Raw genomic sequence first — 914,438 nt, forward strand, 5'->3', positions numbered from 1 at the left:
GAACACCTTGTAAATACAAGGCCCCCAAAGTAAGGCCAAATCAGAATTTGTTATCAATGCATAAAATCTTTAACTGAGAAATATTGGTTTGTCTTTCCTGTGTTCCTTAGATAAGATGATTAGAGGCATCAAAAGAAGATGGAAAACAGCATAGTCAGAGATACATTGTTTAGCATTACAAAAACCTTTGATGCTAATGATAAGGGTCATCATTCTTCAGCTCATGATTAAATGTAAAGCATAAGTAATTTTTAGACTAAAATCCTCATTATTTTTCTCCATATTGTAGAATAGCTGCTAATAGAATTGGACTGCTAATGTTGTCTGAAATCTCAAGGTTCTACTGGCATGCCAAGCTCTGATTAGTTCCCAATGAAGACACAGGCAGGAACAAAGACCTGTATTTGCAAGTGGCCAAAGTAGATGCCAGCGGAAGAGATGATTCCAGATCTGACGTGCCTTTCAGTTGTAAGCATGGACATTTCATAGACATTTTTTAGGCATTAAAAGTAATCTGCTATGATTGGGAAGTTTTAGGATCCATGGTCCCATGGGTTAAAGGGGCCATCTGTTCCTGGCTGCTGGTTGGTTAATCTTTTAAAGGTCCATTTGTCTTGACTGTTTTCTTGAGGAAATTTCAATAAACTTGAAACTGCCACCTGGTGTGTTCACTCTCTCTGAGAGGGAGAGTTGGGAAAGGAATGCAGGATGGGCTGTGTGAATAATGGGCACTTGATTGACTTATCCTTGGGGATAAGGATCCCACAATGGTATCGTATTAGGGACAATGGGTGCCAAGATCCGTCAGTGGGTTCTAGCAATGAAGACAAAAGTATGAGGATAACTTGATGAGTTTTAGGGTGCTGCCAGGCATGGGACTTTTGTGAGACAGGAGGGTCATGGTGGTGCAATGGGTTAAACCACTGAGCTGCTGAACTTGCTGACTAGAACATTGGCGGTTCGAATCTGTGGGACGGGGTGAGCTCCCACTGCTAGCCCCAGCTTCTACCAATCTAGCAGTTCGAAAACATGCAAATGTAAATAGATCACTAGGTTCTGCCTCAGTGGGATGGTAATGGCACTCCATGCAGTCATTCCGGCCACATGACCTAGGAGATGTCTATGGACAATGCAGACTCTTTGGCTTAGAAATGGAGATGAGCACCACCACCACCACCACCCCCCCTCCCAGAGCCGAAGATGGGCACCACAGAGCCATAAGGTGAAGCTTTGTCTGTGTTGTAGTTGTTTCTAGGCATTGAATGTTTGCCTTTGTGTTTGTGTATGCTGGAATCCGACCTGAGTCCTCTTGGGAAGATAGGGCAGAATACAAACAATATAAAGTATTATTATTATCGTCATCATCATCATCATCATCATCATCCCTTTTTATTATGAGAAGTGTGAGTACCAGGAGCTAGTTGGTACTCACTATCTCTACCTATTGCATCCTGTCAGATCCCTCAAACCTGGAGGAAAGCAAGAGTCATAGCCATTTTGAAACCAGGCAAAGTCCATAATGATCCAAAAAGCTATAGACCAATCTCCTTGTTGTGCCATCTTTATAAAGTTCTGAAGAGACTTATCCTGAACAGAATTATGGTGGGAAAGACCCATTTATGATCCCACAGCAAGCTGGTTTCAGGAAAGAGAAAAGCTACACATCAGAAATGCTGAACCTGACTCATTAGCATAGAATGGTCTTGCAGTTCACATTTTGGCTGCTTCCTGTCTGAGGGAGCCAGACTTTGAAGCTGCAAGGCCATTCAATGCTAATTGAGGTATTCAATTGCAACATTTACACTTGATTCAAACAGACAAGTGTTCTTTCTCCCATCCTGAATATTTCACAGATATATAAACCCCACTTGCCTAGTTTCCAACAGACCTCACAACCTCTGAGGATGCTTGACATAGATGTGGGCAAAAGTCAGGAGAGAATGCTTCTGGAACATGGCCACTACCCAGAAAACTCACAGCAACCCAGTGATTCTGGCTATGAAAGCCTTCAACAACACATTAATAAAAGCGAATCATCCTCCTCTACAATTCCCATGATTCCATAGAAAGTAGCCATGGCAGTTAAAGTGGTGTTAAATAGCATTATTTCCACAGTGCAAATGCACCCTTAGTATCACAGGTATTACAAAATCTCTTTGTGTACCTATCAAAACTAACATAGTTATGTCTTTGAATGCTAAGCCCAAATCCAGTAACCATTCCACATGGAGAAAATGATCTAGCACAGGGGAATGGCAGCTTACTGATGCATTTTATGACTCCAGGAACAAGTCATTAACAGTGCCTCCTAGTTTGCTCCCACCCCAAACCATGGAAAAATTCAGTAGGGAGATGTATTTTAAGCCCCATTAAAACCCACAATTTATAACAGCCAACACTCTTATTACAAATGTACAGGCATGCACAGGTAGTAATTTGGAAGGCAGCAAATCCACTATCACAAAATACAGTATATACAAATATATATTGAGAGGCCCCTCCAGCTGTTTGCAAATAAAACCCGCATGACTTATTCATCTTGCCTCTGGATCAAAACTGGCACAAAAGAGATTTTCTCCATCAGTTACTGTCCATGGGGAATATGTATGTGAGCGTGGAAGCACGTGACTGAGAAAGTGTTCAACCTGCGCTAATGAAAAAAGTTGCTTCACTAGCAAAACAACCAAACAGAAATTTGTCAGCATCAGTATAACTCAACTTACACACACACAGCCTTCCTTTCCAAATCAGAACTGCCTCTTTCCCTGAGTCTAATTAATAGCTGTTATTTTTGTCTTTTCCAAATGTGAAAAACATGAGAGGTAACACATCAACATTGCAGTCATTTTTCCCACATTGCAATAAAATATATTCAGGCATAGGGCATGAAATATTCAGTTCCACTCGCTTGTCAGATGAAATATAATAAAAGAACGGTAAAGATGTCAGCTTACCTATACAAGCAGAGATGGACAATTGACTGACCTAAGATGGTCTATCTGGTCTATACTTCTGGTCTTGGGACACACATCACAGAAGTCTCTGAAATATACTGATATTTAAGACTGGCTGGGAAAAATGTAGCAACCAGCCTATATCTTCCTTGTCCAACACCCCTGGGAAAGGGGGCCAAAGGGCTTTGGGAAACTTCTCATTTTATATCAGGATGTGGGGAGATTTTTGTTTTTCAGCCATACTCTGGACTTTTCTTTGTGTCAGGAGCAATTTGCGAAACTGCAAGTTGCTTCTGGTGTGAGATAATTGGCCACTTGCAAGGATGTTGCTCAGGGGATGCCTGGATATTTTTGATGTTTTTACCATCCTTGTGGGAGGCTTCTCTCGTGTCCCAACATGGAACTGGAGCTGATAGAGGGAGATCATCCAAGCTCTCCCTGGGTTGGATTCAAACAAGCAACCTTCTGGTCAGCAACCCAACCTTCAAGTCATCAGTCCTGCCAGCACAAGGGTTTATCCCACTGCACCATCAGGGGCTCCATACTCTCGACTGAAGCATTGGTCATCCTGATCCTAGAACAGTGGTTCCCAAAGTGGGCAATGTTTCCTCCTGAGGGGCATTGGAAGTATCTAGGGAGGCAGTAGAAGCCTGGTGGGCAATTGAGAAGGTGGGGCACATTTAATAAAAATAAGAGGGCAGTGGAAGCACAAAGAAAGAAGAGGAGAGAATTTTGATAAAAATGTTTGTAATTGTTTCTTCTGTTGTGTAGCAGAGTTAAAGTTGCAGTGATAGATTTATTTTCCAAATAAATACACAAAACACAAGTCACAACAAATCAGTGGTCAGGCCATTGACAGGTCTTAACAAGCAAGGGTTGTCAGGTGAGCAAATTGTGCATGATTGGGAAGAATGAAATCATATTTCTTGATCAATTTAGTTTTATATTTGGCAATTTAATATCATATATATCTTAGAGCAAAGAAACAAACCCAGTTTATTAATTTCATTAGTATTTTAGTTTGTATTCCCATCTTATGCAAAGATTGCTGTATGCCATTTTTATGAGCACTATTCTAATAACACAACTATTGCAAAAAAAATCACAACATATTTCTTTACTATATCATAGGATGTACACAGAAATATAGATTCTTAAAAGAATGCAAATTTGTCACTGCATCTTTCTGTTATTTTTTAAAAGGTAGATTTCTGAAAAGGTAATTCTGAAAAAGGGGAAGTAGGTGAAATAAATTTGGGAACCTCTGCTCTAGAGTATGGGTGACAAGTTTTGAGTTAGGTAAACCTATGCAGGATTTACTCCCCACTTTAGACAGGATAGTGACTTTTTTGGTAAAATTAGTGAGCCATAATCCATGAATATAGTCCAGTTGTGAGTAAGCAGTTTACTCCAATACTAAAGAGACCACAGTGTTTCTTGCTACAATTACCTTCAAAACTTCAACCCATGGATGAGGAATTTCTCCAGCTCCATGGACTGCTCAGATGTTCCTATTTTCAGATATTTAAAGTCCAAAATCTTACCCATCCAAACATTTTTTAAAATATGAAAGAAAAAAGTCTTTCCTGCCCAATAGGAGTAATTGGACGCAATTTAGAATCATAGAATCATAGAATCATAGAATCGTAGAGTTGGAAGAGACCTCATGGGCCATCCAGTCCAACCCCCTGCAAGAAGCAGGAAAATCTCATTCAAAGCAGCCCCGACAAATGGCCACCCAGCCTCTGCTTAAAAGCCTCCAAAGAAGAAGCCTCCACCACACTCTGGGGCAGAGAGTTCCACTGCTGAACAGCTCTCACAGTGAGGAAGTTCTTCCTAATGTTCAGGTGGAATCTCCTTTCCTGCAGTTTTTCTCTCATTTTGATTTCATTGATGTTAAGGAGGAACCTTTTTGCAGAAAAATATAGATTGGTATGGCAGTTTGTTTGACAAGTCATATTGAGCTTCTTGACAGTACTTGTCTGAGAACTTTGGCCAAAGAAACTTCCAGGCAGAGTACTAACAGTACTAGTTGAGACAGGAATCAGTATTTTATAGGACTTCACAGCCACAAAGCAGAGGCACAGTGCGCATGAACAATATCTAATATTTACATTGTAATCCTTATCTAAGGTTTATGTGACTTGCATAGAATGGCAACACAGATTGCTAGTTGTTTACAAGATTGTTATTGGGGTCTAGCACTGTAGCCATAGCATAAGACGGGGTGGCCTTGGGCACATGATATTGCAGTTACAGCATTTCTAGAACAACACAGATGGCAGAGTTCAGCAAAACAATACAAGCCATGGGTGAGATGTCAGCTATCATCAAAATGAAGTTAATCAGGATAATTAAAACTGAGCAGTTGAATTTGTAATTCTTTCTTTATGACAACACTGGGAGGTACCTTTGACTGACCTCTTGAGCTATATTGTGGACATTCAATGGATTTCTGTTCCATGACTGAAGCCTTTGACAAAGGGCCCGTCTAGACAGTACCTTTATCCCAGGAGCTTCTGCAGCAAACAGGAGGGTGTCCAGCTGACATTTCCTATAAATGCTGAAGCAATCGCTGCCCACAACGAAAAATGCAAGATTTCCAGGTGCGGGAATATCCTGGTTCTGAGCCAGAAATCCACACTTTCCAATGTCTATCTGTCCCTACAATCGGAAAGCATGGGATTTTTAATCTTGGGTTTTCCCAGGTTTCAAATGTCTTTTCTTGATTTGTCAGTTCCACCGGAGCGGTGGCCATTTTTGGGGCTGCAAAACCCCAGAGCAAAGCAGGAAGTGTGGACTATGGAGCCAGATGTCCCGGGACCAACCAGTCTTTGTGCGGACCTACTTGCAGGTCCCTGGTTTTTTTTTGCTCCTAATTAAAGTGCATGATTTGGTGCTGTCTAAAAGCGCCCTAAGTTGAAGATCTATTAGCTCAGTTGTGGAGAGTGAGGAGGACTGAAGTTGAGGATTTTCCTCATTTTTATCAAATAAAGAACCTATACAAATGATGTTACTAAGACAATCAAGAATACTTTCTTTTGTTGGCCTTCATTTGACCTTCCACATTTGAGGATTAAATGTGGAAGACCAAAAATGGATATGATTATTTGTAAATTTGAACAATATAATCTCCCTAGGAATCCCAATATGTATTTATATGTTCTCCAGGATGATTCTGTAATCAACTTCTGATGGAATAATGGACCAGTAGTAATGGAAAGTCACCACTCAGACCTACAGGAAGTTTCTCTCATGCTGTTCTGTTTCCATTAAAGCTGGAATGTGAATGGCATGCTGAGAGAGCAGATAAAAAAATATGGAACTTTTAAAGTAAATCAACCATAAATTAAGAACCAAGCTGTTGCAGACCAAATCAGAAGGACAATGTACTGGAGAGGGTCATGATCGATCAGATCTTCTGTAAAGAATAATAAAGTCAACACAGTTGCTGGATTTAAGTGAAGCATCTTGTTAAGATGGGCTAATGTGTACCAACAGAATGAAAACAGAGTTTGTGAATGCCTCTAGAGAAAATTAGTAAGTGTTATCTCCAAACTGCACATTCGTAAGCAACAGATCATCCACAGAGTCACACTCCATCCAGCAGGTTGAAAGCCTGGAGCATCCACAGGGAGCTCTCCTCATTTATAGACCTTCGAAAAACATCTTGTATTCTGATCTTTTCACAACAGGCTTCACAGTGCAGATAATGGTGGTATTAGGATTTTTTTTCAGCACCACACTATCCTACAGGATTCAAAGTATACAGCACACCTTCAAAATATGCCATGTGTATTTTAAAAAGAAAGGCAGTCTATCTACAGGATCAGATTTTTATTAAATCAGCCAAATGCCATCCCCTCATCTATATGGATTTCCTTGGGGAAACAAGCAGACTTAATAATGGTTAGAGGTGAGAAGGAAATAGATAAACCAAGCTTTTTGGAAGCATTATTGCACAGTCTTTATAGTAGTTAGAAATCATTGTGATTAGAAGAGTCCTCCTGTGAAACATGGATCATTAGCTTAGTCCATGGCACTAATTATTGCCTTATTAACATATTATTTCACTGATTCACTACATGGGAAAGAAATGTTTTTGTGTGAACATAAAAAGTTCTTCAAGAAAATAATATAAATGTGTTCATGAAAATGTTTAATCTAAAGGAAACATACTTTATTATTCGATGTTTGAAACTCCCCAAAGCAAACTTTGTAATGGATTACTTAAACTGGAATCTTTCACAGTGGAATACCTGCCCCTTGCTGACTGCAGCATTAAATGCTTTTTAATGGAGCCAGTTCACATGTGATGGAGAATAGGAACGTCCCTGCTTCATACATTTGCCCAGTAGACTGAAGATGGAGAATCCAAAATCTGTAAGCATCTTCATATCACATTAAAAAGATCTGTACTCTTTGATTCTGGAGTTTACAAGTGAGGTCAATTCACAATCTCTTCTACACAGTTAGGCCAAGAGATTGGGAACTGTTAATGTAAATTAAAATAAAGGTAACGCTAAAGGTTTCCCTCTGACATTAAGTCTAGTCGTGTTCGACTCTGGGGGTTGGTACTCATCTCCATTTCTAAGCCGAAGAGCAGGCGTTGTCCGTAGACACCTCCAAGGTCATGTTACCAGCATGACTGCATAGAGCACCATTACCTTCCTGCCGGAGTGGTACCTATTGATCTACTCACATTTGCATGTTTTTGAACTGCTGGGTTGGCAGAAAATGGGGCTAACAGTGGGAGCTCATCCCGCTCTCCGGATTCGAACCACCGATCTTTCGGACAGCAAATTCAACAGCTCAGCAGTTTAACCCGCTGCTCCACCAGGAGCTCCATAAATTTAAAATAAGCATAAATCCAATTCTCAGTCCTAGCTAGGGTAGACCCATTGAATCAATGGAATTTACCTATGTATTGATTCATAATTCAACAATGTGTTTGCCTGACATCAGGGGTATTTCTATCAGCACCACCAACCTTTCATTACTTCCTCTAGTATCCTTGTTTGAGGTTTTCATTCTATCAAGTCCAAAAGATGAGAACCAAAGAATAGGATGGAGTAGCAGTAAGTACACACATTGCTTCGCTTTGTGTACATGAGAAGGAAGGAAGTTCCAAAGTGATTGTGACAGATAGAAGGATTGGGAGGGAAAGAGACAGAGACTGACTTCTCTCATACAAAGAGAAAGAAGGAAGTAAGTTAGAAAAGACATAAATACCAGAATAATCTATCTGGGAAAAGTGTCTAAAAGTGATTCCACAACATGAAGTCATAGAACTACTAATTTAAAGAGAGAGGATCTGACACAGACCACCAGAGATGGACAGCAATGACGACACTGATATCTTCTGAAATGTGTGAAAAATTGAAGACTGAAAGAGATGAGTTGTGCATTGAACAACATGGCTGTCTAATTTCTCTACTCTGAGCCTAAAGAATGCTAATCTATAAACAATGAAATGCAATTGAAGAACTTTGTTTAAATCATTTCAAAAATGATTTCTTATAATTAGGGTGGATGTGCAATGAAATTAACTCATAACAGCCTGTATGTCATTGGCTAGTTCCAGCTAGAAAAAATCTATTGAATTGTTTATTGACTGGTGAGCCAAATTTCATTGCTTCCAACGGGTTTACTGTTTTTAGAACAGTAGAACACAGGCCAAAAACCTTTCTTCTAAAAATATGATTGAAACATTGCGACAGGTGGAGGAAGAATAATCTGTTCAGATAGTATCTTGACAACAGAAACTTCAAAACGGTAGGCAATGGAAAATAATGATTCTTTTGAAAACTATATGAAAGAATTATTTAACCAACCACAAACAAAATTCAGAGCTGACCTAATAGAACCTAAAGCTGTCTAGTTCAATTGAATTGTTGTGAATGAGTTTTGAAAGTGATGTGCTTTTCTCCTCCATTATCTGTTAGAATTTCTTAGTACTCTTTTGTATTTGAGAGAATACATCCTGAGAAATGGGAGGAAGTCATGGGGGTCTTTAGAGGGAGAGACTGGGAAGACGGACTGAATAACAGCAGAGTGATGAACCTCTCAGAAAACCAGCAAAGACTGAGCAATGCCAATATTACTGCTGAAATGTCTATTTCTCTGAAATGTTTTTGAAAGAATTATCCGTATTGACTGGTGCCACTTCAAATTAATACTTAACAATATTAAGAGTTGGAAAGATCTGCAAGGGCCATCTAGTCTAAACCCCTGTCATGTAGGAATACACAACTAAAGGTTCCTGAGAGATGTCCATCCAACTTGTATTTAAAGACCTCCGATCAATGAGAGGCTGCTAACCTCCAAGGTAGTCTCTTCCACAGTCGAACAGCTATTACAATCAAAAGTTCTTCCCATGTTTAGATTTTTTTTCGTGTCAGGAGCAACTTGAGAAACTGCAAGTCGCTTCTGGTATGAGAGAATTGGCCATCTGCAAGGATGTTGCCCAGGAGACGCCCAAATGTTTGATGTTTGACCATCCTGTAGGAGGCTTCTCTCATGTCCCCACATGGGGAGCTACCCGGATTCGAATTGCCAGCACCCATTGCCCCACCGGGGGCTTCCCCATGTTTAGATGGAATTTCTTCTGTTATTTGATTTCTTTGTTTCATTTTCTAGTTTCCAGAGTAGCAGAAGCAGGATTGTTCCATCTTCTAATGATATTCTTTCAGGTATTTAAAATTAGCTATCATGTTGTCCCTCTGCCTTCTTTTCTCCCTGAGTCATTCCTCATAAGACTTGGCTTCCAGACTTCAATAATTTTGGTCATGTCCCAGATTGTCAGGTTTTTTTGAGTTGTAGTTTTTAGAACAGGACATAGTAGTAAAGGTGAGGTCTGAGCAAAGCAAAATAGAGTGGCATTACCACTTCCCTTAATCTGGACACTATGCTCCTGATAATTTTGGACTTTATCCCACAAGGTGGTGTGGTAAGGTGGGGTGGGGGAAGTGGGGAGAATCGTCTTCCTAGCATGGCATTCCATGGCATTCAATTGCCAAAGGAACCTGAGAATTTAACAATCCACATCCCACCTTAAAATCCAGCAATACCCATCCCACCTTAAAACACTTGGCTTAGCTGATCTATGGGCAGGGAGAACAGTGGAGTAAATTCCTCCCCGATTTATCTCATGGGCAACCACCATAAGCAGTCCTGAGACTCCGTCCTTAAAATGTATGGAAACAGAGGGAACCCTGCATCCAATGAGATTCATAGCCTAGAATTGCATTGGCTGCTTTAGCTGCCACATCACATTGTTGATTCTTGTTTTACTTGTAACCTATTAAGACCGTCTGTTCCTTTTCACATATACTGCTTTCAAACCATGTGTCACTCAACCTACATTTGTTCAAGTCATCTTTCTTGCCTGGGAACAATACCTATCATATTATATTATCTTTGTTGCAATTAATTTTGTTAATTTTGGCCTACTCTCCAATCTGTCAAGGTCATTTTGAATTCTGAACCTGTTCCCTGGGGTATTCAACAGTATGCAGTACAGGGGCTATGAATATGCAGCTGAGTCTTTTCTCACTGTATCTTGCCAGTATTTGGGCCTAATTACCCTAAAGATTATATTTCAGAGGAAGGAACTGGCAAGACTACCTCTGAATATTCCTTGCCTAAGAAATCTCTATGAAATTCATTGGGTCAGCCTAAGTGAACAGATGACTTTAAGGTGCGCAGACACATAATTCTATACAGTAAAAGTATCATGATGGATTGTAAAAATACCCCTTCCTCTGGCAATTAACATGTTATGGCTCTTTTCTACTGCCCTGCAGTTTGTAATGTAAAATTTACATTGTACCCAGCTTATTATGCTCTGAATATACAGTTGATTAGGTTATTGGAAATATATGTCTGCTCTCACTTCCCTGCCACACATTTGCCTGCTTTATATAGATAATTAATCTGAGTAATCAAGGTCTGAGCCTATCTCCAAACTCTGTACTCAACTGTTCTTCTGCAGAGGTGAGCTGCATGGATTTTCCTAACACCTTTACTTTTGATCTGCCTGCACAGCCTCTAGCTCCACAGATGTTGCCTAAGATAGGTGATAACAGCTTTCTACAGTTACAGCTTTCTTTTACTAGTACTAAAGAATAGACTGAGGGTTTCTGGGAAGGGTTTGGGGGACATGTACAAGTTCCAAATGAGGGGAAACAAGCACTCTACATAAACAACTCTGCTTTTGGCCTCAAGGTCCCCAAAGTAGGTTAATACATGCCATCAAGGGATAATAAAACTTCAAATTAATAACATAATAAAACATAATCCTATCAGTGCAATGAGAAGGAGAAATAGTAACAACTGCTTTTTGCCAATATAATAGAGACAGTATGGTGTATGTTTTGAGCATTGGACTATGACTCTGGAGACCAGAATTCAAATGCCTGCTCAGCCATGGGAAGGCACTTGGTGACCTTGGGCAAGTCACACTTCCTAAACTTCAGAAAAATAGTAAAGGCAAACCAGCGCTGAATAAATTTTGCCAAGAAAATACTTTGATAACTTCACCTGGGGATCACCATAAGTCAGAAATGTTTGGGGAGTAACAGGAACAATCTTTCCTAAGAGTCACTCTTTCTATGGCTGAGTTGGAATTGAAACTCTTGTCTCCCAGAATCCGAATCAACCACTTGAGTCACTCTTTCTAAGAGTGACTTAAGTGGTTGATTCAGATTCTGGGAGACAAGGGTTTCAACCCCAACTCAGCTATAGAAACCATGGGGTGATCTTGGGCAAGTCACTCTCTTTCAGCCTGAGAAGAAGTCTCTGCCAAACTCTCCTCTGAATAAATCTTTCTGGGAAACTTCTGTGATAAATATGTCAATGAGGGCAATAAATCAGAAATGTCTTGGCATCATGTCCATAGAATCATAGAATCATAGTGTTGGAAGAGATATCATGGGCAATCCAGTCCAAACCCCTGCCAAGAAGCAGGGAAATCAAATTCAAAGCACCACGACAGATGGCCATCCAGCCTTTGCTAAAAGTCTCCAAAGAAGGAGCCTCCGCCACACTGCAGGGCAGAGAGTTCCATTGCTGAATAGCTCTCACAGTTAGGAAGTTCTTCCAAATGTTCAGGTGGAATCTCCTTTCCTGTAGTTTAAAGCCATTGTTCCACATCGGAGTCCCTAGGGCAGCAGAAAACAACTTGCTCCCTCCTCCCTATGACTTCCCCTCACATATTTATACATTACTATCATGTATCCTCTAGGCTTCTCTTCTGCAGGCTAAACATGGCAATTCTTTAAGTTGCTCCTCATAGGGTTTGTTCTCCAGACCCTTGATCATTTTAGTTGCCCTCCTCTGAACACATTCCAGTTTGTTAACATCTTTTCAAATAGTACATTTAGTCATAGTTCATACCAAAGATGATTACATAATAATCTTCTCCTTTAAAGGCCTTCAAAAAACACAAGATGCTTGGTGAAGGAGATACTTTCTAGGCAGCTGAGAGAAGATATCTTTATTATTAAATGTTGTTCGTTGTCCTCTGAAAGATCTACTATTGTCCAGTCTGAAGAAGACGATGCTCAATGGAAGGATTTTATGAAAGTCATTAAAGAGATGGAACATTTTATCCTGTTGAGACTCTTTTGTCCCTTCAATATTCCTTGTAGACTTCAGACCTTGAAGGAAAATGAATGGCTTCTGATTAAAGAATAGATATGGCATTATACTTTTGGCTGTGACACAGTATTGTTATTCAAAGTAGGTGAGGCAGCTTGTGAGAGGAGATTGCCTGATGATGTGTTAAATGTAGGTGATGAAAATAGCATCGCTGCATAGTAATGGAAGGCTATCAGTGCTGCTTACAAGAGTCAACAATATAAGCCTGACCTACCTACTATGCAACCGGAATATTTCTCTTATGGAACTTCCTTGTGGTGGCTGGGAGATGGTCATCCACCTACCAAAGATCCATTTGGGTAACACAGTATTTAGTTTTACCTATTTCTATTTTTAACTACAAAGGTGTGCAAGAGTTTTGTTCTCTGGATTCTGGTTGTTATGGGGGGAAAACTCATTCATTTCATTATAGTTTCATAAAAATTGCATTCCTTTTCATTATTCTTATTCATTTTCATCATTTCTATTGAATACGGATAATCAAAAGGAATGTAATTTTAAAGAATGAACACTGTGAAAGCCATCCACTGCATGGCTATCAGCCTCCTCCCAGTAGACTCAAATCAAGGGAAAGCTTCACAAAAACCACCACTCCTCTTAACATTCCCCCAGCAACAGCAAGAGTATCCCTCGGGGCAGCTAAACCAGGAAGTTCCAATTGGATGGCCCCCTGCAAAGGTCTGCCTCAAGGGGCAAACCAAGAATGGGCAACTTGGAAGCCCCTGAACAGACTCAGAAGCGGAGTGGGCAGATCAAAAGACAATCAGGTGAAATGGCACTACCTTAAAAAAATCCTTCACCTTGTGTGACTGTAGAACAGAAGAGACAACTCCGCATCTGTATGCTTGTCCTCAATGTCCTGCCTCATATATAGAGGAGGAATTGTTTGAGGCTACAGACAATGCAGTTGCTGTTGCCCGTTTTTGTTCAAGAGATATTTAGCCGCTTGTGCTCCTTCTATTTTTATCAGTTTTATGCTAATTTATGCAATGCTTTTGATATGAAATAAATAAATAAATCATTTTGATTCCTTTTTGTTGTTGTCCCTTATGCTTTATTGCTGACTCTAATGGATGCATAGAGCTATTGTGAAAAACCTTTTTATGTCCTCTTGTCTTTCAGAAGACCAGAAGAATGCCTAGAATATCAACAGATCAGAAAAATGCTGGCAATATCAACATGTTATGTGAAATTGCAGCTTTGTTTTGCAATATGCAATCAAAACAGTTGCTGCTCACAGTCAATGAGTGTAAATAACATAATGAATAGATGGCATTGAAATAAACATGTCAACTGTATCTATTTGCCTGGCACATAACTGTTTAAATTGGGACATGACTGAAGAAATCTCCTTTTCTTTCTTCTGTTAAATGTTGGAGGGGATGGATCTGATCTACCATATTGCAGCATTCTAGTGATAAAGTTAGCAATCTTGTCAATCATGTTTCACTGGCATCTGATATGATCAATAATATCCTTTCTATCTTGATTGTATTCTTGAAAATGGTTGTGTATGTCAAATCAAGCAAGTAGGACCCCAAATAAGTCTCTGGACCACACTATCTCTAGCAGTCAGGCACCTCAAAATGACAGGAATATAAGACTGTACTTGCCTCTTCCATCCCACATATGCCAGAGGAAGTCAATGCTCCTCTTGTGCAAAGAAAATCACAATTCTATTTCAAATATTTTGATTACTGTAATCTGCCATAGAGTACTCCAGTGCTAATGGCATTTTTTGAAACCTAATTCAACGTAATACTGCCCTCTTGTGTCTCATTTCATTAGAGGCATTGACTGTTTAAAGCTGACTTAAAAGCAGGGGACTATGTTTGTGTGTGGAGGAAAGAGAGAGAGAGATAGAGAGAGAGGTTTCATTTGATGGCCTTCTCTCTCACCTTCATGGGCAATATAGGCAGCCTAGACTTTTATCGAAACTTAGGAGCCCTATGGGCAACTTTGATAGAGAACATTTGAGAACCTGGGCCATCAAATATTATCTGAAGCCCCTTCCACACAGCTGAATGAAATCCCACATTTTCTGCTTTGAACTTGAATATATGGCAGTGTGGACTCAGATAACCCAGTCCAAAGCAGATATTGTGGGATTTTCTACCTTGATATTTTGGGTTATATGAAGGAAGGGCCCTGGGCAAATGGAACAACTTAAGGATAGATTTGGGGGAATGTATCTCCTTACATCCTTCCTAAAACACAAGTCCCACTGTGGCTGGATCTATACTGCCATATAATCCAGATTATCAAAGCAGATTATCTACATTATCTGCTTTAAACTGGATGATATGAGTCTACACTGCCAGATAATCCAGTTCAAATCAGATAACCTGGATTTCATATGGCAATGCAGATGGTGCCTGAGTTCAGTGCAATTAAGTGTAATGCTACAGCCTTTGTTGTTGACTTTTGATAACCCTAAGAAAAAACAATTAGGAAGTTTTCTGGGAGTGAGAGTGTGTGATTCAGCCAGTCACTCTTGTGCCGGCAGGACTGCTGACCGAAAGGTCGGCGGTTTGAATCTGGAGCAGGGTCTGTCAGCCCCAGCGTCCTATGGGGGGACATGATAGAAGCCTCCGACAGGATGGTAAAATATCTGGGCATCCCCTGGTAAACGTCCTTGCAGATGGCCAATTCTCTCACACCAGAAGTGACTTGCAATCCCTCAAGTCGCTCCTGACATGAAATAAAAACCCAGTCACTAAGTAGGTTTACATGGTCAAATGAAAAATTGAATTGAGGTCTTCAGAGTTGTGGTCCAATGCCCAAATCATTATACCATGCTTGTTCTCATTAGAGGATTGTGCGACACTAACAGCAAAATTAAGATAGTGTATGAGCTAGTGTTGGCCATGGCTGAAGAGACCAGCCTTGAAACTCACTGAGGCCCAATCTAGATTGCCATTTAATGCTACATTCGATGGTCGATGTAGACCCATATAATGTTTAATTGTATTGAACTGTGTTATATGACACTGTAGATCCAGCCTAAGTGACTCTGGAACAATAGCCTCAGAGTATTGTTGTGACTGAAGAGAGCAGAAGACAAGTTGCATTGCTCAGAGCTCCCTGAATATAGGTGCACCATAGACTGAAGCTACATTAACAGATGGGGCAATTCTAAAAACTAGAAATAGAAGGAATGAAAAAGTCCAAATATGTATAACCAAAAAATATTATCTCTCAGAGACCAGTCATTGTAAATTGTTCATTAATGGGAGTTTCCTTGAGAATCATGTATTCTACCCATATGCAATGTTTTGCTTAATTGTGATTAATGCTCATTTTTCCCAAAAAGAAAGGAAAATGGAAATGGCAAAAATGGCCACAGAAGCAAACAACTGCCTCTCTCTTTGGTGTACTAAGCAATTTCCAATTAAAAAGAAGAAGTGAAATATTAACTCCAAGACAAATGTTCATATTGAGCAAGTAATTGAGGTTTTCATTATATGACTCTCCTGCTACAGCAGAACCTAACGGAAGAGACGAGAGGAGGGGAATAATTAATCTATGAATAAATCTACCAGATCCACTAGAGAGAATGGAGCAATCAAAGAAAATTGAGAATGAATTGCTATTTTTTTTCCAACAGGATAGCTACAGGATATAATGCCAGTTGCATAGACCTCAGTAATTTATTTTATTTATTTATTTACATCACTTTTACCCCGCCTTTCTCTCCGAGGAGACTCAAAGCGGCATACAGTAAACAATGCCTAAAAACAATGTAAAAACAATTCATATAAAACAATCTACAAAACAACAGTTCATATAAAACAAGTACCATTACAAAATAAAATCACATTATATAAAATTTTAAGAATGTCCAAGATTAAAATCCATTCATCCAGAATCCTCGATTCTTCGTACAAGTCATGTAAAGTCCATGTTCTTATTCATTAAAAGCTTGTGAGCACAGCCATGTCTTTAAGGCTTTCCTGAAGCCTAGGAGAGTTGGTATCTGCCGTATGTTGCTGGGGAGGGTGTTCCACAGCCGAGGAGCCACCACCGAGAAGGCCCTGTCCCTCGTTCCCACCAGCCTTACCTGCGAGGCTGGTGGGACCGAGAGCAGGGCCTCCCCCGATGATCTAAGAGTTCTAGAAGGCTCATAGGGGGAAATACGTTCGGACAGGTAAGATGGGCCAGAACCATTTAGGGCTTTGTAGGTCAAAACCAGCACTTTGAATTGGGCTCGGTAGCATATCAGCAGCCAGTGGAGCTGGCTCAGCATGGGAGTAGTACGCTCCCTGTAAGCCGCTCCTGTTATTAGTCTGGCTGCCGCCCGTTGTACTAGTTGGAGCTTCCGAGCTGTCTTCAAAGGCAGCCCCACGTAGAGCACGTTGCAGTAGTCCAAACGAGCTGTAACCAGAGCGTGGACCACCGTGGCCAAGTCAGACCTCCCAAGGAACGGGCGCAGCTGGCGCACAAGGCGGAGTTGTGCAAAGGCTCCCCTGGCCACCGCCGAGACCTGGGGCTCCAGGCTCAGCGATGAGTCCAGGAGAACCCCCAGACTGCGAACCTGTGTCTTCAAGGGGAGTGCGACCCCATCCAACACAGGCTGTAACCCTATTCCCTGTTCAGCCCTGCGACTGACCAGGAGGACCTCTGTCTTGTCTGGATTAAGTTTCAATTTGTTCGCCCTCATCCAGTCCGACACAGCGGCCAGACACCGGTTCAGGACCTGAACAGCCTCCTTAGTGACAGGTGGGAAGCACATCCCTTTTCCAGTGACAACAATTCAGTTTAGATACTGATGATCCTGCTAACATATGACTTCAATTTTTTCCTATTTAAAAAATAGGAAGAACATCTACTTTGGCAAGAGAGGATGAGAAATACTGATGGGGAGGGTCCATGAAGTCAGGCAAAATTGCAGAAACATTATTAGGAGTGCAGATCTCACTCTCAGATTATAGCCCATGTGGAATGAGTAACAGACAAAATTCTAACTAGACAAGATCCTGAGGTGTATGCTAAAGTCAGGATTGTCTACACCATTGTATTTCCAATTTTATTTATGGTTGTGACAGCTAAATAGTAAAGAAAGCTGCCAGGAAGAAAAAGAATAAATTCACTTGGAAGTCTTTCATTCATTGGTTTTAACTGATGTCAAGTTGACTCCAACTTATACTAACTCCATTAATGACAGACCACCCAGTCACCTACGCACCTACTCAGAGTTGGGAGAGATCACAAGGGCCATCCATTCCAACCCCCTGTCACTCTAACTTCGAGGAAGTTCAGGCTTAATTTGCTGTAGGATCCATTTCTTTGCCATGTTAGTATACCACGGCATCCACAGAACTCTCCTCCAGCACCACATTTCAAAGAAGTTGATTTTCATCCAATCAGCTTTCTTCACTGCCCAGCTTTCATGACCATAGAAATTAGAGATATGATAATATGGACAATCCTAAGTTTACAATTCAATAATATATCGTTATACTTCAAGATCTTGTCTAGTTTCTGCATCACTGACCTCCTCTTGCTTCACAAAAGCATGCAATCCCACTACCACAAAGAGTACTGCCATTGGTGGGATCTCATTAAATGAGCCTCACTGTAGGGCGAAGCCAATTTGACAGCAGGTGACAACAACAACAACAACAACATCAACAACAAAGTTTTTCTCTGTAAAATGGAAGGCCGTAGGAGAAGAGGAAGACCAAATTATAAATGGATTGATTCAATAAAGGAAACCACATGCCTCAAATAGCAAGAGATTAGCAAAGTTATCAATTATAGAGCTTCTTGGAGTTGTTTCATTCATACAGTTGTCATAAGTCAAAATTAACTTGGTGGAAATTAACATCATCATCATGAGCAGCAGCAGCAGCAGCAGCAACAACAACAACCTTTTGCACAATGAATGCAAAATCAGACCTAAACAAAGGTCTGTGGTGGCTGGCACACATTTACTATACCTACAACAACAAAACATAATTTCTTTTTTTGTGACTACATTCCGTTCTAATAAACTCTGTCCTGCACTCAGTTGCACAGCTGCTGCTGCATGAGACACAGACTGGCAGTCAGAAATGTCAGTTCCCTGCAGTATATTGAAATCTCATGTACATTAGACAGGTGTCAAAAAGATTCCTTCTTCTACATTGTACACAGGGAGCCAAAATGAACAAATAAAACAGAAAAGTGGGCTATGCTACACATATGGCATTTGCTTGCCATGGTTTTAAACTAAACCCATCATGAGAAATGAAAATGTAACCAGACTTTTTTCATCCACTGCATGTACATTTTCTGTTTCTGAAACATTTCCATAATCAGTATGGAGCTGTTATGCCTGGTGGCATCCTATAACCCTGACCATAAGCATAGCTACAACCAATCTAAAATGATCTAGACTGGTCTAGACATTCCACCAGGCCCCCCACCCCATTACTCCTAAGAGAAATGCAAGAATGATGAAATATGCTTGGGGGGGGGGATATGATGCAACTAAGTTTGGATGCTCTGTGAAAAGACAGAAGCTCCGTGAAAAGACCCTGCACCTTTTGGTCATAGTGTAAACCACCAACTATGTTTAACAGGATTAATTGGTTGATTATGACTACAAGAAATGTATTTCTTCCAGGGAGCTCAAGGTGGTATATGTGGCTGTCTTTGTCCCTATTTTACTTCACACAGCAACATTGTGAAGTAGATCAGGCTAAAGGAACTAGACCAATGCCCCTGGTAAGTTTCATAGTTCAATAGTAAACAGAGTCTGGATCTTCCAAGTCCCAATCCAACACTACACTGGCTCTTTCTAGATGTGGTCAGTGCTGTTCCATCAGGGATCTCATTGCTCCATCAGGACATAAATTAAGTATCACATTTTCAAGAATGCAAAGAACCAGATGGCACTAAATGAAGATTTCATAACTTAGTTCTGTAATTATAATTATTATATTATACACCCTACAACTGTGGAATGACAATGAGTTCCTGATTAGTAGACTCTGACTGAGAGACTAGAGAGTTGTCTCTTATTTATAGACCAACAGCATTTTTGCCACCAAGGATATCTATTGGGAATAACCAATACAACCACCATGGACAGAGTCCAGCACCAGGAATGTTCCTGTCAGTGCAGAGGAGCTGTGGGATGAATGGCAGTAAACTCAAGGCTAGAGTTGCTTCCCCCAATGCAGTGTTATCCACCAGGCATCCCTGCTTATCCTTCACTACCTTAAACAGCTAAATATTTATGAAGCAGCACCCAAGAAACATATATTCACTTTCAGGAATCCAACAGGCAGTAGAACACTAACCCAAAGATTAATTTAAAGTTTCCACACTGCCCCTATATCCCACGATCTGACCCCAGATTATTTGCGTATCCCAGATTATCTGTCACTGGAGATTTATATAATCCAGTTTAAAGCAGATAATCTGGGATCAGATCCTGAGATATAGAGCAACGTAGAAGGGACAACAACATGGACTGTTGCTTTACTCCACACTTTGGTTTGTTACTGTAGATAGCTAGCTTTATTTGCAGGTTCTACTGCATTTTAGGAATTTTACAATTTTATCAAATAGTATTTTATGTGTGTTTGTTGTTTTTAAACTCACATTGCTGTTCTATATGTTTATGTACTGTCTGTTTATATGCTGTACTTTGAAGTGCTTCTGTGAGCTGCCCCAACTCTTTTTGGGAAGATGGTGGCAGGGTATAAATTAAAAAAAATTATATTATATTATATTATTATGGACAAGGTCAGGGAAGGGATGGGAGAAATAGAAATGTAGACTGGAGTGGAAGAAGGAAATGGGCTTCTATAGCCACCTCATATGATACATCTCTCTCCTGCACATTGTAATATCAGTATCGAGGGGATATTTTAGCACCTTAGAGACTTCCTTAGATGCATCTGAGGAAGTAGACTTAGTCTACTAAAGCTTATGCTACCAACATGTTTCTCTCAATTAGTCTCTAAGGCACTACAAGTTCCCTTTGCACACTGATATTACTGACGAACACTACTATGTCTTTGAATTCTCCACTTTGTCATAATTACATATTTTCTTGAGGAATGTGATATTTTAAAATATGGATGCAAATGCCCTAATTCATCCCTCCCAGACTAACATGCAGAACAGAATGTAGAAATTTTGCGCTTCCTTGAATACTGAGGCATAACAGAGATTAATGTGGAAATGAGATGGAATGGACCTTTCAGTGAACATATGCAAAAATGGCACATAGCAGAAACAGAGATTCGTCCATGTCTAAAAAAAAAAAAAACAGAATTAAAAAAAACCACAAAGATTCTTTAACCTTTATAGCACCAATATACTTTTATATCAATAATTATTAATGAACAGTGTGAAGCCTAGTTTATACTAACAAGTTGTTCTGCAAGGAAAAGCAAAGGAATGGCATGAAAGAACATTTCCTGTTATTTGTAAACAAGAAGAAGAGACTTGGCCAAGGTCAAGTCTTCCTCAATTAGGAAGTTGCAGATGGTGCCAATGGCAAAACCATGATCCAGGCCATGCCAAAATCAGGGGGCTTATCTAAGAAAGTGGAAAACATACAGGCTGTGTCTTATTCTATACTTTCTAACTCTAGTTCCTCTGAATTACTCAGAAGGGAAATAGTAGTTTATCTCTGCCTAATAAACACTGATTCTTAGAACACAAAGTAGTATTGGGTAATGTCTACCCAGGTGAAGAAACCATGGCTAAGAACCTAAGTTGTTGTTATTGTGTGCCTTTAAGTCATTTCTGACTTATGGCAACTTTAAGGTGAACTTTTCTAGATTTGCTCAGATGGATTTGCCTTAGTCGTAATACAGGGTAAATCTTTGCATGTAGAATTGCACAATTGATTGTGCTATGCAACCTTTCCATTCTGAACAGTAATATTGTCCAATTGAAGGCACATTCAAATTACCATCACATACCGCTGTATAATGACACCACATCAACTCCTCTTCTGCAGCTTCATACTGAATGCAGATCCTCTACATCAAACAGAACTGTCCAACTCCTTCTTAGAGGAACTTATGCATATGTAAGACACCAACAGGACTCCAGCACTCATCTATTGCAAATCAATATTTATGTCTGATTGCTGAGGTTACTTGACATAACAGCAGAACACAGGTCTGTGAGGAAAAATAATTGCCATCACCTTTGTTACTCCCCAAATTTTTCTTTTGCTGCTGTTAATCTCCCTGGGAGAAGAAATGAGAAAACCAGCTGACTAACATATAGCTTGGTGAGAATACACCAACTCCGTTGAATCATTGTATAAGACATGCTACTCAAGCTTTTCGAAATGCAGAACAATGCTAAAAATTAGCCCTTTGCCATTCTTTTAATTATAATTATCTGTACTGTCTTTATCATCCCAGTATAACTCATTTATATTGTACACATTACATTGTTCTTTTGTTTTAACATACTAAAATGTGGGGTTTTTTTTTTTTTTGTAAAATGCTCTTTTTAAACTCCTTCACTTGAAATATGATGTCCAGGGGAGGGTGACCAAAATGGTAAAAGGTCTGTATAGCATGCACAGGAGCGGCTTAGAGAGATGGGTATGTTTTGCCTGGAGAAGAGAAGTTTAAGAGGGATTATGAAAGCCATGTTTACATATTTGAATGAATGCAATCCTCAAGATGAAGTAAGCTTGTTTTCTGCTGCTCCAGAGAATAGGACACAGAGCAATGGGTTCAAACTATAGGGATAGAGATTTCACCGAAACATTAGAAAGAATTTATTGACAGTAAGATTTGTTCAACAGTGAAAAATGCTGTCTCGGGTGTACTGGAATCTCTTTCTTTGGGATTATTGAAGCATATGTTGGATGGCTGTTGAGAGTTCGTTGTTCCCTGTATGCAGAAAAAATGGACTTGATGACCCTTGTGGCCTCTTCCATCTCTATAATTCCATGTATCTATGATTCTATGATACCTGACATCTTAGGTGGTTAAGTGCAGAACAAAGATCCAGCCACGTGGCTCTTCATCCCAACTCCCATCTTCCTCCTTCAGACTTCACCTTGTTTCTCTGAGGAGTGAGGGAGGTCTGTGACCACTTAGTGGCCATCTGTGAATGGTTTATTGGCTTGAATGTGGAATAGGACTCAGGGAGACCAGGATTCTAATCCCCACTTGTCCATAGAATCCCACAAGGTGAGGTTGTGCAAGAACACTTTTTCATTCTTAGAGAAAGGCCATGGCTAGCCTCTTCTGAACAAATCTTACCAAGAAAGCCCTATGATAAATTTAGCTGTGGGTCACCATCACTTGGAAAGAACTTAAAGGCACACAGGCCACAGCAGAATGGGAGATGGCAGAGATGCATCTGGCTAAAGTCATAAAGTAGATCTCCATCATGGGATGGGAACCAGCAGGCTCCTTGGCTAAAGAAGGGTGTTAACAACATTTTAAAAATAATTCCAGACTATAATAAATGATGTTTTTATTGTTGTATGTTCAGCTATAGGCACATCATCAGTTGCTTCACCATCACTCTCCACCAGCCACTAACTTAAAATGGAAAGGGTCTCCCAGAGCAACATATTGGTTTTTGAGAACACTGATAGTGAAATTCCTCATACTACAAAAGCATAATCCGTCCTCCCCACAAACCCTATTATTGTGCTGATGGATGTCACCAAAAGGATACCAGCTGGTGTATTTTAACTAGCCATTTTAAGCTACTTTGGATATAACAACATCTGTGGGGAAGTAATATATAAGTTAATTTTATATTTTCCCTTATACACGAATTGCATTTGTTGACTGTTTTCTGCTGCAAGATGAAGCAGCCATCTACCAAGCCAAGAGGAATGGCAGCTTAGGTAAGCAACCTTTTTCCGTGACTCTTAAAGACTGGTTAATCATTTGTCACTGGTATTCTTATTGTCAGATATACTTTGTGTATGTTCATTTTCACTGACATGGTTTGTGCCAGAGTCTTGCAATCTTAACATCAGCATTTCTGAGTATTATTGTGGACAAATACTGAAGTTCTTCAGAATGATCTCTCAAAGGGGAGGGGGTAATTATAAAATTCTGGATGCGTTCAGGTTGGAGTTAGATCTTTTCTGAGGAAAAGCAGTCAGCATTCCACAGTTGTTCATAGCAAAATTGCAATTGACAATGTGTTCTTTCTATGTCAGGAATCTACCATGAGGCTAAGCATGCAAATGACTTTTGAAAGCGGATAATGACAGGACTTGATTAATATCAGTTGACAGCCAGGTCCAGGCAGAAAAGCAGTGGAATGATTGATTTACTCAAATGTACACAGGGTCGATTATATGACCTCAATTCCATTTCAGAAAGTATAAGTAGAAGACCAAATGTTGAGCCTGAGGAAAGCAAGATTCTGGACCAGACAACTTACAATAGTACAATCCATATACTTAACAGGCTAAAGAAACACAATTCACTTGATCAAATGATTCACAATTAGATTGGTATGATACAAATACCACACTGTACACATTTTGATCAACCCAGCCAACACCAATCTCTTCTGTGTTTTCTTGAATCAGGGTCTCATTTCCTTATTTATTTATTTATTTATTTTATATACTGCCCTTCTCCCCCAGGGGGACCCAGAGCTTCCTTCCCAAGAATCCTATGCATCTGAAGTGGAAAAACCCACCATCATTATGGATGATTCTGGGTAATCCTTTTGTAGCTCTCATAGAATACAAGAGCACTTCAAGGGATGCTGTTATTTCTCCACATGGATTAAGTAGGCATTTTGCCTACTTGAGTCTCCTTCAAAGCTGAACATCTTACAAAACAACCTATACTGCAGTCTTTACAGGAACCCTGTCTTCTATATAAGGGGCATGTTCTTCCCTGCTGCGTCACCAAAGTTATGGAACATTTATCCAAGGGAAGCCTGGTTTCATCTTTGTTCTTGTCATTCAGTGATCAATTAAAATACAGTTCAATCAACTGGTTTTCTTAAATTACTGTGTTAATTACAAACTGATATGGTTTAAGGACCTCATCACATTAAGTTGCACCATGCCCCACATTACCCAGCTTCCCCCTTATCTCATCCCATGGGGAAGCATCCTCTGTCAGGCTCCCCCCCCCCCTCACTCCCAGTTGATTCCTATGCAACATGGAAAATCTCTCATGTTGCCACAGCTGTGACATATGGTGATTCCTCTTCATTTGTGCCACAGAGCGCCGCTGGAAGTAGAACTACATCATGGGATGGGGGCCAGTGGACTCAATGGCTGAAGATGGGTGAAAGCAGTGCAGGATGGGCAATTTTGCCCGTATGATGAGGTGGTAAAACCATCACTCTACATCTCCCTGACTGGCTTATCCAATTCTGATTTACACAACAGAAGCAACTGTGAGCGACAGAAGTCTTTTCTCCTGTCGATCAAGACACAAGAGTCTATAGGTACATCTACACTGTGGAATCAATGCAGTTTGACACTACTTTAATTGCCATGGCTCAATGCTGTGAAATCATGGAAGTTGTAGTAATACACAATTGTTAGCATTTCCTGTCAAATATTACTGGTGCCTCACCAAACTACAACCCCAATTATTGCATATCATTAAATCGCAGCAATTAAAATGGTGTGAAACTTCATTGATTCTACAATGTAGATGTACCCTACATTCCCACCACTTCCTTTAGTAATGTTACTCCTTTGTAATATGATTAACAGTAGAGCAGACCATCATTGCTCACAGTGGCATTATTTCATGATGGGGAAACTTTTACAATCTGTACTTATTTTCTTCACTATTGCACTATTGGCCTTTGTGATGAGGTCCTTTGGGGAAGAATATTCCAGCCAGCAGTTGTCCTCGATGCCTTGGCAGTCCCTGACTTTTCAACCATTATGATGCCTGCTCTGGTTTGGCTGACATGATCCCTCATTGTTTCATGTGATTTGAACCAATCAATAAAATGTCCTCACTGCAGTCATACCCTTAAGCCACAGGACGAGATCAAATATTTCAAACCAAGTGCTTTAGGTCCAAGGAAAGCTTCACAGAAACCTTTGCCAAAAACACATGCTTTCTCAAGTCACCAGGAAAAGGAAAAACATATTTCCGTTATGCTACTGGGCCATTAAAAGAAAACCTGGGGTTACTGTCCTAATCTGTAAGTCATGAGCTTGGTGAAATGTTCTTCACCTTGGAGGAAATGTTCTTTGCAAGCCCAAATAGTCTATAATACTGTGAACATGAAGCAAGGCTTTGCCCCCCACACACATTTGCACCATAAGCACTGACTAAACACAGCAAGATAGCAATCAGCCATACACTGGAGTGACATAGCAACCCACAAGCCTACCTTCCAAATCAACTCCGACTGAAAACTGAATTGGAGACAGATAACAGCAATGTGAAGAGTCGGCTGGGTTTGACAGCTAAGATCACACGCACGCTAGAGGCATTTCCAAACAACTATCTGCAGAGAATTATAAAGAAATTCAAGTGGAGCAAAGGGAGAATTGTAGCAGGCAGAAGCCATCTGGATAAAGGGTGAAAGAAATAAAAAAGAAGAAAAAGATGGTGTGTGTTGGATTAATGCCAGCAACTTCTTCCTGGTTTTAAAGAAGGAAAGCTTGGAGAATAGGAAGAGAATGCTTCAAAATAACATGGAAATAGGTGCAAATGAAAATATTGCATTAGTCCTGTTTGTTTTTTTTCTATATTCTCCACATGCTTGAGAGTGAAAATACACAGGTTAACTCAACTACAATCCCATTCCCTCATTCCCATTGCCCATTACAACTTGAATGATAAATATTGGGATCCATCCTCAGCAGACTCGTGTCTAATTGTATCCATATGCTGTGCTACTGTTTATAGTCCAAGAGGATCTTTGAACTTGTGGCACAATACATCATGATTGTTGCTTTGCTCAGCCAAGGCACACTCTCTCTTAAAATCTTCAAAAATAGTCCTTGTTAATTTATGGGCAAAGATCAGGGACTAACACTATGTTCAGACATTAAGCTGCAAAGACAAACGAGAAGAATCAGGTGTTGGATGGAAAACAAGGTATGTTCTTATAAAACCATGCTTTCAAGGAAGGATACCTGGATTGGGATATTTCTATAGGGCTACACATTTCCCATTGGGTTTTATATGAAAGAAACAAATCCAGTACTTGATTTACTCAAGTAGAAATTAGCTGTTTTTGTTTGCAGGCATATGCTTTTGCAGGTGGCTGGTAGTGATTATGATTATGCAGATTACTGCATTTAAGGGGCAAAAAGGGTTAATTACGTGATTTCTATTGAGCCACTTTGGTCCTGTGAGAGGAAAAAGGCAGAATATGACGACGACAACAACAACAACAACAACAACAACAGGTGATTGATGGCACAAAAAATGAGTAACTCTATGTAGGTATTCATATGAGAGTAGAGACTGAGTCTTGCATGCAGCCTCACCATGGACATTACATTCATGTGTCAGATGTGCAAGTCTGTGTGGTTTGGTCTCTAGTTCTGGGAAACAAATTATTTTCTTATTCGTGATTGGGTTGCACTCCCTCAGAAGGATCTTGTGCATAGTCTGGGGTTGCCCCTTGTTCCATTTTTTCCTGGAGAACCAAATGGCACCAGCTTCAACTAGTATAATGACTACCAACATTCCTTAGCTCACCATAAAGGACCAGACACAGAGCTTTTTCTATTTCTGCCCCTGCCTTATGGAATGCCTTGCCGCCCTACATGAGAGCCATGTGTGCGTTAGGGCCTTTTACCCTAGCACTCAAGACCTGGATCTTTACTAGAGCTTTTAATCTATGTTAATTTTATTAATATTTGTATGTATGTATTTTTATCCTTTACAGTTTTATCTTGTAAATCGCCTAGAGCAGGGGTCCCCAAACTAAGGCCCGGGGGCCGGATGCGGCTCACTGAAGCCATTTATCCGGCCCCCACGGCACAAGGGCTGAAGGGGGTTGGGCTAAATGACCCAAGGGTTCTCTTCTTCTCTTACAACCATTATTATTATTATTATTATTATTATTATTATTATTATTATTATTATTATTATTATTAACATTAAGGCTGGATGGCCATCTGTCAGGGGTGCTTTGCTTGTGCTTTTGGTCCACAGAGGTAGAAGAGGGTTAGACAAAATGGCCCAAGGGGTCTCTTCCAACCATTATTATTATTATTATTATTATTATTATTATTATTATTATTATTATTATTAATTAACATTGATTTTGGGTGGCCATCTGTCAGGGGTGCTTTGCTTGTGCTTTCGGTGCACAAAGGCAGTAGGGGATTGGACTCAATGGCCCATAGGGTCTCTTCCAACCTTCTTTATTATTATTATTATTATTATTATTATTATTATTATTATTATTATTAACATTGAGGCTGGGTGGGCATCTGTCAGGGGTGCTTTGCTTGTGCTTTCGGTGCACAAAGGCAGAAGGGGATTGGACTCAATGGCCCAAAGGGTCTCTTCCAACCCTCTTTTTTTATTATTATTATTATTGCTGTTGTTATTATTATTATTATTAACATTGTGGCTGGGTGGCCATTTGTCAGGGATGCTTTGCTTATGCTTTCGGTGCAAATAGGCAGAAGGGGATTGGACTCAATGGCCCAAAGGGTCTCTTCCAACCCTCTTTTTATTATTATTGCTGTTATTATTATTATTATTATTATTATTATTATTATTATTATTATTATTATTATTATTATTATTACTCGGTGGCCAACTATAGTCTGGCCCTCCAATGGTCCGAAGGATTGTGAACTGCCCCCCTGTTTAAAAAGTTTGGGGACCCCTGGCCTAGAGCATCGTGGATGGAGGGCGATTAATAAGTAATTAAATGATGATGATGATGATGATAACTTGACTATAGGAGTCAAGGCATTAATTGCAACATTGACCAGATTCTTGAACTGCAATATGGGTGACTTCTCTTGGGGCTGGGCCAATAGCTGTGGCAAAAAATAATAAATAAATACATCCATAAATAAATGAGTTATTGTTGAAGCATCTTCTCAGCAACATAGAATCATAGAATCATAGAATCATAGAATAGTAGAGTTGGAAGAGATCTCATGGGCCATCTAGTCCAACCCCCTGCCAAGAAGCAGGAAATCGAATGCACCACCTCTGCTAAAAAAAACTTCACTGACTTCTATTGTACTATCAGAGGAGGTCTTAAGGTTCTGTTATGTGGGATAAAAAAAAATCCTAAACAAAGGATCACACAGTGACCATGTCCCAGTATGATAAATGCTCAGTTGCTATGCTCCCCAGAATTAACACTTGTTGCACTCTTATTAATTCATCATGCTTTTTGGAGATCTCTCTTATAGCTATGAGGGACACTGCTATAGCACCAACTTTTTGGAATCTCCTCCCAATTAATAGTAGGCAAATCCTTGCTTAATATATAATTTCATTCAGTATCTCTCTAATTTATGATCTGGCTATGGTGGCTTTCTTGATTAAGTAACTGCTTTTTATTTATGATTTGCTATCTTCCTTTTTTGCATTGTTCTATTGGGAGTTTTTATGCTTTACTAATCTTGTTTTCTATTATTCAACAGTATATACTGTTGGATATATGAATGAAGATCTTTCTATGTTATACCTGTTATTTGAATTATCAGGACCTTGTGACTGTTGCCACTTAACATGTAAATTGTTGTTTCCTCAAATTAAAATAAAATCAAAGATATAGACAATGCATGGCCACTTTGCAACCACTTTGTGGTTACAGTTTCCTCCTGACCTTGCAGAATAAGTGATTCATGTGGGAGGAATTCCTATCACAGACATTGCACATATGGTGAGAATGTGGAATTGTGGTATGTAAAGCTTCATTATCACTGCTGGCAATGATAAGGAATATGGTGATAATGGTAATAATGATGGTGATGACCACAATGACAGGAAGCTGTTGTGGGATGGCAGTCCATGACCCACGACAGTAAGGGGACAAAGCGGAATGCTACCCAGAGTTCCCCCCGCTGGCCCCCAGCTTCTGGATCTTGTTGTGATGTCCTTATTCTCTTCACTTTGTATCCTTAAGAGAGAGGGGGGCTTCCTTCAGACTGCTCCATAAGTTTGGGAAATATTGGGTGTTCTTGCTTGAGATTTCAAGGCTTATAACATTTAGTCATTACCTAAGTATACAGAGTTTTTGACCTTATTTTGTTGGTTGTTGTAATGCTATTCCAAATATGCACATTTCTTTTCAATTTCTCTTTTTTCTTCCTGGTGTGTAATTAAATTGTGGAGTGGATATGCTTTCCTACCATCCCTACCATCCTCACCATGAACCCAACACATTACTTAGTATGATCTGCCTCCACTATCCATGTTTCTCATCTATTTAGTTTTTTGTGGGGGTGTGTTATAGCCTGGCAAGCATTGGATGAGCTTTCTGAGTGCTCAGAGGATGTGGAAGGGGATGATGGGTTGCAACCTGTAATTTCTGAAGAAGGTAAAGTTTTTGAATCTCCAGGCTGCTTCCAGGCAATGGGAGAAAGTGATATCAGTTCCCATGGGAATAGGCCAGATTGGCCTTCAGAGGAGAATGTGGGAGACAAAGGTTTTCCAGAACAGGCCACCTTGAAATTAGGAGGCAGAATGTAAAACAAACTCATTTTTCTCAGAGGCTTAGAAATAAGAAGAGAGAAAACAGGTGTATGCGAAGTGATGTCACAGGAGGGATTAAGGCTCTTTAAATGGTTTTGTTGCAGCCCAGCCTCCATCTGAGCTGTCAGCTGAGCCTGAGGTTGGGCCCTTCAGCCTATGATTGTCTCTGCACCTGCCTTGTCAGAGGTGCAGCTAGAGTTTGTCCCTCTACCTGCCTTGCCAGAGGACTCTGGATTTGGGGCTGAGATGCAACCAGAGTTTGTCCCAGTGGATTCTGGGACCAGAGACAGAATGGTTGCAAGTAGGCAGTTTGAACCACATTCCTCAAAGCAGTCAAGGTCGGATCTCCTGGTGCCAGGTGGACATTCCAGTTTGGATGCTGGAAGTGATAAATTGGAGAGGGATAATGAGCTTGATAGGAGAACGATAACTCAGTTGAGAAAAAAAAGTATGTTAGGAGGAGTAGGCGTTTGGTTTTGAAACGAAATAATGAGCAACCTTCTCATGAGATGGAACCTTGAATTTCCTTTAAGAAGGGGTGCTTTCTCTGACATAGTCAGAGGTGGTATCGTTGCAAATCCAAGAAGGAAGTTCTTTGCTTTGTGTGTATTTCTGCAGGTTTGTATCTTGATTCAAGTTCCAGCCTTGCTTGTTCCTGTGTTTCCAGTTGAATGCTCCCATATTTTGCAGTTTGGATTTTTGTTCCCACCAAGAACTTTGCCTTGTGTTCCAGCTTGGACTCTGTACCTTAGACTAAACTTGGAGTTTTGTTCCTGCATTCCAGTGTTGCTTTCTGTGTTTCCAGTTTGATTCATGCCTTGGATTAATCCTTGAAATCCTATTTAGACTATTCATGATATATTTCTTGGGAGTTACTTTGATATCCAGTTTGGACTATGTTCTTTAAGTGATTCTTATAGACTCTTGCTTCAAGATTTTCAAGTACTTTGTTCTTGTGGATTTAAACCCATTTTATTGACTCTGAACTTTAATTTTCTATTGCTTGCATAAAATCTTCAATAAACAGCTTACTTGTTTATATTCTGGGGCTCCAGTATGGTTTTGAGGTGCCTACACAGCCTAGGGGTGCAACAGGTTTCTGGGCTCTCAGGCCTTTAGTGGGAACAACTTTGTAAAAGAGGAAACAGCTCTGGTCCTAAGTTCCTGGTTCCTGTATCTCAGGATTCTTGGTTTGATTCCTGTTCATGGCTTGATGTTCTTGGGAGTTTTGCTTTTCTTGTATTCCTGTTTTCATGTTTATGGATATAACTTTTGAACAATACCCTGCGTAAGTATTCTTTTGCTTTGTGTTAACTCAAGTCTCAGTGGATTGCTTTTTGATGCCTTAGTTCAAAAGCTGATGAACTCTTGATCTCATTGGGAATTACTTTTTGTAGTTTTGCTGCTTCTAGTTTGACTTGCTTTTTCGTTTTATACTTATTTATTAATAAACTTTTACTTATTGGATTATCTCAACGTTGTGTGGTGTTGGGTGAAAAGGTATTCCAGAGCTACAGTGCAACAGGGTGGGGGTATAGCTATAATTCTAAAGTCATATAAGGCTATACTCCTTTAGCACTAAAAAGAAGTGGGAAAGAAACATTCAGTCTGGTAACTAAAAATGCAATCAGGGAAAGACCTTTAGCAGGAAACCTCTGTGTCAAAGTCTACACTTCCATTCAAAATTTCATCAGTAGGGTTTCCCCAAAATATAGAAAGAGGAACTAAGACAATGGATAAAGACATCTGAAATTTACCTTAACCTGTATCAGGATCTCACAGGAGAGAGAGTAAAATACCATGTAATGGGAATAAAAAGTTATGGTTAGTACTAGAAATGTATGGGGAAAACACTGGGATATAACAACCCAATAAGGGACCCAATAAGTGAGGTTAAAACTCCAACCAAATCCTAAGGTTTTTGTTCAGAAAAGCCCAGAGACTTTCTAGGAAACCTATTCCATTAGCTTTCAACTACAACATACCAGTCTCAATATAAGTCTTAATAGAATAACCTGAAATCCACAAAGCGCTGGACCAGTTATGGAAACCAGCCTGGAGAAAGAGGTAGAATAAACATCTTTACATAAGTACGGATTGTAGAAAGAATAGACAAATATTTAACTACAAGAACCTCAAAGCTTTCTGGGCTGCATTCCAAAATGAGAATCTCTCGGCTACCAGCAGCAGTATCTTTCCTACAACACATGCTTGGAAAAATTCACTTAGAAACTCAGTAGAGCAAACTATCAATAAATGTTCATTGTCTCACCCTCCCTAGAGTTCTTTATGTGATGGATTGGCAAGCCCATATTTCTTGGTATGGAGAGAGGGGTAGTTGATACATATTTGCAAGAAAGGGGCTGTCTCTTTCCCCCAGGGTTGATTGAGTTAAGAGTGGCAGCATTCACAACAAAAACCATTTGTCTTTCTTGGAGTTAGAGCTATTTTGCATAAAAATGGTTTCAGGGAATAGGATAAACTCAGGAAATTATTCCCCATAAATTGATTGATAGTTATGTGAATGGAAAGCAGATACCGGTGGCTGAACTGATATTTTCAGGAAGCATTTCTGAAGCAAATACCGGTGACAAGCAAAACAGTTTTAGATCTTACCTATAAATTGTTCTCTTTTTTAAAAAAATCAACTGAGCCTGGATGTTATCCATTCAAGAGTTCTTAAAGAACTCAAGTGTGACATGACTGAACATCTAATAAAAAGATGTAATATAGCTCCAAGATCAGAGAAATTGAAAGTGGCCAATGTAACATTTTTTAAAAAACAGGAATCCAAAAAATGAAAAATACAGTTCTGTCAGACAGTGATAGCTCTTGGACTAAACAGGGGATGGGAGGGGAGTTAACTCCCAAATTTCAGGACAATGCTTCCCCTCCCATTCCACTTCACTCAGAAGCTAGCTATTCAGTTAGCTTAATTTCTTTTTCAGAAGCAATGTGACCCTAGGGTTGAAAAAGATGCCCCATCACCAGTTAGAAGTGTAATAGGTGTACACTGGTGAGTTTTGAGGTAAACATGTCTATAGTACGTAGGAAAAGGGTCCCTGAATTTGCGATCAATAGCCCAATGACACTATTAATACTGTGTAAGTTTTTAAATGTAAAAGTCAGATTCCACACTGGAGGTTATTAGGAAGGGAATTAAAAATAAAACAGTCAACATCATGATGTTTTTCTACAAATATTACTTTACTCTGTACATTTTTGACTACTGCTACACACACCAAAGATATTAAAGATTGGTAAAAGTTACAGAAAATGCAAGCAATAGGAATGTGGGTTTTCTGCTATGAAGAAAGGTTAGAATGTTTTGGATTCACTTGCTTATAGAGAAAGGGTTAAAGTTATGTGTGGTTTGGAGAAAAGAAGACATCTTACAGTACTAGGACGTGTAATCAATGGAAATATTTTAATACTCCAGAATGATAGTTGCCAGTCTACTGCAAATGTTTTGGAATTCAGCTGCCAAAATTCTGATTTTGGAAGTTGAAATCTAAAACGTTTTAAGGACCAAAGGCTGAAACCACTGCTCCAGAATATTCCATATATGCTTGATATGGATGAATCTGCAAGGAGCTAAAGATGAGACGCCAAGGAACACTTGGTGATAGAAGATGAGAAGAGCAATTGTGGCTTCAGAATATGTATCCTGCCAGAAACACCCCCACTGACCCACACAACTCAAAATGGCTGGAAAAATATGCCTACCCAGAACCAGGTCACTTTTCAAGGCCTTCTGGAGATGTAAATTTATTCCAAAACTGGGGAAGTAGAGGCACTGGCCTGGGGCGGTTGGCCCCAAGGCAGCATTCGTGTTTTCTCCTCTCTGTGGAATGGCTCTCAACATATCCATGGGCCATATCAAAACCCATAATGGTGGTCCCAAAAACTGCCCTTGAGTTATACACGATGTTGAATGCAAATTGTCACTCCTGGAAGTGTCCAGGGCGTGGGAGGGGCTGAAAGCCATAAAATCAGTCATATGGGTCTCATGTGGACCCACAGTCATTTTTTGCAGCCCTTGCTCTATGTCACAACAGCTATGCTCAGTTTTAGGCATCTTGCAAAAAAAAAAAAAATACAGTGGTACACCAAGGCTTCTCTTATTTCCAAGTCTCAATTTTTCATTTTTTTAAATTCTCTCTCGCTTGACTGAGATTTGTGCTTCCAAGTAGCTTATGTTCAGAGGGTCAGACCTTAAACGTTTCATTGTAAAAATGGATTTTAAAATCCTGGTCATCTTGCTTCATAAGCAGTAAACTGCACCCACAAGGTATTAGTCAAAATCTGATGTTCTGCTCTACTGCTTAAGTGTGATTTTATATATTTTATATTGATGTTTTATTATCCTCTTGGTTGAATACCAGCAACATTATATGTTGCTGAAGATAGCAACAGATACCTAAAATAAATACATTTATATGGTGTTCTTTGCTCAGCTGCACCAAGGAAGCTAGAATCTTATTGAGGAATGAAAGGACAGCTGTGACAGGAATGACTATTGGTTATTAGGACAAGAAAAGACAGCCACCTTTCCACCTCCAGCAGCCTTGATAAGAACTGAGCTGGTCTGTGCACACCATACAGTATATTTGGATTTTACAGTGTATTAAGTTTAAAATAACCTTCCTTTCACCAGTACTGTTTGATCCGCTCTTTATCCCCAAACCCTTGCAAATTACAGAAAATCTTTTGAAGTTAATTGCTTTACATAATAGCTGGATATTGTCTTACTTCAAGTTGTCCAGTTATAGTGGAAGCTCTAGTCACATTCTAATGGTGGAATGCTGTGCATATTTATTTCAAATTGAGACTTGCTTACTCCCAGGTGTGTGTTCATAAAAGCTTTGTGGAACCTTTTTGCTGGCACAGCACTCCTGCCCTCAGCAATGATCTGTTTGGGCTACTGGTCAGTAGTGGACAATTGGAGCCTTATGTATAACCAATCATTCTTGGTGAAAATTAAAGCACTGGTATTGCACCAAAGAACTTGAACTGATTTAAATGGATATACAATACAGAGAGATAGCCAGGTGGCCTGAGGCAAGTAACAACTTGTTTCTAATTGTTACGAACAAGAGACTGTTTGATATGTAGATTGTTATTCTCAGGCTTATGTCTACCTTTACAGAGGCTTGTTTATTGTTTTTATTTGGCAGATGTTATCTGTCTTATGGAGGCCTGAATGGACAAGAGCGCTCCAAGATCTTTGGTCATCAACTGCCTGGCTCACGTATTGGAAAGTCAGGGCTGTGGCTTACTTGATTGGATCAACCCACCTTCCATTTTGCCAAGCATTCAGTTCCTCTCCAGTGAGTTATAGCTCATGATATGGCAAAAGTACAACAGCTTCAGTTTAATCATCTCCATGTTTAGTGAGTATTCAGGCTTGATTTGTTCTCAGACCCATTTAAGGTTTTTTGTTTGTTTGTTTTTTTTTGAATGGAGGAAATCAAACTGGCGGGGTGACTGGATTGGGCCATGTGTATGTTCCCTTGTTCACTCAGGAGGGAGGGAGGGACAGAAAGGGATGGGATGGGATTGCAATAACAGAAGAAGGGAGTGCAGGTGATATCAGGTCTCTGGGACAGATATAAGGACTGCTTTCATTCTCCTACCATCACTGCCGCCATCTCACTGATCCACACTGTCTCTGTCATCCTCCCCTTGACTCTCTCACTCACTTTGTCCATCACAGAAATCCATGCACCAACTATCCTTCTTCCATCTGCTCCCCTATTACTCCCCCACCCCAAGCCATCTGAGCAAGTGAGTGAATGTTGAAGGCTACATCCCCACATGATCATATACCCTCCTACCTCCCTCTTCACCCCCATTCCCATACCCCCCCCCCTTGAGCCACTCTGCCAGCACAAGTATGATAATATGTTGGGGAGGGGGAGGGTTTACTGATATTTGCTATTTCTCTACTTTGTGAGGATCTTGTGGCTCTAACCCCACAAAAGTTCGAGGCTGACTGGAACCAGCCTAACTTTGACAGGGAATTCCACTGTCAGGGTGCTGCTACAGAGAAAGACCAGTCATATATGCATAGCCAATTTATGCTTGCAAGGTACTGAGATACAAAACAGGACCTCCACCAAGGATTCAAAATTTCTGGTAGGCTCATAGGAGACAAGTTGCATTTTCAAATATCCTGGTCCCAATCTGTCCAAAGTTTTGTAGATCAAAACAAGTACCTTGACTTGATCTCAAAAGCAAATTGGAAGCCAGTGTAGTTCTTGTGAAACTGGTGTTTATATTGTCTGTAAAACAGCCAACCACCAACAGTCTGTACTGTACACAGAGTGCAGTACAGCAGTCTAATCAGAAGGCAACTAAGTCATGAATCATTGGAGCCAGATCTCCCCTACCCAGGAAAGATCACAGCTAGTGCATCCTCTTTTTTTTTTTCGTGTCAGGAGCAACCGGAGTTGCTTCTGGAGTGAGAGAATTGGCCATCTGCAAGGACGTTGCCCAGGGGACGCCCGGATGTTTTGATGTTTTTACCATCCTTGTGGGAGGCTTCTCTCATGTCCCCGCATGGAGCTGGAGCTGATAGAGGGAGCTCATCCACACTCTTCCCAGGTGGGATTCGAACCTGGCAGCTTTCAGGTCAGCAACTCAACCTTCAAGTCACTTAGTCCACTACGCCATCTCTGCATCCTCTGAAAATGGGTAAGGTCACTCCTAGCAACTTCAGCTATCTGGGTTTCCAGGAGTAACTCTGGATCCAAGAACATCTCCAAGCTACAAACCCAATCTTTCAAAGGAAATAAACTGATCCAGAAGAGGTGATGATCCCAACACCAGATAAGCTTTCCTATTAACAAACCGCACAAGGACTTGGATGGGGCTTTGGTATGAGCCTGGGCATTTGGGGTCATTCTACAGACCATGCAGAGTTTTTGCCTTTTGGGAATCATTGCTTTTTTAGCTAGAGAGGGGACCAGCACTTAATGAAAATACAACCTTGGCACCCATAGAAATTCTATATTAGCTTTTCCCATCTGTGACTTGCACTAAGGGCAGCTCACACATGAGATGAGCTCAAAATGGGCAAATGTCAATCCTACCTAGACAAGATTTTTCAAAATAAATTGAAATGGTTAGTCACATCTAACCTTAGTGGCATAGATTTTAACGGCTCTTTTGTTGATAGAATTAATGTTGGATTTAGCTATATATCTCTTATGATTCTGGAACTTGCAAGCTCAGTTTAGAAATGAGGAATTTTACAGTTTCTCTACTATACTAGTAGGAGTCTGGTGACACTTTAACAGTCATGATGCCATCATATAAAATACTGGGATATGTCCTTTGATGAACTCTTAGTCACTTCCTCTTGAGCTACAGTGCTAGAGCTCTCTAGCAGAACATTCTAAGTCCCTCAACAAACTAATTCCCAGGGTTATTTAGGACTGAGAGACATCAAACTTCTATAACTATAAAATGTAAATGCATGCATACTGAATCCAGTTTGCCTTACTCTGTACAGCAGGGGTCCCCAAACTAAGGCCTGGGGGCCAGATGCGGCCCTCCAAGGTCATTTACCTGGCCCCCGCCCTCAGTTTTAGACTTAGGCTCAGGCTCGCCCAAAGTCTGAAATGACTTGAAGGCACACAACAACAAAGATCCTACTTAACTTGACTATCTCATTGGCCAGAAGAAGGCCCACACTTCCCACTGAAATCCTGAAAGATTTACAGCAGGGGTCCTCAAACCTTTGAAGCAGAGGGCCCGTCCACAATCCTTCAGACTGTTGAGGGGCCGAATTATCATTTGAAAAAAAATACGAACTAATTCCTATGCACAGTGCACATGTCTTATTTTTTGTAGTGCAAAACAGCAACAACAACAATGAAAGAACAATACAATATTTTAAAATGAAAACAATTTTAACCAACATAAACCTATCAGGATTTCAATGGAAAGTGTGGGCCTGCTTCTGGCCAATGAGATAGTCAAGTTAATTAGGATTGTTGTTGTTGTGTGTCTTCAAGTCATTTCAGCCTTACTGCATTTATTTACTACATTTATATCCCACCCTTCTCACCACAAAGGGGACTCAGAGCAGCTGTATGTACATACAATATATTATTAGCATAGTACAATATTAGCATTATATATTACTATATTGAACTATACCAATATACTGTAATATTATATGTAATATATAGTAAAGGTAAAGGTTTCCCCTGACGTTAAGTCCAGTCGTGTCCGACTCTGGGGGTTGGTGCTCATCTTCATTTCTAAGCCGAAGAGCCAGCGTTGTCCATAGACACCTCCATGTGTGGTGCTCATGTGGCCGGCATGACTGCATGGACCGCTGTTACCTTCCCACCAGAGCGGTACCTATTGATCTACTCACACTGGCATGTTTTCGAACTGCTAGGTTGGCAGGAGATGGAGCTAACAGCGAGCGCTCACTCCGCTTCTGGATTTCAACCTGGGACCTTTCGGTCTGCAAGTTCAGCAGCTCAGTGCTTTAACACACTTCGCTACCGGGGTTCCTTTTATGTAATATATAACATATAATTAATGTTATTATATGGCATTATTATTAGTATTATATTGTATAACATAATATTATCAATATAATGTGTATATACAATATATTATATTATTAAAACTGATATAAAATATTATATTATAAAACTGAGGGCGGGGGCCAAGTAAATGACCTTGGAGGGCCGCATCCGGCCCCCGGGCCTTAGTTTGGGAATCCCTGATTTACAGTATGTTGGTTAAAACTGTTTTTATTTTTAAATATTGTATTGTCCTTTCATTTACTAATATTGTGCTATGGTAATAATATAATATATTGTGTATACATATAATATTGATAATAACTTATTTATTTATTTATTACAGTATTTCCACCCCCGCCCTTGTCACCCAATAGGAGACTCAGGGTGGATAATAATAATAATACAATATAATAATATTGTATAATATAATAATAAAATAATATATATTATATATTATATATGAAATGTAATATTACTAATAATATTACGGTATAGTGGTATAATAAAATATATTAATATATAATGCTAATATTGTACTATGCTAATAATGTAATATATTGTATGTACATACAACTTGTAAGGCGCTCTGAGTCCCCTTCGGGGTGAGAGAGGATGGGGTATAAATGTAGCAAATAAATAAATAAATTGTTGTTGTTTGGGGGGGGGGGTGTTTACACTACAAATAAGATATGTGCAGTGTGCATAGGAATTTGTTCATTTTTTTTCCAAATGATAATTCGGCCCCTCAACATTCTGAGGGACCATGAACCGGCCCTCCACTTAAAAAGTTTGAGGACCCCTGCTGTACAGACTAGGCATGTCCGATGGATGAAAAAAATGTTTCAGTTCTCGTTTCTAAAGTAGAGGGCGCCGGCGCTTCGAAATAGAAACTATTTCTGATTTTTTTCATCCAAAAATTTCGGATATTTCCGAAAATTCGTAATGATTCTAAATGTTTCTAAAATGGTGGGAGCGCATGAGCAATCGCCAAAAAAAGGGCATCCGGGGTGGGACTTTTACAGGGCTCTCCTGCCCTCATTTCTAGAGCTATCCTCATCAAATTTGGTACAGTGGGAGAACACATTCAACACTCTTAGCTCAACAAATTGCAGAATGTTTCCTGTATCCTATGATTTTTGGCGAATTTTCATAACCTTTTATAATACACTATTTTTTAATATTTGCCTTGATATTCTGGGTTATATGGCTATGTGGAAGGACCCTCAGGGCTCTTCCGCACAGCCATATAACCCAGAATATCAAAGCAGAATAACCTACAATATCTGCTTTGAACTTTAATCTGAGTCCACTCTGCCCTATATCCCAGTTCAATGTTTGGTGCTATATTCGCAAATATAGCAATTCCTACATAACATTACCATGTACTGCTTTTCCTGTTGATTTGATGTTTTGGTGCTTAATTTGTAAAATCATAATGTAATTTGATGTTTAATAGGCTTTTTTTCTTAATCCCTCCTTATTAGCCAACTTATCCAATGTACTTTGAAAACTAGAAATAATCGCCTTGCACTCTTTAAATCAATGGTGCCCCTGGCTGACCTTGTGATCCCACAATAACACTCAGCCCAATGCCTTCAGATTTAAAACAGAGCAGATGCCAAGCAATGCCTTGGCCAGGAGTGCCAATTTACTTTAAAAACTAGAAATTGCCTTGCTATCTTTGCAAGCAAGGACTCTGGAGTGGAAATCAATGGTGCAAGATCCCACAAGCCCCAAGCCAATGCCTTAAATTACCCAAAATTTACACACTCACTCCCAAGAGAAGGAACCAGCCACAAATGCCTGACCCAAACCCAAAACCAAACCCCTCTGTTGCAACAGCCAGAACGGACCCCTTCACACACTCTCCCTCAAGACTCTCTGCTTGAACTGCACCACCCTCTCCGCACGGAGCCCATCCCAGAAAGGCTCGCCCGGGCTATACCACGGGCTTTTATGCCAATCTTCCACGTGGACGCAGAGGACACTAGCCCCCACCTTTGCATCCATCATGGAAGCTTCTGATTGGCCGGGGAGCGGCAGCCCTGTTAGGCTGCGCTAGGCTCCCATTCAAGCTAGGTTGCAGAAACAAAAAAAAAATATTTTTAAAAATATATTTAAAAAAAAATTGGGGAAAAAATTAACGAAATATTAAGAGACAATTAGAGAATGGGCCAACGATGGTTCAAATTACATTGCCGGTTGCGCCGTGAGACAACATCTTGGAACGCAATTCAAAAAGCGAGAACAATCCGATATAAATCCGATTTAAGACTCGAAACGATTTTTTGGACATCCCTAGTACAGACAGACAGTACAGAGTCTTTACTGTTCAGGAATACAGGTAGTGCCCAAGTTATGAACAAGATAGATTCTGTAGGTCTGTTCTTAAGTTGAATTTGTTTGTCACTGTGATAATTGGATTAAAAAAAATAGTTTGTTGTGGAAACAAAGTGGGTGAGAAAGCTTCAGTTGAGATGCCTTTTCCCCATGATAACATCCTCAAGAGCAAATTTCCCTTCCAGGGGGTAGATTTCTCTCATTTTCTGTTGTCGCACCCTCTTTTGTAACTATGAGTCCTTTTTAAGTCAGATGGTTGTAACTTGGAGACCGCCTGTAATTGCTTTTCAGCTAAAGAGATGACCAGCACTTAATTAAAATATAACTTAGCCATCCATAGAAGTTTTGTATTAGGGTTTTTCTTTTTTCGGCTGTGACTTGCAACTGAATGATGACATAGGGAAAATTCACACATGGCTGCTTTGCCCATAGCTGGTTGTCTCTGCTCTTAGTTGGCTGTCTCATTTCTTTTTTCATCTTTGAACTCAAGCTGCTGTGAGCATGGCAAGAAAATTGCCTGAAATGCATTCATCACAGACTGGATTTTACTATACCAGTCAACCCTTGGCTCCTTTTTAACCCATGCATGATGAATTCTGCTCTGGCAAAATGCAGGTAGTCATGCACAAACTAGCCATTTAAATTGATCATTCCATCCTGAATCCAAATACATTTACCTGATCTAACTGAAATAGACCTTATTTCAAAATAAAACCTATTTCCATGCTTGCCTGGCTACACAAATCAGTAAGCCATTTACATAGCTTCTGATAATAAATATGCACAATTGCTTTTTAATGGTAAATTAAGAAGAAAATCAGAAGAACTTGAGGATATATATCTCCTTACTGTGTGGAAAGAGAAAGACCTATTTAGATATAACAAAATTTATTTTGCTCTCTCTTTTTAAAATCTAACTTTTAATTAGCATGGTTTTATAAGATTCTCAAATACAGGAAACTGAGAAAACAATATGTGACCAGTACACATATGGAAATATATGGTCAGTACACAACATAAACTGGTTCACAGGCAGAAAATCAATACAGTTAATAATACTGGATAAGCACACTTGCATACAATTCAGTTCAAGAGCATACTTAGTCAGTCTGTGGACACAAAATTTAGTATTCATTCATTATGTGTGTGTGTGTGTGTGTGGATTATTTTCCCCCGCCGGGTAATTTGACAACAAAGTACTACTCTTCATTCCTCCAAAAAGGTAATACAAAGGACTAACAAAAGGCTGTGTTTCTCTAGAAAGGTATATGGTATAGCACATACCAGTGTGAGTGTGGAGATATACACACACACAATATGTATATGCATGCACACACTCATTTGTGTTTGATGTCTGAGAACTAACAAAATAATTCATGCAATATATATTTCACTCACAATGCCAGTGGTCAAACACAATCAATCCCCTGCTTTTCTCTGAAATAATCCATAGAATTAGTGGATGTTAATTTAGATCAGTGGTTCTCAGCCTGTGGGTCCCCAGGTGTTTTTGGCTTACAATTCCCAGAAATCTCAGCCAGTTTACCAGCTGTTAGGATTTCTGGGAGTTGAAGGCAAAAATATCTGGTTGAGACCCACAGGTTGAGACCCTCTGATTTAGATCCTTAAAAAAAGCCCTGTTGTATGTCCCAGAACCTTGTGAAATTAGGTTGGTGGGTACACTTAACAGAGCTTTTTCCATAGCAGCATCTCAAGTGTGAAACTTTCTATCCAAGGACGTTTTGCTGCTCCATCTTCTTTAAGCTTCCAGCAGACAGCCCAAACACTGCTGTTCTACATGGCATTCAATTTTTAAAATTTCAATTTTAAATGTTTCAAAATTGGATTCTAAAATTGTGTTTAGAGCGTTTAGAGTACTTTTAGTTCATAAAGAGTATTTCAATGTGTTTTAAAATATTTTTACCTTTCTTTGTTTTAAAATGGATTTCATTTGTTAACTGTCCCAGGAGCCCTTGTGTACTGAAAGGCAAGGCAGAAACACTTTAAATAAATAAGTAATTGACCTTTAACATTTAAAATAGGGCAACAAGAGATACTAAACTTATTAAGATGTACCTCCTCTGCTGATCTCCCCGGCCAAATCTTTAGATAAAATTCAATGAAAAAGCTTCTTTCGTTCTTTTGAATTATATCCATTACTATACCAATGCACCCATTTGTTACTTAACCATACATTACTCCTAGGATCTCTCACTCAAATTTATTCAATTAGGTCATAGTCCCTACTGGTTACTTACTAATATACTTGATGTTTTATGTCAAGAAGGAGGAAGAGGGGAAAGATTTCAATTAATTAATACTTCCCTTGTCTCCCAGGGTGGAATCCAAGATGGCCATCTTTAAGTGCGCCTTAATAACTCAATTGAGTTTAGCTCCCACCCAAGTAATTTCTGTTAAGAAAAGGGATATTTTGAAGGTTACACTGAAGGTCCCAATAAGATTGTTTTTTCAGATAATATATCTGACTTTCTCTGTGACAGCAAGGACAGAGGGCTTTTGACAGTTGTTAAATTAGAAAGCACTCCTAACTCACCAAGGTGACCAAGGTCTATCCTACCAACTGAGTCAAGACTAAGACAGATCAAGCTATGCTGAATTCAAGTCACTCCTACCCACAGCTGCTGGCAGTTACTTAGAACTACTATAGCCCTGCCTTAATGTTTGAGCATAGTGGCTCTGTTCCTGGGAGAAAGCTGAGTAAGATTGACTAAAATAGTTGCTATTATTATCCTTGTTTGAATTATTGTCCCTCCCCTGACATACTAGCTTTCTAGCAGCTGGAGGGGACAAAAACAAGCTGAGTGGAGTCATTGGACAACAAGGCAGGTTTCCTCCAAACCTCGTGGGGGCCTTTGGAAGTCCCAGAGGATGAAATCATCATTGCATGCATCCCTTCCTCCAAGCACAATAAGACCATATCATGTGGGGAGGAAAATGGTGAAGCTGGACTAAGAAGTAAGAATAGTTCTGGAGTCTCTTTTTAAAAAGGGGAAGAAATCTAAAAGGGGCTTCAGAAAGATACTTTTAACACTTGAGAAAACATTTTCCATGCCCCTCTACCTGCTCAAGTCTTTGAATGACTAAGTGATGAAGCATATCATCACATCAATGGACTCTTACTTTTTACAGGAGTTGTTCTTACCAGAATAAATGGTACCACACAGCTTAGTGAAATTCAAAAAGGGCTTTGTATCCTGCATCATATTGCTGGACTGGGAAGCAGATTTTTAAAAGGCTTAATTAAGATAAGGATGAACGTAATTGTGCAATAGAGTAAAACACCCTCCTTTGTGCTATGACACTTATTTTGGCTGCTTGCTTAATTCTTCCCTTGATGATCTTGTTAAACTCTTTAACAAACAACACAATGGCATTTTTAATAACCAGTTAACTGATGAGACCAATTCCTTTCACCAAAGCTTTCTCTGCATACTCTAATCCTTAAAAAAAGGCATCAGAAATGGGCAAACGGTCAATACCTTTAAAAAAAGATGGTCCAAGGGTGCCAAGATTCAGGTTGTGTCTGTCTCACCTTGAATAAAAATTCACATAGATATTGCAATGCCAGTGAATCAATTCTTAGCAGGAAGCATCATAAATGCATTGCTGATGAAAGCTGCTGGACTTACAAAGAATGGAAAAATCTCATAGAAATCATGCCAGTTCTAGCCACAAACCACTTAAGCCCATTCATTCAAGAGCTGAACACTGTTCTGCTTGTGTCCTGCTTGTACGCTTCCCATGGGCATCTGCTCAGCCACTGTGAAAACAGAAGGCTGGACAAGATAGCCCAGCATGCTCTTCTTATGTGAAATGCCTTAGAAATGCCAGCCACTTTCAGATATCAAAGATGGCTCCAGAGATCCTTCTGAGAATGATTGTGCTTTATGTAGTCCCAGTAATGGTGAGGGGAAGGCATGAAGAAGAGATACATGGTTTCTTCCTGCTTTGGGTGTTATACTAGAAATGCCAAAGTGTGTGTGTACTCATGCATCAACTGTCCCTACTTTGACACCCCACCCGTGCCCTAGTTAGAGGTCCTAACTCTTGATCTGAGAGAAGAATTGTTCCACAAGAGCATCACAAAAAGCCTTCCATTAGGCCAGCCAAATGCAATGACCTGGATGTCAAAAGTGAGGAAAATCCCTGGAACAATATGTTTTCTGTCATTCATTTCCCCTTGTTTCCAGCAATAATTGTTGGCTCTGATAATAAACAGAATCTAGTTTCAGCCAAAATTGCGGGGAGGGAGAAAATATGCTTCTGAAAACTATGTGATATTTCTGCAGCAGATTCATCTGAGAGAGGACCACGTTTTCAAATATTGCAATAGGTCAAACAAGATGAATTGTTCTAAGGACCTTATCACATTAGGAAATACTCCATTTCTGAGACTGTGAATGATTTTGAATGGGTCCCATCACATGACGTTTGCCCCATCCCATCAGTATTCCATTGAAATTCATTTGCAAAGCATCACAAAAACGAATTATTTGCAGACAGAATTCTAATCATGTTTTTTCAGGTACTATAGATTCTTCCATTGCTGAAGCACTGTTTTTGTGTGATAGGAAAACCTGTATGCACCCATCAGAAACAATACGACTTGTCATCTGTGGGCAGAGTCTCATGACCACAGACTTTTTATGATGGAAGTAGCTGCCATTTCTGTTTTGGACATTAAAGGGGAAAGAACTCCAGGATTACTGAAATTGCTATTTGCCATTTTACCTCATTACAGTAGAGTCTCATTTATCCAACATAAACGGGCTGGCAGAATGTTGGATAAGCTAATATGTTGGATAATAAGGAGACATTAAGGAAAAGCCTATTAAACATAAAATTAGGTTATGGTTTTACAAATTAAGCACCAAAACATCATGTTATACAACAAATTTGACAGAAAAAGTAGTTCAATACGCAGTAATGCTATGTAGTATTTACTATATTTATGAATTTAGCACCAAAATAGCATGATATATTGAAAACATTGACTACAAAAATGTGTTGGATAATCCAGAACGTTGGATAAGCGAGTGTTGGATAAGTGAGACTCTACTGTATATTCTTTAATGCTTTAATGGAAATCTGTGCAAGTTCTTCTCTCCATGGCATTTGCATATGCAATAGAATGTTAATATTTAAAAGAACTTTAATTAGTAGTAGTAGTTCGGGACTTCAAGGCTATATCACTGCACAATCTTAGGAAAAAAATTATAAGGTCATAGAGTGATTTAAGGGATATTTTGAATGGATTGGGAGGAGCCAGCCTTAAGTGGTGTGATGAGTCAAGGCACAGTATTTCCAAATCATAAGAAACATGTTTATTTATTTATTTTGTGCCAAAAGCATTTCATAAATAAATAAGTATAAAATGGATAAAATAAAGGGAGCACAAGCAGCTAAATAATTTTAGACCAAGAACGGGCAACAGCAACTGCATTGTCTGTAGCTTTAAACCATTCTTCCACTGTGCGTGATGCAGGGCACTGTGGGAAGCATGCAGATGTTGAGTTGTTTGTTCTGCTGCACAGTTGCACAAGGTCAAGGATTCTTCTAGGTAGTGCCATTTTGCCAGGTTGACTTTTGATCTGCCAACTCCACTTCTAGGGAGCCATCTAGTTAGAATTGCCTGATTTTGCTAATTGTAATAATCAGGTGTGATGAGGAGAGTATGTTCCCCATCTCAATACAGTATGTATCCAGTCCTAAAAAAAATAGGATGCATACTGATATAAACGGATTATATCCAAATGTGATAAGGTCCTAAAAGAAGACTGGGACGTATGCAGACCCAGGCTATGAACTGATCTATATTTACATTACATTATGTAGGATAGGCTCTTGACTCACAGAAGTACACAATCTCACCACCACTATGGATAGATGGTGTAATGATGGGACACTCTGAATTGCTCAGACCATTAGTCCTAATTGATTGTTATGTTATCTGAAATCAACAGTGCTGAAGACCACCCTCTTTGCTTCCAATATCAGCAGCACTTATGGAATGGATCTTTAATACTCTAGGTGCCTCTACACTATAGAATTAATGTTGTTTAACACAACTTTAGCTGCCATGGCTCAGTGCTATGGAATCTTGGGAGCTGTAGCTTGATGAGTCACTAGCATTCTTTGGCCGAACATGTAGAAGACCTTGCAAAACTACAACTCCCAGGATTCCATAGCATTGTGCGAGGACAGTTAAAATTGTATCAAACTATATTAAGGAGCTCCGGTGGCGAAGTGCGTTAAAGCACTGAGCTGGAGACCGAAAGGTCCCAGGTTCAAACCCCGGGAGTGGCGGGAGCGGCCACTGTTAGCTCCAGCTCCTGCCAACCTAGCAGTTCGAAAACATGCAAATGTGAGTAGATCAATAGGTACCGCTCCGGCAGGAAGGTAACGGTGCTCCATGCAGTCATGCCAGCCACGTGACCTTGGAGGTGTCTACAGACAACGCCGGCTCCTCGGCTTAGAAATGGAGATGAGCACCAACCCCCAGAGTCAGACATGACTGGACTTAACGTCAAGGGAAACCTTTACTTTTATATTAAGGCTAGATACACCATGAATCTTTGAAAGGACACAAGAGTCTCTTTCAGCTCACAAAGCAGCGGAGGCAACAGGCAGAGATTGGAAACATTCTGATCTTATAGGAATTGAAGTCTCAGAATCTCCTGTTCCATATGGCCAGGGGTCATGTTGTCTAGTGGGTTTGTGGGAGGCATACAAAACATACACACCAAGCAACATTCCCAGGCTCCAGGAAGCTTGATCCTTTGTTTCTTTTAACTTGGTGGCCAGCACACTTGCACAGCCGGATGGGCTGGCATCATTAAAGTGGAGCTGACTGGGACCATTTCGAAACCTGTCTGATTGCAGAGTAAAGACAAGGTGGGGAAGCCAAAGAAGGCCGAGAAGCGATGCAAACGCCAAAGGATCCCTGCAGGCAGAAAAACTCCCCCGCTGGGCTTGATCATACACTCCAGCCCTTAATAACTACCGTTCTGGATTGCAGTTCAGCCCTATCCATTACCATCCCACGTGTTCCTTCCAGATTACAGCATTGGTTGACTTGACAGGTTTGCAAGAAATGCCTGCTCCAAAATTAATAAATAAGGACCTCTTTTGCTGACTCATTTCGACTTTGATGGTGGAATACTAGTACTATTACTACTATTATTATTATTAGGCTTGTGGCAGATTGCAAATGAACTCCTTGCAGAAGAATGACCATGAAGTGGAGGGAAATTGCCTTACTTCTGTGTGCCTTAGCAACAGTGATCGCAACCCTCCTGTTGCCATAACAACTGCAGCATGCACATCAAGGTCACCAAACCCACTTTGCTTCCTGCCTGCAGCTACATCTGATGCCTTCCTCTCCATGCCTCCTTTTATTGTAAATTTCATGAAGGAGGACTTGTTAGGGAAGGCACTTTTTTCGCCCAGTGTGTAAACAAGCATCGGAAGATGTGGGTTTACTGAACCACCGCCTTCTCTTTTTTCAGGGGGACAGGGCTGGCTTTTAACAAGAGCAGAAATCAGTATCCATTGCAATTTCTTTCCATGTAAAAACACGAGGAAAAATAAAGCCAAACTAAACTAGAGATGAAAATGAAATCTGCTTTTTAGACTACAACACCTTTCCTATTGTTTCCAAATCTATACACCTAATAAAAGTGAAAATGTGTATGTGTGTATGTGGCAGGGGTGTCTGCTTACACAGAGAGCCTCTGGCCTTCACAAACAGTTTTAACCCACAGCCACCAAAACCCTCCTTCCTATGACATTGCAGGTTACAGTGAGCGCCACATCCCAGGGTTCCTTTCTCTCTCCATTGGTGTGGAATTTGCATGACCCCACCCACTACTCCACCGTGCATTTTGTCATCCTCAACAATAAAAAAAGAGTGTCTAGATCCTTGGCAATCTGCCCAGAAGTACAAACATTACACAGAAAACCTTATAACTATTTTATTTTTTCTGCAAAAAATTATCCCTACTCCTGCATAGGCAAACAACCCTGAAATGTGTTTGATTTTTTTTGAGGGAGGGGGGGGGGGGAATCATTATTATACAGCCAGTCTGAGTTAAAAACATCCAATTTACATCTGACTCCTACGCCCCTTCTGCACTCTCCTATATTCCAGGATCTCAGCCCAGATTATCTGCTTTAAACTGGATTATATGAGTCTCCACTGCCAGATAAACTGGGATCAGATCCTGGGATATAGGGGTGGTGTGGAAGGGGACTAGGATAATAATAGTGTGGATTATCTGATTTGATACTCTGGATTATATGGCAGTGTAGAAGGGGCCCTAAAATGGATCTACGCTGCCCTATTTCCCAGGATCTTATCCCAGATTATCTGTTTATCCCAGATTAACTAGCAGTGTAGATTTATATAATCCAGTTCAAAGCAGGTAATCTTGGATCAGATTCTGGGATATAGGGCCGTGTAGATCCAGCCCTAGTTACAAATAGGGGTGTGTCACGACCCAGGCTGCAGAGCACCAATAACCATACACAGAGGCCAGAATCTATCTAATATCTTTATTAAGGGAATAAGTAAAGGCAATAAAAATAAGTGTAGAATATAGTTCAGAAGAAGACCTTTCAGGAAAGGTCAATTATAGTCCAGGAAAACAATGTCCAATATAAAATATTAAGGTCCAAAGTTGTAATCCAGTAACCGAAACACTCACTTTGCCAAGCAAAGTGAGGGGAGATGACAAGGTTCTTAGTCCAAGGAACTTGATGTAAGGCTAGGTAGTAAACTTGATTCTTGGAACACAAGGCTTGATACAAGGTAACAAGGAACGAGGAACAGGGACAAGATCCGTGGTAAATACTTGGCAAGGTCCGGGAAGCAAGGCAAGGTCCTGGAAAGCAAGGCTGAGTCCTAGGTAGCAAGGCAAGGTCCGTGAAGCAAAACAAGGCTGGAAACAGGAACGAAGGCTTGGAAACGGGAGTAGCGCTGTCCACACACAACCTACTCCGGTAGCTGACGAATTGACTCCGCAAGATTCCTACAGGGCAAAGAACCTAAATAGGGTCTCGTTTTCCCACCAAAGAACACTTCTCTGGGGAACCAGAACCGAAAGTCAATCTCTGTGTCCAGATGCATGACTCCCTAAAATTTCTCATGGAAGCAGTCTTAATCAGCTGAATGCCTGGCTGCGATTCTCAGGCTTCTGCGATTAGCCTGTTGAACTCCTTTTTGTTGTTGATAATAATTACGGCGAGAAAATGGGGGAGATTTTGACTCAGGGCTTGTTTGGCAGATTTCTGGAAGACAAACCTCCTGCAGGTGCAAGGGCTCCAATTCAGGCTGGGAAAGTTCCAATTCTGGCTGAAACGGTGGAAAACCCAAGTTTTCCTCTTCATCTGTCACAACAGCACTAGGAACGGGACTACATGGCCCATGAGTCATCACACTATCCCCCTCCTCAAACCCCCTCTCAAAATAGGGCTCTCTCCCCGAGGCGCGAGGCCGCGGCTTGGCAGGGTAGGTCTGATGGAAGCGGCGGGTTAAATCGGGGGCATGGACTGTGGAAGCGTCTTCCCAAGAGCGTTCTTCGGGGCCAAAACCCACCCAGTCAATGAGATATTGAAGGCGGCGGCGGTGAAAGCGAGAATCCAAAATGTCCTGAACCTCGAATTCCTCCTCCCCATCCACCAAAACAGGAGTGGGGGCCGGCCGGTCTACATCAGGGCGCACACCATCCGCCGGAAGGAGCAGAGAGCGATGAAACACTGGATGAATGCGCATAGAGCGCGGGAGTTGAAGTTTGAAAGTCACGGGGTTAAGTTGCGCCACCACTGGATAGGGGCCAATGAAGCGGGCATCTAACTTCCGGCAAGGGCGATGGGAGGGCAAAAAGCGAGTGGACAGAAGAACCCGGTCTCCTACCTTGATTTCGGGGCCCGGCTGGCGATGTTTGTCAGCGTGGCGTTTATAATCCTCCTTGGCTTGGTCTAGTTGCTGGAGCAAAAGTTGTTGCACCGCTGTGAGTTCCTGCAGCCAGTCCTCTGCTGCGGGAACTTCTGAGGTTCCAACAATAGAAGGGAAGAAGCGTGGATGGAAGCCGTAGTTTGCAAAGAACGGGGTTTCTTTAGTTGAAGCCTGGACACCATTGTTGTAGGCAAATTCCGACAGCGGTAACAGGGAAGCCCAATTATCCTGCTGGTAGTTTACATAACAACGAAGGTATTGTTCCAGAGTGGCATTGGTGCGCTCTGTCTGCCCATCCGTTTGGGGATGGTGAGCCGAAGATAAACGAGAGTCTATGCCCAATAGTTCTTGTAGTGCTTTCCAGAAACGAGAGGTGAATTGGGACCCACGGTCTGTGACCAAACTCTTGGGCAAACCATGCAATCTGAAAACATGCTGAAGGAATAAATCTGCAGTCTCTTTGGCCGTGGGGAGGCCATCGCAAGGAATGAAATGGGCCAACTTGGTAAAAAGGTCCACCACCACTAGGATCGTGGTAAATCCACAGGAAGGTGGTAGATCAGTGATAAAATCCGCAGAGATTATTTCCCATGGGCGAGATGGGGTAGGAAGGGGATGTAGAAGCCCTGAGGGCTTCTCTCTTCTTGTCTTGGAGCGCTGGCATACTGGGCAGGTATTGACATATTTTTCCACATCCTTGCGGATCTTGGGCCACCAGAAATCTCTTAGGATCAAATGCATGGTTTTAAATAGTCCGAAATGCCCTGCTGGCTTGCAGTCATGACACAGACGAAGTGCCTTTTCCCTGCCCGGTCCTGGAGGGATGTAGACATGATTTCTATAGCAAAGTAACCCATCCTTAAGCGAGAAGGGAAAATGTAGTCCTTGGCGAAGTTGGTCTTGAGCCCAGGCATCTGCTTGTTGACTGGCCCTGATTTCCTGAGCACAAAGGGGCCCTGGAGGAGGGGGAGTTGATTCAATTAGAGTGGATTTGGTGTTTCCCACTGTGAGCGTGGCAAAGTTCTCGGGCTGCAGTAGTTGGGACTCAAAGGTCTCTTTGCGCCCTGCAGCATATTCCGGTTTCCGTGACAGAGCATCTGCTTGCTTGGTCTGGGCTGGGGTTAAATAATGGATTTGGAAGTTAAAACGCTCAAAGAATAAAGCCCAGCGTTGTTGCCTCTGATTTAGCTTGCGGGCAGTTCTTAGATGCTCCAGATTCCGATGATCAGTATGAACCTCAATGGGAAATTTGGCCCCTTCTAACCAATGTCTCCAAGTTTCAAAGGCTGCCTTTATGGCCAAAAGTTCCTTTTCCCAAATAGTGTAATTTCTCTCTGGTGCGGTCAGTTGACGGGAGTAAAAGGCACAAGGGTGAAGATGATCTCCCACTGGTTGTAAGAGTACAGCCCCAATTGCCACATCGGAGGCGTCCGCCTGCACGACAAAAGGGGTTTCAGGATCTGGGTGCTGAAGGATTGGCTGGGACGTGAATAATTTCTTTAGTTGCTGGAATCCTTTCTCTGCTTGCTCTGTCCAGCGGAAAGGCTGTTTCCCACGGATGCAGCTGGTGATTGGATCAGACCAGCGGGCAAAGTCTGGAATGAACTTGCGGTAGTAGTTCGCGAACCCCAAGAAGCGTTGCACCTCTTTCTTGTTGGTTGGCGCCCGCCATTCCAATACTGCTGAAACCTTTGCCGGGTCCATGGTGAGCCCTAGTGGCGAGACACGGTATCCCAGGAAATCTACCTCTTGTAAATCGAAAGCGCATTTTTCCAGCTTGGCATAAAGTCCATGATCCCGCAATCGTTGTAACACCATTCTGACGTGGTTCTCATGTTCTGATTGTGATCTAGAAAACACCAAATAATCGTCCAAGTAGATAATCAAGAACCGGTCTAGATAATCCTGAAAGATATCATTGACAAAATGCTGGAACGTTGCGGGAGCTCCACATAAACCGAAATTCATGACCAGGGACTCGAATAAACCGAATTTAGTCTGGAAAGCGGTCTTCCACTCGTCCCCTTCCCTGATGCGAACTAGATTGTAAGCTCCTCGAAGATCCAGTTTGGTGTAAACCTTGGCCCCTCGAAGCCGGTCTAAGAGGTCCGAGATCAAAGGCAGTAGATATCGGTTTTGCTTAGTGATATTGTTCAATGCCCTATAGTCCACCACCAAGCGTAGGTCCCCTGACTTCTTTTTCACAAACATCACTGGGGAAGCGGCTGGGGATTGAGAGGGTCTGATAAACCCCTTGCGGAGGTTTGTCTCTAAGAACTCCCTGAGAGCTTCTTGCTCCGGTTCAGTCAGGGAGTAGAGGTGCCCTCGCGGGATCGGGGCCCCCTCGACCAAGTCAATGGCACAGTCATAAGGTCTATGCGGGGGTAGTTTCTCGGCTTCTTTTTCATTGAATACATCCCAAAAGTCTGAGTATTTCTTGGGCAAGGTGATGATGGGTTCAGCGTCTGTGGCATGGCAGACCTTGGCTACAAGACAATGGTTTTGGCAATATTTTGAAGCAAACTGCAGTTCTCTGTTGGACCAGGAGATGTTTGGGTCGTGGAGTGTCAGCCATGGAATTCCCAAAATCACAGGGAAGTGGGGGACCTCGGTAACAAAGAAGGAAATCTCTTCCATGTGTTCCCTTATCCACATTCTGGTGGGTTCTGACCATTGGCTTACTGGATCTGTCTTGAGGGGGCGGCCATCTATGGCCTGCACCACACGGGCGTTCTTGAAGTCGTGATATTGTAATCCCAGAGAGTCGGCATACTCTCTATCAATGAAATTGTTTGTGGCTCCTGAGTCTATCATGGCATGGATCATGACGGGTCCTTTTTTCACTGACCACAAGGTGACCACTAGGAGAAATAGGACCCCGGTTGGCGGCTCTTGAGTGGGGTTTTTGACTGGGTTGGCGAGCCTCTCTACGCCCGGTCGCTGGCTTCCCCCGCCGGCTTCACGCCAGCCGCCTCAGACATCTTCGTCTCCGTGGAGGACGCCGCCGCCAGACGGGCGGCGGGCTTTCCTTTGGCTGGACACTCTCTGGCAAAGTGGCCCCTGTTTCCGCAGTACCAACAGAGATTCAGGCGTTGGCGGCGGGCCTTCTCGGCAGTATCTAACCTGGGACGCACATTGCCCAGCTGCATCGGCACCTCCTCGCTTCCTCTGGGGTATGGGGCTGGTGGCGGGGGTCTCCACACTGGACGCGGCTGGATGCTGGTGGGAGCGGGAGGTTTCGCTCCAGCCCTACCGCTCTGGCCTCGGATCCATTGCTTTCTGTTGGCCAGCATGACTTCAGCTCGTAAACATTGATCAATGAGTCCTTCAAGAGAGTGTGGACGATCCACCTTGGAGATTTCCTCCAGCATCTCGATGTTGAGACCCTCCCGAAATTGTCCTCTGAGGGCTATGTTGTTCCAGCCGGTGTTATGGGCCAGCACTCGGAACTCGGCTATGTACTGGGACAAGGGTCTGTCCCCTTGGGAGAGGCGCCGGAGTTTGTGGCCGGCCGCCTCCAAATTGTCCTCGATCCCCCAAGTCGCCTTAAGGTGATCCAAGAAGTGTTGCGCTGATCTCAGATGTGGGGAGCCTTGGTCGAACAGTGCCGTCGCCCAGTTGGCCGCTGGCCCGTCTAGGAGACTGTAAATCCACGCCACCTTGATGTCTTCTTGGGGAAACTCGGCATTACGGGCCTCTATGTAAGCCTGGCATTGGCGACGGAAAACATGAACCTTAGAAGCTTCTCCAGAAAACTTGGTTGGCAACGCCAGGGCCGGGAGACGGATTTCGCGTTCCTTCAATCCCCTTATTTCCCCCTCCTGCGCATTGAGCTTATCTCGGATGCAGTCCACTTCATCCTTGTCGATGGTGTAGCTGAGTGGCTGGCCTCCCGGTCCGGCTCCGGTAGACATTCTGGCCTAGGTTAATTGGTGCTTAGGGTGGCGGAGTCAAACTGTCACGACCCAGGCTGCAGAGCACCAATAACCATACACAGAGGCCAGAATCTATCTAATATCTTTATTAAGGGAATAAGTAAAGGCAATAAAAATAAGTGTAGAATATAGTTCAGAAGAAGACCTTTCAGGAAAGGTCAATTATAGTCCAGGAAAACAATGTCCAATATAAAATATTAAGGTCCAAAGTTGTAATCCAGTAACCGAAACACTCACTTTGCCAAGCAAAGTGAGGGGAGATGACAAGGTTCTTAGTCCAAGGAACTTGATGTAAGGCTAGGTAGTAAACTTGATTCTTGGAACACAAGGCTTGATACAAGGTAACAAGGAACGAGGAACAGGGACAAGATCCGTGGTAAATACTTGGCAAGGTCCGGGAAGCAAGGCAAGGTCCTGGAAAGCAAGGCTGAGTCCTAGGTAGCAAGGCAAGGTCCGTGAAGCAAAACAAGGCTGGAAACAGGAACGAAGACTTGGAAACGGGAGTAGCGCTGTCCACTCACAACCTACTCCGGTAGCTGACGAATTGACTCCGCAAGATTCCTACAGGGCAAAGAACCTAAATAGGGTCTCGTTTTCCCACCAAAGAACACTTCTCTGGGGAACCAGAACCGAAAGTCAATCTCTGTGTCCAGATGCATGACTCCCTAAAATTTCTCATGGAAGCAGTCTTAATCAGCTGAATGCCTGGCTGCGATTCTCAGGCTTCTGCGATTAGCCTGTTGAACTCCTTTTTGTTGTTGATAATAATTACGGCGAGAAAATGGGGGAGATTTTGACTCAGGGCTTGTTTGGCAGATTTCTGGAAGACAAACCTCCTGCAGGTGCAAGGGCTCCAATTCAGGCTGGGAAAGTTCCAATTCTGGCTGAAACGGTGGAAAACCCAAGTTTTCCTCTTCATCTGTCACAACAGCGCTAGGAACGGGACTACATGGCCCATGAGTCATCACAGGGTGAGAGAAGAGGAAATTAGAGGAAATCTACCCTTAGGAAGGGAAATTTACTGCTGTATGAGTTATCCTCAGAAAAAGGTGTTTTTCACTAATCTTTGTTTCACAACAACCCAAACTTTTCAAAATTCAATTGTCACAGGGACAGAAAGTTAGGTGAAATATGTATGTATGTAGCTGGGGTATCCACTTACCTACATCCAGAGAACATGAACCCAAACAGTGATGGATCAGGACCAAACTTGGCACACATACTTGATATGTCGAAATTTGATTACTAGAGGGTTTTGGGTAAAACTGACCTTCCTTTCTGGGAGTTGTAGGTCACCCACAACCAGAGAAACTGTGATCTCCAGCGATGATGGACCTGGTCCAAACTTGGCACAGTACAATGTACAGAATTTAAGACCAAATCTACAAATTCTATCTTGTTCATAACCCAGGACTGCCTGTATAACCACTTCATCATACTTTTGATGGTGGCACTATAGTTCACCACCGGGTTTAGTACTTTTGCCAGCAGCTCTACACACAGGGGGAAGCGTGGTGCCCACATGGAGTGCGCGGTCTCCCCTACTGAAGGAATGACAACACGGGGAAGCCTCCCATGTTGCCATGGCAGCAGCTGCACACCAGTTCTGCCCTCCTTCACCCATGGAACTGGCACAATGTTGTGTGATTGCATCCAGATGGGTCTAAATTGGCATTTGCCACTGAATGACGAGGTTGTAAGTCAAGGGCAGGTTCTATCCATTGTTTTATCCCATCCCTCCTCTCTCCTATAATGCCACCTCAGTTTTTGAAAAAAAAAATCAGCTTTTAAATAATGCAATATCATTTGGAGACTGTCCATTAGAGTTTTAAAATGGAATTATAAAAAAGATATAAAGAATATTTCATGTGTTGTTAAGGGCACAGTTAAAGAAAAAGATTATGGTTTTGTCCACAGTCCTGACTATTTTCTTAAAAAATTACATATACATCAGTGAATGGCAGTTGACTTTACAGTGTAGAACAGGCATCCTCAAATTGTGGCCCACCAGCTATTTGGGCTTCCAACTCCCAGAATTCCTGACTATTGAACAAGCTGGCTAGTGCTTCTGGGAGTTGGAAACCCAAATAGCTGGAGGACCACAGTTTGAGACTCCCTGATCTACACCATCAAAGGTTTTGCTATAATCTATAAATCATAGGCTGATTTTCATCTGAAATCCTTTGGTGTGCTCCCTCATCCAATGTACGTTTTTAATATGATCCCTAGTGCCTCTACTTTTACTAAACCCAGTTGGACATCTGACATTTCTTGCTCAATATATGGTAAAAGCACAAGAAATTAATCCAATTGTCCTATGGTTACTGCAGTCCTTGGTACTCTCTTTCTTGGGGAAGGGAATGGACTTGAGAAATTCCCAGAATAATCTGGCTAGCAGAAAACATTATTTCTTTGTCTGATCTAAGGTGTTCCTGGACATAAACATGTTTTCTTTCAGCAAGGAGAATTGCTACATCTCTACAGCCATTTCTATACAGCCAGTAATACCTATGGGGAAGCTTTCAGTGACTTGAATACAAGCTAAAGTTCCTAAATCCCACAACAATGTGCAATGAATAAATCTGATAATTGCCAAAATTTGCAGTTCTGACCATGAGTGGCGGCAAAACCTTTCTGTAGGATTATTTTGACTATTTTTAGGATTCAGATAACTTGTCCTTTTGAATATCATATTGAATTCAAGGGCAGACAGTGGGTCTGTTACCACAGAGGTGGTAAACCCACTGTTGATTTTTGGGGTGCTTCTCCAACAGTTATTCTAGGCATATACCAGGCATCCAGGTACTAAATCCTATTCAGAAGTTCAGCACTGGGAAGGCTTCCATAGTATCTGGAGCAACAGCAGGAGGAATAGTGTAAAACTGAGGGCCCTTCCACACAGCCATATAACCCAGAATATCAAGGCAGATAATCCACAATATCTGCTTTGAACTGGATTATCTGTGTCCACACTGCCATATAATCCAGTTCAATGCAGATTTTATACAGCTGTGTGGAAGGGGCTAGAAAGGAGATACATTGGCTGTGTCTGCTTGAATGGAAAAAAATGAATTGATTGAGGTTATTTGAGTAAAGTAACCAGCTCACAGCGCAGCCTGTGTGTGTCTACTGAGAAATCTGAGTTTAAGAAAGTTTAGTGGAACTTACTCCCAGATACATAGAGGTCTTTCATTGTACTCTGAAGTCCCAAAACCCCAGTAAACTGCTTTGTTTGACCCATTTCACAAAGTACATAAATACACATTGTAATTTAATGTTGTAATTTTCAACTCACGGCATACAGTAATAAAAATGGCACTGTAACAATGGAATCTCTTTAAAGCAGTTACAAGGCAGTTCCCAGTTATGTTCCCTACAGTATAATTAACCAATATTAACCAAGATTCAAAGCTGTTTTTAATGCAGAAGTTTGAAATTGTATTTAATACTGCAAGCTTAACCACTTCATATAGCTGCCTAAGCAGGATTAAAATAGGGCAGAGGCTGTAGGAGAAGGGGTGGGGAGCACATTATTGGCTTGCCCACAGCTATAGCTCCATGAAATAGATATTCCACAAACTAATTCCATGCTCCCCACATCAGTTTCAATTACAGATAATCCACAACCCTGGGATTGTGCTATGAAGCACTTTTTAAAATGTTAATGTCTATCTGTAAAAAACAAACACAAATAAAAATATGTATTCAGGTCTTAACAGCATCTCAGTTGTACCTACTTCCCCATAGGGATGGTATGAAGAATTTTCTAATTTACTTTGGAGAGTTCATTTCCAAATACATATTTCTGCTGGGTGCTCTCGCATGTCTTCCTCTTCCAGAGAAATTTGTTTGAACACTGATCAATTGTTTGCTTGCTTTGTCTCCTTGGTCTGAGAAGCAGATTTCTTTCTTTCTCAGCTGTTTATAACAAGTCATTTTCATGAAGCAGAACAGGAGTCAGGCAAGAAGAAGACAAAAGTCTTCAAAGGCTTTTTACCCATTCCTCTTCAGGGACTTGAACAAGTTTCTCTTCTTGCGGCACCAGCTTGTTCTGGCTCACTTAAACAAAATCCTCTTCTGCATTAAAATGGCTGAACTCATTTGTGGTAAGAGGAACTGTAAAAAATGAGGCAGGGGAGAAATAGTAGTAGTACTAGTGCAGGAGGAGGAGGAGGAGGAGAAAGAAGTAGAAGAATGTTGTGTGGATGCAACAAACACTTTCCTGGTTGCATCCACACAACATTGCATGGTGTAGCATTTTGTCATGTGTTGGAAGCATCCATCTGTGTATTCTCAATTTAGAGAAAACCACATTTCAGGAAGTTCATTGAATCATAGAATCATAGAGTTGGAAGAGACGAGACCTCATGGGCCATCCAGTCCAACTTCCAGCAAGAAGCAGGAAAATCATATTCAAAGCTCCCCTGACAGATGGCCATCCAGCCTCTGCTTAAAAGCCTCCAAAGAAGGAGCCTCCACCACACTCTGGGGCAGAGAGTTCAGCTGCCGAACAGGTCTCACAGTGAGGAAGTTCTTCCTGATGTTCAGGTGGAATCTCCTTTCCTGTAGTTTGAAGCCATTATTCTGCGTCCTAGTCTGCAGGGCAGCAGAAAACAAGCTTGCTCCCTCCTCCCTATGACTTCCCCTCACATATTTGTACATGGCTATCATGTCTCCTCTCAGACTTCTCTTCTGCAGGATAAACATGCCCAGCTCTTTAAGCCTCTCCTCATAGGGCTTGTTCTCCAGACCGTTAATCATTTTAGTCGCCCTCCTCTGGACACTTTCCAGCTTGTCAACATCTCCCTTCAACTGCAGTGCCCAGAATTGGAAGCAGTATTCCAGGTGTGGTCTGACCAAGGCAGAATAGAGGGGGAGCATGACTGCCCTGGATCTAGACCAGGGGTCCCCAAACTAAGGCCCGGGGGCTGGATGAAGCTCTCCAAGGTCATTTACCTGGCCCCACCCTCAGTTTTATAATATAATATTTTATATCAGTTTTAATAATATAATATATTGTATATACATATAATATTGATAATATTATTATGTTATACAATATAATACTAATAGTAATACCATATAATAATATTAATTATATGTTATATATTACATATTATATAATAGTATAGTGGTATAGTTCTTTTTTAAAAATATTTTATTTGTGATTTTAACCTGTACATAAAATAGGAACAGTGAGAAAATAGAAGAAGGGGAGAAAAAATAGAAAATAAAATAAATACTCTGAAAGAGAGAAAGAAAAAATAAAAGAGTATACTGTATATACCTATAATATTAATAATAATACCATATAATAATACTAATTATATGTTATAAATTACATATAATATTACAATATAGTGGTATAGTTCAATATAGTAATATATAATTATATAATGCTAATATTGTGTTATGCTGATAATATAATATATTGTATGTACATGCAGCTGCTCTGAGTCCCCTTCGGGGTGAGAAGGGTGGGATATAAATGTAGTAAATAAATGCAGTAAATAAATAATTAATTTTAGACTTAGGCTCGGCCAAAATCTGACATGACTTGAAGGCACACCACCACCACCACAACAACAACAACAACAATCCTAATTAACTTGACTATCTCATTGGCCAGAAGCAGGCCCACACTTTCCATTGAAATCCTGATAGGTTTATGTTGGTTAAAATTGTTTTCATTTTTAAATATTGTATTGTTTTTTCATTGTTGTTGTTGTTGCACTACAAATAAGACATGTGCAGTATGCATAGGAATTTGTTTTGTTTTTTTCCAAATGATAATTCGGCCCCTCAACAGTCTGAAGGATTGTGGACCGGCCCTCTGCTTCAAAAGTTTGGAGACCCCTGATCTGGACACTAGACTTCTATTTATGCAGGTCAAAATCCTATTGGATTTTTTTGCTGCTGCATCACATTGTAGGCTCATGTTTAACTTGTTGTCCACAAGGACTCTTTTTCACACGTATTGCTGTTGAGCCAGGCGTCCCCCATTCTGTATCTTTGCATTTCATTTTTTCTGCCTAAGTGGAGTATCTTGCATTTGTCCCTGTTGAACTTCATTTTGTTAGTTTCAGCCCATCTCTCTATTCTGTCAAGATCATTTTAAATTCTGCTCCTGTCTTCTGGAGTATTGACTATCCTTCCCAATTTGGTGTTGTCTGCAAACTTGGTGATCATGCCTTCTAACCCTTCATCTAACTCATTAATAAGGATGTTGAACAGAACCGGGCCCAGGATGGAACCCTGCGGCACTCCACTTGTGACTTCTTTCAAAGATGAAGAAGATGAATTGGTGAGCACCCTTTGGGTTCGTTCGCTTAACCAATTACACATCCACCTAATCGTAGTTTGCCTAGCCCACATTTGACTAGCTTGTTTGCCGGAAGGTCGTGGGGGACCTTGTCGAAGGTCTTACTGAAATCCAGATATGCTGCATCCACGGCATTCCCCACATCTACCCAACTCGTAACTCTATCGAAAAAAGAGATCAGATTAGTCTGGCATGACTTGTTTTTGATAAATCCGTGTTGGCTATTAGCGATAACCGCATTTGTTTCTAAGTGTTTGCAGGCCACTTCCTTAAAGATCTTTTCCAGAATCTTGCCTGGCATCAACGTGAGGCTAACCGGACAGTAATTCTTTGGGTTGTCCTTTTTTCCCTTCTTGTTTTTTGTACAGAGGCAGTCACTAGAGGAAACCATTATGAACGGCCTCTATTAGGATAGAAAATAAGTTTGAGTAAACCGATTTAACAATAACAGCAAATTCTGCTGGCATTCTGTGTTGCTGTTATGTATTCATAACTTAGAGCAGAGTTCCCCAAACTAAGGCCTGCAGGCCGAATACAGCCCTCCAAAATAATTTACCCAGCCCCCACCCTAAACATAAGACTTAGGGTCCCCCTAAGTCTGAAATGACTTGAAGACACACAACAACAACAATTTAATTAACTTGACTGTCTCGTCAGTCAAAAGCAGGTCTACACTTCCCATTGAAATATAAGTAAGTTCATGTTGGTTGGAGCTCCCAGTAGCACAGCAGGTTAAACCACTGAGCTGCTGAACTTGCTGACCAAAAGGTCAGTGACTCGAATTCAGGGAGCAGAGTGAGCTCCTGCTGTTAGCCTCAGCTTTTGCCAACCTAGCAGTTCAAAAACATGCAAATGTGAGTAGATCAATAGGTACCGCTCTGATGGCAAGGTAACAGCGCTCCATGCAGTCATGCTGGCCACATGACCTAGAAGATGTCTTTGGACAACGCCGGCTCTTCAGCTTAGAAATGGAGATGAACACCAACCCCCAGAGTCAGGCACGACTAGACTTAATGTCAGGGGAAAACCTTTACCTTTACCTACCTTTATGTTGGTTAAAATTGTTCTTCATTTTAAATATTGTATTGTTCTTTCATGGGGTTTTTTTGCACTACAAATAAGATATCTGCAGTGTGCATAGGCATTCCTTCATTTTTTTTTCCAAACTATAGTCCAACCCCGCAACAGTCTGAGGAACCATGAACTGGCCCTCTGTTTAAAAAGTTTGAGGATTCCTTTCCTAGAGTTATAGAATTTGTATTCTCTGTATTCAATAATGCTACCTAGTCCTATTATAATATGTTTCCATGTTGTACCCCACCTAGAGAAGAGGTGGGCAAGAAATAAATACTGTTTTATTGTTGCTGTTGTTGTTGTTGTTGCTGGTGGAGCAGATGGGAAATGTCATCTTCCTTGTACTCCAATCAATAGCTGAACTTATTTTCTTTGCCTGATGTGGTTGCTGGCTGTTTGGGTGGGCTGGGAGGAATTGGACAAGGAGACAATACTGAGTTATATGTAACTAAGTAGCCAGGACAACTAAATACCCAGGACGTTCTGGACAATTTTACATAACCTTATTGCTCTCAGATACCATCTCAGCTGTGACGTATAATGTAGCCAAGTTCTGCACGGCTGCGATTAAAATCTGGCAGATGATGATTGAGAGACAAAAGAACTAAGTATCATCTATAGAATAGAGTTGGTAAAGCAGATATAGACCACTATTTATAGTTATGGGTTGTTATTTAAAGTTATGGATATTTCCTTCCTCCCTCCCCCCCCCCCCCGCCCCGGTGCCATCCCCACTCCCTTCCTTTAGACTCCCCCCCGGATGATCCCGTGGGTTGAGTTGGGTTTTAATGGTACTGGTATATGATCTTCAGCCTAGACTTTAAATTTTGTCAATGATTCAATTTTATAATGGTTTTAATTAATGTTGAAGTTTTTAGCCTAGATTTTAAATTTTGTCAATGATTCAGTTTTATAGGAGTTTTATTAATTTTGAAGTATATAACCTCTCGGATTTCATATGGATGTACGTGACTGGGTGCCCTTGATATGAGTTGGTCATTGACCATAATAAAAGTTTACATACTTACATACATACAAGTAGCCAGTGTAGAACATGGACAAGAATATTCTGAATGTGACTTAGAGGATTACACAGCAAAAATAACTTGTTGTCTTAAGGCCCTTCCACACAGCCATATAACCCAGAATATCAAGACAGATAATCCACAATATCTGCTTTGAACTGGATTATCTGAATCCAGCCTGCCATATAATCCAGTTCAATGTGGATTTTATGCAGCTGTGTGTAAGGAGCCTCAGTTTTAAGATATGTTACTAGGATTATTTGGGGCAATGGTTCATAGAATTGCATTGGATAGACTGCATCAGTTCTAGCTTCTTATAAATGGTTATCATGCTTTCCTATAGACGACTGGTTGATGGCATATGTTCTGTGTCTCAAAACCTAATGCTGATGGGGGGAAACTGGGGACATTTTTAGATTCAGCAGGTCAAATATACCCAGAAACAAGACTAACATTTGAGACACCAAAATGTGTGTTGGCCAATGTTATCTATGAAAATATTTATATATCCTTTGCTTTCCGTTCACAAACATTAAAATGTTTTTCTTGCAAATTAGACACATGACTCAAAATGCCATTTTTTGAAAATAAAATGTATGTAATGACTCTTCCATAGTGGCAAGATGTTTAAGAAAAATGCATGCATTAAGATAAGTGGATAACAAAATATATCCAATTTTTATATGAGAAGGAGAGGGGAAGAAAGAGTTAGATATGAATCTTGAGAATGCTTGCGAGATGCTGAGCAGCTGACAGATTTTCACATTTCTGGCCTCCCTGCAGGTGCTTGTTTTTATTTGCCCTTTCTCTTACATCTCTAGTTTGCCATCATCATTGTGATTTATGTAGCCTTAGTCGGACAGAGCCTTTTACAAAAAAATGGTCAATGAACTGAGAAATTTATAATGTAAATATCTTCATATTTTTAAATAACAACCTGAACCACCAAAATTGTGATCATCCTGACACATACCAAGTTAAACTTTCATATTCATTGTTCATAAAGATGCCATTTTTTCTTGATTGCCTCCATCCTCTTCCATGCTGGAATGGGCTCAATCAGCCACTTTTCATCAAGTAAAATGTAGTCAATAGTTCCTGACAGGCGGCAACGTTTAAGAACTTAAGCAGGCTGGCAAAATAAGTATCTACACGAGGAGAAGGTTAAGTGCTATGTAATTTATTTAATCATCATTTAATTGATCATCATCTGAAAGCAAGACCCCAGCAAAGGGCATTACAGGCTAGGAACTAAATCCCAAAGGTGGTCCTTCAGAAATTTAACACTCAGGAATTAATCCCAAGAGAAACTTATAGTTCTTGCAGATCAGCTTTAGTGCAGAAGATATATGTGACTGTAGCAAACTTCAGCCTCAATCAGATACCCAATGGATGGTTTTCTATTACATTCAGCCCTCCACATTTGCTGGAGTTAGGAGCACAGAACCACAGTGAAAGTAAAAAACTGTGAATCAAAACATTGCTGTTTCTTTGTACCAAAAATAATGCTCCTCTAGTTATTTCAAGGTCTTCCATATATATTCCATATATATATATATATAGTCCTGAAGCATATCCAGAGGATATATATGAGAGAAAACACCTCTTTAGGAATCTCTAGAACCTCTAGCATGATTCTTCGGTTGGCTTCCAAAAGATGTCAACCCCAGAGTCGTGCTGGAAGACCTTGAAATAACTAGAGGAGCATTATTTTTGGTATATATATATATATATATAGTCCTGAAGCATATCCAGAGGAAGTTGACCACAGAATCACACTGGAGGACACAATAGTTTTGTAAAAATAGCAAATCCAAGAATAATCAAATCCACAAAAGCCAAAAATTACAAATGTGAAGTGACAGCAGGGTGTTTGCAAATCTTTTACTTGCCAGTCCCTCAAACATTCTCCTTCCATCCACGCATACATTCCCCCCCCCCCCCCCCAGCAATGCAGGTTCTCTGATTTCATAACCTGTCTCACTATTTTCTTGATCTCACGGTGAACAGTCTGCCTTGAAAGGAAATGCCTGACCTCCACTGCCACTGGATGCTTTGACATGGCTGGTGAACACTCTGCAGAGGGTACACCTAGCCATCTCCTCCTCTCCACTGCTCAAACTGTGGCTGGCACCACAGCTTTATAGGAGAGAGCAGTCAACATTGGAATTACTGAGGTGCTTCAAGAAGAGCTGGATTTGGGACTACAAATTATTTCTTTGAGGCTTTTCACCTCTTGTTGTTAACTGTACCATTTCTGTTCCTACCAATTCTGAACCTTCCTCAACCTTGATGTGAGGCACATATGAGTTGTAAGCAAAAATGTTCCACTCTGCTACTAAATTCCTTTCTGTTTTAATTTATGATTTTATATCTCTTTCTTTTTTATTCTTTCTTTTTCCTCGTAGCTCCTAACTAAATGTCTGCTCCTTTTCTCTCTGTAATTATTTCTTCCTCTCCACCTCCAAACACTATTTCTACTTAGGCTCCAACCCCTCTCTTTCCTGTTCTGTTTCTTCTTCCTCCCAGATACGCATGATGCTCAGGGATTTTTATAAAGCTACCAAGGTCATCTACGGACCAAGAAATCATGGCATACACCCTCTACGCTCATCAGATAGAACCAAACTTCTGAAGGACAAAAAATCAATTGGACTACATTGGAAAGAGCACTACCACAACCTCCTGAATCGCAGCTCTAATGTGGCCGAAGAGGATCTCTCACAAATCCTGCAAAAACAAACCAGGGATGAGTTTGCAGCACTGCCTAGTCTGGAGGAAGTCAAAAATGCAAAAAAAAAATAATTAAAAAATCTGCTGGGATCCCCGCTGAAATCTTTAAAGAGGGTGGATCTGAGCTGATACAACAACTTCACCAGCTCATTGAGAAAGTGTGGGTGACTGAGAAAATCCCAGCAGACTTAAAGGATGCCACTATCATCACCCTTTTGAAAAAGAGAGAGATAGAATAAACTGTGGAAACTATCAAGGTATCTCCCTTCTAACCTCTGCTGGGAAAATCCTTGCAAGAATCCTTGCAAACTGCCTTCTACCTGTTTCAGAAGACACCTTCTCAGCACTCCAGAATGGCTTCTGCCCCTCCAGAGGAATAGTGGGCATGATCTTCACTGCACAACAGCTCCAAAACATGTTGGCAACAGTCTTGGACAGCAATGGCTCCCAAAGTGACCCATTTAAGGTGGAATCAGGTATCAAACATGGATGTGTTATTGCCCCAACCATATTTTCCATCTTCATCACTATGATACTAGAAAATGTTGATCATTTCTGCTACCGTGGCAGCCACCTCTCCACAAAAGTCAACATTGACACTGAAATACAAAACCGCCTGGGCTCTGTGAGTGCAGCATTTCTCCAAATGAAGCAGAGAGTGTTTTCGGATTGGGACATCCGTGCTTGTTTATAAAGCTATTGTCTTCCCAGCCCTACTATATACCTCTGAAACATGGACTGTCTATAGACGTCACACTCAACTCCTGGAAAGATTCCATCAGTGTTGCCTCTGAAAAATCCTGCAAATCTCTTGGGAAGACAGCCGGACAAATGTCAGCGTGCTGGAAGAAGCAAATACCACCAGCATTGAACCAATGCTCCTACACCATCAACTCCGCTGGACTGGTCACATTGTCTGATCACCATCTCCCAAAGCAATTACTATACTCCCAACTCAAGAATGGGAAATGTAATGTTGGTGGATAGAAAAAGAGATTTAAGGATGGGCTCAAAGCCAACCTTAAAAACTGTGGCATAGACACCGAAAACTGGGAAGCCCTGGCCCTTGAGCACTCTAACTGGAGCTCAGCTGTGACCACCAGTGCTGCAGAATTCGAAGAGGCACAAATAGAGGGCTTAAGGTAGAAACGTGCCAAGAGGAAGGTGGGTCAAGCCAACCATCTTCCATCTGGAAACTGATGTCTTCACCGCAGAAGAACATTTGGGTCAATGCCACCTACGTATCCACCGCCAAGATACTACACCTGGAGGACTTTCATCCTTGAGCTACACTTACAAAAAGAAATAAATAACCCCCAGATCCCAAAAGAAAATTCACAACTATAACAAAATTAAAAATTATCACAGATAAACAAAAGTAAATGATAACATAACCATTCAACCATTGCATATCTAAGATTCAAACATAATAGAAATTTAAACAAATCTAAATCTATCTAAAATCTAAGGTCTTCTAATGCAGCTGTATTATCAACCTTTTGCTTGAAACATGCCATAGGATCACCTGGACGATCTAGAAAATGCCTAGAGAATATATATGTTTTCACTTACAGATAAATGAAACCGGTCAATTGTCTCATGGATCATACTATATCATACTATACTCTTTGTCTTCTTTCCATTTCTTTACTCACGGCTCTTAGCTAGATATCTTCCCCTCCCTTTCATTCCTTTTTCTTCCCACTGTTGACCAAAATGTCAAACATACATATTATTTGTATGCTGGATGGTTGAATTGTGGAACTTATTGTCACAAAGGGTGGTAATGGCCACCAACTGAGTTTTATATACAGATTAGAAAATCCATGACAGATAAGGCTAGATAATGAACACCAGTTGCCAGGAAACAAAAACAGGAGGATGCCATTATTCCCATATTCTGTGTACGGCTTCTCATAGCCTTGCAGCTGGACTCTGTGGAAGAGTTGACCCTGGACAAGATAGACCTTTGACTTCTTCAAGAAGTACTCCTATGCTTCTTAACTCTACAACAGAAAAAGGAATAGTGCCAGGACCAATTTTAAGGCCCATGTGACCATGAAATAATAACTGAAGCACCGTCTTTCACATTTTATTGAAACTCAATAAGAATATATTTAGTTCCATCGGGATATCATTTCTGGAAATATCTCTGCTTTACACTCCCAGAATATTCCAAGTGACTAAGATAACCTTTGGGTATTCTGTGATTCTATGTATAACTTTATGCAAAGAGAGAAGTTCACACTCAATGCAGAAATGAACATTCCTGGGACCGTATCACATTGAGATATAATCTGTTTATATCAGTATACATCTCATTTTTTTAGGACTGGATGCATATTTTATTGAGAAGGGATGCACCCTCTCCTGATTATTATTATTATTATTATTATGATTTGAAAATATTGTGCTTTGACTCATCATACCACAGAAGACTGGCTCCTCCCAATCCATTCAAAATGCCCCCTATATCACTCTATGGCCTTTTAAAAAGTATCATTGTTGATGGGATGCATACAGATTTTGCTATTACACACAAAAACAGTGCTTCAGCAATGGAAAAATCTGTAATATTTCAAAAAACACAATTAGAATTCCGTCTGCAAATAATCCGTTTCTGGGACGCTTTGCATACAGATTCCAACAGAATACTGATGGAATGGGACAAACGTCATGTGATGGGACCCGTTCTCAAACAGTCTCAGAAACAGAGTATTTCCTAATGTGATAAGGTAATTAGAGTGTTTTTCTTTCTTTCTCTATTTTCCAAGTATATTTCTAGCCCTGATAAGATTAAATTGAGAAAATATTGATCAGTACCTTCTGGAAGAGATGCTGTGGCGCAGGCTGTTGAGCAGCCAGCTGCAACAAATCACTCTGACCAAGAGGTCATGAGTTCGAGGCCAGCTCGGAGCCTGCGTTTGTCTTTGTATTTGTTCTACGCTAAGGCATTTAATGTTTGCCTTATATGTGTAATGTGATCCTCCCTGAGTCCCCTTCAGGGTGAGAAGGGTAGAATATAAATACTGTAAATAAGTAAATAAATAAATATTCTATAGCATTTGTAAGCAAGGCTACCTCATGTGTTTCCTCTAAAGAAAACTAAGCCTGTTTTATTCCTCTGCCAGACCCTGTGGCAGTGGTAGTTGCTCACCTTCTGCTTGTTTCTTCCTTGTGGAGAGAAAAAGTGGGGTGTAAATAAACTTTTTTTTCATGTCAGGAGCAACTTGAGAAACTGCAAGTCACTTCTGGTGTGAGAGAATTGGCCATCTGCAAGGACATTGCCCAGAGGATGCCCAGGTGTTTGATGTGTTACCATCCTGTGGGAGGCTTCTCTCATGTATGTGGAGCTGGAGCTGACAGAGGGAGCTCCCCGCTCCCCCCAGATTTGAAACACTGACCTTTCGGCACAAGGGTCTAACCCATTGCGCCACCGAGGGCTCCAATAAACATAATAATAAAATTATAGTTACTCATTCATTTTCCTTCCTTCCTTCCTTGATCCACGAGACAGCTACAGGATCTATTGAGATGCATGTATTTCTGCAGAAATGTATTTTCTTTCCACATTTTTTGCAAGTGTAAAACTACAAAACCAAAAAGGGTTTGCTGCAGCATGATTTTATTTGCTGCTATAACTCTAAAGGCAGAAATTCCAGTAACGTCTCCAGTAAAATAATAAAATTGAAAATGCAACAGCATTCACAAACCTATGTTTAGACAAGTCTTTATATGCAGTCTTCTTGCCACTGAAAACATGGAGGTGGGCCAAATGCATGAGTTGCTGTGACTGGTTTGTAGAACAAACCTTGCTAATGTGCCAGCTTGTATAAAGTATTTATAACCCACCAAGTAAGTACCATCTATTATAGAGTGTAGCAAGAAAAAGAAAGCAGAGGCCACTGCTTCCCATCTGCATGCTCGCTGATTGGAAAGGGGATATTTTTAAATCCAACTGGAATATAAAATATGGAGAGGCTTATCTTCACCTCCCTGTCAGGTCAAATTTTTCCAGGCGAGTAGCCATGGAGGGGCTGTGTAGGGTGTGGCAGTGTGCAGGTAAGTATGGTTCAAATAAGGCAAGCACACAAAGGCCAGAGGATAATCCAAATATTTATACCAAAGCTGAATAACCCTGTGCAAGATTACGGATTACCAAGAAGGGTGCAGTCAGAACCAGCATCATCAGAATTGCTCTGGAATCAACAGTGACAGTGTTTACCCTGCCCTTTGAAAAGCAGCCCAGAGCCGCTAATGTACAAAAACAAAGGCAAGAAAATATAATAACAAGCGAAAACAGCATGACGAATTATCTCACAAACACTACATGATGTGTGTGCCTTCAAGTTGCCTGTCACCTTATGGTGACCCCATGAATTTTGTAAGGTTTTTTGAGGCAAGGAATACTCAGAGATGTCAGTTCCATTCTTTGAAATATTGGCCACAGCACTTGTTATTTGTTGGTGGTCTCCCATCCAAGTACTAACCAGGATTGACCATGCTTAGATTCCAAGATCAGATGGTTTGGTGCCATTAGGGTATTGACTTATATACCAACTTTAAAACCACAGCTTTCAAAAACATTTATAATTAATAAATTCAAGTTCCAGAAACAATAAATAAACAGAGAAATAATAAATCCCTATAGCTTTTTTAGTTAAGATATAAATTCATACCTTCTCAAGCAGCAAATGTAATAATATACATTTAGATCTATTACACTATGCAACATGATTTTAGTTCCTGGGTTATAAATGTCATTTCCTAATTGGATCTATCATAAAAACATGGAAAAGGTTTATTAAATTGCAGAAACTTTGTTTTTGCGGTTTGCACATTGAAAGGTTTAAAATGGCATATTTTCATTAAGGACAATTGCAACCAAAGTACCTAGACTGAAGAAAATAATAGTACTACCCTCAGCCACAAAAATGAAGTTTCTGGAGTATAACAATTACAGTAGAGTCTCGCTTATCCTACATAAACGGACCAGCAGAATGTTGGATAAGCGAAAATGTTGGATAATAAGGAGGAATTAAGGAAAAGCCTATTAAACATCAAATTACATTATGATTTTACAAATTAAGCACCAAACCATAATGTTTTACAACAAACCGACAGAAAAAGGAGTTCAATTCACAGTAGTGTTATGTAGTAATTACTGTATTTAAGATTTAGCACCAAAACATTGCAATGTATTGAAAACATTGACTACCAAAAACATTGGCTACTAACAATTGACTTCAAATAAAGATAGAATTGCATAAAATGAATGTACAGTAACAACATCATCAAAAATTAAAACCGTAAAAAGTTCAGTCCTTGCTGTCTAGAGAAACAGCTGTGGATACGAGCAGGAGGCAGACTGTGTTGGATAATCCAGAACATGGAATAAGCAAATGTTGAATAAGTGAGACTCTACTGTACTTCCAAAGTACCACACAATTAAACAGGAAATAACACTTTCAAAATGGAATATATATTTTTTTCAAATTTTGTTAATAGTGTTACTCAGGGAGACACATCCACCCTAAAGCCAGTAGAAGCAAGCAACCAAAATGCAAACTCAAAGCACAACCAATTAATATATGAATAACATTATGGGATCTAAATGATTGACATAGTTTGCCTTTTAAAAAATGTCTCCCAAACTCACTTGTTAAACCCAAGTTTTTTCACACTCATAATACTGTAATAATATTTGCAAATATCAATGCATTCTAATCAAAAGCAGACTGAAAAACCTTCTCAACCTCAATTCCCACCATGTTCCAGTTTTGCCAAGCACAGCTGTTCATTGCATGGAGAAATCCACATTGTACCTGCTTCCTACATAGTTGTTGAACCTGTCAGACAATTGCAGCTGCAGCCCAGCACAAAGGTGGTTGAATGGGATTCAAGTTCAGACATAGAAGAGTTGGGCATTCTGCCTGGACAGTTGGATCTGCCAGTGTCACTTTCTTTCCCAGTTGTAAATGGGGAAATGGACATGATCCAGGACTTGGTTGTGGATAAGCATGCTAACTACTTGTATTACAGAAACCCGACTGGATGAAGCTGAGAGTGGGGAAGCTGAGAGTGGGGAATGCTAATCTCTCTTAAATTCATCTATATGGATTTTCTGCAAAGCATGTTGGGGGGGGGGGGCAAGGAGGTGAACATACAGTTGAGCAGAACCTTGATAGCTGCTGGAGTTTGGCTCATGGATACTGAAATCTGTGGATACTCAATGCCCATTATATACAAAGGTGTAGTGACATGATATCCATTATATAAAACAGTGAACTCCCAAAAAGTGCTAGAAAGAACCTGAGGATCTGTGAAATGGCAGGAGACTACAACACGTGCTCTACGTGGGGTTGCCTTTGAAGACGGCCCAGAAGCTCCAATTAGTACAATGGGCAGCAGCCAGATTGATAACTGGGGTGGCATACAGGGAGCGCACTACTCCTCTATTACGCCAGCTCCACTGGTTGCCAATATACTACAGAGCCCAATTCAAAGTGCTGGTTCTGACCTATAAAGCCCTAAATAGTTCTGGTCCAACTTACTGTCCGAACGTATTTCCTCCTATGAGCCATCATGACTTATGGCCACAGTACAAGGATATTGGATGAATGGACTTTAACTATATGTTGTATATTTTTATATTGTTTTAAGTGTTGTAATTGGATTTTATTCATTGCTATGCTTTAAATGTGTGTAGGCATCAAATTGTTGCCAACTGTGTACGCCGCCCTGAGTCCCTTCGGGTGAGAAGGGTGGGTTATAAATGTTGTAAATAAATAAATAAATCAAGAACCTTAAGATCATCTGGGGAGGCCCTGCTCTCGGTCCCACCTGCCTTACAAGCGTGGCTGTTGGGAACGAGGGACAGGGCCTTCTCAGTGGTGGCTCCTTGGCTGTGGAACACCCTCCTTAGCAACATTCGGAAAGCCCTGACTCTTCTGGGCTTTAGGAAAAACCTAAAGACATGGCTATGTGCACAAGCATTTAATGTATAAGCACTATGATCCGACATGGTGAGAATTAAGGTTTACTTGTGAGGTTTCTGGATGAATGGCTTTAAGTATTTATATGTTTTTAAGCTTTGTATAATGCTTTTATAAAGTACTAGCTGTGCCTGGCCATGCGTTGCTGTGGTTAGGACTTTATTTTTCTTTTCTTTTTGTTGTATGAATGTAGAGGCGTGGATGAGAGGTTGTGCTGTCAATTTTTGAGGTTGTGGGGCATTTAGTTTAGTTGTTTTGTCCGGTGCCATGATTCCATTACCCTTTTATATATATAGATTGTTAATTGATTTAAATTTGTTGCTTGATTTTATTGTATTTTGTTCTGGGCATTGAATTTTGCCAGTGTCTGTAAGCCACCTTGAATCCCCTCGGGTGAGAAAGGCAGGGTAGAAGTGTTGTAAATAAATAAATAAATAAACAAGGTAAGCCTACATACGAATACTTCTTTCTGTTTTAAAAGCATATGGCACTTTATCACTGCTACTTATTTCCATGATACAGCACTTTATGAAACCTGTCCCCACTGGGTTGCTTTTAATTACTCGGATTTTATCTGCTTGGATTTTAATGTATTTGTCCATTCGTTTATTTTGTGTATTGTTGGAATGTTTTAAGTTTATGTTAAATATGTGTTGTTCGGGCTTGTCCTTGTTGCGAGCCGCCCCGAGTCCCTTCGGGGAGATGGGGCGGGATATAAAAATAAAGTTTATTATTATTATTATTAAACTCAAGCTTTCCTTTGGGAATTTTTGCTCAAATACTTTTGATCCATAATTGGTTAAATCTGCAGGTGCAGAACTCATGGATATGGAGGGCCAACTCAAATGCATTGTGATTCTATCTCCCTCAACCAGGTGATCTGTTGGGTTTGAGTGTGTGCATTTGAATGCACATAGCAAGAACAGAATAGAGATTTGGTTGGTATGCTGCCCATCCCACTGTTCAACAATCTGTCTTCCTCAGCCGGTCTTGGCAATGATGTTAGGTTCCCGTTTTCTCATTGTGCAAGTAGGACATCCATAGTATCCATCCTGAAGTGTTTTGTTGGAAGCTGCTCTGGACCGTGTCTTCCATGACAACCATGTGCTTATTTCAAGTTGCATCAGATGCCACACTCTGCTCTTAGTTTTCTATGTGTGCTGGTGAGGTGATAGTACATATGGAGGAGCTTTCTATAATCGGTTGTCATAGACAGATCACTACTTGGTAGGGATTAGTCTAACTGGAGCTTGGAGCTTCTGTGGAGATGAAGCAAATTAAGATGAACTGGCCCAGGAGGCTTATAGATCTAGGTGGATTTCAGAGGGCTCTTGGTAAGTTTTCTGTTGCCATAGCAAATGATCCTGTTGGTTATGACCTATAATGTCCTCTATACATCTTAGGCACAGATTATTTGAAAGTCAGACCTTGCCAGCATTTTACAATTGTTGTGGGAGAGTTTTCTCTCAGATCCATCATCATCACAGGTCTATCTGGTGAAGAAAATGGGAAAGAGCCTTCCTGGTGGTTGCTCCGAAGTTCTGAAGTTCCCTTCCATGGGAAGCTAGCCTGCTCTTCTTTCACTTACAGGCAAACACCTTTTAATCAAGCAGGCATTTAATGTTTACTTGATTTTGAAGGGTTTTTATGGGGTGCTGTATTTTTATTTTCTTCTTTAATTTTTTTTTAAAATAATGTTTTAATATGACAATTTTAGAAATTGTGTTTCATAAGGTTTTTTAGCTCTAGCTTGATGTAGCCATGGGTCCCTTGCCAGAAGTATGGTGCCATCTAAAGAAATCAAATAAATTAAAACTTCATGTTTATGTGTTGCTATTTGGTAAGTATATACATGAAATGAGCAGAATTCTTAACTCCCCTATTAATTTAATGTCGGAAAGGAGGGTGGTGCCAAATACACAGCCTCCAGGGGTAGGTATTTCAGGCAGGTCTGCTTGAAAGTCACATATTATACCTCATTTTAAAATAAATTAGAGGAGGCAGCAGTTTATACCATCCTCCGGCTTCCTGCTTGGATGCAGTTGCTGCTCCTTATTTGTGACAAGACAAAATAGGAAAGTAGAGGAAGAATATATCCAAAGAAGCAGGGACAGAATGAGAATTAGTCCTTAAAATGTGAAACTATAGCTGAAAAATAGGAAAACAATATCATTTTCAGTCCGTTTATGGGTGCACAAGTCATTTGTGATGGCATAAATCCCATATGCAATGCACTCTACATAATAAAACCATCTCAGCTTTTGAAACTGTCAGCACATAGTGTGTGATCAAGATGAAATTAAATTTTTGGATAATCATAAAATAGGCAGCAACATACTCCAGAGAGGGAGATGAATGCAGAAGCAGTATTCTTCATACCAAATGCGGTTTGCAATCTAAGTGTTAGGTTACCTTTTCCCAAAGTGAAAGGGTAAGGAGCACCTTGTGTGGACAACAGACTGTCAGATTTGTAATTTGGTGAGACATCTGCACTCCTTGGCAGAGAAAGTGAAAGCTCTTACCAAAAAATGACTCCCATGAATCTATAGCATTGAGCCATGGCAGTTATAATTATCTCAAACTGCATTAATTCTGTAGTGTGGATACATCTTTCATTTGTCTTGTGTATAACACCTTCCAGGGGAGACGTGCTATGATGTGTTACTACCCAAAGAAAGCTACGATGTGCAAATACCCACTAACTTTGAATCTTGGCTCCAGTTGTGTAATTTGGAAAAGGTGCAAATTTTATGTAGCTAGCCATAGACATAGCCAGCATGGTGTATTGGTTTCAGAATTACACTATGACTCTGTAGTTCAGGATCTGAAACCTCACTCAGTCATGGAAACCCACAAGTTCACCTTGGGCAAGTCACATTTTTTCAGCATCAGAGGAAGATGAAAGCAAACCCCAGCTGGACAAATATTGCCAATAAAACCCTGTGATAGAGTCACCCTAGAGACGCAAAAGTCAGAAATGGCTTGAAGATACACAACAATAAAGACATAGTCGTAAAGGGTTTGCTATACATTTTGTGTATTTCAGAAATGTTAAATACAAGGTAATATTCATTTTATTAATAAATTACAAAGATAGATGAGCCTTAGCTGGAAAACACCAGAAACATTAATTGCCTCAATTATTTCAAGAAATATGGGTGGGTGAGGGTTTCCACAGTGGTACTTACAGCTAATGAGGTAGAGATGAATTGAGCTGAAGCTTTGCAAATCATTTGTACAAGGAAGAACATCTGGCACTCAACAACTAGACCAAGGAGGTCTCAGATTAATCTTTGCAGAGCAGTAGGAGTTTCTATTGTTCTGCTTAGCTCTCTCTCTCTCTCTCTCTCTCTCTCTCTCTCTCTCTCCCTCCCTCCCTCCCTCCCTCCCTCCCTCTCTCTCTCTTTCTCTCTCACTCTTTTCACTGTCACCACTGCCAGTACACAAAACAAGTTGATGAGTGAACCACTGCAGAAATCTTCCTGTCATGAAGAACTCATTAGGTCAGCAATAAAGCGATTTATCAAAGGTTTGGAGATCAGCCATAAGCTTTGCCAGTACAACAGAGTCAACTATGATGCATAAAAGAAAAACCTTACAAATTTTCATTATAGTTTAATAAATAAGTCTCCTCTGTAGTCATACAGCTCCTGGCTACTGATATGAAGACCATGCTATGTGGTTCTTCTTGATATCTATTATATGCTGATACCCATTTAGATGTGATTCTTCAAGTTAAGCAAGTATATCTCAAATTGCAGTTGGATAAGACATTGAATTGGGGGATGTTTGTATGAAACAAGGGATACTAAATAGCGCATTACTCTCTCTCTCTCATGTATGGACTGTGTTGACCTTTGAAGGTTTTCTTGGGCCAAAGATTACATGGTGATGTGGAAAAAGGCACAAGGAATATAATGGAAATCTCAATTATATAATGAATAAATAATGAATCCCTATGACAGGTCCCATCTCAATGATAATTCATTATATCTGTTATACTTTATTCTGTCCCATTAGTTTGGAAATAATTTCATCATCTATCCCACCCCAAGTCTCTCATTAAATGCAGCACTTTATCCATCTTCCTCACCTATCGGGTTAAAAGGAACCCCCAGTGGAGTAGTGGGTAAAAGCCACTTGAAGGTTGGGCTGCTGATCTGCAAGCTGCCAGGTTCGAATCCCATCCGGGGAGAGCACCGATGAGCTCCCTCTATCAGCTCCAGCTCCATGGGGGGACATGAGAGAAGCCTCCCACAAGGATGGTAAAACATCAAAACATCCAGGCATCCTCTGGGCAATGTCCTTGCAGACAGCCAGTTCTCTCACTCCAGAAGCGACTTGCAGTTTCTCAAGTCGCTCCTGACACAAAAAAAAACCAAAAACCTATTGGGTTCACAATATACACCCCCTCCCCCCGCACTTTGGCCCAGTTTGTTCTTGTTAATTCTTGTTTTGGTTTTAAATTATGGTTTACTATGTTTTGTTACTTTTTAGTATTTTATTATACTACTCTGTATAATTGTGTTTTTATCTTGACATATTTTATCTGCTGATGATGTGTATTATGTATGTATGTTATTTCGGTTTGTTGTAATTAACTGAGCTTGGCCCCATGTTAGCCGCCCCGAGTCCCTTCGGGGAGATGAAGGCGGGGTACAAAAATATAGTTTGAGCATTCAGAGAAATAGAACCTTATCAGATGAGCAGGGGTAAAGTGGAGGACAGCGGGGAAAATCATGAGACAACAGAGGGAACTGTCAGGCTCTGTTCACTCCCATCAGGGTCTTTCTTGTTCTTTCTTCCCATGTCATTTCCCCATCTGTCTCTGCTTCCTCTCCTCCTCCTCTTCCTTTCTTCAAGTTGGGTAAACATCCAACTCCTCCAGGCTCTGTTTCTCTCTGCTACCACAATGGAGCCCCACAAAGTCCCTCTGGAAGTAGCCCTGTGTTATGTGATGAGCTCCGTGGGACCCTATTCCAGCAGTGGAGAGAAAACCCTCCTCCTGCATCTGATAATGTCCCTAGATATGTTTACACACTATTCATGATGGCCTTCTCCCACGACTTGTACATGTTGTGTACAACTCAAGTGCCACATATTTATCTTTAGGGAGCAAGAGATCTCTATATAGGCAGGACTTCAGCAAACAAATCTAGACTGAAATGTCAGGAAATGCCAAAAATTTTATCAACTGGAGTGAACCTGACCATATAACCTGACAAGATACCACATTAATGTATATTGTTTTTAAACTGTTTTATTTTAAGATGTTTTATGTTTATTGATCATTTTATTGGTTTTATGTATGCTTTTGAATTGTTGTTTATATGATATTAATATGTTGGAAGCTGCTTTGGGTCCCTTCATGGAAGAAAAGCAGGATATAAATAAAGATTTGTTGTTGTTGTTGTTGTTGTTGTTGTTGTTGTTGTTGTTATTCTATGTTTAACATACTAAATTCTGTGTGTATGTCTGTACACACCAGTGCTGATATGAAACATTGCCTGTCCTAGGGATTTGTTCACACACACTGTTTCTTAAGGGCAATGATCATGAAAACATCCTCCCACTAAGAAGATGAAGTCATACTCAATACCTGCTACTGATTCACAGGAGTCCTTGCTCCAGCAGCATCAGAGCCTGTTACTCTCTGGCTGAGAAACCAAATAAACCAGCTTCCTGTCTTGTCTTTGGTGGCAACTTGCCTTAAAAGACAGTTGCTGATTCTTCAATCCTTTTCTTATTCCTCTTGTGCACATATAATGTATCTAGCCAAAAGAAAGCATTGTTGTCTGTTATTCAACATATCCAAGTTGAATGAACTATTTATCAGACAACACAAGGAACCAGTGGGTTGTTAGGTTGTCATACACATCTCTAGAATCCATAATATCTTTTGTCTTTGAACAATTCAGATTTATTTATTTAAAGGAGTTGCCTTCATGGATAAGGACAGAACTACTGTTTGTTCAACTACCACCTCCATCCATCATACGTGTTAACTTGCTGCGTTCTTTCCTGGTAGAAAGCACTTGTTCACTTCTTTCTATTGTATCTTACTAGATCATTTCTGGTTCTTGCTTTGAACACTCACTTATTTTTTCCAGTTCCTGAGTGGGAAGAACGAAAGATGGAATGACATGCCCAAGACGAACCTTTGAGCATGTTGTCTAAAATTAGTCAGAAACTATCTCACCCATCCAGAAGGCTTAATGCCAAAAGCTTCATAGGTCTCTGCATAGATTCAGCCCACAATGGAGATGAAAACCAAGGAGTAAATGAGTGAGAGGTCACCAATGGGCTGTAATTCCTCTTCCTAAGGTGTGATGCATCATGAAATATTTACAGTTCTTTTGGTGGCAGTAATCAATGCAAAGTGCCATTTGTACACAGTGTACATCTGCCCGAATTAAGGCATGTTGTCTAAAATTAGTCAGAAACCATCTCACCCATCCTGAAGGCTTTAATGCCAAAAGCTTCACAGGTCTCTGCATAGGTTCAGCCCACAATGGAGATGAAAACCTAGGAGTAAATGAGTGAGAGACCACCAATGGGACTGTCATTCCTCTTCCTAAGGTGAGACGCATCATAAAACATTTACAGTTCTTTTGGTGGCAGTAATCAATGCAAAGTGCCATTTGTACACAGTGTACATCTGCCCGAATTAAAGCAAACTCTGAAACACCCTTCCTAATGTTAAAAAGTAATTGCATTTTTATAACATCAATCACCTTTTATCATTATATTTCAATTTGTTGAGTCAAATGCCACATTAGCTAGCGCTGGGCTTCTCATACTGCTTCTGCATTAATTACTCTGACAGATGGAATTTGTTACCATGTTGTTAAGGTTCAGCATATAAATAAACATAAGGAGACTTTCTTTCCCAAAGATTCTAATAATAGGTTAGGCCAGGACTTCTATTAATACTTGTCATATCATCCATAAGAAGCAAGACAAGAGCTTCTGGGGCAATGGGAAAAAGGACAAAATAGTAATACATGGACCCAGAAGAATCATGGATTAGACAGACAAAGTACTATCCTGCCTCTTTTACTAAAAATATACTCTAGTGTGTGGGTGTGTGGGTGTATATGCTGTGAGCCCTTTAAAAGACTGATGGCAAACAGGGTGCTATTCTTTCATTTAGGTTTTGGTTATCAGAATATGGTGGTCCTAAGGCCTTTTGGAACGGGAAGGAGTTGTGACACATAGAATCATAGAAGACACAAGACTAGTTGAGAACAAAATGGCTAATTTCAAAGAGATAGCTGTGTTAGTCTATTTGAGAGGTCAAGAACATGCATTTTTTACTTGTTAGCATATTATAGAAACTGCAAAAGGTTACAAGATATTGACAGGCAACAAATATAAGGCAGGTGTGTGTTTTTATATATCCATGGGGTGAAAGAAAAAAGAGGTATTATCCACTTTGTACAAGAGAAAAAAATGGTGGGGAATTGTGTATAGGTCAAAGTGGGTAGAGTATGCTTTGTGTATGTGCATTTCCCTGTGAGATTCTATGTTCACGTGAAAGAGGGAGGTGTGAAAGAGAGGAAACAGGAGTGCATTTGTATGGGCCCTTCCAGACAGGTCCCAAAATGCGGGCCTTGTTGGACTTTTACCTGAAGCATCCAAACTTTTACCTGAGGAGTCCCAGGAGTCTGTCCTCACAGCCCAATTTGCTGTTGGAGCAGCCTCATGGTGACCCTGTAATACGTTTTAAGGCTTGGGGAGGGGCATTCCAGCACAAAGTGGGGACACACCCTTGAGAAAGCCCAGATTTTTCTTTGGGTGTGGGGACTTAAACCTGTCGTGGGTTTAAGCCCTGCATGGAAGCACCCTAAGTGTCTAAAGTCTATCTCTAAGGATGGTTCCAAAGAGCTGTAAGGTCCGTGTTGGTCCAGACTTTAAAAAACAGGTCGGGGTGGACTGTAGTCCACACACCAGCTGCAAAACCATGCACTTTTGTGGCTGGGTGTCTAGGTACCCTCCTAGAACCTTCTACGAAAGCAGTGAGACACTCAGATTCCCTCCCCACCACCCAAAAAAGACTTTAAAAACTAAAATAACTTACCCAGCCACTATTAGCGTGGTGCTAGAGGTCTCCTGGTGCATAGGAATCACTCACCAGGAGAAGGAGGGGGAGGAAAATTGCTCCTGGCCCCCTTCTCCTGGCATGTCTCCTACATTTTAGGAGAGCCCCAGCACCCTGCTAATGGCAGCTGGGTAAGTTATTTTAGTTTTTAAAGGCTTTGGGGGGGATTGAGGAGAGGTCTGAGCCCTCTTGTGATTTCCTGGCTGATTCAGCCCGGAAAATGCGAGAGGACTGTGTGAACAGCCTTCTCAGAAGTCCCAGGACTTTTTTAAAAAAAAATAATTTCATTGAAGTATTTCCAAAGGGGGGGGGTAAATATTTTTAAAAATAGGTAAACGAAGAGAAGGGTGAGGAATGGGATAGGGGGAGGGGAGGAGTGGAAGCATGGGGGAGGGCGGTGTCAGGGATCATGGGGAAAAGACTGAGGAAGGGGGATAAGGGGTTGGGGGAGGCCTTAGAGGCTTCCGATCTTCTGTATCTTGGGCTATAATAGTCCTTGATTTTTTAACTCCCTATTCTTGTTCTGGTCGTTCCTCAATTTTTGGATCACAAGAGGTCAATATTTGCCCTTTTGTAGGGTCAAATTAATATCTTCATTTTTTCTTGTTTCATATATCTTAACACAGGTGTCCAATCCTTTTCTTGTCTAGCTTTGTTTTGATGGTCTGTTAGGAGGTTTGATAGTTGATCCACACTTCTATGATTTCTATCATTTTCGTTAGCCATTCGCTAACTGGTGGGGTTTCCTCAGATCACCAGTATCGGGTGTATGTAATCCTGGCCGCAGCGGTTAAGAGTTGGAGGAGGATACCGTTATTTTTTTCCATGTTTATATTATTCAGTCCCAATAGAAATTGTTCTGGTTTTGGTTGAAATTGTATTTCAAGGATACATTGGATTACATCATATCCCAGGACTTCTGCGGCAACAGTCCAGACAAAGGAAATAGTGGGTTAGACCCACACCTTTCAAAAGGCATGAATCAAACCCACAATCAAATTATCTCACCACAAAGCAGGGTTTGCCTGCTTTGTGACGAAAGCAATCATGTTTTTGTGGGGTGTCATCTGGATGCCCCACTTGAAGAAGCGGGAGGGTGCGTGTTTTAGCACCTGTCTAGATGTGCCCAAAGAAGAAGGCAGTTGGATTGGAAGGGCCTAATGGTCTCTTCCAACTCTTGCAACATAAGAATATATTGTGGTATGAGAAGTTTTTTTTATGTCCAAGCCATTGATACAGAAATAATAAAATTTGAGACATGTGATGACATAAAACCTCTTTAGACCTTTGTGTTGAATGCATCTTAGGGAATTTGTAATAGTGGGAATCCAATATTCTTTCATGGCCCTAACCTTTTCAGCTGAAGCCATAAATTTGCAGACTTTTAGCAAACAACAGAATGCAACAGGAAATAATGGCAAAGGTCTATAGTGAAGGCTTATTATATAGAATTTATGAGATAGCAGAAGTCTGAAAATCATATGGGCAATAATGCTAAAATAAGATAGAAACTGTCTTGTGGAATCAATTACCTGAAGAAAAATGGGGAGAAAACAAAAGAATCCCTGCTGTATCTTGTAGATAAATTTTGAAAAGAGTCCCTGAAAAAATATTTCATATTTTGAAAGGGAAATAAAAAGAAAGAAATGCAAATTATTGGAGATATAACTCTGCTAAACAAGATTCCATGCATGTTTGGAGTGATTGGCCCCACATTTAAATATTTTAGTATGATATAAATAAACAATATAGTAATATAATTGGGAGTGTAATTCCCTGAATCCAGGTAATATTAAAATGCTGTACACAAAAGTGTGCAGTAACTACTAGAGAACATGCTATTAAGATCCTGGTTAGTACTATACTAAAATCTTCAAGAAAATTCTGCAACAAAATAAAGATTCATTAAGGCATGACAAACATTTTAATCGTGAAACTAAGGGTGCACCCATCCGGTAGAGATAATGTAGTTCGGCAACACTTTGTCTGCCATGGCTCAGTGCTATGGAGTCATGGGTATTTGATTTTTACAAGGTCTTTAGCCTTTTTTTGCCAAATAGTCCTGGTGTCTTCACTAAACTCAACTGCCAGGATTCCACAGCATTTAGACTTGACAGATAAAGTGGTGTCAAAAATATTCATTTTACAGTGCAGATGCCCCTTAATACTTACATACCATATGGAATCCATTAAAACTGTGATCCTGTCAGTTTGCTCAAAATGTCTATTTTAAGAGAACAATGGAACTGAAGCCTTAAGCCCATGTCTGTCCCATGGCACAGTATTATCAGGGGTCTCAATCCTATAGACAGGTGTAAGACCCTGTGCTGAATGCATAAAGTTGTCAAGTTATCTTGAGTATATTTGGAATTCTTATGTAGGCTCAGGTATATTCTCTATTTCACTTGCTGGCTTTTTAAAACAACATTTCCCAGCATTCCACAGACATCATGGTTACTTACTATGTTGATTGTGAGATTCTGATCCAAAAGGTAATATCCCAAAACAGTGGTCTCTTTATGAGCCCATTTTAAATGCTGATGAAAGCTAGGGCCCCTTTTATGTAGCTGCTTTACAAACTATGGCTGACATACTTTTAAGTAATGTCTTGTTGTTGCTTATGTTATTTACTGTGTTATGTCTTGTTTATTGTTTGGTTGTATTATGCGGCATTGAATAGTGCAGTTATATGTTGTTACCCACCCTGATTACCCATTGGAGAGATAAGGCAGAATACAAATAAAGTTTTTATTTGTATTATTATTATTATTATTATTATTATTATTATTATTATTATTATTATTAGGTATTAGCATAGTATAATTCAGACATACATCACTGCAACTTTCTTTTTTGGTTGAAGATGTCGGAAGTCTGTTCTGGTTGTTCAATGACCAAAATCCTTTCCAAAACCCATTTTATTAGTAATACTCCAACAACTCCATTTCTTTGTTGTTAGAGGAAAGGATTATGAATCAGGATGCATCCAGCTACATGTAGCTAAATCTATTGCAAGTGGAATTCTACATGACCATTATGTATTATGTAGGACCTTAATGTAGCACCATAGTAAATTCCAGCCAGAATCCTCCAATTCCATCTACCAATAAGCAGGCACTAGGATTGATGGGGGTCCATTCCCATTGTCAAGAAGTGGCTACCTGACATCCCTGCATCTCCCATGATTGATCTTCAGCATGATGGACAAAAATTGACACCTGTTGCAAACACACACCCTCATGTTGACATGAGAGGAATCAACTGGGAAACAGATTAATTTAGATTTCAGTGATTGGTTACCAGTAAGTGAGGTTTGGGGGACTTTCATAATCCATATGTAGCTGTTATGTTATACCTGTATGCCTTTAAGGCATTTCCAATTATGACATATGGTTCCCGTTAGTAGCCCAGAAGATGCACAATGGCCATACATTGATTCACATGCATTATGCTAAGCTTTTATTCAGAATAGAGGATGTGTAAGTCTGCCAGCAGATAATTATGCTATACTGGTTCAATGTAAAATCTCAGCATCATTTTTATAGAGTCTTCTGACCTCAAAGTGCTCCAGGTTGCTATGTTAATGTTGATTCTGTTAAAGTTTGCTCTATTAATGTGGCAATTTCACTAACCTGCAGTTATGTTATGTTATGTTATGTTATGTTATGTTATGTTATGTTATGTTATGTTATGTTATTTTATGTTATGCTATGTTATGTTATGTTATGTTATGCTTTTGGCTGTACATGAGCAGGGCTAAAACTGGGCATGCATATAATCCCCACCATGCAACAGCTGCAAGATCTTAAACCAAACTCCCCTCCCTCCCTCCCTCCCTCCCTCCCTCCCTCCCTTCCTTCCTTCCTTCCTTCCTTCCTTCCTTCAGGCTGGAAGAGACTTGTGGGCCATTCAGTCCAACCCCCTGCTAACTACCTACTGTCCTTCCTTCCTTTCAGGTTTTTATCCTGCTTTACTCCCAAGATGGCATTCAAGGTGGCTTACAACAATTTAAAAACATCAAACGATACTAGCCAATAGAACTGTTTCAACTTGAGAGTCACGTGATCTCCATAACCAGAGCAACACCCAGGACACAGCATTTTCAATCTGTTGAATTTCCCAAACAGTTTCCAATGGCAGCACAATGTTGAGGGTCTTACAGCAGTCCAAAGAAAATGTACTCAAGACATGTGTCACCATAAGCAGATCTGACTTCTCAAGGAATAGATGTAGCTGATGCATTAGTTTTGATTATGCAAAAGCTTTTTAATAACTCAGATGTTTTGAACTTTAGCTTCCAGAAACCTCAACTGCCTTGACCAATGGGAAGTCCAGAACAGTTGAAATACCAAAGCTTGCAAAAGATTGATTTAAAACAACCATCCAAGTTCTATTCTAAGTTGAATAGAAAAGGATAGCATATTCTGTAAATGTTTAAAGGAGATGGATCGATCCCACTCTAAGTGGTAGTCCATGGTGATCCTTGACTTGTCATTGGAAAGTTTTCACGAAAGTTGGCTGATGTTCCCTGGCAAGTTTTCAGGAAATAAAGACATAATTGTAGCCAATGGGCATAAATTTGATACCAGTCTCTGACACACTGGAAAAAAAATATGCCAATATCTATCATTAGAGAAGCAGTGAGCCAGATCATATGAATAATATTGAAACCCAAAAATGTTTAAAAGCATCATTTTTATGTATGAAATTTCATAAGCCCCCGAGCCTGACTGTCACCACTTTCTTCACAACAGGGATGAAATGTTATGGATAGGGGTGGGGCTTTCTATGCAACTGCAACATATTTTAAAAGCATTTTATTAGGTATGTAACAGGTGACACATACATGCGATGGAGATGTTTACAACTTGATAGAGCCGGAGGGAGAAATTTTTGAGGCAGCCTTATAAAAGCAAGCTTGTTCTATGGCTTCGGAAGGTTTCTAAGTATTCTTTCCCACCAGCAGATACTAAAATAAAGAGCTGCATGCATAATTAACACAAAAGAAAGAGAAGGACTGGTTTTGCATTCACCGATCACACTTATATTTCAGTGCTGAATCACACTTCCAGAAAATGATGCAGAATGCCACACTGATGATATAAAATGGGGCAGCGAGGAATGAAGCAATGGAAGATAAATCATGCAGGTGGCATGAACTAAGCCAAGGGCATGAGAAAAGCCTTGGCTAGGCAAAGTGAAACTCAAACAGACACCTGGTAGCTCAAATAAAAAGAGAGAAAGACATAATTCTGTACTGTTTAGCACTTCTCCTACTGTTCTTTATGAAGAGAGACCAACCACCACAGCAGGAATGTGACAAAAAAACTCAACAGGCTGCCCTTCTTACTTCATTTTGACGCTGGCAAATCTCTCAAAAAGTGCATTTGGGTATTGCACTTGTGGGTGTAAGTTTGCCATAAGAAACAAAAGCAATATTAAGGGGAAATTGCACAAACATCTTTGTGTACTTAAAACCAATGTTACCTAATGGAAATCCACTAGATGACCTTGGGCAAGTCACACTCTCTCATCCTCAGAGGAAGGCAAAGGGAAACCATCTCTGAACAATTCTGCCAGGAATATTCTGTGATAAGTTAACCTTATGGTTGCCAGAAGTCAGAAATAACTTGAAAGCACACAATAACCAAAAGCAAATCAATAAAGCCAATTCTGCTGTACTGTATTGTATTCAGTATTTTGTATTGAATATAGACAGCCATGTGTGGTAAATTTATTCATTTTGTATCCTATGTACACTACCCTTCAACAGAAATATTCTCAAAGCAGCTTGTACAATAAAAATGAAGGATATTATGAAACCACCATAACACAGTTGTTACTGTTGTGCTATGGTAGCTGCATAATTTTCTTCATTTCAAAGTTTAAAATCAGAAAACAGCTGTGTGTCTTCAAGGTATTTCTGACCAATGGTGATCCTAAGGGGACTCTGCCATGGGATTTTCTTGGCATTTGGTCAGAGATTATTTGCTATTGCCTTCCTCTCAGTTTCAGACAGTATAACTTTAGGTGCTCTTACTGCCTATTACAGGAAAAATCAGCTGATCCCTAATCCATCTAAAACTCAGAACCTCAATCAGTGGCTGATGCTGGATGAGAGACTCCGTCCTGGGCACACAGAAGACTGGGCGACTTGGAAGGTGCTGAACAGAGTGGACTCTGGCACCACGACATGCAGAGCCAACCTTAAGAAATGGGGCTACAAAGTGGAATCCAGAACATGCAAGTGTGGAGAAGAGCAAACCACAGACCACCTATTACAATGCAGTCTGACTCCTGCCACATGCATAACAGAGGACCTTCTTACAGTAACACCAGAGGCGCTCCAAGTGGCTAGCTACTGGTCACAGGACATTTAGTATAATGCCAAGATTTTTAAAACTTTGTTTGTTCTTTCAAATACATTACAACTTGTACCCTCGGTTTGCTTCTGACATGATAAATAAATAAGTTAGGGTGTGGTGTTACCTCTTGACATAGTTCTGATGATGGATACCATTCAGAGGAGAGCTGAATATTCTGGCATGCACAGATAGGCTTATAGGGTGACATGCATTTCTGGAAAACTGTATACATTTTCTATTTCTTGAAGTAATTGATTAATAATGTGCTGCCGCTGCAAGATTCATATCCTCAGCTTCCATAGCTGATTCCAAAACCATCAAACTGCTTGTATATGAAACAAACCTTACAACTAAACCAGAATCATTGTCATTTCACTCAAACTTGCTTCATCCATTTATGTCTTTGATAAAATTCCCAGGAAAACTAGTGGACAATGTAGTCAATTTGACACACATGAAGTGGAATACAGAGTTAAATTGCCCTGTACAACGAGTAGAAAACTTTATAATCTAAATCCTGTTTGCCCCAGCAAATAGACTCAACCTTTGGTTCTCCAGATATGTTGGGCTTTACTTCTCAGAATCCCTGTCTATTGGGCATACTAACTGAGGTTTCTGTGAGGTTTCTTTACCTTTAGGTTGCTATGACTTGTATATTCATTGTATTTCCCATTTCTGATAAGAAAGAAAACAGAACAAAGAATATATAAAATGCAGTATGGATTGCATTCCCATTTGAATTCTAGATTCTATTTCATTTGCATGTCTCGTGGAAAGGCCTAAGCAGCACATCAACTTTGGCAAATTAAGAAATCCATTTATATTTTCTTTAACTGTTAGGACATGCTTCATGTCAGCCGTAGACCAACTTTCTTCTGTCACACAGAAATGACAGCAGTAGCTGTCTTATATGTCATAGTGGGATCAAGCAAATGTCAGGTTGCCACCATGCAATTCATAAGAGATACTTGGTCTATATGAATATAATGAAACACAAAAGAAGCCTGAATGCACTGCCGTGGGATAACTTGAGAATTTGACATGAGACCAAGAAATATATGGTTTAATAATGCTGCTGCTATGAACTCATTTGCCCCTTATCAAAAAAGGAATGACACATTTTCAGAAACGAGTTTTCAATATGGAGCTGCATGAACACTGCAATGCTCATCCAGTCACATTGAAGCAGCTCAAAATGGATATAGGTATCTGTCTAACTCAGGGACACTGAGTAGCTGCACAGGGCTAGAGCTTGTCAACTGCCATCAAGCTGATTTGAACTTATGGTGAGGGTGTTCCGGGTCACTCTGTCTTCTGTAGCCCTGCTCAGCACTGTGGCTTCTGCAATTGTATATTTATCTGGAATGTAGTCTTCCTATTTTCCTACTGCTTCTCCTTTATTGTTTTTTTCCAGTGAGTCATCTCTTCTGAAATATGGCAGGCTTCTAGGGAGATTGATTTGCTCTGGAACTCATTTTTCTGTCCATGGTATCCAAAGAACTCTTCTACAGCATGAAATTTCAAAGGAGTTGATTTTCTTCACTGTCCAGCTTTCATAACAATACATAGACATTGGAGATATAATGGTATGGACAACCCTACCTTTAGTTTTCACACTTCAGGATCTTCTCTAGTTTTCTTATAATGGTCCTTCCAAGTATTAGTTTGCTCCTGATTACTTAACTGCAGTCTCTATTCTGATTAATGACTGAGCCAAGGAATAGAAAATATTGAATTATTTCAATGTCTTCATTGGTTGCTTTAAAGTTATGTAAATCATCCATGTCCATTATTTTCATCTTCTTAATGTTCCACTGAAAACACATTGATTGACTTTCTTCAGTAATTGTTCCAACTCTTTGCTATTTTCTCCTGGTATGTCGTGTCATTTGATTTTCTTAAATTGTTGTTATTTTCTCCAATTTTCACCCTTCCTCTGAGTGTAATGTAGCATTATGTATAATCAGTTAAATAGATAGGGTAATCAGATGCAGCTTTGTCTGAACCCCTTGCCAATGGGAAACCATTCGCTTTGTCTATTTTCTGCCCTGAGAGTAGCCTCTTGTCTTGGATATATCAGGACATTCAAATGTTATGCTCTCAGCTAGCCCATTTTTTCTCAGATCACTGAATGTGATAACAATGCAATGACTTGGTGAGAAGGAAAAATTGTTCAGTCATATTTGAAATGCCTTTAATTAATTACATAATGCAATATGACCCCTGTATGCATAGGGGATACATTTCTGTACTTACCCTGGATAATAATGAACCTAACTGAAATAGACAACTTCTTTCTGCAGTTACCATAGACTTTTTCTGCAAACACTTCATTTGTTTTGAAAAGGTGGCATTTTTTTTTCATTTTTCTTTAAATATTTCCAAAATACAAAATAAAAGAAATGGAAAATGGACAAAACCCTCACCATTTCTGCATAAGGATATGAAGATTTGTAAGCAGACTTTCCTTCACTATTCAAATGGGTTTGCAAAAGAACATTGTCTCCAACCAAAAGCTTTCTAGTTCTGTTATTTTTGTTGTGTGTCTTCAAGTCATTTCCAGTTTATGGCAACCCTAAGACAACCCTATCATAGGGTTTTCTTGGCAAATATGTTCAGAAAAGGTTGGCCATACTCCTCCGCCGTGACTGAGAGAATGCGGCTTGCTCATATGTAGAGTTCTCTAGCCTTCTTGTGCTGCTCTTGGGGGTGCAGGATGTAGAATATGAGTAGTGAGGATTCATGGGAAATTCCTGTAAACAGAACCCAGCTCACAAACTATTAGAATCTGTACAATGATTATTAGATGAGCACAATAATCCCTTATAAAATAGGATGCAATGGAATGTAAGTTCAACAATGGGGATCTTTGTGGCCTCAGAGGTAACACTGCCAGCATCTTTCTTGGATGCCTGCATTCCCTTCACCAATCCACACTCACATATTGAATGAGAAAGTAATGATTATATTTTTGTAATACTGCATGTTGGCATTATTTGATTATCCTTTTGCATACAGTGTCATAATATTTAAGATGAGTCAACAACTGGGATTCCAAATTACTGAACTGAGGCTATTATACTTTGGACATATCATAAGATTTACCATCAGCACCCACATTCCAGTAACCTAAAACTTCAATTGAGCTTTTAACAATATTGTTGAGACTACCATGGAAAGGAGGATAGACAATGTGACCAAGGGAATCCAAATCCAGAAAATACAAAAATTGTACATGTGAACAATTTACAATATCTCACTCACCGCAATGCCAGAAATTTGGGAACTGTGCAAAAGTTTCATTGATGGGCATAAATCTTACTTGGAATGGGAAAAGTCTTCATGTTCCCCTCCCCACAGCAACATCCCTGTCTATACAATTACAGTGCCTGGGCAGAGATCAGAAGAAAGAACAGGACACTATACGTGGCTTTAGTAGAGCAGGAGAGTATAATTCCTTTTATCTTCTCTGTCCACTTCCCTCTTTCAGGGATAGAAACTGCTAAGAGCCTATTTCCCTGCAGACCCCACTGCAGGCCACTACATCCTCACAATAAGCCTAAATATTTCAGCTTTCCTTTGAAGTCCCTCCTAAAATAGTGTTCCACAGTGGCTTTGCATCACTTCCAGTCACTATTTTGAGAAGGACTGTCGAGGAAAATGCAGGTATCTGGTAGTGAAATAAGGTTCTGAGATTCTTCTGAAAGTGAGTTGGTTTTATTTTGTGTGTTTTCAATAATTTGGTGCCCCTTTTTTTGTTTAGGGCCAAAGTTGCACCCCAAACAATGTCATTGTTCTAAAAAGGCAAGGGCTTGAGAAGCTTTGAGAGAGTTTGCAGTAGTTTCATCGACCACAAAATGTGGCTTGGAGTCCTCACTGTGCCTACCTCTTCTCTAGCTCCTAGATGGCCATAAGATATAGGATGCAGCCGAAAGACTTAGAAGAGTTTGTATCGGCACACATATGCAAAAGAACTCAATTCGTTTCAAATTTCTAAATATAAATGAACAACTGCACTCACAGTGCATCATTCACCTAATTCTGCTACTTGAAGAAGTCTGTTAGAGCTCTGAGGCTCCGAGTGCCTTTTCCTCTGATCAATTTTTCCTCTTTCTTTTTTAAATTTAGGGTGAAACAAGATTGTTCCAAGAGTCCAACACAGCAGGTAAACTTGCTTTATGTTCCTGGATGCCTCTCTACAGCAGAGCGCATTTGCACATCAACAGCTTTGCACAGCAGCCAGGCTACCCAATGACATTATCTTCAAACGGTACTTCAAGGCCAGTGAAAGACTGCAGGGAGTCAGGCTTTAAGAAGAGGGTAGGTAGAAGGAAGAAAGAAAGCCTCACAAAACACATCTATGCATTTCCCTGGCAGTGAAATTTTCTTGACCAGCAAAGCCATCACAAGATTTGGGTAAGAGCATACAGTAATAACTCAAGTTTGTCCAGTCACTTTGTTATGCATTTGAGAATTTTAGCATCCTTGGTCTGCTTTGGAAAATGTTTGACCGCTATGGAGGACACTCAAAGTAGGACTATACTCTGTTTGGTGTCAGTTTCCATTCTGTGGTTAATTTTTGAAGAACAAATTTCAGTTGTCAAAGAATTTGACATCCAGAGCTAGATCTTTGGGCATCAGTCTGAAGTGAGCCAGGAGCTATGGGACAAAGCCAGGAAAAAAGAGGGCTTCCATGCCAAAGGACAAGCTTGGAGTCAGCACTGAGGAGCCAGCCAGAAGACATGATGGAAGAGCTACCAAGAATATCAGAATTTGTTGGAGTTCAGGGACACATTGGTTTGGCTTTGGACATAAAGCAGTTTAAAATTGAAATTATCAACATCTCCTCATCCTGCCTTTGTCACTGAATTTTAGGAACTTCATCTGCCCCCTTGTTATGCCTTCATTTTTTTCAGTATTTTTCTTACAATAAAAAATCATTTAAGGAGGAAATAAAATTATTGCACTATGTTTTCTAATTGTTAGCATGATATGCTCAAAAATTGTAAGAGAGTCATAAGTTGTAAGAGTTTCATTAAATCCAGACTCAGGACCCACATTGTGCAGTGCCTCCCCGCTCCCCAAACAAATGAATGAAAACATCCAGTTATGCAGTTTTTGTAAGAACTCCGTAACTATCGTAAACCCCTTTTGGTCAGCTTATTCTTTCAGTGCAAGCAAACTCTACTGGTCAGCGCAGGGAAACTTGTTAGGTTGCATGCTATCATCACCCTATCAGGGCTGAGGGTTGAGGAAAAGGGAGGAGTTGCTCCTGGAATTTCCAATAAATACAGCAGCCATGAGGATTTGCTCGCCATTATGAGACAAGTGCAGTGGAAGAGAGGAGGGTAGCAGCTAGCAGGCACTAGGCAGGCAGGCAGCCGGTAAAGCAGTGAACGAACAGCTCTACACTTAAGCTTAGCGATAGCTAGTGTAGTGCATGACTAGCAGCTGAATTTGTCCATTTAGGAAAGCTTTTCTAGCAAGCAATTCCTTTTAGGATTCCCACAACAAGATTTAGGATTCTTTTTGGTTCATTTTCTTTGTGTGTGTGTGGTGGGGGATTTGTTTTGGGTTTTTTCCTTTTTTATTGTTTTATAATATTACTAGCTGTGCCCGGCCATGCGTTGCTGTGGCGTATGGGAATTCTTTGTTATGTAGGTGGAATAACAGTGAATAGATTTGTAGCCTGAAAGCCTGGCCATTTTCTTATGTGAATCCTTGTTTGGTGAGGTGGAATAGAAAGGAATAGGCTTGCTGCTTGGAAGGTTAGGTAGTTGCCTTTTAGGGGAATGTTTTTTTGGGGTGGTAGAATTGTAATGAATAGCCTCGGTGGTTCAAAGCCTGGGTGCTTGCTACCTAGGGGAAATCTTTGGTTGGTCAGCTTCAGAGTAGTATCACTGTTTCAAAACCTGGTCGCCTTTTACGAAGGTTAATCTTTTATTGGTGTGGTTGAATTGCACTGAATATCCTTGCAGCTCCAATGTCTGGCTGTATTTATTATTTTGTATTATATATATATATATATATATATATATATATATATATATATTACAAAATATAGAAAGCATGGCAATAAGAATAAGAATAGTAGAAGTTCCCTCCCATGGTAGCCCCCCCCCAAGAAAGCCCCTCCTGTAATTCCTCATCCTGTTTTTCGTTGTTTCCCAACCTTGTGTTCTATTGTCGGGTCTTTCCTTGCCTTTGTTTATATTTTGTTTGGAGGGGGAGGGGGGAAGGAGTGTGCCCCCCCTTCTCTTCCCTCCTCCCACTCGGGAAGCCCATTCCCCTTCCCTCTTCCTCCCCTTCGTCCTCCTTTTCCTCTTCTTCCTTCGCCCCTATGGGGAGGCCGAAGGGGGAGCAGTAATTCTTCCAAAGGAAGAGAGAGAGCAGGAGGAGGAGGGAGACCCTTGCTTACCTTTTTCTTTTCCTTTTCTGGCCCTGGAAGGGAAGGCTGGAAAGCCCAGATATGGCCCTGGGAGTTGGAAAGCCGTGGAGGGGGCGGGGCCAGGAGGTCCGGCGGTGGAGGGACGATAGGGAGGCCCATGGGTGCAGGAAGGTGTGGGCCTCGAGGTCCCGGAGGAGACCAGGTGCAGCCTGAATGGGCAGAAGGAAGGGGCTGGGGCCTGCCAGGAAAAGGCCAGGAGGCATCTGGTAAGGGTTCACAGAGAAGGAGGGGGGACCTGAGAGAGGGAGCGAGCTGATCCTGGGCAGCCATGCTTTCCCAAAAAATACTTTGAGTTCCGTGCGCATGTGTATATTGCCTGTTGTGGGTTTTGGCCTTTTTTGGTGTTGTGATTGTGTTTTTTGTGTGATTGTGTTGTATCTTACTGGAGGCAGGGATGATGAATTGTGTTGCTAATTTTGGAGTTTGGGGGGTGTTGGGTTTTGTTGTTTTGTGAGTCGCCGTGATGCCAAAAGCCTTTTATATATATAGATTATATTATAGTATCATTGTTTTTATTTTTAAAACTTTTAAAAATTCCTAAAAAATTAGTGAATGAGTGGATTTTTCTGAAACTTGGGAGGAAGGATGCCCTGGTTATGGTGTGTCATTGTAGAGAAATTTGAAGTGATAGTTCTTGAATTTTTTAAAAAAATGTTATTTGCAAAAACTTCAAAAATATCCTAAAAATATATGGATCAGCAAAACATTCTGAAATTTGGGGGGCTTAGAGTGGTAAATGTGCTACAATTGTAGCAGGTTTCATCCTAATAGGCCTAAACCTGAGAGAGGGAGGAGCCTTGTTAGTGTCCCCATTGACGCGAATGGGCAAATTACGTGATGAAAAACTAATGTTTTTTCAGAACTTTGTAATAGATCTGGTTCCCTTATGATTTTTTCAAAACATTTTAGAATCACAATTTTTGTTAAGACAAACAAAGCAGGTTTTTTTTAGTCATGCACATTCCGAATGCTCAATGTTATGAAATGCTCCAATCAATGGGACTTAGTTTGCCGATTTCAGTAAAGTTACTCTCAAAACTAAGTCAAAATCAGAAAACAGAAACATAGGAAGCTGTCTTACCTGTAAACAGGATTAATATCCTGGCTCATTAATTTGTCTTCTGCTCTATGTTTCTCTTTCAGGAAGGTCCAATGGTCAATGATTAGACCCGACTTTGGGGATTTTCTTTTAACAGAAAGCTATCATATGCAGTCCTTTGGATCAATCCTCTAGAATCATAGAGTTGGAAGAGAGCACACAGACATCTAGTCCACACCCCTGCCATGCAGGAAAAGCACAATCAAAACACCCCTGACAGGTGCCCATCCAGCCCCTGTTTAAAAGCCTCCAAGGAAGGAGCCTCCATCACACTCCAAAGCAGAAAGTTGAAAGGTTGAAGAGCTCTTGTAGTCAGAAAGTTCTTCCTAATATTAAGATGGAATCTCCTTTCTTGTAATTTGAACCTACTGCTATGAGTCCTAGTCTCCAGGGCAGCAAAAACAGGCCTGTGCCCTCTTCTTCGTGGCATCCTTTTATATATTTATACATGGCTATATTTCTCCTCTCAACCTTCTATTCTGTGGGCCAAACATACCCAGCTCTTTAAAGACACTCCTCATAGGGATTCATGGTCTCCAGACCTTTGATCATTTTAGTTGCCCTCCTCTGACACCTTTCAGCTTGTCAATATCTCTTTTAAACTGTGGTGCTCAGAATTGGACTTAGTATTCGAGCTAAAGAGATCTGACCAAAGCAAAATAGAGGGGCGCCATTGCTTCCCTTTATCTAGATACTATACTCCTTTTGATACAGCCCAAAATCCCATTGGCTTTTTTAGCTGTTGCATCACATTTTTTTTTGCTTGTGGTCACCTTGTAGTCTATTTAGATTCCAAGATCTCTTTCCTGATCCTGATGTCTCTATACTATAGTATGGGTGAGTACCTGAAGAGGTTCTTCAGGAAAGAGAAACTTCAACAAAGGGTTCTGACAATTGTTCAGATCTTGTATACTGGGGAGGGGGAACTTAAGGGACAGATCCAAAATAGGAAAACTGGATGCGGAATGGGAGACTCCTTAAGAAAAAGAACTTGGATGTGAAGATTTGCTTATGGGCTTCCTGGAGGTAGCAGATTGGTCAACTAGGAAAGTAGAATTAGATGTGTGAATTGAGCTAATCTACTAGCCATTTGTGTTTCTTTTCATTTTCACATTCTTGCCATTTTTTCTAACTATGACTGTTCTCTAGGGGTCTAGTATATCTTTAAGGCAAATGGGGTTTATGTATCTGTGTAATGTCCAGAGTGGTAAAAGGAACTCTTGTCTGTTTGAGGCAAATGTGAATGTTGCAATTGGCCAGCTTGCTTAGCATTGGATGGCCTTTTAGCTTCAACAACTGGCTGCTTCCTGCCTGGGAGAATCCTTTATTGGGAGATGTTAACTGGCCCTGATTGTTCCATGCCTGAAAATCCCCTTTTTAGTGTTGTTCTTTATTTACTGTTTTGATTTTAGTTTTGTAATACTGGTAGCCAGATTTTGTCCATTTCCATGGTTTCCTCCTTTCTGTTGAAATTGTCCACATGTTTGTGGATTTCAATGGCTTCTCTGTGTAGTCTGACATGGTGATTGTTAGGGTGGTCCAGCATTTCTGTGTTCTCAGATAATATGCTGTGTCCAGGTTGGATCACCAAATGCTCTGCTATGGCTGACTTCTCTGTTTGAATTAGTCTGCAGTGCCTTTTATGTTCCTTGATTCGTGTTTGGCAATGCTGCATTTGGTTATCCCTATGTAGACTTGTCCACAGCTGCATGGTATACTCCTGCTGAGGTGAGAGCAAGCATACATGGCTCCAGCAGGATTGGCTACAACACAATCCCAGTTCACCTTGGAGGAGGTGGGGTTCGCAAATCCTTTTTTCACCGTCTCCCGGGGAATTGATTGTGCTTCTCTTTTGACTTGGGTGATGGTAGGAGTTTTTATGTAGGCATCTATCTGTGTGTGTAGGTTTTCTGTAAACTGTGTGGCCCAATTGTTGATTGGGTTTGCCGATGATTAGGACAGCTAGAAATGGCAGTTTCCCTTCATTTTCTTTTTCCATGGTGAATTGGATGTTTGTGTGGATGCTGTTGAGATGGTCCAGGAACTTGTTTAGTTCTTCTTCTCCATGGCTTCAAATGGTGAAGGTATTCCTTTTTACTTTGCCTGTTGTAAGCAAGTATACATGGCTCCAGCAGGATTGGCTACAACACAATGCCATTCTTTACGGCAAACTGCTGCAACCTCACACTGAAAGTTTTTCCAGCCCCCCTTCACCATCTTCCCAATGCTAATACAACAAAAATATTCTAGCTAGACAAAACACAGGAAGAAAAGAGGGTCAGGGGTATACAACACCTTAGTAAAATAGAACGTTGCTGTCAGAGGCTTTGTTGAATGAGGTATACCTTTTATAAAGAGCAAAAATAATATATGAAAAGCTAAACTAATTCCCCACAAGTTTCAATTAGCGACTCCACAATATATTTGGAGAAAAAACCTGCCAGCTTTTTTCCAAGCTGAAATGTTCCACCTGGGTAAACAAACAATAAAAAAGCTTCTGCACAGTCACCTTGACAATGCCACTTGCTTTCTGTGTCTTCTTTCTTCCTCTAACCTTTAATGTAACTCCAAATGGTTTCTGAATGTTGTCTACATTTCCAAGAAGACCTGGCTTTGACACAAATCAACCAAACCCAGATAAACATGGTGAAAATCCTTCTAACTGGGAATGAACCCATACCGGGTTTCACACCCATCACACTGAAATGCTTCTTATCTGCCTTTGTTTTAGGCAGGAGCTGAGGCAAAGCTGTCGACAGAAAAGCAAAGGCATATCGCTCAAAACTGAACACATGGCAGTTTCTGTTTTGAACAAACACTTGAATGCCTTCCAGTTTGGCTCAAGAGAACACAACAAGCAGAGTTAGAACTGAATCTTCACACAACTGAGCACAGAACAGCAGAGCAAGCAAAATGATCTCTTATCCCCTTGCGAAAGTAAAAAAAAGTAAACCTGGACCTTACTCATTTTCCACACTGGCAAGTCTGCCCTAACGTATTACCTGTCAGCTGTGTGATGACTTTACATCCCCTTTGCCACATTATACCAAAGCACAGCTGGCAGATCTATAACTCTCCGTAGCTTGCCAAGATATGTGACACAATGCTTGATAGAGGATTTCAATTATAATGCTCTAAGAAGTGTCGAACATATCAGATCCGGCATAAAGGGTTCAAAAGCAGCTTGTGAACTGTGCTTAACACTCTTGCTGGACTTAAAATGGAGGAGCCTTTGCACTGTTCTACTTTCCCATTTGTCGACTGTAAGGCTATACCAAGATCCATCTCTGTATTTTTTTTTCTCCCGGTGGTTCTTTTAAAGTGGATGTTATATTAATAATCCAAGAGATTTTTCTAAAAAGAGTTAACCTCTTGGGATAAACTTGGCACCGCTGCCAACAGAACATTTCTCATTCAGGTTGCACTGCCTCATAAAAGGACGGAGGGGAGCAAGCAGCAAGATGGAGGAGAGAGAAGGATCAAAGAAGGAGGTGGCTTCTGCGTGACAGAAGCTAGAGCAGGGGTCCCTTTATCATTTTATCATATTTTGACACCACAGGCAAGGTATCTAGTTAGCTAAAATGCTGGGGACTTGAACAGAAATGGGATGAAGCAGAAAGCGATCTGCAGTAGAACATAATGTCTGCTTCATTCTCTGTACCCACCATTAGAAAATCCACAAGAAGCTTCAGTACATGTCAGGACAACCTTCAAAAATGACAAGAGGTGAGCTATAGTCAGTTCAAAAGAAGTGACAAAGCAAGCAATAGCTTACACTTCCAATTGATTCAGACATGCACACATAATCTCAAATAATGTGAACTTAGCGTTAATTTAAAAATGCAAGTAAGGGGCTAGCTATGTGAAAAAATACTTTTCATGCCTAGACATTCTCACTCTCACGTGTTCCCCAGATGGAGTGTGTCCTGTGACCAAGATCTGGATGATTCAGAGATAAAGAACTGGATGATTCCTTCTGCTAAAATGGCTCCATTCGCCCTTTAAAGGAGATAAAGATGTGATGCACATTGTGTGACTGCAGTTAAGTTGTTTTTTTTTGTGTTAAGAAAATAGAGGAATACAGAAAGCTTGAGGATTCATGGGAGCTTCTCTTAAATCGGTGGTTCGAATCCAGGGAGCAGAGTGAGCTCTTGCTGTTAACCCCAGCTTCTACCTACCTAGTAGTTTGAAAACATGCAAATGTGAGTAGATCAATAAGTACCGCTCCAGCAGGAAGGTAACGGTGCTCTATGAAGTCATGCTGGCCATATGACCTTGGAGATGTCTATGGACAATGCTGGCTCTTTGGTTTAGAAATGGAGATGAACATCAACCCCCAGAGTTGGACACAACTAGACTTAATGTCAGGGGGAAACCTTTACCTTCACTATGCTATTCCCATTGAATTAACCACCATACCCTAATAACAGTGGCTTAACTCTTTTACAGGTCATTAGACCAGAGATATTAACACTGCTACTACTTAGGAAAAGCCAGGTAATTTCCAGATCCTGACAGTATTGTAGACCAAATTCATTAAACTGGGCAATCCTTATCTTTCATCATAGCTGTGTGATTTATTAGCAATCCTACAGATTTAACTCATTGACAAAATTTCTCTATATGTAATTCTTCAAGGTAATAGCCATGCTAAATACTTTCTAGGATCAAAAAGTATTACAAAGAATCTCGTGTCACCTTAGCAGCTTACCAGATTTATTTTAGCATCAGCTTTTGTGAGTTGCAATCCATTTCCTCTGATGTATGGAGTACAATATTCAAGGTTCAAACATATACAGTAAGTCCTCTGTATCCATGAATTCTACATCCAGAGACTCAACCATCCACAGCTTGAAAATATTCAAAAAATTTTTAAAAGCAAACCTTGACTGTGTCATTTTTATATAGGTATGCCATTTTACTTCATCATTGTATATAATGGAACTTGAGCATCCACAGATTTCTGTATCCATGGGCTTCCTGGAAGTGAATTCCAGCATGTACCAGGCAAAGCAAATGTAAGAAATTTCAATGCAATGTGGACAAATGTGCAAGCTCCTTGCAGAAATGACTGCATGTTTCCATGTGTGATGAGGGAGAGATACAGTAGGTAGATAGGGTTCTATTGTGTGTTTCTTTTTTTTCCCTTGTCTCCTCTGTTTCTTCTTCACCTGAAGACTAGCACCCTTCGATTTCACTTTATATCTCCTCGCACCCCACCTCCTCCCTCGTATCTTTGTTATGTAGGCCCTGTCTTTACTCATTCCCACATATGGAGTTCACAATAGTACAAAAATTCTCTTGATTCAAGATTTTTTTTGTTCAGATTTTCAAACATTAACTTTCACATGAGCTAAAACATTAAAGCATGAGTGGGAACCATATGGTCCTCCAGAGGTTGGTGGTATGCAAGTTCAAACCAGTATAACCAATAGTGAGGAATGCTGGGAGCTACAGTCAACAATATCAAATGGACCAACATGTATCCCACTGATATCATCCACTACCACAGGGTGTCAAACCCATTTTCACTGAGGGTCACATCAGCCTTTTGGTTGCCTTCAAAGGGGTGTTTGTAATTGCAAGACTGTATAAATGTAACTATGTTACCCTAGCATTGAAAGTTTCACAGGCCATATACAATGACGTAGTGGGCTGTATTCAGCCTGGAGGCCTTGTGTTTGATATGTGTGCACTATCACTGTCATGTCTTTTTCCATGCAAACATATGGCTAGATCAAATCTCCATTTGAAGACTATGAACTTACCATGTGAGTTCACTTCTCCACCATGCCTGCCAATTGGTTAAAAAGAAGCAAGCTAAATCCATACAGAATGATTTGATGGAAAGCAAGGAAGATTTTATTTCAAGTGCTTACAGCACAGCATGGATGTTCCAAATGTTCCACCCTGTTAAATATTTTGCCTTTCAGAAAGGATAATAGGTTTTGCAGCCTCATGAAGCATGACAGATGCAGTCTTGCATTTTTTACACTGCAGCATTGACTAATAGATTCTCTGAGTTCTGTGCCTAAACTCAGCCAGAGGAAGAGCGAGGGTGAGAGAGAAAGAGAGAAATGCAACATATTCCATTTTCTCATCCATTTTCTATTTACGATTATGTCATTGCTATGGCGATTCTCTGTGAGATTCACATTAAAGAAACATTTCAGTTTGGCACCAAAGGACACACAAAGATTTCAATTGCCAGATAAAAAAGACAGGAATTGGAAAGCTTTTGCTTTGCTGCTGCCACAAAAGAGGATATTTCCTCAGTTGTTTATTTATTTTTCACAGAAGTTTGAATGAGGAGCAAGAGTGAAGACAAACGAGGAAAGAGAAGGGGTTACCACCTCATCACATTGAGAGGGGAAAGCATGCGGCCAATATCGCATATGCAAGGAATCAGAAAGTTAAGTCCCATAGTTACCATACTTTTTTCCTTTTTCATTCCCTTCTCTCTCCCCACACTATGATGATGTATATAAAAATAATAAAGGATTTTTTTTTTAAAAAAGAAGATTGTTAAGTCCCATCTCGCAAGATGGGATCCCTGACCATTCAGCAGCTCGCTGTAAAGCATTTGTTCAGTTCTTTGCGGACAAAGTTGCTCTGATCCGTTTTGATCTGGATGCCAGATGTTAACAGCAGACTCTGAAGGTGTAACATGAGCACCTGATCGTTGAGTTTTAATGGATTCATTCCAATTTGTGCAGTCCAAGGATGTGGACAAGATCTTGGAGAGGCAAGGGCAATCACGTGCATCCTGAACTCCTGCCTATCCTGGCTAATAAAGGAAGTCAAAGGGGGGTTGGCAAAGTGGGTGAAGGTGGTGGTTAATGCCTCCTTACAAGAAGGAAAGATTCCAGTGAGCCTAAAAGAGGCTGTCATCAAACCGCTGTTGAAAAAAAATCACTGTGCCCACTCAATTGAACAACTTTCAGCCAGTTTCCAAACTCCCCTATTTGGGCAAAGTCTTGGAATGTGTGGTGGCCTCTCAACTCCAGGTGTTCTTGCAAGAAACTGATTTTCTATATCCATCACAGTCTAGCTTTAGGCCAGGGCATGAAACTGAGACAACCTTGGTCTCCTTAGTGGATGATCTGCATAGGGAATTTGACAGGAGAAGTGTATCCCTATTGGTTCTCTTAGACCTCTCAGCATCTTTCGATACCATAGACCACGGTATACTTTTGAGATGCCTTACGGGAATGGGGCTTGGGAGCACTGTTCTGCAGTAGCTCCAGTCCTTCTTGGAGGGCTGTTCTCAGAAGGTGTTGTTGGAAGACACCTGCTCAGCCCCACAACCATTGACTTGCAGGTTTCTGCAGGGCTCAGCATTGTCTCCCATGTTGTTTAACATCTACATGAAACCACTGGGGAAGATCATCTGGAGTTTTAGAGTTTGATGTAATTTGTATGCAGATGACTTCTCCTTTCCACCTACAGCTAAGGAGGATGTTCAGGTCCCGAACTGGTGCTTGGTGGCAGTGATGGTCTGGATGAGGATGAACAAATTAAAATTGAATCCAGACAAAATGGAGGTACTCCTGGTCAGTCATAAGGCCGAACAGGGTATAGGGTTACAGCCTGTGTTCAAGGAGGTTGCACTCTCCCTGAAGACACAGGTTTGCAGCTTTGGAGTGATCCTGGATTGAGGCAGGCATCCCAGGTTTCAGTGGTGGCCAAGGGAGCATTTGCATTTGTGCGCCAGTTGTGCCCATACCTTGGGAAGCCAGACTTAGCCGCAGTGGTCTATGCTCTTGTTACATCTCGTATAGACTACTGCAATGTTCTCTACGTGGTGTTGCCTTTGAAGACAGCCCAAAAGCTCCAATTAGTCCAACAGGCAGCAGCCAGATTCCTAACTGGAGCAGCATACAGGGAGCATACTTCTCTTCTGTTACGTCAGCTCCACTGGCTGCCGAGCTCAATTCAAAGTGCTGGTCTTAGCCTATAAAGTCCTAAATGTTTCTGGTCCAACTTACCTGTCCGAATGTATCTCCTCCTATGAGCCAATAAGAGCTTTAAGATTGGCTGGGAAGGCCCTGCTCTCAGTCCCACCTCCTTCACAAGTGTGATTGGTGGGGACAAGAGACAGGATCTTCTCAGTGGTGGCCCCTCGGCTGTGGAATTCCCTCCCCAGTGATATCAGGCAGGCCCCATCTCTCCTGGTTTTTAGAAAAAAATTAAAGACCTGGTTCTTTACACAAGCATTTGAAAAATAAGTTATTATTGGATTCGACACAGTCTGAATAAGGATTATGAGCAAGGATTATGGATGAATGGAATCATGCACTTTATGTTTTTAATCTGTTTATTCTTCAATATGTTTGCTGGAGCCAGGAAACAGGTGCCACTGACATTGCTGCCACTTATCCAGGCATTCCCACCTCAGTTCTGCCTCTCCCAACCCCCGTTCACTCCCCCTTGATCTCTAAGTTTCTGGTTGGACTAGGCTACCTGCACTGCTGCTTTCTTGGACATTACAACAGCAATCTTTTTTCTTCTCCCTTGCCCTGCTGTTCCTGAGTTCCCAGTGGAGCACACACAGAATCTCCCTCATTTCATCTCTCCTGATCTCTGCTTGCTATTTCCTCTCTAAGGTTGATTCTTTTACTTGAGACTCTTCAGATCATCTCTTCCACTCCCTCTTTATCTTCCTCTATCCTTGTTTCTGTATCCGTAGTCTCTATTTTGATTGCTGTCTAGTCTCCCTCCCTATCTTTTTGCTCTCCTTCTCCTGCACTTTGATATGTCTGCTGCTCACTGACTTCACCCACAAACTAAAGAGGCAGCAGCTAAACACAAGACAATGATCCATGCCACCCTTCTTCCGCCTTCTCCTAAAGCCACACACCCTGCCCATGAAGAGTAATGAGAGAGGAACACATACACTTCTTCTTTATCCTTTCTAGGTAATGGATTGCAGGCTCCTGATGGATTGCAGGCTTCTGACATTAGTAACTGATATTACAGTGTTCTACCCATATGGTCGGTCCTTTAGTTATGACTAGAATTTGTCTCATTACATTGAGTAGAATAGGTGGTGGGCAGAGAAATGAGTCAGATTCTGGTGGTACCTAATAGAGTCAGACTGCTCTGAGCCCCATCTAGCCTGACTCCTTTAGTTGTGACCAGAATTTATCTCATTACTCTGCTTAGAATTTGTGGTGGGCAGATAAATAATAAGATTCCGGTGGTAACTAATGTAGTCAGGCTGCTCTGAGCCATATCTAGCATAACTCCATTCTGTACTACCAGAATTTCTCTCATTATTCTGGGTAGAACATGTTGGTGGGTTGAGTAATGAGTCAGATTCTCTAATAGAGTCAGGCTAGATGGGACTGTGAGTGGCATTGAAATGTTCTGTATCCATCTCTTGGCTTTGTGTTGTCCTGCTGAAGTGTTGTGTTTACCTCTTAAATAAACCATGAATTAGTGCTTGACTATTTCACATGTTTCTGTTTTCCTTTGTGAGTTACATTTCTTCTGTTATAACTTAACTTGGGATCATACCAATTATGGATTCTGCATGATATAAGCTGCATATCAGTGTTAAGACCACTTTACAGGGGGCAAAATAGCTCCGTTTTGCTGCCTTTATTTGCAGCTTGGACAGGGCCTGCCATGCCCCATCAGAAGACGGGGAAGCACCAAAAAGCACTTCCTCCACCACCATGGGAAGGAAAATGTGTTTTGGGTAGTTCCAATGGAGTTACAGTATAATGTGGAGTCTACAGTATAATGGGGGCAAAGATGGTGGGGCAATATGAAATGCCGTGCATTGCCGCTTTTTCTCCCATCTGATGGGGACAGGGTGTCATATGAAGGCGGAAGGAAGGAGGGCGCGTGGGGCACCACAAGCCTCCTCACGTGCTTTCCCTTTCACTGGTAACTGCTGGCAAAACAGCACAGCCTGAAAGGGCCATGTGAAGAGGTCCTTAGTCCAAGACACTCAGTGTTTTTATTCTAACTTACTTTGAAAGGTTGTTGTAAGGACAAAAAAAAGGGAAAGAAACAAACGATACATGCTACCATGAGATCTAAGAGTAATGGGAAAAATAAATAAATCTGTATATCAGATCTGACCAAAGTAACATAGACCTTGATTAAATCCAAAAAGAATTACAGTACGACCCCCATATCCCTGGACTCAAATAGGTACCTGTGGATTATAGCGAACCCTATATTTTGACTATACTTGGGCTGGAAGCATACCATAGAATCACAATGGAAGCCCTAGAGAGGCCCACAGACACTTTCAAGAGGGAAATATTTTTGGGAATGTAGGTAAGTGAAACTGTGGATATTGAATCCGTGGCTAAGTGGGTCAAACTGTACTGAAATGTATTGGAAATGCCCAAACCTTCAGCTGATAAAAAATGATGCCACTGCAGGCTTGGATAAGACTTGTTCCAGTGAACATACCATCATAACTTCTTGTTGCGACAGCATCAGTGGCTACCTAGTTGTTTTAGGCTTAGACCAATACTATCTGAAAGACTGACATTTGCTCATATGAGTCTGAAGATAGTCAAGAGAGGGCTTCTTCATATGCCATAAATCTTTTCAGTGAAGACATCTGGGAGACCCTTCTTAGTAGTTTCTCCCAAGCTTTGGAATTTCCATTCCCATGGGAAGCTAGGCTAGCCCCTTCTCCATTCTTCTTTTGACAGCAGGTAATTATTATTATTATTTCAATGAAGTTTTGATGATGAAGACTTTTTAAAAAATGTGGGGAGTGTGTGCTGCATATTTGTATTTATTGTTATATCTTTTAAATCTTTTTGTAATCTTTTAAATTGCGGATGTTCTTAAATAGTAGATAATTTGCTTGTTTTAAAAAACCTGGCCCTGACATTGGAGGGAACCTTCTCAACTGCAGCAATGACAGCCAAAGAAAAGAAGTTAGGAAAGCCCAGCATTTGAAACTATAAAAGCCAGAAAAAGAAACTGAAGACTGTGGCTCAGAAAAGTGGATTCCAACCATTTATCATCCCAGTAACCTCAAAGGAAGGAAGGAATATTCAGAAAAATGGTGGAAAATGTGTTTTACATGTGTGAAGAAACCATAACAAGAAGAATCCAGCAAATTAAATTCAAAGTGCAAAAGTAGTTTGCATTCAAGTTGGCAACAGAGAGAGAAAAGACAGAAGATTCAGGCAAAAGCAAACCGCTGCAACCTCTCTTAACTATTGTGTTTTCTCTCATTAATAATGTTTGTTCTGTTGACCCCATTTGGATGTTGCTTGGCCATATCTGTCCCAACTCAAATGGTGAAGTTATGTATCACTCAGTCACAACTGATAACATAACAACAGTGTAGGTAAATAAAGCCAAGAACAGTGAAATAAGAGGAGAAGCATAATAACGAAGAACCAACAATGAATAGACATATTCTGAAGAGGTTAAACATTACACAAATACTTACCAATTTATTTTACTATACCAAGTAAGCTGTTTTTAAAATTAATGTAGAAAATCAGAATATTCTGTAAACTTCTAACCTGAATTCAAGATCAAATGTGATAGGGAGCAACCTATTATTGCAGCCTACTGAGCTATTCATAACCTGAACTCTTTAATATTCTGTTTATACAAGAGTTTGGGAGGGGTGCAGAAGACATTTCATCTTCATACTAATTAAAAGAACATATGGAAATGCGCCATTGTCACATGCAGAAAACCCAGTACAAAGTTCTTATTGAAAGAAAAATTCAGAACAACGCCACTCAGTTGGCTCTTTGATTTTCAAAGGCAATTAGCTATTCGATGGATTTGTGAATGGGTCTAAACTCAGCTGTTGATGGGAAAAAATGAGAGAAGAGAGTCAGATATCACAAATCTTCCCTAGTCTGGCAAACAGGTTAGTGGAAGAAAGGATTAACATCTGGTAGGCAAACCCAATATATTCTGCAACTTCACAGATGTTAGATTTAAATAGGTGGGCCATCTAAAATAAATTAGAAATTGCAAATATGGAGAGATACAGACAAATTAGAAAACACCATTTATGTTGCATTTTCTAATTTGTTTTTGTTTATGTACTTTTTAAAATAAGCATCTTTCTTACTTTCTGATTTTTGATGAAGTATCAGGCTCGGAGCTACCAATGTTATAAACCTTTCTTGTGCACAATGCTCCTCTTTTTATGCTATTTGCTTTGGCTGAAATCCATGCCCATCTGTGTTTCAGAATACTGGTTATTATCTTAAACGTTCCAAACAGCTTCAGTCCAGGAACAAATAAGTGTCCCGCTGGATCAGATCAAGATGTTATCAACCAGGGCTTTAAAGTGGGCAGCCCTCATTTCTGCTGCCTGCAGAATTCTGGGAAATGTAGTTTGGGAAGGTAAGGACCTCTGTAGCTGAGAATTCAAAAGGCCCTGCCCTAAACTAATTCTGCAGGTGGCAGAAATGAAGGACTTCCCGCTTGAAAGCCCTGATGTGGAAAGTGTCTATCTAGTCAGCACTTTGAATTGTGCTCGGTAGCAGACTGGCAGCCAGTGGAGCTGGCATAAGAAGGGAGTTGTTTAATTGTTTACCTAGACTGAAAGGTCTAGGTAAACAATTAAATACAAGACAAAGAAAACTCCAATGTAGAATAAAAATAGCTATTCTAAATCATATAGTTTATGATCCAGTTGATCAGTGAAGTGGACACCCAAGGCAGTGCACCTCCACTTCAAGATGAGCATTTGCCCTCAAAGAAATTCCCTTTTTTCACTCCTATTTTCTTTGATAATGTCTGCTATAAGCTTCAAATTTCTATTCACACTCATACTCACTTTCAGGATGGGAGAAGATAATTCCCTCCCCCTTCCCCCCCCCCACCCCGATTCGATTTTAGATAGGCAATTCTTTTCCTTCTTCAGACTTCCACTCCTTTTCTCTTTCATTTCATCAGCCCAGTATGATCTCTTTCTTTCTTGATCTATTCCCAGTATCCATCCACACCATTTTCTCCACTTTTGCATAGCCCTACAAACCTTTTGGATCTTGAAAATTGAGTTAGCATCATTAAACATCCTCATGGTATCTTCCTATATCATTTCCGCATTGAGGCTTTATTCGGCTTGACATATTATTGGGATTCATCTCATACGCTTGGAGAGAGTTGCATGAAATGACACAAAACTAGTTAGATTCTAATCAAGACAGATTCTGTATAATGATCTTATTGATATATACATATTTCATTCAGTCCTTGCATATATATTTTACATTCTATTCTACTGTTGTAACAAAATGTAGTTGACTTAGACTAGGCAAGCGTTTAAAAAGAACAGTTGTTCTCAACCTCCATCCCTCCAGCTGTTCTGAACTTCCACATCTAGTTTTCTTTTGTATGGGCCATGTTGGCTGGGGTTTCAGGACTTGAAGTCTACAACATCTGAAGGATATTGGGCACCAATGAAAAGAAGATAGCTTCAAATAGAGAACTGTCACATGGCCATTCTGTTGACAATCTATTGCATCTGTTGAAAGGCTTGAGACACTTATGCCTCAGTGCGTTTTTCTTCTATGTTTAAATGTATAAATTAAGCAAAGTAATTATTACTGAAGCTTAGCTAAACCTTGTGCAAATAAAAGGCAGATAAATCCAAAACGCAGTTTGAATTTATGCAGTGTCTTGATTTAGTTTTTCCTCCTGCTCTGACAAGTCTTTGGGATTTTGCACCAAACACATTTGAGGCATAATGGACACTTTGATGAATACAGTTTGAAGTCCATTGGTACTCATTTCTGAAGTTAGACTTCTGAGGGGGGCTCTGAGAGAATGAATAATTAGAAATTGCAAAAAGGTTGATCAAGACAAAGAACATGCTGAAAAGAAAGGATGGGTTAGAGGCCACATTGATCAAAAATGGACATGAAGAAGGAAAGCAAATAAAACACAATGGATTTGCACAAATGACATTTAAGTAATAGAACTAATCAAATTATCCAAAGTGAGCAGCAAAATGCAGTAATGTTTTGGAAAAAAAACAATTATTTTATTTGAGTAGCAGGAAATTTACTGGATTTACAAATAATCTTAGGTTTCTGTGTTCTGGCATTCTATCAGGTGCTAGATAATATATCATGATAACATAGTGATGGGGGGCATACATGTGTTAGAATGCATTGAAAGATGCATACAGGTTTTCCATTTGCCCAATCCTATCAATATACGGAATCGAAAGAAAGGAGAGAAGGTACTCTGATTAGTTATAGAACAAAAGAACACAACAAGATCCCTATGGGTCAGATCAAAGGCATATTTAGTCTCTCAGCATCAATCCACAGTTCCCATCAGGAAGCAACTGCTTATAGCCTCCATGGATTTGTAGAAAAATCTCCCTCTTGAAAGTTATTGAGATTGGTGGCCAATTCATTTGGAAGCAACATTCCCATACTTCAGCTTCATGATATAGTAAGAAAATGCATTCTTTTGTCTGTCCAGGACCATCTACAATCCAGATTCATTGGCTAACTCCTGATTTTAGTCTAATGAAATTGGGTGAAAACATCTTTAGTGATTTCCTCCACACCATACATCAGGGTATAATAATACATCCCACTACATCTTGCATGCCCTAGTCAGCATAGCCAATGGAAGTATTGCGAAGAACATCTGAATGGATGCCCTTTGCCCAATAAATAACAAGGAGCAATTACATATCTGTATGGTCCCAGAATATTGACTCAATATAGCAGTGTGATGCAAGCTTCAGTAAGAGTATAGTGTCTAGATCAAGGGAAGTAATATCTCTGGAAATGTGTAAGTAGAGGCTGGATAGCCATTTGTCAGGAGTGCTTTGTGTATTTCTGCATGGCAGGGGGTTGGACTGGATGGCCCTTGGGGTTTCTTCCAAATCTATGATCCAGTGATTCTATGACTTGCATTTTGTTTTGTTTATTAAGACATTTATATCCACCATTTTTTAGTCTTAACTGGAGATGTCAGCTTCTGTATATGAGGCATGTTCCTGCCAATGCATATTGAAGAAAACATAAAGTGCAAACTGGAACTATTCAAATTACAAAGAACATAATGAACTGAAAAGGAAAGCCCAAAGTCCAAGCTCTGAGAGTCAAAGAAAATGCAAAGAAGGGCAACTGATGTCAAAATCTTCAGAGGATTGCCTGTTAGATAAGACTGAAATTTTAAGGTCACAGAATATAAATAAGGAGCCACCAACTATTAGATGAATAAATAAGAGGGTGTGTGGTTTAGCATAGAGATTTTACAGAGTTAGATGAAGGAATTTAAGTGAAAACTAATCAATAATTAAAATGAGAGAGAAGCGACAGACAAGAAATAGAACAAAAATGAGAACATTTTCTCATTTCTGAAGGTAAATAAAATCTTTGAAAGTAAATAAAAACAGTGGGCTTAATGCCTCCATAAATCAGAAATTACTTGAAGGTGGACAACGTGAACATGAAAGCGAGAAAGGAGAACTCATGTATCAAGGAAAAGATTGCAATGTAAATAAATGGTGAATGAACAACATGAGCATCAGAGGATAGAAAACAAAAGTGATCTGGAAAGGATGGATCCATGCATGATTTATAATGCCACATGAGTTCTTGCTGGAAAGCAAAACCCCATTAACACTTTGCTTGGCCCCTCAATAGGACTCCAAATGCAGGTGGGATAAGTTGGCAAACACTGAAGTGTTGAGCATTACATTAATCCAGAAGTAAAGAAAATTGCTTTCCTAGATCAATTTATAATAGGGAGAATTAATCAGAGTTTTCAACATCTAAGCTGTGGCCAGTCACACTAGATATTTTCTATCCCAGAAACAAGAAAAACTGCATCTCTAAGGGGTCTCGACATGTGGGACTACCGACTTCCTATATAACATGCAAAGCCCATATGGTCTCTGGGAGTTCACATCATGGGAAGGCTTGCCCCCAGGAGGTTGTATAAACCAGTCATAGAAAAGACACAAAATGAAAGTCACTCATAGGTTGGAAGAATTATTCCAGCATAACGTTTCCTGTTCCGTCCTCACATACATAATATTGAGAAAAGGCAAAATATCATAAAGCCGTTGAGTCTGTCACATTCGCTGATTCCTCAGTTAAATCAACATCCATGCACAAAGTAGAGTCTGTGTATTTGTGGCTGAAAAAAAAATCTTGTCCTTTGAAAATACCCAGGTTTTATATGTGACAGTTTCTCTCTTTTTAGTGCTGCATTTAAAAACACATTGGATGGCATTCTGTCCCCAGGGGTGCAATTCTTGTGTGTGTGGAATACCTTAATCGGCAGTTTACAGGTTCTTAACGGTCTCCTGGTGGAAAAAAAAATTGTGAAAGAATACTGCACTAGGTTAAAATACCAGGATAAACAGAACTCTTGAGAGTCTGCTGGATTAACATCCCCTAAGAAACTGTCTAATGATTTTGTATAAATGCCAACCAATGCTCTGAGCCAGTCAGAATACCTAAAATATGTAGATAGCATCCAAATGGCAAATCTGCATAGAGGACAGATTGCAGAATCTCATCCACGTGGAATCTCAGTACATTGTGGTGATGGGGGACCATAAGGAAGGTTTGGGGAAGTCATAACAAAGAGGAAGAGTCTGTGTTTGTAATTTTACTTTTGGGTGTGATCCATAAACAGCAAAAGAAACTTCTCCATTTCCAGCAGGGGGAAAGTTTACCCCCCCCCCCTTACCAGGGATGTAATTCTTCAAAATTTTCATTCTTGAAGGAAGCAACAGATGAATTTAGTTATTTTTCCCCCCGCTTTAAGAAAATCTTCAAACATTGTGCAGTTTCTGAACATTATTCACAATTCAAAATTTACTTTGCATCAAATTTGCAAGTGGAAACAATATTAGTTTTGCTGATGTGTGTCTTCAAGTCATTTCTGACTTATGGTGATCCTAAGGTGAAGCTATAATAGGGGTTTCTGGGGTTACGAGTATGTGATTTACTCAAGGTATCTAGAGTGGGGGAATTAAGCCCTAGTCTCCAGTGTCATTGTCCAGTGCCCAAGCCAACCCACCATACTTGACTAATCTAGGTGAGTGTACTCTTCCTGCATAGAAAATGTAGTTTTCTGTTTTTTATTTTTTTAAAAAAATGAAATTTGTGAAGAATATGTCTTGAACTATAGAGAATCTTGTCATTATTTTCTGACAGTCTAGAAACAAATTATCCCAAATAGTTTTGAAAGTTCTTCCCATTCCTACTCCTCACTGCTGCACATTCTCTTGCATCATTCCCAGAGTGAAGGACTCCTTTAGAGCCAAGCATTTGGGACTGGATAGCTCTGCAAATCTAATGTGCCATGCATTGTGAGCAGCAGTGAAGATCTTCTCAGAGAGTTTAAGTGAGTTTAACTCCCTGTTGCCTGAGCTTTGTGTCTCACTCTGCAAAATGAGCAAGACTATGACACATCGGATATCTGGAGTCATGAGCCAACCAGAAAAATCATTTGATCTGTGGAAGGAGGTCACAGTCAATGTCACAAGATGTGGTGATGGGCATCGGTCTAGGTAGCTTTAAAAGAGTCATTGAAAGGAACAGGGTCAAAAAAGCAGTATGGTGCAGTTAATAGCAATTGGCCATTGACAAATAACTTCAATTTTCAGTGACAGGATGCTATTGAACACTGGCTGCTGTGGAGCAACAGGAGGAGTGGCAATTGTCTTCCCTCTCAGTTTATGGGCTTTCTAATGATGCTCACTTGAGACCTTATCAGACAAAAAAACAGGGTATGGCTTCCCTGTATGCATCCCACAGGTTTTGGAAATGGGATACATATTACATGCAGACTAAACTGATCAAACCTGCAGTTTTCTCCTTCCCTGTATCTATTCAAATAACACATTTTAACTGATCTCACAGCAGATGTAGGACTCTTCCTAGTCAGTCTGATGTTTCCCTATGTCACAGCTTCTGGGAGAGCCCTCACCACACACACCAGTTGAAGAGAAGGGGAGGGGACTGGGCCAGCTTGCCCCCAAGTTGCTTCATTCAGTGCAATGCTGGGCACTGCCTCACTAGCTGGCAAGAAATGCTTCCTCCCCCAGCACTGCTTGTAGGGGAGGAAGGCATGGTGTCAGGCCCCATCATTCTTGTAGTAGGAAGAACACTGCTCCCCAAGCATGGCCAATGGGACATTTCACTGGCACAGATGACAAGATGCATACAAGAGTAAGACCACACCTAGAGAAGTGTGGATCTAGAGTGCGCTGAGAAAAAAAAGGAATGAAGACAGGTAAAATACTAAGAAAACTGTTTTGTAAGCTGCACACTCGATGTATATGAATCTCCATGGGATGCACACAAAATGTGCAACGCATCATGTCACGGGTAGGGTTTTCTCCTTTGTGATAAGGTCTTTGGTCACTGTGATGGACTACATAACCACAAAACAAAAGTTCTATATGCAGAAGACCACCCAGTGTAGTCCCCGACATCTCCAGTTAAGGTGAAGATTCCCATGAATTCATTAAAAGCAGCTTCCAGTGGGTCAGTGATATGTTATTGTACATTTATATAATGCCACTGATGTACAAATTGTATAAGGCTATTGGAATGTAGGCTCAAGCCCACCCAAGATTAGGCTAGGGAAACTGACCCTTGAAATGCTATGGCAAAGCTGAGTCTCAAGGTCTCTTCTATAGTTATGTTTCCTCAAGAATTATGAATCAGAAATATTCATATTAGTACAGTTATAGTTGTTGAACACTCCCAGGATTAATAAAGGCTGCCTGCTGTTTGTGCTATGCTCATTTATTTGGGAGTAAGGTACACTAAACACATGGAGGGCACTTCCAAGTGCACATTATGCTTGTAAGAATCCTCAGATTTATGGTCATTTCTGGAATAATGGATTGAGAAAGTAATTTGTTCTCTCTCTGCAAGTAGGCAACATTTAATAACAACGTACTTGCAAATGTTGAGTCAACCCTGCCTTAAAACATTGCCAGGTTTCTTTCTTTTGGTCTCATTTATAAAAGATCTCTGCATGTTCTAATGTAATAGAATTCAGCTTCTTAATGGCAAATATTTCAACTGCTCCCACCAGTTCCAGCCCTCATCCAATTGTACACATTACACAGCTGCCATGTTGTATTCCAGATCCAGCAGTATGCACAGTAGTGGTGGGACTTTGTTCCTGGCATTAACAGAGATTATGCCTGGGACATTTTATCAACCAAAATGTGTGGATGGACACAAATGGAAAAAAATAAAGTCAAGACAGAAGCAAAAGCACAATTGTAACCATGAGACAGAACATTTGAGCATCCAGAGTTTTGTAACCACTGTTGTCCCAGCAACAGCTGTAGTAAAGAAAAGCAGCTGGGATACAGCAATACAACTTCTGATTTATTAGGTTGTGTGGCACCTTCTGGCTTGTGCACCTTGTTAGGCCTCCTGTTTTGCACTTTGGCATAGAAAAACTGGAGTATAAAGAAGCCAGTGCAAGTGGAAATCTTGCAGTAATCATCAACAAAGGCTTTGAGGTGGTTCCCCTGAAGCAAAAAGAATGAGACAGAAAACAGGAACACCTCACAATCTCTGAGGATGCCTGCCATAGATGTGGGTGAAACATCAGGAGAGAATACTTCTAGAACATGGCCATACAGCCCAGAAAACATACAACAACCCAGGAACACTTGTGTTCAAGCAACGTCACAGTGTGGGTAAGATGGCAAAATGAGGAAGAACATACAAACTAGGGTAGGCTGCAGAAGTTTGCTTTTGGCTGAACCTCCTGGGAAAAACAAGACTTTCTCCTTCCTCCCATGCTCAATTAATTGAGTGCAAAATATTTTTGCACATTAAGCCCAATTTAGAGCAATGTAGCATACAAGGTGAAAATGGAAGGAGGAAATTAAATTGGACATTATAAAAAAAAAACAGTTGAAAAGTGGGACTATAGAGAATTAATTAGGACTGTCTTGCCAAAACAGGACATTGGCAGAGTATGGAAGGACTTGATTCACATGACCATCAAGAAAAGTCTACAAACTCAACCTACTGGGTTTTAATAAGTAGATTTCTATATACCAGCAGGGGAAACCATGTAGCCCCCAGATCTTGCTTGATTGTGGTTCCCAGCATTCTTTGCCACTCTCTATGTTTGCAAGGGCTGCTTGAAGTTGCAATTCAACATCTTTGAAGGCTGCTTGATTTCCACCTCTGCTAAGTTCCCTTAAAGTTTTATTTTGATTTTCTTTCAACTATCTAGAATATCACAATGTATCACTTGTCGGTATGGTCAGCTGGGAGGTTTCCACATGGAGAGAAATATTCTGAAGATCTTAAGGCCCTCGCTGCTTTCTTTAATTTTTCAAAAATAACAACCTCACACTGGAAATATATAATACATTAACTCAATAAAAGAACCAAAGCCAAAGAAATTGTGTGAGACACAAAAGTGACAATTATAGTAATGGAATTTTACCATGCTTATTTAGAAGATTCCAGTCTTCTCAAACTGAATTGCCTTTGTGGATTCAAATGACCCATCAAAATTACCCACAGAGGATGCAGACTGATGTCCCTGTGGACAGCAGCACAGCATCTACTTTTAATTTATCTCTCTTCCTTTCTGTTAAATGAAAGAGACTGTAGGCCCCATAGAGGGATCTTTCTAACAAAGGACAAAAGCAACTTTGAGAAGCTTCAAACTTTTGCATCAGGAACAAAGGAAGATTGATTTTTTATCGATCTGACAAAGGCTCATTACTCAGACTCAATATGATCTCTTTACAATAAAGGTTTATCCAGTTTTTAGACATGATCTGCTGAATACTAGAACTGGACTAATTAAATTTATCTCCACCTTAGGAAATACTTTAGAAGCCATCTGTTACACCTCTCCTGTATGGCATACACATTGCTTATATTTGACTGCTTTTATTACTTCAGGTATGGGGTAAACAACTATTCAAGTCTTGAAAACATCATGTCAAAAGAGCTTTAGAAACTGTTGAAAAGCAGTGCAAGAAGCCCAGTTTCAACACTTGTAGAGAAAGAAATACAGATCTAGAAGAATTAGTCTGTGATGACAAGGTGATGATTGATGACAATTATGTTTAAGCTGACAAGTAAGAAAAAGGCATTATTTTTCAGAACAAATAAATCACAAATGTGATTATAAAACAGAGTTAGAGAGGCAATTACAGCTTGATTTCTTTCCATTATCAAGGCAATTTGATCCTACTATAGAAATAGGAAATATTAAAATTGTTATGACCAACCAAAACTCTTCATCAGTCCAGGCAGGTGCATAGCGAAGTCTCAGGGAGGATAAAGCTCCTTGAACAAGGGCCAATCAATATCACAGCTTGTTGGTTGCTGCGCCTTCCAGTTCCAGTCATGGAAGAGAAGCTCTAGCAGCTATGGGACATGGAGCAGGACTTCTCACTTTTCTTTTGTTGGTATGTGAGAACCATTAGAAGTGCTGCCACTGTGAATGTCTCCTCCTCTTCCTCCCCGCCGTACCAATGATAATCCTTATCATTCCATACTTTGACACTGGACTCCTCCCTGGCTTTGAATACAATGTGCCTTGGCTGCAGTAGATTGGGAAAGGACCATTATTTTTCTGCCTCAGGCAACAAGATGTCTTGGATTGGTCCTCTAGAAAACTGTACCCCCCATTTTGCACATCTGCTGACTTAATGATATCAAAGTATATTTATGAACCTGTAATATTTAGTAATCTTATGCCACAACAGAACGTACAAATGAAAATGGTGAGCTCAAAGAAACAAAATTACATAATTAAACATCCATTAAATCAGAGTATTACTACATTTTAATCCTTGTTGATGGCAACTATTGATATTTTTTCTTTAGTGAAAATTTGATGAAAGTGACACTAGGCCTGGATTGTACTCATCATATACTGGGGCTGAATTAATTTTATACTCCTGTGTGAAGTAAAATAAATCAACTGGCAACCTTCTTCCTTATCTTCATAAAACATCAGTATGCTGTTGTCGAAGGCTTTCATGGCTGTCTGGAACATGGCTATACAACCCGGAAAACTCACAGCAACCCATTAGTATGTTGTTTAAGTAATTATTTCAACCATGTGTTCAGTTATTACACACATTCCTCAGTTTGTTTTAAAGAAGTGCAAAGAGGCTTCCCCTGCCAGGTTGATTCTGATAACTGTCCACAAAGACAACCAACTGTGCTTAAAAAGTCAGTAGAACTTTAGAGAAAATAATGCATTCAGAAGAGGTACATTACCTAGAGTCAGCTTACCTCCATATTATTTACTGACTCACTGGCAGACATTTTCTGTGGTTTCAGACAAGAGACTTTTCTAGCCCCAGGAACTGAACTTGATATATGTTTTGCTTGTCAATCATGAGATCTGTCACAAAGCTAAGATCATTTCCTTTCACCATCATTAGAACTACTGGTTGACAAGATTTAGCAATACACTTATGCATGTCACACTGATATGGTGTGGTAGGGACAATACTTTTTCTAATTCAAGGGTTGACAAATTCCAGACCTAGGACCATATGAAGCCTCTCAAAATATGCAAATTCCCCTCTACATCCCCAAAAGTACTGATATTTCCTGAAAATATCTAGTAATTTCAATAGAGCACTGTGCTCCCTTCATTTTTAACATAACTACATACTCACAGGCTTGTAGATTTGTAGAGTTGTAAGAGAATCCCAAAACCATCTGATCCCAGGTCCTACCAATGAAGGGAACAAAACAGAGAGATAGCTACCCAACTATTGTTTAAAATCTCCAATGATGGAGAATTTTCACTTCCCAGGGAGGTTATTCCAACATTTTTCACAACTAGAACTGGATTGGAGTTTGGGAGCATTGTAGCTATCTATGTAGTCCAAGGAGTGTCTTGTTGATAGAAAATTGCTCCTGATCCCGTTGCTGTCACTGTTCAAATACAACATTTGTAACTGGGAAAGGCTCATCAGCCTGGAGAATATCCTTGTGTCCCTAAGGGAGGTGCACGTCAAGTTTTTGTTACATATATATTTTTAAAAAAGTAGGACACAAAGGGTCAACATGTGCTGCAATTCTTCCTAAATTTTACCACTACAATCGCATATATGCTTTGTATGGAAATCTTTATTTGACAATAAAAATAGCATTCACAGATTCTTTCCTTCTCAGTAACTACATCATATACATTGTGTTTTATCCCAAGGAAAGAATCTTATACTGGGTAGAGTCCACATCTACTTATACTAATGTTATGTATAAACCCGAATAAGTCAAATAAAGTTATGAACAATGTAGTATTTATATATGCATAGTGTTTTATAAAAAAGATTGGCCCCACATACTGCTTCTCATCAACACAGAAAAGAGCATGATGACTATAGCACACGGCAAGAAATGAAGACCAAAGACACAGACTGCACACAAGTGCCTAAGAATCAGGCAGGCAGGCCCCCACCGTGAGGAAAGATATGATATTCAAACCAACAAAAGTTTCAGAGTTACTTATATAGTCTCCTGTTTAAAACAGCTTTACATACCTGATTCAGTTTACATTAAAATATATTCCCATGAATCAATTTGTTCCATTTTTTCCAGAAATATAAACACTTAGCACATTCCTCACTGCTAAATTTTGTCATAAAGTCTCTTTTATACAAGAAAAAAGGCAACAGTTTTTGTTTGTTTGCTTCCAACAGGCTCTATTAATTACAATTTAAACTCTGTATACACAATGAGTGGCCATCTTTCTTCTTTTTTTCTTTACAGTACCATGGCAACAACAGTGATAGACTTGTAATCTTTACTCTGTGAGTGTGTATGCATGTGTGTGTATGTGTGTGTAAAAATGGTGAAACGATATACATGTACACATCAATGCACTGTAAAATAAAAAGCAGCAGTTTAAAACCTTTAGTGGTCCAACAGTATCGGCATTTTTTGGCTCAGCTAGGCAGAAATCCATTATTATCTCATATTAGCACTACAGCAGACTTACCACACAAACTTGCCATTAAAAAAATACAACAGAGCCTTATGTTGTTTCCCTCCATTCCTTACAGTCCAAAGTACAGCATAAATGATACCCGGATGCCGACAGCCCCCCCCCCAATTAATCTTTCCAGCTTTGCTTCTGTCAACAATCCTCGATGCATCCCATTTCATTACGAATGCATATCTTCTGTCCCATGATAAATGACAAGGGGGGAAAAAAACACAAACGAAATCATGAAGAAACAGCTCCATTTGGCAATAAGAGTATTAAAACATTTAGCTTCACCTGAAGGCATTAAAACCCAGTCTATGAAACAAGCAGATGTTCCTCAAAATGCATCTTGGCCCAGGAACAAAAATAAAAATAAAAACTCCCCTTCAAAGCAGACAAATGATACCATTCAGGCTCCAATTTCATCTGCACAGTCCTTCTTGTTGAACAAGACCCACAATGGAAGTTGCATATCTGAACAAACTGGATGGTTATCTTGCGCATGACACAATACAGGACGGCACTTAGTCCTTGGCCACCTTGCTTCCTTTTAAAGGAGACTCCAAAGTATACACTGTTCATGGAACACACTATAAATTCCTTAACAACTTGTTCTTTGTGGATTTGTATAAATATCCTTCATCCCACAACAGTATACTCTTCAATAGTTCTCTTAATTCGAGCAATATGTTCTTTAAAGGAAAAAAGATCCTCCTTCTGATGCAACTTCTAATTTTGACTGACCCTCTTTAGAAAATCCAACACATAGTAGTGTATCATTGCAATGGATCACAATAACATCAAAATCAGTATTATGGATACAAAACTGCTGTTGGCTTGCCCGCCAAACAATTAGAAAAGGAACAATAAAGCAAAACCAACAAGAAAGAAAAACTTGCTAATGTAAAAGGATTTATGCCCATTATGTTGCCAATTGTGGAAGAACGCAACTGTCATAATCCTTTAGGATGAACATTTGGCAACTATTTTGTTTTAAGTTAATACATTGGGAAATACTTTAATGTTGTCATACACCAGGCACAACACTTTGTACATATTATCATGATTAAATTTCATCTGCATGTTGCTCTTGGGGGCAACTGATGTGATGAGTTAAAATGGATTTCAAGTTTGCTACATTCCTTTTTGGGAACTCTGAATGTTGGAAAGGCCGTAATAGTATTTGGGGCCTGGAAAAGCCACTAGATACTGAGGTCAGTGCTGCACTCCTTGTAGGTTCTCCGTCTTTGCTCTGGTGGCTGTCTGTTATTTTTGTTAGTGTCGTATTTCAGAGTGCGTTCTTCCTTCTCCCTGAAGCCGACTCGATCATCTCTGTTCCTTTTGTCAGGAGATCTCTCTCTCCTCCGTTCTGGGGTCCTCTCCCTTCTCCTATCAGTTGACTTTGCCCTCCTTTCAGGGGGAGAGTTTTCTCTCTTCCTGTCAGGTGACCTCCGTTGATCCATTAGCCTTTCCAGAGACCTCCTCCTTCTGCTGGGTGAGCTATCCCTCCTGCGAGTAGGAGATCTTTCCCTTCGTTTCTCTGGAGAAAAGTCTCTCCGCTTCTCATGTCTTTCCCTTCTCTCCAAAGTATTGTCAGCACTCTTAGTACCTTCCCTCCTCTTTTCAGGAGACTTCCGTTTTTGTCCGTTGATCACCACCATCCTCTCTGCTTGTCGCTCTCGCCTCCCTTCGGGTGACCTGTCTTTCTTTCTGCCTGTCATGCTATTGCTGTTTTTAGAAGTTCCGTTCCATGTGTGGTGCTCATTGGATTGTCTGCCAAATTCTCTACTGCTTTTTGGTTCCTTAAAATATATCCGCTTTTCTCCATGTTGTGATGATTTGTGAAGATCTGGTGGATAACTGGGCTCCAATGATGAGTGTTGTCGTCTCTCAGATGGCATGTTTTTCACTTCCGATATGTTTTGTGAGCCTGTGGCTGGACTGTTCCTGTCACTGCTGGGGTCTGAAAAAAAGATAACAACGAAAGGTTTTGTACTAGTGATTTCATTTTAGAGCCTGACTCTAGTAAGTCATTCCTCAGACTTCATTAGTGACAAAAACAAACAAATGTTAAGCAGTCAGTAGGAGACTCATTGAAGCTTAGTTAATTTCATTGTAATGGCAAAGGGCAGGAGTTATGCATTAGTACTGATGCTTGTCCTGTTTATGTCCATCTCATGTCAGAATATGATCTCAACTTCACAAATGGGAGAGTTTAAAACTTTCCCAGGTTCATAGGAGAATGTGTTGTCCATTAGAATTAATACCTTCATATCTTCATTTTGCTTTCATGGCTGCCATCTCCCAGTGTAGAAAGATCATACAAAAGTAATATTTCAATTTCTTTTTAAAAAAAGAAGAATAAAATTGTCTTCTTGGGAAGAAGGCTTTTAAATTTCCCTTATAACTTACAATATTGTTCCAAGTGTACAAAAATATTTCTGAGTGATTTGAAGATACTGTTTTCAGTGAGCAGTTTTTACACCAAAATCTTCTAGTTCCTATTGTTGGAAACATTGGGCATACGGTTTTAATATTTTTAATGAGAATGTACTGAGGATAGTTTTGGTTTTGCCACAATGATTCAACTTAAACACACACAATGAGAGGTGATGAAGTGGGGAAGGATTCAGTCTGATCTGATTAAAGCAATGGAAAGCTGCTTTGAGCACAAAATGAGTGTTTAAAAATATGGAAGACCCCCCGCCCCTTTACCACAATATAGATGATGCAGGCTGGGGGAAAAAAGCAAGAAGTTTGTACTACCATGAATTTAAAATGTTATAATAATTTGTAATGAATGATTATGATTTATTACAAAATGAAAAATATATTGTTGTAAAACTACTTTGAGTAATTTAGGTTTGTAGTTTGTTTTCTTTTAAAAATTGTCTGAAAGACAACGGAATAGGTATATAATCAAATAATTAGAATGAGCTGAAAAAGTGTTTTAGGAAAATTAAAATGACAATGATTAAAACCAACAAACACGTTGGAGTTCAAGATTTTTTCTTTTCTCCTGAATGTTAAATGTTTTTCTCCGATAGAAGCTCTCTTCTTGATAAACTGAATTATTTTTTGACATTGTGCAGGCCTGGTTTTTGTTTTTGGATGATTTAAAAAGCAAGAGGACCGTATTTTGTTCTTCCAATAATGCCAGGTGATTCTGGCATCCTTCAGCCTGTCACGAGAGACCATAATGCGCAGCGTACTTACAATTCAAGGAACTGTAGGATGCTCTGAATGAATTGCCGTATATACAGAGGTATAGCAAAGCGGAAAGCAATGTGAGAGAATTAGGCCACAGCACAGAAACACCTAATATTGATTTTAGCTACAAACCGTAGTTTGATTATGGCCCATAAGGTAGAAGCAAGACTCTCCGAGCTTGTCATTTCTCATACATGCAGCGATATTAGGAGGTATCATCGCTGAGGAAGGAAGAGCCCGGCACCAAGAAAAGTAGGAGAAAGAGAAAGAGAAAAGTAGAGTGTTTAGATTCCCTATAAATAAAGAGGAAAGAAAAAAAATCTTCATTTTTTAAAAATCTTAGAATAAAGAAAATTTTATTTCTTTTTTCCAGTCAGGATTGTCTAGGCATCACCCAAATATAAGGCTGCAGAGACAGCAGTTGTTAAAGCAAGAGATTGTAATTAAACATTTTTAAAAGGTGATTAGATAACCCAGACAACAAAAGCATCCATTCTGAGGTGAGGGAGAGAAGAAGGCAAAGAGAGAGAGAGAGAGAGAGAGAGAGAGAGAGAGAGAGAGAGAGAGAGAGAGAGAAAGGGGAAAGACAGATAGAGAGAAAGAAGAGAAGAGAGAAGAGAGAAAAAGGAAGGAACACAGCTGGAACAGTGAGACAGAATGTTAGAGGAAAAAACAGTTAACAGTCAACAACAACAAAAAGAAGCCCACTAAAGACCACAACGTTAAAAATAAGTACAAAACTCATTACAAAAATATACAGCCTCGTTAGAGAAGCACGTTCCAATCAAATCAGAAAAATATTGGAACCTAACATCATTTCTGAAGCGACTTGTTAGTGAGTGCTGTGAACAGTACTGAAGAAGCAAAGCCCCCGAATGTTACAGGCATATGGCAGCACCCGCACAGCCCCTTGCTTGAGAATGGGATTCCCCCCCCCCCCCCCCAATTTTGTAATGTGATTTAAAAATTACTCGCAGCCAAAACATTAAAAAGAAAGAAAGAACAAGCAAAGAAAAGAAGCAGCTCCCACACCACGCCCTGGTGTTGGATTTTCATCCTCAGTGCAACAGACATTCTTGAAGATGTGAAGCACTTTTCATTTTTGTTTTGTTTTTACAGGATATATTTACGATGCTTAGCATATGATACAATACTTTACAGCCAAAGAGCATAGGAAATGACAGAGTAGAAAGAACATTACACAGATTGAGTCCTGCGGAAAGATGGCCACCCGAGTGGTTTATACAACAGAAGTGCAAACACAGGAGTTTTTTCCCCTCCCATAAAATAGTAGAAATGACTTTAAATAAGAGTATAGAGCAAGTCAGCCAGAGTATTTGATTCTGGGAAACTGAGTGTGAGGTCTAGAGAATGTTATAAATGAAAATAGCTTTTGTGTGAAAGAGTCTTTTTTGAAAACAAGGATTGGAATCAAACGAATAACAAGTGTGTGAGGTCATATGTCTACCTATACAGCTTGAGATACAGCTCCCAAACTATCTGTGTTGCCAAGCATCCTTATAACTACTTACTTTCCTTGGGGAAACATTTCTCATCTCACTTGCTGTGATACTCTTTCCCATATTCCCTTCAAATATGTATTTGGCTGCTTGTATCAGGAGTCTCCTTTTTATGTTGGCTTTAGGTGCCTCCTCATAAGTTTTCCTTTCTTTTTAACTTGCTGGGTTATTTGAAATCTACTGGATTCAGTTCATATGCTGCACTGGCAGCTTGACATGGGTCAAAATCACAACCTCAATTTCATTTCTTTTAGGAAAAGCTGCATTGACATCTGACAGGTACTGAACTTAAGGCCAGTTCAATTTGGTGCCAATCTATGTGTGTACATATGTGTGCTATGTGGGTGTGGGGGACATCTTGTGATATTTCCTTTTTCAACATGTAAAAACAATTAGTGAGAATCAACCCACAGACTGTGCAACACTTCCCCTATAGCCATGTGGTCTTCAACCACCTCTCTTTCCTTTTGTTTTGGGAAGGACAAAAATATAAAAGGTCAGTTTGGACCTTCCCATGTCCTAACTCCAACTGCTAACCACAGTTAGGCAGACCCACTGAGTTAAATTTACACTTGTATAAATTCCATTCGTTCAAGAAATCTACTTTCATTGGGGTTAGCAATAGGATTTAGGACGAAGGATATAGTTTAAGTGATTTATTATTATTATTATTATTATTATTATTATTATTATTATTATCCCAAATATGGGGAAGCATAAAGGACATCTCTTCATTTATGTGCTTATAAATCATAACTGGTTGAAAACCAATTATATTTGGGAAAGCCCTAGATTTAGGGCATATATTTGAATAAGCATCTCAAATAAATAAGACATAATAGTATTATATACAATACTAAGCCACCTAAAACCTCTACCTAGGGAACTCAAATATACTTCTGGACAAGAGGGGCATGTGTGTGTGTTTGTGTATGAGTATGTGTGTGAGTGTGTGTTAATGCCAGATGTATTTCTCTCGGCAAGAATGTAAGATGTGAGCTCCCCCTGTTATGACAAACACTGAAAATGGCAATTTGAATTTCTTCTTAGATTACACATTTGTGAACAAACATACATACCAAGGGACAAGGGAGGTGGCAAGGGAGAGGGCCCAAGTGTATATAGTTTTGTATTGCATACTTTTAAAAAATAAATTTATAAATATTTACATAAATATAGGGGGACAGTAAAAGCCCAGACACCATCTTGGAATTCATGCCTACAGTTACAGACAAAAAGCCAAGGACAAAAGCCCAACAAAGGCTACAGTTTCAAAAAAGTAATACAGGATTCCCATTTCTGCATGATCAGAAGACGAGAGAACAATTCATCCGCTGAGAAACAGTTTGGCACAGTTCAACAAACATTCCTTGTTTGGTCAGACAGGAGATAGTAGGGTTTTTGTTTTGTCTCTATGTTTTTTGCCCTCTCTGATCACCAAAAAATACTGCTTTGAAGATGATCTTGCCTGTACACTGTGCCCCAGAGAAGTCCAAAGTAGCAAGCAAAGGATGAAAATGTGTAGAGAAAATTCAGCACAAGCGAGGCAATGGATCATTTGTTGCCAAGGTTGGTAAGACACTGGTGGAAAAAAAGAGAAAAAGAAAAGAGAGGGAGAAAAAAAGGATCCCCGCTTCAGATCTTGAGACATATCATTCATGGTGTGATGCCAGGAGGAAGGAAAGGAATGTTTTCATAGTTTGACCCACCATATTCTGGTACAGAGCCATCTCCACGTTTCAGAAACAGGCGAACTTTGCGGCCACCATTTTTAATTAGTTCTATGGCTCGAGCATGCTTCATATTCTTTGTAGTTTCTCCATTGATCTCCAGGATTTCATCACCGATCTGTCACAACAATAAAAGACTTCATGATTACTGCAACATTTTGTAAGGTAGGCAGAGCATAAAAGAATAGGAAGGAAATGAAAGGAACTGGTTCTTTTAGTCCCACTGCTTACTTAGGCATGTTTCAGCACCACCAACAGAAACAAATATTTATATCTGCATCTATATCTGTATTTATATAAAAGCATCCACAATTCTAAGATGACCTGATTCTTAGAGACATTGGTATCGGGGGAAAAGTGTGTCTTAGAATTGAAGAAATACAGTACACTCATACAATCACACCTATGGCAGAAGACAGTGAGTTCAAATGCTGAGAGAGATATCATGGTTTCGTTCACAAATCCAGTTCCTTCCATACTCTCAGACCTTCCTTGGAATCTTGTCTGTTTGGGTTCCAGCAATAGTTTTGCAAAAGGGCATTTGGATATTACAAAGCACAATATTTGTAGTTTCTAAGGCAAACTTTATTTCAAAGGGCAGATCATATAAAATGGTTTCTATTTACAGACATACCCTCATTTTTCCACATCTCTCAGCAGGGCCATCCTCTGCTAACCGCAACACATAGAGATCCATGTTATATTCTCGGCCACCTCGCAGACTAAAGCCAAAACCTTTGGGTCCTCTTTCAAGCTCAACTGTGTAAAAATCCTGGTCCGGCTAAGAGAAAGGAATAAGAAGTAATTTGTAGCCAATCTTAAATCTTTTAAAAATATTACATTTAAAAACACTTAATACAAATAATATATTATATCCAGATTGTTTCTAAAGTCTATAATCTTGTAGAGACCTTGGGTGTTACCAAAATGAAAGTAAGTGGTCATAACTTTAAAAAAAATCCCACTGTATACAATGAACTGAAGTTAGCTGAATGGCTGTCCTTGATGATCAGTGATAATCTACAATGAGAGATACCACAGAACATATACAGAAAATATACTTTGCCTTTGTTATTGTCAAATAGCAAAGGAACATTACATCAGGAGACGTAACTGATTCATGAGGCATTCACAGTCAGTGAAACAATCACAAAACTAGGGACGTGTATGTGGTGGTGGACAACACTGGGTGACACCATCAGAGGGGTGATATCAAAATGACTCTCCCCACCTTTTGGTTCTGGGAGAGTTTGCAGACCTTCACATACACTCCACCAGACATGTGTGTGCTTGGCTTCTGTTCAGCACACTCACTGGCCCAGTAAGGGAGAGGCACAAAGGCACGTGCATGGGGCCCTGTCAATCAGCATATGAGATAGGACTTCCTGACTTCCTGTCATGCTCCCCTCTCCTCTTGCCTGGTGGGTTGGGTTCTATTGGGTAGGCTTCACAAGATGGCTACAACAGCAAACTCTGTAAGAGCAGACAACTTGACAATGTCCATAGGAGACAGCCCAATCACCACAGTGGTAAATGGAAGCGGGGGGTGGTTGGGCCTCTTTTTTCCCCTCTCCTTTACTCTTCCCAAAAATCCATCACCAAGGAAATGTGCACTAGCTGTTTCCCTGGTTCTCCTCTCCTGATGCAGAACACCCCAACATTTCCTGCTCTGTTGAGGGGCTGGCACCGTATGTTATCGCACTGGGTGGCATCAATCCTAGTGACTCCCTACATAAAGCTACCTAGAGTTGCATTGGGATCTTTGCTGTGCTGGATTTCCGCCAAATAAATATACCACACGGAACACAATTTATTGCATTGGTTAAACTGAAGGAACACCATGAGTAGGGTTATCATGACACTGCTGCCTTTGGTTTTCATCCCAATGCAGTTTGGCCTATTTCAAGAAGCCTTTCAAGTAGCCTCTAGAGCACACTCTATCAACATTAGTACATTTCTATCAGTGATCTACATCTTTCAATCTAGGAAAGAGAAAGTCCCCACAATGCATATTAACTGAAAGCAGGCACATTTCAACGAGCAAATGAAAATACAGTAGAGTCTCACTTATCCAAGATAAATGGGCCGGCAGAACATTGGATAAGTGAAAATCTTGGAGAATAAGGAGGGATTAAGAAAAAAGCCTATAAACATAAAATTACATTATGATTTTACAAATTAAGCACCAAAACATCATGTTTTACAACAAATTGACAGAAAAAGCAGTTCAATACACAGTAATGTTATCTAGTAATTACTGTATTTACAAATTTAGCACCAAAACATTGCAACATTTACTACAAAAACAATGATTACTAAAAGGCAGACTGCCTTGGATAATACAGAACCTTGGATAAGTGAAGCTTGAATAAGTGAGACTCTACTGTAGTAGGAAATCACAATGAAATGAATTTGAAAAAGATTTCTCACCTGTGAGGTTGTGGGTGGTTTGAAATCAAACTGGGACTCCTGCTTTGGTTTTGTATTGTTTCTGTTCAGATTAATGAGAGATTGGAGAAAGGAATGAAAGGGGGAAGAGAAAACTATTAGTTTTGTGGCAATTAGGGTCTGTGGTAAATGCTAGGGGAAAACAGATCAACAGACTTCTGAAATAGAAGAAAAAACTGACCTAGTCTCCTGTGGCATCTGTTGAGGGGTATGTGTGGTTGTAATCGTAGCTATTTTTTCAGCATTGGTCAATAAAGTTGCATTGGAGGACTCTGCAAAATACAATTATGCTCTTTGTGAGCCAGACTACTCCTGTGATAATGACATACACAACCTTTCTCCCTGCCATTCGGAAGTACCATCAAATAAATTTTTAAACCCCAAACTGCCAAGAGAGATACATGCTAGCTTACATTTCAGAAATCCAGTTGGAGAAAGTGGATTATATAAGTAGTTAACCATTAAATATTTATTTAAAAGCACACTAGTGGAGAGATTGCTTACAAAGCTTTACTGTGTGAGAAAGAAATACAAAACAAGTACAGCATCCCTGAGAGTAATAGTGGCATTTTCCCTTTCCACATAGCACCTGTCAACAGATAAATGCATGGGAGAACAATTCTACTTAGCTAAGACTATGTGTCTGGATTTCATGTTATTTTAATTGCCATTCAGGGATTTTTGATCCCTATCCCTACAGTGATAACAATTCATTGCCTTACAAGGTACTGACTGCAGTGCGGTCTGGATCAATTGTCTTAGACTTTAAAAACACATACACCAACAATAGACCTCATGGTTGCAAGGAAAAAAAATCTGATGAAAAGTTATTTAATGTTCTTCATTATCCTTTAACTCATGAACAATGAGCAAGACCCAGATGTTTAGTTGCCTTCTGCTGATTTGATGACACAGTTTGTGAAAAGGGACTTGTTACACTTCACCATATTGCAGTAATTGATTTCCAAAAATAAAAAGCTGAAACTAATAATGTAAACATTCTCTGATTTTAATATTAACTTCCAAAATAACACATAGCCATATACCATCCCTTTTGTCATACAGTCATGTTGTTTCAACATACTCTGGCACCACAATGTTCCCCAAACTGCTAAGACTTCTTAATATTGTTTCTCTTCTCTCTGCACCTCAGTGCTGCCCAACTATGTTTGGTCTGATGAATCCATGCTGCTATTGAATCCAATTGACTCTGGAAATTTATATGATAAACTGAGACTTTGACACTATTGTGTTTGATGGAGCAACACGATGTCTCTGATAAATTCATACAAAAAATACTCACATTGGTCTTTATGGACAATTTCATTCAGTCACACGCTAAGGGCAAATGAGGCCATGAACAATGAGGGCAAAGAAGGAATAAACAAAGAACTTCATTGTTTGGTTCAAAGCAGTACATCCATAGAGATTTGAAACCGATTTATCACTTGACTACAGTATCACAATGTATGGATAAATAGACTATCACAAATAAATACAAGTGGAACTACTCAGTACCATAAACACAATGCTTTTCAGTTGTCCATCACAGATTCATCTGCTGGATTTAACGGGCATAGTAACTGAATGTACAGAAATCAAGTGAATTATTTTCTTACATCAACAAATCTCCAGCAAACCAGGTGATTTGGAATGTACCAAGAATGGAGCATTTCAGTAAGGGTACTTGGTCTCTTGGCAGTATTTGGTAAACTGTCCTATGATGAGTACCATATAACCCTTTAAATGTATTGTTCTGTATTCATAACAGAAATGAAAATGCAAATCTGTGGTTCAAATACAACATTTTCTTACAGACGAATCATAGAATAATAGAACTGGAAGAGACCTCGTGGGCTACCCAGTCCAACACCCTGCCAAGAAGCAGGAAAATCACTTTCAAAACAGAGAACACTGCAAAGCTGAGAACAGTAATTATCTCTTTGCTACTCTTGGTTCTTATCTACTATTAAATATCAGAACAAAAAGCACATAACAGACATGAACACACAAAAAAAAGATCTCAACTAATTCTATTATTTGCAAAAAAAAATATTGACTTGAATACTGTGATACATAAACTGAAGAAAGTTTACAAAATAGCATTTTCTACTCTCTCATTTGTCTGTAGAGGCTGCATTCCTCCAAAGCTTGTCTGGAGAACAATGTAAGACACAGGGTAAGACGAAAAACAGGGAAATTGCCCCGTGTTCAGAATTCCATCCAATATGTTTCTCCCTGAATAACCCTGCAGAATAAAATATCATATACAAAATGGAAAAACTTGTGATCTAGTTACCAAAGTTGCTATGAAGTTGAGGTTGTATCTAAAGATATCTTGGTACAAGTGGGAAGTAGTTATGCTTCTGAAAGGTTACGCATTTAATTCTTGTCAATCCATGTAATAATTTTTAATGCAGGGGTTATTTGGAAGCTGAACATTATTTCAAGAGTTAAAAAAAGGTTGAGAAAGATTGATCTAGAAGCACTCCCAAAATACACAGGGCTTCTTCAGGGGAAGCATGACCACATTCAAGGTGCTATATCTATATATTCATGTATACGTCTAGAAATTTTAGTCAAAAAATCAACCCCTTAAAACTAACTTGACTCAGTTTTTTAATCACTGTGAGTACTGTACTTCAACTCTAATTTTAAAAAGGAACCATCCCCTTCTATGAATAGAGTGGAGAACAGGAAGAATTTGGCCTATCCCAGGTGAACGTTAAAGAGAGCACTGGTCCTACCTATTCTCTTTGCCTTGGCACCACTTCTGACCTTTTTGAATGCCTGAGCAGGGCCCCCTGAAGCATGCTGGTACTCCCCCCCCCCTCTGCAGAATGACCCTTGACTGATCCATGGGTCATATTGAAATCTATAATTTTGGTCCCAGAATTCTCCCCAACTTATACCTGTGATCAACTTGTGATGATTCCTGGACCTAAAAGCCCCTCATCCATATACCCTCCATATACTCTCCATTTTATTTTATTCTTTCATCTCAACTTTATTTGCTCTTATACAGCCTATTACAGCATCCAGGCACTGGTCAAGCACTTGTAAAATCTCATATGGCCTTGATGAGAAAGAGAAGAGAGATGCCATATAGACCATGAAACAGAATTATACCCATGGTGTTTCTGGTCTACTACTGTGTTTCTGATACCTCGGTAAAGCCCAAAATCAGGATATCATGGTGCCTGCACTTTTGCAGTGCTGTTCCCATAAAGCGTATACTCACTATGACAACATTTACATTGTTTAACACAAATGACCAGCCAGTGCCAGAAGGGACAGAGAGTTTCATCTATGCTGACGATCGTGCCATGACCACCCAAGCAGGGAGCTTTGAAATGGTTGAACAGAAGCTCTCTGAAGCTTTAGGTGCTCTTACTGCTTACTGCCTATTACAGGATAAACCAGCTGATCGCTAATCCATCTAAAATGCAGACATGTGCTTTTCACCTTAAGAATAACAAGTATCTCGAGCGCTGAGGCTTACCTAAGAAGAAATCACACTGGAGCATTGCAGCACACCAAAATAACTGGGAGTTACCCTGGACCATGCTCTGAATTACAAGAAGGACTGTCTATCAAGCAAAAAGTAGGCACTAGAAATAACATTGTACGAAAGCTGACTGGCACAACCTGGGAATCACAGTCAGACCCAGTGAAGACTTCTATCTGCCCTTGCACTTTGCTATTCTACTGCTGAGTACGCATGCTCAGTGTGGAATACATCTCACCACATTAAACAGTGGATAATAATCGAAATAATATAATCCAAATAGAATTCATACTTAATACTCAATACAACTTAAACTTAAACGGAGGCCAGAATGGCAACATTCCGTGGAAAATGGGATAAAGACATAAAAGAAGCTAAACAAATGCCAAGAAGGAACTCCTTACCAGAGGAAGTTAATTGGAGAGACCTCCTTCGAGAAATTCAATCCATATCAACCAAACAAGACCTACTCCAAAAGGAAATACATGAAATGGCCCGGAAACAGGATACACAACACAAGATATTACAAGAAGATATGGCGGATCTCAAAAAAGAAATTAAAGAAGAAGTTAATATGATAAAAACGGAAGTAGTAAAAAATATTCAAGAAATCTCGGGACTAAAACTCCAGAATGACAAAATGGAGAAAACACAATTAAAAATGCAAAGGAAATTGGAGACCCTGGAAGCCAAGAATAACAGGATAGAGAAGATACAAGACAGATTAGAACAAAACACTACAGATTTCCAACTAAGACTCAGAAACATACAAGAAGAACCAAAAGAAAATATTAAACAAATCTCAGCTCAGATAGTAGCCAAAATTCTAAATTGTACGGAACAGGACGCACTCGATCAAATAGACACAGCCCATAGGATATATACAAACTACGCAAAAAAAAACAAAGTAGCTAGAGACACGATAGTCCATTTTGCAAAAAAAAAGCACAAGAGAAGAAGTTTTCAGAAGCTCCAGACATCAACCAACGATATACAAAGAAAGTAAAATCATGGTGTACAAAGAATTCCCACAATCGACATTAAACAACAGGAGGAAATATCTTTTCCTAACGGATGAATTGAAACGACTTCAAATTAAATTTAGATGGGAAAGACAAGAAGGATTGATGCTAACGTATAAGGAGGAGAGAGTCTGGATAAAAACCGAGGAGAAAGCGGATGAATTCTACAGGAAATTAAAAAAGGACATATCACAAAAAACCAAGCAACAACCACCTAGCCTGGAAAAGAATCCAAAGCAGGCAAAGAAAAGAAGACAAGACTCTCCCAAAGAGGTACAGACAGCCCTATTCAGTGAAGATATTGAAGATAATCCAGAGGAAGATGGGGAGGAGGAAGAAGAAGGCGCAGTGAGTGATATATATTTCGATGACTAATTTATTAGGTGCAATAAGAATCTTCACAAACAATGTAAACGGTTTAAATTCAAAAATTAAAAAAAAAAATTATTTAACAACCTAAGGAAGAATAATTATGACATCGTAGCGCTCCAGGAGACACATATAGCCGTTAAAAATGCTAATTATCTAACAAACAATAGTTTAGAGAAAGCCTTCCACTCCTTAGACAAAAAAAAAAACGGGGAGTAACTCTATATATAGCAGAAAAATTTAACCCGGTGGAAGAATTCAGGGACCATGAAGGTAGGATCATCGCAGTTAAAATATTAATGGGTAAAGAATCCATCTTAATATGTAATATCTATATGCCAAACGGCCCAAAACAGAATTTTGTCAAACAATTAAGAACTAAGATCAACGAGATAGAATTTGATCACCTACTGATAATGGGTGATTTTAATGGGGTCATTGACTTTAAACTGGACAAATCATCACACAATAAGAACAACAAAAAAAATATTAAAAACTCTCTTCCGAGAAACCTATTTCAACTCATGAACGAATTCGATTTATGGGACATTTGGAGACTAAAGAACCCCAACCAAAAAGACTATACATATTACTCGAGCAGACATCAGATATGGACCAGAATTGATATGATCTGGGCCTCCAAAAGCCTAGCGCCCAAAATAGAAGAAATAAAAATACAGGCAAGGGATCTCTCGGACCACTGCCCTATAACGATGTCAATAAATAAGAAAAACCATAGAGCAAATTGGAGATTAGATAATAATTTGATTAAACAGAAGCAAGACATTGAAAACTTAAAACAGTTAACTAAAGAATACTTCCAGTTAAATGACAATGAAAATGTCACCCCACAAACTGTGTGGGACGCATATAAGGCGGTGGCAAGAGGCTTCTTTATACAACAAAAAGCTAGGAGAAACAAAATTAAAAACCAAAAATTACAATCACTCCAAGAAGAACTAGAGAAACTCGAGCAAAGATTAAAAATAAACCCTAAGGAAACCAACATACTCGTAAAAATAAAACGATTACAAAAAGAAAGGACCAATATACAATTAGAAACCCTAGCCAATCAATTAAAATGGACGAGACAAAATTCATTTGAAAATGCAAATAAACCGGGAAAATGGCTTGCTAGAATAATTAGGAAAAAGAAAAATAAGCAACAAATTATTAAAATCAGTGCAATGGAAAAAGAGGTATTTACGGACGATGAAATTAAAATGGAATTCCTGAATTATTATAAGAATCTTTACAAAAAAGAAATAGTTAACCCAGAAGAGATAACAAGTTACATATGCAGTCAAAAACTACAAAAAATATCCGATACCCAAAGATTAAACCTGAATAAAGATATTACCGAAGTAGAAATTTAAAAAGCCATCCAGGACTTAAAATCAGGCAAATCACCAGGCCCAGACGGCTTTACAGCCGAATTCTATAAAATTGAACAAATAGAAGTAATCCATTTTTTAAAGAAAATTATGAATATAGCATTAAAGGAAGGTAAAATCCCTGATTCATGGAAACAAGCAGAAATAATTCTAATTCATAAAGACGGAACAGACTCGAGTAATGTAAGGAATTATCGGCCCATATCATTATTGAATAACGATTATAAAATCTATACGAAAATCCTCGCTGAAAGATTCACAGATTTTTTGAGAGACTGGATCTCAGAAGACCAAGCAGGTTTCTTACCTAACCGCAGTACTAAAGATAATATCAGAATTATTCTGGATGCTATAGAATATTATGATCAAAACCATCAAAAGGAAGTGGGATTTTTATCATTAGATGCGGAGAAAGCCTTCGACAACGTCAATTGGGAATTTTTCAAATTCTTATTTGCAGAGTTAGACATGGGAATCTTCTTCCAAAATGGGATAAATGCAATTTACTCTAATCAATTTGCAAAAATTAAAGTCAATAATGTATATACTGATAATTTTGTAATACAAAAGGGAACAAGGCAAGGCTGTCCGCTTTCCCCCTTAATCTTTATATTCACGCTTGAAATTCTGATGAGAGCAATAAAAGAGGATAAAAACTTAAAGGGCATCAAAATTGGAAATCAAGAGCTAAAATTACGCGCTTTTGCCGACGATGTTATATGCATATTAGAGAACCCCAACGAGACTATCAAGGACTGGCTAAGAAAGATTGAGGAATTTGGTGTATTGGCGGGTTTCAAAATAAATAGCAACAAGACAACAATACTTACAAAAAACATGACAAAAAAGAAACAACACGAATTAAAAGCGACTGCGGGATTAGAAATCGTCAATAAAATTAAATATTTAGGTATCTGGATTACAAATAGAAATAACCAACTATTAGAATTAAATTATAGGACAAAATGGCAAGAGATAAAAAGAGATATTGAGGACTGGAAACATTTAAAGATATCACTCATGGGAAGAATAGCTATAATTAAAATGAACATTCTGCCCAAACTACTATACTTGTTTCGTAATATCCCTATTATTAGAGGGAAAAAATTATTTATCGAATGGAACCGGGAAATTAACAAATTTATTTGGCAAAATAAAAAGCCAAGAATCAAATTTTCTACTATGATCACACCCAAAGAAAGAGGGGGCTTTGATGTACCAAGTCTACAATTATATCACGATGCCTGCGCGCTAGAATGGACAATAGATTGGGTAAAATTAGAAAAAATTAAATTACTAACAATAGAGGGATTTAACCTGCGCTGGGGCTGGCATGGATACCTATGGCAAGAAAAGGAAAAAGTAGATAAACAATTTGGAAACCATTTCGTAAGATCAGCCCTAATTGGAATCTGGAAAAAATACAAGAGATATCTATACGAAAAAACTCCCCTCTGGTTCGCTCCTCTAGAAGCAATCCAACGCAGACTACTAGGTTGGCAAAAATGGCCTACGTACAGAGAAATTATTAAAATAGGTAACATGACGAGTGACGCTCCCCCCTTAAAGGACATAGAGGAAATTAAAAAACACTATAAGAACATTACATGGCTCCAATACTATCAATTAAAAGAGTGTTATAAAATAGATAAGGAAGTTGGCTTTAACACAAACACAAATTTCTGGGATATCTTACTTAAAAGAGAAAAAAAAATTATAACAGCAATTTACAATAAAATACTAGAATGGAATACGGAAACGAACATAATCAAAGATTCGATGTTAAATTGGTCTAGAAATATTGGTAGGCCGATAATGTTGGACGAATGGGAAACTATTTGGAATAAAAACACGAAACTATGTTACTCTATTGAATTAAAGGAGAACTGGCTAAAAACTACACACAGGTGGTATCTAACACCTAAAAAATTAGGTCTTATGTATAAAGATAGTAACAAGAATTGCTGGCATTGTGGCAAACAAGTGGGCTCATATTTCCACATGTGGTGGGGCTGTAAGATAATTAAAATTTTTTGGCTAACAATCCATAGAGAATGTAAAAGAATCTTTAAAGTTAATTTTGAATGTAAACCCGAATACTTCCTTTTAGGCCTATACAATTTTAAAACAGAGAAAATTGATAACCCAGAAGTAGGGAAAAATAACAAACAGAAATTATTTATTTACGTTACCACTGCAGCTAGAATAGTTATAGCCAGGAATTGGAAAGATGGAAAAAACCTCAGCAAAGAAGAATGGATGGAAAAATTATTGGACATCAGAAACATGGACAGACTGACTTTTCTGCTTAAAAAATCCACGGGGCAACCAATGAAGGAAACAAACTGGACACTCTTAGACAACTACCTACAAGAGACAACGCTCTGATGTGGAACACGGACTGGAAGTTAGAAGATCGGAAGTCTCCCTCCAATCTCCCCCCCTCCATACCCCCTCCATACCCCCCCTCTCCTCCCAACCCTCCTTTCCCCCCAACAGATCCCTTTTATCCCTTTCCCCCCCTTTTTGTCTCTACTACCCCTACTCCTACACCTGCCCCCCCTTCCCATATTTTCCCATGTCCTCCTCTTATGGAAACCTTGTCCTTTCAACCCACCCTCCCTCCTCGCCCCCCTCCCACTCTTTTGCCTCCCCCCCTATGTCGATGTTAACCACCAAAACTTAATAAAAATCATTTAAAAAAAAAACAGTGGATGTGGCTCTTAATTAGGCATGCCACATTATCACAGGATGTCTACGCCCCACACCACTGGAGAAATTATATTGTTTAGCCGGCATTGCACCATCTGACATCTGCCGGGAAGTGGCAGCCAGCAATGAAGGGACCAAGGCATTGACATCTCCAGCCCATCCCGTGTTCAGATATCAGCCAGCATGCCAATGCCTTAAATGAAGAAATAGTTTTCTAAGATCTACAGAGATTCTCACATCAATATCTCAGCAAGCGAGAGTTCAAAAGTGGGAGGCTAAAACTCAGAACCTCAATCAGTGGCTGATGATGGATGAGAGACTCCGTCCTGGGCACACAGTAGACTGGGCGACTTGGAAGGCGCTGAACAGACTGGACTCTGGCACCACGAGATGCAGAGCCAACCTTAAGAAATGGGGCTACAAATTGGAGTCCAGGACATGCGAGTGTGAGGAAGAGCAAACCACAGACCACCTATTACAATGCAGTCTGACTCCTGCCACATGCACAACTGAGGACCTTCTTACAGCAACAGCAGAGGCACTCCAAGTGGCCAGCCACTGGTCAAAGGACATTTAGTATAATACCAAATTTTAAAAAACTTTGTATTTTCAAATACATTACAACTTTACCCTCAGTTCACTTCTGACATGATAAATAAAATACTATGACAACTGGAGGTTTTACTATTCTCTGCCTAGAAAACATGTACGCCTCTTTTTGTTGTTGCACTGCAATTTGTTATTGGTTAATAAAGTTACTTAACATGAGTGAAAATACAAGTTCCCGCAATCTTCCAAGAGAATCCTAGAAACAAACCCTTCAACAGTATAACTGGTATGGCACAAACAAACAAACAAACAAACAAACCAGCTGGTCAAATCTTCTCAAGAACATCAATCTAACAACTCCACAATGTTTGCAATAATTAATCCCAATATTTTATGAGTGTTCCAGGAGGAGATGACATTTGTTTTAAAGAAAATGTTGTGTGATCTCCATTATTTATTTATTTAATCTTGAAAACAGTAAATCCAACCAACATGCATCACTGTTACGATGCAGTTCCTATTGGCAAGACTCCAGATCTGCAGCATTGGCTATTTTGTTAATTACAAGTGAAATGGCGCATTTGTCCAATCTTCTCAGGAAAAAACAAAAACCAGCTTATTTAAAGTTCTGTGCCTATACTGTAAATATCTCTGCATCACATTAGTATAGCAACAGTTGATTAATTTCTGGCATACTGCAATGAAATTTCTCAAAAACTGGAGTTATTCCCTCCTCCCATGTTTCTTCAGAAATCTAAGCACCAAATGGTAAATCTGTGATGATTAGTCAAGGCCAGCTCAACATGGGATCTTTAGAGGCTAGGTGTTTGCACTACTCACATAATGGCTGTTAGGAAACACTTCATACATCTAAATTGACTTCTGTATCCATCTATTTGTGTGGGTAAGTGTGAGCGTCTGTGTACCCCTACAATACCTATAAACATAGGCTTAGTCATGGTCATTCTTCATGGAACAAACAGGGAAACATTCAGACTCAAGTGGAATGTATACATATGAAAAATAAATGCATAAAAAAGAACTGCCGTTCAAGCTGTAATGAGAAAAAATTTTGCTAGGGTAGTCAGGAAGGAAATGAGCAGGATAAACAGATATCCTTTGGGCATCTAGACTGAAAGTAAGAGTGGGTGGAAATGGGGAAGGCATTTTAGATGAGAGCTCTAAAATGTCAAGACAAAACTTGGTGCAGTTGCAAAACCCGCATGTAATTTACAAAACCCAAAGAAAAAAGAAAACCAGTTCTCCCTTATGATAGATGGAAGACATGCATTTGTTTCTAAAAAAAAAGAAAAAAGGTAAAGGTTTCCCCTGACATTAAGTCCAGTTGTGATCGACTCTGGGGGTTGGTGCTCATCTCCATTTCTAAGCCGAAGAGCCGGCGTTGTCTATAGACATCTCCAAGGTCATGTGGCCAGCATGACTGCATGGAGCGCCGTTACCTTCCCACCGGTACTCACATTGGCATGTTTTCGAACTGCTAGGTTGGCAGGAGCTGGGGCTAACAGCGGCTGCTCACGCCGCTCCCGGAGTTTGAACCTGGGACCTTTCAGTCTCCAGCTCAGTGCTTTAATGCACTTCGCCACCAGGGCTCCGCATTTGTTTCTAGTAAGGTAGAATAAGTAATAAAACAATGAAATATCAGTGGAACACAGTTGGATGCCACATATGGTGAAAACATCAACACATAACATGGAGAAAACTGTTTGGAATATTTGAGTGTACTGAAAAATTCATTACAATGGTGGGTGACAATCGGTCTTATGAATATTCTGCTCATAAAAGTCCTGTTTTTCCTCCCCACCTGAATAAACCCATTGGAATAAGTCAACATTCTTGTAACTTTTGTTTAATTCAAGAGATTTACTTGAGTTAACAATTGGATTTAAGCTAAGGCTTTTCTTTTTCTATCTTAACTTGATGACGAGAAAGGGAAAATATTAGGAAGAAAACATGGTTATTATGCCACATCATCCCATTCCAGAACTTGGAGAAAATGTAAATCCCATTGAGTTTTAGTAATATGTGAATTTCAGAGTCTCTTATAAAGCAGTGAGTTAGGAGAAAGGGAGTTAAGTGTCCTGAGGACACGTTATCTCTAAAGTGGTGTTAAGAGATTATGGGAATGGATAATCCTTCCCACTAACATTTATCCAAATAGCAAGTGTCAAAACCGTAAGTTTTGTGAATCAATTTCTGCACAAACTGGTTTGCAATCACATATACAGTTCAGTATCCAACCACTATTCAGTTTAAACTTCAGCAATGTATGCGTATCTGTCACTACAGTGGCGTAGTGGGTTAAAGCCTTGTGACTTGAAGGTTGGGTTGCTGACCTGAAGGCTGCCAGGTTAGAATCCAACCCAGGGAGGGAGTGGATGAGCTCCCTCTATCAGCTCCAGCTCCATGTGGGGACATGAGAGAAGCCTCCCACAAGGATGGTAAAAACATCAAAACATCTGGGCATCACCTGGGCAACATCTTTGTAGACGGCCAATTCTCTCGCAATTTCGCAAGTTGCTCCTGACACGAAAGAAAATTGACGTGAATATAACAAAAGACTGTGTGAAATGGTCACTGCTAGGATTTGTACTTCCAAAAGTTTCCCTTTCACACATCACACATTTGATATCTCACAACCCTGTCCTAAAGTTCCTTAAGACTTGGCTTTTTATGGTAGCTAAAACAGAGATTTCTAGATTACAGTTCAGTTGAAACCAGTTTATGAATGTTGTTATGAAGGGATATCTATGAGTGTTGAAATTTGTAGTTATTCATTAAGAAGGAAGTGAAATAAAGCATTTTCTTTCTTTTCTGGTGAGACTAAATATACAGCTAGTTTATAATAAAAGTTATAATACATTAGTGCGAACAATGGATAGAAGATTCTAATTATTTCAATGGCCTACCGAAATATCTCATAAAGGATGTTAAAATCAGTATTTGTGAAGAGTGGTCAAACTTATTTCCCATCTGAATATTGTCAAAGAGAGATTAACAGATAAAAGAATCCTTCAATTATGTCCCCCACTATTATACATATTTATGATTTGTATCAACTGCCTATTACCTGAGTCCTTTCACACAAGAAAGAAAAAAGTGATTCTGAATATACTGCTGACTCTCGGTAATTTCCAATAAACTAAGAAGGATATGTGTCAAGTATGTTTCGTTGCTCTATGAACATTTGGAATACTCTCCAAAGTGAAACCCTATCTTAGAAACTTATTGCTTATTTAGCTTTTTGTTTTATCTAAAATATTTTAGCTTCAAAAAAGAGCTCAAAGCAGCTAAAAGTGAGAGCTGTAATTTTATAGTTTAAATTTTACTATATAAGGCTTTGTTAGGACAGTATGCTGTCAAAAATGAATGCGGAATCATTCAACCTCTAAAAAAGACAGAATCATACAATGATTAACAGATGACCTGTTAATTTTCCTATCCCGTCTTTGAACAGCACTTCAGCCCAAGATCTCTGAAGCCAAAAGGCAAATACTCCCATAACAACAACAACAAAAAAGAGTCTTTTAAAAGGCTCCCTTGATCTGAGCAGAAAAAACAAAGCTCCTTTCAACTGGCTTAAAATTGACAATATGCTGCTCATCCCTTTTGCTTCCTAGCATTCCTTCCCACACATAAAACTTCCGGATTATTATGCTGTGAAATGCAAAGGATGAGAATCAAATATCCCACTCCTGCACACATAGTATAGTCATCCCGTAAGAATGAAAGCAGATTCAAAACCTATGGGTTGGACATTAGATTTAGTGATGGGTACTATAAGCCTACAAACAGGAGGGCCAGGGACATCAGCAATTCTGAAAAATTAAGGAGTCTGATTCAAGATTTTTTAGTACAGTGCCTGCCAAATTCGTTTGAGGATTATAAATATCATTATGCGTGCTTTTTCCAGCTGATTTTGAATATGGTTTCTCCAGTCATGTCCCTCATGGGGATAGCGCTAATGGCAATTCAAATGTATATCTCTCTAACACTTGAATTGCTAATTTAGAATCTATTTTTTTTATAGTATATGCCTTCCCAAGAGTTTCATAAAGTACAGAGGCAAGTCTGATGAGGTTAAAACCTCCTCCCTGTTGTCCTAGGACCTCGTTACATTAACATTGAAAAATGCTAAATATGTATGCATCCTGTTGTATGCATCACATGGGATGCATACAAACCCCATTACACTTGGCTTCTACCTTCTGAAAATACAGCACACCATGGAAGAGTGGCTCCACCTAATCCATTTGAATGTGTCCCGTAACCTTTCCCCCTTAACATTGTGCAGTCACAGCCTGCAAGTCTTAAACTAGCATTCTTGCAAGATATTAGAAGTAGATCTTGCATTTGCACAGTATTAGGTTCCCCTGATCGCTACCCTTTGGCACGATACAAGGGAGGGAAGAAATAGTTAAGATTTCAGTAAACATTAAGGGAAGAAACGGTAAAGCAGCAATTACTGATATGTTAATTCTGGAGGTCTTTCCCCAGCAACCACAGAAAGAGAAATGGTGGCTGCTTCTGGGTCAGAAGAATCCACTCCCAGACACCCCCCCCTCTTCAAGGAAAACATTATAGCACAGCTGATAGAATGCATACTTTTTACCATCACACAGAAAAGTAGCTCCTCAGAACTGTTTTAAATCAAAACTTGTTTTTAGAATCCCATGCGCAATTATTCTGTTTCTGAGACCATTTGCAGAAAGTTTCTAATAAATTGCTAATGGAAGGGGACAAACATCATGTGATAGGGCCTGATGGGAATCACTTGCAAAGTGGCTCAAAAACAGAGTATAACACAATGTGATAAGGTCCCTAATGCTTGCAGGCAAAGACCTGTCAATTCAGGCAGACCTTCCATAGCTGTTTTATAATCATGGAGAGTGTTTTGAAATCGATGAGCTGGACTTTTGAATATTTTATTTATCTTATTACTAAAGTGTTTGGAACTGTTTTATTGATGAGCATTTTAATTTGAATAAACAGTTAATTTGAATTTTAATAGGCATGGTTTAATCATATGAGCAGTTTAATATGAATTTTAATTAGCATAATTTACAGGGTACCTGTAAATATGTTCAAAGCTACCTTGCATGCCACTCATGGGAGAAAGGTGGAATGTCAGTCAGGCAATCACACAAATAGTTAAATACATGTTAAATTACTGAAGACTAGGCACAGTAAAGACAGAAAATAAGTGTATGTGGGTTGTGGTAAGAAAAAAACATACACAGTCAATACATAGTCAGCAGATAAAGAGATGGATTGGGAGTTATAGTCATGAGTGAAAATTGACTGAATTAATTGCACAAGATTTCTGAAAACTCACTTTGTGATCTAAGGTTAGTTTTTAGTCATAATCAAAGTGTGTTGAAACAACATGAGAGAAGGTTAAGCAAAACAGTTCCTCCCCCTCCCACACACAATTACACTATCCTATTTCCACCACCCGCTTAGGAACATGACAATATTCTCCATTTGTGGTAAGTCTCCAGTGAATAAGAAATCTGATTTCTCAGGTTTCCAACTCAAGAGGAAATCTGCTATGGATCATCTTCCTCAGAGGATTAAGTGCGTCTTTCCATGTGTGGCTCCAACATGTTTGATCACAACTGAATATGGCTAATGTATAACACATTCACTTGTAAGCCTTCTTTCTAAAAAGGTATGTGTGCATCTCACATTGTATTGAAAGATCATGCAACCATGAGGTCTAAAAAGTGTTGTTACACCCTGGCTCAAGTCACAAAGAGAGGTAAGTAATAAATCTGTTGTTGTTTTAGCGGGGAAAGTAATACAGTACAGTCTCACTTATCCATGCTTCGCTTATCCAAGCTTCTGGATTATCCAAGCCATTTTTGTAGTCAATGTTTTCAATATATCGTGATATTTTGGTGCTAAATTCGTAAATACAGTAATTACAACATAACATTACTGCATATTGAACTACTTTTTCTGTCAAATTTGTTGTATAACGTGATGTTTTGGTGCTTAATTTGTAAAATCATAACCTAATTTGATGTTTAATAGGCTTTTCCTTAATCCCTCCTTATTATCCAAGATATTCACTTATCCAAGCTTCTGCAGGCCCGTTTAGCTTGGATAAGTGAGACTTTACTGTATTGAAATTTCCAGAGTGCACAATGCTCTGCCAGATTATATTAGTCGAGAATATTGGGAATGTTACCTGAAGTTAACTAGCCCAAACAGTTGACGCTGTACAGTATGGGCTGTATCTAACTCTTAGATTCCCTAAGAGCAGACAACTGAATCACAGGGATTTACATTAGAACTGGGTAAACAATTCTCATCCATGTAATAGGTTCCCTCTTATTGGGAGTAACAGTGAGATTTGGCACCACTCATCTCTTCAAATCATGCTACCAAACACCTACCATTTACTGTCTGTTGCTTTCAACATGACATGACAAACACTGGTCTGTGACATCAGACCTCAAGAATAATTGATCATCATGCCAAAACATGTTTAAATTAAATAGCGAGAAAATAGGTGAAACTGCTGGTGGTTCATATTTCCAATTTACAAGGGGTGTGGTTTTTGTCATCTTTTTGGTTGGTGTGGATAGGCACTATTTGGATCTCTAAACAGCAATCTGGCAATGGCACTGTGAAAGCATCTAGATGTATTACAGATACTTGGCAATATTAGTGCATGAAGGAAGAAAAAATGAATGGGCTGAGTGGGCAAATGTGTATTCCAGCTAGGAATCAATGCTGGAATGTGCTCTTCTAATGGCATTAACTAAATAATTTATGTACAGTTCCACACATAGAAGGTGACACAAACTTGAGGGAACAAAGTCTACTTTACTTCCAGTAGGTAGAATCAACTCTCAGTAAAAATAAAAAATGCTAATAACATTGCACATTTAAAAAATAATATGCCCAAGACAGTAGAATAGTACAAAAGTCAATACTCAAAGCCCAGGATAGAAGAGAGCAACCCACAGGTTATGTATGAAAGTCAATAGAAAAAAAAGAAAAAGCAAGAGAGAGATGAAGAAAGAAAGAAAGAAAGAAAGAAAGAAAGAAAGAAAGAAAGAAGGAAGGAAGGAAGGAAGGAAGGAAGGAAGGAAGGAAGGAAGGAAGGAAGGAAGGAAAGAGGGAAAGAAGGAAGGGAGGAAGGGAGGAAGGGAGGGAGGAAGGGAGGAAGGGAGGAAGGAAGGGAGGGAGGAAGGAAGGAAGGAAGGAAGGAAGGAAGGAAGGAAGGAAGGAAGGAAGGAAGGAAGGAAGGAAGGAAGGAAAGAGGGAAAGAAGGAAGGGAGGAAGGGAGGAAGGGAGGGAGGAAGGGAGGAAGGAAGGGAGGGAGGAAGGAAGGAAGGAAGGAAGGAAGGAAGGAAGGAAGGAAGGAAGGAAGGAAGGAAGGAAGGAAGGAAAGAGGGAAAGAAGGAAGGGAGGAAGGGAGGAAGGGAGGGAGGAAGGGAGGAAGGGAGGAAGGAAGGGAGGGAGGAAGGAAGGAAGGAAGGAAGGAAGGAAGGAAGGAAGGAAGGAAGGAAGGAAGGAAGGAAGGAAGGAAGGAAGGAAGGAAGGAAGAAAGGAAGGAAGGAAGGAAGAAAATATATACTTTACCATCCCCTGGAATAATGCGTAGAGTGACCATATTTCCTGCTTCTTTAATTAGGTTGACGATGTCCGAATGTGATTTGTTGGTGATGGAGCATCCGTTAACAGCCAATATCCGGTCCCCCACCTTCAGCTTCCCGCATCGGTCTGCTGGGCTCCCCTCAATAATCCGACCTATTTTGTGAGGCATGGCCACACATGCATTGCCTGCTTTTGTATTGAACATTGGTTTGTTTGTTTGTTTTGGGGAAGGGTGCAATTTTTTTTCCAAAAAATTGTTTATATACGTTGGGAACATGGTGAGGGGAAAGGAGAAAAAGGGTTGAAAAGGGAAAGAGAAGGTTAAGGGTTAATTAATTAATGCATCAAGCAAAAGTTATTAAAGGATAGCTTTGCTGCCACTGTTCAAAACATTGGCAATTGACTGTGAGTGCAAATTGGAACTTGGCAAGCTGGCATTTCCTACATCTTGTTCTCTTGTTTATATATGCACACACATTCTCTCCCATTAATATGATTGAGAATGGCTTCTTTTGATGGGCTGCAGTCAGGCTCTGCAGTCCCCAAAATGAAATTACATAGGGATTGAGTTGCAAATTTGAAACTGTTGGATGGAATGCAACTCTTTTTTTCTTTCTTTACTTTATAATATCTTGTCTTTGTCTTGAGACAGTTGTTACAGCTTCTGCCAATGTTTTGTTCTTTCTCCATTTTGAAAGACAATTGTACTATTATCTATAGAGGAATAAGAGATTTGAATTTTGAGAACTCATAGCAATCCATCCTATAAAATGAACATGGCATGGATAAGAGAGGTAGGGAATTGGACTGATTTTTCTACAGTAGGCAAGGGAACTATTTAAGGCAAGGAACAGAATTGCTACAGATGGGGATGTGATTGGAATACACAGCCTTTCCAAGACAACTTCCCTATGAACAATTGGATAGCTCTTCTTTTTTGTGATCTGATTGATAATAATTAGAAAGACGCCCTAAAAACCTAAATTACAAACTGAGAAAATATATATTTGTCAATTCTACTGTCTTTCACAAACTTTCTCACACAAAGTTATGGTTTAGATTAGAGGACAGGACCAGGAGCCAATGGTCTATCAGTGGAACTGGACAAGGTAATCGCCTCCTTGCTTCTGTAGCCCTTGGTGCATAATTCAGGTCTACCCCAATGTACTGGAAAGCCCACTAGGGCAGATTTTAGGCAATATGAAGGTCGAAGAGGGAAGAAGAGGGAAAACCCCCATTATATAAACGGAAATATACTAGTGCAACACTAGATCCTGGCAAGGAACAGAGAAACAGGAAATGACCTGGGGGTGGATACATTTATTTCTATTCTGTGGCAATAACTTTCAAATGTCTTCAGAATATCTTTATCTGCTGTGTCAGAATTGAATCCTTTTAAGGATTAAGAATGAAAAGGAGTAGTGGCTACTGTGAGGAATCAAGAAATACAGTGCTAAAGTGGAAACTAAAAGTGGGAAATAATATTTGTTATTATTCCCTCCAGGTTGAAAAGCAAAGTTTTCAACAGTCAGGAAGAATAATTGACCAAAGAGAATTTTGCAAAAATTTCTTCCAAGATTTGAACATATCAAAGTGTTGTACAGGAATTATTCTGTATACAACAATGTGTCTTTGTATGTATGTAAATTCCAGTTTTATGTACACACAAGATGTTTCTTATGCAAGCACCTATTTTCTGCAAGACACTCTTTTCTGTGCATTTTTTGCACCAAAAACCCATATGCTTTTCTACTCAGAATAATCCATCCACAACACATTAGGATGTTCAGATATAAGGAGAATACTGCAGAAGAATACTGGGTTATACATTGCAAAATAAGCTGTTACAAAGGATGGATTGGGTAATAGTTAAAATGGGGACAGAGTGTGATGAAAGCTGTAAAAATGAAATAAAGTCCCAACAAATGTTGGAGAAAACAGTGGAGACAAAGGAACTTATTTGCACACATGGCAACCACATCCAGTTGTCCAAATGTTAATAAAAATGAATAAAAGCAAAAATTAATAAAAACTAGCACTCTCATTATGTTGTTAGGATGCACTGAAGAAAAATGTGCAAGGTGCAAGTTATTCTTCAGTCTTAGTCATTTATAGAATAGGGGAAAGAAAGTGCTTCTCACAGGACAGAATCACATGAATACTGCAGGATATTTGACTTTACATGGCTTTGTTTCAGGTCACATCCTTGGCTACTTTGACTTTCTTTTCACTTATTTCTTAGTCACTGTACCCTAGTTTGAAGTTTGGCACTATCCTTTGTTAGCTCAGAACAAGGTTGCAGGCTGACATTCTCTGATCTGACATTTAGGTTTGGCTATAAGCTTCCAGCTCAATTTGGCCCTTAGCTTTAGCAATGCCCCCTTTAAAGTCTTTTTTTTTTCTTGACATAATTTAGCTTCATTGTGTATCCTACTAAAAAACATGATAGATGGAGAGGACCAGGTACAGCTGGAGTAATGAATCTAGTCAGAACTCACTAGGATCTTTTGTAAACGGGTAGACATATAGTTAATTCTAAGATACACCTATGTTACATTTTAATAGTAATTTTAATAATAATTTTATGCCATCGTAGAATCAAAAAGATCACAATGAAGGGTAAGTTAATTTGCAATATGTGCCAATGCCCATCAAAATAAGGCAACAAAAACTAGCAAGAAAGGGTTGTTACAAAATGTGTAACAGTGAATTTGGCCTCTCTATATAATCTCTAAACAGATTTACTACAGTGGGGAGTCCATTTCTGGTCCTGCAGACCATCTACATAAAACTACAAAAAAAATCTACTTTGGGTTGTGAAGGAAGCATTGTGCAGTTGAGGACAGATATCTCATGCAGAATTGTGGGGAAGAAATGCTTCACAGGAACAGGGTGGGAGGATCTGAAGTCAAGACATAACACCTTTTTTCACATAGCCTCATATCTCTAACTACAAAAATCATTCTTTCAGAAATGAACACATTCAACTGTTAAGACTGATTTAGAATATTCTAATTAGGATTAAAGGACTAGTCTACTGCACGACACAACTGCTTCATCTAAAATTGATAGTAAAAAATGTATGAACACTATGCACCCATATGTTAAGCCATCAATGAAAAAATATTCCCTTTATGGTAGCCTTCTGGACTGGGGAGTGATTACTAATGTGGTAGGTCTTGACTTTCCTAACGATGGTACTGCCTCATTATCTTATCTATAATGATCATCCCTTAGCCACCATCACAGATGGCCAGGGAGGCCTTTTAAGACTGAATAGCTACCATATGTCAGTCCAAGTGCACTTTGGTGTTCACTGCAGGAAAGAGTATACAAGACTTTCACCTCTTGGGTAATTGCCCAGGAATACTTGGCGAAACTGGTTCAGGAATTCCTAATTAATTTAACAGCAGTATGTGCTAATGCTATGGACACAGATCTATAACATGAGGCTCAGTTGCTGGTCACTCAATGTAGAGTAAGCCATGCAATGTACTACACAAACTAGACAAGTTCATTTACAATCCTTGTAGCTTGTACACTTCTTTTACACAATACTTGGACACACTGTACATGTTGCTATGTTGATATTCAGGTTGAAAACCATATTTTTAAGCCATACAAGCTCTCCTAATACTTTTTCCCTGTGCAAGTATGTTTTATTTTCTTTGTAGCCATCTATTGTGCCAGCAAGTCACAATAGATGGATGCTTGAGTTAATCTACATTTTATTTTGTCTGATAGATGAAGGGAATGACTGTGGATCAATAAATACATGTATCAAAACTGGACTGCATGGCTGGAAAGTAAAAACTAGGTGCTGTCATAGATTACTCATCAGCTTACTTGTCCAAAAATGTCTCCTGCTATGACCCGCCATGTGTTTCAAGATTTTCAGGAGGGGCCCTGCTTTCGGTCCCGCCAGCCTCACAGGTGCGGCAGGCAGGGACGAGAGACAGGGCCTTTTCGGTGGTGGCCCCCCGACTATGGAATGCCCAGCCAGGTGAAATCAGGCAGGCTCCCTCCCTCCTTTCCTTTCAGAAAAAAGTTAAGACATGGCTGTGGGACCAGGCTTTCAATTAATAGTGGCAGTATCAATTACAACATATTACTCTGGGTGAAATTGACAGTTTTGGACCCGAAAAGTGCCTAAATATTTATTTTTATGTGCATTTATGAATTTTTTAATGTAATTTAATTTTAAATTGAGTTGAAATATTATTGTAACTGTTTATATATGTGTTTTATATTGTAAACCGCCCTGACCCACCATACGGGTAAGAAGGGTGGGGTAGAAATATTGTTATAAATAAATAAACAAAATAGATGGGAATGGAGTCATGGGCAAAGCAAATTTTTCACATGATAAATGTGACATTTCAAATAGGGATTACTCTATGTAATGACACCAAAGCTGCTTCTACACAGACACTACAATCCTATTTGGAGGTGGATTAAAATGGGGTGTTGTGTGGTTTCTGGCCTGTATGGCTGTGTTCTAGCAGCGTTTTCTCCTGACATTGAGCCTGCATTTGTGGCTAGCATCTTCAGAGGATCCTGAAGAAAATGCTGCTACAACATAGCTAAGATGCGCTGATGTGTATATACATGTCAGTTGTCTGGCTAGTTGTTTTTCAGCGCACCCGCCCCCAATGGTTTCAGTGCTAGGGCTCTCCTGACAAGTGCTCCGTATTTTCCCAGTCCTGATTTTGAGCCCTGAATAGGATAATTTCTGATCGCCTGCAGCACACTATCTGGCTTATTGCAGACTTTCTAGTGAATTTTTTAAACACATGCTCTCTGGTATGAACTGCATTGGGAGTATACATTTGTGGACACTCTACCTTCAAACTGTGCAGAAACAGAGCCAGCACAGAACCATTGGAGACACATGTAAATCCATGTGCTGGTTTGTAGGACAAGATTATATGTAGAAACTGTAGGAACCATTTCTGATCTGGAATGCCACATATATTTGTTGACTGTTTTCCTATTCTCTCAGGGAGTCCATGATGCTAGAGGCAGTGAATAGTCTAAAAAAGTGCCATGAAAGTATCACAAACACAACTGAAGACCAATTGTACTAGTCTTAATTATCTGCTCATAATTCAGTGATCTTCTCTTTCCTTTTGCCCCCAACATGGAAATAATGAGTTACTCCTTTCCCCATGTGTTTCCCTTCATTGAATTGTCCACTCCATGGGTGTGTCCCAAAGGTCAATTAATGAATATAAAGTACTTTTATGTCTAGAAATGAAAGACCATGTGTATTCTTTTTTACAAAAATATCTGTTATTTACCTCACATAGCATAAAGCAGTCCTTTATTATTAAACCCCCTCCTGCAATGTTCTAGGAGCAGCCATCTGCTTCAGTGTCCAGTAAACACAAGCCTAGAGTCTTCCTCTCTGGAGGAAAGTTCACTGAGTGACAACCTTTTATATTGCTGCTGTGACTGCAAATTATTCAAAGTCCAGCTAGTCTGTTGCTTAAAAAATATATTCAACTTCTGAATAAAATCTGGGAGGCAAACAGCTCCCAGTGCATAACTTTCCAATTAAATAAATTGACTGAATAGAAAAAGACATTACAAAGCAGTAATTGCAATCCTTATTTTCACTATATGTATAGTGGCATATATCAGCTAAGACTGAGTTCACGAGTAATGCCGGAATCAATGACATCTACTTCTTTTTTCATATCCAACTATTGGTTGTAAGTGAAGGTTTAATATGAGATGGTCTGCAAAGTGAAGCTACACAGAGAAGATAAAGAAAGGTCATCCTATTAATGGAATCAACCAAAAAACTCCCAAATTGATCTAGTTCTTTCCAGAGCTTGGGAACAGGAGGTTGTGTACTTACACACTGCCAGCAAACCATTAAGGAAAGCTACTTCATTAACACTGAAATGTTGTAAAATTTCCAATGAGAATTAATTTGTTATTTAATTCACTACTTGTTAAATTAAATGGCAGCATTAAAACATAGAATCAGTCCTCCACTTTCCTGGTGTTGGGCATGTAGGACCCCTGCAAAGGCTGAAAATGTGAATACAAGCAACTGTTTTTTAAAGCTAAGACAGCATCTATCTAGGCATCTCTAGGTCCTCCACCATGATTCCAGAAGAATTTATCATACGGTTATATGGGAGGACCTAGAGATTCCTAGACAGAACATTTTGACAAAATCTGGAATAATCAAACCTGAAAATAGTAAAGGGCCAGCTGTACTAGTACAATTAAGAATGGGGCAAAGTGATACAAAATGTTAACTCTACTGCTACTTTTACAAATTAACACATTCTAAATTAATGCTTTAATTTTAATGAATTATTTCCAAGCTCTAACTCCTTCCCAGGGAGGAAAAATATTGCCAGGGTTCACTCAAATAAAGCAAGGGAATGAGAGCAATTTCAAGAATATTCTGGGCTTACCAAAAGTTGTTCCAGCTTCTGGTCGGCTAACTGAAGACACAATGACAAAGCCAAAGCCTTCATTTTCTCCCCGGCGTATTTCCACATCGTAGGGTTGCACCACGGTGCTGACTACGCCACTACCACCACCTCCTCCGCTACCAATCCCACTGGTACTGCCGCTGCCCGAACTGACTGTGTTGAGGGAATTCTGGCTGCCCTGTGGAGTGCGCTTCTCCTCTGTCAGAGAAGCAGGCTGGTTGCTGCTGTGATGAGATGAAGCTGGAGACGGCACTTCGTTCTCTGCTTTTGGAACTGTTTGAGAAAGATGTAACTCCCAGTTAACAACAATGTCTTGACATGATACTTTGAATATTATTACAGAAATAACTGGAGATGAATGATTAAAATCACTTTCCATCAACAAAAAATGGGATAATTTCTCATTAATATATCCTATAAACCACCCTTCCCCAACTAGATTCCTCCAGATGTTCTAGATTACCATTCCCATCAGTACCAGCTTTTATGGCTAATGGTCAATGAGAAGCAGCAACTTAAAAAAAAACATTTTGGGGAGGGCAGGTAGTAGAGTCTCAACCTAGGCATTCTTCTTCATGCTCTGTTATCACCAGAAGCTTTTTATCTCAATTTTATCTACAACCCAAGCACAAAGCATAGCCTGTTCAATAAAGGTACCCATGCTGCATAATGTTCTCCCAGGGAGATACATTTGGTAACTTTTTCATGAAATCTCAGCATGGAATTATGACTCCCTGCCCCCTTAGTGGATTTCAAGATAGTTTAATGTGAAATTTGTGTGTGTGTGTGTGTGTGCATTTTGCTTCTCTTTTGTTTTTCCATATTTTGTTGTGCATGTTCTATCTTGTGCGTTTTTGTATAACTCATATCAGCTTATCCTACCCTTCTGACATCACTGCAGCTGTCCCTCCACATTTGTAGTTTTTACTTTTGTGGATTTGATTATTCAGATATTTTATTTAAAATGTTTTTAATCCTCCAGTATGACTCGTTGGTCAACTTCCTCCAGTCATGTTGGAGGACATAATGATTTCTAGAGAGAACAACTCTCTGGAAATCTCTGGGTCTGCCAATGTGATTTGACTATAGAAGTTGACCATAGAGATATGCTAGAAGACTTAGAAATTCCTAGAGAGGCGATCTCTTAGGTAAAAAATAGCAATTTCTTTTTTGCAGTCTTTCATTTTCACAGGGGACCTGTGCCACTAACCCCACTGAATGTGGAGGGCTGGCTTTACTACTACCATTAGCTATCTGTAATACAACTCTTTATCAGAAAGTTTGATAGACCAGTTAAAAGAGAAAACAGAGAAAATATGGCCAATTTTTGGTGTAAAGTTTTCTTTTCATTCTGGCACACTTTGCTGAATTAATATGAAATATGTTAAAATCAGAATGCAAGTTTGCCCCAGATTGACTTTTTTAGAACAGGAAACTAGATACCTGCTTCTTTCTGCTTATATAAAATTGTGCAACACAAACAATCACATTGAATTTTGCATTACATCTCAAACAGCGTTAAGAAACCTTTGGTCAACCCAATGTTTTACACTAACATCACCACAATCCCCTACTAATAGCAATTTTTTCTGGGATTTCAAAGTCTGGAACATCTGGAGGGCATAGGCCCCTCACCTCTTTGAGTTTAAAGCTTTTTATGGTTGATATTCTGCAGATATTTTGTGGAGAAAAGATAATAAACACACAGCAATAATTCTTGGCATGACCAGGGGCACATCTTTAAGAAATGATAGATCTACTCCTCACAAATCTGCAATTTCAAACCTATTTTCACCCCTTGACATATCTTGTGCAGATGGACATGAACATAGACTCAGTGGGAGTCAATCAAGCTTTCTGATACAGAGTTGTGGTGTGCCATGCTGAACCAAACATCCTACGATTTTTAGAGGAATTTCCTGTAATTCTGGTTCACCATTGCGGCCCCCTAAACAGACATGTAAAAAGAGCTCTATACCAGATGGGAAGATGATACATGAGAAGTGTAGAATCTGTTACTTCCATGCCAGGCAACACTTTAGAAGAATCTGCTAGAAACAGATTGCTGGACAAATGAAATTTCTTCAGCCATAGGCTTGCAATTTTTCACATTAGAACCTTAACATGTTGCTAACTAATATGGTCCCTCTACATAACTTGTATTGCAAACTTGTATTGTATATCTTATTCTGGCCCAGCCAGCAAGAAAATAACTTCTTGAAATGGAAATAAAATATAATAGAGAAAGTCATCATGTACCTTAGAAAGAAGCTGAATAACCTCTCTAATAATCAAAAGTCAACTTTTCAGATAGAAAGATTTGGCTTCTATTCATTCCATGCCTGGGATGATTTAGCAACAACAACAATGAAGATGGGGGGGGGGCTGAAAGTGTATATTGCTATTTTCTTTTGCAAGAATTGAGTCTTTTGATCTTTAGAAAGTAGTTCACTTTCATCCCAAGGTAGAGTAAAAATAAAACATTCAAACAGTCACATTGCAGCCTACCTGTGTACACCACTTTGCGCCTTACAGTTAAATTGACATGGCCTTGCTTTGCAGCCTGTTGCATAAGTTGGACTACCAGCTGGTGAGATTTCCCAACAACTGGCGTTCCATCTACACAGATTAATTCATCTCCAGATCGTAAGCGACCATCTGCATCTGCAGCACCCAGTGGCACAATGTGACCAATGTAAATCTGTGAAAATATACATGTATGGATGAGAAGAATTGATTACAGGAGTTGTAGAGTAAGTCTAAGACACAATGCTCAAAGTATGATGCTCAAAGTATGATTATCTACTGAAGTAGGTTAACTGGTGCCAGGGGCGGCTCAAGCTATACGCAAATTACGCATTTGTGGAAGGATCGATCCTCTAGGAGGCACAGTTGAGGCGCCTCCAGTTCAGCAGAGAGAGAAGTGGCAGAGGAGGGGGAGCCATGGAAATTAAGGGCCCTGGCCTTTGGAGAAACCAGGAGCGTGTTGCTGTTTAGTAATATCCTCCTCGCCAAGCCTGTGGCCTCCTCCTTCGGAGTGAAGAAGGAGGCCGCAGGCTTGGCGAGGCGGAGAAGGACTTGCGAAGGAGGAGGCCAGGGGCCTGGCGAGCGAGCCGCCCCTCTCCTCCTCGCCAAGCCCATGGCCTCCTCCTTCAGAGTGAAGAAGGAGGCTGCAGGCTTGGAAAGGAGGAGAGGGATGGTTCGTGAAGGAGGAGGCCAGGGGCTTGGCGAGCAAGCCACCCCTCTCCTCCTTGCTAAGCCCGTGGCCTCCTCCTTCGGAACGAAGGAGGAGGCTGGGGGCTTGGCAAGGAGGAGAGGGGTGGGTCGCAAAGGAGGAGGCCGGGGGCTTGGTGAGCGAGCCGCCCCTCTCCTCACCAAGCTTGCGGCCTCCTCCTTCACTCTGAAGGAGGAGGCTGGGGGTTTGGTGAGCGAGCTGCCCCTCTTCTCGCAAAGCCTACGGCCTCCTCCTTCGGAACTCTTACACAAACAACTTCTAACCAACTGGACTATGTAATCAAATTCTCAAGTGACTTCAGCTATTTTCCCTGTGGGTCATGTCATGTGCATTTAAATGACAAATAATGATTTAGTAAATCAGATCCAAAGTACTGGTATCAGAATGTTACACAAACAAGATAGCAGGAAGGGCTTACATAATTGCCTATGGTAATTTTACACCTAATACAAACCGAATGCTATCCTGGGAGCAAGGTGGGATATAATGCCAATATCTTGCAAAATTAACTGCACCTTGGACAATGAAAGGAAAGTACATCCATTGAGCTTCTCCAGTACAGTATTTTCTGAGTTCTTCACATACTTAAATTGTGCTACTGAGATGCTCTGCATAGCTGTACATATCTATATCTATCTTAAAGAGCTTGGGAAATTATTTTAAGATAAATAAACACAAGTAGAAGTTGAGCAGTGGTAGGATGACCTACAACATCACCCTACTATTGTTCAGTTATGGATGGCTTCAATATGTCATATTCACTCTTCCTAAAATTATCTTTCCAAGCTATATACTGACTCACATGTGGGTGGACAGGATCCATGGAATGTACCAGATTATAGACAGTTCTGCACATCTTGCAGGCTTCACAACATGAATCCTCTCCACCCTATCACCAACTTAGAACAAGAATTTCTCAGATGAGGTTGTGAAGCCTTCCTCTCTGAGGAGTTACTCATGAGAACAACATGTAGGCAAAATATTTGTGTAGAACAGGGGCAGGCAAAGCACAGCCTTCTAATAACATTTTTGCAGTCCAAGGAATCCATGACAAGCATTTAATGTTCTGAAAGTTTTTGGGTTCCACACTCCTTCAAAATCCTTTAAACATTACAAAGTTTCAACTTAAAGGATCCCACACAGAAGGAAATAAATGAATCTGCCGTGCAAAGTAGACACACGTTAGATATACTCAGGACAAGAATGTCCATACACTGTACATTCAATACCAAAACTACCTTCAAATAATAAATACAGTGTTGTATAACTTTGCCTAGGGAAGTTGGTGATTTGTGCCTTCAAATCATGTCTGACTTATGGAGATACTTAGATGTCATTGTGTTTTCCTAGCAAGATTTATTCAGCGGGCTTTGACACTGTTTCTCCAAGGCTGAGAAAGTGTGAATTGCCTGAAGTCACCCAGTGGGTTTCCACGGCTCGGCAGGGTTTTAAATCCTGATGTCCCAGAGTCCTAGCTTTACACACTATCCATGTTTGCTTTTGCCCAGGGAAGACCACTACAAAATTAGGACAGAGTCCTACTAATCATGATCCAATTTTTTAGGGACGCAGTGCTGATATTGTTAAGGTTCTCACTTGAAAACTAAGTATCCTCAGGGATCCAAAGTACTTTTGACCAATTGTTAGCTACAGCCTTAGGAGGCAAAAGATAACATGGGCATACTCTTGGGTATCCTCAGGCTAGGTTTATTGTCCTTGAAAATAAGTTGGAATATTTTAGTGTAAAATTGTGGTAGAGTTTGGATCTCTACCAGAGTTTTATAACAACTACAAGGTTGTTGTAAAAATAAAATGGGGAGGGCAAAAACCATATTGTTGTGGCTACATCTGGAAGAAATGGAGACAAGGTTGGATATAAAAGTAATGAACATACCAACCAAGAAAGTAAATTTTCCCCCAAGGCACGTCACTACATTTGCATCTCATAGCACAGATCTCATTCATCCCAACTGTGTTGAGTTTCTGTCAAGGTTTCATTAATAATAATAATAATAATAATAATAATAATAATAATAATAATAATAATAATAATAATTGTATTATTTATTTATAATCCGCCCTATCTCCCCAGGGGGACTCAGGGCAGTTTCTAACTCATGATGGCAGGAGCCCCCAGATGGCAGGAGGCCCCAGATGGCGTAGTGGACTAAGTGACTTGAAGGTTGGGTTGCTGACCTGAAAGCTGCCAGGTTCGAATCCCACCTGGGGAGAGTGTGGATGAGCTCCCTCTATCAGCTCCAGCCCCATGCGGGGACATGAGAGAAGCCTCCCACAAGGATGGTAAAAACATCAAAACATCCGGGCGTCCCCTGGGCAACGTCCTTGCAGACGGCCAATTCTCTCACTCCAGAAGCAACTCCGGTTGCTCCTGACACGAAAAACAAAAACAAAAACTCATGATGGCAAACATTCAATGACTTTTTTAAACGTCAGGTGCAACTTGAGAAACTCCAAGTCACTTCTGGTGTGAGAGAATTGGCTGTTTGCAAGGAAGTTGCCCAGGGGATGCCCAGATGTTTTGATGTTTTACCATCCTTGTGGGAGGCTTCTCTCATGTTCCCGCATAAGGAGCTGGAGCTGACAGAGGGAGCTCTTCCACGCTCTCCCCGGATTTGAACTGGCAATTTTCAGGTCAGCAACCCAACCTTCAGGTCAGTAGTCCTGCCGGCACAAGGGTTTAACCCATTGTGCCACCGGGGGCTCCATTCAATAACATAATAAACAATAGAAACAAGACAAACCAAATCAAATTTAGTTAAACACTGTATTTATTTTAACTGTAATTAATATCACTATGAGATCTATTTTCACCTCAAAAAAGCTGAATGTTTAACTGAATAAGAAATTGGAAAAGTTTGGACTTCTGTTCTTTCACCCATGATTTTGTTATTACTCATCTAGTTAACATCACATCCAATTTCTTGCAGAATTCTGTTGAATGAGTCTGTATACATACAGCTCAGGGGATTGGTAATGAGATCAGAAGTCTTGGCTTGAGTGTAACCTAAATCAACAGCAGACCAGAGTTGCTAACATCTGTTTGACGTTCTGGTCAGTAGCTGCTACAAAACAGCTCAAGGGGCTAAGCCAGTTGCTGGTAGAAACAGACATTTCTCACAAGAATGCGGATCAACATTCTTAGCAACCCTAACTATTTAGTATATAGCTAGACACACCATTTTATTTTTAGTTCAAGCAATGCACATGACACTAAGCACAGATATAAAAATATAGATAAATATAATAATAGATCTAAAAAGAGGAAACAAGTCTGAAATTTCAAAATACTTACAGGCTCTCCCGGCTCATTTCCGCCAAGAATCCTAAATCCAAACCCAGTTTCCTTTCTCCATAGAAAGATATCCTGCTCTTGGTAATCTGGAACTGCAAGAAAATAAATCAGATATGTTATTTAATAATAGCTGGGTAATCAAAGGTTGGGATGTCTTGCACTTGAAATGATAAAACATGTATACGTGATGACATTTCTTCTTTGAAGGCAACTGTTTTGATTACAGTGAATGGAAACATACAGAATAATGTGTATGTAGTTATGTAGGGCACAGTATCTTAAAATGGTACATCCTCTGGGATTGTCTAAACGATGCTAGTATGGGCAGCCTTGAAATTAAGGTCAAATAATTGTATTTGTTGCTAAGAGAAAAAAAAATCATTTCATTTCAATCAAAACTGTTTATTTCCTAATGTGTTTCTAAACATGCCACATAAATGGTAATGTCAGAATGGTGTCTTTGTTAGCAGCACAGCATAAGCTGTACAAACATCCAAGAGCAATTCCAAGTGTTAATGCATTGACATTCTGGCACATATATTCAAAGACTCCAAATTTATTGTGTAGCAGATTTAAAGGGAAATGGCAGTATATACAATATGAATCCTCCCCCCCCCCCCCAGTCTACATGTGCCAGAAATTTAAGATATTTAAACTCATGAGTCATTGTGCCCTTTCGACAGCAACCAAAGAGCACTGCAGTGCCCACACAATCTTTCTTACAGTTGGAAAGACAACCTAATAGTTTGAGACATTTGTTTTATTCTGACACCACTTCTAATTTAACACATAGAAGAGACTTCTTTTCTTGGAGGAATTGCAGTAACACTGCACCTTGTGCCTCTGATATAATATTCTTATCCATTTGGAAAAGTATCCATGAGGCACTTAGAAAATGTTGGTGTCTTTTTAATGTGGCTCTTTCAGAAGAGAAGATGAACAAACATAGAAATATATAACCTAAGTACACATTTCTCTGCAAGAGATGGGCGTGAGAAGTTATCAAACTACTTGGGAAACAGAATTCCATGAAAGAAGAAATCTCCTGAATCCATGTATTTTAAGTCATTATTGGCCAGCTCTACTGCAAGGAATTTTCCATCTGTACGTTGTATTGTTTTATTTTTGTTAATGAATGTTAGTGAACTTTACTTTTTAGAGTTTTTTTTAAAAGGGCTGCGATTAGCCTAGCAGATTCTCAATAATATTTTATTAGGCATTTTTAAAGATGGCAACCAGTTGTGAATTAAATGTTTGCTTACTGCTGCAAAATTAGAAGTCAGAGGCCTTAGCCTCAGTAATAAATCCAAACTCCATTTTGGAAATGGTGAGTAAACAGATTTTTGTCATTAGGCAAATGAAGGTCTAGAAAAGAATATAACTCAATTAGTAACAGAGCACTGTTGATTTTCTTTTCATAAGATAAGAGAGAGGAGAACAAACCAGAAGCTCTGTGCTAAAATTATTATTGTAATAATTAACATCTGCAGAGCATTTCGCCCTTATTGTCAGCATCATTCCTACTGACTGTACTATAAATAGATAGAGCTATTGGGCATAAGTCTTTAAAAAAACCTTTCTCGCACAAGCCCAGTCATCCCTCTCCTGTATCATCACATTAATGCTAATAGTTGCATAGCATTTCTGCAAATATTCACCTTCAAACACATTCAGAATGAAATAGTAGACTCCTAGGATGGCTGAAACATTTGCCTACAATACTTTACATCCACTCTTTTTAGCTTTTCTGCAGCTGGTTGTTTACTATTGCTGTTTTACTTTATTTTCCCCCTTAACTATCAAATCAGGGAGCAAGTAATAAAAGTGCTGCTATCCCCATGACACAAAGCTCCTCTGATTTACCTGTGTGATTATATACTTCAGTGATGTATAGAATCACACAGGTGATGCTTCCAGGTTATCCCAAATGTCTAATGCTTTTACTGCTGGTTGTAACTCATCCTTCTGCCCTCTAGTATTCCTTAAGTATCTATATGGGACATATTTGCATGACTAAAATAATCTGGTAAGCATTTTGTAGCAGCAATAAGAAAATTATTACATATGATTGTTTCCTCCACAAAGTGATTTTATTGGGAAATGTTCATGAACCACACACAAACCAAAAATATTTGAGTCGTGGCCACATTAGTTTGGATCTGTATACAAAGGGATAATGTAGCACTTTTGAGACTGAGAGAAAGAAGCTAGTATTACAGTAGAGTCTCACTTATCCAAGCTAAACCGGCCGGCAGAAGCTTGGATAAGCGAATATGTTGGATAATAAGGAGGGATTAAGGAAAAGCCTATTAAACATCAAATTAGGTTATGATTTTACAAGTTAAGCACCAAAACATCATGTTTTATAACAAATTTGACAGAAAAAGTAGTTCAATACGCAGTAATGTTATGTTGTAATTACTGTATTTATGAATTTAGCACCAAAATATCACGATATATTGAAAACATTGACTACAAAAATGGCTTGGATTATCCAGAGGCTTGGATAAGTGAGGCTTGGATTAGTGAGACTCTACTGTATAAGATTTTGGAGACTTCTGGTATATGGAGTGAAGTGTCTAGGAACAGGTCTTTATAGCCATGAATGAGCAGGCTGTATGTGTGAATTGCAATAGAAATGCAAATCTCATGGGTATGGTGATGAGGTGACAAGTATTAATGATAGTTATTGGGGGACAAAGGCAGGAGGACAGATGTTAACCAAAGCCAAGGTGAGTAGATAACCATATGAATGGTGGAGGTAATTATTTGAATGCAGTGGCTGGGTACCAGAAAGGATATGTGATAAACTGGCCGAGAAGGCCCTCATGAGACTAGGGTGATAACTATGTGTGTAGTGTGCCAAGAAACCACTGTCAATGGGCTGGAGTTTCTGGATATAAGGGAAATGAGCAGAATTTGAATACAATATATTCTAGGCACTTCAGTCCTTGCATTTCATGAAGTAAGACTTAAATCTACAGAAGTTTATGCAAACAACTTTTTCCTCAAAAGTGGTACAATATTCTTTTGCATATATATCTGTGGACTGGATTGAATTAATACATGATTTGTTTAGAACTGAATCATTCAAAGGAGAAAATGAATTGGATTTATACCAGATGACAATAGCAAAAAATAAACTAAAAATATACCCTTTCTGTGCTTACAGAAAAGGACTGTATGAAACATGTCCTTCTGTGAGGCTCACCTTTTATCTATCTATCTTTCAATCCTATCAAAGCTTTGGAACTTATTTCAGCATAAAATGTATTTTTCATAACAGTATGCATGACATATTGCCTCTGAGAGATAATGTCTTGGCCTTAATTTCTTATAGAAATGGGGCTTTGTCCTGGGGCCAGACTCAACAATTCATCTACTGCATCCAGATAAGCCAACTGATAATTAATATTTCAGATGCAATTAACAAAGGCAATTAAGAAAAGGTGTTTTATGCTTATTTTATTCATACTGTATTTAAATATGCAAAACTGATTGACCTATTAAATAATATTAGAGAACTGCAGGTTCATTTAGTATTTATTAGGTAAGTTATTGTAGAATTTTAACAAACAGTACGGCACTTTGAAAACTTTCCCATGAAGTGTAAATGCCAACAAGAAAGGCATGCTCTAACAGAACAAATAGCAGCAGCTTGTATTAAAAACAATTGCTGATATTTATTGATCATTAACATTTATATCAAGTCTTACAAACCTGTCATTACAGTGCTTGAAACCAATCAGTGCCCTTTTAAAACTTTAAAAATCTAACATGTGAGTTAAGGTTGTAATCTGCTGAGTGAGGAACAAATACCTATAAAAGATGCTGCATCACTAGGAGCATAGTTTTAGATTGAGGGAAGCAATAATCCCATTATATTCTGCTTTGGTCAGACCTCACTTGGAATACTGTGTCCAGTTCTAGGGACCACAATTCAAGAAGGATATTACAAGCAAGAACATGTCCAAAGGTGAGTGTTAAAAATGATCAAAGGTTTGAAAGCCAAGCACTACAAGGAGTGGCTTGGGGAGCTCAGTATGTTTAGTTTGGAGAAAAGAAAGCTAAGGGGGACATGATAATCATTTTTATATATTTGAAAAAATGTCGCATTGAGGAGGGGGAAAACTTAATTTCTGCTGCCCTAGAACAGTGGTCCTCAACCTGGGGTCCCCAGATGTTAGTGGCCTTCAACTCTCATTAATCCTAACAGCTGGTAAAGTGGCTGGGATTTCTGGGAGTTGTAGGCCAAAAACATCTGGGGACCCCAGGTTGAGAACCACTGCCCTAGAGACTAGGACACAGAGCTATGGATTCAAATGGCAGGAAAAGAGATTCCATCTAAACATTAGGAAGAACCTCCTGATGGTAAAAGCTGTTCAGCAGTGGAATGTGCTGCCTCCTTGGAGTGTGGTGGACCCTCCTTCCCTGGAGGTTTTTAAGCAAAGGCTGGATGGCCATATGTCAGGAGTGTGTTGGTTGTATTTCCCTGCATAGCTGGGGGTTGGACCAAGTGGCCTTTTGGGTCTCTTCCAATTCTATGATTCTGTGATTCTAAATTTTTCTGATCAAGGAAAAGCCCAGATAAAGAAATGGAAAAAAAAAGTCAACAGCATACATTTTCTGATGGATAGTGGTATGCTGACTTCTACTATATAGCTCTGGAATCAAACGAAATGTGAATGATCACAGGACCTATAAAACTCTTCAGTTTTAACAAAAGTCTCAGATACAAACAACCACCACACAAAAGAGGATAGATCAGGGATGTGGCCCTCCCAGTGTTGCTGGGCTACAACAGTGGAGGGAATTGCAATGCAAAACATCTGAAGGGACACGTCTTGCCCACTCCAGGACAAAAAGATTGATGTATCCACCAAAAAAAGAAACAAAGATACTACACCAACTCAGTTTACATTGCACTGGATCACCAACTGTGCACCTGAACTTGAAGATCTAACATCTCAGGATGATAAATATAGGACAGAGGTTATGGTGGGAACCACAATCAAGAACTCATCCAAACTGAAATTGTTTCCATGAAGCACTAGCCACAGGGAGACAACTCAGATGCATTCTGCCTGTATGACAAGCTCGTTCACAAAGATCCATAATGTGGAAACTTTGTGCTTAATACTGATGATTTTGTCTTATAACAGCCTGATGACTACAAATCACCAGTCTGAAGATCCAATCCAGTTCTGTGCACCACTGAAGACCTTTTCATTCTAACAGGCATTTAATGATACTCTGGTTGCAGAGTTTCTTATGTGTGTACTGTATCTTTAACTTTTAAACATGCTTTTAAAGATTTTGCACTTTTAAAAAAATCAATACTGTTTAACATAACTTGTTCAATTTTGCTTAATTTTTATTTTAGAGTTTTAGTTTTGTCTTGATCTAAAGACGGGATATCTTGGGAGCCATGATGAAAGACAGCTGGCACAGAAAAAAGTAAGTATAAATGATTAAAATGTAAAGTAAAACAAAATATTTCCTCTATATACTAAGTTAAGTGGAAAAGTACCCTATCAGTTAAGGAAAAAAGTGCTGGGTAGCACAGATGTATCATGGGCCACCTTCCCACTTGATCTACATGGATACCATAACCATCCCTTCAGCCTACAATCGTTTATTTGTGTTTCAACACTGTTATGATTTGTATGCTATTTGCATTTCCTCATTTGAATTCTGTTGATGTATTTAAGTCTTTTAACATTTAGCAAAAATATTTTGTTCAGCAACAGAAAGCAGTTTGAATACCGGCCTCTCTTTTCAGTGTTTTCACCTATAAAGACAAGTTGCCACACTTTGGGATGTTGTGGCGTTGCTTCAGAAATATAATCAGCTTAAACAGCAAGTCCTCTAAAGTCCATTTATTGTGGATTATATTACATAAAAAGGGCTATGCTGTCATCATCACAGAGCTTGCTGTTTATTCTCAGTTGAATTGGTCTAGCTGAGATTTCTAGGCTACAACTGAATTTACTCAGACAGGAGTGCTAAATGGAACCATAAACCAAAAGAGCAGCAATCAAACAAGGCAAAAATGTGCTAGTTTCTATGTTTTACAGCCACTGATTTGTGTGTATATTTTGTATACATTATCATCTTAATTGGCTGGTATTGAATGAGCTGCGGTACTTTCAAAACCTACATGTATTAGTGCACTGAGCCATGGCTCAACCATTTTCCAAACACAATTACAGGCTAATAAGGTGAAATATATTATCAAAGAGTGTAATTGAAATCAGTTGAGCCTTATCTGCTCAAAGGCCATCTGCTGAAACTGGTGACTTTGTCTTATAACAGCCTAATTTAAACAAGGCGAGAGGAACAGCATAACAATCTGTGAACGTTGCCACTGACTCCAACAGAAGGTAGATTATCTCCCCGGATTCCCCTTGTCTTTCGATAACAAAAGTGAAAGAAGGACAGTAAAGGTTCTCTCCAATGGCTCATGCTGGAGGTCAGGTCAAACCGGTTAAGACTACACAGCTTGTCCGCTAAAAGCAAAAGATCCTCTGCTGGGCACTCCAACATGGGAACGTTTTCCCCTCAGCATCTTATAGCATATTTCCATTTGTCAACTCTACAGTGCTCCGTAGACAAAGATTTCACTTTGGATTCTTGCTCAAACTCAAATCTATTGTGTAAGGATCTGGCACTGAACTGAAATGCTACCATTCTATTATCTTGTTTTTAGTATTAATTTAACTAGAAAGGATTCACTGGACCTGCTCTTGAATTACACCCATTTCAAAGTTCTCACTCATAAAGAGTTTTCTTAAACAATAAAAGCAGCCTCACAGTACAGTTTGTTACATGTTGATTGCAGTTTACTATTCACCATGTCTTTATTTCTAAGGACATGATTTGCTGTGAAGAAGATGACATTCTCAAGGTTAAGAAGCTTGTTCAGGGTTTTGTATGCTTAGCCACTTATTCCCCTTATATTAATGATTCATTCATTGATCCTTGTGTATTTCACAAAATCTCTTTCTGGATTTTTCTGTGTGATTGTTGAGATCCATCTGCTGCTGTGAATTTCAATGTTAGGACACTTAATGGCTGCAACATTTAACGATAAACTTGCTTGGAAATAATCCAATGAAAATCGAAAAAAACAGCAGGGGTGACCCTAAGCCCTCATTTTCAGTGAGGGCTTCAGATCAATGCTGTAAGAAAGCATCACAGGGAAGCTTCTCACGCCTCCTCCTTTTCATTAAAGTTGGCATCACATAACATTGCATTTAGAATAAAAGCAGGTACTTTAAAGAGGGCTCCAAGGCACAGTGAAACACAAAACACACACATGCACGACATGGACAAAATTGATGCAAAACTCTTTTTACAGCTTTCTGCTTTGATTGGCCCCATTTTGTGATTAACATTAGCATCTGACCAGATGCTCAAACAAATATCTCCCCCATTTATGACCAGCACAAATGGCTTCTCACACATTTAAAAGGACATTAACTTGATAATGTAAAATGAGATGGTCTTGTAGTCATGAGGAAATAATGTGGATCTTGTTGCATAGAGTTAAGGATAAGAATATATCTGAAGCTTCCTCAGAGCATCTAGAGGAACTACAATGCAACAGGTGTCAAGAGTAGAAAAGTAATCATATGCAGAATTTTTTTAAAACAAGTTCCAAACTGCTTACAAATTATTCCTGATTTCAATATTTTCCCCACAGTGAGGTTTATTTTAAATTGCTGATTACATTAAATTGCACAACACTATTGGAAGACTAATGGCCACACTGCAAGGCTGCTAAATGTAATCATAAAACAGCAAATTTGACCTGATTAAAATGAAAGCATATTTGGCTATTGTTCATTCTCCTATCCTTTTCTTAAAAAGAAAGGATTTTGGTGTCTATTTTACACCAGCTTAAATCTTCATTCTATCCAGACTTTTTTCATGACAAAAAGAACAATTCAAATACCAATGATTGGAAGGTAATGCAACTGGCTTATTATGGCTGGTCCTTAGAGGACTTCATTGCAAAAACAATAAAAGGAGTTTTGCATAGTCGATGAGAAAAAATGACTACAGGTGACTACAGGTAAACATTTTTTCCTACTGACCAATATTCAGGTACAGCTTTCAAAACAAATCCCAGAACTTTGGAGTTTCCACTGCCCTGGAAAGCATTTTGGACTCCCATTATTCTTCATGCTCCATCCCCACCTCTCCCTTATGAATTGTCCCCAATCACAAACACCACCACAAGATGGACAACAAGACAGATAAAAAGTTCTCAGCTCAGCCTTACATTCTCCAAAACTCGTTGAATTGATTTCTCTCTCTCTTTCACCCTTGCTCAGTCCAGTCGCAGGCGAAGGAGACATAGCTGTGAATATTAATTTTAACATTTTGCAAAGCTTAATGTATGTTTTTCCTTGTTGGTTCATTTAATCTTAGTGTTGACTGACAACAGCTCTGATTCAGTTTTCTTTCCCATTATCACAGAAATGTTTGCTGCTTCTAACAGATTAGAAGAGACCTACCTTTTTTGTCAGGTCTGTACTTACTGGCAATATCTGATGTGAAAACTAGTTTACTAAAATACAATATGCATCACTATAAATATGTCTAAATTGCATTTCATGGAGAAAACCTAATGAAATGTTGCTGTCGCCAAAGAGCTCACAGATGCTTGACAGCACACTTATCTGCTGGATTAGACTGCAAAATCTATATACACAAGAAAATTACACTGAAAGCTTTTCAGTCAGATGGTGCTTTATGATGCTCTTTTAAAAATGAAAGGTAATCACAAGCAGTAAGCAGGTGGGTAAAACCTTGCCTTGTGTTCTTTAAAACACTTCCTGTAACAAAGTAAGTGTGATAGGAAGGTGATTCTCACTTTATTTTTAGCGAAATTCAAAATACACATTGTGGTACCGCTTAAAGTCAAACAAAAGCACAACCTAGTTTATTCAACTTTTGAAGCTTGCAAGCTTCTTCATCAGCCATGGAATGAAATGTGACTGTTGAGGATCACAGAGGTGCATCTTCTTTGAGATATTAAAGACAATGGTGGAAGGAAGTTTAATGCAGGCAAAGGCTACACCTCTTTCTGGCATTTGAAGCATAAAAGCAAGGAAAGGCAGTAAACATTATTCTCCATTGTTAGAAACTAAGGCAATTCCTTTGAGATGTAGCCCAGATCTTCCCTGTTATTTTAAATGTGTGTATTCATTCATGTGTATGAAGAATTGTGAAACATGTACCAAGAATGGCTTTCACCCCAATATTACGTGACACATAAATATTGCAGATTTCCCATTATGCAAATAGGCATTAAAATATATAACTGAAACATGCAAAAAACTGTAACATTCTATCTTCACTTCCCACAAAGGCTTCTAAACTGTCAAATATGCATGCCTCCCCTTTTACACTTTCTTTTTCTGACTAAAATTTATATTATTTACTGAGCAATTCCACACTGAGCTTTTGGAAGAGGAAGGATTTATTTTTAACTGCTTAAAAAAACCCATAACTACTGTATACTACTTTTGCAAACCAGAGTTTATTTTATGTGCTGACATTTTCTTAATCATTTGAAAATGAGGGATTCCTTTTAACAGGATAGTAGCTTCCACTTGTTTTCAGTGAAAAATTTCCCATCCAGTCATGGTGACACTTGCTACCTGTTTGCTCATGTAGGGAGTGATGTCAGATTTTCTTCTCTTGCCCCCATGTTTCTGGGTGTATCAATTGCATTGTCTCTCACAAAAGTTTCTCAATGTCCATAAGACATTCTTAACAACAAAGATCAAATATTTTTTAAATATTTATATTTTAAGTTGCACTTTATTTATTTAGTCAATTTATATATTTCATTTGTTTATTTGGCCCCATGTTCCTGATTAATGAGGAACCTCAACAGCCCTGTTGAGGTCTTGCAAATTCCAGGTAGTGGCTTCCTTTATTGAGTCATTCTACCTGCCTGTGATTTTCTACTTTTCCCACTGGCTTCCATTTTATTGAGCATTATTGTCTTTTCCAATTAATCATGACGTCTCATCATTATGTACAATAGTCTCAATCCAGGCATCTTACCAGTTCTCATACTTAAAACTGTTTTGAAGTGGTAGGTATATGCCTAACAAGCACATGGAATCAAAATGTCATAAAGAAAAAATGAAGAGTAATTTCTACTTATTGGAGATTCCCCAATTAAAAACATATTGACTATGTATCTAAATAGATTTCTAGATTTCTTTAAAAATATAATTAGAAAACCATCAATGCATACTAAATAGGCTGATTCTAAATTTTATTTCACAGAGACATTCCTAGAGAGAACACTTCTGCGAATTGGACATATGTCCCTCTCAATGTAAACATGAAATGCTTAAGAGACGTAAATAAGACTTTTGATATCTTTAAAGAAAAGATTATTTTAGATATCTCTGAGATGTATAGAACTGAAAAAGTGCAGCAAAGTTAATTTAAAATTATCAGATTTGTTTCATCATTGCATTAGCATATTTCCAGCAAGTAGCAAAAACCAATGGTTTAGATCAGTGGTTCTCAACCTGGGGTCCCCAGATGTTTTTGGCCTCCACCTCCCAGAAATCCCAGCCAGTTTACCAGCTGTTAGGATTTCTGGGAATTGAAGGCGAAAAACATCTGGGGACCCCAGATTTCGATGCTATACTCTCCACTAACAGGACCTTCCACGTAGTCCTCAAATTTGGGTGGTACAAGGTCTTCAACTACCATGAAGACTATGATATTCTCACTGTGAAAGGTCTTTTTGCTAAATTAGCTAATTGGCGTTAGGTTTGATTCTCTCAACAGTGGATCTCAGTTTTAGAGTTCTATAGAAGAGCAGTTTAAAGGGCAGTAAACCTTTATTCTGAAGGTAAGAGTTAAGGCCCATAGTCTTAATCTGAACCAGTATGAAAACAGCCAAACCCTGTAACAATTTTTTACCTTGGTGTACAAAAGCGGTGTATTTGTTGTTGTTGACCACCATCAAATTGATCAATTTCTGGAAACCCAATTTAATGAGAGAGCTCTAAGTCTCATATTTTGTTTTAATGTGGTTCAATGTTTAGTCTTCCAGCTATAAATGTTTCATCCTATCCACTAACAGAATTATTTTGGTTCATCAAAATTTTCTAAGTTACACTGCACTCACATTTTCTAGTGATTTAATTATGGATGAAGAGATTGCTTCGTGTTCCTTTTATTTCATCTAATTTGCACACAACGAATCTATTGTGTGACTGAAAATAAAGGCCAAATATTTTTTTAAAATAACTGCAATATTTTTAAAAGCTTTAGAAAGCTTCAACCCTGTTCTGCCTTGCTTTTAATTAAAACACGGTTAAGCCCTTCAAAGGGGCCCATGAGCACATCTGCAATTTAGATTAATTCATTTTGTCACTGCTGTTTTGACAGATGGCCATACGTAGTATATGACAGCTTTGCAAAGCATGCAGGCAGGACAGCACCAGATTGTAGTGATTGTCAAGGAAGTTTAAGATTAAAACAACAAAAAGGAAGAAAAAAAACGGAAAAGGCACATTTTATATAATGTATTTTTGAAAAAGAGGCCTAGTTATTTTAGGAATAATGAACCTCTTCTTAATTTTCCTGAGTTCGCTCTAGCTCCCTGAAAGGTAAGGAACTTTGCAAATAAGCCCATGTCCTCATAGACAGACATGACACAGGTTTACAGTGGTCTATGTATATACACACAAAACAATGACTAAAAAACTAGTTGTAAAACTGACTTTCCTTGTTTTCTGAAGCTCCGAAATATCTCAGAACTGCAAGTATTAAAGGCTGCAAACTAACCTGATGTGTTCTTTAAGCAAAGTAAAGATCAATCTTATTCCCTTGGGTGATATGGTTTCCAATGTAAATGTACATTCTGCCACTTCTTTGTCATCAGTAATTTGGGACCTGGCTGTTTGCGTTTGGGATTTATTTTCAGAAAGTTAAGTTTTACAAGAGCTGTTCAGTTATGTAAGTTGTCCATTTGTTATGTCTGTGTACTCTTCTGAGTTCTGTGGGTTTAACTGGGACACTTTATAAACAGACCAATAGGAGTCAACCTTTTGGGTCATCACTTGGCCTGGGGTGGGAATGGGATGGTGACACAGGGACAAGAACATCCCACCTTCTCTTGGTGTTGAACACTAGAGGGGCACCGCCTCTGTGTAACAAACAAGATCCTATGAAATAACATCATCCAGAGTGGGGGAGGCAGGGACTACAAGGAGAAGAAATGCTGATAATACACAATTATAATTCTTCTTGTCATTGGAATCAGCAGGGACTATGCATGTCCTGAGCTACTGCCTGGATGCTATAAAGGGCTGGATGATGGCCAAAAACTAAAGCTGAGTTTTGATTAAATGGAGACTGGTAGTTTTTGAACGCGATCAGCCCTGAATATGACAGCACTCCCCCTGAAGTGCAGTTCTATTTTATTTCTTTAATATATAGTTTATACTTCTCCCAGTACAGGACCCAAGGTGGGAGTATTTCTAGAACCATCTCTGTCCCTGGAGCCCCTAGTAGACTCCATGGTTCAAGAGTGCTTGGGACCAGTTTGAACTGATCTACTTTTCATGTACAGGAATAGACCTCTCTTATGGTTAGACTACTGCAATGCACCGTAAAGAAGACTTGGCAACTGTAGCTGGAGTAAAGTGCATCTTCTAGATGGCTGAGAGGAAGAGCTTGTACATATCAAAAAAACACTGGATCTTAGAAACTGCACTGGTTGCTGAAACATTTCCAATTATAATTCAGTGCTAAATTTGAAGTGCAGATCTTTGGAGATCTGATTGACATCAACATTAGTCTCATTTTGGCACTAAATTAAAACCCGACTTTTTCTCAAAGCAATTGCAGCCCTAATGACTTTACCCAAAGCGATCATTAGGCTGCAATACATGGTTTTATATAGTTTGAAATTCAACTTTTTAACTATGCAATTCTTTAATAAGTTCACAGAATGTTTAAGTTAATTTTGTTATTTTAAATTTACATTTTAAATTGTTAACTGATTTCATTTGCAAGCCATTATTATGGTAAATAAGTCAGGATGGTGAAGCTAACTGTTGACAATTAGTGTTGTTTGACCCTAGATCCTCTCAAACTGACCATTGTCAAGGCCCAAGGGATCCTGTGTTTGATGACAATTTGCAGGCATTTTGTTAATACACATGGGAATGGGGCTGTATTATATGCATATCTATAATGCCAACTAATGCTTTCTGCAGCCAAGATGATAAAATTCATGCTTAATTCTGCAAGAGCAGCCAGTGGAATCTTATCCCCTTCTTTTATTGGTAGTGCTTGCTCTGTAACAGGATGCATTAGTAGGTTTATTGGGGTCAAATACAATATACAGGCTCAAATAAATACAGAGTGTTCCCTTGCTCTCTCTTGTGGCTTCTCTGCAACAGAAGACAACTCTGTTGTGTGTTGTATTTTTCTTTGTTCACCTTGCTGTAAATCACTGAGTAATTTTACTTAATTGTCTGCTTATAATGTTAAGCATTATTACTATTGCCTTCACACTGCAAAGGAAACAGCTTTGGTCACTTTGGTAGATGACCTACACAGAACTGAGCAGAAGTATGTTCCTACCTGCTGAACCTCTCAATGGCTTTCAATACCATTAATCATGGTATTTTTCTGGGCCAAGCCACTAGGATAGGATTCCATGCAAGACACTGCTCTTGCAGTGGTTTTGATCCTTCCTGGAAGAATGAACTCAAAATGTGGTGCTGGGGGACGCCTGTTTGATACTCTACCCATTAGGCTTACCTAAATCCACCTTGTATTATATAATTGTATTTTAATTTTTGCATTAAGTTTATTTTAACTTCTGACCAAAGTTTTGACTGTTAGCCACCTTGAGTCCCCATAAGGAGAAAGGTGGGGTATATATAACAGCGCTCCATGCAGTCATGCCAGCTACATGACCTTGGAGGTGTCTACGGACAATGCTGGCTCTTTGGCTTAGAAATGGAGATGAACACCAACCCCCAGAGTCAGACATGACTGGATTTAACGTCAGGGGAAATCTTTACCTTTACCTAAAGTAAATACATTTAGAGCTCAGTTTTGTCATCTGTGCTGTTTGACATATATATGAAACCACTGGCGAAGGTCATCTGGAGTTTTGGAAATTAAGTACCACTAATATGCTTAAGGCACCCAAATATATCTCTCTTTTCCATCTGATTCGAGAGAAGCTGTCTCAGGACTGGAGTGCTGTTCAGTAATGGACTGAATAAGGGCAAACAAACTGAAACTTAATATAGGGGTGATCCTGATCAGTGAAAAGGCAGATCCAGGAATAGGGATTCAGCTATTGTTGAATGGGGTTACATTCCTCTTGAAATCTCAGGAACACAGCTTGGATGTTCTCATTTGAACTCATCAGACAGGTTTTTTTCCCCCATCTTAACATGCTGCCAGTATGGAGTCTGCCAGAGCCCATCATATAGTGAAGGGCTACTTCCGTCGGGGCTCTGTCCTGGCAGCATGCTAAGAGGGAGTCCTGAGGATATGGGTGACTACCCGTATCCTCATTGAAGAAGCCGGGAACAGCACAGGAGGAAGGCAGAGACAGCGGGGAAATATTGTGGGATGGCAGCCCATGACCAATCATGGTAATGGGACAAAGCTGGGCACTGCCCCAGTTTCTCATGCTGTCCCCAGGCTTCTGGACCTCCATGTGAGGTCCTTGGATGTGATCCTTGGTTTCAATGGTGGCCAGGAGTGCATTTCCACAGTTAAGACTAGGAGGTCAACTGCACCCCAAAAAATCAGATCCAGCTATGGTAACACATACCTTGACTACACCCCATTTGGACAACTAAAACACACTCAATTTGAGGCTGTCTTTGGAAACTGTTCAGACACTTCAGCAGGTTTGTAATGTTCCAGGGCCCTTTCACACAGTCATATAACCCAGAATATCAAGGCAGAAAATCCCACAATATCTGCTTTGATCTAGGTTATCTGAGTCCACATTGCCATATATTTCAGTTCAAAGGCGATAATGTGGGATTTTATTCAGCTGTGTGGAAGGGGCCTCAGCCAGACTGCTGACTGAGACTAGTTAAATGGATCACATTCTTCTCTTGTTAAAACACCTTCACTGCACTTACTGGTTTATTACCGGCACAATTCAAAGTAGTGGTCATAAACTACAAAACCCTATACAGCTTGGCCCCAGAATTTCTGGAAGATTATATCTCCAAAACGCTACAAGGGGAGGCTTTCTCTCATTCCTGCCATCATCACAGGTTTGCCTGGTGGGGAAAGGGGATGGACAAAGGGGATATAAATCCTCTAGAATTTCCTTCCTCAGAAAGCTGGGGCAGCACCCTCCTTGCTTTTCTTTTGCTGCCAGGCAAAGAGCCTTTCGTTCAAGCAGACATTTAATGTGTAATACTTGCAAGGAAAGGGTCCTTTATGGTGGATGTTTTATATTTTGTGCTTGTTTTTAATGATTTTATACTGTTTCTAATGTATTGTTTTAATTGGAAGATTTTAATTAGTTCAAATTATTGTTTTCATTGGCTAAACTTGGACTTCAATATTACATTAAACTATTCCAACAAAGATAAGGCCTTCAGATCAGCTAAAATCATCATTAATATCTTACCGAAGAAGAACCAAAATTACATGAAATGATTGAAAGCATTGGTATCCCTGAGATTTAGTGTGTCCCTCACACTGCAAGCAATGGTTATGCCAAAGATGACTTTTTTACAAGTTTAGTTTGATAAATCAGACGTGAGTCATCATGTCTTAAGTTACATCCACACTAGTCTCCTATAAACACTGTATGTATGTGTCTGTTTGCCCATCTTTGGAGAGCTCTCGGGAACTAGAAGTAGTTAAAATATGTCAACAAAAATTCTTTTGTATGAAATATATTTCATTCCATTTTACAATGCCATAAATTAACTCTTACTTGTTTTCCAGAGCCAATTGAAAATTCTGTCATTAGTTGAAAAGAATTAGTGTTCAGTTAACCTCATAGATTACTTACTATTGTGTGAAACCTACCTCTGCCTGACTTTAGTCCACTGGAGAATTGCCTGATTCACAGCCTTTTTAAAAATGCAGCAAAATGCATTTTTCTTTCCCTCTATGTTAGTCCTTAGGTAGCATGCCAAAATTATGTTTTGTTCAGAGAAAATTTGGGAGACCAAGTCCTTCAAGAAAAGACTGAAGGTGTCTTGTTTAGCTCTTAGAGATGAAGAAGAGGCGATAAGATAGTCAAATATTTCAAATATATTAAATATATAATACTGCAAATTCAAATATATTTTAAATAGTCAATGATGCAAATCTGTTGTATGTTGGGCATAGGACCCAAAGCAAAGAATGTGACAGAATGAACTGCCTCACATTGCAGTGTTTAAACCAATGGTCACCTATCAAGGAAACTGTAATGCATCTGCAGGGGGTTTGATTAAATGACTTTTGAAGGACTTTCTAATTCTATGATTTTATAACTTTCTGAGGTTGATGCAATGTACTGATAAGTTCTGCTTCTGTTTCGCTGTACCATCTGATTTTATTCTTTGTGTTTATGCTGTGTATTTTCTGGAGACAAGGGGAAGAAAAACTGAAAGGAAAGGCAACTAGAGAGGTGAGCAGAGATAGATGGTCATAGCATCAGAACAAAATCATGTGCTACTAGGTTATAAAGAGTAAACTCTCTTTTAACAACTATATAGCTTATCACATTGGGAGTTTGGAAAGTTAACTGAAATCCGTCTGGGGAGAAATCCTGCAACACCAACTACTTCACTAGAAACAGCTCATGTTTACAAGGGAGAAATCTGTAGGAGTGCTTCAGCAGCCTGCCTAGTCCTTTAAGGAAAAAGTAGTGTGCTATTTTCGTTCTGCAGGATTAAGATATTGCCAGTATCCCTGCCTTAAATAAAGGATGGACTGCGAGTGAAAGTCGTTACTGGGAAGATTGCCAGAAGGAAGGCATATGCAGACAGTGCTCTTCACCCTTAAGAGGATACGGTCATTTGCCTCTGTAGAGTAAAGCTGCCTATCCCCCATTGCCAAGATGGATTTCAAACATCAGAACAGATTGTATTTATACATGTGGCTTACAAAGATGTTGCATTCGATAACCTAATATTGTAAGATGCACTTTGTTAAATGACATACTGAATACTGGCTTGGAGGCTAAGGCAGCAAAGGATCATGTATATTTGTCCTGTTGCCGGTGGTGTCCAATTGCTAGCGTTAACTAGAGTGAGTCAACTGAATCAGTGGTTGCTGACTTACCATTCAGTACTGTTTCAATAGACTTTCGTTATATGGAAGTAGGAACTGAATTTAGACCTAACAACCTTATTATTGCTAGAGCTCTGGTAGGCAACAGTCCAGTTTGTCAGATGAACTGAAGCTTAGTTTTGGGGAAACTAATGTTTGTAAATGAAGAAATGTCTGTTTCTTGCCAATTTATGGTAACTCCATGAATTTTATAGTATGTTCTTAGGCAAGTTAAACTCAAAAATTGACTTCTTCTGAAATAGCCTACAACACTTAATAGTCTTTGGTGGTCTTCCTGATTAGTTGCCAAGATCAGATAGAACCTGGTACCTTTAGAGTGTTTACATTAATATCATGAATGGGATGCCATTTATGATTTGTCTACATAGGTTCTGTAGGTTTGTTCTTAAGATCAGTGACAATGTGGCCTGAAAGGCTTACGTGATTTTGAAGCTTGAGCCACAAATTAATTTTTAGGGATTTTGGGCAGTTAGCTAGGAATGCTTGGATTGAGAAATTTTGACCATTTCTTATCATCTATCCCTAATTTTTATGTGAAAGGAATAAACTGAAAATATACAGTTTAAGCATGCTAGTGATAATTTTGCAGCACTTAATACATTCTAATGTGATATATTCAGAATTTTGATAAGTGATGTTTTAGAAAACTCCCAGAACTGCTGGGTGGAGAATCCTGAAAGAAGTAATCCAACCGAGAATATATTCTAAGGATAATTCTGTTTAAAATGAAGTAAAACATATTTAAAACATGTTCATTCTGTAATGCTGAGAATGAAAATAAGATTTATCACAGTAAAGAAAAGGTAGTAAACATCTACTGTGAAAATATCTTCACTAACCATATGAGCAAAGAAAGGAAGTGTTTTCAGAATCAATATTTCCATTCATATTATAATAGAGACAGCTATCACACTCTGTTACCATTGGTTGCAATTGCAATGTATGATGTCTCCACGATATCCCTCAAGCTGCATGATGCTGTCTTTGTAGTTTTGTTAATTGGTATTCAACATCACTGGCAGTAAACCCTATATGATCATCTGGAGAAACCCTTCTCTCTGTCTCAGCACCCTTTCGTTTGCTGAGTGGCTACTCTCGAGCTTTGGAACTTCTTCCCTAGAAAGGCCAAGATGGCCCCATTCTTGCTCATCTTTTGTCAGCAGGTAAAAACATTTCCCTAGCATCAAATGTTTTCAAATGGATGAGGCTTTTAAATGCTGTGTGATTTGGATTTTACAGTTTCTTTTACATTTCAATGTTTTAAAGTTTAATGATTGTAACAGTAAATTTATAATTGCTTTTAAATGTTCTATTTATATTTTAATCCCTCTGTATTGTTTTTAATTACACAGCCCAACCAAAAAATATTTTTCCTGGCATCTTGGTTTTTAGGCCTGTTCCTGGGATTATTTGGGGCTCTGATTCAGAAAATTGCATTGGATAGACTGTATCAGCTCTATTTTCTTAGATATGGTTATCATGATTTTTATGGGTGAGGGGATAAAGACTGGAATATAACATATGTTCTGTATCTCAAAAACTAGAATAGGTAGGGGAAACCGATGCCATTTTTGTAGTCGGCAGGTCAAATATACCCAGAAACGGATCTAACATTTGAGGCATCAAAATGTCTGTTGGCCAGTGTTGGCATTATTTTATATTCATGGTTAGCCACTTTGAGTCCCTATAACAGGAGAAAGGTGGAATTGAATATAATTTTAATAATATAATTTACAAATGTAAACAAATAGATAGCAGTCTATAGATTATTACTACAATTCTGTTTTCAAAAATCAGAATCTTTAAATTCAGTGAATCCCCTTTCCTTCCTAAAATGTTCTATCTTTTCTCACAAGAATGTTGAAAGAGTTGTAGTGGCATAGCATTGCAGTTCTACAATGTCCTGCTTCCTAAAAGCAGAAGGGAGTGAAGTGAAGTTCATAACTATGGGTGGAATACCTACATTGATCAATATTTCTAGTATAAAGAAGAAACACATCGGATTTAGATATGTTCAGCTCAAGAATGCTTCTGCCTATTTTAGTTTCTCATTCAGTTCCTTACATCAATGCCTGTTCCATTGAAGGATATACAGAGGACTTTTGTGGCAGGGGAGAGAAGAAGCCCAGTTCTGCTAGAAAGTGCTAAATCTTGATCAAGTCTTCAGCTGAAAGTTTTAGCAGCGAAAGATTATACATATGGAGAACAGGATCCATTGCCTAATGATGTACCCACAGATGGTTCACAAACAGTTTTCTAAAGTAGCGTATCCTTTGTTGTTGATATATTAGGTACTCCTTCAAGTCAGATCATTAAGCCAAAGCAGAGACTTCAAAACTCAAGAAGTCCTCCTTGTTTAGACAAGGAGCCAGAACTTTGAAAAGTTACTATTTGGGATCAAAATTCCAATGTCTCCCAGCCAACATGGTGAGTAACTATGTAAAAAAGAGTAATTCTTCCAAGCTCTATCCACTTAGTGCAGCATACTTTTTCCAGTAGCTTAGCCAGAAGCTCAAGATTTGTCCTGGATTAGCCCCCTGAGTCTTTTCATGCTCCAAGTGAGATTAACACTTCTAGATTGACAACCTTTATTTACTCCCATGCATCAATAAGTGTTTTTCCCTGAACAAACATATTATAGTGTCATGGAGCCAGATCCCAGGGCTGAATTTCCAAGCCCTGAATCTGACTTCATAACATAAAACAACCCTGCAAGCACCTGGCAGGAGAAGATAAAATGAGCCTGGGAACTCAGAGTTGAAAGTATAAACAATTATAATTGCTGTAGTGTGTGGGAATAGAAATCATGGTAGAAATGTGATCCCGAAGGTGGGGTTTGATGATGATATTTGCGTGTGATATTACGTTGCATCAGAAGTGATAAAATTAGATGTATGTAAACATTAGGTCATTCTCGACTTTTCCAAAGTCATGTATTCTTCAATAAAGATTGAATTTGAGAGCAGCTATCTTTGATCTGCGTTCAGACTGGTCCTTTGAAGTGAGCCCGACATTAAAGTCGAGAATCCATTTCTCACCCTCCTGCGGAATTCGCAGTGAAGTGATAATGAGTGAAGAAGGAGATCAAAGCCCAAATGGGGCAGAGAGGCCTTTGCAAGGGGCCCGGCCGAAGGGAGAAGAAACGCTGCAAGCCGTAGCTTCCTCTACGGGGTACCCCAGGCCGAACGGCGTGACCCAGAGAATTCCCAGGGGAGGAAGAGGCGTCTCTGCGGCTGCAGAAACCAGTTGGGGATCTGGAGGAAGTATGCCGGAGACCGTGGCCCTGCGGTTATCCATCCTGGAAACTAATTTATCCAGGCTGTCGGAAACCGTGGGGAGATTGGTGCCATTATTGGAAGAGAATCTCCAAAAGGAGCCCAGCCGATATGGCGCCGAGAGAGAACCAAGTAAAGAAGGAGATTGGAGCCAGAGGGGCCAGCGAGCGTCAACGCAGAGTCCCGTGGCGGCAAGGGACGAGGGAGATGAGGAATACTGGCGGGAGCTGGAGTTCCGGGACAGAATGGCGCGAGAAGTGGAGCGTCAGCGAGCCCTGGGAACTCTGAGGCCGCCATCTCCAACAGAGCTCCCAACCCCCCGAATGGGCGTCGGGGTGGAAAGGCCACTGGGGCCAGGGATCGGGTCCAGTGGATTGGCAGACGAAGGCGGAGAGGAGCGGGAGATCCAGGAAGAGGAGGAGGATGTGCCGTACGACGAGGAAAGGCGAGATGAGGGGGCTACAGCAAGGCCAGTATGCGGATGGGCGGAAGAGCCGACAGCGGCGGCAGACTTTCGGGAGCCGCGCAGAATGACCACCGGAGTGGGGCGCGGCGTGTTCCAAGGAGCCGCCCGAGGAAACCTGATGCAACCCTTCCCCATGCCTCCCAGACAGCATCAACGGGCTGCAGAATGGATGCCTAGAAGGGAAGATCTCAAACTAGAATACGGAGGGGAATCAGATGAACTGAACTTTTTTCTAATTAGCATCAGAGGATACATGGAAGACAATGCACACACATTCCCCTCCGAGGCAAGCAGGGTTCGAGCCATCGGCAACACACTAAAGCGAGGAGCAGCCAGCTGGTATGTGCAGCTTCATGCCAGACGCGACCCATGCCTGAGGTCAGTGCCCCGCTTCCTCGCCGCACTGGAAAACCGGTTCAGAGACCGGCTAGAGCAATTGAGGGCTCGAGACCAGCTGAAAGGAATAAAGCAGAGGGACAAAACAGTGCCCGAGTACGCAGAGGAATTCCTTCACCTCGCGGAAAGGGTACCAGAATGGTCTGAAGTGACCAAAGTGGAATTATTTAAAGAGGGACTACGCCCCGAGATTTTCAGCTGGGCAGCGCACAGAGACGACCCCGAAACGCTCCAGGGATGGATTCAACTAGCGGGGCGCGTCGAATCCACCCTGGCCCAAGTAAAGCGCTTCAGGAGCGGCAGCGGCCAGCAAAGACCGGTGGCGAGGGGTCGAGGAGAAACGAGGAAGCAGGAAAGACCCGGAGGGAGGCCGGGGATTCCCTCCAGAGGAGACGACAACAAACCTAAACCGGGATGCTTTGTATGTGGGAAGACGGGCCATCGAGCAGCAGAATGCTGGGCCCGGAAGGGGGAGCCGCCAAAAGCCCCAAAGCCCAAGCCAGCAACCGGGAGGCGCGCGGAAGAGGAGGTGCAGGCCCCAGAATCTTCAGAAAAACTGGTGAGTCGGGACAACCGCATGATAGTAGTGCCAATCTGCCTCTCAGGGCTAGAAAATCGGGCCACCTGCAAGGCATTTGTGGATTGTGGGTGTTCTAGAAATATTATAACCCCGGAGTTAGCAGGAGCGCTGAAATGCCAGCAGATGGCGCTTGACTCCCCAATTGCATTTTCGCAGCTAGATGGATCAGTCGCTGCTGGGGAAGTATCTACAAAGGAAATACGGGAGGTCCCATGTAAAATAGGCAAATGGGAAGGAAGAATATCCTTTGTGATAGCCCCTATTGCCACATACCACATAATATTAGGGATACCATGGCTCGAACAGGCAAATCCTGAAGTAGATTGGAGAGGAAAAAGCCTAGCATTCAAAGAACAGCAGATGCAATGGGAGATAAGCAAAATTGCAGAAGAGGAGGACGAGGAAGATGAAGCAGGGGAAATAGACCCACAGCTATTGCCACCTGAATACAGAGACTTTGTGGATGTTTTCAATCAGAAAGAGGCCAGTAAATTGCCTCCCAAAAGGAATATAGAAGTAGAAATTGAAATAACCCCAGGAGCAAACTTACCCAAACCAAAAGTGTATCCCATGTCTGTGCAGGAGAAGGAGGAATTGAGGAAATACATTGATAAAAACCTGGCGCGAGGCTTCATTAAGCCATCCAATTCTCCTCTCGGGGCCCCAGTGTTATTTAGGAGAAAGAAAGACAACTCCCTAAGATTGTGCATTGATTATCGAAATTTAAACGCAATTACTAAGGACAATAAATACCCTATGCCCTTAGTCAAGGATTTAATTACCGTATTGAAGAAAGGGAGCATATTTACTAAACTGGATTTAATTGAAGCGTATCATAAATTAAGGATCAAACCGGAGGATACTTGGAAAACTGCATTTTCCTGCGCATTCGGCCATTTTGAATACGAAATTTTGCCTTTCGGGTAAAAAAACGGAGGCGGCTGCTTTATGCAGCTTATAAATGAAATACTACACCCGTTATTGTACAGAGGGGTATTCATATTTCTTGATGATATCTTGATTGTAACTGAAGATAAGGAAAAGCACGTAAAATTGGTCCGGGAAGTTTTGCAGAGACTAAGAGAAGCAAAGCTGTACGCAAAACTGTCCAAATGTGAATTCAATAAAACTCAAATTGACTTTCTGGGGTATCGGATATCTCCAGAAGGGTTAGCTATGGATCCAGCTAAAGTAGCAGATGTGAAAGAATGGGGAGTGCCTCAAACAAGGAGGCAATTACAATCATTTCTGGGGTTTGCAAATTTTTACAGACCCTTCATAAAAGGTTTCGCGCAAATAACCGCACCCCTTACAGAACTTTTAAAAACAAAAGGGAAAGGGGAGACAGCAAAAGTGAAAGCTCCTGGCGCCAAACTGAGTTGGACGCCAGAATGCCAAAAGGCATTCGAAACCTTAAAAGAATGCTTCACTGAAGGACCCATCCTAAAACACCCCGATATCAGGAGCCCTTTCATAATCCATTGCGATGCCTCAGACTGTGCGTATGGGGCAGTACTATTGCAAAAAGATCAAAATGGGAACTTAAAACCCTGTGGATATTTGTCACGGAAGTTCAGCGAAACTGAAAAAAGTTGGCCAATATGGGAAAAAGAGGCATTAGCCATATTAAAAGCCTTAGAATGCTGGCGACACTTCCTCGAAGGAAGCGGAATCCCATTTGAAATTTGGTCTGACCATAAGAACCTACAGTATTTAAAGTCTCCTAGAAAATTGTCCCCCAAACAAATTAGATGGGCGCAATACTTCAGCAGATTCGATTTCCAATTAAAGTTTTTTCAAGGGAAGCAGAACGTCTTGGCAGATGCTCTTTCACGCATGCCTCAACACGAAGGCATAACCACAGCAAAAGAGGGGACAATATTCTCTGACAAACAATGGGGCTTAGCTGTCAGGACAAGAGCACAAACCCAAAAGGAGGACACGGCTTTTGTTGAACTCGGCGGGGAAGAAAACTGGGGAAATGAACTGAAACAGTCTTATGAAGGAGATCAATGGATCGCGTCCAACGCAGAAAAGGGGGAACAGAAGGGGGGATTTTGGTTTGTAAACAAGAAACTGTATATCCCAGCAATATTAAGGATTAAGATTCTGCATCGTTTTCACAACAACCAGAGCGCTGGTCATACAGGAATTACAAAAACAACAAAGGCAATAGTAAAACATTGTTGGTGGCCAGGAATGAGGAAGGACATAAAGAATCATGTTGTTCAATGTGATGATTGTGCCAGAAATAAATCGGGAGGAGGGAAGCCTATGGGATTGTTACAAACAGTAGCGGAACCTACCAGACCTTGGGAATGTGTAGCTATGGACTTTGTGGGAGAACTGCCGGTTAGCAAAGGACATCGTTATATTTGGACAGTATTAGACCTGTTTTCTAAACAGGCCCACTTTATAGCGCTGACGAAACTACCATCGGCTGAGAAACTAGCTGAATTGTACATAAATCATATTTACAAACTACATGGATGTCCCAGTAGAGTAGTCAGTGACAGAGGAGTACAGTTCACAGCAAAATTTTGGGAAAAATTCTTGGAAATGCTAGGAGCAGAAAGGAGTCTAAGTTCTGCTTTTCACCCCATGACAAACGGGGCGGTAGAACGTACTCAGCAAACGCTTGGGCAGTTCCTTCGAATGTACTCTAACATGAGACAAAATGACTGGTCTAGGTGGTTGGCTTTTGCGGAACTAGCCTTTAATTCAACTATACATTCAGCAACAAATAAAACCCCCTTTGAAGTAGTTTACGGGTATGAAATACAGCCTTTACCCCAGTTGCCAAGGTGGACAGAAAATGAGGAAACAGAGGCAGGGAAATGGAAAGCGCAAATGATGGAATGCTGGAGTCAAGTGACTGCATCCTTAAAGGAAGCACACAAAAAGTATAAAGCGTTCGCAGACAGAAAAAGGGTGGAAGGCGATAAATTAAATAAAGGAGATCTAGTGTGGTTAAGTACCCAAAACATCAAATTGGGGCTACCTTCAAGAAAACTGGGCCCCAAATATATTGGACCATTCAGAATACAGGGTGTTATCAATGAAGTGACTTTCCAGTTGGCATTGCCAAAAAGTTTAGGGAAAATACACCCAGTATTCCATCGCAGCTTACTGAAAAAGTATATGGGGACTTTGGACAAAATGGACACATAGAGTTATTGTTTGATTTGTTTCAGAACTATGATGAAAGAAGAACCGAAGAGGAGGACGAAGAAAACGAGGGCGCCATGTCATGGAGCCAGATCCCAGGGCTGAATTTCCAAGCCCTGAATCTGACTTCATAACATAAAACAACCCTGCAAGCACCTGGCAGGAGAAGATAAAATGAGCCTGGGAACTCAGAGTTGAAAGTATAAACAATTATAATTGCTGTAGTGTGTGGGAATAGAAATCATGGTAGAAATGTGATCCCGAAGGTGGGGTTTGATGATGATATTTGCGTGTGATATTACGTTGCATCAGAAGTGATAAAATTAGATGTATGTAAACATTAGGTCATTCTCGACTTTTCCAAAGTCATGTATTCTTCAATAAAGATTGAATTTGAGAGCAGCTATCTTTGATCTGCGTTCAGACTGGTCCTTTGAAGTGAGCCCGACATTATAGGATATTGTATGCTTGCCAGACAAAAATAAGAAGGCACAGAGAAGTGTTATTATAACCAATACAATGAAAGGGGGTTGGGGAAAATTAACAGAAAAGATATATAAGGGAAATAAGTTCTCTAGCTCCATTCAGTCATGCTGGCCACATGTCCTTGGAGGTGTCTATAGACAACGCTAGCTCTTCGGCTTAGAAATGAAGATGAGCACCAACCCCCAGAGTCAGACATGACTAGACTTAATGTCAGGGAAAAATCTTTACCTAGCTTCCAATATCTATTGTATATACTTATTTATCAATCTAGAAATTTTAATTTAAAAAATCAACTCCAAAATCCAGGTCAAAGTAGGTATTTTACTGTAACTACTATGTTAAAAAAAAAGATTCATCCACTTTCTGGAGTACAGTGGCAAAAAGTGAGAGCTTAATAAATCTTGGAGAAATCTAAAAAAGTACTGACTCCCATATGCTCTCAGCACTCCTTTGAGGGAAAGCACTATACAAAAACAGCAGAAGTGGCACTGCAAAAGATTGCTGATGCTTTTTGGATTAAGCTTTCACCTTTTGCTATTCTATTCAGAGAAAGGGGTACCTCAACTTTTATCAAAAAAGAAATTGTCATTTTCTCTGGGAGACAAAGGGCCTTTTTGAATGAAATGGTGCCGGCACTGTCTCCTCTCCAAAGCGTGACCTTCAACTTAGCCATGGGTCATAATAAAATCCATAATTTTGACCCAAAAGCCTACCCCCAATTTATGCATGAAGTTAACCTATACACAGTATGTGTGGTGTTTCAGATATCCAAATTAAGGTAAAATATAGATATTCCCCCTTTGCTACTAAAAAATATACAACTTTAGCATATACATGTATGTGGGTAAAGAAGCCGCTGTGTCCTACAGCATTTTCCCCAAGACAATTACTTCTAAAAGGCAAATTTTTTTTGGGGGGGGGGGATACTGCTGAGCTAATCCTAATGACTAATTAGCTAATTTCTAATTAACTGTTTATCTGATACTGAATAGCTGCAGGGGGTCATAGACAATGACAGTGAAGGCATGCTGTTGGGGGATGGAGGAGAAACAAAAATCTAGTAGCGGACAAAAGCCTTTGCAAGTGACCCTACAGCCAGAGTACACAATACATTGGACTAACACTGCTATTCATAATATTTAATAGAAAACATTTCTGTTCAGATTTCTATGCTGTGAATTTTCTCACTACCAAGTTTTGTGCACACTCCCCACTGCAAACAAGTATCATCTCCCAAAGCAACTAACATCAATCAAACAAAAATTAGGGGCTGGCCCTTTCCATCAAAGTTACAAATGGAAAAGACAAAGCTCACAAGGAAAAGGAAGCAGAAGGAAAAGCAGGAAAGAAGAGCAAGTCTTCAAGGCCACAGCAATGTAACGATCTATGAAAGAGCATTTTTTTTCGTTCTGACTATGTCGAGCTTTTCATTCCTATGGTTGTGGTTCCCATTCCTTTAGCACCCAATAGATCAAAACCTAATATGTATACTTGTTTCCTTCCCTCCCATTGGAAATTAATAGATATTACTATTCTTAGGATTTAAATGTACTAATGTTTGAAAATAAATTACTAGGGTTGGTATGAAGTTATAGCAAGCATCTCCATGTCTCTTGTGAAAACAAGCTTTAAAAGCAGAAGAGCATGTGATAAAAGATTGTGTATGCATTATTCATGCCATGTTGCTGAAAATGAAATTAATTATATCAAGGAAAAAGCTGAAACACAAGATGTTGCCAAATGCTTCCAGTTTTTTTTTTCTTTCCCCTTTCCTCATTCCCAGCGATATACCTTATATACTTATGTATAAACTGAGGGCAGGTTTTGGGACTGAAATTATGGATTTTGATGTGATCCATGCATTAAGTGAAGACTTATTCTGGAGAGAGGCAAAAGCACCAATGCCGCTTTAGGGGGCTAGGCACTCCTGGCTGTTGCTGCTACCATTTCCCCAGCACTTTACTCAGAGAAGGAGATGATTCCTTCTTTTTGATAAAAGGTCAGGTACTTGTGTTGTCAAAGGCTTTCATGGCCAGGATCACAGGGTTGTTGTATGTTTTCTGGGCTGTGTGGCCATGTTCTAGAAGTATTCTCTCCTGGACTTCCCACAGATATATATAAACCTTCCTTGCTTAGTCTCTCCATACCTCACAACCTCTGAGGATGCCTGCCATAGATGTGGGCGAAACGTCAGGAGAGAATACTTCTAGAACATGGCTATACAGCCCCGAAAACATACAACAACCCTGTACAGAAGTCACTTTGACCAATGGAGAAGATGAGAGGTTTTTCTTTTTTGGTGGGAAGTTTGATTTCTTGACTAAAATGTTTAGACTTATACATGAGTATATAGAATACCTTGTATACTGATTCTTTTATCTGGCAAATCTAGCTATGAACAAGTTACAAACAAAATAGTTGCATTTGTTTGTAAGTCAGAACAGGTACACTTTTAAGTGTAACACAATATGTGTGTGTGTGTGTGTGTGTGTGTGTACACATGCATGCTGTGTTTGTTTTGCTGTCTGTGCCTCTGTTCTGAAGATTTCATCTCACTTTCTGTAACAATCTTTCACTGGGTTGTTGTATGTATTCCGGGGCTGTATGGCCATGTTCTGAAGTATTCTCTCCTGACGTTTCGCCCAATCTTTCACTTCTTGTTGTTTCACTTCCATTCTTAATGATGAGTCATTTGTAAGTTGGATGTCTGTAACCCAGGGACTACCTGTAGTTCTAAATTATTTTCATTCTTCAGAATGTCATAAATTCTGAGAATAAAATTCTAACAGAACTAACAGTATTCATTCGACTTGTAGAAAATTGGTTGATTGGAACCCATTTGTTTATATTTTTAGAACAGAGCAAAACCCTGCTGAATAAGTAGAGATTATTTATTAAAACAGAAATACAAGCTGCTTACTGTTATCTATTTGGCCTCTGCACCGTTGGAACAATACATAATAATAAGACAAGCATGGCTTGGCGGCATCTGGGTCAACTAGCAAATGGAGTGTTTTCTTAAATTTAGAGAAAATAGAATGAATGCTGGTTTTAAACCTTTACATCTCTAATAACCAGGCAGTTTTTTGAAGTGACTATAATAATATAATGGAATAACTGAAGAGGCATAGACTGGGTTGCCAAACCACAGTACCTCTTCAGAAAAGATTTAAACCAGAAACATCTTTTAAAATCCCCACTTGGAAACTGATTGTACAGAAAGAAAGACAGGGATGAATGAATAAACACAGAACAGTGGGGGCATCCTTAGTACTGAAAATACTCGACTATCACTTCTCCCAATTATGCTGTAACTCTGCTTATTGTAGTACGCAATCAAAGCTCCTTCACCACTGGTAAAAATAATTAATGTCAACTATGTGTAATTTGCCAATCTCTGTAACTCCTCAGTATCCTCTTTCTCCATCCCGCCCACTCCCAGGCACATATAGCTTCATTCACTCAATGCATCATATCATCAAACCAAATTACATATTTATTCCTTTCCCAGTTCCAGGACAACGCTCTTGAAACTAATAGCAAAAGCAATGCTATTCACTAGAGATGTTATTATATTAGAAGTATATTGGCTGATACTTACGTCGGCTTTCATACATGCTCCTGGACTGGGCCCAGATTTTGAATGGATCTGGCTTCTTCTGTCCAGTGTTGTCCGGTTGGTCCACAGGTGGTGCTTCAGTGGCAGGGTAGTCTGGAAGCACCTGAGTGCTGTGGACAGGTGACGCTGTGTGTGTGCTATGGTGGCTGGAGACACTGTGCTGAGAGCTGTTTTGGCTGTCTTTCCTTTCCAGGGGTTGCTGAAACCAAGAAAGTAAGAAAAGAAGGGAAGGGAGGAGATGGGAGGGGAAAACCCCAGGCAGGTTAATGCCAGCAAGCCATTCTCCTCTATGTTTTCCTCGAGGTTCAGCATTTCCATATGTGCCCAAATAAATACAAATAGACACTTTTGGGCTTCAACCTTTTTCCAGTAAATTTCCTAGTGACAGACAGAGGAAACAACCGAGGAATCCAATGAAAGGAAAAGCTGTTTCTCATAGGGAAAAGCAGGCAACCCTCCATTTAAAGAAACAACACAAATCAAGGCTTCTTTGTAGATTAGTAACCCAATGTGTTTTCATCCCCTGCTAAGAACAAAATCTCAAACTCAGAAGTGGGAAATACAGCTGGTCAATACTTAAGAATACATCGATATGTCATTCTCATACATGAATCTGAGTCATTTCTCTAACATTAAAAAGAAAGCTGACCAGTAAACCTCTAAAAGAAAACCAGCCATCTGAAATTGAAGTCAAAAGGGCACATTCATCTTGAATATCCCATTTGAACTCATCTTTTCCCAGGAAAATCTCTTTGGCCAGAACCTAAATCTTTAGCATATATAATCTCAAAAGCCGTGTCCTCAGTGACAGTCCAATAGACATACACAAGAGATAAAATATGAATAGCTGAATAATAGTAAACAGAATAGGAGTCAATTCTTGAGTCCTCAGGCCCTTCCACACAACCATATAACCCAGAATATCAAGACAGAAAATCCCATAATATCTGCTTTAAACTGGGTTATCTGTGGTCACACGGCCATATATTTCAGTTCAAAGCTGAAAATGTGTAATTTTATTCAGAAATATCTTCCAAAAGAAATGGAAAGGAACATTATTTAAATCAGGGACAAATATTTAAAACTGCTCTTGGGCTGAATCATACCAGAAGTCTCTGCAAGCCAAATTTCAATATCAAGCAAAGCAAAGACTGGAATTTCCATATGTCATGTTTTCTTCCACTCTTGTCAATTTACAATACACCATTAAGTACTGGATGAAAACTACATTATCAGAATTAAATTGGATGACTGTAGTTAACAACAGCACTTGAATAGTGTATATATATTGTAGCATGGTTTAAAGAAAGTATTGGTGGGAAAGGGCAGGGGAAGTGCTTGGCTCAGTGAAATGAAATTAGGAGAGGAAGTTTTCATTCTATAATATGGAATACAACAATTAGGCCAGATAATAAGTATACAAATAATATTAAGCCTCTGGTGCATAATAGTAGTATGTCTAAATTCATAAGAGCTTAGCTGCAACAGCACAATAATCAGAAGATAAACCAGAATCTGAACACAATATTACATCTTCATTGCAAGCAGTTGAATTTTTGCAAATCGCTTAAAAACACTACCTAAATTAAGAAAACCATTCATGGCACATTCTACATTGCTATAATACAGAACAGATAATCCACATTATCTGCTTTGAACTGAATTATATGAGTCTACACTGCCATATATTCCATTTCAAATCAGATAATCGGAATTGTATATGGCAGTGTAGATGGGGCCATAGTTTAAGTAATATTTATTCAAAACAGTGGTTTTTGCATGTTGATGCATACATATAAATAATAATGCTTATGTAGTGGTCAGTCACCTTGACACATACTGCACTAGATTTGGCCAATTTTCACTTAGTATTTTTAAAAATTAAAAAATAACATTGTGAAGACAGCACTCAGGTACAGACAACTGACACACACACACACACCAAGGTACTTCAGAATAACACATTTCAGCTGATCCTTTGAGGCCTAGAACTTGTGTTGCTGGAATTACAGATGAAGACAAGATTAATCTATAAAGGCATTTGCCAAATTTCAAGGTGATCTGATCAAAGAACTGGTTTAAAATGGTCCCAGAACTTAAAAGCTCTAATGAAATGCATGATAAGTAGAGAGTTGGGGAAACAGTAACTCCTTCAACTCCCAAAATAAAGAAAAGAAACCATCTTTTTATGCATACACACACACACACACACCCCGTAACTCTTATGAGGCACTGAAAACCCGGAAACCATCTGCCATTAGCACTTTACAGCTTCTGTAAAGAGCAGCAGCAAGGTTTACATCTTTGCGGGCAAGCTCAGCTGGAAGTGTCCTCATTAGTATCTATATTGGAGACTGACGTTCTGTTTGTCTCTCTTTCCCTGTAGAAGAAGGGCAAGAAGGGGAAGCAAGGGTGGGGGGAGGCACATGGATAGATCATTCAACCCAGTCTATTCCAATTGTCTAGGCAAAAAGGCAGGTGGGTCAACCATTTGTGTGTTATGCTTCTTTGCTGAACAGATTGTAACACCACTATGTTCAACATTCCATTCAAATGAAGTCAATTTCTACTTCCTAGGCTCTTGTACAACTACATATCTACCTACACATCTGTATGTGGGGGTGTTACTCCAGTATTTAAGATTTATCCTTCTAAACAGAACCCTGAACCCTGTAGAAATTGCTCTTCTTCCTCTTCTCCAGTACAGCATCCAGCATCCAGATGTTAATGCTGCCAAGACATGAAGAAAAGCAGCTCCACATGCTGTTTCAAGGATTCTGGAGTCACTGATCATACCAAAGTATCTTGTGGCAGGATGAATCTTGTCTACCTTAGGTAACCAAAAAAAAATATTCCTTAGTGGTTCTCAACCTGAGGTCCCCAGATATTTTTGGCCTTCAACTCCTAGAAATCCTAACAGCTGGTAAACTGACTGGGGTTTCTGGGAGTCTTAGGCCAAAAACATCTGGGGACCCAGGCTGAGAACCACTGTTCTAGAGTAATCAAGTGCTTGTGGTAAGGAGCACACAGGGAGGACAGTCCCAAACTCAGCAGGTAGATATTTGAAGAAATGTGACACAAAAAATAGAAAGACCAGATATTGGTCTGAAAAATGAGATCCACAAAACTGATTCAAAGATTTCTCCATTATTAGTGGTGGTGAGGAAGGGAAACTAGAGGATCCGTGCCAGTCCTTGGGAAAATGTGCAGGTGACATTCCATTCAGCACATGGAATGGTCCCTGCCAATTCCCAAAGGTGACATGTAGAGCAATGCTTCTCAGCCCATGTGTCCCCAGATGTTTTGGCCTTCAACAGCTGGTAAACTGGCTTGGATTTTTGGGAGTTTAGGCCAAATTTTTTTTTTTAAAAAAAAAAATCTCAAGAATGGCTATGAGGAAGAAATGTGAAATTTGCTAATGCAAGCAGAAATTCCTGCATAGCTGTAAATAGGAAGGGTTTTTTTTGAACGCTGAGATCCAGCTCCAAAGACCAGACTCCCCTTTCCTATGCATGCATCTGAGTTTTGAAAAAAGTAATTTTTGAGAGACAACAACCACATCTACCATGGTCACTGAGAGATTCTGGGAGCTATGGACTAACAATTTTCCAAGTTCTTGGGAGTGTGTTATGTGTGTGCATATGCACATGTGTGTGTGTATTTGGATAGACAGCTCTCTAGCTAAGTAGATTGACAGATATGCACACACACAAGCACACCCACACATTCACACATACATTTATATCCCAGAAAGTCAAGGCAATGTGTACATGGTAGTTAGCTTCATTTGTTCCACTTGAATATCTAATCCTACAAAGGTAAGATTGATCATTTTTCCTCCTTTGCTCAAAGAAGCAAAAGAAAGCAGTGCCTTGAAATGTTTAAGATCTGAAAGCAGGAGCCCCTTTTCTTTTGATCCATCTCACTTGCTGTTTAATATAAAGATGCCAGCTGTTGTGGATAGGACCATGATCCTTAATCGTCAGCCTCGGGTATCACAAACTGGTTGAAAGGCTGTAATCTGCCATGTCCTCATGACAGTACCTCACTATGACTTGGTTATAGTGCAGACATGTCTTAGATAGACTCAAATTAGTGCTGTTTTAGCCCTATATTAATAATATATTAAAATATATTCAAAATAGGTCCCATGTAAACCTTCCAGGATTAGAAACACTTCTCATACGAGCTTTTGTTCCTTATTAAATCAGGTATGATACAGACTCAGGAAAAGAATAGGTGAAATCTTAAGATATGAATATTCTTTTTATACATGAAATGTAGTAATCTATTTATATGGTTTATGCAGAAACTTCATTAAGTTGGAATTTGCATTATATAAAAACTATGGAGTGATGAAGGATTGTTCACAAACTGGGTGTTTTATACAGACACACAAAATCTGTTTCTCAGAAATGTGCAAACAGAGATTTTGTCATTAGAATAACAGATAATTTACAAAGTTTAGAAATGATACACATGTCACTGACTCAACATAGACAGCTGTCATAATTTTACAGCTACTTTAGCTACTTTACAAGATCATAAGCTGTTGAGGGGGTAAAGGCTGGCCCACCAAATCATAGGTATACGAAGATCCAAAGGCATGGCCAAGATGTTTTTAAGATGCTACAGTAGAGCCCCAGTGAACCGAGCTCTGGTTAACCGAGCCTCCGTATCATCCGAGGCGCTGCCAGGGGTGCCCCTCCCTCTCCCTCTCCTCTCAAGCGAAGGGAGCTCAAGAGAAGGAGAGGGAGAGGGAGAAGGAAGTGCCCCGGAAGCGCCCCGCGGTCACTGCAGCAGCAGCGCTTGTGGGCTGCTTCCCAAGGGGCAAGGGCTCGCTGAGCGACGTCTCCCCAGCTCTCCTTCGGCCAGGCCCTTGCTGGAGGAAAGAGTTTCCTCCAGCAATGGCCTGGCTGAGGAAAACCTGCGGAACACTCCTCGTTTCTCAGAGGAACAGGTCCCTCCAAGAAACGAGGAGCATGCCACGGGTTTTCCTTGGCCAGGCCGTTGCTGGAGGAAACTTTTTCCTCCAGCAAGGGCCTGGCTGAGGGAGATCCAGGGAGACATCCCTCGGCGAGCCCTCGCCCTATCTGAGCCGTTCGGTTATCCAAGATTGGGCCCGTCCCCTTATCTCGGCTAACCGGAGCTCTACTGTATATGTAATGGAACAGTAATTCTAGGCTGGGCAAGCCATCATCTACTAATAAAAATAGTAAAAAAGCTTTATTTCTAGACTGCCCTCTCTCCCAGAAGGGACTCAGAATGGACTATGGGGGAATGTGGAATCCAGAAGAAAAACAGGAGTCTCTGAACAGGATGCATGCATCAAATCTACTTTACTTATCCTGATGTAACCAAAAGGCAGTTTACAATTTCCATATTTGTTGAGGGTGGAAAAAAGGCTATCACTTCACACCCACTGTGTGAATACCCAGAAAAATGCTGTTAATGCTCCAGTTTCAATCTGTGCATTCTTACTACTAACTGTTGCTCAGAGAAAGTTATTATTTAAGATATTCCTATATACCTATCTGAAACCTACAAAAGACTTCATACAAAATTACAAAAAGTACAAATATTAATGATACGCCATCAAACATTATTTTACAGTATTGATATTTTAATATGTTACTATACTAAAGGAATTTCCCTGATGTAATCTGAACAAACTGCTATACAGGAAAGATCAGCAAACTTGAGACCCACACAATAACAAGAATATAGTTGTGAACATATTTATTCAAGGGGTTGGTCATGGATGGTCACCTGAATGAAGGCCAAGCACAAAATGATAAATGCTGTGAGAGCAGAAAAGGTTTAGTAGGAAGTAAAAATTAGTTTTTCTGATTTTGTCTCTACTACAGTTTTTGAATAGTACCTGTAATGCTCAGATTATCAGATGCCCAAGTATAGCCAGAGGCGGTCCAACCATAAGGCGAACTAGGCATTTGCCTGTGGCGCCATCGACCTGGGGGCACCATCGTCCTGGGAGGAGGGCGCCACTCTCCGCCTCCTTCTCCTTCAGGTCTCCTGGCGGCCACGCTGGGCCTCCCACTGCCCACGCTGGGCCTTCCGGCCAGCGCGGGCCCGCCTTCACACCACGTGAGCCCACCTTTGGGACCTTCAGAGATTGTGAGGTCTGTGGGAACTTGGAAGCTAGGTATGTGGGGTTTATATATCTGTAGAAAGTCCAGGGTGGGAGAAAGAAGTCTTCTTTGAAGCAGGTGTGAATGTTGTAATTAATCACCTTGATTAGCATTTAATGGCCCTGTGGCTTCAAGGCCTGGCTTCTTCTTGCCTGGAAGAATCTTTTTTTGGGAGGTGTTAGCTGTCCCTGATTGTTTACTGTCTGGATTTCTTCTGTTTTCAGAGTGTTGTTGTTTATTTATTGTCCTGATTTTAGAGATTTTTTTAAATACTGAGGGCTATCTGGGTTATCTAAGTCCACACTGCTCTATATCCCTGTTCAATGTTTAGTGCTAAATTCGCAAATATAGCCATTCCTACATAACATTACCATGTATTGAACTGCTTTTTCTATTGATTTGTTGTAAAACATGATGTTTTGGTGCTTAATTTGTAAAATCATAATGTAATTTGATGTTTAATAGGCTTTTCCTTAATCCTTCCTTATTATCCAACATTTTCACTTATCCAACGCTTTTATTTTTCAGTGATTGGTTGGGGGGGGGGGGGCGCCAAAATTCTGTTCGCCTACACTTGAAAAATACCTAGGGCCGGCTCTGAGTATAGCCTATCCATTACTCTTGGATATTTTGCTCTTAATCATATTCCCAAACATCCCTTGGAGTTGAAACTGCTACAAAGAAAAATCGGCGTTTGGACATTCATCCACAGGGATCTCAGAATTGCAGCAGTGATCTATCCCAGCAGTGATCTATTCATTTATTTGGAGAAGTGGAGACACTTGGATCTTTGTTGAATTGGACTACTACTGTTACTATTCTGGATCACAGCAGCTAGGAATTTAACTGATAAAATAGAAGGGAGTTCCAGCATAGGTTATGCTACCTCACAGGCCTACCCCACATATAAAATATAGATATAGATCTAACCAGCTTATGTCAAAATAATGTGTACAGAATATTCACAAACATTTACAGAAACAGCTTGTACACTGCATAAATATGAGAAATTATCCTCCTCACATTTTGATCTCTCAATTGGCACTAGTCTCTTTCCTTTTAAAAAATGCAGCAAAACATCCCCAACTGTGAAACTTAATTTGAAATCACAGATGCATAGACAGATTCAAAGACCTTCATGTGACAAAGCCTCCCAAAGCAGGTACTTCTGTGAAATGTATTGAAAATATTGTTTTCTTGGCAATGCTATTCAAGCTGCCTGACTTAAGACTGCAATATTGCAAATGCTTTTTAAAAAAATGGATTTATATCATATTTTTCCACCTGACTCAAAGGGGCTTTCAAAAATTGAAAACAAAGCCCAGCTAAAAATCTTATTGTACAAAAGTTTAAACTCCCCAAACTATTCTATTTTAAAAGCTCATAGTTAAAACAGTTAAAAACACACGTAAAACATAAAAGCACAGCAGGCTGCATTCAAACACCCTTCTGCTACATGATTAAGCAGCAAAGCCCAGCCTGAATAAAAAGGCCTACCACCAGAAAGAGAATGGTGGAGGTGGCAACCTGATTTTCTCCAGCAGGGAATTCCACAGCCAAAGAGCAGCCACTGAGAAGGTTCTCTCCTCTGTCCTCACTAAACAAATTGAGGGTGGTGATCGAATGGAGAAGTCCTCCCCTGAAGATCTTATATATGGACCATCTCTTATAGGGAGACATGGTCTTTCAATAGTCTGGATCTCCATGACCATCACCATCATCTTTTTTTATACTCTATCTGTCTCCAAAATTGGAACTTAAGCCAGCTACCAATGAGTTGCCATCACATTATGCATCTTTGGGATTGCTTACTACTATAACTAGATATGCAATAATCACCAACACTGAAATCATGGCAAAAACATACATTCACTAGCACCATAAAAGCATCACCACAAACAGTCATTCCAAATATCATCTGGGAGCAGGAGGTCTAGCTCAGGGCCCTTCCACAATGCCCTTTATCCCAGAATCAGATCCCAAATTATCTGCTTTAAACTGGAATATATGACTCCCCACTGTCAGATAACCTGGGATAAGCAGAAAATCTGGGATCAGATCCTGGGATATAGGGAGACTGTGGACGGGCTCTCAGAGATCAGAAGGTCCAGAAATTTCATGGCACTTCTATCAGGATGTTCCATGTAACTTTCCTTCTAAAAGACTTCTTCTAAGTTTCCCTCTATTCCTCAATGTTCCTGGTTCATAATCAAGATGTATGCCTCTCTGCCAGAGGATTAAGATCTGCTGGAAGTGGGGGGGGGGGGTCCTCTCTGTCATACCAGTGATGCAGATACATTGTATTGGAGCATGGAAGGAGGCCTTCTCAGCCATGGCACCCTAACTATGGAACATCCTTCCTTTGAATGGCCAATTGCTATGGATATTAATCTCATTCAGGAGCAAAGGTAAAAGTTGGATGTTCATCAAGGCCTTTGAGCCTTGCTAGTTTACCCTAAATACTGCTGTATGTCATTTTAAAAACATTAAGGTCTCCTAAATCTATTTTTAACTCATGACAGTATTTAATGTGTTTGAACCTATTTAATTATCTTATTATTTGAGAACTTTCAACTTGTTTTAATGCTATTTGTAAGCCACACTGAGATCTTTTAATACAGGGTAGGGTATAAGCAGTAGTATTACTAATTACCATTATTGTAATTACTACTAAAATTAATAATTCCCATTCATGATAATCTCATACAAAACTATTTCCCCTCTGCTGGGATAACGCATAAATAAATAATGGAAGTTATAATAAGTAAATAAATAAAATATCCTCAGATTTATGTTGATTTGCCTTCATAACTTTATAGAGGTAGTTGCAATAGATAGTTCTGTTTGTCATCTGGAAACCTCTGAGATGAAGGGTTTTCATGAAACCTCTAAGGCTTCCTGAGGGATCTGTCACTGACAGGACAAAATTGCCCATGCCATCAGATGCTTCAGTTTGAGAAACAATGTGAGTAGCATCTAGGAGTGGAGCGATACATGGTCAAAGTGATCCCGTAAGTCAGTTAACATATAAAATCTGCATTGTAGACCATCCTCATTGCCTGCTTTCACATGTAAATGCTACCTTCTGCTTTGGCTGGCATGGGCAGTGTTCTCAAGCTGCCAGATTCTCTTTAAAAACTATTCAAGTAGCTAGTGTCCTTAAATTGAGAGTATTTTCTAATTCACACAACTGAAAAATATGGAAAGCTCCAACCCCATTTCATGCCGTGAGGGCTGCCTTAATATTGCTCCTGAAACAGCAACTAATCTATTATTGATTAAGTAATAATTGGTGTTTTATGGGATTCCTGGAGAAAAAAAAATAATGAAAGGGGGAAAGGGAGGGAAAAAAAGAACACAATCATAAAACCATCCAAGTAGCCTCTAGGGACATCCAGGGCTGATGCTTTGGCATTTCCACTGTCTGCGTCATCCTCACACTAAGCTGTCAAGATGCAAGCTTCACTCAGTACCAACAGCCACTGGAACTATTTCATGACATTTTTGAGACATGGATTTAAGGAATTCCCATTTGGATTGGTATTGGGCACCACATGTCTGCAGGAAACTCAAATTAATCTACTTGTACTACAAAGTAATGTGAATGCACAGAATCCCCAGCCTTTTTCCCTGCTATCCTTAACAAGTAAACAACTGATGATTGAAGTTATCATATGGTGACTGCTTTTATTTTTAATGATTACAAAAAAAAAATGCCCTAACTATTCTTGTCCGGTTTCTTTTCCAACAACAAGATTGTATTTTTATGCCCAATACGATGGCTGGGGTTGTGTTTTTTTTTTAACTGCATTCTAACATCATTAGCTGTAAAAATGTTCAATCTAATCTTTTTTAATTGATATATATCTCCAGATTTCCCTTCTATCTGCAGAGCATGATCACTGATGGGTTGAACACATTCTGAAGGTAATGGAGAAAGGAGGCAAATGCTTAGGCTTTCAGCAAAGCAACATTCAAAGGTTCCTTTTTTTCCTTTGTAAAAATAACAGACTCCTAAGTCAAAACTAAATTCCATGGAGCCGTTGCCCCAAAAAAATAATGCTGTGGCAGGAGGCAGAGAGGAGAGCAAAGAGGGAAGGCGCTCCAGAATGACACCTGTTTGTACATAGTCCCTTTGTTCACTAGGAAAGGATTATCACTTAAAGGATTTGGGTTCCACACACAAGATTGTAAAGCTTCTCAGGAATCACAACCTATAGGAGAGGGGCTCGCTGCCACTCCAGATCAGTAAACAAATTTACAAGAACTTCACCATGTGAAGAAGAGAAAACTGCTTTTCTCGTTTTGTTTTCAAATTAGCCTTCTCAATCCAGATGCCACTTAATTAACAAGGACGATGAGACAAGAGGAGGCTGAAAATCAATTTCCGCCCCTTTGCTCAGATGGAAACCGTTATCCCTCCTCCTGCCTCCCTTGTCTGTGTTTTACACACTCGCTTCCATTGTAACCAAAGGCGAAATCCCTCCCTGACTATGACACAGAAGTAAACCCATACGGTCTGACATTTGTTGGATTGGAGGCTGAGCGCAAACTGCACTCTCCTCCCTCCACAACGTTAATGCGAGCTGACAATAGTAGAAGGCCTGAGCTCACGTGACTTTAATCAGCCCGGCCCTAAGCCAGAAGAACCACATTAATTATTTCAGGGTTTCCCCCCCACAATAGTGCAGGGAAACTGAGAGCAGGGGGAGATTTTCTTCTCTTCACAAAAAAAAAGGTGGGGCCTCATATAGGTGGAGCTCCAGACTGGACTGTCAGTGAAGTTTTGCAGCATCTTGCATTACTGCAATAATCTCCTCCATATGTTCTGGAAATTGGCTGGATATAGGCAAACGCTCTCCTCCCCTCACCCCCGCCATCCCAGCTTCCTCCCGTTCTAACAATTGGAAAAACTTTCAGTCTGTGGACTGCAAACTCAATGTCTGTTAATTTATGATGCATCCTTGAATGGAAAAAAATCCTGTTTTAATTCTAGTTTTTGGGCAATAAACTATGAGCTGTTAGCTACATCAATCAGGTAAGTTCTCTGCAAAAGAACAGGATTAGCAAGGAGAGCAAAATATCAATTCTGTCAGCCCTCCACCCCATCCTGCCTCCCTGCTTTTTCCTCTAAAACAGCAATAGGAAAAGAAAATCCACACCTGCAGCACGATGCCACTAAGCCACAGCAGAAACAACAAAGGATGCTCTCCACAGCCAAAGAAATTGTCTTGCACTCACATTACAAACTATAATAATACTTTTGCACAGTAGAAGGGGATCTCTCTCTCTCTCTCTCTCTCTCTCTCTCTCTCTCTCTCTCTTTCTCTCTCTCTTACACATCATGTCTTTCTACTGTTAGGAAACAAGCCTCCAGATTGTTTCTCCTCCTTGAATTATTCATCATTTAGCGCATTATAAAATTGGTGTACTCCGCTGATAAGGTATCCTATGGAGGTGGAGCCTACACACACACAAAACCACTCAGCAAAGAAACAATGGCATTTTTAAAGGCAAGTCAAACCCCCATCAAGTAGAAATGTTTAAGTCCCTAAACTGAATTCCATCTAAGCATCTCCTCCCTCCCACCCATCCACTTTCTGTCCTGCATTCTTCTGAATGCTCCCATTCAGTAAAATCCTTGCATGGCAATTAGTGCAGAAGCACAATTGCACTCGGCAACTTTCGCACAGAATGACCGGGGTGGGGTTAGGAAAGGAAAGGCAAAGCAGCAGAGCTGGGTAGAGCAGGTTTCCCAGATTATTTTTATTTATATGAGAAGAAACGCCCACTACCCATGCCTCAGACAATAATAATCAAACAGGTACAGCAGCTGAAAAAGTACTTACCGACTTGGGACTCTTCTTTGGGACTGGCAGCCCTGAAAAAAATGGCAACAAGGGAGAAAATATATTATTACCAGAGAAATCTTTACCTTCCTAAAGGGGAGGGAAAATCCTAGGTGTATCATCCGTATATAGCCATCTGCAGAGTTATGTCAGATTTTGCTCTAGCATCGGAGTTGCCAGTCTGTTCATATCGAATCAAAGCACAGCATTGGTGTGTGTGGTGGGGGTGAGTTGGAGAGAGGAGAGGATGGAGAGAAAGCGAGTGCGTCGCGGGGGGAGGAGATCTATCTGCATTAGCTATGCTGAGTTGTGCTGCAGCAGCCTGGAGGCTGGAGAAAGAAATTCACAGACCTCAGCGGCCTGGGAAATTGAACACTTGGATAGAATCTCAAATGCTCCCCTGGATTAAGAGAGATTTAGCTTACAATTAAGCAAAGGATATTACCTTTTGACGCGACCAGTGTGTCAAATTTATCAGACCAATCGGAACAGTAGTGGAGAAAGGCGATGGATAGATAGATAGATAAGATAGATAGATGCACAGATAGACAGAGCTCTGTTTCTAGGTGCTCTTTGAAAGGCAAGCATTCAAAGCTTTATATTTCCCTCCTTCTGTCCATACAACATGCCCAGGAAAACAAAGTGGAAATGAGAGAACAAAGGAGTTTTATCTCTAAGCAGGGTCAGTGATAAATATGGATGCTACTGGCAAAGCCCTGAGAGTGCTGCCAACTTCAGTCCGCATCATTATAGGCAGAGATCCCCAGCCCCTTGTGCACACATAGAGTGCAGTGGATTCTCAGGGAATGCAATGTTAAGTATTTCTGGATACGGAGAGGTGACTGAATGGCAAGGGAGCAAAGGAAGCCCCCCCCCCCCCCCCGCCTTCCAGCATTAATGGTGATGAAAATGTAAATGAGAAAGCACTTGAAAGCTCGGAGGAAAAGCCTAGAGGAGACTCTGCATTTCGGAGGCAGACCCGTAATACTGCCGCATATCATCATTTCACTGACAGAGGGAAGTTTGGAGGAAAGGAGTCTCCTTGCTATCACTTTTTACAGCATAATGTCACTTTGGAAACAGTTAATGGCTATAGCAAGGGATGCGTGTGTAATAAATAAATAGCTTCAGAAATCAGAGGAAAAAGAATTGTTGAGTAAATTGATATACTTGCATATTTTGTCTTGAACTGTAGAGCAATTCTGTATGAAATATTTTCTTATTATTACTTTTAAGCATTTAGTGTGCTTCTTTTCTATAATTACTTGCAAATGTATTAAGGCAAAATATGTTGTTGACTCAATATTATTGTTGTTGTTTGATGCTGATCCATGGCTGAATCTGATCTATGTAGACAGTATCACTGGTTTTTCTGAGTATGTATTTAGAATGAAATACATCACGTGAATAGGTGGGGGAAGTGGGATAACACATATGAAGAAGGGCTTCTGGCAATGTGTAATCCACAACTGAACCATATTGTCATTTCTGTCTGATGGATTATGAGGGCACATGTGGCTCACTCAGATGTTCCTGTACTACAGTACTTCTTAAATGGTGACCCTTGAAACATTTAGTGCTCTTCAGAGCCAATGAATGTTGAATGTTGAATTATAATGCTTTCTGCATGCTGATGCAACTATACTAAAAACAGTGCCGCTAGGATTACCACGCTCCAAGTCACTGTGTTAGACAGTCAGGAAGATGATTTGTCAACTCATGGACGGCCCTAAACAGTAGGGGGTCCTGATGAAATATCTCACTGGCAAGGTGTGTGATAAAGCCTGGCATCTTTAGCAGGACCATAGAAATACTGCATTTCCACCCTTTCAGCTGAAGCTCTAAAATACAATAAAACCTGACACATTGTTTTGCCATGAAAACATCACAATGCACAACGCTTTTGGGGTTATATCACATTGGTTATACATTCTCCTGCTTGTTGTAATATGAAGAAATGGCACACATCCCTTGGGGCGGTGAAGGATCACAGCACAGTGAAACATGAAAACAGTTCAGATTAAATATCTGAATAAAATGAAAGGTGTATTTTGCTGACAAGTGACTGAATGCACAATAGACAAAAGTTGATTCTAGTAATCTCACAGAAACCACAAAAATAGAGGATAGTGGCTTATCATTCACAAGCAGGTGTGCTGCTACATGGTGCTCTGTAACTACTCACACTTCACTCCTTCTGGAAGTGGACACAGGCAAAGTCACCCAAAATGTATTACAGTAGAAGAACATAACACTCCAACTGAACCTATTGTTTCTCCTCTAACAAACTTGAATTTGCAAACCACTCTTCAATTTGTGCTTTGTTGAAATAAGAACAAGAGAGGGTTTAGCAGTAAGCCTTGCCCGGTTAAAATTCTGATTACTTTATTTGTTCTGTGTTCCAATCTAGGGGGGGGGGGGGAAAGCAGGGGGTGGGAGAAGTATTGCTATTCCTCTGGTTCATAAGAATAAAACCAAATAGAAATGACCAGTGGTTTGCTTGCATGTGGAGCTAAGCCAGTGTTTTCAGCAATTCTGTCTTAATGTTTTTTGTCCATATGACTATTGGGAGAAACACTCCATGCTGACACTTGCAAATAATAATGCTAATAATAATAATTTACATAGGTTGCTGTGCATTTTATATTTTTTATATATGTTTTTAAGGTTTTTATAATGTATTATAATAATGTTTTAATGGATTTATATGTATTGTTTTGCTTTTATGATTGTATTTCTTGGGCATTAAATTTTGCCAATTTTTGTAAGCTGCTCTGAGTCCCCCCAGGTGAGAAGGCGGAGTATAAATGTTGTAAATAAATAAATAAATTTTCCGGGCTGCATGGCCAGGTTCCAGAAGGATTCTCTCCTGAAGTTTCGCCCACATCTATGGCAGGCATCCTCAAAGGTTGTATATACCTCACAACCTCTGAGGATGCCTGTCATAGATGTGTGTGAAATGTCAGGAGAGAATGCTTTTGGAATATGGCCACACAGGCCGGAAAAAGCACAAAAACCCAGTGATTCCGGCCATGAAAGCCTTCGACAACGCATCATTTACATAGTTAGCTAAAATGCTTCACACACCTGCACACACAAGACACCTTTATGCTGAAATATTTCAAGTATGTTTTACTTAACACACATGAAAGTATATCACAGTCCCTACATACAGTACTTCAGATAGAAAGACCAAAGTAAGGATCATAGACCAACTGTTTGCGTAATGTTAGGCAAAGAGATTAGATCAGGCATGGGCAAACTTGAGCTCTCCAAGTGTTTTGGACTTCAACCCCCACAATTCTTAACATCTGGAGGGCCCAAGATTGCCCATGCCTGGGTTAGATGCTCTCTACAACAGCAATGGTGATGATAGGGATGGGAGACGGAATTAACCATCCTGAATGTCTTTTTGGAAAGTCTAGGGTAAAATATTCATCAGAGCCATGGCACTCTGGGATGTATAGCTTGGACAGCTCCATTCCAGATAATGCTAGTAACATATTTCCCTTCTGAGGCATTGCTACTAACAGCAGAATGATGCTGAAACAACAAAGAGAGATGGACTTTTTAGTTGTGCCTTCAGTTCACAAACTGTGGTCTCCAACAAATTGCTAAGTGGTTAACTCCTGAATTGTTCCTGATTTATTTTACTGGCTTACATGGTTATGTGTTTTAAGAATGCACCTTTCTGTTTCCAGAGTCATCCTATTTTGTAGCCTGCCTTAAGGCTTTGGGACAGTGTAAAACTGCTTCTAATAAAAATTGTGACAGAACACTCAATGTACTATTGGCTAGCTATGAAGCAAAATAGAAACAATCTTTGCCTTCCTGGTTATTTTAACAAGTATACCAGGAGAAAAAAATGTTCTGATGGCTGCCCTTACACCCTATCATGATTCCCCGCCTAAATTACTTTAATCTAAAAAGTTGGTTTCCATATAATTACACATTCACATCACATGGCTGAAATCCTGTTGGTCAATTCATTGGTCTATTGTAGTGTTTCTCGAACTCTACTCGTCCAGGTGTTTGGACTTCAGCTCCCAGAAATCCCAGCCAGTTTACCAGCTGTTAGGAATTGTGGTAGTTGATGTCCAAAACATCCGTAGGAGCAGAATCTGAGAAACACTGGTCTAGTCAAACCTATTCAATTAGTTCTTGAATGCTGAATCAACATGTAGGTAAATCCAGTGTGATTCAATGGCCCTATGCTAGTTGGAACTAACAACAGGATTTAGCTCCATATACAGCTATCATCTATGAAAGGCAGCATAATCCCTTTTTGGTACGGTTGTAAACTAAGCCTTAGTCCCAATATTACTATGATCCTTGGTAAATCATTTTACTGCTCCCTAGTTTTCAGTCTTTGCAGAATTAAAATATTACTGAACCTTTTTAAATTGTGAAGTATACTGCACATTAGAAAGTTAATTATAAATGCTCTCCACACAAAATATTTTGCACACATGGTGTCAGCTGGCACACAGTTTCATGCATGCTCTGTCTTTGTCTTTCTCAGACACAAACAGTCTTAATGAGATATTCCCAAATAAATTAATAAAAAGGAAAGACAGAAAAGAGTTCTGCATTTTTTAAATGAACCAGGGATTATCTTATGGCACCAACGTTATTAAATGTTAAAATGTAATAAACATGAACTACTGAATAACCTTCCCTCTCAATGTCTGTCATTAATTCCAGCTGCTACACTCCAAAAAACAAGATTGAAAAAACCTAAAGAAAAAGAAAAATACACATACGCTACTGCTGGCAGCACCTTCAAAGGCCCATGAATCTTGTGAAGGTTGTGCTTTGGGCCAGAATATGCTGCAGAACGAGTAATAACTGACTTTTAACCAAAACTAATTCACATTATTCTTATATTAAAACAAAAACCATACATATGGTACAGGTGGCCTATATCAATCACAAGAAATATCCCAGAAAATGCATTCTTGCTCACAATTGTCTATTAAGTGGGAGGCCTTGTTTAAAATCCAAGCATATTTACAAATGCAATTTCATCTATCAAGAACCAAGCCAAGAAATAAATGTGCTGCAATCTGCATTATGTATTCTCATCCAAAAGACAAGAACAGTACAACATTTTTTACTATCAGCAAATACGAAAACACAACTGAGGATTTCTCTCTACTTAGATATTGGCAACATTCATGCAAATTTTTATACAATTTCCTGTAATGTTTTCCTATGGCTGGAGATTACTGGTTTTTGTATGTATATATATAACTTGAAGTCAGTTGTAATGACACAGAGCAAACGCAGAGCAGAGTACTTCATTGCTTGCTAATCAGAACCCTTTCAATCTCAATAAAGTTTGTATTTATGGAAAGAGTACAATGTTACAGTAATGAACATTGTTATATTAACATATTACAATCAAGCCCTGTGAGACAACACAGGACTAAAACCAGTAATACCACCACTGAAGCTGGAACTGGTTTTACAAAAAAATTGGACAAACATAAATGGCCAGGAGCCAACTAGGCATTTGCAGTGATGGAAGAATCCAAGAAAAGGTAATTTCCTTCCCCAAGTAAGGCCTTCAAGAACATTATCCTTCTCTCTTCCTTTCTAGCCCTCTGTACCACACATTTGCTGTGAAATTACTTTAAGAAGAAGCAAGCAGGAGCCACACAGGTGATGAATTACATTTATCTCTAAATAAGCACCTAAACTGATCCTGGATAAAAAGTTAAAAGTATCTGGAAAGAGGCATAAGCTCAGAAGTGAATTTCATAAATCATAACCCATCTCCAGTATGTCCAAATACACACGGATTACCACATCCAGTATGTAATGGTTGGCTGACAACACTGGAGAAAAAGCACACTAACCCATGTTCTTGCCATCATTTATGATCATCTTTGATAAATGAAGCATCAACAAGAAGCAATTTAACTTAGCAATTGTGATAAGTTGTCATCACCCTATTTAGAAATGTTTACATTGTCCTGCTGCCAGTGTAAAACAGTAGTTTGCGTATCGCCCTAAGATACCAGAAGGTCATGGTCCAATTTTCTTCTCAGGCCAGGATATCCACAAGCCATACTCTCTCTCATCCTCAGAGAAAGGCAATAGCAAATCAACTGTTACAAATCTTGTCAAGAAAACCATGTGAGAAGTTCACCTTGGAAAGGACCTGATGTCACATTCAACAATAAGTAACTAGGTTTTCATCTGATGTCCATAGTTTATAAAATGTTTAACAAAACTTGGTAGGAGATTAGAAATGGCCTGCTTTCCAACGAATTAAACGGATATTGTAATAAGTGGCTACTTGTTGGCAGACTGGCGGTCTGGAAGATGAGCAGTGGAGATGTCCAACAGGAAGAGGGAAGGACAGAAATATTCTAAAACAAGAAGTCTTATAAGAATCATACATAAAACTGGAGAGAAAGGTGCTTTGGCAGTGGAGAAGTGGGAATAAAAGCATGAAACAAATACTAGGAGGTGTACGTATTATGTGAAGTAGAGATGTGTGCTGCTGCCATTGTCTCACCCAAGGATTCAAAAAGAACAGAAATGGTGTGGCAGCTGAGACAGTAAAGAAGGCCAGTGAATTTTTAAATTCTCAATTGACAAATTAAGCTCTCGACTTTTGCCACTTTACTCAGAGGATGATTCCTTTCTTGATAAGCATTAAGGTACAGTACATATCATGAATATATCAGCCCAAGTTTTCTAGAATTATTTTTTTTACTAAAAGTTTTAGACTCATACCTGCGTATATATAGTAGATGGTCAGATTATAATTATTAATTCATACTGGAAGCTACTAAGATACCTTAGAGCACAAATCAATGACATCTTGTTTCCATATGATGCTTCTTTTTTTGATATTGATACAAAACTACTGAATCTCTTGACTTCAAGAACTTGTGGAATGGCAGTCCAATATTTTAAAATCAGAGCTGATCTTCCAAGATTTCTGCAGAATATTCAGAAACTTCTAAGGCTCTTTTTCCCTCCAGTAATTCCTGAGTTGGTAGCTATTTTAGAATCTATAAAATGAAATATTTTGGTGTTGGCACCTGGCAATGCATCCTGAGGATTCTAAAATGGTCACCAATTTGGATGGACAAGAGTCAAATAGCTCCCATTCAGAAGAACCACTGTTCCCGTTCAGATAACATTTAGTGAAGGGGGTGAGATGGGCATGAACATAGAGAAGGGAAGGTGAAACGAGCGGGGAAAATGGAATGCGACTGACTGAAGACAAGGAAAGAAAAAAATGAGGAAAGCTGAGTGACTTGAGGATCAGAGAAGGAGAGCAAGGGAGAGATGGCAGATGGAAGAAAATGAAACAGGTTGAATATCCCTTATCCAAAATACATGGAACAGAAGGATTTTGGATTTTTTTTTTAAAAAAACTGAATATCAGTATTTGCAAATGCATACATAATGAGATATAACAGACCTAAATACAAAATATATTTTTCATATGCAATTTCATACAACATTTCAGTACTTTTGTGTATGAAACAAAATATGTGTGCATTAAACCATCAGAAAGAATAACTATCTCAGCTACCCATATGGATAATTTGGTATTTTGGAGCTTTCTGGATTCTGGAATTCTGGGAAAAGGTATGCCTAACCTATATAAGGGTGAGATTAAGAAGAGAACGCACAGCACTGTGATGCCAAGAGAAAAGGTCTAGGAATGACATCCCTATGAGGAGCGGCTTAAAGAGCTGGGTATGTTTAGCCTGCAGAAGAGAAGGCTGAGAGGAGACATGATAGCCATATACAAATATGTGAGGGGAAGTCATAGGGAGGAGGGAGCAAGCTTGTTTTCTGCTGCCCTGCAGACTAGGATGCGGAACAATGGCTTCAAACTACAGGAAAGGAGATTCCACCTGAACATCAGGAAGAACTTCCTCACTGTGAGGGCTGTTCAGCAGTGGTACTCTCTGCCCCGGACTGTGGTGGAGGCTCCTTCTTTGGAGGCTTTTAAGCAGAGGCTGGATGGCCATCTGTCGGGGGTGCTTTGAATGAGATTTTCCTGCTTCTTGCAGGGGGTTGGACTGGATGGCCCGTGAGGTCTCTTCCAACTGTACGATTCTATGATTCTATGACAAGGGAGCACTTGAACCTACAGCCTAAATATAGGACATTCCTTCTAAAACATAATTAATCCACATTTCACATTTGTCCCCATGGATTGAAGCATGAATATCAGGGAAAATCAAATATGGATGACTTTACATAGTTTTGTTTTGTTTTAGTTTCAGATGATCACAAACAACAAGCACATATCATGAATTAACCACCATATGGGTTCACTTGATAGATAATCATAGACTCTGTGGTCAACATATGATGGTGGCAGATTATTGTCCTGTCGGCGTTTGGTTTTGGGATTTGTTTTCATTTTTCATTTAAGATGGGTCTGGTACAGAAATCTGAAAATAATTGTTTAGTCTACCTACATGGGAAGTTTACAAAATGACAAAGTCTACAGATTTATTTCAATGGTATTAGATTACTGAAAGAGACGTCTATATTAAGAAGTATTGTTTTTCCTTGAGTCTAAAACGTCATCAAAGCAATAGGGTATTTTATATATGTTGTTATGATTTTTAAGTAAAACAAGGCCTATTGGGCTTTAATAATTTGTATTTCATTTTAAGTAATGATCAGATTTTCTATTAAGGAATCCCATATGGTGCTTACATTCTTTGTTCTGCTGGCGTCAAATTTTTGACTGTACCCATTTTTTGTTGTTAAGGAATGTTCTGTACTTGATGTTTGCTGCAAATTTAGTTTCGTGGTATCTTTTGTAAACAATTTGAAAACCCATTGGGATCTATCTTTTGATTCAGTGTTATTGAACTATGGTGGGGATTGATCAGATCCTAGATTTTTACTAAGCAGTGTCATGACAGCTCTAATTTGACAGTGATTTAAGGGGGAAAACCCAGATGAATGATCATACAATTCAGAAGAATCCCTCTTGACCCTAAGGGATTTACTTTTTACCCAAATCCTATGCAAAATCCATGTATGAGTGTGTACTCATGTATCACCACTTGATGCAATGAGCAATTTTGGAGAATGTTTCTGATTTTCAATTTGTGCCAAGGGAAATAAGTGTTGAGACCCCTGTCCCAAAAAAAAGCAGAGAAAGAGTGTGTGCTGAGATGTGGGAATCTTGTATCTTCCCTTGCATTTAGGAATAACATTTTTTTTAAAAAACTTATTTTTAAATGGGGGCATTCATCTTACAGTCGTGTATATAAAGTAAATAAATTAACATTAGAAAGGAAAAAACAAACTTCTGTCCATGCAGCAGGGCAACCGATGTGGCTTCCTGTTACAGCAAATGCACATCAATATTTTTGACTTCCAAGCACAAAGAAAGAGTTCTTAATTATTAACACTAATGGACAATAATGTTCTTTGGAGAAGAAAGCAGGAGTATACTAAACTAACTCCACATAAAATGTTGCCAGCAAAATTTTAATAAAAGATTAGATTAATAAGCCTCTTTCAAGGACTTTAAGAAAGTCAACCATTTCCAAACTTGATTTTAAAAAAAGAATAGAAGGGGGAAAGGGAAAATAAGGCTGCACTTTAAGTATACTAAGACTTTGAAGAAAAATGGATTGTGTACACAAATTCACTGGTGTATGTTTTTAAAGTACATAAAAGAAATGCAGTGACAGTGTTTGTTTTGGATACATTCACACTGTAAAATTAATGGAGTTTGACACCACTTGAACTGCCAAGGCTCTATGCTAAGAAATCAAAGGAGATGTAATTTTACAAGGTCTTTAGTTTTCTCTGCCAGAGAGTGCTGGTGCCTCTCCAAACTACAAATCCCAGGATCCAGTAACATCTTTACCAATTTTAAACAAAATAATGTAACATGTTTAAAACAGAATAAATCCATGTTCAACAATTAAAATGGCGTCAAACTTCATTCTTTCCATAGTGTAGATGCACCCTCAATCAAGAATAGGCAGATCCAGCCCAATTTGCCCACATATTGTTGACGTATCCTTTGGGGTCTAGATGATTTTATACAATCTGCACATATGCATGTTTTTAAATAGTCTTAGGCTGCTTTGGCTGGTTTTAAAATTGCCTGTTTTAACTTGTCAGATTGTTTAAAATGGATGTATAATATTTCAAAGCATTTTCATTATTATGAATTGTTTTAAATAGATAAAGATGATTTTGCTGTGTGCTGGGTTACATGGGGAAGATGCTATAAAACTATAACATATAATGTATCGTATAATATGCATAACTATAATAAATAATAATAAATAATAAATAAACTAGCAGTTTGAAAACATGAAATGTGAGTAAATCAATAGGTACCACTTTGGAGGTAAGTTAACGCTGCTCCATGCAGTCATGCCGGGCACATGACCCAGGAGGCGTCTACAGACAACGGTGGCTCTTCGGTTTAGAAATGGAGATGAGCACCATTCCCCAGAGTCAGACACAACTAGACTTAATGTCAAGGGAAAATCTTTACCTTTTTATACTAAATAAAGAAGTAAACAGAAAACTGAACATTCGTCCGGCACTTTGTAAATGATAAGCATGCTTTTCCAGTTCAGAAGCTGCTGATTTTTTGAAAGGTCGTGTATGACACTGTCCTCAGTTTTAAGGTTTAATAAGGTCACAGATCCACACAGTATAACTCTTCAGTAATCTTAGAAAATATATCAGTGTCCAAAACATTCTTCAGTATGTAACTGCAATATGTTAAATGGCAGGCTATTTGTTGCAGGTATCCTGGTGTTCATGCTTACTTTAATGCACAGGTCTTGTGGCCGATATCCCATGGCTAGTGCCAACCAGACTAGACCCACAGTATCATGTACGCAAACCCTACGGATTCAATGAAGCCACATTGGTTGGGATAGCCAATTGGATTCCTCTTTGATCTCAACTTAATGGAGAATGGTGGAAGGATAAATAACAACATTGCATCCAAGTCTCTTTCCACAGGGGGTCATCCGTATCTCTGACATTTAGCAATCCCTCCAACCCTTCTCGTTTTTTCTGTTGCTCCAGAGATTAAGACACAGAACAATGGAGTCCAACTATAGGAAAAGAGATTCCACCTAAACATTAGGAAGAACTTCTAGGTAGTAAGAGCTGTTTAAGCAGTGGAATATACTGCCTTGGAATGTGGTGAACTCCCCTCCTTTGGAGGTTTTCAAACAGAAATTGGATAGCTATGTGTTGGAAGTGCTTTAATTGAATGTCCTTCATGGCAAAATGGGGTTAGTCTGGGTGGCTCTGGTAGTCTCTTCCAACTCTATGATTATATTATTTTATTTTATGAAATATATGAACACCCAAAACCTGAGATATTGTCTAGACAGTCTTAAAAAAACAAAAAAAACAAGAACAGATTCATAAGCCATTAAAATCATGGCATGCTAGTGAATCAAGGTTAAGGATTTGAATTCAGTGATTCAATGAGCCTAACTAACAAAACCATTTCCTTCTATACTGAGGATACTTTTCATCCTATTGGTGTTGATTCTTTCTGACGATCTTAATCAATGACTGAACTGCAACCTTTTCACCCATACTCAGGTGTAGTCTCGGGATATTATATTTTACAAATTATGCACCAAAACCATTTGTATTGAGCATGAAATGGCAATCTTTTAGGAAGCCAGAATGAATTATGGTTGTTCTTTTAGCTGAGAAAATCTAACGTCTGCTTGGATTTACTGGCATGTAAGAAATAGCTGGGAGAATGCAGAATCTCTTCTGCCTTGTTTAGTGTACAATATAAGGTTCTGCTGTGCCACCTTGTGTTATATCATATTACATCTGATATAAAATGCCAGTACTCGGCTAGAGCTTGTAGCACTCCTACAGGATTACCATTCAGAATCATAGCCACAGCCCCAAATTTTCACAGAACAACCAAAAGCAACACAAAGGTTTGATTAGCAGAGTATCACCACTTTCATCATGACTTGATTAAAACTAGGTAACAAAGGATCTGGAAAAACAACAGATTCCTGCAGCAGGTGAAAAGCTAAAAGACAGATTGTAGCATAAGACTTTTTAGACCAAAGTCCGCTTATCAGATATATCAATGAAAGCCTGTGCCACAATAAATGTGATTGTCTATGTGTGCTAGCAGACTTACTGCCATTGTTGGCTATAACAGATTGATCAACCCAGCTACTCCCTTGGAGTATGTCTGAGCTGTTTCCTAAGCAGAAGAAGGTTTAGATTTAATCATCTTTTCCTTACCCATCTTGCTCAAAGTCTGTAGAAAACATCTGATGAATTCCTCAGCAAAAGATCTCCATTTTCAATTACTTTTAACTAACAAACTGCCACCATAACCACCCAACAGCTGCACTCCTCAATTGTGTACATGTTGCACAACAACCGTGCTACGCAAATGCCAGAGAATTTATTTCAATCATATTCCCTGCAGGCTAAAATTATTTTTCCATCTCAATTATACTAATTGCCTATTTGCCTAATTTTCGACAACAGGCTCCTCAGCACTCCATCAAGTTATGTAGTGTTCATGCAAGTTTAGAGAATGATTGGAGATATCTGAAATTTAGAAATACATAAACAAATGGAGCTTTGCGGTTATATAGAAAAGGGCTGGCTGGCTTTTGTTTTAGCAATGGTAATTAGATCACATCAGCATCTGGTTAAATATTGATAGGATTCATATCTGCCCTATTTCAGTGAGAATGTGGGAAAGGAAAGAGATTTATAGTTAAATCTTCCCTTCAAAATGGTGGTGGGCAATGATAGTCACCCAGCATCCATTGTTTGTGATGCCGGCACATGCCAAGAGGAAGAATATTGTATCTAGCTGCCCAGTTTCCTCCCAACCCTGACCCTGAGCAAATGAGCAATGAGTGATTAAAACAGTTACGCACGAGGGAGCCTGTGATAAGCACGACTGCACTGCTGGAAGTCACATTGTTTGTGACGATTTCATGTTACCATGAAAAGAAATTGTTTTCAGGGAGAATAGAATGGAAAAAGTATGGTAAGTAATTGAGATTTGCTTTGAATATTGCAGAATACTTATGTGGGAAAGCTCTTCTATGTGAAGTTTGGTACAGATTTCCCATGTGTAACACATGCATGCTTTGCATGTGCTGAAATGTCCCTGTAAGCTTCTCTCCCTATTTGCAAGCTTCATAGTTTGCTGTATGTTGGTGCAAGGGGGACTTTGGGGAAGCCAAAAGTATTATTGGGTATTATTTCCCCCAACAATGGGTCCAAAGAAAAACAAGAAAAAATCTTCTTATTCTCTTTTGCTTTGATGATGATGCCATGTGAGGAGACTCATAAGATTGGCACCAATCAGAATCCTACTGTAAAGTGGAGGGCATAGTAAGAATTAATGGTGGAATTCTTCAGGGCTGAGACATGATCTTCCACATTTCTCCTCCTTTTGAACAAGCAACAAAACAAATCCAGAAAGTGCACTTAATTGTAGTTTTCTTTCACATCTCCTCAGATGCCTCATGCTATAACTCCCAAACAAACCAGTACACAAAATATCAGTTTAGATAGATTCTGAATTTTTGCTTGTTTGGAAGTGATTAACCATAGTTTTGAACCACTTCTGAGTCCCCTTTGTAGAGAGAGAAAAAGTGGAATATAAACATACTACTGCTGCTGCTGCTGCTGCTAATCATCATCATAATAAAAGGGTAAAGGTTTTCCCTTGACATTAAGTCTAGTAGGGTCCGACTCTGGGGGTTGGTGCTCATCTCCATTTCTAAGTCAAAGAGTCGGCATTGTCCATTGGCACCTCTAAGGTCATGTGGCCGGCATGACTGCATGGAGTGCTGTTATTTTCCCGCTAGAGCAGTACCTATTGATCTACTCACATTTGCATGTTTTCAAACTAAGTTGCCATTTGAAAGGCCAACCTTTCAGTCAGCAAGTTCAGCAGCTCAGCAGTTTAATCTGCTGTGCCATCGGGGGCATAATAATAATAGTAATAATAACAATAATACTGTACTACTTAATCGTAACAGGAGTTTTCAATTAATTAAAGGAAGTCCTGGGCCAAAAGGAATTTCTACATTTCAACATCTGATGCATAGAGAAAATATAGTTATAATTGTGTCAATTGTATCTTCTTTTAATAGGCATATGTAGACCAAGTCCTTCTTCTGAGATGAGGGCTCTTGCTCTCACTTTGTCCATGAGTCACTATTGAAAATCTGTTCCAACTTATATCAATCTTAGGATGTATTTATTTACACTATATAATTACTGCAATTTGGCAGCACTTTACTGTCATGGCTCAATGCTATGGAATCATGGGATTTGCATTCTGATGAGACACCATCACTCCTTAGTAGAAGAAGCTAAAGATCTGTAAAGCCACACCTCCTATTATTCCATAGCATTGAGCCATAGCAATTAAAGTGACACATTCATTCATTCTCCAGTGCAAACATACCCATAATCAGTTTGTAACTTGTCTTACAGCAGCAATAAGGCAACAACATTTTGATAAATAACTATCCTTGACCCCTGATGGAGTTCAGCAGGTTGTGATGGTATCTGAACCACAAAGCTCACAAGAAATAATGATTTGTACTATACTAACAAGGGCTCTTATCTTCCAAACCAAGATCCTTTTATCCTGTTACCTGATTCACACCATATAATATGGATATGTTTCATGTTTCAAAATTACATCATGGAGTCATTATTGGAAGCAGCCATCTCTGTGGCTTAATAAATATCCATCATAGGTTTTAACCCATATTTTGTGGTATTATTATAAAATGGGTAAAATCAGACAAATTGCTTCATTAAAAAACCATGATAAGGGGTTGGACTGGATGGCCCTTGTGGTCTTTTCCAATTCTATAGTTTCATGTTTCTAACCCGTGCCCACATGACTAAAGTGCCCATGAGAAGCTTATAGTAACATATGAATCAAGCCCTGTTTTAGGAATAACACTGAGGCAGCACATGATAAAATACTGTAGTTCTCCGGGATTTTAATTTTGCAGCAGATACTTCTTCATGTTGCCTTTCCCTTCTAAGATATCCTTCATTCTCCACCTCCCTCTTTCTTAACCTCCTAGCGGCTCTAAGGGTCTGTTGGCAGAAACGCTCCAATTATCAGAAGTCAGAGCTCTAGCTGAAGCAACGTTATAGTAAATATTTTACAGGCTTCTCTCTCCCTGGCTATGTGCCTTGCATTTTAACAATTAGGCATAATTGTCAAGAGTACACCAGTGGCTTGGAGCTGGCTGGGCTTTTCACATACATTACGCATCTCTTTTTGATATTTTTCAGCCTGATTAGTAACCGTTGCTGGCAAATCCTTTGGATAACTCCAAACACCAGCCTTTTGTGCCATGACGGAGGATGCCGCTGAAGCCTGACTGAACACAAACGGCATGTTAATAAAACAAATGCCTGACAGCGAGGCATCTCCCTAGCACTCTCTCCTCTGGACACCAGAGGGAGAAGGAGAGAAAGGCAACCGGCACAATTGCGTCCTTCAGGAGAGACAGGGAAAGAGTTTGATCATAAACTAGGAGCCAAATGCAGTTCCTGGAAGCAAAACAAAGATTATTCAGAGAGATGCATGACTCAGAGACCCATGCCTCTCCTAAAGGAACAGAGAAAAGTACAAAGAGACAGAGATTTAAGGAGTACAGTATAGGCTCCATGTAACTTTTCTTAGGGAGGACAGGAAAATTTTGCAATCACTTCGTCATCCAGAACTAGTGGCATGCATGTGGCAGCATTTCCTCTTCAGCACAATTACAGAAAGGTAAAGAAACTCTGCTATTTACTTCTAGTGATCAGGCTGCATATGGATACAGTCATAAACAAAGTCTAGAAGTTTTAATGTCACTATTAAAACCTCAGATATATTGCTTTAAAACAGAAATTGGACACCTATTCTAGTTAGCACTAAATCCAAAGGTATTGTTGTCATGTGCATATCCAAAATACACCCTACTGTGGACATCACCTTTGTCTCCAACAAATAGACAATGGCTGTTTTTACACAAAGAGAACATGCATGCAAGAAATAGCTTACTCCCCATTATGGATCGGACTTATCATATAAAGGACCCCATACCATTCATTGTATTCATAAAAATATTCCCCACAAAAGAAACTACTGTAAGGAAATTGTGTACTATCTTTGAAGCTAAATGGGAAAACATAGTTCTATCACAAACTTTTGTGGACTCTGGTGCACTTCCCTTTGCATCTGATGAGGTTGGCTGGATTCCATGAAATATTACGTTACAAATTTCCTTTTTGCCACCAGTTTCAAATGCACCATAGGAACCCTTAACATCCTTTTATCCTAATTTAACTGTTTATCTTTTCAAGATAACTTTGAAATTGCATCTTACATCTGATGAAAGGCTAATGCTAAAATTTTCATTATCTCCGTCTCAAAGGTGTTGTGGGGTTGCTTTGATTCTTCTTATGCTGAAACAGACTAATAAAACTTTATCTTATATACTACCAAAAACATAGAAAACTAAAACGGAGTAGTTCTATTATTACAGGCAGTCCCCTAGTTACAAACATCTGACTTACATATTACTCTAGTTACAAATGGGGGTGAGACGACAGGAAGTGTGAGAAATCTACTCCTAAGAAGGAGAATTCACCCCTGTAAGAATTATGAAGGGAAAAAGGTGTCTACATTGAAGCTTTATCACCAATCCTTGTTTCAACAACAACCCAAAATTTTCAAAATCCAATTATCACAGGGACAGAAATTGAGATTACACTGTTCTGACTTACATATAAATTCAGTTTAAGAATAAATATGCAGAACCTATCTTGCTTGTAACCTGGGGACTGCCTGTTCATCTTTTTCTGCTGAAACAGATAAACATAACTTTATCTTGAATATTACCAAAACTCAAATATAGGAAACTAAAATGGGGAATTCTAAGTCTATGTTTATGAACCGTCACCTTTCATAATGCCTACAGCAAGGTCCTCACTGGGCCGAGTATTCCGAAATCTCTGAGTTATTAAAGTACAGTAAAAGAAAAAATATATTGTTTGATGTAAGTTCTTTGTATAAACTCACAATTGGCATGCCCCTGGATGGCGAAGCCTCACAACAGATACAAAAAGAACATAGCAGAAAAATGAGATACAGGAAAGATGGGATCAGGAGACAAAATACTGGAAGCTGAGATACATTGCTCCCTGCCTTGGATGCAGTGGAAAAGTGAGACAGTTGATAGGTTATAGGGAAAGTCAATGGAATGAAGGAGCACATAAACACTTGGGTGTAGCAAGGCGTTAGATGGACAGACAGAAAAGGTGGCTTGCAAAACTCCCGGAAGTCAGCCACAGGATACAACCAATGTCAACTGACAATGAGGCTACACAACATTTCTTATAAGTAAGCCCTGTGAAAAGGTCAGAGAGAGCCCTAGAAAACTTGAGAAAGGAAGATAAAGAAGTTGGCCCTTTATGCACTAAGGAAAACACCAGAACAGATGATATATGGAAAATGTACTTGGCTACCACATATCAAAACAACTTTATCATGGAAACAATTAAGAACCGAAACGAAAACATAGTAATTCATTTCCTATGACTTGCAAAAAGATGATGAACTAAAATGGTGCCAAGAGAGAAGACAGAAATGAAACTCATTAATAAAAATCCAGCTGACTGACCATTTCAGTTTCTCATTAAATCGGGTAAGTTCCTGATTAAGACTATCTCATCTTATTTGGTCGACAAAGTTCAAATGTCAGTTCAGACTCTCATAAATACATCAATTTCTACATGGCTTTTAATGTCTTATTTCTGGGAAGATTAATACCATACGTCATTTCTTTTCCCAGTGCACTGATAGAGGCATAAAAATCAAACACCAGACTTAATCCCAAACATCATAGTGCAATTTAAATTAAAAGCTAATGGTTTTCAATTTTCAATCTATTTAGGTGGCTCTATGTATTTAAAACATGCAAGTTTAAGTAAGATTTATTGCTCTGTGTTAAATACAAAGTTAAACTCATCAGACTTACCTCCTCGTTGCACAAGCAAAGTCACCTCACTTCCTTTAGGACATTCGATCAGCATATCCACAACCTGGTTGTGAGTTAGATTCTGCACATTCTTCTTATTGACTTCAACTATAAGATCACCTTCTTTGAGGCCTCGGCACCTTGGGCTGTCAACAATTTGTTTCACTCTCTGTCCGCCACCCCCAGGACTGTCTGCTATAGTAAAACCAAAGCCCATGGGTCCTTTGATTATATGTACAGTTATGAGTTCAGGTTGTGTTGCTATAGAAGACGCTAAAGAGACAGTGTCATTCGGGTAGACATGGGATCCATTTGAAGACACTTCAGCAGGACTGCTAGGCCTTTGCTCCTTCATTCCATTGACTTTCCCTGTTTTACTACCATGGCTTGCTGGGGAGTCATAGTTTTCCTGCCCATTCACAATGATCGGTTCTTTATCCAAAATGGCCACAGATGTCACGAGGCTTGTGTTGGGATCATCTGGGTCAAAAGGCAGAGGGTAGCCTCGGCACAGTTCTAGGTCCACGCTGGCACCAATGGGAATAGACTGGAAGATTTTCACAACTTGAGCATGCGTATGCCCCAGGACACAGGTGTCATTCACACTGACAATAACGTCTCCTATGGAACAAATTGATCAAAACATTGTAAGTGTACACAATCAGAAACAATGTTACCTTACACTAAATATATACAACTTAGGTTTTGGTATTCAGTTGTACTCAAATAATATGGAGATATTTAATTCTAGATGGAAATGTTCCAACTCAACTAAGTCTATGATCAGTAGGATTTGTTTTTAAATGCAATTTTCTTATTTGAGAAGGGGACACATATCCCTTGCTATTCAACAAATTGTGTTTGAAAGTTTCTTCCCTTTCAAAACTGGTGTATGTCTTATGTCACTGGGAGTAGAATGAGGTGTTATCTGAGAATTGTATGTTCAAACCTGTGCAAAGTGGAAGCAGGCACTAGACTAGGGATCATGGGATTGCCCTCCAACAAGAGAGGGTTCAGTCCTTTTCACCATTGGGTCAAGGAGACTGTCTGCTGGAGTGAGTGGGAGGGACAATCCATTACTGGAGAATTGTGTTGTTTAAAACACTGTTTTGGCTTAGGGGTTTTACTGTTTAATAATATTACTTTTTTCATGTCAGGAATGACTTGAGAAACTGCAAGTCACTTCTGGTATGAGAGAATTGGCGGTCTGCAAGAATGTTGCTCAAGGGATGCCAGGATGTTTTGATGTTTTACCATCCTTATGGGAGGCTTCTCCTATGTCCCTACATACAGCTGGAGCTGATAGAGGGAGCTCATCCGTGCTTTCCCTGGGTTGGATTCAAACCGGCAACCCTCAGGTCAGCAACTCAACCTTCGAGTCATCAGCCCTGCTGGCATAAGGGTTTAACCACTGGGCGTGCCATTATACTACATTAATAGATATTGTAGATTTATTTTAGCATGAACATTTAGAAGCAGTAGCTATAATAAGTTTGGAACCAATGTGCTATATACACAGACAACATGATTGGATACAGTTTATTGTATATGCTTACAAATACTGATAACCTTTAACCTGTTGGATGACAGTAATTGGTAACTGGAGTTGGACATACATGAAAGTTTACTGTGTTTCCATGTGCACCCATGGATTTCTCTTTATCAGGGCAAGTATGCTCAGTGCAGGTATGCAGAAATATGTCATATGAGATGCTGGTATTTCACTTGCGTCATTGAAGATGTTAATTTTGTGTACATTTTAGATCAAATTTGTAATGTATAAAGTCCTAAAATGCACGTTCTTTATCAAATGCCTCTTGTCCCTTGGATCCACTTCTTTTTAAGTGAAGGACCAGTCAAGCTCAAAATTGTGCCTATATGAGATGCAAAATTGATTGACACTCTCTGCATAGCCTTTTCCAGAATGATCCCAGATATTTTTCAGGCACAAGTATTTTTCTGAGTTAAATTTGCATGTTTCAATATAAAAAATAATAATAACCCTCACTGTTTTAAGCCAAGGATTGGGCAACCATAGCTTTCTTTGTCTTTTGGGGCTGAAACTCTCTAATTAATGGGTTGCAGTGAGTTTTTCGGGCTATATGGCCATGTTTCAGTACCATTCTCTCCTGGAAGAGAGAATGCTACGGGAAGATGGCCATACAGCTCGAAAAACTCATAGTAACCAAGTGATTCTGCCCATGAAAGCCTTCGGCAACTTATCTCTAATTAATGGTTATGCTGACTAGTGTTGTTAAGGACAGTGTAGATCAAAAACATTTAGAGCACCAGAATCGCCTGCTTCAAATACAACACTTAAATAAGCACCTAACAAACAACTTGTGGTCTGTATTTGGCAAAATAATACACAATGATATCGGCAAAACATTTTGGTGATTAGCCTGTACAAGAGGTTCTGCAATTGGGCTCATATTCAATCGTCTGTGGAGAGGTTGTAAAACAATAAGCACTGCTTAGCTCTGTATTTGATTAATCTTTTGTGATGACCAAATTCAAACTTGCTTTGATCAAGTCAGATGAAACAGGTAGAATGGTTCCCTATTAACTGACCAGTTAAGGGGCCCTTGAAATAAGCACTCTGCCCTATGGTTTGTAGATTTTCTAACAGTTTGTTGGTTTTGATAATAATGGCGGTGTGTGTGTGTGTGTGTGTATATATGTATTTAAAAAAATGTAAATATGCATTGTGTATGTGCTTTATTTTGTAAAGGAAAAGAAAGAGTTAGTGACTCATCTTCTAAGCCCTCCAGTAATTTCCTAAAATTGGTGGTGGTGAGAAATTTGCAGTCAGTGGGCTATAGTATTCATGAACACTCTTTCTTCATGGCAACAGGCTCTGGACAACTGTGGTTTGAGACTCATTTTACTGCAGTGGTGCTTTTTAAATCCTGAATCAGTGCCTTATTAGTCTTTTCAGATGAACCAATCAAATAGCATTCTAAAATATTACTTCATGAATTTTGTTGATCAGTTCCATTTTGGATATTCTTTCTTGGGGTGCATGGGGTGAGTAGACCACAGGGGCATCTCTACACTGAGAATTAGTGCTGTTTGATACCACTTTAACTGCCATGGCTTAGTATTATGAAATCCTGGAATTTGTAGTTTGGTGACAAATCAGTAGAGAAGGCTGAAAGCCTTGTAAAACTACAACACTACAATTCTATGGCATTGAGTCATGACAGTTAAAAGTGATGTCAAACTGCATTAATTCTACAATGTAGATGTGCCCTTGGTCTACTCCCCATGTGCTTAACATCCTATAAATTCAGAAAACATAAACGTTACAGATGCTTAAGATTTAAAGAATGTCAACGAATGACACTGAACATCATGGCCTCCAAGACAGACAGAGAACTACATAAACACCAATGTGTCCTTGCCACTTGACATTTTCAGATGGTGTTTATCTGAAATAGCTGTAATATAGGCAATAATGAAATATGGAAAACTATGCAATGTTGTTTAGACTAATTCGCAATCACATGCAGACTCCTCTACATATTACTCCATTCTTTCTCGCATCCAGGCCGGGACACATGCTGCATTGCAGTAAGCAATTAGCAGAATACATGCCAAGTAAGTGATCTGCACCGAGACAGAAACTGTCAAAACCTACAAGCTACATAAAAGGACCTTCAGGTAATTGCCTAGCCGTTCTTTTAGTTCTCTGTGTTTCAAATAGCATCCCATCTAGGTGACAACACCAACTACAACACTGCTTAGCAGCCACAGAAGTTTATGACAAGGCTGTTTACTTATTTTGTCAGGTACCAGAGTTTTATTGATCGAGTAACCAAAAAAATTATAGTGCACTTCTGAGTGTTTTAAAATCCTTAGATGAAGACAGGTTTTATTGGTTTTGTTTTATAGATGCAAGATGGAGGTCAAAGCAATTCCACATTCCAAAGAACCTTAAATTTATGCCTGAATGTGCAGTTTGACCCTAGAGCTTCAAGGTCTCACATCCCAAAGAGCTTTGTTCACTGGACTATGATAGCTATTGAGAGTTTTGAATGGATGGTATTACACAAGTGGCACACAGTTATTATTGTTTTCTTGTCTTTTCTTTTTTCTTTTTCTTTTTCTTTTTTTTTTTGGAGCAAGAGAGTTACCTGTTTCCATTTTGCCATCCAAAGCTGCAGGACCGTCAAGCACCAAACTCTTGATCTGAAGAAACTCATCTGGTTCATCTCCACCAACAACGGTAAAGCCAAAACCCCTGCTGCTTTTCCTTAGCTTGGTATGAATAAACTTCCCTTTCAGTTCAGATGGGTTCCGCGTGAAAAATGGTTTTCCAGCTGTGGAAGTTTCAAAAGTTTACCGATTTGCCAATATGGAAAGACATGAATATGCACACTTCTCTACTATCATCCCACCCATTTTGTCATCAATGAAATGTATCAGCTTGTAAGGATGAGCAAGATATAAAACTTCACTGAAGACTCTCTTTCAAAGAGAAGGAAAGCTCTCAGGAAGCTCAAAAGAAGGATCACACTCATCTCTCCTTGCCTGGAACCATTATACCAATTAATATAGTGAGAAGATAACAGGCAGTGATTTTCTAAAAAGCTATTGTAATGTACAACCTAATTACAATTTCTTTTAATGAAATGTCCTTATTAAGTACAACTAGTTCAAGTGCACATCTCCCTTTAAAGTTGTTCTAGTTTTACAGTGGTATGGCTTCATTATGTCTTCTATAAATTGCATAACAAGATCAAACAAAAGAATCCAAAACAACTTGGCAGTATCTGTAGCTGCATGTATGTGGAGGGAAAGAGAGATTATTCTAATAATATATTTATAGTTCTACAATCAAGATAACGGTCTCTCAATGGTTGCCCTACTCAAAGTCCATGGGGCCCAAAGCAACAGGACTCACCAACCAAGAAGAGCTCAACCCCCTCCCCCCCGCCCCAGAAGGCAGGGCTCTTTTCCCAATGCCCCTCTCTTTTTTGTTGGGGGGATGTTCTTTTTGAGCCTTATAGTGAGTTAGGCAGCAGAGCTAAAGTGGGGTGAGCACAGGGTTGATGCAGGGATTTCTTGATTAATGATGATGATGATAATAATAATAATAATAATAATAATAATAATAATAATAATTTATTTTTGTATCCCGCCACCATCTCCCCAAAGGAACTCGGGGCGGCTAACATGGGGCCAAGCCCAAAAGACATAATGTAAACAAGTTAAAATATAAAACAAGACGAGAAAAACAAGTAACAAGCAGTATAAAAACGCAAACGAATTCAGGCACAGTTTTAACAAATACATAAAACAAGATAAAAAGTTTAAAACAATATCAGCTTCACCACCAAAGGTCAAGAGGAGTAAAGGGGATCAGAGTAAAGTGCATAATAACAAGGTTATCCCCTAAAGTACCTGGCCGAGGGTTCCAAGGTTTCCTGAGATGACGTTAGGGTAGGATGGAGTGGGATCAGAGATAAAGTGCAGAACAGAATAATGGTTGTCAAGGGGTCTATAGTGTCTTATTTAGTTGAAAGCGCGCTGAAAGAACCATGCCTTAAGTTGTTTAATAAAAGCAGACAGAGTTGGGGCCAGCCTAATCTCCCTGGGGAGGGAGTTCCAGAGCCGAGGGGCCACCACTGAGAAGGCTCTCTCCCTCGTCCCCACCAACCGAACCTCTGATGTTGGAGGGAATGAGAGGAGAGCCTCCCCAGAAGATCAGAGAGATTGTGCGGGCTCATAGGGGGAAAGGCGGTCACAAAGGTAGGAGGGTCCCGAACCATGCATGGTTTTGTAGGTTTTGTACCTGCACCTTGAATTGGGACCGGACAGTGACAAACATGTATTGATTTGGGACTTCAAAAATTCACTGTAGTTTAATACTGTCATGGGCTAATCAGAGTTTTCATCAGGTATATAACAATATTGGTCTAATTGCAGGACATACTAGGTACTGAAAATGTGTTTTGCACATTGGTTTACAACACACTCTGGCTGCCAATGAATATTCTCATGTGCAAATAATTAAGTACTTATGGGAGACTGACCTTATTCCTTCTACATGGGCTGATGGCTTGTGGCAATGGTCATTATACATAGCAGTTGTAAATATGTGGAAGATGAATGTTTTGCTGATTATGGTAGCTGATTAACCAATATGTGAAATTACTATATACACTCATGTATAAGTCTACAAATTTGAATAAAAAATTGACCAGGAAAAGTTATCATAAAAAACTGTTATCAAAAAAGAAACCATGCCCATCTCTCAGTAGAGTGGCAAAAGCCAAGAGCTCAATTCAACATAAAAGAAGCACCACCCAACTCTTCTTTTTCTGCCAGAGTGCTATTTCTGGCCTTTGTGGATGCCTGGGTGGGAAAATGGTGTCTCTTTAGTGATTTCCTTCAAAGGAGGGATGAGAAAATAAAAGTGGTCAGTGTTTCCTTTTTAAGTTCTTCCAGGATGGACTAAGCCACTCTACTGAGAGAAGGGGATGGTTCCTTTTTTGTTAATACTGTACCTTACAATTTATTTCTAAAAAAAGGATCCATATGATTTTCTAAGCAGAGGCCTTTTTGAATGCCTGGGCAAGAAAATGGTGGTGGTGACATCCACAGATAGTTGATGGTCTTCTAAGACAGTACTGATGTTTTTCCCTCTCTGCAGAATGACCCTTGACTTATCCATGACTCAAATTAAAATCCACAATTTTGGCAACAAAACATGTCCTCAACATATACATGATTTCAACTTATACATGAACCTGATAATTAAATTCAAAGTGATTGCTCTTTAAGGCATTAAGAACCATAATATCACTTAAGGTGTTGGGGACTGAACCTTGATCCTTATACAGTGGAGTCTCACTTATCCAACATAAACGGGCCGGCAGAACATTGGAAAAGCGAAAATGTTGGCTAATAAGGAGGGATTAAGGAAAAGCCTATTAAATGTCAAATTATGTTATGATTTTACAAATTAAGCACCCAAACATCATGTCTTACAACAAATCGACAGAAAAAGCAGTTCAATATACGGTAACTATATGTAGCAATTACTGTATTTATGAATTTAGCACCAAAAAATCGCAATGTACTGAAAACATTGACTACAAAAACATTGTCTACTAAAAGGCAGACTGCGTTGGATAATACAGAACATTGGACGAGTGGAAGTTGGATAAGTGGGACTCTACTGTATATGTTTTCTGTCATCCACATGAATACTGTTGACATGAACAACAAAAGATTCAACATCAGCTTTTAAAGGCAATATTTTAGCACTATTGTGTGCTGCACATGGCTGAATTGAGCAATGTGTCTAATTAAATTAAAGCATGTACTGTTGAAAAATAAACACAGATGTACTGCACAGGGAGGATAAACAAACCATAATGTTAGGAAGGCCTTGATAGTAAGCTCTGATAAATAAGACAAGCCATGGCTCCCCACAAATTAGTCAGAGAGCTGGAATCTGAGCAGAATATATTATAAAGTATCATAATGTGCATGATAATAAATATGTCTTAATGTTTTAAGTATGTTTTTAAATATAATAGATAATGCAAGGATTGATTCAATATTTATAAAAAAATAAAATTGCAAACATCACCCAAGGTGACACAAATGATACAGTGTATGATTCTTAAGGGTGACTCATAACACCTCAGCTTTAAGTAATGGTAATTATTTTTGAACTTGAATAAATTTTTGAGTGGAAAATTGCTATGCACTAAGATGAACATGCCACGGGTAGTCTCCAAAGAAAATATATTTCCATATTAACTCAAATTAATTAGTAATTTGACAATTAGGGATTTTTGGTGTAGCAACATACACAAAAGTTCAATGCAAGAATGGAAAGCTGTTCCACAAAATAACCTAGCACTTTTGTTTTTTTATGCATGAAAATCTAATTTCATCTACTTTTATGTTTTCAACATGAAACTCTTGCAAGTTCACATAATTGTTTCAATTGTTTCTTAATTGTGTCAATAAATTGTGATCTTTCAAATGCATAATCACATGTTGAACTAGTCTTGTGAATGGATCACTGAATGTTCAAGCTGTGAATCTGTTTTTTTGACAAGTGTACTTTTTTGTGTGTGTCAGGAGCGACTTGAGAAACTGCAAGTCGCTTCTGGTGTGGGAGAATTGGCTGTCTGTAAGGACATTGCCCAGGGGATGCCCAGATGTTTTGATGTTTTTATCATCCTTGTGGGAGGCTTCTCTCATGTCCTAACAAGTGTACTGAATAGATTGAAAGGTAAGCTCAAGGATTGTATCATGCTATTCATACAGATGGGATACTTTTTCAGAGTATATAAAGAAATTTCAAAATAAGATCTGAAGTTCCTCCAAGGGTTACATGGGTGATCGAGAGAGGAATTGTTACTTCATAATATGACATTGACAACAGATAGCAATGGTATGTTTTAAAAGGGCTACGGTATCAAAATAGATGTGTTTACACAAGTGTCCCAAATTAATTATGTTCAGACACTATAATGGGGAAAACCTTAAATCTGTTTCAGCAAGATTGGTCCTTCTATATCTTTAAGGTCCTTGCTATTGTACATGCCTTAATTGTTGTTTTGTGTAATACTTTGTTCCCTTTCATACAATGAAGCAACTTGGACAATAATTTACCTTGTACTGGAGCATCTCGAACAGTTTCCTGGTTGTTTGGAGCATGGTTTGGAACAGAAGGTGGAGCAAGAGGGGGGTGCTCTTCTGTCCATTCTAGGAAAAGAAAACTGAGGGTTATATTTCTCTTTAGACCATGGTAAGATCTATCATTGGAAGTGGGTCTGTTTGCAGATCATTGCTTCTTGTCTTAGATATGTCTCAAAAGAGGTGTCAAAATAGACATGATATACATCTCTTAGAGTGCAGCAACACTGGAAAATGTATGCAGTTTGACACCACTATAGCTGCCATGGGTCAATGTTATGGAATCATAGGAGCTGTTTTACCAGTTCTCTAGCCTTCTCTGCCAAAGAATACTGGAGCCTCATCAAACTACAATTCCAAGGATTCCATAACATTGAGCCATGGTGGTATTAAAGTAGTGTTAAACTGTATTCTACAATGTACAGAAAGTGAGCCATCTGTGTAAACAAACAGCTTACCCCAAACAACATTGAAGAACAGATCTAAACAACTGACACTATTGCTCTCAGAGAACAGAGCTATACAGGAAACCTTATCAGCAACACCAGCTTGCACCATAAACAGAGCAGCATGTTTAATCTCTTACGAGAAACAGTGAAGCTTTTTATTGAACTTCATTTTTTATCTCAAAAAATCTATGGAAAAGATAAACAATAAGTGGAAACATCGAATGCTACCTAAGACACTATCCACTTACTGATCAAATGATCAGGTCGTGCATAGGATTAAACTTCTGCTCCTTGTTTCCACTTGCAGAAGAAGAGGGGATTCTCTCTAAGATTAATACTGTTGTGGGGTTGGAGAGGAAGGGGATGCTCCTTCCTCCAAGTGGAAAAAATGCAATTTAAAAAGCATTGTCCCCTATAATTGTTGACTAGGGAGCAGAGGAAGCCATATGCAAGGGGAAATGAGTCAGTACCCTCGCTTTCCCTTTTCATGGCAATGCTGTAGGATTTACATCTACTGGATACCATTTCCGTACCCATGAGGTTGTTCCTCCAGATCAGTAATGTTACTGAGATGAAGAGGATCTGTTCTACCAGAATTGCTCACTCCTTTCTCCACCTTGCCTGAATTTCCAGGTTACATATAGCTACATAAAATACATACAATTCAACTACTGCATTTTTTTCTTAAAAAGAATACAAGGATGACATGAACTTCAATGATTTTTATATTGGGTAAATTGACATATCACGTTACTCTTCACAATCTTTAGAAGATGCTCTTCAATTGTATGTGTGCATGGTAAAGGGCTCTTGATATTTCTCTGTAAGTTTGCAGTTCCTATGACAACTAATCCAAAGTCTGGACTTCCTTCTTGGGCGGAAGGAAGGAAGGAAGGAAGGAAGGAAGGAGGGAAGGAAGGAAGGAAGGAAGGAAGGAAGGAAGGAAGGAAGGAAGGAAGGAAGGAAGGAAGGAAGGAAGGAAGAATAGCTTGCAGGATTCACCAGCAAATGCTGGGTATATTTCATAATGATTAGCTAAGGGCCTTTCTACACATGCAATAAAACCGAGAAGTAACTGGGATAAAGGGGGTGGTTGTGGCTAAATGACATTTGGGTAAAATATGGGAGGAATAAGGTTAACAGCTGAGAAGCACATGTTTAAAAGGTGCTCTTAAACCCGATTCCACCCCAAAAGAAGTGCTACTTCTTTTTGTTATATGTTAATTACTGGGCCTCAAGCATTATTTCTCTACATGGGATGGAACCTTGAGTTGCCTCAAGTTTAATACCTAAATCCAATTGTTAATTCAATCAGAGTAGGCCCATTGAATTAATGGGAACTTGGTAAATCACAAATTAAATTCCCCTGATTCGGTGGAGCCACTATGATTGGGATTAAACTAGATACAGTAGAGTCTCACTTATCCAAGCCCCACTTATCCAAGCCTCTGGATTATCCAAGCCATTTTTGTAGTAAATGTTTTCAATATATCATGATATTTGGTGCTAAATTCATTAATACAGTAATTACAACATAACATTACTGTGTATTGAACTACTTTTTCTGTCAAATTTGTTGTATAACATGATGTTTTGGTGCTTAATTTGTAAAATCATAGCCTAATTTGATGTTTAATAGGCTTTTCCTTGATCCCTCCTTATTATCCAAGATATTCGCTTATCCAAGCTTCTGTCGGCCCGTTTAGCTTGGATAAGTGAGACTCTACTGTAAACAAAAACTGTCATATAATATGAAACCTTTAACAAATATAATACATGTGCTGTTTCAGAAACAGTTAAGTCTCAATGATTATGCACAGATAAATGCCAACCTTCAGGTGGTTGTGATGTTGGTGGTGGTGGCGGTGGTGGCTGCTGCTGCTGTTGCTCAAGCTGTTTCTTCCGTTTAGCTTCTAGAACTGGATTCTCGTATTGTGTTTTCCTGTTGATATGGCTAGGAGAAAAGATCATTATCAATAGTGGAACATTAATTCTGAACAGGCTTAAGTATGCTAGAACAGGGAAAAAACACAAGTCAAATGAAAGGTCCAGCAGCACAATGTTAATTTACTTTGTACCAAAACAGTGGACTAAGAACCAAAAATTAAGCATGGTATTCATCCTTATTGACTTCTTAAGATGTATGGGCATTTCTGAGTAACAGTGTATTTGCAAACAATGTGATTAATGTTGATGGGATGCTGTGCTTGAGTTTATGTATCCTTTATGGATTAATGAGATTCTAATATGTGCAAACATTGTTTGGCTCAGTTGATTACAAAAAGGAGAGATATAAGATATGCATGCCTTGTTATCATTACATGTGCAAACTACTTTTTATTATAGACTCCTAGAATCATAGAGCTTAAAGAGACCTCATGGGCCATCCAGTCCAACCCTTTGCCAAGAACAAAACAAAAGTTTTCTAGAACAAAACTTTGCAAAGAAGGTAACTTGGAGGAAAAAAATTGAAAATCAAATCCTACAAGCTAATAAAAACCTTACTCAAAATCTTCTAAATTGGCATATGATGCCTCCAACCTGTCATGTCACAGAAGACTACTTCAATACATGATTGTCCAATACAGAAATATGTAAGAATTCAGTATCACCTACCATGGAAGAATGGTTGTTGAAACTGATTGATTTAATAGTAATGGATAAACTATCTGGTTTGATCAGAGATAAATCATTAGTGACATTTCTAAAAGATTTGATGCTGTTTGTAGACTTTTTGTGAGAAAAAAATAACCTGACAATTTTGGATTTTGACAATTAGTATGATTTATATATTAGAAGAAATGTATGATGTAGGTCAGACAGGGTATGATTATAACCTATGTATGAAAAACTACCGAAGAGTCAGAAGCCATTTTTCTTTTTGTCCTATTTTCTATATTTCTTTCTATATTCTAATTATTTTTTCTTCCAGCTTGCCTTTGTTTTTATGTTTTTATGTTTATATGTTTTAAATGTATTTATTTGTGTGTTGCATGGTATTGCTCTCCATGTGAGTCACTCCGAGTCCCTTCAGGGAAATGGGGCGAGACATAAGAATAAAGTTATTATTATTAACTATTATTTGTTTTTTCTTTGTTACATGTTGCAATTTTAAATTGAAAAAAACTCTGTATAAAAAGTATAATTAAAAATGCTGTTATGTCAGTACAGGCAGTCCCCAAATTACGAACAAGATAGGTTCTGTAAGTTTGTTCTTGAATTCAATCTGCATTCAAGTCAGAACAGGTACATTTTAAAGTGTCACTCCAGCCAAATAGGTATAAGCTTTGAATAGCACTGGGTAGGGCGAATACCCTGTGGTGTTTATTTTGCTCTGTGCCCCTGTTCAGAAGACTTCACCTCACTTTCTGTCCCTGTGAGAATTGGATTTAGGAAAAAAAATGCCTAATGCCATTCCTAACTATGAGCCATTCGTAAGTTAGATGCCTGTACAGAATAGATAATATAGAAAAATTAATGAACAAAATTAATTCTCTGATTGTAAGACCATTGATAATACCTAAAATCAACTTGATTTTATTTGCACATCTTACTTTTAAAAACTCAAGAAATCTAAATGCAAACTCTCTCTTGAACTCTTATGTTCCCAGACTGCATGTACAACTTCACTGTTTTCAATGAACATGAGCCAGAATCAGACAAACATATTGCCACTTATTCACGGCTGGGTGATCCACAAATAGGAAACAACATTACAGTCTGTCCAACTTTGGCACTGCTCCTCTGATAAACAATGAACGGCACAAACAACTGAGGAGGAGAGTGGATCTGCTGACAGGAAACCCAGTCAACAACATAATTCTTTGCAACATGCAAGTTTATAACTAGAACAGGGTCAGGCACTTGTTTCTTTAACTCATTACGATTTCCTAAGCTTTTTTGCAGAGGGTGCAGAAGTGTGCAGGCCTCCAAGATCTTTGGGGTACTTTTTAACCTTCAATAGTTGCTCACCAGTTCTTCAAAAGAAGAAAAAAAAGTTCACCACATAACATGGATATGTATTGAAAAGGTTCTCTCAGGACATCAATAGAAAGCATAAATGCCTAGGTTGTATGAAGAGAACTAGACCTAGTATGTATGAAACAAGGGACTATGGGTTAGCCAGTGTGTCTGAAGGTCTTTGCAACCTCTCATTCCAAATGTTAACATAAGTTTTTTTTTTCATGTCAGGAGCGACTTGAGAAACTGCAAGTCGCTTCTGGTGTGAGAGAATTGGCTGTCTACAAGGATGTTCCCCAGGGGACGCCTGAATGTTTTATGTTTTACCATCCTGTGGGAGGCTTCTCTCATGTCCCCGCATGTGGAGCTAGAGCTGACAGGCGGGAGCTTACCCCACTCCCTGGATTCGAACTGTCGACCGTTTGGTCAGCAGTCCAACCGGCCCAAGGGTTTAACCCACTGCACCATCGGTGGCTCCTATTAACATAAGTAAAATGGATATGATGGTTTAATGTTTTTATTACTATATAAAGTCTAGCTCAACAACAACAGATACTCAAGTTAATCAATACAAATTAAATCAATCTATTTTACAACACAATCTCTGTGAAAGTGCCACCTAGTAGGTGATATGAAACAAATTGACCATTAAGAAATCAATCTCACTATGTTGTGGTGTTTTATAAAAAACAACTGAGACTGGATAATTAACTGGATCTTTTTCTTCTGAATACACATAAAATTGGCAAGATAATAAATAGTAATTTGCTTCTTCATCCCAGTTGAACCCCAAAACACCAATTCCATTCCTGCAGCAGAATACCTGATGTGTTCCATTTAAGCAGCATTGATTTAATCCAAATTACTGCATAAAAATTAGGTTTGCTCAGGCTATCAGAGCAAGATAATAGATTCCTCCAGCTTCAGGAGCAACTTTTTTGGAGGCATGTAGTGCTGAGACGAAATAGAGAAAGTTTTAAAATGCAGTCCAGGCTAGGTATCTAATCCTAAATGCAACACTTTGGATTCTATTGTCTATATTATAATATTGTGATATGATGACACTGTCCAATTTCTCAATGGAAAAGACCTCATTTAAAAGGACACCTATGCACACTGGAGAAGATGTCAAGTTATATGAACTCTCCTCCTTCAGTGATAAATTAGTGTGAATTCCTAACATGATGGTTGACAGCCTCACGTCTCCCAAAACGGATGAACCCTAGATCCTCATATAACTGAATGACATATTTTGATCATAAATTTAGCTGACTTTGGTTCTCAAGAGTTATAACGCATAAAATAGGCACAATGCCAACCATGAAAAAATTTAAGCATGTAAAAATATGTACCTATTTACACAGTGAAAAAGGGTTGTTTTTAGCACTGGGAGAGAATCCCTTCTGAGAAAACATAGATGTAGGGAGTGCCTACAAGTTCAGGACATATGCATTTTTTTACACAAATGTAATAATAATAATAATAATAATAATAATAATAATAATAATAATAATAATAATAATTTATTTATATTTTGCCCTATCTCCCCAAGTGTGATGACCCATGGGCCTTGTAGTCCTGCTCATGACATTGTGATGCCTGATGAAGAAGAAAACTTGGGTTTTTTACCTTCCCAGTCAGAACTGGATTCTTCCCAGACAGATTCTTCCCAGCCAGATCTGGGAACCTTGCACCTGCAAGAGGGTTATGTTCCAGAAGTATGTCAAACAAACACTGAGGCTACATCTCCTGTGTTTTCTCGCCATGAGTTTTGTAAACAACAGAGAGGTTTGGAAGCGGCCTCGCGCAGGAGTGCTAGAATAATTGCTAAGAATTTAGCCAATTAAGCCTGCTTTCCATGAGAATCTTTAAGGAGTCAAACATCTGGTCTCAGAGATTAGCTTTCGTTTCTGGTTCCCAGAGAACTGCTCTCGGCGGGAAAGTTAGACTCTATATAGGTGTTTTACCCGCGGAGTAACTTTGCGGAGTCAATTCGTCAGCCTCCGGAGCGAGTTGTGTCTGGACAGCGCGCTCCGTTTCAAGCCTCGTTCCTGCTCAAGCCTTGTCCTTGTTTCCTGCCTTCGCTCCTGCTTCCCAGCCTTTGTTTACCTACGGACCTTGCCTTGTTTCCCAGGACTAAACCTTGCCTTGTTTCACGGATTTTACCAAGTTATTCCACGGACCTTGTTCTTGTTCCTCGTTACCTTGTTCCACGTTTCAAGCCTTGTTTCAAGTATCAAGTTATTTCCTAGCCTTGCTCAAGTTCATGGACTAAAGGACCTTGTCATCTCCCCTCACTTTGCCTGGCAAAGTGAGTGTTTCGGTTATTGGATTACAACTTTGGACCTTAATATTTCATATTGGACATTGTTTCTTTGGACTAATTTTGACCTTCCCTGAAAGGTCTACTTCTGGACTAACTTTTACATTTGCTTTTACTAACTTTATATATTTCCTTAATAAAGATATTAGATAGAATCTGGCCTCTGCGTATGGTTATTGGTGCTCTGTAGCCTGGGTCGTGACACCAAGGGTACTCAGAGCAGATCACAGTACACATACATGGCAAACATTCAATGCCATTCGGACAGACAGGACAAAACAGACAGAAAGGACGTGTGTGTGTGTGTGCTAGTCAAAGTCCAGCTTCAGTGCCTTGGATGTTATACTCAGATTCAGCCACAGGGGGTGCTGTTGCTCCATTCTCTATTACGAAGAGCCATCAGGACTCCTTCCTTCTTTTGCTCACTGGCATTTCTGGTCTCTGCTAGACATGTTTTTGTCCCCATCAAAAAAAAAATCAGAAAAAGATTCTCTGTGCAGGACATTGGAGAGCTCTTCTGTGCTTGCTGTGTGGGTGTGTACCTTCATAAAAGAGGTTTTCCATAGAGAAGTTTTGCAAAATCGTGAATCCTTTTAATAGAAGAAAGAAGTACACCTTGTCTCCTCATCCTTTAGAGGAGAAAAGCCTTGTGTGGGTTAAGTTCTGAACAGGCTGTCTGGCTATGTCCAGACAACTTATCTTGCAGAGAATGGGAATTCCATAATTGCTTTACATCCTTTGTTCTGCAGGAATCTTTTTGAATGTGTTAAAAAAGTACAGCCACAATCACCCAAGTCAATTAACTGAAGAGGAATTCTGTGTACAGGAATACCAGTCCCATCCTATGTCCAGATGAGAAGACTTGAATATTTTTTGCCTTTTCATCACGATGAATGTTGCTAGACTTGTATTTCAAAATAATAACTCGGTGCTTAATTTTGGTCTCTATATTGCCTCCGGTGGCTCGGTGTGTTAAAGCGCTGAGCTGCTGAACTTGCAGACCGAAAGGTTCCAGGTTCAAATCCAGAGAGCGGAGTGAGAACCCACTGTTAAGCTCCAGCTTCTGCCAACCTAGCAGTTCAAAAACATGCACATGTGAGTAGATCAATAGGTACCGCTCCGGCGGAAAGGTAACGGCGTTCCATGCAGTCATGGTGGCCACATGACCTTGGAGGTGTCTACAGACAACGCCGGCTCTTTGGCTTAGAAATGGAGATGAGCACCAACCCCCAGAGTCGGACACGACTGGACTTAACGTCAGGGGAAACCTTTACCTTTACCTTTTATATTGCCTCCACTTTCAAGTAGTGTCTCTCTGTATGTATCTGTATCCATACGTATGTACATGGGGTCATCAAAAAGTTTCCGCACTTTAATATTTTCATTGTCAATGGTGAGGTTGGGAGCAGGGCTGTAGCAAAGGGGGTGTTTAGGGTTCACCCACGCCCCCCAAATTTTTTTCAGGTTTAAAAAAAACCTAGTTTACTTATGAAATTTAACTGGTTAACCAAATCCTCATTGAGTGTTCACTAGAATTTATCTGTCTTGAGTGTCCACTGAAGTTTATCAATGGAGCCTGATTTCTAAAAATTTTTGCATTATAGAACTATTCTACATGATTCGCTAAAAAAATGCAACCCCCCTGAATTTTTTTCTGGCTATGGTCCTGGTTGGGAGCAGTAGAAATTAGTTGTGTCCGAGAGTGTCATGTGACTAGTCTGCCAGGCAAGCTGGCTGACCTTGCAATTTAGTATAAGAGTTGCCATGCTGTAGTGAAGATGGCTGTGAAATGTATATGTTGCACCAAAAAGCACCAGTGTCCAAGTCATACACGTTTTGTGAGCAGAAGTTGTGCTGGGAACACAAATTCATCTCCATGTCTCCTACAGCCATCTATAAGTGGATTAAAGTTTTTGAAAATGACTGTACCAGAGTGATGAATACAGAGCGCTCTGCACGTCCAGCTACAGCCGTGACCATAAGGAATGAAGAAATAACTCTGGAACTGATACACACCAGTTTATCACTGCACCAGTTTATCATGCACTCAACCAAAAACATTTTGCTGAAGGCATTAATAAGACAGTGTGATGCTGAGAAAATGCATCACAAAGGAAGGTGACTATGTATTCTTGGAAACTGTCTTCTACAGATTTGATTATTCAGGGATTTGGTTTACAATACTTACAGTATTCTTTCTGGGAATCTCTAGGTCCTCCAGTATGATTCTACAGCCAAGTTTCTTCAGTCATGCTGGAGGGTCTAGAGATTTCTCAAAAGAACAGCACCAGGGGAACACATGGTCAACCTCCAGCAGACGTTGATCATAAAGTTGTGTTGGAAGACCTAAAAAATTCTTAGAGAGGTGTTCTCTCTGGTTAAAAAAGAAAGGCTTTCTCTGGCTTTTCACTTCCATGGTGGTCCTGAGCCTAAGTCTAGTGAATGTGGAGAGCTGATTATATTATCTTTTAGTATGCAGTTAAAGATCTAACGCTCTTTAGAAATCTTGCATGCAGAGAATGGCATTTCCCTCTCCTACGCTGGCATGGTGATGTGTCCTCCATTGGCCACTAGGGGGAGCACAAGGGCAAGAAATCACAGTATCCCTACCATAGAAAAAGCAAGCATTCACAGGCTTGTATATTGCCATTGCAGATCTGTACATAACAACCAAGGTGCTTAGTTTTCAAGAATCCATATGCAGTTGGAATAGATTTCCACAGGGAATGCTGTTTATCTGCAAAACATTATGTGACACAAATGCATGCAGCATCAGATAAACTTACTCTACATAGTAGACACCATATACAGGATCTTCAATCTTTTCCCAACCAGCAGGTAGTTCTAGAAAAAGAAAAAAAGGAACACAGCTTCCTTTAACTGTATAATTTTTGCTTACAGATTTGTTCTATTTCCTCCCTCCCCTTTCTTGCAACAATTCTTATAAACTTTACTTATACTTTATTTAGCAACGATCCCAGTAAGTCCATTTTCTTGGGAAAGGCAACTCCCCCCCAAACCCATTCAACTAAAAAGGACATTTTTCCCTTTTCTTTCAATCTATTCATATACGGAATAGGACTTTCCTGGAAGTAGTGCCTACATCTCTGCTTTCTCAGGTCACCTTGACACATTTTCCTAAGGAGAGTGAGAAGCATGCAGTCTCTCAGTCTGAGAGGGAGAGGTGTTAGTCTGTTGTAGTGAGACAGAAGGTCAAGAGGTGCTGGGAAGAAGAAGACAGCCCTTGCAGCAAAAGTTTCCATGCAGAGGCGTGAAGTAACATTTCACAAGTAAAACCGCATCTCGGAAATGTCACGTTCAGAAGGAATCCCATTAACATTGCAAGTAACGCGTTGCCTATCAGTGGTAGATGTTGCTATCGCTGTTGTCGTTGCCGTGTGCCTTCAAGTTGTTTCTAATGTATAGTGACCTCAATGTGAACCTGAGAGCCAGCATGATGCAGTGGTTAGAGTACTGGGCTATGACTTTGGAGACCAGAGTTTGATTCCCCATAAGGCCATGGAAACCCATTGAGTGATCACACTTTAGCCCCAGAAATCTCCATGACAGGGTCACCTTAGGGTTGCCATAAGTTAGAAATGACTTTAAGGCACACAACAGCAGCAGCAGAACAAGCAACAAAAACCCATTCACAGGGCTTTCTTGGTGATATTTGTTCATAAGAGGGTTGCCATCACCTTCATCTCAGGCTGAGGGGATGTAATTTGCTCCAGATGATTTCCACAATGAAATAGTTATTCAATACTCAAACCACTACGCCACCGAGTGTTACTAATGCTTAATGGCAATTCTTTACTTTTTCCTCCCTAAGGATGGCGAATGCTGGAGAAATATTTCCAAACTGCTTCTTTAGGTGAGAGTCTACTTCGTCGCCCTCCTAGAAGCTTGCAAGTTTCTCATCTTAGAAGACATCTGAATTCTATTAACTTTACAATTATATCTTGTTATGTTGGTGGAAATACACTTTAGTACCAAATTTAAAAAAAAACTTGATTAAGCTCATGAAAGTAACTGGACTGAAAATAAGAAATAATTAACTTCTTTTATCTATGTTTGGTGGTTCATTCTTTAATGAGTATCCTACACATTATCTAGATACTATAGAATATGGGTAACACATCCAGTAATCTAACATAAATTATTCTCTCTCTGAATTGTCTAGCGTCTGGACGACAAGCTACATCATGATAATTAGAAGCAGGGCAAGTCTGTTGTGGCCCTCCAGCACCCAGCATACTGTCAATGTAGCCTGGCTTGTAGGAAGTGTCTTTCAGAAACATAAAATGCCTAGAAAGCTATCACAACTGAAATGATTCACAATCCGCCAGAGCTGACAGCGTAGGTCTCTGTGCACGTGGCAGTCATTTTATCATGTTACAAAACCTGTCACAAAATCATTATCCCTTAATCATACCGTAAAGTAATTTTCAGTTTTAAAACAACTGCAGGGAGAAAAAGTGCAGCAATGAAAGATGGAAGATTGCTCAGGAAAAGCTAAGAGCTTCTTGCCTGTCGGTTTGCTAACTGGAGGCGTAAATACTTCTATAAGCATAATTAGTCAATAAAGGAAAGCCATTTGAGCGTACATTTCAGTTTGCCTTTTTTAACTCGGCTGCTTTGTTTTCTCCTGATCCCTCAATCAAAAAGGAAGGCGTCAAGAGTCTACAACCATTGACACGTGATTGTATCTCAGAAGAACTTCCACTTAGTAAATGGAAATAGCTATCAAAGCTCTATAAAACTTAACACTAGGATTACTGTAGGATACTGATAAGGGCAATCAGACATGATCTAAATGCACATACACATGTCCTTCTCGACAGGCATCCATACATAACCTCAACACACACAAAATCCTCATTTTACCTTTGAGGACACCTGACTGTTAAATGCAATTTGGATGCATAGTCAAATTGATAAGATTACTGTATATACTCGTGTATGTGTCTAGAAATTTTAGCAAAAAAAGAATTGACTCCAAAAACTTGGATCGACTTATCCATGGATCAGTGTAAATAATGAACCTTAACTCATAGAAATACAAAAGGAATCATCTCCTTCTCTGAGTAGAATGGTGAAAGGTAAGTACTTAGTGCATACTAGAAGAACCTAAAAGAAGCACCAAAGTACTCTATTCCTTATGTTGTGGCAGCATGTCTGCACTGTTCTAAGTAGAATGACAAAAAGCTTTTTGAGTATCCGAGTAGGAAAAAGGCGGGGGTGGCTAGGGGAAGAATAATCCTCTAGTTATCCACGAGTCATATCAAAATCTATAATTTTACCCCCAAAACATCCTCTCAATTTGCCTTAAATACTAGCATGTACTGCAATCTCCTTAGCAACAGAACCTCTTTACTCCTGTTTCCTGTACCCATTTCGGTCTTTCTATATTTATCTCCCCAATGTATATGAGGCCGATGAGTAATAATTACACTCAATATATCAACTGAGAAAAAAAATACTCAAATGTACTTCTCTGAACATCTCAGTTGACAATACAGTTGGGGGATTATGGCTCCCCATGTCAAAAATTCCACACACATACACACACACAGAGAGAATTAACATATTAGATGAGATCAAATCAGAGCTAATTTCTTTTCACAGGAAGAGTTGTTTTGACAAAACATTGATTCAATCACCATCCTCTTCCAATAGCCCCCCCCCCACCACACACACACACGCACAAACCTTCCTTCTGATTGACAACATGCAAGTTGTCATCTCACTCATCACTGGACATTTCCAAAAACTCTATAAGAGCCTCTCCTTCTCACTGTGGTAGTTGTAGTATTATTAAAATTCCTAAAATTTAACTGTCACCATGCACAAGCGACATTTTAAACATCCTCAGTGAAGGGATATTTCTTGCATTTATTGCTGCAGTCCTGTGTCTATATGCGGGGCAGATATTAGTGTGTTCTCCAATTTTTGGATACCGACTACCCTGGCCTACTCAGTGGTGCTTAGAAGCCCTCCCCCAAAAAATAAAATCTGAACAAAGTACTGTTTGATTCATGAGTTTGTTTTTTCAGCAGCAGAGAGATGCATTGCTTCTTCTTATTTTCCTTCAGTGTAAAGCAAACTCCCAATATTAAGTGTTCTAGGATACGAACAATAGTAACTATGGTTTGAGAGCTAACATGGTGTAGTGGTTTGAGCACTGGGCTATGACTCTGGAGGCCAGGTTTGAATCCTCTGCTCAGCCATGAAAACCCACTCGGTGACTTTGGGCAAATCAAACTCTCTCGGCCTCAATCCCCTTCAGAACAAATTTTGCTACGGTAGATTTGCCTTATAGTCACCATTAGTAGGAAGCAACATACAAGACAGAGAATAGCAATAATTATGGTTTACTCAGTGTGAAACAGAGACTGGTTAACAGTGAAAAATCCTACACATGTTTACTCAGGGGCAAGCTCCACTGAGAGACTTAAAGCCAGTGAAATGTGTACAGGATTGTATCCAAAATTACTGATATCTGCTTTGCAGCTCATATATTCACAGAATTGTACATGAATCAATATCAAGCAGTTCTCCAGTGTGTTATCTGCAGGCACCAGCTACAGTGCCATAAGGACATAAATAGCTCCAGAATGTAATGGGATGAAACCTTTATAAACACACATGGGCGAATTACTCAACGCTTATATTTGTAATCCAGAACTGGCTAAAAACCAAGAAAAAAATTATTTAATGAGTTGTCTTCCACATGTTCCCTGTTTGCAAATAAAAGGCAGGTTCCTCTCCAACTTCCTCTACCCACGTATTTTCATGTTATTCATCTGAAACGGATTTGGTTTCGTTGTGATAGAAAGACAGGGAATGCAAGCCAGTGCTATTTGTAGATGGGGGTGGCAGGGGGTGATGAGAAAAAACTTGGCAAAAATTGTGAGTTGGTCTTTTCTCCAGCTCGACATAAGATGATTTCTTTCTGGGAATAACAGCTTTTGTGTAAGCTAGGACACAGTGATAAAAAAGAGCTTTGAAAACTAGGATAAGACTTGGAAGACACATTTGTGCGGCAATTTTTAACCCAGAAATAACTAGCACAATTTTTCTTTTTAATTTGAGAAACATATAAATTCCAGAGATCTGGGGAAAAACTCATTTGTCTGAAACACTTCCAATCATTGTTGCTTGTGGTTTTCCTCCAGACCAACTCTGATGTACAGCGATCCCATCTAGGGTTTTCTTAGCAAGATTTATTCAGAGGACATTTGCCACAGCTTCCTTGGCTGAAGGAGTAAGATGTGCCCAAAGTGCCTGAGCAGGGATTTAAAACATGGTACCCTCAAGTCACAGTCAACTCTCAAAGCCATATACCACACTGGTTTTCTCAAAAATATTATGCTTGTTTTAAGGCCCCCGTACAAGGGACTGGTACAGTGAAAGGGCACAGAAGATCATGATGTCACTTAAGGAGTAAATAACTTCTGGATAAGTATGCTTAAATGCCCTGATCCTTCCCTCTCCACCTTCAAATTCTAAAAATCAATTTCAGAGAGAACTTATCTTTGCCTTTGTTTGCTTTTAATAGCTGTGAGTCAAAAGAATGGGGTCTGAATAAATATGACATACTAGGAAAGCATGTCATCCTGAAATATGCTCTCAGGGTCACTAATCAGATACAAATTGTCTTTTCTTACATTTGATCCTGTTCCTATCCCTATTTTTATCTTTTCAAAATATTTCATGACAACTTTGATACCAAAGGTCACCTCCAACTTTGGAGGTCTTTAAACAGAGGTTAGATGGCCATCCTTCAAAAGTGCTTCAGTTGTGTTTTCCCGCATGACAGGAGGTTGGGCTAGATGTCTGTGTGGCTCCATCAACTCTAAGAATCTGATTTCTTTGTGTTATCCTTCTTTGAGGTTCATCATTAACTAATTCTCTGCATCAAAGTGGATGTATGTGGCCTCTTGTACATGGTTCAGATAGCACACATATTTATCGCTGCATGTATGAACCTCGCACATGAAACTCTGCTAACAACTCATTTTAGGACATGTTACACATTTGACTCCAGATCCCATGCAGCTATCAGCAGCCAGGAAAATGGTGAGGGACAACTAGAATGGATGCTCACCTATAAGGGAGAAGGAGCAAAGGTCTCCCAGCTCTTTGTATGAGGACATGTTTTTAAAAATGCTAATTGAAGTCTTAGTTTCAATATTTGTAGGTACAGTAGTCTCTCGCTTATCCAACATTCTGTATTATCCAATGCAGTCTGCCCTTTAGTAGTCAATGTTTTCAATACATCGTGATATTTTGGTGCTAATTCGTAGCTACAGTAATTACTATATAAGGTTACCATGTATTGAACTGCTTTTTCTGTCAATTTGTTATAAAACATATAGTTTTGGTGCTTCATTTGTAAAATCATAATGTAATTTGATGTTTAATAGGCTTTTCCTTAATCCCTCCTTATTATCCAACATTTTCGCTTATCCAATGTTCTGCTGGCCCATTGGATAAGCAAGACTCTACTGTATTACAGCAGTAGAAGGTAATGACTGCTGAGAAAAGGAATGTAGCACACAGTGAAAACAAAATGACTTTCAATAATATCTAAATAGTGGAGTAGATAACATGAGAATGAGGTATTAACAAGTATTCTCAGTTTTCATCTGTGAAATACTGAAGGAAATATGTTAAGAGTTGGAAATGACTATGCGACTGAGCAGCAGCAGTCAACCTAACTGTGTTTTAAAATCTATCTGTCTCTTAGAAAATCATTTATTGACACATGCTGCCAAATGGGATTGTACATCAATGGTTAATAAGCAAATTCTCCCCCAGTTTCAACAGCGTACATCTTCCATGCAGAAAGGAACTGATACAGACTGAAGTAGCAAGATACCATTCTCCAGGAATAGCACCGCATCATTTCTGACAACATTAAGAAATCTTTGATGCTCCAGACATTGTGGAATTGCACAGCCAATGATGTGGGGTTTCGCAGTCCAGCATCACTGTCCCATATCTTGTCATTTTATGGATCAATAACAAAATCTTATTCTATCTCATCTTTCTCTAATTTTATGTTCTCCAATGGAGTTTGGACTCCCAGTTCTCAACCAGCATGTCAGCCAAAATATTAATGGGGCTGAAGTTTAGGAAAAGCTTTTCCAACAAATCTATGGAACTCTTTGGCTAGAAGTGAAACCAGTTGTGGTCAGAAAATAGGACAGATATTATATTCAGATTCTACCAAACATCTTGAATCTGCTATAGATTCTGAATCTGGAGAGTAGGCTTGCTGAAATTCTTTCAATTTCAAGTGCAGTGCAGCTTACAGGGCATCACTACTGAAAGGTAAGATTTATATACCAATGCAGATTAATATAAACATACCATATCATCACAGATAGCCTTTATAAACAAGTATGAGACCCTATCCCTTGGATGCAGTAAACCACAGTCAAGTCAAGACCCTAATTCTATATAATAGTTGAATATGAAAACTTCCACTTTTAACACAACCAACCGAGAATAGTTTTTGTCCTCTAGATCCCTTTGTCTTCTAAATACGTGTAAAAAATGTCAAACAGCAGCATATTTTGGGGACGTTGGAAGAGGCTCAATACTCCACAAGATTACATTACAATGACTTTGCCTGAAAATGTCATGCTAATGCAAATAAAGCTATGTTCAATGTGTAAACCCAGTTACATTTAGCTATTAAGACCTTGCTTAAAATCAAGAGAGAAAAGAAAAAGGAATGTGATATAAAGGAAAAAGGATGTTAAGCAGTTAACGGTGTAGCCCAATGGAGCAAAAAAATGAGAGATGGATGGTTTACCTAGTTCACTGTCCAGTTCCTCCGTGTGTACCCCTTCTTCTCCAAAGGAAGAGCAGTAAGTGAGATAGGAAAAAAATTAAAAGAAAAATTCAGACACCAGCACCAAGCAAGAAATTCCTGCTAGTAAACAGCAGAACCAACACCAAGTTTTGTATCAATGCAGCGTAAACTCACACCATGACACCTTTGTCAGTTGAAAGAGTGTGGCCTTTGGCAACAATGATAGTAAAAATGTTTGGTACCACAAAACGAGTGCAAAGGATCCCTGTTTTTCTGGGAGAGTTCCCTTTATGGAATCTTTTTTAATACTGGTTTTAAACTACTTCATTGGATGTGTTGCAATAGCAAATTCCCAGATTAGTTTAGTGTTTACACCTTATTTTAATTTTTTTTTTGCTATTTAGTATTTAATGTTTATTTTACTTAAGTGATATTTGTCTTTACTGTTCTAATGTAGCACAAATCCTATGTAAAATCATACTACGTATTTTTGACATTAATATTGAAATCTGAAATACATACAGGAAGTTTAGGTGCCTTTGCTTCCCATTCTCCTATGTGGGTTTGGTGAAAAGTAGAAAGCAATATGGCCATATATACCTTTTGGAAAGTTCTTTCTGGTAGGCAGAGCTTCAATATGGTAATCTTAGCCCTTGTCTGTGCAAGGCCCTGATGAATATTTGATGATTATAATACATATTGAACCTGACTATCTAATATCAAAAACCCAGTTGAGTTTATGTCTGTTGAGCTGCTACCAACCTAGCAGTTTGAAAACATGCAAATGTGAGTAGATCAATAGGTACTGCTCTGGCAGGAAGGTAACTGCGCTCCATGAAGTCATGCCAGCCACATGACCTAGGAGGTGTCTACGGACAATGCCAGCTCTTCAGCTTAGAAACGGAGATGGGCACCAACCTCCAGAATCGGATATGACTAGACTTAATGTCAGGGGAAAACCTTTACCTTTACCTAATATTTAATTCTATTTTAATGTTTGTATATATTTAGGTTTTAAATTGTATTGTATTGGTTTTACTGTATGCCACCTTTGAGTCTCTATTTAGAGAGCAAAAGCAGAGATATTAATAATAATAATAATAATAATAATAATAATAATAATAATAATAATAATAATAATAATTCTCCAAATATAACTCCTGCACAAAGCTAGAAAATGCCCCCCACGGGTCTATGTTTTCTCAGGGTAACAACTATATAAATTAAGTCAGCTAGTCAGGTGCACTTCAAAGGGTGAGCATATGTGCTGATTTGCTGCAAAGCAGTCTTTAGTCTAGAAACACATGCCGAAAATATTTGCTTATAAAAGAAGAACCACTTGCAAAGAACAAGCTTATTCTAATCAAAAATATCACTTCATCACCCATTTTTATATTACTCAGCATTTCCATCTGCTAACGATGGCATGAATGACTGGGAATGTTTTTTTTTTCAAGAAACAAAATTGTAGCCAGCAAATGAGGGATGAAAAAAAAACTTGCAAGCAAATTATAAAAGGAGAATGGATTCAGTTTAGCACATGTCAACCAGATGTTCTCAACATTTTTTCAAATGTGACATATTTTGACACAAAGAAATTGTTGCTGTCAGACAAAGCCATAAGGGTCCAAAATTAATTTTAAAGGACATTTCCTAAATAATTCGTTGTGTGTCTCAAGTCACTTCTGACTTACGGCGATTCTAATCATGGGACATCTTGGCAGAATTCATTCAGAGGAGACTTATATTTGTCATCCTCTTAGGTTGGGAGTATGTGACCATGCACCTTGCCCTAAAGTTTCAAGGAAATGGGCAAGATGATATAGGTTTTTCAGATTTTTATAGTTACTAGCATTAAAGTGTGAAATCAATAAATCTGCTTACCAAAAGTCAGTTTCCCTGGGTTCCACACTCTGAAAAATCCCCTCTCCTAGGCCTTTGAAAGTTTAGAGCAAGGGACATGACTTGCATCTTACCTAATCCTCTTACATACTATCCACCCCCACAACTGCATAAACAAGCCTTATACCTGAGGCTTTAATAGCACTCTGTACTGAATTTAAAGAAATTAACGAAATTTTATGCTAAATAAAAACCAGCTAGTCTTAAAGCTGCTGGTATATCCTCTTTCTCCCGCTCATCCTCCCTTCTTCTTTATAGCATGACTCCCTATCCTTGGATTCAACAGTCCTAGTTTCATAAACCCATGCTTCAAAAAAAAAAATCCCCCAGGAAGCATCTGTGGTCCTCTCTTGGTCCTCCAGTTGAATTCAACAACCCAACCATAGTCAAAATATAGGATTCACTCTTATCCACTGTTTCAAATATCCAAGAAGATCTTGGAATGGATGCCCTGCAGATACGAGGGTTGTATTGTTTATTGTTGAGACTTTTATTTCCCCTTTAATTGCTTTTCCCCTAAAAATAAAACTACTGAAATGACATCACTAAAACCAATTAAACCATTATACAGTAAAATAACAGTTAAAAAAACAATAAAACCATTAACACTCATAATCAATCAACCTCCACATCCTCCTATTCTGCTGTTGATGGAAAGAGTTCTGGAAGTGGAAAACTTAATTGTACTTTATAGCAAAGACATTTTAGAGAACCATACAAGTTGGAGAAGACACCGTTTTGTAGAAAAGCACACATTTTGCATACATAAGACCAGCACTAAAAGAATTTTGCAGTAAGACCAACACTAAAACAATTAACATCCATAACACTATGTAACACGATTTTTGTTCCTGGGTTATAAATGTCATTTCCTAATTGGTTCTATCATAAAATCATGGAAAAAGTTTACTGAACTACAAAAACTTTGTTTTTGCATCTGCACGATGGTTAAAATGGAATATTTTCTTTATGGAAAATTGCAAACAAAGTGCCTAGACTGAAGACAATAATAGTACCACCCTCAGTCACAAAAATGTAGTTTGTGGAGTATAACAACTACTTTCAAAGTAAGTACTGCACTATTAAACAGAAAATAGCACTTTCAAACCAGGAACAGAAATTTTTTCAAATTTTGTTACATAGTGCAATCAATCAACATCCATGTTGTTTTCTGTTATAATGGAAGAATTTCTGGAAGTGGAAAATCTGATTGGATTTCATAGCATACACATTTTAAAGAACCATGCGAGTTGAAGTGGCCACAGTTTTGTAGAAAAGTACATGTTCTGCATACATAAAATCCCAGATTCAATTCCAAGGAGATCTAATTCAAGGATCCTCTGACAATGACAGCCAGTTAGAATACACAGTGGTGAACTCATGAATTAAGACTCAGTAAAAAATGCCACACTTTCTATTTTTTTATATTCTGAACTTACCTTGCTCAGTAAGGTCAAAATACCACACATTGAAATGAGTATTTGCTTTAAGGTATATAAAAATAAAGCTAATCAAAATTACAAACAGTGTAAAACAAAATAAGTTACCTATGAATTAAGGTGGGAATTTATATCCCTTGCTATTAGAAACATTCACTGGTTATGAAATAGGCTCAGCAAAGAAAATGAGCCAAATAAATAAAGTTTCCATGGAAACACATAATTATTCAATGTAAGAGGGGGGAGCTATAATTTATATCTATCTCTCGGGGTACTTTAGTGGTGGATTCCTGCACTGGCAGGGAATTACGCTAAAAGGGCCTTGCGACCTTCTACAAACCTATGATTACTGATATATTACTTACGCCTGGGAAGTGAAGTTAATTGCCTATCTTGTCACTTAATTTGTAACGGCAAAGGATGGTGATTGCAGGAGAGCAAGAGACAAATTATTTCCAGGTATCATACAAAATGAGATCTCAGTGGAACCTTCCTCAAATTGCTGAATAAAGTTGTATAAGAATGGTAGTGACTGTAACATAGTCCAGTAGTTCTCAACCTTTGCTCATCCAGGTGTTTTGGCCAAGCTGGCTGGGACTTTTGGGAGTTGACATCCCAAACACCTGGAACACCAAAGGTTGGGAAACACTGGCATAGTCCAACAAATCTAGAAGGCACCCGTCTGAAAGACCTAGAAAATAATTTGAAATAACCAGTTTAGAAACGACTTCAAAATGCACATGTATGTGTAATTGTTTCTGAAGCACATTTAACAAAGAGGGTACCATCCTGATATCCATTCCGAGCAAAATGGTATTGGATTTGTTGTCGAAGGCTTTCATGGCCAGGATCACAGGGTTGTTGTGTGTCTTTCGGGCTGTGTGGCCATGTTCCAGAAGCATTCTCTCCTGACGTTTCGCCCACATCTATGGCAGGCATCCTCAGAGGTTGTGAGGTATGGAGAAAACTAAGCAAAGAGGTAAATATATATCTGTGGAAAGTCTAGGGTGAGAGAGGTCAGGGTGAATGTTGTGTAGTTAATCACTTTAATTAGCATTGAAAAGCTTATCTGCTGTCTTCTTCCTGCCTCTGGGGCATCCTTTGTTTAGAGTCGTTAACTGCCCTAGGTTGATTCATGTCTGGAAATCCTCTATTTTCAGAGTATTGCTTTTTATTTACTGTTCTGATTCTTGAGTTTTTTAATACTGGTAGCCAGATTTTGTTCATTTTCATGGTTTCTTCCTTTCTGTTGAAGTTGTCCACATGCTTGTGGATTTCAATGGCTTCTCTGTGTAGTCTGACATGATAGTTGTTAGAATGGTCCAGCATTTTTGTGTTCTCAAATAGTATTCTGTGTGAACCAGCCTGGACACAGAATACTATTTGAGAACACAAAAATGCTGGACCATTCTAACAACTATCATGTCAGACTACACAGAGAAGCCATTGAAATCCACAAGCATGTGGACAACTTCAACAGAAAGGAAGAAACCATGAAAATGAACAAAATCTGGCTACCAGTATTAAAAAAACTCAAGAATCAGAACAGTAAATAAAAAGCAATACTCTGAAAATAGAGGATTTCCAGACATGAATCAACCTAGGGCAGTTAACGACTCTAAACAAAGGATGCCCCAGAGGCAGGAAGAAGACAGCAGATAAGCTTTTCAATGCTAATTAAAGTGATTAACTACACAACATTCACCCTGACCTCTCTCACCCTAGACTTTCCACAGATATATATTTACCTCTTTGCTTAGTTTTCTCCATACCTCACAACCTCTGAGGATGCCTGCCATAGATGTGGGCGAAACGTCAGGAGAGAATGCTTCTGGAACATGGCCACACAGCCCGAAAGACACACAACAACCCGGTATTGGATTTCTTTTTTATCGAGTCAGATCTTCTAGCTTTGGCTATAGTGCTAATAACTAAGTGCGAGGGCCATATTGCCTCTTGGCAAGAAAATTCACTAATAATGTAAAGAAAGACAGAGTAACTCCTGCAAATACCTAAATTTTATAACTTAAGCCAAAGGAGGCAGAAAGGCAGCTGCCACCTTGCTCATTCATGTGCCTGCCTCATTTATATAGAAAGTGGGCTGTGCTGTTTCCAATTTTAACATCAAAAGGGACATGCAGGGGAGGGGAGCTGATTCCTTCACCCCTTATCTCACTTCATCAGTTGCCTGAAGCCCTCTTTCTCCAAACCTGCTCCAATATCAGAAGTGAGCTGAACTATGAAAAAAATGTTTGGAGAAATAGTGCTCCAATTTGACAAAGGAGACATAAAAGTGTATGCCACTCTCACATCCAACCTGGCAATTAACTGCATGCTCAAAAGTAACTTTAGCATTTTGCATACACTGGGATATCCATTAGGTTTAGAATACATTTGTACCTAATTATATACTGTTTGTATGGAAAAGGATAAGGATATATGGTCCTATTTATGATTTCTATTTGCTATATGATTATAGATATATGATTTCTATTTGCTTCCTTTTTTGATTTAGTTTATGGCTGTTGTTTTTCAAACAAATACCATGGCAAACCTAATTTCACCATCCCAAATTGAGATAGCTTGATCTCTTAAATTGGACACTGGGTTGCTTTTTTCAGTGTCTCAAAGGATTCAGAAATCAAATCACTGCCAATTATTATTTCAATAAATCCTGGAATGGCAACTGCAGAAAGGAAACAACAGAATGCCTTTTCTTTTCAGTCAATTAGGAAAGCAGTGATGATGTGAGGGTCAGAATTACATGACAAAAGCACATGATCCTAGAAAAGCCTAATTGTAGGCTTCCATAACAAGGAAATAAATTGAAGTGAAATTGGGCATTACTTTTCCAATGATTTCATCAAGGGAGAGCTATGTAATTGTGATGCTAACAACAGAAACAGCTTAGCAAACCAGGGAATTGAATCTTATGGATAATGGTAGGAGTAACAATAATAATTAAAATATCATCTGGTTTCAAAAGATAGTGGTTTAAAGAAAGCTAGTTTACTGTAGAATGTCTTACTTCTGTGAATACTTTTAAGCATAATCTGTATCTCAATCCTGCACACAGACTGAAGGAATTTTGTACAGCAACGTGTCATTAAAAAGATCTGCTTCTAGTACACATTACAGAGACATACATACATTCAGCTAGGTAGACTTGCAGCTGTAGCTAATGTAGATGAATACCAGAATCACCTTCTGCGTCATGAAACAACTGGGACCAGTAAGTGTCTAGATGCCCCTTTTGCTTTCAGGCCACATTTTATGCAACAACTCATAGCTTGCATTTGATAAGTCTGGATCAAAGTCTTAGAAAATAGACTACATTCTAAGCCACTGGTTTTGGAGGAGAAGAGAAGATAGCTAATCCAACATTGCTATTGTCTTAGAAAAAGAATAAATCTCCAGTTAGGTCAAAGATTTCCCCAGCTTTTAAACCTTGTACTCCCTTACCATCATCTTCACATTCTTCTAGAGGCTTTTGCTGTTTGTTCAGGCACCGTGGGTCTAGCCAAGACGTTGTTTTAGTGTTGTGGCTGCAAACCAAAAATGGAAATGTGACTTTTAAAAAAGTTAAAGTATTGACGACAGAAAAATAATATGTGTCCACTGATTTTATTCACCTGAACTGAGGGCTTATTAATCTAGAACAAGCATGGGCAACCTTTGGCCTTCCAGGTGTTTTGGACTTCAACTCCCACAATTCCTAATAGCCAGTAGGCTGTCAGGAATTGTGGGAGTTGAAGCCCAAAACACCTGGAGGGCTGAAGTTTGCCCGTGCCTGATCTAGAATATAGTCTATAACACAAATTCCAAATAAAACATACTGCGACAAAACAAATGCATCGGCATTTGAAGAAGTAAGTATAAAACATTGGCAATATTACAGAATGAAATGCTCATACCAGTTTTGCGATAAATATATAATATGCACAGGTCTTAATTAACAAGTGGGGCCTGATCTGTATTGTTTTTTAAAAGAGCAAGGGTTTGAGGTTTATTTTACAGGTAGAAGGGAATAACTTGCCAAAGGAAATTGGCTACCCATCATGTTCCACATATCAGCTGTATTCCTGTCCTCTGGGGCAGCAGAGACCAAACCGGCTGCAAGGATTCTGCAACACTATCCTTCACATAGCTGAAGAACACTATCACGTCTCCTCTCTATCCCCAGGCTAATATTTTTTAAGCTTATTTAGGTTTTATTTTGGAGGAAACACATTCAATCTGTTTCTAGGCAACCACTCAATGTGCTTTATAGATCCTATGAGGGTAAGAAAACATCAGCACTTTCTCTCACAACGGTTTGAGCATACCAACTGAAGAATCACAAGAGGTGGAAAAAATAAATGATATTCAGGTATTATTAAGTCCTGGGGTTTGGGTAAGTTAGGCAAGCATAGCGCAGCTCAGATGGTATAGAAACCAATCCCCAATCTTATTTGAGCTGTAAAACTGTTGTTCATGACACAACAGTAACTGCTGGAGAAAAACAAGCTGCTGATGGATCATAAGGAGAGTTAAATGTTGGGCTGGACCAGTAAAGCCCAGAATATTTCTAGTCTGTTGTTTAGATTATATGAAGAATGGGTCATGAATTATCTTTATTTATTCTAAACAAAACTACAATGATCTAAGGATGATGACCCACATGTGATATGAGAATTTGGCAAAGCATCACAGCCTAAGACTATGCCCAAGAGGTCTGGATAGCATGCATTCAGGGTGAATGGCTGAGTCCCTCAATTCAGATGTGTGTGTGTGTGTGTGTGTGTGTGTGAGTGAGTGAGTGAGAGAGAGAATTTGTTTTGTTTTTTAAATGAGTACCTAACTTCTGATTTATACACTGGAAGGACGAAATATTGCAGGTCAGATCCAATCTTGGAACTAACCAGCAACCTTGTAGCTGTTGCTTTCCCCCTCAATAACAAAGGCATAATGAGAAATAATGTCATCCTTTTGTTGTAGAATGTGTGACTTCTTAGTTACTTAAAGCTCCAGGGACATAACTTTATTAAATGGCAAGGGAGGAATTCAACATGGTTCAAATGCTCACTCCTGCTGTATTGTGAACGTAGAGCGGTCGCCTAGATAAACAAGGGGATAATGTGTGTTGTTTAGAAGAACTGGCTTACAGCAAATCAGTTTTTAAAATTAGCCAACAAGGTATTATTTTATTTATTTTTGAGAAGAAGGGGAAGCAAACAGTTGTTTTTAAAAGCCCTATAAGAGTATTTGCGGAGGATGGTCTCACCAATATAACTGTCACTACAATATTAAATTATTAAATTTGCTGCTCAAGCTTTACATAAAATCTCCCCTAAGGAAGCTCTCCAATAGTGGCACAACCAAGGCCTTCAGCACCGTGAATCAAAGGAATTGAACATTGAGCTACAATGTTCCTTTCCTTTCCCCATAATGATTCATATGGTAGTCTGTGTAACACCTCTAAAAGTAGCCTAGTTCTTGCTGGCTTTGACCATTTATTCAAGACTATTTCTTCCAGCAGATACTGTTGTTTAAACACCCTTGATAAACAGGAAACTACAGAGTACTATTTTTCAGTACAGTTTGAACAGCACAGCACCGTTCCTTCCCCAAGACTCAAAAGAAGTTTATTAAATGATCTAATCCTTCTTGGAAATTTTAAGGAGAGAGAAAACTGTATATGTCCTTTTGATGAATTACCAAATAAGTAACAAAGAAGGCACTTCACAACCCTTCTATTCATTATGGGTGATATGAAAGGTGGAGTGGAAGGTCACTGTTTCACACACTACTTTACCCACCCTCAGCAACACAGGATACATCAACCCATTTAATTCTGTTGTGTTCTTGAGGGCAATTAATCTCAAGCTAGTAAAGGAATGCAAAGAAGTCTAACAGGCAAGTCAAATTTGAAATAATGCAGTGAAGGAGGTCTGCCAAGGTGCAAAACATTATAAGCCCCAAAGAGGGGGGGGAGTATTTTTGTCTACTGTCAGAATATCTTTCAGACATTGGGAAACAAGATGTTTTAAGACTAGTGGTGGCAGAATCTCAGAAACTTCTGTGCCACGTGAACAAGAAGCCAACTTCCCAGCTAGCCACACTATAATTTGTCTACTAAAGAGGGAAATGATAACTATTGCAGCATTAACATAACACTTTATACCTCTGAACTGGAAATGCCTGCCTTATAAAAGAATTAATGAGGCTTTCATTTTGGCAGCTAGGTTGTTCTGTAAACCACTTGAATTCTACAAAGTGAGAGTATTATTACAGAAATTTCTCACACTGATGGGTTTGTTTTTTTAAGTGTAAGACTCGAATTCTCTGTACGTTTACTTGGGAAAGTTGCGGTACTCTAGCAAAGGAAGATTAATTTGGATCCCACAAAATACTTGTTTTCTATTTACTATTTTGTTCAAGAATTACCATCTACCATTCATCTCCAATATTCACGACTATGCCTTCATTGCCTTGTACTTTTGCTTGTAAATCTAGGGGCCTTATTATTTAACTTTTAATGTGCTCAGAAACACACGTCTTAGCCTCTTTGGAAAATAATATTTTGTACAAAAAAGCACAATTAAGAAATATAATTAACTAAAAAGTAGTTTGGGCCTCAAAAATCTGAACAACAGCCCATCTCCAGTTTTTTTCACACATTTAAGATAATGCCCAAAGGTAAACTTTTGGTACTTCAAGTTAGGGCACACCCCTGCCCTGCAGCAAATAGTATTAAATGATTACTCTATAAAGTAGACTTCTCCGTTCTCTGTATAGGCCATCTCCCAGTTTTCGGGCAGAGGACCCAAGTTTTCCTCTGCACAAGGAGGTAGGTATTGAGGGAGCTTCTGAGAAGGTTCCGTGGTGGGAATGGTAGTGATGCTGCTATTCACAGATGAGGGCTCTGCGTCTCTTGTACTGTGTGTGTTGTGCTCGTCTTGTTCACCGGAGTCGGCTGCAGAAGGACACAGACATACACACATGAGCATACAAAATATAAAGATAGTATTAGTCACTACAGCTTATTGACTTCGGATGATATACCACCTTAACTTTCCTGTTTTCTTACCGTCTTCATATGCTGGCAAAACAGAGTCCCATGGACATCCCATGATGCACAGCCACTTCCGGTGGCTGCCCTTGGGAATCCATCTTACCAGCATGCAATGATAGTAAGATGACTCTATTTTCCGGAGTCAGGTATTCTCCGACTCCTGACTGAAGAAAGTAGCAGGAAGTGGGGGAAAGTGGGAAGAAGGCGGGGAAACATCGTGGGATGACAGGCCATCCCCGAAGATGGACCTTACATGGATGTGTCCACATTCTTTAAGATGCTTTACCCTGATTCCCTCCCACATGTGGGGTAATGTCCTTTATCTCAGTTGTTTTGTTCCATTATAATTCAACGTAATTCATAAAACCACATCCATCCACAAAGCTGTTTTTGGTTGTATTACCAGTTAGTGACAAAGACACTTCAATACTTCATAAAGTGATCATTGTTATATTTGAAACAGAAGGTTTCAGTGCCCAGAATAACCTTAGCCCAGGTTCAGAGGAGAGACATATTTCATAGGCTTGAAGTCACACTGTTGTGCATTTTAAGAGATAGTGAAAAGGATGCATACTGAAACAATGTAATACTGACTATTCTATGTGGAAAATGTAAGGCAACACAGATTTAATGGTTGCCAATGCCCAGTGTGGCCATAATTAGACTAATCGAGCATGCATCTTTCTAACTATCTGTTATGATGCATAGCCTATGAAATGTGCTGCATTATATGTTTCCAACAGTACATGTTCTTTCACTGCTATACTCAAATGAGCCAAGTAAACTCTGTATTTAGCTGTGGGAGAATCTAATCTCATTTTTGAACACCCAAAAGCTGCTTTTGAATATATCTTGTTGTCTGAACCAAGATTTGTGTAATAATCTGATTAGTGACTCACACAAGACCCAAGTCTTCACCAACTTCAGTAGATGAGATATGGTTCACATTATAGACATTTTTCAATCAATACCAAACAAATTGCAATTGAGATACATAACTATTCTGGGATGATATCATTTCTGAATGCTGGTGACAGATGTCCAAATGTTAGGAATATGAAGTTAGATCTCATTTTCTAGACCTGCTCAGTTTGCACAAGTAGACAATCAAGAAGTGTTATAATATTTTACAAATTATACAAGTATGTGTAAGTTGGTCCTCAGAATGTAATGGGGTTTATAGAACTTGCAAATGAGAAAAAATATTTTCTTTCTCTAAAATAGCCAGGTAATCTGATATTCAAAATTACCCTATGATATTTAAACAGGGTCCCAATAAAAATAAATGATATACATAATTTTAATTCATGCAGGATAAAATTAATTATATAAGTGATGCCAGTAATAGAGCCATATACCAGTAGTAGTGGCCATATAGATCAGTAGGAATCCAAGTCAGATCTTGGAAGCAAGAATTTGGGCAAATAAAATTGGAACATATAGCTTGGTTAAGAGAAGTTATTTCTATCATAAACAGACTATGGGAAAAAGTCGTTTTTCAAAAGAAACCAACATCAATGAACATAATGTGATATTATTTCTTTTAAATTATTTTTGCTAGAGTTAGAATGATTAGGGAGTATTTTGAGTATTCATTTTGCTTTTCAGGTAGCTAGGATATACATGGCATTAACAAACCCAACTGTTACGCATAATAGAGTGAAATGAAATGTAGCTAAAATTTACAGTAGAACAAATAAATTTTTATTGTATACAACAGACTCAACACTATTACTCAAATGTTTCCCATTTGCCAAATAAAAAATGCATCTCATTTGCCAGGTCTTGACCACCACCGCCCTCTGACTAAAATCGACATGCCTTTTGCACTTTATTTCCTTGGAATATGAAGCAATAGCCATACTGATCTCAGGGGATGAAATTCACTAGCTGAGTAATGATTTCATTAACCTATTCCATTCTCAAGTGTGTTGCAAAGACAAAATGACATGTATTGTCTATTGCAGGGGTGAAAAACTACAGTGTGTGCCAGTGCTAATTTTCAAATCCACTGTGGGCAATTTTTATTACCATTTGCACTTACAATTTTAAGTGCAAATGGTGGGTTGAGCATCCCTTACCAAGAATTCCAAACTCCAAAATGGTCCAAAAGCCAGAAACTTTGTTTCATGAATAAAATTACTGTACATTTTGAATAAAATTACCTTCAAGACTACCTCCAAAATATCTTGGTATGTACATGCATGCAAATACATATATACTCTAAAATAAAAATAAATAAATCCAAATCATGAATGGTCCCGGGCATTTTGAATAAGGGATAATCAAGCTCAACACAGTTCTTGACATCATCTAGGAATGGCAATTCACTAAGTAGAAAATATTCTTTAAAAAGAGATAGGGAAGTATGAGAAAGCCCTGGGAAGTAAAAAAAAAAAAAAAAAAAAGTCCCTGGAGGGCCATGTACCACCTATAGGCTGAACAATTCCTATCTATGGTGTCTAGCAAGGTTGAAAAAGAGAAAACCAAATGATGTCACATCAGTAAATCATACACAGAAACCCTTAGGTTTACCTTGTTTTTGGGCAAAGGATGTGAACCTAGCAAAATGATCACATGTTGGTGGCGAGGGTGCTCACATCTCAATAATCCCACATAGCTGGGTTTGCATCTGGTTCCAGTTCATATTCTCTTTTCATTATCTCTACATAAGTTGCAGCATATTATATAACACAATTCCACATCAAAAACAGACCAGCATCTGGAACAGTTACAAAACTGTAAACTGGAGTTATTCTCAGTGCCGAGGATTCACATTTACTGTCAAAATTAACCAAACAGGAACTCAAGAACTACACTTCAAATCCTTCTTGTGCAAACTGATGCATTTTCAAGGCACTGAAGATTGGACTGCTGGAAAATGACGTCCGCGTCACAATTTTGCCTTTGGACAAGCAGTTGGGGCAGGACCTCAAGGGGCCTCTCCTGTTGCTTGTTTTCAAGGCACCACAGATAAGAGAGGAATTAGGATGTCATTCCCTGGCACTTCAATTCTCAGCGCCTTGGAAACTCTTAGATCTGGGCACTGCAGTGCTGTGAAAGTCAGGTTTGAAGGAGGATGATCAATTATAACAGTGGTTCTCAACGTATGGGTCCCCAAAAGTTTTGGCCTTCAACTCTCAGAAATCCTAACAGCTGGCAAACTGGCTAGGAATTTTGGGAATTGTAGGCCAAAACACCTGAGGACCCACATGGTAAGAACCACTGAATTATAACTATGTAAACAGAGCTCCATCATCACAGTTGTAATCTGAGCTGTAATCAACAAAGATATTATAAAATGAGGCTCAAATAATGTACCATTTGTGAATCTTTGAGGGGTGTGGTTACCCCTCCTTCCTGCATCCCCTCAACAGAAGGGGAATCAAATTTCTCCCTAGATAATCATCGGGAGATGAAGGAAGGCACAAAGAGAACAAGCGAGAGTGCCACAGCATGAGGATAGTCCTATTCACACAGTTTTAGCCTCTACCAAGAATCTTCCAAATTTCTCCAACCAATAAGGTAACATACTTGTGTAGATAAGAAACCCATCTATTAACTAGGATGCTACTTGTGACTTTCACCATATCATAAGCTTTTCTGAGAGCTAAAAGTCAAAAGGTAAAAGGGCAAAGACAGGCTTCCTCAGACTCATTCCATGTCCTCTGTGAAAAGTTGTGGTTCAAAACCCTTCTGTGAATTGAAAGGCATGGATTCTGCTCTTGGAAAAAAAACCCCCAAAATATCTCAATCATATCATTCTGAAAAGGCTTCCAGGGGAGAAAACAAAACAAAACATTTGAATGTCTTATTTTTAGGAGCCAGCACAAACTTTTGGAGTTTAGGTTATCCCATGGTTCAGAGCGGCAGACACTGAAAATTTCAACATAAAAATCTTCTTCAGAAGAATCGCCAACATATACATCTCAGTTCCCCACTCCTTCCCCTCTGTCACTTTATGTATGTAGGCAAGAAAATATGTACCTGTAAAGCTACTGTTCATTTCAGGGACGTCATCCTCCTCTTCATTCTCTGTATGCACTATGCCTGCATTTTGCATATCATTGTAAGACTTGGTCCGTTTAGGGGTTGACTGCTTGGAGCCGGACTGGAGGTTTTGCAAAGCATCAGTGTTATTCACATTCCCACTGAGGGGTTGGCTGGGAGGTTTGGGTGTTCCATAATAGTTACCTAGGCAATAGAAACACATTTGCATATTGTTGTGGATTTTTTTTTTAAGGAACAGATTTCAACTCATTAAAGATTTTATCTTTCCTTACTCATTCACTACTTTCAATTTCACTCTCACCTAGAATGAAAAAATATTCTTCCCAACCCAACCTTCTCACTAGTGGAAAGAATCCACCCCCCCCCCCACCCCATCCCCAAAAAAAAGAAAAGAAAGTGAACCCAACATGGTTTGATGTTTTTCTTTTTTGAAATTCATTCATGTTTACATTTAAAAGCAGAAGCGAAGCCTGTCTTTTCGTGGTGTGCCAAGCATACAAGGACTACAACAAAGAGAACTGTGCTGAATAGCCAGTCCTTTCCAAAAACCCTCAATCCAACAACATTCATTACATTTGAATTTCAATTAGCTGTAGTAGACTTTTTATATATAAAAAAGGGCATGCATTCTCCCACACAATGCCATGCCAGATTTAAAGCAAGCCCTACACAAAATAAAAAATTCATTACAGCCATCACCCAGAAAAGTGATGAAAGATTGGGATGACCTGCTTTAATACACATCTTCTGTGGATGGCAGCTACATTTTTAACAGCAATAACTCTTTAAAAAGGAAACTTTTGGGCAGAGGGAAGGAAGTAATGGTACCACTTGGCACCTGACTATCAAAGCAAGCTTTCAGCTGTCGATGTTGCAAGTTCTAATACGGCACAGAGAAACTGCTGTGGGTTTTCCTGCTGTGCCAAGAGCTTTGTGTGTGCCAAGATATGTTTGCAACTGCCCTGCATGGTGAAACACCACCCTGCAGATGGCAGTTCCTTGGGTACTTGATGCCATCCTGCCTGGGCTGAGCTTCCTGTTCTTGGTGAGCTTTGCATATGATAGCCCACAAAAGAAAAAGGGCTATGCAATGCATGTGAAACAGAGGCAAACAAGCCCACAAATATTCCTACCTTACAACAAATTGTAAGTAAACCAGGTATGTTATAAAAATGCAGCACAATAGAAAGGCCATGTTTTGTTTGTTAAGGGGCTTTTTCATAGTATACAATTTTAACTCTATTATTTCACTTTAATGGCCATGACAACATCCTATAGAAATGCAGTTTTGTAATTCTGTGACTTAGTCACTGAACACCATGAGATCCCACAGGATTCAGGCAAGGCAATTACATTGAGATCATGAGGCTATAATTTTGTAGAGTCAAAGGCCCCAAGGCCTCTGGTCACAAGGAAGAAGAATATGCATGCATAAGTTGTATGCACACAGACTTTGAGTTCAACATGTAGAAGCCCAAAGTGGGAAGGGCCAGGCACCCATAATTTACAAACACACATAAAAAACCTCTAAAATAAAAACTATGGTAGGAACATGTTACAAAATGTTTGTTAATTGGGATGTAGCAATAGTACTTCCAAAAAAATATGCTAAAATTGCAAAGCTGGTTTGTGTATTTACGACAAAATATTATGTTTGCTAATTTATTTTAAAACATTACTTTGAGAGGGTATTTGGCCAATGTATTTTAAGTATATTTAAGATAATTAAAGTAGTGAAAAAAGTAAAGCACTACTCTTCGATGACAAACATGTAACAAAACCAAACAACCATAAACTATTATTAAAGTATAAATATGTTCCATGCTCTGCTCAAACAACAATAAGGTTTTTGAGAATAACATCAAATATATTTTAAAACGTTAACAGTCTCAGTAAATATTCACAATCACAACCCAGAAAAAATCGCAGCAGTTGTTACAAATCCCTCGACTAGATTCAATATATATAGTATGTGCCAGGAGAAAGGATGCTGCATGCCATATGTTCACCATCACTGACCTATAACATATGGTCAATATATATGGAATATATATGGAACATACAATACACTATATAGCTCTATCCCAGTAGTTCTCAACCTGTAAGTCCCCAGATGTTTAGGCCTTCAACTCCCAGTAATCCTAACAACTGATAAACTGGGTGGGATTTCTGGGAGTTGTAGGCCAAAACATCTGGGGACTGTTCTAAACTGAGAGTTTAGCTCTTTATTTGATTGATTGTGGAAAATTAGTGTATGGAATTGTATAGAAAGCTTCTAAGGACAGAGGGGTCTCTCCTCTTAAAAAATCCCTTTCCATGCAGAGAAGGTAATAAAAATAAAAAAAAATAAAAATAAAAACAATAACTGAGAAAATAAAGCTTGGACACTTCTCCCTTTTCACTTGTTTATGCTATACATACTGTATAAGAACTACCATAATTAGGGCATATACTGATGTTGCATGTTACATTTATATTCCAGTTTTTCTATAGGGAGAGCCAACATGGTGTAGTGCTGGACCAGGGCTCTGGAGACCAGGTTTCAAAATCCCTGCTCAGTCTGGTTGAGCCACACTTTCTCAGCCCTCCTCAAAACAAAGGGCCCTGCATCTAAAATGTCACACTTTTGCAATATGAATTGCAGGAGTGAGTTATGTATCTGACCTGGATACGGTTCTAGTGTAGCAGAGCCTCCTAGCTCTCCACTTTTGTTCCAGATGCAGATTGGCCTGACTGCAATCTGCATCTTAAGTAAGAGCAGGGGAAAGAGGTTAACAACCAATTTACAGCAATATCTACTTTGGCCATGGATAGATTTAGAATTCCAAGCTAGAATAATGACAGCAGTATTGCTTCTCCCCGAAAAGCTTATTTCTGTGTGGTGGAATGGGGAGGGGGAGGGTCACACCTACTTTAAGGAATGACTCCATCTCAAAGAGCCCTGTTCAGTCCAATACAATGGCTCATTCAAGTTTCAGCTCTTCAGGAGTAGGAACACCTTTAAACACATTTTTCATTTTGAATCTTGAATATGTGTGTGTGAATTATTGATTCCGAAGAAATGACTTCTCATGGTAAAAGCCTTAAAGGGGATAAAGAAAGTTCGCAAAGCAATCTAAGCCTCTATTAGAGAAAATATTCTCATGCTCTATATAATGCCGGAGTAGCTAATAGATGGCAAAATGGAAAGAGGGAGACAGCAAAATAGAAAAAGAAGAAAGCAACAGGGAGAGAAGACAACTACCATTCTTTATGTTGCCTTCCGGTAACACTGCAGTATTGATCTTTCTTTTACTCTGTTCTGGTTTATAAAGTAGACAGAGGCTGACAGGCTGTAACAAATTCTTCAAGCTGGCTGCCCATTAACTGGCATAATCCCTCAATGTTGCTCTAACTCAGCTCCTCAACTTTTAAACAAGGCTGTGGATTCACCATCAGTAGAAATCGATATCCAAAGAAGGATATTTTCAGTTATTTGTTTTCCTTAGATTCAAAACATTCACTGTTCCAGTTGGAAGATCTTTCTGTGTGTGTTCATGTACGCCACCCTTCAAGTCAATTGTTGACTTTTGGTGATTCCATGAATTTAACATGGTTTTCTTGAGTGAGGAATATTCAGATGTGGTTTTGCACTTCATTACAAGACAGCAAAGGGAAAATGGTATGCACTGCAGGAAAAAGGCCACATTCTACATGCAGATTCCTATTCCTGGGCTGGAACAGCTACACAAAGAAACAGAGTCCACACAACTGATATCGAAACTGTGATGATGCTTCCAAAGTACAGCACATTCATATCCCCAGATAATTAAGGCTCAGGCAGAGCCACTACCCCCCTCAAAAAAGGGGGGGGAGGTGGATACACAAAAGAAGGCAGATTTGCAGAAGCTATTTTCTAAATGTAGCTTCAAATTCAGATGAAATTATAATTAAATAGAAGTAAGAGTCAGTGTGAAGTATTGGTTTGAGAGTTGAATTAGGACTGCTCAGCCAAGGAAACCCACTGGGTGACCTTGGGCAAAACACACTTTCTGAACAAATATTGCCAAGAAAACCCCATGAAACAATAGGTTCACCTTACAGCAGAGCTTTCCAGACATTTCTTGTTTAGACATGCATCATTTACAATACAGTAGTTCGGTTTTACTAGATAACTGGAGGTTAAGAGATATTAACACATACATACATTGTAATAATGAAATGTATGGGGACACAACGTATCTCATGAAGACCATTCAGGTTTTTAAAAATATATTATTTACTGCTTATTTCAAATACGACTCAGAGATTTCTTGTACATTTGCACAACACACCACAGCCAACACACCAATATGTCACAACACAGAGTTTGGAAAGCTCTGCCTTAGGTCAGAAACAACTTCAAAGAACACAATAACAACAAAGAAATACAATGAAACTTACTATGTTCAATAGGGAGGAATGTGATTAAGTGAGCTGTGAAACTACTCATTCTGTTGTTCATGGTTAACTAACTAGCCATGGTTTGGGGAGCTTTCCAGTAGAGGCCTATCCCTGTTAAGACTTTGAATCCCAGCTTGTTTTGATAGGGAAACCAACAGATTCAAACATAGCCACCATTTACACTCCAGAGCATAGAGCTCAGAGTCTTCTTCTATACTTCAGGGAAAGATTTCTCAAGACAATGGGAAAGGAGAAGATATTTGAGAGTGGAAATGTTATGTGTACACATGATATCAAAAACTCTCCCCTTTTTGCACAGAGCATCCTTTGGATGTCCTGCTTTCTACCCAGTTCACTATTCTTTAATCACTCTTTCCTTTTAGAAACGTCATTCAGCAAAGCCTTTTCACACCTGGCTTCACTTTTAGTTGTAATTAAAGGTCAAGCTTGGTTTTTCCAGCAGTGTGGAAAACCAAATGTCAAAACATATGCCAAATATTTCATGTCCCTTTATATGTCACCCATCACAAGCAGACAGAGAAAATCCTTTATAACCCTCTCACATTTTTCCAACTCTCTCTCCTCTTCTCTTGATAGCTGACTATCTGATGGGGTAATTCAAATACTTTATCCTCCATTAGAGTTCCAATCTCCAAAGGTAAGCTGGTGATCTCACATTTATATTAGTAGATTTGATGTGCACGCTTATTAAAATTAGGAGTTTTAAAACAAATAGATGAAAAAATGGTAATGGTATGAACATCTGCTTTATACCCTTTATGAAAACACTTTTATTTTGCTATTTGTAATGCTCCAAGCTTTTTTAAACATTAATATTTGGAAGACAAAATACAAATCTGATCCAGAGGTCTGTGGTTACATAGCAGATGTTCGATGGAACACTCTCTTGATTTCAATATCTCCTCAGTTGTATTCCATTTGTTCTTTCATCTCCTAATAATTTAAATTACTGCAGTCACCCACCCAGGGAATACAAGTGCTACCCTATGATTTAGTGTAACACACCCACTACAAATAATGTAATCAGTCAAAGAAAAGCTTAAGTACATCTGATCTGCCTATAGTCTGGAGTCTACTCATTCATCGATAAGGGAAGAAGGTGGGGAGGGAGGTATTTTAGGAAATACAGCATTGTCACAAAACAATTTGAGATTTCAAAAGCGTTGAAATATATCCCATGAATACCTAATCATCCCGACCATCTTGTAGGTCAACATGATTTTTTATAAGCATTGGCATATCCACGTTCCTGACATGCAACCACCATAATTTTAATATTTAAAAACCAAACAGTTTTTAATAATGCAATGTACCACATAAGAAACAAACTTATTGCTCAGTCAAGAGAAACCAAAACCAGCATCACAAACAAACAAATACACAAACAACAAAACCCTATCAGTTTTCATGGTAGTTTCTTATTCTCTGTCAAATAAATTTTAAAAACCACATGTATAGCAAAAGCAATCATAGCATGGTTTAAAGATGGATTTCTTCCTGGTGGAAGTCCCTACGGGATGTGAAAGCACCGTAAAACAAAGAAATTGCCAAGCATAGCCAGCAAGGAAAATCAATACATCATTATTGCTGTATTTATTAAGTTTTTTGTTCCACATTTTCCCTCTGACAAGTTCAAGGCAATAAACATGTACTCCCTCTTCCCATCCCTATTTGATTCTCATACTATGAGTTTATTTAAGATGAGACAGTGACTGACAGTGCCAATTTCAGGATTTTAAGAGTCCTTGGGCAAGACATTGCCAAGGGGTCACCCCCCCCCCCACAGTGAATTTACCCTACCAGCTGCATTTGTTCCTCTTCCTCCTTTTCATGAGTGTAACAACTTGCTTGCCTGGCAGGTAGAGGGATAGAAGGTAATCAGCTGTGGCATATTCTGTTCTAGCATCCCGGCCACATCTGCAATGACTGGTTATCTTGAAAGAGGGGACAAACAACTCTGTGGTGGTAAATAACATACAGAGCTGATTTGGTTTAATGCATTCCAAGGCCAGTTAACACAACTTTTGAATGGCATTAACCAAAATTGCGGTTACTCTGAATTCTGCCTGAGAATCTGGAGTAAACTGAGAGTTTGAACCAGTGTCAGCAGTTGGGCCAACTCTGAACAGAATTCAGCACCATTGGGTGGTCAGATTTCCCTCCTGCATCCCAGTAGCAGGGGAGCTAGTGATCAAACCCATCCTGGGACCGACCTGGCATCTGCTAATCTTGTACATTTGTACAGAACCACTAGCCATTTCTGTTTGTTTCATTCATAATGCCCCATTTTTATTTTTGAGCAACTTTCCCAAAAACGGGTGCCTTTCCGAATAAGCTTTTGCAACCAAGATCCAAAAAAACAGAATATTTTCGGCCCACACTCCCTTTCCCCTCAGTTTTAGGGCTAGTGCTTGGCGCTTGGCTGCAGGAACTGGCACTTTGGGCCTACTCACCACACACAGTGCCGAGCACCGAGTAAGAAGCACTTGGCACTCACCTGTAGGCCCTGGCAGGCATTGGTGCTTTGGGCCTTGGTGCTTTGGGCCTTGGAAAGAGGGAGTGTGTGTGTCGCGGCCCAAAGCACCTATGCCTGTCAGGGCCTGCAGCTGAGCACTGAAAGTCATCCAACCAAATGGTTACCATTCCCACTTTCCTTTCGTTCTACTGATATTTCTGTACCAGAGAGGGGTGTATCATTTCATGCCTTCCAAATGAACAAAATGGTACAAACATATGAATTTAATGAATTAAATCGTAACCGGGCCCATGACTATCATCTGCCACTCGGGATCGGCCCCAGCATAAAGGGTCCATGTAGAACCAACCTCAGGTCATTCCAGGCCCTGGGAATTCTGGGCAAAAATATGACAGCTAGGGATGGACCCTTTGTTATGCACTATGCCTTAAGCAGCAACCACAGTTGTACATTGTTAATCATTTAAACTCACACAGTATTCCAGGTGTGGTCTGACCAAGGCAGAATAGAGGGGGAGCATGACTTCCCTGGATCTAGACGCTATGGTCTGCATCAATAGGGGAATAGCGTCTAGATCCAGGGAAGTCATGCTCCCCCTCTATTCTGCCTTGGTCAGACCACACCTATAGAATCATAGAATCATAGAATAGTAGAGTTGGAAGAGACCACATGGGCCATCTAGTCCAACCCCCTGCTAAGAAGCAGGAAATCGCATTCAAAGCACCCCCGACAGATGGCCATCCAGCCTCTGCTTAAAAGCCTCCAAGGAAGGAGCGTCCACCACGGCCCCGGGGAGAGAGTTCCACTGTCGAACAGCTCTCACAGTGAGGAAGTTCTTCCTGATGTTCAAGTGGAATCACCTTTCCTGTAGTTTGAAGCCATTGTTCCGTGTCCTAGTCTGCAGGGCAGCTGAAAACAAGCTTGCTCCCTCTTCCCTATGACTTCCCTTCACATATTTGTACATGGCTATCATATCTCCTCTCAGCCTTCTCTTCTGCAGGCTAAACATGCCCAGCTCTTTAAGCCGCTCCTCATAGGGCTTGTTCTCCAGACCCTTAATCATTTTAGTCGCCCTCCTCTGGACGCTTTCCAGCTTGTCAACATCTCCCTTCAACTGTGGTGCCCAAAATTGGACACAGTATTCCAGGTGTGGTCTGACCAAGGCAGAATAGAGGGGGAGCATAACTTCCCTGGATCTAGACGCTATTCCCCTATTGATGCAGGCCAGAATCCCATTGGCTTTTTTAGCAGCCGCATCACATTGTTGTCTCATGTTTAACTTGTTGTCCACAAGGACTCCAAGGTCTTTTTCGCACACACTGCTGTCAAGCCAGGCGTCCCCCATTCTGTATCTTTGATTTCCATTTTTTCTGCCGAAGTGAAGTATCTTGCATTTGTCCCTGTTGAACTTCATTTTGTTAGTTTTGGCCCATCTCTCTAGTCTGTCAAGATCGTTTTGAATTCTGCTCCTGTCTTCTGGAGTGTTAGCTATCCCTCCCAGTTTTGTGTCGTCTGCAAACTTGATGATCGTGCCTTCTAACCCTTCGTCTAAGTCGTTAATAAAGATGTTGAACAGAACCGGGCCCAGGACGGAGCCCTGCGGCACTCCACTTGTCACTTCTTTCCATGATGAAGACGACGCATTGGTGAGCACCCTTTGGGTTCGTTCGCTTAGCCAATTACAGATCCACCTAACCGTAGTTTTGTCTAGCCCACATTTTACTAGTTTGTTTGCCAGAAGGTCGTGGGGGACTTTGTCGAAGGCCTTACTGAAATCCAGGTACGCTACATCCACAGCATTCCCTGTATCGACCCAACTCGTAACTCTATCGAAAAAAGAGATCAGATTAGTCTGGCATGACTTGTTTTTGGTAAATCCGTGTTGACTATTAGCAATGACCGCATTTGTTTCTAAGTGTTCGCAGACCACTTCCTTAATGATCTTTTCCAGAATTTTGCCTGGTATTGATGTGAGGCTGACCGGACGGTAATTGTTTGGGTCGTTCTTTTTTCCCTTCTTGAAGATAGGGACCACATTCGCCCTCCTCCAATCTGCTGGGACTTCTCCCGTTCTCCAAGAACTCTCGAAGATAATTGCCAGTGGTTCTGAAATAACTTCTGCTAGTTCCTTCAGTACTCTTGGGTGTAGCTGATCTGGCCCTGGGGACTTGAATTCGTTTAGAGAGGCCAGGTGTTCCTGGACAACGTGTCTCCCTATTTGGGGTTGGATTTCCCCCAATCCTTCGTCCATTCCGTGTTGCTGAGGTTGAAGATGGCTTTCTTTTTCTGAGAAGACCGAGGCAAAGAAGGCATTGAGCAGTTCTGCCTTTTCCCTGTCCCCTGTCGCCATCACCCCATCTTCTCCTTGCAATGGCCCTATCGCCTCCTTTTTCTTCCTTTTTCTACCAACGTAAGCAAAAAAGCCTTTTTTGTTGTTTTTTATGTCCCTGGCAAGCCTGAGCTCATTTTGCGCTTTAGCCTTGCGAACCTTTTCCCTACAGTGCGAACCTTTTCCCTACAGGGAATAGGAATACTGGAATACTGTGTCCAATTTTGGGCACCGCAGTTGAAGGGAGATGTTGACAAGCTGGAAAGCGTCCAGAGGAGGGCAACTAAAATGATTAAGGGTCTGGAGAACAAGCCCTATGAGGAGCGGCTTAAAGAGCTGGGCATGTTTAGCCTGCAGAAGAGAAGGCTGAGAGGAGACATGATAGCCATGTACAAATACGTGAAGGGAAGTCATAGGGAAGAGGAAGCAAGCTTGTTTTCTGCTGCCCTGCAGACTAGGACACGGAACAATGGCTTCAAACTACAGGAAAGGAGATTCCACCTGAACATCAGGAAGAACTTCCTCCACTGTGACAGCTGTTCGACAATGGAACTCTCTCCCCCGGGCCATGGTGGAGGCCCCTTCTTTGGAGGCTTTTAAGCAGAGGCTGGATGGCCATCTGTCGGGGGTGCTTTGAATGCGATTTCCTGCTTCTTAGCAGGGGGTTGGACTGGATGGCCCATGAGGTCTCTTCCAACTCTACTATTCTATGATTCTATGATTCTATGATTCTATGATTCTATGATTCTATGACTCAGACTGCATAGAACATAGTTTCCTATTTGAAATTAAGACAGAAGCCCTTGTTAAAGGGGGTGTTTTTTGATCAAAGCGAAATGAGTGGGTTATCCCCTTTCACTTAACTGAAGAAGATGGGATAAGGAGCGTTTGTTTTACTAATAAAAGAAACACGGCATACCAATTGCCCCAAATCAAGACTGACACTTGGAAATTGAAATCGAATAGGATGTGCAAATAGAAGCAAACCGAATGACCAGCTAGAAGAGCTCCTTTTGTAACACACACACATATAGAGAGAGGGCGGGGGAGAAAGCTTTCCTGGCAGGAGATTTATGCACAGGCTAATCCCCCTCCCCCCCCCCAAAAAAAATACAACCCTGTTGTTTAAAGTTTTTCCATGAAAACTGGAGACTTGAGGTGAGGGAAAAATACCGAGGTCTAACATTATTTATCTTTACTGTTGTCTGACCTACACAGAAGGGCAGGCAACTGAGAAGACTGCAAAGATGGAATGATTTCTTCCCTTACAGAGGTGTAATCAGTGGACAGGTACCCAAGGTAGTGATGCCTACCTTGATTTAAAATTAATGGATAGTGAACTTCATGACTGAGGAGAAATTTGATCTTAGGTGGATAAAGATAAATAAACAAATAAATGTAACAACACCAACAATAAAGAACTTAGATGTGAACTGAACACACAGAATCTGTGATTCTCTAAGGAGACCAACTATCAGGTGAAATTATCTTCTCCAAAGAAAAAAGAAAAGAGATCATCCCATCTCATAAACTCATAAAATATTGCAATCAGTCTAATCACATTCTGCACCAGGCAAAGAATTCAACTCCCAGAAATCCTAACAGTTGGTAAACTGACTGGGATTTATGGGAGTTGTAGGTCAAAACACCTGGGGACCCACAGGTTGAGAACCACTGCTCTACAGCATGACAATGAAAGAAGATTTCTATGTGGACCACACCTGAAGATCTGACTATGTAACTGGATTTCTACATGGAGGTAAAACACAACAGCAAATGGAAAAGGCAGGGCACACTAAACCCTGCACAGAAAACAACAGAACGTCACAACAGGTCACCTACAAGTTATAAACGATGACTATTCAAACATTTCATCAAGGAGCCACAACCCATTCTGGATTATAATATCGCCCTTCCAAAAACTTTGATTAGTCCATGCCATACAAGACTGATGGAAATGTTAGGATATGACCCTGCTACAAAGCTAGATACCACCTCTAGTCTCACATGTACTCTGGCAACTTCATAGGTCCTACGAATGTTACATACAACAGAAGCAGATTTATTCATCTTTTTCAGATAATGTTCTCTTGCATTCTACACAGAAGAAACAATGCAAAATAATACATGGACAAAACTGATAGCAAAAATGTCAATATTCAGAAATCAGTGCCAGAACATTTATGTCTCCCAGGACAATCTGTCCCTAATGTCAAGGTGATGGTTGTGGAACAAGGAAACTTCAAACCAAGGCCGGGCAGAGAGATAACTAGGATGCATTCTGAACTATGATGAAGACATCTTAGTACATTACATGTATTAACATGGTGTTTTCATTATATCTGCATGTACAAATAATAATCTTAATGAAAAATCTCTGGCTATTGTATGATAAGGTTTTTGCTTTCTTTCTTTTTGCGACAGAATAAAACAATAATGCTGTCAACCATGCATCTGATGAAGCTGAACCAAGATACAAAAGCCTATGCTTCAAACTTCTTTCTATCAACTGGTTTCAAAGCTGCTACAAGACTCCTTTGTGTATGTTTGCCTGTTTATGTATGGCTGTGTGTAAACCGATGATCAATTGTTTACTTTTTAACTACTGAAAGATGACTCATGTTCTCTTTGTTACTTTCCAATGGCATCTAATTAGTGCAGGAAAAAAGGATCCCAGTCTACCAAGATCTTTAGTGAGATCCTGAACAGCTCTTATCTTTTATTTGGGGCCTATAGTTGTTCTCCTCTGGAATGCCTCAGAACTCCCCCTCCCTATCAATATTTTTGTGGGCATCAAAAAACAACAACATTGTTGGTAGTCTTTGTTCCTCCAGATGTTTTGGATGTTAAAATCCAGAATCCTGGTTGGGACTTCTGAGAGTTGAAAGTCAAAACATTTGGTTGAGAACTGCTGCTATAAAACATTACATTACTGGAAAAATAAAAATGCTACAATACAGCACATTTCAGCTCTCTGCCTACACCCAATTATAACAACCCCTTTTCACCTTGGCAGCAGAATGAACAATGTTTTACTCACAAAAGGGAACTGTAACAATATATTATTTACGAATTCAACACTTCTGAACCTAAAATAGTATGGCCAACTCATGTTAAAGTAAAATTCATTGGCATTAGAAATAAGGTGAAAAATCACCATCATTCACTGTGAACAAATAAAATATTTCAAATATTGTAGAGATAAGAGAACTAATATAATCAAAAAGAAACCATTGCAAAAAAGACTGGTGAATATCTTTCCAAGGTCCAAGTCTCAAGTATTTGACCAAAAGAAGCTTAATCAAAAATACATTTTCCTTTCCTGATCACTATGACCCTGCTCCAATCTGACTGAAAGAGGTACATGCTGGACCTCAGAAATGTGCAAACTGCATCAAATGACTGAAATAAAACAAAAGCTGAAGGCCATTTTTCTTCCCCGAATCACATCTCAGTCTGATCTAAACGTATATTATTGGCAGATTACAGTAATTAAAGCTCAGCATGCAACGGTTAAGCCATTAGCGTGATTGGAGTTCTGTCTGTAACTCACTTTGTTTTACTGAAATGGAAAGGACAACACATCTACTCTAGTCCCAAGAGTTTCTAAAACTGTGCTTTTAGAGAGAAGATGAACACACGTGAGGCTTCAAAATAAAAACCCAAGGTTATACTATTCATAAATTTAAATCTACAATGATATCCCAGAAATTGTACTTAAACAGTAAAAACATTTTATAGTTTCTCAATCAATGAAACAACATTGCACAGGAAAAGAGCTTATGTTAATCTAATTTAAATAATGTAAAATGTTTCAAATTGAGCACCTTAAACTGAGTATGTGTGTGTGTGTGTGTGTAGCATTGTGCCATGGCAGTATATATATAAAGGTAAAGGTTTCCCCTTGACATTAAGTCTAATTGTGTCTGACTCAGAAATGGAGATGAGCACCAACCCCCAAAGTCAAAGAGCCGGCATTGTCAGTAGACAACTCCAAATTCATATGGCCGGCATGACTGCATGGAATGTCATTACCTTCCCACCAGAGTGGTACCTATTGATCTACCCACATTTGCATGTTTTCGAACTGCTAGGTTGGCAGAAGCTGGGGCTAACAGTGGGAGCTCACCCTGCTCCTTGGATTCAAACCACCGACCTTTTGGTCAGCAAGTTCAGCACCTCAGCAGTTTGACCCACTGCGCCACCAGGTGCTCTGGTATACATATATATTTAGAAGAGCATGAAATGACATGTCTTCCCCCTAGTGACAAGTAATAGATGACATAGCAGTAACATCTGAAACGCAGTAGACTGTGACGCCTCAGGGCAGCGTGAGCACTGGGAACCAGACACGGAGGCCAATAAACAATCTAATATCTTTATTAAAGAAATAAAGGAGACAACCAAAAATAAGCAGAGTATATAGTCCAGCAATAGTCCTTTCAGAAAAGGTCAAATATAGTCCAGTAATGTGAAAGTAGATGTCCAGTATTAGAGTTCAAAGTTTTAAATCCGATAACCGAAACACACTCAAACTTCTAAGCTGGCTAGGATACAAGGCAAGGCAAAGTTAGTCGTGGTAGAGCTGAATCGCTGTCCAGGCTTGGCAGGGAGACGAGATGCAATGCCCGGTCTACTCGAGAGTAGCGCGTTGCAGAACTAGAGTCGATGTGAATTCCTCAACTGACACGTTGAACACCGCAAAGGTCAGTCGGCGCCCAGAACTTTTATGGGACTACAATCTCCCCTCCAGCCAGGTGTCTGAACACTCTTTCCCAAGGGAAAGTGGACTAAAGTCAACAACTTGCCAGATGCAATCCTCCCGGGAAACTCTCAAGGGAACTGGCTTAATTAACGCTTGCTCTCTCCGCTAATCTAGTGCTTTTTCTCTGACTCTGCTTCTCCGAGCGAGATGTTTCCCAAAACAATCTTCGGTCAAAAGGAGCGCTCTCTGGAGAACCGGGCTCTGGCTCAAAGGCCTTTTTAATTAACTGTGGGCTAAAATTGTCAACAGGGGACATCTGAAAGGGAGCAGAATCTTGCGGAGTCAGCACAAACCCCATATCTTCTTCGGTCCGATCCATAATGGCAACGGAGTCATGACTCGAGGGTCCCTGAGACACTACAGTAGACTCTCAATTAACTGCCACCCACAGGGATTTGTATATGTCAGAAAAATGTTTATGGTTGCCTGAAAGTTACTATTAAAAATAGGCTTAATTTCTATACTCTATATTATACCATACCATAAACTCTGTATTGACTTATATTAATATTGACATATAGTAATAAAACAAATAAAGAAAAACCTAACTTATGTAACACTGCTTTACTCTTTTATAAAAACAACTTGAAAAATGAAGTACCGGTATTATTTCTTCTAATTTATTGCTAGTTGCTTGAGATTTCCAGAAGCTCTATTCTCAAGAGTTCCTATAAGCACTTGAACTGAGTAGATCTTTTTCAAAGTTATTCTTCCAATGAGATTTGTTCCTCTTTCTAACTACATAATCCACTTTCATTACACATCTCACTGTTGTATTACTTCTGGTTCTTGTTGCTTTTCCATTGTTTCCTTTTACTTTTTTGGTTCTTTTTAAAAGAAACCATCTTGACATTGATGAGAGAACAGCAGAAAATCTGAAGAATTCTTGTCAAGTTACCTCAAAAATTCTTTAATTACTTTGCAAAGTTCCTTTATTTTTGCAAATGACTGGAAAATGTCAGTCTTTTGCAGCAGAAAAACAACTTGGCCGTCACTTTCTTTTTGTAATATAGCTTCATTTTAACTTCGTTAACCAACCATAAGTGAACAGTTAGAAATAAATGGGTGATCTTTAACTTGTTATCCTGTATGCTGGGTTTTAGATGCTATTTGAATGGTGCATAAAAATTCTTTGCTCTGTAGATGGCAGTGTATAATTCCTTGAGAAGAGCAACCACTAATTTTCCTCACTTATTAAGACCACAAAAACCATTTGATTTAATTTATATTTCCTTCCTAAACTACAACTGCAGTGCTATAAAAATGCCACAGTTCCAACACAATAAGATGCAGCTAAGTTATTTCTGTGCATAACTGAACAAAAGTGGGTAAACTCATGGACATAAATCAAAGGCAGAGAAGCCTTTTCCACCCAAGAGTCACAATACCTTATGATTAAAGGAGAGTTTAATGTGGTCAGTGAGTGGAGCCTAAAGCCCTGCACCTTGGAGTTTTTCACATGTAATATTCAACACATGTGCACTGTACCATGACTGCTGATCTGTACCCATGAAGAGTTATTCAGATGTAGTGGAATGAGCAAGCATATACCCTATTTGCTCATATAACAATTGAGAAATTTAGTCCAAAAATCAACCACAAAAGTCTGAGTCAAGTTATCCATGAGTCGATGTGAATATTGTACCTTCACTCTTACCAAAAAAAGAAATCACTCCTTCTATGCGTTGAGTGGCAAAAAGCAGGAACTTCAACCATCCTGGAGGAACCTAATTTCCACCAGATGTTCAGCCAAAGGTTGACCATAGAATTGCAGTGGAGATTCTAAAGATCATTAGGCATCACTAGATCCTCTAGAACAATTTTATGGGATGTCTCAGCTGGAAACTGAAGACATCTCTCATTTTAAGTATGAAAAATATGATTACAGACAAAAAATGGGGTTCAACCCCCTCCCCCTTAAAAATTTTCAGGTTTTTTTTTTTTAAAAAAAATCATGATTTATTCATGAATTTTAATGGTTAACCAAATACCCATGAGTGTCCACTGAAGTTAATCTGTCTTGAGTGTCCACTCAAGTTTATGATGGAGTCTGATTTCTAAATTATTTTGCATTATGGAACTACTCTTCATGATTCACTAAAAACAAGTTTCAACCCCCCACCCACCCACCCACCCCCGATTTTTTTTTTCTGGCTGTGGCCCTGCCCTCAGGTAATATACAAGCCTACTGTAATAGAAAAGTAATATGCCCAGCAAGTAAATAACATAACAAGCTCCTTGGCCAATACTGTGATAAGTAACTGCAATTTTCCAAACACTTTACTGAGTGATGAGAATTAATTACCTCCAAAAAATATCCTTCCAGTCTTGCTTAGTTGCAGTAACTTGAAAGGAGTCCACAAGGGAAATTAGCACAGAAGAAGAAGAACTATTCCTTAGTTATGTGGGCAGTGTTATTGAAAGGCTGAAAGCTCTCCCAATCCGCCCCCCTCCCCCCCCCCAATGTTACCTGAATGTCCTGCTCAGCTGAGTGGAAACAACTGACAAGAGCAACGAAAGTGGACGTGTTTCCTATCTGAAGCTCTGATCCTTGGTCTCATACTAAGAGCAAAGGTATGGGAAGCTATTTATTTGGAAATAATTTCAGAGTAATACTAATATATATATATATATATATATATATATATATATATATATATGTGTGTGTGTGTGTGTGTGTGTGTGTGTGTGTGTGTGTGTGTATACACACACACACACACACACACATATATATATATATACAGTAGAGTCTCGCTTATCCAACATAAACGGGCCAGCAAAATGTTGGATAAGTGAAAGTGTTGGATAATAGGAGGGATTATGGAAAAGCCTATTAAACATCAAATTACGTTATGATTTTACAAATCACGCACCAAAATATCATGATTTACAACAAATCAACAGAAAAAGCAGTTCAATACAAGGTAACGTTATGTTATGTAGTAATTACTGTATTTACAAATTTAGCACCAAAACATAGCAATGTATTGAAAACACTGACTACAAAAATATTGACTACTAAAAGGTAAACTGTGTTGGATAATACAGAACGTTGGATAAGTGAAGGTTGGATAAGTGAGACTCTACTGTATATATATTAACATGTAACACAATGGAATCTGCAATTATATATAATTGAGTAGCCAATTAATTGTTTTTGATCATAACGAAATGGACTCTTCATTGTCTCAATTGCACAGTTTTCTATTATTTTGAAAGGAACTAATTAAGAATGATTTCCGCTTCCTTTGGGATGAATCTGTGTTATGCCCAAAGGAGGAACCACAACATTTTAAATTACTCTTGAATATAATAACTGAGCACAGAAAAAAAACTTTACTGACGCACACACACAACTCACCTGTCTTGACAAAAACATTCTATAACTGCATTTCTGATATACTTCTACAATATAAATCTCTTATCTTTTCAGAATTCACATTTAAAGGAATATATGCCTTTATTTTTCATATATATTTCTCTCAAGATTTTTGTATAGTTGGATTCTACAATATGGTGCATTACCATAAACTATATTTCTCAAAATAATAAAGGTGCATGGAGCATTCCTACCAAACTTGCAAACAAAAGTCACGAGCAGCCCTGAATGTTACAGCAGTATAGACTGAAGTGATGTGTTTGTTTCCTATAAACACTATGTGCTAGCAGTGCTTCACAATTCTCCACTGATTATCACAACAAACCTGAAAAGGTCACTGTGATTCTCATTTCTGCCAAAGCTGAGAGATAGAGCAAGGGGACCCAGACTTCCAAAATTCATCCACTAGTTTGGCTTTCATTACTGTGCTCATAGAATCATAGTCGGAAGAGACCACAAGGGCCATTCAGTCCAAACTCTTGCCATGCAGAAAGACGCATTCAAAGAATCCCCCACATATGGTCATCCAGACCCTGCTTTAAAAACTCCAAGGAAGGAGACTTCATTACACTTTGAGGCAGAGTATTCCACTATGAAATAGCTCCTGTTTGAACTCCTATATGTCTGCAAATGAAAAATGTTAAGAATCCTTGCTTCTCAATTGTGTAACTGAAAACTTCTCTAAGTTTCAAAAGAAGATGCATTTTTTAGCCTGGATAAACATGGAAAAGCTGAGATAAAAAAACACACACATATGCATGACCATTAACAGAATGACCCTATGCAAATAACATAGGAGAAAGTCCTAGTGGATTTGGTGCAACTTTCCCCTAGGTGGTTTTACATCGATTTTCCATGTTACAAGAACCAAATGACCTGAAGCACCATGAACAAACCAATGAAATCCAATGTTATAAAGGTTTACAGGAGGCATTAACAACAGACCTATGGCCTTCCAGATGCAGTTGTACTACACCTCCCACTATGGCTCACTATGGACTATGTTAACTGAGGCTAACAGGAATTGAAGCCCACAAAAACACAACACATTCCTGTCTTTAATGCAAAGTCATAAGTACATACAGACAATCCAAAATATTTAAATCCAAAATGTGATGAGCAATTTTATTACAGGACATACTTGAATCAAGGATTAAGCAAAAGCTCCAGTACATTGTACATGCATGTGAATAGCTGTGCACAGGTTGACTTGAAAATTAACATGGGACCAGATTCTTCAAAATGTAGAATGCGGATCATTTTTTACTACTGCTGCTTGTGTCTGTATGTGACCTGTTTCATACAGTGTTGTGTATGATGCACTATGGGAAAAGGTATATAGGAGTTCCATATAAACATAAAACCTATGTTGGTGAATTTCCACAAGATGCACTTGTTATTGGCTAAATAATTAAAGAGGACTGAAGAGCAGAAGCAGTTTCTGTTTCTTTCAAACTCATTTAGGCTGGATCAACACTGTGCTATATCCCAGGATCTGATCCCATATTATCTGCTTATCTCAAATGATCTGGCGGTATAGACTCATATAATCCAGTACAATGCAGATAATTTGGGATCAGATCCTGAGATAGATCCAGCCTTAGATTAAGCATCTATGAAATGAGAATCCAAATACCTTAAAAACATCAGATCCCATTGAGTTTAGAAGCTAAGTAGAGTCAGCCCTGGTTAGTACTTGGATGTGAGACAGCCGATCAATACCAGATGCTGTAAGCAATATCTCAGAGGAAAGAACAGGTGAAACCACCTCTTAAGTATTCTCTGCCTAAGAAAATCCTATGAAATTAATAGTCACCATGTGTCAACAGGTAACCTCATGAATACGTCTACCCTTAATTTTAAAGGGTTAAAACATGCTTTTTTCTAGAGGCAGAATGGGAGTGGTGTCACAATAAAAACATTAAAGAGTATTATCAGGAGTTCGGGGACACCTCATTTCATCACCTATACGTCTGGTTGAGACACCTCATTCCTGTAACATACCTTCATAGGTTCCTACTTCAAGAAGAGTCCCGCTTTTCTCTAGCTCAAGAAACTCCTGCACAGTCAAAAAGTTGTAGTCCACACCAGGCACTTCACCTTCTCGTGGAGGTCGAGTTGTGCCTATGTAAGAGAAAGGGAGGAAAGGAAACATGACATCAGTATTCACACTAAAGTACCATCAAAAGAAAGCCAACACTGCATTATGATGAGACTGATGGAAAGAATACTGTCAAAACCTCAAATGGAACCTTCAGGAGAGAGAGGACATGTAGCAAAGCATAATGACAAAATGGGGCACCACTATGACTTTATGCTACATAGGTAGCCCCTTATCCAAAAACAGGGAGGTGGGTTGGTTGTCACCATATGCCTCCAAGTCGCACCAACTTAGAGAAACCCTCAGGTCAATTTATCATAGAGTTATCTGAAGCTATGTGACTTGCCCAAGGTCATCCATTGGGTTTTCAAGTGAGACTTCAAACTCTATTTTCCAGAGCCCTAGTTCAATACTCAAACTGCTGGCTCCAGGGAAGAGATGCTCAATCTCAACATGTGTGGGTTAAGATGCACCTTCTTTTCACATTAAGAGCCACTAGACTCAGAAATAACCAAAGGTTCATCCAAAAATCAGAAAAACAATTTAATCAAGTGCATAAATAATATACCACATCAAAATGTGTTTTATAAGTCTCCTTTAACCTAACATGTTATCCCTCTTCCCTACCACAAAGTCATTTCACACAATTCTGAGAGACCATTGAGTTGACCAGAGCTGATGGCACTCTAGAAACCTTGGACAATTAGGGGATTTACTTAATTGATTGCCATGCATCCAGGGCAGTTACCTTAAAAGTAACTGGTTACAACTTAATCACTCATAGTTAGGTTACCATGACAGCTCAAAATTTGTGACATAACTTTTTATTTTGCCACTTTCTAAAAGCAGTTAAACAGTTACAACAACAAAAACAACACTTTATTTTTCTATCTCGCCACCATCTCCCCGAAGGGACATGGGGCCAAGCCCAAAACAAAACAAATATGATAGTTAAAACCAATGTAGGTAAGTAAAAACAATTATCAACATAACATTCAGTTATAATAAACAAATTAAAAATGCAAGATACAGAAACAACCATGATGACAGATAGGGAAGGTAATAAAATGGACATCACCATCCATGGATAAAATGGGGGCAATCAGGTCAAAAGTCCATGATTTCAAGACCGTTAATAAAGTGCCTGGACAAGTGTCAAACATTTCCTGAGATAATTTGTGTTTGGAGAGATAGGAGGGAAATAAAGTGCGAGGAAACAGTAAGTCACTGACAGGGGTCTAACATGTCACTGATTATTCGAAAGCACATTTGAAGAACCATGTTTTTAGCTGTTTAATAAAGGCAGGCTAAGTTGGTGCAGCAACCACAATGCTAAATGTTGCTGGTCTGTGCTACAAAGCAGGTTTATTCAGTGTAGCCACATACTCTCTGCCAATGTAAAAGTAACTAAAATAGTCACAGTTGCATTAATCTGTTATGTTTATCCGATTGTAGCTTATTTCTGCTATAGTAATTGAATTATTGAATTACTGGGGGGGACTAAATAATAAGTCATGTATCATATGTCACTTCTGTTTACAATCTTATAACTGTTTCACTGTAAACTGAAAATTGCTCTCCTCTATCTAAGCACCTCTGATGCTTGCAAGATAGACAAATAGACAGACAGACAGACAGACAGAAATGGAAATATCTCTCAAGCTGCTTTTTACATAAAGGTTATACAAGATATCATAAATCCCAAGTACCATAATTTGATTTATATTAAAAATATAGATTAGGTTTTCTTTCTTTAATTTCACAAAGTGTTCCTCTATAAGCCACAACTTGCATTAGAAATTTATTAGCATTCAGCCTCACATTTTCCACCTGTCTTTTTATGACAATGGGTGTAACTTGAACATTCCTCTCCACCTTTATGTGCGTTACATCATATCCGTCAGAACTGCAGATTAATTTTCTAATATTTGAATAATTCTATTTGTTTCATGTCAGTGTCCTTAATTTCCTGAGAAAGCCAAGACCTTAAAGTTGCAGCTGTATTTTGCTTCAGCAGAGTGTGGCATCTTTACAGACACTGAAGGAATTTTTATGTTCAGAAAATTGTACATATAAATCAAAGCATTCTATACTTTTACATTGACTGATTTCAGACATCTTTGGATATGTGAATAACTGTATTTGAATATACATAGAAAACGAGATATCTTGGAGATGTGACCCAAGTCCGGACATGAAAATCATTTATGTTTCATAAACAGTATATACACATAAATGAAAAGTAATTTTATACAAATATTTTAAGTAAAGTTGTATGTGAAACAAATTTTGTGTACACTGAACCATCAGAAAACAAAGATGTCACTATCTCAGCAACTCATGTGGATGATTTTGTAGTACTTTAAATTATAGAATTCCAATTAAGGGATGCTCAACCTGTATTCATTTTGTTGAGAATGACTGAAATAAGTAGAAAGTGCTCAGCTTTCTCTCCAAACATCTTTCAGAGAGCAGAGAGAAATTGGAGGGACTCCTGAGACTGAGACACACATGACTATGTGTACAGTGTTTGCATCACCATAGTGTTTTGAACTCTGCATCCTCTGCTTCAGTAGATGGACATTCAAACACATTTGAGTCAAATGGAATTTGTTCCTTCATGCACATGTTAGCTTAGTGCTTACCCGGGGCATCCAGAGTACAGTATTATCTGGGTTACAGATTTATTCATTCACACTTAGGTCAACTCAAGCCATCTCATTGGGGTTTGCTTCTGCACAAAAAAGGAATGCACTTACAATCACCTAGCCTAGTATCTATAAGAAATTGGCAAGACAGAAACACTCACTGACATCATATGTAAACTACTACTTTCAGTGAGACTGCCTCTTGTCATTCTGTGGGTGCAACGGGGGTTACAAAACACCCACATTCCACACTGTCATATGGTGTGATGATGTGTCTTGGCTTCTTGCATCTAAGCAAATGTTCCCAACCCGCCTTTCAGAAAAGGAGTAAAGAAAACAAGGAGAAGGGAATCCCCGCCTCCTCCTTTTCTTAGCGAAATGACAGGCTGTTGGCTGGACACACGCCTGACAGATGGCATTTCAAAGGATTTTTATGAACCATCTGGGGTGTACACAATGAGTACAAACCACCCTTACTACCAGCCTAGGAGGGTTTTCCTGCTCAGTATTATTTAAGAAAACAGTGGGAGGAAGGGAAGGAAGCCCAAGGAAATTAAATTCAGTGCATTTTTTCCCCTTCATGAATCTTTACTTTCCTAACTGGCATTCTCTTCTAGGCTAAGTTTCTGAACAGGTTAAAAACAGGATACAATTGGCTTTCCATAGCCACTGATATCCACAGATTCAAACATCAACAGTTTGAAAATACCACCCTTCTCACAAACAGGCAAACCTTGATTTGCTATTTTATAGAAAAAGCACCAATTTATACCATTGTATAAAATCGACAGGGGGGGTCCTCAAGTGAAGCCCCAGCAAATATTGAGGGTCCACTTTACACAATGTTACAATGAATGCACAACTTGATACTAGAAGTCAAGATTCCACAATCCTAGGATTATATTTCTAATGTTTAGAGATAAGGGCTGGTTATGCAACTGAAAAGCAAATAATTTACTCACTGGCTGCACTTTCCACATTTCACTTCCTTCTGACATCACTGCTTACAATTCCACCCAAAGCATTTGTGCACTATTTACAGATGAACAAATGGGTCAGTTTTGTTTCTCTTTCTTTTATGTCTTAAATTATCCATTCTCTCCTCTCTGTTCAAAGAGACATATGCCAAATTTTCAGCCATCTGAATTGGCCAGATTCAATTGGTACAGCTATTCCCAGCATGGACGATTTACACTGTACCTCCCTCCTATCAGGTAACTGTTAAAAATGAAGAATCTGCCAGAAAAAAACGATGGCACATGACATGCAGCACCACAAGCTGAATATACAGGGATTAAAACCCATATTTTTGAGTGCTAAATATGCACAGCACTCCATCTGGATAAATTTAATCTGTCAATTTCCCCATGATCTAATTCTGACGTCCCTCCCATTCCATTTTACCACCCCTAATATAAACCTGAAAATCTGTGATAACAAATCCTACATCTGATAAAATTGAAACTGTATACTATGATTAATCCATTAGTCTTTAAACAGCCACAAGACTCTTTGTTGTCTCTTCTTGAAAGTGTTTGTGAAACTGTAATTCACTTGAAGTTTTCCATTAAGAAGATCAAATTGACATCCAGCACATGAAACATCAGTAGAAAAATGAAAAATTGAAAAACTTGGATATTGAATTTACAAAAGAAAGATTCCGGGAAATCTTTTTAAAAGTATTTCTTTTTGTAAGGAGAAGCATATTGCTACCAAAGTGAAGGGCAGACAGCAGCCCCAAGCTTCATGTGATCCCAAGGTTAGTTTGGAAACCAAATTCAGATTACCACCCAACACAATTTTTCTCTGAAAAAGGAATGAATGGGTGCCTTTGGGAGGCAAAATGTATCTTTTAAATAGGTTGTAGCTTCTCTCTAAATTATTTTAGATTGAAAAAAAACTCATTTTCCAGACCAGAGTAGATTTCTATGTGGTTTTTAAAAATTATAGCATCCTAATGATAATGTCTAAAGATGTTCACCACTCGCAAACAGACCAATACAGTGATTAGATTGGAACTATCCAAACTGGGATCCACCAGACAAGTTGACTATAATTCCTACTATGCCCAACCATCAGGTTCAATGGTTATTCTAATTGGGGCAATGGAAGCTGTAACTCAACTTATCAAGAGGGCACAAGGCTACATTCACTTGTTTCATTAAGCTACATTAAAAAAAGAAATCTGAATCGTGCCTAAGCTAAAAAATGAAGAAAATTCATGGTGTGTGCTCGTATTCATTGTCTTCTACCTCTTCTATTGCAAAAAACATCTTCATTTATTTGTTTAATACAGGTTGACACCCTGGTGCTAAATTAATCAGAAACTTGCTAACTATAATTTTAGAACAATACTTTAAGAAACCTGCATTCAGTCACCTCAATTACCTTCATGCTAGATTTAAACTACAATCTGATACTGAACCACAATCAAAGCATATAAATTGTCTTCAAAACATAGTCTTGGGATTGGGTACCAACAGTTGAGTTGGCTTATTTTCATGGTGTTAACCAGTTACCAGGCATGAAGATTGCAAAAAGGATTCCTAGAAAGGTCTAATCATAGAAGAAAAATATCCGACCTCTTGGAAGATTCCCAAGCTGGATAAGGCAGCTTATAAGAAATGAAAACATTTCTCTCATTAGTTCTGAGATAAAGTAGAAATCTGGGGGAGAGAACTCTTCTATGAGGACATGGAGGATGGATATTTCAATTGGTTGAGGAATGCCTTTCCTTGGAATCCCAAATGGTGCTGATGTTCATTTTATTCAGGAGCCAAATTGAAACCTGACTTTTAATTTGTCAGGGAAAGAGGGCAGTGATTTTATCCAAGAACAACATTAATTTACCCAGAAATAAGCATTCTACAACATAGTAAACAATTAATAATTCAAATGTTAAAGGAATCTAAAACATAAAAGTTGTTTTAAATTGTTTTGATTTTTACATTATTTTTATTATAATTTTAAAATGCTTATTTTATTGTAATTCTTTTCGTTCTCATTCTAAACTACTTCTATTTATTTATAGCCCACTTTTTTCACTTTGGGATTCAAGACATCTTACAACAGTTATAACCAAGTGCCATTATAGAATTATTGAGTTGGAAGAAACCACTGGGGCTATCTGATCCAATTCTCTGCCATGCAGGAAAATACAATCAAAGCACATCCTGCCTCTGTTTAAATATCTCCAGAGAAGGAGACTCCATTAGTAGTTTATGATTTATAATGACCAAAAATCCATCCCTATCATACTTCTCTTGTTCAAGAGGAATTTTGCCTTTGCTTTCCTTTAAGACTGAGGGAATATGATTTCACTAGTGGGTTTACATGGCTGAGTGAGAACTGAAACTCTGATAATCAGATTTGTAATAAAAAACTCAGTCTGCTACACCACAGTGGCTCTTGACTAACAAAATACACAGATGTGTAATTAAACAATTAAAATTGAAACTTATTAAGAATAAAAGAAAATCCAGTACATTATGAAAAGATTATTCACTCATCCAAGGACTACCAAGTTTTTTTAAAAAAAGTCTTTCTCTGGCTGCGAAAAGACAACAAAGACATCAGTCTAATCTTACAGGGAAGCGAATCTCAGAACCTAGAAAAGCCATCAAGAAGGCCCTTTCTAGTGTTCTCATCAAATTTACTTACAAGGTCAGTAGGAAAGAATGAATCTCTAAACATGGCCAAGTTCATATGGGAGAATAGAGTCCTTCAAATAATTTGGACCTGAGGAATTTCACCTGGTTTTATTTTAAAGAGCCCTGAGAGTTTATGATACAGGGCACAATCTAAATATGTATGCAAATCTAAACATTAAAGAAGTGGCTTTTTTTCTTTTTGGAGCACTTGTCTATGGACTTACAATAAGTGACACTGTCACATTTCTAATTGGAAGCAACTGTGTGGGCTTCCCCATCTCCCCAATCTGCACTTTTGAACTGAAAATGAAATCATGTTCTTGCTGTTCTTAAAATCTTCAACAACTCAGGGGAACCCATATCATTTAAAGGTCACACTCTTCTGCCATGTCATCTGATAAGTCTGAGAGTCTGCTCAGCTTCATCTACATCTGTCACCTAAATCTCAGCTAAATGGAGAGCAGGGAGAGAACTGCAGATCTGCTGATGGCAGCAAGAGAGTAGGAGAGACAGGGGGAACCTACCAAATCTCCAAAAATGCAACCTGATCAGTGGCCAAGCATAAATAGCAACTAATCTGAAATGCACAATTCAGAAATAGCTCATTCCATTGCAACAAAAATCTGGAAAAAATGCATCCAATGGGAATGCTGCACCACAGAGTTCTTCCAGTGACAACAGTGTTTCTAACCACCCAATAATGTGGTATTGCTAAACTACTTTTTACATGACGCAAGTGACCCCAAAGTGCAATAGATGTATAGCAATGAAACAGAAAATACCTTCACTCTGGAAACAGCCACACAAATGGAAGACACCTCAGTATCTAATGAAGGCATTGCTCATAGAGGACAAAGATTGAGAGGGCTGGAAGTTTGGCTATAACATTTTGTCCTAATTCATCCCTGCCAATTATGTGAGAGCTCCTGCAGTATTAAGGCAATTTAGGAGGCTGAATTTGAGAGGATTACGCATCCTAGGACACATTGTTCCACAGAGTTTGTCACATCTCATCACAAATGTCATGGGGTATCTCTGATACAGTGGGAATACAGGAGCCTATGAATGCACTAGTGCATGGTATTTTCTTCCTGTGAAGTAGTGTTTCCTAAATGTGGGTTCCCAGATCTTGTTAGAATCCCCGAAACCCTATTCAGTATAGGACCCTTCCACACAAGTACATAATGTGGCTCGGAACTGCCTCCCTGATGGAACACCAGCCCGATAGCCCAGCCATACCAAATCCAGTTCAGCTGGGCTGGCTGAGCACAGTGTCAGCCTTTTCATACTCATGTAATTGAATTTTACCCAATGGATCAGCAACTGTATGTGGCTGAATTTTTGCATGAGTATGTTATGTTATTGGTAATTATGTTGATGTTTTAACATGGTCATGCTGTATGTTCTGTGTTTGGTAACTGAATGCTTTCCTATGTTGGAAACCACCCTGAGTCCCCTTGGGGAGATAGAATGGTATATAAATAATTTATTATTATTATTATTATTATTATTATTATTATTATTATTATTATTATTATTATTATGTGTATATAATAATGCCATGCGTGAGTTAGGGCCTTTTACCCTAGCACTCAAGACCTGGCTCTTTACTAGAGCTTTTGATCTATGTTAATTTTATCAATATTTGTATGTATGTTTTTATCCTTTACAATTTTATCTTGTAAATCGCCTAGAGCACCTTGGATGGAGGCCGATTAATAAGTAATTAAATGATGATGATGATGATGATGATTATTATTATTATTCATTTTCCCCGCACCTCCATCCCCCCATACTACAGGAAATACCCCCTTACCAAAACTGTCTGCTCTTTACTTTTTGATGCTTCATTGTTCAGGAGTCAAAGGAGCTTAGGATGAGTCTGCCTTCTGCTCTCCTCCAAAGCTTTGCTCCCCGAATGAGGAAAAATGAGTAAGTACTGAACAGGCAGCACTGCTAAGGGAGGATTTTCTGTCATTTGGTGTGGAGGGCAGGGGCACTAGAAGGATAGAAAAGGCACTACCACCCCACTCTGTGGGCTGCCTAAGTCAGAGGACTGTGGGATGACTATGGGGATGTAATCCTGGATCCCGCACTGGAATCCGGGATGGCAGTTCCATTTGCACCAACACCAGGAAAGGTCCTGATAATGCCTCAGGATTCGGCCCTTTCCCAGTATTTTTTTTAGCCCAGTGTCAAGCTGCATAAAGTGGCTTAACCCAGGTTCAATTGCATTTGCCTGTGTGCATTTCATGGACCTACAAGGATAATGCAATTGCTACACTGCATTATATGGCAATAGTCAACGGCCAGCGCTTATAGACACTGCAGTTCAACAGCATTGGGGGGACCCAAGTTTTAGAAATACTGTTGTCCAACCTGTTTCCCCCTTGCTCTTTCTTTTCCTTCTTCTATCTTCCTTTGTCAGTCTTACCAGATACTGCACAAAGCAGGAACAGGATTAGTTTCATTCTCCAGTAAACAGTAGCCTAGACTCCCAAACTCAATACTCTTTCTTATTCCTTATGGAGGTGGGAAAGGGAGATTGTCAGAGCGCTCTTCTCTCTCCCAGTCATCATACAAATAAAGAGGGACAGCTGCCGTCTGGAGATGGAAGACTACTGTTCCCCTTGACTCCTGGCTGGGATTGTGAGTGAAAAGAAGAACAGCTGTGGCTCCAAGGCAATTCATGCTCCTACGGGCATTTCCCTTCAGAACAATGTCTGCACTACAGTGTAGTGTACTCTCACTTTGGCTCTTTGACAGAGAAGTAAATTGCCCCTAAAAGGTGATACAACTTACAACAAAACAAGTTTTCAAAGTCAGTTGTGATTACAGGTTGACTATCCCTTATCTGGAATGCTAAAATCTGCATAGGCAGCTGAGGTAGGGATACTTTTGCTCTCTGATAGTTCAGTGTACACAGACTTTGTTTCACACACAAAATTAATAAAAAAAAATTGTGTATAAAATGCCCTTCCAGCTACATGTATAAGGTATATAGGAAACAAAAATTAATTTCCATGTTTATACCTGGCTCCTGCCTCCAAAAGTTCTCATTATACATATGCATTTTTCTCCAAAATTCAACTGATACAGAAAATTTGTCCTAGTTCAGGAGCTGAAGCAAAGGCCAGAAAGTAAAACTGAAATATACATATCATAAAAGTTAAAGGTAAAGATTTTCCCCTGACATTAAGTCCAGTCGTGACCGACTCTGGGGGTTGGTGCTCATCTCCATTTCTAAGCCAAAGAGCCGGTGTTGTCCGTAGACACCTCCAAGGTCATGTGGTCGGCATGACTGCATGGAGCACCGTTACCTTCCCGTCGGAGCGGTACCTATTGATCTACTCACATTGGCATGTTTTTGAACTGCTAGGTTGGCTGGAGCTGGAGCTAACAGCGGGCGCTCATTCCGCTCCCGGGATTTGAACCTGGGACCTTTCGGTCTGCAAGTTCAGCAGCTCAGCGCTTTAACACAGTGTGTCACCACCAGGGGCCCTATACATATCTATACATATTATAGATTCACAAAAGACTGCAACTGGCTTGAATTCAACTTGTCAAATATCGCTATTCAAAATCATTTGCATTTTGCCAACAACTTTCTTCATTATCATTTGAAAGAATAGCCTCATTTGGGAAATTTGTGGTTTTTCATGTCTTCTCATCCATTTAAATTAGAAAAGGAAGAGACAACTGTTGTATTTTATTTTCCTAACAGAATTATATTTGCAGTAATTCATGCCATTGCTCCATGCCTCAGTCTCTGGAGCACCAGAAAACAAGTTTGCTCCTTCCTCAGTTGGACATCCTTTCAAATATTTAAATATGGTAATCACGTAGTCATCCCCCCCCCCACTTCTTAACATTTTCTTCTCCAGGCTAAACATACCCAGCTCCTAAGATGCTTCCGGGAATGGAGTGAGCACCTGCTGTTAGCTCCAGCTCCTGCCAACCTAGCAGTTTGAAAACATGCCAATGTGAGTAGATCAATAGGTACCGCTCCAGCGGGAAGGTAACGGCGCTCCATGCAGTCATGCCGGCCACATGACCTTGGAGGTGTCTACGAACAACGCCAGCACTTCAGCTTAAAAATGGAGATGAGCACCAACCCCCAAAGTCAGACATGACTAGACTTAACGTCAGGGGAAAACCTTTACCTTTTATCTTAAGATGCTTCTTATAAGACTTGGCCTCTAGACCTTTCATCATTTTGAAAGCCTTCCTCTTGAGCTGCAATACCCAGAATGTGACATAGTATTCCAGGTGAAGTCAGTGGTGTTTCTCTAATAAGTTGACATTTTCAAGGATATGGATGTATGGTGTTTTCTTCCATATGTGGGAAATCATATACGATAACAAATTTAAAATAGTTGACTATCTATCTGAATACCCAATATAGCTATCTTAAAGAACATCTTGAGACAAAATGAAGATTTTAGATTACAGCTTATTTCTGTACTATTATACTGTATATTTTGTAAAAAGTAAAACAAAATATTAAAAAAGAAAGGTAAGACCACCTCATTTGATATGGGCTTTCAAAACCCTCTTGCGGGCTGAGAGGCAATTTAGTAATATTGGAAATAAATACATAATATAATATAGGCACATTGTTAAAACAGTGGAACCACGGTGGCACAATGGGCTAAACCCTTGTGCCGGCTGAACTGCTGACCTAAAGGTTGGGCTCCCATCTGTCAGCTCTAGCTTCCCATGTGGTGACATGAGAGAAGCCTCCCAACAGGATGGTAACACATCCAGGCATCCCCTCGGCAATGTCTCTGTAGATGGCCAATTCTTTCACACCAGAAGCTACTTGCACTATGTTTGCTTCTGACACAATAAAAAAATTAAAACAACAGCATATTCTACCATGTTTTATGATCACTGGTCAGCAGTATGAGAAGTTAGAAATCTGAATCAATATATGAAGATCTTGACCTGGTTTGAAGAGTTTACTCTTGTTCTGGCAGATGAAAATTGCTTCTTAAACTGTGGGTCCTGAACCCAAATGAGGGCCCTCTAGCTCAATGTTAGGATCCTGAAAAAATTGACAACAGTAAAGGTTTTCTGAAAGTCACCTAGTGGATGTTTTAGATATTTACACAAATCCGTTGTGTATTGTTTACGGTGGACAATATAGAAGGTGTTTCAGCTATATTTCATAAAAAGGAAAATCAGCCTGTTCAGCAAGACTTGCAAATGATGATTTATTATCAGTAAGTGACTGGTTTTCATACTTCTTTTATATATATCTATATACCTGGAGACACTTAAAATTTGTCAGGAGGTAGGGGGCCACAAGTAGAAAAATTTAAGAAGCCCTGGTCGAGAAATGTATATTGGAAAAAAGCAAAGGAAAAACAGCATTCATTTGACACTCCAAGGGAAGCAAAGCCAATCCACTCCACACAAGTACAGACAAATGGTGGCAGGTTGGTAAACAGGATATCGACTGTCTCCTGAACCAACTGTGACATAAAAGCCATCCTGGGGAAAAATGGGAAGATGTCCAGGAGGGGAACAGATCTAACACCTTCCATTACAAATGTTCACAACTCTATAGGAGGGCTGCTTCACAAGCTGAGAACCTTTGATTTAGTGACACCAAAAGTCCCAACAAAAACACCACATAGCAGAACACAGACTTGGAATGCAAAAGGTTTCTGGTGCAATGCCTGACATCTCTGGGTTTATATATCCACTATAGTGGGTCCACATGTTCCACAATTAAAATAATATACATTCGCAATTACAGTAATATACATTTCATGAGGGAAAGGGCAGAGGAAAGGGAAACAAAAAAGAGAAAGAAAATTACAATAATTCAGCTAAAATAAACTAAAACGCAAAACACTGTCACAAAATCTGCACCACAGAGCTGGTGCATGCCACCACTGCGGCAACACAGGAGGCTTCCTGTGTTGCCATTAGAAGCAATGGGGAAAGCCACATGGTCCATGCTTTCCCCCATGGGATTGCTGAAAACTGGAGCCAAGCTGTGCAGCCCCCCTCCCCAAGGACTAGGGGCAATTCCGGTGACAAGGAAGTTAGGCTGGATCAGTATCAAAATGCAGATTGACTGCATTGAAATGGGCTATATGGCAACATAGACTCATATGTTCAGCACAGTTATTTTGCATTCTGAAACTGGATTTTGTGGCAGTGTATATCCAGCCTCAGTAAATCCAAACTGGAGCAGTGAAGAATAAAAACCTTCAAAACTCTCTTCTTCCAAAAGAGCACTGGGATTATGTAATAATAATATACTTTATTTATATTCCGTTCTATCTCCCCGAGGGGACTCAGGGTGGATTACAGAATACGCATATAGCAAAATTAAATGATGTTATACAATTAACAAGGACAGACAATACACAGAGAGAGGGAAAGGCATTTCCCATCTTATTTCCAGCATCTTGGAGGCTGTGCTCGACTTCGGCCACAGGAGAGAAGGGTGTGCTGCTGCTCATCTTTCATGCCGAGGAGCATTGTCATTCTTAGACAATTTCCCAATTTATGTCCTTAAGGGCACCTTTATTACCTCCCCACTAAAAGTGGTACCTATTTATCTACTCACATTTCTGCTTTCAATCTGCTAGCTGGGCAGGGAGCTGAGGTTAACGGTGGGTGCTCACCCCAAAACGGGTTCAAAAAAATTCTGCCTTTTGATTGGCAGGATTTTTCTGCAGCTAGCAGTTTAGCTTGCTGTGCTAAAGTCTTAAGGGGATGACGGAACTGGCAAAACCACCTCTGAGTATTCCTTGCCTAAGAATCTGCAAAATTCATGGAGTGACCATAAGTCGACAAAAAAAAAAAAGTTCATAGAAATGGACAAGCTGTCAAAAGTCAATCCATAGTGAAAATAACACTTTTGAGGACTAGATATCTAGATATTAAAGAAAGAAATATCTAGTCATGTTGACTGCACAGGAAAATAAAGCAAAATCCAGAATTCATAAAGGAGCAATATATTTATTGGCCAACCAAATTGCACAAAACACATCATGCAAGCTTTTGAAGCTCGACTGACTTCACGAGGTAAATAATATTAAACATGCAAACAGAAGAAAGAAAGGAAAGGAAAGCCCCCCTTTCCCCCTTACTTTCTCCTGTTTGCATGTTTAACATTATGAGTGACCATGTTGGAGTCACAGGCCTACATTTCCAGTGGATCTTCAAAGCTTGTATGACATGTTTTCTGCAATTTGGCTGACTAATAAAGTTATCACTCTTTGCTGGATATTAGATCTTGGTGGATAGAGGAAGAAAGACCATCTCTCCATATTTTAGAACAACAGTTCATCCAGAGCTCTAGATGGTGAATTTCCAAACTATTCAAAAAACATTGGTGCTTTAGATTAAGTGACCACATCCACCAGTTCCTATTCAGATTTTGCAGAATGGTTTCACTTAGCTGCAAGCAAAAAGATAAGCTAAGTAGATGCTCCCTTGGGATAGAAAAGGAATTAGAAGTCAGCAGATTTTACCATAAGTGTTAGAATTAACTGATTTTAAAGCTGTTTTTTAAAAATAAACTGTGAGGGTTTTGTCATTTTTATTCATTTACACACTTATTTTAAATGTAGGTTTAACACACTCTTCCTACCCTAAGGCCTCAGGGATTGGATGCAGAATAAATTACTAGGATTCATCATTTCCATGATGCTTTTACATTGAGGGCCTTCTAAATAATCACTTGAGGAAACATACCAATATTCAATTTCAGTATGAAGTAGCCAAAATAAGTAAAGACAAGCTAGGTATCCCTTCTCTGAAATGATCAGGATAAGAACTGTTCTGCCTTTTAGATTGTTTGGGATTTTGCAATATTTGCCTGTAAATAATGAGGTATTTTGGAGATGGGACCCAGGTCCAAACACAAAATTCATTTACATTTCATATAAAATGTATACATATAGCTTGAAGGTAATTTTATACACAATATTTTAATAAATCTGTGCATGAGACAAAATTGGTGTACATTTCACTATCAGAAAACAATGCTGTCAATATGTCAACCACTTCTATAGATGATTTTGGAATATTTGGTTTTTGAAATCCCAGACAGGGGTAAACTCAACCTGTATAATGCCAGGGCTGAATAGATGCACCGTCATCACTGAAGCAGTACCTATTGATCTACTCACGTTTGTAAGTTTTTGAACTGCTAGGGTTGGGGCTAACAGGGGGAGCTCACCCCGCTCTCCAGATCTGAACTACTGACCTTTTGGTCAGCAAGTTCAGCAGCTCAGCTGTTTAACCCGTTGTGCATGATATAAGAGTTAAATTGCAAGACTGATCTTCAATATCATCAAGGACCTTGGGTTGCACTTCAGTTTTTTGGATCACCAAATGGCTTGGGATGTCTGTGTGTACAATACTTATTTAAAAAACAAATTATTCAAACAATATGAAGCAGACAGGTAAATTATAATAACTATCTGCATCATAAGACACAGTTATCTCCAAAAGAAAGGCTTCAGAACTGATTTCTACACTCCATCCACATCAACACTTTTAACATTCCATTTAGAGAAAAGTACCATAATCCCTCTTTAAGTAAGATATCAAAAAGATATGTAGCAACATGTGGGAAGAGGGCTGAATAATACTTTAGCTAACTCTAGAAGTGAGAAATCAAGAATACTTTTGAGAAGGAACTTTCTATGTATCGTTGAGAATAAATACAAAACAAATATTGGAGTAATTGGGGGGAAAATATAAAGGAGATGCGAGGGAAAGGGAGAAAATTGACAAGTTTGCTCAGGTCAGGTAGGATGATATCATTTGCTTTTCAGGAATACTTAAAGGATTAAGCGTGATTCAAGAAAAGTTGAACCACACATTAACTTCTGCTTTAAAAATAAACCAAACCCTCCAGTTAGGAAAGAGCAAATATAAATACAGGAAAATTCAAATGATATTAAACAGTGGGCAAACACAGGATGATGATGACGATGACAACAACAACAACAACAACAACAACTTTATTTTTGTACCCCATAAGAAAAGGCTTACATAAGAAAAACAGTCCATAAATTTAAAACACAATATAATAACATAGTTATAAAACAACATAACATGACAATTATTAAAACCAAGACCAATAACTAAGGGTGGATCTACAGTGTATAATTAATGCAGGTTTACCCTACTTTAACTGACATGGCTCAATGGTGTGGAATTATGGGAGTCGTAGTTTTAAAGGTCTTTCGCTTTTCTGCCCAATAGTGCTAATGCCTCACCAAACTACATCTCCCACTGAACCAAGACAATTAAAATATCTCTTTTTACACCAAATAATTCAATAAGCATTCAGTAAACAATCCACAAGCATATCTACACTGTAGAAGCCAAGGGAAAATTACACAGAAAATATATCTAATTCTGTAATTAAACACTAAATCAACAAATGAAATATAGGTTATCCAAAATGCTTAGGACCATAACTGTGTTGGACTTCAGATCCTTTCAGACTTTGAAATATATGTATTTGCATATTGTACATAATGGGATATCTTAGAAATAGGATCCAAACTTGAATATGAAATTTATGTTTCATAGACACCTTAAAGGTAATTTCAAGCAATTTTTTAAAAATTTGTGTACATTGAACTATCGGAAAGCAAAGGTGTTACTATCTCAGCCATCTATGTGGCCAGTTTTGGATGTAGGAGTATTTCAGAATCCTAGATAAGGGATAGGTAAAGGTAAAGGTTTCCCCTGACGTTAAGTCCAGTCGTGACCGACTCTGGAGGTTGGTGCTCATCTCCATTTCTAAGCTGAAGAGCCGGCGTTGTCCATAGATGCCTCCAAGGTCATGTGGCTAGCATGACTGCATGGAGCACCGTTACCACCCTATCAGAGCGGTTCCTATTGATCTACTCATATTTGCATGTTTTCAAACTGCTACATTGGCAGAATATGGGGCTAACCGCAGGAGCTCACCTGGCCTCCTGGATTCAAACTGCCAATCTTTCGGTCAGAATGTTCAGCAGCTCAGCAATTTAAACTGCTGAGCCACCAGGGGCTCCAGATAAGGGATACTCAACCTAAAATATGAATTTGTTGTCGAAGGCTTTCATGGCCAGGATCACAGGGTTGTTGTGTGTCTTTCGGGCTGTGTGGCCATGTTCCAGAAGCATTCTCTCCTGACGTTTCGCCCACATCTATGGCAGGCATCCTCAGAGGTTGTGAGGTATGGAGAAAACTAAGCAAAGAGGTAAATATATATCTGTGGAAAGTCTAGGGTGAGAGAGGTCAGTGTGAATGTTATGTAGTTAATCACTTTAATTAGCATTGAGTTCACCTTGGAGGAGGTGAGGTTCGCAGATTCGCAGACCGTGCACAAAGAATCTGCGAACCTCACCTCCTCCAAGGTGAACTCAACCACCTAAACTGGGCTCTACAGGCCAATGGATACTCCACCACAGACATCAGAAGAGCTGCAAGGCCAAGAACAAGCCATGAGAGTCAAGACAAAGATCCACCCAGAGGAAAGGTGTTCTTACCATACATCAAGGGAACTACTGACCGCATAGGGAAGCTGATGAAGAAGCACAACCTACAAACTATCTACAGACCCACGAAGAAAATCCAACAAATGCTACGGTCAGCGAAGGACAAGAGGGATCCTCTCTCTTCTGCAGGAGTCTACCGGATACCATGCAGCTGTGGACAAGTCTACATAGGGACCACCAAACGCAGCGCCCAAACAAGAGTCAAAGAACATGAAAGGCACTGCAGACTAATTCAACCAGAGAAATCAGCCATAGCAGAGCATTTGATGAACCAGCCTGGACACAGAATACTATTTGAGAACACAAAAATGCTGGACCATTCTAACAACTATCATGTCAGACTACACAGAGAAGCCATTGAAATCCACAAGCATGTGGACAACTTCAACAGAAAGGAAGAAACCATGAAAATGAACAAAATCTGGCTACCAGTATTAAAAAACTCAAGAATCAGAACAGTAAATAAAAAGCAATACTCTGAAAACAGAGAATTTCCAGACATGAATCAACCTAGGGCAGTTAACGACTCTAAACAAAGGATGCCCCAGAGGCAGGAAGAAGACAGCAGATAAGCTTTTCAATGCTAATTAAAGTGATTAACTACATAACATTCACACTGACCTCTCTCACCCTAGACTTTCCACAGATATATATTTACCTCTTTGCTTAGTTTTCTCCATACCTCACAACCTCTGAGGATGCCTGCCATAGATGTGGGCGAAACGTCAGGAGAGAATGCTTCTGGAACATGGCCACACAGCCCGAAAGACACACAACAACCCTAAAATATGAATTGGTATTGAATTCAGCTTGCTACTGGTATTAATACTTCTCAATGACACTTTTATAGAGGAAAGATACCAATTACTCCTATTTGCAGTAGGAAATACATCAGTGAGAAAGCTTCCAGCTGATTATTCTATTTGCAAGAAGCATTGTGTAGAGGAGCCTTAAATCTGACTTCCAACCTATATCAAGACAACTTGACAGAGTCCATTCTACCGCACACCTATTATACTGTATATGAGGAATCCATGCCCAAAGTGTTTATAGAGCAGTTGAAATTCCATTAATTCTGGAATTTCTGACTCCAAGCCATTACATTTAGAACCCATATTTATAGGGCTGCCCTTTTTCAATGTATCCTTATTCATTTCCAAGCAATGAATGCTGGAGACAACTTCTCTACAGTACCCTTTCTTCCCACCGCGCAGAAGCTGTGAAATGCTATAAACTTAATGGGCTTCCAACTGGGATAACCTCACTGTGTTCTTACAAATCCATGGCTCCTGTGACATGCCAATTTTCAGCAAGACGGACATCTGTTCATTTCCCTCCCCTCCAGTTCAGATGGGCCCTGTTCACAGAGAAACCATTGTGCATCTTGGCTCAGACTATTTACAATTTTCTCCTTAAGCAGGACGAAGGGAAGGAGGAATGGATAATTTCTATGACAAGAAAGGGGTGGGCACAACTCCTTATTTTTACAGACTCAGCATGCTAAACAAGTTACAAAAATAAAAGTGATATCTCAGGAAGTGTTGGAGCCATTTGTTTTCATCTAACCTTTTTCTGTTATCCGGGATTTGTCTCCCAAGCTTGGAAAAGACACTTTTCCAATTCTGCAATTCCAAGAGATCTGCCACTTTCCCAAGCTCACAATTTTCTATTTAAATTACTAAGAAACCCTCTCGTCCATATGAACCCTTAGATAAGAAAATATATTTCAAAACTGCCCCACAGTTTTAAAACTCCCTCCCTACTTTATTGTTTCTACTTCTGCTTTAGGAAGACCAGTAGGTAACAATCTCAGTTGGATTTTTCACTGCCAGTTCAATTCTGGCGGTGGGTTCTTGTTAGTGTCTTGCAAGCTTTCCACAATGTAGAGACCAGGGAACTGTGGACTTCAAGAATCCCTGAATGTGAGACCATAAGTAATTGGAGAATAAAACTAATGAAAAGATAGCAAAGTGAAATAATTAATGGGCAACTTTTGTCTCCAACTAAATTACTCTCTTGCAACTACTTGTGTACATTTTCCCAGTTCAGGACAAATGATAGCAAATAATTTCTAGAGGAAAAAATAAACAAGATCTCAGCTGATTATTTGCAATTTTTATTCATCTGTATCCCTCCATTCTCACAACATGAGATCCATGGAGATTTATGAAACAGTACCAGTTCCATATTTCTTTGCTTCCAACTGAATTCTATTGGGGAGAAGTACAGCTTAGGTCCAGGCTTTCTGTAGGCTTAATACTGAAAACGTTGGAATGTATACGCAAAGTGAAAAATAACAATGGTGGTAGATAATGATGATTATGATAAATTGATAACTATAATTAATATAATGGCAGCATTGGATTAAGGAACACAGCACATGGGCGAAAAATATTACTTTTGTCCCATATAATACAATGACTTTAAGAAGAAGACTGAATTCTGGTAGATAAGTGTGGGGAAACCAGTTATCTTCATACCCCAAGTATCATCAGTGGTGTTGCACCATAATCCAAAGGTGGAACCCATACATCCTTCAAGCAAAGTTCATCAGAATCCATGATTCAGGATATATAGTACAAGGTGGGCCAAAAGTTTCAAAGATGACTGATGTTTTAATAACCTCTGAAAATATTTTAGATGCAATGTAATACAATGTAATTTATGTCTTATATATACTGTGTATGATAAAAACAAAAATAAAGGAGTTATTAAATACTGAAACCCTTTTATGACTTTTGGCCCACCCTGTATATAACCTTGGAGACCTGTGGTGGGATACAAGGAAAGCAGAGTATGATATTTATAATGCTCAGGAATCTCTTGACTAGAGGTGACTTTATATAGAAGAATCCTTGATTCTAATGCTCCCTGCATTCTTAGTAAGTAAGAATGTCCCATCATGGCTAAGCTTTTCTCAAGGCCCATCTGGAGTGCCTCTATTGTCCCTGTCCCTCTGAACAGATACAAGTTGAGTATCAGTTATCTGAAATTCTTGGTACCAGAAAAGTTTTGGATTTCAGAATCTTTCAGATTTTAGAATAGATGTATTTGCATATCATAATAAGATATCTTGGAGATGGAACCCAAGTCTAAACATTAAATTAATTTACATTTACTATACAGTACAGTAGAGTCTCACTTATCCAAGCTAAATGGGCCGGCAGAAGCTTGGATAAGCAAATAACTTGGATAATAAGGAGGGATTAAGGAAAAGTCTATTAAACATCAAATTAGGTTATGATTCTACAAATTAAGCACCAAAACATCATGTTATACAACCAATTTCACAGAAAATGTAGTTCAATACGCAGTAATGTTATGTTGTAATTACTGTATTTATGAATTTAGCACCAAAATATCATGATATATTGAAAACATTGACTACAAAAATGGCTTGGATAATCCAGAGGCTTGGATAAGCGAGGCTTGAATAAGTGAGACTCTACTGTATATCCTATACCAGTGGTTTTCAACCTGGGGTCTCCAGATGTTTTTGGCCTTCAACTCCCAGAAATCCTAACAGCTGGTAAACTGGCTGGGAATTCTGGGAGTTGTAGGCCAAAAACATCTGGGGACCCCAGGTTGAGAACCACTGCCCTATAGAAACATCCTAAAGGTAATTTTATACAATATTTTAAATAATTGTGTACATGAAAGAAAGTTTTTGTACACATGGAACCACCAGAAAGCACTGGGTCACTCTCTCAGTCACCCAGGTGGCCAGTTTGGGATTTTGGAGTATTTCAGAATTCCAGATGCAGGATGCTCTACTTGTATCTCATTTTGTGATATACTGCAACTATGTTATCAAGAAAAAATAATTTATCAAAATTGGGTTGGCTACAAAAGAATCTGCTGTAAGAGCTTTGTCGTGACAATGATTCCAGGTTGTCTCCCTATGGCAGGCCTTTGTGGAAGAGGAGAAGGTTCAACAGTTATGTAGCACAGTCTTTCTTCCTGCCTTCACACAATTTCATCAGCAGATACTGAACAAAAGGAATTAAAGGAAGGAGAGCAAATTGGAGATCACTGCTTGGTGTAGCAAAAGAACATGCAGGACATGTGAATTCAATTTAGGCTGAGGTTTTAAGCTTTAAGGGTGACAGATTAATTATTCTTGTTCTTGCTGTTGTTCTCACATCTTTCACATGGAAAGGGGGGAAACATTAATGCATATATTTTGGCACAAGGATATGTTAATTTTTCCAGTGCAGAGAGATACCATACACTTCTCAGCAGGTGGCCTCTTTATGTTATGATTGAGCCTCATGGCTCTGTTACTGACAGACGTGGGCGTAAGACTCCTCGAGAGTCAGATACTCTCGAGGAGCGAGAGAGAAAAAGACTGCGAGACATATTTGCAGCACCATCTGACGAGGAGTCTTTCGAAGGATTTACGGAGAGAATGGAGGAGGGGCTGTAATCTAATAAACTCTGTTACTTTGAATCTTGTGGCGTTCTGTCCTTGACACTTTAAGTATAAGTACATAAAACAAAAGACTGCAGAAAGAATATGCACTGATAAATTTACTGATAAAAACAATACCTTAAGTATAAGCAATTGCCTTGCACAATGAATTATTTACCACATCAGTTTGGGAGATGCTCCGTTTTTCTATATTTTAGCCAGGTTTTTTTAAAAGTACTATTATATCACATGAAAAGGGAAGAAATAATAATGGTTCTTGGAATGTATATCCATTTGAGGGTTGTTGTATGTATTCCGGGCTGTATGGCCATGTTCCAGAAGTATTCTCTAACATGGCCATACAGCCTGGAATACATACAACAATCCTGTGATCCCAGTCATGAAAGCCTTCGACAACACATATATCCATTTGATTCAGCTGATACTTTTTTCATTTGCACCACCTCCTTAGACAGTATAATATAGATAGCACATATAGTCCACTGTATTTCTAAGCCACTATTTCAATTCATGCTATGTTATGTGTTGTATTTTTTTCGATGGATGACTCATGCTAATTATTATTTTTTACTCTGACTGCTAAACTAAAATAGGCAGTTTTTAGAGGTGAAGAGGAAAGCACAATTATTAATACTTCTAAACATTTGCTCAGGAAACGAAATGTAGGGAAAGGGTTCAGGAAGTGTAAACCCCGCATAACATGATTGGTATCTAAATCAAATTATTCCCTGCACTACTTCTCTCTTACCTCTGAATCTTGCACAATCTCCTTTAGACTAGTGCTGGTGTGTGTGGTCCTTGAAGCAAAACCTTCATCAATCCTTTTGGGAAAAGTTCATGGTGAATGGGATGATGGGGAAGTGCTGTCCAATAACATCTGGAGTTTCTCAGTACAATTTATAGGTCAATAAAATAATAACATTCTTTGTAATACTACCCTAATGGACAAGATTATTGAGTTAAAACTAATGGAAGACATATATAGTTTCCCGTCTGGACAAATCATTTTCTTAATTTAGCCTACCTCATCAGGGTGCTTCAAAACTTAAATTGGAATAGGCTAGTTCAGTCCTTAGCTCCTTGGATAAAAATAACAAATATATCATAAAAAGTTAATACTGAATCTATGGTCTACAGAAGTACTACTAAAGTCCATGGTCCATGGACCACTGATGATCTGCAAGCTATTGCCTATAGGTCAGCAATGGCTTTGCAAGAAAGAAGGAAATCATTGTAGTCAATGAGCACAAACATGGTGTATGTCCCTGGCACATTAGGAATAACATCAGTATCAGACCACTTAAAAACACTGGTATAGAAGTTTTCACTCATTAATTAGTGAATTATGTTAAGAGTTGTGGTTATCACTTGTAGGTCCCCATATGCTGTTGGATAACATCTTCTAGAAGCCCTGTCAATGTTCAGGGATCCTGGGAGTTGTAATGCAACTATGTTTGGAAACTTGATGCTTGAAACCACTGAATAAAGCATACACAGACTTACTATAGTATTTCAGAAGACCTAAATAACTAAAGGCACCAGATCTTGAAAGTTAATCAGGGTAAACTGTGATTAGTATTTAGATGAAAGACTAGTAGGTGTTGCAGGCTAAAATCACTTCTATGTATTTATTGTTTAAGAAAGCTTTGAAATTCATGGGGTCACCATATGCCAATAAGGCACTGGATGGCACATACATATATGGTATTTTAACACCTGAACATTTTAATTTTCTCTCATAGAATAGTCTATAACTAAATGATTTCTTCCATAAATAAATAAATAGGAATCTATCAAAACCAAAACTTTATTTGTAAAGCAAAAGCCAAACACTCCCATCAAAACATCTGTTCCTAAGTGGTATCAATTAAAAGCTTTTTATTGTTTAATTATTGATTTATTGGGATGTGTTACAATTATTGTACATATCTAATTAATTCCGTATTTCTTTTTGATCCAGATGCAACCATGCTTAGAGCAGAACCAAAAAAGGAATAGTAGTACTTGCCCCACTGGTTTTCATAGATCTATTCTATACATGATTTAATCTTGGTCTAAAGCAGTGGTTCTCAACCTGTGGGTCCCCAGATATGTTTGGCCTACAACTCCCAGAAATCCCAGCCAGTTTACCAGCTGTTAGGATTTCTGGGAGTTGAAGGCCAAAACATCTGGAGACCCACAGGCTGAGAACCACTGGTCTAAACTGTTCCAACATTTAGCTACCTATTCTTTCACAATAGATTAACATAATTTCTGATGTATGATGCACTATTTATTTTTTTCTTAAAATGTACCTACATTCTGATACTTTAAAATAGGAATTCAGAGTTGGAACTCTCATAGCACAGCCTTATACATGTTTTAGAGGAGAATATAAATCGAAATAGCAGGACCCTACCTTGCTGACACAGGGAATAACACATCTCCAGAGCTGGAGGGATTATCCCCCTCCCCAATCTTAGGAAACTAACAGAAGTAATGCCATTTTTTCTACTATTGTTATATGCTTTCAAGTAAACTCTGGCAAACAATGACCTTTAAACAGGTTTTTGGGGGGGCTTACCTTAAGCTATGTTGTGGGTCTAAGTCCTAGTTCAGCTCTCAAACCAATGCAAATACTGTTTTTTTAAAATATTACACCTATGCTTAACCAGTTACTGCATCTCCTTGTGCAAAAGTTATAACATGGATAAGACTGGATTATAGTCACATGTGTTGTATTATAGGCACATCCTATGTGCATTTCTGTAATGAATTAACATTGCTCACACAACCCGAAATACAGAGTATTTTGTAGTAACTAAAGCCAGTGGGATGGGATGGGCCTGCACCTCTTGTCGAGTGAAGGGTGTTACTGTAGTTACAACTAAAATGGCTACTCTGTTTTGCTCTGACAGCTGTGCATATCCATAGGGTCAGGGTGCCAAACTCTCATTAGGAAGGCAACATAGATGTCTCTGCAAATAAAGGATAGCCATAAGAAACCGAAGAGTGCAGTTTCCTGAGCCTGGATGCCAGGCCCAATCTGAGTTATTCACATCTCTGGAAATGAACTTGATTTGTAATGCTTGAAAATGTCTTACTCTGTCTGCAAAGATTTAAGAGCAGAACATGGCAAGTATCTTGCCACGGGCTAACTTGTCGAAGTGAAAGCTGTCAAGCAGAATGCCCAAGTAGTGCAGAGTATTTAAAGAACTCTTAAATGCTAGTAAAGGATTTCTTCTTTGCTTCTGAAGTGTTGTTTAACACATGTACACTCATGTCACTGTTTCCCTGTTATCCTGATGGAAACATATAGTGCATGGTTGATTTATATAATATACATATGGATCACTTTTTACAGCATACTCAGTAATACAAGGTGGGACATAATGATCTCCCATATTTTGAAGGAGCAGTGTGTGGGCTGTAAAGGAGGGAGAGGTGAGGTAGATCTAATTCGTAGGTTAGCACCCATCATGAGTTGGACTGGTGAAGATGGGGTTTTGTTGGTCAAGCATATTATGAGAACAACTGTTCTCTGATAACAATGTAGAGAGTATTCAGTACATACTTTGTGCTATTCCACCTAAGATAACCCGGAGAGTAATGGAGAAATTCTAGGAAAGTTTTCAGCAATGCATTGCCAATGACAGCCGCCATTTGTCTGGCATGATTTTAAAAACCCATTAAAACAAAACAGTTTTTGTGTACTTTTCAGAAATATATACAATATCTTTCTCGATAGCTTCATTCATTTTTACACCCCTTCGAAATGTGGGAGATCTTTATGTCCCATCCTGTATGATTAAGGCTCTGTTTATCACTGGAGGAAAAGTCAAAGCAGACATCATAAATGAAGGGTCACCTCCCTAATGTTGTGACCCCTTAATACTGTTCCTCATGTTGTGGTCACTCCCAACCATAAAATTATTTTCGTTGCTACTTCATAACTGTCATTTTGCTACTGTTATGAATCGTAATGTAAATGTCTGATATGCAGGATGTATTTTCATTCACTGGACCAAGTTTGGCACAAATACCCAATACACCCACATCTGAATACTGGTGGGGTTGGGGGTTGGGGTGAATTTGTCATTTGGGAGTTGTAGTTGCTGGGTTTATAGTTCACCTACAATCAAAAAGCATTCTGAACTCCACCAAAAATGGAATTGAACCAAATTTGGCACACAGAACTCCCATGACCAACAGGAAATACCGGAAGGGTTTGGTGGGCATTGTCCTTGAGTTTTGGAGTTGTAGTTCACCTACATCCAGAGAGCACTGTGGACTCAAACAATGATGGAGCAGGACCAAACATGGCAAAAATACTCAGTATGTCCAAATTTGAACACTGGTGGAGTTTGCAGAAAATAGATCTTAACATTTGGGAGTTAGCTTCTACCTTTTAGAATCTAAAAGTTGTAGCTGCTTGGATTTCTAGTTCACCTACAATCAAAGAGCCCCTTGAACCCCACCAATGATAGAATTGGGCCAAACTTCCAACACAGAATCCCCAAGACCAAAAGAAAATACTGGTCTTTGGTGACCCCGCTGAACCCCCTCGTAACCCCCCCAAGTGGTCCCAACCCCCAGGTTGCAAAACACTGCTCTAAGCATTGACCATGGGCACAGTCTAAGACAGAAGCTGAGAAATGTAAGCTTGGCCCATTCAGGGGTGCAAAGCCCCTTTATAGTTATTCCCACCAAACTTCTCAAAATTCCAAGCTGTCTCGAAAAAGTGCCTCCTCACAAAACCACACAACTGTCACTCCTGAAGCAATAACTTTATAATAAATCCTCCAACATCTTCCCCCAAAGCCAGGCTGGAACTGGCCTGAGGAATGTCAAGTGCCCTGTGGCTGCTCTAACACTGAAAACCGACTGTCACAATGCAAAGGCGATAGAGGTTCAAAGTGGCCCTGCTGTAGTTCTCCACTCCAGGTCTCAGGTGAAAAATTCATTCACACGCCAGCCAGACCTTTGAGAGTCATACATTTGGTGCATGAACTCACAATACCTTTCAACACAGCAGTCAACCGCCTGAATATAGCCTGCTCTAAAGTATAAAGTGTGTGGGCAAATCAGAAGTGAAGAGCAACCTATTTTCCAAGGAAGCTTCTCTGCCATTATTCGCCTTCGTTTTGATACATTCCAGCTCAACTTTAAAGGAGCTACAGGGTTCCCAAGAATACAATTCTGAAGTCACCAGTGTCAGCTCAAAAATGTTTAAGAATGGTGGCTGGCATGCCCTCTTCCTCCCTTTCTTTACACAAAAACATTTTCCCCAGATCACTAGAAACAAGAGAAGTTGTATATGTTCTTTTTTATGTAACAGTTACAGAAACAAGCACACATAACACATACTATCGTTTAATGGTACAATTAAAGTGCAGCTGAATGGGATCTGAAAGCATCAGGACTTTGAGGCTTTGATCCCTTTAAGTTTCTAATTATAGTCATCAACACTGGAAAGAATAATGAAATAATAACATGTCACAACTCAAAGGTGTTTATATGCCTTCTGTTCTCAAGAAGCTTTGCTGGGATTGTTAACCCAGACAAAGACCCTTCATCAGTGCAAATGGAAATATGGGCCAGCAATCAGCATCTTCCCAGGAAGTACTTACATATTTACTTTTGATAAACATGACCTCATTTGAAAGCATAGTAAGTATTTAATTGACTACAACACCAATGGGGGCAAGGGAAAGAAATTACATGATGTGCCATTATATATCATTGTTGCTGGATAAAAGTCAGGGATGCTTCACCATTATTTTCCTACTCTTACACTGAGAAGTAAACTGATGAAGTCTTGCATTTGGAAGCTTAGCAGAATACCAAATTGTGTGTGTGTATATATGAGTAAAAATTCTGTTTCTTTCTCTTTCTCCTGATGTGCATCACTTCTGCTGAAGCCCTGCAGTTCTAACACCTATTTCCCATGGTCTGAATGATACTTTTTTAAACTTTTTTTCTTTTAATTGCTATAGACAAATTTTAAGGCATCACTAATCTTGGTCACATTGTCACTTGCCAGATTATGAACATCGAACAAGTCAAAAACCATCATATGTAACCTTCCATTATTTACTTGTAATCAACAGGAGATATTAGTCCGTAATTTGGGTCTATATAAGCCACATAAACCACCCAGAATTGCCTTCACGTTCCATCTCAACCTAACTAGTCATATGCAGCTTCTTCTCCCATATTCATAAGTGAAATACAGGGAAGTTGTGAGTCTGAGTCCTACATTGCACCAGGCTGGTAAGCTTGTACTACTACAGTGAAGTTTCCAATTAATCATCTTTTGGGTTCCAAAGCTTTGGCAAGGAATGGGGAAGGAAGCATGTTTAGAGTTTTTTCAAGCTTGACTGAGCCAATTCCACAAGATGATAAATACAAAACTGGATGAATAGTTTATTTTCATCAAAATTGTTAACATTCTAAGGAAGAAAACTGACCTGTATTCGCTGACTAGAAGAGTCGGAGATGGCTATGAAAGGGCTTTTGTTTGGAATGGCCAAACCAAAAAAAAAAAAAGTAGTAGTAGTAGTAGTAGTAGTAGTAAAAAGTCTCTGAACCAAGTTCATGGTCAGGTTGCTATAGACTCATGTTTGTATTTGTATGCATCATTGTAGGATGACTTTTAATCTTTCCCCTATTTGATTTCTGAAATTATATTATATAGTTACTGCAGAAATCACCCAGAGGACAAATGACTAGATGGCCCCAGGCTACTGTTGGGTTAATTTGAATTTCTCTCTCTAAGAATTGTCCAGCCACCCATCCTCAGAAATACAATTGGCCTTTGAGATTTTCCTTTTTCTTCATGCAAAGAAGCATCTAGGCATTTTATGAACCCCACAAAAGTTCACTAAGTAAATGGCTGGGAATAATGTCCTTCACATTCTTGTATAATAAAGTTGCTGAATAATGTTCCTGAATAGGATATAATATCCTTTAATTAAAGCACTAGAGGGAATTTCAAATGTCACACAGGCTATGAGTCCCAAGAATTTGAATTTAACACCCCATTTACATAAGTGAAGAAATAGTTTTGATGGAAAATTGTTAATACAACTCTTTTGCGCATTCTTTGCTGAATTGCTAGATTAAGGGTTGAGAACACCAGAGCCATGGAAAACTTTGAAGAAGCTGATGGTGAAGTACCGCTGTTGAAATAAAGTACTCCATCGTAGGGTTAAAAGCATCCATAATCAGAGAAATGTCATATGAAATATAAATTGAAAGCTACAATTCTAGGACTCACACACACATAAACAGTAGAGGATCACTTCTGACAGATTGGTCAGAATGGAAAAGCTATCCCTCCATCTCAATGATAGCTTCTAAAACTGGTTGGGAAAATCAATGAATTTTGTAAATTTACCATTCCAGTTATTGTAGCCTCAAAAGACTCAATTGGCTCTTTGACAGGTACTATTGTGAGCTATTTTTAAAATATAAGAAGAGTCCTGCTGGGTAAGACTATAGGCCCATCTAATAGTGCCTCCTTTTCACATTGGCCAGTTTCTCTTGCTCATGTAAGATTGACATGAATAACAATATGTTCCCCACTGATGGGTATTCAGAGGCACACTTGAAAAGTGTATGCACATAGAGATAAACAGAAGAAGAGTGTGAACTGTGCAAGTGAAGAATGTTTAATGGTGGAGGGGAGGAGGAGATGAACTTAAATGTGTCTCTCTCATACATACGCATATGAAAGTATGAAATAAAAATACATCTGAGTTATATTAAGGGACAAAAATTAGCATTCTTCTGAACATCAAACACTTTAGGCATGCAACTCAGGACACTGGCCAAGAGTCTTCTTTGGAAGATTTGACTTTGCATTTTAATAGAAATATTTAGCACTATGCATATAATTATAAACCTAGCATGTAGCCTGGAGAATAAAATCAAAATCTCAAGCAGAATTTTTTAAAACACATTTTGTTTCGGAAAGATTAATAAAAACCATGCACATTGTGGCTGGTTGCTCACTGCAAATTGCAAGCTTTGGGGTCAGAAATTTGTAAGGTGACATGTCATGGTGTGTTCCAAAATTTATAAAGAATATCTAATAATCATTAATAGACAACAATAATCTATAGTCCAGCATCCCATTTCTAATACACTACACACAACCATGTGTTTCTGAACATCCACAACAAGCTATAAGAGCAGCCCAATTATCGCCACTGTTGTCATAATCCTCCAAGTAGGGATTGCTATTTATAGTTATTTTGCTATACTGATTCTGTAACTGAAGATTAGATTTTATGGTCATAGCTAATAGATGCATCTAGGATTAATTTGGTCTATGCACTCACCATTCCAAGTCCAACTGAACTAATGGATATCACCACACCTTGTGGAAACAATCACCTAAGTTATGTTCTTGTAGGTTTTCCAACTTGTACAATGCCCTTTTAGAATAAGGAAACCAGAATTATGTGAAATATTTTTTTAAAAAAATATCTGCACCAAAAGACATAATATTGCATGGAATATTCATTTTTCTCCACTACAACATATTGTTAGTGTATTCTCACTAAGCTACTTTATTAAAGCAGCTCCTCTGGGTGCTGATAAGTTTCCGGTCCCAATTCAAAGTGCAGGTTATCACCTACAAAGCCCTGAACAGTTCGGGTCCTACCTATCTTTGCAAACGCATGTTTACCTATGAACCAGTGCGAGCACTAAGATCTGCCGAGGAGGCCTTCCTCTTGCTTCCACCACTGTCACAAGCATGGTTGATGGGAACAAGAGAGAGGGCCTTCCCGGTGGTGGTCCCCCGGCTCTGCAACTCCTTCCCCAAGGAGTTTATGCTAGTTCCTACTCTATCCGCCTTCCGCAGGGACCTGAACATCTGGATGTTCCAGTGTGCATTTGATGATGGTTAGGCCCCTGTTCACAAATGCCCAGACCTAATTCAGATAATGTACTCAGCACTTTAACCCCGGCCCTGGCCCTATAGTCTGCTTTTGCACAAGTCCATGCCCATCCCTCTCTAATTATGATTATGCCCACCATATTCCTGTTCACTGGTTGCCAATATTTATTTTTGTTATATTTTAATGGTGTTTTTATACCCTGCTGTTTTAATTGTTCAATCAGATATTATGTTTTCAACTGTGTTTTTGTTGGTAAACTCTGTTGTTTGCTCTGGGCTTGTTCCTGCATGTAAGCTGTCCCGAGTCCCTTTAGGGAGATGGTGGCGGGGTATAAAAATAAAATTATTATTATTATTACTATTAATAGAGATATCATTTCCAGAGAGTCTCAGACAAAGTACGATTTCCAGAGCATGCATTGCTTACAAGGACAGACACTGAAGCAGTATGTAGAAATAAAATTAATATTCAAGATCCCCTCATTGGTCATCTCTCAAGGAAATCTCTCAAGGAAACTACACAGATAACACTAATAACCAAGTACATAATCTAATAACTACCCACACACTTGGAGAAGTTTTATGGAGGAACATGTATCTTTTGCGACATTTACCTATGCCTTCTGAGTGACACCCAAAGAATATTTTTACACTTAAGAAAAGAGGGTAGATACTTTGCCAGAAAAAAAGAGGAAACACATCACTAGAAGAAAAGAACAAAAAAAGATACAGCTGTGCCTTAAATCTGCTAAGATGAAAATTTAAAACATATTGTTGTTAGTAATACACCTCATCTTAATAGGAACGACTATGATTAGTCAAATTACCTTTATACCTGTTCAGTCTGCTATAGAAGTAGGTACTATGGGCAGCTCCTTGCTCCCTGATCTTGCTTCTTAATGGATCCTACAGTATCTTTGAACATGAAGAAGACAGACTTTCAAAGAGTACTGCCTTCTGTAAAGCAAGATACCTGGATATTCCACTAACAAACATCTGAATCCCACTGCCAGTTCCAACTGGAGTAGATTGTGTCTACACAACTTTTAATTGCCATTGATTTAATGGGTCTGCTCTACAAATGAATTTAAATCTCACAGTTGTTTCTAATCCTTTATTGTAAGTCAAAGTCAATCCTTTGACTTGTGAAGGCTCCCTTGAAAAGATGTGATTTGCCAGGCTGATAAGAAGGGCCAATATTGCCTTCAGATCAATGGTGGCAATAGACTTATCCCTTCAAATTAACCACTTACTATAGCAATGGCATCTAGGTGAATGGCATCAAGACATATATGATAAAAAAAAACAACTTCAGTAGATGTGATGGATATTCATGCTAGGTAAGGATGGCACAAATTGAAGTTCATAATATATGGAGAGCACCATGTTTAGGAAGGTTGATGTTATGATTGAGCCTCATGGCTCTGTTACTGACAGACGTGGGCGTAAGACTCCTCGAGAGTCAGATACTCTCGAGGAGCGAGAAAGAAAAAGACTGCGAGACATTTTTGCAGCACCGTCTGACGAAGAGTCTTTTGAGGGGTTTACGGAGAGAATGGAGGAGGGGCTGGTTAGCTCGGAGGAGGATGAGATGGATTGGACTCGGGTAAGGGAGGAATTGGGTGCCACTGGTCATGATGGGATAGAAGATGAATGGGGACTTTCAGGATTAGACCCATGGCTTAGCTGGAGGGATGGGACGGGATCCACAGCTGGAGATGCTGTGGGGCGTAGTCAGAGGTGTTCCAGCTCTGATGAGGAAAGTGATGAGGAAACGCCCGGGTTAAGGAGGACAGCTGACAGTGATGAGGATTTGTAACTGGCATAAAATGGGGCTTGGGAGCAATTGCAAATTGCGTTGGGCAAGGTAATCTGGACAAACGCTTGGGATCTGTGTGGGACGCTTTCCTGAAGACTGGTGTGTTTTCCTGTGCTGAGACGTAAGTTGTTTTTGGAATTCAGGGTCAGACGGCGGGAGGAATTGTGTGGGCATTTGTTTGTGCAAACCTGTGCTTACTCTTATTAGCTTGACCTTCCGTCGTCTTCTTGACGGACGCCATCTCCTGCTTTGAAAACTCGGATTGAACTGACCACGGCTTGCCTTCCCCCTTCTGGACTTGGAAACTACAAACGTCTACTTCTGGCTTTGAACCACGGAAAGGAACTGGGTCTACTCTTCTGCTACAATCCTTGGCTGATCTGTTCGTGTTGGAAATCCTGTCTGCTGTGTGTGTGGGAGCGACGCAAGTTCCTCTAAGCACAGTGTTGGCAGCAGAGAGGAATCTGCTGCCAATTAGTTGCATTCTTTTGTATCTTTTGTTCCTCGGCTTTTGTTTTGTTTACCCTCAGGCTGAAGCAAGCAGTTTGTTTTTACCCGGATTAAACTTCGGTTTAATCCGGTTTATCTTTTGTACGTTTTTTCCTTGTCCCTTTTTTGCTCCTAAAGGCTAAAATTGCCTGGCCCTTGTGTTTTACGGGCATTTTTTGAGTTCTGTAATTAAATAAACTCTGTTATCTTGAACCTTGTGGCGTTCTGTCCTTGACAGATTGCCCAACGCCATAAAAAGTTTATTGCAGCAATAAACCCGTCAGGAAGACGATGGATGAGTTAAGAGCCAAATTTGACCAATTACAAACGGCTTTTACCGTTAGCCAAGCTGCTCATGCTGTGAAAGGACATGTTTTGACTCCTGAACGCTTTGATGGGACCAGGTGCAAGTTGCTAACCTTTTTGGCACAAGTGGAGCTTTATTTTTCCCAGCTCAGTGCTCATGCTTTTCCTACAGACACTAGCAAGGTGGCATTTATTTTGAGTTTGTTGACCGGTCCCGCAGGACAATGGGCCACTAATTTAATTTTGGGAAATGACCCAGTCAAAGACAATTTGGATAATTTCAAAAAGTTATTAATTGACACTTTTGGGGATCCTCTCCGCACGGAGAATGCTGGGTGGGCTCTGTATCGGTTGAAACAGGGAAAGGGGACTGTTTTGGATTACTTAAATAAGTTTAACTTGTATCGCCACCAGCTGGATTGGGGGGAAAATGCATTCATGCTTTTATTTACTGCCGGGTTAAGTGATATGCTCCAGGATGAATTAGCACGCTTGGAGCCGGCTGAAAATTGGGATGCCTTAGTAGCTAAGGTGCTGCGTTTGGACGCAAGGTTCGAGGCTCGTAGACACTCGAAAGCAATGTGTGCGCCACCCATGCATATTACCAGGGCACCTGTGGTGATGGGGGAAGAGCCTATGGAGCTTGGGGTCTTTAAAAAGCTGTCTACAGAGGAAAAGAGCCGTAGGAGGCAGCTGGGTTTGTGTTTGTACTGTGGGAATGCGGGGCATTTTGCCAAAACCTGTAATGTGAAACCTTCCCAGCTTTCTGGAAAAGGCCAGCCCTAGTGCGACGTGAGTCCAACGCACTAGGGCTCCTCAAGCAGTCAACTGAGGGGAGGAAGCATGTTTTCATACCCATTACATTATCTGTTGGGGGAAGGGAACTTGTTTCTACTTTGGCACTGCTGGACTCAGGGGCTACGGTCTCTTATGTAGATATTGAGTTTGCTAGGAAGCATGGCATTCCTAGAGTGCGCAAAGCATGCGACGTGTGGGTGGAAGGAGCAGATGGGAGACTGCTGGAGACTGGGGTGGTTAACCATGAAACCTCAGCAGTAATGTGGGAGGTGCAGGGAGTAACGGGAACGTTTGTGTGGGATATTACGAGCTTGCCTAGATATGACGTGATCCTGGGGATGGATTGGCTAGCTGTAGTAAATCCACAAGTAGATTGGGCGACACGTAAAGTAACCTTAAAGAGGCAGGACGGTTGCATTCTGAATGTTACTCAATCTGATATGGAGGGAGTGCCTGCTGAGTATGGGGAGTTCTCTGATGTGTTTTGTAAAAGAGAAGCGGACAAATTACCACCGCACAGGCCATATGATTGCGCCATCAAGTTAGCAGAAGGTGCGAAATTGCCAGCAGGAAGGCTGTATGCCTTGACTGTACCGGAAAGGCAAGCTTTGCGGGAGTTTCTAGATGAAAATTTAGCCAAGGGGTTTATTCGCCCATCTAGTTCACCAACTGCGGCACCAGTATTTTTTGTAGCCAAAAAGACTGGGGAACTTAGGCTGGTCTGCGACTATCGGATCCTAAACAAATACACCATTCGGGATAGGTACCCGCTACCTTTAATCTCGGAACTATTATCAAGGGTGCAAGGGGCTAAGGTCTTTACCAAGCTTGACCTGCGGGGGGCATATAACTTAATCCGTATACGGGAAGGGGATGAATGGAAGACGGCATTTAACACGTGTTTCGGATGCCACGAGTTCCGAGTCATGCCTTTCGGACTTTGCAATGCTCCTGCGGTCTTCCAGAGGTTCATGAACGATGTGTTCAGGGACCTAATTGACCAATTTTTAGTGATTTATTTGGATGATATCTTGATTTTTTCTAAGGACGAGAAAGAACATCGTCAACATGTCAAGCAGGTTCTGCACCGTCTGCGGGCTAATGGGCTTTTCGCCAAGGCTTCCAAGTGCGTCTTTCATGTGCCTGAAGTGGAGTTCCTAGGTCATGTAGTGTCAGGTAGGGAACTTAAAATGGACCCACATAAGGTTGACGCCGTCAACTCATGGCAGGAGCTTAAGACTAAGAAGGATGTACAAAGGTTCTTAGGTTTCGCTAACTACTACCGGGAGTTTATTCCGAACTTTGCAAAGCTCACGGTACCTTTGACGCAGCTCCTGCGTAAGAAACAGCCATTTGTGTGGGGGCGGGAAGCTCACGATGCGTTTCTACAACTTAAGTCTAGTTTTCAATCGGATAACATACTAACACATCCTGATGTTGACAAACCGTTCGTGGTAGAAGCGGACGCTTCTAGCTACGCGTTGGGGGCTGTATTGTCTCAGAAGGATTCCTCAGGGACCTTGCGTCCCTGTGGATTTTACTCGCGGCAACTAACACCCTTCGAGCAGAACTATACCATATGGGAGAAGGAGTTGTTGGCGATTAAGGTGGCATTTGAGGTGTGGCGGCACTGGCTTGAAGGGGCACGGCACCAGATCGTGGTCAGATCTGATCACAAGAACTTAGAGCACTTGCAAACAGCAAAGAAGTTAAACCAGCGTCAAATCCGATGGGCTTTGTTTTTCTCCAGGTTTAACTTCAAGGTGCAGTTCGTGGAGGGGAAGGCAAACTTGCGGGCCGATGCTTTATCCCGCAAGCCGGTGTTTAAGACCAATGAGCAGGTAGTATGTCAGACCATCTTGCCTACTGCCTCTCTATGTGTTGTAGATAATGAGCTCGGGTTACATGATCAGATCCTTGAGGCTCAGAGGGATGATGTGTGGACTCAGGAACAACTGATGTTGCTATCAGCAGGTAACCGTACAATACTGCCGCATCTACAGGATCAAGACGGAGTATTGGTACGCAGGGGGCAGGTTTACGTACCAGTGGGGGCCCTCAGGTTGGAGGTGATTAGATCCCACCATGACGAACCCATGGCTGGGCACTTTGGCAGGTTCAAGACCGTACAGCTTATCACCAGGAGCTACTGGTGGCCAAAGATGCGGCAAGACATTTTGCGCTTTTGTGACAGCTGCGCTGTTTGCCAGCAGAGTAAGACGCCTGTTGGGCGCCCTAGAGGGTTGTTGTCGTCTCTACCTGTTCCAGAGAGGCCATGGCAAATAATTTCCATGGATTTTATTTCGGATTTACCTAAGTCTGGGGGTTATACTTGTATTTGGGTGGTGGTGGATTTATTTAGCAAACTGGCTCATTTTATTCCTTGTTCAACCATTCCGGCGGCCCCTACGTTGGCCTTACTATTTACTAAGCACATCTATCGTTTGCACGGAGCACCTGAGGTGATTATTTCAGATAGGGCTCCGCAATTTGTGTCACGCTTTTGGAAACACTTCCATGAGTGCTTAGGGACTAAGTTAAACGTTTCTTCAGCTTTTCATCCACAAACGGATGGACAGTCTGAACGGGTTAATGGGCTCTTAGAGCAGTACTTGCGTTGTTTTTGCTTGGATCAACCCACGGCTTGGGTGAAGTGGTTACCGGTGGCTGAGTTCGCTTACAACAATGCGGTGCACGCGTCTAGTCAGCATACGCCATTTGAGCTAACTTATGGTTTTCACCCACGGGGAGGTGTGGCGCCGTCGACCAATGTGGTCTCTTCGGACCCTGTGTACCGCTCTTCGGAAATGGCTGCATTGCATGATGTTGCCCGTCGCTTACTGTTGGAAGCTAAGGCAACGCAAAAGACTCAGGCTGACCGCCACAGGCAGGCAGGGGAGGAGTTGGAAGAAGGGGATTTGGTGTGGTTATCTTCCAAACATATTAAACAGGCTGGGGGAAAGTTTGCGCCTCGGTATTTGGGTCCCTTTCCTGTCGTTAAAAAAAATTTCTTCCGTTGCGTTTCGTTTGCGTTTACCGTCTAGTTTAAAGGTCCATCCAGTCTTCCATCGTTCGCTGTTGAAACTAGATACCTCTAGTCGTCGTGGTGCTATAGCGGAGGGTATTACTGCCACTTCTCCGCCATCGGGGGAGGAGGCCTTTGTGAGAGGGGATAGTGTTATGATTGAGCCTCATGGCTCTGTTACTGACAGACGTGGGCGTAAGACTCCTCGAGAGTCAGATACTCTCGAGGAGCGAGAAAGAAAAAGACTGCGAGACATTTTTGCAGCACCGTCTGACGAAGAGTCTTTTGAGGGGTTTACGGAGAGAATGGAGGAGGGGCTGGTTAGCTCGGAGGAGGATGAGATGGATTGGACTCGGGTAAGGGAGGAATTGGGTGCCACTGGTCATGATGGGATAGAAGATGAATGGGGACTTTCAGGATTAGACCCATGGCTTAGCTGGAGGGATGGGATGGGATCCACAGCTGGAGATGCTGTGGGGCGTAGTCAGAGGTGTTCCAGCTCTGATGAGGAAAGTGATGAGGAAACGCCCGGGTTAAGGAGGACAGCTGACAGTGATGAGGATTTGTAACTGGCATAAAATGGGGCTTGGGAGCAATTGCAAATTGCGTTGGGCAAGGTAATCTGGACAAACGCTTGGGATCTGTGTGGGACGCTTTCCTGAAGACTGGTGTGTTTTCCTGTGCTGAGACGTAAGTTGTTTTTGGAATTCAGGGTCAGACGGCGGGAGGAATTGTGTGGGCATTTGTTTGTGCAAACCTGTGCTTACTCTTATTAGCTTGACCTTCCGTCGTCTTCTTGACGGACGCCATCTCCTGCTTTGAAAACTCGGATTGAACTGACCACGGCTTGCCTTCCCCCTTCTGGACTTGGAAACTACAAACGTCTACTTCTGGCTTTGAACCACGGAAAGGAACTGGGTCTACTCTTCTGCTACAATCCTTGGCTGATCTGTTCGTGTTGGAAATCCTGTCTGCTGTGTGTGTGGGAGCGACGCAAGTTCCTCTAAGCACAGTGTTGGCAGCAGAGAGGAATCTGCTGCCAATTAGTTGCATTCTTTTGTATCTTTTGTTCCTCGGCTTTTGTTTTGTTTACCCTCAGGCTGAAGCAAGCAGTTTGTTTTTACCCGGATTGAACTTCGGTTTAATCCGGTTTATCTTTTGTACGTTTTTTCCTTGTCCCTTTTTTGCTCCTAAAGGCTAAAATTGCCTGGCACTTGTGTTTTACGGGCATTTTTTGAGTTCTGTAATTAAATAAACTCTGTTATCTTGAACCTTGTGGCGTTCTGTCCTTGACAGTTGATCTACATATTTCTATTTGCATCATACTTTGTTCCTCCTCCTTAGATTAAAAGGAATTCTACAGAAAAATGTCTTCATCAAAGACACTTACAAATACATAGCTGTCAGAGATTATTGCTGAACAGTAAGTCCATATCTGGATACATCACACTGTCTTAATAGGCTCAATGTAGTTGGGACTAACAACAGACTTCAGATCATTATGTGAAGCAAACATATCAAAAAGTAGTGTTAACAGCAACAGCATTTATTGAGCTTTGTACTTGACACCGGATTTCTGAGATTTAAACATCCCAAATTGATTTTCATGTGAGAATTGGTGGCACCTTTCCTTCAATGGCTCAGTTCTAATATTGATTTATTTACCATATTTGTACCCCACCCTTCTCATCTCGGAGGGGGATCAAGGCAGCCTTAGAACAGCAAGCAATTCGATACACAACACACATGTCAGCATTTGAAAGCCATAACACTGAAGTACTATAGGCCCTCATATCCACAGAATCAGCATCCACGACCAATAAAATATGTCCTCTCTAGACATTTTCTAGATCCTCCAGCCAATTCTATTGTATACTTCAACTGGAAGTTCTTTATTTCGCTAAGGTTTGTTATTATCCATAATTCTGCATATCCAAATGGAGGTTGTACTGTATTTCAGGGGAACGAACTAGCAAAACCACTTCTCAGTATTCATTGCTCTAAAAACCCTATTAAGTTAATGGGATCGTCGTATGTCAAGAAGTGACCTGAAACCACATACACACACAACTGGGGTATGATCTGTGAATTGCATTGTGCCTGTGTGTATAAGATAGAGAGAAAAGAGAAATGTTCAGTATTGTGTATATAACTTTCTTTCAGTCATGTCAGACAAAAATATTGGAAAGAGTATATTCAACAAATAAAATAGGACTGGTTATCTAAACATAAATCAATATGTGAAAATAATATAGAACATGGGTTAATCATTGTGTTGGATGGATTCTCAAGGCAATTCTGCCGAATATTCTTCCACTCCAAATGTTTGGAAATCACTATTCACACAAAAATTATAAAATTATAAAAATAATTATAATTATTTCTACATCTTGGAAGATGAGATCTTAGAAACTTCCAAGTCAAATTGGGGGTTTTGCTGATGGGTGTTAGGTTTCCTTTTGTGCCAATTACAATCTTGGGAAATGGCATGAGTATTAAAGGAGAAAACGAATCTCTGCAGTGATTTGCATGTTATAGATTCCCCACTCCACGGGGAGGAAACATGGTCCATGCCTGCCTTACCTAGTAGAGCAGGTATGAAGACAATTAAACACTGGTGTGCAATGATGATTATCAACAGTTAGAAATGCAAAATCCACTCTGCATCCAGATGGAGCCTGCTGAATATTAATGCTTCTGAATGTTATTATTACTTGCTTCAGAATACAAATTTGCCTACCATGTAATGTACAGATGCAATATGAATTAAATATTTTTCTCCAGTTCCAGATGTAAAACAAGATTTTGCACATGAGTTGAGAGCTGATTTTAATTTAGCTTCCTTGGTATTTGAATCTTGGTCCCCGGTTTTATAGGCAGATAATTCCAACATGGCAAATTTTGAAAGCCAACCAAAGAATCACATTTTCCAAAGACATACTTCTTCAAAAAGCAAATATTGTTTAAAAAAGTATGCAAGGCAAAAGTTGGGGTGAGAATATTAGGCTAGGCTCCATGTCTTAGTAAACGTAAAGGTTTCCCCTGACGTTACATTTAGTCATGACCAATTCTGGGGATTGGTGCTCATCGCCATTTCTAAACTGAAGATGCCTCCAAGGTCATGTGACCGGCATGACTGCATGGAGTGCTGTTACCTTCCTGCACCTATTGATCTACTCACACTTGCATGCTTTTGAACTGCTAGGTTGTCAGAAGTTGGGGCTAACAGTGGGAGCTCACCCTGCTCCTCAAATTCGAACCGCTAACCTTTGGGTCAGCAAGCTCAGCAGCTCAATGGTTTAGCCCGCTGCGCCACCAAGGGGTTCCATGTCTTATCACCAGTATAATCTCCTAATCACTTCCAAACAGTTGTTTTCCTAAGGAAATGCCTGCCACTTTTGTTAAAAGACTCTTTTAACTGCCCTTTTGGTTGTTTTTCTTAAATCTTTCATCTTATCGCTATGCAAAAACAAACACACAAATAAACCTCTCCTCCTAGAAGATTTACTGTGTCGAATGCAAATATTCTACTGAAAATATAAAGGAATGCAGGAATTAACAGTCAACTTAGACTTCTCTGTGGAGAGAGAATGCTTTTGGTGTTCTCCAAAGACGCACTTAATTGTTTGACCCATTTTTGAACTGAACTGGGAGAAGTTCACAATTCACTGCAGCTGAAGAATTTGCTCATTTATAGCTCCCCTACATTTCTTGGTAGTTTCCTTTCATTGCAGTTTCTAAATCAACCTTCAAATTCCAGAATTCTGTAGACTCTGACAGCAGTTCAACAACACATACTCTACCATGTCGCGTATCTGAGACAAAGCATATTTTCAAAATGTCAGTGCATCTCAGGTTATAATCACTTCCCAACGAGCGTTACACAAACTGATTTCACATGCAGACATGTTTATATGGCAAACAAAGCACATCACCAGCAATTACTCAAGTTTTGTGTCTGATTCACATTTATGAATTGGACAATTGTGCATTATTACTAAAAGCGTTGGCAACCTTCCCATGTGGGCTCTTTCCGGAGAAATAAATTAAAGGGTTTCCAATAACAGCTTGAACCATCCACTATTTCTTTGGAGATTATTGTGTGTGAAATATCTAACTGGAAATGAAATGCTTGCTATTTTTCTGTCAACCATCTCAACACATAATACAGCCAACATAATCTGTCACAAGAGCATATTTCCCAGATCAGCCTTGTTTCCCATTGGTAACGTTCTCAACGCAACACTGCAATTAGGCTAACAAGCTGTCCGGGTTTCTTTATCTGCATGCAATTTTTTTTACATGTACCATTATGAAAGACACACACAATGAATCCATCCCTTTTTAGGTAATGTATTCATATGCCCCCATTGCCTGTAACAAATAGAGAAAGGAAGGGAAACATGACAGAGGAAGACATTGCATGAACAAGAATGCTTATTATTTAGGGGAATACCTAAACTGCCTCTTCACAAAACCACAGAAGTGCGGCCCCATATTCCGTGAAGCATTATGAGGTGAGTAAGTATACCCCCAGAAGGGTCTGAAGGCGAAAGAGTCATAATCCAATCAGCAGCTGCTTGCTCCCAGTTTTGACATCAATCATCAGCCGCTGTTGACTAGCTACTGGGTGCATCACAGACAAGAGCAGGGAAACACAACAAGGTGGCGGAAAGGGGGAGTAGGGAAAACACAACACATCTGCCTTCGCCCCAGAAAGGAATTTAGCCAGAAAAGGATGCCTGCACATACTCGGTTCATCTCATGCAATATTCAAAATTAAACACTGAGGGAAATCCAAGCGTTTAAACCCCTCCCCACCTGCAGGATATTTGGGGTTTTGAAAGGCTATACAACCTCACCTCCCCAGCTTTCTTAGATATTTGAACTCGTCCAAGTCAGCTAGTCTGGGATGCAAATATAATATCGTAAATCTTGTCTGCGCGCCAACGCAAACTCTCTCCCCTTCACTCTCTCCCCTCCACCACCATCAGCTGCTGTGGCGTTCACTGCTTTAATATCAAGGGAGAAGCATCCTCTTCTCTTCCAAAACATGCAATAACATTTCACAGTGGATCAGCATCATAAAGCTTAGATCTCCGCCGTTGGTTTTCAGTGCCTTTGGAATATGGTATTTTGAACGGGCTTCAGAGTGAATCATGCAGTTCTCACTAACCTTATTTGCAACGATTAGTGTCTAAAAATAAATTCAAATCAATATAGCACTTCACTGGTTTTCCCTTTGCCAGTTTTATGATGATGTTCATTACAGTCTCATTAATGGCTGTACAAAGGGGGTTTTCTGGTGGCTGTTTTCATTTTACAGAAAATAACAAAATATTTTTCTCTTTTTGATGAAATTAAGCCTGGAGCTGAAAGACAGATTGGCCTAAATTCAACTGCAAGACTCAACTAAAAGTAAATCTTATGATTCAACAGGATTTTGGTAAGTCAACACTTACATAAGTTCCATTGATTCAATGGGTCTATTGCATTTGAGACTGTCAACAGGATTTAGGTCATTATGAAGAATTCAACTTCTTAAGATCCTGAGTGGCCTTCATTTTGAATTTTTTAAACACTAGAGGTCACCATTATATTAAATTCAGCTTTATATTTAACATGGAATTTTGTTTCAACAGAATTTTTTGAGTTACATGTAATTTTTAAAACCCTCCACATGTGTATCTCAAACATCTTTTTTATTAAAGACAACAGTGAGATCTGGACCACTAAATTGTATGTGGGATTCAGTTCATGGTATAAATTTGCTTTTGGCAACATACTTTCAATTCACCGTGACTGTAAAAATACGAGTGACCCAAAAATGTGCTAATGTTCAGATACACCTCTGAAACAAAGCAGGAAACTCAAATGAATTGACAAGACTTTGCATTTGCTTCTTTTATCTATAGATATCCCAATTCATTATGTGCAGTAACAATTCACTTGAAAAACAAACCTTTGTTGTCGACCGCGTTTTAGGGGATCGGGGCCCTTGAGGAGAGACCCGATCCGGTCCTGAGAGAATGGACCTTGGCGGAGCCAATAGGAAAATATGAGCCGCAATACAACCTGAAGCCGAAATGAAGAAGGTCCGCCAAAGTTGAAGGAAAATCCGTCAAGGAGTCTTTATTGAAGAGGACTCTAGTAGCGATCATTCGGTCTACTAGTAGTACCATACAATCAAAATAAAGCCATATTTATACAAAATTTCAGTCTGACAGCCCTTTGAATTTCCCGCCCTGCTTCCCCGCCTATCTGATCGTTGATAGGCTAGAAGGTTGAACGAGGCGGGCTTTCGTTTCCCGCCTCGCTCCGTTGGCCCAATAGGAAGCTGCCTTACGTCTCCACTCGGGCCAATCAGGAGAGAGAAGGCGGGAGTTAGCAAAACAATGAGGTGACGGGGACAGGAACCAGAGGATTAAGTCCCGCTAGACTGATTTCTAAAGGGTGCTTATTTTATTAATGGCAGCAATCAAGGATGTCCGGGTTCCTGTCACGTATACAGATTTTAGATATGCCTTGGGGTGTCAGACATAGAAGCAAAGATGGGTGGTGATGAGCCATATTGACAGGCTCTGCAGGGCGCCTTCCTGAGGTGTCCTGGATTTTCCTTTGGGTGAGCTATGACAATGTTTGCCTTGGGGCGAATCACCTTTAGGTCAGCAACTCCGAATTCGGCGACTCAAGCCCTATATTGTCCATGCAATTTGAATTTGATTGGATTTAGCGGTGGCAGATTATCCCTTTTGTTTTTGGGAAAGGAAGCCTGGGTCATAGGAAATGGGGTTCATGTTGAGTTCAAAATATTTCCTATTTGATTTCATGATTTGACAATTATATGAAATAAAATGAAAAATAAAATAAAGTTGGAATATAAACCATGCTGGGAAAAATACATATTTTCCGGGGATCCCAAAGAGTACAAATACATATAGGCAGATAGATAGATTTCATGGAAATAAGGGAGAATCCATAAAAGTGAGTTACATTGCATAAAGGGGAATCATGAATGATATAAACAATTGAAAATATTTGATAAGAACGAAGTTCATAACATCTGGAGAACCCAGCATGGAAATTCATAAAAGTGGAGTTTTAGCAGCATGATTTTACAATTCATGAAGTTGTTATCTCTTGCCTCAGAGTGCAGAGTTTTAGTAAACCACAGTAAACTCCAGTAAAAAGTCTCAATCACCTTCTACTATAAATATATGGAATATAGAACATAAAGTCTTGATTTTTGAACTATCTTTTACAAAGTCCTGGGGGGGGGGGGGGTCACCTCGATCACATTTTCCCCCCTTCGGGGCTTGGAAATGGCTATGAACATGTCCCAAAGCCCCGACATTTCACTGCACCTTGAACACACACAAAATATATCAGAAATCTCCATACCTTTTTAAGGCTAACAAGAGTTAATCTAGAGTAGTCATGAGTAACATTTGTACTGTAACACCAAGTGGATGCAACCTACCAATCCTAAATATGACCAGCTCTTTTCAAAAGTAATTGGCTTTTCAATGTTCCTTTCAACTGAAGTATGACCCAAATAATTGTGGTGAATACGTTCCAAGATTTCCCGTGAATACATAAAAGTATGGATATTACTTGACCCTACATCTTTATTATACTTGAGAAAGAAGCATACCATAAAATTGCTATGGTGGATGTACAGAAGCCCATAAACATTTGAGGGGTGATATTTTTCTGAGTGTGAGTAAGTGAGCATGGGGTCACACTATATTCATCTTGTTATGTATCCAAATTCAGCAAGCTACTGGTTTAAAGTGAGTTAAACCAGTAGTATGTGCCCCCCCCCCAAATGATCTTGTATTTATTTGTGCTTTAAATAATCGTGGCACACACTGCTCTCTCTCTGATGAGGCCTCCTGGCTTCATTTTAATAGTCCCTCATTCAGGATTTCTGTAATTGCCATGCATGGCAAGTATTTTGGAAGTGAATGAGCTGGAGAGGGACAGAACAAACCTCTCTCCGCATCATGCAAGTCTAATCCAGATCGAGGTCCTGCATGTTTATTCTGAGAATATAAAATAAGGAACCTATGAAAATAGACAGTGCAATCAATCTTAACACATAGCCCTTTCTTAAAGTAAATACAATTCAAGAATCAAGATATATTATGGGTTACACATCTGTGCCTAAATGCCTTAAGTATACACGCTATACAGACCTTGGAACAGTTCCTTTTTTGGACTACAACTCCCAGATATTTCACCAAGCACTATGCCATTTCACAGTTTCACATGTACTCTCCAGCACTCCTTTGAGTCATTTGCCCTCGTATAAGGAATGCCATTTTACTACACCATTGTATATAATGAGACTTGAGCATCCACAGATTTTAAATTCCATAGAGTCCTAGAACCAAATCCCAGTGGATACTGAGGGTCCATTGTGACTACACATCAAAATAACTGTTTACAACTAAAACTCCCAGAAGTCTCCCCTTCTCTCCTTCCACCTGTATGGGCAGTATCCAAGCTGGTTGGGAAGTTGCAGTCCAGTTGGAAAGCTAATATTTCCAAACTTTGCATGACCTAGTATACCATAAAGCTATTGACTGAAGTTGTAAGCACCAGTAAATCTACCTGGCAGAGACAGAAAACAAATGGAATGAGGTGCTGCACTGTTAAATTTTTGTGGTTTTATCTAGTTCATTATATTTTATTACTCTGATCCGATGGGTGAGGGATAAATCGAGTTCAATAGCAGACTGGGAAATGCTCACATGGTTGATGGATTTTCAAGCCTGCAATTTTATCTCTTGGGAAGTAGAGTGGCCAAAACTGATACAAAGAATAGTTAAAGAGTTTAGTTGGCCCAATACCACTAACAAAGTAAAGGCGAATGAAAGAAATAAACTAAATACAGAGCAAAATTGAGAATGTTAAGAAGTTTCAGAGCTGACTGATGCTCACTCCCAATATCTAATTTGCAATGTTGATGTCAAACATGAGTTGAATATATTTATTGTTCATAAAGGATGCTCTGGGCCTCATAGTCTGAATATCATTAGGCGCCAATAAACTGGTTGCTACTCTCCTCAAAACATGGCAAGTTCTGAACATGGAATTATGGAAAACCCTGTTTAATCTATTGCAAATGGTTTTGATGTGTGAAAGACGGATGTAATCCCTTGAGACTCATAATTAAATCACAGGTAAGGGCTCCCGGTGGCATAGCAGGTTAAACCGCTGAGCTGCTGAACTTGCTGACTGGAAGTTCGGCAGTTCAAATCTGGGGAGTGGGGTGAGCTCCCGCGGTTAGCTGTTACCTAGCAATTTGAAAACATGCAAATGTAAATAGATAATAGGTACCGCTCCAGCGGGAAGATAACGGCACTCCATGCGCTCATGCTGGCCACATGACCTTGGAGGTGCCTACGGACAATGACAGCTCTTTGGTTTAGAAATGGAGATGAGCATCAGCCCTCAGGGTCGGACATGACTAGACTTAATGTCAAGGCAAAACCTTTACCTTACCTAAGAAATGTCTCTGTCAGACTCTGCCTAAGCTTTTCAGCCAAATCAGATATATAATGCCTTTCATTTCACATGTCGCTGTTTGTTTTAGAATCATAGAGTTTAAGAAGCTCCATTGGACACTGAGTTTACTGCATGATCTCTAAACATCCACAGAAGATATCTGTCCAGCCTCCTTTTAAAGATTTCAAGAGAAGGAAAACCCACCACCTTTCTAGGTAATTGGTTCTACTACCAAGCCACTCTTACTGTCAAGAAGTTCCTTCTAGTGTTCATTAGAAATCTACCTTCATGCAACTTAAAACCATAAGACTGGTACTACCTATGAGGCAGCATAAAAAGGTCTATCTTCTTTTCTGTGTGAAGTGTTGAAAGATTGCAATCACATCTGAACATGCCCAATTCCTTCAGCCTTTCTACATATACTTTTTTCTCCATACCTTGTGTCCTCATAGTTACCCTTCTCTGAGCCAGTTCCAACTTGTTAATATCATTCAACAAATGCTATACTCAAGCTAAGGCCCGATTAGAGCACAATTTACAGAGCACTATTACTGCCTTTGACTTGGAAACTATGCTTCTCGCATTAATGTACGCTAAAATAGGATTCATCTTCTTTGCCACAGCAACACAATGTTAGCTGAAGTTCATTTATGATCAACAAGAATCTCAAAGTCCTTTTTAGCATCATAGTACTGCTGAAATATATATTCTTCATTCTGTACCTGGGCATGATATTTGTTTTAGAGAAGTATAATCTGTCATCTCATCTCTATTGGTTACTTGTACATGTGAATTTGCTTTTGATATATAATGCTCCTCCCTCTCCTTTTTTCCTCAGCTATTCTTTTCAAACAGATTATATCACTCAATAGCTATATTTCAGTTGTGGGAGTTACCCCATCAAGTCTATCTTACATCTATAACATTATATTTACCTTCATGCACTAGGACTTCACTCTCATCTTGTTTGTTCCCCAAACTCTGTATATAGACATTTAAAGCACTGCTTGCATATATGTATGTGTGTGTGTGTGTGTGTGTGTGTGTGTTTTACTGTTATCTACCTCCGTTTCTCCTCTAAAATTCACATCTTTATGTTTAGAACTTCCTTTTGACAGATGTTTAAGCTATCATCTCTAACCTCACAAGGATTTCATTTAAAGCCCTTTTGATCAAATATCATGTGACAGAAATGCCAAAAGGATCTTCAGCCTTCTTGTCTAGCCTGAAGAAATACCTTAAGCTTTGTACAGATGAGAATAGCATGGAAGATTCTCACTCTTCAAAGGTAGGAAAAGTTATGGGGACTTCTCAGTAGTAACTAATGATGCAATGTTCTCCAGTTTCAGAGGCAAAAGCTATAACATAGATGGTTCTAGTCCACCAAACATCACAAGCTGCCCACCAGTGAAAAGAAAAACTTGCTCCCTCCAGATCAAAATATCTGTTCATTACATGATAAGAAGAGATTTTTCCCAAAGAAATGCAGGATGGAATCTGGGATGAAGGTGGCATCCTTAAATGCATATGAATACAATGGGACTAAAGCGACAGACCATATATACACAGGAAAGACAAAGTGTTGGTACAATGGTCAGTGAAAATATGTAGATTACTGTATACAATGATGCAAGACAGAAACTGACTTTTTGATACTCAATATTTAGCCAACCATAAGTCCTTGGCAACTGGTGAAGAAATATCTGACAACTGGAATTGTACACACTCAAAGAGACCCCATAAATCCCAGGTTTCTTCTAACCTTCAAGAGATTCATCTATACGATTGGACGGCTCAAGATAGAGAAAAATAACTGAACCTATGCCAAGTATAACTAAATATAGCTCTAATCCACTGAGTTTAGGAAATAACACAATCACACAAATAAGGAGTGGTGTGTTCTTTCTGCAATATGGGAAACCTCATGGCATATTCCAAAGGCTACCAGAAAAGAGAAAATCAAGAAATCTGTCTGAGTATGAACATCCATTGGGCTTTTCTAAGGAAATTGCATTACAGCATTTAAGGCTCCTACCCTCCTTACTTTTCGGAAGAGCCTGAAAACTTGGCTCTTCTAACAGGCCTTTGGCGACTGATCTCCATAGTAAAGGATTGACCTGTTGCCTATTTTATCTTTATTGCTCTCCAATTTTTTAGCCGGCAATAATCCCTTGTGTACGCCTTCCCCAGCACTTTAATGGGAACAATGGCTCTGGTATCTACCCCTCCCTGATGGTACTGACACTACTTGCACTTTTGGCCCAGTTCTTTTTGGAGCCAACCCAGGATTTTATCAGTATATTTATTGTATGTGACCTCATTTGTTTTATGATTTGTTTTATTGTTGATTGACTTGTTTTATTGCTATGTTTTTATATTGTCTGATGTCTGGGCTTGGCCCCATGTAAGCCGCCCTGAGTCCCTTTGGGGAGATGGGGCGGGGTATAAAAATAAAATTATTAATTATTATTATTATTATTATTATTATTATTATTATTATTATTATATTTAATTTCTCAGTATGAGAAACATCATATCTATTATATACATGATTAGAGACAAAAAGTATACATATTTATTTATTTCCCACTTTTCTTCTAAGATTGGGATCCAAGGGAGATCAGAAAAATATAGGCCTAAACATGTTGATATTTTAGAAGCACAAACTAGCTGAACCCCAAAGGGCAAAGATTAAGTTTTTAAACACTTCATTTCGAAAAGAAAACAAAATATGAAGGTTGTGGTGAAATATAATGAGTACATCAGACTGTGATTTTAATGAAACATGCAACTTTCTTAAGTCTGCTTCATCAATTTATTTGTCTCATAAAATGCAGTCATATTCAAAACAATGTAGGCATTTCAAAAAAATCTTTTAATCATAATTTAATAATTTTTAATTAACACAATTCTGAACTCTTTTTAAAAGATAGGAAGTAGTGCAAGCACACATACACTATTTTTATTGATGCATTCAGGCCATAATTCATAAACTGATTGTCTTCACAATTAGATACACTTCATACACTCCACCTGAATGTAATCCCTTCCAAGACTAGGAAGATCCCATTTCGTAAACTAAAAAATTGCTTATATCCAATATCTATCCCAGACAAGAGTAGACCCATTGTTTCAACTGTTGAATCGTAAATCAACATTTATATAAATCTCAATTGCTGTATAATAGGTAAAGGTTTCCCCTTGATGTTAAGTCTAGTCTAGTCTGGCTCTGAGGGGTGATACTCATCTCCATTTCTATGCTGAAGAGCTGGCGTTCTCTGTAGATGCCTGCATGGAGCACCCTTACCTTCCCGCCAAAGCGGTGTCTATTGATCTACTCACATTTGCATGTTTTTGAACTGCTAGGTTGGCAGAATCTGGGGCTAACAGCAGGAGCTCATCTCATCCAACGGATTCGAACCACCAACCTTCCAACCAGCAAGTTCTGTAGCTTAGCGACTTAACTCGCTGCACCACCGTAGCCTGTGCACTTGGTGTATGGATCTCCTCAAATTACCGTGTTTCCCCGAAAATAAGACCTCCCCAAAGAATAAGACCTAGCAGGGTTTTGGGGGGGATTGCCAAATATAAGGCCTCCCCTGAAAGTAAGACCTAGCAACTAAGGCTGCAGCAGAGTTCCATTGGGAAGCATGGCTGCAGGGCAGAAGCAGCACTCCTCATACACACCGGAGGGAGGGAGGGAGGGAGGGAGGGAGGGAAAGTGCTTGCTGGCCTTGCCTTGCCTGTCTCCCAGTCTCCGTGGCTGCTGCTGCGCTGCCGTTTCTTCCTCCGGAGACAAGGCCATGCTTCCTGGCCATGCTTGCTTCGCCCCCAAGGCTTCTGATTGCCTCCTGGAGCCAGGGCAAGGGAAGGAGGGAGGGAAGGAAGAGGGCTTTCCACTCGTACTGCTCTTTCAGTTTCTTAAAGGTACAGGACGCATTGGGATTCTCCTCTCATCCTTATTCCTATCCTATGCCCTGAAACATTATTTTATACTATTATTCTATTGCCATATTATTATCATCATATTCTGTTACTATTATTATATCCCATTATTATATTATCCTATTAATATATTTTATATCATTATATTATATTTTTCTATTATTATTATTATATCATTATATTATTATTATATTATTATTTTATCATTATTATATCATTATATTATTATTATATTATTATTTTATCATTATTAGCATATTCTTTTATTATTATTATATTCCATTTTATATTATCCTATTAATATATTTTATATCATTCTATTCCATTCTATTATTCTATTATATTATCCTATTATTATATTATCTAATTAATATATTGTATATCATTATATTATTATTATATTATCATATTATTATTATAGTATATTATATTATTCATAATTCATGACTACATTGAAACTAGAATAGAGAGAAATCAGCGTGGAAACCTTGTGAAACCTAAACTGCAAGAGGTACTATAGATTGTTGCACATGTAAATAATGGTAGTAACAAGAAATTCTTGATAGGATTCACAGTTTGTCTGGTTATGCTGGTTTGTGATGACAACTACTTTACAGTATATAATAAATGTTCATTTTTTTGTTCAACAATAAATGTGAGCTCTTCTTCATGGAAAAATAAGACATCCCCTGAAAATAAGACCTAGTGCATCTTTGGGAGCAAAAATTAATATAAGACCCTGTCTTATTTTCGGGGAAACAGGGTAGGAATAGGGGTTTACCACACTTCGACCTCTGAGGGGAAAGGAACAATTATTCTATAACTGAAAAAAATATGCTGAAAGTGTAGTGGTCAAGATACCACAGACTGATATTCAAAGAAACAGAGCGGGCAAACTATATTGCGTTGTATGTTTAATGTCTTATCCTGTCGTGGTATTCTTAGCAAGATTTATTCTGATGAAGCTGAGAAAAAGAGATTTGCCCACATCATCTTCTCATGGATTTCCATGGCCAAGAGGGGATTCGAACCCTGGCCTCCGGAGTCATAGTTCAATGCTCAAACAACTACACCACACTGCCTCTCCATGTTCAAGATTAATCTCATATAGTTTATGCAATACTGAAAAAGAAGGCAGCCCTTTAGTAAGCCACATTTGGTCACAGCTATTCTAGGCAGCCTCCAAAAGCTCATTTCAGTCTGAAACTGTTCTTATCTGTATCTATTATTATTTGGTATGGCTGTACCCCATGCAATGACAAAACTGCCTGAGCAAGTTATGCATACCATTTAAAGCTTTATTTAAGCTCTACTGCTGCCAAGAGTTTTCCATCTTAATGGAAACAACTCGTTGCCCAATAGGATTGGCATTGTGGCTCAATTCTGACTTTAGCTCATCCCAATGTTAGCCTGGCAGAGTTATGCTGAGCTATTTATAGGCATTCATTACTTTTCCAATAGCCAGGCTTTAATCCCATTTATATTCCTGGAACCAAGACTATCCTAAATTTGTGTCTTAAAATTTCTAGGGCAAAGTCTCTCATTGTTCTAGGGCAGCTTTGCTTGGTTTTAGGAAAATGTGTTAGGCAATTCTGTTGTTACTCTTAAAAACAAAATAATCTAGGTAAAACAGTTGAGAGCACAATTCTTATTTTGGATGGTAGAACAGTTGAAATGAGCTGATGCCACAAGATTACTGGTAGAACGTGTTGAAATCACAATCTGGTAAAGGAGTTTATATTTCTCATACATTTCACAAGGTTTTAAAAATATATTTTCTATTTTGTCATCAAGTATTCTTGATGTTCTCTATGTGCGTATGTGCCTTCAAGCCCTTCTCAGTTCCACTTTATGTTTTCACTGAATTACTATACAACTCAGTCATCTTACAACCTAATGTTAGTCTTTAAAATCAATAAAACATCCTTTTATAATGCTCACATAACATACTTCAATCCCTTCAAACATTGGTCCAGATTTCACTGTCACCCTTGATTTTAAAAACATCCTAAGCAGTTTTTCAAACATACAACAATGACAATACCACATTTCATTGTTTCTTTTTATGAGGATTCTCTTTATAATGATAACATAATACAAATTTTAGTCTCTTTGTTCACATATTTCCCTGTTAATCCATCTGAATATCATAGTCAAAGTTCTTAGCCAATTCTAACACACATCCTTCAACTTATTCTTTACATTTTTCTCCTGCCTCACAATCTTGAACCTATCTCCTTGCCATTGTTTAAGGCTTAAGCAATACATCAGTTGTCAAATAGAAACATCATTTTGAGCAAAAAAAAAATTCATAACAGAAATATTCCACAACAGTGTGAGATTTTGCCTCCCCATCATGTCATGTCTTTGTCAATTCCGATTTCATATCTTAACAAAATCATTTTGAGACAGAATACAATCTACATTCATCTTAACTAAGCCTCAGTATTAGCAGTCTTCTCTATTTTAATAGCTACTCTATCCATCAACTCAATTTCATCTTCTAAATACACAGGCTTCATAAACATAAGGTCTGCCAACATCACAACACCTTTTGGCAATGCCAGGTTACCCACATCTTTCTCTTTTAAAAAAAATTCAATTTTACTTCCCAAAATTTCCACTCTGATTTCTTTTTAGCCCCCCAAGCAACCAATTTAGTGATTCTTTCAGCTTTTTAACCTCCTTTCTCTATCTTCTTTCAACCGTTTTTCAAGTTTAGCATATCATCATTTCTTCGAGATCTAATTTTTTCTGTAGCTTCTGTAACTCTTCTGGAGAGAATCTTCAATACAGTCCAGTATTATCTTCATAACAATGAACAATCCACATTCCCATGAAGATCTGGCCTTTTACTTAGATAAGTATGTAAACTATTAATTAATTAAATATTGCAAGTAGAAACATTTTGTCAGGTCCAATTTGCAGATAGAAAGCAACTCACCAAGACTCCAATCTCACTTTCAATTGGAAGAACTCTCCGCACTTGCAAATTGGATAGCTAAAGGTGATTAAGAAAGTGAGGTGCTGTGTCTGTTAAAGGATTACTTTGGAAGTTGAGCCTGATGTTATTCTTAAGGTCCCCCTGCTGCTCTACTCTCTTTCAACCACCACAGATTTCTGCCATGTCCTCATAAGGAGCATGTGTTTTGGACCACATGTGGCCAATCTCATGCTTTCTCTTTCCTGAGAGAGATTAGCCAGCTGGAACGTGCCTCCTAACCAGTTTATTCTGTTGCTTAAACTTCCCCTATCATAGAGTTTATGAAGGAATATCAACCCTTACCTGGAACTCCAGTAACCTTCTCCTTTCAGATGGTTGACAGAACCCGTTGGACAACAAGACAGATTTATGAATCTGACATAAACCAATGGATTCCTTAACACTCTGTGAGATTTTCTCATTGACATGGCTGATGCTTTGTATAAAAGAATCCTAATGTTATGGAATAGTGTGACAGAAGGCTTTAGACTACATGCCATTTTCTGCTTTAAAGTCCACCCAGTTTATTCAAGAACTGTTTGTAATGAAATTAGAATGATTATTGCTAAAACATGATTTTTTTCAAGTCTCAAATACAACCAGGCTGAATACTATTTTGCTTTGCTGAGGAAGTGAAGGCAGCAAGGCAATCTTCCCTAGCTCTTCTGCACTCTCAGTTAGCTATCAGGTAGAACAGTGGTTCTCAAACTGTGAGTCCCCAGATGTTTTGGCCTTCAACTGGTAAACTGGTTGGGATTTCTGGGAGTTGTAGGCCAAAACACCTGGGGACCCACAGCTTGAGAACCACTGAGGTAGAGCATTTTCAAATCATTATATCTTTATGCTCTAGGAAAGGTATGCTATAACCTTTGAAGGAACAAGGTGGCATTTGTTGTCTTAGGTTATTTTTTTCCTTCAACTAGCCAGGCAGTATCCTGAGAACTATTTGGTCTTTTGCATGTGAAGGATTACTTTTAGTTGAGGTTGTGGACATGGTGTTTAAGTCTTACTGTAATTCTACAGACAACCTTCACAGGATGTTCTACTGAAAGTTGACCAAAGAATCACAGTGGAAGCATAGAGCATAACACTTCTCTAGGTGTTTTTTTGTCTTACAGAACAATTCTGTGGTATTCTCCAGCCAAAATAGCAAAACAGTGTTTGTTTCAGTTAAGAAAAATAGGATTCTGGATTATACAAAAAATGATTTACATGAGTTCTGGAAAGTTAAGTTTAAAAAAAATAATTCTCTCTCTCCCCCCCCCCCCCCCTCCCCAGTTTACAGATACCTTAGTTACTTTCAGTTATTCCAAAGAGAGAAAAATATTGCCATTCTCCATGTTGCTACCCTGTGGTACAAAACACTAGTGAAACCACATGTAATGTGCTGTTATAGAGGAAATTAAAAATCCAATACAATTACATTACAATTGGGCCAAAACTATCCCTGGTTATGTTACAATCATGGTAGAATTTACATATTCCATTTAGAAGTAATACTTTGTTTAAAATGAATTACCAGTATGTTTGGAATTGGTAATAGTTTCTTATTTCAGATAATATTGCCATATTACCATTTTCTACCTCTTCATTGAGGTGCATAGAACAGAGGAATCATTAACTAGGAGTTATGTCCAGATAACAATGGCAATAAGAATGTTGTTAGTGGAACAAAATAGGCTCAGCTCAGTCCTGTTTATTGAAAGATATTCAAAATGCCTCTGGAAGTGAATATGTGAGATTTGAAGGTGATGGCCAGCACTTCACATTTTATGCTTAGCTCATAAAATGTGTGTATATGTGGAAATCGTCTGTTGACTTATGATCACTATGAGTTTTATAGGGTTCTTAGGTAAAGAATGCTCATAGTCTTTCCAGTTCCTTTCTCTGAAACATAGCCTACAGCACCTGTTCTTGCGAAGTGACTCTATTACAGTGGTTCTCAACCTGTGGGTCCACAGATGTATTGGCCTTTAACTCCCAGAAATCCTAACAACTGGAAAACTAGCTGGGATTTCTGGGAGTTGTAGGCCAAAATATCTGGGGACCCACAGGTTGAGAACCACTGCTCAATTACTTCTGGCTAAGGAACCAGGTATCCAAAAGCACAGTTGTAGTGGTCTTCTACTCAAACAATAAAACATGCAGATACTTTTGTTCTTTCCCATATAAGCAGGGAGACTTTTCTTCACCTTTGTTGCAGCAGTATAAAAATATATACAAAATATACAAACTTTACAGCTTCTTCCTCACTACTCACAGCAGTAATTCTCCAAATTACTATCTATCTCTCAACAACTCTCATCAAACTTACTCAGTATAACTACAACCTATATAACTACAACCTATATACTACTCCCATTGCATTAACTACCACATCCTAATCACAGTGACTTAACTCTTTTACAGGTGATTAGGCCAGTGGTATTAATTCTGCTACCACTTAGAAAATGTCAGGTAATTTCAAAATCTTGACAGTTGCTCGCCCATCCAAGTGCTAACTAGGGCTAATCCTGCTTAGCTCCCAAGATGAGATGGGATCTAGTGCCTTCGTTTGGGCCTGTAGCTCATAAAATACAGAAACCCAATATTCCTGAACTGTGAGCTTTAATTATGCTATCAGGATAACAGCAACTGGGAACCATATTCTTTAAAAATCTGTATAATCTCATTTGAAGCTATCTAAAATAATCAACACTTCTTGTTGCAATTATTTATATAAGTCCCAATAGTTACTTATGTTCACTCAAACAAAAATAAAACAACATCATTATTATGTTACAAGCTGCTGGTCTGCAATGCAAAAGACATCTCGTGCACAGCAATTATGCATTTTGAAAACAGGAAGGGGTACAATTTGTCCTCCTTTTTCTGGACATGCCCTCTTTTTCAAAGCTAAATTGTTTTGCCCCGGAGGATTTTTACAAAATGTTTCGAATTTTCTTACAAGGTCCTCCCTTCACTTCTGAAAACTGGAAGCAAGCAGGCTAATTACTGTGAATCTATGTGACAAAGGAAAGAGCCATATAGAAAAGATTCTACCATTAGATATGGCCAGGATTACACTTTGTGAATTTAACAACAACAACAACAACAACAACTTTATTTTTGTTATGATTGAGCCTCATGGCTCTGTTACTGACAGACGTGGGCGTAAGACTCCTCGAGAGTCAGATACTCTCGAGGAGCGAGAAAGAAAAAGACTGCGAGACATTTTTGCAGCACCATCTGACGAAGAGTCTTTTGAGGGGTTTACGGAGAGAATGGAGGAGGGGCTGGTTAGCTCGGAGGAGGATGAGATGGATTGGACTCGGGTAAGGGAGGAATTGGGTGCCACTGGTCATGATGGGATAGAAGATGAATGGGGACTTTCAGGACTAGACCCATGGCTTAGCTGGAGGGATGGGACGGGATCCACAGCTGGAGATGCTGTGGGGCGTAGTCAGAGGTGTTCCAGCTCTGATGAGGAAAGTGATGAGGAAACGCCCGGGTTAAGGAGGACAGCTGACAGTGATGAGGATTTGTAACTGGCATAAAATGGGGCTTGGGAGCAATTGCAAATTGCGTTGGGCAAGGTAATCTGGACAAACGCTTGGGATCTGTGTGGGACGCTTTCCTGAAGACTGGTGTGTTTTCCTGTACTGAGACGTAAGTTGTTTTTGGAATTCAGGGTCAGACGGCGGGAGGAATTGTGTGGGCATTTGTTTGTGCAAACCTGTGCTTACTCTTATTAGCTTGACCTTCCGTCGTCTTCTTGACGGACGCCATCTCCTGCTTTGAAAACTCGGATTGAACTGACCACGGCTTGTCTTCCCCCTTCTGGACTTGGAAACTACAAACGTCTACTTCTGGCTTTGAACCACGGAAAGGAACTGGGTCTACTCTTCTGCTACAATCCTTGGCTGATCTGTTCGTGTTGGAAATCCTGTCTGCTGTGTGTGTGGGAGCGACGCAAGTTCCTCTAAGCACCGTGTTGGCAGCAGAGAGGAATCTGCTGCCAATTAGTTGCATTCTTTTGTTCCTCGGCTTTTGTTTTGTTTACCCTCAGGCTGAAGCAAGCAGTTTGTTTTTACCCGGATTAAACTTCGGTTTAATCCGGTTTATCTTTTGTACGTTTTTTCCTTGTCCCTTTTTTGCTCCTAAAGGCTAAAATTGCCTGGCCCTTGTGTTTTTACGGGCATTTTTGAGTTCTGTAATTAAATAAACTCTGTTATTTTGAACCTTGTGGCGTTCTGTCCTTGACAATTTTTGTACCCCACCTCCATCTCGCCGCAAGGACTCAGGGTGGCTAACATGAGGCCAAGTCCAAATGATCACAATAAAACAAGATAAAATACATTCAAAACAAATTTAACTTTATTCCGCAATAATGGAACTTTCAGAGAACGGTGGGAGATAGAAAAGAGAATGGCAGTGGCTCCTGTGAGTCAAGAGCTACTTAGTGATATGGATGAGTGTCTGCATTTTCCCCTCTGAAATACCCAGATATTCATCCTATCCGTCCACCCATTCTCCATTTCAAGACCCTCTAACTGTGGTCCCTTTTGTCATTCATAGCTCTTCTTTTGAGTCCCTTTCATAGTTTTCCCTAACATCACAGGCACAAGCAATGGGCCTCTTATCCTTGGTTCTGTTGAGATACAACTGTGTTAATAGCATATCCTGCACTTTATCCCATGCCCTCTCTCCATTATTGCAGCTGGTACTTATTTTATTCCAATGTTTACATAATTTCAAATGAGATTATGTTGCAACCCTCAGTGGCACAGTGAGTAAAACTGCTGAGCTGCTGAACTTGCTGATCGAAAGGTTGGCAATTCGGATCTGGGGAGCAGAGTGAGCTCCCGGTGTTAGCCCCAGCTTCTGCCAACCTAGCAGTTCGAAAACATGCAAATGTGAGTAGATCAATAGGTACCACTCCAGTGGGAAGGTAACAGCACTCCATGCCATCAATGCCAGCCGCATGACCTTGGAGGTGTCTACAGACAATGCCGGCTCTTCAGCCTAGAAATGGAAATGAGAACCAACCCCCAAAGTTGGACACGACTAGACTTAATGTCAGGGGAAACCTTTACCTTTATTTTACAGCCCAACGATGGTGCCAGTAATTTACCGCCACCCTTAGACAATCACAGCTTCCTTGAGTCTGAATTGATGTTTTATATGTTGCATGTGTTTTAATTTATTGTACTTTATATTGTGCTCACTTTGTTGTTTTTAGACACCTTGTGCCGTCTGTAAGCTGCCCTGAGTCCCTTCGAGGAGATGGTGGTGGGATATAAGAATAAAGTTATTAACCAACTGTTACTATTATTAAATGTATATATCCAGCATTGACCGTGTATCAGAGAACTGCTGCCTCCTGCTTTCATTCATTCCTTCTCTTTCCCTCCCTCATACCTTTCCCCCTTTTCTCTTCCTCCCTTTGTCCTTTCTTTCTTCGCTCACTCGTTTCCTTTCTTTCCCTTCTTTTTCTTTTTCTTTCTTTCCTCTCTACCACTTTGCTCTGAGGAGGCCTACCTTACAATGTCTCCATGGAAACATGGCTCTCTTTGTGGCTCTTTTCTTCCTTTCTTCCTCTCATACACATGTCATCTTTCTATCCCAGTGTCATCACTGAGGGCCACTTCACCCAGCAACAGCCAGTCCTTCACCTTTGCCTTTTTAATATAGTAAAGCTAAAGGTTTTTCCTCTGAAGTTAAGTCCAGTCATGTCCGACTCTGAAGTTGATGCTCATTTCCATTTCTAAGCCAAAGAGCTGGCGTTGTTCATAGACACCTCCAAGGTCATGTGTTTGGCATGACTGCATGGAGCACTGTTACCTTACCACCAGAATGGTACCTATTGATCTACTCACATTTGCATGTTTTCGAACTGCCAAGTTGGCAGAAGCTGGGGTTAATAGCAGGAGCTTACCCCACTCCCCAGATTTGAACTGTCAAACTTTTGATAAGCAAGTTTAGCAGCTAAGTAGATGCATCCTGGTGGGTCTTTCCCCTTTTCAAAATACAGTAATCCTACACACATATCTTTCTAAAAGCCCTCCCATCCCAAAAGACAAAAATTGGAACAAACTATCTGGAATGTGCACGTCGACAATTTGATGAGAAAACTGTAAATAAGTGATGGAATGACAGTGTAAACCCCAAAGGGTACTGCTGATATTGCAAAACAAATCGTCTCACACCATTGCATCACAGTATAAGTTTCTCTATCCTGACAAGTCATTCATCACAGCTGCCAAATTTAGTGGAAAATAGCCGGTGTTATAACAAGCTGGCTTGAAACCCAGGGTGTTAGCAGACTTAAATTTTTCAGCTATTGAGCAAGCTGCCTAAATTCTTTACAATATGGGACAGATGTCTCCCTGCTCCCCACTCCAATAAACTACCTATTTTTCATTATTAATCCTTTGGCACATAGAAGCATGCTGAAATACATGGTATATCAAACAATCTGCTTAATAATGCAGTCAAACCAGTTAGAAAAAGTTGTTCTTTTAAGTATTTTTTTAAAGGATTGTACTATAAGCATCTGAAAAGGCGGACTTCTGTGAGCACAAATTATTCATTCAGGGTGTGGTTCTTTTTCAAGCAAACACAATCCAAAATTGTAAGAACTGTATAGCATCTAAAGAAAGAAAAAACACACACACACACACAAATTGTTGCCTTTACTAACCAGTATTCCCAGTTATTCTAATTACAAAATTACAAAAAAGGTGGGTTGTTGTTTTTTTTAAAAAGGAGGAGTTAGAATAAAGGAAGGAAGAACAGAGGGATGTGCTGGTTCTATGTGAAAAGAAAGCTGTGAACTGCAGTGCTTGGCTGAATATTTTATGACCGGGATCCACAGGGTGTGCAATGTAATTCTGAGAGCTTACATTGCCTTGTGTTGGCTGTATCATCAGTGCAATTTGCAACTGCTTCACAGGGGACCAAACATAAATAAATAGGGCTACTTCTAGCAGAAAAGAATTGGCTTGCTACAACCTGCCCAAATCTAACATTCATAGGCAAGCCTATGTTTCTCTTTCTGGTCTTTTAGGAAAGATTGACAAAATAGTGTATTTATTTGAAAGAGAGAGAAGCAACTTATCCTCCTATGCCCGCTATCCACTTATAGCCACTTATACCCAAACATTAAAGGCCCCAGTGAATGTGTTTGTATGTACTTTCAAGTCACCTGTCAAACTTGTGGCAATTCCCTGAATTTCATAGGGTTTTCTTAAGCAAGGAATACTCAAAACTGGTTTTGCTAATTTCATCCTCTGACGTATAGCCTATAGCACCAAGTATTCGTTGGCAGTGTCTCATCCAAAGCTGACCCTGCTTGGTTTCCATGACCTGGTGTCTTTATAGTGTTTGACCACCTCACTAAACATTCATTTTCAGATAACCTACAAAAGGTTAGTGCAAAAATGAGTGTTAGTCCCAAAATGTGTTTGTGGCTGGACTGGGAACATCTCTTTTATCCTCTTCTCCTTTTATAAGCTTAAGAAATGACTTATTGGTTTAATAAACCATAGTCTCTTGTTCCTGTGCAGAACATCTCACTGAGAGTGCTGACTATATCCACTCATGCTTTGCAATCCTGGTTTTTAGGATATCACAACCAGTTGTGTTTTAACAATCCTAGGAGTCTTATCTTCAATAAAGAGATATAAAAGGGGAAAAGATAGGATTACGTGTAGTCAGATGTCAACATCCCCATTTTGATAATTTTGTTGGACCAAGAATGAAATAGCTGAAATTAAGCCAGTGTATTGTATAGTGCCTCACCACTGAAGCCTAACTATTGTTCTCATATGAAATTTGCAATTTCACTGCAATATTGAAAAACTGCATGAAAAGGACCAATTGGTATTAAGTTGAAGAGATAGGACATCATACAAGGATAGCATATACCAACCTATATGAATCAAGTGATAATTTTCATGCAAAAGCTAACATTCTCCCAGTTAAAGTCAAACACAAGATTCCAAAATCTGAATGAGGAGAAAGAAGATATTTTGAAGCTAATTATGCAAAAGAACAACACTGAGAGCTAGCTTTTGAGAACATGTGCATCCTTAGAGTAGTCAGAAAGAAATTAACATATGTTTCTTTGAAGAACTGTAATGAAAGGAAGAAGAAAAGGCCTTTATGTTTATGAATTATTATGTCTGCGGGAACCAGAGAACATTGTATAACTCTAGAACCAATGTAATGGGGTGGTATAATCAGAGTTTACGTTTTGGAATTTAATTATCTGTGTGGCAGACTAGATCAGAATAAAATAGAACATTTTTCAAGAAGTATTAATGCACTGTAATTCTGGGAGGTGGAATTACTGAAACCTGCCTCACCTAGCAACAGTGATGCTACAATTTGGGTCAAAACACATAATGGCTACATGACACATTGGATACACTATATTGCCAAAGAATAAGGGGACAAAAGAAGATATATCAAATAAATAGTTCTTTAGAAGTATTTCCTTGTTGCAAAGCCTAATTTCAACCAGTTATAGCTAACATTAAAGAAAATGTGTAATATTGCCAAAGAACCAGAACACAGACTGATGGAGTATATGTTAAGATGAAAATACTACAGAAGAAATGCTGCTTTGTCTCAAAGTCTGATTTTAATCAGTTGAAGCTAAAATTGAAGGAAAATGCAATAGTGATTTGGTTAGATCAGGGGTCCTCAAACTTTTTAAGTGGAGGTCCCTCAGATTGTTGAGGGGCCGAATTATCATTTGAAAAAAAAAAACAAATTCCTATGCACACTGCTCATGTCTTATTTGTAGTGCAAAAAAAAAATTAGCATTATATATTACTATATTGCACTATACCATTATACCATAATATTATTAGTAATATTACATTTTATATTTAATATATAATTAATATTATTATATTATGCAATATCATTATATTGTATTATTATTATTAGCCACTCTGAGTCCGCTATTGGGTGAGAAGGGCGAGGTAGAAATACTGTAATAAATAAAATATTATATTGTATTACATTATAATATTATTATCAATATTATATGTGTACACAATATATAATATTATTACCATATTATTCATTTACAATGTTTCATTTACAATATTAGTAAATGAAAGAACAATACAATATTTAAAAATAAAAACAATTTTAACCAACATACTGTAAACTTATCAGGATTTCAGTGGGAAGTGGGCCTGCTTTTGGCCAATGAGATAGTCAAGTAGGATTGTTGTTGTTGTGCCTTCAAGTCATTTCAGACTTTGGGCGAGTCTCAATCTAAAACTGAGGGCGGGGGCCAGGTAAATGGCCTTGGAGGGCTGCATCCAGCCCCCGGGCCTTAGTTTGGGGACCCCTGGGTTAGATAGTAGCAGAATTACATAGGTGTTAAGATAATAGGTACAGGATTTTTCCCTTATTGATTTTGCTTTATATTGCTGTTTAATCCTATAAGGCAAGTTAAAATGGGCAGGATCAACTACATGGAAAGGTCAAAGCATAACTACCTGAAAGTGTATGTATGTGATGAGTTAATAAACCCTACTCTAAGTGCCAAGTTTATTTGAAAAAAAAAAGCCTACCAAAATTTGCTGGCTTAATTATTTGACATATAAGCCATGGCTGGATGCATAACTTGTAGGCAGCTAACATTATCTTAGTCATGAACACTAGTTGTATTGCTATCATAAAAATAATATATATGTCCTGCATAACACTAGAATGATATCCCAAGCTAGATTACACAATCATATCCTTCATTTTAGAAATTCTAAAACAATGATCAGTCACTATTATGTTCAGCCTGACCCCCAAAGCACCATCCATATGGAGCTAGCTAAGAACATTCATTTCCATTCAAGTCCCTCTGGTTTTAATGCTGTGTTTAAAGGGCTCCTACAGAGGCTGAGCATATCCTAAAATTATTTCCTCTGTGTGTTTTTCCTTCCCTGTAGACACAATTAACAGACTGAATACAAGAAAGATTGTGGCGCATAAATTGATGAGATCTCACAAGGTTAAAACAAGTATTTCTTTTTAAAGTTGGCAGGGATGACAGAACGCAGGGCATAGAATATTGCTGTGAAGTTCTGAAATGTTTGACCCAAATGCCAGATGTTCTTCATCCCTACTTCAGATAGGCAAATAAAGCCATTAATCAAACACTCATGCAACAAACGCATGTATAAGACTAGCCATTTTAGTAAAAAAAAAAAATCAATCCAAAAAAACCTAGGCCAACTTAGCCACAATTCAATGTGAGTATAATACCTTAACTCTCATCAAAAAACGGACCACCATCTTCTCTGAATAGAGTGGCAAAAGGAGAGAACTTGGTCAATCCCAGGAGAGCCTAAAAGAAGCAGTGACTAAAAGAAACACTATTTTTTCTTTTCCTCTCTCTGAGAAATGACCCTTGACTTATCCATAGGACATATCAAAATCAATCTCTGTGGCCCTAAAACTTGCACTCAAGTTATAAATGAGATAGATTTATACATGGGTATAAAGTTAAATATCTCCCAAGTCTACACCACATGTTCCTTTTCCATTTTCATGCTTTGTGTTCTCTTATCATCTCTGGACACCATTCTAATAGAAGGACAGGAGATCTCAGTGTCTCCCTTGAAAAACGTTTGGCACAATTGATCATCTGTATAGAGATCAAACTAGGGGAGAAAGTGGGGGTCAACCTACATAGAAATGTAGTCATGTAAAGCAATTACTATGGTTCAGTTGTTGTTGTTGTTTTAAAAAAATAATTCTGATTAACACACACACTTGAGTGTATGAGTTTAATTTATATCCCATCTTTCCCCCAAATGTGATCCAAAACAGCTGACAAGTTAAAATAAAACAATTGTTTATTTTTATCACACCTTTCTTCTGATATAGTGACAAAAGCTTGTAAGTGGTATAAAAGCAGAAAAGGACAATCATTTCAATTACAATAATATCTTTAAATCATGAACCTGAAACAGTTCAAAACACATAATTGCTGCAACCCAACATTCATCAGAACTAAGTAAACACCTGCAGAATAACAACATTGTGTAACACATGTTATTATATGCTCAGTGCACAGAGTACCATGAACAATATGAATAAGCAAGGTGCAATAGTGGATCCATCAATACGGCTAATTTAGTGAAATTAAGCAAATAATCAAACTTTAAAAATCTGCCACACGTAAAGGTAGAGCATCCAGTGGCCCCGATGGTGCAATGGGTTAAACCCTTATGCCGACAGGATTGCTGACTTGAAGGTTGGGTTCCTGACCTGAAGGTTGCCAGTTCAAATCTGAGGAGAGCACAGATGAGTTCCCTCTGTCAGCTCCAGCTCCATGCAGGGACATGAAAGAAATCTACCACAAGGATAGTAAAACATCAAATATCCGGGCATCCCCTGAGAAACATCCTTGCAGACGGCCAATTCTCTCACACCAGAAGCAACTTGCAGTTTCTCAAGTCGCTCGTGACACCCCCAAAAAAGTGGACTTAGTTTTCCAATGGTATTTTGGTCTTTATATGACCATGGATTACTGGTTCACCAGGCAAAAACACTTAGTATCTTGTTGCACACGCTGCCGGAATTGCTCAACATTGCCACAATCTTGGCAGGGTCTGCCTAGGAGGCGTGGGGACCTATTGCCTCACACCATTCCTGCTTCCTCCCTCCCTCATCACATATAAAGAAGTGTCTACCCGACGGCTTGCCCCATTGAGGATAATGTAACATGGGAAGCCTCCCATATTGCCGCCTGCCCTTTTTTCGGTGGCGACTCCGTTTCTGCCACAGTTTTACCCCAGAAGTACTTCTCCCATGTGTAGTGGGAACAACCGGGCTTTGTGGCAAAGCTGCAGCACAACTGGAGTTGCCATCAAAATTTGCCACCTATGATGAGGTCATAAGTCAGAAGGCTACCGTGACCATAATACAGTAATCTGGAGCACATCTTGGGTGTGTTAGTAAGTTGGGTGTCAAAAGAACATTTTCAAAAGTTGCCTGCTTCTAAGCTGTCATAAAACATGTCAAAACTTTTTAATTATATAAACCAAAGAATAGAGGTTGTCAGTTTGTATATGGAGAATTATGAAAAGGAATCACCTATCCCAGTGGGGAATTCAAGAAATAGCTGGTATTCTGGGTAACAATTTTTGAAGCATGTTTTCTATATTTGGAGCGGTAATGTGGATGATTAGAGAACAATTAATTCTATAAATATAAATATACAATCTGATTTCCAATTTAGCACATCCGAAGATTATTTTCTGAATTTGACATTTTAAAAAATGCAGGGGTTTGTTTAATTACCTTTCTATATAGAAAACCAATAGATTTGATAGGTCTCATACAGTGTTCCTACTAGAACACTGAAATATAACCTCCTTTATCGACAATTCTGTAAGGGTAAAATAAAATTGTTTTCATGATGAAGAATTTAAAAAGGAATCCTAAACAACTTATTGAGAGGGGTTCTCCTCAAAATACAGTAGCCAAAGGACTGAATTACGCCAATAGATGAACCCAATCCCAAGCCAACCACTGCTGTTTTTGGACCTAGACTAGAAATATATAAAAATTGAGTGTTTTAGGGAGAATAGAAGGGAGACATCATGGAAGTGCTTAGGTTTATTCCACTCAGCCTCTACGAATCCCAGAGGAGGCCTGTATCACTCTTTGGAAAGCTTGACACTAATTCAGAAAAGAACTGTTTAAGCTTTTCCCAAGTGTAATTAACACAAAGGCAGATGGTTGATGGGGCAGTTTTCACACTTGTCTCCAGCCCAGAGGCAAGCAAAAACAAAAAGATGGGGGGGGGGGTCTAAGATGGGATAAAAATACTCATCTCATGCAATTGCACTGCTAGGGCTCTGACTTTTTTTTCCTATTTATCCTATTTTAATTTATTCAAGTAGACATATATTTGTAAGTGTTTGTTGCATACAGTGCAATACTTTCCAGCTATTTGTGTTCCATAATCATTTGTCTGATAACATATTTTCTTTAAGGGGTCACAGTCTTCTATTTACATAATACATATAAATTAATATCCGTTCCCTCCTTGTATGCAGTCTTATAGGTTCCCCTATGTAAATTGTAACATCAATTTTACATTTAGATGTTGGATCATATAAACCTGGAACAGATTATATTTACACAAAGACACCTGAGTGGATGTCGCCACATGAGGCATACTACAAAAGGGAGAACATCCTACAAGGTTACATTTGTTTTCTGGGTCTGAAGAAACGATGCTGGAGAAAATGGAGCAGATGATCTAGTAGGGGAAATGCAGGATGGGATAGTTAAAGAGATAGTATAGGAATAACTGGCCACTCTAAATGAATTAAAGTCTCCAAACCAGATGAATTAAATTCAAAGAATTGACAGAAGGAATCTCAGAACCACTCACAATAACCATTTGATTCCTGTTCTCCAAAAATTCTCAAATGTCCACATCCTCAAAAAGGAGAAAGAAGGAGAACCAAACAAGGCCCACTCAGTTAAACTAACATCGAGGAAACATACCAGGAAAGATTTTAGAGTAGATCCTTAAACAGAAAGTCTGTAAGCACTTGGAAAGTAATGCTGTGATCACTAAAAGTCATGATATGTTTCTCAAGTATAAGGCATGCCAGACTAATTGTAAATCTAGTTTTTGATAGAGTTGCAAATGTAATAGGTGAAGGGTATGCTGAGGACGTAATATACCTTAGAATCATAGACTCATTGAATTGGAAGAGACCTCGTGGGCCATCCGGTCCAACCCCTTTCCACCAAGAAGCAGGAAAAACACATTCAAAGCACTTCCAACAGATGGCCATCCAGCCTCTGCTTAAAAGCCTCCAACGAAGGAGCCTCCACCACATTCCAGGGGAGAGAGTTCCACTGCCGAACAGCTCTCACAGTCAGGAAGTTCTTCCTAATGTTCAGGTGGAATCTCCTTTCCTATAGTTTAAAGCCATTGTTCCGCGTCTTAGTCTGCAGGGCAGCAGAAAACAAGCTCCCTCCCTCCTCCCTATGACTTCCCCTCACATATTTATACATGGCTATCATGTCTCCTCTCAGCCTTCTCTTCTGCAGACTAAACATGCCCAGCTCTTTAAGCCGCTCCTCACAGGACTTGTTCTCCAGACCCTTAATCATTTTAGTCTCCCTCCTCTGGACACATTCCAGCTTCTCAACATCTCCCTTCAATTGTGGTGCCAAGAATTGGACACAATATTTCAGATTTCTGGATCTAGACACTATACTCCTATTTATGCAGGCCAAAATCCCATTAGCCATCTCTGTTCTCAGGGCTTCATCCTACAACAATGCCAGGAGGAAGTCCTGCCGGATGTAGCCCTGCATCATGTGATGGGCTCTGGTGGGCTCTGTCCTGGCAGCATCCTAGGATGGAACCCAAGCCCAATGTGAAGAGATTCTTAATAAAGTGAACAGTGTAATGAAGCAGTTAAAAAGCCAACATGATTCTAGGCGGCATCAATAGGAGTCTCTAGAATGTAGAAGGAAGAACATTACCATTCTGTTCTGCTTTAGTTAGGCCTTACCAGGAATACAGTGAACATTTCTGGGAACTACAATTCAAGAAAGATATTGCCATGGAGGAGGGTGACCAAAAGAGTAAAGGACCCTGAAACTAGACTCAATAAGAAGATGGGGAATCTGGGTATGTTTTTAACTTGAAGAAGGTTAGGAAGGGCTTTTTTAAACATTTATCATATTAATGAAGGAGCCATCTTGTTTTCTACTGGTCCAGATATTAGGGTTTCATCTATACAATAGAATTAATTCCATTTGACACTATTTTAACTGCTATGGCTCAATGTCATGGAATCCTGGGAGTCATCGTTTTACAATTTTACACTAATTCTACAGTGTAGAAGCACCCGGATACATGGAGCAATGGGTTCAAACTATAGGAAAAGAGATGGCATTCTTAAATATTCCTGGTTGTAAGAATCATTTGACAGTGGAATGTGCTGCCTTGGAGTGTGGAGGCGTCTCCTTCTCTGGGGATGTTTAAGTAGAGGCTGGATGGCTAGAATGGGGTTGGGAAAAGGGTTGTATTGGATGGCACTTGGGGTCTCTTCCAACCATATAATCCCACAGTTAAACCTAGCACTGCATTAAAAACTGATATCAGACAAACCTTTTCCTCAGTATACTAACAAAGATAAAAGGGGAAATTGAGACAGTGGACTCTTCAGGAAGGTTTCACAATGCAAGTAAAACACTGACTGCAATTAAAATATTATTCCATTTTGCATAAAGAACACAAAAGAAAGATCTACAATCCACTCAAAATCATTTGCATTCACATTCTTTACACTTCACTCACTTGCCTTTGAATTCATTGTGAGTTCAAGAACAAAGATTTGGCATGCCAGAAATAGAAACAAACTATTGGTGACTGCATAGTATTCAATGATAACCCTGGGGCAATAAAATCATTCCAAATAGGAAAGCTGGAGGTGGGTCAGATCAGTCAGATCACTGTAGTTGAGAATTCACTGCTTAATACAGGATCAGTTTGCTCAGTGTTTGCTAAATCTCTCTCTTAGCGGACTATATGGTAGATTTTCCAAATATCATGTGTTGGCATCCTCAAATACTGAATTAAAATATAAGGGGCAATAACGTTTCCTTTTGGGCAGCCACAAAATGTTTCCAAAAGGATGTATTAAAACCATACATGAAACCCACTGTTGAAAGGATCATAGGCATATCAATCATAGGCATATCAATTACTCATGAAGCCAAAGGTGGTGGAGAAACAGCTTCTCAATAAATGTGTGTGTGTGTGTGGGGGGGGGGGGGGAGAGAGAGAGAGAGAGAGAGAGAGAGAGAGAGAGAGAGAGAGAGAGAGAGAGAGGAGGTTCACATAAGATATATTTGACCAAATTACACAGCCTTCTTGGGCCCATGTGATTAAGTCTTTAGCTTGTGGATGGAACATATTTCAGTTTTCTGCCCAGACCACAAAGCTTTGCAATCCCATCTTTTCAGGCAACAGACAGTTAACTAACAAGGGCTGGTGCTCTCCACCGAAGCTGAAGGGATGGGGAGGGGAGCAAAAGGGGACAGCACAATAGCGGGGAACACAAAAGGCCAGTCCTTTCATTCTGCCTGTCTCTCCATTTTTGCCAGCTGAGAAGAAGCTTTTATTCAAACAATGTGTTCAGAATCAGGAAAATGCAAGGGAGAAATTGATCAGGGACAGCAAACGGAATGGGAAGGGGATTATTTCACCGTACGATGCATAAGTGAATAATGTACATATTTCTACTCATCACTCCCCCCACTCCCGGAAATAAAATATATCTATTTATCTATCTGACACTAGTAGCATACGATATTTCCATCTCCTTGGACCAAGCTGCAAGAGTCCTCTCTGTCAAAGGATACTGAGTATCCTTGCTTTCTCAGCAAGAGCCAACACTCTGGATAATCACATGAAAAACATGGCTGGCTGGTGCATCGACAGATGCAAACAAGAACTTACCGACTGAGGCTTATTTAGAGCACAGCATTTTCGCATACACACACACACATACACCACCCCCGCTGTTTCTGAACACGCCAGAGATTTCATTTCATTCCATCTAAGTTTGCAATTGAAAGGCAGTCGGCGCTTACTAGAAAGGTCTAACTGGTATCATTGGAATCTTATTCATCGCAACCTTGCTCATTCATTCATTCATTCATTCACTGCATCTTTCAGCTGTCATTCAAGCAAAAGCGACCCACAAGGCCAAAACCGGAGACAGAAGGGAAATCCTTTTACCTGATTCAACGTAACTTCATGCATGAGTGAGAAGCAGGGATGCTGAAGGTGCCGGTGGAGAAAAAGTCTCATTAGGCGTCTCCCCCACCTCTCATCTTTATACGTTGCAGTCCCGAGTCTCATCTACATGCATCAGAGCGAGCCGTTCCCCGCAGCTGCTTCTTTTTATTAAGCCCACAGGCACAGAAAATGAGTCCCCCTCCCTGGGTATCCAGTGCAGTCAGTGCGAGCTATTCACACACCAAGCCCTTGTGTGAAGGCAGTCCCTCCTGTCCCTCTCTGTCCCCTTCGCAAGCACCCGCCCATCTCCACATGGCCTTTGGATAAACAAGACTTTCACGTTAACCACAGAGCAAATCACATGATTCTAGCAGTTGCCAGAGAGGGGAGTCGGTGGGAAGGATACCCATCCCTCTCTATGTTTCTCTGAAAGTTGAAAGTAGCACAGAACTGGCAAGGGAGAGATTGCTGTTGTTTTCAGTTGCTGGAATCAGTCGGTCTCCTATCTCTTTGTATGGCTCGCCACCTGGTCCACTGCAAACACTCTAGTCTTCATGAAATATCTAGCACACATATTCAAGAAATATCACTTTGATGAGAAGTCAACACCTAAAAAGCAAGGTGGGATAGAAGTAGAGGAGCTGAAATCTGAACTTGTCCAACCACAGCACCTATTTGCTCTTTCATGGAAAATTAGAAAACAAATTAATAGCTGGTATCTAACCTAAATCCTATCTGAAGGTTTGACATATTTGCAAGTGGAGTGCATTCGGTAATTTTCTACCCAGCCCCTAGCCCCATTTACCTAATAGTTAAGACTGACTTTGAAACAGAGCACCTATTCTATAGGCACAGCTAAACTCACAGGGAGATCAAACACTCTGTTAGACATTCTCACCTTGGAAAGCTACAGGAAATTGTCACGGCTAGTTTGCCAATACAGCGGGCAATGTAGGACAGTCTAATAATAAATAAATAGTGCTGCATATACACAGAGAGAGGATATAATAAATAGTGGGAGACTGGAATGCAGAAAGAGGTATGTTTAGGCTGTGATCTTTAGTGTGGTTGTCATGAAGCTGCTTTATGTCAGCTGAATTTACTTGTGCACTTAGCACAGCACTCTGTTCTGACTGGCAGAAGCTCTCTGGTATCTAAAGAAGAAATGGTTAGCTTCCATCCTGCTATTTTTCAAGAGGTGTCAGACATCAAGCCTTAGACCTTAACCACACAAAGCACTGATCCATCCTCAGTTTATGAGCCCTCCCGTTCATATCCATGGATTCTACATCCATGGATTAAACCACCCACAGCTTGAAAATGTCCCTTTCATTCCTTGATTTTGCCATTTTATGTATGGGACACTATTTCACTATGCCATTTTGGTATCCATGAGCATGTCCTGAAGTCAAACCCCAGCAGATATCAAGAATCCATTGCACACCATTCCAAACTAAAAAATGTCAGAAGTTCTGGAAAAGCGATCAAATAGGTCACCAATTTCCCTTGCAATAGAAAGGCTATGTCCATCACATGATGAAGCTTCACAACCAGGAACAGACATTTCTGGGTAAAAATAACACCAGGGAAAGTATCTAAATAATGTTGAAGTGCATTTAATTTCTTCATAAAACCAGAAAATAACCAGCCTAGTTGGGAAAAGAAAATGATGACATACAACCTATACTAAAATCATACACATAACAAAAAGGCATGGTGTCAATGAACACATGAAAATCTATGATGCACAGCAAGATCTGGTCTGAAAAACTGAGTAACAAAATATTCCCCTGCTAACTGAGCATGAAAAACATACACACACCACACCTACAACCACCCTGTTTACCAACTATACATTCACTCAGTGTAATGACAAGATTTATTTACCCATGGGAGAAAGCTGAATTCCTTATAAAATCCTGACAATGACAAGCAGCACAAGAACCATTTTGGCAGTATCTCAGAAATTCATACAGACATTCTTTGCTTTGTCACAATATCAAATGTTCAAAGAAAAACACTTGTGGCTTGATTGTTTTCAATACAAATAAAAGCTTGAATGCTCTCATACCCCAAAGACCCAGAGATTTCTAAAAACTACAAGCAAGTAAATTTGATTCTCTTCATGCACCAAGAAAAAATTATCTGTTATTCATATCTTTACTATAGAGAAAAGTATTATGCAGCCCTCCAGATATCATTGGACTCCTTTGTGATGCTGATTCAGAGTGCTATAATAAATAATAGAATAGAATCATAGCGTTGTTAGAGACCACATGGGCCATCTAGTCCAACCCCCTGCCATGTAGAAAAAGCACAATCAAAACACCTCCAATGATGTCCATACAACCTCTGTTTAAAAGCTTCCAAGGAAGGAGCTTCCATCACATTCTGAGGCAGAGAGTTCCACTGCTGAACAGCTCTTACAGTCAGGAAGTTCTTGCTAATGTTCAGGTGGAAAGAACTTTCTGACTGTAAGAGATGTAATAATATTTAAGGGGTCACATGATTCACATCTCTAAAGTGCAGGTCCTTCCATGCCTCTATACAAAGGATTGTCTTGAATATTTGATTTGATGGCTGGGAATTAAAGACTTGCAATGGCATAATCTCTAGATCAATAGCCAAGCCAAAGCAGGGAGATGAAAAAAAAATGTTATCAAGTCCTGCAGTATTCCACTCGGCTTTATTGAAAAAAATACATCCTATTTGTTGTCAACATTTGCACTTCACAGTATGTTATCACCAACCAACTCCCATCATAAAAGGAAATTGGTTGCTATGCTCTTCTTTAGCTGAATAGCAACACCACTGCTCACACAATAACACATTTATAATGAAATATCTCTCATTAAAACCTCTATCACGAATCAAGCGTGTGCTTGCCAATTCTGTTCAATATGTACCTATTAGACATGCTGATCAACGGCAGATTAAGATGCTTCTGCACTTGCATACTTAAACACTCTTGGAACACATCTGAAACATTTCCTCAATAGCAGTTTTCAGCATCAGGAGCCATAAATCATGAGTATTTATATATTACTAATATTAGTTCCTAAAGAATTCTATAGTTTGGTGTTGAATAAGTAATATTCTTCTGAGATATACAATTATCATCTACACAATAATAACCACCACACTGGTGTGGAAAAGGAAAACTCACCAGAAGCAATGCCTCTATTGTTCCCAGTTTCCTGGTCTCAAAAAAAAAATCCAACAAAAAAACCAGCTGCTAACTTTATTCAAAGCCTCTGCTGGGGACATGGCTAGGAAGCCAATAAAAGAACACAAGCAAACTCTGGAAGAAGGTGGGAAGGCAGAAACTGCATGATAGGAAATGGGCTGCAGGTGAAGAATCTCATGAAAGCTGAGAGTATTAGGTGGATTGAGTTTTTTCTGGACTAGCTGACAGGTAGGTCCTTTGAGTCAGTTGAAAACTCAGAGAAACTTGGAAAGGGTTGAGTACAAGCCCTACTCCTAGGTCTTGTTCCTCCTCCTGCAACCACTTAGCTTGTCAAAGTCTGTATCCTGAAGATACAGTGGGGGGGGGGATGTATTTAGTCAGATACCAATTGTACAAGTTCTCCCACTTAAAAAGATGAGAAAAGCCTGTAATTGACATCATAGGTACACCTCAACTATGAGAGACAACGTGAGTAAACACATCCAGAAGATCACATTGTCTGATTTTTCATGAATTTATTTGCAGATTATTGTGGAAAATAAGTATTTGGTCACCTACAAACAAGCAAGATTTCTAGGTCTCACAGACCTTTAACTTCTTCTTCAAGAGGCTCCTCTGTCCTCCACTCATTACCTGTAGTAATGGCACCTATTTGGACTTATCAATATAAAAGATACCTGTCCACAACCTCAAGCAGTCTGACTCCAAACTCCACTATGGTGAAGACCAAAGAGCTATCCAAGGACACCAGAAACAAAATTGTACCCAAACTGTACCAGACTGGGAAGACTGAATCTACAATAGGCAAGTCACTTGGTATGAAGAAATCAACTGTGGGAGCAATAATTAGAAAATGGAAGAGATACAAGACCACTGAGACTCTCCCTCGATCTGAGGCTCCACGCAAGATCTCAGCCCCGTGGGGTCAAAATAATCACAAGAACAGTGAGCAAAAAACCCAGAACCACACATGGGGACTTAGTGAATGACCTGCAGAGAGCTGGGACCTACATAACAAGGGCTACCATCAGTAACACACTGCGCCGACAGCAACTCAGATCCTGCTGTGACAAACGTGTCACCCTGCTTAAGCCAGCACATGTCCGGGGCTGACTGAAGTTTGCTAGAGAGCATTTGGATGATCCAGAAGAGTATTGGGAGAATGTCATATGGTCAGATAAAACCAAAGTAGAACTGTTTGGCAGAAACACAACTCGTCGTGTTTGGAGGAAAAAGAATGCAGAGTTGCATCCAAAGAACACCATACCTACTGTGAAGCATGGGGGTGGCAACATCATGCTTTGGGGCTGTTTCTCTGCAAAGGGACCAGGGCGACTGATCCGTATACATGAAAGAATGAATGTGGCCATGTATTGTAAGATTTTGAGTGCAAACCTCCTTCCATCAGCAAGGGCACTGAAGATAAAATGTGGCTGGGTCTTTTAGCATGACAATGATCCCAAGCACACCACCAGGGCAACGAAGGAAGGAGTGGCTTTGTAAGAAGCACTTCAAGGTCCTGGAGTGGCCGAGCCAGTCTCCAGATCTCAACACGATAGAAAACCTTTGGAGGGAGTTGAAAGTCCGTGTTGCCCAGTGACAGCCCCAAAACATCACTGCCCTTAAGGAGATCTGCATGGAGGAATGGGCCAACATACCAGCAACAGTGTGTGCCAACCTTGTGAGGACTTACAGAAAATGTTTGACCTCTGTCATTGCTAATAAAGGATCTATAACAAAATATTGAGATGAACTTTTGTTATTGACCAAATACGTATTTTCCACCATAATTTGCAAATCAATTCGTGAAAAACCAGACAGTGTGATTTTATGGATGTGTTTTCTCATGTTGTCTCTCATAGTTGAGGTCTACCTATGATGTCAATTACAGGCCTCTCTCATCTTTCTAAGTGGGAGAACTTGTACAATATTAATAAAGCACTTCTTACAATACTGAATAGATATTTTCCTATGTTATTTAAAGATAAATGAACAAAGTGAGAATCGCTTGCTCAAGAGTATGCAATGTGCAAATATCAGAAGAGATGTTGAGCCTTGGCCAACAAAAGAGTAGTTCATGAACTTCACCATCATAGGCAGTGATTATGGCTACCAGCCCATCTTGGGAAATAGCAGGAGGGCTGATGATGCCAAGAAGGTCAGGGACTACTCAGCTTCTATATGAGAACCTTATGTGCATAGCTTTGAGTTGAAGAGGGGTATATTATAAATGTAAATTGAACATTTTTAAATGGTACTATAAAGCAATCTATGCTACATTTACAATATGTAAACTACACAGAATATCAATATTGGGGATACAATTTTGAAGATGGACTTCATTCCTTTCTTATGAGCTTCCTGGATATATCTGACTTGCAAGAATGAGAAGTAATATATTCAAATGAATGCTTCTTGGTATAATTCAGTTTAGTTCAAGTCCTATCAGTTTCTGTGTTCTAACAACGTTCTACCCAAATGCAAAGCCAATGCCTATCTTGGTTCTCTAAACACCATTTTTCAAATTGTTCAATTTGCTTCTGGGATTGTACCTAGACAGATTTAGGTCAAGCCTTTGAATCCCTGTTCTCCTCTATGTAACAGATAACAAGTGAACTTGTTCATTCTTTTTATTTGTAACATGTGATCACTTTAGGCTTCCAAGACAAAATCTTGAAGAGTCAGGGAGACAAGCTCTATAGCTCAAATAATTCACTAAAATATCTTCCACTGTCAAAGGCTTTGTTTCCTACTCTCACTACATTGATTACCTTATCTGAATCAACATTATACTCTAGGGCAGAGCTTTTCAAACTATGTGTTGGCTGCAGTGTGTAAATGTGTGGCATAACCATAATGAGAAACCTCTCTATGTGAAATAAACAATGAATCATATTTTAGAATATATAAAAATAAAATATTTTCATGAGATATGCCATTTACCCATCAATTTAGTTATTATAATTACATATGTGCAACTTCCAAAACCTCGTTATAACATTCCTAAACAACATTTACAGTAAATGTTTTAGATGACCAAAATTGACACACATGGCAAAGCAATATCAGAGTGGAGCCAAGATGGCAAAAGTTATTTGTGAGGAAGACCATACAAGCTAGGAAAGGCTGCCACAATTTGCTTTGCCTGGACCAATTGAGAAAGAACCTGCTAAGTTAATTGAGTTTAAACAGGGTTGTTGTATGTCTTTCGGGCTGTGTGGCCATGTTCCAGAAGCATTCTCTCCTGACGTTTCGCCCACATCTATGGCAGGCATCCTCAGAGGTTGTGAGGTATGGATAAACTAAGTAAGGGAAGGAAAGAATATATATATCTGTGTAGAGTCCGGGGTGTGGCAAGAGTCCTTTGTCACTGGGAGCCAGCATTAATGTTTCAGTTAATCACCCTATTAGGCGAAACGTCGGGAGAGAATGCTTCTGGAACATGGCCACACAGCCCGAAAGACATACAACAACCCTGTGATCCTGGCCATGAAAGCCTTCGACAACACATTGAGTTTAAACAACTTTTGTATTTTAAAGTCAATATGCAGCTATTGAAGTTAGGTAAGAATAAAGGGATAATATTGGAAAAAGAAACTGGGACATTTTAAAAACAACTGAAAAATGGGATGACAAAGGAGCATTAGGGATTGTCTATGTGGAATAGTGTGGGAGGACCATCAAAGAAAGACAATGTTTATTTGGCTCCTACCCTGCTGGGATTCAGAAGGGCTGTGAAAACATGGTTATGTGCCCAAGCTTTTGATGAGTAAATGACAAAGTTGACATGGCCTGATTTAAAGATGAAGCATGAGGATCTTGGACGAATGGAATTAATTATATATATGCTTTTAAGGTTTTTATAATGTGTTTTAACAATGTTATTAATGGATCTGTTTATATTGTTTTGTTTTTATGATTGCATTTTGGCATTAAATTTTGCCAATTTTTGTAAGCCGCCCTGAGTCCCCTTGGGTGAGAAGGGCAGGGTATAAATGTAGTAAATAAATAAATAAATAATATTATCGGGTTGTGAACAAATCTGAGCCTATTGACTTTCACCTGTATCAAGGCTGATCTTTTGTGGTGATAGTTTTAATAGTTTTGTGCATCATTTCAGAGAACGCTGCTTGAATGGTTTGAAATGAATAGACAAAGCCAAGATTCTAAAAATATGTGCCCTCTAAACATGGCAGTGCAGAGAAAATTATAAAGTCACAAATAAAAAATAATTTCAAGCAAAGCAAATGAAAGTTGGAGGATTCCAGTCACACAATGACCTTGGCATTTTACTTAATGCAATGCACAAAACCTATTTACTATACTTAAATGTTGGGAATGTATGACCATTATACTATGATGTGGCATTCAGAATTACAGTTCAAAAAGAGATGCCTGGACACCAATTTGGTGCTGTTATGTTTTTGCGAAAGACAAATGAGAACTCTTAAAATGGGAGCTATTACCTTTGATGTCTTTTTCCTTTCAAAATCAAATAAACTGACACCTACTAATGTGAGAGATGGTATCTTTAGAAACAAAAAAATACTATTTCTCTATATCAGGCTTTAATTTAGATATTTAGGACTTCTGTTTTGCATTTTCTGGGTACAATCAGGCCTCCACATTTGCAGGTTTGACTTTTGCAGATTTGATTATTAATTGATTTCATTAAAGTGTTATTGTTAGTAATCTCTAAGTCTCAACCTGTGGGTCCCCAGGTGTTTTGGCTTACAACTCCTAGAAATCCGAGCCAGTTTACCAGCTGTTAGGATTTCTGGGAGTTGAAGGCCAAAACATCTGGGGACCCACAGGTTGAGAACCACTGCTCTAGTATTCCTCTGTGGTCAACATCCATTGGAAGTTGACCATAGAATCATACTAGAGGACTTAAAGATTCCTTGAGAGGTGTTGGAGTGCTTTGATTGTGTATTCTTGCATGCCAGGTCCTGCATGCATGGTCTCTTCAAACTATGATTCTACGCAGAGGCGGTTCAACCACCAGGCCAACTAGGCAGTTGCCTGTGGCGCCATCTTGTTGGGGGCGCCATCGAGGCAACTCCTGTCTCCTGCGGCCTGCCTCCGCAAGGTATTGAACTTCTTTTTCTGTTGATTTGTTGTAAAACATGATGTTTTAGTACTTAATTTGTAAAATCTTAGTGTAATTTGATGTTTAATAGGCTTTTCCTTAATCCCTCCTTATTATCAAACATTTTCGCTTATCCAACATTTTTATTTTTCAGTGATTGGTTTGGTGGGGGGCACCAAAATTCTGTTTGCCTACACTTGAAAAATACCTAGGGCTGGCTCTGATTCTACGTCCTTCCAGGTTAATAGCAATTTTTAAAAAATTTGCAATTTTTCACTTTCACAGTGATCCTATACCCTAACCTCAGCAGATACAGAGGGCTGGGTGTTCTATGTATTAACCTTATTTCCTGACCGTCTTCTCAATCATGAAAATTTTACTACAGTTACTATACTAGTTGCCAATTAGTTTCTGGGCAAAGTACAAAGTGTTGTTTTTGACTTTTAAAGTCCTACATGGTTTGGGTCCAAGTTACCTAAAGGATTATTTTCTCCCATACAATCCGCCCCACACACTAAGGTCTACTCCAGCCTGCCAGAATCCAACTGGCAACTGTCACCCAGATGACATTTTCATTGGCTGCTCCAAGACTGTGGAAGGACCTGCCGGAAAAGCTCTGACAGTAAATCAGCTGTCAGCCTTTAAGAAGCTTTTGAAGACCCATCTCTTCCAACAGGCCTACCCAGTCCATTTTAACTTGTGAATTTTAACCTGGTCTTGTGTGTATTTTGTTATAAGCATGTTAATAGTGTTGTTATTTATTCCTCTGTTTTAACCATATTGCACCCTGCCTCAAACTGCAAGGAGAGATGGAGAATAATTTTTTATAATCATGAGATAAAGGCATAACCTCCTGTTTGAGAGATCTCCACAAAGGCAGCATCGAATTATTCGGTTATTATACCCATAACATTAATCGGATTTTATCAAACCAAGAGTAGAGCTAATCAATCTGAAGAAGTATGCATTTTTTTTTCTTATTCTAAAAATAGAATAGAAGCTTTTCAATGAGAAAGTCCCAAGCTTAGCCTTTTACTTGATGTCCCAGTTTTCTCTGTACAGCAGGGGAAGCCTTCCAACCTACAGCCTTCCCCAGGTGTATTCTGAACTGGGACAATCCCTGTAGAATTGTAGCATGCACTTTCCAAAGCACTTCAATCAGCTCTGAGACAAGGGAAGGTAAGATAAAGGCAGAGTCCACATCCTCAGAGGGCTCAATTAAGAATCATAAAAATAACATCTGATTCTAGTCACCCCAGAAAACAATGAATTTGTGTCAGATATCTCAGAAATATGGGTTTCCCAGGATATCTCACCCATGAAGGGTAATTATATCAGGCTTCTTTGGCAGAGACACTACCATGCATTTTATAACTATCAAAGTCTTTCCTGTAGGTGAAAGTCAGAGCAGGTTCTATGCCATTATATGAGATATCATTGACTAAGAGATTTTCAATTTATTTAACAAAACAAACAAGGAAGCTTTATGGCACAGAGTTATAAATCTTTGTGAAAATCCAAACTGCAAACTGTTATTTTTAAAGTGACATGTGTAACTGAGCAGCCTGTAGAACAGATATTCTCCTAATTACAGTAATTCCACATACCTTCTGGTTTCTCTTGTTTTTACAATGCCTTAGGACATTTTCCAAATCCTGCCTGTCACAGCATTATTAAAAAAGCCAGTGACATTTGCGAGCGTCACGGCAAACCAGAACAAAGCAGCCATTTCCACTGTCACTTTGCTGTTATATGATTAGGTAGCTAAACAATGCAAAACCAAGCTACTGCATCTCTAGAGGGCCCCAAAAGTGTTCAGGGTCTGTCATATGTCTTGTATCAGCCGCTGTTAACTCAGTTACTCAGTGTTTTAAACATTTTCAAAAGTGAATGGATCCCAATTTTTTTCAAGCAGAAAAAAACAATTATTGCTTCCATCCCACATTGACCATTTAAGATTGAAAATGCCTTTTAACGCTCACTGTGCACAAGCAAAAACTTTATGGACACACACTGTCCATATTTGCACATTAGCAGTAAACCTGGCTTCCTGGTTTAGCCTGGCTTGCCATCAATAAGCAGTAAACATGACACATTGAATGCTAGTGGATAGAAATTAAATAAATAAAAACATCAATTAATATGATGGTTTACTCTTCTTGGATGTGCAAATGGATAAATATTTAGCTCTGAGTTGTGTCCAAACATGGGATACTGGATCAAAAACTAATAAAAACTCAATAATAATAAATGAAACTTTATTTCTATCCCACCCTATCGGCCCATCAGCCCAAATGTATTTGCAAGATTAGGTTCACAGGCAAACATTTATGGTCTGTTTAGGTCTTTTTGTGAGCAGCAAGATAAAAGCAAAGAGGATGGGCAACTTATTTATGGTAAATTGAGCCAGGATGCCTAGTTTAGTATAATGCAGAAAATTAAAGATATGCTTTATAATAAATTACTTAACTCTGGAAAACTTATTACAGATAAAATCTTAACTATTCTAAAAGGATTTATTTTATTTAAGATGACTTTTACTAGTCAGGAATGACTTTTGTACATATTAACCAAAGCCTTGAAGTGGAGCAGCATATACTTTGGAGACTATACAAAATATATATTGAATTGTTTACTGTACCAGCCATAGGCCATGACATCAAATAATGTAACCTTTAAAAGTACAATAAGCACTTTCCTATATAAACATTACAACTTATTCCATATACTGGCTCTTTAAAATTACAGTAGCAGTGGTGTGATAACAATACAATGTCTGATTTGTATCATTCCAAACTATCTATTTCCATTTCTATATATATACAAAAGGCATCAAAAATCTGAAATGATTTCAAGGCACACAACAACAAGACAAAAGTTAACAGGACTACAACTTTCAATCAGTTAGGTCAATCAACTGAAGCCTCTTACATCTGAATTATCAGACAACAGGGTGCATCTGCACTGTAGAATTAATGCAGTTTGACACTACTTTACCATGTCTGAATGCTATGGAATCCTGGGAGTTGGAAACACAATTAAATTAGACAAGTAGTTCTCAACGTGTGGGTCCCCAGATGTTTTGGCCTTCAACTCCCAGAACTCCTAACAGCGTAAACACTCTGGGATTTCTGGGATGTCTACTGTATTGTCTAAAAACAGGGAACTACTTTATCTATGGTATTTTCATCCGCATTAGATTTTTAGTCATATACAACTTGTTGGAAATCTAATCAATTAACGGCGCTCCATGCAGTCATGCTGGCCACATGATCTTGGAGGTGTCTACGGACAACGCTGGCTCTTCGGCTTATAAATGGAGATGAGCACCAACCCCCAGAGTCAGATATGACTAGACTTAACGTCAGGGGAAACCTTTACCTTTACCTTTAATCAATTAAAACATTTTGATTAATTGGGATTCTGTTTTATGTAATCCTATAAAAATCTATGGCATAGGCTAGGCTACATTTTATCATGTTTATTCCATTGCCAGCCTTTTAAAAAAATATTATCACTCTGGGATTTATTTTTAAATCTTCTAACCAGATGAAGAATTCTGGAGAACTAGAACATTTCCACAATATGTTGTTACTTTGAATTGGCCTAATAAAAGCACTGCCCTAACATTAATCTTTTTTTCCTATGGCCAATAACTATGTTTATTGTTATGTAACTACAAAATGATCTCCCTAGACAGGTGCCAGATGAAAACCTTTATTCACCCAGCTTCCCCCTTATTATTTTAATCCAGCTATTATTTCCTTGTCTTGATATTTTCCTCTTTTGTCATACTTTTATTGATTCAATAAAAGTTTTAAAGGTAACTAACTCAGAGTTTTGGCTTAGAGTACTGGATAGATAATTTAAACAAAATAACATGCACAGAACTGAATTAGAAGGGCAAACTAGCTGTTTAAAATCTTTTAAAACTAAGGCATAAGAGCCATCCATACTTCCACTTAGTTCAGATCAGCATGCCTATAAATTACAACAAAGAAGCCTGGTAAACTGATTCATGTCCAGCATAATGACTTCAAGCATGAGATAACTTTTACAGTACAAGAAAAGCTGTAGGCTATTGTAAAATGGGCTATCTAAAAAACTGTTACTCTTCTGAATCTTGAACTGGAAAGAAAAGGAGAAAAGTCATAAAAGTTCAACAAAAGGAGCTCTGCTTAAAAGCAAAAAGAGTATTGTTAGAAAATTAAAGAATTCTCAGTGAAAAAAATTAAAGACATCTGCATACATTTGCTAATGTATAAACAGTCATTCTGAAGAAACGTGTGTGTTGGCTTTTGGAAACTCGTAGCTTTACACCATGCTTCGTACAGTATTTGCTTTCTTGTATTACTGAACTTGGTGTGTGTGTTGTTGTTTTTAGGCTGTTATATTGTTTCACTGTTTGCTTTTAATTTTGTAATCTGCCATTACATCTTTACAAACAGTGGCATACAAACATTTGTAAAGAAAATTATACATAATTGAGGGATGGGTTTGTTTAACAAATGTTTGGACTCCCATTCAGTAAAAAAAATACCTTGATAGTTTCAAGTGTATATATAATTTATGTTTTCTATATCTGGTTGACGCATGGGCTAACTTATCTCCTTTATTCTGAGAAAGGCAACAAGAGTTTTGAAGGAGGCCAGGAATGAAGTGCCCAGGGAACTATTATATAATTTCCCTATATTCTCATGTATTGGGGCATGTTTGGAGGAAAAGAAATTATGGATTTTGAGATGATCTGTGATTCAGTGGAGTGAGGAAATCTCTAATGCTACCTCAGGTGGTTAGTTTCCCCTGGCCACGGTTGCCATTTCTTGGCCAGGCATTCAAGGTGGCTAGAAGTGGAGCTAGAGCAGAAAAGAGTAGAGGGGCTCAGAGCTTCTTTTAGGTTCTCCTGGGATAGTCTAAGTCTAAGAACTACTGCTATTACTATTATATTCCATTTTTTAGCCAGGATTGAGACCAAAAATGGCTAGGTTTGGGGGAGAGGATCCATGTTTAGGCTCCATGTTCTGATTTCTATTCTTATTTTAGTTTTTGTAAGCTACCCTGAACACCATGCTGCTAGAATCGTGGGTCATGAAATCCGTACAATTGTATTTTTCCATTCAAATTGCTCCAGTTCTAGGGCTCCTAATAACAGTTGAGCCACACATTTGGCCTCTTTAACAACACACAAACCATGACTTTTCTTTGGCTGTTTATCTGTAAAATTATCTGTAATTTTCAATTTGTCACTCCAACCTGCGGACCAGAATATAACTTGTGACTCGTATGTTCTACCTATCTGTCATCAGGCTTTAGGTTCTCCTAACTCTTCTGATAGTTCTTTAGATCTTATCAATCCTCATCCATTATGATTGTCATCTTGTTTACACTTGAGATTTTAGGGGTACAAAACTCCAAACTTTGCCAACTTGTCACTTTCCTAGCATTCTTCCTGCTCCTTACTTGACAAATGCTGAATCTTCACATTCATCACTCTTTCACATTTATCTGAAACGGTCTATTAATAAAGGTGACAGGAGTAGGTATACTAATTAAATCTTCCTCTCATCTGTAAAATATTTTTGATAAAACAAACATAGTATTACTCATTCTTAGACGTTATTCTTGAGCTCCTTTTCTCAAAGTTGAAGAAGCAATTTACACCTCATTTATTGCAGTGCATAATCAACTCCATGTTTTGCAACCTGTCTAAGAAGGATCCATACAGTCCTATGTACATTTTGTCCTGGATACATATCGGTATTCAGATGCACATACTATAACAATCCAATGTAAAACCAGCAAGATTGTCCTTAGTAGGACTGCCAAGTCCAAATTATCCAAGGCCCTAAGATGACATGGGTAAACCTGAAATCTCAGGGACAACGTCTTATGAGGTCATACGGGGACAGGACTTCATGATGCTAACAAGCATACCTCCTTGTTATGTCAGCATCAACCAAAGTTCATAAAGGAAACAATTTTAATAGATTATATCAAACCTACCAAATGAGAGAAAGTGTATGCACACACCTCCAAGGTGATGCTCTCTCCAAGAGATTCCTCACACTTGTCTTAAGACAGTGGTTCTCAACCTATGGGTCCCCAGGTGTTTTGGCCTACAACTCCCAGAAATCCCAGCCACTTTACCAGCTGTTAAGATTTCTGGGAGTTGAAGTCCAAAACATCTGGGGACCCACTGGTCGAGAACCACTGTCTTAAGGACTGGATTTAAAACTAGGGATTCTGAACTGATAATCCTAGTACAGTAGAGTCTCACTTATCCAAGCTAAACGGGCCGGCAGAAGCTTGGATAAGCGAATATCTTGGATAATAAGGAAAAGCCTATTAAACATCAAATTAGGTTATGATTTTACAAATTAAGCACCAAAACATCATGTTATACAACAAATTTGACAGAAAAAGTAGTTCAATACACAGTAATGTTATGTTGTAATTACTGTATTTACGAATTTAGCACCAAAATATGATATATTGAAAACACTGACTACAAAAATGGCTTGGATTATCCAGAAGCTTGGATAAGCGAGGCTTGGATAAGTGAGACTCTACTGTACCTATACTTTCAAGTTGATGCTCTATCCCTGAGATTCCTTACCCTTGACTTAAGGACTGGATAAGAAACTAGGGTCTCTGAACTGATAATCCTAGTACCTAGATATATGTAATGTATAAAATCACAATTTATCTGGCTTTTAAAAACACAAATCTGCACACATATTTTCCACTTTTGCATTACATTTAACTCAATTTTAACCATATACTGTATATTGGTTCCAAAAGGTCCTAAATCCATCTGAACCAACTTTACAGAAATTTTTAAAAAACATGCTAAAGGTGTGCATTCTTTTGCTACAAAATGCAATTGTCCAAACCCTGAACCAAAGTTATTTGTTATATTTTGATATATTTGATATGTGCATAATATTCTATTCCAACACAACAATGTGCTGACACTTATAGCTCATTTTTCATTTTTCAAAAAATTTGGTACCCTTTGGAAACTCCATATATATATTCCTTGACACAATCTCCTCATCACTAACTAATTTGAAACATCAAGAATTTTACACAGAGCCCCAGTTGGAAGGTGATTTATGCTAGTGAAGCCAGGTGAACAATAAGCACTGTGTATTAGGAGACCCTGACCTGCTTCCTTTAAGAAAGGAGATTTCCTAATAAGGCTAGCACAATAGAGCGATAGCACTACAACAAAAGAAAAGGAACCCAAGTTAAGCTAAGTCAGCTCCCACCACATCTCTTGAGTATTATTTATAGGTAACCTAAATATAGACCAACAAAGAAGCTAGTCACATGGATTTTATGCAGTTTAACTCTTGTTCTGAAGATGGGGAAAACACAGCCCTCTAAATTTGGACTGCAACTCCAAATAGCCCTAGTCAGCAGAACCAATGGTGAGGAATGCTACAGGTTGAAATCCAGTAACATTTGGAGAGACACTTCACATAATGCAGTGGTTCTCAACCTGGGGTCCCCAGATGTTTTTGGGCTTCAACTTCCAGAAATCCTAACAGCTGGTAAACTGACTGGGATTTCTAGGAGCTGTAGGCCAAAAACATCTGGGGACCACAGGTTGAGAACCACTGGAAAATGCTTCTTTAGAAAGCATGCTTAGTAAACAAAATAAATAATACTTTCTGACATTCATCTATCTTTAGAAAATGGATTTCCAAAACCTCTGAATGTCTGTTGTTGCATTTATTTATACTATGGTTCATTGCTAGTTTGGGACTCAAAGTGGCTTACAATATAATTAAACAAAGCAATCCAACTATCAAACTAAACAATCAGACTATCATTCAAGTGTTGGACTATCACTGTTTTTTCTATCTCCTTCACCAACAGTCTTTCATTGGTTACTTGCATGGCTTTGGAATTTTTTAAAATTTTACAAACACCACACAAGAAAATTCTGAAAGCAACCTATTGAATTGTTTAAGGCAGCTAACTGAACAAAAGACAATTCATTATGTATCTCTTCCATAATTACCTAACCTAAAATGTTCAAATATGCAAAACATCAAACTTTGCTGGTATAATCAAGGGAACAATTTGTGAAATTCTGTCAAATGATTAATAGTGATACTTTGCTGCTTCCTCTTCCTTCTAACATATGCACTCTGTAATAAAAACATTATCAGATGCTGCTGCCAGGAAAAAAATTAAATACAAATTCCATCCTTCTGGGAACCCATTTAGAGAATTAATTATTTGTAGGCAAGCTCCTAAAACAAGTATGTCTGTGAGCCCTTTTGACCCAAGTGTCAAAATCTGAAGATAATCGGAACATGGGGAAGGCATCCTTGGGTTTGTGTTCTTATTAAATGGTGTGCAAACAATTCTGCTGTGCAGCTTTTATTATAGGGCTATGGCATTCTGAGCTGAGCAGTCAACCCAATAACCTCCAAATTAGTTGCTTCAATCTTTCTCACTGTTTCCCCTTGCCATACATTTTCCCTTGCCCCCCTCCCGGGCTTTTGATATCATTGTCAGCAAACAGTGCAGTCATGCAAAGAAACGGGAGAAAGCTCCCCACATATCTCCACTTGTTTCTAGCCCATTTAATTAGGCAATGAATATAAAAAATAAATAAATAAATATATGCTTTGAAAAAAATCATTTTGGTCAAGCAGCTTTGATCAAAGGCTGGGAACAGCAGGAAATGAGAACCTTTGCCCCAAAGATGACTCAATTGTTATGGGTATTCAGACAACGCAAAATGGAGGCAAACATCCTGAAACATGATTAGGTCTCATTATGGAATACAGTGAATGAGCTAGGGATTATTTCTGTCCATATGGCAAGAGGCAGCATCGCTTAGGAAAAAGTCATACCTACCTCTGGACTCTGGTGCACTTTGGTGCACTGCTCAGGCCACTCTAGGTCTCTAGGTTTCTGAGATAAAGGGGGGGGCATAAATAGGAGAAGGAGAAGAGTTCAGGAGGTCAACTATCTATTACTCAATAACCTAATCACAATTAAAGCAGCATGGACATTTCTCATAGCAATTATATAGATAGTGCAATTTTCGTACCCATATATATGTAGTTGCCAATGGCACTCGTATAGCAACACACATTGGTAGAAGTTTTCTAGATGTTCTGCTGCAGGTACTAGAGCAGCTAGAGAAAAATAGCTACTAGAAAGTTAAAAGAACACCGAAAAGGGTTGGTTATGTATCTTGTGTAGGTTTAGGCCACAGGACGGTCCTATTAGATAGTCCAAGATAATATTAGCATTATCTTTTAGTTTTCATCATGGGTTGTTGTATGCATACAAGGTATGCCATAAAAATGCCATCTCCAAGTTGCCAAAGAAGCTATCCGCTCTGAGTCTCCCCTAGGGAAGAAGGGCGAAATATAAAGTATATTCTTATTCTTATTCTTCTTATTATTCTCATCTAAGCATTTAGAAAACAACTCTTTTTCATCAACTATGGAAAATTCCATTTAGTGACAGCAAAAGAGCTAAGCAGAAAGACGCCATTGAGGCTTCTCACTATCTCCAGGTTTCCTATAATGCAGGTTTCAGCCACTGAATACTGATGGTTCAGGAGGGGGAAAAAAGAGTAGTGTGACATAACCAAGGTCAAGGTAGTATTTTGCTGCCTAATGTGAATTTTAAATGTTCCATATTCTCCAGATACAACATGCCAAAAACTTTTTTCATATTATTAATTCAAGCCTTGCCTTCCTCTATTTCTGCATCCTTTAAAAACAAAAATAAAAGAAACTACTGAACAGGCAGAAAATTAAGACCACGCTGATCTAACATCCTCCCTTCCTCTGCTTACATCATTAACTGGGCCATATCTGCTTATGCAGATGAGGTTAAATCTTAAGAACAGGACTATTAAGAGAGAGAAAGGAAGGAAAGACAACCAAATGGGAGAGGGAAAAGATTAAAAAGGAGAAAAAAAATGAAGCATGGAAAAGAAGAAAAAGATATATATACAAAAAGGCAGCAGCAAAGGAAAGAAACAAAGAAAAAGACCCAGCTGAAAAATGGACAAAAAATTAAGAAAATCTAAGGTTTTCAACATCACAAGCCCATATTGTATATAGCAGCCAGTACCTCAATGGCAAAGAAACAGATAGCAGTCCAGAGACTCAATGACAGTGTTTCTCAAGTGTGGGTCCCCAGGTGTTTTGGCCTACAACACCCAGAAATCCCAGCCAGTTTACCAGATGTTAGAATTTCTGGAGTTGAAGGCCAAATACCTGGGGACCCACAGGTTGAGAACCACTGCTCAATGACATCCTGATAGGGATGCTGTTGCTCTGGATTTCCTGTATCAAATAAGATGGCCTATGAAATCAACTCCAATTCCATGATTCTGTGCCTGCTGCTGTCTCTTACATATGTGTATAGTATTTCATGTAATGTATGCCAATCAGATGGTTCAACCATTTGGCACTGGAACAAAAGGATAATGGCCTTGTGCTGTTTCCATAATGTGCTGCTTTAATAAACTAGCTAGTTTTACCTAATAATAGGACCAGTTCTGAAATAGCTTACTAGCAGGAGAAATCTCATGATGAGGATTTTTGTGTGTGTCAGGACTGACTTGAGAAACTGCAAGTCACTTCTGGTGTGAGAAAATTGGTCTGCAAGGATGTTGCCCAGGAGATGCCCACATGTTTTGATGTTTTTACCATCCTTTTACCACCTGCATGGAGCTGGAGCTGATAGAGGAAACTCATCAGCGCTCTCCACAGGTTGGATTCGAACCAGAAACCTTCAGGTCAGCAACCCAACCTTCAAGTCATCAGTCCTGCCTGCACAAGGGTTTAACCCACTGCGCCACTAAGGGGCTCCAATATGATGAGGATGAGGAAGAAGAAATCTAACAAAGGGATCCTCAAAAGTTCACTAACACAACAATTCCTTATTTTATACAAAATGTTATAGCTCTTTTTATTACTGTCTTGGTTTTCCACAATGTGATGAGGCCATTTAGGACATGTCTTTAGGAGACCAGTTTGATAGATCTGCTTCTCGTAGATCATCTTCTAAATGATATATGTGGACTGTGGGACTTCAACACCCCTCTAACCTTTTATATCGTTAAACCTTTCCTAATGAAAAAAACTTTTGATTTTAAGAGTCTGTGCAGAAAATGCTGCACTTTTCAGGTTGGCTAATAAAAAGTTACCATAACATGGACCTTCTGCTCTTGCTGTTTTTATTATCATTGCGTATCACCTTCAGTGCTTTGATATGCATGTGCAGTTATGTATGCAATAGGGATATAATATTATGCCAAGTTATTCTGGTGCATACATACTACTTCGAGCAGGTAATAAACTAATTCATAAAATACCGGACTGTATTAAGGCAACAGTTAACAGACCATAGTGTGTTTTATAATTAAAGGTTTCAACCAACAAAATTCCTATATGAAGTAGTGTTCCCTAGCCACTAGCCTGCAATTCCTATATTTGGTGCTTGACATATAATTCACCAAAAGATTTATTGTGCTGGATTTATTGTGCTGGATGGAGATGGAGCTCCATTTCCCCCTAAAGCATTTTTGTTTTTCCTTTCTGGAGTGTTGAAAGTACAATGGGGAAAGACCTCCAGTTTTTGAGAAGGGATTCTTAATTTAACAATTTTAAAAGGAAAATGCAAAGGACAAAAGAATATAAAGATTGCTTTTCAACAACTCTGAATAAAGACATATGCTAAGGTGCTGTTTACCAAATGTTTCTCCATTGTATCCAGTTACTTTCAGAAAAATCAGTTGCTGCCAAAACTATACTCCGAGGGGCAAATTAGTAGATTAACTGAAATCAGTCAGAGACTTCACCCACTGATGTCACTGGCAAAATGTTCACTGACATCACTGGTGAAAGAATTAAGCAGGATGTATTTAGCAATCCCACCCTTGGCTTCTAGGTCAGTCATGAAATGGATTAACAGTTTGAGATCATGGTTAATATTAATTACTATAAGGATAAGGTATTCAACTTTTATTTTGCACCACATACTGGGTCCAGAACATAATATCAAGAAGAATACAGAGCAGGTGGAGGAAAATGGCTAAGTACATAGAAAATATGTAATTTTTGTATATTTTCCTTCTCATATCAAATTCTTTTTATATAAGAATAAGAGAACATATACATGTAGTAATTCTTATTTATGGTCTTTTTATCCACAGATTCAACCATCCACAAAATATTCCAACAAGAGCAAATCTCAATTTTGCCAATTTATACAAAATACACTATTTTACTACACCACTGTATACAGTGGGAATTGAACGTGTACTTATTTTGGCATCCGCAGGAGATCCTGGAACCAAATCCTAGTAGATAACTATGGTACCCTATACTTAGTTTGGAGAAAAGAAAACTGAGACGGGATATAGGGGAATACTGTATATGACTAATTCTGGCCCATCATCCTGAAGAGGGCAAAGACAGCTGCTTCTCCAGAAGGTAAGACTACTTTTAAGTGACTTAAGCTGCACTGATGTATAATGAGGAACCACCTTAATTTGAACAGCAATGTTGACAATGTAACATACTTGCCACAGGCACAGAAGAGTGAAGATTACTAGTATTTCAGCTCTTAAAATAAAAATTTAAAATTCCTTTAAAACTACAGCTCTTATAGGTATTTTAGAAGGTTGAAAACTATTTTGTAACAGCAAGTAAGGCAGACTATGCAGCATATCACGTTGCTTGTCACAACACCTTTCAAAGTTATGTCCACAAAAGACTGTGCCATCTGTGCCCTACCAGAGTGTTAGATAGAGGGGTAGTTGCAACTAAAGCACCAACTGGCTTGCAAATTCATCCTCCATGAAGCCGATAATCTTTTCTCTAGCTGTCTGAACAACAAACCATTGGCCAACTTGTCTGACAGTGAAAGTGCCTTATGTGCTCATACATTAATCTACAATTTGTTTTTTTTTTAAAAAAAAAAAATCTAAAAAACTGCTAACATCCATAGGTCTGTTGGTTAGTTTTTGTATGTACGTCGGTGTCTGTATGTATACACACACACACACACACACACACACACAAACTTTGGATGACATAGAGAAGGGTTAACACCCTTGTGGTGTTGTTTTGCTGCCTGTGTCCCTGTTCAGAATATTTCACCTCACTTTCTATCCCTGTGATAATTGGATTTTGAAAAATTTGTCTTGTTGGAGAAACAAGGATTGGTGATAAAGCTTCAGTTGAGACACCTTTTCCTCGAGATGACTCTCTCAGGAGTGAATTTCCCTTCTAACGGGTGGATTTCTCTCACTTCCTGTTGCCTGTTGTTAACTATGAGTCATTTGTAAGTTGGATGTTTGTAACTTGGGCACTGCCTGTATTCTACCTTAATTCTTGTTCAAAAATGGAACTATCTCTGAGTAGAATGGCAAAGAGATGAGAGTCTAGTCCATCCCAGGAGAACCTACAAAAAGCACTGACCCCCCCCCCTCCCCCTACTCTTTCCACTTTTGGTCTTCTTGTTGGTGGTGGCCCAGGATAGCTGGCTCAATGAGGTGGAAGATCCTTAAATATGGATTACTTCTCACAAAAATATAGAGAAGTCTATGTTTATGCCTGCTTATGCACTAACATTGTATCATGGTTAAATACAAAAACATTAATGAATCCCTCTGTATAAATGCATGTACGTACTTAACAGCCCAAGATTTTGAAACCTATTTCCTACAAAAGGAAAACTGAAGAGAAGTAATTGAACATCTGCCTATTTATGAATGCAGTCAAAACTGTATGTTTGAGAAAGCAAACTGCAGAAAATGAATCTTCTTTGTAATCTGTGGGCATGTCTCTTAGAACAAGTTCATGATGGTTTTGCCTTGAGGGAATGGAGTGGGGGAGGCATTCAAACTTAATGGCCATGAAAATGATGAGGCCAGAAACAGAGTTGCATAGAGCTTGCAATTACATTACCTAAACAGCTCCAGGTCCCCAAGACAGACAAGCAGCTCTGACAAGCACCATTGATTTTATTGCATTTATTTCCTTGAAGTTCTATTTTACCATTATTATTACTACAATAAACTTGCTGAATGAGTTAATTCTTCCAAATCTCAACACCTTAACAAACATCTCTGCAACAGAATATGAGTCTTTTTCCCCCTCAAGAAAACCAGAGCCGCCATTATTTTCCTCCAAATTTTCCCTGGTGTCGAGGAAAATAGGTTTCCAAGTAAAAAATGACTCAATGCTGTCATGTGTTATGTTATTATTTATTGCAGAAGAATGTATTTCTGAATTATTAGTAAGTAGTTCCAACTGAAAGCCAACCAGTATGCTCAAGTGTTGGACAAGGAATTCAGGAGACCTGAATTCAAATCCCCATGGAAAGCCACTGAACGATGTTGGGCACCCCCTCCTTCTGAGGTTCTGTCAACCTCAGAAGGCAATGGCAAACTCAGTCTGAATAAATATTTCCAAGAAACCCCTTTTATAAGGTTGCTTGTGTATGTTCCTTCAAGTCAACCTGTTACTTGGTAGTGACTCTGAATTACATAGGGTACTAACCATAGATGGCCCTACTTAGCTTCCAAGACCAAATGAATCAAATGTAGCTGAAGCCTAGTGCCATGTTAATTACACTGAAAACAAAGCAAGGACAAGGCTGCTGCTGATCAGTCGTTTAGTCGTCTCAGACTCTTCATGACCGCATGGAACAGTCCACGCCAGAGCTCCCTGTCGGCCGTCACCGCCCCCAGTTCCTTCAAGGTCAACCCAGTCACTTCAAGGATACCGTCCATCCATTTTGCCCTTGGTTGGCCTCTCTTCCTTTTTCCTTCAATTTTCCCCAGCATCATGATATTTTCCAAGCTTTCCTGTCTCCTCATGATGTGGCCAAAATACTTCAGCTTTGCCTCTAATATCCTTCCTCCAGTGAGCAGCCAGGCATTATTTCCTGGAGGATGGACTGGTTGGATCTTCTTGCGGTCCAAGGAACTCCAAACCACAACTTAGTAGGCAGATTACAGAGTAAAACGTCTTTGACAGGACTTCTTCCAGCAGTGGTAATGAAGGGGGGGGGGGATGATTCTTCTTCCCACCTGAACTTGCCAAAAGATCCTTGGGAGTAGATTTTTGAAAGGCAACAAAGGGAGAAGGCTTAAGGATCTTATGGGCATGAGATCCTATCAGATCTTGGAAGCTAAGTAAGGTCATCCCTGGTTAGTATTGGGTGAAACCACCAATAAATACCTATATTTCAGAGGAAGTAAATGGCAAAACCACTTCTACCCTGTTTCCCCGAAAATAACACATCCCCTGAAAATAAGACCTAGTAGAGGTTTTGCTGATTTGCTAAATATAAGGCCTCCCCTGAAAGTAAGATCCAGCAAAGTTTTTGTTTGGAAGCATGCCTGCTGAACATAACACCAGAGCATGCAATATTAGTAAATGTATGTACCATAGATTGTTGTACATGGAAATAATGGTAGTAACAAGAGATTCTTGATTCACAGTTTGTCTGGTTATGCTGGTTTGTGATGACAACTACGATATAGTATACAACAAATGTTCATTTTTTTTGTTCAACAATAAATATGAATTCTTCTTCATGGAAAAATAAGACACCCCCTGAAAATAAGACCTAGCATATCTTTGGGAGAAAAAATTAATATAAGACACTGTCTTATTTTCGGGGAAACAGGGTAAGTATTCCTTGTGTATGAAATTGATGGGGTCACTGTAAGTCAACAGGTGACTTGAAGGAACATAGGCAGACACACAACAAAGGGGGAAGAAAGAAGGTACTTCTTGCCCATGGTACATGCAGATTTACCACTCATATAACGTTGGTTCTCAACTCCAACTCACATCCCAGGGGAAAATATATGCATTTACTTATTTATTCAATTATGAAACATATTAGCCCTCAACAAAGTGTTTTCAGGGATAACTGCAAATAAAATGCCTATAAAAACAGCATTTCCATACATAATACTACTATGTAAGGAAGCACAACAATCCATTTAAAATAGGCAAAGAGCACAAGTAACTACTATCCAACCTTTAAAAACTTAAACTGGCCCCAAAAAACTGCAGCCAGATTGTTAAGCGGAACTGATTACAACTCCCTTGTTTTTCTGCTGGTTTATATTCTATTTCCAGGGATACCTGAAAATGCTGTGATGATCTATCGTGCCATAAAATGGTGAAATGTCTTGCAACAAATGTTCTTTATATCCTTATTTATTACCAGGTGAGACTTCCTGTGTGGCGTTTTTTAATTTACATAGATCTTTCCAGATTGCAGGGGGATAAAGGAAGATTATGGAAGCTGGACAGATACATTAAACTATAAGATTTAGCAGACCATAGACCTCTTCTGTGTCTATGCTTCCTACTGGATCTGGAGACCTGGAGGTGTATGACTTCTTTTTTTAGAAGGCAAAATGTTCCAAAACTCTTAGTTGTTCTGTGCTAAGAGCCTTGAGCTTCCCCTCTCATTCAAGGAAGAGAAAGAAAAATGCCCTTTAATCAGAACTATACAATTTGATGTGTGTTAAACAATTTTTTAAAGAACATTTGGCTGCAATGTATCCTGTTATTAAAAAGGAAAGAACTGACTGTAGGTGAGGGCCCTTCACAGAAACCACATGAGGCCAGGAACATTGTTGGGGACTAATTTCACATTTGACAAGTGAAGCACAATGTAGACATTCAGAGCAAAACTACAAAAAATGTAGAATGACTCTATCTTTAACAAAATCACAGGTTGAGTCTCCCTTATTTAGAAATACAAAATACAATAGATCCTTTACTTTGTGGTGCAGAAATCATGAAAATGTGGGAAAACCACAAATAAAAATACTGCCATTTTAAAACTTCTTTAGGAGTCTTTAAGTCCAAGAGATATTTAGGGAGAGCATATTAATAAAATATGCAAATAATCAAGTGAAAAATAAAACCTGCAAATATTGAGAGTAAGGCAACTGTATTTCAAAAAAACAAAACCTTTTGCCGCCAGCTGCCAGCCTCTCACTTTCACCTTTGAGAAAAGGAGGCTTGTAATAGGTCCTCTCCCTGCTAGTTGTGGCACACAACAAGGTGGACATACTGGAAATAGACTGTGAAGGCTGAACAACTATCCTCTCTATATGTGTGTTGTTGGGGTGAGGGTATCAAGCATATTTTCTGTGTCTGTGAAGTCTGCCTTTTTCAGGGAGGCTTTTTACAGGGGGGGGGGTGATGTAACCAAAAGCTTCCCCTCCTTCCCTTCTTTCTTCCCACCCTTGGGGCTCCTTCAGGAAAAACTCAGCAAGCACTAGATGTGTGACGAGTCTCCGTTCCCACCACCATGATCCCAGGATCATTGATGGGGACTAAGCTCGCATTTAATAAGCTGAGCAAGACATAGAAATTCAGACCCAAACTACACCATGAATATGCAAATAGAAATATCCCAAAATCCAGGGCGGGGGGGATTTCCAAAAGGGAGATTGCACCTGTATTATAGTATGTTTTCTAGTGACATATTGGATGGTCCAGTAAGAAAGGTTTTTAAAAAAAGAAAAGAAAAGAAAAGAGGTAGATCCAGAAACATCTCCTTACAATGATCAGGAGAACTAGGACCCCTTCACACTACACAATCATAGTGCTCTGGTTCCATTTTAACTGCCTTGGCTGTACCCTATGAGATCTAGAGGGCTTCAGTTTGCTGAAGAACAAGAGCTCTCTGGCTGGATTTCTAAATAACTTTAAATATATTCTAAATAAATACCTTAAGATCCCATAGAATGCTTCATGGCAGTTAAAGCAGAATCAGCAAGCTGCAATTGTATTATATGAAAGGGAACCAGTATGGGACCAGGTTTTGGGAGTGGGAAGAGGGAACTTTGGCAAAGGCATGTCTTATTTTCCTGAATGTATTCATCTCTTTCTCACTGCTACTGACCATTTGACTTTCTGTGGAAGGGGCTGCTGTAGATTCAAAAGACTGTCTGGCCTCTGGTGGCCTTTGGCTCCATCTCTGGTGACCCCTTCTCTCTATCCCATCATCCCAAAAGACACCAGCTGCTCCTGTTTTTAGTAGTTGACCTCAATTATATTTTGGGTTACAGATTTTCATGTTCTGATGTTATTATATCCATCTTCCCAAATCACTCTCATTGTGTGCCACTGCAAATTTTTCTGTCTGAAGTAACCCAAATGCTATTATGGTACATCACCTCAGCATTTTCAGTTTCAAAAAATGGAGGGATCGGGCTGAGCAAAAAGCAGATCAGAGAACTGTCATTGTTATGTCAGTCCTTATCCCTCATTATGAAAGCACCCAAGGGAATCGTCACATCAAAATGTTCCCATATAAAGAGGGTTTTTTTTGTCATAATGGGGATATCTGGTTTTGCGCTTTAGTGCAGTCAGACATTTTTAAAACTTCAGGAAATTCAACAACAGGCAGCTATTTAATAAGGGGAAATCATGCAGCTACTAAAAGAATAGGTCAGCAGGTAATTCAATGGGAGTAAGTTAGTTTTAAATATTTTATACTAAAGTAACCCCACTGTGATAATGGCATTCTCATTTTCCAACGTATCCTTCAAGATGATATAACCAATGGTGATTTTTTTAAAAACAGAGAGGGAACTTTATTAATACTTTAAAAAGAGGAACTTTATTAATAAAAAACCCATTAGCAAAAAACACTAACGTGATATTTCCTGCTAGATAGAGGGTGTAAAGAGCATCAAAAACTTGGTTTGGATCTTAATATTCTTTTAAAATCACCATTTAAAAATTCATTTCAGTTAGATTATAAATTAAAATGGGAGAAAGCAGTACAATAATGAAAATCCATATTAGCATATTAAGTGCCAAATGTTGCATGTGTGTCTCCATTTAATTTTGATGTAAAGGTGGTGGTGACAAAAATGAAGTTATTTCAACTGTTTGACAAGCTCTTACATCTTCAGCAAGGATATAAAGAATATGTAGTTTGCAAGGTCCAGATTTTTTTGTCTGTCTGTCTGTCTGTCCTATATCAGTGCTGCTTACACTGTGAGTCTTGACCTCAAATGGGGTCCTCTTAGCTCAAATGTGGGATAATGAAAAATTTGGCAACAATAACAGATTTCCATACAAATCGGTTAGTAACAATGTGCAGTGTTTACACTGGACTCTGCAGAAAATGCTACAGCTGTACTCCACTAAAAGGAAATCAGCCTGTTTAGCAAGCCTTGGAAATGCTGATTTATTATAATAAATGTTTTAGTTTTATATATATTTTATAAAACTATTTACCTGGGGTCACATAAACATTTATCAGGTGGAAAGTAGAAAAACAGTAAGAAACGTCCTATATTATATCTATTTTGAGAGACTATCTCTTCACTTTTCACATGTTACTACAATTACATATATACCAGCTCTTGCTGGTTATATTGGTTCGACGCTATCAACAGCCAACCTTCCCTTCACCGTGCATGAACTGACACTGACTTGTAGCTTATGGAAATGGTTGCAATTGCATCCATAATGCTCCTGCATCCAAAATAAGATGATCACCAATTTCAGCAGATGTTATTTGGCTTTTCATTTTCTACCAGCCCCAGCTAGCAGATCCAATGGAGAAAGATTATGGTAGTTGAACTCCAAAAACTCTGGAGGGCTAAACGTTCCTCGCACATGGATTTTATAAAGGTAGCTACTGTAATTTAATCAATGAAATATCTAAAACTATGCATGTGATACAAAATTAAATCCAGTTTCTTTTGGAACGACAAGTGCCAGAATTCCTCCTGCTGTAAATCATTCTAAATGAAGCCAACTTACCTTGTTTTCAGACTATGTACACAGGTGTCACTGCAGGAAAACTCCTGTTCTAAAAGTACAGTTGCCACCTGCCATGTGTGCAGCATTCCTATTAAAAACCATGTTTATATTTGGATAGTCAAACTGCTCTAATCAGTATTTTGGCAACTGATACTTCAATATTTGACTGACAATGAATTTCTGCATTTGACAATATTTTATACTGACGCAGCTTCATCTACTGTTTTACAGTTGACAGTTTGTACTATTTTACACTTGATGCTTGCCAGAATCAAAACAATCAAGAGATGCCAATACCTCTAAAGCAACTGAATGGGAAAATAAAATGTGGCTCAAAATTTAAATTTAAATTTTGCCCTAAAATAGTTTTGATTATATTAGACTGTGAACAATTAGATGAAAGGCTCATAATTTTGCTTTTTCGACAGAAACCAATTAATGAAATGCTCTGCTGCTTAAAACTCCAACAAATTGAACATGTAACTAGTGGACAGATCATCTGTCTGCCAACACATAGCTTTCTTGTTCAAAACAACTGACAATGTTACCTCAGTAAGTATGGAAGGCCATTAAAATACTCTATATATAGCAATGGCAGTACATTCCTCAAGAACAATATTGTTCTATTCCTCAGCCCTGCAAGTTACATCCTTCCTACCATCCACTACATACAATTCATAAATGAAATTTCTATAAGCAAAAAGGGCAGAGCACTAGGAGCGAATACTTCTGGAACATGGCCACACAGCCCGAAAGACATACAACAACCCTGTGATCCCAGCCATGAAAGCCTTCGACAACACTAGTGATAATTGTTTGTTTGACTATTTTTCAGCCCAACAAGGAATTATGCATCCTACTAAACATTTATCTGTTGGCTTTCATAACTTTGTAGTAACTTTTAACTCAATTGATAGAAACCAATTGTGTGGCCAATCACCTATTGCTTTTAATCAAGGAAGGCTGTTCCAGTATGACTGCTACAATAATAAGTTGGCATTTCCAGCATATTGACTGATCCCACCCCCATGAATAAAGGTGTAAAACTAGAATGGCACCATTGTGATCGAGGTGACCACCCTCCCCCCCAGGACTTTGTAAAAGATAGTTCAAAAATCAAGACTTTATGTTCTATATTCCATATAGTAGAAGGTGATTGAGACTTTTTACTGGAGTTTACTGTGGATTATCCCTGCACTCTGAGGCAAGAGATAACAACTTCATGAATTGTAAAATCATGCTGCTAAAACTCCACTTTTATGAATTTCCATATTGGGTTCCCCAGATGTTATGAACTTCGTACTTATCAAATGTTTTTCAATTGTTTATATCACTCATGATTCCCGTTTATGCAATGTAACTCACTTTTATGGATTCTCCCTTATTTCCATGAAATCTATCTGTCTGCCTATATGTATGTCACGACCCAGGCTGCAGAGCACCAATAACCATACACAGAGGCCAGAATCTATCTAATATCTTTATTGTAGGAATATATAAAGTTAATAAAAACAAGTGTAGAAAATAGTCCAGAATTAGACCTTCCAGGAAAGGTCAGAATTAGTCCAAAAAAGCAATGTCCAATAAGAAATATTAAGGTCCAAAGTTGTAATCCAATAACCGAAACACTCACTTTGCCAAGCAAAGTGAGGGGAGATGACAAGGTCCTTTAGTCCATGAAACTTGAGCGAGGCTAGGAAATAACTTGATACTTGAAACAAGGCTTGAACGTGGAACAAGGTAACTAAGAACAAGAACAAGGTCCGTGGAATAACTTGATAAATCCGTGGAACAAGGCAAGGATTGATCCTGGGAAACAAGGCAAAGTCCGTAGATAAACAAAGGCTGGGAAGCAAGGCGAAGGCTGGATAGCAAGGCAAGGCTTGAGCAGGAGCGAGGCTTGAACCGGAGCGCGCTGTCCAGACACAACTCGCTCCGTAGGCTGACGAATTGACTCCGCGAAGTTACTACGCGGGTAAAACACCTAAATAGAGTCTAGCTTCCCGCCGAAGCAGTTCTCTGGGAATCAGAACCGAAAGCTAACTCTGAGACCAGATGTGAGACTCCCCAAAGATTCTCACGAGAAGCAGTCTTAATTGGCCACATTCTTAGCTGCAATCCGCGCACTCCTGCGCGAAGCTGAATCCAAACTTCTCTGTTGTTTACAAAACTCCCGGCGCAAGAATACGGGAGAAGTAGGCTCTGGGCTTGTTTGACATACTTCTGGGAGACAACTTTCTTGCAGGTGCAAGGTTCCCAGATCTGCCTGGGAAAGATCTGGCAGAGAGGAATCCAGTTCAGACTGGGAAGGTAAAAAACCCAAGTTTTCATCTTCATCAGGAATTACAATGTCCTGAGCAGGACTACAAGGCCCATGGGTCATCACACTATCCCCCTCCTCAAGGCCCCTCCCAAACTGGGGCCCTCTCCCCGAGGCGCGAGGTCGCGGTTTGGTGGGATAGGTCTGATGAAAGCGACGGGTTAGATCAGGAGCATGGACTGTGGAGGCGTCTTCCCAGGAGCGTTCCTCAGGGCCAAAACCCACCCAGTCAATGAGATATTGTAGGCGGCGGCGGTGAAAGCGAGAATCCAAAATGTCCTCAACCTCGAACTCCTCCTCCCCATTCATCAAAACAGGAGGGGGGGCCGGTTGGTCTGTATCAGGACGCACACCATCCGCCGGAAGGAGCAGGGAACGGTGAAACACTGGGTGAATGCGCATTGAACGCGGAAGTTGGAGTTTGAAAGTCACGGGGTTTAATTGCGCCACCACTGGATAGGGGCCAATGAAACGGGCATCTAACTTCCGGCAAGGGCGGTGGGAGGGCAGAAAGCGAGTGGACAGGAAAACCCGATCTCCTACCTTGATTTCGGGGCCCGGCTGGCGATGTTTGTCAGCGTGGCGTTTATAGTCCCCCTTGGCTTGGTCCAGTTGCTGGAGCAAAAGTTGTTGCACCGCTGTGAGTTCCTGCAGCCAATCCTCTGCTGCGGGAACCTCTGAAGTTTCAATGACAGGGGGAAAGAAACGTGGATGGAAGCCGTAGTTTGCAAAGAACGGCGTTTCTTTTGTAGAAGCTTGAACTCCATTGTTGTAGGCAAACTCAGACAGTGGTAACAGAGAAGCCCAATTGTCCTGTTGATAGTTTACATAACAGCGAAGATACTGCTCCAAAGTGGCATTGGTGCGCTCCGTTTGCCCATCTGTTTGGGGATGATGAGCTGAAGATAAGCGAGAGTCTATGCCCAATAGTTTTTGTAGTGCCTTCCAAAAACGAGAGGTGAATTGAGATCCACGGTCTGTGACTAAACTCTTGGGCAATCCATGTAGTCTGAAGACATGTTGAAGAAATAGATCCGCAGTTTCCTTGGCCGTGGGGAGGCCTTCGCAGGGAATGAAATGGGCTAACTTGGTGAATAGGTCCACCACCACTAAGATCGTGGTGAATCCACAGGAAGGTGGTAGGTCAGTGATGAAATCCGCGGAAATTATTTCCCATGGGCGAGATGGGGTAGGAAGGGGGTGTAAAAGCCCTGAGGGCTTCTCCCTTCGTATCTTGGAGCGCTGGCATACTGGGCAGGTGTTGACATATTTTTCCACATCCTTGCGGATCTTGGGCCACCAAAAATCCCTTAGGATCAAATGCATAGTTTTAAATAGTCCGAAGTGTCCTGCTGGTTTGCAGTCATGACACAGACGAAGCGCTTTTTCCCTGCCCGGTCCGGGTGGGATATAGACATGATTTCTATAGCAGAGCAGCCCATCTTTAAGCGAAAAGGGGAAATGCAGACCTTGGCGAAGTTGGTCCTGCGCCCAGGCATCTGCTTGCTGACTAGCCCTGATTTCTTGAGCACAGATGGGTCCTGGAGTAGGGGAAGTTGAACCAATGGGAATGGATTTGGTGTTCCCCACCGTGAGCGTGGCAAAGTTCTCAGGTTGTAGCAGTTGGGATTCAAAGGTCTCCTTGCGTCCTGCAGCGTATTCCGGTTTACGTGACAGGGCGTCTGCTTGCTTGGTTTGGGCTGGGGTCACATAATGGATCTGGAAGTTGAAACGTTCAAAGAATAAAGCCCAACGTTGCTGCCTCTGATTTAGTTTGCGGGCAGTTCTTAGATGTTCTAGATTACGATGATCAGTGTGGACTTCAATGGGAAATTTGGCCCCTTCTAGCCAATGTCTCCAAGTTTCAAAGGCTGCCTTTATGGCCAGTAGTTCTTTTTCCCAAATGGTGTAATTCCTCTCTGGTGTGGTTAGTTGACGAGAATAAAAGGCACAGGGGTGGAGGTGATCTCCCACCGGTTGTAAGAGTACAGCCCCAATTGCCACATCAGAGGCGTCCGCTTGCACCACAAAAGGGGTTCCAGGATTTGGGTGCTGTAGAATTGGCTGGGAGGTGAATAGTTTCTTTAGTTGCTGGAACCCTTTCTCTGCTTGATCAGTCCAGCGGAAAGGCTGCTTTCCACGGATGCAGCTAGTGATGGGGTCGGACCAGCGGGCAAAATCTGGAATGAACTTGCGGTAGTAGTTCGCGAACCCCAAGAAACGCTGCACCTCTTTCTTGTTAGTTGGCGCCCGCCATTCCAATACTGCTGAAACTTTGGCTGGATCCATGGAAAGCCCTAGAGGCGAGATGCGGTAACCAAGGAAATCTACCTCTTGTAGATCAAAAGCGCATTTTTCCAGCTTGGCATAAAGTCCATGATCCCGCAATCGTTGTAACACCATTTTGACGTGGTTCTCATGTTCTGATTGTGATCTGGAAAACACCAAAAAATCGTCCAGGTAGATTATCAAGAACCTGTCTAGATAGTCCTGAAAAATGTCATTGACAAAATGCTGGAACGTTGCGGGGGCTCCGCATAAACCGAAATTCATAACTCGGGACTCAAATAATCCGAATTTGGTCTGGAAGGCGGTCTTCCACTCGTCCCCTTCCCTGATGCGAACTAAGTTGTAAGCCCCCCGAAGATCCAGCTTGGTGTAAACCTTGGCTCCTCGAAGCCGATCCAGTAGATCCGAGATTAAAGGCAGGGGATAGCTGTTCCGCTTGGTGATATTGTTCAATGCTCTGTAGTCCACCACCAAGCGTAGTTCCCCTGACTTCTTCTTCACAAACATCACTGGGGAGGCGGCTGGGGATTGAGAGGGTCTGATGAATCCCTTGCGAAGGTTTGTCTCTAGGAATTCCCTGAGAGCTTCTTGCTCTGGTTCAGTCAGGGAGTAGAGATGCCCTCGCGGGATCGGGGCCCCCTCCACCAAGTCAATGGCACAGTCATAAGGTCTATGTGGGGGTAATTTTTCGGCTTCTTTCTCATTGAATACATCCCAATACTCGGAGTACTTCTTTGGCAAGGTGATGATGGGCTCGGTGTCTGTGGCATGGCATACCTTGGCTACGAGGCAATGGTTTTGGCAGTACGGTGAAGCAAACTGCAGTTCTCTGTTGGACCAGGAGATGTTAGGGTCGTGGAGAGTCAGCCATGGAATTCCCAAAATCACAGGGAAATGGGGGACCTCGGTAACAAAGAAGGAAATCTCTTCCATATGTTCCCTTATCCACATCCTGGTGGGTTCCGACCACTGACTTACGGGGCCCGTCTTGAGGGGACGGCCGTCTATGGCTTGCACCACACGGGCATTCTTGAAATCATGATATTGTAATCCCAGAGAGTCGGCATACTCTCTATCGATGAAATTGTTGGTAGCTCCAGAGTCTATCATGGCGTGGATCATGACGGGTCCCCTTTTTGCTGACCATAATGTGACCACGAGAAGGAACAGGACCCCGGTTGGCGGCTCTTGGATGGATTTTTTGACCGGGTTGGCGAGCCCCTCTACACCCGGTCGTTGGCTTCCCCCGCCGGCTGTGTGCCAGTCGGCTCAGACGCCTTCGTCTCCGTGGAGGACGCCGCCGCAAGACGGGCGGCAGGCTTCCCTTTGGCTGGGCACTCTCTGGCGAAGTGGCCCCCGTTCCCGCAGTACCAGCAGAGGTTTAAGCGTTGACGACGGGCCTTCTCGGCGGCATCTAGTCTGGGACGCACATTGCCCAACTGCATCGGCACCTCCTCGCCTCCTCTGGGGTATGGGGTTGGCGGTGGGGGTCTCCACACCGGACGTGGCTGAACGCTGGCGGGAGCGGGGGGTTTTGCCCCGGCTCTACTGCCCTGGCCTCGAACCCACTGTTTCCTGTTGGCAATCATGACTTCAGCCCGTAAACATTGATCAATGAGTGCCTCGAGGGTCTGGGGAGGATCCACCTTGGAGATTTCTTCCAGCATTTCAATGTTGAGACCCTCCCGGAATTGTCCCCTGAGGGCTACATCGTTCCAGCCGGTGTTGTGGGCCAGCACTCGGAACTCGGCTATATACTGAGACATAGGTCTGTCTCCTTGGAAAAGGCGACGGAGTTTGTGACCGGCTGCCTCCAAATTGTCCTCGATTCCCCAAGTCTCCTTGAGGTGGTCCAAGAAGTGTTGCGCTGATCTTAGGTGTGGAGAGGCTTGGTCGAACAGTGCCGTCGCCCAGCTGGCCGCTGGCCCGTCTAGAAGACTGTAAACCCATGCCACTTTGATGTCTTCTTGGGGAAACTCGGCAGCACGGGCCTCCAGATAAGCTTGACATTGGCGACGGAAGACATGAACCTTAGAAGCTTCTCCAGTAAACTTGGTTGGCAACGCCATGGCCGGAAGACGAACTCCGCGTTCCTTCAAACCCCTTATTTCTCCATCCTGTGCATTGAGCTTATCACGGATTCGGTCCACCTCTTCCTTGTCGATGGTGTAGGTAATCGGCTGGCCGCTCGGCCCAGGTACGGTTCCGGTAGACATTCTGGCCGAGGTTAATTGGTGCTTAGGGTGGCGGAGTCAAACTGTCACGACCCAGGCTGCAGAGCACCAATAACCATACACAGAGGCCAGAATCTATCTAATATCTTTATTGTAGGAATATATAAAGTTAATAAAAACAAGTGTAGAAAATAGTCCAGAATTAGACCTTCCAGGAAAGGTCAGAATTAGTCCAAAAAAGCAATGTCCAATAAGAAATATTAAGGTCCAAAGTTGTAATCCAATAACCGAAACACTCACTTTGCCAAGCAAAGTGAGGGGAGATGACAAGGTCCTTTAGTCCATGAAACTTGAGCGAGGCTAGGAAATAACTTGATACTTGAAACAAGGCTTGAACGTGGAACAAGGTAACTAAGAACAAGAACAAGGTCCGTGGAATAACTTGATAAATCCGTGGAACAAGGCAAGGATTGATCCTGGGAAACAAGGCAAAGTCCGTAGATAAACAAAGGCTGGGAAGCAAGGCGAAGGCTGGATAGCAAGGCAAGGCTTGAGCAGGAGCGAGGCTTGAACCGGAGCGCGCTGTCCAGACACAACTCGCTCCGTAGGCTGACGAATTGACTCCGCGAAGTTACTACGCGGGTAAAACACCTAAATAGAGTCTAGCTTCCCGCCGAAGCAGTTCTCTGGGAATCAGAACCGAAAGCTAACTCTGAGACCAGATGTGAGACTCCCCAAAGATTCTCACGAGAAGCAGTCTTAATTGGCCACATTCTTAGCTGCAATCCGCGCACTCCTGCGCGAAGCTGAATCCAAACTTCTCTGTTGTTTACAAAACTCCCGGCGCAAGAATACGGGAGAAGTAGGCTCTGGGCTTGTTTGACATACTTCTGGGAGACAACTTTCTTGCAGGTGCAAGGTTCCCAGATCTGCCTGGGAAAGATCTGGCAGAGAGGAATCCAGTTCAGACTGGGAAGGTAAAAAACCCAAGTTTTCATCTTCATCAGGAATTACAATGTCCTGAGCAGGACTACAAGGCCCATGGGTCATCACAATGTATTTGTACTCTTTGGGATCCCCGGAAAATATGTATTTTTCCCAGCAGGGTTTATATTCCAACTTTGTTTTATTTTTCATTTTATTTCATATAATTGTCAAGTCATGAAATCAAATCGGAAATATTCTGAACTCAACCTGAACCCCAGAACCCATCCCAGCTCCTATGACCCAGGCTTCCCTTCCCAAAAACAAAAGGTGATTCGCCCTCAAGGCAAACATTGTCATATCTCCTCCAAAAGGAAATCCAGGACACCTCAGGAAGGCGCCCTGCTGAGCCCATCACCACCCATCCCTACTTTCACCTCTGACACCCCAAGGCATATCTGAAATCTGTATACGTGACAGGAACCCTTGATTGCTGTCATTAATCCCTTTAGAATTCGGCCGGGCAGGAATTAATCCGATCTTTCCTGCTCAGTCACTTCATTGTTTCAATAACTCCCGCCTTCTCCTCCCTGATTGGCTCGAGTGGGGACAAAAAGCAGCTCCCTATTGGGCCAACAGAGCAAGGCGGGAAACGAAAGCCCGCCTCGTTCAACCCTCTAGCCTATCCGCGATCAGATGGGCGGGGGAGCGGGGCGGGAAATTCAAGGGGCTGTCAGACTGAAACATTGTATAAATATGGCTTTATTTTGATTATATGGTACCCTAGTAGACTGAATGATCACTACTAGAGTCCTTTTCAGCTGAATCGCTCAATAAAGACTCCTTGGCGGATTTTCCTTCAACTTTGGCGGACCTTCTTCATTTTGGCTTCAGGTTGTATTGCGGCTCATATTTTCCTATTGGCTCCGCCAAGGTCCATTCTCTCAGGACCGGATCGGCTCTCTCCTTAAGGGCCCGATCCCCTAAAACGCGGTCGACAACACCATCACTCTTGAGTTTATATCTAAATGATATACTCTCAGCACCATATAGCCCAGAATTTTTTCTGCCATCAGCTGGGTAAAAGACAATGTCAATTTTGTTTATATGCTGATGATATGGTTTTAATTTTACTTACTTGCATAGGTCTGCAAGAGCTGTTCTCTAAACTCAGCAGATTATTTTCAAGAAAAGCTGAATATTAATTATACTAAAACAAATGTGATGATGTTGGGAAGAGGCATTCTCATCTTTAATGGGCCAGTGGTCATAATATAGAATAATGCTGAGAAGTTCCCGGGCATTCATTTTACAGATGTCTTAAACAGGAGCTTCTAGAGCCGTGGTTTTGAGATCTACTGGAGCAATTCTTGCCTGTTACAACACTGCACAGTGCCAGAAAACTTTTTATCTGGCAAACCTCATATTTCCAAAACTTAAACAAGCTTTTACAGCTCTCTGCCTTCCAACCATATCTATAGTTATGATCAGTGGCAGATACTCATACTCCTTTAGGCCTCTATTTATGTATTGGTGAGGTCCCAGAATTTTAGGATTTGCCTCATTATTTGCTCTCCTAGGTATTATATTCCAAACCAAGAACCAAATTCATTGGATCTATTCTGTCTTATCTACATTCCAGTAATGTTTCAAGAAAAGATTTTCTATCTCCTGTGTGATACTGACACCATGGCATACCCATAAGGTTTCTCTTTTCACCCTGGCAACACTGAAAATCCTGATATAATTTATTGGTGATTTTGCAGTTGACTTCCTTGTGAATACTCCTATCTAACCTAACCTTATTTAATGTTTTATTCATATTTAATGAGTTTTAAAGGCATTAATTTTAATAAGAGAGCTCTAACTGCCATTTATTTTATGTGGTCCTATTATAATGCTGCACTTTGATATTGTACTTATTTATTTTGTATGCAAATGGGTTATGGTTTAAACATTAATAAATTACTACTACTATTACTACTATAAGCAGTGGCAGTGTACCTGAACCACAGTCTGACAATGACAAAGTACTGTATATATGGTGTGATTCTTGGGGGCCTAAGGTTATATAATATTGTTACACCCTCATTAAATAAAAAATAAATTATTCCCCAATTGTAACAAATAGAAATTGTGCTACTTTATTGATGTAGTTACATTCAAAAGCTGTTCATTTGCATCCTTTTTTTCTCAGTACTGGGACTAAAAATCTTTTGAGTCACAAACAAGTTTCCTTTTCTGGACATTTAATTACACTTTAAGTAATTTGATAGGAACATTTCATGTTTTAGTCCATTGTCTCATCAATCTTTAGGTTTATCAAACAAAAAAGTAACAAAAGAGTGAGATTGATACAGAGTAAGTAAGTTTGCAACATTTTAAATAACAACAGATTACTTCCCAAACACTGTAATCAGGAAGATGTTGCTTATAAAAAGTAATTTTCTAACCCCTGCCCTGAATATTAGATAATGGGCAAGGAAATATGGAAATGTTGTTGCCATTCTATTACATTTGTAAGTTTCCTAGAGACATTGTAGCTGGCCATTATTGGAAACAGAACTATACCGAGATAAAGGACTCAACAGGTTTATCCCTTACAGAGCTAGCTGGATGGTTGCTTGGAGACTTATTGTGTTGGATTTCAACATCCTTTCTAAGGTTGCCCTCTTATAAGTGTGAAGGATTTCATGTGTTCCATGACAACCATGGATCTGTCTCAAGTGGTATCGGGATCCATTGTTTTTATATTCTTAACTAGCTTTGCCCGGCCACGCATTGCTGTGGCTTATGGGAATCCTTTGTTGGCCAGTTGGAATAGCAGTGAATAGCCTTGCAGTCTCAAAGCCTGGCCGTTTTCTGGAGTAGCTGGAGCTTTTTGTTGTATGATCGTAGAGGCATGGATGAGGGGTTGTGCTGCCAAGTTTAGTGTTTCTGGGATGTGTAGTTTTGTTGTTTTGTCCTAGGCCGAAATTTCATTACCCTTTTATATATATATAGATAGGAAAATGGTGACCTTGGGGTAGGGGACATTTCTAGAGTTATGCCATATTGTCAGGGACTATTCATGACCTGATGAGTTCTAGACTGGTTGGGATTCAGCAGGCCCTTCCACACAGTCATATATCCCAGAATATCAATAAAATCCCACAATATCTGCTTTGAACGGTGTTATCTGAGTCCACACTGCCATATATTCCAGTTCAAAGCAGCAAATGTGGGATTTTATTCAGCTGTGTGGAAGGGGCCAGAGATTCCCAGGAGAAAACTGACATGGTTTTTTCCAAGAGCTTGATCAGTCAGAATAGTTTCCTGAAGGGTCAAGCAGGTGATTGTTGTTGAAGCCCTGGTTGATCTTTGGAATGAAAAAATGACTCTACAAAAATTCTGTCTGGCTTTTTAGGGAGCTGGTGATGATGAAATGAGTGAAGTTACAACCAAAAGGAAGTTAGCAGAACACTTGAAACAATTCTCACTTAATGTTGACTAAAAATCAAAGTAATCAAGAGAGTAAAACAACAGATGCCTCCTCTGACATATTTGCATTTGCAAAGGATCAACTATCAGACCTGTTCAAAAACATAGCCCTGTTACTCTGGATTGGTATGCAAAGGAATCTTACAGCACCTTTGAGACTAATAGCTCAAAGGTGCCCAGGAGATTGAATGTTTTAATTGCCTGTGGTTTTCAATCTACTGTTAAGGAGTTGTTTTGGGGTGTTTTAAAATGTATGTATGTATATTATTTAAAAGTTTCTATGTGTTGCACATTATCTCAGGGTTTAAGAGAAATAGATAAAGACAATAAATAGATAAACCTACACATTCACCCTGATCCACGAGAGCTGCCAAACCATATAAAAGTACAGGGCAATTTGAGTCTTGGGTCTTATGTCTGCGGACATTCCCAAAAACTATCCCAGATGCAAGGACCACTTTTCTGGCTACCTAACCTCCAACGAAGGAGATCAAAAGGGGCAAGTGCTCTCCACTCAGGCCCCTTCTACAGTCATATAAAATCCAAATTATCTGCTTTGAACTGGATTATATGGCAGTGTAGATTCATATAATTCAGTTCAAAACAGATAATCGATATTATCTGCTTTTCTAATCTGGATTATATGGCAATGTAGAAGGTCCATCGGTTGTCACCTATATGGGCAAGTCAGCCTTCCTGCTGTTAACTTTTCTTTTCCTACAGAAAATTGTCAATAGAGGCAAGGATGACCAATTTCCCTTTCTGCTCAGCAGTTGCTAGGGTCATGGAAATGAGAGAAAGAACCACCCAAATATTAGGGAAACAAATCATATATTGTTAACCCCTAACATGAATTTGTTCCTACTACACTCCAAATGTTTAGAAAGAGGAAAGTGGAATTCAGAATGTTGTATGAATGGCTTGCACACCATGTCCTGATAGTAAATCACTTTTAGCTTGGCAGTGTGACCTCTGACCATATCCAACCACAATGCATCTTTGGCAACTATGCTGGTGAAAAAAGGGATTCTGGAGGTATAATGGGGGGAAATACCATCGACATAAGGCGGTAGAAAATACCCATTTATGTCAACTATTGGTGAAAATTCTTTGGCGATGTAATGCAGCTCTCCAGTTGTATTAGGAAACAAAGTATAACTGGATACAAAGGTTGTTTCTTTTCCTTCTCATTGAACTCACCAGTAATATGCCTACCATACCTGATAGTGAAGATAGAAAAACCCCTGAAAGCAGGGAAGACATAGTAGTCTGTTAACCTTCCATAGCATCTTGGATCTCTCAAGGTTTTTTTTTTTTCAAAAAAAAAAAAAGATTTAATTGGAGTCTTTGACATTTGCTCATATCAGTTTGGCTGGCAGAAAGGAGTGGCAAAATTAATGGGGTGTGGAAGACATGGGATAGGAAATCTATTTCTCTCCCCTGACTCATCCAAACACTGAAATAGCAAACGGAATGCAATGATCCATAATTTTAACAGACTCTGCAACTGATTAGACAAAGTCTAGCCAATGCTTTCTCTGCCCAAACACCGTGTCAAAGGAGTGAGTGCAAAACTCTTATCATTTTTTTTAAAAAAATCTATATTTGATTAGTTAGACAAAAGACTAACACATACTACAGCACAACAGAAGAAAGGATGCAGAACAGAGATTCAGAAGTTATTATCTGAACCAGTGCGCCTTAGAATATGCAAACAGATATAAAAGCAAAAGAGAGGGAGAGGGGAAGAGAGACAGACAGGGGAAAAATCTTGCCATCAATGACAGTTTCTCACCAAGACCTTATTAAAAGGCTGGGATGCTTGGGCTTTGAAGACATCAAAGTCACTGAGCTAATAAAATGGTTAAAACACAAGAAATTATTAGAGAGATAAATGGGAGAAATTCTGATAAAGAGTCTTCCCATCAAATAACTACTACAAAGACTAAAGATAAAATGGGATTAAAAGTTCTTTGCCATGTCACAATAATAATAATTTAAAAAACCCTTTTTTTTAAAAAAAACCTTCAGAGTAATTATAATGGCAGCACTCAAGCTTCATGTTTAATTAGCCTAGGAAGTTTCAATCAGGAACCCGCTTTTTCTAATTGGGTAACTGGATGACTCATGGGCCTCAAGAGGTTCATGAATCGCTGGCTTATTCACAGCTCTGGCTCAGTGCTTTATTCCAGTTTGCCAGTAAAGTCGCTATCCCACTTTAAAATATTATTAATAATAATAATCAACAAAAGCCTAATTTTAATCATATTTAAAACAATATAAACACTGCAGAAAAGCAAATATACCTATGTGAATCTATCTAGGTTGTATGTTACTGTTTCATGAAATAAATATACCATTCTAGTTAATATGTCAATTGATACATTAGTAAAAGAGGGAGAGATATAAACTGATCATTTTCAAAAAAATTTCACAAGTTGCTTACACCTCCCATCAGAGTCAGTGTGAGGAAGAGAAGTCAAGAGGATGGATTGGTAACCAATAACCATAGAACGACCCCAGGTAAATGTGGACTTTGTGTGGGTACTCAGAACCACGGATAATAGTAAATCTTATTGAAATGATGGACTTCTGGCCCAGAAATATGGATCTAGAAAATGCCTAAAGACTAAAGAGACTATATTTTGTCAGAAGCGGGTAAATGAAAACACAGGTATTGGTCTTGCAGATACAGGAATACTATTGTTCAGACATAAAGTGGTTAGTAAGTCAAGTCAGAATTTATAGACCTTGCCTAGAATGCCTTCCTGATCTGTTAATTTTCTTTCTCTCATGCGTGAAAAGGAGGATAAAGGGGAAGGGGGGGAGAAGGAATGTAATAACACCTTTAAGACTGAATATTTTTGATTTTAGCATGAGCTTTCATGGATATAAACCCATGACTTAAGGTGCAGTACAGAGTGATATCAAGGCCCAATCATATAAAACATATTTACACAGTTGTGGAACTGGGAAAGAACATAGTAGGATCCAGATAGGTGAAAACCGTGTTCTTTGCTCTAAATTTTCAAAGGGCTGAAATGGTCAGTCAGTTTTGATATGTGAAAACAATGGGTGTATGCCACGACTGATTAAAACAATATTGAAACAAAGTATGGAAGAAGTCAACCTACATAGGACGACTTCGGTCAATGTGGGACCAAAAGGGTTTTGGCTATACTCTATGTAAAATGCCAGCAAACCTTTCCATCAATAGTTCAAAGTTCTCAGGAAACCATGTGACTTGATGCAAAAAAATATGTAAGGATGTCAGAAATCAAATCAAACGAGGATGTGGGGAATTACTTCCCAGAACTGATTACCTACACCAGTGGTTCTCAACTTGGGGTCCCCAGAGGATTTTGGCCTACAACTCCCAGTAATCCAAGCCAGTTTACCAGCTGTTAGGATTTCTGGGAGTTGAAGGCCAAAAACATCTGGGGACCCCATGTTGAGAACCACTGACCTACACCATGGTTCAATTAAAATACCGTATTTCTTCTATTCTAATTGTAATTGTAAAACGCAGAATAATTTCAGTATCACCAGCAAAAAAGAAGAAGCCTTATTTATATACATATAAAAAGCACCTGTGATTTCAAGACCCATCCTGTTTGTAGAGATGAGGGTAAAGTGCATTTTAGAATCAAGGACATACAGTAACATGGCTTTCTTAAGGGCCGTATGTTTGCAATAAATCTATAAGGAATTGGGGTGGAGAGATGAATACATCATTGCTGCTTAAGCTAATACTCTTAAGAATTATTTTCTTTTTGTAATTATGTGAAGAAAACTAATCTGAAGCTGTATGCACAGAAAATCCTTGTTCTAGGATCCAAAAAGAACAGGAAGGGCAAGGCCAGATAGAAGAAGCCAACTATGACACCACTCAAATATAATTGCATCTACTCAATCATCAATTGGGCTTTCATATAACGGAAATAGTATCTTATGGGCTATGGAGCATACCTTTCAGATACAACTGTGTTCTTTCTGCTATCTCACAACTCTTTCAGAAGTCTGTTTCATGAGAATTCCAGATATAAATATTCTAATGAAATAGCATTGCTTATAACATTGGCTAACCAATTTCTGCCACCCTTTTGCAATTAAGATAAAACTGCATGGCCTCTCTGCAGTAACATTGTGAATTACCATTACACAACCTAATATCCATTTACAGTCATACGTGTAGCAGATTTGTATGTAAGGGTGACCTGAAATCTCCATAATATAAAGTAAGACATGAAAACCTAAAGACTTTGAACAGGCAATAAATTGTCTTGGCACCAGTTTTTATTGCTTTGGAAATGTTCCTGAACACAATCTTTTGGCCTAATATCAATTTATAACAATGCTACATTTTAGAATAATTGATTTAAAAGGTTAAAAACTAATTAAGCCAGCACACACTGCACATGAATAGCACATTGGGCATTTAATAATATAGTACACCCTTTAAACACCAGACAAACAGAAAAGTTATTATGTGGCTCAGAAGGTAAAATGGACTTTGTTTTTCATTTTAGACGCTGGAGGAAACCACATATGTACATGTGTAATTTACAACTGATTTGTAGAGTTTTAATGAGATAGTCAATTAATAATATATTGAAAGATACCAACTTGCAAATGCCAGCATCCTTCTCAGCTTTTGTCTCCTGTTACTATTACATCTAGCCCAAAGGAGAGGTGGGTGAGCAACCAATTTGCCAAAAGCAGAAGGCTATAGGTAATGGGGAGAAGGCAGTCCTGGATCTTGTGTACATTAGCATTCCTCTCTTTGGTTCTTCACAACCAGATATGAAGTCCAATGTTTTAAAAATAAGGGAGTGTGGGCTAAGCAACAGCACTACCAAGTCAGGGACAATTATAGATAAAGAAAAATCAATAATAAGAATGCATGGTGACCCTGGGAATCCCAGATAAGAGATCTCACATTAACTATGAACACAGCTGATGGACCTCTAGAAAAACTACTGATTCACTCTCTGCTCTGTGGCTGGAATTTTTATTTACTTACGTTCAAATACTTTTTCAGCTATGGAAACTCTTAGGCAAATCACACTATCTCAGGCTTAGAGGAAGGCAAAGACTACCCTCCTGTAAATAATTCTTACCAAGAAAACCCCATGATAGGTTTGCCTTTGGGTTGCCATATGTCAGAAACTAGTTGAAAGCATACAACAACAGCAACAAAGTTCTGCTAACGAACACAGAAGTTTCAGGAAAGCTGTTGTTGTAGATTACAATGCTAATACAATACAATCTCACTTATCCAACATAAACAGGCTGGCAGAATGTTGGATAAGCGAAAATGTTGGATAATAAGAAGGGATTAAGAAAAAGTCTATTAAACGTCAAATTACATTATGATTTTACAAATTAAGCACCAAAACATGTTTTACAACAAATCAACAGAAAAGGCAGTTCAATACATGTTAACGTTATGTAGTAATTACTGAATTTACAAATTTAGCACCAAAACATCGCAATGTACTGAAAACATTGACTACAAAAACATTGACTACTAAAAGGCAGACTGCGTTGGATAATATAGTACATTGGATGAGTGAAGGTTGGATAACCGAGATGTAGTTTGGAAGACATGCAAACAGTTCTGAAAGATTTAAAAGATTGACAGAGGAAGAGGAAAAATGTTTTTTAATTGAAAATTAGATAAGGAAATTGCTTTAGGTTAAAAGCCAGGTAAAACTTTCCACTGTTGAACTACTCTTTCAGTTAGGATCACAGTGCCCCAGGGATGTTTTGGAATCTCCTGCTAAACAAGAGAGCAAACTGGGAGGGACTGGTGAACTGATAATCGCCTATAGATTGAAAGGAATCCAGCCCACACTGTATCAAGAATGGGGAAAACACACTTGAGGTGAAGGCTAAATTTTAAATATTACCTCTTTAGGCATTCAAAATAAAAAGCAGGTGGATCTCTCTTAGGGTCCTTCCACATAGTCAAATAACCCAGAATATCAAGCCAGAAAATCACATAATATCTGCTTTGAATTGGGTTTATATATAATTTATATATAATCTTTCCTCCTCTCTTTCTCCGGTTTCCTTTTTCTCACTCCTTTGGCAAAACCTACCTTCTATCTGGGAAATCTCAGCAAAACTCTAGAGAATAAATTCCTTAAATTTCTCAGTGTACAGGATTATGTTCATGAGCAACAAACCATCAAGACAATGAAAGTACTGGCACTTCTCGTCCATAGGTTTTTTATACTGGTCGACTCTTACCATGTAAATATCAGGTGTATCTCTTGAAATGGGGAAGAATTGCCTCATTCAACATCTCTGGAGTTAAACACTAGATGACATTCTTGGTTTTCTTCAATCACATTAGACATCTAATGCAGCCCCAGCGGAAAGCAGCTGGTACATCCATAAGGAGAATGTCAGAAAACACGGAGACTCTATATTTGATAAAGTACGAGGATATTGGATGAACGGATTTTAAGCATATGTTTTATATTTTATACTGTATTTAACATAGATTTTATATGCTGTTTGTTTTTAATGATGTGTCGGCATCGAATTGTTGCCAATTGTATGCCGCCCTGAGTCCCTTCGGGTGAGAAAGGTGGGATAGAAATATTGGAAATAAATAAATAAAAATCTATAGGTACTAAAGTTTCCTTAAACAAATGTCCTTAAACAACCACTAAGATATTTGAACTGTAAAATTATAAAATAAAAAATCTGTAGAAACTAACTATTCATCTCTATCTAGAGCAGTGGTTCTCAACACACCTTCAAGGTGATGCTCTCTCCCAGAGATTCCTCACCCTTGTCTTAAGGCAGTGGTTCTCAACCTATGGGTCCCCATGTGTTTTGGCCTACAACTCCCAGAAATCCCAGCCAGTTTACCAGCAGTTAGGATTTCTGGGAGTTGAAGGCCAAAACATCTGGGGACCCACAGGTTGAGAACGACTGCTCTAGAGGTATGAACAATTTTCCTCAGAAGATTTAGAGAAGGGTTCTCAACCTAGGATTCCCGGATGTTTTTGGCCTACAACTCCCAGAAATCCTAGCCAGTGTTACAATTTCTGGGAGTTGAAGGCCAAAAACATCTGGGGGCCCCAGGTTGAGAACCACTGATCTAGGAGAACTAGAAATTTGTTTTCAAAAAGCCTGCTTTAAGGATGCAACACCATTTAAATATTTAGAGGGAGAATTATAGTTTCATAAGTAGTTCTGTTAAGTGTCATGATCTCTTAAATATTTATTACACTGATCATATGCATTTGTTATAGTGTACAAGGAAAATTGAAATGTAGATTAAAACAGCACTGGCCAGTCTTCTAAATATCACACTTTATACTTATACATAAATCCTAAATTCAAAGAAATGGAAGATATAAATCTTGAAACTGTGGTAATAGGATCAGAACTTGAATGCCTTTCAAACTTATCTTGTTTGAGACTTGTGATATAACTCATTTCTTCACAGAACATGTGTTATAGATGGAGTTAGTCATACAACATGCCAGCAAAGACACAGGACAGCATATCTTAAGTAGGACCACAGCTCAGTAATACAAGTAAAGTAGAGTCTCATTTATCCAACATAAACGGGCTGGCAGTATGTTGGATAAGTGAAAATGTTGGATAATAAGGCGGGATTAAGGAAAAGCCTATTAAATGTCAAATTACATTATGATTTTACAAATTAAGCACCAAAACGCCATGTTTTACAACAAGTCTGCCACTTGTTTAGGACTTGTGTTGTTGTTGGGCGTGTTAGCCTGCTGCATGTTGCTACCTAGAGAAACAGCTGTAGATGTCGGCTGGAGGCAGACTGTGTTGGATAATACAGAATGTTGGATAAGCAAAGGTTGGATAAGCAAGACTCTACTGTATACAAATTTTGCTCCACAGTTTTAAATTATTATGAACTGTATCATCCAGTTCTTCTCAGATCCAATTTCCCACATCTCCATTTAGGTGACTGGGCCACTGCAAGTCTGTTACCTACTGATTACAGCACTAGCTAATGTTATGAACTGCCTACAATTACATTTCCTACTGAATTGACTTTAAATTTAATATTTCACTCTGTCTTGTACTGAATCTTGGACCAAATATTCAGCATGCTTCTGATGATCTGCTTATGGAAATCATGAGCTGAGTATTATGTGTTCTCCAAATACTGCCTGACATTTGACCCAACCATATTCCAACAACACATTTCATTCTTCCATTAAAATGAACACAATTTCCACAAAATGTTAACTCTTTTGCAGTGGAACTAGTGCATATCGTCCCAAGAGATAAATCTATGGGAAGAACCCTAATTCCAGTAGTCATTTTCACATAGCCATAAGCTGGGTTCAAACACTGATACTCTTATACAACCCAAACCTCAACCTAGATGAGCATCTGCCCATCAAAACCAATACAATTCCACACCCTTTTATCATCATCATCATCATCATCATCATCATCATCATCGGGTTGCTGTGAGTCTTTTGGGCTGTATGGCCATATTCCAGAAACTTTCTCTTCTGAGGTTTCGCCCACATCGGTGGCAGGCATCCTCAGAGGTTGTGAGGTATGACAAGTCCTCACAACCTCTGAGGATGCCTGCCACAGATGTGGGTGAAATGTCAGGAGAGAAAGCTTCTGAAACATGGCCATACAGCCCAAAAGACTCACAGCAATGCAGTGATTCCGGCCATGAAAGCCTTCAACAATACATCATCATCATCATCCATCTTCAGCTCAAAAGGCTTTGCTTAATGTTCTAGTCCCATGATGGAACCTGGAAGCAGAATTTAAGGGCAAAGCATAACATTATACAGGCAGAAAATGACACTGAGCCAAAATTCTAATGGATATTAAAAACGGGAGGGGGTTGACTCATTGCTGCATGCAAATAAGAGCAGCTCAGGATTAGCTGCAGACAGTGAGTCTGTGTGGGATTAGCACACTGAACCAACCATCATGCCTACTAGAATATTCAAGAGCAGCATATATATGCAGAGGATTTTCCAGAGAAGATTTGAGTGACAAAGAAATGGCAATTTCTTGACACAATCACACTTCGAACTGTCTTTGTCAACAGGAAAGATTATTTCTATATAAAAAAATCTTTTTTCCTGCAGCCATTTATAACATGAATTATTTCACTGGCTCAAAATCAACTGAAAGCTGCCAGGAGGACATCACTGAAAGATCTGCAAAGTAAAACTATGTGTCTTATCTATACTTTTGGTAACTTTTTTTCTGATTTACTGAAATGAAGTTTAAACAGTTGGAACCCTGAACAGCTTGCATTGTTGAATTAATGCATTCTGCAGCTAACTACTTACTCCTCCCCCTTTTCAAGGCAGTCTAAAAATTACTATACATCTGCTTTTAACATAGCACACTTTAGAAAACTATATATGCTAAATTTGATTTCAGAATCTGGGTATACACACTTAAATCAATCACTGTAATTGTAGATTGCAGTTTTGGGAGAACTTAGAGAAGCATAACAAATGTGTGGGCATGAAAAGTAGAAAAAAGCAACACCAGGAAGCACATTTACAGTACAATCCCATCAATTTTGTTGTGTGTGCTCCCAAATACTGGTTTCAAAATTCAAGTTGAGAAATTGCAAATTATACTGGACCTAGTATATAAGGAGGACAATCACTTCTGTTTAAATAAAACCATAAGAGGTCTCCAAGACAGCCAGCATGCCATGGTAGTTTGAGTATTGGATACTAAGAGATAATGGTATTTAATCATGCTCACTGGATGGGTTTGTGTACATAACACTTAGCCTTTGAAGAAGGCAGCTGCAAACCTCTTCTGAATACACCTTGCCAAGAAAACCCTGTGATAGGGTTGCTCTAAATCAGACTCAACTTGAAGCCACAGAACACTGCCTATAAGCCAGATCCTATAAATGTATTTACTATATATAAATAGATATTTATCTAATCAGCTGTTATTCTACAAATTCTCAGGATTTAGACTTGATAATCATCCTTGATTATGTTCTCCATTCACAAATTGTATCAATTTGATAGCGGTGGTCCTTGTTTTTCCCAGCTGTGCTTCAGAAACAGAACCTGTGAAATATGCTCTTCTTCATACACCTTAATTTAGTTGATCCCTCTTCTCTAAAATTAACTTTTTTCACAAGACTAACTATGTGGAGTTAATTGGAAGCCATGTTGAGATGTATTTCTATACCACACCAAAAAGCATCGCATGATTCCTGGTTTTGTTGGAAAACTTTCTGTGTTCAGCTCCTGAGAGGGACGAATATACACGAAATCTGGAATCTATAATGCTCTCTCCTACCTTTACTCTCTCTTCCCCACCTCCACCCCTCCTCTCTCTCTCTCTCTCTCTCTCTCTCTCTCTCTCTCTCTCTCTCTCTCTCTCTCTCTCTGTCTGTCTCGCACGCACACACACACACACACAAGTTTAAAATGCTCACCCAATTCTCAGCTTCACAGTATATGATTCATGCCCTTTAGATGCTGTAGCTCCATGAAAAGCTATTGCATTTCTCTAAGTGCCGTTGCTTTTGGAAATTTTGATTTACCAAGTCTCCCTTCAGAGATTACCTGGTGCCACTCTTAGAAATAACAGTCTCTTTTTAAAAAGCCCTTAAGGAAAACCGTGGAAGCGTCAAGATGAACAGCCACCCAAACCTGTAATTTTCCTCTCTGAAAGGTTCTTCAGAACCCAAGATGCAGGAGAGATATTTAGTGTCCAGATATAAGCATGAGGTTATTGGGGAAATGTTTCTATATCAGAAACAGTATTATAGTAGAAACAGTCTTCTATATTATACTGTTATTTGGCCAATCAACTTCATAGCTTTGAAGTCAGGCTAAATGGACCTGGCCAGTCGTGCAGCAAAGTAATTTTAGAACCTGGAACTAATGGTGTTGGGGGAGAAATAGAGATGGCTGTTGGAGGATCATGTGGATTCCTTCAATACTGAAGCACGTACTTTCTTTACTGCAAGCATTACAAGCATTTAGTGTATATAGTTGCTATATTCCTTATGTAAAAAACCTCAAAGTAAAACACTACAAATCAGTTTGTTCATCTGACTTTTGTATGGTGTCTGAATATAAAAAAAACCCCAGTAACCTCATTAACAGTTTCCCCAAAGTTGGGTGTCACAAAGGCCACATCCTCCATGGAAGGGGTATATCAACACAATTAGTTTGCATGACTCCTCAATCATCATCATCATCATCATTTTATTTCTTACCCACCTCTCTCTGGTTCAAGGCAGGTTACACTATAGCTAAAAATCAGACCCAGAGCCTTTTAGGTTAGCAGAGGTATCTTTATTCTAAGGTTAAAGCATTCTCATATAAGGGAAATGGCCAATTCACCCTTGAAAATAACTGCAGAATGAGCATCAATGTTACAGGTAAGTGGTATCAGGAAACAGGCCTTGGTAGATTCCTGGAATGTATTAGCAAGATGAGGAGCCCAGGCAGAGTGGGTTACAGTCCCAAGGAGCAAGCAAAAAACCCATGCAAACCAATGAAGAGAGAATATCTTCCAAGGCACATGCGAATATGGTGTAGTGGTGGATACATTGGACTACAACACTTGAGAGAAGAGGGTTAAAATCCCTATACAGCCATGGGCAAAACACATTATTTCCATCTCAGAGGAAGGCCAGGCATACCCCATGGCTAACAGTCACCATAACTCAAAAAAAAAAATGACTTAACAGCAAATGAAATCAAGGAAGAACTCTTGGTATCTGCTCACAGGCCTATCTACTCAAGAGCACGATGGGGAAGGGGAAAGACAGGAGAAATCCAGAGTTCTCTGTGGCTGTTTGCAAAAGAAAGCCAAGTGCAGGATGACAGCACACTAAAACGGCTTTGGAAGCTAGCTGATTCCAAAGATTAGCCCCAAAATGCTCCCTGAATGCACTTGAGTCTCATTCACATTATGAAGAAACTGCCTTCAATCAGGGAACCAATAATGTCAAGGAGGGGTCAGCAGTGGCATTACATTCTGCTGTTGTGGGGTCAGAAATTTTATTATGTTCAATGTACTGCCGCAGAGGTTGGTTGAGTAAAGTTGTTGGTTGGCTGTTCCATATGGCTAGTGCTGGTTCTGCCAGGCAGGTTAGAATGATGAAAGCAGAGAGAAACTAGCCACTCGAAGTTAGGAGATATGTAGCCTGACTATATATATGCTAGCACATGGATCCCTAGTCATGGAAGCTAATACATACCATGTTTCCCTGAAAATAAGACAGTATCTTATATTAATTTTTGCTCCCAAAGATGTGCTAGGTCTTATTTTCAGGGGTTGTCTTATTTTTCCATGAAGAAGAATTCACATTTGTTGTTGAACAAAAAATGAACATTTATTATATACTGTACAGTAGTTGTCATCACAAACCAACATAACCAGACAAACTCTGAATCCTATCAAGAATTTCTAGTTACTACCATTATTTCCATGTACAACTGGTATGTACATTTACCAATCCTGCATGCGCTGGTGTTCTGTTTGGCAGGCGCTGGGCATGCTTCCAAACAAAAACGTTGCTAGGTCTTACTTTCGGGGGAGGCCTTATATTTAGCAATTCAGCAAAACTTCTACTAGGTCTTATTTTTTGGGGATGTCTTATTTTTGGGGAAACAGGATAGATTCCCAGTTTCAGAGGAAGGCCAAGCAAACCCCATGGTTAACACAGTTACCATAGGTCCCAGCCATTGATTTCATAGATCTGAACCTATGCAGTTCTACAAAGCTCATTGCAATGTCAAATGGAAGGGCACAGATTGGGACAATATCAAGCTACTGGAAGGGGGGACTGGAAGCCATCATCAACCTTTCACCTTATATTATAGGCAGCAAGGAAATGGGATCCACAATGAAGATGAGGCGAAAGGATGCTGGTGATCTGTACATTAAGAACTGAGTGAGTGATCTCACTCAATGAATGAATTAAACATATTTGTAATGCCTCTATCAACAGGATAGATTACTGTAATATTATTCCACTTGACTACTGTTCATCATGTGGAAACTCATGACTCACCTCCTGACTGGTTTGTATCAGTAAAAGTATATTATGCTAACAGACCAGCCTTTAAGTCAAATCACAAAATTAAAGGGGCAAATTACAACATTGTTAAATTTGGCCCTGGGTTTACAATTCTCAGTAATCACATGCCCTTCACTATTATCTTATCAGGGATCTGAAAGATTGATTTAAAAAATGGCATCCTAAGTTACTCATATATTTTCCAACTTGAGATACTATAGGCAACTAGACATACCTCTACTCTACTACAGTGCTTCTTCCTGTGAAAGAATGATCATAAAGAACGTCGAATAAAAAATGCACATATTGTTTTGTTTGATTTTAGACCACAGTTAGGTCATCTTGAATTCATTCTCTCATCTGAGATAGAACAGGCAAGTAGTCACTTCTATTAAAACATTGGGTGGTTTCAATTAGTGATTATAAAATGCTTTCTGTAAAAAAAAAACCCACTTCCATTTCACCAGGCTTCTGACCACAATTAAGCCATAAAAGTCGAACTGTAATTAAATCTGTCTAGTACTTGGATGGGGGCTGCCAAGTAATACCAGGTGCTGTAGACTATATTTCAGAGGAAGGAATTGGAAAACCACTTCTGAGAATTACTTGCCTAAGAAAACCCTGTGAAACGCAGGAGGTCAGTCTACGTCAACAGGTGGCTTGAAGCCACATATGCACACAGTCCAACATCCTGTTTTAGATAAGAAGGTAAGGATCTAAGATGAAAGGCCTAGGCAGTCTATCATCCAGTTCACATTATGTGTGTAACCATTGCCCTATAAGAAACATACAGCAAGACAATACATGCTTCCCAGCAAGTATTATGCAGACTCAGATTGCATCTGTATGATACATAACCATTCTGACTAGCAGAAACTGATAACCCCAATTTGTCCAATCCTATTTTAAAACACGCCGCTTTGAATCCCACTCATGGGGGAAGAGCGGGATAGAAATGAAATAATAATAATAATAAATGGTAGCCACCACAACCACAACACAATATGGTCTGGGTTATGAAATACTTCCTTTTATCTGAACTCAAACCTTTTTCTCTCAGCTTCGCTTGGATGGCCCTGCAGTTTAGTATTATAAAACCTTGGAGAGAGAATGGCCTTCACACAAGCCAGGCTTGAAGTCAAGAGGCCTCCTCAACAGTTGGCCAGTAGCAGCTGCTATTTTGTGACATGTGCATCATGAAGATTGCATAGAACTAATAGCCATCAAAACAATGGCTATCCTTCATAAAATTGTCCAATATATTATTTTAAAATCAGTCAGAATCCTAAATTAATAAATGCCCTAAACAGCCGACTGAGAGTCTATACATTTGATTAGGTTGTAGACTAGTGAATATAACACTCTAATTTGTTCAGCAGCAACAAAAGAAGAAATTTAGTCTTTATAAACATGCAATATGAACTCACTCAAGCTGTACCTTTATGACCAACATGGAGATCAGAGCATAAGCATCAATATATTTCACACATCTCTAGATATTACAGTAATGCTCTCAGCTCAAAAACATTTCAAAATATCTTTCAGAAAGCATATTTTGAAAGAAAACAGTCAAAATTATGTTTTTCAAAAAAATCCTCCAGAGCTACTATTTCAATGCGTATTTTCATATAGATTTTTTTGCTGTGGTCATTTTAAATTGCTAATTAATGTGGAAAAGAAGACAGACTTGTGAATGAAATATGAGAAAGTGATATGGAATGGGAAAGGATTTATCCGTCCATCCCTAACAAAAATAGCATCTCCTGGAGGTCATATTCAAGCAGCTGTTGATCCACTATTCTATCCTTTTCCTGCATGTGTGTATTTTATGACCCACTTTCAAAGAGCTCGCCTTTAAACGCAAAACATTTAAGCAGAGTATGCGCAAAAGCAAGGGTTTATTAATCTTGAGAAGCTGTTGCCATTCATGTCAGCATTAAAAATACATTACAGTTGGAAATATTGCCTGCTTGCAAACCCAAAATGGTATTTAAATAGCTTAAAGAAATAAATAAGTAGTAGTTGATGATGTGAGAAGTGCAGAGTCTGGATGCAGAGGAAAATTGGCTCAACTGTGGTCAGCCTAATCTTGCTGGTTTAGTTTGGGCAGTTGTTCAAGATTCTGTTTGGATCACTAAACCTTTTTTCTTGATCTTCAAAATAGATAAAAGTAGAGTCTTGCTTATCCAATGTTCTGTATTATTCAATGCAGTCTGCCTTTTAGTAGTCAATGTTTCGGTAGTCAATGTTTTCAATACATTGTGATGTTTTGGTGCTAAATTTGTAAATACATTAATTACTACATAATGTTACCATGTATTGAACTGCTTTTTCTGTCAATTTGTTGTAAAACATGATGCTTAATTTGTAAAATCATAATGTAATTTGATGTTTAATAGGCTTTTCCTTAATCCCTCCTTATTATCCAACATTTTCACTTATCCAATGTTCTGCTGGCCCGTTTATGTTGGATAAGTGAGACCTTATTGTACTTTTAATTCCTCCAGATGTTTTTAGACAGAAGCTCCAACAACATTTGAAGGAATGCACAATGTCTCCTCGCCACTAACTGTATTGACTAGAACTAGTGGGGCGACATCCAGAAAACCACAAAACTTCTTGCCTCAATCTAATGTGGAATTTATTATCCCAAGATAGCCTTCAACTTGTATGGCTTCAAAGCTAGTCTTGATAAATGCAGATTACCTCCAGTATTGCCACCAAATACCTGTTGCTAGGGAACGCAAGTGAGAAGATGCAGTTGCATAGCTGCTTATGGGTTTCCCATAGACATCTGACAAGCCACTGAGGGAACAGAAAGCAGGACTAGATAGGCCTTTGATCTCCTTGAGCAGGACTCTTTAAAAGTCCAAAATAGGCAAGGTTCCCCCACAATCCAAACATCATTGGCAATTTCAATGCTAATTCATGTGGAAGCATGAGAGGTAGTCTACAGCAGGCATAAACCAACAGGCTTTACTACGAATTGCCCATCTAGTCACATAGAAAACAGAGTGCAAAGACTACTCCTTTGCCCATGGCTATGTACTCATTTTCACAAAAGTACTGATCATGCATAAAACCTCTTAACTCTTATCCTTTAAAAATCTAAAATGGTAATTCTTGGAAATACCCTAAAGGCACCAGATCTCATCTCATCTTGGAAGCTAAGCAGGGTCACCCCTTGGATGGGAAACCACAGATGAATGCCAGATGCTGGTGGCTATAGTTCAGAGGAATCAACTGAGAAAACCACCTCTGAGTTCTCCTTCCTGAGAAAACCTATGAAATTAATTAGGTTGCCATAAGTCAACAGGCAACACACACACACACACACACACACATAGAATTCCTAAAAAATATAAACACTTGAGCATCTAAAGATATTATACTATAGGCATTGACTGTAGCAAAGATTTCTAAAACCAAAAATCCACCTTTATTTTTATTTTGTTAAATACAATATAGGATTTTGTGGTTTGCCTTAATGAGTAAAGAACAAAAATGTCCGTTTGCCATTTCTACTCCATCTCATATCACTGGAAAGCAACAAAAAGCACAAATCACAGCATTTCTTGTGAAAGTAAAACATCAACACATAGCAACTCTTTCTCCTTCTATTCCCCCTCCCTCCATATTTGCTTCCCAACTGTGCCTTGTAAACCCAGCTAACATGGTTGTAACTAACCAGGGTGCAGAAATAAATCAAAAACTAGCACTCCAAAAATAAACATCCTCAACAGGAAACCAAATGCAAAGTTTGATTCAATATGAATGTCACCATCTTGAATATTCCAGATCATGCAGTGCCCAGTTTGTGAAAAACAGTGTTTCTTTTATTTTTATTTTTTAAATAACAGATGTGAAGAATACCGCAACAAGAAATGCTGCTCTGCCTGCAGTTAGCAGCTGCTTGGTCTCCCCCAACAAACAAAATCCACCCGACATTCCTAAACTATATTTATCTCCTTGGCTCAGTCACATACCTACCCTTTTGATATTTGTTGTAATACACCAATGAACTGTCCCTTTAAGGAAGAATCCAGCCTCTTCCAGCTTGAATCATTCACTTGCCAGAATCAGGCACCCGAAGCAGGCAATCCGTGGAGCAGCTCACAGCTGTCTACCTCACAGATCCAAGCTCCTTTCACTCTGCGCTCTCATTCAGTCTGTCTCGCTTGCATAGAAGCACACACACACACACCCACGTACACATACATATTACTTCTTTACATACAGACCTCAGAGAAGAACTGGAGAGGTAGCTGACCCATTCCCCTTCCCATGGAAACATGTCCTGGTGCTTAAAGAGGCATTTGGAGGCATTTTGCTGCCTCCAAAATTGCTTTACACACAAAGATTTTCCAACCCATCCAGCCCCAAAACATCCTGCAGCCTTAGGCAAAGCCGCAGGAAGAACACAATGCAGGAACAGTACTTTTTTTTTTTGCAACACCTGCCTTACTCCTATTAATATGCAGGGGTGAGGGGTATGTATTGATGGTTCCCCCCCACCTACACTGAGAGACAGCATTGTTCTTCCACTATACAACCCATCAGCTGCTGCCTTCCTCCCCCACCTTGTACCCCAAGCCCTTTTAGACATGATTCTCCCCCTTCTTCCCTTTCTTGGATCCAAGGGGGCCCTGCAAGGAGGGGAAGGAGCCAAACCACCCCAGGCTGACGACCACATTTTGGAATGTACTTCATTAAAATATAGCTGCCCAATTCCAACCTGCAATGCAGAGGCAAGACAAAGCCAGCGCCACGCTTCCCCTTGCCTCACTCTCAAAAGCCCCATTGTTCAGCAGGCATCTGGTCCTGATCTCAACCTATTCGTGCCCATTGACCCCTCTTTTCACAGTGCACCCGTTCACGAATGGGCCTCACGTAAAGCTTGCTTGATGAATTAAAAGAAAAAAGCAGCACTAGCCATCTGTCCTCCCTGGCTGAACTCAGACAAGAGTAGTCATGCACAACCCCCACTGCCTGTCTCTCTATGTGTGTGTCTCCCTCCCTCCTGCTCCGATGCTGAGGAACCAGTGCTTTTTTGGCTCAGGAAACCCTGGCATGGCTCCCGCCACTTGCTGCCCAAACATTTATTGCCTCCACATCCCAAGGAGAGAAGGAATCTCCAGCCTCCCAAGGCATCCACGCACCCACACCCATAGCCCACATTCCCACTTGCCTCTGATTCCTTGGCAATTCAAGACCAAGATTAATCCTTCCTTTGTGAGGTCTTGTCTCTAAAAGTCGTGGGCATGTAATGATCCTCAAAGCTGCAGTGAAGAAAAGAGGGTGGAATGTAGATTTTTTTTTTTTAAAAAAAGGTGCTAGGCTCACAACCATGAGAGAGATGGGGGGGGGGAATGTTCAATGGGGGTGGTCAGGGCTTTTTTTGGCATCAAAGCTTCTGCCACATGACACCATAAAAAAATAAGAATGATGGGAGAGGGCGGGGGTGAAATGAGGAGAAGGCGCTGGTGGCTGGCGGCAGCCGACAGCACAAAAAGGGAAAACGCAAGAGCCTACCTTTTATATTATTGGTGACATTTCTAACACATGACAACAACTTCCATCTGTGTTTAAAGCTGGGAGTGTGAGGGGGGAAGAGCATTACATCACAGCTCCTTCTATCCCCGGAGGTGTCAAAGATGTAGGCCAGAGGGACTCAAAAGCCACCTGTGTTGTGTTGAAATGTGAAATGCCAGCAGACGGATTTGAGGGCGGGGGGCTCCCGTCTCCCTTGTAATTTTTCCCCTCCCTTTGTCTGAGAGAATGCCCTGAGAAGTGTTGAAATGGTACTGCCCTCGTTTGCAAGGCAACAGAGCAAGAGAATGAATATATATATGTACAGTATGTGTCTGCAGCAAATGCAGCAGTTCTAGATTTTTTTTCTCCCTTGCTGGATTTATTTTAAGATCAAAGCAGGCGCTCCCATGCATCCCAATCTTCCTTCCCAAAACATTTTGGCTTATCTTTTGGATCTGTATCTACTCCAACAAAACTACCCTTCTTCTTTTATTATATAAAGCTATAAAACTGTAAAAAAAATTAAATAAGCAGGAATGTGAAAGGGAAATTGCTGTGATTTATGAGCTCTTGAACAGATGGGCTTCTCCCTTCCCCATCATTCCCTACAACTAGTTCAGGATGAGTTTTTGCTGGAGGCCAAATTGATCATATTTCAGGAGATTCTTCATCTGACCGGCATCATTGGAATGGCCCAAAGAATTTGCAGGTGCTAAACACTACTCTAGGATATGTAATACAGTAAAACCCTGCTAAATCGAGCCCCGCTTGTCTGAGCGTCCAGGTAATCCGAGCCAAATTCCTCCCCCCCACACACACACACACACCGTGCTGCCGGCCCCAGCATGGCGAGGGAGCCAAGGCATGGGTGGGCAGGTGAAGGAGGAGGAGGGCGCCAAAGGCCCTCCTCGCTCACCCACTCGCATGCTGGCTCCTTCACCGCGCTGGACGCCAGTGCTTCCGGCCCCAGCGTGATGAAGGAGCCGAGGCACAGGCAGGTGGGTGAAAAAGGAGGTCCGCAAAGGCCCTCTTCATTCACCCACTCGCTGGCTGGCTAGGTGCCCCGTGTGTGTTGCTAGGTAGATAACAATCTACCTAGCAACTTGCACGGGGCACCTCCCAAGTGGCAAGCGCCCCTTGCATGTTGCTAGGTAGCTTGCTATCTACCTAGCAATGTGCACAGGGCACTTAGCCAGCCCGCTCGCTGGCTGGCCCAAACGGGAAGGAATACTCAGAGGTGATTCTGCCAATGCCTTCCTCTGAAATGTAGTCTACAGCACCTGGTATTCAGTGATGGCCTCTTAGTCAAATATTAACCACAGCTGACCCTGCTCAGCTTCCAATGTCTGATGGGTTCTGGTGCCTTTACAACATATAGGTTCTGCCTTATTCTAATAGATGTCCCTCATTTAAGGTCTGGAAAGTTTGTCCTTGGTCAGATCAGTAGGTGTCTTACTACAAGAGATATTCCCTATTTGTGAGTTAGAAAACATTTTCTTTAGTAGATACCAAAAAACATGACCCAAATTACCATATTTGCAGTATGAGCCCTTCATAAAAACAGAAATGTGTGCATCCTGTAAATGCGGACAATGTATTAATTTTATATTTAAAAAAAACACAGGAGTACAACTGAAATCAAATGTTTTCATCTGGTATTTAGGGAAAACTCAGACTTGTTAGCAGCTACATACTGAGTGTCAACATTGCACATTATAAACCTGGATTGTCTTTTATTGCTATTTTGAAAATCTGGCAACACTACCTCCCACTGAGCACTTTTTGAAATATGTCTGAAAGAGAATTGGTCGCCTTGGGGTATTACTAAAAACAGTAGCAAAAGCCACTTCTTTTATTTCAACATTATTCACTTGGGCTTGCCAACCTAAGTGAAACCCAACAGTGACGTCACAGTTCAAAAGCCGTCTCCCTCCCTCTCCCATCATTTGTTCATTTGGTATCCAGGTCTTACAGTAAACCCTCCCAGAAGTCTGGGGAACCTTGCCACCTTTTACATGTACTTGAGGCCAGTTATTTTTATGCTATTCTCAATGTGCTATTTGTGCTCTTTGGCACTGTTTCTTTTTTTCCAGGAAATGTGCCATGGACCAGTAGTTAGGAGCCCATGGACCACTGCTTTCAGCCTAAACTCTACAGTATTTGATGGAACACTAAATGACTACAAAATGCTGGTGTCTTAATGACTCTCCATAATGACTGCAGAGGAGGGAATGGGGAACTTTATGAGGCTTATACCACTGAAAGCTTTCCTTCTCCTTCTGCAACAGATTTGTCTTGCATCATCAATGCCTGGAATACAGTTTTAACTTTCTTGGTTTCCAAAAACTCAAGGAGAAAAGCATGCTCACAACTCCAGCCCCTTTTTACATGGTTACTGATCATAGGACCCTTTTTAAAACATTGTTCATATATATATATATATATATATATATATATATATATATATATATATATATTAGCCTCCATAAGATAGTTGTATAATAACTAGCTGTGCCCAGCCACATGTTGCTGTGGTGTAGTTTGGAGGTTAGGATCCCTCTGGTTAGGAAGCAGCCTGGCTTTGAAGCTGTAAGACTGTTCAGTGGTATTCAAGGTGGCCAACCGAGGATTCCCCTGGTTAGGAAGCAGCCTGGCTTTGAAGCTGCAAGGCTATTCCACCATGGCAATGTATCTTAAAATGGGCATTAGGCTCTGTGCACAGCTACGAGTTCCCCTGGGTAATGTAGCTGTTTCAGTTCCCGGGGAGCCTCTGCACATGCGTGGTAAGCAATTGGGGGTTTTCTGTTATTTGGACATTATTTCTCTAGGTTTTTTTTGATTGAAAGACATAGATTGGAAGACTTTGTCTTTTATGGCCAAATTTGGTGTGATTTGGTTCAGTGGTTTTGTTGTTTACTCCATGGGAAAAATGCACATTATATTCTTATATAGAGAGAGATAAGAATCATGTATTTATTTATTTGTTATTTTAATTTATACCTCACCTTTCTCCCCATGGGGGACTCAAGGGGGCTAACATTCCACACCAGGAAAGTTTAAAAGGTGCAATACAAAAGTTAAAAAGCAATTTTAAAGCAATTAAATACTAACAGTGTGAAACAAAATTAAAATACAGGAAATACAGTAGAGTCTCACTTATCCAACACTCGCTTATCCAACGCTCTGGATTATCCAACGCATTTTGGTAGTCAATGTTTTCAATATATCGTGATATTTTGGTGCTAAATTCGTAAATACAGTAATTACAATATAACATTACTGCGTATTGAACTACTTTTTCTGTCAAATTTGTTGTATAACACGATGTTTTGGTGCTTAATTTGTAAAATCATAACTTATTTTGATGTTTAATGGGCTTTTTCTTAATCTCTCCTTGTTATCCAACATATTCGCTTATCCAACGTTCTGCCGGCCCGTTTATGTTGGATAAGTGAGACTCTACTGTATACCGAAACGGCATTTAAAGCTCATATCCTCCTCCCCCCACTCTCACCCACAGCACCCCCTGACTAGATCTAAAACATTTTCATCTTTAAAAACGTGACTGAATAAAAAGGTTTTAGCTTGCCACTGGAAGGACAACAGGGAGGGGGCCATTTTCGCTTCTATGGGAATAAGAGAGTTCAAGAGTTGGGGGGCAGCAACTGAAAGAGAAAGCCCTCTTTCTTGTTCCTACTAACAGTGCATGAAATGGAGGTAGGGCTGAGAGAAGGGCCTCTCCTGAAGATCTCAGGGTCCAGGCAGGTTCATACAAGGGGATGCAGTCAGCAAAATAGTCTAGACCTAAAGCCATATAGGGCTTTAAAGGTCATAACCAGCACTTTGAATTGTGCCTGGAAACAGTCTGGCAGCCAGTGGAACTGCTGCAACAGGGGGATTATCCGTTCCCTGTAGCCAGCCCCAGTTAGGAACCTGACTGCAGATCTTTGGACCAGCTGAAGTTTCCAAGCACGCTTCAGGAGCAGCCCCACATAGAACTTGTTACAGTACTCCAGATGGGATGTAACTAAGGCATGGGCCACCATGGCCAGATCTGGCTTTTCAAGAATCAGGCACAGTTGGCACACAAGTTTTAATTGTGGAAAGACTCTCATCGCCAACAGATATCTGGGCCTCCAAGTTCAATGCTGAGTCCAGGAGGATCCCCAAACTGCGGACCTGTGTCTTCAGGGGGAGTGTAACCTCATCCAGCACAGGCTGAATCCTTATTCCCTGATTTACTTTCTGACTGACCCGGAGCACCTGTCTTGTCTCAATTAAGTTTCAATTTGTTTGCAGTCCATTACTGATGACAGGCACTGGTTTAGGGTCAGAACAGCTTCCTTGGTGTCATGACAGGCAGTGGTTTAGGGTCAGGAAAGCTTCCAGGGCATTATGCGCATATAGGTGGCATTGAACTCCAAAACTCTGGATGATCTCTCCCAACAGTTTCATGTATATGTTAAACAGCATGGGGGACAAAACAGAACCCTGAGGAACCCCACAGGACAACAGCCAGGGGTTTGAACTGGCGTTCCCAGCATACAGCCCTCCAGGAAGGACCGGAGCCACTGTAACACAATGCTTCCCAGACCCATTCCAGAAGGATACCATGGTCAATGGTATCAAACGCTGCTGATAAATCCAGGAGAACCAACAAGGACACACTCCCCCTGTCTAGCTCTCTGCATAGGTCATCTATCAAGACAACCAAAGCTGTCTCTGTTCCATAGCCCGTAATTATCCATTATAGAGTGGCTTGGGGATGGCTTTTTAAATATAGGCCTCACAACTGCCTCCTTTAGGCAAGCTGGAACTTTGCTTTGTTCCAAGGAGGCACTGACTACTATCTTCACCCATCCTGCCAGTCCCCCTCTGGCCTGCGTGATCAGCCAGGAAGGGCAAGGATCTAGAATACATGTGGTAGCTCTCACCTCCCCAAGAATCCTGTCCACATCCTCAGGCTGCATAAATGGAAAGGTATCCACCAACAAGCAAGCAGGAGTCAAAGTTACATTTATTGACATTGTATCAATAACAGCACCCAAGTCAGAACGGATCTGAGCAACTTTACCTGCAAAGTGCCATGCAAATTCATCACAGTGAGTTTCTGAATAGTCAGGGATTTCTCCTTGAGGACGAGCATGTAGTATCCCTCTGTCCACCTGAAACAGCTCAGCTGGACAGTTCTTTGTAGATGCAATGTTGGCAGCAATGAATGATTTCTCTGCTGCCCACATTATAATAATAATAATAATAATAATAATAATAATAATAATAATAATAATAAAACTTTATTTATACCCCGCCACCATCTCCCCAATGGGGACTCGGGGCGGCTTACATGGGGCTACGCCCAAAACAATACAATGTAAACAGCATATAAAAGAACAGCACAACACAATACAATAAACAATACAGTAAATAATATCCATTACAAAATAAAACAAGGATACAATAAAAACAAGGGCAGACCACATGAACATTAAGTTAAAACTCGGGGTGAGAAAGACATAAAAATAAAAACCACAGCGAACAGGGTCATGAGGGAGTGGGGTATTCTGGAGGATAGATATTAGGGGGAGCAACGGAAAAGAAATATAAAATGGTTACTCTCCAAAAGCGCAGCGAAAGAGCCATGTTTTCAAGTCTTTCTTGAAGGCTGCTAGTGGAGTAAGCTTTCAAATACGCTCTAGCCCATGCTCAGTCAGATTCACTTTGAGTTCTCATAGAATCAGAAGAGACTGCATTGGTCAATGGGTCCAATCCCTGCTATTCAGGACACACAATCAAAACATCCCTGACAGATGACCATCAAGCTTCTGCTTCATTACAGGATTGGTTCCAGGATCCCCACAAATGTTGAAATCTATGGATGTTCCATTAATTACAGGAGCTAGGTATACATACTATAAAGACACTATAGAGTAAGGGTCATACTAGTGGAGGCATCTTAAGAACTGAAATGACAATTGCCACAGTCCCTTGTACAGACCTTTAAGAGACTAAGGCAGTCAATTCACATAGACAGTAATGGGGCATTCCCCCCTGCCCCATCAGGCAGGATCAGGCAATAGAAGCGATTGCTTCCTTTTCTATGACTAACCTAAATCTGCATAGCTACTCATTTTATTTTTTACCAAAATAGTTAATCCTGGTTTTGTAAGAAATGCAGCTCAACACCGTAAAAAGGTCTGTATTAACAGGTAACGTTTCGGGAGAACTCCATCTCCTGAAGCATGAGCCTCCATCTGGGAAGCAAAAATAGTTTAGGGTGGGGTGGAGTTCTGATACAAAAGGCCATTTCATGCCACATGCAGTCTATTACCTACCTAATTCCTATTGAGGCCTTAAACTTCTAGCTGTGGATGACAGGGAGCAGCTTGTGGGTGGTAGATCATTTATCTATGCAAACTTGTGAAAACTGAGAAGTCTTGAGCTACTTATTCATTGTTACAGAAAGAGTATGAAGTAATGCACACAGAGATGTACAATGGAAAGATGTAAAATACACATTAAAATAATACATTGCTCTAGTATGCTGACTATGAAAGGTGAGGGGGGGGGGGATTGCCAAGTTTACATTTCACACAGTCAACCTTACCCAGATCTATAAATTCAGAGCCCTCTAACCAGGAAGCTTTCCTTTTAACACTTCTGTTCTCACGCAGAAGCAAATGGCTGTATCAGTATGTGTTGGAACCAAATCACTTAGCATGTGGGAGCACCAAATGGAGAAACAAACTGTGAATTCACATTAACTGAAAACTCAGCAAGATGTGGAAATCAAACACAGATGGTTCACTTCAGATAAAAGGGTCAGTATTTTGACTTTTCTTCTCACTTTACATACTTTAGAATAACATTTGATAATCACACCCCCTCTTTTTTTTTTTAACAAGACTGATTTGGATACATAATCACTAGGGAACGAGTACCATGACTTTCCAAGCATTAACATCTATTATTATGATCAGAGAGTTGTATTTTTTCTATATATGTCCTGTGGCTAAACAATTGTTCAGCACTATTGGAACACAACTGGAAGACCACACTCTCCAATAGTTCTGGTTTGGCAAGAACACTCTCAAAGTGTTTTCACCTCTCCTAGTTTGTGTGTTTTTTAAAGGATGAAGGAGAAATCAGTTAGCTCTTTGAGATGCTGCACTTGAGTTCCAAGTTGAGTCCCTCCACTTGAGTTCCTCCAACTGTCATGATTTGGCAAGGGTAGCCCCAATTAATTGTCTGGTTTTATCTGTTCCTCCTCCTCTCCCCTCTTTCCCCCTTCATCTTTATTTATTCAACTGATGAACACGAAGTTCAAAATGGAGTAGTAATTTTCAGTCAGTTGATTCATAGGATGGTGGTGGTCAGAATTGCTGTAGATTTAGGTAAAAACAAACTCTTGCAGTATCTCCTAATTTACATGTTTTTCCTTACTAATAATATTACCGTCTTGACCACATTCCAATGTTGTTTGGCCACATTTGTCCTGGTTTCATCAGTGAAACTTGAATTTCTGGCTGAGTGTGTTCTACTCTTCCTCCACTTTCCCCCTCCGGGAATAGTAAAAGAGAAAGGCCAGGTCACTGACTGAAATCTCCAATCTTCTGTCCAAATAACACCTCAAGCTAGATAAAACAAAATCCACAAAAAACCAATACATTTATTGGCCAACCAAGATGCATGAAAATACATCATGCAGGACAGGAAGGCAAATATGTTGCATGTTAATCCCGGTCTCCAAAACTCACATATACATCAAAGCATTTAAGTAATTTTTATAGCAGGGAGCCTATTCCTGTAGTCAGGAATTGGAGGGATAGGCTCCTTAAACAGCCCCTACCTCTAGTTTAAGGGAACAAACTGGGATAGCTAATAGTTTTGAATTGAGGGTTGTTGTATGTCTTTCGGGCTGTGTGGCCATGTTCCAGAAGTATTCTCTCCTGAATTGAGTTTTGAATTGAGTTGATCTGAGTTGAGTTGGGTTGGGTTGAGTTGTTTCCTACAGAATAGTTTCTATTGGCCACTTGTGATTGGGATTTTGACTTATCCCAATTCTTTGTACTATGTGAGAAAGTAGAGCTTCTCCTCTCATTCTCATAGCCATGCTGGAGAAGGAGAGGAGTGGGGAATGTATGAGTCCAGAGGCTAAACCATAGTTGAGTATAGTGTTACGCACAAACCAAGTCAATATCCACCTGATCATTTTACAATACGTGTCTCATTTTCAAGATGTATTAGCCCTTCAAGGACCATTTATTATGCATTCCCACTTAAATAATAATAATTTTCACAATTCTCTGTAAAACAGATGTGTCTGCTCTTAAATCACTAATTAAGTGCAGCCTGGGACGTTACAGTGCCTTTAAAAGGCTATCAGAGTAAGAGCCTCCCTCCTGTTCATGCTCAAGCAAATCTGCTCTGGCAACTTCCCAGCAATCTTGACTTCATAACTCAAAGCTGCAATTATTCAAGAAGGACAGTCTTTGATTATGGATATAGCCAGAGTGCTATGACTTAAGCAGAGAGATTTATTTTCTCCTTTACAGGAGCAGAAGTGAAAATATTTGCTTTATGTGATAATTGATTGTTAGCACTAGAGTCTCTCTCTCTCTCTCTCTCTCTCTCTCTTTCTCTCTCTCTCTCTTTCTCTCTCTCTCTCTCTCTCTCTCTCTCTTTCTCTGCCTGGAATTCTCTCACAGAATCAAACTATTTTCTTTTGAATAAAGCAAACCTAGGCTTAAATCCCCATTTCAGCCATGAAATGTATTTGCCTGAAACACTGGAGGTGAAGCGCACATGCATCTGAAGGAGTCTGTAAATTCCCAAGGTTCATGACCATGGAAAAAACTTTAACAACTAAATTACTATACTGTAGAAACAAAATGGGAGAAAATATTAATACAAAACCAAAGAGAGCATATTAATGTATAAGTGTACATATTTCTTATAATCTAATATACAATCATATTGAAAGTGTGTGTATATGTGCCTGAGAGAGAAAATATCATTTTACTTTGCTTTAACTGTTAAACTGTAATACTGTATTTATTCAACTCTAATGCTCACCTTTTTGGCTAAATCACCTTTCCAAAATTAGGGTGCACATTAGATTTGTGTAATGTGGTAATCTTAGTGCTGAGCCACAGCAAAATCGAAAGGTACGTCAGGAGTAGAGCTCCTATTTGAGGGATGGCTCTATGTTATGTTATGTCATGCAATGCTGGGATTTTTAGTTTGGTGAGGCTTCAGCGAACTACAAACTAAAGCTCCTATGACCCTATAACATTGAACCAAGGCACCCCAAGATCTTCTTTTCCATTGTTGGAAGCTTTGGTCTGCAAATATTTTGTTTTTAAAGATTTTTAAAAGATTTTAAAGGGTTTTGAAGATTGAGGTGCACATTAGGGTCGATGGTCCATTAAATTCGAATAAATATGGTAATATACATGATGTTTCAAAAAATGGATCTGATTTGAAATCACTATATCTCTGCAACCGCAAACTGCCAATAAATGAGTCTCTTACCACTTGAAAGGGTAAGGCATAGTGTTTTTAATTATTACTAACAACAGTCATTCACAAGATGGCAATCCCTCAACATAAGGCATTTTGTGCTCTTCAGTCAACAAGACTGAATCCATAATTGTGGTTCAGCATGTGTTTCAAGGGGATTTGGTTTAGGAAAACTTTATAACTCACTAGCTTTGCCTGGCTTATGGGAATCATTTGTTGGCCAAGTGGAATAGCAGTAAATAGCCTTGCAACCTCAAAACCTGGCCATTTTCTGGAGTAGCACCCTCAATCAAAGAGTGTGAAGGGTGTGAAGCTTGGCTACTTTCGTAGTAGGGGAATCCTTGTTTGGCCTGCTTGAACTGTACTGAATAGTCTTGCAGCTTAAAAGCCTGGCCACTTTCTACATAGGGCATCTTTGCTAGGCCAGGTTGAATGGGACAGAGTAGCCTCGTGGCTTCAGAGCTTGGGGGTTTTCTATCTAGGGGAAATCTTGTTTGGCCAGGTTGAATAGCAATTAATAGTCTCAGTGTGGCAGGTATGAATGCTGCAATTAGCCACCTTGATTAGCATTTAATGGCCTTGCAGCTTCAAAGCCTGTTTGCTTCCTGCCTGGGAGAATCTTTTGTTGGGAAGTGTTAGTTGGCCCTGATTGTTTCCTTTCTGGAATTCCCAATTTCCCTGCTTTCAGGGTGTTGCTCTTTATTTACTGTCCTGGTTTTAGAGATTGTATTATTATACCACAGTAATTATTTCATATTACAGTAGAGTTTCACTTATCCAACATTCGCTTTGTTCTGGATTATCCAACACAGTTGGCCCTTTAGTAGTCAATGTTTTTGTAGTCAATGTTTTCAATACATTGTGATGTCTTGGTGCTAAATTCGTAAATACAGTAATTACTACATAGCATTATCGCGCATTGAACTACTTTTTCTGTCAAATTTGTTGTATAACATGATGTTTTGGTGCTTAATTTGTAAAATCATAACGTAATTTGACGTTTAATAGACTTTTCCTTAATCCCTTCTTATTGTCCAACATATTTGCTTATCCGATGTTCTGCCGGGGTGTTTATGTTGGATAAGTGAGACTCTACTGTATATTTATAATCTTATATTATCTGCTTAGATCTGGATTATATGAGGCTCCTTCTACACAGCTGTATAAAATGCACACTGAAGTGGATGATATGGCAGTGTGGACTCAAGATAATCCAGTTCAAAGCAGATAATATAAGATTATAAATGGGTAATATAGCTGTTTGGAAGGGCCTTGAGTCTACACTGCCATATAATCCAGTTCAAAGCAGATAATATGTATTTTATAGGCCAGGGGTCCCCAAACTAAGGCCCGGGGGCCGGATGCGGCCCTCCAAGGTCATTTACTTGGCCCCCGCCCTCAGTTTTGTAATATAATATTTTATATCAGTTTTAATAATATAATATACAGTAGAGTCTCACTTATCCAAGATAAATGGGCTGGCAGAACTTTAAATAAGCAAAAATCTTGGATAATAAGGAGGGATTAAGAAAAAAGCCTATTAAACAGAAAATTACATTATGATTTTACAAACTGAGCACCAAAACATCATGTTTTACAACAAACTGACAGAAATAGCAGTTCAATACACAGTAATATTATGTAGTAATTACTGTATTTATGAATTTAGCACCAAAACATTGCAACATTTACTACAATAACAATGACTACTAAAAGGCAGACAGCCTTGGATAATACAGAACCTTGGATAAGTGAAGCTTGGATAAGTGAGACTCTACTATATTGTATATACATATAATATTGATAAAAATATTATAATGTTATACAATAGAATACTACTAATAATACAATATAATAATATTAATTATATGTTATATAATACACATACTATTACAGTATAGTGGTTTAGTTCACTATAGTAATATATAATGCTAATATTGTGCTATGCTAATGTACATTGTATGTACATACAGCTGCTCTGAGTCCCCTTTGGGGTGAGAAGGGTGGGATATAAATGTAGTAAATAAATAAATAATTAATTTTAGACTCAGGCTCGGCCAAACTCTGAAATGATTGAAGGCACACAACAGCAACAATCCCAATTACCTTGACTATCTCATTGGCCAGAAGCAGACCCACACTTTCCATTGAAATCCTGATAGGTTTATGTTGGTTAAGATTGTTTTCATTTTTAAATATTGTATTGTTCCTTCATTGTAGTTGTTGTTGTTTTGCACTACAAATAAGACAAATATGCAGTGTGCATAGGAATTTGTTTGTATTTTTTTCAAATGATAATTCGGCCCCTCAACAGTCTGAAGGATTGTGGACCGGCCCTCTGCTTTAAAAGTTTGAGGACCCCTGTTATAGGCAGTGTGGAAGAGGCCTGATTGAAGCGGCCCTGGGCACCATTAAATGGTTGTGTGGGTTGCTAGGAGACAAAGTGGGCAGAACTTAGCCTTCTAACTGGCAGCAATGAGGAAAAAACAATTATTCCTCTCCCTCTAATTAGGACTTTATTTTTCTTGGTTTTTTTTTTTAATGTCTAAACACAGCGGGGATGACCATGTCTTTTGTGAACACGTTTCATGGGTTTTGGGTGTGTAGTTTTGCTGTTTACTTTAAGTTAGAAATGGTCAGAACATTTTTATATAGATAGATTGATAACCCATTAAATCATTCATAACTTTTTATTTCACTGTAACATATCACCATCATGAAATATACTGCTTTCAAACTGGGTCCATCATTTTGAAATGCTCTGTATTTCAGCCTGTTTTGAGTTTCTTGTGTTAAATTTAATTGTTTTTTCTCTATACAATGCCTCAAGATCTTGTGATACAGCATGCATATGTTGATATATAAAACTATAACTTAGCATATATTGTTTTGCAGTTTAACACCATAATACACTACCACACATGGTTTGGGATGTGGTACCACTCTAGCTGTCTACTCTAGTTCTGTTTTAATACATCAAACACTTCTGTTGATAGGACATTCATTCTCAGTGAGACCAGTTGGATTTACCTCTTACAAGGAGTGTGTTTAGTACTGCAGGCCAAATATAAACTATGAAAATGCTAAAGTTACACTAAAGCCACTATAAGCCATAGAAGTGAAAATAGAGATATACATATTTATTGGGGGTTAGATTTCAAATGCATTTTTAAAAACCTCAGGTGCAACCCAATTATTCAGTACACAGTTAACACAGAAAGCAAAAAGGCGATAACTGCAAGAGAGTTAAAGAAAAAAAGGAGAATCTACAAAAAGCACAAAGCTGAAAAACAGGATGAGTTGCTACACAGAAAAGATGGTTTATCATCCACCACTGGTCCATCATACTCTCCTGTACTTCTAACTCGCTGGTGATTTCTAGCTCAGATAAAAGCTTTCTAAACCTATGGGAAATAGTGTAGATATCTGGAATTAATCCCTCTTATCACTCCCTTGATGGCATTGTGTTGCCAAATTCCCACAATCTCCTGCAACTTTGAACTAGTTTTTCCCCAAAAGGGAGCCACTCATTCAACCTCATAACCTTCACATTGTAAAGAGCTCTAAAAACTCAGAATTAAACTCCAATTCTTTCCCTCTTGCTTAGTGGTTTTCAGTCTTAATGCTTTTTAGAACCACTTGAATACACATTGCAGATTCCGCTTAGTAAGAAGACAAAGAGATTTTCTGAACCCCTTTGCATTCAGCCATCATGGGAGCAAGCTGAAGAGTACTGGGAATTAATAAAGAAACAAAGACGCCTCTACCATCAACTGTCTTCCCACACTATTGGGAAGCTTCTTGGTAAATGATATAGAAAAAAAAATCTTATGAGCGGCTTCACTTTGACTTTGTTGTATTCTTTTTAATCTCCAGCCAATTTCAAGCAAGATCAACTCTTTAATAATGTTGGCAAGCAGAAAGAGAGAGATTTCTCTTTCCCTCAAATTAAAAAAAAGAAGAAGAACTCTCAGTAGTTTGAAGAAGATATGGTACATGTTTGGATGAGATTTCCACAGGTCAATAAACATAAAAAGGAAGCAGAAGAAGTTAACGGAGTTCATCATCTCCAAACATTAGAAAATAGGTTGACATCTAGACCATGTCTACCTCTTGTTCAATGCTATAAGCTATATCCGTAATACAACAAGCATGTCAGAGGAAAAGCATCTACAAATTTTTGTACTGTCCTATCTAGTAACTATACAGGTCTGTCTAGCCTATCAGAATTAAGGATAAGCAAAGACTGGTGTGAGCACCTGGACAGCAGTAATCTCAAAGGTTAAGATAAGACTAATCTTGCCAAGACATAGAATCTTTCTTCTCTTTGTTTCAGGAATCCCGTGGTAATAAAGCTGATGTGTGAATCCCAGTTCTCCCTAATTAAATCTAGATTTTCAACTAAACCATTTGGGCCCTGCCTATCTTCGTGACCACATCCCCTCCTATGTACCTGCGCAAGCGTTAAGATCTGCTGGGGGGGGGGGGGGGTCCTCACAATCCCACCACCATCACAAGCACGGTTGGTGGACCAAAGAAGAGGGACTTCTTGGTGGTGGCCCTTGCAGAGGGAATTGAAGATTTGGATGTTTAGACAAGCCTTTGAGAATGTCTAACTCAATGGTCTGCAATTATAATACAACCCAGCACTTTCATCCCATGCCCTTGTTCCTTAGCTACAACTTGCACTATCCCTTTCCCTTCTTCTTGTTTACAGTTGGCCATGTTTTTACGGCAGTTGACACTATAGATTATCGGACGCTGTTCTGAGTTCAAATTGTTGTTTTAATACTACAGTAGAACCCCGGTACTCCAAGTTAAACCGGCGGACCTCAACTCGGTCAACCGGATAACTCGGATTGCCAGGCGGGAGGAAGGCTGGACCGGGAGGCGCTGCAAACGCCTCCCGATCCAGCCCTCATCCCAACCGTGGTGAGGCCTCTCCATGGAGACAAGGACTGAACCGGGAGGCGTTGGCAGCGCCTCCCAATCCAGCCTTCGTCCCCATGGAGAAGCCTCTCCGTGGGGACGAGGACTGAACCGGGAGGCGTTGGCAGCGCCTCCCAGTCCAGCATTCGTCCCCACGGAGAAGCCTCCCCGCGGTTGGGAGCACCCCCACAATGAAGGGGCTCTCCCTCCCTTTGGCGGAGGCCTGGAGCCAAGGAAGTGACTCCTGCTTCCCTGGCTCCAAGCCTTCGCCAAAGGAAGAAAGCCCCTTCGTTCGGCAGGTGGGTGAACAGGGAGGGCCGCAAAAGCCCTCCCCGTTCACCCCCCCTCCCGCCTGCTCGTGCCTCGGCTCCTTCGTCACGCCGGGGCGGTGAGGCGAAGGAGTCGGACGTGAGTGTTGCTAGGTAGATAGCAAGCTACCTAGCAACGCGCACGGGGCGCTCGCCCCTTGGGAGGTGCCCGCTGCGTGTTGGTAGGTAGCTTACTATCTACCTATCCCAAGGGGCGAGCGCTCCGTGCATGTTGCTAGGTAGCTTGCTATCTACCTAGCAACACGCACGCCAGCGAGCAGGTGAACGGGGAGGGCCTTTGCAACCCTCCCCGTTCACCTGCTCGGATTGCACGGAGGCTCGAACTAGCGGGGCTCGAACGAGCGGGGTTTTACTGTACTGGTTTTATTTTGTATTGTACTGTGTGTTGATTTTGTGTGTTGTTTTAGGCACTTTGTGCCATATGTAAGCTGTCCTGAGTCCCTTCAAGGAGATGGAGGCAGGGTACAAAAATAAAATTGTTATACCATTATATTATTACCACTTTGGGTTGCAAGCTGATGAAAAATTGCACTGAATTGTTCTCCAAACCATTTTCCTTACTAGAAACAAATAAACCTTAGAATGGTAGGAAGAAATGATCTAGTCCAGCTTTCTCTTTGAAACCTACTTTTCTGTACAGAGAAGTTGTTAAAATGGTTGCTGTTGTTGTCACCATGACCACACCACCATAATTATCATCCGAATAATTTCGCCTACGAAGAAATCTAGATGTTAGTGAGAATGGATCTAATCTATCTTTCTCTTTCATACTTATTCTTCTGTGATGAGAAGGCATTCAAATTATTGCCATCACCACCAGCACCATCACTATCGTCATCCACAATATGGATTTAGCCAAGAATTTCCTTTATTATTCAAAGTATTTCAGATGTGGGCCAGTGTGGTGCAGTTGGCCAGTCATGCTCTCTCAGCCTCAGAGGAAGGCAATGCCAAGCTCTTCTGATCAAATCTTGTCAACACAACACTTTGGGTCGTCATATGTCATAAACAACTTGAATGTATGCAACAACAATAACACAAACAATTAAAAAACTGGTTTAGGTCTTAGACAGCTTTCCTAAGTAATGAAAAAAACTGTCTAGACATCCCCCAAAGGGCTTGCAGACTGATATTTTTCTTTTTAGTTTACGGACTGCCCCCAGAGACAGAACAAGAAAGGTGAGGATAAAGATAGGAACTTCATTTCACATAGCATCACAGAGTTGTATTCTAGAAAAATAACCTCACCTTACAATCCCTCTTCAGCATTTTGGGAGAAAAGGCAACAGAGTTGGAGCTGAAATCATCAGATGCAGTCCATTTACTAAACAACTGTCCCAGAGAGTTTCACATGATAGCATTTCTGCAACTCCTTTGACACCAGTGAAAGTTTTTATTCACCAGGAAGTTTAAATTTAGGTCTGCTCATTTACAGTCTTCTCTGGTATTGCTGCTAGTTTTGCATATTTATGTGTGTGTCTCTCTCTGTGTGCATGGTTTGTTTTGCATTTAAATTGTTTTTTAAGATAGATTTATTGTGAGCTGCCTTGCCTTTAAGATTACTGGTTGTTGTTGACTTTGCTGTTTAATTATATATCTTTACACCTGAAGATTTCATCTAGTTCCTCTATGGCTGCCTTTCCAAGTCCTGACTTGTTCCCATTTTGGTTAATGACTCAGCTAAGGTTTAGGAAACCTATAACATTAATACTGATGAGGCTAATAAGAAGAAGAAAAATAATAACAACAATAACAGTAATAATGTAACACAGTTAAATACATCAATAATAAAATGCATATATTAAAACACATTTCAATAAAATACACATATTACAATACATGGAAAAAAGATTCAAATACAATAGATATGTATGAATTTGAATTTAAAATTCATAGTTAAAATGGACTGGTAACATAAAAGCAAAATGTTCCTCAGATGATTCAGCTCTGAAAAATGCATATATGGTCAGGCAAGAGGGAAGGATGGAAACCCACATTTTATGCAGTGTGTTTTCTCATTGAGATATAATGGTTGGGAAGAGACACTCATGTCTTTGAACTCTCTTTTGGTGACTTGCCTCACATTTAGAACCTTCACTTTGCTTAATATTGTAAACATATTCAGGGAAACAAGACTGGATGTGGTTCTAGAGAACAATTTACTTTAATGGCTTTCCTCTGTGAAACATAGCCAATGGGGATGGCACAGACTTTATGTGCTATCTCTACCGTGCAGTTGTTGTTGTTGTTTATGAAAAATCTCTTCATGTAATTTATCCATGGCACATTAGAGCTTCCTATGTTCTGGCAAAATACTACACAATCTTCAACCACTTTAGAGCATTCCTGAGAGCACAGTGTGATTACATTTATCTTTGCTTACGTTAATGGATGATAAGGATACTGTAAAAATAGCCCCCATTTTGATATGCTGTTTAGAAAGCTAGGAGATATTGAGTGAAATAATTAATGAACTTGGCTATGATTATGGAAAGATGGAGATGGATGCCTTTGGTGTTTTTGCAGTAGCACTCGCCTCCATCAAGAATGGCAATTTATAACTGGAGAAAGACGGACAAGCAACATAACCTTGGAGCACCAAGTAAAGAAGTATTTTCTAGGAGAGCACATCATTGGGTCATGACTGGGGATTTGTGGTCCTCAATATGTTTCTGAACTAAAACTCCCAATGACTCTAAGCAGTATATTTAGTTGGGAGAAATTATAATAATTTGGAGAATTTACTAATTCTACATTTCCTCCCAGCTGTAGTAGTAACAAGCTACATATTTAATCACTGTCTAATATATTTTCTACATTGATTGTTTCAATTTGCATAATTGCTGTTTATTTTCCTATTTATTCAAGAGGCCTAGAAGAAACCCATATGGAAATGGAAGGAGTTATTTCGATTGAGCAGTAACATGTTTGCTCTTTGCATTTTTGTTTATGCTGCTGGTGGTTGTCAGTGTGTTTTAAGGCATCTTTTTCCTTTTTTTCCTTTTTTTTTTTTTTGAAGGATTCCTGCTTTTGGAGGGACAATCCTGGGAAATGAATTAAAGAAACAAAGAAGAAAAGCCAACATACAAATGTGACAGTTACTTCCCACTTTCTGCTTCTCTTTATTTTTTGCTAGGTGGGCTTCAACTAACCCATCTCAGAGATACCTGTCATAGTAAGTGCAATGAAGTCCTTGCTTTCACTCACTCAAGAGTCTGTTCAAGAAGAACCATGCAGATGTCATGCACTTTTGCTCTTTTCCTTTCTATCTATGCATTTGACAAGTTCCTCACCACACCGAAATGCAAAGGACTAGTACAGTTAGTTCCCATGAAAGTAAATGCATTTGCTATACAGAGCCAAAATCAGTTTTCTTCAAAGAGACGGCAGTATTTAGGATGTCAAATTTAAACACAGTAAATCTGCACCATCCATCCATCCTAGTCAGTATCTCTGTTAAATCCCTATTACTGTCACTTGAAACAGCCTTCTTTATTTCTCTCGCTTCCCTGCCTTCTCTCTGTGCCCAAAAAACCTAAGCAGGTGGCTAGAATTATCTTTCTTCATGGAACACCATTCTTCCCACGGATGCTTATCTCAGAGTCAATTGTAGATGCTTTCCCTCTATTGCTGACATATACATATAACTCCTAAGACACTGTGCAGTGCAAAGCCATCTCCTAAAGTCATAATAAGCCCTGAATTTATTTATTTATTTATTTATTTATTTATTACAACATTATATCCCGCCCTTCTCACCCGAGAGGGGACTCAGGGCGGCTTACAATAAACACACATATAAAAATTATACAATACACTATAAATCAGATTAAAAATTATTAACTTACATCAACATTCATAAAAACATTCTAAAATGCAAATGGGCATGTTCAAGGTCATGTACGTCTCTTGGGGAGTCTTGAGTGGTGCTTGATGGTCATTGCTGACCTCCACAAACTCTGAATCCCTCTTCTTTATTGAAATACCTTTTTCAGAGACAGCAATCACTACACGCCCCCCCTCCTGTGGCACAGCGGGTTAAACTGCTGAGCTGCTGAACTTGCTGACCGAAAGAATGGCGGTTCAAATCCGGGGAGTGGGTGAGCTCCAGCTGTTAGCCCCAGCTTCTACCAACCTAGCACTTCGAAAACATGCAAATGGAGTAAATCAATACGTACCACTCCAGTGGGAAGGTAACATCGCTCCATGCAGTCATGCCAGCCACATGACCTCTGAGGCGTCTACAGACAACATGACTAGACTTAATAAAATAGTGAAGAGTAGAGGCATCACACCGGCAACAATGGTTCACATAGTTAAAGCAATGGTATTCCCCATAGTAATGTATGAATGCAAGAGTTGGACTATAAAGAAGGCTGAGCGAAGGAAGATAAATGCTTTTGAACTGTGGTGTTGGAGAAAAATTCTGAGAGTGCCTTGGACCATAAGAAGGTCCAACCAGTCCATCCTCCAGGAAATAATGCCTGATTGCTCTTTGAAGGGAAGGATATTAGATGCAAAGATGAAGTACTTTGGCCACATCATGAGAAGACAGGAAAGCTTGGAGAAGATAATGATGCTGGGGAAAATGGAAGGGAAAAAGGAAGAGAGGATGACCAAGGGCAAGATGGATGGATGGTATCCTTGAAGTGACTGGCTTGACCTTGAAGGAGCTGGGGATGGCGACGGCCGACAGGAAGCTTTGGCATGGGCTGGTCCATGAGGTCACGAAAAGACAGAAGCAACTGAACAAATAAATAACAACAGACTTAATGTCAGGGGAAAACCATTACCCTAATCACTATGGCAGAGCTTTTCAAAACGTGTGTCGCAACCATTACTGTGTTCTCTGCAATGTGTAGGTGTGCTGTTAAATGTAATGAGAAACCCAAATCTATGAGAAATGAGCAATACCACTGATACGTTGAAGCTTAAAAATGCTTGATGACAATATGCAACCATCATTATCTAATATTCCACCAAATATTCAAAAGCTGTGTTCATTCTATCAACCTCATACATGTATAGTGTTTATTAGTGTTATACACTAATAATTGTTACTCATAAATGACAAAAAACGGAAATGTATGCTATTATCTTACAAATCATATGTTTTAAAATTTGAAAAAAAAAGCTTTCATGGGATATGTTATGTCCCCACACATTTTGTTATTATAATTTATGCATGTGTACATATCTTTTGTAAGATGTTGATTTCACATCCTGTTTGCTAGCAAAACTGAATTACTGTGTTGCACAACATTGCATGTCTAAAAAAATGTGTCACCAACATGAAATGTTTGGAAAGCCCGTGGCATAGGCTGGTTAGTAGCCAGCTGCAATAAATCACTATGATCAAGAGGTCATGAGTTCGAGGCCAGCCCGTGGAGGAGTGAGCACGCGACCATTAAAATAAAAAATAGCCCTGCTTGTTGTTGACCTAAGCAACCTGAAAGATAGTTGCATCTATCAAGTAGGAAATTTAGGTACCACTTTGTGGGGAGGCTAATTTAACTAATTTACGACACCATAAAAATTGTCCAGTAGCATTTGGAATGAGGAAGTTGGCATCACAGTGGATGATGAAGCAGCTGCTCCCCCTGTGGATGGAATCGAGCATACCCTCAGGAAGCTGGAAGCTGGAGAAGTTTAAATTGCCTCTGTGTCTGTCTCTGTTTCTATGTTCATATGAATGTTTGCCTTGTTTGTGTACATTGTGATCCACCCAGAGTCCCCTTCGGGGTGAGAAAGGCGGAATACAAATACTGTAAATAAATAAATAAATAAAATACTAGGGTGTGTACATTCTTTGTTTTGGGGGGTCCCCGGGAGCTGAATGTCACTTCATAGCTCTTTAAAATGATGATTATGGTGCCCAGCAAAAGTGGGGCACATGAAGAAACCTGAAAGTGGCCTTTGGACCCTAGAAATGTGATCACCCCAAATCAAGATGCATCTTGAACTTTGTATAATCCTTTTGGGGCCAGTGAGATTTTCTAATCATTGATCAGATACACAATCACCGTCTGACCATATGAAAACTAGAGATAGTTTCAGTACTGATTGTGCAGAAGATGAAATTTTAGGAGGTTACTGCATAACAAGCAAAAACTGCTAAAATTCCTACGTCTGCAAGAAGAATTCCTACTTCTTGCACAATTATTAAAGATATAGGTGAAATCTCCAATTTTCACTTTGGCAAAGCTAATTCTTGCTTTGAAATCTACAGCAATGGCAGCGGAAGATATAGAAAACAGTGGTCTCTGTCATATCTAAAGAAAACTAAGTGATTAGCTGAAAAAAGACTTCTACAAAATCAAAACTATTGTACCACCTCTGTAACTATAGGATCGGTATCTATATGATCAGTACCTGTGGTTTCACTTATCAACTTCTGACAATATATGTCCACTCTGAGAATTCCGCGATCCCCAGACAATTCTATGAAATGCTTCTAAAAGAAGTTAAACTAGAGCCATGCTCACAAATTCTTAAGACAGGATACCTTGTAGGAATTTTTTAGCTCCCCCAAGGTAAATCCATGGTAACTTCCAACAGATGTTGTTCACTTCAATAGGGTTTGCTGTTATCCATACTTTTCTGTTTTCATGGTAAGCTTGGGAGATATCCTTTGCAGATATGAGGATCATACTATATTATAGAGAATTGCTATCTGACCCAGACCTGATTGCTAATTGCTATGAGAACAATTTTTAAGTAGTCACCCGGCCATTGCCTCTGATACCAGTGCCAGTTTTACTGATAATTGGTTTTGGTGTGCCAACACAATATTCATCTGAACTACCCTCTGCATGGATTTCAAGGGAATAGTGCTGGACCTAGAGGTAGGAATCTGCTTTACATATTCTGGGTCATTAATCATCATTTCAGCACATCTATGGGTTTCAACAATAACAATCAGCAGGCAGCCCTGCTCAGTGCAAGTGACCTTGTGAGCCGTTAACGTGTTTACCACATAATCAGCAGGGAATTCCATTTTCAAAATATAAGACTTCATAATCCATTAGCAATAGAGATTGGCCCAGAGCACCGGATTTTCTGGTCACGTGTATCAAAGAATAAAAAAAATATTAGTATGCAGCCAGATTAAGCTTCAGCTTTGGGTTTTAAAAAAAAGACATTCTTCCTCCCACAATTTCATGCCATCTCCCAGCTGCTATGTATACAACAGTTTCATTCACTTTCCGGCCAGTGTATCTTTATTAAACACAAAATATGTAAAAACAGCTTACTTGTAGAAAACACAAGGAGGGGTTGAAAGAATGCTGTTTAAGTAAGGTAGCATGCCTAACTGCTAGCTCTCCTTTTCAGGTTTCTCTGTTGGTTACATAACGGAGGCACAAATACATAGGCTTACATTAATAAGAGAACAGAAACATCTCTCATTCAGCATCACAATTCCATATTTTTTTTAAATTAAATTAAATAGCCAAAGTCATTTTCTCCTCTCCCACACCTACACAAATCCAATTCTATAATCAGGGCCTTTGGTGAGATTAAAAAACAAGTAAAGTAGTTTAGTTCACAGTCAAGTCCAATAAATCAAAGAAAAGAATCAAGTCTAGAGCATTTCAGAATGTAACCTTGGCAACACAGAAAAAATGCTTCAACAGAACTAAGGCTAATTTCGTTTATTCGTCATTTCTAAAATTGGGGTTTTAAAAGAGGGGAAGATGATGTATGCAATGAAGTCAGCAGCAAGACTGTACTTCAAAGGGTTCTGGTGGTAATTTTCCAAGCACAAGTCCTCATTCTATACAAGCTCCAATACAATACCAAAGAACTTCAAGGGAATCAATAGCCTTTTTAGGATGTCATACCCATACATTAAGACCAGAATTCTCAGAGTTCACAAACATTCTCAAAACGAAAGCTGCAAATATCAATCAAAATACACCATCACCATCAACATCAGCTATATGGACTGCTGCAATCTTCAGAGGAAGAAATTGTCAATTGTCACCCATCAGATTTTTGTTTTGTTTCTTTTCCCTACATCTTCCAGCTAACCAGTAGTGAGGGATTCTGGGAGCTGCAGGCCAAAAACATCTGAGGTGCACAGACAGTCAACCATAATCTTTACTGCTCTTTAACCCTTGATGAAAGCCACTCCAAGTCCCTTCGGTGAAACGGAGAAGGGTACAAATAATAATAATAACAACAACAACAACAACAACAACAACAATCTAACATATCAGGCAGAAATCTTTACTATTCTTTATTGCCTGATTTTCCAAACTGGGGATGTCAGGACTGAGTGATAGAACTCCACTTGCCCACTATGACCCACTAGCTTCGTAATGACCATATGCTGTAAAATCACCGATGATGCGAACTCAACATTTTCACAGTTGCAACTGGAATCACTGCCATGGTATCAAAACCAGGTTTTCATATAGTAGCCCCACCAGCTGACATTAAAAGTTTGCCGTCAAAGGAAGCATGAGTTTTATTATACCAAATCCACTATATGAGTTGTTAATTCACTTACAAGGCACAGCATGGCGATAAAGGTTATCTCTAATAGTCTGTTGCAGCTCATGATCTGGAGATCCTTTCTGAAACCTCTGGTTGAGATAATGTCTCAGATCTTTGTTCAGACGACTTCCTGCAGGAAATAAAGAAATCACAGTTGAGTATGAAAGGGATTAACATTTCCAGTCCAGGCACACACTAGACTTGCAATTTAAAGCTCCTCTGAATTATGGCGTTTATGCATTTCTTCTGTAAATGGCTTATTACCAAAAATAACTTGCTGCAAACGTGCTATCTCTCTGGCTTTATAACTCATCTTTCTTCCTGCTGGTGTTAAAGAGATATTATTTCTCTCTACTACTATATCACTTTATTTTTTCCTCCCTGGATGGAGAGAGAAAGGGCACAGATGACATGAAGAAAGAAAAAACTGCTTAAAAGGAAGGCATTTCTTCTTGTCTTATATGTCCCTAGAGAACAAACAGAGCAAAAGGCAACACTAAATATGAATCCAACAGGCTTCAGAAATAAACAATCATTAATTCTGCAGTGTAGATGTACCCCAGGTTCTCACCTTTCACAATTCTACCCTTTTGATAAGAGTTAGCCACTCAACTAACATTGATCATGGGTAAGTCTACACACAGGTCAATTTTCTGGCTAAAATGTCTAGACTTGTACTAGAGAATGCTGGTTTAAACAAACCAGATATAAAACAAATCTCAAAGAAGACAAGAGGAAGACAGGCCTGTTCATTTCAAACAACTGTGGTGCACTGATCTTGAATTCCACCACTTCCAGTGAAAAGTGTGTTTAAGCAAACACAGGCCAAAGAGCTGGACCTTTGTCTTGGCTATAGCTTTCCAGCCACATCAGAACAGTGAAATAATAGAACAATCTGAATGTTTAAAGTGTAACAAGAGAAAAGAGTGCACTTTCTTTTTTTAAACTGAAAATATCACATTTTTTCTGGCAAACAAGCTAGGTACACACATATACATAGATTTTAGACAAGTATTACACAGTAATGAAAGATTTGTAAAAGTAGGTGAAATATTAAAGGGGTATATTGTGCAGCATCAGCATGTAAGATTTATGGAGAATATAAATCAAGTATGACTTCTTCTATGTTCATAATCATATACTTCAATGAGTGGACTCATTAGTTATTTGGTCATAGACCAGCAGGGACTTAATGTGCTGTAGTTAAAATGTGAATTTGAAACAGTTAATTAACAAATAATAATCAAGAATCTTCTAAGGTTTTCTATAGGAAGAGTTCTCCACTGGAGACTTCAGGGACTAATCACTGCTCTGGGATTTGAGAAAGAACAATTTTTATTAGTTCTGCTGAAACTCCACTAATTAGCTCCTGGCAGGGCAGGAGATCAGCCAACTTTTTTTTTACTTCAAAAGGAACTCCTTGTCACACACTCATCTACAATCTCCAAAGTTCCAGAAGCGCCCAAAATTGATTTTCCAGGTCGTCATCGTGGTCATCATCATCATCATCATTAAAGGTTATCACTCGCAGCCAAGTATGATTATCTTCCAAGTGTAGAGTCTTGGTAGTGGGTCCATAGGTGACTGTTGAGATCTATTCTGGATTCACATGTTCTTTCACAGTGAGGACATCAATTCTTGATGTGCCTTCCTCTTGACACGTTTCTCCCTTTCGCTGTTGTGACCTTGGTTTTGCCTTTCAGCTTGCTGAGGTTAAATAGTTAGCCATCTGTCAGATAGGTTATTTCCACACAATGCCTTTGTAAGGTGAATGAATAAAAAGGCTGATTTTGTTCCCTGCATTTTTCTTGGAGCTGCCATGCAGTGAAGATCTTCTCTGGAGGAGCGCAAGCCATTCTGGGACTCAGGGAGGATGTCTTCTGAGATACGTAGAAGGTGGCTTGCAAGGAATCTTGCAAGGATTTTCCAGTGATGTTGAATGTTTTTTTGGAGAAGGGTTCATTTAAAGGGCTCTTGAAGGGCTTACTTTCTTTCTTGCAGTCTGTGTTTGGGGACAATCTTGATGGCCATCATGGATTGAATTAACCTGTGGTCTGTCCAGCAGTCATCAGCACTTGTCATGGCTCTTATAAGAAGCACATCACAGTGATCTCTGGTGCATATAATTACATAGTGGTTAACCCAATGATTGATGGCCTCTCATCTGTTTCAGCCTTCTTCCACCTTCACAGCCCTTGTAACATGTACCATGTTATTGTCCACCTGCTCTGCCATTAAGGAATTCAGATTGTACTTGGTCTGGTTCCTCCTCTGTGACCTTGACACCCTGGGAAAGCCCCCTGGGAGCACATGACTCCAACAGCTTCACCCACAGGCTCACTGGAATTCACAAGCCCCCTCGCTATGACAAAGTAACAATCCATGGAGGGGATGATTTTCCAGGTATGTAGAAGAATTAAGCTGAACTTCAATTATTCTAATAAAGCAAGCTCACACAGATTTGAAGATACTCTTCAAAATCCTACCATCACTCTCTTTCAATGTAACAGTGTGTTCACCATCAATTTCACAGTGAAAAAGGCAGCATGGGCACATGATAACACTTGTCAAATATCTAAAAGGCTGTCATAAAGAGGAGGGGGCAGGTTTATCCTCCTGCTGCCCCAGAGGGTAGGAACAAGTCTAATGGTTTTCAATTACTGGAAACTAGACTTCAGCTGAACATTTGACGGAACTTCTTTTCTGAACTGTTTAGCAATGGAACCAATTATCCAGAGAGGTGGTGTGGCCTCTTTTCTGGATGTCTTCAAAAAGAGGTTGGACAGTGACCTGGTGGGGATGCACCTAGTTGGATTTTCTGAATTGATTAGAGGGTTGAATTCAACGGTCTACCTATGATTCAGTTATTCTATAATTTTCTGTTCAACTAAATGGCACTGACATACAAGCAGAAACACCTGGGAGCTACCTTTCAGTTAAGGGATCCTGTCCAGATTGACTGTATGTTAATGATATAAATATACAGGCAGACTGTGTGACTCCTTATGTGTTTTATATAGAAAGCAAATACAGGCTTAGCAGACATGAAAGAAATTATGATTAAACATTAGGAAGATCACAATGGTAAGAGTTATTAAACAGTGGAATATATTACAGTAGAGTTCTGGTTATTCGACATAAATGGAGGGGGGAGCGAATATCGAATAACCGGAACTGACGGATAATAGGGAAGCCCTATTATCCCTCCTGGCAAGGCGGTTTAGGGAAGTGCCCCATGCAAGTTGCTGCCTAGCAACGCGCACGGGCCGCCTCCCAAGGGGCGAGCACTCAGCTTAGGGAAGCACCCGTGTGTATTGCTGCCTAGTAACATGCACGGGCGCATCCAAAGGGGCAAGCACTCGGTTTAGGGGAGCCCCGTGCACGTTGCTGCCTAGCAACGTGCACAGGGCGCCTTCAAAGGGCCTGGCACGTCAGATAATACGGTAGGTCGGATAACCGGAAGTCGGTTAACCGGAACTCTACTGTACTTAGAAAAGTTGTTGACCATATTTTTCATTGTAGATCCTTCAAGAGAGTGTGAATGACCACATCTTAAGAAGTTGAGTCTGCTTAGCTTGGAGAAGAAAAATCTAGAGGTGATGTAATAATTATCTCTAAATATCTGAAGGAATGCCGTGTAAAATATGGAACCAGCTTGTTTTCTGGTTCTCTGCACAGGAAATAATGAGTGAATAAATTCAAATTACAAGAAGAGAGGTTCGGCCTAAAAATTAGGAAGACCTTCTTGACTGTTGCTTAACAGTAGACTGACTCAGAAGGTAGCGGGCTCTCCCACATTGGAAATCTTAAAACAGAAGTTTAAGCATCTTTCAGGACAACCATAACTGTGTATTCCTGTATGGCAGGGGATTTGGCTAGATGAGCTTTGTGGTCCCTTCCAGCTTTCAGATTGTATGAGTTGATGATTCCCTCACAGATGCTTTAAATTCCCACACCACCAGGGTGTTGGACTATATGGTTATTGTAAATCTTGTAAATCTTTTTCAAGTATTAGATTCAACACAATAATTATTCATTATTCTTGGATATACAGAACTGGGGTGCATTACAGGAAAAGAATCCATAACTGGCTATCTACAAAGGGCATCATTCTTAAACAAAGATTAGATAATGTGTTGTTGCTAATACTATATGATCACTGAGATAAGCTAACTGAACAAATGCAACAAACACCATTGATCAGTAGAGGAAAAAGTGTGCCGCTACACCTATTAAACATTCAATGGAGAATCAAATGGAAATCTTGTCTTAGCAGATCACATTGTCAGCAAATCCTGGAATCAATGTTAACAAATGCAAGGATAATGGGGAAACCAGAGGAAAAATCACAGTGTTGAAAGAAGTCTATAACTGTCAATTCTGACTTCAGCCTACTCACAAATGAACAAGTCAAAATCCATGAATTCTTCTTGAATCAGACATGTTATTTTAAATATTCCTAAACTGTACCCTTATTTTAGATTTAACATTATCAATATTGAAAGGGGCTTCTGCCTGAAGAAACACTGGTGACTGAGCTTGTAAAAAGTGCAATATTATTATTTTCACCCTCTGCCTGTTTTGGGATAAGTGATACTGAAGACTAATTGATAGGATATAGCCCTAAACATTTCCAATCATTGCTAGCTGTCTGTGGCTTTCTCCAGCCTCCTTTCATTTATCCTCTGCAGCAAGCATAATCAGGGTCATAAACTATACCCATGAATAAGAAGAAAACTGCTTGTGCAGGGATAGGTCAAGGCCAGCCTACAATGGTCTGTGACCTACATTAGGGATCCACAGATGCATAATGCTCACAACTCTCCCCGCCTCTTCTCCTCCCAGATAAGCCAGATAGTGCCGGATACTATGGAGTAAACAGCAAAACCACTGAACCAAATCACACCAAATTTGGTCACAAAGGACATAGTCATCCAGTCTATGTCTTTCAAACAAAAAAGCCTAGAAAATAAAGCCCAAATTCAAGGACGAGAAAGAGCCATTTCCCCCCTTTAGAAACGGCTCAGAATGGCAGGCCCCGCCCCCCTTAGGCCCTGCCCACTTCATATCCTAGCAATTCCCTCAGCCAAAATGGTGCCCAGGGCACAGGCAGAGTGCACTTAGGCCTCATCCACACTGCCTATAAAATACAGAAGCAGAAGCAGAGGCAGCAGGAGGACATTTCTGCTCCCTGGCTTCAGGTAGGATTTGGCTAAGATTTGGCTAAGATTTTAAACTGAGTGTGGGCTTGGCTCCTGTGGTCAAAGTCTAACTGTTGTGTGACTGTTGTGTTGAAAGAGAGCCAGGTACTTAAGTTGATTGACAGCAGGCATTGTCCCCTGTTAATTGAGTTTCTGGGAAAGCTTTATTTGCCAGTGTGAGTTTCTGCCAGAGCCTGATCCCAGAAGGGCAGTTGGTTCTCGCAGAAGCAGAGGCAGCAGGAGGACATTTTTGCTCCCTGGCTTCAGGTAGGAAAAGGCACCTTTACTAACTATCCTTTGCAGTAAATACAGGAAACAAAGCAACATAAACAAATACACAAAGAGGTGGTTTGTTGCAGTTTGCACATAAAGTGCGTGCATATTACTGAACTGTACAAAGATCCCAATTGGCCACCACGCTCACCAAGAGATGCAACAAAAGCAAAACATTCCCATCACATGCACCAGCTGTTGCATGTTCCGCTTTTTCACACAAAAACTAGACAACTACATCTGCTCCAAATGCAAACAGATGACTCTGATGGAGCAGAGGATCCAACAGCTCGAGCACCGTATTAAGACCCTTAAGGACATTCAGGCACTCGAGCTCTTCTTGGACACTGCACAACACGCTGCTGTAGATCAGCAGCCTGCATCACACCAACACCACCAAGACCATGATCAGGAACCTTATGGGGAGATCAACTCAAAGGTAGACAACCCTCAGGCTTGGAAGGAGGTCACCCATAGAAGGAGACGCAGGACCAGGCAGCCTCCGCAGAACTCCTCTGCTCAGCTGCATTTACACAACAGATTTGAAATTCTTACATCATTAACATACAATCAGGAAACACATCTTGTGGAGGACCACAGTTTCTTAGATACCACTCAGTGGACCACCCTGGATCAATGCGCAGGGGATAGCCCTGACGGGGACAGTGCATCACCACAGTCACACTTATGTAATTATGCAAATGCTCCATCCCCAATCATAGACCAGGAGCAACAGGAACATCCTTGGGAGAGTAATGGGCTCTCGGATGTATCTCAATGGATTGTCATTGATGAATGCACTGGGGATGTTGAGGAGGAGGACAACACTTTACACCTACATGATTCACTTCAACAGGAACACTCTTCAGGGGACATACACACTGTCTTGCACAAAAGGGACCCTGTCAATCCTCAAAGGAAACAGGTCTTGGTAGTAGGTGACTCCCTCCTTAGAGGAACGGAAGCCATCATTTCCAGACCGGATGGGATGGCTCGAGAAACATGCTGCCTCCCGGGGGCAAAAATACACCATATCACTCAGAGGCTCAGCAGGCTCCTAAAGCCCCATCACCCTCCCCACCTTATGTTGATTCATGCAGGTACCAATGACACCGCTAGGCATACTTTTCAAAAGATCACAAATGATTTTCGAGCTCTGGGAACAAAGCTAAAACTGTATAATGTACATGTGATCTTTTCATCCCTCCTCCCTGTTGTAGGACACGGCTCTACAAGGGCCGGAAAAATAGTACAGGTCAATAACTGGCTCAGAAAATGGTGTCAAGAGGAGCATTTTGGCTTCCTTGACCATGGTCTACTCTTCCAAGAGGATGGACTACTGGCAAGCGATGGGGTGCATCTCACACAAGTAGGAAAACATATTTTTGCACACAGACTCACAAACCTCATCAGGCGCACTTTAAACTAGATCCACTGGGGGAGGGGAACAACAGCCTGGCGAACACTATATTACCCACGACCACAGGGAACCGCCGAAAGGCTAAACGGAGGGCTGCACAAACACAGCAAGGACCAAGTACAGAGAGCACAATAATCCCAAATAAACAGTTCGAGGGGAGGTCACAGGGGCTTACATGTCTTTACACTAATGCTCAGAGCATGGGAAATAAGCAAGACGAACTCCAACTCCTAGCACAGCACCACACATACGATGTCATAGGCATCACTGAAACCTGGTGGGATGACTCCCATCACTGGAATTTAACCATTGAGGGCTATAACCTCTTTCACAGAAATAGAACAAAGGGGAGAGGAGGGGGAGTAGCTTTATATGTCAAAAACAGTTACGTTGCAGAAGAAATGCAAGACTGTAATCCGGGAAACCAGCTTGAAAGCATCTGGATAAGAATCAAGGGAACCGGGACTCAAAAAGATCTTGTCGTGGGTGTCTACTACAGACCTCCGAGTCAGGATGAAGGACTTGATGAAGCCTTCTGTCAACAGCTGACCAAACAGGCACAAAGAAGAGATATAGTAGTCATGGGCGATTTCAATTATCCCGATATCTGCTGGAAAACAAACTCAGCCAAGAGTACAAAGTCCAACAAATTCCTCACTTGCCTTGCAGATAATTTTATGGTCCAGAAAGTAGAAGAGACAACAAGGGGATCAGCAACTCTTGATCTAATCTTAACAAATGTGGAAGACCTGATCAATACAGTTGAAGTGGTTGGATCCTTAGGGGCAAGTGACCATGTGCTCCTGCAGTTTGCAATACAAAGGAATGCTGAAACTAAGACAAGTCAAACACGCATTCTGGACTTTAAGAGAGCTGACTTTCAAAAAATGAAGGAATTACTGAGCGGCATTCCATGGACGCCGATATTAAAAAACAAGGGAGTTAAGGATGGATGGGAGTTTTTCAAAAGTGAAATACTCAAGGCGCAAATGCAAACAGTGCCAACAAAGAAGAAAAATAAGACAACTGCAAAGAAGCCAGAATGGATGTCCAAAGAACTTCTAACTGAGCTAAAGCTCAAAAGTGACATGCACAAGAAGTGGAAAAGGGGAGAAATCACCAAAGAAGAATTCAAACGTATAGCCAACAACTGTAGGGAAAAGGTTCGCAAGGCTAAAGCGCAAAATGAGCTCAGGCTTGCCAGGGACATAAAAAACAACAAAAAAGGCTTTTTTGCTTACGTTGGTAGAAAAAGGAAGAAAAAGGAGGCGATAGGGCCATTGCAAGGAGAAGATGGGGTGATGGCGACAGGGGACAGGGAAAAGGCAGAACTACTTAATGCCTTCTTTGCCTCGGTCTTCTCAGAAAAAGAAAGCCATCTTCAACCTCAGCAACACGGAATGGACGAAGGATTGGGGGAAATCCAACCCCAAATAGGGAAACAAGTTGTCCAGGAACACTTGGCCTCTCTAAACGAATTCAAGTCCCCAGGGCCAGATCAGCTACACCCAAGAGTACTGAAGGAACTAGCGGAAGTTATTTCAGAACCACTGGCAATTATCTTCGAGAGTTCTTGGAGAACGGGAGAAGTCCCAGCAGATTGGAGGAGGGCGAATGTGGTCCCTATCTTCAAGAAGGGAAAAAAGAACGACCCAAACAATTACCGTCCGGTCAGCCTCACATCAATACCAGGCAAAATTCTGGAAAAGATCATCAAGGAAGTGGTCTGCGAACACTTAGAAACAAATGCGGTCATTGCTAATAGTCAACACGGATTTACCAAAAACAAGTCATGCCAGACTAATCTGATCTCTTTTTTCGATAGAGTTACGAGTTGGGTCGATACAGGGAATGCCGTGGATGTAGCGTACCTGGATTTCAGTAAGGCCTTCGACAAAGTCCCCCACGACCTTCTGGCAAACAAACTAGTAAAATGTGGGCTAGACAAAACTACGGTTAGGTGGATCTGTAATTGGCTAAGCGAACGAACCCAAAGGGTGCTCACCAATGCGTCGTCTTCATCATGGAAAGAAGTGACAAGTGGAGTGCCGCAGGGCTCCGTCCTGGGCCCAGTTCTGTTCAACATCTTTATTAACGACTTAGACGAAGGGTTAGAAGGCACGATCATCAAGTTTGCAGACGACACAAAACTGGGAGGGATAGCTAACACTCCAGAAGACAGGAGAAGAATTCAAAATGATCTTGACAGACTAGAGAGATGGGCCAAAACTAACAAAATGAAGTTCAACAGGGACAAATGCAAGATACTTCACTTCGGCAGAAAAAATGGAAATCAAAGATACAGAATGGGGGACGCCTGGCTTGACAGCAGTGTGTGCGAAAAAGACCTTGGAGTCCTCGTGGACAACAAGTTAAACATGAGCCAACAATGTGATGCAGCTGCTAAAAAAGCCAATGGGATTCTGGCCTGCATCAATAGGGGAATAGCGTCTAGATCCAGGGAAGTTATGCTCCCCCTCTATTCTGCCTTGGTCAGACCACACCTGGAATACTGTGTCCAATTTTGGGCACCACAGTTGAAGGGAGATGTTGACAAGCTGGAAAGCGTCCCGAGGAGGGCGACTAAAATGATTAAGGGTCTGGAGAACAAGCCCTATGAGGAGCGGCTTAAAGAGCTGGGCATGTTTAGCCTGCAGAAGAGAAGGCTGAGAGGAGACATGATAGCCATGTACAAATATGTGAAGGGAAGTCATAGGGAAGAGGGAGCAAGCTTGTTTTCTGCTGCCCTGCAGACTAGGACACGGAACAATGGCTTCAAACTACAGGAAAGGAGATTCCACCTGAACATCAGGAAGAACTTCCTCACTGTGAGAGCTGTTCGACAGTGGAACTCTCTCCCCGGGGCCGTGGTGGAGGCTCCTTCCTTGGAGGCTTTTAAACAGAGGCTGGATGGCCATCTGTCGGGGGTGCTTTGAATGCGATTTCCTGCTTCTTAGTAGGGGGTTGGACTAGATGGCCCATGTGGTCTCTTCCAACTCTACTATTCTATGATTCTATGATTCTATGATTCTACAGATTATCTGATTTGAACTGGATTATATGGCAGACTCAAGTCCCTCCCACACAGAATCATAGAATCATAGAATCGTAGAGTTGGAAGAGACCTCGCGGGCCATCCAGTCCAACCCTCCTGCAAGAAGCTATATAACCCAGAATGCCAAGGCACATAATCCACAGTATCTGCTTTGAACTGGATTATCTTGAGTCCACACTGCCATATAACCCAGTTCAGTGTGGATTTTATACAGCTGTGTAGAAGGGGCCTCATCTAATCCAGTTCTTAGCAGATGATATAAGATTATAAATATAATATATAATATTTACTGTGGTATAATAATAAAGAACAATATAATCTCTAAAATCAGGACGGTAAATAAAGAGCAACACTCTGAAAACAGGGAAATTTCAGACAGGAAAAAACCAGGGCCAGCTAACACCTCCCAACAAAGGATTCCCCCAGGCATATATGTGGTGTCCTCATATATTCCATTATTACAATTTAGGGATGTGTCTGTATCTCTCATAAGGGGCTAGTTTAACTTTCGATTTGCTTGTAAAACTGAATTGCAAAATGATGCATGTCTCAAAAGTATGTCACCAAAATGAAATGTTTGGAAAGCTCTACTCTGTACCTGGACAAAATCTTAAAAAAAAAACATCAGTGATGTTTGGAGGGCAGGTGGAATAGATATCTTTAAAAGTGGCCGTCTCTTTGTAAACCAAAAAATCACAGCCCAAAGCTCTAAACCTTAGTTTAGTTTAAATTCTACAAAAATGCTATTTTATAACTCCTGATAGTAGTGCTGCACATCCGCCCTAATGGAAACATAGGATAAGGTTTAAAGGATTGGTTGTTAAAAATGAAAACAATAGATATAAACAATGCTTTATGAAAGTGAGCAATCACGTCTCAATAAAGCTTGTGATATTAAGCAGAGCAGTTATTCCTGTGCTATTTCACCCATTTGTATATGCTATTTTTGCAGTTAGTCTCATTTCCTGGGAAGGATCCTCTCACTTAAGGCTTCTCAATAGTATGTATGTATATATATATAGATATATATGTGTGTGTATGTGTGTGTGTATATATGTGTGTGTGTGTGTATTACACACACACACATACACACGTGACTTCATATGTGAATTCCTACACAGATATGAATCAAAAGTATCTCATTATAAATCTATATATATAAATGAGTGATGGCATCATGGCGACCAACAAAACAACAAAACTATAGGCCCCCCAACCTCGAAATTTGACAACACAACCCATCATCCACACCTCTAGGTTGATACAACAAAAAGAAAAGAAAAATAAAGTCCTAATTAGAGGGAAAGGAATAATTGTTTTTATCCAATTACTGCCAGTTAGAGGACTAATCTCTGCCCACTCCTAGCAACCAACTCAGCCCAGGGGACAGGCAGACTTAGGCCTCACTTAGGCCTCTTCCACAGATTATCTAATTTGCACTGGATTATATGGCAGTGTAGACTCAAGGCCCTTCCACATAGCTATATAACCCATTTATAATCTTATATTATCTGCTTTGAACTGGATTATCTGGACTCCACACTGCCATATAATCCACTTCAGTGTGCATTTTATACTGCTGTGAAGAAGGGCCCTCATATAATCCAGTTCTAAGCAGATAATATAAGATTATCAATATAATATGTAATAATTACTGTGATATAGAATCATAGAATAGTAGAGTTGGAAGAGACCTCATGGGCCATGCAGTCCAACCCCATTCTGCCAAGAAGCAGGAAATTGCATTCAAAGCGATTAATAATAATACAGAACAATATAATCTCTAAAATCAGGACAGTAAATAAAGAGCAACACTCTGAAAGCATAAGCCACAGCAACGCGTGGCCGGGCAAAGCTAGTTACATACAAAGTAGGACTGGCTAATACTCCTGAAACATGGAAAACTTTTGCTATACATTTCACACAGCTAAGGAGATAACTCCTTGACCCATTGCAGTTGCCAACCCGGTCTAAGTGAAAGAAAAATCACACGTTTTGTTCCTGACTGAGCAAATGGCAGTGTTACAAGGATTCTTCATAAGAAAGAAATCTCTTCGTTGCTAGGAATAAGATTTCTCAAGAAAGTGAAAAGATTCAGATTACCATCTTGGATACACAGAGAAATAAAAATAGCTTAGACACAATTATAGTATCCAAAACAGGAGAATCAAAGCAAAACTTTTTCAGTGTTTGTGTGTCTTTAAAGAAGACAGGTCAGCATGGCAGTAAGCATCTAAAATATTGTGTCTGTCAGATACCTAATCCCAGGAGCTACTGCACAAATGATAACATTTTGAGCCTATATCATTTCATTCTATTCCATCCTGGCCTTCCAGCTGCAGACCAAAAGTGATTATAAGTAATGGGGCTATAAAAGCCATTCAATAATTAGAGCCCTCACTGGCCATATGCCAGCAGTGACAAAAGAGAGTGATTTATGTAAGTGAGGGATGTTACATCTGTCATTCCATAGCATAGCACTGTGGCTTTCAGGTCAAAGCTTAGTCCTGCTCAGTGAAGCATTTGCATGGGAGAGGAAGGAAGGAAGGAAGGAAGGAAGGAAGGAAGGAAGGAAGGAAGGAAGGAAGGAAGGAAGGAAGGAAGGAAGGAAGGAAGGAAGGAAGGAAGGAGCAATGAATGAGCTGACACTTGTCAAAGCTGTTTATTTTTATCTTTTTAAGACAGACTCATATTGTGGATGATGGTGTTCGATGCAGTTTATTCAGAGGCTGGCTGCTCTATGGATGTTAAAGAATAATTTTCCCCCAGATCAAATCATACAGTGGCTAAGTTGACTTCTTTGAGTCACACACAAGTAATCACAATGCATGTAATCTTCACTGAATTGTACAAAACAGGCAAACTCTGAGAATGGGAGTCAGCAGTTTTGAAACACATGGTTCCAATTGGAAGCAGAGGTCCATATTCATTCATTCTCTCTCTCTCTCTCTCTCTCTCTCTCTCTCTCTCTCTCTCTCTCTCTCTCTCTCTCTCTCTCTCTCTCTCTATATATATATATATATATATATATATATATATATATATATATATGAAAAGAGGTTCACATCACAGGTCAAGATTACACTAATTTTGAAAAATGAAAAAATACAGCAAAGACATGATGATACAGAACAAGACCTTTACACAGACTTAGATAAGCAGGAGTCAAATGCTAGGGGTTGAGAGACGGTCACTTGCCATCTGGGGAGAGCCCCATCTGGGCCCTTAAAATGGTACAATACAGGAAAATTACCAGTAATATCCTGCAAGTCCTCTGAAGTTCTTTTTGTTGTTATATTTATTTATACTCCATTACTTACTTAGGCAATCCCACGTTGTCCGAATATGATTGTCTTCCAGGTGCAGTGTCCTGGCAGTGGATACGTAGGTGACTGTGGAGCCTGATTCTTGACCCACATGTTCTTCCACTGTGAGGTCATAGGTTTCCAGGTGGAAGGCGGGCCCAATCAGGGTTTATTTGATGTGCCTTCCTCTTGACATGTTTCTCCCTTTTGCCCTCCATTTGTGCCTCTTCAAATTCCACAGCACTGCTGGTCACAGTGGACCTCCTGCTAGAGTGCTCAAGGGCCAGGGCTTCCCAGTTCTTGGTGTCTATGCCACAGTTTTTAAGGTTAGCTTTAAGCCCAACTTTAAATCTCTTTTTCTGTCCACCAACGTGCCATTTTTCATTCTTGAGTTGGGAGTATAGTAACTGCTTTGGGAGATGGTGATCAGGCATGCGGACAACGGGGCCAGTTCAGCAGAGTTGACGGCATAGGAGCATTGCTTCAATGCTGGTGGTCTTTGCTACTTCCAGAACACTGACATTTGTCTGCCTGTTTTTAAAATATTTTTAAATATCGTATTGTTCTTTTGTGGGGGTTTTTTGCACTACAAATAAGACATGTGCAGTGTGCATAGGAGTTTGTTTGTATTTTTTTTTTTCAAACTATAGTCTGGCCCCTCAACACTCTGAAGGACTGTGGACCGGCCCTCTGCTTAAAAAGTTTGAGAACCCCTGGTGTAGATGCACCCTATATGTGTGTAATCAAAGCCTTTCATGTTTATTACTCTATGGCAAACCTACAGAGAAATAAGAACACTGAGAGGAATATAATTTAGTTTCAATACTACCAACAAACAAATATTAGAGATATTTAGAAGTTACTAAGAGATAAACTGATGCATATGGATATCCTGGACCTTTGGTATTTATCCAAAGCAAGAAGCAAGCTGTACCTCTGTTTGGGGAACTGAGAACACACATATTTATATGGGGAAATATTCTGCTAGGAGAGAACAGATGTAACTGATACACTTTTGGATGCCAGAGACATTTCCCCGAAATCACCAAAGCTTAAGAACTGTGACATTTCCTTATGCCTCTTTGCCTGTCCTTGGCTCTCTTTGAAGTATATTTATCAAGCACAGGCCAACTTAGGAAAAGAAAAGGGAGGCCTGCCTTCAAAACCTCTCTGGTTCTGACACCAAAGAGTAAAGGTGAGCAAAGATGAGACAAGGTTGTCTGAGGGATCACATTCAAGAGGATGATTGAAATGAAAATTTCTAGGCCAAGTTTAAAATCAAGAGCGAGCTGTAAGCAGATCAAAAAGTTCACAGCTAAGCATTTTGGGGGTGGAACAGCATTGGATAATGGCCTGTGAGATTCAAAGGAAGAGGGAGGGGGAATGGCTATTAGACCAAAACATACTTTGGTAAGAAAACCAATTTGATTTTAAAAATGAGCATTTGATATTTACTAATTCTCTTGAAGACTCTCTGAAAGACTTGGAGGCGAACAAGCATTTTAGATATTTAACTGCAACATTACCAGGAGTCTGAAAATTGTGCCTGGCTGATTATGAATGGAAAAGTAGCATCGATTTAGTGATTTACTTGCATAGAACAAAGCTTTGTGCATGCTCAGAAGCATTCAAAACATTTATGTTAAGGAATTCTCTGCCCTAGTTTCACTGATTCATCTTTGCAGTCTGCTGGTTATTTCTGCACTTGCAGTGGATTGGCACCCCACAGCTGAAATAAAACCATCATTATTTACTAATTTTAACATGACTCCTTACTAACCTTTAACAAAAAAAAGGTGGTTGAGGAGTGAATGAAAAGTGTGCCTGCTGGCAGGAAGGAGCGAAAATGAAAAAACAAAATAGAAGGGAGATCGAGACTAAGACTAATGGTAAAATTTAACAGAACAGATTGCAAGATAAAATCCCATCATTTAGGCACATCTTTCCCAACCTGACAATTTCCATGTGTGTTGGACTTCCACCATCTCCAGGCAACAAATCTGTTATGAGCTATGTTGACCACTTGAAAAAAAAGTTTGGAAAATAACACTTTTGAAAGAAGTGAATAAAAAATGTGCCCCTACGGGCCATCAGTGGCAATCTCCATGCCATTCTGTGCAAGTCCCATGATTATATCTATGAATATAAATATTGAATATAAATACTGTAAATAATAATAATAAAAATGTTCTCAAAAGTAACATTTCAAGCAAAGAATTGAATGAATATTAATGTGCGGTCTTTTTCGTGTCAGGAGTGACTTGAGAAACTACAAATCGCTTTTTGTGTGAGAGAATTGGCGGTCTGCAAGGACATTGCCCAGGGAACACCCAGATGTTTGATGTTTTACCATCCTGTGGGAGGCTTCTCTCATCTCCCCACATGGGGAGCTGGAGCTGACAGAGGGAGCTCATCCGCGCTCGCCCCAGGCTGGATTCCAACTACACACCTTTTGGTCAGCAGTACTGCTGGCACAAGATTTTAACTCATTGCGCCACCGGGGGCTCCAACATCAATGAGTTACTGAATGAATGATTAATTACAGATGAACTACTAGGGCGGGTGACAACAAATTACAGTAACCTCTCTAACTTGTGATATTTGTTTGCTATTGCGTGTCTTCAAATTAATTCCAATTTATAGTGACCTCATCACAGGATTTCCTTGACAAGATTTGTAAATTGCCCAATGTCACCAAGTGGGTTTCTATGGCCTCCAGAGTTGGAGTCCACTACAGCTGGCTCTGTAATATTTACCACAAAGAAGTTGATCTCAAAACCTACCTTTGCCATTAACCGAATGGCTGAAAATACACTAATCAAAAAATCTCAGTTTGGCTAAAAAGATCCCATAGATCTGGTTGCATACGTATTAAAGTCAAAGTTATAAATTTCCCTTCATGCTGTCTTCTGGAAATGACTGTAGCACACAGGGATCCAAATTTATGTTTCACAAGCCTGAATATTAATACAAGATTATCATATTATATAATGGAATAATACGTGCCGGGTCCCAAGTTTGCAAGCCTTTAAAAAGGCCCAAAAGGCATACTTGTTCTTTACTAATTTCTTTTTAAAGGAGGATTTATAGACTTCTGAAGTGGAATGGTTTTGGCTGAAATTGTTTCTGTATTGAATATTAGTGGTTTACTGGGCTTGACATTAAAAAATATAGAAACCATAGACCATATAGCAACATAAACAAAAGACTACATGAAGCCTGAACATGCCACTATATTTCTATTTTTCTCTGATTTTGGAATGCTTTCATATTGCATACATAATGAAACATCTTGGAAATGGGACCCAAATCTAAACATGAATTTAATTTCTGTGTTCTCTAAGGCTTTCATGGCTGGAATCACAGGGTTGTTGTGTGTTTTCCGGGCTGTATGGCCATGTATACCTCACAACATCTGAGGATGCCTACCATAGATGTGGGCAAAACGTGAGGAGGGAATACTTCTGGAACATGGCCATACACCCCTGAAAACACACAACAACCCAAATTAATTTCTGTTTCACATATCCCTTATGCATTTTATTTGCAATATTTTAATAATTTTGTGCATAAAACAACATTTGTGTACATTGAACCACAAGAAAGCATGTCTCAGCCACCCACATGGTCAGTTTTGTAGTACTTCAGATTTGGGAATTCCGGATAAGGAATACTCAACCTGAACTCAAATCATTGGATTTTTGGCCACTGCAACCACCAGAAGCTCAATCTGCACTGCAACCACAAAAGGGAGCATGGGCTATAGTAGAAAATGCTGAACTAGATGGGCATCTGGGCTAACCCAATAGGGTTCTCATTGTATTCTGAAGATGCATGGGATACAAATACATATTTACAAATGTAGCATCCTATTTTTCAGCTGTAGCTGATAACTGATCTGGTTCAAATCAAGGAGGTCATCAGCAACTGCAGATCAGCACAAAAGCACTCAACTCCCCCTTCTGTTGAGCACAATGCAACACATTCATCAGCCAAGTCAGATTGTTTAATAAGATGCTGCAAAATAAGATTACTGATTTTATTCCCCCTCCCCCTGGTTCAGATCTCGAGTACAAAATGAACAGGACTGTGGATAATTCTCCCTACTCCTCCAGTCATTTCACTTGCACTATGTACTATGTTTGCAATGGATCACTGATATCTCCTGGGATGATGTGCTGGACACTCTGTTTTTTTCTCTTCCTTTTTGAATGGTTTGTGCCTAAATCTGATTTTAGTTTTTTGATAGTTTAATTACTTTCAACCTTTGCACTTCGGAATCTTTCACTGAGTTTGTTTTAAACACTGTACATTGCTTTGAATCTCAAATTGAGAAAAAGGAAAAACATAAATAAATATGAAATAAATATAATAGCAGTAAGAACAACCACCACAAAATATTGTAACCAGGAGTGAAATGTTCTTACAGCATATTTATACCCCTAGTTTTTACCCAAATGAAAAAGAGGTTTGGCTAAACTACAGAATAATTCTTCAAGCATATTGGTTAAAATTTAAACCACTAAAGCACTAAATTTTTCTATAGAGATGCATCTTCTCAAAAAAACACTCTGAAGGGGGAATAAAGGCCTGGTTTGATATATTTACTGCTTAGTAGATAAGACAGTATATTTGTTAATAGAGCAGTTAAGAGTCAGGCAAGTAGCTTGTAGACTTGGTACCTGAGTGAACAGCAAGTTGACCAAGTAAAGAGAAATAATAATAAAAGCCAAGTGAAGCCATGCCAGATTTATTTTCAGAAATGAAATGTATTAATGTGAAAACTCTAATATACCTTTTTTTGTAAAATATTGTTCTATGGAATTGAGGTAATTTGGTTTTGGATAACAGCAGTAATTGGGAAAGGAGGCGGCGGGGGGGGGGGGGGGCTAAACAAATAGAATATTGGAATTGGGGAAGTGATTGGGATAATCTTTGAAGGAATCTGAGTAAGAGGTTTGAATGACAGTTGGTTTGGCCACTGGAAGATGAGATTGATGTGGGATGAATAAAGAGGATTAGGGTTAAGAGAGTCAGCCAGGTTAGGAATTAGTGGATGAACTTTAAGAGTCTTTGTTTTTAGAGACTTGTGTGAATTATAGTAAAACATAATTTATAATTATTAATCTGTTTCGTTATGTTCAACTTCTATTACTAATGAAGTATTTTTTTGTATCATATGCTTTTAACCTCCAGCCACACTATACAAATAAAGATTAATTCAGATATTTAGCAGACAATTAGGCAGAACATTGTAACTGGTGGATATAAAAGTGATGGAACAAGGGAAGGGAGCCTCACTTATGGGCGATAAGAAGAAAGAATGTTTGATGGTTCTAAGCTGCCATATCATTTCAACAAATAAAATTATTTCCATATTTTGAGTCCAGCTCCAACAGTCCTTGGTCCCAGAGACTGGTGCAAGCCCTTTCCTCCATCCAATTGTCACTGATGTGATCTTTGAGGAAAGGAATAGCAGCCAGGCACAACTCCATTGTATCTTGATCCCAGAGGTTGGTGAGAAGCCCTCTATCCAACACATCTATCATTGTCCTGGTCTTGCAGAACCAGAAGATGGAGATATATATGTATGATGATGGTATAAACATAATTAAAGCTCATGTGAAAGAAGGGAATGCAGATCAAGTGAAATTCCTAACCAGCCAGAGAGTTTATTTGCATAAGGATTACGTTTTGCCCATATACCTATGTTCACACATCAAAATGAATGTATGAAGGACAGCAGCTGGGGCCAGACTTACTGCTGTAGCTCTACCTCCCTTCCTCCCAAAACATGTGAATTGAACATCTAAGAACATGTTCACTGCTGAACATCAAAATGGGACTCCTGATGGCACACAGTGAGGACCACACAGGTGGTAAAGAAGAGAAGAAGATATTGTACTTATTTTCCCTCATGTAAAGCATGTGATGTTATTAAAAGAACATTTTCACATAAGAGGAAAGAGTCACAAATATGAGATACTAATAATATCCAGTCACTAGAAAAACAGGCCTCAGAGGGGGTTTTTTAAGGCACTAATTTATTTCTCAGGCAGTAAAATATTTATGCCTTTAATGCAGTGATTCCCAGCCTTTGAGCCTCCAGGTGTTTGGGACTTCAACTCCCAGAAATCCCAGCCAGCTTACCAGCTGTTAGGAACTGTGGAAGCTGAAGTCCAAAACACCTGGAGGCCCAAAGGTTGGGAACCACTGCATTAATGTTTTAAAAATCTGATCTCTGTTGAAAACTGACCTTTTCAACAAGCACTCAATATCTGACTCACTAGTAGAGAACATGTAGATAGGTCAACAAAAATAAGTAGAATTAAGTCTTTTGGATACATGACTGTACAAAACTGAATTTCTTTGCATCAAGATAATATACAAAGTAAGCCTTGGAAACTAATCTAAATATGTTTCACTAGGTCTACATTATAGGTGCCCACCTTTAATACGTCCATTCAATTAACTTTGTTTCCCACTGGTGACACCTTTAGGGAACCAACTGTGATTATATGTTTTGCCAGCCATGCTTGGTGGTATATTGAAGAAAATCATTATGAAACAATATTTCCCAGCACTGATAAGACATAAAAGTTAATTTATTTCAAGGTGGTTATACTTTTCTTCCTGTTTATGGGCTGTAATACTACCCTTCATTAAACTTCCACCCGATCTGCTACTCGTTGCTTTTTGGTAATGATTAATAACAACGATGATGAGGTGTTTAATCAATCTTCCTGGCCACTGATGACTTCCTGCATCACAAAATGGTGGCAATAATCCATTAAGTATAGCTGCATAATTTATTCTAAATTAAATGTAGTAACATAAGCAGAGGAAGTTTTCCAGTTCCACTAGCTTACTGGTACTTTCTATCATGCACAAGAATTACACCATCTTGACTAAAACAGTCAAACACTTGTCACTATTATTCATCATGTATTTAGTACCTATAGGAATGATTCCCAAACTTTGGAGCTGAATTGGATTTTGACTTCCAGAAGCCCCAGCCAGCTTGGCCAACAGTCAGAAATTCTGATGCCTAAAGTCCCAAACATCTCGAAGACAAAAGTTTGAGAAACACTGGCTTGCAGCTTGACAGTGCATCAAAACCCAAGGCCTTGGTTAGCATCTAGTATGCCTTGTGCCTTATACCAGCAGCCAGTTCATTCCAACGATGATGGGAGTACAGCTTAGCATGTTGTCAATCAGAGAAACAACTTGAAGGTACCCAACAACAACAATCCTAATTTCATCAACCCAAAGAAGCATTGTTCTTGTGTGTGTGTGTGTGTGAGAGAGAGAGAGAGAGTGTGTGTGCTTACACTACAAATAAAATATATGCAATGTGCATAGGAATTTGTTGTTGTTGTTGTTATTTGCAAATTATAGTCTGGCCCTCCAACAGTCTGAGAGACCGTGAATCAACCCTCTGCTTAAAACATTTGAGGACTCCTGGTGTAGATGCTTCTGAAGTCCTATCCCCAAAGCAGTGTGAGTGGGTGAGTGGAGAACAGCTTCACAGACCTTTTTACCAAAAGCCTGAAGATATCTTGCTCAAGAACCTGGAATGACCCATTCTGAAGATAGAGTGTTGCATTGTGGATAAGTGACCAAACTGTACTTCCTAATCATGCAACCCTCCAGATATTGGTATACTGCAAGCCCCAGCAGCCTCAGCTAATATACCAATGAAAAAGGTTTGGTTGACAACCAGTCATCTTACTATGACTCCCCTCAGTAGCCCATTCCAGTTATAGAGGGCTTGGGAAGGAGATCTCCAGAGTCATCTACCTTGGTATAAAAAAATCTGCAGACCAATCTGTCTCCTTACATTGCCTTTGGGTTATACAGGCATTTTTTCTCCATATCTTATGCAGTCAAATTTGACACAAGGATACTACAGTATAGCAACTGATGTCAATCATAGATGGGCAAATTTATAGTTCCTAATTCAGCACCACAAACTACTGCTGAACACGTATGCAAAATTCTTACTATTTGAATAAACTGTCTGCTAGTACTTTTTACTTGAACAATCTAGCTAACGTTTATATTGTTTCCCCACCACAGTGTTTCCATATAAATAGTATAGGTGCACAATGGGGGCCAAACCTCCAACTTACAACTTAAAATATTAGTATTCAAACCAAGAATGAAAGCCTCTGGCACAATTAGGAAACAGAATGAAAAGAACCAAAAAATACAGGACAGGGCAATGCTTTCCAAGATAAAAGAGTGTTGCAGAGAAATTTTTCCAAGAGACAATAAGGGAAAAGCTAATGCATTGTAAAAACGATATATTTCATATTATCTTCCTTTTGTAAAAAAGAAAAGAAATGGCTACCAACTCTGATCTTTTGTAGCTATGAATTAAAAGTCTACAATAAATGTAAATCTAAACAAAGGCTGTTGTTTACAGAGAAGAGATACAAATAAGAACACTCTATTCTATGAGTGCATGAAAAAACCAAAAGCAGTCAACCAGAGATTATTGCAGAAGAAGCAACAGGAGATACAGAATGGAGACAGCCAGAGATATTACAATGAATTTTAATATCCATCAGTATTACAAAGTGCTACTGTATCAGATACTTACCTTTCACATTGTACTTCAAAGGAAAGAACAGAGGTAACAATTCTTTTTTTCTCATTTGAACTTTTCCTTTTGAATCAAAGCCTTAAAATATTATCTCTCTTTGATGCACATGGCTACAATATATACTTGGGTATATGTAGAAAAATGAGCCAAAAAATAAACTCAAAACACTTGGCTCAATTTATCCATGCTAGAAATGTTCTGTGCTCCCCACCATTTCTGTGGGCAAGTGGAGTGGAGCAGCAGTGGCCATTTTTAATAGGAGCTAATTATTTATGCCTCTCAATGCTTAGCAGTCTCTCTGTAAGCCTTAGAAGAGAGAGCTTACCCTGTAAGTCCTATTAAAAATGGTCACAGAGGCTCTACCCCACGTCAAGCATTCAAATGCCAGTTACATTCTCCAGAATTCCTTAAATTGCTTCTGAATGCTACTTGGGCAGAAACTGAAGGTGAGAAAAGGGCGGAAGAAGGGAAGGTTGCCTTCCCTACTTTCAGCGGAGGGGTAATGGTATGGGAGTGCTGCTTTCCCTGCCTCTAGTCACTGCCTTCGTGCTGGATATCTAAGAGAGCCAGATGTGTTGTCGAAGGCTTTCATGGCCGGGATCACAGGGTTGTTGTATGTCTTTCAGGCTGTGTGGCCATGTTCCAGAAGTATTCTCTCCTGATGTTTCGCCCACATCTATGGCAGGCATCCTCAGAGGTTTTGAGGTATGGAGGTGTCTTTACCTCCTCTTCTCCCTCCCATTTTGTTTCAGTTCATATTCTTATTCTTTTCCTTATTTATATTCCTTACCCTATCTGTATTTACATAGACAGACATTTTAAGATCACCAATGCGATTTACACACACCCTTTCAACTAAACAGATCCCATCCTTCTCTTTAGCTTTTTAAGAGTATGTTCCCTCTATGCCTTTTTAAAAGATGAGTAAAAGATCTGTTTGTTACATGCTTCTATGCTTTACGCTCAACTTATCTCTAAGTCATAGTAGTTTTGGTCAACAAAAGTGCCCTCAAGTAATACATGAGTTTGAATTATATATGAGTATATTAGGACTGTGCAAAACTTCACTTGTAATTCATTTTCTGATCTATTTCATTAGATCAATTATGTAAGACTCATAAATGGTCCTAGGTCTTTGTCATGGGCACCACTTCTCCCCCAAAAAGGCTGCGTTTGGTTCCCCCAAAGAGCCCCAAGGAGGATGGTGAGGCCGGAGTGGAGGGAGAAGCTCTGCTTTTTCCCTAAGGGGCACGCGAGGGAAGGAGGAATGGTTGGCTGGATGGCCAGGCAACAAAGAAGCCCCTCCGTACATGGCTGGCCCACATTGAGGCTTTAATGCAGAAAGCGAGCAGAATTCTGGGAAATGTAGTTTAGGGCTGGGCCGTTTGAATTATCTGGTGCTGCTGAGCTGGAAGCAATGCAGCACCTGCATTTTAAAGTAACTTCTCCAACTTGGAGAGGGAAAACTCAATCCCTGCTGATCTGGAGGCAATGCAGCACCTATATTTTAAAAGTAACTTCTACAACTTGGAGAGGAAAAACTCAAGCGCTTTAATGCAGGAAGCGAGCAGAATTCTGGGATATGTAGTTTAGGGTGGGGCCTTTTGAATTCTCTACCACATGGGTCCTTGCCTTCCCAAACTTCATTTCCCAGAATTTTCCTTACCGCCTTATGCCTCCCCTCCCCTCCTCCTCCATGTTCGTTCTCTAAAAGGATTTCGAGACAAAAAGGTATTGTTGAGAGTTGAATCAATCCTGTGAGGTAGACAAAGTTGAGAGGCAATAACTCCAAAGTTTACCTAGTAGGTTTTCTATTATTGTTGTTGGTATAATTTCAAAGGCTGGATGGGCATCTGTTGGAGGTGGTTTGACTGTGCTTTTCCTGCCTGGCAGAAAAAAAGGGAGTTGGACCCCCCCCCCCTCACTTGCGCACTTACTTAACGAAAAGTAATAAAGAATTCTTTATATCATTATAGTTACAATACAGACACTTAATGATATTTTAGAAACACTTTAGAAACATTTCTTCACTCCCCCTCCCAAATTTAGGAATGAGTATTGATTTTTTTTTCACTGATTGCACAGACCTAGAGTATATACAATATTTCAAGAAGTAAAGTTTGGAGGCATAAATGAAACAGTACCTTCAGGCGATTTGATCATGTTGCAGTCTCTTTTGCTATTCAATGCACATCAGCCTACCTAGCCAAATATTTCCCGCAACACATCATATAACTTTCCTTTGGACCATCTCTCAGTGCTGCTTGCCCTGCATTCGGATGCAGACCAATTTGCATGGTGTAGTGGCTTAAGCATTGAGCTATGACTTTGAAGACCAGTGTTTGAATTCCCACTCAGCTATGGAAACCCACCGGGTGGCCTTGAGTCAGTCACATACTCTCAGCCTTAGAGGGCGGAAAAGCCAAGCTTCCTCTGAATAAATCATATTAAAAATGATGATAGGTTTGCCTTATAGGCCCCATAAGTTGGAAATGATTTGAAGGCACACAACAGTCATGTGAAACATAATGTTCAAGGCACTGCAATGGGAGACAAAAATAACTTTAAACATACATTTGTTTCATGAGGTTTTATGTTTAGTGTACCCAACCCAGAAATACGTTTTGAATAACAGTAGAAGGCTCACTGAAGATGTCAGCCCAATGTGCTTGTGGGGGCAGTTTTAAAAAGGCTAACGCAAAGCTGGAAATTATTAAAATAGTAAGCACTGTAATGGTGCACCAATTCAGAATAGCATGTGATATTTTCTTCACTCACCTTTAAATGGAAACAGTAGATGAATCAACTCCATTAATGAAGAAAGACTTAAATAGCTAAAGCTTGAATCTTACAGAATTAGATAATCAAATAAAGACTTAATGCAGAACAAGTATGGAAGAAAAATCAGAGCCAGTGTGATGTAGCAGTTTTAACAGCAGACTAAGATTCTGGGAGGGCAGAGTTTGACTCATATGATGCAGTTCAACTGCATTGAACTGCATTATGTGAGTCTACACTGATCATATAATGCAGTTTCATACAGCATTATATGCCAGTGTAGATGGGGCCAAACTCTCTCAATCTCAAATGACTACAATGACACACACACACACGAACAAATGTTGCCAGGAAAATTTCAAGATGAGTTCATTTTAGGATAAGTAAGTTGGAAACAACATGAAGGCAAACAAAAACAAAAGGGATGGGATACACATTTTGAGGGGATGATGGGGGATGATGGGGAATCTTCTAATTAAATGTTGTGAATGAGTCTTCTGAGGCTGTGAGTGATAATGGAGGGATCAGGAGAGGAAGGAAGAACCCTCGCGAGGAGGGCTCGCTGGAAGATTTATACAGGAAGAGAATCAGGGAGATTGATGAGGAGTCTTCTGAGGAAGATTCATGTGGGGACTTGGGAGGGGATCTTGAGCTGGAAATGGATGCTGAGGAACCAGTGGTGATGGAGGAAGTTGGTATAGATTGGGCACGGGCTCCAGAGGATCTTGGGGAGGAATCTGGGTCCATGGATGCTGTAAATGCTGGAGAGACTTGGATATCTTCAGAAGCAGATCCCACATGGAAATTAAACAGTTTTTATATTTTATTTGAACTTGAACTAATGTACTATATTTGCATTTGCAGCTCAAAAAAGTCAGATCAGGCTGAATGTTTTGCCCACATGTGAACTGTTCAAGATATTAAAACATTCATCATGTTTAATGAATGCCTAGATATCCAAGTCTAGATGTGCTGACAGTCAAGGCAGACCTGTCAACATCCTGCTCATGAAAGGTAATTGCAAGGTTAAAAAAGAACTATACTAACATTAGTATTAATAAATATAAAATTGTTGAGCATGCCAAGAAAAAGGCAGCAGGACCACACTAGTTCCCAATGCCACTAAATACTGCAAGTTGTTTACAGAAAAGTATTTGAGCAAACACATTATACTAATGTTTAGGTCAAGGATGGAAAATGTTGTTAACTGGACTCCTCATCACTAAGGCTGCACCTACATTATAGAATTAATGCACCACTTTAACTGCCATGGATCAAGGCTATGGAATCCTGGGAGCTATAGTTTGGTGAGGCACCACTCACTCTTTGGCAGAGAAGGCTAAAAAACTTGTTAATAACAAATTGCCATGATTCCACAGTATTGAATCATGGCAGTTAAAGTAGTGACAAACCGCATTAATTCTACACTATAGAATGCTCCCTAAATCTGTTGCCTAGAAATGTCTGGGGTTTGCAGTTCAATATGATCAAGAGGGCTGACTGATTGCTCTGCCGGCAATCCTTTCATTGTCCCCTAACTCTCCATTGCTACCACTTACATTTCTCTCGTACTCATCCATGTGGCAGACTATCCTGGCCTACTTACCTGAAAAGATTAAAAATGTGTTCTGAGAGAACTGGGAAAACCTAATTTTATGGTCAATTTACAATATAGAATTAATGCTGTTTGACACCACAATAACTGCAATGGCTCAGTACTAAAAAAATCCTGGGATTTAGAATTTGGTGAGGCACCAGTACCATTTGGCAGAGAAGGCTAAAGACCGAGTAAAAGTCCCATGATTCCATAGAACTGAGACATGGCGATCAAAGGGTACTTCCAAACAACACCAAAATGCACATTTTAACCCGGTTACTTCTGGGTTTTAGCCATGTGTAGAAGGGCTGAAAGTGGTGCCAAACTGTATTAATTCTACTGTGTAAATGCATCCTAAATCTCTGTGAAGTCATTAAAATATTTATAAAGCTGGGACTTCACTAATAATTAGCTAAACACTCAAAAGCAGTAAAAATCTCAGCCACACAGCCACACAGCCCGAAAGACATACAACAACCCAGTAAAAATCTCATTTTGCTCAAGACAATAAGATTGCTACACACCTTGGCTTCTAGATATCAATTCATGCCATTTTTTCCTTTAAAGTAGTTGTTCTCAACCTGTGGGTCTCCAGATGTTTTGGCCTTTAACTCCCAGAAATCCTAACAGCTGGTAAACTGGCTTTAAAGGAAATGATCCTTAATTTTATAAATTTAAAAATAAGCCTGTCAGAACCCATTCACAGAAAGAAATGATGAAGTATGATCTGGCATTCCAGCCCTGTTTCCCTCATATTTATGAATGTTTCCAATTTTCTAGCAAAGACCATTTAGAAACCTGCCAATAAATTTTGTTTCCTCCTTCAGCCTTTAACATGAGAATGAAGTAACAGTGATGGAAAATCTCAACAGCAGGTTCCTCACCACTTTTTAAAAAAATCTAAAAACAAGTTCTAATTTTGAGAAAAGGACAATTTATGTTTAAACTGACACATCCTACAATGCGTGGGTGAGTCAATTCTCTGGAATACACTGCAGCACAGTCAAGAGAACAACACCCTGCCTTTACTTAAATAACTTCAGTAGGCAGTGCAGTGAGCAAACATATTTACATTCAAGGGAGAGTGTTTTGGATTCTTAAAATATTACCAAGAAAAGGAAATGACCATCAATGTGGTTCCTGTGTCTCATGATGTGAATACAAAAAAGTGAAACTATATGCACACACACTTGTAGCTTTCAGTCTCCCTTGTAATGACTTGCTATCATTTTCAAGCTTTAAAAAATCTACCATAAAACAACCTCCCAAGTAAACTGTTCTATTTGTTACTGGCCCTCCTCCTGACATTAATGGTCATAGAGTACTGACACACAGAAAAAGCCACCATCCTTGTTAATGGGAGAAAAAATAGTAGGTAGCACAGACAAATCACTCGTTTTGCGTGTTTAGGCATTCATTCACCATACACAGTTTGAACAAGGACAGCTCAGAGTCAGCGGGAAATAGATGATGTTGGCAATGATAAAAGGATGAAGAATGACCTCTGAAGGCAAAAAATCCATCTTTTCTCTCCCTCTCACTTTCTTTTAAATTAAGGATGTGAAGCTCTGTAAGCCTTAAAATTAAAATCAGGTTTCTCAAAAAGGGAAAGAAAGGGGAATGGATCGTGAGACATATATGGAAGATGCTTCCAAAACTATATTATTTAATTCAGGTTAGCAAAATCTTGATGGGTATGCACAATACACAGCTGATTATTTCCTGGACAATCGTATCCTACCATTGAAAATATATTAAATAAGCCTGTGAAAATTATTCACCTTCTAATAAAATGTCAGCAGTTTACTAAGGGCTGGTTCAACAGGATGGGAGTCCATTTATTCTACAAAGGCTTGCCGCTAGGCAGAGAAGTCAACCACTTCTGGCAGGTGGTTGGACTGGATGGCCCTTGTGGTCTCTTCCAACTCTATTATTCTTCTCCAACAATCCACTTGATTTCTATGCCATTTACAGAAATTCACCAACCCACTCATCTCCTTCAGCCTATCTCCTTATCTTCATGTACTTCTATGGATCTCCATGATAGCCAAAGATGGCTGATAAACAATATGAACACCTAGTGGAAATTCACTATGAGAAGAGCTTCTTCAAAAGAAAGATTCTTTTGATACTCTCCAAATTACAGTAAGTCATGTATCTATCACCTATGCTTTTACAGGAAAACTGGAAGTCTTTAGATGCACAGAAATATTTCGATGGACCTCACAGCTGGCTGATCATTCTCTGGCACAACTGGCTTGAGCCTCTGTTTCTCTTAGGCTCCATCATTCTACCTGAAGGCCCCCAATTTTACTGCATTTGGTCTCTTCACCATATTTGTTTTGTCCTCTTTCCCCCTCTTCTTTTAAGGTCACTTATCAGCTTATTTAATATTCACAATGGTAAATCCGAACTAATTGCATAATAATTTTGATAGCAATTAACACCATGATATATAAAATATAATGTAACTCATAATCTAATTTGATAAAAGCAATAATGATTAACATAACTTAATCACTGTACAGTGACCTTCAGCAGTGAAAATGAAAGTTGTACAGCAGACAAAGGCTGTACTATAAATTGCAAGTCACAGGACAGGCATCCACTCCATAAGCTACAGACCAGAACTTTAGGAAGTTCCAGAATCAGAAACTGAACAAGCATTTAAACATATATATTACTATATATCTTCAATTGTAAGACACCACTGATTATACAACACACCCTAATTTCAGTACCAACAACAATAACAACAACAAAAGGCCTGCAGAGCATATGGAGACAAAAAGGGCTGGTACCAATTACTCGTGTGTGTGTGTGTGTGTGTGTGTGTGTGTGTGTATGTGTGTATATCTATATATATATATAAAAGAGTGATGGCATCAGGGCAGCGGACAAAACAACAAAACTACAGGCCCCCCAATCTCGAAATTTGACAACACAACCCATCATCCACGGCTCTAGGTTGATACAACAAAAAGAAAATAAAAATAAAGTCCTAATTAGAGGGAGAGGAATAATTGTTTTTATCCAATTGCTGCCAGTTACAAGGCTAAGTTCCACCCACTTGGTCTCCTAGAAACGTACTCAGCCCAGGGGACAGGCACAAGAGTTTGGAGAGACCCCTAAGGGCCATCCAGCCCAACCCTTTCTACTATGCAGCAGGACACAATCCAAGCATTCACAACACATGGACAACGTATACATACTATACAATACTACACAGGGACATAGACCCCCTCTACCCTCACCACTTTCACAGTACACAAACAACCAAATGCATACTAAATATAAAGACAACCATACAACAGACATTCAATACCACCACTACCTCAACAATTTCTCACCAACACCACCAGACAACGCCACAGTAACATGTGGCCGGGCACAGCTAGTGTGTATATATATATATATATATGTGTGTGTGTGTGTGTGTGTTTGTGTGTGTGTGTGTGTGTGTGTTAAATACACCATCAAATGTAATCCACACATTACAAAAAATAGATTTGCCATCAAATATAATGTGTCCAATGGTGCAGGCATAGTGCGTTGAGAAGTCACCCCCCCCCCCCCTGTCAGGACAAGGCTGACAAGCTCGCCAGCCTTGCACGATTTCCAAGTGGCCCCGGTCACAAGGCTTTCAAAACTGGGAAATTAAATTACATTTTATTTTTTATATGAAGGGCTTCTTTCAGAAGAAAGGGAGGGAAATGGAAACAGGTTTCTGTTATGAAATATGCTAACCAGGAATCTTAAATGATTAAACTCAAGTGACACTCAGGATTTCATTTGCTTCTTCACAGTCATGAAATATTCTTGTGTCATTTACATACCTAATACCAAAAAACAACAGCTTTCACAAAGCAGTTGAAGTACTGCCTTCAAGACCCTTAAACCTTATCCTCCATTTTAAGCCAAATACCTGTTGCAGCATTCAAGCAAACTAAAGGTATCAATGCAATATTTTATACACAACAGAATTAGAGTTATATAAGGATGGAAGCATCTAGGCCAAATATAATCCAAACAAAAAGTAAAGTGAAGCACTGGCTATATGTTCTAGATAAAAGTGTGGATATTAGTTGTAACACTAAAACAAAAAGACACCTTAGAGAAATTTATTAAAATTTCAAGAGGGTCAAGTTATGTCATATCACCAAAAAAGTGACTAAAGGTGCATTTTCACAGTATAATTAATGTAGTTTGATACCACTTTAATTGCCATGTTATGCAAAACTATAATTCCAAGGATTCTATAGCATTGAGCAATGGCAGTTAAAGTGGTGGCATCAATTTTACAATGTAGATCAGGCATGGGCAAACTTTTTTGCCTTGGGACCACATTGCACTGAGTCAGGAGGTATGACTGCCTGACAACCCTTGGGTGGCGGGGCAGGAGTGGGCATGGCTAGGAGGGGCCAGAGCAGGACCTGGATCATCCTCAGGTTGTCCTCCCAGACAGGAGGACGGTGAGACACAAGGCGGCTGCCCCAATCCTCCTCTCCATCCTCCTCCCCCGATCCTCGGGTTGTCCTCTTGGCATTATGCCTGGAGAAAGGAGAAACAGGCAGCAGCTGAGAGTGCTCCAGAGGGCTCTCAGATGCCGTGTGCCATTCCCCGAGCCATCTTCCCAGCATTCCAGTGGGCTTTCAACTGCTGCATGCCTTCCTCCCCCATCCTTTCTGGCATAAGGATGCGGTGGGGCCCCATGTCCTTATGCCAAGAGGATAGGGAAAATGTGGAGGGTCTGAGGTAAGCACTGAGGGGGCTGAATCCGGCCCCGGGCCTTAGTTTGCCCATGCCTGGTGTAGATGTTTTCAGAGACTCTTTCTGTGGATCATTTGGTATGTAAATGACATAAGAATAATTCATGAATGTGAAGAAGTAAATGATGTTTACTACTAAGATAGTTTGCTTTTTAAGAATTAATTTCTAAACTGGCACGAGCAAAGAAATACAATAATGCTTTCTGATGGTTCAGCTCAAACTTGGCTTATCTACCCTAATCTCTCATTATCATTAGTAACTACTATTAAAATATTTATAGCCCATTTTATATCAAAAGATCTCAAGGCACCTTATGTCACACAACTGTCACTGTCCTTAATGAACCAGTGACTGTTGACATTTGGTTTTGTAGCCAAATCTGAGGGGAAACTTGGAACATTCTTATTTAATTATTGCATTTCTATAGATTATAAAAATATAATAAAACATATTCTATTCACAACCTTTCAATGGTAGGACAGAGGCAGGCCTGTAGTGAGGGGGGGGGGGGGGGTTAGGGGTTCAACCCCCCCCCCCAAACTTTTCAGGTTATAAAAAAACCTGGTTTACTCGTGAATTTTAACTGGTTAACCAAATCCCCATGCTAAGTCTATGAGACGCAAAACATTAAGAGTCCCTCCAGGCACTATCTCAAGCAGATATTGACAGGTTTGTAGTGGGGGGGGGGTGCTAGGGGTTCAACCCCCCCCCTGAAATTTTCAAAACCCCTCCCAAAATTTTTTTCTGGCTACGGCCCTAGACAGTGGGGGTACAGGAGAGAAACAATGTCCAAAGAAGGCCATGTTCTGAAAAAAGTTGAGAAACACTGCTTAAGAGTATAACCCATAACTGCGCCAGGGCTTGATATGAGATATCAGGACCTGTCTGATGGAGGATTAACGAAGTCTAGAAACAAGCCCAACAGCGTGGCATGTGAACAGCTAGATAGGTGTAAAATCCATTTGCTCATTACACTGCACATGGCTATACTAAAAGTATTGCCTTCCCAAGATTCCTTGATCAGTAGACACCAGAGAAAAAGGCAAAGTGCTATCACAAGCTAACAAAAGCAAGGCTACATCTTTTACTAGAGTAGGAACTCAAACTGGAGAAAAACAGAACAACTGTTCAATGAAGGTTTATGAAAGCAAAGATCTTCTTTTTCAATATCCTCCACCACCCTAATCCAACTTTACAAATGCTTAAGGCAAAGTAAAAGAGAAGTGCTATGCAAACATCTCTTACAGAAGTCCATCAATATTTTAACACAAGCTCCCAATTTGTACAGATGTGTGACATTTCCAATATTTGAACACCCAAAACAATTCAAGCAATGCAAACAAAGATAAGGTAGTTCAAACAAGTACCAAAAAATAAATCAAAGATGTTCCCAACAACTTGGAACTGCTGTACCAAAACGGACTCTTCTTCCAAAGCATCTCATCTCTACACCAGGAAACATAAAATCCATGGAAATTTTTGCCAGATAATGAACAAATCTTGGCCAGACTGTACTGTGGGATGGAAACAATAATTCTTCCTCCATTCCAACCTGATGCTGAGAAAATACTTAGTTGGATGTAAAGCTGGGAATAGGCAACTTACTGGAGCAGAGAGGACAGTTGTCACAAATATATCCTAAGTATCACACTATGGACATGTCCTACACACCAATAGTGATGTCACATCACTTCCAGCTGCCATTATTCAATGAAAATTATTACTATTATTATTGTTATTATTTATTCATTATATCGTTTTTTTCTCTCATGGGTGGGACTCAAAGTGGCGTACAAAGTTTAAAAATACATATACATCAACACACATCGACTCGGACTGGATTAAGATTTATGTACAAGGTCTTGTGGATGAATGGTTCAAATACTTTATATTGTATTTAAATTTTGTATATTGTATATTGTTATTTTATTTAACTGTTTTAACTGTTTTATTGCTTTATTTTATTGTACTGTGGTATATTGGCATCGAATTCTGCCTGACTTGTAAGCCGCCCTGAGTCCCCTCGGGTGAGAAGGGCGGGATAGAAATGATGGAAATAAATAAATAAATAAATAATCAGGAAAAAGACAGGAAAATAATTTATGGGGTGTTTGGGAATTGAGGGTGGGATACAAAGGCAAACTTCTGTTTCTGTGGGTCATCTGGGGCAATTTTCAGGTGAAAACCTATCTCAAAATCAGGCTTCAAAAACATGAGGTAGGCGAGAAACTTTGGGAGACTGCCAGAAAGTTTGAATTGATACAAAAGTGTGCCCAGATGACTAAAATTGTCCTGTTCTGTTCTTATAGGGGAAATAGTTACATGGTATCCATGCAGAAGGCTCCTGCTTGGCTTTCTCTAGCTCACACCCAAAAAGATGGGGCTGCATGGAAGTTCATAGCCTGAACTTGATATCCCAGAACGCTAGGCCAGGTCCAAAGGCCAGAGATTCCCTCCCCTGCTATAGTCAAGACTGAGCTAAATGGACTCACTGTGACTTTAGGTGACAAATATACCTATGTACTTTTCTCTACTGGTTATTTTTTTTTCTATTTCCTCCTCCCTCTCCCATCCTCTTGATATTTTCATATTATTTTTATTAAAAAATTTATTGCACATAGAAGTTTTAACAATTATATAGACATACTGTATATGAAATATAAGATCACAATTCTTATGACTATATATCCCCCCCCCCACTTTGACTTTTCTCATCCCTTTGCTTCTCCATCTCTTCTTCCAAAATCCCATCAAAAGTTCAGTTCTTCACGTGGAGGTAAATTCCCATATTCTTTTTCCAATCATTTTTCTAAAAAATCTTTTCATCTTATTTAAGATAGACAGAAGATAAGTGTGTGTTTGGCAAAAAAAAAGCTTGGGGAATCATTTCAAAAGTTCACAATAATAGGGGGAAAGCAACATAGGAAACTCCCTTAGATTAGTTAGAATATTATTCCATGGAGCTCATAGAACGAATTCTGGATGGCAGTAGCTTTCCAGGGGTTTAGGCATATTGTTTCCTAGTCTTTTACTCAGATCACTTGTGCTTTCCCACCTAAGTGCTAATATACTAGATTCCTAAATAAGAAGGAACTGAAAATGTTCAGAGTTATATGGGTAGTAGTGGGCTGCCTGCTAGACAGCTATTGTAGCAATCTCTTTTCCTCTGCTAAAAAAAAAAAAAAACAATTCATGAAACAGACCTCACAGTATAGACCAATTATGGAACATGGGCCAAAGGAAGTTAAGCTGGTACTGTTCTGTCATGCGCTGAGCCTGTAACTATTGTCTTGGTATAGGACGTATACTTTATGCCCAGCGGGAAGCCAGGGCGCCTCAAAAGAGAGGTTGTTGAGAATTTTCCTGAACAAGGATAGTCCTTTGGGTCTTTAATGAGATAACAAAGTCTTTATTGATGAACAAATAATAAATCTTCAAGGAGTCAAATAACACTTCAAAGTTTCCTTAATAAACTGTTGGCCCTTTCAGTCTTGTCCCCCTTTTATAAATGTTTCTATATTGGGTTTTTTTTTAAACATACTTTATATTTTTAATTAGCTTTGTGAAATTTTATTTGCTCATCGTCTTGGGGTCTATTGTGGTTTGGAATGTGAAATAGATATATTTCAAAGAAGGAAAGAAATATTGAAGCTCGCATCTTAATAAAACAGCAGCCTAGGGTCCAACACTAGGAGAAAGACTGGATAAAAGTATAATATGTAGTGTTCCAGCACATCTTTCAACATGCCCACTTTTGGATCTTTAGGTGTACAATTAAACTGTATGAATGTAGAGGGGATTCCAGAAGGAGCAATATAGTAGACAATCCGGTTTTTGAAAGGAGAGAATTGAGAAGTGCCTGATTAATTCCACTCCCACTCAAAAAATAAAAAGATGCCCTAGGCAGCAAGGAGGCAAGGTTTTGTTGCTGGGCCAGCTACTATTTATAGGCAGGAGGAACCTGAGCAGATTTAGACCTCTCTTGAGAGAAACTCCACCAGCTTTGGGGCAAAAGCATTGACCATAATTGCAGCTCCATTCTACCACTTGAATACATAAAAAGAATATATATAACTGAACCGTCAAGAAAGTACTTGTCAGAAAAGTGTCTTAAGACCAGCAAGGGAAGCATTACATCCCAAAATATATTAAGCATTTCAAATTTTAGAACTGAATATTCTCCAGCTGCTGAAATGTTATTTAGCACTTCCAAAGACTATGAAGATTTGCCTTCCATCTTTCTCAGGCCCTCAATGGCCCCAACCCTGAAACATACATATAAATTCTCCTTCCAACAGATATTCATAAATACTGAGTGCAGCCCTTTGAAAAATGATCTTATTCATCCTGAAATTATCTGTAAGCTTCATGGGGCCAGGCTGTGGCGCAGGCTGGTTAGCAGCCAGCTGCAATAAATCACTCTGACCAAGAGGTCATGAGTTCGAGGCCAGCCCATGTTGGGGTGAGCACCTGACAATTAAAATTAAAAATAGCCCCTGCTCGTTGTTGACCTAAGCAACCCAAAAGATAGTTGCATCTATCAATTAGGAAACTTAGGTACCACTTATATGTGGGGAGGCTAATTTACGACACCATAAAAATCATCCAGTCGCCGTTGGAATGAGGAAGTTGCCGTCGCAGTGGATGAAGCAGCTGCTCCCCCTGTGGCCGGAATCAAGCATACCCTCAGGAAGCTGAAAGCTGGAAAAGGTTTAAATGGCCTCTGCATCTGTCTCTGTCTCTGTTCTATATTTATATGGCATTGAATGTTTGCCTTATATGTGTACAATGTGATCTGCCCTGAGTCCCCTTCGGGGTGAGAAAGGCGGAATATAAATACTCAAGAGAACAGTATCAGAATCCCAAAATGACCTCAACAGATTAGAGAGCTGGGCCCAAACTAAGAAAAATATGATCCCAAACTTAGGCAATAAAAATGAAATGCACGGATACAGGAAGGGTGCCCCCTGGCTTGAAAACAGTACATAAGAAAGGGATCTAGGAGCTGAGTACCTTCCAGGAGCTGTTTAGCAGTGTGGTGGTCTTCCCTGGAGATCTTTAAGAGAGGCTGGATAATAATCTCCTGTGAGTGCTTTAACTGAATTCCTGCCTGGCAGAAAGGGGCTGGACTGGGTGATCCTGTGGTCTCCTCCAACTCTATGATTCTATGAAAAAAGTGTGCCTTAATATTGAAGAAATACTGCTTATATTAGTACATCTGTGATACATCTGTACACTGGAAGAATTAAACAGGGATTTTTGAATGCATGAGAAGGTACTTGAATGGGTGTTTGATGTGGTGGTTGTTGGCACTGAAGTTTAAAGGAGGAGGAAAAGAAGTGATAGAATCAGTTTCAGTGGGAAGGCAAAATCACTGGTAATAAATGTTTGAAGTATTCAGTTCTATTTTGAAAGCTGCACGTAAATAATACTGGTAATTCTGATTCTCGTAATGGTTTGATTCTATTTTTCCATCTTAAATTGCTAGAGCGTGGCACTATATTGAGTATGAAATATGTTTTGTTTTTGTTTTTGTGCATTTTGTTGTGTGTTTTCTGTCTTGCCTTCTTGATATGATGTATATGTAAAAATAAAATTTACTATTAAGAAATACATAGCTAGCATCATCTTCAGGGGAGGACCCTTACATCTAGCAATAGGAAAATAACAAGCTTTAGACTGTGGCTTTCTTCAATCCACCTGTAGTTCCTAGAATCATAGAATGACAGCTATCCAATCCAATCACTTGCCATGCAGGAACATCTCATTAAATCACTCCTGACAGATGGAGCCCCTGGTGGTGCAATGGGTTAAACCCTTGTGCTGGCAAGACTGCTGATCTGAAGGTTGGGCTACTGATCTGAAGGTTGCCGGTTCGAATCCAGGAAGAGCACGGATGAGCTCCAGCTCCCCATGTGGGGATATGAGAGAAGCCTCCCACAAGAACGGTAAAACATCAAAATATCTGGGCGTCCCCTGGGCAACGTCCTTGCAGACGGACAATTCTCTCACACCAGAAGTGACTTGCATTTTCTCAACTCATTCTTAACATGAAAAAAAAAAACTCCTGACAGATGACTCTCAAGCCTCTGCTTAAAAGGCTCCAAAAGAGGAAGTTCCACCACTGACTGAGGCAGCATATTTCACTGCTAAACAGCTCTTGGAAGTACCAAGTTTCCTAGGCTATTCCTCATAGGACTTAGCTTCATAACTGTTGATCATTTTGATTGTCCTTCTCTGGACACATTCTAGCCTGTCAGTATCATTCTCTCCAGGATGAGGAAGAGTCACTGATCAGCATCCTTTGGGTTCAACCAGTCAACCAATTCCCAATCCACCTAACAGTAGCATTGTCTAGCCCACATTTATTAGCTTCTTTTTGATAATGTCTTGGGGAACTTTATTGATGGCCTTACTGAAATTGAAATATGCTATATCCACAGAATTCCCTTTGTAATTCTGTCAAAAAAAAGGTTTATCTGGCATAACTTGCTTTTGAGAAACCCATTCATTTTAAAGTGAAACCCATTCATTTTTACAGATTGTTTCTTTAATGATCTACTCCAGAGTTTTTCCTGCTATTGATGCCAGGTTGGCTGGTCGGTAATTGTTTGGGTCCTCTTTTTCCCTCTTTTTAATTTTTTAATTTTATTTTACAGTGTATATAAAAAATAAAACAGATGTTAAAAAAGAAAAAAGCAGAGAAAAAGAGAAAAAAGCAAGATGAAAGAAAAAAAAGGAAAAAAAATACAACAGAATAAGCAAGTTTGCAAAATGGAATAGTCAGCACTCGTTAAACATGTGAAAAATCAAATTTGGCTATACAGTTATTATAAACATTTCTTATCCCTCTAGCCCCACACCCATGAACCAAACCCCTCCTGACCTCCAACCGCCCTCAATATGGATCACATAACTAACTAGCAACTACCCATATATCATCTTTCACTAAACCCCCTTTATGGCAATATTCAACTCTACCTTTGTCTTCATTTCCAGATGCCGAAGTGCCAGCCCCCATTTGTTTACAAATTCTTCATTATTTCCTCCTCTGGTACTATTTATCAGTTTGGCCATTTGGATATAATCTACTAATTTATGTCTCCAATCTTTAATAGTTAACTCTTTTTCACCATGTTTTAGCTATTATTAGTCTTGCAGAAACAAAACAATATTGACACATTTCTTCAATATTGACAAATTTCTTTTTCCCTCTTCTTGAAGATGGGGACAACATTTGCCTTCTTCCAGTCTGGTAGAACTTCTGTTCTCCGGGAATGCTTAAAGATGATTTTGAAATCATATTTCTTCCTAGTTCTGAAATGGTTCCAAAATAGTGGCTCTCAACCTGGGATCCCCAGATGAGTTTGGCCTTCAACTCCCAGAAACCCTAACAGCTGGTAAACTGGCTGGGATTTCTGGGAATTGTAGGCCAAAAACATCTAGGGGCCCAGGTTGAGAACGACTGTTCTAAAATCACTTCTCTCATTTCTGAAATCAGTATGCATCTTATAATTAATGGTGTCTTAGAATTGAAGAAATACAATTGTTTTCTATCTCCTTGGTTTGTTTCTGTTGAATGGTTTTAACAACAATGGGACCCAACCTCCACTGGCACATGTCTGAATATTTGTGTACTGAGCATATGCTCTGAACACTCGTGAACTCAGCACATACTCATTCAGCATATGCTCAGCCACTATTGCCTGGATAAAACTTGGCAAAACCACCCACCTTTATCTTTCTGAGTCATTTTCTCAGCTTTCTCACCTTAAGATCTGTGTTAATTTTTAGCTGGCTAAGTTTAGCTTGTGAAATAACACAAAAATCCCCCTCTAAGAAGCATGCACTCTCAGCAGTGGGATTTTATGAAATGCAATCAATGAAATACTCATTTCCAAGAATAATATTTTTGGTAAAAACAAATTAGAAAGATTACGCAATGTAACAAGATTTGACATTGTTTCTGTTCCTGGTTTGAAAGTGTTATTTCCTGTTTAATTGTTTGGTACCTACTTTTAAAGTGGTTGCTTTAATCCAGAAACTAGGCTTGTCCGATCGATGGAAAAATGTTTCAATTCTCGTTTCTAAAGTAGGGGGTGCCGGCTCTTCGATGTAGAAATTATTTCTTAATGTTTCACACAAAATTTTCGGATATTTCCGAAAATTTGTAATGTTTCTAAAATGTTTCTAAAATGGCGGATGCGCATGCGCAATCGCCAAAAAACAGGAAACCGGGGGGGACTTTTCTGGGGGTCTCCCACCCTCATTTCTTGAGCTATTCTCATCAAATTTGGTACAGTGGGAGAACACATTCCACACTCTTTGCTCAACAAATTGCAGAATGTTTCCTGTCTCCTATGATTTTTGGCGAATTTTCATAACTTTTTATAATACACTATTTTTCAATATTTGAAGAAAACTGTTCCTGGTTTGAAAGTCTTATTTCCTGTTCAATTGGGTTCTTATCACTGTAAAAGTCCCTCTTCTACTTGTGTAGACTTTTGTTAGGACCCAGGCAGCAGAGGTATTTACTTGGCAAAATCCGGGAAACAAGGCAAGGCTGGGTCTTGGAAAGCAAGGCAAAATCCGTGGAAGAACAAGGCTGGAAAACGAAGGCTTGAATCAGGAACAAAGGCTTGGAAGCGGAGTAGCTGTCCACACACACTACTCCAGTTGCTGACGAATTGACTCCGCAAGATCCCTCCGGGAGCAAGGAACCTAAATAGGCCTTGTTTTCCCCACCAGAGAACACTTCTCTGGGGAACCAGAAACGAAAGTCAATCTCTGTGTCCAGATGTATGACTCCCTAAAATTTCTCATGGGAACAGGCTTTAATCATCTGAATGCTTTGCTGCTATTCTCAAACTCCTGCGATTAGCCTGTTGCACTCCTTTCTGCTGGAGAATGTAATTACGGCGCGAAAAAGGGGGAGAACTCGACTCCGGGCTTGTTTGGGAGATTTCTGGAAGACAAGCCTCCTGCAGGTGCAAAGGCTCAATTTCTGGCTGAAATGGTTCCCTTTCTGGCTGAAATGGAGGAAAACCCAAGTTCTCCTCTTCGTCAGTCACAACAGCACTAGGAATGGGACTACATGGCCCATGAGTCATCACACTATCCCCCTCCTCAAGCCCCCTCTCAAACTGGGACTCTCTCCCCGAGGCGCGAGGCCGCGGTTTGGCGGGATAGGTCTGATGGAAGCGGCGGGTTAGATCAGGAGCATGAACCGTGGAAGCGTCTTCCCAAGAGCGCTCTTCGGGGCCAAAACCCACCCAGTCAATGAGATATTGTAGGCGGCGGCGGTGAAAGCGAGAATCCAAAATGTCCTGAACCTCGAACTCTTCTTCTCCGTCCACCAGAACAGGGGCGGGGGCCGGCCGGTCTGCATCAGGGCGCACACCATCCGCCGGAAGGAGCAGGGAGCGATGGAACACTGGATGAATGCGCATAGAGCGCGGAAGTTGGAGTTTGAAAGTCACGGGGTTAAGTTGCGCCACCACTGGATAGGGACCAATGAAACGGGCATCTAGCTTCCGGCAGGGACGGTGGGAGGGCAAAAAGCGAGTGGACAGAAGAACCCGGTCTCCTACCTTGATTTCGGGGCCCGGCTGGCGATGCTTGTCAGCGTGGCGTTTATAGTCCTCCTTGGCTTGGTCCAGTTGCTGGAGCAAAAGTTGCTGCACTGCTGTGAGTTCCTGCAGCCAGTCCTCTGCTGCGGGAACTTCTGAGGTTTCAATGACAGGAGGAAAGAAACGTGGATGGAAGCCATAGTTTGCAAAGAACGGGGTTTCCTTAATTGAAGCCTGGACCCCATTATTGTAGGCAAACTCCGACAGTGGTAACAGGGAAGCCCAATTGTCCTGTTGGTAGTTTACATAACAGCGAAGGTACTGTTCCAAAGTGGCATTGGTGCGCTCAGTTTGCCCATCTGTTTGAGGATGATGAGCCGAAGATAAACGAGAGTCTATGCCCAATAGTTTTTGTAGTGCCTTCCAGAAGCGAGAGGTGAATTGGGACCCACGGTCAGTGACCAAACTCTTGGGCAATCCATGCAATCTGAAAACATGTTGGAGAAATAGATCTGCAGTCTCTTTGGCCGTGGGAAGGCCTTCGCAGGGAATAAAATGGGCTAACTTGGTGAAAAGGTCCACCACCACTAGGATCGTGGTGAATCCACAGGAAGGTGGTAGATCAGTTATAAAATCCGCAGAGATTATTTCCCATGGGCGAGATGGGGTAGGAAGGGGATGCAGAAGCCCTGAGGGCTTTTCCCTTCTTGTCTTGGAGCGCTGGCATACTGGGCAGGTGTTGATATATTTTTCTACATCCTTGCGGATCTTGGGCCACCAGAAATCTCTTAGGATCAAATGCATAGTTTTGAATAGCCCGAAATGCCCTGCTGGCTTGCAGTCATGACACAAACGAAGTGCCTTTTCCCTGCCCGGTCCTGGGGGGATGTAAACATGATTTCTATAGCAAAGCAGCCCATCCTTAAGCGAAAAGGGAAAATGTAGTCCTTGGCGAAGTTGGTCCTGCGCCCAGGCATCTGCTTGCTGACTAGCCCTGATTTCTTGAGCACAAAGGGGCCCTGGAGTAGAGGGAGTTGATTCAATGGGAGTGGATTTGGTGTTCCCCACTGTGAGCGTGGCAAAGTTCCCGGGTTGTAGCAGCTGGGACTCAAAGGTCTCCTTGCGTCCTGCAGCGTATTCCGGTTTCCGTGACAGAGCATCTGCTTGCTTGGTCTGGGCTGGGGTTACATAATGAATTTGGAAGTTAAAACGTTCAAAGAATAAAGCCCAGCGTTGTTGTCTCTGATTTAGCTTGCGGGCAGTTCTTAGATGCTCTAGATTCCGATGATCAGTATGGACTTCAATGGGAAATTTGGCCCCTTCTAACCAATGTCTCCAAGTTTCAAAGGCTGCCTTTATGGCCAATAGTTCCTTTTCCCAAATGGTGTAGTTTCTCTCTGGTGCGGTCAATTGACGGGAATAAAAGGCACAAGGATGAAGATGATCTCCCACCGGTTGTAGGAGTACAGCCCCAATTGCTACATCGGAGGCGTCCGCCTGCACAACAAAAGGGGTTTCAGGATCTGGGTGCTGAAGGATTGGCTGGGACGTGAATAATTTCTTTAGTTGCTGGAACCCTTTCTCTGCTTGATCTGTCCAGCGGAAGGGCTGTTTCCCACGGATGCAGCTGGTGATTGGGTCAGACCAGCGGGCAAAATCTGGAATGAACTTGCGGTAATAGTTCGCGAACCCCAAGAATCGTTGCACCTCTTTTTTGTTGGTTGGCGCCCGCCATTCCAATACTGCTGAAACTTTTGCCGGGTCCATGGAGAGCCCTAGTGGCGAGACGCGGTACCCCAGGAAATCTACCTCCTGTAGATCAAAAGCACATTTTTCCAGCTTGGCATAAAGTCCATGATCCCGCAATCGTTGTAACACCATTCTGACGTGGTTCTCATGTTCTGATTGTGATCTAGAAAACACCAAAAAATCGTCCAGGTAGATGATCAAGAACCGATCTAGATAATCCTGAAAGATGTCATTGACAAAATGCTGGAACGTTGCGGGAGCTCCACATAATCCATAATTCATAACTCAGGACTCGAATAATCCGAATTTAGTCTGGAAGGCGGTCTTCCACTCGTCCCCTTCTCTGATGCGAACTAGATTATACGCTCCCCGAAGATCCAGCTTGGTGTAGACCTTGGCTCCTCGAAGTCGGTCTAGTAGGTCCGAGATTAAGGGCAGGGGATAGCTGTTCCGCTTAGTGATATTGTTCAATGCTCTATAGTCCACCACCAAGCGTAATTCCCCTGACTTCTTTTTCACAAACATCACTGGGGAAGCGGCTGGGGATTGAGAGGGTCTGATGAATCCCTTGCGAAGGTTTGACTCTATGAACTCCCTGAGAGCTTCTTGCTCCGGTTCAGTCAGGGAGTAGAGATGTCCTCGCGGGATCGGGGCCCCCTCCACCAAGTCAATGGCACAGTCATAAGGTCTATGTGGGGGTAATCTCTCGGCCTCTTTTTCATTGAATACATCCCAATATTCTGAGTACTTCTTGGGCAAGGTGATAATGGGTTCAGTGTCTGTGGCATGGCAGATCTTAGCTACAAGGCAATGGTTTTGGCAATATTTTGAAGCAAACTGCAGTTCTCTGTTGGACCAGGAGATGCTTGGGTCGTGAAGTGTCAGCCATGGAATACCCAAAATCACAGGGAAATGGGGAACCTCGGTAACAAAGAAGGAAATCTCTTCCATATGTTCCCTTATCCACATTCTGGTGGGTTCCGACCACTGACTTACGGGACCCGTCTTGAGGGGGCGGCCATCGATGGCTTGCACCACACGGGCATTCTTGAAGTCATGATATTGTAATCCCAGAGAGTCGGCATACTCTCTATCAATGAAATTGTTGGTGGCTCCGGAGTCTATCATGGCATGGACCATGACGGGTCCTTTTTTTGCTGACCACAAGGTGACCACTAGAAGAAACAGGACCCCGGTTGGCGGCTCTTGAGTGGGTTTTTTGACCGGGTTGGCGAGCCTCTCTACGCCCGGTCGCTGGCTTCCCCCGCCGGCTGTGCGCCAGCCGCCTCAGACGTCTTCGTCTCTGTGGAGGACGCTGCCGCCAGACGGGCGGCGGGCTTCCCTTTGGCTGGGCATTCTCTGGCGAAGTGGCCCCCGTTTCCGCAGTACCAACAGAGATTTAGGCGTTGGCGGCGGGCCTTCTCGGCGGCATCTAATCTGGGACGCACATTGCCCAACAGCATCGGCACCTCCTCGCTCCCTCTGGGGTATGGGGCTGGTGGCGGGGGTCTCCATACTGGGCGCGGCTGGACGCCGGTGGGAGCGGGAGGTTTCACCCCAGCTCTACCGCTCTGGCCTCGGACCCATTGTTTTCTGTTGGCAAGCATGACTTCAGCTCGTAAACATTGATCAATGAGTGCTTCAAGAGAGTGGGGAGGATCCACCTTGGAGATTTCTTCCAGCATCTCAATGTTGAGGCCCTCCCGAAATTGTCCTCTAAGGGCTACATCGTTCCATCCAGTGTTGTGGGCCAGCACTCGGAACTCGGCTATGTACTGGGACAAGGGTCTGTCCCCTTGGGAGAGGCGCCGGAGTTTGTGGCCGGCTGCCTCCAAATTGTCCTCGATTCCCCAGGTCTCCTTAAGGTGGTTCAAGAAGTGTTGCGCTGACCTTAGATGTGGGGAGGCTTGGTCGAACAGTGCCGTCGCCCAGTTGGCCGCTGGCCCGTCTAGGAGACTGTAAACCCACGCCACCTTGATGTCTTCTTGGGGAAACTCGGCAGCACGGGCCTCTAGATAAGCCTGACATTGACGACGGAAAACATGAACCTTAGAAGCTTCTCCAGAAAACTTGGTTGGCAACGCCATGGCCGGGAGACGGATTCCGCGTTCCTTCAAACCCTTTATTTCCCCATCCTGCGCATTGAGCTTATCACGGATCCGGTCCACCTCATCCTTGTCGATGGTGTAGCTGATCGGTTGGCCACCCGGCCCGGCTCCGGTAGACATTCTGGCCTAGGTTAATTGGTGCTTAGGGTGGCGGAGTCAAACTGTCAGGACCCAGGCAGCAGAGCACCAATAACCATACACAGAGGCCAGAATCTATCTAATATCTTTATTAAGGAAATATGTAAAGTTAATAAAAGCAAGCGTATGAATTAGTCCAGGAGTAGACCTTTCAGGAAAGGTCAAAATTAGTCCAAAGAAGCAATGTCCAATATGAAATATTAAGGTCCAAAGTTGTAATCCAATAACCGAAACACTCACTTTGCCAGGCAAAGTGAGGGGAGATGACAAGGTCTTTTAGTCCATGAACTTGAACGAGGCTAGGAAGTAACTTGATTCTTGGAAAAACAAGGCTTGGATACAAGGCAGCAAGGAACGAGGAGCAAGGACAAGATCCGTGGTATTTACTTGGCAAAATCCGGGAAACAAGGCAAGGCTGGGTCTTGGAAAGCAAGGCAAAATCCGTGGAAGAACAAGGCTGGAAAACGAAGGCTTGAATCAGGAACAAAGGCTTGGAAGCGGAGTAGCTGTCCACACACACTACTCCAGTTGCTGACGAATTGACTCCGCAAGATCCCTCCGGGAGCAAGGAACCTAAATAGGCCTTGTTTTCCCCACCAGAGAACACTTCTCTGGGGAAGCAGAAACGAAAGTCAATCTCTGTGTCCAGATGTATGACTCCCTAAAATTTCTCATGGGAACAGGCTTTAATCATCTGAATGCTTTGCTGCTATTCTCAAACTCCTGCGATTAGCCTGTTGCACTCCTTTCTGCTGGAGAATGTAATTACGGCGCGAAAAAGGGGGAGAACTCGACTCCGGGCTTGTTTGGGAGATTTCTGGAAGACAAGCCTCCTGCAGGTGCAAAGGCTCAATTTCTGGCTGAAATGGTTCCCTTTCTGGCTGAAATGGAGGAAAACCCAAGTTCTCCTCTTCGTCAGTCACAACAGCACTAGGAATGGGACTACATGGCCCATGAGTCATCACAACTTTGGATCAGAAATGCAGCACACGCCAAGCAATGCCTTGACAGGATTGGCAACGTCCTTTGGAAACTATAAATTGCTGTGGACCCTCTATTGAATCAAATCAATGTCTGACTTTGTGATTGCAAAAATGAAACTCTGGCTGAGGACTTTGGATTAGAAATGCAGCACACGCCAAGCAATGCCTTGGCAGGAGTGCCACTGTCCTTTGGAAACTATAAATTGCCTTTGAACCTTTTGATCAATGGTGCCACTGGCTGACCTTGTGATTACAAAAATGAAACTCTGGCTGAGGACTTTGGATTAGAAATGCAGCACACGCCAAGCAATGCCTTGGCAGGAGTGCCACTGTCCTTTGGAAACTATAAATTGCCTTTGAACCTTTTGATCAATGGTGCCACTGGCTGACCTTGTGATTGCAAAAATGAAACTCTGGCTGAGGACTTTGGATTAGAAATGCAGCACACGCCAAGCAATGCCTTGGCAGGAGTGCCACTGTCCTTTGGAAACTATAAATTGCCTTTGAACCTTTTGATCAATGGTGCCACTGGCTGACCTTGTGATTGCAAAAATGAAACTCTGGCTGAGGACTTTGGATTAGAAATGCAGCACACGCCAAGCAATGCCTTGACAGGATTGGCAACGTCCTTTGGAAACTATAAATTGCTGTGGACCCTCTATTGAATCAAATCAATGTCTGACTTTGTGATTGCAGAAATAAAACTCAGCCCAAGGCTTGGGAATAGAAATGGAGCGTGAGGGAAGCAATGCCTTGGCGGGTGCCCCACGTCCTTTGGAAACTATTTCTTCCGCTGTACCCTTTAGGTTTGAAAACAATGTGTGTCTTTGTGATTGCTGCAATAACACTCAGCCCGGGGGCTTGGGATTACAAACGGAGCGGGAGGGAAGCAATGCACTTGCAGGAACGCAGACGTCCTTTGGAAAAAAAAAGTTCCCTAAAGCCAGCCACAGCAAGGACTCTGCCCCAAGCCCCCAGCCAATTTCCCCCCAAAAAAACACAATATCGAACCAGCAACAACAGAAACACTCTACCCCCAGTTAGCCCTCTCTCCCCCAAACAAGCAAGCAGCAGCTTCCCAGCGCGCGCCAAACACCCTCTCTCCTCGGTATCCCAACCCAGAATGGCTTGGGTCGGCTGCGGTTGGGGATTTTCATAGAGATCCTCCACGTGGACATGGAGGACGCTAGCCCCCACCTTTGGCAGCCGTCGTGGAAGACTCTGATTGGCCAGGGAGCGGCCATATTAGGCTGTGCTAGGCTCCCATTCATGTTAGGTTGCAGAAACAAAAAAATAAATAAAAAATATTTTTAAAAAAATATTTAAAAAAATTTGGAAGGAAAAAAATTAATGAAAATTTTAAGAAACAATTAGAGAATGGGCCAATGATGGTTCGAATTACATTGCCAGTTACACCCAGGGAAAACGTTTCAATACTTGTTTCAAAAAACGAGAACAATCCGAAATAATTACGAAACGAGAAACATAACGAATATTTAGACAACCCTACCAGAAACATCATTTTTGTGGCTGCCACAAACTATGTTGAATTGGTTGAGACTCTATGAGATATTCATTGAAAAACTATAGCAAAATGTGTTGCAGGATGTCCTGCAAAAATGAAGTTTTTGCAGTTCAATTAAAAAAAAATCCATGTTTTTATGATATAACCAATTAGGAAATGACATTTATAACCCAGGAATAAAAATCGTGTTACACAGTGTTATTAAAAATACGCATTTTTAGGCACTATATGTCCTGTCTCCCTCAAGCCTCCAGCATAATGAGGATTTTGTTGACCAAATTGCATCCAACAATTTAAGTTTCATATAGTGAGTTTGTACATTAACTCACTCCCATGATAAATATTATGTCATTAAAATAGGCAACCTTAACATTTACATTGCATCCAAAGCATTTTCAAATGCAAATGACTTTAAATTAACCAGCATTGCACATGAAATATCTAACTGAATCATTTTTATAGAGAAAAAAACATTTCCAACTCAAGACCACCTAAAGACCACAGCCAATCTTAAGTTGAAACACAAGCATAGAAATACAGTAGAGTCTCACTTATTCAACATAAACGGGCTGGCAGAACGTTGGATAAGTGAATATGTTGGATGATAATGAGGGATTAAGGAAAAGCCTATTAAACATCAAATTAGGTTATGATTTTACAAATTAAGCACCAAAACATCATACAACAAATTTGACAGAAAAGTAGTTCAATACACAGTAATGCTATGTAGTAATTACTGTATTTACTAATTTAGCACAAAAATAGCACGATATTTTGAAAACATTGACTACAAAAATGTGTTGGATAATCCAGAATGTTGGATAAGTGAGTGTTGGATAAGTGAGACTCTACTGTAATATCAACATGTAAGCCCTGGCACTTAAATTTAGGCTTCCCATGACTTTGTACAACAAAAACAGGAATCTAATCAACTTGGCATCTACAGAAATTTAAATTTGAGATATAATCTCTACCTGAGAAAAGGGATAATTTTACCAATTTTATCAGAAAGAACCTGTGGCTATAGCTCTGTGTATTAAACAGATTACTTTGAAATTTGAGCACCAAGATGTTCCAAGAGAATCATAAGGTGCAACTAAATTGTAGAATTAATGCAATTTGACACCACTTAACTGTCGCAAGTCAATGCTATGGGAATATGGGTGTTGTACTCTGGGAAGACACCAGCACTCTTTGACCCTGTAAAATTACAACTGCCATGATTCCATAGCACTGAGCCACAGGGTGTCAAACTGCATTGATTCTACATTTAGATCAGTGGTTCTCAACCTCAGGGCCCCAGGTGTTTGGCCCACAACTCCCAGAAATCCCAGCCAGTTTACCAGTGGTTAGGATTTCTGGGAGTTGAAGGTCAACACATCTGGGGACTCATAGGTTGAGAACCACTGGTGTAGATTAACTCATGGGATAGTGATGTAGTTTAGGTGTGAAGCAATAGTCCTCAACATTAGATCCTCCAGATATTAGGACTTCAACTCCAAGAATGCCCAGGCAGCTTGGGCACTTGTGAAGGGTTCTAGGAGTTGAGGTCCACAACCACGTAGAAACCAAACACTGTGAACCACTGATTTGGAATGAGACATATACTTGAGTGAGCAACTAAGCAAACAAACCAACAACAACCTAGCTGTTCACAACAAAAGTATGTCTGGGAAAATTATTTTGATCACAATATACTCCTGTTAAAATAGTCTCACTGGCTCCCAGTTTGTTTCCAGTTACAATTCAAATGGCTGGTTATGACCTATGAATCCTTATATGGCTCAGGTTCAGGTAATTGGCTGACAGTATCTTTCTGCATGTGCTTGCTTGGCTCCTGAGATTATTTAATTCTGTTTTAATGTTCAATATTTTGTTTTCAATTTGTATTGTTTTTTTTAAAAAAAATGTGTGCTGCTTTCAGTCTTAATTTGGGGGAGAAAAGCAGAAACTTCTTCCTCACTATCATCACCACAAACTCTAATTTAGAATATAGCAAGAGTGTCACGTACAAAGCTGACATTTTGCCAATAATGTAAATCTTACTGTATTGGTCCTACAATTTGTTTTTTTTATTTGTTTTTCACAGCTTCTTCAAGCTATACCAGCAAATTATCCTTTGTTGTGGGACACACTAATACACTTCTGTTTTAAGGTTCTGCTGGTATTTAAGCTATGCTGGTCGGTGGGTACTTTGCTGAGTACACAGTTTTGTGGGAAAGGCATCTTGAATTAAAAAGAAATAGCTGATTGTGCCCTCTGCCAAGTTCCAGTAATGATGTCTATATAACATTCTCTTGTTTGGCTTGATGAACAACCTTCCCAAACTGGAAGACGGTTTTAAAAGATGAACCCTGAATAACACAAGCGTGGCTTCTTAAAGGGCAATGAGAGGCCTTTTCTCCTTGCCAACACTCCTTTAATCATCACTGGACTTCCATCACTTGCTCAACAAGAAAGAGTTCCAAAATCAACAGAGAAATTAAATCACAGCTATAGTTCCTAACTCTGAGGATGCATCTACACTGTAGGATTAATGAAGTTTGGCAGCCCTGGCTTAAGACTATGAAATCCTGAAGGTTGTAGTCTGGTGAGGTACTAGAACTCTTTGGCAGAGAAAGCTAAAGGCCCTGTGAAACTACAGCTCCTGGGATTCCATGGCATTAAGCCACAGCAGTCAAAGTGGTATGTCAAACAGCATTAATTCAACAGTGTTAGATGCACCCTTACAAAATAATGGTTGATGGCTCCATCTCTTCTCTCCCCTCCTTAGCTACAGCAACTTTTTAACAGCACCACTTGGTTAAATAAACACTAATTGCCACTAAATCTCTCTCTCTCACTCTCTCACTCTCTCTCTCTCTCACACACACACACACACCCCTAAGGAATAAGGAATTCATATCACAGCGACAAGATCATTGCTGCCACCAGCATGGCAAGTACAGTAAAATGAGACATATATTAAAATGTATTATTTATGCCCCACTTTTTGCTGACCAACATACGAAGCAGCTTAATCAGACACAGAAGAACAATATATAAAGCAAGCTTTTCACATAAAAAGCTAAATTTGGAAAGAAAGCTCCAAAACAGCAACTGAAAAGCCAAATGCTACATATGGCAGAAAAACTCAAAATACTTTATGATGCCCAAAGCAGAAAAATAGACCCACTGGTGAGTCAACACTTACAGATTCCATAACTCAGCTTTGGTCTGGACTAACTAGTAAATTCCATTATTTCAGTGGGTCTAATCTATTGTGGCCAACAATTAGTACATTTCGTGGAATCGTCAGATTTATTCTTATTAGAACTAACAACTAGTAAGTTCTATTGATTCAGAACATCTTGAGTTGAATCTAACTGAATTTAAGACCTAACAGAGAAAAAGCTCAGCAAAATTCTGTGACAATACTATCCCATAGCCTCACAGAAGTGTTCTTGTCACATGTTTTTGTCCATCTAACCTCATACAGAAGGGCCATGAAGAGGCTGACCCAAAACATTCCTTGAGGTAATACGGTTTCTAGCACTTTATCATTTAAAAACTTAAATCCAACCCTTTTGATATTTAACTCCAAAATCAATCCGGTTTATTCAAGAAGAAGAAGAAATGTTTCACACTAGCACTAAAACATGATGAAATTAAAAATTAAACAAATGTACTTGCCTTGAAGAGCCTGGAGATACAGCCATAGCTTCTAGGAGACAGGGATAAAAGACCTAAGGAGGTCTTTCTTCTGCCAAGAACTAGATTGAACTTCTTAAAACAGATGTGAGGGCTGTGTATCTTGACAGAAGCTGTTGGATTGCCCACACTATCGTCAGTCATTATTAGCTATATTCTTATCACCTTCCCACATCTCAAAATCTCACAATATCTGGATGGCTACATGTTCTTCAAAAATAGTCCTCTCAAACCTTGTGAAATCAGACATGTAGATAGGCATAAATATACTGACCTGGAATTTATGCAAGAATGCCACTGGACGGCATAAAAGAAAGACAAAGTAGACATCATACCCTCCAAGAGTTCATTGGATCAGGCAAAAAGTCAATGTAATCCAGAATCTTTTTCAAAAAGTGGCCAACTATATACACTCAAAAAGATGGAAAACAGAGTCTGAAAACAACAGTTTCCTTCCGTTGCTATCTCCCAGCAACTGGTATTAAGAGAAGTAGTGTCTCTTCAGTTTGAATTTGCCTACAGTCATCATAACAAGCAGTCATTGTAATACTGGTTTAAAGCCATCTTAAGCTAGGAAGTGGTCAGTCCATGTCTCTTGGCAGTGTACCCCATAAATTAATTGATGAATTGTATAAAGGGCTGCTTTCTTTCCTTTCCCCAATCTCTGTCAATCAGTTTCACTGTGTGACCCTGAGTTCTCCTGCAATTAGCCAGACACAATGATCTTTTGTTGCTCCTAATGCAAACTGGGAATAGTAGTTATATTTGAGGTCAGACCCTAGAAACTAGAAGAGTGTAAATAACAGAATGATGACAAGGCAAAGTCTTTATCTCAAATTTAAAAAATACTGCATCATAGAAAAAAGTTGCAATTTAAATAGAGTTTCAAAATTTAACTGTTTCAAACATGTTCATACTGTCTTAATCTCTTCTGGGTGGTCTGACTCCAAACAAAGCTACCAGAACCTCAGTAGGAGTCTGAATTACAATTATGTTTAACCAATAGTGCCAGAGGAGAGATGCAGGACACTTACTTAGGAATAGATTAAATGTTTTTATATAAAAGAATTGATTGTTCAAACTACTAAATAAAATTGTAGATCTCATTCTGAATTCTCATTTTGACAAAGAGGGGTATGTCACTTAAGGACAAATTTACATATTCATTTTAACATACATGATGATTACAGTATCAGAAATGGCATGCAAAAATAAAAAAAACACATTTCAGAGAGGCATCTACTTGATTCAGTTTTTCTGACTTGAAAGACACTCTTTGGATTTAGGTAAAGGTATTCCCCTGACATCTGAGGGTTGGTGCTCATCTCCATTTCTAAGCCAAAGAGCCAACGTTGTCCATAGACACCTCCAAGGTCATGTGACCGTCATGACTACATGAAGCCCCGTTACCTTATCAAATCAAGCATTAATTGTGCCCTCCCTCCCTCTCTCTGACACACACACAAGTAAGTGCATGTAAAATGGGACAAAGCTTTTGAAATCCATAGAACACTTTAGGTTGCTAAGTTCTTGGCAGCATTACTTTACTTCTTTCTCTCTCAAGGGTTCTTTGTACAGGTTCTTTGCTCAGTAAGAGAAGAAGCAAATCAATATTGAATGAACTTCAGATGTACTGTGCCGGATTCTCTGTTGTGCCAAGAACCCTGCACACCAAATGCTGCATGATAACCTTGCTTCAAAGAGAATATTTTGTTATGTTATAGCAAAGAGCAGATTCAACTGAAAGCACTTTACTTCCTCAAGACTATTGCTTGGAAATAACTGAATGACCAGAGCCCCTTAGTCTTCCTTCCCAACCCCTGCTCTACAAGCAATCAAGGTATGATGAGATAGTTGCAAATTGTATGCTGTCACAGGATATATAAATCTTGGTTGTGAAGCATAACACTCTTGACTGTGAGGATATTTCTGTGATAAAGGGGACATCAAGCTTCTTAGCCACCATTCATAACCTGCCCTGAAGACCCAATAGTCACAAACTCTTGGAGATTCCTGATTGTATCAATCATACTTCCATTTTAGCCTTTTATTTCTCCAGTCATCCAGCCTACCCTGAATCCAAAAATATTTCAATTATCTTCAAAGTTGAAAAGGTGTCCATGGCCATCTAAGAATAATCCAGTGTCCCAAGACCCATTTTCAAGTGGGTTCTTTTTAACAGTTTTTTTCTTGTTTTACAATGGCTTTAATAATATTCTATTTTAGTATTATTATTTTGAAGGATTTAAAATTGTATATTTTTAAAGATTACGAGCCACTTTGGATCCCATTCCAAGGATAAAAGTGGGGTATAAATAATAAGGACAACAGCTCATTCTCCTGCCTGTCAAGAGTAGTCTTATTTAAAAAATCACAAAGCATGAAATGGAAATTAATTTCTCAATATGACAAAAACAAGGCAAAATAAGAAATCTATAGAGCTCATATTTTTATACAGAAGGTGTCCACAGTATACTACGCAGGAAGGCAACATGGATTCTTGTCTTCCTAGCAAGGTTAAGCTTGAAGAAAAGCCTGAGAGTTCTTCCATTCTACACAGTTATAGTACTATGACTACACTTTAATTGTTATGACAACATCTCATGGAATTCTGAAATTTGCAGGTTCAGGAGAGGCATATACATTCTCAGCTGGAGAACTCTCAGGCCTTACCAAACTACAAAGCCCAGGTTTCCACAGGATGAAGCCATGGCTGTTGAAGTGTGACCATGGCATTATAATTATGTGGGGGGGGGGGACCCTTAAGAGTGTGTTGTTGAAGGCTTTCATGGCCGGAATCGCAGGGTTGTTGTGTGTTTTCCGGGCTGTATGGCCATGTTCCAGAAGTATTCGCTCCTGATGTTTTGCCCACATCTATGGCAGGCATACCACCTCTGAGAATGCCTGCCATAGATGTGGGTGAAACATCAGAAGAGAATACTTCTGGAACATGGCCATACAGCCCGGACAACACACAACAACAGTTAAGGGTGTTCCCATAGAACAATGGTTCTCAACCTGTGAGTCTCCAGATGTTTTGGCCTTCAACTTCCAGAGATCTTAACAGCTGGTAAACTGACTGGGATTTCTGGAAGTTGTAGGCCAAAACACCTGGGGTCCCACAGGTTGAGAACCACTGCCATAGAAGGTTTTCCTGACGAATGTAGTTATAGCATGGAAAGAGTGGTGATACAACTATACAGGACTAAACTGGTGTTCTTGCATTCTTGCAATTAACAGTCATCTGGGATCTTGAACAGGCAGGCATGTAAATTCACACTTATCAAAAATCTGAACATTTGCTTCCTGTTGGGTGAGATGATGAGCTTTTGCTCATTCTTCAAAAAAAATTGTTGCATGCATATGGAGTTTCAGACTGAAATTAATATAACAAACAAGAAGACAAGAATGTAAACTAGTAACAATATCGTAATAGCATTCTGCTGATTTAAGTGTGAAGTTCCTTGAGATTTCTAAAATAGGAAGATAGCCCACACTTAGTCTAACCAGCAGAAAATCTTATGGCACCTTAAAGATTAAGTAAGATTTGTGCACACAGTTGACTTTACAAGATGCATTAAGTGTTCTCCTCAAGTTGCAATAATTATACATTATATGTAATGAAGGACATCATTGTGAAATTAGACGGTATATAAATTGAGGAATACAAAGAGTCATAATTTCTCACATAGTGGCAATTCAGATAAAAAGGTCTGGGATGGTAACAGACATCCTTGAATTGATGAATTGACTGATGTATTTAATTTAATAAACACTGACTCTAGATATGCCACATGAGAAGAGATTGAACTCTTTGATAGTTTGTTATTATTGTTTTGCAATGGAGTATGTACATAAAGTTCCATTGTTCAAACATGACCATTTGAAAGTCACTGATAAGACTGTCTTGGGGTGCTAAAATGTTCAGCCACCACTTCTTTATCATGGTCATTTCTGGTGTCATGTGGCTGCCCCCCCTTAATTATTTTGGGTAGAAACTACCAAATCAGTCCTCTGTAGAATGCATTAAGGCATCACTGGCAAGTAATATCCTGATCACACTGGAAGTTGAGCAAGCTTGAGAGTGCCATGGATCATGTATAGGAATAAAATAGGGAGGGTAGAGTTCACGACTATGAATCTTTATTTAGGAAGGGCTAGGTAGTTTTCAGGAGACCCTGGTGGTACAGCGGATTAAACTGCTGAGCTGCTGAACTTGCTGAACGAAAGACTGGCGGTTCAAATCCGAGGAATGGGGTGAGGCTCCCACTATTAGCCCCAGCTTCTGGCAACCTAGCAGTTTGAAAACATGCAAATTTGAGTAGATCAATAGGTACCACTCCATGCAGTCATGCCACCTTTCCTTGTGGCATCTAGTATGAAAACTCCCAATTTTGATATCCTCCTAATCTATGCCAATCTTAGTAAGGGATCTCCTGGAAACTGGCATTTTATAGCATTCCTCTCTATTCCATATTTTAAAAAACTATTTCATGAATGATACCAACAGTAATTCAACTACATGAAAGTATTATATATTAAATGCAAATTCCCTTCCCTCTTTCTTCTCCCTCTCCTCTCTTTCTTTTTCTCCCTATCTTGCTATCAATTCATGTCTCTCCCTCTCCTAAATTTCTGCTGCTATCAGAGACAGCCTTGGAGGCTGGCAAAGGGGATGGTTCCCTGGAGCGCAGTGCTTGGGTGGGCAGCTAGTGGAGGTCACAGACATCAAGCTGATCTCAGTGGCTGTGAATTTTTTTATGTACTATCTTTGAAACTATTGTAGCTACAAATATAGGCTGCATCACTTGTGGTCATGATGCTTGGCCAGACATGCAGCTGAGAGATGCATGGTAGGCTAGAGTTTCTTCTCTTTTATCCTTTGAGAATGTGTCTCACTGGAAACAGAGCTCCTGCCAACTTCTGTGTGAATGGAAAGAGGATCATTGACACTGTCTTGTTTGAACATTCAATTTTCCACAATCACACTATCACTCATGAAGGACCCAGTGTTCAGAAGACTGGAGGAACTTCTTAATATACAATATGATCCCACAAGACAGGGAATATGGCTTCATTTACCCACATCTGACAAAACAAGTCTACTAGAGGAATTTTCTAGGTCCTCCAGATAGATTATATGAGATACTTCAATCAGAAGTTGCCACAGAGTCTCACTGGAGGACATAGAAAATTCATTGGAAGGATACCTCTGACCCACTGCTTCTGAAGACTGAAGGAATTTCATACCAAGTTGTGCATGGATGTATCTACTGCTTGAGATGTTGACATTAAGTAAACTACAGCTGAGGAATAATTTGTCATTGTTTGCAAAGGCACTGTGCTGTGTGTATTAACTGGGAAATGAAGTGCATGAAGCCAATTGGCTGAGCCTGCAAAGACCTGGGGATTGATCTGATACTGTTTCTGTTCTGCTGCTGTAGAACCAGTTTGAACAAGTTTTCAATGCTGACTGAGTACTGCTGATGAGAGAGCAGTGTACTCAAAGAGGCCTTGCTATTTTTGAGCCTGTTTGCTGCTGAGAAAGGAGGGAGAAAAACCAGGACTGTATTCTTCTCTGAAGCAGTTTTGTGGACTGAGAAAGGACTGTTTATGATTATGGATTTCTGTAAGTGATCAAAGGGACAATTGTAAATACTACTGCTTTTTTATCTCTTGGAATTAGTAAAGTCCCTGTATTTTTATTCTGCAAACCTGAGTGGGATGTTATTGTTCTGTGGGTGACTCTGGATCGCGGGCACACGTAAGAGCTTCCATTTATCATCATCAATCCGCAATATAATTGTTCCTGGTAGAGAAAAAAACTGAACACAAGAGAGACAATTTCAGCCCCCCTTGAGCCTGAAGCTGGCATTTTACATTTTGAGAAAAGCCATTTACTCTGCAGTAATAAGACTTGCTATTAAAGATAGAAGATAAGGTAATAATGGCTCTTTATAAAAGTGTTTCTCAAGCACAGCTCCCTTGTTTTAAAAAAATGAAAAGAAAGATTCTATGCAACCTGCTTGATCAATCAAGGGTGGAAACACTTGTCTGGTGATTGCAGCAGGACTTAGAAAATTCCTGGAGAGCCATCTTCTTTTGGGAATCTACTAGCCCCCCCCCCCCCAAGACAACTCTTCCAACCAAAGCATGTCATAGAATTGCCTGGAGGACATGGAAAATTCCTAGAGAAGACACATTTTGTCAGGTGCAGGTCAATGAAACCATGGGTACCAATCCATTATGGCAGATTGTTTTCTCTCTCACTCAATTTGTTGTCAATTCGCTATTTTTTTACAATGTGGAGCCAAGTCATGCCACAAAAGTATGAGTAATATTCTACTTTATCTGCCATAGCTCCATACAGAATCCAGCTGTTAGGATTTCTGGGAGTTGAAGGCCAAAACATCTGGGGACCCCACAAATCAAGAACCACTGCTATAGGATGTAACCATAGCAGTTAAAGTGAAATAAAAGCACTATAGTTCCTCCTTTATTTGCTCTGATTTTACCTATGGGGCCTTGGAGCTCTGCACTAGTCACTTTTTACCGTGTGAAACAACTGTTGCTCAGGCTTTTAAAGTAATTGTCATGTTATGTCATTTTTATTTTGTGTTGAAATGTTTTTAATTTACTGTTAAATTACTGTGTATGTAATGTTACACTATGTTGTTGTTCGAGCGGGTCCCTGTGTAAGCCACCCCGAGTCCCTTCGGGGAGATGGTGGTGGCATATAAAAATAAAGTTATTATTATTATAGTTGTGCAATGTGAATGGTCCCAATGCTAAGAAAGAGAGAACTGACAACAGACTGGGAATGAGAGAGAGATAAACAGAGTGTAGGTTACTAGTTAATATTTCATTACTCCTTTTTCTATCAGAATTTGGAGGATCTCAACTAAGGGAAACAAAATATAATTGCTCTTTTATCACAATCCAAATTGCCATTGTGGCCATTGTCACTTCTATCATGCCTGATGTAGAGATAAGCCCTCCATTCGGACAGGTAAGTAATTTCTTTAACAGAAAAGCTGAACAGCGAAAGATCTAAAGCTACACATTTATAATTATTTTGTATTAAACAGGATGTTGGCTTGTGTATGCATGTGCCTTCAAGTTGTCTGTTGATAGGTAGCCACACCATTAATTTCATAAAGTTATCAAGCAAGAAATATTCAGAGATGGTTTTGCTAGATCCTTCCTCTGAAATACAGCCTACAGCACCTGTTATGCACTGGCAATCTCCCATTAAAGCAGCTTCCAAGATCAGATGGGGGTCTAGTGCCTGTAGGATATTTAAGTCACATTTCACTTACTGTTACTATAAATATGCTTGACTGGTACTGCTTCTGCATGTTGTTTTTCGTATAGTAAGGGAAATTACTGGTGTTGGATATATATAAATGCAATTGATATTAGCCAGTTACTGGTGATACTGGGAAGCTACCAAGAGCTACATTTCCTACAAGGAGGTTAAAATATATAAGATTGTGAGCATGGCTGTTTGAGGATGAGAACCAGTGTGGCTGGAAACCAGTGTATATTTCAGATGACTATTTGCTTGGCCACTTCTGTGGGGAGCAGCAGTCCGTTACAGATTCCTTTTAGGCATCTTTATCTTTGTAAGCTCTTGAGAACAAAACTAAAAAGGGTTTTCTTTTGACACAGCAATGCCTTTATAGAAGAAGAGAGAAAGAGTTTGTGAGAGGTTCTGCTAGAATATTATTAAATGCCTTATCCTAATGGTTCTTGACCTATTTGGGACTACACCTCTGATGAAAATCTGATGAAAGGTATGGATCACTTCTCCAAGAAAAAGGATCACATGAAGTATCATCCACGTGCACATACTATTTTGTATTTTTTAATTTATTTTCATTTTTGTGTTGGAAACTGTTTTCCATCAAATAGTTTTACCTGACATAAAAGCATTTCAAAATCTGGAAAAGATTTCATTTTTACCTTAAAATTCATCTTGACAGGAAAAAAAATCAAAGAGGAGAACAATCATTATGCCTGGTTCACAGACAGACACGTCTGAAGAAGGTCCATGAAACTAAGGATACAAATCCTTGTCCCGAGGTTGCTATGCCTGACACAGGGGTGACATCCATGTCTGTGAGTATTCTTAGAAATAGTAATTCCCAACACATATTGCCCTTATTTTTTGCTAGTTGTAACTAAGCAGGACTCCAACTACAGCAACAGAAGCAAGCACAAATATGGAACATTCCCACTACAAATTATCTAACATCAATATAAATGCTCTATAGTAGGTAGTGCCAACTGTATAGACTACCTCCGTCATGATCTAATATAACAAAGTTTTCCAAATGTTGGTCTTTCAGATGCTTTAGACTTCAGCTCCAAGAATACCTGACTGTTAGTCAAGCTGGCTGAGAAGTTCAAAACATGAGGAAGACCAAAGTTTGGGAACTATTATAGGAAGTGTATGACTTCCCAGAAGTTGCTAAAGGAAATTTTCACCATCCGTTATTATTAATTATGCTAGCTAGGGTCAATGAAAGCTGAGGTCCAAAAACATCTGAAGGACTAACCACATATTCTCAACTCACAATGCAGATCAAACTGCTTCTAACTGTGCTTATTTAAAAATAAAATTCAACACCAAGATGGTGGTCTACAAAGTGGCCACTGCATAACCAATCAATAGGACGCTGAAATGCAGCACATTATGTCTAAGCAAAGGCATATCTGTCCTCTGATCAATAGCTAGGTTGGACGGGGATTAGGATGGGAGCCAGATAGTTTTGGGTCAGTTAAAAATACAGCCAAAGAGAACACTTGTTTCAAAATACCAAATAGCAAAAATAAAACTCTTTTCATCAACTGAAGGTCTTATTTTTCTTGTCAGTTCTTAACATAGGTTATTGCTACAAACGTCATGTTTAATTAATATCAGGACAGGGCCACTATTTCCCTCTATACTCTTTGGCAAGTTTACGTTCACCAATGGAAACTTCTGCAGCTTGAGCAACGAGGCATTCATTATGTTCCAATTTAGAAACTGAAAACAATTAGGCTGCTTTCCTCCCATAGCACCCAAGCAAAAAATTCACAATTCTGGTCATAATGAGCTTCTACAACACAAAAAGTAATTTCTCAGAGCATTCTTCAGTTTTTATACATGTTAATTCAGGTTTGGCAGGGATGAGGCATCTTTTGGTTTTGATATGAGAAAACTGTGCAATAACTCTGCATTGTCGCTATTATACATTCAAAACCATGCAGATGTTAATATCCTCAATTTCTCATTCAGAGTTGGCCACTAGATTCTTAATTCTACCCCTCCATCATGTCCCCAACTAAACTCCCTACATCACCTTTGACCACGACTTAGGTCTACATCCCCTTGACCTGACTAACAATCAAACTACAGTCAAGCCTAAAGCATTATCTTCTGCAGATTTGATTACTCATAGACTGAATTAACATTTACTCTCTGGGAATCTCTAGATCAGGGGTCCCCAAACTACGGCCCGGGGGCCACATGCGGCCCATTGAGGCCGTTTATCTGGCCCCCATGGCACAAAGGCTGAAGGGGGTTGGGCTAAATGGCCCAAAGGGTCTCTTTCAACCCTCTTTTATTATTATTATTATTATTATTATTATTATTATTATTATTATTATAAATCATGTTTTATTGATTAGCCCTTCGGCCATATCAAAACATTTAACACATAGACATACATACAACATACAACCTGCAGTACAAAAGAAGTTAAAATAAACAAGCTGCTAACAAGATCCCATTCATGTCAAATATCTGCATCACCTCCACAGTTTACCCCAATTGATTCCAAATATGCAATTCTCAGCTGTGTTGCTTTGAATAGGTAAAGGGCTGTTTTGTGTGTTATTTTAGGATTCTGGCCGGCCAACAAAAATGAAGTTTTAATATGTGGGTCCCAGTGTGTTTTGTGAATAATGTATGGCCCGAGATATTGGTCTCTCTCTTTCTTACACAATTCACAGCTGAACAATACATGTGCGATATGCTCCACCTCTGATGCTCCACAAATACAAAATCTAGTTATTATTATTATTAACGTTGAGGCTGGGAGGCCATCTGTTAGGGGTGCTTTGCTTGTGCTTTTGATCCTCAAAGGCAGAAAAGAGTTGGGCTTATTATTATTATTATTATTATTATTATTATTATTATTATTATTATTATGTGTTAAATCTTTTATACATTGTATTTTACTATGTTATTTAACCATTTTAACTATTTTATTCTTATTTTATTGTATTATGATGTACTGGTAGTGATCCTGCCAGTTGTGTAAGCCGCCCTGAGTCCTGTCGGGGAGAAGGGTGGGGTAGAAATACTGGAAATAAATAAATAAATAAATAAATATTGCTTGGTGGCCACCTGGCCAACTATAGTCCGGCCCTCCAATGATCTGAGGGATCGTGAACTGGCCCCCAGTTTTAAAAGTTTGGGGACCCCTGCTCTAGATCCTCCAGAAGCTCAACTAGAAGCTGATCATAAAGTCACCCTGGAGGACAAACAGTTTCTAAGAGAGGTACTATCATAAATGCCCCTGCTGTATCAGCAACTCGGTCCCAAACAAAACAGCAGAAACAAGTAGGTCAGCCAAAAACCACTGTCCAAAGCCAAATACAGAAGTCCTTGAAGATCAAGTAAGGATGTCCACAAGTTCAGCCTGACATTAGAAGCAGAAAATCCAAATAACAAAAGGATGAAGCTTGAGCCACTGCCAAAATTCAAGATCTAAGAAGCTGAAGTCAAAATTCCGAAGAAGCAACGGAGACAGGTTCAAGGTCAGGAACAAATGGGTGTTGGACTTGATTCAAATAACAACATTGTCAACATTTTAAGCAGAGGCTGGATGGCCATCTGTTGGGGGTGCTTTGAATGCAATGTTTCTACTTCTTGGCAGGGGATTGGACTGGATGGCCCATGAGGTCTCTTCCAACTCTATGATTCTGTGATTCCATGACATCTTGCTGCAAGGATAGGGAAGGCAGTGGCCCACCAAATGTAGCTCAATTTCTCCTCCCATCACTGCTTACTACTAAGGATGTAGCCTAGGGAGCCAGGAAACAGCAGTCTAACAACACTTGGACGGGAATACGTTTCTCACCTTTGAACTATTGCTGTCAGTGGTTGGAAAGTAATTCATAGACCTAAAGCTATGGTATTAAAAGTAACTCTTTCATTCTCCATAGCTCAAAAGTAACTAGATGCTATTTTTATAGTAATAGCTGGATAGTACTAGACGATGGCCTGTGGTATAAAAATACTCTCTTCTCCTCTACCTTGTTGTAGCTTCAATGCCATAGCAAAGTATGAGGAAACATGAGTTTCGATCCCAGTGATATTCCTTCACTACTGAGGGCCCTTCCACCCAGAAGAAAATGTGCAAAACCTTGCTTTTTGGTAAAGGGATAGACACATTCCCTCCCATGTCGAAACAGCACTGGCACAACGGGTATGCTACTGGTCCCCTACCTTTACTCGCCCCTTTTATTTGCCTTTAAATGTATAAAAACAGGGTCCTTACTGGCCCAAGAGGCTCCTCCTTGCACTGTGGTGGCTCTAAAGGATGCATGGTGCCTTCAAGAGGGAATTCCCTCTTCCCCTCTGGAAAGCTTAGCTGCATTATTTTCAGGTGATATGAAGCAAGGAGGAGCCTCCCAGCCTGGTAAGGACTTTGTTTTTTTTATATTTTGAAGGGAAAGGGGAGAGAGGGATTGAGAATGGCTCTGCCATCCCTCTTCTTCAGGCTGCTTGCGCACGCAGAGGCAGAATGGCTATGTGGATTGCTCCCCGAATCACCGATGGCAATCCCAACACCTCACCTGTAAAAATTTGGAACTTACTGAAAGGTCGAGATCTTTTCAGGTGTATGTCTTAATATGGAATAAACCTGGATTTCCAGGTTTATTGTAGGTGAATCTGCATTATCACTAGATGTGTTGTCGACCGCATTTTAGGGGATCGGGCCCTTAAGGAGGGACCCGATCCAGTCCTGAGAGAACGGACCTTGGCGAAGCCAAAAGGAGAATTATGAGCCGCAATACAACCTGAAGCCGAAATGAAGAAGGTCCGGCAAAGTTGAAGGAAAATCCACCAAGGAGTCTTTATTGAGCAATTCAGCTGAAGAGGACTCTAGTAGCGATCATTCGGTCTACTAGGGTACCATACAATCAAAATAAAGCCATATTTATACAAAATTTCAGTCTGACAGCCCTTTGAATTTCCCACCCTGCTCCCCCGCCCATCTGATCGTTGATAGGCTAGAAGGTTGAGCGAGGCGGGCTTTCGTTTCCCGCCTTGCTCCGTTGGCCCAATAGGAAGCTGCCTTTTGTCTCTACTCGGGCCAATCAGGAAAGAGAAGGCGGGAGTTATTGAAACAATGAGGTGACAGGGCAGGAACTGTCGGATTAAGTCCTGCTAGACCGATTTCTAAAAGGGTGCTTAATTTATTAATGGCAGCAATGAAGGGTGTCCGGGTTTCTGTCACGTATACAGATTTTAGATATGCTTGGGGTGTCAGAGGTGGAAGCAAAGATGGGTGGTGATGAGCCATATTGACAGGCTCTGCAGGGCACCTTCCTGAGGTGTCCTGGATATTTCTTTGGGTGAGCTATGACAATGTTTGCCTTGGGGCGTATCACCTTTAGGTCAACACTCCGAATTCGGCGACTCAAGCCCTATATTGTCCATGCAATTTGAATTTGATTGGGTTTAGCGGTGGCAGATTATCCTTTTGTTTTTGGGAAGGGAAGCCTGGGTCATAGGAAATGGGATAAGTTCTGGGGTTCAGGTTGAGTTCAAAATATTTCCTATTTGATTTCTTGACTTGACAATTATATGAAATAAAATGAAAAATAAAATAAAGTTGGAATATAAACCATGCTGGGAAAAATACATATTTTCCGGGGATCCCAAAGAGTACAAATACATATAGGCAGATAGATAGATTTCATGGAAATAAGGGAGAATCCATAAAAGTGAGTTACATTGCATAAAGGGGAATCATGAATGATATAAACAATTGAAAATATTTGATAAGAATGAAGTTCATAACATTTGGAGAACCCAGCATGGAAATCCATAAAAGTGGAGTTTTAGCAGCATGATTTTACAATTCATGAAGTTGTTATCTCTTGCCTCAGGCTAAAAGGTCAAACACCCTTTGTGCAGAGAGTCACAGTAAACTCCAGTAAAAAGTCTCAATCACCTTCTACTATAAATATATGGAATATAGAACATAAAGTCTTGATTTTTGAACTATCTTTTACAAAGTCCTGGGGGGGGGGGGTCACCTCGATCACAGATGTTGTTTGGGCCCATTGTAATAATGCACCCCCTACACTGCGTTTTCGTGCACTGCAGATGGGGCATGAGTGAAGTCACACTTCTTTTACTGTAAAATCAATTAAACATTGCACTAGCCAAATGTTATGTAATTAGAAAACTTTCCCGCATAGGATTCTTTAACTTGGATATTCTACAAACAGGACCTTATGACGAATCAGTACTAGCTGTAATAATTCAGCTGTAAAAATCAAACTCAAACCTGATCATGGAAAAAAACCCACAATCTCTAAGCAATCCATACAAAAATAATTTTCCTCGAGCAATTAACTTCTTGAAATTTAGAATGCTCTTCATGCAGAGCCATGGATATCTGAAAACTGGCTAATAGTTGTCATGTAAATTATATTTGCCCAAAGCTCCATTAAATGAAATCGAGCTATTAAATATAGGCTTTTGAAGCAGACACTTTGAATATAAAGTTTGAATGGGGTTTCAGGCAAGTCATTATTACCAACTAATATTAGACCAAGTTGAACAACATAATCATATGTAACTTCAAAGGTCCACATCTTCATAAATGGCTGACTGGCTTTGATATTGTAGGGAATCATAAGACTAGTACATGTAAAGAATTAATAGCACATGCCTCTGTTTTTTGTTATAATCAGATCATCAGGGAAAAGAGTTAATATTTGCCTTCTTTTATATCAATATCTCTACATCAGAAGCAATTTGGGAGAATTAATAAGAGAACAGAATATAACACTGTTCGGCCTGAAAGAATCTGAAAGACTGGCTTTGTCAGAGAAAAAGTCATGATATCACATGCTATTGAATCAAGACAGGCCTTGAGGGGAAAATAAAATAGCAGATTGTTGCTGAAGAGAAATTCAGAAATCTTTTTTTTAAAACCTGATGCTTTGATAATGTTGAGTTTTTATTATATCCATGTGTGTGCATTGGAGAAAAATATCTAAAACAATTTAATGTTTTTATATTTTTGCATCATCTTTTTAGTTATAGCACTATTTCATACTCAAGAAATAATAGTGTAAATATATTTTATACTTTTATATCCAGGATCAAGTAAAAAAAAAGGTCCTGATTCACTTTAAGAAGATATTAACTATATGGTAGCAATCCTCCAGATTAGCGAGGCATGCCTCCATACATGGTTAAATATGAACTTGTTTAATATTGTTCCCTATTTACATTATTGTTACTGTTTTAAATTGCTGTAATACTGTAATATTTTTACTGGTGCATTACCCTGTGATCTCGTGATCTTGTGGAACATAAATATTTATATAATAGCTTGTAACTACAGCAGTGGCGAATGGGGAAGAGAAAGCTGGCTCCGTTGCCATACAGGGAAAAGCTACCATTCATAAGCAAAATACCTGGCTTCTGGGGCTGGATCGACACTACCAAATATTGGATTATAAGACAGTGTAGACAGATATAATCCAGTGCAATGTAGTTAAACCACATTCTGAAACTGAATTATAGGGCAGTGTAGATCCATCCAAAGTTACCCCTTCTGGGAATTCAGGCTTGGAAAATTGGTGTCTTCTTGTGAATACTCCACAATTCTGAAAAAGTGCACTAATCCAATTTAACAAACCACTATATCTGTGAAGTCCACCAGCAGGATTCTAGCCACCGCCTTAGTTTGGTTTAGAACAAGGTTGGACAAAATGCTGTTCTATTTTGTTTATTCCAAAATGACACCTCCGGGATTGGGGCGGGGGGGGGGGGACACCAGGTCCCTTTGGAGTATCCAACACATGTTTTACAGAATTTTTCAATATATATATATATATTGATCTCAAATGCCCTCTAGTGGATATAGTGAGATATTTATCACATGTCAAGGCCCCTCTGAACCAGGTATGCCTAGAAGAGGCACCTTTTGAAATCTCGTGTCATTTTGTTTTGTTTAAAAGGGTATTTCTTTGGGGATGTTTTTTTTATTTGAGGGAGAGGAGGTGTTGGGGGGGGGTCACTACAACACCCCAAGTTTTCTTGAGGATAATGCAGTTCAGTGGCTTTCCATAGTCGCCCACTCCTGGTTCACTACATGAATATTTAAAAAGAGAGAGGTCAAATGAGATTTTTCAAAAATATTTTTTTTACATTATATCCACATGAATACTTTTGTTTGTTATGGATATATTGTATTAAGATAACATACAGACAAACACAATCATAATGATTGTATTGTTGAAGGCTTTCATGGCTGGAATTACTGGAGTGTTGTGTGGTTTCCGGGCTGTATGGCCGATCCTCTGAAGATGCCAGCCACAGATGTGGGTGAAACGTTAGGAGAAAATGCTGCTAGAACACAGCCATACAGCCCGGAAACCACACAACACTCCTACAATCATAATCAATTAAAAATATAAAATAGATTAGAAGTATTTTAATCATGGCCCTTTTTGCCATGATACAACATCTACCTTCTGTTATTATTAACTTCGAGTAAGTTAAACATATAGGGAAGATCACTTTTCTGTGTGAAATCTAGAGTGGTATGGTTGTAGAAGTCCTATGCCCACTAATTTTCTCTAATTTCTAGATTGCTATGCAATAATTTACAGCACAATCCTTGAAACATGGTCCAGCGATTTACCATACCTTCAGAAATCAGGATGTATCTACGTTGTAAAATTAATGCAATCTGACACAACTTTTAACTGCTGCGGCTCAAAGCTATCAAATCCTGGTATTAGATGTTTGGTGAGGCATCAGCATTATTTGCCAGAGAAGGCTAAAGATCTTGTAATATCACAACTCCCATGATTCCATAGTATTGAGCCATGGCAGTTAAAATAGTGTCAAATTGTGTTAACTATACAATGTAGATGCACCCCAAGTCCCCAGAATTATTTTTGTGCAATGATGAAAACCTGAGTCCAAGCAAGTAGCAATAGCTGCCTCTCTGAGCTTCTTGCTTACAGTTAGTTCCTTGTCTAGGACTCCTTTCAAGTGTTTTCACTGCTTTAAACAAAGGCACTATTGGGTCAGATATGAACAATTCAATGGACAAGGGTCATTTGAATATAATCTTATCATATTTGCTCAGTTACCACTTTTCAGTGGAAATGGCTCATTATTTGTGGGAATTTTAAAAAAAGTTACTATACCATGTAAATGTAAAAGTAAATTTGAACAAACAATACTGTACATTTAAACGAGCATATGTGCCAGTTAAGCTACAAAGCCAACATCTTCTTTTCACCATATTCCTCTAATCTACAACTCGAAATACAGCAATAACTCATTCAAAGCACAAAGGCATTGCAGGCGTTTTTTATAGACCTCTGTATCGAGGCTGACCCCAAAGCTCCAACCCCTAGAAATCCTGCCACTCACCCTGCTCTTGTTCCTCCAATTATTTCCTTGTTGGATTGGGTTACTGGGCCTCAGGCTGACCCTTTAGATGTGGATTTGTGGCTGCGTTGTTGTGTGAATTCTTTGCTTTTGGCATGTGTGTCCTGACTCTAATTCAGATATGATACAGAGCTAGAGACAGGTTAAAACTACAGTAATAATGGTTTTACTCCACAAGGAGCAAAATATTAACTTCTATTATGCTATACTTTTAGCTTTCTCAAATAATAGGTTGTGCTCCCATCTTCCTGAAATCCAAAATCCTGCCTCTATCAACTTCCAACATTCTCTAGGTCAACCTGTCAGTGCCAGTTCAAACTTTATCTCAATTACCCCAGAAACAAGTATCTGCCTTTGGATGTATTCTGATTCCCTGTAGCCTCCCTTAACAGCCTTCCAGGGCTCTGTTTGTCTGCCCTTCAAGCTAAGTCCATGCAATAAATGATACTTAATAATAATAATAATAATAATAATAATAATAATAATAATAATAATGCCTCAAGTACCACCTGCCAGCAGTAAAGAACTGGTGGGATCACAAACCTGCAAAAGTATTGGAAAATGAGCACACAAAGATACCGTGGGACTTCCGAATCCAGACTGACAAAGTTCTGGAACACAACACACCAGACATCACAGTTGTGGAAAAGAAAAAGGTTTGGATCATTGATGTTGCCATCCCAGAGGACAGTTGCGTTGATGAAAAACAAGAGGAAAAACTCAGCCACTATCAGGACCTCAAGATTGAACTTCAAAGACTCTGGCAGAAACCAGTGCAGGTGGTCCCGGTGGTGATGGGCATATTGGGTGCCGTGCCAAAAGATCTCAGCCGGCATTTGGAAACAATAGACATAGACAAAATTATGATCTGCCAACTGCAAAAGGCCACCCTACTGGGATCTGCACGCATCATCCGAAAATACATCACACAGTCCTAGACACTTGGGAAGTGTTCGACTTGTGGTTTTGTGATACGAAATCCAGCATATCTATCTTGTTTGCTGTGTCATAAAATAATAATAATAATAATAATAATAATAATAATAATAATAATAATAGCAGATGAAACAATAAATCACATCCTCAGCTGCTGCAAGAAGATCGCACAGACAGACTACAAGCAGAGGCATAACACCATTGCTCAGATGATTCATTGGAACTTATGCCACAAATACCATCTGCTTGAGACAAAAAACTGTTGGGATCACAAGCTGGAAAAAGTTACAGAGAATGAACATGTCCTAGTTTCAATCTGTGTAATGTTGAAAAGTATTCACTTCTAGTACTGCTCCCAATAGGTATTGGAACATGCCCTGTTGTGGTGGGTATTGACACCAAGCTTCATTTTAAGCTTCTCTCTTGTCGCCATTCTCCTTCCCCCAACTATATATGTTCTACAACTAAGGTAGAAGCTATGTTCCTCCTTCTTCAATTTTAAGAAGCTATTATGTTATACAAATCAACATTTCCATGAACATATATTCCAAAAACCATGCCAAATCATAGATGTATAAGAAGCTTTGGGTTAGAAAGAACAGTGTGAACCCTTTCTGCTCCAGATGATTTAGAAGAAAGCCAAAGCTAGAATTTTCTATTGTTTCTTTCCACTTCATTAAATGACCTACACTATAGAACAAGCATTTGAAACACACTGTTTCCCAATATGGTTGGACTGCAATTCCCATCAGACCTTGCCACCATAGCAGGGGATGATGGGACTACCAAGAAGGCATCATCGGGAGGATCACACATTTCTCAGCTCTACAAGATAGGATGTACCCAAAACATAATTCTTCATATACCTTGTCACTTTAAAAGAAAAAAAAAACATGCTTCATATAGTCCTATAATCACAAACATGTTTTTGAGGGTGATTTAATTATTTCTCATTCTCCTGTCTTCAAATCCCAAAGCATTTGAAATAAAAGCATTTCTAATCTACTTTCATCATCATTTCTCAAGACAATGGTCCCGGTATCAGCAACACTGATGACAAATATTGTTTTGACAAGCAACCAAACGTGAATTGGCATACCTAAGTATAAAAGATGTACATGTTTCTGCAAGTAATGATTACTGTGAATGAGATAAGCCTTATTTAAAAATAAGTCCCCAAAAAGGAGTTCAGAAGCAGAAATGCTGGGATTTCTGATTCTCTGGGGATGACAGCCATGATTTTTTAATTAAGTCCTATTAATCCTCAAGCACAGAGATTGAACATTTTTAAAGAAAATTATCTGGAAATGGAAGATGTTATTTGAATATGGAATGAAGCCTCAATCTAGGTGCAGATAATTCTGATGAAATACTAATCGCTTCTGTTAGACAGAAAGGTGCCTGTCTCTAGGTGTATACTGATTAGTCTAACTTGAGTGGGCAACTGAGGTGGATCTTCAAGGGCATACACAGAATGCCATCAATGCCCCCAAAATGAAAAGAAAAAAGTTAAAAAAAAAAACAAATGGAATTTTACAACCTATTTGAAAAGTGAATTGAGGCTTATGGTGGACATTCTAGAGCAGTGGTTCTCAACCTGTGGGTCCCCAGGTGTTTTGGCCTACAACTCCCAGAAATCCCTGCCAGTTTACCAGCTGTTAGGATTTCTAGGAGTTGAAGGCCAAAACATCTGGGGATCTACAGGTTGAGAACCATTGTCCTAGAGTCAGCTCACCAACTCAACATTGATGGACTGAGCAAAGGCATACAAAACCCAAACAAGTCAAAGACAGTCCTGGTGTGTTAAAAGGGACATAGTTTGTGCTGGATAGGGTTACATTCCTCTTGAAGGCACAAGTTTGCAGCTTAGATGTACTCCTAGATTCAATATTGAACCTGGATGCTCAGGCTTTTGTGGTGGCCAGGAGTACATTTGCACAGTTAGGGCTTGTGCATCTACTGCTCCCAATCCTAGAAACATATAATCTGGCCGCAGTCACACATGCCTTATCCACCTTACTGCAATGTGTTCTACATGGTTTGACCTTTGAAAAGAGTTTGAAAACTTTAGCTAATACAAAGCGAGTTAGCTAGACTGCCAACTAGGGCTAGTTACAGAGAATATGCAACTCTTCTGTTAAAAAAACATAACTGACTCCAAAGGGTTGTATGACTCAAATCCAGTTTATCTGAAGAACCATTTTCTATGGTATGAGGCTGTCTATATTTTGAGAGCTATTATTCTACATTCAAGTGGGTCTTGTACTCCAAACCCCACAAAAGTGGAGGGCCTAATGTGTTCTGGTTTCAAAATAGAAAAATGTAATGATTTTAACGGTAAAGGCTATGAACCTTTATCTTGAATATCCAAGATGATGAGAAGTTGTGATGTGGTGAATCACAGCACATGAATCTCCTTATATGTGTGTATGCATGCATGTTCATGTGTCACAAACAAAGCAAGTACAATATAAAGTGAATGTCCCATTGATTGTTTTATAGCATTTTAGAGCCTGTTATCCTATATAAGGTAGCACATTGTAGCTTTCAGAAGTCACCTGCTGAAACTTCACCAGAAGAGGTTTCCAGAACCCCTTGCCAAAATAGGAGCACTACATGCAAATCCATCATACAATCCAGCATCCTACATTTGATCTCCAAAACATAATTAGTATGAACCACAGTGTGACTACAGTATACACCCAGATGAAATATCCATGTTAGTAAAACTGCTCAAACACTACTACCTGCCAGTGGATTATATTGTAAAAGCATAGGCCCGATAATATAAATGATGAAACAAGTTTACAAAAGTAAATTATTAAAGACAAGGAGCCTTTTACATTTGTGCTAGTAATCTGTTGCTATGTTCCTGCCGTTCTTCCCACCAGTCAAAATTAATACAAATCTTAAGACTTACAGACTGGTAATGTGTAGGTTATCTGGAGTCCCCGTGCATTAATAGTAAACCCCCATGAACCCCAATGTGTCAGTGCATAGTTTTCTTTTTCTTTAAAAAAAAAAAAAACAACGAATGTGGTATGTCATGGGCATTAGAAACACTGAAAAGTTTTCCCTGTCTATGTACGTCAGTCTTTGGCACAAGGAAAGCCGTGTGTCACAGAAGTAAGGTGAATCAGATCCATTTTGCAGTTGGATATGCATGAAATGTAATTTAACACAATAGAGCAAAGGTTGGGTTATTAAATTAGCTCCACTTTGAAGGAACTAGGGAAAAAACATGCACTTAGGCATGGCAAAACTTTGCTTAGCATGCTAGATCTATTGTGGTAAAGAACTCCTTGTATGAACGGAGTTCTTCCTTGTACGTGGCTCAGAGGTTTGGGTTTTGGATTAGGACACTGGGAGACCAGGGTTGGCACAACAATTCAATAAGTATATTGACAAGCTATAACATGTCCAGAGAAAAGTGACTAAAATTACCAAGGGTTTTTAAGTCAAGCCCTCTGAGGAATAGCTGAGGGATCTGGGTATGTTGCTTGGAGAAGAGAAGGTTTAGAGGGGACCTGAGAATCATGCTTAAATATCTGAAAGAAAATCACATTGAGAAGCAAAGCTTGTGTTCTGCTGCTCTGGAGACTAGGACACAGAGCAATGGATTCAAATTGCAGGAAAAAAGATTCCACCTAAACATTAAGAAGAATTACCTGAAGGTAATTGCTGTTCAACAGTGTAATAGGCTTCCTGGGAGTGTGGTGGAGTTTCCTTCTCTGGAGGTGTTTTTAAGAGATGCTGGATAGCCATCTTTTGAGGGTGCTTTGAGTCTGTGTTCCTGCACTTCAGAGGGTTGAACTGGATGGCCCTTTTGGTCTCTTCCAACTCTATGATTCTATGATTCCTCTGCTCAGCTTTGGAAACACATGGGTGACTTTGAGTAAATCACAGCCTCAGAAAAAGGCAATAGCTAACCACCTCTGCACAAGCCCTGCCCTAAAGAAACCCCCTGTGATAGGCTCATCATAAAACAAAAATGACTTGAAGGCACATTACCACAACCACATAAAGCGGTATAAATAGCTGTTTTGGTCAATTTAAGAGATGGGGATGTAGATGTGTGGATTCATATTTGCACATTCACATATGTTCACCCACCTGGCCTGACTCAAGCAAGTAACAGCCCTGAGTTTGCAACTTCTGAGCAGAGATTTTAATAATTGAGTGTCTTGGAGATTTCTCATTCATAGAGCCACCAAAAGTCAAAGCTGACTTGAAAACAATTAACAACAAATAATGTATTTCACACAAAAGGTGTTGAGGATATGAGAACACACTTAATTACCATGAAATGGCTTCCCATTCACTTTGACAACAGCTTTTGTTTGCAGGAAATAATGCTACTACCTCAGCTGTTTAATCCTTTTCAAACTTCTGTTAACTAATATATCAGCTTAATCTTTTTTTAAAAAAATTATTGTATGCTACCTTGAATTGCATCTTAGGCAAATGGCAGGAGATAATTCAATAAATAAATAATCAATAAATATCAGTTGTGCAGCTTGTTTATAACTCATCTGTTGTTGAAATTTAACTGTTACTTAATGTACTTGCAATGGCTACCATCTGTAGAATCCTGGAATCGGTAGATTAAACAGGTGGTAGAGAGCTCTGGCTAACAATTCTAAATACCCCTGCATTGCAAATTCAAGCATGGCTGTTAAATTAGAATCAAAGCAGTAGACATGCAGTAATGGCAACTCAATTGGAATCAAAGTGGTATAAATATGTATTGTGAAAGAGAACACAACCAATATACACATCTGTAGGCTTATGTCTCAGACCAATGTATGGCAGAGTAGAAGAGAATCCCATGTTTACTCTATTCATTTGCCTGAGATGAAGCTAACAACTTCTTCCATTCACAAACAGGCATACATGCCTCTTCTGAAATAATATAGAACCTATTGCTAGGGCCAAACCAAAATACTTCTCTATTTTCCACCCCATTCAAAAGTAGCAAGCTGTGGAACTCTAATGGTGCCAAATAGTTCTGCATACAACTCCCCATGTCCCACCACATCTTCATATATCTTTGTTCTCAGGAAAATCATGGATACCAGTTGCTGGTGTCCAAAAGGTGTTTTGGAAACAGGCAGCAAATTCCACCCTGAGTGCAAAAATCACTCCCACACACCCATTTGAAATGTGCAAGGGAGGTTCATGTCAGAGTAGTGCCAAATTTGAGAACTTCTGGCAACTATAAAGATGGTCTATCCAAACACATGCAAGCAAGAAGCAATGTAAAACATTTTTGGTTGTTGTCAACATGTTATTTTAAAACACTATAGGCCTGCTCATTATGTAAGATCATTGAATGTAGTTTCATTTAGATGCTTTGAATAACATTGAATTGCTCAGGATAATTCAGAAAATGCCCAGAGAAGTGGGCCTCCAATGCAATTCTATAGTTAACTGGAATTATAACATAGGAACTTCTCTATGTATTTTCTAGGGCCTCCACAGCAATTCTATTGTATGTTTTGGCTGAAAATATAAAACATTGTACATTTCAAATTTTTAAAAAGATACAAGATTATACAAAGACTGCATTTATGTGATGAGTCCTGGAACGGCAATTCTTCAACAGCCCCAGTTTCATAAAATGATAGAAAAGTATAGAAGTGACCTAAAAAAAAGATATAAAAAAGATACAAATTGTTTCTCAGGGCCTTTAGCCTTTATCAAAAGTCTTCCAGGTGTCTTGGACTTCAGCTCCCACAATTCCTAACAGCTGGTAAATTAGCTGGGATTTCTGGGAATTGAAGTCCAACACACCTGGAGGACCAAATTTGGGAACCACTGATCTAAAGGTTAACTTGAATTGTACTCCCTAAATTTTCTTCTCTCAACCTTCATCTTCTTGATTAAATGGAACAAGGGACAATCGAGAAAGTAGAAGACAGAGCTTGACACACACATTATGTTTGGCGTGGCAGTTTACCAATTAATCTTAATTAGTAGCTTGACCCTTGTGAAGATCTCTCATGAGCTGCTCCTTGGCAGGGATCCTTTCAATATGCAAATCTCTCCCATACACAACCTAACTATTTGTTATGTTAATAGTTCATACCATAACTGTTGTTAAACAAATAGAAACCAATTATTATGATGAATAGGACAGGAACCATTGTGATGTATGCAGACAGATAGATGTTTGTTATGCAAAATATGTTTTTAACCACTAAATCTTTGGGATGATTTTTTCACTGGGATATAATTTTACTAGATGTGATAAGTAACTCATAAAATCCAAGGAACGTTTATGTTCTTCTTGAAACAAAATACATTTCTTAAAGCTAAATAAATATATGTATGGACAGTAATCAGAAGGTTGAAAAATCTTGCAACATAGTTCCAGGAACTAACCTAAGCATACTGTGATACAAAAAATTTTCAGACATGTACATGAGTTATCCTTACCTCACTGAGTGGGATTCTTTATTAAGTGCAGTTTAAGAACACACAACTCACAAAATCTAATATCAAATTACTTTTATTCTCAATTCCAACCTGTTTGATTAAAAATACACCGCATCATCTGTTACAAGTCTACAATTCTGCTCGGGATGAAACATTCTGGTAAGATAAAATATAAAACAATGGTTTCTCCTATGCCTTGCACATACATTTTTCTTTTCTTTTCTTCACAACACCAAAAATAGTAATGTTTCCAAATACCCACAAATGTACGTAATAAATAAGTTGAATTGTGACTTCAGTCTACCAACTGCCATATCTAGGCATTCAAATTCAGGGCATACAACCAAGTACACTCAAAGTTATTTTCAGAAAACCAATTAATGAATGATTTCAAATTCCATTAAAAGTGGGGATCAGCTAAATCAGAAAAAATAGCATAAAATATATAATTGCTGGGATCACTGGAAAAACAAGAAAGAAACAAAATATATGCAGATAAGAAAAAAAAGAAGGTCCTTTCACACTACACATTTTATAGTGCTGTTATTCTATTTCAACTACCATGGCTCCATTATACAAACTCTTGATATTGACAGTTTTGTTGTTGTGTGCCATCGAGTTATTTCTGATTTATGAAGGCCCTCAGACAAACATATGATGGGGGCTTCTGGGGCTGAGAGTGTGTGACTTGCCCAGGGTTACACAGTGGATTTTTATGGCTAAGCAGGGATGTGAACTTTAGTCTCCAGACTCAACTACAGGTTTGACTTTTGTGGATTTGATTGTTCATGGATTTCTTCTCCCTAGGAATTGCTAGGTCTTCCAGTGGAAGTTAACTAAAGTATTGTGCTAGAAGGCCTAGCTATTCCTCGACAGATGTTCTCTCCAGTTTTTTTAAAACAGCAATTTCTTTACTTGTGGCTTTTCACTTTCATGGGGGTCTCATATCCTTAACCCTAGCACATCTGATGGGCTGACTTTATATAAGCAATAGTGCTTGTAGTTTTTAGATAAGGGCCAAGAAACACAGGCTCAGCTGATTGTCTGAACTATGTTTTCTTTCATAGAATTATAAAGTTGGAAGAGACCTCATGGGCCATCCAGTCCAACCCCCTGTCAAAAAGCAGAAAAACTGCATTCAAAGCACCCCTGACAGATGGCCATCCAGCCTCTGCTTAAAAGCCTCCAAAGAAGGAGCCTCCACCACACTCTGGGGCAGAGAGTTCCACTGCTGAACTGTTCTCACTGTGAGGAAGTTCTTCCTCATGTTCAGGTAGAATCTCCTTTCCTGTAGTTTGAAGCCATTGTTCTGCTTCCTAGACTCCAGGGCAGCAGCAAACAAGCTCGCTCCCTCCTCCCTATGACTTCCCCTCACATATTTATACATGGCTATCATGTCTCCTCTCAGCCTTCTCTTCTGCAGGCTAAACATGCCCAGCTCATTAAGCCACTTCTCATAAGGCTTCTTCTCCAGACCCTTTATCATTCTTCTCCAGACCCTTTAGTCACCCTCCTCTGAACACACTGCAACTTGTCAACATCTCCCTTAAATTGCAGTGTTCAGAATTGGATACAGTATTCCAGGTGTAGTCTGACCAAAGCATAATAGAGGGGTAGCATGACTTCTCTGGCTCTAGACACTATGCTCCTATTTATGCAGACCACAATCCCATTGGCTTTTTTAGGTGCCACATCACATTGTTGGCTCATGTTCACCTTCCTGTCCACGAGGACTCCAAAATCTTTTTCACACGTTCTGTTGTTGAGCCAGACGTCCCCCATTCTGTATTTTTGCATTTCATATTTGGCTGTGTGGAAGGGCCCTTAGTCATTCATAGAATCATAGAATTATAGAATCATACAGTTGGAAAAGATCTCACGGGCCACCCAGTACAACCTTCTGCCAAGAAGCAGGAGAATTCATACAGGTGTTGAACAAAACTGAGCCCAGAATGGAACCCCACTCATCACTTCTTTCTAGGATGAAGAGGAAGCACAGGTGAACATCCTTTGGGTTCATTCACTTAATCAATTACAGATCCACCTAACGGTAGTTTTGCCGAGCTATAGTAAATAAGCCATAGTCTGCCTCAGGCTCACACATTTTCCCCTCTCTGAAGTGTAGTGCTCCAACATTGCCACAGATTTGATTCTCACAGACCTTCAAGGCTGTAGATGAAGAAAATCAAGTATTTAAACAGCCTGGCAAGTAAATAATAAATGATGTGTCCCCTGTTTACCAACATAGCTTAAAAATCATTTGTTCTTTCAAACCACTCTAGCTCATGGGGACAGATAAACATGTGAAGATAAACAGAATATTTTCAACATTTTCTCCCCTCCACTGTGGATCCACTACTTTTCCTTTAAGAGGAAGAAAGAGGGGGAGGGACAGAGGGAAGGAAAGGAAGGAGGGGAGGGAAGAATTGAAAGAAGAGGAGGAAGGAAGAGGAGGGAGAGAGGGAGGAAGGGAGGAGAAGGAAATAGAGGAGGAAGGAAACTATGGAGGGAGGGAAGGAAGGAAGGAAAGAAAGAAACAGAGGAGGAAATAGGGAAGCAAGCAAACAAGCAGGAAAGGAGGGGAAGAGAAGAGGGAGGGGAAGAGGGGAGGGAGGGATGGAAAGGCTTAATAGAGGCTACTTTTTAGGTAGCTGCCTGTTTCTTTCAGCTCCAGTTTTAATGAACTATTGCCTTCCTCCCTTGCCCAGAAGTATCAAAGCTGCAATGATCACCATGGAAACTAGCTTCAGAATAATAATGGAGAAGAGGAGAGAGAAGAATCAATGTACTCTTGCAAAGCTAGTACACTGCCACCCACTGGGTGCTTAGATAAAAATGTCTCGGGGGGGGGGGGGGGGAGACAGCATGCCTTTGGAATGGAGAAAATGCATATAAATTTAGAAAATTTAACAGTTCTATTAAAATTTAGCAACCTTTCCCCCCCTTAGTATTAAGTGCATACTTGTTACATCTAAAGCCCAGGCTGTTCTCTGCTAACTTCCAGAGATTTTTCCATGCAAAAATATTCAGTCTTCCCAGACAAAGACTGAATGGCTTCAGGTGTCACAAGAAAACACGGTTAAGGTATGGTTTGATGTGATAACAAAATGGGGCGAAACACTGCTTGAAACTGACCCAGTTAGGTATTATATCACTCAAGAATCAGAAGCTAAGGTTTGTTTGTGCTCTTGCAAAATAGCTTTGTGTGAAGTATGGTTTATGGGAGCCCGCGGTGACACAGTGGGTTAAACCGCTGAGCTGCTGAACTTGCTGATCGAAAGGTTGGCGGTTTGAATCTGGGGAGTGGGATGAGCTCCCACTATTAGCTCCAGCTCCTGCCAACCTAGCAGTTCGAAAACATGCCAATGTGAGTAGATCAATAGGTACCGCTCTGGCGGGAAGGTAATGGCGCTCCATGCAGTCATGCCGGCCACATGACCTTGGAGGTGTCTACGGACAAAGCCGGCTCTTTGGCTTAGAAATGGAGATGAGCACCGTCCCCCAGAGTCAGACACGACTAGACTTAATGTCAGGGGAAAAACTTTACCTTTACCTTATGGTTTAAAAGGTGAGTGAACAGAGAAAAAATGCCCTTGCTTTTTCCTTGACTCCTGATCCCACTGTACTGCACAGAGATAATGACAAAAGATACAACAGAAAAGCAGATCTTCCTGCGGGTCTAAATATCTAAACCAGGGGTCCCCAAACTAAGGCCCGGGGGCCGGATGCGGCCCATCAAAGCCATTTATCCGGCCCCCACAGCACAAGGGCAGAAGGAGGTTGGGCTAAATGACCCAAGGGGTCTCTTCTTCTCTTACAACCATTATTATTATTATTATTATTATTATTATTATTATTATTATTATTATTATTATTAATATTGAGGCTGGGTGGCCATCTGTCAGGGATGCTTTGCTTGTGCTTTTGGTGCATAGAGGCAGAAGGGGATTGGACTCAATGGCCCAAGGGGTCTCTTCCAACCCTCTTTATTATTATTATTATTAATTATTAACATTGAGGCTGGGTGGCCATCTGTCAGGGGTGCTTTGCTTGTGCTTTTGGTGCACAGAGGCAGATGGGGACTAAATGTCCCAAGGGGTCTCTTCCAACCCTCTTTATTATTATTATTATTATTATTATTATTATTATTATTATTACTACTACTACTACTACTACTACTATTAACATTGAGGTTGGGTGGTCATCCATCAGGGGTGCTTTGCTTGTGCTTTTGGTGCACAAAGGCAGAAGGGGGTTGGACTCAATGACCCAAAGGGTCTCTTCCAACCCTTTTTTATTGTTGTTGTTGTTGTTATTATTATTATTATTTATTGCTCAGTGGCCAACTATAGTCTGGCCCTCCAAGGATCGTGAACTGGCCCCCTGTTTAAAAAGTTTGGGGACCCCTGATCTAAACCATATCTGGATCTCAGTTTTTCTGAACATCAGTTGCTAGGCCACCCTAAAAAGACATGAGTGGCTTGATGGCATTCAGCATATGCTGGCGGGTCTCCTGCAAACAACTAGATGGCAAGTGCAGGGACAGGATGCTGGGACCGACCAATGGTTGTGGAGGCCACATGTGGCCTGCGGGCTGTATATTGTGCAGGACTGATTTAGAGGCTCTAGTTTATACATATTTGTGTAGGAGCTTATATTGCACATCTCCGACATAGTCTAAATCAAAGCTCCACATTTTAAAAGAAAGTGGTAACTTTATGTTTGTATATCAGACATGCAATAGGAGCGGGATGAAAAAAGGAGACAACCACTAAATATGGATTTTTACTTTGATGGCACATGCTTGCAAAAACTTCACAGCTTGCTTGTTCTCTGTTGTATCTAATTATTATATCGTATCTCATATTATGTCAATAATTAATGATATAGGGACACTGATTACAAAAATCATTTAATTGCACTGGAGAAGAAAACAGGCTTGGCATGTAAAGCAGGCACCACAGTTTTGCAATATCTGGGTTTAAATACTTGGGTTTTTTATTTAGCATTTCCAGTGCTTTCTTAAATTAGATCTGAATTTCCACTTGAGACTATCAGTTAATCCTACCCTTTTAAATCTTCATGTTCTGATTCTTACCCCAAGTTCCATGATCAAGAATTTAGCAGTGCTGTCATAATTCCTGCATAGAGTAACATCCCTGATATCCATGAAAAGGAGCAAATTAGTGTTCTATACAAGGTTTCCGATTCCATGATCTATTGATTTAGCTCAGTAGTCCTTTGCACTAGGCTGTTAAGCAAATTTTTTATCGTGTTAAATGTGACTTGAGAACATACTGCAAGTCGCTTCTGGTGTGAGAGAATTGGCTGTCTACAGAGACGTTGTCCAAGGGGCACCATCCTGCTGGGAGGCTTCTCTCATGTCCCCACAAGCTAGAGCTGACAGACAGAAGCTCACCCCATCTCATAGATTTGAACCAGCAACCTTCAGGTCAGCAGTCCAGCAAACACAACGGTTTAACCCAATGCGCCACCACGGCTTCAAGCAATGTTAATAGATACTAGATAAGTAATATGCCAGTATACTATTTGAGAGAAGGAAGGGAGAGATTGAAGAAAAAACAATCGGCCCTCTATACCCACAGATCCTGCATCCATGGCTTCCACCATTCCTAGTTTGAAAATATTTTTATTATTTTTAAAAGAAATTCCAAAAAGTAAGCTTTGGTTTTGCCATTTTATATAATGTTTGCTCCGCCCAAGCTAGCTTTAAAAGTAACAAACCTGGCAAATGGAGGCAAATGGAGGTAAGGGGGTTGCATCTGGGGAGAAGTAGGCATGCTCAACACTCTTGCTCCCCACAAAATAGGTCTTTCAACGGAAGTCCCTTTCTGCAAACCTAACAACAGAATGGGTGTAGAATTTTTCAATGGACACTGCATTGCCACTCTTGCAACAAAAAATTGTCATACTCCAAAAATGCTTCCACCAATATGATGTTTAATTTTTCTTGAAGGCCTCCATTGCCATCAAACAATGCTTTTTATGAAGTTCAGTTAGAAGGTAGGGGTGCTGTAAGCGAAAGTTTCCCCACACTGGATTCTGAAATATATTTTTGAAGAAAAGCAGCAACAACATGGGCATCACAGCAAATTGTTTGGCATTTTATATATTTTTTAAAAGATCTTATACTTTCGCTCACAGTTGGTTACCAATTTCTTCTCTGTATGTGATTCATGTTTCCTTTGTTTTTCATGCAGATGAGCTTTATACTTGCACACCTGGTTTTAGAGAGATACTTAGAAAACTGGTTAGACATTTAATTTTTTAAAAGGTGGCCAATGATGAAAGAGAATATTTCTTGACTGTTAAACAAGTGCATCAAAGATCCGTTGAAATTTATTACACAAATATTCTGGCAGGACCAGAACCTCCTGCCTTTTAATTAATGAAGCAAATCAAATGAAATTAAAACTCTCTAGGAGAGGTCACAGGAAACTATTTATATTGATCTTGTAAACATACTCTTCAGGCCATAAACTCCCAGAAAATTTTATGATCTGTCAACTACTGTCCCTGACTAGTTCATACAGGATTCCCCTTAAGTTATCTCTGTTGTCTTCAATGCAAGGCCAGAAGGTGATGACGTCAGGCGTCTGCCACCAGCATTGACAGAGTGTCAACAGGACCACTGTTTCCACTTCTCATGAAGTGTCAAGGAAGGCCAAAGGCAATGCAATGAGATTCTGGTTTCCACATCCAGTCCCTTCTGGCATTTATTGTATGCATAAATGTCACACCTTTGTTGAGACCCATCTTTCTTCCCACCCCTTGTTTTGCTATAAAGAATGCATTTGTCAAAGTAAATGTTTTGACAACACATTTAATGACAAGATGCTAATTTTCTCAGCCATCCACCTACTTTCCACTTCCTCCCAGTATGTTTTTGTGTGTAGTTCAAATTGCTGGTGTTACTGTTTAGTTTTTTGGGGAAGGGGAAGGAAGGAGGAGAAACTAAAAAGGTGTGGAGAAGGTTTGGAGACAAAGCAGAAGGGAAGAGAGAAGAGGAAAGGAAGAAACATGGAGTGATATAGTTGTTGTTCATTGGCTTGTGAAGTGTGAAATCTTCATCTGTTACTGTCACAGATCCTTTAACCTGAACTCCCCTTTCTCAGTATTGCAGTAATGAAGAAGTCCTCAGGTACACAGCAGCCAAGCAGAAGGCTCCCCATAGTTTCTTTCCTTCAGGGGAGGATAACAGGAGATTCCTTGGCCACTGGAAATGCATAATAATCATCGTACCTCAGGCATGCAGCTGACAAACCAGCATGTTTTCTGCCACAATTGCTGAGGATGAATGGCAAGAGACTTACTTGTCTATTTGCAGCCATACATTCTGGAATATATAAAAACATAGAGGTCCTAGACCACAAGGCCAGCACAGAATGATATAATCCAGGCATGTCCATCCACAGCTCACGAGCCACACACAGCTGAGTATACCTATGAATGCGGCCCAACATAGAATAGTAAATTTACTTAAAACATTTTTGTAAAGATTTTTGTAACCTGACTACATGGTTCTCAAGAGTGAACTTTGTTTGTTTGTCTTTGTTCTATGTTAAAAGGCATTGAATGTTTGCCTATATGTGTAATGTGATCCGCCCTGAGTCCCCTTCGGGGTGAGAAGGGCGGAATATAAATGCTGTAAATAAATAAATAAATAAACTTTGGAGATGACAGCAAAATGGAATGGAATAATCAAAGTATGATACATACATAAATAATCAAAGTATTATCAGTGATTTGCATTATAATTGCAAACAGTTCAGCCAGAAGACCTACTCGATTATTTTAAAAGACTCTCCGAACTGGACAGTGCATATCAGGATTATTATGCAAAGATTTTTCCCTTATCTGTGGTGACAGGTATCATGAAAATTATGCACTCATCTTTGTTTTACTCATCAACTACTGGAGGTGTTAGGGTATTTTATGAATATCCCACAATTCTTCTTCCAGTGTGGTCCAGGGAAGCCAAAAGTTTGGACACCCCTGATTTAGTCCTTGGCCAAGTGAAGATGTGGCTTTGTTACAGTAGTAACACCATTCTCCCTAATCACTTTTACTGTATTGTTGGACTTCGGGATAAATAAAAGCACCACTACATCACTAATAACCTGTGAGGTGTGCTACTGTGATTTTCCAACTTCTCAAATAGAGTTAAGACTGTCAAGTGATAAAAAAAGAAGTCGGAATTTGAGATGTTCAAGGGGTATAAAGAAAGTATTAATATGACTAGGACATAGATCTCCCAATATGAGATCCCATGCAGCTCTACAGCTCAAGGGATTTAGGATTTATAGTTTAGGATCACCCCAGGCCCTAGGTTTTCTGGACTTATAGGCTGCCTCTGGAGATGTCTTTCACCAGTGTGCATTAATACTAGAGGTTTCTGTTTGGAAGTCAAGACAGCAATTCTAAATTCTGATCAAGGTAAAACAAAGGGTTATTCCTTCTCAGTTACTTAGAGATGGGATAAGAACATTTAATCTAACCTGTTTGCTTCTAGCCAGAAGGGACTTGCAGACAGGAGGCATCCTAAAATTCAGAAACTGAAAGGAAATCTAAGTAAATGCATAAATTGTTTGGAGAATGTTTGCAATTTACAGCAACAAATCAATTAAGCCTTGCAAATTATAGCTAACTACTGCCCCACTAGTTGGGCTGAAGATTTGCACACAGATATTTCTCTTGCCTTAGGCCAAGTCCAATAAAACTAAAAGATCTGGACCCGTGTCTCCCATCCAGAGATGGCCCGTGCAAACTGGAGACCCAGGGCTAGGTGCTGAGATCTGGCAACTCTAGCTGGGATGACCCAATTATCATTTGTTAGCCCAATCTATCACACATGTTTGTTGTGGAAATGAAATGGACAGAGAGAAGGCAATACATACATATCTGAGACCTGAATGTGTGGACAGGGTGAAAATATAATAAATTCAGTGTAGCTCTAGGCCAGCCTTAGGCCAGTGGATTGCAAGAACTATTCTGACGTATTTTTAAAAATCACATCAATACCCAAGCAGATGAAGTTTCAAAATCCCTTTATATAACATAATTGACCCTTGTTTTAACTACCTCTTTTATGTTACTATACCAACCCTTTAAAAGAAAGATCTTAAAGTAGATAAACACACTGGTAATCAAATTTGACAAGAGTGAACAAACTTCCCTGCTGATCTGACTGAGCTCTATGAACACAGTACTAGCCAAACTAAACAACTCGCAAGGTTAGGGAATTGCTCTGAGGCTAAGAAAAAATCTCTGAAGAATATGCTGAGCAAGGTCAGAGTAAAACAAAAATTACATCAATGATATATTAGGCAAAGATGAACACCACAAAATCCACAAGTTACTTCATACCACATATTAATATGTTCTCGATCTTACATTAAGGTGTTAGGGCTTTTCACCATTTAAATCATTAATGATTTAACACAGCAGTATCATATACATAATGTTTATGTTTACTTAAAATGCATTCCCTCATTAACTATAAATTGTGTATTTAACCGTAAAAATAAACTTTTAGTGTTAACTCTAACATTCACTTCAGCAAAACAAAAAGCTAATGCTTCTCCTTTTATACTTTTTCAGATGGGAATATTAACATTATTATTACAGAACTAATGTGCATTTGCCTGGCATATGTCTTATATACAATAATTGCATCTGGGGAAAGGCAGAAATTGAGAAATTATAATTTGGTGGTTTACTAAATTATGGATTTGCAGTCTGTGGGGGAGCCTGAGCATTTCCCTCAAGCATTCCTTGCCTTGGCAGAATGCTACCGGATTTCATATACCCATAATTTGCCAATTTAGGCATCACAACAAACTGGGATTTTGGGAAACTAGGGTTTTTTTCTGTGGAAATAGGAGAGCAGTGGAGCATGAAAGTTATTATTTTGTTCCCAAGTCTCAAACCACGATTGGGGGCAACAGTAACATCTGAAAGTATTCAATGTTTATACTTAACTCATAAAAAAAGAAAGCATTACATAAATACAACCTTCTTCGCACACGTAAAAAACCCATGGGTACATGAGAAATAGGATGAGATTTAGATGCACGATCTCTATGAGGCCTGGAAACTGGAGGAAGGATTGCCCACAATTTAAGATATGGAAATGGTGGAGGCTCCTTCTTTGGAGACTTTGGAACAGAGGCTGGATGGCCATCTGTTGGGGGTGCTTTGCATACAATTTTCCTGCCAATTTTGCTGCCAAAAAAAGTCCAGTTGGTATAGGTGTTTTGGACTATAACTCCCAGAAATCACAGCCAGTTTACCAGCTGTAAGGATTTCTGGGAGTTGAAGACCAAACATCTGGAGACCCACAGGTTGAGAACCACTGGTATATGCTATATTTCATAGAAAGAAACTAGCAAAAATCCCTTAAGTATTGCCTAAGAAAATCTTGTGAAATGTAGAGGTTGACAGGTGATTAGAAAGCACAACAGTAATCAGATTCAAGTAGTATGGGTCTTAGTAGTTCTTAAAAATGTTCAATGATATTGGTAGGTGAAATTTGTTAGTGCTCAGTGTGCTTTCTCAAGTTTCCTAACAACTTTCTTCAAGTTGACTAGAGAACAGCTATTTTTCATATTTCACTTTCATGGTAAGGTAATATTATTTGCCATTGAATAAACATGATTATACCCACTGTAAAATTAATCATGTTAAATTTAACATAGGTATTGGTTTAACAGATGCACTGTGTAATCCCCATTTTGTTATTTTATTGGTGCTGTATTCTCTAGTAAGGCTGCCCTATCTTTATCTGATTAGATAAAGATTATGTGTTCAATTAAAAAGATACCACAATATGTTCAATTAAAATATGTTCAATTAAAAAGATACCACAAGGGTCATAAATTAAACTGAAGTTCGGTACACAACCACAACTTAATAACAATTGTTTATGACAAGATAGTGTGGTTGTCCCTAGTGTCTCTCTGTATTTTATTAAAGTTTGACACCATTCAATAAAAACTCCCCAGATATTCTCTCCCACAAATAGGACAACCTTAAGAGTTTTCACAAATGACATATTTCAGCCAGAAGCATCTCAACCATTCATGTAGCTTTTCTCTTTCTCCTCTTTTCTTTGTCTTGCAGATCCTCCTGCTTATTACCTCCTAAAACAGCTTGACTGGAGGCACTGGACTCAACAAAGAGCAAAATAGCAGGATCATATCAGGATAAATTCAGGTTCTACAGGCTGAATTCAGACCTCCTGGGCAGCCAGGCAGCCACATATATGTCTACTGAGAAATAAAGCCAATTTGGATGTAATGGGAACTCTTTCAAGTATAAGACTGGAGCCTTTAATCTTGTGGCTTTTAAGCCAACTTGTCACACATAGAATTTGAAAGTTAAACAAATCTATCTCTAACCAAGGCCATAATGAACATCTCATTTTCAAACAGATTTGCCAGCTGTATCTATCCCATTGGGAATCAAGCAAAGCTTGAAATAAAACTAAAAGTCTAAAGAAACTGTTTAAAAAATCCCATGTTGTCAAGCACTTCACCATCATAATAGACCAAATCTAAGCTCATTTAACTGTTTTACATATGTACTCACATATGCTTTGTCACATAAACCCACTTCCCATATACATGCTCTACTTCTATCATGGTTCAAGTTTGTCCATTGTATTTCATATTTATGCAAAAATATTTGATTTATTAACCAGCACAGGGTTCTGTGATACCAAATATTTCCTGACCATCTGTTCCGATGACAGCTTGCCTATATCTGCCGATACACTGGATAGCAATTAAAAAAGAAATGAGAGAGAAATATTGACTGAGCCAATGTCTGTAACGGAATAGCTGGGCCTTAGCTGCAAATGTCACATAGCAAAGGGAATCCACAATACTGAATCATTAGCACTTCTCCTGACAGAGACGTAGTCTTGAAGATATGCCAGCAAATTAATGAGTCAGACCAGCACAGCTCAAGATCTCATTTCACATATCTTATATTACAAGCCCACATAACATGATATCAGCACTTGGTGAACATCTATGCACAATTGTGTGTGTGCTTGGGTGTGAGAAAGAAGGAACTGGGAATGCATAGATAACTGGGAAAGTACAGATTTTGGCTCCCAGTTGGTGCCAGTTGTTTTTTGTTGTTGTTGTTGTTGTTGTTGTTGTTATTTTTACTTTTCCACTTAGATCAGCATTTCTCAACCTGGAGGTTGGGATCCCTGGGGAGGTCATGAAGGGGGTGTCAGAGAAGATGACAAAGACCATCAGAAAACACATATTTTTGATGGTCTTAGGAACCCCTTTGTCAGAGAAGACTGATGATCTCTCCTGTTCTTCTCTTCCTTTTTGGAAACAGATGGTGAATCCTCCCGCAAAAGCCCTCCTCCTGCTTTGACTGGCCATCCACTCAGCTAAGGGGTGAGCTGTTTCTGAGACTCCAAGCAGGGAGGAGAGAGCAGGCATGCTTGGTGCATGGCAGCGTGGTGCGTGGGCAAAGGAGGCTCGAATGAGGCTTGAGGGAGGCTTTTTCCCTTCAAGACAAAGGAAAAAGTGTCAAGTTTACTAGTTCCATCACCAGTTTAGTACAGAGTGCTCTCTGAGTGCTGGTGAACTACAACTTCCAGAATTCAAGAACAGCCTCCTCCCCCCACCCCACCAGTATTCAATGTTAGCCGTGAAGGTAGTGTGTCAAGTTTGGTGCATTTCCCCTGTCGGCTAGGTTCAGAGTCTCTTAGATTGTAGGTTAACTATAAATCCCAGCAACTACAACTCGCAAATGAGAAAATAAATCCCCCATAACCCCACCATTATTATTATTATTATTATTATTATTATTATTATTATTATTACATCACTTCTACCCCACCCTTCTCACCCATCAGGGGACTCAGGGCGGCTTACAATATAAACACACACACACACACACACACACATATATATTCCATCGAGATTAAAAATTACAATAAAATTAAGAATATACATTAAAATATACATAATTATACATTTAAATAAGCAAATTTAAGTAAACAACTTTCAGCATATCAGGTATTTGTGCCAAATTTGGTCCAGATCCATTGTTGTTTGAGTTCACTGTGCTCTCCAGATGTAGGTGAACTACAACTTGAAAACTCAAGGTCAATGCCCACCAAACCCTTCCAGTATTTTCTGTTGGTTATGGGAGTTCTGTGTGCCAAGACTGGTTCAGTTCCATCATTTGTGGAGTTCAGAATGCTCTTTGATTGTAGGTGAACTATACATCCCAGCAACTACAACTCTCAAATGACAAAATCATCCCCCCCAACCCCACCAATATGTAAATTTGAGTGTATCAGGTATTTCTGCCAAATTTGGTCCAGTGAATGAAAATACATCCTGCATATCAGATATTTACATTACAATTACAGTTATGAAGTAGCAACGAAAATAATTTTATAGTTGTGGGTCACCACAACATGAGGAACTGTATAAAGGAGTCGCAGAATTAGGAAGGTTGAGAACCACTGGCTTAGATATAGTAGCTATACTGCATCAGACTTACCCCTTATAATGTGAACTGCTGGTAGATTGAACGTTTTGTAGGCAACTGTTTCCAGACGCAGGAAAGAAAGCTACAAGAGGGCAGGGGACAGAAATAAATTCTTTTTTTTCCAATTTCTTTATTGCTAACAGGTAAAGATGCTGAACCAAGGAAAGTGGAGGAAAGAGAGGGCAGAGGTGAAAAGAGGAATGGGTTCCTTGCAATGGTTAGTGTACTGTTGCAGTTTGAATGAATATGTTATAAAGTTGGCCTCAGAATTATTTACATTGTACACCTCCTCAACAGTGCATATCTTATGGATGCTATCACTTGGTGCCTTCAATAGATTATACTGTCATTACCGAACTCAAGTACAGAACTGTTACACATGGATAAGTTTCTGTAAACAATCACAGTTCAGGGATTATTCAATGTATGGAGCCCCTGAGATATCAAGACACACACACACACACACACATATGAATGAAATTCATGGATATTTCAGACACATGCATTCAGAGCATGGCTTGGATTGTTCGCCAATGATGATAACCCAGAGGGACCAGAAAAAACCCTGCTGTAATTTATACAAATATTCCAAAAGATAGCAGGTGGTTTTGTTTAATCCCTGAACTGGTTGGAGTCAAATAACCATTTCTACAGTTGTGACAGCTTCAAAACTCATGATATGATAACTGTAGTCCCAAGAAAAAGTAGTACAGTTGATCCTCCACATTCATAAGTCTCACATTTGCAATTTTAATTATTCTCTAGCTAGTACCTCCACGCCTACCTCCATAACTTGGAGACTGCCGGGTGAATATTCACATGGCAGCCCCATTTTCAGGAAATTAACAACAACAACAACAACAACAACAACAACAAACTTTATTCTTATATCCCGCCCCATCTCCCCAAAGGGATGCAGGGCGGCTTACAACAGCCCGAACAACGACACAGCAAAACAATACATACACAAAATTTAACAGAAAAATTAAAACATTTCAACAATAAACAAAAACAATACAATAAAACAGTACTTTAAAATCTGAGCAGATAAAATCAGCATAAAAGGAGAAACGCGGGGACAGGTTAATTAAAGTGCTATATCATATGGAATAAGGAACTGTGATAAAGTGCCATACAGTTTTTGTAAACATAGAGAAATAGTCTGATGACAATTCAGCCTATTCATTCAAACACGCTCTGGAACAACCATGATTTCAGTTCCCGGTGGAAGATGGGCAAGAAAGGAGCTAACCTGATCTCCCTGGGGACAGAGTTCCAGAGCCAAAGGGCCCCTGCCGAGAAGGCCTTCTCCCTCGTCCCCAACAGCCACATTTGAGACAGGGGTGGGAGCGAGAGGAGCGCCTCTCCGGATGATCTTAGGGTTCGTGTTGGTTCATAGGAGAGGAGGCGATCACGAAGATAGGCAGGTCCTGAACCATTTAAGGCTTTATAGGTAATAACCTGCACCTTGAATTGGGCCCGGAAACTTATCGGTAGCCAGTGGAGCTGTTTAAACAAAGGAGTTGACCGTTCTCTGTAACTAGCTCCTGTTATTAATCTGGCTGCTGATCTCCGAACCAACTGAAGTTTCTGAACCGTCTTCAAGGGCACCCCCACGTAGAGTGCATTGCAGTAATCTAACCTGGAGGTGACTAAGATTTGGACCACCATGGCCAAGTCAGACTTCACGAGGTACGGTCGCAGCTAGCGTACAAGCTTTAACTGTGCAAAGGCCCTCCCGGCCACCACCGACACCTGAGCATCAAGTGTCAGCGCTGAGTCCAGGAGGACCCCCAAGCTGCGGACCTGTGTCTTAAGGGGGAGTGCGACCCTGTCGAGCACAGGTTGCCACCCTATTCCCCGATCGGCCACACGACTGACCTGGAGGACCTCTGTCTTGTCAGGATTAAGTTTCAGCTTGTTCACCCTCATCCAGTCCATCACAGTGGCCAGGCACCGATCAAGGATCTGGGGGGCTTCCTTGGAGTTTGGTGGAAAGTAGTAGTAGAGTTGAGTGTCATCTGCATAGAGATGGCACCCAACTCCAAAACTCCGGATGACCTCTCCCAGTGGTTTCATGTAGATGTTAAAAAGCATGGGAGACAGAATAGAACCTTGCTGGACCCCACAGGACAATGGCCAGGGGTCCGAGCAGGTGTCTCCCAGCTTCACCAACTGAGAATGGCCCTCCAGGAAGGAACGGAGCCATTGCAAAGCAACACCCCCAATACCCATTCCGGCGAGCCGCCCCAGAAGGATGCCATGCTCAATGGTATCGAAAGCCGCTGAAATTGGCAAAGACAAGGGATTCCAGCTCTTTTCTCTTTGTGTGTGTGATATGTCTCATTTTCCCCTGGTATGTATGCTTCTTTGCCCACGCAAAACAGACTCATGCAGCACACAGGTCCACATGCAGCAGGTCCTACATACCATTTCAGTTGCCCCACAAAGCCCAACTCCTTGTCATCTTCCTTTGTGAAGCATGTGTCTGTTTGCTTCAGTATCTCTTCATTGTCCAGGCAAAATGGATACATGGACCACATCAGAGGAAAAGCAGGTCCCACATGCCACTTAACCTGCCTGCTGATCCGAGCTCTCTTCTTCGTTCTGTGTGCTGCCTCAGTCTGTTTAGGCCAGGCAAAGGAGAGGAGATACTGGATGAAAAAAATACATGTGGATGCTGGACTCCTTAGGATAAATGGTATGTACAGGGCCTGCTCTTCCCCCTCCTCTTCCCTGGGACTACGGCTGGGGACTGCATTGAAGGCACTTCATCCCTTCCCCCAGAGTTATTCACACATTCCCACTTTTACAGGAGTCTGAGCCCATAAGCCACATGAAAATAGGGGACCAGATGTAGTCAGTAAAAATAGCACAATGGAGGGAATGAGTAAATATTAAGATACCTCTGCACTTCGTAGAAGCCTATAAGTCAGCAGCCAATCCATCATGACCTTCTACATGACATTCAGGTCAGTGCAAAACCTCAATCTCCATATAGTCACCACACTGGGCTCCCTGTACTGCAGACATTTTAAACCTTTCAAAATGTAAAGAAAATAAACAGTCTGGAATTATTGCTCATGATAAATGATGTATGACCAAGGTAATGAATTTTAATGTATCAGTTCCCTTTTGATCCAAATGCAGAGCTGATGTAAAATGAAATTGCTAAAAGGTGGTATTATTCCACATGTTTTCAAGAAGTTGCAAAGAAGTATTCTGCATATACTCAATTTCAACACACCTACAGATTTCTAGATGACCTATAGTTAAGAAATTAAAGTAAAGGAACATCAAACCTACTTCTATAATAAAGAGGAAGGCAGTATTCACTGCATTACTAAAGCTGGGCTTTAGCACAGCTGGTTAATCGCCAGAAGTAATAAAATTACCAATGGAAAGGTGGCCAGTTCGAAGCCCGGTCAGGGTGAGCACTCAACCCTCAAGCCCAGCTTACTATTTACCTAAGCAGTTCGAAAACAGCTTAGAGCTGTAAGTAGAGAAATTGGGTACTGCTAATTAGCGGGGAAGGTATTTAACAACACCATAAGAACAAGAGCAGAAATGTGGTGATCAAAAGGAAGGTAGAAGAAAGAAGTACTGATAGCTCTTCATCATAGAGAATGGAGCAACAGCACCCCCCATGACTGAATCCGAACTCAACCTCCAAGGCACAGAAACTGGACTTTGAGACAACATACCTCCTTTCTGACTGTTCTGTTCTGTCCTGTCTGTCCAAACGGTATTGAATGTTTGTCGTGTATGTGTACTGTAATCCGCCCTGAGTCTCCTTGGGGAGATACGGCACAATATAAATAAAGTGTTATTGCTGTTGTTGCTGTTGTTGTTGTTATTACTATTATTATTATTAACCCTTGGGCAAGGCACTAACTCTCACCTTCAGTGACTCTCACTGTTGCTATATGCCTTCAGCTGAACACCAACATATGGTGACCTTGGCAAAATTCATTCAGAGGGTGATTGCTATTGCCTGCCTTCCTCTTAAGCTGAGAGTATGTGACTTGTCCAAGGTCACCCAATGGATTTCCATGGCTGAGCAAGGATGCAAACCTTAGTATAACCATACTGGCTCTCAATGTAGCTCCAAGGGACAGATGTGCAGATAGGAGATGCAACTTTTAAGCAAGGAAACAGGAAAATTCCAAAACTGGGACTATTGTGTGATGACAACTATTATGTGATGAAATACAGTAAACCAGACATTATAAATGGGAATACACAAAATTCAATTGTAAAACACTTCAATTTTCCAGGCCATTCTATGTCAGAACTCAAAACAATAGTCCTTGAACAAACAAAAAAACAAAAAAAAAACACTACTAAGAAAGATTGGAAAGAGAAACACCGGAACTAGAATATATCCACAAACTCCAACTCATTGGTAGTGTGGTCAAACAGAGACTGGTTTCCTGGCACAAATATTCTAATGCCAGTTAGCACCTCAGCCTCATGACAGCTCTCTCACCCAGTTTCTCACAACTCCTTTCTGGTTCCCAGTCACCATCACACTGCATTGCAGTTACACCTTGCACCATTCATGTACTCATTTTGTCTTTCAGAAAAAAATGGTCCCAATGACCATAATTACAAATGAACTTGTCACCTCAACACCACATGCACAGGTTTTGTATTTCTATTGCTATTCACACATATCACCAGCTCATTCATAGCTATAGACATCTTTTCCTAGATATTTCACTTAATATATCTGTTGAAGTAGAGTTAGTCTATGAAAGCTTGTGCTACCAACTTCTTTTAAAGACATCTCTCTCCTTAATAGAACAGGAAGTGTCTGGGGCAAAACTGACAAAAGCAAAAGAATGAGCATGAAATGGCAGCTCTCATTTCCCAGAGATGCCAACTGTCAGATGAATTTATCACAGGGTTTTCTTGTCAAGATTATTTCAGAGGGGCTTTGCCTTTGTCTTCCTCTGAGACTGAGAGACTGTAATTTTCCAAAAGTAACCCAGGGGTTTCCACACCCTAATAGGTATTTGAACCTATTGATTTCTATGGTTACAATCCAAAGCTCCAATCACAACACACACTGGTATAATTTGGGTTTTTTTATTTAAAGCTATTTCTTGACTGAATAGGACAGAAAGGAAAGTAGAATTACAGGGTATAGAAACCAAACCTTTAAAGGGCCAAAACTGAGTGAGTTGGGTTTGTTTAGCTTAGAAAATGGAAGACTGAGAGAGTATATATTGTTGTTGCTGCTGATTATGATGTTATTGCTGCTATTTGTCATCATGTCAACTACATAGTCCCACTATCAATATAGTTCTACTCAACTCTTGCAAACCCAGGTCTGTGGCATCCTTGCTTGAATCAGTACATCTCTAATATAGTCTTCCTCTTTTCCTACTGCCTTCCACTCTTACTAAGTAGTCAAGATGTTTCATGATATATCCAAAATATAATCTTCAAACATCTGAAGTGTTGTCATGTGCCAACTTGGAACAAGCTGAGCCAAAGGGTAGGAGCTAAACCAAATTATTCAAGTACCAAGGAAGAAAATTCCAAATGAAAGTTAGGAGAATGATCTCACTGTAAAAGATGTCTGACAATGACATGGACTATCTTTGAAAGTGGTAAATACTTCTTGGTTGGAGATTTTTAAAGAAGAGATTGGATGACTGTCCCTCAAGGATGCTTTGGCTGTGAACCGCTGCATTGACAGGAGTTAGGACTGATAAATTTAGGAATATCTTCCAACTATGCAATTCTGTAATTCTATAAAAACTCCGCCTTCATCCACCTTTCTGTCTCTGCTTCATTTTTATTTCCCAGCATTTTCCATTTCCCATCTGGATATTACATAGAAAAGCACACAATGATGAGAATTCTCTATTGTGCATTGGATTGCTCCCTCATTTCATGAAATGTTTGAGATTGAAAAATCCATCACAGAAGAAAGAGAAAATAAAATGCTGGACCAGCTATTCTAACTAAATGGATTCATTATTAAAAGGATAAAAAGAAAGCAGACAATTATATAATTATATTTTTGTATAAATTCCTAGGATACTTTGGAAAAAAGTATGTACATAAGAAGACCCATGCTGTCTAATCCAGCAGTCTAACTAGTTCAGTATTTGAAAAGAAAAGTAATTTTGCATGTGAATTAAGATTCAAATTAGAATAGGGACTCATAATGTTCATGCTAACTTTTTCTTTTATAACCTCCTCAGCCACAAGAGCAGACAATACATGCATGCCAGCTATATGTTTGGTTATGAGTCACTTTATTCTTTTAATACCAAATTAAAACATTCTATGTTCATATAATCAATGTTTTGCTACCCACACAGCAAAAGGAATTCCCCCCCCTCCTAAAAAAAAAAAAACTATTGAAGGGGAAGTCCTCAACCTCCAACACCCCATTTCTTTTCTCCTATCAAAATGCCATGGAACACTTAAAAGTACAAAATATCCCATCCCTGATTTAAAGATAGGTCTTATCTTATTTCAGTAGTATGTATAGATTTTCATGAGTTTGTTTGGGTTTTTTTGGCAAAAGAACAAGGTGCAGCTATTAGGTTAAGGGCTTTGTCATCATTTCATGATCATCAGCCAGTCGTCCATCCATGTCAGTACAGACCTGTTTCCACATAATATTTCTCTTCCAAATCAAGAAGTATTTTTTAAAAGAAATACTTACATGCCAGGTCCCTAATTTCACAAGCTAGAACATTTTTGCATCATTTGGCAGCTTACAAATGAGAGTAAAGAAGCATCTGTCAACTCCCAAAGGGCAGCCCAGCTCAGTGGAATGCAATTTCTTACCTGAAAAACATAAAAGAAAAAATGCATATTTATGTTTTACAGAAATTAATAAATCTACTACTTTAAAACCTATATCCCCCAAATCAGCCCTTTCTGCCGAGGTTGCAAAAGGTGCCTGCGTCAACCATTTAGCAAGGTATTTAAACTCTATGCAAATCTCTCAATTAAAACAACTTTAGAAGCATTTGTATCTTGCCAGGTAGGTAGCGTGGGGGAGAATGCATAATCAATACATTTCCACTAAGTATGCAACTCTGCTTCTCCAACAGATGTCAGGTAGTTAAATGATTGCTACATTTTTCACACTTTTTATTTTTCACATTTACAGAAAATGGGATTAACATATTCATTCAACTCACTGATCAGAACCTAAAATAAAATACTTGGAGAGAGAACATCATGCTTGCAAATTGCCTGTCTGAATACACTCTTGGTTATTATGAACCTGGACCCACTTTGTCAGAGGTGGGATTCAATTACTGTTGGACTCTAATTCCCATCAGTTTTCACAATGGGCTGGAATGAGGGCTGCTGGACCAATAGCAATACCCGAAAAGCCACATATGTTCCACTCCTGCTATTGGCAATCTCAATTGAACTAGATTTATTGTATTGTTTTATGGTGAGTCAATACTTTGGTTAATCTCATTTATTTTAAATTGGGCTAGCAAGACAATTCAGTCTTAAGAAATTGTTAAGAACCAAGATATCCTAGAACAGTGATTCTCAACCTGTGGGTCCCCAGATGTTTTGGCCTTCAACTCCCAGAAATCCTAACAGCTGGTTAACTGGATGTGATTTCTGGGAGTTGTAAGCCAAAACACCTGGGGACCCACAGGTTGAGAACCACTGTCCTAGAAAGTCTTTTACAAATGGAACTTTTCTACTTTGGGAGTGGAGATCAAGGTCAGAGGACATGGGCCAAATCCAACAATAATCTCACTCAAAGCCTAAAATGTCACATTTAACATTAATTTGTTGAAGCTGGCCATTAGCAGCTCAGATATGAACTTGTCATTAACATTGAGAGGGACACAATTTAAACCATTGTACCAATATTTAATTAAGTTGTTAATTGGATTGTTGGGTTTGGGAATTTTAAAAACAAGAAACTGATACAATGGCATGTTGGGTTGCTGCCATCATCGTACCCTTATTGGTAATGTTTTTATGAACATGTTTTATGCCTAAATTTCACATTGTTTTCTTTCTTAAATGAGAGAAAAGGGAAGGGGCAGAGTTGTATCATTTCCCTCCACAAATAATATATATTGCTATATGACTCAAAAACCCTTGGTCAATTTATCCACGGGTCAATGTAAGTACTATACTTTAACTCTTATAAAAAAGGAAGGAAGCCTTGCTATGAGGGGAGTGGTGAAAGGCAAGAGTTTATTCCATCCCAGGAGAAACTGAAGCTTTAACCACCTTCTATCACAGTACTGTTTCTGATCTTTTTAATTCCTAGGCAGGTCAATGGTGGCAGTCACTAGGGCGGTTGGCTCAATAAGGTGGAACTAGCACTTTCCTCTTTAGAATCATATATTCAAAGTATTGGAAGAGGCCACATGAGCCATCCAGTTAAATACCCTGCTATGAAGGAAAAGCACAAAGTACCCTTGAGAGATGGCAATCCAGCCTTTGTTTAAACATTTCCAAAGAAGGAGTCTCTGAGGCAGAGAGTTCCACTGCTGAACAGGAAGATCTTCTTAATGTTCTGGTGGAATCTCCTTTCCTGTAACTAGAACCCAGTCCTCCAAGTCCTAGTCTCCAAGGCAGCTTCCTTATGACATTCTTCAAAAATTTAATTATCTTTCCATCAAATGACCCTCGGCTTATTGATGGATCATAACAAAATCTATAATTTTAGCCTGCCCTTGACTTAGGTTGACTTATACATCAATCATGTTTTTTTCTTGGCAATATTTGTTCAGAGAAGATTTGCTATTGCTTCTGTAAAAGTTGAGAGTGCATGACTTGCCCAAGGTCATTTGAATGAGCTAGCCAAGTAAGGATTTGAGTCACCTAAATTTCTGGAGGTGAAGGAGGGGAGTGGGAATTTTGGTAAGTTTACATGGTGGAAAGTTGTCCCTCAGATATCTGAGTTTGTGACCCAAATCATTTATGTTTAGGTCGGAAGATGAACTTGAGTACTCCCCCTCTTAATCTATCACAAACTACTTGGGCACATAATTCATACTGTGTGGTCAATGTATATGTCTTTAAAATGTGCATGAGCTGTGTGTGCATCATCCACACGTCACGTATTTGCTGCAGAAAACAACAGCATAAAGCATGGAGCCATCTTGGATGGTCTAAAACATCATTGTGACCTACTTATAAACAGTGCCCTTCTTCCCCCTGGTTGAGAGTTTCCATCAACTCATTTGCAGTACAAATCCAGACAGCTTTATGAGCTTGGAATGATTCCAAGCAATCATTGAGCGGTCATGAGCCAATAACTATGCTGCTAAGCTTGCAATGACATGAGCCGATCTAGTAATTAAGTTCATACATTTTTATTAATCTTGTAAAGTTCCCATCGTGGCATGTAGCAAACATATTAAGTGATTAATAAATACCACAGACAAGAAGGATCAATAGCTTGTCATTAGTGCATAACCAGGAAATGAAACACAAGGCAATGGGATACAAGTGACAGGCTATGTTGTGAACATGCTAAGGAAATGTTAAATTCTGCCATATAAATTACCCAAAATTCTGGTATTTGAACACAATCAATAATGTGTAACTAATTATACTTCTTCATTTCAAAGACTTTCAATCACACAGGGAAAAGAAGATTGGGGTAGTCAAACTAGGCTAGTAAGATTGGTGAAAAATTAAACTGGCAGATTGGAAATGTATTCACAATGAGGTCACAGCTATAATAACCACCTTCTAGACAACCCCCAATTTCAAAGTCTTGAATACTCTTGTTACTACCAAGCAGGATAGATACTTGGCAAGAATAAACTTACATAAATGATGACCTACCAATTCATCATTGGTCAAATGAGTCTACCATATTTCTCAAATAGAAGGTCAAGCTATGGCAGTTTCATTAGATTCAGCTCCAAATAACAGAGCTCCATGGGCTGATCTCACCTGCTCCATGTATTCAAATCTCTAGTGACCTAGGTAAGCCATATTCCCTCAGCTTCAAGCTGTCTCTATCTACAACACAGGAACAGTTCTGTGTGCCAATATTTCAGAGCTATGATTAAGGATTTCTGAAATAAGAAATCCATTGAAACATCTGCAAATACTCCAGAATAAATACCCCAAATTTCAACAATGTCAAGTCCAACCTGACTCCACTGTAATATTAATCAAAGTGGTCAAGGGAGGTGGGAGATTTACCAACACAGGAGAGACAAAGAGATGCAGTTTACCATTGGCACGAATGGTGCATCATTCTCCAGCAACAGTGCGCTCTCTCACACAAACGCACACACACACACACACACACACACACACACACACTACATGCCAAAGGAACATAATCAGACCAGGAAGCCAGCTCTCACTTCCAAGCAGCCCATACTAAGAATCTCTGAACCTTTGGAAAATGGAGAAAGAAGCTAAAGATACAACAACAGTTATTGTCCTTCCGTTACTGGAGAGTCTACTTCTTCCTGATTTTTTTTCAATTGTCATATTATTCTCCTCACAATGTTGATTTGTTATGAACTTGATAGCCACACATTGGTGACCTTAATACAGCCCAGAAACAAGAAAGGGCAACAATACCTTGCAACATCCTGTAAAACAACCAAGGGTACTTGCACTACACATACAGTAGCGATGTCTACAATGCCATAAACTTTAGAACCACCAGGGATTTTCATTTGCCTCAGGCACTAAGTCATGGCTATGTTGAAACCCAACATTTAGCCATGGGCATGTAACTAATCTCATGTTCTGCTCTGATAAACGTGAGACAGAGCAGGCAGCCACCGAGAATTCCCTTGACACAAATGTCTTACTTGAGAGATTATTTGGTTCTCCAAAGAAGGGCAGATTTCTTGTTCTTTTCTTATCATTTCTTATCATGTCCAGCATCCTACCTGCAAAATCAAAACTAATGAACCAGTATTTCTGAGATCTCTCATTGCCTTGCTGAACTGCCCTCCAAGTAACATCAGTAGCAAATGTAAATTTGGTTCACCACAGAAGCAGCCTTAAACTGTGACACCTGTTGTGAGCCCCCTACTAGTCCAACCCCATTCAGTTTATACTAACAGAAATTAGTACCGCACAAGGCAGAAAAGTTCTCATGACCTGAAGCTACATGCCATACAGCTCAAGTTGTCCTCTGTCTTAAATTTCCTCCCATCATTATGTGCTTTTCATCAAACAAATGTTAGTCCATTCTGTGCAATGTAACCTGATCGATTCATTATGCATAGCAGGTCTTCAGATCATGCAGTGTATAGACTGGCTTCACTGCATCAGAAATATTGTCCAGGACACCTACATTTTCAAAGGGAAAAGATGAAAAAATGCCTAGGAGGGAGGGCAACGCAATCTACGATAGGGAATGATTTCAAACAAAGATGTGAACCAGAGTGTTCCCAGTGACTTCAATACAGTCAATTAAGAAATTATGTAAATGGAGACATGAAAAACAACAAGATTCTAATTAGAACACAGTATAATAAATTTCAAAGATTACTTTTACCATCCGTTAATAAGAAAGGATATTATCCAAAACACATCCGTTAGCATTGGATAGCGATTTGCATATTTTAAAGTAAATTGTGATCATGCAGGCATGCTTCTCTCCCAAAAGCAAATGAAATTCTGCATTTTTCCACTTCAGTGTCTTGGCCTTGGAGCAGGCATGGGCAAACTAAGGTCTGGGGGGGGGGCAGATGTGGCCCTCTGGGCTCCCACCTCAGGCCCTCCTCATTTTCCCTGTCCTCTTGGCATAAGGACACGGTGGTTCGCTACATCCTTATGCCAAAAAGCTTGGGAGGAGGGAGGCATGTAGCAGCTGAGAGCCTCTGGAACATGCTCAGCCACCTTGTGCCTCATCCTCCTCTCAGCATAAGGATGATGAGAGAGATCCCATCCTTATGCTGGGAGGACAGCTTGAGGAAGGCATGCGACAACTGAGAACCCTCCAAAGCACACTCAGTCACCGTCTTGTCTCATCCTCCTCCCAGCATTAATGCCAAGAGGACAGCTCAAGGATCAAGGGAGGAGGATGTGAAAGAGGATTGAAGCAGTTGCCGTGTGTTCTGCTTTCCTCCCAGCATAAGGATGGGATGAGCAGCCCGTCCTTATGCTAGGAGGACAACCTGAGGATGACCCATACCCGGCCCCCCTCCCTCCTGGCCCGGCCCAGCCCTCCCAGCCAGGTCCACAATGAGGCCCCAAGGAAAAAAGGTTTGCCCATACCTGCCTTAGAAGGATAGAAGAAGTAGAAGCGAGCACAGCTCCATCATACTTATGCCCAGAAAGCAATAAAATGCCTTCCCTCTATCACGACTGTTATTTCCCTGACCATGGAGGGAGCAAACAACCTTTAGTATCCTCTCTTCCACTGCCATTTCCTTTTCTTTCTGTGTTTTCCCTTATTTAGATTGTAAGTTTAAGGGCTGGGGACTGTCCAATTAATAGTTTGTAAGCTGTGGAGTCTCTTTGTGGCTGAAGACTGGGATATAAATACTCAAAGAAAGAATTATTGCTGAGTTGCAACTCCCAGCATTCCTTACAACAAGAATTCTATGCTGGTTGGTGCTCCTAGGACTTGCAGTCCAAGGGTTGCATGATTCTCATGCCCGTATTATAGGAAGTGAGGTTTAGTCAAGCATATTACTTAATCTAATCCTATTGCTGTAGTACATTGGAAAACCTAAGTCAGAACCAAAATCAGAACCTATATATGCAGTACTACACCCATAAAGTAAAAGAATTCAGAATGGTGACCTAACAGACACTGCTAAAAATAATAATAATCAAAAAAGAGTGAATGTGTAAAGGGAAAAAAAACACTTTCATGCAGAGACATCGTTCAGCATTAAATACCATTACATCTGGATTTGCAAGAGCTGTCATTCTCAATTCCTATTAAAGGTTTATATTTACATTATAACTCATCTTATTGCATTGCCCACAGAGTAATTTTAAACACTGATCATAGCCTTTAACCAAGTTTGATATGAAATTAAAACACTGAAGCATGGTAATAGTGCCATTAAAGTCATCTACATTTTTTTCTTTCACCAAAAAAGTAATCACATTCCACAAAGGCATGAAAGAGCAAAAATGATAGCAGTGTTAACCTGTAATAATTACCCTAATAAAGAGGAGAAGAGCACTGTAGTCATTACCAGGAGAAATGCACACTAAAATATCTCTTTCTCGATAAAACACACATTCCTCTTTTCATGGGATATTAGCATACAAGACACATTAAGCCACAATATCAGATATTGGAAAAAACCATTTACTATGACTACCATCTAGCATCATTTAGATGGCCACTCATTGCTGTTAAAACATTTATTTGTTGTTGAAAAAAAATTAAAAGTGATTATTAAAATAGGGTATCGTGTAACTTCAACTTAAGAGCCTCCCAATTTAAGAGCATTTTTGAGTTAAGAGCCGTCACTCAACCCAAGTTTCGCTTTGACATACGAGCAGCATTTTTGCGTTAAAAGCCAACATCAGAGGGAGTACTAGCGAGAGAGTACAGAGCTTTAGGGCTTCAAGGGAGCTGCCTCGAGCCCCTGTGCCTTGTGCTCTTATCTGCTTTGAAAGACTGCTATTTGCTTAGCTCTTATCCACTTTGGGAGAGTGCTGTCCGCGTTGCCCTTGTCCACTTTGGGTTAGTTGATTTTGTGTGGTTTTTATTCCTGGTATGTTTGGCTTCATGAGGAGAGAGAGGGAGAGAAAGCAAGAGAGGAAAGAAGGCTGGAATGAGTAGAGTATGAAGAAAATGATGCTTCTGCCTCTTCACTTTGTGCTTCCTTGCCACATCTTTGTGCTTCTACCATTTTGAAGTTGATCTTTCTTTTTTATTATTCCATGTGAGTGTGCATTTATACATTATTTGTTATTTATAATATTTTAAAACACTTAACAAAATGGGGGGATTGGGATGCAGAAAGGATTAATAGCATTTCAGTGCATTTTAATGGGAAAACTCACTTTGAACTAAAAGCAATTTGAGTTAAGAGTTCAGTCAAGGAATGAATTAAACTCTTAACTCAAGGTATATAAAACCCTCTTTCAACTTGCTCATATACAGTACAACTGTTATGCCCTGCTATGCTTTGGCAGATAAAACTATGCCACCAGTATTGAGCTTAAGGAATTTTAAAAGATTTTGATCCTTTAATAGAAGTGCCTCACCAAATGCCAGCTCCCATGATTCCATAGCATTGAGTAATGGCAGTTAAAGTGGTGTCAAGCTGCATTAATGCTACAGTGTAGATGAGATCTTGTAGCATCTTTGAGACTAACTGAAAGAAAGAACCTGGTGGCATAAGCTTTCATAGGCTACTTCATCAGATGCATGGGTTGAAATGAATTCTGTGAATGATGGAGGCAGGAGGAAATATGTTGTCTAAAAATGTGACAAACTGGCCGAGACAGCCTCTTTTCTGCTTCTTGGCAAGAATCACACTACATTACAATAGCTCCCTCCACTATCTACTCACTTTGGTTTTAGGCAACATATTTCTTACTGCCATTGTCCCTCAACAACAACAATAATAAAAAAACTGGACTTGTTTTATCACCATGTACAAAGGGTTTGCATTTCTATTGCTACTCACACATAGAATCATAGAATAATAAGAGTTGGAAGAGACCACATGGGCCATGTAGTCCAACCCCCTGCCATGCAGGGAAAGCACAACCAAGCTATCCCTGACAGATGCCCATCCAGCCACTGTTTAAAAGTTTACAAGAAAGGAGCTCCACCACATTCCGAGGCAGAGAGTTCCACTATTGAGCAGCTCGTACGGTCAGGAAGTTATTCCTAATGTTCAGGTGGAATTTCCTTTCCTGTAATTTGAACTCATAGTTTCGAAGGCAGCAAAAAACAAACCTGCTCCCTCTTCCTTATGACACCCTTTCACATATTTATACATGGCTATCATGTCTCCTCTCAACCTTCTTTTCTGGAGGCTAAACATACCCAGTTCATACAGCCTGCTCATTCATAACTATCAAAGTCTGTTCCTACATATATCCCTCCCTGCATCTGATTAAATAGACTTAAGTCTATAAAAGCTTATGCTACCAACCTTGTATTCTCAGTTAGTTTCAAAGGTGCTACAAGATCTCTTTGTATGCTGATAAAGCCTAACCCAGCTTTACTTTGAAAGCTATTATTTTAAATGAAAGACACAGAATTATCTGAAATTTATTTTCAAGTATGTTGCAAGCCAGCTTGGATCCCATGTTGCGGGAGAATGTGGGATATAAATAAAATAAGTAGATATATTTTTAAAAGACCTGGGGCAACAGACATGCAACAATTATGAGTTTTCTATTGCTTTTGCCATGGATTGTGGTAATATCGGTTTAACAATTACACTCATTTTCAAGTGAACAAAGTACATCATAATGATTACCAAGTTGCAATATTTGGGACAAATCCTTAAGGTAGAACAAATACTGAAAGGTAAGGGATTGTGGCTAGTCTATGACCACTTCTACTTAGAAATTAAACATTCTGTTACACAAATATCACAGGCTTACTACATACACACACACTCACACATATGTGTGTGGGTGGCTTGGAAACATAGCTACTTCAGACTACAACTTCCAGAATATCCCCAACATGGCCCCAGTCATGTTAACTGGGAGATCATGGGAGCTGTGATCCATAATATCTTACAACAAAGAGACACCCAACTTTCTAAGTCTTTGAAGCAGATTAAGAACAGCTCACCTCCACAAAAATGCAGGTCAGACAGTTTTGCTTTATGCAGAAAAAAAACCCCAAAGATTTTAATTAAAGCACCCCTATAGCAAAAGTACAAACACATACTGCCTGTTCCTTGTCACCGTTGAAAGTTGATTAAAGTTCACTCCCTGTATGCGACATTCTCAAGACATTTAATAGCTTTCGCTCAAAAAATGAAAAAGGCATTAAGAGCAACATCACCCTAAGTCACCCAGCAAGGCCATTGTGTTTTGAAATGCAGTTAACTGTCAAATTTACCCCATAAACTGTCACACCATTGCAAGGACAAACTCAATTACCCAATAACCTTTTGTCATATAGACTGGCATTGAGAGATGAGTTCACTGCCTTCCCAGGAAAGCAACTGGTGAAGGGGAGACTTTAAGTCCACAAGTCACACTGTACTTGAGTAAAATATCTGCAATCAGCCCATCTGTGATGCCTCTTTGGAATCAACTTCCTTTCTCCCAAAAGACAGAAAACATGTTATGTCCTTGATGGCATTCTTTACAAGAAAACATAGACCAATTTCTGGATCTTCTAATTATATGCCTAGTCTATTAGTTTCAAAATGCCTTTAAATTTGTCAAAAAAAACCCCTCTTCTGTTTTGTTCTCTATCATTCCATTATAAATTTATTTATTTATTTATTTATTTATTACAACATTTATATCCCGCCCTTCTCACCTGAGAGGGGGGACTCAGGGCGGCTTACAAATTGTCTTCATCACATGGTAGGATGCATCTACACTGTAGAATTAATGCAATTTGACACTTTAACTGCTTTGGCTCAATGCTATTGCCGCATGGAAGTTGTAATTTTACAAGGTTTTTAGCCATTCTTGCCAAAGAGTGCCTTACCAAGACACAAATCCATATTCAAGTCTCTTATTCAATCAAAATTTGATTTTAAATGGTTAGAAAATCCTCCCTGCACATTCAAAAAGCACATAACATATATACTCATGTATAAGTCAGGGGCAGGTTTTAGAGACAAAATTATGGATGTAAATATTGGATGTAAATGAGGCATGGAGAAGGGAAAGTGCCAATGGCATCACAGGAAATCAATCTCCCCAGACATCACCAACGTTTTCCCATCAAAAAATTCAAAAAAAGCTGAAAGTGGCCCTATGGCAGACAGAGTAGATGGGTTTGATATTTCTTTAGAGCAGCTTCTCAACCTGTGGGTCCCCAGGTGTTTTGGCCTACAACTCCCAGAAATCCCAGCCAGTTTACCAACTGTGAGGATTTCTGGGAATTGAAAGCCAAAATATCTGTAGACCCACTAGTTGAGAACTACTGCTTTAGATTCTCCTGGAATGGACTAAGCTCTTGCTTTTCATCACTCTATTTGGAGAGGGGCGTGGTCCCTTTTTAGAACAGTTAAGATACTGTACATTTTGGGGTGTTGAATTTGTGACTATCATTTTTAGACTTCATGAATATATAGCTTAAGGGAATTATACTGGCTGGAGTATGTTTCATTTTAAATGTGAAATACTAATCACCGGATTCATGCAATTGGTTCGGGACACAATAAGTGTGGTTTAAATATCTGATCAGAAAATCTCCCATGTACATTCCCAAATAACTATGCACAAATGAATTCACTAACAGGTGACAGAATACAAGGGCTGTGCTCAAGGATTCATCTGTGCTGTATTAACTCATAAATACAGCCGGAGCTATCACTTCACTAATATGTTCATTGTCTACATAGCATATGTAAGATACAGGTATACATTTTCCCACCAGTTAAACAGTTACACACCATCATATTAGCAGTGATCAGATCTGTAGTCAAACCAAGTTCTTCACCTAACCTCGGGAGCCTGGCCAATTTAGCTGGAGACAGCTTTGCTAAAGGCCATAAATCCAAGAACAAAGCACTGAGTAAACCAAGACAGATGGAGCACAGAGATGTGGAATCTTGAAACCAACGACAACAGAGGCTGGGAAGGTTGCAGAAGCAGAAGATCAAAATATTGCTTTGGTTTGTCACTGTTTTCCTGAAGCTCAATAGCAAACCCAAATACAGCAAGTCAATACCATATGACAAAATTGCGCATTATTTCTAATGAGTGTCATACAGCCCGCTCAGTAACACAAAGCATATGTCTGAATGACAGCCTAAAAACGGGATTCTGAATTTCCGCCATTCATTTATCAGATTCCATTTTTTTGCTTAAGCACTAATAAATTTGGTCCCCAAGTAGAATCATATAATAATAGAGTTGGAAGAGACCACATGGGCCATCTAGTCCAACCCCCTGCCATGCAGGAAAAGCACAATCAAAGTATCCCTGTATACTTTAAATTTAAAGTAAATGTACTTTACATCTAAAGTATATCTAAAGTACATGTAAAGTACATCTATACACATAATAAAAATGAAAATCTGTATGTGTATATGTGGCACGGGTGTCCGCTCACACAGTCAGTCTTTGGCCTCGACAAACAGACTATAGTCCCCAGTGCTATGGAGCCACCAAGTCACTCCCTCCCAGGACATTGCAGGTTACAGTGAGCACATCCCAGTGTTCCTTTCTCTCTCCATTTGCATGACCCCGCTCACTGCCTTTCCCTTAACCCTTTTCTACCCTTTTCTATGGCACACAGCAAACAGAGGAATTGATCAGCAACTGAACATACTGGAGAGAAAGGTTTGGGGAGAATTCACCATGATTTATCGGAGGTGTAGGGATTGCGATGTATAGTTCACTTGCAGTCTAAGAGCACTCTGAACCCCAACAACAATGGACCTGGAACTAACTTGCCACACAGACCCAACATGGCCAAATTTGCATACTGGCAGGGTTTGTGGGTGATTGACCTTGCCATCCAGGAGTTATAGTTCACTCGTATTCAGAGAACATTGAACCCATCTGGTGACGGATCTGGACCAAACTTGGCATAGAAATTCAACATTGCCAACTAGGAATACTGGTTGACTTTAGAGGTGATTGACCTTTATCTCTGGGAGTTATAGTTCACCTGTATTCCGTGAGCCCTGTGAACTACACCAATGATGGATCTGGACCAAACTTGGCACACAGACCCAACATAGCCAACTGTGAATACTGGGGAGTTTTGGGAAGGTTGACCCAGGATTTTTGGGAATTGTAGTTCACCCACATCCTTATGCATTTACTAATGGGAGCATTCATAAAAAAACAACAACAGAAAAGACTGAGTTTATCTAAGAAATAGCGTAACATACGATGAAACTGATATGGTCTAACATCCAAAAACAAACAAGGCCATTTTCAAATAACCCGGGCACTGCCAGGTACCCTAGCTAGTCTAAAATAAATCACAGCTTTTCTGTAGGTCAAAAAAGCTTGGCATAAATTGATGGCATTTGTTTGACTATATAACTCTATCACAATAAATTTCTTAGTTTTTTAAGGATTCAAAAAAAACTTGCACTTACAAGTTTCTTAAAACCGCTAAAACTAAAGTTTCAGCTGCATAGATATAAAACTGGTATATCTTGATGGAAGTAGTAATTATTTTGTTACTTTTTTCCAAATTCTTCACTATCAAATAAAAAGGAAACTAGTTAATAAAATATTTAACACTGTATAAATAAATAATATGGCTCACTGGCACGTATTCCTTGCAATTTAGGTGCACACAATTCCCTTCTGCTGTGACAAAAGTCTCAGAGCTGCAAACAGAATCTGGTTGAAAAACCAAATCCCTCTCCTGGAAGGCAGGGTCATATTTTAGCATTTATGAATTTAACTATACATGAAACCTATTTATACTTATTTATTATTTATTTTGCATACTTGTTCTTGTTGCTTAATCTTGTTGTGGCAACTGAATCTCCAAAAGCCCTGGTCACCAACTGCTCTGCTTAGACTCAAACTTTTACCCAACAGGCCCAACAGGCACAAGCCTTAGGATTCTGTGATTTCTCTTTCCTCTTTTCTGTATTTCTTCCATGTGTCCATGTACAAAGCAAATTTTTGTTACAATAAAAGATAAGTGCTGAAGCTTTCTCAGCTCTGCATTTTACACTTCACCACCCATTACTGCAAAAATGACCTCCTCCATCATGAGATGGTGACATTGGCACCATTGTTTTGATTGTAGCAGCAACCTGAGCAAATCAATCCACATTCCCACTTCAAAGCCAGTCTCAATTAGATTCTGTAAAGGTTTGGGTCTAGGCAAAAAAGGTCAGAATAGTCCATATCCTGTCAGCCAGCTAAAGGTTGTGATGGTTAGTGCTTGCAGCTAAATCCTATGCCTCAATCACTGCTTCTTCTGCTATATACTCTGTTGCCTTATTGCTTCTGGAACAGAACAGCCATGCTTTGTGTTAAATTCTAGGTTGTCAGACAGAACCTTTTGGTTTTGATATAAGGTTTCTATATATAAGTTCAGTTTGGACATAATGATTAACCATGGTTATTGCATATATGCAGAAGTCTTGGATTCATTGGTTCTCCTTCTTGCCTTTTCTTCTAATGTTTCCACAAAATGCATATCATAAGTTTTTGCTTCCTATTTCAGTTAATCTATCTCAAGATTGTGTATACACCCTAAATTATGTGTACTATCAAATAAGGGTTGTCTCCTTCAACTAACCATAACAACTAACTTATGTGTTGTCGAAGGCTTTCATGGCCGGGATCACAGGCTTATTGTATGTCTTTCGGGCTGTGTGGCCAAACAACTAACTTATGTTTTACAATTGCAGAGGTTTAGAATTAGTCAACAATTGCTATTAACAAAAGCAACTAATGCAAAAGTCAGCATATTCCATTTCCATCCATGGCATAAGGGGAAAAAAGAAAAAGGAAATAGTGCATTGAAGGTATACAATTCTTTACACCATTTGCAACAGGTCTTTTTGGATAGAAAACATGATTTTCCACACAGAAGGCAATTTATTTCTATACAACTGCACAGAAACATGCTTTGAAAACATTTATGTGCAGAGTAAGTCCTACACTGAACAATTTCATCAACCCAGGTATTCTTCACCACTGGTTCCCTACAGTCAACAAATGTATTTTTCAATCATAACCAGCATTTCCAAATACTGCTTCCATCTCAAACACATTCCCATCCTTATACACAAGAATCCATTATTTATTTATCATTATGTCGGGACAATGCCATTTGCTAAATCATTAAGCACATAAGATGTTACAACTACTCAAAAACATGTCATCTGAACCTAGAATACAATGTATGCCTTTCTTAATTTTGGGTATTCTTCATTAATAACTTTTTCCATCTTGACCACATTCTTTTTTAATGTTTTTATTGAACATTTCCAATTTTTTCACACAAAAAGGGGGCTGGGAAGTTATGGGTGAAAAAATAAAAACAACTGAAGACCTACTTATATTCACTAGCATATGGAGAGGAGGAGGATTAGATCATGAGAGATCACTACTGGGCCCCTGGCTGAGAACTATATCGTATTTGGACCTTCCTAGTCCACGCCCACCCAATGATCATTGTTCCAATCCACACAATTTCGTGAATTCTAGTTGGCTGTTGTAAAAGTAATGTGGAGGTATTGAATGTTTGTCATTGTATGTTGGAATCCACCCTGAGTCCCCTTGGGGAGAAAGGGTGGAATACAAATAAAGTTTATTATTGTTGTTGTTGTTATTATTGTGTGGTTATTAGTGAATTAAGTCTTTACAAATAACTAGTGTGGCACAGAAGGAGAGAGAGGGGACTGGCGGGAGATGGGGAAATATTGTACAAAGTTAAAATTGATACATCTATTTCTTCCTATCAGTTACAGAATACAACACACACATTTAGCAGCTCAGGGAGGGAGGTAGGATGGATACTTTCTGGACTCCTGAAGGACACTAACATTGTATTATTTTGCATCCTCTTTGGTATACTAAATCCAAAGTGGATTTTGCATTGCCTTCTAAAATATATTTTTGCTTTAATGAATGTTCTGCCCATTTTGTTGTGCAGGCTGTCCCCGAGTTACAAATATCCAACTTAGAAGCGTTATCATGGAGAAAAGGTGTCTACACTGAAGCTTTCTCACCAAACCTCATTTCCACAACAAGCCAAATTTTTGAAGATCCAATTCTAACAGGGACAAAAAGTGAGGTGAAACCTAAGACATAAATATTTTAAATAAATAAGATGTAAAGACAGTGCATCATTTCAGAAACATGTGCGTGTGTGTGTGTGTGTGTGTGTATAGGTTGATCACACAAGAATGGTGCCATGAGAAGTGTTCAAAGTTTCTGGATACTCAGCTTTATTTCCCTTCTCTTCTGCTTTTTATTTTTATTTTCCTACAATTGTCCATCAGTTTCAGTTAACATGTTTTATTTGGCTCCTTTTTTATCTTACTCAATACTGAATGTTTCCAAAACCAGATGATACCAGATATCTCCATTCTTATGCATTAGGACAGAAGACTATGTGTAGTAGCAGTACATAATATAGAGACAAACAGGTAAGATATATCAGGATATGTGTACACATAAACATATATATAAATGGCTATGTAGCTAAGTAAAATGAAAACGATTATGGGTATGAGCAAATATATAACCATAGTAATACCCCTAATAGTCATATTTCTTTAAAAAGTTGTTCTCAGATGTTTCCCAGAACAGACTTTTTCATCAATGCCCTGGTCTGTACTTCCACTGAAGAGCCATAGGCAAAGTCTAGCCAGCTCAACAAGCTCCTCCCACCTTCACATATTTTTAAAAAATCCAACTTGGATTATATATTTTTTCTAACCACTTATCAGTTGAACTAAACAAGTTCACTCAAATCCTTTTTGCTGCCACAATGATCTGTGCCTCTAGTGTGTCCATTATATCTAAATATCTGAATATTTCTCTTGAAAATACATTTGTCACACATTTGAATATTAAGGCAGTAGTGAGAACAATTTCAGAATTCTTTATCTTAGTAGTCAAACGAAAAGAAGACTTACTAGTTATAGAGGATTCACACAAAGGTTTAGTTGGGTTCTCACAACAGAAACCAATAAAAACACATTCAAAATTTGCAAGCACTTTCCTACACCACAAGAGGGTGCTTTTTAAAAGCTTACTGCTAGAAAGACTCCTTTAGAGCTCCTATTTATAATGTGATCACATAAGAGAGATGTATTAATGCACAGGACAATTTGTGCCAAAGGGTACTGAGCAGCAAGTCTACCCATCCAGACCATTAGGACAGATTTATGGCTTCGTGATCAGAGGACTGTCTCTAACCAAATTCAATGTTGGTGAATAACTGAACGCTTTGCCATTATAAATAAATGTGAACAGCATACACAATTTCTGATCACATATTATCTTAAAAGCCATCTTATTTAGGAATTTGTCTTTATCAAAGGATAGTCTACTGATCTCATCAGCTTTCCAAAGTCAATGCATAATATATTACAAAAATGGTAATTCTCTGTACAGAATTGCCAGTATATATGGGAAAGGCTTTTAGAATACAACTTCAAGTACTATTTTAAAAAGTATGTATAGCAAGAACCAGATGCAGCATTTCAAATAAAGATAGCATCTCATTGGTTTCAAAATAACTACAGAGTTCCCTCACTTATCGTGAGGTTACGTTCCAGGACCACCTGCGAAAAGTGAAAATCCGCAAAGTAGGGACGCTATATTTGTGTTGTTTACAATCTCACTGGCAAGTAGCCTCTCTGTCCGCTGCTGTCTTGTGAGGCGAAAACAAAGCTGCTTCAGCCTCCTTTTCTCTTCCTTCGGTTTCTCCTTCCTTCCTTCCTTCCTTCCTTCCTTCCTTCCTTCCTTTCTTCCTTCCTTCCTTCCTTACTTACTTAGGCTTTTCCTTAGGAAGGAAGTAGAAAGAGGGATTTATAATATTATTTAATGATTTATACTATTATTTTAAGGTAAAGGTTTCCCCTGACGTTAAGTCCAGTCATGTCTGACTCTGGGGGTTGGTGCTCATCTCCATTTCTAAGCCGAAGAGCCAGCATTGTCCGTAGACACCTCCAAGGTCATGTGGCCTGCATGACTGCATGGAGCGCCGTTACCTTCCCGCCGGAGCGGTACCTGTTGATCTACTCACATTGACATGTTTTCGAACTGCTAGGTTGGCAGGAGCTGGAGCTAACAGCGGCCGCTCACTCCGCTCCCGGGGTTTGAACCTTGGACCTTTCAGTCTCCAGCTCAGTGCTTTAATGCACTTCGCCACCGGAGCTCCTTATTTTAAAAACTGCGAAACAGCCAGTCCACAAAAAGCGAGCCGCAAAGTAGCAAGGAAACACTGTATTTCGTTTTCCATACCATACTACTCTACAGACAGGTGGCCAATCTTTCCTAATCATTCATGTTTTAATTGTTTTGGTTTTAATTGTAATTGTTTATTTGATACACGTATGTATGGAATCAAATTGCTGCCTGTTGTAAGACCTGTCTTGAGTCTCCTCCAGGGTGAGAAAGGCAGGATAGAAAATAAATAAATATTGTGTGCCACATGTGATAGTGTAGTACAATCATGAAAGTGAATGCAGATAGGAGAAGATGAAAGTGAGATTTCATGCATGAACACTCAGGTTTTGAAGATTAAGGATCTTCAAAATCAGTCATAAAAATAGCAAACACAGAAAATCTCAAATTCTTAGTTTCAAATCGTGCCCTAAATCTGTTTATATAGTGAAAGAATATCCTCTAAAAATATTATTCATTAAAGTGGTGTTAGCAGAGATTTAGTGAACTCGGTGATAGGATGCCTAAGAAAAGAACTATGTAATTTTTTTTTCACATTTCAAACATTGTACTTTATGGGATACTGAAAGGTTACAGTCACTTTCAAACATAAAACTGAAAAACTGCAAGACCATCAATCCCTTTCAAACAGCTAAAGATCACTTTAAAAAGAGAGAGACCTGCATTGATGCCGGCTGCAGAGGGAGCTAATAGATTATGTTTGCAAAACACAGTGGCAGTCTACTAAAAGGAAGAAAAAGAATTGCAATTGATGCTTGAGAAGTTCCACTTTATTTCGCCCAGCAGGTGAGTGTCAGGAAAACATAACCCTTCAAGATTCATGAATGGAAACCATTATGAATGCGGCAATTTATTTCGATTAGATGCTGCACAGAACAGAAACTATCTAGAATACCCAGAGTCTATTGGCTACTGTACAACCAAATTTATATAATTTTTTTTACAAAATCCTGTCCTGGCAGCAGTTAACTCACACAAGGCATTAATAGTCACATGAACTCACTAATAACCAGAAAGTATTATTTCCAAATGATGCCATCAGGCTTGGTTTTTCTGTGCCATGCTAGGGTTTTAGCTGGTATGCTTCAGGACATAAGTCAGAATGCCTTGTATAAGGCAAGCAAAACTTTCTGAGAGCTTACACTATTTTCTATGCCTAAGTAGACTTTCTTTTCAGTGTGTCTTCAACTGACTTCAGTTTCTGGTCACTTTCTGACTATTCCTCTTCAGTGTGTTTATTGTTAATTTTGTTACTAGTTGTGCTGTATTTTGTGTTTTATGTATTAACCGGATGTGGTATTAATTGTTTACTCAATTTTAGGTATTTTACTATATTGTACTCTACTGTATTATTTGTGTGTTGTGAGTCCCCTGAGGAGAGGGGGCGAGATATAAATTAATTTATTATTATTATTATTATTATTATTATTATTATTATTATTATTATTAATTATTCCCCAAGGCAAATGCCCTTTAACTATTTTGGACCACTCTTCCCATGTTGGTCAACTTCTGGGGCTGGAATTTGGGTTATGGACACTGAGCCCTTCTCTCTGCCCCCACTGCTTTCTGAGGCTACATTGGTGGAAACATGAGAGAGGACTTCTTGGTGGCTCCTCCCCAACATTGGAACTGCCTCCTAAGTGAAGCAAAGACAGCTCCCTCCTGGCTCTCTTCTTCCAGAAAGTAAAAATATTCCTCTTCCGTTTTAGAAAATGACTGTGATGAGCTTTTAATGGTGTGCTGTGCTGTTTTGTTGAGATACATACATTATACGCACACAGTCTATTAATGAATTTTAATGGTTTTAAATGTACAAATTGCTGTTGCAAGATGTGAGCAATTGATATTTATACCCAACTGTTGCTTTACACCCACCTTCAAAAAACAAGATCAAGGGCATTTTAAAAAGCAGATAGATAAGCATCCTGAACAAGACTCGTGTTAAATTCACATTTGGCAACATAAATGACACAACATGGACCTTGTACACCTGGATTCATATTCCTACTGAGTCTATAAACTCATTAGGCAGCTTTCAGCATGCCTTTATCCTTGTCCATTCTTTGAGATCTAAATGATAACAACCTACTGTGGTGATGAAGGTTATGCAGCAAACATGCTCATGATGGCTATGACAACATTATCACAGGCCTGCAAAACTGAGGGTCATTAAAACTTTTTAAGAACTGCATGCTAGTTTAATATGAATTTGACATAACGAAATCCTAACATGACTTCAGATTTGTTCCATCACTGAGGAAGAGGGGGGCATTATTAACTTGCTTTGGCATTTTTATTTTGTAATTTGCGACCGAGGAAGACTTCTTTTGGAAGTAAAGAATAGACAGTAAGAAAATGGCTAAAGTCTTCTAACAGACTTTTGAAACGTGTGAATTTTTCTAATATGAATCACACAAAAAGCACTGAAAACATCACAATGGAACATCAGCAACTGCTGATTAATTAAAACTGCGCATCAATCAACTGAAATGATTTCAAAAAAAATGTGAAAGAACTATGTTAGGACATTTTTTATTGTTTTTAACATTCAGTGCCAAAATGCATTAAAAACCTGAAAGAAATCATTGCAGACCAGTATATTTCATAATCCAGTGGCACGGGCCATTGCACAAGTAAGCAGCACAGCCTGGCATGCCTTCATCAGTTAGTCCTCGCTATCCCTAAACATATTCTTGCTTCTCTGTCAGAATAGCATCTGGTCTAGCCTGGGAGAGAAATTGAACTTCTCTGCTTCAGTGACGACAACAACATCTTTCCTGAAGCTAGAGCAGATACATCATACTAGGTCCCAAAGGGATGATATTCGAAACACACTTCTCTTGATTCTGCAAAAAATAGAGTATGTAACTTACCAAGTCCATCTACTGCTAATGCCTGTTTTGGAGCTCAACAGAAAAAAGCAGCATGTTTTACTTCATAGGAAAAACACTAGCATATGTACATCTGAAACACTGCAAAGTAATCAACCTGGCACAAGTTGTACAAGGATGTGTAAACTTCAGAGGTGAATCCCGGCACATTTGTGTACGGGACTGATTTACGGCTACCACACGAGGATTTTGGATGAATGGATTTTTAACCATATGTTTTATATTTTTATATTGTTTTAATTGTTTTAATTGGATTTTCATTGCTGTTTTAATTATGTGTAGGCATCGAATTGTTGCCAATTGTGTATGCCACCCTGAGTCCCTTCGGGTGAGAAGGGCAGGAAATAAATGTTGAAAATAAATAAATAAATAAATAAATAATTTGTCTCCTTCACAATGGTCCAGAAAGAGCTGCCAAATATTAACAGACCAATACTAAGCTACACAGGACCAAAGAAAATCACATTTCCAAGTACTATGCAAGGCAGGCTTCTTGCAGAAAGAGAGCCTTTTGTTGTTTCTAGCTTTGAGGAAGGCTAGAGTATCACATTCCTTAGATGATAATGCAACATGAGTAAACTCAAAGGTGGGTGAGAGAATCATGCTTATTCTTTTTTTTAGCTAAATTAAAAGCAGATAGAACTAAAAAAATGCTACATTTAATTGTACTTTTTGAAGGCCATTAGAACTGAGAAAAGACATTACACTTTCAGTGAGTATCTCCTTGAAGGAACCTTGCTTTGGATAAAGATCAAGGGTAATTATTTTCTGTTCTGTCTGATGTGAAGCCTAGTATAATCTAAAAATACACATATTATATTCCTTTGTGAACACAAATTCCTCTGGCCATTAGAAGCTATCCCACGCCTTAACCAGTTGTCTCTCCCCTTCCCCATTGCGTCAAGATTACTAGCAGATGAAAAATTGCTCAGACACAACATTCACTCATTAAGATACAAATGTCTTTCTTATAAAATGGAAAAAACCAACTAGAACATAAATTCCTTCCAATACCACCCAGAATCAACCCCACACAAAGAATCCCACTTTCCCCTCCCTAGACCAAAAAGCAAAAAAATAATAGGCTCTAACATTTTATGTTTTGCTCAATTAGAGCATTAACTTTATTTGCAGTTGGTCTGGGAATGACTATAGTGAGGCTGTGCGTGTGTACCATGGTGTTGGAAGTATTTCTGCTTATAGACAGATTTTGTTTAGCTTTGATTATGGCAGTATTCACCTTCTAGCTATTCTGTAGGTTGTGCCCAATCCTCGCTCATGGGCCTGAAGAGTTAAAATCCTTCCTCGGAATTTGGCATTATTAAGTTTCAGTTGGGGAGAGAAGGAAATTGATCTAGATCATGGAACTATCAGCCAACAAATGCAAAAGATACAATATATTATCATAATTGTGTGAACTCTCTGACTTAAATGTTGTGCAAGTACCACAGCAGTACAGTTATTTAAGCAACAAAAAAGATGTGTCATTGGTAGTAGACAACGGTTCAAAGGCTGTCAGTAGCACACAGCTGTAGGAAGTCATTTCTGTCTGAAAGGCACAGCCAGTGGGTATACATATCACTCTACCATGTACCAACTGTGCCTTTGAGTAACATTTCTCGGCTCCTGTCTCATTACCACACAGATATGAAAGCATCATCTGGACCCATAGAGAGAAAGTTTGTGAAAAATGCCACTAAGGTTTTAAAGAACACTCACCTGGACTGGTCAACAGAGAAAGTCAACTGGATAATATTGTTCAACTAGAAGATGGACATACACAAACTACCTTACAGTAGAAAGCCAGTAAACACAGCCAATATATATAGGCTATTCTACACAGAATATACAAGATCCACTATCAATAGCAGCCATATCAAACCTGCTGCTCTCCAGAAAGAACTTCCATCACCTCAAAACAATCTATAGTTTCCTTCCACTAATGTGAATAAGATGATATATGGACAAGACAGAGCAAAACTAACATTAGGAATATTCTACTACAAGACAAAACTAGATCAGAAGACAATAAAACATTATTTTTAGCCTATAGCTTCCAGTTAATGCAATTTTCCTAACACAGCTTGATCTATAGTCTGTTCTGGACCATGATGCTTCCATGTCATAGATGTAGGGGAATGGGTGAAGTCACTGTGTTTAAAGGTAGCCTTCCAACAGAAAATAGCTACTTGTGAGTAATAACAACAGGTCACCTAACTAATACACAAATATAAGGACAACACCATGGAAACAACTCCAGTTTTAAACTCTATCCCTGTATCTGCTCAGGCAACTTTATTACATCTAATAAGAACATTTAGCCTCAGAAACTGCAAAGGTCCTCCCATCATTACACTATTTCAGTTTTCCAGAACTTCTATTGGCTTGGACTTTACATATATTCAACAGAAACGTTTGAAAGGATACCCAAATATGAAATAATAATAACAACAACAACAACAACAACAACAACAACTTAATTTTGTATGCTGCCTCCATCTCCCCAATGGGGACTTGGAGTGGCTCACATGAGGACAAGCCCAATACAAATCACATAACATCATAAAATCAAACAATTAAAACACAAGAATCACATTTAAAAACAAATTAAACAGGTCATAGTTTAAAAAACATAATTAAGAGCAGGAAATATAAACAATCATCCGCAGCATTAAAAGGTCCAATATGAACATTAATGGGCAAACAATCAAACTAATAAAAAGAGTAGCTCGGTTACAATTAAAATTCTTGGATTACTCATATGAGTCTGAATCAAGTCAACCTTTTCCTGTCCCATTACAAGTGGTAGCATAAGCATTAAGGCTGAGCTAAACAAATTACTGCTCATTATTTGTTTTACAAGTGGTCATACTACAAGTGGTGTATACTTATTTTATATACATTTCAGGTTCATTAGAAATATCATTTATAATCTTAAGATATTAACCCATGTTTTCAACAAACCAATTACCATACACCTCTGTCCTTGTATGCATATGTTTTTACACATAGACACATTTCATGAATCTTGTTACTGTGGACACTATACTTTCAAAGCTTGTGCCATAATAAAGGTGTCAAGTCTTTATAGTCCCGTGATGCTATATATATATTTATTTTATTTATTAATGCAGTTCTATACTGCTTTTAATTCTGAAAATCCCAAGCTGAGTTACTGTAAGGCATGTTACAACCTGCAAATTTTCTCTCCTGCAGATAATTTTTGTCTGTAGTTCTCACTATTACATACCTGTCAATTCTTTCAAATAGACTCAGTGCCTGAAACACTACAGAAGAATTCAAGTCATGCAAGAACCAAAAGCAGATGCTGCTGACGCTAGTTAAAGGGGACTTTTAACTGTGCAACCCACAACCATGTGCATCAAATAGAAACTGAAAGAGCCAGCTGCCAGAGACAATACACAAGCCTTCAATTCGCCCAAACCACAAAACCTCAGAGGCTGTTCCAGAGGGCTTTGTGCCTAGAATAAGTTTTGATTCCTCTCTGATTCAATACAGCTGTGAAACAGTAAGCCAACTGGCACTTGGCCTCATTCTTCCGACAGCTGTACTGTGGGACAGCCACCTTTATTGGACAAGAGCGGTATGGTCAAATCTGCATGTTCATGAGAACTGACCGATGCTACACTTTTAACCACTTGATGTTTTTATGAGTCATGGATGATGTCCTGTGTGATGAGCGAAAACCTAATTAGTATGCTAGTAGCTCCCTTGGTGGGATAGAAAAACAAAACCTTAAACCCAAGGGCGAAAAGTACATCCTGCATCTCAAAGGAATGTGGTACGTAAGAGTAGCAGTATATTATCACCTTCAGTGGTGAACAAGTGCAGCTGCATTCATGTTCTGCTGGCTTCTGAACTCAGTTGGCCACTGTGAGAGCAATATGCTGGACTGTATTGTCTCACCTAGATGAGCTCCTGTCTTCTCCAGTGTCACCTGTCCAGCCCATGATCCCACACAGGCCAATACCGCCTCCACTAAATGATGCTTTGTCTCAGGCTGGATCTACACTGCCAAAGAATACAGTTTTTAGAATGCAGTTTAACTGCACTGAACTGAATTATATGGCAGTGAAGACTCATAATCCTGTTCAATGCAGTTAACTTGTATTCTGAAACTGTATTATATGGCAGGGCAGATCCAACCTCAGAATGATCTTCCCCAGCTCTGATATCTGAGATCCTGCAGCTAGAGATATAACAAAGTCAAGGTATGTGCTGTGCCACTGATGGTCCTCAGATCCATCCACCCTCTTTGACATTTAAACAGAGGTTTCGAATCAAGTTGTAGATGGGCTATATGTCAGACTTTAATTGGGAATTCCTGCTCTGGAAGATTACCCTTTCAGCCTCTTCCAGTTAAAATTGTAGTATTCAATGAAGACACCATCTATGTTCTCATCCATCACTACTAATAATTACCACCAAGGACCATCTTTTTTGATATATATATATGATATATATGTATATATAAAGACAAGATCCATATTCAAGACAATTACAAACAAACCAGGGCTGGCCAATCTATAACTTCACTGGTCATTTAGCTTCCAGTCAACTGAACTCACTTGGCTTTTCTACTGGTTTAGCTGGAGAGACTAAGGGCCGGGCTGTGGCGCAGCTGGCTAGTAACCAGCTGCTATAAATCACTACTGACCGAGAGGTCATGAGTTCGAAGCCTGGGTCGGGTTAAGCCTCCGACCATAAAAAAAAAAAAAATAGCCCCGGCTTGCTGTTGACCTAGCAGCCCCGAAAGACAGTTGCATCTGTCAAGTAGGGAAAATTTAGGTACGCTTTATGCGGGAGGCTAATTTAACTAATCTACAATACCATAAAAAACTGCTCACAAGGAAAAGAAGAGGAAGAACAGCCACCAATGGACGGTGAAGCAACAGCTCCCGCTGTGGCCGGAATCGTGAAGCTGGATAGATGTTAAAAAAATGCCTCTGTGTCTGTCTAAAACTGAATGTTGTTTGTCTGTTGGCATTGAATGTTTGCCATATATGTGTTCATTGTAATCCGCCCTGAGTCCCCTTCGGGATGAGAAGGGCGGAATATAAATACTGTAAATAAATAAATAAATAAATTAGTGGGAGAGATAGTGGGAAACATAGCATTCCTTAAAAGAGCCATTCACTGAATCAATCACAGACTCACGACAGGGGAGCATCTGACCTCCTATCACCAGAGGCAGCAGAGGAGTTCACTCAGTAAGGCACCCAAATGTCTTCAGAAAAAGTAGAATCCTTTCTCAACTGTTCGGGGTTCCCAATACTGTTTATGGGCCAATAAATCATTTTAATATCCAGGGGGAAATTACCTTACTCCTTAGAATTACCTGCCACAATTAGGCAAGGGGAGGCTGCTTTAAACAGAAGCCTGCGCAAATGCACAGGAACTCTGAAAACACACTAACGACTTCATAGTTTTGAAGGATGGGAAGCCCATCTCTAGAAGGAATGGTGGGGAAAAGGTCACTTTGTAATGTCTTCTGCATTTTTTCCCCTCTGAATTACAATATTTGAACTGGATGGAAGTAAACAGCATTTTCCAGGCCACAATACCAATTAACATCCTTGCCAGATGAAGAGAGCAATAAGTAAATAATGCATTCCATAAAACACAGGTAATGGCAAGCCTTATTGAAATGAAGAACCTCTAGTTCAAGGATACCATAGAGTCACATTGGAGGAACTAAAAAGTGCTCATAAAAGACATATTTCATCAGATATGGATACATGAAACCATGGACAGCAGTCCTGTGGATATGGGCTATTGGCTATAGATCATTTGGATGTATAAATAAGTATTATTATGAGATCAGCTATGTTAATAAACCTGGAAAGGAAATTTGTCATGCAAATTGGAAATATGACACTTATAAATTAATAAAATAAAGCAAGGACACATTTATTTATTTATTTATTTATTTATTTCAAATATTTCTATCCCGCCCTTCTCACCAGGAGGGACTCAGGGCGGCGTACAATTGGCAACAATTCGATGCCGATACATCATTAAAAACAACAACATATAAAAATACAACCAATTAAATACAGTATAAAATATAAAACATAAAACGTGTTTAAAATCCATTCGTCCAATATCCTCCAACTTTATCCATATAACAATCTCATGTTCTGATGTGTTCTGTTTTTGTCAGTGTAACAGTCAAGCCTTTCCCTTATTTTATTATCACAATGCCCATGTGTCATTCAGTACATCTATAACTGATGTATATCATAAAACCTTAAGCCTGAACCCATAGGTCTCAAAGAAAATTCCTTGGTTGCACATTTTATTTAAAAAAGGAAAGAAAGGGAGGATTTAGGATTATGGCAACCTAATGCAGTAGTGATGTTTAATTACCATAGTTCAAACAATATCTGCAGTCTTGTTTACTTTAGGATTTATTCATAATTAGTTTACACAAAAGAAGTTTTTAAGTTAAAAAGAAATAGAAATGCTACTTCAAATATTTACATTTTTCTATTGGCTTGAAGGGACAATGGGTTCATGGATGTCATACCATGAACAAGAGAGAAGTTTTAAAGCTTCCTGCTTTGTTTGCACAGCGTACACAAATCCAAAGACATTCAACAACTATGAACAAAGCTTCCTGCACCACTGATTAAATAAAATATTCCCAATGGACTATGGAAACCAGATCATTGTTGAGGAAAGAGATCCTGAGAAGGTTTATTACAGAGGCCATGGGTTAACCTCTGGGTCAGTAGGTTTGACAAACAAATTATCCACATCTGTACTTCCCAATGAAGATAAAAATGTAAGTCTTGAGTTGGACTGGAAATAGAAATTTAAGTCATGGCATATTTAAAGAGATGTAACCAGTCATTCTTTTTATGAAAGGGGTCTGTCCACTGAAAGGAGCAGCAGGGACATACCATTAGCTCTGTCCCCCAAATTGCACTCTTTTTCTATCCCTTGATGCCCATAAAGAATCATGGATATGTACACAGGTGTAAGGGTATGCACACAGATTTCCATAGTTTCTGGAATCCTGATTTCATAGTGTCTTGAATTTCATACATTTTTTTTCCATGTCAGGAGTGACTTGAGAAACTACAAGTCACTTCTGATATAAGAGAATTGGCCTTCTGCAAGGATTTTGCCCAGGGGATGCCCAGATATTTGATGTTTTACCATTCATGTGAGAGACTTCTCTCATGTCCCCGATGATGCTGGAGCTGACAGACGGAGCTCATTTGCACTCTCCCCAGGTTGGATTCGAACCGGCAACCTTCAGGTCTGCAACCCAATCTTCAAATAAGCCATCCTGCCAGCACAAGGGTTTAACCCACTGTGTCACCAGGGCTCCACACACACAATGTAGTGCCTTGAACAGAAAGTTAAGACTTTAAATCTTTGTTCATCCACAGAAACCCAGTGGGTGACTGACCATGAGTAAATCGCCTTCTTTGTCTCAGGAATGAACCTCATCTGAACCAATCTTTCCAAGAAAATTCCATGGTATGATCTTTTGAGGGTCTCAATAAATTGAAAATAACTTGAGGGCACACAAGAACAACAACAAATCTTGGTCAAATACTGATGCTGAACATATGAACATGAGAAGGCAGGGCAAAGTCATCCATATGACATCATGAGTCATAGGGCCACTGAATACAAAAGTTTCTCATACATTTTGAACCCACCTCAACTTCTATATTTCCTTTGCATCCCTACATACACCAACTATCTCAACATAGCACAAATTAAGGAACTTATATAGAGCACATGCATTTTGTATGTGTGTATGCAACCACTGCCCCCTGACTTTGATACAATCTAGACTCTAATTGTACCAATTGCTGTTTGACTTCAAATTACTACCAACTTAAGGTAAAACTGTCACAAAGTTTTTTTTGGCAAGCTTTATTTGGGAAGAGTCTGTCTTTGCCTTTCTCTGAGGCTGAGAAAATGTGAATTGTCCATGATTAACTAGTGGGGGCAGGGATTTAAATCCTGGTCTCCAGAGTCAGAGTTCAATGCTCAAACCATTATGCCACGCTGACTTTCCACCAATTGTACCAAGAGGTTCCTTTTCCAACCCCCTCTAAAACATTTACACAAAAGCATCCAAAGAATAAAACAGCAACACTTTCAAAGTGCCTTTCTTCCCAAATCATCTTGAGGTTAAATGCAAGGTGAATTAATAAAAAGGGTTGCTGCTCTGAAACATGTGGACCATCCAGTCCTTCACTGACAAATGAGCAGTATCATCTTGGGGCGATAAGCCATGCAGAGAAAATGATAGTAAGTTAAAATACACAGCAGCAATCCTCAAACACCTGCTTTAGAAACAGAAATACATTTTAGACTCAACAATGTTCCCAAGTCATTTGAGCAGATTTGCATGCAATTATTCCACTTTCAGGAGTATTGCCGCTCTGAGTCCCTCAATGAGGAAGAGAGGGTGGGTATAAAACAAAGTAAATAAAAAATAAGTTTTTGGAGTGTATTTTCACCCAGGGGCTATTTTACCTCTCTTTTTCAAAACAGTATTTAAAACAGTTTTTAAAAGGGGCTTTCCTGAATCTAAAATAGATGACAGGGACCCAAACTATGTGAAAATGCCCTCACAATCCCCAAGGGCATTTTGTGGTAAAACAAAAAATTGCACAAGGTATTTTCCATTTCTGGGTGGGCATTTGGCCAATAGACTACAGTTTGCCCACCCTGGGTTTTTTTTTCCAGTCAGGAGTGACTTGAGAAACTGCAAATCACTTCTGTTGTGAGAGAATTGGCTGTCTATAAGGATATTGCCCAGAGGACACCCAGATGTTTTGATGTTTTTACCATCCTTGTGGGAGGCTTGTCTTATGTCCTCGCATTGTGCTGGAGCTGATAGAGAGAGGTCATCTGCATTCTCCCCAGGTTGGATCTGAACCAGCCACCCTCAGGTCAGCAACCCAACCTTCAAGTCAACAAGGATTTAACCCAGTGTGTCAATGGAGGCGCCTGCCCACCCCAGGTATAAACTGAAGAGGATTGGGAAACGATTTATTTTGGCACCACTAAGATAAAATATTTATCTAATTTAGCTATGATCATTGGCTGATTTCACATTGTAGATTATTGCTTTAGCCATGAATTGTTCTGCAGAAATCCACACAATCTACAGTTTCCTCTGCTCAGCACTTGTTTCTCTCCTGTGACCTTTGCCAATTACTGTATCAGAGTAAGTTTTGGTAGAAGCACAGTAGAGATAAGGTATAGTACTGAGTTCCAACATGATGTTTACCCATCTCGAAACCAGCATTACACAAAGTACTGATGTCTGGACATAATAATTTCCAGTAACATTGTTGTAGTCAATAGGTACAAATATTTGATACATTGGGAACAACCCCCCTCCCCCAATATCAGATAGCTTAGAAGCATGGTTTCAACTAGCCCACATTAGTAAGCCATTGTCAACTTGAATGTTCAGTGGTTGATGGAAATTGTAGTACAACACATCTAGAGGAACACCAGATGAGGCAGCCTGTTCTAAGGGTAAAGCTCAGCACGCTATGTAAGCCGGATGTCCCACATCCATTAATAAATAGTTTGAAGATGCTATGACAGCTTCAGAAGTTATCATAATGTTATAAATAGAATCAGTGGTTTCAGGCCTGACTACCTAAGAGACAACCTGTCTTGTTGTAAAGCTGTTTGGATGTTAAGATCTTCCTAAGAACACCACTGCCAACAGAGGCCCATTTGACAGGCACGTTTTGAGCCGAGATTGTGAAAAACATTCCCCTCAGAGATGCAATCAGTTCTCGCTCTTCCTTGCTATTAGGAAGGGTGTGAGGGTATATCTTTTCATTTTGACTTTTTAAAACTCATGTGTCTTACTGGTTTTAATGATTTTATTGCATGAACAGATTTTAGTGAATTTTATTATTGATTTTTAACAGTGCTGCTAGCAGAATTGAATGCTATTTTGAGGGTAAAGGTGGAGTCAGAAATGTAGTAACAAATCAAAAGCAGAAAAGAAAACTTGAACAAGACTTTCGAAGACATGCAACCTGAAGGATGGAGGACATGACCTTTATAAAGGTTCAAAATATGCACAAGGGAGAGAGAGAAATCCATGTTTCTTTGAAATGTTATGTAACCAACAATGTGAATGTCAACTTCCAAAAGCATAGTAATATTGTATTTCATAAACAGTACTATAGAGCCAGTATTGGACCAGTTGACATGATTCAGGCTCAAGAATCTATCATTCTTAGCATAAAAATAATCCAGGGTATCCAAACTGTGAAAGTTAAAACCACAGATTTCATGTTTAAATAAAACTGGGAACTAGTGATCTAAAGATTTCCATGAAAAAGTTCCTCATGTCATGGTGAGAGTGGGCAGCAGGCATGGACTCAAGAGCTCTTCATATGATAGCAGGGACAAGGTCAATAGGTTGCCCTAAAACTCTTCCTTGCTTTTCCTCGTAAAATTTCAAAGACCTTGTTGGAATGAACAACACACTTTTCTTTCTGTCTATTAATAGAAACATGAATAATCAAATACTTGACCAGGGCATGACTTTCTTCCAAATGAAGAAAGAGCAGCACTAAAGAACCTGAAGATGACAACAGGCACTTTTATTGAACCTGCAGATAAAAGGGAAAAAAGCTGCTATCTTTCTGAAGATCTTTTTTGATATAAAAACTTTAAAGTCTCTTGGCAGAGACATCACAGCACATATCAACAGACATGTCCCCAAAACCCTACTTTTGAAAGAGGAGAAAAACTACTTGTCATGGAAACAGTTAATATTTTAATCAACCCTACACCAAGTTTCATGTCAGTCTTACAGGTCACCTAAAAGTCATAAACTGAGCAAACCAGGGCATTCTGTTGGTTTTGGTAACAATTTGGCCATAAAGAGGATATCACTACAGATTGATCTGCTTCAAATAGGATAGTCATCTTTTAACAGTGAGCACAATATTGATCAATGCTGCTATATTCACTAGAACAGGGATTTTCAACCTTTGATCATCCAACTATTTTGCACTTCAGTGCCCAGAAGACTTCACCAGTAGGGCCAATAATTATGAATGATTCCGGAGATGATGCCCAATGCACATGGAAAACCACTGCACTACATAATGTCTCCTCTGCAAAAAATGCAGTAAAAATGGGGACAGACATATGTCTTTTTTCATTGATTTTGAACAATCAGCTACCAATTGTCTTGTAAAGAAAACTAATTCTCAATAATTAATTCTTCACATTTTGCTAAAGCTATTAATAAGTCCCTACTTTCCATTAACAACCTATTCCAAAGAAACTGCTGACAAAAGTTGTGATAAAATTATCCACTGGATCACTATGATTTTTAAAAGTAGAAGCGCAGGCAAAAATCTATCACATTAAACAAAACATGATTTGTAAAGCCACCAGTGTCACATATGTGACTGAATGCCAGCATTCCCGATTAGCATGCAGTATGTAGGAAAACCTACCATCAATATGGTACAGGATTCAGGAACCACAAGTTAACAATCACCATCAAAAAGTTGGAACAATATGTTGCTAAATAGTTCAGTTCCAAGGGAAATAGCCTTTCAAACATGGCTTTGTTTTCAATAGTGAAACTCCATAATCCAATCACGCTTAAGGAAAGAGAAAACTGCTGGATAACAGAGACATGACATCAAATTGTTTTAATTTAGAGGAAAAAACACAGTTGCCTCCAGCACCATCATCTGACTACATCCTTGGATTCTGGAAATTCTGCAAATAGTCTTCTCCATTTCAATAGACATTGCCAAAGAACATGGAAACCAAAAGTATTTGATACTTTTACAATGCCTTTGGCCTTCTCTGCAAAAGAGTGCTGGTGCCTCACCAAATTACAACTCCCATGATTTCATAACATTGCACCATGGTAGGTAAAGTGGTGTCAAACTGTATTAATTCTACAGTGTAGAGCCAGCTAGCGATGGATTCACAGGAAAGGGAATCTAATGAAATAAACATTTATTCTGTGTCTTACATAGCTTTACTCAACCACACTTAAAGTGAGCTGAAAGCTAAGACTATATACTAGGATCTCATATGGATTCCACTCTACTCATTATTAATTTCCCTGAACTTTACCAGTATTGCCACACTACCACTGACTCTGCTAAATTTATTATCCTTCTCATTGGTATTGATTACACATACCAACACTTTCACCTTCATAGAAGAAAGAGCTTTATAATTAATGCTAATTCTTTTCTGGAGTTCAAAAAGCAGCAGAACTCAAGGTCAGCATGGGGCAATTCAAAGACCACAAATGATCTCCAACATATGAATCTCCAACTGTCATCAGAAAAGTTTCATCATTCTGTTCTACCTCTCAGCACCGTATCTCACTGCTGACTCTTCTGCAGTCTTGACAACTAGATATATAATATGCATTTATATGGAAAAGCAAAGCAAAAACATTTAGAGCACTATAACCCTGTTTACATACCAGCTGGAGGCTCCACCAGAGAAGAATGAGATGCAATGTGGGCACAGGATTGTTTGTTTACCTTACAGGTTGCAAAGGCCAGGCAAAATTTGCTGATTCTAGTTGGAAGAAATTGCTATGTGCCTCACTCCATTGGTGAATAATCAAATGTTCATGGACAATATGCATAGTTTTGTGCCTGAACCAATAACTAGAGAGGGCAACCAAGAGGAGGATGTAAGAAATGGGTGAGGAAGTCAATTTCTCCATCATGTCTCCTTTGGCAAAGTGGCCTCTCCTGAGCTTGTCATTTTGAGTATCAAAATTGTGGAATAATTGCCCCCATGACACCTAGAGGGGGTTTGAGACATCTAAGCCTCCCCTCCCATGCCCTCCAAAAATAGGGAAGTGAATTGAAGTTACAGCCCTATAAGATCTCCTGAGGAACCAATCAAGTTCCCAAATCACCGAGACCCAGGACAGACAGAAGATAAATCAATGCAAAATACTCTTTATACTCCACAGGTTCTGGGTTATAGTTTGCATCAGAGCTTTGAAGTAACTACTTAGTTAACAAGTGTCTTGTACAGTAGAGTCTCACTTATCCAATAGAACCTATCCGGCAGAACGTTGGATAAGTGAATATGTTGGATAATAAGGAGGGATTAAGGAAAAGCCTATTAAACATCAGATTAGGTTATGATCTTACAAATTAAGCACCAAAACATCATGTTTAACAACAAATTTGACTGAAAAAGTAGTTCAATACACAGTAGCACTACGTAGTAATTACTGCATTTACGAATTTAGTACCAAAACATCACAATGTATTAAAAACATTGACTACAAAAACACTGACAACTAAAAGGCAGACTGCGTTGGATAATCTAGAATGTTGGATAAGCGAATGTTGGATAAGTGAGACTCTACTGTACTTATTTCTTCCTCACAGTGTCGCTACAACTAAGTTACATTATGACTGGGACTCAATGAGAGCTAAGATTACTTTTGCAGTATAATTGTAAGTATATTTTTAAAGTTTTATAGTTAAAGAAGAAAATTGCCTCTAGACTTAGTTATGATTTGTATACGTAGCTTCCAGAAAAATAACTGTGCTTTTTAAAACATTAACTAAAAAGTAACAAGAAAGTTATTGAAAGAATGGGATTTTTTATTCTAATTACAGACAAAAGTGGAACTGTAACAGTGACTACTTACAAAATGTGTGGAAACAGACTAGATGTCGAAGGATTATTGACAGACTTCCAATCCCCACACAGACAACACTATACTGCCACACCATCCGTTTTCCCTGACCAGAAGTGACATTCCAGACATGTGGGCCTAGACTCTTTGCTTAATTTGGGTGAGTGTCCTTGAAACAATATTTAATTGCAAGAGCCATACTTCAGGAGTTTAGGGATCTCTGGAGGGCACAAGGGCAGAATTTGAAACACACACTTGAACCTGAGGCTTGAGGCACTCACAATCCACACTCTGAATTTATTCTGTTAATGTGTCCATCAACAATGTAGAATTAATGCACCGGGATTTAAGGGCTTCAAGATGCCCAGATATCCAGACCATGATATGTTTATGTTTGTACAGTGATGCTTTAAAGTTTATGCAACTTCACTGCAGATTTTTGTGCAATGCAGATAGCTGCCTCAGATGCAGTACAGAAGACTGACACACTTCACTGCAAACATGGCTCAGATTCATCAGCGTTCCTTAAGTGCTTGTCTATTTTCTACACCAAGGAAATGGAAAACAGGCTAGGAGCTCAGAGATTTTGTTTTAGCAGCACGACATCTGCTTGGTACAGTTCACAGACTTTACGACTTGCTCAGCTCTGTTCCCTCGTCCCATCCCCTGCAGGCACTTACCAAAGCCTTCATTTTCTCAAATTCCCAACATACTTCCTGCTTTTATTTTTGTCCCTGCCTTATCTCTTTGGACTTCCTTTTAAAAAAACTCAGTAGTTCAACTCTCTGGTCTCTACGGTCACTACACCTTTCAGTCACATCTTGCCTTCAATGCAATAGGCCAGACTCAATAAAAATCTAGATCTTTCATTTCTTTGTCAGATAATTCAACCCAGTATTGTCTATCTTCATGAACCCAGTATTGTCTATCTTCATATATTTCAACTATAATAAAAATATTCTCCCAACTTCACCTTGCTAAAAAGTCAGTAGTCATATGATCATTGAAAAAAATTAAAATGTTCAACCAGAGTTTTGCAATATATTAATTAGCATACGATGACAATAGACCAGGCATGGGCAAATTTAAGCCCTCCAGGTGTTTTGGACTTCAACTCCCACAATTCCTAACAGTCTACCGGAGGGCCAAAGTTTGCCCATGCATGCAATAGACCATCTGCTCCTCTGGCATCAAGAGTCAACCTTGCAGTTCAAACTGTAAATGGTTGAAATTTATCTAAACATTATACTTCTTTTGCCATATTTTACAGTGAGACAATTTTGATAATGAACCACTATGGAAGGACTATTCACAAGTACTGTTCACTGCTTATATCTGTTCCTCCTAATCCCAAGGACGTTAACAATTTTCTTACCACTATAGGAAATTCTTTCAAAACCAGACTGTTTTCAAAGCCTATTTGCAGCATGGGACTTTTTCTAACCAAAATTCACATATGATTGTTGTGTCACAAAAGATTCTATTTCTTATGCAGAGAGTGTTGTTTTCTATGGAAATAAGCCACATCACTTTTTTTGCAAGATAAATCTATTTACAATATTTTTTGCCAACAAATAGTATTTTTGGAGAGAAAACAAACATGCAGAAAATACTGTTTTCTGTATAAAATAACTACACATTAATTTTGCACAGAATAAGTGTCAAACTGTGAAGATTTTTACATGTCCATGATTTTTGTCTTCATGACTAAAAACTAAAGTGCCGAGTCCCTTCAGGAAGATACGGTGGGTTATAAATGATGATGATGATGATGATGTTTAATATTATTATAAAATGATTTTTTTTACCATTCCCCAAATTTATAACTCTTCTTTTAATTCCTACCTGGGATATCCCAAGGATTAGGAGAAATAGATATAAGCACTGGAGTCCTTATTGTTGCAGTATTTTCCATAACTAGCTTGCCTACTTTGCCTACCAACACTGCTGGTGTTTTTCAGTTTCTCCTAATACACAAATTAATGAGTATTTTGTTGTTTCATTATGTGCTTTTCTCTGGCATAGTATGTATGTTCTCAAGTCACTTCTGACACAATAAAAAAAATCTGGAGATAAGAGGAGATAAAATTCACAAAGGGAGTATGTTTCAGTACTATTTCTTAAGTACTGTGTATACTTAATAATATATAGTAGGAAATATTAAGGAAATTCCTCACCCCATTCCCCCCTCCCTCTTTCTCTTTCTCACGGACTCTGGAGGCAAGAAAATGCATGGTGGGGGATCAACTAGATGGCCCATGAGGTCTTTTCTATTTCTATTATTCTACGATTCTATGAAACCCTCTGGCCCTGCCATTTTTGGCATCTGAGGTGGAGCAGAGCAGTGATGTCTAAAGTGACAAATGTGAACTTTCTCTTCAGTCAGGATAAACTCCTCCATCCCTGTTTGGGGAAGGGATAGATAATGGATGAGACCAGCGCTTACACTTAGGCCTTGCCGGGCCAAAAAGGGCTTCTCATTTCAGGCTCTTGTCACTGCCTTTGTGCTAAATACTTAGTAGAGGCAGTTTCCTTGTTTCTCCACCTCTCCAACCTTTTTTCCCAGAATATATTCTCATTCTTTTCCCTCATTTATATTCCTTTCCCTTTCTGTTTTTATTTCAATGTTTTAATATAACAGCAATGTAATTTAGACACACTCCTAGTGTCAAGAGTCAGACGCCAATTAGCGAACAAAAATAGTTTATTCAGCAGATAAGCCAAAAGGTAATGTTAACACAGAAAAAACCTTGAAACACTTCACTATCAGTGCTTCAAGAGCAGTTCAAACAAAAATATAATTCAGCAACACAAGCAGGTAAAAACAAAGCTAAACAAACTTAGTGCAAACTGCACTTTCTGAGTCCAAGCCCTGCCAGCCGGCTCTGTAGTTTTCAAAGGAACAGTTCCCAAAAGAAAACACCAAATTGGTCAGGAAACAAACAAACAAACAAAGAATGCAGTAGACTGCTTCCACAATGTGGATAAAGCCGAAGGCTCCAAAAGGATGGTGAAAAGACGTCGTCCGGAATTCCAAGGTCAGGTCAGGAGATAACAGCGGTGTCCAAAGAGCAAGCCAGGAGTCAAAAGCCGATAGTAGTCATCAATCACAGGGCGAAGGCAGTAGCAAGGTCAAATTCCGATCCAAGGTCTGAAGAGGGTGCAGTCATCCAAAACAGGTCCACGATAAGACACAGCGAGAGCCAAGCTAGGTGATAACAGCAGATTCAAATCATAGTCCAAGTCCAGTCTTCATGGAAACACAGAGATCCCAATGGCGCCTCAGCAACACCTTGCCACACGCAAAGTGCAGTGACCAAACATTCCCATTTTATTCCCCTTCCTCCTGGGTGACCAAACACTCACACCCAAACACCAGGTGTCCCAAATCTACTCAGAGTCTGAGCTCCACACTGCTAGAGCTCGTGGATCTGGAGTACCTAGCAATTCGTCGGAGTCCCAATCATCCTGCCCACACTTAGCCCCATGAACACTTAAAGAACCATCCTCCCTTCTCCAAGCATCCCAATTGGGATCAGCTCCTGCAGAAACCCCAGGTTCAGAAGTATCCATAGACCCCAAATCCCCAGACATCTCCGGTGGCTGTGCCCATTCAGTGCCCACTTCCCCAGCCACCACCTGTTCCTCAGCATCCATCTCCATCTCCTCAACCACCCTGAGTCCCTTCGGGTGAGAAGGGTGGGGTATAAATGTTGGAAATAAATAAACCAAAAGATCAACTCATACTCAAGTATATATGGTAAACAAAAGCTCTAGTGCATCTTTTTAATTACAATCATAATTTCCAATAAAAGCTAGAACACTGCAGTCACAAAGTATATTAAAATGGAACAATATTAGCACCAACAAAAACTTTTTTAAAAAAAAGAACCCTGAAATTCTTCCCAGGCTTTACTTTTTTTAAAAAAAAGCTGTAGAAAAATTTCCTTCTGTTCTTTCTCCTGGAGGGCCAATTTGCATTTTATTAACTGACAGCACAGAATCCAGTGATGCAAACTGATAAGAAGCATTCTTTCATTTAGCATCAGCATTTTGTTTTCAAGGTAGAACTTCAGAATTGCAAGCTTTAAAAGAGCTATATAAAGTAACTACAGCCCTCAGCTATCACCATGGTCCACACTCCAGCCCCAGTTGGGCCAGCTTCACCAACAAGGGAGAACAACAAGATAGATAACCCAAGGTATTGATTTCTAGAGGAGCAAAGGAACCCTCGAAGCTCAAAGTCACTCATCAAACTCTGTATGTTAGGATACATCTACACTGTTGAATTAATGCAGTTTGATACCACTTTAACTGTTATAGTTCAATAGTATGTAATCATCACAGTTGCAGGTTTACAAGATCTTTAGCCCTTTCTCCCAAAGAGCATTGTGCCTCAACAGACCACAACTCCCATAAGACGATAGCATCAAGACACAGTAAGTTAAAAGTGGTTTCAAACTGCATTGAATCCACATATAAATACACTCTTATGAATATTCCATTTAGCCAATGGCAGATTGGATCTAAACATATTGGCTGCTAGTAGACAAAGGTGAGGCACCAAAAACTCTAATGGTGTCATTTAATTCCTTTTTAAAAGTTTTTTTTAATTAAAAGAAGAATACAATGTAAATTTTATCTGCATACTGTAATATGATTGAAAATTCTATTAAATTTTCAAATTACTAAAAGGTATATTTAGGGGATCCAATTGCCTTTGGGCAAGCTGACACTCTGGCCAGTCCAGCACTGAATTTAGCATTTTTCAGATCTCTTACCGATCCTTTTGTGTTGCATACATATCTTCAAGTCACCTGTTGACTTATATTGACACTATGAATTTCATCAGGTTGTCTTAGGCAATGAATACTCAGATGGGGATTTACCAATTCCTTCTTCTAAAATCTAGCCTACAGTACCAGGCATTGCTTGGCAGTCTCACATCCAAGTACTAACCCTGCTTAGATTCCAAGATCAGAGGGGATCTGGTGCCTCAGATGAGTTACTCTCTACCTAAAACAAGACAAATACAAACCTAAAGTATTGTACCATCTAAATGTTCAGAGGAAGACATTTGACCTTTGCCTGTTGTGGAGAGTAATGGTATAATATTCTGCTCCTAGAACTGCACTTTCTGAGGTAGGTATGTCACTTCGCATCATTTTTATAATCTCTAAGAATAAGTTTTAGAACTTTCTTCTCAAAATGCTCTTGACATCCTTCAGAACATTTCTGCTCAAAATGTCCAGTGCAATCTCTGGCATGTTTCTAAGAAAGAGCAAAATAATTGTACCCAATGGGCATAGATTTAGTGGAACACTGGCGAAAAATAATAATTGCTCATCCTCCACACCAGAAGGTCTAAGAAGCACTCCTCTAGGGAACATGGTGTCAATTTCAACACATAACTGTCCTTCAGCCCTCCATCCAAGCTGCTTTTGGTCCAGAGACACTGCCCCCTCCCCCAAAAAATCAGATCACATTCTGTTTGGAGGAATGGCCACAAAGGAGACAAAATTATGTTGAAATTGCTTCTCTTGCCTATAAAATGAGAAGATTCTAGATCTTGGGGAGTTGTCCTGATTCATGGAAAGGGTCATTTTCAGCTACCTTCAGTTATACAATTTTCAAGTCATGGTGACACAAACTTTCTTGGCAAAATTTCTTCAGAGTGGGTTTCTCACTACCTTCATCTTAGGCTAAGTCATCCCATCAGTTACAAAAAATGGCCAGGGATATTTCAGATCCCGTCTTCCAGAGACCTATTCCAACAAATGAAAGGCTCTACCGCCTTGGCTCTTTCATTTTTTGTACATTAATGTTCCAAATATTTCACCACCATTTTGAACTTGAATATAACATCACTCATCGCCACTTCATACACCTCGTTTCTGCTGTCTAAAAGAAGCATTCACATTCAAACAAATTAATTTGCATGCCAATTATTGCCCTCTCACATGGCATCCAGTATTTAGATTGTTTTTAGATTGTTAATGCATGGCAGAAAATGTAAAAGGATTTGTCTTGCCATTTTAGCATCCTACTAAACAGCATTACTGACAAGCTAAATGCCACAGTTGATGTACCCCCATCCTCAAATCATCTCTCCCTGGTGGTTTACATTAATCTACTTGAGTTGGAACACCTTAATTAAATGATGTTATCAGTAGCATCCACTAATATTAACACATTTTAAAATAAGATAATTTAGAAAAAAGGTGAACAAGAACATGCCAATAATTGTTTTCATTATGAGACGCACCACATACCATCTGGCTATGGATTGTAAATACAGAGAAGACAGCAAAGCCTACAGAACATGGCTGAAAGATTTCAAAGCTGCAGAGATTGTGATAGTAAAGCTGGAAGGCTTTCCTTAGGGCATATCTACACTGACCAACTAATGCAGTTTCAAACCAGTATTAAATAAAATGGTTTGGCTGTTCAGATAACTACTTAGAAAATCCTGGAACTAGTTTGAGACCAGGATAGTGATTACACAACCACAGAGCACTGTGGCATATTTAAGGGTTTCTTTCACACATTTTTGTGAATATGTGCTGTCTGGCCATCAAAGTTTGAAGTTAGCTTCGAACTTCATTAAACAGTTAGTGCAGATGGGCCTTTAGTGAAAAGGAAGGCTGGCAGCCCTGCCCTGAAGGACCATCGTATCTTGACCTTGAAGAATGGTAGCTAGAGGCTGAGATACTTCATCCTTTGGAGCACTTTTGACAAAAACAATAGCAACAAAAGTACAGAAAAGGAGCATTCCCTGCTTTACAGGACAGATGGCTATAAATTAACACAGCCACAGTAATTTTCATGATGCAAAACAGCTCCACTATCTTTTGCATTGTAATGTTCTCTGCTCTTTGGTCTCCTGGGCTTTGGTTTGCTTTTTGGACTTTTCCCCTTGGTTACTCCTTGACAGACTTTTGACCTTGTGTAGGCTGCCCCTGGTCAAGCTATCATCAGAGCATCGAAGGCTAATGTCCCCTACACCCAAAACCACAATAGGAACGGAAAAAGCTTGTGCTTCTCTGGCAATGCAAAGCAATCCACTCTTCAAAACTGAGTCCCAATTGGCTTTTATTATTTGTTTATTTATTTCTATCCCACTTTTATCCTGGATCAGGACTGAAAGCGGCGAACAACATACCATGTTTCCCCGAAAATAAGACAGTGTCTTATATTAATTTTTGCTTCCAAAGATGCTCTAGGTCTTATTTTCAGGGGATGTCTTATTTTTCCATGAAGAAGAATTCACATTTATTGTTGAACAAAAAAATGAACATTTATTATATACTGTACAGTAGTTGTCATCATAAACTAGCATAACCAGACAAACTGAATCCTATCAAGAATTTCTTGTTACGACCAATATTTCCATGTACTACAATCAATGGTACGTACATTTACCGATCCCGCATGCTCTGGTGTTCTGTTCAGCGGGCATGCTTCCAAACAAAAACTTTCCTAGGTCTTACTTTCAGGGGAGGCCTTATATTTAGCAATTCAGCAAAAACTCTACTAGGTCTTATTTTCTGGGGATGTCTTATTTTAGAGGAAATAGGGTATTCACCAAGTTCTATATAAACAAAAGCACTGGCCTCCAAACTGAAGGAACTTCTTTTCCTCCTTCTTTGCCAGTGATGGCAACCTTTTCTTTTCAGCTTTGGTCCTGTTCGTGGCAAATTTAGCACTCTTAAAGGGACCAGTAGTCAAATTACCCTTAGATTTAGTATCTGCATTCCATTTTCTCAGCCAACATTGAAGCCTGTCCCTAGAAGCAAAATGGACAGAATTCAGACTAACCATAAATGTCAATGCCTTAGCTATTTTATTAACACCCTGTCTAAGGGCCTCATCAGATGGTCAGTTACCATGCGCTTAGTAAACAGAGCCTCACGGGACTCCCACAGAAACCATGATATGATGTAAGGGCACTTCCGGTGGGAGTCCATGGCACTCCATTTCCTAAGCACATGAAAACTGAGCCCAAATAACATATACCTCACTTTTGAGGATGCCTGCCATAGATGGCATAGATGCCTGCCACTGGTTGTGGGTGTACTTCAGGCAACTATCTCCTTTATTTCATATAAATTCTTCAAGAAATTGGAGTACAAATATTGATCTATTGGAAATAATCTTTCCACACAGGCCAACCTTATTAAGGGTGAAAAGAGCTACTGTGGTAGATGGGGGAATGTTTATTTTCCAATGTTGCTTTGAGAACCATAAATCAGGGAAGTGATAGCCCTGATGGAACAGGGAAGATGCGCATTGGAATAAAGATAAGGAAAGAAATGGTCATGGGACACATATGAGATCTTAGAACTGGTTTTGGAACGCCAGCATAATGTTTCAAGGGATATAAAATGAGAAACTTTAGCATTGGCAAGCAGCTTTCTAACCAATTTTGAAAGCAGTAAATACAGATATATTGGTATTCTGGGATAATCAAACAACTTTGGATCTTGGCAAGTCCTCAAACTCACGAGCATATATTTCCCTCCATTAATCTTATGCTCTCTGCATCATCCTTGGAAGGGCAATTCTGTAATTCCTTTCTCATATTAATTTCCAGACGCCCTTCTCCCTCTCCCTCCACCCCAAATCCAGCCCTGCTCCCATTTCTTTTGCCTCATTATTCACTCCTACATCTGTTTCTCATTTGAAATCAACCACACTGCTAATGCATGCATTAGCAAAGATTACTAAATGCCAGTTTAATAAGTGGATGTGCCTGGTCTGGTAACAAAAGCCGGAGTCCATAAAGGAAGGAGATTACAGTGAGCTAGAATAAAATCATGGCTAGCCATAGGCCACAATTACACACTCTTGCCATTAATATCACTTTAAGGTTATCAAGATATTGCCACAATTAGCCCACTTTAACAATGTGGTTATTAAACCATTTATTAACTATATGTGCCAAACTAATAGAAAATTAGATCAAGATCAGGTCAAGTGAGATTTTTGTGAAATGGAAGGGCAAAATATGTCTGTTATTAAGAAAAATAGATAATAGATAAATAATAATTTACTAGTTAAAGCATGGTTTATTAAACTTTGCCACTTGAAATGTCTTTCTGCCCAAGCAATGATTGGTTGATCCTAGATATATAGATATATAAAATAGGTATAAGAACCAAACGTTTAACTGTAAAGAATTTTTTATAACCTGTTCCTGGTTTGAAAGTGTTATTTTCTGTTTAATTGTATTATTTACTTTGGAAGTTGTTGTTATACTCCAGAGACTTCTGTTTTGTGGCTGCCATAAACGATGTTGAATTGGTTGAGACTCTTAAAAGATATACATTGGAAAACTAGGAGCCGCCAGTGGCGTAGCGGGTTAAACCCTTGTGCCGGCAGGACGGATGACTTGAAGGATGGGTTGCTGACCTGAAGATTGCTTGTTCGAATCCAACCAAGGGAGAGCACGAATGATCTCCCTCTGTCAGCTCCAGCTCCATATGGGGACACGAGAAAAGCCTCCCACAAGGATGGTAAGAATATCAAAAACATCTGGGCATCCCCTGGGCAACGTCCTTCCAATTCTCTCACATCAAAAGCAACTTGAAGTTTCTCAAGTCGCTCCCGATACAGAAAAAGGGGAAACTATAGCAAAATGTGCTGCTCAATGTCCTGCAATAATGAAGTTTTTGCAGTTTAGTAAACTTTTTCCATGTTATATTATCTACAGTGGTGGCTTTGCATGCCAGTAGGGCAATGACTGAAACAATTAAGAAATGACATTTATAACCCAGGAATGAAAACTGTGTTACATAGTGTAATAAATCCACATTTGTAAGGCTTGCTAAACAGGCTGATTTTCTTTTTTTATTAAATACAGATGAAGTATCTTCTGCAGAGTCCACTGAACAGCACTTGGAAATGTTCAGATACCTTTACAATGAACTTTAGCTTTCCCCAAATCTGCTTATTCTCTAGACCGCTGGATATCAAAGAGGAGAAACTACCTGCTGTGGAAGGTATGTCTTCCATATCAGCTGCTATTGTGAGCATGTATTGATCAACATCAGTCACTGAGTTCACTGGGCCAAGAGTAGCAGGTATGCAGCTGTGCCAATACAGCCTGCCAGTGAGGCAGAGAGAAATTGCGAGTGTGCTTTATGTGAGAGCTTAATGGGGAAGTTTGAAGGACAGGTAGACAAAGCTGTGTCATAGGACAAAACACCATGGACTGTGAGACCATTGCTCAGCCTTGCAGCTTCTGTATGATGTTTATTTTCCACTCTAAGGAAGCAATAAACTACAGCAGCAGAAGCAAGCACAACCTGGGACCCATAGCGGCTCACAATTTAAAAGGAGAACAAGTAAAAATATACAGAAGGTAATCACTAAAACAGAATTAATTTTGCTAAAATTATTGAAACCATTACACTTAGCTAACACTTAGGCTGGATCTACACTGCCCTATATCTCAGGATCTGATCCCAGATAATCTGATTTGAACTGAGTCTACGCTGCCAGATAATCTGGGTTAAAAAGATAATCTGGGATCAGATCCTGGGATATAGGGCAGTGTAGATCCAGCCTTAGACCCCTTCTACATTGCCATACAATCCAATATCTCATCCCAGATTATCTGCTTTGAACTGGATTATATGACAGTGTAAACTCATATAATCCAGTTCAAAATAGATAATCTAGGATCAGATATTGGATTATATCAAAGCAGATCCAGCCTAAATTCCTTCTACACTGCCATATAAAATCCAGATTACCTGCTTTGAACTGGATCATATGGTAGTGTAGATTAGACTAGGGCCCGAATCCTGTTCCACCTGTTTATTTCGTGATTTCATACTATTCCGTCCATTCGGATTGCACAGAACGGCACAACCTCACAGGAACAAAAGAAACAGTGAAATAAAAGGCAGAGGGGAACAGTAGCAGTTTGGTTGGCTGATTTTTGGCGCTTGGCTGTAGGCTTGCAGGGCTTACAGCTGAATGCCAGGTGCTCGATGATCATAGGCCCTACCTGCCGGGCCTATGAGCATCGAGCGTTTGATGGTAGACCCTGCAGACAAGGCCTACAAGTGTCAAGCTCGATGTCCTGTAGGCTTGGCTCGCAGGGCATACAGGACATTGAGTGCCGAATGCTCAATGCTCATAGGCCCTATCTGCCGGGCCTACGAGCATTGAGGGCTCAATGTCTCGTGGACCCGGCTCACAGGGCCTACAACCGAGTACCGGGTCCACTCTGTGTCCCTCTTCTTATGAGCTGGTCATTGACCATAATAAAGTGAACTTAAACTTGAACTTGAACTGGCAGGCCCTGGTGCTTTGCCGGCCAAGGCCAGAAAGATCTTTGGGGATTTTTGGACCTTGGACAGAAATGCCCATTTGTATAGGCTCCCATTTTCGTAAGCAGCACACGGAAACGGGGTCATACGAATGGCGCAAACAGAAACGGTAAGTGATGTCAGGCAAATTCACAAGACTAGTGTAGACTCATATAATGTGAATCATCTGCTTTGATAATCTGGATTTTATGGCAGTGTAGAAGGGGCCTTTGTTGCTGCTGCCAGTTATCTAACACTACTCTAATTTCCATTAACTCTGAAGCTACAAGCACACAGCGATATGAAATGTCTATTACTTAAAATGAATAGTATCAATATAAAAACTACAGCATGGGCATATCAATAAGGTGTAATCGCATGAAAACATGACAGGTTCTGCACATAGGATCCTGATAGAGAGGCCTCTCCAAAGGATCTGAGAACCTGAATTGGCTCAAACAGTTTTGATTTGCCAAACAGCAACTGTATAAGATCCATTCAAAAGCCATCCATGCATTACTCTCATTTTTTAATTTACTTTGTTTGCAATTATGTCTTTCTTGACCTGCTAGAAGAACATTCCTGCAAATCTTTAGCTTCCATTTCCTTGGACAGTCCCTTGGGTTTCTTAAACTTGACTGTGGCTAAATCTACACTACCCTATATCCCAGGATCTGATCCCAATTATCTGATTTGAATTAGATTATATGAATTTACATTACCAGGTAATCTGAGATAAACATATAATCTGGGATTAGATCCTATGGCATAGGACAGTGTAGATCCAGGCAAAGTCAAGCTTTTCCTCAATATGGTAAATCCCAAGGTGGCTTGGTCCCTTCCACCACTTCATACATGCATAGTTTTCCTAAGACAGGCCCGTCAAACATTAATTCAATTACTGCTTACTTTCAATCCACTAACTGTTCTTGCTGTTAATTTTTTTGTTAATTTGTTTATAACTTTTTACCTGATACTAGATCTATATTTAAGTCATCAGTAAAAATTCCTAAAGGGAAATTTTTTTAGTTTGCAAATTAAATTACAAACCTTAATAACCTACGTGTGTCATTAGAAAACTGAATGCAAGTATGAGAAAGAGATAGGGGCTGTTCCTTTAAAAACTCCACCAATGTTTTGAACTGCACCAGTTGTGTTTGTTGTATTTCAGCCTCCACCAAATTACAAACCCATAATCATGACAGTAAAACAGCTCATTACTTGCTGATTTATGATGCAGGTGCACAAGATAGAATCTAGTTTAGTTTTAGAAGAACAAAAAATACAACCCAAAGGTGACTTTCATGCATTTCATAAGAATTTAAAAGTGGTCTGGAAGAGAATCAGAAAAGCATGCTTTATGAGAACAAAAAAATAAATGTCACTGGCTTACTTTAGGGTTGCTAAATTCATGGTTTATACAAATTAGGTGGGAATGGTGTAGCCTTCCAGATATTGTATTTGGTTCAACAATGCCTGGCCATCCTTACCATTGGTTACAATGGTGATGCCTGCTGGAGGTTGTAACCTACATCTAGAGAGCTGCATAATCTCCATTTTCCAAAATCAGCTGAATAAGGCATAGAATCATAGAATCATAGAGTTGGATGATATCTCACGGACCATCCAGTCCAACTCCTTGCCAAGAAGCAGGAAAATCACATTCAAACCACCCCCAACGCATAAAGGAACTGTGTTTTTAATAGATTTCTTAGTGCATTTGTCGATTGCTTAAATGACCTCTGCATAACAGATATAACAAGCAGGAAAGAAGGCTGCATTAATCGGAAACAAGTATGGTAAGAATGATTGGTATTCTATGAAACAAAAATACTGCAATTTTACAATGCTTTGACAATCACTTGAAATTGTTGATTGCTTTTTGAAATGCAAATTTTAATTCTATACTATCAACAATGTGGCATCCCAAATTTTCTTTTTCCACCCAATGCACCTGAAATGCTTTAACAAAACTCTCACTTATAATAGACAGTTTTTACATTCCAACTCAAACCAGTAAGGGCTGGTTTTTGTTCATCTTTTGCTCATCTTTTGCTACGAACACTTTTGTTCATCTTTTGCTACGAACCAGCTCCTCATAAATACACAACATATAAAGTTGTCTAGTGAAATGTCAGGTTCCCAGAGTTATGCTTAGGAAGTAGAATTGAAATTCCTGAAAATAATGTACTACACCTGAAAGTGAGTGTATCTGGAAACGCAGGGTTTCCCCACCTCCGATGTATACAAACAATGAAAACAGGAAACAGCATATCGGATCAAGGAAGTGGTTAGACATGAAAGCTTACGACACAAGAAATATGGACGTCTTTGAAGTTTCAGAAGAACAGTGCTACCCTTTGGGATGTCACATCTCTACCTGGATATAAGAATAAAGCATTTCTACTATTTAAAAAAATTGCTATAAGGTTCTCTAGTGCTAGGATCTCATTTCAGCAAATGCTGTATTTTATATAAAATATATGGACATACAGTAAAGACTCACTTATCCAAGCTAAACGGGCCGGCAGAAGCTTGGATAAGCGAATATGTTGGATAATAAGGAGGGATTAAGGAAAAGTCTATTAAACATCAAATTAGGTTATGATTTTACAAATTAAGCACCAAAACTTCATGTTATACAACAAATTTGACAGAAAAAGTTGTTCAGTACATAGTCATGTTATGTTGTAATTACTGTATTTACGAATTTAGCACCAAAATATCACGATATATTGAAAACATTGACTACAAAAATGGCTTGGATTATCCAGAGGGTTGGATAAGCGAGGCTTGGATAAGTGAGACTCTACTGTAGTTAGGATCATGCAAATCAGCTCCTGTAATAATTTAAAACATTATATAGTACAAAATTAAGCAAAAGCTCTTGGAATATGTTAAGAGATACGCAAAAATAAATTATGCATATTCTTTATACTTTTATTGTACAATTCAAATGCTGGCTAATCTCATAAACTTTTTAAAAAGAGTATTCCATACACTTAGATTTGTCAATTTCTATGGTGAACTCAGCACATCTGATAGAGTTTAAGAAGGAAATGGGTTCTTTCCTCCTCTTAAAATGTTTGAAAGGTTAGATACAGGCAATAGGCATTCCTTTAAATATGATGATGAATTAAACATTTTCACACATTGTCTCAGTGATGCAATTTTGTGTATTACTCTCCACATTTGAGTTGGAATTTGAAATCAGACACTTGTTGCAAGCTGAATCCATAAAGAAGCTGTTCCATTTGAAGCCATTCCAAAATAATACCAAGCCATTTATAATTGCCCATTTTTTTCCTTGAGACGTGGATTCTCCAAGGTCTCTGTTCCAAATCATAACTGTCATGGAAACATTCCAAAAATGCAAGCTTGTTTCCCTGCTACAATTAGTCATGAGTTTCCAAAATGTTAAGCTTTATACACACACACTCCAGCCACAAAGAGCAAGTGCATAATTTCAACATGACAGTTTGCTAGGAGACGGACAGAAGCCAAAGCTCCAACGGCCCAGGGATTGAGGATTTATAGCTTTAATTCTAGTGTTGCTAATAACAACATTAAATCTCAGGCAGATGTTTGGACACCAAAACAAAGGGATCAGTAATGCTGTGGCTAAACCCTGTGCCACACTGCCACAAAGAAGAGTCCGATGTGCTAAGAAAATACACATAAAGGACAAGCACGGACTTTCAAAATACCAAGACTCTGAAGGTCTTTTAAACAATATCATAAACAGTACAAATACTTTTAAACAGCAAGGACCTTTTATTTCGTTGTATTAGTTAGTACTCCTGAATGTACACTGTTCAATGAAAAAATTGCTTAATAATTTTAGATCATATGGCAGACAACACCTTAAAAAAACCAAGCTGTGCTTATTCCATAAACAAAAACAAATGTTTTGCCAAAATCAATGCTTCAACCTACTTATTGAGCATCAAAATATTTTTTGCGTAATTCCTTCAGCAATATTATTTATTTATTTATTTATTTATTTATTGTATTTATATTCTGCCCTTCTCACCTCGAAGGAGATTCAGGGTGGATCACAATGTACATATATGGCAAACATTCAATGCCATTAGACATACAACATATAGACAGAGACACAGAGGCTATTGAACATTTTCCAGCTTCTGGCTTCATGAGGGTATGCTCAATTCTGGCCACAGGGGGAGCTGCTGCTCCATCATCCACTGTGACACTGAATCCTTGATGGAGTACTTCCTTATTCTTCCGCACGCAAGCTGCTGGACATTTTTATGGTGACATATATTAGTTAAATTAGCCTCCCCGCATAAGCGGTCCCTAAATTTTCCTACTTGACAAATTTTCCTACTTGTCTTTCAGGTTGTTTAGGTAAACAACCAGCTAGGCTATTTAATGGTCGGGGCATTCAACCCATTCCAGGCTAGTTTCAAACTCATGACCTCTCGGTCAGTAGTGATTTACTGCAACTGGCTACTAACCAGCTGTGCCACATAATACACTACCAAAGAACAGGGACAGGCACTACTCATCTCTTTCATCATTATGCTACCATCCAATAGCAACTACGGTTATCCCTCCACATTTTCTGGGATTGGAGGCACAGGAGTCCTGTGAAAGTGGAAAAACCATGAACAAAAACAACCTAATTGTTGTTGTTTTTTACCTGAGCAAACATATCTTTATGAGTATTCTCTTTATGAGTATCTAAGCCAGTAGTTCTCAACTTGTTGGTCCCCAGGTGTTTTGGCCTACAACTCCCAGAAATCTCAGTCAGTTTATCAGCTGTTAGGATTTCTGGGAGTTGAAGGCCAACACATCTGGGGACTCACAGGTTGAGAACCACTGATCTAGACCCTCCAGGACAACTCTAAGGTCAATTTACACCAGGAGATGACCAAAAAAATCATGCTGGAGAACTCAAACATGCCAATAGAAGTATCATATTTGGGAATCACTAGATCCCCCAGTGCAACTTTATGGTCAAATTTTGGCAAACGTTGAACATGGAGTTACAATGTAAGAGCTAAATGTGAAGACCACATATGTAGATGAAATAAACTTTGTCTCCCTTCCCACCAAAAAAAAAAATCCTCCCTCCCACTGGGTTCCCTTGCTCTTTTCCTTCTTTATTCTTCATATCTCTCTTCAAAACTCTCTCCCATTTCTTGTTTTAGGCAAGCTTGTCATCAACCCAACCGTTCTGATCCCCCACAGAGACTCTTGCAGAGTGTTCAGCAAAGGCCAGGCAGGGCTTAGCAAAGCAGTCTGATGCCAGAACTGAGTACTGTATTAGAATTCAGAAAGAATAAAATACAATGAAGCACACAAAGACAGCATTTTTCTAATCCCAACCAGCCCTGGCAGCCCACCTTTAACAGCAGAATACAGGAGGGGGCCATCACTCAGCATATGCTCCAACTGCAGTCAGTCTGCTTTCTCTTCCTGCAACTCCTGTTTCCAAGCAGCCCACTTGACAATATATTCCCTATTCTTCCATTTTTTAAAATCAACAAATGCATTTAAAAAATAACAAACACCATTTCAGACTTGTTTCTTTGCTCAGCTCAATAGACTCCTACAACCAACATGGTTCTTAAGCATAGATATATATGACATCTGTATAAATGTTTTCAAATCAGATTGACACCATCCAACAAGGAATGCCAGTAATTTTCGATCAACATAGCCTGCCACACAAGAATACTAGGTAAAATGGTCTAGTGTGCAACATTATAGTCCTCTATTAAGATCACTTAAAACACATAAATGGGTCCTTCAGCAATGCTAACCTCAACTCTCAATAAAGTAAAGATGACTAAACTGATCAAACTTTGTAGATATCATGAGATGCTGTGGCTCAATGGAAAAAGATGGCAAATTAGAAGGGAGGAGGAAAGCAGGAAGACCACACTACAGCTGGAATGATTCAATTAAGGAAGCTACATCCCTGAGTTTGCTAAACCTGAGAAGAACATGTCATGACCGGGTCTCTTGGAGATTTCTTATTCATCAGGTGGAGCCACGGTGGTGCAATGGGTTAAACCCTTGTGCCGGTTGAACTGCTGACCTAAAGGTTGGCAATTCCAACCTATGAGACAGGGTGAGTTCCCATCTGTCAGCCCTAGTTTTCCAAACGGGGACATGAGAGAAGCCCCCTGCAGCATGGTAACACATCAGGGCCTCCCCTGTGCAATGTCTTTGAAGATGGCTGATTCTCTCACACCAGAAGCAACTTGCCTCAATTCTCTTCTGACATGATAAAAAAAAAATCATCAAGTTGGCGTAAATCAAAGTCAACAACAAGAATCATACATTTAAAGCTGTTAAACGACCATTAAAGGACGGCCTAGTCAAAATCAAGTTTAAGATTAAGGAATTTGAAGAAGAAAAATAGGATGCCACAGAATTTTTCCTTTCGCAATTAGCAGTGTCTCAACAGTGGACTGGAAAGCAGGCAGAGAAATCTATCAGACCTCTATCACACTGTACATTTATAGCACCCTGATACTACATTGACTGCTCTATGGAGTCCCGGGGTTAGTAGTCTGGAGGGACACTGGAGTTCCCAGTCTAGGAATCCTGAGCAACACTCCCAGGATATCATGAGATGTTCATGCTATAATTGTGTGGTGTGAAAGGGCCCCTGATCACTGTTCTCCTCTCTAGGGTGAGAGTCTCTGTATTTCTAGCAGAATTAGAGTAACTATTGAAGCATTCACATCCACAACAATACAATTTGCATATACACATTTTCAGAAATGTGTATGTTTTTTGGAGGTATGGTTCACTCTTGGTGATTTGCTTAATGTTAAAAAGTTACATTGTAAGAGATTATGTGTACTGCCCATTATAAAATAAATAATATATGTTAAAAAGATGGGGTGAAAGAGGAAAGAAGTTCATAGATCTCTTGGTTAAACATTTCCTCACTATGACAAAATGTTCTACAGTTCTCTCTGAATTAAAAAAAATTATTGCTACATGAACATCTATATCAATACATAGTTATATGCAAAATTAACATGGATTCATGTTCTCTTTTATTCTCTATTTAGTTATGCTCATTTTTGAAGGGGCACCACTGTCATGTTGCGAGGATACAATGAAAAAAAGGTATGCTGTAATCTGAACTGCTCGCAGGAAAGACAAGCTATAATTCACTAAGTTGAATGAATAATAAAATTGTGTCTCTGAGCACTAAGGGAATGGGGGGTGAAGGGAGAAAGAACAGAAATATAGCTGCTTGTTTAAAAGTAAAATGAGCGGGTGGGTTTTCCTTTGGGACAGGGCTTTGAGAATTGTGGATTGCATGGCTGAACTGGAGGATAAAGCAGAACTCTTTATTGTACAGAATTTAAAACAGACATGTGTTCTGAATGTTTTTCAGAAATGCAAAACATTGGTGCACGAGTATTGCTGAATTTCTAACTTTCATACACGGTCGGATCATGAAAGCACTGCCCTAAAGCAATGGTAGAATTTGAGAAAAGTAAAAATAGTCATCTTTCTCTTCTAAGCTTTCACCTAGATTGTGGCATAATAAATACCATGTTCTACACAAGAGGGGATATTCTAGTTGACCCCCATTGGACTAAAATCAGTTATAACACACTTGCATGTTTCCATCTCTCCCCAGGGAACAATTACTGAAATGCTTACAATGAATAAAAAAGACCCTGTTCTTTAAAATAAGTAACACATAGCATAACAGATCACTGAGGGTTATTCTAAAAAGTTTGGATTTTCATCCATATGTTCAACGAGCCTCTTTATTAACCAATATGGCTTATTCACCCCTCTTCTAACTGTGCCTGAGGAAGAGTGTTTACTTGAAAGCCCACATCCAGTGATAGCATATAGCAGAAACACAGAGGTTGTTATGGAGAGCATGCCTCTATTCCTCTATCCAATTTGTAGGGGCTGAGGACACATGAAGTGCCTTGTTCAACTATTGCCGCTGAAAAGCACATAACAGTTCTTAAAATCATCATCGTCTAGTCTCTCTCCAGTAAACAAATCTTAGCTGCTCTTGAAGGACCTACATGAATGAGAGGGATGTGAGAGCAAGAGAAAGCAGCATGCGGAAGATCAACTTCTGCAGGCTATACAGCAGCTTTAGTCATCTAAAGCAACCTGCTAATACAATGATCATGTTAAATGGGGCTGATTGGGGTTGTAATCTCAAACATTTGGTCGGTGTCTGGATGGGGGAGGCAGCTTCAAGAGATTTGCTTACTCTTTCCTGCACTTGCCACTTTAGAGCAACTGGTGGCTACTTATATTATCTACACTGGTGGCCTTGCATGCCAGTGGTGCATGACACTTTGGAGTTTAGTTTACACTTTAAAGAATCTATCCAATGTGCTGAAATTTATTTTACCCACAAAGGTAGGTTTGGCACATTATATTGCTCTTAATATATGAGTACATTCCCCATCCCACTTTAATAGTAGTCACCATCAATGACTGAATATTTATGTATTTTAACAAAAATACATAACAAATAAACAACTAAGCGCCAGCTGTACCCGTACCTTGGGAAGTCTGACTTGGCCACGGTGGTCCATGCTCTGATCACATCCCGGTTGGATTACTGCAACGCGCCCTACGTGGGGCTGCCTTTGAAGATGACCCGGAAGTTCCAATTAGTACAACGGGTGGCAGCCAGATTAATAACTGGGACGGCATACAGGGAGCGTACTACTCCCTTGTTAAGCCAGCTCCACTGGTTGCCGATATGCTACCGAGCCCAATTCAAAGTGCTGGTCTTGGCCTACAAAGTCCTAAATGGCTCTGGTCCAATTTACCTGTCCGAATGTATCTTCCCCTATGAGCCCACAAAAACCTTAAGATCATCTGGAGAGGCCCTGCTCTCGGTCCCACCCGCCTCACAGGTATGGCTGGTGGGGACGAGAGTCAGAGCCTTCTCGGTGGTGGCTCCCCGGCTGTGGAACTCCCTCCCTAGTGACATTCGGCAGAACCCATCCCTTCTGGGGTTCAGAAAAAAACTGAAGACCTGGCTATGTACGCAGGCATTTGAAGAATAAGTATGTGTTAGCTTCAACGTGGTCTGAATTAAGGCTTTTGTATAAGGTCTGGTGGACGAATGGCATAAGCACTTTGCATTGTTTTAAACTTTGTATATTGTATTTTATGACTGTTTTAACTGTTTTAACGTTTTAGTTCATTGTATAACGGTGTAACGGCATCAATTGCCACTTGTAAGCCGCCCTGAGTCCCCTCGGGTGAGAAGGGCGGGGTATAAATAATTGAAATAAATAAATAAATAAATAAATAAATAAATAACACAGTTGCTCCTTGGTATCTGATGGGGATTAATAGCAGGACTTCCATAGATACCAAAATCCATGGATGCTCAAGTATTATTATAAACAATGGAATAGCAAAATGATGTCCCTTATATAAATTTGAAAAAAAAATCAAGCTTTGCTTTTTGGAATTTATTTTTGGGGGGAATCTTTTCAAACCATGGATTTATTTATGCATTTATTTATTTACAGTATTTATATTCTGCCCTTCTCACCCCAAAGGGGATTCAGGGCGGATCACAGAACAAACATATGCGGCAAACATTCAATGCTGTTTTATACAAAACTAGACAGACAATTATACACAGATAAGAGGTATATATTGGCTTTCCTCGTTTTTTCAGCATCTTGGAAGGCGTTGTGCTCAATTCTAGCCACGGGGGGTGCTGTCACTCCATCTCCCTGCCAAAGAGCTAGTTTGTAACTTCCTCCTTTGGACTGAATCACCAGCATTCCTTCTTGGTGCCTCAAAATACCTCCCCCGCTTTTTTATGAGCAGTACCTATTTATCTAATCACATTTTTTGTTTTCAAACCACTAGGTGGGTGGAAGCTGGGCTAAAGGTCAGGAGCTCACCCTGACCCAGCTTCAAACTGGCAGCCTTTCAACTGGCAAGATTGACTACAGTTGGTGTTTAACCTACTGTTCTAAAGTCAGCCTTGGATGGTAGAATCCATGGTTACAGAAACCATAGGGGGGTTGACTGTAATACTAACAGAGACCACTGCTTTTTATAATGAATTTAATGTTATCAAAACTGAAGCAAATGATTTACTTGAATAGTTTGTTAATTAGTTAAAGTGGGCTAGATTCAGACTAACTGGAGTCCTATTAATTTTCATTAGGTCTGTTCCAAGTATGACTAAGTTTGGATTCAGCCCATGCTTTGAAATGAATCTGTATTCGAGTACAATGAATAGGCTTGAGTACTTTCATGTTAAAAAAAGTGGGAATAAGAATAAGAGGAAATAAGACATGGTGACATCAGGACATGGAAAATGTTTCAGTAGAAGCAATTGAATGTGAGAGAAAGTGAAGTGTTGCCATTATGTACAACATATTTAGCAGCCCATGTAATTTTTCCAAAGAAAATAGTCTTTCACCCAGCAAAATATTCAACTTTTTAAAAACTTCTCACATATACGTATATATGTACAGATATGAGGTTGCATCTTTTGGCTGCTTGACATTTTGAAATTTTACTACAGAATTGCAGAAGTTCAGTATATGACAGATGGGATTTTGATTAGCTCCCAAGGCGTTGTTATGTTGAAAAATGTGTTGGTGCACAGGGCTAATTAACATGAACAGATTATGTCTAATTTAAAACTCAAAGACACACTTCCACGCTGGTGATTTCTCTTTCTGCCATAAAAGCCTCTTAACAAACAAATCTCTATAGGTTTTGCAAACGCATCTTTCAATGAAAGAAAATTGCTTCTTACTCATGATTACTTCATTTGTTACGTCTGGTTTATGGACGAAATTGTGACTAATATGAAGTTGAGAATTTATTAGTTCACTTCTTCATTCTGCCATTTGCCGGGGCTGTACTGTAGTTCATTCTTAAGAAGAAGAAAATGCTGAAAAGTTTTCCAGCTTTTGGTGCCAAGAAACAAACACACATTCTGAATGCTAATTAAATTGTGTAAATCATATGTAAGTTTACGTATGATGAATGTGCTTGAAATAAATTTTATTCTCCTGTATATTTACAGAAAAAACTATGCTCACTTCATACCATATATTATACTCATGTATAAGTTGACCTCTTGCATAAGTCAGGGCAGGATTTGAGGACCAAATTTGTGGATTTTAATATGACTTGCAGATAAGTCAAGGATCATTCTGCAGAGAGGGGGAAAGCACCAGTACTCCCCTCAAAAGCCCAACTGACCAATGTCCACCATCATTTCCCGCAAAGACATTAAAAAAGGACAAAAATGACACTATGATGCTGGGGTGTTTCTAGTAAGGTGTTCCAAAGATGGATAAAGTGTTTGTATTTAGCCACACTGGTCGGAGATTGTTCTCTTTTTTATGGGAGTTCAGGTACAAGTACTTCACATTGACCCATGAGTAAGTCAATGCAGGTTTTAGGGTCAAATTTTGACAAAAATTTCTAGACTTATACATGAATAGACACAATAGTTTTCAGAGAAAACCCTTCCCATATATAATCAGTTCTCTCCAACAGAAGTGGAAAATGTGTGATCCATGGTTGCAGGATATCTGCAAGAGTGCACAGTGAAGTTACCAGGCTTCTATCGCCCTTAGAAGTCTTTGAGGATGGTGTTTCTTTATACTCCATTTTAAGGCAACACCCCTCCCAAATGTTCCAGAGTCCAAAATAGAGTCTTTCACTGAACTAAATGGGAATTACATGTAGGAAGGGTTATCCACATAATCAATGGCTCCCATAAGGAGAGCTTACCAAGTTTGGGGAGACATGCTTTTGCACCAGTAGGACCTGAGACCATTTGGAAAAGCTAAACTGTGGGAGATTCAGGCACGATAAAAGAAAGTGTTTCACACAATGCATTGTGGAAACATTACTAGAAGATATAATGATGCCTCTGTGTGGCATAGGAACACAGGAGTCAGCCTAATACAGAGTGAAACTCTCAATGCATCGAACTCTATATTGTCAGACATAATTAGAAATATGTCTCTCTAGGGTTTCAGGCAAGGGACTTTTCTAGCACTACCTGGAGATGTCTAATATTCTACTACTGTATTTGAAGTCTGAATGTATTTAGGGTGTTATCTATTGCTAGGAAATATAGTGGGAGGATAGCATCACAGGAAATTTGCCATTTTAAGACACAGAAACCGAAACAGAATGCTAGACTAGAGAGACGTTTGGTAGGGTCCAGTATAGCTCTTTCTGCATCCTTAAAAAATACATGAACTCAGAAACACAGGGTGCATCTATGCTGTAGAATTACTGCAGTTTGACAACACTTTATCTGACACAGCTCAACACTATGGAATCCCAGAAGCTGAAAGTATTTAGCCTTCTCTGATCCCATGATCCCACAGCATTAAGTCATGCCAGCTAAGCTGGCCTCCAAATGCATTAGTCTACAGGATGCAGTAGATGCATAGACAGTCTCATGCTGAAAAACTGAGGTTCTTACATTTTGTTCCTTCTTGTAATGAGGCCAAAATTGATTCATAAGTGTGCAGTGAGACATTGTCCAAAGTGTGCAGTGAGACATTGTCCCAATCAATAACTTGGTTGAATTTGCTGAAGTTTCCAGATAGCTTTAACTGGGAATTCCAACTGTAACCCGTTACACTAGTTACCTTTGGATAACTGTGGAAGAAGTTATATGTGAATGTTAGGTCTTCCTATGGAAAGGAGGATTGGAAACCACCCAACAAAAACACACTGGAGACCTTGAAACTCTGTCAATCAAATCAATTTAAGCTTGGACAGGTCTAACTACATCCCACTGCCAAGTCTCATTTTACCACCATTTCATAAAAAAGAAAGTCATTCACAGCTTATGCCATTCATGCTCTGTGTTATATACAACTCTTCTTGGAAAAGGCTACTGCGTTTTTGTTCCTGCAGAATATGCCAGACTTTTTTTATTGTAGAAGCAGCAAGAGGCAGCAGGCCATAATGTTGATGAATGCACACGGTGATCAGTAAAACCCCTTATTGGTACAAAAGACCCAAATACCTAATTTCTAAGATGCTGACAAAGCACCCCTCGCAAATAAAGAAATTCCCCTCCTGCACATCTGAGTAATAACCACATGAACACAAAGAGTAACCACTCCTAAGAGTAGCCACTCCTTAGGATGATGATGATGATGATGATAGTAATAATACTTTATTTATATTCTGCCCTCTCTCCAACATAGCAAAGAAACTATATAACAAATTAAGCATAAAAAGAATAATAAACATGAAAGAAGAACATACAATTCAAAACAACCACAAACATTATAAAACCAGTTACAAAATGCTCCATCAGTGGGGCCAGATATAATGACCCGGGCTTCAGAGTGGGCAAGGCCAACTATAAAATGCTAGGCAAGACAAGTGCAACAGAATATCATAGTGTTATGGTTGAGCCTTCTGGCTCCGATACTAGGAGACGAGGTCGTAAGACTCCTCGAGAGTCAGACTCTTTTGAGGAGCGTGAAAGGAAACGGCTCCGGGACTTATTTGCAGAACCAACAGACGAAGACTCCGTTGAGGGTTTTACCGAGGGAATGGAGGAAGAGGTGGTTAGCTCAGAGGAGGATGACATGGAATGGACTCGTGTGAGAGAGGATTTGGGTATCACTGGCAATGATAGGGAGGCGACTGGCGGGTTGCAGGATCGGACCCGTGGACGGGCTGGAGGGATGGAACGGGATCCACAGCTGGGGATGCTGTGGGGCGTAGTCAAAGGTGTTTCAGTTCTGATGAGGATGATGATGAGGAGGCACCTGGAATTAGGATAGCAGCTGACAGCGATGAGGAGTTATGAACTGGCATAAAATGGGGTCTAGAATCAATGGCTAATTGCGTTGGGCAAGGTAATCTGGACGAACGCTTGGGCTCTTGTTGGGGAACTTCCTGAAGACGGGTGTGATTCGTTTGCTGGATACGTAAGTTACCAAGGACACTGGGCATAGACAGCGGGAGGAACTGTGTGGGCTTTTTCTGTGCAACTTGTGTTTAATCTTGATAGCTTGGACCTCCGTCGTCTTTTTGACGGACATTATTGCCAACTCTGGATTGACGCTGGACTGACTGACTGACTGACTACGACTCTGGACTAACCCTTCTGTGGCTATCGGTGGAACTTGTGGAACCTTAGACGTCTGCATTTGGCTTTCGACCTCGGACCGGATTGGGACCCCGCTGACCGTCGTTACCCTGATTGATGTGCCTGGACCTGGTTTTCGCCCGTTGCACGGAGGAGCAACAGCCGAGTTACTTCTGTAGCTCTTGAGTAGCAGAGGGGAATCTGCTGCTGGGTTTTGTGTTCATTTTGACCTTTTGTTAACCAGTTTTTGTTTGTTTAATTGCCAGGCTGAAGTAAGCACCTTTGATTTAATCCGGATTAAACTTCTGTTTAATCCGGTTTATTCTTTTGAACTGTTTAAACTCAAACAAAGTTATTTTTGTTACTTTTCACACTGAAGACAAGTGTTTGCCTAGAACTTTGTTTCCTACGGGCAATTTTTAGTTCTGTAACCTCAATAAACTGTGTTGTACTCTATTTGGAGCGTTCTGTCTTTGACACATAGGGCCGGGAAGTGGGTAAAGTGCCGAGCGGGGTCCTAGTTAACAAGTCAAGGGGGGGAGGGGCATAGGACTAATCTTGCTCAAAAATCTGCAGGAACCACCAAGTATGATGCTCTGAACAACACTATTGTCGCAGGTAGAGGATGTGTCTGATGCTTATTTTACTTTTCCTTCACATTATATTGATTTAATATCCTATTTCATCGATTGTAAGATGCACACAGTATCAGTACCATCAATAGAATGTGTGTGTGTGTGTGTGTGTACACACACACACACACACACACATTTATTTTATATCCACTTTTTGAGATGTTTATATAGGGAAAAAGTGCATCTTGGAACTGATGAAATGAAATACTGTATTTGTGTGTGCAGATATCATTTGATATGAGTGCTAAGATAGAAATGCCAGTCTCTCTCTCTCTCTGTGGGTCTGCCCCCTTTTTTCTCTCTCACACACATATTTGCACAAAAGCACACACACACCCTGAAATTCCACTTTTCAAGGTATGCATTCATGCTTTCTCAATCCCTCCCTTCTCTCTCTCTCTCTCTTGAACCAGATTTCTGGAATTTCAGGGTATTTTATTACAGGAGAATATGCAGGTGGTTTTGTAGTGTTCCTTCCTATTTACTAAGCTAAACTCTGTGTGTGTGTGTGTGTGTGTGTGTGTGTGTGTGTGTACACACACATGCGAGCACGCGCGCACACATGCACACACACACACACACACACTCTCTAAATTCCTCTTTGGGAGGATAACTACCTCACATAGATATCTTATTGTCTAAGCATGAAATTACACATCTCAGACAGGCAGTTACATATATTTCACTTCTGGTAGTTTTGTAACACATACTATGCCATTGTTCAGAGGGTTACTTTGTATCTGTTAGACACAGCAAAGAAGTCTCGTCTATTCAGGAATTGATCGGTAAATGGCTTCTTCTTTGGCCCAATCATGAGATTGGCCCTGTTTAATTTCAGTATTTCTGTATTTTTATTGCTCCCACCTGGCTTTGTTCATTCATCTTGATCCAGTCTGTTTACTAGAACTTTCTAAACAGACAAAATAAAAAATAAAAACCCTCTACAGCATGATCAGTGGCACTGACATCTGCATTTGGCCCTCTGCCTGAGTTTCCTTTCACAGGGACCTTATCTCTCTCCAAAGAGGAGGCAGGTTTCACAGCTCAGAATCAAAAGCCACTGGATACCTGTTGACAAGCATGTATATTTGCTTCTTTCTACAGCTATAGCCCCTTTTGCTGGTATTGCAGTTTTCTTTTTCATAATTGACTAGACTTATTTGTGGCAAACTGTTTCTCTAAGCTGGAGTAACATTTTGACCCTCTCAATCACTATCCATTAACTACTAAACAATGACAGATTATTTTTATTATTATATAACTACTTCAATGTGATTTTTTTTTACTATTCATGAACAGGTTTCAGGACCTGTAACTGAAAATATATATTGGTCAGTCCATAACATGAGTCTACAAGCCCCCAAAGAACTGGGCATGTTTAGCCTGCAGAAGAGAAGGCTGAGAGGAGACATGATAGCCATGTACAAATATGTGAGGAGAAGTCATAGGGAGGAGGGAGCAAGCTTGTTTTCTGCTGCCCTGGAGACTAGGACGTGGAACAATGGCTTCAAACTACAGGAAAGGAGATTCCACCTGAACATCAGGAAGAATTTCCTCACTGTGAGAGCTGTTCGTCAGTGGAACTCTCTCCCACGGACTGTGGTGGAGGCTCCTTCTTTGGAGGCTTTTAAGCAGAGTCTGGATGGCCATCTGTCGGGGATGCTTTGAATGTGATTTCCTGCTTTTTGGCAGGGGGTTGGACTGGATGACCCATGAGGTCTCTCCCAACTCTACTATTCTATGATTCTGTGATTGTTGGACAACCTCTTCCAACAAGAGAGATTATAAAATAGAAGGCTACCAGGAAAGATATTTTAGAGATGTTAGTGGGAAGTTGCAATGGGTGGAATCACATATATCTTCGTTCGTACGATCTCTTCGTTCGTCGGGGGAGGCCCTCCTCTCGCTCCCACCTCCGTCACAAGCACGGTTGGTGGGGACGAGAGAGAGGGCCTTCTCCGTGGTGGCCCCCCGGCTCTGGAACTCGCTCCCCAGGGAAATCAGGCAAGCCCCCACCCTGGTAGCATTCAGAAAGAGCTTGAAAACCTGGCTCTTTACTCAAGTCTTTAGATAAAGATTGCTAATCCAGAAGCAATCTGTATCTGTGACCATTCTTGTACCGGTTTGCACCTTTTACCTTTGTCAACTCGATATAGACACAGGGTCTATTCCCATCCCAATTTGCACTTCCAGAATTTGCAGCACTTTATCAGTCACCTTGTGTTTACAATATTTATATGGTGCACCTTACCCAGTCTACTTTTACAATCTCTCAGTTTTAATCCATGTTTTTATTAGTTCTTGTTTTTTATTGGCTAATGTTTTATTTTATTTTTTTATTTTTTTTTATTTTTATTGTGCAAGTTGTTGTCTATTGCTGTGTTTTATACTGCTACTGTTTTTATTCGGGCTTGGCCCCATGTAAGCCGCCCTGAGTCCCCTCCGGGGAGATAGAGGCGGGGTATAAAAATAAAGTTATTATTATTATTATTATTATATATGCCTTATTTCTGACATCTTTCTTGTGACTTGATATTGTCAAAGTTAATGGATACAGAGTTCAGTAAAGCAAAGACATCACAGAGTTAGTGATTTGGCCAGGATTCCCAAACTGACATATGGAATCATGTTATAATTTTTTTTACATGGCTATTGTATCCCAAATTTTATCCACCCATATAAGTAATAATTAAATGATAGCTGAATGGACAAAAATTTAAAGTCCCACTTATACAAATGTGACCACATCTAATGCTAGGTCAAGGTGCAATTCTTGTAGACATGGGAGCAAATGTTCTGCCCCATGGGGTTGCGTGGATTGTCAAAAACTACCTTAAAAAGAAAAACAAAAACAAGAGGTATCTGAAAATGCGGTTCTGGTGTTGAAAACCTTTTAAATAACATGAAGGGACAGGCTACCTATTTAAAAGGTGAATCGCTGCTCCCAGAGGCTTTCAAGAGAGGCAAACCAGACTTTCCTTCATCCAGAAAAGATGATCCGTGATAATCTGCGGTGGTTCAGAGACCAAACAAAAAAAAATAACTTAATGAGACATGTGGTTTCTGGGACACATTTTCTGCAACTCTACAATAGGAGGATATATTGTTGTTGTTGCTGCTGCTGTTGCCTTCCCCGAAGAATAAGAGTGTGTGACTCGGTCTAGGTTACCCAATGGGTTTCTGTGGCTAAGTGGGGATTTATTTATTTTTTTACTTAATGCATTTCTATACCGCTTTTCTCACCTCTGGGGGGATTCAAATCCCAGTGTCCCAAATTCCTACTCCAGTATGCAAACCATCTTATTCTTTAAAAAAAAAACACTATTTGGCACAATCTCTGCAAACTATTTTTGCTATCTTTCAAATCATCTTTAACAAATGTTTACCTCCAGTGGGACTATATTAACTGGTGATGAGTCAGCTACATTAACACTCCGGAGACAAAGAAATTGGGTTCATTCTCTGGAGTTTGCAAATTTGTTGATTCAAGAATAGGGGACAATTTTCATACGGAGGGAGAACTGTGCAGTGTGATATTTGTTTAGAAGCACTTACTTCCCTTGTGGCTACTACTATCCCAAGCTGTTTCTACAACCTTTCATTTTGCAGGTCACCTTTCTCAATGTCTCACAAGCTTTGCAAAACCAAAAATGCCTCTTCAGACTCAACAAACTGGGTGGGTTTAAAATACATATATTTACAAACAAGAATAAATTGGTTTTCTTGTTGTTCCCAATTCTCATCAATTGTTACAAAGGGCAGACAAGCCAACATTGTGCTTATGCTGCTGAAATTTCCTTCACTTGCTGCACGAGCTTTGTAGGATGTTATCCATTAAATAAATTGCAGCTCTTCCATACCAACAAGGGGAAGCTGTGAAACTATCTTCCATGGTGAAATATGTATGGAACCCTGAAGGCCACTCAAATTATTATGGCACATAAGGCAGAAGTTCCCATAACCTGTAAAAAAAAAACCTGTAACACATGAAATCCCTTAGTTTTTAGTAAGAAATAATTACAGGCATCCTTCCACATTTGACGTTTTTACTTTGGGAGATTTGATTAATCATGGTTTTAATTAAACATGTTCTCTTTAGGAATTTCTAGGTCCTCCAGTGTGACTCCATGGTCAACTTCCTCCAGCCATGGTAGAAACGCAGAGGACTTCTAGATAGGACACTTCCCTAGGGACCTCTAATTTTTTCAAATAAGATTCTATGTTTAGCTTTCAACACATGTTGACCATACAGTCATGCTTGAAGATCCACAAATTCCTAGAGAAGTATTCTCTCCTGTAAAAAAAAAATAGCAATATATTTGCAGATTTTCACTTTCACCGGTGTCTTGTGCCTCTAACCCCAATAAATGTGGAACATCAATTGTTTGTGTTTATATACAACTCCTCAAACCTTTATATGGAGCCGCTGATGACATAGCAGGTTAAACCACTGAGCTGCTGAACTTGCTGACTGAAAAGTTGGCAGTTCAAATCCATGGAGCGGGGTGAGCTCCTGCTGTTAACCTCAGCTCCTGCCAACCTAACAGTTCAAAAATATGCAAATGTGAGTAGATCAATAGGTACTGCTCTGGCGGGAAGGTAACGGTGCTCCATGTAGTCATGCCGGCCACATGACTTTGGAGGTGTCTATGGACAACACCAGCTCTTCAGCTTAGAAATGGAGATGAGCACCAACCCCCCAGAGTCAGACACAACTAGACTTAATATCAAGGGGAAACCTTTACCTTAAACTTACAAACATTTACATATCCTCCAGAAAGATAAGTAAGGCAATTAAAAATTCTTCTCACTCTCCCCTCCCCCGAAGCCTCTTGCAACAACATGGTAAAATGTGCTCATCAATCCTGCAGGATTTATAGATGGCATCTGAACAGAGATTTCGTTGGTCCAAATCCACTACACCATGCTGGTTCTCCATTGCTCACATGGTATGAACTGGTCAGCCTACATCTTGCTTAGTGGTTCCTGATGCATCTTTTCTCTCCCATGTACAGACCAAAGGGAGCACTGCACGTTTGAAGAGAACTTCCCATTATTCTTTAATATCAGAGACTTAGACGCTGCTCATGATGATCTGGCAACCAAAGATTTTGCTGCCTTAATTGGGACCTCTGTCCACAGTGAAAACAAATATCATCAAGGAAATACCAGCAGGAGGGAGCAGAGCATCAGACAGAAAAAGCTCTCATGCCATTAAGTAGAATCACTAAGCTATTAGCCTATTTGGAGAGGAGATGAAAGGATAATGGAAAGGCTTTGTGTTGTCCCCATTGCAGAGAAACATGCTACATTTATGTTTCTTTAAAAACATTTGTTTTTGATAAACACTGAATTCCTCATTTTATTTTATCCAATGTGTGTATGTGTGCGTGAGAGAGAAAGAAGTAGCAAGTTATTTGGTAATGTTTGTTGTGAATCTCACACCGCTTATCAATCAACCCAGATAATATGGGTTGTTGTTTTTTCCAGTTCTACAAAACCCGAAAAGAGAATATTTAGACATTTTTGTTGAGAGGTAGGCAACTGGCACAAAATTGGACCCCCATTTTAGGATGCCAAAATACTTTCTTTTTCCTTCATTTCTTCATTAAAATGGAAATCACAGTATTAGAGAGGAAACAGAAAATAAGGTACAGGGAGTAGGTGGAAGGGGTGGCATTTCTTTCTTTCCTTCCTTCCTTCATTCTTTCCCCTATTTTGCACATTTTTCACATAGAGGGAATCTTATAGGAGTAAAGTAGGAGAAGAAGGGGAAGACACAGCATTTTAGCGTCTAAAAATGAAAGAGAAGTATGGGCAAAATGCAGCAAAATGTCTTGGGACAACTGCAACGGCCCAAGACATTTTGTGGCTCAGATGCTCACACTTATGAGATCATACAGAAGTTCACCCCAACACACACAGAAGGAGGAAGAAGAAGAGGTTAAACAAATTAGGCCCTACCATTCTGCAAGGGTTAGGGATGAAGGATCCCATAAAAGTGGATAAACCATTTTTGTAAATACTTTTTTTTGTTACCAGTGGAAATTGACCATAGAATTTCACTGGAGGATCTAGAAATCCCTAGAGAGAGACTATATTAACTTGATCCACAAATAACGAATTCTGTAAAACATAAACCTGCAAATGTGAAAGACCAACTGTATGTTACAGTATACCCAGCAATACTGAGCAAGTAAATATATGGTGTGATGACATCAATTGTAATATCTTCTGTGTATTCTAAGGCTTCCAGTCCAGAGTTTATTTAGAGTCAAACTATAGGAAGGAAATTGTTCAATTCATATTCACCTCTTTATTATTGGACGTATCTGTTCTTCCACTTATTACAAGCTTAATTCACATTAGTTATTTGATGTACTCTTCCCACTGATAAAGAACAGGCATCAGTTAGCAAGCTATAAAGAAATATTGTCAATGTAGCAAATTGTTTTCTAGACCTTGGATTCCTAAAAAATTACAGAAGTACCTTTTGTGTCCATTTTTAATTGAGGTACTGATTTTTAGCACTGGATAGTGACTCTGGAGACCAGGTTCCAGTCCCCACTCAACTACAGAAACCCACCTTGGGCAAGTCACAGTCTTTCTGCCTTGAACAAATGCAACAAGTAACTCTCTGAACAAATCTTGCCAAAAAAATTCAATTTCCATCGTAAGTTGGAAATAACTTGAAGGCATACAACAAAGCCCGATAGTGTAACTGGTGGATAGGATTCTGAGAGACCAGGTTTTGAATCCTTGTTCAGTCTTGAAAACCCACTTGGTGACCTTCAGCAGGTCCCACTTTTTCAGCCTAAAAGGAACTGAAATTTACTGGTAATAAATATTTCCAGGAAAACTCTTCGATAGGATCACTGTACGTTGGAATTGACTTGACAGCACATAGCAACAACTAAACAGGGAAAGAAGACAATACATTATCCAAAGCACTATTCTGCTATCCATCCCCATCCTCAACTTCTCCCCATAGAAAGCATGATGTTTTTGTATCATTAGAATTTACAACAGCATACACAGAAATATAATTTGTTTAATAACTAGTCAAGTGGGATATCAAAAAACCAAAAGGGGTTTTAACCTGTTCTGGTAATAATCACAACCCCCCACCCCCACCCAAATAGATTCTCAGATTCTTCCCCACTTAATAGGAATGTTGTCATCCTAAGAATTCCCTTTAATATTGAATTGCATTAGAAGTATTCAACCTCAAAGTAAGGAAATTATAATGTCCCGCCTGCTGGGCATATCTAAAAGGCACAGCAAAGGGCGAGATGAACTTACTGTTACCCATTCCAATCATTCCGTGCGGTGGTTATAATGAATTTTAGCCTTCCTTGGATTTGACTTCAGCCTTGGCAGCCTGCCACTCTACTCAGCTGCCAACAAGAGATACAAAACGGCTATCAGATTTACAGAATGTGGCTGAAGATCACTGCCAAATGCAAGTGTTCAAAGATCATGAGTCAGCCAATATATATTTATGAAATGATCTTCTTTTCAAAAACCCAATGAGATAATAATGCAAAAATTCTTTCATCTGCCTACTGAATCCTTGTATGCATATTTGAACTTTCAAGGCTTCACACTGAAAACTGCAGATAAAATAACAGTTAAGCACTTCTTTATTTTCAAATGTTTTACTGTAGAGTCTTGTCTACTTCTAGCTGTTCTAGTTTCTTGGAGATTGCGTGATTCAACGAAAACCTAGTTAGTCCAGTTTTATTAATCTATTTACTCCATTAATATAATGTCCTTCTGCAAAAGCACGCCATATGTTTCTGTTTTATTATAATAACAGTGGTTGACATATGTTCGAGACGGGAAAACAGATGCAGATTACTGTTTCATAGCATCATCTAAACAAAACCAAGAAAATGCTGACCGGGCCTATCTCTCATACTACATAGTTATACCACTTTAATACCTGTAGTGATGGTTTCTGAGGAAGAATACCATACATACTAAATGCCTTGCAATACTACAGTTCACAAGATTGTATAGAATATAATCATAGCAGTTAATAGTTATTGTTGTGATGCACTTTCAAATAGTTTCTGGCTTATAGTGACCCCTATGGCAAACTCATCATGGGATTTTCTGGACCTGAAAGTGGGTGACCCGTCCAAGGTCACCCAGTAAAGTTCATCACCAAGCAGGTAGTCAAATGCTCAAACCACTACACCAAAGTGGGATCAAATTGCTATAACTGTTTGGTGTGAAACAAGAATGGCCACTGTAGGAGGTAAGCAATACCCAATGGTCTCAATCATGTTGATGGGAGGGAGGCACTTTGTCCAAGCTCTGTGTCAAATGCAGTTACAAGTGAAATCCTCAAAATCACATTACAAAATCTGTAGTTTTATCACTATATAATGGATTATCAGGAGGTAGACCTCTATGTGTGAATTGGTTTTAAACTCTGTCAACATCCCATCTAACTAGCTAATTCCTCTAAAATAGTATCATGCTTTCTCTCATAATTTAAATAAAAAGACAAAAGATACTACCCACAATGTTAGGGGAACCTAGTAAAATCTCTGTGGAGCAGAGCATGAAAGTTGATGCAACCAAGAAATTAGATTTATTACACAAAAAAAGTAAATTTCATTAAAAATAAGTATTTCTTTTCCTGGCAGAAAGAACCTAACATTGCACTTTTCTTGTTCTCTCCTAAATACCTTAAAATAGGACTTCATAAGCTTTTCCCGTTTGGCCTGAGAAATTGTACATGACCCCAGATATATAGAAATATAAAATTGGTATAAAACAAACATCTAGTGATAACAAATCAGCATTTGAAAGGCTTGCTAAACAGGCTGATTTTCCTTTTTATAAAGTACATTCTGCAGAGTCCACGATAAACACTGTACAACGAATTTGTGTAAATGTGTAAAACAGCCTCTAGGTGAGGTTCAGAAAGCTTTCACTGTTGACAAATTTTTCAGGACCCCAACACTAAGCTAAGGTGATCCCATTTGGGGGTTGGGACCCATAGTTTAAAAAGCACCAGATCCTGTCTGATTTTGAAAGCTAAAGAATCCCTGGTTGGACACAGATAAATAGCTTTCAAGCTCTGTAGGTTTAACCACTGCCATAAAATAGGGAATTAAGCAGCCATCTAGGTTTTATGGTCATTATGAGAGGCCACTCCATCTATTCACATTTTCTGTTCACTCCATCTATTCCTTACAAGCACTTGGAAGAATCCCAAAGAACTAGTAAAAATTAAGGTAAGCTTGCACTATTTTTAATCTGTCAGCTATGCTGCATCCAGGGTTATTTCAATACTTCTAGGATCACTAAATTGTGAAATCCTTTCTTTTTAAAATTTATTGGTTAATTAAATGCTTTCAACTGAAATGTTTTGTTCTCTATGTAAGTCTGCACTTTTCTCCACTGATTTACTCCTTAATTTTTAACACCATGCAAGTGGAGCATGATAGCTATCTGCTAATGGTCCAATTAATAAAAACTTCGGCCATCAATTATGAACACCCACAGACTTTTCCAAGCATTATTCACATTGACATTTCCGCACTGACATCCAGGTTCTAGATGATGCAGATCTTAAACGATTAAGCTTGATCTTAACTCTTTCCTACTTCTATCTGCTATCCTACCCCTATCTGCTATCTTTCACAATCTAGCCAAAACCCACTGCAAAAAATTGGGTGTCAAACAGCATTATTTCAACAGCTTTAAAAGATCAAGAACTAACCTTCTCTTAACACTTTAGAAATGTATTGGCATCTTGTAAAACCAATTAAATTGCAATTGAAATTTACAAAGTTTTGAGATTGTAGATTAACATTGTTTTGTTGTCTTGTATATTTTGATTACATGTTTGCTTTGTACTGCTCTGCTTTTGGTGTTGGAATTTTGTAGTGGTATCCCACCTTTGGTCGTCCAGTGGTTTTGGACTTCAGCTCCCAAAAGTCTTGACCATGGGACAAGCTGGCCAGGGCTTCTAGGAGTTGGAGCCCCAAACACCTGGGGGACCAAAGATTGGACACCACTGATCTAAATATTTTGTTTTGCACTTGCATAGTATAGTTTTGTGATTTGCTATTCCTCTTTCTGTATGTCTATGTACGGGTCTACACACATATCTTCGATTATATGCCTTTGACAGAACCCACAACTAAAGTGCCATGCACTCCCCCAGTCTAGTTGTCTGCATGGATCATCTACCAAGGCGACCAAAGCCATCTCAGTCCCGTAGCCTAAAACCAGACCGAAATTGATCTACATAATCCGTTTCCTCCATGAATTTCTAGAGTTGCAAAGCCATCACATGCTCCTGGATCTTTCCCAAGAAGGAGAGGTTTGAGACTGGTCAGTAGTTACCCTTTTCAACTGGATCTAATGATGGCTTCTTTAGCAGAGGTCTAACTAATGCTGTTTTTAGGCTAATTGGAAATTTACCTTGAGTGAGGGAGGCACTGGCTACCCTCACCATCCACCTCCTCTGGGTTGTTTGATTAACTAGGAGGGGCAAAAGTCTAGGAATCATGTAGTGGATTTCACTTCTTCAAGGATCCTGTCTACATCCTTGGACTGCACTAATTGAAAGGAATCCATTAAAACTTGACAAGCAAGTGCCTGGGTTACATCCACAGAGAATGTATCAATAGAGACGTCTTGACCATTCATGGATTTTGGTATCCACGGGATCCTGGAACCAACCCCCAGCAAATAATAAGGACCCAGAACTGGAAAGTTTTTCTAAAAAGAATAAAGGTTTTTGTATATTAAAAAAAACTTTAAAAACTCATCTTGTGTAGCAGAACAGCTTTCCCAATAGATAAAAGAATCCAACCTAACTGAAACACCCTATGATGCCTCCCCCAATGTATTCATTGGCCTCACTGGTATCACTTGAGTAAGAATTGAATAGCTTGCAATTATTAGGAGGCATTAGTGGGGAAGGGAAGGAGGAATGGAGATGCAGAGACACCCAGTGGGAGGGTTTGGGAAATGAGTCAAGATGGAGAAGAGAGGGTAATATTAAGAGGTACTTGGAAGAATGGTCTTCTCCTAGTCACAAACCACTCCCAGATTCAATTGTAAGGGCTGCAAAGTATGCACATAAACAGCTGATAACCAAGCGATTCAGACATCAGCAGACAACCATGATTCAATACAAATAAAAAGCTTATGGCATTTTAATTCCCCATCAGAAGGGGAGAGAAATAAATCTGCTAGCATCTATGAGCTCAGACAATTCTGACATCTCTCATAGGATATTATTCTCCCTGAAGTTGATATTAAAATGAAACAAAGTTCTCCCTGACAAGCATTTCATGAAAACACCAGTGTGGAAGTAATGAATGCCAGAGACAGGAAGACCCTATTGACTGGAGAACTTCCTCAAGTCTAAGGTCACCTTATGCACAAAGGCTCCGGTGACATGAAACCCACTGACACAGAATGCCCAGTGGGTAAAAGTATGGTAAAAGTATGCCTTCAATATGCCAACCGGCAGACTCAGGTCTAGAGGAAATGCTGTAACTTGTAAGCTGCAAAGAGTGGCCATTGTAAAATAACATAAACAAGCCCACATCGATACAGGTATCAGTTTGATTGGAAATTCTGACTGAATCAGACAAAACAATAATGGTGGCACAACCTGCTGCCTCTTTGTATGACTGGGGGATTTTGAAACATGTAATCAAAAAGTAACTTTTCAACCTTTTAAATGACCCATGCTGCAGGCAATGCCCTTTCTCTCCAGTTTTTTTTCTCTGTACCAATCATTCTGATATCACTATCTCACAGCAAGGCTATCAGCAACCACTCATGAGAAAGTAATGCCAACAAGAAGGACCAATGCCTGTTAAGTGACACCTGTAGCCTATTCACACAATCTATATATATAAAAGAGTGATGGCATCACGGCGATGCACAAAACAACAAATCTACAGGCCCCCCAAACTCGAAAATTGGCAACGCAATCCATCATCCCCGCCTCCAGTACGAAACAACAAAATATCACACAAACAACAATCACAGGGCCAAAAACCACAACAGACCATGTGCGCCTGCGCCAACACACAATCCTAGAAACGCTTCCCCCGCGCGCGCACACACACATTCCCCTCGCCCACACACTCAACTTCTCCCTCCTCCGGCACCTCCTCCTCGCCAATCCTTCCCTCCACCACCTTCCCCCCAACGGAACACTCTATCCTCCTCCTTCTCTCCAGGCCTCCGAGGTAAAAAAACCGAAAAACGGAGAGCCTCCATTCAGCGGCTTCTTCGTCAGCCACCTTTTCCTCTTCCAGACACTATGGCTTCCTTTCTCTCCCCCTCTCTCCTTCCTCCGCCTACCTCCCGATTCGAGGCGAGATTCCTGAGGGAAGAAGGGAAGAACCACCACCAGCAGCACCTTCCGCCTCAAAATCATTTTCTTCTCCCTTTTCTCCGCACACCCCCTCCCTCTCTCCCTTCCTTCTGCCTTACTGTCTTCCTTTTAGTACTCCTTTCCAAAACTTTCAAATGTTCTCAACTGCTGTGAATCTCAAAGGCTCCTTTAAGAGCCAGCCTCTATTCTGGGGAAACTACAGTTCCCATCATGCTTTGCCATGCCTCTTCCCCAATGGCAGGGAGAGTTTACAACGTTTCCTTAGCTACTGGATGGAAAACTTCCATTCTTCCTCCTTTGGTTATACAACAGACAACCTTGGGTTATACAAAACCAGCACCTCGTGGCTCAAGTGACTTCACTCCAATCGATATTAAATAACAATCATAAAACAATACATTAATCAGTCAATAAATAGGCAATATACTTTCCTCCTGTTTTTCTCCCAACAGTTTCCAAAAAGCGAACCTCTGAGGATGTGCAAAGTTTCTTTTCTCTGCCATTCTGTTCTCTCTATTGTGTATAAGGGGTGGCTTTTAAATACCCCATAATATTATAATGCTATCATAATAATAAGGCTTTTTAATACTCCATACTATAATAATAATAATAATAATAATAATAATAATAATAATAATAACACTTAACCATCAGATTAATTACCATTGGATGACCTTACAACTTCAAACCCTGCCTGCTTCCTACTTAGGGGAATCCTTTCTTGGGAGGAATAATAATAATAATAATAATAATCCTTTGGAATATAATAATAATATTACATCATAATAATAAACCTTTTAAATATAATAATATTACATAGTAATAATGAAAATAAACCTTTGGAATATAATAATAATATTAAATCATAATAATAAACCTTTGGAATATAATAATAATAATAATAATAATAATAATATAATATAATATAATATAATATAATATAATACAGCAGGTTGTATATACACACACACACACACACTGGTATATATGGATAACCCATACTCACCATACACCATATATAGGTGTGGGATACATACATATATGGAATATATATAGGCAACTTCAGATTATTTCTATATGAGAAACAATCTATATACATATACACACATTTGTATATGGATACAACGTACAACAGATGCTCAACGTACAACATATGACTACTTCCTACCAAGGGCAACCCTTTGTTACCCAGCTTAAATACAATTGAATATCCTTTCACCTTCTAACCCTCGCTCCTTCCTACCTAAGCTAAACCTTTCTTGACCACTTTTAATACCATTCAATACCTTTACACCATCAAACCGTACTTCCTTCAGACTTTAACTACTAATGGACTTACTGGAAGTTCACTAGACATGATGTGAGCTCAAGATCACACACAATCTTATCCATTCTCTACATATATACAACCATAACACATATACCACGACTTCCTCATTACTTTATTTTCAACACCACCACACTCCTCCACATCAAGAGGTAAAGAACAACACTCTGAAAACAGATGAATTCCACACAAGAAACAAACACAGCCACCTAACACATCCCAACAAACGATTCCCCCACTCAGGAATCACCCAGGCTTTGAGGCTGAAAGGCCATTACATGCCAATCATTCCAGCTAATTGAACCATTCATACTTCCGTCCAAACGACAAAAAAAAAAAAAGGAATAACCACAAATACTGCATATTCACAACCTTTTGGAAATGACATATACCAACTACCACCAATTGCTCAATACTTTATTTCCCATATCACCAGGCTTCGCCACAGCAACGCGTGGCCGGGCATAGCTAGTATAATTATAATCTATATATATAAAAGAGTGATGGCATCAGGGCAGCGGACAAAACAACAAAACTACAGGCCCCCCAACCTCAAAATTTGACATCACAACCCATAATCCACGGCTCTAGGTTGATACAACAAAAAGAAAAGAAAAATAAAGTCCTAATTAGAGGGAGAGGAATAATTGTTTTTATCCAATTGCTGCCAGTTAGAAAGCTAAGCTCCGCCCACTTGGTCTCCTAGCAACCGACCTAGCCCAGAGGACAGGCAGAGTTAGGTTTCACTTAGGCCTCTTCCACAGATTATCTAATTTGCACTGGATTATACGGCAGTGTAGACTCAGCTATATAACCCATTTAGAATCTTATATTATCTGCTTTAAACTGGATTATCTTGACTCCACACTGCCATATAATCCACTTCAGTGTGCATTTTATCCAGCTGTGAAGAAGGGGCCTCATATAATCCAGTTCTAAGCAGATAATATAAGATTATAAATATACAGTAGAGTCTCACTTATCCGACAAAAACAGGCCGGCACCTTTACCCTTGACCTTAACTACCACCAATTCCTCAATACTTTATTTCCCATACCACCATACTTTGCCACGGCAACGCGTGGCCGGGCACAGCTAGTAGTACTATATTCCACTTTACCTGTCCTGACAACATTTCATGGAATCAGAGGATCTGAAGTTTAGGGAGAAGCATTTGGAATTCTCAACTAGAGCACTCTTGTGTCTTACCAAACTACAAATCTCTTCCATGGGATAGACTCATTGGTCCATTCACATTACAGAATTGCAGAGCTATTATTCCACTTTAATGACTATGGTCTCACTCTATGGAATCCTAGAAACACTCTGATTTCAGTGGTGTATTACATACAACTCCAGAGACCAAGGTCTGAATTAACACTCAGTCAATATAAATCCACTGGGCAACCTTGGGCAAATCACACTCTCCCAGCCTCAGAGGAGGACAAAGGCAACCCTTTTTTTGAACAAGTCGTGCCAAGAAACCCCTATGATAGGTTTGTCTTAGGATCCCAATAAGTCGGACACAGCTTGAAGGCACAACAAACAACCCTTATAAATGTGTCAGGAAAAGAGACACAAAAAAAGCAGAATTCAAAGATAATTGACATATTGAAAAAGTCCTGAAGAACAAAGTTGGCTAGAGATTGTTCTCTTCATCCATCACTCATCTTAAAATCAGACACCATCGTCATGTGGATCATCAGGTAACTGTTAGAGCTGACTTGGAGGCTAACAACAATGTAAAACCACTGCCCAGGTATCCCACTGTTGGGTATTCTGACTTACTGATAACAAAGGGGTTTTTTTTAACCCCTGGAGTGTTAGCCAGTGTCTTGATTAAAGGCAACTTAAGAGCATCTAATTATCTGACAGGTTAATAATACCTATGAACAGTATGCACTATATGCATATGCACATACTTGGTTTTACAGATCCCACAGGCAAGCAATAAAGGAAGGCTTAAAACAGTCACTATCCTAAACCAAGCAAAAATTCAGATACAATGCTTCAGATTATCTGCAAGCAATTCAAAAATCACTAGGACTGGAAAGGTGCGGGCAGTAAGGACTAAAGCAGCCCTCGTAGCCTTCCGATGTTGCTCACCCTGGCCTAAATGTAAATGATTTATATGAATAGGACAAGCATAAACAAAACCATACCTAAAGAAAGAAAACCCGAGATATTGCAGAAGAACAACTGCATTAAGTAGTACTGTACAAAAAGACTCATTTTCATAGAGAAAGTAAACCTGTATCTCAAACACAGTACCTCAAACTATAAACTTAGAGGGGGATCATATGATGGAGTAGTCCTCCAAAAAAAGCAGTCTAGGATTCAAGGTCATTCCCATATTTAATGACCTGCAGTAGAATTATCATAATTAAGGAATGGATTCCTATGGCCAAATGTAGCTTATTTGGGAAGGGATTCAATTGGTGAACCATCCAAAGCCAGACAGGGACAGTCCAATACCAACCAGTTCCATCTATCCTGGCCAGGGTGAGGAACGATGGGAGTAGTCTTTCATAGACATTTGGGGCATCACAAGTTCCTGCACCCTATTTTACATTAACTTTGAAGTCAATCCGCTTGAGAACAGCTCTGTTTGAGTGTTGACTTCATGCATTCCTAGCAAGGTATGGGATTTGTGAAGCAAAGGAAATGGGTGAGGTGTTTTTGTTTATTTGTACCAATGCAAGACAATAGAGAAAAAGGCCATGATGATAAAGAGGAAATATATAGAAAGATGGGGCGGTTACAATACCACAAATGACTCACCCTTATAATGCAGATTTTGTAATGCGGAACTAGGAAGGATAGGAAGGAAAGGAAATGAAAACAATAAAGAAAGAAACATTTGGGAAAGATTTATGGGTTTTTACTACAAAGTTCTTCTTTTGATTGCTTAATTTAAATTTTATGCAGTTTTAGAGTGCCAAGTCTGCAGCTTAGAACCAAAATCAAAATGGAATAAATTAGCTACTTAATATCTCATCAAGACTACTGCCAAAATTACCCTCGGAAATGACAGCTAAATCATATTTACTGTGCTTCCTGCATTCATATAGTCATAATATTTTTGCTGTCTTTCTTCCTCAAGTATTTGGGGTAGTTTTTATAGGGTGCAGAGGGGACACAAGGACTACAGTGTTTTGTTACCAATTTAGTTAAAAGGGTAAAAGCTGAGCAGACACCACGGACCAGATTACAAGGACAAGAAAACAAGCATATATATAGAGTACTCCCAAAGACTTGGATTTCAGATTCTCGTGGGTTTAAATTCAAGGTTTTAGCAGGAGAAAGAAAAATACTGAATTTAGCACTCAAGTCAAATTCCAAAACCCAGGTATTCTCCCAGGGCTTTTTCAGTCTCATATTCTGATGTCTGCATTTTAGTGCCAAATCTGAAACATAAGGAACCCCACCTAAAATAAGTGAGCTTATCCCTGGGGGATCAAATACACTCAATGAGCGTGTTTTATATCCCCCAAGCACTCGGAGTGCTACAATGCAAGGGTGCTTTTAGCAGAATCTAATTCTGTTTAACACAAAAGTTAAAAATTCAACTGTCTTCCCATTCATTGAGCTTTCCTCAAATGTATTTCATTGTAATGTCCTTAATACATTAAAATTTACATTACAGGTTTAGTGGATGTCTAATCTGGGGATGACTTGATAAATAAGTATCACAATAACAACATAACCAAACTTTAAGTGTGGTTAATAGAATTGACCGACTTTGGTTTCTCGTCTCTCCCTTTCCTCCTTGTCATCACCCTCATGGTTTTCTTTAAATTATAGGTTTCACAGGAGTGGAGAGTTGGAGATTAAGACTTATTATATTTTTTTTTTACTTATGGATCCACTAAGCAACTTTAGGTAAGTCACACTCTCAGCCTAGTCAACTCCTTGATAGGTTCAGTTCAGCTTACGGTCACCACCATAACCCAGAAACGACTACCATCACATCAACCATTCTGTTAATGCTCCCTGATTTTATAACTTTTTATAAATGGTGTGACTCACAGAAAGGACAGTTCGCTATACCTAAGCCGGACAACAGATGACTGGGGATTTCTCATTCATAGATCACGATATATCAAAGTCAACTTGACAGCATTTAACTAATTACTATTTTAGGTGTTCTAAACTACCCAGAAGCCCTTGAGGACCACAATATACAATTTGGAATGACCCTGGACTACGACTTTGGATTATATAATTTTAATAATTGTTGTAACTGTTTTTAATTGTTTTAATTCTTTGTTTTAATGCGTTTTTACCAATTGTCTGTTTTATGGCATCTAATTGTTGCGGATATGTGAAGCCGCCCTGAGTCCCCCTCCAAGTTGAGATGGGTGCAGTGCAAATATGGCAAATAATAAATCAATAAATAAATTGCATATTAGCCCATTCAAATTTTTGATATGCAATATGCACAAAGTTACCTAGAAAGAATTATAGTGAACAAGTTCTCATATTTGGAATATTTTTGCTATGTTGGCTATTGTCACTGTTGTTGTTATTTGCCATAAAGTCAACTTCAATTTAATATGACCTTATAAATGAAAGACTTCCAAGATCCTCTGTCATCAACATACTTGTTGAGGTTGTGAAAATTCAGCCCCTCCTTGACTGACTGAATCAATCAATTATATCACCTATAATGGGATCTGTCTCTTTTTCTACTGCTTACCATTTACCATTTTTTGCAATGAATTATGTCATCATGATATGTCTGCAATTTAGTCTTCTTCAGCTTTTATTGAGGGCTCATAATTTATTTGCTCTAAGACTCAGGCCTTATCTACACTGACCACATAAAACAGTTCAAAACTAGTTTCAAACTGCCGTGGCTAGACAAGCAGTACCCACAAAAGTACTCGAAAGAAAGCCCTAATGTACATCAGTGCTCTGTGGTTTGTGTAATCACCATCCGGGACTCAAAAGGGTTCTAGGAGTCCGTATATAATAGTGAAACCACTTTCTTCAATACCGGTTTGAAACTGATTTAAGGTAGATCAGTGGCATACACAGAACCTTTCTCCCACACCACATTTCAGATGAGGTGATTTTCTTCTAGATTTTCTTCTTCACTGACCACCTTTCAAATCCATATACAGAAAAATGAAATAGTGTTGTCTTCTTATTATTTACAATAAGAAGGTCATAGTATTTCAGATGTTTATGTATGGTGATAAAAGCTGGACACTGAAGAGAGCTGACAGGAAGAAAATGAAGGGACAAAGAATAAAAAAGAAGAGGATTAAGAATTACCAAATACTTTAAAACAAGTGTAGAGCATTCAACAGTTGGTGTTTTTAATAACGGCTTCCCAGGGAAAAGATATGCAACATCAGCAACTATCATAGATGATATACAGCTCTCATTATTTTGTTCTCATTGAGTCACATTTCTACTACTAGCAAGGTAGTTGTGCAGAATATCTGCTCTGCTGACATGAAAGAGTTGCTTTCTAGTTTCTCTCTCCCTTAATCATCAACCACCAACACCCTTCAAATCACAATACTGAAATGCACTGGGAATTCCAAACAGTTGATGTTGGCTTCAGAAGTATGAAGAAGTTGAGACAGAGAGAGAGAGAGAGAGAGAGAGAGAGAGAGAGAGAGAGAGAGAGAGAGAGAGAGAGAGAGAGAAAAGAAAAACTTGACAGGAATCATATTTGTTTAGTTTTCCTCTTTACATTTTTGGGAGATATTTATTTAATACATATACTATCTTCATATTGTTACATTCAGCAAATAGGTCATTACATTCCTTTGTTTGTTACCTGCCTCCCCAACAGATAGAGGTAAAGAACAACAATGGGTCTAATCTATTTGACGGGTTGATCTTCCTTCAAGAGGCCAAGGGGAACTGTAACATCCTGCTTGCCAGAAGCAGCACTTCCATCCTGTCTAAATTGAGTAAATCAAACCTTCCACAGGTTATATGAAATGGGGAGAAAGTTGACCATCATCAGCATACTGACAACACTACTATGATTTCAATATCTATGTTTTCAGAATATTTATTATTTTATTTATTTAATTAATTGATTTATATACCGCTCTGCCACGATTTAAAACAAAAGTTTATCAGCAATGAACCACTCTACCAAACTGTAAAAGAACAGAATAACAATAATGCGATGTCACCAATTCTCATGAAAGGCAAAACAATTTGGAAAAATATCAACAACTCTATTGTTATCTTGTTGTTCAGTATGATCAATATTATTTTATATCTCTCTCTGTTTCTTGGCCATGAACACAAAAAAGAAACACGCAACATGTTCTGCAAAAATGTACATGTTCTGCAAAAATGTACATTTTTGGTATAACCATATTTTTCATGAGTCAAAGCTGAGACAAACATTTATCACATAGAATTTTGAAAAGAAGGCACTTGGTAACACAATTACCAATATCTGTAGTCACATTGTTTCAACAGAGGTTACTCATCAATGCCTTCAAAGAAAACAAAATGCAATCTCAACCCATTTCAGTCTTATCCTAAAAATGTCCAGAAGGGTCAACTTATTGGGTCTGTTGAGGAGTAAACAAGAATAAGAAGGATCTATTGGAACCTAAAGGTCTAAGAAAAACCAAACTTCAACTGTACTTTTTTATAGTTTTCTCAAACTGCATTAACTTACAGTGGATAACTGTCTAAGTATCTAATGCACTAACTTTTTGTTAAAGCAAAAACTACACACTTTGCACAAATTGAAAGTCAACATTATAAATATAATTAATCCAAGAGTAATTCAGAAACAAACAAAAACAGCACAGTGTAATCTTTATCCCAATTCCCTACAACTCTCAAAAATGAACTGTACAACTAACTAAAAATAACTGACATTCATTTTAAACTTTAAGTTGTTTTTAAATTGCTCTTCAAAAGCATAATGTACAGCAGAACTTCCCAAAATGTAAGTCCTTTTTAAGCAACGCAAACTGCCAAATGAGTAACTCATCAAAAAGAAGTTTGCAAAAACTGCTTTTTTAAAACAAAATCAAGCCACCACATAACTACAATTTCACTGCAGAACTTTCAGCTGCACAAACACACTACTTCATACTTAAATCCCACAAATAATAAAATCTTGTAAGTGATTCTCAAGTGCAGAAACTGAACCATGCAAATAGTTCAAGCACCGTAAGGTAAATTTTCAAGACTTTTTAATGGCTGTTGGTTTTAACATGCTCTATTTTTCCTCTCTGTGCACACTTCCAGTGTTTAAGGATGTTTTAAAATGTTTACAGCTATTACAGATATAGCAGTCGAGGGAGAAATCTATATTATTTTTTGTCTGCTAATATAACTTTGATTCACCTGCTTTACAAAAATGAAAGCAGGTTAAAGTCCAGATAGGTTGCCGCTTGAAAAGAAACATACTGTCAACTTTTATAAGGAAACAAATGAGAAAAAGCAAAGGGCAATCTCAAACCCCGTATTAAAACATATAGCAAAAATAAAGAACTTGATGCCCCTGTTATTATATCCAACATACTCTGGGATATTTTGAAGACCCCTAAAGTTTCCACCACCTGATCACAGTTACACAACTAAAGTAGAAAACACACCCCATTTAAAGAAGCATGTTGCAACTGTCTGCAAGGTGGCTTCTTGACAAAAAAAAAGTCAACGTGAATATTTTTAAGCATAAGCAAGAGCCAAGGAATTTTTCAAATGTGTTTACAGAGTGTTTCTTCAGAACACCTTTCTGCAGATGCCTTCCATTTCCTCCTAAGAAAAAGCTTTCCTTATGTCCCATGAGAAATCTTTTGGAACTATAATAAAGACTCTTACCTGTTTCTTTCTGCACCTCTGGGGTTTACAATCAAAGTCTCCTCAAGTTACTTAAAAGAAAAAAGAGAGGAGGCGTGTTTCCTTTCCTCTTGTTCTCCTTCCTTTAAGGAGATACTGAGCATGCCTGCCCTACAAGTTAGTGTCTCCAAAAATGTGGGGAGGGGAGGGTTTGGAAAACAGACAAGCACAAAACTGTATGCTGGCTCTGAATGCCAGTGAAGAGTGGGTTGAGTGTTTTCTCACAAATCCCACAATGTTGTATTGTTACTCTCAACATGGTAATACATGTTAAATCATTCTTCTGCTGGCACTCCATCATGTCTCACAGGTATTTCGTACTTGTCTATTCCTGCCCTGTTTCAAACATTCTTGAAGAGCTGTTCTGAGCTGATTGAATCCCACTGAAATCTCAAAGGCAAAGAAGATTTGAAAGGGTTGCTTTAAAACAAAACAATTATATTTTACAGAATTGCACACCAAGTTGGGTTGGATAGGGCAGCTGGCCTTCCAAATTTTTCTCATTCAAAATTGCCTATCTAGTTTGAACATTGTTCTATACGTCTAACAGTTGCTTGTCATTCGGCAACAATTTCTCAAGAGAAACTTGAAACATCTTAATGCACTTCAACTCCCATCATCCCTCATCACCAGCTTTGCTAGCTAGGGCTATTGGTAGTTGCAGTCCATTGGGAGGGCCACACATTAACAATCCTCAAACATATCAATTTGTATTTCACGTCTTTCACATGAGAAAAAACTATTCTGCCTACAAAACCAATAGAAGTACAACCAAACCTACTTAAAGATAAACAATGAAGAACCAAAAGTAAGATTAAAATCTCAGACTGAAATGCTATTGGTACTTTTAACTAAAGTAGACCCACAATCTTTTCAAATGAGAGCTTATGTTTCATTGGTGTTTCCAATAGAAGGACCTGCTATGCTTTATTATTTTTAATGGTTTCATGTTACATAATTTATTGTAAGTAACACTAAAAACATTAACAATATACAAGTAACAGATCTGATCTAGCAATTTAGATTTGTTCCCATTCTGCTTCCCTGTAATTCGGGCTCATCTAGATCCAGTTCAGAATCCAAATTCAAATTGTCATTTAAGGAACGCCATATTTAAATGGCAGGACTCAAACATTTAAGACTGAACTGCTGACCTGAAAGTTGGCAGTTCGAATCTGTGAGATGGGGTAAGCTCCCATCTGTCAGCCCCAGCTTCCCATGCCGGGACACGAGACAAGCCTCCCACAGGATAACACATCCTGGCATCCCCTGGGCAATGTCTTTGTAGATGACTGATACTCTCATACCAGAAGCGACTTGCAGTATAATCTCAATTCACTTCTGACATGATAAAAAAAATCTCCCTCCTAGTCACACTCTGCCAATTATTGATTACTTGTCTTTATTTTCACACAAAGGTATAGTGAATAGAATAAGGGAATAGCTTTCCTATCTTACCCAGCTCAAATAGACAAATGTGCCAAATCCCACCACTCAAGAGTAGGGATGAGTTGGGATGGATCAAGTCCAACAAATAAAATCTCGGCACAGATGGACCGATGTGTGAATGAGATACAGGTGTCTCTTGTCTAGAGGTTGCCAAATGATTAAAGTGATTGATTTCTCAATGAACAGCAACAAAAAAAGACTAATGGGAAAAAGAGAGAGGAAAGCAAAATAGCCTAACAATCGCTAACCTGAAATAAACATTCTAAGGATAAGAAGAAGTGCTGCTAATAAAGATGAAAATTTTGTTTATTTTTCAAATGACTTCTCAAAAACTAAACAATTCACATACAATCCCTGTCTCCCCCTCCCAATCAAATCTGGCACTTTTTCTGCCAAAATGGTAGAATAAGCCAAAAATAATAGACAGAAAAGCAATGACCCTCTTTTATGTCAATGAATGCCTAACCAGGTGGATCAAAATGGGGTGGAATTTCGAACCAAGCTAGAAATAAATAAATAAAAGGTTTTACAAACACACATACAGTTCAGATAGTTAAAGGAAACATCTTGATAAAACAAGAAACCAAATCTCACAAACACTCAAAGAAAGGAGTTCCACAATCCTAACAGTAAATCTGTTTAAAAGAACAAATTATAACTAACGTACACAGTTTTCTTTTTTTAAAATGACCATGACCTTTATTAGGCAACTTAACGCTGAGCACACTTGTAAGCCATGTGATAGAACAATGGGGAAACTGCGAACCTCACCTCCTCCAAGGTGAACTCAACCACCTAAACTGGGCTCTACAGGCCAATGGATACTCCACCACAGACATCAGAAGAGCTGCAAGGCCAAGAACAAGCCATGAGAGTCAAGACAAAGATCCACCCAGAGGAAAGGTGTTCTTACCATACATCAAGGGAACTACTGACCGCATAGGGAAGCTGATGAAGAAGCACAACCTACAAACTATCTACAGACCCACGAAGAAAATCCAACAAATGCTACGGTCAGCGAAGGACAAGAGGGATCCTCTCTCTTCTGCAGGAGTCTACCGGATACCATGCAGCTGTGGACAAGTCTACATAGGGACCACCAAACGCAGCGCCCAAACAAGAGTCAAAGAACATGAAAGGCACTGCAGACTAATTCAACCAGAGAAATCAGCCATAGCAGAGCATTTGATGAACCAGCCTGGACACAGAATACTATTTGAGAACACAAAAATGCTGGACCATTCTAACAACTATCATGTCAGACTACACAGAGAAGCCATTGAAATCCACAAGCATGTGAACAACTTCAACAGAAAGGAAGAAACCATGAAAATGAACAAAATCTGGCTACCAGTATTAAAAAACTCAAGAATCAGAACAGTAAATAAAAAGCAATACTATGAAAACAGAGGATTTCCAGACATGAATCAACCTAGGGCAGTTAACGACTCTAAACAAAGGATGCCCCAGAGGCAGGAAGAAGACAGCAGATAAGCTTTTCAATGCTAATTAAAGTGATTAACTACACACATTCACACTGACCTCTCTCACCCTAGACTTTCCACAGATATATATTTACCTCTTTGCTTAGTTTTCTCCATACCTCACAACCTCTGAGGATGCCTGCCATAGATGTGGGCGAAACGTCAGGAGAGAATGCTTCTGGAACATGGCCACACAGCCCGAAAGACACACAACAACCCTGTGATCCTGGCCATGAAAGCCTTCGACAACACATTAAACATAATAATAGTGCTGTCACATTGCAAATGCTAAATTTGGAATTGTCCTGGGAAATTCTTTCCACAAATTGGAAGATAGTCCTATCATTGAATCTCCTCCCCAGGAGTGGGGAAGTATTTTCATTATCTTTTTGTGATATTCAGAAATGGATGTACGTAAATTTGGAGTGGTCAAGAAACCTTTTACAACACAAACTTCATATGTGTCGGGGATACATTCCTAGACTTCATGAGGATACGTGAAACAGCGAATAGTGAAACCTATTAAAATAAAGAACTTAACACTCAAAACTACAATAAAATCACAGTGGAGGATGTAGGAAATGCTTATGTGGGAGGGGGTAAATAAATGAAACAGAGGGTACTGGTCCCATTGATACTGTTTTCATTCAAGCAGGGCAGTGTGATCCAGAACTGAATCTATGAAGTTCAATCTGATCAGGATCTAGCCCAGATAGATGCAGCTCATTTATTGAGTTTTTGGTCAAACCATATCCAAAAATCATTAGAATTCGACTACACTAAGAATTGCTATCACTTCATTAACCCAAATGATCAAATTATTCCCCATGAATATAATAAATTTCACTGATAAACAGCATAAAGACCATAAATATTTAAAACACCATAAATACAACCCATCAAATTGAGCATAAAATGTTTTCAGGCCCTAAAACACAAATATATCAATATCGAATATAAAAGATGCCAATAATTTTTCACCAACCATCAGATAAAATGTGAGATATCTAGCAATGTCTTGATTATATCTTCTCTTCATAAAACTGATGAATAGCAGCCAGTTCTCATAAAATGTTCCTATCAATTTGCTTTCTTTTGATAGGATGCGTTCAAACCTTCTCTGCAATACACCATTGAGATAGCTGCATTGCATTCCATTTGGTAATGTTACGTATTTTTCTTCTGCATCAAACTAGTTCTGAACTTATTCACAATATATAACTCACATTGTAGAGATAAAAATAGTTTACATTCAGAATTTGAAGGTGCCTGACAACCATTTGAAAACATAGTTTTCAGACTTAACTCACAGCAGCAGGAATTCACAGCCTGAAGATGCACGCCGCTCACCTCAGATCAGTCATTCCAGTTCTTCACCCTTTCAGGTTCCCCAGGCGGTCCTTAAAAAGTGTGAACTTCCTTCTCTACCCTGATATTTCTTACTTTTCTTCCAGTTCTGGTTTTTTTTTTCATGTCACCTATCTTTCAAGATCTTAAGCTTAAATCCTGCCACTCGACTAAATTATGTGCACACTATTATATTGCATCTATGTATCTGTTCCTTTATTGCTTCTAAGGCTACTGGATAACAAATGCTGTTACATTTATAACATGTTGATAACACTTAGGACAGTGGTTTCCCAACCTGTAGGTCCCCAGATGTTTTGACCTTCAAACAGGTGGTAAACTGGCTGGGATTTCTGGGAGTTGTAGGCCAAAACACCTGGGGACCCATCGGTTGAGAACCACTGGTCTAGAATCATTCTGGCTGAGGACAGGATGTTTCCTCCTGTTCTTTTCAGAGAACCAGAGAAATGTAAGACTTGGAAAAGACCATGAGGAACACAGTCGAAGTATTTCTGACAGGTGGCCATCTAGCCTTTTCTTAAAAACCCTCCAGAGGAAACTCCACCATGCTCCAAGGTAGCCTATTCCACTACCGAAGAACCCTTACAATCAGGAGGTTCTTCCTAATATTTAGGTGGAATCTCTTTTTCTGAATTTTGAATCCATTGCTCCCTATCCTATTGCAGAAGAAAACAAGCTGTCCCCCTCCTCAATATGACATCTTTTTAAATGTCTAACTTGTCCCCAATCAGCCTTCTTTTCTCCAAGTTAAACATAACCAGCTCCCTAAGCTGCATCTTTGTCTGGCTTGTTCGGGACACATTTCAGATTGTCAAAATCCCTCTTGAATTGTGGTGCCTAGAACTGGACACAGCATCCCAAATAGATTTGCATTAGTTAGGAATGCTTATCTTTGTTTTGGCAGATTCATGAGCCTGCTATGAGAAGTATAACAGCCCCAAGGCTGTTCCAGTAAGAGACTGGTACAGCAGTGAGCTAAAAGGTGTTGTGATTAATAGGCCAATAAGGAAATGATTGCAAAAGATGTAATAAATGCTGCATTTTGACAAATGGGGTGAAGGTTGCATATTTTTAAAATTGTGTTATAAATATATCATGCTTTTAATACTCATCAGTTCTGACAACAGCAGTGGAATAGATCAACTCGCTATTGCATAATGATAACTGTATTGTTCCATCAGTTGTGTTAACAAAGGATGGCTGACTTGTACATTGGTTTTATAGTCATCCCTCCACATTTGTGTTTTTGACTTTGTGCAGATTTGATTTGCTCTCTCGAGGAATCTCTTGAACCTCAAGTATGATTCTATTATCAGCCTCCTGCCGGGGGGACCTAGAGATTTCTAGAAAAAGGCCTCTGTACAAATCTCTAGGTCCCTCAATGCAATTCTATAACACAGCCCCAAAACAACAACACAATTATCAATGTCTTGATTTTTAGACCTGTTCTTGGGATTATTTGGGGCACTGATTCAGAAAATGGCATTGGATGGGAATGCATCAGTTGTAATTTCTTAGATCTGGTTGTCGTGACTTTCTGTGGGCGTGCAGATGAAGATTGGTATATGACAACTGTCCTTTGTCTCAAAAAGTAGAGCTGATAGAGGAATCAGCAGGTCAAATATACCTAGAAAGAGGTCTAACATTTGAGGCCAAAAAAATGTGTGTTGGCCAATGGCAGCTTCTAGTGGATGTTGAGCATAGAGCCATGCTGAAAGACATAGTTATTCCTACATTTAAAAAGTTTGTAATATCTTTATTCACAGTTTTTCACTTTAATGGGAGCCCCATGCCCTTAACCTCAGCAAATGGGGAGGGCTGACTGTAGTCACCTGTTACGGTCACATAACTTTCAGAGACGGTATATGTACAATTCTCTAAATGCTGGAACCTCCATCAAGCCCGTCAGCACAACCAATGGAAAAGACTGATAGAAGTTGCAGTTACACATTGCAAAGACAAGTATTTGACATTCCTGTTACATATTACACTATATAACACAATTATCTAGATCAGTGTGGTCCAACCTTTAGTTACCCGAGAGCCAAACTTTAGTATAGGGATGTGAGGCTTCAATATGGCCATTATATGGCTGTTTCTTAAAAACTTAAAGCAGTAAGAAGGGTAAACCATTTTTTTCTAAATGTTAAATTAAAATATTTTTCCAGTAAGAAGGACAAGGGCCAAAAAATGCAACCTCCATCAAGTCCCAGTCAGCTCAACTAATGGCATGGACTGGTAGAAGCTGCAGCTACACATTGTAAAGACATGTATTTGTCATTCCTGTTACACTATATAACATGATTTTTGTTCCTGGGTTATAAATGTCATTTCTTAATTGTTTCTATCATAAAAATATGGAAAACGTTTATTAAATTGTAAAAATGTTTTTGCAGAACATTCTGCAGCACATTTGGTATAGTTTTTCAACAAATAGATTCTCCACCAATTCAACATAGTTCATAGCAGCCACAAAAATGAAATTTCTGGAGTATAGCAACTACTTTTAAAATAACTCCTGCACAATTAAACAGGAAATAACACATTCAAATCAGCAACAGAATTTTTTTGTTACATAGTGTTATAAAAGTCCGCTTAGGAAAGCAGGGCTGAAATGTTGGTACAAATAAATCCAAGAAGGATGGCACTGATGTCCTATCACTGTAAGTCATTCTCTGTCATAAAAGAGAACAGACTGTTCTGCCTGATAGGTCACGAAAGTGAGCTCCACACAAGTGGAACAATGGTGGCACCAGTCCACCAGCACTCAAACTTCTGATTTGTGTCAACACCCTACAATGACTTGCCTGCTGTATTAAGTACGGGAAGAAATAACTCGACCCTGTTCTACATCTCATAAAATAGCTTGAAGCTTTCAGTGTGTGTGTCCTCATGTCAACTCTCCTACCATCTCATTAAGATGCTCCTTTGTGCCGCAGCTCTTCAAACATGGAAGATGACTAATAGTCTCTGCCAATCCTGCAAAGGCTTAATGCTTGGCGACAGGCGGGCATGGATGCTTGCTTCCATGAGAAAACAAACTGAAGCAGATCTGCTTCTAAAGGATCCGACAGCTCCTGATTCAAGATTATGTAATTTGACTGCTAGGCACAACAAGAATTACTTCTTTCCTTTGCAGGAAACAGTGGCTGCTACACACCAAGACTATGTAAACTACACACTCCCTTTTTTTACTTGCATCTATTCTCTCTACATATTAATAAGCATTTTATTCTGCCCCTACTCTCTCAATGGGGCACCCATCAAAATACATTTATATACTTTTCACTAGCACCTTATACTAGCGGCCTGAAGCACACTGTCAAGCCATATATTTTCTTTTGGCTGATGTCACTGGGTTGTAACAGGGGTGAGAGGACTATGGTCCATGCAGGTATGGATCTGGTGCCAATCCTTCTTGTAAGTTCTGGCTGACAAAAAAGCCATCACTGCAAACCATGTCAGGTAAAATTTCAAGAACAAAGTGTGTGAAAACATTCAGCCCTCCCAACGCCTTATGTAGTGGAAGTCTGAGCCAACTCTAGTGATGCAAATGTTTTCCTACATATTTAATTCCCAGCTCCTTTTCTTGGCTTGTGACAATGCCTTTTTACGTAATGTCTAAGTCTATGCAGTTCCATACCAACAAACTATTAAAAACACCTTTTTTGTGTCAAAAGAGACCTGAGAAACTGCAAGTAGCTTCTGGTGTGAGAGAATTGGCCATCTGCAAGGATGTTGCCCTGGGGATGTCTGGATGATTTACCATCCTGTGGGAGGCTTCTCTCATGTCCCTGCATGAGAAGCTGGAGCTGACAGACAGGAGCTCACCCCACTCCCCAGATTCGAATCGCCGACCTGTCAATGAGCAGTCCTGCCGGCACAAGGCTTTAACCCATTGTGCCAGCGGGGGCTCCATACAGTGTAATGAATATAAAGATTTCAAAGGAACATATGCAAAATTATATCTGTACCAAGTTTTAAAAGGCACAAACACTATATTTTACTTCTCTTCAATGCTGGTATTTAATATTCAGTAGGCTCTCTTAGTGGGATTCATATACACTGTGAAATTAGACATCTGTATTCATGGACGTGTATGTACATGCATGGATTCTTTCTTAGTACAACCTCCTAAGCTAATGAACTTCTTGCTTTATGTAGGAGGAATCTCTTTGCTACTCTAAAAACATGTTTTATATCCTAGTTACAAGAAAATCCAGCCATTTTCTCCTTTTATGAGAAATTATGTTTCCCATTTTTGGAATGAAAATATTGTGAAGTCTAAAATATGGTATCAGCTACAAATTCAGCATACAAATTCAGTTTTTAAAAAAGCAGGGGAATAGGAATTGGAATATAGAAAACTGACTTTTACAAAGTTGGCATTGCTCTGTCTAGTTTGCTATTGAGCTAGATATCACTTGGAGAAGCTGAACCAGGTATCTTCTGTAAGTAAAGGAGATGCAAGCTGAACATCCCTTATCTTGAATTCCAACACACACACACACACACCCTTTAAGAGCATACAACAGCAAAATCACAGCACAGGCATATACAACAAGAGGAAGTCACAGATAAAAATGAAACATATTTTCAAGTTACTACTAATCTCAACCATAAAATTTGCAACAGTCTCAAAAAAGAATACATCAAAGTTGTTCAGAAGTTATGGGATTTTCTAACACCCAAAAATATCCAGAAATATTCCAAAATTGTGCAAAGGGTGGCTGAGATAGGAACCTCTTAGCTTTCTGCTGGTTCAGTGTACAAAAACTTGCTAAAAATATTGTATAAAAGTACCTTCAGGCTGTATGTATAAGGTATATATGAAATATAAATAAAATTCATATTTAGACTTGGGCCTCATCTCGAAGATATCTTATTATATATATACATGCAAATACAGGTATTCCAAAATCTGAAATCCAAAACACTTCTGGTCTCAAGTATTTGGATAAAGGATGCTCAACCTGTACTTCAAAGCTAAACAATAGCCCTTCTGCCACAAAATCTCCAGTCTGTTTTGGCTTTTAGCGTGGCCTTCTAACCTTTTCCTCCACTCCACAGGTATAATTAACAGAATTATGCAAATCAAGAAGAATAGCTAACATCTCAGAATGCAGCTGTTTTGATTAACACATTTGGATTGGCTCTGCACAGAAATCAGATGCTTCTTGGGCCAAGTACACAAGTCCTAATTTAGAGATACCAGGCTAAATTGCTGACATGACGCTTTCCTATCTGTGTTCATAAGCCTTAAGAAGAACACTCTGCTGGAAGTCATTAACTATGCACTTATATTATACCAGCCGATATCAATACAACCAGCTGAAACAAATAGCACTTTCCATTTCACTTCTCTTTTCCCTGGACAAAAATCAGATAATGAAAGTATCGACTAGAGTGACCTAAGGACAAGAGTAATTAAGAGAAAATGTCTAGAGGCAAGGAAAAACCTCAGTGGGAGTTTTGCTAGAAGATTCAGTCCTATGGAGAAAATCTAAGTGAATTCAGTTCTGTTTTGTTTTATTTCACCTCTGTTTTAAAAATCCTCCACATCTCTGTCTCTCGCTCTGTGTCATCTGGCTATGGGCAGTTAAAATACTGACCAGTTAAAAATTGTTTACCCATTTTTATATACACATCACTAAAAACTCTAATAGGATTTCCAGCAAAATGCTGCTAGTTTAAAGCCCCCTTTTGTGCCCTTGAAGGCCCTCAGCCAGCCCCACAAAGTCTCCCAAACTCTATTTTTGGAAGACAAAATCAATGAGTTTGGAGGGGGTGTGTGATTTTTCACCCAAAGTGTACATAGAGTTCTCCAAATGCACTGAAATTGGAATAGCAACAACAGCAACCTAACTTTCATGGACTAGTATCAAACATGCTGTCATTGCACTCCCTCTCAAAATGGCAAAATAAAGTGACTCTGTTATAATTCTGGTTGCCATTTTGAGAGGGAGGGCAGACAAAAATGCATGTATTTTGACTAGCTGTGAGGACTGAGGCCCATGGGGGTAGGAGAAAATTGGTCCTTGATCCCCATGCAGTTGCTCATCTATGACTTGAAGAGACACATGCATAATTTGTAGAAGGGAAGAATCATTATAGAAGACAGCCAGTTCCCATTAGTCAAGTTACTAAGATTTTATTTCAAACTTATGTAGACATTCAAAATTTTATAAAACCCAAGATGCCACAACTTTTGATAAGCAAGAATCATACTTGCGAATGTAATAGTTTAGATCAGTGGTTCTCAACCTGTGGGTCCCCAGAAGTTTTGCCCTACAAATCCCAGAAATCCCAGCCAGTTTACCAGTTGTTGGGATTTCTGGGATTTGAAGGCCAAAACATCTGGGGACCCACAGGTTGAGAACCACTGGTTTAGATCAATGTTTGTCAAACAGTGCTCCTCCGGGTGTTTTGGTTTTCAGCTACCAGAAATCCCAGCCAGCTTACCAGTTGTTAAGAATTGTGGGAGCTGAAGTCCAAAACATCTGGAGAAGCACAGTTTGACAAACACTTGTCTAGATCACTTTTCTGAATAAGCATCCCAAGTCACCCCAGGAATGGCCCAAAAACCAGGACACCAAGAAATAAGTGGTTGGAATGTGTAGTATTAATAGTAATAATATAATAACAATAATAATATTCACTGAGCTAGAGCACTTCCTGTGACCTATTAAGAGGATTATGTGCATAGTTGGCAGTCCCTTCTTTGCTTCCTGAGTAAACTCAGAAAATATTTACCTTTTCAAAGCATGCCAGAGGTAGTCAGAACACACCTGTTCAACAATTAGGCAGCAAAGATGCCATCAATATATAGCCATATTGCCATAAAATATAAAAGCAAGACATTGATATCCTGATAGAAATACCCTCATGATTATATTTCACTGTGCCTGGAACTTGACAGCCAAACAGGTTCTGTTACATGCAGTGAACTCTCTATATGGTAATATTCTCTCCTCCTCCTTGTTTTTCCTGTGCTACCATTTAGTCAACCTCAAATCGATTTTCCATTTGGCAGCACTGCATAACATTGTTCCAAATGTCTATTTGTTTCAGTTTCGGGTTTCACCATCTCCTTGGCAGCCCAGGTGAGTTCTTATCTTACCCAGATATTTCCTTTCCTACCGCTAGAGGGTGCAGGCAGAGCTCTGATGAAAATAAATTGTTCGAGGTTAATAAATAATAGTTACAGTTCAAAAAAAGCAATGAAAATGTTCAACTACCCATTAAGCATACCAAGGAATAAAAGCATCGAACTGCCGCAGATTCAAACCTGTCATAAACATAAACTACAATACCAGGAGACACCTGGGTGTCCTGTTATATTTGTTTGTTTGAGCAAACAAAACATTACAGCACATGGTGCAATTTGTTTTCAGTACAAAGGACAACGCGGAAGATAGAACAGGGAAGATTGCCCAGATATAGAAAATTTGAGCTAGCATTGTATAATGGAATATGTTTAGTCTGTAGTTAATCATTTTTTATTAAGCATTCAAATGCACACCTAGTAGCTTCAAGAGCTTGAAACATAACTTCTAAAAAGTAATTATTTTCAGTTATAGGACCAAAGCCCAAAACATAGCTTGCCACTGTTACAGTTGCAATATTTTTAAAATAAAGTTTGTTTTTCCCATTTCTCAAAGGGAGCGAAAATAGTGAGATTAAGTTATTTTGTAAATCAATTGCCAGGTCCCTATTACACTTACAAAACACATTCTCCTTCCAGCTGCTCCCTCATTGTCACTGCCTCCAAAGCAAAGCCCAAGCCAATAGCATTTCATTTGAAATGGGAAGTATTCCTCCTCAAGAGTTTAGACAGGCCTCACTCACATCTATGATAACTAAAAATAATCCAAAATGTATTGTTGCCACACAAAAGGAGCGGAGGTATGCTCCATGATATTATAACTTAGCCTAATGTAGTTACACCTTTGTCACTGGGGGACAATAATAATAAAGAGCTTTTACATTCATTATTTCTTTTACATTCATTCTTATACTATGCCCTACAAATTAAATCCACTTAATAGTAGCAGAATTCTCACCTTCCTCCCAAGCATCATCTTCACTGCTATATGAATTCCAGATTATCTGCCTTAACTGGATTATATGGTTGTGTAGACTAATAAAATCCAGTGCAAAGCAAATAAGATGGATTTTATATGGTTGTGTAGACGGGCCCCCAGAATGTCTTTTCTGGGGACCCGTCCAGAGCTACCCAAATGGAATAATGGTTTGGGATTCAGACTATGACTGGAGACAGCATGCTGCAGTGGTCTGAGCAATGGATTGTGTCTGTTGAAGAAGACAAAGGCTAATGTGTTCAAACAATCCCTTCTGTCTTTTAGGAGCTGTTACTATGTCTCTGGAGACCAGAGTTTGAATCCTCACTCAGCTATGGGTGATCCTGGAAAAATCACACACTCTCAGCTTTACCCAACAGGCAATGGCAACCCCCCTCTGAGCAAATCTTGCCAAGAAAAGTCCATGATACTTTCATTTAAGGACATCTTAAGAAAGAAACAACTTGAAGGCACAGAACACAAACTGAGCTGAGAATTAATTTATTTGGCATTTAGAAGCTCCTTGGTGAGATGAAGTGTTAAATCCATATAATTCAGAAACATGCACTATGACTAAGTTTGAAAGACAAAAACATGATTGTACACTGCTTTGTAGGGAGATGTGGGACATAAATAAAAGAAATGAATGACTGAGGCTGCTTCTACAGTGCCCTATATCCCAGGATCTGATCCCAGATTATTGGCTTTAAAATGGATTATATGAGTCCCCACTGCCATATAATCTGTCGTAGGCAAGTAATCTGGGATCAGATATTGGAATATAGAGCACTGTAGAAGGGGCCTATGTTTGGGGTGAATGGACAAATGGGTCATCTTTGAGCTATTGTTTTGATGAACATCTCTTAATTTGTTTTGGGATGGTAGGGAAGCTCAGGAAATGTTGAATTTTGTAAACTTTAAGTATATTGCTAAACTAGTGGCATCCCTATATGGCCTCAGTCCTATATCCTTTCAGCATAGTGTAAATATTCACATGCAGATCTTCTATATTGAGCCATATATATATACACACACACACACACACACACACACACACACACACACACACACACCGCTCTTCTCCTCCAGGGGAACTAAGAGCAGTCTTACACAATGGCAGCATTAGATGACACATATAGTGTAGTAAAATCAGACAATCGTAAAACACAATTAAAAGCCGATATCCAAATACAATTAAAACACCAAAGACCATGTGACCATTACAACAGAGGCAGTAGAATTGAGCCAAAAGTCAGAGCCAGTCCGTGTTCAACTTCATATTAATCCAAGGAATCCATCAGGTCATGTCAACCCATATCCTAGGATGGGCCAAAAGCTTGGTCCCACATCCAGATCTTCAGTTGCTTCCTAAAGGACATGAGTGAGGGGGCTTTCCTAATCTCCCTTGGCAATGAGTTCCACAGCCATGGAGCCACCACCGAAAAAGCCCTGTCTTACTGAAAAGCCTGTGAAGATGCCCCACACCACTATTTTGTGCTTCAGAGAAAGCAGGCTGGCTCAGAGAAGCATTGACTTATATCCCCACAGCCAGATAGAAATGATCATCACAGCACTGAAACCTCTACAGGACCATGACAGAGCTCCACAGTGACGTCACTATTTTATATCTGGCTACAAAGATGGAGCCAGACTCTGATTCTGCAAAGCACTAAATAGCTGCTTAGCTTCACTGGCTTTTCAATAACTTGAGGACCTTTGTACACTGCAGAAAAAGGAAGAGAATGTTAATCCTTACTTTGCTCCAAAAAAAGGAAATTCACATGTGCAAGAGAAACCTACACATGCTACTCTTCCTAATTGAATAATTCAGCCTATACTTTGCTTATACAGTACTGTATCCCTTTTGCTTTGCCTGCTGCAAGGGTTAAAGGGACACCTCTTTGGAAACATATCAAAACCTTATGCAAATCCCAAAGCCTGATCAACCACTGAATGGAACACATTATTGTAGTTCCATTTGCCACGCTGAGAAGCTGGGGGTGTATTAAATAGCTACTTTCTCTTGTGATCTCTAAGATCAAACCACAGCATTCCTTTAATATCCTTTCTGGCTATCTCTGATACTTCAGAGAAAAGAGACAGAAATACTTCGTTGAAGTAGATTGTAGAAGAGAAAGGCTAATGTGTTCAAGCAATCTCTTCTGGCCTTTAGAAGCTGCTACTATGTTCTTCCTCTTTCTGTCTAAGTAGTAGACAAAGAAACAGAAATCGAAAATCTAACTACAATATAAGAAGACTGCAATACTACTGTGCATATGTGCACATCTACAAATACACATAGGATTCAGTAGTACCTAATTATTTGGAACAAGCAGATTATTTTCTCCGCTTTACTGAATTGAGTCTATTCAGCATATGCATGTGGATTATTGATTAAGAAAATGTAACTTTAAAAAAAAACAATTTAAAGAGCAAGTAAGTCAGGCTTGTTTAAGTTTGCATGTACAAGATTTGGGTGACTGGCTTTTTTCATGCTGTAAGTACCACTGAAGTTGATGGAATGACTCCAAAAAGCAGTTTAATACATTCTTCTGGGAATAGGTGCATTAGTAATGTTATGACTGGTCGCCAAAACAAATAAATGAATTAAAAGTGCAGTTAATTGGCTTAGGAATCAGGATTTTTCGCAACCGTTTGATATGGAAGAGAGATGATCTGCTAATGTTTTTCACAGAGGAGTATTAATACTGCTTAGTCATGAAAATTGAAGTGAATACTACTGAAAGAGTTGAATTATGCCTACAACCATTAAATTCTACTCTACTCTTCTGAAGAATGCAGCCAAAGGCAAAGGGGATTAGGAGCCACAGGGGCTCATTTACATTAGCTCCTAGAAAAATCTCCTTGCAATATTATTTGATCTTTGGCTATGTTTGTTCAGGACTATCTTTGCCTAACACCAAACATACCCAGAGATCTTGCCCCCAAGTAAAGAGCATATATCAGTTGCTCAGCAATAAACAGGTAAGGGGAATGGGAATTTGAAGTTCAGCAGTTGTTGAATCAGTTAATCAGGAGATAACTTCCCATTAAAAAGTGGTTTGGTCACTATATATTCCCTGCCTTCTTCCTTAATTGTATTTAATGTACTCTTGCATACTCTCCAAGAAAAGTGGTATATATAATGATGAACACCGCAATGTTAAAGCACTTTGTGAGTTAGAGACCTGTGTACATCCAGTTGTTGGTTTGCAGTACCCAGCATCCTACATCGTGTGCTAAGCTGGTTATTCTACTGTGGCAGAACTGCAGTTCAACAATATCAGTGTAGGGTCACAACTTTCCCGCCCCTAAACAACACTGCTACTGGTTTCTCCCTGTTGAACCTCTCAGCAGCATTCTCACATGTGTAACAACTGTCTATCTACATAACAACCACATATTATGCCTACAGGTTTGCTGGCTGCAAAGCTGATTAGAAGTGACTGCCTTCCACAACATGCATTGCATTCTGGGGTTAGATACAGAGTAGCACATACAGGGGCAGTTCAACCGTTGGGTAAACTACGCGGTTGCTGAAGGCGCCATGAGTCGGGAGGGCGCAGCCTGCTTCCCTCCCCCTCCCTAGCTCCCCCGCCCTCTTTGCGCCCTCTGACCTCCTCCCCCTCCCCCTGGGCAGCCGGGACAAAGCAGCAGAAGGAGAGGAAGGTTGCACCTGGGCCTCCCTCCTGGTCCTCCGTCCAGGCATGGCCTTACTCTCCTTCCGTGGGCGGGACCTGGCCTGCCTCCACGGCCTGGCCTGCCTCCGCATCCTCAGAGGTCACGCTGCTGAATCCTTAAATCCTCCGCCGTCATCGTCTAAATGGTCCTCCTGGATCCTCTTTGTCCCATCTGTCTCCTCTTCTTCCCTCTGATGATTGTCCCCAATCTTATCTTTTTTCCGCGTTCCCTTCCAAGGTCTTTCTGTCTCAGTTAGTTAAACCGCCACTTTCCCCCTTCCGTTTTAATCAAGCCTCGCTATTTTGAGTTGTTTACCTGCCTGGAGCTTTGCCCTTAATAAAGATGTCTTCTTAGGCGCATTTACCTACTTCCTCTTGTGAAGCAACTCCCACCCTTACTTTACCCTTGAGTCTTTTTCCCAGGTAAATCATCACTTCCTCTGTGGGCAAAGCTTACACAGCCTTCTCTTGTAGGCTAAACAATATGTCACCATGGTCATGCACCAATACTTGAAGGTAATTAAGTTTTACTTTTCTTGAGTTGTTTTAGGTTATCTGAGTCCACACTTTTTGCGGGGGGAAGGGGTGCCACAATTCTGTTCACTTACACTTGAAAATTACTTAGGGCCGGCTCTGAGCACATACAACAGGTATGCACCAAAGATTAAAACCAAATGCAAATTAAATAAATCCTAACATAGAAACCAAAAAAGAGAATGAACATGGCTGATGGTTCTTCCTGAGGTTTGTTACATATTAGGTAAAAAGCAACCTGAGTCCCTCCAGATGTTTTAGACTACATAATACGTGAATACAGTTGTCCTCACTTGCTGGAGTTGGGAGTACAGACCCCTCCCCCTCGTGAAAGTGAAAAACTATAAATAACAAAAAATCATTATTGTGGTCCTGAAAACAAGTCTCTAGGAATTTCTAGGTCTTCTAGCACAACCACTCCTGGAAGAATTGTATTGGAGAACATAGAGATTCCTGGAGAGATATTCTCTCTAGAAATCTCCAAGTCCTCCAGCATGGCCAGAGGAAGTTGAGTCATACTGGAGGACCTAAAGAATCCTAAAAGGACATTTTAATCAAATCTATGAGTAATCAAATCTTCAATGGTCGAAACAGAAAATGTAGACAGACATGCTGACTGGGGATAAACTGTCTTGTCTGATTTTGTCAAATGTTTTAATGTGTATTTTGTCCATTTAAATTATTTTTACTGCTTAAAATTGTTTTAAATTAATGCCATTTTAAATTGCCCTGAGATTTCATGGTATAGGATGAGATATAAATGTTCTAATATCCTAGAGATAAAAGCAATAGAAACTGTAGTACAAAATCACTGAAGGGCATCTTTCTCCCTACTTCAGGCTAGGAAGATTCATCGTTACAGAGCTCAACATTTTATGCCAACACTTGGGACTGTTTTGAATCCCATAAAAGAAGAAGGTGATGTATAAATCAAATAAATAAATCAGGAGATGGGGGAATGGAACTGCCAAAAGTTGCCTTTTTTTTTGCTTCCTCCTGAAATAATCATGTATAACAAAGAAATAGAAGCTCAGCCTTGCAGCCTGTATTCTCTTGACTTAGTTTTTCTCCCAGGATATTTCCTATAGAGGTGGACATTATGAGGCCCTTCAGACATTGTTGGACTGCAACTACCATTTTCCCCTGAAAGTCTGTTGTTTCCAAAGAGCTAGCAGCAACAAAAGATGGAAGCTGGATATTTGAGGCTTACTTGGGGTGGAAATAAAATTTGTACTAGGGAAATGGTTGCAAAGGTCTTTCTTTTCTTTTCTTTTTTTCTGGCTAAGGGATTTGTATTGTCCAGGTGCGTGACTGCTTCTCTATATTGAACAACTGAATTTGTAAACAAACAGATATTATGGAAGCAGCATAAGTCTTCAGTGCCCACTCATCCAGAAGGAAACCATATCATTAAAAAATATCTCTGGAATTCCTCTCTGCTCTTGACTTGAGCATATGTAATGTGATCTTCAGAGGGGATTGTACATATTTGCACATATATAAACAAGAGTGATAGAACAGAACAGTACAGGTGCATCCTGCCTTTTTTTAAAGTGCTTCCGTTATTCTACAAACAAAGAAATCAAGATCCAGTGAATTAATAAGTAACTCCCATGGTCATTGTCGATCCTGAGGATTTAAGTATTCCTTTATTTGTAGGCCACACTGAGGTATGTAAAGAGGCCAATTAGAAATCTAACTAGGAAAGTCTGAGAATGGACGGTCCAGTTATATAGTAGGTCCTGTGTATAAATTTTCCATTGCCTCCAAGCAGAAGAACAGAACCTACAATCCTCCAGATGTTGTTGGACTACAGCTCCCATCAGCTTCAGTAAGCAGAAACAATGTTCAGGCGCATTAGAGACCAGAAACATCTGTATGGCTGGACCTTCTTAACCTTTGATCTAAAGACAGTAAGAAAGATTATGTACAAGAAGACTGTCCTCTACATCTATATCTGTGTGTGTGTGTATATATATATATATATATATATATATATATATATATAGTAGAGTCTTGCTTATCCAACCTTCACTTATCCAACGTTCTGTATTATCCAACCCAGTCTGCGTTTTAGTCAATGTTTTCAATACCTTGTGAATTTTTGATACTAAATTCATAAATACAGTAATCACTACATAATGTCACCGTGTATTGAACTGCTTTTTCTGTCAATTTGTTGTAAAACATGATGTTTTGGTGCTTAATTTGTAAAATCATAATGTAATTTGCCGTTTAATAGGCTTTTCCTCAATCCCTCCTTATTATCCAACATTTTCGCTTATCCAACATTCTGCCATCCCCTTTATGTTGGATAAGCGAGACTCTACTCTGTGTGTGTGTGTGTGTGTGTTTATAGATATAGATAGATAGAGAGATAGATAGAGATATATATACATATATAATGGTATAGTATCTATTAAGCTGTACTGTGGTCTGACTGTGAAACTGACATAGCTTTCCCATTTCCCAGAAGACACTTTCCTTCTAACATTTTCCAGGGTTACAGTTCCACGCATAACAGTATTTACGCCTACATTGGCAGCCAGAGGCTATAAATTAAAATCTGAATACACAAAGGAGAACATAAATTTTCAGCTATTATGAGCATGAAACATGTCAGGGTTATCATCAGTATTAATTGAATTTGGGTGTACCATTGTGCTCAGTTTCACCAATTTTCAAATAGGCTTTTCATGTGCCTCCTAGACAAGTCTTTCTACAGTTGCCAATTTACTCTCAGAGCTTTCTTCTCAGTTTATAACACAGACAGAGGAAGCAAGCATTCAACCATGTAGCATGACCTTCTATGAAATGCTGTAGGAATCATAATTCTACAAGCACACCAGTTCCAGACTCTTTTCCTCCCAGCTTAATGAAAGTTTTAATAGTATCAGAACCTTCTACTATAAATTTCTCAGCCCAGGCTATCACGTTATTTGGGGATCAAAAGTAGGGCAGACAGATTTCTTACTGCATGGAAGCACAAGTTTGACGCCATGCTGTAATGTCTGTCATCACCTCATTACCCTGCAATAGTGGGCTAGAACCATATGTAAGGGCCTCAACTAAGGAACCTCCCACAAAATCTGCAGTCAGTCCAGTAGCTGCTAAAAGGTTCTACGTTCAGCCTATTGCATGCTGAATCAAGTTGACATGGTTACATTTTATGGGGAAGATCTGTATATTAGATTCTAGTTCAGTTCAGTCTTATGATTTATTACCTTAACTACCACCTTTCTGGAACCAGTGGCCACATCCAATGAGCCGGTACACAAAGACCTCCGTTTATTTATCTGGGTCAATACACACATGCCTCTCAGTTCACTCCCACCTCCTAGCAACTGATCAAGAGAGATTACTAAAACAGAGCAGGGTCTAAGTATTGGATAGGACTGAAATATATACTATAGCCTCACAGGTAGGACATAAAGCTAGGATTAGTTCTGGAAATGAGAAGGAAGACAAATCGACAAAAATTATTATCTTTGGCCAAAGGACCTACCAGCCCCCAGCACTAGCTTCAATCTAACCTATGCACAGCACTGAGTGAGACAGATAAAAGTTATTTCAAGGATCAGTGATTTACAGAATTATGCAAAGACAAAGACTTAGTGTGCATGAGCAATATGTGATATGTATGTAGTAAGCCTTATTTAAGGTCTATGTGACCAGCACAGAATGTAGCTAGAGCTTGTTTGTGGTTTAAAAGGATATTCTCAGAGTCTGGCACTGTACATAATCATAGCTTCTGACTGTTGGCCCTAGGAACACCATAGTGCACTTATAGCATTTCTAACATAACAGAAACAGAGCTCAGAAAACAATATACTGTAGATCAGACTCTCTAAAACAGATTAGCATACAGTTGAATCTTTATTTCTTATTTTATGCCAACTTTATATTTGTATTTGTGTTATAGAATCTATCAAAGATCTAGTTAAAGTCATTTTTTAAAAACACAGCAACTCTTTTTGACATCCTTATATTTTTTTAAAAAGTGAAAGAGGACAGAGTTGTCTTCTAGCAAACTAATTTCCCCCTTCAATAAGTTTGCAAGTTATTTTTCTCGAATACCTTATTGTTACATCACAATGGCAAAGGCAAAAATGAGATAGCAAGTTGGCTAGCAAAACATAAAAAAAAATCCACAGAGGTCATTAAGAGAAAACAGGCAAGAGTTCCCTCTTCTAACAATATTTCTCAATTCTGAATAAACAGTCCTCTAGTTGGAGAGTATAGTTAATTAGATCATACAAGGGAGATATCTTTCTAGTCCTGAGAAATATAAAAACTACATCATTAGTGTGTAACTGCAGCTCTTTTCTCATATAAGGCATAGTCTCTCTAAAGAAAATAAATCTCCAAACAGACACATTCCCAATGTAAGATCTTCATATGTTGGCATTAGGTTTTTTCCCCCCTTGATGAATTAAAAGCCTATTTCCCCAAATAACGCAAGTTCACTGCATGATACCCTGCCATTCCCTTGAGTTTCAGCCAATAATTAAACATCACATTTTCACAGTCCATGCTTGAAATTCCACTTCCAGCTATAAATAACAGCTCTGCTCCCTCCCTGGGATTTCCCCAATTAAACTGAGATCTGGGAACAGACAATGCTGGGCTAACAGACAAGTAGTCCAGCATGTTTTAAGGAAGCTTCATAAACACATCAGAAAAAGAATTGGTAGGTCAAAGCAAGCAATGGCTGTCTAGTTTAGTATTCTGTTCACACAGTGGATAATGAGATGCCACTTAGAAATCCACATATTAGACACAATAGTTAGTTATTCTATCTGTGTGCTCATATTGTAGGTGGCAACTCATACGCAGAAGCATCCTGCCCTCTGATATTAGAGGTAACCAATTCATAAAGCAAATATAGAGCAGGTAAATTTCATTCTGCCAACTTTGTCAATTGTGTATAAAACACAGAAATAGACACCACACATGTATTTGGGGCAAATTTTAAGTTTATACAAGAGTTTTCACAAACCTACTGGATTATGAGAATCAGAAATGAATGCAACACACCTAAGTATATGTGCAAGGATGGACAATCTTTGTATGTTTGCTCCTTGGTTCCACTATAGAATGTGGCAAGACTCATGTAGAGGATCCAAGACATAGTAGGTCTGCAAATGCTGTTGTTTTTGTTGTCATCATCACCATCACCGTCATCATTATGTATTTATATAGTGCCACCACTATTCAAAAACAAAAACAAGTTATCTGATCTCCAGCTTACAACCCAAAGACTGGACTCACAAACTGAAGGGATAGCAGTGAGGGAAAAGATAACTGCCTATTTTTCTCTCCCTCTGAGGCAGTGGCAGTTGGGAAGGAGGAAGGGCTTTTCGTCTACTTCTCAGCCAGGCATGATGGAGCTGTACTTGTCTCTATTCTTCTCCCTCTGTGGCCAAAGCTCAGATGGAAGGAGGGTCTTTCATCGACTTTTGGACCAAGGCATGATGGAGCTGGGCTGCCTCTCTTCTCTGCCTTCAAAGCCAGGACACTGGAAGTTGGGATGGAGGGAAAGCTTTTCATCTCCTTCTCAGTCTGGCACAATGAAGCTATGCCTGCTTCTTTTTTCTTCCTCTGTGGCCAAAGCAATGGGAGTTTGGATGTAAGGAAGGCCCTTCATTTACTTCTGGTCCGAGGCATGATAGAGCTGTACCTGCCTCTTCTTCTCTTCTTTTGAGGCTAGGACAATGACAGTTCTATCCAATATAATGAATGACTGGGAATGCTGGTGGTTGCATTTCAGCAGCATACGGAGAACTGCATGATTCCCATCTTTAATAGACAGATAGATATTTCAAATGGGCTCTTATCACATCTATTCTGCCTCCAGCAGAAAAGTTGAAGGAATAAAATGGAAGCCTAATGAGCTAAATAAGGGAGACAGTCAATCAAAATGATATGGCTAACTGTAAGACATGGACACAATGGTGAGAACACAAGTGATTATTATATATTCTTGCACCTCTTTAAACTCAAGAACTAGAATTAATATTCATTAACAATATATTTTAAAAGTCATCAATTCCTAGTATATGTGATGAGTCATGGGCCATGTAGTCCCGTTCAAGGCACTGTAGTCCCAGATGAAGAGGAGAACTTGGGTTTTTCACCGTCTCAGTCAGAATTGGAACCTTCCCAGCCAGATTTGGGAACCTTGCACCTGCAAGAGATTTGTCTTCCAGAAATCTGTCAAACAAACCCTGAGCCTAAATCTCCTGTGTTTTCTCGCCACGAGTTTTGTAAACATCAGAGAGCTGTTCAAGCGGCCTCTCGTAGGAGTGCTAGGATAGCTGCTAAGAATTCAGCTGATTAAGCCTGCTTTCCATGGGAAACCTTAAGGAGTCATGCATCTGGACTCAGAGATTAGCTTTCGTTTCTAGTTCCCCAGAGAACTGCTCTTTGGTGGGAAAACTAGACCCTATTTAGGTGTTTTACCCACAAAGACATCTTGCGGAGTCAATTCGTCAGCTACTGGAGTAAGTTGTGTGTGGACAGCGCGCTCCGTTTCCAAGCCTCGTTCCTGTTTCAAGCCTAGTCCCTGATTTCAAGCCTTCGCTACTGTTTCCAGCCTTGTTTACCTTCGCGGACCTTGCCTTGTTTTCCAGGATTCAGCCTCGCTTTGCTTCCTGGATTTTACCAAGTAATTCCACGGATCTTGTTCCTGCTCCTCGTTACCTTGTTGTCTTGAATCAAGCCTTGTGTTCCAAGTATCAAGTTATTTCCTAGCCTTGCTCAAGTTCATGGACTAAAGGACCTTGTCATCTCCCCTCACTTGCTTGGCAAGTGAGTGTTTCGGTTATTGGATTACAACTTTGGACCTTAATATTTCATATTGGACATTGTTTCTTTGGACTAATTTTGACCTTTCCTGAAAGGTCTAACTCTGGACTATTTTCTACACTTGTTTTTATTAACTTTATATACTTCTTCAATAAAGATATTAGATAGATTCTGGCCTCTGTGTATGGTTATTGGTGCCCTGCAGCCTGGGTCCTGACAGTTTGACTCCGCCACCCTAAGCACCAATTAACCTAGGCCAGAATGTCTACCGGAACCGTGCCGGGTGGCCAGCCACTTAGCTACACCATCGACAAGGAGGAAGTGGACCGCATCCGTGATAAGCTCAATGCGCAGGAGGGAGAAATAAAGGGATTGAAGGAACGCGGAATCCGTCTCCCAGCCTTGGCATTGCCAACCAAGTTTTCTGGAGAAGCTTCTAAGGTTCATGTTTTCCGTCGCCAATGCCAAGCTTATCTAGAGGCCCGCAATGCCGAGTTTCCCCAAGAAGACATCAAAGTGGCGTGGATCTATAGCCTTTTAGACGGGCCAGCGGCCAACTGGGTGACGGCGCTGTTCGACCAAGGTTCCCCACACCTAAGATCAGCGCAACATTTCTTGGACCACATTAAGGCGACTTGGGGGATCGAAGACAATTTGGAGGCAGCCGGCCATAAACTCCGGCGCCTCTCTCAGGGGGACAGACCCTTGTCCCAGTACATAGCCGAGTTCCGAGTGCTGGCCCACAGCACCGGATGGAATGATATAGCCCTCAGAGGACAATTTCGGGAGGGTCTCAACATCGAGATGTTGGAAGAAATTTCCAAAGTGGATCCCCCCCACTCTCTTGAAGCACTCATTGATCAATGTTTACGAGCTGAAGTCATGCTTGCCAACAGAAAACAATGGGTCCGAGGCCAGAGCGGTAGAGCTGGGGTGAAACCTCCCGCTCCCACCAGCGTCCAGCCGCGTCCAGTATGGAGACCCCCGCCACCAGCCCCATACCCCAGGGGGAACGAGGAGGTGCCGATGCAGTTGGGCAACGTGCGTCCCAGGTTAGATGCCGCCGAGAAGGCCCGCCGCCAACGCCTAAATCTCTGTTGGTACTGCGGAAACGGGGGCCACTTCGCTAGAGAGTGCCCAGCCAAAGGGAAGCCCCCCGCCCGTCTGGCGGCGGCGTCCTCCACGGAGATGAAGACGTCTGAGGCAGCTGGCACACAGCCGGCGGGGGAAGCCAGCGACCGGGCGTAGAGAGGCTCGCCAACCCGGTCAAAAAACCCACTCAAGAGCCGCCAACCGGAGTCCTATTTCTTCTAGTGGTCACCTTGTGGTCAGCTAAAAAGGGGCCAGTCATGGTCCATGCCATGATAGACTCAGGAGCTACAAACAATTTCATTGATAGAGAGTATGCCGACTCTCTGGGATTACAATACCATGACTTCAAGAATGCCCGTGTGGTGCAAGCCATCGATGGCCGCCCCCTCAAGACGGGTCCCGTAAGCCAGTGGTCGGAACCCACCAGAATGTGGATAAGGGAACATATGGAAGAAATTTCCTTCTTTGTTACCGAGGTTCCCCATTTCCCTGTAATTTTGGGAATTCCATGGCTGACACTTCACGACCCAAGCATCTCCTGGTCCAACAGAGAACTGCAGTTTGCTTCAAAATATTGCCAAAACCATTGCCTTGTAGCCAAGGTCTGCCATGCCACAGACACTGAACCCATTATCACCTTGCCCAAGAAGTACTCAGAATATTGGGATGTATTCAATGAAAAAGAAGCCGAGAGATTACCCCCACATAGACCTTATGACTGTGCCATTGACTTGGTGGAGGGGGCCCCGATCCCGCGAGGACATCTCTACTCCCTGACTGAACCGGAGCAAGAAGCTCTCAGGGAGTTCATAGAGTCAAACCTTCGCAAGGGATTCATCAGACCCTCTCAATCCCCAGCCGCTTCCCCAGTGATGTTTGTGAAAAAGAAATCAGGGGACTTACGCTTGGTGGTGGACTATAGAGCATTGAACAATATCACTAAGCGGAACAGCTATCCCCTGCCCTTGATCTCGGACCTACTAGACCGACTTCGGGGAGCCAAGGTCTACACCAAGCTGGATCTTCGGGGGGCTTATAATCTAGTTCGCATCAGAGAAGGGGACGAGTGGAAGACCGCCTTCCAGACTAAATTCGGATTATTCGAGTCCCGAGTTATGAATTATGGATTATGTGGAGCTCCCGCAACGTTCCAGCATTTTGTCAATGACATCTTTCAGGATTATCTAGATCGGTTCTTGATCATCTACCTGGACGATTTTTTGGTGTTTTCTAGATCACAATCAGAGCATGAGAACCACGTAAGAATGGTGTTACAACGATTGCGGGATCATGGACTTTATGCCAAGCTGGAAAAATGTGCTTTTGATCTACAAGAGGTAGATTTCCTGGGATACCGCGTCTCACCACTAGGGCTCTCCATGGACCCGGCTAAGGTTTCAGCAGTATTGGAATGGCGGGCGCCAACCAACAAGAAAGAGGTGCAACGATTCTTGGGGTTCGCGAACTATTACCGCAAGTTCATTCCAGATTTTGCCCGCTGGTCTGACCCAATCACCAGCTGCATCCGTGGGAAACAGCCTTTCCGCTGGACAGATCAAGCAGAGAAAGGGTTCCAGCAACTAAAGAAATTATTCACGTCCCAGCCAATCCTTCAGCATCCAGATCCTGAAACCCCTTTCGTTGTGCAGGCGGATGCCTCCGATGTGGCAATTGGGGCTGTACTCCTACAACCAGTGGGAGACCATCTTCATCCTTGTGCCTTTTATTCCCGTCAATTGACCGCGCCAGAGAGAAATTACACCATTTGGGAAAAGGAACTATTGGCCATAAAGGCAGCCTTTGAAACTTGGAGACATTGGCTAGAAGGAGCCAAATTTCCCATTGAAGTCCATACTGATCATCGAAATCTAGAGCATCTAAGAACTGCCCGCAAGCTAAATCAAAGGCAACAACGCTGGGCTTTATTCTTTGAACGTTTTAACTTTCAAATTCATTATGTAACCCCAGCCCAGACCAAGCAAGCAGATGCTCTGTCACGAAAACCGGAATACGCTGCAGGGCGCAAGGAGTCCTTTGAGTCCCAGCTGCTACAACCCGAAAACTTTGCCACGCTCACAGTGGGAAACACCAAATCCACTTCCATGGAATCAACTTCCCCTACTCCAGGACCCCTTTGTGCTCAGGAAATCAGGGCTAGTCAGCAAGCAGACGCCTGGGCACAGGACCAACTTCGCCAAGGACTACGTTTTCCCTTTTCGCTTAAGGATGGGCTACTTTGCTATAGAAATCATGTTTACATCCCCCCAGGACCGGGCAGGGAAAAAACACTTCGTCTGTGTCATGACTGCAAGCCAGCAGGGCATTTCGGGCTATTTAAAACCATGCATTTGATCCTAAGAGATTTCTGGTGGCCCAAGATCCGCAAGGATGTGGAAAAATATGTCAACACCTGCCCAGTATGCCAGCGCTCCAAGACAAGAAGAGAAAAGCCCTCAGGGCTCCTGCATCCCCTCCCTACACCATCCCGCCCATGGGAAATAATCTCTGCGGATTTTATCACTGATCTACCACTTCCTGTGGATTCACCACGATCCTAGTGGTGGTGGACCTTTTCACCAAGTTAGCCCATTTCATTCCCTGTGATGGCCTTCCCACGGCCAAAGAAACTGCAGATCTATTCCTCCAACATGTTTTCAGATTGCATGGATTGCCCAAGAGTTTGGTCACAGACCGGGGGTCCCAATTCACCTCTCGTTTCTGGAAGGCACTACAAAAACTATTGGGCATAGACTCTCGTTTATCTTCGGCTCATCATCCCCAAACAGATGGGCAAACTGAGCGCACCAATGCCACTTTGGAACAATACCTTCGCTGTTATGTGAACTACCAGCAAGACAATTGGGCTTCCCTGTTATCGCTGTCAGAGTTTGCCTACAACAATGGGGTCCAGGCTTCTACTAAAGAAACGCCGTTCTTTGCAAACTATGGCTTCCATCCACGTTTCTTTCCCCCTGTCATTGAAACCTCAGAAGTTCCCGCAGCAGAGGACTGGCTGCAGGAACTCGCAGCAGTGCAACAACTCTTGCTCCAGCAATTAAACCAAGCCAAGGAGGACTATAAACGTCACGCGGACAAACATCGCCAACCGGGCCCCGAAATCAAGGTAGGAGACCGGGTTCTTCTGTCCACTCGCTTTTTGCCCTCCCATCGCCCTTGCCGGAAGTTAGATGCCCGTTTCATTGGCCCCTATCCAGTGGTGGCGCAACTTAACCCCGTGACTTTCAAACTCCAACTTCCGCGCTCAATGCGCATTCATCCGGTGTTCCACCGCTCCCTACTCCTTCCGGCGGATGGTGTGCGTCCTGATACAGACCGACCGGCCCCCCCTCCTGTTTTGATGAATGGGGAGGAGGGATTCTCGCTTTCACCGCCGCCGCCTACAATATCTCATTGACTGGGTGGGTTTTGGCCCCGAGGAACGCTCTTGGGAAGACGCTTCCACAGTCCATGCTCCTGATCTAACCCGCCGCTTCCATCAGACCTATCCCGCCAAGCCGCGGCCCCGCGGCTCGGGGAGAGAGTCCCGGATTGAAAGGGGGCTTGAGGAGGGGGATAGTGTGATGAGTCATGGGCCATGTAGTCCCGTTCAAGGCACTGTAGTCCCAGATGAAGAGGAGAACTTGGGTTTTTCACCGTCTCAGTCAGAATTGGAACCTTCCCAGCCAGATTTGGGAACCTTGCACCTGCAAGAGATTTGTCTTCCAGAAATCTGTCAAACAAACCCTGAGCCTAAATCTCCTGTGTTTTCTCGCCACGAGTTTTGTAAACATCAGAGAGCTGTTCAAGCGGCCTCTCGTAGGAGTGCTAGGATAGCTGCTAAGAATTCAGCTGATTAAGCCTGCTTTCCATGGGAAACCCTAAGGAGTCATGCATCTGGACTCAGAGATTAGCTTTCGTTTCTAGTTCCCCAGAGAACTGCTCTTTGGTGGGAAAACTAGACCCTATTTAGGTGTTTTACCCACAAAGACATCTTGCGGAGTCAATTTGTCAGCTACTGGAGTAAGTTGTGTGTGGACAGCGCGCTCCGTTTCCAAGCCTCGTTCCTGTTTCAAGCCTAGTCCCTGATTTCAAGCCTTCGCTACTGTTTCCAGCCTTGTTTACCTTCGCGGACCTTGCCTTGTTTTCCAGGATTCAGCCTCGCTTTGCTTCCCGGATTTTACCAAGTAATTCCACGGATCTTGTTCCTGCTCCTCGTTACCTTGTTGTCTTGAATCAAGCCTTGTGTTCCAAGTATCAAGTTATTTCCTAGCCTTGCTCAAGTTCATGGACTAAAGGACCTTGTCATCTCCCCTCACTTGCTTGGCAAGTGAGTGTTTCGGTTATTGGATTACAACTTTGGACCTTAATATTTCATATTGGACATTGTTTCTTTGGACTAATTTTGACCTTTCCTGAAAGGTCTAACTCTGGACTATTTTCTACACTTGTTTTTATTAACTTTATATACTTCTTCAATAAAGATATTAGATAGATTCTGGCCTCTGTGTATGGTTATTGGTGCCCTGCAGCCTGGGTCCTGACAGTATATTGAAGGCGAAGGCCATTTTCAAGGTAACTACCCTAAACATCGATGATGATGCCAAGGCTTTAGGTATTGTCATTGTATACAAAATTGTATAGTCCTTTTTTTATAAAAGAAAAAATTAAAGCAACAACTAAAAAAAGTCAGTGTACATTTGAACTTTGAAGCAGCGCCTGGTCATTTTAATAAACTATGTGAATTTTTTCTACCCTCTAATCCAGGGGTCCCCAAACTAAGGCCCGGGGGCCGGATGCGGCCCTCCAAGGTCATTTACCTGGCCCCCGCCCTCAGTTTTATAATATAATATTTTTATATAAGTTTTAATAATATAATATATTGTATATACATATAATATTGATAATAATCTTATGTTATACAATATAATACTAATAGTAATACCATATAATAATATTAATTATATGTTATATATTACATATTATATAATAGTATAGTGGTATAGTTCAATATAGTAATATATAATGCTAATATTGTGTTATGCTAATAATATAATATAATATGTACATACAGCTGCTCTGAGTCTCCTTCGGGGTGAGAAGGGCTTGATATAAATGTAGTAAATAAATGCAGTAAATAAATAAATAATTTTAGACTTAGGCTCAACCAAAGTCTGACATGACTTGAAGGCACACAACAACAACAACAATCCTAATTAATTTGACTATCTCATTGGCCAGTAGCAGGCCCACACTTTCCATTGAAATCCTAATAGGTTTATGTTGGTTAAAATTGTTTTCATTTTTAAATATTGTATTGTTCTTTCGTTGTTGTTGTTGCTGTTGCACTACAAATAAGACATGTATAGGAATTCATTTGTATTTTTTTTTCAAATGATAATTCGGCCCCTCAACAGTCTGAAGGATTGTGGACCGGCCCTCTGCTTAAAAAGTTTGGGGACCCCTGCTCTAATCTCTCTTAAAGCTGCAATAAATATTTCAGTTGCAACTCAATTAGCTCCATCATGTTGTCATCTCTAACCACTCTATTTATGAAGTAACATGAGACCGTAGTCAGTGTTTAAAACACAGCATGCAATAAAGTGTAACCAAATAAAAAGCTCTACCATTTTCAGACACTGAATTCTTAATTTCTCCAAAATTAATACCATTTCTCCTTCCCCAAGCCAATGTTTCTACATGGGCATGTAGCTAGCACAGCTATGTCAATTTCTAAATGCACATTTGAACTTGCCCATAGACTTATAGAAGTACTGTCCACCCAAATCCCATCTTTTTCCTTGATGCCTGGGGGTCGATCTATATGTGACTTTAACTATATTTTTGAGTGCAAACATCTCTCACACACAGTATTTGTCAATACCAATGGAAAAACCTAAGGAACCACTTTAATGGACCTCAATGTTTCATAAATATGTTTTATTTTTCTCCCTATGGAGCCTTGCCTCATGCTGTTAATTTCTCATTCAACACAAGGTCTCACATTTTTCTCCACCACATAAAAGAGGCCAGTTCATCTGCTGATTTCCACTTTGTAACTATAACAAGTATTGCCAATGAAAGCTTAAGAGCAGGGAATTGTAAAATTACCATATTTCGTCTCATAATAGGCACACACGAAATGAGAGGGTATGACTATTATGCGGGGAATGGCAAAACTGTTTTTGCCTTCCCCAAAATGGGGGTGCGACTATTATGTGATGAAATAAGGTAACCATTTAGTAAGTTGCTCTGGGAGTATTTTCAATGGAAGTAAAGCATATAAATATTTTTAAAATGTTTAGGCTCTTATTTCTATCCACAAACAGGAATAGCAACAACAGCCAATCACCATATTCAATTTGTTGATTACTACTTTGGCTTACATTGGGTAATATTTATTGCCAAGACCTGCTCATTTGGGAAAATGTGATCCACAGATGCTATAAAGTTCCCTTTTAATTACATCCCCTTTTATAAAGTAGGAAGACGGCAATGTCAATACAGGTCAATCCAACCAGTATTAGAGGGCACTTATAAGCAGTTTTCTTTTACAGACACCAGAAGAGCTTTAAAAGAAATACTAGACCAAACATAACCCCAGTCTTTTACCAATATTTGAGTATCCAAATCCAGACCATTATGGCTTGGACAAGGTTTTACCACAGATGTTCCAAGATTGCAACATACTTTTTATACTACACCTAGTAGAATAGGTGGTAGCGAAGCTTAAATGTGGTAATTGACCTGGGAGCTCCTTCTTGCCTTTATATAGCTAAATTACAGACTAGCAATAATCTAAACAGTATTTTCCTGGAGTTTTTCACTTTGGGGGATAATTGATAAGCGGATAATGAAAGGTTGCCAAGGAAAAGGTGAAGCCTATCTGAACTGGGATCACAACTGGTATCAAAGAATTGAAGGCCTCTATTTAATAGTGTGCATCCTCATATTCGCAATGAAGGGCTTTTGGGGAAGATGAGTGAAATGGTGAGCTGCATGCAATGACAGATGTAATCCCTAAAACTGCATGTAGTTTGGCTATGACATTTACTGGTGTAACCACTGCGAGGCCTCCTTTCACAGAATGATTCCCTCACAACCGGCTAGTATTAAGATCTCTCTGCCAACTTGGCTATGAGATAGTGATGACAGGATGACTTGCAGGAAGAAGCAGACACAAAGTATGTGAGTGGGTGAGGAAATTCCCGGGGTGTCTAGAGTTTGGAAGAATGATTCTTAGAACCCTTGAGCCCTGGCCATGTTTACGGAAGGATTTGGACAGATTGAATCCTAAAAATGAACTTTTTAAAGCACTTCATTCTTTACGATGCAGGAGGATAGAGTTCTCACACTTTTTAACATGTCTTTGTATAGCTTTAGCTAGCTTACACTATATTTAGGCAGGAAAGCAAAATACAGAAATATGGAAAACCTGGTAGGCTTCATCAACAGAGTCCAAATGAAGGGAAGAAATAGTACCTCTCAACTCTGCTTTTGTCAGATATCATCTGGTATACGGTGTCCAGTTCTGAGTACTACAGTTCAAGAAGGATATTGGATACATGTATGATGTTTTTCCATTGACAAAATGCAATATCAAACACTGCAAGACAGAGCCAGGAAGTGAGAAATAAGGTACGTGTAGGCGGTATCAGTAGACAAAGAAGCAAACTACACCTGCCTATTGGAACCTTTCACAGCACTGAGACCTATAATTTTACCTATTTTGGAATATGACACCAACAGGTTTCACCACCAAAGAGAACCTTGGCTTTCCTTGTATCCTCTACATCAAAACTGAGAACTCAGAATTAACCCACAATTCAACACTTTGTAATAACCTCACACACTGAAGCATAACTAGGGAATTATAAAAGAGAGAGGGGGATACACATATACCAAATGATGTGACAATTGGCCTTCATCAGAGGGTCAACAAAATGTACTGCTCTCCAGATATTCAGGTCAAATAGGAGTATTTTATAGCACAGAGGGTTCCAGGAATTTACTAGAGTTAAAACATACTAGTTATTAACAGCACCTAAGAGAGAGGCAGGGAGAGAGTGCATTCAATCGATTCTCACACCGCAAATACAACCTTCGACTTTTGTGAGTAACTGCGGCACTCTTTTATACCTTAACCTTGATGTGACCAGCCACATGAGCATACACTTTCTGACTGCCATACTTAAAGCTTACCCTGTAGTCTGCGATAAAGATCAATTACAGTTTCACTGGACTTTGTTCAAGTAATTTTGTCAAACAGACTTTTCTGTTTTAGAAACTAGATGACACAGGACAAACGGTATGCTTTCCCATTATGGAGAACAACTCTGAGGTGCATTCCTGTGTCAAACTTGCAGCCCATTTCTAAAAGTCTTTTGAATTGGTGCATCACACAGCTTCAAAGCTGCCCAAACAGTTGTGGTGTGTGGGGAGTAGCGCAACATCATTATTAAAAGGGTATTTCCATTGTACAGAATGAAGATAATAATTAACACAAGGGCACTCACAGTATGTGACAATTTCAAAGGGGGGGGGGAATTTGAAAGGCCAACATTGAAGATTGACCAACATTTTTGGATACAGTCCATGAAGGCTTATCATCTGAACATTTGAAATCTTTTATTTTAAAAAATATAATCAGCCCATAAGTTTCAGAAATTGTGGGGGGAGGGTGGCTTAGCACAATTCAGGGACAATGTTGAACTGCTTAGCTCCCTGCATGATCCAATTGCATGGGATTTTCCCAGCCCTAGTTACAAGAGGAAAAAAAGGAGGGGAAAACAGAACGGCACTATTTCAAAATAAGCCCATATTCTTAGATTATCATCCATTTTCTTTGAAGCAAAATACACTGATGTGAATAGACAGCCTCTGCTTGCAAGGAACGCAAATGGCACAGCTGGGCAAAACTTTTATTCAGAATGACAAAGTGTCAAAGAGCAATGAGCAAATTTGTTCCTGAAAAACTCTTTCTCAGTCTGGGACATTGAGAAAAACAAGGGAGGGAGATGCTGAACACTCCATTTTTCAACACACAACACATTGCCATTTCAGGAAAGTAGGCCAAACATAGGCATCTTGGAGAAACATGCCCTGTTACTGACCCTGGGAACCAGGTCAGAATACAGGAAGTTGTCTCTATGCTCAGAAGTTTAGTTCATCAAGCTCAGTGTGTGCAGACTGTGCAGCAGCTCTCCAGGATTTCAAATGAAGGCCTTTCCCAGCCCTAGTTAGAGAGGCCAGGAATAGTTTCTACAACTCTACTGATCCAAAGCATAAGGCCTTATGGTAAACTCACAACAGTCCAGACGGTTTCTATGCAGAATACCTTGGATTTAACGTTTGGCATGAGAAGGATCAAGCAGCAAGTATTGAGGAAGCCATAAATCGGACACTAGGGAAAAGTTCTGCTAGGCAGAGTTGAGAAGATTACTTTGGGGATTTCAATTTCCCAACCAATATGTCCAGGCAGAATGACTTCTGGGAGCAGTAGTCCCAAAAGGTTGTTTTTCCAAGCTCTGCAGTGATCTTGACAAACAGACATGACATCATATAAAGAAACTTCAATATATAGCTATGATCTATTTATTAGTTATACTCAAGAAAGGATGCTAGATTCAATTTCCTAGCCAGGCTGCCAAAAGGTAGCTGGTCCAAGCTCACTAGAACCTGGATCTACTAAATCCCACTCTAAGGATAATTTTGCAATTCACAGCTATAGCAATCGGGTACCATTTTACATAGCACGGCTGCCGTCTGAAGACTCATGTGATTAGTGGGTTAGTGGTGTGCTAAAGCTCTCTGGGTGAGATTACAAATATTTTCCAAAACTACAAATCCTGGGATTCCATAGATTGGTACCATGGCAGTTAAAATTATATGAAGTGCTGCAACTGTGTAGTGAGGAATGAGCCTGGGCACTCTAGGCATTTTATGACACTTTTTATGGATATTATTGTTTTTGTTGTGTGCCTTCAAGTTGTTTCTGAATTATGACAAACTGGCATGAACTTATCACAGGCCTGGCCCTGGACAAATTAATGAAAAAGATTGAATTTGTAGAAGAGACAGTTAAGTGGGAACATGATAACCAGACTTAAATATTGAAAAGGATGTTATACTGGGGAGGAAGCAAGCTTGTTTTCCACTGTTATCAGGCTTAAGAACAATGAATTCAAACTAGAGGAAAAGAGATTCCACCTAAAAATTAGCAAAATCTCCCCGACTGTAGGAGCTGTTCCAACATGGCATATGCTACCTGAGAATGTGGTGGTGTTTCATTCTCTGGAGGGTTTTAAGCAGAGATTGAATAGCAATCGTCAGGTCTGCTTTGATTTTCATTCCTACCTGGTGAAAGGATTCAACAGAATGGCTCTTATGGTCTCGTCCAACTCTACGCTTTTTTGTGATCATCTAATATTGATGCTGATGTGTTTAAGAGAGACAATTCCACATTTTTACAAAAGCTATTCCACCTTCCAGCTCAGAATGTAGATATCAGGCTATGCTCAATTTTTGCCAATGGTAACATTTGATTTTTCATAAGGGCCTGGCAATGGCTGCAAAAGGAATTCCCCCAACTCCCTATCCTGCCACAGAAAGAAATTAAGTATATGTTCTCCTTCCAAGAAGGTCCCCAAAATGCAACTTTTTTTCTTTCATCAGAAACTGAAACATTTCTTCCAAAAAAGAAAGAAAGAAAAGAGGTGCTCATTTGGATGAATTCCCAAAATCCCAGTTGCTATGGATTTTGAAAAAAGTGGGTTTCTCCCAATGGAAATTATTCAGATATGACAGAGATTTTAACTGAACAAAATTTGCCAGAGAGGCTTAAAAAGAAGAGGAAAGAAGACCCTTCCTGCAGCAATGAGAGGAGCCAGGGGTACATTTTTGAAATGATGGTATCAATGTTTCGGTTCAGTGATGCAGAGAGACAGTGGGTTGCGGGAACAGCGGGAGGAGCCCGTTCTGATCTAACAAACTCAAATTGAGATGACAACAACGTAACATGCACATTAATCTTCAAAACAGAATTCAAATCTTCAAAAGGGGTAACCAGGGGAAAACAAAGATTCTACACACCAGCAGAAATCTTCAGTTAAAAGACACAGACATGCAAATCCATGAAAATCCTTCCAGATGATGGGACAGGCAACATCCTGCCTAATATAACAGTGGAAGATAATCATATTAGAGACCTTTTTCTTGCTCATTTCCAGATGTAGCTTCTTTTTGCGCACCTCATCTCACTGCAAGACTGGTTCCTTCTTTTGTGATTCTCTGGCTTTCCTCATTGCTCGGTTTCTGCCTACCAAAGATGACATGTGCCAGAGCCCTCGGCTCTATACTCACTTTCATGTTGAGGCTAGATTCATCTACACTAGTCACTGCTTTCCCTAGATACAAGCTGGAAAAGCAGCTGCTTCCTACACTGGCAAGGCTACACAGAAAGCTTTGCGGATTTGGGAAAAGGAAGAATAAGGTCATTTGGGGGGAACTCTAGCAATGTCCTGTCAGCCAAAGAAAACACTCATTATTCGACTGTATGATTCAGCAACGCCCAATTGCCAGGAACTCAAGGTCTCCAAGGGCGCTTCCAGATGGACAGCTCCTGGCAATACCAGCCAACAGACATGGCCTGGCTGTTCCACTTTTCCTCCTTAATAGTTTTTTTTAAAAAAAAAGAAAAGAGAAAGAAAACAACAGGGAAACACAATAGGGTTGTAAATTCTTCCCAGAACTATAAATCCCAGTATTACAAAAGTTGGTACAGTAACAGTTAAAATTTCTTCTCTCCCCACCCATGAAATAATGAGAATCAATCAGGGAAAAAGAAGCACCAGATTTTTGTAAGAGGCTTATGAGCACAACTGAGGCCCATTCTACAATGCCATATAATTCAGGTTATCAAATCTGATAATCCATATTATCTGCTTTGAACTGGATTATATGAGTCTACACTGCCATGTAATCCAGTTCAAAGCAGATGATCTGGAATTTATATGGTAGTGTAAAAGAGGCCTCAGATATACTATTTCTTTGCCCTGGTTACTGTTGTTTCTTTAAATTGAGTGTAAATTATGGCAGACTTATCCCAGGGATTTTATTGGAGTGTTTATTGAGAAAGTGTGATTTGGCCAAAGATCACACAACAGTTTATGTGGCTGTGCAAGGACCCAAACTCTGGTCTCCTGGAGTTATATTCCAACACTCAAGGCAGTACCTGACATTGGTTCTTTGTAGGCATTCTATGTTGTATGAATATACATCATGTGTATACCATGTTGTCTCTCTATTTGTGCACATTATATATTGTATAAACTGAGCACTCATCTACTCATCCTTTACGAAGAATCAAGAAAATAAACAAGAAAGTTTACTACATTGTGAATGCAACAGTGTGATTTGTAACCACTTATCTGACATATATATTCCTTTATTGTATATGATGCTATGTTTAATCATATCTAATACATTGTTATTATTCCATTAGTCGGTACTTGTCAATTTAAACCCTTGGGAACCCATTTTTTCTTATAGACAACAGCTGTATCTCATGTTCTACTTAAAACATGAATAGGAATCTAATGTAAATGTTGCACTGAAAGGAACTCTCCACAACTTTGCTCAGGATCTTCATAGGTAAAGGTAAAGGTTTCCCTTGACGTTAAGTACAGTCATGTCTGACTCTAGGGGTTGGTGCTCATCTCCATTTCTAAGCTGAAGAGCCGGCGTTGTCCGTAGACACCTCCAAGGTCATGTAGCCGGCATGACTGCATGGAACGCCGTTACCTTCCCGCCGGAGCGCCACCTATTGATCTACTCACATTTGCATGTTTTTGAACTGCTAGGTTGGCAGGAGCTGGGGTTAACAGCGGGCGCTCAAGCCGCTCCCGGGATTTGAACCTGGGACCTTTCAGTCTGCAAGTTCAGCAGCTCAGCGCTTTAACGCACTTTGCCACCGGGGCTCTTCATAGATCTACCTTATATCTCTTCTCTCACTCGGTTTATTTCTCTTTCTCTCTCCCTTTTTTCTCTCCGTCCCTCCCTCCCTCTCCCTCTCATGTTTTACAAACTTACAACTAAAATTTTACTGCTATACAAAACAACAATAACATCCACTAAGCAATTAACAGTTTTACGACAGGTGCGTATAATTACCTTACTCCTACCAGATCTTGTCTGATCTTGGAGGTTAAGTAGGGATAGCCTTGGTGAAACTTGGATGGGAAACTTCCCCTGCCCCCGACAAAAAATAACAGGTACTATAGACTATATTTCAGAATTGGTAAATTAGCAATTAGAAAACCCTATGAAATTAATCGGGTCACTATAAGTTGACACACAATGTAGACTTTCACCATTTCCCCCTTCAGGAAAAACTGCCTATTGTCCGACATCACACACATAATGGGCCTTCTTCCTCAAACAGACAGTAATCCACTGTGCTATTTGAGAACCTGCCAGCCTCATACATTTCTATCTAAAAAACAATGAAAAGAACAGCAGGAAATATCCTGTCCTCAAACAGAAAGGGGCAGCAAGGGCTGAATGCAACCCAGAGCAGCTCTGGTCACGTGTAACTCCACCCCCCAGTGAAACCAAGAGGAACTTTGTAATTGCAACTGCTAATACGTCCATTTACTCTTTAGTAAGTTGTAAGAAATCTATATTCACACTGAATTCAGCACTGAGTAGTTCCCACAAGAAGCAATTAGTTTTGCAATGCACTGGAAACCTAGAGACCACGCTTGTTAAATATATCCATTTTGCACCCACTGGATTGGTTCACTCTTCATTTATATGTGCTGAAGACTCCACAGCTGTATTATGGACCAAAAGAGCAAAAGCCTTGATTGGCATGTCACACAATTGAAAAGATTAAGTTACCAGATATTCAAAATCCACAAAGAAGTAATTTGGAGTAATATGGTGACCACTAGGAAACTGCCATCAGTCATTAATCCATTGCAGAAATTCTCTGTGGGTCATGTGTACACGTGCTGCTGCTGCTCAATCGTTTAGGCGTCTCCGACTCTTCGTGACCTCATGGACCAGTCCAAACCAGAACTCCCTGTCGGCCGTCACTGCCCCCATTTCCTTCAAGGTCAACCCAGTCACTTCAAGGATACTGTCCATCCATCTTGCCCTTGGTCGGCCTCTCTTCCTTTTTCCTTCCATTTTCCCCAACATCGTGATCTTTTCCAAGCTTTCCTGTCTCCTCATGATGTGGCCAAAATACTTCAGCTTTGCCTCTAATATCCTTCCCTCCAGTGAGCAGCCGGGCATTATTTCCTGGAGGATGGACTGGTTGGTACACGTAAATGTCTATAATCTTTGCAAATGTCCTTTTTGAGATATTGCATTTCCTTCTTCCCACTGCAGCACCTAATGCCCCCCTCAACTTATAGAAAAGCCCCAGTCAATGTTTTGCCATGAGAAGGCAGGATCGGAGAAGCATCAGGCTAGAATCCCATGGCAAGATGTAAAATAATGAAATCAGAACTGGGATTTGTCGCAGTCCTCCAGGGGTCACAGCACTGATGTGATAACTGTGCATCTGGCTACAGAGACATAACCAGACCTGCCTGCTTGCTGTGAATCATGAACGACCCATGCAAGTCAGCCTCAGGAGTTTTACAGGTGGTTTAAGGGAACATATAGCTTAACATCATAGCGCACATGTGAATATTACATTGAAAGGTGTTGGACTGAGATATGAAATCTTTGTTCAATTATATAAGTTCAGAATGCTGTCTCTTCGTCAGCTTGCCAGAAGGTTAAACCCTTGTGCTGACCTGAAGGTTGGGTTGCTGATTTGAAGATCACTGGTTCAAATCCGTGAGATGTGGTGAGCTCCCGTCTGTCAGCTCTAGCTTGCAGGGACATGAGAGATGCCTCCCGGCTAACACATCCAGGTGTTCCCCGGGCAACATCTCAGTAGACTGCCAATTCTTTCACACCAGAAGTGACTTACAATATGTTCTCAAGTTGCTTCTGACATGATTTTTAAAAGCTTGCCAGAAACTTACCAAATAGAAGCTTTTGGAGTCTGAAATGCGGTAAGATTTCTTCAAAATTATGATAATGATGCTACATAACCAACTAGTTTTCAGCATGTTTGGCAAAGAAATAGATTTGCCAGTCAGTTAGCATTTCAACAAGTTAGCAACTGTTTCACAGCTTCTTTTAATCATTCAAAGCATTGCTATGATTATCTTCTACCATAAACCTAAACCTTATTTTCCAGAACCCAGAGAGGCTCAGTTTTAGTCTATATGCCCACATCAAATACAGTTGTCAAGAACCACAGGAAATGTCAGCTCAACATGACAAATCACCATGGTCAAAAGGGTGAATTATCCGCTAAGAGACATTTATTACATTTTTATCCAAGGAGTTCAGGATTTTCCCAATATCAACTCAGCACATCTATTTTAACCCTTCACAACAGCATTGTTTAATGTAAAAAGGAGGAGAAGGGAGAAAAAAGATAATGAAATGTGGCAGTACATTTAACACTAACTGGTTTTTGTTTTCGCTAGAATTTTCTTTTATATAAAGCCATGATGTATCAAATGGATCCAAAGACATGGGCTTATAACCGTCAAAATTCACGCAAAAGCAAAAACCAGTTAGTCTTAAAGGTCAGCTACATTTTTCTCTCTTCCTCCCACCTTGTTATGCTGGAAGAGACTAACATGATTACTTGGAAAACTGCTTATATTTACTCAAGTATTTACTGTATATACTCTAGTATAAGCCTAGTTTTTCAGCCCTCTTTTTAAGACTGAAAAAGCCCCCCTCGGCTTATACTTGGGTGAGGGTCCTGGTTGGCTTATATTTGGGTCAGCTTATACTCGAGAATATATGGTACATTTATTATTTTTCTCTATTATTATTATTATTATTATTATTATTATTATTATTATTATTACATTTATTATTTTTCTCTATTATTATTGCTACTATTACATTTATTTTACTCTATTTTTATTATTATTATTAATACATTTATTATTTCACTCTGATCTTATTATTATTATTGCATTTATTATTTTACTCTATTTATTATTACTTGTATTATTTTCCTGCATTATATTATTATTATTATTATTATTATTATTATTATTATTATTACATGTATTATTTTACTCTATTATTATTAAAAGGATACATAAGCACATTTACATTGAAGAAGATGAGAATAATGATTTGATCAGAGTTGGACAGTCTTATCTTAAATTTGAGCTTTATGTAAATATTCCAAAACATTTAACCTACTGATGTCTCAATTAATGTAATTTCATTGGTATCTATTTTTATTTCTGAAGTTTACCACCCTCAGCTTATACTGGAGTCAATGTTTTACCAGTTTTTTGTGGTAAAATTAGGTGCATCGGCTTATATTCGGGTTGGCTTATACTCGAGTATATACGATATATTCAGCTCTAGATCTAAAGATCTCAGCACAAGATACCAAATCTAAAATAACTGAGTATATGAGACCATCTAAGAAAAAATCAACATGACAAGACAGGATATAGTGTCATAAATTCAGAAATCTGCCATTTGAACTATGAAGACTGGATTTTTAGCATGGTTCCAAAATGAGGCTAGCACTGCCCTCCAGGGTGAACAACCAGGGTGCCACAACAGAGAAGGCCATCTCCTGTATTTCCACAAACTTCTCCCTCTGATGGAATAGAGAAGTTCTCTCTGAAAAAAGATATATGAGTGCCAGTGTGCAATACAGATCGGCCAAAAGTAATCTTGTGTGGTTCATAGCTAAGCACAATCCTAGAATGCATCCAAATTATGCAGTTATCACACCTTGGTATAACGTTCCTATGAAATCCTGCAATTCATAGTTTGGTGATTTACCTAGCATTATCTGCTAGCGAACTGTTTTTGTTGCAGTTATTACATACCATCAATTACTCTTCAATTTATGACAATCCTGTGAGTAGGAGACATTCATGAGCCCCTGTTGTCAACAGCCTTCTCATATCATGTCTTAAGAACTCAGGCTTTCTTGACTAAGTCAAAACATTTGTAATGTGGTCTTCTTCATTTTCAGTTGCCTTCAACTTCACTTAAGCCTTATAATCTTTTCTCAATCAGTCGTGTTGTCTCATGATATGTCCAAAGAACAACAACCTTGCTTCTAAAAAGAAATCAGATTTGATTGCTCTCAGACCCATTTATTTGGTTTCTTTAGCACTCTCCTATTGTGATGACTCATGGGCCTTGTAGTCCTGTTCCTAGTACTATTGTGGCAGACGAAGAGGAAAACATGGGGTTTTCGCCGGTTCAGCAAGAGCCGGAGTCCCTTCACCTGCAGGATGTTGATGTTTGCCCTCAAGAATTCAGCCAAACAGGCCTTGGGGAGAACTCCCCTCCGTTTCCCAGGAAGGAATCTTATTCTAGAGAAAGGGGAGTCAGAGAAGCCCAACGGAGGAGTTTACGCATAGCTGCCAAACATCAAGCTGATTAGGCCTGCTTCCCTTGGGAAATTCTAAGGAGTCACACATCTGGACAGAGTTGGGTTTCGCTTCTCGTTCTCTAGGGAAAGAGTTCTGTTGGCGGGAAAACGAGACCCAATATAGGTGTTTGGCACGAGGGATTCTTTGCGGAGTCAATTGATCACCTTCAGGAGAGAGATCGTGTGTGGACTTCGTACCCCAGTTCCTTGCTTCCCGGATCAAGCTTCAAGCCTTGCCCTGCCTTGCGGTTTTACCACGGACCCTGCTTCATGCTTCATGTTTTGCCTTGTCTCCAGTCACGGACCTAGTCAAGAATCAAGTTTATTTCCAGCCTTGTTGTCAAGCTTTATTGGACTCTAAGACTCTGTTATTTCCCCACACTATTGCTTGGCAAAGTGTGTGTTTCGGTCAAGTGGATTAAAACTTTGAACTCTAATATCATTTATTGGACAATACATTTTTGGACTATATTTGACCTCATTTGAAAGGTCTGCTTCTGAACTATATTCTTCACTTGTTTTTATTGATTTTATATATTTCTTTAATAAAGATATTAGATAGAGACTGGCCTCTGCGTAAGGTTATTGGTGCCCAGCAGCCAGGGACCTGACACCTATGGCACTGCAAATAAGTTTATTTCCTTCCTGTCAATTTTCTTTTCTGGCCAAACAGAAATCTAAAATGCCTGGATAGGATTATATATTGGATAATTCTAGGTTCTTCATCAAACTGCAAATCCAAGGATTAAATCTGATGGAGCCATGGCAGTTAAAATAGAGAGTAGATTTAATCTCCAATTTGGCAATCACTACTCCATTCTGGTTCCCTCGTAGACATGACTCTTAGGATTCTGGCTCCTGCAAACTGACATGTTTTATTCCCATAGTTTCCAAAAAATTACTACATCTAAGGGGCTGTATAATTGGTTGAAAAAATCATAATCACTTTGTACCTAGTTCTGATGTTCAACACTGTAATCTAATTCAGTCCTTTTTCATTCCAGAGGGCTTAACAAAAATATCTGCCTTTTACTCTAGAGCTATATGGAAAATCTGAGTTATTTTATATGTGCTGATTGTATGAACTGGTTTTGTGTGAATAAGTGGGACAGGTATGGAAGGTACCCTGATCCTTCCCAACATGCAGCATTACTTCTGTTTAGCTGGCATAAAATTACCTTTATTTTTGAAGGTACATTTGTGCAGGTAATTGCATATTAGTATTAGCACACCTCCATCTATCATTTGAATGCCAGCTGCTTTGCTTAATACCATGGTCAATGCCCTAAAAATATGTATATGTACAATAGTGACACATTAATATCCATGTGTATGAAAGAAGAAATAAATGGAGTGGCCAGGGCCACATGCCTGGAAATAATATGAAGAATAGCAGGCATGATCATGGAAAGATCTCACTTTAATACCCAAGTGAGCTCCGGTAGGGGAAACATATGGCTGGTAATGCCACTCTCACTTTGATTTAATAAGGCACTAATGTGGTCACTACAGACCATGAAAATGTGAGCAAAGGTTTTTTTTCTTCTTCTGTGTGTATGTGGACAACGCTTAAGACAAACTGCAATCTGCTTAAACAAAAAATTAAACAACAATGAAGCAAAGATCCAGTTCATTTCAAACAATCTTCCTTGTTAAGTAATATTTTAATTTATGTTGATCACCCTAAGTTCAAAAATATCAAATTATTTGGGGTATTCAAAATCTATGTCCTGATGCTGGAAATCCCATTCCTTTGCCCAGTATAATATGCCCTTGAGTACTTTTCGAAAACCCCTTTCAGGCCTCCAGAATACAAGCTATGGTACTGGCAAATGTAATTACATTGTGATCGTATACAAATAATGAGATTTACAGAAATAAAATTAGGACAGAGACAAACAAAACTGGGTTTCACTGGCAAGAGCTAAAGCCATTAAGCTCAAACGGGAATACGTCAGGAAATTAAAAGATGGATTCAAGTGACTGACTTGCAGTAGTTAGAAGTCTTTCTTCGGCCAATGTTTCTATCCAAAATGACTTGTTGAGAATCATATTTAGTCAATGAAATTTGAGATATATATATATATATATATATACACACACACACACACACACACACACACACATACATACACACACACATACACACACACACACACACACACATACACATACATACATACATGCATACATAGAATAATGTGGGCATGTTTGGCTCCCTGTACTACCTCACAGAGGATATCTAGCTTTGGCCAACACCTGTACACTGATTTCATAGTCAACTCAGTCCTAAATCCTACTGCTTCACTTTGAGAAAACCCACTAATTACTGGCTTGATGATTAATCAATGTTATGTAAATCCCATTGCTTCAATGAGTCTACTCTGGCTGCGACGAGCAATTGGAGTCAAGCTTTTGTGTTTTGCCGACACTAGAAGTAGGAATTCTATGGCCTTCCAAATGCTGTTCGGTTACAACTCTTAGCTGACGACAACTGTGGGAGTTACGGTCCAACAACATCTGGGTAGTAATGTGATTCCCAGCCCTGTGTTATAACAGTCAGGCTTTCCTGCTAGGTCAAGTGTCATGCCAAGATGAAGAACTGATCATCTCTCAAAGCCAAGATCTTCACTTCAAAGCTCAATACTCTGAAACATAAATTAATGCCACTGAAAATAACTTTAGGACAGGGATAGGAACTTTTCAGATATTGCTGGACTACAGGTCCTAGCCAGCAGTGAAGAATGCTAGTAGTACCTCTATATGAGCCCCACCATTGACTTAAGTCAAATCTCACTTGGTTCAATCATGTATGTCTAAAGTGGTTTGATTGTATAACCACATTTTAGTCTCATGATTGTGATACTGTAAAATCAGAGTGATTTTGTTGTGACATGTTGTTTTTAGTGATATTATATATTGTTTATAGTGGATTTAATTTTAAGCTTTTATATTCACTTTTGTTTTCTGGTTTATTTTACAAAAGTAGTATTCCATACTATCCCAACTCTATGTGATAACACAAATGTTTTGTTTTGGGGTAACATTTCCTGTTCGTTATTTTGTCCTATATTTTGACTCCAGTTCCCATCGCAGCATCAACATAGCCCATGACTAGGAACAACAGAAAGTTTAGTCTCTCAATATCTAGAGCAGTGGTCTTCAACCTGGGGTCCCCAGTAAAATTGACTGGGATTTCTGGGAGTTGTAGGCCAAAAACATCTGGGGACCCCAGTTTGAGAACCACTGATCTAAAGCAGTGGTTCTCAACATGTGGATCCCCAGATGTTTTGGTCTTCAACTCCCATAAATTCTAACCGCTGGTAAACTGGTTGGGATTTCTGGGAGTTGTAGGCCACAGGTTGAGAACCACTGATCGAGAGCATGATTCTCAACTTTGGTTTTCTATGTGTTTTGGATTTCAGCCCCTTAATTCCTAATCACTGACCAAACTGACAGCAAGGGCTTCTGGGAGTTCATGGCCAAAACACCTTGAGGATGAAAGTTTGAGAACCTGATTTAGAGTAGCCTAGGTTCCCTACCTCTGACTGTGTACTTCTAGGATGCCACAGCCATTAAAATGATAGCAAAGTGCTACAACTGTGCAGCATGAAAGAAAGAAGCCCGACAGCAAACCAGCATGCACCTAACTGAATACTCACAAACACATCCCTGATAACCAAGATCACAGTGTGATGCAAATGCAACAGGAAGATTGTTGTTGTTGTTGTTGTTGTTGTTGTTGTTGTTGTTGTTGTTGTTGTTGTGTGCCTTCAAGTCATTTATGGCTTATGGTGACCCGTAGTCACAGGGTTTTTTGAGTAGATGATCAATATTCAGCTTCACATTAATAAAGGAAGGATGAACAGCTGCAATTGCACTTTTTTCTCAGCAGTAAGGACAACCATCAATATTTTTAAAGCATGAAGCTGGTGGAGAGATAAGCAATGATCTTCCAATGTCTAAAATTTATTGAAAATATTTAAGAGACATAGACAGACCAACAGATTATGAATACGTCCTCAAAGCAAAATTCTCTGGGAAATGGTAATGAAAGGACACATCAAGCATAATAGGGCAAATAGACAATTCTGATCCAAATCTGGCACTATTTAATACTTTTGTAGGGAACCACTGGAAATATAATTTTACCTAACTGGTGGTTTTTGCGCTGGGTGCAGACCGTTTAGGAATCACTCAGCACAAGGAATTTCCTGAAAAATGCACTCTATAAACATGATATAGAAAATTATGAAGAATAGGCAGAACGGAAAAAATTAACCCAGCAAGTTCATCAATCAAAAGCGCAAATCGAACCAGACACATCTTATGTTTTCAAGAAGTGGTGGTCAGACGTTAGATCAGAATCTCCTGAAAGACCTCTTGATGGTTTTAGCAGTTTGGAAATAATTTCTGATTTGCATATGTTTGAGACAAGGATCGGAAATATACAGTTGGCAGGCTATACGTGGCCCACCAAGGCTTTTTGTATGACCTTTGGAACTCCTCATCAGCAAACACACTGACACAAATACATGTACACATACGCACACAGACACCTTGCTCTGAGAATTGTGCTTCTGGAAGAATTAGGAGGTGCAATTATTGGCTAAACTAAGGCAGTGGGATCACTCACTTCCAGTATCTTGGCTTTACCACATTTATGAAACTGGGAGTAACTTTCCGGTTTCTCTGTTTCAATAAAATGGTACGTAGCCTGCAGGAGATAACATGAGGTATGCATCCTAGCACTTTCCTCACAGATTGAGTAGCACCTAATTGGAAGTATCCCAGAAGTGTTTTGGATTTTTGGAATACCTGTTCTTGCATATGTGTACATAAACTTGAGGCCCAAGTCTAAGTATGAATTTCAGCCTGAAGTCTGCCCACCTTTATGATATTATAATGTTTAATTACATATACTAATAAATAGCATAGGTAGGAGACGACAGCCAACTTGTCACCACTCATGGTAAAACTTCAAACCACCCCTCCTCTTGAAATTCAGAGTGCCAGAGCCAGGATGCCTGCTTGAATTGTTTTGAAAGCCCTTCCCAAGGCATGGTCAGTCCATTACGTTTTGGAAACAACATGGCCAGGTGTTCTTTCAAGGCTCAATGGGACAAGCCTGTTTATAGGGGAAACACTGCTGTATATTAATAACAGTGGCCTTGAGCATTATGAGCATGACACCAACCCTCTTCCTGCCTTGGGGAGGAGGGGTGGCCTCTTGTTCGTTTCCCATTTTACCCTTCTGCAGCAGTCCCCCTCATTTGGAAGCCATGACTCAATTCCTGTTTTCAAAACATCCAAACCCCTGTCATAAGGATACATATGCCCTTCTCTGATGTATGATTTAGAAATGTACACAAAACAGGAAAAACAGGAAGCAACACACATTTGAAAGGACCAGGCCGGTGCTGGAGAGATGGAGAAAGGAGGCTGAATAAGAACTCTTTAAAAGATTGTAATTAGCCATTACATTTCAGCAATGAAATAGCACCGTCACACAAAGCATTGGATTTTTATCCAAATCCTATTTTATGGCTGAGGTTCAAAACTCAATCTTGAGATCACATGAGAAATGATAGCTCCATAGCAAATAAATTAAGGCGAAATGGGGTATCCCTCTATGAAACCCTCATATGAGACTGTTTGTCCAATTAGCTCAATATTGCCTATAATTACTGGCAGTGACTGGCAATATTTTTCATTCCTTCCAGTAAATATCAGAGTCTGAACGTAAGTCCTGTTACATCAGAGTTTCTCAACCTGGGGTTTGGGATGCCTGAGGGGGTCGTAAGGGGGGTATTTGAGGGGTCGCCGAAGACCAGTATTTTCTGTTGGTCATGGGGGTTCTGTGTGGGAAGTTTGGCCCAATTCTATCATTGGTGGGGTTCAAGGAGCTCTTTGATTGAAGGTGAATTATAAATCCCAGCAACTACAACTCCCAAATGCCAAGGTCTATTTTCTCCAAACTCCACCAGTGTTCACATTTGGGCATATTGAGTATTTCTGCCAAGTTTGGTCTAGATCCATCATTGTTTGAGTGCACAGTGCTCTCTGGATGTAGGTGAACGACAACTCCAAAACTCAAATCCTTCCAGTATTTTCAGCTGATCATGGGAGTTCTGTGTGCCAAGTTTGGTTCCATAGTTAGTGGAGTTCAGAATGCTCTTTGATTGGAGGTGAACTATAAATCTCAGCAACTACAACTGCCAATTGATAAAATCAATCCCCACCCAACCCCACAGTATTCAAATTTGGGTGTCTCAGGTATTTGTGCCAAATTTGGTCCAGTGAATAAAAATACATTCTGCATATCAGATATTTACATTACGATTCATAACAGTAGCAAAACTACAGTTATGAAGTAGCAACTAAAATAATTTTATGGTTGGGGGTCACCACAACGTGAGGAAGTTTATTAAGGGGTCGCAGCATTAGGAAGGTTGAAACCCACTGTGTTACGTGAAAGGCTTCTGCATTACCACTGAGTGATGGACTTGTGGCGAAGGTATATTTCTTATATTTCAAAAACCTGTTTAGCTCCTGAAACAGCATTCAAGCAGGAAATTTAATGAAGACACAATCATGAATCTCATCTCTAAATTAAGGGCTTTTCAAACACTGTGTGTTCCTAACAATAATTGTTTGAGAACATTGTTTCAGAATATTGAAGCTTGCAAAAAATGGAACACCTACAAACAGCAACAGTAAATTGACATTTCTTGCTATTTGTTTGCTGTAATTATTGATGTATATTCCTCCATGAAAACTGAAAAATAGAATATTCCCTAACAGGACTTACTTACAAAAACAAAACAAAAGGCAATAACAATATTTATCAAAGTAAAAACATTTCAGCATGAATAAAAATTATATTGTCAAGATGGAATATTGAAAATAATGGCAAACCATCTTTTTTTGACTTGTCACTGTTTTATTTTTTTAAAGTCATAATCAAATGTTTTATTAGCATTATTCCAACATATGTGGAGAAAAGCTTTCAGTGCCTATCTAAAAACAGAAACATTTCAGTTGAGGGATTTTCCCAAGGAGAACATTCCATACATATGAAAGACCTGCCACCGATACCAGTCAAACTGATTTTCTGATAGGGCTTGGATAAGTTTCTCTGCATTCACCTTTACACATGGATTCTCATGCCAGCATGCATAATTTATTTAAACTAATGCCAGTTAATATTTTTAAATTCTACACAGTGGATGTGGATCTTTGCCATCAACTGAACTATTAAAACAACATGCAAAAGAAGAGCTATGAACTTTACAATTTCAGCAGGATGTTGTTTCAATCATATTTCAGTTCCCAAGAACTGCCTCTGAACAGCAAGTCATCTAGAACACAGAACGCTGAAAGGCACTGCCAGTTCACAGGGTTTATGGCTATGCCTGCTGTCTCCTCCCTACATCGGATGGTATGAAAGAGAGAAAAAAAATCCATAAAATAGATTTTAAATATGGGGGGGGGGGGGGGTGGGTGTCTCGGTTTTTACTCCAGAGTACAGTCCAATAGAGCAAAGCAGTATAAACACTGTGGAGCTACAAACACCTCTTGAGCACTAAAAGCCTAGCAAAACCCAAATTAATTTAGTCGGGTTTTTTTTCCAACAAGGGGAAAAAGGATGCTGTGGGAAACTCTCCCCTCGCTAGATTTCACCGCACTACACGCTCTAGCAGGCCTGCACAGATGCTGATCTCTTTTGCTGCTGAGTGAGGGAAACAGGTTTTACAAACTCATTTACCTCTAGTCTGGGAATAAGGGTGTTTCCTATACAGGAAATGATGAGTTTCAACTCTGCTTCTATCCTATGCATTTCTCACTGTCTTTTGTTTACCCACCAGCAAAGTCCCAGCTGTTCAAGCTAAAGATTTCTTTTTCAGAATGAACTATTTATTTGTAAATACAAAAAAAAATAGTGAAACAAGTAAGAGTAGTCAACGCAAACAAGATGCCTCTTCAATCTTAATACAGTAGAGTCTCACTTATCCAAGCCTCGCCTATCCAAGCTTCTGGATTAGCCAAGCCATTTTTGTAGCTTTTGTTTTCAATATATCGTGATATTTTGGTGCTAAATTCGTAAATACAGTAATTACAACATAACATTACTGCATATTGAACTACTTTTTCTGTCAAATTTGTTTTATGACATGATGTTTTGGTGCTTAATTTGTAAAATCACAACCTAATTTGATATTTAATAAGCTTTTCCTTAATCCCTCCTTATTATCCAAGATATTCGCTTATCCAAGCTTCTGCCGTCCCGTTTAGCTTGGATAAGTGAGACTCTACTATATACCTTATGTGGTCCTTGGTGTTCTGGGGTGTATTTACACCGTAGAATTAATGCAGTTTGATACCACCTTAACTGCCAAGGGTCAATGGTATAGAATCAAAGGAGTTCTAATTTTACAAGGTATTTGGCCTTCTCTGCCAAAGAACGCTGCTGCCTCACCAACTGCAACTCCAAAGATTCCATAGCATTGAGCCATAGGACTTAATTCTACAGTCTAGACCAGTGGTTCTCAACCTGTGGGTCCCCAAGTGTTTTGGCTTAAAACTCCCAGAAATCCCAACCAGTTTATCAGCTGTTAGGATTTCTGGGAGTTGAAGGCCAAAATACCTGGGAACCCACAGGTTGAGAACTACTGCTCTGGATGCAACTCCAATTAATTTGGAAAAGAAGGTTGAGATTAGTGCACTAGACAAAGCTTCTATTATGAAGCATCATTATACATCCTTTTTTCTGATGAATAGCACTATGAATTGAGGAACAGAAATAGCCAGCAATTTTCAATTTTTGAAAAACTGCTCAGTTCTCAATTTTAAGTGCTGCAGAATGGCCTCGCAACCTATCTAAGGAGTGAATCACCATACAAGCTTCCAGGGGCCTATCCATACTGCACAGCTACACCACTATACTTCCACTTTAAATGTCATGGGTGCAAATTCCAAGATTCCAAAAAGTGGAATCAATGAAGCTAATGTGGATTCATGGTGCCACAGTGATGGACAGTGGGTCCTTGGTATCTTCTAGGGTTTTGCTGCAGGATCTCGTGTGAATACAATATCTGTGGATGCTCAAGTCCCATTATATAGAATGGTGTAGCAAATGGTAGCCCTTATATAAAATGGCAAAATTAAGGTTTGTTATTTTCAAGCAATAGATGGTTGAATCCATGTAAACAGAACCCATGAATATAGAGGGCAGACTGTGATGTGATAAGGTCCAGGGTAGGCAATTAAACTTCAAATTACGGTTGGAACAAAGAGAAATCTAGAAAGGTTAATGCCCTCCTCCCAAAACAGGGAGAGGACAAGCAGCCTTAGGGTCATACTTTAATCAATCCTGCCTAAGATTATAAAACTATAAGCTCCTAGTGATACTGTATGGCCTAGAAAGAACTGTACTCACCTAGAATGTTTACAATTCTGTTGCATTTTGTTGTCAAATTAAGACAAATGATCCAGCTTTCGTAATGATGATGCAGCTTTCGTGGGACTGCTACATGGGGGAATATGCTAACGTTACAACTCTATTTAACTGGTACCACGACTGGTTCCTTTTCTCCTGATATCTAAACTGTGCTCAAGACTTGCAAAGAAATTAGGTAAAATGCAATGGCAAGGAATCCATCCAAGATTTTTAAGAAATAAAAGATTGAGATAAAAACAGAGATGGGGGGGGGGGGTCAGAAAATCCAGCAACGTTTTTGCTCACATTGTCCTTCAAGAGAGTTGTACTGTCATATCTACAACTCAGTTAAAGTGCCAGCTCAATAACAGTTTTTCCATATCGGGAGGTTTCTGCATTGCAGAAGCTTTAGAAGGAAATGGCATATTCATCTTTTACTGCAAAGCCGCACAGGCAGAATTTAACAACATTTCCAGACTCTGGGTTTTTACAGAGCTGCCAGAAGGGAGAATAATATATACCAGAAACATTTACCTCCATAACCACAACTGACCTCCTGACCATAAGGGGACCTTTGGCAGACTAATGAGAACCAATGCCTCCCAAAGAGACAAATCTAGGTTTCAAGTGTCATATCCAAGTGCCACCACAAAGCCTCTTTATCGGCAACAACAATGCTGATGCCATGTTCTCAAGAAACAAGAAGTCATGCCACACAGGTTGGTGGAATGGAGTTGGAAACAGCTGCCTTTATGGATGAGCCAGGAAACCAAGACTTCCAGCTTTTTATTTTTTAAGCCAGTGAATTGTAGAAGCTGAGATGTGAGGTTAAATATGCAGGCATCATTTTGAAGACCCGTTTGCAATCAACAAGCCTCTTCCCACAATTCTCCAGTGCCTTAGCCAATAAATGAAGTTACACCAATGACTGGCACATCCTGCATCAGAAGAAATAGTCTGCTACATTTCATAACCATGTTGTTGTAATCTTTCTAAATGAAAAGTAATTGTTGCCTTGCTAATAAAAAATTAGAAATCTAAAATGGTAGTGTAACCAGAGCAGAGTACACCAAGCGTTCTCAAACTTTTGTAGCCAGAGAGCCCTTTTTGAAGCAAAAGTTTCTCGTGGACCCCAAAGAAATGTGTATATATTATATATTATATCATATTATATCATTATCTATCTATCAGCAATGAGCAAACTTTTGGATGCACTGCATTTTAAAATTTGACAAATGGGCTGGACCAGTGGCAGATGGATGGAGAATGTTTGTGTGAACTCATTGCAAAAAAAACATGAACAAATTCCAATGTACACTGCACACATCTTGTTTATAGCACAAAAAGAAAGAAAGAACAGCACAATATTTAAAATGAAGAACAATTTTGACCAATATAAACTTAACAGTATTTCAGTGGAATACCCCATTCTAAACCCAACAGATAGCTACCCAGTCTGAAAATAACATTTTTCATCCCTAAAATGCTCAAAACTAGGACAGAATAGAAGTGGATGGAGCAGACTTCATGTTGATTTTTTTCAAAGCTTTAGGAGAATTTGGAAATTTGAACCCCTTCTGCACTCTTCTAAGAGAAAACTGCTACTATCAAATAGTTCCAGTATTGGGGAAAAGAAAACTTGTAAAACAACAATGACAACAAGATCAACAGCTTTAGTATTTGGAGGGGCAGGGGTTCGGGGCAGCATAGTAACAAAAACAAACAGGGGTAGGTGTTATATGTAGCTTGTGGGCCATAGTTTGGCCATCCCTGTTGTAAGACCTCCCTTGGTAACAAAACATTTCTAATCATATTTCTAAAGGCAAAAACACAAATAATAATATCTTCAAGTTTGCACACCAGTTTTCAAGCACTTTGTGACAAGGTCAGCTTGATCTTTATCTTTCAGATAAATTTTAAGTGGAACCTACAAAGTGACTAGAATTCAGACCTTAGACAAGTTCAATTTGGACTACAGCTGCCAGCGGATAGAGATTTTGGAAAGTGTCGTTCCAAACCTAATTCTTCTAAGGTCTTCTAGAATTCATGAAGATGTAAAGTTCAGCAATTCCTTGGTTTTCAACTGTGCAAACATGTAAATATGAGATGCCACAAGCACTGTTTTAATCTATGTTTGGTTTTAATTTTTGACGTATTGGGCTTGTTCCCATGTAAGCCACCCCACGTCTCTTCGGGGAGATGGAGGTGGGATATAAAAAAATAACGTTAGGAGTTGTTGTTTATTTAGAAGCAGACATGAATCCAAATATGCCTTAAACTTTTGCTTCCTGGGTGCACACTAATTTAAACTATTATTCTAATATTACCGGGTAGGATGGGATGGAGGACCTTATTATTAGGCAACATTTCAACATTTGGGTCTGAGCCACTGAAAAATCACTATTTTCCTCATCTGAATTCATGTTTGCAAACAGATGCACTGTTAAGTCTTATTACATGTGGAGATAAGATTGCAGTGATGCTTGCACAAAAGCACTCCATGAGCCAGACTTTCTCCTTTATTTTAGTGTACACTTTTTTGAACATTGATTGAAGTATCTTTTTTGTACATATTTCTTTCCAGGTCTGCAAGAGAGTAACAGCTGGTCAAATATGAAGCACTGCAATTATGAGACATCTCAGTATTTTGTCTTTGACACTAAAAATATAATCTGAACAACTTTTTTATAAGGGGCCTTATTTTGAAGTTCAAATACTTTCATCACAGAGAAGAGAATAAACTGCTCTGTTTTCAATTCTCAGAAGTTGGAAATAGCCAATGACCAAAATACAAAACACTGTACAGTTTTCAGAAAGTGCTGGCGTAGGCGTCTGCATTGGGAAGACCGCCTTACTCCACCTCACTCATTTCCCCTGTGAGCTCTTGAATGTTACCCAGGCACTCAGTATTGGCTGCAAGACCTCGACTTGGCAAGTCACAAGATCCCAGTATTGTCTCAATGAAATATGATCCACCTGTCTAGGCAGCAGACCTGCCATAAGTATCAAAAGAAGGGCAACTCCCAGGCTTGGCTGTTTCTAGGCGGCCACACTCTTTGGCTCACACGCTGTTTTCAGGCTGTTGCCAAGGTTGAAGTATTTCTCAACATTTATTTTTAACCCAGTTCAGAGGCAAAGCTCTGTGCACAGGTGAAACCGGTCAAACCTGTCCACCCAGGGGATCAGGTGCACCGCAACAAGAGCAGCACTGGGAAATTAGATGAAAAACAAAGGCAACGCCGCTTAAAGCTCCACATGCATCCCCTGAGAACAGCTAACGCAACTGATCTGATAGGCCCCGGTGAAAAAAGATGAAGACTCAAGGCGAATACTCCAGTTACAAAGAATATGAAAGACTTCCAGTGAAAGCTGAAAAAACACAAGTTATTCCACTCTCACAGATAGGAACAAAGAATTTCAAAAGTTTTCTCCCCACTAGTAGGAATTATAAGCATTTTTGAACATCCTTCAATATTTTTCAAACTGCAGGGTATTTTGGAGGAAAAGTGTTAGCATTTGTCCTGTCAAACTTCAGGACATTTTTGCGAAGGACATAGAAGAAGGTGTTGGGACTTTATATAATAAACAGCTGCTTCTGCATCTTTAAAGTGATGATAGATATAATATAACCTCCTAATCTATGGATTCAATATCCATGGCTTTACTTACCCACACTCCAAAGATACCACCACACCACCCCTGAAGTGTTTGTGGCGCTTTCTAAGTTCTCCAGTACCGTTTTATGATATTCCTTGAGTCCAAGTATACTCAAAATATAGAGTTCACTGCTATCCACAGTTTCAGGTATCCATAGCAGGTCTTGAAATGTAGCTACTGTAGATAAGAAGGTTGCACCATATCATACTAAGTATTTCCTAATTATATTCCTCTGGATATTACTCAACCTCCTGCTGAACCACCATATCAGTGTGAATGAACACTAATTTCACCATTAATTTCAAAACGTAATAGCGTTCTTCAAACAATCAGCCATTAAATTGAATCATTAAATTTCCTACTAGGTCTCATTCAAATGAAAACACATTCAAAAACTGGAGGACACTAGCCACTAGTCTAGGGACTTACACATTAATTGACTTATTTATTAGTTACATCTATATTCTGGCTTTCCTGCAATGAGATCAGGCCTTTTTATTCCGATAACAACCTACTCAGGCAGGTTCAGACTGGGAGAGAGAGCAGCCTGAGTCCATAAAGTGGGTTCCATGGATCACTGGAGACCTGAATCTGAGGCCAAGATCCTGCATATGAGGTAGCATATTATCTGTAAATGTACCTGAGGAGGTTCCCTGTTGTGTAATAGATCCCCACCCACCAATTAGATCCCTACCCACCAAAATGTGGTTGAACTTTGGCTGAACTAGATGCCATACTCATACAACCTCTGAGAAGGCAAAGCCATTACTTAATTGACCATAAGGGCCTAAGGGCAACAGATCCTGCCAGATCTTGAAATCTAAGCATGGCCAAGCCTGATTAGTACTCAGATGTGAGACCATCAATGAATATAGCTGTGGGCTATCTTTCAGAGGAAGGAACTAGGGAAACAAGTTTACAGTATATAAGCCCCACTTGCCTAGTTTACAACAGACCTCACAACCTCTGAGGATGCCTGGTATAGATGTGGGTGAAATGTCAGGAGAGAATGCTTCTGGAACATGGACATACAGACCGGAAACCTCACAGCAACCCATCTTTAGTATTCTATACCTAAGAAAACCCTCTAAAATTCATGGGGTCACCAAAAGTCAACAGATAGCTTGAAGGCAAATACGCACATATACTGCTCCTACCAGATATGTCTAATACATTCTCACAGTTTAGTGAAAATTGTGCAGACAGCAGGAAAGTTGAAAAGCATGTTTCCAATGGCCCTGTGCCATAAATTCAGGGTTCCCAAGGAAAATACACCAAGGTCTTGATCTCTGACTAACTACCACCCTTATCTTTAGGGTAGGAGACTACACATCCAGATACCACCATAGATGGAGGACCCTTGAATATGCGGAGGTTGACAAGGGGACATCACCCTCTTGTACCCATTAAATGAACACACAAATCAGAACACTCAAATCAGAACTACTGCCTTAAACTGGGGTCTTCAAAAAGTTTGCTGCCTTCTGATGAAAATCCTGTAGCTACACACATGAACTTCCACATTCTCCCATTGTTCAGCAGAAATCAAGTCATAGGAGGTGCATGTGCTGTGGTTGAGGGGAAGAATCAGGCTATGGAGAAACAGCTGATCTCAGCCTGGTCAAGATTGGAATGAAGAAATAATGATGTGCTCTCAAATGGAAGGCATTTTTCCTTCTCTTGGGAGATAAGGAGAACAAGATAATTGTCTGACTTGTTTTCCCTGCCAAGCATGGGTAGTTTATGGATGGAGAGCTTGAAACAAGAGAACAGTGTTCTTTAGCCTCTCCACATGGAGATTTACATGCAGAAAAGTATGTATGTGAGACCACCACAGGACACCAGCCTGAAGAGGTAGGAGCTACCCTGAATGTGTTTCTGTCAGGAATGCTTTTATTGTGTATTTTTGCATGGCAGAAGGTTGGACTTAATGGCCCTCGTGGTCTCTTCCAACTCTATGATTCTGTTCACCATAAACCCCATTGTTTTGGTACAAGGATATCAACAAGGACAAACATCAGAGAAGGATACTATGCATTTTTAACAAGCATTCGGTAGGGTAGGGCCCAAATCCTGTTTCATCTGTTTCTTTCGTGGTTTTGTACTGTTCCGTCCATTTGGATTGCACGGAATGGCACAACCCCATGGGAACAGAAGAAACAGTGAAACGAAAGGCAGAGGGGAACGGTAGACATTTGGTTGTCTGGTTTTTGGTGCTTGGCTGTAGGCGCTGGCTGGCAGGGTCTACAGCCAAGGGCCAGTCGCTCGATGGCTCATAGGCTCTTGCCTGTCAGGCCTACAATTGAGTGCTCGACTGTATGCCCGGCAGCTGGGCCTACGAGCCATCAATGCTCGTAAACCCAACTCACAGGGCCTGGTGCTTTGCCGCCCAAGGCCCGAAAAATCTCTGAAATGTCAGTCCCTGGAGAGAGGGGGAGAAAATAGTTGTGTTCTCAAGCTATATGGCCCTTTTGGCTTCTAATGTACAGTGTGGTATAAAACAAAGAGCAGGCAAAGGCAAGTCTAGCTAGTCCTTGATCCTGACTATGAAGTACATTGGCAGATATAGTAGCAGAAGTGCTGGTTGTCTGCCACAGGAAAGTTTTTTAAAAATCTAGAAATCTTAAATGGATTCTAGAACTTGAGCCTTTTAAAAAATCAAGGCAAAATTTGTACATCAAGGAAAAGCTATGTACATTCTACACTTTCTATAAGTTATGCCAATGAAGGAAGTAGGGCTTGGAAAAGTTACATCTTGGACTACATCCCTATGATGGCTGGGGCAAGTGCAATTCTGGAAATTATTTATCCAAAAAGTAATTTGCTCAAGCTCTAAGAGTAGTGTGTGATTTTAGACACAGCTGTATATTCAATTTGCTTTGGTTGGGTAGGAAGGAAGAAATAAGCAAATTGCAAAAGCTTTTCCACCAAATTGTTTAGCAATTTTTCACCCACTGATCACATGCTCTCCAATCCATTTTCATAGCTGAGAGAGGTTAAAAGTTGTCACTAAACCACAAGCAAATGAAGCCAAGTCCTTCATCCAATGCCAGAGCCCATGCATATTCCAGGATTCTCACAGAAGCTTTGGAGTTATCTGAACCACAAATGTCTATCGGCTAGAAATCAATTTTAACTGTTGTGACTTCATCTCTGAAAGTCTGGTACGGATGTCTGGGATGTATATAGTAGATGGGGACATTTAAAGCTTTCTTTTATAGTAAGGAATTAGAATTGTCAAACAGAAAATTATAAATACAATATGGTCCCTTTACCTACAAGATTTGTACCCATGGTTTCACCTCCCTGCATCTGAAAAGATATGTGCTCTCTAAGAATTGTTTAGGTCCTCCAGATGATTTTTGCTATGTTTTTCATCAGAAGTTGTCATGGAGTCCCGGTGAAGGATCAGACATACTCTTAGAGAGGAGAACTCTCTATGAATTTTCTAGGTCCTCTGTGGTAACTTCCAGCACCACAGCTCATTTCAATTGAATTTGCTATTATCTACTGTATCCTGTTTCAAGGAAAAGTTCAGGTATGTATTTCCATAGGATATGAAGGCCATACAGTATTTCAACAAGCTAATGATCTCAGAATTTCAAAGAAAGAACACATGGAATGAAAGTGGTATGAAATTGAGATTGCAGGGCAGCTAGCAATGGCCCCACTTGTGCCTCCAAGGGGAGGACATTTCATAATTGTGACGCCAAAGCAGAAAAGGTCCTCTTCTACATCCTTACACTACATTGCTACTAGTACTGCAAATATAAACAATGAGGAGTCTTCCAGAAGACATCAATCTTCAGGCAGGCATTTGAGTCTTTCTTTCTCTACCCTTCTCTCTCTCTCTCTCTCTCTCTCTCTCTCTCTCTCTCTCTCTATTTATCTATCTATATATATATATATATATATATATATATATATATATATATATATATGAATGAATGAAGGGGGTTCTTCTTCCAGGATCAAGATGCCAGCATGTATTCTTTGGGGCTGCACAAGTGAACTGAAAAAGGTAAGATAATGAGCACCAGGAGGAACAAGAGCAATGCAGAACTGGCAGTGACACAAAGGGTAATTTCTTCCCATTGAAAGATGGATTCAATTAATTTTAGCCCATCAATTAGCCCTAGCCATTCCCCAATACTCCCTATTTATAGTCCAATAAAACCAAAGGGGAAAGGTTTCAAATCTGTCTTAATTAGAACTACACCTTTTTGGTCGAGGCTGAAACCTTCTCATTTATCATGGCCCAAATGTTGGTATAACCTGAGCCTAGAGCTAAAACACCCTGTCATTGGCCAAAGGTTCTTGGATTCTGATTTGCATCAGACCTTGTCAGCATGTCTATAGTGAAATCTGATAGAATTTTTCAAGTTCTGGAGGTCTCATAGATTGCTGAGAGTTTATCTCAAAACTTGAGGAAAATCTACAAAATTAGTCCTTTGTTTTAGTTCCAGGATCCCTCCCTCTCATATATATCAAAATTAATGGATGCTGAAATCCATTTTATACAATGCTGTAATAAAATGGTATCTCTTACATCAAATACAGAAATTGTTCTGTATAATTTCTTTAAGGAAACATTTTCAATCTATGGATGGTTGAATCCTCAGAATCAGTGGCTACAGAATCTGTGGATATGGAGAGTGGGCTATATTGAGCAATAAGAACAATGATGATAATGTCTTGATATACAGAGAAAACAATCAAGTGGATTCTTAAAAAACCAAGTGAACCCCTTTGTGATGTTCTTATCTTTGTATTTGTTTGACTTCTGAACAGTCTTAGCAAAATATTCAGGCTTCCAAAGGGCCAAGAGTGACAGTTTGGATTCTGCCCAGTTTAAGCAGCCTTCAGGAAATCATTCCAAAGAAGGGGCAAAAAAACACGAGTCTGAATTTGTTATATTTCTGATATGAAGTGCTTTAATTGGCAGAGACCAAGTTTAGTTAAAAGTTATGCTCTTTTATTTTTTAAAGCTTCTTGTGTCATTCACAGTTTGTGTTGTGGGGAAAAGGTTTCCACATTAAAAGCCGCCCATACGCTAAGCATGTGTATTGCAAGATCTTTTTCTTTAGCAGCAGGAGATTGAGCAGAAAAGTAAATTCACCTAAACAGATTTTTGATTAAAGCTAATGCTGCCTAACAATTCAATAGTTATATCAGGAACATAGAAAATGTGCTGACAGTTCCAAGTATCCCCTAGCCTGCATGGTCAGGTCTCTGCCAGCATTTGAAAATGTTACTCCTAAAAACAACAACAACAACATACAAACAAAATCCCTACTACAAAATCTCAACCAACATACATGATGCCCAGGGATTCTGACAGCTAAATAGTGGTTACATACCTTAGCCATTCTCTGCTTCTCATAGGTCCGTAAAAAGGAAGTTTGCACCCAAAATAAATATTCAAAATAAAGAGGGAAATAACCCCCAAAACCTTAAAAGTAATTCTTCAAGCAGAAGGAAGTTTAAGCAATATTGTAGCATGCCAAAGGGTTCAACCCAAAAGCAAAGGAGAGAGACCGTTAATCATTCATCATTTAACATCTACAATTTTTCCCCTTTGGTGCAAATCAGTTTTTGACATTATTTGTTTCTTCTCCCTTAAAACTGTGCTGATCCAACAGGTGATAAAACTCAGCTGGCCGGTATTGCATTAGGAGCATCTAATCCATTAAAATGCCATCTTCAGTAGAAGCTCCACTGTGAAGATGTCCAGAGAGGAAATTAAGTGCTACAAGTTTCAGATTATCTTGCAAGAAGAAGGGGGAAAGAAATTGCAGCACCCTTACAACAAATAGAGAATTGGTTGCTCTACAAAATCCATTAGAAGACTTTCTTAATGTGTTAAGGAATATGACAAAGGAGCCAAAGACGATGCCCTTCACAATGTGGCAACTTCACACTACACAAATGCAGAACTACAACTCCACTTTAACTGCCATAGCTGCATCCTATGGAATCTGGAGATCTAATGATGAGCATTAAAACTCTCTGGCTGAGAATCCTGAACAGCCTCCCCTTGGCTAGCAATCCCATAATGCTGTGGGATTTTGTAATGGCAGTTAAAGAGGAATCAAATCATTGTAACTGTGTAGTGTGAAATTTAGAATGAGGGAAGGGAAAGAGTGAGGGAGGAGAAGGAGACAGAAAGGGAGGGAAGGGAGATGGACAGGAAATGAGAGAGAGACAGAACGATGGTTTCTTCAAGGAGTAACACATTTATTGAAAGTATGGTAAATGTATGGCATAGAAGTTTCTTTGAACTCCACTTCCCCAGATGCACAGAATGTTCTTCTAATTAGGCTGGCCAAGGTTTCATGGTAGCTTTACACTACAAGCCCGTTTCTATTGGAATTGGCTCCCTAAATGCCTGGTCAGATGACATTAAGTTTTAAGAATTGACACAATTTATTCCTTTCTTCAAAGAAGGTTCAGGCAGTATACAAGACTCTCCTGCTCCCATCTCATCCTCCTTAAACAAGGCTTTGAAATAGATTAAGCTGATAGATTATAACTGTCCCAATGATTTGATTCTCTATCTCCCTGATCCTGATCCAGCACTCTAATAATTCCTTCCTTAACCTGGTACATTCCAGACCTTGTAGATGAAATGATGTTGAAGATGATTTGAGGTGTCTAGAAGACACCAGATTGGGGAAGGTGATGCTAGCACATGGAAGCTCTCCAAATAGTCATGCCAAATAACTTGCTACAGGGATTCAGTTGTTCAACATTAGCACAAATCATACAGAACTTAAAGACTCCCCTGTCTATCTTTGCAGTTTAGCACTATTTGGTATAAAAGGCACTGTGAAGTGGTCAGCTTTCATTCCAGTAAACGAAATGAAAGGGATGGGAAAACATGTGGTCTTCTATTCGATTCTTATTCTATTCTTATTCAATTAATAACAGCAGCATCAACTATTACCATCCTATAACTCAATGCCAGAAAAGTTATCAGACGCGAAATGTGCCAATTGTGCATTTATATGTATATTTTTATCAATGTTTAATGTATTTAATTTTAACTGATTGAATTATTTCTAATATTTTTATATTGTGTTTTATTGTAAGCCACCCTGAGTCCCCTATGGGTGAGAAGGGAGGGATATAAGTATTGTAATAAATAAATAAATAAAAGTTGCTGTATTGAATTTCCTATCATTCCTCACTATTGGCTTTGCTGGTTGTGGCAGTCCATCAAGATCTGGAGGATTACAGGATTTTCACCCTGCATATCCTTACAAAACCATGATTCATGATGGCTATAATTCATAAGACACAAAGCCTCTAAATAATTTGTCATCACTTTTCACAGGCAGTCATATACCTATACACATACACATGTATGTGTCCAAGCATCCGTACATGTTTGTGTCATTGCACACAAATGTACAGGCAGAAAATATGACCCAGAGCTAATTCCATAGGGTGGGAAATCTCTGTCTCACCTCTCGCAAAACCCCCTGCCTATTCCCTACCCAGACTTGCTGCAGGGAAGTCTTCCATCATTCTTTTCCCCAATGTAAATTTGCAAGAAATGTCCCATGCTTTAAATCATACAGAATCCATTCTATGGCTGGCTTCCAAGAACACCAAAGATCAGAGCGAGAGCGCTACAAAAGAAAGCAGAATTTGTTATGTTTCTCCGCTCCCCGCTTCCCCCTCCCATCCCAACTTTTGACTGACTGTTAAAATTATTGCAAGAGAAGTCTGAAATTATTAGCGTCACTGGGATCTCAGGGCATACAAGCTATTTGTATTCCCTACTGATCTAGAAATAAAAGCTCACACTCATTCAATGTGTCTCTGTTGCACCAAATATGGTTTTTGTTTCTCCTTAATTAACAAAGATGGGAGGAGGAAACATCCAAATGTACAGGCAGGATACAATCAAAATCCCTATAATTTCAAAGGCATTTTCTCAATAAGATTTTTCCAAACAAATTCCTAGCAGCAACCCAGAATGTAAAACAACTGTACAAGGGAGGGTGGGGGAAGAAGAGGTAAAAGCCAAAAGAACATCATTTTTTTGTTTCAAAGCTGAGCCACAAATCTGATCAAACAGAGAGCAAATCTAACCTCACTTTTCAAACACAAGGAAACATAAAATTAACACTGAAGCTCCAGTTACCTATCCCATGTATATCTCTCAGTACTTTCAGCCACGAGACCACCCAATGCCTGGAAACCCCTGGAAAAAAACGGCTAAACCCAGCGGGTTATGTTAACAATCACTCAAGACAGGATATGTGGCTGAAATTAAATACACAGAATATATACACACCAAGAGTGCCACACTTTACATTCATTCTTTTGAAAACCAGAGAATCATGTTAACCTGGTGGAACTTCTCTCTTTTTTTTCTCTCTCCCCCTCTCTTTCTCCCTCCCTTTCCTTCTCTCTCTGAGACTGTCGGTTTGGAGACAGACAGATAGACAGACAAACAGAGAGAAAGACATATCAGGCTCAAGTTGCCTTGTTTGTGGCTACACAAAGTTATGTTTCAAATGTAAAAAGGAAAAAATTGGGAAGAAGAAAAAAAAACAGTAAACTCATCCTCAAGCAGTTGATGGAGCTGTTGGAAATTGCAGGTCAAAAAATCCAAAATTTCAAAGATAGGATGAGGTGCTTTTTCCAGACTATGGACCTCAATACATTGAGGTCCTCCATGTGAGGGACAGTGGGAGGGCTAGGACAGTGGTGTGAATTGTGGGGCAGTGGGGCAAATCTGTTGCCCACATGAGCTTCTTCCCATGTGCTGCATGATGATCTGAACTTGACCAGTGTATGTCACTTTGAGCCTTTGAGAAGGGCAGGATTAAAATGCAATAAACCTAGCAAATTGACCTTTCAACCCAATGAAAAAATACATTCAACACTGCAGGTCTATGCATGTAACTAGAATATATAATGTTCAGAGTCAGTACTAGCAGCAATTCCACGGGACAGTATGGGTAAAATGGGTGTAAAGAAAGAGAAAGATCATACTCAAAGTCAGGTGCTTCTATTTCCAAAGGTGACCTGAAGTCAACTGACCTAATACTGTTTGCCCTCACATCTAATATATGACTACACCACCCTGAACATATCCAATCCCATCTGATTTCAGAAGCTAAATAGAGTCCAAACAGGTAGGTACCACAAGAGAATAGCAGGGATATCCAGGTAGGACTAGGAAAGAATTCTGCCTGAAATACTGGGTAGATGTTGATGGTAGAGTTGACAGTACTGGGTTAGATGAACCAATGCTCGGCCTCACTGCAAGACAGCTTCCTATTGTCCTAATAATCAAGCACATATTTCCTCTTAACATTGAGGTCTCGTTTATCCTTCTGATAAATATGTAGATGAATAAAGTATATGGTTCTATAGTTTAGACTGATGGCCATATTTAATTTCAGAAAACTTGGGGGAGACAATAGTGTAAGTGGGACAAAAACCCAACATATTTTTGCTGTGAAATCTTACTTTCCTCAATGAAGCCTAAGGAGAGATGTTTCAACTATTCAGAACATGTAAAAATGTGCAGATGCTAGGCCAGGGGTCCCCAAACTAAGACCTGGGGGCCGGATGCGGCCCTCCAAGGTCCTTTACCTGGCCCCCACCTTCAGTTTTATAATATAATATTTTTATATCAGTTTTAATAATATAATATATAGTATATACATATAACATTGATAAAATATTATAATGTTATACAATATAATACTAATAATAATACCATATAATAATATTAATTATATGTTATATATTACATATAATATTACAGTATAGTGGTATAGTTCAATATAGTAATATATAATGCTAATATTGTGCTATGCTAATAATATAATATATTGTATGTACATACAGCTGCTCTGAGTCCCCTTCGGGGTGAGAAGGGTGGGATATGAATGTAGTAAATAAATGTAGTAAATAAATAAATAAATAATTTTAGACTTAGGCTCGCCCAAAGTCTGAAATGACTTGAAGGCACACAACAACAACAATCCTAATTAACTAGACTATCTCATTGGCCAGTAGCAGGCCCACACTTTCCATTGAAATCCTGATAGGTTTATGCTGGTTAAAATTGTTTTAATTTTAAAATATTGTATTGTTCTTTCATTGCTGTTGTTGTTTTGCACTACAAATAAGACATATGCAGTGTGCATAGGAATTTGTTCGTATTTTTTTCAAATGATAATTCGGCCCCTCAACAGTCTAAAGGATTGTGGACCGGCCCTCTGCTTTAAAAGTTTGAGGACCCCTGTGCTAGGCCATCACCCAACTAGAAGACAGTAGAAAAGGAGGCATCTGGCTGACTAAGAGACCCACAGAACACCAGATTTAGCCCAAGGGCATTAGGTCCCCCACTCCAGTTAGATTATATTCATAAATTATGCAAAACAGCTTATAAAACACTAAATTGTATGGCTCATTGCCATTATTCATGCCCTCGTATAATGCCAACCAACCAACCAATATTTAGGAAGCATCCTCCATTACAACCTTCTTTTCTCAATGGAAACAAACCATCAGACAAGAGAATATCTAGCTTTAGGTGTGGATCCATTTTAAACAAAATTGCCTGATATGAAGAAACTGTGTTAATTATGGTCCATTTATAGTCTCCTACAAAGAGGCCTGCCACAGCAGTGAAAAGGTACAGTAATTAACATTACAGCGAGCTGTTAAGCAAATCAAGACATTTTGGCCCATCTCTCTTGAATCATTTTGCTAACTACTCTTCATCTTCTTGCATCACATTATAACTTTGTTTTGCCAACCCTGAAAAGTGGAGAGCAGAAAAGAAGGGAGAAGAGAAGAAGAAGCTAATTACTGAAAATGTAGACTCTTAGCAGATTAATTTAAGAACCATGTTCCCAAGAAAGCAACAAAACCTCCTTGTGAGTAAATCTGCCTTAGGAGCAAGGCACTATATCATTTGCAAATTAATGTATATGCATTTACAGGTCTATTTCCATAGAGTTGCTTCTTCAAACGGAACCATGCAAATCTGTAGGATTAAGAAGGATTGGCTTCTTTTACAGAGTCCCTATAGACTCTACATTTTGATGTTCACCTAGCCTAATCCAAGGCAAAAATCAATCTGGTTAGAATGTTCTAATAAGCTCCCAGTTCGGTTCATAAATTACCAACAAGCCAGTGAAAAAAATGGGAACAATGAACTTCAAAGCATCACAGAACAGTAACAGTACCCATGTACCCTGTTATACAGTGCTTTGAGGCCACATCACCCATGATATTTTGCAAGCATCCACATTGCTAGCCTTGAAGATGGATGTTCAAGACTCTTACCATTTGCTGGGAAAATTGTGATAGTGTTCAACTACCCAAAAACAACTCCAAACCAAATGCCATGAATGGCAAGTCATAATCAAGCAGATCAAATAAAAACTAAAAGGGCTGTGAAATATTTTCACTTTGACTGATAAATATTCTTTCTTTCTGGATCAATTCTCTGGAAAGGGACATAATATTGTAGGGGCTCTGATCCTTCATGAAGGGATGTTCTAATGTCTAATGATAATGGGCCAAAGTGGTGTGTGAGCAGCCCATTCAGAGCAATAATACCATGTGGAAATAGTAAAGGCAAAAATATAGTGTGTTTCATAATGATCAACCAAAGGTAATGTATTTTACAACAGCAATGTTACAATTACACAAAAAAGTTACAAATGAGTTATTAAGTTATCAATTTTTATGTTAAGGGCCACTAGCTTGTGAATGGCTGAGACTAGGAGCTAGCTGTTCATGTGCTGGGAGAGGAATTTAGCAGTAATCATTTGAAACACTATTCCCTACTCTCTCCAAAGGGGTAGGGTTTCATTCATGGGCAGTTTGTAATTGCTGAGATATAGTAATTTCAAATCAGGTCTATCTTTTTAAAAATACTATTTCAGAGGATGGAACTGGCAAAACCTCTTCCTTGCCAATGAGAACACTATAAAATTCACGAGATCACCATAAGATGATTGACAACCTGAAGGTGTGAGTGAGCACACACACACAGGATATTGGTTAAGAGGCATTTTAAAAGCCAGTATAAAACACATTTTAGGCCATTAGTGTTCTAGATATTATAAATATTTGGAGGCTCTTGTTGTTCTGGCCCTTCTAAACAACTTATAGTGGCACTCTTTTGGGGTTTTCTTGGTAAGGTTTCCCCAGAGAAGTTTTGCCACTGCCTTCCTCTTTGGTTGAGAGAGTGTTCCCAAGGTCAGCCAGTGGTTTCTATGACTGATCAGTGATTTTATGCCTGGCCTCCCAGACTACTAGTCCAGTACTGAAACTGCTGTACTACAGTGGCTCACTTAATGCCTATTAATTGTACTGATATTGCATATCTCTTAATCTGTTATTTCATTAACTACCTTATCATATGTCTTTCTTCACTGCCAAACATTACATCAAACACAGCAACAGAAGCAGGGAGGGCTATGTCACCAGGCAGTTTTTCACCAAAGAAGGTGAAGCAACTTTCATGACTTTGACACCAAACTAGCCATTAGTTACCTTGATTTGAAGGAAACTACAGAAGCAACAACAAAAGGCATCACATTTGCATCTCAAAGGAGCTAGAATTCATTTGCAACAATCTTGACATCGCTACATTAATGCAGATAAGCCTGGCCTGATATTTCCTGAAAATCACTTGGTGGTTTTAACAAGATGCAAACATGTCTAAAGTTGCTCCTTGCCTGTAACAAGACACAGATAATGCACAATGCATGGGCCAGTCAAACAGTAATAGGAACCACTGAGTCCTTCAAGACTGGCCTCCTTGTATACTCCCTTGCCCTATTTTCCCTTCTCTTTTAATTGTTTGCACTCTTTATTTGCAGCAGCCCTGTCACTAAGCAACACCCCTTGGCCAAACTGACATATTTTCCCATTAGACAGCTCAGCTCTTGCCAAGATGCTAATTTTGTTTCCATCTCCAGAGTCATTTTCAAAATAACAGATCTTGGGCCCACCCATCTTCCAAGGTCTACCATGAATCAGCATTCTTGCTTTGCCAGTATTCACACAAATTGATTTACAAATCAAGTCTGCTTTACATCACTTGGTTTCCTGCTGGACATGTCATCTATTTTCACTAAAAATGGCTACATATGTGAGGATGAAGGTGGAAATCTGAAGCAGGATTCCTGTTCTCTCAAGGCTCATTTCCACTTGAAAGTTTTCACTTTCATCAAAATGAAGAGATGCTCACTTATTACACATATTTGGAGTGAAGGATATGTTACATGCTCTCTTCAGCAACTCATCTTTTCTTCTGATCCCCTTCCATCAGTTTTGATTTGTCTCTAATTACCATTTTTAAATTACAGTCAGCTCTCCACATTTGCTGTGATTAGAGGCACAGGATTCCCATGGAAGGGGAAAACCACAAATAATAAAATTGCAGGGTTTTTTTTTTTTTAACCTGAGAGAACACATCTCTAGGGTTTTCTAGGTTTTCCATTACAAATCTATGGACAACATCTGTTGAAAGCTGACACATTGGAAGACCCTGAGATTCCTAGAGATATGTTCTCTCTAGAAATCTCCAGGTCCTCAAACATGATTGGAGAAAGTTGACTATAGACGTCCTAGAGAAAAAAATTTAATCGAATCTATGAATAATCAAAAAGGAGCCCTGGTGGCGAAGTGTGTTAAAGCACTGAACTGCTGAACTTGCAGACTGAATGGTCCCAGGTTCAAATCCTGGGAGCGGAGTGAGCGCCCACTGTTAGCTCCAGCTTCTGCCAACCTAGCAGTTTGAAAACATGCCAATGTGAGTAGATCAATAGGTACCGCTCCGATGGGAAGGTAACGGCACTCCATGAAGTTATGTCAGCCACATGACCTTGGAGGTGTCTACGGACAACGCCGGCTCTTCAGCTTAGAAACCCCCACCAACCCCCAGAGTCAGACATGACTGGACTTAACGTCAGGGGAAACCTTTACCTTTACCTTTTATGAATAATCAAATCTACAAAAGCCAAAACTACAAATGTGGAGGGATGATTGTATACCACTCTCAACTGCCATTATCTAAACAACTTAAGTCGAACCAAAAAGATTTGCTGCCAAAGATTCTACAGGTAATTATACATAAGGAAAACACCTTTTCCCTAAGAGCATGGCACACACTGAGGACGATATTTGTCCCACATCAGGGAGGCTGGGAAGAATTTACCTGGTGCACCATGTTCAAGGTACAGAAGAGAGGCACAAAAGATAGTGTAATTTCTTTCTCCAGTCTGTGATCAAGTGTGAGTGATGTGCACAAAATTGGACATAACTTGGTTGGATTTCCTTGTCACAGTCTTCATCCCTAGCCTATACAGGTTTGTAACATCCAAGTAAAACTAGAATTTTATGGAAGATGATATACCTTCATCTTCCAGACCTGGAACATTTCATGGCAACATAGCAGCTAAGCCAAAAGATAATTCCCCTACAGGTATATATGGAGATAACATGGGAGATGACCTTCTCTGTGGCTTCTCCTACACTCCGGAGATTCCTTCCTAGGAGAGCTGGCCTTACTCCCTGTCAGCTGTCCTTTCAGCAGCAAGTGAACATTTTTCTATTCAAGAAGGCACTTAAGCATTGATTGCTTTATATAATGGGCTTTTTGTTTCAACGTTGGTTAACCTATGCTTATAAATTAGAGTTTGACATGATTTTAATTCCACAGACAATATTATCATTTTGTATATATTTAATTACAAGTGGTTTCATTTCAAATTTTTTTCTTTTAAAAATCTGCCTTGAGTTCCACTTTTGGGGAAAATTGATGTTACAAACACCATGATTGACTGAAGAATGTGCAACCAGTTTACAATTTTATTACATGCAATGGCCTTTCTCAGACAGCTAAAAAAGAGCAGCTGTCAACCCTGAAAACTTCCCTTTCTGCCATCCTATTGCAAGGTTCTGTTTACATCAACACACTCACTATTTACATCACAAGCATGTACTTGGAGTTCTCAATTATATAATAGCATTAGCAGAAATTATATATTTTTGTCTAATGCAACCCTGAAACAGTCTTTTGGCTACTTTCAGGAGATTATCCATCTTGGAGCTTTTGGTATCATTAAGACAGCATGCCATCACTTTTAAGCAATTATTTCCTTGCGACACTACAGTACAACGGTCAGACAGCTCACCTCCTGGGTGACTCTGGAGTGCCCAGCTCAATGAAAAATACCAGTGTCATTCAAACTGTCAGACACAGCGGTGCATCACATTTTTATTATGACTAGCAGGACTGATTTTTGCCCTGGCAGAATGTGAGCAGAACACTGTTTTATCTATGCCTTCAAGTCACCTGTCAACTTATGGCGACCCATGAATTTCATAACAAAAAATACTCAGAGGTAATTTTACTAGTTCCTTCATCTGAAATATATTCTACAATACCTGGTATTTATTGGCAGTCTCTCTTCCAAATGCTAACCAGAGCTGACTCTACTGAGCTTTCAAGGTCAGAAAAAGATCAAAATAGTTTCACAAACCGTTTTTTAAAGCTTTTGAAATATATTTGTTTCTCAGCCAGTTTCTGTATTAACGGAAATGGATACACAGTATTTGCTCCCATTCCTCAAATAATGTGTTTAAAATCCATTTGCACATTTTTAATTACACCTATATTAATTTCCTTGGCAACTGAAAGCTAACTTTCAGATTAACAGCTCACACCATCCCCTCTTGCAGAATAAAACTTGGAAGCATATTCACTTTCTTCATGATGGATGGATTTAATTAGACTGCATTCCCTTTGAAGTACTGGGTTCATCTAGATTCTAGAAGCTTTCCTGTTCATTTCCAGTGTAAAGTATATAGTGTTTCACCTTCACGTCTACACCTTTCAAGGTAATGATGATATACTTAATTTATTAATTTTATTTTATTTATTCAATTTATATTGTACCTTTCTCCTGCCAGGGAAGCCAATGCAGCTAAGTTTTTTCTGGATTTTCTCAGCCATATTTTATGACAAGGGGAAAGTACCAGGATATACACAAAGAGATACTTTTACATGCATGTCCAATGTGACAAGAAGGGTCATTCCACACATTTGCTGAAAGAAAACATAATCAATAGTATTCATGAACCAATCCAATAATATTACCTGCCCCTCCGGATATCAAATCTTGACAAAGTACAGGTTGAGCATCCCTTGTCTAGAATGTTGAAATCTGAATACTCCAAAAACCAAAGTTGTCTACATGGGTGGCTGAGATAGTGAGACCTTTGCTTTCTGATGGTTAAAAGTACACAAACTTTGTTTCATGAACAGTGTACATAAACAATCTTAACACTATGTGTATAAGGTATACTGGAACATAAATGAATACTGTGTTTAGACTTTGGTCTCATCTCCTTATGTATGTACTGTATATGCAAATTCAAGTTTAAAAAAAAAAGTCAGAAATTCAAAACACATATGTGTATAGGTATGCAAATGCAATTTTGGAATAGGTATTCCAAAACTGAAAACAATTCTCGTCACAATGGAGAATAGGGAGGGCAGAAGATCATGTGCACATAGATGTGTATTTACTCCCACTACAGTCCTTTCTTCACATACAAGGGGGTCTAACAGATGAATCCATCAGTTGGTGGCTCAAAGCACCTCTCATCACTTTCCTTTCCCCAGGACTGGGAAATAGACCTCAGAAAATGCTGGAATTCAGTTCTCATGAACTTCAGCCCAAAAGACAAGAGGTGAGGCAAGAAGGAAGTTATAGCTGATCAACAATATCAGGAGGATCATGCACTAGAGGATCCGCATTAGTGCAGATCCCAATTTCATTAAGAGGAATGGTGTACAACAGAAGGCAAGACAAAGCTGCACTGTAGAAGACAAAAGTCATAAATCTTCACCATTCTCTGTCCACGCCCAAATCTGGATCAAAATTGTCTTTCTAGCTAATGAAGTTTCCCCCTGCCGCTCCCAAAACACTGTTTCTACTAGCAAATATCACATATCTCCATCAGTTCAGCTCTTTAAGCCACTGTAGACAAAACAAAAGCAGATGGCTTCATAAAGGAGTGCTTGGTTTGTCAAACCACAAATCAATAATGTGCTGTTTGCTGGATCCTTCACAGTCCCCCTGCCTCAGACATTTTACGGAAGGTATCAGTTTTCTCTATGGAAGGCATGACTTTTTGTATTGTAGTAGGTTTTCCTCTGTTTGTGTTCTTATTTCTCTCCATGGTGCTCTCGTGTATATCCTCTGAAGCAATGTAACCCAGCAACCCAGAAGAGTCCACAGTTAGCTCTGTTTTCATAGCTGTAGGGATATCACAGCAATACTTGCTTGGCCTTTCTTCAGGGAGACTCAAATCTCCAAGGCATTGCCTTTATCGTACAATTCTCTAGTAGTGCCAGAACACAGCTCTCAAGAAAAGCTTCTCCTTCCTGTGAACAGCTTGGTTTAAAAAACTGTCACTCATAGACCAGGAAGAATCAGGAAAAAATGATGGAAAATCAAGAACAGTTCATGCTTCGGGAAGCCAGCTGGAAAGCCATTTAAGACATACCTTCAAAACAAAAACAAAACAAGACAAAACACATGCCTGTACAATGCAAATCTGATTAGTAGGTTTTGTATGATGAAGCAACACAGTTCTGATGAGCTTCACTGGTATGCAGGTAACAGAGGACAATTATCAATCAAATATTTATTTAACTTTCTTTAGAGGCAACAAAATTAAACATTTAACAAGCAGAATGTTTACATTTTAAAAGGTCTTTTCTACACTAAAAATAAATAGCATACCGATATAGTCTACTAGGTACACCCTATTAAAAACATTCTTCTGTTTTAGAAAATTAGATAAAAATGCAGTCTATCATGTTCAAAGCTACAAATCAGTCACTGATAATTTGTAGCCTTCAGTATGTTGTTATACTGCAACTTCTAAAATTCACCATCATTAAGCTATGCTGGTCAGGGCAGATGGGTGGAGTGGTTGATCATTATTTACAAGGCTGCATGAATCCCATATCAAATGTAGTAGCCCATCCTTACTCCCAATCACATTATAGCAGTATAGAAAAAAGAATGGAAATCAGCTCCAGTCCCTCTTTCTTTCGATCCACGTCTCCACGCAACATTCTTCTCTTTGCTTCTCGCTCTGCCGGGAGACAGAAATTTACAGAAAGATTCTCCCTCAGGAATGCCAAGTGACAGTTCTTGCTGGCACCTGAGATACAGAGCACAGCTGGAAATCTAATTTTAGGTCTGGCAAGAGGCACTTTAGGATAAGAGACCTGTGCCGAAAAATTCATCCCCACTCCAGAGGCTCAATCCCAAACTTCTACTTTGCTTGCAAAGTCTGAAGCCAAGTGTCGAGAATCAGAATGGAAAGAATATTCTTTGTTATTCATTTATCAGTTGAGGAAAGGGTTTCCAGACACGTAAGACATTCCACAGGGAACAATAAGACAGCAACAAGTCTTTTGTAGAGTCTTTCTCTTGTTATTTGCTTGTCCTGAAGTGTTGCAAGATAAATATGATTTTTCCATGTAGAAAACCCTATATTTTCCTGCACAGAAAATATGTCCACATACAAAACAAGTCCATATTTTTGATGAAGACAATCATCTCTGATTCTGGCCAGACAATTTTGAAGCATGCTTCGGAATGTGCAACTATGGAGAGAATTTTGTGCCAAAATATCCAATTTTTTACACATTGCTAAAAGAACCAGGAGGCAGCTTGATTTACAGTGTGGGGGTTGGACCAGGACAACAGGGTTCAAATCCCCATTCAACCATGCAAAACTCAGTGGATAACACTGGGCAAGTCACACTGTCTCAGTCTCAGAGGAAGGCAAGGGACTTCTAAACAAACCTTTCCAAGAAAACCCTGTGGCAGGTTTGCCTGAGAATCATCACGAATTGGAAATGACTTGAAGGGGAGAGAACCACAGAAATTATTTGCCATTTAATGCAAAAGCAAAACATGCAAGATTTACTTGTCTAGCAACAAGAAGGCAGTGACAGTACAATAGCAGAGGAGGTGCTTGATTGCTACCTCTCCCTGTGAACCAGCTCCTCAAGTTGCTTTGACTCACTTGGCCAGATGTCCTAGATGAGTAAAAGCACAGAAGGGAAGAGCTAAGACTGGCAAAGTGACAAGTAGGGAAACTCATTTATTCCCTTCCATTCCATCATGGCAGGGCATTGGACTGGATGTCCCTTGTAGTCTCTTCCAACTGCATGCTTTTATGGAATAAATATGCTATTCCATATAAGAACATCCTCAAACAGAATTGCCTCATTGTAAAAGAAAAACCAAGCAGCGTCTTATCAGTAGAGACCATGTCTTCTGACCTTTTCTTACCTATAGCGCCTGATAAGCAAACTTCCAAATTCTTCCGGTAAGAAAACAACTCACAATTTTTTATGAAGAGCTGGGCAAAGTTATTATCTTGGACCATAATTCCTAGAACCCTTGCCAGTTCTGCTGACTATGATTCTGGGAAATATAGTCCAGAATGGTAAAAATTCCACAGTTCTGGTTCAAGCTGAGTAGACCCATCATTCCTTCATGCCAACTTTGAGAATTAGCTCCAGACTTGAAACTTCTTAAATAAATGCATTCAAAGAAATCGTTTGATTAACAAAGAAGGAGAAGGGACAAATGGGAAAGGTGATAGAAGCAAGCAGCAACAGCAATTCCTGAGAAGCCAAACACAGCCAAGTGTAGTTGCACCCATTCCACTTTGGCTGGCACATCTAAATATTTGAACAGGAGGGCAACAATTTCATCGCCCTTTCTGTCCAGCATCCCCCCACCCTGGCCTCCTGCCTTGCCTTACAGGAGACGCTGTTGTGTCTGAATGAAACCCAGTGCAACCGAGTAACAAGGCCCTATTGTTCCACAGCAAAAGGAGCCAGCTGGGCTGAAGAACAAACAAGAGGAGAATAGCAACAACCTCAAGGAGTTCAACAGCAGATGAAAAACTGACGCCTGTACTGAACCGTGTTATTTTATTTGGGAAATAATCCTTTAGGAATTGGTGATCAGTAGTTAATGGCTGGTTTGTTACTTACAAGGCTTCAAGTGAGGCACAAGTTGGCTTACGGTCTGACACGCTGTGATAATAAGCAAATATAAGGAGATTACGATCATTATAAACTAATCATGGGTGCTTCATATATTTTTAATTAGCATCTGCACAATTTACGGATTAGAGTCCTGCCAAACCACTCCAGCTACTTGAGACTAAATGTGCAGTATATACGCATGTATAAGTTGATCTCATGTATAAATCGAGGGCAGATTTAGGGACCAAAATTGCAGATTTTGATATGACCTGTGGATGAATTGAAGGACATTCTGTGGAAAGCGGAAAGCACCAATGTCACCTCCATTTCACTTCCCAGGCATTCAAAAATTACAGAAATTGCCCCACAACAGAAAAAGTAGAAAGGAATAAAAGGGACCAGTGCTTCTTTGAGGTTCTCCCAGGATGCCATTCTGTTCATAGAATCAAGTGTTTCCTTTTTTAAATAAGAGTTAAAATACAGTACTGTATTTGCACTTACCTGTGCTTAAGACAATCCAGTTATTTTGTTGTTGTTTTTTAACTAACATTTCTAGACTTATGCATGTATTGGGTGAATTCTGAAGGTGATCAAATGTTTTGTAAAGAGAAAGTGTCCAGGCAGAATAAATCCCTGGATAGGATGGAAATAATATAATGTTTCTTTTTCAGCAGTTTTCATCAGCTGCCCTGAGCTCTTATTATCCGATTCTAGCTATCGCTGCTCATCCTGAACAGCAGCAATAGTACCCTGTTGGATCAGACCAATGGTCTCTCTATTCCAGGCCCTATCCTGGTCCCATGGTGGACATCAAGAGCACACCTCAAAAGGTCCATACTTCAGACTGGGAATCATGTGGCCCTCCAGCTGCAATTCAACTGCATCTCCCTCACCACTTGCCAAGTTGGCTAAGTCTGATGGGATCTGCAGTCCACTCAGTGCTCTGTAACCTAACTTTTTATACAGGACTGTCAATTTCTTCCCACCATTGTGCCAGGTACTGGTATCATATTCGTGTCCATTGACTACAGAAATTCTCCAGGGAGCAGCCAATAACTTGGGGACTCACACTGGTCCAAAGACCATCACTTTGCTTTAGACAATGTCTCACTCTTTATGTCTCCCTCACAAAGTCATGGAGACTTTTCAAATTATAAAATTGTATTATTATATATTATAATGGCTTCCAATTACAGGAAAGGATATTCCATCTGAATATTAGGAAGAACTTCCTAACTGTGAGAGGTGTTCAGCAGTGGAACTCTCTGCCCCAGAGTGTGGTGGAGGCTCCTTCTTTGGAGACAGATGGATGGCCATCTGTCAGGGATGCTCTGAATGTGATTTTCCTGCTTCTCAGCAGGGGGTTGGACTGGATGGCCCATGAGGTCTCTTCCAACTCTATGATTCTATGATTCTACTCTAACTGTCATGGCTGCATCCTGTGGAATCTTGAGCTTTGTAGTTTGGTGAGGTATTAGATCACTCTAGATAAGCTTCTGAATTCTGATTCCCCCTCCCTCAACTGCAAATCCCAGAATTCCATAAGTCGGAACTATGACAGTTAAAGTGGAATCATAGTGCTATAATTAAACAGTGCGAGGGGATCCATGGTTTCTGGAGAATTGTTTCCTGAACCATTGCAAAGGTCAGATGTGGTTTAATGACCAATGTCCCTTGAGTCCCAATCAGAGGTTCCCCAAAATCTCAGACTTTTACCCTATACCCTTTCTCCTATCTATCCTAACCCTTACCAATGAAATGAAAGAGAAACACATTGACCTTCTCTGAAACACAACTGGGTCCTTGGGTTGTGCACTCTTTACCCAAGAAGATTAGACTGACAATGAGAATGGAGTACATTTTTGTGTGGCACCAAAAGAGCTTCGGGAGCGGGGGCGTGTGTGTGTCTCTGTCACCATAACCTCTTGCTAGAGATCCAGGAAACACTATTTTTAAACACTTTGATTTGTTGGGATTTGTTTTCAGTTATGAAAACTAGGCTGTTAAGTTTAAATAAACCAAAAAATGGGATTCCCCATGTTAAAGTATAATTCTAAATCATAGACTCTGTGTCATATGTTAAATGTGCCTCCCCCCGCCCTTTTGTAAAATTAAGATCTGCCTTTTGTGGTCTATAACGCTTCTCCAAACCACATAAAAGTTTCCTAAAATGCTTCCCCATGATTGCTGTAAACAGGTTAGCTTTTGTTTATAACACAGCGTGCTACAAGAGGCTTGTATTTGAGTAAAGGACTTTAAGGGGGATTTGCGGCATGCACTGGAATGAAAAACAAAATGGTTGTGCAGATTCTTATACTATCAAGAGACTTCACTCCAAAAGCAACAAAAATCAACAGATATCCACATAGCTTTTAGTAATGCTCTCGAATTGAAACATCATAAGGAAGTTATGCTGTGAGGTCTCAATCCAGCAAGGGCCAAAAAAGACTTAGTAGAGTTTTGATTTTTCTCATCCCATTCCCATCTACTGCACACGAGCAACCCCCACTGATAGGGGCAACAAAATGAACTACTTCAATGAACAGGATTATTCGCCTTCAGCACATTCATCCAGTCCATGCACAATACTTGCACGAGAGGGAGGAGTATGGGGGCAAACCAGGTTTAGGCAGACCTCTGGGACTTGCCCATGTGTGGTCTAAACTGAGCCCAGGAAGCTTCTTTAAAAAGGCAGCTTTTTTTAAAAGGCAGCAATATTTCTATACTGTTCATGGAAGTCATTCCATTAAGCAGCAGATGCCTTACATAAAAGCATTAACTATTTTGCCTCCCAGTCAAGCTAGGCTGAGTTGTTTTCGTCAACAGAGTCTCCATTATAAATAAGCTGATCAGCGTTGACCCGGGTTACTGGCCAAAATTTACGCTGAAGCCTCAGCTTATCCATATTTGCCAGAAGGCAGAAAAGAGGGACAGTCTTGTGTGCAACACTGAGGACATCTTTAAAGGACCTTACATGTCCTTTGTCCATCCTGATGAACAAAATCAAGGCTGGAATTGCCTCACATGTTTGCTCTTTCCTCTCTCGCCTGCCCTCCCCCTGTAATTTTGAATAAATGCAAACCATGAAATGGAATATTGTAGTCTTGTGAATTTCTCCACTTCTGCAAGTTGATGAAGCAGAGGGGGAGAAACAATGTACTAAACATGGGTATAACTACAAAGTTGGCAAAATAATGGCATTACCCCTCCAAAAAGCATTTTCCTTAATTCCACAGATTTCTAGTGCTGTGGAGGGTGAGACAATGTGTTTACATTCCTTAGGTAATTCTGCCTGCCCCTTTTCTTTAGAATTTAAGGATGTGTCTACATTGTAGAATCAATGCAGTTTGACATTACTTCAACTGCCTTGGATCCATCCTACTAAATCATGGGAGTTGTAGTTTAGTGAGGAACAAGTATTGTTTGTAGAGATGACAAACAATTATTTCACAGTACTGAGACATGACAAGCAAAGTGGTGTCAAGCTTCAATAATTCTACAGTCTAGATGCAACCGTAGTGTTGGAAGAGGCTGCAAGGGCCATCTAGTGCCCCCCCCCCCCACACACACACACACACAATGCAGGAATACCATGTTGCATTATACAAAATGTTGGTACAGATGAGAAGTCGAAGGGGAGCAAAGCCACTCCACACAGCAAAAGATGCTGTATCTGGAAGCTATCAGATCATAATAGAGATGCTGCACAACTGCATTCGAGATTTCTTTTAAAACAAAAGGATCATGATTTTAAAAGTAAAACCCCCTAACATGTATGTCTTTCTTTTATTTCTTGCATTAACTATAATGAATAAATAAATACAAAGCTAATATATTAAAAAAAAATATTCAGCTCCCATTCAACTGTATGCCTAAGTTGTCCTTACAAATGCTTTGTTGCTTCAATGTTAGAAATTTGGGAAATGAATGAAAATTTCATGGTGGGGAAATTCCTAAAGAGGCAATAATCTATTTTATTTTCCCAGTCCAGTAGGAATACTCTAACTCTGACATCATTGTAATACAAACTATTGGAGAAAGGAGATGCAAAATTTGTGTTCATTAGCAGCCACAATATAGTGCCAGGCTTTGCCCCAAAATGTGTGTGTGTGTGTGGGGGGGGGGGGGGGACCAAGCATATGTTTTGGGCAACAAGCCACAAAGCCCAAAGCGCAGCTGTGTTTTGGAAGCCCACACTCCTAATGACTGCCTTTTAAAATATGCAGTGTCAGAAGGCTGCACCTTTCAGGAGAACCACATCTAAGATGAATCCAAGTCTTTGTGGATTGCCGGGAATGTTGTTTTACTACCACTGAAACAGCTCGGGTCAGCTTCTTGAGTTTAAGAGGACATAAAGCTTTCCCTTGAAACTGGCCAAGAGTTATTTGTTTTTCTCCTCTGTAAGTTGTTGCATACCTTCAAATCATTTCTGACCCCAAAGTGAACCTATCACAGAGTTTTCTTTGCAAAGTTCATTCAGAAGGGTTTCCCCTTGCCTTCCCTCTGAGGTTTTAAGATTATAACTTGCTCAACATCACCCTGTGGGCTTCCATGGCCAGATCTCCCAGCATCTTAGAGGGCTTCCAGACTAGGATTAAACCTACAACGGAGTGGGTTTAAGTCCCTATGCCCTTGCCAAGAGGCCGGGCTTTCCGGGGGAGAGGGGGTCACCATACCAGTGCAGTACCAGGAAACCTGAACCTGTTTTTAAAAGAAGAGCAAGAGATAGAGGGCTATCAGGCAAATTTCAGTTTTTAAAAAACTACAAAAATAAACTAATACATGCAAAGGCATGCACCATCTCCACACCACACTTCTGCTACTTTTGGATACTCCAATGATTCCAAAGTCTATTCTTATTATGTCTCCAATGAGAAACTATGATCAGCAGGTTCCGAATTAGCCAGAATCTTAAACCAGCTTCAAATTGTGGTTTACAGTTCTGGATCATTCCAAAATATAGTTTCTCGGTTGTTAAACCATGATTCTAATTGTGTAATAACCATAATTATACAATTTCTGAGGATACGGTATCACAATAAGAAGGAGTGATAGAATGGGCTGCATGAAGCAAAGAAGTCATTCATTTCTCACCTTATTAAACCACAGTCTGACTTCATCTTCCTAGTTTTAAGATTCATCCTGAAAATACCTACTTTAACTTTTAAAAAAACCTAGGCAAGTTAGGCAAGGGACTTTTTAAAAGAATACTTCATTCTGTCTAGTGCTAAAAGCCTAGGAGCTCATAAAATGATGGTAATAAACTTTAAAAGATATACTATTTCACTGGGCTACTTCTGGTGCATTTCTATTACCTGATACATGTAATATATCCTCCACAGTTCTCTTACACTCTGTATTTCCAGTCATCTTGTTCTTCAATAAGAACTATGCATCAAAAACGTCCATGCATCATAAATTTTATATGTATTTTTCAATTCTGAAGAACCCATGATGATCTAAATAAAAGTATTTTGTCATTCCGAAAGAATGAGATGCATCTAAATGTTAACCTTTCAAGACAACTCTCTTCCTAAATCAAGTGGAAAGAACCTTTTTACCACCAGAAATGACAACCTCTCCTATAATGGTATTCAGTGCTTGTCACTGCAACAGCAAATAGCAAAATTAAGATTCTGTAGGGTTTAGGCGAGGACAAACCAAAGGGGTGAAGCCTTCACAGGATGATGAGGAACAGGTGGGTAAACAATATTACACTCCTCTTGACCAACCACAGATAGATTAGTACATCTTGATTTTTTGCCTGCCTTCAAGTTATTTCTGACTTAAGGAGATGCTAAAGCAAACCTATTATGTGGTGCCTTGCAAAAGCAAACCTATCATGGCATTTTCTTGGCATAATTTGTCCAGGGAGGTTTTGCCTTTACCTTTCCCTGATGCTGAGGGAGTGTAACTTGCCCAAGATCATCCAGTGGGTTTCCAAACAAGGATATGAACCTTGGTCTCCAAAGCTCAGCACTCAAACCACAACACCAAGGCAGCTCTCACATCTCAGTCTTTTGGTCATGTCATCCTTTTGCTCTGGAAATCTCACCCTTTGGAGACAGTGGAGCTAGGAGCTTAAAGAAATGCAGAGGCAAGATTCATCTCAGTAATGTCCTCAATATTTATAGTCACACAGTGACCAGAATCAAGTGGAAAGAATATTGGCTAAAGGCAGATATTGGCATCTGAATATGGGCCAAGAGGTAATCCCAACCAGACCCCCTTTACAGGCTAAATAACTCTATAGCACACCCAAATGCTTCATTTTTTTTCACGGTTCTTCTCAAAATGGTTACAAGAAGCAATGTAGTATCACTGTCTGTTGTCATTTTGAAAAGCTTTGCCTTAGCATCACCATATGTCAGAAATGAGTTGAAGGATACTTGATACGGAGCAGAGAAGTTTGCAAAGTTTTCTAACCTTTATGTGAGGTTTGGGGACAAAAAGCATCTGAAAATGGTGCCAAGAGTGTTTTATTTTTTAAAATGAGGAGTTGCGGGGCTTTGGGAGACTTCAGAGCACCCAAATAGCATCCAAAAACTACCTATGCAGAACAAGGGCCATCCTGTATCCACAGTCATAGACCACAAGTAAATCTTAAAAGCATTTTGACTGACCTGGGAATGTACCAAAAAGAACCAGTACATGTGATTAGATAAGAACTGTAGTGACACAGGCTCAGAAAACCAAGCCCTCTGAGAAATGTCTTAACATTCCCTGCATGTTTAATGCAGAAAACAAAAACTCATTCAAAATACACTGTCATCTTCGTAAGGATTTTAGTGTTGCACTTTGAAGCTGGAATTACGTTCTCTCTCTTGCTGCAGAAGTTAGGACTGGATTCCGTGGACAGAAATCACAGGGAAGCATGCTTTAACTAAGAATGAGACCGTTTTGACAGTAGGACCGAATGTCTAGGGAGAAAAAAGACCTCACCTTCACTGGAGGTAATTAAGCAAAGTCTGGCCAGCCATCTGGCAAGAATGCTTTTGTTCCAAGATTCAACTAGATGATTTCCAACTTCTTTTCCAAACCTAACTGGGTAACCTTGGACCAGTTAGTGTTTTTCAGTTGAATTTGCCTCACAGGGTTGCTCTGAGGGCAAGACAGGGAGAATAGTAGTATATGTGGTACAGTACTCTGAGGGCGCTTCCAGACATATGTTAAAAATTCACTTTGGAGTGAGTTTAAGCCCCAACACCCCAGGGAAAAAAATGGCATTGCCCTTTGGCTGTCCCCATGCCACCCAAAAACTTTTGGGATGGCATTGGGCCACCCAACCCCCCCCCCCAAAAAAAAGCCCTAAAAACACAGAAAACGTATTACCGGGTCGCCATGATGCCTCTCTGCAGGCCTCCTGGAACGTACCAATGACACACCAGGAGATGTGGAGGGAGGCCTGCAGAGAAGCATCATGGTGACCCAGTAAGTTTTCTGCTGTTTTTAGGGCTGGGGAGGGGAGAGGTGGAGGGCTTTTCACTTCTCATGGGGTCTGAAGAAGCAAATTGGGGCTGTGGAACAGACTACTGTCCCAGACAGACCCAACTGTCTGTCCCCACAAAGCCCATTCTTCATTAGAACCGAGCATTTCAGGAAGGCCCAGATCTAATGGGATATCTAAATAATTTGGGACAAAGCAGGGTTTTGGGAAAAGCCTATGCCTCTATCTGTTGTCTGTCTTGTCATTGTTATAATCGGCATTGAATGTTTGCCGTATATGTGTTCTGTGATCCGCCTGAGTCCCCTTCGGGGTGAGAAGGGCAAAATATAAATACTGTAAATAATAAATAAAATAATAAAAATGTTCCTGCTTTGCCTGAAATTACGTCCTGAAGCATCGTTTAGACGCCTCAAGTAAAAATCTGTCAGGGCCTGGTATATAGGCCTTGTCTGAAGGGCCCTGAGTTGAAAGGAGGATTAGTGAGATTAAAATATAATACAACACACAATAGGAAATTCAGCCATAAACTGAGCTAACAGTTCCTCTTATTTAATTCCTCCCATCTGCAGTATGGGAACAAAACTCACCAGCCTTATAGGACTAATTGTAAGGACTACAACAGTAGTAGCATTTTTGGATCATAAACCTGATGGATTATCTGGAATTCCAAAATCTGAAATACTCAACGTTGTCAACATGGGTGGCTGAGATAGTGACAGCTATGTTTTTTAATGGTCCAATGTTCATAAACTTTTTTTCATGCATACGTTGTCATCATACATATATTGCAGGTCTAATATGACAAGAAGTCTCAGTCATTTGGCCTGTTGACACATTAACTGGGAAAAAAAAAACCAGAGCATTCACAAATCCAACAGTACCATCTGGCCACCCAGGTCTCAAATCAATGACAAAATACATGGTGAGCATCTGTTGTACAGAATTCTGAATTCTGTAATACTCCAAAAACCAAGCTGTCCAAATGGTCGATAGTTCAAATTACACAAACTTTGTTTCATGTACAAAACTGCTCAAAATATTGTGTACATTCAGTCAATATGGATGTGGTGTCTATGTAACAGAAAAAATAATTTCACATTTAGATATGGGCCCCATTTCCAAGATATTTCATCATATATATGTATATAAACATACATATTCCAAAATCCTTCCCCCAAATCAAAACACTTTTGCTCCCAACCATTATGGATAAGGAATACTCAACCTGCACAGATTTTTGTAAGCCACTCTAGGGGAATTTTTCAGCAAAACAATGGGATACAAACTGTGCCATACAAAAACAAGGAAATAAAATTATGAGGATTCAAGAGCACTATCAAAATAACAAGTATTATAATGAAAAATTAAAAAACAATCCCTGGAAGTACCGAGTATGTTTGGTTTGCCCAGCAAGGGAGGAGGGAGCAAGCTTGTTTTCTGCTGCCCTGCAGACTAGGACACGGAACAATGGCTTCAAACTACAGGAAAGGAGATTCCACCTGAACATCAGGAAGAACTTCCTCACTGTGAGGGCTGTTCAGCAGTGGAACTCTCTCCCCAGACTGTGGTGGAGGCTCCTTCTTTGGAGGCTTTTAAGCAGAGGCTGGATGGCCATCTGTCGGGGGTGCTTTGAATGCGATTTCCTGCTTCTTGGCAGGGGGTTGGACTAGATGGCCCATGAGGTCTCTTCCAACTCTACTATTCTATGATTCTATGATTCAATCAGAAAAACAAAAAGGTCATCCACCAGGGCATTTCCTCAGTAAGACTTATGAAATTAATGGGAGAAGGAATAAAACCAGGACCATTTCACTGTTTTGCCCAAGGCCAGAAAACAATGTGTGTGTGCCTCCATTAGTCTGATGAACTATGGTACCTTCTTCTCCTAGCTTAAACCTGTTTGAGCCTTGAATACAATTTGCTGGCCTGATTCTTTTTTTAAGATACTTGCAACAATCCAATGACTTCAGTCAAGTTAAGAAAAATTCAAACCATATGCATAATGCTGTGCTCCCAGAATCACCAAAGGGGGAATTTTATTAGGTTTTTAAAAAAGACAAGGATTAATGACATTTCCCCTCAGGAGGAAAGGGAATGTGATTAAAAGCACTTTCTTCTTCTTCTTCAAGTAAATACTAGTATAAACACACATCTCCAAATCTCTCAGTCTTATACGAAAGAATAAAAAGCAGACTAGGTCATATGTTACTGAGAATTAGAGGCAGGGAAAAGAAGAGAGACACAGATAAGGAAGGAAATGAAAGCAATTTTCAGGCTGTTACGTAACCAGGACTGAGATTTCATAATTGCGACCTAGGAGTATTTGATTTTAATAGCAAGAGATAAACAGCCAAAGACGGGCTTTATGTCCAATAAATAAACAAATAGACAAATATTACATCCAATTCTATTTGGCTTAGCAGAACTTACAAAGGGATTAGGCAGGGATGTAGATAAAAGGCATGGTGAGTTATGTATAAGAATAATTAGACAAATGAACAGTAAAGCACCTACCGGAGAAAGCATACATTCTTTCTGTCCAAAACAATAATGTAGTGTTTACTCCAGGTCTCATGCGTGAGACGTTTCACACATTACGAGTGCCACTCATCACTTGCTCATTATTACTTTCAATTAATTACTCTCGCAACAGAGTCAAGGTGAGACAGTTGTCCTGGTACAAGTTATCCAAACTATTGATACAGATACACTATAGAATTAAAGCACTTTAACACCACGTTAACTGCCATGACTCAATGCTATGGAATCCTGGGAGTTGTAGTTTTATAAGAACTTTAGCATTCTCTGCCAAAGACTGCTGGGGCCTCAACAAAATGCAACTCCTAGATCCCATAGCACTGAGCCATGGCAAGTGGTGTCAAACTGAATTAATTCTAGCATGTAGATACACCCAATATTCTTCAAAAGGAGAAGATCTTCCATGAAATCCAGTTGAAACAGGCAAATGGTCCAAGAGATATTACACGTATACACATACCTACAATTCATCGTTTATTTTAAACAAAATGTGCAATTTTTTAAATGTTAATAACAATCTGCACTGAATTGGCAAAGAAATGTCATTTTTCTGCACAGAAAAGTCCACTTCCTTTGTAGAAAATGTAGAACCTGTGCAAAATATTACATGAATAGATCTGTGACTGTTCAGGATTCTCCTCTGCTGGGTTTCCCAACATTCCAAAGACATGTCTTTTTAAATATTTCAAATATTCTCATCCATTTGGCCTAATGTATATGCTGTATTACGTAGAAACCACAAATTTACTCAAGGTGCCTGGCCACTAAGCTAAATTGCTTATTAAACCAAAACATACTATTTTTATTGCAATGCAAATGTTAAAAACAGCCATCAAATACACATGCATGGCTATAGTCTGTCCCCTTTTCTCCAACAAAAAAGGGAAAGCATATCACATCAGTGCTGTGTTAGGAGGAATCACTACTGATGGAGAAGAATTAGTAAAAATAGAAATGACAAGCTACGTCATGCCTTCAAGTTATAGCAAAGGCATCTGGAATGTCCTCAGATCACCTAGGTTCAACCATTCATGGTGCTTCTTGCAGCAAGATTTCCTCAAGCAGCAGTACAGGGCAAGACCCAGATCCTATACGCTTATGCCATGCGGAAGAGTGAACCTCACAGCCTCGTCTTTGGACAACCCCAGGCGCTGCCCAAGTACTACAGCTTTTTTACATTAGGCTCTCTCTGCACAAAATGACTTTCCACTTGCATTTAACAGACCGAAATTCACATTCTGCTTCTGCAGCATAATGTCAATTTTAGGAGAAGAATCACCAAATCCTCCAGCAATCATGTACATGGCTGCACAAGTCACACCTGACATAAAAGATGTGCCTCTGTTTGAAAGATGAATAAAAGCTTACGTTAAATGTTATTAGCTAGACCCAAATAATTTTAATTGCAGCCTATGCTACTTGCAGTACATTGTTCTGATCCTTTCTGGCCATACAGTTAGCTTGCCTAATTTGCAGTGCTGCAATGCCTTTCCCTTAAGCAACCAAGAAACAACATGATGCATGAAAATAAAGAGATTGTATTCTGATTCAATCCGGAGGAAAAGCAGATAATCAATCTACCCAATAAAAAAGAATATGTACAGCAAAACTTCTACCATCTGCAAGGGATACATTTCCTGATTCCCTGTGAATGCCTGAAACTGTGAATAGTACCGAACTCTACACCAGTAATATATCTGGACTGTGGTTGATCATGAGTAACTGAAACAATGGAAAGCAAAACCAAAGATGTGTGTGGATAACAACATAATATTTTTGAATTGCGGTTGACCATGGGTAACTGAAACTGCAGACATGAACTCAAAGATAAAAGGATCTTACTGTAAATAGATGGCAGACATACCATTACTTCCTATGCTGTTGCATGGACAGGATGGAAAGCAGGTGTGCATGCATTTCTTGTTTGTGTGTTAGTGGGCTCTCTTCCCTTCTAGTTTTACTTCTTACAACATGTGAGAACAAGGGTGGCATGTGCTCACCTCTGAAACAAACAATGGTGTGGTCAAGGTTGTGGAGAAATTCAAAACAGAGCCTCTCTTGTTCATGGTTGTCTCCTGGTCACTATTTCCACCTTTCAGACAAAAGGATCCATTAGCTAAACCTTCATTGAGCAATATGGTACTATGGGTAGCAGTGCTGAATGAAGGAAGTGATGGCTGTGCCATGGATATTCCACTTTGCTGAAGTTTTTAGAGCAGTGATTCCCAAAGTGGGTGCTACCGCCCCTTGGTGGGCACTTGTGATGTCTCATGGGCCTTGTAGTCCCGTTCCTAGTGCTATTGTGGCAGACGAGGAGGAAAACATGGGATTTCCACCGGTTCAGCTTGAATCGGAGCCTCTCCACCTGGAGGATGTTTGTCCTCAGGAAGTTAACCAAACAAGCCTTGGGCAGAATTCTCCCCCGTTTTCCCGAAAGGACAATTATAATAGAGATAGAGGAGTCAGGGAGGCAAATCGCCGGAGTCTCAGAATCGCTGCCAAACAACTAGCTGATTAGGTCTGCTTCCCTTGGGAAATTCTAAGGAGTCATGCATCTGGACAGAGTTGGGTTTCGCTTCTTGTTCTCCAGGGAAAGTGTTCTTAGCAGGGGGTTGGACTAGATGGCCCATGTGGTCTCTTCCAACTCTACTATTCTATGATTCTATGATTCTATGATTCTGATGGCGGGAAAACAAGACCCTATATAGGGGTTTTGCCGCAAGGGGAACCTTGCGGAGTCAATTGTTCAGCTTGAGGAGAGAGATCATGTGTGGACTTCGTAACCCCAGTTCCTTGTTTCCCGGATCAAGTTTCCAGCCTTGCCTTGTTTCACGGACTTCCTTGGACTTTGTTCATGCTTCATGTTTGCCTCGTTCCAAGTCTTTGATCTAGCCAAGAATCAAGTTTATTTTCCAGCCTTGTTGTCAAGCTACATTGGACTTTAAAGACTCTGTCATTTCCCCACACTTTGCTTGGCAAAGTGTGTGTTTCGGTCAAGTGGATTATAACTTTGAACTCTAATATCTTATATTGGACATTATTTTCCTGGACTATATTTGGCCTTTCCTGAAAGGTCTGCTTCTGAACTATATTCTTCACTTGTTTTTATTGACTTTATATAATTCTTTAATAAAGATATTAGATAGAATCTGGTCTCTGCGCATGGTTATTGGTGCTCTGCAGCCTGGGTCCTGACAGCACTACAGCAATCCAGGGGGGCGGTGATGGCCACAGGTAATACAACTTTTTTGTATTACCTTTCTATTCTGAGTTCAAAAAATAGTTTCATCATTTCAAACATCAATGTTTCAAATTTACAGCTTTCTTTACTATATTTTACAAAAAAGGTATAACCATTAATACATATATATTTCTGTTTAATTGCTATTAAAATTTAAAAAATTAATTTCCAGGGGGTGCTGAGTAATATTTTTTCTGGAAAAGGAGCGATAGGCCAAATAAGTTTGGGAAGCACTGTTTTAGAGGATAGGGGTGGAAAAGAGGGAGGAATACATAGCAACTGCTTTATTTTAATGTTACTACGGAGTATGGGAATTCTGATGAAAAGTTACATCATACAAAACCTGCTGTACCCAATTTAGGGACTATAGACCCATTTGTACAATCATCACCATGCATTTACACTATAGGTAAGAGTAGGAAAGCATGCTCTCCGCATCTGATAAAATATCTAGATGGGATGGAGGAGATACAATGACATTTCTGGGAAAGCAAGCAAGAATGATCAGGGAGAAAGATTTCAGATACTCAGAAATATGTTTGAGCCCAATGTCTTTTGAAAATATGTTCCTTTTAAAAAAAAATATTTTTTTATTTTTTTGAGGAGCAGTACAGCAAAGCACAGCCTACATAAATATTTGGTTTCCAACTTTTCGGCTAGCCCTACTGTTAAGTCAGATGTTATCTGTAGCATCAGATGCTAGTGGACAATAACCAGAATCAAGGCATTTGTGAACTTGTAAAGTATCTTCAAAGCTAAAGGGTTTTTCTCACATGGAAGAGAACATGCTGTCCTATTAGATAAAAGTAAGGTTTAGTCCAAGATTGGAGAAAACAACATTTTCCCTTCAAACAGAAAAAGGATGAGAGTCAAACTTACACAAAACTGCTGCCACACAAAAATCATTATCACTTAGAGGTTTCTGTGCTCCTCAGGTTTCCTGTGTTGGGCATTTGGCTAGTAGGTCATTTCATACCATATAGTAATCCTATGGAAATTCAGTCCAAAGAAAACCCTAAGTACTGTAATCAGCAGGCAAGTTGGCTCCCTTACATGGACAAATACACATTAAACACAACTGTGTCAAGGGCCAGGTGAGATAAACCTACAAATGTATGGATATTACCCGGCCCTTTTTACAGGAATGCACATAAAAGAAAAAGGGTTGTACAACTCTTACTTGAAGTTGCTGTTGTTGTTATGGACCTTCATGCTCATTCTGAATTATGGTAACCCTATCATAGGGTTTCTTCATTCTAATAGGGGAGCAATGGGAAGTCAAAAAAGACTTCACAATGTCCTCTTCTTAGAATAAATATTGGTTCCCATGCCCATGGCTGACCTGGGATTTGAATCCTGGTCTCCAAGAGCCCTAGCACAACACTCAAATTGCTACATTATTCTGGTGCCCTTCAGGTAATTCATGTCAAAAGACTTGAAGTCAATATGCAGCACAATGAGGACAATGCAAGCTGTAGTTTAGGGGTACAAAATTGTAAATGGAAATCTTTGTGTGCGTGGGGTGATTGTAAAAAAAAAAAAAGAACTGACATATATATACTTACGTAAACAGGATGATATAGGCTTGCATGTGAATACATGAGAATGCCATATGTCCATATGCCGGATGAAAAATATGTTTGGTGCTAATATATTAAGCAACTCCTATTTATTCTGCCTCTTAATCCAAATGCTTAAAAACAGTATCCTTTTGAATTTCTGTATGGCATACCCAATAGAGTGATTTACCCCCTAGATTAGCCATTTAATACCTTTTTTCAAATATTTGATCAACAAAATAGAATTTGGATGATCTAGAGCAGTGGTTTTCTACCTGGGGTCCCCAGATGTTTTTGGCCTACAAATCCCAGCCAGTTTACCAGCTGTTAGGATTTCTGGCAGTTGAAGGCCAAAAACATCTGGGGACCCCAAGCTGAGAACCACTGATCTAGAGATTCAGCAACATGGACCACATGGAGCAGGGAGGCAGGGAATTGAGTCTTACATGGAGAGATCCAACGGAAGATCAATTGAAGCAAACATGAGGGACAATGTGTGAATATTAGACATAGTCATGCAGAGACCACAAAAGCATATGCTTTAGGTCAGAGACACACAAGTCAAGCACACAACTGCCTACCACATGCCCCAGATTTAGGAAGAGAGGAGAGTAAAGAGAAGTCTTTTAATAATTAAAAAAGATTAACATGTACACTGCTCTGAACCATTTGTCGTTTTAGACATACCTAGTTCAACAACAGCTCCCTCTAAATGCTGCAGCCTATCAGATTTATTTATAGGTATAAACTATAAAGGCTTTCAAATGTTGTTTAAAGTTTAATACAATTAATTTGGGAAGGAAGCGGAATGCATGTGCAGAAAGTGGTCCCAAATTAATCTTAAAGCTCCAGGACCAGAAAGAGGCAAAAATGGACAGCGGGCTAAAAGCAAGGAAAGGAAGATGAGAGAGAAAGGGATGTAACACATGTACAAGGATGTCCTGAGTGGAGTCAACCATTTCTATGCCCAATGTTAACCTGTTCCCACCATTTTCTCAGAGGAAAAGGACAATACATGAAACAAAACTGTGCTGCAGTCACCATGAGATCTTTTTAAGGCCATATTCATCTGCTCATATGTAAGTTCCCCTATAAAAATGTTAACTTGACAAGGGGGAGTGGGTTGGGATATTATCTCCAAACATGGTACAAACAGCATGAGCTTGCTACCTCATAACTGTAATTATACAGATGTACAGATCCCTTGCATCATTTCCCCCCCTAGAATTATTTCTATTAGTATTGCCTTTGCCAAGTGCTTAAACAAAAGAGGGGGCATATTACAGTTTTGTAAGATGCTCCTTGCTACTTTATTGGAGCCTCAAAGTCCATTAACCAAAATGAAGTGGAAAGTGGTGGAACAGAATTAGGGAAGTGACTTATATAGGTTGGCCATCCCTTATCAGGAATTCCAAATTCTGAAATACTCCAAAATGCAAAACTGTCAGAATGGGTTGCTGAAATAGTGACACCTCTGCTTTCAGTGGTTCAATACACACAAACATCATTTAATGCACAAATGTATTACAAATATTGTGTATAGAATTATTTTCAGGTTACATGTGTAAGTGTCTATGAAACAGAAATAAATGCCATGTTTAGACTTAGGATCCATTTCCAAGATGTCTCCTTATGTATAATATGCAAATTCAAAAACCAGAAACACAAAATACTCCTGGTCCCAAAGAGTATGGATACGGAATACTCAACTGTACTTAAATTTTTGATGTATCTGGTGTTTCTGAGCATATTGTTGAACACAATAATTAGTTTCTTTACTGATACTTAATTCATATACAAAAAAAGGTTCTCCAAATAAGGCTTGCAATCTAAACTAGAGTTCACATTATCAGCAGTAACAGCTGACTCAGTTACTCCCTGGTTTTATTTATGTGACTATGTGAGAACATGTTCATTTTGTCTGCATTCCAGCCAAAACAGCAACTAGGAGCAATGTAATGTTGTTTTGCTCACCATTTTGGCTGGGATACATTTGAAAAAGGAAAGTATTTGAGGTTGGGGATTTGGAGGGAATATTTTTTCCTACACATTCCAGCACATTTGGTGAGATATAAATGCTATATTTGGTCAAATTTCATTGAAAAGATCCACCAAAATAGAAATTTGAGATGGTTCAAGTGTCTAAAGTGCACAGACAGCATGTTGTGCCCAGGCCAAACTTTTCCTACCCATTTGTATCAATCCTTTAATAATAACAGCATTGAATATTGCTGCATGCAATGTGACTGTATATTATAGAGATCAATGGATGCTTCCATACTACTTCAAATATTGTTGTTGTATACTTTCAAGTCTCTTCCAACTTACGGAGATCCTAAGATGAGCCTATCACATTTTTTCCTTAGGAATAACTTTGTTCAAATAAGGTCTTGCATTGCCTTTCTCTGAAGTAGAGAGGGTGTGACTTGCCCAAGGTACCCAGAGGATGTCCATGACTGGTGTCTGGGGTTCTAGTTCAACACTCAGATCACCACATCACAATATCTAAGACCTTGAAAATAAACAGGGCAAGAATTCAAGTAAAATTCAAATTTTACACACACACACACACACACACACAAAAGTGTCACCAGTGCAAAACAGAACATTTGTGTTCATTCACCTTATCTATCCCTGTCCAACCTTCCTATTTCAAGTCCTGCTATATATGAAACTTTTCAAACAAAAACTGAATGTAAGATAAAGGTGATTTCTTTTTCATTATGCCAATCTACACTATAATATATTTTCTAAAAATGAATCAAATCCAACATATAAATGAAAGTGAGATAGCTATGCGCTACACAGCTGACTTGTTAATATTAACTTTTGTGAACATGAAAGTTCAGAGTCTTGTTTAACTTCGTGCGCTGCGATATGTGAAAAGCTGGCGTCTCCTTTGGAACTGTTTGCCTTCCTGGTCAGAACAGATATTCCCAGCTTTTTATCTCACTCTTGAAGGCTTAGAAAATAAAAATAGCTATCTGGTGACACAAATGAAGAAGTCGGGTTAAAGGGAGATAGTTAAACAAAACCAAAGATGCCAAACAGCACCATTACAAATGAATGTCAAAGTATCACCTCTTTAATCACTATGCGAGAACTCCAGATGCTATCCCCACCAATTACCAAATTACAAGTGATCATTGAGTAGTTTGCTCATTTACAAGTCAACATTCAGATCTGTTGATGTGGAAAGAATGACTCGTTGACTCATCTACCAGGAATGTATTCAATACTTTGTATATAATAATAAATAAGAGGGCAATGAAAGAAGAGGAATCAGAAATGCAATTAATCTGTACCTCTAGATTTCATGCATCCAGTAATCTTGCAAACCGAAAGCAAATCAATTATCTTGGCAAAGCCTCTTCCCATTAACCCTTCAGACAGAATATTCACCAACTGTGATACAATATCCATCAAAGCAAGGACTTTATTTCAAAGATATTGAGACTATTTGTTCAATCAGGCACTAAGGATGAAAAGAATATTTTTTTTAAAATGGCCACAAGACATATTTTAACAATCATTGTGAGAATTATCTGGACAACCAAGAATCTTTGCAGTTTGGAACTTATTCTGTGCAAAATTCACACTATAATGTATAGTGGTGAAATCATCATTTTCTGCATAATGATAAACAGCATTTTCTGTATGAAAAATAATATTTAAATGCAGAAATATTCAGTTCTGTGAAGAAAATATTAGTTTTATGTGAAGAAAATACCTGTAATTAAGGATTAATTCTGCAAAAAAAAAAATTGAACATGGTAGATTTGCACAGAAAACAGCATTTCTCGCACAGAAAACAACATGTGTGCAGTTCCTGAATTGCGAATAGTCTTCAAAAAGTGCACTCTCATAATAGGATAAAAATTGCTGGAATTACCTATTACTACATTTGAGAAGAAACCTAGAATGCATATAGCATTGTGTAATAGCAGTTAAACTGGTGTCAAAGTGCACTAATTTCACACTGTAGTTGCACATCAAGGGTGTATGTGCATGGACATACACACATACATAAACCCCTGGAGGGGGGAGGAATGCAATCTATTCCATAGGAAAATGCAAGAAAGGTTTGCTGTTTATCTCATTGTCTCCAGCTCTTGCTCAAAATGTGTCCTCCCAGCCATTGATACAAAGCAGAATTTTCAAGAGAAGCAAACATTTCAGGAATGGCAATTGCTCTAACTGCCTATATCTGTGCGCTCTAAAAATTTCTCAGGCTAAACCTCCTGCTAGTCACCAATCCAGTCTCCCAAGGCTTTCAACACTACAATATTTAACCAGATGTCAGCTTGTTGTTCACAACTGCTCCTTCCATTTGTGGTTGTGTGCCTTCAAGTCTTTTTTTAACCTACCACAGGGCTTTTGTGACAAACTTTTATTAGAATCTTGGTGGGCACCTTCAAGGTTTTCCTACCAAACCACGAGATTAAATTCTGAAGGACACTGGGTAGCTGCCCACCCCAAACCTATGAGCTCCACTTTATGCACCTTCACTTGTTCTGTGTCCTCAAATTGACTCCCATTTATGGACGCACTTTTCTGGGGTTTTCTTAGGCCGCTTCTACACTGCCATATCGTCAAGATTATGAAAGCAGATAATCCACATTATCTGCTTTGAACTGGATTGTATCCATCTACATTGCCATATAATCCAGTTCAAACCAGATAATCTGGATTTTATATGCAGTGTAGATGGGGCCTTAGACAGATTTATTCAGAGGAGCTTTAACTGTCTTTCTCAGAGGTTGAGAAAATGTGGCTTGCCCAAGGACACCCAGAAGGGGTTCCTTGGCTGAGAAGATATTTGAACCCTGGTCTTCTAGAGAAGTAGATCAAAACTGAAGACAAGAAATGACAATATCTCCTCTCTCTCTCTCTCTCTCTCTCTCTCTCTCTCTCTCTCTCTCTCTCTCTCTCTCTCTCTCATTCATGGAACCTATCCCACAAACGCACACAGTAGTATCCCACTAAGGAACAAGCTGTAAACACCAAGGTAATTTTGAGACCTACTACCGGTAGATCCACTTATGACAGATCTGATTTTTTTAAGACAAGGATCGTACAAGGATTTATTAGTTTTGGGGAGCAGATAACAAGTATGCTGGAGTCATGAAATATCAGATATTGAGAAAATCAGTGAGCAGGGCTAATATTGTCACATAAAGCAATTTGAAGAATATGGATACATGCTTTTTATCTTTGTGTATGAACATATAAAGTAAGTGATAAACTCCATTAAGCAGCAGCACTAGTGGTGGAGAAAAATTACTGTAAACTATTTATCATTTCAAGTGTATGTTTTCTTTCTTCCTCTGCACACTTTCCCCATCCTTTTAAAATAAATCCTTGTTTTTACTGCAGGCATTTTAAAATCATAGGAGATTATTCACTGTTTCTTTCACAAAACTCCTGCTTCTGGGAAATGGGCCTTAATCAGGCAGAACTTTCATCTACTATTATGGGATGCATACTTTCCTGCTCCATCTTATCCACTATTGCCAAGTGGGCAGAGTATGATACTGGGAGCACACCTCAGCCCCCAAACCTTTTTTATGGCCCTGAAATGCATATATATGTAGGTATACATACACACAGACTTTCCTGAACAACTTTTATTCTTTGTTGTCATTTGCCATCAAGTTGACTTTGACTTGTGGTAACCATATAAATGAGAGACTTCCAAGAGTTCCAAGAGGGTCTCATTGAGGTGGTTTGGGGGAGAAGGAAGAACGGTCACTTTCGACCCAGGGAGAAGCGCAACAGAGTTTTTGCGACCCTGGAGAGGAATAGGTGTGGTAGTCTTCAGGACAGACCTCCCAGCCTTAAGGTCCTGCTTTTGAACGCCAGATCCGTCAACGGTAAAACAGCTGTTATCCAGGATTTGATCCTGGATGAGGGGGCGGATCTGGCATGCATCACCGAGACGTGGTTGGACGAGCAGGGTGGTGTGAATCTCACCCAGCTGTGCCCACCAGGTTTTGGGGTGCATCAGCAGGCCAGGGCTGGGGGGCGGGGAGGAGGAGTCGCGGTGATCTTTCGGCAGTCCATCGCCCTGATCAGATGCGCCATTCCGCAGTCTCCGAGGTTTGAGTGTGTTTTCCTGAAGGTGGGAGCCCGAGACAGCTTGGGGATTCTGCTGGTGTACCGTCCACCCCGCGACCCAGCAGTCTCTCTGTCCGAGCTAGCAGAAGTGGTCTCCAATTCGGCCCTGGTCTCCCAACAACTCATAGTTTTGGGGGACTTTAACATTCATGCCAAGACCACTTTGACAGGTGCAGCTCAGGATTTCATGGTTGCCATGACGACCATGGGGCTGACTCAAGTTATATCTGGGCCCACACATCAGGCGGGACACACGTTGGACCTGGTTTTTATTGTGGACGGTGGGACAGTCAGGGTGGAAGAGCAAAATATTCTTCCATTGTCATGGTCTGACCATCATCTGATCTGTTTAAGTTTCGCCGTGGCTTCTAACCTCCGCAGGGGTGGTGGACCCATTAAGATGGTCCGCCCCAGGAGGCTGATGGATCCGGATGGACTTCTGAGGTCTCTTGGGGATCTTCCTGTTCTGGAGACTGGCGATCCTGTTGATGTCCTGGCTGATCGTTATAACAGCGAGTTGGCAAGGGCACTTGACACGATCGCTCCCGAACGTCCCCTCTCGCTGCGTAGAGTCACGTCGACTCCTTGGTTCACTGAGGAGCTGGCTGTGATGAAGCGTGCGAGGAGGGGACTAGAGTGCATCTGGAGGAAATCTCAGGATGTGTCTGACCAAGCACGGGCTAAAGCCGCTATTAAGGCTTACTCCGTGGCTCTGCGAGCAGCCAGGAAAGTTTTCACGACTGCCCGCATAGCGTCTGCAGCCAACAGGCCATCGGAGTTGTTCCGAGTTGTTGGGGAGCTCCTGCGGCCTCCTGAAACCCAGGGGCTTCCTGATGACTTGGCAACTCGGTGCAGCGATTTCGCGCACCATTTTGCAGGCAAAGTTGCTCAGATACGTCATGAGTTGGACTCCAGCTTAACTGTAGTTCCAGCGGAGGTAACCGAGGTACCTGTCTGTTCGATCTTATGGGATTCTTTCCGGCTTGTTCTTCCTGATGACGTGGAGGGGATTGTTGGGTCTGTGAGGGCGACCGCTTGCGCTCTGGATCCTTGCCCATCTTGGCTGGTTAAGCTAGCCAAAGATGGGTTGTTGGGTTGGTTTATGGCTATTATAAATGCCTCCCTGGTCCAGGGGTCAGTTCCATCCTGCTTTAAGCAGGCGGTGGTAAAACCGCTATTAAAAAAGACCTCCTTAGACCCATCTGTATGTAGCAGCTACAGACCAATTTCCAACCTCCCATTTTTGGGCAAGGTTCTGGAGCGGGTGGTTGCCACGCAGCTCCAGGAGTTCGATGACACTGATTTTCTGGACCGCTCGCAGTCTGGCTTCAGGCCTGGGCACAGTACCGAGACGGCTTTGGTCGCCTTGGTGGATGACCTCCGCAGGGAACTGGACAGGGGGAGTGTGACCCTGCTGGTTCTCTTGGACATCTCAGCAGCTTTCGATACCATCGACCATGGTATCCTTCTGGGACGGCTCTCTGGGATGGGGATTGGTGGCACTGTTCTGCAGTGGCTCCGGTCCTTCCTGGAGGGCCGTTCGCAGATGGTGAAGCTGGGGGACACCTGCTCGGACCCCTGGCCATTGACCTGTGGGGTCCCGCAAGGGTCTATTTTATCCCCCATGCTTTTCAACATCTACATGAAACCGCTGGGAGAGGTCATCCGGAGTTTTGGAGGGTGTTGCCACCTCTACGCAGATGACACACAGATCCACTACTCGTTTCCATCTGACTCCAAGGAAGCCCCTCGGGTGCTGAACCAGTGCTTGGCCGCTGTGGCGGACTGGATGAGGAGGAACAAGCTGAGGATCAATCCTGACAAGACAGAGGCCCTCCTGGTCAGTCGCTCGTCGGATCGGGGTATTGGGTGGCAACCTGTGCTGGACGGGGTTGCACTCCCCCTGAAATCACAGGTCCGCAGTTTGGGGGTCCTCCTGGATTCAGCATTGACGCTTAAGGCTCAGGTGTCGGCGGTGGCCGGGAGGGCTTTTGCACAACTCAAACTTGTGCGCCAACTGCGACCATACCTCGTGAAGTCTGACTTGACCACGGTGGTGCATGCCTTAGTTACCTCTAGACTGGACTACTGTAATGCGCTCTATGTGGGGCTTCCCTTGAAGACGGCCCGGAAATTACAATTGGTCCAACGCTCGGCTGCCAGATTAATAATGGGAGCGAGTTACAGGGAGAGATCTACTCCCTTGTTTAAGGAGCTCCACTGGCTGCCGTTCATTTTCCGGTCCCAATTCAAGGTGCAGACCATCATTTATAAAGCCCTAAACGGTTTGGGACCCACCTACCTTCGTGACCGTATCTCCTACCATAAACCTGCCCGAGCCCTTCGATCATCAGGGGAGGCCCTCCTGTCGCCACTGCCTTTATCTCAGGCCCGCCTTGTGGGAACAAGGGAGAGGGCCTTTTCTGCTGTGGCCCCCCGTTTATGGAACTCACTGCCCATTGAGATCAGGCAAGCCCCCACTCTTTTAGCCTTTAGGAAAGATTTAAAAACATGGCTCTTCCGGTGTGCTTTCGGAGAGTAACTGTTATATACCTCCTTTGTTACTCCCCCCAACATCTATCCTCTAGACTGTTTCACTATCTCATGTCCCTGTTCCCCATGGTTTTATTCTTATCTCTTCTTACCCCGAGTTTTAACTTTGTGTCCATGCGGCCCGCCCTTGTTATGTTATGTTGCTTTTGCTTTGATTTTGTTCTGTACTGTGCATTATTATTCTTGTATTGTTTAATTGTATTTTGATATGCTGTTTTTATATTTTGTTATATTGTACTGTCTTGGGCATGGCCCCATGTAAGCCGCCCCGAGTCCCCGTTGGGGAGATGGTGGCGGGGTATAAATAAAGTTTTATTATTATTATTATTATTAAGAGTTCCAGTCATCAAAAACTCGGCTCAGGTCCAGCAAATTTAGGGCTCTGGTCTCCTTTGACTGAATCGATCCATCAATCAATCAAGCGGGGACAGAAAAGGAATTGTCCCAAACCCTATCATGAGAGAATCCCTTTTTCCAGGGGTGCATGTACTCGCTATAGAATGAATGCAGTTTGACACCACTTTAACTGCCATGGCTCAATACTATGGAATCATGGGAGTTGTAGTTTTACAAGTTCTTTAGCCTTCTCCGCCAGAGTGTGCTAGTGACTCACTAATGCTATAAATCCCAAATTCCATAGCATTGAGCCATGCTCAATGGCTCACAAATCACAATTTTCCTGTATTAATTTGACTGTGTCAATCCATCTCAAGCCAAAAAAACCCTGATGGCCTCTCATGAAGGTTTCTGAGAGTAGTGACTCCCCTTTAAAATAGTTTGACTTAGGTTCAGGCTATCTGAAAAATCTTCTAAGATGAGCCCACTGGGGAAGGCTTTGGCCCCTTCTACAGAGCTGTATAAAATCCAGATTATCTGCTTTGAACTAGGTTATATGGCAGTATAGACTCAGATAATCAAGTTCAAGGCAGATAATATGAATTATCTGCCTTGATATTCTGGATAATATGGCAGTGTAGAAGGGCCCTTTGTCTCAGTCCCTCTACTATCACAGGAATGTTTGTTGAGGATACAGGAGAGAGCCTTCTCAGGGCTACTCTAAGGCCCTTCTACACTGCCATATAATCCACATTATCAAAACATAAAATACATATAATCTTCTTTGGATTATATGAGTCTACAAAGCCAGATAATGCAGTTCAAATCAGATAATCTGAATTGTATATGGCAGTGCAGAAGAGGCCTCAGATTATAGTATTTCCTCCTATGAGAGGTTCGGTTGGTTCCCTCTTTGCTCTCCTTCTGCCAACAGGAAAATACTTTTCTGTTCATCCAGCCATTTGAGTAATTTCCGTTTGGTACAGAAGGTCTTTCTGACTGAATCCTGGCAAAGAGAGAAGGAAGTTCCTCTGTCTTAGCAGCTACATCATATAAACCTCTATCCAAATACAAGCATTAGGGTTTGCTTTTTATGCACCACCACAAGCTTATGCAGCAAAGGTAAGAGGCGTACACACTGTTCCCATTTCATGGCATCTCTGCTATTGCAAAGTCATCCGTTTCAATTAAATTAAGCTCATCCTGCTATGCAATATCTTTTACTTAGAAGTGTGTGCCAGCACATCTTCACTGAGTCCAACAGTGTTTTTCTCCACAAAGTGAAACAAGCTTTCTTTCCATCACCTTCAAAGTAATACACTAATGCTTACACTAGTCTCCCACAACTTGGTGCTCTGCAGATGAGCTAGACAACAACTCCCCTTATTTATTTATTTATTTATTTATTTTTCAAACTTATATGCCACCACTCCCCTAGGGCTCGGAGCGGCTTACAACAACCGGCTAAAATCAACAATTTAAAGAACATCTTAAAAACATCTTTAAAAACATCTTAAAACAACCAATGGTCATGTTGGGGACATGGAATCCAACACATCTGAAGGACACTAGGTTGGATGTTGCTTAAACCATTTGGCTTGCTGTTTCTAAGAGACAGGTCCATCAACTATGAAATCATTAGGCTTAAATCATATGCAACCTTTCCTTAGAATAAGCCCCAATGAACTCAAAGAGTTATGAATGAGTTGTAAAAATACAGCTATGAGAAATGTAGATTGCTTTTACTTATATTCATAAGCCTACAAAATTAAGATTATCTGCTTCAAACCTAATGCTCACTGAGCTGAAAAGGCATATTTTTCCAAATAAATATTTTTAGTACCAGGGAGCAACTGTCATTCATTTTTAAGAAAATCTGTATGCATCAAACCTGATTCATATCCCATGAATTGTACAGAAAAAGATAAAAAATTCTGAGGCAGTGGAAGGGAAAAGCAAGAGTTGAAGCACAAACAAGAAGAGTCAAAGTGGTATAACTGTTTGAGTGTTGGACTACGACTATGAGAGGCCAGGGTGCAATTCCCCACTTGTTCAATAAAATCCACTGGATGAAGTCAAATTGTTTTAACATTAGGGGATGACAGTGGTGACCCCCCATGAAGAAATCTTGCCAAAAAAAACCCTAGGATAGGGTTCACCATAAGTAGGGGGTTGACCTAAAGGCATATAACCACAAATAAAGCAAAAGTAAAAAATTCTCTCTTCTGAAATCCTACGAAGTAGTTAGTGATGTGTTTATTATGTTTTCAGTATTTATTATGCTTCCCATGGTTCTTCATCCAAGCACCTCACAGGAATACATAGGCTTCTAGCCCTGATTTAAATGACAGGTATATCTTCATGGCTATGTCATAAGGTAAGCCAACATCATACCAGTCTAGATCACGCTATGAATTACAACTATGAGGCACAGGAAGCTTCAAAAACATATGTTGAAGTATGAACAAAGACATGCTTCCCCTGAAGCATGTCTCTGAGATCAAAAAGGGCATGCCTAGAATCCTAAACTGCAGGCGATCTTAGCTTCATAGCCTCATAAACTATGGTTTGAAGTTGGCTTATTCTCACAAACCACAATTACAAACAATTCCGTGTTGTTTTGAATTGTGTGCGTGTCCCCAGGTCTTTAAGATTGTACTAGTTCACATTTCTAGGGATAGCATCAGATTCCTATTACAGTAGAGTCTCATAGGCTTGTCCGATCGATGGAAAAAATGTTTCAATTCTCGTTTCTAAAGTAGGGGGTGCCGGCTCTTCGATGTAGAAATTATTTCTTAATGTTTCACCCAAAATTGTCGGATATTTCCGAAAATTCGTAATGTTTCTAAAATGTTTCTAAAATTGCGGACGCGCATGCGCAATCGCCAAAAAACAGGAAACCAGGGGGGACTTTTCTGGGGGTCTCCCTCCCTCATTTCTTGAGCTATTCTCATCAAATTTGGTACAGTGGGAGAACACATTCCACACTCTTTGCTCAACAAATTGCAGAATGTTTCCTGTCTCCTATGATTTTTGGCGAATTTTCATAACTTTTTATAATACACAATTTTTCAATATTTGAAGAAACCTGTTCCTGGTTTGAAAGTCTTATTTCCTGTTCAATTGGGTTCTTATCACTGTAAAAGTCCCTCTTCTACTGGTGTAGACTTTGGATTAAAAATGCAGCACATGCCAAGCAATGCCTTGACAGGATTGGCAACGTCCTTTGGAAACTATAAATTGCCTTTGAACCTTTTGATCAATGGTGCCACTGGCTGACCTTGTGATTGCAAAAATGAAACTCTGGCTGAGGACTTTGGATTAGAAATGCAGCACACGCCAAACAATGCCTTGGCAGGAGTGCCACTGTCCTTTGGAAACTATAAATTGCCTTTGAACCTTTTGATCAATGGTGCCACTGGCTGACCTTGTGATTGCAAAAATGAAGCTCTGGCTGAGGACTTTGGATTAGAAATGCAGCACACGCCAAGCAATGCCTTGACAGGATTGGCAACGTCCTTTGGAAACTATAAATTGCTGTGGACCCTCTATTAAATCAAATCAATGTCTGACTTTGTGATTGCAGAAATAAAACTCAGCCCAAGGCTTGGGAATAGAAATGGAGCGTGAGGGAAGCAATGCCTTGGCGGGTGCCCCACGTCCTTTGGAAACTATTTCTTCCAATGTACCCTTTAGGTTTGAAAACAATGTGTGTCTTTGTGATTGCTGCAATAACACTCAGCCCGGGGGCTTGGGATTACAAACGGAGCGGGAGGGAAGCAATGCACTTGCAGGAATGCAGACGTCCTTTGGAAAAAAAGTTCCCTAAAGCCAGCCACAGCAAGGACTCTGCCCCAAGCCCCCAGCCAATTTCCCCCCAAAAAAACACAATATCGAACCAGCAACAACAGAAACACTCTACCCCCAGTTAGCCCTCTCTCCCCCAAACAAGCAAGCAGCAGCTTCCCAGCGCGCGCCAAACACCCTCTCTCCTCGGTATCCCAACCCAGAATGGCTTGGGTCGGCTGCGGTTGGGGATTTTCATAGAGATCCTCCACGTGGACATGGAGGACGCTAGCCCCCACCTTTGGCAGCCATCGTGGAAGACTCTGATTGACCAGGGAGCGGCCATGTTAGGCTGCGCTAGGCTCCCATTCATGTTAGGTTGCAGAAACAAAATAAATAAATAAATAATATTTTTTTAAAAATATTAAAAAAAAATTTGGAAGGAAAAAAATTAACGAAAATTTTAAGAAACAATTAGAGAATGGGCCAATGATGGTTCGAATTACATTGCCAGTTGCACCCAGGGAAAACATTTCAATACTCGTTTCAAAAAACAAGAACAATCCGAAATAATTACGAAACGAGAAACATAACAAATATTTGGACAACCCTAGAGTCTCACTTATCCAAGCCTCGCTTATCCAAGTTTCTGGATTATCCCAGCCATTTTTGTAGTCAATGTTTTCAATATATCATGATATTTTGGTGCTAAATTTGTAAATACAGTAATTACAACATAACATTACTGCGTATTGAACTACTTTTTCTGTCAAATTTGTTGTATAACATGATGTTTTGGTGCTTAATTTGTAAAATCATAACCTAATTTGCCGTTTAATAGGCTTTTCCTTAATCCCTCCTTATTATCCAAGATATTTGCTTATCCAAGCTTCTGTCAGCCTTTTTAGCTTGGATAAGTGAGACTGTACTGTATTTGAATTCCTCACCAGAAATGTTGAGGTTCTCTAGTCCTAACTCTGTAATTTTCTAGTAAAAACAGCATGCTTTGAGTTCAGACACATTTATGGTCAAGATGTAAGGCTACACACGGTAGCATAGTCTTCATTTTCTTTGTTAGTATAGATTTTATATTGCTATAAAAACCAATCTATGGGAAATGATATAACCTTTTCACATTTATAGCCAAGGAATTTAGCTGGATAGATACTAGTTCATTCAGATCTCTAGTACGGTAAAGAGACTTTGGCTCCAGCTGTAGTCCTCCTTGTCTCTATCTATCAGCCTCTAAATGGTCACTGTCACCCCAATGTTCTTCTCTAAAAATCAGTTCACAATCTAAATTTACATATGGTCAATAAATAAAAATTACGAGGCTTGGGATATAATTGACCTAATATGTTCCAGTCACTGCACTGCATCTATTCTCATTACCAAAAGTTGATTTCTACAAGGTAAGTATATTTCTAGATGTCCGTGATATACTATAGCCAAAACATTAGTGCATGGCACTTTGGGGTGGGGGAAATTGACTAAATTTGAGAGTTTTGTGTGACTGGGACCAAAATAAGTTATCGACAAATGCATTTTGTTAATGCTAGATTAGCCCCAGAACTAATTAAGTCACTCAATTGCATTAATGAAATAAACTCTCAGAAAAGCTCTGCAAATCTCAAATCCAGGATGCCTTATGCTATGTGTGAAAAACGTTTATTTTGTCACAGATGAGCAAAATACTTGGGGAAAAAAGAGGATGCAAATATTTACTCAAATGCTAGCAAGATTTTTCTCCAGATTTCAAAGAAAAGGCCTAGTAGGGATCCATGTCAATTCCTAGATATTTTGCAGCTGGATATGCAGTGCTTAAGTGGATGCAACCAGAATGAAAACATACTGTCCTTCAGATTACATGGAACTGCAACTCCCAGCAGTCCTAGCCAGTACAAACAATAGAGAGGAGTGGTGAGAGCTCCAATCCAACAATGCTGGAGGGCTACATGATCCCTACCACTGCTGTAAGGCATGAACATTGTTCTTTGTGTCTTCCCTATTACTCATATCATGACATAAAAAACACCCAGCGTTGCTCTGCTGCCTTTAGCAAGTCAGTGAAAATCAATATATGCAAATTTGACAGCACACAGTTATGCCAACCAGTCAAGCTTCTGTTAAAAGGTACAGATGGAAGCAAGGGGCAACAAGTTACCATTTGTAGTATGTGGATGACACTAGCCTTCCTAGGTTGGTGCAGGAGGTATCAGTTGAGTACAATATATCATCATCATGACAGTATGCTTGGACCAAGATTGCACCCAAATGCTTATTATCTATGGCACTGCTTCCTAAACTGTAGGTCCTGACCCCAATTAGCTCCTTAGCTCAATTTTGGGTTGTGAAAAAATTAGCAACCGCATAAGTTTTCTGAATGCCAACCATTTACATGAATCTGTTAGCAATATGCAGTGTTTACAATGGATTCTGCAGAAAATGCTTCAGCTGTACTCCAGAAAAAGGAAAACCAGCCTGTTTAGCAAGTCTTGTAAATGCTGATTTATTATCAGTATTTTTTATTTTTATACTTATTTTATACACCTATATACATGTGTTCATGTAAGAATTTCTTGGACAGACAATAAGTAAATAAATAACTTTATTTATATTCCACCCTATCTCCCCAAGGGGGCTCAAATGGAGATTGTGAGTGGAAAAGCTTAAGAAGCCCTGATCTATGTCATATCCAGGATGCATGGCATGTAATATTACCTTGTCTTTAAAAACACAAAGGGTACTGTTGTGGAAATATCAATATCCTCCCCCCCCACACACACACACACACACACACACTTGTATTTAACCACAAATTGGAGACAGTGTGCCCATGGTATCTGCTGGGGTTTGGTTCCAGAACTCCTTATGGATATTAAAATCTGTAAACGCACAAGTCCCATTATATACAGCTAGCTGTACCCGACCACACGTTGCTGTAGTCCAGTCTGATTATATGGAAAATGAAGTAATGAGAAAGTTCTGGTATTTAATATGTTCTATTCAGTGCTATTCAAGGTGGCCAACAAAGGTATGCTGCAGGGCTATTCAGTGCTATTGAAGGTGGCCCATGCCTGCCCTAAAGGCAGGAGATTTTGGAAGTCAAGCAGGGCCAGCTCTGCTGATTCCTTGAATGAGGATGGAAGTGGCAAAGCTCCTCTCTAGTATTGTGGTTTGTGGGAGAATGGCTAGGTGGTCACTCAAGCGCTGCTGCCTGGCCCTGTTCCTCCAAAGTGCGGGAAGTGCGCAGGAGGTGCGGCCCGAGGATTAGGAGGAGGGGTAGGAAGAGAGTTCCCTCTTCACGTTAAGAGGTGGATGGAGGGAGAACTCTGTCACAACCAGAAGCGGCTTGGCTGCTGTTTCAAGGAACAGTTGTCTCCTTTTTTCTCTTGCAAAGGGGGGGCCCATTCACACATGCACTGTCAGGTATTCTTGGTTTTGGGGGTTTTAAGATCTTTCTGGTTAATTTGTTTAGGTTTTTGTCAGTGCTGGTCATACCTTGGACATGTTGGTGTATTGTGGCCAAATTTGGTGGCATTTGGTCCAGTGGTTTTGTTGTTAACCTGGTCTACAAGTGGACAGTACATCTATATATATAGATAGATAGCATAATAAGATTGTGGCCCTTATATAAAATGGCAAAATTAAGGCTTGTTTTTCAGATTATTCAATATTTTTAAGCCATGGATGGTTATATCCCTGGATGCAAAATCAATGGCTATGGAGGGTCAGCTGCTTACATCATCACCGGGCAACTGCCATACACAACCAAAAAATCACCTCTCTATCTCTGATCACAATGGCATTGTGAGCTGCACCATGAATCTACCAGTGAAAAAGGATTATGGGAAAGAAAATAAAGGCTGCAATCATGACTTCACTTGAAAGGTGTTACCTTTACCTAATATGGAATCGTTCCATGTTTTCTTTGTGACTTAGTTCTGCTTCATTAATATTGTATGGTATCACTTCCAGGCCAGGCGTCATAAAGTCACTAATCTACAGGTTGCTATCAAAAGCCATAATGTTTTCCACAGCTAGAGTCTCCAAATCTTGAAATCAGGGTGAGACAATGGAACAAAGTGAAGCATTCACGTGACACTGCAAAGAACAATGACAGTATTCTCCAAAGACTATAGCTAAACGCAACAAGATGTAAACAGATTTCTTCAAAATCTTCAAAAGCAAATTGAGATTAAAAACAGAACAGAAAATTAAAATGCAAAACACAATTGAACCAATCAGTTGGCCATCCACATCTGCAGGTTTGACTTTTGTGGATTTGATTATTTGCAGATTTGATTAATATGTTATCTCAAGGAATCTGTAAACCCTCTAACAGAATCTCTGCAGAGCACAGAGTTTCCACTTTGTATAGTTCTGCACCCCTAGACCCAGCAAATGAGAATATTACCTAAAAATTACTGAACTGAAATCCACCTAAAACTGTGGTTCTCAACCTGTGGATTCCAGATGTTCTGGCCTACAATTCCCAGAAATCTCAGCCAGTTTACCAGCTGTTATGATTTCTGAGAGTTGAAGGCCAAAACATCTGGGGACCCACAGGTTGAGAACAACTGATCTAAAAGGACGGACACACATGAAGAACAGCATCAATCCATTGCTCCCTCCACTTTCTCAATTGTTAGTTAATTATCAAAAGTTCACATCAATAAAATGTCCTTACCGCCAATGGAAGGACAATAAGGAGGGAGGCTGGCAAGCTTCCAGTGGCAGGGAGTTCTGCAGCCTGTATGCAGCCACTGAAAAAAGCTCTACCTATCACCATGAAAAACTGGCAAAGCCCCCGGTAGCATAGTGGGTCAAAGCCTTGTGACTTGAAGGTTGGGTTGCTGACCTGAAGGCTGCCAGGTTCAAATCCCACCCAGGGACAGTGAAGATGAGCTCCCTCTATCAGCTCCAGCTCCATGTGGGGACATGAGAGAAACCTCCCACAAGGATGGCAAAAACATCAAAACATCCGGGCATCCCCTGGGCAACGTCCTTGCAGACGGCCAATTCTCTCACACCAGAAGCCGCTTGCAGTTTCTCAAGTCACTCATGACACGAAAAAAAACCCATGAAAAACTCAGAATTGAGTAGGCTGCTCCTTCAAACCATATTATCATTTAAATGTGCAAACTGAGTACAAGCTGTAAAAATTCCACTGAAATTTAAGAGAAGAGCCTTTGACACAAGACAAAAGAGTAAGTTTTAGTGTTCTTCTGCCACCATCCCAACGTAACTCCTAAATAATGAAGAGGTGCCCTTTACTCCTAGAATGAAGTTGGAGATGTATAAATAATGAGAATGAAGTCTTCAGCGCAGAGATGTTGCTAGCTCTTTAATTCTTAAAGGACTTGCATTCTGAAAGACAACTGCAAGACAAACTTATGCTACTGCAAGACAAACTTTTTGCTACCCCAAATGACCTCTTCCCTAGTTGTTAACCTTGCCAAAAATATGAAAGAAAGAGTTTAAAACTTTTTTATTTTATTTTTTCAAAAGCATGCAAATGTTTGCCTTTGTTTTGTCAAAGGCTTTCATGGCTGGAATCACTGGATTGCTGTGAGGTTTCCAGACTGTATGGCCATGTTCCAGAACCATTCTCTCCTGACATTTCACCCACATCTATGGCAGGCATCCTCAGAGTTTTCGAAGTCTGTTGGAAACTAGGCAAGTGGGATTTATATATCTGTGGAATGTCCAGGGTGGGAGAAAGAGCTCTTATCTTTTGGAGGCAAGTGTGAATGTTGCAATTGGCCACCTGGATTAGCATTGAATGGCCGTGCAGCTTCAAAGCCTGGCTGCTTCCTGCCTGGGAAAATCCTTTGTTGGGAGGTGTTAACTGGCCCTGATTGCTTCATGTCTGAAATTCTCCTGTTTTCTAAGTGTTGTTCTATATTTACTGTCCTGATTTTAGAGTTTTTTTAATACTGGTAGCAAGATTTTGTTCATTTTTATGGTTTCCTCCTTTGTTGGGAGGTGTTAACTGGCCCTGATTGCTTCATGTCTGAAATTCTCCTGTTTTCTAAGTGTTGTTCTATATTTACTGTCCTGATTTTAGAGTTTTTTTAATACTGGTAGCAAGATTTTGTTCATTTTTATGGTTTCCTCCTTTCTGTTGAAATTGTCCACATGCTTGTGGATGTCAATGGCTTCTCTGTGTAGTCTGACTTTTATTGTACAAGGTACATATATAGCTGGTGGAGAGCAGCATTAGCACAGCCTTCACATTGGGCATTAAGCAATTACGTATGTATAGTGTTAAATCTGTAATAATTCCCCCCGTTAAAATCTTTGTTAGGAATAATGATGAACATTACAGTACTTTTAAATTTGATTAACACTTCTCTCTTTGCCCTGTTCCAAGGACTTAGGACAGGTTTGAATGAATTGCTATTTCCCTTTTATATCCCTAATCCTCGAGTGAGGTAGTCTACTTTGCCCAAGGTGACACAGGGCAATTCTGGAGTCAAATAGCAGGGCATAAATCATTTAAATTTAAAAGAAAGGTTTTTCTCCACATAGTAATAGAGTACAAGTTTGATATGAATTTTTTTGTACAGGCACAGTAAGACAGGCACAAATAATGCTTCCGCATCACGATGTGCATGCAAATCTTAGAAAGGATATAATTTTGCTTAAAAGACTTAGAAGTTAATTTCAAAAGATAGCAAGAATATGGAGGTATTTGAACTTGCAAACCTAACCTCATTTTGCACTCTGTCTATACGCTGCTGCAGACATTTCAAGATATATCATATCTTCCAAGAGTTTAAGCTTTGCAATTTTCCATTATGTTTGCATTTCCATAGAGAGTTTGCAGGATGAATTTCAGTACCACAATGCATCCTCATGGATAGGATTGGAGCAAAAAAACCAAGGAGGCCATGTCCCTGCACCAGGCCTTGTAAATGCAACTTTTTAAACAACAAGTCTCAGCATCCTCAACAGCCATGACAACTATCAGCAATACTGACTGAGAGTTTCTAATAGCTACAACACAAAATAGTAATTTTATCGTGCCTCTGCTGCTAATCACAAGTCTGAAATTTAATTGCAAATGCTGATCCATTTACAGTATCATCTGAGTGTGGATTATAGTGCTCTCAATTCTATGCTGATCAGGCCACCTGAAAGTGCATTTGGTTATTATGTTGACTTTATTCCAGTCAGTGAGAGTAATCCAAAGAATTATACTAGCACATCTCTACTCATATAATGGGATATCCTCGTGTATTCTCCCTCGCCTCTTGCAAACCTTATATCTGCTCTGGTGAGTTTTTCTGGGTGCGTATGCATTAAAACATTAATGCAGTTTGATAACACTTGAACGGCCATAGTTCAATGTTATGGAATCCTGGGGGTTACAGGTTTTGAAGGTCTTTAGCCTTCTCTTCCAAAGGCTGTTTGTGACTCACTAAATTACAAATTCCAGGATTCCATAGCATTGAGTCATGGCAGTTCAAGTGTTATCAAACTGTATTAATTCCAGTCTTCTGAAGCCAATCTGAAGGGGTATCCCACAAAGGGAGTCTACAGCCATGGCTGGCAATTACCACTGGATAATTACCAGCCAAGTCTGAAAGTATCTCCCTCTATGATCCATCTCGGAGGTTAGGATCATCCGAGGAGGCCCTGCTCTCGACTTTGTTCCAGTCAATGAGAGTAATCTCCTTTGCAGGTGAGAATGGTGGGGACAAGAGATAGGGCCTTTTAAGTGGTGGCCCCTCAGCTATGGAAGTCCCTCCCCAGTGAAATTAAATCAGCCCCTTCCCTCCTTCCTAACCTTCAGAAAAAAAGTTGAGGACATGGATGTGGGGCCAAGCCTTTGTACAATAATTCTCAGTGCAATAAGTGACAATGGAATAATGCAATTTGATGACCAGAATGGCTCCTAGAACATGCCTTTGGATTACGTGATTTTAATTGTCTTAAGATTGAAATGTTTTAATATTTGCTTTGAATATATGTTTATTTTATCCTATATGTATATATGGTATTAAATTGTGCTTTTTTTGTGAGTCGCCCAGAGTCCCACTAGGGGTGAGAAGGGCGGGATATAAATGCAGTAAATAAAAAGATAAATACAGCCCAACAAGATCAGATTGACTTTTAAAGTATATTACAGGACAAAGTGAAAGATCAGTGTTCAAATACATGTTGCCCATATAGAAGATTAGAAAATGATTTCAAATAATGACAAATATCAGAAGAGTTGGTGCAAATCACAGGTGGACAACAGAAGGTAACGTTAAACTGATTTAATTTGGAATTCAGCATTTTTGTAGATAGGAAAACAGCCAGGTCATCTGGATTGGGATTTGAATGCATAAACAGCATTCACCTATTCAAATTAAATAAATTATTAAAATTATTTTTGAAATAAAAAAATCAATTCAGATTGCATACCTTTGGCTGTGGTATCTGTTTTAATATTTAATTTTTTATAGTGACATACATCTCAATAGCCATACACCTCAAATAATAATAATAATAATAATAATAATAATAATAATAATAATAATGCAGTCTAATCATGCTTAAATACTGAGACCTAAAGCTAAACATTCACTGCCTATCAGGCTAGATCTACACTGCCATATAATCCAGTTCAAAGCAGATAATCTAGATTCAGAAACTGGATTATATAGCAATGTAGATGGGGCCTCCGTTTTAATAATGATCTGGAAGCAATTGCAAAGTGACAAAATATCAAGGGGAAAATAATCTATAGAAAGAACTATGATAGCAACATTGCAAAAAGTGACACTATGGGCCTGTCCAGATAGGCCCATATTCCAGGACCTGTCTGGGTTTTTACCGGGGGTGTCCAAACGATGCCCCTGGTAGAAATGAATTTATTCAGAATAACCTTGGTATTCAGAATTAATTAAATGCCCCATGAAATCCAGGCCTTCCTGAAAGGCCCAGGTCTAATGGGGTATTGGGCCTGTGTGGACTCACTTCCAGGCAGTTCTAGGACCAACTGGATCTACCTGAGAGTAAGTCTCCATTTGTCATCCTGAACCTTTTGGCACCCAACCCCTCCTCCCCAGCCCCCCAAAAACTCTTATAACTTAAACTTACTAGGCCGCCATTCAGGTGGCATTTTCACACTGGTTTATTAAAAATTGACATTAAACAAAACCTGTATAAAAAATAGTCAAAGTTTCCTGGCATTTTTTATTTTAGTTGCTACAAAGAAATTATCATCTTGGACCTCCTATTCCTTGGCTACATCCTCGGCCTCTCCAACGTCCTCTTCCAGCAACTGTTTCCCTTTTCTTGGATTTGACTTTTGGTTCAACATCCACCAAGAGGGTGTCCAGCGACAAGCTGTCTGGCAGAATGAAATTCCTAATACTCAAAGTTTCCAACTGAATGAGTTCTCTGTTTTTCAGAGTCATTTTCACAGCTTTCAGATCCGTATTCATACTAACATCCACTCCTGTGATGATTCCATGAACTTGGGTCCCAAAAAGCCCGGGGTTTTTTTTGTTTTTTTTTTGGAGGGGCAGGTGGTTAAACAGTTTTGGTGCGCATTTATGTATAGTGTGAAAGAGCCCTATGTTATCATACCTCGCTGACTACTAAATACTGTCCAAATTCCAGCCAGTAAAATCCGATAGAATGTAAAATTAAGAATAAAAGTAATAAAGGCCAAATGTCAAACAGTGCCCCATTGTTTGATATTTAACAATAGCTACAATAGCATTATTTTGAAATTGAAAAGACAAGACAGTAAATCTCTTCCAACAAGGGAATTCTGTCAATTAAGGAAGCCAGGCATCCTTCCAGAAAGGAGATCACCTTTTCTTGTCATTCACTGCCTTCATTCAAGTCACACTCCAAAATGGCAGATAACTCAGGTATGGAAAGTATAATTGGTTTAGTCCCAGTATAAGAACACAAGAATGCCATCAGGAAAATGACAGCATCTTACATACATACACAATCCATCTCTGCAGGAGTAATCGTTCCAGGCTTTCTAGACAGGAAAAAGTGTTGGTTGTCTTTGCTGCATCCCAGACTAAGAATACTGTAATGTCTTGAAGACAAATAAATATATTATAGCCTATATTTTTGTTCTTCTTCTTGTGTCCCTTCAGGTTGTTTCTGATTTATGGTGACCCTAAGGCAGGCAACCTCAACTACGGTTTTTCACCTGTTTGGGCCTCTAATTCCCAGTATTTCTGACCACTGAACAAGCTGGCTAGGGCTTCTGGGAGATGGAGGCCAAAACAGCTGGATGACTGCAATTTCAGGATGCCTGCCCTAAGGTGAAGTTATCACTGGATTTTCTGAGATTGAGAGGTTGAGAACCCATTGCTAAGTTGTCTGGTTTTCCATGGCTCAGCAGGGATTCAAACCCTAGTCTCCAGTGTCATAGTCCAATGCTCAAACCACTACATTACTCTGACCCTTATTTTCATGGACCAGGACTCATTTCATCATCTAAACAAAAAAATTAGTGTACAAAAATTATGTTCTTGTTATGTGCTTTCAAGTCAACTTCAATCTAATGGCAAATTTATTTGCTATTGCTTTCTTCTAAGGCAATGTTTTCAAAACATTTTATGTTGGTGACATACCCTTTAGACATGATTCATTTTGCAACACTGTAATTCAGTTTTACTAGCAAACCAGAGGTTAAATCAATCCCTTATAAGAGATACAGACACAGACATAAATTGTAATAATGAATTGTATGGTGACACATTATATCTCATTATTTATTGCTTATATCACATAGACTCAGAGATAACATTTGCCTGACACTCCTACACATTGTAGCAAACACACTAATGTGTTGGGACACAGAGTTTGGTATGATATCAGAAACCTGAGATCAGTGAGTTAAAAGTGCTGAATTTCAAAAACATGGCCATACAGCCCGAAAAACACACAACAACCCTGTGATTCCGGCCATGAAAGTCTTCGACAACACATTATTTGTTTCTTTAGGAAGCCAAAAGTGGTTAAACAAGCCACCCTAAATAGTTATATTATCTAACATCTCATATAGTAACAATGTTCAAGCCCTATTTGTAATTAAAACTGCACTGCACTACAATTCAACAGTCCCTAAATATAACGGCCTGAGTTATGATTTCATAAGGATGCTGAAAGATTTTATCTTGTAGAACAAAATGTTATCCCATTTGGGGATCATATTAATTCTAAAAATAATTATAAACAGAAAACCTATTGAAACCAACACCAAACAGTACAAGGCAAGAATGTTAAATTGCTCTTTGTAGCAGCCAACATAAGACCATGTGCATCAGTCTCTTCCTAATGTTTTCACCACAAAACTGGATCATTTTTACACTGTGGTCCTAGTAAGTGCTCAGAGGGAGCTTTATCTCTGGTACTTTGAATACAGATGTATTGTCTTAGGTTTCACATCACATGCTTGACAGCATTCAGCTCACTGGGTGCGTCACACAAGCATTTAAAAACGAAATTGCTGCTGTTAAAACAATACACCATTTTTTTGGTTCAAAAGCTGTAACATTTGATTACAGATGATTTCCCATGAAAAGTATGGTCATTGACAACACTATTATAAATTTATGTCATTTGCTATAAAGCAGCTAGTGTCAGATGGTACATTATGAAGCCCGAGTAAATGGCAGAAACTCACAGAAATAGACTTCCAACTGCTGGTAAACCAAACTCTGCAACAATTTCCCTTCTGTCCAATGGTTAAAAGAAATTATGGGCCATTTGGGAGAGGCTGCTCCAAAACAGCCCTCCATATACAATATACAATGTAAAAAGATGCCCAAGGAAGCCCCATACTGTTAAAATTTAAAATCTCAATGATGGATGTGGGACATGGGATCCTTCAGATGTTGTTGGGCTATAATTTCTTATCCCATATGAGGATGATACTAAGATAATAGGAGCTAAAGTCTTACAATATCTATAGTTAGAGCAAGAATTGCTCATCCTTGCTCTTACTATAGGCTGTCACATTCCTTGTCCTGAGTACAGTACTTTAAATAATATACACAGAGACTTCAAACAGGCATCTTTTGGCAACACCTGAATAGTCTCAAACTGAGTATGTTCTGCTGTCCCATCTTGATCTAGCTGGCCTCTCATTCAAGGCTACTCTATCTGTTGTGCTTCTGCTCCTGCCATGGTCACACACTAGATATTATTATCACACTGCATTGATCTGTGTTGTGCCAAAACTGACAAAAGTAACAGAGTAATGTCATAGTTGGTATCAGGTTATGTACAAAAACTGTACTGTGCCCACAGATGGCAAGTGCCAAAAAAAGCCAGCAGAAAGTTTGGCCAATTTGTTGGTATGTCAGTACAGTCCAAGACATAAACAAGTACGCAAGGGTGTTTGCTAAGGTTGAGCGGAGGTACAGAATCCATCACAAGAAGCCAGCAGTCATGGCTGTCAAAGCCACAAGGGGAAGGACATGAAGCATACACCATAAACCAGTCCAGACACCAAGAACCTAAATAAATTCAAGAGACAAACAGCTGGGAACAACAGAAACAGAAACAAATCCCACCTAAAATACTAGGAAGCACTTCCTGATAAGAGCTGTTTCACTGTGGAACATGCTGATTTGGAAAGTGATGGAGGTTTGTAAAACAAAAGTTGGATGACCATCCAACTTAACGACCCTGTAGTCTCTCACAAATCTGTAATTCTATGAACTTCCAGCAATTGATGTGAAATTTACAATCACCTGATCTTGAGATATTGGGTGCCTTTTCTCAGCATTTCCTAGTTAAGAGTCATTGTCTCCTTCACAGCTGTTTTTGTCCTGACAATGTTCCACAAATGAGGAAATTGTTCCTCAGTGTTCCTCATCTCTGGCTGAGGTGAGAGACCACTCAGTGCAAGTTCCTAATCACCTGTATCAGCCCAGAATCAGAACAGTGGAAACCATCACCTGTAGCCAGAGGTCCTTCTATAGCTGTCTCCCTGCATCAGATTCCCTGGAATCTATAAACTGTGTGTGCTATAATGAAGATTTCTATAGTAATTTCATCACAATCTTGTGGACCATTTGCCTTGCATTATGACCCCCGTACTTGCATGACCAGTACATAGTTTCACCTACTTGCACTCAACAAAATATAATTTCTCTAAGAATTTTCTAGGATCTCAAGCATATCATACCCCCACTCTTTCCCCCCACCCCACTATCCGCAGAACTTACCTTTATTCATGAACTTACTTTGGAAACAGGAAACTCCATATAACAGCAAACCCAATTGAAATGAATGGTTTGTGACAGAAGTTACCATACAGTCATGCTGGCAAGTTTCTGGAAAGGATACTACTCTGAGAATTTGGTCCTTTAGCATGACTCTTTGATAACTCCTGGCAGAAACTATTCAGCATCCATAGTTTCCCGTTTCCACAGTAAGTTCAGAAACACTCACCTGTGGATACTGCAAGAGGGGCATACTGTATTTCTTGCATTTATTTCCCAATGTTGCGTTTATGATTCTCCTACTCCCCACTTTTACCTTTACAGCATATCCTCTGAGACATGTCAGCAATAATTTCAAGGCGATCCAATGAGCTTTAAGGCTGAATGGGGATTTTTGAACCTAACTCTCCTCAGTCCTGGTCCAGCACTTTATGCACTACACCACATTGGCCTCCAGCCACAATCTGTGATGTGGAAAAGATTAAAAACTGTCTGTTTGTCGATGGTGACGAGCATTGTACAGCTAGATACAGAATGAAGGAGCAGGCTAAGAAAAGCAAGTGCATTGGTCAAAGGTGCAAGGATGATATATATTTGATGATTATCATGAGGAGGAGGATGATGATGATGATGATGATGATGATTTAAAGCAGAGGGATGCCGTGGTTGACTGTCCTTTAAAGCCTATTCATAGCATGTTTGTTGCTTAGAAAGCTCCAGAGATGCCAACAAATATAAAAACAAGAGAAAGGATTGTTTAAAAATCCAAATATGTTAGATGGAAAAAATAGTCAAAATTCTGATGAAGAACAAAGGCACATTGATGAGAGCAACATTCAATTAAAAAAAAACCAGTCTGCCACAATATTGATTTTTCAAGTCTTCAATGTGATTAGTAAAAGGGGGGAAACAGTTTGTAGACTAAAATAAGCCATCAATCATGGCACATAACTACAGTTTCAAAAGCATGCACCTGGTACCCTGAGAACACCTCAACCTGGCTCTGCAAGTTTTGCATTTGAAACCAAATGAAGATAGCTGAAATAGAAACAGGAAACTAGCCTTTTGAAAGCAACTTCAACAATTTCCAAGCAATAACATCATTCTAAAACCCTGATTGTGTCATGTTTAAATACACAGATGACAGTGAAAAGAGACACAACAGAATGTTCAAAGCAAGGGGAGATGGGGTTTAAAACCTATTAATACATACTTAGAATGGATCTTGGGAAAGACAAGGCATCATGCACCTAGTTCTACACTTAACAAAGTTATGCATCACTGCCTACGTACAGTTTTCATGCCAACCAGCCATGCTTCTAACCTATTTATCAAAGGGTGTTTTGAGTTATCCATTAACAAAGCTGACATTTTGTTTGCTTTATATATAAAGTTGCTGAACTCGTGCAAAAATGCACAGAGGCATTGATAATTAAGACACGCAACACATCTAACTTTTTCAGGATTTTTGCAGAGCAGAGGCAAGGAGGAAAGCAAAATGCAGACTACTGAAGCTACCACATCCCTCCCAGACACCCTCAGGGGAAAGATGTCAGAATAAGTGTACAGGCAAATAACTTTTAAAGAGCTTGTTTCATTCGCATTGGTAAATGTAATTGAGCCTAGCATTCCACAGCTGGTTTGGATAATTAATGCCAGCCCTACACAGAAATCCACCATCGCAGCTCTGCTTTCAAATTCATCTCAGGGTCAAATTAATATTGTCAAAGCAGTTGACATGAGAGCAAGAAGTAGAGAGAACCACTGCCTAACTCTGCAGGCACCCTGAGTTTCATTTTTTGTCCTCTCCTTTTAAAGCATCCCAACACAATCTAAATAGATCACTTAAAGTGCATCTGTACTTAATGCAGTTTAATACCACTTTGAAATACCCATAGCTCTGTGCTATATGATTGTGGGGGTTATCATCTACATGGTCTTTAGCTTTCTCTGCTAAAGCTTGCTGGTGCTTCACAATGCTACAAATCGCTTGATTGCATATGTTGTTTTGTTGCATTAATTCAACAGTGTAACTGCATCCTCAGATAGACAAACTTTTATGATTTGTAACTTGTAGACTGGTTGATGCCTTGAAATGAATTAGTACATGTAAACACATTTATGTTTTAAAAAGAGCACACCCTAAAAGGTGATAGAGATGGGAATTTGGAGATGAGCTTGGCCACCCCACTGGCAGGTCAGTTTTAAACTATAAATTTAAACTGATGTTTTACTGATATTATTATTATTATTATTATTATTTGATACACAACAAGATTAGCACACAGAAAACAAGATCACTATGCTGGCTGTTATATTGGATCACACATCGGACACTTCCCAAGTGTCTAGGACTATGTGATACATCAGCGAATTATGTGTGCAGATCCGAGTAGGGTGGCCTTTTAAGCTGACAGATGGTAATTTTGTCAGCACTGATTGTGTTTAAGGGCACAATGTTCTTTAGGCACTGCACCCAGTGTGCTGATCACCACTGGGACCACTGGCTTGTGCCAGAGTCTTTGCAGTTCAATCTTTAAATCCTCATATCGTGTCAGCTTTTCCAGTTGCTTCTCGTCAATCCTGCTATCGCCTGGATTTGCAACACTGATGATCCAGACTTTTTTTTAACATGATCATGAGGTCAGGAGTATTCTGCTTCAAAACTCTATCCATCTGAATTCGGAAGTCCCAGAGTAGTTTGACATGTTCATTTTCTGTAACCTTTTTAGGCTTGTGATCCCGCCAATTTTTTTGTCACAGGCAGACAGTATTTGTGGCATAAGTTCTAATGGATCATCTGAGCAATGGCATTATGCCTCTGCTTGTAGTCCGTCTTTGTGGCCTTCCTGCAGCAGTTGAGTATGTGTATATTATTATTATTATTATTATTATTATTATTATTATTATTATTATTTTTATTATCATCATCATCATCATCATCCTGTTTTTTCTCTACACAAATAAGACTGAGAGTGACTACAAAGGAGGCTCAACGATATTAATGATTTTAATGTGTTGGAATCTTATGTCTACATCTTTTAATATATGTGTTTTAATTATTTTATATTTTATCTACACATTTTAACTATGTTGTATCCAGCCTTGAGGACAGCTGAGTACAAAATAAAAGACAACAATTAAAATTATTATTTCTCTTATTATTAAAAGAGTGAAATGTGGGTTTTTTAAGTGACAAGCAACTACATGTCATCTCATTAATATTTTATAACATCTCCTAATGTTTATAATCCTCCCTTCTTTCCAAATCCAAAATATTAGCCAAGATACACAGTTCTGAAGGGAGTGCCAGAGTGTTTTGGTATCAAGGCTTTCACATACACCTTATGATAACCCTGTTATGTACAGCACTAACAAACCCATTTTGCAGACGAAGGCAAGAAATGACATTGAATAACAATGGCTTGCTTAATGCCAACAGTTGCACAACCAGAAGATATATGAACTTGAGGTTTTCTAGGTCAGAGTTTTAACAATTACTCCACATCACATCTTGGAGATTGCAACGGCATCCCTCCTAAGATCAAACGGCTGCCTGAGCACATCACCAGAATACAAGCATGCAGCACTACAACTGAACCAGCTGCTTACAAAATGAGAGGCTTCCCCTTCAAAACAATTCAGTTTTCTACAGTCTGGAATGTAAAACATGTGTAAAACAGAGCCAAATTCTTTTCCGCTCTAAAACTACACACATTAACTCCCTTTCTAACACTCCCTAATTTGTAACCTCCAATCTACAACCAAAGATAGATTTTACATTTCAATCAGAAAGACAACTAGCAAAACCAGGGCTCTCGAGTATGGATTTTAATCCCATTTTCAGGCTTTGCCCTTTTATCCCCATGCAGCAAGGCTCAGTTTCATTCCATCCCTTATCAGTTTCGCCAGAGGGTTTTTAAAGCCTCAGCCTCCATACAGCAAACAAAAGAGGAGAGTTAAGTTGTTTGGTCATTTTATCTGTGGACAGTCAAAGCACTTCATTGATTTGTAAACCTGTTTTTATAGGGAAACGTGTTTGGAGTTGGAGCCAATAGTCACGCAGCACTATCCCTGTACAAATGGAAATGGATATGTATTTTGGTTTCAGTTCGATATATTTTAAGAAATACCCTAAGTTTTCTGAATGCTTTGGGGCCACCAAGGGACAGAATCCAACGTTTCCCCAAGACATGCTACAAAATTGCAAGAGAAACTTTTAAGTGAGGTTTGCAACTCTGTCTCAACAAGGCAGCCAATGGATTTCTACATAGGGACACCAATCTGAACAATTTACATTGTAATTTAAGATGTAATGTGTAACTCCCATTAAATTGTTACTCTAACATTCATTTTCCAAAGCATTTACAGTTTGCCCTCCACAATCACTAGGGTTAGAGACACAAGCCCCCCCCCCCCCACAAAAGTTGGAAAAACTAGAGTAAAATAATATTCAGAGCTAGTCAAGGTGGCCAAATGCAACATTCACACTTGCCTCAAACAGACAAGAGTTCTTTCACCCACCCTGGACATTCCACAGATATATAAACCCTACTTGCCTAGTTTCCAGCAGACATCACAACCTCTGAGGATGCCTGGGCAAAATGTCAGGAGATAATGCTTCTGGAACATGGCCATACAGCCGGGAAAACTCACAGCAACCCAGAGTAAAACACACTTTTTTAACCTGGGAAACGTTTCTCTAAGAATCTTAGAAGAAGACATAGCATATAGAAGTATCCAAACTCTTTCTTATGCACCCAAGGAATATATTTTAGGCCTAAATTAAAAGGTACATGCATCAGAATCAGATGAAGGTTTAAGATGAAACTAATTCATTACCCTTTGGACTCTTCTAGAGAGCCACATCAACACTGCCTTTACTGATAGGGGATAGGAATCATTGCCAGGCGGACACCACATGCTTCATAAGATAGCCATTTCCAATAGTGCCACAGGTCCCTTTTCAAACCAAACACTCCAATGGGGTTTTCAGTAAGGGTTACTATCACATATGCCAAGCCATGTGACTCTTTATTATTATTATTATTATTATTATTATTATTATTATTATTATTATTATTATTATTAATCCCAAGGCATGTATCACTGTGGCTAGATCCAAAAAGCACTGCTGGTCACTACTGATACCTGGACCTCCAGGTTCAGGGTCAAATCCAAAAGGATGGCAAAACTGTGAACCTGTATTTTCAGGAGGCGGTGACCCCATGTAGTATAGGCTGGATCCCTACTCCCAGATCTGTCTTTTGACCATTCAGGAACACCTCTGTCTTGTCTAGATTCAGTTTCAATTTGTTTGTCTTCCTCTAGTCCATTACTGTCACAAGGCAATTTTTAAAGATCAAGACAGCTTCTTTACCTTTAGGTGGAAAGGAGTAGTAGAGTTGGGTGTCACATGCATATAGATAGCACCACACGCACTACACTCCATAACTCAGGATGACCTCTCCCAGTAATTTCATATATACACTGAACAGCATGGGGGACAACAGGATGCCCTGAGAGGCCAGTGGCCAAGATGTTGAACAAGATTTCCCCAGCACCACCATCTATGACCATTTCTCAAGAAAGGAATAGAGCCAATGAAGAACAGTACCTCCATGGCCCATCCCAGAAAAGATACTATGGCTGATGGTGTCAAAAGTTGCTGAAAGGTCCAGGAGTACAAACAGAGACATATTCCCCCTGTAATGTTGTCCGTGTAGGTCATCCACCAAGGCAACCAAAACTGTTTATGTCCCACAACCAGGCCTGAAGCCAGATTAAAATGGATCTGGATAATCCACTTCATTCAGGAACCCTTGGAGTTGAGAAGCCATCAGATGCTCTGGTACCTAACTCAACAATGGGAGATTGGAGACTGGTCTGTAATTGTACAGTATAGTGGGGTCTACATAAAGTTTCTTTGGAACAGGTCTTATCACAGCCTCCTTGAGAGGGTTTCCTTCATGGAACCTCAACCCCAAAGTAGAAAAACAAGTAGAGCTTGTTAAATCTTCCCTCACAAGAATTATGGAGCTATGTACTATCATAGACTCTTGAGTTGGATTGGGTCCCATCTAGTGCACCTCCCACCATGTAGAAATATCATGGATTACAATCGGAAAGATCAATACAGATGAGAAGTCAACATGAGGGCAAGTTGTTGTGAGTGCTTTGATCAGGTATTCCTGCATGCCAAAGGGTTGGACTGGATGGCCTTCATGGTTTCTTCTAAGCTTATGATGCTATACATCTGTGAAAGGGAGGAAGGACACCCCACAACACAAATAATGAATTCATTAAACTATTAGATCAAATCAGGAATGCTACAGAACTCTATTCTAGGTTTTTATGTTCTTTTTAAAACAAAAATTCTCTAAAATGTATGCCTCTCTTTTCTTTTAAAAACAGAAATACATTCACTAAAACAAATTCAATAAATTAAAATAAATCTAATATATTAAAAAGTTTATGTAGCTCCAATCCCAGTGGTAGCTGCTTCAATGATTCTCATCACTGTACTGAACCACCAAGAATAAACACTTATTCACAAACTCTAAAAATCCTCAAATATGTTGCTTTTCCTTGGCCACTACCCTTCACAGATACAACTTATAACGTATTATACACTCAGAAGGCTAGAAGCAAAGATAGAGCATATAATTAAGACATGGTGGTCAAGCAAGATAGTAAATATTGATGAGTTGGGGCAAGGACAGGACCTTGGGATACCTATTGTTCCCAACTTTGGGGGAGGGAATCAAGACGTTTAGTCACCTAGCTCTTCTATCTATCTGTCTGAAATGCTTGGATTTCTTGCCCAAGAACATACCTTATGGTTCACACTATTTTCATATTAATTACACCCAAAAAAAGAAAAAGAAAAAGCACAGAGGGAAAGGAAAGTGAGCCATTTTCTTTCACTGCCAAAAATCAGAGGATTTACCATCTAAATAAAGCACCGTACTACATTTATCTTTCTAAAACATTTCATGTTTATATAGAGAAACCTCCATGGTGCCTTCTATCTTCCCAGAAATAGCCCATACGAAATCCAGTGAGATTTTTTGGAAACCCACTAAATGTAAAAGCTGCTTCTGCAAAATTAAAAGTTTTCCTGAAACTGCAGCTCTGATGTACTAAAAAAAAAGTTGCCCACACCTACAACTTTATTCCAATTCTAAGATATATATTTAAAAATTATTGAAAGTTCCATTGTTTTGAAAAAATGTAAAGATATGTAGCACTAACATAAAACAAAACTATGCACCTATTTGTATGTAAGAGTGTTGCTATCACTTACAAGGTTACAAGGCTTCAAATGGCATCTCGCTCAGATAATGCTTTTAAATTTTTTTTCTCAAAAGTGTGTCACCAATATGATATGTTTGGAAAGCTCTGATATAGATCACAGTCTCCTACAAAATTCTGCTTCAAAGTGTCCCCACATAAAATCAACATTTGTAAAAATGAAATGAGAAATCTGACTCTATGGTTGATTTCCTTTATAGGAATTTTATAGTTTTCAAGTGCTAGCTTCCAATCATACAGCTATTCTAGGAGGGGATCTAGAGATTCCTAAAGAGGTAATCTCTCAAGTTAAAAAAAAGCTTTTTAATTATGAGTTTTCACTTCTGTAGCGGTCCTCTGTCCCTAACCCTAGTGAATGTAGAGGGCTGACAATATATCCGAATCCATTCTTCTGGACTAAGAGCAAAGGCCAAGTAACAGAAAAAAGATGCATTAACATTTTCTAGCAAATTTAGCAACTGACACAATTTACCAACCTCTTTAATACAGCACAGGCTATGCATAGTGATCCATCAACTATGGCAGATTCCAGAGCAAACCACTCACAGCTATTTAAGTAGGTCTACACATTGTGGCAGTACTGCAGTTTGTAATGAATTCTGGCCTTTTGCCCTTAGAAGTACCGTATTCTAAAGTACTGACCAAATTATATTACTAAGTTGTGTTTCAGCTGCCGCAGTAAGCAATGACAGGTTTTGGTTGGAAGAGAAAAAGAATACTGACAACATGTTAGAAAGATCCGAACAAAAAGGAGAAACAACTCATTAACCTATGTGTTAAATCATAGGTTTGTCACTCAAACATTTTAGAAAGCTGAGAAAAAATTGCAATGTGCATGCTAGTGGGCCAGACATGATTTATGTGGCAAATTGACACCCCATACTTCCTGCCTCAAGAGAGATACTAAATGCAGCTTACATCCTTCAAACAACTGTTGATGAAAACCTCAAAACCCTTGGGGGGGGGGGGAGGAAAAAGTCATCCTTTATATATGATAGAAGACAAGGATATATGAATAGGGAGCCTTTAACTCATTCTGAGAATTGCTCAAAATCCCCCAAAGTGCACTTAGGATAACATAAAGCCAATAAGCCTAACAACAGTTACTCACGTTTGTGACAAAACACAAAAAAGAAAAGAAAAGATCAAAAGGTCCATTAGGAGCTTAAAGTCAGGAATGGGAAACCTTTAGCCCTCCTTCTGGTTCTGGACTTGGTTTCCTAAAAGTCCCAACCAGCACAGTCAACGGTGAGGGACTTTGAGAGTTGGGACTCCAAACCACCTGTAAAAACCAAAGGGTGCATCTACATTGTGCGTTTGACACCACTTTGTGCAGTTTTACAAGGTCTTTCACCTTCTCTGACAAAGGGTGGTGGCACTTCACCAGACTAAAATTCACTAGGACCCCATAACAATGGATCATGCCAGTTAAAGTGGGGCCAACTTGCATTAATCCTGCAGCGTGGAGCCAGCCAAAATTCCCTGCTCTAAGGGCAATGGAAACAACATTTCACAGTTTACAAGTAGAGCACCAGCTAAGAACAGTCAAAAACTGCCCTGTGGGACTAAGACAACTATCCATCTATGGCTCTTCCTTACAGCTAGGGAGAGTTCACTAAGGCTGGCTCGAAGCTGCCATATAATCCAGTTTCAGAATGCAGATTAAGTTCATTGAACTGAATGATATGGCAACGTAGACTCATATAAATGTAGTTAATTTGAAACTATATGGCAGTGTAGATCCAACCCAAGCTACAATTCCTCTACATACAGAGGTTCTGCCTAATGATTGCAACTAATCATGCAGGGATGAGATAAGTACCAATACAGGCAGAATTGTCCTACTTTTATTCTACAAGATTCTGTTTCACAAAGGAAGAGCTCCAGAGATGTCTATGGGGAGAACATGACCAAACTGCAATACTGAGATGTTCAGGTGATTTCCAGCAATAGCCATTACATCTTATAAGAGTGAGATGCATGCCAATACTTGCCACCATTCTGGTAGTGAACAGTGACTTGGTTGGCTTCATCCCCAGATCATAGAAGACCTGCTGGCTTCCTTGGCCACTGCCTGGATGCCAAGTGTCTGTGTCAAGGAACAGTCCATAGAAAGAAGCATCAATTATCTCCACACTTAGTGCAGTCCAGTTACTAAGAAAGTCTGAAAGAAGAAACATTTGGAATTTCAGCAAAGCAAGGAAAAAAATAAGCCATTCCTGGCAGGCATAGGGGGAGGTATGGGGAGAGGGGGGGATAATCCATTCCCCATACAAAATTATGCCAACCTTTTGACACAAAGTAAGGGAGGCAGCTGGCAATCACATGCTTACATTTAACACACATACATGCAGGCATTAGTCATCTTTCAGCAAAGCAACCAAATGTTCCAATTCAGAGGGATACATCAGCGCAGGAGGAGTCAGTCTCTCAGGAAATTCCGCTTGGTCCAGTCAAATGAAATATGTGTTTGACTCCCTAACAGAGTTTGCCACCAGACCCAAGGACTTGCCATTTGACAAGAGTGCGAAACAACAACACAGTCTTTCCCATCTGTGGCCAAGGGCTCGTGTTCAGCTTCTAAAAAGAGCATCTTCATAGAGCAGGAGCTGGAGGACTAAAGCAACAAACGTAAAAGTCAGGGTTGTGAAGAGGAGGGGAAGAATGAAGAGGGTTTGGGGAAAAGCCGGACTGATCTGTGGTTCATTTACGAGAAAAAAAACAAGCAAGGAATAGTTCCTTGGCTCATTGCAACAAATACTGATCAAGAGAAGAAATAAAACAAGCCAGCTTTTCCCCCATCAAAGCACAGAAGCCTTTGGGAAAAGCAAAACATTATTTTGAAGCATCTTCCCAGCACCAAAGAACTTCTGAACTGCTCCAACCAACAGTTTCCTGGTGCTTCCCCGCCTGCACGATCTTTAGACCAATAAATCCCCAGTTCGAGGTTGATAAGCATCTGAAACTCGCACACACCCTCCATTCCCTAGCAATTTTCGTTCTTCTCACAGAAACCACCCTCACCTTTTGCAAACACACTAACCACAAGCTCACTGAGATCCCCACAGCTAAGAAACCCAACCTGAGAAGAAAACAAACCTCCCACACAGCTCAGAAAGAGGAAAAAGACTCCTTTGGTTTGCCATCGTGAGTAGGACGTCTCAGCAGCTCTCACATCCAAGACAACTTGGATAGTTCATTTTACCCAAGAAATGTCAAGCCAGCCTCCACCAGAGCAGATATAGCAGCTTCCTCTGAGGAAGAAGGATTTATTCCTAGCATGTATCCAATGAAATAGACTCCACTCCACAAAAGTTTACAGCACAGTAAGTTTAAGGGGTCACAACACTTTTGACTGTGTTTTCTCCGATTTACTAGTCCACATGACTGATGCTCTAGGAAATGAATGAAACAAAATGCACTTGTCCTAGTGAACCTGTCCTGGTTTCTTTCTGAAGGTTTGACACATGGAATCACATCATATTATGAAACAGAAATTCACCATGAATCCATAAAGAAGACATCACTATTATTTCATTTTTCTTCACGGAGTGAGAACACAGGCTGTTTTTTTAAAATCATAGATTTCAAGGATACACACAGCTTTTGTGACTATAATAAAATGCAACCAAGCATTCTGCTTTCTGTTTAGTTTAACTGTAATAAAACAAGTTGCAATGGGAGTTTTAAAAGTAAACCAGACACCAGCTTGCCCCAGGGATGGAACAGATTATAAATTAAAATGCAACTCATTCATTGCTCATGTCAACTCTGTTACACTCTGCTAGGTGTAGAGCTGAACAGGCTTCATCAAACTCTCCAAACTACAACCCAGAATCCTCTTTCATACCTGTGTGAAATAACCTGAATCAAATTGGGATGAAATCCACACAGATATGAATCCTAAAGTAATATATGATACCTAAGGCAGAAAAAAGAGAAACACACAGATACAGGATGGGTGACACCTGGCTTGAAAACAATACATGTGAAAGGGATCTAGGAGTCTTGGTGGGCCACAAGCTGAATATGAGTTAATAGAGTGACATGGGAGCTAAAAAAAATACAATGCAATTCTAGGCTGCATCAATAGGAGTATGCTGTCTTTATTGAAGAAAGTAATAGTCCCACTTTTTTCTGCTTTGGTCAGACCTCACCTGAAATAACATTGCATTCAGTTCCGAGACCCAAAATTCCAAAAGGATATTGACAAGCTGGAATGTGTCCAGAGAAGGGAGACCAAAATAGTCAAAGGTCTGGAAACCCAGTGAAGGGCGGCTTAGGAACTTGGATACGTTGAGCTTGGAGAAGAGAAGGTGAAGAGAAGACACATTGGCCATGTTTAAATATTTGAAATGGTGTCCTAGAATCATAGAATCATAGAGTTGGAAGAGACCTCATGGGCCATCCAGTCCAACCCCCTACCAAGAAGGAGGAAAACTGCATTCAAAGCACCCCCAATAGATGACCATCCAGCCTCTGCTTAAAAGTCTTCAAAAAAGGAGCCTCCACCACGGTCCTATTGAAGATGGAGTAAGCTTGTTTTCTCCTGCTCCAGAGACTAGGACATGGGGCAATGGATTCAAATAATGGTGAGGGGAAAACATTAGGAAGAACTTCCTGATAGTAAGAGATATTTCATGGTGGAATACGTTCCTCTGGAGCATAGTGGAAGTTTTTAAGCATAGGCTGGATGGCCATTTGCCAGGAATGCTTTGTTTGTGTGTTCCTGCATGGAAGGGGGTTGGACTGGATGGCTTTTGGGGTTTGTTTGTTTTTTTCAACCCTAGGATTCCTGAAGATAGTTAGAGAGAAAGTGATTTCCAAGAGAAGCAATTCACTTCTCCCACTTAGGGGGAGGGAAAGAAAAAAGGTTGTTTGGGGATTCTGGAGGAGCCAAAGGGTCTCCAAACTCATCTTTTCCAACTCTTTATTTCCATGACGTTTGATTTCTATGATGGTTTGAAGTCATAATAAAAACACAAACATTGTATAACTACAATTAGAAACACAACAATACAGACCAAACAAGCAAGCCTTAACAAGCTGTATAAATACCAAAGTCATTCTAAACAAAACCAACATCTTTGAGACTACTAAGGGCCCCTGGACTCTGCCATCTGAATCTATTTCAATGGGTTAACCTTTCCTTTTCTTTAAGATGGCATTTTGAGAGTTATAGTAACTAGCCAAACATCAGACCTGTGGGGTCTCCTCCAACTCTTAAGAGGTTCAAAAACAGAAAAAGGAACCCATGATCCACAAAACTGGCAAAAGAACAGAGCTCCTACCACACATTGGGTTCAATTTGTCAAACCAAAGCAGGCAGGGGAAATTTTTTGTCCTCCAGGTGTTTTGTACTTCAACTCCCAAAATTTCTAACAGCTGGCTGTTAGGAATTGTGGGAGTTGAAGTACAAAACACATGGAGGCCCGAAGTTTGCCCATGACTGATCTACAGGGTATAACGAATGCAGTTTGGCACCACTTTGCACTGCAATGGCTCAATGCTATGGAATCCCGGCCCTCTTTGGCAGAGAAGGCTCCAGACCTTGCAAACTGACAGTTCCCCTGAGTCAACAGCTTCAAGAGCCATGGCACTTCAAGGAATCTCAAGCTGCATTCATTCTGCAGTGTAGATGTGCCTTAGGCTCTCCCAAGGAGTCCCCTGAGGAAGGAGAGGGAATGGCCCGATGCAGCACTGCAGATGTGGGCTAAAGAGAAAGGACTCAGGGGAGAGACCAAGGGCCCTTCCAGAAAGGCCCTATATCCCAGAATATCAAGGCAGAAAACCCCACAATTTCTGCTTTGAATTGGGTGGCCTTCTAGCCTGGTCCTATATCCCAGGATCTGATCCCAGGCTTTCTGCTTTAAATTGGACCATATTTATTTATTTATTTATTTGGCATATCTATACCTCGCCCTCCTCAACCCTGAAGGGGACTCAAAGCCGCTTTACATATAGGCAACTATTTGATGTCTTAAAACAACATACAGTTAAAACAAACATTTTAAAATAGAATTTAAAATACATTAAAACATGTAAAAACATGACAATCACTATTAAACACGCTATCCACAACCGTAATCTGGGCCATTCCAGTAGTCACTGCACATAATTCCATATCTATCTATTGAATTACAATTGTTCTCCGAAGGCTTGATCCCAAAGCCACATTTTCACTCTCTTTCAGAAGGTCAGGAGGGAGGGGGCTGATCTCATATCCCTGAAGAGGGAGTGTCACAGCCGAGGGGCCATCACTGAGAGGGCCCTGTCTCTCATCCCCGCCAATCACGTCTACGAAAGAGGCAGGACCGAGAGCAGGGCCTCCTCAGACAATCTTAAACTCCGAGATGGTTCATATAGGAGTCTGCACTGCCAGATAATCTGGGATAAACAGGAAAACCTGGTATCAGATCCTCGGGGGGGGGGGGGGGGGCTTCCACACAGCCATATAACACAGAATATCAAGGCAGAAAATCCCACAATATCTGCTTTAAATTGGGTTATCTGTGTCCACGCTGCCAAATATCCGAGTTCAAAGAAGAAAACGTGGGATTTATTCAGCTGTGTGGAAGGGGCTTGGGATATAGGGCCTGTCTAGAAGGGCCTGGGGTTACCTGAGTCCACACTGCCATATCTCCCAGTTCAATGAAGAAAATGTGGGATTTTACTTGGCTGTACAGGGCCGAAAAAGGGTTGTTGTATGTTTTCCGGGCTGTATGGCCATGTTCCAGAAGTATTCCTGGAACATGGCCATACAGCCCGGAAAACATACAACAACCCTGTGATCCCTGTCATGAAAGCCTTCGACAACGCATGGGGCTGAAAAAGTTTGAAGGGAGGAAGACCTGAAGCTGCAAAGTCAAGAAGCGGATCTGCCGCCCAAGGCCCCTAGGCGCCTGAGGCAGGCACCAGGAAACAAACAAAACAAAAGGTGCACCGCTATTGTAGGATGTATGCAGTCTGGCACCGCCTGAATGCTCTGAAATCAGGGGAAGCGGTAGTTTGAGAAGGTCTCCCGCCAAACTACAACTCCCACAGTGGCAATGCACCCGAGGACTCCGAGAGACCCGCGCAAACTCGAGAGCCAGGACTGCAGCGCCTGAGGCTAGCACGGGGAAGAGACGCACTGACATACAGTTCAACAGTGGAACTCTCTGCCCCAGGAGTATGGTGGAGGCTCCTTCTTCGGAGGCTTTTAAGCAGAGGCTGGATGGCTAACTGTCGGGGGTGCTTTGAATGCGGTTTTCCTGCTTCTTGGCAGGGGGTTGGACTGGATGTCCCGTGAGGTCTTTCCCAACTCTAGGATTCTACCACAGTCAAGCTACAGACGAGTCTACACGGACCAGAGCGGAGTCACAGAAAGGAAACCGAACGATGCGTCTCTTGGGCAAAGTCAAGAAGCGGGGCGGCCGCCCAAGGCACGGCGCAGCCCGAGGCCGGGAAGGGAAGGGAAAGGAAGAGAAGGTACCGTACCTTGTCTGACGGCCTTGAGGAGGATGGGCTCCTTGCAGCTGCGGAGGAGGGCCAGGACGTCGTAGCGGGGCAGGCCGGAGACGGGCAGCCCCTGCACCTCGAGGAGCAGCTCCCCCTCGCCCAGCGGCGCCGCCTCCGCCTCTTCTCCCTCGGGCCCGTCGGAGCCGTCCTCGGGGCCCCCCACGTAGGCGAACTCGCCCTGCTCGGCGCCCCCGAGCACCGTGAAGCCCAGCCGGCCCGGCGGAGCCCCTCGGCGGCGGAGCGCCACTTGGTGCACCTTGGCCGCCCAGTGGTGCTTCCTCTGGAGCACTTTCGACATGGCCAGAGAGGCAGGCAGGCAGGCAGGCGGCGCGGCGGCGAGCGCAGCCCGGCGCTTCTTCCCTGGAGAACTTACTTTCCCCCTTCAAGCCATCACTGCGCAAACTTTGCCCGCTGCCTCTCCGCAGTTCCCATCGCTTGCCCGGTCTCCTTTCTGCCTCCTTCTCCTTTCGGGATACTTTCCCACCTCTTCTTTTATTACTCTTCTTCTTCTCCTTGCGCTTGCTCCTCTTCCTCGCGTTGCCCCCGAACCGCCGCGGCTCCTTTAAGCGCCGACAAAGCCGCCGCTTGTTTTGTTACATTGCGCTCCTCGTCGAGACAGGGAGAGGGGCAGGCGAGCGATAGGAAGCGGTGGCGCATGCGCACGAGGGACTCCCCGCCTCCCTCTCCCGGCCAGGCTCTTCCTCCTCCTCCTCTTCCTCATCCCTGTGGACTGGAGCCCAGGCTTTTCCGCGCTCGCCTTTTGCGCACAGACGCACTGGACAGGAATGAAGCTGCTGCCCTTAAGCCACCTTGCCCTTAACCCGGCTGCAACTACAGGTTATTCGAGGCTGCATCCAGGGGACAGAAGTGGCCAGTGGGGTGCCACGGAGGTCAACATCTTTATCAGGGACTTGGATGAAGGTATAGAGGGCACGCTTATCAAGTTTAAAAAGATGACACCAGGGATAAAAGACATAACCGGAATCCAAAAGGAGTTTAACAAATCATTAGAGAGCTGAGTCAAAACTGACAAAATGAATGTCAACAGGGGGAAGGGTCCACCTAAAGGTAAAGGTTTCCCCTGACGTTAAGTGCAGTCATGTCTGACTCTGGGGGTTCGTGCTCATCTCCATTTCTAAACCGAAGAGCCGGCGTTGTCCATAGACACCTCCAAGGTCATGTGGCCGGCATGACTGCATGGAGTGCCGTTACCTCCCCGCCGGAGCGGTACCTACTGATCTACTCACATTCGCATGTTTTCGAACTGCTAGGTTGGCAGGAGCTGGGGCTAACAGCGGGTGCTCACACCGCTCCCAGGGTTTGAACCTGGGACCTTTCGGTCTGCAAGTTCAGCAGCTCAGCGCTTTAACACACTGTGCCACCAGGGCCCCCTACAATATGTTGTATATGCATAGAATATTAATAATATTATAATGTAATACAATATAATAATAATACACTACTATGGAGCCCTCGGTGGCATAGTGGATTAAAGCCTCGTGACTTGAAGGTTGGGTTGCTGATCTGAAAGCTGCCAGGTTCAAATCCCACCTGAGGAGAGCACGGATGAGCTCCCTCTATCAGCTCCAGCTCCATGCATGAGAGAAGCCTCCCACAAGGATGATTTTTAGAAAATCAAAACATCCGGGCGTCCCCTGGGCAACATCCTTGCAGACGACCAATTCTCTCACACCAGAAGCGATTTGCAGTTTCTCAAGTCGCTCCTGACATGAAAAAAAACTGTTATAATGGCATATTTATATTATATGTAATATTACTAATAATATTAATGCTTAATATTATTAAAATTATTAATAATATATTAATATAAAATTATTAATAATATTAATAATAATGCTTATATTGTGCTATACGAATAATATACGAATAATATAATGTATTGTATGTACATATGGCTTGTAAGCCGCCCTGAGTCCCCTTCGGTTTAAGAAGGGAGGGATAAAAATGTCGCTAATAAATAAATAAATGGAGTTTAACAAATTATTAGAGAGCTGAGCCAAGCCGGTTGGCGGTTTGAATCCACGGAAAAGGGTGAGCTCCCACTGTTAACCTCAGCTTCCACCAACCTAGCAGTTTGAAAACCTATGAATGTGCGTAGATCAATAGGTACCGCTCCGGCAGGGAGGTATTCATGCCGGCCACATGACCTTGGAGGTGTCTATGGACAATGCCGGCTCTTCAGCTATGGAGATGAGCATCAACCCCTAGAATCAGTCATGACTAGACTTAATGTCCAGGGAAAACCTTTACCTTTACCTATTGTTTGAATTAGATATATATGGGGGCTCCAGTAAGTGCCTCCAAAGATCATCACCCAGCCCTGGTGGCACCAAAATGACTTCTAGAAAAAGTGTGCAGTATAAAGTTATAATTTGTTATAGAAATATTATCTTGAGTGAGATATAGCCGCGAAAGCATTTCATGTGATCCCTGTTTACATTATCGTCTTATCAAGGATAAAACTCCATGCTGATTTACTTTTTGAACCTTGTAATGCGCATGCGCTCTAGTCAGGGCTGTCATTATTACCCAATTACAATGACACTTGGAACTGCAGGGAGTGTCTGCTTGCACTGTTGTGTTTGCTGCTGCTGGGTTTTTAAATAGTTGCTGATTTTGTCAACTTTTCTGGCATTTTAGCTATTATATTGTAGTACGATCTGATATGGGAGGAGGTCCATGAGGGTGATACAGTGGGTTATTGCACAAGGTGGCAAAATCTCTCATGCAGTGCTTCTCAACCTATGGGTCCCCAGATGTTTTGGCCTACAACTCCCAGAAATCCCAGCCAGTTTACCAGCTGTTAGGATTTCTGGGAGTTGAAGGCCAAAACATCTGGGGAGCCACAGGTTGAGAACCACTGCTCTAATGATACAATTGATTTTTATCCGGTTCAGAGGCATCAACTTTGTGGCCTTTCTTCCAGGGCTGTCGCAAATGTATTTGACATGAGCAGCCTGAAAAGGGTGCCTCTTAGGGCTTAAAAAAACCATAACTGTCTCAAAGTTGCAGGGATTTTTACATACAACGTTCACACCAGGATCAATGCGCACTGTGAAAAAAGTGGTGCTGTACATATTGTGTTTGTCAGTATAGAAAATCCCTTAGAGATCATAATAATAAATAATAATACATTTTATGTGTTACCCGGCTCTCCTCACAGTTCAAGGCAGGGCACAACATGGTTAAAACACATCACCATAAAAACATACAATAAAATGCATACATGCATTTCTATAAAATCCATGACACAAAAATTAAAATATGATAGAATATAAATTTAAAATTTGAGGTTTAAAATTGTCTGTCTGATGCACAGTATCATATGATGTTCTCCTTTTGAAGACCAACATTCTGAAATTTTATAAAACTTTCTTTCAATACTGTAGCAGTTTTTAATGTCTTTTGAGGTGTTGGTTTTACACTTGATCATAGCCAAATGGCCAAGAAACAACAGGTGCTGGTTATGAAAACACGATAAAAATGTCATATTACACAGAGGTCTTTCACAAAATTGATTTTTTTATCAATTCCATTGTTGCTCAGTTTTGATTGAGAGCAGAGCCTTATGCACCAGTGTGAATTCTTTTAGTGCTTTTGAACAGAGAATTGTTTGATATCAGCAAATCAAAGTCTATGAGACTATCCCCAGAGAAAGCTTACTCGGGCTTATAGTACAAAATACAGTCAAAGCAAGTTGTACAGAAAAACTTAGAATCATAGAATAATAGAGTTGGAAGAGACCTCATGGGCCATCCAGTCCAACCCCCTGCCAAGAAGCAGGAAAATCACATTCAAAGCACCCCTGACAGATGGCCATCCAGCCTCTGTTTAAAAGACTCCAAAGAAGGAGCGTCCACCACACTCCGGGGCAGAGAGTTCCACTGCCAAACAGCTCTCACTGTGAGGAAGTTCTTTCTGATGTTCAGGGGAAATTTTATTTCCTGTAGTTTGAAGTCATTGTTTCGCGTCCTAGTCTCCAGGGCAGCAGAAAACAAGCTTGCTCCCTCCTCCCTGTGACTTCCCCTCACATATTTATACATTGCCATCATGTCTCCTCTCAGCCTTCTCTTCTGCAGGCTAAATATTCCCAGCTCTTTAAGCCGCTCCTCATAGGGATGGTTCGCTTGTGCATGATGGAGCAAATCTGAGGTCATTTTTAGACTTAGGACACCAAATTTCTCTAAAATTATCATAAAGGGCATCTCAGTAAACATGCAGAGGATTAGTTACAGCACAGTCCTGATATACACAGTCTTAAACCCTGGTGGCACAGTGTGTTAAAGCGCTGAGCTGCTGAACTTGTGGACCAAAAGGTCTCAGATTCAAATCCCGGGAGCGGAATGAGTGCCCGCTGTTAGCCCCAGCTCCTACCAACCTAGCAGTTCGAAAACATGCAAATGTGAGTAGATCAATAGGTACCGCTCCGGCGGGAAGGTAACAGCGCTCCATGTAGTCATGCCGGCCACATAATCTTGGACGTGTCTACAGACAATGCTTAGAAATGGAGATGAGCACCAACCCCCAGAGTCAGTGACAACTGGATTTAACGTCAGGGGAAAACCTTTCAACTGATTAGACTGCAGTATATCCTACTAAGTTTCATGTGCCCTACTCCCAAGAAATTGTTCATAGGATTACAGCATCCACTAGCAATGTGTTCTCTTAAAAAACATGACATTTTGGAACAGACTGGCCAAATGCAAACAGAAATGCCAAACAGAAGAGCTTGGAAAAGTTACCTTTGGAGGCAACAACTCCCTGGATGTCTGGGAAATTCTGGAAACTGCAATACAAAAAATGACTTCAGCAAAAGAATTGTCTATGTATTACCCGACTGGGTGCACTCAGATGGAAATGAAGGTTGATAGTCTGGTGTGATATTTGCCTAAATACCCTAAATGTACCAGATCTAAGCAGGATCAGCCCTGGTAATTAATTGGATGGAAAAATACTAGGTGCTTTAAACCAGGGGTCCCCAAACTTTTTAAGCCGATGGTTGGTTTGCAGTCCCTCAGACTGTTGGAGGGCCGGATAATAGTTTGGGAAAAAAACATGAACAAATTCCTATGCACACTGCACACATCTTATTTGTAGTGTTAAAAAACACGAAAGAACAATACAATATTTAAAAAGAAGAACAATTTTAACCAACATAAACTTACCATTATTTCAATGGAAAGTGTGGGTCTGCTTTTGGCTGATGAGAGAGTCAAGTTAATTAGGATTGTTGTTGTGTGCCTTCAAGTCGTTTCAGACTTAGAGTGACCTTAAGTCTAAAGTTTAGGGTGGGTGTAGAGTAAAGGACCTTAGAGGGCCGCATCCGGTCTGCAGACTTCAATTTGGGAACCCCTGCTTTAAGCAGGGAAAGTCTGGCAAAACCTTTGAGTAAGAATACCCTGTAAAATTAATGGGGTCATTGTAAGTCGACAGATGATTTGAATGATCACCTGTCAACTTATATAGATTTGATGTGTTATTTATTAAGTCCATGGCAGAAAGTAAATTACTTTTAACTAACAGTTACAATCCTTAGCCCAAGTTAACAAATGTTGGCTCACTTCTGCATATACAATTGCTATCAACTGAGACGAAACTAGGTGTGCTGGTTGGAGTGAGCATGGATTAAACCCCACCCAACAGGTCAGGGCTCAGCAACCCTGACTATATTAATGTTGCTGGATGGATATCAACCTGGCCAATGTTTGCTTCAGCAAATCTGGAGGGTAACAATTTCCAGATATTGATGGGAGGTAATCCATACACATTCTTTTGAATCTCACCTAGGTGGGGATATTTTGGACATATCTCCAAATAATTCAAGAACAACTGCCTATTTCCATGTTACTATCAGCATTAATTATTAAAAATAATTCTTCCTAAAGCAAGAGAATTAGCTCCATCCCATTGATCAGGTTTTTTTATCGTTACAGAAGCAAATTGAGAAAATATTGCAAGTCGCTTCTGGTGTGAGAGAATTGACTGTCTACAGAGATATTGCCCAGGAGATACCATCCTGTGGGAAGCTTCTCTCATGTCCCTGAATGGAAGCTGAAGCTGACAGATGGGAGCTCACTCCGTCTCGTGGACTCAAACTGCCATCTGTCAGATCTTCAGGTCAGCAGTACAGCCGGCACAGCTGTTTAACCCATTGCGCCACCGCAGCTCCGGTATGGACCAGTTGCCACCATGGGAGATGATGGTCAAAGGGGCCATCTTGGCCTTCTCTCACTGACTTGTTGACTTAGCATCAGCTTAACTATTCAGTCAAGTTTTCCACAAAGATATGGGGTAAGAGGAAGTCCAGACATTTTACAATATTTTAAAACCTCCCTCTTGGAAAAAAAATCACAGTTCATAAAACCAATACCAAACCAATACCTGGGGCAAAGTAACATTTCTCTACATATTTCTTTGTCTCTTCTTTTCATGGCTGGAAGAGCAAAGTACAGTCTGAATACATTTTTTTAAAAAAAATCATAAAGGTGCTGTGTGATCAGAGTGAATACAGCGGTGCGACAGCTGGCAACAATTACCCCAGCATTCCCCACTTTTCTGGAGTTTTCATTGTAGGGCTTGTCCTGGAGAGGAAAGTTCTTTTAAAGAAAAAGAAAGAAAGAAATTGTAGGATATCTAGACATTTGCAAATTCATTTCCCAGCTTGTGCTGGGGGGGGGGGGGGACGACTTTGATGCTGTGCCCCCTTTCTATCTCAGAAATAATAGAAAACAGCCAGTGGGGAAGGGGGAAAACCCTTTCACTGAGCAAACACCATCACAATGTTTGGCTTTCGTCCACCTCCCGCCCGGCTTCTACTCTGTTTTAAAATGCACTTGAGCAGTAACTGGCACAGATTTGCCTGTTCATTATTTATTGATTTATTGTTTAGGGGCCAAGCGGTGGTTAATAACATTGCAAAATGACGTCCCCGGAGACAAGGTTTAACAAATGGTTCTTTAAGAGAAATCTGCAAGGTGGTGGCCACTGATCCCGTCCTATCCCTCCGCTCCCTGGTTTTTGGCTTGGTGCACACGAGTACATACCACTTGCTTGCTCATGTGTATACAGAAAGTTGCATCAGAGAAGGAAAGCGTCCAAAGACTTTTCATTAGGGCACAACTTGCTCTGCAAACCCCAGAGGCCGGCATTCAGTTGATAGCCCTCACCATAATAGATCCATTGCATCAGTGGGATTTGCATAAGTATTGACTTAGAAATGGGTTCAGTGAGTGTCCTCTCTCTGGGACCAGCAACTGGATGTAGGCCAGCCTCTCCAGGCATGAATTTACCAGTGAGCAGAGGAAATCTCAGCTTCTATGGCCTACGAAAAGAAAAAGAGGGAAACCTCTGACCATAGTAACAGATGGAAATGTGGATTTGCCTAGCTACAGACCTAAGGGGCACTCAGCCTTACGTTTCTAGCAGGGCAGGGCAATCAGAATTTCCTGTTCAGATAAGAGGATGGATATCTGCACTGTAGAATGCATGTAATTTGACATTACTTTAACTGCCATAGCTCAATGCTATGGAATTTTTTTTATCGTGTCTGAAGTGACTTGAAAACATATTGCAAGTTGCTTCTGGTGTGAGCCGTGGTAGTGCAATGGGTTAAACCCTTGTGCCGGCTGGACTGCTGACCTGAAGGTTGGGTTGCTGACCTGAATGTTGCCAGTTTAAATCTGCGAGATGGGGTGAGTTCCCATTTGTCAACTCTAGCTTGCAGGGACATGAGAGGAGCCTCCCATTAGGATGGTAACATATCCGGGCGTCTCCTGGGCAACATCTCTGTAGATGACTAAGTCTCTCACACCATAAGCGACTTGCAGTATGTTTTCAAGTCGCTTCTGAGATGATAAAAAATGCTGTGGGATCACAGGAGTTTTGACAGAGAAGGCTAAAGACCTTGCAAAACTACAACTCTCATTATCCCATAGCATAAAGTCATGGCAGTTAAAATAGTTTCACATTACATTAATTCTACAGTGTAGATGCATCTTATGTTCCTCACTGTGTTCATTTTAGAACACACTGAATATGTGTAGTATGTTCTAAAACATACCAGAAATGCTAGAAAACTTCCATGCAAAAGGCCCTGATTTTGGAAGAGATTTGACATTATTGTTTTTGAATAATAGCTCCCATGATCATGCTAAACTAGGAGAGGCCGTGCCAAAAACTAACTTTTTCAAGAAGTCACACTCCATGAATACTATTCTGAATAGTATAGTGATGTAATAGTTAGTAGGACAATAAATACAAAATAGTGAATTCTCACTAGAGGATAAAACAACTGAAGTGAGACAATTGTACTTTGAAAACATAATGAAGTGACATAATATATTCAAGGTGATCTGTAAAGTTGATTATCAATCATGATTTGCAAAGTTGAAAGTGGTAGGAAATCAGGAAGACACTATTACAAGTGGATTTGACTGAGACCACATCTACACTGCCATCAGTTTCAATTTGCATTATATGGCAGTGTAGATGGGGTTTCAAAGAAGCTACAAAGTTTGCAAAACCAGAGAAGTGCAAATAGTGACTTGGGCTCTTGGAGATCTCTCACTCAGTCAAAGCCGATTTGATAGGAGTTAACAACAGCAACAAATAATAAGTCGGGCCAATTTGTGACAGTGCATCTGGGCAATTTGTCATGGGTTTTCAGAAAGTGAGTCTCCCCCCCCCTTCCTAAGTGTTCATAATTGGGACTATTGGACCCTCTTCTTGCTCATCAGAGACAGCCTTATAAATACATCCTCATGAGCTACTGAGGTGGGACCCCATACATACAATCTACTTCAACCCCTGCCCCGTCCATTGGGTAGATGTTCTTTAAGATTCTATAGAGTGCTCATGGTTTTAGTTCGTTGAATCTTAATATACTGGAAAAGGACTGCAGGAGAAAAAAAGAAACTTGTTAGAAGGTATAACTTACAATTGCAGGAAGGAAGAAAGAAAAGCTTTCCTCCAGAAGTTCTGTATGCCTATGCATAAATTAAGTGGTAGAAAGGATAGTTTTGCTTTTCGGTGCTAGGAAGAAAGTTGCTAGGACCAGCACCTGTAGAACTCCAATATAAAGAACACATTGTCCTGAATCTAATAGTTCTAACAAATGGCTCCTAACTAAAATAGAACCATTGAAACAAAAGAGGTTTGGATAAACATTGATCCATCATTCAGCAGTTCATTGTCTCAAGGACTAATAGGATTTTAATACGTAATTGAATTTAGGACATTGTAAGACCAGAGGAAAGGAACACTTTTATTGAACCAATACAGTAGAGTCTCGCTTATCCAACCTTCACTTATCCAATGTTCTGTATTATCCAGTGCAGTCTACCTTTTAGTAGTCAATGTTTTTGTAGTCATAGTTTTCAATACATTGCGATGATTTGGTACTAAATTCGTAAATGCAGTAATTACTACATAACGTTACTGTGTATTGAATTGCTTTTTCTGTCGATTTGTTGTTAAACATGATGTTTTGGTGTTTAATTTGTAAAATCATAGCGTAATTTGACATTTAATAAGCTTTTCCTAATCCCTCCTTATTATCCAACATTTTTGCATATCCAACATTCTGCCGGCCCATTTATGTTGGATAAGCGAGACTCTACTGTATTAACACATATTGATACTAACTGTTAACAATATTATCACCTGCACATCACCTTTATTTATTTGAAATACTTACATTGTAATGATCAGACGGAAGCCCTAGAATGACTGATAGATCTCAGGGAGAAGGACAATAATATAGCAAATACCTGTGAGTCTCCCCCGCCTTCCCATACTTTAAAAAAATAGCAACAAAAATTATTCCTATCCAGAGTTTCCTTAGTTTTTACATACACCTGGACATGACTGGCTCATATTTCATTGCAAGTATTTTTTGCTTCAGGAGCACAACCTACTCACCATTCTGGAATCCTTATGGAATTGTATTGTAGTCAACCACCTGCCTGAATATAGTTAATTAAATACTGCATAGACTGCACTACATCCCGTTTCAATGATTTTGCCTTCTCAAAGAGGTAGGCCTCTTTGTGCAAAAATCAGGGTATAGCTAGGGCCCTATCTACACTGCCATATGATGCAATTTGAAACTGTTTTATATAGTTAGTGTAGACTCATGTAATGTAGTTCAGTGCAGTTAAACTGCATTATATGACATTAACTACCGTGTATATAATGCAGTTTCAAACTGCCTCATATGGCAATGTAGATGGGGCCTAGGAGTGAGGGGGTTAAATATGGACATTGTCTCTCAAATAAGAATTTTGCTCCTCTCAATTAATTTTCATTCACTCTCCAAATTTCTCACCTTGCAGCAACCTAAAACTTCAGTCGAGCCTTTAGACACACCGTTTATGCATCCAGATAAAAGGGATCAACAAAGTTGCTAAGGGAATACAAATGTATCAAAGGTGTAGATAATTTTACCATCTCGCTGTTTGCAATACCAAAGGAAAATTGTATTGACAGGACATAATTAGTATTGGGGAACAATGCCCTTATTCCTTCCCCATTCTGTAGCTGCATTCCTTCATATGTAATAGCCAGGAATGGGAATTGGAGCATGTATTCTCGTTTACTTTTCTACATATTGAGGTTTGTCAATTGATGCCTTTTCTCTTATTGTCCACTTTTCTTAGATGATCTGCCCACTTTTACTGAAACGTTTCATGATCAGATAGACATTTGTAGAGATGGAATCCAGTCAAATTCCAACAAACATGGAAAACAAAACAAGGGCCCAAAGACTGCAAAGTTTGAATATACATTCAAATCCCCAAATCCCCCATTCACAAGGATTGCCACAGTCATCATTCTATTACACTGACTTCTCATGCAAGTAAAATAATGATTAAGGTTTTTTAAAGGCTTTTACTATATAGGAAGTGAGAACATGTTAGCTCTGGGTTTAGAAAAAGAAAAGGCAGTAGAGATTATATTACAATCATATGTTGAATAATGCAATACTCCAAAAAAGTTCAGAAGAAAATCCACTTATGCTTTATAGATTAAAACAAAGGCTTTGAATGTGTAAAGAGCAAGAAAATATGGTTTGCTCTAAAAGAAATAGGATTGCCACAACATAAGATTGTGAAATCATTCACAATACTGTACAAAGAAACAGAATGGTTTCCTATTGGCAAGGGGGTCAGATAAGGCTGCTTTTAACATTCATTACATGTACAGAAAGCAGGATTAAATTCTAAGGAGGCAGATGTGAAAATTTCAGAAGGAACATGAACAATTTAAGATATATATAGATGTCATTCTATAACTTGCAGAAAATTGCGAAGACTAGAAATGATGACTAAGGAAAGTTAATAAAGAAGGGGAAATGCAGGCGACTATTAAGAAAACATAACTTTATTTACATAACTTTGCAAAGAGTTCCCAACAAATTTCACAGTGGTTTCTTGTACCATTAATGAAAACTGAAAGTGTCAAGAAACAGAGAAAGGGTAATATTTAGAAAGGAACCCATGAAAGAATTAAATTGAGTCCCCAGTTATACAGTTTTTGTTGCTGTGTGCCTTCAAGTCATTTCCAACTTATGGCATGCCCAAGGAAATCATATCGTGGAACTTTATTGGCAAGATTTGTTCAGAGGTGAGTTGTCATTGCTTTCCTCTAAGGCTGAGAGAGTATTATTATTGTTATCATCATTATAATCATCATCATCATCGTTATGTTTATTTATAGCCCACTTTTTCTCTCCACAAAGGAGATTCAAACAGTTTGACTTTCTCTAGATCATCCAAGAGCTTTCCATGTCTTAGTCTGACATGCACACATGTACCATGCTGGCTCTTGACATTATAGAAGTGTGCTTTCAAAACTAAATCAGCCCACATTAAATATTTTATTTTTCCCCCTTGAAAGTCTGAAGCATCCTGTATATGAACAGTACTGTTATTGTCAAAAGAAGAGCACTTAGGAAAGGAAATGGCAAACAGCACATAGAGGATAAAGTCATAAAGACTCTTACCTGGCAATTTCATTGACATAAATAGGACTGCAATAACCTGACCATAGTGGGATGAGAGGGGTTATTATGGTCTGGAACGAAACTTCCTTTCTGTTTATTATTCTTTGCTGTTCTGTTTAGTTAGCCCATAAATAAAGTGAGTAGGAGGATCTCTCTCAGTGTGAATGTTGGAGTTAAGCAACATTGTCCTCCAGATGTTATTGGATTACAGCTGTCATCAGTCCAAAACAGCAGAGGCAATAGTGGGGAATCATGTAAATTCAATCCAGCAACATCTGGAGGACCACACTTGCTCACCCTGGACAGAGAGAAAGTATTAGACAATAAACTCTCAGTTAACTGGAACTCAAGCACCAGAACTCTCAAGCAATGGCCAAAATAATACTTTTTAAAGCTGTTTTTATAATATAGTAAAATTGTGTTACATTGTTACTTAATTTTCTTTTAATGATTATAATTCAGTATTAATGTCAAGTAAATACAGAGATTGTGGTATGGTGTACTGTGGCCATATCTACTACTCACATCCGTAGTAACATATGGATGCGAGTGCTGGACCGTAAGGAAGGCTGAGCGAAGGAAGATAGACACTTTTGAACTGTGGTGTTGGAGGAAAATTTTGAGAGCGCCTTGGACTGCAAGAAGATCACACCAGTCCATACTCCAGGAAATAATGCCCGACTGCTCACTGGAGGGAAGGATATTAGAGGCAAAGACGAAGGACTTTGGCCACATCATGAGAAGACAAGAAAGCTTGGAGAAGATCATGATGCTGGGGAAAATGGAAGAAAAAGGAAGAGGGGCCAACCAGGGGTAAGATGAATGGATGGTGACTGGCTTGACCTTGAAGGAACTAGGGGTGGCAGCAGCCACTAGGGAGCTCTTGCGTGGGCTGGTTGATGAGGTCACAAAGAGTCAGAAGCGACTGAACAAATAAACAACAACAAACGACTGTGGCTTATATATATCTAAGTATAGTTAGGAATTAGACCTATTTTAATAGTAACTCCCAAGTAACCAGAACTACATTATCTGGCATCTACCAATCCCCATGGGTGCTGATTAACTGAGAGTGTACTATATAGATCTCACTTAGGCAGTGTACATACACACTTATGTGGCTGGCATCCATTTAGTGACTAAGTGACCTTTTTAGATGGAATTTCACACACCACTCACTTGTACACATCTAAGTCCCTTTTTGGATGGAGTTTTACACACCACTCACTTGCCCTTGCCCTCCACTCAAAAACCTCTCATTGACCAGCAATTGGCAAGTCTTGGGAGGGGCTAATACTAGTTAGGCCTATTTTTAGTAGTAAGTCCCAGGTAACCAAAAACTATATGATCCCGCATCTACAAATCCTTATAGGTAACCTATAGGTAAGTTCAGAATTTTGAGTAAGAATATTGGATAAAGTTCAGGTACTGACTCAAGGTCAAAGTGTGTACACACACATAGATATCCAAGGTTCACAACTAGTCTGAAATCAGCTCCCCACTTCAACTAAGGGAGTCATTCCCCATAATTTCTTCTAGTTGAGAAGAAAAGAGATAGTCATTAAAATATTTTAAAAAGGCGGGATGAGTGTGGGAAAGAGGAGAGGCTAGATAACTGAGGAAATTGCTTACCTATTCACACAATTTAGCATCTTTTTGATCCCTAACACATCCACATATTGAATGAACGCTCAGACTTATCAACCAGAGATGAGGACTTTACAAATGTTCTTGTACCACAGCTCCTATCACTCCCAAATGTTGGTCGGCATGATATGACTGATGGGATCTGGAGTCTAAACAATTTAAAAGTCACTGCAGTTTTGCCATCCCTGCTATAAATCCTGGGATTCCTTTGAGGAAAAGGAAGTCATGTAACCATTACACCAGTTTTATACCTGTTAACAAATTTTCCAGGCAAACACAACCTCAAGTTGCCTCTCACCTGGGGAAATCCACTTGCTAAAATGGGCCGATGGACATAATTATGCTATACAAAAGTCCAGGGAGCAGGATAATCCCCAAGAACAGAAGAACAGATAGGGATGTGAGTTAACCCACTAGCCTTTCAGGCCAGTCCTTGTTTATGTCTTTCTCTTCCTAAGCTTTTCCTGCAATCCTCTCCTCCCCCACCTTCCTTTGTGGCTTTTGTTTTGCTTTGTGCTTTATTTTAATCCTTAATTACAAAGGCTCTGCTGCTGCTGTTGCTCTGAGTTTGATCTCTACGCCAGTGACACTGGGATGACTTTTCTCCCTCCCGCTCCAAGTACAGTTAGCAAAGTAGATGTGTTCCTGGGCTTTACATCTTAAGCAGAAAAATTGGTACCAGAAGCAGGAATAACAGAAGAAGAACGAGATGCTCCACTGAAAAGATGAGCAATGCAACATCAATGTATGCTTTTTTGAGGATAGGTGCTGAGGCAGGATCATCCATTATCTCCTTTTCGCCCTCCCTTTTCCTTATCACACTGTAATGTTACAGCATGGTTTTCTCCTTGCTTTGACTACTATGGCTGCATCCCGTGAAATTCTGTGATTTGTAATTTAGTGAGGCTCAAGAGCTCACTGTTTGGGAATTTGGTCCTAACAACTATGCTACCATATAATGCAGTATGAAACTACATTATATGGTCAATGTAGACTCATATAATGCAGTGCAATGCAGTTAACATGCATTATATAGGCAGACACTGACCATATGGCAGTGTATGGGGCTTTCTAAATGCTGTATACTGTATACTCTCTACACATCTGCCCTTACACTTTGTTATTCTACTGCTGAGTATGCATGCCCAGTGTGGAATACATCTCACTACGTTAAAATAGTGGATGTGGCTCTTAATGAGACATGCTTCATTATCACAGGATGTCTACACCCCACACCACCAGAGAAATTATACTGTTTAGCTGGTATCGCACCACCTGATATCTGCCGGGAAGTAGCAGCCAGCAATGAAAGGACCAAGGCAGTGACATCTCCGGCCCATCCCCTGTTCAGATATCAGACAGCATGCCAATGCCTTAAATCAAGAAATAGTTTTCTAAGATCTACAGAGATAACTTGCAGGAACACATCAGCAAGCAAGAGTCCAAAAGTGGCAGGCTAAAACCCAGAACCTCAAGCTACGGCTGATACTGAATGCGAGTCTTCCTCCTGGGCACACAGAAGATGGGATGACTTGGAAGGTACTGAGCAGACTGTGCTCTGGCACCTCGAGATGAAGAGCCAACCTTCTCTGGTCACTTGTAGGTCCTCCAGCACAATTCTGGGTTGAGCTTCCAGTAGACATTAAGTGTAGAGTAACACTGGAGAACCAAGAGAAGTAGTCTGTCAGGTTTTTTTTAAAAAAATAATAATTCATTTTTTCCACTTTTCTCTGCTCCTAAACCTTACAACAGTTAAGGACCTACCTGTAATAGCACTAAGATGAGGACTGTGTGGGCATCTGATAAAGGCTTTGCTAGCTGAGCTATGTCTACACCAGAGCTTTCCAAACATTTCAGGTTGGTGACACACTTTTAAAATGTGCATAATTTTGTCACACAGTAATTCAGTTTTACTGGTTTTTCCCCAGTGACGCAGCGGGTTAAACCACTGAGCTGCTGAACTTGCTGACCGAAAGGTCAGTGGTTCAGATCCAGGGAACGGGGTGAGCACCCTCTGTTACCCCCAGTTTTTGCAAACCTAGCAGTTTGAAAGCATGCAAATGTGAGTAGATCAATAGGTACCGCTCCAGCGGAAAGGTAACGGCTCTCCATGCAGTCATGCCAGCCACATGACCTTGGAGATGTTTGTGGACAATGCCAGCTCTTCAGCTTAGAAATGGAGATGAGCACCAACCCCTAGAGTTGGACACAACTAGATTTATCTTTACCTTTAGCAAGCCTGAGGTTAAACCAATCCCTTATAAGGGATACGAACACACACATAAATTGTCAATGTATGGAGACAATAGACTCGGATGTTTCTCATTATATTACCGTGGCACACCTACACACTGCAGCCAACATACTACCGTGTCACAATACTCAATTTGGAAAGCTCTGTTCTACACATCCATGAGGGGATCTTACTGGGAGCAACTTTTGCCCATCTTGAGAGAATCTTCCTTTCTCATACTGGTGACTGCAGCACTGTATAGTCACCGGGCTATCAATAAATCAGGCCAACCAAGCTGGTTCGTCTATTCAAAGGACAAGCACTAAGGAGATCCAATCAAGAAGCAGATGTGACAGGGGCTAGTATGGTCTGGTGGAAACCGAGAGAGGGAGAAGGGAGAGAGGGTGGAAAGGATGTTGTTTTCTGGCTGCCTTCAGCATAAGCTCTCAGATATAAGGGTCAGAAAAGAGACAAGCAACAGACTGGAGGCAGAGAGCTTCTCTGTTCCTTCTCAGACAACCGATCTGTCATTATCAGTTCCTGTGACTTCGCTTGTGACAGCTCTGGCTGGGCTGCAGTGGAACGCTGTACAATCTCTCTCTTGCATGCACTGAAGGGGACAGCAGCAGCCTCTCAGAAAACCATGAGAGAAGACAAGAGATCAGACAGAGGCAGAAAGCACAGCCTTAGGCTGCATGTGGCTCTCCAAGGCAAATTTCTGGAAATCCTTTGACTCCTTCTCCAGAGTCCCCAGGCTGCCCTTTTTCTGCCCTCTTCTTCCAAAGTGGGAGAACTGAGCTGCCCTTCTTGTAAATCACTTCTTCCACAAGGAGAAGGGTCCTCCAGTCCACCTTTATTCTGCTAATCAGGATACACAATCAAAACAGTCCCTACAGATGGACACCCAGACTTTGCTCAGAAACCTCCAGGGAAGGAGATTCCACTATACTCGGAGCAGCATATACAGTACAGTCTCACTTATCCAACATAAACGGACCGGCAGAATGTTGGATAAGCGAATATGTTGGATAATAAGGAGGGATTAAGGAAAAGCCTATTAAACATCAAATTAGGTTATGATTTTACAAGTTAAGCACCAAAACATCATGTTCTACAACAAATTTGACAGAAAAAGTAGTTCAGTATGCAGTAATGCTATGTAGTAATTACTGTATTTACGAATTTAGCACCAAAATATCATGATGTATTGAAAACATTGACTACAAAAACATTGACTACTAAAAGGCAGACTGCGTTGGATAATCCAGAATGTTGGATAAGCAAATGTTGGATAAGTGAGACTCTACTGTACCACTGCCGAAACAACCATGTTGAAATATTTGAAAAGATGTTACATTGAGGAGGGGGCAGGCTTGTTTTCTGCTGCTCTGAAGGCTAGAACACAGAGCAATGTATTCAAATTTCAGGAAAGAAAATTCCACCTAAACTTTAAGACTTGTTCAGCAGTGAAATATGCTGCCTTGGAGTGGGGTGGATTCTCCTTCTCTGGAGGTTTTTAACAAGAGGCTGGAAGGCCATCTGTTGGGGGGTGGGTTGCTGTGTGTTTTCTGGGCTGTATGGCCATATTCCAGAAGCATTCTCTCCTGATGTTTCTCTCCTGGAACATGGTCACACAGCCTGGAAAACTCACAGCAACCCAGTGATTCTGGCCATGAAAGCCTTTGACAACACAGTGTTGGGGGTGCTTTGATTGTGCTTTTCCTGCATGAGAGAGGTTTGAACTGGATGGCTCTTCTGACCTCTTCCAACTCTATTACTATGATTCTTACTGTCAAGAAGTTCTTCCTAATTTTTAGGTGGAATTTCTTTTCTTATAGTTTGAATCCATTGTTCTTTGTCCTACAGACTTCATCATATGGGGCAAAATTGGCAGCATGCACCTGGTTCAACTACTCCTTTATGACGGAGCCCGACAGCTTCCATTCAGCGATGCACTGCAATTTCTGGTGGGGCTCTGTCTTAAAAAAGAAGGTCAATTGGCACATGTCTTTCCTGTGTTGGCTTGGATCAACGTAGGTAAGCCAGGCAATGGACGCTTCCCCGGTGGGATGGGAACATTGGTGAGTCAGGTGATGCAAGGTGTGGGGCCACAAGTTCCCCATACCTCCGTATGTGCACCGCTGGAATCACCACAATCCATCACAATTTCAGCAGCACGTGTGACGAGGTCACAAGTCTCTGCAGCAGAAGAAAACTAACTTGCTCTTTGCTCAATATGACAGTCTTTCAAATGTGTAACCATAGCTATTATGGCACCTCTTACTTTTCTCTACTCTAGACTAAACATACCCAGCTCCTTAAGCTGCTCCACTTTGGGTTGACTTTGAGATTTTTACTATTTTGGTCACTTTTCTTTGGCCGCATTCCAGCTTGTCAATATCCTTTTTGAATTGTGATACCCAGTATTCCAGATGAGGCCTGACTAAAGCTAAATAGGGTGGTACTTCTTTGAGTCTATACACTACTTTTATTGATGCAGCCTAGAATCACATTAGCTCTTTTAGCTGCTGCATCACTTTGTTGATAAATGCTCAGCTTGTAGTCTACTAAGGCGCTTAGATCCCCTTTTAATGTACTTGTGTCCAGTTGCAGCTTTCCTCCACCATCATTTTACATCACGAACTACCAATTTTTCAAAATCAGTAATGATTTCAGGTGACCTTTGGTGCCCTCCCCCCCCCCCCCAAAATAATAAATTTAGGGCATTATTGACAGTCAATGAGAAAACAGGTCAGTTGTCCAGCCCTTCTCTACAGGATGAGAATTTGATGGTTTGTTTGGCTCCTCATCAAATATATTCCCAACAAATGAACATGCCACATTAATTTTGAGATGTTTACTCCCTTGAGAAATTAGAAGTAAAATGAAGAGTATGTTTGAGTGTGTACAGAGTCCATCTCATGTCTGCCTATCTGGCATTATGAGCCATAACTTCAAGTGTATGATATTGCTTCTTTAATGTACCTCTCTATGTTTCTTTTTAATCCATGATGGAAAGCTAATGATGGAACGTGCAAAGTTTATGCATATGGAATATGCAAAACTCATAACCCATGCTTTGCAGCTACTCTCATATTTGGCTTTTATCACACATCTAATTCATTTTGTCTACATTCTACAGCATCCTGGAATACAGTACACTTACTATTTATCATGTCCATCATATATAGACAATTTTGTTCAAAATATTTCCTTACAAATGAAGACCAATTTGCACATGAAGTCCCCCCTTCCCTTATTATCTCCATATGCTTGATTACGCATAAAGATACAGTCATGTGGAAAAATAATCAGGCCAGCATAAGAGGCTGCAAAACAGATTGCTAGAATTCTTCTTCAAACTGAAAGAGAAGGAGAATGGGAGGAGGAAAACACAGGTGCATTCAGGAAAATGGCTGACATATAAATTTCTGGGACTACATTTGTCTCCAAGTCCCAGTGGAAACAGGTCTGTGCTAGATTGTGTTCCTAGGCTGCTTCTTTTTTGGATCAGCAGCAAGACTGTCCTTTTCTGAAGATAATTTCCAAGTTTAGAAAGGCTGGATAGAGAAAGGTTAATGGAGCTGAAACAACAGTGAAGGGGGACTGGGCCCACTTGCCAGGTATATCTTTTCCCAGGGAAATTATAAATGACAACAATAGCTATGCTATATTTTGCTGTATAGTCAACACAGCTACCTATGATATATTTATTAGAAGTTGTAACTTTTTGAGAGACATGAAGACTGGAGTTTTGAATGCCTTTGTAGGATTGCCATTCTGGAATTCAAATGCACAGCTGTGAGATGTGGAGCTAGCAAGAAATTTTCCTTTATCTTCACCATTTGGTTTGTAGACTTGTAAATAAAATGAAATGCTGCAAAAGTCTCCTGCGATCTCTTCATCTAAAAGAAACCAACCCTTGGTAAATGATGCAGTTTTGCAGTGTGTTTAAGCTGCTGGTAAATGGAAGCAGGATGGACACAGTGTTTCCCACAGTGTTGTTCTCAGATAACTCCATCTTAATAAAAGTTCCCACTTTAAATATGTATTTATTGGAATTTCATATACCATAAGAGAAAATAAGAAAAATGTTGTATACATCGAAAGTGGGGGAACAATATTTTTATTATAGAAAAGTAGGAAAAATGAGAGAGAGAGAGAGACAAAATAGTAAAAAAAGGAGTAAAAGGGGAAAAAATAAAATAATAAAAATAATAAAAATAATAATTAAAAATTCTAGACTTCCATCCTGCTCTTGCAGGAATAAAGGTTCCCACTTAATAGACCCTTCCTTAATAGCCATGCCAACTAAGGGTGATGAAGTGTTGTTTCAGATTGTCAGTAGATCTTGCAGATTGTTGTTGTTGTTATCCATTCCAGGACTCTGAGTTGCTCTCTTGTATTCTCAAGTCCACCTAGCTACTTATTGATTTTTCAGACCAAGGTTTAGTCCAGCAATGTTTCCTTCTTTCACAATGGATGCAATGTATTTTTAAGCCTATCCATTGATGGCTAAATGTAGGTTTCAGTTGAAGCATTTGAGACCTCACATACCAGTATCCAAATCCTACCCCAACTCTCACTTTCCTTCATGCTCCCAACATAGAGTTCATAATATTGCCATAGTTTTTGCAGGAGGCAAATCCTCACAGATATGGCAGTCTTATAGTACATAATTTAAACAATTGAAAACAATCTTGAATAATATAACCATGGAATCAGTTTGCCTCAGATGCTTTAATAAAAAGCCAACTTTGAGCTTTGTGCCAAATTTAGCCGATAATTAGTTCAAATTGGGCCTCCAGAAGAAGGCAATGACACAACTAGGGTGCAGTTGCAAAAAAGACCTTCTTCCATTTTATTCCACAATGTATTTTCCCTACTGACAGGACATGGGGGAGGGTCCTTCCAACAGATCTCAGGCAGGCATATGTACATAGAGAGGCTCTTCCTCAAGTTTTGAGGTCTTAAGCTGTTTAGGACGTTAAATGTCATTGCCAGCACCTTGAATTCAGAATCTTTCTCCAGAGATCAGGAACTGATGGACTACTGAATGATATGGACCACCACTCTGAACGCACCCAATTTTGTCAGACTGGGAAACTAGGCACGTTTAAATCTAGTTAATAGTTGGGTTGAAGAAACTAGGGATCTCCATTGAATGAGAGCTAGGGAAGGCTCCTATAAGAAATCAAGAGAATTAGTGCCACTTGGTTCTATGGGTCCATTCTGCCTCTATGCCAGCATAAGTTAGTAATGTGATGTCAGGAGCCAGGATTCTCCTCCTTTCCAACTCTGCCCCCTCTCTCAGGCTATCCCTGAACTGTCTGTTTTTAATATATTTTATATTTTACAATATTTGCTTTTTGAAAATCAAAGCTAAAATTACAAAACTGCAGAACAAGAAAAGTGTGGAAAGTTGGGATTACAAGAGTATTCAAAATGATCACAAAACTAAAGATAGACAAATCAGCACAAATGTGCGAATGAAGAAAGATGTGTATTGAAGGTAGTCATCCCAGGATGCATCTGCTATCAATTATTTTTTTAATGTCAAAAGCGACTTGAGAAACTGCAAGTCACTTCTAGTGTGAGAGAATTGGCCATCTGTAAGGACGATGCCCAGGGGACGGCCAGATGTTTTACTATCATGTGGGAGGCTTCTCTCATGTCCCCACATGGGAAGCTGGAGCTGACAGACAAGAGCTTATCCTGCTCCCCGGATTCGAACCACCACCTTTGGATCAGTAGCCCTGCTGGCACAAGGGTTTAATTCATTGCGCCACCGGTGGCTCCAGCTATTGATGATAGTATGACTACAGTAAAATTCCACATTCAAATGATAAAGTCCTGATTGGTTTTTGTCAGGCTGCCATTGCAGCTACATATCTTCTAATAATCTTGTATGTCTGATAGGAGGGATTTCCTGCAAAAGAAGTGAGTGTTGTTACCTTGCAGGAGAATGTCATTAGTACAGTAGAGTCTCGCGTATCCAACCTTCGCTTATCCGACGTTTTGTATTATCCAACGCAGTTTGTATTTTTAGTAATCAATGTTTTTGTAGTCAATGTTTTCAATACATTGCAATGTTTTGGTGCTAAATTTGTAAATACAGTAATTACTCCATAACGTTACTGTGTATTGAACTGTTTTTTCTGTCAATTTGTTGAAAAACATGATGTTTTGGTGCTTAATTTGTAAAATCATAATGTAATTTGATGTTTAATAGGCTTTTCCTTAATTCCTTCTTATTATCCAACATTTTTGCTTATCCAACGTTCTGCCGGCCCGTTTATGTTGGATAAGCAAAACTCTACTGTACCTAGGACGCTTGAAATCTGACTCTCCTCCTGCTCTCCTGGCTATCTCACCTTAGCTTGGAAAAATGATCTTTTTTAGGATTTCAACTCTCTAAATCCAGTCTGATGGCAAAACCACTGACTATTGGAGTAGCAAATCCCAGAAAGGCATGCCGGGGGAAATCCCTTCTGTTGACCTCTGCTACTGCTGCTTCAGCTGAACCGCAAATGCTCTGAAGCTGGCCGTCTCCCTGACCGTCCCTGTCCTTTCCAGTGCCCCGTAGCTCACATTTACATATGTCAAACAAGGATACATCCGAGCTTTTCCTCAAGAGTCAAGCAAAGTACTTCTGGCATCCAACATGTGGGAAGCCTGCCCCAGGAGACTGCAGTTTGCTTTTAAGCAGTATGGGGAAGCAATAATCTCACAGGCCATTTCCACAGCTAACTATCGCTGTGCTAAGAATAGCATTTCCTACTTGCAACGGGGCATCAGAGCACTTTGCAAACATTAATTAATGACGCTCCACAACACATGCAGTGGGATAGTTAAATGTGGTCATTAGAGCAAGGAGATGCTCAGCACTTTTCCTTCTCAAGGGGAAAAGCTGAGAGCTTTCTTCTAAAGAATGCTCTCTCAGCCTTATGCTTGGTAATTAGGGCCAGCCCTAACATCAGGCAGAGTGAAGCAGTCGCTTCAGGGGGTAGATGATGGGTGATGGAGAGGGCCTGCAGCTGCCTCATGGCCATTTCTCTCTGTTGGAGGACAGCCCTCCATATGGTTTGCCTGAATGAAAGTTCAGCTGTCAGCCTGGACAGTGCTTGCACTTCGAAGCAAGCCAGTATGATCTCCTCCTTAGCCTTGAGCACTTAAATATCTTGAGCTATCCCTCCTACTAAGAAGTCCTCTGCAGAGTATAAATGAAAATCTGAGCAACTAACAAGTTGATCAAATAGTAGCTCTTAGATCCCCCTCTTCATTTGCCCTTTTACAGCACAGTTCTTTTTCTATGCGGTGCATACTGCCAAAGGAGTATGGAAAGGCAACAAGAGAAGTCATGCATACTTAAAGGAAATTCCATCCTCCTGATCTGAAGTCTCATAATCAAAGACAGCAATGTTATTTAAATTGTGATCAAACTCTGTGATCACACACATTTGTTTTAGTTGTGTGCCTTCAGGTCATTAGGGCAACCCTAAAATGACCCTATCATAGGAGTTTCTTGGCAAGTTTTGTTCGGGGGTGTTGCCTTTGCCTCCATCTGACAATTAGAGAATGTGACTTGCCCAACATCATCTGATGGGTTTCCATGGCTGAATGGTAATTTGAATCCTGCTCTCCAGAGTCACAGTTCAAACCACTACACCAGACTGGCGGGTCACAATCATACACCTAAACAATTTCCTTTACAAATATACAATAGAGTCTCACTTATCCAACATAAACGGGCCGGCAGAACGTTGGATAAGCAAATATGTTGGATAATAAGGAGAGATTAAGAAAAAGCCTATTAAACATCAAAATAGGTTATGATTTTACAAATTAAGCACCAAAACATCATGTTATACAACAAATTTGACAGAAAACGTGGTTCAATAACCAGTAATGTTATGTTGTAATTACTGTATTTACAAAATTAGCACCAAAATATCACATTATATTGAAAACATTGACTACAAAAATGCGTTGGATAATCCAGAACATTGGATAAGCGAGTGTTGGATAAGTGAGACTCTACTGTAGTTCAGTGTAGCCTACAAAATCAATATAAAGTGATGTATCTGCAACACATAACAGTAAAACCATATTTATTAATTTTATGCCAAAATGGAACTAACATTGGCACCAATCTAACTTCCAATGGAGGAGGGACATTTTCAAGGTCATGACCTCCAAATACAGTCAGAGTACGTACAAACACTCCCAGGTCTAGCCAAATAGTCTACAAAGATATCAAACACTCAGAGGACTACGCAAGAGGGAAGGGTCAAGAACCAATTACCAGTAATATCCAAGATACAAGGTTGAATCCACAATCCCAAAGCCAATGTCCAAAGGTAGTCCAGGTTCCAGGGAGCATGCGAGACCAAGACTCTTGGGTCTTGGCTCAAGCACTGATGTTGCAGCCAGCAATTATCTAACAAACTTGAGTCTCTTAAATCCTACTTTCACAGGTGTTATCTGTTGCTGGATCTCTTCTCAGCTAGTCTCAGTGATCTTTATAGCTGAGACCTTTCTTTCCTTAATTCCACAAATGCAGGAACAGCTAATGCCCCCTTGTGCTGCTCAGAAGAAGTATCTTGCATTTGGTCAACAGGCTAAGAAGTCATTCCTTCTAGAGATGCTCCTTCAGGACATGGCTGAGGGAGTTTCTATTCATTGTTAGATTCCATTTCTATTGCTGAGTCTTCTATCAGCAATCCCTCATCCAAGCTCTCCACGCATGACAGACAAAACCAGCGTTCTATAGATAATAGGTTTATTTCCATGTTCTCTTGCAAGGCATTGCAACCACTGGAATCCCCTCCACAAGATCTCAGTTGTCAGCCACGTGCTAATAGTGCTAATCCAATCCAACTACATGGTGACTTGTAGTTATATTTAAATCCTCCCTTCCCTCTAAACATCCTTGCATAATATGCCTTCTCTGTTCCATTATATCTTCACAACAACTTTGTGAAAGTTAAGACTGGCTCAAAGTGATCTTCATAGCTGAGGAGGAACTAGAAATTGATTTTCCCATGTCTTAGTCCAAAACAAGTACACCTCACTAAATGCAGGGAAGAAAGCTTCCAATGAGCATGGTGCCCCTAGGCTTCCTTGTGCCTTAAAGTGGTCTTTTATTAAAAAGGACAAACTGTTATGGATAAAATAGTGCTCCCGTGTTCTAACTGAAGAAGTAATGTTTAATTTATGTTACTTGTTACTGCTTAACTTCCTTATGTAAGATGTGGCATTCTGATCTGTTTTTAACTGGAAAATAAAAACCTCTTGCTTTAGGTTGCCCCAAGGGCAGCTGTCCATACCACAGACCAAGCAGTGTGAGAAGCTATTTTTAAAAGATGAATTTTATTTGATAAAAAAGAACATCATAGACAGTCAGTAATAATACAAAGAAATAAGACTTTGTGATATAAGATATACTTAATATTAAAACTGCACAGTTACATTCTATCTACTACAACAACCTTGTTTCCCCGAAAATAAGACAGTGTCTTATATTAATTTTTGCTCCCAAAGATGCTCTAGGTCTTATTTTCAGGGGATGTCTTATTTTTCCATGGAGAAGAATTCACATTTATTGTTGAGCAAAAAAATGAACATTTATTATATACTGTACAGCAGCTGTCATCACAAACCAGTATAACCAGACAAACTGTGAATCCTATCAAGAATTTCTTGTTACTACCATTATTTCCATGTACAACAGTCTATGGTACATACATTTACCAATCCTGTATGCCCTGGTGTTCTGTTTGGCGGGCATGCTTCCAAACAAAACCTTTGCTAGGTCTTACTTTCAGGGGAGGCCTTATATTTAGCAATTCAGCAAAACTTCTACTAGGTCTTATTTTCTGGGGATGTCTTATTTTAGGAAAACAGGGTAGCTACAAAAGCAATACAGAACACACATACCTACACACACAAACTAAGCTAACTAACAAGAGCAATACTCACTATCTGATGGCTTTTATCCCTAAATATTTTACTCCTGTTAAATGGTACTACAGTAGAGTCTTGCTTATCCGACAGTCCATCTTATTGGATACTCCTATCCGAAGGAGGGAGGGCACCCTCCCTCTTTCCCTTTGTGATTTCCACACTGAGCACACCTTCCAGTGTGAGTGGAGCAAGGAGCAGTGAGGAGGAGAACAGCCAGCAAGAAAAGCAGGCAGCAACATCAGTTGTGACATTAAGGCCAGCAGCCTCCCTACCAGTCCTGCTACCTACCCCCTCCCCTGGGCCTTGTGGCTCATTTTTCCCTGGGGCCTTACTTCTTTCTCTGGCCTTGTGGCTAGAGAAGTGTTGCCTTGCCTTAAACTTTTGAGTCCCTGTTGTTAGCACCAAAGACAAGGGAACTGGGAGGGTTGGGGACAGTAGAAGACTCCATATTATCCAGCATTTTTGTTTATCTGATGTTCTGTGAGCCCGTTTATGTCGAATAAGCGAGACTCTACTGTACCACATTTCTACATTTGGTATCACTTCTAATTCATAAATCATCCCATTGACAGTTTCCCCCATCGTTATTGTGAAAATGTCATAAACATGTCCCAATCTTTTCCGAAGTTGGTAAAAGATTTCTCCTTACTCAGTACAATCAGTTTGTTCATCTCAGCTACTTCACAGTTCATCAGCCATTCTCCTAGCATTAAGATAACTGGTTCCTTCCATCTTGGAACATAAATTATTATCACTGCAGTTATCAGATATTTTAATAATCTTCCAAATTTTATTTTTAGATGGTTGTCCAGCATTCCCAACTGATGAAGCTCTGATCTCATTGTGAATTTAACCATAATGATTTCTTCCAGCATCGCATGTATTTGAGTCTAAAATTTCTGGGCATTTGTGTAAGGCATAAAATGTCCCAATATTGTGCTTACATTTCCAACATTTAATGCAGCTTTATGCATCTTCGAAAGTCTCTCTGATGTCAATACCACCTGAACATCATATTTCCGACTTTTACTCAAAATAAACTTCAAACTCTTTGTCCACACCATCTTCCATTGTTCCAACAGCATTTGTGTATCTATATTGTGAGTCCACTTAATCTTAAAATATTTCACTTGTTCTTCCTCCATTTCATATTTTAACAGTTTATACATTTAACAGTCAAATCGCCATCACCTGAGCACAATAGGTTTTTGAATTCTTGTTTAATTGTTTCAAATCCAAATTTGTTTTTATCCATTTTAAATCACTCAATAATTAGTCTATGAGCAAACCATTGCATTGTGTGACTCTCCATCACTAACTCCTCTCTCATCTTTCACCTATTGGTTATTATGTAATGGTAACAAATCTGAGAGACAGCTATCTAGACTTTCCATGAGAGGTAGTCCTATTGACTGAGGAGTGGAATTGTTTCATACACTATAGGGATTGTGAAACAGAAGCTCTATACTTAACTCAAATGGACTACCTTAAACAAGGGAAATAAATGGTGATGAGCAACATAATGACCAAAGCAATGAACAATCTTCTTTCATGGCTTGGTTAATTATAATGATAACAGCTTGCATTTTCAGCACCCCAAATGAGTAATGCAACAGTCTATTTTAGGAAAGTAAATATTTGAAGCTCCAATATAAGGTCCACAAGGGGCAAGCATGAAATAAAGCTTCAGGTGACAAGTCCTTGATATCTGCTAGGTTTGGTTCCAGGGCCCCTGAGGATACCAAAATCCATGGATGTATCCCATCATATACAATGGCATAATAAAATTGTATTTTTATATAATTGCAAAATGAAGGTTTGCTCAGGGGATATTAAAAAAAATTCAAGCAATGGATGGTTGAATCCACAGATACAGAATCCATAGATATAGAGGGCCAACTGTACACTGCAGACAAAGCACTTTAAGAAGAGAAGCAACTTAAATTTCTTTTATTAGACAAAACTTATTGTGTTGTCTTATTCTGTAATTAAGTCCAGTCATGTTTTAAATAGTAAAATACAAGACAAAGATCAATCTCTTCATCATTGCAAGACACTCCAGGGTGTGTTTTATTAAGCCATTAATACACTTCTTGGGTGGTGGAAGTCATCCATGGTATAAATTAATGGTTCCATAAAATATGCCTAGTAAGACTTTGACTTAAATAAAGCACACAGTAGATGGCATATTGGGCAGTCAGAATCAAATGTGGAAGCTGGAAATGCACAGCCAAATGGCATTCAGAAATAGCTACATTGACTGCCGCTGAGGGTAATGGAAAAATTGTATATAACTCAAGAAACATGTGTCTTATTTCTTCTGTGAACCCATCATCCTTCAGACAAAGATTCTCATCTGCAAAATGGGACTAATAATGATGATAGTGTTTTATAGGAGTGGATAAACCAAACAACATCAAAATAGGTCCAGGAGAACCAGACGCTTCAGAAATCTATAAAATATTTATTCCAATTTGGCCTCTCTCATCTTTATGTACTTCTTCCCACCAACAAACAGATGCACATGCCTATCTGAACATGAACACACGCACACACGTTCTGCTTCGGGGTAGGGAAAAGTGGGATATAAATACGGCAAATAAATAAATAAATAAATTTTATCATTTCATTTTCTTATAATAATGCAAGTTATCAGGAGCTTCCACAAAATAACTAAAGGAACAAGTGGCATGTTGGAAATTTGGATCACAGTCCTTTATAACAGAAGTGGAAATCATGTAGCCCTTCAGACATTGCTCAATTGCAACTCCTAACATTCTTTACCACTGGTAATGCTTGCTAAGGCTACTGGGACTTGTAGTCCAACAAGAACTGGAAGACATTATGATTCCCTTGGTTTCTGGCCTCATTGCACTCAGATGGAATGGCTTCCAAGTATATATCAGTTGGATTATACTATTCGTTCTTCAAAGTATATTGGTCAGTATTCTCTATGAGCTATGTAGTAAAAAATATGTAATCTTCACTAGACCAACTCTGTTCTCCAAATTGATGGAAATATCAGTCACCCATGCTTTGATTGCCAGCAGAATATATCTACTTCTTCCCATATGGCTGATACCGTAAAATAAGCTTGGGTGAAGTTTCAATCATGACTATGGTGTTACAATCGTGACTAAGTAGTGATCATGAACATGGGACAGTTACAGATAAGTGAATCTAGATAACTGCTCCATATTCATGGTCCATACTTGTAATACAATTGTCATGTACTGTCAAAGGCTTTCACAGTGTTGTGGCTTCCAGGCTGTATGGCCTTGTTCTAGCAGCATTTTCTTTTGAAGTCTCTCCTGCATCTGTGGCTGGCATTTTCAGACGATCTTCAGATATTAGTGAAATCAATAGGTGCCTTTTCCCCCAAGATGGAGAGTGCTACTCCATAATCTATGCTGAATGATTATGAATTTGTTATTGTTGTGTGCCTTTAAGCCACGTCTACCTTATGGCAACTGTAAGATGAACCTATCGCAGGGTCTTTTTTAAAAAAAACAAAAAACCTGAGAGTGTGCAACTTGCCCAAGGTTACCTAATGGGTTTTCATGGCAGAGTAGACATTCAAACCCTGGTCCCAGAGTCATAATCCAATACTCAAACCACTATGCCCCAATAATCCATTGGAGGGGGGAGATGTGAAGTATTTCAAGAGATTGTAGACCTTTATTACATTTGAATTTGGAACCTGGAAACCATGCCTACATCATTTTGACCCATTTCCACAACACACACACACACAAAGCCCTGAGCCCGCAGTTTGCTCCATCTGATTAATGTTCAGTTATGGATATCTTCAGCATGTCATTATTTATTCTTTTTTAAACTAACTTATCAAGCTCTACTGTAGATACCATACCAGGCCATTCAATTGATCAGGAAGGATATGTGGATAGGGCCTCAACATACCAATAAGAGCTATATATCACCTACAGGTGTATATCAATATATCTATAACAACTATATCATCCTTGGAGTCAGAGGTAGAAACTGTACAACCTAGCAGCTGTAGCAAGTATCAGTGCAGGGCAGGAGTATGAAGTCTTCTTGTAATAATTCCATAGGTCCAGGAGAACCAGACGCTTCAGGAATAATCCTACTTGGAAGCAGGCAGGACGCCTCAGAAGTTGAATCCAAGAGCTCTGCTATCTGTTTATAGCTGGTGGACACTACATCAACTTCCAGTTTACTCATGAGCTGCTGAAGCAATATAACTCTTTTGTGCTATATCATGAAATTTTCTTGTTTTGGCTTATTTCTAAGACCACACTTCATCTTTAGATGTGTCGTCTGTGTTTGACCTTAACTGTACACAATGGCTCTTTTGTCAGGTCATGCTCTTATTTGAATTTTCAGGTTTGATCTTGACTGCTCTTTGGAACTGTGATTTTGGGTTTGATTTGTTATCTGAGGCAGCTTGTGACCACCAGGAACTTGATCGATTTTTCATTGTACTTAGGGTGCATCTACTCTATAGAACTGATGCAGTTTAGCACCTCTTTAATGCCATGGCTCAATGCTATGGAAACCAGGTAGTTTTACCAGTCTTTAGCCTTCTCTGCCAAAGAGTGTTCTCACCAAACTACAAAACTTCTCTGCAGCACTTGAATCAGGGGTCTATCTTGACCTGAGCTCAAAGAGGGTGGAATATTTACTTGGACACTCTGTAAAGGTACAACTCTAATCCAATACCAAGATATGCATATTCAGAAATGCCCCGTTTCTATGGTTCTGGATGGTTTTTTTTAAAACTTATCTTCCCTCATCTTTTTTTAATCTTATCTCGTTTTTGAAAGCAGATCTCTATCTAGACAGAGATCATGGCCTCTTTAGAAACAAGGCATGCCAAAGCACATTACCAAGTAAAATATCAGTGTTGTTGAATTGTCCAAAAGTAAATTGGACTTCAAAGAACTCAGGAGCCAGAGGATGATATATTTAGGTCTTCTTCCTTTGTCTGATTTCCAATAATTCATTACTCTAACAATTGGCTTAAACATCATATTCCCTTTTTTAAAACAAGCTGAGCCATAAAAACCCACATTCTTGTGGGGTTAATATTTTTATATGAATTGATTTCAAAAGAAAGGTACCTACAAGGAGGGCCTGAGAGCTGAATCCCCAAATGATCCAGAATGCATTGCAGTGACTTGAAATGACAGCAAGTGTTATTACTGGAAATATATCTGGCCCACTGGAGGCATTTTTTCATGTGATGGTGTGCTTACAACTTCTTCCATCCATTAAAGTCCACTGAATCTGTCTTTGAAGCTTAACAATGCCCAATTTCTATTGTTGGTGTTATATTCATTTATATCCTATTTTTCTCAACATATTTAAAAACAATAAAATTAAAACGATGCAGAAATGTCAATAAAAGTATAAATACAAAAAAAATGAAAACACAAAAAATTGATAAAGTTAAAACATCTGAAAATTACAATGTATTAAATCCTTTAAAAACAGCACCTCACAGCATTAAAGTCACAATCGATTTCACCAAAGCTTGATGGCATAAAAATCTCTTATCTTACAGACAGAAGAAGAGCAAGACTTTCCTAGAGCCCTCCCAGACAGGTCCCAAAATCCAATGCCTGTCGGACTTTTTGAGGCATCCAAATGACACCTCAGGTAAAAGCAAATTAATTTGGAACTAAGCGAGGCAAGATGGATGGACGGTATCCTTGAAGTGACTGGCTTGACCTTGAAGGAACTGGGGTTGGTGACAGCCGCCAGGAAGCTCTGGCGTGGTCTGGTCTATGAGGTCACAAAAAGTCGGAGACGACTAAACAACTGAGCAGCAGCAGCAAGCAGGTAAAGCCTGGTTTGTCCCAAATTAATTTGATACTCCATTAGATCTGGGCCTTCCTGACAGGCCCTGGTCTAATGGAATATTGGGCCAGTGAGGACTCACCCACAGGTATTCCTGGGATAAGAGTCATCTGGACTGGGGCAGGGGGATTGGACTGGAAACTGTAGAAGTGTTCTGTGAGAATTGAATGTAGCTGTTTGAAAATAGATAGTGGGAGGGGGATGGGTTAGCTAAGTGATATACACTGCAATTGGTGGGAATGGTTAGAGCTCTCTTTCTATAGCCTGTGGTAAGAAGGAAATAGAGCTGTATCCAAGGATTTGCCTTTGTGAGTGTGCTTTTATTCCAAGATCTTCCAGGTTCTGACACCTAGGGAGGAAGCTCCAAAGGCTGGAAGCAGCTATGAAGATGGCGCTATCACTTTTCTCTTCTGATAAACCTGAGAAAAGTCTCTCCAGAGAATCCTAGAGCTCTAATGAGCTCATAAAGTGAAATAAAGTCTTTCTACAGCATCACCAGTGCTTTGGGCTGTGCCTGGGAATGGTCTGGCAGTCAGTGGAGCACCAAGGGAATTGTGCAGTCCCTGTAGTCAGATCCAGTTATCCAGCTGCAGCTCTTAGGGCCAGCTGACATTTCTGAGTATTTTTCAAAGGGGCCCCACATAGAGTGCATTATAGTAATCCAAACAGGATGTAACCAAAGCATGCGTTCCTGTGGTCTGATCCAATTGAAATGCACTCCTGGCCATAGTAACACATGCTTTGGTTACATCCTTTTTGGGTTACTATAATGCACTCTATGTGGGACGCCTTTGAAAAATACTCCCTTGTTGTTCCACTGGCTGCCAAACCATTCCAATCCAAAGTGTTGGTGATGATATTTGAAGGATTTTATCTCTCTAAACATGGGCCTCCTGGGTTCAGGGCTAAATCTAGGAGTGCCTCAAAACTGCAAACTTGTTTTTTCCCCAAAAGATAGTAACCCCACTCTAACTTTGTGTGAAGCCCTTTTCCCAGATCTGTTTTCCTATTGACCAGGAGCACCTCTACTTTGTTTGGATTAGGTTTTGATTTGTTTGCCCTCATTCAATCCATTATAGCTCCTAGGCACTGGTTTAGCACACAAGCAGCTTCCTTGGAATGAGGTGGAGAGGGTCAATAAAGCAGTGCATCATCTGCATACTGATCCCAAAATTTGGACAGCCTTTCCAGGCAGTTTCATGTCTACATTAAGTAGTGGGGAGGGGGACCGCCACTCCAAGAAAGGATGGAGCTACTCTATAACAGTGCCTCCAAGCGTCTTCCAGGCAAGGTGATCCAAAAGGTTACCATAGTTGATGATATTGAAAGTCACTGAAAGGTCCAGCAGAACCAACAGGGACAAGCTTGTTCAGTTCCCTGTATAAACCATCCACTAAAGATGATGAAAGCTGTCTCCATCTCATAATTCGACCTAAAGCCAGACTGAAACTGATCTAGATAATTGACTCATCTAAACCCATGGAGCTTCTGTTGCAGTGATATGGAATTGAGGGTGGAATTCTGAGCAGCATTCTTGAAACACTTCGGAAAAGTATTGTATTAATACATTACATCAGTGGTTCTCAACCTGTGGGTCCCCAGGTATTTTGGCCTACAACTCCCAAAAATCCCAGCCAGTTTACCAGATATTAGGATTTCTGGGAGTTGAAGGCTAAAACATCTGGGGACCCACAGGTTGACAACCACTGCATTACATAGAATAATAATGTATAGCAGCAGTAGTTAATTTATCTACCTTTTCATGGCTGAATCTGGAGACAAGATTCTACTGACAATTTGTTCTCCTTGTTCATGCAAAGATTTTCTTAACTATTTTTTTTCCTGCTTGGGCCCAGGAGGAAGAAGATAGAAAGATTGAGAGAACAAGCGTTATTGGACAGCAGCTGTGTGAACAAAAATGCACCAAACACAACTGGTTCAGTCAGAAGGTATTATCTGAACCACTTGGGATCACATCTGATTTTTTAGTCAAGTTTAATCATAGCAGTCAAATTCTTAAGGATGCCTGAACTCACACGCTGTCTCTCTCTCCTTCTGCCAAGAAATAGCTTGTTTCTGCATGAATCTCCAGTATTTTTACAACAATGTGCCAGCAGAACAGGAAAGGCAAATGTGCTGGTGTTGCTGGCATTTGGATGAAATCCAAATATTTTCTCTGTGTGTATTGACAATACATTCACTTCCATTCTATAGCCATCTCTTTTCTTTATCACTCTCATGGTGAATAGTTTAACTATGAAAAATACAATATAACAACTCAATACTTTTATGTTTATGGACATAATTCTCAGTACATCTGGACTGCAATAGTCCTGCAACCTATACAATGCTGCATCTGATTTTCATTTGCTGGCTGTAGTTCCTTCCTAAAAGAAATCTTTTAATCCTGCTTCGAAGGCATGGAGAAAGGATTGCAGCACCTTCTGTTTCTTTTTGTCTGACTCTGTGGCTCTAACCACTGATAGGACAGCCTTCTGCTTTGTTCCAATGGACTCTGCTCATTGAATATCTGTTCCTACATGAAACCTATCTTGGAAAGAGATCTGGCTTGATTATAAAGTTTGCAAAAGTTTTGCTTTTGAATCACACCTCCCAGAATCTCTTAGCAGGCTATCAGATTCTGAGAGTTGTACTTCAAAAAGTAACTTTTCAGTTCTCTAGACATATCATTCAAATTCCCAAAGGCAGAATTATAAGCTGAGTTTTGTTTTTAGTAAGTGGAAATTTAGCATTTGCCAGTGGTCACAAAAAACAAGTCTAAGGCTGTGCTTCCATGGGGCAAACGGTGCCCACCCCCTATTCTGCCTTGGTCAGACAACACCTGGAATCACACTGTGTCCAGTTCTGGGCACTGCAATTTAAGAGAGATGTTGACAAGCTGGAATGTGTCCAGAGGAGGGCAACTAAAATGATCAAGTGTCTGGAGGACAAGCCCTATGAGGAGTGGCTTAAAGAGCTGGGCATGTTTAGCCTGCAGAAGAGAAGGCTGAGAGGAGTCGTGATGGCTATATATAAACATGTGAGGGGAAGTCATATGAAGGAGGGAGCAAGCTTGTTTTCTGTTGCCCTGGAGGCTAGGATAAAGAACAATGGCTTCAAACTACAGGAAAGGAGATTCCACCTGAACATTAGGAAGAACATCCTCACTGTGAGACAGTGGAACTCTCTGTCCCGGAGTGTGGTGGAGGCTCCTTTTTTTGGAGGCTTTTAAGTACAGGCTGGATGGCCATCTATCAGGGCTGCTTTAAATGTGATTTTTCCTGTTTCTTGGCAGGGGGTTGGACTAGATGGCCCACAAGGTCTCTTCCAAGTCTATGATTCTATGAAGTGATTTCATCTTGCAACTACTTCAGAGAGCACATATGATGCATAGCTGGTTTCACAGTAGAAGTGTGACTTCCAGTTCGTTTTCCGAAATAAGGAGAAATGAAATTTACCAATAAGAAAAAATATTTTTCCATTCTTCCTAAAATCAAATTTTCAGTTCTATGCAAAATTATTTATTTCCCAATCATCACTCCCATTAACACAAGTTTTCATGGGTGAAAACGGATGGATCTGAAAGGCTGCTTGTTGATAGACAACACCAGAAAGACTCTAATTAAATTTCACATTTGAATGGGAGTAACTGGGTTAAATGTTGATGTATTTTAAAATCACAGTGAACAGGATAAAAGGAATGTTTCTGGATTCCTGATTTAGTGTCCTCAAATTCCTCCCTGGTTTCATCTTCACCTTCAAAAAGAATATTGTCAGGCAGAATCCTTGGAGCGTGTTGGAAGCATTGCGTCCAGATGTCGCCCAGGCTCACAAGTTATGCCTTCACCTTGATGTGGAAACCACCAGTTAATAAAACAAGGCATTAAAGGCATGTAGGACATTGTTCCTATGGAAAATGCTAACTATAAAACAAGAGGGCAAACCATGCACTTGAGTGAAGTCTGATATCCATGTTTAATTAATAAAAACTGTCTAAAATGGAAAACATATGTAACTTGTGTTCCATGTTAAAACAATACATTTGGGTCTGTATGTTTTTTAAAGCAGCTGCTAGATTTTTAAAATTAGTACCTGCCTAGGAGATTCTGGGAGTTATTATTATATTCTGGGAGTTGCAGTCCAAAAAGTAACTTTTCCTCAAACAATGTCCTGAGCTCTCATTAAATCTATGTCACAATAATAAAGAATGGAATGAACATTGCACAACCCTCCAGATGTTGGACTGTAACTCCCACTATCCTTATCCAGAATAGTCTAACAACAACTTCCTTTTCTTCCTCTTCCTCTTCCTCCTCCTCCTCCTCCTCCTCCTCTTGTTCTTCTTTTTCTTCTTCTATTTATACCCCTCTTTATTTCTCCCAAAAGAGACTCAAAGCAGCTTGATATAAAATCATTAGCATACAATTTAAAATATACAATTATGCAAACATTAAAACAGAATTAAATATTTTTTATCATGTCAGAAGCAACTTGAGAACATACTGCAAGTCCTTTCTGGTGTGAGAGAATTGGCCGTCTACAGAGACGTTGCCCAATAAACGCCCGGATGTATTACCATCCTGCTGGGAGACTTCTGTCATGTCCCCAGAAGCTAGAGTTGACAGACAGAAGCTCGCCCACCTTGCAGATTCAAACCAGCAACCTTCACTTCAGCAACCCAACCTTCAGGTCAGTAGTTCAGCCAGCATAAGGGTTTAACCCATTACGCCACCCCGGCCACCTGGGAGCAGGTCCTGAGATACAGAGCCTGTCTGAAAGGTCCCTGCATTAGCTGAGTTCACACTGCCATATGTTCCAGTTCAAAGCAGAACATGTCGGATTTTATTTGGCTGTGTGGAAGGGGCCCAAGTCTGAAGGGAGGAAGACCTGAAAGTCGAGAAGCAGAATTGCCGCCTAAAGCCCCACGGCGCCTGAGGCACACGCTGGAAAGCAAAGCCACAGAAACAAACAGAGGTGCACCGGTATTGTAGAATGTATTTAGTCTGACACCACTTGAATGTTCTCGAACAGACCTGGGCTAACTCTGCCCCCCACCCCCAGGTGTTCTGGATATAAACAGTATTGAAAAAATCTCATTTAAAATCCATTAATCCATAGTCCAGCAACATCTGCAATGCTATATTATTCCTTAGACCTGTTTTCCACTACTCTTGTTCCCCTGAAGAGCTTTTATCTTAAAATAAAATAACCTGGGTTGTAGACCCATTAACCTTACAAAAGACCACCTCCAGATGAAAATGAAAGAGGTTGATTGAAATGGGTAGGTAGGGATTTCTGCTTTTTTTCCCCTTTTTTTTTTGCTGCTGCTAATAGGTGGAAAAGTTCAGATACAATTGGCAAAAAGGTATAAAGGGGAGTATTTGGGAGAAAGCTTCTTTCATCCCCCTCCTGTCTCAAACTGATTGATCTGGAAGAATATTCATATAAGAGTGCATCTGCATTGTAAAATTCATGCAGTCTGATACCACCTTAATTGCCATGGTTCAATGCTATGGTGTAGCAGTTGTATTTTGGTGAAGCACCAGCACTTTTTGGCAGAAAACTCTAATGACCTTGTCAAACTATACCTGCAGGATTTATAGTTTGACAATGGCAGTTAATATACTGAGCAATGACAGTTAAAGTGGTGCCAAACTGCACCCTAGGTGTTAATTGCATAGATGCTGGCTCATAATAAATGTTCTACATGTCAGATGGTATGCAAGAAGGCCATCACTTGTATAAACAGGAAGTCAAGCCCATGTGTGAATTGGCCTTCAGTCCTTCCAGAGGCAGGCAACTATTTAAACAAAGGATCTTGTTGCCAGATTCCAGCTCATTCCAGAACCTTGGGTGGTGGGGTGAAATCTTTTTTTGGAATGAAACCAGAATATAATCACATGCTGCTAGCATGGCAAGTGGTTAAATATTTTCCCCAAGCTCTCATGCCTGAGGTCTCAGCCAGACCTTAAGGTGGGGTCCTGACTTCTAAGATGGTTGGCTAAGCCCCCAGTGCATATGTCCCCAAATCTCCAGCAAAACCAGAGATCACAATTGGAACCATGTGCTTTAATTCAAATTTCCAGGCATAATACAAGCATTGCTGAAGATCACATTAGGATACTGAAACTTCTAACAGAACTTAAAAAGGTTAGTTTGTGAGCAACAGCTCCCAGAATTTCCATGAACCAATGGTAATGTCAGTTTGGAGGATTCTGGGTATTGCAGTGCAAAAATTAATGCAAATAAGGGAGTGTAATGGATATTCTGTTTAAATGTATTTGTGCTACAGTAAAAGGTAAATGTTTCCCCTGACATTAAGTCCAGTCATGTCTGACTCTGGGGGTTGGTGCTCATGTCCATTTCTAAGCCGAAGAGCCGGCGCTGTCCGTAGACACCTCCAAGGTCAATGACTGCATGGAGCGCTGTTACCTTCCCGCCGGAGTGGAACGGATCTACTCACATTGGCATGTTTTCGAACTGCTAGGTTGGCAGAAGCTGGAGCTAACAGCGGCTGCTCATGCCGCTCCCAGGGTTTGAACCTGGGACCTTTAGGTCTGCAAGTTCAGCAGCTCAGTGCTTTAACACACTTCACCACCGGGGCTCCAGTACATATGTGCATATGCTACAGTACATATGTAGAAATAAAATATAGATTTTAGATAGATGACAGACAGGTAAAGAGATAGGATATTAATATGCACACATATATAATGATCCAAATTAAGCATCCCTTGCCCAAAATGCTTGGAACCAGAAATGCTTTGGATATGGGAGTTTTTTTGGATTATGGAATACTTGTATTTGCATATGAATACATAATCAGGTAGCTTGTAGACGGGACCCAAGTCTAAATACAACATTCATTTATGCTTCATATATACAAAGCCTGGAGGTAATATTTTGAATAATTTTGTGCACAAAACAAGAGTGTTTAATACACTGATGTTGCTTGCTATCTCAGCCAGTCATGTGGGCAAGTTCAGATTTTGGAGCATTTTTGATTTCAGAATTCCAAATAAGGGACGTTTGCTCACCTGTAACACAATCCAACTAAGATTTTAATAGACTGCTGTCTTGCCTTAACCAGACCAGTAACATTGTACAGGACTCACAAAGTCAAAGTGGGGTGACTTTTTGACCAGTAATTGTAATGATGTAATCTCTCTCCCACTCCACACACACCCCTCCCCTGGCAATTTGTCCCAAACTTATCTACAATTCTCTATATATATTGTGTTATGATTTTGTGGTATATGATGTTGCAAATTATCTTGGTATAGCTTGGTCTTGAATAATCATCTTACACCTATTAGCTTGACAAAAATCCCCCTTCTGGTGGAGATGAAAGCTGCCAGATGACTGATATGGAACATGACTGCATTTATGAACTCTTCTAGGTCTGTGGTCATAATAGTGTCATGTTGAATGCTTGCAGTTCAAAGTGTACTATAAGTTTAGCAACCATGATCTGGAATTCCAAAATCTGAAATACTCCAAAATTGTTCACAAGAGTGACTGAGATAGTGGCACCTTTGCTTTCTGGTGATTCAAGCTGTGCAAACTTTGTTTTATGGACAAAAATATTAAAATATTGTATACAATTACCTTCAGGCTATGTCTTTATAAAACATTAGTGAATTTGATGTTCAAACTTGGGTCACCTCTTCAAGTGATACTCAATAAGTACTACACCACTGACTGAGAGACCTTATTGAATGGAGTAAGTGGAAGAAGTAACTGAAAATCAGGATAAAATATTGTATATGAGTGGGAACACCACTGCCTGGTTTTATGGAATACACTTACACTTATTACAGGGACCAGAAGTTTTGTTTTTGTTTTGATGCAGTAGAGTACAATGGCTAACTTAAGTACATATTGGATCCCTATATTCATACTAAGCCATTGCCATTGAAGTATGGAGAAGATCACTGGATTGCATTGCTACTTTCACTACTCAAACTGTTGTTCTTGACTCTAACAGCAGGAAATTCTCACCCTCCCTGTTTTTCAGAGGCTAATCAAGTTTAAATCCTTCAATATATCTTTGTCTCATTATACTTGTGATTCTGATTGCCATCCTGTCTGTTGCTGTGACACATGGCTTGATAAAAGCGATTAGCAGTTCCTGATTGCTCCTGATTTGATTGAAGCAAACTGAGAAATGCCTTCACTTAACATCATTGGGCCTTTGAAAAGTCAACTCACTTGGAATTCATTGCTTTGAGGGAAACTGTCAATGGCTGGCTCTAACAGTAGTATGAATGCAGTTTGACACCACTTGAACTGCCTTGGCCAGTACAATAGAATGCTGGGATCTGTAGTAGTTTGGTGAGGCACCAGAATTCTTGGGCAGAGACAGCTAAAGATCTTGTAAAGCTATGACCCTCTTGATTCCATAACATAGCACTAAGCAATGGCAGTTAAAGGGCTGCCAAGCTGCACTCATTCTACAGAGTAGATGTACTCAATGTCTCTCTGTCTTTCACATACATTTAGGAGGAGAAAACTAGCTATGTGATAATAATCTCTGTTTGAGAACGAATACATTTCAGTACATTCTCTCAGGCTGCACCCACACTGTGGATCTATCTGCTCTTTTCCCCTTGAAAGACCACAGCAGTAGAAGTTAGTGTGCAGTGAATGTCTTTCACCAGCTGCTAAGAAAAAGGAACGACAGAGCTGTGCCAAGCTTTTTCTCTTTCTCTCAAAAGCAAAGGATTGCCAGGAGGGAAGGTCAGTTCATCGCCAGATATCAGATAGATAGAACTGATAGCTATAATTGGACACTTGGGAACATCAGTGACTGCTCTGTGTGGATAGAAACAGATTATGACTTGGATACATCAGGAATACAAAGTGACAATGTTTGGTCCTTCAGATGTGGTTGGATTAGTGAGGGATGGTGACATCTGCAGTCAACAACATCTAGAATGCCACAGGTTCCTCATATCTAACATGTTGGCAGTCATGACCATTGACATCTTTTCTGGAACTGGTGCATCTTGGTCAGATAAAGTCAGATAGTTCAGCAAGAGTACATATTCAGAATAGTCACTACAAATGAGGATATCTCTTGATAGTTTCTAGGGAAACTGTGAACCACAAAGATTCCTCCAAATCTGCCTCTTGAGGCAGGAATTAGTCCACCTCCTGAAAGGTGTGGTTCTACTACATTCCCATGCTGAACTCCCAATCTGGATTATGTTTCAACACTTACTTTTGAATAAACAGAGGCTGAATTGTGGTTGTTAGCCATCTTGAGTTCCCATGGGAAGAAAGGCTGGTTATCAATAAAGAAAATAAAATATTAAATAAATTTCAATAAGATGAGTTTTTAATTTTCAATTAGATGGAAGGCCCCCAAGTTCATGAATTAGATATGCAGCATGTTATGGATTGGGTTGTTTTCCCTGAAGGAATAGATATGTACATGTGTGCATACCTTCAAGTTGTGTTATAGCAGTGGTTCTCAACCTGTGGGTCCTCAGGTGTTTTGGCCTACAACTCCCAGAAATCCCAGCCAGTTTACCAGCTATTAGGATTTCTGGGAGTTGAAGGGAAAAACTACTGGGGACCCACAGGTTGAGAACCACTGGGTTATGGCAACCACATGAATTTAATAGGTGTAGCTAGGTAACCAACAGCTACAAGCTCACAAATAATCAAACTCGCAAAAAAGGATATCCGTGAATGTGAAGGGCCAACTGTACTCTGCCCTTCAGTCAAAGTGTTTCCAGGGCAGCTTTCCTTACTCATTTTTTTCCTTTTCCAAGGAAGGATGAGCAGTGCTTAGATAAGGTCATGCAGTGACTTCCACATCAGTGGAGTTGTAAATCTGCTCCTAATTTAGTCTAAACTTTAAACTAGCAGTCCACATATTAGTTTAGCTGCCTAAACAGCTCCTTCAAAGTTAAGAGTGAATCTTGGAATACATTCAGTGCCTCATTTTTGTCAACACTGAGTATGGAGAAGCATTAATGGAATGCCCTGCTCCCATTTGCAGTCTGAAGAGCTCCAGCTCAGACACAGATTTACAACCTAAGAAAGAAAGACTTCATTTTTATGGATTAAATTTTCCTCTTCTACTCCTTCCTAAAGCTGCTGACTGATTGAGTCTTAGGAGGCCTCTAAGGTTTACCTCTTGTTTTAGATTTCGAAGGATGTGCTATAGAAAGAAGACAGAATTTTTTTAGTAGTTCTTTGAGTTATATCCCCCATGCAAAGTTATTTTTAAGGGTTTCTCTCTTCCAGTATTTCTTCTTCATCTTAATGGATGTTTCTAATGTAAGATAGTGGCTGCAATATCTTTTTCATTACTAGAAGAAAAGTCAATAAGATGTAAAGGTAAAAGTGACAAAAAAGTAAAACCAAAATGAAAATCCATTACTATACTAAATCCACTAAATAAATAGTCCTGCGGTAGGGGTTACCAATTAGGAAATGACTCAAATTGCCAAACAGCATAAGAGGGACTGAACTCTTGGCAAACACATAGTCTCATCTCCAGGCTATAAAAATATAATATAAATTTTGGAGCACATGCCTGAGATTCAAAAACCAACTCAATATTTAGAACAATTTTAATTTTTTCTTATTTTTGCATAAAATCCACTTATCATTGGCATGACAATAGTTGGTATGTATAGGAAACAAGTGCAAATAAATGACATTTGAACCCCCTCCCTGTCCCACATATAAAAGGTTTATACTAATAGAGTCACACTTATCCAACATAAACGGGCCGGCAGAACGTTGAATAAGCAAAGATGTTGGATAATAAGGAGAGATTAAGGAGAAGCCTATTAAACATCAAATTAGGTTATGATTTTACAAATTAAGCACCAAAACGTCATGTTATACAACAAATTTGACAGAAAAAGAAGTGGAATATGCAGTAATGCTACGTAGTAATTACTGTATTTACAAATTTAGCACCAAAATATCACGATGTATTGAAAACATTGACCACAAAAATGCATTGGATAATCCAGAACACTGGATAAGAGAATGTTGGATAAGTGAGACTCTACTGTATAAATCATGATGCTTCCACTATGTATTTCTATCACCACAGGTAAATTGGGCTGGGTTTTTTTGCTATATATATTCCTTTTCCACGTAGAGAAGAGGTGGAAAAGATTGTATTTAATAGCAGGGGTAGCTCATGGCTAAGAATATCTAATCTAAAATAGAGGTACAAGACAGTCTTTCTATTTCTGTCATGAGCTATCAGTGATTAGTAATTAATGCCCTGTTCCAAGTTATTACAAATAATCAGCTAATTTCAGGCATTTGTTGTTGTGTGCCTTTAAGTCATTTTGAGCCAACAGCATCACAGGATTTCATTGGCAAGATTTGTTCAGAGGTTTGCCATTGCCTTCCTTTGAAAATGAGATAGTTGGACATGTCCAAGATCATCCAGTGGGTTTCCACAGCTAAGCACCTGGCCTTCAAAGACATAACCCAGCACTCAAACCACCACACTACACAGGTATACTAACTTGAAATTTCCAGAAGGGCACCAAATTCAATATTGGAAGCTGGTGGTGTGAATTGAATAATATAAACAAATAAGCAACATCTTATAGATCATAAGAAGGGATAATATGACAAAACAAAGGTAATTGAACATTGATGGAAATTTCCATTTTTAAAAAACTCACAAAATTGTTATAGTTACCAGATATAAGCCCAATAGCGTTCAATAGGGGTTACTGCTGAAAAGGCATTGCTTGGCACATTGAATCTTTGATTTATGAGGGAAACCCTCCTAGTTTAAGAGTGTATTTCTCTGTCCATGAAGTTCAATAATATGTATTCTTGGCGAAGCAGGGGCTGGTGGATGGAAAAATTCCCATTATTGGGGACTCCAGCCTTAGGCATTGGCACCCTTCTCTGGATTTAAACCACATGGAACATGTATAGGATTGTACTTTGTCCAGAGGAAACAAATTTCCCTGAAACTATTTTATTTTATTTGTATGCTGCCTTTCTTCCAGAGTGCGACCTTTACAATAAAATTTAAAAACAGTTACAATCACCACATAAAACATAAATAAAACATCCCAATAAGAAGCTCCCCTGCTTACATATTAAACATCTGTTCAAACAAAAATATATTTGCCTCAAAGTGAAAAGAAAGCAGAGAGGGAGCCAACTTAGCCTCTTATAGAAGGGAGTTGAAGAAAAGAGGTACTTCCCCCATCTCTCCATAGGCCCCAGGTGATTGGATTGTTAGGGTAAATACTACCTCCACATAGGATTCAGGTGCAATCTTTAATTCTGTACACCTGATACCCACATTTCACATAGTTGTTCCCACCTGTCTTCTAAGAAGGCAAACTGCCTGGATCAAGTTTCTAGCATCACAGTTTTCAACAAGCAAAGAAGGTTCTCTTGGACTGTGCTCATTAAAGACAACAGGTGTCTGTTTGCCTTGCACTAAGGTTATGGTCAATTTAGGTATGAAGTTATAGAGGTGGCGAAGGATGCTGCAAAATATCATGTGAAGCTGAACTATGCTGGGTTCATGGCTGAGTTACATAACTGTCAAAACACTGGTGAAAAATTAAAGGGAAAGAAGCACTCTAAAATGCAAGAAGCAGCTGTGCATGTAGAAGTTTGTTTCAGAGGTATGTTCACTCCACCTTCCCTCCAAGGATTTTGAAGTGCAATCATTTAATGGCACAGCAATCTATGCATCTTGGCCACCCACTGAGCTTTGAGTATTTAGGACTGATTTTTCTCATCTACCACCATTTAAAGTCACTGTGCTATGCTAGCCATACACCTTCCCATGAGACATATTTTACACTAATCCCTTTTTTGTTGTGGGGGCAAATCAGCTCCCTGAAGACTGCATGATGCATAGATTTAATTTGGGTGAACATGGCTAGGGCTGCATTAACTGGCCTTGAACCATTTAACAGAAATCACAGGTTGCTTCAGATTCTCCCAGAGAAATCAGAGGAAACTGCAACTCTGGTTTTTTTAAGCAGTTGGACCAGTTCTGAGGTGGAACCAAAACACTGTTTATACAGCAATCCTGTATCCCACAAGCTCAGGCAGCCTTAGGACAAAGGATGGTACTCACTCCACCATCCCCCTCCCATTCTCACCTTAGCAGCAGTCATCGGACACATGCCTAGTGTCCAGCATTCACTGCTTAGAGCAGGGGTCTCCAAACTTTTTAAGTGGAGGGCCAGTCCACAATTCCTCAGATCAGGCCCGTAGCCGGCTGAGTCTGGGTGGGGGAGGATCTACCCTAGCAAACTTTTTATATTGTTATCCCAATACCCCCATACATATGGGATATATTGAGCATGGAGATCAGATCATGATATGAATAAACGCAACAGTTTAAATAATAAATGTAAGGCCTTCTCGTGGACCACTCTGAGAATTTCGGGGAGGGCTGAAGCCCCTCAAGCCCCCTCCCCCCCGATACATGCCTGCTTCAGATTGTTGGGGGAGCAGATTAAATTGTGTGGGGGTGCGGGTAGATGAGCAGAGAGGGGTGGGCAAGTGGTGGACAGGTAGGTGAGCGAGCAGGTGAGCGAAGGGGTCAGACAAGCAAGTGAGTAAATGAGCAGGCAGGCGGGCCAGTGAGTGGGCAAGTGGCACATGAGCAAGGGGGTGGGCAAACTGGTGAGTGAGCAGACAGGATGGCAAGTGGAAGTGGGACAATGGTGCACATGCCAGGAGAGAGGGTGCTGCATGTCCCTTCTGGCACACGTGCCATAGGTTCAACATCACAGGTTCACCACCACTGCCGTAGATGATGTCACTACAGAGACAAATGATGGACACTAGCCATGTCACACTGCTGGCCAATACTATGATGAGAATGGGAGGGGAATGGTAAAGGTAGGCACGCAGTGGGTTATGCATCACTGGATGGCCAGGGCTCCTTCCCGCTTCTGTAGTGTCATGAGGACTGGTGGTGAAAGTCATCCAGGGCTGACCTGAAATTTATCACACTAGATCAACCTTAGGATAAAGGGTTGGTGTACATCTGCCCATGGGCATCAGCAAAGGCATCTCTGTGACCTGGGGAAAGGAGCGGGCAAAGAAGGGTGAAGTTTGCTTCCTTCCTCCAAGCATTGATGTCAACAAAGACACTTGGCAATGGTCAGAAGCTTTTTGGAGCTCCATGATTTCTGCTACTGTAACAGCTTGAGTAAGTTGATCAATTTTAGAAACAGCATGGTATAGCAGTTTGAACATTGGACTAACATTCTGGATACCAGAATTTGAATCCTCACTTGGTCATCAAAACCCATTGGGCAAGTCATATTCTCTCTGCCTCAGTAGAAGGCAATGTCATATCTCCTCTGAACAAATCTTTCCAAAAACACCCTGTGATGGGTTCATCTCAGGGTCACCATAAATTGGAAATGACTTGAAAGCACATAGCAGCAGCAACAATTAATTGAGATGTAGAGGGAGAAATGCACATGTAGGAAAAATTGGCATCTAATTCAGAATGCTTTCTTAGAGAATTCCTGTTGATATGTACATGTACATAGAAACAATTATGATGTAGTAGTAGTTTACAAAATATGTATATTATACTAACTCGCCACCTTGTTGTTCCACTGCTCCATTTCTGCAGATGCTCTTGATTATATGGAGTAATTGTTTCCTGAATTTTTCGGATCTGAGTTGAATACGAGAAACTACCAGACAGTAAGTAATGCTTCTAAAAGTGTGCTTGACTTTGTTACACTGGTTTTCATATTTTATGTATCCTATTTCAGTGAGGAATTTTATTTGCACACAACAGTCTATTTTCTTAGTGGAGGGAAAAGGGAGGAACCTCTAAGTCTCAAGTGTGAAAGTAAGGAAATTCTTCCATTTTTCTTCCTTTGCAAAATATTCTGAACCTAGAGTTTCATCCATCCAAGTGTTTCATTTCCCGTCACTCAGTTTTTGGTATCTATTCTTGAACCATGATGATTAAGAATTTAGGAGATGATATGCAACAGCACCACCTGCTGATGTCTACTATAGCAATGTTGTTGCTTTTATTATGATTTCCCTTCTCAAACCTGCAGACCTCAAACATTTTCAAATGGTTATCCTTGCAGAGCAGCTTTGGACACTGACTGGATGGGGCATTGCCATAGAAAGGAGGTGCACATCATGTGGACTCTCTGTTTTGGTGCAATTGTGTAACACTGGAAAAGGAATTTGCATAGTCAAAGAAGCAGAGAAGATTTTGATATAGAACCAGCCTGAACAAGAATGCTATTCTTTTTAAAATGCTACATAAATTTAAAAAAAAACCCAAAAAACCCAGAAATGCAATCCCTTTGCCTTGTTTCTCACACTGCTTTCAGTTCATTCATGAATCCCACCAGAATGGTACTTAAAGCGCATGGCCCAGTGACTTTGAACAGTGATTTGGGAGATGCAGGAAGAGGCCAATTCCCTTGCAACACTTGGTGGTTTTGAATATAAAAACCTCAAGTGTACTCTTTAAAAAAAAAACGTGTTTAAGTGAGATTCTTCATTTTCCATGTAAGTGAAAGAAATTGATAACTGGCACCTATCCTGATCTAACACCATGCATGTACTGCTTCCAGGAAGAACTCCAATCAGTTGCTAGCAGAGAAGAATTGCTCAAATTCTGTTCCTCCATAAAACAGCTGATGCTCTATAAATCTATGACGTGGGTCCCTAAAAGGGTACAATGGGGCCAGGCACCTAGATGGTTTCTAGCTACCATGGAGCACCACAGCAAGACCAGACTGTAATGCCCAACCTGAGACCTCTTGCTGCTTGAGGCAAATGGCCAGGGTATTTTCATTCCTTTGTGCCATGTACAGAAGGTATTTTATTGAGCTATCCTCCAAGTGTGCCACTGGTGGCATAGTGGGTTAAACCGCTAAGTTGCTGAACTGGCTGACCGAAAGGTTGGAGGTTTGAATCTGGGGAGCGGGGTGAGCTCCCGCTGTTAGCCCCAGCTCCTGCAACCTAGTAGTTCAAAAACATGCAATTGTGAATAGTTCAATAGATACTGCTCCAGCGGGAAGGTAACAACGCTCCACGCAGTCATGCCGGCCACATGACTTTGGAGGTGCCTACGGACAGTGTTGTCTCTTCGGCTTAGAAATGGAGATGAGCACCAACACCCAGAGTCTGACACGACTAAACTTAATGTCAGGGGAAAACCTTTACCTTTACCTATTCTCCAAGAATGTGGAAAGGTCATGGGGCTGCATTGCTGCCTTCCATCATCTCAGACAGTTTCCTTACTTGATGTCTTCATTCTTCCGTGTGCACTGGTGGTGGAGGGAGCCAAAGTTTTCACCTCCTAATACTTGTATTTACTTGAGTCTTATGTGCCATAGAATCCAATGCGCACCTCAAATTTCAAAACCTCAAAAGCAGATAACATAAAATTTCTTCACGAATGTAATGCGCAGCAGCAAAAGATGCCCACTTTGGAATTTGGCCATTACAGTTGCTGCCTGCTTAGAATTGCTTTTTCAAAAACAATTGTTTTGGCACATCAAAGCTTTAAATAATAGAAAAGAAACTTTGGGGGCCCGGGCTGTGGTGCAAGCTGGTGAGCAGCCAGCTGCAGCTAGCTGAGACCAATCACTCTGACCAAGAGGTCATGAGTTCGAGGCCAGCTCGGAGCCTGCGTTTGTCTTTGTCTTTGTTCTGTGTCAAGGCAATGAATGTTTGCCTTATATGTGTAATGTGATCTGCCCTAAGTCCCCTTAGGGGTGAGAAGGGCGGAATATAAATACTGTAAATAAATAAATAAATAAATTGAATCCACTTTAATTGCCTTTGTTCAGTGCTATGGAGTCATGGGGGCTTCAGTTTTGCAAGTTTTGCAAGGTCTTGAGCCTTTCCTGCCAAAGAGTGCTGGCGCCTCATCAAACTACAGAGGAGCCCCCAGTGGTGCAGTGGGTAAAACCCTTGTGCCGGCAGAACTGATGGCTTGAAGGTTGGGTTGCTGACCTGAAGGTTACTGGTTTGACTCCAACCCAGGGAAAGCACAGATGAGCTCTCTCTATCAGCTCCAGCTCCATGCAGGGGCATGAGAGAAGCCTCCCACAAGGATGGTAAAAACATCAAAACATCCGGGCAATGTCCCCTGGGCAACGTCCTTGCAGACGGCCAATTCTCTCACACCAGAAGTGACTTGCAATTTCTAAAGTCACTCCTGACACACACACACAAAATCAAACTACAAATTCAAGAACTGCATAGCATTTAGCTATGACAATTAAATTGCACATGACATCTCTCAAATAGAAGCTCCAGGTGCTCCTGAAGCAGCTTCCCTTATTGCTTTGGCTCAGCACTAAGATTACCCTATTACGAGAATCTAATGTGCACCGTAATTTTGGCAAGTTGATCTAGCCAAAGAAGGTGAGCATTAGATTCAAATAAATACAGTAGTCGTACCTCCCCCCTTTTTTTAAAGGCAAAAAGGGGAGGGGGAGGTGATACTATTATGTGGTGAAATACAGCAGATAGATAGATGGATGAAGAATATTGAATTATTAAAGTTCTTGCTTCTGCTGTGTTTCATGATGCTGGATCCAGACTTATAAAGCAAATAAACTATTTCCATTACTTTTGAGTAGCTGGTAGATAAAAGTGTTAATTTTTACCTGAACCATCATTATATCATTTTGTCAAATACTTTCATCGCTGGAATCACAGGGTCATTGTGAGTTTTTCAGGCTGTATGGCCATTTTCCAGTAGCATTCTCTCCTGACATTTTGTCCATGCCGAGACCAACCTCTCAGGTGCAGCTCAGGACTTCATGGCAACCATGGGGCTGTCCCAATTAGTAACAGGCCCCACCCACAGTGCGGGACACACACTGGACTTGGTCTTCTGTCAGGGATGGAAGGAAGGTGGCGGTGTGGAGGAGCTCACCATCGCTCCGTTGCCATGGACCGACCATCACCTGATCAGGTTTAGACTTACTGCGCCCCCCAACCTCTGCAGGGGTGGTGGACCTAAAATGGTCCGCCCCAGGAGACTTATGGATCCAGAAGGATTCCTGACGGCTCTTGGGAAATTTCCCGCCTCCTCGGCAGGTGATCCTGTTGATGCTCTGGTCTCTCTCTGGAATGGAGAGATGACTAGGGCAATAGACACGATACCTCCGGAGCGTCCCCTCTCGAGTAACCGAGCTAAACCAGCTCCTTGGTTTACTGAGGAGCTGGCAGCGATGAAGCGAAAGAAGAGGGAACTAGAGTGCGTGTGGCTATCAGGGTATAACGAGTCAGACCGAACATGGCTAGGCTCCTATCTTAGGGCATATGCCGCGGCAATCAAAGCTGCAAGGAGAGTCCACCTTGCGGCCAACATTGCGTCCGCACAGAACCGTCCGGCGGCGCTGTTCCGTGTCATCAGAGGGTTGTTAACTCCCACCAATCAAGGTGGGAGCCCTGATAACTCGGCAACCCGCTGTGAAGCATTTGCTCGGTTCTTTGCGGACAAAATCGCTCTGATCCGTTCCGACTTTGACACCATATTAACGGCAGTCTCTGAGGATGTAACGAGTGCACCTGCTTGTCCAGTTTTGTTGGATTCATTTCAATTGGTTGAGCTCGAGGATGTGGACAAGATCCTTGTAGAGGCGAGACCGACCACATGCATCCTAGACCCCTGCCCATCCTGGCTGGTGAGAAAAGCCAGAGGGGGTTTGGCCGAGTGGGTGAAGGTGGTGGTGAATGCCTCCCTTCGGGAGGGCAAGTTTCCAGCGAGCCTAAAAACGGCTGTGATCAAGCCGCTGTTGAAAAAGCCATCATTGGATCCCACTCAATTCGGAAACTTTTGGCCTATTTCCAATCTCCCCTATTTGGGCAAGGTCTTGGAACATGTGGTTGCTTCGCAGCTCCAGGGATTCTTGGTTGACACTGATTTTCTGGATCCGGCACAGTCTGGCTTTAGGCCAGGGCATGGTACTGAGACAGCCTTGGTCACCTTAGTCGATGATCTTCGCCGGGAACTGGACAGGGGGAGTGTGTCCCTGCTGGTTCTGCTGGACCTCTCAGCGGCCCTCGATACCGTCAATCACGGTATCCTTCTGGGACGCCTCGCGGGAATGGGACTTGGAGGTACTGTTTTGCAGTGGTTCCACTCATTCCTGGAGGGCCGGTCCCAGATGGTGTCATTGGGGGATGCCTGCTCAGCCCCACAGCCGTTGACTTGTGGGGTCCCGCAGGGCTCTGTGTTATCTCCCATGTTGTTTAACATCTACATGAAGCCGCTGGGAGAGATCATCAGGAGTTTCGGGGTCCGGTGTCATCTGTATGCAGATGATGTCCAGTTCTGTCACTCCTTCCCACCTGTCACTAAGGAGGCTGTCCTGGTCCTGAAGCGGTGCTTGGCTGCTGTGTCAGACTGGATGAGGGCCAACAAATTGAAATTGAATCCAGACAAGACAGAGGTCCTCCTGGTCAGTCGGAAGGCCGAACAGGGTACTGGGTTACAGCCTGTGCTGGATGGGGTCACACTCCCCCTGAATGCGCAGGTGCGCAGTCTGGGGGTGATCCTAGACTCATCGTTGAGCCTGGAACCCCAGGTCTCAGCGGTGGCTAGGGGAGCCTTCACACAATTAAAACTTGTGCGCCAGCTGCGACCGTACCTTGGGAAGCCGGACTTGGCCACGGTGGTACACGCCCTTGTTACATCCCGTTTAGACTACTGCAACGAACTCTACGTGGGGCTGCCTTTGAAGACTGTTCGGAAGCTTCAATTAGTCCAACGGGAGGCTGCCAGGTTAATAACTGGAGAGGCGTTCAGGGAGCGTACTACTCCTCTGTTACGCCAGCTCCACTGGCTGCCAATTAGCTACCGAGCACAATTCAAGGTGCTGGCTTTAGCCTATAAAGCTCTAAACGGTTCCGGCCCAGCTTATCTGTCTGAACGTGTCTCCCGCTACGACCCACCTCGAAGCTTAAGATCGTCAGATGAGGCCCTGCTCGTGGTCCCATCAGCCTCACAGGTGCGGCTGGCGGGGACGAGAGACAGGGCCTTTTCAGTGGTGGCTCCCCGCCTATGGAACGCCCTCCCCATTGAAATCAGGCAGGCTCCCTCCCTCCTGTCTTTCCGAAAGAGGACAAAAACGTGGTTATGGGACCAGGCATTTGAGCATGAGTAGCAGCAAAAATGAGATAAGAATATATGACCTACTGACAGACCCCATATGAACATGGAAAGTGCCTTAAATGTATATTTAAATGTATAATTATGTATATTTTAATGGATATTCTTAATTTTATTGTAATTTTTAATCTTGATGGAGTTTTAAATTTGACGACAACTGTTTTTAATGTGTATGTTTATATTGTAAGCCGCCCTGAGTCCCCTGATGGGTGAGAAGGGCGGGGTAGAAGTGATGTAATAAATAAATAAATAAATAACATCAAAGCTTTAAGTAATGGAAAATAACCTTTGGGGATTCTGAGGATGCTTGCCGCTGATGCAGGCGAAATGTCAGGAGGGAATGCTACTGGAACATGACCATACAGCCCGAAAAACTCACTACAATCCATCATGATATTGGTGGTGGTTAACTACTTTAGGCACAGAGATACCTTGGAATCATAATTGCATCAAAATTTCTTTTAAAAAGTAAAGTCCCAATCTTTGCTAAGAATTGCTTTTGAAACAATGGCAGCTCTCTTCTGATTTCTGCTGATGTAATATTAATCGCAAGTGACACATTGTGAACTCAGTCTTTTATCCTTAAGTTATTCTTTGGTAAAGAAAGCTCCTGGGGTTCTTATATACCTTGATGGTTTGAGTAACTCATCAGTGCAATAACAGAGACTCATCTTTTCCCCCCATTTAGGACACTTTATATGCAGCCGACAAATGTTCTATACATCATGGGAAGAATAGCCAGCATAATCTGTATAAATTATCACTCATTTCATTGGTAAGCGCTGCAGATGAGACTACAGGTCTTTCTTCTTGCTTACTTTGGCATCTTTTCACAGGGAGTTGCAGCTAGCTTTGGACTTGCAGAACTTGATGCCTGCCTGGGTATTAAGAAGACAGCTCACATTTTTATTTGTAAAATAAGCACTTGGTTGGTTTAATAAAAGATGGAATGATAGACATTTTTTAAAAAGAGAGAAGAATTTTAGGTTTCTATTATATTTTCACATCAGAACTGATGAAAAATAAAACATAGATGTGTGCGAAACTGTTTTATGACTGCTTTTGGAAACCTGGTTGGTGCTAAGGACAAGGTGAACTCTGGCTGAGGTGCAACTGGCTGAGGATTATTACTCAGTGTAGATCCACACCTAGTCTCCCATCCTCAGCCAGTAACTGTGCAATCTAACACATCAGAAGTGAGGCAATGCCACTTTCTTGAGGAGAAGGTAGGAGAATTAAAATTCTATATTGGCAATTGATTTTAGCACATTTGGTACCATTTTGAAACAAAAGAAATCATCTAGATTTTTCTAAAAGGGAGAAGGCTTAGGGAATAACCAGGGAGTTTAGAAGAACAGAAAAGTGGGATTTGAGGGCTCCATGAAGGCCTTTCCACTAAAAACTGATCAAAAGTACCTATGCATCCCATGCAATATGCTGAGACATTCAGTCAATCAGCAGTCGAGATTCATGGACCTTTAAACTTCCAGTCAATCCATGACTAGGAATGGACAAGCCTCCACACCCAATGAGACCACAGATCCTGAAACTTCACCAATCACATCTGTTATCCATGTTCCTGAATGTGTGTACCTTTTCTATATAATGCCCATGTTTGTGCCAGGAAAGCACACTAGATTTGGTACTGCCCCCAGTGTCTAGTCTGGCCAGAGCTGAATAAAACTGATTTCTATTCCTGCCTTCAACTGCTTGGGTCAATTAGGAGCTGTTGTATTTAAGGAAGAACCCAAGATTTCAAACAGCAAGCCCAAACCTTTCTGTTTCAAGTTATTGGAAATGAGCACTGCAATCCCATCTGCAGTACCCGACATGTTTTTCTTCTCTCTCTTTCCACTAATACAAAAAATACAATTAGGAAAGATGACACTGTCACACTCTTTACAGATTATATCTTTCAAATCACTTTCCTCATACTCGCCGTTTTCATTTACTATAGCTTATATTCGGACCCAATGCTGTAGGATTTGCAGATGATTAAACATATACTCTTGGGGTCTTTTTGAGTACTGCAAATGGCATGCATGCAGAGGCCCAGTTAATGTGAATCAGAAGGTATCAAACTACACACACCCGCGAGTCATGAGTGAAATCAATACATTGTACAGATTGAGGAAGGGAAAGGGGTCTTAATGAATTCAGTCTGACACACGCTTTAATTACTTTTTTATTATTTTAAGGAGACCGTCTTGCCAGCACGCTTGCATTCTTATGTGTGGAAAGATTCTGGGAAATGTTTCAGGAGACTGTGTAGACAAGAAGCAATGTGATATGCAGACACAATCAGGGAACAAAAGAGTCTACACTGTCATATAACCCAGTTCGAAGCAGATAAATTGGATTTAATATGGTAGTGTCGAAGGGGCCCATATGACATTATATCACAGTACGTGAAGCCCACATACCACACATGAATACAAGAATACTTTTAAGTTGTGTATTTCATTCCCACATCTTCTGATCTCAGAAGAAATATATAGTCATTATGGTGATAGGTATTGAAAATTGTATCCTCCATCCCTTTTTAAAGCAGTCCAAGTTGGCAACACCATTGCACTTTATTCCGTGGCAATTATACATTTCCAGTGTGCTACAGGAACTAAGTCATTCCTGTGATCCATCACTCTCTCAACATTCAGTTTCAACAGACCACCCTTTCCTCCACTAAGCCAAATAGTTCTATATTTTGTGACTCAAAGTGAGGAACCTTCAACTCCTCTCAGCTTCACCCAGCATGAAAAATCTTTATAGGAGTTGAAGTCACCTTGGATCCCATCCTGTCAGAAAGTTGGAATATAAATTCAGTCAAGTCTAAAATATCTGGAGGGAGACAACATTCCCTGCCCCTCCACTAAGTTATCTTCAGAGGAAAGGCTTCAGATGCCTGATCAGTTTGGCCTTCAGAAGATCCTGGGCAATTTGTCAAACTTTTAATGTCATGGACCCCTCATGAGTTAATTATGATTGCAGTTGCAATGTAACTCTTTAATTTTCCATTATCAAAAGTAACTGGTTTTTTCCCCTTGCTTAAAAAATAACACCTGAAAGCAGAACGTTGTTTGATTGTTGGCTTAGCACCTACAACAGAGTGTAAGGTAATAATTTGAAGCACAGCACAAGCCAGGACTGGAACCATTTCTCCTTCACTACATAGTTGCACAACACTCTATAGCTATAGAAGTGACCTAAAGTTACAGTTTTATCATGAAAAAATGAATTTCTCCATCGTTCAGTTGCAGTTCAAGGTTATTTAGAGATGTCATAAAGACATCTGGTGCCATATAATCATCTTTTCCAATACTCATGTCATCACATAATATACCTAGAATATGACAGTTCAATTTGGTCATCTTGGCTTTTAGGGAGAGTTCAGGCATGTTTTGCTCCAGGACCCATCTACTTGTGTTTTTTGGCAACACATGGTATTCACAGAATTCTTCTCCAGCACCACACTTCTTCTCAGATTTCTTCACTATCCAGCTTTTACCATCATCTATAGAACTCCGGGAAAGTTAAATGAAAATTCAAAAGGCTTTGAACTCTCCACCCCCAAAAAGCTTGATTTAAACAATAAAGGGATATGTGAAAAAGAATTCTGAACTTCTCCACCTCCCATGTTTTATTTCCTTACAGATTCTCTATCAAAATACATCCCCACCTCCATTGGATTTCAATACTGAAAGTCAACTTACATAAGTAAAATATCCCAATAAGAAGGGAAAAGCTACAGAGAGATAGATGCCTAGTAAGGGAGACTTCAGTGGAATTTCTACAATTCTAACACAATACAACTCTGGAGATGTCCATCACTACATACCATAATATTGATGCTAAGAACATAACAGTAAAAAGTATTACGATTCACTCAAATTATGGGGCACAGTAACTAAAGTCAACCAAGGTATTCTGGTACAATAAGCCCTCCAAGCACCAGTCCGCATCCCTGACAGTAAAAACAGTATAATGACAATTTAAATATTGTCAATTTGCTGTCTTAATAACACATCAAACCTGTGGTCTGAAGTGTCTGCACTGGATATACTACAGTGTAGTGTAACCAATTTTAAAGGTGCAAAATATCTAAAAGGCAGAAAAGACGTTTGCTGTCATGGTGCTAACATTTTCTCCCTCTCCCCTATTTCTCCCATTGCCTTCCTCTAGCTCAGAGCTTTCCAAACTCTGTGTCATGACACATAAGTGTTTTAACCGTAGTGTGTAGGTGTGTTGCGCAAACATAAAGAGAAACCTCAGAGTCTATGTAAAATAAGCAATAAATCATATATATATATTTAAAAAACCATATCAATAAAATGTTTTATGATATATGTTGTGCCCTGATACATTTCATTATTACAGTTTATGTATGTGTCCGTATCTCTTGTAAGGGGTTGATTTAACCTCAGGTTTGCTAGTAAAACTGAATTACTGTGTTGTGAAATTATGCATGTCTAAAAAGTGTGATACCAACATGAAATGTTCAGAAAGTTCTGTTCTAGTTTAAGAAAAATATGTGACTTTGCTTGCATCCTTTTTACTATATGTATTGACTGTTAGTTTGTAACTTGTCTTGAACTGGGCATCAAGTTTGGCTCTCCAAGAATAAAAGATCGGCTGGTAACAGGAACAGGCCTTGTTGCAACGTGGGCAGCATACCAAAGAAGTACTATAAAGGTAATCAATAGAACCGGGGAAAGGGCTTGCGACTAATGTGAACACCAGCGTAATAACATAGCTTGATTTATGAGCCCAGTTTTAACATCTCCTTCTCCAGTTATGCAGTTTTTCACAGCACAGCAAAGGTTGAAATAAATGCCTTTTTCACTTGTAAAACTTTTGCTCAGTTTTAATTGCATTGCTCAGATGATAGGAGGCAGTGCATTGTTAAGACACACAGATATTTGAGCTTGTTAATTTTTTTGGCAAGAGCAGCATTTCATGCAGAGATACTTATTGGACAATTGAGGATTTGGATTTCCTTGACCACAGAGATGAGAAATATGCAAGATTGGCAAGTAAGGATTCTGCCTTTGCAAGACTGCAATGCATTGGTCAAGGAAAGAAAGACTGGAGGAGAAACAGTATGTTCAACAAAGAAACATTTTGACGACCTCTATAAATTGGATAGGCCCCATTGGTGCAATGGGTTAAACCCTTTGTGCCGGCAGGACTGCTGACTCACAGGTGGATGGTTTGAATCTGGGGAGAGGGGGTGAGCTCCCTCTGTCAGCTCCAGCTTCCCAAGCGGGGACATGAGAGAAGCCTCCTACAAGAATGGTAAAACATCAAACATCTAATTCTCTCACACCAGAAGCAATTTGCAATTTCTCAAGTCACTCCTAACATGGAAAAAAGTGTCAGGGCGATTTAAACAAATCTATATACAATCATTCCTACTTTAACAAAAAGTTCTGTTTGAGCCCTGTAAAAACTTTGAGACCAAAGTTTCTTTAATGCAGCACAAATACAGCACTTTGATAGTCCTTTACTAGCGATACCTCATCATCTGAACCTGGGTTTTGTAGTTTCATGAGGCATTTAAAATGCACTTCCAGACAGCTCTAGTACCTCACCAAACCACAAATTCCAGTTTCCCATTGAGAATTGCAGCTGTTGCTGTGTGTCTTCTAGTTAACTTATGATGACTCTAAGGCAAACATATTACAGAGATTTCTTGTCAAGATTTGTTCAGAGATTTCTTGCCTTGTTCTGAGGCTAAGAGAGTGAGATTTGCCCATGATCACCTAGCGTGTTTACATGTCTGAGCATGAATTCAAATCTGGGGCTTCAGAGTCTAAGTCTAATGTTCAAACCATAGCACCACACTAATTTTAGGGGTATCAAAGTGCTATAACATCAAATCTGGTCACTTGTTTGAATGACACAAAATTATCCATTAGGATGTGGATTAAACAGGATGACTAAATATCCTTTATGTTCACGCAACACACCTACACACTGCAGAATACAAATTTGGAAAATTTACTTATTTATTTACAACTCTTCAGACTGCCAAGCGTGCTATTTATTAAGGATGAAGGACTTGAGGAACTGTGATTCAAAACAAAATAACTTTTCTGTAATCTTTTCCACAACTAAATCTAAATGTTGTCTTCCATATGGTAAATGATAGCCCTCTTTCAAAAAACATATTTATAGCCATGTTGGCCATGCAGAAAAACACAACAAAATCCCAAATCTATTGAACAGTAATTCCTATATTGGACCAATGAAATAGTACAAAATACAGCATGCAAGCTTTCAAAGCTTCACTGGCTTCTCTATAAGGCAAAAATGTTACCAAATCATTCAGGAAAGGAAAAGTGTCAGGCTCACACGTCTTTTTCAGATGTTATTATAATTGTCAGTTAAGATGGTCTGATCTGGAGGGATATCAATGAAGGTAGGAACCATTCTTCTCAGAAAGTAATTTCCATTGAGATGTGAGAAAACCTGGATCTCATTGAAAGTAACTTTGCTGCTGCTAATGGATCTGAAGTATTATTGTCTCTCATTTATGGCCCTTTGTCTCCAGTCACCATATGGCCAAGAAGAGGAGTAAAAACAGATAGGAGTATGATGTTTGCTTTTAAACAAATAGTATTTCCACTCTTGTGGGGACAGAGGAGACCTCTACAGGATCTGAAAGACTTGGAAATGGACACCCCCCCCCCCCCCCGCAAATTGCCCAACCTCCAGTTTTATAACAAATTGCCTTTCCGTATTAGCTACTGAAACTCTGCAATGCCTGATTTATCTTTACTCCTGGCATTAATTTTTAACAAATCTCACCATAATGGATTGATGTGAACAGTTATAGGATCCAAATAAAATGAAATATGAGTTCTGTTTAAGCATTTATTCTGGTCACAAAGTGTGTGATATCCATGTTGATCCTGCCTCAATATCCTACCTCCCAACCCCTTCCCCTCTATGTAACTCAAAAGAATACAGAAGCATTCTTGGGATCAGCAGTCCAATCAACTGAAGGCCTATGGATTCTCCGTTAAGGGGTTCCTCATACTAGATGCACAAAGGTTAAGAATGCAGAAAATTCAGCTAACACAGACAAAGGGATGCCTGCTGAATATTTGAACTGAGTAATGAATTTGTGGAAAAACATAAAATGTGTTAAATACATGCATGCATTTTTAAAATAACAATTTTCTTCATGGCACATTTTATTTCCCCTCATGGATCCATCCTTCTTAAATCCAGTGCTATTCAGATGTGTTGGAATCAGGCTTCCCTAGGTAAAGGTAAAGGTAAAGGTAAAGTTTTCCCCTGATGTTAAGTCCAGTCATGTCTGACTCTGGGGGTTGGTGCTCATCTCCATTTCTAAGCCGAAGAGCTGGCGTTGTCTGTAGACACCTCCAAGGTCATGTGGTCGGCATGACTGCATGGAGCGCCGTTACCTTCCCACCGGAGCGGTACCTATTGATCTACCCACATTTGCATGTTTTCAAACTGCTAGGTTGGCAGAAGCTGGAGCTAACAGCGGTCGCTCACTCCGCTCCCGGGATTTGAACCTGCGACCTTTTGGTCCGCAAGTTCAGCAGCTCAGCGCTTTAACACACTTCGCCACCAGGGCTCCATTTACGGCCCTTTGTCTCCAGTCCCCACATGGCCAAGAAGAGGAGTAAACACAGATAGGCTTCCCTAGGCATTGAGTACTGAGTACCAATGGCCATACTGGTTGGAGATCATAGGAATGGTAGCCCAGTCTTTTCGGCAGGTGTGGTTAGACTTGAGGAAGATTGACATATAGCCTCACATGTGTACCTTCCTACAGCTTTGCAGGCCTATAATTTAGTGTCATTTATTCAGTTCCATCAACTTTTGTCACGACCATTCCAATGCAACACATGTTGCTATGCTTTGGTGCCTGAATAGATTGTATGTTTTACATGACAGTTGTGATAATACAATAGCCTCAGTCAAAGGAAAATCCAGCCATCCTTGCTTTTTTCTTAAATCATGTACAGTCAACCTAACCCTCAAAACAAAATGATTATTTCAGAAATTACAATGAAACAAGGCAAATATTAATCACTAATGCAGCTAGAATTTCAACACACAAACTTAGAAATTTTGAGGGCCCTAATGCCATCTATACACATAATAAAAGTGAAAATCTGTATGTGTGTATGTGGCACAGGTGTCTGTTCACACAGACAGTCTCCGGCCTCGACAAACAGGCAACAGTTCCCAGTGCTGAGGAGCCACCAAGTCACTCCCTCCCAGGAAATTGCAGGTTACAGCAAGCACATCCCAGTGTTCCTTTTTCTGTCCATTTGCTTGACCTCGCCCACTGCCTCTCTCTTAACCCTTTCGTATAGTACACAGCAAACAGAGGAATTGATCAGCAACTGAACATACAGAAGAGGCCTGGGAAGAATTCACCATGATTTATAGGAGTTGTAGAGACTGGGATTCACCTGCAATCGAAGAGCACTCTGAACTCCAACATGGCAGGCCTGGAACTAACTTGACACACAGACCCAACATGGCCAACTTTGTATACTGGCGGGGTTTGGCATCCAGGAGTTGTAGTTTACTTGTATCCAGAGAGCACTGAACCCAGCAAATCACGGATCTTGACCAAACTGGGCACACAGACCAAACATGGCCAACTGTGAACACTGGCAGAGTTTGGAGAGGATTGACCCAAGATTTTTGGGAATTGTAGTCCACCCACATCTTTATGCATTTCCTAATGGGAACATTCATAAAAAACAAAAGCAAAGACTGAATTTTTTCTAAGACATAGCTTAACATATGACCAAACTGAGAATACCTAACACCTAAAAACAAACAATGCCTTTTTCAAATAACCTGGGCATCACCAGGTCCCCAAGCTAGTTATAAATACATAGTGATCAATGGTACCCATAGATGGCTTGCATTGTGTATGGTTGACTAGGACTTCCTTTTCTACTGCCAAAAAAATCCATCTAAAAGCTTTACCTGCATTATAGAGCTGGTAATTAACTTGATGTATAGTTTTATATAATGCTTGAAAAGAACAGTTCAAAGCTAATTATGGTATGTAGTGATGGACATCCTAATTTAACTCAGGTATATGCCTATTACAAAGCAATGTGTGACACTTTGCAAATAAAGATTTATAGTGTTTAGTTTAGAGGACTTTCCTCCAAACTTTTTTGAAATGTCGGGACAATTCAGTGGAAAATGGCATACGTAATCCATCAGTCTGAATCAGTCTCAGATCTGGATTCGGTGTGATTAGATCAATGGTTACTTTGGTTCATCTTGACTCAGCTCTTAATTAAATTCGCTCAATCACATTTGCTTATTACCCATTTCACAGAGGCATGGTTTATCCCACAAAACAATGAAGCTGTCTAGTGGGACATGTCTATATACATCAAGTTTGGAAAAATTAAAATAGGGAGATTTCATCTTCTGTGCTCCGTAGATTACAATTTCCTCCATGATTAAGTAAACAGTGTGGATATCATCATATTGGAATGTAATCAGATTTATATTAACATAGAAAAAGTTATATAACAACATTAAGGGAAACCTACACATGTTAATTGCATAGTACAAACAACACTACACACTACACAGTAAACACAACATTACACACCTCAGGGAGGAATAATACAACTTCCTTTCCTTTAATGAGAGATTATAACATATATATTTGAATACCCATTATATGTTACCTTTATTACACTTCTACTAACTGTATATTCCTATTATCTATCTATCTAATCTATCCATCCATCCAGCTATCCCGCCATCTATCCATCTAAATATGGATATACCCCATATTCACAAAAGTAATAAACATGTTCCCGTCCTTCTTAAAATTAACCAAGAATTTCATCTTGATCATCAATGTCAATATCCCCAGTCAGTTGCAGGGGTAGTTGAGAGATAGTTGAGGGGGGCATTGCAGGGGTAGTTGAGTCTTTTCATCTTTGAGCATATACATTTCTCCCAGCTGTAACCATATATCGAATAATTCTTCTGTATTCCTTTTCTACTTGTGCCTCCAACATTCCCAGCATATATAATTCCAGCCTTTTCTGTAATGATTTTTTTAAAAATGTTCTCTATCCCCATATGCATTTCAGCCAATATTTCTGTGTTTTCTCACATATCCACAAATGTCATCAGATTCAAAAGGTTAGCTCACAAATTGTGCTCTTGAACCAGCATATTCCCCACAAACCCTTTGCCTCTGTCCACAGAAGCCTTTAATTGTCCATAACAGCTATGAGATCTGTTCTGAAAGCCAGCTAGTGGATCTCCTTCCAGTTTTCTCCACTGCCACTATCAATGGGTGTCCATTTTCATCAGTATCCCTTGCCTTCATTGAAAGGAAGAACAATAAGGTAAATGTGACTTTATCATTATCTGCTCTTCAAGGATGCCAGAATTTGCTTAAGAGAGCAAATAGGAGAATGGTGATAGAGAGCAAATAGAAGAATGCAATGAAAAGAAAAGGATCCTGCAGCTCTGGCCACTTATAGCTTGTAGCTGCAACAATTAGCAAGAGGCTTCTGAACAGAAAAAGGGTGGTTTGAAAACTGCTGTGGATTATTTAAAGAAGGGAAACATAGTGGTTCATATTATGAAAAAATATCACAGGCCTGCAGTAAAAAAAAGGCTTTTCAATATCATAGCTGCTTTTAATGAGTTTTGGGGTGCTGAACTGGAAAAAACATGATTCAAATGTGCCATACACAAATGGTTCACAAACTTTCATTATTGATTTCAGTGCTAATTTTGTTCAGTCATATATTACAACTTGGAAATTTCAAAGCAAGTTGTGTCTTTCATCTTCCCTGCAAAGAGTACTTGTCCCTCGCCAAACTACAACTTCCACGATTCCATAGCATTGTTATCTGGCCTAATGGAATTGCATTTTCAATGTGGAAATGGAACAGTGTTTTTAAATGAAGATTGTACCTTGATCAGATTGACAACATTGGCTCTATAGGTACAGCATCTCCAGAACATTGAAATCACAAGTTAAACTTCCATGTTACTCAATGAGGCAAAAATATTTCTGCTAATGAATTCTGTGTCCACAGATTCAACCATCCATGGCTTGGAATTTTTTTAAAAAAACAAAAACAAAATCGTGAGTTTGACTGTTTATATAAGAGACACCATTTATTATGCCATCGTATATAATGGGGATTGCGCATCCACAAATGTTGGTATTCATGAGGGGGTCCTAAAATCAAACCACAGCATATACCAAAGGCCCAATATACTTTATTTCTGTCCCCCTCATACCTACTGTTGTAGTTCAGCCTTTGATTATGCCTGCACCTGATGGCACTGAGGAAGTAGATCATGGGGATTCTGGGCCTGCAAGGCAGCAAGAGATTCTTGGTCCTGAAATTGAGCCGTCTCTGTCTCCACTAGCTAGTGAAGGCCACATTCCAGAAGGGGCCAGATGTTTGCTAGGGAAGCAAAGTCAGAGGATAAAATGAGCTGAGAGCTGAAATTCCAGGTGGACAGACTAATGAGCCGATAGATAGGAGATTTACATTTTGTGAACACAAAGTTGCCCAGCAGAGTTTGTGAAGATCAGAATGTTTGTTAGCCAAAAAGTCCTTATCAATTTCTCAGGGGAGACAACATGATTTTCTGTGTAGATTAGAATGACCAGCAGGCTTTTTTTTACCAGTCTGGTCAACATTGCAGTTTGAATAGCAACACCCATTGTCACGTCTAAGCTAAGCCTGCTAAGGGATCTCTGGTTCATGTCTCATGCCTTTTCTTCCTGGACTTCTGTATTGGATTTTTTATGCTGCCTTTTTGTATTCTATGCTGGATGTCTGGTTGTCTTGGATTCTGAAACAACACTTTTACCTTGAATTTTATGGATTTGCTTTACATTTTAGATTTTGCAATTTCTATTATTTTTACTAAACTGCTTTGTATACAATCTTCAATAAACTGCTTTTCTGTTTTAACTTGGACTAGAGTGTGGTGGTTAAGAACAGAGGTGTATCCTAACCTAGAGTACAACACCTACCACAGTTGCCTGTGCCTGCCATTAGACAAAGATTGCCTGCATCATTCTTTTCTTTAGAGCACCAAGGCATGAAAATTCCCTTTATGTGACTTACCAAGGCTTCATTTAACCTCTCTTCTACTGCCCCTTTTATTAATTCCCACAACCTACACATTGGCAAGTAATATAAATGGTGGGGTGGCATTGATTATTATGTTGGCTCAAATATATATACATTATTCTTTAACTAGAATTGACAGCCAGGTCTAATAAAACATCATTGTGAGAATCAATAATAATTAAGGGCCTGCTCAGCTGACAGAGTTGATAGATCAAGAATAAATTTAATGGTCCTTTCCACCTCTTGGAGCCCTTTCCATTTCCCTGGAGGGGAAAAAGAAAATGCATGGCTTGTCATCATTTGCAACAAACTTCACTTACTTTATTCATTAACCTGCTATTCTGAATAATGCTAAATACCCATAATCATTCCCTCTTTTTCTCTCTCCATTGTATAGCTGTGCAATATATTGCCAACAGAACATTAATTGCCCTCCTAGATGCTTCCTGCTGGCTCATTTGTAGCTAACATATGCAATCCAGATGTGTAATTTCTTTATTCCAGCCATAGCCACTGAATACCTCCATGTTATATTATGTTACAAGGAATCACCAAAATGTGGTGAATGGTGATATTCATGTGTAAGTTTTGACAATCCCTGGTGAATTTCAGGAATGTCTGAAAACAGAAATAGTTCAGTTTTTCAGTCTTGTGCCAGTGAATGCTGACAATTGCATTAAGATGACTGTCAGCATTCACTGATGTTTCACACCATCGCCATGAGGAATGGAGTTAGAAACTTAGTCAAGAGTGAATTGACCACAATTGTATTAAATAACCAGAGCCTGGAAAGTAATTCATTACATTTGCATTTCCCACTTCCACACCAATTACCTAGATGAAATTTTAAGTATGGTTTTCAGAGTAACTCTTTGCTCTCTCATTCAAAGGTAGGCTTGTCTCAATTATTTCACTACATTTTTTTTCATGTTAGAAGCAACTTGAGGAACTGCAAGTCGCTTCTGGTGTGAGAGAATTGGCCGTCTGCAAGGACGTTGCCCAGGGGCCATTGCCCGGATGTTTTGATGTTTTCACCATCCTTGTGGGAGGCTTCTCTCATGTCCCTGCATGGAGGTGGAGCTGATAGAGGGAGCTCATCCGCGCTCTCCCCGGGTTGGATTTGAACCTGGCAGCCTTCAGATCAGCAAAACAACCTTCAAGTTACAAGGCTTTAACCCACTATGCCATCAGGGGCTCCTATTTCACTACATGAAAGAATGCAACATCTTCACAAATAGAGCCAGTTAAAGTTACATCACAAAAGGAGTCAATCCATCCATTGTTATGCAACAATTGTAAAGTAACTGCATTAACTAAGAGTTGAAAAACTTGTTGCATCTTTAAACTATAGAATTATGAAATATATCAGCAAATACTAGGAGCCCTCGGTGGAGTAGTGGGTTAAAGCCTTGTGACTTGAAGGTTGGGCTGCTGATCTGCAAGCTGCCAGGTTCGAATCGAATCTGGGGAGAGCGCAGATGAGCTCCCTCTATCAGCTGCAGCTCCATGCAGGGACATGAGAGAAGCCTCCCACAGTGTCAGGACCCAGGCTGCAGAGCACCAATAACCTTGCACAGAGGCCAGTCTCTATCTAATATCTTTATTAAGGAAATATATAAAAACAATAAAAACAAGTGAAGAATATAGTTCAGAAGTAGACCTTTCAGATGAGGTCAAATATAGTCCAGAAATGTATTGTCCAATATAAGATATTAGAGTCCAAAGTTTTAATCCACTTGACCGAAACACACACTTTGCCAAGCAATAGTGTGGGGAAACAACAGAGTCCTTAAAGTCCAATGTAGCTAGACAACAAGGCTGGAAAATAAACGTGATTCTTGGCTGGATCCGTGACTAGAAGACGAGGCAAACATGAAACATGAACAGAGTCCAAGGAAGTCCGTGAGACAAGGCAAGGCTGGAAACTTGATCCGGGAAACAAGGAACTGGGATTACGAAGTCCACACACGATCTCTCTCCTCAAGCTGAACAATTGACTCCGCAAAGTATCCCTGGCGCTAAGCACCTATATTGGGTCTCGTTTTCCCGCCAACAGAACTCTTTCCCTAGAGAACGAGAAGCGAAACCCAACTCTGTCCAGATGTGTGACTCCTTAGAATTTCCCAAGGGAAGCAAGCCTAATCAGCTTGATTTCTGGCAGCAATGCGTAAACTCCTCCGATGAGCCTCTCTGTTTCCCCTTTCCCGGGAATAAGATTCTTTTCTGGGAAACGGGGGGGAGTTCTGCCCAAGGCCTGTTTGGCTGAATTCTTGAGGACAAACATCAACATCCGGCAGGTGAGGAGACTCCGGCTCTGGCTGAACCGGCAAAAATCCCATGTTTTCCTCTTCGTCTGTCACAATAGTACTAGGAACAGGACTACAAGGCCCATGAGTCATCACACACAGGGATGGTAAAAACATCAAAACATCTGGGCGTCCCCTGGGCAACGCCCTTGCAGACAGCCAATTCTCTCACTCCAGAAGCGACTTGCAGTTTCTCAAGTCGCTCCTGACATAAAAAAAGAAGCAAATACTAAAAATAGTACTGTTAATAATTTGTACAGTATAAGATTGCTAAAGTTGTGTGACTTCATGTCATTTTTTAAAACATATGGTACACTTAAGGCAGGGGTGTCAAACCTATTTTCACCAAGGGCCACATCAGCCTTATGATTGCCTTCAAAGGGCAGATTGTAGTTTTAAGACTGTATAAATGTAACTATGTAATGATGTTACCCTGACACTAAAATCCTCGCAGCCCACATAAAATGATGTGGCAAGCTGAATGCAGCCAATGGCTCTTATGTTTGAGATGTGTGACTTAATATGAACCTATCATGCAGTTTTCTTGGCATTTGTTAAAAGGAGGCTTGTAGACTTCCACTGTGGCTGAAAGTGTATGATTTTCTCAAGAATAATGAGTGGGTTTCCATAGTCAAGAGGAAATGTACATCCTAGTTACCTGGGAGTGCATTCCCTGAAGGTACAATTCAACACCATTTTAACTGTCATGGCTCCATGCAGTTGTAGTTTGGTGAGGCACTAGCATTACACAAGCCAACAAAATCAAACTTTTTGTAATAATCAGAAATGAGAGTAGCACTTTAAATCATTTTATGCTGGTTTTAAATATGTCTTCATTTTTTCCATCATGTCAACTTTTTTAACTGTGTCAAATAGTTCATTATAGTGGACTACTGTAAAGTCTGCACATTTCACATCACATTCGTGTAACACAAGCCAACAAGTATTTTTCCTTAGATATAATTTTAGGTCATTCTTATAGAGTTTTTTGCGCTGAATTCAGTGTAGTTTTTGCGATGAGGCTAATCTAATAATTAATGCATTTACGCACTGATATCAATAGAACCTAATTATATCACTGCATAAATGCATTAATTATTCGATTAGCGTCATTGCAAAAACTACACGTAACAGAGAGAAAAAAAAAACACAGATCTGCATTCAGTGCAAAAAAACTTTATAAGAATGACCTAAACTTATATCTGATGTAAAATACTTGTTTGCTTGTGTTATTTGGCGGAGGAGACTAAAGACCTTATAAAACTACAGCTTCCACAATTTCATTGCGTTTAGCCCTGGCAGTTAAGGTTGTGTCAAACTGCATTAATTCTACAGTGTACAAGCAGCCTTAATTCAACACTCGAACCACTATACCATGTTTCTCTCTCTCTCTCTCTCTCTCTCTCTCTCTCAATCTCTCTCTCTCTCTCTCAATCTCTCTCCTATCCCTATGGACAGAGATGTGCATGGATTGTAGCAGTGTGCCATTTTGATATTTAAAAGACAGAACCAATTTTAACTCACTAATATTTATTTAGTTCAGACTGGAAGGTTAGCACATGCATCTGGGAATGAAGTTCTCAGGATTCATTATATTCCGACTGCCATTGGAGAAAATCCACAGATAACATTTTCTTCCTGTACAGAGGAAACATGCTTTGGTGTTGGCTACATCAGGCTCACTCTCTGTTTTCTCTTATGAAGTTGTTTGACCCTTTTCTAAAGAGTAAAGGGGAAGTATGGGCTACATTGTTGTTTTTGATAGAAACCAGAACACATTTTGAAAAAAAAAGTGCTGCTGAGATGTGGCCTCAGTAACAGAAGGATAATGTTTCATTGAAAGAGAGTTTGGATGGTTTCATGCTGTCTGTATTCCCCTCATGTCTCTCACGGATTCTTAGTCCATACACAACTTAGGCCAAGATACACAAAAAGGCTGTAATTCACCGTTGGCTTCCCCTTGTTCTGTTATGGTGTGAATATGCTGGGATCAATCTATTTAAAGTGTTCATGAGGCAGTAATTAATTCTGCCTAGATCTGGGCTACTGCACTGAAATATTCATGTTGCCAAGATTTCTTTTTTATTTAAGGAAGGAAAGGCAGACAAGACTGTTACACCTAAAGTATAATAAAGAGCAATTAGAGAAAGTGCTGTAGTAAGTACAAGGAAGTTGTATTTGTTGGTGTTGTGCAAGAATGTTAAAAACCCGATTTTTGTATTTTGTTACCACTTCAAGTGTTCTCACTTCAATTCCTGCAAGCTGAATTCAAATACAGATTGTATTCAATTCACTCAGCAAAAGGAGAGGACAGCAGATAACAGATTCTTGCATTTCCCAACAGGATCACACAAAAACAAACTGCTGAAGCCTCTTCTAGCTTGTGTGTCCTTTCTCAATAATACTTTTAACTACCTTGACCATATTCGGATGTTGTTTGGTCACATCTGTAAAAATGTGGGAGGGCATGTCATTCCATCATATAATTCATTATGGTTATAAACTGCAACAAACAAACTCTGCCTACCAACCAAAGGACACTTCCATAGGGAAGCCATTTCAGTGTCACGTGCCACTAAGCTTCAGCCCGGATCTGTTTGTTTGTTTGTTGGTTGGTTTATTTCAATATTTATATCCCGCCTTTCTCACCCAATAGGGGACTCAGGGCGGCTTACAATAAAAAACATAAATGCTTTTAGCCGTTTCCTTCCACCAATCCAGTTCCTTCAGTTTGTTCAGGTACTAGTAATGGCAAGCAGCAAGCTATCACGGATTCCTGTCTAAAACTGGGCCACGTGGCAGCTGATCGGGAGTTGTGAGAAAATGGATATGGGGGTTTATCGGTATCCAGCCAGTAGAAACGGATTGAGGTTTAGCAATTACTAAAAGACCTCACATTCAAAAAGGATAAACTTGACATGGTAAATCTAGAACCCAATCCATAATTCTTACTGTGGTCTCATCTACAGTGAATATTTAATATTGTTTCAAACTGGTATTGAAGAAAGTAGTGTCACTGTGAAGATGATTACATAGGAAATCCTGGAACTAGTTTGAGGCCCAAATGGTGATGATATAAACCATGGAGCACTGATGCGCATTAATCACTTTCTTTTGATTGCTTTTGTGGGAGTTTGTTGTCTGGCTGCCACAGTTTGAAACTAGCTTCGAACTGCATTAGACGATCAGTGTAGATGAGCCCTGTGTCATGCAGGCAGGGATAATGAGCTATGGCCTTAACACCTCCTCAGGTTGCATGTCCTAGGCAATCCTGAATTTAGGCATCACACATCAGATCTGCCTTGCAACGCTCATGTTTTTTATGCTGCTGCAGTAGTTTCACTGAAAAGTCATGGATCTGTGGTGCCCTTGTTCCTTCCAATAAGTTGCATATTTTACTTAGGTTTCAAAACAACCTATCTGCTCACTTTCATAACAATTTGTTATGAGTGATCGATCCTAAATTAGACCACCAGCCGTTCTTCTTGTTATGAGTGATCGATCTTAAGGCAGACCACCAACTGTTCTTCTTACACCACTGCCCCCAAAAGGTCACAGCTCTTATAGATCGCTCATCTTCAGACAGGCAAGAAGATCAACCCGTGAATTCAGACAACAGATTGCAATATTAACTCACATGGCATGGCTATTTTTTGTGAAGCATCTGTAAGTATTTTGGTGTGATGTATAGTTTTGATAGTCAACAAATACAAGAGAAAAAAAACAACTGCTGTCTATGAATATTGTGCAGATCCTTGGATGTTAGGGAGAAAACAGTGAAGTGATTCAGCCAGTTGGCTTGATCTGCATATAAGCAAGCATCTAAAATGCAGATTCCATCACCCTAGTGAAAGAGATGTGTTTTAGCACTGCTGTGAAATCCTGGCAATTTTTAGTGCATCCTTTCATAATGTGTCTTTGACAGATTAGAAAAAAATAATAATTGCTAGTCTTCCATATCAATTAGCCTGAGAAACACTCCTCTACTTTAGGTTGGAGGTCTAGGTGTATGACCACTTTTTATTTCTTCTGTTTCCCCAGGTGGATGTTGACCAATTATTCCTAGCCATTAAGTGACCACTAAGATTGTAGGCTGGTGACATCTAGGGAAAAATATTGCACAACATGGTGTTGATATCTTCTTCCACAACACCCCACAAAATACTGTACACAGGCTGCATAACCCTACATCAACATACATCACCAAATAGGATTCTGATCATATGCTGAAAAAACAGATTTGAAAACCAATACACCAGGAGTCCAATTCAGAAGAAGGAAAGGTTGACTGATACAGACTGCAACTTTCTTTTCATCATAGTCTGGAAGCCAAGTCACATAAATATGCTAGATTGTTAGGCTGTGAACACCTATCCAGAATAATACCTATCAAGACTCTGCATCTGCAAGACAATCATACTTGGCTATGAGAAATTGTCCAGGATCCTTTTTTTATTTTTGTATTTTATTGATTATTTGGCACAGACAATCTAAATACAATCAGAAAATAACACATTCAAAAATAATGCAACGTTGCTCTGAAGTTCAATTGTATTGCTAATAGAACTATATTCAAATGGCAACTGGTGTAAAATAAGCATAACATCTATGCCATTCATTAGGGTTCAAGACATTGTCAGAGCAAAGGTTCCAGTGAAACAACCACAAAAGAAATGTTCAGATATGAGAATTTTAGACTAGTCTTTTAGTAGATACTGCATTATAGTCAGCCCTCCATATCCATAGCTTCTTTATTCATAAACTCAAATACTCATTGCATAAAAATATTTTTTTTAATTCCAAAAAGCAGACTTTATTTTGCTATGGACACCATTTTACTATGCCACTGCATATAATGTGACCAAGCATCCACATATTTTGGTTTCTATGGAGGCCCTGGAGCTAAACACAAGTGGATGCCAAGGGCTTGCTGTAATTTATTTATACCTTACAATTTTCTGAAAACCATAAAGTAAAAATAATGTTTAAAATGGCACAGAACTGCTATGGAATTGACACCATACAAAATACCTCCATTTAAAAGCAAAGGCTAAAAAGGCAGTCCAACACACTGGTGAAACTCCTTCCCGCTACAAAACACTCAGTTCCCAAAAACCTGTTGAATTAAAAAGACCTTTTGAGACATCCCCAAGAATAGAGTTCCAGACTCTATGGACGTCATCAGATGGCCCTCTGTAAAGTGGGGGACAGTGGGGGAAATTGTGGGGCAGTGTAGGCAACCTATTTGGCTGTGTCCCCTATTGTTGGGGTCCATCCTCTGCCTTCCCACGATGCTTCCCCACTGTCCATGCTTCCTCTTCAGCTCCTGCCTTTTTTTGGATGAGGAGTCAGGTGTGCTCCTGATTCCTCTGGGCTCCGCTGCCGCAATGCTGCCGGCACTGAGCCCCATGGAGTCCAGCCAGAAGTAGCCCTGCGTCACGTGATGGGCTTCTCTGCCTTTGTCTGATGAAGTTGTAAGAGCAGCCACCAAGAAAAACCTCTCATGTCCTTTCATACAAGGCTGGTGGGATCACAAAAATCTCAGACCTTGTATAGGTTCATACAATCAGATATGACCTGAGCTTGGGAAATCCAAGAGATGGATTGGAAATTGAACCTATTGAGAAGAAAGCACTCTATCTTAGATGTAAGTGAGCCAACTAGTCAATCAAAAGGGGCTTGTTCTCTTTGCTTGAAGGTGCTGAAATTTCATAAGAAAAGCATTAGTCTGTCTAGAGCAGCTGGGTTGCTCTCAAAAAAAAGGGAAATGAACAGGAATTATTTATTAGAGAAGAAGCATTAAAATATGTGGCTTTTCTGTGGCAGTGCTGAATTCTAGACATTCTACATGTCCTGGGTTACATCCGTGGTGTGCCATGAGGCAATTTTCCTCAGGAAAATAGAATTATGAAAAATGGTTAAGTATCTCCCCCTCCCTCCCCCCGAACTCCAGATTCATGATCCCACAGAAACCCCAAATTTTAACACTATGGGATATGGCAATGTCTATGGCTTTTATGAACTTGAAATGTATCATGACAGAAGCACATCTGCAACATTTATCCAACATTAAGTCTTTTAGACTTTAAAAAAAGAAAGCATACATTGTGGTGTCTAAGTACGGGTTTGGTTGAAATGAAGTAAATGATTTACTCTCAGCATTGATGTTTGTTAGATATGTCAGTGTTTTCTAGGCACTCCAGGGTTGATAATCAGATCCAGAACCTGTTTTGTGACAACCACTAATTCAAATTCAGAGTGGGCTTTTGCTATTTAGGGCTGTCTCGATGACTGTATGAAAACTTTATGAAAAACAGAAAATATATCTACATTTTACTTTTCTGAAATGTAGCACATATTTCTGTACCAGACTGGGCAACTGGTAAGCAAAGAAAACATGTATCTCACATACCATGCAAGATGAAAACACACAGAGACAACAATATATTTCAGAAAGATACTCAGGGCAGTGAGCTCTGAAATAAATGACTTTTCTGTAATGGCCTGTAACCTGATTTTACAGCTGTTAAAAAAACTCTGAAAAGGGGTCAGTATTCCCCCATATACTGTATTTGTATATACTGTACCTGGTGTTAGTTTTATGTTAGCAATATTTCTCAGAGGTATCACTGAAGAGCTATTTTTGTAATACAGTTGACTTATAGTGGTAGCTGCCTTTGAAAAATACAGGCACTGAGTGTCTAGTAGCTTGCCCTGACTTGAAGAGTTTCTGGTACAGGTTTTCAGTTTATTATAAACAGAAATAAGAGCAATTCCCATATTGATCTCTATCCCCTAGACTTTTCAAAATACATCTCTTGTTTTATGTTCCAATGTATTTAGTTGTTGTTGTTGTTGCTGCTGCTGCTGCTGCTGCTGTTGCTGTTGCTGTTGTTCTGTCCTGGTTTAATCTCTTGATTTAGTTCTTATGTTACTTCTTTTTGTGAGCTCTTTTGGTCTTCACTCCAGTAAAACAAAGGCCCTTCACTTTTGCAGGGGTTAGGGATGGAAAAACTAAGAATTTTAAAAAATTCTAATTTTTTAACCAAGAGGACACCTTTCTAGAAATCTCTAAGCCCTCCAGTATGGTTTTATGGTCAACTTCTCCAGGACATTGACCACAGAACCATGCAGGAGGACATACAAATGCCTACAGAAGTATTCTTTCTTGGAATGTCTAGGTCTTCCAGCATGACTCCATGGTCAACCTTAGCAGAAGGTGACCATAGAGTTGTGCTAGGGGACCCAGAGATTCTTAGAGATAGCATATTACTCAAATCCACAAGTAATCAAATTCTCAAAAGTTAAACTCTCAGACATGGAAGGCTGATTGTAAACAAAATACGTACATATCCCCAGGGGAAGAATTTTGATTAGGTTCCATTGCCAAATATCCTCCCTGCAGGATCAGAATAGAAACTCCTCACTAAGGACAACTTTACTGGTTACCAGTCTGTTTTCAAAGGCAATTCAATATGTTGGTTATGAAGAATCTCTAGGACTATCTGAAAGACTGTCCTCATCTCCTCATATGATCCTACCCAAGAAGGCACCCATTTTGGTCTTGCTGCCTTCAGAACGATGTTTGGTGGAGGACTTGGAGAGGGGAATCTTCTTGGCGTTTACTTGCAGGTTGTGGAATTCCTTTCTGCCGGAAGCTGAGCTTTGTACCTTCCCTGTTTTCTTTATGCTGGCAGGCAAAAAATTTGGCAGGTAAAGTTCCTAGACTCTCGAATGATTTTCCTGTGGAGCCTAGAATGGCACCCATGCTGCCTTTCAGTCAGCAAGCATTTTTTCTTAATGGGGTTTTAAGAACTGGCTCTTAAAGGAAACAGCTGTTAAGAATGCACTGTACATCTTCAATAGTTCTGCTTTAAAACTGTCTGTAAACCTTTTAGATGTGTGTTTAAATTGTTTTTACTGTTAATAGAGTATTTTAACTGTACTGTGCTTCTTTACTCCACAACCCTTGTGTCCCAGTTTATGTGATAAGGCCGATTATAAAGAAAGATGATCATAGTAATTATTGTTGTTATTACTTTATAGGTTTAAAGTAAGACCTCCAGAGAAGAAGAGTATCATGCCCTGCCCTGCCTTTCCATGCTTTTATCAAGTGCTGATCAGATGAGCAATGCTTTTGGCCAGGGAAGAAATAAATCCTGGTTTCAGATGCATTTCAAATCAGTGGATCCCAACCCAGTGGAGTTTCATGGTCTCCTATGCAGATTGCAGGCAGTTTATGGGGTATTTGTGTAGTCATTCAGAAGCAAAACAGTCTCCTTGAATACACATCCTGATCCAGATTAATTGACCATGTGGAAGCAGTCTCAGTCAAGGGATACTCACAGATGGCTTTGCCAGTTACTACCTCTGAAATATAACTCACAAGATCTGATATTCTTTGTCAGTCTCCCTTCCAGGTACTAACCAGAGCTGATACTTCTTTACTTCCAAGATCAGATGGGAAATGATGCCTTTAGAGTAAGCAGCTCCTTTGGTTAAGGAGCATTGACACCAATGGCTATAGGACATAAACTAAGAATTTGTTATAGGAACACCATTATAGAAAGCTCTGTCTACAAGTGCTAGGTTAAACTAAGAATAGGAAAAGGTCTAATTTTTACTTTGGGGCCAGTGAAAAAGCAAAGGGGTGTCAGAAAGAAGAACTGAAGTGAGCTCTGAGTGTCGGTTGAAGAGAGGTTAGATAGGCGATTTTAGGTCACTGAAACAATAACTAACTCAAGCTTGGTTTCTTTCTCTAAGGCCCCTTCCACACTACCCCTATGTTCCAGGATTTGATCCCAGATTATCTGCTTATTCCAGATTATCTGGCAGTAGAGACTCATATAATCCAGTTTAAAACAGACATTCTGGGATCAGATCCTGAGCTATAGGGTAATGTATAAGGGGCCTAAGGGTCTGTGGTGGTGCAGCAGATTAAACCGCTAAGCTGCAGAACTTGCTGATGGCAAGGTCAGTGGTTTGAATCCATGGATGGAGTGAGCATCCATTGTTAGCCCCAGCTTCTGCCAACATAGCAGTTCAAAAACGTGCAAATGTGAGTAGATCAATAGGTACTGCTTCGGTGGGAGGGTAACGGCACTCCATGTACTCATGCCAGCGCATGACCTAGGAGGTGTCTACAGACAATGCCGGCTCTTCGTCTTAGAACTTGAGATGAGCACCACTCCCCAGAGTTGGACTCAACTAGACTTAATGTCAAGGGGAAATATTTACCTTTTCTATAAGGGGCCTGGGGCACATTTAAGTCTTGTATTGAGTGTTGTCACATTTCTACCATCCACCACTCTTGGAGGCAGAGTTAAATAGCAAATAACATCTTCCTAATGTTTAAGTGGAATATCTTTTCATGTAATTTGTGTCTATTTGTTTGTTTTCTACTCTCTGGAGCTGTTGAAAACAAACACTCCATCTTCTACATGACATCCCTTCAGATATTTAAAGATGGCTATCATTATGTCTTTTCTCCAAGCTAAATATTCTCGACTTTCTCAGAAGGCTTGCTTTCCGGACTTTTTGCCATCGTGGATCTCCTCTTCTGGATATGTTCAAGCTTCTCAGTAACCTTCCTGAACTGTGGTGCTGTCACTGGACATGGTATTGCAGTATTTTCATTGTTCTCAGTGTTGTACACAGTCTTTTAGCTCTATTTTGTTTTAAGCAATGTTGCAAGCCACTTTTATTCTGCACTGAAAGAAAGGTTGGATGGAAATGAAATGTATATAAGAACACATTCATTTTTAAATATTCAGTTTCACCAACTATATCCTTGATTATTCAGCTTTTCATCCAAAGCTTGGAAAATACTTTTTGTGTGTGGCATAGTTTTGAAAATTCTCCATTCTGCCCAGGGATTCTGGCACTATTTTCGATAAAGCACATTTCTAAGCTCTACTACTGTCCTTCTGTGAACTTTCCTGCAAACCCTAGACTAAAATGCCTGTGAAAAATTATGGGTTCACATTTATTTTGTGAGCTATACTTATTGCATTGTTGTCAGTAAAACAATATTAGACAGCACTACTGTGTTGACATACATCACCTGAGAGGAGCCCAGTTAAAAACACTGGCCTCTTTTGACTCAGTAGAATTGTATATCTTCTTTTATGCTTGCAAGTCCTGTGAAGATTTTATATGTGGAAAAGTACTGCTACTAACAATCATGGCCAGGTATTTGCATACTAGATTTTAAAGGACAGGTGTATTTTTCATTGCTCTGTAACAAGGAAAATAAAGATTTGCTATTGCCAATTGTATTTCCTCCATGTTAGAAAACTTCAGATGCTAAAGAATAGAACTGACTTGATATGGATGGAGGCTGAGCATTTAGTTTATGTGACACCAATACTGCGCCTGCTGTGTTGGTTGCCCATGCATTTCTGAGCCCAGTTAAATGTACCAGGTGTTTTTTTCTTATATGGTTTGGGCTTAAGTTAATCTAGGGTTCTACATGGGCCACAAGCCCTGAATTGAGCCAGAAGTAGGTCCTGGTTATCCAGGTGATGTCCGTGAACCTCTGGCCCTGAATGGAGGGTAAAACCAGTTAACCCAGTTTTCCCACACATTAAGAAAAGTTGGGGATGCTCTGGAGCTTCCCTGAAATTCTGGATCAGCACTGCACATTGGGAGTGGTGTGAACAGGAGGACCAGTTCTAATTCAGAATTGCTCCTGCTGCTCACATGGACCAGTGTAGCAATCATGTTTTTCATACATGTCATGGTGTGAATAAAAGGGGGTGGCAAGAACTAGGCTTGTGCATTTGTATGACATTGCTTATTATTCCTGTTTGTTTCATTCATACAGTGGCATTCCCATGTCCGTTCGCTGCTTAAGAAATTGTCGTCCATACGGATGAGCTCTTTCGTTTTACCTTCCAAATATACAAATGCATTCATTCCATTGGTGGCAATGGGCAAGCTGCCCACACTCCCCTCCCCCTCACTTTTAAGGCTAGAGGGGTGAAGTTCGCTACACATGGAGGGCATATCAACCACTTTTAGCCCACTAACTCTTACAAGGTTTAGGTCATCCCCCGGATTTTAGGGATCTTTTTTCTTTCTATAAATAAAATCTCCTTAAAAACATTCCCTCTTTCCCCACTGATCCCACCCTCTAACCTAAGGGCATAAAATACCAATGATTCTGAGACTTCTTTCTCTCGATCTGAGAAGAGGCCTGGGCTTAAAGGCAGGGCGTAAGGCACCACTGATTCTGAGACTTTTCCCTCTCAATTTGCGAGGAGACCTGAGCTTAAAGAATAAGCAGGCTGCAAGGCAGGCAAGAAGCAACAAATAGCAGGCAGACAGAGAAAAGAATGGCAGTAATGCAAACGGTTTTGTGTTGCTTTCACTTTTGTTTCACCACTTCATCTGTGTGTGTGTGTGGGGGGGGGGGGCTCTGCCATCTTGTGCAATACAAATGAACAGTATAGTATAGAAGCATGGGTGAAACAGATGAGACAAATACCGGGCTCAACTCTAGCACTTACCTATTGTGTCATTTGCCACTACAGCAGTATCCACAGAGTGCCAGAATCCTCCTCACTGTTACTGGGTATTCGCTAATATCAAGAAAGTCACAAATGCAACTTGGGATGAGGAGGGAGATTGCTGGGTGCCTTTGCTGACAATGGCTAGGAGATGTCCAGATCTCCATGACTATCTATCAGGATTGAACCAGATTTAGCCCGACTGGATGGTCAGGTCTCTGCTTCCACCCCTACCATGCTTTGAGAGTGGAGACATACAAACAGCTCAGCAGAATCTGGGGCTGGTCAGTCATTAACTCTTTTCACTTGCCTACCACCATGTACAATTAGATTAGTAAATAGGATGACTTCTGCGGTAGCCCCAAAGCTATGAAATGAGCTTTCATTGAGGATTCATTCAATCCCTTCTTTTCAGCTCCAAAGTCATAATTTTTATTGATATATACTGTCATTGTCTTGTATTGCTTGCACTCTAATAATAATAATAATAATAATAATTTATTTATAACCTGCCCTATTTCTCTGAAGGGACTGTATACCGTGTTTCTCTGAAAATAAGACAGTGTCTTATATTAATTTTTGCTCCCAAAGAAGTGCTAGGTCCTACTTTCAGATGATGTCTTATTTTTCCATGAAGAAGAATTCACATTTATCGTTGAACAAAAAAATTAACATTATATACTGTACAGTAGTTGCCATCACAAACCAGCATAACCAGACAAACTGTGATTCCTATCAAGAATTTCTTGTTACTACCATTATTTCCATTTACAACAGTCTATGGTACATACATTGATCAATCCTGTATGCTCTTGTCACGCCCATAGAATCATAGAATCATAGAATAGTAGAGTTGGAAGAGACCACATGGGCCATCCAGTCCAACCCCCTGCTAAGAAGCCCAAGGCAACGGAGCACTAAGAACCGACACACGGAGGCCAAAAACTATCTAATATCTTTATTAAGGAATTATATAAGAATAATAAAAACAAGTAGGAAATGTAGTCCAGTAAAAGACCTTTCAGGGAAGGTCAAATATAGTCCAAAATTATATTGTCCAATATTTTATATTAGAGTCCAAAGTTATGATCCCAAACCGAAACACACGCTATTTACAAGCAATAGAGTGGGGAAACGTCCAAAGATCGTTCCAAAGTTCAAAGTAAGTCCACAGCAAGAACTGGGAACAAGGCTTGATACTAGAAACAAGGTCCAAGGCAGGAAGCAAGGCAAGATAGTTCTTGAATACTTGGCTAGGCAAGGCGAGGCAAGGGAACTGGAGTTGCAGACTTTGCGAAGTCCACGCTTGGCTGGAAACACGAAATCACTCCTGAAGCTGATCTGTTGACTCCGCACGGAACCCTCCGTGTCGGACACTTTTAACTAAGTCCCATTTCCCTGCAAAGCAGGTGTCCAGAGCTTCCTTTCCCAAGGGAAAGGGAAGCGAAACACATCTCCCTCCAGATGCGTTCCTCCCTAGAATTTCCCAGGGGAACATAGCTAATTAACGTCTTGTTTAGCTGCTAATCTCAAGCTTCTCCGAAACTGCTCTTTTTCACCCCGACTTGCAGCATAGGACTGTTTCCTAGCAAAAGGAGGGGAGGCAGTGGGAAAGGCCTGTTCAAGGTCTTCCTTAATGGGCTCTTGGGTAGAATCATCAACAACAGGCATCTGGAAACATTCCGTCTCTTGCTGAGCCGGCAAAAAACCCATGTTTTCGTCTTCATCAACCACGATGGCGCTGGGATCAGAACTCCAAGGTCCATGGGCTCTGGTGTTTGGCGGGCATGCTTCCAAACAAAAACTTTGCTAGGTCTTGCTTTCGGGGGAGGCCTTATATTTAGCAATTCAGCAAAACCTCTACTAGGTCTTACTTTCAGGGGATGTCTTATTTTCGGGGAAACAGGGTACCATCTGTGGAGGTTATGTCTCATGAAGATGTACATGTTAATCTATCAGATTGTATGGAATTCCATTTACTTCAGTGTACCAATAGGAACCAACTATAATCACTGTCAAGATTGATTGCTGGCAGAGAGCCAAACTATTGATGTTGGCCAGGGAAGACTCATTAGGGAAATCGTCTCATTTGTAGGCATTGAGTTGCTAAAACAGTTCAGCTGTGTTAGCTACAGTTCCTTTATTACTGCTGTACACTGGCATCTGCCTGCCACAGAGATGTTATATGATAGTGCACAGAGAAAAATGTATCCATAAGAAAGACCTTCCCTTCTCTAAGATGTGGTCTATCCTATTGAAAAAGAGAGTAAGAGAGAGACATGGAAAAATTAAGAAACAACAAGTTATGAAACATTCTTGAAATTCTAGAAGGGAAAACTTTTGCAGATGTTTCTCCTGCTCTTTTTTGTCCTTTTTGTTAAAGAAGGGGAAAATTGAAACAGTGCAGAACGGTGTACCACACTAGCAGGCCAAATGCACTGTCTGTTATTTGTTATTGTCATCATTAGCTTTAATTTTAGCAGAAGGGTGAAATTACATGGTCTCTTCATCCACTTCCAAGTCTAAAATTGCAACATAGGAGGCATTTATAAAACCATGTGTAAGTATTAGGGTGTGCTCCTGCCTGACAGAACAGTCTGTCATAGCATGTCAGGAAAATGGGAAGACGCATTGCCCCAAAGGTCCAAACCATACTCATGATGAGCATGATGGCTTTATCTCCACACAACATTACTGAACATGATCCTCTTGAAAGTTTGAAAAGAAAAGAGTAAATGAGAAAGGGAGATTAAAAGATTGGGGGAAGTTGGATCAAAATGAAAACAAATCAGAAATCAAAGTTCTCCTCATGGCAACCATCTCTGCGTTAATTTCATTTTGATTTTCAAAACTCGACTCAGGATGGAGCCTACTTGATTGGAATGCAGATGTATGATCAGAATGTATCCGCTTTTCTCGTATTATAAAAAAGACCTGTTATGAAAAACATCCACAAAGAAAAGGAAGCAAAATATGACCATTGGTCATCTGCTTCAACAGAAAAATAGTAGAAATTCTCTTCATATCTGGTTTTAGAGAGACAGTGTGGTGTAATGATTTGAACATTTGGAATATGCCTCTGGAGACCATGGTTTCAGTCCCTGCTCAACCACCGAAACCCACTTGGTGACCTCAGAGGGAGGCAAAGAGAACCCCTATTTGAACAAATCTTGTGAAGAGGACCCCATGATAAGTTTCTCTTAGGATCACCATAAGTTGGAAACATCATCATCATTATTATTATTATTATTATTATTATTATTATTATTATTATTATTATTATTTTGTGTCAGGAGCGACTTGAGAAACTGCAAGTCACTTCTGGTGTGAGAGAATTGGCCATCGGCAAGGACGTTGCTCAGGGGATGCCCGGATGTTTTACCATCTTGTGGGAGGCTTCTCTTATATCCTTGCATGGGAAGCTGGAGCTGACAGATGGGAGCTCACCCTGTTTCCCGGATTCTAACCAAACTGCCGATCTTTGGGTCAGCAGTCCTGCTGGCACAAGGGTTTAACCCATTGCACCACCGGGGACTCCGGGGATATTACGAAGGGACACAACAACAACAAAGGAGTGGAGTCATCTGTCAGGGATACTTTGTGCTTTTCCTGCATGGCAGGGAGTTGGACTTGATGGCCCATGTGCTCTTTTCCAATGCTATTATTCTATGATTCTATGAGCAGCAGCAGCAATCTTGTGTAAGCAACTCTGGAGCAGATAACGTCAGTGCCATCTTAACACATGGGCACATTGGACATTAGGGGCCCCCATGCTAGTCTATGCTCAGGCCAAACTTTGACATGAATTTTTAAATTATCCACCTCAACATTCAGATCTCCTGCTAACTTGGTAGAAGGAGAAAAATAATGACTTGCAGCAGAGTTGACATGTCTGCATTTGAGAGAAATTTTACCATGTTTATTCCTTATAATGTTATAGAAGTACAATGTTCATGGGAGGCATTTAATAATTGGGGACAACAATAGCTTTTTTGTCTCAGGAACAACTTCAGAAACTGCAAGTCACTTCTGGTGTGAGAGAATTGGCCATCTGCAAGGACGTTGTCCAGGGGACACCCAGATGTTTTGATGTTTTTACCATCCTTGTGGTAGGCTTCTCTCATATCCCCGCATGGAGCTGGAGCTGATAGAAGGAGCTCATCTGAGCTCTGCCTGGGTTGGATTTGAACTGGCAACCTTCAGGTCAGCAACCCAACCTTCAGGTCATCAGTCCTGCTGGCACAAGGGTTTAATCCACTGCACCATCGGGGGCTCCGTACAACAATTGCTGACAGTGTGCTTTTTCGATTATTGTGCCTTTCTATTGTTTGCGCTCTAAGAATTCTATTTGTGTAGTGAAGGGTTAGAGGAAGTGTAAGAAAGTGAAGTGAGAAAAAATAAGCTGTAGACTTATTATGTTGTAACCATGAATGTAAGTTTTTTCATTGGTAATTTACATTTCTATTTCTATGAGTGGTTGTGTAGGCAAGGTCCAGTGCCTACCTAGGGGCCTATAATACTGTCAAGATGGTCCTGGATAATGTTCCCTCTCAGCACCACAAGTTGGTATCCTAAACATATATTACTTTTGGAAAAAAGAAAATGAAGCAAATTTAAAAAAAGAAAATTAGCTGAGACAGATCAAAAGCAATTTCATATTCATGCTGGAGAGGATTACCTTGAACGAGTGCATATGTTGTGCTTTTGCTATATTAGTGTCATTAACCTTGAACTGCCTCAAATTCTAAGAATGGATGAGATGGTTTTCAGTCATTCCAACGAATACCACATCAGAGAGCTTAAAATGGCTGGATATCTCAAGATTCTTGTTATTTGATTGGTAACTTTCCAAGTTTTGCTTCATCCCGCTATCTCACACACATCTTTAAATCGAGAGTCTCAGCCAGACTTACCAACTTGTTAAAGAGAACCCTATAGCTATCTTTTTAATAGCAACAACATCTGGTTGTCTGTGTTTACTTTATGCCATGAAACACTTCCCCATCTCAGCTCAGGAAGCCTCTCTTGGAACCGCAAGAACAGGCAGGGCCATTTGGCAACACTAGTCCAAGCTTACTTTACAAATGGGTTGACTTCGAGAGTGTGCTGGATTGGGAAAAGGCAGCTGGTAATAAAATTGTGACAAGCATAAGTCTGCAGAGAAACATCCTGAAACTCAGAATCCTTTTTAACATGCTGAGGTCTGAAAATTGAACTTCAAAGGAGGAGAAATGGAAACACACACTATCATTGTTAGCTGTTGCTCTTCCGACAATATCAGCTGGAGGTAGGCTTACCAGATCCAGACCTTGCAGGGCTCTTCAGTCTTTTAAGTGGCATTCAAGCAAAAATGCACCTGGTATGGCATTACTCATTTAGGCAGCACAGGAAAAAGATAACAGTATCTTCACATAATCTAAACCAAGGGTGGGGATCCTGTGTCCCTCCCTTCTCCATCAGGCTCCCTAGAGCTGATGGGTCAGATTTCACTTCCTTCCAGAGCCATGTGCTTAGCTCCAAAGAGGCTCCTATTTCAACAATAGTTATATAATTTAAACACTATATTTTCATTCTTCAAGGACCCTGCCAGCTTCATTCATTAGTATTTGCAAAGCTGTTGTTAAAGGACGATGAACAAGTTTGGGGAGTTTCTTTTGGTAATCTTACAACATTTTCCCTGATATATAGAAAAGTTTATATTCTAGCAAGTATCATTTGGAAAGCTTATTTCCCCCTTGGAATTCAAATCTCCTTTAAAGTGTTTCTTGTTGTAAGTGATCCAAAATGTGTTTTGCAAAATTCCTACTTAAGGCACACACAACAAGTTAAGAAAATTATGAAATATAACTATTTCAACAGAAGAGAAAAGAAGATGTGTGTTTCATGATGAGGATCAGTTTGAAGCATAAAACTATGCATGCTCAAAATAGTTCTCACTTGCCTGCCTCTCTGGCTATCTGGTTTACATCTGGATTTGGCAAACAGAAGATTTTGTGTTGCTCTAAAATGCTGGGAGTGCTGAAGCAACTGTAAAATATGCAACGGCTGTTGGATGGAAGAAGGAAAATGTTTCATGTATACATTGTAAATGAAATAAATCCCATGGCCATCCAATGGAACACTCTCCCCATTAAGGTTGGGCATTTCTGATCCAGAATTCCAAAATCTAAAACAGTCCAAATGGTTGGCTGAGATAGTGACACCTTTGCTTTCTGATGTTTCAGTGTACACAAGCTTTGTTTCATACAAAAAAGTATTAAAATATTATATGAAATTACCTCCAGGCTATGTGTGTCAAGTGTAGATCATGCTTGGGTCTTGTCTCCAAGATACCTCATTATGTAAAGATATGCAAATATGTTTTCCCCTGATGTTAAGTCTAGTCATGTCCAACTCTGAGGGTTGTCTGTAGATGTCTCCAAGGTCATATGGCTGGCATGACTGCATGGAGCACCATTACCTTCCCATCAGAGCTGTACCTATTGATCTACTCACATTGTAATGTTTTCGAACTGCTAGGTTGGCAGAAACTGGGGCTAACAATGGGAGCTCACCCCACTCCCCGGATTTGAGCCACCAACCTTTTCATCAGCAACTTCAGCAGCTCAGTGGTTTAATCTGCTGTGCTACTGTGGACTTCTATGTCTATACTGCCATATAAATCTGGATTTTATATGACAGTGTAGATGAGGCCTTAGTTAAGTATAAGCTGATACAGAATTCCAGACATCAACTGAGTCCTCTTCGGGGTGAGAAGGGCGGAATATAAATACTGTAAATAAATAAATACTGTAAACTTTAAACAAATCAGTGAAGACTTCCCAAACATATGTGGAAATATGCAGAATTTCTCAGGCATGCAAGAAATGCATATTTCATGCCTGCTTACAAGACATGAAATTCCATGGCTCTCTCCTCTCTTGCTTTCCTGCTTATGGGCACATATGCAGAAGTGAATGAACAAGTTTGCCAGTTATTTAATGGCATGTGCTATGACACTTTTGCCCTCTGCTGGATGAAACCAAATCTGCTCAAATGTTTCTGATTAAGGTGGTCTCACGCTGACCCCATTTCATATATTGGCACACCCCAAATACTTAAAATCTTTGCTAAGACTGACTACACCCAGCTTATAAAAACATTTTGCTACATTTTCCCATTTGGAACCTTTCTCTGGTCTCTATTAGAAAAATGAAACGGGTTTTCTTCTAGCTAACAAAAACAAAATAATGTAAAAATACCATAATACAGACATAGCTTTAAAAGAGATTGAAAGGAACAAATAACTTTAAAGAAACAAAGGGTACTGCAATGAAAAGATTTTTGGTAGTGCAGACATAAATCAGGAGTTACTGAATGAGGATTTGGCTTGTTTGTGTTTTGCCTCTGGTTGATGTTGTTAAAGATAAGTGTCCTTGCTACTCTTTATTGATTTTCCTTGCCAAAAAACGTTAGAGTGACCATGTGAGGATCATGAATCAAAACTCCACTTGGAGGTTATTGATTGAAATAAAAAGTTGGATAAATCTTAATTTGGAGCCCCTTTGCAGACTTCTCAAAGTCATCAAAGGAAAACTGTTCCAACAAATATGGGGGATAAACCTAGAGGTGACAAATAAGGTTTTCCCTTCCCATTCTCAAGCGTATTAGTTAGGTCACAAAATGCAAGTAAAGAGAAATTCAGGTTGAATATACCTACCAAAAAATTTGGGATCATAGAAATGCATATAAGTACAGGCAGCCCCCATGTTACAAACATCTGACTTACAAACAACTCATAGTTACAAACGGCGATGAGACAATAGGAAGCTAGAGAAATCTACCTCAAAAAGGGAAATCTACTCCTGGAAGAGTTATCAAGGAGAAAAGGTGTCTCCACTGAAGATTTATCACCAATCCTTGTTTCCACAAAAAGCCAAATTTTTCAAAATCCAATTCTCACAGACAGGCCTGTAGCGAGGGGGGGGGGGTTAGGGGTTCAACCCCCCCCCCCCCGAAATTTTTCAGGTTATTAAAAAAAACCTGGTTTACTCATGAATTTTAACTGGTTAGCCAAATCCCTATGCTAAGTCTATGAGACACAAAACATTAAGAGCCCCTCCAGACACTATCTCAAGCAGATATTGACAGGTTTGTAGCGGGGAGGGTTAAACCCCCCCCCAAAAAAATTCAACCCCCCCCCCCCCCCGAAATTTGTTTCTGGCTACGGCCCTGCTCACAGGAACAGAAAGTGTTTGTATTGTGTCAGAAGTGAGTTGAGGCAAGTCGCTTCTGGTGTGAGAGAATTGGCTGTCTTCAAAGACATTTCTCAGGGGATGCCTGGATGTGTTACTATCCTGTGAGGGGGCTTCTCTCATATTCCCACATGGGAAGCTAGGACTGACAGACAGGAGCTCACCTCATTTCATGGATTCGCACCTCCAACCTTCAAGTCAGCAGTTCAGCCAGCACAAGGGTTTAACACATTTCGCCAATGCAGCTCCAAGGGACAGAAAGTTTGATGAAGTCTTCTGAACAGGGGCACAGACAGCACCCTCCTCCAAAATCTAAAACCAAACCATAAGGTGTTAACCTTTCTCTATGCTATTCAAGGCATCTATCACCTCTCTCTCTCTCTCTCTCTATCTATCTATCTATCTATCTCTCTGTTGTAGTTCAGCCTGTGCCACCTGTGTTACTGAGATGGCTTTTCTGAGGGAGATTCTTCAGATACAGATGAAGTTACAGAGGTTAATGAGCTGGCAGATAGGAGGCGAGACTTTTGTAAACAAAGAGAAAGTTCCCAGGTCTTTCGTTGGTCAGTTCTTCTTTGAGAAAAAAAGAGCAGATAAATTATCTGCTGAGAAAATGAAGCAAAATGCATTTTTCTCACTGCATGAGGCTTTTTAAAAGAAAGGATTTCAGCCTGTTGCTTATTGGGGTCAACGTTGGTGTTTCAAGTCAGTTAGGCTTATTCATGCTCTAAATTTCCTATATGGATTTTGCTTCATGGATCCTGTCATGTCAAGTTATGCTCTTTGAATTCAAGTGTATTCTTTCCTGGTTCTAGTTATAAAATGTATGTCTTATCTTTTGAGATTTAATCTGCCTTGTGTTTTTAGATTTTATAATGTATCCTGTATTATATTCCTGTACCTTGGAAGTGATGGACTATTGCTCATGTTTTGAAGTAACCCTTTTGAACTTTACCTTTTAATCCTTTTGGCTTTTTAACATATTCTTCAATAAACTGCTTGTTGATAATACTCAGCTGTTGTGGTGTTTTATGGTCAAGAGGTGTAGCTCTGGGATACAACACTATTTATCTAGATTATAGAGTCACACTTAAAATGGACCTGTTCCAACTTACATACAAATTCAACTGAAGAACAAACCTACAGAACCAATTTGTTTGTAACTTCGAGACTGCCTGTTCATAAAAGGTAATTTGGAGGGGAGACCCAAGACTGAACATGAAATACGTACATAGTATGAAAGGTTTCTTGTACAAAATATTATTTAATAATTTTCTGCATGAAACAAACTTTGTGTAAAAGGAATTATCAGAAAACAAAGATGTCACTATGTCAATCACCAATGTGGACAATTTCAGATTTTGAAGGATTTCACATTTTAAGATTCTGGATACCTATATGCAGAGTTAGTTATTCCATGACTGGATGCAGGGAGGATTTTTCAGTTTATCCTCTATTGATCAGGAAGTTATGGCCAGAATTCTGTTGATACCTCATTCCAATGCAGTTCAACCAAAAATGTCATTTATATTTTATGCTTTATAATCACATTATTTAAGCTGCCAGATGTGAAAATTTTGTACACTATAATCAGTGCTCAGCCTGTATCAATATGCTAGACATTTACACTTTTTCCAATGTCACACAATGGTGCTGAATAAAATTTTGAGAAGTCTACAGAAAGTGAAATACTGTCAATAAAGAAATTGTGGGGTTTTTATAATCTGGAAAAACACCTCTCTATGAATCCTGAAGTTCCCCAGCATGGCACTGTGATCAATTTCCACCAGATTTATAGTTTAGCCTTTAGAGTTCTCAGCTAGAGAGCTCTTCTGCCTCACCAAACTATGAGGGTTGAATGAAAAGTAATGCCTCCACCTTCGTTACTTGGGTTTGGATGGGAATATTTTAATAAATCAAACACAGAAATAATCCTTAGAATATGCTCTTTAACTACCACTATTCACTTTTCCACATAATTACCAGACAATTGGATATATTTCTGCCAACAATGAACAATTTTTCTGAAACTGTCACGGAAGAAGTCGACACTCTGTTTCCGCAACCAGCGTCTCACAATACCCATCGTGCACAGATCTTCCAATAGCAAAGGAAAGCAATAATGTGACCCACATGTTCTTGTGAAATACTGATTATGCTTGAAATTTCTCTCTGAGTGATACAACAATCGTCCTGAATCAATCTGTCAACCTTTTGCTTGTGAAACTCAGTGGTTGCTGTCACAGGATGTCCAACTCTTTGTTTGTCACGCAAGTCAGATCTTCCCACCTCAACATCTTTAAACCTACTCACCCAATCACGCACAGTACTCACATCAACACATTCACCATAAAGAGCTTGCATTCCCTGATGAATCTCCTTTGGGGTGACACCTTCTGCTGTCAAGAATTCAATGACTGCACGTTGCTTAAGTTGCATTGTGCAGGGTTCCATACTTTGCACTTTAACAACACAACCGTTCAATTTTAAGGCTTCCCGCCAAATGGAACTGTAGAGGAGAGTTTACTGAACAAGCCAGTACCTGCCGCATACCAGTACTGGCATCTGTTGAGGAGTTACGAAGGTGGAGGCATTACATTTCATTCAACCCTTGTACAAACATTGGGATCCCAAAGAATGGATCACATAAAGTAGAATGCAACTTTGTAGTGTGAATGTGCTCCTGGTCATGAGTGGTCATTGGCTCCCATGCTATGGGGTGAGACCTTAGAATTATCCAAGGTGTTTAACCTGTTTGTTTAATAGGAAATAATTCATTTTATTCTTCACAGATGGAGGTCTTTTCAATGACACAATTACATTACTTTGATATCATTTTAACTGCCATGATTCTGTCCTCTGGTATTTTGGTATTTGTAATTTAGGGAGTAGTATTTAGAAACAGGGACTTCTAGTGTTTCCTCAAACTATTGAACCTAGATTGACTAGATTACAGCCGCAATAGTAAAAGTGAAAGTACAGTATGAAAGTATAAAACTAATGGAACCTACACAGTCCATATATATTCACCAATTAATAGGCATGAAAAATATTTACATTAGCCTCATAGTGCTAAAGGAGACAAATCTGCTTGTTTTTATTTTTACAAACACCCCTCATTAAGTTTTGGAATCCTGAACATTTGGAACAATAGACTTTGGAGCTTTCCTTTATTACATTTCTTAAATGCTATGAGGAAAAGGGAACAATCTGATAAATAATCACAAAGTGTGCCAGATCAATGTATCTTTATGAAGTACCTGTTTACCAAAGATGATCCTTTACCTCTGCCTATTCATAATGCGCTGGCAGAATTAAGTGAGCTGAATATGAATATTTTTATAACTTCTGGTACATAATGTGCTTGGCTCTCCTTTCTTTTCCTTCTGTCTCTGATCTCATAGTTCACGGTTAGCTTTTTTATGGCATGCACAGTTCAAAATGCAATTTTACTTTTTATAAAATTTTCAAATAAGAAGGAAACCTGCACAACACAACCTGAATTGTTCAAAATCACAATAAACTAGTGAAAAAATGTTACGTCCATGGTCACAATCCTCCAGTTTCAGCAAGAATGTGAACCTCAATCTCTTCAGCCCATCACCAAAACTATTACTTGCCATGCCACACTATACAATCTGGTTCATTCAAAATAAATTTAGAAATCACATTCTAGCCACACCAGGACCCACTGTGTTGTTGTTGTTGTTGTTGTTGTTGTTGTTGTTGTTCTTCTTCTTCTTCTTCTTCTTCTTCTTCTTCTTCTTCTTCTTCTTCATCTTCTTTTGGTGTTGCTGTTGCTGTTGTTAATTCTTGTCAACATCTTCCTTCAATTGCAGTGTCCAATTCTGGGCACCGCAGTTGAAGGGAGATGTTGACAAGCTGACAAGTGTCCAAAGGAGGGTGGCTAAAATGATCAAGGATCTGGAGAACAAGCCCTATGAGGAATGGTTTAAAGAGCTGGGCATGTTTAGCCTGCAGAAGAGAAGGCTGAGAGGAGACATGATAGCCATGTACAAATATGTGAGGGGAAGTCATAGGGAGGAGGGAGCAAGCTTGTTTTCTGCTGCCGTGGAGACTAGGACGCGGAACAATGGCTTCAAACTACAGGAAAGGAGATTCCACCTGAACATTAGGAAGAACTTCCTCACTGTGAGAGCTGTTCAGCAGTGGAATTCTCTATCCTGGAGTGTGGTGGAGGCTCCTTCTTTGGAGGCTTTTAAGCAGAGGCTGGATGGCCATCTGTCAGGAATGCTTTGAATGTGATTTCCCTGCATCTTGGCAGGGGCTTGAAATGGATGGTCCATGAGATCTCTTCCAACTCTATGATTCTATGATAATCCCATGAATAAGAAACCTCCAGGTCACCGTATCCTCAGTAAACCTGCTCAGATCTTTCACATTCAGGACCATGGTTTTCTTTAATGAATCTATCTACCCATTTGGAATGTAGCCTTCTTTTTTCCTTCTATCTTACTAAGAATTATTATCTTTTCTAATGAGTCACAGCTTTGCATGATATGGAAGACAGTTTAATTTTAATCATCTTGGTTTCGAGGAAGAGATGAGGCTTGATTTGCTCCAATACTAATGTATTCGTCTTTTTAGCAGTCCACAATATCCATAAAACTCTTCTCCAGCACCACATATCAAATGAGTTATTTTTCTTTGGGATGTGTCCTGTGGTAGCTATACACCACAGGGGGATGATCCGTGGTAATGCAGGGAAAGGTCATATTAACATGGACTTGCCCCACATTACTCAAAGCCAGAGAAAGCCCAGCTTAGGGATAGTGAGTACAGTTGGGTCGATTTCCAGCTGGTTCCAGCTGCAACAGTCCCAACTTCCATCCCACGTTTCCCCAGCTCAGATGATCTAGGGATACAGGATGGCAGTCTCCTTCCCTCAGCCCCACCCCAAGTCACAAGTGTCTCTGGCCAAGACATGGCACCTATCCATTCCCCATTGCTTGCCCTGACATCAGCCAGAGTTATGGGAGATGCTGGCGAGAGGGAAGATGAGGGGGGATTTCCTCGCTTGGCACTTTGTCACTCTGCCTGATGTCAGGGCAAGTGGTGGGGAACTGATAGGTGCTGTATTGTGGCTGATACTGCTGTGACATAGTGTGTGAGGGGGAAATTATTGCTATGCCACACTATATAATCTGGTTAATACAAAATAAATTTAGAAATCACATTGTAGCCACATTAGGACTCACTGCATTCCTGTTGTGGTTGTTGTTGTTGTTGTTGTTGTTGTTGTTGTTGTTGTTGTTCTTCTTCTTCTTCTTCTTCTTCTTCTTCTTCTTCTTCTTCTTCTTCTGTTGCTGTTGTTGATTGCTGTCAAATCAACCTGAAATCATAATTACCCCATTAATAAGAGACCTCCAGGTCATCCTATCCTCAGTAACCCCAGTGACCACCCAGAGGCTCCGAAACATGCTTGGCACGGGTGAGCAATGAAGACTCCCTCCTTCTTTTTCTTTTTTTAATAAAATAATCTTTATTCAAATTTTAATACACATAAAATCCTTGGGGGGGGGAAGGGGAATTGAGGGGGGGAGGTAGGGTAATGGGGGTGGGCAAGGCAAGGTTTCAGGATGAGGGTAGGGGTTAGTACTTCCAGGACGATCCTGTTGGTCATTTTCATTTTCTTTTCTTTTTTTAATCTGTGCTAGTTCTTAGTGCCATTCCACATTCTTTTCTCCGTAATTAATGTCTGGTTTTTCCCCTTTTTTCTGTCTTCTAAGTTTTTAACAGGAGAGTAATAACTTGATTTTCTCTGAGTCTTTTAAACTTCTTACTTTTTCTTTTAGTTGATTTTTTTAAATTCTAGGTACTTTTCTAATTGTCTCCAATCAGTTTCTTTTCTCGCCCTTCCTTGCTGTTTGGCTAATAAAAATGTCAGCCTGTCCATATTTTTATTTCTAGTACTTTCACTAACCATTCTTCAACCGTGGGTATCTTATCCTGCTTCCAATATCTTGCATACACAATCCTGGCCGCTGTTGTTAAATATGTCAAGACCTTCTCTTCATTTGATCTGGGAGGTAATTTGGAAATATTCAGAAGATAAACTTCTGGTAGTTTCTTAAGTTTGACGCCTAATATTTGTTGAGAGTTTTCGTGAATTTTGTTCCAATATTCTTTTGCCTGGTTGCAGTTCCACCACATGTGGAAGAAAGACCCTTCCTCCTTTCCACATTTCCAACATTTTGTATTCACTGCTTTATTTATTTTCCCTAATTTCTTGGGTGTGAAGTGCCATCTGTACAGCATCTTCATCCAGTTCTCTTTCAAATTATATGAATATATGTATTTTAATTTCCTGTTCCAACATGCTTCCCACTCTTCTAGGAGGATTGGTCTTCCCACACATCTGGCCCATTTAGACATACTATTTTTGATTAATTCTGTTTCAGTATTCCATTCCAGTAATACTTTATATATTTTTGTGATGGTTTTCCTTTCTGAAAATAGTATCTTGTCCCATAGATTGTCCTTATCCATAAATCCCAATTCGTTATCTGTCTTAAAATATTCTCTTAGTTGATGGAACTGTAGCCATGTCAAATTTTTATATATTATTTTTATCTCTTGAAGTGAGTTTAGTTCATATGTCTTATCAAGTTTCTTTATTATTTTCCCGTAACACGGCCAGTCTTCCCAACCTAGAAGTCTTCTCTGCGAGGCTCCTAAAGGAGAGAACCATCTGGGTGTTTTATTGTACATTCTTCTTCTATACTTGTCCCATGTTTTTATAAGGGATGATCTAAAGAAATTATTCCCAAAAATTTTCTCCTTTGATGTTCTCTCTCTCCATAAGACTCCCTCCTTCTTGGTGGCGTGAGGATTCCCTGTGGGGACTCTTTCCTGGGCTGATCAGGCCCCAGCATGCCAAACAGGGATGCCCTTGGAGACCCAGTTCAGAGAGGGAGCTGGATCGTTTGTCTTCTTTTCCAACTTGCTTTTCCCTCCCGTCAGCCATCCAAAAGTGTTATGGGCAGTTGCATTTCATTTAGTTCAGTCAGGGTTATTATATTGTCACCCTCTATTGTAAAAGTAAAAGAACCAATCCAGACTGAACTTGTCTGCTCCCTCTTCCTAGTTTCTCCTCAACGAGGAAGGACATGCTGCAAAATCTTTTTCTTCCATATTTTTCTCTTTTAGGTTAGTTGAGAAAGCATCATGGTATTGCTATCTGAGATTGTATTTCTGATGAGGAGTCTAAACTTTTTTTCTTCCTGCAATTTGATTTTTTTTTCAAACTCACCATCCCAAGTTGTGCATTTCAGCTGCTTATGGAGCAAAGGCTTTGGTAGGCCTCTCATTCCAATAATAAACTATCACTATCCATTTACTCTAAACAGAATTTATTACCTATAAGGCAACCATCCTCCTTTTCTTTCTTCCTTCTCTCCCGGTTTACCCGTTTTCCTTAAAAAACAAAACAAAACCCTGCATCAGTTATGACACCACAGGCTAGTGTCATAAAGTCTTTAGTCTCAAATGTGCTATAAGATTCCTTTGTATGGAGTTCTATTGAGTTTATATGTTACTTGAGGGCTTCCAATACTTGGACATGGTTGGAAACAAGATGGAGATATGTCCTTGGTTTGATCTAGTATGGTTCTTCCCACATTCTTATGTCCAATGGAGGAGACTAGATATTAAGATTTGAATGTGGTCTCTCCAGAGTCAATTCTTATTTTGGATTTGAACTTCATGAAAGTTTAGGACTACCCATACAGGAATTCTGTTCTAAAATCCATGCATGTCCCTTGGAGTCTAACTTTATTAATGCAGCTAACTTCCCTGTCACTCTGTTATTAAAGGTCATTTCCCTAGAAATTTATAGTAATGGAGAAAGCAGTGAGCTATACTTTGACAGTAATGTTATTTCCTCATTACCATTTATAATGCCACTAGCAGGAAAGAGACACATACATTTCTCTGTGTTGTCAGAAATGAGTTCAGGGGAAAGAGACATAGTTCAGAGAGTTTCTTGAAAGGGAGATGACAGAACTTGGAAAATAGTTCTCTGCAGCCATATTTAAACAGGTCAATGTACTCGTTTGCATTTAACTCTGACAACTGCATTATAAGAGGCTTCATAACACCATACACTTTACTTGGGTGCAGCCCAAGACATTTTGCTGCCAGAGGGAAGGGAATAATGTCGTCTTTCTTTATTTCAAATACAGAAATCAACTGGATTGACTGTTGAATTATACTGTGACCCTGGGAAATTGATAAAAGAGCACATAGGTGAGATTAAGTGATACAGGGCAGACTGTGGCATATGGAGTTAATTTCCTGGGAGGGACTCTGTGCCACTATATCACCCCCACCCTTAGCATCTACTATCTAAGGTAGTTTTCTCACTCTGATAAAGTTAGCCCCAACTACACTCAGCACATCTCACATCCTTTGCTATCACAGATTACTGGGGTATCAGGAGACGCAGATGTTCTAGACCCAAAAAAGAGGAAGGACAGTCAGGGAATTAATCTCTTTGCCCCTATACATATTTCTCAACTTGCCCCTCCACACCGTAAATATGTACTGAATATTCACCACGCAAGAATAAGTTAGATTTCTATAGAATGCCGTGTCTCAACATCCAATACGTGACATCAGGAGACGAGATAGGCCTAAATTCAGTTGTTAGTGCCAAATAAATTAGAATAATGAAATACTTAAGTACTAATTTACCAGGTCCCCATTGATTAAGCAGGGTTAACAAGGAATTGCAAAATCCTCTGGGTGCTGAACCATAACTGCCAGCAGCCCTATTCAGCATTTCTCATGGGGAGAAAGGCTAAGAGCTGAACGTCAACATCTAAAGGACTGCACAATTCCCATCCTGATTTACAGTTGACCAGGACAAGGCATGCTTTCTGAACGTGCTTCTTTTACTCAGCTATCAATGGTGCAGGAGTTCTGTTCTCCAAGAAGTGCCAGAAGCCATGCATGTTCTTTTCCCGCCATCAACTTTATCTCCACGCCAAGGCCAACTAGTGCTTGAGGGTTTGAACCCAGGTCTCTATAGTTTTATTTACACTATGCCACCCTGAACAGAATTACATTCATATTTCTGTTCAATTGCATTTTGAACCACACTTTTACCATCTATCAGGACAGAACACATTCTTTGAGTATGAATCCCTATCTAACCAAAGTAGTACCTTTCATGTATAAGAAAAAGTACCTGAAGATTGACCAAGTCTAAAGTTTTTGGAAATAGATTTTTAAAAATCTATCATGGGATGGGGGAGAACATCCCAATGAGAACTGAACATGTTTAGCAACCACAGGATTCTGTCTTTTAGAAGGAAAAAGGTGAAAACAGAGTAGAGAAAATGGAATTGAGTATCTGAAGAGAATATGGCTAGCTGGCAGACTGAACAAAAGTATTTCACAACACAACATCATTCCCTCCAACATTTCACAGAGAACATGTGGGATACATAGCCAAGCAACATCAGCATGTACTTAAGATAGCAAAGATATTAAAGGGGAAAAACACATAACCTAGAAGAGGCTGCAATAGTTTGCTTTTTCCTGAACCTACTGGGAAAGGCAAGACTTCACTCCCTCTCCTTAGCTGATTTTATTGATAATTAATTTTGCACTTTAACCTCTGTCTGTAACATTGATGTAAACTGAGGAGAAAGTGAGAAAGTGGAGGAGGAGCAAGAAACTGGGGGGTAGCTGAAAAGTGGGACAATAGAAGGTTAACTGGGATTGTCCATAGCAAACTGGAACAGTTGAATGGCATGTCACATTGTCCTGCTTGTTTAGCTCTAGTACACTGCTGGCCTGGGTTAATGGCACCTGATTGTCTCCCCCTGGCAATCTTTGCTGCCAAAATGACCAGAAAGTAAAAAGAGAAATCTATAAGCCCTCCATCCATTTATTGATATTTCATACTGATTGTGAATGCTGGGATGAGTCTGAAAGGTGAAACACACACACAAAAAAATGAATTCCTTTTCCTTTCAATAGCAAGACTGGAACATGGCATATTTACCTGTCATCATGATGAAGATTAGCATGAGAATGCCAACACAGTAGGATAGCATCTCATTCCAATCCTGAGGCTGTAATTTCAAGTTGGCAGGCAAGCCGTCTGCAAGAGGGGTATTTAAAATTCATGGCCTTTGCTCCAAGCAGTTAAAGAATTGTCGGGAGATCACCTTGAGAAATCTCAAGACTACAGGACTATGCAAAGTTTCTTTGCACCAAATTTTACATAACTTGTTTCTGTATTTATGACAGCCATCCATGATGCCTTCTTGCTTTCTCTCTGACCCTTCCCAGAACTATTTGTTGGGCATGAACCTGTGGCTTGTATCCCCTTAACATCCAAACAGACTCAAATGTATATGAACACCGTCATAAGTAATTCTTCTGTTTCACTAGAATGCTTCTGAAAACATTTACAGCAGTGGGTTCAGAGTTTGCAGATGTTAGATATGAACTCCCAGAAATGATGAGTGGTGAGGCATTCTCAGAGTTGTAATCTGGCAACATCTGGAGTCCCACATATTGAAAATCATTGTTCCAAGGCTCTTCCACATCCTTGTCATCCTTGCTGCAAAACCAACATAAATTCAAATGACAGCAATAAGAAGTTGCTGTACAAAAGGCATGGTTAACTTCCAGCCTGTGAGACACCCCAATCTGGATTGCTAGACTCCCCCGCCACTTTCCCCTCACCACAGCAATTCATCTCTTGTCTTTGGTTTTGTTTCTCAAATGGCTGCTAGAATATAGTCAACATCAGAGACTAAGCAAGTGTGGCCCCAAATTACTCTTCTGGCCAATTTTTTAAAAGAAGTATTGTTTCCCAAATGTCCTTTAGAGAGCACAGATAGGGGAATTCACCATGTTTTGTGGTGGCTAAGCCATTACAGGTCAAGGGCAGGCCTTTTTTCCCAACAATAATTGAAATGGAACTATTTTAAGGCCCCTTCCACCCAGCTGTATAAATTCCACACTGAACTGGATTATATGGCAGTGTGGAATCAGATAACCCAGTTCAAAGCAAATATGGTGGATTATTCTGGGTTATATGACTGAGTGGAAGGGCCCTAAGTCACTTTGCGCACTTTCAGAATTACCTTCTGGCTATTTTGAACCTTGCAGAACCACATACATCATTAGAGCTCACCTGAGCAGTTCAAAACTTTGAACAAATAACATCTTTGAATTAGTAAACAATGTTTGTGCAGTCCCTGTACCAATGTTTTCTATTTTTACTCAACCTGGATCCTTGCTAAGTGTTGGCTATTGTTGGATTTCTGGGTCCATGGATATGGAGGGCTAATTGTAGAAAGTGTTCTGCCTTGTGGGGTGCCTTGTTGAAACACAAAAGAGTTTGGCCCTATTGATTCTCTTGGGCCTCTCTATCTCATTCAATACCTTTAATGATTCTGGATCCCCTACAGCATTTGAATTTCATATCCCCCAATAGTCCCAATTTGACAAAGTCTGTCAGGATTAAGCTTCTGTCATTCCACTTTTCCAGCTGCACTTAAAAGTTCCAGTTTTTCTTTCCTTCCTCCCTGTTTCCACTTTTACCATCACCTTACTTCAGTTGTTGCAAACTGAGCTCATAAATACCCTCCAAACCTACTTTAATCAGTCATAATGGGCAAAAGAGATTTGTTCTTCTGGTGATCAGGACACCATTGTACTGTTTTTCTGCCAGCAAACATGGCTGGAACAATCAGAAGTAGGATCCCATTACAATTCCTTGCTGTTGTCTCACTACTGGCAGACTGGGAGTGGAAACATCATCCTCCTGCGCCCCAATCACCAGTTGAATTGGCCACATTGAGGCAATGTGGCTGATGCCTTGTAAAACATTTTCTACCAAGAGTACTGGTGCCTCAGAATCCTTCTACACTGTTATATAATCCAGATTATCAAAGCAGATAATCCACATTATCTACTTTGACAAGATTATATAAATCTACACTGCCATATAATCCAGTTCAAAGCAGATAATATGGATTTTATATGGCAGTGTAGGAGGGGCCTCACCCAATTACAACTCCCAAAATTCCATAGAACTGAACCATGGCCAAGTGGTGTCAAACTGCATTAATAGCAGCACTATGTGACAAAATTTGAAAAAAATTCTGTTCCTGATTTGAACGTGTTGTTTCCTTTTTAATTGTGCAATGCTTACTTTCAAAGGAGTTGTTATATTCCAGAAAATTCATTTTTGTGGCTTCCACAAACTATGTTGAATTGGTTGAAACTGTATAAGATGTTTATTGAAAAATTATAGCAAAATGTGCTGCAGGAAACAAAATTTTAACATTTTCCATGTTTTTATGATAGAACCAATTAGGAAATGACATTTATAACCCAGGAACAAAAATCGTGTTATATAGTGTAATTCTACATGTAGATGCTTAGTTGTACATACATAATTATATGCCATCACATTACAAAGAGCTAAAATGGGCGGCATGTGCTGATTTTAGGCCATGTTACCCACAGAGCTGACCAGCTCCCATCACATGATGTTGTGCCAGCTCTGTGGATGAAGGAGTGCAGTGATGGCGCATGCTCCTATGTTTCCATACAATCTATGGGGGGAAGCCCTGCACACGCCATGTGCTCCTCTATGGGTCTGTGATCGCCCTCACTTGGATCTGTGCAATGCAAGGCATGGGGTGCTGGATTCCACACAGAGGCGATTCAACCACCAGGCCAACTAGGCAGTTGCCTGTGGCGCCATCTTGTTGGGGGCTCCATTGAGGCAACTCCTGTATCCTGCGGCCTGCCTCCGCAAGGTATTGAACTGCTTTTTCTGTTGATTTGTTGTAAAACATGATGTTTTAGTGCTTAATTTGTAAAATCTTAATGTAATTTGATGTTTAATAGGCTTTTCCTTAATCCCTCCTTATTATCAAACATTTTCGCTTATCCAACGCTTTTATTTTTCAGTGATTGGTTTGGGGGGGGGGGCACCAAAATTCTGTTCGCCTACACTTGAAAAATACCTAGGGCGGCTCTGATTCCACATGCCCCTATATGAATCAGAGCGCCACCACCGCTGGCTGCCAGCTGTCTGATGAGGTTGTAAGTATGTGTAAATAATACTTACTAATAAGTATTATTGTAGGTAATAACGTAGAATATGGCCCTATCCTTTTAATACACTTACTAAACATCTTTGGTTAGAGAGCAGTCTAAAAATAAACTATTTAATAGTATATGTTTCAATTCCCCTACTCTTTCTCCCTTTAACACTGTTTTCAATATGACTTATTGAGTACTGTATAATTTTTATATGCCACGGCCCGAGGACAAAATTTTGATTGATTCAATGGCCCCAAACTGCACTTTTCTATTAATGGGAAAACATTTACTTTCTCAGTTGGCTGTCAACTTTTGGTGAGATCTATCTGTCACCTACTGCACCATTTTGAGTTTGATAACAGCGAGTTCCTTTACTCATTTTCATGTATAAAAATAAAACCCATACAGCAGTTCAGTTAGAAAAAATGGAAATACCTAGCAATTATCTGTACAGAAACAAAAGATGATCCTGTAAATATGCTTGCTAAAGGAAATGCACAAAATCTTATATGAGACATAGCAGAATGTCGTGCATAATTACTCAGACAGCTATGTACAAGGTGATTTGTTGCCATGTAGGTGAACACAGATTTGTAACTATGTTACTTATAAAAATGTGGTCTGATGGAGAGTTTATTTATTTGCTTACAACACTGTTACCCCACCTTTCTCACCCGAGGGGACACAAGGCGGATTACAACACCCGGCAAGATTCAATGCCAAACAATCAATAAAATTAACAACACATTTAAAACCATTAACAGTAATCAGTAAAAATACATTATACAAACATTAAAAAGCATTAAAACATATAAATTAGTTTTTTGATCAAAAGTATATAATGTTTTAGAATTCTTTGGACAGGTTAGAAGTTTGTCCCCCTAGATTTTGCTGGACACTAGCTCCCAACATTACTCACCATTGCCACACTAGCTGAAGCTATTAGGGAAATCCCCTTGCCACTCCAGGATCATATTTTACTTCAGCTTTCCTAGACCAAAACCCTCAAATGGTTGCAACTTCAACTATGATCAAACTGTTTGAGGCAGAAGGCTTATCTACTGTAGCAAACACAATGCACATTAATGTTGCTATATAAACAGACAAATAAATATCTGGCCTAACACATATCTAACAACCTCATCAGACAGCGTACTTTTCAGTAGCATTCAGCAGTTCGTCTTACTTTTGCGATAGAGTCAGTTGGCTCCCATCGCACAGCATAGAGCTACTTCTGGTGGTGCTCCATTGCCATAGTAAAGACTAACTGACACATGCTGCTGCCACCGCAACATGGGAGGCATCACGTGTTGTACTGGATGAACAGGGGAAGCCAGAAAGCTGACGCTTCCTCTGTAAATCAGGTGATGCAGGGCATGGGGCACCGGATTTGCCACGATGCGTGATGATTCCAGAGGCCCATATGATGAGGTCATTGGTTTTTTAAGAAGGGAGATCTGAGAAGTTACATGCTAGCTTACTTGCAGTGATGGAACACATTATTAAATCTGTGAAATGTTCAAAACAAGAGTGTGAAGTCTGTAGCCATCCAGATATGGTTGAACTATAATTCTCATCATCCTAGACATTTAGCAACATCTGATAAATTGAGAGGAGTTCAAGAATGATGAATCTTACATTTCCAGTGTTTAGAAACTTTTTATTTTGGAATACAACTGTCAGAATCCTTCAGTCAGCATGAAGCTGGAGTTTTAAAAAAGGTGAGTTTTCCAAGCTCTGCTTATTACCCTTAGGAGCCCCAGTGCCCAAAACTTCCTGTTTATTCGACTGATAAGTAAACAACATTCTATTGTGCTCTGTGTTTCTCTAGCAGAGTTATTAATATTCTGAATTTAGTTGGCCACACACATCCTGGTTTCCACCTGGGAAATATTGGAGCGTTTTGTAAATCATTAATGATGTTATTCTCGCATCCCAGCAAACAAAACAAAATATTTGCTTTATTTATTTATTTATTAACTTTATTTCTACCCTGCCTCTCCCCCCACCCCCCACCCCCCCACCCCAAAATGGGGACTCAAGGCAGCTTATAATTTAATGACACAACCCAGTACATTTAAAAACAGCAAATGCAAAAATTTAAAACAATGAAAAACAACACTTTTGTGATCTGTATCCAATTTTCTTTGAGGTGAAGGACATTTATAAAAAATAGTTTAATATTTGAGTCATGGATATAAGTTAAAATATAGTTAAGATACAATAACTGAGTCACTATCGAGAGATAATAAAAATAGTGTACAATTAAAATTACATTTAAAAATAAATAATTTGTGGCCTATTAAAGATATATATATATATATATAGACAGATAGAGAGAGAGAGAGAGAGAGAGAGAGAGAGAGAGAGAGAGAGAGAGAGAGAGAGAGAGAGAGAGAGAGAGAGAGTAGGCTTAGGATTTCATGATATAGAGCAGTGGTTCTCAACCTGGGGTCCCCAGATATTTTTGGCCTACAACTCCCAGAAATCCTAGCCAGTTTACCAGCTGTTGGGATTTCTGGGAGTTGAAGGCCAAAAACATCTGGGGACCCCAGGCTGAGAACCACGGATATAGAGCATGCTCAGATGCACAGGGAATTGAGGTAATTCTGGATACTAGACTTATTTTTTAAAGTTTCTACTGGGGAGGAAGTTCCAGTTAATAAATATGCACAAGATTGTGCTGCTGTTAATATTTTGAGAAGCATGGTTAAACCACTGAGCTGCTGAACTTGCTGACTGAAAGGTCAGCGGTTTGAATTCGGGGAGCGGGCTGAGCTCCCGCTGTTAGCCCCAGCTTCTGCCAACCTAGCAGTTTGAAAACATGCAAATGTGGATAGATCAATAAGTACCGCTCAGGCAGGAAGGTAATGGCGCTCCATGCAGTCATGCTGGCCACATGACCATGGAGGTGTTTATGGACAACGCCAGCTCTTCGGCTTAGAAATAGAGATGAGCACCAACCTCCAGAGTCGGCCACAATTAGACTTAATGTCAGTGGAAAACCTTTACCTTTATCTTTGCTTCATACCCTGCGAAAAAAGTGCTTGGTATGCATTTTAGGGATACAAAGATTCACAACTAAATTCTTGTAGGTATTGTATTAGATGAATATAGAATTCATCAATCAAGGTCATATAAATTGTAGAGGTTGAAAAACCTCCACATCGTATATGCCTTCAACTGATGAATTCCAAGGGTTGACATCTTGCTTAGCAATGCCAATAAGTTCTATACAGAACCTGGAATTCTCAGCCAAAATACCAGCTTGGAAACAATTGCAGTTCCCTTGCCATCCTTATAATAAAAGCACAACTTTGTACAAAGCAAAAACCAAGCAATCAGCAAGTCAAGCTCCCATATGCTCCAAAAGGCAATGGGAAGTAGCAAAATGGTACTTCTGGACATCAAAATTGTAGCACAATAATGTTGCTGTGTTCTTCTGGAGAAGGCCCATACTTTCTTTACAATGATGTTCTCAATTATACTGTAATATCCTATATATTGTACTTATGTTTCCAGACCTTTTGGGGGGGGGACTGAAGCCATTTAAAATGAGCACCTTGGGGGTCAGGCAGACAAAAAGAAAGCAAAAAACAGCCAGACTTCTTTAGGTTTTTATAGCTCTTTTCTCTATTGAGATAAAAAACAACAACATGGGAGCTGATGCGAGTCGAGAAAGTGCACACAAAAAGGAAATGGTGAATAAAACAGCCATTTCCCTTTTATGTATTTACAAGGCTAATAAATTGCTCTCTGAGGATCTAGCTAGAGCGTAGGTGCAGTTTAAAAAGTAGCTATAACACCTGCACTATCAAAGAAATAGATGTGTCATTAAAAACTCTTCTTTCTCTCTCATTATCAGCTATCATTTGATTGTACGGGGCTCTTGCAGGAGATGAAATCAGGCAAGCCTCCAGATGTTGTTGGATTGCAATTCCTAGCATACTGACAAGCTGATGGGAGTTGCAAATCAGCAATGGCTAAAGAGATGTGTGATTCCCACACTGGGTTTATCACATATTATTTGAGATACAGAGGCTTGAAGAACACAGATTTTTTTTAAAAAAAATAATCCAATTTTTGTATTATACAATCAAATGATGGAGGGAAAAAAACTCAACTAGTCCTTTTCACCTGCTTTCTAAAACCTAGAAGGCAGGTGAAAAGGAGGTATAGCTTTTTCTAACATGGCAGCTCAGCAGTGTATATATTGTAGAAATTATAGTTGAAGAATGGATGCAAAAAACAAACAAACAATGGTGTCAACTTATTTGTGGATCAATGTAAGTGTTTCCATCAGTGGTGCCTCAGAAAAATCCTGCAAATCTCTTTTGGAGTTGATTCTCCAAAAGCAAAGTTGCTTTGACTAAAATCTCTCCCCAGAAACATCTACTTTAAAACTTCTCTGCAACTGAAAATCATATTCCTTTGAGCTCTAGCCCCCCCCCCCCCACCACCACCACCACCACGCTTGCCTCCGATTCTCACGGAGCATCTGATTCCTGATTTTAATTTCAACCTGTAATCCCTATCTAACACAAACTCATCCTCTTCGTTCCCATCTGCATTCTGTTGACAATTCTCAAATTCAAGTGAAAGGTCATCATATCACAAACTTTGGCAACATCTCTGCTAGACTCAGAGGCATCCACAGACCTCTGTTTTTCTAAGCTATCAACACTTTCCGAATCCACCTGCACTTCAGAAACATCAACATTCCCAGGGACAGACTGCTGTTCAAACTGTATTTCAGAAACGTCCACATTCCCAGGGACAAACTGCTGTTCCACAAATCCAGTTTCTTCATCATCAGGCTGAACCACAACACAACCCACTCTAATCTCATACCACAGAGCCATGTTTGGCTGTCAGCTGGCCCCCTGTGATGGCACAAACACTTTCCTGTCTGAAGAATGACATTCGACTTATCCACAGGTCATGTCAAAGGCCATAATTTTGGCCCTTATGCACCTCATGCAGAAAGTGACCTTGATTTATGCTCAAGGTCACTTTATACACAAGTATATGAAGCACCAGAGGCAAAGTGTGGTACTGTGTTTAGGGTTGGGACACACACTGGTTTTCACCCATCCATGATAATTCTTTGGCTAGTCACTCTTTTTCTCTCACACTGTGCTAGGAATGATGTGAGGCAGAAGTGAGAAAGATTTGTGTGACAAGCAACACTGGGAATTCATTGTCATACTGACAGAGCATAAAACTATTACAGGCGGAGCATCCTTTATTTGGAATCTGAAATTATCTGCATGGGTGGCTGAATGTATGACACTTTGTTTTCTGACAAGCCAATAAGCACAAACTTTCCTTCATGAACAAAATGATAAAAAAGATTGTAGAAAATTACCTTCAGGTTACATGAAACATACATAAATGTTGTACTGATACTTGGGTCCCATTTTTGAGATATCTCATTATGTACCTCAAACATTTGTGGTCTTAAACATTTCGTATCAAAGATATGCGTTTTGTATTAATATTTTTCATACAGCAAATTATTGACTCAGAGACCCTGATAGTATTCCCGTCATGAAACATTTATATTAGTTAACATCTTACATATGGAGCCCCCAGTGGTTCAATGGGTTAAACCCTTGGGCCGGCAAATTGCTGACTTAAAGATTAGGTTGCTGACCTGAAGATTGCCAGTTCGAATCCAACCTGGGGAGAGTGCGGAGGAGCTCCCTCTGCCAGCTCCAGCTCAATGCAGAGACATGAGATAAGCCTCTCACAAGGATGGTAAAACATCAAACATCCCGGCATCCCCTGGGTACCGTCCTTGCAGATGGCCAATTCTCTCACACCAGAAGCAACTTGTAGTTTCTCAAGTCTCTCCTGACATGGAAAAAAAATCTTGCATATGTGGCACTGTATATGTGTCCCTTTGTTAATGGATATGTGTCCCAACAATATTCAGCACCTAAAGAATTAAAAGATGTTTCTAGGCGCATCTACTCTGTAGAATTGATGTAGTCTAGTTTGACACTACTTTAACTGTAGTTGCTCAGTGCTATGGCATGGTGGAGTTAAAGCTTCACAAGGCCTTTAGTCTTCTCTGGCAAAGAGTGCTGGTGCCTCATCAAAATACAAACCCTGAGATTCCATAGTATTGAGCCATGATAGTTAAAGTACAATGGAGATGCACCCTTAAGAAAGAACAGCAGCGACAGGGTTAAATATTTTTTCAGTAGCCCAAAGTCTTCCTATCTACTTCTCCTAACTTCTCTGAGATGTTAACTGCACTCTGAGGGACCTTTACACCTTTTCTCTTCCCATCCCCTCATACTCCTCATGTACCAAAAGTGAAACAATCTTAGTTTTGTGTTAGCTTTAGCACCATTAGAGAGCTTTCCTATCCTTAATGGAATTCTTACCATAAAGCCGCAGTTTGTTTCTTTAGCTGCCGGTTTCTTTGCTCCCCAATTAGACTTGTTAGCTGCTGCACAGATGCTTTCTCCATCAGGGAGTTCACTGCCACATGTAAACTCCAGCATGGATAGTGTCAGAAATATAATCTCTAATTGGTAGGCACTGGAAGAATTTCCTGAGTGGTTACAGGCACATCTATTGTTCCGTTTGTTGCTTTTTGTCTTTGTGAATTTCTTTTAAAACAATTCATATAGAATACAGAACAAAGTATATACAGTACATCACTTAATAAATTTCGCATAGAACGATTAGTCTTAAAACTAACAGGCATTATTTTGTGTCCAATATTTGTCTGTCTGAATTTGAGACTTCAACAAGGAACATATATTTGTTCAATGAGAATTATGTAGAAATTTCTTAACAAAGGCTTCAGAATTTTCCAATGTTTTTTTTTTTTTTTGCACCATCTTACAGGGCAGGCCAGCCATTAACAACTCTAGGATTATATCTTTATATACAAGTTTGCTTGTCAAATTCATTGCCATCTGTCATGTTTCCTTCCCTCATTTCCTGGCTGAGCGTATAAGGGATATGGGGACCATTCCATTGGCAAAGCAACACATTAACTTGGTGCTGCACCTTCATTCCACTTTTTGCCGAACTGCTGAACTTGCTGACCGAAAGCTCAGCGGTTCAAATCCGGGGAGCGGGGTGAGCTCCCACTGTTAGCCCCAGCTTCTGCCAAACTAGCAGTTCAAAAACATACAAATGTGAGTAGATCAATAGGTACCACTCTGGCAGGAAGGTAATGCCGCTCCATGCAGTCATGCTGGGCACATGACCGTGATTCTTCAGCTTAGAAATGGAGATGAGCACCAACCCCCAGAATAGGACATGACTAGACTTAATGTCATGGGAAAACCACTATCTTTACCTTTACCTAAAGCACTCAAGTCACCCTTTCATTATTTTAAATAAATTAAATGTGATTTTTCAGGCTATATTTGCACTAAAGCCATGTAGCACACCCTTCTGACATATGGGAAGACTTGAAAACATCTTCACCCAACTTCACAAGCTTTCCCAAAACCTACACTATCCCTAAACATTTTCATTTACAACTGCAATCCTTCTTAAAATAGCAATTATAAGTGACATCATATGACAAATGACATATGATGGCACTTATCACTATTATGAGAGGAACTGCAGAAAAAAAATGAAGTATTTGGGATTGCTGCCTATCTGGGGGACTCAGAGAATTGGCAATTGTCCACCCCAGACTATAGAATTGCTCCATATTTTGCGAAAGATAAGACAGAGAATGCCAGGAATATCTTGAAGCGGGGTTTCAATATTTAAAAGTATTCAAGGGAGGAGAGTTAATTATACATTGCGCTGTCGGGATTCTCAAATAACAGGTGGTGTTTGAACACAGGCAGCTGTCAAACTTACATGCGTGGAACCTATATGAAGCCTAATACTTTAAAAAGAAGTCGTGTTGGATTAGAAGTAGATTCCCAGGGTGTTAGCTCCTTTTTCTGGAAAAGATGAAGACTAGTTCAATGAAGGTTCATTCTCCTTTATCAGAGTTCACAAGTGGAAGAGCTGAATCTTTAGTGTCTCTCCGAAATGGGCTGTGCATCAGACCAGAAGGAGACCTCAAGTAGAATGCCTTAGGGTTCAATCTTAGCACCAATACGCATCAACATTTTATCAATGACTGCGGTGACAGGGTGGAGAGAATCCTTATCAGCTTTCCTAATGACACAAGACTGGGCAGGTTGGCTGGTATGAACAGAGTAAAAAAAAAACCTTGAAAAACTAGAAAATTGAGCAGATATTAATACAATGAAATTCAATAGAATCAAATGCAATATTCTATTTAAGCTACGAAGATCAAATGCATAGGTATAGGATTGGGCATATGTGGCTCAGCAGTATTACATGCAAAAAGGAACTTGGGATAATTGTTGATCTTAAATTGAACATGAACCATTAGTCAGATGCTGCAGGAAAGGAGGCAAAGATGATTATAGCCTGCATTAATAGAAGCATAGTTTCCAAGTTAAAGGAAGTAATTTATTTATTTATTTACAGTATTTATATTCCACCCTTCTCACTCCGAAGGGGACTCAGGGCGGATCACAATGTACATATATATGGCAAACATTCAATGCCATCAGACACACACAGTGAGAGACACAGAGGCTATTGAACATTTTCCAGCTTCTGGCTTCATGAGGGTATGTTCAATTCCGGCTACAGGAGGAGCTGCTGCTTCATCATCCTCTGTGACGCTGAGTCCTTGATGGAGTACTTCCTCATCTTCCGGCACACATGCTGCTAGACATTTTTATGGTGATGTAAACTAGTTAAATCAGCCTCCCTGCATGAGTGGTCCCTAAATTTCCTACTTGACAGATGCAACTGTCTTTCGGGTTGCTTAGGTAAACAACGAGCTGGGGCTATTTCATGGTCAGGCACTCAATCTAACCCGGGCTTCGAACTCATGACCTTTCGGTCAGTAGTGATTTATTGCAGCTGGCTTCTAACCAGCTGCGCCACAGCCCGGCCCCCAATAGTGCTACTATATTCTGTGCTAGTCAACCCTCACCTAAAATACTATGTTCATTTCTGGTAGCCTTGTTTTAAAATGGATATAGACAAGTTGGGAAGGTGTAACAAGTAAGATGAGAGGTATAGAGAACAAAATATATTAGGAGAGGTTGAGAGAGCTGGGCATGTTATTCTTGGTGAAGAGAAGACCGAGAGCGACATGAATGAACTCTTTAAATACCTGAAGGGCTGTCACTGTGAGTTTTCTGTTATCTCAAATGTAGGACTATGTCTAATGGTTTTAAGTTAAAACAGGGTAGATTTTGATTGAACATTAGAAATAAACTTCTGATATTGTGAGGGATTTTACCAATGGAGGCAATTGTCTAGAGTGGTGATGTGGTCTTCTTCTCTGGACATCTTAAAAAAATTATTGGACAGCTACCTGTTGGGGATGCTTTAGCTGGAAATCCTATATTAAGGAAAGGGATGGACTCAATGACCCACAATGTCATGGGTAAATATATGATGTATGGTTTGAATTGAATTGAATTGTATGAAAGATGTATGAATGGGGCCTAATTGGGCTGAAGACACAATTCTAAAATATTGAGGCCTGGAAAACAACTACATTCATGGACTGTAATTAAAAGTTGCTGATGAGATCTGTGACAAATGATTAACTGTTGACATTGCTCACCTGATGAACTTTTTGGTGAAAAACAACTTGTTTACATTAGCAGAGGTGATGTCGCTTTAAGTTAAGGAAATGTTTACAAGGTTCCTTACTTTAAGAACAAAGTCAACATAAGGCTCCTTATGTTTATCAACACCAGCTAAGAAGAGTCAACATCTGCCAGGATGTTTCAGGCTGGAAAAACATCTATAATTCATTTACAACTTTGGAACAACATCAGCAAAATATATTGCTATCTAAGAGACCTTCTAATATTCCAAAAGTGTGGCAGACCACAGGAGTATGGCCCACCTGCTGCTCTTCTCCTTGGGAAGGAGAGAGATGGAGTATATTGGGAAAGCAGGCTGGTCACTTTCCTCCTTTTCTCAAGGGAAGAGAAAGGAGTGTGATTTTGGAGTCATGATACATTTGCAAGGAATCAGTTTCTGATCCTTGGCATTGTTCTTAGGGAAAGACGATGTGTTTTAGAAGTTTTGGAAGAATTGGAAAAGTGACAGATTTGCAAGGAAGCAGTTTGGCCTAAGAGATGTTCTTCTCCAGTTGACAGCAGGGGGAATGGTGATCTATGCATGTGGATGAATGAATGTGTATGTGTACTGTGAATGCTGAGTAAAAATGTAATTCCCCTTTTTTCGTTAGCCATTATAACTGTAGGCTGTTCATGGATTCAATGTAGTTATATAGAATCTGTATGTCTGTATGTCCACTGTCGTTCTTTGAATAAAAGTGTAAAAGTTCTGATATACCCTCTCCCACTGAAATTGCAATAAAAAGAACCTTTGTTTAAAATGTATTCATGACACGAGACCCCTTCCAGTTCTATGAATCTATGATTCTATAATTCTGTGATGTTGTAGAAAACTAAGTTAAACAGGCTGTTTCATAGCTTAAAATTTACTAATTACAGTAGGGTCTCGCTTATCCAACGTAAACGGGCCGCTAGAACGTTGGATAAGCGAATATGTTGGATAATAAGGAGGGATTAAGGAAAAGCCTATTAAACATCAAATTAGGTTATGATTTTACAAATGAAGCACCAAAACATCATGTTATACAACAAATTTGACAGAAAAAGTAGTTCAATACACAGTAATGCTATGTAGTAATTACTGTATTTACGAATTTAGCACCAAAATATCACGATGTAGTGAAAACATTGACTACAAAAATGTGTTGGATAATCCAGAGCATTGGATAAGTGAGTGTTGGATAAGTGAGACTCTACTGTACATTTGAAGTTGCATTCTAACATATATACATGCAGTTCCTAAATGCTGATAAACTACAGGAAAGTTTCACAAAGGGGGGCAGTTTATCAGCTAAAATAATACTTTCTATGACATATAAAGCAACCTAAAAAGATGGGCACTTATTGCTATTTATGGGAACTTTGCAGGCTCTTGGACTTCCACCTGAGAAGAATCTGGATGGTAAATGGCACTCCAGGGTGCCAAGAAGTCACTGATTTTTAAAAAAGGGAAACTTTGATTGCCTTAAAGGAACTGTACTGTTCAACTATGGCTTGGGGAATCCATCTGAGTTCAGAGAAACACAGAAATGTTTGATAGGAAGGGGTTGTTTATCTGTGGTAAAGGAAATGAGTCTTGGCTTGAGGGAAACATGGGTGTGTAGATGCAACCCATCTGGAATCCAAATTTTTCAGATATATCCACCACTCATTGTTGTGGTTATTCTTTGGTTTTAGCAAAAGGGACGTTTTCAGAGTTTGTATTAGTATCTTGAATCTTCCTAAGGAGAAGTGAACAGTTGTGAAGAGGGGAGAGCATCCTTTATGCAGTCTTTTTTTTCTAGATGGGTTTTGAGTGGGACAAATTAGAGCACAGAAAAACAGCTGCCTCAAGTAGATGCTATGGCAAACTGTCAGTTATTTCATTTGTTTTTATCACATTTTCTTTTACTACAAGTAAGTGGGAAAATGCTTGCAGAATTTTCTGCCTCATGTGCCAAACTAATTTGGATGGCGTTTTACTAACAGGACTTGATTTACATAGTTGAGGGCACCAGCTGCTGCTCTGCTTTTATGCGGCAAACTTTCATGGGTTGGGCCTTATTTTTTAATATACCTCAATTAGGCCATCGGCTTGAATATGTCATTCATTTGCTATAATATATATTGTTGTATTAGGGATCAATATTGCTGTATGTTTAGAATCCTTAAGTTCCAACCCCCCTTTCTCTTTGATTTGTTTCCCTCTCATTTCACCATGAATGTGCATTTGAAGTTCAAATATGTATTTTGGTTTTGATTTCAAAAAAGATAAATTGGATTTGTACTGACTAAAATTGGATATGTGAATAAATATTCCCAGGCTACACTCTGTAAATATGTTGTTGTTGTTGTTGTTGTTGTTGTTGTTGTTGTTGTTGTTGTTGTTGTGTGCCTACAAGTTTTTTCCAACTTACAGTGACCCTAAGTCAAACCTATCATGGGTTTTCTGAGGCCGAGGATGTAACGCACCCAGTGTCACCTAATACTTTTCCATGACAGCGAGTAATTCAACACTCAAACCACTCATAAATATATTATCCGAAAAATAAATTTCATTGAGCTCAGTGAGGCTCACTTCTAAATTGACATGTAGAGGGTTGTTTTGCAAGGTCTTATAGAAAGGGTAGAGGAAGTGCAGCCCACAAATTGTATATAACTGCCAGTGCCAGGGCTGTTTTTGTGGCTTTTTTGAAGAAAAACCAAACATTTCTTTAAAAACAAACATTTTCAGAAAAACAATTTGCCCCTCCCTGTGCTTCCTCCATACTCCCTGAGAGTGAGGGACAAATCAATTCAATTATTAACCCTTTAGGCAGATTTGGGTTTTGGGAGGATACTTTTCCTTCCAGTAAGAAGTGACTTTTAGGGCATTTTCTTTTTTTGTGGAAAAGGGCCTATTCTTGCTGTAAAATGGCCCAGAGTGGACTTGAGATGCACTACTACAAATGTAATCCTTAAGAGATCTTGAAGGTGGAAAAGATACCATCAAGCACCATCAAGCGAAACAAAGATAGCTGTCCTTCATTACCTTCCAAACCTCAATTTTTCAGCAGCTTTCATTCTCTCCCAGCATTGCTATTGCCTCGCAGTTAGAGACAGGAAATGCTGAAATTTGAGGAACAGAACTGGACAGCAAAAAAATGTTTGCCCTCTTGTTGTCTGGTCCTTTTGACCATACTCGGATCCTACTCAAGTACCCGCATCATAGGATCTTATCACACAAAAGACACATCACTGGCACAGAGGGCATGCTGCGGATGGGTGTACCATCCACACAGAAAAGCACACCTCTAACGCATGCGGAGAAATTAAAGGATGAATGAAGTTGATACTTTCCCATTTTATTAAAGATTCTGATGGCAGATTCTTTCCTTATAAGCATTTATAGGCAGGGCCGTAGGCAAAAAAAAAAGTGTGTGTGTGTGTGGGGGGGGGGGGGGGGGGTTGAAACTTTTTCTTGGCGGATCATGAAGAGTAGTTCCATAACGCAAAATAATTTAGAAATCAGGCTCCATCAATAAACTTTGGTGGACACTCAGGACAGATAAATTTCAGTGGACACTCATGGGGATGTGGTTAACCAGTTAACCCTTACCTCCTCCCCTTGACTACAGCCCTGCCTACAGGTTACTGCCAAAATGGACCCTGTGTCATATGATAAGACCTGTATGCACTAGTAGGCAAAGAGCATCAGAGACGGGGTATATAACTATGCGATACTACAGCTGCCAAAGGGAAAACTGGAGCAGACTCCTGTATCTGTAATGGTTGTTCAAAAGAGGGAATTTCAGCAAGTGTTCCTTGTGATTTGGTTGCATGGCAAACAACACCTGCTCAAATTTCCCCTTTTACACAACCATTAAAGATACAAGAATCACTTCACTTTTCTCTCTTGCATCTCCAGATTTCACAGGCATCACAAAGGGATATAAGTGCCTTTCATCTTGCTAAGAATTGAGCACCTTACCTAAAGCCTCTTCCAGGATGGGATTCTAACTCACTGTAAATGGGACATTGCAAGGACACTGAACTTGTGACTGAATTGTGCTCTGCTTTTCTTCTACTGGCTCCCTCCCTTTTTTCTTTGTTCCCTTTTCTTTCTTATTTTCTCTTCTATGACTTAAGTCTGAAAAAAATGGGCATACAATTTTTGAAATGAGATTGTGTGGGTTTAATGGCTTTTGAGACTTTGGTTTTTGCCTTAATTGGCTCTGTGTTTCTATTGTTTCCATTGTTCTTGTGTTCCTTAAAAGTTATCTTGCAAGTTTTCCTTTCATACTGGAGAAAAAATGAAGTGGACATTAAATCTTTTTTTAAAAGGGCTTTTCCCAATCCTGGTCTTGAGATTAATTAGAGCAAAAATAAAGTCTATCTTCTACACATAATGATGGATTATGAAAGCCCATTAACCCTGTTGGTTACTTCCCAGATGATGCAAACAGCAGCCTCTGTGGCATGGAACAAGGCCCCAACTTCCTTCCCTTGTTGTCATTGCCTTCACCCAAATTCAGGGAATTTCTGGCTGCTAATTAGTTAAAAAAAAATTTTAATATCAGGAGCGACTTGAGAAACTGCAAGTCGTTTCTGGTGTGAGAGAATTTGCCATCTGCAAGGACATTGCCCAGGGGATGCCCAGATGTCCTGATTTGGCAAGAACAGTTCTGATCAATTCAGATCATCCCACTTTTTCAACCTTTTAAACAATGTCCCAGTTTCTTTCTTCTCCATCTGCTTCCCCATTTGTCGTCAGCTTACCCCAATTGCCCAAGAGTACTCTGCCTTCATTTAACTCAATGCTGTAAAACTCGGAGCTAACTGGGTTAAAATGGGAGGGTGGCTAAATGACATTTAACCAAAGTGTGGGAGGGATCGAGTTAAGAGTTTAAAAGCATGTGTTAAAATTTACATGAAAAAGCACACCTTTGCATGACTGTATATCCCTGCAGTCATGCAAAACATGTGCTTCCCTTCCCTTCCCTCTGTGTAGACTATTCCAGTACATGTGTGCTTTTTAAAAGCCTAAAACAGCTGAGCAGCTGATTGAGCTCTCAAACGGACACACAGGTGGTTCAAAGGAAGCACAAATGGAGAACAAATCTGAAACTCTTTGTTTTACACTTTATAATCTTAAACAGAGGTTGAATTAAGTATTGGGGGAAGAGAGAGATCAGACTGGAGTTCTTTTTTTTACAAAATCCCTGTTATGCGCTGGATCTCATATACTGCTTGTGTTTATATTAAGATATTCACATGTGAGTTATAGAACACAGATTTTGGCGCTATCTGGAAGTGCACTCAGTAGGCAAAGAAGGAGAGGGAAAATATTGCCTTTCCTTGTAGATTCAGGCACAAACAAACAGCTGCAGCCTCTCCTAGCCTGTGCGTTTTTCCTTTCTCACAACCCTGGCTATCTTAACCACACCGTGATGTTGCTTGGCCACACGTGTCCTTGATTTTATCAGTGAAATATTGGAGTTTATGCTTATGACATATTTGTGATGTTTGCTCTAGAATACTCACATGACTCCTTATTAATTACTTTATTCTACCTAATTTGCATCTAGTTAAAAATATTTCAGTGTTCAGGGCATGCAAGAAAGAGAAAGAAGAACTCACACAAAAAAGGTCTTGACCAGACCCTTCTTAGTCAGGCACTCAATCTTCAAATGTAAATTTCCTTAAAAGTTTAAGAAGCAGTTTCTGTGATTTACTGTAGATTGCAGGGCTGGCTGTTTTCCCATTAGATCCTGAAATATCTTATTAAAGAAGAAGACAAACTGAGGCCAGCTTTAGCCTGGGGCGGATTTTATTCCCCATATCTTTGCAAACCTAGACACCATCGGAATAACAAAGGCTGCTAAATTTCAAGTAAATAAGATTTTATGGAGAAAGGCATAATGCTCGGGAACTATTTGATCATCTCGCCACCTATTTTTCACAGCCACCCCAACATTTTCCCGCTCTCCAAGAGAATTAGGCAGCAAACCAAGAGATTTACAGCTTTAATTAAGAGGTTCATAGGAATCAACCCTTCCATAAATAGGCTTACTAGGTCAATAGAGTTTTGGATGGGAATGCATGCAGTGATGCACATAAGTATATCTTCAGTTTATTCTATCTAGTTCTGGCCATTCATTAAGTCGGCTTTGCATGGAGGATGTTGCTTTGCACCTAGCATGAATGACAACAACAAAAGGAAATAATTCTCTAACTCTTTTTAGTGCATTATCTATAAAACAGCAGAGATTAGCTTTCTTTCTACAGCGCCTACTTTAATTAAGCATGCTGTTTTTTAATTTTCCGGCAGTAAATTCATGAAATAACTTATAGGTGCAAAACAATGTTCATTTGTATTATTAACTAATCTTCCTATCTTTTTTTGTAAAAAAAAAAAAAAAAAAAAGCCTGGTCCTCTGTTAAATAGGAGAGAATGCTGGGAGGAAAAAAATTCCAAATTAGTTTACTCGGGGAAAAGCAAGAGCACAATACTTTGAAGGAGGGAGAATTTGGTACCATGGATGCTCCCTACAAAAGGAGAACAGCCACTTCCTGATATATCTACTAGGGATGTGCAATTTTTTCATTAGTCATCGTAAGTCATATCAAATTTGTTAAATCCGTACTTACAATGTGATATCCAACGCATGGGTGTGGTCCATGCCAAAAACCTAGGAATCAAAATTTACCCAGTACTTTTTTGTCTGCATTTTGTAAATCTCGGAAGCCTCCCAAAGTCAGTTTCATTTTCAATGCAAGCAAGCAAAGCCAAGCCAAAAAGGCCACCATTCCTCTTTAAATTAATGGCCTCTCACCATTAGGAGAGAGATGCAGCAGAGAAAAAGCAGAGTTTGCTGGGAAAGAGACTAAGAAAGCACAGAATTCTGTGCCCTATGCCAGAGAATTCAAAAGGCCCTGCCCTAAACTACTTTCCCCAGAATTCTGCTCAGCATTAGAAAGCCCCAATCAGAATAGGGGGGAGATTTGTCCATAGCAGCAGCCAGCTAGAGTTCCAATTGACAGGCAGTGGTAATTTGAATATTCTGGCAATTGTAATCCAAAAAATGACTTTCCCAAGCTCTAGCTCAGATGTGTCCCTTTTTCTATGCTAATTTTCTAGAGGCAACTGATCCCCTACATCCCTGATGGTGATAGGAATAATGATATGGCTCTAGCTACATGCATAGATTAGATTCAAAACTAGGGGCAGGCAACTTGTAGCCTTCCAGATGTAGTTGAGTCCTTCAGTGTTACGCTTTTCTGGCAGGTATGGATGATGGGAATTGCTATCTGACAATATATGGAGAGGCCATAAGTACCATAGCTCTGCTTTATTACTTTCAGAATGTCAGGGTTACAGTTCCTGGAATGCAATAGAATAAGGCAGGGGAACCTAACACACTCTGTTAAAACTGGCAACTGGTGGTTTTCCTTCACCTTTTAGTCCAGAAGTCAAGGGAGATGTTCAAGTATTGAGTTTGATTCCGAAATGAAGTTCAGCACCTTGAATAACTGCTTTACAGCTGAGACTTAAACCCAAATCCACCACTGCAAGTGGGCCTGTTACCTCCCTTGAAGATAGTAGCAGGACTGGAGCATTTGAGGAGAAACTTGGCACACCTGCAGCCCAATTTAAGCAGTCTCATCTGGTCACACTGTATGATCAGCTTCCTCTGCTAAGGCAGGTAGCAAATGTTATCTAGCCATCAAAAGCAGCTCAAAAACTCTGCCATGTTCTTGAATCCAGATTACTGTGCTCTTCTATACATCTCCATTGGTTTTAGCCCCACAGCTTCTGACTGATATTCAGACTTTTTATGGCTTGACTGCTAATCAACCATATAGCTTCTTGGGCCCCATCTACCCTGTCATATTAATCCAGTTTCTGAATCCAAATTATCTGCTTTGAAATGGACTTTTAGCATTGTAGATTCATATAATTCAGTTCAAAACAGACAATCTGGATTCAGAAACTGGATTTTATGGGAGTGTAGATCCAGCCTCAATTGCCCAAGTTAATAGTGGGCCCTTCCATACAGCCACATAACCCAGGATATAAACACAGTGGTAGTAAGACTGAACATGGTGGCAAGCAATGGTCAATGGTACAGCTAGACCATTTGAAATATAGGTTGAGTATCCTTCATCTGAAATGCTTGAAACCAGTAGTGTTCTGAATTTTGGATTTTTCCAGAGTTTGGAATACTTGCATTTGCATATATGTACATCATGAGCTATCTTGGAGATGGGACACAAGTCTAAACAGATAATTCATTTATGTTTCATACACATCTTATGCACATAGTCTGAAGGTAATTGCACACATACTACTTTATTACAATTTTCTGCATGGAAAAAACTTTGTGTACATTGACTCATCAGAAATCAAGATGTCTCCATTTCAGCCACCATGTGGGCAATTTCAAATTTTTGAGTATTTTGGAATTCCAGATATGAAATACTCAATCTGGACTTACTGGGGAGAGTGCTGCTTTAGATGGTTATGGGTATTATTCTGTTCACAATGTATACATATTACATTCTCTCCACACACAATGCATACATATTACATTCTCTCCACACACAGCCATTGAATATTTCACAATTGCTTCCACACTCCAGATTTATACCAGGCTTGCATAGTTTTATGTTTCAAACTTATTTAAATCCTAGCACAGTTCTGCCTACAGGTGTTATATAAACCTAAATTGGCTTGTTCCATCTTGAAACTCAACTTATTTCTTTCTCCATTGTGTCTTGGAGAGAAAAAAAATGCATTTTCAAAGCAGCATTAAATGTAACAAGATGAGCATCTGTATGCATAGCCAACCATTTTCTAGAAAATGGTTGGTTTGCTTTTAAATAAGAAACACAAGAAAAGCAGCTGTGATGTTCACCCTGATGTCTCCCCATTCCCTGCTACTTTCCAGGTGGGCAAATCCAGGGTTTTCAGCCAAGTCTTCAGTCCTGCAATCCAAGCTGCTTTATTTTGAACATATCAATATGCACTGAGCTGCTGTGAGATCTCCACAAATTCACATTGCCAACTATGTCCTCTGTGGGATATTATGAGATACAATATGACACTCATATCTATTGCATTGGTACCCATGGTTTCATCTATCCACATGGCTCTCCAGAAGTCCCAGGAGCCCTAACCAGCTTGTCCAATGGCCAGGAATTCTGGGACCTGAAGTCTCAAAAAGAAAGAAAGAAAAAAGAAAAAAGATTCTGGGCAAGAGAGTGCGAGTTATAATTATTAGTTTTGCGATTTCTATTTTTAGAAAGCATCCTCTTCACAAAGCTAAATTCACCTCTGTCCAATGGGATCTACATGCAATTGTTCTTTCTTTAACTGACACTGAACTTGGTTCCTAAAAAGATGGATACTAGATATGTATCGAAGGCAGAGATGGATAGGACATTTTTGTGTGGAGGCAAGAATATTATCTAAAATGATCTTCTTAACTTTACAATCTCTCACAGTTCTGAATTATGCTTCATGCATACACGCTGGGATAGATATGAAACATTTGTACTGTTCTTCAGAGAGCTGGCATGTATTTGTTTTCCAGAAATAAAATATTAGTTGGAAGAAATATTCTGCCAACTGGAGCTTGCCAATGCTAAACCAATACCTGTTGCTAAGTGATATATCCCGCATCAAAGATCAAATTAGATCTAAAACTAAATGCTTCAAAAGAAAAATTGACCATGGTATTTGCTACAGCTGTAGACAAGTCTACATAGGGACCACCAAACGCAGCACCCAAGCACGAATCAAGGAACATGAAAGGCACTGCAGACTACTTCGACCAGACAAGTCAGCCATAGCAAAGCACTTGATGAACCAACCTGGACACAGCATATTATTTGAGAAATGCTGGACCACTTTAAAATAATGATAATAAAACTTTATTTCTAGACCACCCTCTCTCCTCAGAGGGACTCAGGATGGTTAACATACATATAAACAGCAAACATTCAATGCCACAACTACTTCACTTAATATCAAAAGTATAAAATAACAATAAAATACTCATTATAATAAAAATTCCAAATTAGAAAAAAAATATAAATTTAAACATGACACTCAGTAAAAACATTATTGCACACAGCGAGCGTATACCTGAGAAGCCATTGAAATCCACAAGCATGAAGATAATTTCAACAGAAAAGAGGAAACCATGAAAAGGAACAAAATCTGGCTACCATTATTTAAAAAAACTCTAAAATCAGAACAGTAAATAAAGAGCAAGGCTCAAGAAGCAGGGGAATTCCAGACAAGAATCCATTAGGGCCAGCTAACATCTCCCAACAAAGGATTCCCCAGGGCAGCTACCAGCAAGACCTTGAAACTGCGGGTCATTAAAATACTAATCAAGGTGGCAAATTGCAACAGTCACACACGCCTCAAGCAGAGTTCTTTCCCCCACCCTGGATATTCCACAGATATATAAACCTCACTTACTTAATTTCCACAGACCCCTCAACTCTGAGGATGCTTGCCATAGATGTGGGTGAAATGTCAGGAGAGAATGCTTCTGGAACATGGCCATACAACCTGGAAAACTCACAGCAACTCATTGATTCCAGCCATGAAAGCCTTCAACAACACATTGACATTTCTCTCCCAAAATCCTGCTTTGTGAACCTGGCATGGTAATTTTAAAAAAAATTAATTTAATCATTCAATCATTAAAAATACTGAATTTTCAAAATATCACCACTTTCTTTTCCCTGTATTTTTCTTTCATAGTAAATTTAACTTTTGAAATTGTGCTATAGCTAGCTTGTGAGATTGGGAGGAATGAGAAGAGTGGGGGGAGTGGGAGGATGCAGATCCATGCCTCCTTTCTCCTCAGGAGTTGCAGGATTGGAAGGGAAAGTCTAAATCTCCCATTTTTCCCCCATTTTAAAAAAAATTAAGTGGGTGAGAACTGCACTTATTCATGTGATAAATCTGAAAATTGATGATTTCATGAGAAAAGGCAAGAAAGAACAAGGTGTAATGGTGTCAGTATGTAATGTTATCTAGTGTGAAAAATGCTTATAGTTTAAACGGTATGGTTTCTGTAATGCAAGGGTTAAAATAATATTGATGAACAGAATGGGTAGTTTATCTCAACTCTTTTTTCCTGACAAATTGGATATGATTTGCTTTCTAATGTAAGACGACATGACACATGGATATATGATGTCCCCTCCCCCCGGTGTGATAACATCCTGAGAGAACACAACTTGTATTCTCAGTTCAGTTTTGTTCATTAAAAAACCAATTGCACCACAAGTTTTAGACTGAAGTTGGAAACTTGACTCTCTTTTCTTTGGAGTGTGGCTGCCAAAGTTCCAGAGCCAGATTATGCATGTGGATTCTGGACATTATGTTCCCCCATTCCCAAAACTTTTTCAAACTTCTGGTTTTGTGATATGGCACGAACACCTTAGCAATATCATTTCCATTTTGTCTCAGAAGGTTAGAGAAGCAGAAGGTTGAAAATCAGACAGGGCAAGGGGCTACAACATGGATTGGCTGACCTCTTTCCTAATTAGATACAGCAAAAGCAATGGCATGCAAAGAATGCAGTCAGGGGAACTTGCAAATGTCTTTCCGGCTGTTGAGTCATTATTTTAATCAAACTACTCAGGATGAATTTCAAAGCAGCCGCAGAGTCCTGGCAGGGGAAAAAAGCAAACTCCGTTCACGAAATCCTGCCAACACCACCACTGGTAAAGTCATTAAATAGTCACTAATAGCCAAATTTTACAAAGGAAAGAGCCTTGAGAAACATGGCAAAACCCATATTGTTTTAATGCTTTTATTAGGCCAACTGAAAGGTCAGAAGAAGAAAAAATATGCAGGCTTTCTGGAGTAAGTCAAATTAACAAGATATTACAAAAAGCAGATGGCTAGGTTGCAGGATGTGAGGCAGAGATGTTGATGTCCTGAGATGGAATGAAGATTCCCAGCATATTCTCTAAATGTCCTGGTTTGAAAGGGACAGACTTGGTAAATTGTCTGCTGTCCCACTTTCTCAGCTGCTTTCAAAATGTCCCAGCTTCTTTCTTTTCCTCCGCCCATATGATGTGAACATGCACATTTGTAGTAAAGTACAAATAAAAGAACAAACAGAATGCTTGCTTACGTGATCCCTCGCTGTCTGAGTGTGATCATGTTAACATATTGTTATGCACAGGTTCTTCCAGATGCAATCTCACCACGTCACTATGTTTTGCCTTCAGTTTTTCATCAACAGCAAAAAGCTACAGATCTAGGAAAATACCACACACAAAAGAATAAAAATTATCTAATTCACAAGATAAAATGCATTTGATGCTAAGGACACATGGCAGCAACAGAAGGAAGGGAAAGGGTCTGATTTCCTTCAGGAATAAAAAAATAAATATTTTTATTATAGCTAGAAAATAGTCTACTGCAACTGTCTTTCATCCTTTTGACTTTTAATCAAAATGTACAAACGAAGCAGGATGTCTGTTCTCCCACTGAATTAATTATGGTCATTTTTTTTACATATTCATTACCCTTTACCTAGCTAATTATGTCTTTCTTCACTTAATTGTCTCTGACATCACCAGTTACAAATAAAAATAGTACAAAACACACTGCAGTTATCTTTAAAAAGTAAACAGCAACTAGTCAACTGTACCTTGTGTGTATTCTATTTGCATTTCTTGTAAAACATTGCCATAAGACTGCACTGGAAGCAAGCTAAAATTGCTTCTTATGTTGGAAGAAGGTGAGAGAACAGAAGGAATGGGTTTATACTCTTAAAGCATTCCCATTCAGACCGTTCTTGGTTCTACTAGGCAAAAGTATGTGGTGTAATATAGTCAGCCCTCCACATTCACTGGCGTTAGGAGCACAAGATCTTCACAAAAGTGGGGAAATCTTGAATCATAGAATCATAGCGTTGGAAGAGATCTTTTGGGCCATCCAGTCCAACCCCCTGCCAAGAAGCAGGAAATCGCATTCAAAGCATCCCCGACAGATGGCCATCCAGCCTCTGCTTAAAAGCCTCCAAAGGAGGAGCCTCCACCACACTCTGGGCAGAGAGTTCCACTGCTGAACAGCTCTCGCAGTGAGGAAGTTCTTTCTAATGTTCAGGTGGAATCTCCTTTCCTGTAGCTGGCTCATTGTTGGCTCATGTTTCACTTGTTGTCCACAAGGACTCCAAGATCCTTTTTACATGTACTGCTATCAAACTAGGCATCCCTCATTTTGAATAAAAATACCTTTTTTTTAAAACTTGAGATAACACCTCACTTGAAACCCCTAGTTCCCCCGGTGCAATATCATGGTTAAGTTCTTCTGAAAATAGACCACAGAGTTATGCAGGAGGACCTACAAATGCCTAGAGAAGTATTCCCTCTAGAAATCTTTATATCCTCCAGTGTTGCACTGAAGGACCTAGAAATACTTAAAGAGGTCATATTAATCTCATCTACAAATAATCAAATCCACAAAAGGGAAATGCAGAAATGGACTGTACTGTACTTCCATTTTTCACTTTTTAACCTTTTGTAAGAAGAAATGTGTGGTTTTTAAATTTCACATGCTTATATTGTTACTTTTGGATAAGAAATTTACTAAAACATGTTGAACTGTTCTTCCTTCATAGAGTGTAATAACCTGTCCCTGTTATTTTCATATCATTGCTGCCTCTGGAACCAAATGTTCTGTTAAAAAAGCCATGACCTGGAACACATCCATGTCATTAAATCAGCTGTACCTTTATATGAGATATGTAAACTTTAGAAAAAAGTGATAATAAGAAAGGCAACAGCTGGCACATTGACTGCCTATAAAGTTCTGTATTAGATGTAGAGCTCTAAAGTCTCATTAAGCAGAGATAAGTTTTCTGATTTAGAACACAAGGCAAGGGCAAAAGCAGGAAGGTGAGAGACAAACAGAGAATGTGTTTATTTTGATAGTTCAGGCCATTTACCTATGCCCCAATGTTTTGTCCTAAATGAATCAACCCACCTTTTAGAAAACCAGTCTCTCTCCATAGTCTTTGAAAAAGATTAGCCATGGCTCAGGGTTCAGGGAAGAGTGTTTCAAGGGTTGCAAGTGTGGCAACCCTTGCTCCCAATTCAAGATCTGCTCTACACTCTGCTACCCCACAATTTGTAGCCCAGATGGTTGAAAATTCCTTGTTAGTATACATTAAGGTCTGAATGATTTTCTTCCTTGTGGGACCACGTTTTCAGTCTCAAGGGCAAAGCACAATATTAATAGACTCCTCGCTTCCTTCCCAGCATTCCTACTGACTGACTCACAGGTAGCAGCCCTTGCTAAATTACCTACAACTTCTTACTAGCTGGAAGATGGGTTGTTTATCTTCTTTTTGGTCTCCATTTTCAGAAAACATTTTGATGCCAGATCTTTAATTAAGACTTCATCTCCATTATATGCATCCTGGCTCACCCTTTCAACACATTCTTCATCTCATTTTAAATGGGGAACGTCTCCAGCTTTGTCATAAAATAGCACTCCAGTTTCTTATTTGATTTACTCCGTTCATCTTTCTTATTAAAAACCCAGGATACATCCTGTAGGCCACAAGAAACCCTAACCCCTTTTTCCAGTCAGCCCTGCAATCCTGTGATTCCTAGAGATTCTCTGGACCATCTACACTGCCATGTAAAAGCCAGATTATCTGCTATGATAATCTCTACTATATGGCAGTGTAGATCCAGGCTAGGATTGTGGGGTATTCCTTATTGTAAGGAATGTCCATTATCTAAGGGTTGGAAACTTTTTACTATATAAGCATTAAACAGAATGCCAAAGGTACTATACTGAGAAGGTACATGGTCAACACACAGTTCTCAAACTGAACCCCAAACACTTAGGTCTCATCTAGGCTGGATCGACACTATATCCCAGGATCTGATCTCAGATTATCTGCTTTGAACTGGATTATATGAGTCTACACTGCCAGATAACCTGGGATAAGAAGATAATCTGGAATCAGATCCTGGGATATAAGACACTGTAGATCCAGCCTCAGGCTAGATCTACACTGCCAGATAATCCAAATTACCTGATTTGAGTTCAAAGCAGATAATATGGATTTTATATAGCAGTGTAGATGGGGCCTTAGAGGAAGGTTTCTTGAAAGCACAGCCAATGCAATTTTTCTCACTGCAGGTTGTGGAACACTAATCCCTGTGGAAGTTAAATTTTCCACTTGGCAATAGTTGCTGGCCTGCCATTAGAATATTCCCAGGGATCTGTGTCATTAATACTTTTTGAATCTTAAAATGTTCTTTAATTCATTTTCAGTGGGACAGAGTATCTCAGGTACTTTCAGAGAAAGAAGTAGACATATAGGCTCCAGTACTGGGTTTTATAATAGCTATATATTGCTTACACGGACAAAAGGGGAAACATCACATATACTCTAAAATTCACTCATAATAACTTCACTCATATTCACTATTCTTCTTCATTCAGTTGATCAGGTTTCTTGGAAGGAGGCAGGTGTTCAAATGCTGCATTCCTCACAGGTCTGGCACACAGTTGAAAAAGAAAAGTATCTCCTTATGTAGAAATTTGGTTGTCCATTATTTAGTTGTTTAGATAACTTCTATCATTTGGCTCAGACCTGCTGGAGCCTCATCAATCTCTGAACAGATAAATTGTCTAACTTTTTCTTAAGGTAACATTGCCTTTGACTATGTAAACACGTGTAGTTTACAACAAAAGTTCTCAGGTCAGTTCTCTGGATTTCTCATTAGCACTTTTCATGCCACAGTTACTGAATTATCCACCCCCTTTGCTTCTCCATAATACCATTTTCCAGGTTCAAATGTTATGATAGTGTCTTCAGCCTTGTCAGACCTTTAGAGGCTCAAAGACTGCCATCCAAGCTTTGTTTAAAAACCTCCGAAGATGGAGCATTCACCTCCCTCTGAACAAGTTGACATCAGTTTCAAAATTCTCTATACAATCTATTCCATGTCCTGGAAGCAAAGACTGGGTTTCTAGGAGTTGGAATTTTAAACACCTTGAGGACCACAAGTTGTGCACCATTGCTTTAGATTTTAAACTCATGTCCTGTGTTTTGGTCTCTGTCCTATGTGATTAATGTCTATTTTATAGAAATGCTTTGATATGTGTCTCTTATGAAACTGTGTGTGTTTGTAGAATTTTTATAACATTTGTGTGTTTTTGACTGTGCTGTAACCCACCTCGAGCCATGAGGAAAGGCGGGCAAGAAATAAAATAATAATAATAATAATAATCAACATCATCATCATCATCATCATCATCATCATTATAATAAAGGGAAACAAATGGACAGGGGAGGGTGAAGCCTGCCTTAAAAGGGAAATAATGGGATAATGACGACAATTACTGCTGAGTTATGGTTGGCTATAAATTAGCACAACCAAGCTCATTTTTGCATTTAAAAGCCAAATTTCCACTATTTGTGGTATTGTGACATTTCCTACCTTCTAGTTTTTTTTTTAAACTTTGGCTTTCTCTTTGGACTTTTCAGGAACTTCTCAACAGGCCTTTTTCTCTGCTTGGATTGTTCTTTATTATTTATTATTGCTCTTCTTGGGCATTCCCCAGACTGCTTGGACAACTCTTCTGCTCTGATGGATATTCTGTGTACGACCCTGAACTGGCATGATTTCTCTATATTTTGTTTCTGGATCATTCTCCTGGGTAGCTATTACCTTGAAACTGGACAGCCATGTATGTTAATATTACTTCAAAAGTAATTTGCTTGTCACTAATTGAATGTTATAGGTAGTATGCTACCTATTGTTTTCAATTAACATAATGAATTATTGTCCAGGTTTTTAAACTTTTCAACTACAAAAATTACTAGTAGTGGCCACTGCCACCACAAATCTTCCCACAAGAAACGTTCTGCAATAGCAATTAAACATTACTCACTTTAATAGCATTTGCATTTTTAAAGTGGCTTTGTTTCTTTTAGTTATGCTTTAAAATAATGAATATTGGAAGGAATAGAGAATGTGATGCATTTCCTTACCATTTATAATGCCCAGAATTGGTCCAAGGCCTAGGGCTGACATTCTTACACAGCCATATATATTGTTTAAATCTGTAGAAGGCCACACATACATGCAAGGCTATAAAATAGGAATTGCAATTTGCTTACCTGTTTAATTTGTAGCCCATCACTCAACCAAACTGATTTTCCAGATGGCTTGCCTTAATAGGATAAATGAATGCAACAGTTAACATCAATGAGAAATAAAACTTCAAAGACAAGCCATATAAAAACACAATTAAAACAAAACTGATGACTAATTTCAGAATTAAGAATGTCAACCCATTTAAGATATGGATTGTTTGGAATACAGATGTGCCAGCCAGATTCAGGTCGGTGCTTTGCATTGGTTAATTTGTTGGAGTAAGACTTTTTTTTAGTGGTACATGGCGGTAGCGGTGATTAAAGGCTGAAAAAGCCGTATTTTTTGTCAAACTGCTCTAGAGCTCCCTTGAGGCTTGGTCTTGGTATTGCCTTATTTTACAGAGGCCAGGGTGGATATGAGCATGATCAGTTCCATGGCAACTCTGATTGCTGACCCCAATTTGAGTAAACCCATTTAGTCAATGAGATTAGCATTCAACAGTTGGATCAATAGTCTGTTCTAATTGGGATTAGCAGGTGGATTTGGGACCATATTCCTGGTGAAAAGCTCACCTGCTGAGCTGCTTTCTGTCATCTTAAATAAGGGGACACACTTTTTTGGTATGAAGCTGGCAACTGTACACAATCCTCTAGCAACGGCAGCTATGTATCTGATGCGCTGCTTCTTATAGGTCTAGAACAAATACATCAGATCAGTAGTTGTCATCTCTAGAAGAGTGTGTATACAGGGTGTTTGAAAAAGAACTCCCTATTCACCATTTAAATTAAATGGTGAATAGGGATTTCTTTTTCAAAAACCCTGTATTTGCTAGCTTCAGACCAAAAGAGTGTGCCCTCTTATTCAAAATGCAGATCAGCTGGGGGGCTTTCCCACATCATTATGCTAATATGATTAGGTTAGTCTTCTATAACATGGCATTCTTTAGAGCTATTGGACTACAATCCTCATTATTCCCAGCCAGATGGTGATGTGGATTGAAGTCCTGCAACTCTAGAGGGCCGAAATAGCTCTGGAAGGGAAATGCATCTTCCCTGTTCTGTTGCCAGCAGAGGCGGCCCAACCATAAGGCAAACTAGGCACTTGCCTGTGGCGCCAATGTCCTGGGGGCACCATCATCCCTGTTTTCAGAGTGTTGTTCTTTATTTATTGTCCTGATTTTAGAGGGTTTTTTTTTAAATACCTGGGCTATCTGGGTTATCTCAGTCCACACTGCCCTATATCCCTGTTCAATGTTTGGTGCTAAATTCACAAATATAGTAATTCCTACATAACATTACCATGTATTGAACTGCTTTTTCTGTTGATTCGTTGTAAAACATGATGTTTTGGTGCTTAATTTGTAAAATCGTAATGTAATTTGATGTTTAATAGGCTTTTCCTTAACCCCTCCTTATTATCCAACATTTTCGCTTATTCCAACGCTTTTATTTTTCAGTGATTGGTTTGGGGGGGGGGCAAAATTCTGTTTGCCTACACTTGAAAATTACCTAGAGCCGGCTCTGGTTGCCAGAGGCAAACTTTAATACATCAATTTATTCATTTTATTACTTTTTAACAGTGAATTTTTCCTTCAACTTAAATTCAGTGCCTCAGATCTTAATGTGAGGTGACCTGCGAAACGACTCAATAAATTATGGGATCTGGAAGCTCCAGGCCAATACCGTTGTTCAGACATTAAACAGGAAAGCTGTGAAATTTGGGGAAGCTGTCATTTTTGATGTCCCAGTCAATGATGCACTAAAATATCAGTGAATTCTGGCTTCATGGGCAGAAGCATAGCTCAACACCAAACATCTGAAGCAGGAATGAAAATGAGAGTGAATCTAAAGCAGTTTAGTTGTTTAAATGTTTAGAAGTTTATCCACCTAGCAATGACCAACGTTAAGGAAATTGATCTGAAATATTTCCCTCCAGCTTTGCAGGCTGAAGTAGATGTTTTTGCTAATGTTAAGCTTTATTTCTTCATCAAGTATGCAAGTCAATAATGAAGCACAACATTTAGTCAATAGGTATAAATAACAAAAAATTCTTCTTAACCAAAACAGAAAAAGAGTAATTGTCTATTAGGACTATATTTTATCGAATTCAGAAGGTCACTAAGAGCACTAAAACTTCCATGGTGAGAAATTTAGGAGGATGTTAAATACTTGGGAGTTAGGTTCGTGCAGTTGCTCCCAAGACACTTGGTGTTACTGGTGTGTGTGTTTGTGGGTGTACACCACCCATGGGTACATCTGACCATTTCGGTCAGGATAGTTATGGATCAGCTATCCGTGGTGGCTGAAGGACCCACATTTTGGATCTGGGTAGATAAGGATCCTGTTTCCAGAGTTCCTAGGAGAAACTTTTGAATGCCCCATCTACACTGACCATTTAATGCAGTTGTAGCTAGCTTCAAACTGCAATGGCCAGACAACAATCTCCCACAAAAGTGCCCCAAAATTGCTTTCAGTGCATATTAGTGCTCTGCGGTTTCTGTAATCACCATCCGGGCCTCAAACTGGTTCCAGGATTTCCTATGTAATCATCAGCATAGTGAAACCACATTTTTCAATACAAGTTTGAAAACTGCATCAAATGGTCCATGTATATGGGGGCCATAGTCCTGCATCTGACTACAATTCCAGGATGTGTGCTGAAGAGGAATATTTTTATGGAGTATACACTCTTTCTGGAATTAACATTTGCCCCAGAAAGGCTGACTTCTAGTTTCAGGTCAAAGATTTTTGTTTTCTTTTTATCTCAGTTTTGGTTTTTTTCTTAGTATGATTATAAAACAAAGGTGGTGATAAAGGACAATAGAGGTGTCACTTAAGAAGAAATATATGAATTGCAAGAAGAAGTAGTGGAGCTAATCTTCTTAGGCCAACAGTATCTGCAAGGGAGATTTTCTTCTTTCACAATTGGTACCAATATAATTGATTGAACAATCAGCAACTTAATGAAAGAAAGAGGCTTCTAATTGTTTTATTTCTTTTCTGCATGACTAGTTCCTTCCAGCGGCAACCCTTCATGTCAAATGGAGTCTTGCTGCTTTAGAAAACCCTGACTATTTGGGAAATTTTGGCTGGGGCACAAAAGGAATGCTGCCAGAAAGAGAGGGCTGAAAAATCTCTTGATGCATCCTCTAAACATTGTGGCCCACAGTTTTATCTTTCAGATATTTTGGACTTCAGGTCCCCACTTCTCTGGTCATCTCCTTGGGAGGCTTGGGCTTCTGTGAATTGAAGTCCCAAACACCTGGAGTGCCATGGTCTGAGAATTGCTGGCTAAATCACTAACCAGAGAAAATCCATTGACTGAACAGGAATTTGGCAAGTGAATACTTATGCAAGTTCCATGCATTTGACCACTCTAAGGAGGTTCTGGACATATATGGTGGATAGCACTGTTGGGGAGGGACCAGCCTTTGATGGCCTCCAGAGGAAGAAAGTCAGAAGTCTTTGTGACCACCCCAGCATGCCATATCATCATGCGTGTCTGTGTGTGTGAAGTTATAGGCAAATAAGGTCTGCTCATACCTCCATGTGTTGCTTTTCATGTCTGGTTTCGTTATTCAATGGTAGGTCATCAATAGTTGGAATGAGATCCCTGGTTGACTTTTTGGAGGGTTATATACCTTATGGGTATCTCCACATTTTCCATAATTATATCCAGATGCACATATACTTTAGGTTCTCTGATTTTATCTGATCTATACTGACTGTTCTATAGTTCATCACTGCATTTCAGATAACACCATCTTCTCTAGTGGGAATCCCTTTGAACTGTGTGATTTAAACATCAGTTTTGAAAGCAGCCTCTTAGAAAACAGAGAGAGCAATGTGCTTTATGTGTGAACATACGGAGTGTCTTCAAGCCAAGTTATAAGTTCAGTTCAGCATTCCTTAAGATTTTGTATGTTCTGTCTGGTTATCAGTGGGCATTCTGCTAGGCACAGCTGGATTGGGTTCCCACCCTGCAGTGGGACCAATGTACTAAGCCCTTCTGTTTGGTTGACAAGACAACTGCTAATATTTTGGGAACCAGTGTCAAGGACAGAACGCCACAAGATTCAAAGTAACAGAGTTTATTAGATTACAGAACTCAAAAAATGCCCGTAAAACACAAGGGCCAGGCAGTATTTGCCTTTAGGAGCAAAAAGGGACAAAAGTAAATGTTCAAAAGATAAACCGGATTAAACCGGAGTTTAATCCGGGTAAAAACAAACTGCTTGCTTCAGCCTGGGTATAAACAAAACGAAAGCCAAGGAACAAAAGATACAAAGAATGCAACTAATTGGCAGCAGATTCCTCTCTGCTGCCAACACTGTGCTTAGAGTAACTTGCGTCGCTCCCACACACACACAGCAGACAGGATTTCCAACACGAGCAGATCAGCCAAGGATTGTAGCAGTAGAGTAGACCAGTTCCGTTCCGTAGATCAAAGCCAGAAGCAGACGTTTGTAGTTTTCCAAGTCCAAGAAGGGGGGAAGACAAGCCGTGGTCAGTTCAGTCCGAGTTCTCAAAGCAGGAGATGGCGTCCGTCAAGAAGACGACGGAAGGTCAAGCTAATAAGAGTAAGCACAGGTTTGCACAAACAAATGCCCACACAATTCCTCCCGCCGTCTGACCCTGAATTCCAAAACCACTTACGTCTCAGCACAGGAAAACACACCAGTCTTCAGGAAAGCGTCCCACACACACAGATCCCAAGCGTTTGTCCAGATTACCTTGCCCAACGCAATTTGCAATTGCTCCCAAGCCCCATTTTATGCCAGTTACAAATCCTCATCACTGTCAGCTGTCCTCCTTAACCCGGGCGTTTCCTCATCACTTTCCTCGTCAGAGCTGGAACACCTCTGACTACGCCCAACAGCATCTCCAGCTGTGGATCCCGTCCCATCCCTCCAGCTAAGCCATGGGTCTAATCCTGAAGGTCCCCATTCATCTTCTGTCCCATCATGGCCAGTGGCACCCAATTCCTCCCTTACCCAAGTCCAATCCATCTCATCCTCCTCTGAGCTAACCAGCCCCTCCTCCATTCTCTCCGTAAACCCCTCGAAAGACTCTTCGTCAGATGGTGCTGCAAATATGTCTCGCAGTCTTTTTCTCTCTCGCTCCTCGAGAGTATCTGACTCTCGAGGAGTCTTACGCCCACGTCTGTCAGTAGCAGAGCCATGAGGCTCAATCATAACACTATCCCCTCTCACAAAGGCCTCCTCCCCCGATGGCGGAGAAGTGGCAGTGATACCCTCCGCTATAGCACCACGACGACTAGAGGTGTCAAGTTTCAACAGCGAACGATGAAAGACTGGATGGACCTTTAAACTAGACGGTAAACGCAAACGAAACGCAACGGAAGAAATCTTTTTAACGATAGGAAAGGGACCCAAATACCGAGGCGCAAACTTTCCCCCAGCCTGTTTAATATGTTTGGAAGATAACCACACCAAATCCCCTTCTTCCAATTCCTCCCCTGCCTGCCTGTGGCGGTCAGCCTGAGTCTTCTGCGTTGCCTTAGCTTCCAACAGTAAGCGACGGGCAACATCATGCAATGCAGCCATTTCCGAAGAGCGGTACACAGGGTCCGAAGAGACCACATTGGTCGACGGCGCCACACCTCCCCGTGGGTGAAAACCATAAGTTAGCTCAAATGGCGTATGCTGACTAGACGTGTGCACCGCATTGTTGTAAGCAAATTCCGCCACCGGTAACCACTTCACCCAAGCCGTGGGTTGATCTAAACAAAAACAACGCAAATACTGCTCTAAGAGCCCATTAACCCGTTCCGACTGTCCATCCGTTTGCGGATGAAAGGCTGAAGAAACGTTTAACTTAGTCCCCAAGCACTCATGGAAGTGTTTCCAAAAGCGTGACACAAATTGCGGAGCCCTATCTGAAATAATCACCTCGGGTGCTCCGTGCAAACGATAGATGTGCTTAGTAAATAGTAAGGCCAACGTAGGGGCCGCCGGAATGGTTGAACAAGGAATAAAATGAGCCAGTTTACTAAATAAATCCACCACCACCCAAATACAAGTATAACCCCCAGACTTAGGCAAATCTGAAATAAAATCCATGGAAATGATTTGCCATGGCCTCTCCGGAACAGGTAGAGACGACAACAACCCTCTAGGGCGCCCAACAGGCGTCTTACTCTGCTGGCAAACGGCGCAGCTGTCACAAAAGCGCAGAATGTCTTGCCGCATCTTTGGCCACCAGTAGCTCCTGGTGATAAGCTGTACGGTCTTGAACCTGCCAAAGTGCCCAGCCATGGGTTCGTCATGGTGGGCTCTAATCACCTCCAACCTGAGGGCCCCCACTGGTACGTAGACCTGCCCCCTGCGTACCAATACTCCATCTTGATCTTGTAGATGCGGCAGTATGGTACGGTTACCTGCTGAGAGCAGCATCAGTTGCTCCTGAGTCCACACATCATCCCTCTGAGCCTCAAGGATCTGGTCATGTAACCCAAGCTCATTATCTACAACACACAGAGAGGCAGTAGGCAAGATGGTCTGACATACTACCTGCTCATTGGTCTTAAACTCCGGCTTGCGGGATAAAGCATCGGCCCGCAAGTTTGCCTTCCCCTCCACGAACTGCACCTTGAAGTTAAACCTGGAGAAAAACAAAGCCCATCGGATTTGACGCTGGTTTAACTTCTTTGCTGTTTGCAAGTGCTCTAAGTTCTTGTGATCAGATCTGACCACGATCTGGTGCCGTGCCCCTTCAAGCCAGTGCCGCCACACCTCAAACGCCACCTTAATCGCCAACAACTCCTTCTCCCATATGGTATAGTTCTGCTCGAAGGGTGTTAGTTGCCGCGAGTAAAATCCACAGGGACGCAAGGTCCCTGAGGAATCCTTCTGAGACAATACAGCCCCCAACGCGTAGCTAGAAGCGTCCGCTTCTACCACGAACGGTTTGTCAACATCAGGATGGGTTAGTATGTTATCCGATTGAAAACTAGACTTAAGTTGTAGAAACGCCTCGTGAGCTTCCCGCCCCCACACAAATGGCTGTTTCTTGCGCAGGAGCTGCGTCAAAGGTACCGTGAGCTTTGCAAAATTCGGAATAAACTCCCGGTAGTAATTAGCGAAACCTAAGAACCTTTGTACATCCTTCTTAGTCTTCAGCTCCTGCCATGAGTTGACGGCGTCAACCTTATGTGGGTCCATTTTAAGTTCCCTACCTGACACTACATGACCTAGGAACTCCACTTCAGGCACATGAAAGACGCACTTGGAAGCCTTGGCGAAAAGCCCATTAGCCCGCAGTCGGTGCAGAACCTGCTTGACATGTTGACGATGTTCTTTCTCGTCCTTAGAAAAAATCAAGATATCATCCAAATAAATCACTAAAAATTGGTCAATTAGGTCCCTGAACACATCGTTCATGAACCTCTGGAAGACCGCAGGAGCATTACAAAGCCCAAAAGGCATGACTCGGAACTCGTGGCATCCGAAACACGTGTTAAATGCCGTCTTCCATTCATCCCCTTCCCGTATACGGATTAAGTTATAGGCCCCCCGCAGGTCAAGCTTGGTAAAGACCTTAGCCCCTTGCACCCTTGATAACAGTTCCGAGATTAAAGGGAGCGGGTACCTATCCCGAATGGTGTATTTGTTTAGGATCCGATAGTCGCAGACCAGCCTAAGTTCCCCAGTCTTTTTGGCTACAAAGAATACTGGTGCCGCAGTTGGAGAACTAGATGGGCGAATAAACCCCTTGGCTAAATTTTCATCTAGAAACTCCCGCAAAGCTTGCCTTTCCGGTACAGTCAAGGCATACAGCCTCCCTGCTGGCAATTTCGCACCTTCTGCCAACTTGATGGCGCAATCATATGGCCTGTGCGGTGGTAATTTGTCCGCTTCTCTTTTACAAAATACATCAGAGAACTCCCCATACTCAGCAGGCACTCCCTCCATATCAGAATGAGTAACATTTAGAGTGCAACAATCCTGCCTCTTTAAGATCACTTTACGTGTCGCCCAATCTACTTGTGGGTTTACTACAGCTAGCCAATCCATCCCCAGGATCACATCATATCTAGGCAAGCTCGTAATATCCCACACAAACGTTCCCGTTACTCCCTGCACCTCCCACATTACTGCTGAGGTTTCATGGTTAACCACCCCAGTCTCCAGCAGTCTCCCATCTGCTCCTTCCACCCACACGTCGCATGCCTTGCGCACTCTAGGAATGCCATGCTTCTTAGCAAACTCAATATCTACATAGGAGACCGTAGCCCCTGAGTCCAGCAGTGCCAAAGTAGAAACAAGTTCCCTTCCCCCAACAGATAATGTAATGGGTACGAAAACATGCTTCCTCCCCTCAGTTGACTGCTTGAGGAGCCCTAGTGCGTTGGACTCACGTCGCACTAGGGCTGGCCTTTTCCCGAAAGCTGGGAAGGTTTCACATTACAATCTTTGGCAAAATGCCCAGCATTCCCACAGTACAAACACAAGCCCAGCTGCCTCCTACGGCTCTTTTCCTCTGTAGACAGCTTTTTAAAAACCCCAAGCTCCATAGGCTCTTCCCCCATCACCACAGGTGCCCTGGTTACATGCATGGGTGGCGCACACATTGCTTTTGAGTGTTTACGAGCCTCGAACCTTGCGTCTAAACGCAGCACCTTAGCCACTAAGGCGTCCCAACTTTCAGCCGGCTCCAAGCGTGCTAATTCATCCTGGAGCATATCACTTAACCCGGCAGTAAATAAAAGCATGAATGCATTTTCCCCCCAATCCAGCTGGTGGCGATACAGGTTAAACTTATTTAAGTAATCCAAAACAGTCCCCTTTCCCTGTTTCAACCGATACAGAGCCCACCCAGCGTTCTCCGTGCGGAGAGGATCCCCAAAAGTATCAGTTAACAACTTTTTGAAATTATTCAAATTGTCTTTGACTGGGTCATTTCCCAAAATTAAATTAGTGGCCCATTGTCCTGCGGGACCGGTCAACAAACTCAAAATAAAGGCCACCTTGCTAGTGTCTGTAGGAAAAGCATGAGCACTGAGCTGAGAAAAATAAAGCTCCACTTGTGCCAAAAAGGTTGGCAACTTGCACCTGGTTCCGTCAAAGCGTTCAGGAGTCAAAACATGTCCTTTCACAGCATGAGCTGTTTGGCTAACGGTAAAAGCCATTTGCAATTGGTCAAATCTGGCCCTTAACTCATCCATCGTCTTCCTGACGGGTTTATTGCTGCAATAAACTCTTTATGGGCGTTGGGCAATCTGTCAAGGACAGAACGCCACAAGATTCAAAGTAACAGAGTTTATTAGATTACAGAACTCAAAAAATGCCCGTAAAACACAAGGGCCAGGCAGTATTTGCCTTTAGGAGCAAAAAGGGACAAAAGTAAATGTTCAAAAGATAAACCGGATTAAACCGGAGTTTAATCCGGGTAAAAACAAACTGCTTGCTTCAGCCTGGGTATAAACAAAACGAAAGCCAAGGAACAAAAGATACAAAGAATGCAACTAATTGGCAGCAGATTCCTCTCTGCTGCCAACACTGTGCTTAGAGTAACTTGCGTCGCTCCCACACACACACAGCAGACAGGATTTCCAACACGAGCAGATCAGCCAAGGATTGTAGCAGTAGAGTAGACCAGTTCCGTTCCGTAGATCAAAGCCAGAAGCAGACGTTTGTAGTTTTTCCAAGTCCAAGAAGGGGGGGAAGACAAGCCGTGGTCAGTTCAGTCCGAGTTCTCAAAGCAGGAGATGGCGTCCGTCAAGAAGACGACGGAAGGTCAAGCTAATAAGAGTAAGCACAGGTTTGCACAAACAAATGCCCACACAATTCCTCCCGCCGTCTGACCCTGAATTCCAAAACCACTTACGTCTCAGCACAGGAAAACACACCAGTCTTCAGGAAAGCGTCCCACACACACAGATCCCAAGCGTTTGTCCAGATTACCTTGCCCAACGCAATTTGCAATTGCTCCCAAGCCCCATTTTATGCCAGTTACAAATCCTCATCACTGTCAGCTGTCCTCCTTAACCCGGGCGTTTCCTCATCACTTTCCTCGTCAGAGCTGGAACACCTCTGACTACGCCCAACAGCATCTCCAGCTGTGGATCCCGTCCCATCCCTCCAGCTAAGCCATGGGTCTAATCCTGAAGGTCCCCATTCATCTTCTGTCCCATCATGGCCAGTGGCACCCAATTCCTCCCTTACCCGAGTCCAATCCATCTCATCCTCCTCTGAGCTAACCAGCCCCTCCTCCATTCTCTCCGTAAACCCCTCGAAAGACTCTTCGTCAGATGGTGCTGCAAATATGTCTCGCAGTCTTTTTCTCTCTCGCTCCTCGAGAGTATCTGACTCTCGAGGAGTCTTACGCCCACGTCTGTCAGTAGCAGAGCCATGAGGCTCAATCATAACAACCAGTGTCAAAAAGAAAAAGAAAAAATGCTTAAAGCTTGGGCACACTCTCTCTTTCAGTGTTACAGTAAATAATAGCTTATTGTAGTTGGGGTGGGGAATATTGTCAATAATCCCCAATCATCATCACTTGGTCACATTATGTATTTCCAGCCCACTAAATAAATGAATCTTGTTTCCTTGCTGAGCATGTCTTCACACAGTAGGTCTTTCCAGACTTTGAAAAATTACAGATAGCATTTATCAAGTTTTTTTTACTGTACACAGCATATTTCATTGGAAGTGCATCTTGGCATGTTGATAAACAGTTATCTTACAACCATGTAGCATACATGGTAATTTACTATGGTCCTGAATTGCCTAATAGCAAGAGACTATTGTTTTGGTCTGAGGAAGCAACATCAATCAGAAACAAGATGTGGTACAGAAATGTAAGTGCTGGGATATTTGCAAGAAGAGAACTGACAGAGTGAGATCAAGTCTGGGAATATGAGGTTTGTTTCCCCAGTGGTAGCCAATAAAAAGACCTGTCCATTGAGAGGCAGAGAAGCTCCCACCCAGGAAGGAGAATTTTCTTCTGCTTTTAGCTCACTCTAAATGTAACGATAGGAGGGAAATGTTATCAAGAGTTACGGCTTAAATTCAATTGTGGGCAAATGAGCAAAGGTCTATTGGCTAAATGGTAATTTGACATGGATGTAAATCTCATTGACTCAATATTTCTACTCTAATTAAGATTTGCACTGGATTTGTTCCCCTTTCAATCAGATTGATTGGAATGATTCCGTGGCATTTTAATCTGTCTGATGCCTAGGTCATGGGTTTCTAAGTTTAGCTTCCAATGATATGATTGGCTAGGTGTTTGCCTAACAATAAGAACACAAGAAAGAGCTTACCTCTTGTTCTGCCTTGTGTATGTGCATATACAATGGTATATACTAGGTGTAGACAACTGTGGAAGACTGTGTGAGCAGATGGCCTTACTACAGAGTATATGGGTTTGAATACTAATCTCAGTATGGATACTTGGTTTCAATGCAGAACCTAGGGAAACCAAGACCTTCATTCCTTTTTGGTGAGAAGAGATTATTATTTCTACTTTCTTCTTTTATAGCCAGTTACTCATGCAGAAAAGGGCCACCCACTTAACATGTTGTTTTGTCAGCAACTTTTGACAAGCAGCTTTGACAAAATGTTTTGCAAGTACAAGTATACAAGGCAACTGGCAATGAGATAATGTCTCATCAAAATTTATCATAGCAGACTTTTCCATGAAGAGGACCATGGTGGGGAGTAGAGGAAGAGAACAGTGTGTGTGTGTGTGCTTCATAGGGTTTCACTAAAAAGGAATCTTCAGTATCTCTTGCAATATCTAGTTCTATTTTCATGTTGTGTGATTTTCAGCTACTGCAAGAATCGTAGGGTTGGGGCCCTGTGGGTCAAGCTCCCAAAAGACTGAATCAGGCACAGACAGAATGAAGACAGAGAAGAGAAGCTTTATTTACCTTGGCCAAAAGTGGATGTTAGCAGAGTTTGTGCTACAAAGACTCACATAAGTGCAATTGCAAACATACAGATTTATTTATAGCAAAATAAATTAATTTAAAATAGCTTTTTGTTTAAAAGGGAGAAAATTCTGTACAATTTTTTTTCAAAAGTCTCGGTCTGGATCTAGAGAAGATGTCAAAGCCCCTTTTGTTTGCAAAGAACAGTTCTTATATTCAGCTTTGGCCAGGATAAAGGATCACATGTATTCCCACCACTAGGATCCACTGGCTAGGATCCACTCCCGGATAGGTGCAGGAGTGCCATCTGTTGCAGCTGCTGACTGGCGGGAAATTTAATAAACCGTTGTTTGCTGAATTTGAAGTCTAGCAGCTGTTCTTGGTCCATCCATCCAGGGAAAGGGGTGTGAGAGTAAAAGAATGTGGCTTTGTTGGAGGTAATGGGATTTGCTGACTTTGTTCCTGCCTGGCCAGAACCGGACAATGAAATCATACAATGGGTACTGAGGAGGTTGACACAATTTGAGTGGGATCTCCAGGGAAAGGGGTCCAATCTGGCATTTGGAATGAGGAAAAGTTCCAAGGAATACATTGAGATACAATAGGGAAAGAACCTTGTGTCTATTTCTAAGCCCATCTAAGGGCATTGTGAAGGAATTAGAGTTTTCCCTAAACTAAATGTTGAATCACGCCTTGAGGTATGGGGTGCATGAGCTTGTGTAACTTTTGGCAAAGTCATTGAGGAGTTGCCTGAAACGGGGGGAAAAGTAAGTTTGGGCTCAATTGAATGCTTTTGGGATCTTGGTTTTTGACAACATTTATATTTATCCAATGGATAAATATATTTATCATGAGAACCACCACTCCTCTTGATGTTCCTCCAGCAACAGCAAGGGTGTCCCTCTGGGCAGCTAAACCTGGCAATTCTAACTGGATGGGCCCCACGAGGGTCTTCCTCCAGGGGCAAACCAAGAATGGGCAACTTGGAAGTCCCTGAACAGACTCAGAAGTGGAGTGGGCAGATCTAAAGACAACTTGGCAAGGTGGCACTACCTGGAGGAATCCTCCACCTTGTGTGACTGTGGAGCAGAACAAACAACTCCGCATATGTATGCTTGCCCACAATGTCCTGCCTCATGCACGGAGGAGGAGTTGTTTAAAGCTACGGACAATGCGGTTGCTGTTGCCCGTTTTTGGTCTAAAACTATTTAGTTGCTTGTGATTTCCTTTTTTTCATCATTTTAAAATGTATTTGTTATGCAATGCTTTTGACACAAAATAAATAAACAACATTTATATAGAATGATTTCAGTCACATGATCAGTAAATCTTGGAAAGATTTTTTCTTAAAAAATACATTATGTGTTCCGTCCCCCAGGACGATGGTTTGCCTTACCTATTGGTCGTTTGTTTGTTTTCCCTCCTTTGCATTTTGTTTCAGCCTCTGGCTGCAAAAGCCCAGGAAAAGTGGCTTGGAGTCTGCAAGAGCTGGCTGCAGTTTTCTTTGCAATGATTGGTCAAAGAGTACAACATCTTAGGACCACCCTTTTTTACCAGGGTCTAGTCTCCATTTTGGAGCCTCTTTTTGGCTATAGTCTTCCAACGTGCTGCAGCTGTGCAAAGCTAACTGGGACAAATCATCCTCAAAACCAGGCCAATCTAAGCCTATCCAAATTAGATAAGTATTGAATTATACTGATCTGGAATAGGAAATCTAGTTAGAGGAGCAGGGTTATTCCGTTGCTTCTAGAACTAATCTTTGCTGTAAAGATAGGGAAGGAAAGAGTTTCTCCTTCTAATATAGACAGCGTGATTAGGGTGTAGTGGTTTTATAATCACTTTTGCCTTCTGGAACCAGGGATAATTCTGTAACTAAAACCTATAGAAATTTGTTTCATTTTCTGTAGCTTTAAGATCTGTGCCAGGTTTACAACCTTGTATGAATAAACATCCTTTTTTTTGTAGTTTTCCAGACTCAGTCGTTCAATATTTTTAGGACAGCTTATAGGGATTTGCAGTTCGCCCGGATAAAGGACGGCACGTTTCAGCTTTATAGTTTTTTTATTGTCTGGCGGACAGCACAGTTTTGAGGACGATCAGCGGTTTTTCCGCTTGAGCTAGCCTGCACGGCCATAGAGACTTTGCTTTTGTTGGTCTGTTGCAGTGAAGCTTGCTGCCAGGCCGATAGGCAAGTGAGAGAGTGGGGCTCCATTCCTTCAGCCTCTGCAGTATCCTGCTCTTCAGCTCGCGTGTGTGCGAGTAGCCCCGCGGCTGCTTCTGCAATTGCACAGCTGTGCAAAACCCAGCAATCTACCCTGAGCTCCTTCGGTGGCAGGCATCGAGCCGCGGAGCTCCAGCAGTAGTTCTTGGGCTCACACGGAGGTGGTGAGTCCAGAAGCACCAGGCCGGGACCCAGATAAGCCTGGCAACTCCGAAAGAAAGTTCTGGCTGAGTCTTCACAGTGGCTAGGATCTCGGCCGGGACAGTCGCCTGGCGGTGGTGACCTGCCTCATCGTCCAGCAGTGGTGACCTGCCTCATCATCCTGCGGTGGTGACCTGCCTCATCGTCCTGCGGTGGTGACCCGTTTCATCGACCTGCGGTGGTGACCTGTTTCATCGACCTGCGGCGGTGACCTGTCTCATCGTCCTGCGGTGGTGACCTCCCTTCACAGCGGGGAGGAGGCGTCTCTTCTCTCCTCCTTTCCAAAGCCAGCCTCGGTGCTCCTTCGGCGGCAGGCCTCGAGCCGCAGAGCACAAGGTGCTTGCAAATTTGGCGAAGTCGCCATTTTGGCAGTTTACGTCACTCGGGTAAGGGAGGTATCAAGTGGCAAGTTGCTGTCAGTTGGCATTTTGCAGCTTGCCCACCAAAGTCTGGCGCCAAAGGTCACAATCTTTGTAAAGTATAGTTACTTAGTGATATATATTGCTATGGTTAAGTGCTGTGCATTGTATTATATATTGCATTTGCTTTTATTGTAAATTTACTTGCAGGTATATTGCATTTGCCTTTGTTGTAAATTTACTTGCTATTAAGAATATATAATGTCTATGCAATTTCAAGATGATACAAATGGTATATCTCCTTCTGAGGCTGAAATTAGGAATGAAAGGCCCCAAAGGATAAAGCACCCTTCAGCCAAGATGCTAGCCCATCTAATAGATGAAAAGGAGCTCCTCCATGTGAGGTTAGGTTCGGCATGGGAGCGCATTGTAACATTAATGGGCAGAATAGAGAGCTTGGGTATTACAAGGGTGCCATCCATATTACAGACAGACCTTGAAGAGACCTTCGGTCTTTGGAGGGGTTTGGTGTCTAAGATAGTCCAGGTCCTCGAGCGCATTAACGCCAAGGATTCAGAGTTAGAAATAGTGAGTGTTTTAGCTGACACTAATGAGAAAGAAAATAGGGTGAGGGCAATCCTAGCTTCCTTATGCAGCCATGAGACCAATCTTTTAAAATCACCTGCTGTGGCACTTAGTCTTAAGTCCAACCGCTCTAGCCAGGTATCTAAACTAAGGGAGCGTGCATCGTCTAAACACAGCCACTCTAGCAAGTCTTCTGCTGCTGGGAGTGCCATCTCTTCCCTAGCTGCCTTGCACATTAAGGAGGCTGCACGTCTGGAGCTGCAGAGTAAAGTGGCGGGGGCGGAGGCTGATGTTAAGGCAGCTGATCTCACCCTTCCCTTTAAAGAAGAAGAGCAACGACTGCAAATAGAACAGGCCCATAGACGAAGCGAAATGCAAATAGAACAGGCCCATAGACAAAGCGAAATGCAAATAGAACAGGCTCGTATAGAGATGCTTAGAATAAAGATGGATGCCGCAGCCAAAAGGGTAAGGGCTGAGACTTTGGCCAAAGCCCTAATTGAGCCACTCACAGAAGAAAATGTAAGCCAGTTACCAATACAGGATCCTTCTGCCAAAGTGTTTGCGCATCTTGGCAGCATGAACAGCCAGTTTTCGGATGAGGAACAGGAAGACTTCTCTCCTTACCCAGAGCAGGGCCCCAAAGTCACTTTTGAGTTTCCTGCAGAGCAGAGCGTCATAGCGGGGAGCTCACCCTTGCTCGAGCTACCTGTGCCTCCTGCTAAAACCCTAGGTCAGTCAATCAGGGCCTCAAGGCCGAGTGCTAGTTGGCCCCTACAGACAGCTGCACAGGGAGCCATCGATTCGTCAGTGGTCGATGTCATCCCTCCAAGAGGCCAAAGGTTGACGCAAGGTGCACGGTGGGAGTCCACTCCACAACAGCAAACTCCTCAATTGTTCCCTTCGACGCCAGAGTCCCAGCTTGTCTCCATCATCAGAAGCCCCAGAAGAGATCTTAAGGACAAGGGTGTCGAAAAGTTTTCGGACAAGCCTGAGGAATTTCTTCTCTGGAAGGCCACCTTCCAGAGAGCAATCAGAGACTTAAAGTTATTGCCTGAGGAAGAACTGACTCTTCTGGCTGCATGGTTGGGCCCAGCCTCATCCTCACAAGTTAAGAAGATCTACGCAGCCCACGTAGCCGATCCCGACAAAGCCCTGGAAAAGGCCTGGGCCAGGTTGCAGCAGAGGTATGGGGCCAGCACAGAGATTGAAGCATCTCTTATGGACAAGCTCCAAAGGTTCCCAGCTTTAAAACTCAAAGACTTCAAACTCTTGTGGGACCTCAGCGATCTCCTTACGGAATTAGAGTCGGCCAAGGAGAATCCAGAACTGCCCGGTTTGAGGTGCCTCGATCAGCACCTGTCCCAGAGGCAGATCTTGACCAAGCTGCCCTTCACTTTGCAAGAACGCTGGGGACAGGAGGTCTTCAACTACAAGGAGGCCCACTCCCAGGCATACCCTCCATTTTCTCATTTGGTCCAGTTCATCACCAGGGCGGCCAGAGAAAGGAATGATCCGCAGACGGGCCTCCCCACCTTATACCAAGGGACCCAGCCAGAGAAGGCACCTAAAGTGGAGAAAAAACCATCCAGAGAGGCCAAAAGACCGGTTAGTGTTAAGGCTGTTGAAACTCAGCACAGGGCCAACGAATCCAAGTCAGAGGTGAAGGAGGTGCTCTGCCCCATTCACCAAAAGCCTCACAGTTTGGCCAACTGCCGGGAATTTGGCAAGAAGCCTTATAAAGAAAGACAACAGATTGTTCAGAAGCTGGGCATATGTTTTAGGTGCTGTGGAGCAACTCTTCACTTTGCATCCAACTGCAAAGAGGACGTCAAATGCGCAAGGTGTAACAGCCTTAAGCATTGCACCGCGATGCACAACTCTGACGCTGTCTCCCACGCCAAAGGGGACACGTTTTCCAAAAAAGGGTCATCTACTGAAGCCACCAACACGCAGGCCGCGTCACGGATGCAGGAGGATGCTCCATCGGTCGCCTGCACTAAACTATGCTCTGACGCGCACCAGCTTAGAGTCTGCCATCCCATCTGCCTAGCAGATGTATATCCAGCCAGAAGACCTTGGCTTAAAAAGAGACTTTACGTGGCTTTGGATTCACAAAGCGACGCCTCCCTGGCGACTCCAGAGTTTTTCCAACTGTTTGACATAAAAACCCAGACGGTCGACTACACCATGTCCACCTGTGTAGGGAAGAAGAAGTTGCAGGGTCGCATAGCATCCGGCTTTGTTGTCTCCTCTTGTGACCAGAAGAGACTGTTCGAGTTACCAGACCTCATTGAGTGTTCCTCTATTCCCCGGAACAAAAGGCAGATTGTCACCAGAGAAGTCGTGGAAGCCCATCCTCACTTGCGAAGGCTGAAGAACGCCTTACCTGCTTTCCGTCCAGATGTGGACATTGCCCTTCTGCTTGGTGCGGACTGTCCGAACTTGTTCTATGTGAACGACCAAGTTAAGGGACCTCCAGGGGCGCCCATTGCTCAGCTGCTACCACTAGGCTGGACAGTTACAGGCCCAGTGTGCATAAATAGGATGCACCCTCCATCGTCGGTGGGCACTCGTCAAGCGCACGTGCTTCAAGGCAGTCGCCCCACACTAATGCATAGCTGTTTGAGTCATATCTCGGTCTATTGTCAGGGGATAACACCAGAGTATTCTTCCATCTTTGAAGTCTCCGAAAGGGATGAAACTACAGCGCTTTCCAAAGATGAACAGAGGTTTTTAGAGATCATGAACTCTCAAGTTTCCCGGAGTCCAGAGGGAAATTGGATAGCCCCTCTGCCTTTTAAAGCAGAAAAACCCACTTTGCCAAACAACAGGCATGTGGCAGAAAATAGACTCTGGTCGCTGAAGAAGAAGATGCAGAAAGACCCCGAGGTGAAAGTTTGCAAGATGACCACAGAAATCAAGATGGGCCAAAGATCTTGCCTGGAACCACACCGTTTTGAACGTTTTTCGGAGTGGCACAGTCTTCTTAGAGCAGTTGCTAGGCTTATACATCGTTTAGCTTGCAAAGATAGTGAGCCTTTACAGGTCCAGGATATGATAAAGGCTAAGAGCGTCATATTCAAGTCAGTGCAGAGATCTGTTTTCAAGCAGGAAATAGCTAGGCTAGAGCAAGGGCTCAACATCCCTAATCAAAGTCTTCTAAATGAGTTAAACCCATTTCTAGACAAGGAGGGTATTTTGAGAGTTGGAGGAAGGTTAGCCAAGGCTAAACTCAAGGTGTGCATAAAAAACCCCATCATCATACCCCCTAATAGTCACACTGCATTGCTGCTCGTTCGGCATCACCATGAAAGGATCCATCATCAGGGTAGAACTCTAACTGAGGCAGCCCTTAGAAATGAAGGTCTGTGGGTAGTTAATGCCAAAAGGTTGGTCAACAGTTGTATTTTCAAATGTGTTAAATGCAGGCGCCTTAGGCGAAACTGTCAAAGTCAGTTAATGGCAGAACTACCTCAGGATAGGACTTTGACAGACCCACCCTTTTCCCATGTGGGAATCGATGTGTTTGGTCCTTGGGAAATTGTTACCAGAAAAACCAGGGGTGGTGTTGTAAATAACAAGAGGTGGGCAGTTTTGTTTACTTGTTTAGTAATACGAGCTGTCCATATAGAAGTCATAGAAGGAATGGACACTTCATCATTTTTAAACGCATTGAAAAGGTTCATAGCCCTCAGAGGGCCAATTAAGTCAATTCGGTCGGACTGTGGCACCAATTTTGTAGGTGCGACCAAAGAACTCAATTGTGTGTCTAGGTTTGGGAGAGACCCAAAGGTTCAGAACTTTACGAATACTGAACAAATTATGTGGACTTTCAATGTTCCCCACGCCTCCCATATGGGTGGTGTTTGGGAGAGGATGATTGGTATTAGTCGCAAAATCCTTAATGCCATGTTTTTGAGTCATAGGTCATTGACGCATGATGTTTTGGTGACACTTATGGCGGAAGTTACCGCAATTATCAACAACCGGCCGCTGGTTCCCCTTACCAGTGACCCTGAGAACTTACAACCACTGACTCCTGCACTTATTTTGACACAAAAGGTGCCAGGATGGAAGGACATCATGTTGCCAGTTCCGGACGGAACTCACCGTGCCCTGTGGAAACAGGTGCAGTCCTTGGCCAACCACTTTTGGAAAAGGTGGAAAGCTGAGTACTTAAGCCAGCTTCAAGCTAGAAGAATCTGGCAAAGCCCACAGGACAACATTGAGGTTAACAACGTTGTGTTGTTAAAGGACAAAGATTTGCCCCACCATGCGTGGCCCATGGGCATTGTATTAAAGACCTTTCCTTGCCCGGACGGTAAGGTCAGGAAAGTTCAATTAAAGACTTGCAACAGAGACAAAGTGTCCATTTTGGACAGACCAATTAGTGACCTCGTGTTGCTTATTGGAGATGTTTAAAGTTCTAGTGTTTGTATTGTCATATGTGCAAATGTGTTTGTATTTTGGGGTGGTAAATTCCCACATCCTGGGAATTTAAGCGGGGAGTGTTCCGTCCCCCAGGACGATGGTTTGCCTTACCTATTGGTCGTTTGTTTGTTTTCCCTCCTTTGCATTTTGTTTCAGCCTCTGGCTGCAAAAGCCCAGGAAAAGTGGCTTGGAGTCTGCAAGAGCTGGCTGCAGTTTTCTTTGCAATGATTGGTCAAAGAGTACAACATCTTAGGACCGCCCTGTTTTACCAGGGTCTAGTCTCCATTTTGGAGCCTCTTTTTGGCTATAGTCTTCCAACGTGCTGCAGCTGTGCAAAGCTAACTGGGACAAATCATCCTCAAAACCAGGCCAATCTAAGCCTATCCAAATTAGATAAGTATTGAATTATACTGATCTGGAATAGGAAATCTAGTTAGAGGAGCAGGGTTATTCCGTCGCTTCTAGAACTAATCTTTGCTGTAAAGATAGGGAAGGAAAGAGTTTCTCCTTCTAATATAGACAGCGTGATTAGGGTGTAGTGGTTTTATAATCACTTTTGCCTTCTGGAACCAGGGATAATTCTGTAACTAAAACCTATAGAAATTTGTTTCATTTTCTGTAGCTTTAAGATCTGTGCCAGGTTTACAACCTTGTATGAATAAACATCCTTTTTTTTGAAGTTTTCCAGACTCAGTCGTTCAATATTTTTAGGACAGCTTATAGGGATTTGCAGTTCGCCCGGATAAAGGACGGCACATTTCAGCTTTATAGTTTTTTTATTGTCTGGTGGACGGCACATTATGCAATAAGTTACAGACAGATCAGTAAACAGGAACATGTTATTCTTAATGTTTAAAAATCCATTTTAAAAATCAAGAGGTACAAGTTAGTCATACTGTCTAACATTGGGGGGAGGGGGGGGGAGAGAGATAACCTCATAATGTCCCAAGTGTATTTTGCCACCCAGAGTATCAAAAAAGATAACAAACCCTACTTCTTAAATATCAAAAAAGCGATACCTAAAATACAAAAATGTGCAAAATGTGCATTGTGGTCTTGTTGCTCCAAAAAGTAAGACATTACTGCCTACATAATATGTTTATTCAAAGCTCTGGTGATATGTGAATCGATACTCACCATAATCTACACATCCAAGGCACAACTGATCTATAGTGCAGATACAGTCTGAGGAATCATACTTCGAATTCCCCTATGAAAAGAGATTCTTTTATAGAAGTATCCCATAATATTTCCTCTAATGCTCTCCACTCTCAGCCTGACGATCAAGCACTTATGGCAAATGGAGAGAGAGAGGAGCTTTCGACCTCCCAGGCATGTGTTTTCAGTTAAACTTTTCTCCGCAGGCTTCAGTCCAAGGGATGCACTAGTTGGACATTTGAACAAAGTGTGGGATTTAGTCTTGGGAAGGATGGTGTTAGAGTTTGCAATGCTGTTATAGAATTCAGCTTGCCAAGTCCCTAAACCTTTATACTTTTAAAAAATGTGAATAACATGTCCAATGATTTCTGAACTCAGTTCTTCATCTCTCAGCTAGCAGAAGTGTTTTATGTTGTACAGAGGGCAGGAGGAAAATAAAGAATAACCACATAAATTGCCACTGGAAGCAATTTCTTCCCTGGCTGTCTTTTTTGTCTTATCTATTCCTAAAGGGACAGTATATATAGATTCTAATCAGGCCTGCCTGTTCGTGTCAGGCATTTCAACAAGGCTAGCAAAAAAGGAGGCGCAGCTCTCTTGTATCCAGAACCTCACATTCATGTTCAGAACATTTCCTGGAGGGAAATCTTTACTTCTTTAAATTGGGGTGGGGTGTGTTATGAATTTTATATGCACGGTCTAGCTCTTTTGGCTTGCATTTTAGACAGGAACCATGTGGTAACTGTAGGAGGGGGAAAGAGAGTAAATGAAGTATAGCCCAATGTTCACACAACCATATGTTTTCAACTGTCTTTTAAAAATTGTTTTAAAATTACAAAAATCTGTCTAATAGGACACTTTTGCAGCATCTCTCCCAATAATTTATACACGGAGTTCATTTATACAGGAGGCTCTACAAATATAAGATAATAGCAAGCTGTTTCAAATATGCAGATTGGGACCAGTTGGGCAATAAGCACCATCCTCATAGGTGATCCCTCGTGGCCAAGTATGATTGTGTTCCAAGGATAGAGTCTTGGTGGTGGATCCATAAGAGACTTTAGAGACCTATTCTGGATCTGGCTTGTCTTTTGCAGTGAGGACACATATTTCCAGATAGTAGTAGGTCCTGACAAGGATTTGCTTGGTGCATCTTCCTCTTGGCATGTTTTCCCCTCCATTTGTGAGTCTTTGAATTCCACGGCACTGTTGGTAACAGCTGACCTCCAGTTAGAATGCTCGAGGGTCAGGATTTCCGAGTTCTCTGTCCTTATTCTATATTTTATAAAATAAGCAGATGGACAGAAGAAAGGCAGACACGGTGTACTTGGACTTTCACAAATGTTCAACCAAGTTCCTATAGGTGGACATAGACTTTTTGATCCAGTGGTTGCTGCCCATTCACACTAGGATAAGGTACAAAAAAATTGTTCAGAAAGATAGGAATAGCAAGAGAACATGAAGGTCAAGAAACTTCCTTTTGTTTTTGGCTTTAGCACTTTAAAAAGCCCAATCTCTCCTGTTGTCTTCTGAGTTTGTCTTCTTTTGCTGGTTCAGGAAGATGGACTAGCTATGATGGGGAAGTCTTCTGCAACCTGTACAAAAAGTTTTATAATAACAAGGTGTTTGAAAAAGAACTCCCCATTCACCATTTAATTTAAATGGTGAATAGGGAGTTCTTTTTCAAACACCCTGTACTATGCTAGATAAATCCCAGTTTCAGACCATCCAACATTTCCCAGATCAAAAGCAGAGCAGTGGAGTGGTCAAATAGAGATGAAGGATACAAAAATTTGTTTTTGTTTGAATCCAAACAAAGCGACTCCACTCTTCTCCTCTCCTTGCTGCTCAGCTAACGGAGTTGAATCAACTTTTTCATTTTGAACATTTTCATAAATTGAAAGAAACGAGGACTAAGGGGGCGACAAAAGCTGGAATATTTTTTAAAAACAGCTCAAAAAGTGGGACTACAGAAGATAAATTGGGACTGTCCCTGCCAAGTTGGCAGAGTTGGGGGGTATGCAACTTGGATTGTGGGTACAGGATGTAAGGATAGTCTGGTCTCAGTTCAAATCGGGGCCCCACTGTGGCACTTAGATAAAGATATCCCATTATCACCAATCCAATATGCTTTCCATAGTTCACACACAGAAGATCTGATGTGGACTATAATTGCAGTGGATGGGACAAGAAAGATTAACTTTTACTTTCACAACTCACAGCCCAGTTCAAATAGATAGTTATGCTTAGAACAACTACTATTATTTTATGCTTTCTTATGTATAATTAGTTTTGGATCAGGTGCACTGTATGCATAGAAGAAAGGGCTAATCCATTCCATGTTCTATGGACTGTGTTGGGTTTAGCTAAGTCTTAACATTTTGTACACAGCATATATGAGTTCAGCAGTGCACCCTTCAAAATTTTTAATACTGCAGCAGCCCATGTATAAGCAAATTGGTGAAGCTAAAAGATATATACACTCCTCTGAACCTACAATTTTAGGTTTCAATAGAACACCCATTTTAAGGAAATTCAAATCAATTTATTGCAAAATTATTTCCCTGAAATTTGTTAGGGAATCATCATTTCCCCCAGTGTTTCAAAAGAATCTCAATTTAAAGGAAATTCAAATAAATTTATTCTAAAATTATTTTCCTGAATTTTTAGGGAATCATTCCCTCCCCGCAAGTGTGCAAAAAACCCACCCCTTACATTCCTACACAGTCTCTCCATATAGCAACATAATTAATTGTAATGGCAGAAATTGGTTTTTCTCATATCCAATGTACCTCAGTTTCAATGTGTTTGCTCTTTCCTATGTCCCAATGACCATGTTTCCTAATCACTCCATATATATACTTATTTGCAATATTATAAATGTGTCAGATTGGAATGAGACACTAGGATAGGCCTTATAGAACAAAGAAAGGCAAACAGATAATAACAATGATAGTAGAAAAGGCAGGATATTCACAGGGTATTTGGTTAGTTTTAGTGAGCCTGATATGGACTATGTATCATCATTCGTATTTTGCTTATTTGCTAATCTTTATTTCATTACTGTATGATACTCTGGCAGTATTAAAGAAGAATGGCAAGCAAAGGAAGAAAGGAAGGCATTCTAAGAACAAACTGGGTCTTTAAATGTTGTGTGTGTGTGTGTGTGTATGTGCCTTTAGGCTGCCATATCGACTCATGGCAACCCCATGAATTTTATATGATTTTGTTAGCCAAGAAATACTTAAGGGTTGTTTTGCCATTTCCTTTCCTGAAATATAGCCTACAGCATCTTGTATACATTGCTGGTCTTTCATCCAAGTATTAGCCAGAGTTGACCCTAGTTAGCTTCCAAGATCAGACAGGATCTGGTGCCTTTAGATTATACATTAATAGCCTATAATTCCCACAATTTTCATTCCCCTATGTCTATATTCATCTGATTTCATGTTAGTAGTGGAGATCCTCTAGCAGACATTATGGTTGCTGTGATAAGGAGAAATCCAGGAATGTTTGCTTATATAACACAATGAAGGGCACCAACTGTTGTAATCTTTTAAAGTGTTTGGCTGTGTTTGCAGATGGATGATTAGACATTAATTAGCACATAGATGGGGAATCAGATGGGCTGCTTGTTCCCAGTATTCTGTCCTTGCGTCATTCTGTGACCTTGGGTGAGTCATTTTACCTTCCTGGGCCTATTTTTCCCCACCCACAGATTCACCGGCTGGTATTTTCCACTCTAATTTTATCTATCTTATCAAGCAAAATTAATTAACTGGAAAAGAATATTAAAAAAGGTCCTATGGGATTATTGAAAAGAGATTATTTCCCATCTGCTTCATGCTGGTTCCTGGTGGTTTCTTGAAGCATCAGAAGCTATAGGCTAGCAACATGAGTTAGATGACAGATCAGATGTTCTCAAGCATAGCTCAGCAAAGTTGGAGTCATAGAATCACAGAGATGGAAGTGACCACACAGGCCATCTAATCCAATCCTCTGCCCTGCAGGAATATATAACTAAATCACTCCTGACAGATGCCTCTGTAACCTCTGTTTCAAGATCTCTAAGGATGAAGAACCCACCACCCACTTATTCCATTGTCAGACAGCTCTTATTGTCAATAAATTCTTCCTAATATTTATATGGAATGTAAAATTGAGGCAGAGCTTGGACTACAATGGCCAGAATTTTCCAGCCAATATCACCAATGGCCACACAGTGGCTAGGGATTTTTTTATTTTTAAATAACCTTTCTGTGTTCTACTTTCAGTGACAGCTCCAGTACTGAGGCACCATTGCAGCACTTACTCCTACTCACTTACAAATCCAGAGAGAGTTTTAATGAATGTCAACCCCAGACATTCACATTTTATAGTCAACCGGCATGAAGGTTAGTAAAAATAACCTAATTCCCTCTCAAGATTTCTATTTTAGTAAAAATAATTAAAATGATCTCTTATACTAAGATGTAACCACAGTTATAGATTTCTAAAGATCAGATTCAAAACTACTTTTGTAGTTGTTGATCATCTAGACCAGTGGTTCTCAACCAGGGGTCCCCAGATGTTTTTGGCCTACAACTTCCAGAAATCTCAGCCAAATTACCAGCTGTTAGGATTTCTGGGAGTTGAAGGCCAAAAACATCTGGGGAACCCAGGTTGAGAACCACTGATCTAGACAATGGATCACATTTACCTTCTTTGTCACCCTATACCCCGATCAGATGAGCGACTGACCTGGAGGACCTCTGACTTGTCAGGATTGAACTTCAGCCTGTTCACCCTCATCCAGCCCATTACAGTGGCCAGACACTGGTTCAGAATCTGATGGGCTTCCTTGGATATCGGTGAAAATGAGTAGTAGAGTTGAGTGTCATCTGTGTAAAGATGGCACTGGACTCTAAAACTCCAGATGACCTCTCCCAGTAGTTTCATGTAGATGTTGAAAAGCAGAATAGAAACTTGCGGGACCCACAGGACAATGCCCAGGGGTCTGAGCAGGTGTCCCCCAGCTCCCCTAGCTTCACTGGGAACGGCCCTCCAGGAAGGACTGGAGCCACTGCAGAGCAGTGCCCCCAAGACCCATCTCGGAGAGTTGACCCAGAGGGATATCATGGTTGATGGTATTGAAAGCCTCCGAGATGTCCAAGAGAACCAGCAGGGTCACACTCCCCCTGTCAAGTTCCCTGAGGAGGTCATCCACAAGGCGACCAAAGCTTTCTTGGTACTGTGTCCAGGTCTGAAACCAGACTGTGACTGGTCTAGGAAGTCAGTGTCCTGTAGGAATGCCTGGAGCTGGGAGGTGACCACCCACTCTAGCACCTTGCCCAAGAATGGGAGGTTGGAGATTGGTCTGTAGTTATTTAGGACAGAAGAGTCAAGGGTCTTTTTCACTATTGGTCTTACTATTGCCTGTTTAAGGCCTGTTGGAACTTTCCCTTGAGCCAATGAGGTGTTTATAATTGTTACAAACCAATCAACCAGCCCACCACTGGCTAGTTTGACTAGCTAGGAAGGGCAAGGGTCCAGGGCACAAGTGATCGCCCTCACAGCTCCAAGGATCTCGTTCACATCATCTGGATGAACAAGCTGGAACAAATCCCACGAAGTCTGACAGACAGGTGCAGATATTTTGGATTATCTGTCTTGATATTCTGTGTTATATGCCTGTGTGGAAGGGCCCTGGGTCAGTTAGGTGCTGAAAATAATGTCGGTGAACCTTGACTTGATTGGGCCTTGACTTTGGTGTGTGGATTAAGTTTTGTCTTGTAGCCTGGGTGTTGGTGAGATTGTTTGGCTTTGAACATTTTGGAAAGAACTGGACTACTCTTGTGTCTTTGGCTGACTGCTATGGATGACCTCAGACTGCTTTGCCTATGAGACAGTGTGTGGCTGTTTAACAGTAATTTGGTGGACAGGACTCTAACAGTAGAGGCTACTTGAGCAGAATCTGCATGCATAAAAACTTGCATCTGGGGAATTAATATGCAAATTTAGAAAACATTCTCCTACACTATTCCTAAATTGATTTTTTGAAACAAGATATGTAAGAGTTTTTTTTAATGATAAGCTTCCATTGTTTTTACTTCACACTAGCTTGGGAACCCGGGGATGCCTGGGTTATTTGAAAAAGGCATTATTTGTCTTTGATTGATAGGTATTCTCAGTTTGGAGTGGGTGAACTACAATTCCCAGAATTGCGGGCCAATCCTCCCCAAACTCTGCCAGTATTCAACGTTGGCCATTTTGGGTCTGTGTACCAAGTGTGGTCCAGATCTGTCATTGGCTGGTTATCGGCTGGCTGTAGTGCTCTCTGGATGGGGGTGAACTGCTACAACTCCCAGATTCCAGGGGCAATTGTCCCAAAACATCTGTCAGTATCCACAGCAGGCAATGTTGAGTCTGTGTACCAAGTTTGGTCCAGATCCGTCATTGGCTGGTTTCAGTGCTCTTTGGATGCATGTGAACTACAACCCCCAGAATCAAGCCCCATTCCCACAAACCCTTGCAGTATGTTCAGTTGGTCATGAGGGTTTTCTGTCTGAAGTTTGGTCTCGGTCCATTGTCAGTGTGGGCCACTGTTTCTCTGGATGCAAGTGAACTATAACTCCCTTTCTCCCAAACTTGTCCAATATGCTCTTTTGGTTATGGGGGCTCTGTGTACCAAGTTTGGTCCTGGTCCATTATCGGAGGGGTTCAGAGTGCTCATTCATTGCAGGTGAACTATAAATCCCAGTACCTACTACTCCCAAATGCCCAGGCCAGTTCCCCTCAAAACCCATCAGTATTCAAATCTGGGCATATCGCGTATGCATGGCAAGTTTGGCCCAAAGTCATCATTGTTTGGATTCGTAGCATTCTCGGTGTAGATGAACTACAACTCCTCTACATTCCCCAGCAGGAGTCACAGTGCTCTGACTTGATGCAGGGTGAACAACAACTTCCACCATGTGGAGTCAATCCCTCAAACTCCTCCAGTAAGTTTAGTTGATGCTCAATTCTTCTGTGTTTGTTATGCAGACAGATTTGAAAGGGAAGGGCACACCAATGGAGAACCCTGGGATGCCTGCCTGTGGTGGAGGAAAATGCACAATCTAGGATGAAATTGTCCCCAAATGAAAGCATTCCTTGGGTGGTGGGCCGTAGTGTTTGGGGAGGACATTGGCAGGGTTTGGGATATATGTTCATGGTGCTTGCTGTAACCGCAATGTCAGTGGATGGGAGTGACTTGGTGGCTCCTCAGCACTGAGAACTGTAGCCTATTCGTGGAGGCTGGAGGCTGTCTGTATGAGCAGACACCCATGCTACATACACACATATGGTTTCACTTTTATTATGGATATATAGATATGGATATAGATATAGATTAACCACTAGCCTACTGCACTCTGATAGCAGAAAATAACATACTTTACAGAATTAAGAAGACAAGGAACAGTACTTATAATACATGAAATCCTTGCTCTGACTAGCCTACTCTAACCTGAAGCAGAAGTCTGCAGCAATTGAAGAAAGCCAAGGACAAAGGCAGAGGAAAGAGAAATTGTGATGTTTTGTTTTAAAAGTAGCTGAAAAAGTCAGACGGCAGAGGATTAATTGGCTTGAGTGTGCTAGCTGGGGCTCATGGGAAGCCAAGGAACTTTGCAATGACCTACAGACATGTCATCTTGTAATTCTGAATTCCTCTCTCACCACCTGACAATCTACTTTTATTTTTGGTGGTCTCTTATCTAAGCAGTAGATTAGTATGGACAGTGACAAGTCTTTTGGTCCTTTGCTTTTGTGTTATGCACTCTTCCTCCTCTGATAAAGTTGCACTGGGGGAATAGAGGAAAGGAGAGAGGCAGAGAGCATATAAAGGGCTTTTGGCTGACTCACCTCGGATAAATGATGTCTTGGAGGAAGAGGCATAATGATTTTTGCATGATTCAACTGCTTGCCGCACATTAGGTGAGAGGACAAAATTAATTCGCTCCTGTTTTTTGACTTGAGCATCACCTGCTGGCTTGTAATTGAATTAGCACCATTAGTTAGATATTGAAATCTCTGCAGTCCAGGGGAATGTGCCAGGTTTTTGATTCCAGATGCCTGAATTAGGTTGGAGGAGAAAACACATGGAAAATATAGAGTAAAAACCCTGTATGAGTTCTTGCTCTTATTCTTGATCACTTCTTCTGTGTTTCAGAAGAAAAGGGATGAATGGGACTGAAAGGACACTAGACATCAAGCCAAATGAAGAAAGATGTAAATCAGATAACATGGAAGTACTTCTCTCCATAGCTCACACTTAGACCATAGAATTCACTGCCACAAAGTATGGCAGCATTCAGGAACACAGCATTAAATTAAATAAATTCCACATGTGATGACTTCATGCTGCCTTAAAAGTTAAAGATAGTTACAGGGAGTGTACAATGACTCTACTGAAGTAGCTCCACTGGCTGCCGAAAAGTTTCCCTGTCCCAATTCAAAGTGCAGGTTATTATCTATAAAGCCCTAAATGGGTTGGGTCCTGCATATCTTTGTGACTGTATCTCTCTTTACAAACTGGCGCAGGCACTAAGATCGGCCAGGGAGGCCTTTCGCTCGCTCCTGCCCCTGTCACAAGCACGGTTGGTGGGGACGAGGGAGACGGCCTTCTAGGTGGTGGCCCCCTGACTCTGGAACTCTCTCCCCAGGGATATTGGCTCAGCCCCCACTATGTACACTTTCCATAAAGACTTGAAAACCCGGCTGTTCCAGTGTGCCTTTGAATAACAGTTTATCAGCCCCAATTTTATGTTTTTGTTTTGTTTTTTTGTTTTTTGCAGGACTTTACTCCCAGCCCCGGCCCTATTGCTCTTCGTTTTTGAACAAGCCTTGCCCTTCCCTCTAATATCTGAATATGCCCACTTTTCCAGCACTGTTTTTATATTGATTGATGTTATTTTATGATGTTTTTACTGTTTTAATTATATTGTTTATTGTTACATGTTTTAATTATGTATCTTTGTATTCCTTGTTTTATGCTGGGTTTCGTGCCGATGTGATCCACCTCGAGTCTCTTCTGGGAGAAGGGTGTGGGTTATAAGAATAAAGTTGTTGTTGTTGTTGTTGTTGTTGTTGTTGTTATTATTATTATTATTATTATTATTATTATTATTATTATTATATGTTTTTGAAATATTTAGGGTAAATCTACACTGTAGAATTAATACAGTTTGATGCCACTTTAACCACCATAGCACAGTACTATGGAATCCTTATACTGTATTTCATCACACAAAAGTTGCACTCCCAACCCCCCATTTTTGGGGGGGCGGGGAAGGGAGGTGCACCTATTGCACCATGGTGACTATAATAGGGTAAAAAGACCCATGTGAGAGGCTTCTTTCATTGCATAATAGTCAGTGAGGGCACAGCCACAAGGGCAGGTGATGCTTGTTTTGCCTGCATGGCTGCACCCTCAAAGGAAGCACTTGTTCAGGTGAGTGGAGCGTAACCTGCCCATGTGGCTGCCCCCCTTGCCAAAAGGGAAAGAGAGCAAGCGGAGGAGTGTTTTCTTTCTTCTTTCCCTTTTGGTGCTGTGGGGCTTGACTTGGCAAGTCAACCAACATGGCAAGTTCCACAGCACCAAAACTGCAGTCGTACCCTGAGCTCACTCGCCCAGACCTTCCCCAAAACATTTTTGAGCTCCCCAAAATGTGATTGTTATGCAATGGCAACTATTATGCAATTATATATGGGTAGTAGTTTCGTAAAGCACCAGAATTCTTTAGGAGAGAAAGCTAAAGACCTTGTAAAAATACAACTCTAGGACTCCATAGCACTGAGCCATGGCAGTTGGAGTGATATCACACTACATTAATTTTACAGCATACACGCATTTTTAAAGCGCAGGAATGAGAGAAGATTATGTCCTACTTCTGAGCTTCCCAGAAAAGTTTGGTCAACCTTTCTGGGTAAGAGAATGTTGTAGGGCAGTTGTTCTCAACCTGGGATCGCCAGGTGTTTTTGGCCTACAACTCTCAGAAATCCCAGCCAGTTTACCAGCTGTTAGAATTTCTGGGAGTTGAAGGCCAAAAACATCTGGGGATCCCAGGTTGAGAACCACTGCTGTAGAGAGACTATAGGGCCATACTGTAGGCCTGCTACACTAGGTCTATCAGTTTGTCCTAACATCATGCCTTCTCTGATCTGATTAATCCTCTTTTGCTATCACACTTTACTCACAAGCAAGGAGAGGAGGGTACAGAATCTTGTCCTTCCCTGTAGGCTCAAGGAAAAGGAAATTGTTGCAGTCATCCTTGATTGTGTATTCTTCCTTGTTAATACTTTTAGCCATCTTGACCACACTCTGATGATGTGTGACCACATATTTCCCATTTTTCACTTGTGAAATGTTGGAGACTATGGAATTTTACACTTGGGAGAGTTAAGAAAAGGTTAAGTGCTGAAGCACAATTGCTATGGACAATGCCATCACAGAACATCTTGCCTGGTTAGGGCTCCTAGGTCTGTATGGTTTCAGAATACTGAAATTGCACATCTGATCTCTTAAATTAAATATGCACTGCTGCCATATACTGTTGGCAGGATGATAGCCTGCCTGGCCCATAACAATATATTTTGTCAGGAAACATCCAGGGTGCCAGAAAGGGGTCATTCTTAGACTCTATTACTTAAGTCTTTTGACAAGAGATGGACAGGGGATGGCCCTGGGACCTCAGACATGCAAAACAGGTGCTCTTTCACCGATTTATGGCCTTCCTTGAGGTGCAATGTTGTTAAGAATACCTGGAATCAATATGATAAAGTCTTGCTGAACATAACCCCAGTCTTTGCTGTTTGTGTCTTCATGAATGCATTGTTCCATAAACAACATTCTTTTTAAAACATCGGATCAGAAGCCTAAAGTTCTGGGATGATCTTGTCCTGCTTCAAAAAGGTATAGTCTTATATTTAAGGAAGCTTTTGTTTTAAATTTTCCTCTACATGAAGAGCCATCCAGACCAAATATAAGTATTAAGACTGAGGATTTTCTCACTACCTGTCATCTTATGCCAATCATGTTGTTTGAGCAAATGAAAACATGCCATTATTTGAATAATCTCTTCCACATTTCACTGTAATGGTGTTCTAGTGATGGGCATTCCCATTATCAGTCTTTTGCATAGCCTAGCTTCTTTCCTGTATTTGCTCTATGCAGCACAAGCACATTGTAGTAAAGGTAAAGGTTTTCCCTTGACATTAAGTCTAGTCATGTCTGACTCTGGGGGATGGTATTCATCTCCATTTCTAAGCTAAAGAGTCACTGTTGTCCATCGATATCTCCAAGGTCATGTGGTCAGCATGATAGCATGGAGTGCTGTTACCTTCCCACCAGAGCGGTACCTATTGATCTACTCACATTTGCATGTTATCGAACTGCCAGGTTGGCAGAAGCTGGGGCTAACAATGGGAGCTCACCCCACTCCCAAGATTCAAACTGCCAACCTTCTGGTCAGCAAGTTCAGCAGCTCAGCAGTTTAATCCGCTGCGCCATCAGGGGCTCCTAAGCACACTGTAGGGATTTTTAAATTTGATTTTGCTGCAACTGAACAGTCGTGGGACCTTCCTCTATTGCAAAAGACATAGTGGCAGAATAACAACGATATTGGATTCTTTGCTGGATGTGCAATGCATCTACAAGACAGATACAATGTTGTGTGATGAGCCCTGACCAAATTGCTTTTATCATGCCTTATTTGCACTTTATCAGAAAACAGAGACTTTGATGTTACTCATTAGATGGTGTAGGTAACCAGATCGCTCAATCAGTCCTTCCCACTATGAGGAAATGTATTGTTATTCTATCAGAGTAATAATTTCTGTAATCATAGTCTATATAAACTACATTATTTCAAAACTGGTCAGTTTCTGGATCCATTTGAAAGTGCAGGCTTTATTATTTATAGCCCCAAAACAGCTAGGGGACAGGTTCTCTCCGATAATGTCTCCTATACTTACCTACATGTTCCTCTTTGTGCCCCTGATCAATGAGGTGAGGCAGGAGGGAGACTTTTTTGGCACACAGTTGAGTATTGCCTTCTGCAGAATTTTGCCTGGTGCCTTCATTATATTATTTCAGTGCCATGTTCAGCTTATTAAAACATAATGTTAGTGCTTCCAGCTCTTTGGATTGTTTGTTTAGCTGGTGGTTATCCTTTGCTTTAATTACATGCTGCACTATTGTTAGCTTCTGCTGCTGATTTCATTTTGTGCTTCTCTTTTTTTGAAGCCGCAGCAAATAATAATTTAAATGCTGCATAGATGCCAACATGGGCTGAATGAAAGCAAACAAACTGGAAGTAAACCTTAACAAGACAAACGGTGGTGCTAGTCAGTAGAAAATCTGGCTTTGGGACTGGTATTCAACCTCTGTCAGGGGAAGTGGTGCCCCCCTGGGAGATCAGGTCCATAATCTGGGTACTATTCCTATATCCATGGGGGATATGTTCCAAGACTCCTGTCGATCCCTGACACCATGGATTATAGCAAATTCTATATGTTGAATACACCTGGACTGGAAGCATACCATAGAATCGACTGGAGGACCTAGAAAAGTTCACAGACACTTCCAATGATATTTTTTTTTTGGAGTGTGGATAAATAAAATCATGAATATTGGATCTGTGGATAAGGGGGGCATACTGTATTCCTTGACACAGTACTGTCCCTAGACTCCCAAATGGTCTTAGTGGTGAGGAATGCTTTTTTTCCCCACCGTTCTATACAGTTAATGTCAAATCTTTCCTGAATTGACTTTGTTTTTGAGTCATGGCAACCCCTCCCTAATTATTTATAGTAATCAATGGGACTACAAGCAAGAGCTTTGATTTTCCCTTTATTTTTAAACCTTTTCTGATCTTCTGATGTTCCATAATATCGAAGTCACTGGAGGCTCCAGAAGGACCCAGCAGCAACAGCAACTGTATCCTGAACTATATCATATCTTAACCCTTTAATAAATGTATTAAATTATATTTCTTGGGTAATTTGTATTGATGGTGTATTGTTTCAAATCTTAAAATATGTGAAACTGCATCAAATTTATTTATTTATTTATTTATCACAACATTTATATCCCGCCCTTCTCACCCGAGAGGGGACTCAGGGCGGCTTACAATAAACACACATATAAAAATTATACAATACACTATAAATCAGATTTAAAATTATTAACTTACATCAACGTTCATAAAAACATTCTAAAATACAAATGGACATGTTCAAGTTCAAAAGACTGAGTCTGTCAATTGAGTTCTGGCGAACATAATAATAATTGGCGCTGCTGATTCCTATTCGAAAGCCTGGCCCCACAACCAAGTTTTAACCTTCCTACGGAAGGATAGGAGGGAGGGAGCCTGCCTGACTTCATTGGGAAGGGCATTCCATAGGCGGGGAGCCACCACTGAAAAAGCCCTGTCTCTTGTCCCCGCCAGCCGCACCTGTGAGGCTGACGGGACCGTGAGCAGGGCCTCATCTGATGATCTTAAGCTTCGAGATGGGTCGTAGCGGGCACCCAAGCCACCCGTCCGCGTGAGCAATGGAAGCCCTGTGCACAGGAGCCCGATGGGGCTCCTATGTGCAGGGCTTCCATCGCTGGCACGGACAGGCGGCTTGGGTACCTTACCCATGCCGCGTGAGCCCCTCTGCACATGCGCAGAAGGGTCCCATCGCCCAAAATAGATGATGGGACCCTTCTGCGCATGTGCAGAAGGTCGCTCATTTGCGTGGTGAGGTAAGGCACGCAGCATGCCTTACATCACCGCTCAAGCGAGCGAGCGATCCCCTGCGCATGCACGGAAGGGTCCCATCGGCCATTTTGGGCGATGAGATTCTTCTGCGCATGCGCAGAGGCTTCTGCTGCAGAAAAATCTATAGAGGTGGTGGTGGGCGACGGCGGGGCCACGGCAGCACCAAGTTTTAACGGGGGCGCCTCGAGTGCGCCCCCCTTGGTGTGCACCAATGGCGGCCGCCTACTTGGCCTCGCCGTTGGACCGCTTCTGAGTAACTGAGAAGATTGCATAGTCAATAGTGAGGACATCCTCCTAGAAGTAGCCAGGCCTTTGTTCCCTTGGAGTGTTTATTGGAGTGTTTGTAGAATTTTCTTAGCGGGTCTGTTGTTTTAGGGCTCTGTTGGGGCAATAAACTCTGCCTTTTGGGGTGGTTGGAATGTCAATATCCTACCTGTATTTTCTCAAATCAGTTCCAGCTCTTGAAAAGAATGTTTTCGTTAAGAAGATTATTATTAAATCTTATTTGTGTATTTTAAGCATTTTTACACCAGTTCTGCCTTCCTCATAGGAAGAAGAAATACCGACTGGACAGCTTGTAGTTGCTATGGTGACAAGCAGCTAGATTTCCTTGCTTAAAGAAGCAGTAAAAATGACATTTTCATCTTTTCCATTGCAGTCCATCACTGCAAAGGTTTGAGGCACTGCTGCAAACCGCAAGCATTATGACTGTCACCCATGCAGCAACTCTAAAATATATATATTCAAGTTACTATTGTACAATTCTAGCCAAAGATGGATGGCTCTGTTGCATCTACACTGCAGAATTAATGGACTTTGACATCACTTTAGTTTCTGTGGCTTAGTAACATGGAAAGCCTTGGAATTCCTAGGTCAACCAGTGTGACTCTATGGGCAATTTTCACTGGATGTTGATCCTAGAATTGTGTTGGGGGGTCAAGAGATTCCTACAGAGAGGTGTTTTCTATAGGAATCACTAAGCCCTCCAGCATAACTTTATGGCCAGCTTCCATGGGTGTAACCCCACTGGAGCATTGCAGCACACCAAAATACCTAGGAGTTACTCTGGACAGTGTTCTGACTTATACGAAGCACTGCTTGAATATCAAGCAAAAAGTGGGTGCTAGAAATAATCTCATATGAAAGCGGACTGGCACAATCTGGGGATCACAACCAGATACAGTGAAGACATCTGCCCTTGGGCTTTGCTACTCTGCCACTGAATACACATGCCCAGAGTGGAATACATCTCACCACGTTATAACAATGGATGTGGCTCTTAATGAGACATGCCACATTATCGCAGGGTGTCTATGCCCTACACCGCTGAAGAAATTATACTGTTTAGCACCATCTGACATCCATCGGGAAGTAGAAGCCAGTAATGAAAGGATCAAGGCACTGACATCCACGGCCCATCCTCTGTTCAGATGTCAGCCAGCAAGCTAATGCCTTAAATCAAGAAACAGCTTTCTAAGATCTACAGAGTTGCTCGCAGGAACAGCTCAGCAAGCAAGAGTCCAGAAGTGGCAGGCTAAAACCTCAATCCATGGCTGATGAGAAACTTCCTCCTGGGTACATGGAAGACTGGGCAACTTGAAAGGCACTGAACAGACTGCTCTCTGGCACCACAAGGTGCAGAGCTAACCTGAAGAAAGGGGGCCATAAAATGGAGTCCACAACATGCGAGTGTGGAGAAGAGCAAACCACAGGCCACTTACTACAATGCAGTCTGTGCCTTGTCACATGCACAATGGAGGACCTTCTTACAGCAACACCAGAGGCACTCGAAGTGGCCAGTTTCTGGTCAAAGGAAAAATTCTCAAATCACTTCTGACACGATAAGTAAAAAATAATGGATGTAACCAATAATGGAATAGCTAGAGATTTCTACACAGAACATATTAATCAAATCTGAAGGCGATCAAATCTGCAAAAGTCAAACCTGCAAATGTTGAGGGCCAATTGCAGACATTTCCTTTGTTGCTCCTTTGTTGCTCCCTACTATTTTAGGCATATGAATCAAGAACCAAGATCACATAGACATTTTAACTACATTCAGCAACAACAGGAATCAAAAAGGTATGCAGTCCAACATTATTTTTCTTGGTGTTTTGTTTTTTAGACCTATTTCTAAGGTTATCTGGGGCACTAATTCAGAAAATTGCATTGGATGGACTGCATCAGCTCTAGTTTCTTAGATATGGTTGTCATGATTTTCTATGGGCCAGCAGATGACTATGAGTAAATACTAGAGCTGATAAGGGAAAACTATTGCATCTATATTAAGTACATCTATATGCACCCTCGCCTAGCTGCTAGCATCCTGTTAATCTGCTATTCACCATCTCCCCTCCAACAATTTTAATGAAAATTTTAAAGATTTAGATATTTTTAAAGAGATTTTAAGGACTGAATGTGTTGTAACTATGTGGATTGTGTTATGTCATGTTTATTTAAGTTGTTCTTACTATTTTACTGATTACTGTCGGCATTGAATGTTTGCCATTGTGCATATTTTGTTCTAAGTCACCCTGAGTCTCTTTGGGGAGATAGGGTGGGCTATAAATAAAGTATCATTTCATTTCATTTCATTGTCGTTTTTGGAATCAGTGGATCAAATACATCAAGAAACAGGGTTAACATTTGAGGCATCAAAATCTGTGTTGGTCAGTGTTATTATCAGTTAGGGTAATGAGGGAAAGAAACATTGCAAGAAAGAACTCAGTGGAGGGAACTGTATGGCTAATAATAATAATAATAATAATAATAATAATAATAATAATAATGACAACTTTATTTTTATACCCCGCCTCCAACTCCCCGAAGGGACTTGGGGCGACTAACATGGGGCCAAGCCCAAACAATTACAGTAAAACGAAATAAAATAGATACAAGACACACAACAGCAAGCAGTAAAAATAATGATACAATAACATAGTAAAACAAGACTTTAAAACAGTGATATAGTAAAACTGAGTATAAAAACAGTACAAAATTTTAGTCGAGGGCGAGCTGGGCCAAAGTGCGAGGCAAGGAAATTGTGAAACCTGTAGGTGAGGTAGATGGATAAAGTGCTGCATGTAGTGGGATGCCCAGGTGGGATAAACAATGAAGTTATTCTCAATTGAGGAATGAGAAAAAGTGCATCAGGAAAACAATTGACATTGGGACAGAACCTGACATAGGAATTAGATATTCAATCTTCAAAAGCATACTGAAAAAGCCAAGTTTTTAAACTTTTCCTAAAGGCTGCCTGAGTGGGTGCTTGCCTGGTCTCCCTGGGGAGCGGCTTCCAGAGCCGAGGGGCCACCACGGAGAATTCCCTCCCCTCGTCCCCATAAGCCGCGCTTGCGAAGAAGGCGGGAGCGAGAGGAGGGCCTCCCTCGAAGACCGAAGGGATCACGCGGGTTCGTAGGGGGAAATGTGATCATGAAGGTAGGCGAGTCCCAACCATTCAGGGCTTTGTAGGTGATAAACTTCACCTTGAATTGGGACTGGAAAATGAATGGCAGCCAATGGAGTTCCTTAAACAGGGGGGTTGACTGCTCCCTGCAATTCGCTCCAGTAAGTAGTGGGAAAGTCTACTATGGCCATTGGAATCGACTTATGCCTGCCCAAACTACGAACCCCTGTTATGATATTCCCAAGTTATGATATTTTTCATACTACACAGTTATAGTAGTCCACTTTAATTATCATGGCAACATCCTGTGGAATCCTGGCATTTATTGTTTGCGGAGGCATTAGAGTTCTCTGGTTAAGAATTCCAAATGTCACTTCATAAACTGCTAAACCCAGAATTCAATAAGGTGGGACATAGCTGTTGAAGTGGAATTGCAGTAGTATAATCATGTCGTTTGAAAGTGTCCCAGGTCAAGAATACAGGACATGGACACTGATGTTCCATTTGGTCACTACCAGAATTGACAAATTATATTAGCAGTTGAGGGAATGGTGGAAAGAAGCAAAGCCTCTTTCCCCATTCTGTACATACTTTTCCTTTTCCAGACATAAACACTTGGTTTAATTTACTGTAGAGTGCAGAAGGAAGAATTCTCAGGTGACTCTTTAAATACGAAGATACTTGTGGTGTTGTGAACAATATGAGAATAAAATCTGGACATGTTGACATCTCTTCCTCTTGCTGATAAACGTTCCTAGCAGGGGAATACAGCAATCAGAATGATGAGGAAAGTAAACACAAATGTCAGATTAGAAACATAAATCCCTTTTGGGATTTCTAATGTCTCGAATCATTCTTGCCTCGGACAGGATAATTATCCAGGTGCAACACAGAGATATTGGCCTCGAAGGAGAAGGCTGAAGCATGAATGCCACCTGCCCTATATTTTTAGTAACTCTCTTACTGCAGCAGTGTTCTAGAAAGATGTGAACGAAGGATAACATACATGGGACCATACCATCCTGGACCATTGAGGGCAAGGTCTCCCTTAAAGATTTTTGGTTCACTTTTCCCACCTGCCACAGAACACCATGTTGTTATCCATTCCTCTCTTTTGTAAACCTTTTTTATTTGCTCTCAACTATATTTATTCCACTAGTGGCGTTCCATAAACAAAAGCAGAATAGAAATGCCACAATTCATTTGGTATTTGCATTTCATAACAAGAAATCGTATATTGTTCAGAGGGAACCAAGTTAGTAATTTCTCAGTAGGCTTCTCTGCAATCCCACTGAAGTGAATTAATCTGTTTTTGTTTGAAAACTTAGGGTAGCAGCGATAAAGCAGCTTCATAAAAGGGTGAGGAGAAGCTGGAGTGGGGGAAGAAGGAATGGGAAGGCAGGACATTGTGGTGCAGTTACAAAAAAGGCATCCAAGCACACACACTTTTAGCATATGTGTGAGTCTTTTTAGTAGGGATGACATATACATAAAATAAATATATACACGATATACAAAGCACCACAGACTGCTGTACAAAATCTTCACCCATGGAACCATTTTCAAACGTCTGAGCTGTGGTCAGGAGTTTGGAACTGGGAATAGCAGATGGAGTGTGGAAAGTTTAAGGAGGCATAGGAAGAGATCCAGGAAGGGACAAGGAAGAGGAGCGGATAAGACAAAGGAGGTAGGTAGCAAGAGAAATAGAAAAGAAGTTATGTGTGTATGTGCAAGTTGTCTGTCAACTTATGGATCTGCCACCACTTTGTTTATATCTCTGTTTCAGGTATGTATAGTCCTCCCATCATAAACTATCACCTTAAAGTAATTCACAGTAAGATTTTGGAAACTAAATGACAATGAATTGCAATAATCATAATCATCTATGGTGGCTTAATCTACCCAGAGCTCAACTGGAGAACCTTCATCCATCTCTTCCTCACGAATGTTGCAGTTGGCCTCTGAAGAGGCAAGTTAAAGTGTAGGCTGCCAGGTCTGTGTTTGTGTGCCTTGCCCTGGACCAGGTTGTCAATGGTCCAATTGGGCTAATGGCTCCAGGCCCTGTCACCACATAGGGGGTCACTACTGAAGGAAAAATGCCACTTGCTTCTTTTTATTCCCAACCTTTCTGAATCGACCAATCCCCAGTCTATACTCCTGAGCCCTGAACAATGGCAGCCTAGGCAAAGCAGGGAGAAGGCATCAGAGGAGCTGCCACTACTTCAAAGCCTCCATTCCTCCCCTCACCACTTCTCACATTTTTGAGAAAACTTGAGCTTTACTTTCCTTGTCTCTTCCTAGCTTGATCCTAATACCCTTACAGTACCGGATCCCATCTGACCTTGGAAGCTAGGGAGAGCCAGCTGTCATCTGTATTTGGATGGGAGACTTCAAAGAACTACCAGGTACTATAGGCTATATTTTGGAGGAAGGAACTAGCAATAACACTGTTGAGTATTTTCAGCAAAGGTATGTTCTTTACATTCAGCAAAGGACAAGAGGGATCCTCTCATCTCTGCAGGAGTCTACAATATACCATGCAGCTGTGGACAAGTCTACATAGAGACCACCAAATGTAGCATTGTGCAAACACAAATCAAGGAGCCTGAGAGGTACTGCAGGCTAACTCAACTATAGAAGTCAGCCATAGCAGAGCACTTGACGACCCAACCTGGACGCAGCATATTATTTGAAAACACAGAAATGCTGGACCACTCTAAGAACCACCACGTCAGGGTACACAGAGAAGCCATTGAAATCCACAAGCATGTGGACAATTTCAACAGAAAGGAGGAAACCATGAAAATGAACAAAATCTGGCTACCAGTATTACAAAAATCTAAAATCAGGACAGTAAATAAAGAACAACACTCAGAAACGCACGGGAATTCCAGGCATGAAACAATCAGGGCTAGCTAACACCTTCTAACAAAGGATTCCCTCATGAAGGAAACAGTCAGGCTTTGAAGCTGCAAGGGTTTTCAATGCTAATCAATGTTATTAATTGCTGCATTCACACTTACTTCCAACAGACAGGAATTCTTTCTCCCACCCTAGACATTCCACAGATATATAAACTTCACTTACCTAATTTCCAACAGATCTCACAAATTCTGAGGATGTCTGCCATAGATGTGGGCAAAATGTCAGGAGAGAATGCTTCTGGAACATGGCCATACAGCCTGGAAAACTCACAGTAACCCACTGCTGGGTAGTCTTTGCTTTAAAAAACTTCTTTTTTAAAAAAATATATATATATATATATTTTTTGACTGCAGCTCCCAGAATCTGTCTTAGCCATTGTGGGAGAACTCAAGATGCACAGTGTACGCCAAGAATGACCATAAACAGAGCAAAAGAAATTGTGTTTTCATGTTAACATCTTGGGGGGGGGGGGCTTTAAGGTATCTTTCTAAGGAGTACAAAAACAAGGGCAGTTGGTTCTCGCAGAAGCAGAGGCAGCAGGAGGACATTTTTGCTCCCTGGCTTCAGGTAGGATTTGGCTAAGATTTGGCTAAGATTTTAAACTGAGTTTGGGCTTGGCTCCTGTGGTCAAAGTCTAACTGTTGTGTGACTGTTTTGTTGAAAGAGAGCCAGGTACTTAAGTTGATTGACAGCAGGCATTGTCCCCTGTTAATTGAGTTTCTGGGAAAGCTTTATTTGCCAGTGTCGCGTGCGCCGTTAGACACCTTTACTAACTATCCTTTGCAGTACATACAGGAAACAAAACAACCTAAACAAATACACAAAGAGGTGGTTTGGGGCAGTCTGCACATAAAGTGTGTGCATATTACTTAACTGTACAAAGATCCCACTTGGCCACCACACTCACCAAGAGATGCAACAAAAGCAAAACATTCCCATCACATGCACCAGCTGCGGCATGTTCCGCTTTTTCACACAAAAACTAGTCAACTACATCTGCTCCAAATGCAAACAGATGACTCTGATGGAGCAGAGGATCCAACAGCTCGAGCACCGTATTAAGACCCTTAAGGACATTCAGGCACTCGAGCTCTTCTTGGACACTGCACAACACGCTGCTGTAGATTTGCAGCCTGCATCACACCAACACCACCATGACCATGATCACAAACCTTATGGGGAGATCAACTCAAAGGTAGACAACCCTCAGGCTTGGAAGGAGGTCACCCATAGAAGGAGACACAGGACCAGGCAGCCTCCGCTGAACTCCTCTGCTCAGCTGGATTTACACAACAGATTTGATATTCTTACACCATTAACATACAATCAGGAAACACATCTTGTGGAGGACCACAGTTTCTTAGATACCACTAAGTGGGCCACCCTTGATCAATGCGCAGGGGATAGCCCTGACAGGGACAGTGCATCACCACATTTACACTTATGTAATCATGCAAATGCTCCATCCCCAATCATAGACCAGGAGCAACAGGAACATCCTTGGGAGAGTAATGGGCTCTCGGATGTATCTCAATGGATTGTCATTGATGAATGCACTGGGGATGTTGAGGAGGAGGACAACACTTTACACCTACATGATTCACTTCAACAGGAACACTCTTCAGGGGACATACACACTATCTTGTACAAAAGGGACCCTGTCAATCCTAAAAGGAAACAGGTCTTGGTAGTAGGAGACTCCCTCCTTAGAGGAACGGAAGCCATCATTTCCAGACCGGATGGGATGGCTCGAGAAACATGCTGCCTCCCGGGGGCAAAAATACACCATATCACTCAGAGGCTCAGCAGGCTCCTAAAGCCCCATCACCCTCCCCACCTTATGTTGATTCATGTAGGTACCAATGACACCGCTAGGCATACTTTTCAAAAGATCACAAATGATTTTCGAGCTCTGGGAACAAAGCTAAAACTGTATAATGTACATGTGATCTTTTCATCCCTCCTTCCCGTTGTAGGACATGGCTCTACAAGGGCCGGAAAAATAGTACAGGTCAATAACTGGCTCAGAAAATGGTGTCAAGAGGAGCATTTTGGCTTCCTTGACCATGGTCTACTCTTCCAAGAGGATGGACTACTGGCAAGTGATGGGGTGCATCTCACACAAGTAGGAAAACATCTTTTTGCACACAGACTCACAAACTTCATCAGGCGCACTTTAAACTAGATCCACTGGGGGAGGGGAACAACAGCCTGGCGAACACTATATTACCCACGACCACAGGGAACTGCCGAAAGGCTAAACGGAGGGCTGCACAAACACAGCAAGGACCAAGTACAGAGAGCACAATAATCCCAAATAAACAGCTCAAGGGGAGGTCACAGGGGCTTACATGTCTTTACACTAATGCTCAGAGCATGGGAAATAAGCAAGACGAACTCCAACTCTTAGCACAGCAGCACACATATGATGTCATAGGCATCACTGAAACCTGGTGGGATGACTCCCATCACTGGAATTTAACCATTGAGGGCTATAACCTCTTTCACAGAAATAGAACAAAGGGGAGAGGAGGGGGAGTAGCTTTATATGTCAAAAACAGTTACGTTGCAGAAGAAATGCAAGACTGTAATCCGGGAAACCAGCTTGAAAGCATCTGGATAAGAATCAAGGGAACCGGAACTCAAAAAGACCTTGTCGTGGGTGTCTACTACAGACCTCCGAGTCAGGATGAAGGACTTGATGAAGCTTTCTGTCAACAGCTGACCAAACAGGCACAAAGAAGAGATATAGTAGTCATGGGCGATTTCAATTATCCCGATATCTGCTGGAAAACAAACTCAGCCAAGAGTACAAAGTCCAACAAATTCCTTACTTGCCTTGCAGACAATTTTATCGTCCAGAAGGTAGAAGAGGCAACAAGGGGATCAGCAACTCTTGATCTAATCTTAACAAATGTGGAAGACCTGATCAATACAGTTGAAGTGGTTGGATCCTTAGGGGCAAGTGACCATGTGCTCCTGCAGTTTGCAATACAAAGGAATGCTGAAACTAAGACAAGTCAAACACGCATTCTGGACTTTAAGAGAGCTGACTTCCAAAAAATGAAGGAATTACTGAGCGGCATCCCATGGACACCAATATTAAAAAACAAGGGAGTTAAGGATGGATGGGAGTTTTTCAAAAGTGAAATACTCAAGGCACAAATGCAAACAGTGCCAACAAAGAAGAAAAATAAGACAAATGCAAAGAAGCCAGAATGGATGTCCAAAGAACTTCTAACTGAGCTAAAGCTCAAAAGTGACATGCACAAGAAGTGGAAAAGGGGAGAAATCACCAAAGAAGAATTCAAATGTATAGCCAACACCAGTAGGGAAAAGGTTCGCAAGGCTAAAGCGCAAAATGAGCTCAGGCTTGCCAGGGACATAAAAAACAACAAAAAAGGTTTTTTTGCTTACGTTGGTAGAAAAAGGAAGAAAAAGGAGGCGATAGGGCCACTGCAAGGAGAAAATGGGGTGATGATGACAGGGGATAGGGAAAAGGCAGAACTGCTTAATGCCTTCTTTGCCTTGGTCTTCTCACAAAAAGAAAGCCATCTTCAACCTCAGCAACATGGAATGGACGAAGGATTGGGGGAAATCCAACCCCAAATAGGGAAACAAGTTGTCCAGGAACACCTGGCCACTCTAAACGAATTCAAGTCCCCAGGGCCAGATCAGCTACATCCAAGAGTATTGAAGGAACTAGCGGAAGTTATTTCAGAACCACTGGCAATCATCTTCGAGAGTTCTTGGAGAACAGGAGAAGTCCCAGCAGATTGGAGGAGGGTGAATGTGGTCCCTATCTTCAAGAAGGGAAAAAAGAACGACCCAAACAATTACCGTCCGGTCAGCCTCACATCAATACCAGGCAAGATTCTGGAAAAGATCATTAAGGAAGTGGTCTGCAAACACTTAGAAACAAATGCGGTCATTGCTAATAGTCAACACGGATTTACCAATAACAAGTCATGCCAGACTAATCTGATCTCTTTTTTCGATAGAGTTACGAGTTGGGTCGATACAGGGAATGCCGTGGATGTAGTGTACCTGGATTTCAGTAAGGCCTTCGACAAAGTCCCCCACGACCTTCTGGCAAACAAACTAGTAAAATGTGGTCTAGACAAAACTACGGTTAGGTGGATCTGTAATTGGCTAAGCGAACGAACCCAAAGGGTGCTCACCAATGCGTCGTCTTCATCATGGAAAGAAGTGACAAGTGGAGTGCCGCAGGGTTCCGTCCTGGGCCCGGTTCTGTTCAACATCTTTATTAACGACTTAGACAAAGGGTTAGAAGGCACGATCATCAAGTTTGCAGATGACACCAAACTCGGAGGGATAGCTAACACTCCAGAAGACAGGAGCAGAATTCAAAACGATCTTGACAGACTAGAGAGATGGGCCGAAACTAACAAAATGAAGTTCAACAGGGACAAATGCAAGATACTTCACTTCGGCAGAAAAAATGGAAATCAAAGATACAGAATGGGGGACGCCTGGCTTGACAGCAGTGTGTGCGAAAAAGACCTTGGAGTCCTCGTGGACAACAAGTTAAACATGAGCCTACAATGTGATGCGGCAGCTAAAAAAGCCAATGGGATTTTGGCCTGCATAAATAGGGGAATAGCGTCTAGATCCAGGGAAGTCATGCTCCCCCTCTATTCTGCCTTGGTCAGACCACACCTGGAATACTATGTCCAATTTTGGGCACCGCAGATGAAGGGAGATGTTGACAAGCTGGAAAGCGTCCAGAGGAGGGCGACTAAAATGATTAAAGGTCTGGAGAACAAGCCCTATGAGGAGAGGCTTAAAGAGCTGGGCATGTTTAGCCTGCAGAAGAGAAGGCTGAGAGGAGACATGATAGCCATGTACAAATACGTGAGGGGAAGTCATAGGCAGGAGGGAGCAAGCTTATTTTCTGCTGCCCTGCAGACAAGGACACGGAACAATGGCTTCAAACTACAGGAAAGGAGATTCCACCTGAACATCAGGAAGAACTTCCTCACTGTGAGGGCTGTTCGGCAGTGGAACTCTCCCCCAGACTGTGGTGGAGGCTCCTTCTTTGGAAGCTTTTAAGCAGAGGCTGGATGGCCATCTGTCGGGGGTGCTTTGAATGCGATTTCCTGCTTCTTAGCGGGGGGTTGGACTAGATGGCCCATGAGGTCTCTTCCAACTCTACTATTCTATGATTCTATGATTCTATGAACTCCACCAAAAGTAAAGGTTCTTTTTTAGATTTCTTTGTCTCCTTTACTGATACTTCCTCACAAACCCCTAGAAAATATGGTATATACTGTAAGTAGTTTGTGCCTGCTCTTTCAAAAACTGGAAATGAATGTGGAGATATTATTCTTCCTATGGGTTCAAGACAAAGTGCATCAGAATGCAGAAGAGCAAGCTTTATCACCAGTCACACGCCAGCACCCACCACGCAACTTATGTCCACTAGACCTGATTGTACATTGTGCTGTGATTGCCTTCCTTTGACAGAGCACCTCAGCTATCCAAAGTTTCAGTCCTCCTGACAGCAGCATGACTTTATTTCCTTCTTTCCTCCTCATTGAGATGCTAAGGGTATTCAGGTCATACTTCTGTCATTCACACAAGAAGATTGGAGAACTTTGCATTTCATTTCTCCAAGTCTCTTGCTTTTCTTTTCTAATCTGATTCTACTTTTTTATAATATTATCCCTGAATCATCAGATGCTTGAGAAAATAAGTATCTAAGGGTTTTCAGTTTTTGAAAAAGAGATCTCCATGCATTCGGCTACTTCCATTTTATTTTTACACGCACATATATAATTGCTGTGTAGCAGATGGTTTATGCTGATGGGGGATTCTTGGCATTAGTGTGATCTCAAAGGTTTAGCAAGAACTGTGAGGCAAATAATAATCATTACTGCTTACATAGCACTTTTGAGTGTTCAAAGCGCATCACCAAACACATCTCAACCATCCTTCAATCATCCCCATAAGCAGGGTTGATCTAAGGCATTGTGCTGTCTGAGGCAAAACAGGTGATGGAAACTCCCTCCCACCAGTTCTTTATGCAGAAGCCAGTTGACTGACCGTGAATCTCACTTTAATGTTGGCAATGTAACGTGTCCACCTAAGCAATTTAGGGCCTTTCCACACAGTCATATAACCCAGAATATCAAGGCAAATAATCCACAATATCTGGTTTGAACTGGGTTATCTGAATCCACATTGCCATATAATCCAGTTCAATGTGGATTTTATGCAGCTGTGTGGAAGGGGCCTTAGAGAGACAGGGTAGGCTTATGGCACAAATCATCATCATCATCAATGTTTATAATGTCTTTTCCATAAGGATTAGACATGTACAAGACAGTCCAAAATCAAAGTGCTTCAGCAGCCAAAACTCCGGCAACTTGCCAAAAAGCGGCCTCAGACACATACAGCAGTGACCAGAAGGCTGGTGACAAGAGCCCTGGGATTGCCACGGAAAACACTGCAGGACCTTCCTTGCCAATCGCCAGAGCCACAGGATGCAAAATTGGCAGAGTAAAGCTAACTGTGTGGGGCGATGATGACTATGACAGGGGTGTGGTATTAAACCATGTATACCAATAGCGTGACGGTGGCAGATCTCATCTCTGCCTATTGTATAGCCCTTGTGGGTTTGTTTTTTTGGGTTTATTTTTCCGCACAGAAATGCTGGTTGTGTTAGAAATGGGAAATGACTTGTGTTGGTGAAAGTTCATGGTGAGTTCCAGAAATCCCTCATGTTTGGAAGGCCGTATGAAATGGGACCAGGGCATACAAAACCCCCACCCATCCTCTTTTTTTTTCTTTTTTTCTTTTGTTTTGCAATATGGCCAGTGCATCTTTACATTTATGTGTATGTGACCCGGTTGGTTTTATTTTTATTTCATTTGTAAAACTGCTTGGAAAAGCTAGCAAGACCTGGAACAGACGTTCTCAGTCCTAAAATGGCAAATATTCTCAATCCAGTAGGATAACTTTTGTACTACTGTATTGTACACAGTAAAAGGCCATAAAGCGTAACACTGTAAATTCCCAAGATCCTATCAGTCACTGCCCACTCAATCAACCTCAGGCACAATTTAGCAGCTTAATCCAGTGAATCAAAGAGGAAGGTCTTCCACCCCTTACAGAAATGTTTGAGATCCTCTACAGTCAGAAATGCAAAGGAAAAGTGTTCTACAGACATGGAGCCAGATCTTGAAAGGATCACAGCCATGATAGAGACATGCTTCAGGGGAAACATACAATAATCCTTTTCCTGTAGATCTCAGATTCCTAGCTCAGGGAGATTAGAGACCAGAGTCAACAGTTTGAAACAGCCCTGGCCTGAACTGGAAGCCAGTTAAGGGGTCCTCTCAGGGGTGGAGGAAGAATATATTAGGGAGAATATAAAACAACCTGGATGGGCTTGGCCCCCATGTGAGCCGTCTCGAGTCCCCTTGGGGAGATAGGGTGGGATACAAAAATAAAGTTGTTGTTGTTGTTGTTGTTGTTGTTGTTGTTGTTGTTGTTATTATTATGGCTACCATGGCTCCAGGTTATAAATCCCACGAGTTGTAGTTTCACAAGGTCTTTAGTCTTACCGGCCAAAGAGTGCTGGTGCCTGCCCAAACTACAAATCCCAGAAATCCATAGCACTGAGTTCTGCCAGTTAAAGTGGTGGCAAACTGCATTACTTTTACAGCAGTGATTTCCAACCTGTGGTCCGTGGATCACCAGTGGTCTGCAAGAACTAAAATATGGTCTGCGGCCTCACTGTTACTACTACGGATAATAACACAGCCCAACCAAAAAAAAAATTTCTTGGTGTCTTCGTTTTTAGGCCTGTTCCTGGGGTTATTTGGGGTGCTGATTCAGTAAATTGCATTGAATAGACCACATCAGCTCTAGATGATTAAATGTGGTTTTCTGTGGATAGGAGATGACGACTATTGGATGGCATATGTTCTGTATCAGAAAATAGAGCTGATGTGTTCTATTCAATGCAATTTTCTGAATCAGCATCTCAAATAACAAAACTGAATCTAAAGTTGATCAAAAACTGATTTGTAACCCTTTTGGTACTAATCTTGGAGAATGGTTCCTGGTCAAAGTGGTTCCTGATCAAAGTGGTCCCTGGTCAAAGTAGTCCCTGGTCAAAAAACGGTTGGGAACCACTGTTCTACAATGTAGCACTGTCTATCAAAGTAATAACAACTAAGCCTGTTGTCAAGTAACTAAACCACAAAAAAAATACTGATTGGAATCTTGTAAGTAGCCTAAATGGATATAAGCACAGTTTCTGTGCGAGTCTCTCTTTCTAGATGAGGCGCAGGTATTGAGGAGGTTGCACCTTTGCACCCCAGCAGCTGTTCCAAAGGTAGGGAAATGAGGGGAACACACCCTGTTTCCTTCACCTCGCAGCCCAGAACAGTTGCATTGTCTTTGTCTGTGCTTCTTTTCCTCCTCCTTCCCACAAGTAAACAGCAGCGGTGGCAGCCCTAGACTGGGTTGACAGCTGTTGGGATATAGGTGGGCATAGAACTGAATATATTGAGTATTATGCTCTGTTTGACCATACTCAAGACATCAATTGCTGTCTACACATCGCTCCGCCACTTATTTTTTGGAAAGGACACATTAAATCATAGAATCATAGAGTTGGAAGAGCTCTCATGCGCCATCCAGTCCTGTCAAGAAGCAGGAAAATCGCATTCAACGCATCCCTGACAGATGGCCATCCAGCCTCTGCTTAATAGTCTCCAAAGAAGGAGCCTCCACCACACTCCGGGGCAGAGTTCCACTGCTGAACAGCTCTCACAGTGAGGAAGTTCTTCCTGATGTTCAGGTGGAATCTCCTTTCCTGTAGTTTAAAGCCATTGTTCCACGTCCTAGTCTCCAAGGCGGCAGAAAACAAGCTTGCTCCCTCCTCCCCATGACTTCCTCTCACATATTTATGCATGGCTATCATGTCTCCTCCACAAAGTAAGCCAGTCAGTTTGCCCTCTTCACCTTGTCCTCATTAGCATGAATCCTTAACACAAAAAGGAGGACAAGGGATATGGAAGACCAATTGGCTGCTTCTCCTTACTTTCCATGACTGATACATGCTTGAAGAGGACAGGAGAATGGCAGCAACAAGAAGGGGCAGTGACTGGGGGCTTTGGATATCAGTGGATGACAAAAACAATCCTTGGTGCTAGCTCTGTGTCTGGCTACACCTTGGTCAGAACCAAGTGACTTACTCATTTGCAGGTATCAAGAGGGCCAAATGACCCAAAATGCTGAAGGTGCCAAGCAATGTCACTATAGGCAATCAAAACCACCTTTTTCCATGCTGCCCAAGTTCTCTCAACACCTTTCCTTTCTGGATTATCGAGGCTGAAATATAATTGCTGAAAGCCTAGACTGTGTTATTTGTAGATTTAATAGCCAGATCCTGCCAATCAATACCTAATCTCACAGGGCCCAAGACGAATTAATTTTCAATGTGTTTTCAAGGTACAGCATGCCTGAAATGATTTCTTCTATGAAAGGGATTAGTGAATGAAAATGCCATCTAGCACATTGCTATGCTGTGGTTTCATAGCCTTGGAATTGAGAGCTACAAAGTTTGCATCTTTGGGGAGAAGTTCAAAAGGGAAAGTAGAGTAAAACCCATTTGTCCAGCTTATCCATCTCCTAGGGAACTCTCTGAAGTAGGCTGACTGGACACAAGTGTATCTCAAAAAGGAGCTCATAATGAAACATGAGCTGCATCTAGTGGCCAAGGAATATAATGTCTGAATGTATGGTTTCTCAGAAAAACCTCTACTAGTCCTTTCTTTAATCTTGAAAGTATAGGCCCTAAAAATGTCACATAACTGAATTCAGTTTCTTGAGCTAAAATACTATATGAGGCCTAAAATGTCAACCATCACACTACATAGTTATAGCACTATGGTTCCACTTGAATTCCCATAGTGCCATTCCATTGAATCTTGGCATTTATCATTCAATGTAGAATTCTCTGCCAAATAGTAATAGTGTTGCCTTACTACAAACAACAAGCCTCAGTATTCCATTGCACACAGGTGAGGAAGTTAAAGTGGAATCATAATGCTATAATTGTGCAGTGTGAAAGTGAAATACGGAGTGTGGTTTCCTATTAAGGGAGAAAAGGAACAAAAGGTAGGTTTGTTACTTAACAGATTTAAGAAAGACCGAATGGCTTTCTTTTCTATTTTAGTATAACTGTTTTCATCATATGAAAAACAGTTGATTCATATTTACATCAATTATACCTAAAAATTCTTTAATAAGGTGATCATCCATCTTATTCTTTATTTTTGCTCCCAAATGTTAAGGTTTCTTGATGTATGTACAGTTGCTTCCAGAACATCAAGGAGTACAGTAGAATTTCACTTATCCAACATAAACGGGCTGGCAGAACGTTGGATAAGCGAATATGTTGGATAATAAGGAGAGATTAAGGAGAAGCCTATTAAACATCAAATTAGGTTATGATTTTACAAATTAAGCACCAAAACATCATGTTATACACCAAATTTGACAGAAAAAGTAGTTCAATATGCAGTAATGCTACATAGTAATTACTGTATTTATGAATTTAGCACCAAAAAATCACGATATATTGAAAACATTGACTACAAAAATGCATTGGATAATCCAGAATGCTGGATAAGTGAGAATTTACTGTATATAAGACCTGTAAATTTATTATTTTGGGTGATGATATTCAGATTCTCCATAATTTTTCAAAATTAAAAAATTAAATGGAAGAAAGACAGAAAGAGATGGAAACTGACACTGATCTATGTTGGGTGAAGCACTATCCCCCCTCCTGAATATGATGATACTGTTGCACCCCAGACCTGAAGCCACCTATAATGAGAGCCAGGAGTCCAGGAGTCCACACAGGAGTCCAGAGTAAAGGCAAACAGTTTATTGTAAAAAGCATACAAAAGATATATAGTAAAAAGGAGGACTAAGGAAAAAAGGTGTAAAATCCAAAAAGTCAGAAATCAAATGTCTCTTGCAAATCCAAAAGCAAGACAGTTTGAGAATAGTCCAAAATCCAAAAGGAACTTGAGTCCATAGGCAAAACAATGATACACAACATGAACATAGAAAAATTCCCAGAATACTTGAATCCCAAAACCAAGACAAGAACTAGAGAACTCAGGCCTGACTGTAACTTAAGAGCCACGTTGCCTGAATTGAAGAGCAAAGCGCCCGCAGCTCCTAATATATAGACATGAAAGCATTATGACTCCCCTAGAACTTCTGTAGTGGGGTTCTGCATAGGCCCCTTGATTCTGTTCTGAGCCCAATTCAGAGATCAGGGTTTGGGTCCAGTTTGATTTTTATTGATCTGGACTCTATCTGTTTTGATCTCAATTCTGAATATGAAGTAGATTAAGGAATATTAATTGCCAGTCCTCCTTCTTTAACTTGCCTTAGGAAAATGAAAAGGCTGTAATTTGTTTGTTTTTTCCAACATCTGCATATAGTTTGGAGATACAGAAAACACTATAGGGAGGTATTTATCTCTTATTAATTCATCCCAGTTTTAGATGGTGGGGTCATGTTTTCTGGATGTGCTAGGAACCTGTCCATTAATGCAGTATTTCAAAAGTCAATCCGTTTTTAAAAGCAGTTATTGAGTAATATGCCTTGACAACTCATTCCTTCAACTATGATGAGAGGATATTCCGTCATATCAATCAAATGGATGATGTTATCCCGATGAATCCTGCTGCTTCTCTTTAATGATTTTAGTGGTTAGGACTTCTGTAAGATCTTCCTTCTCCTGGCCTCATGGGAGTTGCTGCTGGCATCATCCTTTCTTCCTGTCCTATGGATATTGCCCCCATTTCTTGGATTCTGCTTTTCTTCTGAGTGAGACCACTTGATGCTGCCTCCTAAGATCAGCTATATGCACAGATGTCTATTATATACAGCAAAAAGGAAAAAAGGAAAAGTATGGTATATATTGTACTTTAAAGTAAGTTATAGTTCTATATTTCCTCAAGTGATATAATCACATATATTATGACTGTAATATCAATTTATATATTCCAACTGTACAGATAAGTACATATTTCAATGTCCAATTTTAACAAATATAATCTTGATAGTGTTCTCAAGGTTTGTAGTACTAATATACCACTAAACGAAATCAGAACTATTATTCAGGATCTATTTGATTCCAGAGAATCAAAAATACCACCCACACACTTTTTAGTGGACTTATTGGACATTGTTCTTGATAATAATTATTTTAGATTTGATTCTAAATATTATTTACAAATTTGGGGGATAGCTATGGGGATCAATACCATCCATCCAAATATGAAATTTACAAGTACAGTAGAGTCTCACTTATCCAACGTAAACGGGCCGGCAGAACGTTGGATAAGTGAATATGTTGGATAATAAGGAGAGATTAAGGAGAAGCCTATTAAACATCAAATTAAGTTATGATATTACAAATGAAGCACCAAAACATCATGTTATACAACAAATTTGACAGAAAAAGTAGTTCAGTATGTA

At 40.0% G+C, this 914,438-nt stretch overlaps 1 protein-coding gene and 2 long non-coding RNA genes across 27 annotated transcripts; 2 read left to right on the forward strand and 1 right to left on the reverse strand.

The window, feature by feature from the left end:
• Positions 1-118,260: 118,260 nt before the first annotated feature.
• Positions 118,261-735,615, reverse strand: magi1 (membrane associated guanylate kinase, WW and PDZ domain containing 1). Of its 25 annotated transcripts, none has more exons than XM_062973811.1 (25): positions 734,960-735,612; positions 427,687-427,803; positions 276,628-276,747; positions 257,208-257,414; positions 252,911-253,121; positions 249,629-249,711; positions 242,826-242,861; positions 235,786-235,843; positions 228,549-228,670; positions 226,244-226,336; positions 221,740-221,925; positions 217,604-218,224; positions 199,551-199,582; positions 187,535-187,751; positions 166,519-166,596; positions 158,232-158,323; positions 154,192-154,384; positions 151,663-151,956; positions 145,214-145,414; positions 128,227-128,317; positions 128,028-128,088; positions 126,232-126,378; positions 125,577-125,715; positions 122,480-122,568; positions 120,898-121,100 (listed from the first exon to the last, which is right to left on the reverse strand). In XM_062973811.1, the coding sequence occupies exons 1-25, from the start codon at positions 735,276-735,278 to the stop codon at positions 121,044-121,046; spliced, it is 3,864 nt and encodes a 1,287-aa protein (XP_062829881.1). In that variant the 5' UTR covers positions 735,279-735,612; the 3' UTR covers positions 120,898-121,043. The 25 variants fall into 25 exon arrangements, 24 of the variants coding, with proteins under 24 accessions (XP_062829875.1, XP_062829861.1, XP_062829860.1 ...); XM_062973801.1 differs by having other exon boundaries at positions 242,826-242,864; XM_062973810.1 differs by having other exon boundaries at positions 145,214-145,417; positions 734,960-735,611.
• Positions 212,476-221,842, forward strand: LOC134297097 (uncharacterized). Its single transcript, XR_010003825.1, has 2 exons — positions 212,476-212,583; positions 221,154-221,842. It is a non-coding gene; the product is annotated as an uncharacterized LOC134297097 (long non-coding RNA).
• On the forward strand, positions 317,705-319,690 carry LOC134297098 (uncharacterized). The gene is made up of 3 exons (XR_010003826.1): positions 317,705-317,824; positions 318,673-318,753; positions 319,223-319,690. It is a non-coding gene; the product is annotated as an uncharacterized LOC134297098 (long non-coding RNA).
• Positions 735,616-914,438: the final 178,823 nt, after the last annotated feature.

This window comes from Anolis carolinensis, chromosome 2 (genome assembly GCF_035594765.1).
Source record: "Anolis carolinensis isolate JA03-04 chromosome 2, rAnoCar3.1.pri, whole genome shotgun sequence".
Taxonomy (NCBI): Eukaryota; Metazoa; Chordata; class Lepidosauria; order Squamata; family Dactyloidae; genus Anolis; species Anolis carolinensis.

What these genes read in the sequence shown, in the direction of transcription:
- magi1 (XM_062973788.1), bottom strand. Translation starts at nt 735,278, where the DNA reads ATGTCGAAAGTGCTCCAGAGGAAGCACCACTGGGCGGCCAAGGTGCAC. An exon ending in AACCACCCACAACCTCACAG is followed by an intron (nt 126,379 to 128,027) that starts GTGAGAAATCTT and finishes CCTTTCTCTTAG; the next exon opens with CCGGACCAGGATTTTTACAC. An exon ending in TGGCTCTGTACCAGAATATG is followed by an intron (nt 121,101 to 125,576) that starts GTGGGTCAAACT and finishes TCTTTTTTTCAG; the next exon opens with ACCCCAGCAGTGACAGGAAC.